Source organism: Mauremys reevesii, linkage group 4 (assembly GCF_016161935.1).
Source record: "Mauremys reevesii isolate NIE-2019 linkage group 4, ASM1616193v1, whole genome shotgun sequence".
In the NCBI taxonomy this organism is placed as follows: Eukaryota; Metazoa; Chordata; order Testudines; family Geoemydidae; genus Mauremys; species Mauremys reevesii.
Window position 1 is genome coordinate 85,347,574 of NC_052626.1, and position 1,111,776 is coordinate 86,459,349.

Here is a 1,111,776-nt window from a genome sequence, read left to right on the forward strand (position 1 = left end):
AGCAAAATGGAAAAAGGTAAGTAGGGGGAAGACAGAGGAGGAACCAAAATCTCAACATTTCAACCCCAAAATTTTCAATAAAAATGTTTGAAAAATTTCAAAGAGATGAAAAATCATTCTTTTTCAAAAACCCATGTAACAAAAATAATTCCTATTCTTTCACAAAACTCTTGGTCATTTTTCAACCAGCTCTACTAAACAACAATCAAATAGCACGTAACTTTTGTCTCTACCAATCTTGGGCATTATTTGAACTAGTGATTTAGAAGTGAAAGGTTCATTGGTCTTTCACTATTGTTTGTTACCATCTCCTGAGCCATCCAGTCCTATAGGAAACTGTTTGTGTGTTTGAGTTACTTTTCAGACACAGGAATATCTGGAAAAAATGTGTGGTTTCTCCTTCTCCCAACCCCCCAAATGGTGTATGCTGCTAGATTTTGCCAGGCTGACATGGAGAATAACTTGCTACAGAAAAGACACCAGCTTCAAAGTAAATCAGGATGACTTGTAATCCTTTGATTTAGCACTGGTTCTATATGATAGTTTTTCATGTTCTGTAGATAGAGGAAGAAAAGATACTGCAGACAGGCTTGAGGAAAGCACTGTTACAGCTCTCTTTTTCCTTACTAACATTGTTCACGAAGTTTGATCAGTGGTTAGTCAAAAATAATTTGGACTGAATTGGACCAGTTGCTGACACACCCTTAATCTTTATGGTAGGTACATGTGGAATAGTTTGGGGGTGGAGATGGGGTACAGAGCGGAGGCAAAATATATCAGACTTCTTTGAACTTCCACCTGTAGAAGCTTGATCTGTGATCATGCATAATTAGCTGTGAGCTTTTGCACCCTGGAGGGCCATGGGTCTTTGAAGCATTAAGGACCCTGTATAATATATGAAGCAATGAAACAATACATAGCATGTGATGAAACTGGAACCACAACATGAAAGGCAGTGATACATTACTAAGAGCGACCCTGTAACCAGTGCCCAAGTGCTGGGAGCTGTGCTTCCAGCGCAGGGCGCTACACCCCTCATTGAGGTGGGTTTTTTTTTAGAGCTCTGGGATTGCTCTCTCCCAGTGCTGTGCCGCAACCACACAAGGCACGTTAAAGCACTGCCGCTGCAGCACTTTAGCGTTGCCAGTGTAGACTAGCCCTAAGCATAAGACAAGAGATGGATACAAACAGATGGGGGGAGTACAATGAAACGGACAACATTGGTCAGTATAAAAGGCACACCAGCAGCCATTGTCACATATTTTTTGTAAGCAGTGAAGAGGGATTTGAAGGAGAAGGATGAAGTGGCTTTGGGAATGTTTATGGAAAGCTCCTCCCAAGCATGAGGGGAGTGTTATGGAAGGCACAAAGATGCTTGTTTGAAAATTTAACAAGTGGGTAACAAAGGCTAACATTGTGGGCCGGTCGGAGGCCAGGGTCAAGTTTTCAATACTGAATGAGAGATGATAGTGTGAAAGTAGAATGAATTATATTACAAAAATAGATAGGATTAAAGAAATGCTGTCTGTACCTTTAAGGAAAATCGCTGGAATGCTGAAGTCCAGGTGTCAGGAAAACAGACATTAACATAAAACAATTGCACCGTTTAAGGGCAATTGGTGAAACATTAGCCTTAGATCGATAGGAGTTAGTAAGGAAGTAGGATATGCATGCTATGCCCCAGGTGAATTTTGCTGTTTTCTCCTTTGTCCTTTTGTTTGATTTCCGCTCTTTTATCTGTATAAATAAGACTGTTTGGGCCTTGCATGGCCACTCACATTATCTGAATATTATTGGCGAAGCGCTTTGCTAATAAAAACAGAGTGGTCTGACAAATTGTGAGTCTTGATTTTAACTTTGACAATTTGGAGGTTCCACCGAGATGGCAACCGTCTTCACTGGGGCTGTGTGATTCCTGACTGTTTTTGTAGGATGACCGTGGCAGCCGGCACCTGGGCATTTGGCCCGAGCGGTCCTCCACTATAACAAGAAGGGTGCACAACCACAGTGAAGTCTACGCCATCGAACCTGTTGGTTCCCACTCTGTTCTGGTAGGGATCCCGGGATCTGGCATCAGGAATCTGGCCAGGTAATTATTTCTGTGTTTTGTCCGGACTGAGGACTGTCCTGTCTCTGTGTCTATCCGTCTTCCTGTGGAGTGTTTGAGTCTGGGTGCCATCTCCGTCCGGGGATTGGCCGACCAAGGGGTTCCTGTCCCTGCGGTCTGAGTGAGTGGAATCTGCACAATTGCAGCCGCACCACACTTTGGGTAAAAGCCTTGGTGTGAAAGCAAGGGCGATTGAGGCAGTAGCCTGTGGGCTCCTTTTGTGTGTTGCTCTGACGAACCCGAATTTCCTTCTTGTGCGATTGGTGTGTGAAGTCCTCCTGTATGGGTAACCAGACGTCTAAGTCAGGACAGTTCCCTAAACGAACGCTGGCTCATTTTATATATTTAGGATGGGTCCAGACTCCTGTAAGAAGGGTCTGGACTCCTGTAAATTTCTGGAAAAATGGTCTAGGCTAACTCAGGGGGATCCCAAAACTCAGTGGCCACTGTTAAAATCTTGGAACAAGACCGAGTGGACGTCTTAAATGACAAACTTGGCCAACCTAAAACTAAATTGGCTAAAGAAGAGGTTAATTGTTTCATTCAGTGGTGGGAAGAGGCAAATCGTAGCTGGACAAAATAAAAAAAAAAAAACTCGCCTCTCTCAAATATTAAAATAATAAGTTGAAAGGTTTATTAAAAGCCTCCTCTCCCACCACCAGACCGAGCGCTCCCCTTTACCCCGTTCTCAAAAACCCACCCCGGATCGATCCAACCCCCTTAATACTCCCATCTCATTGTAAAAAGGACAAAAAGCAGGATCGGGCCCAGAAAAGCAGGCAAGCAACAGATTAAAAAAAAAACTGAAAAACAGGTTGGAAGCCCTAAGGGCATAGTGTAAGGAGTAAGAAAAGCAGTAAGTGCAGGCATGAACCCCTGGAACAATACTTAAAATGGTGAAATCTGAGGTGATAAAGGTGTTATTTTGGGAGAAAAACAAGTGATTTAAGGAAAGAGAGTGAAAAGTTAACTCTACAAAGGCTGGAGAGAATTAAGCAGTTAAATTTTGTGAAAATGTGTATGTATCTATTTGTCTGTGAAAATATGTAAAGTTCTAAGAATCTAAACCAGCACATCTGGTTTGTAAAACTCCTGTTTTGTAGGTGTAAGATAAATTAGTTTTGTTTTTGTTTTTAATGCCACTAAAAATTCATTTGACTCTTAATTCAAAGTTGCAAAACTGACAGACCTTTTTGCAAGACACAGGTAATTAGTGTTGTTTGGCTTTGGGATTTAGCATTTAACCCTTAAGGGGTAACTTGATTCTTTATAAAATTTAAAATGTTTTTTAAATAAAAACCAAGTCGTGGCTGCAATAGGGCAGTCAAAATCAGGAGAATAGGGAGAGATTCTGGAGTCTTTTTGTTTGGTTGGTTGTTGTTTTTTTTTTGTAACAATAGCAGATAAGAGCTGTAGTGAAAGAAGAAAAAAAAAAATTTAACAGTGCCCCTCTGAAGCAACAGCAGAGGTGAGGTGCACAAAACAAAAAGAAGCAATGTTAAAAACACTGAGCCTTAAAATGGCTCTGTGTAATCAGACTGTCACTTTTGATAAGGGTACATGAAAACTCTGTAAGAAAAAAGAAACAGTTACATCGTATGTAAAAATTGATATGGCTAATGTTTAAAAAAAAAAAAGTTGTAATATAGAAGGAATGTGCTTTTTCCCTAGGACATGTGCAGTGTATATTGTAAAAAGGGGTAAAAGAAATACAAATGAAATATGCTACTGAATTAAAATCCTATCAGGGCTCCAAAAAGAGCGCAATAGACTGTTTTCTTTTTCAGATCTCTGTGTGTTTTGTAAGCAGGAGTTGAAAGTGGAAAGAAATCAAAACTCTGGTGAAAGTTGATTGTGTCCCTTTTAAGGCAGAGTCTCTGAGCTCTGCTGATGGCTTTGAATCCAAAAAAAAAAAAAAAAAAAAAAAAAAAAACATGGTATAACAAGATATCTTTAATAGATTTGATGCTAATGTTATTGTTTAATATTAAACATTGAAATAAATGTAATATTAGTAAGTACCCCTGTAACAACGTATAGTATGTATGATTTTTGGAAAAATCCTTTAAGGTAATATGGTAATGATGCTTCTCAGCTATTACCTGTGAATAAACTTAAAGCTTAACACAGCAGGAAAAACATTACAAACTTGGTCTGCTATATAAGAAGAAAAACTTGAGGTACACCATCTCATGAATTTAATAACTAAACAGTGGAATAATTTCCCCATAACCCTTAAAAAGTAGAAGCCATTAAAACCTGGCATGCCTATATAAAAAAAAAAAAAAACCACAGGAAAATATGGAGGTAATTCCTCTGTTTTCCCTGCAATCAGCAAGGGTATTTGTAAAAGAAAGGAATCTTTTAAGCGACAATCAATGCCACCCTGAAAGGGGTAGAAAAATGTTTTTTGTCTTTCAGAAAATCAAAAAAAAAAAAAAAAAAAAAAAGCTAATACCAGCTACAGAACAACCTATTACAAAAACAAATGAAAGTTAAAAAAAAAACATACTGCAATAGCTATGAAATGTACTGAAATGCAGATATTTAGAACATAAAATGTTTTGTGGATGCAGTATGTCTCCAGTACGGTAAGACAAAATTTGTTAAGTGAAAAAAATTGTTATTAAAATTGCACACCAACAGGCTCTGGAAGCAAAGATATGGAAAGTTAGCCCACTCCACAGATTGCACCTGGGATCCTTCTGGCTACCTCAAACCTCAAGCCAGTGGGCTGGGGAGGAAGGGAAACTATTGGACACTAGAGGTTGTACCAAGTGAACTCCTCAAAAGTGGGTATGCTTATCCATGCCTGTTGCTCCAAAGCTCTGTAGTAAAGACACCTCACTAGGATCCTGTATGTGGGATAAAATTAATAATTAGGCCAAAGTATTGTATAACAGGCAATGTGTGTGTTAATTCTTGGAAAGAAGTGTTTTAAAAGGATAAAAGTGTTAGCAACCCATCAGTAGACAAATGTACATGTAATGTAAGTACTGTGTTTACCAATAATCACATTTACTATTTGCCACAACCAAAAAGTCTCAGCTTACTGTAAGCACTGATTTAGCTGAGTTCTCTATCAGTCTTAGCATTGAATGGCAAACAGTTACCAATTATCTGTTTAAAAAGGTAAAAAGGTAACATAGTTCCTAAAAACAAACAAAACAATATGGGAAACAGAACCATTCATATTATCTGGATGGTCTCCCACAACTACTGGCATACTAATGTTACTACCCCTAATTGTTTTTGGTTTTAAATTGTATGTGTTTAATTGAAATGTTTAAAATATACTGGTGGATAAAACAAATGTATGCAAAGCTAGAGCCACAGGCCCAAATCACCTCCCAGTATTTTACTACATAAGAAGTGACACTGGCGATGAATAATCTTAGTGTCAAAAGGGGGATATGTAGGAGCTGGACTTTATAATGTATAATTTGATTTCATCCTACCAGCCACCCTTTTGAATAGCAGAAAGAAATGACCCTCTGGGACTATAAGATTCTGTTTTCCCATATGCATTACAAATTGGGCCCTCTCTCTAACTCTTTGTTTTAAGATTTAGGTAGTAAGAGACAGGATTCTCTATTGTGTCTATGTTAAGTAAATTAGAGAAACATTGAAGGCCTGGGTCTCAATGTAAATTGTCTTGGTTATTAATTGTAAAACTTAGCAAGGTTCAATTTGCAATGCCTTTTTTGCTCTATATAAAATACTACTGTTTGTATTCTCAATCTGTTTGTGTGAATGAGGAATGAATGCATCAGGAAAAGATAAGGTGTGAAGGCCATTGTTATAGCCAGAGTCAAGGAAAGAAGCAAAAAGACTTAAAGAGTATCAAAGAATCATCAGGCACTGCTTACTACCCAGATGGCTGTTAAACTGTCTGGCATCCGCAGCATGAGTACATGCTTTGCCATGTAAGAATGCACCACCCCAGCGAACCAATCATCACCTCAGGACCACGCAGAGTCAATTTTGACTCCAGAAGATGACGTAGAGGAACAGCCTGCAATACCTTACAATCTACGTTCTCGTAAGGGTTGCCAGAAGCAGACGACTACCTAAAGCAAGGCCCAAGAACAAGCAGTAGTGAGCCTAGCGCCTGCTGCCTGGTGGACATAAAACTGTGACTACAGTTCCCTCAGTTGAGGTTGTCAGAACCAGAAGGGCCCTGCCTCCAACATGTGGTGCCTGTTCCTCGGCTGTTGGTGTCTGAAGGTCTGGGGAGTCCACAATGACAATTCTTTTATCCAGCAGCAAGTGTGGATAGCTCAGACCCTTAATATTTCTAAATGCTGGGTCTGCAGCCACATCCCAGCCCACTGTCAAACTGATGTTCCTGTCCTGGCTCAATTCCCCAGACCTCACTGGAGGACCTTGTCCGTTTAACACAATATGGAACAGTAATGACACCTGGGAAGAGACTATTGGCAGTTCCTTTATCCCACTTGGGGGAGTAATACACCATGCAAAAAGGCTCCTGAGGTTACAAGCAGTAGTTGAAATAATGGCAAATGAAACCGGAGAAAGTTTAAAAACTCTGGCCAAAGAAACAGGGGCGGTCCGACAGGTGGCCCTTCAAAACCGTCAGGCATTGGACATAGTGCTGGCGGCCAAAGGAGGGACCTGTGCACTCATTGGAAAAGAATGTTGTGTGTATATACCTGGCAATACCAATGAGGTAATAGATCGTGCTAGCCACTTAGAACAAATCGCATATCTTCCCCATGAAGAGCCGAGTTCTTTATGGAAGTGGCTAAGCAACCTGTTCAATTTCTCTGGCCTAGGAAACTGGTTGTTTCAGGGAGCCCTGACTATCCTGTTTGGAATCTTAGTGATTTTTGTATGTTTTCAGTTAATCTCCTGTTGTATCCAAAATTGTATAAAATATGCCACCCAGGTGACTGCCCCAAAACAGAGTGCTAATATGATGATTTTAAATATTGCTGATGAACAAAAAGATAAAGAACGGTTAATATGTGGAACCCAGTCCATCGTTGGTCATGGCGAAGCGTGACCAAAAGGAGGGATTGTGAAAGTAGAATGAATTATATTACAAAAATAGATAGGATTAAAGAAATGCTGTCTGTACCTTTAAGGAAAATCGCTGGAATGCTGAAGTCCAGGTGTCAGGAAAACAGACATTAACATAAAACAATTGCACCGTTTAAGGGCAATTAGTGAAACATTAGCCTTAGATCGATAGGAGTTAGTAAGGAAGTAGGATATGCATGCTATGCCCCAGGTGAATTTTGCTGTTTTCTCCTTTGTCCTTTTGTTTGATTTCCGCTCTTTTATCTGTATAAATAAGACTGTTTGGGCCTTGCATGGCCACTCACATTATCTGAATATTATTGGTGAAGCGCTTTGCTAATAAAAACAGAGTGGTCTGACAAATTGTGAGTCTTGATTTTAACTTTGACAATAGGTAGGGTGGGGATAGGCTGTGAAGGGTCTTGACATTGAAGGCAAGTTTGGTATACTAGAAAAGTGCAAGCCAGTGAAGGGATTCAAAGAGAAGGGTGATGTGATCAAAGCAAGGGGCTAGGAAAATGATCTTTGCAGCACCATTCTAAACAGATATCCATGGGAAAAGATTGTATTTGTTGAGATCAGAGAAAAGGACATTGTAGTAATTGAAACATGAGATGATGGGAGTCTGGATGAGACTTTTAGTTGGGAGTGCTTTGAGGGGAAGAAAGGTTAAGAGCTCTGTTTTCGCCCTGTTGAGTTATGTTATGAATTTAGTCATGCCATTGGGGTTATGCTAATAACCTATATCAGTTTAAATTTACACCTTAGCTTATACCTGTATAACTTCCCTGTGTAGACAAGTCCCTAGAGTTTATTACCTTCTCCGTGGACAGTAAATCTCTCTCAGTACCTTGGTGAAGTAGTGCAGTGCCTCAAGGTCACAACAGAGATTAGGATTCCATTGTACTAGGGACTGTGAAAATGCACAGTAAGGCCTGGTCCACATGCAGTTTTTGTACTGATTTAACTACTTCAGATAGCAGTGTGATTTTTATTTTTTGAATAGAGAAATTAAAATGGTCTAAAGGTCTTAATATGGATGCCAGTATGAGGACGCCTTTACATCTGTATAGCTTATTCCCCTAAATTTACAATTATAAACACAGAGATTAAAATTAGTCCCATTTTACATTTGGGGAACTAAAACACAGAGACTTGCCCAAGGTCATGCAGGAAATCTGGGATTAAAGGTGCTCTGTAAATTCTATGCGATATTATTGATGTTTTATTAGTCCAGGGTTAAAGATCAAATTCAAATTTATTTGGGAGAGTCTGTTGAAGTATGAGCTTTGGTGATCTCCATCCACACTCTTCCCCTCTCAGTATTACTGCCATTCAAGCCTTAAACAGATCAAGAAATCACTGGCGCACACAGAAAGAAACCCAGTCTGAGAACGTTCCTGATACAAGTAGTCTGGCTTCAGTTTTTCAGCTTTTGCATATATTGATCAATGTGAACTTTTGCTGGTATATTTTGCCCGTTTGGTGCTACAGCTCTGCATGTGTGGAAGTTATGGGCCAGAGTCTCTGCTGTGATCCAGCCCCTTTGAACATTGTGACAGTGCAATGGATCCCTAAAGCATCTAGGATTCCCCCCACATGGGATAGTCTGCAGCTGGTGTAGGTGAACTCTACCACCTATGCCCATTGCCCCCAGTAAAGGACGTGAGGCTGGAATGCTTCTATACTTTACCTTTTCTCTGCTCATGTATTCATAAACTAGTATTAGACAGTTAGTCACCATCATTAGGTGCTATAGTGCTGGTCCAATACGCTAATATACCTTGGAAATGACAAACTGGTAAAGTCTAACAGTTGAGAGTGAAACCCTCTTTGATTTAAAATAAACGTATACTTTTGTCAGAGGAGATGACATAAGGAAGAAAAAGGAGCTTTTGTTGTGTACAGCTGAATTTTAAAGACCCAAAATACTTTCAGGGAGGTGCATTAAGAAATACATAAGTAGTTATGTTTATATGGCCTGATTCTGGTCTTGTTGGAATTAAAAATAGGGAACGATTGCCATTATCTTCAGCAGAAGCTGGATAAGCCTCATAGTGCCCTGATGGATCCGTATGCAACCATTTTACATTGCTACAGATGAAAGTTTACACTATCAAAAATGACTGACACCCTGTAAAGGTGTTAAAATACGCTGGTTATTCATTGAAACCTGCCTGAGTGATGATGCAGTGTTTCCAGAATGTACACATGCCCACAACCCATCTGACCTGGAAAACTCACTTCCTTGCAGCTTCAGATGCAGATACTTCTATTGCCTTTTCTCTAAACTCCTGACCACTGGACTCTTCATGGTTGTGGAATGGAAGGAAAGGTTTTATTATGGTGATTGGAATAGTGCTAAGGCTGGATCTGGTGCCCACTGAAATTAATGGAAAAACTTTTATTGACTTCAGTGGATGTGGACTGGGCTCCTAATAACAATGGAATGGACCTGAAGCACTGGATATGCTCTATTTATAATTAAATGGTATCTCTCTCACTAAATATGTCCTGTCTGTCTGATTTCTTACTTTGTAACATTTTCCCATAGTAAGCCAGATACTCCGATCCAATTTTTCTGTTATACCAGATATGGAAATTCCTTTGTGGGCAGGGGAAATGTCTGGCCAAATGAAGAAACATGTAACTATGGGTTAAATAGCTGTTAAGAGCATGAGTGCCTGACCAATGGTGCAGAAATCTCTTCCAGATGCTTGCACCTGATCCCCCATCTCCCGAATTTCATTATTTCTTGTGGCTTCCCCTGAAGGAATTAAATTGGCACTGGGTCTTTTTACAGTGAGGACTCCTGAATTTGCCAGTTCTTTGAATGTGCAAGTACCTGCCACTGAGTTACTCAGGTTAAAGTAAATGAAGACAGGTAATCCAAAAAGTGTCCAGTCTGATTAGTAAAAAGCATGATAAGCATGAGGCATTTCACAGAAGAAAAAGTACATGTAATTAATGCTTTAACGATTTACCAGACTCTTCATTATCAGAGTGTAATTATCTGGACTGAGAGAAATACAATATCACAGAGCCTGTTAAGGTGAGGCTTCCACTTTAAAAGGGCCCGGACTTTTTGTGGACAATCACACTGTTCAGATAACTTAGGATTCATGTAGGTCTGGATCTTGAGAGGAGAGGAGCAGTGGGACTGGACTATGAAGGACAGGATGTACTGAGCAACTTGCTGGATCTAACCCATAAACAGGTTTTTAAACGTTACTGAATCCAGAAATATATAAATCTATAGTCTTGCTATTAGAATTGTCAGTGGGCGATGGAAGATAATTAACACGTTGCTGCTGGTCTTCTATTTTTGGGTTTAAATACAAGTTCTCGCCTGTATTCATTCTCTTTTATATAAAAAATAGCCTGTATGTTCACTTGCGTTTTCTCCAAATGTGGAATAACAAAATGTTGTTGTCCCACGGCCCAGGATGGGCAGAATTTTTATTCAGACCAATGACACGTTTAAGGTCTGACATCTTGCAACCTTGCAGAGCTAGAAATAGGAACTTTTTAAAATTGGAGAGAGGAATGTCCCAGGTTTGCTGCTGATACTCGTTTGAGTTGACCCACATAACTCACTCAAGTAATGTGAATAATATAGCCGGCAATAAGATCTCACACTACTACCTACCCCTATATATCTATGGCTGTGTATGTGTATACATGTTTACTCTAATGAAGCAAATGTACATATGCACATGTAATCTTGTGCCTTGCACCATGTGGAAGTGAACATTCTTATCAATCTAAAAATTTAAAAAAATACTCCTGTAAGTCATCCCTACAAAACTCCCCTTAAATGCAGTATGAAGATTGAGCAATCAAGCACCTACAAGATAACAAATTCTAAAGTGTAGTGTTAACCTAGTCAGGTTGAACATCTTTTATATATCGTTACATAAATTTAATAACAAATTATATTAGCTCTAATTTTAACTAAGGAAATGGTAAAATATGCACATGATTCTAACTTAAAAACCCTTCACTGTCGGAATTTACTGTGGTGTTTGAAATGATTTCTCATCCCAAACATTGCATTGAAGACAACTTTTGGCCTTTAGCTGAAAAGTAGAAAAAAGAGAAAACAACATACATGGATGTAGATTCATTAACTCAGGCTGCTTTCTCTGAACCTGCTGAATAGCTCTGTTCTGCAGAGGTGCCAAAAAAGAGTAGAGGAGAAAAAAAACAGAAACCCATTTGATTTTCTTCAGACTTCAACAGTTTTTCTTTTTCAGTGAAAACTATAAAACAAAGCCAAGTTTTAAGTTTCTAACCTTAGTCAATCTTGTGTTTTATAGGGGTTGCAAAAATTTCAGATGGCAGTTGTATGAAAAGTGGGTAAATGGGATGGTGGTAGGGAATTATGTATCTGGTGTGGTGTGTTTTCCTGCTCACATACCACACAACAAACCCAATCAATTTTGCTCAAGCTTTTCAAGCACCCATCCACCCCCCAAACACCACCACAACCTTTAAGCTAAGATCAATAATGGAAAAGTTCAGCCAGAATCAGGAAGTTAGGGGAAGTGAGACAGGGATGTTTGGCTTGGAAACCGGAACTCACTTTATTATAAATATCTGTGTATTTTTAGATGTGTTTGAGTAGTGGTGGATAGATTTAGATGAAGGTACATATATTTTAAATTGAAATATCAGCTTTCTTCTTGTGCAGATGGGGTATGCCAATATCCATAGAAATCCACACTTATATCTGTTCTGAGGGTGGGGACGTTATCTAGTGGTGTTTTTAATTAATATATATATGTATATAATTGTCATATATACATTTACACATATTCAAAATCTTTCCTCTTTGCTTTTCTCCCTCCTCCTAGCCAAACTATCCCAAGGACATGGACAGCTTCTCTGCAGAGGGGTGGGTGTGTGTGTGTGTGTGTGTGTGTGTGTGTGTACACCTCCTCATGCGGTTTCATTATCTGAAAGTGTAAGCTTACATTTCCAAAGGATCTCTGCTTTTTGTATTTATTTGCTTATCTATGAGGAGGGAGCAGAGGGAAGCGAAGCGATCGAGGACAAGATCAATTACTATTTTTCATCTTTGACAAAGTAATTAAGACTGTAGTGACTTGTTAATTCAATCTGAATGTCTGCTGCAGTGATGGATGCGGATTTACAGGCAGTTCTGCTTCAGTGTAGGGAAGCGATTATCACTCCAAGCAGACGGCCAGAACGGGGAATAGCTCCAGGAGGACGTGTTTTCTTTTTTAAAAAGACTGCGGGTACTGACTGACACAGCGAGCGAGTGAGGGGCCAGTACACACAGGTTATGCACACGGCGAGCTATGCAACACATGGCGATCTGTGCACCAGCCGCATACACCCCCTCGCCCCCGAGAGCAGCGGGAGTTTTAAGCACCCAGACGACCACAGGGAAACGGATCCATTCACCCCTTATATGGCCAGGGAGTTCATAACTCAGCGCGTAGGGCAGAAATTGGTTGACATGCAGGGTTTCCCAGCTCCGCTCTCCTGTCTCTGGGCACCCGGTGTTCAGCAGGATGGCGCAGGGGTGGGGCTACCTTACTCCTTTGGCGTGTGTTTGATGGATTCGGTGCAATGCTAAAGCGGGGGAGGAAATACACTCTGCGCTTAAAACTTTAAACTGCCCAAATTGAACCGCATTATTCTGAGTCACGGGTGCGCCAGTCCCTAAATCTCCCCGCTCAGCCTCCGTGTCAGGCTGCGGTCCTCGGGGGGACACGGCACAGTAAGGCGGAATCGCTGCATGTCCGAGCTGGTGTTATAACAGCTCTCACCAGCCTGTACAGAGGAGAGTTGGAGGGGTATCCCAAGGAAACGGGTCATGCAGTTACCCTTCCTGCTCCCCGAAAAAAGCCGAGGATATTGTTCAAGGGTAACGGATGAGGAGGGGAATTACGCATGGACGTGGGTGAGGGGAGCTTTAGTACTCACGAGTTCTAGCTATTTTTAACCCAAACGAGACTAATACGTAAATGCTGATGCTTGGTGCCCACTCTTGTGAAGATGACCCGGTAGTCACGCACTCGCCCAGCTCAGCAACATTTGTAAAATTCTGCACTACAGATTTCTACCCAACCTTAACTCTTCCTGTCCCAGAAACTAGTAGGAAATTCATGTTGATGGTGGGTTGTGGAAGTTGGCAAAGAAGAAAAACCAGGCACATGACACAAACTCAACTAAGCAGCATAGACTTATGCCCGGGGCCCAGGCTCTACTAGCTGGTCTTTATTATAGGCAGAGTTTTACATTCTTTGGGTTTACTGAAAGCCGCAGCACAGAAATTAGAGTGCGCCTTATAGCTTAAACTAAAGACAACTTCGAGTCAGCCTTTTGGATCTGTGTGCAGGGAGAGAAAATTCCAGTTAATTAGGATTCTGAGCGCGTTTTATTTTTACGGGCTCTAATTGGGTTTGCTAGGAAAGTCAGTAATTGATATTTTGAGGAAAAGGAAAAGTTGTATGAAGAACTCAAAGGGGTATTCCCCCCTTATTTTTCGTTATGTAACTATCACACAGATACACTATTAATTACTTAATTCTATTAGAACCTTCCTGGCTGAGGAAATTCTTTGTTCTGTCTCCAAAATACTCTTTTTTTCCTAAAAACTTTCTGAATCGAACTAGTTTTCTTCCTGCGTCTTGTTTTCGTGTAACTACGAAACAAAGGTACAATTTCCCGTCCGAGAAGTCAAACGTTTAGTTAGCATCTCACAGCTGATGAAAAAGACAAGATTAAGAATATTTCAGAAATTGGAATTCACCATTCAAATCCTGTCCTTTTAAAAAGCAAAACAAATCAAGCCTGTTTCTGGAAATCGTGGGTATCTGGAAAAGGCACTCAATTCTCTCTAACCAAAAATACTCCTTGGATAGCTGGCTTGTCGCTTTTAATTTAGTCTTTGAATGTAAAGTTATTACTATAATCTGAGGGGAAAGGTAACTGAATTGACGACCATCATCAGTTCCCTGCCTCTGAACAGGCTGTTCTGCGGTTAAATATATATGCTGGTAAAGAAATACTGAAAATATCACAGAAAGCTGCTGATGTACTGCTAAAATAAAATAAAAGTAGATTCTACCCACACTTTCCACTATTTTCGAATAAATATAACTGGGAGGATGTTAAGTAAGGATATTTAAAAATTAAGTATGTATTTTGAGTTTCAATATGTTTTAAATAACAGCAGAAGGAAGACTAAGCCTCTGCTTTACAATTCTGAGTGTTTAATTTGAAAGTTTTGGAATGTGATAAAAATTTCCAAGAAAAATGACATTTTCTGTTCTTAGTTGCTAGCCCCAACCTCCCTCACCTTGTGGTGCTTTTTATATATTAGTCCTGCAGATGAATTTCTGCCTATGGCTGCAGTGAGAAGGTGTAATTCAAAGACCCGTGTTGAGTTATGATTGTGATGGGCAGTCCTTGCAGCTACATGCATAGTGCTGGGCTGCTGCCTGAGACTCCTGGGCAGAGCTGGCTGCAGGGGAGCAGAGCTCTTAAATCACCTGGCTAGGAACTAAGACTAATTATGGCACAAGGCAGCAGGTAGTTTGGAAATAATGTGTGTTAAGGATTAGTTTTTCTATTGAAATCCGGGTTAGTCTTCTATAAGAGAAGGGGTGTAGCAGTAGATTTTTTAAAAATATTTTAATTTAAAGTTATATTTGCTCCCGATTAATAACAGGCATACACTTCGGATTGACCACACTTGGATATAACATAATGTGTGGAGGGGTTGGGAAGAAACAGAGGGCATATACTTTCAAATGGAAAGACAGAGAGAGCGTTGTTTAAGGCACATCGAGATTTGTCAAAAGTAGATGTTATGATTACTTACTTTCAAAGCAATGACACCTTGTGCTCAACTGCATTAGGCAGCCTCCCATAGCACCCATTTACGAGTGATTATTAAATGCATCGATGGATTCCTTCACTGGAAAATCAATTCTATCGCCAACTTAATATCTTGACTTCTAAAGAGTTTTCGTCTTGCTTGTAAGGGATAACATCTAAAACTGCACTGAACGTTGTATTCCCTCCCCCGCCCAACTGCAGTGAAGAGGGTCTTGATGAAAAGAAATATTTCTTTACTCAGATGATAAACTTTGTGGAGTGATTCCGCTTCGATTTGTTTAGGTAGGGCTTCCCCCCTGGAGGTGCAGTAATAATAAACACGTTAAAATATTATTGTCTAACGGTGCACAGTTAGGTAGAGGAAGAAGCCACTCTAAATATTATATGATTAACAAGGTGTTATCGTTGGAATCATTGTCAGATGCAGAGATCCAGGGACAAGGAATATCGAATGTTGAATAAAAAACAATAACAAGGAAGAGAGAGAGAGAGAGAGATGAAAGGCTTCTCCTCTTGGCTCTTCTGCTTTGGGTGCAATAGGACGTGTTTCTCACATGTTCCTCCTAATTACCAGCAAGAAAGTTCTGCTTTTGCCAGTGCTCTTGCTGGGTTTGGTTTAGTAGTCAGTCCCATATGAATCACACTGAACACGCAATCCCACTCCTACCTGAGTGACAGCTAGCCGGCGCTCTGGCTTCTTCTTGTCCCTTTAAAATCTGAATCCAAGGGTAATGATTTATCAAACTCTTATTATCAAGAAAATGTCAAACGAAGGGCACCTTGCTCTGCACTGACGCAAACCCAATCTTTCCCAAGGAGCTATAGAAAGCTTTGCTCTTGGCTGAGCAAAATTCAGTCTATCAATCGCCTGTACTGCTGTTTTTACCTCCACCCGTTCAATCTATTGCTATTTAAGACATGGTAAGTGCTTGTTTTTCTGTCTTTGTGATGTGGTTAAGGTGGGGGGAGAGTTTTTCTTTAGAATTTACTTTGACTATATTCTATGTAGTTTCTATTTGTTAATTTCACGTATTACTTCATGTAGAGAGTAATAGTCATGCAAAAGTATTAGAGGGGTAGCCCTGTTAGCCTGGATCTGTAAAAAGCGACAAAGAGTCCTGTGGCTCCTTAACAGACCTATTCTAGGTTGTGGGGTGAAGGGGTTTGTTTCGAATAGGAACTGTCCAGGGTGCTGAAAGGCTACTTTCCACTATGGGGAAAACCTTTCTCAACCTATAATAATAGTCAACATAAGAGAAGAAAGAGAACGTATTCAGAAACGTATGTACTTCAGACCTCAGAACATCGCTATCGAGTTCTATGCAGATGTTTCATTAGCTGACACGGGGTGGGTTTGGAGATTGTTAAAGATAAGAAGGATATATGCGAAGAAAACTGCATCAGGCAATTTTCTTCCTTTGAAATGTGACCGTGTAAAACAAAGAAGGGCACACATTTTTAACAAGAAATTGTTAAATGGTGAGCTTTAGCAGCTTGTTTGTTTGTAACTAGCAATATTTAACCAATCAGACTATCTGCTATTTTCGAAAATTTTAGATCTTTAAAACGAGCGTGATTTCGAAAGCTTATTTTAGAATAATAATCCAGCATTTGTTTTGGTGTAGAATATCCCTTCATCGTGTTGTCTTTTCCATATTTAGAATGAATCTAGTAACTTCATTTGGGAATATCGGGAATGCTAACCAACATTATACCAACTATTCCGTTTGGTTGCAGCATCTCTAGCTGCCTACAGGGCAGCTTGTTTATTGCCTATAAAAAAGCCAGTGTGCATTGTTGAATGACAGAAAGGAAATGGGGCGTAAAATTAAAGAAGCTTTCTGCAACGGTGATAGGGGAAGGGAGCATTCTACAGTCGTGATGTGAAATCCAACAAGGTTTGCAGGCGCAGGGCTGTAGAAACATTGTCTAGAATTATAGGTTTGCAGTCTCTATTATTTTCGTCTCCCGGTTAGCTTCTCAGAATATTAGCGTGTAACGTGCTAAGGCTACCGAAGAGAGCCGTGTAGACTGAAAATACTGTAAAACCTTCCTAGCCACGGTTAGCAGCAAAATTGCACCGCAGTTTTATGCACAGTGCTCATTTGTGAACTACCGAAAAACAAAATCTGAACGCTTTTTTCGGTGTAAAGTATGTGATGTTGTCATTTTAGGATTACACCAGTCAAACGGATATGAACAAGCAGGTTGTCAACAGCCCTGAAACAGTTGCCCTTGGACAAATTGAAGGTGCGGGAGTTATAGGAACCAGCCCTGAAAATGAACAGCAGAACCTACCTTCAAAAGCCCCGTCCCAGTTGGCCAAGGTCTCCAGATCTCTCTCCAGCGACAACAAAATCTCTCTATCTGAAGAAGCCAAATCGAACGATTTTGAGAGGACCAAAATTGGGATCTGCAAGCTCAGCAGCACCGCAGTCCAAGCCAACTCCACCACCCGAAAGGATTCTGTAGAAACCTTTCCGCTAAAGAACATCCCCAGCGCAGGAAACCAAGGGCAAGCCAGTATTCTCCACTGCAAAATCCCCCCTTTGCAAAGCACAGACGGCGAAGCTAATCAAAGTCTTGGTAAGAGCACACTGGAGCAAAACAATGCCAACAGCGGTTGGGTGACCATGAGCCAGAGCACCGTGGTTTTGGGCACAGATGGGAACACTTCTGTTCTGCCTGGCAGTGTTAACGGGGTAAGTTATTTCTCTGTCGCTTTCCCCTCCTCTAAGTGAGCCGGGTAGATCACATGTGTTTTGACACCATTGAGCAAAGCTCGTTAAAGTACATATGTATTTGGATTCCAAGTTCTAAATGCCTAACACAAAAAAGGTGATTTGGGCACAGTCCAAGGGGGTAATTACTGATAATCTCTCCCTCTCAAAAGGACCCCCTTATAGAAAGAAAACGGTGTGACTGAAATTATGCAACGGGAGTCTCTTTGCTGCTGATTAATAATAATTTGTTAACAATAGGAAAATGGATGATCAATAGTTCCAAGCTAATTCAAAGGCGCGTATTGAGCAGTGCCTGCCTCTAAAGCTCAGCTGCAATGGGGTGGTTCTCTTAAAATGGGCGATAAAAACCATCAGAATTTGCCCGGAACGAAATAACGAAGCTCAGAATACTTGTGGTTGAATTCAGTTGCACACGGTCTCCTTCACGCTAGGAAGAAAAGTTTGTTTACCTAGTTTTTTTTCAGGTCAACTCTCCCTTTCTGGCATCAAATACCAAGAGATTGCCCTGCCGTTCACTGGCCCCGTTTATAAAGGCTTTGCATTGCGCTAACACCTCTGCCGATGTTACTGCCTGTAACGCATTGGAGGTTGTAACCAAAAACAAGGACAAAATCAGCCAGCCATTGCACAAACCCTGTCCCTGACCAGCCACCGGGCTGGGATTGGTGATCAATCACTCCCTCTCAGACAGCTCGATCGTTATTCAGGGTCAGTGAGCGGCTCCTAGGCATTGCTGAACGATGTGAAAATGTGGCTAACGCGCACCTCACACTCTCCCCTAGCAGGGGCTGCTCCCAGTGGAATATAATCCGGGAGACAGCCTTACTCCGGGCGTCAGAGCTCCTTGCTATTACCAATGCGACGGGAACGGCGCTGCGCTTTCTCTTCCACATGGACTGGGGACATTCGTATTCAAGGGAAAGAGGCGACCCGGGATCATTCAACAAAGATCTTTGCTGGGGTGGGGTGGAGCGGGAGAGAACGAGACGGCCTAGCTTTGTACTAGACTAAAGGATGTTTCCATGATGCCAAACTGTGGTGGAGTTCTCCTGACTCTACTGGTGCGCAGGATCTGACTCCTGAGGACCAATCAGTTCTGGCTCACTGGGGAATCGTTCTCCTCAGAGCAGCACGATCCACAGAAGAGCAAAGCAGCTCAGGTACACGCCAAATATATCTAACCTGGGTTAGATTTTTTTTCCAGAAAGAATCGCAACAGAAATCAGTTCTCTGCCCATCGGTCAGGACCTGGAATAAAAATTCAGAGCCCTAGAATTTAAATATCAGATACACCAGGAGAAAATTCATGGCTGTTCATTGAACTCACATGGAAGGATTAAGAAGCACTGGGCCGAATAGTTCTCGCTATCACTAACCCCTCCCCAATTTGAAACAATGCCCAAACTGAGGTCCTCTGTTGCTTCCACTGAAGTCAATGACAAAAATCCTCAGCAGGAGCCCGATCCAGAGCTAGGTGATTGTATCCAATGAAACCGAGAGCGCACAGAATTATTGGTGTAGATTGCATGGGGTGGTAGGAGGGTGAAGACGAGGACTCTGCTTGTTATATATAGTAATATCTCTTTGTATTGGATATTTTCTCTCTCCCACCTCCCCGGAGCAGCTGGTCTGTAATAACGTCTTCTTGCGGCGCCAGGTAATTGCAGAACTGAGATTTTTGTTTTATCTGAAAACAGCCACGTTGACAATGTGTTTTTCCCCTCCACCCTTCAGGAGGACGATAAAGGGGATGAAAATAAAGCCCGAGGGAACTGGTCTAGCAAGATGGACTTCATCCTCTCCATGGTGGGTTATGCAGTGGGGCTGGGCAATGTCTGGAGGTTCCCGTACCTGGCCTTTAAGAATGGGGGAGGTATGGCTTTTCCTGTCTTTATACACCCTGCTGCTCTTCAAGCGATACTGAGCCAGCAAATAACTTGTCGGGGCGGGGGAGGGAAGGGGTCTGGGGCGAGAGGAAAGTGCCTGGGAAAAGACCTCCCCCAACACCCGCTCTTCAAAACATATCAACGAATATCCTGTGTCAATCAAAGATTTAGGGCTAGACCAAACCATCGTTTTTTAAAAGCTAAAATTCACATTGACATCAATGGTCCTTAGAAAATAGCATGTTCTGAGTTTTTTTTAAAGGAGATGCTTCCCTACTTAATACTGGCCACAGAGAGAGAGAGAAAATGAACAAACACACTGATAAACTTTGAGCACCGGTTTTCACTTGACTAAGAACGTTCCAGCCAAAGTATAAATTAAAATAAACGTGTGAATTTAAATTCAATCGCACAGAAGCGGTACTAATCCAAATACTTGGCTTTGGAAAGCGAAGGTAAAATAGGAGAACCCAAAGTAAGTATAAAATAAGGGGAAATCTTTGCAAAATCTGAATCAAAATCAATCCTCAATAATATTTTAGGTCGAACTGCTCATTTATTTTAAACCCCATTTCACTACCTCAGAAACAGTAATTTTTAAAAAGTCTGAATAATGTTCAACAAAGTAACATACACATATAATAAATGTGCTGAAAAAGCAGTGTGCAGTTGTGTTGCTTAAACCGTTTTATTATAGAAAACGCAATTTGACTTAAAAACATCTAATTAGATTTAAATAGCCTTTTCTGTTGAGTCCAACAAAGTCTTGCAGACAACGAGCGGGCTCTTTTTTTTTGAGAAACAGTTGCGGTAATCAAGCAACTCTAACCACTGTCATATGGTAAAATATAGTGAACAGGCCTGTAATTGTTTAAAATACCAGATAGACTAAACATCCTTCAGTTTGTAAGAAGTGGATCATTCACGTATTTTTGCCAAAGAATGACTTACTGAACTCCGTTATATAAGAGGTTTTGCAGAGAAATTCCTTTATTCATTTTATAAAAGGAAATGTAGGACTTTCACTGTAAATCCTTTATATATCGGAGCTCAGTAAGTCATTCTTTGGCAGAAATAAGCGTATATAAAATTTAAGATAGGTTTTATTCCGCTCCCACCCTTCTAAAAATGTCTTTCCACACACATTGTAGCTTACTGTAAATATGAGAAATCAAGGATTGTACTGAATTTGGTATCTTCTCATTGGATGAAAACACGCGTATCTTATGACACTCGGAATCTAGGTCTTCATTTTTTTCCTGTTGCGCTCAAGCCGATACAGCATTTTGCAACGGAATGTGTATGTGCTTGTGTGCATATTCTCTGCGTATTTCGAAGTGACTCTTCCCCTTTAAGAGCAGTTTTCCTGCAGTAGTAAGACTCTTTGAAAAAGATCCCTAATAGTTTAAATCCTTGATTTGGAAATAAACTCCAGGAATGTAACGAATATATATTTAAACAAACTTTTATCCTCATCAAAGTGGTAGCCAAGATTAATTAAGTGACTTTTCCAAAGAAGCACATTTATTGCCCCGAAATCTGGCTCACTTGCCCTGGCAGTAATTAATTGTCTACAGAGGTTCTGTTGCGCAGTCTTGTATGTACTGCATGCGATGACTCTTCCCAAGCCTTTCTAGGGTTTACTGGCATTAACCAATTTCCTGTTGAATACAATTGTGTTATAGAAAGATTAAAAGAAAAAAAATACAGACAACATTGGAGAGTGACTGGCACTCTCATTGTTAACCCTTCTGGGCAAGCTATTACGTGCGTCTCACGAAGTGGGTATTCACCCACGAAAGCTTATGCTCCAATACAGCTGTTAGTCTTTAAGGTGCCACAGGACTCTGTTGCTTGTTACAGAAGAGCATACTTGCTCATCTCAGCCTCCATTTAGATCCCTTGTGTTGTTCTAATACACCAGAATCTCGGCATGATGGGTGTAAAGTTGTCTTATTCCCCACATTGATCACTGCAGCTGGTTGTACCAATGACTCTTGCCCTCACGCTCACCGGAGACTGGGTCCCTTCAAACATAGACAAGGAAGCAAGACACAGTTGCAGTTGATGATGAGGGGAATTGACGCTAATTAATTAAATCGGGGTTACCACCAGCAGCGAGAGTGGTATTCATTTCCAGACAAAATAAGAAACCCTGGAATGTGGCAAAGTACAGAAATCAATTCGTAATACTCCCGGAGAATGAATAAGGACTGATTCATATAATTAGAACAGGACTTTTCTCAAGACACAGTACTAGCCCTTCTTAATGAGTTAGTCAAACGCATGGCGGTGAGCAGTATGTTTAAGATTAATTTACTGAAACAAAACGCCCTACAGTGTCCCTTCTAAACAGATTAGAGTGTGCGGTGTTCCCACTGCAGTAGCCTTTTCCATCCGCTAATACGCTAGTGGAGTAGGTTCTTGTAAGGCTTCCTAAATACCACGAATCTTTGTTAACTTGAATGGTGTTTGATGCTGAGAATTACGCAGCTTGAGCATTTTCCCACTGCAGTTCAGATCTTTCTCCTCTTTTCCCCAAGGTGCATTTCTCATCCCCTACTTGATGATGCTGGCACTAGCTGGAATACCCATTTTCTTCCTGGAAGTTTCACTGGGGCAGTTTGCTAGTCAGGGACCTGTGTCTGTCTGGAAAGCTATCCCAGCCTTACAAGGTGAGCGTCAGCTCTCCCCTTCATGTTTAAGGGAACATCTGTAGAGAAGTATGAGTTGCCTCAAGCTTTTGTGGCATGGCATTGTTACTTGAACCAAGCATTGCAGTCTGCATTTGACCTTGGAATGCTATTGCAAAAGGGAATGTTAATTTAACTTGTCCTCTTTTCTTAGGAAATCCAAGTAATATTTTGTGTTAATTTCACAATTATATCATTATTTTATATAACAGAATTTTTAAAAATATATATACTGATCTGTATTCAATAAGTGACTTGCATAGCCGATGCTGGGGTGTTGTTGCTGGGCCTTCAGGGAAACGGTTTTTGCATGTGCAACAGCTGAAAAATGTCTTTCTGCTTATGATATGGTCAGGTTTGGATATTTTACAATCCATTGATAGTATAGGTTTGTAATCAGGAATATGTGTGATTGTATTAACCTTTCATCTCCTTTCTTTTTCAGGCTGTGGCATTGCTATGCTGATCATCTCTGTTCTAATAGCCATATACTATAATATTATTATGTGCTACACACTTTTCTACCTTTTTGCATCCTTTGTCCGTGTATTACCCTGGGCTTCCTGCACCAATCCTTGGAATACACCGGACTGCAAAGATAAAAGAAAACTTTTATTAGGTAAGTTGTGACACACTTTTTAAAAATTTTATTTTAAAGGATGTTCCTTACAAGTTGGGTTGGAGGAGATATTGTACCTATGACACTTTATTAGGAACTAACACTGCAGTCCTTATTTTGACAACAATCCCACTGAAGTCAGATCCTGAATGTCATTGGCAGTGTCATTTGATGCAGTTGGTTTAAAGTGATCTGTATAATCATGCACTCTTCTCTTAGATCCATTAGTTGGATTTTGTTTGTTTGTTTTTATTTTGGGAAAAAAAACCCAATAATAAAGAAAGCCCAAAATGACCTTTTGGCCAAAATGGATTTTGTCCATTTTTTTCAGTTCTTCCATGAAAAATTGGAAGCTGGAAACCAAAATATTATTGGTGAAAAGTTTTGGTTTTCAGTAAAAGTTTTTGACTTTTTATGAAAACTTACAATTTTTACTGAAAGCCAAAGAATTTTACTGAAAACAAGTTTAGAAAACAGAAACAAACAAAATCTAAAAACTGAAAATTAGTGTGTGTGTGTGTGTGTGTGGGGGGGAGTTTTTACACTTCCCACAAAAATAAATGGCATTTTTATCAGCTCTTTTTAGCAGTAATATGGTACTTGCAAGTTCCTTATAGGTTCCTTCCATCTGTGCTTCCAATATCAGATGAATTTTAGTGCACTGAGACTGGAAGTGCTATGGCAGTCACCTGCTTGTGTCATGGAGCATTTCGATCACTTATGATTAGGTATTATTTATTAAGTGCTGTTTATAAAATCTCTTTAACAACAAATAATTTTTAAAACATGTTTTGGGAGGGGTGGGGGGTAGAAGACAAATGTAGTTTGTCAGTACTGACCAGCTCAGTTGAGCCAATTTCCCCCACAAAGTAGTCCCATTGCTTTAATTTCTAACTCGCCAGGAATAAATCTTTCCCAAGTTTCCCTCCTGATCTGCTGGAGCAAAGCAAGCCAGAGTCACATGTTTCATTTTATGACTATGACCACTGTACAATCCACCAAAACTCTGCTGTAGCAGATTTAGGGCCCTGTCCAAATTTCATGTAAGTAAATGGAAAGACTCCCATTGACTTCAATGGGCTTCAGATCTGGCTTTTATAAAGTTGATACATTCAATTTTTATATCGATTCATCTTTTTAATCAAACTTACTTTAGCTGTATTTGCATCTCTATTGTGTTTGAGTCCTGAAAATATTCCAGCAAAGGAGTGTGCTAGCAAGAATGGTCACTTGCTCATTACTCAATAGTGGATTTCAAGTGGCTGTTTAAGGAAAGCCAGTTTCCAATTTGTAACTGTACTGTTCAGCCTGAGCACCTGATTCCAAGAGTTTCATTTGGTCAGGGAAAGGAAACCTACTAAGTGGTTTGTGTATCCAATCTAAACTGCTTGCATTGCCAATCTTGAGAACTCACAATGCACTGTGCACACACAAGCTACAGATTCAGAATTAGTTACAGAAATTATTTAATACCTAATTTCAAATAACTAATACATTCAAGAAATCTGTGACCTGTTAGTGAATGATGCACAAACTAGACAGGGAGAAAAATTAGTGGAATACATTACACCTTATGATTTATTTGCTCAGCTTTACAAGACACTATGGCAACATAATGAGAAACAAGGACATTGCTTCTGAGGTTTAAACCCCCATGTTGTACAGATATAGGGCTCCTAGGCACTAGGGTAATACAAATAATTTATAACTACTAAAACAACAAGTTAGGGAAATTTTAATAATTACTGATCATGCACCGGAGGTCTGAACTCTTAGGATTTGATCCTATTCTGTTGATGTCAATAGAAAAGGGTCCTTGGGGACCAATTTCAAACGGGAGTATAGGAACAAATTCAGCCCTACAACAATCCCAATTGTTTTGATGGAGTTGAGTGATTATGCTAGGGTTGCATTTGATCCATAGTACAATCTGACTCACACTTCTAATGTTCTGAAATCTGTCTTTCACATTTGCCTGGGACCTCCAGATAATCAGCCCAGCCGCCCTTGTCTTTTCAGGCACCTAGCAAAGACAGCTGTTGAACTGTGTGCTAATCCATAAAGCCAATGAATGATTTTCATATATTTTCTTGAAAATGTGTAAACATTGGCCTCTTTTTTAAAGGTGAAAATTTAAAGCATTAAACTCCCTTAAAATATTTAATCTCCTCAATGTCAATGAAGCCTGAGAGAGTACAATCTGAATGCAGTGCTATGGCTCCCATTCAGCAAAGCGCTTGAGCAATGTGCTTATCCTTAAGTATGAACTGCCCCATGGAAGACAGTGTGACTCCTCGGGTGCTTAAATTTAAGCATGGTTCTAAACGGGTTGTTGAATATAAGGGCTTTGTCTTATAAAGATATAGCACAGGGATGATCAGATCTCATTTTAAGGATCCTTTATTTCTATCTTTAAAGTTGGGGAGTGCCACCTGCAGGTTTTCCTATTGGTTTAATGTGATCAGTTTCTCTGCCATGTTTATCCTTCAAATTGCTCAGCAACTGAAAGGTTTTGTCTATCTTCAAAAATTAGTGTCAAGTCTTGAAAGGCCAGAGATTGGTTTCAGCTTTCTTCTACAGAAAAGCAAGCACGGTTACCACTTGACATCTTTCCTGATTTCAAAAAAGTATGGTTTTAATTATGAATGTTTGTCCATGTAAATGTAATTTCATGTTAACATCTTCCAAGGTAGTGTAATCCTTGTTTCTGTTGTACGTTCAGTTTTGATCAATAGCACTGCATGAGAAGACTTATTTGCACATGATTGCAGGGGCTTATACTTGAAAGTACAATTGTGCCCTCTGCTGATTTTAAGAGGATAGTGCAAGGAAACCAAAAGCTTTACAGAACTAAGCTATCAAATGTTAATGCTGTGCAGAGTTGCTGCAGTGCAGCAAAAGTGACCTTAGGTGTCACCCTATGAAACCACCTATGAGCTGGTTGCAGTTAGACGTGTAGATTAATAGTTTCTGTTAGTAGCAGAGATTTCAAAGCCTCTTACTGTTCATTGTGCTATGGCTCTCTAAGGCTTAGTCTCATTGGAAATGGGGAGAGATGTTTCTAAGACATCTGTGTAATATATTCTGTGTGCATGTCAGCAAGGTGTATGTGCATAGGCACACATGGTTTTAGATTGGATTGGAAGGTTTTCTTTAAATAGATATATTATAGTGTGGCCTGTATATTTGTGCACTTTGCATGCACAGATAGACACTATAATAATTAATAATTCTATTTAAGGAAAACCTTCCAATACAATCTAAAACCGTGTGCACCTGTATATATACCCCTTGCTCTTGCTTGTGGACACAGATGCACACACTCACAGGGAATATATTTTACAGAAGCATTAGACTTGTCTCTTCTCATTGTCAATGAAAATAAGCCTTAGAGAGCCATAGAACTATGATCACAAACAAGTAAGTAGCTTTGAAATTGGTGCTAGAAACAGAAAATATCAAATTATACATCTAACTGCAACGAGCTCATAGTAGGTTTCATAGGGTGACACCTAAATTCACTTTTGCTGGTCTCCATATCCGCCTGCAGGTAGAGCTCAGGGGAATCGTGGACCTGGTGATATCATTAGAGTCTGGGGGGAAAGGAGATGACAGCTCAACACATCCTTTTGTGACAATATCCATTTCAGAGAAGTCTGGCCTTTCCTCTTATCAGAGAGCTGAGCATGGCTGTGTCAGGAAATACAAATGGGAAGTGATGCCCTGCTGGCAATGCTTAAACACCTATGAAATATTTTTGTATTTCATGTTTCTTTTGTATGGTCTCAAATAATTATTAAAATGGCCAGTAATGATATCTTCAGGAAGGAGTTACATTAAACAGAATGATTCTGTTTAATGTAACTGAACATAGTGGTTTAGAATTATGTAAGTTCCGAGTTAGGAAGTTTTTGAGCTTCAGAAGATATGGATAAATACTGAGAGAGGGAGACCATGCTAGCCGTCTCTTGGCAATTCAGCTTAGAAAATGTATACTTTCTACTCAAATGAAATACTCTTGAATTAACAAACTTGTTTGTTTTAAATTTGTTGGTGATCTTTGGGAACTTTGGCAAAGACCATCATTTCTATAATCACAGAGGGCTTCTGTTCAGACTAAAGTAGCCCCAGATCACACATTGATTCACATCCGATTTGAAGACCCTTAAAGTCTGGGGATTTTCAGATCTGGAATTTATTTGTATGTTGTAAGGATAAGTATCAATGTAACACTTATATCTGAATCCAAATTCTCCCAAAATAGATCTTAGGGTTTGGTTTGGAACCATATGTGGCTAAGATTCAACCATATTACCTTATTTAACATTTACAGTGGTGTGTTTTTGGAGTACAATTGTTTTTCATAGGTGTAATTTTTGTTGGATCTCTGTCTCTGTATTTACATCTGTTTAGTGGATGGGACTCCTGGGTTCTGTTCTCAGTGTTGCCACAGATTAATATTGTCCTTGGGTGAGTGAACTAGGGGTCAATTCTGCATTAATTGCTCACCCATATCTCCCATTGACTAAGTTCCTAAACCTCTCTGTGCCTTAGATTACCCATTGGTGAAAAAAAGGATAACAATGTCAGCTATCTGAGATGGGTATTGAGACTTAATAAAAATTATATTTATAAAATGAATTGAGATCCTTGGTTCCAAGGTGCTATAGAAACATAAAATTTCACCATTAAGTAGATCTATATTATACAGTGTATGTTCAGAGTTGTACCCATCAGTCCCAAAAATGTTTAGTCCAGTACAGTACTTTATTTGTACCTTTTCTTAACAGATTCGTGCATCATTGATGACCACCCAAATATACAGATCAAGAACTCTACTTTCTGTATGAGTGCCTATCCAAACTTGACTATGGTTAACTTCACCAGCCAAGGAAACAAGACTTTTGTCAGTGGAAGTGAAGAGTACTTCAAGTAAGACCCCTATTTGATTAGAAAATGTCAGGTTACTTTTCTGCTAATGAAGTCTGGGGGTTAAATTGAGTGGGTCACTTATGACTGGCTCCAGAAGACTGGAACTACAGCATGTGAGAACTGTCCTTCAGGCATGAAGGATAAAAGAGCTGTTTCAAGAGAAAAAGGACCATCTTTTTGTTTTGTTTGTACAGTACCTAGCAAAATGCAGTCCAAGTCTATGACTGTGTCTCTTAGGCACTGCCACAATGCACATAAATAATAAATAACAATAATTATTAATAAAAGGTATAACAATAAATGGTGAATTTCACTGAAGCCTGAAGCTCAGAGAAACTTCTCAGCACTATAAGCAGTGTCTAATGTAGATCCTTACACTGGGAGAATGCAGCTTGCAATCATTGTCACTAACTTTTTGACTCTCAGGTACTTTGTATTGAAGATTTCTGCAGGGATTGAATATCCTGGTGAAATCAGGTGGCCCTTGGCACTTGCTCTCTTTCTGGCTTGGGCGATTGTGTACGCATCTCTGGCTAAAGGAATCAAGACATCGGGAAAAGTGAGAATATTACTTTACCACAGTAAACCAGTAACAGTACACTATGTTGCTTTAAATCCATAGCGCTTATAGTTTAAGACAGTGAATCAGCTGAAAGTTGCTAAAAGCAAAAGTTTTTATGGGACCTGACTGGAAGTTGAACTTCCAAAGTATCATCAGCAGGGCCAGTGGAAAATGGCAGGAAGAGTTGCTGGTGTTACTTTATGGAACATTTTGAAAGGGGATGATCCCATTTTATGGGAAGTTTGTGAAGTGGTCTCATTTTGAATCCAGGCCTATTTTCCTTGTCACTCAAGGTGGGAGCTGGGCACAATGTTTTAACAAAAACCTTCTTTGAGCAAAAATGCAGATTTGGTGACACCAAAACATTTTGAAAATTTGTGTTGATTTCACTGAATTGTTTTGGTCAAAAATTATGAAAAAATTGAAATATTTCATTTTGCTATTTAAAAAATAAAACATTTTGATTTTTTGATTCAAAATGATTTTTCATTTCGAAATCTCCTTTAACTTTAAGAAAATTTTAAAAATATTAATTCTTAAAAACAAAATAAAACATTTTGTTTGAGCATAAACTGTTTTCTTTCTTTTTGATTTGCCAACAATTTTGAAAAGTGCCATCTTTGGTGCAACCTCAAATGTGGTTTTCTTTTGTTTTTTTTTGTTTTAATTGCCAATAAACCAAAACATCTGTTGTTTGCCCAGCTCTACACAATATTTCTGTTCACTTCAGGGGGAATTCTAGGTGCAGGATTGCATCCCAGATGGTTCACTTAACTCAGTGGTTCTCAAACTGTGGATCAGGACCCCAGAGTGGGTCACAAACCTGTTTTAATGGGGTTGCCATGCCTGGTGTTAGATTTGCTGGGGACTGGGCCGAAACCCAAGCCCGAGCACGACCGTCCGAGGCACAAGCCGAAGTGCAAGCCCAAATACCTGGGGCCAAAGATCAAGGTCTTCAGCCCTGGGTGGTGGGACTCAGGTTATAGGCCGCCCCCCCCACCTGAGGCTGAAGCCCTTGGGTTTGGCCCACCCTCCTCCCTGCCCAGGACGGCTGGGCTCAGGTGGGCTCACGCTTTGATCCCCCATCCTGGGGTTGTGAAGTAATTTTTGTTGTCAGAAGGGGGTTGTGGTGCAATGAATTTTGAGAACCCCTGATAACTAAATGTCAGTGAAATGTTCTATTAGCATTTGCTCCTACATTCCTGATTAACTAGAAAGCCAGTGGAAATCGGCAGATATTTTTGGTGGGATGTTCACTCCCAGATCTGCAGAGGACTTAACAGTGATCCACTTCTTTTTAATGTATTTGGCAATTATGTTTCCAGGAGACTTGGACAACCTTTCATATTTCTGTTCAGTGTTCATAATGAAAGCCCCATTAACAGTTACAGTGACACTTCTGCATAGACATTTCCCATAATTGCAGTAACAATCATTTCTGCAGTCATGGAAATTAAGCAACTTCACTTCATAAACTGGGGGAGTCAAGTTCAAATCTGAGTCCAGACACCCCTTGTTTCTCAGGAAATAGTCATTACATTGTAGCTATGGAATTTCAGACATGACAACTCTTTCAAATTGAGTACAAGAGGTACAATTTTTAACTAAAATTAAGCCTCATTCATGTCTCACAAGATAACTTTCTGTCAGGATTTTTTTTTTCAGCCACTCCACAAATGTGTTTCCAATCAAACATTAGTTACCCTATCCTAAACAAAGAAATGTGGTTTCTCCACTGGGCAGTAAATTCCAAAGTACTTTGAAAGAAAATAATTCATTTACATATCAGATAAACAAAGCTAGCAAGCTAACAAGAGACAGCTGGCTACACCCCAGCAGGGAAGAGAAACTTCATCTGAGAAAGATAGAAGCAGAGTAGGGCCAACCTCAAATAAGCATCAAATAAAAGCCTAACATGTAGAGTTCTAAAAGTGAGGCTTAATTTTACTTAGAAATGCTATGTGCAGCCAGGGCTCCAGCTGATGGCCCTGAGTGGCTGCTCCCCTGCCAGCCTGGGACATGGGAGAGGGATCCCCACTTCAGCACCCTCAGGCCCGGGGAGGGTGAAGAACCCTAAGGAGCAGAGGTGAGGCTGGAGGCTGCAAGGGAGGGGCTGAAATGAAGAGGATGAGGGCTGATGGGGTGGAGGGGGCTGGACTGATGATGGATTCTGAGCAAATGGGGTGAGTGCTGGAAGGATGAACTGAGGATGGTAGGGGTTGATGCAGTAGGGGGGATGAACTGAGATGGTGGTGATGGGGGCTATGGAGCTGAACTGAGAGGGGCTGGGTAGGGAGAAAACTGACAGGGGATTGGGAGCAGGGGCGGCTCTAGACATTTTGCCTCTCCAAGCACGGCGGCATGCTGCGGGGGGTGCTCTGCTGGTCACCGGTCCCACGGCTCCGGTGTACCTCCCGCAGGCGTGCCTGTGGAGGGTCCACTGGTCCCGCGGCTTCGGTGGACCTCCCGCAGGCATGTCTGCGGAGGGTCCACTGGTCCCACGGCTCCACCGAAGCCATGGGACCAGCGGACCCTCCGCAGGCACGCCTGTGGGAGGTCCACAGGAGCCATCTGCCACCCTCCCAGTGACTGGCAGAGCGCCCCCCGTGGCATGCCGCCCCAAGCACACGCTTGGCGTGCTGGGGCCTGGAGCCACCCCTGATTGGGAGACAGGATTAATTGCTGGACAGGCGATGAGCAGATGTTGGGGGTGAGAGCTCCTGCAGCAGAGGCCTAAAATCACCAGTACATGTGGGGGAGTGGGCAATGTTAATTGTCACATGCACACACCACGGGGGAGTTCAAAAATCAAGAGACTGACCTAAAAAATACAATATAATCTTTTTTTTAATATGTCCTGATTTTAAGGCCAATCTCATGATTTTTGATCTTTTGAAGTTGGCAATGCTGGAATTTCCAGGGGTGGGAGCAGGGCTTGGCACTCCAGGTCTGATGGGAAAAGTTGCTTTGTGAAGGGTGTGGGAACGAAGATCCAGAAATGAATAAACTGAGACTTGCATATAGTTGTAAAACTGGTTCTTTTAATGAACCAAGAGTTCATGGAAAAACTCTGGCTTGTCAGCGTTGAAGATTGAAATTATCCACGTAGCCACAGAACAGGTACAGTCTGGCCAGAAGTAATGAAGCTCCAGGGCCCTACCAATCTGCCACAAGCCTGTCCTGTAGGGTTCACCGCCTGAAAGACTTGTGATACCTTGGAAGGGGAGGACTATAGTGACCTGGCTCAAAGCTGCAGCTAAACTGAAATGAGCCTGGTTTAAACTGAAATGAGTGCCCATTCAAACTTCTGTACCAATTTACCTAAATAGGTTTAAAAATGACACCTTTAAAGCAGTGCAACTTTCTCATGTAGACAAGCCCTTAGAGATGAAAGGCTGAGCCATCCAGTTTTTCTAGTTACTGGGCTACATTCATGTCTAGTGTTACTCCTCTGACAATAAAGGAGTTATATTAGGGATGAATGGTGCCTAGGGTTTTCATAATAGTCCTTTGTGTCTAGTTGGGGCTGGGCATTCATTTGGTAGAATGCACTCTTTAATCATGCTACCTTTCAAATAGTACAAGCCAAATTCAGATCTTAAAAGCAATTTGAATGAAATAAAAGAAAGGGATGTAGAATTATCTCCTTTTCTACTTTATTTTTTAATTGGAGATATTTGTCGCAAAAACTGTCTAACATAATACGGGAAGCAGTACACTGAATTAGGAAGCCATACAGTGGCAATCTTATTTTTCACCTTAATTAATTAGAAAAATGGCATATTTCAGGTATCTGAAAACTGCAGCATCTTATTTTTCTTTTAACTGCAATTTTCCACTGGCCAGCTTTGCAACTGCATGTTCCTTTTTGATGAGTAATTATTATTCAGTGAAAACAGAATTACACGTGACTGGAAAGTCCAAACAGTGTATCTATTTTGGGAATAACTCAGTGGTGCAATGTCTACTGTCAACTCAAAATCTAGGTGTTTTCAAATTTTATTTTTTTTGGAAGAGATCAATATCAAGATTCCTAACCAGAAACACTCCAAAACACACAGTTAGTCATGGCTTACTCAGTTGCTATGCATTTATATCAATATTAATTATGATGCATTCATGTACATGTTATCTATAACCGTGTTAATAATGTGCCGAGTGTTTATTGACTGAAGTTCCATGAAAAATGCTTCTAGTATCATTAAAGTCAATACAGATTTTGAGATTGTGCTTTTGTTAAGATGTTTCTTCCACACATCCCATGAACACAAATATTCAATAATTATACATATTTTCATAACTAAGTGATTAAGGAGCTTAAATTCCTTTAAAAAATGACTTAAGCATATGTCTCATTAAAAGTCATGTGACATAACGGTTATAGCACAAATTTTAAATATTTACAACCAAATGACCAGGGACAGAATTATTTGCTATTGAAATTCATGTAGAATTTGGAATGAGTAAACACAGAAAATTGTGATCTGTTTGTAGGCTGAAAAAAAGAGATGAAATGTATTGAGTAAACTATTTCATTAATTTATTTGCCCAGCACTAAAGTTTATCTGGTAACTAAATGATTTTATAGTATTGTCTTTTTGGCATGGTTATTAACTGTATAAATGATTATGCTTTGGCACAATCATAATTTTGTATTAACACTGCAATGAGACAAAAAATACGAAATTTATGGCCCCTGGATGCTCCATGTATTCCAATGAAACTCTCCAGCAGGGGTTCCTTGTACAAAAGCTTAGGAGACAGAGAGGAGTAGGCTACCAATGGAGTACCAATGGGTTCAAGTGAGATGGAAGCTACGAAGGTATGTTCAAAAGTCATCTCACTTAAGGGGGTTGCGGTGGAGGATCTCAGTCCCAATAAGAGATTCAGGAGCTGCAGGATATAAAAGATTTCAGTTTTTAGACCGTACACCATAGCCTGTAGCAGATCTTGATTCACTCAGCGTTTTTTATATGACCAGCTGGAACAACTCTACATATCAGTGTACTGAATAATTCATAATTTAAATGATAGATCAAATGTGTTCAGGCCGTTAGATACTTAGGGCCTAATCCAAAATTAATGGGATTATTTCCACTGACTTCAATGAGATTTGGATCAGGCCCATAATTAATGTTTTAATTCTATATAAGTTTTAAGAAGTGCAAACAAAAACACTGCAGATTTAGTCAATATTGGAAAATGAGAGAGGCTAGATTCTTCACCCGTGTAAATTGGCCTAGCTCACTTTATTCTCATAGAGCGATGTTGATTTACACCAGCTGAGGATGTTTGAATTTGGTTGTAAACTCCAACTTTTATCTCTTCCCCTTTCCCCGGGCTTGGGAGCTGTGCTCCAGCTCCAGGCAAAAACCTGCAGCTCCACTGCTTTGGAGCAGCTCCATGCTCCAGCTCTGGGCTCTGCTCCAAAGCCCTTCCCTTAACTATCTAGCACCCCAGCTCTCTGCACTTAATCTTTAGTGCCTTTGCTATTGCCACTAGCAAGAAGTGGTGTAACAGTGACAGCATTGTCAGGATCCCTGGGAAATAAACCTGTTGTCTTCCCACTCTGCTCCTCCTCTGGGCTAATTTGTCAATGTATGTGGCTGGGAAATTGCTATTTCTAGGTAGTGGTGGACTACTCTTATTTTTGTCTCCTCATACAGATCCAAATCAATAACATTTTGTGGTCTTTCTAGGTCGTGTATTTTACTGCTACATTCCCTTATGTAGTGCTCATCATCCTGCTTATCAGAGGAGTAACCTTGCCAGGAGCTGGGGCTGGAATCTGGTATTTCATCACGCCTAAGTGGGAGAAACTAATTGATGCTATGGTGGGCTCATTATTCCACTTATAACACTTTATATGAGTTTATTTTCCCTATCAGACTTATTACTGCTTATTACAAACATATTTGAGATGTGGAGTATTGATGTTTGAAAATGTCATCTGTGGAATCTTGTTCTCATATCACTAATTTATTGTATGTTTCATTGTGTTACATTAAGACGTGTTACGGTGACTGGTGTGTATCTTACGTGACTTCCCCAAGCAGGGTATTTGAGAATAGAAGTGTGATGGATGACACAAATTGGGGGAGTGCTAAATAATGAAGAGGACAGGTCACTGATACAGAGTGATCTGGATCACTTGGTAAACTGGAGGCAAGCAAAATCATGTGTTTTAATTCAACTGAACGTAAATGTATACTTCTGGGAACAAAGACGATAAGCCATACTTACGGGATGGGGGAATCTATCCGGGAAGCAGTGACTCTGAAAAAGATGTGGGGGGTCCTGGTGGCTAGTCAGCTGATGCGCTCCCAATGTGATGCTGTGGCCAAAAGAGCTAATGCGATCCTAGGATACATAAAAGGGAATCTGGAGTAAGAGTAGAGAGGTTATTTTACCTCTGTATTTGCCAGTGGTGCCATTACTGCTGGAACACCATGTCCAGTTCTGATGCCCACAATTCAGGAAAGATGTTGATAAATTGAAGAGGGTTCAGAGAAGAGCCACGAGAATGATTAAAGGATTAGAAAACATGCCTTATAGTGGCTAAAAGAGCTAAATCTACTCAGCTTAAAGAGAAGGTTAAGGGGTGACTGATTACTGTCTATAAGTATCTATATGGGGAACACCTATTTAGTAATATACCTTTCTCTGCTAGATTGAAGAGCCTAACATGATCCAATGGCTGTAAGTTGAAACTAGACAAATTCAGACTGGAAATAAATTGTACATATTTGACAGTGAGGATAATTAATCCTTGAAACAATTTACCAAAGGTTGTGGTGGTTTTTTTTTTTTTTTTTTTTTGTAGATTACTTTAGGGTTCATGGTAGATGATTTAATACACACTGGAAAAAATTAAGATTATTCTGAAAAGTGAATCCTACTTTGATCACTATCAGATCAGGTTATGTAACTCTACTCCATCAGTAATTTTGCTTTATATAAAGTGCAAATGTGCAGGTATAGAACATCTGTTATAACCAATATCATAGGTAACTAGAACCCCTAACTATATATAAGGGTTAGGGTTGAAGAAATTTTGATATCTATATGTACTGCTAACCACTAGAACATGAATTGGAAAGGATTGGAAGAAAGGTTATTTCTCAGCTTTCAACATGGCTCCCTCCCATACAGTTTGAACTGATGTTTGAAAACAAGTAGTTTATTAGAGCAGCTAGTAAATTAAAACCTCAAAGATGTACATGTATAATGTGTTTACTTTGATACTGATTCGCAGATGGGCCATGGAGGAACATTCATCCATGGAGGCATATTAAGTTTAGGTTAGATTTTAGTGATCAAATTCATGTCTGAGCTAGGGTTGGAGTTCAGGTTCAGATAATTAACATTGAAATCAGTTCAGGTGTTGTAGCAAGATTTTGGTTTCAAATTGCTGAGATCTCAGAAAATCTACCAATTTTCCAGGACATAAATCATCTTCCCTGACATGATGTTGGGACACTGGTTGTATCTGAAACACAGCTGGAAAACTGTTCCCTTCTGGTTAGGTTTTATGGGTGGCTTTTTTCTTCATAGCTACTTTGCTACAACCCTGTGTTGTAGCGAGTAGTAAATCTTTTCTGCACAACTCCAGTTTATACACTGAAATAAGTGGACAGATTTCCAAAAAAATTCTGAAAATCTGGCCACAAGTGTCACAGTGAGAGCTGCTGGGACTGAAGCACTTTTGAAAATATGATGAAATTTTTCAGTTATGATAAAAATGACAATCATTTTTATTGCTGGACACAAACCCCAACATTTGGACAAGTTTTGGTTCAATTATTTGTGTTTGAAAATCAAATATTAAAATTTTGATGTAATAAAATTATCAGACATTTGAAAAATGTTGACCTGCTGTACTAAATGAGGTGCTGATCTCTCTTGAAAATTTGGCCCTCACTGCACGTGCTAAGCACTTGAATATCAGGCCCATAAATGCATCTGAGGCTTGTGCTCATGTTCTGTAGAAAATAATCTATAATGACCTATAGCATGGACAGTGTCTGATATTTTTAAAAGCCTTGATCCCAGCTGTATTTTCCTCTGATTCTATGAAATTCAGATCTCGGCAGTGAGTTCCCACAACTCCCATTGAAACTGGAGCTGAACTTGGCTCATGGTGTGTAATTAAGCTAACACAAAGTGGAGTTACTTCCTTGCATCAAGAGGAGAAAATGCCATTTTGACTGGATTTGGGGATATGATAGATAACCTATTAGTATTGACTGAACATTTTTTTTTCTCTAGATCTGCATTTTCTTTGTTGAACACAGGTAAATCCATTCTGTTTTATACAGAATGTAATTCACTGAATATCTGTTTTCTATATTTGCCAAAGGTTCTAGTCTGTCTTCAGGTAGGTGCATCATTCTTGTTCAAGCTAATGTGCAATTATCAAATAGGCACCATCCAGCTGAGGGCAGAATTTGGCCATAAATTGCTGTCTTATTAACATCAATTGTGTTTGAGTTTATTTAAACCATTTGTGTTAACACCTTACCTGTAATGTTTAATGGCACCATTGATTTCATTAGTCTGCTCAAAGCCCTTCACTGAAGCTGACACTGTTTGTTTTTGTTCCTGTGCTTTCTTAGGTGTGGAAAGACGCTGCCACTCAAATTTTCTTCTCATTATCTGCTGCGTGGGGAGGTCTAATTACTCTCTCTTCATATAACAAATTCCATAATAATTGCTACAGGTATGGAGCGATTAAATCAATCAATATTATTCAAGACACACAATCAAGTAGTTTAAATCCAAAAATGTGATCTTCCTCTGATTTGTTGAAATCTGGTTGGAAAGAGTCTCCTTTTGTTGTAGTTTTTTATTTCAAAATCCACCACTCTCAAAATGTGCATTGAGCTCACCATAGTCCCTGTGGGACATTTGTTCTCATTACAAGCAGTCAGTCCCAGGATGAAAAGCAATCCAGAAAGCTGTCAAGGACTCTGGGCAGTGGCATGAAATCCAGCACAATTGGTAATCTCTGTTGAAGCGCAACTCATGATTACAATTAGGTGAGGGTCAAGCTGTACTGAGAGACGTGTGAGTGGGTAACACTCAGTTTTTACGTATGTGATTCCTGTTTCTAACAAGGCTGCTTATTACTCTTGTAGTTTCATTTACACCAATGTTACATTTATTTTTTAAAAAATTTCTCCCAGGTCACAAACTTAGGAGACTTTTTTTATTTTATTTTTATTTTTAAAGAAAAAGTTCTATTTCATTGGTTGAAAAAGTTGTCTTCACTCAGATTATTTCTTTACTCAGAAATCCTATAAAAGAAATGGTCATTTAAAAAAGCATAATTATTAAGATCCATGCAATATAATAACGATTAACTCACTTGCTGTTACATTGCTCTGCCCTCCCCCCTCCTTTGCTTCACTGATACTGCCTTTTTAAGAAGCAGTCCTCCTTCCATTGAAGCAAAACTCCCATTGATTTCCAGAGGAGTGATTAGGTGTTGATTCAGGAAAGAATTCCTATCCAGAACAGCATTTAAGCACATACTTAAGTGTTGTCCTGAATAGGAATGGACTTAAGCGTATCTTCAAGTTCTTTTCTGAATCAAGACATTAGATTGTAAGCTTGTTAGGGCAAGGACCTTATCCTTAACAGCTGTGAAGCACCTAGCACGTTTTTGGCACTACTTACCCGGTAAGTATGTTTCTGAGTATCTTTTTAAGTCCCTGGACCAAGTTTTTAAAAAAAATAAAGCTGAAAATTAGTCTCCTAAATTCCTAATTAGGCACCTAAATATGTAGCCTGATTTTTCAAAAGAGCTGAGGGCTCAACAGCACCCTCCGAGTTCTAATATTAGGTTTTGTTTTTTAAAAATCTTGGGCCCATGTCTTGGTTTTATTAGTGCTGTCTGGACTCCTCTAACCTTGGAAAAACAGTGCTCCAAAACATAAGGAAAACATGCAGGTGTGAAAACACAATATGTTATCTTCCTGTTCTGGTGGCTTAGTGTATTAATTAGCTAGTGGCTTACTGTATTTGGAAAATGTTTGCTGAACTTCAGAATTAAAGGTACACTACCAAGTTTTTTTTAAAAAACAACCTCAAAAAAATTCTTAGGTTATTAATAAATCTCATAGGATTAAAGCTGAAAGAAATTTAAGAAGCTTAGTGCTTTTTCACTTGTTGGTTTAATTTTACATATCACACAGCTTGGACGGTAAAATAAGACATTAGTTTTTCTCTTTATATAATCAGTTTTGTTTTCCAATTGGTTCATTCTAGTATGGCAAGGGCAAATGTAATTATTTTTAAAAAGTAAGTGAAAATAATTTTTCTTTTTTAAACTTCATGAAACCATTTATAACTGTACCAGTCTTGCTTAAATCCTCTTAGGCCCAAAATTTAGGGTATGTGTTACAAAAAACTCTTTGATCATGTCCATTTAACTGAAACAATGGATAATGCTTCCTACTTTCTGTCTCTCACTCCTTTTGAGGCTTGTCCCAGCCAAAACCCTTCCTTTGGAACAAGATTAGCACACAGTGATCTCCTTCCAAACAGAACGTTATCTACCTTCAGCAGAACTGAAGAATGATCGTATATTGTATTATCTCATTTAACAGATGCTCCATTAGGGACTCCAGGATGCTGTCAGCTCAGTGTGGATCTTGATGGCTTTCTACATAGCTTTTCTTTTTTGGGTCTAATGAGTAAATGTCAGTGAGACTGTGAGCAATTCAATGCCAACTTGGAAAAACTTTTTTTCCAGGGTTTGAATTTTTGACAAGGGGCTTTTTTATTCATAAAGTTTGAAGTGGGAGTCTGACACATGCCTGTATTAATGGCAGAATAGACATCTTAGCCAGGATGTGAGAACTCTGAAGGGGAGATCATTATGGATTCCTTCTTTATAAAGTCACACATGCTTAAGGATAAAGCCCACTACTCGGGCACACACATCTCCTGAGGCTGCTCCTCACAACTCTGAAAAGATAATGAACACCGTATCAGAAAGAACTGGAAAGAGGGACTAGATGTGGGGGGTTGGGGGAATGATACAGGATATGGAAAACTTCACATTGAGATGTCTGGTTTAAATTCAGCAAAGACAAACTGACTGAAAGTCATGGCTGTTTGGCGACCTACACAAAATCTGTTGGACAGGTATCCACATCACAAACAATAAAATCCCCACATCACAATTCATCATAGCTTTATTGGGCAGTTTCGTCAGAGGAGCCAAAGACTGAAAGGGCAAGAGAACTGAATGTCCTGCTTAGCCCTTGAGAAGCTCTCTCCAGAACATTGATGGGTTACGTTGGTGAGTCAGTGCAGGGAATCTTGTACTGCTGCTTCTTGTGGCAACTGCTCATCCAAAGACTTCTGTCTCCAGGTCAGCCTGACATCTTTCACCAGCACTACATTCCCTTGAAAAAGGGGTTGATGTGTGGTTGGGTGGGAAGTATCTTTATCAATATTTTTATTGCTTGTGCACGTTTGTTACTTGAAGCACATGTACTGTCTACAAAGCTCTCTTTTACATATTAAAGCAAGCTGGCACATGTCTTTTTCTCCTCAGGGACACATTGATAGTCACATGCACCAACAGCGCCACAAGTATATTTGCAGGCTTTGTCATCTTTTCAGTTATTGGCTTCATGGCAAATGAACTCAAAGTAGATATTGAAGATGTGGCAGACCAAGGTACAGTATTTGCCCCCCCTGCTTAGATCAGCTTCCAAAATGTGTATGAGTGTATTCAATGATCTGTCTTTAATTGTATTGTTGTTGCACTGCAAACATGCATCAGTTGGAATAGGGGAGTATGGCTGCAGTATGTGCTGGAGAAATCCAGTTGCCATACCAGGACCTCTTGCAGTGCACTAGGCAGCAGAACAAAGCAAGACTGTGGGTTTCAGGCCCCCGGCAAGACTAATTCAGATTAGCCTACAGAAATTTATATATACTCTAAGCAGACACAGTCTGTCCCCCACTGCTGCTGCTTCTGCTCCTGCTCCCCCAGGCCCAGTTGAGATTGAAGAAAGTGTGGGTGGGGTGTGGGGGGTGGGCAGGGTGTCTAGCATCACTTGCACATTTGCCTCCTCCCTCCATCAATTCTGCACCCTTCTCCTGCAGTTTCACCTCCTTCTTCTCCTGTAGCTGCTGGGGTTCCTCACCCCTGATGCTTGGGGGGACTGCAACAGGGTCCCCTCTCCCCCTTCCCAGGATGGATATTGCAGGGAGGGAGGCCCAAGTAGCCATCCCATTGATCACAGGAAGGAAGGAGGGAGGAAGGAAGGAGCAGAGCTGCTGGGCTCTTTCCGCTCCCTACTCCTCTCTCCTCTCCTGTGAGATTGGTGTGTGTGGGGGCAGGGGAGTCCAAAGGGGATGGAAGAGAGCTCTGTTGGCTTCCTGCAGCAGCTCAAATTGGTTGCTTACAACCCAGGAGGCAGGAAAGTACGGAAAGCTGCCTAGCAGAGGGGGTTTTCTCCAGATGGTATTACAAATATGCATCCTTCAATCACCTGGCTTGCTTTTTAGAGATTTTATTTCCAGGGTCTGGGACTTGTGTTGATGTGGTGCATGTTAGGCACTGCCCAGATCCAGTAACAGTTAAAAGGGGTTGCTGATTTGGCGGTGAGATGTGAGGGACAGGGGCTTTAAGCTAGGGGTCAGTTCAGAAGCTGGGAACATGAGGTTCTGAAAGGTGGAACCAGGGAGAGGTTTGTGAGCAGGGCTGGCTAATGGAGAGGGGTGGTATGGGAGTGGTATGGATTGGATTGACAGAGGTGAGTATGAATGTATGAATATAGAGTGAGTACAAGTGATAGGTGAATTGGTGCTTTGTGATTTGGTGATTGTTTATGGGATGGGGGGTAGGAGCTTTATTGGCCAGGACAGAGAAAAGAAGTTGAGAGGATCTTATAATAGCCTCAAAGAGGGATAATTGCTATTCTCCTTTGACTTACTGTGCCTGTGGGTGCTCCATGTCAGGATGTGCATGTGCTTGTACATTCCTGATCAGAGAGATTTTTTTTTGTTAGCAGTTTCTGTGGGTCTTCACCTGCACCTTATGGATTGTTTTGCTTGAGAACAAGGATATATAGGGAGAGAGGGATGTGTCGCTGCTCCAGTTTCTTCTCAATTGCCTGTGGATTGAGAGGGAGTGTTGCAGTGTCCGCTTGGTAGCTATACAGTTTTCTTGTTTCCTTTTTCTTGTTTAGCACAACTTTTGTGCTTTTGGTGCGACTTCTTCCCCCCATTCTTTTTTTGCCTGGGTGGGGCCTCAGTTTCAGCTTGGCCCTTGGTAGCTGTGGCCTGCATGGTTCAAGAGCCACCTCTTTACCCCCAAAACTTTTGCCTGAGCTGTTCAGAATGCTCCGGTGACTGCCCCACCTCCAGCTATGTTAAGCACAAACCTTGGGAGCCCTTCAGAGTTTTCCAGACTATCCAAAAGGAAGAGACCCCATTCTCCAAAAAGGAAGACAGAGAGGAGGGAAGTCATCCTCTCAACCTGGGGAAAAAGGAAACCTTGCATCCTGGTATGGGTACCTTGAGGCTTCTACCTCCTCTGGTACTGAGACCTTGGGTCCACCTAAGAGGAGCATGCTGCATACCAAGAAACCTTCCAGTAAGCAATCTCAAGGGGCATTGGTATCAGTACCAGAATCCGAGACTTCTAAGCTTAAGGACTCCTCCAAGACCAAGGCCTCAAAGCCATTGACAATGGTGTCTTCTTCAGGCCACAGTAGACTGTGCACAGAACCATCCATGATACTGCCTGATGTGCTGATTCCTGAGAAATAGCATCGAGATTAACCAGTACTGTCCAGGATCTTTTCTCACAAAGACCCCTTCATCCTGGAAAAGCCAGAATCCCCTCTGTTGAGGGATTGTCTGCCAGTATTGACTTACCCTTTTTGAAGCTGACAGGCTCCAGTCCTTCCACATACTTCTATGAAGGGTTGACCACTGGTATGATGTGGTCACTGTTCTCCCCCCCCTTAGGCATACTGAACCCTATCTGTCAAGGGACACCATGAGGGATTTCCAAGTACTGATTTATCCACTTGTCTTAGCACATCCTTCTTCAAAGGCTTGACCGCTGGTACTGATGTGTTTACTGGTCCCTCACTGGCCTCCAGTATTGACCAAACCCCCCTGTACTGACACCTCTTGCTCCACCACTGACCTCTGGATTCCAACACAGGATTCCAACATCTTTCCCTTCCAGCCTCCCTCCCTGAGGTGCATCCTGAGGAAGAGCCACCCTCCCCGCCCCCGGCAAACAAATGACCCAGCAATCCTGCCAAGAGCAAACATGGAGTCTTGTCCCTTTTTCCTTGTGTCCTATCACAGTGGGCTCATTGGAACTGTTGGGCCCCAAATGGTGACCAGTTCTACAGCATGACCTCATGCAGAGGGCCCAGTAAGAACACCACCACCAGTAACAAGTCCCCTTCCACCGGAAGGACCCCCAGAAGAGCAACAGCTAGGTGCAGAGGAGGAGACTCCTCGTTCTCACAAATCATCCTTTTCACTAGACAAGGCTGTTATCCTCTCCCTCCCGCCATTCTACATGGATGATTTCAAGACCTTTCAGGATCTCATGAAAAGGATTGCAGAGGCCCTAGAGATTCCACTGGGGGAGATATCAAAATCTCAACCTTCTTTACTGGATATTCTACATAACAGGAATGTGTCCCTCTACTTTCCCTAGAATCTTTGAGCAACCTTGCCTGTGACAAGAAGAACACACAGCAAGTCATAGGCAGCTCAGTGATCTTACCCAGTTCACTATCAATTCAGAGACTCACTGAACTTCTGGTCACTTCTTCTAAATGGCTGATTTGACCCGCTGGTCAAGAGTCACAAACCATTCCCCTTTCTGAATCATATACTGCACCTGTTCCCCACCCCCACCCCCAGGGATCATCTCTTCCAGTTCCTACCCTAAATAATATATATATAGTTGAACAGATAGAACTATATTTAATTATAATCTGAGAGACTAGAGAGAGTGACTTTCCCAGAACCGAGGAAGAGCTCTGTGTAACTCTCACCAACAGAAGTTGGTCCAATAGAGATTTCCCCCCCCCAGCAGCTCTTCTCTTTAAAAGCTGACTGAGCACTACAACAAACACTGTATATAAGTCAGTGGTTGCAACATTCAGTAAAACTATTCATTAGGCTCATTCAGTATCCCTACCTAAAGCAACCCAATTCACTAATCTATTTTGTAACCACATACAGCATGATGAAACACATTTTGCAATGTACTATGTCTAGACAGCAAAGAGTGCTTTAGAGAGCTGCATATTGCAAAGGCAGAAATTCCCAGAACCGAGGAAGAGCTCTGTGTAACTCTCACCAACAGAAGTTGGTCCAATAGAAGATATTACCTCACCCAGCTTGTCTCTTTAAAAGCCTGGGGGGACTGACACCAACACCAACTATATATCAGTGTTGCAAGCAACAAACAAAACACTTCATTCATTCATCATTCAGTCCCTACCTAAAAAACCCAACCCAATAATCTAATTTGTAACACAACCATACATGATGAACACATTTTGCAATGTTGCATTTTTGCAATAAGATGTTGCTTGTCCCACAATCTGAGGGATATTTAGCTTTGAAATTCAAGGATTACAGCTTTATTCAAATACTAACATATATATCAACAGAGTATAAGTTTGTTGGTTTTCTACCTGGTCCATCTTTCCATTATATGTTTGCCTAGGACAATGGGGCCCCGATGCTGATTAGAGCCTGTAAGCACTACCACAATACAAATAATAATAGACAGTAGCATCTGGGGAACGGTGCGCTGCCTTTATATTTAATGAAGGCAGCTGAAACCCGGGGGATTGTAGCTAGTGACCATCCTTGGTTATAATCTCATGAGCCTTGAATGCTATTCTTTCACATCAAGGGCCTACAATTTTGGTATGTTCTTCTCCTGGATATATGCTGGAGTATGTGTGACATCCTTCTCATGCAGTGAAGCTTAATAGTCTTTTTGGTTTCTTTCCAGTTTCATTTGAATGGAAGGTACTGTTGAGTATTCTGTGACTGGAGTACTAACGATTTGTTTTCCCCCTCTGCATCCACCTCCAGTTAGGGAATGTTACTTTTCTATTTGTGACATTCATTAATTTTCATATTTCAATATTAATTTCCATATTCCCAACAGAGGCTCTGGTCTTTGGGTTACTTTTGAAATAGATATTTTTATTATTTGCTTACTACATTTGACTGGATATGGATGCTGTGGTTTGAGTATGACATTGAAGCATTTTTTACTTATTTGCTGTACTACTTAATGACTACTGGCAACAAGTAAAGGTTTGATGAAAATGACAAAGGGAAGGGATGCTGTCCAGAGCAGAATAGAGCTCTTAAATAACATCAGGCACAGCACTGAGACTCCTAAGCCAAAATTACTAGTCCTTTGAAGCATTTCAAATGGAAAGACACAAGATGAGTTTGCCACAATTTGTGTGTATGAGCACACAAGCCGCAGATTAAAAATAATTATGCAACCATCACTGATCTTTTTGTGTACACGTGGGAATGCTAAAAGTGTATCACATTAAGTCAGATTAACCTTCAGCACACACACAATCCTTTCCAAGAACAGGAGTAAAATGAAGAACAGCCTCAGTGAGTCATAAGAGAAGGAGGGAGAACAGCACAGAATACAAAGAGGCTCCTAACATAAGGAGGACTGAAGAGTTCCAGAAGTGAATGTCACATACTCATGGCTCCTGGGCATGAAGATGTTTCACTGGCTGCATTAAAGTGTATACATTAAGCTATTTTTCTGACAGCTTTATTGTGTGGATAAATCCAGCAGTTCAAAGCTCAGAACAGGGTCTAAGGTAACTGATGAGCATCTTGATTCAAAGGCTGTATTAGTGAGTTGATAATGGAACACAGAAATCAAGAAGTCTGGTAATGTTTGCAGTTATTAAGCGCTCTTTCCGGAGTAGGTGTTAATGAGCGTGAATTTTCATTCAGTGCCCTGGATCATTTGGTACAGTTGCAGGATTCAAATGGAGCATAGGTAGCATAAGATGTAACATTCAATTTATGGGGAATATTGCCAGTGACATGGATAGAAGCATTTCCTGTTCCATTCACCAGTCTTTCACTGAAGCATATGTTTTCCCAGAGTAGTGATAGTTTTATATTATCAATGCTGCTACAGTTAAAAAAAATTGTAATGGAAGGAACAAGGTAATGAAAGAAAGAGACACTCTCATTGGTTCATTCTGTATATTGTTGTTCCATAGACTAGAAGTGGTAGAATGTAGTGTTGGAAGCATAATCAGCTGGATTCTAAAGTTTCTCCTGAGACATAAAAGTGCAGTTAGGGTATAGTAAACCTATAGGTAATTCTTTATTTTTAGGATGCTGGGCTTGCATACACATGGTAGCTCCTGGGTTTCTTAGCTTGCATCTTGAAAAACTAGCTTATGTGACATAGTTCTACCATGTAGAATCTGTTTATGTTCTAGCCTGGAATAACCAATCATGGAATGAATTGCTTACTACACTACAGAAACAACAACTCCAAGTGAGTGAGAGGAGAATTTTACAGCACATTAACAGGTCAATTATACCTCTTCTCCCTAGCACGAAATAGGTGACATGCTATTTGGGAAGTCAACTTCAATTAATTCAGCCTTCAATGTCTCCTCTGTTATGTTTGTCAGTTACTAAACCAGACAACCTTTAGTGCAGTCCCATCTCATGACTGGACTGCATTATTACCAAATCTGGGATCCAAAAACTTGGACCCTTGTATTTCATAGACAGATGCTCTACTGGATGAGCTAATGATGGTCTTCTCCTGGCCAACCAAGTGGAAGGTGTGTTAAATTTGTTTAAACTATAAGTCATTTTGCCTGCCTTCCTGTGACAGGACAGTAATAGCAGTTTCATCACATGCAATCTTGCATGTCTGCTGTACTGCATATCTGCTTCTGACAATCATCATATAATGATAGCTTGAAAGCAACTTTCCCCCCTCCCCCCCGGTAAAGAAACATTGGAAATAGGATTTGTCACAGGTTATGCTCGTATGAGTGAAAATCTGAGGAGATGCTTGCTCCTCTGAGTCTGAAAAAGCAGTGAACTCCAAATCAATCAAGCAACAGAGCATGTTAAAATAACCCGTTTTGTACTTGTTGGGTTTGAAGGTTACAGTATCTCTAAGAGGAGCTGTTGAAAATACATGCATGGGAATGTAGCTCCATCCCAAGTATCCAAAAACAGGCAACATCATTTCCATTAGCTTTACTAGGAAACATAGATGCATGCTTTATGAAAAAAGAAAACACTTTGGTGAAGAATTATCCCTTCAAACATACGAGGGCAGATTCTTTTCTTGTAACCCATGAAATGTATAAAATGAAATTTCCAATTGTGTACCTCTTAGCTACAGAGTTGAGCATCTAAACAGTTGCTGATACTGTTTTTGAGCAGCTTAGATGATTCATTACTACAGAGCAAATAAAGCCAGCATCCACAGCATAGCGACAGTGAAACTTATCTGACGTGAACTCAAATAGAGCTCCTTAGTGGCACTGAAGTATCTCAAAAATGCAAGATGGCCCAATATAAACCAATGGCATGAGATTTTAGCTCACCAAGGAAAATCTATTGGTTTTTGTCTTCCATACAGTTGTCAGGGAAAGAAAAGACCTGGTCCACAAAGTATCTTGAAAAAATGAAATACTGTATGCTGCTCAAAATGTTTCCGACAGCTGTCATTTTTGAGCTGAAATAATTTGTACATTATCCTTTCGTACTTCAATAAACTGCTGAATTGGCACCAATAGGGATCTTGACAGAATTACTCAAGTTCCATAGAATGAAATGAGCAGCTAGAGGAGGCCCATTTGCAACACACAATTTTAACGGTCCTACAAAACCCAGAAACCATGCTAAATATTCCTGAGCACCATCTACTGGCACCTTTTCTCTTAACCATTTATCTATGTAAAGACAGAGCATTTGAGTAACAGAACTTTTACCCCTTAAGGGATTCAGCTGAGTTATGCTGGAATGGACTGCACAAAGATGACTGGTTAACTGAAGCATGAACACTTAACAAATTGGCTTTTCTGAGATTGGTAGCCAAAGAATCCAGGGGGGATGTGTTATTGTATATTTCCATCTTGTGTATCTCATGTATTCATTCTCTTGTGTTCAGTCTTCTAAGCACTCACATTCTCTTTTACCTGCTGTCTCACCCATTCTCATGTGATGATTCCGTGCTCCCTCTCTTTCTTATTCTTTTACTTTGTCTGCCTAAAACCCCATATATAATGGGAAATGCCAGTGTTTTTAGGATTAATGCTTCCCTTAATCAATCTTTTTATTTTAAGCGCTATCCTGATTCAAACAAATGATACTGCAGCCTCCCGAAATAACTTCAAGGTGCGCTGTTAAAATCACATTGGAACAGATGAAACATTTGCCAAACTGAAGTATGGAATATGGCAGCAAGCTTGGCGAAAGAACTGACAGCATGAGGGACATGGAATCATAGAGATGGAAAAGACCAGTTAGATCACTAGTCCATCTCCCTGCCAACAGCATGGCTTCTAGTGCAGCGGTTCCCAAACTGTTATCTGCAGAATGCTCATATGGCCCTCAAAGAAGTGGCTAGTCACATGGTGTTGGTTTTCCTCCTTGTTTCCACTCCTTGTTTCCAGCTGCATCTGCAGAAGGCCAGGCAAATGTGAGTAGTATAGACCATAAGACAATCTCTCTTAGAATCTGGCCCATGGTATATGCACTCTCCCTTTGTCTGGAGATTGTTGATGGTGGGAAATTAATTCCAGATTATGAAAGAAAGTTACAACTGAACTTCCCTGGTCTGATTTTGTCTGATTTGAAACTACACACTTCAGACAAATGTAATATCCAGGTTAAACATCCTGCAACTTGAAAATTATGTACTGTATATTATATATAACATGCTGAAATCCATTATTCAAGACTAGGACACGAAAGCAATAGAATAGTAGCCACCCAGGGCCAAATTCTGCTACACTTACTTTGCAATAGGTAAGACTTCACACTGTGGACTAAGGGAAACAGAGTCTGGGCCTTAATTGTAAACTAGAACAAAGTAGCGTTGTATTGTTTCCTGAAACTTAGCTCTTTCTAGATCCCTGATATTTTCCTTCCTAAAAATAATTGTTGTCGCTCAAGATACCACAATCATTTTCTTTTTTTGTCATTTCTAGGTCCTGGCATTGCCTTTGTGGTTTATCCTGAAGCCTTAACCAGGCTTCCTCTCTCTCCGTTCTGGGCTATAATATTCTTTTTGATGCTTCTAACTCTTGGATTGGACACTATGGTAAACTGCTTTTTTCACCTTTCCTCTTGCTCCACCACTTCTGTCCTTAGGATCATGTTACATACTACTTGCTATGTGGCCTGTTACTAAACCTCTTTGAGAAGAGAGAAATGAACTGAGGACAATAATAATTAATTCATAGGGAAGCTTTGAATTTTCATAGTTAATGTTTAAAATAATAGGTGCTGAGCACAATCACGTACACAATGAATTTATCATGTAGTCTATTTCTCGATCATATCATATTTTGTATAAAGGCTAGATTATTATTAATGTTTTGTTTTTCTGTGATCCCAGTTTGCCACTATTGAGACGATTGTGACCTCCGTTTCAGATGAGTTTCCCAAGTACTTGCGTACCCACAAACCACTGTTCACTCTTGTTTGCTGCATTTCCTTTTTCATCATGGGATTTCCTATGATCACTCAGGTAAAATATTGTCTTTGAGCACCACTGTGACTTGTCCTTCGATTCCTCTCTCCCATGGGATAATAGTTATGTCCCAGTTTCCCAATGGAGCCCATGCCTTCTAACTCTGGAATAGCCAGAGATACTGGATTTTAAGAACTGTTAATTTTGTTTTAAGATTCTTTTCAGAGATTGTCTCCTTCTATGCCCTGTAAACTGGGACTCATGGGTACTAAGGCCATGTCTACACTGGGAGCACTTTACCAGTATAGGAATACTAGTATACTATGCCAGCAAAGTGCTCCTAATGTGGACACAGCTACATCTACAAAGCACAGTTTTGTACTGGTATAGTAAAATCCACCCCCACAAATGAACCAAGCTTTACTGGTAAAAACATGGTTTTGCTGGTATAGCTGAGTCTACTCTAGGGACTTGTGCTGGCACAGTTATGTTAATACATCTTTATACCCCTGAATGACATAGCTATACTGGTAGTGTAGACATAGCCTAAAGCACCTTTCCTTACAGGTGGAGGGATACAAAAATAGTTCCAGTCAAATTTTGGAAAGAAATCTAAATTGTCCTGTAGTGTATACAGCATACAACCAGTACATGCTGGGCCATAGGTAGTGTGTGTGTGTGTAAATATATGTAAATAAAAATTGTACATTAAAAATGAATTTGCTGCTGATGTAAGGTGCTGTAAGGCAGCAATAGACACAGGACAGATGCAGGATGGACAACAGTTGTGGAAGCTTCCTCACCCTGCCACCCCACCTCAGCCCTGGCTGGGCTTCGTGTGTGTGTGTCTCTGTGTGTGTGTGTGTGTGTGTGACATTCCTTGCCCTGTCTGTTGAGATTGCCAAGAAAGAAGGTGCCAGTTGTAGTGATATTTTGCAATATGGATCCCTATCACCTGGGAGCTGAACTGAGAATACACCCACCCACACATTTCACATAAGCTACTGAAAAGCTGCTAACTACTTCTGGCACTACTGACCTTGGGATGGATTCACACCAGCAAATTAGAGGTGAAAAGCTCTTTATTCCATTGGTCCACACTTTGTTATGCAGAGAGTGAGAATAGTACATAGTAAAGACAGATACAATATATAGCATGTGTGTGCCATAGGTAATTGTCTTTTTTTAACTTTAGGGTGGACTGTACATGTTACAGCTTGTGGACACTTACGCAGCGTCTTACTCTCTTGTCATCATTGCCATCTTTGAGCTTGTTGGGATTTCATATATATATGGTAAGAAATCAGTATTATTGTTGGATAGCATTTAGAAATGGATATGGCGAAAGGGATGTTTACGATATATGATGAAATAAGAAATAAAGGAAGTGGCAGCGCATGAAAGTTTAGCTTTGAATCTCCTCAGCAGTGCAATGCAATATTAGCAAACAAGAAAAAGAGATTTAGAAACATTATTTTAAATGAGAGTGATTCAGGGATGCTTCTTTACCAGAGCAATCCTCTAAACTTATATATTCAGGTGATTACTATTTCTATAGGACCAACAGTGTGCTGGTCATTTCAGCAAGTGGTTAATTACGATTATCGTTATTATACATTCATCCAATCCTTGTATTGGATGAATACTGAGAAGTTGTTTAAAATATGCAATAAATTAAACAATGGGTAAGATCCTCAGCTGGTGTAAGTCAATGTAGTTCTCTTGATGTTAATGAAGCTACATCAGTTTATACCAGCTGAGGATCCTGGCCCTAAAAACTGTTTAGGAGTGACATTTTCAGGAGACCCATTCTTGGAAAGAGGCACTGTCCAACAACGGTACAAGGAAATGCAAAGCTCTCCCTTTGCAAAAGACAACTCCTGCCTTCAATCTTAACATTCTCCTGGAGACACTTGGTGACGTGTCGTCATTAGAAAATGAGAACATGACGTTGAGGGGTCATGATGAGAAGCCCAGTTCTGCAGTCAGTGCAGACAGGGGTGAATTGTATCTAATGTTATATCAGTTGGTAGTAGGTAACCCTCTAATTTTCTAGTGAAGAGAAACCCTTGGGCACACACAATGTTTCATTTTTAGGCCCTGCTCCTGCAATGTGATGTGCATAGGCACTTGGGTCCATCTGTAAATGAATTGCTCAAAGCTGAGCTCATTTCAAAGCACATTGACCTTGTGGTAACTGTAGAATGCCCACTTGTTGCTGAGGGGTGAAAGTTATGTAAAGGATATGAAAAGAAGGAGAGATTGGGGCAAAAGTGGTATAACGGGCTATTGAGCCAGTTTTACCTATTATCTTCTACAACAGCATGCTAATTAAAATGGTGATAGTGTCGTTAATGGATGGGCATGGCAGGGATTAAAGTTAGCCTTTGCCATCAGTCTGTGCCTCTGATTATATAAATCTTGTTACCTCATTAAAATGTGTAGAGCTGAATTCTCTGAGTTCATGGACCTGGGTGGAGTGGGTTTGTGTAGGGGTAAATTAGGGCAGAAGTTATCCCAATGAACGGGAAATGTTATCCAGCTACACAATGTGAAATGTTAAAGGAGAGCTTCAGACTGTTGGATTTTATTTGATCAAAATGCTCTTTGCTCCCATGCCCACAACATTTATGTATTTTAATTAGAGATGATTCAGAATTATAATAATCAACACATTGGGGTAGAACAAAAATACCAGATAATATTGGTAATGGTTACCAGGTTGGCATCCAAATAACTATCCAAAAGGTACTCAGATCTGAAGCTTGGCAAGATTCCCTGAAGTGAAATAGATAGGATAGATCATAGGGGAGGAGAGAGGGTGATGGCGGGATGCCTGGTTTCTGCTCCTGGCTCCTAGACGAGCTGCCTCAGTTTACGTGTGGGAAGGCAATGGTAATACTTCTCTGCCCCTTTGGGAAGCGGTGAGACTCAACTAACATTTGTAAAGCACCTGCAGATCCTCAGATAAAATAGCAATGCATTACATGTGCAAACTATTCTAAATTTCCACGTTTTATATTGATAGAGAGCACCCTGAACTCTTTTTCCAGACATGTTACAACACATCAGTTCTTCTCTCTTCATCACTCTTCATTAACTCCTAATTTTGAAAGGGGCCAAATATTTTTTGGAGCTAAGTTTTTGCCCTTGGCTGCTCATGAGCAGTTCCCATTGAAGTCAGTTCCTGTTGAAGTCAATGGAAACCACTGATGCATCCATCTAAGTCCAAGGGAAGAGTTGAGTGCTAAATAACCCAGAATCAAACAGGGTGAGCATTATAAAGAGATGTTTATAATTTGAGGCAGAAGAGGTGAGCAGCTTTTACCTTTGCTGTTGTCCAACAGCATGCTAGTTAAAATAGTGGAATGTGGGGGAATAGCTGAACCCCTTCTTTTTTTTGGCCGAGCCTGTTGGCAATAGGTGCTAAAACAGCACAAAACGCAGTGCCAGATGTTGTTTATGAAATGGAGTGATTGCATATTGCTCTGTGCCAAAATAAAGCGTTAAAATGACAGGACTCTTTCATTACATTCCCCTGTTTGACTTATTTGAAGATGAATTGAGTTACCACATGATTTCTCTTGAGAAGCTCAACAGTGAGGCCTGTTTATAAGATTTGTATTGCCACTTTGTGGTGGATTTTATTTTTATGGAAACACATAAAAGGAATCTAACAGAAAAAAGAACAAATTCTAGTAAAGCAGCAGCCTCATGGGCTATCGGAGGGTTGTGTGGGCAAAGCACAGAACTGAGGGTCAGGACCAGGGTTTTATTGCTGGCTCTACTACAGACTTCCTGGCTGTGTCTGGCTGTTTTTTCTGTACAGTTTTTCACCATTACTAACGTCAGTATAGCTGCAGCAGTTGTCACAGGTGGTGCTAGCCACTGGGGGCCTTAAGCTGGAATATTTTGGGGGCCCCCCTGCACACAGTACATACTAAAAAAAATCAAATAATGGGCTCCCTGGAGCTGCTCGGGGCCCAAAGCAATTGCTTAGTCTGCTTATACCTTGCGCCGGCTCTGAGAGTTGTAGCAACAGAGGGAGCGCTAGTGCAGCTTGGCCTGCAGGTGGCTGTTGGTGTTCTTAGCACCATATTGTGTACACTTGATCATAGCAGGTTTGCAGCATTACTGTGGTAAAAGCACCCTTGGGATGCTGACACTGTGTCTACACTAGTGCTATCGTGGTTGCTGTGCCAGTGTTAGCAATAGTGTGTGGGAGGAAAAGGCTTGTGTCTTTCTAAGGCTCCACTGTGACCATGGACAAGTCACTTAGGCCCACATTTTCAATAGAGGCCTTTAATTTTGGGGTGTTACAATTTTGGGATGCCCAACTTTAAGCTCCTAAAGTTTTAAACATCTCAATACTTTGCTGAGAGCAGTATCCACAGCACTCATTAGGCTAATTAAAAAAATGATGGGCTTGCATGGTTTTTAGGTGCTCAGCATTTTCTTCACTTTCAGTCATCTGGCTCCACAATGGGGCCTCTGTGTGCTCTCCTGGACCCCCTAAGTGGGCTCTTCACAAGCAAATCTGCCCGCATGGAGTTGGTTGCAGGATCAAGGCCCACGAGGATGTCTGCAGAAAGTGTTGGGCCAACAGATGTGGGGTACTGTGACAGAATGCAAGGAGTGAACTGGTGAGATGGTACTCTGAACACCTTAGATGCTAATTAATTCCTCCAGAGGAAGCTGATTGGAGCGATTAAATAATCAGGCTGATGGGCTGGGTGGGTTAAAGATTCATTTAGCCCATCAGTCCAAGTCTGAGATAGTCAAAGGAAGGAAGTGCCAGTGGGGGAAGGAAAAGTGGAACGGGGCTAACTGAGCTCAGTCACACAGAGACCTCAGGCCCTGAGAGGGTCAAATCACTGTAGATGTTGTAAATAGACAGTTGCACTGGGACTGTAGTAGTACTAGAGGAGGGAAGTTGAAATAAAAGGTCACTGAGTACACACCTAATGGAGTTGGTGCAGTTTTTGCAGGGAAGAAGACAGGAGGAGATGCATTTCCTGTTATGCATGGGGGGCTTGTCTGGGATCATGATGTCCTCATTGGTGGTGACAGAGGACCAGATGGGGGAAGCTGATGCCAGGAGTTAGCATTCTGGTAATGGAGCAGACCTTACAATGGTTGGTGGAGCAACCAAAAGAGATGCAGAAAGCTGTGCATTTGTTCCAGAAACCCTACACGGGGAATGACAGTCCCTTCTTGCATGGCAGATTGAGCAGCAGAATAGCCTGCAAGAGTTCATAAAGTAACAGGCACAAGGGCAACAGAACTGATATAGGGTCTGGTGAGTCCAGTGTCAGGGAACAGCAGTTGGACGTGGGGTAAGCCTGTGTAAGATGGGCCCAGTAGACCACCTCAATGTGTTTTTATTAACTTTTGAGAGGGTAGCTATGAGAGCTGGATGGGATAAGGGATCGTGGGCCCTCTGCGTGGCACCCTATTTGTGCAGGGAAGGCAGGCTATATAGCCCTGAGTGAGGAACAGGCCTTAGTCTATGATAGGATAAAAGCAGCCAACCTGGACAGGGTTGACCTTTTTGGTTGAAAAATACCTCCGAAGTATTGGGACACTAGATGGACTGACGGTGTGTGACCCAAGACATTCATGCAAAAATTATCAGACTGGGCAACATATCAGCTGAGGGCTGAAGTGCAGGGGAAATAAGGCATGATGATATTGGAACAATTTCTCCAGAGCCTCCCTGACAGTGCACGCATTCAGGTCTGGAGGTACCAGCCAATGACCCTGGAGGAAGCGGTAAGCTTGCAGAAGAGCTTGTGGACGCAGACTTTCCCAGGAAAGAATTCCACGCATTTCAGGGACTGAACTCACAAAGAAGGGGGCCATACCCAGGATGATTGAAAGGGAAAAGGAGGAGATGAGGGGAACTCCTGTGGGTAGTTGGGGAGTGGTTTGCTACCAGTGTGGGTGGCTGGGACATATGAAATGGGGCTACCCGATTATGGAATGTGGGTGCTCAAGATTTTGTGGGTGGTCTAAAACTATTGGAGATGGGCAAAAAAAGAAAACACCTGCAATCCCTGTAAAAGTGGGGAGGTGGTATCGCGGGGTAGGGGGGGGGGCGGAGTCGGCTGGTGGTTGCTGTCTCAGGATTCACACTCATCTGGAGAGATTTGGTGGGATTGGATGCTGCCAAGTGGGATCCTGAAATTAGAATATATCCACAGCAAGAAGAGACTCTTCCCAATGGCAGAAATCCCCCTAGAGGCTAAGGAGAGGTTGAAGTGGGTAGGATGGAAGATGGGCTGCCTCATCCAGTCATTATAGGGACAAACTGGAGCCTCTTCCCTTATAAGAGGAAAATGTGTCCAGAGGCCCTCACAGGAGGAAACAAAACTAACAAGGAATGGAGCAAAGGGACTTGACATAGAAAAATCAGAGAACCCTGGACACAAGACAGGAGGAAAACAGGACTTTCACTGGAGAAATGAAGGGAGAAAAAAGACAGCCTCGAACAAGGGATAGTGGAAAATACAAGCCTTAGCTTGCAGATGAAATAGTTCCAGGGAACCTCATTGCCAGAACAGCGGGAAGAGGAATCCCAGGAACAGTTCCTGAGGCTGGTGGAATCAGAGCCCCTAGTGGAGGAGAAAAAGAAGGGACAGCAACAGGCCCTGCCCCAAACCAAAGAAAGAGAGGGAAAAGAGAGTGAGGAAACAGGCTGCCAATGGTGCAGAAAGAGTTATGGGGGTGATTCCCAACATCAAGTGTGACTTCTGTGGGTGGAAGATGGACAGCCACCCTGGGGGCAAGCATGAGCAGAAGGAGTCCAGCACCTCCCTTAAAGAAAGGAGGGTGCAGGGGAAGCAAAACCTGGCTGGGAGGCAAGAGGGACTAGGTGTGTGACAGAGTTCAGGGAGTGAACAGGTAAGCCTGCACTGTGATGACTTAGATGCTAATTAGTTCCCTAGAGGAAGCTGATTGGTGTGATTATCTAATCGGGCTGGTGGGCTGATTGGGATAAATATTCAGCACAAGTCTGATAACAAGGCACAGAAAGGAAGTGCTGGGGCAAGAGGAACAGAGATAGTTGAGCCCAGTCACACACAGGCCTCATGGAAGGGAAACCTCTATTCCCCTCAGATCCTGAGGAGGGGGCCAAAAGCACTGTAGCTACTGTAAACAGACTGTTCCACAGGGACTCTAGTAGTACTGATGAAGAAAAGTTGAAATAAAAGGTCACTGAGTACACACCTGCTGCAGTTAGTGCACTTTCTGCAGGAAAGAAGACCAGTGGAGAGGCAAGCCCTGTTACATGAACCAATGAGCTAGGGTGACCAGACAGCAAGTGTGAAAAATCAGAACAGGGGGTGGGGGGTAATAGGAGCCTATATAAGTTATGACCCAAAAATCTGGACTGTCCCTGTAAAATCAAGACATCTGGTCACCCTACAATGAGCACTGGCTCAATCTGGCACCTTGACTCCAAACTGCTAAGCCAAAAGCATTTAGAATTGTCATTTTGCTCATGATTTTGAATCATTTCTACTAACATACTTATAGCATAGATAAGCACTTATGCAAAGGAGAACTAGGTTTTATATAGCATCTTAGTTTAGAATAATTAGAAATGGAAAAGATCTATTAGGTCAAATCTACTTCTCCTGACCCTCCTCTTAGTACAATATTGATGTTGTAGTAATTATTATTATTGTTAATAATAATAAATGACACTGACATACAATATAGCAAATATTAGCTTCTGAAATTAGTCAAGTGTCAAAGCTAAGAGACCTTGGCTTTCGCTAGCACTAAAAATAAAGGGCCTTTTATATCTTACATTTTCTTGGTGGTGTTATTTTTGCAGGGTATTACCACGACACTAATTTAACTATACATTCCTTTATTAAATCCAAAGGCCAAATAATATTTATACTATTGCTCTAAATATGTCTTAAAAAGCCTAAATATTAAGCAATTTACTACTACCAAAAAGTAACAAAATATTTATAAGCATTTGGTCAAAATATGGGCTAACCCCAGGTGTGCTTAGCCCCAAATTGGTCACTTCCAACATGGTCAGGCAGGTATTAGCAAGGAGCCCTTTAAAAAAGTTTTCTTTTTTTATACCTTTTTAACCAAGTGATGTCATTGCCAGTTATTGGACCTTAGCTAAGGCCAGATTGAAGGAGTTTTTTATCTAGCCAATTGTTTACTGCAACTGGTACCCAATTAACTGTGTTCTATTTCTATTACTTTAGCTCAAAGCTTCAGTGAGGTCACACTGGTATTTTGAAGGGTCTTTACAAATTTAACACAACAGTTCTTCTTTCTCGTGATCTTACTCTTTTTGGTCATATGTTTTGGGCTTATTGCTCATGCTAATATCCCAACTCAATTTAAAATCATAGTTCACTCATATCTATATTGCTACACATTTACTCTCTTAACTAGTCTCCTTGACTTCAGTGAGACTGGTTTTATAAGGACTCCTCACGGGAGTAGGGTGCAGTGTCCACAATTTGCACTGGCAGAGGTGGGAACTACATCTTCATTTGTGTATTTATTCTAACAGCGTTTTAAATTGTCATGATGCATTTTTGAACTCAGACAATTGCTTGTTTTACACTCCAGTGACACCTTTCTCCACGTACTTGTACCCTTCATACCAAGCAGGCTGGCATTGCACCAGGCAGGAGCTTTTGATGATGAAATAAATCTGTCTTCAGCTCTTGTTACACGTTCTGCTTGCTGAACTCATCAAGTTTTTTAAATTAAAAAAAAGAAAGCCATGCTTGGTTATTTCCTTGCAGTCACTTGTTTTTCATTAGTACTTGTGCTACATAATCCAATCAAAGCCTTGCATTCCACATGCCCTGCACAGACATTTATTCTCCACTTGTTTAGATTATGGATGCATGATTGGTAAGGAGCAGTTTAGGGCTTCACTCGTTAATTGAATCATCTGCATAATCCCCATCAGTGTATTTTGGAACACACAAAGATGCCAGAGCTGGGTGAAATACTGCAGAAAACTATGTGCTTGAAGTTTTAAATGAATTCTTTTGATGCTCTTTGTCTTTGTTTCTTGGCAAGAGCGTGGCAAAGATGTTTAATCTTGGAAATGTTCATCAACACAACTGCCTCGGGATATTTGTAGAAAATAAATTTTGATTCGTAATTGTGAACATTTCTATTTGCATCTAGATATTTACATGGCCCTCCTCATCCTAGTATCTCAGCATCTCATGCTCATTAATGGATTTTTCCTTACAACACTCCTGTGTGTAAGGAAATCAGCACATTTTAGGGATGGGGAACTGAGACAGGGGTAGGTTGTGACTTGCCCAATGTCACACAAGAAGTGTGTGGTTGAGCTGGGAATTGAACCCTTGTCTCCTGAGTCCCAGTCCAGTGTCCAGTTCCTTAGAATATCCTTCCTTCTCTTATGGGACACTTGATACTAATATATATGATCATCCGATCAAGGAAGAGAAACATACTATGTGACTTGTGTGTCCAGTGTACTGTGCTTGACTTCTTAATTGCTGGTATCTAATGCTTGAAGCAATATTTGCAGCAGTGTGTTTCTGAGTGATCAAGAGGCTGAAGTAAGTTTTATCAAAGGGCTTCAAACACATGTGTCAGGGTTGGGGTCACAGTTTTGACAAGAGAAAGGGGCTAAAATGAATATCTGAATTGCTTGCTGCAAATTGTTCATTCAATTCTACTAGACTTGCAAGTAGATATTAGTATAAAACAATGAGGGCCAAATACACTTACATAAGTACAACTCCCACTTAAGGCCCCTGTTCAGCAAGATATATAAGCAAGTGAATAGTCCCTGTGGCTACTATGACAGTAAAATTATATACCTACTTTGTGGTTCTGCAGTTCTATAAGAGAAGCACTGGAAAAGTCGCACTGAAATGGTGAACTAAAATTGCTCTTAATAACAGTAGAAACGAAATGAAGAACAGAGGTGGTCATGTGAGGAGGGGGGCATTAACCACAGGAGCTAGGGAAAGGAGAGAGCTCATTTTTCTTGCTTTCATAGTCCAAGGGAAATCCGACAAACTTTTTATATACTTTCATCCTTTGTAAATTTGTGTTTTTCTCTAAATATAACTTTTCTTCAATACCATTTTTCTCTTCTACTTCATTCCTCCCCCTTATATGTTACCATGAATGGGGTTTTAGCTCTTTTCACATCTAATGCTTGAGTCCTAAAAGAAGAAGTGCCAAAGGCATCTACATTACAATCATTCATAAGAGAGAGTACCAGAGGTACCAGACATTCTGGCTCTCCTCCCTTTCCCCCCCCCTCCCCTTTGGAAAGGCATTCAGGAGCATGATGGCATGACATAAGCCCTGGTCTCATCTGGTATTACCTCCCCCCCGCACCTTATGTTGCTCATATTTCTGCTCCTTCTGTCTGATCCAAGCAGTGATTATGATCACCTGCATTGCTTTGTGAGGAACTTCTTAGCACTATCTGGACTGGTACCTTTTTTTCAGGGGGAATCAGAAGATACTGTACACCAAACTATTACTACTTGTGCTGTGGAAATATTAAGGCCTGGACTATCCCTTTGCACAAGTTTCTAAGAGCAGGACACCTTGAGTCAACTCCAGTTGATGTCAATAGAAACATCTTCCATTGACTTCAAAGGAAATTGGATCAGGCCATCATCTACCCATGCATTCAACACATCCACATGGCTGGTTATATAAGGGCAACAGGAGTGAACAGCCAGCGATGTTGCTTTTTCTTGTAATCTTACTCCTTTCTTTTTCCTCTACCATTTTAGATTCCCTCTCCCTCTCCACATCATGCAAATTGTATTAACTGCTGTAGAAGTACAAGTAAGGAGGAATGTTAAGGTTATATAATTTAAATGAGAGAGGCATATCATACACAAATACACATCATAGCAGAAAATTCAGCCTTGGGCTCAAAATTTCTCACTTCCTGTCACTCTGAGAAGGACAAAAAATGGCACATTTAATTCTGTTTTGTGGTGGGGTGTTTTTTTTTGTTCTTTTTGGATGAATAATTAACAGATGTGGCAATGTTCTAATGAGATATGGGTTTCCATTAGAAAACATCTATTACTGAGCACAGGCAATCTACTTAGTGGTAAACAGGTGTGCTGAATAGTAGTGACAAGTCAATGAGTGCCAGATCCTCAGATGATGTAAATTGGGTTAGCACCCCTGAGCAGAAACCGGGAAATGGGAGTTATGCCAATTTACCACAGTAGATGATCTTGCTCAATACAAATTAGACAGAAAGCACTTTACTGCATATAGAGAACTGGTGTAACAAATGAGGAGAACTGGCTGCCTTAGGATGCAGATCGTCATTTACTTCAGATCAATGGAGTGATGACAATTTACACTAGCTGAGGATATGCCTTATGGTTTTAATGTAGTCAGTCTGATACTGATCTCGCTTTCCACAGTGTAAATGAATACTAATTACATCAAAGACAATATATTAACACCAGTGTGTGAGTATAGATTTACGGAGATTTGGTCAACCTTTACCTTGACTGGCTGGTATCCATCCCTGGCCCTCAAAGGTTCTAGAACCCATGTCGCTTATGGAAAGAAATGATCAATATTTAGTCAGTTTGCCTCCAAAAATTAATAGAATCTTTGTTTGTTTGAGTGCCAGTTATGGGAGGACTATCTGGCCAGTTCTGTGGACTGCTAGGGGTGTCACAGAATTGTCTCTGTTATCTGTCCTGGCACTTCTTAGTTCTGAACTCTGACTTCTGCAGAAGAAACACCTGAACCACTCAGGTTTCCAGTCTAAACAAATCAAATTAAATTGCAGTGGGTTAATACTAAATCATCATATTAATCAGATAATTAATGGGTCTGTGCTGATATTTCAAGACATTTGAGGAAAAGGGGCAATCCACTGACATCATCTCAGCCATCTTACAAAAGTCCCAACTCAAATATAATTAAATGCAAAAATAGCAAAAAGTTGACACTGAAATCAAAGGAAAGCATCAATCATGCATTCACTCAGTCATGCACATAGAGGAACAGTTCCTGTTTCCAGACAGATGCTTATACATTTCTCTCTTATATTTTGTCAAGTATCAGGGGGTAGCCATGTTTGTCTGTATCCACAAAAACAACAAGGAGTCCGGTGGCACCTTAAAGACTAATAGATTTGTTCCTACTGTTAAAATTTTAAGTATTGTTTTTAAGAAGCTGTTTTCTGTTAGTCTTTAACGTGCCACCGGACTCCTTGTTGTTCTCTTATATTTTGGTACTCAGTGGCTCAACTTTGAACAGCCTTTTTAACACACAATGTTTGGATGAAAGGTCACACTTGAACTTGGTCATGGCAAAAATGTTTGCCTCCAAAAAAGTCACAATTTTAACTTTCACTTTTTATATACAGGCCTGTCTGCCTCACAAGCACAACATGAGATCTGAATCAGGCCCCCTGTATGCAGTGTTTGAGATCATGGTGTAAATTAAGTTTTGTTGTTGTTGTGTTTTTTTTTTTTTTTGTTTTTTTTTACAGTTGTCAGGTGGTGGATGAGTCAATTAACAAAGGTTATCCTCAAATGTGTGTGGGGGGGGGAAAGGATAAATAAATATAGAAATTTCAGACAACATTATAGATTTACAGCTAGCCAACAAAAGGGATTTTGTGTGTCATTACATTAAAAATGATTTTTGAAACATACTGTATACTTAATCTGTATGTACAATTTCAATTTGCTGTAATTTTTAGGGAGTAAATAACTTATTAGAATTGTGTTCTACACAATATTCTCCCACCATACTGTATGGTTCAAACAGCTATTGAAATTTTGAATTGACAAGTCAGAGAGTTTGTTACCGTAATTAGACACAAGGGAGATCACAATAGTTGTTTTGCAGACTGCAGCCAGTCTCTCATCCCTAACTGTATTTGCATTTGTTATTTCCAGGCTTGCAAAGATTTTGTGAAGATATAGAGATGATGATTGGATTCCAGCCAAGTAAATTCTGGAGAATCTGTTGGGCATTTGTGACCCCAACTATTTTAACTGTAAGGCAAAGAATTTTCTGAATGTCTCCTGTTCAATCAGATTTTTTTTTGTTTGTTTATGAAACCTGCTCTTTCCCAAAGACAATTATAGCTCAAAAATATATACCTATCAATCATGTACACATGTACACACACACACATATGTATACATGTGTATGTGTGTATATATACATGTGTGCACACATACCTACATATACGTGTGTGTGTGTGTGTATGTATGTGTGTGTATATATATATATATATATATATATATAAATATATATAAAAATAAATAATTCTACAGTGTTCTCACCCATTGATTTATAGAGGAATTTTGGGTGTGTTAGGACTTGAGCTGATCCTGTGAGTCCAGATTCAGCAAAGCACTTAAGCACATGCGTAATACCCATGGAAATAAACTTTAGTAAGGCTTTTGATACTGTCTCGCATGACCTTCTCATAAACAAACTAGAGAAATACAACCTAGATTTAGCTACTATAAGGTGGGTGCATAACTGGTTGGAAAATTGTTCCCATAGAGTAGTTATCAGTGGTTCACAGTCATGCTGAAAGGGCATAATGAGCAGGGTCCCGCAGGGATCGGTTCTGGGTCTGGTTCTGTTCAATATTTTCATCAATGATTTAGATACTGGCATAGAGAGTTTGCAGACGATACCAAACTGGGAGGGGTTGCAAGTGCTTTGGAGGATAGGATTAAAATTCAAAATGATCTGGACAAATTGGAGAAATGGTCTGAAGTAAATAGGATGAAATTCAATGAGGACAAATGCAAAGTACTCCACTTAGGAAGGAACAATCAGTTGCACACGTACAAAATGGGAAATGACTGCCTAGGAAGGGGTACTGCAGAAAAGGATCTGGAGTCATAGTGGATCACAAGCTAAATATAAGTCAACAGTGTAACCCTGTTGCAAAAAAAGCAAACATCATTCTGGGATGTATGAGCAGGAGTATTGTAAGCAAGACACGAGAAGTAATTCTTCTGCTCTACTCCGTGCTGATTAGGCCTCGACTGGAGTATTGTGTCCAGTTCTGGGTGCCACATTTCAGGAAAGATGTGGACAAATTGGAGAAAGTCCAGAGAAGAGCAACAAAAATGATTAAAGGTCTAGAAAACATAACCTATGAGTAAAGATTGAAAAAATTGGGTTTGTTTAGTCTAGAGAAGAGAAGACTGAGAGGGGACATAAGTTTTCAAGTACATAAAAGGTTATTATAAGGAGGAGGAAGAAAAATTGTTCTTCTTGACCTCTGAGGATAGGACAAGAAGCAAAGGCTTAAATTGCAGCAAGGGCGGTTTAGGTTGTACATTAGGAAAAACTTCTTAACCGCCAGAGTGGTTAAGCACTGGAATAAATTGCCTAGGGAGGTGGTGGAATCTCCATCACTGGGGATTTTTAAGAGTGGGCTGGGCAAACACCTGTTAGGGATGGTCAGACTCTAGATAATACTTAGTCCTGCCTTAAGTGCAGGGGACTGTGATCTCTCGAGGTCCCTTCCAGTTCTATGATTATATATAAATAGATATTAAATGTGTAAAAGCTAAACACATGCTTAAGTGCTTTATTTATTTCAATTTTTAAAATACCTCCATAGGCACCCACCCAGTGCGATGCTGCATAGGGATGGACTTAAGCATGTGCTTAAAATTAAGCACTTAGTTAAGTGAATTATTTAATTGGGGCCTCAGTGTGTGATCCAGTTCTACTGTGGAGGTAGTGGGAATACACACATCTTTCTCCAGGAGTGAAAGTGGGGGCATAACTATTTCTTATCTAGTGTTAGGATTGGTTTCTCTTGGCACTTAGCAGGACCAATAACAAATGCTCTGTTCTACCTGAAACTATGTCATTGTGCCAAACAAATTCAGTTCTATTGAACAGTTTCTGAATTGCACAAACACCATATAGGGCACCATAAACTGAGAGTAGACTTTGTTTCTTTTTCTTTCTAACACTAGAGCAAAAGAAGGTTAGCTACTCAGTTATTAAAAGCAATGTTTCACAGTGCCAGTAAGTGGCACTGTATGCTAGTAGTTTGGTTGCGATATCTCTAATGAAACTTAAATTGATATTTTTGGGGGCAAAAGCCATATAATTTTTCTGCTGCTGTCAAGATTATCTTGTATAGTGTTAATTTTTTAATAGGAATATATAAGAAAATTATATTTTTTAGTTTTATAACTCCATACCAAAAATGTGGATATTATCACTAATTCCCTTTTATTCTTTACTATAATTTTAGATCTGCATTTGATTAAAAAATTACACAAAGGCTCTGAATTTTAAAATCAGTAAAGCAATGTTTTCCATTTGCTAGAGTCAAGATGGGGGATCCCTGGGCTTGTGTAGCCTGGGATCAGAATTTTGAATTTGGCCATAGTGTTGTATTTTCTTTATATCTGGTAAACATTGGCACTGGAATGAGAGAACCTGTCTGTGATTCTAAAACTTCTGGTTTACTGCTGAGCTAAACCAAGACTTAAGAACTGATAGCAGTCAAGGACTAGGACCAGGAATTGAATCTTGGTCTCCCCTATGGTCTCTTACCACACATTGGAAGCAAACTATGAGGCCAGCTCAAGCCCATATGTTTCAACTGAATTACAAGAATGGGAAAATACAACATCTATAGTAGTAAATTATTTTATATTGATCAGTCATGATACAATCATTATGCAATAGGAAACGAGCACAGAGAACAGAGCAGTATCTCTTCCTACTGTGGTCTTCTGTAATACTAATATTTGATGTATTTGAATGTCTTAAGATTAGAGTTTAAATTACTTCATGTCTCCAGAAATAAAACTGACCATTTTTATATGTGCCTTCACATAGCTATATTGCTATAAATCTTGTGTGCAATTATTGTGCACATAGGCAGTTTACAAAAGTTACTGAATTATGCACAAATGTAAGCAGATGCATTGCTATTTATACAGTAAGTGAAATGGAGTAACTTAACATAATTATATTAGAAAACACTGCCAATAGACTGTGTAATAAAGCTTATTACCCTAGGGACAAGATTCTAATCTTAATTCTGACAGTGTAAACCTAAAGTAAATCCATTGATTTCAATGGAATTATGTTGGCTTTACACTGGTGAAACTGAGATCAGAATGGGGCCCTAAACTTCCAGAAGCATTATTGATTATCACATAGTTTATCTCTCTCTCCGTCTCTCTCTCTATATATAGTGTGTGTGTGAACATCTCTGATTATACTTGCGTTTACTGAAAGTGTGCATGTAAATTGGACTGTGTGTGTGTTGCTTATTAAAATATATTTTCTTTGTTTTCAGTTTATTCTTTGCTTCAGTTTTTACCAATGGGAACCAATGACCTATGGAGCTTACCATTATCCAGGCTGGTCGATGGTCCTTGGGTGGCTGATGCTGGCCTGCTCTGTTATTTGGATCCCTATTATGTTTGTGATAAAAATGCACCTAGCCCCTGGCAAATTTATTGAGGTAATTCTTGAACATCCCACCCTCTTAAAAATATAGTCACAGAAGATTATTTTCTATAATTTACACTGATTCAGGTGTTGGGAATTGTTGACTGTTTATTAGAAAACTTTTTTTCTTGCAGTACAGAGTGCAGTTGGTTGAAATGCATACCTGCTGCTCCCCTCTTCCTCAATAAAATGCACCTAAATCACTATAGGCTTGATCCTGTGAGATTGAAGGAGCTCAGACCCTCACAGGATTAGGCCCTAAAACAGTGCCAGTTGCAGATGACTTACTTGCTGGTCTTTCTGCTTTTTGACTCAGATCTGCCTCTTGTGGAAGCAGAATGGAACTAGAAAGCAGCAGGTACTAGAGACCCATAAGGCGTTTCAGTCCCTTGAAAGTTTCAGACACTAGAAGGCATCAGGTTAGATCGCTCTATAGATCATGCAACAGAAAGCATCAGTCCTTGGAAGACATCAGACACTAGGTATCATCTGGACATATCCCCCGGAATGTCCTGCTCGCAGCTCAAGCTACAAATGGTGAAAACGAACTCTTTATCTTTCCACTCAAACTTCTTTGCTTCTTCATTGCGTTGAAAACACCCTAACCCTCCCTGTCACACAGACTTACAACTGCTGTGTTTTGGGGTTTTTTTTATTCCTCCCTCCTACAATTCAGGGTGCTGCTGATTCTCTTTCTCTTAAAAATTCCCTATAGCACCTCTGGGTAATATGCTTGGCCAATCTCTGGCTGCCTCCCATCTTGGCTTCCACAACCTCCCCCTTCACTTGCATTCCAATTTCCCATCTTACTCCCCTCTGATCCTTTCACAATGATCATAGAATCATAGAATTCAAGATCAGAAGGGACCATTATGATCATCTAGTCTGACCTCCTGCAAGATGCAGGGGGCCATAGCCAATCTTCCCTGGAAAGGTTACATCATACCAGGCACATAATTGACATTAGCACTGAGCTGAAATAATTCTTCTCCTTCCCTGGTATTTATCCTCTGATATATTTAAATCTCCTCTCATCCTTCGAGACCAAAACTGCACACAATGATATGGCTAAAACCATCTCCCATGCTAACTACTTGGACCGTATCACCCCTTCACTGGCTTTCTCCCACCATTTGAATCAGTTCAGTGCTCTCATCTTCACCCTTGACACTCACTCTGCCCTGGCCTATGTACCTGCATTCATTTCATGCTACTCCCTTCTTTGCATGTTGCCTTTCCCTCTCCTCTTCATGCTTTCTTCCATACTACCCCTATTGCCCTATTCTCCCTTCTTATTCTAATGCAACAGGCACCCCCACTCTCCTCCTTCCAAAGCCCTCTTTGCAACTCACCTCTGCAAAACCCACAGAGAGCAAGGCTGTGGAAAGGAGAAAAAAATAGAAACATCCTCTGGGTCCCTCCATGTGTCAGCCTGTCCACGCCATGGGGCAAGGACCACATCTTCCTCTGTTTTGTACAGAACCAAGGTGCTTGATGTTCAGTGCTGGAAAACCCATCGGGCTATAGAATGCATCTATGGCTTGTCAGACTGCAGAGGGCACTGGAGTGCATCAGGCTATAAAAAGAACATAGCACACAACAAGTGAAGCAAGAAGTTAAATTTACTCTTGTTTGCCTTTGTCCAACTCTGATCTAGTATCAGAGCTGTGGGCCTAAGTTGGAAAATAGCAATACACAAACTGGTGCTCCTTTTTAAAAGGCCACGACACAGTTTCCCTCACTGAGAAATAGTACTCTGCTTCTGGTTTCCTAATTTATCCATTTGGCCCTGGGATTATTTATTGCCGCAGAGAGCAGGGCATGCTCCCTAGTGTCCTTTAACCAGTGCACCCAAGGAAATGCAAAAAGTCATATCCTGCATGAAAGGAGGGGAAGGGTCTAGCTGCAGTTATTTCAGCTTTAGCACAGTATTTCCTGAACCATTGAGTCTGCTGCATAAATTTATTATGGTTGATTTGGGAGGTAAAGGTTGCAAACTGGTAATTAAGCAGAGATTAAAATAACTGATATAGAGACTGGATTCATTTTAATAGGTAATAAACATATAATTGTTCCCTCTTAAACCATCAGAAATATGTTTTCTTTCCTTTTTTATATATAAATGCTCCAACCAAATTATATCTTCAATAAAGAGATCAGTGGAAAGATTAACAAGATATTCATTGTTGGTAATTTTGCCAGGTTAATCTGCTACTTATTTCTATCTGTGGCCCAAAAAAAAAAAAGATATATTTTGTCATCAGCTAATTAAAATCTTTGCTCACTCATAGCAATGTATTACTTTTTGGTCATTTGTATACTTTTGGGAAATATGCTAAACAAAAATCCAATTATTTTGATGCAGCTACCCACTGCTTAGCCGATTGGCCTAAGTAATTGAGCACATGTCCTTTAGTGAGTGAGTTTAGCAATCTGTGGCAGTGGTTATGAGTTCCCTTCATATGGTATGGGGGGGAGAATATATAATTAAAATCTGAGCATTTTATCATCTATTAATCTTGCAAACTTGTGCAAAACAAACACTGAGCAGCAGAGCATTTTAATATCCCCTTGCAGGATATTGTCAATAATTTCAGATCAGCCTAACCTAGTTTCCGCCATTGAATTGTAATTCTGCTCTTTAATTTTAAGGGATTTTTTTTTCTCTCCTACACTGTACAGAGGCTCAAGCTGGTCTGCTCTCCACAGCCTGACTGGGGCCCATTTTTGGCTAAACACCGTGGTGAACGTTACAAGAATATGATTGATCCACTGGGAACTTCCTCCCTTGGACTTAAACTGCCAGTGAAAGATTTAGAATTGGGAACCCAATGCTAGTAATTTCTATATTGGTGGCAATAATGTGTACAGCCTTTTTCATTTTTCTTTTATTAGTTTGTCTCCTTTGTTCTTTTTCACAGATGCTAAAAGTGGTTGCTTAGAAAGTAGGACTTATTGTTGCATGCTGTAGTGAAGAACTAGACGGCCACTTTAAGTACTGTTTTTTTTTGTTTGTTTTTTGTTTTGTTTTTTTTTAGTGGTGCCCATGACCTATTATTTCCACTGTGAAATAGTAACATGACATTGTGCAACTGGTCAAACCTCTTTTTAAAAAAAAAAAAGGGTCATGCACAGCCCAACAGAAATGACTGTTGAGTTTAACCATTTAGATAGGGAAATGGTTTCTGCCCATTTAGGGCCAATTCTACTCTGTTGCAACCCCTTTTGACATGGGACTGAGAATTCCTTATTAGTGTAACTGAAAGGAGAGTTTGACCATTGGGATGGCATGGGAAGGACTGAGTGGATAGTGTGGCCCATTTGGCCAGATTCTGACCTCTGTAATATTGATGTAAATCCAGAGTGACACCACTAGCCCTGATGGAGTCACTCTACATTTACCCTGATAGCAGAATGTGGCCTGCAGAGTCTGCAAACAATCCTTCTATTAAATAAGTACTGATTATACCAAAGCTTATTTCAAGGCTTTCTGACTCAATCAAGGAGCTAACCTTTAAACACCAAGCACTGGTATCAGATGCAGGACATCAAAACAGGAAGAGCTTAACGAGCCATTCAACACTTTTGAGGAGAAAAATAAAAGCACCTACAAAATGTATTTGAGATCAGGACTAATGTTGTATTTGAGTCTGAAAGTTGGTTTGAAATAGAGCCATGATGAGGCAGATGGGCACCACTATTTTAATTTATTTCATGCATTCTCATTAATAATTTGATATGTCTTTTTCATTAAAAATGCCTCAGTTACACTGAGTATCTAAACTTCACTGGCAAACTGCACACATAAGTACAAACCCAGTTTTATTCACTCTATCCGAGTATTCTGAACGTATTTCTTTGCTATCTTCACTTTTGTTTAAAATCTCCCGTAAAGAAGCCATCATATAATTTGTGCCTAATTTTATATTCTTACAGTAGTAGATGTATTCTAGTTTCCACATGACAACAATTATTAGAATGTAGGTGTGCTGTTCAACTTTGTGATTCCCCTATTTGTTCTCTTATAAACTTCTTTATATAACCTGTAGCTATATTCTTCTCTTTCAGCCAAAGGGGAAATAACTGAACCCCTATTTCTGTCTCTCTCTATAGTGTGTGTGTATATATACATACATATATAAATTCTTCAAGACAATATCCTCGTATAACAATCTGAGCTGTGCATAGTTTGCTTTCCTTAAATTTTTTTACTGTCAACCTTTTCATTAAAAACAATTAAATACAATAAAGTGATAAGACTGGATAGACAAAATTATAAGGAAGAGAATGCATACTTTAGTAGATTGTTGTTTTAACATTGCATTGCAGTAGTACATCCTCTATCACTGCATTTAGAAATCCAGTAAATGTATGCCAATCTGAGTGTTAGTCTTAAATATTTCTGCTACCTAATGGGCAGAGTAAAAATAGAGATTTTAAGAGTACCTTTAATTAACTGAATATAAATTACCCCAAATTATTGTAAAGTGCACTATAAAGAGGGAGAAAAATATGTCTTCAGTAAATTGGCAAAACTGCAACCTTTATTATGCTGTTGTATTCTATACATACATATGAGATTTTTAAGAGTGATCAGTGTTCATGTAGTGCGTACTAGTGATGTTTTATGTCCCTATAAATATCTTATCAACCAGTGTAGAGATATGGTGAGTTTAGAGTAGTGTAGCCTGAGTTTTTTCCCCACTATTGTAGTAGCCAATCTAAATGTAATTTCCTTTCGGGGGACTGTTTATATCATGTTCTTTTTTTGAGTTCACATTACAGGGTCTCAGGTAAATCTTCAGTTAAAATGTGTCTGTAGATGTGATGTTTTCATCCTGTTGAAGAAAATAAAAACAAACAAAAACTAGACCTTAATGTAACATTTACAAAATAAATAATTTATTTTGTATATAGATATTAAAAAATCATTTTGCTGAACTTTCTCTTTTATGGGGCAAATAGTGTTGCCAGTTATTGACACTGCTAGGGATATTCAATCCTCAGGCAGCATACATGAAGCACAATCAAATATTTGTCGTTAAATGACGTGGGAATAGATTTTGAAGCATTGGCCCCTAAATCTGTCTTATGGTTTTTTCTGTTTGTTGTCTTTACTTGTCCCAGTATTGCACAGAACATTAAGATCGCGACCCTTCCACAAGCATCTCTGCCTTAAAGCTGCACCAACTTGATTTGGCTTTGCCAGCTGATTCAATAGAGAGCTGCTATTCTAACTTGTTCTTGGGTTTATTTCCCTGTGTGAGCAATATTTGAGGAGCTACCCCTTTCTTGGCATAATGAAATTTCATAAATACAAGATGAAAATTAGCTCCTCCAAGCCTCTCTGGCTGGAGTAAAAAGGAAAATTGTCTCACATTAAATGAATTACCAGCTCTCTTCCCAACAAGTAGGGTGAAGAAGGAAGCCTAAATCAATCAGCGCCATCTATTGGGAATGGTGTATTTTCACCAGGATGAACAATACTTGGCCTCTTTTTTTACCCTTACTGGCTAAAACCTGAGCTTGACTTTTTTTGGAGCCCAACCCAATTTATACTAATTACTGCCTTTGTGATTTAAAAAAAAAAAATACTATCGATGTTGCCGTGTTTGTTAGGAAATGGTGAGTTAGTCTAATAGTTGTGAATCCTTTTCACTTTCTGGCTCGTTTTTCAGAAGACACATTTATTTGAACTGGAATTAACTAACTCTGTAAAGTGCAACTGGTAACTTCCAATGTGTAAGGATATCACTTGCTTACTTCCTGTTTTAAAAGTGTAAAGATAAATCATTTGCAGGGACACTGTTAGGTTAACAATAAAATAATACAAATAAAACATTACTAACTGTGTCATTAGTTAAGCTACTAAAAGGGAGAGAATATGAAAAATAATAATTTTTCAAGATTTATGTACTTGTAGTGTTTTACTGTTTTTTATTTTTATTTATTTATTTATTTTGCACTTCACTCAGGCTTTGGTTCTGCTCCCACTGAAGTCAGTGGCACAGAATCAGGCTTTCAGTTGAAACACTGAATAGACTAGTCAGTTTCATTTTGTTTCTAGTCAGTTTCACTTTCTGGTTTTTATGTGCCAGTGTTTGGCTTGCAAAAACTGCAGGGGAAATTTTAACTAAAAGAAAAAAACCTATTTTCAGTTTAACTGAAAAAGTGGAAATACTTCTGTTATGTTTTTAAAAAGCTTTAAATATATTTACCAAAACTAAAAGTTGAGATTAAATTACGCAGAGGTGTCCCTTTAAGTGAAAAGTAATGTTACAGTTGGGGAAAGCACTTTATCATTGTCTAGTAAAGTTTGCACATACGGCATTTTATAACATGAAAGTATTTCAGTAACTGATTAAATATCAGAAAATATTTTAAAGAGGGGAAAAAGCCATATTTTCATAAAGGTGACCTATTTACATGCTGGTCTATCAGTCTTGTAAGGAAAAAAAATTCAAAACTGATGAGGTTTGCCTCTATTGCAATTTTTTAAAAATGAGATTGAATTTCTGGACAAGCTGAGATGCACTATTATATGCATTAAAATTATACTTAATGCAAATCATTGCCATTTTCAAATTCTTTGGGGGTCTTCCTAGTGTTTTTAAAATGCAAGCAATATACAAAATCTGTGTTTCAGTTAGACACAGCAGCACATTGATTCCAAAAGAAGGGTTTAACAAAATGACCTTTAATTGAAAAAGACTTGAAATGTCTTTATACTAATGTTTCATTTGGGTCAAGTTATCCTTTTGTTAGGTTCTGCTCCATTGATTGTATAGATGTGCCTCAGTGCCGAAGATCATCACCTCCCATTTATTGTGGTTTCCTCCTGCCATTTCCAATTCATTTGTTTTATCACTGACCCTTTATTCGAATACACACAGTCATGCGGCTTATAATGATCTCTTGCTAGCTGTGTTTTAATGGTTGCTTTCTCATGCAGACATTGATTTTTATTTTATTTTGCATCTTTCTCTATTTTGCAATCTCAATTTAAGAAAGACTGTTGATGTTTGCAGTTGAAGGCTGCATGGCTTTGGCATGCACTGCTCATGGTTAGGAAGTGTTTTAGCTAGGTTTCCTAAAAGCTGCCACTAGGTCTAGTGGGTTTATGAGACGCTTGTTTCTGAGCTTGTACTTAAACTTCCTGTAAATAATGTACTGTATTTGTGAAATGGCTGGAGCTTAGTATTCCAGGGGACTCATGCCATAGACTCAGAGGGAGAAAACCATTTATGGTATTTATGATTTCTGCCTTTGTCACCTTCAGGCAGCCTATAACTAAAGAGAGACCGCTTTATTGATGGGTTTAATTTAAAATGTGAGAGCTGGGCTGGACCTCATGGCTTGCATTATTATGATTTGCCCGTCATGTTTTAAATACATCTTCAGGTAACCATTTGCCTTATAGGTGTATTTCATTGTTAGAAATATAATTATTGTTGACTAGAATATTTTATCGTCTGTAACCAATAGCGTGTAGTGTACTTTGTGGGGCAGATCCTTAGCTGGTACAAGTTGTCACAGCTCCATTGCAGTCAATAGAGTTGTGACAGTTTACACCAGCTGAGGATCTGCGCCTGTGTCTTTTTGGCACTTTATTGTGGACCTATCACTGAATAGGTTAATTCTTAATTACTTGCGTAATGTCATATACTTACAGGCATTCTATGGGGGTACTGCTGCCTATGGATAAAGATATGTACCCTAATCAGGTTGTTGTATTTTTTCATTAGCTATACATGGAGAAAATATATTATGTTACAAAGGATGCATCATATATCTTATATAGCACATATTATATGCTGTACATTATTCATTTAAGAAGTCATTCTTGAGGCCCTACCTCAGATTTTGTATTTATGTGTACAAATGCAATTTATTGTATTATATATTTGCCTATTATATTCTGATGTTATAAATTAGAATTTATCCTATAATGTATGGGTTCTAAAAACACTAAATAAATGTCCAGTGTTTAAAAGAAAAATTGTTAGTGTTATGTCTACTGAAAATAACCCCCTCTACCACAGACATCATTCTTACTTAACACACTGCCTTAAGGTATCTGCAGAATTGATCAGTTTGATTGTTCGAAACCTTGAGCAGCAACTGAAAACAGCTCTCCTGGGAAAGAGATATTGCACAGCTGCAGAAACAAATATCAATTAAATGGTTAGATTCTTAACTATTAAAAGACTCTGTAGCTTGTTGAATAAGCTAAGGATGAACTGGATTTGTTTATATCCTTTTATTGTATCAAATTAATCATGCCAAAGATTTTTGAACCACAAAAAACAGAAGGTGGAAAGACCATACTTTTGGAAAGTGATACTGAGAGATGGACAGGAAGAGAGAGAGTAGAGTTTAGTTATAGAATTGGAAGCTCCATGCTGGCTTTTTACACCATTTGTGTCTTTTCTTCTAAAATGTTAAACCTGAGCTTTTCCAGTCCAGTAATTGCAATGTAAAGGTAGAAACATATAGTAACAAACATACTGTAATGGACTCCTGTTTACCAGCACTGTGCTATTAAAATGAAACCCATCCAACCATTTTCACTAACCGTAGGGGAAAAAATGCTTTTGACAAGCCATCCCTAAATATAAAGTTGCAATTAGACATCTAATCACTATACTGTGGCATGAGACTGAGACACATACGCTAATGAAATAAAACCAAAACATACATTTGCATTATGTTAAGGTTGTGAATGCGATACATGTCAAGGGCCCAATCCTGAGAATTACTGAGTGCTTGGGAGTTTTTCAGCAATTCCCAGGACCAGCTCCCAAAAGATAGAAACTATAGACTTTGTTCTGTCTATAAACTACACTGTTGTGGGAAAGACAAAATTGGAATGGATGATGAAATAGTACAATGATACTCTATTTATAACATGCATTTCATCTCCGAGCTCTGCATTATCATGAAGCATTGCAACCCTCCTGAGAGACTGGCAAGTATCATCTCCATTTTACAGATGGGGAAACCGAGGCACAGAGTTTGATTTTTCCCCAAGGTCACACATTGAGCCAATGTTAGACCCAATAATAATAGAATACCAGTGTTTTGGAAGTAGATGACTGCTAGTTTTCTGCCCTCACCATTAGGAACCATTCCCTTCCAGCATTAACTTTTTTGAGTTTAGCGGACATAATGTTCCCTACTTTAGATTTTTGTTTACATGGATTTTTAGGTGAATTTATGTAAGTGATCTTTGAAGTTATGTATATTACAGAAATTTTCATAAAATGTCCTCATTCTGTATTGAAATTGGATGCATACATTTAAATGGGAATCAGTCCAATGTGGTAAGCAGGGGTCCTGTTAAAGTTCGCATGGCCAGAATTTAGGCCAAAACCAGCTCTTCTGATCCTAGGAACTATCTGCTCCTGAAAACAAGGTTTAAAATATAACATAACTGCAAGGTGAATCACCAACAATAAACTCAGAGTGCTGAGTACAGGTGCCTCTTTCACGTCTGTGAAATTCCTCTGCTTTCTGCCTTGCTGGCTCCTGAGGAAGAAGATGACTGGCTAGGCCAATGTCACATACACAGGGACACACATGCCACCTACATGTATATGCCCATGGACAAAAACAAAGCTGTAAGGTCTAATTTTAGGCCCTACAAGTATCTTGAACATAATCTATGTATTTAGGCATTTTGAAAACATTTTGGTATATGACAGTATTTTAGTAAACTGTTTACTTGGTAATCTAGATTGTAAGGGCTTTTTCTGGTCCATTATGATCTATTACAGGGGTAGGCAACCTATGGCACAGGTGCTGAAGGCGGCACGCAAGCTGATTTTCAGCAGCACTCTCACTGCCCAGGTCCTGCCCACTGGGCTGGGGGGACTCTGCGTTTTAATTTAATTTTAAATGAAGCTTCTTAAACATTTAAAAAACATTATTTACTTGACATACAATAGTTTAGTTATATATTATAGACTTATAGAAAGAGACCTTCTAAAAATGCTAAAATGTATTACTGGCATGTGAAACCTTAAATTAGAGTGAATAAATGAAGACTCGGCACACCACTTCTGAAAGGTTGCCGACCCCTGGTCTACTATGTAAATCTTAGTATGGAGTCTCTTAACCTGTTGAAGTGATAATGAAGCCGTTGTGGTCCATCATGTCTGTTAGGCCTCAGGACCTATATGCTAAGAGCTATATGCCCCCTCCAATGAATTATAGTGAAGTGTTTTGTTTACCAGTGCCCTCTACTGGATGCCATGTCATATTTGCTCATATGATTGTGGTGGTGATTTACTTTTGTGGCAGCAGCTTGCAAAGCATATATACCCTCATACTGCTGCAACTAACAGATTTGCCATGATCTCAAGTGATAGAAGGCCTGTGTTCTATCTTCGATGCTACATGCATGTAGTTTAGCTGGCAATGCCGCCGGCACATTTTTCAGATAAGTGATTATAATGAACTTTTTTTTTTTTACACTGATAATTCTTTGCACTTTTAAGCACCTTTCATCCAAGGAACCCAAATTGCCTTAAGCCCTCTGAGGTAGTATAAAGGAAACACAAATCTTCTGAAATGCCACAAACTCTGTGGTAGAAAGGACTAGCAGTTACAGTCAGCCCCATCGCATAACAATTTAGTGAAGATGCATACAGCATCCAGTTGGAACTACAAGGGGAATTATTGGTAAATAGAATATTAATGTGAACTGAAAACTAGCTAGCCTGCCAGAGTTAACAACTTACTCTTGCAAAAAGTGTCATCACATTGTTCATTGCTACAAATGTCCAGGATTTAAATTTCTAAGTTTCATCTGAACCCACACCCTTCAGCAACTTACATTGCTCCTTGTAACCATTCTGGGGTGTTGGTTTAGAACTGACTTAGGGAAAAGTAGAGCTGACTGGAGGATGGCAGTCCCATTTTGCAGTAACTTTTGAGGTTTTGAAATTTGTTTTTGTTCTCTATTGCAGAGGGAATTACTTCCAAATGTTTTTGCAAAAATGGAATTGTCAGTCAGTCTCTTCTAGGATTGAAACCTGGGCTTTTATTTATTATATATATAATCAAGTAGAGCAGGGAATTGAACCTATATCTTCCTCATCCCAGACTACTACTATGACTCTCTCATTATATATATATATAAATATCTCATTCATATATATATATGAATGAGAGAGTCATAGTAGTAGTCTGGGATGAGGAAGATATAGGTTCAATTCCCTGCTCTACTTGATTCAGAGCTGAGTTTTTCCACCCAGATTACTATGAAGTTCTGACCTACTCAAGAAAGAAGACTTGGTGCCAATCATATAATGTTAGAGGAAGTGTGAGAATGATCTCTAGGAGGTGCCATTTTCTCTAATCCCTATCTCCACCTCTTCTATCTCATTCCTATACCAATTAACAAATTATGCTTCCATGCTGCTATTTCATGCCCCAGTGTGTTATCTACCAAAGAGCTTCCATATGTGTAACTGCACAGTTACCCATGTCCCTAGAACTCACCCTGGTTAGAATCCCACCTACAGAATCATCTGCATCATTTCTTGGAGTACCTAGGTATTCCTTGAAGGTTTCCCAGCCCAACAATGACCTAGCCTAACATTGCTTAGAACTTTTCTACAAACAACCTGGTATGCTTCTAAACTGATTTAGATAAGCCACTGGAAACTCTTGTGTGCATCCTCTTACATCTGTGTTTCTCTCTTTAAGCCTTAACTTAAACTGGCAAGGAATCAATTTAAGACATTGATATGCAGGGATTTGGAGCAATCAAATTTTTGAATTGCTCCACTCCAGCTCTGCACAAAAACCTACTGGTCCACACCCAGCTCCGGGCTCTGCTCCAAAGCCCTGTTGATATGTCAGGTTTAAAGTGATTTAAGAAACTCAGGGATTTACACTGGTTTAACTATATGATAATATAAAGACTAAAGCATCTCCAGTTAAACCCAGTGCAATTCTGTGTGTAGATAAACCAGACGTTAGTTTCTGAGATCTACCAAGATCAAAGCACAAGTCATAATATGGCTCAGGTAATGCACTAGAGAATGAAACTGCCCCATAATACAAAGGGTAAAAACTGTTCATCATTTATGAGTTTACTGGAACACAGAAAAAGTTGGATTTCTGCCTGTTGTATGATTAACTTCTCTTGCTGTTGTTGGTAGTTACATGGGATGAGATTGTTGCCAGCAAAACAGAACCTTGAAAAAAGTCAGTATTTCTCTAAACCAAATTGTGCATAGGTCACTAGTGTACACTAGGGATTAATTACAGAGAAACTTTTAGATAAACCACCATAGATTCCACAGTGTACAGCCCTTGCCTAGAGTCAGGGATACCTGTTTTTGGAAAGTATATTCAGTGATCTTATTGCACAAATAAATCAACCCTGTTAGACTTTTCACTTACCCTGTTGATCACCAAAATAAAGGTACATGAATGCAAATATCCCCTTAAACAAGGCAGCATATATATTTTTCTTGGTGTCTTTGTGGCTTAAAAACAGCTGAATGGAATTTAAAAATTAAAATTCTGGACAAAACTGTTTCCTATGTGAACATCACTTATACCAAGCTTCCCGCTGAAGAGACACTGCCCATTACATGGGAAAAAAAATCCTCTGGTTTTACAAAGGACATAGTGACTTAATTTGAATGTTAGCAAAGCTAGAATAAAATCTTCTGGGAGGTGGAAGGAGAATTAGTATGGCTTTGTATTCCCCAGGAATAGAAATCACCTTGTTTCTTAGTGTCTATCCTGTTCCCCTTGACTTCAATATGAGCAAGATCTGATTCTCAAGTTTTCTGTCAGAATGTTAAGCCATGTTTTATCTAATAGGTAACCTTCATTCACGTGGTGTTATATATTTTTTGACATGAAGACATCCAAATGGGGGAGATGCAGAGAAAAAATTGTTTGTAGTTCTACTGTATAGTGTCTTATTGAACATACTGTCAAAAGCTTTTCAAATGGAGGTTGTATCCCCATTTTACAGATTGGAAGACTGAGATAGAGCAACTAAGTAACTTGACTAAGGAGACCCAGGAGGCCAGCAGAAGATTCCCAAGCCCCCCCTTCTTTCATCACTAAGACATAAATGAACAGATCCTACATTATTTCTGATCAGAAATAACATTTTCTGATGCAAATTATTTGTATCAACTAATGATAGACAAAAGCAAAATTTCTGCGAATGAGGGACATTTAGGTGTAATGAATGTAATTGAATGGGCTAATGTATACTATCTTAGGCTCTGACCCTCTGTAAATGTATTGTTCAAAACCTGCCAATGTTTAAATGCAAGACAAAGACTTGAAAGGAGGGACGCAATAAAAACAGCAGTGTAGAAAGCTTTCACCTATGTGGAATTTAATTTTTTAGGCTGAACAACATATTCTGTCACCTCTCTTTTATGATTCTACAGTTCCCATATAAATAATTTACAATAGCAAGACAAAACAGCAGGTTGTTGAATGACAGAGACAAATGTGTATCTAAACGCTCTGGGATTCCTGTCATCAGGAGGGGCAGTTAAGAGAGAGGTGAGTGTCAGTGTGTGTGATGGCTCTTAATTTTGCATGAAATATTTTTGTTTTAATCAGTGTACAAAGCCCAGAATCAGGGTCAATGCTAAAAGACATTTTAAAGAAAATGATTAACATAGGCATGCAGCAGATGGAGGTTATAACAACCCCTCCTCCCCACACACTAGTTCTTCCCACCCCAAGACTTTTCTCAGTAGAAGAAAAATGGGCACCTTTTTTTTTGTCAATCTTGGGATATTAGCCATAAGGAAACCGATCTTTCTTTTTCTGTGTGTGTGGTGTGGGGGGGGGGGGGCAGGACAGAGGATGAGAGTAAACCCACACCCAATGCTGGATGCCCTGGGGAGTCTCCTGTTGGATCCTGAGGTTGCAAGAAATGCCATGGTGTAAATGGGCTTTGACATTCTATTTTATACCATTTCCTTCCAGATATAGGGAGTGAGATTACATGGATGGTTCAAGTTTGAAGATGATTTCCCTTCCAAGATCACCCACAGGGACTTCTTTGTATGGTGCTCTTTACAAACTTAGACCTGATGCTGAAAACACAGGTGCTGAGCTTTTACTATGGTGAATAATCCACTTCATTTCAGCTAGACTACTCATCTTTATAAAGTTAAGCATCTGTGTGCTTGTAGGCTGGAGCCACAGACTATGCCAGTCCCAGCGTTCACCATCTATTCATGACAAAACACTCATGCCCACTATCTATTCATTACACTCCCAAGGTTCTCTCTCTTCATTACACCCCCCTAACACAGGGGGAATTGGAATGGGGGGGTATATCTTTAACAATGCAGAGAATGAACAATTGCAGTTGATTATATATAGACTATGATCACCTTGCCACTGATTTCTCTAGCATCAAAGTGCTTGGCAGGCGCCGCTATTGTAGTTTTGACTTATTGTAGCCACGTGAGCGCACAGTGCGCTGTGTACGAGTGAGGGCCATTCCACGGAACACGGATCAAGCAGATCTCAGCAAAAAAACCCTTTTTGGATACTCGACCCTGCTCACTTGTACCGTTCTTCCAGCAAAGCCTCTGCCTGTCTCGATCTCAGCTTCTCCTGTGAGGGCGGAGGGGGCTGATCCAATAGGCTCCGAGAGGGGGATCCGACGAGCACAGGAGTCTCCAGGCTGTCTCTGCTAACAGCAGGCAAATGAACCTGGGTGGAGCAGGGGCGTCAGGCAGAATGACGCTGACCCGAGATGCCATGGGAGGTGGGGCTTGAGCAGCCCAGCCCCCAAGGAAGGGGCTGGGTGACTTGGGCAGCATCCCTGAGCGAGGCACATGGGCTGTTCCTGGGTAGCAGTACTGGCCGCTGGTGGAGCTGCTGCTCTCTCTCCCAAGCCTGCCAAAACAAGCTCTTCAAGTTTGGGGCTCTGCTCAAAAGAAACTGAAAGCGGGATTCCCTTGCCTGCCTCTCCGAGCTCTGCACGGGGCACGCAGCGGGGCCAGCACAGATGGATTTAATACTAGTCCTTTGGGCTTGCGTGGCCTCTGCGAGAGCAGGTAAGAGAGGGTGACCCCCCGCCGGAGGAGGCTGGGGCAGAGCTGCAAAGTGCATCTTTGCAAAGGAGCAGCTGGCGTCGGGGCGGATGATTGTTAGTAAAGGGCTGAGCTGTCTCCCCGTGCAAAGGCGATCGGCACCTGCATCTTGGCCAGTGGGTGCGGTGGGAGATGCGACCCGCTCTCCTGTGCCTTCGCTGCGCTGTTCATTATTTAATAGCATCGCATATAATCTGTATTATCATTGTCATCCTCCAGTTGTGAGCTAGCTAATGCTCTGGGCTGCATGTGTGTGACTAGCGATGTCCGGGAGTGGATGGGTTTTCGTGCAATCGTATCGGGAAAATCAGCCACATGGATGCAATTAGCTGCATCTGGGAAGGGAAAGTGGAACACTCCTCTGTGCTACGTACCTTGTTGTACCAGGGCCACCAGGCAACACCCGAGCCCAGGGCTCCGCTCCTCAATGCCCTGGGAAAGGTTGGGTTGCATGCTGCGGCGACTGGTGTAGAGAACTCGGAAACTTTCCTTTGCTTTGGTAATAGCTCGTTTCGGGCCATGCTAGTCCAGCTCCAACCCCACCCAGCCTGGTTGGAAAGCAGGCTTATTTCCATGCCGGCTGTATGTTTAAGGTGGCAGCAGGCTGTACTATTATCATTAGTTGCTGCTGGAAACGTGCCTCCGAGGCCGTGCCTGAAATAAACATGTGGATGCAGTGATATGTGTGTTCAGATTTTCCCCACTTAAAACCGTTCCCATGTGTTTGAGATTAGTGAGATTCGCTCGGACAGGGCATGCACCTGCTGAAGATTTCCCCCTGCTATAGGCTGCTGAAAGCAGCTGACTCCTTTCTCCCAGGGAAAAATCATTTTGCTTAGATTTCACTTTGGGATTAGGCTGAGGGTTTTTTTTTTCTGTGGGGTCCATCACTGGGGGATTTCAGCCTCGCTTATTATTTGTTTTACACATGGGTGGTTCCCCTGGCTTTACAGTGGAAATAGCACTTCGGCGAATATTAAGGTTGGGATAGGAACGGCTGGCAATCTTGAAATCAGAGGTGAAATTGGCTTATTAAAACTGCTCTCATAAAACCCCCAGTCAATCGCATAAAAATATCAAGCTACCAGGTCTCTGTGCAGTTGCAGCTGGCCAGTAGATCAACCCCCCCCCCCCCCTTATTTGTGTAGGCAGCTCACCCAGGAAAAAATCCTCACTTATTGACTTTTTAATATTCTCTATGGGGATCGTTCTTATTTCGCCAGTCTCCTCCAGGTTAGCCCTTGCTTCCTCTGTTCGCTGTAGCAGTATTTAAGAACCGTTCTCTCAGGAAAGGCTTATGTGAGGCAAGATTCAATAATGAAAAGTTTCAGGAGTCTGCCCCTCTCGCTCCCTGCTGTTTGTTCACGGAGGGGAAGGATTTGAAGTAGGGACAGGTGAAGGCTTAGGAAAGCACACTTTTGAAAAGGAAAAATATCAGGTCTCTCAGGGTTTCTCTTTGACTCAGGCAGACCACAATTGCAGGCAGAGTTTTGTGGTGTAGTCTCTCCTTTAATAATGTTGGGAGCATCCTTTACAATGTTGGCATTAAACAGTAATTTGCCAGAGTATTCTAAGATGCAGACCCATACAACAGACTGACTAAAAAGCTTCCTTATAAATGTGAGCTTTTTTGGACAGTCTTTCTCTTGTATGAATATAAAATACATTTTTATTCTGACAAGTGCAGGCTGTTTTTGAGAAGGACTTTACATAACGTCTTCTGATCATTTTGAAAGCAGGCATAACAGATCACACATGAGCTTATATGTTGATATCTTTCATCAGCAAGTGTTGCTATATTGACTGCAGTGGGGGCCATTTTAATTAAAATGTGTGTTTTAGTAGGAACAATGTGCCTTTGTAATATAGCCTCCATGGGTATTTAGGAATGGTTAAAGACCTGGCAAATCCATAGGAACAGTCAGGCTGAGAGTTCCAAATCCCTAATTTAAAGAATGAATAGAAATAATATAACAGAAGCATGACTTTCTTGTGGAGTCTTTTGTTCCCTTTACTCTTGTGTAATGTACTATTCTAAATAGGTTCTGATTTAGAGTATGTTAGGGGGATGTTTTCTTGAAAATGTGCAAATGATATTTTCAAGGAAACTATCTAGTAAAATTACTATATATTTTCCAAGGAAATCAATGTGTAAAATGGCAACTAACATCAGAAAGTATTACAGTATCACCCCATTATCTAAGATCACTATAATTTGAAAGGTGTGACATAACAATGTCTAGGGAGAAAATATCTCTTGTTTTCACAGCTAATATAACACCAGTATTGCATGTTGACACTCCAAAAGGTAGTCAAGACTAATCTGAGATTAATTTATTTGGAATTGTGAAGCCATTTGGAAAGTTCTATGTGCAACAATTGCTATCCTGCTGTTTACAGTCAAAGGTAAAATACATGTTATAGAGTTCACTTCCTGCTCCCACTCAACTAGCAAATATTTGTATGAGACTGACTAGATTGTATCATGTCACTTTCTACTTAAAGTCCCCCCCCCAGTGCAACCTAGGTGTGTACATACTTAAAGTATAAAGGAATGTATAATCTTTGTTTTGTGTTTGTACAGTGCCTAGCTTAATGGGGGGTCCTGGTCCATGATTAAGGCTCCTAGGGGTTCTAAAATTAATAATTTATATCACATAATTTATGCTTTCTGTGTTCCAATCCATTTAATTACAGAGAGTTTCCCATGATTCCTGGACTCAAGTTTCCAAAGTGGTGATAAAGGAGCAAGTAGACAATGCAATTTGTCAGAGCTGTTAGATTGATTTAATTTCTTTCAGGGATTTCTTGGTGACATCATTCATATTATTGAGTTACAGCCTATATAACAGTTATAGGCTGTTGATCCTGTAACATACTATATATACTACTTTCACCTCTTCATTAATAAGGGCCGAGTTTTTTTTCTGTCCTAACTCAGACAAAACTCTCACTAAGTGACTTAAGGATTTGGCCTACCGACTTCAGTAGGAGTTGAGGGCAGTGGGTACCATGTGGGATCCTATCCATAGTTTGCACAACTTTAAAAGAAATAATATAAAGGCTAATAGTTCTCATTTAAAGGAGGAAATGGGATTTTCCAATTTTTTGTTCTACTTAAAAGAAAATATAAAATGCTGGATGCTAATAGAGATACATGTGATTTTCTTTGTATGAGTCTTTTACTTAAGGTCTCTGAAAAAGAGAGTGGGAAACTCCAGGGGGAACAGAGACCTGCTTATAAAACAGAAGCTATTTGTTGTTTAATTATTAAATAACCAGGGTTTTGAGCATCTGTGTGCAGTCTCAAGAGCCAGCTTAACAAAATGACTAGGTATTTAAAACAACGTATGGGCTTGCTAAAGAACTGCTATGATACTGTAATAGTTTCTTTGTTGGAAAGCTTGTGATAGTTGGAAGGAGGCACAGTATAGCTGGTGGGCCAGACTCTCAGCTTGTGTGAATTGAAGTTAATGGAGCCACATTGATTTATACCAGCTGAAGCCTGCTGCTGAGTTTGGAATCAGTAGCTTTTAAAAAAAAATAGTGAGGCTATTATGCTTAATGTGGTTATCTATTTTTGCTGTGTTACAGCCCAGTTCTGCTCCCATTGAAGTCAGTGGTAAAACTTCCATTGACTTTAATGGGTTCAAAATTGGAGCTTATTGGGCATGGCTTAGTGGTCCATTGTTCCAGTTTAAGACATTTTTGGACTGATCCAGCATCCAATGATAGCACTATAACATCTCTCATTGACTTGACTCGGCTTTGGATTGGGCCCTTAATATTTGGAACCACATATTCCAATCTTCGCTGGGTCAGCTCAGCCCTTCATTCTTCCTAAGTAGATCATTTGAGTATCATAGAGTTTATGTGGGGTTTTCTTTTGGATAAGACCTTAAAGAAACAAAGTCCTATCTGTTTTGTGTGAACAGTAAAGCTCCCCAGATGGTTTTTTGCTTTGATATCCTTAGCCAAAATTTGTCCTCCCCGACTGTTGGGGTTTTTTTTGTTTTTTTTTTTTTTGGTAAGCTGCTGACCTTTACCTAGAGATGGATTCATTTCAGCTGTACGCTGTGAGGCAGTGTAGGATGCTTTGAGATGAAATGCCCTATGTAATACAAGCTTTAGTATTACCATTTATTATCCTTATCTCTCTCCATTTTGGCCAAAGAGAGGTAGTTTAAAAACAAAACAAACAAACCCAACAGTTTCTAGTAGTGAGTTTAGCCAGACAGAGGTAAACTTGTTCAGGATGATTTGCAGTTAGAAGAGTTGGTTCAGTGTTAGCTATCACAGGATGTGGTAGTGCTGGTCTGAAGGAGATGTCAAAGTCTCTTTGCAATTCAAATATTGTAGTTTCTGAGCATCTGGCCTGGATTAAGCCAAAGAGAACCTTAAAGTCCAGTGTTATTACAGAATTTCTAGGAAGTTTGTATCTCCTGGTTTATATTGTAAGATCAGTTTATTCAGGTTCATTCCAGTTGTCTTAATTTTCTACAGAACTGTTTAGTCTTCTATTAATATGAAAGCATTAGGGTAGCACATACTAAATAAACTTAATTTGGCAAGCCAGACGTGTTTTTATGAAGTCATAGCTTCCTGTCAATGGGCCCAATCCTGCAAGGTGCCCAGTACTCTCAATTGCCGCTGTTGGAGTGAGGTTAAAAGAGACCACTTTCAAGTTTCTTTTTCAAGAGCTTTTATTACTATCCATGCATTTTGTGAAATGCTGTCTTCTAAATTCAGGACAAGATATCATCCCAAGGTATTTTAATATTTGAGTAAAGGAAAAGGAGAAAAAAGTGTTTTGTGGCATAATTGATTTATAAGTAGAAATTCTGATTTATTCTTGTTCATTATATACCCTGACAGTTTTTCAGAGAGTCTTTTAAAAACTCAAACCAGGATACTCGCTGCCTAACCGCTCAAAGTCCTGGAAGAGAAAAAGAATGAATTGAAACATAAAACTGGAGATCACTTAGTGGAAAGCCATCTGACTATACACTACAGGTGAAATCTTGGCCCCTGGAAGTCAATGACATTGACTTCAGTGGGGTTAGGATTTTATTCTAGGAGTCTACTCCTTCTCCTAGAATGAAGTTAGTAGCAATACTTGTTAGGAGCAGGATTGGATTCTACAATAGGTTCTTGCTGTATATGCCTGGCACGGATCTCGTATTACCTCAGCTACCATGCTGATGGATGGACCCTTGTTAGAACAAACCATGCTGGTTTCTTGCCATATCTCTTGTTCCTTGCTGGATAAAGGTTGCATATTTAACCACCTAAAGTGTTCTGCGAACAAGCAGCTGCTCTGAGCCTAAATTAGTGCAGCAGTTTTGTTACCACTTGGGCATGAATACCCACTGTCACATGATTTCCATACCATCACTACAGATATCACCCATTTCCATCAGGATGCTAAAGAATACCCTATTATCAGCAATTCGTGGGGGGCATGTTGTACAATTTGGAATATATACTACATCTAACTTACAGTGAATGGTGGAAGTAAGTAACCTAATCTATTAATATTAACGAGTAGCTGCAGCTCGACATGGAATGCTAGCATGCTTCAGTTGATCATGAAAGGAGTATTCAGACTTCAGTAAGTTCTTGGTAATAGTATAGCTCGGTGAATATGAGCATTGCTGGTCTGAGTGATTACTCATTTCCTCTGCCTGCTGTTTTCTTTCTGTCTTCATTTTGTTGCTTTTTATTATAATTGGATAAGTTTTGTTTAATTGTGATGATTCTTCTGCCATGTCATACTGATGTGTTAAATGTAGTGTTTCTATTGTGTTCTAAAATCTGTGAAGATAAAAGGTACTAGCTTAAAGGTAGTCAATGGAGAAGAACATCTTTTCTTGACATCTGGGGAGGTTACTGTCTCTTAAGTGATTACTGTACATAGTATCTGCACATACCCCATACTGTACTAGAAGTTCTTTGTTGTTGTTGTTATACTTTGATTTAAAATAAAAATTGATCAAACTTTCATTTTTTTTTTTAAAACAGTTGTCGGATTTGGAACGGATCCCAATTTACAAATTGATATTATCACAGAACTGGATCTTGTGAATACAACTATTGGAGTTACGCAAGTGTCAGGACTACATGCTAGCAAAGCATTTTTATTCCAAGGTAAATCAAACATCTTCATTTACCTAAGACGGCCTCTGTCTCCTTGATTACTAATAGATTGGGTGTAAAACATATTCCCTGTACACAATGCTTGCATTTTACTATGGGTTCTGTTGTTCCTAAGATACTGTTATTCTACTGATATATGTTAATGGTGTTTTTACAGGGATGAAATCAGGTCATTTAGACCCAAAATTTCAATGAAAACAGTTTTTGGGTGTGTTTAAACATTCCTCTGTTTAATTTCCAGTCGAATACTCCCACTGAGTTTCCTTGCATGGGCCCAGTTGCATGCATAGATAAGAGGACAGTATTAGAGCCCTTTGTAGTGTATTGATGCACACTGATAGTAATACACCAGTCTCTGTCAACTTCAATGGAATTGCATGCATCAGAAAGGCAAGCAATATTTACCTTCACTCTCTGAGCAGAGTGACAAGCACAAAGTAAATGAATTCATGGTAAAAATAAGACTCTGATTTCTAAAGTAATTTAAGTTTCAGTGTTGTAAGGTGGAACTGGTAAGTGATTTAAAAGTGGGATTTTTAAGTGACCAGTGGATGAAGTCCTGGCTTCCGTGAAGTCAATGTTGCGTTTTGCCATTGATGTTAGTTGGGCTAGGATTTCAGCCGTTGTCGCTTAAAGCCCTAAACAGCAGAAGAAATGAATTGCTAAAATATGTTTACATGAGCAAGTAACATGAACAGAGATATTTTTTCACCTAGCTTAGTATAACTTTTCTGTAACTTGCTTAATACTTACATGAAAGACTGTCTTCGATGGCTCTGGTTTTTTTGCTTTGATAACAATGTAGAGGGACAAAGGGCCTGATTCTGATCTCACTTACACTGGTTTTATTCCATGAACTTCAGTAGTTATGCATGATTTATGTTCGTGTACATGATACAAGAATCAGACCTATAACTTAGCCTATTCTTTACCCAGTTGGTAAATATGTACAATGTGAAGAGAGAGAACAGGTGTTATAGCAGAGAGATTATTGAAGACCATATTTGAGAAATTATGCAAGGTTCACCTTCCTTTTAGGACTCAGAGTCAAATGGTTTCTGCTAATTCCTAGATGCCAGAATTATTATCAGCAACATCTAGAATATAGACATCCAGTTAAACATCTGAAATGTTTTGCTTTGGATACTCTTCCTAAAAAGTCAATTTTTTCATTTTGTGCTGAGCGCTACTTAAGTAGTTGAGGCAAACTGTGTTAAAAGTGCAGTCATTCCTCAGCAGACTGCAATGTCCTAATTGGCTTAAGCTATTTTAAAATTTCTCATGGTGTTTTTTGTGGCGTTAATTGAGAACACATTGACAAACTGTCGCCATAGATTTTCACAGTCTAATAGTGCCTAATGGCAAAACTAAAAAGATCTGCATGTGCAACCCAGGGCTTGAACAGTTGATATTAAAAGTAAATTTTAAGGGATAATGATTGTGACCTTATATTGCTTTAGCTCCTTTTGTCCTGGAAGATCTCCAAAACACTTTATAAACTTTACAAACTAACATAAAAACTAAACATGCTGTGAAGTTCATCCACCACTGAAATGCAGCCACCTCTGGAGTAAAATGTTCTTAGAAACTCTGAACAAAAGTTCAGAACAGCAAGTGAAGAATAAAATTCAGGGTCTTAAATTTATTATATAAAGTTCTTTATAACTGAGATTCTCCCCAAGAACAAAATTCTGCCCTTAGGTGCCTGTAGATAACTCTCAGTGCTTGAGCAATTGCCTCTTGCATTCACCCCCCGCCCCCACTCAGCAGGTTGGCTAGGGTACAATTGCTCTAGGTATATAGTTTGTCAGGATTGGTCGGGGACAAGACTCTTGACCCAAGGGTCCTTGGTTGTGTTATTCGTTCCTGGAGAAGGTCTGAAGGAGACCCTTTCCAGCTACCTTTAGGCTAGGATGCAAATTCTAGATTATTCCTACCTAGTTTTTTGAGCTTTTTCCCTCGTTATTTATTATTTGTTGAAAGCCAACAGTGTGGTTGAGGCTTTATAAGATGCAGAAGTCAAATAAATGTTCTCTTTCATTGAGTAAAATAGCTGACCTTAGGACACTGGTTTTCAACCTTTTTTAATTTGTGGACCCCTAAACATTTCTGAATGGAGGTGTGGACCCCTTCAGAAATCTTAGACCTACTCTGTGGATCCCATAAGAACATAAGAGAGGCCGTACCGGGTCAGACCAAAGGTCCATCTAGCCCAGTATCTGTCTACCGACAGTGGCCAATGCCAGGTTCCCCTGAGGGAGTGAACCTAACAGGCAATGATCAAGTGATCTCTCTCCTGCCATCCATCTCCATCCTCTGACGAACAGAGGCTAGGGACACCATTCTTACCCATCCTGGCTAATAGCCATTTATGTACTTAGCCACCATGAATTTATCCAGTCCCCTTTTAAACATTGTTATAGTCCTAGCCTTCACAACCTCCTCAGGTAAGGAGTTCCACAAGTTGACTGTGCGCTGCGTGAAGAAGAACTTCCTTTTATTTGTTTTAAACCTGCTGCCTATTAATTTCATTTGGTGACCCCTAGTTCTTGTATTATGGGAATAAGTAAATAACTTTTCCTTATCCACTTTCTCAACATCACTCATGATTTTATATACCTCTATCATGTCCCCCCTTAGTCTTCTCTTTTCCAAACTGAAGAGTCCTAGCCTCTTTAATCTTTCCTCATATGGGACCCTCTCTAAACCCCTAATCATTTTAGTTGCTCTTTTCTGAACCTTTTCTAGTGCTAGAATATCTTTTTTGAGGTGAGGAGACCACATCTGTACACAGTATTCGAGATGTGGGCGTACCATGGATTTATATAAGGGCAATAATATATTCTCAGTCTTATTCTCTATCCCCTTTTTAATGATTCCTAACATCCTGTTTGCTTTTTGACCGCCTCTGCACACTGCGTGGACATCTTCAGAGAACTATCCACGATAACTCCAAGATCTTTTTCCTGACTCGTTGTAGCTAAATTAGCCCCCATCATGTTGTATGTATAGTTGGGGTTATTTTTTCCAATGTGCATTACTTTACATTTATCCACATTAAATTTCATTTGCCATTTTGTTGCCCAATCACTTAGTTTTGTGAGATCTTTTTGAAGTTCTTCACAATCTGCTTTGGTCTTAACTATCTTGAGTAGTTTAGTATCATCTGCAAACTTTGCCACCTCACTGTTTACCCCTTTCTCCAGATCATTTATGAATAAATTGAATAGGATTGGTCCTAGGACTGACCCTTGGGGAACACCACTAGTTACCCCTCTCCATTCTGAGAATTTACCATTAATTCCTACCCTTTGTTCCCTGTCCTTTAACCAGTTCTCAATCCATGAAAGGACCTTTCCTTTTATCCCATGACAGCTTAATTTACATAAGAGCCTTTGGTGAGGGACCTTGTCAAAGGCTTTCTGGAAATCTAAGTACACTATGTCCACCAGATCCCCCTTGTCCACATGTTTGTTGACCCCTTCAAAGAACTCTAATAGATTAGTAAGACACGATTTCCCTTTACAGAAACCATGTTGACTATTGCTCAAGAGTTTGTTTTTCTATGTGTCTGACAATTTTATTCTTTACTATTGTTTCGACTAATTTGCCCGGTACCGACGTTAGACTTACCGGTCTGTAATTGCCGGGATCACCCCTAGAGCCCTTTTTAAATATTGGTGTTACATTAGTTAACTTCCAGTCATTGGGTACCGAAGCCGATTTAAAGGACAGGTTACAAACCTTAGTTAATAGTTCCGCAACTTCGCATTTGAGTTCTTTCAGAACTCTTGGGTGAATGCCATCTGGTCCCGGTGACTTGTTAATGTTGAGTTTATCAATTAATTCCAAAACCTCCTCTAGTGATACTTCAATCTGTGATAGTTCCTCAGATTTGTCATCTACAAAAGCCAGCTCAGGTTTGGGAATCTCCCTAACATCCTCAGCCGTGAAGACTGAAGCAAAGAATCCATTTAGTTTCTCCGCAATGACTTTATCATCTTTAAGCGCTCCTTTTGTATTTTCATCGTCAAGGGGCCCCACTGGTTGTTTAGCAGGCTTCCTGCTTCTGATGTACTTAAAAAACATTTTGTTATTACCTTTGGAGTTTTTGGCTAGCTGTTCTTCAAACTCCTCTTTGGCTTTTCTTATTACACTCTTGCACTTAAGTTGGCAGTGTTTGTGCTCCTTTCTATTTGCCTCACTAGGATTTGACTTCCACTTTTTAAAGGAAGTCTTTTTATCTCTCACTGCTTCTTTTACATGGTTGTTAAGCCACGGTGGCTCTTTTTTAGTTCTTTTACTGTTTTTCTTAATTTGGGGTATACATTGAAGTTGGGCCTCTATTATGGTGTCTTTAAAAAGGGCCCATGCAACTTGCAGGGATTTCACTTTAGTCACTGTACCTTTTAACTTTTGTCTGTCTAACCCCCTCATTTTTGTGTAGTTCCCCCTTTTGAAATTAAAGGCCACAGTGTTGGGCAGTTGAGATGTTCTTCCCACCACAGGGATGTTGAATGCTATTGTATTATGGTCACTATTTCCAAGCGGTCCTGCTATAGTTACCTCTTGGACCAGCTCCTGCGCTCCACTCAGGATTAAATCTAGAGTCGCCTCTCCCCTTGTGGGTTCCTGTACCAGCTGCTCCATGAAGCAGTCATTTAAAGTATCGAGAAATTTTATCTCTGCATTTCGTCCTGAAGTGAAATGTTCCCAGTCAATATGGGGATAATTGAAATCCCCCACTATTATTGGGTTCTTAATTTTGATAGCCTCTCTAATTTCCCTTAGCATTTCATCATCACTATTACTGTCCTGGTCAGGTGGTCGATAATAGATCCCTACTGTTATATTTTTACTAGAGCATGAAATTTCTATCCATAGAGACTCTATGGAACCTGTGGATTCGCTTAAGATTTTTTTCTTCATTTGAATCTACACTTTCTTTAACATATAGTGCCACTCCTCCCCCTGCACAGCCTGTTCTGTCCTTCCGATATATTTTGTACCCCGGAATGATTGTGTCCCATTGATTGCTCTCAGTCCACCAGGTTTCTGTGATGCCTATTATATCTATATCCTCCTTTATCACAAGGCACTCTAGTTCACCCATCTTATTATTTAGACTTCTGGCATTTGTGTACAAGCACTTTAAAACCTTGTCCCTGTTTATTAGCCTGCCTTTTTCTGATGTGCCAGATTCTTTTTTATGTGACTGTTTATCATCTGATCCGGCCCTTACATTATACTTCTCATTCCTCTGCTCCTGACTATAACCTGGAGATTCTCTATCATCAGACTCTCCCTTAAGAGAAGTCTGTGTCCGATCTACACGCTCCTCTGCAGCAGTCGGCTTCCCCTCATCTCCTAGTTTAAAAACTGCTCTACCCTTTTTAATCCCCAGGGGTCCACAGACCACAGGTTGAAAATCACCACCTTAGTACTATGATTTGACCTTGTGCCAGATTGTTTGTTTGGTTCAGGATAACTCTGCTTGCGTCTGGTTGATTCTTTCGTTTAATGTAAATGGTTTTTGTATTGGCTTTACTATATGGCACTCATATATTTATTATTAGCTGGGTTTCCACTGTATTAAATAAATAATAATACTTTTCCCAGTTAAAACTTCAGGGAGAATTTGGGAAGGCAGAACATAAATTACCAGAGTTGGAAATTGGTGACACTAGACCGAAGCACTGAAAGATTGACGTCTTGATCTTTGTGCTTATTTTATTTAACTTTTTCAAAAGTTTTTCAGCATTATGGATTTATATTACAGCGCTCCCAAAATGAATGCCTTATAATAATGACTGGAAAATAGCATCCAGATTTTTAAAATAGCGGTATTCTGTTGGAGCATGTCACTAATCCACTGCAATTTGTCTCTCCTCTTCTTGTCCTCCAAGAGATGATCCTGTCTTTCAGCTGAGCTTTGTTTTGATCATTTATTGGTGCAGTTCACTCTTCAATGCCTGCTTTTCTTTGTTTTGCCTCCTTGCTGCACATTGCTCCAATACCTGGCATCTTTCTCTAAGCCTTCAAAGTGGGGGAGCACCTGCTCTCTATCGGACACCACTGCTTCTGTCTGCCCAACTGGAAAGGAGTCTGAGATAAATTCACTGGATGGTTGGATCATTGTATCAAGACAATAACTGAGCACTCTCCACTATTTGTATATATTTTATCTGTGTGCCCAGGGAGGAATTCTGAGAGTCAGATCTCTGGACTGCAGTTTAAATGATGACTTTATTGTTTTTTCTGGATTTCAAAGTCCCATTATACAGTAGCTTCTGAAAGTCAGACGTATTTAAATCCCAAAATGGAAAATGAAGGGGAAGGCTTGAGAAATTGTTACTTTAAATATAGGTTTGGCTTGTGTCATGTGATGAGACTGCAACATGGTGGTGTTATGCAGAGCACCGGTTTGAAACTTTCTTGGGCCAAATTCTGCCTTTATTTATGCCAGCAAAAATTCAGAATAAGTCCACCGACTTCACTGGCATATTAGTCACATTGATGTCAAACCAGAGTAATTTTAAGAAGTCAGTGGAGTATTCTGACTTTACACTCATGCACCTGAGAGAAGGATATAGCTCTGGAATTTGGATTTCAATTTAATACAGACAGAGAGACATATTGAGTCCTGGATTGTGAGCAGTGTGATAGGCAGCATGGTCTACAGTGAGGAACTGAAGTTGGAGTCAGAAGACATGGGTTCTACCATCTATTTCCATAACCTCATTTTATGTCAGTTGGCAAGTTAATTAGGCTGTGGTTGAGCGAAGCATGTAAGCACATGAGTAGTCCCATTAGGGGGAGTAGTCCCATTAGATGGGGGAGGGATAGCTCAGTGGTTTGAGCATTGGCCTGCTAAACCCAGGGTTGTGAGTTCAATCCTTGAGGGGGCCACTTAGGGATCTGGGGCAAAAATTGGTCCTGCTAGTGAAGGCAGGGGGCTGGACTCAATGACCTTTCAAGGTCCCTTCCAGTTCTAGGAGATTGGTATATCTCCAATTATTACCTATTACATACTGGCTGTAGTGCAACATTATGGCTCCTTCCCCTCACAACACTCACAGTGAGGGAACCATAACTTGGCCCTTTTGTATTATACCCAGTGTTAGCACCACTTTTATATAAGGTTGCCTGATGCTTCCCATTATAAGATCCTGTTTTCAGCAGCTTATAACTTTGCTAAACTTGAGCTGTTCAGGCTGAAATGTACCATGTTGGGTGTCTGCCTCAGGCTGAAGTTCTGTGAAAGTGACAGCCAAAACAGTTAAGCTGTTTCTGAGGAGGCTAGGGAAAAATACATTGTTTGAAATGTTTAAAAAACAAACAAAAAACTGTTTTTTGGAAAGCTCTAGTGTGCCCATGTTTTGGAGCAGGACCTTGACATTTGCCAGGAGAGTGGCCTATGTGTCAGGGATGTGCTGTTTGCCATCCTTGTAAAAATCCACCCAGATTTGTCCAAGTTTCAAGCCTTTGAAAAATCAGTTTGCACAGGCTCAGTAGAGACTTAGATGTAGCAGCTAAAATCTCTGAAGATTCCATCCTCACTGAGCATGTTTGGGTCTCTTGTGCTGACCAGACTGTGTATGTGCAAGCCCCACAAATTAACTGAGCATCCTCCATCCCCTGAAAACTGCTAAGTTTGACCCGACTGCCCATTTGCTATCCTCACAGAAGGACTGAGCAGGCACCGGTCCAAGGCTGCAGGAGTGAAGGTGGACTTTCCCTATAACAGCTGCTCTGGGATGAGGCCAGGCATTAGGTCTGAGAGCCGGGAGGCTGTCTCTCCTATGTTCTGAATGACTCCCTTGCTGGTGCCCTGGCAGGGTGGAGGAGGAGATGACTGCCTGACTCAAATACAGAGGAGACAAGAGCTGGACCAGGGGGCTGGCAGGGGAAGGCTGGGGAGTAGATGGGCACAAAAAGCCTGGGTGGGGGAAATGGGGGCTGGAAGCTGAGTGTAGAAACTGGGACTGACTGGTCAAGAAGACTGAGGACAAGTAACTGGGATGGGGGAGATCTGGGAATGAGTGGGCAAGGATACTGGAACTGGGATCAGAATCCTGAGGCTTGGAGACTGAATGAGTCATTGAGGAACATGAGACTGAAATGGGACAGGGAGAGGTTGGAGGGGATGGGGAAGAAAGGATCAAGTTCGGGGTAATGGGCAGAAGAGTCTGTGCCCACTACAGTATGTTTCCCTCCAGAGCCAGGAATGGAACAAAAGATCCTTGAATCTCAGGGTACGTCTACGTTACGGGATTATTCCAATTTTACATAAACCGGTTTAGTAAAACAGATTGTATAAAGTCGAGTGCATGCGGCCACACTAAGCACATTAATTCGGTGGTGTGCGTCCATGGTCCGAGGCTAGCATTGATTTCTGGAGCGTTGCACTGTGGGTAGCTATTCCATAGCTATCCCATAGTTCCCGCAGTCTCCCCCGCCCCTTGGAATTCTGGGTTGAGATCCCAGTGCCTGATGGGGCAAAAATCATTGTCGCGGGTGGTTCTGGGTAAATGTCGTCAGTCATTCCTTCCTCTGGGAAAGCAACGGCAGACAATAATTTTGCGCCCTTTTTCCCTGGATTGCCCTGGCAGACGCCATAGCATGGCAACCATGGAGCCTGTTTTGCCTTTTGTCACCGTCACCGTATGTGTACTGGATGCCGCTGACAGAGGCGATACAGCAGCATTCATTTGCTTTTGCATGATAGCAGAGACGGTTATCAGTCGTTCTGTACTGTCTGCTGCCATTGTAAATTGGCAATGAGATGACAGTTATCAGTCCTTCTTTACTGTACTGTCTGCTGCTGTCATGGGTGCCCCTGGCTGAGGTCGGCCGGGGGCGCAAAAGACAAAAATGGGAATGACTCCCTGAGTCAATCCCTCCTTTATGGTATTTAAAAATAGAATCAGTCCTGCCTAGAATATGGGGCAAGTGTACTAGAGAACCAGTGTATCAGAGAACCAGAGAGCACAGCCGCTCCATGTCAGATCCCGCAGAAATGATGAGCTGCATGCCATTCACAGGGGGTGCCCCTGCAACAACCCCACCTGTTGATTCCCTCCTCCCCCAGCCTTCCTGGGCTACCATTGCAGTGTCCCCCCATTTGTGTGATGAAGTAGTAAAGAATGCAGGAATAAGAAACAGTGACTTGTTAGTGAGATAAAATGAGGGGAAGGCAGCCTCCAGCTGCTATGATAGTCCAGACAGGACATTAAGCAGTGTGGGGGAGAGGAGCCCAGCATCCCGCTGCTATGATAGTCCAGGCAGTACAGAATCTTTTCTTTACACATGAAGGGCGGGGGCTGATGGAGCTCAGCCCCCTGTTGCTATGATGAAGACGGTTACCAGCCTTCCTGTACCATCTACTGGGAATGACCGGGAGGCCAGCCAGGAGCACTCATGGGCTGATGATGAGGACGGATACCAGTCCTTCTGTACTGTACCGTCTGCCACCAGGCTGATAATGATGGTGGATAGCAGTCATATTGTACCATCTGCCACCAGGGAGGGGGGGAGAGGATGCTGCAGTTCACTGCCACAGCATCGCATCTACCAGCAGCATTCAGTAGACATAGGGTGACATTTAAAGTCAAGAGACGATTTTTTTCCCTTTTTCCTTCTGGGGGTGGGTGGGTGGGGGTAAATTGACGAGCTATGCCCTGAACCACCCCGGACAATGTGTTTTGACCCTACAGGCATTGGGAGCTCGTCCAAGAATGCAAATACTTTTCTGAGACTGCAGGAACTGTGGGATAGCTTGAGTCCTCAGTCCCCCTCCCTCCCTCCATGAGCGTCCATTTGATTCTTTGGCTTTCCGTTACGCTTGTCACGCAGCAGTGTGCTGAGTCCCTGCTGTGGCCTCTGTCTGGAGATTTTTTAAAAATGCTTTGGAATTTCGTCTTCTGTAACGGAGCTCTGATAGAACAGATTTGTCTGTCCATACAGTGATTACATCCATACGGTCCATGCTGGAGCTCTTTTTGGATTTGGGACTGCATCGCCACCCGTGCTGATCGGAGCTCCACGCTGGGCAAACAGGAAATGATATTCAAAAGTTCGCGGGGCTTTTCCTGTCTACCTGGCCACTGCATCCGAGTTCAGATTGCTGTCCAGAGCGGTCACAGTGGTGCACTGTGGGATACCGCCCGGAGGCCAATATTGTCGATTTGCAGCCACACTAACCCTAATCCGATATGGTAATACCGATATTAGCGCTACTCCTCTCATTGGGGAGGAGTACAGAAACTCCTTAAACTTAAAGAGCCCTTTATATCGAAATAAAGGGCCTCTTAGTGTGGACAGGTGCGGCGTTAAATCGGTTTAACGCTCCTAAAATCGGTTTAAACGCGTAGTGTAGACCAGGCCTCAGGCAATACCTTTGATGTCAGCAGATATCTGAGAGACCCATTGGCAAAGTGTCCCATCCTCCTCTTCTGGTTCCCATAAAGAATGACATGCTGCTACCAGTTGCTCCATTAGCTCAAGTGTCAAAGGTCTGTGTTGTAGCTCTGAAGGGTCGAGTCTGCCAATGATCCATGTGGGTGTCATTACGAGACCACATCATGGAATTTCTATTTTTTCACTTTGCTTTTTTAAAAACCTGGGATATTCAGTTTAAAAAAACGATGTTGAAAGAGCACAATTAAGCTTGCAAAATCAAGCTCTTAAAAGTTAGGAAATGTCAGAATTCAAGTTGCTTGCGTAATATTAGTTCAGCTCCTTTGTGCATATGCCTTGCGTTGCAGTCTTTAAATACATTATCCCATAATGGATGAATCTGGATAGTGAAGAAGGCCGTTTGTGGGACTCCTGCTCCATTTGCTGCAGAAATTGAATGGCGTGTGCATGGATGAGGCAGGAAAAGAGAGGATATTTTCACGGATGTCATCCTGGAGTCTGTCCTTGACTCTGCGACAGATTTCCTCTGTGATGCTGGGCAAGTCACTCAAGCCAAACTTTTCACATGTGGTCACTAATGGTGTGTTCCTCATTGTCTCGGTGCCCAACATGATACTCTAAAGTCTGGTTTACAGAAGTGCTGAGTAGTCACAGCTGCAACTGAAGTGAATGAGAGCTGTGCTTTGAACATAGCATTATAGAGCATATATTTATAAGTGTTCTGAAAAATCAGGTCCTGGACATCTCATGTTGGGCTCCCAAAATTAGTAGATACTCCTAACCTTAATCTCTCTGTGCCTCAGTTCCCCATCTATAAAATGGGGATAATACCACCCCTCACCTCACAGGGGTGTTATGAAAATCAATTCATTTATATTTATGAAGCACTGTAGTGATAAGCATCATAGCAAAGTCCATAGGGAAAGTATTCACACTCTGCTCTGAAGACAGAATTATTAGTGTGCTGTATATAAGACATGGGGGAGAAAACAAAATATTGAATACTTGCTCATTAAGTTAGTACCATCCATTTTGTGCTCTGAATGAGGCAGGGGTCCTGTGGAGAAATGTGATCATGTATTTAAAGTCTGTATCATCATGCATATGTAGAAGGGGGCTGAATTAAGGTTGCATGGACAATTTTAATTCTTCTTCTCATCCCAAAGCATCATTATAGACACGAGGAGCCAAACAGCAGCATCATTTATTCCTGTTCATGGTTCATTTCTCCATTAAGCTCAGCCTGGTTATGTCCCTGCAAATGATGTCCCACAATATAGTTGATGGTCAGTCTCTAGGTCTGAATGATCTTGGTTGCCTTGCATTCTTTTCTTTTGGCATTTTATCATCTTCTGCAGTGTCTCCATCACTGTAACCTCTTTGATTGCAGCCAATCCGGTACTCTTTCACATCCTACTCTCCTTCTCTATTTCATTTGTCTTAAAATCATTCCACTTTACCCATGCCATCTAAGAACTCTCCTCTCTACTGCCTCCAGCTTTCTGATGTCGGTTTCATTTAATGGAGCTGCTTCCAGACCATAATACTGTTAGTAAACTGGTTTGATACATTTTCATCGCTCTGTGAGTTGGAGTGTTAAAACTTTAATGCTGGCACTTCTTAACTGCTGAGTGCTTGACTTAGCAATCTTAATTTGTGTGTGTGTGTGTGTGTGTGTGTGTGTATATATGTGTGTGTGTGTGTGTATAATATATATATATATATATATCAATGAAGTCACTAAGCAATGTTTTCTCTCTCTGCAAACCTCTAGCAATCTTCAGGAGAGAGAACTGATCTGGATTCAGTTTACAAAGAGCTAGGAGGGGATAAGTGAGATGAATCATCTTCATATGGAACAATTAAAGATTGCTTGAGACATAATTACTGAATAGCATCCCAAGGCTCTGGAGATAGATAAACTGCTGTTAACCTTTTCAGTATCCAAAAATGATGCCATGCTGAATAACCACACAAACTTTACATATCCCCCCATGGCCTGACAGCCAGTGTATGCTCTAGGGATTGGTCAGCGTTTGAATTGTGCCAAGTTCTGTGAGAGATGAGCCCAGCCACGCTTATAAGGGCAGCTTTATAAAAAGCTCTGTAGTTTGAGAAAGAGCCCCTTTATCTCTCTCGATGATAGGTCAGTGAGAATACTAACCACACCTCTGTCTCCTCAGTTCTGGTAGCTAAATTGTAGCACCAGGGGATTAACATGTCTCATTCTCACTGACCAGTGCAGCTCCCCTGGCTGGGGTGGGAAGTGTCTGGGGAGCCTATTGAGGTGATGTGTCCACTGTGTAGAGCTGGGCTCCAGGGCAGAGTTCCCTGTGCACCACTCTGTATTTGAAGGCAGGTTGCAGGATTGGTGGGACAATGGGGATTAAGGTTTTGTAGGGGCTCAAGCAGAATCGAGGCCACTAAAACCTTGGAAGATGTTCCCAGCACATACTCTGGCTACTTAAGCTGTGTGGTGGGCTAAGGTTTTGTCTCATTGGAATGGATGGCTCTGGGTAGGGCTATGTGACATTTTGAAAGTGAGGTAATTTACAGTTTTGCCAGGTCTTTAAATAATGCAATTTCTGGCTTTTAGTGACATTTTGTGGTAACAACCAAGCCAATTTTTTTTTAAAGAAATATTTTTATGGCAGCCAAATACTCCTTTTTCCCACTGGTAAAGCTGACTGGCTGGAAGCTAAGGCCTAGGCCTCTTGTAGACTTTCATGTGGAGAATGGGTGGGGAGGGAGCTTGTCAATGGTTATGAAATTTCAGTTTCCAAATTAAAAACTCAGCCCAGTAATTTTAGCAACACTAAATGAAAATGATCAGTTTTTACCCTGGAGAAATGTGCAGGAGAGGTGAAAATATTGCTGTGCTGCCTCCTCCTGTTATCCAAATTATTTTGGGGTTCCCAACATGTCTGTACTGAATAGGAGAGAACTCTGATCATGCATTGCCACTGCCCTTGCCAGTTATTTTTGCTTTCCTGTGGGACAATAATTGTGTTGCTTGTCTGTCTGCATTGATACCGACATACACATGGGGAAGAAGAGACTTTCTACAGCTTGCGCTTCTCTGATATGCTAAAAGCCATGAACTTTTCTGGCAGTCTGTTGACAAAAGACCTTTATTAAAGATAAGCAGAGTGAAAACAAGGGATGTTTATTCTCCACTTGATACAGAGTAGGACACAAGAGGTTAACTCCTAATATTGCTAATGGGAGTTACAAGGTTCCAAACCCTAATAGATCAGTAGTAGCATGAACACCCATATCTTTAAGGAAAAAGTGTTCAATTTAGATAAAAGTAATAGTAATGATTTTCAGGGTGCCTTGGAGCTCCATCAAAATGAAAACAGAATGTGTTGTGCCTTTGTCTTAAAGGGATGCTGTTAAGCTAATAATCACATGGCCAAATTCCATTTTTTTTACTCAAGTTGAGTAATACTTCATGAATAATCCCGTTGGAGTTAATGGGGTTACTCACTGAATAACGTACTACTTAACTGGAGTGAAGGCATCAGGATGTGGCCCATAATAATCATGATAATATTATCAGCTAATAATCATATATTCTTTTATTCAGACTCAAAATATTAAAAACCTAATTTACAGTAACTCCTCACTTAACATCCTAGTTATGTTCTTGAAAAATGCAACTTTCAGTGAACCCAATTTCCCCATAAGAATTATTGTAAATAGATGGGGTTAGGTTCCAGGGAATTTTTTTTTTGCCAGACAAAAGACATTATATACATATACAATATAAGTTTTTAAAATAATTTAAAATAATTTAATACTGTACTCGCCGATGATGATGAAGCTTGGTTGAGGCAGGGGTGTGGTGGGGTCAGGGCACGAGGGCTTGCCCTGCTCCGCCCACCCAGCGCTTCTGACTGGGACTGGGGTCTCGGGGCAGGGGCTTGCTCGCTCCCCATCAGGAACATTGGGCGAGCAGAACGGGGCAAGCCCCCGCACCCCCACCCTGCTCCCCGTCAGGAACATTGCAGGACTTTAAAGGAGTATGTTCTCTAATAGAGCAGCGACCTAATAGTGAAACAACATTAACGGGGAGGATGTTAAGTGAGGAGTTACTTGTACTTCTCTCCGTTTGTACTGTTTGCTCTTCATTTGCTGAAGTTCATCCCTGTACAGAGGGGCAGGCGCATATGCTACTGAAGTTCTATGTATGCTTAAATGGGTTGTAACTGGGACTTTAGAGACTCATCAACCTTGGGCTTGCCCTCTGCATAGGGGTGAATATTGCCCAATGAATAACACTTACTTGGGCAAATAGTTCTAATGGGCCTGTTTCTTACTTTTACACTATGTATCTCCATTGGCATAACTTGATTTACACCAATGTAAGTCCAAACAGAATTGGACCCATTACTGCTGAGTAAGTAAGGGGTTGTCTACATGGGGAATTGTTCCGGAATAGCTATTCCTGATTAACTCCATATTTGGAGGATCTTATTTCAGAGTAAGAGAACTTTATGAGTGTCTACACATGGAGTTCATCTAGAGTAGTTAATCTGCTTTAAATTCCCACTCTGTTTTATTCCGGGTTACTTTTCATGTGTAGGTGAGCCCTGAGTACTACGGAGCATGAGAGAGGCTTGAAGAGTCAGGCTCCCAGCCTGGGCAATGAGGTGGTTGATTTTCCTTTTGTTCTTGTGCACTAGCACCCACAGAAAACCACATTGTGTTTGGGCTCGAAACGCTGAAGGGGACTGTTAACAGGCAAAAATTCATTTTAATGGAAATTTATTTAAATCAAGTTGATGGAAATGGTTCTTCTCACCTCCCGTTTTGTTTAGTCACTTCCAAAAGAAGAGCGATATCGTAGACAAATGCTAAGTTGACAGTGTTTCTTTAAAACAATTATATAGATAAAAATAGTTAAAAACCATTATGCATCTTTAACAGATTATGCTATAATCAAAGCATAATATGGTAACTAGACATGGGTACTTTCCTGGGGAGAGGGGGGAGTCTGCTATCTCGAAGTCCCCGCAGGGAATAAAAATTAGATGCTACTTTTGGGGCCTCAACATACTGCATATTTGCTAAAAATTCAGATTAGTCTTGCCACCTGCTGCAATAGATTGTTCACTATGTGAGGGAGGGAAAAGAACTTTTTTACTTTTCATTTCTGACACACCTAATGTTAGGTGATCATGTCATGTGTTGGCTTATGGCATGATGCAACATTGTGTAACAAGACGCAAAGGCAAGGCAATGTGACAAAATGTAGTGTCTCGGAAATCACAAAAACATAGAATTATTAGGCACCTGCTAAGTTAGTTCTGTAATTCCCAGAAGTATCTGAGGGAGTTCCACATCACTATGTACTGAAGCAACCAAAATTGTAGTCGAGCATCTGCTTTTGGCTTTCCAAAAGGTGCTGTTACTTTTTTCCTGCATTTCTTTTTATAGTTACAGTTGAATATTCCATTGATCCTTTGAGCTATAAAAAGAGAAAAACATAACCTAGGATCATAGTACTTACAGACATACTAGTCTATCAAGTCCTTCCCTCCCTCCCTGCATTTACAGGAAACTGCTCTTTGAAGCTAGGAATTTTCCTATTGACTTCAATGGGAGCGGGCCCTTGGTCCTAGCATAGACAAGTTTTGATGTTCCTACTGTTACATTTATTAAGCTTAGTTCTTGTGCTTTTCAGATCTTGAATTTCTTGAATACCCACACTCTGAGTGAAATCAAAGGGAGCTTTGGATGTGCAAAGAATGCAGGATTGGATCTCAAATGTCAAATAATCATTGTCCAGTCACGAACAATTGAAACACAGAAATGCCTCTCTCCCCTTTGTTTTAACATACAAATGTAATCATGTGTAGTCTGAAATCACAGCTCTTGGGGAGTGGGAATAAACAAGCAAGCAAAGATTTGTGGGAAGATAATTTTTTGTGTGTCATGATTTTTCTTGTTCTGTGAAGATCTACACAGGTGCTCATTATGCTGCTTGGAAAATGAAGCAGGAAAACCTTAAAATGTGACACTTCTAGAATTATTTGATAAATGCCCATGATTTGCAAACCTGATATGCTGTACTTTATCTGGAGTGTTGCTTTCCAGGAGGGTACAGGGCCAGTCCTGGAGGCAGGACTTTGGGAAGGTGTTAGTTACAGTGGTCTTCGTGAGAAGTAGTGAGGAGGAAGGAAGGAAATAGTTAAAGATTACCTTTGCGTAATTAATTATGAAGCCAGTATGAAATTAACATTTGTTTTGTACTGCCACATATTTAGAAGTCGTGCTCCTCTATGTGTTATCCGTTTGTTCTTTGTTAGTGGCAGTGCGTTTAATGTTTGTGATGTGTTGTGAGCACTTGCTTTCGGATGGGATATTCTCTCTTTCTAGTTTTATACCATCTAATTGTTTTGAGAGAGACTCTTTTTTATTATTTATTTATTTATTTTTTAAAGTAAACATTAGTGCTGGTGTTATTGCTAAAGGCGAGAAATGCAAAAAGGGGGACACATGTGGCAGTTCTATTTAAATAAAAGCCTATTTTCAGAAACAAAGGCTTATAGAGCAAAAGGGAGCTCTTAGTACCCTGAGCACGTTTGCTGTTATGGATGAACCCACAGCTATGGATGCTATCAAACTTGTCATATTTTATTCATGAGTTGTGGTGTGCTTGGATGAAATAAGAAAAGCAATGCTCCAAATCATAATTATGGTGTAAAAAGATGAAACCGTTATTATTGTGACATTTTAAAAAAATTCTTAAATCTCTCAAATAATTCATATAACAGCTTACAGGGAATGACTAAGTGTGTTGGCTGTGTTTGATTATTTTTGTTTCTTTGCAGAATGTAGTACAAAGATAGATCCTGAAAGAATCTATAAATGTGTGAGAGTATACCCACTCACCTAATACACATGCTTTTTAAATTCTTCCAGGATGTCTCTTTTAACAGTGTTCCACAAAGATACACAGATGATATTGAATACAAAAATAATTGTAAAGAGGCTGACAGCAGAAATTACACATCAATAGAAAAGGGCTTTGACAAATTATGTTCCAAGCTATTGTAATACAGTTACTAAATAAAACAAAACAATCCAGGATTTCATTTACTTAAGTAGTAATGTGTTGTGAATTTTCTTATATAAAGAAATCATAGGAGGAGAATTGTTATGAAACATGTTCTATAGATAATTTGCTACACATTCTTTGCATATTTCCTAAAGACTTTTGGATTATCCTTAAGATGAACTAAAATGCTTTTAAAAAAGTAATTTAAAACTCAAATCATTAAGGCCCTGATCCACCAAAGCACATATTTAACTTCAAACATATGAATCATCCCGTTTGATTTCAGTGGGACTACTTATGTGGTTAAGAGCTTTGTTGGATCAGGGCCTAATAAAACACCTGTGTAGACTTAACATTTTAAAATAAATACATTTATTTAAAAAAAAAAGTGAGGTTTTTGTTTGCCAGGGGCTGAGTTCAGGGATCTTCTTCTGCTGGAAGAGTTGATGAGTTCACTGAGGATCAGATTTGTGCAAATGCAAGGGTCTGACTCAGCGGATCCAATTACAGGATTGAGCCTTACTACTTCGGGATCACACTGTGTGTTGATGGACACCACCTGTAATCCTCTTGACTTCAGTAGAATTGCATGGGGGCATAAATCAGTAATGAATGCGGACCATACAGTGCAATGACATGGATTCCTTAAGCAGGTTGGGCCAAATTCAGCCCTGTTGTAATTCCATGGAATGAATTCCTTGGAGCAAGGGCTGTCTTTGTGCTAGGCACTGTACAGACATAAAACAGAATGTGGCCTTGGTCCATGACTAGGGTAACTAAGCTCTACAGCAATATAAATAATAATAATTTAACTTAAGGGTCTGAGCCAAAGCCTATTGATTTTGATGGCTTTCGCTCAACTCTCTGTCATCAACTGCATCAGGAGACAAACAGAGCTCTGTACATAGGGAGGTAAGTAAAAACTACTACTTTTCAAGAAACATATTGTTTTCAAATACCTTTATTTGTAATTAACAATAATATACACCTCTACCTCGATATAATGCGACCCAATATAACACAAATTCAGATATAACGCGGTAAAGCAGTGCTCTGGGGGAGCGGGGCTGCACACTCCGGTGGATCAAAGCAAGTTCAATATAATGCGGTTTCACCTATAACGTGGTAAGATTTTTTGGCTCCTAAGGACAGCGTTATATCGAGGCAGAGGTGTAGTGCCTTCTATCTGAGCAGTTCAAAGTGCTTTACAATCATGAATGAATTTGCCTCTCATTCCACGTCTGTTATGCATGTTAAGCAGCATTAAATATTGTAATCTCCCTTTTACAGATGGGGAAACTGAGTCATAGAAAGATTACAATTTACCCAAGATTCTAAGTAGGTGTGTGGCAGAGGCAGGGGTAGAATGCTGGTATCTTGACTCAAAGATTCAGGAGTTGGCTGTCCCGTCAATATACCAAATTCTGCATTCCATGTGGTCCCACTGATGATTTACAAAGGAGCTTAAGTGAATTAGTCCCCTTGATTGCTATTCAATTTCAGTGGGAATTGGGTGCCCTGGATTCCTTTGAAAAGCCCAGGCAGTGTGACTACTTACCTGAGGAAGGCAAGCAGGATTTCTCTTGTGGTGGTCATGTTGAATTTTAGAACCTTAACACACCACAGAAGCACTAAATATTACCATTAATTTAGGAGATGTCATCCTGTTTGTAACATCCATTGTATAGGGCAATATTTATAGTCTTTCCCTGTAATATAGAGCTGTTCAGCCCAATGGGATTACTTTTTCGTGGCTTAAAATATTCTCTGTTGTTTCTTTGCCTATACCTGCCAGCAAATGCTCTTAAAATAAGCTGATATTTTAAAACACAATTCCTGTGTTTCTTACCCATGCGTGGTCAGCCAGCAAATTATTAAGTCATAATGTCAACCCTATCGAAAAATGTTCTTTAAAGGGATGAGGGGAAATGCGAGGTTGGCCATGGCAAAAAGCCAGAATAGAAACTGACAGAATTTTCAGTGGCTCATTGTTTAGTGCGGGGAGGGATAGCTCTGTGATTTGCGCATTGGCCTGCTAAATCCAGGGTTGTGAGTTCAATCCTTAAGAGGGCCATTTAGGGATCTGGGGCAAAAATCTGTCTGGGGATTGGTCCTGCTTTGAGCAGGGGTTTGGACTAGGTGACCTCCTGAGGTCTCTTCCAACCCTGATATTGTGTGATTCTAGTGTGACATTAATGTTTATCATATTCTAAATTAGATCCCAAACAGACAAGTGTTTCAGTGACACATATAAGAAGTCTGTAATAAACCTTAGAAATCACCGCCTCTTCCCAGTGTTGCATACATTACCACTGGCTCTGGTGACAGTTCTTCTAGCAACTGTGTTGCCAGGGCACTGTCTGGTTTCCATAATGCTCTTTAAACACTCATGTGCAAAGTTGGAAAACAATAATTGCAGCATTTAGCTTTTGCAGCGATAACACTACTGTACCTTGTGGGCAATACAGATAAACAGTGGGAAAGACCCTATAATCAGTGAGTCCTGAACTAATTAGCTAACAAGCCATGTAATTTGATTAACTCGTGATTTAAGAGCAGATGATGTGCTTTTAGTGGTACTGTGACTTCTCAAGCATTTTCACTGACTAAGGAGTAGGTGTTTAGTTTAAGAGATCAAACAGTTGCATGTGTCCTAAATAGTTTTGATTTCAGTGCTAGTATTTTTGGGGAAAACCAACAAAACCAAGCCTTGCCTCAAAAGACAAGCCCAATAGCCACCTAAAATCTCTGAAAAAACAGAAGAGTCAGATGCATAAGTAACAGGTGGTAAATAAAGCTGACCTACGTGAGGACAATACCAGTGAGCCACACACTAGTTAATTGCTTGTGGTTGATCTGGAACACTATTATTCCTCTACCTCTGCTGCTTTTCTGGCCAAATAAATGGTTCGAAAACCATATCATTTTGCAATATAACATACTATCCAGGTGCTCTAGTTGATGGAATGTATGTATTCTTTTGCTGCTGAAGTGCCTTGTTGTTGTTGTTTGTTATATTAGCTCATGTGAGGAGAAAGAAGTTGAGGGCTCTAGAGATTTGAAGCCCTCTATGTACCTAAACAAGTGCCAGCACCTGCAATGCAGACTTCTCCATAGCATTCTGCTAGTGTGTCTCAAATGTGTCCCTCGGGGACCTTTCATTGGTGGGGGCTGAAAGAGGTGGGCATTTTTTTCCTTACTTCATATTCATTTCCAAGTCTCATATGAGTAAATACTGCTCTATTTGTCCCAGTGTGCCAAATTTATGTAGTTTAGTTTTGAAATATTGCTGAGGCAACCAAAGGCATTTCTCTTAGACTCTCTGACAGCTACTTAATTAATATGATTTTGGTCATTCTTGCTGGTGCTCAAGTTAGACCAATTTCCCAGAGGTGAAAAGTCAGACATTAATCCACTAAACTAACTAAATTATTGGTTGGGGAGGGACTACGGTTTCATAAGTGGTCTCTTTTGGATATCTTTGTGGCTAAAAATCTTGATTTCTCAGAGTTTGGAATTTGAAATAGCTTCCCTTAAAAGAAGATGGCTTTTTATTTCAAATACTAAGTTCATATTGTTAAGAGAAACCTAGTCATAAACTAGTTTACAAATGTATGCACATCAGAATGACAGGAACACATGAATGTTTAAATCTGGTAAGATAAATTGTCAGGGTAATTTTGCATCATGCAGAAGGAAAGTTTATTTAGAAATAGTCTGTTTTCCACCTTCTTTTCTTGAACTGCCTTTGTTGTATAGCCATGGGAACTTACCTTTGAAACATTAGCTGCTCACCCTGGTAATTGCTCCATCCGCTAATTTAATGAAAACCCATTAAACCGAAACAATAATTAAAATGAGACATCATCTCTGTAGGAGGTTTGCATATTAAAATCAGTGAGCATTTCAATGCAGGCAGATCTTATTCTTGAGAAACAGTGTTTGAAGCAACATGTAAAAAGTGATTTATAATGAATAATAATAAATTAGAAAGCTGTGCTGTTGAACATGATGCCCAACTGTTTATTGAATCTGAGCAGAGCTGGCAACACAGATGCCAATAAAGCATTTAAAAAGGCTTTTCTCACTAGTGAGACCTCCCCCTTAGCTTAGAAGAAGGGCATGCATGTGGCAAGACATATTACATCCCGGTCAGGCCTCTTTACTAATGTGGTTTTATAAGAGTTTTTTGTTCTCTCCTGTGAGTAAACTGCAGACTGTGATGCATGTGCCTGCTGTACTGGTGTAGACGATGTTGGCAAGCAAGCAGTGATGGGTACCCCAGGTGATGAGTGCCCTAATGGAGACTAATGTGCTGCTTACTGCTCATGTTCCATGCTGCATAGCATGAGCTGCTTTGTGCTGACTCAGAGCTGTATGGGGATAGTAACCTGAGTGCCCTAGGGAATCAGGATGGTCATATATACCTGTTCACCTCAGCTCTGGCTGGCGCACATTGCAGATTCCCTCCAGCTCATATTTAAGATAGAAACTTCCACCCATTGTTTCACTAACACTACAGAAATACACACACTGGCCTGGAGACATAATCGACCTTTCTGTGGGATGGGGCTCTCCCCCCTTGACTACTCCAAGCCAACTTGGTTTTGCCCACGTTTGGCAGGAAAGGATATCTCCCTGAGGCCTTTCTCCTTTTGGCAGCGAAATGAACCATCACTGGTGACACTCCTGTGGTTGATGTTTTTGTCCTTTTGCAGCTCTTGGAGAGTATTGTCTTTTCTAAGGAGCTTTTTTGTAATGGAAAGGAGGGATGATGTTCCTCTGAAACATCACTTTTCCACCTTTGCTACTTCCATTAAAAGTCTTGTGTTGGGGTGAGCTGAATTTTGCTTTTGGATCCCTTAGAAAGGGTTTGATGAGTCACATCATCTTCTCCCGAGAGGTACAAGGGCTCCTAAGATGTGGCTGTCCCGGGAACAAGGATCTGAGCTTAATATTCACATGTCAAACACCTCTCCTGCCAAATGACTGCCTGACCAGCCTCTTGTACCAATACTAAGTAACTAATCTCATCTGAAAAACAGGATGATTTCTCTATTTTAAGTAATTATAAAAATGAATGTTGACTTAAAAATTAAAGTTTATTGCTGATGCACAAAATAATGGTATCTTCTTACAAGGTTAGCAGGAGTGAACAAGTTAAAATAGGCAACAAAGGAACACTGCGCTTAAAAGCCAGTACTCTCTGAGCCCTGGTCCACACTATGAGTTTAGGTCGAATTTAGCAGCGTTAGATTGATTTAACCCTGCACCCGTCCACATGACAAAGCCATTTTTGTTGACTTAAAGGGCTCTTAAAATCGATTTCTGTACTTCTCCCCGACAAAGGGATTAGCGCTGTAATCAACATCACCTGGTTGAATTTGGAGTAGTGTGTATGCAATTCAACAGTATTGGCCTCCAGGAGCTATCCCAGAGTGCTCCATTGTGACTGCTCTGGACAGCACTTTGAACTCAGATGCATTAACCTGGTACACAGGAAAAGCCCCGGGAAGTTTTGAATTTCATTTCCTGTTTGGCCAGCATGGCAAACTCAGCAGCACAGGTGACCATGCAGTCCCCCCAGAATGTTTCTATGCTCCCCCATCATCTCTGTCCCTGAGGTTATCACAGATCAGAAGGCGAAAAAAATGCTCTCACGATGACATTTTCCGAGCTCATGCAGTCCTCCCACACTGATAGGGCATAGCGTAATGCATGGAGGCATTCAGTGGCAGAGTCCAGGAAAGAATTGCTGTGTTTGCTTAACGGCAAAAGTATCATGCCTCGCTAGTGATCCCGCCCGAGCCAGCTCGCTGTGTCACATGCACTCTGCGCTGTGTCAGCCTTGGGCAGAGGCATGACTGCTTTGTGAGCAGGAAGGCCATAGATCTAGACATTGCATTAGGTAGCTTCTGTAGCTAGAGAAAACATTCCTGTGCATTCGGCAAAGTCTGTGGCAAAAGAAAAGCCCTGTAGTGTAGTGATTATCACATTTACCTAACATGTGAAAGCCCCATAGTGTAGTGGTTATCATGTTTTCCTAACATGCGAAACATCCCCAGTTCGAAACCGGGCAGAAACAGGTCAGTGTTCCTTTTTCTGACTCCCCTCCTGCATTTTTAGTCTTAGAACAGACCGTGCTGTGAAATTTTACTTTGAATTATATCAATTATGAGTTAAATAACATGGACGCTCTCTCTAAGTTATAGTCCTGGGTTCCTTACCCTTTCAGCTGCTCTAATAAATTAACATTTTTGTTAGGGGTAAGGGAAAATTCTCATGAAGCCTATTATAGGGACTAACTGCTATCTAGGACTCTGAAATAATCTTAACGTGGCCCACAGAGTGCAGTCCTTTGTTCTGGAGTTGTCATTCCACAAGTTGAACTGCTCCTTACTACTGTCCAGGCTTCATGAACCATGGGAGCAAGGGGCAGGCTGGGGTAAGTGCTACCACGCGGTGCTGCCGGCTGGGAGAGCAGCCTGAGGCAGACGCCTCCATCTTGCATGATATTCCAGCCAGGACTGAATCTCCATGAGACGAAACTTAAAGAAGAGAATGACCTGAAGTCACTCCCATTCGGTGCTCTAAGCGGAGGATAGCCCTGTCTGTCCAGGCACCCCTGATCGACCTCACCGAGGTCTGCCAGCTGAGCGGGGCTTAGCAGGACCCCGGCTGAGCAGGAGCCGGCAGGTGGAGCCCCAGACCAGCAGCGGTCAGTCGGTCTGTCTGTCTTTATCCTCCTCAATTTCTGCAATCGCTGTATCTGAACACCCTCTACTCATTAAGAGTCTGATTCTTTGCCCATTGAAGTCAGTGGCACAGCTTCCAGGCCCTACTGTAACACTATAGGAACATTGTTTATATGGACCTATATTTTGGCTGTCCGTCAGAACTACTCAGTGGGGAAAGGCATTTAGGGTATTAAGGATATGTGATTATGCATATGGGCCACTGTGTCTCTGGCCATGAAAGAACTGTGGAGTGTGAGCAATGCAGGTTGAGAAAAGAACATCATAACTTGCACGTTGTGGTCTCCTGTGCATTGCTTTTCCAATGAGGTTCTGTGGAGATTGAATTTGGCTCCGTGTTTTGGGCTTTGTATTAGTCTGAGTGCATAGTTTCCTTTATTAGATTTATAGCAGTTTTCAGGTAGGCCTCATTTTTGGGTTTAAATGACTTGACACTCACTTAATAGGCAAGTGATGGCAGCCCAAATATGTCTTTGATTAGCATCCATAATAATTATGAAGGATTTCATGAAATATACAGATGAGTATTTCAGATTAATTTGACACTAACAGAACAGTAGAGGCATTAAGCTAGTTATACTGTGTATATGTCAAGACAGAGCTTAACAAAGTGTTAAATGTCTGCAGAATCTAACCATTCAGTCTTATGTATTGGTACATTTCCTAATTAGTATGTGATCTGTGTCTTTAAACCCCCTGACAACAACTCCATCAACTCAGAGGATTTCACCAGAATTTGGCAAAATAGGAACGAACCTGTACTAAATCCCACAATTTGAAATTTATTTGGAGGTGCTTAAAAATGCTAAACACCATTGATAATTGCAGTTAATGCATATTGCTAGTTCAGACAGTAAGCGGTGATCTCTTATGCTAAAAAGTAATGTTGCTCAGAATATTGACATTTCCTTTTAGAATTTTAGAATCCCATATTTTTTTAAACAAAAGAATCTTCTGTTTTCTTTTGCTTTGTTCAAGGTAGAAATCTCCCTCAGTAGATCCTTAGAGAAGGCTTATGATATCAGTTTGTGCTTTCAAATAAATATACAGAGCTGCTTATTCACCTGGCTTTGATTTGAGAAACACTGTGACATGTTTAAAGAAACCCCCAAACCCCCAACATTTCAAATTAAGAAAACACATAGCAGGGCATGAGAGAGTCATATCTTCATCTCTTTATTTTTCGCTGAGGTTGCATTATCATTCAAGTGTGAAGTAATATTTCATTGAAGATGACTAGATAAAACAATACTTTATATTACACAGAAAAGAATAGCACTTTATTACAAGAAGCCAGTCATTTTTTATAGATAATGTAAAAATTATTTTTCCCCTATGGGCAGCTATCTCCCCTCTTCCCCCACCCGAGTTAAAATTGACGGAAAATAGAACTCTGAGCGTACAATACTCACAATTCATTTGAATGATATTTTGTCTAGCGATCAGGTGAAACACAGAAGACTGCTCAAAAGCAGATGATGTACATGACAACCATGTGGACTGAATATATACACATTCTTTTTTTTAGCAATATAGGGTCAGATCCTGCAATCCAATCCACTTAGTTGGATCCCTGCACATGTGTGAAGTCCACTTGAACTAGAGAGAACTGTACACAAGCACGCTGACTTGTCCACCTGTACGAGTCAGATGGCTGGATTGGGAGTCATGTTTACCAGTCAGCCCTTAAAAAAAGCTCCCCGTTTCCAATATAGTGTATGTCAAATATGTTAAAAAGTGTATCCATAATCTTTTCCATGTCAGAAAGTATGTTCCATTGCCAATGCAAGGCTTTCTCCTGCAAACACTCAGCTACGAAGGCTAGTGGTCAGTAGGATTTGTCATGGTAATAACAATATACGTGGTAGCGAAGTGTTTTTGCAGGATTTGGCCCTTGCAAGTTATTTTCCCTTTTCAAGAATATACTAAAACGGTGGTTTGAGCCAGTGTTCTAGAAACCGGTAGTATTTTACATCCATGATATAGATTCATTTTAAAACTAGCTGAATGCAGAAGAGCGAAAGTAAAATATAAGATTGTGACACATTCATGCACTATTAGAAGACACAGGAATATAATATTTCAAAAGTGTTTTTCTAAAATGAAGGCTCAGTGTATTGAAACTCAAACCATATGGATTAACAAAAAACATTCTTGAGGTAAATATCCTCATTTTGTTCTGGGTCATTTAATGACCTGGAAATTTAGGATTCTGCAAAGATTCTCTGAAATTTGCCAATGAAAATGTCCCTTACAAAACTACCATTGTTTTCAGTGTGAATTCATTATTATCTGAAAGAACTTCAAAAATGGTTTGAATGTCATATTTTTTTTCTCTTTTTTTGTTTCTTTGTTTGTTCGGCAGGATTTTCATGATATTGAAATAGTTTGGAAACTTCAAATCAAAGAGCAAAACTTTTATTTTCAAGGTTTGGGGATTTTGTACTGAATATTTCACAACTTAGTGGCCCAGACTAATTCCTGGTGTAATTGTGCTGGCTTTAATTTTATGTCCATTTTGCTCCACAGTTTGATGACTGGATCAGCAGACTGATGATTTTCCTTAAAAAAAAAAAAAAAAAAAAAAAAAAGAGAACTGTCCTTTCCATACCTTTTTTTTTTTTTAAATTATAATGGGTTAAATATGAATTGAGTTAATTTATTGGGTATGGGAGCATGGAAGACCTTCATGGAGGATATGCTCATGTTCTCAAGGAGGCAGATGAACACTAATTGACATTTGGATGTACACATTTATATCCCCTGCAGCTAGGTTTTAAAGAGAACGAGGTAATTTTATGACCATTCATAACATTTGTAGCTATGGAAGCTAAACTAAGATAATGATATGGATAATCAAATCTCCAGTTTAAGGTCATAAGCTGGTCACCTACAGCGGACAGGAAGGATTTTTCCCCCCTCCAATGGTGTTGTACAATTTGCTGGCTACATTAGAGATTTTTTCTGAAGCTTCATGATTTTGGCAGGATACAAGACTAGACAGACTTGTCTGTATGGTGAATCTTAGGGGTGAGTTTGAGCCAATGGACCAGATATTTAAAACTGACTAGTGATTTTGGATGCCCCACTTGAAATACCTTAAGTATGCTGGATTTTGAGTGGGGGAGTGGACAGCATGTTCTGAAACTCAGTCTGCTTTAAGACTTTTGAGGTTGGGCACCCCAACATTGAGGTACCCCAAATCACTAGTTAGGTTTAAAAATCTTGAGCACAGAATTTGGATTCTCTCCATGGAGTGGAGTTCCCTCAAAGTTAAAGGGTGTTTAGGTGTCAAATTTTTTTTCTGGGCCCATCTTCTGTTCTTCTCTTGGGTCCAATAAACATAATTTTATGACAGTACATTAGCTTCTTTATAGTGAGGCTCTATGCTGTAAATGTTGTCTTTTTTGTCCATTACCCTACAACACTTACACTGGACCAGATCCTTCGATAGTGCTACTCTGATTTATACTAGTTGAGGAACTGAGCCAGAAGGTATGGCTTCAAAGAAAGCCTTTCCAAAGAAGCAGCACTTGGCTTTTTAATTGATAATGGCATTTGGGAAAAGAAAGTGACACAGGCCCCAAAAATGTGTGACAAAGTGCCAGCATAAAAGACATGACAAAACAAAATAGCAGAGGAGGGTGAAATGATGCGTGATTCATTCCTTTAACAGATTTTCAGTGTTCTCTTCCCTTTCATTATTCACCATTTTAGAGGCTGGTGGTGTGCAATAAGAAATGGTGAGATAGCAGTGGGTGCGTTAGAACAGAGGTGACTTTGGGTCTAAGAAGAGCAGTGAGTGGGAAGGCATGCCACTGATGGACAGCAGCAGAATTAGCAAGATTGAAACATCTCTGGCCCTACCTGATCAGAGTGTAGATTAATAAATATTGTATGAGCTGTCACACATTGCTTGTTTAAACTGAGAAATCCCAGAAATGATAGTGTATTGCAAGCATGTCTTGAATTTATTTTTTGGGCAAAGGCATAGCTATATAGCATTATTAGCAATAATACATCTCTGCCCTACACAGTGCAAGGACAGGGTCCCTCACATATATTGTGGAGAGATGGTAACTGAGTCAATGGTAAAATTGAAATTGGAGCTTGGTAAGTGGCATTGGGAGCAGGCAGTTCCTGACATTCCTTGGAATTTAGGAGATTATTTATCTGACTGCAGCACACATTATTTACAGCAACTTAATCTGCTCACAGCAGACCCAAATTGCTTAGCATCCTGTCAAAATTTCTGTCAGAAAATCAGTGGCTGGCCAATTGTGAACTTGTCCAAGTGACAAGTGGGCATAGTGACAGAGATGGCATTTTGGGTTTTCACATTGAATGAATGCAGCTGTAGTGTGCGGTAGGCGACTCTTGAAAATGAAAAATATTGATGGGGAGAGGAAAGTTTAAAAAGTGTAATCTGAATCCTACAGACTTAGCATTTTTACTGTGCCATTGTGTTTTTTTCTCTCCCCTTCTCTTCTTGTCAATGAAACTCTTAGATGTAGAAAGAGAAATCCATGCAGCGCCCCACGTGAGCGAGAAGTTAATTCAACTCTTTCGGAATAAGAGTGAGTTCACGTTTTTGGCCACCGTGCAACAGCGGGCATCAACTTCTGGAGTTGTACTGTCCATCCGAGAGTTGGAGCACAGGTAAGAGGAAATCTCTTTGCTGAAAGCTTCACTTTTCTTCTGTAGCAGAAGTATCTCTGCACTTAATGATCTAGCATGACATTGCGCTAAAGTAGTTGATGAAACATCTGAAGTGACAGTCAAAGTCTCTGTTTGTTTAATAGATTTCAGTCAGCTAATTTTTTGTTAAAACAAAAGGAAGCAGGATACTTTATTCGGTAAAAGACTTCATATTACCTTTGATCTTTTAGTTACTTTTAAGCCAACAAGGTATGCACTTAACACATCATAGAAGTTACAGCCCCTGTAATGTCATCTATTAGTTCATCACGTGTTTCACTTCTTCATGGATGTTAAATCTACATACATTGCACAGTCCCATGCTTCCTACTTCACTACATTTTGTATCATTTTAAATAGTTTCTGCTCTTTTGACGTCTAGCAATTAGATCATTATTGAAACCTATGCTTTGGATGCCTTCCAGATGTTGATGCATTTTATGTTCCCTTCCTGAGATATAAATGTATTGTGAATTTAAAAAGATTTGTCTTCCTTTACTGTCAATGGGAAAAATGGATCTATTTGGATAGCTGTTGTGACATTGCACTCCATATGCTTTATGAAAATAGGCTTGGAATGCGAATATAATGTAACTGGAATATGCTTTATGCAAAAGTTCTCTTATAAGGTATCGTTACAAAGGTTATAATCAACTGAGTGTGTTCATCCTATTTGTATGTATTTATCATTCTTGTATCTAAAACTAGAAATATGAAGTTAACTCTAAGGTCCTATTGTAATTATGCAAAGTGTGGGCCGTTAATGGTGGTTTAAAATCAATTGGCTGTAGATGGTTTATTTACCTGTAAGCCTTTTTGTGGAGGTGGAGGCCAGCCTGTGGGTAATGAAGAATGAGATCTTACAGTGACATGTGACCATGTCACCTGATACTGGAATTCATCTTAAACCTGGTGCTTTTCCATTTAGAAGAAGGGTGGGAACCCAGGGAGATAAAGGATTCCTGCCTTGGGCCAAATCTGTAAAAGGGGGTGGAACAGAACAAAGGGGGCTGTACTCATGAGAAATCCCCTAGTTACCACCTGAGCTGGAACTAACAAGAACTCTACCAGAGGAAAGGATTGGGCCCATACTAAGAAGGAGTCTACTCTGTGAAAGAAGCTTATTGGAACATCTCTGAGGGTGAAATTTACCTGTATTCAGTTTCTTAATGTATTAGGCTTAGACTTGCATATTTTTGCTTTATTTTACTTGATGACTTACTTTGTTCTGTCTGTTATTACTTGGACCCCTTAAATCCTACTTTTTAGTCTTAATAAAATCACTTTTGTTTATTATTGAACCCAGAGTAAGTGATTAATACCTGGGGGAGCAAACAGCTGTGCATATCTCTCTATCAGTGTTATAGAGGAGGGCGCACAATTTATGAGTTTATCCTGTATAAGCTTTATGCAGAATAAAACAGATTTATTTGGTGTTTGAATCCCATTGGGAGATTTATTAACTAGAATTTTTTCTTTAGATTTTAAGCATCAAATACAGAATGACGTGTAAGTTAGACACCCCCCAATTTATATTCACTTAGATACCATCAGTTAGTTCTCATCAGAACCAAAAAACCAACATGTAAGGGAGTCTTAGTGGGTGGAATTTCCCAAAGAGGAACTGGAAGAAAGTGTATATTAAAGTAGGGCGAGAAGGATATGTTTTACAGCTTGTTACTCCCCTGCAGTTCCAGGCCTGATGGAGAAGTGGATTCTTGTGACAGAGGATGATGAAATTAGCATTTTTACCTGTAATTTTGTCTTGATTGAATCAGGACTGGGGCTCCATTGTGCTAGGATTATGAATGTCTGCCGAAACACTACAAATATTTCTCTTGCTCTTTTTGCATTACTGCTAGGCTATTTGTCCATCACTTAGGACAGAGCTGGCACTGCTTCCCTACATGTCTAAAGTTCCTAGCTAAGACGTTAATAGGAACAGTGTTTTCAAATCTCTATGGTGACTGTAGCAATTCTTCAACAGATGGGAAAAGGAAAAAAATACTTTTAAGGCTGGTGAAGGAAAAATAAAGCAAAGATTTGGGGCATAATATTGTTCAGGTCACTCAAGTCCTTAGCTTTGATTAGTCATAAGGTTACTGAAGTGGACACAGGCCCTTGACAGATCAGAAGACTGTGTGTTTCAAGTGCTGCTTTTGCCAACCTTTTGGATCCAGGGCTGGCTTCAGGTTTCCCCAAGTGGCAGGGGAAAAAAACCCAAAACGATCGTCGGCACTTTGGCGGCAGCTCAATCGTGCCACGCTCCATTCTTCGGCAGCAGTTCGGCGGCGGGTCCTTTACTCCCTCTCAGGTGGCACTTTGGCAGCACCTCAAAGAGGAAGAGAGGGACTGAGGGACCCGTCACTGAATTCCCGCCAGAGACCCGGACGTGCTGCCCCACTAGCGGATGGAGTGCTGCCCCTTTGTATTGGCTGCCCCAAGCACCTGCTTCCTTAGCTGGTGCCTGGAGCTGGCCCTGTTTGGATCATTAATGTTGTGGTTTTATTTTGATTACCAATAGCGTTCTTAGCTGCTCCTCATTTTTAAGACAATAGTCATTGCAAGGAGAACATTGCCTTGGGAATGGCTGAAGAAGCAGCTGGGCTGGGGCTATTCCTAGCACTGTGTCCTGTGATGTTACTTTTGTAATCTGGAGTCAAAATTACACGTAGGACAGGCCGGGGAACTGAGCTGATTCTTTCTTAGCCACCTCACTGCACTTTTAAACCTTGTTCATTACTTAGAAGCCACAGAGATAGGTGCTGCATTAAAGAGAGTTCCAGAAAGCATGAGTATGGAGAGCTTATAAAGACAGTATTGCCTTCATGCAGCTGAAATACTACATAAAATGAGTTGGCTAATCTTTGCCTAGTCTTCAGTGTACAGTAGTCTAGAATGCAAAACTACCACATTGAATTTCAGCATGATATGGCTGTCTGGAACAACTGTGGCAACATGCATATGCAGCACAGTTATTGGCTAACTGCATACAGCGATTGGCTATGAAAAAGCCAAAATAGCGCCAACAGTTGCCACTCAGTTGTATCTGAGATTTCCCCTACACATAAAATAGGGAATAACTGTCATAACTGCATGGCATCTTTTAATTTTTTAGTGAAACCACTTCTGGGCTACAGAAGTATGAATCTTCAGGTCCCTAACACTTGAGTTAATGGAGTTAATTAGAAGGTGCGTAACTATTGCACACTGATAAACAACTGAATAGGTCAGATTCCACCCAGTAGAGAGCAGTGTTATGCATACCTCCAACCAGTTGATTACATTAGTGACCAGTTTAAAAGGCTGGTATGTCTCAGGACACAGCTGAGATGATTGGCATGGGCAATATATGGAAATTGACCAGGTGTTGCTTTGCTTACACCACATTTCCCCAGTATATATGATCAGGAATGTAGTTCATGTTAGTATCATGAGACTCTGATTCCAAGGTATGATGTTTACTTTAGAAATAATTAGATAGATAACAGACAGCTCTTAAGTCATTGTGAATAATAGCAAAATTAATTTAAGCAAAAATGAAATGACTAGTATAAAGGCTATTGAAGGAAGATGAATACAATTTATCTAGATGCATCAATTGAAATAAGTTGTTAAATTGTTTTAAATAGATACTTTATAACTATGTTGTTGTTGGACGGGTTTTGTAATATATAGAAGACACAATAAAATAGTAACAGATGAATTTATCTTCTTGAATTATCTTAATGTTAGTGCAGATTTAATGTTTGTTTTTCATGATCCAGATGTGTTAATCTGGAACTCAGAAAATGGAAAATTTAATTAACACAGATTAAGTCTAATTGAACAGTCTGCTAGTATATACATAACTATCTGGACATAATGGTAAATCTGCTGGTTTTCAGTCTGATTTCTAAGTTATGGATGAAATAAAATTTAAATATGAGATGGAAAACGGTCTCCGCTGACCTCTAGCCCCAAATGGCCTTTCTTCTTCGCTGAAAAACTCTGCTAGGCCCAGTAGTTTGGGTACGTCTTGTGGGCTTTGCTAGTTACAGTCTTCTTCTCTCCAAACCTCCAAAACATAGCCTACAGGGCCAGTGAGGCCTCTTGTGACTCTGAAGTGCTATCTATCACAAACCCCTGGATTTCACAGGGATCTAGTAGAGACTTTCATATTAAGCCTACTCAAGCCAAACCAGTAGTGGCCTTGCATGGCCTGGAACCCATGCACAAAATTGAATAAAGTCAATATTTTTGTACTGTCAGCTCCAAACATAGGTAGAGTTTTGCCACTCCCAAGGTCCTACATATGGCTGGTCAACTCTGTCTCAAGGTTTTTGGTTGATCTGGCAGTGTATCCGTTTTGGCTATTGGCTGCATGCATAGGAGCTTACCACAACTTCCTGGTAACTAATGGGGCAGAATTCAGAATCCTTTAACTTTATTTAATTTTTTCTTATTAGTATCCAGGTTTTGGTTCTAAATCCCAAGTAAAAATATTAAGACAGAACCTCTCTGTGGACCTCTAAGTGCATTGCTTGTCTGATTTTTTTTTTTTAAGCTTTCTAGTAGTGAGAGACAGTGTGATCCAGTGGATAGTGCACTGGACTGGAATTGGAGACCTGGGCTCAATTCCTGATTCTGCCATTGATGGTGTGACCTTGGACAAGTCACACCCAAACTTTAAAAAAAGTGACTTTGAAGTTTGCTTGCCACAATTTTTGGGTGCTCAACTTCAGATTCCTTTGGTCTGATTGGCTTTAATAATAAAAATGTAGGGCTGGAAGGGACCTTGTAAGCAGCACAACAAGGAGAATGGTCCTCCAAAAAAGAAGACTTTAACAAACTCAGACAACTGGTAAGCAGGGTCCCATGGGAAGAAAATCTAAGGAAAGAAAAGGAGTTCAGGAGAGCTGGCAGTTTTTCAAAGGGACAATATTTAAGGCACATCAGCAAACTACCCCAATGTGAAGGAAAGATAGGAGGAATCCTGAGAGGCCAATATGGCTGCAGCAGGAGCTCTTTAATGACCTGAAAATCAAAAAGGAATCCTACAAAAAAAGTGTAAATATGGACGGAGATGGAACAACAATATGAAATTCAATAAAGACAAGTGCGCAGTGTACTACACTTTGAAAAGAAAAATCAAATGCACAAATACAAAATTAGGAATAACTGGCTAGGCAGTAGTACTGCAGAAAAGAATCTTGGGGATATAGCTGATCCCAAATTGAATATGAGCCGATAATGTGATGCAGTTGTGGAAGAGGCAAATATCATTCTGGGGTGTATTAATGGGACACTCGTGGTTAAAATTAAGCATGGATATAAATTATTTCCAGATTGGGGTTTACAAAGCAGTTATGAACACCAGAATTACAAACTGACCAGTCAACCACACACTGCATTTGGAACTAGAAGTATGCAATCAGGCAGCAGCAGAGACACCCCACCCCCCGCCCAAAAAAGCAAATACAGTACAATACTGTGTTAAATGTAGACTGCTGAAAAAATAAAGGGAAAGTTTTAAAATAAGATTTGATAAGGTAAAGAAACTGATTCTGTGATTGTTTCATTTAAATTAAGATGGTTAAAAGCAGCATTTTGCTTTTGCATAATAAAGTTTCAAAGCTGTATTAAGTCAATGTTCATTTGTAAACTTTTGAAAGAACAACCGTAACGCTTTGTTCGGCGTTTCAAACAACCTCCATTCCTGAGGTGTTCATAACTCTGAGGTTCTACTGTACTAGGAAGGATTGATGACCTTGAGTGGATTAATCAGATCAGTTTCTCTGCTTGGGTGTAATAGGATGCAATTCACTGAAATCAGTCTAGTAGCACCAGTATATGTCAGCTGTGAATTTGGCACACTAACAGGAAGTGGGAGGAAATGCGGCCTTCCCAATAGAATCTCACACAAGATAGCCGCAGCACCTAGCAACCAGGCCATCATCTGACTATCAGTGGGAGGAATACATACACTGGGACAAATTCTGTGGTCCTTTATCTGGTAAAACTCCCATTGGTTGCTCAGAATTTAACCCATTGCTGCTTACCTGGCTTTGCATCTGCCCTTCTGGCAACAGACTTTCCTCAACAATTAAAGGACTTTGTTAACAAACTTTTTTTTAAAATTTTCCCAGCAATAGAAAGTTGTGATGTTAGAAATTATAGTATAGATCATAAAGTAGAGGTATTTATAGTTAAGGGTAGTTGATTGTGACTTCTATTTAATTCACCTGAATATACTGTGTAATATGTAAAATGACTTCCAAGATGTGCTGTTTTTCTGCTTTCCCCAAAGGTATCCTGGTAAGGTGATAGGCTAGCAAGCTAGAAAATGCTGAGAACTTTTGAATGCTGAGCATTATTGGGCTGTGGAATTGTCGTCTAATGGAAATGATGGAAGCTCCATTGCTTTAGACATTTAAAGCTAGGCAGGACAAAGCCCTAGAGAATTGCTGAGGATAGTCCTGCACTAATGGGGGGAAGGACTAGATGTGACTAGGTCTTTTCCATCTCTAGTGAAGTGCATCCCAGAGGTCTGTGAAATGGGAGGAAAGCTTACAAAACAAACTGGGCAACACAGTATGGGGAGGAGGTGAGCAGCTCTCAGTGGTGAAAGAACAGGTTAAGGATGATTTAGAAAAGCTGGACATGCACAAGTCCATGGGGGCTGGATGCAGTGCATCTGAGGGAGTTGGCTGATGTGATTGCAGAGCCATTAGCCTTTATTTTTGAAAACTCATGGTGATCGGGGGAGGTCCTGGACGATTGGAAAAAGGCAAATATAGTGCCCATCTTTAAAAAAGGAAAGATGGAAAATCCGGGGAACTACAGACTGGTCAGCCTCACCTCAGTCCCTGGAAAAATGATAGAGCAGGTCCTCAAGGAATCCATGTTGAAGCACTTGGAGGAGAGGAAGGTAAACATGAAACAGTCAACATGGATTCACCAAGGGCAAGTCTTGCCTGACCAACCTGTTTGCCTTCTACAATGAGATAACTGGCTCTCTGGTTATGAGGAAAGCGGTAGATATGATGTACCTTGACTTTAGCAAAGCTTTGGATATGGTCTCCCACAGTATTTTTGCTAGCAAGTTTAAAGTAGTATGGATTGGATGAACGGACTATAAGGTGGATGGAAAGATGGCTAGATCATCAGGCTGAATGGGTAGTGATCAATGGCTCGATGTCTATTTGGCAGCTGGTATCAAGCGGAGTGTCCCAAGGGTCGGTCCTGGGGCTGGTTTTGTTCAACATCTTCATTAATGATCTGGATGCTGGGATGGATTGCATCCTCAGCAAGTTCATGGATGACACTAAGCTTGGGGGGAGAAGTAGATACGCTGGAGGGTAGGGATAGGGTCCAGAGTGACCTAGACAAATTGAACAGGAGTACTTGTGGCACCTTAGAGACTAACAAATTTATTTTAGCATGAGCTTTCGTGAGCTACAGCTCACTTCTTCGGATGCATAGAATGGAACACACAGACAGGAGATATTTATACATACAGAGAACATGAAAAGGTGGAAATTGGAGGATTGGGCCAAAAGAAATCTGATGAGGTTCAACCAAGGACAAGTGCAGAGTCCTGCACTTAGGACGGAAGAATCCTATGCACTGCTACAGGTTGGGGACTGACTGGCTAAGTGGCAGTTCTGCAGAAAAGGACCTGGGGATTACAGTGGATGAGAATCTGGATATAAGTCGACAGTGTACCCTTGTTGCCAAGAAGGCTAATGGCATTTTGGGTTGTATAGGAAGGAGCATTGCCAGCAGATCGAGGGACGTGATCATTCCCCTCTATTCGACATTGGTGAGGCCTCATCTGGAGTACTGTGTCCAGTTTTGGGCCCTACACTAAAAGAAGGATGTGGAAAAATTGGAAAGAGTCCAGCGGAGGGCAACAAAAATGATTAGGAGACTGGGGCACATGACTTAGGAGGAGAGGCTGAGGGAACTGGGCTTATTTAGTCTCCAGAAGAGAAGAGTGAGGGGGGATTTGATAGCAGCCTTCAACTATCTGAAGGGAGGTTCCAAAGAGGATGGAGCGAGGCTGTTCTCAGTGGTGGCAGATGACAGAACAAGGAGTAATGGTCTCAAGTTGCAGTGGGGGAGGTCTAGGACCAGTCAAGTGGTAAATAAGTTAGATTACATGCAGAGAATGCAAAAGGGGGTCAGGGAATGAAATTCAGTGTTTCGAGGTGGGAAGGGGACAATAAGGCTTAAGGATAAGAGGCAAAATGAAGCTCTATAGCAGTGATTCTCAATTTCTTGTCTATTATTCATCTCTTTTTTGAGAGAGATCTCCAAGAGAACTCCTCTTTCTCAGTCCTGATTCCACACCTTTCTACTAGAGCTATAGTACTTGGTTACCTACAAGAGTGATATTAAGTCAATATTAAGAAGGAAAGATGAAAAATTCACTTTAATGTGACGAGTGAAGCTGCTTGCTTATGTCCCACCCACTATCTCCTATTTATTTCCCCTTGCTATATGTAGCACTTTCCATTTGTTAGTACCAACTCTTCCTTCATGTCCTGCAGTTCTCTTGCTCGATCATGTTGAAATCTGGCATCCTACCATTGTCAAACAATTTGATTATGGCTGAATTTATACCTGACAAAGAAGGGGGCTTCATGACAGGCTTCACAGCTGGTTCCTAATCGAGGATTCATTGAAATCAAAGGAGTTAAACCAATTGACAACCATGTGTTCTAAGGTTACAAGATGAGCAAAGAAGGCATGAGTTTTTTAAGAATATAGTATATTTTAGGTTCTTTTTATTTGTCTCAGGGATTTGGCCCTGTAGGATTCATGTTTCCAAGCTTTTCTTCCCAGTGATGAGGGATACCAATGTGCATCTTTTTTAAGAATGAAAGATGAGATTCTTACAGTAGCACATGACTCTAGGAATTGGGGCTTTAGGAAAACAAGTACCAAGTATTGCAAGACTTGCAATAAAATTGCAGGAGTTACCTCCACTGCTAGTGTAAAACTTATTTACCGGTAATAAGATCTGAATTTGGCCCTATAGTTGCAAGTGTGGCAATCGAGACTGGCATAGGCATGCAAGGGGGTCTGCTAGAAAACTCTTGTATGCACAATTGAAATGTATTATGGAATCAACTGAATGTTACTGCCGCATGTGTTTCACACTCTCCACCATTACAAGCAAAGCAGCTTTGAAGTCCACCTGGAAATGCTTTCTGCACCACTAGTCCACAGACCACAATTTTGGACCACTGTACAGTGCAGCCCACTAACCCCCACCCAGGATAAATATGAAAGCAGCTGCAAGAGAGCTAGTATAAAGGATTTTACCAGATTTTACAAGCAACAAACTAATTAAATAAAAATTGAACCTAATTAGGAAAAAGGAATCTCCGCAAGGGACTTTTGACCCTAATTGCAAAACTGAAGGACCAGTTACTTAGTGTAGCATTTTTAGTGACTCACTCCAACTTGTATATATGCATATTAGATTCTGGGTTGTACAGTATTCAGGAAATGGAAAAATGGCAAATATAGCCATTAACCTTTACATTTTAGGCCAAAAGTCACAGCTTCATTATTTATATGTTGAATCACTTAAGGTGTATGCAGTACACCCAGAATATTCAAAGAGTCTGGCTCATTTCACTTGCCTCTGAATTAGCAGGCATGCAGCATCTGTAAGGTGTATGCACACATTTTGTTCATAAAAAGAACCAGTGAACCTGGCTGATAATTGGAATTTGGTTTTCTGTACAGAGGGCCTGATCCAAAGGTCATTGAAATCAATGGAAGGACTCTTATGGGCTACAATGGGCATTAGGTCTAGCCCTGACTTTGTCCTTTGGAGACCAGTATGAAAAAGGAAAAAGAAAGACAAGAAAGTTAAAACTCCACACAGCTCCCACTGATTTAAACACTGTGAAAGAAGAGGAGCTACCTGCCATCTTGAGGCTTCCTGCTGAGAGCAAGTGTTTTATGTACAATGGACTGACAATTGTTGTCCGTCTGAAGCATTAATGCACTGGTAATAACCAGCTGTTGAAACACAATGGCTGGACCTTGTCAGCAATTGCAATAGAAGGGATGACAGTCTGAAACTCTTTAAGGCTGAAATTGGACAGGGCTGAAATGTCAGAGTTGGCTAGAAGCAGGCTGTGTAGATTCCTCCTGGAGCCCTCCCCAGCATTTTGAGTTATTCGATTTGCTTGTTTTATGGCACTCTGTTGGAGTTCCCTGTAATTTTAGACTGAAGGCAACTTTCTCAACTATTGATGAAAGTTTTATAGCCATTCTGCTGGAATTTTGGAATGGATCTCTGCTAAGCAGTGTGTTGGTGTTGCAAATTAGTGGCTGCCAGAGCCACCAGAGGGGCCACACTAGCCGTCAAACTGACCTGTGTCCCACTACATGGCCTGATTGGTTTTCTCCCTCTGTTTGGCAGGGCTGCAGGCAGTGCTGTCATTTCTGACAGATGCTATTGGGGAGTGGCTAACAACATCTACTCTCAGGCTTCCTGCAGCCATCTGGGTTCAGGGGATGGTTATCACAAAAATGAGGGGAGGGGCAGCTTCCCAGGAGACATTTGGCCCACTTAAGGGGGAGGATATGTTTCCCTGGCACTAATTAATTTAACTCTTCTCCCACAGCAGTTTCAGCCACCTGCTGTATTGTAGACACAATCACTGTATGGTGTCATGGGACAGCTGTTCTTTTTGGGGAATCTGCCTGATTGCTTTATAAAGGTCACACATGAGGGTGATTGACTGCACCAGGTGGCTTATTAGTAAACAAGCACCTAGACCTGATAAGTGACCCAAGATCAGTTGGAGGGAACTCCAAAGGGAGACAGGAAGCTCTTATGGAAGGGAGATCTCTAGAGAAGCTTGAGCCAGAGGGTTGAGCAGGGACCCTAAGGTGGCACGTGAGCTGATTTTCAGTGGCACTTTCACTGCCCGGGTCCTGGCCACCAGTCCAGGGGGCTCTGCATTTTTATTTAATTTTAAATGAAGCTTCCTAAACATTTTTAAAAACCTTATTTACTTTACATACAACAATAGTTTAGTTATATATTACAGACGTCTTCTAAAAACGTTAAAATATATTACTGGCACATAGATCCTTAAATTAGAGTGAATAAATGAAGACTTGGCACACCACTTTTGAAAGGTTGCCGACCCCTGCCCTAGAAGGTGAACTCTTTAGGGAACCTACTGAGATGGAGAGTATGTAAGAGTTGCTGCTGGGTAGGGGAGAACTGCAACCAGCAGGCATCCAAGAGGGCCTAGTCTCACCCAGGGGTCCCCCTCATGCTGGCCTGAAGCCCAGCCTGGGAAGGACCACCCATTGTCCCAGAGAAGAGTTGTAATGGACCAATCTCTCCAGAGTAGGATGTCACTTTGGTAGGGGCAAGAGGCCTAACACCAGGGAAGAAATTGGAGCCAAGAGAGCCCTGGAGAAAGAGCCTGGGTAGAAGCAAACACTGGATTCAGGTGGGGGACCTGGACTAAGAATGGGATGTTGGTGTGAACATTGTGTTTATGTTCTGTTGGCTTTTCCATTAATAAATGAGACTTCCACAAGGAGGTGCTCTTAGCACTTAACTGGCTGTGTGGACTTGTTGATACCCTGGATGAGAGGAAAACCAGTTAAGGGCTCATCTGCAACACTATGCTTCCCTGCAAGGGGGCACGCTGGGTGAGACTGGAATGGTGAATATGGCTGCTAGAGTAATCCGGGTGAGAGGAGCAGAGGGATGGATCCAGCAGTATCGTATCGGTAATTTTTTGCCTACTATCTTCCTATCCAAGAACAAGCATCTTTTTTTGAGCGAGATAAGAGGGTTGAAACCCCCTTCCCTCACAAGAGGCCTGAGGTAGGGGTTCAGTCCTGAGTGTTTGTGCAGAACAGAGTTTTCTCTCCGACCTGAAACAATCTGCTTCTGAAAGTCTGCTTTATGATTCCAGGGTTCCCCCCAACCCTGAGAATATTTTCCGCATTTCGATCAGTTCTACTCAGCAAATCCCAGATCCTATTTGTGCTCTGGTGGTATATTCCACACTAGCACAGTGTGTGTCAAGTCCTTTATTAGTAGCTGGTCAATCAGAGGATAACAGCCTAGCAGTTATTGCTTTACCTTACGAGGTCTGAACTGTGCTGAAGGTTCTAGGTTTGCACGATTGTGATCTATGCTGCTGGTGATTGTTACAGTGGAATGAGCATTTTTCTTTTTAGCCAGAGGTATTTAGGTGGGCATTCTGCACACCGAGGAAACAATCTAGGGTGCCATCTCCACGATAACCATAGGGACCCATCCAAGGCAGATCTATGCAAGTTCACCAAAAGTAGTGTTTTCCAGATAAGTTTGCTAGATACAGACTCATGTTCCACCCAGATGGACTGAGGATGAGTGGGTCCTTTTGAATAAAGATGCGATGATGTCATTTTTTCTCTCTGCCATGTACCATCACCTTATTGGTCTAGTATGACCTGGCAAGAGCTTGTGTCACCTCGACAGACAGTAGGCAGTTGCTCCAACAGTGGAGGAAATGGATGTTCATACATCTGTGATAGGAACCTAGAATATATTGAAGTTAGTCTTTCTACCACATACTCTGAAAACACGCAGTTATTTTGCACTGTACTCTGAAGGAGCTGCCTTTTTGTGCCAGTCAGACTTTAGGGTTATCATTTTCTTTTATGATCACACAAGAAAATAAAATTGTATTGAGATAAATATTTGCCTAGTTGCAGGTACACAGACACATTTGAGTGTCATAAAGGCTAAGTGTCATGCAGTTTGATATACCCCTCCTGGCATATAGAAGAACTATAGGACAATAAGACATACACACCTTTAATGAACAAAATGTCACAGTGGTGGCTTTTTTCATTAAACTTTTCAGATTAGGTTAATATAAAGTAAACTCTAATAGAAAAAAAGGGCTGGTTAAGTTATTTAATTGACTGTTCCTTTTATTTTAGGGATAGAGGATACAAATGTACAAATGAGCAGCATTTCATTCTCTCAGATTCAGGTATTTGGATTTGGAACATGGTAAAACTCAACCCAAGGAAGTCACATTTTTGTGCCCTCAGATTTCTAAAATGAGAGTGTTGGGATGCAGTAGAGTTACGATCTTAAATCTGCCTCACTTTTTCATTTTCCTGAGAATGATGGGTACTTTCAGAGTTCTATATAAGAGGTTAAACAAGTAATCCACACAGAGATCCTTTGAACACTGACCAAGCATTATGTTTACAAAGCTCAGTAGTGGATACTATTGGTAGTCAGGATTATAGCTTTAATCCAAACTACATTAGTGTCCAGTGCTAGATGGCAGCACCGTAGAAGGCAGAATTGAAGTCATTTGTTGTTTCTGCAAAGGCTGTTTAGAAGAATCCATACCCTTTAGACCATCTTCAGTCAGCTGTTTTTCAGAACTCTAGAGCTTTCCTTCTGTCATTTTACTGAATTCATCCTGAGATCAGTAGCTTTTTTTGAATGAAACTTGCGATCATCTGGCAATTAGAGGTTAGAGTCTGTGCATCAGTAAAGATGGTGATTACATGAAGCTGATTCTCCTAAGTAGCTGATGGATGAACACAATCCTGCTTATAATCTCCCCCCATCCATTTCAGGTGTTTATACATTTTTGTCACAAAGGTTTTCTTTCTTTCGTATTATCTATTCCATTTCCTTTGGTCACTGCATCCATAGCAGCTGTTTCCAGGTTACAGTATAATGCTGAGCATCTTATTCCCATGATCTTGAACTGAAATGAGTTGTGTCAAGTGCCTGGTTAAAGCTTAAGCGTGATTATGACGAGAAAAGGATAATGATCAAGCAATAAACTTCAATAAGGCAGGCATTATCCCCTCTTAACAAGCCCCTTGTGTGAGGTACATAAGAGTTCCACATGCTAACAGAGGGATTGTAAAACGCATTGAGTTGATTGTAGGATAATAATGCCCATCTCCAAAGGACTTGTAATTATTTTAAAATGTCCAACTTTTTATGTGCCTAAAACCCATTCTGCACTTAGCAACATAATTTGGTTTTTTGCTCTCTGCCACTAGAACTTGAATAGGCAACTGATGATACATCTGTAAAACATAATAATGTTCAGATGCTCTAATTATAAAAATGGGGGCAGCAGTAATTTCCATGCTAACAAATAATAGTAACTTCAGCCAGGCTCTCCTAACCGTTCACTCTGCTATTCCTCAAGCAATGTGTTCCCTTAATATACATATCTGAGCATTCTATCTGTCAAATCACATCCTGTATCTGATCATCTTCTTAAAAATATGTAGATCATCGTTCCTTTAAAATACAAGCCACCATTACTCATTGTTGACAAATTTTCTATCCAGAACACTCTCTCAAGTCTCTTGTTCCAGAATAAGGTTATCAAAAAGGTGATAAAAGGCTGACTAGAGCAGTAAGTTGGAATAGACAAAAGAAGACCCTTTTCATTTCAGCGTCACACTGACATGTCCGAGAGGCAGGGCTGGTTATGGTGATGGGCAATCTCCGTAGGAGATGTCAGTATTTCTAGACTTGCTTATTGGCCACTAGTTTTGCTCAGGAGAAATGAGTGCTGAGGCCTATCTTGTTTTTCTGTGTGCTGCATTTCCTCCAGGAAACGTAGATGCTGTCAAGAATCAAGACCTGCAACAGAATCATTCTCTGGGCAACCTAATGAGCACAGCTGGTCTGTAGTAGGCTGCCTGATTGACTGGAAGGGTCTGCAGGCCAGCAGCAGTTCAGCAGCTGCTCAAAGCATTCACCCATGACCATGATAGCTCCTGTAACCTGCTTGTTCCCAGCCCTGCTCCTGCCTTACCTCACTCCAGGTAGCCTGGTTCTCACCCTGGGCTCTGATTCCTGACTTCTGACTTTGGCTCTGACCATTGGCCCTAGCATCTGGCCTCTGACTGCGGTTCTCACCCTGAGCTCTGATACCTGACTTCTGTTCTGATGCTTGGCTCTGATACCTGGCTTCTGACTCCAGCCAGCAGCTCTGGATCCTTCATAAAAGTGAGTGGGCCATGAGGCCTGCCCCTTCTGTGGCTCCGCTCCTGTGCCCCCCAAAGGCACCGCCCCCTGTCCAGGCCAGAAGCTGGAGCCTGGCCAGGATAACAGCCTCCCAGGCTGCTATGGGGAGCCCTGGACCCTCCACCTGCCCTCATGGGCATCCCCTGGGGAGTGGGGACATGGACCAGGAGCTTCTCTTGGGCTCCCCACCCAGGGCAGATGGAGGGTCCAGGGCTCCCCATAGTGGCTGTTACCTCGGACGGGCTCCAGCTTTTGTACCTTTCACAGAAACATGGACCTGGAAGAGCAGTAGTTCACCATGTTAACAATCTGATGGCTCTTATTCAGAAGCTAAACAAAGAAAATGCAGCAAAAGCCTCTAAAATGGTCAAAATTTGTCCCTGATGCAATTCCATTGATTTCTGTGGAGTTACAATAAGGATCAGTTTCCGCTATTATGTTTAGAATCCAAGGTAAGATGTAAATGAAGGAGATTTTTGACTTCCCTTACTCTTTACTGAAGGGCAGGGGCAGAAATATGGGGGGTGCTGTTTACCCAGGCTTATCTTTTCTCATTTATTTGTCTACAACTCGCAGAACATACACTGGGTGTAACACAGAGCATATTTATTTCAGGAGCAAGTAACCTCTCTTTGTCATTGCAGTTGAGAGAGGCTTTCATCCATCTTCTAAAGAAAGAGGAAGAAAAGGCAGTAATTTGATACTGAGGGAACTATTTCCAAGAGAATTAGTACTTTAGAATAAAGCCAGTAATATTCTTTGAGTTTGTTCACTTTTTGCCTTGTATGCGCTTGCTTAGTCAACTTGTGAATGCGGGCAACGTTTGTGCAAGTGTGTATGTAGCCAGATTCTCTGGTGGTGTGAACTGATGCAGCTTCCCTGAAGTCAGTGGAGCAGTCTACACCAGCCCATGTTTTTAAACACCTGCATAGATTGGGCCTGATTTTCCACTCACCCCGATTAACTCCACTGAGTACAGTGGAGTTGTTTCTGATTTACACTGGTGTAAGCAGGGGCAGCACCAGGCCCCAGCACGCCAAGCGCGTGCTTGGGGCGGCATGCCACGGGGGGTGCTCTGCCGGTCGCCCGGAGGGCGGCCGGCAGGGCTCCGGGGGACCTCCCGCAGGCGTGCCTGAGGAGGGTCCGCTGGTCCCGTGGCTTCGGTGGAGCCGCGGGACCAGCGGACCCTCCGCAGGCACGCCTGCGGGAGGTCCCCCGGAGCCACAGGACCGGCGACCGGCAGAGCGCCCCCCGCGGCATGCCGCCGTGCTTGGGGCGGCGAAATATCTAGAGCCGCCCCTGGGTGTAAGTGAGATAAGAACTAGGCTCAGGATTTGTCTAGTGGTATACTCCAGAGAAGGCAAAACCACCAGGGGCTGCATGCCATCCATGGGCACTCTAACCATATAACATATCTACACTATAAAGAAATGGCTGCACTTGCTGGTACAGTGAATCTCTGAGACTGAGTCTTAATTGGGCAATTTTGGATGTTGTTACTCAGTGGCTTGACACCAAAATAGGAGGGTCATCCCCAAGGCCGGCGGCAACACCTGTTTTCATTCCCTGAAGTAACTATTACTACTAAAGCCTGCCAAGTGAGAAACCACTTTGTCTTGGAACACATTGTGCCAGTCGACTCAGACAGTTACAATACATAACCGAATTTAATCTGATGGATTTTTCCAGAGCTGGGACATTGTCCTTTATTAACAAACAAAACATTTTGTGGTAGGTGATTAGCTCTGTGGCTATGAGGGATTATGAAGAATCATTGCAGAAAGTGATGCATTTCCTATTATAGTTGCTTGTTTTGCACTCAGTCCTTTAAGCTTCTGGGATAAACCTCGTACATTTATATATTTATTTTTCTGTCACCTTATTATTTCTGTAGGTGGGCCACACCCCACTTCTGAAACCTTAGCCTCTTCCATGCTGCTTATGTGAAGAGGAGAGAAATCCATTTAAATGACTTCTTTTGTGCTTTGACAGCAGATGGCAATTATGAAACATTTAACTTCCTAAGTGCAACTTCATTGACAGTGCTTGTCCTCGTGCTGTTCTAGCTTGCAAACTGCCAGCAGTGCCTTTATATTGACAGTGCTCTTATTGAGTACCAAAAAATAAAATAATCTCTCCAAAATCTTCTTGATATTGCAGTTTTTAGATTAACCTTTTAAGGCTTTCCTTATCAAAGCTCTGCTCTTGCATTTAGAAAACCTAGATTCTTCTGCCTTTGTTTTGCCTCTTACATAAACAACAGAAGGTTAGATCCTCCACAATAACATCCTCAGTTAATTTTTTAATGTTATACGTTTGTAGGTGTGTGTGTCTCTGCCAGGGGCGGCTCTAGAGCCCAGCGGGGCAAGCACCCGCCTGGGGCGGCCCTTTCCCAGGGGGGCGGCAGGCTGGGCCGGTGGACCTGCTGCAGTCATGCCTGCGGGAGGTCCACCGGAGCCTCGGGACGACTGGACCTCCCGCAGGCATGACTGCGGCAGGTCAACCGGAGCCGCCGGACCCGCGAACCGTCCGCAGCCGCGGGAGGTCCAGCTGAGCCGCGCGATCAGCGGACCCTCCGCAGTCATGCCCGCGGCAGGTCCGCTGCTCCCGCGGCTCGGGGGCGCCTCCCGGGCATGATTGCTTGGGGCGGCCAAATTTGTAGAGCCGCCCCTGGTCTCTGCCATGTTTTCCTTTATTTTTTTTAATTTTGCTTTTTTCTGCCTCTGACTATCTTGTACCTTGCACTCGGATCCGTGATTCAGACAACACTATAATGCTTAATTGCTGCTTGGAAAATTTAGGGGAAAACTTCCCTTTGTGTCTGTCCTTCCCTCTGCCTTGCCAGACACACATTTTAAAAATAAATCCTAGTCAGCATTTTATAGTATAGGCAAATCCCAGTTCCCCAAGTCCTTTCGATTTCCCTGTTCCGTGCTTTAAGTAGCTCTGCGTACCTTTTTGGTGGGAAAAAACACTTAATTGACACACTATGTAAGACTGGTTCAATGTACATTTACCTCCACTGTAAGGCCTATTAGTTAGGGCATGTCTACACAGCTCATGGTAGTGAGCCTCCTAGCCCAGGTCAACAGAGTCGGGCTTGCAAGGCTCACGCTAGTGCTCTAAAAATAGCGATGTAGATAGCACTTTGAAGTTGCGGCTCAGGCTGGAGCTTGGGCTCTGAAACCTTGGGACACAGATGGGCTTATGGTGCCACAGTTGTGCAAAGAGTCCTCCATGTAATGAAAATCAGGCCCAGAGTATTTTTTGTGGTTGTCAATAGTGTACAAGCCTTTTGTGATGGACAAAGCAAATCAGTGACAGGAAAGCATAAGGAGAACGAACGTGTGCACTTTTTTTTGAAAGCAGATGTTATTTTATTACCCCTGCTTTATTCTGAGCTTGCAGTCAAGAACCAAGTGCCACTTTATGGGTTTTTGAGGTGGTAATATCTGAACATCATAAATTGCTCCTAACGATGTTAATTGTCATCACTGTTCACTAGTATGAGGCGATGTCATTGTGGAAACAGATGACGCGTGGCCTAGTTGGGAAGCTAGGATTGGGACCCTAAATATTACTGCTAGTTCTGATAGACACACCCTGTGGGACCTTGCGCAGATGGTTTAACCTTTCTGTGCCTTATGTTCCCATCTGTGAAATGGGGATGATGATATCTGCCTCAAAGGTGTATCTTGTGGCTTAATTTATTAATATTTGTAAGTTCTCTAAGATTCTCAGATGGAAGGGCCCTGTTCTAAGTGCAAAGTATGACTGGTCCAAATCCTGATTGTTTGTTTGCTTTTGTACTCCTTTAGTGGCACTTACTATTTTATTTATTTGTGTTATAGCACCTAGGAGCCCCAGTCATGGACCAGGACCCCATTGTGCTAGGCACTTTACAAACACTGAACAAAAAAGCTGTCCCTGTCCCAAAGAGCTTACAATCAAAGTTTAAGACAAGAGAAAACAGGGATGCAAAGAGACAATATTGTATAAGGAAACAATGAGACAATATTGTTTAAATAGACAAGTCAGACACCGGGTGTGGGAAACACACAAGGCGAGTGAACAGTGGGTGGTGGCAAATGGCATGTTAGTTCCACAATTTTTGTTTATTTGGGGAGCATGGTTACTTAGGAGGCGATCAGCTAAATGGAAAGAGAAGGGAAATGGTGAGTGGGGCAGGGTAAGGGGGAGCAGAGAGTAAAGAAGGGCATTGTGGAGTGAAGTTGAAGTGAAGAGCCTGGTGAGGGAGATGGAGGGTTGGTGCAAACAGCCAATCAGCACAGGCAGAGAAAATCAGAGAATATTCTATAGTCTTGACTGGAATGTCCAGAGGCCCCTGCTTTGGCTCCTTCTGCTACTACTGGCTGGACTCTCAGGCTGGCTGCTCTTGGCAGTTTTTCCGCAAGGCTACATGCTGAGGGCAGTGTGGGAGGCCTCCCCTGCACAGTTCTGTGTCCAGAGGTATTTTAGGGTAAAGGGGTATCCCTGGTTGGGCCCCATTTTCACCATTCCCCATAGTGCAACAGTCTCTGCTTTGGCTGCTTTTGCTCCAACCAGTTGGTGTCTCTGGCTGGCACTTCATAGAGGGAGCACTCCCTGGAACCTCCCAGAGTGGCCAAAATGCATTGCAATCTTGGGGTGTGCACTAACAAAAGTCCCCTATGGGACTGCTCTAACTGACATAAATTAGAGAAGTTCTGAGGCTTCTCTAAATTGTATCTGGAGTCAAATCAGTCCCTGGCTGCCTCCAGGGTCATAAGGTGAGACCAGGACGTAGCAGCATGGAGCTTAGTTGCACCTTAGGATCTGGTTATGTAGGAAATGTAAATGAGAGAATGGTGTATATAGTGTTGGTGAAGAAAAGACAATAAGGAACAAGAAAAGGCAACTGCAAGGAACAGCTTTCTCTGTTTTGGGCTTGCCTAGATTTGGTTGTGGTGACCTTGAACCAATGTTCATAGAGGGGCCTTGTAATAAAAGGGCCTACTTCTTTAGGATTAGTTCTCCTCTAAGCCCATGATTCCAGTCCCATACTTTTTCTGAGGCAGTTTCTATTGGAAATATCTCAGATGTTACAGTGATGAAAACCACATAAGAACCTAGATAGAGTGAAGATAAGCTCATTTTAATGCACTGGGCATGGCTGTTTAGTTACATCTTCCTGTTTTCTATCTGTACTGATTTATTTCCTTTCCCTGGGCTGTTGGATTTAACATTTGTTAGTAATGACTCTCCCCTTGTTGCCTGTATCTCCCACTACTCCAGTCTCACCAGGTCACGCTGCAGTGTAACTTGGTCTCTCCTGTGTATTTGCTGCCCCACCAATTTTGGTGTCCTCTGTAAATTTGATCATGGCTGAGTTCACATCACAGGAACAGCTGACAAAGAAAGCCATGAAATGGTCACATGAGGTGCAGAGAGAGGCTTGTATTTTTGTTTTTGGGTTTAGAGTAATTGGTTAAAAAAGTCTGAAAAGCCTAAAATAATCCGAGACTAAGCTGGAATTAACTGGAAGCATCACTGCTCAAGAGTGCTGGTCTCCACAGTTGGAGAATCATTGCCTTGAACAACTGGATAATCTGCATTGTTAATTCCCTCTGTCTGTTTGAAAGAAAATCAATAACTGTGTGAAATGTGTCATGTGAAACAGTAGAATGTATCAGAATAATGGTTGAGTGTTTCTCTTCCGTCCTATTTTACTTGCAGGGCTCCTCTGTCCATTGATTTGAAGTTTAATTTCATTGCTGTCCATTAAGGAGATGAGAGGTTTGCAGTCTCTCAGATGGCTGGAATCCAGCATTTTAGATAGATATTTCTTCTTAGTTTCCCAATTAATTGGTTTGGTACGTGGAAGGAAATCTGAACTGAGACCCCCCTTAAATGAAATAAGTCAGTTCTTCTTTTTATTCTCTGTCTCTTCATTACAAACTGTTTTAGATTTTACATATTTCTACCGTTGAGTATTTTAGGCCAAAAAGTTAGATTTTTTTTTGGTAAAGATGGGGAAGAAAATATTACAAAACAAGCAAAACTGCATTACATGTATTTGTCACTTGAGGAGTGCAAAGAGTTTTCTGTTTGGATGTTGTCATTCCCTGGAAGCATTTGTATCCCAGATGATGCCCCATTGGGCTGCTACATGAGAACCAGAGAGTGAAATTGACTACAAACCAGAGTGAACCTGCCAGTGCTGTGCAACCTGTGAAAAATAGGCAAATGGCATGAATGGCTAAGAATAAATGAGCTGTTTAAAATGTTTTCAGTTTTAATAATCTCTGCAGTTTTTAACTAATCAGGCATCTTTCTCCTTTTTATCCCTCAGAAAAGTTTCTCTAATCCTATATATTTCAGTGGCTTAAATGCTTCCCTATTTTCTCTCTCCAGTTCTTCCTATTTCTAGCTTTCAAGAGTTGGGCAGGTGTATTACCTTTCCTCCATACCACTAGTTCGTGTTTCAGTCTTTAGTCTTCTTTCGGTATGGATCCTTGCCTTTCTTCTGTTCATCCTCTGTGATCTCATCTTCCTTCCAAATGCAGTATCATGGAAATATTCTTCTGGCAGTGGAGAGCAAGGCCCATCAAGACTGATTTTTCTTCCCTCTTTTGGAGAGGCTTGCTAGAGAGTGAAACAAAGCACTCCTTCCTCCCCACACCAGTGGTGTAAGCATGCAGTGTCCGGTGCCGCAATCCCAGCTTCCTTGGATGTACCACCAGCAAACAGCTACTGTCTCTTCCTCCTCTCTCATTCCCATTCTTGTCTCTTCCCAATCATTCTGTTTTCTCTCCTCTTTCCTCTTCTTCCCTACTGTTTAGCTTATGCCCAGTCCCCTCCCCAAGCTCCAGAGTATACCTACAGCATTGGAGGGCTATGCATTTATGCTTCCTTCAAGGCCACGAGAATTGTGCAGTCCTCATTAGTTCCACTCTGCTCTTGTTAGTTTCTGCCCACATCCTTCCCTGGCAATTTTATGACAGACCTAGGATTAAACAGGCAATAAGGCCAGTCTCCCCTCTTGTCCCTAGAGGCTGTCCCTGGTAGACCAGCTTGGGGAAGTTGCTCTCGTGCTGAGTGTGACTCCGTTGCCACACTGCTAGTCTGGTACCTTTTCACTTTAAAAATTAACTTTCTCTCTAGTTCTTCCTGCAAGTGTGAAGCAACTATTGATGGAAGTTTGAGCCAAATAAAAATGTTTTGTTAGCAAGAAAGTGCTATTGTGTGACTGTTCTGTTGTGACAAATGTCCCAGGGTTCTGCTTGACCTTGCCAGGTTTTGAGAGAGCTACTCTAGCTGGTGACTTTAATTTCTTTGTAAAGCTGAAACATTACAGGCTTTAAAATTCAAGTCAATAAATTGAATAAGCACAAATTTTGGAGGAGAGATTTAAAAATAAGCATTTTAAAATGAGATTGGTGGTAAGTAGATACTACTCTGCTAATTAGCTGGTGCATTCTTCCTGTAGTACCTATTCTTTGGCATTAGTAATGTGAATAGAGCCCATCATTTCTAGGTTGCCCATTCAAATCCAGCCAAGAGATGAAGCACATTGGTAGAGCAGTGAAGGGATGCTTGTACTGTTGATAAAAAAAGGGAACTTTGATCTTTAGGGCTATCTAATGGTGTTTTTAACACGTGCAATCTTCATATAAGTGATATTTAATATTTTATGCCCTGTCTCACTTTTTTATTAAAAATAATAAACTACAAGATCTAACACCCATACTATGTAACCTGTTTTACTTTTGTAACCTAATGTGGTGATTAGTTCATTTTCAAATGCATGAACTGTTTTTAAGCCGTAGAGCAGAAGGAGGGAAATGGTGGTGATAGCAGGGATAACACAGTCTAAAACATGGAACTGATTCTTCATTTTTCAAATACAGCTACTTTGAACTGGAGAGCAGCGGCCTGAGGGATGAGATTAGATATCATTACAGATTTAATGGAAAGGCAAGAACAGAGGTGTTCCCGTACCGGATGGCAGACGGACAGTGGCACAAGATTGCACTGTCACTTAGCGCATCCCACCTTCTGCTTCATGTTGATTGCAACAGGTAAGAAATTGTGTTCTGTACATTTTTTTTTTTTTTTTTAGAGAAATACAAGCCATCTCTTTCCTCCCTCCTCCTCCTCCCCCCGGGAACAAAACTGCAATTGGAGAAAAGAAAAAAGCTGTTCTATATTCTAAAGTGACCAAACGCAATAGAGTAAGAAAGAAAACAAAGCATAAAAATGAAACGGTACATTGTGATTATGAACACATGTAGGAAAGGTCGATTGCTGATTGGGGAGTCTTAAATATACCTCAGTGTACTGTAGGTACTGGCTGATGTTATTTTCAGCTGTGATTACATTTAAGTGTGATACACGGTTATGCAGTCTGTTCTATCTGTGGAGTGCTTCCCTCAGCATGCCTGGAAACTTGAAGAATATATGAAGATGTTGTTTGAGCTTCTAATTTCATTTCACTTAATCAAGTGTCCTCTTTTAAAAACAAAACAAAAAAGCCTAAATGCCTTTTCTAAAGGGAAACTTGTAAAAGGGCCTGCTCTCCTTAAAAATTCAGTATTGGTACCATTTATTTTCTGGCTGCCAGTTTGCTACCTCCCTTTAAAAAGCTGTAAGGGTTTCATGTTGCCATCATTAGTGTGCAACTCCACCCAACAAAAACACAAGCAGGAACAAAAAGCTACCCACCGAGAAACTGCTTGCATTTGGGACTTGATTTTATGATACACTGAGCACTCATCTCTCGTTGAGGTTAATGGCAGTCAAGGACACTCAACGCAACACAGGATTGGGCATTTGAAGACAGTTCTGTGTGTGGAAAAGATAATAGATTCAGTCCTGCTTGCACTGAAATGAACACCAAAACACCCCTTGACTTCAATAGAAGCTGGATCAACCCCTCCTGCCCCCATATGAGATTTTATTGTTGTGGCACTTAACATGATCTAGGGAGCATAGGAGATGGATCTAGGGGTGCTGGGGATGCTGGCTTTCCATTATACACAGGGTTTACAGTTTGGTTCAATGGCTGTTAACATCCTCACTATATAAATTGTTCCGGTGTCCCTGCAAGGGAGAAGTTATTGCCCTCTACATTCTGCATTTCATTTTAGAAAGGGAACTAGGATGTGATTATGGCCCTACTCCTTCAACAGTAGGATGCAGATCTGCTCCAGCACAGAGAGGAGAGCAGGCCATTATGTGAAGTAGTGCAGCCTACACCCCCTGCACTTGGGAAGGGATTCTTCTGGAGCATCCCCTGGTGTGGTGCAGCTCAGCTCTGCTCCCAGCATGCAGCCATAACTAACTACCTCTATTTGGTTCTATACTTTTGCAATAACTTCCAAGGCAATGGGAATATCTTTAAAGCCTGGCTGGAGGGTAGAATGTAGTAGAGGTTTAAATGGGGAGGAAAAAAAGAGAGACGATTTTAAGTTCCTGGCTCAACTGTAGCATCTCAATTCAGTTAATTAGAGTTTTCTCCAAGTGTTGGCATGAACAGTTTGCTTTATATCTTAACCTCCTACACCTTTGCATTCAAAGAGGGAATCAACTTTTTTTTTATTGTACCGATATGTCCTGCTGAGACTTGAGTAAATTTCATAAGAAGGTGAAAGTGATCTGTTATGCGTAAAAACAGAGAATGCCAGCAAAGGATACTGTTGAGAACTGCCAAAAAATCTGAGCCCTCCTAATCTTCAGTGGGAGAAAAACTACAACTGAAAGTACACACGGAATCCTGTATTAGGTAGGGTAGATTTTTATATATAAATGTCAACATTTTAGGATGGCTTAGTGTCATAGGCTTTGAGCTAATTCCTGAATGCCTAATAAGAAGCAGTGCCTCTATGGACTTAATCGAACGAACAAATTAAATCACAGGAGAAGAGAATGCTATTTTAGTCAATAGATGAATACTTTCTGCTTCTTTAGGATGTGCTGCTCTCCTTGCTGCAATCTTTCAGTTCAGCCTAAATAAATACTGGGGATGTGTATCTAATTAAATAACTACTAGCCAAGAGAACCAAAAATACCACTCTGACTAGTGTAGGGCCTGATTTTCACTGGGGCCTCAGCGCCGCCCTCACTTACACATGTGCAGTTTTATGCATGTGCACACCTCCATATATCCTTTTGGGGTACTAATATCATTGCATACACTGGAAAGCATTGAACATCTGTGAGGGGGCAGATGGTGGAATTGGAATGTGCAAAAATGTCACTTCCAAATGTTAGAAACTATCACGTGCACAAGTCAGAGCATTAAAAGAGGATGTGAAAAGGGCTGTGCGTGTGTGTCGTGAGTGTATGTGCAGTCAGGATCAGAAAATCAGCTCTCTAATTAGTGACAAGGTTTGGCTTGATACCAGAGGGTAGTTCCTGCCTATAAAAGGTAGAGAAAGGGCCAGGAGGTAAAGGAGCCTGAGAGCCTTTAAATCTTGAACAAATCCTCCAATCCATTTTGTATACCTCCCCCAGCCCTTTCATCCGCATCCTGCTGACTCAGACTATCAGATTGATACCTGGTGCTTGATTAATCATTGACCTTAGTCTTTCAAATTCAGTGTAAAATTGTCCTTTTTGTATCTGGATATATGAAAGGAAGATACTTGACAATTAGTGAAAGCCTTTGTTACCTTTACTTTGCACTAATGAGATAAATGTAGTGAGGTGAATATATCAAAGGCTGTAAATTTGCCCCAATCTGTGTCATTTTAACATCTGCTCTTCCTATGTCTTGATTGCTCTTTTCAGTGCTCTTGGAAGACTCTTGGAGTAAGAACCATTACAGAGTCTGATATTGGAGTTCTGAGGTGCTCACACAGGTAGAAAGATTTGGACCTGGATTTTGAAATCTGATGAAGTCAATCAGAGCTGTTCCATTAACTTCAGTGGCCTTTTCTTTGGGCCTTTGAATAGCACTGGGAGGGAACAAATGTTTACACATAGCCAGTGATGTGTTACAAATATTAAGGGTTAATGGGAGATAAATATACCTGCTGACATGCCTTTAACACACAACTAAAGTTGGTAAGGTACTTTGAAGATGAGCAACCTATGGTTTTGATGGATATTCTTGGTTATTTCCTGTATTTTTTTTTTTTAAGAGAAATGGAAACCAAGCAGACTAAGAAGTGGGATCCATCTGAAAAAAATATGTTGTCTGCTCCTTTTATGTTTCTCCTGCTGGAGTAGAGCATTGGAATAAAAAGTGCATGAGCAATGAGAACTTCTAAATTGGAAACACAAACAAACAAAAAAACAAACAAACAAGAAAACCAAACCAACAAAAATATAGTAAATAGTAAGGTGGGAAATTTGTTTAAAAGAGTGATTCTATTGCCTTACCTGCTGTACCAAGCTTTTTACTGGAGGAACAGGGAGGTGCTTTACAGAGCTGGATGATTCCCCTTCCTCATTTAAATATGTGGTCCATGACCCAGTTCTGTTGCATTGCTTTCTTTATTCCTTGTTCTTGTCCTTTAAGATTCTGCCCAGTGGAGTGGCAGGAGCGATCAGAAAGGAGATTAATCAGGTAGAGTGTTGTGTACAGTGTGCTGTAGGCATACCCAGTATCTGGCCTAAAGTATTTATTGGAAATTATTTTTTCTCCTTTGCCCACTGAAAGCCCCTTGAGTGTGTCATGAAGGATCTAAACCTTTTAAAGTAAACAATATCCCCAGATAACATGTCAGTTGCTGTCATGTCTATAAAATTATAGTTATTGTAGTCAAGGTACAATAGGATATTCAAGATGCATTCAGTGTGACTCCATTGCCTAGAGAAGGATTCTTTTTAACCCACTGTACATAAGCAACGCTAGGTAATTATTGAGTAAAGGAAGGCTGGTCTTATGGTTAAGGCAGAAGACTCTCAGACTGTACATCTTAGTTCTGGCTGTGGTTCCGCCAGAGACTTCCTGTGTGATCCTGGGCAAGTCTACTGACTTCAGTGTTTCTTAGTTTGCCTGTCTGTAAAATAGTGATATAATAGTACTTCCAGGTTTCATGGATGGGATGGGGAAGGCATTAGTATCTGTGAAGTACTCAGATACTGTGTTATGGTGATCAGCACCATAAGGAAGCCATGAAATAAATAAATTAAATGTGTAGCTGTAGCCTTACCCAGCTGACATTGACAGCTCCGTTTGCTCTCTTGCAAGGAGGTAGCTGCATAAGGTCATCAAGGGGAACTCCATGAACATGCTCGTGGAGCTCCATTAGCTTACAAGGGACACTGGGATCGAGCAGAGATACCTTTGACATCTCCCTGTGTGTTGGAGCACAGCAGAGCACAACAGAATCCCAAGGCAGCTGTTTTTAGAGCATGATCTTATTGCAATTGAAGTTGGTTAGAATTTTGCCATCAATTTCAATTGGAGGAACAGCCTTGAAGTTTTTTTTTTTTTAAACTTCCTAAATAATGATTTGGCTCAGTGACTGCTGAGTTGTAGAGGTCCACAGAGTTCCAGAACTTGGTAGCAGCAGGGTCTAATTTCTGTTCAATAGAGACCATAGCAATGTATTTTTAGACTTTGAGACTTGCAGTGCTTTTTCATGCAACTGAAAATGTTGATAGACAGGTTCATGACTTCAGTAGGACAGGAATAATATTGTGTTATGCTTTACTATGACATCTTGTATTCATCTTCTTTGTATGCTACCGGTGTGCCGGAGAGAGGATGCATAATGGTAGAGGAAATAAGTTTAAATCAAGACTGACAAGGCTCAAATGAGTTATTCAGTCATTTCCTTAAGTGTGGTAGGAGATATATTACGCCATTCTCAAATATTATGAATTCACTTTTTACATTATTCCAATATATATTTAGATGTTAGTTATTGCACAGCAATAAACCCACACAGTAGAGGTGGTTTCTTAAAGCATGGCTATGGTGAAATTGTATTTGTGGGGATTTTTCGGAGGGAATCTTTTGTCATTGCTTGTTTCCACTTTTTTTTGTTTTGTTTTGTGTGGAGGACTAATGGCATTGTGGAGACAGGAAAGAGATTGGGGGACTGTGAGAATCACAAATGCGTACAGTTTTTCCTTTTCAGATTGTAAAAATAATTATTGTACGCCATTCAGGCAGGTAAATTTAGTTCCCAAAAATAAAGGGACTGTCCTCTGTGGAGTGGTTAGCTAGCCCATGAAATTCAGTGGCATAGGTGGTCATGTAGGTGGTCATGATCAGTAATATTTATAAAAGGATTGGGCCAGAGCCAAAACAACAGTTCTGAATACCTCCTTAAATGTCTGTGGAAAGCCTAAATCTAGATCTGAGTCCCTATTTAACAAATATTTCCCAATCTTTCTGAATGATCTGAAACCTGCAAAGGTTGGGGATGTGGCAGGGTTGATTCTCTTTTGATGCTGATGTAAATCAGGAGTAACACTACTGGAGTCTAGATAACCACCCCCAGATTTTTAAAAGTGACTAGTGATTTTGAGTGCCTCCCTTTTTCAGTGCCTGATCTGAGATAATTTAAAAGGGGCCTAATTTTCAGAAGGTTAATATTCCACTGTCTGGATATTAGTCTACTTTAAGAAATGAAGGCATCCTTAGTAATGTTTAGAAAGCTTGTCCTAGGTATTCAACTGGCTCGCATCACTGCGGTATCTGAGCACCTAACAAACATGGATGTATTTAGCCTCACAACACTCTTCTGAGGTATAGAAGTGTTGTTATCCCTATTTTACAGTTAGGGAATTGAGGCACACCGAGATCAAATAAAATGTCTTTGGCAGGATAGACTGTTGAACTCAAGTATTGGAATTACAGCTGGTAAAACTGGCGTAGTTGAGATCATTATGAAGTCTGGGGAAGTCCAGATCCAAATTCTATAATTTGAGCTCAACCTTAATTTGTGAATATGCCAGTTGAGGAAATAAGGGTAATCTAATTTCATGCTTCAGGGAATAAACTGATTGCCGCAGGATTCAGGAAAGTTTCCCCCCGCCCCTTTTCTCCATGAGCACATTGCTCAATTGGATAGTTGCATTAAGCTATTATTTTTGATGATGCATCAAGTATTGGCCACTTCTGTAGGCAAGATCCTGGACTTTATGGACCATGCTCTGGTTTGGTATTCCCAATCAAATGTTCTTTTGTACTGGTTGGGGAGGAAAGAGAAGTGGTTTGATTCTGAGCATGAAAGCAAAAGAAAATTATGTTTCTATTTTTATGAATGGTTTTCATATCTGAGACCAGTTATGAAGGGAGGAATCAGAGGAAAAATGTGGTGTTATTAATTAATTTGTTTTGCAATGTTTACAGTGTGCCTTCAGCATATAAACAATAAAATAATTTAAAAACACGTATAACGAATTGGTTTAAATTGCAGCAAGGGAGATTTAGTTTAGACATTAGAAAAAACTTCCTAACTATAAGGGTAGGTAAGCTATGGAACAAATGACTGAGGGAGGCTGTTGAATTTCTGTCACTGGACGTTGTTAATAACAGATTAGACAAACGCCTGTCAGGTGTGGTTTAGATATAACTTAGTCCTGCCTCAGTGCGAGGGACTGGACTAGATGACCTATCAAGGTCTTTTCCAGTCTTGCATTTCTATGATTTTATGAAATAAAAGATGCTATGTAAGTTATTCATGTGTTTTACAGACTAAAACCAATACTTTAAATTTAGAAACAATGTAACATTTATTGCATACGCTTGTAATCATGGCCAATTAGTCATTATGGAAAGTGCACAGGGAGTGCATCATTGCAGGAAATTAAAAAGGTGGATGAAAATATCATGGGAAAACTGAAATGAGGATTATATCACCTCACGAGTTCATAAAGTGAGTTCATAAAGCTAGCTAAGAATGTAAGCAATGCCTATGGAAAAAGAGGAAGGAAATGGTTAATGGAAGAGACCAGGTTTGTCTCTGGAGAGACTGCCATGTCATTGTACAGTATCTTAAAAAAAAAATGGATGAGAAGAATGTTTGATAGGAACATGAGAGCAAATATATAATGCTTCAAAGCCAATCCTGTGGCTCCTTATCTTGTACCTACCTTCCCTTTGTGAGAAATTGACTCTGGAATATCAATGAGATTATTTTGATTATGGGTAAATTATTATGACATTATTCTCTTGATAAGATGCTCCTGTGACAAGATATTCTGTAAGGCGATTAACTACTCGGCAGATGATTCTGGAAAGCAAAACTGAGATATTTAGCAGGAAATCTGACAGTGACTGGCCCATGGTTTTCTTTTATTTTACATTTATTTTCCATAACAGCATAGCTCAGTTTTGGAGTCTGGTTATTCTCTCACTTTCACCAGTTCTTGTTCTTTTCCTCCTCCTCCTCCCCCGTTGTTTTTACTCATATTGTTTTTACCCATTGACTTTCTGGTTTACATAGGAGCAAGTAGGAGGAGAATCAGGCCCAGTATTTTCTGACTCATGCTTGTTGTGAGCAAACACTTAAGGCTTCGAAGATATGCCTTCAGGTACACAGAACGCAGCTGTAGTGAGGCAAACATCTCCACATTGTGAAGGAATTTACTGCTTTGCAAATGTTGCATACATATCTTGTGGAAGGTGTTTCAGCTTTGCTAAGGTTCACTTTTCGGTGCTTTGTTGCAAAACAGAAATAATGTCCTTAGATTTTCTGTGTCATGGTGGTAAAATATACATATAACATTTTGACATTTTTGTTCTAAACTAGTGGTATTTTTGGTGCACCAGCAGTGCCATATCCTAGTCACATGGGATCAGTGAGCATGAATCATCACTATTGAGTCATAGGATGGGATTATGTCTTTTTTTTGTTTGTTTCATAGACACTTGTATAGTTTTTATCTATTGCCCATCCTGATCCCATTCTGCTTAAAGATTTCTCTTTATGCTTGATTTTTTTTGGATTTTCTTCTTTCTTCCCCCTTTGGAGGACCCATCATATTAATTTCCTCCTTCACTTTCCAGGATTTCCTTTTCTAGTCATTCATTCTTAGATTTTATGATGATTGGTATCTGAGACGTAATTCTAGAGATTCAACTTCTAGGCAGTTACTGAGATAGTTTCTGGGAAAGGATTACTCTGGGGGTATTGGTATGGTAATAACTGGGAAAGAGCCCAATATTGATAGTTCTCCTGCTAGTAATATGTAGCAGAGGCATTTAGGTGGTATTGTGTTTGGCACCTGATCCAAAGCCCATCGATGTTAGGGGGAGTTTTAGGCATTGACTTCCAGTGGGCTATGGCTCAGGTCTTTAATATACAAGCTGTTCTTTTTCCTTTGGAGATATGAGTTCTAGACCAGTTTTAGGTTACAAATAAAACAGGGTTTGGTGGTTGTCTCCTACTCCCTGGTGGATATTTGCATGCATCATAAAAACCACTGCTACTTGTTACTACATTCAGACTGTTAGCAGTGTCTGCTTATGAGAGGTGAAAGACTGCAGTAGCAGAAGTGTTGCTGGTAAAGACTGAGCTGTGTTTCCGGAACTAGGGGAGAGAAGCTTCAGCCATATGGCTAACATTTTCAAATGTAGATGGTTAAAGTTAGTCATCTAAATTCATACTGACTTAAATTGGAGTTCAGCGCTTCTGAAAATCAGGGAATTTAGGCATATTTTGTCCTGAGTACTTTCCCACAATACTTTCCCATGGTGTATCTGATTCTAGTCATTACACTGGGACCCTTTACTTTTGTGACTGCTCTACTTGTTAGTATGAAGATGGGGAAGCGGTGTGGCCTAATAGACTCAGAAGACCAGGGTCCTATTCACTCTATTCTGGCACTGACAGCCAAGGTCACCTTGGACAAGTCACTTAATCTCTCTGTGACTCAGTTTCCCCATCTGTAGAATGGGGATAATGATTTTGACCGCCTTTGTAAAGCCCTTTGAGATGAATTGATGAAATGTCCTATATAAGAGGCAGGTGCTACTATTAGTATGAATGTTTACCCTCCATATTGTAGTCACCATATGTTTTAACAGGTCTTCTCCTCTTCTGTGCATCAGTAATAACCCAGTGGCTTTTCTAGGACTGTTTTACACAATCTCCTGTTGATTCTTGCTGCACTAATGCTCCCCTCACTTAAAAGTCCTACACTAATTATGCTGCCCCTAAATTAGCAAGCACAGTCAACTTTTCTTATGGATATTATGTCACTGGTCATTTGTAGTTTAATAGTGAAAAAAGCAAGGATAAAAGAGTCATCCATAGCTTTGTTAGAGGTTGCGATGGGGTGTGTACATCATGTAGGCCATGGGGCCCCATGTAGGCAAGGGGTTAACATGGGCCTGAAAGGCCAGTTTACATACCTGGCCCATCTGCCAGAGAGATAAAGCCAGCTGTAAATGATAATGAAGCCAAGCTGGGGAAGGGATGGGTGGTGATTATAAAGCTAGGAAATGGTGAGGTGCTTTTTTTTTTTAAAGCAGAAAGAGGTTGAAGGGGGAGAATGTGCAGTCAATCTCTGGGGAATGGAAGAGGTCCAGGGAAGCAGCAAGGAGTCTGAGGGAGTAGACCTTGGCTGGGTAGGTATGGGTCTCAGGGCTGGTTTACTTAGGTTTAAATGAGAATATTTTCCAAGTGAACATTTAAAAAAAAATTCAGGTCAAACGGGACATGTTAGCATCTCTTTAGGGTTTGCCCTGTGCACGTGTGTTTTTGTCAAAAGAAACACTTTACTGTTCTCTTCTAAATACCCTAATTTTATTTTGTTTATGTCTCATTCTTATGCTTTTTATAGTGAATTGGAAGTTAACTTCCTCTGTTGTTGAAAGCGGTTGTTTAAAGAAACATTTTTGGATACGCTTTTTATTTTTAAATTTTGTGCGGGAGATCAGCAAGGGAAAGGATAATTAAAATAAGTAGGGAAGCTTATCTTGATGATCGTAATAAGAAAATCAGTGAAATGGTTTATCAGAAATGTACCATTATAGTTTAAATGATTAAATTTGAGCTTGAAAAGAACTTTAAACCTGAGCAAGCATTTTCTAGTTTATTTAGCACAAATGCTATTATATGACACTTCCCTTTTTCACCCTCCAGAGCTGAACAATAACTTTTTGATTAAACAGTTGGCTATTGTATGTTCCAAATTTAATAGCAACAGTCTTCCTACAAAACCTGAGTGTTATCTAAATTGCTTTCCTCTTGTTCAGCGATTGTGAACTCCTATAGTATGACAGAGGAGACAGCATGAAAAATCAGAATTTCTCACAAGAAGATTATTTTTGTCAGAAACAGAGAGCTGAAATCTAGATGAATAGTTGAGTTAAACTTGTTACAAAACTGAAGACACGTCAAATAATGCATCCTATCTGTAAACACTATTAAAAAACAATCACGTAAGATATTGGCACATTTTCATTGGGAAGAATATAGACAACTGTTAGAGAAGCATGTAGAGCCAACCTGGGATCCCTTTCCAAAAGCAGTTCTTAATCCTTTCAAAGGAACTGAAAACACAGACAAATGCCAATATTGCAGTCTTACAGTTAGAGATTTATTTAATGACCTGCTATAATCAGCACTTTCTTCATGCTGCTGGGATGCACAAAATAAACAGGCCAAACTTTCAAAATTTGATTTTTGGGTGGCCTATGTTAAGAGCCTAGGGCATGACTTTCAGAAGTGCTGAGTACCTGAAACTCCAGCTGAATTGTGGGTGCTCAGAACCTCTGAAAATCAGACATTGAGGCACCCAAACGAAGAGGACACTTCTGAAAATATTGGCTATGCTGTTAAAGACTATGGCATTCAGGAATGTGACCTAAGCAATCTCAGCACATTTAAAGAATCTAAAGCTATAGATGGATGCAAACAAGGTAAGCTAAAAGTATGTTTACAGGGGAACATGCCTGTAATGGGGTGGCAAACTTTAGGATCAAGCTGAGAGATGTAGGACTCTTTTTTGATGATTCACCCTAGCGTCAGATACTAGGACCCTGCACAGAAATGTACAGCTTCATCAGACTCTCCCTGTCAGCCACAGCTGGTGGGACCAATTATCTCCAACCCAGGAGTATAGTAGGATCTGAGTGCCTCTTTGAGGAAACTAGGGATTGGGACATAAGGGTCATTTAGCTTGCAACTCTAGACACAGCAAAACACAAGCTACAGTTGGTTTGTTCTTATTAAAGTTCACAGTAAAGAAACCTCAGGAATCAGGTAAACCTAGTTCATATCAAGCATGGATGTACTGTTCTAAGAGCAATGCTGGAATATTTAATAATGCTGCTTATGTTTAATAATGTCAGGTATTTTAGATTCAAAAAAAGTTCAATTAGAAAACCCCTAAATCATTTAAGTATTACCTTATTGGATTTAAAGTATAACCCATTTATCAGAGTCCTGCTTAATCACAACTCTTGGTTAATCCATGTTTGCTTGCATCTGCTGCCATTAATGTGAACAAAGCAATGTTTCTGGTGCAACTAGGTAATTTGGAATTCCCCAAAGTAAGTGAGAGAGAGTGTGTGTGTGTGTGCTCCCTAGAACTTGCTGACTTTAGCTTATTGCTGCATGTTGTATATGAGAAATCTCCATTGCAGGAGGAAACTATCATATTTGTTAGAAAGGAAGGATACTCCAGTGGTTAGGGCAATAGCCTAGCACTTAGGAGATCTGGGTTTGAATGCCTGCTCTGTCACAGACTTCTTATGTTATGTCTACCCTGCAGTGTAAGCTCTGGGGTCAGTGGGGTCCCGCAGGCTGAGTGTTTATAAGTCTGAGCTTGAGTGTCCACACTGAATATTGACTTTAGGTTTAGAATTGCTTGACCTTGGTCTCTCACACACGCTCTGGTGTCTACACTGCATTATGCAGACCTGAGTCAAACTAGCCTCTTGCAGGTTTCCTAGCCCCTTCCCCAGCTCCATCTGCTCTAGCCCTTTGTTCCTGATTCATTGTGGGAAAACTTCATTGTCCATCTCGCGGCAGTTGACAGGAAGTTGTCACATCCTGCCAAGAAATGTTTGGGTCTGTACATGCCCGGCAACTGGAGCCATTGACATGTAAAAGTCACCATTTGAAGACCTTGTCCTGCTTGGGCTGCACTGCAAAAGTTCATGGTGACAATGTTTTCCACCAGTGGGGTGTCTACCTTCATGGACAGGACAGGCCACTGTTACCACCAAATAACATTGTCATAAATTGAATAACTGCCCCCATTATTATTCTACCCCCTTTTGCTTTGGTTTATGAAACCATATCCTGATCTGTCAAAAGGAGATTTAATTACCCTCTTATTGGGTGTAGAATAGTGGATTAAATGTGCATTTGGCAGACTGAAATCCTGCTGGCACTGTTTACAGAACCGTTTGGATTCCATTGTCCTCAATGCTGTCTGCATTATTATGCCTTGCTGTGCTCTTCACAATCTTTGTGAATTCAAAGGTGAGCCATTTGCCCATGGCAGTATGACAGTAATGCAGGGGTCGGCAACCTTCAGCACGTGGCCCATCAGGGTAGTCTGCTGGCAGGCTGAGAGACATTTTGTTTACGTTGACCATCCACAGGCATGGCCTCCCGCAGCTCCCAGTGGCTGCAGTTCACCATTCCCGGCCAATGGGAGCTGCGGTAAGCAGTGCGGGCCCTTTCTGCAGCTCCCATTGGCCGGGAACGGTGAACCGCAGCCACTGGGAGCTGCGGGAGGCCATGCCTGTGGATGGTCAACGTAAACAAAATGTCTCTTGGCCCGCCAGCGGATTACCCTGATGGGCCACATGCCGAAGGTTGCCAACCCCTTCAGTAATAGATTGCTGAACTGGTACATTCAGCCAGAAAGTGCACCTGTCGCGGCTTTAGCAGGATGCACATGGGAAACCGAAATCAGGGATGCTTAGTACGCTTGCAGTGGAAGAGGGAGAATAGTATGTTTATGGATCTATTTGTGCAGCAGTTTTTATAGTAAATGAAGTATTCTTGCTGTATGCTGTGAATGGGGGTGTGTGATTGTCATGAACTGTTAATTGTGGATGAGTTGATTGCCTATGCAATGTGGTGGGGGATCGTGGTTTGTGTGACATGAATTGTGGGGTTTTATTATGGATTGATCTGAATAGATGTATTGAGAAATTGTGTTTGGATGCAGCTTCCCAATTGTGTCTTTTCATGTCTTTATTTTTATTCTTCAAAATACACATTATATGATGTGATGCAGTGATGGCAATAGACTCCTTAAATAAAACAAAAGCCTTTGTGAGTATGGCAGTGTTACAAAAAACACTGTTAAAGCATTTTTAGGTGGGCCAGCTGCTTATACAACATCAAAACACCAGTAATAAACCAACACCCAAACCAGTAATAAAATAAAGTGCATAACACAAATGTTGATTAGTACAAAATATTGGAAACCAGTGTTAACAAGTTGCCAACATTTGTGTGTCCCCTGGACCCCTTCCCACCTTCTTCTTCCCCTTTCTAGCATGTTTAGCATACTCTTGGTGCTGCTGAACAGGGATGGAGGACTGCTGGAGGTACGTTTACCCTGTCCAACTAGTGTTCAGTCCTGCTTGCATGGGCCACCCAACCATGATTTTGTCTAATGTGTTCCTGGTCTGCAAGACATGGTATTGTGGAGGGGACTGAGGATGTGGTGCCAGTGGAGCAGGAATCTGAATTCTTGTGGTCATTAGCACAAGCAGCCTCTCAAACAGGTCTTTCTTCTGAGCTCTGTCTTCTTCCCTCAACCGATATTCCTACTCCAGAAACTGTGCTGCAAGTCTCTCCTCACATGCTGCAGTTCTCTCCTGGTGCTCTGCTGCCTGTCTGTGCCTTTCCACTTGCCATGAATCCTTTCCCCTTTCATATAGTAACTGCTTGCTGGCTCTGTCCAGGAGGTCTACCATAAGTTCATCATGGAAATGCTTCATCTTTGACCAGTTCATAGCAGTTCAAAATCCCAGGATCCTGCTGGACTCTGGCTGGGGTGCTGTGGTGAAAGGGCCTGAAAGCACACATCAAACAGTACATTTATTGTCTCAGTACTTTAAAAAAAAAGTTCAGAGCATCCTCAGAAAAAGGTGCCCGTGGAATCTCAAAGTAAAAAAAATGATACTTTGTAAAACTCAGCTTCAATATAGTTTTAGAGGAATGCTTCAATTCCCAGAAGCTTCATGGGCCCAACAGAGTTAATCAGAGTAAAAGGAGTACGCACAATAGTAAGCTGAAACATACATATGCAATATGTTTAAATTTCTTTAGACCATTGTAGGCAGGGGAGGAGAGGTTGCTATGGTTTATTACCTAATGTGTCTCAGTTTTTTTCAGGCATTCTGGAGGACATAACTATCCTTGAGGTTCCTGAATGGCAAAGAGATATTCTATTCCAAGCTACTAGTGGCAAGCCACACATGCATGTCTCAGAGCTTTTCAAATATATGGGGACTGAGCAACACATCCATGAGTGGAGTGGGCAGGTGTCCTATAGAGGAGGGCCTGGAAAATATGCCCTTCCCCCGAAATGTGACTATCTTTCTGGAGTTCCTACTGTGGAAAGTTTCCAGCTTATCAGCAACTTGGGTTGGGTCAAAATTCATAAGGGAATCAACAGGATGCTATGCTAGTGTCCACATGGATTACTGACTCCCTACAGTTTACGATACAGCCTGCTCTGACTACATCTACCTGTGGACTACATACAAAAACACATGATAATATGAACTCTCAAAGAACTGCATAGACCAGGGGTTGGCAACCTTTCAGAAGTGGTGTGCCGAGTCTTCATTTATTCACTCAAATTTAAGGTTTTGCGTGCCAGTAATACATTTTAACGTTTTTAGAAGGTCTCTTTCTATAAGTCTATAATATATAACTAAACTATTGTTGTATGTAAAGTAAATAAGGGTTTAAAAATGTTTAAGAAGCTTCATTTCAAATTAAATTAAAATGCAGAGCCCCCCGGACTGGTGGCCAGGACCCAAGCAGTGTGAATGCCACTGAAAATCAGCTCACGTGCCGCCTTTGGCACGCATGTGATAGGTTGCCTACCCCTGGCATAGACAGATACCCTGGCACACTGGACTGCATTCAACCCCCTGTTGTATTTCAGACATTGATTTTTGTCATCCAGGCTCTACATTTCCCCTCTCCCCTGTACAGTTTGTTTACAGTTGGCTCGTAATGCTGTGGCATGGGCGAGTTCTCCAGTGTGGTGTACTAAAAGGGAAGGCAATATATGGTTCTTATTTTTAACACCCCAGTACATCTTTGTAAGAATGTGTGAGTAGCTCGTAATAATAATAATGTTGAGTGCTCATTCAACTATTTGTGCTTTCTGGTCTCCATTTTGAATTCCAGTTTGTGGTGGGGTGATGCCAAGGTGCTGGTGTGCATTTCTCCATTATTGGATATACACTGCTACTCATAGTTTATAATAAAAATTGCATTGGGTCATAAACTGGAAATCCCTCCCATTTGTATATTAAAAACAACATACCTGGAGCCAAACACTTACCAGGCACTGGGGCTACTTCTGTGTCTTCCGTTTCTGCTGTTGGTTTCAACTTCCATGAGGCTGCTTCTCTGGAGGGTCACCACACAACTCCTACAACTATGGACCCAGGATGTGCTGCCGCTGCTCTGGTGCAAAGCCTCCTTGGGGACTGGTGTGAGCACCATAGGCACTTTGCTAGCCTGATCTGGCACCTGTTGGCTCCCCATTTATGCTATACTAGATTCAGAGATCAGAAGGTCACCATTCTGCTGACCAGGCTATTGTGAACCGCTTGGGGCTTGGTGTAGTACACAGCACCCAGTCAAAGTCCTCATAAAAGAGACAGGATGACAGAGAGTTCCCAGAGGTACAGTTTTCATTCCTGGCTTTCTGTTAGTTACTCTTGAGCCGCTTGATCTGCTCTCTTCACTGGCACCGGTCCATTGAATCCCCCACGCTGTCAACTTATCCACTATTTCTTGGTACATGTGATCATTTCTGATACTCTTACTGAACATGTTGCTTGCCTTGCACCACAGATTTATCAGAATCTGACTGTGGTCCTGTGACCACATAGCCGTATGCTTGGCAAAGGACTTCTTCCTGTAGGTGGCTGAAGCTACTGCAGGTTCACTCTGGAGCTCAGCAATCCATAATTAAATGGAAGAATTAAAAGCTGAGCAGCTGTATTTGAACCAGACACTTTCTTCAGTTTTCTGCAAGTTGATTGGCTAGTCTTCGGGATAGAAAGGGTATGAACACTGGCCCATGGGATTGAGAGATACTCTCTGGACATGAATCTGACAGACCCGGGACCAAGCTCTGTCCATGCTGTAAAATGATGCACTGTGGAGCCAAATCCCACTGGGACTCTGGCTTAAACCCCTCTTATTGGGTCCAAGGGCTCAGGTCCAGAGGGCTTGCTGGCCTGAGTCCAATAGATGTGTGTGTTTAGACAGAAGGGGGACTTGGGCTTGAGTCTGAGCCTGGGCGTACACTGCAGTGTAGACATACCCTCTGACTCTGAGTCAGTTCCCCATCTGTAGAATGGTGATAAAAATACTTCCATACCTCACAGAGCATTGGGAGGGAAAATACATTAAATATGATGAGGTAATGAAGGCTATGTAAGTATCTAATATAGGTTATTATGGAGTGTGTTCATGTATGATGGGAAGTGTGCATGTACTTGTGGTGTTTTATGAACATTTTACAATTATCCCCCTGATAGATCTTATATAATTTTAAAGGCAAAGTTTTCTGTATTATTCCATTCCTGGTGTCATGGTGGCTATTCATACAGGTGACTATTTGAGATGCTTGCTTGTAAAATATGTTCTTTGATTTGCATACCTTTCTTTGGTGAGCTAGACTGTGCAGCTAATGTAGGTATATTTTTTTTTGTATGGGTATTATATACTTTAATCATTTCACAGAAAATAGAACAATGGTGGAGTGGAAGACAACACAAAAAGGGGAAGAGAAACAACCTAACATAGAAGGGAACTGGGAGGGAGAGACCAAGAAAAGAAGGGAGAGGAGATACCCAGAGTGTGGAACAAGGGAGAGACATGTAAGGAATTTGTAAAGGTTTTTTTGGAACTAGTTGGGAGCAGCACACTGTTTCATGACCAGATCACTCCTTCTACCATAAAATCCATGTGTGTGTGTAGGGGGGGAAGGGGAGCAGGGTTTGCTCTCCTGAGAAGTATGGTACTTAGCCCCTTCCCCTCAATAACAAAAAGCATGGAAGGTCATTTTAGAGCTGCACAGATCTCGATGGATTTGCATGAGACACGGGGTCATCAGCACATAGCCCTATGTCTTTGCACTGGCTTGAGAGCCCATTGCCCCCAAGTCCTCCTCCAGGGCTTCCTCTATTAGCAAATGTCATTCATAACCTTCTTAAGGGGCTGTGGGGGGCGGGCTTTAGTCTCAATGAAGTTTTCCTTTTCTGGTAGTGCTACAGAACTCTGGTAGTGCTCTCATGATTAAGGCATGAAACTGGGAGGCAGAAGATCTGAGGTAGGGGGCAAGTCAATTAGCCTTACGGTGCTGCTGTTCCCTGGGGATCTACAGGGTTGAGAGACTTCACTCATTAATATTTGTAAAGTCCTTTGAATTAACCTTCATTAAATCCTCAGATTATTAATCCTCCACTGTATTATTATGCACAATCAATTCCTTTTTATTCATTGATACAAAAGCTTCTTTTTGATACCAGTTTTGGTTTTTGTTCATGTGGATACTTATCCTGTGATCAAAGGCATCTAGTTTGTCTACCTGGGGAGCTTTGCATTATTATTATTATTATTATTATTATTATTATTATTATTATTTTTGGCTGTGTGCTGTTTTAGTCGTGGATTTAGTTCTCACATGTTGACAGTGTATTGTACGCAGTACGATATTCCTCATGGTCTGCTACAGTCTGTTTCTTTCTTTAGGAATAAAGATATGAGTTTTAATCTTTTAATTTGCCAAGAATGTAGCCTATGTTTTGTTGTAGTGATAGGCTGTGCAGTTTTGCAGTGGCCTTTTTCATGTTTTGCTGATTTAAGCAATATGTGGTAATAAGGTTTGTTCCCATAATCAATTAATAAGATATCATCCAAACACCCTTTTTGTAAAAATTAAGCCCACACGGATGAATTTCTACAGTTGACACCTACACATTAATTAATTATAAATAGATTTAATGGTCCGATCTAGAAAAAATATATTTCATATCTGCCATGGAGCCTACACACACGAAGATCTTCCTAGACATCAAAAGCTACATGGAAGAAGGCACAAAGCCCTTTATTTTTAATCTGAGTGGTCACCTGAGGGAGAAGCTAGATGCTCCAGAAGTGCAATTAGAATAGAACAATGCACAGAGAAAAATGAAGAATCTATTACCACAGAGCATATACCATATGAATGGGACTTCTGAAAGGACACTGGAAGATAGGTCATTATAGCTTTCCCGCACAAAGGACAAAAACCTTTGTTTTATCCTCAGGAAAGCCAAAGATAAACCACTTTGGCCTGTATCTCATTTGTCTTCCTTATATTCTGTTATTGACCTACAGTATAATGCATGTCGATTTGTATGCTTTACATTGAAAAATTCATTCTTCTTATATAATTGAAGACAGATATCATGGAGTCCCTTTAGAGCATGTTACCAGGCCAGGTAAATAAAAATCCAATATTCTCTCATAAGTAGTGTTGTAGAAGCCACCGTATTGCTTTGTTTAAAACATTGGGGCTTTGTCTGTTAACAGAAAATGGAGTTCTTCATGGAATATTGACTAGTATTTTACAAAGACTAGACACTTTTTCCAGAGAGGATGTTATTAACCCAAGTCATGAATAAAGATGTGCTATATATCTAAAGAGAAATTCCTAATGTAATTGTGTAATTCAGTGACTCACTTTCTCAAGGAGCATGTCAATTACTCTGTGCCTTGTTCAGCCTTTTAAAGCAGTTTTGCATTTGAGTAGATGTTTAATTTTGCATGTGTTTATAGCAGAAAGGAGATGCTTACATTTTAAAATATTGATAGAGATAATACGTGCAAAATTCCCATAATTCCAATAACATGGTTTGGAAGAATACCACCCTGTTTTGCTGTCCAAACAAGTAAAATAGCTCAGCATGAGAATTTTACAGATAGGATAGGTAATTACCTAGCAAAAACAAAAATATCCCAGAGCTCTGAATTTAACTTTGCATGCCTTTTTTGTACTGCAGCATGTTAAGAAATGTGATGAATTAGGGTTGATTGTAATTACAATAAACTTAAGCAATTAACTCACAGAATTATTTGAAGAACTCTTTTGAACTCTCTGCTCATGTTCTTAAGTTGTTGAGTTTCAATTTAACTATTTTCTTAGGCCTGGGCTACGCTAGTGGTGGGGTTCAAACTAAGATACGCAACTTCAGCTACGCTGTTCGTGTAGCTGAAGTCAAAGTATCTTAGTTCAACTTACCTGGCCGTCCTCATGGTGGCGAGTCGACTGCTGCGGCGCCACCGTCGACTGTGCTTACTCCTCCTGCCGAGGTGGAATACGGGTGTTGATTAGCGGATCGATTTATTGCGTCCAGATGAGATGCGATAAATTGATCCTCGATACATCAAACACTACCCGCCGATCTGGCAGGTAGTATAGATGTACCCTTATTTCTGAAAAATACAAAGTTTTTTTCCTTTCTGTGGCTTTTTAGCCAGATTATTCTCCCATTATTCTGGCAAGCTGTTTCCTCCTCCTTCTCAGGATAAACAAATGTGCAGGGAGTACGTGTCTTTATTTTTGACTGCATTCATTTTGATGTTTAAATTTAGCAATGCTTTTGCTAAAGTTCTTCAAAACTCAGATCATTTTGGAGCTCAGAAAATAAAAGCAATGATTACATTAGTTGAGCCTGAGCTTGAACAGACTGGAAAATTAGTGAAAGTGTAAATTGAAGGATAACTGTGTAGTGAGTTGTTGATGGACTTGTATTTTATATTGGAAACTGCTCACATTCATTTTAAAGCTACAGCGATCATGCTAATGTGGGAGAGAGGAAGGGAAAAAAAACCCTTTCATCCATTTCCTATTAAACATACAGATACATTACAAGTGAAAGAACTTGACATGTTCAGAGCCTATTCAATTGACTGGCTTGCTGATATGATTATGGAACAATATGAGTTAGAGAGTAATGGAAATATATTTCATCATCTTCCTTAGACTCCCTATAGTACCACACTTGTTCTGATATAAGGAAGAGGGTCTGTGCATCCTGGCTGTATAAGAGTGGTACTATAGCTAGTGGTCAAAGCAAAGGGAAGGGGAGTCCAGAGTCTTCTGTTGAATTCCTGGCTCTGCTGCTGGCACTTAACCTCTCCATGCTTGAGTTTTCTATTTTGTAAAATGGTGATAATATTTTACTCACTATTTTAAAGTGTTTTGAGAGCCTGAATAAAAGGTGTTATATAAACTGTCAAGGATTATTATTACTATTATTCATTACACTTCAGCAAAAAAAAATTAATTGGTACTATATATGGGTGTTTAATCATAGAGACTTCTTTAAGCCAAACTTTATATCATTTATTTTTTCACTGATTTTTTTTATTAGACTTTTTCAGAGGGGAAAAAAAAAAGACTTGTTCCAACTAATGACATTTCCCTCCACAGGATTTATGAACGTGTCATAGATCTTCCAGAAATGAATCTAACGCCAGGAAGCAGTTTATGGCTGGGACAGCGGAACAGGAAACATGGTTTTTTTAAGGTAAGCAGATATACAGTAGCAAATGTAGGGCACTAACCTCAGCTTTATTACCTTGCACACCCCCGTCATAGGAATTTCAGTAGGGATTGTAGGTATCTGAGGAACACAGGTATGGGTCCAACTTGTCACAAAAGGGCCTGATTCTGCAAGGTGTGGTCTGTGCTCTCAACTCCAATTGATTCCACTGTGCCTTAGGGCTTGGCTACACTTGAAAATTGCAGCGCTGGGAGTTACAGCGCTGGTCTTGCAGCTGTGTAGGGCCAGCGCTGGAGTGTGGCCACACTGACAGCTACCAGCGCTGCAGTGTGGCCACACTTGCAGCACTTTCCAGCGCTGTATTGAGAGGTGCATTGTGGGCAGCTATCCCACAGAGCACCTCGTCCCATTTTGGCGCTGAGTATTGTGGGAAGGGGAAGGAAGTGTGTGGGTCATTCCGCTTCCTGTGCCAACGCCCCGTGTGCATCGCTTCACATCCCAGCATTCAGTCTTTCCGGCAACGTTTGGTGCCATTGTGAGTGTCTCTCTGTTTTACTCTCTGTGTGAATCGCGATTTCTGTGGCAAATGGAGCCCGAGCTGCTGAGGACTGTGCTGATGAGTGCCGCCAGCACAACACGTTTGGCAGTCAAGCTATTCCTTCAGCTCCAAAGTGACAGTGAGGAGTCTGACGATGATATCGATATCGATTCGCCTCCCGCGTGTGACACTACAGTGCTTGTGGCATTCACGGAAATGCTCAGCACCGTTGAACGCCGCTTTTGGGCTCAGGAAACAAGCACTGAGTGGTGGGATCACATCATCATGGAAGTCTGGGATGACCAGCAGTGGCTGCAGAACTTTCGTATGAGAAAAGCCACTTTCATGGGACTGTGTGCTGAGCTCGCCCCCACTCTGCGGCGCAAGGACACAAGATTGCGAGCTGCCCTGACGGTGGAAAAGCGGGTGGCTATTGCAATCTGGAAGTTGGCAACTCCAGACAGCTACCGGTCGGTCGGGAACCAGTTTGGAGTGGGAAAGTCGACCATTGGAATCGTGTTGATGCAAGTTTGCAAGGCAATTGATTGCATCCTGCTAAGAAAGACCGTGACTCTGGGGAACGTTCAGGACATTGTGGATGGCTTTGCACAAATGGGTTTCCCTAACTGTGGAGGGGCGATAGATGGGACGCATATTCCTATTCTGGCACCCCCCCACCTAGCATCAGAGTATGTTAATCGGAAGGGGTATTTCTCTATGGTTCTCCAGGCGCTTGTGGATCACCGTGGGCATTTCATTAACATTTACACAGGCTGGCCTGGAAAGGTGCATGATGCACGCATCTTTCGGAACAGTGGCCTGTTCAGGAAGATGCAGGCAGGGACTTTTTTCCCAGACAGGAAGATCACAGTAGGGGACGTCGAAATGCCCATTGTGATCCTTGGAGACCCCGCTTACCTGTTACTGCCTTGGCTCATGAAACCCTATACAGGGAAGCTTGACAGGAGCAAGGACCGGTTCAACTACAGGCTGAGCCAGTGCCGAATGACTGTGGAGTGTGCTTTTGGCCATTTAAAGGCCCGCTGGAGATCCTTGTATGGGAAGCTAGACTTGGGGGAAAGCAGCATCCCCGCGGTTATATCCGCTTGCTGTACCCTCCATAATATTTGTGAAGGAAAGGGTGAAACATTCAGTCAGGCATGGACCACCGAGGTTCAAGTCCTGGAGGCTGAATATGCACAGCCAAAGAGCAGGGCTAATAGAGAGGCCCAGCACAGGGCTTCAAGGATTAGGGATGCCTTGAGGGAAGAATTTGAGGCTGAAAGCCAACAGTAATATTTGCTGCCTTGCATGGGAGTGAAGTGGAGTTTTTACACTGTTATTCTATTATCCCTAAAATGATTTGCAGTGCCTGTTTCTTTACTGTGCTAAGGTATCTTTCAGTATCTGCTATAATAAAGACTGTTTTCAAAGCCAAGAATTGTTTTATTGAAAAGAAAAAAACTTCCTTGACAGACAGACAGACAGACACACAACATTTCATGAACACAAGAGGGTAGGGGTGTGGGTTGGTGAACTGTACAGTCACAGGTTTGCATATGTCCTGTCTGGAGTGCTGTGCAATGAATCCTGCACTTCAGGGTGCATATACTGCATGGTGATGGGGGTTGAGTGCAGAGGGTAAGGGTTGTAGTTATCAGGGCTGGTTGGTGAACGTACAGGTGTTGGAGGCAGCTGGTGGTGGTAAGAACCTGGATGCTGGGGAAGGGGGGTTTGAGCTGACATTGGGGCACAAGGCAAAAAGCTTTGGGACGGGGTGGGGGGGAGTAGCACGGTAGTGCTCTGCTTGCATGGCTACGAGTGACTCGATAGAGTCCGCTTGGCGCGACAGGATGCTTAGCAGCTGCTCTGTGCTTTTCCTCTTGGCCACTGCATTTCTCTGGCGGATCCTGCTTTCCCTCTGGCGGATCCTGCTTTCCTTTTCTCTCCACTCCTGCAAGTTTTTACTCTCTCTAGCAGAGTGATCAATAACAGTTTTCAGCATGTCCTCCTTGCTCTTTCGGGGATTTTTCCTGAAATTCTGCAGTTTCTGTGCTGTGGTAGATCTGGTCAGTCCAGCAGTCAAGGTCACTTTAGAAAGGCAGAAATGGCAACATTTAACAGGGTAGCATTGTTTTCATTATCTCATCCAGACAGTAATTCCCACACACTGAAGGAGTTCTTAGTCCTCACTTTAGCATTCTTTTACCACACACATAACACAACAGAAGCCACGAAATGGTGAGTGAGGGGTGCTGCATCGAGGGAGAAGTGGGGCTTGAGTGATAGAGGGGTGCTGGTTGCTTCGGGGAAGTGCACCGAACAGCTGCAGTGATAGAGGGGTTGAGTGAAGATGCAGCTGCAGGGGTGATCTTCACTATCTCCCTATCTCTATCACTATCTTCACTAAAGAGTCTCCCAACATTTTTCACAGGAGTTACTCCTGGAAGATATCTCCCTGCTGCAGGTCACTAGGGAAGAGCGGGAGGCTCTTCTACAGCAATGTGGATTCCGCCCTGGACCCTATGCGGGTTGCCTGTGTGCAGCAATGGTCCCCCCACCCCTCGTGGCACAGTGGCGCGGACGCGTTAGCCTGACTGGGACAAGGACCACAGTGGCTCTCCCTATAAACCTGCGCAGGCACATTGCCCACACTCTGGCTGAAACTTTTGAGGAGATTACTGCAGCCGATTACCGCGATGTGATAGACCACATCAATGGGCTATTCCACATCTAGGCTGGCATGCATGCAGCCCTAACCCCCCTTCCTCTCCAGAAACATTTCCACCCAGAAAATAAAAGCCGCTTACCGGTAACCCGCTGCTCTGCTTGTCCTTCTGCAACTGCTGGCTGCTGCGATTGGGTACTTTCCTCCTGGCTTGAGAAGAGCTCCTGGCTGCATGCCTCCTGGGACTCTGGGGTGTCTTCCCCCATCCCAGTAGCTTCACTCGCGTTTTCCTCCCGCCGCCGCCACCGCCGTCTCCTCCTCCTCCTCCTCCTGTCCCCCACCCTGCTCAGAAGTGTCCATCGTGGTCCTGGGATTGGCAGTGGGGTCACCCCCAAGTATCGCGTCCATCTCCCTGTAAAAACGGCAGGTTGTGGGGGCAGCTCCAGATCGGCGGTTTCCCTCGCGGGCTTTGTAATAGGCACTCCGCAGCTCTTTTACTTTTACCCTGCATTGCAGCGCGTCCCGATCATGGCCCCTATCCAGCATGGACCTTGATACCTGCTCAAAGATATCGTAATTCCTACGGCTGGAGCGCAGCTGGGACTGCACAGCTTCCTCCCCCCAAACACTAATGAGGTCCTGCAATTCGCCAGTGCTCCATGCTGGGGCTCGTTTGCCGCGTGGAGGCATGGTCACCTGTAAAGATTAACTGATTGCACTCCACACCTGGCTGCAGCAAACAGGAAGGAGATTTTTAAATTTCCCGGGGCATTTAAAGGGCAGGTCACCTGAGGCCAGAGCAGTAGAGTGCAAACTGATGAGCAGAGTGGCTGAACAGGAATTCTGGGATAACTCCTTATTCCCTGGAGGACAATTAAAGCGCTGGTGAGTGTCCACACCTGATGAGCAGTGCTGGATCACCAGCGCTGCATTCCTTATACCCCAACCCGAACGGGTTTTCAGCCAGCGCTGCAACCAGGGACTTGCAGCGCTGGTTGTGCCCTGCAAGTGTGGACGGGGTGTAACTGCAGCGCTGGAAAGCCTCCACCAGCGCTGCAACTTGTAAGTGTAGCCAAGCCCTTAGGAGGTATTCCTTGTCCTCCTGCAGTGTATTGTCCTGGATCACTTGTGACTGGAATGAAATTGTGGAACATAGTTTTAGGAACCCAACCAAGAGTTAAAAACCTTAAGAATAATTTTTTACAATGGTCTGGGTGACCAAGCAATGCATCTCCTAATATTCATAGACCAGTGGGAGCTGGGCTTCTTCTCTATTACATCTAGATTAGCCTCTCACTGCTATTGATGGACTGCATAGTTTCCATCCTTCACAGTTTAGGTCCCATTTGACTTCCATCAGGTAAAAGTCCTCTGTGGGCCTGACATTATTCACAATGGTGAAGGTATTTGCAATTGTGCACACTGCATATGCCCTGCTGAAAGGCCCAGGAGAGTTAACTTCTTTCCTGAGTGAACTTCCCCTCTTTTTGACCTCTTTTCCACATCACCAGTGATGAACTAGTTCTGATTTTCTAGGCTGTTGATTTGATCCATGAGCTACAGTTTGTGCATCATGGCTTTGAGGGTCACAGTGGCACAAAGCTTGAATTGCTGGTCGTAGGGAGCCATACTATACTATCTCCCCCCTGTAGATCCATGCACATTGCATACTATGTTCTCATATCTGAATAGTGACAGACACTGCTCTGACTGTCATTCACATATAATGAACACTCAGATCCTGGAAAGCTGACAACCAGTTGAAAATGGTTCAGGGCGCTTAGGTCAGGCTTTTGGGATGCACAAGTGGGTCTGGAAATGAATGTTGGAGATGCTCCTTGCATAGGAGAGTGAAGATATCAAAACTCCCCCTTCAAAATTTTCCTTTGGTAACCAACAATAAGTGTGTGCCCTATGGGTCATCCTCACTGCTGTAGCTGACAGAGCGCATGCCTGCTGGTTGTGAGACACCCCAAGCCATCCTCATGGACTAGACCAATGTAGGGATGGAGACCAAAAATGCATAGGGAAGGCGCAATTAATGTTGTCTTGGAGGCAAATGCCCGAAGACCTGGGAACCCTATTTCCCTTTTTGTTTCTTGTTTCTGTTCCCTTTATACCCTGGCAAGCCTTGCTGGCATTATGGTCCAGGCTGAGTTGTTGTAACTCTTAAAAATTAATACTCTGTGCCATAGGCAAAGTTATAGCTAAAGCTGACCAACTGTCATATCTAATTGTGTGTCCAGTGGATCCACGGGTATTGCAATGGATCTGTTGCTGACTAAAGAGCATGGAGTTTAGTCAGTTGGTGGGTGGTATACAGCTAAACTCCTGATAAGTACCTTGTATCTTGGATAACAGAACACAATTTAAGTATTCATTCAAATCAAAACAGCATCAATTTGATAAAATAGTCCATAGGATAGTGATATGCTTATCTACATCATCTTGAGACTGGCATGGCTTTCCATTATCAGGATGGTTGACCACCCGTTCAGTTTCCTTTTGAAGCATTCATTATTTAATTGATGTTGCAGTTACTAGTTTTTGAAGAACACCCCCTCTCAACTTTGTAGATTTTTCAGCGAGCCAAACAAAATATCAAATGCAGTATTGCTTAAATAGTGTAATTAGTGTGGCAACTCTAACTGTTTGTGTGTGTGTGTGTGTGTGTGTGTGTGTGTGTGAGGTAGTGCATGCATGCACTACCTCTATCACTGTTTTGCTTTTATATTTAAGTTAAGGTCCAAGAATTGCACTTAACATGGACTTCATTTCTTGTAACAGCTGATCTGTCACCGTGGAGTAAAATTAACGGCATGATTTTATTCTACAGCTGTTGTTTTTTACCTCAGCTGCTTCCCATAATTCCACAGATGGTAAACATATGTTTAGAGCTGCATAGAAAAAAGTAAATTATATTGGATTCACCCATCTTTAATTCTTATTTTATGCAGACAGCCAGATTCTAGGAACTCTGGGATACCTTACATTTGTAAATTAATATTTCTACACATTAACACTTTGGAAACAGCAGGGTAGCTAATGATATGCTAATGGGCTGCCAGTTTTTATTGATCATAATGAAAGTCGACAAGTGCCTTTCTTTGCTTTATGTTTGCTTTAATATTTTACTAACTGTCTGCAGGGCAGAAATGCGTAATTGGTTGCATTTTTTTAATCCTGCTTGTGAGTTTCAGAAGTCTTAAGGTTTTTTTGTTTGTTTTTGGTTACCCATTGCAAAAGCTTGGTATTTTGCCAGCTTATAAACAGTACGTATCTCCATCCATATATTTTCATGCTCAGTAGGATCTCCCTTCCCTTTTCAAAGCAATTTGTTTCAGTGTTTTAACGCATAAAATATATAACTATTTTCCTCATTGTAAACAGAGATCTTCAGGGAAATAAGAGCGGTAAAAAAGAATTAGCATTTTTTGTTTGTGTGGTGGACCTGTGCTAGTATTTGTATGTGAAAGAATTGAGTATTCTGCGCTTTAGCCTAATCATAGTTATTTCAAAAATATTAGAATTTTAATGGTGTAATGTACTGTTCATTTTGCTCCTCCTTCTTCTGCCCCTTTTTAAGAAATGAGAAGCTTTCTTAAATGAATATCATTAATGTCTGTTTTAGGTGAGGATTCTCCTGTTGTTCCTCATGCACCTTTATGGAAGTGTCATGTAAGGATCTAAGTCACAATGGGTCAGATTCTGACCCTTTTATTTACACTGAGTGACTTCTTACTCCACAAGTAGTCCCATTTGAGTTTGTGGGACTATTGGTAGAGTGTAGGCCTCCTCAGCATAAGAGGGGATCAGAATTTGGCCATTTATATAAACATCTAACAATACGTAATTTACCTTGTACAAATACCTCAGAGCTCTGCCCTTCCAGTGCCCCAGTTCTGCAAAGTGCTGAATGACTTCAACTGTCATTCAGGTCAGTGGAATTTAAGGGTGCTCACCATCTCACAGGAGGTGCCTTGCCCCTTCCAGGATATTGGCCTGAGGCAGACAGTGGAGCGAGCTAATAACAGAGACAAGATGTTCTTTTTGTTTCCTCTACAAGAGGCAGTGCATGAATTATTCCTTCTGAAAAACAAGGATAGCATTTGACCATTCAGGTTTCTTCAGTGTACCCCAGTAGCAAAGATCATCTCTGTGTGCTAGGGATGATACTGGAGTCAGGTTAAGAAACAAAACTGAAGGGAACCCGAGGAAGAATCTTTTCAGTAGCAGGCCCAAAACTTTAAAACACCTTCCCCAGAGGAGATCAGGTAGAATTTTACCCTTGCTAACTTCAGACCATGCTAAAAACCTCACCTCTTCAATAATTTATATAACCCTTGTGCAGTGCCCAGATACAATGATGAATAGGAGCTTTGGAAATATATATTGATTAATAAATGAATAGAATGTACTTATGTGGCAGCACACATGCACAAGATGTTTTACATATGTAAAGCCAAGGTTCCCGCTCCAAGGACCATATAATCCAAATCAAATAAATATGATACAGGGGGCAACAGTTTGGGCACAGGAAAATGATGTGTGTTACCATAGGAAGGCTTTGTGAAAGAAGTGGGCTTTAAAGAGTGAGAATAGCAGTATGAAATCAAGTGAATTACAATGCAGAAGGTGAGAGTGTTAGTGCGCCCTGAATGTATCAGCCCTTTCATATAGCATTAATGGAGTAGTTCATTATATAGAGCAATGAAAGGAGCTATAAACATGCCAATGCTTTGCTATCAAATTCATATCAAATGAGGTGGCTATTTAAAGCTCTGCTCCTGCATTGTCTCCACTAGTGTGGAACTCTGCTGACTTCATTGGGACTTCATGCAGCTGAAGGAGTCCGCCTTAGGGTGTGATTCGGTAAATTGTTCATATGAAAGCCACATATAGTGATATCCACTTCTGAAGAGGAAAATCCTGATAGGTGCAGAACAAACACAGCTCACATCACAGGCTAAAACCAGAGGTCCTTTCTTAGCTTTTACTCAGTCCTTATTTGGGTAAAAGTCCCATTGATGCCAAAGGACCTTAGGATTGGCCCTGGTGGGAGTTTTTGTATACTCAATACCCCATATAGAAAACCCGGATCTAGTGAAACTTCATTTATAGTGAAGTAGGATGGAAGTTCAAGTTTGTTTAAATGCATTGCAACAATTCTGATTATGTTGAACTTCCATCTATAATGAAGTTTTTTTCTAAAAAAAATGACATTTGGCAAATACTTCTCCCATTGAAGTTAATGGGAAAGTTCCCATCTATGCCTGACCATACAAGCTCATCTGTAGCTGTAATGTATATGATTTATATATATTAAAAATATGATTTCCTTTCCAGACTGTATTGTTCATGCTTTGTTAGAACACCTATTGCCTTTGATAGGCATCCTTTAAATTATCATTTACATGGAAATAAATAAATAAAATGAATATGTATTTTTTTATATTTAAATATAAACCTATCCAAACTGCAGTAATACACTTAAACATGTACTTAACTTTAAGCACACACTATTCTTGAACAGGGATTCTTTCCTGAGACAGGGCCTTTGTGCTTTCCTGGATGGGCTCCTGTCACTATGGTGATATAGTGTAGTAAAAGTCTATAATCTGAGTTACGCTTCTTTAATCATTTCATTGGAGAGAACTGAGCCTTAAAAATACATTTATGTGCTGCAGCTGTTAATTGTTCACCAGTGGTCACTGGAAAGAAGTAAAGTAAGTAACATTCAGCATTGTTTTATAGGCTACTTCCAAACCAGTGACAATATCACTTCTCATTATTGTGATGGCTTCATTAGTCTCACAGGTGAAAAAGTTAATAAATATATATTCTTCTGCTACATAGGTGGTATGATCTGATTATTTCTATTAATATTTTCAATTAATATTTGATCTTGAAATAACAAGCAGGAAGCAGTGCTTGCTGATTACTTTCTGCTGTTTCAGAAAATGAACACATAAATGTTAAATGTTACTGCATTTGCAAGGCTTCAAGTACTATCTGAGGCCTATATTTTATTTATAGATTAACCTCAGTATTCTGAGCAAGCCACTGTGTCTTCTGCCTGCTTTTCAGAATCCATTCTATCACCATTTAACTGACAATAAAACCAGAATACACCCAAATCAATATTTTCATTCTAAGACAGCAAACTAGATGATACATTTCTTCTTAAATTAGATCAGATAGGAGGCAGAGTCATAAACCCTCTTTGATTTACAGCGAGATACTTGGACTTCTCCAGGAAAATTCCCAGTTCTTTTAAAGTTCATTAAGGGAAAAGAGATTATCTAAGATGCTGAATGCCCTCAACTCCCATTAAAGCTAGTGGATGTTGTAGGATATAAGTGCCTGGTAGAGTCAGGCCCTGAGAAAGAGCTTCAGGATTTGGCTCTAAGGAGCAAACCCCAGTCCCCAGCACTCACTGTGTGTGTTTTGTCTGGGTTCTGGGGAGATACACAGGAAAGGGGCTAAGATTTCTCTCTACAATGATGTGAAATGACAACAGGCTGCATTGTGTGGAAGGTGCTTCAGCTTAGAATGCTCCATGCATATGGAGAAACGACATAGGATTCAACAGTGGTGGATCATTCAACCCTTTCACTTCCCCAGCCTGCCACTACCCAGCTTCCAAAACCCCATGTGTGCTGCTGTTGTGAAGGGACTTCCTACAGGGCTGAGTTATATATGACCCCTAAATCCTGCCCCCTCTCCATCCCGCGTGCACAGGAGGCCTTCCTTACCTTTATGTTAGGAACAAGATTGACTCCTAACTGAGCAGCAGAGACCATTCATTATGAAATGTCCGTTTTAAATATGGTTTGATCTCCTAGGCTAATTTAGCTAAATGAATCAATAAGAACATTTCTAGATAGTGTGCGAGTTTTGCATATGTTTTATCAAATCCAATGCCGTAAACTTTTTTCTTGGAGAAAGGAAAGCTTTTGTAATGATTCATATCTTGTTCAGCTTTACCTGAATTGTTCAGTTAGAGTGGTGCTCTTTGTGTAAAAAAAAAAAAAAAAAAAAAAAACCCAAACCAAAAACAAACGAACAAACAAAAATAATAAGTTGATCCATTATTCATGGCCTCTTGGCAGAAAACTTGAGAATAATCTTGTAAGTTTTAACTGTCTGACTACAATCTATGTTTATCAGCAATCTTTTCTTTTATAAAGGGTATCATTCAAGATGTGAAAGTCATCTTTATGCCCAATGGATATATAACTCAGTGTCCTAATCTGAATCGCAGTAAGTAGCAATTTATTTACTTTGACAATTGTAGATTTAAATATTATTTCAATATTTTTAAAGATGATGATGCTTAGCTTTGTCCTGTATCATCTTTGTACACTTTTAATATGATCAGTTCAGGGAAACAGAAACTCTATTTAAGAAATTGCATTTATGTTAAGATAAGTTACGCCGTTGCGGGTCAGGCATGCCCCGTCTCCTCCCAGGGCGGGGCACGAGTCTTGATAGGTCCACAGTTGTGCCTGTGCACCCCCAGCTGGGGCTGTGTGGGCTAGTGGTCAGTCACTAACTGCCCCCTGGCTCAGGGCTGTGCGGCCTAGCAGCCTGAGTCAGTCTCTGTCAGGTTGGGCCACTACCACAGGGTCTCCGGCCAGGATAGGGGGACCCGGGCCCTCCCTCCCTCCCTCTCCACCAGGTCCCAACCTAGGGCTCTGTCGGTGGTGGGGTTGTCTGCCACCAGCTCAGCGGGGATCCGGCCAAAACATGCTGGATTAGCCTCCAGTTGTCCAATCAACTCCCCAGGTTAGCAAAAGACTCCCTGGGTTACTTCCTACCCGCTTCTCCACATCTTGTGGCTTCCTAGTTCCCCCAGTTCCTTCTCCCTTGGTAGCGTCCAGAGCCTGGGGGTTGAGGGTTGCTGTCAGCTGGCTGGCCTCCGCATCACGAAGTGTCCGTGGCCCTTCAGCAGGATCCTGTGGCACACCACTTTCCCCTACGGCAGTCAGCCAAGACTGAGCCAGGCTGCTACCTCTTATACTGATGTTGCACTTCGAGCATGCACAATGAGAGGTTAACCCCCGCAGTCCCAGTGCAGGGCACGCATGCCCCATCACACACGAATTAATGATGTTTTAACAGTATATCAGTCTTCATTGATGTATGGTTTTTTTCTCCACTTCCTTTATTGAGCATGCCCAACCTGCAGTGATTTCTTAAGTCTGGTGCAAGGAATCATGGATTTACAAGAGCTCCTGGCAAAAATGACTGCAAAAGTAAGTACCTGAACTCCATTATCAGTTCCTCATCCTGTCCCTCATTTCCCTCAAGTTGAGAGCACTATAAAAGCATTTACACCTTTGCATCTGCGTTACACTATCCTGGTAAAGTTTTATTTGGACTTCCAGTACAGCTACCTGTAGCGGATTTTCCGTAATGCCAATAAAGCCTCATTCAACTTCTATAGTATTTTAGAGGACATTTACAAATGCCTCTGAATTAAAAGAATGTGGAATAACAAACATGCTTACTACTAAAGGGTCTGATTTTTAAAGAAACCATAGCATGTGTCCCTTTATGTGCCAGCAGATAAGTCCAGGTACAAAAAAAGGGTAAACTCCCCAGTGATCTTATTGCTGAGGTTTCCCCAAACTGTCAGTATGTGTGCATTTGCCCCAAGTGGAATAAGCAGTGGCACTACTCACAAAATGTGAGGGCTCTTTGAAATCTTCAGGAGGCTTGGAGGGGTCTTTATACAGAGTCTTTGTCTCTCCTTGCCAGTTCTGGAGACCGCAGTCAATCACCCAAATACCCAGGCAATTCCATTGAAGCCACTGCATTTGCTCTCTTCAACACTCTTTTAAGGGAGATTTCTACAGTATGAAGATATTAACAGAAGAATTAACATAGTTCCAGGCTACACTAATTCTCGTCTGCCTTGTGGTGCGGGTGAATGGGAAGATGTGCTTCTCCCTTAGCTCTGCTACAGCCCACGACCATCTTTCATTTTAGCCATAGCACCTCCAACTGAGGGTGCTTGTAGAGTCTGGGGGCTAGGTAAGGAATGGGGTGATCTATTTTAAGGGGTGTGACCCAAGGACCTCTTGATGCCCAGTGGCAGAGAACACAGGTTACAAGGATCATGAAAAGGGGTCATGTAAGGCCTCTATTGAAAGAATGTCATCAGAATCCTTATGAAATGTATGAGCAGATAATGTGTAAGGAGTTATGTATGTTATCTTTTTAAGGCCTGGTAGTTAAAGGCATGTCGTTCAAAGGTAGCATGCATTGAGACAGACTTTTCCAGATAGGAGGTGGGAGACTCTTTTATCTCCCTGGTTGATTGTTGTGCATTGTTTCTTACAATGGAAGTCTAATTCCTTATTGAGTCACATGCTGATGAACAGATAGTGACTGCTGCAGGGAAAAACGAAAACAACCAGGGTTATACTTTTAGGGGTATAAAGGAGTACGTTGATACACCGGACATCCTTCAGTCTTGGAAGACAAGCTGCCAGCAGGCTTGATCTTATGAAAGGAGGTTCTCAGCATCATAGTTGAAAATCCTTTAGGAAACGGGAGTGTCTTGTGAGTTAAGTTTAGACTCTAGAAAGCATGTTATGATTTTGTTTTATATGTAATCATTTGTTTCCAGTATTTTCTCTTACTTTCATTTGAATCTCTGTTATTTGACAATAAACTTATTCTTGTTTTCAGTATAAATATATCTAAGGGCTAGTCTACACTACCGTGCTACATTGGTGAAGCTGCACTGATGAAAACATGCTATCCTGGTGGGAGAGCATTTTCTCGTCAGCATAATTACTCCACCTCAGCGAGAAGTGGAAGCTGTGTCAGTGGAAGCGTGTCTCCCTCTGACATAGTGGACTAGTGTGAACAGTGTTTAGGTTGATGTAACTTGAGTCACTCAGGGGTTGGCTTTTTCACACCGACTTTTACGTGTCTTTTTACATCAATTTAAGTGATAGTGTAGACAAGTCCTAAGTGTAGTGAGTTAAGCAGAGTGGCAATTCTGATTTGCATCTAGTAAATTGGTGTGTACTGTTCCTTTGGGAAAATTCCATGTGGTTAACATTAGCAAAACCATCTGGCCTATGATTAATTCTATCATCTAAACAAGAATTAGTTATCTCACCTGGCATACTGCTTATATGCTAATTACTTTTTGATCAATGTGTAACCACAGAGTCACCTGTAGGTGCATTTAATTACAGCATAGTTACTGAACATGATTTTCCAAAAGTATAATCTACATAGTAACCCTGTGTATATCAAGATGGTAAACATGTGATATTTTTTTCCTTGTGAATTGTACCTCCTCAGCTGCCCTTATGACTCCTTCCTAAAAAGAAAGGTTTTAATTTTAATCATGTTTGTATTATACTGACACTCTGTTCACCCAACCAGTGTATTTTGTACAGGCTCAATCAGAGAATAAGAAACATTAAGCTTTTAGTTCACTTTACTGCTGGAAATGTGAAATAGAGGTAATTTATTTTAAGCCCTGCTGGTGGCATGAGCAGGTCCCAATTATGTACTGTACTGAGTGACTTGTTCTCTCTGCTGTTAATTATATTTTTGCTTGCTAATACATTTTTGGGGCCAAATAACATGCTGTTGATACTCCGAAGATTACTTGTTCCCATACAGCAGTGCTGCAATGACCTTTTTTTGCTTGTTCCTTTCCCCGATAAGGTTGTTTTGCTCTCCTTAGTAATGGAGACATTAACTAAGTGTTTCGTTGTATTAGCTATAGCAGTACTGTTGTCCAGAAAGAACACACACAGCCATGCAAGAAGTTTTAATTGTGAGACAAATGCAAATTAAAGATGGTGGAATTTTAAAACAGGCATTTTAATGGTGAATGTTCCCACCACAGTCTTAGGGAGCAAATTCAGGCCCTAAGTGATATTTCTGCAGTTTTAGGTATACACTAATGTCGTGTTAACATATGTCTGGGCTAGGAGTAGGTTTGGAACCCGTGCACAGCTGTCCATGGAGATTACTTTTGCCAGAGCAAGGAGTATGTATTATGAAATACATAACAATGACCCCTAATTCTCTCCCCCATTCTGGGAGTTGCAGAATATGAATTTGGCAGCATGCAAAAATTGTGTCCCATGTTTCTATGTCCGGCTGTGGTATACCAGAAACTTGAATTTGTCTGTAGATTTGCATTTGGTTACAATTTAATAACAGACTCAAAAAAACCCAATGAATGGTGTTTGCAATGTTAGTATGTAACCAAGAGAATTACAAATGATGACAAGTAAGGCATATAGTAAGTTAAGTATCATTGCACTCTCTTTCCCCCACACTCTTCAAAGATTTGAAGTCAATTTGAAGTAGTCAATGTGTTGCTTTTAAAAATGCATAGAAGTGTAGCTTTTCTGAGTCTGAGGTATTTCTTTTCATGGTGGGGAAGGTGTTTGAACTTTTTGCATTACCGTCTACACGCCGCTGTTTCATCTCTTTAATTTTGCAACCTTAAATAGAAAAAGGCAATAGATCAAATTGTTAAAAACTCAATTAAAATATAAATTACCTTGGGACAAGATGGACAGCTTAATTTTCACCATGCCCAATTACTATGCTGGGTATGGAACGTTAGGTGGTGTTGACTCTAAATGGGTCAGATCCTCAGCTAATGTAAATCAGTATAACTCTACTGAATCAAGGGTCTTTGAAAATGGAGTGCAGTTCTTTTTTAATAAACTAGTGGGTCACACTAGGAAGTGTCTTTTTCCTTGTAATCAGATGTGTTTCTTTCAGTGGCTGGAGATAGTTACTGGAGATTTCCAGCCCCAAACTTCTAATTAACTTTTTCTTGCCAAATCTTAACAGGGTAACAGTCAAAACGTTCAGTGCTTCGTTTGGTTGGCATAAATACCTAAATGTTTAAGGGCAGAATTTACTGTTGACATAACCCTATTGGCTTGGTTACACCATAGAATTATTTGGCCACAAACATTTATCTGAAATACATGAACATTTTGACTCAAAGTTCTCTGAAGTTCTTATGAGAACGGAGGTTTTTTTGTAAGATTTCTGGTACTTCCTGCATCTGGATGGCCCACAGGTAATATATAATAAAAAGTCTTTTTCTTCATCTTCTGGTTTGGAAAAATGAAAAAATGATGGGAGAAATAGTTAACCACAGCCCCATTGGTTCATTCCTACTCCTAATCCATCCAAGACTTGAGCACCTGAGAATTTCCATTGATGTTTCAAATCTTTGACAAATCTATTTATGCAAAATTGGCAGCATTTGGAATGGCATTTCAGTTTGTAACACATTTAATTTTGAGTATATCATCATTTTGTTGAGCTTAATGGTGATTTTTCAGTTATGTTTGGAAGTTTAAATACAAATGGAACATTTCTATTCAATTCCATATAGCAAATGCCAACTAAATAGTATTTCAGAAAAGATAAACCTGTGTGTGTTGAGATACATCCATTGACCTATTACTATCAGAAAGTTCACTGTTGCATGTGTTCATATCTACAAAGATAACACTGACATTTTCTGTATAGTTGTAAAGATAAATGCATGCCAAAGGTAATACTGATCATACACATCTCTGATTTACTAATAGATTCAGTTTACATCCAGAGTCATTCTTCAGAGTAAGTGGTAGATGGTGTGTTTTATCAATGAATTTTATATAAATTCAGTGTGACAGTGAAAGTCACAGAATATGCAACTTTCAGTTGATTAGTATTAGCATTTGCATCTCTTCTTTTACCTCTGTTACAGGAATCAACACACACACACACAAAATATTAAATGCCTTTTCAAATCTGGCTTTTGTATAACATCCTTTCTCTTTGTGTGTGCAGTTTATACAGAATCATTCTAAGAAATAAAAATGATGAATTTTACCTTTTTTTTTTTTAAGACTAAAGGAAAAGGTACAGGTTAAATAAACTGCAACAAAACATATAGATTAAACACAGTTTTAATGCAGCGAAATATATTCTATTTTATACATTATAAATATAGAAATGCTTTTCAGGTCACTGCTGAAAACTGGCAGGATTAGCAGTTCAGTAAGAGAGGACGATTTTTGCCTTTTAAAGTGTGAAAAGCATTTTTGAAGTCACAAGATCATGCTGGCTTTGGGAGGGCTGAGTGTCAAGTCCAGTGATATCCCAGAATCGTGACTTAAGGAAAATAAAAAGCTTTTACTCAAGGCCCTTTACTCTGGAGAATTCAAGGATGGAAAAGGAGGAAGTTTTCCTAGTATCTTCTGCTGATGTCTGAGATTTACCTGACAGGAAGTATGAGTGTTGATGGGCAGGTTGGAATATTCCCATTAAAATGGATAATGGTGGAAGTCTTGAGAGCCTTTTTGCAAATGGATAAAATGCAGTAGATACCAATATAAAAATAGTACAGTATTGTACAATGATCTCTCTGAACAGTGCAAAAATGCTATTGTAAGCTGTAATATTTTGAACCATCCTGTAATATACTGTAGTATGCCATTTATGAGTGATCAGGGCTAGCATTCATCTCACTTTGGGACAGATTCTGATACATTGGCTACTGTGGGACTACTCATGCAGTAATGTGGTGCTTAATGTGAGTAAAAGTAGCAGAATTTGGCCCTTTGAGAAGTTCCCACCTGCTCTGGGATTTGTGGATTTCTGGGAGAGATGGCTATTTTGTTGTTTGAAGGATGTGGAAGTTTAGTCCTGCCAGGAAGTTTGACGAGTTAGTAAATGGGACTGAGTAATCTGGTTCTTATTATGCATAGCAGATGATCTTGCATGTGTCAGAGCAGATGTGCCTAGCTGAGCCAGTTAAAGAGGTCAGGGCTACATGAGGAACTAACTACAAGGGTCTGTCAGAGGGCAAGAAGAGGAGTGATTGGGGCAGGCTCTGCCTTGGGAGAGGAACCACAGAAGAGTGCAGCCAATTCCTGTGGTGGGTCCCTGGAACAGAGGGCTCAGGGAGGTGGTCCTGGGTTTGGTATTCTAGAAGAGGAACAGAGCTGGCTGAATGAGAAAGGGCTGCAAGAAGGGAGCTGGCTGGCACTTGGAAGCTGCAAGAGACCCCTGGGAAGGGAGGTTGTGAAACCCCAGGACAAAGGGTGGGCTGAGGAACTGTTTATTTTAATCTATTATGTGGACAAATAAACTTATTTAAAGGAGACTGGGCACGACAGCAAGTATTTGTTAAGATGGGGAGAAGCCCTGCTCCATCACATACGGTAGAGAATGTGAGCACTTCGATACAAGGATAGATTGAGGAGGATCTTTGGTGCACAGTGGAGAGAGGGAAAATAGAGGCAGGGGGCGATTTGGCCACCATATTACAGATCACTCGGGAATCTATGGAGTATTCTTTGTTTGAGGAAAGCCTGGGATGACCTATGTAAACATGGTCACAATAATCTGTGTGATAAGACTGGGAGTGGATGAGTCATTACAAAACCTAATTTCCCCCTACAGTTACTCACACCTTCTTGTCAACTGTTTTGAAATCGGCCACCCTCATTACCACTACAAAAGTGATTTTTTCCTCCCTTGGTATTCTACTGTTAATTGAATTGTCTCATTAGACTGACCCCCCTCCCCAACTTGGTAAGGCAACTCCCATCTTTTCATGTACTATGTATATATACCTGCTACTGTATTTTCCACTCAATGCATCTGATGAAGTGGGTTCTAGCCCATGAAAGCTTATGCCCAAATATATTTGTTAGTCTCTAAGGTGCCACAAGGACTCCTTGTTGTTTTTAATAATCTGTGTGAGTGTGTTGGGGAGGATGGGAAGGAGCATGTGCGTAGAAGAAAAGTATAAATTACTCATAGCATGGATAACAACTTGGAGAGATCACCTTCCCTTACCTTTGCCAGCACATGAACCCCCCTCCCTCCTGTTTGTTAGTATATGGACAGTCTCCCCTCCCATTCACTATTATATATCATTCTTCAGGCAAATATGGCAATTGCTTGCCTGGAAAAATATTACTAGGAAAAGAACATTTTTAGCATCTGTTAATTCATTTTAGCAGCTGGCAATGAGGAGATGCTGATGGTATCATCTGACCAGCCCGTTCTCTGCTGTCTACCAGCAAGTGCTCTGTGGGCCACCAGTGGTCCATGATCCATAGTTTGGGAAAATCTGTTATACAACACATTTAAATGTTGTCTTTTCCCTGTAAATCGGAGTAGCTTTATATAATGTCTTTCTGCAAACTGTTAATCTTAAACAGTGTGGAGATAGGTTGAACAGAAGGAATCAGAGCCTGACAGCATTCATGCTCTTAAATTACATGTATGCCAGTAAATGAATAATTCAGAATATTACAAAGATTTCAGTTTTTGATGTTTGAACTAAAAGTACCCAATTCATTAATAATCTGAGGTCCCCAAGAGGTACGTTTTTAATATCTTGCTGGGGTTCATTAGATTAGAAGAGCCAATCATACAGATCATCAACTGGAGTACATTAGCTTATCTCCATTGAAGTAAATGGGCACAGGTTGATTTACACCAGCTTTGGTTCTGGCTCAGTGTGTCTTCTATTTAGTTTGTTTTTCAACTGGTGTAATAAAATTTGATTCAGCTAAAAGTCAGTAAGCTGCTTCTTTTGTTCTTTGCTTTGTTAAAACCATGTGTATGAATTACAGAAATTACATCAAGTAACTTTCACTTACAGCTAAATTATGCAGAAACGAGGCTTAGTCAATTGGAAAACTGTCATTGTGAGAAGACTTGTCAAGTAAATGGAGTGATCTATCGAGACAAAGACTCATGGGTAGAAGATGATCACTGCAGGAATTGCACATGCAAAGTAAGAATCTTCTAACGGGTGTAAGGGGTAGGATGCCTAATTATAGTATGAATGGTCCTTGAATACATAATGCCAACTCTGAGATTTATCATCTTTTTAGTTTGCACCCAGTGACAATGTGAACAACTGAAGGAAGTAGCAAAGAATTGCCATTTCTTATATGAATACTTAGTAAATAAAATCTGCTTTCCCTTGACAACTCTGTCATTTGTTCTAATTATATCTGGAAGAATCTCACCATTTTGCAGGGGTGGAGGGTGGGAAATCATGGTGTTGTCTCTGTTTGGGTCAGAACAGTTTCACTGGAGAGTGTGTGAGAGAGAAAGCATTATCTTAATTTTATTCATAGGTGCTCAATTGCATCCTGCATGGTAACAACATGCAGAATCTGTTTTGGGTGTTTATCATTTTGAAAACCTGTGGAACAGAAGAGAATTAGTATGTAAGTCTTGTCTGGTTGAAATTATTTGATAGATATCTGAAGAAAGCCTTTGTTTGCCTGAGAAAATAGAAAACTGATTGTTAAAATTTTAAGATGATTGACAGAGCCTGCAAAAGGTGGTGGTTATGTTCTTGTAAAAATGGTATTATTTTTTGTCTAATCCACGTAAATAGCATGCACAAGTGGGATAAGACAAAGATGTATATCACAACGGTAATGGGGGTGGCTTAGTTCATACGGGTAGCAGTCAGATAAGACTTGTTGCTGAAGGAAAGATCTGAAATCTTTAATGCTACTTTTATTTTCTGGTATAGTATTTGTTCTTTATATAAAATATAAACTAATACACACACATCTGAACTTCATCTTTCTAACCTTTGCTTAGAGTGGAGTAGTGGAGTGCCGAAGGATGTCCTGTTCCCCTCTGAACTGTTCTCCTGACACTCTCCCAGTGCATATGGGAGGCCAGTGCTGCAAAGTATGCAGGTGTAAGTACATTACGTTTGATATTTTCCTCCCACCTTCTTTTTAACTGGAATCACACTTGTCTTGAAACTAGGAGCAGCTGATGTGTTTTCCCCCTTGATTTTTCACAGGTCCTGATAAATTAATGCAGGCAACGTGAGTCACAGTGGCAGCTTTAGTTAAAAAATGAATAAATAACTGTTTGCTGAAAAATAAAAGAATCACCTAGGAGATACAATGCAGTACTGCATGTTTCTAAGACTATATTGCTGCATTCTATTGGCATTAAAAAGGCCATGCCCTTGTTTGTACCTCTCCAAAGGAAAAATGTCTGGCTTCTACTAGTAGCTGTTAAACCCAATTGATGTTAATTAGCATGAAGCAGTTGGTCCGTACTTACCATAAAGAGAGGTAATAACTTAGTTTGGTTATTTGTCATCCTGTTCTGAACTGAAGGTGGTTCTTTGGATATTGTAGGGTTTTTTTAAAATAAAATGATATAATCAGCAGAAAAAAGGAAAATTCATGGTCTTATCTAGCCTGTAATGATCTATGTTGTGTGCAGTAGTAGTTTTGTAATTTATTTCAGACCGAATGAATGTGGAAAAGAAGATGAGCAGTAAATTCTGTAGTTGGCCCAATTGATGAAATTCTCTTATCTCATCTGCAAATGAAAGCCCTAAGTGAAAAAAGGATTTAACACTCAGGACTTAAATGGGGCTGAGGGACAAAGTCAATTGAGCATGTGTGTGCTCAAGTACACAGGACTAAATTTCCTCTTGCTCTCATGTATGAAGAAAGTGAGACCTTTTTCCTTATCTCGCCAACCTACACGTTCTGGGCACAGCTCTTCTCCATTCAGGCTAGTCAATGATGTAGCTGTTGGCTGATTTAGGATTAATTAGACACCCCCCACCCCCAAAAAAATCAGATTGTCACGCTTTGATTTCTCCACTTCAATTCCAAATGGACATCCATGAATCCTATCCAAAAAAAGTGTGCATCTGTTCTGCATAGTCATGAACATGTGCACAGCTCACACCTTTTCCTTCCTTATACACTGGCCCATGAGTAATCTGTGCACAAAAGGACAAACTCCTAACTTTCACCTTCCAGAACACAAGTACTTGTGATTCACCTGCTGAGAGTTTGTAAAGGGTTCTTTTCATGGATTTGAGAGCTTGAGCATCTCTCTCTGGCTCTGTCTTTTCTGGTATGCACTTAGCAACAAATCCCAGCCAAAATTTGGCTCAGAGTAATTCAGAAGGACTAAACTGTAGGTTGAACATAAGTCCCAAAGTGTAGACTATGTTTCTGATTCTTTAATGGAAAGATGAACAAGCTCACTCTTAGTCGGTGATTGGCACCAAACTCAGCTTGTTATTCTGACAAAGACTCAGCATGTCAGTCAATGGAAAAAGATGTATGAAAGTTGATTGAAATTGATTGTAAGTGCCAGCTCCTTGACAGAATGATATGTGAGGGCCACAGTTAGTCATTTTTGGGTATGTAGTGGCAGCCACTGAGGCTATCCACATTATTACACTGCGGGTGTTGATTTCTCTGCAGTTTCCCCATTTAGTCCTGGATAGAATCATCAATTGTAATTTTCTGTCTCTAGGAGTTATTGAACAGCTTGATGGTTCTTTTTTTTGTATCAAAGTACCAAGCAGTTCTCACACATAAAATGTTTAGGGATTTTAAAATTGGTGTTTCTGCGTTCTTCTCTGCCATTTTGTGTTAACCTCTCCAAACCAGAAGACAAGAAGACTAAAACTTTATTTGAAGCCCGGTGTCTCTTTTCTGTTGTAAAATTCCTCACTTTCTCTTCTGTCCAGTGTAAGTCCAGCCCTGGGCTACAGGCAGTCAGGTGAGACAATAGAGAAAGAGTAAAAGTACATCACTCTAGTTCATCTTTCCCCAAACAGTCATCTTGATGCCATCTAGTGTGTTTTTCTGAAGTGAGATCACAGTTGAGCTCATACTGAGCAATATAAAGCTAGGGCCACATTTTCAAAAGAACTTCTGCATCCTCTTTGGATACCTAAATGAGGTGGATTTTGAAAGTGCTCAGCACCTAGGTTCTCACAGTAGAAGCTGAACTCTTTAGAAAATCTATCTGCTTTGTGTATGGTGAGAATTATTTAGATTCTCCCATTTCCAGCAATATGAACACAGAGAAAGAACTCTGGGAGACAGGATAGAGTCTGAAAGACTTTATGGGTTATTCTAACATGTAGAGATATTTGGATGGAAAGTGAAACAAAAATCAAAAGTAATTTATTATGTAATACCTCTTTGGCACTAGAAGCAAGGGATACATACAGTTGTCATCACAGTATTGAAGAAGGCAGGTGAGGAAGGACCATTACAGGATGTGCCGTAAATGGCTTCATTGAGAAGCAACACATATCTCTCAGTTCTACAGACAAATGTCAAGTCTTACTGATTAGCATCAGAGGGGTAGCCATGTTAGTCTGGATCTGTAAAAGCAGCAAAGAGTCCTGAGGCACCTTATAGACTAACAGATGTATTGGAACATAAGCTTGCATCTGTAGTGGATATTCACCCACAAAAGCACATGCTCCAACACGTCTGTTAGTCTATAAGGTGCCACAGGACTCTTTGCTGCTTTTACAAGTCTTACTGACTTATAGCATAGGACTCTAGGTCCCCAACCAGTGCAATAGAGTAGCTGCAGGCCATACTTCGCTAGTCATTCCTCAAGAGAGTTGATGATGGGATTTTGGAGCTCTGTCCAATACACAGAAGAGAATTATATCAGTATAAGACAAGAATCATGGGCTTCACCAGTGATATAGAGAATAGTGTGAGAACAGTGGGCCTCTTAACATTGTGTGTGTGTGTGTGTGGGGGGGGCCTAGAATTGTTGGTCAAATTGTGTGTGTTTATTTTGAGTACCAATGTTATCCCATTGGAAAGAAGGTCCTTGCGGCATTCCTGTGTGTTCCTCAGATTGTAAAATCACCTCTAATTTGGTGAGAGTCCTCTCAGAATGTTCAGATAAGAAGGAAATTTGGACCCATCAAATATACAGACACTTGCACGGATGGCAGCCTGACAGGTTGTACATATATCTGTGGAACAGTTTTCCATAAAATCATTGGAAGATTTAAGAAGGAACTAAGCATGTGTCCTGCAGGCTGGCCACAGTTGTGTACTTAAAGAATAAGGCTGGCACAGAGAGCAAGAGGAAGATGAAAAAAATGTCTCTTCACAGCAGTGGAGAAACATCTGGCATAGACAGAGAGGCGTCTCTTGGAGTTAACAGTGGTGCACTTAGCAGTTGGTTGCATAAGCAGGCCAGCTGGCTTAGTTTGTATCGGTTACACCTGTGAGAGTGGAAATTAATAGTACATGGAATTCCAGGCTCCCTGCTGCCATGAGTGTGCCACAAATTGTTTTGTTTGCTACTCAGAAGAATTGGAAAGAAATTCTCTGTCTGCAGATAGAAGGAAACATAGGCCTGGGCAACAGGGACCTTCTCATGGTGCTTGGATTGGGAGCTAGTTTATCCATGAGGCTTTAGTACTACAGTGACAGTGATGAGCCAAGATAATATTTGTGGTCAGGATGAACTGGTTCATTGAATTTCTACAACTTGGAGTGGAGGAACACATGATGTTGCTCAGCATGGATGACGATAATTTGTCTTTCATACTAGGATGTCAAAGTTTCCCCTAATCTGCCATGCCAGTCTATCAATTCTAATGTACTTTTTGATCCTCATCATAATAGTATCGAAGAATCTCACAATTACTCATGGATTTTATCATCACAACTTCACTGTAAAGTAGGAAGTAGTATCCCCATTTTACAGTTGGGAAATGGAGGCACAGGGTAGATTAAGTGATTTGCCCAAGATCACACTGGAAGTCTGTAGCTGAGAATTGAACCCAGGTCTTTCGAGACCCAGCTGAATGCTTTGTTCACTAGAATATCCTTCCTAGGACTCTGGATCTGGCTATTTCTGATTTAGAGTGATATTGGAGAATCCCCATTCAGTCTAGAAAGCTGCCTCCTTGCTATAGAATATGGGAGCTTTTAAGAGACTATATTGACAGACAGTTCTAGGTGCAACAGAAGGAAAGTGTAAATATCTGCAATTAGGAATATGGGGGCTGGGGGAACAATAGAGAGATTTTTAGGGTCACATCCCAATGCAATACATTCCAAAAGTTAGTCCAAAATTTAGTGTTGCAGGCTGTAGTTGTCCCTCCTTTGAGCCTTGGCATGAGCCCTCCTTGTTCCATCTGTCTGTTAAGACTGTTTCTGAAAGTGATTTTTTTCAGTTTGTAGAGTCAGTGAGTTTCAGGCTTTGACTAGTTCTGAACCATTTCTGCAATTTCTCTGGGACAAAGCTGTGTTAAGGATTCTATCCTCATTTGTCCCCAGGTACAATCTGGAGACTTAACTGAAACCCATGCACCTGCCAGTCTCTTGACATACAATGCACCAATGTCTGTGATTTTGAAGTGCTTTGAATAACCTGGTGCAAACATATAGTAATACAAATGCACTGTATCTAATCAATGGGATGTCTATGCGGTGCGTGATTCTGTTAATGAATTGGGTTCAGTATCTACTGAATAATGCTTTATTCTTGTTATCACTTCAGGTCATTAATAGGCTAGTTTGTCAGTATGAGGGGTATAATGTTTCACAATAATAGTTTTTTTTTTAATGAATGTACTATTGCACTCAAAATAAATGAAAGCAATCAACACTTACTTCAAGTGAAGGCAAAGGGACTACATCATATTTACCACAGTAGGCCTGTATTTGCCCATGTATATATGTATTGATTTTACTTATATTTATATTTTGCAGTCACTTTCTACCAAAATATTAATTTTGGGGATTTTTTTTTAATTATAGCTAAGTGTATCTTTGGAGGCAGAGTGTTAGCAGAAGGTCAGAGGGTTTTAACCAAGAACTGCAGGGAATGCCGAGTAAGTTTTAATTTTATTAACTTCTACTGTTTCAAAAAATATGCAATGCCCATAAATTATAATGATAACCTGGTATATTACTTTAGGCTTCCTTCATGCATATGTGTTATCCATTCTTTTCTAACGCTGACCATAACTTCAGTGGAAGCCAGACATACACAGACAAAGCTGGAACATGGCCTATTGAGGATAATAAAGTGACTATGGAGGGTATTCTCCTTTCTCTTTGCTCCTTACCTGGGTTGTGGGAAGAGGTGTCATTTTAGGGCAAGATTCTGATCTCAGCCACACTGGCTTAAGTCCCTGAAGTTACTCTGGATTTGAACAAGTGTAACTAAAAGTTTCTGGCCTTTATTTAAGCCCTGACTACTCACATGCTTAAAACTTAAGAAGGTGCTTAAATGCTTTGGTGGGTTGGGGCCTTACTCTAGTGATCCACAGCACTTCTGTTGAGTAGCGCCGCTTCATGTGAAGGAAGCCTATATTTGTTCTCTGAAAAGTTACTGGCCCTGTTTATCTCAGTGGATTAAATCTGAAATTTAATGTCAATTTATATTAATGGAGCGACACCACTTTATGTCAACAGATTTTAACCCAAAGTGCTTGTTTGAACATTTTCTTACTATAGAAATAAGGCACAATAAACTCCTGGATATGCAAGCTTCTTCTCTCTAGGGTGCAAGGTCACCAGTCACAGAAAATGGGGAAATTTTTGGAAACAAAATTATTGTTGACACAAAGCAACTATGGTCAGACTTAACTTCATTTCTTTTCTGTGGTTCTCTAATGAAGAAGACATGAGTTTGGTTTGAATTGGTTTTGAGCTTTTTCTGAGCGATTTGATTGTCATAGTCTTTCTTGATTTCTTGCTGTGTGTTTGACCTGACTTATCAGCACTTGCTGTTCGTACAGTGGTATACTGTACTTTTCCTACTGTAATTGTTTTGTCAGATATTGAATAGGTGTTGAGTTATAACCTATACCTTTCCAGCTGGGTAGTTTGATAAAATGACTGACAGTGATCACTCGGTTTGCTGGTTCTCCTCTCACCTATGCTGGTGTAACTCCATTGACTCTCATGTGAGACTCCTGTTTTACACCAGTGAAAGTGGGATGAGAATCAGTCCTAATGTCTGTTAATTCCACTCTTTTCATGTGGGCACCCGCATAACATGGCATGTGCTGTATCCTCTGCAGGATGCCTTTCCTCTTTGCCTCCACTGAAGCATGTGTCCCCTTACATTTGAACACCTAAGTTGACACCTATGGGCTAATAAAGTATAACTGGGTAGCAGAGAGAAATGACTTGTCAGTTCTCAACCAAAGGAGGTCAGGGATGGGGCGTCCAAAATTTTCCATTCCTTGCCTCTACTGGAGTAAATTTGCTCATTCTTTTACAAGTCCTGCCCGCTGTCCCACATCTTGTGTACCTTGCACTTTGTAGGCCTAGTATTGCCAGCCTCAAGCCTTCAAAAATCATGAGTCAGGCCCTAAAAATCATGAGATTTATTGAAAGTAATTTTTGGTGGAAGGCTAGAAACATATTTTTTTTAAAAATGAAAGCTGAGTTCCTCATGTACTGTCTTGATTCCAGCATCTGAAGCATTAAGAAAAACACCAAATATGGTGAGACTTATAATAAAACTAACAGTTCACAATGGTGCTGGCAGAGCTGCTCCCTCAATGAGGTCCAGCAGCTAAGGCTGTATGTCAAACATGCAGCAAGGCATCAGGAAGCTGGATGACTTGAGCTGCAGCTGGGCCAGCAGACAGCCAAGTGGCTTCTCTGTCTTCCTCACTTTGCCAGTTCCTGGCCTGCTGGGAGCAGCAGAGAGAAATGAGACAGCAGTAGTGCCACCAAAGCTTCACTGCTGAAAATCAGGCCCTTTAAGGTGCCCAAAACCGAGGCACTGAAATCACTGGTTACATTTGAAAATCTTGGCCATCTAATCTCTCTACTTTGTCTCATTGGTAATTTACCTATCACCACAGTATACAGAATTTAAAATACCTAAAAGATAACAAAAAAAAAGTCTCATGTGAAGCAGAAAAAAATTCTTAAATAAAATACTTTCATTCCTGCAAGTGCTTATGCAGGTTAAGAAAGGAAAAAGCAGCTGTACAAGCTTGAGTTTAAATGTAGTGTCGTTTCCTTAAACTGTGGGAATAGAAATGTCCAAGTAGATTAATTTTAGATTTGAGTTTATAGTGTAAAAAATGAATTTAACTTGCTGCCTGTCACTTTACTACTGTTGTTACTAAAGATTGCTAGAGCTGTGGGTAGAAAACTGTGTGACCCTTGCAGTAAGATACATTTTCATCAGTGTCATTTTTTAAAAACATTTATTTATTTTCAGAATGGAGTTTTAGTAAAAGTAACAGAGACCTGTCCTCCATTGAACTGCTCAGAAAAAGATCACATTCTTCCAGAGAACCAGTGCTGCAGCGTTTGCAGAGGTAAGCAGTACATGTTTGGATGGAATGTAATCATTTCTGGGATATGTTGTAATGAACCACGCCTCTTTAATTGATGGCACTGGCTACTTACATAAACCTGTACTTGTAAACAACGTTCTCTATAAACCAACCTGTGCTGTTCCTTTGGGAGGATAATTCTACAGGGACAGGGCAGTAACTTTTCTGGGCTAACTAGAAAGAGGACAATGGGCACAATGTCTCCTGTTGCCTACAAGACCCAGTTAATTATTAGTGATGTTTAAAATTGGTATGTTCTGAGATGCTAAATTCAGATCTGAATGTCCAGAGTTCTAAGATGTTTGGATATGGGATTTTTGGTTGGCCTATTATAGAGGTAAGAGCTAGTGTGAAGTTTAGATCTCAGTCCAGATCCAAACTTTGAAGGTGCTTGGATCTGGGGTTTTGTTTTGTCATATTACTTCCTTAAGGGGAACTTCCATATTACTCATTAAGGGAAAACTCTGTTTCTATCTTTATATCTAGATTTATAGCTTGCAAGATAAGGGCCTTAGTCAATAAATATTTAATTAGTGTATGTGTGTAATTAAATATTTACTGACGAAGGCCCTGACCTTGCAAGCACCATGTGGTAGCAGGGGCCTGCACAGTTGAAGTAGCTTACAGGATTGGTTTCTAACCAGATAGACATCATCAATTTTTAAGCAGTTTTTAGAAACACCTGTAGCTGTTGAAGTAAGCAGTAAACGTTGCTGCTGCCTATCTCTGAGGGGTCGTTGTCTTAATGACGCTTTATAGCAGGTGGTCCAGTTTGATCCAGTGCAGCTTCGTTACTTAAAAGCATTGGAAATCTGCAAACTTCAAAGAAGAAAGATAAGTTCTGTAACTATGGAGGTAGGGTATATATTATTGTGGATACTTTTTTAGGTAGTCACCCTAGGTATGTTTTTTTAATTATATTATACAATGCCATGAACGTGCATGCCTGCAAGTGGTTTTCAGACATAAAAGGAAAAGTCCCTGCAACTGCTATGAACTCTGATTTCTAGTGCAACAAATGGTGATGCTGACATTCAGTCCTATTCTGTATTATCAGAATGTTAAGATGGCAGCTTCCTCTCTGATTGTTTATTTTTTGTTCTTTTAAAATTCGTTTTATCTTCCTTATAACTGGATATACTGAACAGAATATCTAACATATTACACTGGGTTTTTTTCTTTAAACAGAACACATCTTCTGTTGGGTTACCTCTTGAATCAGTTAGAGAAACCTGAAGAAATAGCAGAGTTTATGATAACATTTCGGGCTTCAGTTCCCACAAGTGTGAACAGGTGGGAAGTGCACAATTCTCTCTATGGGATTGATCTGCAAGGTTTTCGCCGGCCCTGGTTTAGCAAAACATTTAAGAACTTGGATTGGGGCAGAGCGCTCAGCAATCTGCAGGATCAACCATTCTTTGAGCCTGTAGTCTGCTTTTATTGTGGGAGAGAGAGATTTTGGGGCAAATTTGATTAAATGTGATATTTAATATAGTCATTTGGAATCATTGCATTAACTGAAGTCCTAAATGGAGAGTTGTAGAAAATATGCAAAGAAACATACAGCAATTTACATTTGCCTTTCAGAATATATTTAATTCAGAAAACTTCAAAAAAAAAATCAGTTGGATTTTTCCAGTGGATGTTTGTTGGTAACCAATAAAGTGTCATCCATAGATTAATGGTAAATCAATCAGTTTACACTTGCTGAACTATAGAGCAAGTCTTCATTTTTTCAAGTCTCTGTCAATTTATGTTTTCATTAGGGTCCAGTCATTTTATTGTAAGTGCTTATTTAGTACAGCAATGGGCACTATGAAAAACTCAGTGGTAGATATGTAGGTTCTTACACCACACCCATCCAATGCTATCATATGCTTTCCTTCTTTTTCTCCTTTTCCCCTGTCCTCCCCAACATTTATTTGTCCAGGACATCTTACGGTCAGGTTATACCCTGCTGCCAGAATTTTGGCAGGAAATATAGTTCATTTGGCAGCCTGTACATTGCTGGTTGCTGAACTACAGCAAAATTATTTACAGTCTCGTGAATGAATAAATGTGGGGAAAGGGAAAAAAGAGGGAAGAAAAGATGATAGCGTTGTGATAACAAGTTCTTACACCATATGTGTCTACCACAGGGTTTTTCATAGTGGCCATATCTGTACTAATTAAGTGCCTAGAATAATATATGATATCCCATGGGAGAAGAAAAATCTGTTGTTTACATAGATTCACATTGTGAATCAGCAAAGTACTAGTGAAATACTGTAATAGACCCAGCTGGTAGACTTGCTACTCACTCATTATTGTTGAAAATGGTTAGACAAGTCATTACTGCAGATAATTCTCTCTTTCTCTCTCTCCCTCTCCTTTCTCTTTCTCTCTCCCTTCCTCCCCATACATTTATAATATAGTGGCATCTAACTTATTCATATGATACCATTTCTGTGTTTTATTGAAATGACTGTGTATGGGGTACAGTATAGAAGATGTAGTAGATCTAATAGAATAAAGAGTTTTCCTGTACAGTGACAATCTAGCATAAAATGTGTGGGGCTAGACCCCGCAAATGGATCTGCCTGGATGCAGGGGTGTGTATGACCAGAGCCATGTGCAGGATCTGTCCCTGACCAATTACTAGTAATATATCCAGCTATGTGAGTTCCTCACCTGACAATGCTTCAGCAGAGTGGACATTGATAGAAGAGTACAGTTGTACTGTATAGTTATTTCATAACATTGACTGGGAAAATTCACAGCTGTACCATTAGACATAACTTGGGCTTGTTTTATTAAAATCAAAGAAGAATTTTCAGCACAAAAGGAACATATTTGTAACTTATTTTCATAAATCTTTATCATTTTTAGTGTCACCCTAGGCTTATTTTTATTGCCAAAAGGCAAATACAATAATAACAGTAAAATAGTTTGGCAAAAATGTGTTGTGCCTCTTATAAATGTTGGTCTCTTTGCTAGAGATAGTGAGTCATTTTGAATGATAGATTGGATCCCACATCTCCTTCCCTTGTCCAATGAACGGTTCAAATAAAGTTCACAAGGGTTCTTTATGTTGCTACTTCTTACAGTTTCTTGTGTGTCGCCAACCCCAGCAAACCCAGATTATTCAATCATCCTCTCCTCCTCCTTAAGAGAGTGGGGGAGGGAGAATAATGAAGTGGTGAGAAACGCTCAATTTCTATGTAAAGTAATATCTATTCAGTATCTAGTAATATGGTTTGGCTGATGGATTTAGATTGGCTACTGACACTGGTAGGCAGCAATTGTAGAATACTCCTGATGAGCTGAAATGTGCATTTTATTGAAGAAAACAGTGGTGTAAGGCAAACGTATGGCTTCTGTCACCCTTACATTTATTGGTTTAAAAAAAAATGTTTCTGATTTTTCAACTGCAGCTCAAGGAGGCACTTCAATTAGCATATTTCTTATCTCTCCCTGTCTAGCTGTGAGGCTCAAGATTTTTCTGATTAGAAGAAAAACTGAGTGCATTTTGCATTCTCAGAACCAGAAATCAAACATTTCTTGTGCATTGCTGGGGGAATGTGAGCTGTTTCAAGATTTTAATTTCATTAAGACTCTGATGGAGGTTGAGACGTATGAATTAGTTACTTCCTACACAAGGTACAAGAATGCTTAAGATTTAAAAAGTGCTTTATATCCTCAAAGCCTCTTCACACAGTAGCTAATTAAACCTTGAAACACTCTTGTGTTGCTACATAGCTACTGCACAACACAGATTTGTTGAAATAGTTTCTACATACATTAAAAGAATTAGTAAGGATGTTGTTTGGTGTCACATCTCTGAGCTTGGGATCCGCAATCTCCAAAGATATGAAAGGAATCAGAAGAGTCTAGCTGCTCGTGGCCTAGTAATACTACTTCACATCATGAAAGGCTAAGATTGCTAGTTCACAATTATATGATTCTTCATCTGAGTTTGCCCTCTGATATTGCATAAGCTTGTATAACAGTTGACACAGATTTTCATTTGTAAGAGTTTTGAGGGTGAAACTACTTTTGACATGTAGAACATTGATCAACCCCTGCAAATGAAACATCACCCAGACTTTAAATAAAAATTAAAAGCCTCTGAAGTATGGAACAGTCAATGAGAGTATGATTGCTCCAGTACAACCTGTGGGGAAGCAGGTGGTAGGATTTGGGGACCATGTAAGATAGATAGCCAGGAATTTTGGAAAGAGTAGTGAGAGCACCAGCAAAACAGCTAGGAAAGCCCCAGAAAGAGGAGAGGTTCATCAGAGATGACCATGAAAGTTAAACAGGGTCGTGGATATGTTGCTTCCAGCCCAATACAATGGGACTTAAGCATGTAGGTACTTTTCAAAAACTCACTGGGTGCCTATCTGCATCTTCAGGGACCTATGTATCTTTTAAAATTTGGCCTGTTGGCCCATATCTACAAAGATATATAGGCTTCTAACTTCCTTTGATGTTCATGGAAGTTAGAAGCCTAAGTACCTTATGGATCTGGGTGATAATGTCTAACTTTAGATAACCTACTTTGAAATTGTGCTGTTTCTTCCTGGCATCACACACCTGAAGCATGAAATTTGATTACTTTTATAGTTACTTTAACTTATTGGTCACTAGGCAGTCAATAACATCAAGGGACAGGCCCCATTTAGTAGAAATAGTAATAAAAAGACACAAAAATACTCTCAGTGGAGGAAAAAATAAACTGTAGATTAAGCAAACAGTCAACAACATTGACAAAGGAGGTTGTAATATGATCAGAAATATTTGGAAAAAGAGGTCATCAGGCTCATAAAAAATCTAGACACTCTCTTCAGTATTTAATCCCTCTCATCATAATATTGTAAATGCCTTGAATGACTTTGGTGGGCTGTTCTGCACATTCCTGACTTTGTGTGTGTGTAGGGAAAAAATTGGTTCCTGACATCTGTTGTGAATGTATTTATCTGTAATTTTAATTCATGCTCACTTGCCTTGTCATCTGTGTTAGACTGAAATTAGTTGAGATTATCAGTTCTGTTGAAGATTTTATATGATTCTGTTAAATCCTCTCCATGTGCCTTTTTGCGGGGATACAATTATTTTCTTTTTAAGCCTTTTCTTATATTGAGAGAATGGCCAACAGTATTGGATCAGACATTCCCGAATATTCTGAAACCTCAACAGTTCAGTTTTTAACTATCCAATATGGGTGTATGAACTCTGTTGTTTACTAGCCCTATTGGAAGCTGGGAATTCCAAGATCACATGGCAATTCAGATGATGGTTTCTACTGTGTTCGATATTTTAAAGGAACTGGAAAAATTATTACTGCAGAGATCTAATCAAAATTTGCTGTTTGTATTCTTTTGAATTCATTATTTACTTGTTTAGTGCTCAGTAATTGCCGTCATGAATAGAAATGTACCAGCCCCAATTCATCGAAGCATTGAAGCCTCTGCTATCCCTGTATAGTAAAGGATTTAAGCACATACTTAATCAACTAATCAATGGAATGTGCCTAACTTTAAGCATGTGCTCAAGTGCTTTGCTGACTATGGATGGATTTAAGCACATGCTTAAGTGCTTTTCTGAATCGGAGCCTCTAGGGGTGAGAAGAGCATAAGAATCCCCATTTCCCCCCCCAGTACATCTAATTTGTCTGCTAGCAGGAGGGTTTGAGCAGTCAGGCCAATGCTGACTGCAGTACTCCAGGCTCCAGAGAGTCTAGTAGGAATATAGAAATGGTTTCATTTCCCTACACACAGATCCAGAGCTGCAAAGATGTAGAATGTAGATGTGCATCTAGAAGAGACATAACTGTGTTTCCTAGGTACGTTCCCTTGGCATGTTAAACCTACTTTACATGTGCAGAGGAATAATGCCTGCAAAGTCCCTGCTAAGGGGATGCTCCTTATCTCACTCTCAAAGCAGCACTTAATATTTTGTACCTTAATGTACATTCCTTGGCTTTCTAGTATCAATTTTAATTTGTTCTGTAAAAGCCTAGTGACAGATGGTGTGGAAACAATATATATGCCTTCACAAAGAGATTTTCCGACTTTGTTAAGGTTCTTAACAAGTTTAGTCAAGTGCTATGGGAAATGTGAGGTTAAGCCTAGCAGCAGGCGATATACTTTATAATCCAGGTCTGATGCTTGTGCTTCACAAGTCACTTGTAATAACAAAGATTAAGCCAGTCTACAGATGGACTAGGGTGTACTCCTATAATTAGGAACTCACAGTGACACAACAAGAAAGAGTTCTCTAGAGTCTCTAATTAAATATAGTTAAGTTAGAGAACTGGAACATTAATCTTTTTTGGTTCTGCCCTTTTATCACAGCCTATAAGCTTGGGAAAAAATGATATAAGAAAGAGGCTGATTTTGAGAAGAATTGAATCTCAGATATTGTTGATAACTAGAAGGGGAACAAAAGAATCGAGGACTTGCCTGGAGAACTTTACAAGGTAGCAATTATAATGGTCCAAGATAGATAACTAGGAGAGGGCACATCTATATCAAATTCCTTCTGAATTTCAGAGGTGGCAAACAAGCAAATGACAGTCCTTAGAAATATACTGAGAACTAATCAAGCACTTTAGACAAAATTTTGATTTAGAGATGGACAGTTGAAGAGATGATGAGCAAATCAATCTACTGACTCCTGACTGACCAGAAAATGGAAGTATCACTTTTGTAAGTATGTCACTAATGAAGAAAAGTGTGATCACCAGGGTAAAGAGAAAATAGAAATCACGTCCAGGCAGAAATCCATATAAATGTAAGGACCACTGTTACTAGAGAAACGTGCTAAGCAAGGTGAAATTTACTAAGTGTAAATGATTTGGATGAGAGAGAAGTGGTATACATAACAGTAAATCCTAGTGTAGTGTTATCTCCCCAGTTAAAGTAAATCATTTTCCTATACTAGGTATGTATGTGAAGAGGGTTTAGCACTCTAGGTAGCAAAAAATGGTGGTATCCTTATTGATTTTGTGTGACACAGCAAATGTTACAGAATTCCTTGTCTCTAGTATGTTGGCTAAAGGGCAAACAGAATTTTAATTAATTAATCCTTGTGAAAGGGTAGAAATTCTGTGTTCTTTGAATAGATGACTTTGGTGGTCAGTAGTGATTATAATTACTAAGGCAAAAGCGAGGGGTCAAATCCTCTGAGGGCCTAAATGGGTGAAGTCAAAAGCACACTGACCTTTTACACCAGTAAAGAAGTTAGCCAGGATTGATAAGGTTTTATTTGGAATACCTGAATGTTTTTTACCAGACTCTGAAATGAATGTAGACTAGAAAGAATATTTTCAATTTTATTAAAGGAGACAATAAAAATAAAAAACACAAAGATCTATTTTGTTGTAAGCAGGATCAAAGTGAAAGAGCAAGCCAACTGTTATCCCTGATTACTATTAATAAGATTAGTCAGAACATCAGGAATTTAGATAGACATTGACACTTGGAAAGTGCCAAAGTGTTACTTTTGTCAAGTGACCTCACACTCTGGTGGCGGACGTAAACCTTTCAAGCTACAAAGAAAAGAGCACAAAAGTGACAAAATGTGTGTAAGGGTTTTAGTTTATTAATTGGTATTTGGAACTGATTTTATTTTTCAACATACATAGCCAGCCTCGGGGTAAACCCATGAATACTTGCTTGGATTAGATAAAAAATGTCATTTCATAGATGCTAAGGCTTTCAGAAGTTCCCCAAAGAATGTCTAGGCAACGTAAGAGCAACGGGTATGAAAAATCCAGTATATAAGTCTTAGAACTATAGGTTTTACTCTATTTCTTAGCTGTCTGTAGGGGAGATTATGAAGCTTTAGAATCACTGAACTAGAACTTTTACACAGGGAATCTTTGCTCCATTCCTTTTCTAACCAAAATTGGCAGCACTAGAGTTGTACATTTCAGACAAGCCCAAACTATGCCTTGCTCCTAAAGAACAGGGCACTTGCAAAAATGAAGTGTGGATTAGAATCATGATAAATTTAATAATGGCTTATTGGGAATTTTTGTATAAAATCTTCACAGGTGTTTTTACATCAGAATCCCATGATATTCTTGGGATTCTGAGATGTGGAGTTCAAAGTCCATGCTTGTAATTGTATAATAATTCCCTTTAATTGGGAACTCTGAGTCCAAAGAAATGCATCCGGAAGACATAGGGCCCAAACCTTATTTACCTATCACTGCTCTGTAACAAAAGGAAATGGAATTTGGCCCAAGAAAATAAAGAAACAAAACAAAAATGAAAAAAAAAACCCTGCCATTATCATGTTCTCTAATCATAGAATCATAGTAAAGTTAGAAGGGACTGCAAGGGTCATCTAGCCGGACCCCAAGATACAGGCTGTGTTGTGTCTAAACCATCCAAGACAGACTCTTCCCTCAGTGACAGTGGTGTAACTCCAGTGTAGTGATGTGAGTATTTGCAGAATTATAATTGAGCACATAATTTAGATCACAACAGAGTGAGTGTAGAGAGAGATTTTGAGACTTTGGGTTCACTTTATGTAAATCTTGTTATGAAATTCATAATGCAATATGTAATTCTGTCTCTGAAAAATACATGATAAATCTCAAAAGTGATATGTACATTTTCAAGAGTCCAAAGAACCTTAGTGTTCAAGAATCCAGAGTGAATGTAGAATTTCAGTGAGGTGTGTTTTTGTAGACGAAAGTTGTGAACAAGTTCTGAAGAAATTATCTCAGGTTGGATGGTGGGGTAAATCCATCTCGACAGAAAAACTCCACTGCTGAGTCACTACATTACAGGAAAATTAGAGATAAATCATTTATTGTAAAAGGTTTTTTTTATTAGTATCATTAATATTATTTTCAGGATAAATGATGGAATGGAACCAGCTGGTCTGGCATGTTAATGTGTAGCAACATATTTCAGGAAGTCTTCCTTTTCAATAAATCTTCCTGTTCTAATGCAAAGTTTCATTTGCTGTTTATGCTTTTCTAACCAAACTTTTGATTCTCCATTATCATATACAAATGTGTTGAAAAATAGCAATTTAGTATGGCTTAATAATAACTGTAATTGCAATGATAAATTGTGTCCTGGAAAGGTGGATAGAAAGGAATGCACAGCATCTTCCTTTGGTCAGTACTTACAGTAGCATTCATATTTGCTTGGGAGTTGGCTACCCTCCATACCTAAAACCTGAATACTATTACCAGAGGCATCTAAAAATGAAATGACATTCCCCATAATGAAGTGGTTTCAGAAAAGCTCATTTAGCCCAGTCTTTGCCAGGTGAAATGAAGGAGAAATCCACATTAGAATGCCTGGAGGATAGCATCACAAAACTATACAGAGTATGGCACAGTGAGGTATACATATTAATACTGATTATTTGAATTCAGCATGGCCTAATACAAGGGTTAATATACTTTGTATTTCAGGTCATAACTTTTGTGCAGAAGGCCACAGATGTGGTGAAAATTCAGAGTGCAAAAATTGGAACACAAAAGCTACTTGTGAATGCAAGAATGGTTATATCTCTATCCAGGGGGACTCTGCATATTGTGAAGGTAAACAAGATATTCAATGAAGTAATGTCTTAGCATCCATTGAGAAATTTATTGTTAAGTAAATGGCTGCAGAATGCATTTAGTTATGAAAGTCCAAGTTTTATGATGGTGTTTGTGATACTATTGATTTATGCGTGGAAACTTCAGATAACCAAGATAGGTGGACAGTATGCTGGGACACTGCCTATCCATAGGCAACCCCACTGCCATGTTATGATCTTCCTCAGACTATCACTTTCAGGCAGTGGCACTTTTATGCTGTAGGTAGTGTGTAGGGGATGGTGCATCTCTCTCAGATATAGAGCTAATTATGGAGGTAGCAGTTTTGGGAGTGATGCTAACAGCACCAAGAAAGAAATCCCCAATGCCGCTGATGGTTAGAGATGTTATAGCTGTGCACAGAGACATTAACCTGTAGTCTGTCTTCAACTCCTGCAAGTCAGGTAATTTTCCAGAATGGTCTTAATGTTGTATAGAGGAGACGTATTTCCCAGGAGGCTCTGTTCTATGTTGCTGAGCTATGACTATTTGCTAATGATGCACTATTCTGCCTCAGGAAAGAATGCAGTATGGCTTTGCTCTCATTCTCTTCTTTGTGGTGGAGAGAATCATCCCTATTTCCTATAGCTTGCTCTTATTTTTTGATGGGTTACTCATTACTGTATAATCTTTTTAGAATGATAAATCAACATACACAGCATTCTGTTTTGCCTTGTAAAGTCTGTGGGTTTTTTAAAAAATGTCCCAGAATTTTGGGTCTTAGTGTTGTGATTTTTGGCTTTTTTTTACACTATTTCTCCAGCTTCATCCTTCCATCAGTGCTGGTGATGGAAAAGAGATGACATTTTTGACAAGCCGATAAAAAATATACTGTAAGAATGGGGAGACAAGACTGAAGAATATGAAATAGAGATATGTTATACTGGCATCAGCTGACCTTAAATGATCCCATTGTTTGGAGATTTTTTTTAACCATCTATAAGTGTTCAGGACTGTTCTAGACATGATGAACAAAGGTAGTCTGCAAATTCAAGCAAAAATTTCCAAGTCTTACAACATTGTTGGTGCATCTCTTAAAAGAACAAAACCAAGCCCTCAATTCTGTACATGCTTTCAGGGAATATAAAAGATTTCCAATCATTTAGTTCTTGGGGTAATAGCAAAGATACAGTATATTAAGAAACTTCTGTACTAGAGAGTTTGTGGGAGTAGCTGCTGTATAGATACTACCAAGTCTACAATAATGCACTTTGTCAGGGATGATACAGTACCCAATATGTATACTTTTTTTTTTTTTGGCTGCTCTAAATAAAAGCAGAAGTCCCCATTTTGAAAAATGCTTTCATTAGCATTTAGTGTTTTGTTAACTTTGTAGCAGTTTCTCTAATTCCTTTATCTGGAAGCATTTTAAACCTCTTTGCTCAAAATAATATTTGAGACCTTAGCAATATTGGAATGGGGGAAAAGCTGTCTGAACAAATTAGCTGAATTTGTGACATTGCTGGTCTCAGAGACTCTACCTGTACTATTTGCAAGGCAAATCCAGGCCCTATCTTATACGACTGTGTACTGAACAAAAGACAGCAGAACAAGGTTAGGTCTGCTTCTTGAGGTCAGGAGAGATGTAGAGGAAGAGAACTACAGTGCACCAAAGAGTTGTTTCACAGAGCTAAATCATAAGTAGTGATCTGCTGGTGAGATCCCCGGTGGGGATGTATGGCTTGACAAATCCATTAGCCAAGGAGTGACTCTCTTATTGCCCTGTAATATGGAACCCCTAACCACCCACAGAAAACCCCTGTGCAAAGCCTGTTTATCTTGCAGATCTGTATCTCTTATCTAATTACTATAATCTATCTGCCTATTCTATTGAATAGCTCTCCAATTCACAGTCATTTGACTAAATTCTGCTCTCAAAGGCATGCACAGCTGCCATTGAAATCAATGGGAGCCATATATATGCCTTCTGAGGGCAGAATTTGCCTTAGTATTTTCCACAGTATTGGGTGTCATGCAGATTTGCATTCATATGAGTATATCAGATTCCTGTATCTATTGTTTAATATTTAAACGTAAATACTTCTTAATAGACTGAGACACAAATCTATAGAACCAGAGAAAATGTTCATGTTAAGCACTGGTAATGTTCCAAATTCAGTTCTGTTGTTCCTAAGCATAGAAATTTAATAGCATATAAGATCACTTCTTCTGAGACATGTAGGTTCAAATATCTCATATTATGACATATCTAGGTACAGTGGCACTTTAGTTCAGAATACTGTGGACCATTAATTCTGAGCTTCCAGGTTTCATATCTCCTCTGACATTATCTGAACATTTTTGGGTGTGTTTTAATGTGTGGCATTGTTTTTCCTTCACCATATTGTACTGTCATTGAGGTTGACTTGCTCTAATGTAAGTTTTGCCTTTCTTCATGTTACATTGTCACTCATTATTTGCCTGCACATTATTTTGACATTGTAGCATCTCCTCTAAAGACTTGCATTGAGTCTACTATTTGATATAATTTCCTCATGTATATTTGTAACTTTGTACCATTATATTTTTAAAGTTGCATTGCCTTTGTCATGGGCAAACTTTACTGTGAGTCCAAGGTCAATTAAAAATGTTGATGAATACCTCATCACAGTTTTTAACAAATCTGAAACACATCTATGGTTCATTCTCATCACAGCTTCTTTTCAAATTGTGATGTTAAAGCATGCATAATCTATGTTAAAGCAAGCATTTTAACAGGAAAGGTCTGGCTATGCCTTCAGAATAACCACCCATTAAAAACTGTAATTTTTGTAGAAATCAAGATGCTTCTTAGCAAAGAAAAAAATATCCAGAATAAATAAAGTGATTAGAGATCTGTACTGTATTAAAGAGAGAACAAACCCTACTTTTTTTACTCATTACAAGTAATAGGTTTTTTCTTTCACTGACTCTTCATCTATCCGCTTTGTGCCTCTATAATAAGCATAGAATTTGACATTTTCAAAGTGATGAACTAACATTAGTTAAGTAGTCTTCACAGATGCTAGTGGGGAGGAGAATTAGTATTACCTCCTTTTCATAGATGGGGATACCGAGGCACAGATAATTTAAGGGCCTCGTGTTGAACCATGCCTCTATTCAGCCATCATTTGCCACTGAACAAAGTTGCATGTGCACAGACACACTTGAGGTCTTGCACATGTGGGGATTTGCAGTTGTAGAGTCAGGGCACATGGGAGTGTGCGGCTGGAAATCAGACTCATCGTGGTTTGCGCAATGTGATGCAACAAGTTTGTGGCAGAACTAGAATTAAACCGAAGGAGTTCATAAGTCTCTATACCATGCTCATTCTTCTTCTAGACCATGCTGCCTCTAAAATAAACATTGTAATAGTTCACACTCTTGTAATGCCTTCTGTGCAAGAATCTCAAAGCACTTTACAAATATTGAGATCATCCTCACAACACAACATGTGGGGATAGACATTTTTTTCTCTCTCTCTCTCTCTCTCTCAATCCAGACCACCTAACTCCTAGTTCTGTGCTTTAGCCACATGACCGTCCTTACCTTCTAGATGCTGATAAGTAAGGGTCTGGTCTTTCTCTCATTGAAGTCAATGGGAGTTTTGTCTTAGAAACAATCTTGTCCCCCCACTGATATCTAACTTTTCTCCACCGTTTCAATTAGATGTTTCCCTCACTTTGTTTTTTAGTTTGTTGGGAGCAAGGGGCTGTTTATATGTCAAAATTATCATAAATGTGTAAGAGTTGTAGTAAAAATGTACCTTAAAAAGTATTTGTATTTAAAAAAACAACCAACCAAACACTTTTCCTCTGCAGGAAAAACACAAGTAAAAATGATTTTAAAAAATCACAAGTTACCTTGTCATGCTGCACAGCAGTATCTTTTCCCACTCTGGTTAACCAATGTCATGCTGAACGTTTCTGTGATGATGGATATAATATAAAAAGTCATTTGTTGACCAGAGTAAAGGGAACCTATATGATTCTTTGCTCATTCTGTTAGTATTTTGCAAGCTATTTTTTCCCCCTCGTTTAACAAAGCTGAGTGACAGATGCACTCTAAGTCTTCTCCCAATTGGTCATTTATAGGATATAACTAACAAGCTTTGTGAATTTAAATTGATCTTTTTGAACCAAATAACCAAACAGCAATATTTTATAACAGAAAAATAAAATTTCCCTGGAACAGCATTGATTGCTTATATTGGCCTATGCTTAGGACAGGACATTCCAGCCAGAGATCTGTAGCCCTTGGGAAAGAGGTGTAAAAGTTTCCTGAGGTTAAATATGGGGCTGGGAGGAGTTCGTACTTGTTTCCCTTCTAGAACCAAAGTTGAATAGGTTGAGGCTGGAAGTATATGAAGTTCTGTGAGTTCTAGATATAATTCTGGTTAGTTTCCTTGTATGACCAATTAAATAGTACCTAGATAGGATGTCCTTGATATTCATTTTGTAGTATATGGCTAAAACAGAAAGGTCAGGTTTTCCAAAGTTACCATTTCCTGGTGGGTAAAAAGTCTGGTGGGTAAAAGATGAGTCCTTAAGTCCCCCATCAAAAAAGTTGTGCTCATTCCACTAGACCAGTGGCATAGGACATCATAGGAGCATCCTCAGCCAAAATGGATTTTGGTTGCTAGATTCTCCAGACACTTCTGCTTGTATAATTATTTTATATCTATTGGTTTCTTTCCATGCACCCACCTACTAACTACTTGGATTGGTGGTGTTGTCTCATTCTCCAGCAAGTGAACCATTATTGTTTTATTTGTAAATTCACCCCTTCTTGGGAATGAAGTTCAGCCAGTCCTGTAATTGTTGAGTTTAATCATAGCAGTGTGCAAATCATCGGCAATCTATACAAATGTTGGCATTGAAACAGTCTCTGAGAGAGGCTCCCATATGGCCATTGTCTCAGAGAATGTTTTCAAAGCTAGGAGAAAGGAAAGGCAAACAAGAGAAAAGAAGGATAGGGATTAATATTATTAATGGATGTTCATTCAAAGAGAAGACAAACTGAGAGGTAAGACAAATTGTCTCACTCTATGATCTTCAATCTTTTATTATATTTTTACACCTTTTTACCTGGCTGCACTGTGAATCACTGATTGACTTCCTAATCCTAATGATAATGATTGCTAACTTTCTAGTAGAGAAAATGTTTTCATCTCCACATCCTCTTTCTTGGCTTTATATGTCTCTATACGTATTCAGTGTATCATAAAGGCTAGAGGTAAATAAAAATAGGTATCAAGAAGACTAAACCATGTTACTGACCTTTAGTTCCTATTAAGAACCTTGTAATTCACTGCAGACAGAAGTATTTCAAATTGAATGAATTTTTCTTCTTTTACTTTGATGGAGGAGAGACACAGGACCTAAATTAAAGAATTAATTGGAAACCTCTTAGGTGCACTTGGTGTCTGGTTGACTGAACCAAAGTTCTTTTCTTGAAAGGTCAATGAGTTATTCAGTGATCCTTCACTGCTTAACAAAAAAACAAAAAGTACAACTCTTCCTGTTTATTTGGTTTGTAGACTTTTTTTTAAGACACACAGTGCAGAATTATGGGCATGAAGACTGTATTCAAAGAGCTACCATCCAATTATTTTAACATGGAGTCTAAACTTGTAGAATTGGATGGGATGTTTCAGTGGAAATTAGCTAATTTGCTATCTTTTTCACAGTAAAAAGCTCTGCAAGTCATTTTTTGTGTATTCGGTTTTCGTACAATCAATTTATGCTGTTAAATATTAATACCTTATTCTGATTATTTGCCGTATTTAAATGTTAATTTTTTAAATTTAGATTCCTTCTTAGAGATTGGATGACTCAGAAGATTGATAGGTTGAATTGGTGTCTTCAACTCTAGATTATTAATTTCAGTCTGTTTCAAATTCACAGTGACTGAAAGACATGATCCGATGTAGTTCAGTTGATAAAGCGAAGAGAGATGCTGATGTCAGTCCAGTTCACAGTTGGGTTGGCATCTTAGAAACCGTTATGATAATAGACACTAATTGACACGATAGTTGGCAATATCACCCAAGAGGCCAAGGACTGAATGACATAGAGATTGAATTACTTTTCAGCCTTTAGATTTCATGAGTTTGTTTGGTAAAGTTGCATTGCTGCATTTGTTGAACCAGTTTTGTGGTGAAGTAAAGGACTTTACAAACAGCTTGCTCTTAATTGTATTGGTGTAAATCTGGATTGACTTAATTAGTGTTACCCTACATTTACCTTGGTGTAAGTGAGAGCAAAAAGTTTGCCCTCAGTTTCTAATGCTTTCAGTTTGGCAACTTAAATCAACACTGAATTATTGCAGTCCTGCTTACATAGTATATCTGGTAAGGACTAGATTCTGCCACCCTTACTCATGTGAGAACTACCTTACTCAGCAAGTAGTTTCACTGAAGAAAGTAGCAATACTCGGGGACTAAGATATTATTCAATGAGATTAAGCATGGCAGTATCTGGCCCTAAGTGACTAATGATAAACTCATTAAATCATTAAGACTTGTCATGTCATTCATTACAGAAGCCCCTTTTTGTTGTTGTGTTATGCTTCCCTCAAAAGAGATGTGCATTTTGCTGAAGGAAATTAGACTTGTCATTTATTTTCATACCACCACAAGCACTGCATTTGAAAAAAAAATCACAATCTGGAGGTGAAAGGTTTTGGACACTGCATCACTTTTTCTTTCTTTCTTTCTTTCTTTCTTTCTTTCTTTCTTTCTTCTCTCCAAGTTTATTTAGAATTGCTAAAATGCTGAATATGTTTAATTTAATTTGATGGGATTTTTGTGGAAACAAATTTACATACTAAATCATTAATTCAGAGTTACAGTCTGTTGCGTATATAAGCAGTAATCTTTTTTGGAATAACTTGAGTGAAATTCAGGTGCAGTGTCTGGGATTATGATGTTCTTCTAGGTCAATGGATAAATTCAGTTCAAATGAGATCTCAATTATAAAATGGCATTGGCTGTTCTGATTTTATTTTCCCCTTATTTTAACAACTGGTCCTTCCCTTAAACTGACCTTTTAATACATTGTACATTCATTCCAGGTGATCGGATTAGCGTATTCTGTTGTTCAGTGAGCGTTTCTATGTTTATTGAATGTTCTCAGTATTTTCTTTTGTGGCTGTTGTTCTGTAAAAGGGACACATTCAAATACAATACTTTTCATCAAAATGTCAGCAGTTACCAATTTTTGCCACACAGTGATTTTTAGGATGTTCTTGTAGTTAAAACACTCGACTGGAACTCAGGAAATCTGGATTCAATTTCTGGCTCTACCACAGACTCCCTGTGAAACTTTGGGCCAATCACTTAATCTGCGTGCTTCTGTTTCCCATCTGTAAAATTAAGAGAACACTTCCTTTCTCCCATCATTGTTTATTTAGATATTCAGCTCTGCAGGGCAAGACCTGTCTCATACCAGGTGTTTGTACAATGCCTAGAGTAATGGGGCCTCAATGTTATATCTTCTAGGCACTACCATAATATAAAAAGTAAATGAGTATGATAAAAATAGCAAAAAAACCAAAACAAACCAGTTAAAATATCAGTTATTTCCTATTCTAAATATAGGGAAAGTTTGTGATAGCTCATAGTATGTCTACCCTACAACTGGGGTGTGTGGTTTGCAGCATGTGTATACATAGCTGAGCCAGCTTTTATCCAGCTATCTCAGATATCAATAGCAGTGAAGCCATGGGCAGCATGGGCAGTACAAGCCTTCGTGGGACCCTGGGTACTTACTCAAGCAAGCTAGCCTGCCCTGAAGTCCATGTTGCCATGGCTTCATTGCTGTCAGTATCTGTGCTACTTAGATTAAAGCAAAAAACATGGATATGTTGAGACATGCTGCAGTCAGTCCTCCAATCACTTCCTCCAGATTTCAACCCTCAGTTACCACAGGGGAATGCTCTCTTTACAGGATCTGCACCGGCCATTAAGAAATGAATATTCTTCCCAAGGCTCTGCTAACATAATTACAACTGATGGTGCTCCAGCAAAGATGTACATTTAAAGAGGCTTTGCTAGTTTCAAGTAGAGCTAGTCAGGAATTTTCCAGCAAAACTGAGTTTAATTAACATAAGAATATAAGAATGGCCCTCCTGGGTAAGACCAAAGGTCTATCTAGCCCAGTATCCTGTCTTCCGACGGTAGCTAGTGCCAGGTGCTCTAGAGGGAATGAACAGAACAGGCAATCATCAAGTGATCCATCCCCTGTAGCTCATTCCCAGCTTCTGGCAAACAGAGGCTAGGGACACCATTCCTGCCCATCCTGGCTAATAGCCATTGATGGACCTATCCTCCATGAATTTATCTAGTTCTTATTTGAACCCTGTTATGGTGCTGGCCTTCACAACATCCTCTGGCAAGGAATTCCACAGGTTGACTATGCATTGTGTGAAGAAATACTTCCTTTTATTTGTTTTAAACCTGCGGCCTATTACTTTCATTTGGTGCCTCCTAGTTCTTGTGTTATGAGAAGTAGTAAACAACACTTCCTTATCTACTTTCTCTACACCAGTTTTGATTATATAGACCGCAATCATATCTCCCCTTAGCCGTCTCTTTTCCAAGCTGAAAAGTCCCTGTCTTATTAATCTCTCCTCATATGGAAGCCATTCCATACCCCTAATAATTTTGTTGCTCTTTTCTGAACCTTTTCCAATTCCAATATATCTCTTTTTGAGATGGGGCGACCACATCTGCACATAGTATTCAAGATGTGGGCACACCATGGATTTATATAGAGGCAACATTATATTTTCTGTACTATTATCTATCCCTTTCTTAATTATTCCCAACATTCTGTTTGCTTTTTTTGACTGCCGCTGCAGATTGAATAGACGTTTTCAAACAATTATCCACAACAACTCCAAGATCTCTTTCTTGAGTGGTAACGGTTAATTTAGACCCCATCATTTTATATGTATATTTGGGATTATGCTTTCCAATGTGCATTACTTTGCATTTATCAACATTAAATTTCATCTGCCATTTTGTTGCCCAGTCACCCAGTTTTGAGAGATCCTTTTGTAGCTCTTCGCAGTCTGCCTGGGTCTTAACTATCTTTAGTAATTTTGTATCATCTACAAATTTTGCCACCTCACTGTTTACCCCTTTTTCTAGATCATTTATGAATATGTTGAATAGGACTGGTCCCAGAACAGTCTCTCGGGGGACACCACTATTTACCTCTCTCCATTCTGACCATTTATACCTACTCTTTGTTTCCTATCTTTTAGCCAGTTACCAATCCATGAGAGCACCTCCCCTCTTATCCCGTGGCAGCTTACTTTGTGTAAGAGCCTTTGGTGAGGGACCTTGTCAAAGGCTTTCTGAAAATCTAAGTACACTATATCCACTGGATCCCCTTGGTTAACATGCTTGTTGATCCTCTCAAAGAATTCTAGTAGATTGGTGAGGCAGGGGTTCCCTTGGAAAATCCTGGTTCATTGAACCCAAAGAATGTGGCAGAAACATCTGAGGTTCAACAAACTTTTGTTGAATAACAGGGAATTTTCTGTTGGAAACCTGCCTGGCTGCTGGGGAACCTGGCTTTCCAGTGCCTCTGTCCCAAGGGCCCACATGGACTGCCCTGGGTTGGAGATCCCAGGCTTCCAAGGTATGGGCTCAGGGGCAGCCCTGCCAATCGTACTGCCCAGTTTTGGCCAGCTCTGGTTTCAAGCCCAAACTTAGGGTCTGGAGATGGATGGAACCCAATGTTTGCCATATTTAAAGTATATAACAAAAAATTTGCATTGAGAAGAAAAAAAAATCTCATTTCTTGTGCATTAGAGAGGGCAGAGAGATGCATTCCTAACAGAGGATTAAAATGCATGTGATTTTTAAAATCAGTTATGTAAACCTTACCTTACACCTTATTCCAAATGTTTGTACTGGTGACCCCTTTCACACAGCAAGACTCTGAGTGCAACCCCCCTTTATAAATTAAAAACACTTTTTTATATTTAATACTATTATAAATCCTGGAGGTAAAGCGGGGCTTGGGGTGGAAGCTGACAGCTCGTGACCCCCCAATAACCTCTCAACCCCCTGAGGGGTCCCGACCCCCAGTTTGAGAACCCCTTCCTTATACCATCCTGTGCTTTGCTGCACATTGGGCCACCCACATTTGCCATCCTTGCCTGTCAACTTCCCTTCTCTCCAAATCTTCCCATTTCATGTTGAGGTGCTTGATGTCATTCAGAACTATTTGTTTTCATGTTATTTGCGGTCTTCCTCTCTTTCTTCTTGCTTTTTCTGGCTTCTATTCAAGGGCAGTATTTGGTATGTGTCCCAGCCACTGATGTCTTCTTTTGTAGATTTGTGAGAGGGTGCCTTGTCAAGTAATTTTTCTGACTTCTTCATTCATTTTCCTATCTCTTATTACCAATTCAGATGTTTGTGATGAAATGCATCCTGCTTTTGCGTATCTTTCTTGGTAAGTTGCCATGTCTCACTGCTGTATGTTGTGATGGCAATAACAATTGCTTTGTACATGTTCAGTTTTGTCTTGAGGGAGATTTTTTTGAGTTGCCAGATGTTTGAGTCTTCCAAATGCAGTGTTTTCCTTCCTGATTCTTCTTCTTGTTTCTTCAGTAGTAATGCCATCTTGGCTAAGTTACTTCCAAGATGCATAAAATTATCCACCTTCTCCAGTTTCTCCTCTTCAGTTTTGATTTCTGTCTCTGTAGTCCCCATTAACATGACTTTACATTTCTTTGTATTGTATCTCAAACCTATCTTCTCCATTACTTGGTTTGTTCATTTTTGTAGTCTTTTGGCATCTTCATTTATAAGAGCAATGTCGTCAGCAAAGTCTAGATCAAATAGCCTTGAACTGTTCCATTTTAGGCCATATGTATCACTGTCGCATTGTTTTAATCCACAGTCGATGACTAGCATAAACAAAAAAGGAGACAGGACACACCGCTTCCTTACACCTGTCTTGTGTAAACATTCTTCCTCAAATCAAATTCTTATGTATGTATTCAGTGTCACGTCTGATGACAGAAAGACAGAAAACAGTTTTTACTGCTTTTTAAAAAAATCCTATTAGCCCTTCAGCACCTGCAGCGCTAAGAGAGAGCGAACTGGATTATATTCCAGCTCATGTGTCATCAATAGAACTTGCATGGTGTCAAGTATCAGAGGGGTAGCTGTGTTAGTCTGGATCCGTAAAAAGTAACAAAGAATTCTGTGGCACCTTAAAGACTAACAGATGTATTGGAGCATAAGCTTTCATGGGTGATGCATGCATCTGACGAAGTGGGTATTCACCCACGAAAGCTTATGCTCCAATACATCGGTTAGTCTTTAAGGTGCCACAGGACTCTTTGTTGCTTTTGTCAATAGAACTGGTACTGTTGTTTGAAAGCATTGGGGTTGCATAGGTGCTTCTGCAGTCAGAGTTTGAAGAACAATGGGTTCACACAGTTATAACTGATGGATAACTTGGCCTGCAAAGCCTTTGTGATATGCAGTAGGGAGAGAATCCAACTTGACTCTGAAATTCCAGATTGCAGAGCTGACAGTTGCATGCCTCCCCCATCTATTTACTTGTAAACTGAGCACATTTGATACAGAGGTCACTGAGGAACAGATTCGTATACCTTTACTCTTACAGAGTAGTGTCTGACCCTGGGAGTAGTCAGATAGTGCTTCTTCAGTGGGACTAAGGATATCAGGACCTGGCCCTGAGATACCATAAACATGGATTCTTGAGATGCCATTGTTGCAGTCATTTTTCCAACTTGACTCACATTTCTTTTCTTTTTGGTTTGAAAGAACAAACTATTCTGGGCTTTATGCTTCCTTAAGACTTCTTTAGAAACATGAATGGTACCATATAGGCTACATCTACACTTATGGTGGCATGTAGATTATAGATACTGTCTGCCCAGCTAGCACAGGTATAAACAGCAGCATAGATAGTGAGACATGGCTTAGGTGAGTAGCGTAGACTAGAGTGCTCTACATGCTTGAACCCCGAGGGTATATATATACCCTACATGACTCTTGATGCGCCAAAGCAGGGTCTCCCATATCTACACTACTATTTTCAGTGTAGTGTTGCGCTGCCTGTTCACTGCTGGAGCTTTTCCCTGTGGCAGTGAAAAGTTCTGGCTTGGGGCAGGCAATGGGAAAAGGTTCTAGAAGTGGGGAGGAAACAGGGAGCTCCCCTCTTCTGGGGCCTTTCCTCGCTGCTGGAGCCTTTCACGGCCATATGTAGCTACATGTGGAGTGCCTGTGCTCTTACAAGCTGCTGTAAGTGTAGATGTAGCCATAGAAAATCCAGTGGCTGAATTTCCTCATATCACATATAACCAAACAACTCCTTCCACCAAAATAAATACATTGAAAATACCTCACTTTCCCCAGATTTCAATCCTCAGATACCTCCACTTATCCCCAGAATATGCAGTGAAAATATATGTATTAGCTGGTCGGAAAATAGTAGGGCTGTCGATTAATCACAGATAACTCATGCGATTAACTGAAAAAAAATGAATCGCAATTAAAAAAAATCGCTATTAATTGCAGTTTTAATCACACTGTTAAACAATAGAATACCAATTGAAATTTATTAAATAGTTTTGGATGTTTTTCTACATTTTCAAATATATTGATTTCTATTACAACAGAGAATACAGATGGTACACTGCTCACTTTATTATTTTTATTACAAATATTTGCACTATAAAATGATAAACAAAAGAGAGAGTATTTTCCAGATCACCTCATACAAGTACTGTAGTGCAATATCTTTATTGTGAAAGTGCAACTTAAAAATATCTATTTTTTTGTTATATAACTGCACTCCAAAAAATAAAAAAATAAAAAAAACAAAGGGCAAAACTTTAGAGCCTACAAGTCCACTCAGCCCTACTTCTTGTTCAGCCAATTGATAAGACAAACAAGTTTGTTTACATTTATTGGAGATGATGCTGCCTGCTTCTTATTTACAATGTCACCAGAAAGTGAGAACAGGCATTCACATTGGACTTTTGTAGCAGGCATTGCAAGATATTTACATGCCAGATAAACTAAACATTCATAAGCTCCTTCATGCATTGGCCACCATTCCAGAGGACATGCTTCCATGCTGATGACGCTCGTTAATAAAATAATGTGTTAATTAAATTTGTGACTGAACTCCGGCTCTTTTACCTGCATTCTGCCATATATTTCATGTTATAGCAGTCTCGGATGATGACTCAGCACATGTTGTTCGTTTCAAAAACATCTTCACTGCAGATTTTGGAAAACGCAAAGAAGGTTGCAATGTGAGATTTCTAAAAATGTTACAGCATTTGACCAAAGGTTTAAGAATCTGAAGTGCCTTCCAAAATTTGAGAGGGACGAAATGTGAAGCATGCTTTCAGAAGTCTTAAAAGAGCAACACTCCGATGCGGAAACTACAGAACCCAAACCACCAAAAAAGAAAATCAACCTACGCTGGTGACCTATGACTCAGAGGATGAAAATGAACATGAGTCAGTCTGCACTGCTTTGGATTGTTATCGAGCAGACCCTGTCGTCAGCATGGACGCATGTCCTCTGGAATGGTGGTTGAAGCATGAATGGACATATGAATCTTTTGCGCATCTGGCATGCAAATATCTTGCAACGCCGGCTACAACAGTGCCATGTGAATTGTTCTCTCTTTCAGGTGACATTGTGAACAAGAAACAGGCAGTATTATCTCCTGCAAATATAAACAAACTTGTTTGTCTGAGTGACTGGGTGAACAAGAAATAGGACTGGGTGGTCTTGTAGGCTCTAAAGTTTTACACTGTTTTATTTTTGAGTGCAGTTTTTTTGTACATAATTCTACATTTGTAAATTCAACTTTCTTGATAAGGAGATTGATTGCACTACAGTACTTGTATTAGGTGATTTAAAATACTATTTCTTTTGTTTTTTACAGTGCAAATATTTGTAATCCGAAATAAATATAAAGTGAACACTGTACACTTTGTATTCTCTGTTGTAATTGAAATCAATATATTTGAAAATTTAGAAAACATCCAAAATATTTAAATAAAAGGCATTTTATTATTAACAGTGCGATTAATCAGATAAATTTTTATGTGATTAATTGTGATTCATTTTTTAATCTCTTGACAGCCCTAGAAAATAGCATTTTTAAAAAAAAAAACCCTCACAAATTGTCATTAAAAATTTTTGTTGACATTCCAGTAATTCAAGAAATGTCTTCTACCATCCTCTTATTATGGCCTTTGTGGGATGTCATGAACGTCAGCAGGTTTGATTGCTTCAGAAGGAGGAGGAGAATCGGTTCCAAAGTTGAGGGGCCTGGCAAAATTTACAATGTGTACATAAGGGAAAACCAAAGAAGATGATTGTATGGGAAAGAAAGTGTTTTCTAATTACTAAGGAGTTATTACCATCAATAGGAAGTAAATACAATATAGTTAAGACAGCTTAGAAATAGAGGTGCGGATGTCTGCATTTTTAAAAATGTTTTCGATTTTCATTTAGGTAACCATGTTGTGTAGTATGCAGCAACAACAAAAAGCTCTGTGTGACACTGCGCAGTATCTGTTGCAGGTAGAATTAGAAAACCACCCTCTCTTCCTTAGGTCATACTTAATCCTTTGATTAAGTACTTGCTGAACATGAGCCACTATTACGTTGTGCGTACTCAGACAAAGCTCCCGTTGACATCACTACAAGTTTTAGTTGAATAAGGAATGAATAAGGAGTGCTGAATAGGGCCCAAAGGATAGAAGTCAATTAAAAATCTGCTGAGTTTCCACAACTGGACACATATCCTGCTACACAAAATAAATAAAATCTATTGCTGCTTTTTTTCTTCCTCTATGTAATGTTTTCATTGTAATGGATACAGTTTCATTACATTGTGGCTCTGGAGATAACATTAATGTTATATGGTATCACTTAAACCTTCTGTATGGCAGTGATGTATGACTGTATTTTTGGCTGATCTTCTGGATCAATTTTTAATGATTATCCTTCTGTTTGTAGTCTTCTCTTCACAAAAGCATTCCATACTAGACGTTAATATTTTTCTGCAGCCAGCATACAGTTTATTCCATAATAAATCACACCCCAGATTCTCCTCTACCTCCAAATGTATTTATGAAGGCACACTGAATATAAACATATTTAAAAAATTCCTCATTACTGATAAGTTGACTTAGGAGATTTACTATAGTTTTAAAGATCCCATTTACCTTGCAACGTATATGGTCTTGGATCCTGCAAAAACGTACACGTGCTTAACTTTATCCACCACGAGTAGACAATGAAGTTACTCATAGTAAGCATATGTGCAAGTCTTTATAGAATGAGGGCCTAAATCCATTGTATACTTGTATGCACTGCTTTCATCTTGTCTTCTTTGTTTCACTTTCTGTACATATTTTCGCATTGTCATTTCAAAGAACAAATCAAGTGTTGTTTTGGTTCATAACACCATGGAGGATGTTTAAATTAAAAATCACTCTTTTCACTGAGACTTTTTTAAAAAAAGTTCTCTCAAATATCTGGGTTTTGTAAACCTTCCTTTTTTTTAAGTCAAACCTACATTTTAGTTCAAAACTATTTGACAATGCCAATCTGAAGATGCAGTTCATAGCTGAAATTCACTCCTGTGGGATATAACTAAACTTGCAAGCTTATGCCTCTCACCAGAAGTTGGTCTAATAAAAGATATTACCTCACCCACTCATCTCTTGAATATCCTGTGACCAGCACAGCTACAACATTGCATATTTTCACTCTTGTGGTCATCTTAATCACTAGATAACGTCAAACCTGTCTTGTATAAACGAATCACTAGCTACAGCCTGTCATTACTCAGTCAGCCTTATGCAGTTGTAAGTAATCAGCTTTTATTACAATGAGACTTCCATCTGCTTGATGTTGAGCATGAAACTTGTTGTGTAGGAGTCAGATTTTTCTAAATATCAGCAATCTAATGGGGGCAGTAGAAGGGGAGAGCTCTGGCTTATTACTATGAATTCTTCCCTAAGCGTCTGGCTGGTGGGTCTTGCCAGCATGCTCAGGGTCTAACTCATCACCCTATTTGGATTTGGGAAGGAATTTTCCCCCAGGTCAGATCAGCAGAGACCTTTGGGTTTTTACGCTTTCCTATGTGACATGCGGCACTGGGCACCTGCTGGTTTGAACTAGAATAAATAGTGGATTTTCTGTAACTTGAAGTATTTAAATCATAATGTGAGGATATCAGTAACTCAGCCAGAGGTTAGGGGTTTATTACTACAGTGGGTGAGTGATGTTCTGTGGCTTGCAATGTGCAGGTCACACTAGATGATCACAATGGTCTCTTGTGGTTTTAAAATGTATGAATGCACATTGGAAAGGCGGAGCAAGTGCATTCGCTAATTGGAAAACAGGTTTGGAAAGGAAAACATTAAACAAATTAATGATACCTTGTGAGTAAGAAATAAATTATGCAGGCTCAGAAACTTGTAGGAAAATGGTAACATTTGTGCCTGTGCCTGCCTGTAGATGGATTATTTGTGTTATCAAAAATAGCTTTTATATTTACAAGTGAATTGGTTTAAATTTCATATTGCAACTGCCAAGCCCTAGAACAGTTTAACTGAAATTATTTGCTGTCCCCTGGAGTTACTTCAGTTATTCTGGTGTAATATCATGCTGAGATTTATATGAAAATGAATTTTAATTTCTAATAAGGTAACCATATGTTTTGGAGTTGTTGTAATAAAGTGTCATAAATAATTATTGTTCCAAAGAAATTCAACCTTGCAGCGATACATTCTTATGCTTAACAGTGAACATTTGAAACAGATTACAGCCATTGCCATAGATTAAAAAACAAAACCAAACAAAAAAACCCCATCAGAATTGCAATAAAAAGCTTCTGCTGAAGTTGTGCAATTTTTCCCCTCCCTCAGTCCAAAAAAACCCACCAACATCCTATGCTTTAGAATTGCATGCATCATCAGAGGTGATCGGATGGCTATAAAGATGTACCTTTACTTTCTGCGTTTTATTAATTGCCAAGAAGAAGCTGATCATTTTTTTGCATAGGATAAATCAATTTGATGATCCAGTGCCCATTCAAGTCCTTCAATAGCCCTAAGAGAACTATTTTTGATCACCTGTTATATTATGAAAGGGAGTATGGTCTAGAGCAGTGGTTCTCAACCTTTCCAGGCTACTGTACCCCTTTCAGGAGAATGAAGCCTGAGCTCCACTGCCCAGGGCTGAGCCCCCCCTAGGTTGAGAAACATTGATCTAGATGAGTTGATATACCCCCAGAGGTATGTGTGCATCCATGGTTGAGAACCACTGGTCTAGAGGAAACTTTCCCAATCTCTAAAAGCTAATTGACCCTCTTCCATACTTAGGTCATTTATACACTATAGGGACTATAGTGGATAGCAATGGCACCATAGCTATGCCGGCATAACCCGGTAGTGTATAGGCAGCCTACAGTGATGGAAGTGGTTTTTCTGTTGTTGTAGGAACACCACTTCCTCGAGTGGTGGTAGTGAGGTTAATGAAAGCATTCTTCCATTGACCTAGATGCATCTACACCAGAGATTAGGTAGGCATAATTGTGTTCCTCAGGGGTGTGGACTTTTTGTATGGTACTTAGCTTAGTGAGGCCTGAATTCTGACTGTGCCCTTGGGCCACTACCACAGTATCAATATTACATAACGATCAAGCAATTTAAAAAAAATTCTAATTGCACCAAAATCATTAATTATAAAGGCCTGAAAAGTGAACTTTATTTATAAAGGAGGGTTAAAGAGGATATTAAGCAGAAAAGGGAGTTAAATTACTGGTTCTCTCTCCCCCCTCCCCCTCCCCTCTCTACTGTAAGTAAGCTAAGTAGCCTGTTGAATTATTTTCTTAGATTTCTAAAACAAAATGACACTCATCCAAAGCTCTATCCACACAGCATTATACAACCCATTCATAATTAATATATAAACAAGCAAATTCTCCCTTTCATTTCAGACCCTACCCTCCAAAGTGCATAGTCTGTTCTTTAGGACTTTGAGTGGTGCCTAAGTAAATTTCACCCTGTATTTATGAACATAAATGGTAATTGTGAACAGACATCCTGGTGTATTACTGTCGTCCTGCAACCACCTTGCTATGGAATTTTCAATGTGTGTTCAGATTTACCCCGGTTAATTCTAAACGCCTTCTGTAATTTTGATGGCCCATTGTAAGAAAGCCGGTGAGGCAGATTCCAACTAGAGTGGCCCTTCCTCTTGGCCCATTAGAGATTTTTTTTTTCAGAAACAGCAAGTACAAAGGAACCTGTAATTTATACATTCATTCTGTATTCTCACATGACTGTGGATTATTTATTGGGTCCATTGGCTCTTCTTATAAATGAGCCAGGGAAATACAACAGTCTGCTCTCCTAAAGAGAATTAATCCTTAGGCTGATTCACCAGAGAATTTTGAATGTAATTTGGTGGTTTAGTTCTGATACATCTCTTTTTCCCATTATATCTTACTTGTGTTAAACCTCCTATTATATCTCCACTGTGGCAACCTTGGGAATGTGCTATAATCAAGATCTTCTTTCATACTCCTAGCTGTTTTGTTAATCAGGTTCCTCTTGTGCTGCCCTTTAACCTACTTTATGTGCAATCAGTCCTATTATTACAAAAAAAACCCTTCTTTTTCTAGGCTTATCAGGTTTTGGACAAAAACACTGCAAAATCTTATGGGCTATTGAATAGTAGCAGCCCCTAATTTAAAAGCACTAGGCTGGTCAATCATGCTGACCAATGGGAGGAAAATAACAGTATTATGTCTTTCTGAAACCAGCGGGTATGTACTTGGCACAGCTAAGCCATACCTCTGCTGTTGGTATGGCTGCTATTTTTGTTTCTGCTGGGTCAATAAGGGCTAACTTGAGTATTTGTAGGTGAGAAGAGTAACCAGACCACTAGCTTGTAGTGTAGAGATAGAGGGCAAACACCGATACTGTCGTTCACCAGACAATTTAAGGAACACCCTGGTCTTTTATGCCATTTCCTATGTTAGTCCCACAGAGCAGTTTAGAACCATAAGCTTGTTTAAAATCTTATTAGACAAGTGGTCAAACAAGTCATTGGTGAAATTCACCTTTGTGGGTAGGGATATAACAAGGCCTATACTCCACTACAGTAAACTCACAGCATAGGCTAAAGAGGAACTAAACTGGTGTATGTTGCGCTGTCCCTTTGCATGGATATACACTCCATGCGAGTATTTCTGGGAGCAATATCTACAGGAAAATCCAGGCAGTCTCAGTGGCACTAAGTACAAAGAACATACATTTTGAGAACTCCAGTTTTAAAACAACTCTAAGAAATGGGAATGTCAGTCAGCACATGATAAAGTTGCTTCAGCTGTCCCTTTCTTTCATTAGAGTATCAAAGTTTTAGCTGCTAGTCTACCACCTGTTTTGTAAAGGACATCATTACTCCAGAGAGCATAGCTAATTATATTTCACTGCTTGAAAGGTCATTTTTTATAAATGCTAGCGTTTTGTGACTGTTTTATGCTATGTATCTTCTTGTCAATTTAGAGAGACACAAAAACAAGTGAAATCCATGGATGCAGTAGTTTTTATTAGATGGTGGCAGAATTCTAAAATTATCTCTGGCATGACTGCACATGTGCTTAATAGTCTTAATGAAATTAAATTTTGATCTTTAGAAGACGAAACATGAAATGAAAATTTTCATTTGTAATTGAAATTTTAGTTTTGTTTTATTTTTGAAATTCAATAGTAAATAAAATTTTGGTACCATATTATGCACTATAGTTACCGACATGCCATGAAATAGTGTAAACGTTAAATATAAAAATAAACAAAACAAAATAAATTTCAAAACTACGATTTGGTTTTGAACTGAGTTTTTTTCCAAAATGAAATTATTGAAAATGATTATTTCCCTTTTGAAGTGTTTGTTCTTAGGACATTTTGGGACAGCAATACAAATTTTCAAGAAATTTCTGTTTAATTGATACGGCATTTTTGCAACAGAAAATCCTTTTGATGAAAACTTTCTAACCAGCTCTAGTCAATTCTTTGGAATGAGTTTACTATATAGATATTCATAATACCTTCTGGGATGTTGGCATTTTGGTTTAGGGTCCTTGTCTTTACAAACGCATTTTTTAATCCAGCTTCTTCATGATAAAGGCAGTTTTGCTTTTCTGCATTTACCAAAACTTTTTTTTTCCAGCCCTGAGGTTAAAAACTTTCCAATGTCTCATTAAATCGCAGTGTTATCTCACACTTAAAATTGATTATGCGCCTTTAGTTGAATCATCGCAATTCAAATAACTTTTGTTTGCAGAACAACATTTAATGGTTATAGATGTTTCATAGCTACTGTACTGAAACTATACAAAAATGATTTCTGTAGATGCCACTTTTGCATATGTTATTGATTAGTTTACACCAGGGACTCTCAAACTGGGGGGCGGGACCCCTCAGGGGGTTGCGAGGTTGTCATCCTCCACCCCAAACCTCACTTTGCCTCCAGCATTTATATTGGTGTTAAATATATTAACAAGTATTTTTAATTTATAAGGGGGGTCACACTCAGAGGCTTGCTATGTGAAAGGGGTCACCAGTACAAAAGTTTGAGAACCACTGGTTTACATTATGTTGTAAGTGTCTTGCAGTAGAGTAACAACATCAAGCTTGAATTCGCATCTTCCCAGCATTGTAGAAATCAATTTATTAGTCATTAGATTAATTCACATGCATAGGCAGAGTGCATGTTCTATCAGTAGCTAAGGAAAAAATAAAGAAGGTTTACATGGCCACGTATCAACATGAAGGCAGAAATCTAGGTAGTGGATTTACATCTGGCAATGGACCATTGATGTGGAACGTGAATCTTCTTATATTCAGAGACTGGCCTATTAACATATAGAAGTTACATGGTGTCCTATTCTGAAAAATATACTTAGTCTCCAAACAGTCCCAGAAGTTTGTTTCTGCACAAAACATATAGTGGGTCAGATTTTGCTCTCTGTTACATTGTATTTACATCACTGTAATTGAGGACAGAAGCTGGTGCAGTAAATATAATCTTGCATCTTTTTCCTTATTATGTGAATGCATTTTGTTTTCAGTAGATGAAAAACAAAAATGGTTCTAGAAATCTAGATTCTTTAAACCTCTGACAAATATCGATTCATAGTGACACATTTTCCCTGCAAGACCTAATATGTGACACATTTGATAAGATTCTGGGTACTCAAAGCTAGTGTGCATGTAACAGGCATAGTGTATAAAACTGCAGAAATTATTGGAATGAAAATTATTGCTAGCCTAAGGCTGCACTTTGCAGTAACTTCTGCATTCTCCTTTTGGAATTTAACATGCATATTTTACACCTTTTCTTGGTCTCTCTTTGAAACAGTATATATTTTATGCTGGAGTAACTCAGACTCTAATTTCATTCTGTTTGTATGGGGCATGTCTGCATTAAATTCAAACCACCATAATGCACTCATTTAAAGAGACATTGAGCCTGAATCGTATGATGTAAGTAAGGAGTAATGCCATAAATATCAGTGGAGTTACACAGGTGTAACAAAAATCGCTAGATATATGCCATTCTCTCTCTCTCTCAAGTAAAAATCATAATATAGATTTTGCAAGAGATTAATGTTTTGGTTTAAAAAACCCTATTTTTCCTTTTCTAATTGGGTAATTCTTTAGCTATTTAATATTTTCTCAACATTTTAATTAAAAGTTTAAACAAAAAATGAAAAACTTTTTGTTTTAAATGAAAGCATTCCTTTGCAATGTTGTGAACTGAAGTATCAAAGCATTGTGAGAGACACTGAAATTGACTAAAATTAAACTGGCGAGTTTCACTTTTATTTAAAGTGTTCAAGTAGGGAAGGAAAGCACTGAACTGGGTCTTTGGATATCTGGGTAGTGTTCCTGGTTCTGCTAGACTTCCTGTGGGACCCTGAGCAAGTCATGTACTAAGATCTCTCTCTAGTTTAGTTTCTCATCTGCAAAATGGGTATATTAAAAATATCCTTCCCTGCTGCACTGGAATGTTGTGAAACTAAATTTATTATTGTGCTTAGATACTTAAGGTGATGGCCACCACAGAGAAGCCTAGAAATAAATCAGCTGAATGAAGTGCAGAAAAGTAAAACAAACAGTAAACATAGTGAGACATACGTTCCCCTCTGCCACATTTACTAATCTAAACTAGTTGTTAGTAACACAGAGGAAAGGGACTTACATTTGTATATATAGATAACTGTATTGAATTTATATGGATAATCCCTCTGTGTAGGCTAAACTTGTCCCAGAACCAGATTTTTAAGGGTATCTAGGAACCTAAGGATGCTAATAGATGGAAGATAGTGCCCAACTCCCAGACATCTGTTGGAATCCATAGGTGCCTGAAACAAGAGTAGCCTGCACAGAGCCTTTCAGTAGCACTTTTGAAAATCTGACTAACTGCTTCTTTGAATCTTTAGGTTCCTCAATATCTTTAAAAATGGAGTGCCATCAGATGCCTGAACCGTGTGTAGGGAAGAAAGAATCACAATAAGTCAAAGCTTGCATAGCTTTAATTAGCAGAAGCAGGACAATTGAAAACACATTTTTAACAGTGAAGGAGAACAAAAATTGGAACAAATCTGCCAAGGAACGTGGTGGTTTCTCTTCAGGTCAAGACTAGGTTACTTTCTGGAAGAAATGCCTTAGTCAAACAATAATACAGGCATAACTGGGTGAAATTAATGGCCTGTGATATACAGGAGGTCAGACTAGATGATCTAATGGGTCTCTCTGGCTTTAAACTCTGTGAATCTATGAGTAAGCATGTCCAGTACCTAGGAAGATAACACATTTATCTATGTTTTTGTCAGTGTACCTTCTTTTATAGAGTCAGCAAGTCCACTAAAAACATTAATAAAAAATGTGTCCACTAAGCTACAATTCTACCCTGCAATAGCTTCAGTTAGTTGCCACACTTCCTTTCTATCTAAAGTATCATTTCCAGGTAGCATTGTGTTTAATTGGCTACCTTTTTACTTCATTATTTTTCTAACCTCTTTTTGTCTCCTACTTTGACCTGCTATTTCTTTTGTAATTTTCCCTTTTATTTCTACCTGAGAAATTTCTTTCATTCTCTCCATTTATTAACTTGGTTGATGATTATAGTGGTGCAATGCCTTGATAGTGTGGTCAAATTCAGAATGGTTTAATTACATCTTGCCAACCTAAAATTCTCCCTGATGTTACTGCTGGATACAGTATTATTTCTACTTCCAGTCGTAAACTTTTCTGCAGTGTGGCTGTGCATTTTACGGCTGCAACTTGTAACCATAGACGTAGCTGCATTTCAGTGGTGGTAAGTGAATTTATCTCTGTATTTAGTTTTGAAAAAGTGCTGGGAGATTGTTTGAATGAAATCAGCTATATCAAATGAAAGCCAGGTTTGTGTGTTTTTCTTGTCATTGCTATTTATTCTCATTGAGCTGATTTTTTTGCTTTTCTTGCTTTAATATACCATACTCCTTTTAGTCCAAAAAAATTAGACTTTCTTTTGGCTAAACTTCTTTCATATCTTCATGCTGGTTGTTTTGTTTCCTTCATTCTGATGTCATTTCTTCCCTGCAAGTTTTTAAACAGAGATTGTAAATCGTGTAAATGCTTAAATCGTGATGTAAAATACATGGAATCACATTTACATCTGAAGATGCTAAGTGTCATTTCAGATTCTGATCTTTGTAGGTTCTTATCTCAAACTCATCACTGTAGTATTTGAGTGCCTTCCAGTAGTGTATTAAGTAATGGGACTAACATCTGTCACCAAGTTGTTTGTCCTTTTACCCTTTCCCTGAGGGAAAAGCGTGTGTCTTGTTTTGATAGGGTTTTACGTTTTTTTAATTAAAAAATAAATAGGTTGCTATGTGTGTGTTAGAGAAGGCGAAATCAAAGTTGTGCTTGGAATGGAACGTGTTGAGGTTTGGGATGGTTCTTTAGTTCATGGGGAAGTTCATTCAGCGTCTCAGACCAGTTCCTCAGAAAGCTCTGTCTCCTGCACAGATGAACGTTGCCTTCATTGTAGAGAGTTCTGTTGTGCCAGTTGAGTGCCCAGTTATCAACCCAGTCTTCCTCCCATCTCTTTAGCTGGGCTTTTTAGATATTTTGGTTCCAGACTATGGAGCTCCTTGAAGAAAAGGATCGAGGCCTTAAACTTAATTTGAAATTGTATATGAAGCCAGTGTAGGGAGTGGAGAACAAGTTTGATGTGCTTGCAGTAATCTGCATTGCTGATGAGACAAACTGCAGCATTTAATACTAGTTGGAGTCTCGTAGGTGCTGAAGGTTTCATTTCCAGGTATATTACATTGCTATATTTCAACCAAGAGTGTATGAACAAGCCACACCCCCGGTAGAAATTTTGACTTTATTGGTGGAATCTGAGGCACGAAGGGACTTTATGTGCCTATAGGGTTAAGCAGCTGCTGAGCAGGGGTTTTGTGAATGCCAGTGGTGCTTATGTTGGATTTATGTAGCCAGTTACATGTCTAAGAGACTGATCTTGCACTGAAGTCAGTGGAAGCAAAGAGTGTCTAGTGCTTTGCAGGATTGGTCCTGTGAGGACCTGATCCAAACCTCACTGAAGGCAATAGGATCCTTTCCATTGGCTTCACTAGACTTTGGATCAAGCTTTAAGGGCATAATCCTGAGAAAGTGAGGACAAGCCAAGTAAAAGAGCTGTGTTTGTATAACTGTCCTGGAACTAGGGCACTGAATACTAATACTCATACTGAAAGCTAGTCACAGGCTCATTTAGCATAGCATGTGTAACTTCCACAAGTTGTGGGGAAGTATTGGGCACAGATTGCTGCTTGGTCTGCATGGATCAGCATTGTTCAGTCACTACAACCCTGGCTTGCCTCATTTATCCTTCTCCTGTGTGTTGCAGAGACCGGCCTCTGAGGTCTCCTTGGCAGCAGAGTCCTTCTGGGTTCTAAATAGCTTCACCCACCTTAATTTCCTGGAGTAATGTAATACTGTACAGTGCCTGATTCTGCTCTTCCATAAACTATGGTAAATCCTGAATATTACATGGATATATAGGTCTGATTCCTCATTGCCCTGGCCCTTGTGTGGTCATTAACACTTGTGCAAAGTGGCTTTAAATCATTACCATTCTGATATGGCAGCATTGTACACATGCTTTGTATAGATGTACGTGAATAAACAAAGTGGCGGGCAGTGGAGAATCAGGCCCAGTGTAAAACCATTGTGAGAGGAGAGAATCAGGCCCATGGCTTTTAAACTGGCTTTTAACCCTTCTTCATCCAAGTGACAAACCTTAGGGCTGACATGGAGCCCAAAAGCACTGGCCTTAGATATGCAAAGTTGATGTGTACAGATTGTTTTTCAGCAGAATGCAAGATGCTTTATTAAGGAACCTGCACTGGGGATAAACACTCTCCTCCATTTGGTTTGGGGCTGATGACATATGAACCTCTGAAGGTCAAGCTTTCTACTCTGTTCTGCAGCTGGCTTTAACCCATTACCCTTAGGTGACTTTATTTGCTTCTTGGCTTTTCAGTCCTGCTAGCTGAATCAATGCTATTGTGAAAAGGTCAGCAACGTTTTGAAGTGCCTTCAGTTTGTAATGGAATGCAAGGCACAGTTTCCAGTCTTTCTTTCCCACAGGAATCAATGCACTGCTACAATGTGTGTGGTTTTCCTATAATGATTTTTCTGTACAGGTGTTAATATCAAATTTGAGTAAAACATGAACACATCTCCCTTTTTAGTAGGCCATTTCTTGCTTGCCTACAAAATGGGCACAACACCCTAGTATACCTTTTAGCAATTAGCCCCTTGCTGTCTTTGTGTTTTCTGTCAGTGATATGCTACATAAAAAGTCACTGAACATTGGTTTGTGTGAAGAAAATGTACAGCTTTTATATGTAAAGGGAGCTACATACTTTGCGTGGGTTGGTTGGAGTGTTTTGCTTGTGTGTTGCAACTACAGTGATAAAGCAGTAGCTCACCTTGATCTGTGTGTTTGTGTTTGTATGGAGGGGTAACAGGTTCTATCAGTTGTTTTTTAGTATTGGTATTATTGGGTATTCCTTAATGGGCAGTGGGCAATAAATGTTGAAGTAGAATGAACCCTCCTCTCACATTAAGCATTTGGGTACAAATGAATGTCAGTGCAAGGTGAGTGGAATTGCTTTTTCTCTATTGAACAAAAAAAAATGTAATGCTCAGTTGTATCTATTTTGAAATTCACAGCATCTTGTAATGAACTAACTTGGAAATGAAAAAAGAAAGCTATATCTCGCCCTACCTAGGAATCGAATCAATATAAACCCTCATGAACTCTAGCTGACATAGTGTGTTATACCCCTTGATTTTGAAAACATTTTAATCATTATTCTCTTTGTTGAGGAATGTATCCTACATTTTAATTTAATTATAAAATAACTCATCTGGGACTCTCTCTCTTTTATAAATGCAAATGAGGAAATTTCAGTCCACTGTCTCCATACCTCTCCATAGTACTGATTATTGTTCCCATTGGGAACAAGTATTTCCACTGAGTTCAGTAAGTTTTGGATTGGGACCCTTTTGCCCTTAGGAGGAAGTATAGGTGTTGAGTTCAGGACCATGATCCTGATTCCCATGTGGTGGTGTATTTCTCTGTTGCTTGACCACTGCATGAGCTGTCTGTCATAGAGTAACCAACCCCTTTAAAGGGAGACCGGCCCAGCTGTGACTGATCAGTTGCCTCCTTACCGAGGCTGTCGAGAACCTGAAGAGCACCAGGTCCTTATAAAAGATAGCCAGAGCTCAGTTGAGCTAGAAAACTGAAGGGAATTAAGAAGGCTCCTGTGAGTGTTCCTTGGTCCCTGAGAGAAGGGAAAAGCCTCTGGGAATTGTAACCCACATGAGGTGGAGAACTTTAGCCTGAGTTTTTGTTTAACCATTACGTTGTTCCTTGAGGCAAGGTACTGAAACAGATTCTGGTGGGGGCATCGATCCTTCCTGAGCTGGAGAGCTAGCCCACCTGCATAATGCCATCATTCTAATTTGAATATACAGGCATCATAAGTAGGCTTTTTTTTCCCTGTTAATTTGGTTAAGAGAAAATTTAGGCCCATTTGTTTGGCCATTACATATGGTTCATTCTGGGGAATGAAAATTTCCCACACTGGCTTCACATTACAGCACTCCTCAACCCTTCTTTTATAAAGCCTCTTAGATTTGCTGATTGCTTAGCATTACCTGTGGTTTTAGATGGATGTGTTTTGCATTATGTTGTGCCTGATCCTGTATTCCCTGGGCATCTAAAATTCTGCTTGATTTAGTGGGAGTTGTGGGTGAGGAAGGAATAGAGAAGATCAGAACCATTGCTTATATTATATTGAAGGGTAGTATTAGATGTTCCTGCACGCCTCATGAAAATGAAGCTCCCTCTCATGTGGATATCCTAGTGAGAGAAATTATAGTTTTTTTTTAATTTACCGTAAGTAAATACGGAATTTATAGCGGTGCACAATTCAGTATAACTTGCTACCTTTTATTGGTTTCAAGGGTCTATCTATAGAGGGCTGGTAGAATCCAAAAAATGCTGGTGTTAATACTGGGAATCAAACTCATACGTAATGTCGTTACATTCCCAGTATTCCAAATTTTCTAACATTAACAAAATTTGCTTGCTAGATTTCTTGTTCAGGAGTTTGGTTTGACTGTATTGATCAATGCATTTTTCTTTCTGGAAAAGCATTTATGAATTCAGTTATTATTTTGGTAATATAGATAATCTGAAAGTGTTTTGCTGTGTTGGAAAAAAAGAAAAATATCCAGTAACTAGAATGAGAGCTGGCAGTGCCATAAATATAAACATAGCAGTAGGAGATATTTTGGCCAGTAGACAGAGAGGCTATCATCTGTTAAACCATTTGGAGCTACGGGGGACAAACGGTGTTAATGTTGTTAAAACCACAGCAGTGTCAGATGATAGTGTTTGATATTCCTGATTCGGAGTACATTTAAACCTTAGGGGAATTTTGTTTTACTGTGTGTCAGTTGTATCTCATCACAGATGGTTTTTGTGAGGCGGGGCATAGTAGAATACGATTGCACGGTATTAAAAATGAGTTAGTTCTTGAAAAGTGAAGAACACACATTGCCCTTGCAGTCATTTAACCACCACCCAGTCAGTGTAGAAAAGAAAAATCACTCGAAAATTCTTCTGAGGCAGAATTAAACAGACATGTAATTGAGTCAGTTAATTGCAGGAGTACTCTACACATACACATGCAACGTACATTATATGCATAATGTACACAATATAGTAACATATAATTCAGATGTTGATCTTGAATAATGTGTTTGCTTTCTGTCATCAAAATACTTTTTTTGGAATTGGGCCTTACTGAAATGCCATTGCAGCTCAGCAGTCTCTGTTTACTACTTTCTTGTTCATGGATAGATATGTTAGAAAGCGATAGCATGGAGAGTCCTAAAAACAGAGGGGCTGACCTCTGCAGTAGGCAGAATGGTTTATGCCTAGGATGTACTGTGCAATATGAATGTATTGTGCAAGTGTCAGACATATGTGGCTACATTCTGCTCAAATCACACTGATTTAAATCTGAGTAAATTCTTTAATTTACACAGAATTACATGGATATAACTCAGAATAAAATCTCATGCAGGAACTTTGAGTGTTCTGGGGAGATCACACAGCATTGATTACTGCTGTAGCATTCAGCAGAGGGCAGGGTATACTTGCATATGTCAGCTCAGCCCAGTTTGCTGGTGGGGAAGGGGCCAGAGCTGAGGAGATGGCCCTGCCCCATACCCTCCTTTTGGGTTTCTAGTGTCACAAGTGGCATTGGAGAGAGTCTTTTTAATGCCAGTTCAGGGACACACACAAATAGGGAAGGCTGCTTGTGCTCTGTGCTGCCTTTGCACCCTTGTGTAAATCCATGATCTACCCTGTAATCTGCATACTGCTAGCCAGGCTTGCCTATGAGATTACCATGCAATAATCATGGTAATAATCGTGGACTAGCATTATAGCCTTATAGCCTGAGCATGGAGAGATGTAGGACATGAAAATAATAAAAAGGCTTTTTGCCCTGCAGGGTTTAGTACTTCCGAAGCATAAGTGAACTACAGTACGAAGTTCTCAATACGTGGTGAAATAGGGATTATGCATACTTTGGCTGCAGCTGTATAAAAATGAGCTAAATTTGCCTAAAGAGTTGAGATTAATTTTAGCTTACATATCCAATGCTGTTTTCGTGTTTCTCTGCATTCTAATTTTAGCCCCTTTAATGTTAAACGCCATGGTTAGTTTGAATGGCAATGTGTAAACAGAGAGATGTAAGTATGAGTTTAAAACTTTAATATTTATCTGAGTGGGAGAATTATGTACCACATGGTTGTGTAATTGCATATTCTCTTTTAAAGAACTTCAACCTATTTGAATTTATCTAATTACAGCATCCTGTGATGTATATTTCCCTATGGAAAACAAAATTCTGCCCTTGCTTACCTATGCTGAGTGACTGATATTCTCTCGGTTTCATTTAACTAGTGGCAGTGTTTAGTCACTAGACTATATTATAATGATGTTATCTTGTGGCGGGGGGGGGAAGAAGAGTTTTGAGGGACATGTATGAAGGACATGTGAAGGTGCCAGAAAGTGGTGAGTGTTAAAGAAGAGCGTCTAGGCGTGATCACATGAGAACTATTAGTTGCTTGTTTATGGAACATGAACACATGCCACAGCTACACATGTGCTTTTGCATATTTATGCATTAATATATGTTAGTTGTTCGCTGCATCTATACCTCCAGGCTGTTGTTTTGCCTATTGTAATTTTGTTGCAGTAATTAAAACATCAGAGAAACAAGAAAAATAAAACCCCAGCACATTTTAGTCTAATAGAACGCATGGTGCGTGATTTGTGTCAGATGAAGGTAATTAATCCACACAGAAGAAATATACAATAGAATCTGCCATCTTTTTATAGTATCCCCAAAGTTTCAAGTACAATTTTGTGAGACCTTTAGTTAAAGTCCAGTCTCTGTTATACAATCTTCACTTGCTCTTCCCCCAGATGGTGTAGGGGTGAGGGTGATAGGCAGAACTATTTACCCCTGTAAAACACTATAGCCGTAAACATTACAAAAAAGTTACTCCTTGTTACTGCTGTGGCTGATGGTTTTTGGTTTCTGACTGATTCAGAGAGAGGTCATAAAATGCAGCCTCGCCCCTAAGAAAATGAAATTAAAACGCTTCTCAATCCTGTTGAATACATGGGATATGCTTAGCCAGTCAGGGAGCTGCAGTATCAGTGCCCATATGATGTGATCAGTCATAACAAAGGAACTCAGAAATTGTAAAGAAAAAAATACTATCATAAGATACAGGAAATAAATGAATCAAAATCACATTAAAATTGATAAATTTGATAAAATTGCTCCAATTGCATGGGTTCTTTATGTGACTTTAAACCCAGCCCATATGACGGGGGAGAAAAGAAAAAAAACATAAGAATGGCCATACTGGGTCAAACAACAAACCCACTTTGTGAGGTTTACGGGCTTCTGAACCCTAATAAACCATCTGCTAAGGTTTAACTGACTGCTTATCACCTGGAGGAAGGTACCAGTAAGAATGAGTTGAACTTGCTAATGTGCCTTTCTCCTGCCAATTTTTTCATCTTGGAAAAAGTCAAACAAGGGTGCAGAAAGAGGCTGACACCTGGGAGTGAAAAGTTCAGTGACTCATGAAACCACTGGTTTTTCTTTGCAAGGTTTACAGAAATCTCATGTAGTGTAAATGATATGTTTCCTTTGGCAAATGCCAGTGATAAAGTTTTATTTTAAATTTCACATCAAAATTATGACAAGCCCTAAGCTCCCCTTCTGTGATTTAAGCCTCTTATCACTTTGGTCAGATTGGTTGTATAACCACCCTATCATTTTTTTAATAAGATTTCTTTGTATTATCTGGGATTACTGGTTGATTTGATTCACTCTTCCAGAACCTGACCTATGCACATGTGTTCTAAAAACTCAATCCCAGCAATTTCAGCCATTGGGGACTGACCTTGGATTGGAAGTGAGTTATTTAGCATGTTGCTTCTGCTGCACTTGCCTTGATCATCATTGGTGGTTTTGGTGGGAGGGTTGAGTAGGTGATATAACATTGACAGTTTAAATAGAAAACAAATACTTTCTACCATTGTTTCTGTCTCTCAGGACATGGCAGTATTTTTCTAAACTACTAAAAAGGTTTCTAAGACTCCCTATGTGATCCTTAAACTCCACTTTCAGTGGGACCAAAAATCAATGTGGTCCAACAGAGAGAGAGAGAACTGCACAGGTCTGCCATTGTTCTGTTGCTGCAGTCCCCCACATGCTGGATTCCAAGAATATGTCCCCTAGTGTACCTGAAGTTAACTTTACAAAGCAGTAATGATACGGTAGCTTGCATAGAGATATGGGAACAGTGCTGGCAAGTAATCAGATTAAAAAATGTCTTTTCTGTTTTCAAGGGAGATGGAAACTTTTCAGCAAATGCCATATTCTAGCAAAAGGAAAAAAATATCTGTCAGGGTATAATTGGCCACTACAGAACACTTTTCTTCCACAAAAAATATTAAGCAGAATCTCCACAATCTAATTGGCATGATTAAAAAAGCTCCGGAGGTCACTGAGAGTCACTAGGGCATAGTTAAATCAAGTTATCTAAGACTTATTATGATACTTCAGGTGACAGGAACCTGCACATCTGGGAGAGGTGACAGTCTGGGTCACTGAATGTTATCTTGTGAACTGAACTTTAACATGATATTAAATATTTATTTTTAGGGTCAGCAAGCAAGGCCTTCATAGGAGTGCAATATACAGTAAGAGACTTGTAAAAACCAAATTAAAACCACCTTTCCATGTCTGTTGATTAAATACCAAGGTAACTGATTTTACAGCTTGTTCTGAGCCTTTCTTGGTTTTGTAACTTTTTTTTTCTTATTGACACACATTTCTAATGATCCCAGACACACAGGCTCAGTTTCTCAAAGATATTTAGATGCCTAAATCCATCATTTAAGGGCAATTGACATTTTCAAACTGCCACTCAGCTGCTGTCTAATCCCTGAGGCCCCTGCATTTTTACAGGCCCCCCCACAGGTGATGAGCAGCTCAGAGCCTTACCTCAATAGGTGGAGTATAGGGTAACATAGGACAATCATGAGAGAGGTATTAAGTGTGAGCAGGAGACCATTTCAGCTGCTAGGGCATTGGGCTACCTAAACAGCCAGCTTAGGTGCCTAGCGCCAGGAGAGGGTTTGTGGCTGAGGGTCCTGAACAGAGGATCTTGTCAGCCAGGCATGACAGGTAAGCACTTAGGGTAAGTCTACATTTGGGGGGAAAAACAGTGGCAGTAATGTTCCCTGTGAAAATCTATGGCACCCAAGGCTGGTTTAATATGGAGTGGGGTAGGGGGGGCTGATCAGGTCTCAGGCCTACAATAAGTCAGAGTCCAGGGCAACTGATTCAGACTCAATCTAGAGGACTAAAAGTAGCAGTATGAAGTTTCCGCTTGGGCTAGAACTTGAGGTCTGAGACATCCCCCCCCCCCCTTGCTGGGTTTCAGAGCCTGGGACTCCAGCCCAAGCGGGAACATATACACTGCTATTTTTATCCCCTTAGCATGAGCCTGAGTCAATTGCCATGGACTCTGCTCTGTCTCCTGCTCAGTGACGTTTAGCATTTTATGCATTTTTGGGTTAATGCATAGACAATTGTTCACTTTGCACATTTGAACAAGATAAAGATGTGCTAGTAAAATTTACTATAGTTCTTTATTTTGTGTTCTGAAGGTATGTATAGGGAAAATAGGTAGAAAATGGAAGATCTTGAAATAGTCCCAGATACACAATAATTTCTTAGACTAGTTCTTACAACAACAGAAAGGACTCCAGATCATCCTAATATTGGTGATTGATGACTAATATGAATGACTGCTCAGCAATGCATGATGTGCACATACCTATATGCCCGTTTCACTTGTGCCTATCAAAATTCCTTTGAGGCACACACAAAATCAAATTTATCCTAACTGATGAAATGACAAGTGAAAGGAGTCCCAATGTTACTGGTGGCCAAATATCAAAGTGGCAAAAAATGCCTACTTCTGTCTCTGATGATCCAGGAGATTGTCTGCCTGCCTGCCACAGATTTGGCCACAGTGATCCACATATTCCTGGCCTCTAGGCCAGGTTATTGCAACTCATTATATTAACAATGAAGCCCCAAACCATGAAAAAGCTTCAGCCGGTGCAATATGTAAGTTTGTTTCTGTTGGTGTCCCTAGAGCTCTTGTCCAAGTGGGACAGTCTGTACTTAGTGGTTTGGAATATGAATTCATGATTGAGGATGACTTTGAGTTCTCTTATGAAATGAAGTTGGTGTTAGAATCCAGCAACTATCTGTTCAGAATTATGCACTGAAGAGAAAACATGTTAACACCTCAGGTTTGTCTGATTTCAATCCTGTTAAAATTTCTTATGGCTGATCCTTCATTTAGAGTCTCCATCAAGGGCAAAATAACTTTACACCCTCCTCTGAAATACTTGCCAAAAGTAGGCTTGGAATTCTATTTGATTCAGGCAATTTACAAGCTTGTTTTTCTTTCCCCCAAGACCGTGAAATCTTCCTAGTGATGCCAAGTTTCATGATTTGGATTTAAAAGAACTATTAGTTACCACCTGGAAAGATCAAAGGTCTTTTGGAAGTCATCCCAGTTATTTGTAATTTATAGGGAGTAGTACAGTGGGAAAGCAATCTCGGTTCTAAGTTTGTCTGTATAGTTGTACTTCACCCATCGCTGTGATATCTAAGGATGAGGGTGCCAGTAGAGCTGCAGCTGCCTCTGTGGCTCATCATCATAATGTGTGAGATCTGAGGATTGTAAGGCTAACACCTGGAATTCCATCCTCTCAATACTGATCTCTGATATTGAAGCCAGATCAGATGATTATTTGGGAGGGCAGTTCCTCAAAACTTTTAAATTAGTACTCTTCAGAGAAACTGAGGATTTCTATTACTTGCTAATCTCCTACATGGGGATTAGAAAAGGGAATTTTGTGAGGGACAAATGCAGGTTGTTTGCCAGCAGTTAAAGTTATCTGAATATATTGACTTTTTGCTTCCTTCCTCCCACTTATTCTTTAGTATCCAGAGCTAGATTTTGGTCAGATAAAGAGGATCCTGGGAGAAGACCAGGGACAAGAGCCTCTTACAGTCTTGGTGAGAATGCTCAGATCCACTAGCAATGCATATACCTGGCCCCAAATGGTTCCACAACCTGCAAGGCACAGCACAAGATTCATGCTATATAGCTGTGCAGAGGCAATATATTCAGAGAATTCTTGTTTTAAGTAATCCCATGGTTTCACCTTGGAACTCTCCTTTCCTTTTCAGCTTTTCCTTTTGTTCCTCTTACAAACATTGCTTTTATGGGGAAAGCAAGAGAAGACAAATTGGTTTGAAAACAGCCATTTTATATGTAAAATTAGTGTTAAATTATAATCTTAGATTTTCCCTTAAAACACAGTAGATTTCATGCAGCATTTGTCTTCTTTCAGAAATAGTACAGGTCTTTTCTGATCTAGTAACTGCTTAGAATAACTCTGGGGTGAAGATAAATGGCAAGCACAGTAAATAAGTATGTAAAATGCCTTGTAAATTGTCAGGTCCAAAGTTACTGTTATGCTGAGGCTTCAAGATGCACTATTGATTCTTTACTCAAAAATTGTCTTCATTGATTATATCAATCATGATATGAATGCTTGTGGTGGACTCCATACCCTTTGGGAGCAAAGGCAACATATCCTCAAATGGTGTAAATCAGCATAGCTCCACCAAATCCTAGGGCCCAGTTCATCAAAGCACTTCAGTATGAGTTCAGCTTTAATCACGTAAGCACTCCCATTGAATTCATTGGAGCTATTCAGGTGCTTAAGGAAAGCACATGCTGAAGAGCTTTGCTAGATCAGGGTCCTGGTCAGTAACACTTTATTTTCATAAAGCACATTAAGTTATTTCTGTGCCTTGTCTGATGCAATTATTCTCATAGTTCAATATTTTCTCTGATGGATCATAACTTTCTAAACTGCAGTGCATTAGAAAAATAGAATACATAAGGCTGTATTTTGCAGATAAAGGTATCTTAACCAACCCACAAATTCCTGATTCCCCAGTGGTAGCATTTACTCTAAAAATATGATTGTATAGCAATGCAGTACAAATTGGAACCATTTTTTACTGTGAAGAGACTGCTCCTTCAGTTACTATTCTCATGTGCTCTTCTAGTCATTGTTGAACTATGCTGTATTTGTCTGGAACATTGCTGGTGGTGCTGCTTAGATTAAGTGAGTCTCCCTCCTCCAACCATTTTTGAATTTCAAACAGCATACCTAGAAGAGGAATTAAAGTATCTGTTCACATTATACATGTGGGTCAAGGTTGTTGAAGATTCTCTCTCAAATTATGGGCTCACTGTACTGTGAATCATTATTGTTAGTGTCAGTACAAGTCTCTGGAGCAATTGGTTTCCTGAGTAGCTGGATTTTCGCTATTGTAGATGGTTAAGAATAGGAAATGATGTCATGTCCTTAGTAACAATTGCTGTGTATTGTTATGGGTTCTTTCCATGCTTTTAGTCTTGACTAATATTGTACAAACCAGATAATACTGCTTCCAATGACATACTAGATGGGGACTGAAACAATATATAGTCTGAGAGTTGGATTGTAAATTAAAATTCTTTTACATCCAGAATGATTAAAAATGTTATCTGACATTTCATTTAAACATTGTGGTGGTTAGCAGCAGATCATCCTCAACACGATGTCTTGAGCTTTTCCCTTGTTATGTTATGAATGACACTTTCAGATCATTGCTGCATATCTGATGGGAAGCACGCATATTAGAATCTACTTGAGAGAGAAATTGTTTTAAATGTGGAGTTTTGACCAAAAAAATCAGAGAATCAATAAACACTATAATTGTATTTCTTGTTCCTTTGTCTATAGCTGTTAATAAAGAGCCTCTGATGGTTTGTAAGATTTTGATTTGACAGTGTACCTAATACATGTCCAAGCTGTTATGAAATGACTCTTTTAACAGTTGAAATGAATGGGATTCAGGAAGAAATATTTTTTTTAAATAACCTAACATTTTCCCCTCATAAATAGGCCCAGTTAAAGCAGACTATTTTGTTTCATCTTTAAAAAACAAACAAAAAACAAACAAACAACCCCCCCTCCCCAAAACCTTGCAGTTATTTATGGCATATGCACTAAGATTTATGAGTGCAAATACATCTAAGGAATTAATGGTAGTGGCCAGCTGTGTAACACTACACAAGAGTTTAAAGCTAATTTTTAAAAAGAATCTTAATAAAATGTTAGCATGACGATTGATGAGGTTGCACAGAAGCAGAATGTCAATCAGTAACATTCATAGACAGAGTTAAAAGCTTTGGAAGCTTTTCGTTTATCAAAAATAGGAAATAATTGGTGTCTGCCATTGGTAGCAATATTATTTATCTAGACTTTTTCCTTTTGTTGCAATGGGAGGATATGTATAATTTTTTTTCTTTAGTCTTGAGATACTATTAATAAAGCAGTGTGTTAGGAAGCTATAAAGTGGAAATGGGGGAAAGTTGACTGGAGCGTCTTTCTGTATATTGATAATTTAGTAATATTTCTATAAATTAAAATATGACTAGAAAACTTAATTACTATAAATGTGATTTTCAAGATGGTACAATGTTTGAATTTGCCTTTCTCAAAAGTTGATTCAGTAAGTGCTATGTAAATTGTACATTGTAGCAGACTTAGAGAGGAAATGCTGAACTAAAATATGCAGTGTTGACTGACTCAATAAAAGAAACTTCTGTGTTTCCAATCTATTTTGATTGTATTCAAATATAAAGCTCTATTGTATAAATTTTGAAATTATTTCCTTTGACACTGACTTGGGAACAATGCCATGTGATCAGTGCACCTTCTGGCAGTCATACCATGGCAGTCTCTGAGCTTGAAAGATCTCAAACTAAGCAAGGGTTGAGCTGGATTAGAATTTGGATGGCAGAGCCCCAGATTGCAGTCAAAATTGGTGATGTGGATTCAGTAGGTACTACTTTTCCCGTTGAGCAATTGCCTTAGTGTGTGTGTGAGGCGGAGGAAATGTGTGAAATGTAAAACTGTCCTCCTGGCTAGTTATGGTTACTAAAGATTCCATGATAGGTTTGGTAAGCCTTGGTATCGTGTCTTATTACTGGTTTGCATAACTTCAGTCTGTCCACCTAAATCCCCTTTGAAAGTTCAGCTGTAGCTCATGTTCTTCAGTTCCTTCCTAAATCTGCAGTATGGCTTTGGGCTGTCTAACAGTTGCGGTATTCTGGGTTTTAAGGTGAAATTTGAATGTGGAGGGTGGTTGGCACATGTTGCAATCCTTAATCTATTGTATTACAAAATCCTGGATGAATTTTACATGGATGCTAATTCAATATGGAAACAGCAGCTATTGTGGGCCCAATCCTGGAGCTCACTGGCTTTAGTGGGATTACTTAATATGTTCAAGTTACCTTGTAGTGTCCTTGTTTCTTTAAGAAGGTATTTTGTTTCTCAAAAGCAGAATATGCATCAAGTGGCCTTGTGGTTGCTATGGTATTTCACTAGCAAGCAACCTGTTAAATACCCACGGCATAGAAAATAGTCTTTCTAACTAGGCTTACTCCTTATGGAAGTATTCATTTTATAGAGCTGCACTCTGTTGTTCTGCATTTTATAGTTTGGTGCAGGAAAAAAAACCCTCTATTCTTTCAGTGAGTTAAATTGCTTTTGACAAGTATGCTTTTCAGTTGGCTCCCTTTTGTACTTTCATTGAAGAGTGGGATAAATAGTCTTTTTCTCCTTAGAGCCTACCTTAGTAACCAGAATAAACTTTGACCAAGTTCCAGGCAGGCTTAAATTACACAACTCCCATTTTGGAAATTAATTTTCTGTAGGTGTGACTTGTTCATCTGAGAGAGTCCAATTTCATTTTCAGTTGTAATTTCTTTCTTTCTTTTCTTTTCTTGTTCAGCTCCAGGATGTATAATGGAGGAATAACCAGCTGTGTAGAAGGGAGTGCAGAGTCTAAGTGTGGATATGTGGTCAGGAGAATGGAGAAAAATAGTTAAATCCCTATGTTTTTTGCAAATGTGAAATAATGCGAAATAAAATTAAAACCAAAGTATAAAAAGGCTGCATGAGGTTTTTTCTCTTGGCCTATGGGCTTGGGTCCCTGCTCTGGGTATTGTGAGGTTGCATGAGGTTGCATGATGGCTCAAGTTTGGCCAGGTGTGCCCCTTATCGTGATCTTGGGCTTGCCAGGCAAACCTGAGTGGTGCTGGCCAGGTCACAATGCCCAGAGCAGGGAGCCTGGCGCAGCCCCATGTTACAGGAGCTGCCTCTGCAGGATGAATGTGCTGTGCAACCCCTCAGAACCTCCCATCACCCTGGGGGTAGGACCCACCTCTCCCTCCACGGATAAAACAAAGTAAGATGAAATTCCCAAAAGGAAAATTGTAAAATAATAATAATAATATAAAAAGGAATTTCACATGGCTCTAGAAATAGTTACCAAACAGCAAGACAGCATTGTCTGAAAGTAGATTTTTCCTCTTCTCTGATCTTTTGTATAAAAAGTCAACATTATTTCTTCAGATTGACCCCTTAGTTACTGAAAGATCTTAAAAGGGAAGAAAGTTTTTTTGTTTTTTAAGGGGGGAAAAATCTATATTTTACATATCAAAATATCCAAAATAATGTGGTTGTTTATCCTGCAGAGGAGTTGAGTCTGAGTAAGAGGTGCTGCTTAAACTGCATAACACCAAGAGCAGTCACAGAAGGTGTAATGTCTCAGAAGCACCTCTTCAGAGTGCATCTACACTGCAGCTGGGAGTGTGCTTCCCAGCTACAGCAGACAAATGTTCTAACTCTTCTTGAGCTCACACGCTAAAAATAGCAGTGTAGCTGGGGGGTAGCATGGACAATCTGGGCAGGCTTTACTCAGACAGTTAGCCTGAGCTGTCACCTGTGATACCCCCAGGTACACTGCTATTTTTAGCTGCTATTTTAAATGCACTACTGTCTTGAGCAGAGCTAATGTGTGTCTGACTGCCTGAGCTGGGAAGCATGTTCTCTGCTGCAATGTAGATGTAGCCTATGTCACAATTCCCTACAGCTACTACATTGTTCCGGGAGCTGGGGTATTGTGGAGAGAGTAATTTCTTGCTGGCCTGTACAAGCAACAAATTATGACTGCTGTGCTGGCTAATGCATGGAGAGTGGGCGAGTGGGTCTTGGCTCCGCCCATTCCCCATCTCACTTCCTCTATCAGGAAGGTTGGAGAGATCTGTGCAGCCTGAGAAAGCTACATAATTGTCTTACACCTCTATGTGATGTGTACTCCAAATCTCAATGTAGACCCATGGAAGGTTTGACTAAGGTGTTCAGAATTATGAAGGCAGTGGTGAAACTGATCAGATGCTTATTTTAACACAATTCCATGAAAACAAAAGGGTAATTTAAAAAACCAATTACTGACCAAATGCAGAATGCATAGTAAACTTGTGGTAGTCATTGCTGTAGGTGGTCATCAAATCAAATATCGTGGCTGAGTTTTTAAAATGCTTGGATAACTTTATGACCAACAGTAGCATTTGTAGTTATGAAAGATAAGATAAAGACAATCAAGTCTCATGCTTCAAGGCATAAGATAATCACTGCAGTGGTCTAAGAAGAATCCCCCCCACACTCTGTGCAGCATTACACAGTTGGTTATGTACCTTCCTCTGAACTAAAACATTAGCCAAAGGCATGGTTCTGGACCTGGTGGGCCAATGGTCTGATCTATTATGGCAAATCTCGTAGAAGAATGCTTTTATGTAGGTTTGGCAGAATTAGATTTTTTTTTTTTTAAAAAAAACCATTGATATTATCCATTGAAATTATTTTAAAGTAGTTTTTTCTATTTTATCAATTCAAATTTTCACAGTTGTGGGAAATTATGAGGGGTCTGACAGTATAATGGAGTCAGACAATAATTAGGTAATGACACTATACATTGTGAATCAAAAGTTAAAAGTTTTCTAACCATTAAAACACAAATGGCCAATAACATGTATCAAAATATACAAAGTAAATATCTGTAAAGCAAACTTAAAATTTCTCAAATACTGTTTTTTCTGACTTTGCCTATCTGTAAATTTTGGTTGTTATCGATAAAAGTATATTTTTGTCAGTTTGCATGTGTGTCTTGAAATCAACGTTTACTGACATTTACTGATAAAAATCTAATCTTTCCAAGTCTACTCTGTTGCATTACATAATCCTACCTGGTGTTTACATGAATGTCGATTCATTAAAGAAACAGTAAGGATTAGGACTTGTGATGGGGCATCCTCCCCATATTGACATGCAAGGGGCTAATGGTGCCCCAGGGAGTCTGTGCAGGAAGCAGCCAGTAGGAGAGGGGTTGTAAGGAACAGCCAATCAGGGCTCAGCAGACTCGTATAAGAAGAACCACAGGGCAGAGCAGGGTGAGTGACTCCCTGGGGCTCAAGGAGAAAGAACTGGGCACCTGACAGGCAGAAGGAAGCTAGTTCCCTGGACAGAGCAGTGCTGCTAGCAGGGACCAGGGTAGTTAAACAAGAGCTCCTGACTGGCTGCTGGGATTTTCAGGCTGAAGCCCTGAGGCAAGGGCGAAGAGGACGCTGGGGCCTGGGGAAGTGGCCAGACAATTGGCTGCATTCCCCACTGTGGAAGTGACGGGACAGTTGGACTGCAACACTTGCCCCCAGAAGGGGGGTGCACAGATGACATAGCTGGAGAAGGCCAGCAGGAAGCACCAGTGTGGTAAGTGGAGCCCCCTTACGGGGCTCCAATTCTGGACCTGGTAACCAACTGTGACACCAAGGCCACACTGACTACTAACATATACAGATGCTCCCCGAGTTACGTAAACCCGACATAGGCAAATCCGAGCTTATGGAAAAAGTTCCGTAAACTAGAAATAGGAGGGTTTTTTTTCCGTAATGGTCGGAGATACGTTTCCGACTTACGCAAAATTCGAGTTAGGCGAGGCGTTCCGGAACAGAATGCTTGCGTCAATCGGGAAGTGTCTGTACAACCTCATCTATCTCAGCAGCAGAACTGGTTAGATGTGTTCTGGGTGTCTTTTTTTTCCCCTTTACTTTGAAGCATGAGAGGTTGGCCATAGCTGGAGATGAGACACTGGATGGGATGCTCTGAGCTTGTACAAGAATCCTCTTTTTAGATACCTGGCTGGAGTTTCTTGCTCAGGTTCTCTGGGTCTAACTGATTTGCCAGTTTTAGGTTCGGGAAGGAGTTTTCCTTTAGGTCAGATTGGCAGGGACCTTGGTGGTTTTTTTGCCTTCCTCTGCAGCATGGAGAATGGTTTGCCTAATGGGATTATCTGGGCGTATCTCACTAAGCAATTTTCTGTCATTGCAGGGGCCTCAGGCATGGTGGCGCTTTGGTCTCTCCTGTTCTTTCCTTGTGCACACAGTTTAGTTTCCTGTGGACTGAAATGGTTTAGTTAGACTAAAGTCTTTGGGCTTAATAAGGGAGAGACTGGGTGAAAATGGCCTGAGATATACAGAAGGTCAGACTATATGATTTAATGGCCCCATCCAGCCTTGTACTTGAAACTACTGCAATAATAATAAAATTGATGGTTTCAGCACAGTCAAAATACAAAATGGCAAGTTAATGGGTTTTTTCCCCCATTTTAGATTGCCTTTTGTTTGTTTATTTATTGTGGTTTATATTTTTGTGTAATTTTGATGCGCTCATGCACTTATTTAATTTAGAAAATAGATATTACATGGAAAAGAAGTTAGGGTGTTATTTCCACCCTTTCACCTGGTTTTTGAAGCTCAAAAGCATGATACGCTTCCAGACTCTTTGGGTGCATGTGTCTGAAGATACAAGTTACGTTTTCAAAATGTGGCTGTGTAGAACAAGTCCTGCAGGCAGAAACTGAATGTGGAGTCTCCATGCTTACTAAAAACTGCTTTCACTTAATCTGGAGTGGAGATTACACTTGCAGGCCAAGGCCTTGGTCCTATAAAGATTAATGTAGGTGCTTATCTTTAGTCATTTTTCCATTGACTTCACTGAGGTTAAGTGCTCTCTTGAATTGGGCTCATGGGCAGAGAATATGTTAGTGTTACTTGTTCATACAGTACAGTGAGGCATTGGTTTCTGATCTCTTAGATGCTAGTGCAATAGAAATAAAGTAATACTGATGTTTTCATGAAGAACAAAATGCAGAGCCTTGCTGCTACAATTAAGAATATTTTGTTAATTTAATCGTAGCTCTTACAAATATATTAGCTGTAGCTCTGTATCTTTATGATGTGGTGATGGTTATTGTTTTTTTAATACAGCTCTTTTCTATGGCCACCACTCCCTGTTTGAAGACCATAACAATTTAGGATTTTTTAAAGAGTGGCATTTTGGGTCTACTGTATCCACTACTGTCTGCAATTTACTTTCTATACCCAATCAGTCACAGTGTCTGAGAAATTATTAAGAGGATGTGAAAGGGGAAAGAGAAAAACATTGATTTTTGCCCTTGATAATAAATTTTCGATTCTTTCAGTTTTTTTCCATTGTTTGATTGCTTGTAGAATTTAAAGCAAAATTTGAGATTAATTTTCATATGTGGTACAATGCTTAGGGCACATTCTGGCCATACCAGTCCAGGGGCTGCTATAAGCTGGCTAGCTGCATGGTGTAGCATGGGGAGATGGTTATTACTGTTGACCATTCTAGTGGTCCCATGTTCTAAGAGACTAGGAGGAGTGCAGGGAATGTGTAGCAAGTCCTACTGTCCATTACACTTCACCAGTCCCTGTCATGGCATTTTTCTCTACAAAATCCCCTCACCAGTCCCAGCATAGAATACTCCTTAAAGCCAGATCCTATTGCGCTTATTCATGCCTAGGAGCGCCTTGTTCTGTGAGTAGTTTCACTGACAATATGAGAGTGACAAAATCTGACCCTCTGAAGCTGTAATTGAACACGCAGGATTGAGTTCTGGGTTAGACTATATGCTTTCATAAAAACAAAAAAGCCCCAATTAAAACAGTTTATTTCTAAATTTAAACATTACTTTTAGTGTAGGAAACCCAGACAAAACAGTGTTTTGGGGGTACATGAGAACCAGACTGAAAAAGTGAAAACAATTATAAACAGAAAAGTAAAGTGATCAGTGTAGAATGCAGTTGAATCTGGTTGAAGATGGTTCCTGTTGGTTCCAGATAATCAATTAGGTTTTGGTGCAGTGCAACAAATGTATTGCTTGAAGGGTTCTGGGGGCTAATGGTCCTATAATAGAAATCAAGAGGAGACCAGTGGAAGGGTTCTAATGTGGTCTATTGGAACCACTATTAGGGTGTGTGATGGGTAAAAAGTAAACAAACAGCACAAATAGAATTTTAAAAATTATTTCGGTTTTACTAACGTAAGGTGTTAGTAGTAACAAAGATAGAAGGGCATTTTAAATAAAATATAATAGAGTTGTCCTCTTCTTCTGGTTTTGATTTTGACTCGTGGGACCAGCATTGACTCCAAAGAATGTTTTCTAAATAATCTAGGCCAAACTCTGCTCTGAGATTGGTGTAAAAATGGAATAATTTCTTGAGTCCATTTGAATTACTTCGGATTTACGCTGGTATAATTAGAACAGAATCTTGTCCTCTATGATTATATCTTTTGTTAACATTATGTTGCTAGGTTTTTTCTCTTTCTTTCTTTGGTATATGGCTTTCATTTAGAGTATTGGATTTTAAACCTGTCTTGTTTTAGGGATGCATAGACTGAAACATTGTTATTAAAATTCCAAGAATAGAATTTCTATTGATACATCTTTACATAGAATATAGCTCTCTGAATGTAGTTCATCAAATTTTATTGCCTCCTTTTGTCTATTTGCTTTGGAATCTTCTCCAGTAATAAAATAATGGATTTTTTAATCTGGACATTTAGAAGATGAATTATATTGCTTTTTGTTCAGCCCAGCAATTTTAAAGGAGAACACAGAACAGTCACTCTGCATGAATAGCTGGGCAACATTTTTACTACAATAACCCATCTTATTAAAATCCAGTTCATGACCAGGTAACAAATGAAATTAGAGTAAACAGTAGATAGGCTCATTTGCTACACTGCTATTTTAAAACCAAATGATTTGTATTTATGTAGAGCCGTTCTATCTAAAGGATAAACATTCACAGCAATGCTACAGCTTCTGAGGTTGTGTGTGTTAAGTAGCTCTTTAACTGTACATGATCCACAGTCAAACTAACCACATTTTAGGTCAGGAAGTAAAGAATTATTCCCTGTCCTACTGAAACTTCAATTTAGAAACTGAATATAGTCACTCAAATTGGAATAGAAAAAACAAGCGAAAAGTACAGATCCCACGGCACATAAACTGTTGGTTTTATGTCTTATCTGAAAAGTCGCACTTCCAACAGCACTGTGTCTCCTTGCTTCATATACGGTGTTGGATCAGTAATGAATAAAAGGAGAGTGTGCCAAATATGGAATCACCCACACCTAATGCAACTGGGTTTTTCCTTGAGGTTTTTCCATGTAAATAGTGACCCAGCTTTTCCTGCGTAGTTTGTGAAATCTGAAAACTTGACAGCCCAAGGGCCTAAGAATGTGAAGATTCTTCCTATATAAATTTAATGTATTATTTCTTTTAAAATAACATTTTGAAGAGTGAATTAGTGACACTCTTATTTAACATGTAAGCATGTGTTTTAACATTTTAAAACATATAAGTAATGTAATATATAAAAGGAAAGTAAGTGATCAAGTGAAACATCTGCACATGGAAGTTACTCAGGTGTCCTAGATTCAGACTACACAAGGGAGTTTAAATATTTTTAGATTTTTAGGCACTAGATTTATAGAATGTCTTGCATTTTTAAGCAGTGTACATATCCCTAGACGAGACTAGAATGAAAAGAATATCTCTATTTAATTGGGATAAGACTGCTTCTGTTGAAAGGCTCAGAATGAGGGGGAGAAAGAGACAATTCAAAATTCACAGAGGGAATATCTTTTAAAAAATCATTGTAAAAATAGTATTATCAGTCTCAGGGAATGCAGTTTGGTGTCTAGCATAGAAAAGGATATAGAGAATAGAATATTTGGAGATGAGGAGAAGTGTCTATAAGTGAAAACTGTAGATGTATCCTGAATAAAATATTGTTCTAAATCAGATTGTCCCCAAATTGAATTCTTATAAAACTGGCACATTATAAATAGCTGTAATGGCTACAAATAAAATCTGACTGGTTAGTACCGCCCCCCCCTCCGACTTGTGAGTATTTGCATAACTAGGAATATGTATTGCTTTGCAGTAAGTCTATTTACATTCTATTCTAGATAGATACTTATACCACAATCATCACCACAGTATTTGAGCGCCTTCCGGAAATACATAACATAACTACACCTTTTAATATGTTTGTTCGCTCATCTTCTCTTCAGAGGAAGGCGTTTGTGCAGTGGAGTATTTTGTTTTGGTAGATTTTGGGGATTTGTTATTTATTTATTTTTAAATATACTTGTTGCTGTGTGTTGATGTTAGAGACGGCAAAGTCAAATAAATGTGCGTCTACTTAGAGCAGAAGGTGGTGAAATTGGTGATGTTCCTTAGTTCTTGCTGGAGTTAAATCCATAGTCTCAGACTCACCCCCAAGAAAGCTCTGTCTCCCACAGAGATTAGCTTTACCCCTGTAGTAGAGAGTTCCCTGGTGCCAGAGGAGCATAATTGTCGACCATGGTCTTGATTCTGGATCTTTAGCTGATCTTTTAGAGATTGTGGGCCCAGGCCATGGAGCGCTTTGAAGATAGGGACCAAGACCTTGAATTTGATTTGATATTCTGTGGGAAGCCAGTACCCATATCCAGCTGTGGGTAGCAAGTGGAGGACATGTTTGATGTGTTTGCTATAGTGTTGCTGAGGAGATGCACTGCAGCATTCTGTACTGGTTGGAGTTTCCTAAGCACTGAAGGCTTCATGTCTAGGTATATCTGTGACACTGTACCTCAAAGCAGCATCCTGGAACCCCCATATTCACCACTGTCATATAATTAGGATATGTTTTTTTTTTTACAAAGTATGTGCTTTCATTGTATGTGGAGTTATGAAGTTTTGTTATGAGTGTGTGTTAATGAAATATGTTGTGAGGTTGAGAACACCAACAATCAGCCTTTCAGGTACAACAATGGAATAGCCAGGTGTGCTAGTGGCCCATTAAAGGGAATCCACTCTCCCAAAGGCCATCCCAGAAGACTTATCAGAGAGATCGCATAGACAATGGAAACTGCTTGACCAATGGGGGTGGAGCCAAACATCATAAGCATATATCTTTCCAGTAAGCTGGAAGAAACTATAAAAGAAGGGAATGACATTGTCACTTGGCTTCACTCAGCCCACAACTCAACACCTGGAAACATGTTTGGAGGACAAAGACTTTGAATTTGGGGAGGGTGGTCCCAGGCCGGGAAAGAGTTTCAGCTTGTGTATTGAGGATCTGTTCATACCATCTGTCAGGAGTGGTACTAGTTCATGACTCTTTCACAAACAAGGAAGGACATGGATCACATTCACAAGACTTAGACTGAGACTCATTGAAGGTGTCCAGAACTTTTTGATGAGTGATTTTACTGAACTCTGTGCATGCAGATCGGCTTTTGGTTGGTGTGGGTGAAGCCTACCTCTCTGTGTGTGTGTGTGTGTGTGATTACATCAATAAATTAGGATGATAGTTTTTTGCAGTGGTTGGTACTCTGTTCTGATGCAGGTTGTGAACATTTAGGATTGAACAAATGATTTAGCACCCTGGATAGCTCCTTGAGGTGGAAATGGCATTTTCAATTGAGACTGCTAGGAAGATTCTTTTGAGGTTGTATTACAGGCTTTGGCTTTGAGGAATTTGTTATATTTCATCCTGTCTGAATCGGCCTTCGTTTTCTGCCATTGGAACTTGAGTTTCTGCTCCTTGTCTTCATCTGGTGCAGGGTGTCAGAAATCCAATGAGATCTGCGTATGTGATGAGGAAGGGGCCCTTGGGAGCCAGCATGTCAGTGGTTTAGGCTAGTGTACAATGATAATGACTCACTAAGTTCTTGACTCCTTGTCTTGCTGATGGAGAGCTGTTATTTTCAGCAGGCTCTGGAATTTGTTGGATTCCATGAGAATTGGAGCAGGGGGACTGGACTGTGGGTCTCCTACCTCCCTGGTGGGTGCCCTTAACCACCAGGCTACAGAGTCATTCTCTAAAGCCCAATAATTCTTTAATTATTTATCCACGGTGAAACAGCTGGAACAGAAGAGATTGAAGGAGCCCTACACCAGAATATCCCTTAGCTCAGTGGTTAGAGATCTCTCCTAAGAGCTGAGAACCCCCTTTGCAAATCCTTTCTTTCTGATCAGAGGGGAGGAATTAGATCTAGGTCTCATATCTTACTAACCACTGAGCTAAAAGTTAGAGTGAGCCCCTCCACCTCCTCTGGCTGTTTTGTGTGGAGTGAGTAATTCATTTTCACAGAAACCAATTTAAGTGCCTAAGTTGCCTGACTCAGGAGAGAGGTTTGCATTTGTGGATCACTAGCAGAGGTAGGCACCTCCTCACAGCCTGGACTTAGGCACCTACCTCCATGAGAGGGGCAGAACTTAGCATACTCCCCTCTCATTGGTATCTCCCACTGGCTAGCTTAGGCAGCTCTGTGCCTATTGTGCTGGCTTTTGTGGATTGCATTCTAAGTGACATATCTCTCTGCATTCATTTTATAGGGAGCCTAGCAATCTAACTCAGCCTTTGTGGATTGCAGTTTTGTTCCTGTGATTTTCTAGGTGCTGAGTGTTACAACACCTAAGGCCCTTTGTGAATCCATCCCTCAGTGCCCTAGTTCCCATGAAGCTGCTATGTAATAATTTTATAAATACTATATGTGGCCTAGTTATTGAGAGAGACTGTATATTAGAGTTAGCATAATGATTATTATATGCCTACATTGCTTTAATTCAGTGGGGGCTGTCTCCAGGAAGAAAATAGCTCCTGGATAGAAACATCCCAGCACACTTTAAAAGATGATGGGAAAACCATCAGTTTTGAAGATCCTGTATCCTGTCTCCAGTGAAGTTACTAGGCTTATTTGTCGGTTATGAGAGCTAATGTATCCAAGGGCTATAAACGGTTAAAAAATGACTTAGTTCCTTTTAAGGCTGGTGATCAAAAAGACTGAAGAGGATTTAAAGACACAATTCCTGAAACGAACAGGAGTGAACTGATTTGTGAATTAAGGAAACAGATTATGCCATCCAGACCCTAGATGTCTTGGGGTTTCTTTAGGAAGCTTAGACATACCAGGAGCCTCTTGTGGAAAATGGTTAAGCACCTGGTATGCTGGACATGTGTATAGTCTTTTTTTATTTACAAATCTTTTGTCTGAAATGTTTTGGCTCCAGATAAACAATATTTGCTTTAAGAAGCGTGTCACTGGATGCTACTTGCCAAGCCTTCTGGAGAACAGAGAACTGTGGGTATTAAACCTAATTTAGGCTTGTTAAAGTGATCACAGTTAATACCGGGGGACTGCAGCTCAAGGCCCCTTTGAGAGTGGAAGAATTGCATGGTTCTACACTGAGAACGCTATCAGCTGGAGGCCTGAGACCTAAGAGGGATGAACTCAAAGAAAAGAGGAGGATCAGTGGGTCATTAGGTCAGTAACTGTAAGATTTCCCATGTGTAAAACAGGGATAATAGTACTTCCCATCCTCACTGTGCCTCTTGATCTGTGCCACCCTACTTCTTGCCTTCTTTACTCCTATCCCATATATTTTATATAGACTCAGGTTCACTGAGCACATTCTTCTTTAATAAATTTCTGAAGACCCAATTGTTCCATGAACCATTCCTGTTATAAAGACCACAAACCTACTCTGTGATTGTTATGCAGTGTATTGTTCTGTATTTTACCCACTTATAAATTCTTCAGGGGAGGGACTCTGTTCTTTATATGGCTCATTTAGCCCTTTGGAAGGCACTCTGTAAAGCATTTAGAGGGCTATATAACAATAGTGAACACTACAGTGTAATATGACTCGTAATCTCTGCTCAGGTGTGCTAAGACTGCATTCACAGGGAAAGCTATAATTACATATTATGTAGATATGGAAGGTTGCATGTTGACTGTTTGCACTATGTCTGTCTCGAGTCTCATTATCAAATGAGAAAAATGTCTCATTTGTATAGGGACCAAATTCATTTTTTGTCTTGATTAGAAAGTAGGTAAAATCAGGTATGTTAGAATGAACTTTTCATGTTTACATTTGGTACCACTGTGAAAAGACAGGGTACTGCCAACCTTATTAACAATGAGTGTCTCCTTACTCCATGAGGAGTGTCATTCATTTTAATAGGGCTACAATCTGATTAAGGGCCCGTAATAAATCTAAATTTTACATATGTGGCACTTAGTATTAAAACGCCACAATTTGCCATCAGTTCTCTCTCCTTTTATGCTATATTTAGAGTAGGCAATAACTGTAGTAATTATGTGATAGAAGTTGGCAAATGTTGACTTTTTAATGGTGACCTCTGTCTGTCTCTACTTTACTTTCTCTTTTGTTCAGAAGATCAGATTTAAAGGTTCTTTTCTGTTTAAAAATTCTATGATCAGTAATTCTTATAGTCTAAGATGCTAAAAGGCTTTGCAGAGAAAAAAGGCTGTGAATTCTGAAACAAACGTGTTTCACCTTCGGATCACTCATTGCACATGAAATTGTTATATAGCGTAAATGCCATTTGTTGATATGCTTTCCAAAGCTCTCACTTCCTCTGAGAGATCACAGGTAGTGCATCTCTTTGAACTCCAGTTTTGAGACGCTGGGATGATGACAGGCTGTTTTAAGGCTGCTTTTACCAGCAACTTTGATAGCTTAGGGTGTTGTCAGATAGATATCAATGGAGGTTTACAAAACTGCTTTCCAATGCCATTCTGCATTAATGTTTAGTGGGTTTGTCTTTTTACATCTCTCTCTCTTTTACAGCTGGAGAAAGTCAGCCTATGCTATTCCTGCACTGTGATGTCCACCAGAGATCCAGGGCTCTTTCAATGTGCTATTAAACTCAATTGGGCTGTTCTTGTTAGGTGGTTTAGAGAGCTATAAGGTGCTGGGAACCCCTTGTCCACTAACACAGTTATATCGGAGGCAGGAAAAATGCTGCTGCTTCCTGATTGCCAGGTGACACTAGGGGCATGACTGGATGGGATGAGGGGTATGGGTTCAGGCATTACACCTAACCCTGTATAATCGGTAGAGTCTCTAAGTTTAGCAGTGGGGAGTCTGCATGCTTCTCTCTAAATAGGTGGAGCAAAAGCTCTTGAGCATGTTCCCTTAGCTGCTAATTCCTCTGTATCCTCCTCCCCCACCTCAGACCAGCAGTACAATCCATAACTGGGATCATTATTCTCCGTTGACCTGAAGTAAAAGAAACACTTCCCACTGGACCTTCCTCTAATGTCACTGTGAGCAGAATATCAAAACTGGGGATCACCATGAGGCTCTAAGCACAACATTTGGTCCCAATCAGTGAGAACTTTTATTTTCTTTTTGGGAGGCATTCCTTATAAATTGTGAGATCATCCACATCAGGATATCTCTCCTTTGTCATTTCTTGCAATACTGTCTTCCACTAGTGCCTGTGTCCCATCCAGCAGCACTGAAATGCATTGACATGGCATGTGATTTTTGTATTTCTGGGTCGCATTGACTGGTGCTAACTCCATGAGAAGCAATGGTAATTGGAAGTGACAGCTCCCACATTATCATGAAAATGCAATTGTGTTAGCTCCTGATAACATGGAAGTTGTCACTACTGTGTGCAGGGGAGAATGTATTTAGGATGGCAATTAAAGCATGTTTATCATACCATCTCAGTCTATTATGTTGCTTGGTTTTGCACAGGGAATCATTACAGCTTTTAATATGCCAAGGGTGGCCAGGTAATGCAGAGGTAAAGTCAGAAAATATTCCTTAAATTGCAGTGTTTTTATCTGTAACAACAGAAATACATGGTTTGTACATAATAGCTGGCTAGGAGATTAAAACATCTGAATTATGGGCACCAAGACTTCCTTATTACTGCATTCCTGTACTACACATCCAGAAGGCCTGATACTCCTGATTTTCACCTGTGTTGGGTGCAAGGGGATATTTCCATTGAACCTGTTGGAATTTCATCAATGTGAAACGGTGAAGTTGAGATCAGAATCACGTCCCTCTGTGTTTTACTGCTAATTCATAAGCTTAGCAGACAAGAACACTATTATTTTAAGCAAGAAAACGCTGTCTTGATTGTGTCTTCATATCACACATTGACTTGCATTAACAGACTATTGTCCAATGATGTCCTTTTTGACTTCAAGATGTTTGGGGCTTTTTGTGCACAATGTAATGCATGAACAATAGTTCTTTATTTATATGGACAGGGGATAAAAAGTGACAGGTTAATGTGTTAAATTGCAGAAACACTGAGAAGATTTATACTGAAAACCAGAAACAGTTTCCTCATCAGAATAAAAAGTACGCGATCTCAAAAAATGAGGAGGGGGAAATATGTGGTGGGAAAGAGGAAGCATTTATGTTTCAAGGATGTAATGAGTAACTATGCCTAAGGGAAATTCAGTAGGGAATAACATGTTCCATTTTGGTTGCCTCAGAAGCAAAATATTTCTCTCTCATTGAATATTCAAGACAATTTCTTCACATCATTCATTAGCCGTATCAGCAGTGCTGGAGGATTCCGTGCTTTAATATTTGTCAGTGAAAAAAGCTCAATTTACTAATAGGACTTCAGGAGTGACTTCAGGATTTGGGCAATAGTACATTGTGTATTCTCTTATTGTTGTTCTTTACCAGCCATTTCTCACTTGAATTACTCAGACAAAATTCCCATTGACTGAGTAAAGATGGCAGGATTTGGACTTATTTATGTAATATGTGTATACGTTTCCATGGGTTTGACTATCTTTTGATACCGATTTCTGCATAATTTCAACAATTGCTGTCCTTTTAATTCCATGCACGTGTTTAGGGTGGCTGGATGGGGGGCTTTTTTCTTCAGAATTTGAAATAAACCCTTGATCCTGCAATTGGATGTGTGCAGATGGATCTCTGGCAGGGTACTGGGATCTGCCAGCTTGGAAGCAGTTGGGGGCTAAGTGAATAAATACGTACGTATCAGATCTTCAAATGATGTAAATCCATGTAGCTCCATTGACTGTATTAGAGCTACAGTGTTTTACATCAGCTGAAGATCTGGCCCATGAACCTTCCAATTAGCCTAATGAGTTGCATATTGACTTTATTAGTAAAAAAACCAAAAAAACCCTACCATACATAAGATAATCTGTTTCCCTGTTTCTGGTAGTGTCAGCTTTAAGGTAGGTTTCTATGATTAGATGAATTTATTACTGAATGCTTTTTTTAGCCTAGTTGGAAAACAGCAGAAGGATTTGTATGACCCAGAATTTGCAGGTGGTTGCAAATTATATGTTACATAATTATGATTATCAGAGCTTCACATGAGCTTTCCTTTGATTAGAAGATCTTTATGCCACTGTGCAAACCTCAAAGTAACTCAAAACCTCTGATTTTGTTATTTCTGTGCAAATCTCCTTTATAGTACCTCAAAAGTTAATGTATATACTGTTAAACTGAACCTTTTTTATATAGAGTTCCAAGGTCAGACTAACAAATGGTTTTAATTTTGCATAATCTTTATGCAGCTTTTTGGAGCAGAGTTCAAGGCACATGAAAGGCTGAGGCAAATGTCACAATCAAAAGATTTAAAATTAATAAATTGAAAGATCTTCAGAGAAGAACTATTAAATGATTAAGGGCTAGATGAATTAATTGATGAAGGAAGAGTAAAAGCTGAATACATACAGCTCTTCTGAAAGGAAGATGGAATCTGTTTTCATGTTCTTGAGGGATATAAATACTTATCACCTGATATTGCTGTCTCTACTCAAGGAAACCTCCCAATGAATTCAAGTGTGTGGAGTCTGGATGCAGAGGAATTGTTTTGGTGGGGGGTCAAGCTGGGGATGAGACAATGAGTGATGGAAAGTTATGGAGAAAAGGAAAATTTAGACTGATTGTTGGGAAGAAATTCCCTTATGCTTAGATCATGAAATAATCTCCAAAAGGAGGGAGTGTAAATTCCATCATTTAACTCATTTAAATCTAGACTGGGGAGATCACTTGAGGGGAGCTGTAGGGAATTATCCTTCATCAACAGGATGAGACTAGGTCTTTTCCAACTTTAATTTCAGTGCTTCTGGAACAGGCAGGATGTTCAGGGAGAGCTCAGCGTACCATGCCAATTTCACATTATTAATTTTTTCTCTGCATTTATTGAATTCAGGTAACGTCGGTGCAGTCTGACATCCATGGGTATATTAGTCACAACAGTCCTTTGAACTACCAGGATTTCAAGTGGATTGTAGTAAAAAATGCTGATACTTATATTAAATGAATTTTCTCATGGAATTAGGTTTTGAGCCATCATATTTTAATGAAAAACAATGCCTAATTAATTAAAGTACTGCTTGCTCCCCATTAGCTTTATCCTTGAAAGATTTACATGTAGTGAGCATTTTCCAATACAGTGACTTTTCTTGAAAACTCATTAACTCACCTTCCCTTATAGTTAAATGGCCTCTGTGTTCCACAGTCTAGATACTGTGTCAGTGGCCAATTAGTATAGAAAAATTAGATGATAGACAAAGAACATAGAACATAAGAATGGCCATACGGGGTCAGACCAAAGGTCCATCTATCCCAGTATCCTGTCTTCCGACAGTGGCCAGTGCCAGGTGCCCCAGAGGGAATTAATAGAACAGGTAAATAACAAGTGATCTATTCCCCAGTCGACCATTCCGAGCTTCTGGCAAACTGAGGCTAGGGACACCATTCCTGCCCATCCTGGCTAATAGCCATTGATGGACCTATCCTCCTGGAATTTATCCAGCTCTTTTTTGAACACTGTTATAATCTTGGCCTTCACAACATCCTCAGGCAAGGAGTTCCACAGGTTGACTTTCTCTTGTGTGGAAAAAATACTTCCTTTTGTTTGTTTTAAACCTGCTGCCTATTAATTTCATTTGGTGATCCCTAGTTCTTGTATTATGAGAAGGAGCAAATAACACTTTCTTATTTACTTTCTCCATACCAGTCATGATTTTATAGACCTCTATCATATTCCCCCACTTAGTTGTCTCTTTTCCAAGCTGAAAAATCCCAGGATTGTGGTGAGGGCCAGAAAGATAAATCTTCAGTAAACCCAACATTGTTACACCTTCCTTGTCTCCCCCCAGAAGGAAAGATCCATTTTAAATAAAAATGGTCATTGCAGAAAAGAAAATATTGGGGCCATCACCAGCTTTTTCTGCTGCAGGGGAAGTGAAAGACATTCACTGTTTCTTTCATGTTTATTCCTGCTTCTCTATTGTACATCCCCTTTGGTCTTGCTGTTACCAAGTTATATTGTCACTCCACCTAGTCTGCCCACTTTGTACCCTATATTCCTACATCTGTGCATATCTGTAGTCCATTGTCTCTCCCTCCCCCTACTGGATCTCTCTCTTCAATCCAAACTCTGCCTCCCTTTCTCTGCACATCCTTCTCTGCCTCCACCTTTCTCTCCCTCCCCTATTCTCACCAAAGTCTCCTCGGTTCCTCTGCCTGTACTCTGAGGTTCCTCTCTTCCTCTCCCATTGAGGGCCCTGTGTTGAGGCTGGAAGTGGAGAGATTCTCCCCCTACCCCATGGAAGGGCTGCTACTACAGTGCATGGAGGCAGAAGTATGGCTTTCCTAGCTCTCTTCCTAAATTGTCTTGTCTCCTCACCCTTCTGGAGGACTTTTCCTGCTGCTGCTAATAGTGAGATTTGTGCTGCTTCCCTGCCCTCAAATATTACAGCTTCTCTCCCTGGTAAGGAGAGGCAGCTGCCCTCACTGGAAGTAGCAGAGGAATAAGTCCCCTCATCCTTTGCCCACCTTTCCGCTACCATATTGTGCTGGCTGCTTGCAGATGAGCCAGCTTGTCCAGCGTGCTGCTCTACCATGAGGTCACAGGTTGCACTTGCAGCTCAGTGGGAGGCTAGTGGGTAAGAGAGATACTATGACAGCCCTGATGCCATCTGTAGCGGCCCCAGAAAAACCCACATAGTCAAGAACGGTGTCTGTGGCAGGGACTATGTATATATCCCATTATGCATCATGACCACAACACAGAGTAAGGGATACAGCATGCTGCTTTGCCATTCCAGGAGTATCCTAACAAAGGAACTGTGGCTAAGAACAACCAATTCCATCCCTATTCCTCCCTTATTCCAGAGGAGTAGTAATTTACTGCTGGCCAGCATGTTGGGAAAGGTAGGCAGAGCTCACTCATTTCCTCCCCACTCAGAGTCCACCCATCTGCTCCAGATTCTTATGCCCAATTATGTGCTGGCATGGGCAAGCTAGGGATTACAAATTTTGAATCTTAGGGATTGGTTTTATATTTTCAAGGTTCATAGACTCATAGACTTAAGGTCAGAAGGGACCATTATGATCATCTAGCCTGACCTTTTGCACAATGCAGGCCGCAGAATCTCACCCACCCACTCCTGTAACAAACCCCTAACCTATGTCTGAGTTATTGAAGTCCTCAAATCATGGTTTAAAGACCTCAAGGTGCAGAGAATCCTCCAGCAAGGAGTTATTCAATAACAAAAGTCAGAAATTTAAGTTAAAAAAAAAAGAGAATGAGAGGTACCTAAAGTGAAGGGGCTCACTAGTCGTAAAGACTGGAGGTGCTGGAGCCTTTATTCAGAAAGCTTGTTCCTGTGCTTTTACATGCCTTTGTAGCCATTATATGGTAGAACGTTTCTGTTAAAGGAGAAGCATCCTACCTGGTCATATTGTATGGGTTACTTTATACTACTCAGAACACCACAACTAGGCTAGAGTAATATAAGCATGCTCTCCCTCACCCCCACCAACGCAGTAGCTTGAAATGTATCTGTGCTGAGGGAGGGAAGTTGTGCAAAATGATGAAGCTTTTTAAAAAATCTTCTTTTTGATATTGGTTTTGCTACTCACATCTCATTTAGTTGTGCACTGTGTATGCAGCTTGAATTTTTTATAGGTTATTTACAGCTATTCTAGAATTGCCAGTTAAATCGGATTATAATTTTACTACTTTTTAATAGAGGTCAGGTAAATGCATCATGGGTATACATGGAAATCTCCTACCCCCTGGTGCATAACAGAAGTTTTACACTGATTTCATAACCGTTTTCTCCAGGGACAGAAAACACCAATCTTCCATCAACATTCATCTCAGAATCAGAATGTTTTAAATAAAACTTACTGTAACTTTAGAAATTGAGAAGCAGAATTGGCCTAGTGAACTGAATATAGTGCTCAGAGCCAGGAATTGCTGAGTTCTAGTCCCATCTTTTCTGCTCACTCACTGTGTGGTCTTGAGTAAGTTACTTACCCTCTCTGTGGCTTAATTTTTCCATCTGTAAAACATTTATCAGTTGGCAAGATGAATTAAGCAGCACTTTGTCCAGTATTGTAGGCTTGATCCAAAGCCTGTTGTAGTCAATGGGAATCTTTCTGTTAACTTCAAAGTACACTGGCTAAGGCTCTCTTGGACTAACCTGCTATCCTAATGCCTATTGGGTAGTACCAGATTTAAGAGTCCCACTGATTTCAATGGAACTGCTCAGAGAGAGCGAGGGTCTGCTATCCTTACTCACATTGAATAGTACCAAGCTTTTCTACTAGTTTAGTTGAAATGTAGTGAGAAGTTGGTAGAGTATAGCCCAGAGTATACCCAATATTAATGTGGCTGGTAGAATTGTGCCCTATGTAACTTCTACCTAATATTGCTAATGCAATAGTAATTGAGGGCCAGAGTGATACTCTTACTCATAATGAATAGCACCGTGATGGGGCCCTGTTCCAGAACCATACTGTACTCACAAATATCAGGACACAGTCTATTTGGGAAATAAAAAACCTTCTTTTGGATGAGTCTCAGGGAGCCAACATCCAGTAGAAGTACTGATTCCTTTAATGACTTACTGTAAATGCCAGGCTCCCAGCATATCACAACCCAAATGCTTAGTTAGAAAGCCTTCCTATCAGGGAATAAAGAGTTGTTTGTTTCTGGCCACCTTCTACCAAGTTTGCCTTTTTATATTTGCTCCTAGTAATTGGGTCCAGCTGTTCCAGCTTCCTGCCTGGTCAATACCTGTGAGAGCTGCTAATCTTGTAATCCTAGGTTTCTTTTGCTTAGGCACATGTGTTTTTAAAAGAAAAACTGGGACATGAGGGAGCCATGCCTCTGAAGGTGCCCTTTTGTATCCCAAAGGGTTGGTACTGTTTGTCATAAGCACCTTGCTCCATGAGTGGCCCTCCGATTTCAGTGGGCCTACTTGAGGAGAAAGGGACTATCCAACATGAGCAGGAATATCAGAACCCTGGCCCTGGTGCAGCATGTATGAGGGAAGGCACGTGTCACTGACTGGTGATGGTCATACTGGTTGCAATCGTTCAAACTCTTAGTGCTATTAGAAAAGAAGTAGCAAAGAGTTGAGAGTATCCCAATTTAATGCTTTTTAACTACAGCAAAACTTTGACTCTGTTATCGAAGAGAGAAGAATTACATTGCTAGTTCAGTTTCATAGCCAAAAGCAAAGCAATTAAAATAAAATTTCTTGCTAAGCACTGAGGCAAGAATGAAGGTGGGGGGAAAAGTCTTATATGATCATTGTTGGATAGGTTTTTTTTTCTTTGTGTTTTACAGCTCTTCTAGTTCAACTTACCTGAGGTTATGCCTAAGGTTAGTGCTGATGAGATCTGCAGAACTAAAACGCCTGTTCTAGTAACCAGTGTTATAAATCATACTCGATTACCAAATTTGCTAGGCTGAGAAATCTATCTTCTGTTTTCAGTTATGCTGATTAAGGTTATAGTTATAAGAGAAAAATGATTTTTAAAATGTGAGGACTTTTTTTGCTGACACTATTATTATTTTTGTTCATGAGAGACTAAATAAACTGTGTACCTGGATTTAAAAATACATAAACAATAAGGACTAGATTGTGTCAGAGGAACACAGCACAGAAAAAGGGGTACGGCGTGTTGCCATGTGCCATTCCACGAATGTTCCAAAGAAGGAATTGTGGTTTTAGCACCTAAAATTCCATCTGTGTCCCCTCCATCCCTTGCTGTGAGGGGTAACAATTTACTGTTGGCCAGCATGTTGATGGAGAGAGGCAAAAGCTCCATCCATTTCCCACTTCCTCCTCACTCAATCTCCTTCCACTTGTTCCAGATTCTTATTCCTGGGGCAGACATGCATGTTCTTGCCCCCTGGAGATAATGGTAGTTCTCTTTGCATGTGGAGAAGAGACAATATCTCCAAACCGTAACTACCTGAAGGCTTATAATTTACATTTTATTCAAATCTGGTTCAGGTCAGTAGTAGCTCCACTTGGTTGCTTTCTTCAGGCAGTAAAATGACCTGTGTTAAAAACGGTGAGAATCTCAGTACCTGTTGCAGAAGGGGACTAAGAGGGAATGTATACTGCTTCAGTCAGGATTGACTCTCCTGTGAATACCTGCTGGGTTATTGGCAAATGGTGCCAGAACAAGTGCTCTGCCCCCTAGCTGCTCGGGAATCTGATGAATGTGGAACCACAAAATATGGGGCGAGCACATGAGATTAAAATCAGAGAGTCAACTGGCATTTTCAGTCAGCTGATATTCTTGCAACTTACTTTAGGAAGGTGGTGTGGCCTTTAGCTACGTTAGCAGTTATGTTTTTGTCAATTAATTAATAAACTTTGCTGTTTCATTTTGGGTTTTGGTGCAGAGCTCTTGTTGATAGATGACCGAACGTATAGATGTGAGTGATGATAGCTCTTGATGAGCGCTTGAAAAGACACAGAGAGACAATTTAGGAAACATAAATAGTCTTGTGGAAGCCATAAATAGGAAAGATAAGACACAACAAATGTATACCAACATGAGACAATATTTTTCCATTAACTGCATGCTGTTTTACACTGCATGGATTGGTCATCAGGTGAATGAATTATTTCAGCAGCAAAGTGGTGGAGTATTAATTTTGTATGATGGCTTGCTGTTAATGTATCACATTTCTCATTTGTTATAAAGGTATACATTAGAAGTGGCTATGAGATGTAATACCAATGATTCTTCAGGGACTGCGGATATTCCTAGGTAGGGCAAAGACAAAAAATATCACAGTTTTCATCACTATTTAATTTTTCAGAGAGATACAGAGTCCTTCAAAATGCCACAGTAAAAGGTTGCCAGGGGCACAGGGATTCTAGATCAATTATATGGGTAGCCTGCAACAATTTATCATTTGAAGATAGCATCTATGTGGATTTGAAAGAGTAAGCTAGTCAATATCACAGGACGTAGATAGAAGGACACAAGGTAAGAGTGTTAAAGATAAAAATAGAGCAGCAAAGCAAAAATTGTGGGGGATGGTATAAGATAAATGCTGATGGAGCCAGGTATTTTAATGTAATTACTTTGGGTATAGCAGTGTTAGGAAAGAAATATTCATTTTGAATACAATAATCCATTGTTCATCTGGAGCCATTAGTAAAATCAGATAGACTGGAAAAGGTAAAGTATGTATTAGCTAAATGAAAATTGATATAATTATTGTAATATATCTTACTTGCTTAACTAATGTAGGTGAATGAAAGAGCTTAAAAAAATCTGAATAGGAATCCCCTAAAATCTATAAGAAATCTTTGAGAGGATTAACAGAAAATGACAAATTAGGTTGTAAAACTATTAGATAAGTCCTTCACAGCCCTTGTGAAACAGAAATCCTTATTTCATCACTGCTTATTGAGACCCAAAAAGAGAGTTTCATAAGCAATATTAAAAAAAAAAAACCGAAGCAAACAACACAGTGGAACTCATGTATATAATCAGTAAACCAGAGGCAATCTTTCTAGAGAACATGGTTTGATTTGTAAGAGTGAGGTGATTATTATACAGGTTTGTTTTGTAATGGGTTACAATATATTTGGGAGCAATAGTACTATACTTTTATCTCTTATAGCCAAGCATGAAGTAGCTAGTTTTAGAATGATATCTGAAACATAAAGAGCCCGTGAAAAAGAGAGATGGCAAAATAAATGGTATTAAAATGCTAAGGGAGAGTAGTCTAGTTAGATTTATTAGATATAACTCTGCCTCATTCTATTCCTGTGGTAATTTGTTGTCATGGCTGTTAACCGCCTTTCCCTTGCTAGCTTCCCTCTGTGTTCCGGACAGGCAAATTATGTTGTCCTGATGAGCACCATTTAGATAATTGAAAAAGTCTTTATAGACTATTCACCTATTTGTTGATTTTAGTATATTAATTCATTGTAGGAGCATGAGGTACATCAGACACACTTCATCAAATTCAAGTCTTCATCCAAGAAATAGTGGAGAATAGTTTCAAAGTATTGATCTCAATCTTTAGAGCTCTCAGTTGGCCAGATTCATGCTTTCTCACAGAGTTCATCTCCTTACAAATCCCACTGCAGCAGCTATGAATGGTTGGGACAACACTGCCTACAGGATTAAATTTCTCAAATAGTGATCAAGATGAACCCTAGTCTTGTCATATTTAGGGATCATGATGGGTAGATGACCAGGACTGTGAGCTGGTTAGACCTCACTCCCTCCACAGTCTGGAGATTCCCAAACCTTTTTTCACCTGAGGGGAGGATATGAAGGAAATTCTGCGAGAGGAGCCTCACAGAGATGTCTGTCTTCTGTAGCCCTCTTCTGCAGGATGGAAAGATCCAGCAGCTTTCCTACTATGGGGTATCATTCCACATCTGATGAACTGTCAAGAATTGTCCGCTGTTGAACTTCAGCAACATTTTCTTTTCTCCTCTCCATCAGGAACTATGTCATAGGCTTTTGCCTCATGGCCTTTACCCCAAACCAACATATCCATTGGAATTTTTATTTATTTAAGAATTAGCATCCAGATGGCAAAAATTTAAATAATCCTGGTCTGTTTAAAAGGAACTGACATGTACAAATGTGGGTAGCCTAATCTTAGAACAAATATATAAGTGGAATGACAGGGAATATTACATGCACTATAGAAACATTTGTCCACCTATGGAATGCAAATATTTTGGGTCATCTTCTAAGACAGACAAACTCTGAATGGATTGTGTAATAGGGAGGTTAATAGCATTTGGGACCATTTTTAAACGATATTTTAAAAATGCATCCTATACTTTGTGCTGTTAATCTTTACTCTTCCTTTGAATCCAGCCCTTTTTCCATTATCCTGTCCTTGTCAATGATGTCAAGTGTGTTACTTTGCCTACAGATGGAGGCAGGTGCAGATAGATGGCTTCTCACTGCTTCATTACAATGCTTCCTTCTGGCCTTGGAATCTATGCATTAAGCAGCCTTGCTATTAAATGCCTGGGTGAAACAGTGACAGCTTTGCATCCCACCAAGCTTCTTCTGTAAAGTTTTATCCAAAGAGACAGCTCCTTTGCCAAGAATGGGCTTGGTCTGCAAAGTGCCGAGAGCCCACAACTCTTATTAGGCCTGATTTGAGTTAAATCCAGTAATTCGAGAATAACTCCATTTTTTTTAGTTAATGGAATTACACTGGTATAAGTGGAATCTGAATCAGACCCATTAGTTCAGCTGTGGCTCAGAGATGCTTGACACAGTTGAAGATGACACACCAAGTGCCCTTTGCACTCCTCTGATATTGGGGTTTATCTGTACTGGGCCAGTCCCCTGGTGTAAATGAGAGCTCTAACCTGTGGCAGCTGCCAACAGTCTGTTAAGGGTTTGTTATAGCAGCTGACTATCAGAAAGGAGCCTTAGCTACTTCCCCAGTCACCGATCATGTCCTCTATAATAGTAGCCTTGAGCAGTGATGGTACAAGGAGGCAATATAGCAATCTTACGCCATCCAAAAATTCTCCACTGCAAGGGTGATTCTCTGGGTTTAAGGCTGAGTTGCTCTGGTAAAGCAGTGCATAGCGGCCAAAGCTGGCTCAGGATGGGGAACCATTTATGGAGCGGGAGTTTAGGTTACTCACTACCTTACCGGCTCATACTCAATCATTTGAGAAAATACTTCTCTCATTACCATCGCCTTTTGCAAGACAACTTGTGGAGGAGGCAGTTAAACAGAGGCTTTGAAGAGAAGTCTTTACACCCACTCAAATCCACCACTTTATAACCTTTTGTGGTGTGCTATCTTCTAAACACATACTCATGGCACACTTCCAAAGAGCAATTTAAAAGAGTAAAAGGCTGAATAATGCTGAGTAAAAACAATTGGGATTTCAGTTTGGCTCTAAACACCGGTGACTTTGCTATTATTTTCATTTCATTAGTCTTCATTTCTTTTAGTTAATTGCTATGATATATTTGAGCAAATGACTGTGTGTGTCCTGTTATCCAAAACCTGGATTCCCCCAATGTCTTAATTCTGCTTTTTTATTCTTTTTAATCTGCTTTCTCTAAGCTGAATTATCATATGTGAATTCCTGCTGCATATTTAAAAAAAAAAATTTATTTGTAACTGTCATAGCTACCTTATGAATAAGTTATCAACCAACCCTGAGAGCTATACTGGCGCAAATATATTTTTTAAAAATAATATTTATACGACTATGAATATTTCCCATTAATGCATTTATCACAGTTGCAGCCATTCACTTAGGTTTAAGAAAAGATTTCCTTTCTATTAATGCCTCTTCCCCTGCAAAAACCCAACATTACTTGATTTTTTTAATACTAATGCAGCAGCATTCCTACTAATTTTAATTATCTTTTACGACAGCAAGTTCAACTTATATAACCCCTTCTGCTAAGAAAGGCACTTAAAAATACAGACCCGTAATAATATACCCAGCTGTACCAAGCTAATGATGAGACATGAAGGGAAAAATGAGGGCGTCTTCAATCATGATTTAAAAAGTGGCACTGTTCCTGATATCCTCAGGCAGGGAATTCTAAAAAGGGATTATGCTAAATTTAGGTACCAGGGTGATGGGATTTTTGGGGAATGGTGAGACAAGTGACCTTAGCTGACACATGCTGGGTACAAGGGGGTGACCAGATTAATTGAGGCTCAGGTTGTGAAGAGCTTTTCAGGTTTAAAAAAAATCAGTGTAGCATAACTAGTCTGATAATTAGTGCATCTGAGCTTGAACTGAAGTTGTGAGAACATTAACAAGAGAGCAGGGATGTGGAGAATTGAGCACGTGCTGTACCCTGTATTCAGAAGGTGATAAAAGGCCAAATTCACCTTGTCAGAGCACATGTCAGAGCACATGTCACCATGTCAGAGCACATTTTAGCAAGCAGACGCCCTGTAAGAATGGCTGCTTGCTGGACTGTTCCCAAATGTAATAGAGAAAATAAGCACTTTAGGAATATCAGAAGTCCTTAGACGGAAGATAACTGATCATCTGCAAAAGCGTGCCAGTGAGTACCTGTGCTTAATGTAGCCAATAGGTTAAAAAAAAAAAAAATTCAACCTCAACAGCATTAAAATGACCATTTATACTTTCAAAACAACTGTAACAAAACACCCTTTTCTCCAGTAGAGAGAAACTGTTTATATTTACATGGCTGGAAAGGGGAGGAACATGCAGATCTGGTGAATCAAACCTCTAATTAATATCAGTTCTTCAGCCTAAGCTATTTTTTATTTTGATTTTTCAATGGGTGTAAAAGGGGGCGATGTGGCCTGTATGATAGAGAATACTGTGCCTGCCTGAGGCACCCTGGCCTCTAGACGCTCCCATGTCTATGGGATGTTTCCACACAGCTCATGCCACATGGCTTTCCAGCCTCAGTTTAGTCTTAACGGGAGTTGGAATTGGGAAGATTACAAGGTCCATATGATCATGTGCAGCTAAAATTAAAGGAGTTTCCGGACAGTTTCCAAAGGAACAACCACTGGGAGAATGTAGGTTAAATAATTAAATCATTCATTTATCTTATCCAGGGCCAAATCCAGAGGTGAGTCTAAGTAGGTGTATTTTACACATAAGTATTATAATTTATTATTTATGTTACAGTGGCTTTTAGGAACCTCAATCGCTATGCTAGTGCCTTCCCGCTGGGGAGTCTATATGTCAGACAAGAGCTAACATCTAAGAGGGAGAGGGAGGATAATTTAATTCACATTTATTTCATCCTTCTCAAGAAGTATGTTATTCTAGCTAAGGCCTAGCCTACCCATGAAACTTTTACCAGTAAAACTAGTTTAGGTAGGGGTGTGATTTTTTTTTTAAATCAGTATAATTATACTGGAAAAAATCCTAGTGGATTTATGGATGTATGTATGTATGTAGTTATACTGCTATATGGCTAAATGGATCTAGTTATATTGCTATAAAGGTGACTTATTCCTCTGCTGGTACAGAAATGGCTATATAGGTATTAAAGCACTTTTGTACGGATATAGCTGCACCCACCTGAAGGGATTATGCTGTGTTGATTATGCTGGTATAGTTAGAGAAGTACAACTTTCTAAAGTAGGCAAGTATCTAGAGTCCCTTTAGATTCTTTCAAGGCTTTTGTATCATTCATTTATTTATTATGTTTTATTTTTGTCACAGTCTGTGGTGAGTAGCCATTTGGAGCATCCAAATAGACTGACAGAATGCTAGTAGAAATAAGTAGGTTTTGAGGCAGAATTTGAAGATGAAAGGCTGTGGAGAAATGAGTCTCTCTGAGGCATGGGGTGCAGTGGATCTGTGTGAAAAGAACGCACAGTTGTGAGAGAAGGAGACTAACGGCGCTGAAATCAAGAGAAACTGGCAGAGGATGGAGTGACTAGGAACAGTTAGAAATGAGAGGCAAGATATAAGAAGGGCCGAGTGATCGAGAACATTGAAGATGAGGAATGAATATGATAAGAAGCCAGTGGAGCAAGAATACTCTGATATCTGGGGTGGGGTTTTTAAGGTTGTTTGGGACTCCAGGATACCTCTGATGTTCCATTATTTAGAATATTTTACTTTTGTGGTATCACCAAGCTTTCAGCATACATTAAGATCTGCTGTGGGCCTTTCAGGAGCTTACCAGTGAGACTGTTAGTCCTGCTGGCAGAAAAAAGTCCTAGGTCATTTAGACGGGAGATTAACATGAGTGTGGACAAGGGCAAGGTTACAGCATATGTCTTATAAACAACCCATACCCCTTTTTCATGTTCCACATAACAGGCTGCATCCATTGCTAGTGGCAGGTGTCAGAGAAGAGAAATTTTGGAGTTGGGAAGAGGAGTTGTGGGATGTGCTCTCCTTCAAAGTGTTTGCAGTTTAAGATGAAATTTGGCACAATGTGATCCCAAATAAGAAAGCAAATAGGTTTTGAGAGGATTTTTTTAATGGCAGCATTTGATTCTGAAATTAAGCCTGGCAAGTAGAAAGATCCTGCATGGATTTCCAAAGATATTGCTTATTGTTGTGCTGGAACACTTTTTTTATTTTATTTATTTATTTTGGTAAATAAATGTTACTGCCTTCCATTAGATAAGCACTGGAATCTCAAACAACTAGTGATGACGTTAACCCTGTCTAAGAAGGTTATTTTAAAATGCATGCAATTACCAGTGGGTCATTTGAATTGTTTTGCCTGCAAGGTTATTCTGACAGGCTGCATATTTGTATTACACCTAGCAGCCTCAAAGATAGGGGTAAAAAAACCCACATTATTTCATTAGGGAACCAGGCATCGAAAAAGGAAGATCTGGACAGTCTTTTTTTTTTTTAAATTGCTAATGTTTTTACAATACGATGGGGCAGTCTGAGCAATCAGGTGGAAGACTCACCTCAGTGATTAGACTGTTGATGGGAGCTGGTTTGCATATCAATATATACAGAGGGTCATATTCTGTATCTGCTTACTTAGGTGCGTATAGGATTAACACGGTGAAAATAATTAGTCAAATTCATCCCTAGGGAAAATAGACACAACTCCCTTTGCAGTAACAGGAGTTGCACTCATTTATTAAAGATGAAGTTGGCTTGATATGACTCAAAGCAGCAGAGAAGCTGAACAAAGTACATCACTGTAAGCTGTGTATAATATATATTTGTGGCAATATGTCTCCACAGTGGAACTCTGAGAGGGGAAGTGGGTTCATTCACTGTAAAGATCCACATGGCCAAACCACATGTAGGAGAGGAGCAGCTGGCTACATGAGCTAATTTGCTCCCAAACCCAGCATTAGGCACTACCATGGCTATTTGGGTTCCATAGCTCCACAACACATTGGGGCTGAGGATTCATTCCTAGAGTCCCACTATGTTTCAGCACATCTGCAGGTGAGGAAAAACTCTTTTAGAGCAAGTGTTGATTTTTCCAGCGTACAGCTAATATTGTTTTAGAGCTAGAAATGTGCCGGGGTACATACTCAATATGTTAATTTATCTTGCTTTCTTTCATCTTGGAGCAGGCTTGGTTTTTCAGGGCTTACTTCTGAATTCATTTGCCTTCCCTATTATATGGCATACTTACCTAAAATGGCTTTCCCTCAACTTTTAACTGAATTGAATGTGTTTACCTGATGTACATTTAATAACTCAGTAGTATTAAAATGTGTATATATATTTAATTATTTTTATAGTAATAACATTTCATTTCCCTTGACCCTCTAATTTTCTCCTGACTCCTTGTCCCCCACCATAGATGTTGATGTCAAGGAGGGCTGCACAAGGATAAAGTCATTCATGGTGATATTTTCCAGCATTTAAAAAAAATTAGGAATGATTAGACAGCAACTCTTCAACACTGACGCTGATAGGGGACTGTGCTATGCTGACCACCTGGAAAATAGAGGGCCAGATCCTCTGCTGGTGTAAATTAAGGCAGCCCCAGAGAGGTCAATGGATCTATGCTGATTTGCACCAGACAGGGATCTGCCCCAGAGTAGTGCTTCTCTTTCCATTTTTATTATTAACATCACCTTTCTGAGTACATGAATCCTATTTTAGAGACAGAGGAACTATGAATCCTATGTGGGCTGCTATATTGTCCTGAGCATTGCACTAAGGAGCAATACCCTCGTTCTCCTTATGAAACCAAACTATACCCTATAATTCAGTGATCCTCACTGAAAACCTCTGGCCCAAATGTGTCTTTGTTATTGTAGAGAACCAGCTTATGCAGATGGAAGTTGGTGATATGTGAAGGATCATTATGTTGTGTCAAGTTTCATTTTAAAGACCATATGTAGACCTTTTTTAAAGGAAAACAAACTACTTCACCAGCCTAGAGAGAAACATAAATAATGTATTTTTTATCACCTCAAAAGACCACCAGAAGATGAGCTCTGATATTTCAAATACGACAAGCAATCTATACTCATGAATCACAATGAGTTCTATTACACCCATGCTGATGCATACCACTGTGTGGTTTATGGATGCTACTCTAACAATGATAAGTAAAACACCAAAGCTTTTTGTCATGAATATCTAGTCCTACACAAGACTATGCCAAAAATTGTGGGCTAAGTAAATGACCCTACCATTACTCCTCAGACTTTGTCCCCACTGTTGCCAACTTGTGACTTCTGATCACTACCCCCTGAAAAAGCAACAGGCTTAAAAGTACTACAAGGGCAGTGGAGAATATAAAGAACTGAAAGTTGTAGCCCATTTTTTTTAGTGGTTATTATTTTTTATTTCCAATTAATTCTCATTTAAAGATCTGGGGGATTGTGGAGTTCTAGTCTCTGAATCAGGCACAACAGAACTAAGGTTATTAAGGTCAGTATCTGGTTGGGGAACCCATTGCACAATGAAGTAAAGGTTTAACAACTTTTATTAACACAATTAGTAAAGACACAAAAGCTCCAAACCTCATAAAAAGATAGCAAAAATGCAGCATTAAGGTGATGTCTCATACCATTCCTCATGTATTTACTTGTATACTTACATACTGACACCCTTCTTTGGGGATCTGGTGCCAAGAGACTAAGAAACTGCTCTGTCCTTGGCATGCCAAATGATGGTCCAGGTCCAGATCAGTTGATGACAACTTCCTGGTACAAGTGCTGGAGGAACTGACTAGGGGCTGTGCTCCTCTTGACCTGCTGCTTACAAACCGAGAAGAAGGTGATCAGGAATGGTCAACATGGATTCACCAAGGGCAAGTCATGCCTGACCAACCTGATTGCCTTCTATGATGAGATAACTGGCACTGTGGATATGGGGAAAGCAGTGGATGTGATATATCTTGACTTTAGCAAAGCTTTTGATATGGTCTCCCACAGTATTCTTGCCAGCAAGTTAAAGAAGTATGGATTGGATGGATGGACTATAAGGTGGATAGAAAGCTGGCTAGATTGTCGGGTTCAACGGGTAGTGATCAATGGCTCGATGTCTAGTTGGCAGCCGGTACCAAGCGGAGTGCCCCAGGGGTCGGTCCTGGGGTCGGTTTTGTTCAACATCTTTATTAATGTTCTGGATGATGGGATTAATTGCACTCTCAGTAAGTTCACAGATGACGCTACGCTGGGGGGAGAGGTAGAGATGTTACCTAGGGAGGTGGTGGAAAATCCCTCCTTAGAGGTTGTGAAGGCCTGGCTTGACAAAGCCCTGGCTGGGATGATTTATTGGGTTTTGGTCCTGCTTTGAGCAGGGGATTGAACTAGATGACCTCCTGAGGTGTCTTCCAATGCTAATATTCTATGAGTCTATTATCCCATGGCCCACTCCCCCATCTTAGATGATGGTCTGGCCTATTATAGGGCCTAGAGCCTATCAAGAACATTAATTGCAAATGTCTATCCTCCCTTGTCCATATCTAACTTCCTCACCCTAATAATGTTGGAGTTTCTCTAGCCTATAGATTAGTATATTAATAATGTCAACTAATTATCATATACATCAATTTGTTACTGAGGCAAGTTCATGGTTAAGCATTTGCCAACATTTTATTCTAAAATATCCAAGCCTAGCATCAGTTCAGTGTTCTTATGATTACTTGGTATCATCATGCACAAACTCCCCACTTAAGCTGTCCCCTGTTCTCCAACACTCAGGGTAACTGTTGGGCCATTTACCTGGTCAGGAGTTCAATGGCCTCAAAGTTTTATGCTAACTGTTTAGTTAGTGTCTTATGAGATACAGGCCTGACTAAAATAAAATGCTAAAGCTAGCTTTATGGGCTACAAGGGGCAATATGGAATATAAGAGGAAAAGGCACAAAATGAGATTGAGGATGGGCCTATGTGAGTGGCAAAAGAGGGGAGAGGGCTTCGTCTCACTCATTACACCTCTTTTGCCAGGCCCAGGCCCAGACTCAGATGTTGTCTTTTCACTACCTGAGCATAAGGACTGCTGCTGCAAACTAGAAATCAAATTGACTTTTGAAGTTCTTAGTCTCCTTTATGAGTTTTAATAGGCTCAATGTGCCACATAGATATTTTTCTTGGGGTTGTAAATTTCCTTTTAACCACTGGTAACTTGGAAGTAGACTAATCTATTTATTTCTTGGGGGGGATTCTTAGTATTTTTCTTATAGTGAATCAAAAGGACAATTAATTTCTCCATCAACATTTTCCAAAACCCCCATTTTTATTTTTTTGGGTCATTGTCCAAAGACTTCCTTAATGAAGGTAGAGACAAGTATGGGGGTAATTTTCAGGTGAATTGGTTTCTGTTTTGATGTTCTTGTGTTTTTTCAGGCATCTTTCTCTTCCCTCTTATACCAGAAAATTAGTAGACATGCAAGAGCAAAATCCCTCAAAGCTAGGAGCCAAAAGCCTGTTAAAAAAAGGTGGCAAGTCCCAGGTGTATGTCTCAGGTGGCCCTAGCATGCACTGGTGTGATAAGTAGACATTGGGGGATTTTTCTTGGCATTTGCCTTTTGTATCCTGCTGCTTTAGACATTTTTATACATTTTATCAAGAGGCTCAGCATCAGAAACAAGAAGAATGAGGATAGCTGGCTAGCTCAAGGTGTTTGTAAGGGGATGTGGAGTCCTTTGCTTCCAGGCCATTATTTCAAATTCAGCCCAGGTTGGTAGTGATCAAAACTCAGTACCAACTAACAGCTGTTTGGTGGCCAATATGAAATGATTTAGTTAGTGGTCCCAGTCTAGTTCCTCGTGGACAGCTGTCCAATAGCATAGAAACCACGAGCACAATTGCCATGTTTGTTGCAACTCACAGCACAAAGCTTAGGGACTGTATCAGCATGGAAACGGAACTGCTTTTTCACCCTTATAGGTTCCTTCAGACCAGAGCTGTGGCATGTGGTAGGAGGGCTCTGGGGAAGCATGCAGTGTTGCTGTCTGATCTGTACCTATGCAGTGGAGATAAAAAGAGACTTCAGTCTCCAGTGCTGCTGTCAATTCAGTTTCTTGGGCATGGACATTCAATAAAATAACTTGTAAGGAAAATGTAATAAGAAAAAATGGGTCTGAGTCTCCTTTCACTTACAGTGACATACATAAATCAAGAGTAAATCTTCTGAAGTCAATAGAGTTGCTTCAGAGAAAACTGGTGTTAGTGAGAGAGAAATCAGTCCCAATCAGAAAAAAAAAGCTGTTCAGTCCTAAAGTAGAAGTAGCTTATATTTTGGGGGGAAAGATTGCCTCTAAGGCCTGGTCTACACTAGGACTTTAATTCGAATTTAGCAGCGTTAATTCGAATTAACCGCGCACCCGTCCACACCAGGAAGCCATTTAATTCGACCTAGAGGGCTCTTTAGTTCGAATTCGGTACTCCACCCCGACGAGGGGAGTAGCGCTAAATTCGACATGGCTATGTCGAATTAGGCTAGGTGTGGATGCAAATCGAACTTACTAGCTCCGGGAGCTATCCCACACTGCACCACTCTGTTGACGCTCTGGACAGCAGTCCGAGCTTGGATGCTCTGACCAGCCACACAGGAAAAGTCCCGGGAAAATTTGAATTCCTTTTCCTGTCTGGACAGTTAGAATCTCATTTCGTGGTTGGACATCGGGGCGAGCTCAGCAGCACCGGCAGCAATGCAGAGCTCTCCAGCAGAGGAGTTCATGTAATCTCTGAATAGAAAGAGGGCCCCAGCATAGACTGACCGGGAAGTCTTGGATCTGATCGGTGTGTAGAGCGAGGAGTCTGTGCTTTCAGAGCTGCGCTCCAAAAAACGGAATGCAAAGACCTACGAGAAGGTCTCCAAAGCCATGAGAGACAGAGGATACAGGCGGGATGCAACGCAGCGCCGCGTGAAAATCAAGGACCCCAGACAAGGCTACCAAAAAATCAAAGCGGCAAATGGACGCTACGGAGCCTGCCACCACTGCCCCACCAGTGACCATGGACTCTGACGATGGGACAGTGTCGACGGACAGTTCCTTGGCGATGTTCACGGACGGGGAAGATGAGGAAGGGTTTGTGGAGGACGAGGCAGGCAACAGCGCTTACAACGCTGGTTTCCCTGACAGCCAGGATCTCTTCATCACCGTCACGGAGATCCCCTACCAACCCTCCCCGGCCGTTAACCCAGACCCTGAATCAGGGGAAGGAGCAGTCGGTAAGTGCTTTAAACATGTAAACTTTTATTCTTAATATAACAGGAATCTGAAGTATGTGAAAAGGAGGTCTCTATATATATATATGGGGATAGAACAGAAATCCTCCTGGGAGATCTCCATGAAGCTCTCCTGGAGGTAATCGAAAAGCCTCCACAGGAGGTTCCTGGGGAGAACTGCCTTATTGGGTGCTCCGTGGCAGCACACTTTTCCGCGCCAGGCTTTCATGAGGTACTCAGGGAGCATTGCCTCCCCGAGCACGGCTGCACAGGGCCCTGGTTTGTGCTGGCTTTCACGCAGCATGCGCTCTCTGTCTCCTTCAGTGACCGTCCTCAGGGTGATCTCGCTCGGAGACTCCTGCATCTAATTAGGGGAATTACTGTAATGTTACGCCTGGTCCAAAGTATTTTTAAAAAATCTCCGGACAGACGGCGTAGCAGAGACTCAGCACGCTGCTGCGTGACAAGCGTAACGGAAAGCCAAAGAATCAAATGGACGCTCATTGAGGGAGGGGGGACTGAGGACGCAAGGTATCCCACAGTTCCTGCAGTCTCCGAAAAGCATTTGCATTCTTGGCTGAGCTCCCAATACCTGTACGGTCAAACACATTGTCCGCGGCGGTTAAGGGTATAGCTTGTCAATGTACAACCACCCCCCACCCCCAGAAGGAAAAGGGAAAAAAAAACATCTCCTGACTCTTGTAAATGTCACCCTATGCGTACTGAATGCTGCTGGTAGACGCGATGCTGCGGCACTGCACTGTAGCATCCTCCCCCCCACCTTATGGGTGGCTGACGGTGCAATATGACTGATATCCGTCGTCGTCATCATCAGCCTTGCTGTAGATGGTGTAGTGCAATATGACTGGTACCTGTCCTCGTCATCAGCCCATAAGGAGATGGCCTGCTAACCGTCTTCATCATAGCAACAGGGGGCTGAGCTCCATCAGCCCCCGCCCTTCATGTGTAAAGAAAAGATTCTGTAATGCCTGGACTGTCATAGCAGCAGGATGCTGTTTTCCTCTCCCACACACTGCTTAATGTCCTGTCTGGACAATCATAGCAGCTGGAGGCTGCCTTCCCCTTATTTCATTTCAGTAACAAGTCACTGTTTCTTATTCCTGCATTCTGTATTACTTCAGCACACAAATCAGGGGACACTGCAACGGTAGTCCAGGAAGGCTGGGGGAGGAGGGAAGCAACAGGTGGGGTTGTTGCAGGAGCACCCCCTGTGAATGCCATGCAGCTCATCATTCCTGAATAATCTGACACGGAACGGCTGTGCTCTCTGGTTCTGTGAAACACTGGATCTCTACTACACTAGCCCCATATTCTATGCAGGAATTATTCTATTTTTAGATACCATAAAGGAGGGATTGACTCGGGGAGTCATTCCCAGTTTTGTCTTTTGCGCCCCCGGCTGATCTCGGCCAGGGGGACCTATGACAGCAGCAGAAGGTATAATGCAATACGACTGGTAACCATCATCACCTTGCCAATTTACAATGGCATGGTAGATGGTACAGTATGGCTGATAACCATCTCTGCTGTCATGCAAAAGCAAATGAATACTGCTGTGTAGCGCTGCTGAATCGCCTCTGTCCGCGGCATCTAGTACACATACGGTGACAGTGACAAAAGGCAAAACTGGCTCCATGGTTGCCACGCTATGGTGTCTGCCAGGGCAATCCAGGGAAAACGGACTCAAAATGATTGTCTGGCGTTGCTTTCCTGGAGGAAGGAATGACTGACTACATTTACCCAGAACCACCTGCGACAATGAAATTTGCACCATCAGGCACTGGGATCTCAACCCAGAAGTGCAAGGGTCGGGGGACACTGTGATGGGGTAGAACAGGGGCAGAGTTTATGCTTTCAGGATTGCCTGCAGCAGGAGTGCGCATGAGATAGGTGCTCTGCATGGTGTTGTTCACAGACACAGACTAGACTGTGTTCATTGTTCGCAAAAATGTATCTTTGCAAGGAATTCATTCCCTTTCTCCCATCACACAGCTTCGACTCTCTCCAGACCTGCCACAGCATCCCCCTCACAGAGGCTGGCAAAGATTAGGCGGCGAAAGAAAAAGACACGGGACAAGATGATCGCTGAAGTTATGGGGTGCTCCCGAGCCGAGGCGGACCAGCAGAACCAGTGGAGGGAGACCCTCTCTCTGTACCAGCGCTCACACAACGAACGGGAGAAGAGGTGGCATGAGGAAGACAAGCAGGCGACTCAAACACTGCTTGGACTAATGAGGGAGCAAACGGACACGCTCCAGCGCCTTGTGGATGTTCTGCAGAACCGCAGCCAGGAGGACAGAGCCCCCCCGTAGTCTATCTGCAACCGCCCTCCCCCGCCACAAAGTCCCATACCTCCCGTCACCCAAAGTAACCAGAAGGAGTGGTGCCAGGGGCCGTGTAAACTGTCACTGCACCCCAGCAGAGTGTTCAAGTACCCAAAAGCTCTCATACCCTAATTTTTGAGAATTCCTTCCCTTCCTGACTCACCCTAGCCCCAATCCCAGTTTCATCCCCTGACTGGTTAATTATTAAAAATACTTTGCTGTTAATTACTGTTTCCGTCATGCTTTTTTACACAATGCTGTGTTTGAAGGGGTGGGTGGGTGGGTGGGGAAGGGGGTAGAGTATTGCATAGGACAGTCACCTTTAGCAGAGTACAGAGATGGGGGCAGGATCAGCAGCAGGTCCCACACACAGTGCAGTCAGTAGGCACCCTGGTCGGTATGGGAGGTGGTTTGCAGGTTCTGTGTGGGTGGGGGGGTACGTGACTTTGTAGCGGGGGAGGGGAGTTACAGATCTCATGCAACGGTCCCTGTCCTGGACCACAGAGCCACGCAGCAGAGGAATCTGTATCTGTCCTCCCCCGCCGCAAGGCCACATAGACCCCGCACACAGAGTCCCAAAAAGGAGGGATGGCAGACTCCGTTGAAACAACCAGTCCGGCACTGCGGATCGCTCTGGGAGCAGGAGCCTGTCATTCCTCAAGTTTAGAGGTGGTCTTTACATCACCGCACACCCTACCCAGCACAGTCTGCGTGCCAGTTTCAACCCTTTAACTTAAAGTCATCAATAAAGAAACCTTTGTAAAGTCACAGTGGACCATCTGTTTTATTTTTAAACGTGTGTTGGAAGTGGGGGAAGCGGGGTGGACGGGGTATGTAACTGCAGATGCTAGTCAACAGTAACTTGGTAAAGAAACAGGGGCAGGTTCAGCTTCTCTGTAAAGAAATTGAACAGTCACAGGTCACGCTGCTCGCTGGTACTTGAAGAGTTCCTTGTCGCTGTGCAAGGCGCCTGCACAGAGCTTCACGAGTCAGGGCATTAGCGGGTAGGCTGGGTCCCCGAGGATCACTATAGGCATCTGCACATCCCCAAGAGTTATTTTGTGGTCCGGGAAGAAACTACCTTCCTGCAGGCGTCTAAACAGACGAGATTTCCTGAAAACACGCGCGTCATGAACCTTGTCCGGCCACCCGACGTTGATGTTGGTAAAACGTCCCCCATGGTCCACCAGTGCTCGCAGCACCATTGAAAAGTAGCCCGATTTCTCAGCAGCTGACTGTGGAAGAGGTGGACGATAAGGTGCGAGGAGTTGACAACGGCTATAACTGCAGCGGGCTCCGTGCTCGCAGTGCTGTGGCGCCCGCGCTGTCACTGAGCAGAAAAGTGCACGAACAGATTGCCCGCAGGCACTTTCGGGGAGGGAGGGAGGGCATGATTGACGGTTCAATGATGACAGTTACCCAAAACCACCCTCGACACATTTTTTCCCCCAGCATGCATTGGGGAGAAATCCCAGAATTCCAATGGGCAGCGGGGAGTGCGGGAACTGTGGGATAGCTTTCCACAGTGCACCGCTTTCAAAGTCGACGCTTGCCCCGTTACTGTGGACTCACACAGTCGAATTAGTGTATTTAGTGTGGATACACAAATTCGACTTCATAAGGTCGATTCCACAAATTCGACTTAAGTTGATTCGAAATAGTCTTGTAGTGTAGACATACCCTAAGTGAACTCTACAATATTTAGTTAATGGCAGTTTTCGTCCCCTTTCTCAGGCAACAAAAAAATTGTTTTGAGTTGTGGCCTTGCAAGAGATACTGTGATCCACTAATAACAAACAGGGTTGCAGGGCCAGGTCCTGGGCCCTGCTAAATCTGCTTTGTCCCACTGGGATGATGCAAAGCAGATAAAAAGCTGTTTTAAGTGGCCATGTGAGATTCCTACTTGTGTAGGAGGATTTTTCAGTGGCACAGAGGTGAAGTAACTGGCCCAGTTCTACCTACCTTCTTGTAGTCCACAGCGTAGGGTTGTGTCTAGGGAATGGAGAGATGACCTGAAGTATGGTTGTGCTATAGTGATCCTAGGCTCCTGGAAGGACCCCTTGGTAGCTGTTACAGCTTGTGCAAATTAGGAACTTGCAAAATCAGAGCACCTTTTTGCTGCATAGCAAACACTGCTATTTCATATCTGTCCAGCACTACTCCTGACTGATACACAAAGTATCATTGTAGATGGAGCTACTGCGTCTTCATATTCTAGCTTCTTTATGGGGGCAGAATTAAAGTTGTCTGGGTGTATTGTTTGGGAAGCAGTCCCTGAACTATTCATCTCCTGATTTCTTTTAGTTTGTGATTATTTTTGTTGTAATGCTAACATCGTCTAAGAAAATATGGGGGAGGACATTAATTCAGTATTTCCTGGTTTTCCAGCATTTAACTTTGGAGTCTGGAAGTGTACAGTACAGAGACATTATTGTGTTTCAGCAGCCTTAACTCCACCTTAAGAAAGATTTTGCTAGTAAATTTATGCTAGTAGATTAATATTAGAGTTTAAGACTTTTTTTGAGGTTCTTCTGGGGCTTATAATTGGAATTTATCTTCTCTTATTTCAGAATTGAGTCATTGTGAGCATTTAACTGTGTGCAATTGACTGTGTTTGTGCTGGTTCTTTTCCCCCCTCAGATATTGATGAGTGCGCTGCTAAGATGCATTATTGTCATGCCAATACAGTGTGTGTTAACCTGCCTGGATCATATCGTTGTGACTGTGTCCCAGGATACACCCGTGTGGATGATTTTTCATGTACAGGTAAGCTTTTTAAGTCTTTGTAAGAGCACAGTGGTATCCTATTTCTTGTGTACTGACCAATTCGCTAACAAATCTCCCCTCTGGAATACAAATTATAGTTGGCCCTGAGCAGGGGTGCAAGTGGGTGAGAATGCACAAGGAGCCTTCATTCCTTTGCACACTTTTAGGAGACAGATACAGAATGACCCAAAGTGCTCAGGCACTGTTCATGGTTAACACCATCAATTTAGGAGGTCTACCTGGGAGGAATGAAGGTGGCAGTATGGCATCTGTCCATCTTACCTCTGCATTGCATGTTCAGTGGAACTGACTGAATGTAGGGGAAGCTCATACTGCATCCAGTTTCTAGCCTTGAAGGGTGTCATGATGTTACTCCACACACCTATCACTTCACTAAGGCTGAGAATTATCCATCCCATGCTTCAGACAGTGCAATGTTTTTTTGGGGTGGGGAGAGGAGAGAGGACTCCACATGTTTGAGGGGAAGAAGGAAATGTTTCTCTAGCAGTTCTTTGGAGTTGCTCAATGGTTTGAAACACCAGAAATAATCATGGAGGAGATGAATTAATGAACAGAGTCAAGGAGAGGTGGTCAAAGATGTTAAGCTGTAGGTGAATTGTATAGGTCATACCATATGAATGCTGATTAAACCTTTATTCCACACCACACAATCCTGTATTCTGTAGAGGTTTCGTTTGCTGCAGATAAACTAATCAAACATGTTAGAGAGTTTGACAGTTTTACTGAGATTAAATTTTGTATCCTTCTGCTGTAAAACCAGTGGCCTTAGTTGCCATGAGTCCAACACTACAGGGCCCAAAGGAAGAAGAAAATTATAATCACTATAACAAATAAAATGACCTAAAATATTTTTAGTATACATAAAAATAGCATGATATCTCAGATATTCTGGGACAGAAAGATGTAATAATATCAGTTTAACACATAGATATCACTATAGATGTAGTAATATGTGTGTCCATATCTTTATAATGCCCTTAAGCATTTGTTTGTCTGACTGTCTGGAAAATGTTAGTGTTAATGCCGGGAGTTTCTTATTTCTACTGTTTCTAGGTCTATGACAGAGATTACTCAAGGGTAGAGAACAAATACAATAGTTTTATACATTGAAGTAGATACATTTTTAATAACTGTCAGCAAAATCAGTCCTTAAAAGTCTTGGGGGATCTTGGATGACTCTTATTTCCATGTACACATCTGAAAGAGGCTTCACTGACTATCAGAAAAATTATTTCTCCAGAATGTGAGAAAATCTCTTGAAAAGTGCTCTGTCCTATCCATACCTGAAATGATAACCTCTTTCAATTAGAGCCCTCAATCAAGGTTGTGTTCAGAACTATTCAGACACATTTACTGTAATAGAAATAAGAAAACTTAACACAACCCCAGGTTTTGATATTATATTGGGCAGTCTGTTCTCTCAAGTAGAAAGATGGCCAAGAAATGTTCAATATGAGAGTGGTTATTCAGGGTAGAAATCATGCTATAATGTATACATTATCCTTAGGGAAAGTCATAGACACTGTCTATTTCATGATGACAGCACGTGTTATCATATAGCTTGTAGAAGCTTTGGAAAAGTCCTCCTCACTTCTTGAGAGAGGATGATGCTAAACAATTCACATTCAACAGACTTTTTTTTTTTTCAGACAGTTGTGTGTCTCTAAAGCCCTTTCTCTGCCTTGTAAGTAAGCCCTGAGTTCTCATTGATCTTTTACAAACTATCATGCAGGAAAAATGTCAGCCATTGAATTTTGTAGGGTGCTTTCTTCTGACCTTGTACACCAAATAGGGTAATCATTTTTATAATGATGGTAAACCTTTTTGATAGTCTGACACTAGCTTTCTAATCCCCTAATAATCCTTTCATTCCAGAAAAACAGTGTCATTAGACATGGAAATGATTTAAAAACAGAGTATTTGTGATTTACAGCAAAAGTGTGGAGTAATAAGACAAGTGCTTGACCGTAATGGGCGAACAATCATTTACTGCATAGACACACACAAATCTCTGTATAAGTAAGAAATAATGGAACGAGTGAGATAACAAATATCCCATGCAGTTTTCATTACCTTGCTAAAACCATTTATTTTTTGGCATCATGAGTAGGAGTATTGAAAGGGAGCATGCATTCCACGTAGTTTAGGAGAAGCTTGGTTGAATTGGTAGTTCATAATTAGAAATAATAGCTAGTTAAAATTATAAATGTATTTAAATTAAGTAATTGCGCAATGGAAGAAATATTCCTTTCTTAGTTTTTGCCTTATATGAATGTAGCTTAGAAAATAAATGTAGCAAGTACTTAGCTTATGCCTCCACTTGTTGCTACTGATGTCTTTACAAGCAACATTGAATGCAGCAATTACTCAGCTATCTAATGTATTACTAGTTACTGAGTCAAAGTAAATGGGAAGCTCTGGTTTTGGTGAATTATGTATTTTGGAACCAATCCTGAGAGCCTTGCTTATGTGAGTATTCAGATTATTTCAATGGTACCACTTATGTGTAAGGCAAGCAAGCAAGCTTGGTCTCTTTAGACCCAGAGACTTATCAATATAAACCTTCCTGGGTTTCATATTTTATTTTTCAAGATATGGGAACAGTGCTGTGTTTATTTTGTATAATACTGAGCTAAAAGCAGAAGTTCTAGTGAACGGAGTAAGTAGCATCCTTCTTCTGGAATAACTGGCGAAGGGCCCAATTGTGCAAGGTACAGTGAGCTTTCAACTGCTACTGAAGTTATTGGGCCAGATTCGGTGAAGTCCAGAGGACCATCAATTCCCATTGATATCAATGGGAGTTGAAGGCACTGACTACCTCAGAGGAAGTGCTCAGAACATCACAAGATGTACATTAACGATTAAGACATGAAGCTGTATATTTAAAATGATAAACTGAATGCAAGTGATGATTCTCAAACACTACATTCAGTTTTAAAATGATATACTGTAGATTGGAGTCACTAAACAGCCTTAGATCTCATATAAGCACAAGAGCTGGTGTGATGGAGTTCGCCCAGGGTATTTTCTCATTATTCTGTTCAGTCCTGTGATGTTCTTGACCTACATTCATCAGCAAAGGTATGTTAATATTTTGTAGTCTCCTATTCCTGGAGTGGTGAGTTGTGTATGTTAATTAAGCCTTTTGATGAAAGACAGCTTTATTAATGAAAGTTCTTCCTCAATAAGAAGCTTCTTGCAATCTTCATTATAGTCACATGTTGGTTAAATCGTGTCCCAGCCCACTCAGTAAGTGGGAGCAAAGATACTGCTTTGTGTCTTCAGTTACTGGAATCTACTGACTAGAGAAATCTACTTCCAAAAGTGGCACCATAGTGTGAGGTTTACAGTCCATCTGTACCATTTGCCAGTTAGTGCTTGCTGTTGACCACAGCATACTAACCTGCTGGCTGATAGAGATAGCCATGCCATCTAATAGATAAGCCTGGCCACCTTGAGAAAACAGGTGGATGCAATAGCTGTCCTCTTTTCCTAGCCATATATTGACTGTTGTGAAAAGATTCTGCCCTGTTGCTTATATTGGAAAAGAAGTCCCCTGTGATCTTTCTTGCTCTAATACACTGGCACAGGAGTTATTCCCAAATATATACTACTCTTTTCTTTCCTAAAGTATTGTTATGAATCTTGTATTTTCATTTTTGAAGGGTTGCATCTATCCTTTGAGATTTTAGATCTTATCATATAAGCGTCTTTCTCTGTATCATTCTGTGCCACAATATATTGCTTCTAACCTGCATTCTCCCATTGCATCAGCTGAATGAATCAACTGTCTTGTCTTAGGCAGGGCCATAAAGAAGTCTTCAAATTCTAATATCTAATCATACAATATTTATATGTAGAGCAGGCAGGGTGAAGTCTGGCCTAGCACACATTAACACAGTATGGGCCAATGTTATGCAAGAGATCAAACTTATTATCATAATAGTCCCTTTTGGCGATAAAAACCTATGACTATCAGAGAAAAGGTAAACCTAGATTTGACAAAGGATTCATCAGGGCTGGAGGAAAAACCGAAATCTTCATAAAATCATGGTTAATGGTTTATTGTAATGTAATCTAATGTGGAGTCTTTACAAACCTGATCCAGGCAAAACTCCCACTGCAGCCAGTGTAGTTGCACCTAAATAAAAGCTGTACAAAGACCTCAAGATTTGGCCCTGTGAATATAGCAAGCATCGAAACCATTGCAAAATTGGCAGTTTTAAGTTTGCAAAGTGAGTTTTGTATTTGTACCTGGGCCGACTTAGCACCTAGATACCATGGTGATGGGTGCTACAGACTTGCTGATAATTTAGATAGACAGAATAAATGTTCAGATTACATTCCTGCTTAGTGAATGTTTTATATAATTGTAGTGTTTGACTGAGATCATCACAGCTTATACTATTACCACATCACTTAGCTCAGAATTGCCTGTCAGTCTTCATTTTGGTTTGTATTGTTTGTATTACTCCTTTTTTTCTTTAGCTTTACAGAAGTGATGAATCACTAAACAAATTACATATTTCCAAGAAGCAAACTCTTGTGTACTGTAACTTGACTGTTATTTTCAAAATATATCATTTAACCTAGTGTTTTTTCCTCTTGTGAACAAATTGACTTTTGATAGAAACACATTGTTTAAAAAATAGCCTTACGATTTAAATGTTACTTAAGTTGCAATTTGAGGTATAGTGTGGTGAGAAAATAGCAGATGATAAAACCTAATGACTTTTGTGGGTTATCCCTTAAGCCCTTTCCTATTTGTTCTCTGTGGTATTTGGAGTAATATGTAATTTTGGATCTAATGCTTTATCCAAAGTGATCACAGTGCCTCCTGTATTACTTGATGTTGACAATAAGCAGAATGAGAGTAAAGCACAGAAGTACCTGGAATTCTGAAAAAGCTGGGCTTTGAGGGAACAAAAACTCCAGAATAGTATCTCAAAATTACAGGAATTTGATCCTATAATTTTGAGAAAAAGTTGGAGAAATTGTTTGCACTTAGAATAATCAGTGTCTTTACAACATGGCTGTTGTACTTTACCTGTCAGAGCCCTGAAGTGATGTATTTGACCCAGTAATAATAAATAATAATAATGATAATACAGCAGCTTTCACAAAGGTGAAGCGGCAATCTGAAAGGGCAGACAACCAGACGGTTAACCAGAATCAGAGTGGTGTTGAATAGGTCTCGAATGGACTTTTCAAATCTAGGCAGCAAATAGATACTTCAGCCATTCTTGCAAGGAAAACACTATTACTGAAATCTATTCCACTAAACCCATTACCTCCCCAGCTTGTTGGTGAATTAAATAACCATTCAAAGAGGAAGCATGAACATTTTAGGTGTAAAGGCACAGTTTTGCAAAGGTCTGCACAGTGTACTGTGTATTTGCACTAGTCTAAACCAACACACATCATAACTAAAAATGTGGTTGTCTAGAATGAAAGAATTGAGAGAAATGAAATTACATGTACTGAATTAAGACCTAAAATTTGGGCCAGTGAGCAAACAAAAATGTTCACTGGTTGAAAAGCTTTCAAAAATATTTAGAGGGGGATGTTTAAAACATTTGCTCTTGGTGATCTATTGAAATTTATGTTCCTTGTGGATAAAAATATTATTTGGCACTTATCTAGTGCTTTATAATTTCCAGAGAGTATCCAATTAACTAAGTAATCCCGATCACAGCCCAGAAAGACTATTACAGAACTATTTTTCCCATTTATAGACTGGGAAATAGACCCAGCTCCAATTTATTTATTATAAATGTGTATTGTGTTAGTGACTAGAGGCCTCAAACAAATCAGGGTCCCACTGTACTCATAGGAATGACTATCCCTGCCTCAAAGATTTTACAATCGTTCTCTCATCTGGAAAAACTCATAGAATATGTTTAGTATGGAGGAACTATAGTAAAGGATATCAAAAACTGTATAGTACCCCAGTGTATTGGGACCCTGAGGACAGAGTCTGCTCTCTTGTCATCCCTCCCCAAGCTCTCTTTAGGTTTGTATAGCTATGCACCTCCTCTTTCTCAGGGTTGTGTCTTAAAAGTCCTATTTAGTCCTAAATGCTTTTGGAAGCTGATGAGACAAGGTGGGCGAGATATCTTTTACTGGACCAACTTCTGTTGGTGAGAGAGACAAGCTTTTGAGCTATACAGACTCTTCAACAGGTTACTGGTCTCAGGCCACCCTTTCTTCCTGGAGTCTAAAAAGTTTCAGTGTAAATTTATGTAAGGGTTATTGTTAACACCGAATATGTGAAATTTAAAGTCTAACATACAGCATGAGATTAAACATCTAATCCCACATGCTGAATTTTCATTTTTGAAAACTAGTCTCTGAGCATCCTGAATTGAAATACGTACCCTGGTTTTACTGTTTTTTAAATAATTACACAAACAACTCTCTGACTGTGACTTCATTGCCTTCCTAATACATGTAACACAAACATTAATTTCCTGGTCTCTTTCCTTCTGGAGATCCCTGTATCAGGTGTTGGAGTGAAGGACCACGCTTTGTTTCTGGTGTTAAATGGTACAATATTTTGGTTTACAATCACGTTGGCACTTTTTCTTGCAACTGTGAAGAAAAATGTGAGTTCATGCCTGGAACCTTTAAAATGCAGATACATTTGTTTGAATCCCTAAATTGGCTCTTGGTTAAATTTAGCAGCATGAAATCTGTATGCTGATGGGCACTGCCATCACCAGAGAGCATTCATCTGCTCGGCAGGGCAAGTCAGCATAAGACAGAGACAATTTAGAGTAAGTCCAGCCAAATGAAAAAGGAGACACTATAAATAAAATCACTTCAAATGGCTTAATCCAAAGGCCACTAGCTCAATGGAAGTCTTTCCATTGCCTTCATTTGGCTTTTTATCAGGCATTAGTAGTAAACACGTGCCCAAGCTCTATTTATGACTATACTAAGAAGAAGAATTTGTTTGTGTTTCCAGAGCACTTTTTTTCTAAGGCCTGAAAAGTGGTGGACTAATGTTAATTAATTGTGCTTGTCAGCACTCCTTTGAGACCAATAAATATTTTAATCTCCAATTTACAGAGGAGAAGTTGAGGCACAGAAAAACTGAGTAACTTGCCCAAAATCATACTGACGCAGGGATGGTGTTGGAGATTCCATTTAATCAAACCATAAAAGTTAGAGGTGGAAAAGACCTAGCAGTATGTTTACAAGAATTGAATCAACAATGAGATTTATTTCTTATGAATTTACATTCTGTACAAAATCAACACAAATATATTTAAACACACTGTGCATGATCTATTGTCGTAGCCCTTGTCCTTCCCTCCTCATGCTCTCCATACAATTTCGTAAGCTGCTTTTTTGCATCATCTGAACTTCTGCCCCAGTCCTCCAAGGTTTAAATGACTCTCTGTATTCTTTAATTTCCAACCTACCTCTCATCGTTCACTAAGTTTGGTCATCAGGCACATTGCCTTCTCCCCCTTTTAAAAATTATCAGGTCAGACTGGTTGGTTATTTGTTCTCGAAGCCTTTCACTATTGTGGGAAATATAGGCCAAATAAACCGAATCTATGGTTGCAGTGACATCTGCCTCACTGGTAAATTTCTGACTTCAAACAATGGAGATAGATGTGGAGGCAGTGCTAGGTTATCAAGAATATTTGGTTAATCTTTCAAGTCTTCTTGTGTAATTCATTTACTATAACTAATACTACTAAAAAACTTTATTTTAGTCAGGCTATTCTATAATTATGTAAATATTTTAAATTTCTTGAAACTGTGTTGCCCTCTAATTATTAAGACAAAAAAATTTAGATAAATATGTATGATACAGTCTAGGATAATTAGTATTTGTTAGGTTTTCATAGCTGCCAAGTTTTGTGCAGCTCCATTTGTGACATCATAATTAATTAGTGAAGTAATTTGCGTATTTAAAAGAAATTTGCTTATGTATGTCAATGTCAAGTTAAAAAAATATTATGCAGTCTTATTGCTCCTTTAGCTCCAGTGAGTGAAGCTCTCTGTTTATCTACAAGGAAGCAGCGGGGCATGCTTCTCACATAAACTGCTATGCCAGCATGCCTCAGCCTTATCTCGGAGGATTTCCCCTAGGAGATACAGAGGTAGTTCTGTCTTCATGGCCCATGAAGTTCTTGGCTTGTCTCCTGAGTCTGTCAATTAGTGCACAGTGTGGGAGTGCATTTGTGACATGGGGGCTTGATCTGAAACTCAAAAAACTCATTTCCTATAGGGCCACCAACATCCATTAGAAGGGAAAAACTTGTAATCCCTGCTGAGATGGACTGGAGTCAGACTGGTGACCTACAGGCAAATGGTGCTGAAGCATCATAGCAATATCTTGAGGCAGCCAGTTCCCCTTCATGAGTGAAGTTTGCTTTCTGGAAAGATCAGACTTGTTAAATCTTTGGGGGGGAAAATCCATGTTTCCTTTTAATGTGGAAGAGCTTTGGCTAACAGGCAGATTTACTTGGGGCAGAAGACAGACAGCCTTTGGGCTGAGAGAGAGAGAGAGAAAGAGACATTTTGTTCTGCCATGTGGGTAGTTTGTAACATGAGCTTTTTGCCTCCTAGCAATGCTTCTGGACAGAAAACCAACCACTAACTGCTTGTAGTTGGGATGAAACGTTCTTTATAGGAATATTATTACTTATAATACAAAAAATCCATAGCTGGGGTTTTACATCTTTCTACAAAGTGTTTTTTGCTAACCATTGTCAGAGAAAGGGGACTAGACTGCGGACAACAATGGCCTGATTCTGTCTTGCAAATCTTTCTTGTATTCAATTGGGTTAATCTCTTTCCATGTATTTATTTATTTATATTTTTCTTTTTGTGTCGGTAATTTTCCAGTAAAGTTCAGTTTTTTATAAACAACAGCTCAAATTGGGGTTAAGATCCAGTTAGTGACTGGGATACTTACTAGCTTCAGCCAGTAGGTGAACTTTGTTCTCCTGGAAGGAAGTATCAGAGATGGGTAATGTCTGGAAAACAGGGTCACAGTTAAAGGAAAAGAGTGGGCACAGAGAAAGCTGACGGACTTGAAAGGTGCTATGCAGTGACAGAATAACTTTATTTTTCCACTCTAGTGGTACTAAAGAGTTGTTTTGAGCAAAGAGCAAATTCATTTGACCTACTATGTGCTTCTCAGAATTAAGATACCAATTTCTGAAAGTGTATTTGTGCTAAAAGATAGATTACAAAAGGGAAAACATAGATTCCTTTTCTTGCTCAATTAGGTTGTATTTTAGTAAGGCCTGAAAGTTTGTTTGGATTTAATTTGTTTATTTTTTACCTTTTAGAAATACCTCAGATGTTGACTCTTCTGTTGGATAGGCAATATACTAAACCAATTTGCAATCCCTCTATTTCTAGGAGTTTTTTTTTCTATACCAGAAAAGAAATCACACACACTCACTCTCTCTCTCTCTCTCTCTCTCGTGAAGCAGGAGGAAAGAACCCTGTCGTTGGAACTTTCAGTGGTTTCTTTTCTAGCACTGAAGATATCCTTTCACTGAAAGATGTCTAATCTAACTTAAAAAAAAATCAGTGTTTTACTACTGCTGTAAATGTGCCTGTGCAAAAAGCAAAGATGCTCAAAATGCAGTCACATTTCAACTAAATAGCTGTGAGAATCCTGCCACAATTCTAAACTTCATAGTATTTATTTTCATAGCAAGGAAAATAACTGAGCACAAAACCAACAAATACTCTATACTGGTGCTTCAAGATCCACATGCTTGTAGGAACCTATGAAAGAATTCCATTTATGGTAAAAAAAAATATAATAATAATCTTACATTCTTAGCCAATGGCTTTATTCAAAATAATAAAAATTAATTGGAGCTGGAGTATGCCCTTTATCTCTAAATTGATATTACCAGTTAGAGAGTTTCCTTTTGGGCAGTTGTGATATGGACATCGATCCCCTAAGAACCAGACAGAGATCATAGACTTATTGCACTGAGATCATTAGCAATCCTGAAACTAGATTTACTTGGCAGACCTATGAAGAAAGCTTACATTAATGTTGCTTTTTCTTTCATGCTTATTTTCTCCCTTAGAAAATACATATTTGATGTTCATAAATACTTCTGATATCTCTATCCAGGATTTAAAGAAATACGAAACAAAACACCTCCACCCCAGTTGTAAAATGTACAGTTTATTTATTTGAATTAAGGACCCAGACAATATGAAAATGCTTATCACAAACAGAAATCATGGGTCTTAAAACTGAATTGTTTGATCTCTATGGGTATACAATAGGGTGTTGTTTACATTTTTTCCTTTGGTTATTGGCACTTCAAGAAAATACATGAAATACTGTGTTTTATGATGTCAGTAACAGAATGGGCCACTTCTGTCCTGGGATGCCACAAAGCATCACTGTTTTTTGAGGATTAAGTTTCCACTGTTGAAACATGGTTGATGATGGTGGTTAGAAATTAGCAACTGAGATTCCTTATACCAAAGGGGCTGAAGTAGCTGGATAGAACAGAATGGTTAAACAAAGGTATCTGAAAAGACCATAATCCAAGATTTTAATGAAATTTGAGAAAATCAGAAAAGGAGAAAAATTGCCTCCTGTAATATTACCATGAATAAAATTTCTAATATTTAAAAATATGCAGGGGCCAGGTTTTCAAAAATGCCGTCTTTTTGCAAATTGTGCACCCACAGATGCATGTGTGTACATTTTTGCTTCTGCAGTGAATTATTAGTGCAAATATATGGCAGGTAGACTTATTTTTGCATGCACGTGGCTTCAGATGAGGAAGTTTGATGTGTAAGTACTGATTTAGGTAATAATAACTGCAGATGCAGCTAAAAATATGGTCAAGTTGCATGTGCAAAAACATAGACTGGGTTGATGGTGCTCAGCTGGAAACCAAGTTGTAGCTACTTATTTAGCTTCTCTTTTAGATCAAATTCTGGGAACCAGTCTAATTTTAACAATGTACATTTGATTAGTTGGGGTTAGATTGATTATTTTTAATAAAATAATCTGTACCATTAGATTATCTCTCAGCATCAATAAATTGGGTTCAGGAACAAGGGCAGTTATTACCCTTTCTGGATTTTGTTTTTGCACTGGAGAAAAAGGACAAATTAATTCACTGACAAAATGAATTTCTAATCAGTTTGAAATGTGAAGCTCTTATCTGATTATTTCCAAGGTTCATAAGGGTATTTATTTTACTTAAATTACTTCATGAAGTTCAATCCCTTTAGGTTCTGAATTTCCTGTTTTGATGGAAAGTTTAGTGTCCTAGCTGATTTTACCTGAGATCTTGAATTTAAAACAGGCTAACAAAGTACAGCAAGGTATGGAAACTAATGCTGCATGAAGGTTAAGTACTTGATTTAATGTGGTTGGCACATCAGTATATTCAGACAGCTCTTGAAGGACATTGGTGAATCAATTTTGCGTACTCGGTATAACTCGTCACAGTTATGTAGGTTTTCCAGCAACAGATGGCTTAAGCGTAATACATTTAGGTTAACAAAAAATGAGCTTTCCTATGGCGTGAGTGGTGCTGCAACAAAAACTTTTGTGATTTTAATACACAGTGCTGGTCAATAGGTGAAATTCACGCCTATTCAGAGGACCAGCATAACAATGTGAACCGCTTATGTCAAAGAAAAGATCATGAGGCCCCCTTAAGTGATATTAACTTGAGAGATGCTATAGGACTTTGGTGGTGCATAATCCTCATGCTAACCCTCTGAACAGATGGAATTTACCCCACGTTTACACATGCAAGTGGGGCTTTAACTTGCAAGGTGCTGAACAACAAATAAGTGTATGTCTACATTGCAGCTGGGAATGAGCCTCCAGCCCAGGCAGAGAGACTCATGATAGCAGACTCCGTTTCTAATCTAGTTTCTGTGCCTGAACTGGAACACTCTATCTGATCCCTTGAACTCCATGAAATGGGGGATCCAAGAGATTTCCTCTACAATAGGACCAAACAGAACACAGAAACTGAACACTCCCAGACTTTTTGCCTGTCTCTGGCTTCTCTGTGTTATGAAGGTCAGAAAACTAAACAGCTTTAAACAGTGATTATGGGCATTAAATCTGTTGACAGTTGGACCTAAAACTATTAATATTTTAGTCTTTTAATACAGCAGTTTTCTTTTCTATCCAGCTTATGGCAGAGAACACAAGCAGTCCTCCACGCAGAAGCTGTCAAAATTGAGACATTCTTTAATAAGGCATCAAAACTAGAAATACATTTCTACTTTGAGAATGAACATGAAAAAAAATTCATTCAATTTGGCACGTCAAAGCTTCTTTAAAAAAAAAAAATCTCCAGTCCCTGAGGATTTTGTCTAATTGTTTCTTGAATGATTCCTGCCTGTTTACACTTTCCTGGGAGACAGCTTTGCACATGTAATAATTCTGTGCACGGAAAGGTCCTTCTTCTGATATCTACTCTGACTTTGTTTCCTTTAATTTCCACTTATGTCTTTTCTTTCTGCATTCTCTGGAAAATAGTACCTTGGGCTGACCTTATCTAAACCATTTATTTTATATTCTTCAATTAAATCCTCACTTGGCAATTTAAGGCTGCAGGTTTTTTTTTAATCTTCACAGAGCTCATGAATTTTGGACCAGATTCTTTTTACATTTTTGTACCTTCTCTATTATCGTCTCAAATTACAGTTGTGCATATATACAAAATATTTGATTAGATGTATAAGAGATGGACAGTAAAATAGTCCACTTGACATGTTTTTCTCTATGCCATGTTATAAAACACTATGGTTTGCCTTCAGACACAGACCTGAGCAGAGTGTGGGGCATAAATTGTACTGCCCCAAGAGTAACTCCCAGAGTCACATATGCTCCCCTGCTCCCTCCTTGCTCTGGAGGGAGTAATATTTTTTTATCTGGCCTATACAAATAACAGATTAACTCCCTGCCCTTTATATAGTGTTGCCATAAACAGATAGTTAAGGGTTAATGCCTCTTTTACCTGTAAAGGGTTAAGAAGTTCACCTAGCCTAGCTGACACCTGACCAGAGGAACCAATGGGGGGACAGGATGTTTCAAAAGGAAGGAGGGACGTTCCCTTTGTCTTGGTCAGTTTCAGTTTTGGCCGGAGTGGAAAAGATCAAGGAACCAGCCTTGTATCAGAGTAGTGAGTTTTAGAAAAGAATAAATAGTTTTGTTTATTTTCTTTTGTGACTTCGTCTTTGTGCAATTAGAGGAATAATCAAATTGGGGATTCTTTTGTGTACTAAGTTTTTGCCGAGGGGAACAACTGTGTTTTGAATCTGTTGTCTGTGACAGTAGCTGGTATGCTAATCTCTCCCAGAGGTTTTTTTCTTTTACCTTTCTTTTCTTTAATTAAAAGCCTTTTTTTAAGAACCTGATTGATTGCCCTTGTTTTTAGATCCAAGGGGATTGGATCTGGACTTACCAGGGAATTGGTGGAGGAGTCTCTCAAGGCTACCCAGGAAGGGAAAGGTTTTGGGTGGGGGAAGACAGAGTTTCCCAAATGACTCAAATATTTGGGTGGAGGCAGCATACTGATCTAAGCTGGTAATTAAGATTAGGGTTTCTCATGCAGGTCCCCACATCTGTACCCTAAAGTTCAGAGTGGGGGTGGAGCCTATGAGAAGTGTTCTGGCCAGTGAATAGTGAGGGTAGAGCCACAGCTGTACCCATTCCCCAATACTCCCTGCCCACCTAGCAGTGCCCATTTACACCCCTGTGCCCAGACCCATGTAGCCCATAGAGGGCGTAAGGGGGTGGTTCTTATTCCCTTTCACTCTCCTGTGTAGGCCCATAGACAAAGATACAACCAAGACTTATGCTGGTTTTTATATATGAGTGTTTAGAAGACAAAATTAGAAGTTGAATAAAAAGAATCAGAACCTTTCATCTTAGGCATAATGAGTTCTTATCCACTCCATGTTACTAGTGGCTGAAATTCATAACAATCAGGAGTCTTTAGTGACTGTACTGGAGTTACACCAGTGTAAAATAGGAATAAGACAGTGCATCAGGCCCACCGTGTACAGGAAATTGTATTGGCCAATTTACAAGGGACTGGTCCAGGAGGCAGGAAACCTGAGTTATATTCTTGGCTAGGCCCCGACCCATGTGTGGTCTTGGGCAAGTTACTTCATTTTTTTTTTGTCAGCTGATCCATCTGTAAAATGGTGAGACTAATACCTTCCCTTGTAAAGCACTTACAGATCTGTGGATAAAAATCACTATATGAGAAGTAAATATTATAGTGTGTTGATATACTTTATATTTTTCAATTATTCTGATGACAATCATGACTAATTATAGATGGTTATAATCGTGTTGATTCTTCTCTGCTCAAATACTACATCAATTTTCTATTAACTGGCATCCTTGTTGGCAGTCCTGACAAACTGGAGGCTGAACTATTGTCTCAGTCTAGAGATGGTTTCTTCACATCAGAACTAATGGCCACTGGCAGGGTAGTGTGTAAATGCTTGCCCAGATGATGCCTGTGTATAGCTGGCTCTACACCACTTATTCCCTCTTCCCGCCCAATTACATATGCAGAGCATACCAAGGGTGGAAGGGGACAGAGTGAATAGTGTGCTGCTTGATCCTTTGGCTGTAGCCGGCGTAAATAAGAACATCCCAGGGCTCTCTAAGTTACTTGATGGGTCATTTTAGTCCCCAGGGTGCCCAGTATCATGGCAATGGGAAGATGAGTGACAATCAACTTCCCCTCCCACTTGCACCTCAGTCACACTGAATGTAAACTTGGTTTAGATGGAGACTGAGCCCAGAGAACGCAAGCCATCTAAATGCAGAAAACCAGATGTTAATCCAGAATGCCCACATCCGTGTGATGACCAAGATCTCTTGAGATAGCAATCACAAAATTCATGATTGTTTCTTTTCCCAGATAAAATCCATCACCATTTTATTAGGAACTGCCATCTTGAACAATGGTCCGTCTTGTATTTCTGACAATGGTCAATGTTGGTTCACTGGAAGTGTAATCCTCCATCTGGCTTTAATCTTGGGACTTGAGCCATAAGTACTGATAGCCTTTATATTAAATCCTAATTAGTGTTACTACATATGCTATTCATAGTAATAAATAACCCTAAAACTATTTTGAATATTATTAAAAACTTTCCCTCAGTAATATCCTGTTATGGAGTTTCATAAGTTAATTATGTTGTTTTTGTTTTTTTTTGTAAAGGAGTATACTTCCTTTTATCCATCTTAATTTTTTTGCCTTCTAATCACATCAAGTGCATAGTTGTTAAACATCAGAAAAAGTGTCTTCTATTTACAATTCATCATTTTACATACTTTTGTCATATCTCTTACTCATCTTTTTGTAGAATATTGAATAATCATAATCTTTTAAATCTTTTTATTCATTTGCTTAAAGAAAACAAATGGGATCTTTAGAGGAAGCAAGTTAAGTAGATACATGAATATTATAGTGATCTTAGAGCAATAATCATTTTTATCTTTTCATTTCTGCTCAACAGAGAACAGGATAATTGCTGCTATCTATTTAAATCCTTCTGATTCTGTTTGTAGGTGTGTTTTCAGTTGGCCATAATACGTAATTTTGAATGTGCTTGGATTTTAATCTCTAACATAAAAATCTGATCACTTAAATTTTAAAAAGAAATTTGTCAGGATGATTCAGTCAGGTCATTATGAAATATGTAATTAGATTACATGAATTTGATGTAATTTAAATAAATCTGCCAGAACCAACAATATGGGAGGAGAATAACAGCCGGAAGGTTTTTAATAATAATAATTGTTTTATAGCATTTCCATCTGAATAGCTCAAAGGTCTTTAAGAACAACAGTGGATTGAGCATCCTGTCACCCTTGTGAGATAAACAATTATTATCCCCATTTTACAAATGAAACACAGGTCATATGGAAATCTGTGGAAGGGCATGCCAACTCTTCCTCCTTTTATTTTAAATCACTTGGGTCCAAACTTAGCCCTTTGGCTGCATCATGCATGCATGTTATGACAGGGTTCACTTGCTGCAAGTAGTGCCTTCTCCTGGCCATCCTGGAGATTAGCTCTGCCAGGCATTGCTCCCTCCTGTGGTGGTGTCTTCACTCATCCCTCCCACCCTGTGGCCTCTCTCACTCCAGGAACCGTAGCCTACTCTTCATGATCTGGCCCTCTGGCTGGGTCACTTTGTGGTTTCACCATCCAGGGGTTACCCAAAATCCTTCCACTCAAACCATATCAGTCAGTCTTCTCCAGCATCTGGAAATGCCCAGATGGTGCCACTTCCCATGTGGCCAGTAGGGGAACCCAGGCCTGCCTGCTACTCCGGGTTCCAGCCCAGGGACCCTATACTTGCAACTGTAGCCTGCTTTCCCACAACCCTTGTTGCTCCTTCCTTCCACTCTTTCCAACAACTCCTGGTTCCTCGCCTTTCTCTGTGTTACCAGCTCCAAACCCTCCTCCCTCTTCCCAGGGAGTGACTGCAGCCTTTCCCAGCAGCCTTTGTCTGTTGCCAGCTTCCCTCCCTGTTCCTGCACAGCTGAGCCTGCTTTCAATCACTTCCCTGCTCCTTGGCACCACCTGGCTTGAAGTGGTTTCCATCATATACATTAACAGTTTGGTTCAATGGCTCTCAGCTCCCTCACTGTACAAATTGTTCCAGTGCCCCTGCCTGGCTCCCCCTTCAGGTGCAGCCTGTGGAATTAATTGACTAGCTTTGCCATCTTAACTCCTTTCCATCTTGTGGGGGTAGACACATGTATATCAGGGATGGACTTTGGCCCTGAGAGGGTATAAACTTCATATGCAGTATAATGAGTTCATTTATATCTTTTCTGTGTTCTGTTGACATTCATGTCTGAGTATAGGTAATTATCCTATTGATTCTTCTCTTCTTTTTCAAGCACTATCTCATCTCTCTTATAATGTGGTAATCAGAACTGAGTAGCTGTAACTTCCTAAGAATTACTTCTATACACTGTCTTAGTTACGCATCCTTGCATTCCATGGGTCATTTCAGCTGTGACGTGATATTGTCTAGACATATTTTTGGGAAAAAATCTAGTTCATCCCAGTTCATTTTTCATTTGTTTTGTTCTATTTGAGCCCCACTCCACTACCTCAGATTAGTTAACATTAAATTCCATTTGTTATTCATTAGTCCCATTTTTAAGGTGTCTTTACAATCTATTTACATTTTATTAAACTATATTCTGTGTGTCTGCCTCTCTTGTATTGACAAGTTTATTGGCAAATGTGCACAATTTGTATCTAATTCACCTGCCTTTATCTATCTCTGTAGCACATTGAAACTCATCAGAGACATGTTGTTCCTGTAGCAACCCAGAAGGACTCAGTTTAGAGTTTTTGTCCTTTTTTCCATTCTTTCTTGTGATCAGCACTATATCCCTGTAGCTGCTTTTGCACATTCCAATAAGTACAGCGTAATGAAGAGTTTTGTGCTTATTTTGGTTTAATCTGAGCCTTGCTCCCATGCTAGCAGTGATCATAGATGTAGAAGTCCCTGTCAGTCTAGAGAGCAAGTGACTGAAGGTTGGCCCAGGAAGCCGTGGTACTGAGGTTGCTGCAGTAGTTAATTGCCTTCTTCTGATAGTGATATTGTTATCAGAGAATCCCTGGTGTGCCTTGTCAGGCAAGAAGTGAGCAGGAGAAAGAATCCACAGAAAAATAGCTGTTGCGGTATGAAAGGGACATTGAAAACCTCATAACAACCATACCCTTGGGCTATAATATCCGAAGTGATTCTTGAAGAGGGGAAAGATCCAAAGCATGAATTCTTCCTTGCCTATGCTTAGATAAGAGGGAGAATGAGAAGAAGGGCACTCCAGGGATAGTGATGCTTCCTAGTAATTAGAAATGGAAATGACCATGACCTACTGGGTTAATTAGTTCATCCCCTCTCAGTTCAGCATGTTATCTAATGCTCTGTCCAGTCTGTTTGAAAATGCTCCAAGCAATGGGGCTTCCACCATTTATCTTGGGCAGGGGTTCTCAAACTGGGGGTTGGGACCCCATAGGGGGTCACGAGGTTATTACTTGGGGTGTTGTGAGCTGTCAGCCTCCACCCCAAACCCCTCTTTGCCATCAGCATTTATAATGGTGTTAAATATATAAAAGTGTTTTTAATGTATAGTGGGGGGGGGGGGTCGCACTCAGAGGCTTGCTGTGTGAAAGGGGTCACCAGTACAAAAGTTTGAGAATCCCTGCTCTTGGGAGACTGTTACAATCTCATAATTCTCAATCTACTGGAACAGAACACCAGTTGACTAGCAGGAAGTTTATCCTGATAATCTCCTCTTAGTTACTTCATCCTGTTACTTCTGGTTATCTTCCCTCCCCTCTTGTAACACACTAAGTAACTTGTCTCCCTCCAAGGTGTTTACCGCCTTCAAATATTTGTAGATTGTTATCATGCCACACTTTAGACATCATTTAGCTGTGTTAACATTTGATTCTGTTACTCTGTCTTCTTTAAACAATACCTCCAGCCCATTAAACCTTTTGAGGGGCTCTTCTTATGAGTTCGAGTGCATCTGGTTCGTCCTACTTGACTACTTCCCTACATGCCCAGCCACCAACCATTCCATTGAGAAGCAAACATCTTGACATTGGCCATGCAGGGTCAGAAACGGTGACATTTGGGTCTCTAACAGGGTTTGATCGAGTGAGCTCAGGCTATTCCTTAATCTGTCACACTGCTCTACTTTACACTGTTGCACTTTGTAACCTCTTTAGAAAAATATCAGCATTGCCAGTGCTGGTGTGGCCATTGGCGACAGTGACCTGTCTTTTCTCTTTGCCATGGCGTGTGCTGTTCAGGTGGCCAAGTGTGTGTCTCAGTTAGTTAAGATCTTTGTTGAAGACAGACTGGTATCTTCCCATTACAGGATTGTATATTATTTTTGCAAGAGAGAGATCATTCCTGGAATGACTTTATCTTGCCTCTTATTACATATTTAGAATATATCTCTATGAACTTCACTTGACACCCCCCTCCCCCAGTGAGGTGTATTACACAAGATGACAGTTTGGGGCTTACAAAGTCACTTGGTTTCATATTAAAATTATACTTTGACCTGGACAATTGTTTTGAGTTGCGCTAATTTGTTCCACCTGTAATACTTGTGGTCACCCAAGAAGGTGGTGAAGTCTGTGTCAAAAGGAATGTTTTCAGTTTTCTTCCAAATAAACTATTAAATTTAAGTATCAAAATGACTATTAATATTTAACATATTCATTCACTGATCATTCTCTTCAGCACCATAGCAGCTTCCTGGTACTGTGTATAGAAATCCTGCCTCTGCTGAAATAAACTTGAAATTACTGGGACACGCTAGTCAACAGTCTCTAGATCTGTATTTATGGGAGCTAGTGGCAGGAGATTCTCTATGGGGGGCCCTTGACCCTGAAATTCACTCCTGGCCCCCTTGTTCTGGCAGATCCTGAGTATGTTGATCATCAGGAGATGCTGCAGACCCTATCTGTACACTAAGGTTTTCTGAAAGGTGTTGAGAGATCAGTAGTCTTCAGTGTGGTTGAGTTGCTATCAGAGCTGGGCAAATAGTGGATTTTTTTGGTTCATTGGTGATTTTGAAAAGTTAAAACAAATAATTTCTTGGCAAACTGAAAATGAAAATTTTCAAAATTTTTGGCAATTTGGAAAGTTTCGTTTTGGGTCAAACAATGTTTCATTTTGAAAAAAATCAAAATGTTTCATTTCAATTTCAATTATTTTAAATGATTTTGTTTTTTTTAAATAAAATTAAAGGAAATTTTAAAAGAAAATGATTTAAAAACCAAAAACCCAAAACATTTCGTTTAAAAAATGTCAAGATGAAATGTTTCAATCTTTTCTGAATTTCTTTCTTAAACAATTTGGTGAAACCATTCTCAGATTTATTCCTGTGTTTTTAAAATGTAGTCCATGTTCCTAGAAACTTTGTGGCAAGCGCAGCATATAAATGGGGACGATAAGTAAAGTCGGCCATGTTTTCTAGTGATTTAAGCACGAGGCTGGATTCTGTCTCTGAGTTCTGTTCCCAGCTGTGACATAACTTGCTGTGTGATTCTGGGAAAGCCATCTAATGGTTCTGTGCTCCAGTTTCCTCATCCATATAATGGGGATGATCATTGTTCCTTACCTTACGATGGTGTTGTGAGACATAATTTTTTAATGTTTGCCAAGTGCTTTGAGCTCCCTGGATGGAAGGCACTGTAGAGACTGCAAGGTGTTATATACCTGACTATATTTCTTCAATTTTTTGGCAGGATAGTGGGGCCCTCTCTTGCTTCTTTTTTCCCCCCTCCTGGGAGAACCTGCTGGGTCTTCACTTTCATCCTCTGTCTGTGGAGTGTTCCTGGAGGGCACAATCACATGAAGAGGTGTTTGTGTTGAACATTGTCCTTCAGTGCTTGGGGTCGAAACCCTCTGGCAGGATGGCCATTTGTTTTATAAAACATGTTTGTGTGTATTATTTTTTTATTATGAAAACAAGACCCTAGTGCAGAATGAGAGGAGATACTGACCATTGCCCCAGTTGTCCTCATAACTACACTCTATTACAAAAACATATGAAACTTCTCAAAGACTGGAGGGTTCATAGCTATCTCATTCCATGGAAGATGTGGGTGCTGAAAAAATAGTATGATATTCAAAAGAAGGCATTGCCTGCAACTACCAGCCTAACATGGTGTCATACACCCACCCAGCATGCACACTGCCTCGTTTGCCAAAAGCGGGTTGAGTGAACCAGGCAGAGGCAGCTGAAAATCATGTTGAGCAGCATGAGTATTCTTGCCCCGAGCAGAGTTGAAACAGAGATGCACACTGTCATCATGTGCAGTAGCCAAGGCATATCTGTCAGCCCAGGAACAGTCAGCACCTTTGGGCTATGCATCTCTATGCTTGTGTTGGTGAATATGGATACAGTAAACATTTGATGGGCTTTCTGTGGGACATCGGGATGAATATGGCTGTAATGCTCTTTACTGAGTGTATCCCCCTTGGATTGTGCTTCAGTACTCTGTGCTCCATTGGTGTGATGATTTTCCTTTGTTAATATATTATCAGTCACTTTCCCAGTGGACTTATGTCTGATTTGCTTCAGTTATCTCCTGTACCAGTAGATCATTATTTGCTGGTAGATCATTATCTGCTATTCTCTCCTGGTTGTCACTTGATTATTTGCTGGCTTCTGTATTTATCAGCCAGCTCTGGAGTATTAGTTCCTTTGCCATAGGTCATGAACCTTTTCCTAACTCCACCTACCTGTTCTTTGAGTATTCTGGGTCCTGATCTCTTGTCCTCCAGAACCAGTCTCCTCAGCATTGTGTGGCTGATGATGTTGGCAAACAGTTTGGTTACAGTGGGGAGTTAAGAGATTTCTCTTACACTTTGCACTTGAATAGTATCTTTCAAACTTGACATCAACACACTTTATAGAATATGTCCAGGTCACACAACCATTTAAAAGAACAGGAATAGAACCCATGTCTCCTGACTCTCAGCCAAATGCCCTAATCACTAGATGACACTACCGTCTTTGACGCTGTTCAGACAGACCCTTTTACAACACTGCTGTTAGCCGCCTGCACCCTTTTCTGAGGTACAGCGCTCCTTGTACTCCTGCTTTTGTTGCCTGTCACTTATGCTGGAATAAGCTTTTTGAGCAACACAATAGCATGTAATGTGCACTAGTATTTTGGTGCTTTGTTTGGAGGCAGTTTGCTTTCAGATGCTGCTTGCCTGATTTTTAATTCACTTTGGGATGATCAGGCTATATATAATTGGTTTTATTTCTATCCCTCACCAAATGCTGTATGGCCAGACACCCTTGGTCATACTGAGTAGCACCTTACTTTGCAAATAGTTCCATGGAAATCAGTGGAGTAAGGGCACTGCCCAGTGTAAATAAGGATGGCACAATCTGGCCCTACGTGTTTACAATGTGCACAATTTATTTTTATTTTAGTTATTAGTATAAAGCTTTCTTCATATATTTTTGTCTCATTTCTTCTTAACGAAGTGTGATGTCACATCATTTGAGGAAAAAGAGGGATTTAAGACCAATAAAACCTAGGCACATTGCACATCTGGACTGGACTCAGAATTCAGGCTGAATCTGAATCAGGAAAAAAGTTCCTTAAGTGGTCCAGAGCAGGGCAGAGAGAAGTCACGGAGACAAAATACATAGGATTAACTTGCTTCTGATGCTGTTTTGCCTTGTATTTCAACATTTCTTGTATACGAAGTGGTGCATAGGTCATCCCCAGAGACATTACGCCTCTCTAGCCAGTTTGCTCTACAGACTTTATTGATGGCATGGGGAGAGCTGCACATTGGCAGCTCCGTTCCTGCAGAAGATGGTTGGCTGTGGTTAGAACTTCCCCCTGAAATTATTTTGGGGGTTCAAGATGTATGGAAAATATAAATAGTATTAAAAGATAAAGATACTTATTAAAGCAGGAAAATTTGTAGTATTTTTTTATTAGGAACCTAGCTGCCAGCTTACTGGGCTTCTCTGGCTACACAGCTGTAGAGACTGCTCTCCCTTCCAAGGAGCAAGCAGGTACTTCCTTCTCAGTCATGGTCACAGCTCTTCAGATTCCATCTCTTCTATTCTCTTGGCCTATGGCTTCCAGCTCTCTCAAATAAAACACTCTAATTCCACTACCTGAAACTACTGGCTTCCCTTGTACTTAGTGGTACTCCCAGAAACTTAGTCATTCACCCTCTCTTCACTTCTTGCCTTGTAATGAATTTGTGTGAAAGTTTCTCCTGCCTGGCTTCCTAGACGCACAGAATTAACATGTAAAATGTAAATTTGAATTATTTTTTATAGTATCATCTTTTGTAAATGGATTTTTGTAGTGTCTCTTTTGCGCTTACATTTTTCTTGCCTTTTTAATGATCTTCTCCTTTGCCAAAGGCTGCCTACAGTGGTATTTTCAGGTAGTATTTTTTATGAATCAGACAGTGTTTAGTGCTGAAAAGAAAGGGCAGCAAGTGAACCACTCCCTCCCTCCCTGAAGGCCCTTACCTTAAATCCGCAATGCACTTATACCACTGTCCTTAGATTTCTCCACTTGATATTTCAGGTTATTGCCTCTATCCCTCCTAAACTCCTGTGCTAAGCTTTCCTGGAGAAAAGACACTTCTCTTACAGCTGTCGTCTTGCATAATCCTGTGCTTAAATTCTTATTTTTTTGGCTAGCAACATGGTTTGTTAGTGCTTCCCTATGGCTGCCTTCATGCATTCAGAGTATAAATCCTTTAGAAATGAGCTCCCTATTTGGATTAACATCAACCAACCATGCATTTTTTCAGTGTAGTGCATCATATGTCTGGATATTTAGGTTATTTTTATTTATTTTTTTAGTTGTGATAAGTTTATGAAATACATTTGTGCTGTGATTATCTAGTGGCAAGTGACTCCCAAATGCTAGAGCAATAAACAGCATTTAATGCTGTCTGACCTAGCTTTCAGTGTACTTTAAATATTTCACTGATATAATATGTTATGTAGCTGCAGCCAAAACAGCTCAGGCTGTGATGGAGTCATAGCTCATAAGCTAAGTGTGGTCAAATCTGGTTGGTATTTGGATGGAAGATCTTCAAGAAAATACATAGGTGCTTTAAGTGATTCACTAGGTGTCATATTTTGCATATGAGTCCATATTGAACCAGTTCCTCAGCATAGGATTAGGAGAAAATGTGTTGCTGGAGGTCTTTTAAATGAAATGTCAAATTATTTGACCGCTTGCTGCCATTAAAAATTCAGTGTCATTTTCTGTGAGGCTAAACGAGGCTAAGGTAAATAACCAGCCTAAATAAATAAAGGGCCTTCTTTTCAAAAGTGCTGAGCACCCACCTTGTCCAATTAAACTCAGTGGAAGTAGCTTGGTACTGAGCACTATTGAGAATCAGGCCACTTTTAATTTTGGGCACCTAAATACAGTAACTCCTTGCTTAATGTTGTGGTTATGTTCCTGAAAAATGAAACTTGAAGTGAAATGATGTTAAACAAATCCAATTTCCCCATAAGAATTGATGTAAATGGTGGTGGGGGGGGGGGCGGCGTTAGGTTCCAGGGACTTTTTTTCACCAGACAAAAAACTCTCTCTCTCTCTCTCTCTCTCTCTCTCTCTCTCTCTCACACACACACACACACACACACACACACACACACACACACACACACACACACACACACACACACTCTATAAGTTTTAAACAAACAATTTAATACTGTTACACAGCAATGATGATTGTGAAGCTTGGTTGAGGTGGTGAAGTCAGAGGGTGGGATATTTCCCAGGGAATGCCTTACTACTAAATGATGAACTAGCACTCGCCGGAGCACTCAAGGGTTAACACACTGTTGTTAATGTAGCCTCACACTCTACAAGGAAGCACGAATGGAGGGAGGGGAGACAGCATGGCAGAGAGAGAGACACACATCCTGTGTGGAGGGGGGAGAGAGAGATGTGCATTGCCCCTTTAAGTATGCTGACCCCACTCTAAGTACATTGCCTTTAAAAAGATCAGAAAGTTGAGACAGCAGCTGTGGCCAGCAAGCTCTCTCCGTCCTGAGTCCTGTCCTGTACCCACCCTGCTCTATATGGAGAAGGGGTAAGTGGGGGGCAGGAGTAGGGGGGAGGGGGACACCCTGACATTAACCTCTAACTTCTCCCCTCCCATTCACAACAAGCAGGAGGCTCCTGGGAGGAGCTCCAAGGCAGAGGGCAGGAGCAGCACTTCGCAGTGGGGGGAGGAACAGCTGAACTGCCAGCAATTGATAGCCTGCTGGGTGGCTGCTGCACAGGGAACTTAAGGGAGCGGGGAGGGGGGGTAGCTGATGGAGGGGCTGCCGGTCCACCCTGGTTCCATGCCCCCACCAGCTAGCTCCAACGGGCTGCTCTTCCTGCAAGCAGTGGACAAAGCAGGCAGCTGCCAAACAACGTTATAAGGGAGCATTGCACAACTTTAAACAAGCATGTTCCCTAATTGATCAGCAACATAACAATGAAACAACATTAACCGGGAGGACTTTAAGTGAGGAGTTACTGTATGGATCTAGAAGCCTAACTTTAGGAACCTGCTTTTTTAAATCTTGGCCTAGGTATCACAGCCAAACTCCAGTTTAGGTGAGAGATTCTGCATATATAAAAGTCTCTCTCTGTGTCCACCTGTACTATCAAAAAGCAGCAACATTATGACCCAGTTCCTGAAAGGATTTAAAATCCTAAAGTTCATCCTTCTTCTGGAAAACACTCAGTTATATGCTTAACTATAAGCATATATATAAAATATACCAAAACGTTTAGTGACATTTAAGGTTGTATTGGGACACATCCCCCCAACTCGAAACCTGAAAGGCAGGGAAATGGTCAGTTAAGGGAAAAGTCTTCTGCAATCTTTACCACTTTGACACTGCCCACAATACTCTCAACACTCACTCCAATACTCTGCAAAGCTTTCAGTCCAACAGATATCAAAAAGTAATCCGTGCCTGAGTTCATCAGACTTGTACTCTAACACAAAACCTTAACAGTGATCTCAGATACTTTTCAGATCAACAGACTGGCACATCTGATTGTCTCACATTCCATATTTTTTGGAAGTGATTCTGTCTTAATATTGCTGAGAGGTCGCTGTTACTCTTAAGCTAGAGTGCAAATTTGATGAAGTTGGGGGTATATGCTGCTTTTTGAAGTTTGGTTCAGGTAGAAGTGAAAGCCTTATGGAGTGATGGCATGAGACAATGGAGTGAAAAACTAAAGGTGGCGGGCGGGGTCCTTTTTTTAAGAACTCTTATTAACCCAATTTTCATCAGATCACCATGAAAAATGTGTCAAAGTTTATGTTGTGTGTTTCACTTTTATCTCTTGAGATTTCTACTAAATAAAGGTTTAAAGCTTCTGTTAAACTGAAAACTTCTGACTCAGTCTTAATGATGGTGTTGCAACTAGCGACTCCATAATAGGTAAAACTTATTTCATATTACCCTTTACTTTGCTTTGGCAATACAGAATGAAAGTATTTGAACCATCTCTGGTATATTTTTACAATACATGGTCAAAATAAAATGGTTTCCTAAAACATAATGGTAACAGACACATTTCTGTAATGTGTGAATTAGGCAGTTGTAATTGGAAGAGACATTCTCAGTTTGCTGAATTGTGTCATTACCTCTGATTTACTAGTTGCACCTGTTTCTCCTCAGTGTTTAAATTTACAGTATGTCTGACATGATTTTCATCAGAATCTTGCTTTCTACTTCCTCATTCTGATAACTGTTTAGGTATTGTGAGGAGAAAAGATTTTATGTATTAGTTTTTCCGTGATTAAGGCAGGCGAGACCTTCATAGTCCTGTCCTCTTCTTTATCTTGATTTTGATTAGTACAATTCCTTTAGTTGACAGCTGGCTTATACAGCTGGAACTATGCACTTGCTCTCCTGTTTAATATGTTAAACTGAATTCCAAGACTCAGGGTATATTTACATTCAGCTTGTGGGGGTAGATGTATGTATGCTAGCTTTGATTGTGCTGGCGCACTAAAAGTAGAAGCATAGCCATGATGGTGCAGCCAGTGGGAGGGGCTAGCTGGCCCCAGTACAGTCCTTACTGTGGTGGGTAGCCCATCCCACCACCCATGCTGCTGTGGTTACACTTCTACTTTAGTGCGCTAGCTTGATCAAAGTGGGCATGTGTACACCTACCCAAGCTGTAAATTAAATGCAGATGTACCTTAGATTATTCTCTCTACAAGACTCATTATTCCACTTTCACAATTAAAAAAAAAGTAATAATTACACAGAAAATGCAGACAGGCTGTGCTTTCGGGATAATCACAATTCAGTAGTTTGTGGTTCTGCGTTTTTGGGAAAAAAATTTTGTAGGGCTAATTCCTGATTCCATTGAAGTCAGTTGCAAAACTGTCATTGACGTTAATGTGATCAGACTATAGCCCATAGAGAATGATTCGTCCACCTCCTTGTATACTGATTAACCAAATGATTTGTAGAGAAGGGGGAGTTTACTTTCTAAATATTATCTCCAAAACCAGCTGTGATAAAAATGAATATAATAATACTTAGCACTTAGATGGAATGTTCCCATCCATAGATCTCAAAGCCTTTACCAAAGATGGTAAGCATAATTATTTCTGCTTTTACTTACAGTGCAAATGAAATACAAGTAGGATATAGTGACTTTCACAAGATCACAAAAGACAAGAGTGGAATCTCTTGACTTCCAGACCTGCCCTCTAGCCATTATACAACACAGCCATAACATATCATACACAAAGGCTACAGAATGTATCTGGTTTTCTAAAAGTATGAAATTACCAAGCAAATTAATAAGAAATATTAGTTGTAAACTTCCAGAAATTGATGCCAATTATTCTTAAATCTTCATGTTTATAAATCTCATCAGACTATGCTACAGTTCTACAATATTCAGCACTGTGGATGTTTATCCTCTTTCCATTGTTAAACTTTTGGCGTTTTTTTGTTTTGTTTTGTGCCTTGGTAACTTTGTGGTAGATCATTGATATATCTTACTACAGTGTAAACCCTATTTACTGAACTGAGATTAACTACAACTCTTGACCAAGTTAAATTCCCCAGGGTTGCACTGTCTGTAGAGCTAAGATTTGCAGAAGCAGAACTTCAGTCCAGGACTGGCAGCTCTTCTGTAGCTCAGTTCTTGTGAAGTTTAGGAATTCCTCCGGAGCTTTAGCTTCTAAATTCTGAAGGGCTTGATCTAGATGCCAACATAGTGCCTAAGTGCCATAGAGCTCAGCATTTAAGCTCTGCAGGTCTGAAGCTACCTGGCAGCCCTCTCCTTTACTGAGGGCAGGTGTACACCAGAAAGTGTTTGCTGGTGTAGCTGTACTGGCAAACCTCCCTAATAGAAAAGGAGAGTGTCTTTTTTCGGTATAGCTTATACCAATTCCCCAAAAGAAGTAAGCTTCTTTGCCAGTTTAACTGCCTCTACACGTCAATCCAAGCAAGATAGATTTTAAGTGATTACAAGTAAAGGCGCATAAAATCAGGCTTGGTTACAAAAAAAAAAGGTAAAATGCAACTAACGCCTAACTTAGCAAGGTAAGTGAATTCAAAGCAAAGAGCCTCTCTCACTATGTGCACTAGCAGTCTTACTGTCTGGAATCCTTCCAGCCAGGACCTCTTTCCCCCAGTTCAATGTAATTTTCTTGTCCTTAAGGTGGTGTTGATGCCGTGAGTAGAGATGGAGGGAGATATATTTGGGGGCCTCCATTATCCTTTCTTAGAGCTCTTTTTTCCCTTTGAAAATCATCTCCAGCTGAGGTTCAGGAGACAGCCAGTCTGTGGAGATGGGAACTTCCAGCTGTTCATTGCCAAGATGTAAATTTCTCGATCACATCCTTTTCCTGCCAAAGAATGTCTGCTTAACTAGGTTGATCATCCATTCGACTTTATTGACACCTGGTTGAGGCATCAGTTTGCCTTTTGTCTCTGAGGAACTGGTTTGTGTCTGCCTTTCTAAACCTGTCTCAGCAATGTCTTACAGTAGAATTTAACAATGTTGCCACACACATTTTATCAGGACAATAATGATCATCAAATTGAGTTTTCAAATGATACTTCAGAAGGTATACATTGTACAAAATCCATGATAGTTTTGTAAAGAGGGTGAGTATAGGGATACAGACTAGGGTGACCAGATGTCCCATTTTTATAGGGACAGTCCCATTTTTTGGGAATTTTCTTATATAGGCGCCTATTACCCCCACCCGCTGCCCCGTTTTTTAACAGCTGCTATCTGGTCACCTTAATACAGACTGTCTCAGATACTATTATAGCAGGAAATGTTTTTAGTGTAGACCTGGTCTGAGTTGAATTTGATCATCCACACACACAATTTCACACAGCTTTTGGTGTCCCAAAGTGTAAAGTTAGGTTTCCAGAGAGAGAGAGAGTGGCTTAGTTTTCTTACATAGAAGTATGCTAAGGTTTGATTTTTTCCAGCCCTGTTTGGAAATTATAATAGATTTAATTTCTAGCACCCTAAGAATGAGGAGGGTCACTTAATTGAGGGCCCAGTTCTAACGAGAGCCCTGTTGTCTTTGTCACTAAATCTTTTCACAAGGTCGCTTTTTTAAATTAGGGAGCAATAAAGCACTGGAGAGGATTCTCCAAATTTATTGTAAAACCTGCGAAGTCTGAATCACAAAATTTTCCCCCAAACTCCAGCGAAGATAAGCATCTGACTTAAACTGAGGAATTTATCAATTTTATTGCACATTTCACCACAAGAACATTCACTTGCTAAGGGCTCATTTCAGAATTTCATTAAATATGTCAGTGCTGTTACTGTACCAGTCACTGGTATACATATCATACACATTAAATGTCAGAAGAAAACTGATGCTATGAGTGTTAACACCAATAACTCAGTAGCTATTCTTCTATATTAATAAAAAGATTGGGAGCACATTTGTGGGACAAAGTGGTAAAGGATGAGAAAATCAATCAAGTGTATTTTAAGAAAGAAGGGAAATAAAAGGGCAAAAAAAGTCCACATGAGAAAATGTGGCACATGAATTACACCACCACTGACTCTATCTTTAGTTAGAGCTTGAAGCAAAGCCCCTTGTAGTCAATGGTGATCTTTGCACTGACTTCAGTGGACTCTGGATCAGGCCCCTAGTGCTCAAAATTTAACAGTATCCTGAAGGCCAAATTTTCAGAAGTATGGCCCTCACGTTCTCATGTCTCTCACCCTTTCCCCCCATATGCACACATCAAAATATTTTGTATTTGCTGATTGTACCCGCAGAATCCACATTTTTGTATGTTAACAGGCATTTGCTCATAAAGAATGGATAATGGCACATAAATATCAATGTGCATACATAATGGGTGCCACAACTTGTCGGCATAAATTAGGATTTTTCAGGGGCCAAGTGATGCAGCAGATGTTTTGGAAACAATTTAGAAGCCCATATTTGAAAATTTGGCACTTAAATAGTGATACTAAAATATCTGGTAAAATATATTCATAATGAACAATAATTGCCTAGTACTAGATTGATGAGTTACCACGAGCCCTGTATAAGGGACATTATGCAGATGCCTTGCAGGAGACCATGGACTGAATTGTGACCTAAGCCTTGTCTTGACTAGATAGCTTGTAGTAGATATGCCTGTCCTAAAATTACTTTTCCTAGTCCACATGATGTCTCAGACAGTCACAGTTCAGTCTCCCAGAGGGTCAGCAAGCTGTGTCAGCCCTTGACATGGCACAGTTTACTTCACTAACCAATGAATTTAGAGGGATGCAGCCACACCTCTGCTCACTCATTGGTCTCCCACACTCCATCTATGTGTGCCCCCACACTCTGTCCACCTGTACCAGTTCTGCAGAGGCTGCTCTCTTCTCTGTAAGGGTGCCCAATAATGGTCACAAGTTGACCCATAATACGGTAGGTGAATGAAGTACAAACAGATACAATTAAGTATCTTCCCCCCGCCCCCCCCCAAAAAAAACAACAAACAGTTTTTCTCCTCACCACTGTTCAATATTTGACTTCTGTGTAAAAAGACACACACAAGGTGAAATTTTGGCATGGAAAGTCAAATAACTGCTGAAGAAGAGGTTACTCACCTTTAGCAATTTTCATGAAGTTGTGCAGCAAAGCAGATTTCATAGCACAGAGTATGATTTAAGATTGTCCCTGTGATAAGGACAAACCTGAGGATATGTACAGCTGTCCTATATATTAAGATGCCTATTGCATGAGGAGCTCAGAGCAAAATGGCTTATGGTTATTGATAGGAAATAAAATGTATTTGTGTGAAGATCTGGTATATTAGTTATTTCAGGTAAATAAGAAATTTGAGTTTTATGCTTTGTGCTCATTTGTAGAACTGAAAACAAAATATGAAATGGCGAAAATGCACTATTAAAATAAACTGGATAAGAGTTTTTAATTTGGAATCTGTGATTGATATAGTTTTGTGTATGAAGTTTAGAATGTAAATTGTATTTATATTGCTTTGTGAAGACAAAAAGTAAAAGGTATCGTAAATGCTTCTTTTTCTGACATCTTCCTTACCTAGTTTTTTAATTAAATTTTAACTCAGAATGCTCTGAATGGTAGGATTCTATATGCTAAATGAATGTAAGTATAAGGGAAAGATCACAGTTATAGAACATTGTTTGGGATCTTGCACAGTATAGAAGCTCTCGGGAAAATGTAGATCACATTTTGTACTTATACTATTACATGGTATAAAAATAATATATATGACTCTGTCTGCCGGTTTATTCTCACCTCTGTTTATGCACATACTGGGCCAATGGAGCTATTGGGATTTACGCCAGCTTGAGACTGTGGTATACTACATCAGTGATTATTGTTAATGAGATCTATTTACACACATTGTGAGACAAGGACCCTGACATTTGAAATCTGTTTTGTTTTTGTTGCTAAAGAAAAATGAGGGAGCCTGGATTGCTCAGGGCATTGGCAGTGGGATAGAAAGGCTTTTTGCTCTAGGTCACCAGTTAAAGCCCAGTTCAAGACAGTGGTGAGCAAAACCCATTAGCATCTGCTGGCTGTGAAGTGACCTGTGTGAAATAAGTTGGTAGTCTCAGTCCAGTTCCTCCTGGATATGTTCACACCACTGACATCACCATTAAACTTGGCATTAAGTATCTTGGCTTGAGTAAGTGTGGGGAGACACCACTGCTTTTTCACTGTTAGATTTAGTTCATCTGGGTCCAGATTGGGTCATATTGGTAACTCAGCATGGGCAAGATTGCACTGCTTCTTTCCACATTGCCCCGTTATGTGACTAAATAGAGGACGTCAGTCTTCAGAACATCTAGAACCTTTCACAAGCACATAAATTCACGAGTAGAAGGAAGAAATATGTATGTATGTACATATATTTATGTTTAGAGTAAGAGATAAATCCTTGGAATAATCTCTCACTTTGCAGGTATTTTCCAAATCTATTTCTAAGGGCCTCTTGACTCTACAAATACTTCTGGAAAAAGAATCTCTGTATAACGTGCTGCTTTGGATATAATCCCCTCGTGCCCTTCTTACTACGCATCCCCAGCTGAATGCAGCATAATATACAGGGCATTTTTTCAAGAGGTAAAATATCCACCTCAGTGAGAGGACCTAGTTTTGTAGCTTTTCACCAAAATTAGGCCAGAAAAGTTGAGTGACGGGGGATGTGAAAAGGAAATAGGTGCCCTAATATTGCTGACTTCTTTGGTTTTTGTCAGGTTTTGTTTACCTTATCCAATTTACGCTTTTCATTGGTGTTATTTGCTGTCAACAGTGTTATGTATTTATGAGAAAGAAAGAGAAAACTCAGTTGGAGCAGATAATGCTTTGATGTATGCAAAATACTGCATTGCTGTCACCTACAAGCACTTTACCCTAATTCACATAAAGTTTCGTGTGTTTTGAAAAAAATGCTAAAGATCTGTTTAAAATCTAAATATGTGAGTCCACAGGAAAAGACTCCAAACTCCAGTATGCCCAAGAGGGCATTGTGGGACATATTGCTTTCATTAACTAATATTAGATGTTCCATCTTTCATAGTGAACTTCTCTGATGAGATGTATTAATGACAAGACTTACCAGTAGGGTTTAGTTCTACTGTCTGGACCATAGCTGCCCGCTGCCTAAAATCTCACTCGTTTATTGTTTTAATGCACATTTGCACAATGAGTGATTTTTATGTGACTGGTTGTAGAATATACTTGTTGAGTAAGTGGAATTGTGGTGACCCATGTGGTGTATATTTAGCTATCCGATCTAGCCAGGCTTGGTCAGAATTCCTCCAAGGGGTTGCACTCGCGTGTGGCAGTTGTATCATCTTTGGTTCCATGCCTGGCCAACTATGCCATGGTGATTGGGGATTACCTGTCTCTTTGCCTTGTCAGGCATCTAGTGTGGTTGGGGTGCTGTGACGGGGCGGGACAGCCCCGCACTGGTACAGCAGGGGTTAACCCTTCCTTGCTAGCAGAGGAAGCCACGCCCAGGAAGTTCTGCTGGGCATGCTCTAACTGGCAGACAGGTATAAAAGGCTGCAGGTCTGCTCAGTCTGGGCTGACCACCGGGGGAGAAGGACGCAGACCGTCAGCTCCTGCGGGAGGAGAGCCAGGGAGCCTGGACCGGGACGTCAGCCGGGCAGAGGCCGTACCGGAGACCCCGGAGAGGGACGCCGGCCGGAGGGGACCTACGGGGGAACCGCTCCCACAACGCCAACGTCCGACTAGACGGGGTAGGAAGTGACCCAGGGGGCTTTAGAAACTGACAGCCTTAAAGCTGCGGCACCGCTCGGCGTGTTGCGGGCGGATCCCCGCCGAGCGGGTGGCAAGGAGAGCTTGCCACAATCAGGGCCCTGGGTCGGGACTCGGAGGAGAGGGCGGGCCCGAGTCCCCCTACCCCACCCCGTGATACCCCACCCCGAGGGGGGGGATTTATGGACTCCGGTCTCTAGGCCGCGCTACCCCGCCCCGAAGGGGGCGCTTATGGACTCCGGCCGCCAGGCCACACTACCCCGCCCCAGAGAGGGGGGGGTTTATGGACTCCAGCCGGTAGGCGCTACCCCACCCGAAGGGGTGTTTATGAACTCGGCTGTTAGGCGCTACCCCACCCCGAAGGGTGTTTATGAACTCCGGCCGTTAGGCCGCACTACCCCACCCCGAAGGCGCTTATGGACGCCGGCCGCTAGGCCGCGCTACCCCACCCCGACGGGGTGTTTATGGACTCCGGCCGCTAGGCCGCGCTACCCGGCCCCGAAGGGGGCGCTTATGGACTCCGGCCGCTAGGCCGCGCTACCCCCACCCCGTAGGGGTGTGTATGGACTCCGGCCGCTAGGCCGTGCTACCTCGCCCCGAAGGGGGCGCTTGCGGACTCCGGCCGCTAGGCTGCGCTACCCCGCCCCGAGAGGGGGCGCTTACGGACTCCGACCGCTAGGCCGTGCTACTCTACCCCGGAGGGGGTGTCCGTAGACTCTGGCCGTAAGGCCGTAATACGCCGGCTACCAGAGACGGACCGAAAGACAAGCGAGTGGTGCAGTGCTAGGCCCCACCCCGCCCCTGCCGCGAGGGGGCGCTGGGGCACCTGGCCCATCACAGGTGCTAACAGGAAACAGGGCCTGTACTCTCCCTCCACATTATGGCTAGCTCTTCCATGAAGCTCAGGGAAAGGGTTGACACTTCATGTGCCCCTCAGGTCCTCATTTGTATTCTTACAGAGGTACCAGACAAACACAACCTGTCTTAAATCTGTTCTTAATGCTTAAGCTGTTTTGAGCTACTGTGTAAGATGTAGTACTACTTTCTTTGAGTCTAAATGTCATATTCAACTTGCTATCTACTTGAAACTAAATACTGGTGGATTAATTTTGCTTTTTATATGATTATTATTTATATAAGGGCATGTAGTGTTGAAAAATAAGATTCTCTTCTTGGATTACTTTTTAGAAGATACACCAAAGTGTTCTGATAAACAGTTAATTTCATTAGGTATCTAGAGCAGAGATCTGTAATTACTGTGCATATCATTATATATCTCTAATGGTACATAAACAACTTTAGTTTTCCCAAACCCATAATGTTATCATTGTAGATTTCTGTTCAGGTTTATGCTCTCTCTGTTGCCTGAGGCAGGTCGTTAACCGGGGCTGACTTTCCAGTGACAGCATTTTCAAATGGAAGTTTTCTGTGGGGATTTTACTCACTTTATGGGTATACAGTGGGCTTTGACTTTGGGAACAACAAAGGCAGGAGGGGGAACATTCTTCCTCAGAAATATTTTTGTAAAATAAGTCTAATTTCTTGGAAGTAATTTTTCAAGCATACATGAAAGCAAGAGTGTATCCCTAGCCAATGGCCAAGGGGAGAATATGCATTCTTGTCTTTTCTTCGCAAACTATCCTGCTGCAAATATGAACTGAGAAAATACTGTGCTTGTAAAATAATCCTCTTGTGGATTTTGAGAAAGGTCATGAAAGGTTTTGAAATTCTAGGAGACTTTTACTGACAACAAACAGCTTAGTAATAAATTATTAGTTTGTCGATTTTGGTTTTGGCTGGCTGGATAGGCAGGAGGGAAATGTGAGGTGTTCTTTGAGCTTAGTGATACAACAAGGAAGAAGTAAAAAAGCAAAAGGTAAGCCAGCAGCAAACACTCGATTCTCAGATTTATACCAATAAAGTAATAATAACAATACTCTAATCATCTACAGTATCTTACATGTGAGCATTTCAAAACAGTTTACTATTGTTAGTTAATCCTCAGAACATTTCTGTGAGTTAAGTAGTAGTATCCCCATTTTACAGAAGGAAAAAATGAGGCAAGCCTCTAGCACAGATGAGAATGTAATCCAGATCGCCTGACTCCAGGGCTACTAGGCCACACTTCTTCCCCATTATAGGTTAATATATTATTTAGATACAAGATATATAAGACCTGAAAATACAACCTCCAAGGATTTCATAAAGAAATTAACATGTCTGTAAGGACAAAGTATTATAATAATTATTATTGCTCTTGAATGGTTACTGTTTCTTGAAATGTATGTTAATACTCCAGGGAATGACTTAAATTTAGGAAATCAGTAAATCACATCTCTCATCTCTGTTCCCAGTAAGCCACCCATGCTCCCATTGGGTATGTCTACACTGCTGTTAGGCAGCCCTGGCTGGCCTGTGCCAGTGGACTTGGGCTCGGGCTCTCAGGGCTCAAACTGCAGGGCTGTTTAATAGCAGTGTAGATTTCTGGGCTCGGGCTGCAGTGTGGACTCTAGGACCCTCCGAGGTGGGAGGGTTCTAGAGCTTGGGCTGTGGCCTGAGCCCAGAAGTCTAAACTGCAGTTAAATAGCCCCTAACCCAAACCCAGGCCAACTATGGGGTTTTTAATTGCAGTATAGACACACCCTTTGTCTGCTGCTAGCTCTTTCACAAACTTCAACTTTTATCAATATTGTATAGTAAATCAGGGATAGAAGAAACCAGTCAGGTAAAATAGTGACCACCACCCCACATATATGATCCCTGTACCTACCCTGAAAATCCACTTTTTGAGATTATATATTTTTTTATTTTTACATGCTCCTTTCTGCACTTCTGGGTTTCGGCTAAAAGTGTAATTGCCAAAATAAGACATGCTCTCAACAAGTAGTGACTCCAAATTCTCTTACCTCAGATCTTTTGTTTTCTTTTTAATTTCTTTTTCTTTTTCAGGGTCTTCACATTCCATCTTGAGTTGCCATCTTGTCTTGTAATTCTCCCCTTCTGGGTACGTCTACACTACGGGACTATTCCGAATTTGCATAAACCGGTTTTGTAAAACAGATTGTATAAAATCGAGTGCGCGCGGCCACACTAAACACATTAAATCGGTGGTGTGCGTCCACGGTCCGAGGCTAGCATCAACTTCTGGAGCGTTGCACTGTGGGTAGCTATTCCGTAGCTATCCCATAGTTCCCGCAGCCTCCCCTGCCCCTTGGAATTTCCGGGTTGAGATCCGAGTGCCTGATGGGGCAAAAATCATTGTCGTGGGTGGTTCTGGGTAAATGTCGTCAGTCACTCCTTCCTCTGGGAAAGCAACGGCAGACAAGCATTTCGCGCCTTTTTTCCCTGGATTGCCCTGGCAGATGCCATAGCATGGCAATCATGGAGCCTGTTTTGCCTTTTGTGACTGTCACCGTATGTGTACTAGATGCCGCTGACAGAGGCGATTCAGCAGCACTACACAGCAGCATGCTTTTGCTTTTGCATGACAGCAGAGATGGTTACCAGCCATACTGTACCATCTACCAATCCATAAATTGGTAAAAAGATGATCATGGCTACCAGTCGTTTTGCACCATTTGCTGCTGTCATAAGTGCCCCTGGCTGCTCTTAGCCAGGATCGCAAAAGCCAAAATTGGGAATGACTCCCAGAGTCAATCCCTCCTTTTTGGTATCTAAAAATAGAATCAGTCCTGCCTAGAATATGGGCAAGTGTACTAGAGAACCACTGTATCAGAGAGCACAGCTGCTCTGTGTCAGATCCTGCAGAAATTATGAGCTGTATGCTATTCACAGGGGGTGCTCCTGCAACAACCCCACCTGTTGATTCCGTTCTTCCCCCAGCCTTCCTGGGCTACTGTAGCATTGTCCCCCCACTTGTGTGATGAAGTAATAAAGAATGCAGGAATAAGACACACTGACTTGTTAGTGAGATAGAATGAGGGGAAGGCAGCCTCCAGCTGCTATGATAGTCCAGACAGGACATTAAGCAGTGTGGGGGAGAGGAGCCCAGCATCCCTCTGCTAGTCCAGGGGCAATTGAATCTTTTTTTTACACATGAAGCGTGGGGGCTGACAGAGCTCAGCCCCCTGTTGCTATGACGATGATGGTTATCAGCCATACTGCACCATCTACCAGGAAAAATTAGGGCCAGGCACCCTTGATAGACCTCACCGATGCTAGTCTGCATGGTTACCAGTCCTTTTGCACTGCCCCATGTGCCAATAGGTTGATGATGAGGACGGCTACCAGTCGTTTTGCACCATCAGCCACCCATGGCGGGGGGGAGCAAGGATGTTGGTGTTGAGTGCTGCAGCATCCCGTCTATCTGTAGCATTCAGTAAAGATAGGGTGACATGTTAAAGAGTCAAGAGAGGATTGTTTTCCCTTTCACTGCTGGGGGTGGGTGGGGGGGTGCGTAAATTGCCGAGCTATGCCCTGACCCACCGCGGACACTGTGTTTGACCCTAGAAGCATTTGGAGCTCAGCCAAGAATGCAAATACTTTTCGGAGACTGCAGGAACTGTGGGATAGCTTGAGTCCTCCAGTCCATGAGCGTCCATTTGATTCTTTGGCTTTCCATTACGTTTGTCACGCAGCAGTGCGCTGAGCCCCTGCTATGGCGTCTGTCTGGAGATGTTTTTAAAATGATTTTGAATTTCGTCTTCTGTAATGGAGCACAGATAGAACAGATTTGCCTGCCCTTACAGCGATCACATCCGCATGGTCCATGCGGGAGCTCTTTCTTTATTTTGATTTTTAACTGCATCGCCACACGTGCTGATCTGAGCTCCACGCTGGGCAAACAGGAAATATTCAAAAGTTCGCGGGGCTTTTCCTGTCTACCTGGCCACTGCATCCGAGTTCAGATTTCTGTTCAGAGCGGTCAGTGGTGCACTGTGGGATACCGCCCGGAGGCCAATACCGTCGATCTGCGGCCACACTAACCCTAATCCGATATGGTAATTCCGATACTAGCGCTACTCCTCTCGTTAGGGAGGAGTACAGAAACCGGTTTAAAGAGCCCTTTATACCGATATAAAGGGCCTCTCAGTGTGGACGGGTGTGGCGTTAAATCGGTTTTACGCTCCTAAAACCGGTTTAAACGCCTAGTGTAGACCAGGCCTCTGACTCTGAATTCCACTGACCTCACTGAGCCAATGATTCAGCATGGTGTTGATTGCCCCATGCTACTGGAGGAGGTGTCTTTTGAATGAATTGCCAAACTAAGCCATTTGTCGCAAAACACTTGCAAGAATTAAAAATACCATGGCAATTTCTTGCGAGAGTAGCAGTGCTAATCCTGGTCAGTCTGATTTGTCTTCTGTTCTGCTTCTTTGAAATGCCCTCTGTAGATTGATTTCACTTTCTATAGACACTGATGTAGGTTTTCGGGCTACAACTAAGCACTAGAGAGTTTTGCTAATACACATTATGAATCATGCCAAGGTGAGGCCTTAAGGGAATTTCTCAGAAATGCTATTTTAAAAAAAAATAACAATGCTCTTTGGTGAAATCTTAAAAGGACGAAGGAAACACAACCAAAGTAGGATACTGACAGAGTCTTAAGCCTTTGTCCTTTTCTCACAGCTTAATGTGTTTTGAAATAAAAGACTTTTGTTAACCTGACAGAAGATCAATGCTGACTCATTCTCGCTAGGGCTGTAGCTAACTCTTCTATAGACTTGTCTACACTAGGGAAAATAAAAAAAAAATTCCCACCATTACAGCTGGCCCACAATTCTCAGTTTTGGAAATTCTTGCATGGACAAGGATCCCTTAGTTGTACTGGTGTTAGCAACACTGGGTTCTCTTGTATAGGGCAGTTTCCCATGGCCAGAACCATTGTTAACACCGTGCCCATTACATTTCTCAGAACAGATCTAATTGACATCAATGTTAAAAAAGGCTGCAACTATGGAACCTTGTCAGCGTTAGAACCCCTATTGTTGTAAACATCTGGGAAGAGCTCCGAAGGGGTTAAGGTTTTGTATGTTTTGGCAAACCCAAGTTTTTCCCGTAAGATGGGATATTGTTTTTGCTGTAAATGGTGAGGGGGAATCTAAACAGATTGTCAGTTCTTTAGGGCAGGGTTGATTTTATTATGTGTGTGTGTATAGTGCCTAGCACAATGCCCCCCCCCCCTGTGTTTCTGGTGCTACTGAAATACAGATCAATAACTACACTAACTTTCCTCTATAGTGAGATTTAGGGGAAAATGTTATTTTTAAAAGAAAATATGTTTTAAGAATAGAATGGGCTAATCACCTCTGGCGGTGGTCAGAGGGTTACCACTATAAAAACTTCTCCTTAGTCTGCCACAATGGGCTGAGCTGTGTGTGGTGCTTTTCTTAATCGAGATAGGAGTTGCAAAAGCTAGGCTGCTGCATAGTTCCCTTTGAGTTCAAGAAGAAGAGTTTATAGTGCCCAGGAAGGAGCCTAACACTCACAATATCTAAGGGTCTGAAAAGTAGAGAGTAGCTAAAGTGAATTCTGCAGCAGAGCAAGGGACCAGCATAAACTAAAGAGCATAAACATAAGTCTGAATTTATCAGCTGAAACCAGATACATTTTTTATGTATGAATTTTCTATTTTAAAAAAGTGAGAAGGAAAGAGCAAAATATCCCTATGATACTCCTTTGAAAAATTATGTAAATCCCATATCACTTAGCTATCGAATGTGTTTGGAAACATTATATACCCAATAGATAATGTGCAAAGACATATTTATGCTCTTTCAAGAACATTTATTCTAGCAGAGCCCTTGCAATCTGTCACTCAGACAGTTTGAATTATCCTGAAGTACAGTGTCAACCTGGAATTTGGGAGAGTCTGTTTATAAGGCATAACCCTTTTCCCACTAGAGGGTACCTTTCAGCTACGAGTGTCCATTAAGAGAAGGTCATAAAGACTAACTTGACTTTTGTATTAGCAACAATAAAGACAAACACTAGCAAGAAGCATTTCAATTTCTGCTTTGTAATTACACCCATTTTCTTGCACCCATAGCTATGCTTTCTGGAAGCATCACTGCCAGGGGCGGCTCTAGACATTTCGCCGCCCCAAGCAGGGTGGCATGCCGCTGGAGGCACTCTGCCGGTCGCTGGTCCTGCGGCTCCGGTGGACCTCCCGCAGCCACGGGACCAGCGAACCCTCCGCAGGCACGCCTGCGGGAGGTCCACCGGAGCCGCCTGCCACCCTCCCGGCGACCGGCAGAGCGCCCCCCGCGGCATGCCGCCTCAAGCACGCGCTTGGCGTGCTGGGGTCTGGAGCCACCCCGATCACTGCACTGTGATTCCTTCCCATAAAGAAAGAGTTAACAAATTAACTTCAGTTAAGATTAAATCATCATCCTTTTAAAACATGCAAGAGGCAGGCAAAGCGTCACCATTATATTTCTTCTGGGATGATGCGTCAGCGGCTCTTCTTTCTTCCCCTCCCTCCAACTCCTGCCACATATGCAGAGGGAGGAGCTGGCTGAACTATATGAGAGGCGGGAGGCTTCAGGGTCAAGGTTGCTGGCAACCTTAAACTGGCGCTTTGCTGGAGCGGACTGCAGCATCACACACATGGATGCGAGGGAGGAGATGGAAGGGAGAGGAGAGTAAGTTGCAGGCCTTTCAGCCCTGTTGGCAGCTTGGGTAATGAGAGTAACACATGGCCAATAATTCTGGAAGGTGCTTTGAGAACCCTTGGTCTGAAAGGTGCCTTAGAAGTGCGGAATATTATTTTATATTTTATGCCAAGCTTTAGCACAGCATGCATTTGTGCATGTGAATGATTGTAGTGGAAGTGCCGTTGGACCTTTAAAGACTATGCCATCAATGCGCCTCATTATAACCACTTATCTTGTATTTATATTCACCACACTTGGTAGTGGGCAGTGATGATGAGGCTTATCACATCTGAGATGCTGCAGTGATAATCTTCTTCCTGTGACTATTATGGTAGCAGCGCTGTGTAGTCTGCCCAGATAGTCTTCTCCTCTTCAGTCTGAATAAACAAGCTGCTCCTGCAATGAATATGTCATTATGTCCTGGAATTGAAGCAGTCCATATTAGGCTCTTACATTTGAATCCCTGCTGTGTTCAGCCATCGTGGCAGCCTTAATATTAGTTCTAACTCAGTTTTCAAATGTCAGATCAGCAAACTGAAAAGCAGATCTTTTTCTCTCTTGTATTTTTTTTCTGGTAGAGCATGATGAATGTGGCAGCGGACAGCACAACTGTGATGCGAATGCAATCTGTACTAACACTGTCAGGGGACATAGCTGCACCTGCAAACCTGGATATGTGGGGAATGGGACCATCTGTCGAGGTAGGTCTGTTACTCTAGGAACTTGAGAAAAGCCACAGACTCTATTAATATTTTTTGGCAGTCACCTAAGTTCTGGTAACTCATGATGTTGGGCTCTGTCAAAGATTCATTGTCTGAATTATCACCTGGCAATTGTAGTATGCGTAGAGATAATTGATTTGTGAATAACCTCCTATCACAGGACAGTTTTTTTAATTGTTTTTAAAAAACCCTTCAAGTTTATTGCCAATTAAAGTTGTAATTTAAGTCTGTTTCATGCAGCTTTTAAACTGTGTTTTGTGTCTTAAACTGAGTTGGTGTCAGATATGTCATAAGTTACCACCTCCATGTTTTAAACTAGGTTCATGTAGCCTTTAAACTGGTATAATCTTGTAGCATCATGTAGCAATGCCATGGGCTATTAAAGTTACAGAAGTGATTGATAGGGATGTTTTTGTCCATGGTGTGTTTTAATTAATAGCACACCTATAAAGTGAAGATCTGTATTTGGTAGAATTCACTGTAGCTTAGACCATGAATATCTGGAATCAATCCATCTTGCTGTAAAATGGCAGTTTTTGTTGGTCTTTTTTTTTTAAGAAAGAAAGATTAAACTGTTTCATAAAGATAGAAGAGGAAATATACACCATCAACCAGCTGGCTCACTAATGACTGCAACTTGGAAATGTCATTGAATTGTGCCTGCAATGCCTGTTGTTGTTATGTGTTTTAGGAATTACCTTGTCTCATAAAATGCTATTAATTGCTCCATCATTGATTCTACAATTCCTGGCTTCCAAAACACTATTGCCATAATGGCTAATTTGTTGAAAACTACTGCTAATGTAAAGTAATAGTCCATCCAGAAAACATTCATATGCACTTAGATTTGGGGAGAAATATTAGCTTTCTTTCAGTGTTATGAATTGGTGATATTGTCTTGAAGTAATGGATGGTGAACCACCACTTCAAGCTTAAATTCTTCACCAAGATTTCCACAGTCTATCAGGTGTCAAAGTAACATGTGTCATGTGATAATCTCTCCATCTGACTAACTCTCTAGAGTGTACAACAATGTCAAGATATTTAGAAAAAAATAAAATGGTTTATAAATGAACATATCAGGGACTGCAAAAATGAGACTGTAATGAAGACAGTAGTCCAGATTGATCCTATAGAAGTCAAAGAAGTCGCACCAAGAATCAGTTTTGCCCAGTATTTTCCCAATTCTTGCTTGTAGGGATTGTAAGTTACAACATTTCCAAATAAAGTTTCAAGCAGGGGTGAATGAATATACTCTCTAAGTTTGACAGTGGCTTTTTTTCCCCTGTAGACTATAGGGTGTGGGACAACTCTTGACTCTGCTGTGTGCAACAAGGACATTTTTGATTGACTCAAACAGGACATTTTTTTGGTTTTACTTTGAGGTTCAGGTTGAAAGGGCTGACAAAACTTGAAGCAAAACTCATCCAGGACCATTTAGTTTAAACTGGTAGTTTAATAGGAAAATATTCAGGGTTCTTTTTTTTTAAAAAAAAAAAACCTCTTTTAATGAACTTGTGTTGAGATTCAAGCTTGAAATGAAATCCCAAAGCAGATGAATTTCCATTTCATTTTCAAATAGTCTCCCAGCTTTGTTCTCAACATGCCTAGAATCACACAACTGAATGAAGATATAACTGCCTTTTAGAAAAGTGGAACATGGAAATGCAAAAAACAGAGCTGTGGAATTTTGTGGTTGTTTACATTCCAACTGGGAAATATATCTACGGAACCCACGTTGAAAATTTTTAGAGCTTGAAAAAGTGAGTTATATTCTCTAATATTCCAGATGGGAAGAAGCCCCTTAATGGGAAGCTGTGGAGAAATTCTTCTCTCACTACAGGAGGAGCTATGGATAATTTAGATCAGGGGTAGGCAACCTATGGCACATGTGCCGAAGGCGGCACGCAAGCTAATTTTCAGTGGCACTCACACTGCCCAGGTCCTGGCCACTGGTCTGGAGAGATCTGCATTTTAATTTAATTTTAAATGAAGCTTCTTAAATATTTTAAAAAACATATTTACTTTACATACAACAAATAGTTTTGTTATACATTATAGCCTTATAGAAAGACCTTCTAAAAATGTTAAAATGTATTACTGGCACGCGAAACCTTAAATTAGAGTGAATAAATGAAGACTTGGCACACCGCTTCTGAAAGGTTGCCGACCCCTGATTTAGATGGTACTCAAGTGGGAAGAGACTTGGTAATCAGTAAACAGAGAGGCTGTAAAATAATGGGCCAGATTGCTTAGTAGTAAAATTGCATAACACCAGTCAAGTCAAAGGAGCAAAGCTGAGGATAACACCAGCTGAGGATCTGGCCCATATCATAATTTACTTGAATGGTCTAGAAGTGTTTTATAAACTTTTACAAATGGTATGTATACCCAACAATCATTTCAGCCACTACTGACGTGCTCCACCTCTGGGGTGGAACAAGGCAGTTTATTATCATCTGTCATAACAGATAGCTAAGGGTTAATGTCTCTTTTACCTGTAAAGGGTTAAGAAGCTCAGTAAACCTGGCTGACACCTGACCAGAGGACCAATAAGGGGACAAGGTACTTTCAAATCTTGGTGGAGGGAAGTCTTTTGTTTGTGCTCTTTGTTTGGGGGTTGTTCGCTCTTGGGACTAAGAGGGAGCAGACATCAATCCAGGCTCTCCAAATCTTTCTGAATCAGTCTCTCATGTTTCAAACTTGTAAGTAACAGCCAGGCAAGGCATGTTAGTCCTTTTTTTTGTTTTCTCAACTTGTAAATGTTCCTTTTTGCTGAGAGGATTTTACCTCTGTTTGCTGTAACTTTGAACCTAAGGCTAGAGGGGGTTCCTCTGGGCTATATAAATCTGATTACCCTGTAAAGTATTTTCCATCCTGATTTTACAGAGATAATTTTTACCTTTCTTTAATTAAAAGCTTTCTTTTTAAGAACCTGATTGATTTTTTCCTTGTGTTAAGATCCAAGGGGATTGGATCTAGACTCACCAGGAATTGGTGGGGGAAGGGAGGGGGGATGGTTAAATTCTCCTTGTATTAAGATCCAAGGGGTTGGATCGGTGTTCACCAGGAACTTGGTGAAAAAGTCTCTCAAGGCTGCCCAGGGAGGGGAAGGTTTTGGGGGGACAGAAAGTGATCAAGACACTGAAATTTCTGGATGGTGGCAGTGTTACCAGATCTAAGCTAGTAATTAAGCTTAGAAGTGTCCATGCAGGTCCCCACATCTGTACCCTAAAGTTCAGAATGGGGGAGGAACCTTGACATCATCACACAGCAACTCCACATGCCAACAGGGGAAAGATGATTTTGTAGCCAAAGCACAAGAGTGGGAGTCTATTTCTGGTTCTGCCACATACTTCCCACATTGCCTTGGGCAAGTCACATGGCCACTCTGTACCTTATTTTTGGTATAAGTAAAATGTGGATGATAAAAACCATGTTGTGAGGCATAATCAATAAACTCAGCGATCCTTGGAAGGCTCTATAGAAATGTAGAATATTATTCTTAACATTTTAGGATAGCAAGTATAGGGGGATAATGCTCCCAAATGAAACTACATTGAGAGCTTTGGAGTAGGCATAATGAAAGTAGCCTGATAGGAGTTTGTTCAGGACACCTGAACTAACACTCTGTGTGTGTTTGGGGGGGGGGAGGGGAGGAGAGAGAGAGAGAGAAATAGTCAGGTAAAGAGGAAAGTAGAGAGAATCTGGGAAGTAGAGATACAATCTGTTTTGATTTATGAATAAAAATATTAGGAAGAGGAAAACAAAATCATTAATGAAAGTACACAGTAACAGGCAGCAAGTAGGAAAATTTATTTCATTCACAAAGGATTGTGTCTACTTCATCATAAATATAGTGGACTAGAGAATTTCAGAATGTAATTAAGGACAAGATGCTGTCAAAGTGGACATGGAAATAATCAGTTAGAAGAATTGATGTAAAAGGATGCAGACAAAAACAAAATGCATGTCTGTTTAAAAAAAAATTAACACACAAAAATATGTACTACTTAAATTTAATTGACATGAAAATAGCAAGAGACCTGAAGATGAACAAAAGTAAACCTTTATAAATACATAAGAAGCAAACACATAGGCAAAGAGACAGGAAGGTCACTTCTGGGCAAGTGTAGAACGGTAAAGACAAATGTGGCCTTTATTTGCTGTGGGCATAAACAAATTCTTGGTCTCAATGTAGACGTGGACTATAACATTGCAGAGATGAACATCTTGTTGGTGGAGAGATGGGAAAAGAAGGTTGAGGTGAAGCGGAATGGCAAGGCTGTGTGATACGGTGTTGCAGCAAATAATAAACTTGACAAAATACCAGGTGCAGAGCCAGATAAATTACATCCTGGGACTTTTAAGGCAGTAACAAGGAAAATGGGAAAGCCTGTGGCAAAAGTATTTATAGCGCCAAAGACAGAGGACTGGAATGTGGCTAATATAATATAGATTATATACCTATAAAGTTGCTTTTAGCTACAAAGAAAATTTTGCCAAGATTGATAAGGAACAAGAATGTATAATATTATATATTGCAGTTCAGAAAATAGAAACTAGCACAGATACATAAAGGAAACTCATGCCAAGCAAGTTTGCTTGAATGACTTGAATACACTGTGGAATTAATAGTTCAGGATGAAACCATGGCTGTAGAGCAAATCAGCTAGACTTCAGGAGAGGACTTAATACTGTAGCACAAAGCCAATTAATTTACAAAGACAGAATGCAAAGTAAAGTGGTTTAGTAATAGAGAGTCTCAAGAAATTGGAAAAGTTGAGGGTAGAGGATGGAGAATCATAGAACTGTAGGATTGGAAGGGACCTTAAGAGGTCTTCTGGTCCAGTCCCCTGCATTCAGGTACGACTAAGTATTATCTAGACTATCCCTGACAGGTGTTTGTCTAACCTTCTCTTAAAAATCACCAATGACAGAGATTGCACAACCCCCTAGGCAGTTTATTCAAGTGCTTAAGCATCCTGACTAAGGAAGTTTTTCATAATGTCCAACCTAAACTGCCTTTGCTGCAATTTAAGCCCATTGCTTCTTGTCCTATCCTCAGAGGTTAAGGAGAACAATTTTTCTCTCCCCTCTTGTAACAACATTTTATGTACATGAAAACTGTTATGTCCTTCCTCAGTCTTCTCTTCTCCAGACTAAACAAACCCAATATTTTCAGTCTTCCCTCATAGCTCATGTTTTCTAGATCTTTAATAATTTTTGTTGTTGTTCTCTGGACTTTCTCCAATTTGTCCACATCTTTCCTGAAATGTGATGCCCAGAACTGAACACAATACTTCAATTGAGGCCTAATCAGCGCAGAGTAGAGTGGAATAATTATTTCTCATGTGTTGCTTACAACACTCCCATTAATACACCCAAGAATGATGTTTGCTTTTTTTGCAACATTGTTACACTGTTGACTCATAGACCTCTACCCCCCAATATAACATGGGTTTGCATATAGCGCGGTAGCAGCGGGGCTCTGGCGGTGCTTTAAAGGATCCGGGGCTCCGGCTGCTGCGGGGAGCCCCAGGCCCTTTAAATCCCGCTGGAGCCCTGCCACCGCTACCCTGGGGCTGTGGCAGCGGGGCTTGCCAGCGATTTAAAGGGCCTGGAGCTCCGGCTGCTGCGGGGAGCCCCGGGCCCTTTAAATCACCTCTGAAGTCCTGCTGTCCCTACCCCGGGGCTGTGGCAGCGGGGTTCCACCAGCGATTTAAAGGGCCTGGGGCTCCCCACAGCAGCTGGAGCCTAGAGCTCTTTAAATCACTGCTGGAGCCCTGCCACCCTACCCTGATATAACAGGGTTTCAGCTATAATGCGGTAGGGATTTTTGGCTCCCCATGACCGCGTTATAGCGTAGTAGAGGTGTATTTAGCTTGTGATCCACCGTGATCCCCAGATCCCTTTCCACAGTACTCCTTCCTAGGCAGTCATTTCCCATTTTGTATGTGTGCATCTGATTGTTCCTTCCTAAGTGGAGTACTTTGCATTTGTTCTTATTGAATTTCATCCTATTTACTTCAGCTTGTCGAGATCATTTCGAATTTTAATCCTGTCCTCCAAAACACTTGCAACTCCTCCCAGCTTGGTATTTTCTGCAAACTTTGCCCTTATCTAAATAATTGATGAAAATATTGAAGAGAACCAGACCCAGAACTGATCTCTGTGGGACCCCACTTGATATGTCCTTCCAGCTTGACTGAGAGCCACTGATAACTACTCTCTAGGAATGGTTTTCCAATCAGTTATGCACCCACCTCATAGTAGCTTTGTCTAGATTGTGTTTCCCTAGTTTGTTTATGAGACGGTCATGCGATACAGAATCAAAATCCTTACTAAAGTCAAGATATACCACATTTAACCCCCGCCCCAAGGTTTATTACCCTGTCAAAGAAAGCTATTAGGTTGGTTTGACACAATTTTTTCCTGACAAATTGATTGGTTAATTATTTGCTCCATTATCTTTCTGGGTACTGAAATTAAGATGACTGGTCTGTAATTCCCCCAATTGTCCTTATTCCTTTTTTTATAGATCGGCACTATATTTGCCCCTTTCCAGTCCTCTGGAATCTCTTCCACCTTCCACGACTTTTCAAAGATAATCACACTAATGGCTCAGATATCTCTGCAGTCAGTTCTTTGCATATTCTGGGATGTATTTTATCAGGCCCTGGTGACTTGAAAACATCCAACTACAGATGTTCCACTTCTTCAGTTTGCTGTACATGAGTGGTCCTGTAGCAGGCCATCATTTCAGTAGTAGATAGAAATAGAGCCAACACATTTGAAAATTATTTAAGATCAAATTTATGGAGAAAATGTCACCCACTGATTTGTCTGGAGAAGAAATAAAGATAGGCATGCTAAAGTGTCTTGAGGGTTACAAACATATCTGTGTGTGTAAGTGGGGGAGATGATGTAAGAAGCCCTCTTCTTGTCCCTGTTTACAGCTGTGTAAGAGTAAAGCCACAGTCTTGATTCTTGCACAAGGTCTGGGTATGTGTAGCACAGACAGTAGCATTAGGCACACCAAAGAAATCAAAGTGACTATTATAGAAGAAGGCATTCTTACAGAGATTGTTTTAGCTCCTGATCAGCGTGAACTCTTCTGGTGTTCCTGTGTGAATTCTTCTCAGGGCTTGAATATGGATTTTGTGTATGTCAGTATGAAAGGGGTTTGCAGACCCATTTTTCAGAAAGAAAAGGCCACTATCAAGTGTTTATTTGGGTTGAAATGAAATGAGATGAAGTCAACTGGTTTGTATTTTCTTGTTTTATGAGATGAGCCCTCGACGCAGTATGCTGGCCTTTCCTAGCTCATAGTTCTGTTCTACAAATTTTTTTCATAGGACCAAATTCTGCCCAAAGATGCATTTAAAGTGATTTGATTAACTTCTAAAACAAGGTAAATCTATAGCTATTCCCCTTAGGGATGAGAGAGAAGTGATAATCCTTGTAGCTCTCACTCCTGCAGAGTGAGCTGAACTTAGACAAGTGCCTGCACTTGTCTATTGCATTTTGAGTACTGTATCTAATTGTTAGATTGACTATTTTATTAATATCTCATTTTGGGTTTTCAATGAGGTGTAAATTTAGGAGAAGAGTTAAACTGATTTTTAAAAACCCCTCAGAAACATTGAAAGCATTTTCTTATTCTCTTAGCAAGATTACAGCTTCTGCATTAGACTTTAGTCACTTATTCACTGATGAAACATCCTACTTTCTATAGATGGAGATTCACATAGTTACATTACAGCCCTAAACATTGAAGGAAACAGGTGCATCCTAATCTTGGTACCTGGGCAGTGAAACCTCAAAAGCTTTCAGAAGTTCTGGTACCCAGTTGTCAGGGACAGCCTTATTATGATTGTCCCTAGGAAAGGCTGAGATTTGGTGTCTCTTCTGTTATATTCCCATACGTTCTCTCAGCGAATTCACCAAGTCCATGATTTTTCCAGTGGCCATCAGGCACTTTTATTTCCCAATCATGTTTCATAACCTTTCAGTGCTGCAGCTTGTGGAAAAGATGGTAGGGTGCAACCGAGTCCCAAAGAGGAATACCATTATTTTAAAATGTGGGGAGGGGTCAAATGCTACTGGAAGATCAGGGAAGATCTGGACTGGCCTGGTAGTGTAGTTCTGATTCCTTGATAGATGTATGCCTTGGAAGATGCTATGGCTACCACTGAAAGTTGTAATTCCACTTAATGGCCATCTCATTTGTATTTATAGACAGCTGTGGAAGAGTGACAAAACACAGTGGGCAGTAGGCGGTTTCTTTTACAAGGTAACAAGAATGTGAAGATTGTAATTTTAATACTTTCAAGGTGGCTACTGGATGATAACAATAGGGGCTTGAAAATGACTTTTTCTAACTTAAATCAATAAAGCAATTCTTTTTCATATTGTCTAAATAACATTTTAGATAAGTGGATGGACAACTTGTTTATTCAAACAGTAAGTACCGTACTTTCCGTAATTATACCCTTCTTGGTAATTTCCAAAATAGCTATGTTTAATAATATTGAAATGCAATTCATGAGCTGACAGAAATGTCACCTAAAAGAGGTTTAAGCTGTGTGTGTGAACTGATAACATTTTTAATATGGAAAAAAAAATCTACATGCTTATGGGAAATGATAGAGAAACAGATGCAGGAGAGAGAAAGTAAAATGAACAAAGAGAAAATACAGATGAGAAACTATTGGGTGAAGAGAGTATAAGTAAAAAGATAGGTAAATCTTGAATGGAAAAGAGGGAACATGAGATCATAGTTGTCAGAACCTGTTTCCACATTAGGCAGACAGAGAAATGCCATCAAGTTGAGTGTAGGGACCTGCTTCACTTGCCCAATAATAGATCATTATAATTAGTTGATGTGTATCTCATGTTGTTATTGTTAAATAATGGATTGACTGCACAGTAGTCAAAAAAATTGGAGACAAATGTTACCAAAATGCAATAATAAAACCACTAGTGGATATGAAACAGGTAGTGTTCCTACATATTTCAGCAGGTACGAGCTATCAAGACTCCTTTATTTAGATTTTTTTCTCATATTTGTTTTACACTGTTGTAACTCTAGTGATTTAATTGTAACTATTCCTGGGTTTTGCTGGTGTAAATGAAAGAAGGATCAGGTCACTTGGTTTTATTTGTGCCTCTGCCACTGACCCACTTTGTGACCTTTGGTATCATTTAATCTCTGTACACCACAGTTTGCCCATCTGTAAATAGGATATTCTGCACTTTAGTTATCATGGTGTTACAGAGTTCAGTTTTAGCAAGAGTGTGATGGGGCATTCTCCCCACCCTAGCCCTGGAGCAGTTAATATAAGAAAGAGAGGCCAATTAGCCATAGGCTGCACCTGGGAGGGCGCTAGGATACAATATGGCTTAATTGGGAATGAAGTTACCTGGGCAGAAAGATGTGGGACTTCTGCAAAGCCAGGAAGCTGGCAACAGTCTGCAGTCACACTCCCCGATACAAGGGAGGAAAGTAGGACTGTAATAGGAAATGTAGGAAGCAGTCCAAGGAAGGAGCAGTAAAGGCTGGGAGAATAAAGACCTGAACTATTGGGTCGAGGGTCCCTGGATTGGAACCTGCTGGGTTCCTCTATGGTACGCTGTAGGAGTGGCATGCCAGGAGCAGCCTATTTGGTGACTGCTGGGGACAGTTTGATAATAGCTCAGGAAGGGGGAACTACAATGTATTTTAGCCGGAGGGCTAAACCATGAAGAGGAAAGCTCCAGGAGTATGAGAGAGCCCATGCAGTGAGTGAATGGAATGATGGACTCAGCAATCGTCAGACTATGTGGCAGGCTAATCCCCAGGAGCGCCAGAGCAGCAAGAAAGCAAGCTCCGTCACAAAGCACTTTAAACCTTTATTTTGTAAAAACCTTATTGGAAATGGCAAAATCCAAAATGTAGAATACAAACTTTGAACGCAATTTGAATTTTTCATGGTGATTTAATGAACAAATGAATTGCCAAGAAAGAATAATAAAAGTTTAAAAATCATCCCTGTTGACAATTTTTCCCCACAGGATTGTCTCACTTTTCTTTGTGTCCCTTTTGCACTGACCTTGACAGCGTTAAGGCAGGCTGACATCCCAAATGCCTGCATTGTCTGACAAGCAAATGTGCGTGTGTGTTCATATAATTGCTATAAAAGCATGTGGTTTGGCTGAGGCATGGATGGCTTTTGGTATCCATTGGAGGTGGAATTGAAAGCCTTTAATGGCATATTGGATTATATTATTGACAGCATTATAGGTAACGTGAAAGTGGAAAGGAATGCATAAGGCTTTCTCCATAGCTTCTGATAGCAGTGCTTTTGTAGGTTTGGGGTGGACTAATATGTACATTTAAACTGCAGGTTTTTTTCCCCACACTCTTTAATCTACTGCCTAAATAAAACTTAAAAAATGCAATAATACAGAAAATTCTATATTTTAAGTTTGAGATTATACATCAACTCAGCCTGCTGGATTTATTATAAATAAGAGAAAAGACTTCCTCCAGTTCATTATTTTCCTCTTTTCCTTTCTCAGTATGGAATGTTAGACTTTTTTTTTTAAAGTTGCATCCATTGAGATTCATGTAGTCTGAAGAAAGACATTTACACAAATAGACTATGTAAACTTTCTAAACTATTGGAGCTTTGAATGCTGTCCTTGCATTGGTTTTAGAATGTAACAAAATAATTTAAGTTTATTTTTTTTCTTGTCCATAGAGCACCAAGATGTAATAGAACAGATAATCTGGCAATGGAAGAAGTTGAAAGTCTGGGGAAATATTTTTACATTCCGCTCTAAATTATACCACACAATCTGAGTCTTCAGCCTTTACAGACACATAAATAGTTCTACTAAATTTTTCAGGACTCCATGTGTGAATAAGAGTCTGGAGAATTGCGTCTATGAATGGATCCAGTACTACTTGTGAGCTTGTTAAAGGTGCTTTATTAATTAGTATAAATCATTACAATGTATCTTTTTAAAGTATGTATCATGGGACTGCCAGGGGCCAGATACTGCTGCTTTTACTGGTCTGTACCATCAGCTAGTGGAAATCAGTGTAACACTGATTTACATTGGCTGAATTCAAAGTGGGCCAGAGCAAAACAACTATGAATTGTATAAAAGAAACAGCCTTTGGGTCCAAATGATGTAAAGCACCTATTTGCAAGGGAAATAATTTATAGCATGATCCTGCAGTGTCTTACTCCTGTGAGTAGTCCCATTGAGTTCAACAGGATTACTTAAGGCTGCTTGTAAAAGAAGCAGTGAGAGGCAAAAAGGCATCCTTTAAAAAGTGGAAGTTAAATCCTAGTGAGGAAAATAGAAAGGCGCATAAACACTGGCAAATGAAGTGTAAGAAGACAATTAGGAAGGCCAAAAAAGAATTTGAGGAACAGTTAGACAAAGACTCAAAAAGTAATAATTTTTTTTTAAGTACATCAGAAGCATGAAGTTAAACAACAGGTGGGGTCACTGGATGATCGAGGTGCTAAAGGAGCACTCAAGGATGATAAGGCCATTGCAGAGAAACTAAATGAATTCTTTGCATCAGTCTTCGCAGCTGAGGATGTGAGGGAGATTCCCAAACCTGAGCTATTCTTTTTGGGTGACAGATCTGAGGATCTGTCCCTGATTGAGGTATCATTAAACAGCAATAAGTCACCAGGACCAGATGGCATTCACCCAAGAGTTCTGAAGGAACTCAAATGTGAAATTGCAGAACTACTAACTGTAGTCTGTAACCTATCATTTAAATCAGCTTCTGTACCAAATGATTGGAGGATAGCTAATGTGACGCCAATTTTTAAAAAGGGCTCTGGAGGTGATCCCAGCAATTACAGGCCTGTAAGCCTGACAACAGTACCGGGAAAACTGGCTGAAACTATAATAAAGAACAATATTGTCAGACATATAGATGAACATAATTTGTTGAGGAAGAGTCAACATGGTTTTAGTAATCTAAATCTATCACCAATCTACTATAATTCTTTAAGGGGTCAACAAATATGTGGACCAAGGAGATTCAGTGGATATAGTGCACTTAGATTTTCAGAAAGCCTCGGACAAGGTCCCTCACCAAAGGCTCTTACGCAAAATAAGCTGCCATGGGATAAGAAGGGAGGTGCTCTCATGGATTGGTAACTGGCTAAAAGATAGGAAACACGGTAGGTTTAAATGGTCAGTTTTCAGAATGGAGAGAGGTAAATAGTGGTGTCCCCCGGGGGTCTGTTCTGGGACCAGTCCTATTCAACATATTCATAAATGATCTGGAAAAAAGGGTAAACAGTGAGGTGACAACATCTGTAGATGATACAAAATTACTAAAGATAGTTAAGACCCAGGCAGACTGTGAAAAGCTACAAAAGGATCTCTCAAAACTGGGTGATTGGGCAACAAAATGGCAGATGAAATTTAATGTTGATAAATGCAAAGTAATGCACATTGGAAAGCATAATCCCAATTATACATATATAATGATGGGGTCTAAATTAACCGTTACCACTCAAGAAAGAGATCTTGGAGTCATTGTGGATAGTTCTCTGAAAACATCTACTCAATGTGCAGCGGCAGTCAAAAAAGCGAACAGAATGCTGGGAATAATTAAGAAAGGGATAGATAATAGGACAGAAAATATCATGTTGCCTCTATATAAATCCATGGTACACCCACATCTTGAATACTGTGTGCAGATGTGGTCATCCCATCTCAAAAATATATATATTGGAATTGGAAAAGGTTCAGAAAAGGGCAACAAAAATGATTAGAGGTATGGAACGGCTTCCGTATGAGGAAAGATTAATAAGACTGGGACTCTTCAGCTTGGAAAAGAGATGACTAAGGGGAGATATAATAGAGGGTATATAAAATCATGAGTGGTGTGGAGAAAGTGAATAAGGAAGTGTTGTTTACTACTTCTCATAACACAAGAACTAGGGGTGACCAAATGAAATTAATAGGCAGCATGTTTAAAACAAATAAAAGGAAGTATTTCTTCACACAACACAGTCAATCTGTGGAACTCCTTTTCAGAGGATGTTGTGAAGGCCAAGACCAAGGCCAACACCAAGGTTCAAAAAACAACTAGATAAATTCATGGAGGATAGGTCCATCAATGGCTATTAGCCAGGATGGGCAGGAATGGTGTCCCTAGCCTCTGTTTGCCAGAAGCTAGGAATGAGCTACAGAGGATGGATCACTTGATGATTACCTGTTCTGTTTATTCCCTCTGGGGCACATGGTACTGGCCACTGTCGGAAGACAGGATACTGGGCTAGATGGACCTTTGGTCTGACCCAGTAGGGCCGTTCTTATGAACAGCCTGATCTTACTCCGATGGGTTCAAATTCTAATACCTTTACTCATATTGAGTATTGGTTTGCTCCAGATTAGCTTCATTGAAATGAGTGGGACCATTCTGGGCTCAGAAGTATTGTGCAACACGAATAAGGGTATTACAGTAAAGCTTACTGAAATCAGTGAAGAGATTCTCAATGTCTTCCTTGGGAGTTATATTGAGTCTTGTGGGAATATGGTTTTACAGGACCAGATCCTTGATTTTGACATCGTATTGTGTATTTTGGGATGTTGCCCTTTTTGGTCTGGACTTCTCAACATGAGGCTTGCAAATGCAAACTGGTGTTCTAAATATTTATTTATTTATTTACTTACTTAAACAGCATAAAAGCACCATGCTTTCCATGCTGATGATGCCCTCTCATCAATTAAAAACCTAGTTAAAAATTAAGATGGTCCAAACAAAAGATTTGCTTTTTAAAAGGGAATAGTAGCCTTATTTGACCTCACACATTGAACTGTATTGATCCAGCAACCTTTATAGGCTGGGAAATAATTCTGGGAAGATATTTAATTTCCCAGGCAGGTTTTTCTTTTCGTTTTGTACTGAATGATCCACATGAGATAAGCTTGCCAGTTTAATTCAAAGCAATAGCAATTTCATAACCACTCAGTCAATATCAACAAACAAGAAGCTTAAAAAAAGACCCTGCCTTTATGTATTGGTTCCAGACAATACATTCTGTTTAACACTGCTGGGAATCCAAGACTTTCAATATTAAACATATTCATTGCTTTTCTCTTGCTTTTTTAAAAGAGGCTGTGCTTTCTAAAAGCAAGAATATAACGATTTTTCTTGGTTTTAATCACATTATTATCCACTTTTCATTTACCCCAGTTCTGGTCTGTTGTGACACCGTTTCTATAGCAGAGGGCCTAGGACTTCTCAGAACTCCAGTATAGCAAAGGAGACTGATCTGAAGTCCATTGAAGTCAATGGTAGTCTTTCCAGGTGCCATTGAATGGTTGAAACTCACAGATGCTACCTTACTTAATATTTTCTTTCTTCCCTAGATATTAAGGTCTTGTTTGAGTTTCAAGATTATCTAGAATAGTTCAAATCCTTGAACATGCTCTTCACTTGAAAGGCTGATTTCCTGTCTTTGAAACAATAGAGTTTATGCTCTAGTCACTCAATCTTCAGTATCTAGTTGGTTTCAGTTTGTAATTGTTAGAATGTACTGGTAGCTCTACCTTTCATATTTAGGAATCTAACTGCACCAGGGAATGCGAGGAGCTTACCTGCAGTTACTTGGAACAGAGTGCTTAGTCTTTTCATGATGGGTGTAAAATCATTTCACAAGGAACATCTTGAAATACCTCATTGCAAAGAATCTATCAGGACATGGGCTCAATCTTTCTCTTGGTTCCAGGGGTATGCAGCTCTCTGTGTCATGTGAAATCAGTTAGTTATGCAAACAGTTCAGCACTAGTGTATGTGAACCAAACAGCTCAGATTGAATGGCAAAATGAGGCCATGAATCAAAGTGTGAATTCCCATGTATTCACAATAGGAAATAACCAAACAATATTCAAAACTGAGTGTTCGTAGCGCAGCCAAACATCATCATCATAATAACTGCAGTGTTAATTATAATACTAATTGTTGTTTAATTTGAGGGTAGATGCTACTATGGATGAATTTGGCCCATTAATTTATCCTTACAACAGGTCGGTAAGGTATGCAAGTATTATTATCCACACTCTACAGATAGGAAAGTTGAGGCAGAGAAGTTAAGTGGCATGTCTGAGGTCACAAAGAATCTGAGCCAGGATTAAAACACACAATTCCTTGATTCTCAGACCTATTTCTAAACCACTGGACCTAATTTCTTTCTATTTATAAATTGCACCCAAAGTATGTGAAAAGAACAATGTTTGCAAAGTTAAGCATTCAAAAGTTAGAAAGTGCCAGATAGGGCCTCATTTCAGAAAAAAATCAGGGGTTGTAGTGGGCAAAGTTGTGTCTGCATATAGTACATTATATATAATTATCCTGCAAAGTTGGGATGGGTGGGAGAGGCAAAAAATGGAAGACATAATGGAACATATAGACCTATGAAAAGTCAGAGGGCACCTGCCCTCCTTGCCTTCAAAGCAAATGATGACCCTGATGCCAGCATTAGCTCCACAGCACAGTCCTCTATGTTTGAGCTGAGGGGGTAACTGATAGCAATAGCAGGCGGTTGTCTTCTGTGTGTACTTGCCACTAGAGGGGGTGGAGTTGCATTCTTTGCTAGCATGTTTCACAGTTGTTTGCTAGGCAGCAAAGAAATGTTGAGACTTGGGAAGAATAGATTCGGATTCCATGTTGTGGACCGGAGTGTGCGCTAGTGGTTGTAACTCTTCCTGGGGGTATCCAGGGTTGTGAGGCACCTCACTATCACCTGACCTTAGCAACAGGAAGCCTGGTCTGTGCCTGCTGTGGGTCAACTCCTTGACTCCACCACCCATGGGCAACACAAGCACTGCCCTCTTAGCCAATGTAGGCTCTGCTGTCTCTTTGCAGGTTAGCAATAGGCACGCTTCATCCCACAAGCCCTCTGAGAAGCCCACTGGAGCATCCACTCCCTGTTCCCTGGGACACTTATAGTATTCATAGATCTGTTGTTCCCAAAAGATGCAGTACACCCCAGCTTACCAGTTACATCTCAGATCACCACTGCACTGAACATCAAACGCTTAGTTCTAAGTTTATAGTAAAAACAATTTTATTTACAAAGTATCGGTGATAACAAGTAGAAATATTAGAAACAAATGGTTACATGTAAAATAAAACCATAGCATGCATTCTAGAGCCTAGATTTAATTAACAAAATACCATCATGTCTAATAAAGTACTGTTCATCAGTGTTTTCATGCCAGGCAGGCTGTGATCCTTGTCATTGTCAGCTTGTGTTCTTGGTGAATACTCTCTGCACCCCCATATATACACCAATGTTCCATTGTCTTTACTTGTAAAAATAATGCCCTCTTGCAGTTTATTTTTTCTTGTGGCTTCCCTCCCTTGTCGACTTCAAAAGCTCTTCATTGGCATTTGACTCAGTATGCGAAAAGGTATCCATTGTAAGACATACAGTGCCCCATACGCTTGTGACCAGAGGGGGAGAGAAACATTGTCTGCCTTCTGTTTTAAAGATGCATGTCACCTCTTGGTAACCTGCTTTAACTTCAAGGCTTTGAGAACATTATTTCCAGTTTAGATACATAACTCCTTAAATACTATCCTTATATACATTTTGAAATAATTATAATGATCAGTGGGCTACTGGCTCTTGATAGAACTCTTGCATGCCACCATTTGGTAAACTTAATATGCCTTTATCTGACCTAGGAGATCCCTTTAAAATTCTATCCCTCTGGCACCAAGAGGTCCGTAGGACATAGTGGTTACATTGCAGACCTCTCTGCCTCTCTCCCCTCCCCAGCTTCTCCCTGCTAAATTATGCTCCTATCTCCATTTTCCCTGCCCACATTCCTTTCTCTTCTGTCTGTTTACTATGCTCCTACCCATCTGCCAACTCCACAGTTCCTGGCCCACTCTGTTCATATTCTCTACCATTTTCCCCCACCGTATTGTGCCCTTTTTGGCTCCTGTTCCTCATTACTCACCCCTCAGCATTCAAGTCATGGAGCTTCCTCTTTCTCTTCCACTCTGCCTGGGCAACCACAGAGGAAGCATTAAAAATACAGGAGACATTCTCCCCACTTTCAGTTCTGGGGCCTGGGGCCACATTGGCCCCTAATAAAAGGGAGGAGTAATGGCAGCCCATTTAACCCTTGGATGGAGCATCTCCAGTTGCTCTGTGCAGATGACACGTGCAAGGTCTTGTCAGCATGTCAGAGCTGTTATGTGGTGGAGCATGCTCAGCCCATATGTAACCTTGAGGGAATTCAACTTCCAAACTCCTAATAGGTCTGTACTAAGATTTTTCAGAGGCTCATAACTTGGCCAAATTTGGTTAGATTTTTACAGGGATGGAAAAAGGTACATCGCTGACACACATGTCACCCTGATGCCAAATTTAAAGTCCCTGCTTCAAAGCATGGGGGAACTGGAGCTTCTTGTAAGAATGAGCAAAACATTGTACCGTTCCCTATTTTTTTCCTGAGAAATGGCTGACCTGTTTTAGTTGAAATTTTGCAAAATAATTCAGTATATGCTAGACACCCAGCATGGGAAAACATTAAGTTGAGCAATGTTAACCGGGTACTATAATGTAGAGTATTGGGCAGCTTTAACTATAGGCATCCACCTGTTCTGCCTAGTTGCTTAACAGGTTTAGATTAAGCCCGGCAGTTGAAATTGCTACTTATTTGTTGAGTATTAGATATGGGAAGTCTAGAAGCCATGTGGGATGCTTGACAAGCTCATTTGCATGCTAATACCCAGAATGCTTTTCCATCTCACAGCTGTTTCACAGTGGTGCTGGTGTCCTAGCTCCTGGAACATGCTGAAAAGTTTAGGCACCCTTGTGTGTTCACAGAGTTTTTATCTATCGTGTTGTGCAGTAAAAATAATAAATGTTTCTATGCTAAGTGAGCATATGCTAAGTACAAGACTAATTGCTAGACTAAATAGTATACTCATAATGGTACCTGAAGAAAATGCAATGGTGAAAAACATCCATTTCAGAGTCTACTAAAAAAAGAAATTGTTATGAAGATTGTATCATCAAAATGAATGATTGGACAAATTCAGTGCATAAACTGCAATGAAGATGAAAGTTAAAATAGCTTAGGACACATTAAGTGTAAAGAGAATGAAAAATTAAGATACATCAAGGAGATGTAGAGGTTGAAAGGGGCTGCCTTCAACATCATTTGAGATCGAGTCATCCCAAAGGTAAAGCCGAATGTTTCATATCACAGAAAAACTGGTGGGCTTGCCTTAGATATTTCTGAAGTGGTAGAGCTCCATGAGTTGTATGGTGACCTACTATGGCCTGCATTCATCACCCAGATTGTAAAGACTCCAGCAGCCAGGTGCATCACCTTGATAGTATTTGCAGCTTTATCCTTTAAATTGTGTCCATACAGATGGAAACTGTTGGGCTGAGTTTTTGAAATTAAGCTTCCTTATGATTATTTATCACCAGATCCCTATTCCTACATGGCAGGTTTAAACCTTGACATCTAGAATCCAGATAGATTTCAAGGCTGTAAGATTTTAACTACAAGTAACCAGGGGTGGCTCCAGGCCCCAGCATGCCAAGTGCGTGCTTGGGGCAGCAAGCCGTGGGGGGAGCTCGGTGGACCTCCTGCAGGCGTGGGAGGACCCTCCACAGGCAAACCGCCGGAGGCAGCCTGACTGCCGTGCTTGGGGCGGCAAAATCCCTAGAGCCGCCCCTGCAAGTAACGCAGGATCACTTATGAACTTTTGAAAAAGTCTGATGCAAGCCATGCTTTACCTGTGTATACAGCATGTATCCTAATTAACTGACTGACTGAATGAGAGATCTTATTTTCTTGTTTAATCTTTTCCTACTGTAGTTCTCTTAAAAACCATTTCACAAATATAATGAAATTCCTACTCTTTATTCCCCTGAACTTAAACTAAGATGTATTTTGAAATGTTAAAGTACACTTAGTACAGCAGTTGAAGGATGGACTTCTGGCTAGGCTGCTGCACTAAGGGACTGTTCGATAGCTGTGAAGAACCCAGCTCTACTGTTCCCCTGTCCAGCAGCTTTGGGTTATAAGACAGGAACATCTAGAAACTTACCTTCAATTCTGTTATAGGACAGTGGATGTAACCAGAATAAAAATGGATGGAAATTTGAAAAGATGTTGTCCCTCGAGCCGGATGTTGATCACTTGGGCCAAAGTGATTTTGAATGCTCCATTTTTTTCATTGTATAAGCATCAAAATGGCTCAGGCATTAAATGTTTTCCCATTACATATTGTGTTTAAATTTGGCTTGGATGATTACTCGTGTCATGGAAAAGTTACACCAGTACCTGTTGTAAACAACACCTTATACACATAATCCACATCATAAGGAATCTAATAAATCATCCATGCTAAAATTAGATTTTACAAATCTGGAGCAATATTTCTTCATGTTGGGTGCTTAAAATTGAAAATAAAATGTACATATTAAGCAGAAACATGATATACACATGGGAACATGATTTTGGGTGTTTTTATGATGTGTTGCTAAGTTCTGAATTGTGATTTTTTTTTATATAGGTTTCAAAATCTTTTATATTGCTTTTTCCTGGCAGCCACTGAGAAATATGCAGGCATTCAGTGCTAATAAAATATGCCATAGAGTGTGACTGAATTTAAGTTTAAGCAAACCTGGCATATTATATTTGCATCTGAATATAGTTATTTAATTCTTATCACTTAATATTCTTCCTGACATTCCGACCCTGATGAGCACCATAAACCATGTCTCCTAGGTTATATCACACAGGCCCAGTCATGATTGCATTCATTTTAGATCGGCTTGTTGAGCACATGTTAATAAGGTAATGTATAAGTGGACAGATAGTCTATTTTTCCCTTTGAAATTAGGTTTGACAGACAGTATTTCAAGTTGCCTCAGGAGCCTAAAATATTACTACCCGTGAGATAGACTAGGTATCATGAAAGAAAGCATCTTCATTAAGAGTTTGTTCATGTAGTCTAAAGAGTGCATGCACTTTCCTTGTATTTTCACTGTTTATTTGTAATATAGTCTAACACTGAAATGCTTCATAATACTGATTGTCCTGAAGTGTAGTAGATTGGTGTTCATGTCTCTTATTGATGATTTCAATGTATTGCAAAAACAACATTTATCTCCACTTAGATGAGCCATTTAAGTATTTTCCCTCATCTAAATACTGATTCACAACTGGTGCACAAGTTTGAAAATACTTCTAATATAAGGGAAATTATCTTAACCTTACAGCTGGTAACATAGCAGTTTATTAAATATGCAATAGATTAAGGTTTCTGAAGTTTGTGGCTATGCAAGCAGTTATTTATGTTTATGCAGAGAATGATATTTGTTCCTGAGGGCTGCCGAACTCATGCTCACAGTCTAATCTATCTAATGATGAATCAAATGGCTGTGGATGTGAATAATTCAAAAAATTAGGCAGTTGTGTTTGAAAAGCAAAAAATAAGAAACCTTCTTGGGGGCTGCTTAAAAGAGGTATCAATCTATTCATCATGCATTTATCAGCCAGCAGGGCAAAAGACTAAATGTGAATTGAGTTAGTGTTGGTTTTTGTCTTTTTTTAATAAAAGATGTACTAATATTTTTCCTCACACTTTCTAAAACCATTAATTGTTTATGTAATTAGGTTTAGAGGCTTGAAATGTTACATAATCAGAGGAGCAATTGGTGAATGCAGTCTAACTGTCTTCAATGAAAGTTCACAGTTCAGTAATCAACCTTATTCAGTCATGTAGGCACTGCTCATTAAACTTTAGTAATTATGTATTTTGGAACGTCTGCCAGTGATTCTGGTGAGAATTTCTCATGAATCTATGGTGATTATGTTGGAGATGGATTGTAAAATAAATGTTCCCTGTGTCAAACAGGAGTTTGTTTGCATTTCACTTGTTTTTGCAATTGGCTTATATATAATCACTGTATAGTATATTGCATTTACTCAAGCATGGGGGGAAGAAGGGAGGGGAAGGGGGATATAAAAGAGCTTGAAACGTATGAAACTGGTAGGCTTGAACTAATACAGAGCCTGTTATGTGAATCATTTAACAAGCCACAAGAAGACAATACCTGTAATTCTAAAGGCTCAATTATGACCCCTAAAAGTCATATATATGACGTAAAATAATGTATATCATATCAGTCCATTTGAAGGCCTAATAGACACTTCTGTGTTATATAATTGTCTCATTTTTGAAATGTAACTCTGGGTTGCCAAAATACAGTTGTACTAGGAAACCGCTGGGTTCTGAAACGTCATTAGAGTGTGTGTGTGTGCGCGCGCGTGTGCATGTAATTAGTGATACATAAACCATAGACAACATTTTTTCTTTTGTAATCCAAGTATAATTCAATACAAAATATAAGCAATAGTAATTTATCATTTTCAGTTATTTCAGACCAAGTGTGGGAGCAAACAGCAGACTAGATAAAAGAGAAGTGACTCCAGCTTGTTTTGGCATGTAGCTGGCCTCATGATGTAGTGAAGAACATGTCATGCTCCATTTTCTAGTCAGATATTCAATAGCCTAGGTGATGTCACAATGAAACAAGCAGTTGCTGACAAGACTTTCACTTTATCCAGAGAGATGCCAGCAAATCACAAAATGATACAACTGTAGCAGGAAAAGATTTCAGCACCAAACTGTAATGTTGTTGAATGGAGTGTAATTTGTGACTACAACAGTAAAAGCTGAGATAATGGGACAAGTATTGTGTACACACACACTCATTGCTTTTTGATTAGGAAATGGCCCATACTTTGTAGATATGTGTGCTGTATACATATTTGCTATATGGTGGGCATTGTTAGCACTGACTTTCTGAAGTTGGCATTTCGGGGTTTGTGTTGTTTCAGGTTCCCAGGGTTTTGTGTGGCCCAAAGGGAATTAGGTCTTTGCGTTTGAGCATTCCAGAATACTCAGGTATTTTCAAACGTTAGCACTTTATGACAAGCAGAACAATGCACATGATGGACAGGATAGAAGCAACTATCTCAAGATACAGAGAAGGGGTATAGGATGAACATTGACTGTATGAGGCAGAAGCACAGATATGGAAATCTTCCCCACGCCCAGATCAGCAAGCACATATATAGAGTCAAAAAGATCAGTATATGATTGAAATTGTGTGCCCTCCCCTGATGCTGCACTTACTTTGCCCAGTTCACTTTTTGCCCAGAGATCCAAACCGAGTCCTTAGTTTGTTAGCATTATTGTCAGTGTCTCAGAACACCAATTAAGGTCATTGAAAAAGAACTGGTTACCAATGGATGTCACTGCTTGCAGACATCAGTGTAGTTTGTATACGCTAAAGGAAATGAGAACAGAACACATAATAATTTAAGCAAGCAACATAAGCAATTGTCAGTTTCTTTTTTTGCCTTATAAGAATCAGAAAGGGAAATATGTCTGACACAACTAAGAGTTAGGATCTTGACTGCTTTGTTATTTTGGTCCATCTTTGGTCTTTTCTTTCTTTCCTCTCTAACTTCCAAATAGATGCCATCATGACACAGGAGCTTCTTCTGAAAGGACAGGGTTTGTGAGTTATCCCAAGGGTGTCCTCTGTACTGCTTCACAGAACAGCTAGCTAATTGTGTTGTAGAACAGGGACTCTGGCTTCACTCCACTACAAGATGAAGCACATTAACTGTTTCAATGCATTTATTTTCCATTAGCTAGGTAAGAGGGCATGTTAAGGTTGCTTCTTAACCTGGGCCTCCCAGATGGCAGCACGAAGTGTTGCTGCTTCACCACCAGGGCAGCTTTTCTTTCACAGTCATATGATTCCAAAAATAATGTTGACTTTTGTCAGTCTGGATGGAAAGATACCTCTGCATATTAGGTTTATTGATACGAAAATACATGCTGGGCAACTAACTGCATAGCCAAACATTAAGTGAATAGTAAAGAATGTCCCTAAGTGTTTTTCAGATTAGCATTCATGAAGAGAGAAATTTCATATTTTAAATCCAGCATATAAAGCATTGTTTTCTTTGTTAGTGTATATGATGAAAGCTTGATTGACAGTCCTCTATTTAATTTATTCACAGAGCAGGTACAAGACAGCAGTAGGGAAACCTTTTCTACACTTCCCATTCTTCAGTTTTCTTCTGGAGGATAGTATGGTATCTATGGCCCATCCATCACTGGTATGATGGGCATGAACGGCAGCAAGATCACCAAATTGTACCTGTTTTTTTGGTGGGGTTTGTGATTTGGATATCTGTCTAATGAAAGCTACCTCATTTAACAACCTTTCATATCTTAATTCTGTAAGGATCTTAATCCCCATTCCTTCATCCCAGAGAACCTTTATGAATTTGTCATCGTAATTCAAGAAAAATAAGTGATTGTAAATTTGTGTCAGAAAACCAAATTTAAGATGGAATAAATGTTTATTTAAAATGAACACTTGCTAACGTAATGTCAGTTTTATGCATTTTAAGCAAAACCCTTTTCCCTTATGATTAATTTTTCTCCCAACATTAGAAGTTTCTGTAAATCTGAACTTTAAATTAGAATAGAAGTGTGGCCAGTTTACATTTATAGAAAATGTTTAATTTCCAATTAAATACGAGGGCTATGATGCCTTTGGGGGAATTGACTGGTTTCAGTTGTCGACTGGGTGATTATTAGCCATAGAAGATATTGAGACTTAATTATACTTCTGTGTATTATGATTAATTATGTCTGGAAAGCTGGTATTTCACATTTTTTCTTTAAATTGAAATGTACTGACTTAAAGAAGCAATATTTTTAAAGCTTGCAAATTTTAAATATTTGAGCAGGAGGAAAAAAGAGATATTGCATGCACTGTTCTGAAACCAAAACATTTACAAAAGTATGAGCTGAGAGAGAAAAAGAAAAAGTGTGTTTTGATTAGAGAAAACAATTGCTGAATGGATGGCCTAAAGGAAGTTAAATGCTGTGACAGGGCAGCTGCCCCTCACTGGCTAGCAAAGGGTTAATAGCAGCTCTTGGAGTGGCTGAGCAGAGCCCAGCCAATCAGAGGATGGCTTAGAAGCAGCCAATCAGGGCCATTCTGGGCCCTATAAGAAGGGCTGCAGGGCAGAGAGGAGCTCGGTCTCTCCCTGGAGCTTGAGGGAGAAGGACTGGCCACCGGTAGAGAGAAGTACCTGGGACAGAGCATTGCTTGTCAGAGAAGCAAGTGGAGCTCCAGCCTGGCTGGCTCCCAGACTGAGGCCTTGATACAGGGGCCGAGTAGGTGCTGGGGCTATGGGGAAGTGGCCCAGGGAAAGCAGGTAGTGGCAGAGGGGAAGGAGAGGCAGTGAACAGCTGCCAGCTATTGGGTTCCTGGGTCGGGGCCCAGAGTAGCGGTTGGGCCTTCCCCCCTCCCTCTTGCCCCATTGGCCAATGAGGGAAGTGGCCAGCCAAAGGACTGCAGTTTGCCCCTGAGCGAGGGGCTGGACTAGGGGCAAAAGGCCAGGTGAAGGAATGCTGGTTCCCCCAGAAGTCGAGGGGACAATGGAGTTGGGGCACAGCTGGAGGGTCATGCTCTGAAGAGGACGCCGCGGTCCGGGAGCAACATGGGTCCCCACAGACAGTGGAGATGGTGGAGAAGCAGTGATGGAAAGTAAGACATGCCTAGAGTAGGGTGCCCTGCTGATGGACGGAGCTAATTCCTGGAGCAACTAGCAGGAAGCACCACAGTGGTGAGCACAACCTGTTACAGTGGCTTATACAGGGGCACAGAGTCAGGCTGCCTAGATACTTGGATGGGAGATCTCCAGAGAACTCCTACATGCTGTAAGATGTTAGGTTTGTGATTCAGTAGATAGCATTCTTTCTTCTTCTAAATCATTATTAGGCCAGTAATGTGGCACAGTGTGCTGCTGGATGTACCATCTTTGAGATTAAACCAATGCCCCAGTCCTAGGGAGCATGAAGGATCTTGTGTTGGCACATTTTTCAAGAATTCAACTGTTATCCCTATGTATTGGCCAAATCTCAGTTGCTTTTAGTGTTACTTTTCACTTTTCACTTTTGAATAGTTCAACTCCAGAGATGGATACATTTCAGTAGTGGAATAAGCAATTCCTGTAACAACTTTTACAGCACATATTCAGGATTAAATGAATTATTCAGGGCTAGACCCTGCACAATTTGAGTGGAATGTTACAAATATAAGGTAAAAAAGGATGAATAGTGCAGGAAGCACACAAGAACCCAGGTGAGAGTTGCTTTGAATTTGCTGAGCTGCTTCAAGTTACTTCTAATGTTAATAGCAAGAGTATGAATCATAGAATCATATGCTCATCTGTATCTCCATTGCTGGTACACGGACGCTCCTCTGACCTCCAGAAGAAGAAAGAGGAGTGTCCATGTACCAGCAATGGAGGTACAGGTGAGCAAACGTTTCCATGTTCTTTCCACAGGTACTAATGTGGAGAGTGGACTAGATGATACATCTGAGGGAAGGGAGCAGAAGGAGACTCCACCTTCTGGTGGAAGGCATGAGATGCACTGTCCTAGGGATGGGGGTTCCACGACAACCACTCCCAAGAGAAGGAGGTGGGTGGTGGTGGTTGGGGACTTCCTCCGCAGGGGTACTGAGTCATCTATCTGCTGCCCTGACTGGGAAAACCGAGAGGTCTGCTGCTTGCCAGGAGCTAGGATTCATGATGCGATGGAGAGACTGCCGAGACTCATCAAGCCCTCGGATCACTACCCCTTCCTACTTCTCTACGTGGGCACCAATGACACTGCCAAGAATTACCTTGAGTGGATCACTGCAGACTAAGTGGCTCTGGGAAGAAGGATAAAGGAGTTTGAGGGGCAAGTAGTGTTCTCGTCATCCTCCCTGTGCAAGGAAAAGGCCTGGGTAGAGACTGTTGAATCGTGGAAGTCAAAGAATGGCTACGCAGGTGGTGTCGGAGAGAAGGCTTTGGATTCTTTGACCATGAGATGGTGTTCCAAGAAGGAGGAGTGCTAGGCAGAGACGGGCTCCACCTAACGAAGAGAGGGAGGAGCATCTTCTCAATCTGGCTGGCTAACCTAGTGAGGAGAGCTTAAAACTAGGTTCACTGGGGGAAGGAGACCAAAGCCCTGAGGTAAGTGGGAAAATGGGATACCGGGAGGAAGCATGAACAGGAGAGTGCAAGAGGGGAAGACTCCTGTCTCATACTGAGAAAGCGGGATGATCTTAAGTGCCTGTACACAAATGCAAGAAGCCTGGGAAACAAGCAGGGAGAACTTGGAAGTCCTAGCACAGTCAAGGAACTATGTTGTGATTGGAATAACAGAGACTTGGTAGGATAACTCACATGACTGGAGTACTGTCATGGATGGATATAAACTGTTCAGGAAGGACAGGCAGGGCAGAAAAGGTGAGGGAGTTGCATTGTATGTAAGAGAGCAGTATGATTGCTCAGAGCTTTGGTATGAAACTGCAGAAAAAACGGAGAGTCTCTGGATTAAGTTTAGAAGTGTGAGCAACAAGGGTGATGTCATAGTGGGAGTCTGCTATAGACCACCAGAACAGGGGGATGAGGTGGACAAGGCTTTCTTCCGGCAACTAACAGAAGTTACTAGATCGCATGCCCTGATTCTCATGGGAGACTTTAATCACCCTGATATCTGCTGGGAGAGCAATACAGCGGTGCTCAGACAATCCGGGAAGTTTTTGGAAAGTGTAAGGGATAATTTCCTGGTGCAGGTGCTGGAGGAACCAACTAGGGGCAGAGCTCTTCTTGACCTGCTGCTCACAAACCAGGAAGAATTAGTAGGGGAAGCAAAAGTGGATGGGAACCTGGGAGGCAGTGACCATGAGATGGTCGAGTTCAGGATCCTGACACAAAGAAGAAAGGAGAGCAGCAGAATACGGACCCTGGGCTTCAGAAAAGCAGACTTGGACTCCCTCAGGAAACTGGGCAGGATATCTTGGGAGAATATAATGAGGTGCAAAGGAGTCCAGGAGAGCTGGCTGTATTTTAAAGAATTCTTATTGAGGTTGCAGGAACAAACCATCCCGATGTGTAGAAAGAATAGTAAATATGTCAGGTGACCATCTTGACTTAACAGTGAAATCCTTGCTGATCTTAAACACAAAAAAGAAGCTTACAAGAAGTGGAAGATTGGACAAATGACCAGGGAGGAGTATAAAAATATTGCTCAGGCATGCAGGAGTGAAATCAGGAAGGCCAAATCACACTTGGAGTTGCAGCTAGCAAGAGATGTTAAGAAGGGTTTCTTCAGGTATGCTAGCAACAAGAAGAAAGTCAAGGAAAAGTGTGGGCCCCTTACTGAATGAGGGAGGTGACCTAGTGACAGAGGATGTGGAAAAAACTAATGTACGCAATGCTTTTTTTGCCTGTCTTCATGAACAAGGTCAGCTCCCAGACTGCTGCACTGGGCAGCACAGCATGAGGAGGAAGTGACCAGCTCTGTGGAGAAAGAAGTGGTTCAGGACTATTTAGAAAAGCCAGATGAGCACAAATCCATGGGGCCGGATGCGCTGCATCTGAGGGTGCTAAAGTAGTTGGTGGATGTAATTGCAGAGCCATTGGCCATTATCTTTGAAAACTCATGGTGATCGGGCGAGGTCTCGGATGACTGGAAGAAGGCTAATAGAGTGCCCATCTTTAAAAAAGGGAAGGAGGAGGATCCGGGGAACTACAGACCAGTCAGCCTCACCTGAGTCCCTGGAAAAATCATGGAGCAGGTCCTCAAGGAATCAATTCTGAAGCACTTAGAGGAGAGGAAAGTGATCAGGAACAGTCAGCATGGATTCACCAAGGACAAGTCATGCCTAACTAACCTAATTGCCTTCTATGATGAGATAACTGGCTCTGTGGATGAGGGGAAAGCAGTGGACGTGTTATTCCTTGACTTTAGCAAAGCTTTTGATACGGTCTCCCACAGTATTCTTGCCGGCAAGTTAAAGAAGTATGGGTTGGATGAATGGACTATAAGGGTGATAGAAAGCCGGCTATATCATTGGTCTCAATGGGTAGTGATCAATGGCTTGATGTCTAGTTGGCAGCCGGTATCAAGCGGAGTGCCCCAAGGGTCGGTCCTGTGGCCAGTTTTGTTCAATATCTTCATTAATGATCTGGAGGATGGCATGGACTGCACCCTCAGCAAATTTGCAGATGACGCTAAACTGGGAGGAGTGGTAGATATGCTGGAGGGTAGGGATAGGATACAGAGGGACCCTAGACAAATTAGAGGATTGGGCCAAAAGAAACCTGATGAGGTTCAACAAGGACAAGTGCAGAGTCCTGCACTTAGGACGGAAGAATCCCGTTCACTGTTACAGACTAAGGACCGAATGGCAGGCAGCAGTTCTGCAGAAAAGGACCTAGGGGTTACAGTGCACGAGAAGCTGGATATGAGTCAACAGTGTGCCCTTGTTGCCAAGAAGGCTAACAACATTTTGGGCTGTATAAGTAGGGGCATTGCTAACAGATCGAGGGATGTGATCATTCCCCTCTATTCGACACTGGTGAGACCTCATCTGGAGTACTGTGTCCAGTTTTGGGCCCCACACTACAAGAAAGATGTGGAAAAATTGGAGAGAGTCCAACGGAGGGCAACAAAAATTATTAGGGGGCTGGAGCACATGACTTATGAGGAGAGGCTGAGGGAACTGGGATTGTTTAGTCTGCAGAAGAGAAGAATGAGGGGAGATTTAATAGCTGCTTTTAACTACCTGAAAGGAGGTTCCAAAGAGGATGGATCTAGACTGTTCTCAGTGGTAGCAGATGACAGAACCAGGAGTAATGGTCTCAAGTTGCAGTGGGGGAGGTTTAGTTGGCTATTAGGAAAAACTTGTTCACTAGGAGGGTGGTGAAACACTGGAATGGGTTTCCTAGGGAGGTGGTGGAATCTCCTTCCTTAGAGATTTTTAAGGTCAGGCTTGACAAAGCCATGGCCAGTATGGGAATTGGGAATTGGTCCTGCTTTGAGCAGAGGATTGGACTAGATGACCTCCTGAGGTCCCTTCCAACCCTGATATTCTATGATTCTATGCATTCACACTACAAAATTAACTTAGGTGATCTATCCTTGAGTTACTTCCTTGTGTTAGTGTATCATGTATCTCCTTCTTGTGTGCTGACATGGAGGTGGAGTGAGGTAAGGCTGACCAATGCACTTTTTATACATGCACTGCCTGAGCATGTGCTGCCTGCGCCCCCACCACTTAACATGGAAGTGTGCATAACATGCATAATCTGTGTAACGTGATAACATGGTATTGATGTGATTGAAGTCCTGATTTTGGTCACTATGGTTAAGCGGGTGTGTCTTAAAGTGTGCAGGCAAATATTACAGAGTCTCTCAAACATGTCCCTTAGTAGCTGCAGTTTCTTTCCTTCATTTCCTGCTCTTGTTCCCTCATTGTCCAGTCATGCTGCAGATAGTTGTCCACTATCATCTCCTTCCTCTCCAGCATCTTCTCTGCTGTGGTCTGGTTTTGCAGTTCCGATTCAGACCTTCCCCACTCTGCTGGCAAACTCTATTTGCATCCCTGAAGCAAGTTGTCCTGACTCCTTTTCCTACTGCTGCAAAGATTCAACAGCCACTAGCTCACCATTAATTGCTTCCTGGGCAGAAGCCTGTCCTCCTTTGGCCCTGGAAAGCAAAAATATATATACAGATATACATTTTCATTGTGTTTCTGGGGAAAAAAATTCCTCTTCCACTTTCTGCATCATAAAACCCCCAGAAATTACAAGTTTTATTTCACACTGAATTCCATATAGCCTTTCACTTCTCTGCTTGCTGCCTGCTCTGAGCTGCAGTTTCCCCTTCACAGCAAGAAAATAGCAAGTGATTTCTATATATTTTGCCAAATGTTTTGGTTTTACATGGCAGGGGTGGCACACATATATAATCTGGCAAGGACTTTTCAGAAGAGGCGGGAAGAAACAGAACATTACTAGTGATCTTAAAAAAATGCAGGTTGTCATAGTATGAAATGATATGAGCTTTAGCAATCCTAGAATGGAAAAGAGGACAGTAGTGCAAGACCTCTGATAGAAAACCATCCATTTGTGCCATGGAAATATTTTGTCATCTGGTGCCCGACTGACATATTAATGACTGGAGGGGGGGTTAATAAACTCTGGTAGAGTGTGTGGGGGAGATTGAGAAAAGTTGACCGAGGGACCTGACTGACTGACTGGCATTTGTTAATGAAAAACTCCCCAGAATCAGTCCACAAGAGTGGACCAGAATTAGAACCTACATAAATAGGATGCTGCACTATGATGCAGCAGCAGAACCACCATGGATATGCCATTACATGTTCTTATTCCCTTTGATTGATGACAATGGGACTGCTACCCAAGCTTAAAGTTGTGCTTAAGTACCTTGCTGATGCATGGTCTACATGCCTAATTTTGCATTTTGAGGATTGTGTTTAAATCCTGGTCTCCTCAGACAATTACTTTCTCTTCCCATGGCATGTAAGGGACTTGAGATTTACAGCTGGATGGTATCGAGGACTATAACCTTACTTTTATCAGTGCATAGTTTCCATTAACGTGTACTGGAATGCAACAGCTTTTGTACCCTGATGTTCATCACACAAGTGTGTCTAGGATAAAGGGCATAAGTCATAGAAATTAGAGCCAAAGAAGATTTATAAGATCATCCAAGGCCTGATCCAAAGCCCACAGAAGTCAGTGGAAAGACTTTCATTGACTTAAATGAGCTTTGTCTCAGAACCTTACTCTTTATCACTCCCAATAAAGGACCATTCCCTATAGTATATTTTTAGGTTTGGTTTATTTAAGATATAATGTTATTGCTGGTATTATATAATCACTATATATGTCATGAGAAGGAATGAGCAGGAAAACTTACAAAGTGTTCATTACAGCAACACCCACTGTAGCATCACAAATGTTTCTTTTTTAAACTGGATCATTGTATCCTGCAGTGATTTAAATGGGTTAAGGCAAGGTCTGTCCTCTGTTACCCATAATTTACAGCTTTCCCAAGATAATATGGTATCATTAAATAAATCATCCCCATTTGTAACATGGGACTTCTGGATATGTTCACTGATCTCCCCTTTATCTCTTTTATTTAGATCATCAGACAGCTAGGCTGCAGATAGGGTCTTGCTTTATCTGAATACATTGTTAAGGAGTTAATTAGTATAGTAAACTTGAACTAAATGGTAGGTATTGTAGCCCTGATAATAAATAAAGTAACATAAAACCGCTACATTTCCGAGTTACTTTTCTGCTTAGCTTTGATTAGAAGTACTGCTGACACCACTGGACAGTTAGTTTTTTCAACTGAGCTAAATGACCTCCTGAGGTCCCTTCCAGCTCTGATATTCTATGATTCTATCCCTTTTTCTCTCCCGTTTTTGTAATGTTTTGTCTGTTTTGTTTAAGCATACATTATGACAATTTTACAGCTGTCCTCTTTTTGGAAATTATATAATCCAAAATTTTACCATTTATTGTATTTGTTTATGTATATGTTTTGCCTGATTATTTTGCTGTTTCCACGTAGGAGATGGGGTAGATCGATGTATGAAAGCATTTTTTTATTGAGGGTAGTTTGTGCACAGGGCTGAAAAAAGAATGGCAGACATCATTCATGAACAGCTAAATGACAATAATCTTCTAAGGGGCAGTGATTCTGTAAAAGTAGAACTTTCTTACTCAGTAGGTTCCCTTCTCAGTGAGACTGCTGGATAAACCACATAGTCCAGACTCCCAGATAGTGGGACCTCAAGGTCATCTCCATAACCATCCATAAGTTGAAAGAACATTACCTAGCAACCTGGGAAGTTGCTCTGGTTACTAATCCACAAAAGTCTTCCCAGAGATCTATATTTCAGGCAATAGAGGGTTTTTTTTTATTTGGAAGGTCTGTATCCCTGATCCTATGCTATTAAAGCCAGTGGGAGTTTTGCTATTTACTTCAGCCCTGTGTGATAGTATGTGTGTGGCTGGTAGCACTGCTTATAATTAAGGTTGCTTGGCACTTCCCTTTGTGAGACCCTCTTTTCAGTTGCTTATAAATTTGCCAAAGTTGGTTTTCTGTCCCCTTGAAAACTCCTTGGCTTTCTGTCCCCTTGAAACCCTGTTGGCTTTGGGTTAAGTGGAACTATTTTAAAAGGGGTTAAAAGGAACAGGTAGCAAAGCAGAAATATGGGTTGCATTTCATCAGGAAAGGATCAAACAGCAAACCATCCTCATGTGTTACATACTCTTTAATAATGTAATGAACTAATGGATGAGGAAAAACTAGACTACAAGATAAGTGCTGTTGAACCAGAAATGTGAATGAAACTCTGAGGAAAAACAGCAAATGGAGAAATATGGGAAGGTTAGTTTCTCATTTCAAACAGAAGTTCAGAGTTGTATACATTTATTTTCCTGCACAGATGATTTTTGGAGTTGTCCCTTGGAATGCAGTATATGTGTGTGGTGTGTAATGAAAATTACATCTTCTCATTCATCCGAAAGAATCCCAAGGCTGTACTTTATGCCACAAGGCTCAGTTTTTCTGCTGTTGAAATGCAGCCACCTCTTGAATGAAATACAACAGCTGTGAGCAACACTGCTCACAATATTTTATAACAATAAGTGAAGAAGAATGTTGCATCCAACTGAAACTACTGGACAAAAAAACAGACACCCTCCTTGCCCCTCTATGCTGGCTCCATGAAAAGAAATGTCAACTCAGGAGATTAAAAATAATGCCCTGTGCCAGATTCTTAACTGCCTCTATCTGTGGTTGTGCAAGTGTAAAGAGGAGCAAAAACAAGACTTGACCTGCATGAGGAAAATCGATATTCACAGGGACAAAACTGTTGAAAAATTGGGATCTTATCACCACATTTGCAAATGTTTAAGAATCAACACAGCACAAGCCAGAACAGTGAATAAAGAGGAGCATTGAAGTCAGAGCTTGCATCATTTAAGCATCTGGTCTACTACTGTTAATGCCAAATTTAGTTCATGTAAAATAGATGTAAATGAATGTGTGTTGCAAAAGAGAATAAAAAGTGAATATCTGCTAAATGGAATGGTGCTGCAGCAAAGTGACAAGAAAAGAGATTTCAGAGTTATTGTATAGAAATCCCAAAAGCCAACAGCATTTTATGCAGCTGCAGTGAGGATGGCAAACAGGATTCCGAAATGCAATGGTAGAAAAATTCAGTCAGATGTCAAAGGAAATGATATTAATGCTATTTAAGACACAGACTAGGCCTCACCTAGGATACTTTATCTAGCTTCTGTTTGTGTTCAGAATATTAATTTTACCTTGAAAAGGTGCAGCACATAATACTCTGCTTCAAATAAGATTCCCTCTCCTATATGCACTTAGGTCTGGGCACAAGAGAAAGCAGGAGCTATGTGCCTGGTGCCTATTCTCAAGCAGATGGGCAGGGAGAGAACAGAGAGGGACAGAGCTGAGCCAACACATAATATGGGGGAGAATGTGTGTGTATGTGGGGTTGGGGGATTGCTGAACCAAAAAAAGGCTGTAACGAATTTCTGTCCTTTAGGAGGGAGAAGGTTTTAAAGTGAGATGAGGGTATTTCTACACTGGCATTGCAGCACATGTAGACTTTAATCTAACTAGCTAGCTAAGGGATCAGTAGTAGTGAACCCATGGCAGGGCTTGTACAGTTCATGCAGAAGTCCATGCTGCCACAGCTTCACTGCTATCTATACCAGAGCTACTTAGATTAAAGCAAGTTCAAGTATGTCTATACATGCAGAAATCACAATCACACACACACACACACACACACACACACACACACACTGATTGTAGTGTAGAACTACCCTGAGTCACAACTGCTCCTTGGCTAGCACTGCCCCATATTCAGGGCAATGAGAATAGGCTTGATTAAGCCCTCAAACATTGGACTTGTTGGAGAAAGAAAAATCTCCTGAAAGCCTTTTTGAAATATAACAGCATGTAGCATTGAGATAGTTAACACTGAATGGTAATTTGTTTACACTCGCAAATATGAAGAGTGGTGTTTGTAACAGAAGCCACTGGAGTCAGTTGATTGTTCCCCATGCTGAATGACAGGCCTATGTAACCTTTTGCAGTGCTGATCCATGTCAAGTAACTGGGTCCAGGAGATAATAGATCAGTCTCTTGCCTGTGATCCTGTGCAACATCTTTATTATATGACATGAAAAGAAAATTTCTTTGGGCAAAATAATGGAGCAGTCGAGTTGAATCTGACTCTGCATAGCTTAGACTCTCCTGTCTGAGAGGTCACTTCTTTACTGAAAACCCACCATGGAAGCCTAGGTCCTAAATTATTTCCAGGGTTAGACATGAGGTGGCTGGTGCCATTCCAAGTGGATTACCTAATGCACTCCTCTGGCTGGTCCAACACAAGCCAGATTTAAGACTCCCCACACAGCAGGATTGGGAAATCTCAGACTCTGCCTCCAGATAAAGTGAGTTGTCACTGGGAATGCTCAGGACATCTTCTTGGACAGTAACTGAGAAGAATTGTTGCCTCTGGATTTGACTGGTCCCTTCAGGCACAGAATCATAGGACTGGAAGGGACCTCGAGAGCTCATCTAGTCCGGTCCTCTGCAGTCATGGCAGGACTAAGTATTATCTAGACCATCCCTGACAGAGATTGTGGAGATTCCACAACCTCCATATTTATTCTAGGGCTTAACCACCCTGACAGGAAGTTTTTCCGAATGTCCAACCTAAACCTCTCTTGCTGCAATTTAAGCCAATTAAGGACTCTTGTCCTATCCTCAAAGGGTAAGAAGAACTTTTTTTTCTCCCTCCTCCTTGTAATAACCTTTTATGTACTTGAAAACTGTTATGTCCCCTCTACCTTCTCTTTTCCAGACTAAACAAACCCAATATTTTCAATCTTCCCTCAGAGGTCATGTTTACCTTTAATCGTTGTTGCTCTTCTCTAGACTCTCCAATTTGTCCACAGCTTTCCTGAAATATGGTGCCCAGAACTGGACGTAGTACTCCAGTTGAGATCCTAATCAGTGCAGAGTAGAGCAGAGGAGTCTCTTAGTGAAATAGTGAACCTCTGGCTAGGGTCCACACCTACTGAATGGGGGAAAAGATTTTGGCCTATGGTGCCAAGTTCTGAGATGTGTGTAAGATAACGTAAAGCAGATTCTCATTTGACATCAATGCATTGGGTGCAAGTGTAAGAGGCTCGGTGTGGTGTGGGGATGCTACTTTACACTACTTTACTGACCGCTTCTGAACTAGGTCTATGGCAGTGGTTCTCAAACTTTTGTACTGGTGACCCCTTTCACATAGCAAGCCTCTGAGTGCAGCCCCCCTTATAAATTAAAAGACTTGTTAATATATTTAACACCATTATAAATGCTGGAGGCAAAGCGGGGTTTGGGGTGGAGGCTGACAGCTCACAACCCCCCCATGTAATAACCTCGCGACCCCCTGAGGGGTCCCAACCCCCAGTTTGAGAACCCCTGGTCTATGGGCTTTAAGGAGCATACTCACCTATTTCAGTACCTTTACAATGGTGAGGGGAAAAAGAGCCAAAGATGTTATAATGAATGCCTCAGGGAGGCAAAATCACCCCACAGTTCCCCCCTAATGAAAATTTTAATAGTTTAGCTTGTGATGCCCATAGTCACCAAATGAGATGTTTGCCTATCCTCAACCCGACTTGAAAAATGTATTTCATTGAGGAGAAGATTTGGAGTTAAGACTAGAAGCTATTTCCATACCATTTTTAGAAAATTATTTTCTTTATAGGTAGCACAAGATAACCTACACAAATCAGGGCATCTCTTGAAGGAAGGATGGGGTGGTGGGCTCTTTAAATTTACAGCTCTTGAACTCACTACCTCTCCAGTAATGTAGCTGTAAGAAATGTAAAATCCTTTGATTCTTTCTGTGGGGAGAAAGGGCTGTATAGTTTGGATGGCCTCCACCTCAGAAGAAGGGGAACCAATCTCCTTGTGAACAGGCTGGCTAGAGTAGTCAGTAGGGTGTTGAACTAATAGCAAAAAAGGGAGGGTAAAATACAGAAAATACAAGCACTCAGCACAAAATCAAGATGTTGACAACAAAATTAATCAAGGAACCAAAGGACACAAAGAAAAAAAAATCTTGAATTGCGTGTACACCAATGCTAGGAGCCTGAGTAACAAACAAGAATTGGAATTGCTCATTTATGAGCATAAATTTAATCTAGTTGCTATTACTGCAACCTAGTGGGATGATTTGCATGATTAGAATGTTAAAATCAAGGATTATAACTTGTTTAGGAAGGATTGAATGGGCAAAAGGGGTGGGAGGAGTGGCACACCATGTGTCAAAAATGGCTTTATCTATTTCAGACTCATTAATAATTCAGACAAAAATGACCTTGAATGCTTATGGATCATTGTCCTAACAGATAACGCACAAGATGGGATTAGTTGGTATCTGCTATGGGCCATCAAATTATACTAGAGAACAGAATGACTGCCTCCTTAAGCACTTATCTATAATGTGTAGGGGGGGAAATGAAGGATCATGGGGGACTTCAATCTGAGTGACACACACTGCAGATCTCATGCTGCCAGTACTAAAATATGTGTGAAATTTCCAAATATTCTAGATGACAATTTCCTAACTCAAAAAGTGTTGGAGCCAACACAAGGAAATTTTGTTAAACCTTGTGTTTACATATAAAGAAGAACTGATCACAGAACTAAAAGTTAATGGTAGTTGAGGTACAAGTGATTATGAGTTTATCACATTTATAATGTATAAGCAGAATAAAGTGCACACCAGTAAAATATATATATAGAATCATAGAATCATAGAATTCAAGATCAGAAGGGACCATTATGATCATCTAGTCTGACCTCCTGCTAGATGCAGGCCACATAAGCCGATCCACCCACTCCTTTAGCAAGCGACCCCTGCCCCATGCTTCGGAGGAAGGCGAAAAACCTCCAGGGCCACTGCCAATCTTCCCTGGAGGAAAATTCCTTCCTGACCCCAAATATGGCGGTCAGCTGAACCCCGAGCATGCGGGCAAGACTCTCCAGCCATACCCTCTGGAAAAAGGTTATATATCATTGACCCATTGTACTATTTACCAGTGTGGCACTTAATTGACCTATTGACTAAGCCCGTTATCCTATCATACCATCTCCTCCATAAACTTGGTGCTTTAATAAATAGGGCCAATTTCAAAAAGCTGAAAACAGCAGGGAGGAAGAATTTATTTAGAAAAATGTGAATGATACTGGGAATCATTTAAGAACATTTTACTAGATGCCCAAAAAGCCAAAATGCAGGAAGAAGGTTGTACTGGTTAAATAACAGACGTGGTTTAGAGGGGAGGTGAAGGCAGATATATGCATCTGCCTTCACTTCCCCTCTTCACTAGGTTGTTTTTATATATGTGTGTGTGTGTGTGTGTGTGTCCTAAAAATTATTTATATATATTCACGAATATATGAAAATGGAAGAAAGGGGAAGTTGATCATAATGAATATTAATCAGAAGACAGGAATTGGAGAAATGTGATAAGAGAAGCAAAGAGACACAAGGAGAAATCTATGGCTAGCAGAGTTAAGGAAAATAAGGAGTTTTTAAAATATATTGGGAGCAAAAAGAATCCCGAATTGTACACCTCTCCCTTTTCTGTATTATTATTGATAATTCTACCATTTCCATCTAGTAATGGATCAACGGTAATAGTAGAATTATCAATAATGCAGAAAAGGCAGAAGAGTTTAGTAAATATTTCTGTTCTATATTTTGGCAAAAACATATATAGTCTCATCATTCCAGTGGTATTTCTGGAGGATGTTAAACAGAAGCTAATAAAGTTAGGCATCTTTAAATCTGTAGGTCCAGATAACTTGCATCCAAGAGTTTTAAAAGAGCTGGCAGCTGAGCTTGCTGGGACAATTAATGTTGCTTCTTCAATAACTCTTGAAGCACTGGGGAAGTTCCAGATAACTGGCAGAAAGTTAAGGTTGTGTCAATTTTTAAAAAGAGTAAACAGGATGACCTGGGTAGTTAAAGGCCTGACATTGATCCTGGGTAAGAAAATGGAGCAGCTCATATAGGACTTTGATTAACAAAGAGTTAAAGGAGGTTAATACAGTTAATCACATGGGTTTATGGAAGATTGAGCCTGTTAAACTAACTTTGATATATTTTTGGATGAGATTACAAGATTGATTGTTAAAGGAAATAATGTTAATGTAATATACTTAAACATCTGTAAGGCATTTGGCATGGTACTGCACTACAATTTAATTTAAAAACTAGAACAATATATTAATATGACACACATTAAATGGACTAAAAATTGGCTGATGAATAGGTCTCAAACTATAATTGTAAATGGGTAATTTTCACTGAGCGAGTGTGTTTCTAGTGGGGTCCCACAGGGATCAGTTTTAGGCCCTAAGCTTGTTAACATTTTTATCAATGATGTGGAAGAAAAATCATAAAATCATATAGTTGTGGGACTGCAAGAGACATCGAGAGGTCATCTAGTCTAATCCCCTGCACTCATGGCAGGACTAAGTATTGTCATGGCCGCAGATAGTTCCCTCTAAGGTGCGTGCCTGGGCAGCCGGACAAGAAAGAATGAAGGGCCACCCACCTAATTAGTGGAGCCGCACTGGCGTGCCTTCACTAAGTAGGTGCCTGGACCCTGGAGAATATGCACATGTAAGGTGAGGTGGTGGCCTTGGGAGGAATAGGGAGTAGGTGGGAGGGGGCAGGGAGGTGATAATGGGGGAGGGCGGGCCATTTGGGATGTGCAGGGCTCAGCAATTTTCAAGTGGTCCGCGAAAAAAAAAAAGTTTGAGAACCACTGATCTATACCAGCAGTTCTCAAACTTTAGCAACGCAAAGACCCCCATTTTTATTTAAAATTTTTCGGGCACCCCTAAGCCCTTGCCCTGCCTCCTTCCCCAAGGCCACACCCCTGCCCCTCCCCCAAGACCCTGCCCCACTCACTCCATCGCTCACTCTCCCCTACCCTCACTCATTTTCAGCAGGCTGGGACGAGGTTGGGGTGCAGGAGGAGGTGGGGCTCTGGGAGGGAGTTTGGGTGCAGGAGGGGGTGCGGGCTCTGGGAGGGTTTGTTTAATTGTAGTGTAGATGTTTTTGTTCGGGAGTCTGAGCTCTGTGACTCTCTCATTTTGCAGCATCCTAGAGCCCACACTACAGGCAAAGCCCCAATGTCTACACTGCAATTAAACAGCCTCTGAGCCCAAACCAGCTGGCACGCATGTCTTACTGATGCGTAGACATATCCAAATTGCTCAGACTATTTAGCTTAAAAAAAGAGAAGGATGAGGGGTGACTTGATTACAGTTTATAAGTTTCTGCCTGGGGAATAAATATTTAATAATTGTCTTTTCAGTCTAGCACTCAGGTGTAGTGACTTTTTCATGAAGCCACATTCTTCAGTGACAGAGATCTCATTGAATATTTTCCCCACAGTCATTGATTTATAACTTTTAAAATGAAATGGGCAAACTTCTTCTGTTTCACACATGAAACGGCCTTGAAATCAGTAGCATTGTTTGGGTATCAGAGAGAGCCTAATTTAGCTCATTGTTTATATCCATTTTGAGTTTTAATGCTAATAGTGAGAAAAACTTCTCTTTCAGAATTCTTTCCACTCGTGTGTTTTATATATATAAGAGGGTAGCAACTGTCTCTATCCCTGAAATTTCTCCCAAGGTTACCTATCTCATTATTCCTGTGGAGTCTTTTGGGGGTGCAGACCAGTACTCCCTTGTTTGGGGTTTTCCTCCTTTATCTTTCCATGTAGTCATTGTTGACTTTCCTCTGTGATCAAATATGAGAGGATATTGTTATAAAGGAGTTTGCTGCTAATAAATAAATATTCCACATGCACTGCCTAGTGCTTGGTGTTTAACCAGTTTAATAGCAGTTGTTGGCCCACCATTTTTCTTATTGAAAATATCCTTTCCGTGGTATTTTATTTTTCTTCCACTTTGCCACTTTCTTACACCAAAGATTGTGCCTTTGTTTCTTTGTTCTCTTGTGCCTCCCCTTTGTCTTTTCTCTCTGAAAAGAGAATTAAACCACACCAGCCTCTTTTGCCAGTGCAGAGTTCCTGAGTAAGAGTCCAACTGCTCTGGCTGGCCTTTTCTCCCTTCAGAAATAGCTCAGGAAGGTGGTATTTGAAATTCTACCTGAGTCATTTGTCTCTCAGTTCCAAAATGCTTTGTTGTCCTTTCACCTGTGATTTAGCATGTACTTGTAGGGATGAGTTCTATTTTAGTACCTCCTATTATCTACTGATACTGATAGGCTTTTTCAGTGATAAAGGAGAAAGATGGAATCTGTGCCCCACTGACAGCCAAAGACTACCCACACTCCCTTTATAAAGGAAAATCTTTCTAATAAGGATTGATTCCTCCTTGTTCCTTTAGGCATTTTCTTCCCTTTGTTTCCAGTAACTCTCATTCTGGCAGATGGGACAGTAAACTTTCCATTTTTCAGATAGGTTATTTAGTCTGAATGTTGAACACTCAATTCCAGTATACATCCTCCAGAATATTAGTGTCACTTTGCCACAGTTATGGTTTTTATCCAGACTTGCAGCTGCTTTTACAGGCATGCTGAACTTCATAGAAAACTAACTTAAAATGCACAGAAAGAGAAAAATGCTTCTTTTGTAGGGCTCCTGCTGAGCTGATAACAGTCTACAGGAAGACATCTATTTAAACAGAAATAAACATGCCTTAGGATGCTTGGATCCTATTTTCAGCTTTATTAAGCTATTTTCAGCTTTATTAAGAATGCTGTGTTTAATTTTTCCAGCATATCCAGCCCCATTAATTTAGTTTACACCGCATTTGGATCAATTAGCACACTGATGATAATGTAGTATTTGCCTTTCTGCCTATTTAGAACAAGAGAAACAAGATGATGGATTTTGATTGGATTAAAGATTCTGGATTTCTTCCAAGGGCTCTGTTTACTAAAAATATTAAATCTCACAGTCTGGTCAAGCAGAAAGTAAACTCTATGTAGGGTGGCTGGTTAATGCATCTGTCTCCTTTCTCCAATGGCTTCTCAACTCTTTGGCTTGCATCCTCTTATTTTTGTTTTTAATCTGATGTTAGTGTGCTCTGGTGTGATGGCAGATTGTAGTTAGCAGAAGAAAAAACAAGTGACTCACAGTATGAGCTACAACTATTAAAACTAAAAACAAGGAAAATTACTTTAAATGTGAAGATGCTTAACAATTCTGTTCTCTGTTTCATGCATGCGACCCGATTTAAAAATTAGTTGAGGTTACAGGCTCTTTGTAAGTCTCTACTCCATATTTTCAAGAAGATCTTTATACAGCTCCTTTTCAGAAGATTAATTACTAACCTCCTTTTTGTTTTAAAAAAGCAGAATGTTTGGACAGAACTCAGTCATCTCACCCTTACTTGAATTGGCATCTTGTTACCCCATTAGGCCCACATGCAAAAAAAGCATCAAAATGCCAGTGTTAAACTTGAGTCCTTTCTAATCTGTCATAAATGTGGGTTGAAGTACTCTTGGTTTTCTTGTTTTAATTGCCCTTTTAAAAAATGCCCACCATAAAAGGCAAATGAAAGATTTTATTTTATTACAACATTTGCAAATGTAAATTAGTACAATTCCAGCCATTAACACTGAAAGTTCTTGCTCTCTATCCAAGGTTATTGGCAGTGCTCAAAGACGTAGTGTAATGTTTGCTAAGATTTTATTTGGGATAATCTCCCTCTTATGTTATGCAGTGTTAAGATACCAAGGCAAGAGAAGTGAATTCTAACAGTCGGAGTATGGGATTGACAGGATCCTTGGGTTCTGTTTCCAATTCTGCCAACAACTTGTGACATCTTACTTAATCTAGCTGTGCCTCAATTTACCTAGCCGTAAAATGGTTGCAATAGTATTCACTAACATCATGGTGGTTTAATGGCCCAGGTATAATAATTGTTTGCAAAGTACTTTCAGATACGTGGATGAAAAATTCTTTAGAATGGCAAACTCCCAAGGTTGCTCTAACTAATGCCAACTCTAGCAGAGGAAAGATACCTCTTGAAATGAATTGCTCCAATATTTTTTAGAGATTTTTTTCTATACCTCTGTATTCTGAACAAATACCCAACCTTGACAGGACTGTAGAGGCATGTATTGTTCCCTTGGGCTTGTTTACGCCCCATTTATTGCCACTTTAGCTGACACGAAACATTTATGAGTTTCCATATGTTGAGACCTGTAATCCCATTTGCCTTCCCAGGCTTTGTATGGAGCTCTGAAAAATATTTGTTATTCATTGAAGTGCTTGTTGGATGGCAAAATATAGAAGTTGGATACAGGCCACATTAAAATCTGTATTGTGATGCTGAATCCATCTTATTCACCAGTAAAATAACACAAAGAAAATTGTTACTTTACCTAGGCTGAGACTCCAACCAACATCCAAGTTTTAGATTCCTCTGTGTCCCTTTTGGGAAATATCATTGCCTTCCTAAGCATATATGCCCAGCTTTTTTGTATTAAATTGGTGGTTCAAATTCCCTGATACAGAACAGCTGAGTATAATGTAGTTGTGGGATACTGAAAAAGCAACTGTTCAATGGACATCTCAAAAGCCAATTTTATTTGTGTACAGTATTCCACTACAAGTAGTATGTTAAATCCTTATCTTATCCTTCAGCTGTTTTGATGCACTACCAGCTCTCCAGAGCTTGAGACATACTGTGCTGGATAAATAGCACATAAAGCACAGTTTAAAAGGTTTATTTTGGAGTAAATATAAAAGTCCAGTTCAGTATTGAGGTACACTAGTGTGGTGACATGAGTGAACTTGCGTTGCCGCTGACAATATCTTATCTGAGGATAAACAGATGACTTCAGATTCAAGGGATGCCAGTCTGCACACTTGAGTCACTAACCAAATTATGGGAAGGAGGAACAAGTACCCAGTCAGATGTTCATCCATATGCAGAAGACTTTCTCCTTACGGGTTCTAATTTGATTTCAAGTAATGTTCCCAAGCTTTTTCAGTACCAGGACACATACCAGAACCCAAACTTTGCTGCTGTGGATCCTATCCAGTTAATCATATGGCATATGCTAGAATGAAGCTCAGTTTAACTGGATGTTTGATTTCCCCTCAACATTTATTTTTGTTAAAGCTTTCCCTTGTCATTTATCTAACAGCAGGAGACCATTATCCTATTGTATTATCCTGTGGGAACTTTTTTTTTCTATTTCCATCTCTGATTATATACACTGTAAGTGGCTTAATTTTTTCTTTCTTTTACCTATTGTGTACAGGGCAGTTCAAAGCTCTCTAGCCATTTCATGTGTGTCACAATAAATTGTAGGAAGTTCAAAACAGTACCAGTGTATCAAAGTAGCATGAAAATATTGCAAGTAAAGCTAAAAGCTTTTTGCTGGGAGTTTAAAATTAAAAAGAGGGAAAAAACCCACCACACACATCTAGGTACAAAGTTTCAGAAAGCAAAGAGCTTCAATCCCTCTTTTCCCCCATCCATCTGAATCTTGTCAGTGTACATTAGAGATGACCTGTTGACATTTTTCTCAGTAAAATCATACCTTTTCCAAAAGATCAAACCTGGTTTAACTCAAAGATGACTTCAAACAGACATGGCTTTGTTCCTACCCAGTTTCATGAAAGTGAATATGGTAAATTTTGAACTTTCAGCGTTTTTCTTTTATTTCCACTTGAATGGAGCAATTCATTTCAAGAGGTATCTTTCCTCTGCTAGAGTTGGCATTAGTTAGAGCAACCTTAATGAGGTCAGACAATATTTAAATATTTGCTTTTTCACCACTCCAATTATATTTTCCACTATACATTATTAGGTGTGTTTTCAGCTTGGCACACAGGTAATTGGACATATCAATCCAATTTGTTTAAAAAAACCTAGTACTGCTTGTTTACATTTCCATGTATTTCACTCCTGGCATAAGTAGCATCCCTTGGTGCTAAGCTAGCTCTCATTTTAGATATGCATGGGATCCAGTGATTCAGAGTATGACAGAGAAATAGATATAGAGGAAGAGGGAGAATATATGATGGTGTAGTGTATTCTAATGATTTTATTGGCATGAGTTTGGTATAGCTTTATTAACATGTCACTTGTCACTTGTGTATAATGCCTCACTAATAAGGTATCTAGTGTTGTGCCATGAATAAGGTAAACATTTCAAAATATGTTTTCTTTTTCTGTCATTTAGACTGAATGGATCAAATAAATATAGTCTGCTGTAATTTCATTTCCAGACTTGATTCTAATTATTCAGGATAGTCTTGGAATATTAGGAGGTAATATTCTGCATCGGTGGGTAAATAAGAGCTTGTTTTTTCCTTATTATAGAAGTGTTTCTCCTTCTCAAAGTCTGTTTGGTGAGTATTAAATGAACTTTTATACTAACCTGTTTTGGGGGAAGTTGTTCCTATTATTCATCATGTGTTTCAGGGGAGGCCATGCTTTGGAACTTATTGTCCCCATTTTTTTAAGGTGACATACTGTGGTTAGCAAATTGAAGGGATATATATTTTTGGAAATATATTTTTAGGACTAAGAGTTTAGCAAAGCATAATGGAGCTCTGCCAACAAGCCTTTGTGACATCCCACTGAGAACTAATAGGAGTCACATTCTTTGGGTGTGGCAAGACCAGGAGCTCACCATGCACAGGAGCTGATGATGTTAAGGTGCTGAAACAGTTAGCATGAAGAAGATTGCAAGTGTGCACACATGTGCACATCCACACACACAGTCATCTTGAAAACTGCCTTACAATCCATTACAAAGCAATCCTAGAGGGTCACTGAACAATCGGTGCAAACTGTGGCTTCTCATGTAAAAAGACCAAAAATCCCACCTTCTTCTGTGTTACCCTTTATGTGTGGAATGCCCTTCTAAAATCAAGCTACAACCTTATCCTTCTTCAGATCTCTTCTTGAGACCCACCTCTCTCATGTCGTCTATGGTAAATGGCCTAATGATAATGGCTAGCCACATGGACTGTGTATTGTGATTCATTAATGTCATATCGTATTATTTTATTTTAAAAAACGAACCCCATGAAGCCTACAGATTGTACATACAGCTAGTATACATAATTTTCTCTTACTATTATTAGCACCCTTGTCTGTCCACTCCACCCCCAGCGCTACTGTCACTGGTTGCTTCAAGTGTCCATATGTAGGGCCTGTTTGTGATACCTGTATTCCCACTGAGCAGTGTCTTATTCCTCAAGCAGTCCCACTGAAATCAGCGGAATTATTTGCAGAGCAACATTACTACTAGCATGATCAAGGGTATCAGAATATAGCCCTTAAGCTTTCTCTGCACTTAAACTGCTGCAGTGACACAGCTGCGCTGCTTTCATGTTTCAGTGTATACACTTGTTACAGTGATGGGAGGGGTTCTCCCATTGCTGTAGTTAATCCACCTCCACAACAGGCAGTAGCTAGGCCTATGGAAGAATTCTGCTTTGATCTAACGCAGTCTATGCCGTGGGTTAGGTTGGGTTAACTACATCGATCAGGGGTGTGGATTATTCACGCTCCTGAGCAACATTGCTGGGGCGATCTAACCTTCTAATGTAGACCTAGCCTTGGATGCTAAACTCTTTGGGACAAGAATTAACATTTAATTTATATTTATGCAGTACCCAGCACATGGGATTCTGATCCTGCTTGGAGCACCTGTATGCTACTATAATAAAGGTTAATAATAATGTCTGTAATGTAAACTAATGTGTTGCTGCCTTGTTAACTCAAGTTAACTCTTGTTTGCAGAGTTCGAAATAGTAGTGGCCAAATAGTATCAACAAAGGTGTGAACTTTCTCCTCCTCTAGGCCATTCATCTCAAAGACGTGTGAAACATATGTGCATGTTTTTACTGAAGGTGTAAAAACCGTTCTTCCTTAAAAACATTTTGTAAGAAAATCTCAGCCTCCAGAGTATTCCCTATAAAGTGAATCTCAATGCCGTATATTCAGTCTCATACAAAGGGCCAGGACAAGGCCTCAATTGAAGTTTTATTTTGGATTTAAGTGTATTTATGACTTCTGCTGTACACAATCTTCTATAGAATACTTTGGCTACTGAGATTAAAATGTTTAAGAATTTCATTTTAGTAATGTTAGAAAACACTGGGAATACCACTGTGATATTATGTAGCTGCAAACGCAAAATTGGAACTTTTTTGTGTGTAACCTCTGTGCACGTATATCTCTATATATAGAGGAGTGTGTGTGTGTGTGCGCGCGCATGTGCTTGTTGCTTTGTAGCGTGTGGGATGTGTAGAGTTATGAACAGTAGATTCATCTGCATGTTTCAATAACAAAAATAAATACCCTAGTTTTACTAGTTTCCCACACAGTGTTTAATGGATATGAAGCAGTTTATTGATGATATCAGGGAACTGATACATTTGTTAAAATAAATATATTATCCATGCCATAAAATTAAATGGTGCATTGCAAAGTAATTTACCAAGTATCTCTTTAGTCAGTTTTTGCAAACTAAATGTTGTGAAATTATATTGGAACAAAGATGCATATAAATCTGCATAGAAACATATTCCATTAGAAAATATATTCTTGTAACATGCACTGCATTTGATATACACACTACTTTTGCACCAAAAATATACTGCTTCCTGTTAACAGGCTTCCATTATGACATTTAAAAAAATCCTTTACATTTATATAGAACCTTATCATTAGAAGGGAACCCAAACTATCACATAAGAGCAGCCGTATTGGGTCAGACCAATGGGCCATTTAGCTCAATGTCCTGTCTCTGACAGTGGACGGTGCCAGGTGCTTCAGAGGGAATGAACAAAACAGGACAATTTTGAGAGATCCATCCCCAGTCATCCAGTCCCAGCTTTGTGCAATTGAATTTTTAGGGACACCCCGAGAATGGGGTTGCACAGCATAGTTCCCAATACAGATCCTTGAGGGACCTTGCTGTTTACCTCTTTTCATTGTGAAAACTGACAATTTATTTCTATTCTTTGTTTCCTGTCTTGTAACCAGTTAGTGATCCATGAGAGGACCTTCCCTCTTATACCATGATTGCTTAGGGGCCTTTGGTGAGAGGTCTTGTCAAAGTCTTTCTGAAAGTCCAAGTACACCATATCCATTGGAGCGCCCTTGTCCACATGCTTGTTGACTCTGTCAAAGAATACTAATAGATTGGTGAGGCATTTGTTTCCCTTTACAAATGCCATATTGACTCTTCTCCAACATATCATGTTTCTGTATGCCTGATAATTTTCTTTACTATAGTTTCAACCAATTTGCCTGGGGCTGAGTGGCCTGTAATTACCGCAATCACTTCTGCAGCCTTTTTTTAAAAAATCAGCATTATGTTAGCTCCTCTCCTGTCATCTGATATCATAGTTAGTAGTTCTGCAGTTTCTTATTTGAGTTCCTTCAAAACTCTTGGGTGAATACCGTCTGGTCTTGATGTCTTATTACTGTTTAATTTATCAATTTGTTCCAAAAACTCCAGTATTGACACTTCAGTCTGGGACAGTTCCTCAGATTTGTTACCTAAAAAGAATGGCTCATGTGAAGGCTGATGCAGAGAATTCTTTTGCTTCTCCACAATGGCCGTGTTTTCCTTGAGTGTTCCTTTAGCATCGGAATGGTCCAGTGCACACAGGGTATACATTCAGTTTGAGCCTCTATTATGTTGTTTTTAAAAAGTCTCCATGTAATTTACAGGCACTTTGCCCTTGTGACTGTTCCTTTTATTTTTGTAAAGTTCCCCTTTTTGAAGTTATGTGCTACCATGGTGGACTTCTTTGGTATCCCCCCCCCACCACAAGGATGTTAAATTTAATTACATTATGGTTGCTGTTACTGAGTGGTTCACTTCTTGGACTAGATTCTGGGTTTCATTAGGACTAAATCAAGAATTGCCTCTTTCTAAGCAAACATGTTTATTTTCAAGGTAAAAGAATAACAGAAAAATCATATTAAAAGCAATACAAGAATTTTACATGCAAGCATAATAAGCTTACTGGAGATCACCCCCTGACTCCACCAAGGGCTCTGGCTGGTGAACAGTCCTTCAAACCCACCAACAGGTTTTTCTGTGGTTACCTGGTCAGAACCACTTTGGCTGAGAACCAGCAAACTCATGAATCTAAGAATTCCACCTTTATGCTGTTTGGGATTTTTGATCCTGGGAATAGGTAAATCGTAGACAAAGGTTCCCTCCCCAGGGCAGCATGTCAAAAGAACATGTCCCTTCTCCCAAGTATATCCTAGGAAACCTCCCCAACTAACAGTTGATTCTTGTTTTAGCCCATTGCTTAAAAAGAGTCCTTTGGTGCTCATAATGCTTCCCAAGGTTTACATTAGTCATGTCTCCTACACAAGTTATATACAGTTCCCCAGTAACACACAAAACATTTTCATTTTTAATACAATGAACTTCTAAAATACTTAATTCAATAGGAGTTAATTTAATAAGGTTTGTCCAGGATATTGCAGAAAATTGTGGCATCTGTCATAACAGCTTGCTGTGCAGCTGTGGGTGAAGGAAAATTTTGGTCAAACATGGAAACATGAAAAGTTCCAAAGGATCTTTAATGTCTCTTAGGCCCTGATCTAAAACCCATTAAAGTCAATGAGGCCATGTGTACACTGCATAGTAACCCCAGTTGGGGACCTGTGCCTGCAGGCTTGGTGTTTCCAAGCCCATGCTTGAGCATCCACACTGCATTGTAAACCTGGGCCACACAACCGGTGCTTTGTGTCCATACAGCATGAGGCAGACCTGAGGCAGAAGAGTTTCTAGCACCCTCATGAGCTGTAGCATGTAGCACCTTCTTCTTCTTCTTCTTATTCACTCCCTGTGGAGCATAAGGCGCCAACCACTCTCCTCCATTCAGATTTAATTCCTAGTGCTTGTGAGAGATCTTGATGTAGGACTTCTTGTTAGTGCTGGCCACATTGAGCAATCTGTGTGGAAATTAAGGGTTGGTTGCTGAGCAGCTATATCCAAACCAGGCTGTAGGTTCTGGTTCCTGGGAACTGAGTAGGATTTTTGGGAAACTCAAGCCCAGGGGATTATGGGATAGCATTGGTGGACTTTTCAGGCACAAGTCTGGTGACTTGGGCTTGAGCTGCATCCACACTGCAAAATGCCCGGGCTTGGCCCCACAACATAGTGTACTCAGACCCATACTCCTGGCCGGGTCGTTGTGTCCAATTCCTGAGTACTTTCTGGCCCAACTCACAGATTTGTGTGCAGATGGTAGAGAGGCTTGGCCTTAAATCTGAGTCTGAGCCTGTGTATACTATGCAGTGTGGACATACCTGGAGAGTCTTTCCACTGACTTCTCTGCGCTTTTGATCAGTCCCTGGGGCTGGATTCACAAAGGGTTTCAGGCATTGCAATGCTAAGCACTGCAGCACCTAACATGTAGGTGCTTTGCCACCCAGTGGAATCCCCAGCCTCTCTGTACGATACATGGGGAGAGTTAGGTGTCTAAAGATAGAATCCACAAAAGCAAGCATACTGAGCAGGGAGCTGTGCTAAGCTAGCCAATACAAAATGTTGAGGAGTGGTGCCCCTCGCCAGGAGATAGGCATGCAAGTCCAGGTTAGTGGAAGGTGCCTGTCCCTGCTTGGGGTTCTCAGCTGTGAACCTTCTCCTGAAGTTAGGTGCTAAAGCATTTTTTTGCAAGAAATGTGGAGTGTGGTGTGGTAGGGGGAGGGGAAGAGGCAGCCTCCTGATAACCTTTAGCCCAGTGGTTAGGGAACTGATTTGGGATATGGGAGATGTAGCTTCAGTTCCCTCCTCTACCTGATGTGGAGAAGAAGGGCTTGAACTCACGTCTCAGGTGAGTGCCTTAACCATTGGGCTCTGGGTCTCTCTGTTCTGTTGAAGCTGTTTCACTGTGTCTAAATAATTAAATATGCTTTGGGCCAGAGAGAGATTGATTCTCAGTCTATAGTACAGTGATTAGGGCACTCACCTGACAGGTGGGAGACTCAAGTTCAAATCCCTTCTCCACATCAGGTGGTGGTGGGGTAATGAACCAGGTCTCCCACGTCCCGCATGAGTGTCCCAATAAGGGAGGTCACTGCCACCTCTTCCTGAACTCACACCCTGAGCTGTTTTGTGTGAGTTGAGGCATGCACTGAGCACACCTACAGATCGGGCCATAGCTGGGGCAATTCTAGCTTGATGATCCCACTGGTGCTTAGGCATGAGATGGTGTCTGTGCGACTAGACTGAAGTGGCTGTGCACATGCTCAGTGACAGAAATTTAGGTGCCTTGGGTACTCTAACAGTAGACATTTAGTTGCCAAAGGACTTCAGGTTTCCACAGGGTTAGACAGCTGCTGAATGGACAATTTGAGAATTTCAGTGCGGTCACTTCAGGCACCTTGTCCTCTCCTGGTCTGTGTACACACGAAGGGGACATTTTCAGAAAGAACTGTGGCGCAGTTTCCCTTTTTGTGGACTCAGATTGATCTCACTCTTTTGCAGATACAAATTGTCACTTGCCCTTCTGATTGAGCGTGCAAATCGCGTAGCTACAGGCACTAGTAGCCTGACTTCCTCCAGTCATTCAGCTTGTGGGTGCAAGAACCCAAAATAGCTGCCAAAATGTAAGTGCAGGTAAAAATTACACATGCAAAATTGGAGGCCACTCTTTTGACATTTTGCTCCAAAATGTTTATTTTTTTAAACAAATCAGTCCTTTGCTTCCTTACTTCATGTATCTGCAGCACTGTATGGAAGGAAGCAAGACTCCCTATGATCCTTGATACATACACACGCTCACATGTGGTATGTTGATCATATGACAAATTACCGTGCATGCCTGAAGTACATTTTTAAACATTTATGTCCCTTTGATGGATCAGAACCAATTCCACTGAAAGGGACATCTGCGACCTAGGAACCATGTCCCTTCCAAATTTCGAATTTTTAATATTTACCATGTGGGTCTAGAGGTATTTTAAAGAAAGGTCATAGAGCTTACTTTTTTAATAATGAGAATTTGCCCTTTCCACACACGATGTATGCTTTCAAAAAATGGTAGAACAATTCTAATTCAAACTTTAAAAATAAATTTCACTCCTGAGTTAAGATAGTGGATAGAATAATGACAACTAGTCTGAAAGGTTGAATTTTCAGGAAGTTATAAACATTTGAAATAGAAAAGCTTTGGCATCTTAACTATAGGTGGTATGCTTAAAATAGTTGTCTTTGTCTGTCTGTAACTATGGATCAGATTCCTGGGTTCAGCTGAATTGTGTTTATCATAGGACCTGAGAAGAGAGAGAAAGATGGCCCTAAGCAACAATACCCCCAGCTCATGGTATTGGGGTCAGCTGTGGGGACCAATTCAGTACCCTAACCTATCTTACAGCTGCCTCAGCAGGCCATTATTCTATCCACTGGCTCAAGATTGATGGAGCACAACATGCTCTGATAACATACGCTACTTTTCTTGGCCCACCTCCTTATGCCAAGGAAACTAGGGGTAAGTGGCACAGAGCCATCTAAATTAAATTTATGCCAGCTGGTCATTCTTTGGTGGGGGGAGGGGGAGGCAAGAGCTGAGGATCAGACTTTATATTTCATGTTCTCCCATTTACCTGATTTCATAATCCAGTCACTACAGAATGAGCTCTCCCTAGAGTAACGGCAAAAAAAGAAGAGTGGAGCTAGATTGCAATAATATTATTACTGTTTGTTATTTGTATTACCGTAGTGCCTTGGAACCCGTGTAATAGACCAGGACTCAATTGTGTTAGGTGCTGTACAAACATAAAACAAAAAGATGGTCTTGCCAGAGAATGGCTGTACATATTTTCACAGTTACTAGCTTGGGTATGTCTGTTCATGTATATCTATATCCAGAAAATGACATTGATGGCATTTTAGATTGTCAAACAAGCATGCACAGTACATTCTGGAAATGCGAAGACTAGAGGGCCAAATTGTCAGTGAATGTGTAAATTGGTGTAGCTTCACTGCAGTTGCCAGTTTACAAAAGCTGAGAATCTAGCCCTTAATGTTTCTCAGTAATGTTAGCTTAGCTGCATTGCACAAAGATAGTATTTTCTATTCCTCATTTTCCTGTTAAACATGTAGTTTAATATAATTTCATTTGTGTAGTTAACTCTGTGTCATAAAAGTACCTAGAAGGATCAGATCTTTAATATGTGCCTATTTCACAGGGGGTGTTGTAAGGTTTAATTGTTTATAATGGGTGTTGAGAGCCTCAGATGAAAGGAGTTATGTTAGAACAAAGTATTATGATGATTATAATGATGATGTTGATACATACCTTACCTGCTGTCACACCAGATTGAACAAAGCAGTATCAGCCTTCTGACTTTCAGATTTTTGCACAGCAGTCACTACAGCATTTCCTCTGTGTAGTTTTTTCCCCCCGATAATAATGTGCTTAACTAAACTCCTTGGAAACAGATATAATAATAATAATAATTAATACCTACCTCCTCTATAACACCTTTTCATCAGCTGACCTAAAGCACTATACAAAGAAGGTCAGTATCATTACTCCCATTTTACATGTTGGCTGAATCTCCGTCCAGTGCTCTGTGAATTAGGCCACAATTGCCTCAGTGATTCATGTCAGTTTTGGGGTCATAAATAAGGGGAAAATAATTTTAACCCAAACAGCCATCCAAAAATAATTTTGTGTATCTACATTGTCCATCATCGTAGAAAACTCCCCAAATGGAATATGTTCAAATTTACAGAAATCTAAAGGATTTTGAAAAGCCGATAGGTTCCTCACATGTGAATATCATCATGATACACTCTGTGTGAGGATGTCCCAGCCCCAGAGATGTTAAATGCCTCTTAAATGAGAAGTTCACACTTTCGGATTTAACTGCTACACAAATCATTAAGTAATGAATGTGTGTAGTCCATCAGTTTGACGACGTTTTCATGCTCTCTCTTTTTGTGAATTCTGGAGTGACTCAGAAGTCCAAATCATGACGTGCATGCTTGTGAGCAGATTGGGCAGACAAAGTCATTGGTGAGCATCTTGATAGCTATAGCTATCTATGACACTTTTCCCTTGCAGCTAACAATCAATTATTTCTGTCCTCTTCTAAGGCTTGAAAAGCTCTAAGTGTTGTGTGTTGCCATGCTGATCTATTTAATGCAGCCTTCTCAAGATCATCCAGATCATTTTGTTGCAACAGAGTGTATGCTGTTCTTGATGCTGCCCTTGTAGCCCTTTCTGGGGCGGCCTTGATTCTGGTGTCCTTGTGCCAATTCTTCATAGAACATTTTTCTGAGGAGTCGATATTCAGGCATCCTCGTGATGTGTCCAACCCAGAGTAGTTGGGCTTTTATCAGCATGGCCTCGATGAATGTAGCATTTGACTTTTGGAGAACCTCCAGGTTGGTAATTTTGTCCTGCCAGTGGATCCCCATAATGGCGTGCAGAGACCGCATGTGGAAGGCATATAGCTGTTTGATATGCCATTTGTATGGTGCCCAGGTCTCACAGCCGAAGAGGAGAGATGTGAGCACAAAAGCACTGTAAAGTTTTATTTTTGTTGAGAGGGTTATGTTGTGGGTTTTCAGGACTTTATGTAACTTTCCTAATGACTGAGAATCTTTCTATAGTCTGTTCATAATGGATCTCTTTGTCAAGAGATCCATCATCAGAGATGTTGCTGCCGAGATAGGTAAAACTGTCAACTTGCTTTAGTTGGTTTCAACTAATGGATATGCTAGGGGATGTAGCACAGAGCAGTGAACATGATTGGTGCAACACCACAGTTTTCTCCAGGTTGATTGTGATGCCAAACAATTTTGAGGCTTCAGCAAAGCGATCTATGATGCACTGGAGAGCTCTCTTTGTGTGTGCTAGGAGAGCACAATCATCCGCAAAGAGTACTTCTCTTAGTAGTAGTTCTGTTACTTTTGTTTTTGCTTTAAGCTTTGTAAGATTGAAGATTGAGCCGTCGTGTCTGTATCTGATGTATATGCCTCTGTTGAGCCCATCTGTAGCATGGTTGAGAACTTGGGTGAAGAAGAGGTTGAACAGTACAGGGGCAAGGACATAGCCTTCTTTGACTCCATATGAAGTGGGAAAGGAGTCAGTGAAATCTCCATTAAAAAGTATCTGACCTTGCATCCCCTCATGAAATAAACGAATGATCTTTACCAGTTTTGGTAGGCAACCAAGTTTGCTGAGGATCATCTATAATCCTTCTCTACTGATTTTATCAAATGCTTTTGTCAGATTGATGAAAACATTGAACAAATTAATGTTTTGTTCGATACATTTTTCTTGTATTTGCCTGATACCGAAAATCATGTCTGTGGTGCTACAACCAGGTCTGAATCTGTACTGAGTCCCATGTAGGCTGGCTTCTGAGACAGATTAAATCAATCATGTCAGGAGGACATGAGCAAAGATTTTTCCCGCAACAGATAGGAGAGAGATCCCATGGTAGTTCTCACAGACCATTTTGCTGCCTTTGTTTTTAAATAAAGGAATAATTGTGGCATCTTTGAAGTTTTGTGGAATTTCTTCACTGTCCCAGATGTCAGTAAGGATCTTCTGGAGTGTGGTTACCACTTTTGGACCCACAGATTTATATATTTCTGATGGTATTCCATCTCTGCCCGAGGACTTTCCTGAGCTCATCAAACTGATTCCCTTTTCTGTCTCTTGAAGTGAGGGTGGTGAGTCAGGGTAATGCTGAATAGGCTTCTGAGGTATCCGATTAATAGCACTTGTTTCAATTGAGGATGGTCTGTTCAGTAGTTGGCTGAAATGTTCAAACTATCTCTGGTCCATGCCATGTTTGTCTTTGACTGTCCTGCCATCAACCATCATGAGCGAACCTGTGCCCACCTTTGAATGTCCATAGACTAGCTTCAAGGAATCAAAACTTCTTTGTTTCATTTGTTTCTGCACATATTTGAGTGTCTTCTGCTATCTTTTTCCATCATGCCTTTCACCTTCCACAATACGTTGCTGCACTGCTTTTCAAGCTGTTGGACCAATATATCTTTTTCACCTTGGCTACCAGAACAGTCTTCGTATGCTTGGGAGGACAGTCCCTAAATGTCAGCTTCCACACTTCCAGTTACCCTTACTGGGTAACCAGTAATCAATGGATACAAGTATTACCCTATGTGGGGGAAAGGAGGCTGATATAAGGATGTGGGATTATGCATTGTGCCATTCACATGTTGAGTTAAACATTAAATATAAATCAATACTTATCAGCTGACTCTGGTGGCTAGTTATCCAGCTTTGAGATAAGAAGTGTGAATAATATATCAAACTGGTTAAATTCCACATTCTAGATGTGATAGAAGCTCTGCAGCCAAGAGACATACAGACAAGATACAGAGCAAAACAAAGTAGCTAGGGGTGGGGGGAAAGAAACACCTGCCAAGTTTAAAAATGTAAACATAGCTGTTATTAGTACTAACCAGGATAGAACAGCCTCAAAAATAGACAACGTCCTAAACTTTAATGACAACACTTCTTCATACTAAGACATCTCAAGATGCTTCACAATGATATTAAAATTAAAAGATGATCCATCCTATGGGATTAAATTAGTTAAAATCAGTTACAGTCCAATGAAACAAATACATTGTGTGTTTATAGCATTTATACCATTTCCTCAGCCCTACCTAATTCCCCTTTGTACTTACTGCTGCAGTGGTGCAAAGGGAACTACAAGCTGATTTGAACAGGCAGCTGATTCCCTCCTATGCTTTATGCTATTTGCTCTTCCCAGTTTGGGCATAAAGGGGTGAGTCAGGGGCATCCCAGTGACAGGACGAGCCAGGCTGTAGTGCACAGCGCTCCAGGCTATTCTTGGCCACTACTGCAGCCACCGTGGGACTGCTCTAGTCAGCATAACTTAAAAAGGGAGCCATTTTGGTCCCCAGCATCAGTGTAATGGGAAGGTGGCTTACAGCCCAAGAGGAAGCTATTAGTAGGTGTCAGTGCACAAATGCTCAAAATTGTTGCCATGCAATATGACACATTCTGTTTCAGTTAACCTTTGTCAGTGGCCAGTATGATTAAGGGATCACTGATTTGGAAAAAGAGAATGAAAGCACCAGGACAAATTCTGTTAGTTACATTTGTGTGACCCTATGGCCCAAACTATGTGATTTGAATGAACCAGAGGAAGCATGCAGGTCTATCATTCACAGCTACAATGGAACTTTTGGAAATATCTGTTTTTCTTGAAGGTAAAGTGGTATCTTGTTGCTCATAATCTAGAGTGCACTCCTGTATGCTGAGAACTGGGATGGCCCTAAACAGTTTCTATGAAGAATTGGGGGGGAAAACTTCTATAAATATTGTTTTACTATATTTTTAACCCTAAGATATTTTCTTGTTTCATTACTGGAAATGTGTCCATGTAGAACTGTACCCAGTTGCCTATGAATTCCTCCTTTTCAGTGGTTCAAGAATACTAGCCTTGAATCTTTGCAGATAGCACTAGCATTAAACTGTGTAGAGTTCTTCTAGTTTCCAGAATTGGTATCAACTCTCCTTTGAGGTTGACCATGGTGACTCATCTGCAATTCTAAGTAGTTATAGATGGCACTAGAAATGACAACTTCTCAGTCCAACATTTTTTTTTCTTTTACTCTTTTGTTCCCTGATTTGCGAGTTTTGGAGGTGCTGTCCACCAATAAGAACAACAAAGAAAAATATATCAGCTGTTGGATGATCTTGCTCCAAAGCATGGCTACTGTGGGGAACTCCGATAATTTATGCATTAAGATTCCACATACATGGAAACATTTTTCACAAACTGTAGATTGTAGGAGGCCCATCCTATGATTTTGTCAGTGTATTTCCTAAATAAATTAAGCACAGTTCCTCTTGTACATAGATCCATGCAACCATAGAGAGAACAGCATTCCATTTTGTAACAGATTTTGCAAAAAAACCCACATTTGCTATAGAAAAAAACATTTAAGACAAAATATTCCCAACCAATTCTAGGATTAATACTTGCATTCTCTACTCTTCTCATTCTCTTGTACTCTAACCCACAAATAGAAAGTTAAAGGTGGAGCACATGGGTGCAGAATGTCCTACTGACTCGCAAGAGAAACAGGAGATGAATCAGCATTACATATTTTGTCTGTGTATTCAAACATTTCCTTTTAATTTTTCTCTTTCGCTGCCTTAATCATTCTCCCTTTCCCTTATACAAATTTGATTTGACTGGGACAGGATGGCTTGGCGCATTGTTAATAAGATGCAGAGCTGTTCAAATCTGGACCAGTTCATTAGCGACTGCAAATCATTATATGTTAAAGGCTACTTGGTAACCTAAAGGAAATGAGTTGATAGCCTCTTAAGTCATTTCCTAGAGGGAAATGTCTATATCTAATTTGGCATCCTTCCTGATAGTCTCTGGGAGATTAAGGACTGTATGGACATGGAGAAATAGCTGCCTTGTCATCCCTGCTTTTTGAGCACAGCTGAGCAGGAAATATGTTTCCCATAAAATGTCCAAGACACTGAAAAATTTCCCATCCCAAATGGAGATGAAAAGCCAATATCAAATTTTTTTGCAAACTGAAAATCCAGGAAAAAAATGGGTTCAAGTAAATTGGAACATTTCATTTTGATCATTTTTTGTTTTACATTGTTTTACTAGAATTAACTTAAATTTCAAAATGAAAGGTCATTTCACACTTGAAAACTGGAATTTTTGTTTTTGAAAATATCAAAACAAAACATTTTGACAATTTCAAAACCTTTTTCCAAAATACTTTAAAGTCTAAACATTTGTCAAAAATGGACCCTTCCCTGCAACAACCCCTCCCCCCACAAAAAAAACCCAAAACAAAAAAAAATCAATTTCAATGAATTGGCATTTACCAATGAAAAAAACATTTTAATGGAAAATTTCTAACCAGTCCTGTACTTAAGTTCCACTACCTAGACATTGTGAAGCTGCTCCTTTCTGTGTTCTGTCTGTTGTGTGGACAGGGGACTTTAGGGCTTGTCTAAACAAGCAGTTAGGGCATGGCAAGTTCCAATGGAAATCTGCTGAAAGTTCCCAAGTGTGCATTGATGTACTGCTGACATCAGTGTACGCTGTGCATGGCAGCAGGATCCATGTGGATGGTTAGCATGTGACCCACTGGAGTGCTGTAGGTTTTAATCTCAGCCTGCTGTGCACTGACTGCACATTTTGACATGCTCTTAGTTTCTAGAGCTGTTAATCCAGCACCTTTCATTAGTACTAAACAGTTCATTTAAAAGAAGAAATTTGACTTTGTGTGGGATATCGGCCAGAGATGGGTGAGATTTAGAAGATGCAAAAACACATTTCAGGGCATTTTCAGAGTTGCAAGCAGGGACTTAGTGTGAGCCTACCACAAATATCATGTAATGTCAATATGCAGTGTTATAGCCATGTTGGTCCCAGAATATTAGAGAGAGAATACAGGTGAGGTAATATATTTTATTGGACCAGCTTCTGCTGGTGAGAGAGAGATGCTTTTGAGTTCTGTGTAAGCTTGAAAACAACTCTCTCTCACCAGCAGAAGCTGGTCCAATAAAAGATATTCAGATGATAATGCCCTTCACACAGAGAATTACCAGTTTCCAGAAAAGTGATGTTTTATTGAAATGTTGGGCATATTTTGCAAGTGGTGAGACTGTTCTGCGCTCAAACTGTTTAATAAAACATGATTATTTGAGTATCAGAGGGGTAGCCATGTTAGTCTGGATCTGTAAAAGCAGCAGAGTCTTGTGGCACCTTATAGATTAACATAAGGTGCCACAAGGCTCTTTCCTGCTTTTACACGATTATTTGAGTTGCCATGAAGTTTCCATTAGACACTATACAGTAAATATCTCAAACTGCCTTATTTCCTATAGATAAAAACACTATGGTTTGTTGGTAAGGTCTCCCATCGACAATGCAGCAGTATTTAAGGAGAGTGATTTTAGGGATTGTAATATAATACCTATGTATGTAAATATTTTCATTTTGGAATCTTTTCATTTGTGGATTTTTTACATGGATAGGTCTTGTGTATTTTTGTGTGTGAAACTTTTAAACTGCTTCTCTTATATTTGAGTAGAATATATCTGCTCTTGTGCTGTATGCGTGTGTAAGGCCAGGGAGAATGTAACTGCTTTTCTGGTGAATATACCATATAACACGTCCAGGTGGAACACAGCAGCTGTGCTGTTTGAATGCGCTTTGTACCACATTCTGGAAGCATGCTTCTGGGACTTGATCAAACAAAAGTTCACCGAAGTTGCTCTTTCTAAAGACTTTAGTGGGCTTTGAATGAGGCCTCTGTGATGCTGGTAGAATGTACCACGTAAAACACTCCTGTTGTGCTGCCTGGAAAATGCCATCTACCAATTCCCCTGATTTCAGAAGAAACTTGAGAGGCATAGGATCATTATGCACATTTGTATCCACCTAGAAGAAAAGGAACAAAGGCATTCAAATATAAAACAGGAGTTACTGTGTGTTTTTTCTCAGTCAGAAACAATAAATATTCAATAGGGACAGCAAATATATAGTAATACCATCAAAGCATATGTTGTCCTCCAAAATAGTGCCAGCAAAACACAACTGACTTCGTTACGCCTTTGTGTCTATAACTGGGGATTGAATTTTACGACAAAATGGGATATCCAGTTTTTTCTGGTATGTGGGAAATGCTTTATTACACCTTGTTTTGTTGGGTTTCATAGAAGAGATCTAGGAATAGTGCTCCTGCTGTCCTAAACTGTTAGAGAGTCTTGCCTTAATTATACAATACATAGAAAGCATGGCAATAAATTGGCAAAAACATCATTTATTTAAGATACCATTGTTTGAGGATATGGAAGAGAGAGTTTCAGAATGATATAATAATATATCAAAATACATATTTTAGTACAATTTTTTGTCTTTTATTGTTTCAATTAATTTTATTTATATTCATATACATTGTAGAAAATAGATGCATTACACCCTTCATGTGAACTATAAAACAACCTAGGCTTTAACAGGTATATTTCATCTGTGTATTTTACCCAAGAGCAAAGAGTGCGAGAGGTCTCTAATATTTACATATTTTATTCATTCCACATACTTTGTCAGTTTATGTAATAAAATATATTTATATTTTGTGTGTCCGTTCATCAGAAAAGTTTTTTGCTGAGAGAGAATAGTGTTAATCAAAGCAAGTAATATATGCATTTGAAAATAGGCTCCCCTGTTGGTGATCCAAGCAAAGTAATTAGTGTTTATTACTGTGGAAAGCTAAAAGTATCAGGGATTCATTTTATTAATTGTGGGAAGCTGATGTTTCAGCGTTCAAAAAATATAGTGTCCCCAGCCAACTGCACTTGACACTAGCCTTAAAGTATCCTATAGATGAAGTGCTACCTCTGCAGTCTAATGGCCATAGCTTGATTACAGCATGTTGATCAAGCAGATGTAGGGGAGAAAGGGGAGTAGTAATTTTAAACTGTTAGATGCTGAGTAAATTCATTTAAAAATACTAAAAATATTTACTCTATAGAACAAAAATGGGAGACCAGCTCTTACTAATTGTTTCTCTTGTTACCAGTTCAGACATGTGACCCCCACTATTTCAGTCACAGAGGTTCTTTTACATACCTCAGGGGATAGAATGTTTAAAATAAAGCAAAATAATCATAGTTATTAACCATGGATATTTTATTATTGAAGAAAGGGAAAGAAAACCTTAAACCAATACAAATGACAGAACACAAACGATGAACTGGTTACTTTCATTACAATCTCTTCTGTATGCCTCTCCATGGAGAGCTTTAACAGAAATTATACCTTTGAGAGTGGATCTGCCTCTGGGGGCATTCTTCATTTGGTAAATTAAGACCAGAGTATATTGTTACCCATGTTTATTGTGAGCTCATCTTAGTATCTTACAGATACTTAAACTGTTTATAACCGAGCAAAATAATTTGTTTAAGGAAATGTGGGTCCTGTCTAGTCTGTCACTGATAATATAACCCATTTATAATTGGGCAAAGTAAGCAATCTTAACTAAATCCTCTGAAATCAAAGAAAATATTTACATCAGTTACTTAAAAAAAGCCATTTAAGGAACTGGCTTAAGACGGGCCCATCATGAATATTCAGAATGTTAAATCCAGTTAAATCCAACTATTTCTCAGTTATCATTGTTTAGTCCAAGCCTCCTCTCCAGGTCTATCCATTTGGTGATTAACAGGAGAAACGATTAGTATCATAAATTACAATAGGATTTCCATATGCAAATAAAATCATTACAGTAGTTTTAAATGTAATCCCTTGGCGTTGTCTGTTTAATTTCTCTCACCAATGTATACTGAAGTCTTGGAGTGGTTTACCTTGGGTAGGTTTCTTCTTGAGTCTTAGCTGTCTGTGGCAGGTTGCTCGAAGAGATGGACAGGATGGGTTGTGTTGGGTGCTGCATTTGAGCACTGTAGCAGAGGGGCATGTGCATGAAGTGTGCTCACTTCAGAGTTTTTGTACTCTTCTCCTCCCTATTTCCATGGAATTATTGGAAAAGCCTCCTCTTTCAGGCTTGTTTAAATGTAATGCTAGTTGCTGTAATTCTTTCACTGCCTCATTACTTTCAGGGGATGTCCTTAGGAGCCTCTTCATCTTATGAGTAAGTAGTTTTGTTAATGCATATATGCATTACAGTTGTAATTCTTTTTTTGACAGTTTTATTTCCTTTGTCTTTATGGCAGGAAATTCTCAGAACTCTTTCTTTTTATTGAGTCTGAGATATTTCTTTAGTTTTACTGGAGTTCAAAAGGATTTTTTTTATTTAAAAAAAACAGTCCAAAGACTCCTGTTTTTTATAGGAATGATTTTAGTTCTAAAACCAATCTTTTTTTAAAAATTAGTAATTCCTAAAGAGAGTCCTTTATCTTAGAATCATATGAGTGGAAGGGACCTCAGGAGGTCATTTAGTCCAGTGCCCTGCACTCATGGCAGGACTAAACTGCTCTATTTGTCTAACCTGCTCTTAAAAATCTAAATCTCCAACAGTGGAGATTCCACAGCCTCCCTAGGCAATTTATTCCAGTGCTTAACCCTGACAGGAAGTTTTTCCTAATGTCCAACCTAAACTGCCATAGCTGTAATTTAAGACCATTACTTCTTGTCCTATTCTCAGAGGTTGAGAACAATTTTTCTCCCTCTTCTTGTAACAACCTTTTATGTACTTGAAAACTGTTATCATGTCTATCATGTTTCGTCTCAGTCTTCTCTTCTCCAGACTAAACAAACCCAATTTTTTCAGTCTTCCCTCAAAAGTCATGTTTTGTAGACCTTTAATCATTTGTGATGCTCTTCTCTGGACTTTCACCGGTTTGTCCACATCTTTCCTGTAATGTGTAATCAGCATGGAGTAGAGCGGAAGAATTACTTCTCGTGTCTTGCTTACAACATTCCTGCCAATACATCCCAGAATGATGTTTGCTTTTTTTTCCCCCCAACAGTGTTACATTGTTGATTCACGTTTAGCTTGTGATCCACAATGACCCCCAGATCCCTTTCCACATTACTCCTTCTTAGGAAGTCATTTCCCATTTTGTAGGTGTGCAGCTGATTGTTCCTTCTTAAGTTGAGTACTTTGCATTTGTCCTTATTGAATTTCCTCCTGTTTACTTCAGACCGTTCCTCCAGTTTGTCCAGATCATTTTGAATTTTAATCCCTCCAAAGCACTTGCAACCCTTCAGCTTGGTATTGTCTGTAAACTTTATAAGTGTACTCTCTATACAATTATCTAAATAATTGATGAAGATATTGAACAGAACCAGACTCAGAACTAATCCCTGCAGGGCCCCACTCAATATGCCCTTCCAGTCTGACTGTGAACCCCTGATGACTACTCTCTGGGAATGGTTTTCCAGTTATTCACCCACCTTATAATAGCTCCATTTATGTTGTATATCCCTAGTTTGTTTATGAGAAGGTCATGCAAAACAGTGTCAAAAGTCTTCCTAAAGTCAATATATACCCCCTCCTCTGCTTCCCCCTATCCACAAGGCTTGTTACCCTGTCAAAGAAAGCTATTAGGTTGGTTTCACATCATTTGTTTTTGCTGACTGTTACTTATCACCTTATGTAACAGGTCCTTTGCCCACCCCTCTTCCTGGGGCCCACCGACTGCCCCAATAAAGCACAGAGAGGCTTCTCCTTCTGCAGCACCCTTGGCTTTATTTACACATTTCTCCCACCACCAGTGATATACTATATACAACGCTTGCAGGCCTGACAATCTCCTCTTCCACACAGAGTGTACCCTCAGCCTGGAGACTGACCTTCCCCTGGCCATTCCCTGTCTTCTGGCTGCCAGCCAGCCTTTATAGCCCTTCAACCCTCAGGCCCACAGGTGCAGCCAGTTCTAAAGGCCAGGCACCAGACTTCTCCCCAGCCCCAATCTATTTCCCCTGATTGGGGCTGGCTGAGCAGGGGCTAATTAGGCACCTTTGCCCCAGCACCCTGCTATACCTTATTATCCTTTAGGTGTTTGCAAATTGCTTAATTATTTGCTCCATTATCTTTCCTGGTACTGAGGTTAAGTTGACTGGTCTGTAATTCCTTGCATTGTCCTTATTTCCCTTTTTATAGATTGGCGCTATATTTGCCCTTTTCCCAGTCCTCTGGAATCTCTCCCGCCTTCCATGACTTCTCAAAAATATCTCCTCAGTCAGCCTGGAGTATTCTAGAATGTATTTCATCTGGCCCAGGTGACTTGAAGACATCTAACTTGTCTAATTTCAGAGTAGCAGCTGTGTTAATCTGTATCCGCAAAAAGAACAGGAGTGCTTGTGGCACCTTAGAGACTAACACATTTATTTGAGCATAAGCTTTCATGGGCTACAGCCCGCTTCATCAGATGCATAGAATGGAACATATAGTAAGAAGATATATATACATACAGAGAACATGAAAAGGTGGAAGTTGCCATACAAACTCTAAGGCTAATTAATTAAGATGAGCTATTATCAGCAGGAGAAAAAAACCTTGTGTACTGATAATTAAGATGGCCCATTTCAGACAGTTGACAAAAAGGTGTGAGGATACTTAACATGGGGATATAGATTCAATGTGTGTAATGACCCAGCCACTCCCAGTCTCTATTCAAGCCCAAATTAATGGTATCTAGTTTGCATATTAATTCAAGTTCAGTAGTTTCTCGTTGGGGTCTGTTTTTGAAACTTTTCTGTTGCAAAATTGCCACCTTTAAGTCTGCTACTGAGTGACCAGAGAGGTTGAAGTGTTCTCCTACTGGTTTTTGAATGTTATAATTCCTGATGTCAGATTTGTGTCTATTTATTCTTTTGTGTAGAGACTGTCCGGTTTGGCCAGTGTACATGGCAGAGGGGCATTGCTGGCACATGATGGCATATATCACATTGTCTAAATAATTTTTAACTTGTTCTTTCCCTATTTTAGCCCAATTTTCACTGTCATTCACTATGTTAGACGTCCAAATGCTACTATGCTCCTTGATGAAAACTGAATCAAAAAAGTCATTTAGCACTTTGCCGTTTCTACATTAAATAGTTTTTAAATACCTTGTTGATTCTTTATAACAATTTTTGGAGATATGATTCTTCTTGTCTTCCTGAATTAGGTGAGAGAGTAGCTTGACCACTGCCAGTAATTAATTAATTCCCCATTAATATAAATATTCTATACTGAAATGGCTTATTGTTTTAGTAATCAGTTTAGCAAGGTCATTAGATTTCAGGTTGGGACATAAAGCTTTTTGCGAGCTAGATAGCAATGATATTAGAATTATATTTGGAGCTTTGCATTTAGCTAACTAGTTGCAAATATGCATTTCACAAAGGTATTTGCCATTTTTAACATAAACAAAAGGTTTTAAATATTTCCAGCTACACTTTTTCCCTATAGTCCATTCTTTGCAAAGAGGGGAGGGCAGGACTCACTTTACCCTAGGTTTTTATGGTTTGATAAGGATCTGCAGTGTTACTTCTCTTTGAAGTTCTTTTAACCAAATTGTGTTTACCAGTTGCAATTTTTACAGTTAAAATATTCACAGCGCCAATCACAGCAACCAAACTTACTTCAGTTTTTCAAAACACAGTATAAAAGAAATTGGTATAGAAAGTTAAAGCACGATAAAGTTTAAAATGCAGCTTTTCTCAATTTGTACAAAGTACAAGATCTATAATATAAACTCACAAGGCCCGGCATAATCTAGTTCCTCCTTACATCTTTGCCCTCATTTTTCCTATATCGCCCACTGCTATCTATGCTCCTCTCAGTCATTTCTCGTTACTGCCCCTTCATATACACTCAGTTCATGCCTTCTGTCATACTACTCCTTAAACTTGGAAGTGTTTCCCCTGTTTGACGTATGCTAAGTGCTCTCAGAAAATCCCATCTTCAAATCCTCCCTAAATCCCTGTTTATGAAGCTTTCCTATACTGATCTGTCTACATATCTTCTATCTATACCCATATCTGGGCTGCTGTCGAGTCTTCTGACTTGACTGTTCAACACCGGATGGGCACTACGTCTAATTATGTTTTGTAAAGTATCTTGTACATGCATAGCCAATGTAAATATAAAACGATGGTAACAACATTGTAGCCAGCCATTAAAATGTCTGAGTGTTATGGGCTTTTCCTGAACTGAACTAAATTTGACATGGACCAAGTATATAATATGAAGCATAAAGTAGATGGAGAGCTACCTGATGAGGAGATGAAATGCCCTGCTAAAGAGATATATTCTCATCCTCTGTTATTGAATGTCCTGTTACAGTCCTTCTCACCCCAATACCTGGGATCGGATTTTTTCTAAGAGTGTTCTATTAGCCCACAACTTTCTCTTGCCACGTTTGTCCTTTCCTGACTCCAGCCAGCTGTAAAGGGGCTTCAATGGCATTTTGCAGGCTTTGCGTTAAATAAGTCTGACCCTGTAGGCAATGGATGCAGTTCACTGAACCAAGAGAGGGTCTTGTACTTTTATAAATGGTTATGTCATACTTCAATACTGAGAAAGAGAACAGAATCTCTACCGCTCCTTTGTTTTGCTTGTTCCTTGTCCTTGGTTTTTCAGCTCCCCTCTAAATCAGTCTCAGTAACTGCTGTGATCTGATTATTCTGGTATTTGGCATAAATTGTTGGAATACTACCAACTACCATCTTGTGTGTATTTGGCTGGCTAAACCCATTCTGCTAATGAAATTATGATCTCTCCCTCAAATGGTTATCAACTTGCTCAAATGGTTCACCTAGCACATTTTTCTCTTCCACATCTTCCTCTATATGCATATGATACATGGGTAGCCTTTACCTTGCCATTTCTTTATGCCCATCCTTCATTAGCATATATACCAATAGTATTCAGTCATTTTATCTGGATTTTTTAGTTACAGTACTTGCCATCCTGTTGGAAAAGAGTGTAAGTCTGTCAAATATGGAATATATACCAATTGTGATTTGCTTCATATTTTAACTTAGAACTTGGTTCCCTTTAAGACTATGTCCCTATGTAAACATAACACTGGCAAGCATGCATTTGCCTAACTTAGGGCCTTATTCTGCTTCCCTAGTTCACACTGGTTAATACCATAAAAAGAGCCAAATTCTGCCTACACTTACAAAGGGGTGCACATTTATGTAAGTAGGTACCAGGAATCTGCCCACCCTAACATAGCCAATGTAAGGGCTGCCACATAAGAATGGCCGTACCGGGTCAGACCAAAGGTCCATCTAGCCCAGTATCTGTCTACCGACAGTGGCCAATGCCAGGTGCCCCAGAGCGAGTGAACCTAACAGGCAATGATCAAGTGATCTCTCTCCTGCCATCCATCTCCACCCTCTGACAAACAGAGGCTAGGGACACCATTCCTTACCCATCCTAGCTAATAGCCATTTATGGACTTAGCCACCATGAGTTTATCCAGTTCCCTTTTAAACATTGTTATAGTCCTAGCCTTCACAACATCCTCAGGCAAGGAGTTCCACAGTTGCAGTCCTTGTACCCAGAAGTTCACAGTGACTGATTTGTCCCTACTCCACTAAGGGCCCACAGCAACTGAAAGGGGGAGGTGGAGCCATGACTCCACTCTAAAACCAGGCAAAGGGGGCTGTAATTTGCACCTCATAAAAGGGTGTGGCAGTTGGTTTGTAGCATCCATTCAGATAGCAGCTCCAGTGATTTCTCAAGATGCTGCACCCCAGAAATTCTCCATCATATTTTCTGGAGCCCCCATGCTCATCCGCCGTCCTCCCCATCATATTCAGCAGCTGGTAGGTAGGGGGTTTAGCTCTTAGAGCTCCAAAAAAAAGAAAATAGCTCTGCTCTCTCAGAGCCTCCAGCAGCAAGCTGCTACCCAACAAGTAGTAAGTGGTTGGGAGTTCCTAGTGAGCTAGCTAGCTAGTTTGTAAAGAATGAGAAATTAGAAAGCAGAATTTTACCTTTGCAGCACACTACTTACTGGCATCACTCAAACTAAACATCACATTATGATACATCCCAGTATCCTCTCATCTATTGGGATCACAGGAATATATTTGGGATCACAGGAATTGCCATACCAGATCAGACCAGTCTGGTCTCTTTGTCTGTCTCTCTGACTATACAAGGGGCAACTAGTTTATATCCTGAAAGTTGAGAATTGGTTTATATCCTGATCCCATGAGCCATAAATCCTGATGTAATGATGTCATTCTATCTCATATATATATTATTATATATATATATTATATTATTCCCATTTTGTTTTGCATTTTTGATGCTTTGCTTTTTTTTCTTTTTGACTGTCTTTTTCTTTTGCTCTGAGCAGGCTGAAATACATATTCTTTTTCTGTACTGCTGCTCCTTTTGCTGCTAATGGAACCTATTTCAACATCCTAAATATTTCTCCTACAAAACTAAGTAAATACGTACATACCTAAATCGGGTAAAAGCAGTCAGGAATACCCTCAGCTAAATGTACTTTCTTTTGGCCTACTTCTAGATCTGTGTGCTGCCATATTAAAGAGGTCGACTGCCTAGTGAATTAATTGTACAGAGATTTTAAAGCACTTCTGGTGATGGATTTTCTCTTACAGAATATGCTGTTTGATATTTGCTGGTGTTGTTTTCTTTATGTGACGTTGGTAGGGAAGCGATCTACTCACTTGGAATAATTCCAATCGGATGTTTCTCTCTCCAAATATTTGTCTCCCAAAGAATAAAAGATAAATGGAGAAATTTTATTTGTTCTTTCCTAAAGTAAAGGGAAGATAGGTTGAAGGAGAAGGGGACATATTGAAGACTGTATAACCATGGATAAGGTAAAGTGTTCAGTAATACAGGCAGAAAAAGAGAATGTGCATTATACTATGTAAGAGGCACAACAAGTATATAAAAAGAGCCAACAAATTACCCTTGATATGTCATTAATCAGTCATGTCAAAAGAAGAACTGCACACAATTTGAGTTTGAGAGAAAATATTTCTTTATAGTCTAGTGGGCATTGCTCTTCAAACTCACAGAAACATCTACTGTTGATTGATTCTCCTTTATTGGGACATGGCATTTGAATTAATAGATTCTCTTTATGGTGATTATTGCATTACATTTGTGAGTATGAGGCATCCAGTGCATCATAGGTAGGTCATGCCAGAGTTCCAGTCTCCAATTCCTCGTACTGTGAAGAGTTATGGTTTTGTGCTACTTTGCAGCAAAGACAGTGTGTCACTGAGACAACTACTCCAGCTCTGTGGAAAAAGAGATATGGACTGGCTATAGAGCTTGTATATTCACACCAGATGTGTTCATCATAAGGCTCTTTAATGCTCTTCCAGATATGGCAGAGGTTTGTTTAAATCAGTGATTCTCAGCCTGTGGTCTGCGGATTCTTAGGGGTCCACCAGTATAATCGGGAGGGTCCGTGAACATGCTAGCAACTAGAGGTCACATGCCCCATCACCATTTTCTGCCTTCCATTTGGCCCTGCTCCCTGAAGTGCTGATCATAGAATCATAGGACTGTAAGGGACCTCGAGAGGTCATCTAGTCCAGTCCCCTGCATTCGTGGCAGGACTAAGTATTATCTAGACCATCCATGGCAGGTGTTTTTCTAACTTGCTATTAAAAATCTCCAGTGATGGAGATTCCACAATCTCCCTAGGCAATTTTTTCCAATGCTTAACCACCATAACAGTTAGGAAGTTTTTCCTAATGTCCAATCTAAACCTCCCTTGCTACAATTTAAGCCAATTAAGGACTCTTGTCCTATCCTCAGAGGGTAAGAACAACAATTTTTTTCTCCCTCCTCCTTGTAGCAACCTTTTTATGTACTTGAAATTATGTCATGTCCCCTCTGTCTTCTCTTTTCCAGACTAAACAAACCCAATTTTTTTTTAATCTTCCCTCATAAGTCATGTTTTCTAGACCTTTAATCATTTTTGTTGCTCTTCTATGACCTTTCTCCAATTTGTTCACATCTTTCCTGAAATGTGGTGCCCAGAACTGGACACAATACTCCATTTGAGGCCCAATCAGCACGGAGTAGAGCAGAATAATTACTTCTCATGTCTTGCTTGCAATACTCCTGCTAATACATCCCAGAAGGATGTTGACTTTTTTTGCAACAGTGTTACACTGACTCATATTTAGCTTGTTGTCCACTATGACCCCCAAATCCCTTTCCACAGTACTCCTTCCTAGGCAGTCATTTCCCATTTTGTATGTGTGCATCTGATTGTTCCTTCCTAAGTGGAGTTCTTTGCATTTTGTCCTTTTTGAATTTCATCCTATTTACTTCAAACCATTTCTCCAGTTTGTCCAGATCATTTTGAGTTTTAATCCTATCCTCCAGAGCACTCGCAACCCCTCCCAGCTTGGTATCATCCACAAACTTTATAAGTGTACTCTCCATACCATTATCTAAATAATTGATGAAGATATTGAACCCAGAACTGATCCCTGCAGGACCCCACTTCTTATACCCTTCCAGCATGACTGTGAACCACTGATAACTACTCTCTGGGAATGGTTTTTATGAGAAGGTCATGAGAGACAGTATCAAAAGCTTTACTAAAGTCAAGATATACCACTTCCACCCCTATTCACAAGGCTTGTTACCCTGTTGAAAAAAGCTATCAGGTTGGTTTGAGACAATTTGTTCTTGAGAGTTACTTATCACCTTGTATTCTGGATGTTTGCAAATTGCTTAATTATTTGCTCCATTATCATTCTGGGTACAGAAGTTGATGTAGTAGGGCAGAGCAGGAGTGTCTCTCTTGGGCTATCTGCTGCCTGCTTGTGGAGTCAGTGGCTGGGAGGCAACCCTTTCTGATGGCAGAGGGAGATCTCTCTTTGCAGTAAGGCTGCAATTTTGGATTGTGCGCACCTCACGCCCCCCGCACAACCCAGACAGGCAGGATGTTCCAATGAGATGAGTCGGGGTGGAGATGGTGCTCTCTCCCTGAGCCCCACTGTATGGGGCTGGCCTGAGCTGCCTGGCATCAGTGCATGCCCCCTCAAACCTGCAGTTGGAAAACCTGTCTAAGAACAAAGATACTAATACATTGAAGAATGTGCCAGTATGAAACAACACCATTAAAAGGTGAATTACAGATGTTGCAGCTGACATCAAAGACCAGTTGTTACACTGGATTCAAGCAAGTGGGAAATACAGCTTATGACTGGACGAATCTTTGCATGTGTCAGGTGGGGTTCAACATTTGGTTTATGTGATACATTTGTGATGGGAAAATAGAAGAACTGCTGTTTTGCAGCGCACTACTGACAAAAACAACAAGTGACGAGAGTTTTAAGTGCCTGAATAATTTCATGACGAGCAGTAATCTAGACTGGGGACAGTGTTATGGTGCGTGCACAGATAGTGTTTTTGCAATGACAGGGAGGCATAATGGGGTTGTAAAAAATTACAGATGTTAGACCATTTGCAAAAGTAACGTATTGCATGCTTCACAAGGAGAACCTAGTCATGAAAGAGATGCCAGATGACCTGAAAGATGTACTTGACCAGACAATAAAAATTGTTAACTTTATCAATGCACACTCATTAAATGCACATATTTTTTCGGCAACGTGTGCAAAAATGACTGAATTGCATCACAACCATCTCACTGAGGCCAGATGGCTTTCCAGGGAAAGGTTTTGAGTTGTGTTTTTGAGCTTCGTGAGTCTCTGAAGGTATTTTTAATCAGCAGATAGATTCTCGGAGGAGAACTGGCTTGCTCAAGGTGCTTATCTTGTGGATATTTTTGATCACCCGAGTCAGCTTATTATTAGCATGCGAGGGCGCCAGTCAGTTTTTGTCACACTGTCAAACAAAGTGATTGTGTTCATTGAGAAACTGGATCTAGGGCAGACATGAGTCTACAAAGGAAACATGAGCATGTTTCTGCTCCTTCAAGAATTTTTGAACTTTGATGAAGTCAAGGCCAACTGCCTGGCTTTGTGCTATTATGACAGAGCACATGGATTCCCTTCTTTACCAGTTCAGAACGTACTTCAGCAACATGGTAAGCAATCCTGAAATGATGTGGATCACAAATCCTTTTTTATCTACTTATGTGGAATTGCTTGAAATGATTCCTAAAGAGGAGGATGAATTTATTGAGCTGAAAAACAACACCGATATGAAATGTGCCCATGAAACCATGCCTGTTGTTGAATTCTGGTTGCATGTGTCTGGTAAATTTCCCAAACTGGCTAACCCTGCTCTGCAAGTCCTCCTTCCCTTTGCTACCACCTATCTTTGTCAAAATGGATTCTCGGCCCTCACCAGCATTAAAAACAAACACTGTTCAAGAATGAATGTTGAAGATTACCTTCGCACTTGCCTAACTGAAATTACTCCTCAATTGGATAAGCTGTGTGCTGCCAAACAAGCCCAAGGATCATGTTAGTATCAGGTAAGATGTCAATATTTTAATTTGCTGTAGGTTTTTTTTTATTGATCTGTTCAAATAAATTTCTCTACAGTAATATCAATGATAATTATTAAAGTAACATGAAAGAAACAAATTATGAGCAACAAAATAATGAGGGGGAACAAGGGGGCCTGCAAATTTGTCTATTTAAATTTACGGATCCCTGGGTTATAAAAAGGTTGAGAACCACTGGTTTTATATCATGTTTCAGAGTGGTAGCCGTGTTAGTCTGTATCAGCAAACACAACGTGGAGTCCTTGTGGCATCTTAGAAACTAACAAATTTATTTGGGCATAAGCTTTCGTGGGCTAGAGCCTACTTCATCAGATGCATGAAGTGAAAAATACAGGAGCAGGTATAAATACATGAAAGGATGGGGAATTGCTTTACCAAGTGTGAGGCTGTTTTTGGTTTATATCAGGTATTTTACACATACTGCCACCTAATGTCTAAATAGTATAATACAGTTTAGCATTCCCTTACATCTTCACCTTAGGTTCTATATTTCAACCATTTACAATATTTACGCTATCACACTGTCTTTGAAGTTCAGAACGTATCAGTTTGTTAAGTGTCTCTGAATCATATTGGCTTTCTAATTACATGACCCAAGCGCATAACAGCTTGGTCATCTGGGTGGCTGTTAGTTGCAGTGATTGACTGTGGTTGGTCTGGAATTCTTGAGTCGTCGTTTTGTTCTGCATCTGCCTGCCATCTGTACAGTTCGCTCTGTTGATTGTTTTTTCTGAGTACCAAACTGCAGTTGTCAACGATTTCTGTTGAACTCTCCACTGTCAGTCAAAATCACATATGATCTGGGCACTGAATTCATTTTCTTTACAACAGCTAGAGTTGTCCATTGTTTTTCTCCATCCAATTTGACATGAACCACGGTCACAGATTCTAGAACTGATAATTCTCTAACTGAGTGGTGTTTTTTGTAAAAGTGTTTATAAGCTCTTTTAGCCTTTTTATCCGATTTGGCTACTCTCTTCATGTCTTGCCACTTTGGAGATAGCTTCATTTCCAATGTTGCTGAGTTGTCTTCACATCATAAATTATGCTGGACTATATCTAGTAGCCGCTAGTGGTGTTGATCTGTAATTCAGAAGAGCAAGGAATGGACCTTCCTTCTGAAAGATTTTCTTGGCTGTCTGAAAAGCTGTCTCACCTTTTCCATTCATATTGTGGGTAACATGGCCTGCTAGTAATATGATCAAAATCATATTTCGTTTTGAGTGACTTAAATTCTATTGCCATGAACTGTGGTACGTTGTCCATCACTCATTGTTCTGGAATACTGAAGTTAGCAAAAGTGCAGTTCAGTTTCTAAGAACACTGTAACTTGTTATGGCTTTCAAATGCATTATTTCTATATACCTGGAAAAATAGTCCGCAATGACCAGGTAACGATATTCTCTGAATTTGCATAAATCTCCAGCTAGTCTCTTCCAAGGTTGTCTGACAGAGGTGGTTTTACTAAAGGTTGTTATTGCTGAGTTGGTCTGTTCATTCTGAAGTGTTCACATGCAGATACTTTTTTCTGTATGTCCTTTGTGGATGAGATCTAGGATTGCTCCTCTCATTTTGTTTGGAATTGCATTGTAATTGCCTATAATCATGAGTCCATTCCACTCATTTAATTGTCCATGAACCACAAAGTAGTGTCCTGTCACTTCCATAGTATCCTTTAGATACGTGGGCCAGCTGCCCCTAATGCAACTTAGAAATCCCTGAAGCTGCATGTCAGTTGAGGTTGCTTTTTGTAGCTGGAGTAGTCTCTTTTCTGACTTTGCTCTGTATGTGTCTACAGTATCCACATATGCCTTTCTGTCATCATTGAGCTCACGGGTAGTTGAGCGTGATGCTGGGGTCCTTGACAGAGTATCTGCAACTATCAGCAACAAAGAATCCTGTGGCACCTTATAAACTAACAGACGTTTTGCAACATGAGCTTTCGTGGGTGAATACCCACTTCTTCGGATGCAAGTGGGTATTCACCCACGAAAGCTCATGCTGCAAAACGTCTGTTAGTCTATAAGGTGCCACAGGATTCTTTGTTGCTTTTACAGATCCAGACTAACATGGCTACCCCTCTGATACTTGCAACTATCAGATATTTCCCAGGAACATATTTAGCAATTGGGTTAAATCTCATTAATTTTAGCAATAGATGTTGGCATCTTAATGGTGCTTTTCTGGCAATGAGGGTTACAAACAGTTTATGGTCTGTAAATTAATCCAGTCCATACAGATAGCCATGAAAGTTCTCACATGCACATATGCCTGTCAGACTCGCCTTTTCAATCTGTGCATATTGTTTATCTGCTTCTATGCAAGATCAAACTGCAGTTGGCTTCCACTCAGAGCCACTCACTTGCAACAGTACACCTCCGAGGCCATTGCTGCTTGAATTTCCACTGACTTTTGTGACATCAATGAAAACTGGAGCTGTTAAGATAATTTCTTTTACCTTTTAGAAGGTGATTGCTTGATTTGGCCCCCAGTGCTAAGATGTGTTGGCCTTTAACAGTTCATTCAGTGGTTTTGGCACCGTAGAAACATCTTACAGGTATTGGCCAAGGTAATTTAGTGTCCCAACTATGTGTCTCAGTACTGGTACATTAATCGGTGCATTCAATTCTCAAATTGCTCTTACTTTCTCAGGGCTAGGATTGATTCTGTCTGTGTCTGTCCTAAAAACTTGATTTGGGGGTAGGTGTAAAATGCATTTTTCCTTGCGTAACTTCAGTCCAGACTGACTGATTAGGCTTTGGACTTCATGGGTTTTGTTATGTTCTTCCATCAAAGATCCATGCATCAGAATATCGTCCATGAATACTACAACTCCATTTGTGGTAGTAAAAATTCTGCTACCTTTCTTTGGAAAATTTCAGGTGAACTGGTGCTCCCAAAAGATAACCTTTGAAAGCAAAATCTCCAAAAGAGTGTGATAAATGTAGCCAGTTTGCTAATTCCTTGAGCAAAAGAAAGTGCTAGAATCTGCTCAAGGCATCCAGATTGGAGAATACTGTCACTCCTTTCACTTTGGGGAGGAAGTTATCCAGTGTTGGGAGGATATATTTTTTCAATAACAAATGTTTCATTAAGTCTTTTGAGAGACATATTCATATTTTTCCACTTTTCTTTATAAGTGGTACACTAGGGCATACTATGCTGTTGGCTCAAAGATTTTCTTGAATATGCCAACCTGTTCCATTCTCTTTAATCAGTTTCTATTTTATGAAATAAGAGGATAGGAATCTGGTGAAGTGTATGTACACTCTATGGTTCAGCATGGTCTCTTAAGGTATACTGGATCACCTTTCAAAAGTCCAGTATCACCAAATATTCCATTGAGATCTTCTACCTTGCTTGCTAGGCCCATCATGGCTGCCATGCTACAGCTGTTAGTCTGTGGTCCTTTGACCACACACACTCCGAACATATAGCATTTGTCTATTAAGTTGTTTCTGTGGTGAACTAGCCCATGCAGTTCCCAGAGCTAGTCAGAGTTGTATCAGATGACTTCAGCTCTGGGAGGGGTTGAAGATGATTGTAAGTCTCTTCTGAGATTATTATGATTGAGTCAATATTAAAGTCATAGTCTTCCCATGAATATTCAGTTTCACTCCAAGAGATAGATCCCAGAAACAATGGCTGTTGATCGTATGTAATAAGAGTCAACTCCCTGACTGAAAACAGCTGCAAAATGCCCATATTTCATGCATTTATTACATCATGTGCCTTTGTCTGGATGTGTGTCATCTCTTGGGCTCTGACTTTTTTCTACACCTTGTGTGTGTAGGCTGGAATTTGTCCCTCTTACCCTGAGATTTCTCTCTCCTTGCGTCAGGAGATTTTATGATAATGACTTTTTACACTTAAGTGTCTGTTCTATAGCTTCTAAGCTAGTTTCAGGTTTTTACAAGATGCTCCTGCCTTTTGTTCTGTTTGACTAATTCTGACTTTTGCTATCTGAATAGTTATGGCTATGGTTAAATCTCTTCACTTGTAGCAGCTGTGAAATGTTTTCATCTGCTAACCCAATAACCAGCCTATATTTGATATTTGCATGTTTTGCATTCCCAGAATCACAATTTTAAGCCACTGTAAGCAGAGCTCTTATAAAACATTCAGTGGTTTTTCCTGGTTCTTGAATTCTCTAGTGAAAACATGCTCTTCATAAACCACATTTCTCTGGGGTATAAAGTATGCATCAGACATAGCCAGACCTCTTTCATAGTTATCCTTGTGACGGTCTTCAGTAAAGTCAAGGAATTTAAAGATATGCTCTGCTTGCTTCCCCATAGCATAAGTTAAAGATGATATATCTCTAGTTTCTTTGTGCAGCTTGGTGGCAATGCAAAATCTTGTTTCCGGTCTGTACGTTCTGAAGGTTTGTCAAAGCTCAAGTTCTCCGGGGCATTGAAGAGTAGCCTGTGTGATAGAGCTCTTTCTCTGCCTCGGTAGGTTCTGCACTCCCGCTTAGTGGCGGGCTAGGGTAATTCCACTCTCCCTCAGAATTTCCCCTTACCCCTGAGGTTACTGTCTACACCTTGCCTGAGCAGTGTTCCTCCTGGCCTCCTTGAGAGGGGGAGAGGGAAGCACCTTAGTCTCTGATAGCCCCTCCAGGCCTGGGAGCGACATACCAGACACTCAGTTCAGTCTCTCTCCTCTGGTAGGGTCTCTCCCCTCAGACCTCCAGGTCTGGATGGGCTGTTTGCCCTGTTGGGCAGGGTTTCTCCTGCCCTTTGCCTCTGTACCTGTGGGGTTTCTCTCCTGGTGCTTATCAGTGTCTGCATCATCAGACTCTCCAGTAGCATGCCTTCCTCCCACAGCTCCTATCACGTGTCCCTATCTGGCTGGAGGGGAGACTCTTAATAGGTTCTGGCAGGCCCCTTGAGTGGCCCCAGGTTACTCCTAATTAACTTGGAGTAACCCCTGTTCAGTTACCAGGGGAGCAGGGATTTGCTTATCCTAGGACTAATATACCTGACTTCCACCACTCTCCTTTAGCCATCTGGCCTGACCCCGTCAAACATGTTAATGTCACGTGGAGACTTACATGGTGTCAGGAGTAAATGAAGAACAGCATGAACAAAGCAACAATGAATTTCACCTATATCCCACTTCTAACACCATATCATGCTCCTGAACCAGATATGGACTGGATACAGAGCTTGCTTATACACACCAGATGTGTCATCATAAGATCCTGTAATGATCTGACAGGTATGGTGGAGGTTCCTTTAAATAAGGTACACCTCTACCCCGATATAACGCCACCCGATATAACACGAATTCGGATATAATGCGGTAAAGCAGTGTTCAGGGAGGGGGGGCTGCACGCTCCAGCAGATCAAATCAAGTTTGATATAATGCGGTTTCACCTATAACGCGGTAAGATTTTTTTGGCTTCTGGGGACAGCGTTATATCGGGGTAGAGATGTATTTTGCACACAGTGCCACCTAGTGTCTGAGCAGTATAATACAGTTTAGCATTCCATGACACTTGGGAAATAGAAGTAGAAGAGCTACCAAATTCCTTTCAGGTAAGCCCTCATTTTTTGATGTTGGGGTTGAGGGAAGCAGGTGTGATACTATGAGATCCAAAGCTCTGCATTTCTGCAATCTTCCCACTGGCTGTACGGCTTGGGAAGTGGTTCAGTCCAGAGCAAGTCACCACAGTTCCTTTTTGTTGTCCTTGGTGAGAGAGAGAATTTTGGAACTCTATTCAACTTGGATAATGATCAAGGCAGAATTTCCCTTTCATACAATGGTCAACATGCTCCTGTTTTGCGTTTAATGAATAACATATGAGTGTCAGAAGCCTCACTCCGGTTCCTGAAGTAGGGACACCAGCCGATTGCTAACTATGCTGCAGATTTTTGGTGTGGGAGCATCAAAAGGACAAAGGAGACAGTCCCCTTGCTCTCAGTGCCTGTGCCCAATGCAATTACAGCCAAAGTCCTGCTCCACCCCTGCGGTCCCAGGGTGGAGCATGCTCGATGCAGATGCATTTTTGGTGAATTTAGATGCCAAACTCTAACAAATCTTTCCTGAGCATCTGTGAACTGAGATTTTTCAGAGGCCTTAACATATTTGGGCAAATTTTCACAGGGACAGAAAAACTCAGATTCCTGACATTAGGGCCACTCTTCTGCCAAATGTCAAGTCCCTACTTCAAAGCACAAAGTTTAGATCTTCTCAATGAAATAGTTGTACAGACTTTTTACCAAGGGTGAAACAATGCATTTTTTTCCCATTCCAGAATAATTCAGCGTTAAGCCAAGACATGGCATTGGTTGTTTCAGCCCAAATGGTTAAAGTTAGGCAAAGTTACAAGCAACTGAAATCAGGGTCTTATAACGAGAAGTATTGACTTGCCTTAACTTTAGGTGGTGCTACAAACTCTACCTATAATGCTGAGACTCTTTTTTCCCAGAAGTTAGAGAAAGTAACCTTCAAACAAACCTCTCTGCTTTCATAGCCACTATTTTCTGGGGGGTTAACAGGATGATTCCATTCCTTACAAACCCAGATTAAAAGGATTAAAGGGTATGTAGCCAGTGGGCAGAATCACCAGCTGCGGAAGATGATTAATGCTCTTACCACTAGCAGAGTTTGTGCCTTTCCTCAGGCCTTTCTTTTACTGAGTCATAAACAAAGGATAATAAACAAAAACAAGCTACTCAGAACAGTGGGTCTGAATTTCTAGAGATCTTTTTGGCCAGCCGGGAGGGGCAAGGACACCCCCTGCCACACGTAACTATTGCCGAAGCCGATTTTCCTCTACTTTAATATCCTAACCCTCGATCACCCATGTGACAAGCAGGTGTCCATGCACTGGGGTTTGTGGAGTACCTTTCTTCCTCACCACAGGATCGTGCAATAACATATCACTCAAAGCATCACTATATTGACATTATCACTGTGCGATGATGTTGCAGCTCATCAGTGATTTGGCATTGTGATGATGGACAAACTGCAAAATGCTGATGTAGTTGTGATGCTCCCCATGGGTACCCACCTAGCCACTACTTGTTCTTAGCGTGAAGCGGTCCTGTCTGTGTCTGTAGTAGTTCCAACTCTCTGAAACTAATAGCCTCTGGCCATACAAGCACTGCCTTTCTGGTCTCTGCAGAATCAACCCCCTTTGTGCAAACTGGTAATAGGCACACACCAACCCCCAAGTCCTCAGAGTGTTCCCTGCAGTGTCCAGCCTTTAACCACTGGACATTCACAGAAGTTACTAGGTAAGTTGTCCCCAAAAGGAACAGTGCATACAAGAGCTTGTTTGTTTTAACTGACGTTCAGCTCCAATATAACAACCCAGCACTGAAGTACATGTATAGTAAAAAACAGTCATAAGTTTATTATAGAGAGAAGTGGACGAGGTAATATTTTATTAGACCAACTTGTGTTGGTGAAAGACACAAACTTTCAAGCTACAGGGAGCTCTTCTTCAGATCAACTTTTGACCTGTGTGTAGTTTGAAAGCTTGTATCTTTCACCAACAGAAGTTGGTCCAATAAACTATATCACCTCATCTTCCTTGTCTCTCTAATTCCTTGGGGTCAATGCAGCTACACCAACACTGAAAAAAAAAGGGTTATTATCAAAAGCAAAGTTTGAGAGAGTGAATAAGGGAAACAGAAATGGTTATCTATAAAATAAAATACAAACCTGGATCTACACTTATCAAAGGTTATCTTTCCTATTTAATAGAGTAGATGTTCCCCCAAGGATTCATTCTTTTTGAGAGCTATCAGGTTTTCAGTCAAATCAGGATCCAAGCATTCATGAACACCCCCTCCTTTTTTCAAAACATTTTTTCAGTGAATGAAATAACAAAATGTCTCCTTGCATTCTATTTTATTCTTCAAAGTTCATTTTTCTCCCAGAGAGAGGATAACCCACTGTAGTTTAGTCTCCAGTGTTTTTGTATCCTCTTGCTTACTCCGTATGCAGATGTGTCTTACATTGTATTGGCTTGCAGTGCTTAATTTATATAACTGATAGCAAGACAAGTGAATCAAGTGACTCATGAATTGTCTGTGAATCAAGTGAATTGTTTGTCTCAAAACCTGTTTGTCAACCCTGCCTTGATTTAGACTTTAGAACATATCAACGTCTTGAATATCATCCATACAGACATCTCACAATGATTTTGAGGATCAGTGTGATACTGGCTTCCATTTAAGATCTCACATGACATTCTTAATAGATAACTATTATGAAAGCAGTGTGCTAGATACAGTGAGTTTGTCAGGCCTGATAGGACAGTTACAGAACAGTGAATTCTTTGCCAGCTGGTACCAGTGGGCCTCTGTGTCACAGCAATGTCATCACATTTTGCTGTAAGCACCTCAGTACTGTGAGACATGGTCTTGTCCCAGTGCCCAAAGTCTCAAAAATGGCAACCCTGTGCATAAACCACTTCCTCCTGGAGGAGGAGCATTCTTTGGTTAGCTTGAAGGATAGCAAGAAAGTTAACCAGTTTTTGCTTGCTTATATATACACACCTGCCCCTGGATCCATCACTGCTGCTTGAAGAGAAGTGGGTTCACACACACATGAAGCTCATGCTGCAAAACATCTGTTAGTCTATAAGGTGCCACAGGATTCTTTGCTGCTTCTACAGTTTCTATACAGATCTAGAAATAAGCTTCATTCTAAGAAACAAACATGTCATATTCACAGAATCAATTATAGCAATACGGAAACAATAGACAATCCTTCCTAATTGAGGTTGTAGTCTACCTTCACTACATATGTGTATATCCCATTGTTTCTAATAAGTCTTATGTATGTGTATTATGAGTTATGAGCAATAAACCTCTGTCTCTCTTCTTTGCCTCTTCGTGTGTCTCCTATTTATTTGAATGATCTGTCACGTTTATGAAATAGTACAGTATATGCTGTTGATAGACTGTTTGCTATTTGATGGTGAAACTGATTGACAAACAACAACCTGTTTTTTTCTTTTCTGTATGACGTTTGCTTTTTATAACCTCTGTGCTGCAAATACTAATTATCTTCATGCCACACAGAATGTTAATGTTATTTCCGTAAGGTCCCTACTTAGCTATCACTTTCAAGCAATAAAGATTAAATGTTTTAGTTTGCACTTTGTCAAGTGCTAAGGAATTTATTTTCCCTGAGAATGCTAAGATTGGAACTGAACACAATATTCTAGGAAACATTACATAAGGAAATTCTGTAATCTCATCATGTTTTTCCTAGATTTACGGTTTTTGTAAGGCTATGTGCCTTAATATTCCTTTCTGTCTTGTGTGAACTTACCTTTTTGTTCATATTTTGGAAAATATTCAGTGAGAAATCAAAATTAATGTTGCTCTTTAAACATCTCTCTGCCCTATTCTTATGAGTTAGAACATGATTGAGATGAAACTAGAGTAGATAAACTTCCAAATGACCAGTGCATGGAATATATGCAGCAGGAAATAGCGGATATTATTGGGCAAGTGGTTCCCCCATTCCTAGAATTCCTTGTGCTCTTCTATTACTATTTTTATACATTATTTTAGGATTCCCCTTCCTGTACATCTTCACCAAAACAGAATGCTGTGCTACAAGGTATAGTGATAGAGTGACAGATCATTTTAGCAATTAATTCAGTCAGGAGATATGATTTGCTTCTGTCACCTTCAAGCAGTTACAAATTACAAGATAAATTTTCCTAATGTTTGGTATTTTATTCACCTTGTTAGTCTTGTTAGTACTTTGCAAAAAAAAAAAAAATCTAAAACACCTCATCTGTTATGTAACACTTTGTCTTTTTATACGGTTTGTAACATCTCGTTGCCAACACTCCATCTGTGATTTTAGCTTGCAGATGCACTTTGTGGTTCTGTTATTAACACAGATGCTGAATTCCGTTTAAATATTAATTTTAGCTTCACTCACTAGTGGGGTTTAGTCCACTGAGTGCCTCAAGAACTGTAATGTGTGGTGAGGAAGGGGCAGGAAATATGCTCTTAAGAATGTGCTTCACACTGGGACCATTCTTGCTCTCAATTAAGTCCTTGCCAAAGCTTTCTGTGGGAGCAGAAGCAGGCTCATTTTGACCTCTTATTGAAAAAAAGTAAGAACAGTTTTAGAACAGAAGGCCGATTCTCTTCTCTTAGTGTAACTTTATTCATTCTGGTGGCAGGGCCGGTGCAAGGATATTTTGCACCCTAGGCAAAACTTCCACTTTGCGCCCCCATCTCCCCCTCCCCCCCCGGAGCATCACTTATTATAAACTTTCAGAAATGAATACTGCATAATGTGGCATTGTTCATTAGAATGAATACAAAGGGGTCAGAGGAGATAATCACAACGGTCCCTTCTGACCCAGGGGAACCTATGAGCAAGGAGGAGGCTAAGAATGTCCCCAGCTTGCAGGGTCTCTAAATGTTCCCAGGCTCTGAGTACTTTGCCCTCCGGGGGGGAGGGGGACCCAGGGGCAAGGAGGGCAGAGCCAGGCTCTCCCAGGGAGCAGGTGAGGATCTCCTTGGGATCAGGGCTGGCTCCCCGCATTGGCACAGTGCCACCGGGGTGGGGAGGGGTGTTTGGAAGCGGCATCTGCGCCAGCCCTTTCCCCTTCGTCGCACTGCAGGGTTTAGTTTGACTTTCTCTCGCCCCAGGAGGCTGTGCCAGGCCCCAGGCGCAGCGTGTTGGAGAGCAAAGCTCACCTGAGCTCAGGACCACGTCCTGCCTCCTCCAACGGCTCCGTCCCTTGGCTGCGCTGGTCACTGCGCCCGGCCGGCTGTCTCCTCCTTGCTCTGCTGCAGGCTCCCACTGACCGTCCTGCGCGGCGCCCCTTGCTGTGGAGGCGGGTTTGTTATGGAGTCCTCACTCCCCACGCTGCCCCACTCAGCTGACTCCCGGGATGCCGGACACCGCTTTTTGGTGCCCCTAAATCTTGGCGCCCTAGGCGGCCGCCTAGTTTGCCTAGTGGTTACACCGGCTCTGTCCAGTGGAGTTATTCCTTATTTACAGTGGTGTAAGAGAAGAAACAGAAGCATTGTTTATAAGAATGGGCCTGATACATTGGTTTTCTTAATCATAATTACTGGATAGTTAAGTTTAGGGCAGGGGCTCTCAAGCTTTCTCATAGTGTGAACTGTATCTCAATAGAGAAGTTGTCCTATGGTCCATCTCCCTTCCTGTTTCAACTGTGAGGCCCACTTAGCCTCCCTTTTGTGATTACATAACTTCTTTATGGCAACTGCTTAAACAGAAAAACAAGTTCAGGAGGGTATTGCATTTTGATAGGCTTTGAATGAAACTTATAAGCTGGAAGCAAGGAGGAGGAGCCAATACCATGTGACCAGCCAGCTGTCTGCTGGCCACCACCAAGTGCTGTGTGGATCAGCGCCCCACAATTGCAAAACTCCTACTGAGTTCATTTGAGCTAAGATCAGCTCATTAAATGTTGTTTTATACTCTATTTTTTTCTCTTCTATCATTTGCAACAGGTGGATATTAATCTTTTATTGGAAGAGTGCTTTGCCATGAGGGCAGTCAGGTAGGCTTCCATACCAGCTACCTGGATTCCCTGCTCCTTTTGTTTGCAGATGGGTTGGATTTTAACATTTTGAATTCTGTTTTCTGAGATACAATATTAGGAAGACTTTCTTTGGCACCTCACAAATGTATAATAAATGTAGAAGTTGTGTTGTACAGTAGCCTGCTTTTCTCTTTCAGCATTCTGTGAAGAGGGATGCAGATACGGTGGGACATGTGTGACCCCTAACAAGTGTGCCTGCCCTTCTGGATTCACAGGGAGTCATTGTGAGAAAGGTAAAACTCCCTTGAAACTGTTCTTTTGTAATAAGAAAAATATTACTTTCAATGGGCAACTGTTGCCTTCCATTGTTTTAGATTCTGGATGTTGTTGTTTCTTCAGTGAGTGTGTAAATTTTGATTATTTGGTAATTGACTTTCCCTACCTGGAACACACTGTTTCATTTAACATGGGTAATTTAAAAAGATCAAGGCAGTGCCTGCCACTGTTTACAGTGGACTTTGTTAGTGCTTATGGAGATCAAGCCAGATGAAACCTGTCATGCCTGGTGTCATCTGAAGGTGACATTCTGATTTTCTCTCAATCTGTTTCACAAATTAGATCTAAATTTGGAATGTTTTCTTGCTTGCTTAAATTGTCATTAAATAATCCCACTGGCAGTTTAACCTATTGCACTCTTGGGATTTGTTTTAAACATTAAGTTACTGGGATCATCATCACTCACAGAACTGAAAATGTACAAATGTATCTGAGTGATGCCGGTTAGACTTTTTTCAGCACCATCCCATGTCTTTTTCTTTCCAAGCTATTTGGTATTTACACATTGTAATATTTACTGCACTTCACTATCATCATCATTCCTCTCAAAATCCATCTCAGTGAGAGATAGATTTGGAAGCATATGATGCATCTGATGTCTGTGCAGATATTGACTAACTCCAAATGCCAAGAAAGGGCTAGATTGTCCCAGGCCCTTGTGCCAGTCCATGGCTGAGGGAAGGCAGAACAGGCTTTCCACCCCTCCTTTTACATCCTGTTCAAAGGCTACCGACAGTTGCAGTCTCTGCACTCAAGAGGTTTCAGGTGTTGTTCCCTCCTACTGGCTTTAGGGGTGCAAACCAAGTCAAGTGTGAGGGAGGGGCAAGAAGAAAGCATGGCAGTGCTTCTGCCATGCCAGCCAGAACTGTCCAAATTTGCACCCTGCTGAGGGAATGTGCATGCAGGGCAGAAAAATCCCTGCAGAACCCGCTGGGGTTGTATGATTCCACACCACCCTTCCCTGTGTGGTTTTGTGTAATTTGCAGAATCTGGTCCCAAATGTTTAGTATGGAAACTAAAGAACCTATTGGCAGAATAAAGATGATAGTACATGTACTTCTCTTGCTAAATAGATGTTTATTATAAAGGAAAAGAGAAGTAGAAAGAAGCAATAATCCAGAGACTGATAAAATGCCTTCATCGATTTAGCTAAGTAAATGCTTTAAAATGTGTAAGAGATCAGTTGGGACAGATTCTATGCCCCATTCTGTTCTCTTTGGGCTGCTCAGATGGCACATAGGGAGCAGAGACTGGTATCATCCTCCTCCCAACCTGGGGATTCCTTCAATTCCCTGTGGGTTCAGAGGTAGCACAGATGCTCCTACACCACGCTCCCCACAGCTCATGACTCAGGCAATAAATGTGTGTGAGGAGAAGGCCTGGGTGTAGTCAGCTGTGCTCAGCTGGCAGATGGTCTCTTGGGGGCTCTTGTCAGCTGGCCCATATTAGAGCATTCCCAGCTGCTCTGTTCTGCACCTTGGGCCAGAGTTGTTACTGGCTCCTTGACAGCACTCTCCCCTGGGCCCTTTTTTCTGTGCATTCAGCAGAGACCCTGGTTCAGTTTGCCTGTTACTAATAAGAAGAAAGGGATGCCAGAGGAAGATGTAAACCTATTTGCTCAGGCTACCAAGACAAAAGAGTTTTTAGATTTTATTTTTTCTGTGTTTCAGTGTCTTCAGTGCTGCACACTATGTAGTAAATGCTGTGTGTTTGTTCTTCCAGTCTGAACTGAAGCCAATACTGAAGCAGCTACATTCTGCTGTTTTGGGTCATAATTGGCTGGGTTTAAAAAAACAACAAACAAATGGAACCATTTCTTGTATAAAAACTGTCCAGTAATTAGTGTATTGTTATTGTCTGTCTAATATATTGACCATGCTACTATAATGCAAAATGACTTACCGGTAAATAATTTCTTGACAATGAGGCTTATCTACTTTTATCAGTTAGCTTTGACAGTGGATATATTTTATTTTTGATGCATATACTAAAACCAATTTATAGTGGACTATTAGGAATCCCCATAAAGATGTTCTTATTTAGTTGCTTCTATTGTGTCTACAGTCCACTAAGACTCATTCCTGTAACTTGTATTCTTAATCTAGCTTGCTCAATCAGTTCAAGCACATGAGCTCTCAGCTCTTGGCTGTGGTTATTATTCAGGCTTTACTCATTTGAAACTCCCATTGATTTGGGACTCAATTATAAAGTTAACATTTGTTGACATACTTGTTTGGTACCTGTGTTGATGGAAATACAAAAAGAACAGATGACTTGCTTAAGGTTCACATGGAGTAAATGACTCTGAGTTAGCCCCTTGGGGCATGTCTGCACTGCATCTGTGAGCAAACTTCCCAGCCCAAGTTCCACAAACGTGTGCTTTGCACTAATGCACTAAAAATAGCTATGTAGATATTTGACTTGGGCTGGAGCTCAGGCTCTGAAGCCGGGTGGAAGGGGGAGCGGGCTTGAGAGCCCAAACCCCAACCCAAGCCTCAGTGTCTGAGCACTGTCTACACAGCCATTTTTAGAGTGTTAGCACAAGCCCTGCTAACATGAGTCTGTGGACCTGGGCTGCAAGGCTCACTTCCAGATATAGTGTAGACATGCCCTGGGTTCCTCTACTCTCTGTCCCTTTGTTTCTCCGATTAATCTTAGTTTCCTTCTTGTAGGGGTTCTAGGAGCCTCAGTGAAAAATTTTGATTAAGAACTATAGTCTTGAACTCTTAGATTTTACAAATGTAGGGTTTCTCAGCACTGCTAGAGAGGTCTGAGTCCAGCACTGTTGGAACCTATACTTTTCACCACTTATATGTTGTTCTCAGGTCAAATAACAATATAAGAAAAGTCTTTTCTATCTCTTGAAAAGAAAATAAGTAGATGAGAGAATGAATGGATGAACAAAATGCAGATAGGTACAGGACAGGGAGGAGGCAGATCTATAATTCCATATGCTATCACTTTAAGAATAAAGAGACTGAGTGGAGAAAGAGTGACAGTGGCAATACTCCCATTGTGCAGTGAAAATATGGTTATTACCCTCTATTGAACAATTAGGGATATATTTCAGGAGAGTGGCTACTGTTTTGCAGATACAATCTACACAACTGTGAGCTATGAAAGGGGATCCCTTTGTTGTGGAGATATGTAGGATGTGCCACTGGACTGTGGAACTGGGATTTGTTGCATAAAGCTGTCCTAATCACAAGTGAAGTTTATGAATCTGGTATGCAAACTGATTGCAGAATGAAATGGAGCTATGCATCTGAGAAATCATTGCATATATGTAGTACAAGAGATATGTCTGATTTTCAGATATGGCCTCCCACATTGAAGGCACAAACAAATGTGTGCACATATCAAGTCACTTGCATGTCTCACTAACTGACTCTATGAAAATCAGGATTTTGTAGTAATAATTTCACCCAGAAATATGTGTGCCTGAGAAAATTACAGGCTCAAAATTGAAGGCTGCATTGTGACTCTTTTACAAAACAGGCCTCCAGTGCCCACTTGCCTAAGGATCTTTGGAGAAAAGAGCAGATTTGGTAAAAAGAGAATTAAAGAGAGCAGGGTTACTTCATTGAGAAGTTCTTCTCTTATAGAATCATAGACTCTCAGGGTTGGAAGGGACCTCAGGAGGTCATCTAGTCCAACCTCCTGCTCAAAGCTTGCACAACAGGTTTTTACAGCACGATTTTTGTCTCCTCTAAACAAGCCTGTATTTTTCTGCTGCGTGTGATGCTAAAAATAGATACCTCTGTATACTTTAACATGTGATATCATGCTCTCCATGACTGCTATATTGTCCAAAGAGAATACAATGGTTGTACGCTACTTTAAATTAAAGCTTAAATCTTTCTGGTGAAATCTTCTACAGAAGCTTATTGTAAGCTGATACACATCTGAAGCAAAATGACACGTATCAATAATGTGTTCTGTTTGCCACACTGCATTTGAAGATGTCCTTCAATAACACAGCAATCCCATATACGTTATTTGTAAGATGACAGTGCTTTCCTCATTGGCTAAACTTTCTCTGACCCAAATTGTCTTTAGCACAGAGAAAAGTGTAAAATGAACTGGCAATTAAAATCCCCATTGAAAAGCAGGTGGCTTTATTTTTTGAATGTAAATAGTCTATAATTTATCAGTTTAGGCTGACCTACTGAAGTGATGATATCAGACTCGCTGGGAATTCAGTGATGTTGAAATAGTAGGATTTATGCTGATAATTGCCTCTGGTTAAAAATGAAATTAATACAGGCATTTAAGTCAAATATGCAAATACATAATGCAGCATGATAAGGAAAATGAACCATTGCTGGTGGCGTTTGCAGTTTAGATCCAAATTAAGGAAATATTACAGCCCAACTGTGGGACTACCTTTCCATGTTGCAGTTCAGGTGTACTTGCAGATATTTGCAGACATTGGTACTATCAGATAATTTTTTTTCTAATGTTTAATTTTTGTGTTGGACATCCATTGCTTATATTGCTGTATTAGAAGCATGGATTCCCCCACCCCCACTTTTCTATTTGGCAGATATTGTCTGAACTATACCTGTATTTTGAATAGAGATCAAATTTAATGGGGTTTTTTTGGTTTGCTATCAAGGGGGTAGACAAGATGATCCATATGCTGATTATCATCTGTGATCATCGTATGAAACACTTAAAGTCAGATTCTGAGACCTTTGCTCATGTTGAATAGTACCTTACTCCTTGAGTGGTCCCACTGAACTCTAGGTGAGAGAGGATGGCAGAATTTGTGTGTTCGATAGTGTCTTGGCATGTCAATGCATATTTGCTAGTACTCCAGCATCTACTTTAGATGCCTTTTTACTTAATATTTAATGAAAAACAGATGAAATAAAATTATTATAAAATAAGATAGCTGCTATTGTGTACTCTTTCAGTATCTAAGTGGTGGAATGCTGAACTACATTTTTTAAAATGGTACTTAGAAATGTAAGGGGATACCAGTCTATTAAGTTAGTGGGTATGTGCCTTCATAGACCAGCAGAGCCATGAATTTGGCTCCTTAAATATTTCATTCTCATTGAAGAGCAAAGATCTTTACAACAAGCAAACCAACACAAAATGCTTTAAGTATATCGGAAGAAGGAAGCCTGCAAGAAAATCAGTGGCTCTTCTGGACCTCAAGTAAAATAAGGACTAATTAAAGGCATAATAAAAAAGCTAAACAATTTATTGTATCAGTCTCCACAGCAGAGGATTTTGGGAAGATACCTACTGCAGACTACTCTTTTCAGGTAATAAAGATGAAATACTATTGGGAGGAGTGGGACAAAAGAGGAGGTGCTGAAACAAACTGATAAATGAAAGATTAACAACTCACCATGATTGGATGGTAAAGATTCAAGGGCAGCTGAGCTCCTCACAGAAAAAATGCAGTCTATCATTACATTCAGCCACTGTACTAGAAGATTGGAGGGTAGCAAATGTTGTGCATTTTTAAAAGGTGCTAGGACTAATCCCAGGAATTACAGACCAGTGAACTTTACATCAGTGTGGATCAACTGATTTGAAATTATATTTAAAAATCAATTTAGAAAATGCCTAAATGATCGTGATGTGAAAGGGTCTAGCTAACGTGGCTCTGCAAAAGAAAATCATGGCTCTCTAACGTATTGAAGTTCAGTGACTGTATCAACAAAGAGTTGGATCAGGAGAATCAGTTGGTACAATTTATTTGAACTTTCAAAAAGCCTTTGAGAAGGTCTCTCACAAAAGTGACCTTGAAGAAAGTTGCCCAAACTCCATGACCCTTAAGCAAAAGATGGCATATTCACTAGTTTTACTAGTCTCATTCTAGAGTGTACCATTTAGGGATGCTATGTGTTCGGGCTAACACTAAGCTATACCATGCCAAATGCAGCACTTGGAGGCATTCTCTCTCAGGATGTATCCTGGAACTCCTTTGTGCTTGGCCTTTCCATGCCCATTACTCCACTCTGTAACAGGGCAGTTATCCCTCTCCTGAAAAACAAGGAGAAAAGGTAGGGTGATTGGAAAGGCAGACACAGCTGGGGCCGCGCCCAATTAGGAGAAAGCTGGCCCTATAAAAGGGCTGTGATCCAGGAGCTGGGTCAGTCTCTCTCTAGCTTTGGAGAGAGATGGACCTAGCTTCCTGAAGGAGCAAAGGGTACCGTGGATAGAGCAGTGCTGGTGAAGGGACGGGCTGAGCTGGGGAGCTCAGGCCTGGTGACCTCCCAGGCTGCGGCCTGACAGGAAGGCCTAGAGAGGTACTGGGCTGCAGGGAACGGCAGCAGGCCCAAACCCCCCTTGCCAGTGATGAGTGGCCATTAGACTGCAGTCTGCCCCAGTGAACAGGGGCTGGCGGTAGCCACTGAGGTGAGCTTAGAGCGTTGGGGGTTCCACTGGGAGAGGAGACGCAGAGAGTGGGGGGTTCTGCTGAGGCAGACCCCCATGGTAAGGAGCACCAGGGTCTGGGAAGAACATGGGGGCCTGAGGCAGGTGAGCCACCGGCCAGCAGAGGGCGCTCCGAGCTGGAATCAAGCTAATTCCCAGAACAACCAGCAGGAGGCGCCCCACCAGTGAGTCTCACTTTGCTACACACACCTTTGTGGGGTGTGCAGCTGCTTTATTGCTGGTCAGTTATGCTGTCAGGTACACAGGAAATAGGAAGGGATTGATCCCTCTATTTCCCAGAGCATGGGGCTGCTGCACTTCTCTTTGACTTTTTTCAAGCATGTGTCAAGGTTTGTAAAGCACCCTGTGTCGTCATCCTTCCCTTTTCCCTCAGCTTCACTGCTGTGCAAGGGCCAAGTATAATCTGGCCATTTAGGGTTTAAGAGCTAAAGTATGCCTCCCCAGTTTGGATGTGCTAACTCTGTTAGAGGGCCTGCCCAGACAGGGGGTAGTCATAACGTGGCTGGAAGATTGGAAAGCATGGCAGTGGGGCTGCTAGCATTCACAGGCAAAACAAAGTTGTCTGTGTTTGGAAATGATAGAACCATGCTGCTCCCTTCCAAACGCTGTCATGTGCATGCCATGAGGAACTTAAGCTACACCTGTTGAACAGGTAAACAACCAGTGGGGCCCCTGGACAATCGAGATACAAAAGGAGCACTTGAAGACGATTAAGTCATTGTGGAGAAACTAAATGAATTCTTTGCTTCAGTTTTCACGGCTGAGGATGTTAGGGAGATTCCCAAACCTGAGCCGTTCTTTGTAGGTGACAAATCTGAGGAATTGTCACAGATTGAGGTGTCACTAGAGAAGGTTTTGGAATTAATTGATAAATTTAACAGTAACAAGTCACTGGGACCAGATGGCATTCACCCAAGAGTTCTGAAAGAACTCAAATGTGAAATTGCGGAACTATTAACTATGGTTTGTAACCTGTCCTTTAAGTCAGCTTCTGTACCCAATGAGTGGAAGATAGCTAATGTTACACCAATATTTTAAAAGGGCTGTAGAGATGATTACAGACTGGTAAGTCTAAGGTCAGTACCGGGCAAATTAGTTGAAACAATAGTAAAGAATAAAATTGTCAGACACATAGAAGAACATAACTTGTTGGGCAAAAGTCAACATGGTTTCTGTAAAGGGAAATCATGTCTTACTAATCTATTAGAGTTCTTTGAAGGGGTTAACAAACATGTGGACAAGGGGGATCCAGTGGATATAGGGTACTTAGATTTCCAGAAAGTCTTTGACAAGGTCCCTCACCAAAGGCTCTTACGTAAATTAAGTTGTCATGGGATAAAAGGGAAGGTCCTTTCATGGATTGAGAACTGGTTAAAAGACAGGGAACAAAGGGTAGGAATAAATGGTAAATTTTCAGAATGGTGAGGGGTAACTAGTGGTGTTTCCCAAGGGTCAGTCCTAGGACCAATCCTATTCAACTTATTCATAAATGATCTGGAGAAAGGGGTAAACCGTGAAGTGGAAAAGTTTTCAGATGATACTAAACTGCTCAAGATACTCAAGATCAAAGCAGACTGTGAAGAAACTTAAAAAAGATCTCACAAAACTAAGTGATTAGGCAACAAAATGGCAAATGACATTTAATGTGGTAAATGTAAAGTAATGCACATTGGAAAAAATAACCCCAGCTATACTTACAATATAATGGGGTCTCATTTAGCTATAACTAATCAGGAAAGAGATCTTGGAGTCATCATGGATAGTTGTCTGAAGACGTCCACACGGTGTGCAGCAGCAGTCAAAAAAGCAAACCAGATGTTAGGAATCATTAAAAAAGGAATAGAGAATAAGACGGAGAATATCTTATTGCCCTTATATAAATTGATGGTACACCCACATCTTGAATACTGCATACAGATGTGGTCTCCTCCTCTCAAAAAAGATATACTGGCACTAGAAAAAGTTCAGAAAAGGGCAACTAAAATGATTAGGGGTTTGGAACGGGTCCCATACGAGGAGAGATTAAAGAGGCTAAGACTTTTCAGCTTGGAAAAGAGGAGACTAAGGCAGATATGATAGAGGTATATAAAATCATGAGTAGTGTGGCAAAAGTGAATAAGGAAAAGTTATTTACTTGTTCCCATAATATAAGGACTAGGGGCCACCAAATGAAATTAATGGACAGCAGGTTTAAAACAAATAAAAGGAAGTTCTTCACACAGTGCACGGTCAACCCGTGGAACTCCTTGCCTGAGGAGGTTGTGAAGACTCGGACTATAACAATGTTTTTAAAACAGATCCTCCACGAATTTATCTAGTTAAGTCCATTAATGGCTATTAGCCAAGATGAGTAAGGAATGGTATCCCTAGCCTCTGTTTGTCAGAGGGTGGAGATGGATGGCAGGAGAGAGATAACTTGATCATTATCTGTTAGGTTCACTCCAGCTGGGGCACCTGGCATTGGCCACTGTCAGTAGACAGGATACTGGGTTGGATGGACCTTTGGTCTGACCCAGTATGGCCATTCTTATGTAGGTATAGCAGTATGGAACCCCTCTCTGCACTACCCTTAGTACTCAGAAATCAATGGTTTTATCATAGGCACTTCTAGGTGTAGTTTGTTTATTGATCAATAAATTCTAGTCATGGAAAATATCAAAAGCATTTTTGCAAAGGAGCCGTGTGTTTAGAAAGAGACAGTTGAAAAAACAAATAGCAAAAAGTCTGAATCAAATCAAAACCCTTCATTCGTCTAAATGTTCTTACAGCACCTAGCCCAAGAAACCAGGTTGCGTGCAGTAAACTTTGTTGGGATAGAAGCCCAGCTTGACTTCCTGCTACAGGCCTTCCCTGCATGTATTCCCTTCTCAGAGATTCTCAGTCACTGGATCTGCTGAGTTATCCTGTTCATCCTAACCCACCACAACCCATTCCAAGGCTCCCCAGCATGGCTACTTCTTCCTTTGTCCCTCTGTACAGTTTCACTCTGGGTCTTAAGGAAGACATCAGATATCAGACTTTTCAAGTTGCTAAATTAGATGTTCCTTTTCAAAGGGTGACTATATTGGTGAATGTATTTTAAGGGGCCCAATCACTAACTGAACATACCAGAGAAACATACAGTGCTGCAAAGCACTTGACAAATACTGTCAAATTGGAGCAAATGCATATGTAATTAGGATTTTACAAGTAAGAAATATCTATCTATGAAGCTTTCTTGTAATGGTGTGCAAAGTGCAGGAAAGGCAATTGCTACATTGCTCACTATCTCTAACCATGATGAATCAAGCTGTAAGATCTGTGCGTTCATTGTACTTAGGTTAAAAAAAATCACCTGCATCAGGCTCAGTGGACTAATGCAAACATTGTGCATCCTATGGTAATTTCTGCTTGTTATTTAGCCAGTCCTTTATCTCAGTCTCATATCATTCTTTGGACATTGCTGCTTTTTGCCTGGGTTCTGCATGAGAGGATGGTGTGTGAGGAAGCAGACAAGTAGCTTAGCAGCAACAAAACTCACTTGCTGAGGCTGAGTGGGGTAACACAGGGACTCTCGGGTCTCGATTCCCCCCAAGCAGGATGTCACAGGGAGGCACAGCCCTTCTGAGAGGCGAAGAAGCAATTGATGGATGGCATCAAAAAGGATGGTAAATGGGTGGACGGTGACCTGACACCAGATGGTGGGATAAGTGAAAGAAGACGAAGAAGGCAAATTCTTTATATTCAGTATTACACCAATGCATTTATGTAGAGGAAATATATCATCAGAAATTATGGTAACAGAAAAACAGGCAAACCCACTTCACACTTTCTAAAACTTCTTATGCATAATATGAAACCATTTTTGTCGGCATGAACCTATTTGGTACACTTGTTCTGCTTCTGTATGTATAAGGTTTATCCTACTGCTCCTATAGTTCCAATGGAGTCTTACTGGATAACTACAGCATTGCAGGTGTGGTGGAGTGCCAACTATGCAAAGAGTCAATAGGCGCATGTTCATTAGACATAGAAAAGAACTATGAATCCCTCTCCCCACACGTGCAGGATATAGGATCTGATTCAGATTGAGCCCATTGAAGTCAATGAGAATCTTTGCATTGATTTCAGTGGGCTTTGGATCAAGCTCATAATCTCCAGAGAGACAGGAAATAATAGATATTTAAGCTGATACTATGTTTGATATTGGACAACTAACAAGCATAAAAGCAGTTGGGGTCTTCATGTTATCTTAGCCAGTTGCCTTGTGTTTGATATAGCTTAAATGTAACAAAAATTACTTTACCTCAAGGCAGTAAGCATCAAAGATATTTAAAACTTCTTATAATGTTCAGATGAAAATCTGTCCAACCCTTAAGGTTTGCTGGAATAGAGAGTTCCCTAAGTACAGCAATCATTTCTCCCTTTGAAAAGGAGCATCTAATTTAGCAACTTGAGCAGTCTGATATCTGGTATTCTTTACTATTTAAGCAGCGTAACATCTGACTTAGTAGATATTTCATTCTGAAAGGAATAAGTGGATCATACGTTTCAGAGTCAAACATAAACGATGGGCTTTTTATGTGAAAGAGTGAAATCTCCTTTCTTATTTGAACTTCCTGATGAGCCATTTTCTATATGCCAGCAGCCTTGTGTTTTGCACTGTGGAAATGATACTCATCCATCATTCGAATGAAGCATAAAACAAAGGCCCTAAGTGCTTGTGGTCATTAAAGATCCAGTGGAACCTGGATCCAATTCCAGCTTGGGTAATTACATTTTATGTTCCTTAGTGGTTTCAGTCAGAGAAGTTACTCATTTGCCCTTCTGAAATTGTTGTGTTGTGTGGCTGGCACAATAATGACCGCTATGGTTTTACCTCAGAGGTGGCTGCATTTTAATCTCATTTACAATAGTTTAAATACAGAGTAATTCCATTGAGCTACATGTAAAATGTTTGATTCTTCAGAATCTAAATCACTATGATTACTAGCAGAGGTAGTTGGATACTGAGGGGAAAATCATGAATATTTCACAAATACTAGGAGTTTGGGCAAATTCAACCATATTTGAACCTATAAATAGTCATGAAGTGTCGGAACTGATCTAGAGGATTCAATCAAATTGAGTATGTCTATATCCACTGTGTGGATTCTACCCACTAATGACATGAATGACCAATTCTGAAGCTCAAACTCCGGGGACCAAGGTTATATACTTTGCAAAGAATCCAGAGGCTGTCATGTGTTATGTTGTGATATTTGTTGAATCTTTTCAAATACTAAATAGATTTTTAAATACGAGGACAGGTTTGCTTTGTGAAGTCAAGACTGCTGGGAAAAATATAGTAGTCATAATAGCAGATGATTATTTGTTTGGCCAGATGTAATTATCATTGCATTTCCTGAAGAAATGCCACTGAACATTTTTCTTTTTACTAAAAAAAAATTTTTTTTCCATGATTTGGGTCAGAGCCCTACAGAAATTAATTATGTTTAGGAGCTCTGCAAGACAGAACTTTTTCTGCAAAGCCCTCCACTCAGTGACTCTCTAAAACAGATGCCCAGTGCACCTAGTGTTGCTTCCTTAGTTATAGAGAACACTACTAGTCAGTCGAAAACAAAAAGTATCTCTGCATGCCTACCAGAGCCTTGTGTGCTGAGTCTTTTACAACTCAAATGGATTGTAAGCCCTTGGTTTACAACATCTTTGCTCGCAAAAGTCTATTGAGAAAATAGATAAGACTTATATAGCTGCTTCTTTTTCCATTTTCCAAATCTACTGCTTTTTTCTTTTAAACTATTCTGCTTCCCACTCACTTTCCACTCAAAATCGCTCATCTGCTTTGGTTAAATGTGTGTGTGAAATATAGACATATAACCCATAGTTGAAAAAAACTCTTCCATTTTCTGATCTAGATTCTTGTCTGCCTGACTTTTTGTTAGTGAGCTCACAGCAGAGGCAGTTTGTGATATTTGTGGGTTGATGGCAATAACAACCCTCTCAGTGATCCCATTAATCATTGCTAGGCTAGTGAGTCAGACACACTGTGGTGGTGCATAGCTGTTCATATGGCCTTCCATTTCAGATGAATACGTGAGTCATGTGTCTCTCTTTGTAGATAATTTCTGGGGGGCTGTTTAAATGATTTTTCTCTTCTATCTTTTCTCAGCAGGCTTCACTAGATATATTCATCCTCAAGTCAGATGAAGGAAAATTAACAATAAAGCCAGATAGTAACATGGTATGTAGCAGGTGTGGCCAAACTGCAGCTCATGAGCCACACACAGCTATTTTTCAGTTAAAGTGTGGCTCATGGAGCTCCTCCCCCCCCCATTCTTCACCTACCAGACTGGGTGGAGAGTTGGAGCTCGGGGCTTCTGCCCTGCAGAGAGGTGGTGGAACCAGGGGGCTTTCTGCCCTGTGGGGTTGCGGGGGTGTCTCAGGGCTTTAGCCCTGTGCCCCGGTTACTGCCATCCCGCAGAGCACGTTGTGCATGTCTTGTGGCTCCCAAACTTCTGAAGGTTATCATATGCAGCTTGGTGGGTCAGTAAGTTTGGTCAACCCTGGTATATATACTTTTACCTCTAGGTCACTGAGGAAATAGAACCTGATCACTAGTGACTAAAAGCTGTTACCATCTAATGATTGTTTGATGCCTTGTTTGAATGAGTAATTTGTTTTTCAGCTCCCACCATGGTGGGTGATTTATAAACATTTAAAGAATCAAATACAAAGCTTCACATAACGGGTGAAGTCCAATAAATCACCAGCCCTGCCTCTTCAAAAAGACATCTGGCCTCATGCTGTCATCTTAATATGTATAGCTAGATTGCTGCCTATGAAATGAAATTGCTGCTTGGCTTGGCTTGAAAGCCAAGTCCACTTTTTACAACCACCACAATAAAATGGCCCTCAATTAGCATCTTTGTTAGTAGTCTCCATAGTGAGCTGAATGGCCATAGGAAATAAATTGCTGTTTCCCCAGTAGAGGGAGTACCTTCAGGACAGGTCTAAGAGACCCATTGACAGGGCAATATAATGGTAGTGCTCTTTTCTCTGCTGCAGTTGTCCTAGGTTAAAACAGAAGACATTAGTCTTCAGTGCATTTAATTTGACACTTTTCATGAACACTAAATGCAATTTAGACCATGTATATAATATAGGATGTTCACCTTCTTAGATTCCAGTTTACAGTTTTTTCACTCTTCATCACATTGCCAGATATTCACTGCCTCGTTTAAAGGACAGATGAGGTTTATAAATCCAATTGAGAGAGAAAAATGGGAAGGAATTATAAAAAGGGCTTTGTGTTTATCAAATCTAAAAACGACCAGTTTCGTAAGCTGGCCATAGCATCAATAACACATTTCATAATTTGCCAGGGTACAGAGGACAATATTTTTGAACCATTGAAAAAGGGACAAACAAACCAGGAATAAATAGTCCCTAATGACCTTTTTTCCTCTTAAAGTTTATGATCCTCCTGTACAAATCATGTTTTAGTTCCATTGAAATGCTGCACCATATCTGAACCTTAATGTAACATACAAAATATCTTACCTATGAAGAGATAAAAGTTGATAGGTTTTGTGGTTTCTATGACACTTTGACAGCATTTCATTCAGAATAATAAAATCATAAAGAATCACAGAAGTGTAGGACTGGAAGGGACCTCAATAGGCCATATAGTCCAGTCCCTTGTACTCAAGGGAGGACTATGCAATAACTAGACCACTAACGACATGTGTTTGTCTAACCTGTTCTTAAATACTGCCAATGACGGAGATTCCACAACCTCCCTAAGCAATTTGTTCCAGTGCTTAACTACCCTGATGATTAAGAAATTTTTCATAATGTCCAATTTAAACCTACCTTGCTGCAATTTAAGCCCATTGCTTATTGTCCTATCCTCAGAGGTTAATGAGAACAACTTTTCAGCCTCCTGCTTGTAACAATCTTATGTACTTGATAACTGTTATGTCCCCACTCAGTCTTCTCTTCTACAGACTAAACAAACCCAGTTTTTCCCATCTTTTCTCATAGGCCATATTTTCTGGACCTTCAATCATTTCTTCTGTTCTCCTCTGGACTTTCTCTAGTTTGTCCACATCTTTCCTGAAATGTGGCACCCAGGACTGGACACAATACTCCAGTTGAGACCTTATCAGCATGGAGTAGAGTGGAAGAATTACTTCGTGTCTTGCTTACAACACTCTTGCTAGTGCATCCTAGAATGATGCTCACTTTTTTTTTTATTTTTTATTTTTTATTTTTTTTTGCAACAGTTACACTCTTGACTCATATTTAGCTTGTGGTCCACCATAACCTCCAGATCCCTTTCCATAGTGCTCCTTCCTAGGCAATAATTTCCTATTTTGTATGAGTGTAATTGATTTTTCCTTCCAAGTGGAATACTTTGCATTTTTTTCTTATTGAATTTCATCCTATTTACTTCAGAGCATTTCTCCAGTTTGTCCAAATCACTTTGAATTTTAATCCTAACCTCCAAAGCACTTGCAACCCCTCCCAGCTTCATACCTTCTGCAAACTTTATAACTGTACTCTCTATGCCTTATCTAAATAATTTATGAAGCTATTGAACAGAATTGAATGCAGGACTGATCCCTGCAGGACTCCACTTGATATGCCCTTCGAGTTTGACTGTGAACCTTTGATAACTACTCTCTGGGAGCGGTTTTCCAACCAGTTATATACCCACCTTATAGTAACTCCATCTATACCTGGATGCTTTGCATCATTTATGTAGCAAACTTTCAGACCAGGTCACAGTTTTGTGTCTTTTCTGTTGTCCCCAAGAATTATGCTAAGATTCTAGCTATCTCAGCAGGTTGTTGCAGGTTTCTGGGTTCCCCAGAGTGCTATTGTTTGATTCAGAAAGTTCAAATTGACGAAAATATATTCCAAGCACTTGCTGGAATTATGAAGAATTGAATAGCTTAATTCAAAGCTCCGAAGATCTGCAATGGATGAGTTTTACCATCTCCAGCAGTGTAATGACACTTGATAGAAATTGATTTGAAGAGTTCCAGGGATAATTAAACTACTCGGGGGGTGGGGGGGTGGGTGGAGGATAGACACAACCATATAGCTACAACTTTGACATCCATTAAGTCCCCAAAAAAAGTAAATTTAAATAATTCTTGGTTGGAAGGCCTGACTAAACTTCATAAAGGCAAAGAAATTTAGAGTTAAGACCGCAATTCCCATTTCTGTCTCCTATTGCATATTGTATATAAATATCAGATTGCACATTATGCAAGTGCATGCACTGTTTGCAAGCTGCTCCAATACTAGGTACCATGTTACAAGTAAAATCATAGTGGTTAATTAGCTCAGAGCATTTTTCATTTAGTATAAGTCAAAAAGCATAACATCTTTGAGTATTTTTGCAAGGTGTTTAACTCACTTTTTTTATAGTAGAAAAAAGTGGGGGGAAGGCAAAAACACATGGTAGTCTCTGAAATCTGGCAAAGAATTAGCATAGGAGATAATTTTATATAGCACTTTGCATTCTTTATAGCTCTACAATCTGTCTTAAAAACCTACTTAGACACTATAAATAGGGACTGTAGAAACAGAATTTATTTACCAAGCACACGCTAACAATATGCTAGACACTTTTAAAAACTGGATTTTAAATTTAGACTGGCTATTCATTAGTGTGTTGCTTGATTCTTTGGCACAATATTTTGTAACCTATTTTGATCCAGAGCACAGAACCGTTGTTGATTATACGGTACTAATTATACAACTCCACAGGAGGGCCTGGAACTTTACAGACAATTAAAGATGTTGTTTCCTCTCTGAGCAGCCATTATTGTTCATGAATCTGGGTGCTTATGAATCCGGAGCCTGGGAAATAGTGCGTCAATTTTAAGAAGTCTGCCATTTAAAAAAAATCCCTCTACTGTCATCCCTAAGCCACAATATGTGTTCCCTCAGTCTTTAGGCAGCTCTCCATTGGCTACTGTGAGAACAGCTCCAGCTTACTCCAGCTGTTTGTGGCCCCAAATGGCAGTTACAATACTTGGACATCAGTGTAGTGCTAAACACCCTAGACCAAACTGCTGTCATCTTGTATCATCCAGTGCACAGGCAGTAGGGTAAGGAGGTGGCATAGCTCTGCTCATGGAGTAGCTGGTTAAGCTGGCTTTAAAGAGAAACTGCAGCCCAGGATTTAGCCTCAAGTTTTTACAGCCAAGGTTCTAACTCCTGACAAGAGATGTTTAGTTTGGAAACACACGGTTATTTCTGTGCTAGCAGGGACTGAGCTACAGGTAAGACAGTTTACTTATACTAGAGCCAAAATCACAAGCAGGCTTCTGGTTATTGCATGCATTTGTGTGTGGCTGGGTTTTGCAGCTCTGCATAAGACTGGAGTAAGACTGCAGAATTTGGCTGTATATGTTGATGTATGACTCCAGCATTTATGACTTCCCACCATTCCTTTTTCTTGTCTTTTTTTTTAAGCACAAAACACCCTTGTTGTAATTAGCTTTCCATTATTTTCAAAAGTGAATTTAAAAATCTAATACATATATTCGAAATAAATTCTGTCCAAATATCCTTTCAGGACTAAATTAGGGATAAAGGTAGGGTTGCATATTTGAACTCAGATAACAAAACAGTTTTTGGTTTACAGTGAATTGTACATTGCTAACTGTTGAGCATGGTTTATAATCTCTGTATAAGCTTGCTTTATTCATTGAAATTTTATCAAGATTATTGCAAAGAGCATACAATATAGGTCATTCTGCTGATTTATTTTTCTTACAGTTTGGTCACAAAAAGTGACACTGGAAAGAAAAATTTCATAGATTCATATAGCCAGAATCTGGTGCCTGGCTGAACTGAGAGACATAACGCATAGAAGGGAGTGGAAAAAGTGGCTTAAACCTGAATGCTTCTCTGATTTATACAGGCTGACAATGGCTCCCAGGGCTGAAACAGCAGACAGAAGTAGGTGGGGCCTAAAGAAACCCTTGTCATACCCTCTTTCACCTGGCCATGCTCTCTACATTGGTGGCAGAGGGGTGGCCAGGCTGGCATAGGGCTCTGTATGATGTCTTTGTGCCATTTGACATTTCCCTGCTCTGGTGCAATTCTCCGATAGCTAATTTAGCCAGCTTTACAAGCAGAACCCACTGCTAGAGTAGTGCAAAGTCATCACATGACACCCTCACTATCTGTATCATCCCCTTTAAGTGCAGTATTGTTCTCTACAGGTCATGTTAGTATGAAATTCCTTTAGTAGTAGTGTATGCACGGCTAAATACGTACACTGTACCGATTCAGGTTGTGGAAATATATGCATTTTTTCTCTGTAGCTAGGAAGCGTGCCTAAAGAGCTTGATAAACAGGAATTTAGTGGTGAAAAGAATAGCATTTTTAAAATGATTTATTTCAAATCTGGCTTGAGGCTATCATCCATCTGTGTTTTCACATATTGTAATAGTTTTGTAATATGTTTAAGAATGATCAAATGAATATTATTGTGTAGATGTCTCAGGTGGATTAAACAAATCACAATCTGTGCATTCATATTGTAATGCGGAGTCCAGTATACAAGGTAACACATTCGTTAATATTTTAAAATATTTGAGTACATGTAATTATTTGTGTTGGCAGGGAGATTTGAAAGTGAGAAATTGTCTCCTGCAGTGGAGCTATCCTAATGCTCCTTGGCTATGAATACATTGTATATCTGTAACTTCATATAAAACTTTTCTATCCTGCAATCTTCATTTAATACAACTTCATTAAAATTTTTCCATAGTTTACTACTTTATCCATAGCATCTCAGTAAAATTTTGTGTTTAACACAAATTTACATTACTGAACATGCGTAGGACATCACTCATTTTAGTCCCGAAGTTACCTACACATTTGGTATAGTCTCATTTTCGTTTTTAAAATTACTTATCAGAAATAAAGACTAATGAAAACGAGGTTATAGAAAGAGTTATTAATACTAAAGAAATGGTTTTCAACCTTTTTTCATTTATGGACCCCTACAAAATTTCAAATGGTGGTGCGTACCCCTTTGGAAAAAAGAATGAATCCCAACAGCATTTTCTGTTTCCTGCATGAAAACCATTTGTGTGCCCTTCATTTTGGGTCTTTGTCAGATGCTGTGTCCTACATTTGGTCCTTGACAGACTGAGAGGTATGTTGCTGAAGATAGTTCACAACTGAACTCCAAGTTTTGAGAGGAAAGCCAAAGGTAAAAATACCCCTAACTAAATCTGAGGTGCTAGGGTGTGTGTGTGTGTGCTCTAGGGGATGCTGCTGCTCCCTGGGTGGGGGTGGCCCGGGGTCCTGCCACCACCCCTCCAGCCTGGGGGGCAGCCGGGAGCCCCGCTGCTCCTCTGGGGTGGGCTGGGACCGTGCCGCTGCTCCTCTGCCTGGGACTAGTTGCCTGGGACCACCAGAGCAGCAATGGTGTGACTGGCCCCCAGGCTGCCCCAGCTGCTCGGGTGGCCCTGAGGTCATCTGCACCAGCCGCTGCAGCTGTGGAAGTCACAGAGGTCCAAGAAAGTCATGGAATCCGTGACTTCTGTGACCTCCATGAAAGCCTTATCCATAATGCATGCAGGTGCTGGGTGAATGTACCATGTACATTTCTTCTTCGAGTGATTGCTCAGGTGTAGTCCACAGTAGGTGTGCGTGCTCACCACACGCACTGGTGCCGGAAGTTTTTCCCTTAGCAGTACCCATACCGGGGGAGCATCACTGCGACCCCCGGAGTGGCACCTCTGTATCACGCTATAAGGGGAGCTGCGCATTCCCCGCACCCTCAGTTCCTTCTTGCTGCCAGTGAAGGTAGTCGGAACTTCGTGCTCCAGCCTTGCTGCAGCTTCTCTAGTTAGCCTTAGTAGTACAGTTCTTCCAATAGTTAAATAGTTTTCTCCAGTTAGTCGTCTGGGCTCGGGGCATGCCCCATGCCCCAGGCTTCAAGTCTTGCGACTCCTGTCACAGTTCTATGCCAAGAAATGACCCGCACACTTAGTGTCTCCGTTGCTTGGACGAGACCCACGTAAGTGAGCACTGTAGGATTCAAGCCTTGGACTAAGAAGGAGAGGGACATTAGACTTCACGCTCTCCTAATGGAATCAGTGCTGGCCCCAGCACCAGCGTGCCGAATGGACTCAGCACCCGGCACCGCGTTTTCGGTATGGAGTGAAGTCCCCTCCACTAGCCGGCACCACTCCCCCTCCAAGAAGTAGGGGAAGACTCAGCAGCGCCGAGAGAAAGATGGGGTGAGGCCGGACCCGGCAGCCTACGATCCCCCTCGGGACCCAGGCCTCCGACTCGCATTGAGTGGAGAAGCCCGGTCCCGTCCATGTGTGCCTCCCCTGCGGTGAGGATGCTGTCGACTCCGGAGGCTGCACAGGCCACATGTGACATTTTAACCCTCCCGGTACCTGGGGCACTGCCTGAGACAGGCCCCCTTTCTTGAGGGAAGCCACCACTGGGAGCACAACAGCCCTCCCCAATGCGGCACAGTCCCCACTCTGAGCACCACTCGCCGCGGTCTTCCCACAGCTTGCACCAGCCTTTACCCTGCTCAGGCTGACTGGCTCACCGCCCGCGAAGGAGCCTCGGGGCTCCTCCATGCCCTGCGACCAGGGACGCAGGCACTGGGCTAAGCGGCGCTGACGCTCCTCCTCATGCTGCAGCTACTGGAGTCAATCCCGATGCCACCGACGTAGACACTCCAATTCAAGTTCCAGCTCTGCCAGATATCGCTCTCGGAACGCCTCTCGAGATTCACTCATGCCGAAGCGTCGTAGCTCCGGCTGCTGGGGCGACTACAGGAGCAGCACCTCGGATGGGTACCGATCCTCGTCATTGAGGTCTCGGTCACGTGGATGGCACCGTTGTGGACACTGTCGCTCTCACTGCTCCTACGGTACCGTGCGGTTGACGGTGACTTCCGCATCGGCACCCAGCCACCCATCGCCAAGTCGGATGGCTCAGTGAGAACAAACGGCGCCACCCAGCACCCAACTCGGGCAGTGGCACGGAACACAGTGGCAAGGGCAATGGTGTCAATGGGCACCATGGTTGCAGAGGCCCGCCCAAGCGAGATCCTGCTCGGTAGCCAGAGTGTCTCAGGCTCCCTTGGCCTCCCCTCCTCGACAGACGGAGAAATCAACGGGTCCCAAGCTGATGGCACCACACCCAGACTCTGACCTGGGGATCAACCCACTGGTACCGCCCGACGCCCTAGGCTCCATGCCAGTCCCCTTGCCGGCACCGAAGGATGCCATAGCGGCACTACCGCCCATCCCACAGGAGGACTTCAAGGCTTACCAAGAGCTCCTCAAGTGGGTGATGTCCAATCTCCAGCTCCAGGCTGAGTAGATGGAGGAGCCGTCAGACTCTCTTTTTAATGTGCTGTCATCCTCGGCACCGAGCCGGGTTGCCCTACCTCTATACCAGGGGGTAGCCAACATCTCAACTACACTGTGGCAAACCCCAACTTCCTTGGCCCCTATCTCCAGAAAAGCAGAGAGGAAATACCTCATGCCGGCTAAGGGCCACGAATACCTGTATTCCCACCCTGGTGGTGAAGTCAGTGAACCACCGGGAATGTCACGGTCAGCCCGCACCCACCCTCAAGGACAAAGATGCCAGGAGACTGGACACGTTTGGCAGAAAGTTTTATTCCTCCACAAGTTTCCAGCTTAGGGTGGCCAACAACCAAGCCGTTCTGAGTGGATATGACTTCAATTTATGGGGGTCCCTACCAAAGTTTGAACCTCTCTTCCTGGAGCGGGACAAAAAGGAGTTCAGGTCTCTGGTAGAGGAAGGAGCATCAGGGCAAAAGCAGACCTCCAGGCAGCATCGGACACGGCAGACATGACTGATGTCTGCCTGTGTGGGATGAAAGACTCCCACACCACCCTGCAAACCGTGGACCTGTACGTCCCTCGGGCAAAGGACAAACCTAGGCCGCAAACTTCGGCAGCTCCTACTAGAAGCAGATATGAACCCCCGCCTAAGAGACTGAGGGAACAAAGATGCAGGTTCCAGCGTCAGTCCCATTTGGCCCTGCGGGCTGGCCCCTCGAAGGGCAAAAGGCAGGGAAAGAGGCAGTTTTGACTCTTTGCGGGGAGCCACTGGGCCTGTTGCCACTTTATGTCCACGTGCACAGATCTCGGCCCAGTGGTGAACGAGGCCAAGTCTACGTTAGTTCCGGTTCAACGCATACAATTCATAGGAGCTCTACTGGACTCATAGAGGCCACAGCCTCTTCACCGGGACAGATTCGAGACCCTCAAAGGCCTCATTGCCTCAGTCATGGCATTCCTTGTGACGACGGCAAGGGTGTGCCTTCAGATCCTCGGTCACATGGCAGCATGCACGTCCGTGATCCACCATGCCAGGCTCAGAATGAGGCCCCTCCAGCTCTGGTTAGCCTCCCAATATTCCCAGGTCAGGGACGGGCTGACAAGGTTGTCTCATTACCACCCCACGTAGTGGCTGCCCTGCAATGGTGGTCCCTCCCGTGCAATATGCTACAAGGGATCCCCTTCCAAGAAGTCTCCCCCTCAGTAGATCTGGTGTTGGATGCCTCCGACCTGGGCTAGGGAGCCCATATAGGGGACATTCAAACCCAAGGGAGATGGTCAGCCTCTGAATTATCCCTGCACATAAACATCAGGGAACTCAGGGCGATACGCTTGGCACGCATAGCTTTCAGTGCACACCTTCGTGGGAAGGTGATCAGAGTCCTCACAGAAAATATGTCTGTGATGTATTACATTGACAGACAGGGGGGCATGCGCTCCTGTGCCTGGAAGTCCTGAGCCTCTGGGAGTTTTGTATAGCCCACAATATGTCCCTGAGAGCCTTTCACTTACCCGGTGTCTGCAATGTGCGAGCCAATCACCTCAGCAGGGTTTTTTCCCACCAACATGAGTGGTCACTCCACTGGGAGGTTATCCTGCAGCTCTTCCAAGAGTGGGGTGCTCCCCAGGTCGACCTCTTTGCAACCAACCAGAATCGATGCTGCCCCCAGTTCTGCTCCAGGGGAGGAGCAGAAAGGGGGGCGATCTCGGATGCCTTCCTCCTTCGATTGTCGGGCCAGCTTTTCTATGCTTTCCCACCGCTTCCCCTGATAGGCAAAGTCCTGCAGAAAGTAAAAGCAGACAGGATGCGGGTCATCCTCATAGCCCCGCATTGGGCCCGTCAACACTGGTACAGGACCCTCCTGCAACTCTTAGTGGCCCCCCCACGGAGGCTGCTGCTTCACCCAGATCTCCTCTCCCAGGAGGGGGGATGCCTCCTCCACCCCAGCCTGGCCGCGCTTCACCTGACAGTGTGGTTGCTCCATGGTTAGATGAGGAGAGGTGTTCGGAGAATGTCAAACGAGTTATGTTGGAAAGCAGAAAGCCGTCCACACGATGGACATACCTAGTCCAATGGTCCAGGTTCTCTAGGTGGGCGGGGGAGTGGGGAACCTCCCCATCATCCACATCACTCCAACTCATTCTCGATTACCTCCTGTCCGTTAGGACCCAAGGGCTAGCACCCGCCTCCATCACAGTGCATTTTGGTGGCCATATCGGCCTTCCATCCCCCGATACAGGGCCACTCGGTCTTTTCCCACCATATGACCTCCCACTTTTTAAAGGGCCTGGATCGTTCATTTCCATATGCCAGGATCCCTGTCCTGCAATGGGCTCTAAACCTAGTGTTATCCTGCCTCACAGGTCATCCCTTTGAACCTTGGCTATGTGTTCCTGGTCCCACCTGACATGGAAGGTAGCATTCCTTGTTGCTATCACATCAGCTCGTCATGTCTCGGATCTTAGGGCCTTGACCTTGGAACCCCCGTATATGGTCTTCCACAAGGATAAGGTCCAGCTTTGCCCACACCCTGCTTTTCTCCCGAAGGTGGTCTCTGCCTTCCATATGGATCAGGAAATCTTCCTACCGGTACTCTGTCCTAAGCCCCATTCCTCCAACAAGGAACACCGCCTACACGTGCTGGATGTGCGTAGGGTGCTGGCCTTTTACTTGGACCATACCAGGCCATTCCGGAAATCCTCACAGCTGTTCGTTGCGTCGGCTGAATATATGAGGAGGCAACCAATTTCCACCCCGCGCCTTTCCCGCTGGATCACCTCATGCATACGCACGTGTTATGACCTGGCAGGGGTTCCCCCGCCACATACTATTAAGGTGCACTCTATGAGAGCTCAGGCCTCGTCGGCCGCCTATGTAGCTCATGTCCCTATCCAGGACATATATATTACTGCCACATGGTCCTCCGTCCACACCTTTTCTTTGCATTATGCGATTGTCTCCCAAACACGGGATGATGCTGGGTTTGGTAGGGCGGCACTGCATCCCAGAAACCCTTTAACTCCTACCCACCTCCATCAGATATAGCTTGGAGTCACCTACTGTGGAATACACATGAGCAATCACTCGAAGGAGAAAGGACAGTTACCTGGTGTTCTTCAAGGTGTGTTGCTCAGGTGTATTCCACATCCCGCCCTCCTTCCCCTCTGTCAGAGTTGTCTGGCAAGAAGGAACCAAGGGTGGGGGGAGTGTGCAGCTCCCCTTATAGCGTGATATAGAGGTGCCACTCCAGGGGTCACAGCAGTGCTCCCCCCATACGAGTACTGCTAAGGGAAAAACTTCCGGCACCAGTGCACATGGCCAGCACGCACACCTACTGTGGAATACACCTGAGAAACACATCTCAAAGAACACCAGTTACGGAACAGGTGACTGTCCTTTCTGAAAGCTCACCGAAGGATTCCTGTTGTTTCAGTCTTCAGACCCTCCTGACTTTCTTTCATGCTGAATTTTGTAGTGATTACTTGTGTCCGCTAGGGGTTAGGATAAGACTTGCCTGTACATTTCCCATTATGACCTGCTTGGATTAGGATTTAAATCTAGGGCTCCAGAGAGGGAAAGCAGAGGATTTTTAAGTAGCTGGCTGGCAAACAGGTCCATTTGGTGCATGGACATAGCATTTTTCAAAAACTGTCTGTTCAACCAGAAAAGAAGAAAAAGCTTTTGGCATTACTTATGGACCTGTATAAACCTACATATTTTCAGTTTTGTGACAAGTAAATGTCTTCATTGGAGAGAAGTTCTCTGAGGATTAATATGAGATGTAGGTGCATAATAATAGACTGAGGAAAATAAAATACATGATTTGAAACATACGCATTTTCATGAGAAGCTGATAGTTTGCTCATTGTATTGGACTGGGGTAAAGGATGAGGAATAAGGTGCAACATAACATATGAAGTGCTGTACTGGATCAGACCAGTGATCCGTTTAATCTAGTGTCCCATCTCTGGTATTGACCAGAGATGCTTCGTAGGCAGTTGTGGAATAACCTGCACACAGAGAAGTTTCTTCCTAAGGCCCATTAATAAAGGTTGGCTTACGCTCTCAAGCATGATGGTTTACAGCCTTACCGACTCTTAGGTTTTATTTTAATCCTTGCTATTGCAACTCTGAATGTTCTCATTATTCATACAAAAGTCCAACTCTTTTCTTTTTTTTTAAAATCCTGCTAAGCTCTTGACCTCAGTGTTGTTTTGTGGCAACAGAGGTTAGAGCCCTTGTTTTTTTCCAAGGTGGTATGGAAATTAGGGAATAATGAAAGAAAATGTGAATTTCTCCAGCAAGATGGTTTAAAAAAGGTAAGGACATGTCAAAGGTGGCAGTAAGGGTCAATGCTGAAAGAAATTGGTTGAAACGTTATTGTTTCCTTTAACAGTGTAGCAACTACTCCTCAAAAATCTTTTACTGTGTCTGACAAAAAGGAAATGCAAAATGTAGAACTGTCATACCAACAAAGGCTGCTATTCTTTCACTGAGGTCATGGAAGTTATGGATTCTGTGGCTTTCCGTGACCTCCATGACTTCCGCAGCGGGTGGTGTGGTTGACTTCAGGGCCACCCGAGCAGCTGGCCCCAGCGCCCCATGGCCAGCTGCACCAGCCGCTGCTGGAGTGAACCAGGGCCAGCTGCTCCGGCGGTCCCCAGGGCTAGCTGCACTGGCTGCTGCTCTGGAGGCCTGGGGCCAGCTTGCTCCGGGGACCATTTGAGCAGCGGCCAGTGCAGATGGTCCTGCAGACTGCCCAAGCAGCAGTCCAGGGGGCAGTCCCAGAGATAGCTTCACCACCCACTGCTTGGGTGACCCCGGGCAGCTGGCTCCAGGGTCTGCCGGAACAGCAGCTGGTATGGCTGGCTCCAGGGGGTGCCCAAGCAGCGGTCCTGGGGTTGCCCTGGGGTGGCAGTCCTAGGGCGCTTGAAGGCCATCCAGAGAGTGGTCCCCAGGAGCAGCAACCAGGGGGCAGTCAACCCCCAGGCGATGTTGTGGTGTGTGTGTGCTATAGACCACCAGACCAGGAGGATGAGGTAGACAAGGCTTTCTTCAGACAATTAACTGAAGATTCCTGAACACAGGCCCTGATTCTAATAGGGGACATCTATCACCCTGACATCTGCTGGGAGATCAATACAGCAGCACACAGATAATCCAGGAAGTTTTTGGAGAGTATTGGGGACAACTTCCTGGTGCAACTATTGGAGGAACCAACCAAGGGCCATTCTCCTCTTGACCTGCTGCTTACAAACAGGGAAGAATTGGTAGGGAAAGTAGAAGTGGGTGGCAAGCTGGGCAGCAGTGACCATGAGATGGTTGAGGTCAGGATCCTCAAGACTTTGACTCCCTTAGGGAACTGATAGGCAGGATCCCCTGGGAGGTTAATATGAGGGGGAAAGGAGTCCAGGAGAGCTGGCTGTATTTTAAAGAAGCCTTATTGAGGGTGCAGGAACAAACCATCCCCATGTGCAAAAAGAATAGTAACTATGACAGGCGACCATCTTGGCTTAATAGTGAAATCTTCAGTGAGCTTAAACACAAAAAGGAAGCTTACAAGAAGTGGAAACTTGGACATATGACAAGGGAGGAGTATAAAAATATTGCTCGAGCATGCAGGGGTGTAATCAGGAAGGCCAAAACACAACTGGAGTTGCAGCTAGCAAGGGATGTGAAGGGGAACAAGAAGGGTTTTCTACAGGTATGTTAGCAACAAGAAAAGGGTTAGGGAAAGTGTGGGACCCTTAATGAATGGGGGAGGCAACCTAGTGACAGATTATGTGGAAAAAGCTGAAGTACTCAATGCTTTTTTTGCCTCGGCCTTCACAGACAAGGTGGGCTTCCAGACTGCTGTCCTGGGCCACACAATATAGAAAGAACAGGTTAAGGGCTATTTAGAAAAGCTGGACATGCACAAGTCCATGGGTCCAGATCTAATGCATCTGATGGTGCTGAGGGAATTGGCTGATGGGATTGCAAAGCCATTGACCATTATCTTTTAAAACTCATGGTGATCGGGGGAGGTCCCGGACAATTGGAAGAAGGCAAATATAGTGCTCATCTTTTAAAAAGGGAAGAAGGAGAACCTGGAGAACTACACACCTGTCAGCCTCACCTCAGTCCCTGGAAAAATCATGGAGCAGGTCCTCAAGGAATTGATTTTGAAGCACTTGGAGGAGAGGAAGGTGATCAGGAACAGTCAACATGGATTCACCAGGGACAAGTCATGCCTGACCAACCTGATAGCCTTCTATGATGAGATAACTGGCTCTGTGGATACAGGGAAAGCGGTGGATGTGATATATCTTCACTTTAGCAAAGCTTTTGATTGGTCTCCCACAGTATTCTTGCCAGCAAGTTAAAAAAGTATGGATTGGATGAATGGACTATAAATTGGATAGAAAGCTGGCTAGATAGTTGGGCTCAATGTCTAGTTGGCAGCCAGTATCAAGCGGAGTGCCCCAGGGGTTGGTCCACATCTGGAGTTTTGTTTAACGTCTTTATTAATGATCTGGATGATGGGATAGATTGCACCCTCAGCAAGTTTGCTGATGACACTAAGCTGCGGGGAGAGGTTGATAACACTGGAGGGTAGGGATAGGGTCCAGAGTGACCTAGACATATTGGAGGATTGGGCCAAAAGAATCTGATGAGGTTCAACAAGGACAAGTGCAGAGTTCTGCACTTAGGATGGAAGAATCCCATGAACTGCTACAGGCTTGGGACCAACTGGCTAAGCAGCAGTTCTGCAGAAAAGGACCTGGGGATTACAGTGGACGAGAAGCTGGATGAGAGTCAGCAGTGTGCCCTTGTTGCCAAAAAGACTAATAGCATATTGGGCTGCATTAGTAGGAGAGTTGCCAGCAGTTAGAGGGAAGTGATTATTCCCCTCTATTCGGCATTAGTGAGACCACATCTGGAGTATTGTGTCCAGTTTTGGGGCCCCCATTACAGAAAAGATATGGACAAATTGGAAGGAGTCCAGCGGAGGGCAGTGAAAATGATCAGGGTGCTGGGGCACATGACTTACGAAGAGAGGCTGAGGGAGCTGGGCTTGTTTAGTCTGCCGAAGAGAAGAGCGATGGGGGATTCGATAGCAGCCTTCAACTACCTGAATGGGGGGTTCCAAAGGGGATGGAGTTTAGCAGTTCTCAGTGGTGACAGTTGACATAACAAGGGGCAATGGTCTCAAGCTGCGGTGGGGGCGGTTTAGGTTGGATATTAAGAAAGACTATCCCCCTAGGAGGGTGGTGAAGCACTGGAATGTGTTACCTAGGGAGCTGGTGGAATCTCCTTCCTTAGAGGTTTCTAAGGCCCGGCTTGACAAAGCCCTGGTTGGGATGATTTAGTTGGTGTTGGTCCTGCTTTGAGCAGGGGGTTGGACTAGATGACCTCCTGAGGTCTTTTCCAACCCTAATCTTCTATGATTCTAACCCTTAGCACTGGAGCAGGGAGTCCCTTGGAGCAGCATGGCCCCAGGAGTAGAGATTTAGTCAGGGACTAGTCACAGGCTGTTAATTTTTGTTTATTGTTCGTAACCTGACCATGACTTTTACCAAAAATACTCAATCTTAGCCATAGTCATACCCCATGTGTGATATCTCTGTTTCTGCCATCCAGTTAAACTCTTTAATTCAAACATTTGGCTGTTTTGAGAGTTGAATAATATAGTAAAGTAAAGCAACTCTGATGTGAGCAACTTGTAGACTATACTTGCCCTTGCTTCTCTGCTGCCTTCTGCTTTTCTCCATGGATGTCAAATGAAGAGCAGTCCCACAACCAAAATGAGCCTTTGTTGTTTGCCTTTCTGATAGGAAGGTCTCTAATTTGTACTCCTAAATCTGCTCACTGCAAATTGGTTGTGAATATAGGATTATACAAGGCACACCTCGAAGCAGAACATCTCATGTCTCATGGAACTCAACGTCTCTAAGAAGATGTGTTCTACCTGCCACTTCAAAATCTGAGAGTTGCTTTGCTATTGTTGTTAGAAGGTTTTTGGTTTTTTTTGCTGTAAGGGAGGACAAAAATTGCTAGTAAAGTTGGAATGTGGCTCTTCACAGTATTGAAGAAAACATAATATTCTGCCTGGTTTACCCTTATGCAAGCTGTTGTCATGGAGTGAAAAGAATGACTTACCCAGTGCAGGCGAAGGAGAGAGTCTTTTTCCTGGTTTAGAGAAGAGGATTGAATTTGTCAGCATGTAGCTAATAACAAGAGGCAGTTTGGTAGGTTTTAATACTTTATGATTGACAAGTTTCTGCTCTCTCACTATCTGCATGGGTCTGGATTAAAACTGCCATGACTCTCATTGATCTGTATCTCCTTTGTTTTTTGTGGGGTTTGTTGTGTGTGTGTGTTTCTTGGCTAGTTGGGGCATTCAAGCTGTTACTGATTTTCTTTATCATTTCCTATGACCTGTACTGTACTTAATCTCTGTAGCTGAAAAGAGTAATCTTTTTGGCATTTGTTTTCACCTTAAAGAATGAATGGGGGTAGAATGGGAAAAGGAAGTGTCACATTAGCTTTCAGGTTTTGAAACTTTAAACAGGAGGCAGAACTAGAGGCTTATGATTGTTTCAGATCTGTATAATGTTCAAGGAATGCTGTGTTCATTCAGCAGTTACTAATTAGGTATGGTCTACCATGTATTTTGTGTCTCTGTGCTCCTTAAAATTCACTAAGCGTTCCATTTCTGGAAGGGTGGGAGAGGCTGCTTTGTAAAGGCAGCTTCTGGTGCTCTCTGTTTAAAAGAAATTATGGTTCTTTCAGGTTTGAGGTACATATTCTTGGTCTTGCATAGCTCTCCTGCTGCTCAAACACACTGGGAAATAAATGCATTTCTCCTGTAAGAGAATAAAACCCAGAGTTAGTCTTCTCAAAGCTTGTTTTGATCCTAAGCTGAAAACAAGATTGTCAGTTTCCCTGCCCATGTCGGCTGTTGATCTTTCTTCACATGGTCTGAGAGCATGTTATGGAGAAAAAATGAGTGAGGGAGGACAGTGATGTCAAGGAGATTTGTTATGACCAAAATCTTTAATATAAGACTTGAGTGCTGCTAACCTTCAGATAAATCCACTTCCCTGATAAGTAGCTTGATACATGAATTCGTTTCTTCTCAAGGAGCACTATCCTGTATATGGCTAGAGAGTTATTATATTATAGAATCATAGGACTGGAAGGGACCTCAAGAGGTCATCTAGTCTAGTCCCCTGCACTCATGGCAGGGCTAAGTATTATCTAGCATTATCACGAATTAGCCATTTTTAGGAAGAAAACATCTGAGCTAAATCACACATTTAAACCTGACTTTTGTTCAAGATGTTGACCACAGTGGACATCGTTAAATAGTAAACATTTACTAACATTTGCCACACAACAACATATCAGGAATCTGTGCTGATTAGATCTGTCACTTGCTTTTGAGGCCAGAGAGCATAACCTCAAGGCCTAATGTCCGATAACCACTTTTATTCAGTACATTTATGAGGCTGTGAGGAGATAGCAGTTGTTCACTATGCTATCGCATGTTTCTGTTCATCCAGCGCAGAGAATGTGGTTTAATATCTACCTGGATTCTGCATGAGATAAGGGAGTATAGAGAACAGATTGGTTTAGAGTTAATCCTGAGAAGACTCAAGATTTTTGCAGTGAATTGGGAGAAGCATCTGAAATCAGCTGATGGAAATAATATATTCCTGGTTCTGCCATTGGCCTTCCGGGTGGCCTTGAGTAAGTCACTTCACCTCCCTGTGCTTCAGTTTCCTCATCTGTAAAATGGGGTTAATGATCCAACCATGCTTTCATACCTTCTAGGTTGGGTTAGTGCAATATGCTATATGGATTGCTACACCTAAAAACCATTCAGAAATTTCAGCTAGTGCAGAATGGATCAGCCACTTACTTACCAGAGCTTCTCGCATGTAACCTCTTGTGTCTGTGTCCCAAAAACTGCACACATTTCCAGTTCATTTCAGAGTGCAGTTCAAGCTGTTGGATTTGATCTTTACCACACAAGGTGACAGTGCCCAAAGAAGTTTGTCCCTGGAACTTAGAGTATTCTAGGTGGAGAGCATGTTGCAAAGGTTATCTATTTTTCCAGGCATTCTCTAAGGTAGCAGGTTAAGTGGAAGTGAAAAGGTTGGGATGGATTTTTATTGTGACCATATTCATTTCAAATATTGTGTGTTTTTAAAATGTGTGTCAAACTCTGGATTGGTACTTTTAAAAAACGGAAATAAATGAAATCTGAGATATCACTGATGCTGCCTATTCTTAGTACAGGTGAATACAACTGTATGGTAACTGTTGGTAAGCACTGATATTTTAAATGAGACCATTTTATTTAATATGTCTCATTTTTCAACCACATATTGTTCCCTGGGACTTGTATCCTACATGTTTCTGGGCTCAGGATATTGGGTGAGATCTTCAGCTATAGCCAAAGTGCCAAATAGGCCAGACATAACTTGGGGCTGATTTGTAAAAAGCTCATCTTTGCAGTCCCAAGGTCCTGCTACTGCACTATGCAGGTCCCCTTACCTTACTCTGAATTAGGGCAGCCTATGCACTTCTGAAACTTAGCCCCAGGGTAGAAAATACATCCAAAGACCATTCACATGTATAAGTAGAATGGGATCTGGCCATTAATTCATGGAAAAACAGAGTCCTTTCATATAAACACATTTCTGATAAAATGCCTCACAATTGTAAGGCAATGATTATCTTCCTTTGCTCAAAAGAAAAACCTCAAAAATGTGTTCACTTTTATGGGGTTTATGAGTTATTAGTCTTTTATGTTCCTGAAAGAACCATGATGACTACCCTTCACAGGTGATCTGCCACTGTTTATGAGATTGGGTAATTTATATAGAAAAAGTACGAAGGGGGGAAATAATTATGTCCAATTTAAAAATGATTAAAGTAAATCCAAATGAGAATCTAGCCTGAAACACATTCAGCTGACCTCAAAGTCACTAACAGGCATGTATATATGCAATCCACAAAGTTGTTCTTTGATTTTTCTTGGCCTCAGTCACTTATGGATCAGCTGCCTGGTATTGTTGTGCATTTGTTGTAAAAATCTCACTAAGCACTAATGTTGTAATTTTGCATGGAAGTAGTTAAGAGCACTGACAGCCACTTCTATTACAAGCCTCTTTTTTCAGGGGTCTATTACATAGCCATAAAAATTCACTTGACATTCAGGGTCTGTGCCTTTTAATACAAAAGTTTGAAAAAATATATTTTACTATTTCTGAATTAGAAAAATAAGGTTTTTTCCCCAAATTAAAGGGAGAGAATCAATCTTAAAGACATGTTTTTGCTCCCCTCAGGACTAACTCGGATGTCTGTGTTTTTTAAACAATGGGTTACATTATACAGTAATATTTAATTGTGCTGCCCCAGGCACTGCCTGAGAGGTCGATTGTGGCTCAGTGAGTCACAATTAGGGCTGGGTGAATAATAGATTTTTCAGTTCTCTGGCAATTCTGAAACATTGAAAAGATAATGTTGGATCAAAATTAAAACCTTTTTCAATATTTTCATGGAGTCAAAATGTTAAAAAAAATAGTTTTTGGTCAAACAAAATGTTTTGATTTCAAAAAAAAATTTCTTACATTTTTAAAAAATAAAATTAAAGGGAATTTTGCAACAAAAATAATTTTGAATAAAAAACCTCAATATTTTGTTTTGAAAATGTTGAGATGAAACATTTTGCTTTTTCTGATTGAAACAATTTGGTGAAATCAACATAAATTCACAAATAATTTGTATTACTGAATCGGTGTTTTTCCCTGAAGAAAGTTTTGGTCAAAAAATTTGCCTTGCTCTAATCACAGTCTCATTCTTTGTTCTCCGGTTGCAGGAAGAGCTACACAGCCCTCTGCATGTGTGTGCAGGGGTGAGGGTGGAACTATGACTTTGCTAATTCCTTTCAAACTTGTTACTCTTTAATTAAAAGCATGTGGCTAACAGACACCATTCTAGCCAGATCACAGAGCATGTACAGTCAGCTTCTTAACTGAAAATGCCTTGATAATGATTTTCTAACATCCCTAAACTTTCTTTGTATATAGTATTTTATTTATTTATGGTTTGTGGCATCTGAGCACCTAACATTCAAAAAATCAATAATTACCCCATAAAGATCATATAATTGCCCAATAACTGCCCCTAAAAATGATCAAATGTGTTGCTGCCTTCAAGACATGGAGCCCGATTTTTCCTTCTCACTTATGCTGGTTTTATACCACTGTAACTTTACTCCTGACTTACACCAGAAGCCACCCCTTTAATGTTTGCCACCTTCCACTAGTGGCCTTAGCTTAAAGCCATTTAAAATACTATAGCCTGGCTGAGCAGATGTCTTACCCTCTGCTCTGAAGGTCATGGGCCTCTGGCTCCAGTGAATAAATAGAGAAGCACAGGTGAGGCTTCTGAAATAACATTCTGCAGCCAATCCCTAGATAATCAGGGTTCAGATGCCATGATGAAGGGTGCAGTACAAAGAAAGAATAGAATAGAATCCTGTAAAGCGAGATCCTATGGACCAGCAGCAGAAGCAAACCACTGAGTACCCAGTTAGGAGAGGAGGCAGTGAACTGCAAAGACTTTCTAAAATATGGAATGCCGTTTTTAAGATTTTAACAGAATATATGTGCAGACCTTAGAAAAAGACATACATCTTGAAACAAAATAACTGAGAAATCAGTTCTTTCTCTATCAAGACCTGAGTTCAGGATTCTGTTTTTCCCTGATAATAGTTTATAGTATCACAATGCAAGAAGTATATTGAAATAACCCACCCACCCCCCACTTATGGGTCCAATCCCAAACCCACTGAAGTCAGAACCTGTCTGAGTAGATCTCTGACAGGTGTCTTAACACTGATCTCTGTTTAGGACTAAGAATGAATTTTAAAAAAATATGAAGCCATCGATATGGAGACACACATTAGCCCCATGGTATGTGACAACCTTTAGGCACTCGAGTTTGAAAATATAGACCATAACAACTCTTTACTAGGACATACACATTTACTTTGTGTGTAAATGGTGCTGTGTGTTGGCCAAATTTCTGTTGAATATATCAGAAGGTTTCTGTGTGAAATTGCTTCTGAGCAGTGTGTTCAACGAGCATCATAAACTGACTGCTAATCAGCATATGGAATGATGAGTCTTTAGGTTCCATATACTCCCATAGACAGGTGGATCATAAATGCAATATTTGGATTTGCCATCAGAACTATATTAATTGTTCCCATGCACTTGAACAGCTACATATGCTACAAGGAGATGAGTTTTTAGCTTGGGGACTGCAACAGCACGTCAAGATCTCACACTTGGGCATTCCAATTGGACATGTCAGTGCTGCTTTTGTGTTCCTTTGACGATCTGCAGGTCCAAATATGGAATTGGTATAACCTGTAGTGGAGCCAGTGGTTGAAAATTGAGCCCGCATGGTGTGCACTCTGAAAAACGTGAATAGGAAAGCAATGTATTTCCTTCTCATGTATTAAACAGTGATGACTGCTCGGAAAAAAAGAGCAAGTCTGAATTTTGCTTCCTATCCCCCCTACTTTGCCTCTCCATTTTTTCCCATTAACTGCTAGGCATTTCTGCAGTCCAGCATCCCACACAATTCTGAGTGATACTATTCTATTCCCCTCCCGTTTGCATTTCCAGAGGTGATTCAAAGCTGTAGCATAGCAGCTTTGGCTTGCCACCAGATCCTCTGCAGCAGCAAAGTGTCAGTTCACTTTGCTTCCATCTTTAAATTGCATTCATTTTTTCAGGCAGTAGCAAATGGATTTCTTTGTTTTCTCCACCACCAAGACAGAACAGCCTCACAAGCAATGGGCTAAATCCAGATGGTGTTCCATTGATGAGAAAGCTTTTACAGGCTTTTCAGAGGGCAAATTATGTCCTGCCTGTTCTCAGCCAGCTGACCTTAGTCCTGATGGGTCATGGGACTCTGAGTTGGAAGTCATGTTGGGTCCCTTAATGCCCCCAAAAGCCAAAACTCCAACACAAAAACACCTGGCCAGGAGAGATGGAGCAGAACGCAGAGAGGCTCTAAGGATGAGGAGAACTTAAGCCAGGGAGGTAAATCTGAGGGTAGCACAGGACCAGAAAGATAAGACCTTTCTAGGGCTCTTAGTCTCGCCCCTCCAAGTCCTAAAATAGGTCCTAAATTTTCTGTGGAGAGAAGCACAGCTCACACCTAGCTCTCCTCCTTTCAAACTCATGTCAGGGAATTCTGGCAATGAAACCCCACTGGGTAGGGGGAGTGGGCCCTTGATGGGAGGACTATGGGGGAGAAATTTCTAGAGAGCTCAGGGCTTTGCATAAGGCAAGTTGCAAAAGACCTCACCCTGGCCACTAGCTGGCAGCAACACCTGCAAAGTGTGTCAAAAAAAGTAAAAGGGGTGGAGGCAATCATGATGTACTTGTTCTCTGACTTGCAGAGGGGAATCTGAGCAGGACTTGGGAAAAAATGCAACAAAGTGTTTTGTCCCTCTGGGAGGTTTGAAACAGTGTACAAAAAGGTTGTGTCCACAATCCAGATTCACCCTGAACATGTTCTTATGGACAAGCCTAAAGCAAATACCTTCCTTCCAAATCCATCCCCGAGGCAGCAATTCCCTTGCACCCATCCTTCTAGAATGTGATCAAAGTAAGCACATCGGTGTGGGTAGGCACACATGCAGGCATGCACCTAAAGTTTACAAACTGAGAGAGCCAGAAAATGCCAGTCCAGGTGCTCCAAAGATCGATGCTGAAGTGAAAGAGATATCTATTGCGTCAGAAAGGAATTTCTTTCCTGAAGATCCAATAGATAGAAAAGTGAAAGCCAGCCTTATACAGGATTTTGAAGCTTCCTTGGCCACCCTCAGAGCATTTCTCAGAGCTACACACTTTGCAAGAGCTATAGTGTCCTGAATGGAGACCTTAAGACCCCGATGGACAGAGACCACCTTGACTTTCCATCTACATTTAAGAAAACCTCGCTAGTAACAGCGTTCGTGGTAGATGACTCAATGGATGCAATGAGATTTTCCGTGAGGGCCATGGCACCCAGTTGAGCAGCTAAGTGCCACATATGGCTTTGTCCCTGGAAGGTGTGGGCTCACTCCAAGCAAATCTCCTGCTCCTTTAAATTCACAGGCTCTCTCCTGTTTGAAGAAAAATTGGATAAGATAGTGTCAGAAAGAGCTGCCAAACCAAAACAGTCCCTCTGCACCCCATTCAGTGCTGTAAGGAGGGACTACAAACCTATTAACAGACAAACCCTCCTTTCATCCATCTTCCTCACAAAAATACCCAAGGAAAGACAGCAGGGATACTATGGGGAAACCCTGGAAATGGGGATCAGATGGCAAATCAACAGGTGGCTCCACTGCCTCCAAGAATCGACTATGACACAAGCGAATGGGCCTCCACCCAGATCTGAATCTAGGAGGCAGAATCTCCCACTTTTCAGAAGAACGGTCTGTATTGACCAGAGACAAGTGGGTGTGAGAGAGTGTCAGTCAGTGATACTCCCACAAGCTAAGAGCTCCACCCCATCCCTTTTTCATCCAGTCCCCTTTTTCCAGAAACCCCACCAAATGCAAACTGCTCTGAAACAAGATTTCCCATTTCCTGGACATAGGAGCAATAGGAGTTCTGTTCTGTGCTCATTGAATAGAAGCCTTCATCTGCAGGGTGAACAAGTTTTATTTTGAGTATAGTTACTATAAAAGCTCTTCCTCTCTCTTTTATATGCTGTTCTCTCTCCTTTCCCCCTTCCTTCTTTCTCAGAAAAAGAGTATTTTTTTTTCCATTCAGAGGACCATGTCATCCCCTCACATCTGCATGCACAGTAGGAATAAAGGTGTGTTCTTGCCATGTGTCTAGTAACACCTGGTAACTAACATGAGGTAGAATCCTAGTGAAGACAAGGTATGTTAGCAAGCCGAGGTAAAGGCTATGGGTGAGTCTAGGGTCTACTTCAAACTTTGAACATATGTTAACCCTACAGTTGCCTTGTCTTCAGTAGGATTTTACCTCATGTTGTTAATAATAATAAACATCTAGCTCTTATATAGCAACTTTCATCCGAAGATCTCAAAATGCTTTACTAAGGAGGTCAGCATCGTTATCCCCATTTTTATAGATGAGGAAACTGAGGCACAGAGAGGTGAATTAGCTTGTTCAGGGTCAACGAGCAGGCCAGTGGCAGAGCCAGGAAGGTAACATCTGAAATTTCCCAGGCCTCCTGATTTGCTGTCCAGTGTTCTAGCCAGTAGTCAACACCGCTTTCTTTTTTCCTAGTGAAGACAAAGCCATAGTAAAAGCAGTCATAAGGGACAATACTTGCACTGTGTTCTGACCTTGGTTTCTGAAACAGTCTGACTTCTGGGGGAAAAGTTTAATTGGCTGCAGAAGGGGCCAACAGTGTGGGGTGTTAAGTCCCAGAATCCATGTGGAATCCCAGCTCCAGGGGTGGCCAGGAATGCAGTACTGGGCTCACACTAAGGACTAAGAGAGATGCGTGGAGTCACATGAATGTCTTAGTGGAGTGAGGAGATAGAACTGATGTAGTAGGAGACAAGCTCTTCTTACATGAGCTAGCATGCTAAATATGGTAGTGTAGCTACAGTAATAAAAGCAACAGCAAATAGTGACATGGGCAGCAGTGAGCGGGAGCATGAGCTAGCCACCCTGAGTACAAACCTGCCAGGACTGCATGGGTACATACAGCAGGTGGCCTCACAGTCCATACTTCTTCCTCAGAAATGCGGGTAATTATTGGCAACTCTGTATGGAAAAACACAAAAGGGAAGGAGAGCAAAAGAAGAGGATAATATACAAAATGAGTTGAAGGCAGAAGAAGATTCAGCAGCCATAGAAATGGCTAATAAAATAGTGTCACAGATTACTGCCAACTTTAGTGTGGTTCTGGAAAATTAAATGATAAACTGGACACAATGAATAGTCAAATAAATGAACTACCAGTAGTCATTACAGAGGTGAGCTCAAGAATTACCATGATAGAGGACAGGCACAGCTGAGAGAAGAGATTTGCGGCCCTGGAGTCTCAAAACAATGGCTGAAAAACTGGTAGATCTGGAAAATAAGGGCCAGAGAAAAAATATTAGGATTCTTGGGCTGCCAGAGGGAGCCAAATGCAAATGCCCCATAAAATACTTTGAAATATGGACTCTGAAATGTTGGTTGTCAAGGTTTCCTCCCCACTCTGAACTTTAGAGTACAAATGTGGGGACCTGCATGGACCCTTCTAAGCTTAATTTCCAGCTTAGACCTGGTAACGCTGCCACCAGCCAGAAATTTCAGTGTCTGGCACACTCCCTGTCCCCCCAAAACTTTCCCTGGGGAACACAGTTCCAAACTTCTTGGATCTTAACACAAGGAGAAATTAACCATCCCCCCTCCTTTCCCCCCAGACTTTCCCCGCCCTGGATTGCCTTGAGAGGCTTCACACAGATCCAAACTCCTTGGATCTTAAAACAAAGAGGAATTAATCAGGTTCTTAAAAAAAAAAAAGCTTTTAATTAAAGGAAAAAAAAGGTAAAAATTATCTCTGTAAAATCAGGATGGGAAATGCATTACAGGGTATTTAAATTTATATAGCCAGAGAAAATCCCCTCTAGCCTCAGGTTCAAAGTTACAGCAAACAGAGGTAAGAATCTTTCCTGCAAAAGAAACATTTACAGGTTGAGAAAACAAACATAAAACTAACACGCCTTCCTGGCTGGGTACTTACAAATTTAAAACATAAGACTAATTCAGAGAGGTTTGAAGAGCCTGAATTGACGTCTGGTCCCTCTCAGTCCCCAAGAACGAACAACCCCCAAACAAAGAACACAAAACAAAGACTTCCCTCCACCAAGATTTGAAAGTATCTTGTCCCTTTATTGGTCCTCTGGTCAGGTGTCAGCCAGGTTTACTGAGCTTCTTAACCCTTTACAGGTAAAAGAGACATTAACCCTTAACTATCTGTTTATGACATTGGTGAAATCAGATAAAATTAAGGTTGATAGAGCACACCAGATTGGTGGACCAGTAAACAACAAAAGTTTAATTAGACCACATCCTGTCATAATATGGCTATGCAACTTTCAGAGACCAGGTTTCAACACTCTACATAGCCCGGAAGTTGAAAGAAATAAAGAGTGGAGGACAACTGAGTCTCCTTCTATCAAGACTGCTCTTTAGCTTTACAGAGGAAAAGGGATGAATTTTCAGATGTCCACAAACAGCTCCCTAGGAAAAAGCTTTGATTTGCATTGATTTTTCCCAGCAATCCTGAAATACATCAAGCAGTTCAAAGTCACACCTTTTATATGCCAGTGGAAGCACAAAAATTCCTGAACTTAGTCCTGGAACCAAGCACAGGAGAACAACAACAACAAAAAAAGTGGTAACTACATTGAATGTAAATGCAGGGAAGCTGATAAAAAAAAGACTATAGATATTTGAGGAGGGGAGGGGAGGTGGAAGGGGTGGGGGAAGTACTACATGGCAACGCCAATACTGAATTGTTGGAAAAATGGGTAAAAAATAATCAGCAACAGTCTGGTGCTCCTAGAATGATAGGGGCTAACACACCCAATAAGACCAAAAAAAAAAACCCACCAAAAAAACCCACCCTTTTCCTTTTCAAAACAAAGTTTCAGTGGCACTGTTTCAAGAAACATATTTCAAAACAAAACTAATCAAATTTAAAAGGTAAGGGGTACCCTATGTATATGTTAATTTTCAGTTCCCATTAGAGAGAAATGGTATACTAATATGTAAACAAGTATCATGGCAATGTAGAAGTACCAAAACCAATTGAGAGAGCAGAGCAGCTGGGTTTTGGTGCAGGTATGTGAGGATGTGTAGAGGTTAAACCTGTTACAATATGTCCAACATCTGTGCCCAACATGAGGAGAATATTTCATTTTAAATGTTATTTTTGGAATGATTATACCCCATTCCAAAATTCATGGGTGATAGTGGCAGGTCATTTTAGCTGTTGTCTTAACGCAATGTGGGACAGGCTACAATTTAGATAAGGAGCTCCATCCAATAAACCTGGAATGAGCATATATAAATAAGACATGATAGGTATTTGGAGCCTCCTATACCCCAGTGCAAGGGACTTCCTTTTTGATATCAAAAGGTCTTTTACGTGAAATGTTTATCGTTCTAATTGGATTAATGCATATCCTTGACAATGCACCTGGTTTCATGAAAATAAAGTCTAATTCAGGAAAGAAAAACAAGAAGTTGGATACTGTTAAAAGACAGACTTTGTGAATAAAATTGAATATTACATTGACAATTACATTAATGTTAATCCCCTCCTGGATATGTCCCTTGGAACTAGGTGTGAGGCCTCTAAAGCAGTAATAATAAGACACATTATCAAATACAATTATAGGAAAAAAAGACATACACAAAAACAGGTAGACTTAGGCTTGCCTACATGAACATTTAATTGGAGGCAAGCTGGGATGTGAATCTCTCCAGCACTAGCCTGCTGCGGCCTAACTGTCCACGTTGACATGACCTGCTGACATGCATTAATAGTTCATCAGTGCACTTTGATAAGACCTTTTCGAAATGGGACTAATCAAAGCACATTAGCGAACTGTTAATGTGCGTCAGCAGGGTCCCCCAGACATAGTCTGAGGCAGGCTAGTGTGGGGTAGATTCACAGCCCAGCTTGCCATGAACCAATTGTTTGTGTAGATAAACCCTTAGAGGAACAAATTTACATTTTGCTGAAGCAATATTATGCGACTAATAATGCGGAGTTGTTGCAAGAGATTAAGAATGCAAACAGAACACTAGAAGCACTGTTAACAGAAAGAACCCAGGCAGTTCTCTTATTTGGCAGAAGACCCAGAACAGCCAGACCATAAATTAAGGACAAAAATGGAATAGTCCAAAACCAAAGGAATTAACAAAATACTAGTTGAATATTTCTGAGATGTATTTACTGGCAAATATCTAAAAGTGCACTTACTATTGTGCATATATGAGACACTTGGCAAAACGGGAAAAAAGCACATCTCAGTAATATTTTTTTAAAAAAGTAGTGCTTTCAAATCTTGGCTGAATATGGTAGCTTTTAGATGTTGGGGCAACTATCACTATGATAAGTAGAAGGAACTCTTTACGACTGAACAACCAAACAGGTGTAGTTGATATACTTAAAAAGACAAGAATATACAATATGAGTTTAAAAATAACTTCAGAGAAGAAAGGAACCGGCAAAGCTATCTTTATTAGAAGATGTCATACACGGGCTTGAAATTTCAGCGATCAGGATTATGTCTAGAACATATAATCTCGTGATCCTTTTTTTAAAGGACAAACTGCAGAAAGCTATTAGTTATAGAGTGCAGGCTCTAACTATGAAATAACAGCAAAAGAAAGAAAGAGATAATGCAGATGATGAATATTGTCTCTAATACCAAATATTGTAAATTCAGTATCATTTAATTTATGGAATATATGTTTCCCCATCTCTAAATAATAAAATACATGATATTGCCCCATATATCAGTATGAAATGCAAAACAGCCAATGCCACTTACATACACGTGATGTGGGGCTGCAGGATGGTTTTAAAAAAAATTGGAAACCCAACCTGAAAAAAATACTAGAGATAAAAATTGAACAGGACTTAAAGATGTGTACTGGGAGTTAGCCTTTTCAATAGATTCAAACTGGGACCAAGGAAGCTACTTCTAGTCTTGCTCTTTATAGGAAAAAAACCACAAACTTAAATTTGTGCACCCAGGCAATGATTCCTACTGTAGAGCACTAGGGAAACAAAAAACTATTAATAGACTTCCAATACTGGAAGACTTAACAAATTTTGTGAGAACAGTGCCAGACAACTTCACAGAATAAATAAATAAAAAAGTAAAGTAATACTATACCTTGCACAGGAAAAGAGTGTAATAGAAATATTGAAACAATTTGGATGCTCTGATACCAATACCAGAATCCTATACTTATAGCATAGTAAAAAAGACTGTATCCCCAGGATAATAATTGAATTACATGCCCCTCTCTGCTAATTTCCTTTCTTTCTATTCTCCTGAGACTCTCTTCTTCTTGCTCCCTACCCCAGGAAAATATTCAGTTTGTTTCTGCTGCCTCAAAAAACAACGCCCCCCCCAAGGTTCTGTTTAAATAATTTTTGTGGGAAAATAAGGAACGTTAATGATATAATAATACATGCTCAATATAAAATGTTACTTAATACTGTTAATTCAGTATTGAGATATGTGCCTAGATATATTGAGACCGTGTAAATGTATTGTTTTAAATGAACCAAAATAGTCTATATCAATAGTAAATCTAATATTTTTCTCCACATAAAACAAGAAATACTTGTTCTTTGGTGCTACAAATTTGAATGGGTCTATGGAACATGACACTTTACAGTGATGTAAAGCAAAAATCAGGCAAATTTGTAGTCTGCTCTGTGGCGTGCTTATAAAAATGCTTCTGAATTAGATCCATTTCAGGTTATAAAACAACCTCCTTTAGGATTTCTCTGTGTGGTAGGATACTCATGCACAAATTGGTCCATTATCATCCTAGTTCAGGTGCATTTTCAGTGAGTTCTATATTTACTCTCACGTTCCTCCTCTTTTCTTTTCCCTTTTTCTCCTCTCTACCTCATCCCACCCTCATAACTTCTGAAGGTTAAAGATGTCTGAAACTACCAGTTTCTGCCTGCTTTTCCCACACACAAGCGCCCTTTCCCAGAAAATTGGAGGCAGGAATGAAAACTGTTTTGCCTGCTCTCCAACTAATGCTATCTCACCCATTTTGCAGGGGCTGGGATTTGTGTTTATGCCATTCTATTCTGAGTTTGGATCTTTGTACTAATTACCATGTAATTAGAGTGGGGTGGGATGCAACTTTCTCATCTGCAAACTTTTCAATAATTCAAAAACTTTCCCGTTCCTCCGGGACAAAACAGACCTTGGAAATATTTCACAAAGAAACCCAGCAGTAGACAAGAATAACTAATAACCTGGTGCCGAGGGCTCACCCAGGTTCAAATCCCTGCTCTACCATTCTCTGCTCTGCCAGGTGAGTGCCCCAGCCACCCGACTATATGAGAGTCTGGGCTGAGGAGAAGGGGGGCGGGTCTCTCTCAGTCTCGCCTGATGAAGCTGTTCCACTTTGTATAAATAATTAACCATACATTGGAACAAGTATTTGAACTTGGGGTCTCCTACATCCCAGGTGAGTCCCTTTTGCCTACTCTGGAGTAGAGATGAGTGTCTCTCTCTCTCTCTCTGATTTTGACTAGAAGTTCCATCTTGGACCTGAGAAATCTGTTTAGTCAAGCTGGTATATTTCTGCGAAAAGTTTCAGTTTTGACAAAGCATCATTTCTGACCAAATAAAACCAAACATTTTGTCAAAGAATTCCCAATTAGCTTTACATGTAATAGCCTCTCTAGCAATCACACTTATGACGTTTAACAGCTTAATGGTGGCTAGTGCATGGCACTAGAGTCAGAGTCTGGGTTTTATTCTTGACCAGTTCAGTGATTTATGTGACTATGGGCAACTCACTCAACTACTCCATGCCTCAGTTTACCTACCTGTGAAATAAATATAATATATACCTACAACATATGTCTGTGAGACTTAATTTATCATGCTGAGGCAACTCAAAATTTCCAGAGATGCAGAAAGAACATAAGATGAGACCCGCAGTTCTTGCCTTTCAGGGCTTGTTTATCCGGGTGGAAGGAGGGTGGCGTTAATCCACAGATTTTTACTGCATGTCAGGTAACTCGCATTACGCAAGCTGCATTAATAGCATGCATACAGGATGGTATGCCCTCTGTGCATTTTTATGTACACATGGCAGTGTTTTCTGCAAACTGAGGGAGTAATGTTCGCAGAGGATATACCATACTCCTTTGCTTCGCTGCTGAGCAGCATTCTGCATTTTGTGACTTTTCTCTCTGTGCATTGTGGGATGCATATTGAAAGCTAGGTTAGATCAAATTTATTAACAAATCCCATGATTTCTCTGGCTTCATCCTGTTACTTCCTTTGTGGGTGGACTAAGGCCATTTTCGAATTGCTGTCAGCCAACATAGATCCAACAATGCTCCACACAGTTGTGCTGGCAACCTCAAATGCACAGGCACTGCTTGGGCCATATTTCAACACTCAAAGCGGAATGAATTCCAGCTCAGTAGTTGCAGAATGACAGTGGAGTGTTTACTTGGACATTTGTGGACGAGTTTGGAAGCAACAGAAATAAAACATGCCAAAGATTATAGCAGCATGTTGTATTTTATGTGAAAGTTGTGAGAGAGCCTAGGATATTTGCCTACAATGGCATGTGGCCCATCTGCGACTGCTATTAGCAAATATCTTCAATGGCCAGAGGTGGGACACTAGACGGGGAGGGCTCTAAATTACAACTAAGAATACTTTCCTAAGTGTCTGGCTGGTGGACCTCATCAATATGTTCAGGGGTCAGAGAGGAATTTTCCCCAGGTCAGATTGGCAGAGAATCAAGGGAGGGGGTGGGTTTGCCTTCTTGTGCAGTGTGGAGCATGGGTCACTTGCTGACTTGAACCAGATTAAATGGTTGATCCTCTGTAACTTGGAGTCTTTTGAGGACTTTTGAGATTTGAGGACTTCAGTAACTCAGCCAGAGGTTATGGGCCTGTTGCAGGAGTAGGTGGGTGAGGTTCTGTGGTCTGCAATGTGTAGTTCAGACTAGATTATCATGATGGTTCCTTTTGGCCTTAGTCTATGAGCGTAAAGGAAAAACTGTTAGTGATGGGTGGGCGGTTGGAGTGGAGAGACTTGCTTAGTAGTTTGAGAAGCCAGCAAGGCATTCAAAACAAATGTGATCAGCTGGGACAATATTACTAGGGATGCCTGTTGCTCATAGTTTGAGTCTCAGGCCTAAAATTGTGCAGCTGTACATCCTGCCGTTAACATAAGGAGGTGCGGGTGGAAGTTGTTTGTGCAGTTCAGTGTTCCTGGATGCTGGAAGTGCAACATTGTGGCAATCTCTATTGTACCTTATGTCTTTGCCTACGTCTGTTTGTAAAACCTTATGAATTATGTTAACTTTATTTTTTTCTGTGTAAAAATGAACTGTTGACTCCTTTATGAATGAAATTTTAAAGGCTTTTTATTATTAAACAATCTATTTTGTAACAAACGGAAATGACCCTTCAACTGAAAAGAAAATGAAAAAGCAGCTTTTAATTATGAAATGGCACATTATAAACCACTCTATTATCTAGCTCCAGGGAAACCTTTCATTAAACCAGCAGTGAAACAGAACCACCAAGTGCAACAATGCCATGCTGGGCACAATGCAGGGGGCAGTGGGGTTTAAAGCCACAGGCAAATATACGTCTTGGCTCTGCCTCTTCTGGTTCACGGGGCTTCTGGTGCGGAGTGCCAGGGCTCAAAGTTACTGGGGCAATAGAGGGCTCAAAAGAACAGGTGTCCCAAGTGCCACTTGTTCAGTGCTGTGAGCTGGGGTGTGCCTGGAAGGACTGTGAGGAAGGAGTTGCTGTTGTTGCCAGTAGCTGTATTGTCCAGGGAGCTGCATAATGTGGCTGGGTATTGGTTTACAGTACTGCACTGCCTGCTGCCCTGATAACAACATGTGCTGCAACAGGGCATTTTGGCTTTGTATTGTCTCCAGGAGTTGCCTCTGCCTCCAGCCACAGCAGTGCTTTCCCTGACAACTGCCACAATCTCTTTAGCCACGGCAACGAGCTCCCTGAAAAGCTCATTATCAGTTTCCCTCTCAGTCTTCAGCTATACCTCCACCTCTCTGCATATTTGGGTTTCTTTGGGACTCTCTAATGAGTAGGGCAGGCTCCAGGCACCAGCGTAGGAAGCAGGTGCTTGGGGCGGCCAATTCAAAGGAGCGGCACTCGGTCTGGTATGGGGGCGGCACGTCCGGGTCCTCGGTGGGAATTCGGCGGCGGGTTCCTCGTTCCCTCTTCCTCTTTGAGCTGGCGCCAAATTGCCACCAAAGAGGAAGAGAGGGAGGACCCGCTGCCAAACTGCCGCAGAAGAAGCGGCATGATTGAGCTGCCGCAGAAGTGCCGCTGCTCTTCTGCACCCCCCCACCCCCGCTTGGGGCGGCAGAAAAGCTGGAGCCGGCCCTGGTAATGAGAACTGTAAACATTGCACCATAAATTTTCTGTTTCCCTCCCTCGGGTTTGCCAGATGCTCAGCTGTTGATAAAATCCCTGTCCTTGAGCGTTTGGGCAGTGCAGGTGCATAACTATGGGGATAATTTGTTTTTTTAAAGGACAAGTGGCTATGGTTCATATTCTTGGGAGGCCGAGACAGCATTTTTTACATGCATTTTTGGCATTACATCCCTGAGATTCTTCCCAGACTTGGGAGAACCTCAGAGATGGTCAGCGGCGTGTGCATTGGGATTTTTGCCAGTGCAGTATATGCTGTGTGGCTTTGCCCTTGTGCCTTGGAGGCTGCAGGAGAGAGGGAAGTTGGGAGTTATGTTCCTGGTCTGAATATGTAGTATTGCCATGCCCTGAAAGTTCTTATATGGTGTAGGAGGGGTTAGCGGGGTGAATCTGAGGGTAAGATGGATAGTAATCCCCTATAGGCAGCCAGAGTAGCCACCATTTTGGAAAGGTGGACAGATAGCAAGAGTCAATGGAGAGAGGGAGGGAGGTGGAGACCTTGGACTCAAAGGGCTTCTCATCCACCTACAATTGCTGTGCTCATGGATCACCTGGAACAGTATGCCATAATGACAATAATAATATTAATAATCAAATAGTAAATTATTTATAAAAAAAATAATTTAAAAATGTACATGCTGAGGTTCCCTCAGCCCTGGTCTGGGATGCTTCCTGGAAATTGGGATTGGTTGCTGCAGGGGAGGAATTGGGCTCACCTTCTGCCTGGCCAGCATCAAGGTCCCTAACAGATCCTGGCTTTCTAGGGAGACCTTGTCACTGGCCGCCTCATGCTTCTCCCACAGTGAGGCTTACTGGTTATCCTCAGAGTGGGGGAGTGGAAAAGGCAGTCAGCAGGCTCCATAAGCTGCCTGGGTTTGGTGGTCATGTAGTTCGGTACTGTCAAGCTTCTCAAAAAATGGGCAAGTTACATGTCTACTGCCGGATTTTTTTCCTGTTGTCCTTCGTTTTAACGTAGGTGCTCCTGACCTGTTTGCTCTTTGTTTGGCATCGCAATTGTGGCCCCCCATGGACACATCTCTAGCAATGTCAGCAAAAGGGTCTTTATTCCAGTGGCTGGCCATGAGAGCTTCCTGCACTGACGCTTCTCCCCAGATGATGTTGAGATCCAGGGTCTCAGCCCATCTCCAAGAAGCTGCTCAAGGCATGTTGTAGGGCTTCTGAAGTATTATCAAAGCTATTGTGGTAATCTGGAAAGCAGGAGTGAATGGACAAAATCTGGCTATGTACCAGCTTTTAAATGGGAGAGAGGGCATCCGAGCTACTTGATCCTTGAAGGCACACAGGTAAAAAATAAGTCAATAATGATCTGCCATAAAGCATTATGGGATAGCCATTGGAAGACTGCTAGACTAGTTTCTGGCTGCATTGTGTGCACATGAACAATAGGCTGAACTAATATGCTTTACAGCAAAGTTAGTTCACTTTGAAAGAAGATTCCAGAGTGGTGATAAATACAGAGTCAGGGTGTCATGTGTACACACGTGTTTTCAAAGGAGATTATCTTGAAAAGCTGTGGATTAATACCACTGTAGACAAACCCTAAATACTGACAATTAAAGGTTTATGATTTTCACCATATAATCTTAAGGAGTTAATCTCCTTTCATTTAGTTTGTTTTTTCACCAGCGTAATTTCCTTAACTTTAATAGAGTTATTTATGATTTACACCAGTCTGAGATTAGATTCAAGATCACAGAATAAGCACTTCACTTTTATTGATTGGCAGTCATTTATTAAAATCGACAGATGTTTCCTATATCATGTGCAAGTCTCTTTCTTCTGCTGACGCATATCAGTAAGTAATACCAGATCTATCCGTACAATTTGTAGGCAAATTATAAATCAATACAAGCAGACGTTTATGCTAGAAATGTTTGGCCTGGCATTTACATTAGTGGAGCAAAAGACACAGATATAATATACCCTTGCATAGTTTTGCTGGGCACGGTTCATGGAAGTGAAGTGGACTTGTAAAATTAAATAGAAAGTGCATAGGTTTTCAGAGCCTTAATGAAATCACAGAATAAGAGCAGAGATGAAAAAGATAATACACAGGACAATGAATGTGCATCTGAACAATTCAGTTGTTTAATTGTACATGGAAATTGTTGCTTTTTTTTTTTAGATGACAAACACTCTTTTAATTCAAAGCAATAGACAAAGGCATGATCCATTATTCTGGATGACATGGGTATGCTCTCTGTTGTAGCAGTAAGCCAATTATGTGTTATTCTGCTTCAGTTATAAGTCTTGTGTTGGAACTATAAAGAAGAAAAATTATGAAAATGATTACTGAAGTGGATTTATTTTTACTGTTGAATTACTGTGAGTGTTGATGTGGTATCTGCAAGTGCCCTCTGGTCTTTTTGCACAGGAAAAGAATGAGATTGCAAGGTTGTCACAGTTTGGATACTGTGCACTGAGCATATGCAGTAACTGACCTTTCTAGAGTTAGAATGTGGCTGGCTCTTATACAGGTGGGCAGGGTGCAAGCAGCCTGCTCACCTCCCCTTGTATGACCAACCTGAGGGCATGCCATAATTGCATTCCTGCTCTTAGGTAAGCACAAAGGACTGCTTCCTCACTATGCTCCTGTAGGCCTGGTGCCCCAAAAGAAATGTGGAGGGAGCAGAGCCAGTGCACCCTGGGAGTAATATGCTGCTCCCCTTCTAGGGTGCAGGAATAGGCGCACTCCTCCTGTGTGCTAAAGGATTCTATGCACCACCCCATTGGGATGTGCAGATCTCCACTGCCCCCAATGCAGGGCTGTGCATAAATGGCACAAGTGAGCCCCTAACATTTTCTGATGAACTTATCAGTACAAATGCTGGAATGGTTCCAGAATATGCACTATTTTAAAAGATGCTGAGATACACCTGCACAAGAAACCCTTAGAAAGATAGCAGCATATAGCGGTAACTGATAGCATTTGGGAATTGTGCCCAGGGCTGCAGCATATGATCCATACTGTGAACAGACTCTGGGCAAGCGTCTCTGCACAGCTTTGCTTATGCATCTTGAATTGGATCTGGTGAGACTCTGATTTCATCGCACGAGGCACTTAGCTCCTAGCCTGAGTGCTATTGCTATTCCAGGACGCAGGCTCTTGGCTGAGAATACTAAATATGCTAAATTGTATGATGGCTTTTCAATATGGGCAAAGTCACTTCATCTGTCATACACACTTAGGACCAAATTCTGCTCTTAGTCTGGACTACCTCTGTTAATTTAATGGATTTGTTCTGGATTTACAGCAGCATTGTTGAGATCAGAATCTGGCTCTATTTGCAAAGTGGAGAACTGGTGCCTTACACAACCGAGCCAGGGGCAGTACTTTGCTTCAGTTGTGTCATTGTCATGCCTTGTAAAATCAGTAGGGTTGGGCCTTGTTGAGATGCCTGAAAGGAAAGGGCAGGTGATGCAGTAGCTGCTTTGTGCTGTCTAACTGGTAGACGATTTCCTGAGTGTAACTGCAGCTCAGGCACTTCTCAGTATTTAAGCCATAGTACTGAACTGACCAGTATTGCATTAACACATTGTACTTTTACAGGTGCTTTGGTTAATTGTGGCCCTGAATCTTTGTGCCCATAGTTTAACCCAGGCCCTTTCTTTTGCAAGAGTGAATTGTTGCCTTCAGGACAGTATTCTGGCCAAATTGCACTTTGGCCAATGACATTCTGTCTCCATGAGGTTTGCCTGCCATTTCATTTAATGGGATATTCTTCTTCACTTTCCATCCTAAATTGTTGTTTAACACAGCTGTGTGCCATGAAATAAGTGCTGCGTTCCACTCCAGAGTGAGCTGTATTCCATTGTTTGCCAAAGTGATTCCTTAATATACTGTGCATCATTTGTAGATTGCTTTGGGATTCTTTGGGATGAATCAAACTGAAAATGTTATTGGTAAAAAGCACCTAGTATATTAGATAGGAGTTATATTTAACCGAAAATAAAGATTAATTTCTATTCAGGAGGCTTGATTCTTATCTCACATTACAGTTATGGTATAATTCCTTTGACTTAAATTGAGTCACTCCTGATTTACGGTAGTATAAGTGAAATCAGAATTAAGAGGTAAATACAATACAGAAATGTATTATACTAATTGGCTAAATGATGGTCCAAGCTCAGAAAGAGAGTATTTGATTTAAAGATCCAGGATTAATTTCTGTGATTGTTTATTACTAAAAAGCTTTGTGGCAGCAGTGTTTTTAAATGAGGGATTTGAATAACGAGTCGGTGATAATTGTAGTATTAAAAAAAAAGAGGGAGTCAGTTTGTTCTAACATTTGCCAACAGAACATACTTTGACCTTTGCTTTGAGGTAACTTTGCATATATTCTTCTGGAATTTCCAGAGCAACCAGAAAAATCCAATAAAATGTACTAAAAACACATCAGACATCATCCCTGAAATCTTTAAACCCAGCTCCTCCTCTCCTGTAGCTGGTCTCTTCATTTTTATTTTTACTTCTACCTGAATTTGTTGTTGAATTGTTTATATGTTCCTGGTTTTTTTTTAAACATGGATGAATGAGCCATAAAAACCAGGCAAAGGCTTATTGTAGTATATATCTCCCTTAAAGCATTGTTAGAGGCACTATTGTTCATATCTTTCCTACTGCTTCCTTGAGCCAATATCTCCCGTTGGTACATTAAAGAGACCAAAACAGCCCCAGTAGCTTTCTTATGTATAAGCCAGCCAAACAATGCCTCCCTGAAGAAGATCTCTCCTCATTCATCTTTAGCTTGCTGAGCAAATGACCTCACATCAGTACTGCAGAGTCCTTCCCTGTAGCTGATGCAAGCTATTAAGATTATTATTGCTGCCAGCACTATGGAAGTCCATCAGCTAACAGCTCACAACATGGTGGCTCAAAAGGGCTCATATGAGTGTCCCACAAGAGTCTGGCATCCACAATGTAACAAGCAAAGGGAAAAGCAAAGGAAGCATGAAACAGCCTTTAAAACACCAGCAGTGGTCAGGGAGTAGGCAGCTGCCTGGAGGAAATCAATCAGAAGGAGACAACCAGCTGCACAATCAACCATAGCAAACAAAAGGATGAAGAATTTCATAGCCCACAGCGAAGCCAGTCTCTAGCAAGAGAAGGCTGCTGAGTACTCCCCTCCCCCTCCCCAGTACAGTCAGCCACTTGGATCACCCCCTCTATCTCTCAGCAAGATAAGCTGCATTCAACTCATTGACATATAGACTAGACAAAAAAATTAAGTGAAATGAGAGTACTGCAATAAATAACCGGATGCATTATATAAATGCAATTTTTAAAACCTCTAAGTATTAAAAATTGTACAAATGACCAGATACAGTAACTTACATAAATATTGTATTATCCTCACAGTTCATACACTGATATATTAGCAACATGCACATATACAGTTTCACTATATGCATTCTCTTTACAACCTTGACTCTGACCCACCAAATACACTTACAGACCTTTTCAACGTAGGCATCACTAAGTGATTACTTTACATAGTAGAATATATGCATATACTAGTGACACGTGTTGAGAGTTTGTATGTCTTATGGGTCATAGTTAAGGTTGCCATGGGAACACTGAGGATAGAATTAGGCCTCTCAAAGATTACTTTTTAGCCATACAGAATGTGGAATAGATCATGAGCACAGTGGTGGAAGCTCAGAGAGACATTTTTAAAACTCAGAGTCAGCTTCTCTGCTGGTGTAAAAGCCAGTGGAGATGTGCAAGTTTACATCAGCAGTAATATGGCCCTTTATGTTTGTTTGCAAAAACTGAAAATAGCCATGCCTGCTATCTACTGCTGGCTATGCCAGCAGCACTTCTGTGAAATGGGTAAACCTCCAGCTGTATGTTCACTTTTTCCTAGAAGGTGAATGTGAAGTGGATGGTTGGCAATAGTGAGCTGTAGTAGAAATGCTTCAATGTAAAGTCAAGGATACAAGATATTGGAATCAAAGTAACTTTTTCCAGAACAGAAATCATGGGTGTGATGGGTTGGATCACAGAAGTCCCCTTGGGGCTGCTAACTGATGTGCCAAGACTACTTCTGCCCCTGCTTTCCTGCCCTGGCAGCTTGGGACTTCAGTGCCCTGCCTGCTTTGAGCCAGATCCACTAGCTGCTGCAAACCCAGACCCAGGTCTGAACCACGTCCCCTAACAGCTGTAGGCTTAAGCTGAAAGCAGCATAAGAAGTGTTCATGTCTTTAACACTCAGATGCCCAACTCCCAATGGGGTCCAAACCCCAAATAAATCCGTTTTACCCTGTTATAAAACTTATACAGGGTAAACTCATACATTGTTCACTCTCTATAGCACTGATAGAGAGGTATGCATGGCTGTTTGCTCCCCCAGGTATTAATACATACTCTGGGTTAATTAATAAGTCAAAAGTGATTTTATTAAATACAGAAAGTAGGATTTAAGTGGTTCCAAGTAATAGCAGACAGAATAAAGTGAATTACCAAGCAAAATAAAATAGAACACACAATTCTATGTCTAATACAGTAAGAAGACTGAATACAGATAAAAACCTCACCCACAGAGGAATTCCAGTAAGCTTCCTTGTACAGATTAGTCTCCTTCAAGTCTGGGTCCAGCAATCACTCACCCCCCCTTGTAGTTACTGTCCTTTGTTCCAGTTTCTTTCAGGTATGCTTGGGGGTTGAGAGGCTCTCTCTTTAGCCAGCTGAAGACAAAATGGAGGGGTGTCCCAGGGGTTTAAATAGACTTTCTCTTGTGGGTGGAGACTCCCTCCTCTCTCCTATGCAAAGTCCAGCTCCAAGATGGAGTTTTGGAGTTACATGGGCAAGTCACGTGTCCATGCATGACTCAGTTTTTAGAGGCAGCAGCCATTGTTTACATGCTACCCTGAACATCCTCAGGTAGACTTCTTATGTAGATTGGAGCCTTCCAAGATTCATGGTCCTTTAAGTGGTTCTTGATTGGGCACTTAATTTGCACTTTACTTTCTCAAGAAGCCGACTAAATGCTTTACTACTTAGAAATCAAGCAAGTACACAGCCAATATTCATAACTTCAAATACAAAAAAAGATACATGCATACAAATAGGATAAATAGATTCAGTAGACATAACTTTTACAGAGATATGTTACATGGCATACGTATCATAAAACATATTCCAGTTATGTCATATATACATTCATAAGTATATTTCCATAAAGACTTATGGAGTGCACCATCACAACGGGTTAAATTAATTAAATGCTGGAGGGGCTTTTCAGGGGCTCCCATAAGCCCCTTGTAAAATTCTGCCACCAAACTGAAGGGAAGGTCGGACTGCCTCTGATGGCATTTAGCCCACTCAGTCAATGCAGCTAAATCCTCCCTGCCAGGGCTGATTTATCCTTGGGGTAGTTGTGAACAGCAAATATTTTGCCGTTTGGAATGGATCAGATTGCAATAAATAGCCAGTATTTTCAAAATATTCCTGGTGACTTTAGCCTCAAAACTTTTATTTGTAATGATATAAGATGAATTCTGTGGTCCCTCATCAATCTACACACAGTAATTTTTAGAAATAAAGAACTGTTTTGCTACAAATGCACTTAAGACAAATTTGTTTGCCTAGCAGGGCTGCTTTCCTCCTTGGTTATAAGATGACAATTTGGTTTAAATGGAAAAAAGAATGTAAAAGATTCCCTGGTTTCTCATCCCCTTCCGGTCTCCACGTAAATGCCCCTTCACCTCCTGTTGTTGGCAAGAGACGGTGGGAATTGCAGCCTACGATGGAGATGGTATGCAATGTCTCATGACTGACTAGTCCAGTCCGAGATTTGTGTGATCTTTGGCAGCTATTGCAAATGTATGGATCTTGGTTGGGAGCTGCTTGCTTCCTATGGGCTTCAAGCTGTAGGAGCCAGCTCCTGTCATGGACTTAGTCTCGATCAGGGTATCAATGTTGCCACTTTTTACAATCACTTGCCAAGATTTCCCATTGGTCAAGATCAATTCCAGATTCCTTCATATCTCGCTTGCATGTGTCTTTATAGAGAAGTTTGGGACATTCTGTTGTTCTTGTTCCTTCTGATAACTCCCCGTATAGCATGTCCTTGGGTATTTGTCCATCTTCCAACCTACTCAGATGGCCCTGCCAAAGCAGTCATCTTTGCTATCACAGAATAAGAAGGATATTTTTGTGGGAGCTTCTGGTTAAAATATTGGGACACATTACCATTTTAAAATGAGTGAAGTCAACATTTTAAAGTCTGTGGCCTTTTTCTCAGCAGCTACAAATCAGTGGTATTGAGCCAGATTATAATTAAGATGTATGTTTGGATACATTGCTGAGCTATGGTGTTCAAGCTGCAGATGGTCTTTGAACTAAAAACATCTTGGTAGCTGAAAATTTTGGAGGCCAGGGTCAAATCCACAGTTAGTGTAAACTGGGTAGCTCCTCTGAGGAAATGGCCCTAGGAGTATAAGAAATGATTTCTAATAAAAACAAAACACAATTGCCACTTTGAAAAAAATATAAGATAGAAAAACTCGATGTAAAGCATGTGTATTTGGTGGATCATGTAGTTTGTGTGTAAGTAATGAAGACCTCTCCTTGCTATATTTAATAAGTTAGAACAGAGCTTGTAGGATTTGTGAACTTTAACAAGAAAGTATCAAACTAAATCAGAATTGTCCACTTTATCATTATCATGGCTGGGGCACAGTCAGGAGCCCAGAACCAGAGCCCAGAGTCAGAGCCCAGAACCAGCCTCAAGGGCCAGGAGTTAGGAAAGGGAGCTGGCCTGGAGCAGAGTGGAGCAAAGCTGGAGAAAGGTTTGTCATAGCGGCCAACTGGGGCTCCACCTAGTTGCACAGACAACTTCCAGGCATTTCCTCCAGGATTAGGTAGTGCACTTGGACAATCAGGGACCCTGGGAGCACTGTTAGACCCTCTGTGGGTGACACATCATGTGGTGCTTGGGCTCACAAAGCTCACAGCCTGTCATTCAGGGATTGCCAAAATTGTTGGGTGGTGGTGGGGATGCATCAGTCCCTCAAGGACTGGCAACCCCAAGCTCTAAAACCATGGATCTTCCCAGTCATGTCCTCATATTTATTTCACTATTAGTCTGAAGGCTGCATTGCAGACAGCAAAATACTTTAAAAGGCTATGAATTTTTGTAGTTGTTTTAAACAGATTCAAGTCCTCTGCCTTTACATACAAATTTGCTTTTGTCTGTGATCCAGAAGTCCTTTGAGAATGAAAGTGTACAAGCTTTAAAATATATTTTATATCAGGTACCTTCAGAATAGAGAGTTCATCTCAGTTCTTTTTTTAGGGCTGACTTTTGCAAGGGGTCAGTATTATGCAGAGATAGCAGCATCTTTTCTGATAGTTTTCAAGCCCTATCGGCTTCACAAAAGCATACCGCACTGGCTCAGCACACAATGTTGATGATAAAACTTCCTGCCCATTTACACTTGCTGGCTCAAGTCATACTTCCAACTTTTGGAAAAGCTTAACATTCTCCTTGCTCTGATCATCATCCCTCTTGTTCTTCCTTTCCAGCATTTGACTGTAGCTCAGTTAATCATTGTTTCAGGTGAAATAGTTCCAGTCTTGTTACAAAATGATATTTCCCTTTTGCAGACATAATTGTTGAACTTTAAAGGTGTGTAGACATATAACATTATTCTAACTTATGCTATTCATTCCTTTTTATTGTGACATGAGCCACAATCTTGTCAATGTCTAGTGCTGTGTTACAACTGTAAGTCTTGGTTAGGATTTTATGATACATGGTGGGAAATGTAGTTGTCATAGAAGGATTATGTAGACTTTGTATAAGAATAAATTGCCCATTGTAATTAGGAATAAAAATCCAGGAGCCATTTGGGATGTTTAATGAGATGGTTGTGTAGACATTTCAGCTTTTTATGTCTTCCTTCTAAAGACAGTGTGTATGTCTGCGCTATGTGCGTATCCCAGCATTTTCAACAAAGGCTATTTATTGTGCATGCTTCAGTACGTGGGTGTCCAGCTTGCCATAGTTCAAGTTGAGCACCCATAGATTAAAGCACTGAAAATCAAAGGCTGTCTGTATATATACAAAAATGCATTTGTAGTACTGATACTGTGCCATATATCCATTATCTAATCTTCATAAGCTTCGGCGGTAGATGCTGGAGGCTGGATTCACAAAGGGGACATAGGCTCCTAACTTCTACTTTAGGCACCTAAATCCAACATTTATGCCAGCTCCCCTCATTAACAAAACCACCACTCAGCTGCCACCTAGCTCTGTGAGCACCTAAAATCACCAGGCACCTAAGTTTTCACTGGCAAATCTCTTCTGTCATATGCCTCTTTTACATGGTAGATTGCAGGGCTGCTACTAGCAGGACAGACTCTTGTACCTGATATGGACTGGCTACAGAGCTTCCTTTATAGCGAGAGAAGCTAGGGGTGTGTCTTGCATGATATTCTGTAATGCACTGGTGACTCTAGCTATTACCAGCCCAGGTCCTGGTATGTGACACACATCGTCACCTAGTGGGTAAACTGTATAATACATTTTAGCATTCTATTACACCCTCAGTGTGTAAATTTCTGCAGATGGGAATGCCCACAGCCACCAAATTTGGCGCTGTCAAACTGCTCAGCGCCTGACTCACCCCCAAGCCCGATCTGAATTCACACACTAAGCATTCTCCTACCTCTCTCGTCCGCAGGGCCCAATTTTATTGGCCTACTCACAGCATGCTTAACCTGCAATAAACAGTGATGCTGCTACCGCCCAATCCCTTATGCCCAAAAGCCCACTGGTTAAAGCAATTAGCCAAGATGTGGGAGACGCTGGTCCAAATCCCCACTCTGCCTGGTTCTAAGCAGGGAACTTGAACCCGGGTCTCCCGTCTGCAATGTCAATGCCCTAGCCATGTGGCTCTAGGATATTCGGAAAGCGGGAGGCAGGGGGGTCCTCTCAGTCTCTAGTGTTGAAGCTGTTACACTGTATAGGAAATACTTAAATAGTCATTGGGCTAAAGAGAGTGTGAGAACGACTCTGACTCAGTGGTTAGGGCACTTGCCTTCTCCTCCTCAGTTTAATTTGAGAAAGGGCTTAGATACCTACATGGCTGTGAATCCCAACTGGGAGATTGGTATCTCCCTTCAGCTTGGGCACCCAACTTCCTTTGAAAAGCACTAAACTCATTGAAGTGCTACAAAATTCTGGACTATTTTTTCCCATTCTAATTTTAATAAAACCTAATTTCAGTTGTCGGCTTTTGCAGAAAGGTTGCAAAACTTAGGATGTGTTTGCAGGATGGCTGTCATAGGCAAAGCAACTAAGTTTTGACAGATTGTTCTGCTCCAAAGTTCAAGGAAGAAGAAGAGCAGCTATTATGAGAAATTTTGTATTCATCTGAATTCCTTTTAATCTTACTTTATTTAATGCTGTTGACTAGCAACGGTGTTCAACCTCAGAACTGACTGCATTTCCGTGGTGAACAAAATCATGCTCACATATAGTAAAATTTTGTTTACCCAAATGAAAGGAAGGACACACAACTTAATTTGGATAAATGAGGTTTTGATAAGTGGAGGACTTCTTATTCATTTAACACACACCAGGAACTATAAGTCCATGTTGGATATGAACATTCTTTGGATAATCAAGTAAGCAAGGCTTCATTGTTCCCCTGACCTTTCTCAAAAGGGTGTTGTGAGGCACTATTATTATTTAGTGCTCATAAAGTACTTTGAGATCTTTGCATGAAAGGTGCTATAAGTGCAAAATATTTATTTAATAATAAAACTTGACAAGTGCCTTGGCTTCTCTTGCAGGATTTTCCACTTATTTCAGTTGTGTCTTTTTAATTGCTTAGAGAAATGATGAAATCATATCTCTGTGTTGGTTTAATTGGAATTATTGATGTCTGAAGTAGCATCCAGTCTGAGAGAATTGAGTTTGATCAAAGTCTAACACAGAATGGTTTAGTGAAGTTAAAAATTCAGCTCCTAATTAAAAAACAAGAGTGAGAGCACACCCCAGATGCACATTTTCTACTCTGGAAATGGTTAATTATATCTGGGAAAATAGAATCCTCTTAGTGCTTTTCAAAAAAAAAAAGTAGACAACAGTCACTTCCAGCTCCTAATCCTGGATATTTGCTAATGACTAAAACACTCACTACTGCACTCTTCTTGGGATTTTCATCTAGATACATTAACAGACACATCATCTAACAGTCTCTTACATTTACTCGTTCTTTAGTTTAAACTAGAAATGTACAGTGATTAAAAATTCCATTTTGCAAAGAATTTTGAGAGTTCCAAATATGACTTTGTTCCAATATGGAATGAAAATAAAAAATGTTGACATTGTCCAGGAAGGAAAATGCTGGGGGGAAACATAGTTTTGGGTTGATCTAAACTTTTTGTTTTGATTTTTACTTTTTGATTGTCTATTATTTTGTAATATGATACAAAAGAAAACAAAATTTTAAATAAAAAGTCATTTCAGAATGAAAAATCAAAATGTTTCATTCCAAAGATGTTAAAATGGGACATTTTGACTGACAATTTTTTTTTCAGTTTTCTTCCAAAATGAAGTTCTGGTGAAATCAATTGGTTTCACAAAGCACTTGATACAGCTGGAATTGCCTAATCCAGCATGATATGGCTTTGTTGAAGTTTCTCCAACTACCTTTAGTTTCAACTTCTCAGACTTCCCAAACAAGAAGATGTAATAAACAAAAGAAAAAGGTCTTGAATGTATTGACTGGATTGTGTGTGGGATATGCTCTGCAGAAAACCGCTTTCAGTAAAGTGCACGTTGAGAAATGCCAAAGGGCTACAGAGGAAGTGTGGTTCCAAGCAGGGCATAACAGAGAGAGGCTTGTACTGCCATTGTGCACACAAGGCAACTAGAATGCCACCAATGTGTGTGCTATATGGTCTGTTTTTAATTTTCTCCAAGCAATCCTTCCAGCCCTTCACGGTCTGACATTTCAAAAGGTCTTTCTTTATTTTCCATAGAGGAGAGGCTACAAACATGCTTATTCCAACACTAACCACAAATGATCTCTGGAAGGCTTTTTGCATTGTCTGTTTGTGGATTTATTTCATAGAATCATAGAATATCAGGGTTGGAAGGGACCTCAGGAGGTCACCTCGTCCAACCCCCTGCTCAAAGCAGGACCAATCCCCAACTAAATCATCCCAGCCAGGGCTTTGTCAACCTGACCTTTAAAAACCTCTAAGGAAGGAGATTCCACCACCTCCCTAGGTAACCCATTCCAGTGCTTTGGAAAGTTTAAAACTATTGAAAATGCTCTTCTGAAGCTTAAAAAAAAAGTGGGGTTTTTTAACATTCAACTGGCTTGGAGGCTTATTAAAGAGACTGGAGTTGTCTATAGGGCGGGGGTACTATATACATTTAAGTTAGCATTTGGCTTCTTTTCTTACCTTAGGGTTACATACAGGAGTTGTGAGGATGACGGTTGACACTTTTCTTAGTGGAGATAATTTGCCTTTTATCATTTTCTTACCAACTGCTGCCTCCTGTTAACAGTGAAATTGTTTTGAAAAGTATGCTTTGGTGTTGTTGGTGTTCTGTTGTGAGAGAGACAAGTTTTTGAGCTTACCATTTGGTCCCTTGAAATGTGTTATCTGTTTACGCTAAACAGACTGTTCTATCGTGTACTCGGATGTGACATTCTGAGTTCATTTCCCAGCCCTGAAGAAGAGCTCTGTGTAAGCTCAAAAGCTTGTGTCTCTCACCAACAGAAGTTGGTCCTATAAAAGATATTGCCTCACCCACTTTGTCTCTCTGTTTTCAAAAGTGTTGTTTAGTCTCAACAATATCCTCTTATGACAAGGCTCAAACTAATCAAAAGAACTTCCTAATAATGTGGATGTAAGCTTCCCAGTGAAGTCTTTTTGACATTAAACTGGGAAAACACTGAAGAATATCTTGTAGGGAACATTTCTGCACTGTCGCAGGGTGGGACTAGATGAGCTAATTAGCTATGCCCACTCCTCTGTGATATTGAACTTAAACGTTTTAAGTGCTGGCTTTAGTCATATATTAGCTGGTAATACACCTGAAGATTGCCCATAGGATAGTCTCCTTTCAGCAATAGAACAATGCTAAGGCTTATCAATGAAGCTATTTCCACTGGAGAACTAATGTCACTTGAACATTGTTTGTGGAGCACTTCATTGTTGGACAGCTGGTACATCAAAGGTTATGTGGAATGGGGTCTGTCAGCATGCTAATGCATAAGAGGCCAAATTCATCCACTGTGTAATACCCTCAAACTGGGGCTGCCAGAAGCTGGCAACAGAGGATAGATTACTTGACAATTGCCCTATTATATTCATTCCCTCTGAAGCATCTGGCGCTTGCTGGAAGAAAGGATGCTGGACTAGATGGAGCATTGGTCTGGACTAGATGGAGCATTGGTCTGACTCAGTATGGGTACTGTTATGTTTCCTCATTCCATACACTAGATCAATGAAATTTGTGGTCAATGATTTTTGCTTCTAGAAGCAACAAAAAAAAAAGCATCTTTTTAGTTTTAAATACAGGTAATATGGCAAGATTGGTGCTAAAAGTGGTCATTGTGGATTAGAATGGATCTCCCCTATTGATTTTGTTCTTTCATTCCCAAGCAGTTTTTGTCCTAGTGCTCCTATCTAGTACACTGTAGGATTGCTTGGGTATTGCACATGCAGGTATAACAGTATTGTTGCCTAATTGAATTGATTCTCAAGTGCCAAGATTTCCAATATATCTTAAAAAATTCAACCAATTTTTGCTGATGACTCACCAGTTCAGGTAACACTGCACAGCCTTGAGTCTGTTTGGTTGTTTAAGAATCGGCTTTGTAGTAATTATGTGGTGGAAGGATTACCTCACTGTTAAGACACTGGTCTGTGAATCAAGAGATTGGAGTCTATTCCTGGCTCTATCATAAGTTTTCTGTGTAACCTTGGGTGACTCACTCAACTCTTTGTATCTCAGTTGTTCCATCTGTAAAACAGGAATACTACCTACCTACCTACGCTACTATAGGAAACCTACCAACTTTGAAGCCAATATTTCTTTGTGGCTTACAGAGGAATGGCTAAAAACTAGTTCATATCAGAAACTCAAATACAACCTTAATTGTGGACTGGCTACTCTCATTCCCTGATGATTGGCTGCTAAAATTTTCCATTAAATACTATGGCAGTATTCGTGTTTCCTAAACAAGTCTTTTTGCTTGGTATGAAAGAATCCAAAACTTTGTCTTAGATAATATATTGTGAATTGACAACCATCTGGCTAGCTCAGCGACTTTTAAATTGCAGCCTTCAAGTGTATTGCAGATTTAGCATACAAATAGACTAATATGAAGAGACATGCACTAAACTGATAAAGAAATCAGTTTGGAGTGTTTATAAAAATGGATTTCAGTAAATGAGGTGTGATATATTAAAAGAATTACTCTTAAAAATTGCTGGCATCCAATAGTCTGTTATCCTGATAGCTTCAGTTAATCTGCTCTTGGGTTAAACTAATACTTTTAAATTTACACACACATTTTCCAGCTGATTAACAATCCTGATAACACTAATCCACAGTTTCACAATAACTATGTTACAGCTGCTCTTTAACTGTAATAGGTGCCTGGACACACCATCTACCTCTAAAGTACTGTGTAACTGCTACATATATTCAGTTTTTATTGGGACATCATGAACATGAGTTGTATTTGTTATATTTACAAACTGCAGTTTTTTATTTTACTTCCCTGTCCTCATGCACTGGAGCCTGATCCTACACTGTTACCTAGGACAAACTGCCACTGCCAGAGTAAGGACTGTAGGATAAAGCCCAACGTAACTATAACTAAAATCATGACTTGAGAAGTGCCACAGAATTGCAGTTTTTATTATAAACATTTGAGAGTAAGCATAATTTCTTCATGCCAACAGAAAAGGTAGTAATAATAAACCAAATTCAATCCTGAGATAAGCAGGTGCAACGATTGAAACTAGAGGAGTGATGGCCACTTGCATCAGGACTGAATTTGGCCAAGTAAAGTTTTAGGGGGTTGGTTTGTCTGAAGTTTTTTTGGTTTGGGGAATGGCTGTTGGTTATTGTTTTAATTTTTAGCTTATTAATCTGCCAAATAGGTAACATTCAGATCACATGCACCGGCTTCATATTGTTTTCCTCAAAGCAGTTGTATTCTGTGGGAGCATGGAGGGCCCCTTGAAGTGGGTGCATGTCTCCTCTGAGGTGTGTGGGGGAATGACATTTGCATAAAGCTCTCATCCATATTCAGTTTTCCCTGTCTTAGTTTTATGAAAATGGAGGGAGATAGGATTCATGCCTCACTTGTCCAGATGGATGGTCATTAAGTGATTTTATGATGAAGAGACTCTTTAGGGTGATGTTCCTTTGGAACATACAGCTATGATACTCTCCTGGAATTAGTATACTTAACAATCAAAGAGTGTGATTTCAGTTTAGGATGTACTAGACCTTTGTGATGCTGTATTAATTGGAAAATACCTTAATTTTGTTTTTACCAAGTCTCCTATTCAATAAAGAGCTAAAGAAAAGGATTTCATATTTTTTACATGAACAGCAATACTCTAGAAATTTGATGAACAGAGGCTTTTATTTTAAAAACTCTGCTGTCTCATTTTGTGTAGAGCCTCTGGTAAAAACAGCATAAGAGTATAATCACATAATGACAGAAATATGGTGAAGCATTTTAGAAGATTGACTTATTTTAATTCTCCATTTTTCATCGGGTTCTGAAACCATTGTGTTTTATTTTGAGGTAAATTATCCTATTTATCATGTCTGCATAAATACCCCTATGAATAATGCAGGAAGCTGGAATAGTAAAAGTAAAAACTACAGACCTGTCCTCAAAGGACAGGATTAGCATCCTACAAGAGCTTATTCAAAACCAACTGGTGTCCCTGTTGTACAATGGAAAAATGCACCACTTTATACCTTCTGCTAAATCACCATAATGGAGTGTTGTCAGATCCATTAACAATCCTGTGCTAATGACAGTTAAATAACCAAGTGGGATAAAAGCATGCATTAGAACCTGCTGTACAGTAACTCCTTCCAGATGGACATTGTGAGCAGGGCTTAAACTGAAAAAAGGTTGGGAGGAGAAGGTCACCGTGGGGTGGGGTGGGGGGAAGAACTGCAATGCCCCTTGTTAAAATACATTTAAATAGGAAATGTAAAAATTACATTAATGCAGACTTAATGTTCCACACGCTGAAAGTCACACATTCATGATAATCAGAAGTTGAGATTCTCACAAGAATATAAATTTGGCTGGGTCGCACATGCACACTATTTGTTTTATATTATATATTTAAAAATGTAGCACTTGATCCAAAGTCCGTAAAAGTCAATGGGAGTCTTTCCATTGCTTTCAGTGAGTATGAGGCTAATCCAAAAAAGATGAATCTACAGTAAAAGCTGTTTTATCCAGCACTTCACCACCCGGAAAGCTCTATAAACTGGCATTTCTACCTCCATTGAGATTCCGGATTATAGTCCGGTTGGTGCGGGGCCGGAACGGGTTTGGGGGGCGGGAAAGGGTGTGGAGTGTGGGCTCTGGGAGGGAGTTTGGGTGTTGGAGGGAGCTCAGGGAAGCGGGTTGGGGCACAGGAGGGGATGCTCTTGTTAGGCCTGAATAAAAATATAGCAAACAAAATAGGTATGCCAACCTGACTAAAGTCAGGCTAACAAAGGTTTCTGGGTAATCCCAAAGTAAAAAAAATACTAAAAAGCAGCATTATTTTACAAAGCCCTAAAAAAAAAAAAGTAAAATAAGCCAGGGGTTGCATTCCTGGCATAGTACCAGCTGTGCTGTGTTAAAAATAGTGTCTAAAAAACTAATAAAAACCCTAACTTCCCACAGTTCAAATTCTAACTCCCTGGTTAAGTTATCGGCTTATTTAAAACTCCCCTGCATTCCAGCTTTTGGTGCTTGTTAAAATATTATTAATAATCTAATGCTGTAAACATAAAAAACTAAACATGTGTGTATATTAAAAGTGTCTAGTTTCCAGTTGTTAAACAAAGGGGGGTGGGTTGCTCAAGTAAATAATGTATAACGTAATAAAATGGTCTATATAGGCTAATACTAAGCTGTAAAGGGGGGCTGGTTCGCTCTAAAAACAAGCTGCTCTCTATTAATGCGTGCACTTGTCAATAAAAAGCTTTTAATCAAACCTTGCTGGTGTTGCCTGTCTCTCTGCAGTCAAACAACAAACTTTGCTGTCGGGGTTAAAGTCCCTAACACTCTTAGGAGGAGGCACGGCAGCCGGCTCTGCAGGTTGCCTCTACCCACAGGCACCGCCTCCACCCACAGGCCTCATTGGCCGTGGTTCCCAGCCAATGGGAGCTGCAGCGCTAGTGCTCAGGGTGGGATGGGGACAGAGCTGCCTGCCGTGCCTCTGCCTAGAAGCAACCGGGACAGGTTTCCACTTGTGGGGAGCCACCCAAGGTGGGCACCCACCAGATCCGGCACCTTGCACCCTCTCCTGTGCCTCAACCTGCTTCCCTGAGCCCTGTCCCACACCCAGACTCCCTCGCAACCCCTCCCACACCCAAACTTCCTCCCTCTTAGTTATCCGGAATTTTTCACTTACCAGCACCTCCATTCCCCCAACGTGCTGGATAAAACAGCTTTTACTGTAAAAAGCTATATATTTTAGGGGGCATCCTATTATCTCCTTTCCTTTCCTCCCACTCCCCGCCCCCATAAATGCTTGTAGAGGGCCTTAATGTAGTGGAACTTTTGTGCTTCTCCAGAGATCTGTGCCTTTAACATACAGAGAATGTGGAACATTGGTTTGGGGTGGGCTGGGAGAGGAGCAGCACACATGGACCTGTGTGTAGTACTTGTTTGGGGAATCAATACAATTTTGTTGTACAGTGCTGTTTTTATTCTTAATTTGCTGCTATATATTTTCCTCCCTTTACTTCCTTTTAACACATCTTTTTGTCTGGAAATCTATATATAACACGCACACTATAGCTTTGTAGGCCATTAAATCATATACTGTAGTGAAAAATCTGGCACTGATATATGTGTACCATATGCATATAAATACTATGTGATCTGAAAGTGCTTAATGTAGGTGAGTGAGTGTATAAAGATGGGAAAACAGAAGGGTGAAGTGACTTATTTGAGGGGGCCAGTGACAAACCTAAAATAGAACCCAGATCGCTTGATTTCCAATCCTCTGTATATTGCAAAATCTTCTTATATACAAATACTCCACATAAAAGTGCTTCCAAGAACTATAGTAGGATAAGATGGAAAAGATCCAACTAGGTCATCTAGCCAATGCCCCTGACAGTGTGGGCTTGCAGTCTCCATTATATGAATTACATACTTTAAAACATCCCAGTTTACAAAGACCTCTTTGTTCTTAAATCACTCAGTATTTACAGAACAAATTCATAAATATTGTCCATGTCTGACTTGGTAAAAATAGGGTAAGGGATAATAGGATCAGCTGAAGGGCCTTTTCTTTTTTTCTTTAGCCTTTGTGGACATTTGTGCAAGTGTGGGGGCTAACCAACTGTAATGCATTAGACAAATGGAAAGGCTGCTTATTATTTTCCCCTTTGCCTTGCATACAGTACTCTAGACGTTTATCAAAATTTCATCTCCTAACCCTTTTCTCTATTCCTATAAGAAGCTACAGACAAAGATGGTGTTGGTAGGTTAAGGAAGTAATCAAATCGAGAAATAATCAGTGATATTTTATTTTTCCCAACATAATGTGCATAGCCTCACGTTCTGACTCTCTTCTCCATTCTTTAAATAGGAGCAAATGCTCAGCTTTGGTCTCTAAGCAGGAGAGCTCTCTAAAAAGTAATCTACTAATTAGCATCCTGTACCATAAACCTAAATCAAACATTCTTTCAAAGGGACTCTGCTTTGGAGATAAACTTTAGGAAAACTATTGATTTCATAAATTAAAAACAGAAGAATTGAAGGGAGAGGAGGTCAAGTAAAGAACTGACCCAAGTAAACAATTTTTAGATCAGAGCGCTCTTGGATTCAATACAAGGGAAGAAAAAGAAGCAAGAAGGATTCATTTGCAAATAACCTGCAGTAGCAAAGTCATGCACTTCCCAAATAGCATTAAACTTGTTCCATCAGCCATGACATGTGAAAAGATCATGGTTATAAATTCCATTTGCTATAATGAATTGAAAGCATCTGAATTTGCAAGCAGCGCTCATCATTGATGGACAGTTAGATTTGTACATTGTTTTTATGCTAAAATTAGCTACCACAAAATATAAAGTACAGAGGGGTGGCAGCAGCAACAGAGTTTAAAGAGTAAACAAGCTGACTTTATTATTAGACAGATGTTGAAGAATGCTAGAAATAAATGGTAGTTGTATGCCAGCGCTGTAGAAAATTACATTGTTTCACTTTTAAGCAGAATATGAACATAAAAGTGAAAGGGGGGCTTTGTTTAGATTCCTCAGATTTAAACAAGAATAAATACCATTATTAAACAAAAGAAAGATGGGTCTGTCCTTTTGTGGTGCACTGATAATACAAAATAATAAATATAGTTGAATTTGGAAAATACTTGGTTCTGATCTATACTGGTCTACAGCAGAATAAATTTCACTGAAGTCAATGGAGCCACACTGGTGTATAATATTTGTAAATGGAGATAAGAATCAGACTCAGATTGCTCAGTCAGATCCCAGTCTTGCATCAAGATCCAGGGGTGAGAGCCCTGCACCCATGCTCAAGGCAGAATTGAGGCCAACGTCTGCAGATTTCCATTGTGTTTGTGATACAAGTTTTATTCTTTTTCATATGCTGTTGACTAGCTAGGAATAATTCTCAGTGGATGAAAGCAGCTCATCCTTGTTGAGGAAAAGACATTCATTTATAATTGGAAAGATCCCCTACAGTGGTGCTGAAAACTGTCCAAGATTTTTTAAAAATGGTTCTGGCTAAACAGAAGAATAAACCATTTTTTATGAACATCATGAAAATATAACAGCTTCTTAATTACTGGAAGGTTAACATAAAATTAATTTGCTAATTTTAATTACAACCCTCCAAAATATACTGCATAAATGCTCAAAGGAGAACAACAGCCAGGTGCCAGCACTAATCAGCCAAGGTTATTACAGATTATGATGTTAAAGAAGGTTTAGAAAAATCCTTAGTAAAAGCAACACATGTTTACTGGAACTCTGCAGGGAATCAAACTTTCTGTATATTTCCACTGCTACAAAATTACAGGTATATTGCCATTTGTTCACTCTTTTCCAGAGGATCTTATAACTGCAGCTGAAACATATGATTACCTTTTCTTTCTGTCACATGCTATTACAATGTATTAACTTTAATCACAGAAACAGTGTGAAAATTGTAATTTCAACAAGGTGTTAGTTAATTTTGTAAAATGTGTTGAACACATAAAGTCCTGTACACTGGCCAAACATTAACTCTTGAACAGAAATCCAGTTGCTGAAAATTTGTCGTCTTTTGCAGGCTGTACTGGGATGCCCAGTTTGGAGATTAGGCATATTATTAACACTGATTAGGGATCATTTCTATCACCTTTGCTCTCACTGCATCAGACTGTCTGGTCCAGCCAAACTCTAGGGCCCAGAGGGCCTTCCTCAGTCCTTGGGCAAGCTAGTGGCCTGGTCTGGTTCCCAGGGAAAGTTAAAATAGTGCCATGGACCTATCAGCCAGTCTCAGAGGCTTCCCAGCCATGATTCTTTTTGCCCAGCCAGCCTATCTATATTTGGGGTCAGGAGAGGCATCATGGGAGTCGCTTCAGCAGCCCTACACCAACAGAGAATTTTCCCTATGCCAAGAGAATCCTCAGAGGGATGGATCCAATGATTTTAAGTCTGCACTGCGCTGGAGGACTAGTATAAAGCAGACCTAGTGGAATTAAGATCATACCCAGTAGGACTACTTTCATAGTTAAATAATATTCCATGTAATGGTGGTAGAGTAGGGCCCTTAGGATCATAATTGTACACCACTTGTACAGCACTTTAAAACACCACCAGCAGTAAGAATGATCTCATATTTTGTTTTAGATAATTAATCTTTCATTCTACAGCAATACTTCAGGATTCTCAGAAAAAGATACGGGGACAAATTCTCAGTTGAGAATCTTCCTCAGAATGTTTTATGTACATGGAAAAAATAGTTCCTTACCTCTGAATAAAAACGGCTTATTTACGTATTATAGTAAAATTTGTATTTACTTTTTATGTTTCAGATGTCCTACTTATTGTTATTTTTGCTGTTGTTGAGCCAACTGTGTGTTTGGAACCATAACAAAATACAATCCATATTTTAAAGGAAGACTTAAAAAAAAAGCATCTAAAATGTTGGTGTCAAAGGAAATTAATTTCCTGGCTGGCTTGTGTTTTTCTCTGAGGCAGATATTGATGAGTGTGCAGAGGGGATCATTGAGTGTCACAACCATTCACGCTGTGTTAACCTCCCAGGGTGGTACCACTGTGAGTGCAGAAGCGGTTTCCATGACAATGGAACCTACTCACTTTCCGGGGAATCCTGTATTGGTAAGCAAAGATCAGCATAGAGCTTTTTTTTCTTCGGCATGGTGTCATACACTGACTATTTGAGACAGCATGTCCTGAATGGTTACTATATTTAAGGCAAAAATTAGGATGTAATTAACCATTTGTAATACAATGTAGACATTGATAAAAGAGATCTGAACCATCACATTTCTGAATGGTTATGTGGATTACGGACAATCAGAGGTCAAACATCTGACTTGCTGTCCTTAGCCATTTATCACCATAAGTAAATAACAGGGCCCCATGTAGGTTGTTTTGCAAGTGTGACAGGCTACAGAATATGAACCATCGCTTTCAGATTTCAGCACAAAGATTTGGGAACACACTTAATCATAAGTCAGTGTTATTCATTGTGTATTATCGTTTGTATTTATCTTGTTTTATTTTTAGGGCTATTCAAATAGCCTCAAATGCTTTCTATGCTGCATGTACTGTATTTGGAGAACAAGGTCATAAAGACACAGATCGAAGGCATTTTTGAAAGTGTGTAGGAATCCCACTCTATCATTAGGCTCTGTGATCTAGTGTTGAAAGTGGGGACCAGGAGTCAAGATGCCAGGGATAAAGTCCTGGTTCTGCCACTTTTATATACTATCTGTAAACTTGGTTTGGTCACTTTACTTCTGGGGCACAAGACTGCATGTAAAGGTGCCAAGCAGTGGGAACACCACAGAGCAGATATTGAGCAGGACATTCCTCTTCTGTCACCACATTACTTCCCTTGCACAGCCCTAGATATGACTCTTCACTGTCTCTCCATATGATAGTGTGTTGACGAGACCTGGGCTATAGGTCAGGGAGGCAAGGACAGCAATACATACCACACCTGCTATGTTGCATTCTTCTGAATACTGTGTTCTTAAGAAAATCTACAATGTAATTTTTTTTTGGTCCTTGTAGCAATTTCCCCACAAAAAATCTCACACCCAATAAACAACTTGGGCCCTGCTCCCAAGCTCATAGAATCATAGAATATCAGGTTTGGAAGGGACCTCAGGAGGTCATCTAGTACAATCCCCTGCTCAAAGCAGGACCAACACCAACTAAATCATCCCAGCCAAGGCTTTTTCAAGCCAGGCCTTAACAACCTCTAAGGATGGAGATTCCACCAGCTCCCTAGGTAACCCATTCCAGTGCTTCACCACCCTCCTAGTGAAATAGTGTTTCCTAATATCCAACCTAAACCGCCCCCACTGCAACTTGAGACCATTGCTTCTTGTTCTATCATCTGCTGCCACAAGAACAGCCTAGGTCCATCCTCTTTGGAACTCTCCCTTCAGGTAGTTAAAGGCTGCTATCAAATCCCCCCCTCACTCTTCTCTTTTGTAGACTAAATGACCCTAGTTCCCTAAGCCTGTCCTCATAAGTCATGTGCTCCAACTCCCTAATCATTTTCATTGCCCTCTGCTGGACTTTCTCCAATTTGTCCACATTCCTTCTGTAGTGGGGGGACCAAAACTGGATGCAATACTCCAGGTGTGGCCTCACCAGTGTTGAATAGAGGGGAATAATCACTTCCCTCAATCTGCTGGCAATGCTCCTACTAATACAGCCCAATATGCCATTGGCCTTCTTGGCAATGAGGGCACACTCCTGACTCATATCCAGCTTCTCATCCACTATAATCCCCAGGTCCTTTTCTGCAGAACTGCTGCTTAGCCAATCAGTCCCCAGCCTGTTAACGGTACATGTGATTCTTCCTTCCTAAGTGCAGGACTCTGCACTTGTCCTTGTTGAACCTCATCAGATTTCTTTTGGCCCAATCCTCCAATTTGCCTAGGTCACTCTGGACCCTATCCATACCCTCCAGCATATCCACCTCTCCCCCACAGCTTAGTGTCATCTGCTAACTTGCTGAGGGTGCAACTCATGCCATCATCCAGATCATTAATAAAAATGTTGAACAAAACTGACCCCTTGGGGCACTCTGCTTGATACCAACTGCCAACTAAACATTGAGCTGTTGATCACTACCCATTGAGCCCAACAATCTAGCCAGCTTTCCATCCACCTTATAGTCCATTCATCCAATCCAAACTTCTCTAACTTGCTGGCAAGAATACTGTGGGAGACCATATCAAAAGCTTTGCTAAAGTCAAGATATATCACATCCACATCCAGTTCCCGCAGCCGGGCCCCGGGCCCTTTAAATTGCCAGCGAGCCCTGCTGCCACAGCCCTGGGGTAATGGCAGCAGGGCTCCGGCGGTAACCTAAAGAGCTCCGGGCTCCGGCCGCTGTGGGGAGCCCAGGCCCTTTAAATCACCAGCCCAGCCCCGGGGTAGTGGCAGCAGGGCTCCAGCGGTGACTTAAAGGGCCTGGGGCTCCCCGCAGCAGCCGGAGCCCCGAACCCTTTAAAGCTCTGCCCAAGCCCCACTGCCAGAGCCCTGGGGTAGCGGTGGCAGGGCTCCAGCGGTGATGTAAAGGGCCTGGGGCTCCCTGCAGCAGCCGGAGCCCTGGACCCTTTAAAGCGCCGCCGGAGCCCCGCTGCTACTGCGCTATATGCAAACCCGTGTTATATCCGGTTCCATTATAGCAGGGTAGCAGTGTATATATTTACCATTAAAAACTTCATTTTGCACTGTAAATGCATTTTGAGGTTTTGTTTCGTATATACAAGTGAGAAGGTTCTCCCTACTAATAAAAAATGAGAAATGGAAATTTCAGTTGTCCATTGAGAAAAAATTAGCCAATTAGGGCCTGATTTTGTGCTAAGTAAAGTTAGTGGAAGTTTGGTGGAAGACTGGGCCTATAATTTAAGAGGAAAATCTACAATTAACATTCAAAAGCAATACTTTATAGACTGTCCAACAAAATTATATTAGCTTTTTATGCTTTGTCCTAAACAGACTCTTGCTACCAGGCGATGTATGTACATACATTCCCAATGGTCGATTTCATGAAGGTGGTTGTGTCAAAAATAATTAATTTCATAGCATTTCATGGTTTAATAGATACAATTCCACATGAAAGTCATTTATACTCAAACATATTCTTAGATATTTAAAATTCTGCTCTATTTATTTAAGTATTGTAAAAAGAGAGTGTCATAGACAGTCTAATTTTATCACAAAGTAAAGCAACATGAAATAGCCCAAAAAGGTCCCAAAGAGTACTAAGCATAAAGGACATCTATAGAGTTCTTTCATGCATGCCTGTCTCAGATATTTCAGAGGTGCCTACCATCCTGCTGTGTAAGCACTGGTAACAAATGTAATAAAGGCCTTGGACCAAACCATGACTGTAATTCCACTGTCTACAGTCTACACCAAGAAGGTATTTAGTCCAGTGTTGTCACAATTTTGAATTGTCCAATTTCCTCTTTTATAGATGGGCACACTACCTGCTAAAGTCAGTAGTCTGAGTTGCAGTTGATGGGAGTTGTGTTCATGTAGTAAGGGCAGAACTGAGCCCAAAATGTTACATTCCATGATATACTTAGAAGATTGAAGAGCAGTGTGCTTTCTTCAAAGCAAACTGCCCTCGTTTTGACCTGCACAGTGTGTTGGAAGTTCACGAGGTGAGACATTTTTCTCACCATGTATAAGCAGTAAATGGAATGTGAAATTGATGGGATTTTTTTAATTAAATAGCTTTTCTGAGCCATCTGCTGCTGAGCACCACAGCCAAAAAGAGCAAACCAGTTTTTGATCATCTTTTATACTGGTTTAACAGTTAGAAATTAAACAGCGAATTCTGCTATTCAAGTAGATCATTTAAAGATTAAACTGTTAAATTCTTTTAAAAAATATTATTATACTATGAATGAAACATGGATGTTACAAGCACATTCCAGATGAAGATAAACTAAAGCCATGTTACCTGAACACTGATTTGAACCACTTTATAAAGCATATTTCCATGATAAAGTATTTAGAGTCCAGGCCAGAGTCATTGAGCTGTTTATTCTAGATGAGAGAGGTTTCATCTGCATAGCAACTGTCTTTGCTTTATAGTCCCATGTGCATGAGAAATTGTGGGCCAAAATCACAGCAGAGTTACTCCAGGGATGAATTTGGTCCAGTGTTTAAATATTTTGTGATTAGTCTAAGAACATAAGAATCTAAGAATGGCCATACTGGGTCAGACTCAAGGTCCATCTAGCTCAGTATTCTGTCTTCCAACAGTGGCAAGTATCAGATGCTTCAGAGGGAATGACTGGAACAGGGCACTTACTGCGTAATCCATCTCCTAATGTCAGCTTCTGGCAGTCAGAGATTGAGGGACAACTATAGCATAAGATTGTGTCCCTGATCATCTTAACTAATAGTCATTGATGGACCTATTCTTTTTTGAACCCAGGTATATTTTTGGCTTCCGCAATATCTGTTGGCAACAAGTTCCACAGGTTGATTGTGCGTTGTGTGAAGAAGTACTTCCTTATGTTTGTTTTAAACCTGCTGCCTATTAATTTCATCGGATGACTCCTAGTTCTTGCGTTATGTGAAGGGGTAAATAAAAACACTCTATTCACTTTTTCCAAACCATTCATGATTTTATAGACTTCTATCATAATCCCCCCCTTAGTCATCTTTTTTCTAAATTGAGCAGTCCCAATCTTTTTAATCTTTCCTCATATGGAAGCAGTTCCATACCCCTTATCATTCTTGGGTGTTTGTTTTGTTTTGTTTTGCCCTTCTCTGTACTTTTTCCAATTCTAATCTTTTTTGAGATGGGGAAACCAAAACTGTATGAAGTATTCAAGATGTGGGCATTTCATTGATTTATATAGTGGCATTATGATATTTTCTGTCTTATCTATCCTTTTCCTAATTTTTTTCTAACATTGTTAGCTTTTTTGACTGCCACTGCACACTGAGCAGATGTTTTCAGAAAACTATCCACAATGGCACCACGATCTTTCTCGAGTGGTAACAGCTAATTTAGACCCCACCATTTTATATGTATACTTGGGATTATGTTTTCCAATGTGCATTACTTTGCATTTATGAACATTGAATTTCATGTCATTTTCTTTTCCAGTCAGGAAGATTTGTGAGATTCCTTTTTTATCTCCTCACAGTCAGCTTTGGACTTAATTATCTTGAGTAACGTATCATCTGCAAAGTTTTCCACCTCATTGTTCACACCCTTTTTCACATAATTTATTAATATTATGAACATCACAGGTCCCCATGCAGATCTTTGGGGACCACACTATTTACTGCTCTGTACCTTAAAAACTGGTCATATATTCCTACCCTTCGTTTCCTAACTTTTAACTAATTACTGACCCATGAGAGAACCTTCCCTCTTATCTCATAGGTAATTATTTCACTTAAGAGCCTTTGTTGTGGGACATTGTCAAAAGCTTTCTGAAAGTCCAAGTATGTTATATCCATGGTATCACCCTTGTCCACATGTTTGTTAACCCCTTCAAAGAATTCTAATGATGGTGAGGCATGATTTCCCATTACAAAAGCTATGTTTACCCTTTCCCAGCACATCATGTTCATCTCTGTGTGTGAAAATTCTGTTCTTTACTATAGTTTCAACCAATTTGCCAGGTACTGAAGTTAAGCTTACCTGCCTGTAATTGCCAGGAACCTCTGTAACCTTTTTTCAAAATCTGCATTACATTAGCTATCCTTTAGTTATCTGATACAGGGGCTGATTTAAGCAATAAGTTACATACCACATTTAGTAGTGCTACAATTTCATATCTGAGTTCCTTCAGAATTCTTATGTTGATATCGTCTGGTACTACTATCTTATTACTGTTTAATTTATCAGTATATTCCAAAGCCACCTCTATCAATGCGTCAGTCTGGGACAGTTCCTCAGATTTGCCACCTAAAAATATCAGATGTATCAGGTGTGGAAACCTCACATTCCCTGCAGTGAAGACTGATGCAAAGAATTCATTTAGCTTCTCCTCATTGGCCTTGTCTTCCCTGAGTGCTCCTTTAGCACTTTTATCATCTAATAGCCCCACTGATGGATTTGCAGGCTTCCTGCTTCTCATGTACTTAACTATTTCCTGCTGTTAGTTTTTGTGTCTTTTGCTAGTTGCTCTTCAAATTCTTTTTTGGCCTAATTATACTTTTCTTGACAGAGATTATGCTCCTTTCTATTTTCCTCACTAGGATTTGACTTCCAATTTTTCAAGGATGCCTTTTGCCGCTAACTGCCTCTTTTATGTGGTGGTTTAGCCATCCTGGCATTTTTTTTGCTGCTCTTATTATTTTGTTTTTATTTGGGGAATACCATTAGTTTGAGCCTCTGTTATGGTGTGTTAAAGTAATTCGATGCAGCTTGCAGGCACATCTCATGACTGTTCCTTTTAACTAGCTTCCACATTTATTGGGTAGTTTCCCTTTTTGAAATGAACAGCTACTCTGGTGGGTTTATTTTGTATTTCCCCCCCCCCCCCATAAGGATGTTAAATTTAATTACGGTCACTATTCCCAACCAGTTCAGCTTTAGTAATCTCTTAGTGAATATTGGAGCAGATCCTTTCTCCATTTAGGACTAAATCAATATTGCTGCTTCTATTGTGAGTTCCAAGACTAGCTGTTCCATGAAGCAGTCATTACTGGTGTCTAGAAATTTTATATCTGCATCCCATCCTGACGTGACATGTACCTATTCAACATGGGCATAGTTGCAAATCCCCCCTTATTATTGGGTTTTCTGGGAGTTTTTTTAGCATCTCTAATCTCCCTGAGTATTTCAGTCACCATCCTGGTCAGGTGGTTGGTTGTATATCTATTGCTATACTCTTATTATTCAAGCATGGAATTTCAATCCATAGAGATTTTATAGTACTGTTTGATTCATTTAAGATTTTTACTATATTTGACACTATACTTTCTTTTACGTATAGTGCCACTCCATCAGCGTGACCTACTCTATCAGTCCTGTATATTTTTTACCCTGGTATTTCCATGTCCCATTGATTGTCATCATTCCAACAAGTTTCTGTGATGCCTATTACATCAATAGTAATAGTCCGTTGAATAAACAGTGTTGCATCACAGAGGGCCAAATCCTGGAGAACAGACTGTAGCCCAAGAATTTTTCTTTAGTAAAGTTCACTCAAAATTCACAGTGCAGAAGGGAGGATTCCTCAGCCCCAACAGACAGTACCTGGTGCACAGCCACACAGCCAGTGCTACTGCTAAATATTGGGAAGTAGTGGAGATTGCTTGTTGCTGCTTAAACCTCCTTTTGGGGATTTGCAATTATGGATATGCTCTGTGTGGGCTCTCTATTCTGCTCTCCCCCCCCCCCTCGTGGTAGTAGACAGATGGCCATGGAGCTGAGCCATCTCTTGAGTGGGTTATCTGTCTTCTGATCCACAAAACACAGAAGAAATCCATACTTTCTGTTTTGTTTGGATTTTACAGGGTAGCTTAAGAGTTCACTCCAAGTCAGTATTAAAATGAAATATATGTTTCCATCCTGATATTCTCACAAACGATGTCACTTCAACAAAATGGTGGCTACCAGCAAGGAGCTCAGAATTGCGGAGTTTATTTTTAGTTCCAGTTCCAGCATGTGCATGACATTATATGCCTTTTACAATACCATGTTCAGGGCAAATAATGGCTGCTTTTGTGTGTGATTTCCACAATGAACTCTGAAAACAAAAGCAGATGGGTTGTTTTATTTCCCCAATCAAAAATCCTGCAGTTATACAAGTAAGGAACCTTCTGCTTTCTGGTCTTTACTAATGGAAAGGCCATTCAGAGAGTTAAGAATGTTCATGTGATATATTGTGTGTGTTTTGCCATTTAGTGGTTACCACACAAAAGTATTTGAGATCTTTCACTATTTCCCTATCCTAAGTACCTATCAGATGCTGCTGTCTGGCAAGCGTATGTAAATATTGACTTCTTAATGGCAACCCTACTGTTACCACCACCAAAACAAGGAAACGTGAATCGAGGACAACAATATATGCCATCATGTGCCAGTAATGCCCCTCTGCCATGTACATTGGCCAAACTGGACAGTCTCTACGTAAAAGAATAAATGGACACAAATCAGACGTCAAGAATTATAACGTTCAAAAACCAGTTGGAGAGCCCTTCAATCTCCACTCGATTACAGACCTAAAAGTCTCAATATTACAAGAAAAAAACTTCAAAAACAGACTCCAACCAGAGACTGCTGAATTGGAATTAATTTGCAAATTGGACACCATTAAATTAGGTTTGAATAAAGACTAGAATATTCTTGGTTTGAATAAATTAGGTTTGAATAAAGACTTGAATAAAGAATAAAGGGAGTGGATGGGCCATTATACAAAGTAAAACTATTTCCCCATGCTTATCTTCCCCCCACTACAGTTCTTTATATCTCCATATGCTGGAAATGGGCCGTTTTCATTACCACTACAAACAGTTATTTTTCTCTCCTGCTGACAACAGCTCACCCTGACTGATCACTCTCCTTATAATGTGTATGGTAACACCCATTGTTTCATGTGTGTGTGTGTCTGTCTGTCTCTTCCTTCTGTATTTTCCACTACATGCATCCGATGAAGTGAGCTGTAGCCCACGAAAGCTTATGCTACAATAAATGTGTTAGTCTCTAAAGTGCCACAAGTACTCCTATTCTTTTTGCGGATACAGACTAACACGGCTACTACTTTGAAAGGACAACACTGTGTCCTGATGTTTTTATGCTAAATTAAACATATGCCTGTCAGGCCACACACACCTGTCTAGTGGAGACAGATAAAAAGATATTAGTCCAGTCCATACAGATTAATCTTTACCCAATTCTCTGTACGTAAAATGCTGCTCACCAGTGCAAGGCTGCTCAAAGGCTGAAACACACACTTCCTGAAGTGGTTCAGAGCCTCACTCTTGCAATTTGTTTTGCAAGCATTGGAAGTAACCCAACCCCTGTAGCAGGTCCCTTGCATGTTTTTGAGCAGAATAAATTCAAACCTCCTAGGAAAGCCCAATGCACATACTCACTATACCAGAACACTGCAGGATTCCGTCATTTTAATCTTAAAGGGGTGCGTGAGCCAGGCCTTGCTGTAGCGGTAGGATGGCTTGTGTTAAAATGAGGGAGACCATCTAGGGAACAGGAAGAATCACTGGCTTTCCAGCTCTAAGATCAGAGGGGTAGCCGTGTTAGTCTGGAGCTGTAAAAGCAGCAAAGAGTCCTGTGGCACCTTATAGACTAACAGACGTTTTGGAGCATGAGCTTTCGTGGGCGATTACCCACTTCGTCGGATGCATGCTCTAAGAGAAATCTCAACTCATGTTAGTCAGTATTTAGCATATTCTGGATGCAAGAATGCTTCAAGTCCAGGGTTTGAAATTTGATTAGTGTAGCTCTAATGTATAGCATGCTGCAGCATTCTCTTAGCCAGTGTGTAGATTTGAAAACAAAAGAAGAAGAAAAGCTTTCTCTGCAAAAGATTTCTTTTGAAAATCCTCCCACATACTGAATTAGTCTTCTGTCACTTCTGTACTGTCAGATGGGTGGGTTTTGAACCAGATACAAAAACAATAAGCCGAATAGATATCCAAGAAGAACCTTTAGAACTTACTGTATTGTCATTGCTCTCATCTATTGTACCAACTTAATTTATTCATGCTTGTAATATCGGAGTTCATGTCTGCTGCAGGTAAACTATGAATAACCATAGCTCACTTCATAAATATCAAGAGACAACCTCTCACTCATTCAGTGGGGCTAACTTATGCCTCAGTACTCCTAATGCTATCACAGGATTGTCACTTAAACTCCATAAAATCTCAGAAGCACGCTTCGTTTGTCTACTTTCTTTTTCAGTATCTGAAGTGCCTTGGCATTACCGTATATTTAGCACCAGCTACCTGACTCCTGAATATTCAATCACCTTACTGTAGGAATTTCTTAGTAGAATATAGAATAGCTAAGGAAAACCTGCTTGAGGGTTGGGTGGAACTCATGATTTAAATCCCATTTGAACCAATGGCACTTTTCACAACAAGAGCTGAAACAGAAGTGTTTTGTTAGGCAAGTTTTGTATCTTACATGTGTCGATCTCAAAATTCCTTAAAGAGACACTGCCATGATAAAATTCACAGAGTAGATTCTGTACTCTGGCCAAGCTTTGTTTGTTTCAAGACTGGTGTGAAAGCAGCAACCTCAAGCTATTGTATTTTGTACTGACTGCCAATGGCCAGGGTTTGTTCCAGCAAGTGGAGATTGCCAGGACTTAGGGTTTCCCCATCCACATCCTTGGGACAGCCCATATAGTGGCTTGAGCAACTGGTGAATTCCCCTATGTGGGAGGACTTGATGGAGGGAGGGTTTTATAGCTGTTCTGTACCATCAGAGTGATAATAAGGAGCCAAGGCTCACTTGTGAATAAGACCCCGTGTGTTTAAAAAATGTTCTTACTTCTGGTGCAATAAGACCTTAGATTGAAAGACTGAAAAGTATAGCAGATTTTTAAAATTCTTTCAAACAGTTATTCTGTTTGTTTCCTTTATGGATGTCATGCCTACTTTCTGTTCGCAGTTACTTTTTCTGGTTCGTTCTCATGCACTAAAAAAACAACCCTGCCCTTTGATTGATTTTTAAGTAAGCACTTTTAGTCATATATGGATTTGTATAAGGATTTTTTTAAAGCAAAACCTACATTTTAAACCTAGCATACTTGACACTGTTCTTTTAATAGGCTGTTAGGCCTTTATGGATAAAAGTGATAAAAAGTTTTTCCTAAGTAAAAATAGATCTTTTTGTCATTCCCTTTTAAACCACAAGCACCTTCCATTAATTTTATTTTAAAAGAATAGAAAATAAAGTGCTAAAGTGACAAATTTCTTGTGAAAAATAATTTGGTCAGAACAGTGTTCAGCTTTAACTTGAACATACGTTTGTTGGAAGCCCAGCATACATTTGTCACATCAGATTATATTTTAGTGGCTTTAATGGACTATAAAAGTTGAAATTAGCACTCTAGTAGGTTTTTTTTTTCTGTGACAGTTTATCATGATATCAGAGTAGCATATTGCTCTACTCACATGCACACATTGCAAGATGCTATAGAAAAAACTGAAGTTTGGTGGCAAGAGATCAGTTTAATATTTCAATGAAAACAAGCTAATGAACTTGTGTTGGTGTGTATATTCATAGAATTGTAGGAATGGAAGAGACCTCGAGAGGTCATCTAGTCCAGTCCCCTGCAGTCATGGCAGGACTAAGTATTATCTAGACCAGTGTTTCCCAAACTTGGGATGCCACTTGTGTAGGGAAAGCCCCTGGCAGGCTGGGCCAGTTTGTTTACCTGCCGCGTCATCAGGTCCGGCCAGTCGCGGCTCCCACTGGCCGCAGTTCGCTGCTCCAGGCCAATGGTTGCTGCTGGAAGCCACTGTCAGTATGTCCCTCGGCCCGTGGTGCTTCCAGCAGCTCCCATTGGCCTAGAGCAGCGAACCGCAGCCAGTGGGAGCCGCGATCAGCCGAACTTGTGGACGCTGCAGGTAAACAAACCGGCCCAGCCCGCCAGGGGCTTTCCCTAAAAAAGCGGCATTCCAAGTTTGGGAAACACTGATCTAGACCATCCCTGACAAGTGCTCTTAAAAATATCCAATGATGGATATTCTACAATCTCCCAAGGTGATTTATTCCCGTGCTTAACAACCCTGACAGGAAGATTTTCCAAATGTCCAACCTAAACCGCCCTTGCTGCAGTTTAAGCCCATTGCTTCTTGCCCTATCCTCAGAGGTTAAGAACAACAATTTTTCTCCCTCCTCCTTGTAACAACCTTTTATGTACTTGAAAACTGTTATGTCCCCTCTCAGTCTTCTCTTCTCCAGACTAAAGAAATCCAATTCCAGACTAAAGAAACCCAATTTTTTCAGTCTTCCCTCATAGGTACATATTTTCTAGACATTTAATCAATTTTGTTGCTCTTTCCTGGATTTTCTCCCATTTGTCCACATCTTTTCTCAAATGTGACACCCAGAACTGAACATAACACTCCAGCTGAGGCCCAATCAGCATGGAGTAGAGCAGAAGAATTACTTCTCGTGTCTTGCTTACAACACTCCTGCTAATACAGCCCAGAATTATGTTTGCTCTTTTTTTTTGCAACAGTGTTACACTATTGACTCTCATTTAGCTTATGATCTACCATGACCCCCAGATCCCTTTCTGTAGTACTCTTTCATAGTCAGTCATTTCCCATTTTGTAGGAGTGCAATTGATTGTTCCTTCCTAAGTGGAGTACTTTGCATTTGTCCGTGCTGAATTTCATCCTATTTACTTCTGATCATTTCTCTAGTTTGTCCAGATCATTTTGAATTTTAATCCTATCCTCTAAAACCCCTCCCAGTTTGATATCATCCACAAACTTTATGACTGTATTCTCTATGCCATTTTCTAAATAATTGATGAAGATATTGAACAGAACCAGAGCCAGAACTGATCCCTGTGGAAGCTCACTTGATACACCCTTCCATCTTGATTGTGAGCCACTGAAAACTACTCTCTGGGAATGCTTTTTCAACCAGTTATGCATCCATCTTATAGTAGATTCATCTAGGTTGTATTTCCATAGTTTGTGTATGAGAAGGTCATGGGAGACAGTATCAAAAGCCTTACTAAAGTCAAGATATACCACTCCTTCCCCCCATCCACAAGGCCTGTTACCTGGTCAAATAAAGCTATTAGGTTAATTTGACATGATTTGTTCTTGACAAATCCATGCTGACTGTTACTTACCACCTTATTATCTTTTAGGTGTTCACATCCTTCCACAATACAATGGCCATGGGTACTTTTGTAATACCTGAGGCAAATTACATCTGAATTAAAGGAAGAAGGAAGCTGGCAGAAATTGCATTTTTTTATAAATGAATCCTTCCCTAATCTATATATGTTCTTAATATGCCCTCCTCACTATAGTATCCTCGGAAACATTCATTAAACACTGTGACAAACATCTGTCACACATGGTTCATTCTCTCTCTCATCCTCTCCCCATAGAGACAATTATGTGTACAGTGGACTGTTTTGTTTTGGTTGGAGTTTATTTGTTTTAAAAGTAATGTTCCTATGTGTTTAAGTTAGAGAAGGCAAGGTCAAAGAAGCGTGGCTTGCATTTGGAGTAGAAGGTGGTGACACTTCTGACGGTCATTAGTTATCTGCAGTACTCTTGCCACCCCTTAACATAGGTTGTGTCCTTGTGGTACAATCTAATACAAAGATTGCAAGTAAGCAAGCTACTGAAGGATCTATTCCCATGCTACCTCAATTTGGCATTATGTGTATTTGTTGAGGGGAGCAGTGATTGGGCCACCCTTACTCATATTGAGTAGTAACTTACTCCACAAGTTCTCCCACTGAAATCCGTGTGAGCTACTGCTTAAGCAGGCCTCAAGTGTTTTCTGTAAATGAATTAGACATATCCAGAGGAGAAAGATGGGAGTTAAATTAATCTCACTTCCTTCAGTGGACCCTGAATGAATTTGTCCCAAGAAGTGAAGATAACTGCCAGTGTTGTTCTAATCAGAAAGGGGCTAAGCAGGTTTGCTGCTTTGTATATAGTACCTGCCTCTTCAATCATAGCTGCCTAGCTTTATTAACAAACAAGTTTTTGCTTCGGTACCACCACATAGAGCTGCTATGGCTGGGAAAGAGCAGCTTCTGCACAGCAATGCCTCATGCATAATTAACAGAGTTCTCAGCTCTTAACTGATCGCCTTCCCAGAACCTTTATGGCTGATAACAGAGAAAATAGCAGTTGGTTTCACCAAGTGGGTGGTGATATGTTGGCATTTATCAGATATTCTCAGTTTGAGTCAAACTAGGATTTCTGTGATAATGATGGAGATGATATGAGACTTGTGATATCATTTTTTATTACTTAATTTCAAATTCACATTCTTGAAGTTGTATATTGTAATATTTAGGTCTGTAAATTGGGCTAACTTTTCTACAGCATTGTCACTCAACAAATTATTTGAGCTAAGTATCACTTGGACATCATAAAATAACTTTAAATTGCTGCAATATCCAAGGCAGAGCCAATTCATTATAATAGAGAATTCAGTCCACTTTCCTGTGGCTATCCCAGCAAAGCCACTCTTGTAAACTCATTTAGTGGTAAATATGGATTAATTTCTTCCATATTTTAAAATTGACTCTCTCTGTTCTTTTACTATGTATTCAATTACTCATTTATACCTGAGTAATTCCATTTTCTCTCATTTATAATGGAATAGCTGTATTGAGATAAGTGAGATTGGAACCAGGCCCTTAATCTGTTTACAAAACCCTCACAATTTAATGTCCAGTGGTGCAAAAATGAGACTATCAAATTAAGCTTAAAACTTTTTTTCTGAAGTTATTGGCAATGTGGATGGTTTATTCAGATGCTCAGAAACACAGTCTGCAACAAAAGAAAACTGCCACAGAGATGTCCTGAGAAAATTAGTTCTATTAAAAGTTCAGCTATCGAATGGATGCAACTTATAAGCTTTTTATATTTGATTAATGAGTAAAACATTTAAATAATAAATGCAATAAAATAATAGGGAACCATCATTTGCATTAAGAAAGAAAAATGAACTGAGCAGTGATTAGAGATTTGCATAGAAAATATGTTGCTTGGCTTTTGCTTGATTGGTTCTTTTATCATGAATGGCCTGCTTGCTAGTTTGGGCAACTCTCGGTAGGGCGTAGTCTTTATGTGCACTCAGCAGAGAACAAGAGTTGCAATATGTAAATAGGGTACTTCTTCCCTTTTGGATATATATAATAGATTAAGTTGGCTTTGTTCAGTGCAAACAGGTCTATAGTACTGAGAATATGAATGTCAGTTTCCATAATTGCTAACATCTGGCTTTCCATAAATCTGTTAAATTGCACGGAAGCAGAATTAGATTTCTGTGTCATAAGTAAAGCAATTACATGGAACTCTGTAGGCAATATGGCTCTATATTCATCTGTGAAATCCTTTTAGTTTTGAACAGTAAAAGATACTCTTCTAATCTGCACTCTAATCCTGCTGCATATTTACACTGGCGCTTGTCACCGGAAAAACTTTTTCCTTCAGGGGGTGGGGTGCGGGTTAACACCTCTGAATGGCAAAAGTTTTATTGTTCAATTGGCAGTGTAGACATAGCCTTAGAGACACCCCTCTGAGGACTGACTAACTCTCTGCTTCACCTTTTTTATCTTCACAACATCCCTATGAGGTAGGAAAGGACTACTTAGAGATGGGGACCAGAAGGTCTACCTGACTTGCCCAAGGTCACAAAGGAAGTCTGTGGCAGAGCAGGGAATTGAACCCAGTCTGCCAAATCCTAGGCTAGTTTCCTAACCACTGGATCATTGTTCCTCTCTAGGAAGGTTTTACTCAAAAGAAAACCAGGTTGATGTAGGAAGTACTGTTGGCAATGGAGTAGCTAACAGTCTAATTTCTGAGTTAGAACTAACTCTGTACTCTTTGTGTTTGAGAGGATACCATGCTTACAGAAATGCTTCTTTGGGATAAAATGTAAACCAGGGTCCTGACTGCTTGTGGAGGTCATTAACGATCAGATGGTACTTGCCACAGAAGTATCATCATTAGCCCTATTATCCTGGCCAAATTCTAGATTAGCTTAGGTTCCTTACGTAAATTCCCTCAGCAGGTTCAAATGCATATTATGTCATTCACATCTTTTCCTAAACTCTTGTGTAGTGGTGCTGCATGTAATTAAACAGTTGCCATATTTCAGCCCAGAAGTGTAGTGATTCTGCGGTGTGTTTTGTAAAGTTTTATACAAACGAGTTTTAGAATTCTTCAGGATGAAAAAAGCACTGTATAAGATTTGATCATCTATTCCCATTCATATTTACGTATGTGCATGTACATACACACACAAAATGTATTTCACATGTATATGTATATAAAATGCTCCATCTCATCCAAATCCAAAACTTTGTGCTGCAATGTGGTTAAGCTTTTTGGCAGTTATATACAGTATGAAAACAGGGCCAATTTATTCAATTGCATTTTAGCTGGAAATTCTGTCCATATCTTCTTAAATACTGCTCGAAAGATCTGCTGGAGAAACATGCCTATTTTCCAGATTGCACTTAACTCAAAGATCTCATAGCCTTGTCTCCAAGAGATCTCCTGGCCACATTACAACTTGGAATAATTACATTCTGCCTATCAGCATGTCCCCAGCAATTTCAATTGGATATAATATTTCACTTCTTCTCCAGCATTAAGTGGTTTGGTAGTTTAAAGTCATCAATGAAAAATAGGTGCTTTCTCCAGATTTTGTTTATGCTAAATTCCCTGTTGCCTTGCTCAAACTTGCTTTTACTGTGTGGCTTTGTATAGCTTGGGAGCTCCAGGATTTCTTTTCTATATAAAGTACCTCTGATTTCTTTCCTTTTATTCCCTTCCTCCTCCTCCTCTGTGGCCAAAGACTGTGATTGATTGCCTTTAGTAGGGGGAAGCTTAGCTCATGCTCGGAGCTTATGAAGAATTGTGTCTTTCTAATTCAGTCTAAAACTCAGAACAGAATGTGGCCTAATTGCAGAGTCACTCTAATTGTCCACTTGCTCCTGATCACTGGGGGATCACTTTACACCTTGCCTGGCCAATCAAGTTTGTCATTGCTATTTAGCCCCAATAGGAATGTCAGCTTTTACGATTAATCATACGGTACAGGTTTAATAAGCCTAAATTCTGTGTTTCATACTCTCGCACCACCAAGACAGACAAGCAGTATCTATTCAATCACAAATTCCATGGTACAATTTCTCACTTGAAACCAAGATTAGCACTATAAACTGGCTGTGTTTTGCAGATATTGATGAATGTGCCTTAAGGACCCACACCTGTTGGAACGATTCAGCCTGTGTGAACTTGGCGGGAGGTTTTGACTGTCTGTGTCCCTCAGGACCATCTTGCACTGGTGACTGCCCACATGAAGGTGGCTTGAAGCGGAATGGTCAGGTGTGGACGCTGAAGGAAGATAGGTGCTCTGTTTGTTCCTGTAAGGTGAGTTCCATGAGGCCTGCATTTGTGTTTTCTTAGATTTTCTAGTGTTTTCTTTCTGTGAAGAAGCTGAGCTTTAATTCTTATATACTTTTGCGGAAGCTAGTCATAACCGAAGTAAATCCACTTCAGAAATAAGATTTATACTGATTCAGTAGCAATCCTGTTTTGACTTAACCAGACTTCTAGGAAACTGAGGTTAAAAGGTATTAGGCCTGATACTCCTCTCTTAGACCAATGTAAGTGAAGAGAAACTCCACTGAAGTCAGTAGAGTTTCATAAATGTAAATCTGGTTTTAGAGAGACATTCAGAATCGGATTCATATCTTAGTTATACCTGTATAAATCTATGTCTGAAACCTACTCCATTGAAGTCAATGGTCACAATCCTATTGGCTACAGTAGGAATAAGACTGAGCCCTTGTATAGGTATAGGTGAGATCAGAATATGGCCCACTGGAAATATGTTAGAAAGGGGGGTAGAAATGGAATATTGCTCCAGCTTGTGAGGGTCTGTGTGCCAATTAAGGTCTGTTTGTTGGAAGTTATAAGGAGGCTTTTAATTCCCATAAAACTAGAACAGCATAGTGGCGGATCAGGCCATCAGAATCAATACAACACTCAGAATTCACTGCTATTTGTTTTAGCTTAGAATGGAAACATGGTCAGATTAACACCGTTAATTACTTATAGCAGTGCCAGACACCATACAAATCCCTCCCTTCAGGAGTGGACATCTGCAACTCTGCTGAATATATAGTGAGCTTGTATTGTAATCGTAGAGAATGTCTGGTTCTATGAAAGGATTTCCTATCAATGTAATGAACAGCTTAATATACATGGAGACATCTGGTCTGCCTTTGTAGAGTTTTAACGATTAGTATTTTCATCTTAGTTAGTCTTGTAATTTATGCCTTATTTGTCATGTTCTCATTGAGACTATTTCTTATGCCGAGTTCCTCTTATTAGTATTTGAAAATATGTGATGTGACCAGCTAGTAGATAGTGGCATATTATGTAGCCATTGTTCCTCCTTATTTTATTTTTTTTTCTTTATATCTTCTTCTCTCTCTCATTTCTTTCTTCTTTAATATTTGCACTTTATTTTATTTCAGGATTTGCTTTATTTTCAGGAGCCAAATCCTGGACCCTTGCTCAAGGCCAGTTTAAGGGGGTCTCCTTGGTCCTTCCCTGCTAGTACACAGAGCACCACTTCAAAGGCTCTTTAAGCCCATAGGTTGCAATAGCAGCCACTTTGCTCCCAGTACACCAAAGATTGGTCAGTGAATCTGCAAAATCTCAGACCCACTAGCCATGACTTCACCTGTTGACTGCTGTCACAGAGACAGCTGCCACAACATTTAAGCAGTGTGGAATCCCTCTGCATGTCCTGCACTTGGGGGTCATCCACTCTTACAATCTGGGGGAGTGGGACGAGGGACAGGATACGGCCAACTATATTATTTCTTTTACATGTGTTTATCTAAGTTTTGAAAAATGCTACTCACTTGTTTTGCCCAGAACAAGCAAATTATTGTTTTGTATATATGACTAAAATCCCCAAAATCATTAAATAATTGTTTAAAAGGTCAGGTGCATAAATTTTGTCCCTGACCTGGTACATTTCCATGATATTTTTGCAAGTCTGGCTTATATGAAAACTAACATAAAATTCTTCATTCAAGAAAAGACATGCTATTCATGGTAAAGGCTATGAGAATTATGTCATTGACTTCAGTGAATCAGCTTCTAAGTCCACAAGTAGCCCCATTGACTTGACTTCAGTGGGGCTATTCAAGGAGTAAGGTACGATCCAACATTAATAATTGTATCAGACTCAGAAGCCATTCCTGCTCACCCTGGGCCTGAGGGGATACAGATTTTTTTTTTTAAGTGAAAGACAAGGGATTATGGTAGCACTTAATCAAACATAATATGGTAGATAATCCCTTGCAATCATATTTGTTCCCATGCATGAGGACAAAATTTATAAAAACATTTAAAAGTCATAAAGCTTAATTAGTTGAATGCAATAATTAACAAAGTAGCTTGAAGTAGATTGCTTTGCCTTCTCCAAGTGCATCTTATGAGAATTACTATACAGGACTTGCAGAGACTTGTGTTTTTTAATCCTGGTTTGTTGTTCTAGCATTTTGTGAATAAAGCAGCCTGGCTGGAATTATATATTTCAATTGTTTCTTCATATGCACATACTTCTACCTTCCCTTTAAAGAGAGAGAATATACAATTTTTGCAAGTGAGAAGGACAAGTATAGTTCCAGAAGGGGTGGGATGGAACTCTGACTGAAAGTGTATCCTCTTTAGAGAGAGCAGTGTAGTAGTTAGATTACAACAGTGTAGTAGTTAGATTCTATCCCTGACTCAGATTTAAAGGTTAGAAGGAACCATCGTGATCATCTAATCTGACCACCTGCACATTGCAGGCCACAGAACCTCACCTACCCACTCCTGTAATAGACCCCTAATCTCTGGCTGACTTGCTGAAGTCCTCAAATCATGATTTAAAGACTTCAAGTTATAGGTAATTCACCATTTACACTAGTTAGAACCTGCAAATGACCCATGCCCCATGCTGCAGAGGAAGGTGAAAAAAAACCCCAGAGTGTCTGCCAATCTGACCAGGAGAAAATTCCTTCGCGATCCCAAATATGGTGATCAGTTATATCCTCAGCATGTGGGCAAGACCCACCAGCCAGAAACCTAGGAAAGAATTCAGTGTAGTAACTCAGAGCCCTCCCCACCTCGTGTCCCATCACCAGTCACTGGAGATATTTGCTGCTAGCAGTCGCAGATCAGCTACCTGCCATTATAGATAGTCTCATCATACCATCCCCACCATAAATTTATCAAGCTTATTCTCACAGCCAGTAAGGTTTTTTGCCCCCTCACTGCTTCCTGTGGAAGGCTGTTCCAGAACTTAACTCTTCTGATGGTTACAAACCTTAGACTGCGCCACTGTAAGGTGTCTCATGTAGCTGCTCTATGGCAACGGGAGAGAGCTCTCCTGCTGGCATAATTAAACAACCTCCAAGGAGCAGCGGTAGCTATTAGAATTAGAATTCCAAAGAAGTAAGTGGGATGCTGCATCTGAAGAGGCTTTTTGACTTGGAGATGGTGCCATGATTCTCACCTTGTGCAGACATACCTGTGCTAGCTCTGCTTGAACTAGCATGCTGAAAATACTAGCATAGCTATAGTAGCATGAGCAGCAGCGAGAGGTGGCATGGACTAGCCACTCCAAGCACAATCTGCCTGCATCTCATGGGTACATACTTGGAGTGGCTGCCCATGTTACCACATCTGCACCACTGTTTTTAGCACAGTAGCTCAATGAAAGCTAGAATGAGTACATGTATTCGAGCTGGGAATCGCTCTCCCAGCTCCAAGTGTAGCTGTAGCCTCTGTGTCATAGCATCGTGGGAATCAAAATGCTTTCTGCAAAGCATGAGGCCTAACAAGGTTGCAAACAAAACATGTGATGCTAAAAAGAATGAGGAGGGAAGTAGTGTAGTGTTATTATCAGAGGCTCTCAAGCAGAATCATGAAACATTATCAGTCTTCTGAAATAAATAGAGTGACAGCAATGGTAAAGGGTTAGTTACTTCTCTAAGGAATGCAAGAGTCATGAGTAGCACAGAACCACCAGCGCTGTTACCAAATAAGAGGGGTAATTTTAAAAATAATCTGAAGGCAAAAGGATGTAATTCTAAACAGGATGGACAGGTTATTGCTAGCAGTTTTTAATCAGAACTCCCACATTCAGATGGTGAAATTATTTGTCACTGTCACTACCTCCAAGTCACATAGAGGGCCTGCACATCCTTGAATGTATGGAGCCAGTCGTCATGTTGGAATGCTTAGGCAAGATTGTAACTTTACAATCTCCCTGAGTGCGAGGTAGCACGTAGGTCAGATAATCATAATTCCTCCTCCTCTGAGACTCACGGCTCCTTGTCTGTTACTCACTTGCTCTAGGGAGGGAGGGAGATGACTTCTCTCCTTTTCCTGAAATAGTTTATTCCTTTTGCCACCCTGCATCTAGCTTGCTGCTCTGGCCAGCAAATCTGATTGGGGAATGGAGTCAGAACTCCTCCTGCTCTCCCTAACATTTGCTCTCTGGAATATCAAATGAATAGACCCTGCTCTCTCCCATACAGGTGGAGTGACAAGCTCAGCAGCAAGTAAGGGAAAAAGCACTACTACTTCATACTACCCTGCATTGCTGAGTAAGGGATGTGACAATCTAGCCCTTTGCACTGTTGGTGGAAAAAACAATTGAGTCCAGCATTTTATAGGTGTTGTGCTCTCTACTTTTCCATGTTTCAGTGACCTGTTGTTGGGTTTTTTTGTTGCACATAATAAGCAATTTTAATTATTCCTGCAATCAAATGTAATATGCTAATCATTTCAGGAATATTATTGAACACCTGCAGTGTCATTAGCTAAGATAAGCATTATGATTCCTTGCCGCTAGTGTTCTGTGCATTGCTTTGCAGAAAGGTTTTGTTTTGTTTTATTGGATTTTTGTTTACAAATTAAAACTTATGAATACAGAAAATCTAAGCAACTGCCACCACAACTTAATGTCATTTTGGCTATTTAGCCTATTCAACCTGTATGTGGAGAAATCCATTTTGGCTTATCCCCAATCGTCTTAGTAATCACCCCTTACAATAATTATGGGGGCTGATTTAAGAAATACTCTGATTAGTCAGTTCTGTAATATCACTCTAGGAAAGCTCCTTTTACTTGTAAGCGTGATGTGTGAATGTGGCATTATTAATGGATGTTTGTATTTCTGCTTAGTTCAGGTATAGCCCTACAGCTGTTATTCAGTAACTTAATTCAGAGTAACTTAATGAATTTACTCAGGAATTAAACCAGTGTAACTCAGAGCAGGATCTGGCCCTCATTCCTTACTCAGCCAAGCTTTTCCTTGCCTGTGATTAAAACTTTGCATGGGTAAGAATTGAACAAATCAATAGTCTAATTAAAATCAAAACTTTTCAATAGCACTCTTCATTGTAAACTAGGATTTCAGTTTCCCATTCTGTATATAGAGTAACAATGTATTGACTCACCTATAATGAAGGGTATAATTTATAACACAGTTATCCCTACAATTTTCATCACTAGAATTAGAATTTTGCACCAAATGGATGTGTCCTCTCCATTTTACATTCAGAAGACATTTCCGTGTTTAGTATGATAATTCTGATTGATGGTATTTATCTGAATACATCACACTATGTGTAAATACTTAGCACCTGAAATAGGAAAATCATATTTGAGGAAATCTGTAGAATAAAAATACATCTTCAATGCATGACTCCAGATTATTATGCGATGTGATATGTTGTGGCCGAGTAGTTTTTGTCTGATAAATGGAAGGTCCAGATGTAGAGTATAACTAGAGATAAATTAAGATTAAGGAATACTTAATGCCACTATGATTTTGCTGTATTAAGTTCCTTTGACAGTACTGGCTTTCACTGAGTTTCTAATGTAGTGTGTTCCTATTAAATTTATCAGGCCACCTGCACAGTTTCAATTTATATAAAATTTTCTTGACAATCACACAGTTATTCAAAAGACAGTGCAAAGGAAACTATTGTTCTGTTACGTGCTAGAAAAAGAGGTAACTATTTGTAGATTTCATTCATAATATTGATGAGATAAAATTACTTCATTCCATCTGAACCCAAGAAGCTGTTCATTTTTTTTTGTTAATCTAGTGGGTTAGGAACAAGAGGGGACACAGTAACATTTTTCTCAGCTTCAGAGGATACTGGTTTAAAAAAAAAAAAAAGAAACTCTACAGATAGCTAAATGTCCACTAGCATCGGTGGGGTGATCTTTACAACAATGGGAGCGAGGGAGACTCATTTATTGGAGGATTGGACCCTATAAGAATAACTTCAAATTCCTTAGGTAATCTGCAGTATCTGCCCTGAAATACCAATACATGCTTTGCTATTTCTGATGGCCTTTCCTAGTCATCTGATAGTCCTCTGCTATTTACCACTTGCTTGATACCAGTGACAATTTGTTTTCTACAGAACGGGAAGATATTTTGCCGGCGAACAGCTTGCGATTGTCAGAACCCCAGCGTTGATCTCTTTTGCTGCCCAGAGTGTGACACAAGAGTGACCAGTCAGTGTTTAGACCAAAATGGTCATAAGCTGTATCGTAGTGGGGACAACTGGACCTACAGCTGTCAGCAGTGCCGTTGTCTGGTATGGAAATACATTTAACATTTTTGAGAGAAACAAAAGTAGTAAAGATTTTGATTATAGCAACATACTTTATATTATGACATTATTAACCCTATCTTCTCCTCCCTTCCACTACTTGACATATTACAGTGATTTTAAAAGACTCAAAGTCACACGTCAGAAGCAAGGTCAGTCAGAATATTGGCAGACCACTTCTCAGCTCTGTGTAAATACACAACACAAACAAACACAAACAAATTTCACAGAAAGCTTGAAAATTTTGAAACTGTTTCCATTTTGTTGTGTGTGAAAAAAGATTGATGCTTTTCTCAATTGCAGAATTTATATTGGGATTTTTTCATTTTGAAGTTGATGGCTTTTGATGGGGTCTAAATTAGCTGTTACCGCTCAAGAAAGAGATCTTGGAGTCATTATGGATAGTTTTCTGAAAACATCTGCTCAGTGTGCAGCGGCAGTCAAAAAAGCGAACAGAATGTTAAGAACCATTAAGAAAGGGATAGATAACAAGACAGAAAATATCATAATGCCTCTCTATAAATCCATGGTATACTCACATCTTGCATACTGTGTGCTGATCTGGTTGCCCTAACTCAAAAAAGATATATTAGAGTTTGAAAAGGTATAGAGAAGGGCAACAAAAATTATTAGGAGTATGGAACAGCTGCCATATGAGGAGCAATTAAAAAGACCAGGATTTTTCAGCTTGGAAAGGAGATGACAAAGGGGTGATATGATAGAAATCTCTAAAATCTTGACTGGTGTGGAGAAAGTGAATAAGGGAGTATTATTTACTCCTTCACATAACACAAGAATTCGGGGTCACCGAATGAAATTAATAGGCAACAGGTTTAAAAACAAATGAAAGAAAGAAAGCACTTCTTCACACAACACAGTCAACCCGTGGAACTCTTTGCCACGAGATGTCGTGAAGACCAAAAGTATAATTGTGCTTAAAAAAAGAATTATTTAAGTTCATGGAGGATAATCCATCAATGGCTATTAGGTAAGATGGTCAGGGATGCAACCCTATACTCTGGGTTACCCAAACCTGTGGCTGCCAGAAGCTGGGCATGGACAACAGGGGATAGATTACTTGATGATTGCCCTGTTCTGTTCATTCCCTCTGAAGCACCTGGCATTGGCCACAGTCAAAAGACTAGGCTAGGTGGACCTTTGGTGTGACCCAGTATGGCTGTTCTTATGTAAAATATTTCATTTTGAAAAAATCCAACTATGTGACTGCTCTTCTCTATTAAAACTGTCAGTGCACAAATAAAACAAGAAGTCCTACAAACTACCATTGAAAAACAACAAAAGAGAATACCGGTGAATAGTGACCTAATGCAAAAGGAAAGGATGAAGAAAACTGGAAAAGACCACCCAAACATACAGACTAAAAACACAAAAAAGCAGGTTACCCTTTTCATTCCCCAATTGCCATAAAAAATAAAATGTATTATTTCTCCACTTTTTTTTAAATCAATATAACAATTTTTTATTTTATTTTTTTTAAAAAGACCATTTTTTATTTGAAAAATTTGCTCTGCTCTGTATAGAAGACTGTCCTTGGTTTGAAGAACTCAGAGTCCTCTGGGCATAATGGATTGAGTTATAACATATAAAGTTTTGTCCTGTAAACTGAATCACCAGTGCTTTGTTGGAGTACTGCAAACACTTTACTTCAGTGAGGTTTTGAGTTTACTTTCCTGATGTTTTTTTAAATGCTTGCATAAGGAAAGAAAAGGGGACAGATTTGCAGGTACATATTTCATTATATTTCCAAGGTATGCACAACTCAGTTGCAGTATCTTGTTTTCAGAAAGATTCCTGGTCTTAGCTAATTTCATAGCTGGGTTAACAATCGTAAAAAGGCCAAAAGATTTAAGGTAATGCACTAAGACAGTGGTATAGCTGAGATTTGGTGCCAGTCCTTAATCAAAATAGTTTAGACTTCATGGTTTTTGTGCTAAGCAATGCCCAAACGCCGCTTTAATTGCTAGCCTACTTTATTATTTTTTTCCATTCAGTTTGTAAAAGGCATGCACAACCCCAATGGGAATGTACATTCTGTGAAACACTGTCTATTTAGCAGACCAAATCTCTAAAGTAGGTGTTCAACGTGTTGTTTTTTTTAATTTTGATTATTTAATTTTCAGTTGTGGGAGAATAGAAAAATAACTTTTTTGTTTTAATACTTTCTAGCATTCTTTTTTCTATGGTGTGCTATAAAAATAACTGGAGTTTAAAATCTGGTATGGACACAGTTCTAGTGAGGGCTGCCTTTTCTTGGTGTGAAAAAAATCATTTTCATTTAACAAAGTAAGGGAATTTTAAAAAAGTTATATATGACCATATGCTTCGGGGACAAATCCTTATCTTGACATCTGGCTGCTCAGGTAGCACAAAGCAGCTTACAGAGTAGCTAAGGATTTCCAGCTGTAGGGGATTTCCTGAGTATTGTAAAGTAGGCATAGCTGGCTCTGCTTTTTGCTTACCCTTCTGTCAGAGTAGGGGGGGTTATGGGGAAGGAGCAGAAGAGGGTGTTCTGAGGCAGGCCGGAATCCCCTGCACTCCATCTGATGCTCTCTGACATGATGGCCCTTGTGCAGCACAAGCAGCCTGATTCAGGGATGGGTATTTTCCGCCTACTGCGTATGGCAGGTACATAATTTAAAAACAATCTCATAACTTTGTTAAATGAAAACCAATTCCTTCACCCCAAGCAAAGACTCTGACTAGAAATGTGTCAATACCAGTATTCAACCTACATCCAGTCCTGCCCTGAGGTTCCTTTCACGGGCTTGGGTTTGTCCTTTGGCTGCTCCAAGGATGGGCGGGGGCAGTTGAAAGATAGTTTCAGAACTACCCTTACTTCCTGTCAACCTCATCTTAAATAGTGAGCAGCTTTCAGAAACAACAGCTGGAGGGCTAGCCATAAGCTGCGAGGCCTTTCATGCTGCCTTAAGGATCTCTTATTTTCATACTCAGGCCTGGAGATATTTTCTTTAGCCTGCACTGGTAACGAACCTCAGTTAGGCAGTTTTTGGCCGACTGGTATATGTTAAAAGTATAAATGTACAATTTACTAAGGACATTGATAGGCACCAGACGTTTTTGGTAATTACTGCCCGTTAGACAACTAGACATTTTTCTCTTTAAAAATAGAAAAAGTAATGTAATGAAGTATTATGGTTTCAGCCAAAAGCACCAAAAAAATCAAGAGTTGTGAAAGTTAAGTTTGAATGTGCAAACTTCATCCTGCTCCTATGCAGCTGCACACTACCACAGTATTTAAATATGTGAGCATATGCTGCCATAGGTACATCTGTATATTTATAGTTATAAAAACAAATTTTACTATTTGAGAAATATATAGTGTATAGTGTGATCACATACTTTTAATGCCAGGCATGCCCTTTAAAGTGCTTATATCAATCACACACACGTGTGCACACACCCTAGTATTTAAAAATTCCAATTGAATAATTACAGTAACCCTATCCCTGGAGCAGATTGTTAAGGGCTCCATTTAAGAGTGTATTTGATGTTCCTTTGAAAGTACCAGTTCATAGACAGGGGAAAATGCTAATTGGTGAGTTATGTTAGTTACTAGCTAGAACAAAGTCTTTTGTGAAATGTAACAGCAAAGGGACTGAGCAGGCATTTACCCAGAGATTGTTGGGTGCTACACCATCTTCATTTACCAATCTCTTCCATGTGTATTTTAGCTTTGGAAATCCTCATGAATTTACAGGTTTGGGATTACATACATATAAGAAATGGTAACATATCTTCAAGCAGCATTATAGAGTATTTGTCCCAGAATACCCCAAGACGATTTACATTATACTACAGTGATTCACTCTAAGCATCAGAGACAAATTTAAAGCCACAGCATCTATGTACTGTCTTTTCATTACTCTAATCAAACCCCACTTAAATCCATGAACTGGCTTGATTTCGAGAATAATGCATCATTAAATATGCTTTTTTCATTTGTTTTGATAATAGTAGTTTAATATTTAGGTACTAATTATATTAAGATATTTGGCAGCATATTTGTTACAAAAATATGAAATTTGGTAATAAGAGATGTTACTTTTAAAATTTAAAGATTGTAAATTAGCAAAATGCAGGTTAGTAGTAATAGATCAATGAAGAGGATCTCAAAGTGTGATGCCTGGATTGTTTAGCTGGTCTACACAGAGCTGGGTGGTGACATGATTCTGGCTCCTCCTTATTTCCAGCTGTTAAACTGCTTTTAAAGAAGTTAAAAATATATTTTAGAGTGCGATTTTTCAAGAGTGCCCAGCATTGGCCCAACTGTTCATTTTGAAATCAATGGTAAAACTTACTTAGACTACAATGGAAATCTAGTTAGGCCCTGCGGAGCGCTTTTGAAAGTCCTCTCCTGCTTCCGCTAAATATTTTCCTAAATGTTACTTGTCTATGTAAGCAATTGCTGTAGCTGCTACAGGGATGTCATGCAACCATGAATGGAAGACTAGATGGTCTGCAAAGCAATAACTATATTGAAGTATGGTCCATACTATGAAAAAGTATTAATGCCTGAGTTTAAAAAAAAAATCACTAAACCAGGTAGTCTATCATGATGAGCAAGTTGCAGATTAGGTTGCTTCATTAAGAAAAAACCCAAGAAAATTATATTGTACTGTACATAGGAAACATAAGTTTCAATGTCCAATGGTGTGGCATTCAGTCTAACATGATATATATCCCAGGCCTGGTCTACACTAAGAATGGGGGGGAACTAGGAGTGCGCAAATTCAGCAGCGAATAGAATAGCGCTGAAAACTACCCCTACCCTAGTTACGCAATTGCCCAGACAGGCGCGCCGAACCTCCGCGCTCCGCGGTCGCTCTCTGCTCCTCTCTCGCCGGTGGAGTGAGGTGGAGAGTCGAATTCGAACTGGCGCTTCTCAACTATCGCGATCAGAGATCAGACGCAATAGTTTCGAAACTCGAACTCAAACTCACGCGCTAACCGTGTACCAGTAGCGCTCAAACATGAATCTATTATAATTTGATGGAAAAAGGAGCTTTCGTTATATCAGAACTTATTTTTTGCTCAATAACTAATGATTGGAAGAAATTTTTGGGCCTTATTTCTATTTCTACAGGAAGGGGAAGTGGATTGTTGGCCTCTTTTATGCCCAAATCCAAACTGTGAGTACACCGCAATCTCAGAAGGAGAGTGTTGCCCCCGCTGTGTCAGTGATCCCTGTCTGGCTGATCAGATCACTTACGATATCAGAAAAACCTGTGTAGACGGCTATGGAATCACAAGGCTCAGTGGCTCTGTATGGACAATGGCTGGATCTCCGTGTACAACTTGCAAATGCAAGGTATTATGAGTACATAGTAGTGATTTGTACTGGATCATAAATATAGAGTTGTATTCTACCCCTGGAAGTTCACACACAACTCCCATTGAAGTAAATGAGATTCAGAGAATGTAACCTACAGTATAAAAGTTTTCAGTGTATGGTATGCATAGTGTAAACAAAACATGGTAATTCTATAGTTATTTTCTTGGAAATTTGAGCACAGATATTTAACATCATTCTGCAACTTTAAAATATTCCATCTGAAATCCCTGCAGATATATTTAATATGAATCTAGGATAGCTATTTTGAAAAATTTGCCAAGTTTTATGTTTATTAAAATGTATTTTACAGAATATTTATTAGAAGCTAATACAATAACAAAAATTGCACTGTATATAGAAGAGGAGGATTTTAAACCTCTTTTGCCTCTTCTCCAAGACAAACATTGAGAGCATGACCAGATAAGGAATCACTCAGACAAACTCAGAGGTGATATGTAGGAAGGAATAATTTACATGTTGGTTTCACAGGTGTAAATGACTACACATGGTATAAGATGGTAGCAAGTTGGGCCCTTAGTTTGTAGGTTACATTAACTTAGAGTCCCTTACATCTCTTCTCTGTTCATTCCCTTAGCACTTCTTAATTTCCTCACAATTATAAGTTGAGGGGGTGGGGGAAGGAACATTCTTACAGTAAAAACAGAAAATACTGAAAATCACGTAGAAAAGTCTATTTTCATGAGATTTCCAGTCTAATTTTGAAATGTAAGAAGCTTCACGTAATCATCAAAGCAGAACAGTAAGGTTCTGCCTTCATTATATGCAATACAGTGAAAAATCAATGTGGAATGATACTGTTTCTAAACACTATAAAGCTAGGTGAATGCTCATGGGAGTCTTTCCATTGTTTTCAGTGTGGTTTGGATCAGGCCCAAGTGGGGAACTGAGGGAATATGCTGTATTTGTAATCAGTGTATGCAAACAGGCATAATCATTAGATAAATCACATTGGGATACTGAAACTAAAATCTTGGTCCTTCAACTCCAAAAATCTATCATTTGAATGGAGGGAGAGCTTGCTTAATTCTCTGTGTAGGTCATAGAATCATGGGACTGGAAGGGACATCGAGAGGTCGTCTAGTCCAGTCCCCTGTACTCATGGCAGGACTAAGTATTAAGTACTAAGATAACCCACTAAAAGGCAACATCACACATACATAAACTAGGGAAAGCAAATTATAGAATTTTCATCTAGACCACATTTCCATGAAGTGATTGAGTATGGTCTTTCAACCAGTTTTGCAAAGAGTAGTTATCAATGAGTCACTGTCAAACTGGGAGTATGTATATACTGCAGAGTTCTGCAGGGGTCTGTCTTGGGTCTGGTACTCTTGAATATTTTCATGACTCAGATAATGGAATGGAGTGTATGCTCATACAATTTGCAGATGAAACCAAGCTGACAGGCATTGCTAGCACTTTAGAGAACAGGATTAGAATTCAAAATGACCTTGGAAAAATTGGAGAGTTGGTCTGAAATCAGCAAGATGAAATTCATTAAAGAGAAGTACACTTAGGAAGAAAAAAAATCAAATGCACAACAACAAAATGGGGAATAACTGGCAGACAGCAGTACTGTAGAATAGGCTCTGGATGGTATAGAGGATAATATACTGAATATGAGTCAACAATGTGATGCCATTGCAAATATCATTGTGGGGTGTATTAACAGTAGTGTTGTATATAAGACACAGAAGGTAATTGTCCCCACCGTTCAGCAATGGTGAGGTCTCAGCGGAATACTGTGTCCAGTTATGGATGCTACCTTTTAAGAAAGATGTGAACAAATTGGAGAGAGTCCAAAGGAGAACAATAAAAATGACAAAAGTTTTTAAAAAACTGGGCATGTTTAAGTCTTGAGAAAGGGGGAACCTGATAAGTCTCCAAATAGTTGAGTGCTGTTATAAAAAGGATCAGTTCTTCTCCATGTCCACTGAAGGAAGAGCAAGCAGTAATGGGCATAATTTGTAGCAAGGGAAATTTAGGTTAGATATTAGAAAAGGCTTTCTAGCTATAAGTAAAGTTAAGCACTAGAGTAGGCTTACCAAGGGAGGTTGGGGATTTTCTAAGGTTAATTGGAGATTTCTAAGAACAGGTTAGACAAACACCTGTCAGAGATGGGTTGCGTTTGCTTGGTCCTGCCTCAATACATGGGGCTGGATTAGATGACCTCTCAAGGACTGTTCTACCCCTATGTTTCTATGATAAACACAATTACACACTGTTGAAATATCCATGCCTAACCTCATATTCAGCAACATGTACAAGATTTCCTACAATGTGCGCCTCTTAGTCCAGAGTAAAGCAGAAATCACTTAACTTTTCATTGTAGAATAGACTTATATTGGCACAGCTACGATGAACAGGGGTGCAGGCTCTGGGCTGGGGCAGGGGTGCAGAAGGAGGGGTGGGGTTGCAGGCCCTGGGAGGGCTTTGGGGCAGGAGGGTATGTGTGGGAAGGGTGGGTGTGTAAGCTCTGGGCGGAAGTTTAGGGGCTGGGGTGTGTGGGGAGGGGGGTGCAGGCTCTGGGAGGGAGTTTGGGGGTGGAGGGGCTTGGGCTCTGGGAGGGGGATGTAGTGCTTACCTAGAGCCCCAAGGCAGGGCAGGCCAGGGGGCCTCCACATGCTGCTGCCCCTGCAACTTCCCATTGGCTGCAGGGGCGCTTGGGACAGAGGCAGTGCGTGGAGGCACAGCCCCGCCCCGTGGCCGTAGGGAGTGGCCGGCAGACACATGGAGCGAGCAGGCAGAAGCTGCTCAGCTCTGCTGCGCTGCCAGTTGTGGGCGGGGCCCCAGCCCATTGTAAATTGCCCGGGGGACACATGGGGAGAGGGAGCACCCGGGGGTGGCAGGCAGGGCCAAGGGAGAGACCTGGCCCTAAAATTGCTGGAGCCTCATGGACAACATTGGGGAGGTTCTCGGGCTGCAGATGGCCTGCGGGCCAGGCGTTTGAGACCCCTTCTGGGCTTTAATTCCCCATGATTAGCTTTCCTGCCCCTTTTTGGTGGCATTTCCCCTGAGGCTCTGTGATGGGTTTAAATGATGCTTTTCTATCAGTAAGATTCCTGGGCATTTGACTAGATGTCACAGACTCAGCTCTACAGCTGGTAGAGTTAAGCTTGGTAGGGCATGGGAATTGCTATCACAGTTCTCTTCAGCAAATTGAGAGTCTGCACTACAGGCATATGTTCAAACAGGGTGGAAGTCTCTTTGTTCAACTGGTCAAAAATAAGCTCTGCTAAGATCTATCATTTGGGAGAAAATAGCAAAATAAAAGATCAACTATTTTATTTTTTTCAGGTGTTCTCTGCCATTTTAATATTGTTGGGTTTTTTTTTTACAATATAGGTTATGCTCACGAAAGGGGACTGGATGGCTCCAGGCATGTGTAATGAGGACTATTGAGCCTTTCACAGATACGTTTCTGGTTTAAGCACAATTCAGATCAGATGTGATGCAGAGTCATTACAATCTGACCAATGGGAAATGAGTTGGTGATTTCAGTCAAGTATATAATGCAGAAAGATGGCCACATCATAAGAAAAATCACCACACCTATTTCCTTTGAGAAAAGGCCATGGCCTGAATGGGCATGGCAACCGTACTAACTGCTATGGGGGCCAAAATCACACAATCCTTTCTGTGTCCTGTGAATATCTATAGGATATCCCTCCCCACATCTTATAGCCCCATGATTTCTGTTTTTTAACATTGTTCTGTGTGCATAAGTAACACTGATTTGTTTGTTGTACAGAATGGGAATGTCTGCTGTTCTGTGGATTTAGACTGTCTTCACAATAACTGAAGCATTAAGATTGGACTCTTCTCTGTGAGGAAAACCGATGCAGTTAACATCTAAAATGAAGTTGTAAGAGTTTGGTGTTTTATACAACAGACAATTACCAAAGTCTCCACCTGAGGAAGATGTTTGGGAGTTGCCTTTGGGACCTACCACAATGCTATCCTTGTCTGGGTGACTTTACAGTACAAAGCATATAAGTCTATGGTTGTTAAAAAAAGTTTTCAGTGTTGTAAATTATACACTTTTCCTGTCACATCATTTACAAATACCTTTAAATTATTTCATGGGTAAACTAATGATGTAATTTTGGTTTAATTTGTGTATTGACAACATGATTGAAACTCAGATTATTTTACTTTGGATCTAGTTTCTACAACTAAGGCTGCCTGTTGTGATTTTGTCCCATAATACTGCATACTTAGTTCTAAGGTCCCTGTCAGATGTATTTATGAAAATATGTATGTATGTACAGTCAGATTGCATAATACTTATATTTCATAGCTGTCACACATTCCAAAGTACATTTGACTTGTACAGGCTGGAAGTAATCAAACCTAAGTTTACCTTAAAAAAATGCATTTTCTTTTCCAAACATATGAACTAGTAGCAGAATTCCTGTATTGAGCACTGAAGCACATATCCAGTGCCCTTTCAACACATATCCAGGAAACAATGCCCCTTATTGAGAGGTTTAGCAGAGTGGTCGAGTTTGCAAGTGACACTACCAATACTGGATGTTGGTGGCATTCATCTAGATTGTGAAGCAATCAAAGAGCTTGAAACTTGTATATTTAGAATGTCTATACTGCAGTTGAACACACACTGCTGGTCTGGGGCAGCCGATTTGTGGGGCTTAGGCTACTGGGCTATAAAATTGCCATGTAGATGTTTGGGCTCGGGCTGGAGGACCCTCCCCACCTTATGGGATCCCAGAGCTCAAGCTCCAGCCCAAGCCTGAACATCTACACTGTAGTTTTGCAGCCTGAGTCAACTGACACAGCCAGCCATGGATGTTTAATTGCTGTGTAGAGTTACTTAGTTCCAACAGTGTAGATGAGTTCACCATCTCTCCCGATGTACTTACTTTCCTATAATGAAACCTGCCATTCATAACAGGCTGAACCATTGTAGAGATGACAAGAAATGGTGTAAATGACAATTACATTTAGCCTGAATTTCAGTGTACATTGCAGCATGCAGCATGCGAGCCCTGGGAGATTGGTGACATTCTATGCTACAATTTTCATTACATGTAACATATTCAAGAAGCAATCTGGCCCCTTTTTGTACTTTTCTGACATTCAAAAGAACCTAATCTATTAAGTTAACCATGCATAAAATGCTTTTTAAAAGCCCAAACCTAGGCAGAAATCCTAATTAAAACTCTAACAAAAGGTTAGATTTTTGGATGTCATCAAAGGAAGATGTAACTCTTTCTTTGTTTTCATGAGGCTAGAAAGTTTGTTGTTCCAGTACTACAATCTATTTAAAATCTGATGGCATATACACCTTAAATGCCACATTTTCGATGTGCTGTTGTACTCTGTTCTGCTTATTTGTATAGTGTTCTTTGCCTCCCCAACCCCTTTTTCTTTAATTAACTAAACAGCAGGTGTTTGGAAAAAGATTGCAGATCTAAGCATGGTGGCTATACTTTGGAAAAGTATACATTTGTGAGTTTTTCATAGCTTTAGCCAGGAAATGTAAAATTGATTTATAAGACTGGTGTGTGACTGTATATAATGGAAGAATATTAGAATATTCTTTTAAATAATGTACTTTCATGTTTCTCCTAAGGGGGTTTTGCAAAATGCTATAAAAATTACTTGCAATCTTTTAGCTATTTTTAGTCCCCTTTTCATTATTAGCATTGATAATTTACTTAGAAGGTTTGTTCATGACTGGGATCCAGCCTAAACATACAATGTCCAGTCACTTTCAGTTTCCCAGGTGTTGATTACATTTGCATTGTTTTAATGATTGTATTATAAGGGAAAGAGTTGTGTTTTATATGATACTCGAAGGATGTTTGTAAATCATACTGTCAGTTCATTTTGTAAATCACATTGTAAACCCAAGGGTAATTCAATTGGAGGAGACAGTCAGTGGGCTGGCATACAAAAGGGAATGATTTAAAACTTGTGGGCCTCTAAATAAACTCTTATGTACAGATTGCCTTTCCTTAATCTTATTAGCAATATTGTAAAACCCAAGTTTATTACAAACATTTTTCCTTTCCCAAATGCATTAGCAGAGTAGTAAGTTACTGCTATGGCTACAACGGAGTGTTTGAGATTTAGCAACAGAGCTCTAGGAAATACTTCCAGTCACCCTCAAACCAAGCACTGTGTTCTAGGTCCAGTCTGTTTGTAAACCTCACCACCTGATGTTCTGTGGATGCATCTGGAGAGTCTGGAAGTCAGCAAGTCTCTCTTCTCTCAAAGAGCCCTTATTTCCCCTGATGCCTTCCAACAGTCCTCCGACTTTCCAGGCATAGGGCAGAGCCCAGCTGAGGGAACTTGAACCCTCAAGGGTCAGTTAACAAATCCCTTAGTACTGAATCCTGCAGGCTTGTGTAGCCCTGTTTAGCAAATGCTATCTCCTGCATTATCAAGATTGAATTGTTTAGATCTAGGCAGAGAATGGATACTAGGGTTCTCTTATTTATACTGCATTAACATGACTATGATGAATAATTCCTTGTGGGGAGAGAGTGTTACTGGGGACAACAGAATTATGTGAACATAGAAAACCTAGAGCGAGAAATATTCATCTCAAACAATAGTGAAGGACAATCTAGTTCACTGTTTCATTGTCAAAAGGATGTAGTTAAAGTAAAATATTACAGAATCTCAAAGTTTGGGAAGACATTTTTCACCTAAAAGCCTATTTGGTCTCTGAAGAGTTTTCATTGTCTCGTCTGTGTATTTTCTGAATGTCTCTTATTCATTGGGAGCATAGTCCTGCTAACAATGGGAGTTTTGATGCTAACTTCACTTGGGGCAAAATCGACTCAGATCATTATTAGAGATCTCTGTACAAAAGCAGGATCTTAAGGGAACAGGCCTTTTGTCTTTACCTTTAGTGAGAGTTTGTCTTTAATAGTTGTAAGCATTCAGCTGATGATGATGATGAGCATGTCTCACAAAAAATTATGGCTTCAGCTAATCATTTCAAAGGCAGTTAATGAGTTAATGTCACAAAGGAGTCTGGCTTCATGAATAAATAAATAAAGAATGAAAAGTAAGGGAGCAAGACCAACGAACAGCAGCAAAAATACAGAGGAGCTATTACTAGAAGAACTATGCAAAGTGTGAGAGATGCATTAAGTGGGTCTCAAACTTTTATTGGTGACTCCTTTCACACACCAAGCCTCTGAGTGCGACCCCCCCCCCTTATAAAGTAAAAACAGTTTATATTTAACACTATTATACATGTTGGAGGCAAAGCAGGGTTTGTGGATGGAGGCTTACAGCTTGTAACCCTAAGAACATCATGAGCCCCAGTTTGAGAACACCTGCATTATCTAGTAACCTGAGTACAGAACTGGGACCCAAGAACTGTAACACGAATTGTTCTACTGATTCTCTACATGGGCTTGGGTAAGTCACTTAATCTTTCAGCCTCACCTCCTCCCCCCGAGTTCAAATGCTGGCTCCTGGAATCATTTCTCATGCAGTGCAACTCTACTAGTTACACTATATTAGGAACCTCCACACTCAAAGGGACAGGAACATTGGGAGAACGGTGTAGTGCTTCAAAGAGGATGAGCTAAACCTTGTATCTAAATAAAATGTTTTGGTGTGTTTTCCATCATGAGCTATCAGTGAATTTACAAGCTTAATGGTTTAATATAGTAAGACATTTAGCTTAATTAGTGTTAATTTCTTTTTAGAAGCCACAATATGATTGGAAAGTTAAATTACAGCTGGATTTCAGTGTAGCAGACAAGTTATATTTCACAAAATGATAGGTAAAACTTCAGGAATAATTCAATAAATGGTAAAGGAAGGGGTGTAAACCATAACTCCTGCTAGACGTATGAGAAGTCTCACCTATGTAGTGGCACTTCCATAACCATGGATAATTAAGAGCAATTAACAATTTGATGCAACCTTTTTCCTAAATGTTAGACAATTGTTTCAGGAACATATTCTGCTCTTGGAAAGACAAGGGCCTAATGTTCCTCTTGCTCACCTCATGTTTAAACTAGTGCAACTTCAGCTTTATACTGTCACCTGTGTCAATCAAGGTTAACTCTACTGGAATGTAAATGAGTCAAGAATAAGGCCCAAACTGTCAGGCACAAAGTATTCTGATTTTTCTCTCACACAGGTGAGCATCAGCAATAACTCATTTAAGGCACTGGAATTACACCAGAGTAAAAGCAATGCCAGAGACAAGCACAGCCACAGTGCTGCAGAGATCTACTAGTAAAAGGCTGATCTTTCTTTGAACACGGGAAGTAAATGAATTAACACAGGACTTAAGTGTGTTGCTGTTGGAATCCACCAAGTAATAGGTCAACAGTAGTTTTGCTCATTATTATCTTCTTGCATACATCAGCCCAATATAATAGTCAAGGAAAAGAATCTTCAGGCATCCACTCACCCAAAGCATCAAAGCAGTATTTCTGAGATTTTGTGGAGAAGTCTTTTTTTTTTTCTTCCAAAACAGTGACTGGTAAATCCATCTGGCACATTTTCAACAGGTTGAAATCAGATTATTCCCTACATGAGTCTCTCTCAGGGAACCATTCCAGCAATGGGATTGGCAGTATATAGCAGCCTCATCTATGACTAAATTAACAAGAGCCAAATTCTGCTCCCAGTTACCCGTGGGCAACAGTACTGAAGTAAATAGAAATGCACAGATATAAGCGAGATTAGGGTTTGGCCCTAAATCAATCATAAATACATGTGCCATTCTAAAAATCTTTGCTGCTATTTCAAATGTTTCAAGGTTCCTGCATTGGCTGTACCACAGATTTTTTCATCCTAACTTCGTATGTGAGTTGTTTTAGTGTTCTTGAGAGGCAGCCTGGAGTCTCAAATTCTCTTTCTGAAGAGAGCAGCAGCAGCAGCACATTTGTCCTCAATGACCCCAGTGTGTCTATTCCTTGTCCTGGAGGAACCAATTCTAGGAAGCAGAAGGTAAATTACTCTCTGTGCCCATTCAATATGGGAGCTCTGCTTCCACCACCATCTAAACTGATCATACAATGAAAACTGCCACCCAAAATTAACACACTGTCTACCAGGAGCTGGCCTGGGATCACTGACACATTTCACATATTCCACTAAACAGCTCTCTGACAGCAGTGGCATTTGGTTATCTCCCATAGTATGGTTAGTTTTGAACTGACTTTTTGGAAGAGAGACTCTAGTCATCCTACCTATGTTATAAGATCTGCAACTTTGTATTTATAAATTCATGCACGAATATAGAGAGACAAGGCAGGTGAGGTAATATCTTTATTGGACCTACTTCTGTTGGTGAGAGACACAAGCTTTCGAGCATACTCAGAAGTCTTCTTTGGGTCTACGTCCTTGGAAGAAGAGCTCTGTGTAAGTGTGAAAACTTGTGTCTCTCACCAACAGAAGTAGGTCCAATAAAGATATTACCTCACCTACCTTGTCTCGCTAATACCCTGGGATTGACAGGGTATAACAACACTGCATCTCTCACACACACACACTTTACCAGCCAGTGAAGTGCACTGTCATTTGGAAGGCAGCTGATATTCAGCAATGCGTGAAGATTATCATAAAGTTTCCCTTTGTAGTTTCAGCAAAGTTTGAAAACAGTCAGCAGATCGTCTCTGTTTCCAAACAAAGCAATTGTTTACGGTTCTGAGAGTGCAAAACCAGCTTTAAAATTTATCTGAAATTAATAACCAAACACATCTGACTTAATGTAGTGCCTCTTTGTACTGGTATTTTGACAGATTTCCTTTTCACACCTTTTGGTGTTACATATGCTATTTGGTTTGTTCTATGAATATGTATCCTTACATCACATCTGAGTGCTGGGAAGCATGATGATTTTTACTATTGTCATGTCTTCAGAGTTAGGTTGGAGAATTTCAGCATACATTACAGCATGCTAGCCCTGGGAGATTGCCGTTTAGAATTTCGCCAAAGTTTTATTATATCTTCTAGGGCTTCCCTTCAGTTTTGGTAACCTAGACTGGCCTGTGATTTAACATTAATAGCATATTTTTCATCTTCAAATCAAAAAGATTTTGGGCAAAATTCTGCTTGCACTTATACCCATAAAAACCCATTAATTTATTGCTCTGGGTGTTCATGACATAAAAAGGATCCCACAAAGGCTGAAATTAGCGTTGTGGGATCAAATGTATTATTTATGTGAGAAACCCACATTACGCATAGAAATTTGTGTTTAACACTTCAGATGTCAGTTTTAATGAAATGCTTGGAATCAGGTTATTTGCTACCCAGTCTTTCTTTCTTTTTATTAAATAAATGAATGCACAGTTTTACCTTTAAAGAAGATTAAGCAAATATAAATGACAGTGATACATGCAGGTGTAGCTTTGGTCAAGCATTCAAAGTGAAACAAACCCTTGACCTTTCTATTTCAACTGCCGCACATGTCCCAGTCTAGGATGTATTGAAAGAAAAAATAAACCCTCTTAAAAAAAAAAAGCAGGTTGAGCAGCAGGATATCAACAGTTCGCTGGAGAGACTAAAACTAAAACCCAAGAGTCCTTATACTGCAACCTGTGACACTGTGCTATTTCCCACCCATAACCACAACTAAGTTTCCATCCAGCTCTGAGAACAGAACTGGAGGGAAAGTGATAGACATCTTAGAATACAACACACATTATCTCTCTCTCTCTCTCTCTCTCTCATTGTGATCCAGCACTTACTAATCCAGTAGCAAGAATTAGTAATAAATCTATTCAGGGTAGTACAATATCACTGAAGAAGAACTAACATCATACTACTTTTAAGAAAGGGAAAAAACGATCTGGGTAATTACAGGTTTGTAACTCTGCAGTAGTATGCAAGGCTTTAGAACAAATTATGTCGGCAAGAATAATTAAATTCATGGAGATAAATGGTAAAAGGGATGTAATGCAATGTGGGTTTATCAAAGGTAGATCATGCCAGATTAACCTGATTTCCTTTGTTGAGAAAATAACTGATTTTTTTAGATAAGAAAAGTACAGTAGATGTAATATATTTGGACATCAGTAAAGCATCTGACAGTACCACATGGCAAATCATTAGTTAACTGAGGGAAGATGGGGATCAGTACAAGAATTGTAAGGTGGATAAGAAACTGATTAAAGGCAACAGGTTGTGCTGAAAGGGAGGTTACTTGTGGAGTTCCTCAAGGATGTGTCTTGGGATCATTACTACTAAATATTTTTATTAATGACCTTGGCACAAAAAGTAGGAGTGTGCTATTGAAGTGTGCTGCTGATACAAATTTGGGAAGCACTGTCAATACCGAGGAGGATCGGATCATCATACAGGAAGGTCTGGATGCCCTTGGAGGCTGGAGTGATAGAAATGAAATTAAACAAAACTGAACAGTATATACTGCAAGGTCATACACATAAGGTCTAATAATACGAATTTCTACAGCTGTGTGGGGTTGTCAGTTCAAAGCGACACAGGAGGAAAAAGACCTGGGTGAGCGGTAGCCTAAAAAAAGGGAAACATTAGCCTAGGATATAATATAAAACTGGAAGGGACCTCGAGAGGTCATCTAGTCCAGTCCTCTGCACTCAAGGCAGGACTAAGTATTATCTAGACCATCCCTGACAGGTGTTTTTCCAACCTGCTCTTAAAAAGTCCAAATGATGAAGCTTCCACAACTTCCCTAGGCAATTTATTCCAGTGCTTAACCACCCTGACCATTAGGCAGTTTTTCCTAATGGCCAATCTAAACGGCTGCAATTTAAGCCCACTGTTTCTGGTCCTATCATCAGAGGTTAAGAACAACAATTTTTCTCCCTCCTCCTTGTAACAACCTTTTATGTACTTGAAAACGTATGTCCTCTGTCTTCTCTTCTCCAGACTAAAACTCTTTTTTTTCAATCTTCCCTCATAGGTCATGTTTTCTAGACTTTTAGTCATTTTTGTGGCTCTTCTCTGGACTTTCTCCAATTTGGCCACATCTTTCCTGTGGCACCCAGCACTGGACACAATACTCCAGCTGAGGCCTAATCAGCGCGGAGTAGAGTGGAAGAATTACTTCTCATGTCTTGCTTCCAATACTCCTACTAATACAGCCCAGAATGATGTTTGGTTTTTTTGCAACAGCGTTACACCGGTGGCTCATATTTAGCTTGTGATCCACTATGACCCCCACCTCCCTTTCCGCAGTACCCCTTCCTAGGCAGTCATTTCCCACTGTGTATGTGAGAGACTGATTGTTCCTGCCTAAGTGGAGTACTTTGCATTTGTCCTTACTGAATTTCATCCTATTTACTTCAGACCATTTCAAATTTTAATCCTATCTTCTCAAGGACATATCAAGTGAGGCATTTCCAATAGAGATAGAGAAGTATTACTACCAGTGACTTGTATAATGGCAAGACCTCATTTAGAATAGTGTATACATAGGGTCACCCATGATCAAGAAAGATTAATTCATACTGGAACAGGTGAAGATAACAGCTAGTAGTACAGTCAAGGGAATGGAGGGCCTATTTTATGAGGGGAGACTGGAACTTTGGCTTGTTTAGCTTAGCAAAACAAAGGCTGAGATTACAGTCTATAAATAGCTCAAGAGGGTAAACACCAGGGTGGTTAAAGAGCTATTTAAACTAATGGACAATGTTTGCATAAGAACAAATGGTTATAAACTGGCCACAAACAAATTCAGGCTGGAAATTAGAAGGTATCTAACCATCAGAGGGGTGAAGCCTTCCACTGGGATTTGTGGAAGTAAAAACAATTAGTTTTAAATGAGACCTGTGCTTTTATGAGTGTATTTGTATGACAGCGTTGCTTTCTGTGGTAGGGGGCAGGGCTTGGCAGATCTAGTTCACATCTGGTTTATGTTCCTAAAAGCTCATGTTTCAGGGCTTTAGCTGGCCACCTGTAGGGGTCATCAAGGGATTCCTCCCCAACCCCAATGTATTTGGGGGATGGAAGATCATTTGTTGTCTTCCTCTGAAACACCAGAGATGGCCCCAGCTGAAGACGGGACATTGGATGGGGTGCTCTGAGGTGGCACCAAGCAGCCTCTCTCTCAGGTGCTTGGCTGGCTGGTTCTTGCTCCCATGGTCAGGGTTTAACTGATCACTGTATGTGGGGTCAGGAAGGAATTTTCTGCTAGGTCAGATTGGCAGTGACCTTCGGGGTAGGAGGTGCTGGAGAAGCCTTCCTCTGCAATGTGTGGGTGTAGGTCACTTGTCAGGATTATTGGGATATACCTCTCAATCAATTTTCCTGCCATTGTGGGGGGCCTCAGGCATCGGTGCACCTCAGTCCCTACTATTGTCTTGTGTGGGGCACCATAGGCTACTGTCCTGTGTAGTGTAATACTTAGCCTAACTTCAGTTGTTGGGTGATATTGGTGTCCTGGGATACATAAGAAGTTGGAATGGATGATCTGGTGGTCCTTTTCTCTACAACCATGAGGACTAGATTCTTACCTTAAGAATTTTTTTTTTAAACCAAATGAAAAAACACAAAACAAAAAAAACTCAACAAAACACACACAGATACACACACACACACGACTCCAGCAGCTGGGAACTTAAGAAAAACACTAGCTATTGTGAGAGTTAGCAGTGCTAAGTGCAGCATGCTGAGGCAGTGCTGTTTGTCTCCCTGCCACATCCTAGAGCACCCCCAGCCTTGTATTCCTTAGTCTCCAGTCACACTTATGCATGTCCCTCTTGAAACCTTCATCCTCTCTCTCTAGTTCCAGTCATCATACTACAGAATTCTCAATCCATTTCAGTGTGGACAAGTGGCATTACAGTGGGCATTCTTGCCAGCAGTCTCAGCAGAGGCCATATAATACATTGAATGAGAATAGAAAATAAACTATGTTCCACAGCTGATTCCCCACTCTGGCACTTCAAGTGCAGAAGGTGGGGGCCCACAAGGACTCTAAAAATTAATACTTGCCATGCCAGGCTTGTATTAACCTCCCAAGATTACAAGGTCAGAGAAAAGCTGGATTGGTAGATGCTGCCACCACCTAAGTGCAGAACCCCACTGAGAGACTAGGAAGGCTCACTTGAGAATTCCTTCCTTTGGGGTACCCTCCAGCCCTTTCACTTCCCTCCCCCTCCAGGGAAGAGCTGAGAAAGAAAAAAGAAAATCAGCTTTTGCCACCAGGTAATTAAACTTCTGCACAAACCTCTTAAGACACAAATTCAATTTTGTTCTTAAAAGGTAAATTTTATTTTTAAAAAAGGAAAGAAAAAATACATCTGGAAACTCAGCTATTGCTAGATTTTAAAAGAGCAATTACAAGTATTAAGCACCAAGAATAGTTTTCTTGAGGTCCAGCTTCAAGGTTACAAGCAAAACAAAGGTATCGGGGTTAGCACAGAGGAATTCATATTCCATAAAAAAATAGAAGAGATAAACCTAATTGCATCTTCCTAGACATTTCCTGATCTACTTACATATCTGGGGTTTTTAAATGAGTAGTTTCTAGGTATGATTCTGATCATTTTTCATACCTGGCCCAAGCTTCTTACAGCATCACAGCTCTTTCCCCCTCTTTCTGGGTGAACAATCAGACAGACAAAGGGGAAATTTTTTCTCAATTTTAAAAAGTTCTACCTTCCCATTGGCTCTTTTGGTCAGGTGCCCACTCACTTCCTTTTACCTATGCATAGCAGTGAGACTTTTCAACTCTTTACAGGTGAAGCAAGTAGAGAACAGCCACTAAGAGGGATTTTAGAGCTAACTGGCTGTCCATAGAAGGGAGCTAACGCCCCCACCCCCTTAATTTCTCACAGCTCACCATAAAGATTAGTCCCTCCAGGTAATGTTGCTATCTGATGGGTAGTGCTGAGGAACTTGCACTGCCAGTAATCATCACTTACCAGAGCTGTGGTAAAAGGAAGATTTTAGGGGGTGACTTTCAAAACCTACTATGCATTTTAGGAGCTGACTTTCAATGGGAATTGTACTCCTAAATCCTTTCAGGGCATTTGAAAATCTGAACTTTAGCCTCTGTGGCTCTTGATTCAGAACTGGTCAGAAGCACTGACAATTCAATCAAAAAATGTTAAGAGTCAACGCTCAGGATCAGCAGGTGGCCTGAATGGTGAGATTGTGTACTGGCAATCTTTGCAGGATTTGGTGGAGTGAGATGAACCCTTCCTCAGGCTTTGAAGAGGTAGCAGAGCCATTGTGCATCCTCATTGCTCCAAAAGCAACCATGGCCAGAGTGTAGTGAAGGATAGCTAGTGCACAGGGTCCTCAAACCTGTCCATAGTGGAATGGAAATGGTTCTGGGGCCTCCACAAACACACACACAATGGGGAAGGGAAAACTTGGCCCTGAAAGAATTATACAAATGTTTGGCCAGTGACTGACACGATTGCTCTCATATAATTCTGGTCTGATGCCCTCTGATCCCCAGAAGTGGTTTGCAGGTTACTAAATTTCTTTTTCTTTATCTTGTAGCCATTATGAAATAATAAAGTACGCTGTATCAAAGGGGATTAAGAAAAGCATCTTACTAAACTATAGATATGAAACTACCAGCAGAAGAGCTGAACAAGAAAACTAGTGCATGGTCCCTGTTGTGAAGGATAGCTCAGAGTTTGAGAATAAATTTGTGCAAAAGCAAATGCACAAATACAAATCAGAGGAGACAAACAAAATGCAAAGGAAGAACTGTGGGTACTGTGGACAGAAACCAGGATAACGTCCTGCACAGGGGTTATAGGCAAAAATTGTACCAAGAGAAATAATGTCAAGACTTATAGAAAAGAAAAAAAGGACCATAGCGAGGAAGCAATCAGTGACTCAGAGGATGAGAATTTGCAATGTATGACATCAGTGCAGTACCAAGCGGGAAAAATAAATGATTTTGTAAAGCTCATACTAGTACCAGGTGCAAAGACAAGGCAGCAGCATACGAGCAAACAGGAAACCAAATGCTAAATATACATTGTGGGATGAATAAATGTGTTAGGCTATATAAGAATTCCTCAGCATTATACAAGAGAATAAAGTGAAACTGGAACTACGCAAAGCAAATTAAAATTTTATAATGGCACAAAGTAGGATAATGTAAATTAAAGAGCACCATCATGGAAGATATACAGGTTGAAATTTCAGATAATACAAACACAGAAGCTACTGCTTTCAGCTAAAGCAAATGAATTCACAAACCTAGTGACACTAAACCTAAGACAAACGATTCATGCAATAGAGACACAAGCAAAACTCAAAAACAAAAAACTATATCCAGAGCAGGCAATGCACTGTGGCATCTCTGCAACAAAGGGCAAGTCTATACTACAAAATTAAGTCAATTTAAGTGTAAGCCTTCTGGCAGGCTGAATTGATAGCAGCAAGGGCCGGGTTCAATACATAGGGGTCCCTTCCCTACAACGTAATGCAAAACCAGCTCGAGCCCCTACCTAGTGACCTGGGAAAATCTTACACACACCCCTGGGCGCCTTGAAGAGGCAATACTTCCCCTCTCGCAAGCACAGAGTCTCGGTGTAGCAGAACAGGTTTAATTACATGAGATTAACAACAAGCATTAAATTGGGAAAACACCTCAACTAGAGTTCATAGACCAAATCGTGAGCAAAGACCCACCCCAGGAAATTGGGCCGTGTCCTTTTCCCTGGGCTCTTGAGTCCAGCAACCCCCAAATCACCTCAAGACTCCAAAGTCCAATACCCCAAATGTCCCTAGAGTCCAGCAACCCAAAGATCACCCACCGTCCTAAAAGTCCCACAATCCAAAAGTCTCTGTCCCGGGTCAGTGCAGCCCCAGAGTTCCCCCTCCCCAAGCCTGGGTAGAAAGGGGCACCTTACTTGGTCCGGGGCCAACTGCCCTGCCTCTCCAAGGGGTTCTGCTTCCGCCTTCTCCACAAACTGCTCTGCTCCTCCAGCCATCCTCACAAACTGCTCCGCTCCGCCAACTGCTCTGCTCCACCAGCTGTCCTGTGATCCGCTCCAGCCGTCCCCACAAACTGCTCGGCTCCACTCACTCCATGGCTCCACAACTGCTCCACTCCGCTCTGCCAGCTGCTCTGCTCCGCAGTATAGCTTCAGGCTCCCCCACTAGTTAGCACAGTACTCAGTGCTCTCAGATCACAGTAGGGGAGCCCCAGTGCTAGTGCACCATTAGCCCAAAGTGAGTTCAGCTCAGTAACCTGTATCTAGATTCTTAAGGGAATTAAGAATCAACTCTGATATTCCACAGTGGAGAGAGGAGTAGGTGGAACTGGTGCTTCTGGTTCACACAAGGAGCCTACACCACCAGGTACAGATACCTGTCCCCAGCCTCTCTCAATTCACTGGGTTTTGGAACCCATGTCCCTTGTCTAGCAAGTGCTATTTAGTTGATAGTGAAACACAATCAGCCTCTGAAATTCTTTTCCACACTCGCCATAATTCACCACCAGATGTCAGGGTAGAGCTCATCCTGACTCTGCTTACATCAGTTACATCAACATACAGCTACTGCAGTAATAAAAATTTATTTTTCATGGCCACATTATGCTCCTTCTGTCGGCGGTGCACATCCTCACCAGGAGCGCTTCCACCAATTTAATGGACAGTGTGGGGCACTGACAGCCCAGAGCTCTGGGCTGTCAACCACCCGGGGCTGGTGGCTGGAAGAGTCAAAGCAGTATCTACACTAGCACTACATCAACTCAATCGCTACGCTGCTCGCAGATGTAGAGAGTTATTAGGTTGGTGTAAAGGGCAACTTAAATTGGCAGGAGCAACATTGTAGTGTAGACACTTACAGAGTAAGATTGACGTAAGCTTTCTTATGTTGACCTAACTCTGTAGTGTAGACCAGGCCAAAGCTGCCTAAAGATTACCAAGATGTTCTTGAAAGCCTGTGGTGCTTTGAGGCACAGTGCACCTGGAAATAAATAAAACTATTTGGTTGGTACAGCACCTGGTTCACAGATTAGCCAGTGCATTAAGAGAAAAAAATGGGAGCAATAAAACAAAATGTAAAAAGAAGGCATCATTGCTAAGTGACAAGCTGGCTAAGCAGCATGGTAGCCATCGAAAAGACAGGCATGTTGTGCATTGGCACAGATTCAAGCAATTTAAATAAAGCACTAACAGAGCTCTCTACAGATGCCTACACTTGAAGAAGCAAATGCAAAAATATTCTCAGTACTTATTGCCAAAGACAGATATTGGCAAGTGCTACTGGATAAGAAAAGCAGGTACCTCACCACATTTTATACACTAGCAGAGAAACACCAATGGTTATTGATATCATTTTGGCTCAGTCCTGCAGCGGAATACCAGTGCCACTGCCCGGATGTAGTGACATGACTTGCAGGGATCAGCATCATAGCGGATGACATTCTGATACGTGGACACAGGGACAGCATGGCAGAAGCTGTGGCAAATTGGCACCACCACCTCATCTGTGCGCTAGAAGGAGCCAGGAAAGTAAGTCATAAATTAAATAAAACACAAGATGGAATTGTGATTGGCTGCAGTACCACACGCAGGACACTTGCTGACCTCCCATGGGTTATGACCTGACCCTGAAAAGGTAAAATAATATCTTTAGCTACGGGTATGTGCTGTATTATATAAGTTCAGGGACTATTAGGATTTGTGAACTGACAAAATTTCTTCCACACCTCTCTGATGTATGTGAATTCCTGAGGTGACTACTGGACAAAGATACAGTATGGACATGGCTGCATCATGTTGACACAACCATCACCTGTGTTAAGGAACTGGTGATCAACTATCCCATTCTAAAATACTACAATGTGAATGAAGAGGCAACCATTCAATAGGATGCCACGGAGACACGGCTTCGGGCATCACTCACACAAAAAGAGGCAGCTGATAGCTTTTGTGTGTGTGTTCAGAACAGCAGTTGTGTAGAAAGTGATCATAAACCACTAGAGAACATTTTAAAGAGCCACTGCTAGCAGGCCCCAAAACATCTTCAGATGCTAATGAAACTGCAACATTACAACTTGTGTGTATGCTACAAGAAAGGAACAGAGATGTACATAGCTGACTTTTTATGCAGGGCAACCTTGCAGCAGTTGAACATGATTATGAGATACTCAGCTAGACAGAAATACAGAAAACACAGAAAGCCCTAGAAAGCATCAGCCAAGCCAGTTAAGTACCAGTTTCAAGGCATGTCTGAAAAGAAACTGTATTCAAACTATACAACGCAAATATTTACAGCCATATCACACAATCACCATATCACAGGCAGTCAAATAGGAAAGCCAATCTCCAAAGTAAAGAATGCATATTGCAAGCCACTGCTGGAGACCACTCGACAGGAGTCACTAGTAGCAGCCCCGTACAATCCTTGATGTTGAGGCACATGCGAATCTTGATGCCTATTGCTACAGTTTTACTACAACCAGCAGAGGTGGAAGGAGAAACAGACAAAAGGAAGAGAGAACTACAAAGGCCAAAGCCCACAAGCTAAAGACCTTCCAGAACTACAAACAGGAGACATTGTCTAGATCAAATTATTTCCTCAGGACAAATCATTCACTTAAAACCTTGTTCATAGAACATAGGAATGGATGGGCATATATTTCACCAAAACAACAAAATGCACTCACCAGCTATGGACAGAAGACAAATATAGACAGAGGATGGGGAAATGTACAGTACACTGAGACTTAATCAGCAGGACATGGAAGAAATAAAGGCTGAGAAATGACCAATTGATAGCAGAACAGACTCTCAAAACACCACTAGAAGAACCAAGCGCAAGGGAATCACCTGTTATCACAAGAAAGACTTTCATTTGCTCTAACATCATATTACCTGTAAGGTATACACAAAGAGTTTATATAATAGTAAGGTAGGGCAGAACAACCTTCCCAAAACCAGAGTTGACAAGCAAATTAAGTTAGACATAATAAAAACAAAGAACTGGTGTTAAATTACATGTTACAGATTTTAAGGGAATACAATAAAGTGTTATGTAAAAAGATTATAGTATTCTTTTTAATTTTGCTATCTCAAATAATTGTGACAAAAGGATTTTATAATAGCTTCCCAGTATTATGGGACATCATATTACAATTATGAATAGGATAATATCTAGCCACTTGAACAGCTCTGCTTTCAGAAAGTGCTTGATGAGAGTGCTATGTAGAGTTAGGAATAAAGCCTAAATATTGCACTGTCTTGTCTATCTTGTTATGCATGCACACGGAGCGGCTACCGCTCTTAGAGGCATGGCATAAGGATGGGGTTGGAGCCCCATGTCATGCTGCACCTTAGCCATAGATTGTCTTAATCCAGATGTGTGGGAAAATACAATTTGCTGAAGATGAGGCAGACAGCACCTGGGAGAGAGTGATTCCCGAGTGCTAGTCCAAATAGATGGACTCTTACATCTGGTTTCTTGGGATGAGGTTAAGACACACTCAGAGAATCAGAGTGGCCAGTGCTAGGTCAGGGTGATATAAAAGCAAGACAAAAGACATGGCTGTTAGGTAAAAGTTTGCAGCTGGAGTTCAGAATGTGGGATTCATTGTTCCAGGGAAACAGGACTTGTGTCAATAAAAGAGTAGGAAGAGCATCCTGAGCCTCTGCCTCACTCTTTTCATTCCTGATGAGAAATCAACTCACCACAGAAGCCTCAATCTATTAGGAGTTTAAATAAATACATTACTGTCATTGCTGAAGACTTCAAACCTTTGTAAACCCACAGATTCACTAGTAGGTGCAGTTCCTTCTTCACCTTCCTCTAGTCCTTCCATAAGCTGTAGGGTGTTTGTGGTTAGGAATCCATATGTATTCTAATTGTTGAGTAATAGTACTGCAGTAAGATAAAGTGATGAGGAATTTGGATTTGGAAAGGAAGGAGGGTCTGAGAGCAAGGATGTCGATTCAAGTAAGGCACAGGATGATGACTCGACGTTTGGATTCAGTTCCTGGCTCTTCCATAAACTCCCTGTGTGACCTTGGCAAATCCGTTTAATCTCTGTGTTACAGCCCCTCCCCCCCCCCATCTGTAAACTGAAGACAATACCTCCTTTTCCCTTGCCTGTCTGTTTAGATGGTAAACTGTTTGGAGTGAGGACAGTCTCTTACTATGTGTTTGAGCAGCACATAGCTCACTGAGGCTCTGATCTCAGTTTGGATCCACTGGCTTTATTGTAATACAAAATAGTACAGTGCAAGAATAAAATTGCTATATCAGATGGTGTTTAAATAGGGCAGGATGGGGTGAGGGAATTGTAACCAACCAAGAATGACATCAGATGAATTCTGTATCCTAGCTTTGATTTTAAAAGCTAAATAAAAAAGACTTTTAAATGGTGATGGACTTTTACATGCAATTGCAATTTCTCTCTTTATGCAGAATTTCTTCATTGCTTAACCATTTCACTTAATTTAAAAAGGCAATTAAAAATTATTTTGATACACTATTGTTTCAGGCTTTATAAGAGAAATCAGTTGATAGTGTGGCAGTAAAGGCTTTATTGAAACAGAGCATGCTTTACAATGGTAGAAGCAGATGGTTTACAAAGTTACTGAATGAGAACTGATTATTGATTTGCTATCCTCCTAACAACATCAGTGTCGAGTTATAATGTACTGTATTACTTGTTACCAAGTAAATAGCCATTTTTATATTACTTTCTTTATTGTAAATTGGCTACTAGCAGGGAAAGTAAAATATATGGCTGTCTAATATCTTGAAGCAGAATACAAATTGCACTGGGGAAACACTAGTGAAGCACCACAGAATATTTGCTGATGTTTAAAAAAACTCCAGATCAAAAAGTTCACTATTCTCCTAATACCTGGTAGAGTCAGTACCCTGTTGTTTCCTCAGGTACTCTCAACACATTTAATATTCTGCTAAAATAACTGTATATGTTCTATTTCAAACAGAACTCTTGCTTGAAATAAAATATCTATCCAAAGTGGAACATACAGAGATGTATAAGATTTAGAACGTTTATTGGCTGATTTATTCTTTTAAAGGTAAAAAAAGGAAAAAGGCTGATCTCCTAGAACAGTGGTCCCCAACCTTTTCGTCTGGCACCCGCCAGATGAAGGACCGTGGCAGCGGTGGAGCATCCGACGAAATGCCGCCGAATTTCTGTGGCATTTCGGCAGCGACGCCTCTCGATGACGTCACTTGCCACCGACAAGTGACGTCATCGAGAGGCATCGCCGCTGAAATGCTGCAGAAATTCAGCGGCATTTCAGTGGATGTTCCACCACCAGCCAGGACGCGGGTGCATTTAGATGCCCCCGCGGGTGCCATGGCGCCCGCGGGCACCGCGTTGGGGACCCTTGTCCTAGAAAGTTAAAAAGCTTAACTATAGAGGTAGGGTAGAGAGGAAGTGGTGTTCTAATGCAAAAAGGCTAGCGTTACAAAGGGAAGGGAGTGCTTAACTGCCGCTTTAGGCAACTAAATTCCAGTATCAGGCACCACTGTTATTCACATACCTCATCTCAGCTGCTGTTGAATTCTGTAGACCAGTGGTTCTCAACCTATTTGCCACTGTGGGTCGCATATGCAGCTCTCTGTGTCATGTGGGCCGCATCCACACAATATATATACTACCTGTATGGCCCTGAGGATGTCACATGGGCCATAGCTGTGTGGTGATTTGGTCGCAAGTGGCCCATGGGCCACAAGTTGAGACCCACTGCTGTAGACATACCTCGTGTGAGTCTACACTGCAATTAGACACTTTGGGTGGCCCATGCCAACTGACTTGGGATTGCGGGGGATCAGGCCCAGGGGCTTTTTAAGATGTTCAGGCTCAGGCTACAGCCTGAGCTCTGGGACTCTCCCACCTTGCAGGATCCTAGAGCCCGGGCTGCAGCCCAAGCCTGAATGTCTACACCACAGTTGACTAGCCCCTTAGCCTGACCTAGCTGTAGGTTTTTAATTGCAGTGTAAACAGAAGTGCCTAAGTCTTTACACTCTAGGTGGCACTTGTGTTTCAGCCTCTGAGCATGTACACTACTGCTTCCCTCTATACATCTAAGCCCTAGTGCAATTCAGAAGCCAGGAGAAGACAGGTGTTCTTCTGCCTAATTTGCTGCAGGGCCCAATCCAATGGGCATGCTCTGAGCACATCTAACGTCACACAAAACAGCTGGGAGGCAGAGGGAGGATAACATCCCTTATAAAACTTTTAGGCCAGTGTTTAGTGTACTCTCACCTGGGATGGGGGTGACCCCCCATTTCAAGTCACCTCTCGGCCTGAAGGGGAAAAAGAGATTTGAGCAGGAATCTGTCACCTCTAAGATGACTGCCCTGATCACTGGGCTATGAGGTATTTTGATGTGCGGCTCCTTCAGTCTCTCCTTTTGAAGCTATGGTACTGTGGATAAGTAATTAAAGAGCCATATTAAGAGACATATTGTTCACTTGCATCCAGTCTATTGAGATCCAGATTGCTCTGAATCAGCAACCTATCCTTTTCATTATTTATCATGCCCCTAATTTGTGTGTCATCTGCAAATTTTATCAGTGTTGATTTTATGTTTTAGTCCATGGAACATTTTTTGCTAAAATATAGGACCAGATCATCAGCTAGCATACAATGACATGGCTACACTGATGTCAATGGAACTATATAATCAATTTCCTAATTCAAAATTTTTTTTGCAGACAACAACATGGGGGAATTCTATCTTCGGTCTTGTCCTAACAGATAAAGAGGAACTAATCAAAGGAAAAAAAATAGGTACAAGTGATCATGACTTGATCATATTTACAATATGGAAGCAGAATAAAGTCCAGATCAGTAATTTATTTATATTTTTATAAAAATATAAATAAATTACTGATCTGGACTTTATTCTGCTTCCATATTGTAAATATACACACACACAGGTGCTTAATAATACCCATTTCACAAAGCTGAAACAATTATGAGCCTAATCAGCTGGAGGAAAGAATTTAGGCATAAAAATGTGAATGATCATTGGGAATTATTTAAGCACATCTTACTAGATGTCCAAAAAGTCACAATCAAGAAAGTTGTAATGGTTAAAACACACTAATTCAGTTTAGAGGGTAAACGAAGGCAGCTGTTTTATAGACAAATGGAAGAAATGGGATGTTGCTAGACGTGAATATAAATCAGAAGTTAGGAATTGTAGAAAATTGAGAAAGGAAACAAAGGGACATAAGGAGAAATCTATGGCCAACAGAGTTAAGGACAATGAGGAGATTTTAAAATATATTAGGAACTAAAAGAATCCTGACAGTGGTATTGGTCCATTACTAGATGGAAGTGGTAGGATTATTGATAACAACAAAGAAAAGGCAGAAGGTGTTCAATAAATATTTCTGTTCTGTATTTGGGGAATGATATAGTCTTATCGTATAGTGATTAGATTCTTTCCTTTCCACTAGTATCTCTGGAGGATGTTAAAACAGAAGTTATTAAAGTTAGCCTTTTTTAAAATCAGTAGAACCAGATAACTTGTATCCAAGGATTTTAAAAGAGCTGGCTGAGGAGCTTGAGGGAATATTAATGTTTCAATAAGACTTGGAGCACTGGGGAAGCTGCAGAACACAGCTAATGTTGTGCCAATTTTTAAAAAGGGTAAACATGATGCCAGGGTAATTACAGGCCTGTCAGCCTGACATCAATCCTGTGCAAGGCAATGGAATGGCTAATGCAGGATAGGATAGTAAAGGATGGTAATGTAATTACTGGAGATCAAATCTAAGGATCCTATCAAACTAACTTGATATTGATTTTTGATAAGATTACAAGTTTGGTTGAAAAAAGTAAATGTTGACATAATATATTAAGACTTTTGTAAGGCATTTGTTGGTACTGCACAACATTTTGAATAAAAACCTAGAGCAATATAAAATTAACACAGCACACATTACATGAATTGAAACTGGCTAACTATTAGATCTCAAATTGTAACTAGCTATTTAACATTTTTATCAATGACATAGAAGAAAAACAAAATAATCACGGATAAAGTTTTCAGAGGACAAAAGTTGGGGGAGTGGTAAAAATGGAGAGAACAGGTCACTGATTCAGAGCAATCTGGATCGCTTGGCAAACTGGGCACTAAAAATGTGCTTTTTAATATAGCTAAATGTAAATCCATACATCTAAGAACAAAATCTTGGCCATACTTACAGGATGGGGACTATCATGTGAAGCAAAGACTCTGGAAAAAATGAGGGTGTCATAGTGGATAATCAGCTGAACAAGAGTTCCCTGTGTGATGCTGTGCTAAATGAGCTAATGTAATTCTGGGATGCATAAACAGTAATCTTGACTAGGAGTAGAGAGGATATTTTACCTCTATATTTGTCCCTGGTTCAATAGCTACAGGAATACCGTGTCCACTTCTGGTGCCCACAATTCAAGAAGGATGCTGATAAATTGGAGACAGTTTGGAGAAGAGCCACAAAAATGATTAAAGAATTAGAAAACATGCCTTATAGTGATAGCCTAACAAAGAGATGTTAAGGGATTGCTTGATTACAGTCTATATACATTTCTACATGGGGAATATTTACTAATGGGCTCTTCAATCTAGCAGAGAATGGTATAACAATCCAATGGCTAGAAGTTGCAGCTGGACAAATTCAGACTGGAAATAATGAATACATTTTTAACGATGGGATCAATTAACCATTGTAACGATTTACCAAGGGTCACAGTGGATTCTCCATCACTGACAGTATTTAAATAAAGATTTTATGTTTTTCTAAGAATTATTTTGAGGAAGTTTTATGGCCTGTGATCTTGATACAGTAGGCACCACAGACATTTGGTGGAATGAGGATAACCAATGGGACACAAAAACAATCAGGAATCCGGTGGCACCTTAAAGACTAATGTTTATTTGGGCATAAGCTATCGTGGGTAAAATACCCACTTCCTGAATGCAGTGATACCAGCATACAATATATATCTAAGAATCACAGAGTAGGTCACTCTAATAGGGGAGTGGCACTACATGTGAAAGAAAGCATATAAATAAAATAAAAATCTTAAATGACACAGTACCACAGAACCTCTATGTACAGAAATTCCATGCTTGAACAATAAGACTATATCAGTAGGAATATATTACTGACCACCTCACCATGATGGTAATGGTGATTGTGAAATGCTAAGGGAGATTTAACAGGCTACAAAACCAACAAATGCAATAATAATGGGGTATTTCAACAATTCTCATACTGACTGGGTATGCGTCACCTCAGGAAGGGACAACATTTCTAGATGCTTGAAATGATTGTTTCTTGGAACAGTTCATCCTGGAACCCACAAAGGAAGAGGAAATTCTTGATTTAGTCCTCAGTGGAGGACAGGAACTGGTATGAGAGGAGAATACAGGAGGAGATCCACTTGGTAATAGCAACCACAGTGAAATAAATTTAACATCCTTGTATGGGGAAAACGTGCTAAGAAAATCCACCACATTAGCACTTAACTTCAAAAAGAAGAATTGCAGAAGAAACTAGTTAAACAGAAATTAAAGCAGTCACAAGAGTGAAATACACGTAAACTGCATGGAGACTATTTAAAAACACCATAATAGAGGCTCAAACTAAATGTATACCCCAAATAAAACAAAACAGTGGGAGGACAAAAACCACACTAAGCAGCCACCATGGATAAACAGCAGAGTAAAAAAGGCAGTTAAAGTAAAAAAGGCTCTCTTTAAAAATTGGAAGTCAAATCCTAGTGAGGAAAATAGAAAAGCACAAATGAAGTATAATAAGGCAGGCCAAGAAAATATTTGAAGGCACAAAAACTAACAACAAAAATTTTAAGTATATGAGAAGCAGGAAGCCTGCCAGTCATAGGAGGATTCAGATGCTAAAGGAGAACTCAAGGAAGACAGGGCCATTAGTGAGAAGCTAACTGAATTATTTGCATTGGTCTTTAGTGCAAAGGATGTGGAGGAGATCCCCACAACGAAGCCATTCTTTTTAGATGACATATTGGAGGAACTGTCCAGGACTGAGGTGTCAATGGTGGTGGTTTTGGAACAAATGGATAAATTAAACAGTAATGAGTCACCAGGATGGTATTCACCCCAGAATTCTGAAGGAACTCAGATATGAAATTGTAACCAATTGCTGAAATCAGCCTCTGTACTAGATGCTGGAGGGTAGCTAATGTAATGTGGATTTTTTTTTTTAAAAAAAAAAGGTTCCTGAGAGGATCCTGGAAAGTACAGGACCGTAAGCCTCACTTCTGTACCCAGCACATTGGTGAAGACTATAGTAAAGAACAGAATTATTAGACACAATGACTAACACAATATGTTGGGAAAGAGTCAACATGGCTTTTGTAAAGGGACATCATACATCACTAATCTATTAGAATTATTTGAGGGTGTCAACAAGCATGTAAACAAGTTTGATCCAGTGGATATAGTGTACTTACACTTTCAGAAAATCTATGAAAAAGTCACTCATCAAAAACTCTAAAGGAATCAGCCTTGGCATGAAAGGAAGATCCTCTCATGGATCAGAAACTGGTTAAGAGAGAAGAAATAAAGTGTAGAAATCTATGATGTTTTTACAATGGAGAGAGGAAAGTAGCAGGGTTCCCCAAGGAACTGTACTGGGACAAGTGCCATTTAATATGTTAATAAATGATCTGGAAGGGGGGTAAACAGTAAAGTGGCAAAATTTGCAGACAATATACATTTACTCAAGATAATTAAATCCAAAGCTGAATGTGAAGTGTTACAAAGGTATCTCACAAAACTGGCTGACTGAGCAAGAAAATGGCAGCTGAAATTCAATGTTAATAAGCGCAAGTAATGCACACTGGAAAACATAATCCCAGCTATATATAGAAAATGATGGTATCTAAATTGGCTGTTACCACTCAAGACAGATCTTGGAGTCATCATGGACAGTTCTCTGAACACATCTGCTCAGTGTACAGTGGTGGTCAAAAAAAGCTAATAGAACATTATCTATCCCTTTCCTAATATTACACCACAACATAAATTCATAGTATGCCTTGACCACATCATGCAGTTCTGGCTTCCCCTTCTCAAAAGGCATATTGGAATTGCAAAAGGTACAGAGAAGGGCAACAGAAATTATTAGGAATATGGAACAGCTTCCATATGATGAGATATTAAAAACACTGGGACTGCTTGTCTTAGAAAAGAGACACCTAAGGGGCATACTATAGAGGTCTATGAAGTCATCAGTGCTATGGAAAATGTGAATATGAAAGTGTTTTACACTCCTTCACACAACACAAGAACTAGGTTGTCACCCAATGAAATTAATAGGCAGCAGGTTTAAAAACAAAAGAAAGTACTTCATCCAATGCACAATTATTGCCAGGACTGTTGTGAAGACCAAAAGTATAAGTGAGCTTAAAAATAAATTGGATCTATCCTCCAGGAATTTACTTATCAATGGCTATTAGCCAAGATGGTCAAGGATACAACCCCATCCTCTGGGTGCCCCTAAACCTCTGTCAGAAGCTGGGGCTGGACGACAGGGGGTGGGATCATTTGAAATTGCCATGTACTGTTCACTCCCTCTGAAGTATCTGGCACTGGCTACTGTCAAAAGACAGGAAACTGAACTATATGGACCATTGGTCTGATCCAGTATGGCAGTTCTTTTGTGTTGTACAAGAGGCCATCATAATTGTCTCATCTGGCCTTGGACTATATGAAACATGAGCAGGCCCATGTCACTCCAGTACCACTGTAATCAGAATTTATATTATCCATATGCACTGTGCTTTTTGCTGCTTTAGTTTCCCCAGAAGGTTATTCATGGGGTGCATGACAAAAACATAGCTAGCTGCTCATCTTGTCCTGGATTATGAGGACTTTCCAGACTCCACACTGCTGACCCCAAACCACTGAACGGCTAAAATATGTGATGCCTAAGCCCTTCTGCCATTTTCCTTGCTTTGATTTATACAGCTCTGCTTTGTCTCATGACTTTATATGTTGAACTTCCCCACCCCCCATCTTTTTTGTACCAGCAGTACATTCACTAATAATAGCTGACCCATAACATGGGAGGAAGAGATGATTGTCCTCTGTTTGAGGCTACAGATTGGGATGCAAGAGAGCTGAATTCAACTCCCAACTCTGTTGCAGCCTTCCCTTCTTCCTCAGAGACAATCCCCAAATCCTGGCTAGATATTCCACACTGATCTCTGAACTGCTTTCATCTACTGAGACTCCTTTGAATTGCACAATCTAAGCAATGAATGGCTCAGCTGAGTCTTAAAGATTTCTGGATTGAAGGAATTGTGCCTCAGGATCTGGGGGTGTTGCCATTCTGTGCTCTGAGTAGTCACTTCTATTTCCCCATGCCCACCTTTACCAGGGAGAAGCATAGCTAAATCCTCTGAAACTACACACAAGATATAGGCCTCAAGTTATTTTACAGTATGTCGTCTACATGCAGCAAGCAAATCTTGTTTAATTAAACCATTGACACGCTGTGTTAGGAATTCATCGATCACCGTTGATTGCCATCTGGGCTGTGACCTACAGCGTCAAGAGGTTAATGGTTTGTTCTTTTTAATATAGGCAATTCAAAGAATTAGCGCATCACTGAATGGACTCTGGGGAGAAAAAAAAAATCTATATTTGCAAAAGAAAAAAGATTCTGCCTTCTCATGATGCTAATTTAGGATGAAGGCCCAATGTCTTTTGATCTTGTTGAATAAAGGTACTGCATAATTTCTTCTCTAATTAAAAAAGTGGTGTGTTTTTAATTACAGTTGGCTCAGAAAGGCCTGCTGACCTATACCCTACTCATATATTAGTCTGAGTGCATACAAGATATTAGAGTATAATATATGTACTGATTAGGTAATAACAGAACAGGGAAAATAAAATTTTATAGGGAATTTAAATAGCAGTGGATTAAAGTTCATGAGGTTTGAGGATTTAAGAAAAAGATTTCATCTGGTCATAGTAGATAGTGGCCATTCAAGACTCCTGTGTGAGATACGCCGAGACTTGGACTAATACAAGCATGTTTTTGGTATATGAACTTTTACATTTTTAATCTTTCTTTTAAATCAAACAGTCACAAATTGCATCTATCCCTTTCCAAACTTGCTTTCCTTTCTCTGCTGATGGGAATCCTGGGGTGCTCCACTCACTGCCAGGCTGGTGGCTACTCCTGGTCTGACCCAGTATGGCTATTCTTATGTGTTATACAGGAGGCCATCATAATTGTCCCATCTGACCTTGGATTATATGAAACATCAGCAGGCCCATGTCACTCCAGTATGGGGTGAAAGTAATTTAAAGGACTTACCGGTATGCCGGAGTCCTGAGCAGGGGGCATGTCCTCAACCAGAAGAGGTGGGGCCTTTAAATACCCAGGCCCTTTAAATCAAGATTTAAAGGCCCAGGGGCTCCAGCTGCAGCAGGGATCCCTGGGGTCTTTAAATCACCCCCGGAGCTACCAGCTGCAGAGGCGGCTGGGAGCCCCGGGACTCAGGGGCAATTTAAAGGGCCCAGGGCTCCGGCTGCCGCTACTGCAGCGGAGCTCCGGGCCCTTTAAATCGCTGACAGAGCCCTGCTGCTGCTACCCCACGGCTCCGGCCGCGATTTAAAGGGCCCAGGGCTCCGGCCACTGCAGAGAGCCCTGTGCCTTTTAAATTGCCAGCGTGGGGAAGCTGGTGTTGTCTGGCACGGCATACTGGCTCTTGCCAGTACACTGTACCGGACTGGCTTACTTTCACCTCTGCTGCAGTACCACTGTTCCCCTACCAGCCTCTGAGGGAATGGTACCATGGGGCAGTGAGAGAGAAGACTGGGGGGGAATTAGCTCTCAAGGTCTAAACCCCCTTCCATGGTTTGTACATCATTACTCCTCTTCTCACTTCAGGACCCACAGCATCCTCTCTAGGACTCAGCCCTCCAGCCAGCTCGTATTCTCCCCTTCTGGGGTAGTAAAGTCCCTTCTCTCTAGCAGTCCTAGGCAGCCTTCCCTCTCACTGCCCCATGGTACCACTCCCTCAGGGACTGGTAGGGGAACTCGGACCCACCCTCTTCTCCAAGTTCTAGTTCAGGGACCCTCAGCTCAGAAATTTTGGGCTTTCCTTTCTCAACCCTCACTGCTCCTTCTGTGGACTGCTTCCTACTCTCTGGCTCCTCTCCTCTCTCTCTCGATGTACCACTCCAAAACCCTCTTTTCCTCTTTCCAGGGAGTGAGTGTTGCCTGCTTTTCTGCAGCCTTCCCCAGTAGCACCCTTCCATGACCAGCTACTTTGCTCTATACAGGCCCCACCTGTTCCTGCACAGCTGAATCTGCTTCCCATTAGTTCCCTGCTCCCAGGCTCTCCTCCCTACAGGTGCAGCCTGTAGAGTTAATTGGCCTACCTGGTCATCTTAAACATCAGTTGTGTGTGGGATGGGAACCCCATCACAATGGACTTATAAATGAGAAATGTAATTTAACTGATATAGACTGTATATTCTATATTTCACAATGATGACATAGCTAAATTCAATTATGCAGTGAAATATAATGCATGCCATCTCATCAGAGTGTGCCTTGCCAACAGCAAAGTCCATTTGGTTTTCCTGTTGCTGCATGTCCTACAGTGATTGCAGTGGGAGTGGGGAACAAAAGCTAGTGCATGTGTAAACACTGTAAAAATACTTTGGCTCAGATCCTCAAAGATATTTCCACAGCTTTTGTGCATACAAGCCATGTCTCTGTTACCATTGTTATTAATTTGGAGTGTGCATGTTTATAGAAGTGGTATTAATTAGCATGCTGCTGAGAAAAATCTTCTCTTGTAGCGATACCACTTTGATAAAGCCCAATGCAATTAAAAAAAATGTAAGTGGCTCTTTTTTAAGCCATGCTTTTTCCAAAATAAAAAAATAAAAAGGGTATTGGAATTTATCTGACTTCTTATAAATATATCAAAACTGCTTTAAAATATATTTTGGCTTTTGGAGTTTTGTTTTGCACAAATCCTTCTAGACTTATTAGCCAACTCACCTCTTTCAGGCCTAGGAAGGAACTAGAGGGCATAGTGTAGCCCAGAAGGATTCCTACATTTCTTTATAATATCCTGGCACTGGATGCATTAAAAAAAAATTGACAAGAAAAGTCTCTGAAAACCTCAACCTTTAGGAATAGATACAAACATGATAATGTGTTGATTTGTGAGAACTAGACTGGCTGGAGTATAATATACATAAAGATGTCAGGAAAAATGCTAATAAAAATTGGTACTGGAGCAGCTTATGGTACACAATATCAATTTATGAAACCCACTTCATATGGTTGGTTGGTTACTGTGACAGAAAGGTTGCAGGCTGAAAAACAGCTCTGAAAGGATTTGGAGGCTAACCTGGGGTTCCTCTGAATATCAACCTCTTGAATTTTCTGTGTATTGCCTTTGGGCACCTTAGTGGTATTTATGTTTAAAAAAAAATGCCTGGGGTTCCAACCCAATTCCTTGGGCCTCTGACGACATTCAACTAGTATTTGGTAGGCACCATACAATTTGTAAAAAATAATTTCTCTTAGTTGTCTCCAGTAGCAAGGGTTATTAGGGAAGTAATACAAAGGTGGTGGGAAACTGCACAATGTTAAAACACAGAAAAAACAAATAAGTGATTGTTTAGTGGTATAAAACATGTCCACTATGTTTTTAAATGTAGTTTGTCCAAGAGAAAATATTTCAGATGGTCAATAAACAAAAATCCTACAAAACAGTTAAGCAACTCTCCAAATGGATAGAATGTACCTCCCAGTCCTTCAGTATAATCATTGACAAGTAACACTAGAAAACTGCTGGCTGCCTACTTGTAATCCCAGCCTTCTACAGCACCCTCCCCTTTGAGAGTTGTGGAGTTGCTTGGGCATTTAGGTAATTCATCTGAATGAGCTTGTATCCTTATAGTAGTCCCACACATATGTGCATTCCCCTGCCCCCATTTGAGACCACGAAGGCTGTAAGTCTATTATATTGCTCCAGTGGGAGAAGAAACTGACAAGCATTTGTCTTATTCATTTGTAATAAAGTAAAACACAGTTTACCTTGTGAGAAGGAGCTGGGAAGAGGACACCGAAGCTTTCATCTCTCTCCCAATTGCTGTGGGCTTGGATACATTCAGCCTGCTGTCAAAGCTTTCGGGGAGGGATAGCTCAGTGGTTTGCGCATTGGCATGCTTAACCTAGTGTTGGGAGTTCAATCCCTGAAGGAACCAACTGGGGTTAAAAAAAAAAAAATCTGTCTGGGGATTGGTCCTGTTTTGACCAGGGGGTTGGACTAGATGACCTCCTGAGGTCCCTTCCAACTCTGATATCCTATGATTCATGGTTGAACTGCCAGCCATGTAGATGGCCTCAGGCCATGCAGCTATCTTAAACATCTTCTCAGTTAGCCATGGAGGAACCCATGATCCCACAGGGACATGAGCGATATACCACACAGCGCTTCTCCTGATGTTACCTCCAAAAACACAATAGTATGTGAAGAGAGAGGACAAAAAAGTCACAGACTATGACACCAGGAAGGTGGGCAGCCACATAATTCAACCAGAAAAAGCAGTAAAGAATCCTGTGGCACCTTATAGACTAACAGATGTTTTGCAGCATGAGCTTTCGTGGGTGAATACCCACTTCATCGGATGCAAGTAGTGGAAATTTCCAGGGGCAGGTATATATATGCAAGCAAGAAGCAAGCTAGAGATAACGAGGTTAGTTCAATCAGGGAGGATGAGGCCCTGTTCTAGCAGTTGAGGTGTGAAAACCAAGGGAGGAGAAACTGGTTCTGTAGTTGGCAAGCCATTCACAGTCTTTGTTTAATCCTGAGCTGATGGTGTCAAATTTGCAGATGAACTGAAGCTCAGCAGTTTCTCTTTGAAGTCTGGTCCTGAAGTTTTTTTGCTGCAGAATGGCCACCTTAAGATCTGCTATTGTGTGGCCAGGGAGGTTGAAGTGTTCTCCTACAGGTTTTTGTATGTTGCCATTCCTGATATCTGATTTGTGTCCATTTATCCTTTTCCTTAGAGACTGTCCAGTTTGGCCAATGTACATAGAAGAGGGGCATTGCTGGCATATGATGGCGTATATTACATTGGTGGACGTGCAGGTGAATGAACCGGTGATGGTGTGGCTGATCTGGTTAGGTCCTGTGATGGTGTCGCTGGTGTAGATATGTGGGCAGAGTTGGCATCGAGGTTTGTTGCATGGATTGGTTCCTGAGCTAGAGTTCCTATGGTGCGGTGTGCAGTTGCTGGTGAGAATATGCTTCAGGTTGGCAGGTTGTCTGTGGGCGAGGACTGGCCTGCCACCCGAGGCCTGCGAAAGTGTGGGATCATTGTCCAGGATGGGTTGTAGATCCCTGATGATGCGTTGGAGGGGTTTGAGCTGGGGACTGTATGTGATGGCCAGTGGAGTCCTGTTGGTTTCTTTCTTGGGTTTGTCTTGCAGTAGGAGGCTTCTGTCTGGGTACATGTCTGGCTCTGTTGATCTGTTTCCTTATTTCCTCATGCGGGTACTGTAGTTTTGAGAATGCTTGGTGGAGATTTTGTAGGTGTTGGTCTCTGTCTGCGCGGTTAGAGCAGATGCGGTTGTACCTCAGGGCTTGGCTGTAGACAATGGATCTTGTAGTGTGCCCGGGATGGAAGCTGGAGGCATGAAGGTAGGCATAGCGGTCGGTAGGTTTTCGGTATAGGGTGGTGTTAATGTGACCATCACTTATTTGTCTAGGAAGTGGACCTCCCGTGTAGATTGGTCCAGGCTGAGGTTGATGATGGGGTGGAAGCTGTTGAAATCGTGGTGGAACTTTTCCAGAGTCTCCTTCCCATGGGTCCAGATGATGAAAATGTCATCAATGTAGCGTAGGTAGAGAAGGGGCGTTAGTGGACGGGAGCTGAGGAAGCGTTGTTCCAGGTCGGCCATAAAAATATTGGCATATTGTGGGGCCATGCGGGTGCCCATAGCGGTGCCACTGATCTGGAGATATATATTGTCATCAAATTTGAAATAGTGGTGTGTGAGGATAAAGGCACAGAGCTCAGCAACCAGTTGTGCTGTGGTATCATCAGGGATACTGTTCCTGACAGCTTGTATTCCATCAGTGTGTGGGATGTTTGTGTAGAGAGCCTCTACATCCATGGTGGCTAGGATGGTGTTTTCTGGAAGGTCACCGATGCATTGTAGTTTCCTCAGGAAATCAGTGGTGTCATGGAGATAGCTAGGAGTGCTGGTGGCATAGGGTCTGAGTAGAGAGTCCACATATCCAGACAGTCCTTCAGTGAGAGTTCCAATGCCCGAGATGATGGGGCGTCCAGGATTTCCGAGTTTGTGGATCTTGGGTAGTAGATAGAATAACCCTGGTCGGGGCTCTAAGGGTATGTTGATTTGTTCCGGTGTTGGTGTAGGGAGTATCCTGAGTAGATGGTGCAGTTTCTTAGTGTATTCCTCAGTGGGATCTGAGGGAAGTGGCCTGTAGAATTTGGTATTGGAGAGTTGTCTGGCGGCCTCCTTTTGGTAGTCAGACCTGTTCATGATGACAACAGCACCTCCTTTGTCAGCCTCTTTGATTATAATGTCAGGATGGTTTCTGAGGCTGTGGATGGCATTGTGTTCTGCATGACTTAGGTTATGAGGCAAGCGATGTTGTTTTTCCACAATTTCTGCCTGTGCACTTCGGCGGAAGCATTCAATGTATAGGTCCAGACTGTCATTTCGACCCTCAGTAGGAGTCCATGTGGAGAACCAGTTTCTCCTCCCTTGGTTTTCACACCTCAACTGCTAGAACAGGGCCTCATCCTCCCTGATTGAGCTAACCTCGTTATCTCTAGCTTGCTTCTTGCTTGCATATATATATACCTGCCCCTGGAAATTTCCACTACTTGCATCCGATGAAGTGGGTATTCACCCACGAAAGCTCATGCTGCAAAACATCTGTTAGTGTATAAGGTGCCACAGGATTCTTTGCTGCTTTTACAGATCCAGACTTACACAGCTACCCCTCTGATAATTCAACCAAATCAGGGGGAGCTTCATCTGCAGCTTGGGAACCTGGTTGCACCATGAAGCTACTCTGGGCTCCACAACATGAAAGCTACTGGCCCAGGATTAGGCTGAATAATATCTGACAATATGTTAATCTCCATCTCACCTGTTAGGTGGCTGTCCCCACATGAGACATGCAACTATTCTAATATAAAAGCATTTTTGCTAAGGATATTTAAAAGCTATTCCATTATCTGTAATGTAGTTATAAAATTATGGATATTCTATATCCTAAAACATGATACAGTTGTGATCATTGTAATTTATGTTTTCTTAAACATACAGATTAAATCTGGCCACAACTGAGATATCCACTGCCCAGAGGTGCTCCTAAATTATCTGTGGATTACCAAACCTGCTTGATACATGATGAAGTCAGAGATAAGTATTGGGTATCTGAACTAATTACCTCAGAAGGGCTGCCTGAGGCTGGATCAAACCTAATCTGATTAGCATTCAAGACCAGTGCTAGGAAATGATGAAGAATTGAAACAAACAAGAGCAGCAGAGATGAAAGGAAAGCAGCCAGAGAGAAAATGCTTTCTACCTGCCCTTTGGATTCTCTCTCTCTCTCTCATGAATCCCCTTTCCAATTCACTTTATTTAAAGCAACTGGCTTGCAGCATGTTCAGGAGATGGGTCCATAGTGACATTTATAGCTGTGTATATCAGACAAATAGGCTTGAGTTTCTATGTTAGCTAGCTAATCACTCAGCTGCCAGTCATGCCATGGACAAATCCTCATCATCTTCCAGATCCTGACCCATCCTCTTGGGAATGAATGGAGAAGTTTGTAGTAGTTTTGACAAAGTAAGGACTAAGATCATAACTTGTTTGTGCTGTAGTTGTAGAAAGTTTAACGAAGAAGATTCAGAACGCCAATTCCTTGGCTGGTGTCTATCAATATAATTCTGTTGAAGTCAATGGAGCTTCATATATGTATACCAACTGAGGATGTGGCACTAGACTTTGCTTGATGTGGATATATATGAGAATTTTATTGCTAGAAACCTGGTGCTTTGTTGTTTCCTAAATATGGATGTGTAAAGTGTTGGGTGATTAGTGAATTAGAATGTGACTTTTTACATGACTAGCTATGGTACTTTATGTAGCTCATGAAAAAAATCCGGACTTTCCTTGGGCAACAGGAGACCTATACTGCATACGAACGGATTATTAATTTATTTCTTTAAAATAAAATAAAGGCTATGATTTAGGTCTAGTTTAACACATTTCTTTTTCTTAGTTTATTTGCTTAGTAGCTTTGCAGGAAGTCAGTGATTGAATTTATGTATATCTGATTTAACCAAAGTTATTCTTCATTTTGGATGTTCAGAATTAATTGGATTTAAAAATCAGATGTAAAAAGTGACTTCTGAGGGAAAAAATACCCCCAAGCATGAAGAGACTGCCATATATATATATTTTTAATTTCAGCCTCCCTCCCCCAATCTTTCACTAAAATGGCAGTGGCGATTTCTAACTTTATGATGTGAAAAAGGTACACTCTAAAAAGGTTTGCTAGATATGTGGATTTCACATCTATGTATCTGCTATATTAAAAAAAATAGAATGGGGGAAAAAATGTCCCTATCTGATCTGTCTTAACACCTGCTCATAAAAGCTTGGCAATTGGATCTGTGTCGGAGGGAAATCTGTAGGGTTCCATATGGATACAAGGACTGGCTAGAGTGTATCCAGTCACAGGATCAGGACTGAAATTTGCAAATGTGAAATTTGGATAAGGATCTAGAATTGGATTCACACATCTTCAAAGGTCAAGCAAAGTTAGAGTTAGTTCCCAATCCAGGCCTGTCTGCCTACAAACAGCATAAATGATGTTAATACACTGCCAGTAATTTCTGACCCATAATGAAATAGTAAAAAGTCCTGATTAGACTCCAGAGTAGCCATATTTTAAAAAAACACCATATGTCAATAGTCTACGTTGTATATTTAATGCTTTTCACGTTTGGTTTTAAAAGGGTTGGATATATAAGCCCAGAAATCTCTCTTCATGGCAAATAGCCCTCACAAGCACCAGTATGGTCAGAGGAAAGGACCACTCCCAACAGATCTTTTGTTGGGAAACTTCATAAACAGCTTAAGCAGACCAAATGCAGGAAAGTTCCCCTTCATCAAGCAGCCAAACCACAGGAAAACTTGCAGGGTAGAAACGTTCCTACTCCCCAGTTACAGGATGGAGGAGAGAGCATCAGATCTAGGGCCAGGCATTGCTCTCCTCACCTGAACAATTCTATGTCAGAACTTCCTGGATAGGGGTATTTTTGCCCTTCCAAATCACAAACCTTGGACAAACAGGCCTGTCAACAAGTCAGTTATCTATGGCTTTACGGGGCTTTCGTGGCCTGGAAGGCTGTGGATATTATATGCAAGATCAGGTCTTTCTTTCTGTATATAAGGTAGGATGAATTTACAGCTGGTAGAGAATGAAGTAGAGATTTATAGCTAGATAACCCAAGAAGTACAATGATAAGAGGTGGGGGAATCAAAAACATTTCCCAACAAAATGCATAAGCTTGAGGGGCTTTGGCAAGGAGTACAACTACAAAGATAAGAGGAGACCGAAGGAATAACAGCTACTGACGCTGAATGTCTATGATCATCTTTCCCATCAATTATTCAGATAAGAACGATCTACATTAAAATTAATCATTAAATTCTGAATTGCCTCTTTACATCAATAATGAAACAGCTGCACCAAATACAAACAGACAAAGAGACTAGAGTAAGAAATCCTTCCTTAACACACAAAGAGAGAAGTAATATTTTCATGAAACACTATGAGGCTAATTACTGCTTTACAATGGTGGGTTCTTGTCAGTGACCTAGAATAGGGAGCTTTAGATGCTGAACATGAAACTTTCTGTTTAATCTGTGGCATTTGAAGTTGGAATGTGAAAAGTTTTGGAGTGGATTCACTTATGTTCCATCTAGCAACATGTTTTAAGTAACTTAAGCAGTAAGTGGAACTTGCATCATTTTCTTATTCATGTTATGGAAAGTAAGCAATGCCCTCTATCCCTGTGTCTCCAGGGATGCGACAAATGGGATAAGGGGACATGGGTAGATTTGTCTAAAAAGGGTCTGGAAAATGCAGAAAATGAGGCTGGACTTATTGAAAATGAGCAAGTTACATTTACACTTTTTTACAAAGGTCCATGTAACTGTGGAACAAAAGGACATGGAATATTGTGAAATGTTCCCATTTTTTGGTTGAAATTCAACATCGTAAGGAAAAAATTCAAACTTTAAAATATTTTTGACCGGCTCTGTTGATATTTCAAGTTGACATTGTCCCTTTAAAACAGCTTTTCTTTTGCAAGTGTGACACTTCTCATAATTACAAATCACTGTTGCCAGATCTCTCAATTTTATTGAGAGTCTTGCAATGTTTAATGTGTTTCTTAAAGCCCCAGCTGCTGTAATCACAATAGTTCATGAGAACTGAAGATTTCATTATTAGGTAAAAAGTTCCCTGGTGGCAGAGAAAAGCTTAAAAACATGAAGCAAGTGCACCCTAAACACTCCAACACTATTTGGGAAATAAGAACCATCCAACATTTTTAATTAAAAAAAAAAAGTCTTGTGATTTTCAGAGTGAATATCATGATTCTTTAACAGTTGGGGTTGGCAGTATTGAAAGCTGAATCAGATTCACCACTGGCCAAAAGAAAACGGAAACAATATCTCATGCATAGTAGTGAACACTAACAACAAGGTTGAACCTATTGTTATTTATTTATTTATTTTTTATTAAATACATCCCAGTGCATCTTTTCCTTCCAGGAATCTCTCATATAACCTCGTGGGTCACACAGCATCCTACATTTGAAAAGGGAAGACACTAAATAAATGCTAAGTATTATTATTATTATGGCAAAATAACCTACAGAATATGCACAATACTTCTAATCAACAGCAATATCCAAAGTTAAAAGTAAGCATTAGGCAAGGACACTGAACAAAAAGGACATTGATACATTCTGCTAAGTTCTATTTTAAACTTGGAAGTAAACATACTACAGAATATTGGGCCAGATCTCCAGGGGCACTGCTGCAACAAAACCTGCCGTAATGGTCCTGAAGTAGACCACCCCAAGTGCATCCTGAAGGGGTTTACAAGAAATGTAGTGGCTAGTATGCCACTCATCTTCCTTGCTGCCAGCTTAGCAGGGAAAGCAAGGCCTGTACTACAGGAAAGATTTGAAAATCCTTCTCTCTCCCATGCCAGTGCAGGCTATTCTAGTGGTTGTTAGAGGCCAATGTAAGCTGTCAAGCTGCTCTAACAAACAGTGTAAAACAGAATCAGTAATCAGAGTCGCACAAACATCAGGGCAGTCCCCGGGAGATCTTTACTCTCTACACCACTTCCTGAGTTGCACCAAAGGATCTGCCCCTTGTTTTGATGCTGATTCTATTTTAGTAATCAGTTTCTCTTGATGTTTTTCACCTTTACACAGAGCTTGCTTATTTAAGGTATTACACCAGAATTTTTTCTACCTACATTGAATAAAGCAAAGACAAGCACTAAATTAATTTAACTTACTATAATTCCTCAGTTCTGAAGAGAACTTAATTTATTTTGTTTGCAACCTATGATTCCATGATGACCATTTATTTCATAGGAAAGACCTATTTTCCATCATTTTATTTTGAAATGTGACCTTTTATCCACTTCTTTCTTAGCTAGTAACTTAGCCCCTACACTTTCCTTGATGAAAATTCATTTTGGGCTTAATTCTGGGAATTCAGCACACAACGGGTTGGGCAGTGGGGACCAGAGAAGTTCTGTGCCTAGTTGCTGTGGTGATTGGCACCACATACCCATGCTATCAGTCTATGGCACGTATGTCTACACAGCAAAGAAAAACCTGTGACTGGCCCATGCCAGCTGACTTGGGCTCATGGGGCTTTGGCTCAAGAGTTGTTTCAGTGCTGTGTAGACTTCTGGTCTCAGGCTGGAGCAGAAGCTCTGGGACCCTCCTACCCCACAGGGTCCTAAAGCCCAGGTTGCAGTCTGAGCCTAGAAGTCTACACAGCCCCACAGCCCAAGCCTTGCGAACCTGAGTCAGCTGACATGGGACAGCCATGGGTGTCTAATTGCTGTGCAGACATACTGGATAAGGCCTCAGGTTGTGTTGTGGGGTGGAGTGGAAGCACACTGAGCATTACCTTGTGCACACACTCCCTCTACTGTCCTTGAGCCCCTGCAGTACGTGGTCTGGAAAGGCAAGCACTTTGCAACACTTTCAGCCCTCTTGGTCCCACCCCTTCTGATGCAAGGAGTGTCAGTGGGAACCACAGACATCCAAATAACCTAGACTACTGACCTCCTTTGGTTGCTAACTGCTTCCTGCATGATATTTAACCCACATTGAGCTCCCTCACAGAGGCAGTCACAATTTAGCCCTTGAGTCTTATTAAAGAACAATGAGGTTTTCTTTTGTCCATTTCACTGGGAGTTTTATTTTGGAGAACATTACTTTCTAAACTTAATCAGCCCACAGTTTTATCACTAGTGTTAAGTCTTGATAGCTCTGTTATCTACACAGTGAATTATTTTACCACCACAGGCAGATGCTAAACAGAGTTGTTGGGGCAAGTGGTTATTCAGTTAAAAAGATATCTGTAAGAGAAAGCCAATAAGTAAACATACAATTTAGGTACATAGATACAGATTGCTCTAAATACTCCCAATGATTCTTTGCAGATATGTGAACTAATTAGAAAACCTTCAGTTATGCTTACAGAGGTAAGAGAGTGAAATCAGATTTAATTATACAAGGTCCCAATAGTGCCAAAAGGTGTTATAAAGAATATCTTTATTAAGGCAATCACTATACACATCTGATCCTTGCTATTATTAGTATGTTCAGTTCCCCCCCTTTTTTTTTTAATATTACAGGAATTTTAATGATAGTATTTATATGGCTAATTAGAAGGAAGCAACACAGCAGTCACTGTGATAAATTATCAAAAGAGATGAAAAAGTAGTATCAGTTTCTGAAAAGACAAGTTGCTTGTACATTTTATTTGCATTTCCAAAATGAACTGTGGCTTAAAGTCTTAGCGTTTAATCCTTTATCTCCCTGGTTTGCACCTATAGTCAGGTAGCTGAAGTGCAAGGACCTGGATTGGCATCTGCAGTTAAATTAGGGGCACAAAAATGTAGGTGCATTATGTAACTGCAAAAGGGAAGCAGAACTTCTTTAAATGTATGCATTGTGTTTTCATGAAATGAGTCTCATGTAGGTTAAAATAACACCACTTGCCCACATCAATTGTCAGTGATGGATCAGGGGTTCATTCCCGTAACTAGATAGCAGGCTACTGCTATGGAATAGCTCCATTAATATCAATATATTTAGCTCTGGGTTTTTGGGTTAGCCCACTATTGATGTTAAAACTAGTTGGCGAAATTTGGAACACGATCTGTATGGGGACTTTCCCAAAGCATAGAAGTGGAACTGGGGTTTTTGACAGGCTTATCTCTGGATTTTATTACACTGACTTTGAAACTACTGGTGCACTGATGCCACAGCAGTATGCAGAGTAGAACTACAGGAAAAAGGTGTCTGGTTTCTAGAGGAACCTGGTTTGCTGTGTCAGAGATTCAGAAAGACAAGCAAGAGCCCGGACTGCTTGCACTCAACCTCTAGAGCCTCAGCACACAACTCTCCTTGGTTTTCTGACACCCTGTGCCAGATGAAGGGGAAGGGGTAAGAAACTGAAGGGCTGATGGCAGAAAACAAAAGCCAGTATAGACAGGATGAAACAAACAAATTCCTCCAAACCTATGCTGAAGCTGTATTACAAGCCAAGAGAACCTATCAGCCTCCAATGATGCCACTCCCACACCAAGGATTTAAGGTGCTAATCACTTCATCTATCTCAGTGCCTACAAGCTGCATCAGAACTGAGAACCAAGCACCGTGAAGAACTATCATCCTACTTCACTGAAAAGCTCACACATTTGGGAAGGCTTCCCAAACAACCTGAATCTGCCCTCACCTGCATCCATCAACTCATAGCCTGCCACCATTCCCAGATGTCAGTGTATTCACTCATCAAGAAGTTTTGTGACTCCTTTAGGGTGTCCAGCTCATGACTTATGAACCCAACCCATGTCCTTCCAGACTGGTGAAGGACAGTCATGAGAAATTGATGCCACTCAAACAAAATAGCCAATGCCTCATTTAGAAAAGGACTCTTCCTTTGTTTCATGCTTGAAAGAGAAGTCTGACCAGCACTGAAGAAACTCACCCTGGACACGTTGATTCTAGCCAGCTATTGCCCTTCTGTTCCTGAATCCTGTTGATTCTAGCCACCTATTGAACCTTCTGTTCCTGAGGCGGCTCATAGAAAAGTTAGTCAAAGGCCAAGTGCAAGCTCATCTGTGGAAGCGAATATTCTAGATCTGACACAATCTGGATTCAGGTCAGGACATGAAACTGAAACCACTTTAATAGCAGTGATGGAGGGCTAACGTCAATTCTGATCCTTCTGGACCTCTCTGCAGCATTTTGACCATAAGATACAGCTTTCACACTTGAAAGAGGTAGCCAAAGGCACTGAATGGTTTGATTCTTCCTGAAGGGATGTACTCAAAGTGTAGTAATGGGAAATTCTATCTCCACCACTAGACACTCATTTGTGGAGTCCCACAGAGATCAAACATCTACATGCAGCCACTAGGAGAGCTGGTCAGACAACATGGACTCAAGTGTGAGCAATATGTAGATGATACACAGTTTTACCTATCCTTCATCACATACTACCTTGCTACCACCAAGATGGCCCTGGGCTTGGATGAGATCCAGTCACGGATGTAGAACAGCAGGTTGCCTTCAGCACGTAGCTAGCACAGAATGCTGCAGTGCATCTCCTGATCAACACAGGCTATTGCTAGCTCATCCAACCTGTCCTCTGCTCCCTACATTCCCTGGAAGGCCATATCAAGTCAAGTTCCAGGTTTTGGTACTTATTTTCAAGGCATTCCATGGCCTGGGCCCAGTATACCTAAAAGGTAACTTAAAGCTCTGGAACGAAGATTGCAGCTGACAATTTTGGGCCCTTATGTTTTATTAACTATGGATTTCAACTTCAGTTGTATTTTAAACTATTCAAGACTGAAATTATCTTTTCACATTTGTTTACATTAATAACTTTTTCATTGCCACTCTAGTAATTTTGACCTTACTGTGAATTGTGAAGAAACTATTTACATTCAAAATAGCTGTGTACAAATGCCAGATTTTTCTTGATTAATGTACCTATCTATTGGCATTTATAAAGCACTTATAAAACTGAGGAGCTGACATTATCTAAGCACTGATATAAAAATATCATTCCACACTACAAAAAGAATACTGAATTGCCACTTAGATACATTTATTTCACCTTTATTTCACAAAGTACTTTGTCATCCGTTAAATCCCCAATCCACTTATTAGAAACAGTCCCTAACCAAAATCCCAGGCTCATACAGACCCAGACTTCAGATCCATATTCATATCCAACTTTTGCAGCTGGCAATTATCCCAACAGTGGGCCAAAACACATTCCTGGTGCCCTTCAAACTTTGAGAATTTGGGGTTTTGAATCAATCTTGGCTTGAGTTCTTGTCTAGTCACAACTCTAATTTCCCCCTGTGCTCTTAAATAGCAATGCCACCTTATAGCTGCTCAACTAGCTGAGCATTATTCTCTGTGGATGGTGTTGCACTGCTTATGGCTGTCACTGAGGTGGAACAAAACAGTGTCTTTGCTGCAAGAAATACAATCTCTCTTGGGGTGGAGGTGGGAGGATGGAGGGTAAAGTAATTTGGATTACATTCCCCAGCATTCTGGAGCTTTCTTATGAAGAGGCAGAGGCATGTCAGTGGTGGATGATGAGAGTCCTAAATATATGTGAAATTTGTAAAGCACTTGGGGATCCATAGAGATGAAAGTCAGTTTTCACTGTGAATGCAAGTTATTCCTTTGGCTTTGTAGGAATTCACTGCTTTTCTATAAAATGTTGACCTATTTCTCCATGTCAAGGACTCGTACACTTTCTACAGAAATTATAAATTGTTTCTTTTCCTTCCTTTGCAAGGAAATATTATTGGTATTTAACTTAACGTTACTGCTGTGACACTGGGTTGTTTTTCATTTTGCTTCAGAAACCCATTTCAGAACAAAAACAGTGGTCTTGAGCTGTGCTTGTGAGGGGCCATCTCCCAAGGGGGAATGGTAAAGGAGCTGAAGACAAAAGGAGAATTGCATTTCAGTCTTTGTGACCTTGTTGTGTTGATAAATGTCTGAACCAAGGATGTGTGCCCTTCAGTTTTCCTTGATGGTTCAAGCAAGGCTGACAACTCCTCTTACTCTCTGTCAGACGTTTCATAGCTGGCTAATAGCAATAACCTTGCCTTCAGGCTGCCAATATTGCCACAAGGAGGTGCTCTTTTTCAAGCTGTTGTAAGTTCCCATTTCTGCCAGAAATACAAATAGATATATTTCTCCTGAGGATATGTGCAATAGTTTGAACATGCATCATCTACACTGACACTATCCAGTTCTGTGATTGTCTCAGACATTTGGAAAGCCAAAACCGAGCTATTTATTAAATTTCAATGAGATATAAATCCAGGCATATTCCTTGCCAACCTTGCACCTCTTTATATTCTCTAAAATAGCTCTATGTAAAGTGACATGTTGTAGAAAGAGCCTGGGACATGAGAACTGGTATAAGGGGGCTGATATGAGACCTAAGGCTTGAACTAAAAAAGCCCTGCTGATATAAAGCAAAAAGTTAGCAAGAGGCCCTGTCAAAAGCAGCCTGGCTGCAAGTTCACTGTCCAGTACATGAACTCGGCACCAGTACTGCTAGCATTGCTAAGACACACTGAATATGTAAACTCATTCCAGCAGGCCAGCACAAGAATATCCCAACCTAGCATGATAAAATGGTTTGACAGAAGTGATGAATAGGGACGTTTTGTCTGAAAATTCAGGAGAAAGGTATAAGCAGAGGTAACAAAGATGTCATGGTGATCGGTAAATTGTTTATCCCAAATGGTTTGTCTCAGTCTATAAATGTTAGGATGCCTCACCTTAATCCTTTGTCTGGCCGAGGAGGGGACAGAAAGCCTTGCCATTCACTGAACTGGTCCATTGTAATGGTCATACATGTCTTAGTACCCCATAGACTCTGCAGGGATACTATCCTCATGCTTCATTGACAATAAACCTGGCCGAGCGCCTTCACTGCTGAACCGAGTCTGTAGTCTTCTTGGGCAGTTCGATTGAGGTCTGCTGTGTCAGGTATCTGCACAGAGCTGGTGCAACACCCAGTGAGAACACAGATAGCCAGCAACTGACAATATGATGTATTTTAGAAGCACACTTTACTCTTCAAGTAGCATTTCAGTTCCATCAAACTTCCTGGACAAGCTGATGGGTGCCTGGGTTCTCCCCGCCCCTTCACATATTCTCCTCACCCCCGGCAAGTTACTAGTTCCCACAACGTAACTTTAAGTTTACGTTAACAAAATAATTGAAGTTTATGCACACACTATCACCAAATGTGCAGTTTTTACCATCCCCTATAAGGTGGTATTTATACTACTGTAGCAAGCAAAGGCCCAAGTGGGACTGTGACATTGTGCTTTACAATCATATAGTAAGAGAAAGTCCATCCCCAAAGCACTTGCAGTTGAACTGACAGGTGGAGCATTGATTCATCTAAATAAGTGCAAAATTCATGGTTGGAAAACACTATAGAAGTACAGGGAATGAATCATTTATATTTCTTATTATTTTATTAATAATCTAATCCTCTGTGATATAGGTGATGAATAGCTTACACTGGAAGAATTGAAGAGAATGTCCCTAATCATGCCTGGTGTTCACTGATTTATGAACAACTTCTGCAGACTGTGTTGTGTTCTAATCATTGCACACTTCAGAGTTCTGCTGGAGATAGTTAAAATGGAAAAGACTTGTTACATCTCTTTCACTGCAGAATTTTCTCCTGGAGTACATTTTCTAGTGTTTATCCCAGTCTGTTTTTAACTGTCTCAAGCAATGGGGCTTCTACCACTTCCCTTGGGAGGCTATTCTGAACTCTAATATATCTACCTGTCAAAAAGGCTTTCCTACTATTAATCGTACAGTTTATTTTTCTTAATATCAATCACCACATAGGCTTAATGAGGGCACAACAGGCCAGTTAGGTCACCTGAGAGACCATGGGCCAGGGTTAATTGATGAAGCCCAGTTGGGGAAGGGCTGGGCTAGCACTAAAGCCAAGAAGCTGAGTACTGAAATGGGTTGATGGGGGACAGGTCTAGGGAGGAAGCAGACCATCAGAAACAAGGAGGGAGGGGGGAAATCAGAGTAAGCCCTGGGATCCTTCCAGAGAGTAAGGAGTCTGGCAAGGGGTTAAGAAGGGTGAAGTAGTCGTATACTCCACATGAAGATCTACTGGTTAAACCTAGAACCAGGCAAGAGAAGATAGGAAGGCTAGGTATGAAGGAGACAGGGAAACAGCAACTGGGATGGGGAACTGACAACCTGGATTGCTGATTGTAGGGTCCCTGGCCTGGAACCTGGTGTAGCAGGTGAGCCTGGGTTCCCCTGCCAGCCACGTGTATAGTGACATAGAGCCTCAAGCTGGGGCTGACACCATCTGGAATGGCATTTGGGCAGATGTCCTGTTGGACTCTAACCTTGGAAGGGGTGGACTAACTGGTGACCTGGTTAGCTCCAAGTTACCAGGAGAAAGCCTACTGCGGCGTGAGGAACAAGCAACGAGGGGGTACTTGATGCAGTAAGAGTAAGGAGGCGCATTAGGGGTAAGAGGCAACCCTATATACACACCATTATTCCTAGTTATAACCCCTCGTAGCACTTTTTTGGTGCTTACACCTTTCAAATTACCACCATGTTTTCCTCTGTAGTCTTCACTTAGCCAATCAACTCCTACTTATTTTCTTTCTTTATAAATCAGTCCCTCCAGCCCCTTGTTGTTTTTCTTACTTTTTTCTCAACATTTTTCAGTGGCTTTTTGTGCACAAGGGGCATATAAGGAGAAAGTGGCCTGTATGCCCCTTCTGGGGATTTCCTGCTGTGACAGAATTCCCAGTGGGCACAGCCACTGCTGATAGTCTCGCTGACTAAGGTGGTACAGAGTGGAGGGTGTGTCTGGGCATCCTGTTCCTACTGAGATAGGCTCACAAATCAGAGGCTACATTTGACTTTCTTAGATCAGTTCTCTTCTTAGTTCATGGATGCAATTCCTATTGAAGTGAACTGGAATTATAACTGCCCCAATCCTACAAACACTTCTGCATGTGCACATCTTGAGTTATCTAAATAGTCTCACTGAAGTCAATGAGACTACTTATGTGAGTAAAGGTAAATACAGTTCATAGACTGTAGGAAATAAACCCTAGTTCTTTGGTCTTCTAATACAATGGGCTACATCATATTCTGTTACACCAGTGTTAATCCAGGGTAATCCTAGTAATTTAAATAGACATACTCCAGATTTACACAGGTGTAACTGAGAGAAGACTCTGAGACAGTGTTTCTAAGTGAACAAAAAGGTGTTCAATTTCATCTTCATTGCTCATGTCCTATCACACTTTGGTGCCTTTCTCTGAGTTATTTTAAAGATCTAGCATGCAATATCAATCTGAATGTGAAGCCTGAAGGTAATTTAGGGGTAAATAATGTTGCTTGAGGGTAAAATAAGATCAAATTTATTAACTTTTGCAGTTTACTGACTTTGATTAGTACAGTAATGAAAAAGTCTGCACTGTAACTAAACCACTAACTATCAGGATTTGAATGGGACCAGGATATGTCCTGTGATTCTTTTCATTCTGATGGATCCCAAAGCATAACACCAAAAATGGGCCTATTTATCCTTTAAACACCATTCTAGAATTGGTGTCATTCAATTGACTTCTGCAAATCATGAAAACCTGATAATATGCACACAAGAGTTTTGAAGGAACTCAGATATGAAATTGCAGAACTGCTAACTGATATGTAAACTATTACATAAATCAGCCCTTGTACTGGATGACTGGAGGAAAGCTATTGTAATGCCAATATTTAAAAAAGTCTCCAGAGGTGACCCTGGCATTTACAGGCCCATAAGTCTAACTTCAGTACCAGGCAAATTGGTTGAAACTATAGTAATGAACAGAATCATCAGGCACATAGATGAACACAATTTGTTGGGGAAGAGTCAACATGGCTTTTGTAAATGGAAATAAGTCTCAATCTATTAGAATTATTTGAGGTTTTCAACGAGTATGTAGACAAGGGTGATCCAGAGGATATAGTGTACTTGAACTTTCAGAAAACCTTTGACACAGTCCCTCACAAAAGATTCTTAAGCAAAGTAAGCAGTGATGGGATAAGAGGGAAAGTCCTCTTATGGATCAGTAACTGGTTAAGAGACAGGAAACAAAGGATAGGTATAAATGGTACATTTTTTCACAGTGGAGAGAGGTAAATAATGGTGTCCCCAGGGGTCTTTACTGGGACCAGTATTGTTCAACATATTCACAAATGATCTGGAAAAAGGGGTAAACAGTGAGGTGGCAAAGTTTGTAGATGATACAAATTTCCTTAGTATAGTTAAGTCCAAAGCAGACTTTGAAGAGTGAGGGCTGGTCTACACTGGGTGTGGGGGGGAAATTGATCTAAGATATGCAACTTCAGCTACGTGAATAGCGTAGCTGAAGTCGAAGTATCTTAGATAGATTTACCTCTTGTCCTCACGGCGCGGGATCGACGTCCGCGGCTCCCCCTGTTGACTCCGCTACTGCCGTTCGAGGTGCTGGAGTTCCGGATTCGACGGAAGCGCGTTCGGGGATCAATATATCGCGACTAGATGAGACGCAATATATCAATCCCCAAGAAATCGATCGCTACCCACCAATACGGCAGGTAGCGTAGATGTACCCTGAGAAAGGAAACTTGCAAAACTGGCTGGCTGGACAAGAAAAGGGCAGATGAAATTCAATATTGATAAATGCAAAGTAATGTACATTGGAAAATTTAATCCCAACTATGCATACAAAATGATGGGTTTAAATTAGCTGTTACCCCTAAGAAAGAGATCTTGGTGTTATTGTGGATAGTTCTCTGAAAACATCTGCTTAATGCGCAGCGACAGTCAGAAAAGCTAACTGAACATTAGGAACAATTAGGAATGGGATAGATAAGACAGTAAATATCATAATGCCACTATATAAATCCATTGTACATCTGCACTTGAATAGTCTATGCAGTTCTGGTTGCCCCATATATTTAAAAAAAAGATATTACAATTGGAAAAGATACAACAAAAATCGTCAGGGGTACAGAATAGCTTCCATATGAGGAGAGAGAAAAAGACTGGGACTGTTCATGTTAGAAAGGAGATGAATACAAGGGGGATATGACCGAGGTCTATAAAATAATGAATGGTGTAGTAAAGTGAATAAGGAAGCATTATTTACCCCTTCACATAACACAAGAACTAGGGATCACCCAATGAAATTAATAGGCTGCAGGTTTAAAAACAAGCAAACAAAAAATCTCTCTTTGGACAGTGCACAGTCAATCCTGTGGAACTCTTTGCCAAGGGATGTTGTGATGGTCAAAAGTATTACTGGGTTCAAGAAAGAATTAGATAAGTTCATGGAAGATAGGTCCAAGAATAGCTGTTAGCCAAGTTGGTCAGGGACACAACCCCATGCTCTCACTGCCAGATGCTAGGAATGGATGACAGAATGGATCACTAGACCAGGGTTTTTCAAACAGGGATCACTGCTTGTGTAGGGAAAGCCCCTGGCGGGCCGGGCCGGTGTGTTTACCTGCCCTATCCACAGGGCCAATGGGAGCTGCTGGAAGCGGCGACCCCTGTTTGAGAAACCTTGCACTAGACAGTTGCCCTGTTCTGCTCGTTCTCTCTGAAACATCTGGCATGGGCCACTGTTGGAAGATGGGATACTAGACTAGACGGACTATTGGTCTGACCCAGTATGGCCATTCTTATGTTCTTAGTAAAGCCACTTCTGATTTATACCAGAGGAGAGGAGATAGTCCTACTTCTATCTAGATTTCTGCCACTGAACTGGCCTCATCTGAGATAGAGCAACGTTAACCAGTCTTCATTTATTATTGAAGACTGGTTAATGTTGCTCTATCATATGAAACTGCATAGGGGAGTGTAGGGGAGCCCCAGACAGAATGGCTCCATTGGATCTGCACTGCCAGGGAACAGAATGTGGGGTGGTGGATTAACTACCCAGAGCTACTAACAGTTCTCATTTAGGCACTTAAAGGAGTGGTCAGATTTTTCAAAAGAGCTCAACAACCATTAATGCACCTAAGCAAAGGCTGTATTTTCAAACATGTTAATCTGCTCCCAGACTGATGGTTATGGCCAGACTTTTAGTGTGCTGAGCAATTTTGAAAATCTGTGCACGTATTTCAGTGACTAAATGGAAGCCGACTGTACTTTTGAATCTCTAACTATGTCTGTCTGTTGAGTAGAGTTCCTGGCAGAGTGTAGTCCAGGTAAAGGAGAGGGGGAGGGAAAAGCTGCAAGGCAAAATAAAGCCATCAGGAAGCCTTTTTGTTTATGTCTGTTGAAATTGTTTTGTTTAATAAAAAACTCCTGTAGAAGGTCTGTAGTTCTATCTAGTCCTAGCTTCCTGTGGATACTGACAGATATAGGTGGTTAGGGCCACACCTCCCCTATCCCTTGAAAGCACAGCAAGACTGAGTTTTCCTCCCTCTTAATCTTCCTTCTGGGTTTTACTGAGAGAAGGTGCAGTCTGGCTCAGTGTACCCTCTGTACATGGATGAGTCCACTTTTAAAGGAGGGGGTGGGGGCTGCCTCAGGGAACTTGAGTGTTTGTGCAAAGGCACAGTGCCTCCACACAGATAGTGCTGTGCCTCCAGCAATGCATCCTAAATCCTGAACACTTCATTCCTGTGTAGCTTTCTCTTAAAAGGCAACCAATAACATAAGCTGTTTTGCCCTGTATTCCAGTCACCTACCTAATCACCCAAGAAGCAAACACTACTCTAATGTGCTCATCATTATCACATGAAACAATATCAAAATCCAACAAAGACACCAAGCAATTTCCTCTTGAGCTTGGCAAGTCAGAAACCCTATTTGCCTTGTATTCTAATAAGGTCTCTCTCTAAGATAATTACAAAGCAAATCGTTTACTGCTTGGATTGACGTAAATAAATATTAATTGTTATTAACTGAAATGAAAGCTGAATGCTGACTGAAAGAAGGTTGAATGGAATATTTACCTCAAGGAACAATGAATTATACAACACATAAAACAAGTGTGACTTGTCAAAAGGCATATGCTCTGTGCAGTGTATTTGGCTTACTAGACAATGCTGAAGTCATTTACTGATGGATGCTCTGCAAATGCTTAACAAATCTATTTGGCAAGGTTTGATGTGCAGAGGTGAGGCAGATGGAAAATGCTTTATGTTTAGCTCATATCCTTCTTATACAGTAAAATATTATGCTAGAAATGCTTGTTTTCTGAATAAAAAGGGATGGCATCTATTTTCTGTAATTCTCTCCTTGCTGAATTATATTTTATGTGCAGTGGAGGAGCAGAAAAATGTTAACTGAGATCACCCCACTTTTGCCTGCTTTTGACTCTCCAAAAGCCTCCAGAGACATGTGGTCTACCCTGACAGCTGAGGTCTAGTAGGGCATGCAAGCCTAACCGCCCCCCGCCCCGAACCCCAAATGTACAGCACAGGCTGACTCCATTCAATCAGAGTTGGATCAGACCTCTGTTCAAGAGGGGACCTGCCATCACAGTATTTTCAGTGAGACTCCACTCCTGTCTCTTTATAGTCTGTAACATTCATCACACTGGAAATCCTCTCTTTTAGCAGAGGCTTTTGCCAGAGTGGGTACTAATAAGGTTGATTTTTGGTAATAAAATAAAATATATGGAGATATACCTATCTCATAGAACTGGAAGGGACCCCGAAGGGTCATCGAATCCAGCCCCCTGCCTTCACTAGCAGGACCAAGTACTGATTTTGCCCCAGATCCCTAAGTGGCTCCCTTAGAGATTGAGCTCACAACCCTGGTTGGAGTTTTCCAACTGATATTGAGTCAGTTGGTGCCTGGAATGATTATTTAATGTGTGTGTCAGCTAATTTGCACATTAGAGTTTTGTTGGGTGCTTCATATAAATATAACAAATGCACCATTAGTGCCTCTCTTTGAATATGTAAGCCAGCTGCACACCCAAACCTATCTTTAATTGGGAAACAGGACAGAAGTGGTTGAGGAATATTTCCACAATGCATGCTTGCAAACCAGATGAAGTCTAATTGAAAGCATCCTCATACCTCAGAGGTTTGGGAGTATCTGCTTCTTAGTGGTGAATTCCTTGATATGCATAGGGCTGGATTGATACTCAAGGCACAGTCCTGACCGAAGGGTTACATGTAAGCTAAACTACTCCAGGGGGAAATGTGCCTCAGAAACATGCCTCAGACCCAATTCCCTCTCTGATTCCCAGTGTTAGTAATCTACTGCTAATTTATATAGAAATAAATTAAACCAAGCCCATGCTGGCTTAGATACTCTGACCAGCAAGAGGGGGAAAGGAATAGAGTCAAGTTCTGCCCACTTTCCACCCACCTGCTCCTGTGAGTGAATAACCCTGCGTTTTCCTATGCAGATAGAACAAGTACATACAAAAGAGGGTGGTTTTTCCCTTGTATGGTTGCATTGCATGAGTCACTATCTAATCCATAATTTGTAATGGATTTTAGGATCCTTTAGGCTTTAATGTACTGTATTTATTAGAATTAATTCATAGTCTCTCTCCTCTGTTTCCTTTTCTTCTTTTGATTAGTCAGAAATTTTGGGGCGGGACATGATCAGAAAGAGGAGTGATCTAGCCAGGAAAAGGCAGATTCACATCCCAGGAAATTGGCAAGGGAAGGAAAACATGGCTATGCAGATGAAAAAGTATTCATTGTCCCAGGGCTAAATTTGTCCCTCAGCAGCTTGCACACATCTCCTTATTTACTTCATTGGCAGTCATCTGAGAGTATGGTAGCTGAGAACACAATCTAACCCAAATGAAGCGAGCTGGGAAGTTAGGCATCATGATCTTACACAAAGGTTGGCAGTGAAGGGACTCGGGGCTCAATACTCCTTTCTGGCTGAGCTTCACTCAGCATATGAACAAATTGAGGGTGGGGGCAAAGATGACTTTGGCCCAGATCCTTAGAGATATTTAGGCATCTAGCGCCTATTGAAATCAATGGGAGTTGAGGTGCGATCCACAAACTTACTCTGGTGCTTAAATGCCAAACTTCGACACTTAAAGTCTCAGGCTTTGGAGCCTAAACCACAGCTTCGGCTCCTCTGCAATCTATAAAACTCTCACCAAACCCTGTAAGCACCTACATTCACTCAGTGCATACATTTTCTGGGTAAAAGTTCCCATGACACTTAAGTTTCAGCCTCTGGGCATGCCCTAAGCATTGACCTACAGGGCCCAATGGCTGTTTAAGTATTTACCCACAGTGGAGCAGTCATTGGGCCAGAGAGAGAATGAATGAATCTATAGTCCAATAGGGCAAACACCTGAGAGATGGGAGACCCTGGGTCCAGCCCCTTGCTCCAATGATTCTTTTGTTATTTATTCTCAATGGAACAGCTTCAGCTGGAGAGATTAAAAGATTATCCCATAGCTCAGTGGGTGAAGCACCCTCCTGCAAGATAGGAGACCCCTGTTCAAATCCTTTCTTCCCTTCTGGCAGAGAGAGGGGAGTTGAACTTTGGTATTCTGCATGCCAGGCAAATGCTCCTCTTCTCATTTTCTGTGGAGCACCTAATTCTGTCCCACAAAAAATGCCATAGGTACCTGACTCCAGGAAAGCAGCTGCCATTCGTGGGTTGCTAGCAGAGAAAAGCATTTAAGTCCAGGTTGTGGGGAGGTGCCTATCTCCAGGGTGGAGTTTAGCACAGACCTCTCTCCTCAGCATCTCCCATTATTTAGCTTAGGTGGTTCCCTGCATAGGATGCTGGCTTTTGTGGATCACATTCTTAGGCACCCATCTCTCCCCATTCATTTTATAGGGAGCCTAGGCACCTAACTCTGCTTTGCAAATTGCAGCTTTGTTCCTGTGATTTTCTAGCTGCCTAAAAGTTAGATGCTGTGACTCTCAGCATTACAATATTTAAGTCCCTTTGTGGATCTCACTGCAAGGATCCGGGCCTTCAAGCCTTCTTTAGGCTTGCTCTATTCACAGGGCAAACCATACCCTGAAACAAGTTAAGCAACTTCTGAGATGCCCTAACATGTGCACAATTGCCTGTGGTACTAAAGGGCCATTCTGTCTGCTGGAAATATCCAGAGTGAAGGCCACTCCCTCCCTTTTTGCTTTTCTACTACAAACAGCCAGGAGAGGAGTGGCATGAAGCTATCCACTACCTTGGATCTACACCATCCAGACACTGCCCTCTACCAGGGAAAACTCCAAAAGGCTGGTTGCATGGGATTTTTACAAAAGTGCAAAGGAGGACATAGTGGAACAAAGACTCAGGGCCTCTACCCTCATTCAGCTCAAGTAGACAGGAGTCCAAGAGACTTCATGAACTGCAATGGTGGTTGACCCTTACGGGAAAAGACAAATTGGAAGAAACGTCTTGCTGCCATCCCTTCCCTTTGCTTCTGTGTGGGTGCACATCTACAGTCTAGCCTACATGCAGTAAGTGAGAGGGCAACAGATGTTCAAGTGTGTGTGAATGTAGCAGCATTGCAGCAGCATAAGTTATGGGCTACATATATATAGCTACTGCTATGATAAAAATAATCAATGGCTTCCTTTAATCAGCTCATAACACTAGCTCCTCAAATAGTTCAGCTGTTCGCCTAATGCACTCAGTAACACTCTTCATTGGTCTTAATTCTTTTCTCCAGGAGTTAATAAGTACAGTGTGTGCTTGCAAAGGGGCTTTTATTCGCATGTGCTGCTAATTCAGACCTGAGAAACTACCAGGAGTATCATATCAATTATTCTAAATCGGTCTTTTAAAAAGATTATATAACTCACCAGGAACCCTTACCCGCCATCCTTCCTACAAAACTAATGATGAGGTTTAATTTTTTTTCTTTTTTTTTCCCTTTCTTTTTTTAAAAAAAGGAGCCTTCAGCTTGACAGACATATGCAGAAGCACATTTATTCTCTCAACTCAAACAGATTGAAATTTGTTACTAATAACTCATTTGCTTTTCCACCCTCCCTGCTTCTTTTTTAAGATGCATTAAAATACTTCCATTCTACACCAAGGTTAAAAGCTTTTTATTTCCATCCAGTCACTGAAAATAGAGTTTGAGATAAGCAGTGCTGGTAGCAAGGATTGAAACAGGGTTGGATGAACAATTCAGATAATGGTTGGACCATCCAGCTGAATAATCATTTTGATAATGATTGCTGTCTTGAAGGCTTTTATGAGGTATGGGATGAAAGGAAAAAATCAAAAGGAATTCCCTTTGAATAGATGTTTTTCATGGCTAAGTGCTACAGCAACACATCTGAATGATAAAAGGATGTTTGCTAAGACAAAAGGCGCATTCTTTGCTAGAAAATAAGAGGACTTAATTTGCTGGGATTAGTCCTTCCAAATCAACATTTAAAATACCGCTTTTCCAGATCACCATTTGTCTCAGTACGTCAGCAAAGAAAAGTTGAGGACTAAATCATACCTTTGCTGTTCCCCAGGATAAAAGCGGGAACCAGCTGCAGAGAGGGTGTAAAAGCAAACTCTGCATTCCACTGGGCATTATGAAGCAGTGCTTCTCATCCACATATCACCTCAGAGCCCTTCTGAGTTAAGAGACCAGGAGGAAGCTGGGACATGGTTAGTGAGTGCTCAGTTACATGTATATGCTAGTCTACTACCTCCCCTAGAATAGGCACAACACTACAGAAGTCCACGGTCTGCTAATTTTCCACTCTCTAAGGGGAAAGACTCAATTTGCTTCCCCAAATCCCATGTGCAAGCCCTGTACTCTGGCATTGTATAGGGCTCCAGAAATTTGATGCTTAGTATTTCACATATGCTATCATTTTAGGGTCACTCAGGTGTCAGAGCAACAGGGAATAAGAATACATTTCCTTGGCATCACCCTGCCACAGCTGACTATAGACCCCATAGCATTCTCAGTTAGGTCAATAGCGGTTTTGCCCCTGGGAACAGGCTAAGGCCCAGATTAATGTGAATCCCTATTAATTCATCTTGGGTTTATTTATAAATCTAGTATAACACAAGTGTGGGAGCCTGGTTGTTAGTGCAATGGGCTTGAGAAAAGCACTATGCTAATGTTAGATGTGATTTTTCTTTTTCCTTTCCTGTGCCTAGCTTACCTCCCTGTTTTAGGCTAAACTCTGTTCTGTGCCTTTGGGGACTTTCACATTACATATTATAAAGAGTTAACTCTCTGATAGCTGGAAAGTAACAATTTCTAAAGAAAACATTTACTCTCCATCTTTGCATACATAGCAACTCTCTTATAATCCCTGAAACAAATTGTGAATATTATGAGTAACAATTCTTATTTACAGACAATCCTTTTTGTGGGATTTAGCACTTGTTACTATCACACATTCACATGCAAAATATACTTACGTGAACACACTCCCTTAAAACTCTCCTTTGGGAGAACTTATCTTTCTCAGTCTCTGTGGAATACTGTGGCCAGCTCCTTATAGTGGGGAAAAGAAGAGATAGTCCCACAGTCTCCTTCAAAACTGCCCTTGAGTCTTTGCAACAACAGTCTGCAATTTGCACAGACTACAGCAAATTCTAGTCTTCTTCTTCTCTAGTGCAAACTCCCTTGTGAAGAAGAAAACCTCAGGTGGACAGGAGACTAACAAGCTCTTCTGGGCTCATTCAGCATTAACAAGGTACACCTGTAAGGCTTGCTCTGCTTGGTGGGGTTGGGAACAAGGAGAGGGAGCTTAAAAAATTGAAAACCTGCCACGGGAAGAAGATTTCTACACTTCAGAGACTACTCAGCCAAGAGGGAGACAGTCACAGGCCTTGTTGCCCTTGAAACAGCTGTAAAGCAGGGTGTCCCAAGAGGAGGGACTGGAGGTAGACCCTGATTAAAGACAGTAGGTCAGCTGGTAAACCTAAGAGACAGACCACCTGAGTCTTTTTCCCCCCCTTCACTTGGATCCCCCTTTCTCAGAAGGGAGAGAGAGGAGAAAGGATCTTTTGTTTGTTTGGAGAAGCCCCATGTGCTACACACAGGGGAAGGATACTATTAACTTGTATTTGAAACTGGTGGGGAATCAGGGAAGCCCCAACTACCTCTCACCCCCCCACACACACACACTCTCTGGACATAGTCCTTACATCTGACCTTTCTTGTCCTTGAAAGAACTCTGTGAATTAGTGCAGTGTTGCCAACCTCAAAGTTTGTTTTTGTCAAGTGCATGTGTAAAGTTGTCCCAAAAGGTTAACACTGCTCCCTTCCAAATCTCCCCTGCCTACCCAGCAATATTCTTCCCCTCCTCCCTCTGGAGAAGAAATACATTTCTCCTTTCCCCTCCAGAACTAAAATCCACCCCCTGCCCCCCACAAACCTCCAGAGCAAGAGCCATCCCACCCCTACAAGTTAGGTATAGAGGCATACATACAGGGGCTGCTGCTGCTTCACCTTACTTGTACCTGTGACTGCAGCATCCCCCCCCCCCCCGTCTGCCTGGCTTTGTTTCCTGCCATGGGCCAGATAGGAGAGCACAGCCCCCCTGCATCACAGAAATGGTGGCACTACCAGGGCAGGGAGCTACAGCCACTCACTCTCTCTCATTCACCATTGCTGTGCTGCATGGGGGTGGGGTGGGGAGTACAAAAGGTGGCAGCAGTAGTAGCTGCAGGGTGAAGGGAAAAGAGGCACTGTTGTTGGCTGGATACAATAGGTGCTAGGAGCTTCTGTGCCTGTACACTCCACGGAGGTATCACAGCAGTAGCTGCCACTCACTTCTACATTGGTTGCTTCCAGATTAATACACCATCCCTGTCTCCCCACTGGCTGTAGCCCAATGAGTGAAAAATTGCTGAGATGTGCAACACTACCTCCTTCTCCTCCTATATGCATAAACTCTTCATAGAATCATAGAACTTAAGATCAGAAGGGACCATTATGATCATCTAGTCTGACCTCCCGCAAGATGCAGGCCACAAAAGCTGACCCACCCACTCCTGAAATAATTCTCTCCCTTGACTCAGCTGTTGAAGTCCCCAAATCCTGATTTAAAGACTTCAAGTAGCAGATAATCCTCCAGCAAGCGACCCCTGCCCCATGCTGTGGAGGAAGGCGAAAAACCTCCAGGGCCACTGCCAATCTACCCCGGAGGAAAATTCCTTCCCGACCCCAAATATGGCGATCAGCTGAACCCCGAGCATGCGGGCAAGACTCTCCAGCCAGACACTCAGGAAAAAGATTTTCAATATCCCAACATTGACCCTCGGTACTAATTACCAGTGGTCGCACTTTATTGACCTATTGACTAAATCACGTTATCCTATCAAACCATTCCCTCCATAAACTTATCAAGCTTAATCTTAAAGCCAGAGAGGTCCTTTGCCCCCACTGTTTCCCTCGGTAGGCTGTTCCAGAATTTCACTCCCCTGATGGTTAGAAATCTTCGTCTAATTTCAAGCCTAAACTTCCCGACTGCCAATTTATATCCATTTGTTCTCGTGTCCACATTAGTACTGAGCTGAAATAATTCCTCTCCCTCCCTGGTATTTATCCCTCTGATATATTTAAAGAGAGCAATCATATCTCCTCTCAACCTTCTTTTTGTTAAGGAAAACAAACCGAGCTCCTCAAGTCTCCTTTCATACGACAGGCTTTCCATTCCTTGAGTCATTCTAGTGGCCCTTCTTTGTACCCGTTCCAGTTTGAATTCATCCTTCTTAAACATGGGAGACCAAAACTGCACACAGTACTCCAAAAGAGGTCTCACCAACGCCTTGTATAATGGGACTAGCACCTCCTTATCTCTACTAGAAATACCTCGCCTAATGCATCCCAAGACCGCATTAGCTTTTTTAACGGCCACATCACATTGCCGACTCATAGTCATCCTGCAATCAACCAGGACTCCGAGGTCCTTCTCCTCTTCCGTTACTTCTAACTGGTGCGTCCCCAGCTTATAACTAAAATTCCTGTTAGTCATCCCTAAATGCATAATCTTACACTTCTCACTATTGAATTTCATCCTATTACTAATACTCCAGTTTACAAGGTCATCCAAATCTCCCTGGAGGATATCCCGATCCTTCTCCGAATTCTTCTTCTCTTCCACCTCCTCGAGTTCCCAGTGGTTTCACAACTTTCTAACTGCACAAAACCTAACACCCTTGCCCCGCCTCTTCTCAAAGGCCCCACCTCGTTCACTCCATCCCCTCTCCCTCTGTTGCTCACTGTCTCCCACCCTCACTCACTTTCACCAGGCTAGGGAGGGTCCCTTTTTGACCAGGTGTTCCAGCTGAAAACTGGACACCTGGTAATCCCAGGCTGCTTGACCACAACGAAAGTCACCTAACCTAAGTAGCTTCAAACAGCTACTGAGTATGCCTAGTGCCTGCACACCCAATCCCTGGATGAGTTTAGTCCATCCAGCTGAGTCACTTCACTTCACATTGGCAAGTCTGCAGACACACATAGATTCCCCAAAGCAGATATAAGAAGTTATGTACCCTCCCCATTGTCTCTTCCTTTATTTATACCACTAAATGTTGGAGTGCAGGCATGTGGGTTACATTCACACAGCAGATTCAGTCTTGCTATGCTTTAAAAATCTTATGTTTTAAAAAGGAGAAAAAAAATACCCATGCACTTCCTTCCACCACTAGAAGAACTGAACATTCCTTTTTTGTTGGCCTTAATGAGGCAGTACTCTATTCCCAAAGCCCAAGTGACATTCTTCTGGAATAGTTCAAGCAGAATTTATTGAACATTTATCCTTTGCAGTATTGTTGCTACAGAAGTAAATATTTCAAGTAACCTTTGCCAGCCCCCTGCAATTACCAAGAGTATTAATTAAGGTTCAGTGAGAAATTCCATAAGGAGTTATATGAAAATCGGGGGTAAATTCTTTGTAACATAACTGGCTTTCTTTAGGAGTCAGTTCATTGACAATAGGGGTTGCCCACATCTATTTCTATTTTAAATACCTACCAAGAGCTATAACAGCATGTTTACATTTCTTTCAGAATAGTGCAAACCATCAGATGCTCTGAATCTATTTAGAGAGCTGTCTTTTGCAGGTCCACATCATGTTTCTTCTCTCAACATCATTTGTTTGAGAAAAGTGATTGTTTCTCCAGAAAATTCTCACTCATTACTCTACATGCTTCTGATGAAGATTAAAAGAAAAAAAAACTTGTCATAAGTGGTCTTTATTAAATTATCTACCTAAGTATCATTATCCTTTCAACAAGAGGAGCCACATAGATGTATCTATCATCTGAAATAAAATAAAGTAAGAATGCCCTCAAACAAGCAAGCCTTTCAATTCCAGTAGGAATATTCTTTTATCACATAAATCATTAACTTACATTTCAGCTCAGTGACCTGGTGAGTTAACACCATGCCTTTAATCTATGGAATCCATTTTACTTAGGGGTATTATTCACATCCATGTAAATATCAGAACCCAAAACTATGACAGTTGAGCATATCTGATTTCTTAGGACAGACTTAGAATGTGTATAATTATATTTTTCTGGCCTCTCAACAGGGTGACCCTCTCAGATCTGGTAAGGTCCTTGGACAGGACAATACAAGGAAAACTGAACAGAGTCCAGCTGATCATAATCTGGAGGTGCAGGAGAGTGGATTCATGATGAATCTGAAATTCTCTTTTTATCCTACAGCCGTGCAAGCTTCCTCAGACTGTCCCATCAATGCATTTCTATGCTGTTTTGGGGGGGGACCATCTTTAGCATGTAATTTATTCTCTAAACCCAGTTAGGAATGTGGGGGATAGCCTCAGCTGGTGCAAATTCTTATAGTTCCATTGACTTCCATGGAGTTATGACAATTTGCACCGTCTGAAGAGCTGCCCCTTGGTCTCTTGAGAGTGCAAACAAGAGTATCAGGTATTGCCACTTGTGACATCAGTCTTGTGATGTGGATAGCTATCTACTGGGCTTCATGAGACTAAGAACATAATTTGTCTTGGCAGGTTTATATCCTTGCTTATACGAGACAAACAAAACCTGCCTTCAGAAACATGAACACAGCACCTATCATTTTCAGATGGGCAGATGCAGCCTTTTAACACTTAACACTGTAGCTTCTGCAAGTTCAGAGAAATGGTTCTATACAAACTACATTTAACTGGACTTTCCTAATGAAGTTCTACACTCAGTCCAGACAGGTGCAGATAGCAAACTGAAGACTTCATCTAATTCATTAATTCAGTGTTTTACATTTTTTAATATGAGAAAAGGAATCAAAATATGAAGTTGAATACAAAGAAGACACGATGAAAACAATGCTTAGGGACAAATAAACAACAATCAATTTCAAATTAGGAGTGAATGCAAATCTGTGAATACACAGGAAGAAGAGACATATTGGAATGCTTAAATGACTAAAAGGTACTTAATTTCTTTTGTTATAACATAATAAGTAGAGAGCATTTTTGTGCTTCTCTCCCTTCAGGCACTGGTGGCAATTGTAAGATACTTATTACTATTTTTCGTCTGCTTCAATCACTGGCCTTGTTGCAATTATCCAGTTCCTAAGAAGAGAGGAGATTGAATCTGTTCTTTTCAGTGGGGAGTGAACAAGTGGAGTTTTCCCCTAAAATGGTTCTTTTAAATATCTTATTGCAACAAAATAAAGATTAAACTGGATAAAAGGCTAAATACATATATAGGACCATGATTTCATATCAGCTAAACCATAACTCAGTACTTCTTATTTTGATCACAACTATAATGTCCTCCTGGCTGACAGCTTGAATACAATGGGGAGATAATTAGGTATAGGTGTTAATGTCTTGTCAAAGTTATATGGATTCTTTTTGAAAGAGACATCTGGTTTCAGTGTTCAATGCCAACTGCATCCCTATAACCAAAGGCAATAATTGCTTGCTGCTGATGTGTATCCATGAATAATTGAAGGAACTTGCTTTTCTCTACCCTTGCATTGGCTCCTGGGATTGAAGGGACCCAGGCTCTGCATTTATTAAATAGATCTAATCTTGTTTTTATTTAATTTCCATTTTTATTGTATTTCTGTTCTGTTCCCATTCATGTTAACATTCTTCCCCCACTGTTACACACGTAGCTGTCTATGTAACAACACTGAAGCAAAAAGGCACATGAAGGCTTCTCTCATTTCTAACATTTGCATTGCTTTAGAAACTCAAGTTTGTGAATTTCTAGGGGAAATCTGTATCTGAAAGATCCATAGAAGAGCCTTTGAAGCACCAATATGCCATTCCCAAAATAAAATAAAATAAATAAATTCAGCAGTCAGGATGGCATCCTTTGCTTGTAATCGAAGAAAGTCCTCCAAATACACTTCATAGTATTAATTTGTTTTAAAGTCAGGAAACTGCAGTCTTGATGATAAATTAAGCCTTAGAACACACTGTAATGTAGCAAAACAATATTTCCCATGTGTGTATTAAATGCAGTAGACAAAAAAGGCATATTTATTCTTCAGGGATACCTATATCAAGAGAGTCTCCATGCTATTTTAAAGGCAATATTTGCCATATCATTAGAGCTATAAAATCATTAATATTCAAGGTAAGATAAGGAGTTAGAGCAGTTTAAATTGATGATGAATAGATAAAAATTAGATGCATGTATTAATTTGTAATGTGTTTTACATATTTATGTTCACAGAAAACAGACTCTCAATTATTTGACCTCAATGGCAGTTTTGCCTGACTAATGGAAGTACCATTTCTGAAATGATTTTCCTGGTGGGGCTGGATTCTGATCTCACACCCCTTTTACACTAGTGACTGACTTCATTGTAATTACTCTTGATTTACCTCAGGGTGAGTGAGATCACAATTGGGCTTATGTTCTCAACCAAGTTCCTCCAAGTTGGAACTGAAGCCAAAATTTGGCCTAAAGTCATTCTATCTAAGCAGTATTCTATATATACATACAGTTCTCTAATATAGTCACTTCCAGCTTTTTACTAAGATGGGAAGTCCTGCAAGCTTCACTCAGTTTTTTTAAACAGTCCTGGGAATTTTGCCAGTGGAAGTATTCCTGAGTGGAAACTAAATAAGAACTTCAGGATTTGGTCCATAACTCATGCTTCAGCAAGTGTTGTACTGTGAATAAATATTTCAGATATAGGTTCTGAAGGACTGTTGTTATCAAATGCTCATAACTGGTAGGATCTTTCCAAGAGAATGATAAACCAGCATTTGGAGAAATTGGATAGTGAATTTTACCTCCAGGAACAGACAGATGCATATAAGTTTATGATTAATAACAATTATAGCTATATCAGTTAAGACATGGGCAGTTAATATTTGTGCTTCATGGTATAAATGGAGCAACTGTGCAGGTCACCATTGGACTGAACTTCACCTCTTCTCTTCCTAAATATATAGCACAAATTTTCACAGCAGGAAAAATTCTTGCACGGGTTCTGTTGAACCGATTGATCACTCACCTGGAGCAGGGCTTACTGCCAGAATCACAGTGCGGCTTCCGCAAGGGATGTGGGACTATTGACATGATCTTCACTGCACGCCAGGTACAGGAGAAATGTCAAGAACAGAATCGTGAACTCTACACAACTTTAGTGGACCTCACGAAAGCGTTCGACTCTGTCAGTCGCCAGGGCCTGTGGAGGATCATGTCGAAATTTGGCTGTCCAGACAGATTCATACGAATGGTACGTCAATTTCATCACAGTATGATGGCTCGTGTCCTGGATGACGGTGAAACATCTGAGGCCTTCCCAGTCACCAACGGCGTCAAGCAAGGGTGTGTTTTAGCACCCACTTTGTTCAGCATGATATTCTCTGCCACTCTGACTGATGCCTTTCAACACTGCACTGAAGGAGTAGGCCTGAAGTACAGAACTGACGGGAAACTATTCAATCTGAGGCGACTGCGTGCCATCACCAAGGTGAAGGAAACTTTGAGACTTTCTCTTTGCCGATGATTGTGCTCTGAATGCTAGTACAGAGCCAGAAATGCAAGCCAGTATGGACAAGTTTTCATCTGCATGCAACAACTTTGGTCTCACCATTAACATCAAGAAGACTGAGGTCATGCACCAGCCAGCTCCCCACGCTCCGTACTCAGAACCGTCCATCACTGTAAATGGACAAAGACTCCAGGCAGTGGACCACTTCACATATCTGGGCAGTACCCTTTCCCGAGCAGTGTCAGTCGATGATGACGTAAACTGCAGAATTGCTAAAGCTAGCTCTGCATTTGGCCGATTGCGCTCCAACGTCTGGGAACGTCGAGGGATCAGCCTACCAATGAAGCTGAAGGTCTACCGAGCAGTGGTGCTTCCAACTCTGCTGTACACCTGCGAGACGTGGACTGTCTATCAGAGTCATGCACGAAGGCTCAATCACTTCCACATTTCCTGTCTGCGAAAGCTTCTAAAAATCAGATGGCAGGACAAAGTGCCTGATACTGAAGTCCTTATCAGAGCCAGTCTGCCGTCAGTTCACACACTGCTGATGAGAGTCCAGACCAGATGGGCCGGACATGTTGTGAGAATGTCAGACGAGCGCATTCCTAAACAGCTCTTCTACGGAGAACTCACCCAGGGAAAGCGCTCCCATGGAGGACAAAAGAAGCGGTTCAAGGACACGCTGAAGACCTCTCTGAAGTCCCTCGAGATTAACACCGCCACATGGGAAACCCTCGCACTGAACCGTCCAGCATGGCACAGCCTCATTCACACAGGCAGTAATACCTTTGAGGCAAGGCGTACTGCTGAGGCTGAAAGAAAGCGTGAGCTGCGCAAGTCCAGAGCTGCCCGCACATCATCGACAGTGCCATCACATGTCTGTCCGACGTGTGACAGGACGTTCCATGCCTGAATCGGACTGATCAGTCATCTTCGGACGCACAGAGTCCGGTCATCAAACGAATGAGTTGTTGAGGTCTTCATCGACAACGATGGACGAACATCATCATCATATAGCACAAAACAATTTCTACCTATTTTGGGCCTGCTCCTGCCATTGACTTTGATAGGAAGAAGATCAGTCTCATTCTGTTCTTTTAAAAAAAAAAAAGGGATGGAGTGCTTTAAACTTTAGCTACTGGCTAATGCTGAATATAGTTTACCAGCCTAACTAGACATATTAGTCTGGACTGTTGGGGCAAAACATTGTGGTTTTTTAAGAATATGCCTGTGCATTACTTTTAATAATGGAGATGTTCTGGTTTTACTGGATATTCAAGCTGAATATCTTTCTGGGAGAAATAGCCTGAATATTCCAAAATGGCTTATTCACTCTTTTTTAAAGCAGTAATGTCTAAAGTTTTTCTGCATTCAGTTTTGAAAACACAGTTAATTCCTTTATCAGGACTTAATGCTCCCATGAAAATAGAATTAAGAAAACATTCTAAAGAGCAAATGGAAAGAAAATCAAACAAAAATATATCTCTCTCCCCTTAATTTTCATATCTCATAAACCATTAGTTCTGTGTATAAGAAACAGGCTTGCAATTAGTAGGCAAACAGGGCCTAGTATATTTAAGCCTTGCTTCCTTCTTTGCTCCTGAAATTTACAGGTGAAAATAAGTTAGAACAAGCAAAATTGATCACAATTGTCTAACGATCTCATGTGGAGGCACAATTGGTTAGATGTCTAAATAATGGCAGCTGCACCTACATGTTACTATAGGCAACACACGGGAGGTCAAATAAAAAACATATTCACAATATTAGGGCCAAATTGTGCCTTCTTTGATTCCTAGAATATTGGACTTATTCCTTGGCTGTGTCTAGTCAGCACTGGGTGCAGATGCAAAGTAGCCATTAGTAGCTCTCTGATCCTGGGGTCAGCCATGGGCCATGTCAATTTCCAGCATTTTTCAGAGCAGCCTCAGGGCTGCTCTAAACTATGCTCAGCTGACTATGGCTCCAAGAGACTGATGCACAAGCTGGTGATCACCAATATGCCCTCGGTGGGAGCGAATGAGAGAGTGCGTGACTATAGTGCCAGCTCTGCTGACTGTGCATCATGCAAGGATTCTTCTACTTAAGAGAGGGAGATATTGCAGCTTTCCGGAACCTTTGCACTACCAGAGATTTGCAAAAGGAGTGGCGGTTGAATGGGGTTTTGAGGATCTCGGTGGTGCCTAAAAGTTGGGTATAAGTGCCTATATCCTCATGTGGACCTAAATGTGCATTCTTTGGTGGAGATCATTTGTAATCTGGACTACTGACTCTCCTAGCAGAATTTAGCTGATTTGCTAAGAGTGACCTGGAGAAAAAGATATTTTTTGAAATCCTTACTATAGAGGTGGAGCAGAAATCTCATTATTTTTGTGAATTAATCTCAGTGGGGATCTATCCAGGAGTTTTTCCTAGGAAAAATTAGTCAAAGAAGAGCAAGGATCTGGATTTGTTAATGATTAAAATGTTTTGCCAGCATTTTCAACAATCATCGTTTCCCCACCACCACCACCACCACCAAAGAAAGAATAGAATCAAGTATCAGGGGGTAGCCGTGTTAGTCTATATTCTCAAAAACAATGAGTCCGGTAGCACCTTAAAGACTAACAGATTTATATGGGCATAAGCTTTCATGGGAAAAAACCCTCACTTCTTCAAATGCATGGAGTGAAAGGTACAGATGCAGGCATTATATAATGACGCATGAAGAGAAGGGGGATACCTCACAGGTGGAGAACCAATGTTGACAGGGCCAATTCGATCAGGGTGGATGTAGTCCACTCCCAATAATAGATGAGGAGGTGTCAATTCCAAGAGAGGCAAAGCTGCTTTTGTAATGAGCCAGCCACTCCCAGTCCCTATTCAAGCCCAAATTAATGGTGTTAAATTTGCAAATGAATTTTAGTTCTGCAGTTTCTCTTTCAAGTCTGTTTCTGAAGTTTTTTTTGTTCAAGAATAGTGACTTTTAAATCTGGTATAGAACGTCCAGAGAAATTGAAATGTTTACCTATTGGCTTTTGTATGTTACCATTCCTGATGTCCGACTTGCGTCCATTTATTCTTTTATGCAGGGACTGCCTGGTTTGGCCAATGTACATGGCAGAGGGGCATTGCTGGCACATGATGGCATATATAACATTAGTAGACGTGCAGGTGAATAAGCCGGTGATGGTGTGGCTGATGTGGTTGGGTCCTCTGATGGTGTCACTAGAGTAGATATGGGGACAGAGTGGGCAGCGAGGTTTGCTACAGGGATTGGTTCCTGGGTTGGTGTTTCTGTGGTGTGGTGTGTAGTTGCTGGTGAGTATTTGTTTCAGGTTGGGGGGTTGTCTGTAAGTGAGGACTGGCCTGGATCCCAAGGTCTGTGAGAGTGAGGGATCATTTTCCAGGATAGAATGCAGATCGTTGATAATGCGCTGGAGAGGTTTTAGCTGGGGGCTGTACGTGATGGCCAGTGGTGTTCTATTGTTTTCCTTGTTGGGCCTGTCCTGTGGTAGGTGATTTCTGGGTACCCGTCTTGCTCTGTCAATCTGTTTCCTCACTTCCCCAGGTGAGTATTGTAGTTTTAAGAATGCTTGATAAAGATCTTGTAGGTGTTTGTCTCTGTCTGAGGGATTGGAGCAAATTCGATTGTATCTTAGGGCTTGGCTGTAGACAATGGATTGTGTGATGTGTCCTGGATGGAAGCTGGAGGCATGTAGGTAAGTATAGTGATCAGTAGGTTTCCAGTATAGGGTGGTGTTTTTGTGACCATCACTTATTTGCACTGTAGTGTCCAGGAAGTGGATCTCTTGTGTGGGCTGGTCCAGGCTGAGGTTGATGGTAGGGTGGAAATTGTTGAAATCCAGGTGGAATTCTTCAAGGACCTCCTTTCCGTGGATCCATATGATGAAGATGTCATCCATGTAGCACAAGTAGAGGAGGGGCGCTAGGGGATGAGAGCTGAGGAAGCGTTGTTCTAAGTCAGCCATAAAATGTTGGCATACTGTGGGGCCATGCAGGTATCCATAGTAGTGCCACTGACTTGAAAGTATAAGTTGTCCCCAAATCTGAAATGGTTGTGGGTGAGGACAAAGTCACAAAGCTCAGCCACCAGGCATGCTGTGGCCTCATCAGGGATTCTGTTCCTGTAGTCCATCCTCATGTAGAATATTGGTGTAAAGCGTTTCTATATCCAGGGTGGCCAGGATGGTGTTTTCAGGAAGATCACCAAAGTATTGCAGTTTCCTCAGGAAGTCAGTGGTGTCTCGAAGATAGCTGGGAGTGCTGGTAGCGTACAGTCTGAGGAGAGAGTCCAAATAGCCAGATAATCCTGCTGTAAGAGTGCCAATGCCTGAGATGATGGGGCATCCAGGGTTTCCAGGTTTATGGATCTTGGGGCTCTGAGGGGGGTAGATTTGTTCCCGTGCTGTAGCCGGGAGTTTCTTGAGCAGATGGTGTAGTTTCTTCAGTGGGATCAGAGGATAGTGGCCTGTAGAATGTGGTGTTGGAGAGTTGCCTGGCAGCCTCCTGTTCATAATCTGACCTGTTCATTATGACTACAGCACCTTCTTTGTCAGCCCCGTTGATTATAACGTCAGAGTTGTTTCTGAAGCTGTGGATGGCGTTGCATTCTGTATGGCTGAGGTTATGGGGCAAGTGATGCTGTTTGTTCATAATTTCAGCCTGTGCACGGCTGCGGAAGCACTCTATGTAGAGGTCCAGTCTGTCATTTGGACGGTCAGGAGGAGTCCATGCAGAGTTCTTCTTCTCGTAGTGTTGGTAGGAGGCTTCCTGTGGGTCAGTGCACTGTTCACTGGGGTGTTGAAAATATTCCTTGTCGGAGATGACAAAAGTAGGCTTCCAGATCACTGCAGAACTGTATCATGTTCGTGGGGATGGTGGGGCAGAAAGAGAGTCCCCGAGATAGGACAGACTCTTCTGCCGGTCTAAGGGTATGTCTACACTACAAGAGTAGTTCGATTTAACTTAGGTCGAATTTGTGGATTCGACCTTATGAATTCGAATTTGTGTATCCACACTAAGGACACTAATTCGACTTTGTGAGTCCACACTAATGGGGCAAGTGTCGACATTGGAAGCGGTGCATTCTGGGCAGCTATCCCACAGTTCCCGCAGTCCCCGCTTCCCATTGGAATGCTGGGTAGAGCCCCCAGTGCCTGCTGGGGGAAAAATGTGTCGAGGGTGGTTTTGGGTAACTGTCGTCATTTAACTGTCACTCCCGCCCTCTCTCCCTGAAAGCGCCGGCGGGAAATCTGTTACCGCACTTTTCTGGTCAGTGACAGCGCGGACACCACAGCACTGCGAGCATGGAGCCCGCTGCGATCATCGCTGCACTTATGGCTGTTGTCAACTCCTCGCACCTTATCGTCCACCTCTTCCACAGTCAGCTGCTGAGAAATCGGGCGAGGAGGCTCCGGCAGCGCGGTGAAAACATGAAGTGTGAGAGTGGCACAGCCCTCTCACAAAGCACGGGATCCCGCGCCGCGGAGATCATGGTGGGAATGGGTCACGTTCATGCTATGGGACGGCGATTCTGGGCCCGGGAAACAAGCACGGACTGGTGGGACCGCATAGTGTTGCAGGTCTGGGATGAATCACAGTGGCTGCGAAACTTCAGGATGCGTAAGGGCACTTTCCTTGAACTGTGTGACTTGCTGGCCCCTGCCCTGAAGCGCCAGGACACCCGGATGCGAGCAGCCCTGACTGTGCAGAAGCGAGTGGCCATAGCCCTCTGGAAACTTGCCACGCCAGACAGCTACCGGTCAGTAGCGAACCACTTTGGTGTGGGCAAATCTACCGTGGGGGTTGCTGTGATGCAAGTAGCCCACGCAATCGTTGACCTACTGCTCTCAAAGGTAGTGACCCTGGGAAACGTCCAGGTCGTCATAGATGGCTTCGCCGCGATGGGATTCCCAAACTGGAGTGGGGCTATAGATGGCACTCACATCCCTATCCTGGGACCGGCCCACCAGGCCAGCCAGTATATTAACCAAAAGGGCTACTTTTCAATGGTGCTGCAAGCACTGGTGGACCATAGGGGACGTTTTACCAACATCTACGTCGGGTGGCCGGGCAAGGTTCATGACGCGCGTGTTTTCAGGAACTCTTGTCTGTTTAGACGCCTGCAGGAAGGTAGTTTCTTCCCGGACCACAAAATAACTGTTGGGGATGTGGAGATGCCTATAGTGATCCTCGGGGACCCAGCCTACCCGCTAATGCCCTGGCTCATGAAGCCCTATACCGGCGCCCTGGACAGTGACAAGGAGCTCTTCAACTACCGGCTGAGCAAGTGCAGAATGGTGGTGGAGTGTGCTTTCGGACGTCTCAAGGGGAGATGGAGGAGCTTACTGACTCGCTCGGATCTCAGCGAAACCAATATCCCCATTGTTATTGCAGCTTGCTGTGTGCTCCACAATCTCTGTGAGAGCAAGGGGGAGACCTTTATGGCGGGATGGGAGGTTGAGGCAAATCGCCTGGCTGCTGATTACGCTCAGCCAGACACCCGTGCGATTAGAAGAGCCCAGCGGGAAGCGCTGTGCATCCGGGAGGCTTTGAAAGCTAGGTTCCTCAGAGAGTAGGGTAACCTATGACTGTCCAGTCTCTTTACAGAGAAGCTGAACCTGCCCCTGTTTCAGTTACTATTGACTTTTTTCAGCGGTTACATACCCCGTTCACCAGGTTTCCCCCCTTCCAACAGATGTTTAAAAATAAAGTTATTGGAACATTTTTAATTCACAAAGTTTTCTTTACTAACGAATTCGCGTTAAAGGGTTCAAACAGGGACGCAGACTGTGGTGGGTACGGTGTGCAGTGATGTACAGACCGCTTCTACACTCGAGGACTGACAGGCTCCTGCTCCTACAGCGGTCTCTGGGGGGAGGACGGTTACAGGAGGGTGTGCAGGAAGGGGTGGGTTTGCAGGAAGGTGTGAGGGGTGTGTGGGAAGGGTGAGTAGGTGTAGGGGATGATGGCTCTGGCTGGGGCTCAGGGCATCGGAGAGGTTCATGGCTAGGGTGGAAGGGCATGGTAAGGGCAGCCTGCCTTGCCATTTGTGGATGACAGGCACTCGGACCCTGGGGCAGCATACACCTCCCAGACTGACCTGGGGCAGCAGACACCTCCCAGAGTGACCCGGGTGCCTAGTGACTGCACTCTGTGTGTGACCTGTTGTTGATCCTGCCCCCATGTCTGTACCCTGGTAATGGTGGCTGTCCTATGCAATTAACAAACCCCTGTCTCCCCTTCACACAAAGTCTTCTGCAAAGAAACATGACGGAAACAGTAATGAACAGCAAACTATTTTAATAGTCAACTACACAGTTGGGGGATGAAACTGGGATTTTGGATTGGGTGAGCCAGGAAGGGAAGCAATTTTCATACTTTAGGGAATGAGAGCTGTTTGGTACATGAGCGCTCTGCTGGGGTGGAGTGACAGTTTTCACGGCCCCTAGCGCCCCTCCTTCTTGTGATTTTGGGTGAGGGGGGGACAGGACTTTGTGGCGGGGGAGGGCGGTTGCAGATACAGTTCAGGGGGGCTCTCTGCTCCTGCCTGCGGTCCTGCAGAACATCCACAAGGCTCCGGAGCATGTCCGTTTGCTCCCTCATTAGTCCAAGCAGCGTTTGAGTCGCCTGCTGGTCTTCCTGCCGCCACCTGTCCTCCCGTTCGCTGTGTGAGCACTGCTGCTGAGAGAGGGTCTCCCTCCACTGGCTCTGCTGGGCCGCCTCGGCTCTGGAGCAGGCCATCAGTTCAGCGAACATCTCGTCCCGAGTCTTTTTCTTTCGCCGCCTAATGTGCGCCGGCCTCCGTGAGGGGGATGCCGGAGCAGTTCAGGAAAGAGCCGCAGCTGTGTGATGGGAAAAAGGAAGTGATTTTCTTGCAAAGATACATGTTTGCGAACACTGAACACAGTCTACTCACTTTCTGTGAACAAGACCATACAGGGCACCTATCTCATGTGCTCTGAGGACAAGTTCGAATTTTCGGCATTTGCTTTCATTGCCTGGGGTCTTGCACTGGAGATCGGACAAGCGGGGCAGGACAGCAGAATCCGTGTAGCAGCCAGGCCTGGTAAGCCGTAAACTTTAGGCTGCTTAACAGTTAATGGATAGCAGTGCCCTCCTGCTGCAGGCAATCTGGAAAGCATAAAGTCTGACCCTGTTCCACCCCCTCGCGGCTGTCCCTGGGAAAGATCCCTGTATGCTTCCCCTCTGCAGCCTCCACCACTGGCTGTTAAGCAACACTTATTGTTATGCAAAAGAAAAGTCAAGCATTCACAATAGTAACATTACAGTAATTCCCCTAATTAAATGCAGCAGTCGCCGAGCGAGATCACCCTGAAGCGGGTCACTAGGAGAGACAGAGAGCTCATGCTGCGTGAATCCCTGCACAGACCAGGGCCCTGTGCTGCCATGCTGGTCGAGGCAATGCTCCCACTGTACCTGAGGATGGCCTGGCGCGGAAGAGTGTGCTTCCACAGAGCACCCAATAAGGCACCTCTCCCCAGGAACCTCCTGCGGAGGCTTTTCGAATACCTCTCCGAGAGCTTCGTGGAACTGTCCCAAGAGGATTTCTGTTCGATCCCTATATGTATTGACCTTCTTTTCATATAGTTTTTATTCCTGTTTTTTAAAAAATAAATGTTTACATGTTTATAGCACTTACCGACTGATCCTTCCCCTGATTCAGAGTCCGGGTTAACGGCCGGGGAGGGTTGGTAGGGGATCTCTGTGAGGCTGATGAAGAGATCCTGGCTGTCGGGGAAAGCAGTATTGTAAGCGCTGTCGCCTGCCTCGTCCTCCACAAACCCTTCCTCATCTTCCCCATCCGCGAACATCGCCGAGAAACTGCCCGTCGACACTATCCCATCCTCAGAGTCCACAGTCACTGGTGGGGCAGTGGTGGCAGACCCACCGAGAATGGCATGCAGTGCCTCGTAGAAGCGGCATGTCTGGGGCTGGGCTCCGGAGCGTCCGTTTGCCGCTTTGATTTTTTGGTAGCCTTGTCTCAGGTCCTTGATTTTCACGCGGCACTGTGTTGCATCCCGGCTGTATCCTCTGAGTGCCATGGCTTTGCAGACCTTCTCGTAGGTCTTTGCATTCCGTTTTTTGGAGCGCAGCTCCGAAAGCACAGACTCATCGCCCCACACAGCGATCAGATCCAAGACTTCCCGGTCAGTCCATGCTGGGGCCCTCTTTCTACTCTGAGATTGCATGGACTCCTCTGCTGGAGAGCTCTGCATCGCTGCCAGTGCTGCTGAGCTCGCCCCGATGTCCAACCAGGAATTGAGATTCAAAATGGCCAGACAGGAAAAGGAATTCAAATTTTCCCGGGGCTTTTCCTGTATGGCTGATCAGAACATCTGAGCTCGGACTGCTGTCCAGAGCGTCAACACAGTGGTGCACTGTGGGATAGCTCCCGGAGCTACTAAGGTCGATTTCCGTCCACACATAGGCTAACTCGACATAGCCATGTCGAATTTAGCACTACTCCCCTTGTCGGGGTGGAGTACCAAATTCGAACTAAAGAGCCCTCTAGGTCGAACTAATTAGCTTCCTGGTGTGGACGGTTGCACTGTTAAATCGAATTAACGCTGCTAAATTCGACATAAACTCCTAGTGTAGACCAGGCCTAAGTGTGTGGTTGGATAGATTAACAATATTGTTCGGTGAATTGAGGGTATCACTGTTGTAGCCTCGTGGCATGTAGGAGTTTAGATAGTTTACTGTCCTTTTTCCTCTGTAGAGAAGTGAAGTGTGTGTTGTAAATGGCTTATCTCATTTTTATAAAGTCCAGCCATGTGGAAGTTTGTGTGGAGGCTTGGTTTTGTATGAGAGTCTCCAGTTTTGAGAGCTCGTTCTTGATCTTCTCCTGTCTGCTGTACAGGATGCTGTTCAGGTGGTTCCTCAGTTTCTTTGAGAGTGTGAGACACAGTCTCTCACCATAGTCAGTGTAGTATGTCGATTGCAATGGATTTTTTACCTTCAGTCCATTTGGTATGATGTCCATTTGTTTGCACTTGGAGAGGAAGATGATGTCTATCTGTATCTGTGCGAGTTTTTTGTTGAGGTTGATGGATTTCCACTCCATACGGCTAAATTTAGTGCCTTGCATGGTGTCAAGTATCAGGGGGTAGCCCTGTTAGTCTGTATCCACAAAAACAACAAGGAGTCCGGTGGCACCTTAAGGACTTGGACATATGTTTTCGTGGGTAAAAAACCTCACTTCTTCAGATGCATGGAATGAAAAAGAAAGAATACATTCTGCTGAACCCTATAATCCACCATGACCAGAACATCACTGTTTGTTCATACAGCTCCCACGCATTCCATAAAGTGGAGGCTATTTTCAATTTATTTCAATGGAGCCCATAACCTTTTTTATTGAAGAATAGCTTGGCAATGCAGGTTATTTCAGTGGACCCATCACATTCACCATCTGTTCCGCCAGCAAGTGAAAATGAAAACCATTCACAATTTCATTAGAAACCTCAGGCACATTCCCTGTGCCATGCAGCCCATGTTTATTTTGTTTTTCCTCATGACTCAGGCTCAAAGTTGGGAAAAGTGGTCTCCTCTGATATAGTAAATTCCTTGGCAAGGCAACTGTAATTTATAGAAAGGAATGTCCTGTCTGTGAGACACCCTGTATAAGTGAATGGTACCTCGTATTTGAGGGTGCCAATCTTCTTTCTATCTATTCTGTGTTTTTCCCACTCTGCTTTTGTCCCTAGCAAATCATAAAATCTGCTAGTACAAAAAACATCCCTACTGCAAAAAATACCCCATAGGTGTATTGTGATATATTCTTCCAGCCATTGTAATGGTATGAAGTTGCCCTAACGAATGTAAAATAAGTGCACCTCTCTGAGAAATTAAGATCTATCTCATGCATTTTTAGGGCCTTCCTTTCATTGGAGAATTAATTTCAAAGCAAAATCCAAGCAGAACTCAGACTATTTTTATGCCAAGGAAGCTATTGAACAGGATCAGAGTGTGTATGAATCATTATACTCCCTTTGTTCTAGCTCCTCCTAAAAGCCCAGGAACAGTTCTCATAAGGAAGTCCATGTTTTCTTTTTACCTTAATTGCAAATATAGAGTATTCAAGTCTAGCCCATTGTGCTTGCTAAAAGCAGCTTTGTATCTTAACCTGGAATTCTGCATAGTTGCATTTACTGAATTGTCAATACTCAACTCCCAATTTGTCAGCTAAATGGTACAATTTGGCTGCCTGACTGTATTTCAACAAAAGAAATCATACTGTTTTACTAGCTTTGCAGCTTTAAATTTCCTTGGCATCTTAAGACCAAACCAATGAAGTCTGTTATTTTTGTTTTATTTCCCCCTCAGAAGCCTCTTTTTGGGATAATGCAGTGGATTGGTAATGAGAGATAGTGTCTCATCTCCACGATGTCTGTTCAGGATGTCAGAATTCAGTCCAGGATGTGACATAACCTCATTACGGTATCCTGGCTGAGTAGTGGCTTTAGTATAGTACACAGTAGTTCCTAGTGGGTAATGTTTGCATTACATAAGAAAAGCATCACCACCATTGTTGCCAATTCTGGGAAACATGCCAAGGACTGGATTAGACCATGGAATTCTTACCTTCACACCTGGTCCATCCAGGCCAGATTTAAAACACACTGATGGGACCTTTTTACTGTCCGTCTCCCATCTCTATGGTATAATAATTAGAACTGGTCAAAAAAATTCAATAGAATCGTTTTCTATTGAAAAAATGAAGTTTTACTGAAACTGAAATGTTTCATGGGAATGTGTCGATTTAGACTATATTGTCAATGGAAAAAATACAAAGTCTCTGACATCAGAATGTTTTGATTCATTTTCTTTAGTCTTATATTCAAATATTCAGTTAAATATATTTATAAATTGTTTCATACACACATACGTATTCAACTTAATATTTGAATTTTATAAAATTCAAAGTGAAATTGTTAGTCAAAGTGAAAGCGTCTGAATGAAATGTTTTGATGGTCCAACAATCAAAAAATATTTTTTGAAATGTTCATTTTAGTGGGAAGTTTTGAAATTTCAGCTTTTTGTTCCAATTCAAATGGATTTAAAAGAGAGACAGTATTGCTCATGGAATAGAAATTCTGTTTACCAAACAGTTAGTATATAAGTCAAAGTGTTGTTATTCTGCCGTCCATCCAAGAATGTATAGGTATTTTATAAACATTTATATTTATTAGTTTTAGTTTATGAAATGCAACCTTCAGCACCTGATCTCATATATAAGATCACATCCTTTGTTGTTGCAATTTATGTATGAAACAATCTGATCCAAGCCACCTCTTCAAACAAATGGTCAAGGTCAAAAAGAATGTCTGCACCAGCATCTGAATTATAAACCACATCTCCTCACTCTCAGCCTTATGCTTTAATCACAAGACATTTAACGAAACACATACATTAAGTAAAATATAAAGAGTTTATTGTGGCTTATAAAGAAAAGTGAGGTATGTCACTATAATTATTTTACTCATACTAAACTATCTAGTCTGCTTAACCTCTGTTACAGAATAAAATAAAAATGGTCATAAACTCAGGATGAAAAATAAACTTTATTATCTTTTTTTGTATTTTTGATGAGTATTTTAAACATTCTCTGGGTAATACCTGACTCTCTGATATAACAGATAATAAAAATATTTCTCTGATGATACAAGTTAATTCTTGATTTATTTGTGGATATACTGTTTGATGACAAGTAGCGATCTATCAAGACAGTAGCATAATAGCTGTTCATGACTACAGAAATGATTGTCTCTGGGTCATGAAACTCCAAAAACCTATTACAAATAAATGAGAAAAAAGAAAGATTTTGTAATAAAATGACTTTGTTAAAATAGGTCATTCAAAAATCTAAATTTAAATCTAAATCAAAATACTAACTTGACAGCCTAGTAGAGATCTGGATCTCAGCCCTTGCAGTGCTCAGGACCAGGCACTTTTTGATGTTGGCTACCATATGTAATGTGTTACATGTATAGTGGTCTTTTATATGAGGAATCTTTTCCTTACTGGATCTATGAGATATTGGGTTAATCCTTTTTTACTACAGTATCTCATTCCCCAGTTGACCATTGTATTCTGTTTCAAATGCAGATGTCTTTTAATGGTAGATTTTTCTCTTCATTGGAACAGCAAATTATAAATCCATTGATTCTGTAAAGTGCTTTGGGATCTTGCAGGATCAGAATGCATTATATAAATATTTTCCCATTCTGTGGTAAATGTTGTGAAGTGTGTCTAGACACCATGGTGATGAGTAACTTATAAAATGCATGTTGGTAATATATAATAATTATTATTAATGAATTTATCCATCCATCCCATCCTGGAAGTAACCAAAAGCTTTTATAATATGATGACTGTTCAATGGCTTTGTTAAATGAATTAAGTGATCTCAATTTAGTTCCCATGGAGATGTGTGCATGTCAAAAAACTTCCATTGGAAGTCAAATCCTAGTAAGGAAAAACAGAAAGGCACATAAACTCTGGCAAGTTGAGTGTTAAAATATAATAAGATAGACCAAGAAAAAATTAAGACATAAAAACTAACAGCAACTTTTTTAAAGCACATCAGAAGCAGAAAGCCTGCCAAACAGTCAATTGGACTGCTGTATGGTTGAGGTGCTAAGTGAGCACTCAAGGAAGACAAGACCATTGCTGAGAAGCTAAATTAATTGTTTGCATCTGTCTTCACTGCATCGTATCTCCTGCCACATCTGAGCTATTCTTTTTTAGGTGACAAATGTGAGGAACTGTCCCAGAATGAGCTGTCAATAGATGAGGTTTTGGAACAAATGGATAAATTAAACGGTAATAAGTCACCAGGACAAGGTGGTATTCACACAAGAGTTCTGAAGGAACTCAAATGTGAAATTGCAGAACTGCTAACTGTGGTATTTAACTTATCACTTAAATCAGCCACTTTTGTAGAGGGAAATCATGCCTCACCAATCTAGCAGAATTCTTTAAGGTTGTCAACAAGTATGTAGACAAGGATTATCCCATTGATATAGTGTACTTAGACTTTCAGAAAGCCTTTGACAAAGGGCCTTAAGCAAAGTGAGCAGTCATGGCATAAGAGGGAAGGTCCTCTCATGGATCAATAACTGGTTAAAAGATGGGAATAAATGCTCAGTTTTCACAGTGGAGCAAGGTAAATAGCAAGGTCCCTCAAGGATCCATATTGGGATCTGTGCTGTTCAACATATTCATAAGTGAGCTGGAAAAGGGGGTGAACAGTTCAGAGGCAAAATTTGGAGACAATGCAAAATTACTAAAGACAGTCAAGTCCAAAGCTACTGTGAGGAGGTACAAAGGGATCTCACAAAACTGGGTGACTGGGCAAGAAAAAGGCAAGTGAAATTCAGTGTTGATAAGTGCAAAGTAATGCACATTGGGGAAAAAAATCTATTTACATATAAGAGATTGGTCTAAATGAGCTGTTACCACTCAAGAAAGATCTCAGAGTTACTGTGGATAGTTCTCTGAAAACATCAGCTCAATGTGCAGTGGCTGTCAAAGAAAGCTAGAGAATGTTGCAACCATTAGGAAGGTGCTAGATAATAAACAAGAAAATATCATAATGTTACTGTCCAAATCTGTGGTATGCCCACATCCTGATTACTGTCTGCAGTTCTAATTATAACTGGGTTTTAAAAAGAAATTAGGTAAATTCTGGATGGGTTTATCAATGGCTATTAGCCAAGATGTTCAGGCACACAAGCACGATCTCTGGATGTCCCTACACCTCCAGCTGGGACTGAATGACAGGAGATAGGTCACTCGAAATTGCCCTGTTTTGTTAATTCCATCAGAAGCATCTGTCACTGGCCACTGTCTGAAGACAGGATACTGGCCTAGATACACCATTGGTCTGGCCCAGCATGGCCATTCTTACGTTTCACCAAAATTGGCACTAATAGTCTGTCTAAACCCAGGTACTGCACTTAATTTTATACACTGTGTTTAGTTCCAATGGCTTCAATAGGGCTACGCAGAGCATAAAATTAAGGTCATGTGTAAATCTTTGCAGGATCAGGGCATTAGTGAATCCAGAGAAGATTTTCAAAGGCACAAAGTGAGGGAGGAATCATTTGGAGTTGGGAGCTTAACTCTTCTTTGCTCCTTTGAAAAATCACCTCCTGAATTCGCTATGCTCTGTGAACAGAGGACTTCATTCACCAGGACTGCCATTTTACAAATGCTAAAATTAACAATATTAAAAAAAAGAAGAAGAAGAAAAGTAATACTGAAGGTTGTCTGGATGGAGCTCTTCTCTGCTCTTAGTTGGCACTGAAGTTTCCATTTATTCTCTTGGCCTGTTCACTGTCTGAGCTTTCCAAGTTTTAATAGCTCATTTTGATGTGAGAATTACTATATCCTCTCACTGTTGCCAACAGTGTGAAGTTGTTTCAGATTTAAAATCTGTTATCTACTGCTGTAATTTTAAATTATAGATTTGATTACCTTTTAAAGTACTGAAATTAAAGTCCATTTTCAACAATGAAAATTAACTTATCTTGCCTGAAGGCCTTTTTTTAAAGGTAAACTCTCTCACTCATCAGTAACATCCATTTTTGTGTCTCTTTCTTTCTTTATGGTTATTGAACCGTAACTCTAAGGTAACATGTATTTTTAAACAGAAGATAAAACTTTACTCACTAGGGAGAGAAAAAACATTGTCATGCAGATGGGTTATGTAATAGATACAACTGCAAATTGGGTAAAGGAAGAGACCAGAAAAGAGGAAAGACATTGTGATGAAAGGTCTGATCATACATCCATATGTTGTGACACAGGGTCATTTGGAACTTAGAGGTTAAGTTTTTAAGGTTACGGTTAAGAATTGCAAAGACTCAAGGGACACAAAAGATAAATCTCACTTTTCTTAGCCGCAAAACAAACAAACAAAACCCACAACTAACCAATACCACCAATAACATACCTTCAAATTAGCCCCCTCACAACAGTTCTTGTAAATATTTCCTTCACCAGAGCCAATCCAAACTGGCTTGCCTCAGGTAGCTTTTCTTATTTTGTGGAAAATTATTATGGAAAACTAGCTGAATTTAGCTCTCATATGTCATTTATCTAAAACTGACATTTCACTGCCTTGACTCTCTGGCATAAAGCAGAAGTCTCGGAAGAAATCAGACATCCAAAAATGGAGCAGGAAACTGGAGTAATCGGGGGTAAGAGTTGCACAGGTGTACAACTGGGCCACAGATAAGCAAACTGGCAGTTTTCTCAAGACAATAACATTTAGATCAAAGAGTGGATGTATAAGCTAAAGGAGCTTTGGTGTTCTTCATATGGTCTGTCTCCTGCAAACCAGCATGTGCAAGCCCACTCTTGCTGAAGTCAGTGGGAACCTGGCACATTGGGCGGGGCCCAGACAGCCCATAGTCTCATTACTGGGCATTTCTCCTCAGGGTAAATCATTCCTGAACAATTTCTTCAGCTTTTCAGATAGAGATGAGCTTCAGTCATGCCATCTGGATTCAAAATTAAACCTGAATCTGGTCCCACACTGGTGTAAAATAGATGTTCCACTGAGTCAAAGTAGTCAAATGGATTATTTGGGGCCCATTTCTGTTGATTAAACAAACAAATGTTAACTTTGGACCTACATATTTCCTAGTTCTACCTCTTTATTTTCTTGAACAAGTCTGTTTTTTAGTTTAATGGAAAGAAGATCCTCTCACCTCGCAACGGAGTCTGAATAAGACACCAAATCTGCTGACTGTTACTTTTCTCCAATTGCTTTTCAGTGAGCTCTTGTTCAGTCTGATGATTTGAAAGGGAAACAAAGGAATGCAAAAGTAACAGGAGCACCTTTCAATGAATCACAAATCTTAAAGTTCAATTTATACATTGCATGAGAAAATTGAAATTTGAGCGGTTGATTATGAAGGTCTGATGCATTCAATCCAATATACACCAGCCTATTAAATAATATGAAACAGCTTGGAAATAGCACAAGGCTGAGCTATATCATAAAGCCAACCACTAGAGCAAGTGTTCCAAGAGAGGCTGCTATAACCACTGGAACTTAGACTTGTGTTTCAGCACTACATTACTCGTGTCATTCTTTGGAGTCCCATCATGTTGGGTAGAGGTAATTACTCCTGATTTGGAAATCAACAACACACGTGATGCCAAAGGCCAAGATTTGCCCCTGGATGGTGGGAAGCTGTGGGGTTGTAATAGATTGAAATACTGCAATAAAAAACTGTATAGTAGATTGGTTTGTATTAAGGGCTTGGTCCAAAACTTATGACTTCAATAGGAGTCTTTCCATTGACTTTAGTGGTCTGTAGATCAGGCCCAAACTATAATGCCAAAGTAAAAACCAAACAAACAGTAGGGACCTTAAGGGTGTGTCTGAGGTTAGTGGGACTGAAGTCAGCTGACCTGTGTCAAGGAAACCTGGGCTTAAGCATCTATACTGCATTTTAACCCTAGGTTAAGGATTTTCTGACCCATGCTCAAACCTAGGGCTCTGGTGTCCACAATACAGTGCACAGACCCAAGTCAGTGCACATGCCCCTCCCCACCCAAAGTGTTGACACTCTCTCTAGTCCTAGGAATGTAGTGCACTGCGGGAAAACTCCACTGCCCGCCCTGTTTCCTAACTGTGGCGGGGCTACTGATGGGACTCAGGTGCCCATAAGGAGCACATAAACTGCATAATGACCTCCTTTGGTGGCTGTCTCAGTAGAATGCCTGCAGTTTGAGATGGTTTTATATTGAACTGCCATCTAATCTGAGAATAGGGTTTTCCACCTCCAGGCTGAGTCACATTGGCAGGAAAATGCCCATGTGCACCTGTTCTGCAGATAATTAGGATATCAGGTTCCAGGGCTGTCAAACTATTAAAACGAAACTTTGCAATTCTTCAGTTTTAAAATGGGATGTTCAGTGAAGGCGTTTTCGTTTGGTTGGTTTTTATTTGTTTTTGTCTGGTTGTTTTGAAGTTTGACATAAAATGTAGCTGGCAGAGAAAAAAAACCCCATCTTCTAGCCTGGCTGTGGAGCAGTGAAGTGTATCCCCAGAGCTTGGGATGCAGTGTGCTCCAGCACCCCCCAGAGATCCCTTATCCCTGCCCCCACCACAGCCTGGGAGGCTGGGATAAGGGATCCACAGGAGGTGGTGGTGCAGTTTTGGGGTTGGTGCCTACTCACTGCCCTCACAGCGTATGCTGCCCAAGCAGCTCTGCACACGCAGCCCCAGGGAAGGCGGTGGAGGGGGGGTGGAGTGAGCGCAAGGGACAGACATTAGAGCAGGACCAAGCAGCTGCCCTGCAGCGAGGAGGAGCAGCCAATCTCCTGGCTCAGCTCGGTCGGGGGGAGGGATGACCCGCAACATCCTGGGAGCTGCCTCCCACCTGTCAGCTTTGCTCCCTGTGCAGCAGGGAGAAGGAGCTGGAGCTGCTGCAGGAGGCTGCAGGGAGGTTTTGGGGCTGGCTTCCACCCACTGCCCTGACAGTGCAGGCTACCTGGGCACCCCCCTACATGCTCCTCAGAGTGCGAGAGTGGGGTGGGGGCAGAGAGCAGAGTGGAGACTAAGTAGCTGCCCTGCAGGAAAGGGGAGGGCTGGGGTCATCCTCCTCTGGCCTTGCTGAGCTGGGAGCTCTGCCACTCCCCGTCTCTGCAGGGCAGCTGCTTAGACCCCCTCTGCTCTCTGTCCCAGGCCCTCCAACCCTTCCTGGGGCAGCATGCGCAGGGGCCCTGGGCAGCGTGCACCAACATCTGACTCTGCTGAAACAGGTCTCTTTGCAAAAAACTGCTTCTGATCTGTCTCCATTGAAAACCCTGCAGGCTCTCTGATAGTGTGATTGCAGACCAGTGGTCAGCAGACAATGGATTAATGCTGATCTAAGTGGCTGCCATTTGCAATAGAGTACAATGGGCTGCACCACAAATTGTCTGGAGAGAGAGGACTAAGGAAGTTGCCCAAGGAACTCTGGGATACACCCGAAAGACTTCTGGAACCCAAGTCACATTGGGGCTGCATGCACACAGGGTCCAAGCCCTTTGCTAGGTCCCGGCTTCATGTGGGTTCAGACCCTCCAGCCTTGCAGGGTCCTAGGACCCTAGGGTCGAGCCCTAGTTTAACACAAGGCTCAGGCTAACATTGCTGTGTAGACATAGTGTAGTGTAGGAGATACTCTGCCCTTTACCTTCACTCTTCTATTTGCAGGCCAAGTCTATTTCGTGCAGGTCTTCTTCTCTCTCTTTCCTAAATCCTTATATGCTACTGTAGCAATGCACCAATCCCTATCCCCACTCTTATCTGACTTCCTAGAACCACTGTTTCTATTTATTTACATGCTACCATCATTTGCCTATATTACCTCTGGCTGTTGCTGGCTGTTCTGTGCTCTGCTACATTTTGAGTAGGTAAAATGCACAGAGACCAGTTCAAATAGGGAAACTGAATAAGAGCTTGATCAGGGGCGGCTCCAGGCCCCAGCATGCCAAGCGCATGCTTGGGGCGCAATGCCACAGGGGGCGCTCTGCCGGTCGCCAGGAGGGCGGCAGATGGCTTCGGTGGACCTCCCGCAGGCACGCCTGTGGGAGGTCCACCAGAGCTGCGGGACCAGCAATCGGCAGAGCGCCCCCCGCGGCGTGCCGCCGTGCTTGGGGCGGCAAAATGGCTAGAGCCGCTCCTGAGCTTGATAGATTTGGTACTATGCAGAAATTTCCTACACTCTGGACATCTCTGTTCTTCCTTAAGTTTCCTAATTCAAGATGAAGTGGCATCAGTTAATGTCTTTTAATTGCAAGTAAGGATAACAACTGATGCATAAGATTAATGTATATTCATGAGTGGAATTATAGCTGTGCATGAAAGTACTACATTACTGCTTGGTAATCAACATCTACTTTACTTAAAAAAAAAAGTTAGCAGAGTCACTAATCAAAGATAATTACACTATTACCATTTAAAATGTTTATCAGGATTTTGTAGGGGGAAGAACAAGAGGTACAATTTGTACTCTGTAATGACAGGTAGTACTAACTAAAGACAAGCTGAGGATTCCGTGTTCTGGTTTTACAAGCCTTGTTAGTAAAGGTTTGGTGTTGCAAAATAAGAATCATATAACAGACATACTTTTCATTCCAATAGGGCCTTCCATCTGAGAATCAAAGCATTAATGAACTAATAATCATCACATGTTATGTGATGGAGATAATTATTGTTCTCTCTACTTTACTGATGGTAAAACTGAGGCACAGACAGAGGTGAAGTGAGTTGGTCAAGGACATGCAGTAAGTCGGTGGCAGAACCTCGACTAGTACCAATGTCTACCAAGTCCTAGTTCTGTGATTTAGACAGCCTTTCCAAAATTAAAATTAAGAATGGTTTTGATCTGGATTGCATTTTATCCAGTCCCCTGAAGTTCAAAGGGTTCGGATGAAAGGCCCATTTCACGTTAACTTAATAAATGGGATACAAATGGGACAACTAAACAAACGTTTTATCTTAAAATAGAGAAGTCATAAATACTAGGCATGGGTAATTCTCAAATGTTTGCAAGTTTGGGTTCACTTCATGTAAACATCCATATTTACTCAGCATTTTTCTCATTAGGGACTTGTCCCTCCACAACTGCGTGGACTGTACTGACCTCAAAATCTCCATGATCCTCTCCCTAAAGAGTGCCTTCCTTCCCACCATCACAAGATGCTCCTCTCCTCAGCAGGACCAAGCTCCCTTCTAACACTTATTTTTTTATGAGCAAGCAGTCCAATGGTCCTTTACCAGCATTTTCATTGATCTGCTACATCCTCCTGCATTCTTTGGCCTGGGAAGATAGATGGTCAATAGATCCACACATTTCCTTCCCAGTCCTTTCTCCAGACATCTGGGCATCATTTCTCCTGTGATAGAACCCTGGATATGAGAGAATCCAAGTCCCAGAATGAACTTCCAAAAGTGCATTTAGTGCACACCATTGTGGGAGCACCACACAGTATCCAGACATGGCTGTTCTATTAGTACCCAGATACTTCTAATTTAAAACTCCCACCAGTTAACTTCTACAAGCAAAAGCAACATTAGGAGCCATAAGTCACCTTAATGTGCCAAGAAATAATGACACTCACAATGTATGCTATAAATGTTAATGCAGACATTATATGACATAAATTTTGTATATATGTAGATGAGCTGGAGACATAAATGATATTTAGCCTTTACCCGCAAGGCATTATCCATTCTCTCCTCTGATAATCCTAATTTGAGACATTTTCTGTATTTTTTCATTCTAATTTGTCTGCAAAAGGGGTCAATGATTTTCTATTTTATACTGGCACTGATTTTCACACATGCTAGCACCACAACATGGATTGACTTTAATGGGAACTACAGGTGCTCAGCACTTATGAAAATCAGGCCCTATTCAGCCAGAGAGTTAACAGTTGCCACTCATCTTCACATTCACTGGACTGCCCATGTATGCTAGAATAGCCTTTAGAACCCCTGGATTTGTTTCAGGCCTTGTAACATGGTGTTATGATGCAGCATTATTTTGTGATTACAGAACTCAATGAATTATATAATCATCATTATGCTGCAGCAATGTATTGGCTCATCAGAGTCAAGCCGTGTCCTTGTTTTCTTCTAATGGCATTCATTTTCTCTCCCCCCTCCCCTCCAAAGTGAGCAACATTAAAAACTTGCTATTTACCACATTTAACCATTTAAACTGAGTGATTTTTTAAATAATTTTCCATTCTAACTGCAGAGAATTCTGCAAATACCATGACTAATTATATAAGGGATAAGTGACAACTTTTTAATGTTGAATCATAGAATGACATTGAGATGGAGTGAACTGGCCTGTCCAATCACCCAGTCCACCCATAAGCACTGAAACAGGTTTGCCACTATTAAAAAAAAAAGTCAAAGCAAAAGCTATTCACATGAGTTATGCAAAGCTGCAGTTGGATGATCTGGTTTACTGGCCTAACTCTTAGGCTTGAACTATGTTAAACTCCCTAGAAATTCAGGTTCAAATATGCTAGCGTTGTCTGAACCATTTATCCTTTCGGAACAGATAAAATGGAGTTCCATGCAATTTACTCTGTGGGTCATTCAGAGTCAATCTTTAAAGCCAAGGTGCTATCAATTGTCTATGGATGGTGACGATCCTTTGGTACTTTTCATGAGTAAGAGATTCCCCTGAATGCCTTAGAATAAAATTAACCTCTGAAGAGGCTAAATCCTGACACGATCTTCAGCAAAGGACACACACACTCTAGGAGCGTGTCCAAAAACTCATTTATCTTCCTGTGGTCCTTTTTTTATTAGTAGTTGAAACAATAAAAACACAACCTAAGCACAACCTAAGCTTCCAGTCTCAATCTAGGCTGTTTTTGCTGTTCCAGACATTAGTTCAGTGATTCTCTGAACTAACATGATACCCAAGGTAGGGTTAAGATGCTGCAGTGGACACAGTAAATCAGCATTCTAATACAGGTCTCCAACACCTGCTAACCTAGTGGTCAACAGAAGACCTTGCCACCCTATTGCAACACCCCAAATGATATTTAGCATCTGTGTGTTAGATGGTTGCCATATGGTGGCCAAGGCACTAGGCCAGATTCTCTCAGTGTGGGCAAAGGCCCCAGCAATAGAAAGGCTATGCGGGGTGCGGGGAGGAGAATTGCAGCAAAGCAATGAAGTCACAAGCTCACATCCACCTGGGATCTGCATAGTACCAGTGCTGACCCAAAGAGTGGGAAGCACTGGCTACAAAAGGATACAGCTAGGGTCTTGGGGGACAGACCTGTCCTCGCTTACAGACAATCCCCCAACCTGAAGCAAATACTCACCAGCAACCACACATCACTGAACAAAAACACTAACCCAGGAACCCACCCTTGCAACAAAGCCCGATGCCAACTCTGTCCACATATCTATTCAAGTGACATCATCATAGGACCTAATCACATCAGCCACACCATCAGGGGCTCATTCACCTGCACATCTACCAATGTGATATATGCCATCATGTGCCAGCAATGCCCCTCTGCCATGCACATTGGCCAAACCGGACAATCTCTACGCAAAAGAATGAATGGACACAAGTCTGACATCAGGAATCATAACACTCAAAAACCAGTAGGAGAACACTTTAACCTGTCTGGTCATTCAATGACAGACCTGCGGGTGGCAATTTTGCAACAGAAAAGCTTCAAAAACAGACTCCAAGGAGAAACTGCTGAGCTGGAATTGATATGCAAACTAGATACAATCACCTTAGGTTTGAATAGGGACTGGGAATGGCTGAGCCATTACAAACATTGAGGCCTTGGCTACACTGGCGCTTTACAGCGCTGCAAGTTTCTCGCTCAGGGGTGTGAAAAAACACCCCTCTGAGCGCTGCAAGATACAGTGCTGTAAAGCGCCAGTGTAAACAGTGCCCCAGCGCTGGGAGCGCGGCTCCCAGTGCTGTAAGCTAATCCCCACGGGGAGGTGGAGTACCTGCAGAACCGGTAGAGCTCTCTCCCAGCGCTGGCGCTGCGACCACACTCACACTTCAAAGCGCTGCCACGGCAGCGCTCCTGCGGCAGCGCTTTGAAGTTTCGAGTGTAGCCAAGCCCTGAATCTATCTCCCCTTGTAAGTATTCTCACACTTCTTCTCAAACTGTCTGTACTGGGCTATCTTGATTATCACTTCGAAAGTTTTTTTCTCTTACTTAATTGGCCTCTCAGAGTTGGTAAGACAACTCCCACCTTTTCATGCTCTCTGTATGTGTATATATATCTCCTCACTGTATGTTCCATTCCATGCATCCGAAGAAGTGGGCTGTAGCCCACGAAAGCTTATGCTCAAATAAATTTGTTAGGCCATGGCTACACTTGCAAATTTGCAGCGCTGCAGCAGGGTGTGAAAACACACCCTCTCCAGCGCTGCAAATTGCGGCGCTGCAAAGCGCCAGCGTGGTCAAAGCCCCAGCGCTGGGAGCGCGGCTCCCAGCACTGTACATTATTCCCCACAGGGAGGTGGAGTATGGACAGTGCTGGGAGAGCTGGTGCTTTGACTACACTTAGCGCTTCAAAGCGCTGCCGCGGCAGCGCTTTGAAGTGCAAGTGTAGCCATAGCCTTAGTCTCTAAGGTGCCACAAGTACTCCTGTTCTTTTTGCGGATACAAGACTAACACGGCTGCTACTCTGAAACCAGTGATATGATGGTAACAGTAGAACTGAAGAGTTATTGGGATAATAAAATAAGTCATCTCCTCCTTACTACATTATTAATTATTACACACGTTGTGGGAGCACCTTGTAGCCCAAATGAGGCCAGGATTCCATTGTTTCAGGTGCTATATAAAAATAGAATAAACAGTTCCTTTCTCAAAGGGCAAACAATCTAACATCACTAAGGATCACAGTGTAAAACGGAAGGATCCTTAATGAGTCTCAATATAAAGTCTGAATCTCATTGTATCTGGTTCCAGGCCTGGACATGTGGGAGATATAGCTGCCTGAAAAACTAGGGGTAACAAAAAGTTTTCAGTAACAGCAGGATGAGACTGAAAGTTCTCTAGGCATTGACTTTGTTAGATGTTGGATCAGGCCTTAGTTTTGCTGACCTATATCTTGTAAGATAATGAGCAACTGCAGTGCTCATCATCTTACAACACTGAACTCTATTGTGGAGTAATAAACACATCAACATGCCTCTTTATACATAAATTACTGCAATCCCAGGGCTTGAAAATTAATGGTGGGGGGTGGTGAGACATGAATTGCATTCATTGAGAGCAAGGAAGGCTTTTTTATTGGTAGTATCCACCCCTTTTGCTGGAAGTTCACATTGCTCATATGCATGATAATTAGATTCCATTAATGATGAGGGGAATAGACAAGGGGTAGTGTGAATCCTGGCAGCATGTTGTGTGGTTGTGGGGGGAATACACAATTTCTTTGTTTTAAAGAACAAACCTTACCATTTGCATGAAAATGGACTTCAATTTTTTTTTTATCTGTGCATTCAGAATCACACTATTACCAGGGATTCAATAGTACAGCTGCTCAATGAATCTTCATATTTCAGAAAATGCTAATACAGCTGCCTGTAAAAACTGGAAAGGCGAGACACGAATGCCGGGATGATCTGATTTCTCAATCCTGAACTTGCTGTTGATCATTCCTGAGTAGGCTGGCTAATCTCACCAGGAGCTGTGCGGATGATATTAGACCATAGAGGATTGTAAGTGTCACCAGGTATTTTACAATGGTGGGGGCAGAAGAAGTAAAGAGAAATAGCATGTCAGTTAGACCACAGGGCTGTGAGCCAGGAACTCCTGGTTTCATAATCAACACTTTTACTATACGACTTAATGATCTGTGCCTCAGTTTCCCATTTGTAAAATGGCGATAATAATTAACAACCTCATATGAAAGTTGAGAGGGTTAATTAATGTTCTGTTAAGAACAGTAAAGAAGTTCCAGTGACTGCATGATCTGGACAATAACCTAAGCTGTAAGAGGTCAGCACATTTTTGAGTAACAGCTCTCAAGTTTGTCTTCAGGCTACTTAATTAAACACAGGAGCAGACCAGAACATTAGTTGCAACAACACACCTTTCGCAGCTTCCAGGCATTTCTAGCTAGAACATAATAAACATGGAATCCAGTTTGGCCCCTGCAATAATTTATTATTCTTTTTTTCTTTGAGTTGTTGAAAGTTTGGACAGGTCATATGAAAACTATTTCTCGTCTTTTATATAAACTGCACGCATCAGCTAAAAAGCCAACAACAACTCAATGTAAAAAAGGAGTGCTGTGCTTTCTGAAGTCAGGTGCCTGGCTCCAGCTAATACAGGAGAGTAGTGTACCACATACCTTGTAAAATAAGTGATTTTGAAGGATACAAATACACATATCTGAGGGCAGCTATGGCTAAAGAGTAAAGTACCAATCCAATCTGCTATTAAATGGGAAGAGCTGTTATTGGATCAAAACATGCCATTTATGATGACAGTGATATAACTAATTTAAGTTACTTGTAATTTAATCACTCCTTGGATTAACTGAGGTTGCACCAGGATCAGACATTTCCTAAGTTACCACTGTCTCCTAAAGTGCATGCACTGATGAATTTCTACTTAGCTTACTATGCATTTCAAAGAGTCGAGCTGATTCATTTTAGCCATTTTAATTATGTGAAGCCATAAGCTACTTAATGAATTACAAAAAAGCATTTTCATTCTTATATTGCAATTATACAGTGAATGCAAAATCAGATAAAAATGCTGGGGTTCAAAGGCAGACCTGCAAAAATACCATACATCATATACTGCATACCTACCATCCCTAGTTAATGGGCCAAAAATACCAACTCGCTGCAGCCCAGTTGAGCCCACTCTGCCTCACAGCAAAGGTTAACATTTCCAAAAAATGCAGTGTGGTTGTAGCCATAGCAGCTCCAGGATATTAGAGAGAAAAGGTGGGTGAGGCAATATATTTTATTGGACCAACTTCTGTTGCTGAGAAAGACAAACTTTCAAGCTCCACATAGCTCTCCTTCAGGTTTTGAAAAAAGTATTTCTTTACTTTGCACTTTATAGGCAAAAGATGCTGGGATAGAAGCGCCTGACCCTTGCACTCTTCGGTGGAGTGCAACAGTGCAAGGACCCTGCACTTGCCATGACTCCAATACAGTCACTAGGCACACTTGTGAACCAGCACTCTCTTAAACCACAGGTTTGCTGCCTTCTGGGTGACAGGAGGGAAAAGGAAGCCAAGTAAAGGCTCTGCTCTTTCCATCAGGAGGGGAAAGGAAGCCGAATAATGGCCCTGCTCACTCCACACTAGCCTGCAGAAGGGGAAGTATACTTCATTTTCATAGGTTTCAGAGTAGCAGCCGTGTTAGTCTGTATCCGCAAAAAGAACAGGAGTACTTGTGGCACATTAGAGACTAACAAATTTATTTGAGCATAAGCTTTCGTGGGCTACAGCCCACTTCTTCAGATGCATAGAATGGAACATATATTGAGGAGTGTTCCATTCTATACATCCGATGAAGTGGGCTGCAGCCCACGAAAGCTTATGCTCAAATAAATTTGTTAGTCTCTAAGGTGCCACAAGTACTCCTTTCATTTTCATAGGGGCGCTGCTCCTGAGTGCTAGAGAGATTTGGAGATGCTGCCCCCTGGAGATCCCCCTGGGATGGTGCAGCTCTGCACTAGCCCCGGCAAGGGCCTCTGACTGAATAGCACAGTTTGGCTTTCCCTTAAATGATGCTTGATACCAAAGTTATCCAAAATAAAATATTTAGTATGGCTTTTGAAATGTAAAAGCCCTTGTGAAACAGATCTATTTTCTGCGGATAATTCTCCACACCTGTCATCCTAAGTTTTGGCAGCAAAGTCAGACATGCTTAAAAACAGGGGCATCAGAACACATTAAAGCAACAAATATGCTAGGAAAATTCCCAGAGACGTCAGTTTCTGAAAACGGGGCTTTAAAAGGATTCTGGTGTGCAACAAAAGTGTACGATTGCAAATTTGATTCTCATACCACGTATCCTAGCATAATCCCCCATAAAGAACTGTGGCTAAAAGTTCTTGACCTGACATTATAGAATGAGGATGCTGGGCCAATCAGAGTCATAGAAGTTGAAGACGAGAAATGCCTAAGAAAGAGTTCCAGAGGTTAAAGAGGATTGAGACAGGAGAAAGAGCTCACCATAGTACCTAAAGGAGAGAGGGAGCGCTGCTCCTCCGCTTCTCCCAAGCCAGGGTGCCAAAACAAGGCTGTTTCAGGGCCTTCCTTCTACTTTTAGTAAATAAGATTCTCTTCTCTTCCTCCTCCTGCTGCTGCTTCCATTTACTTGAGCCTCTGGATTCACCCCCACTAATCAAGGTTACAAATTACACCTCATTTTGCCAGGGAGGCATCTTCTATTGCACAAGGGTTTTCCTCTCAGGAAGGCAGGCTATATTTCCTCTGTGAGGAGGCCAGCTTTCACTTCTGACAGGGCTTCTTAGCAGCCCATGGTGAGGGTGAATGGAATCAATGGCAACCTCTCTCCAACTAGTCCTGCCCACTCTTTGGGCCTTGCAGCCACACCTTGAGGAGACAGCATTGCACTGCCACAAAAGCAGTGCAGTCTCCCCTGAGAGACAATCCACTGCACACAAGTTTGTGCCTCCAGAAGCTAATGTAAAGCAGAGCTTAGGTGAGCACCTACCATATCAAACTTAGTCCAATACCCACTTCCAGTATCTAGTTGTTCTACAAAACAAGTATATTTAATGCTTTGTTCAAAGTGTTGTTGTTTTTTTTTAAATTTCAAGTAATGGGATTGCGCTATGTCAGGAAATCATGGATCTGCAGGAAATACATTTTCCTTGCCTCTGGCACTTTGGGCCTGGTCTCCTCTCTGTGCTGCAGGCCATGCATGCTGTACCAGTTCCTACAGCCTTAAGGATGGATTGATTGCCTAGCTGTCTGGTGTGCAGGCTCGCTCCCTGTTCTTTGCCTAAAGGTACCTGAAGGAATCTTTCCACCCTACCATTGGAGTTGTGGTGGAGGTGAGGCAGTGCCAATCCCCTGAGTTCTGCTGCTGGCAGGAGGTGGATGCTCTCTTACCTTCAGGACATATAGTCCAACTGCCAGTTTTATAGGCAGAGGACATGAACTCCAAGGAAACACAGTCTTTGGAAACTTCATCACATTCTGTTTCAAAGTTTGGCCAAAGAGTGACAACAAGATGACACGTGTTTCCTCTAAATTTCTTCCATAGATGACTGACATTGAGACTGCTAGGAAACAGCCTTATCCTCCATAGTAGAATGTAAGAGGAGCACAGTGGCATGATTTATTAACCCCAAATTCATTCCTCTTAGCCTAAATGCCATATATTGACAAGAGCTCTGACTTTTACTGATGAGGATGGAAAATCCCATACTATATATATATATATATATATTGCTTAAAAATTAACCTTCTCCGGAAAGTGTAAGAACACTTTAGAATAGGTAATAATTTTTGTGGCTGCTGGATTTCACAGGCATCAGTTCTTGCCCCAGAAGGATAATGACAGTCTCCCACTTCAGTGGGATTTATCACCCAAGGGGTTTCCACTATTCAGCAGCCACTGAGTTGACTTTTTGGCCTGGATCAGACCAGTGGACTTCTCCCCCTTCTTGCTTCTTATTTTACTGCGTGGATGAGAAAGAGAAAAATGAAGCAAATTCTTTAGTTCATCACACTAACATGTCTCCATAAGCAGCTGCCCTGCTAATCGGTTCTCTGGCCATTGACCTTTCTGAAGGAAATAGCCTTATTTTGCTACACCATTTATCACGGGGACCAAGTGTCAGTGGAAGGTAAGGTGTTTGTTAGCAGCATTTACAATGGCTTGCATGTAATTCTGGAAATATAGCTTTCACTGATGTCCTGGTAGAGATACTCTAGTTCATCCAGGACAGGCACAAATAAAATAGGTGGTTATGGGATATCTCATCATTCCACATATACACCCCACAGTATCAAGACTCCCAGCTTGATTAGAAAAGGTCAGAAAAGAATTTTATTGCTAAAAATATTATGTCTATGAATGCAATAAAAGCAGCAAGCTATATTAAAATAGGATTTCCCCACCTCCTCCCCCACCAGCACATGACTAGATCTTCCAATTTTCCCTTGCCCTTTGCTCTTCTTTAACCCGTGCAATAACCCTATACAATAAATTGAATTCCTATATTCATTTGAACTATATATAACATCGCTTAGCTTACTTTTCTCCCCCCTCCCCCACTTTTCCACTTCACTTCAAAAAGTGGCTGTTTTTTAAAATCAATATGTAGGATTTTCTAGCTATAAAAATAGATCTTGTCAATATATCTTCCATGTCATGTTACTATTGATCCTGTAAAGCATTCGAATAAGCACAAATAGTAATATGATTGACTAAATAATTATTAGCTCTAAATTTAGCTAGGGAAAGACTACGCTTCCTACAGCTACAGACAAGTATGATCTGCATAGTTTATCATTTCCAACAGCCTCACTCATGTGCAGCTCGTGAACAGTGCTCCATATTTCAGTCCTGATACTTTAGCTTAAATATCTCTAGCAAAGAGCCAAAAGCAAAAACTCCAGCAAACACGTAACATAAGGAAACCCAACATGCCTGTCTGACCCCAGACAACAAAATATAAAGGAGATGGGAGCAATGGAAGGAAATGTCAGATGGACCATGATTCTTCTTGGATGTACACTGGTTTTGCATTACTTCAGTGGTGTTACTCCAGCTTTAAACTTTAGAAACTCAGATGAGACACAGGCTAACTGCTTTGAGGCAATATTACACTCTGGAGGTCATTCTGACCTCTCCTAAGTCACTGGAGTTACACCTGTGAAAGACTAGTGTAAGCCCAGTGACTGATATTGGAGTAAGTGAGCTCAGAATCAGGCCTGTTATTTTCAATCAGTTGAACCAGGGATTCAAGAAACTCAAGAGGTTTGTGTATGTAGTGCTTATGTGCATAACTCACCTCTTTAGATCATTATTTATAGTAAAAATTAGGCCTGAAACGATGTCCTGCTTGTGGTATATCCACATATGATATTTTCCAGAAGCGAGCCTCTTAACTTTTTAAGTATAGCACTCCTCCCAATTCTTTGTTTAGAAATTAAAATCTAGCTGCAAGCTATCAGATTTGTTAGGTTAGGTCCCAGATCTACAGATAAGTGACTAAGGAATATGGGAATGATAATCTTCAAAGGTCACACCCAGGTTTGTTGCTTCATCTCTCTGACAGTACAGAAGTGAAAATTATTTAGACACATTAACCTGTTGAGGATGAACATCCTATTTTGCTTTTGTTTACTGGTTATACTCTGAGAAGGAGCATGTGCTAAGCCATAAAGCCTTATTTTCATCATAAACGGTGAATTTAAGACTCGAGCAATATCTGCTTTCTCAAGGTCCATGAAGATGACAAATAACAGTTTAAGCAACTGTTAAATTGACAACAGATTTTTTTCACCCTTTGTCTGCTGTGGTTTAAATATATTAAGATGCCAGCAACATACTTTGGCTAGCAAGGTGTTTAAAGGGAGGAAATGGAGCTTAGTTGCAAAAGTTAACAGTTCAAATCATGCATGCTAATGGTTCTTAGTAAATTGATATGTTATTATTGCTTAATTTTGGTAAACATTCTTACTGAAAAGTATTCTCTCAATTGCAGCCCATCTAAAATAGGCTCATTTATGCTAATGTCTTTCTCCTTGACACTCAGTAAATTCTTCCTAATGCATTAATTATGACTCCAGATAGACCAATGATTATTTCATATATGCTAATTAGTAATCATTTTATTCAGTCTGCCGCACACATCAGTAAACAAGTGGAATGAATTCCCCACAGAGAGGATAAAAAGACAATGATTTCCTTTCCACTGCAGCTTAGAGAATTTACCCCACGATCAAGAAGTAATTAGACAAGAAAATGAGGAGTTAGAAAAAATACATTTACAGGTGTGAGGCACCAAGAGCCTGTTCCTCCCCAGAGATGGAATAAAAGCAGACAGCTTCATAGCTAATGAGTTTTTACCATATATGATTAGAAACCCTAATCTCCTTTCCATAAAAGTAAATAAAAAAATACAATCAAATTAGTTCCATTTGTAGTAGAACAAATTGATATGATATGAAATGATTTGAATGCTGGGATTGAAAGAGATGTGAAGTTGAAACAAAATGTGTGATGCTCTATTCTCAATTCTAATCTCTAGATGCTATGGTTAGGATTTAGCTAATTTACAAGAATTTTTCTTTGCACTAGTTAAGAACCACTTCATGTGGTATCAAAGCCCCCAGTCCTACAACTGGATCCACCTAGGTCCCTTTGTAGGGCCCTGGTGACTGCTGAATAGGTACAAGGAGTTTATCCACACAGATCTCATTGCTGGATTGGGGCCAAAGTGAAATGGAAAGTGAATTAGTAAAAATGGTATCTCAGGACTCCATACTTAAGACCAAATTTTCAAATATGCACATGCCTAAGAGCCCAGGCACTTAGCGTGTAACTCTCCAATGTGTCTGTGCAGGTCAGGGCTGTATGTATGCCTACAAACATATGCTCAGAGAATGCGGACTTGTGTGTGGATTTGCATGCTTAATTTGGGTGAATGTTTGAAAATTTAGACTTTATTTTTGTCTCAATGTCTTTCAAACCAAGTTTACTCATTTTACAAAGTTGCCCACTTATCCTAGGATCTGAGAGTCAAACTGGGCTCTCTCTCTCTGTGACATCAGTAAAAATGAAGATTGTACAATTATGATGCATGAGCCAGACTAAAATCCAGTTAAATCCCCAAAATTGTTCAAATACTTCAGTGATTGGGGCCTGATTGATTAACAGATGAGATCAATTTTATGTGCATTTGTGTGCTTACATTGTAGGAAAATCTAGCCCTAAGGTGTCATAGTTTGGTGCCTAGTTTGGATCAGGGTCCAAACTACCCCAGAGTTTAGGGGCATTTAGATGAAGGCTTTTAATTTGGGCCTGTGCTTACTACTTAATGAACTGAACTCCATATTAATCATCCTTAGGAATAGCAATTTAATATTTAATTGATGTTGTTGGAGGTACTGTACATTAGTATGCTATTTAGGATATAAAAAGGCTTGTTGCTTTTTTCTTTTAATACAGGGGATACCAACAAATGGAAACTTAAAGGAAGATTGTTGTTTATGCTCTGTAAGATGATTTGGTTCTGTGTAAAGACAGCTCCATTTCAGTAACACTGACATCAGCATCAACAAGTGACATTTCATAACTTGTCCTGCACATCAAGCTACATTCTATAGAATTTTCAGTGATTTCTATGTTTATCCCATGGAGTTCAAAGAACACTTTGATTAATTGGAATATTATACTAGCTCAATTGCTAAAAACAAAAAGCACTTTTGTGAAAGAACTTCTATGCTTTTATGTTTTCGTCATAAGGAGTTTGGCAATCTTCCTAACTCTTCAGCCTGAAGGTCTATATTGTTATCCCTAATGGAAGAATAAAGAGATGAACCTACTAACTTCTCTATGAAACAATGATGGGGAGAAATATCCAAGATTATTAAAATTAACATCAATCAGTTTAGACAGATAATCAATAATTGTCCACTTAGGTTGTTCAGTCATCCACACTGCCAAGAAATAAAGGTTGCTATGGTCTGTTTTAGCTGACATTGCACTTGTAATGAATTCAGAGTGGGCTCTTATGGAAAACACCTTGAAAATAAGATCCTGAGAAAGAGTAGAGTTTAAGTTAGTTCACATACTTTTGCCTACAAGTGCAAAATGCCACTATTTGATAGAGTAGCCATTGGAGCTTATGAAAATGATAACGAAAGATCAGAACGATATTGTTCATCAGCATTAGTCATAATGATACCATTCTAAACTATTAGCAGTTTTTAAAAAAAAATATAATTGCTAATGGACTGTGTGTTTATCACACCATAGCAGAACTATTTTTTGCCAACACAGATTATTAGAGAGGAGAGACTGGAATTCTAGCTATCTGAATGGTGCTGTTATGAACAGCAAAATTATTGAAAGCTAATTAAACAGTAATGGTGGTCCCTGTATGGTGCTGAGGCAATAGTACGCTTCTCTGGTCTTTTGATACACAGTCCTAATTTTGAGATGTGTGCATCTCAAAAACCATTAAATGAAGCCATGTGGAAATTGAAAGTCCTAGTCACTCTTTTAATATGTAAAAGTACTAATGCTTTCTTTGTTCTGTTCAGAATCAAAAGCTGCAGGAATCCTTAAATACATTTGCATTTTTAACAGCCATCTTGTCACTAGCCACCATGCCCTGGAAATTTGAAAAAAAAAAGTTCATATTTTAAACAAAGAAACAAATGAAATAATACAGACAAAATTTGAGACGGTAGTCAGTTTAACACCACTGTGTAGCAGGGAGGGACACTCACCTCCCAAGTGCCTACAAGCAGCTAAGTGTGGTACTGCAATCCTTGTCCACTTCTGGATTCCCCCTGTAGATTAACAACCTTCCTAGGCAGGTCTTCAGTGGATCAGCCCTCCAGTCAAGCCACAGTCAAAATGGACCTCTTCCTATGTATTCAAATCCAAGACAAACACAAAACAAACGTTTGCCAATCCTAGTCTCAAACTGGACCCAACCTCTACTTCCTGAGGGTTACTTCTCTCTTCCAGCCCCCTAGTGCTCCTTTGAGTCTCTCCCTGTTCACCAAACTATCTGCTTTCACCAGGGTCTTCAGTGCCCATCTCTGGACCTTTTAAATCCTTCCGTTTACCTGGGCTTCTGAAGGAGCCTTATGGCTGTCTCAGGCTTAGCTCACTTTGCCAGTGGCAGAACCCAGGCCCACCCATTACTCAGGGTCCAGCCCAGCGACCTTATAAACAGCAGACACATAGTGCTGCCTTTAATTAGCTGCAGCTGCATTCCCCAGGCTTCATTCTACCTGGTCCCTTTGCCTTCAGTCTTTACCCTGGGGTTAGAGTTTTCAGGGCCTCTCAGTCCCAGGTTTAGAAAATGCAGTCTGGAAAGCTCTTTTGTCCAAAGCAGAACCCCCTTCTTTAGGCCCAGACAAGAACTGACATGCTCAGGCCCTGCAACTCCATTTACCCTGAGCCTGCTGGGCTGATTGGCTGCTTCCATGAAGCCTTTCTAGGCAGGCCTGGAGGACCCATCTTTGCTGCTCTTCCTGGGATGGGATGTAGTAGAACTGAAGAGCCACCAGCAGCAGGCCACGAAGGGCCAAGTACACCCCATGCTTAATGTATGCATAGGAATAATCCAGGTGATTTAAAGCAGGTCAGAATAACAACTAGTCCCAACAGATTTGTCTCTAGTCCCATGTGGACTGTACAAGGTCCAGATAGTCTGTTCTAAGAGTCCAACGCCACTGCCCAGTGAATCCACCTAAGCACTATGGTAATTACTTGGATGGCCCATAGTCAGGACATAAAGAGGTTCAGTTTGCTGCTGTCTCCACAGCCCTTCTGCCAAAACTTCTGCAGTTCTTTGGGTAGGCAGTGTATCTGTTCCTGGGCTTTGGGTGGACTGAGGTGGATGGGAACCTTGACTTGCTTTTCTCACTCTTTTGGAGGGCATAGGCCTCCCTCCTTCCATTCTTACACAGGTGTTGGGAGGTTTCCTGAGTAGGAGATGAGTAAAAACTGATTGAAGACCTTGGGGTTTGGCCATAAAACAATATTTCCAAAAATTTCCTAAGATTAATTTGTCCTGTTTGGTTTTCTTTTTGGTGGGAGGGAATACACCATACTTAAGTTACAGATAAGATTTTATGCAGTATAGAGGGAGCCTAAGAATGGTGAACCTTTTCCAGTTAAGCATTAGAAGACATGCTGATACAGCATTGGAACAGAACGGCTTATATTAACTGTAGGCATGGCTAGACAAGAGTAATTGAACATGTGGGAGGCTTCATTCTTTGGAAGACAGGATGAGGGAGGTACATAGATCAGTAGGCTGAAAACGGAATGTTTGTGCTATCTAAAATAGGTAAATAGGTCAGTAAGCTAAGAGTCAGAACATCTGAGCTAGCTAAGATAAGAGGTGGAACACCCAGGAAACCATTTACCAAGAACAAGATAACCATGGACAAGATAAGTCAGGTGCATAAAGATGAGATAAAAAATCAAGTCGAGCATAGGCAGTGTGTGGACTGTACATACTATAACCTATAAAGTAACCAAGCCAATCCCCAAATGTGTGATGCAATGTTTAGTAAATGTAAAGTAATTTGTAAACATATAAAGGAAGAGGTTTTCTGTGTAACTTTGAATGTGTGGCATGTCTTATATCCAACTCAGAGTAGACTTGCTGTATGCCAAATAAAGATGCCTGAGGGACGAGTTCTTAGGAACAAAGCTGAGTTCTTAGGAACAAAGTGGATACGGTCTCAGAGGTTACTGAGTGAATAAGGTCTCAGAAGCCACCTGAACATATTCCTGAGTGGATAAGGTATCACAGACTACCCCAACATTAACAAAGCCTCATATTCTTTCAAACTGCATCTGCTCTAAATATTGAATGTGGAGCAGGCATTTGAGATTCTAGTCCAGAAATTATAACTTGTAAAGCATCAGTGGACCAGTATCAAACTACAGGTCTCCTATTCATCAGCTCCATGCTGTATGAACAAGCCCCATTTCTGTAATCAATCTTTTAGTGTTTGAAACTGGTACTGAGCATCTTTATGCCTGTGATATGTTCCAACTGAAAACCAGCCAAGGAGAAAATAGATTTCTCAATCAAAAGTTTTATTTATATTCTTACACACAAATCAGCATCCTTCATTTCTTCATGCAGATTCGTATTCCCTAAAGCTCTTTTGTTCAGAAGATACTATGTACCTGTCAAAGCTATAACCTTTTACCGGTGACATTAGAATAGATTTTGGATACATATTGTGAAGATTGTTTACTAAATTACTACGTTTTAAGCCACATTTATTTAGAAGACTATTTACAGATTTCCTTTTTGGGGGGAGGGATGGATGGGGTGTTGTTAAAGCCAGGATGCTTCATTTTCAAATTTGGAAAAATATTATTTCTCACTGAAGAAAAAAAAATCCCACCCTGGACAAGTCTGACATCAATTATGCGGAAATTTTTAGAGCATTCAGTGTAATGGATGATAGTTTTAATTACTTAAGTACATAATTGCCTGACGACTAATCCTGATCATGATTGTGTTCCCTTTTTATCTGTACAAGACACTTACAAAACGAACATTGAAGCATAATTGTTTATTTTTATTCTATGTTGGTAATTACACTACATGTCATTTGTTGAGAATTTTAAAATAGCAGGAGGGCTTTGAAAGTGCCTGGGAGCTGGGCCCAGTGAAGGCATGGACTGGACCAAGGGGATTGGCATGCTGAAAGTATCACAGCCTGTCTAGTTAATGGCCATTAGCTGAGCATGGATGAGCATTTTAAATTGTGCCCAGCTAGGAAAAAATAATGGCCATTTAACCAAAAACATAGTGGTACTATTTGATGGTTTGGCTGATTTGCAAAGGAAATCTCCTCTAAGGAGGAGGTATGTTTTCTGTGGCTTGTGACTGTAGCATAGCACCCTGACTATATGTTGTTTATTTTCACTACAAGCTTCAGCTGCTAACAATAGATGGCATGTTACTTCTGCATGAAATTTCAAGCTTTAGAAATAGTGACATATTGAGCAAGAAGAGGAGTTTACAAGTTGATCTATGCAAAAGGTTTGGGTTCTTAAAACACATTAAATGCATAAAAGGAAGATTTATTGCAAAGTTTTAATCCATTTTGTTCAGCTGTCTATATTTAATATACACCTCTGGTTTTGGAGTTCTGTTCCTCATGGTGCATGTAATAAAGTTAACTGCAACCATGTGCCATATGAGTTGTTACAAACACTGTCACCACAAAGTCACTGTACTTGAAATTGCACATTAGTGGTTAAAAGCGAAACACTATTTCAAAGCTCCATATTTTAAAGATCAATAAAGAGATAAAAGTTAATGAAGTGTTGCCGCAGGTGAATAATGCACTAAAAGGACATAAGCAGGTAAACAAAATGGCAAAATATTCCCAGCTAACTTCTCCTCTGCTACCAAGGTCCACTGGATGCAGGGGTAATACATCTGGGGAAAGATATTGTCAGGGAGCTGGTTATGAATTCCTGATAGTGGAGGCTGATCTATGCTAGTCCCAGAATAAATTAGCACAGTAAGGGAGGATCATCAGAGAACAGCATAGCTCTGCCATGACTTTCCTCACTCCCTACATCGCCTCACTCCCAACATACTCCTTACACCAAGGAGAGAGGGAGCATGACTGGCACTGGTGCCAGCCTTATGCCAGTAGGATGTGCCTTATGTTAATCCTTCAGGGGAATTCTTCACTGGCCATTTGTAGCTAGGATCATGATCAGGAGCAGCCCTAGCCATTCTACCAGCCACCAATGGCAGAAAATAGTTTTGCTCTTCCCGAGCAACTGAACAAAAGCAACCAATCAATGAGCAAAAAAAGCCTAGAGACACAGCAATGTGGAGCCTCCTGAAAGTTGGCATCCAGGGTGACTGCCCTGCTTGCCCACCCCTAGAACTGGCCCTGGTTAGAATGCTGTCTCTTTGCATGGCCTTAGTGCAACAGGTCCTGATCTTAACGGAAAGTCTGGCTCCCTGGGGTTATGAACTTTTATTTTTGAAAAAGGACACCAGGGCTGAAATCCTCAGGGATATTAAGTATCTAACTCCCATTGATTTCAGTGGGGCCAATTGCTCAAAACTGAAAACTCTTACCCACCTGACTAGTCCCACTGATGTCACTGGGAGAAGAAATCCCTGTATTTAAATAAATGTGATCACTCTCACATACTGAAAAGTAAGTTGTTTGGAAGCTCTTAACAAAATATACAGTGTGTGGACAGGATCAAAACCACAGTGATTGGAAGGAGGCATTACAACAAATGTATCAAGCTTTTGATTTGGGATTTGCTTTATTGCTGTCACAAATGCATCCTTCCACAGACTATTAGCAAATGCCAAACAAACAAACAAATAAATAAAAGGAAAGAAGCATGGACATAAAGACTTTTCCAGTTGCTCTTCACCTCCTTTATCATTACAGTTCCCAGAATTTCAGGGAGGTGTACTTTGCTTGATCACTTCTTTAAATTGCTCAGCTACAATGCTCTGTTTGTCCACAAATCACCAAAATGCATTTCTCTGAACAGAATATCTTTTAGCAAGGAAGGGGAAATGAATATAAATCCTCCCACTTCACTTACAAATGGGGAAACCCAAAAGGAAATAAAAAAGGCACAACATACTGAACTATCACCAATCATTTATTTCTCTCATGCATGGCAGAAGAATAATCCCTTTGCTCACAACAGCATTTATAAACACCATGCTTTGGGAATGGAACATCAGACCTGACTCTTTGTGATTAGCAGGTAATTAGTTTTAATTTGTTGTTAATGATAAAAGAATTAGCAATGGTGGTTTCTTGGACCATTTTTAACCATAATTTTTGGTAAGCCCAATTTTTTATGATTATATAAACCTACCATTCCTGGTTATATTATTGTTTCCTGTTCATACAGGCATAAATCTTTCATGGGTAGTGTAGTCTATTTCTAATGAAAGTCTTAAACCTTAGAATAAGAAACACTCAACTGAGGTGCTTTAGAATTAGCATCTCATTCAAACTGCCTAGGAGGCTGCTTAAGTACCTCGCTGCCCAAATGACTTAGGGAAATAATGGACCAAATTAAAGTAAAAACCTCTATATTCCTTTCTTGTAACAAAACCAGGACAACCTAAAATTGCTGGGGGAAATTATATAAACAATCAGCTGCTAACAATGCTTTCCTAAGTGAGCCAATATATCAACATTATTTAGAATTCCAGACTTCACTGGGAAGAGCAATTATATTAGTGAAAATTAATGGGGTTTAAAGCTTTTCAGGACTTCAAGAACTTTCCTTATATAGTTAAGTAAGTTTTTTTTTTTAATCTATATAAATTTATTAATTTATTTAGATGTGGTACTAATTAGAACTGGACTCGATCAGCAGAAATGTAGATCCTGATTCCTAATGTTTCAAAGATTTGTGTGTTTGGAGCCGAGTGCGCCATGTCTGTATGAATTTATAAACTCTATTTTATATTATGTGTTCAAAGCATGTCTAAACTTGTCTGTGAGTACTTATTGTATTGCATTTCTGACAGTGCCCTGTGCAGGAAGGGCACCTCTGTGAAGGACTACTATGGAGAAACCATCAAGATAGCCATTTAGGGCTATCCATTTTGAATTAATCAAATGCTGGCCCAGTTCCATGAAACAATGTTTTTTCTACACAGGGGCCTAAAGGTAGGTCATGCCCAGGGGTGAAAGTAACATTGAAAACTTACCGGTATGGGGACCAGCTCCAGGGACCCCCCCCACAATGGGGCCTCGGGCAGCGCTTTAAAGTAAGGCGGTAGGGGCCAGTACCGGCGGCCACTTTTTACAGGTATGCCGTACCAGCCCGTACCGCCTTGCTTTCACCCCTGGTCATGCCTGACTCGGTGAGGGTACTGAAGCTTCCCAGAGGATCACATAGCAAAGCAGGGCCGCCTGGGGGGGGCGGGGCAAATGGGGCAATTTGCCCCAGGCCCTGGGCCCCACAACTAATATTCTATAGTTTTGCAACTTTTTTTTTATGGAAGGGGCCCCCGAAATTGCTTTGCCCCAGGCCCCCTGAATCCTCTGGGCATCCCTGTAGCAAAGAGACAGAGGCTAGGTCTGTGCTATAAACTTTGGAACATAGCTGTGTCAGTCAGGGTTTGTGAAGAGGTGTGATTTGTGACTGACACAGCTGGGCTGGCGAAAGCTCCTAGTACAGATGCAGCAATTTTACTTATATGAGTTATTTTACTGGAGGGGCTGGAATAAACAAAAGCCAAGCTTTGCCAGTATAAGCTGTGTCCTCACTAAGAGCACTTTGCAGGTGTAGTACACTAAAAAAAGTCATGTTTATTGAATAGATGTTTTATCCAATAGCCCAATTTTAATGTGGAAATTAATATGCCCTTCAAGTAAATGATAAAACCTTTGCAATAATATTAAATGCATTAAAATTACTGCTTTCATTCAGTTGTGATTAGAGTGCTTTTTAAAAGCTATAAAATAACAAGCTACAATTGCACTTTATTGATTTACATTTTTAATTACACTTTATAAAATGGAAAATTAATCTGGAGATGATTATCTAGTTAGTAAATATTTTAGCTAATTAGAAGATTGGAAAATCTCTTGGGCAATGGAGGAAAGAAAAGGGTGAGGAAAGGGTTGACAGTACAAGATGTTTTAAGTATTTTGACCGTTATATACTTGTTATGCAGTTTTGTGATGTCTGCCAGTGTCAATGGAGTTTAGACTCATTAGTTCCACTGTAAAGACAGTTTCCAAGGGCCTATTTATAACTTGGCCTTGGAAATGTTACCAGTGAGAAAACAAACATGTACATCTCAGTTAAGATTTTTTGATTAAGTAAAAGAACATCTAGGCTAAAAATCAGGACAACTCTCTTGACTGTTTTCCAAGGGAAACTGGGGAAGTCCCATCTCTGGAAAGATTTAATCTAGACTTGGAAAAGAACCAGAAAAAATGCTGGAGGGAAAAATCAAGTAAATATGGGGATTGGTATGAGAAGGGACTGAACAGATCTTTTTTCATCTCAAATTTCTGTTAATCTAGCATTTTATTTTAGTAATCAAATTTGAAGTAAAATAATTTGGTCATTTTAAAAAAAGCATAGTGTAATAGGAGTGTTGTGGCTTCAAATATATTTCTTTGTCTTTTGTAGATAAAAAAAAAAGAGGTCTGAATGTAAATTTTCCAGGCATGAGGTCTATATTGGACTAATGTCTCTGGGTCATTTTTAAATGGTTTAAGATTTAGGATAAAGCAATACATGTTTTATATATGGGAATTCACTGCTTTTATTTTTGCTTGTATTTTAGCTTTGATTGTATAACCAAATTTTGCCACCTTCTTCAACTGGCCAAATGTGAGGCCTAATGTTAGTTTGCATATCAGCAGTCTGGTTCCATTGCTGCACTACAACCTCCAACCTCACAGGCTATTTCCCTGATGTGCAGAGGCAATCAAATGGCGCCTTGATATTCTGAGAGCAGCAGCAAATTGACTGGATCAAACTAGCACCTTTGTGCGGGCCTTAGTATATAACAGGGCCGCCCGGGGGGGGCGGGGGCTAGAGGCCCCAGGCCCTGAGCCCCACAGGGGACCCCACCAGAGTTTTTCGGGGCCCCTGGAGCGGGGTTCTTCACTCGCTCCGGGGGGGCCGGAAAGCTCTTGCGGGGCCGGGCGCAGGAGCTTCTGCTGCTCCCGGTCTTCGCCGGCGGGGGGTCCTTCCGCTCCGGTGCGGAAGGACCCCCTGCTGGCGAATTACCGCTGAAGACGGAGTGGGACCCGTTGCCGAAGTTCAGCTCGGTCTTCGGCGGTAATTCGGCGGCGGGGGGCCCTTCCTTCCAGAACCCGCGCGAAGTGCCCGAAGACCCGCGGCGGGGGCCCCCCTCCGCCGAATTACCACCGAAGACCGGGCTGCACTTCGGCGGCGGGTCCGGCTTTGGCGGTAATTCGGCGGCGGGGCACTTCGGCGGCGGGTCCCGGAAGGGAAGGGCCCCCCGCTGCCAAAGACCCCAGGCCCCCGGAATCCTCTGGGCGGCCCTGGTATATAACCTACTTTTTCACTGTACAAATGATTCCCATCCTCAGCTCCAGCACCAACTGATAGGCCTGAACCAAGTTCCTTTTAGAATTCAAGTAATCCTGACCCTGTTTTTGTCTGACATTTGAACTCATGTTCTGTATATAGAGCAGTGCTGAAAAATTCTACTTACTTCTTTATCTGGGCAGAGTACATTTTGTGGGAAAGGAGGAGAAATTAAATACTATTAGTTTTCTTATTGTTATCATATTGTAGTAAAATGTGTAGATTTGTGTCTAGGTGGATAAGTTTCCATAACTATTTTGTTAGGCTGATGTAGTGCCTGATCCAATGCCCACAGAAATCACTGGGCTTTCCACTGACTTCAAGGAGCATTAAAAAAGTCCAAAATGCATAGCACTGCCCCAGGACAAGGCTTCATAAAGATCTTTCTTATGCATACTCAGAACTTGAGCAGCACAGAACATTAGTTACACAGTACATTATTGCTTTTAAAACAATGTCATTGTAGACCACAGCTTTTCAGTGGTTGAAGAATTGTCTCATTCTTCTACCACTGCTGCCAATTTCCTGAAAGAAATTAACTACTGATGTAAGTGCATCACAGAGAGGGTGATGGGTGCTACTTAAAGCTATTGAGCAGGGCGAAGAGCTAAATAATGTGGCAACCTGTGCAAGCTAAGATCAAGAGGAAAGTGGCCAGCAACCAATATTAATTTAGCCAAGAGGAGGATGGCCACTTTCTGCAGGCTTTGATGCTGTGCTGAAGTCCAGACATTCTACACTTGTTCTACAGGTGCAATGGCTGCTGGTCACAAGGATGCTTCCCTCAACATGCCTGGAGGCATTATGCTTATCTCCAAAACCATAATTCCTTCATCCATTGCTGCTCAGGCAGTGCATTTCCTTCTCCCACCCAGCACACCCCAGGATCTCAGGGAATGTCTACACTACTGTTTCTCAAATGCGGCCACCAGGGGGTTTCTCTGCGGCCACAACAGCTTCCTTGGCTGTGATGTGGGAGGCGGCAAAGCATCGCCCCCACTTCCTCCCTCCCTGTTGCTCCTGGATGCACCACTCTGCATGTTTCTGGAGACAGGTGGTGCATAATGCTGAAGAAACAAGGTGAGTTCTGTACCGGGGGGTGGGGTGGGGGGAATGGGAGGCTTAATGGGGCTCGGACGTCAGCCCTGGGGTGGTTGGGCAGCAGGGATTTAGGGAGCCTGGCTGCAGACTATGGCTCCAGCCATGGGGCTTCAGACTTCAACCCCTAGTCATGTGGTGGTGGGCTCTGATCCTTGGCTCTAGCCATATGGTGCCGACCCCCAATCCCGTCAGCGGCCACTGGCCAGAGCCAGGGATAGGAGTCCACCACCGCACGGCCAGGGGTTGGAGTGTGCTCCAACCTCCAGCCCTAGTCACTGACCCCATGTGCTGGCCCCCGGCACCGACCCTGAGCTCCAGCAGCTGCCGGCCCTGGGTGCAGATCCCCGGTGAAGGTCTTGGGCTCTGGTGGGTGCTGGTTATGGATGCTGAACCCTGCCCATGAGGCAGCAGGCGCAGACCCCAAGCACCAGCCCCAAACTCTGGCGGCAGTCAACCCCCAGCAGGGCACTCTGACTCCCAGCCCCGGCCATTGACCTTGGGCACTGCTCCTGGATTTTGACTCTGGGTTCTGGCAGGTGCTGGCCATGAGCGCCGATCCTCAGCCCCAAGCACCCCTCCCAGGTGCAGATGCCCAACCCCGGGCATGCAGCAGCAGGCACCAACTGCAGGTTCTGGTGGGTGCTGGCCCAGGACACCTAGCCCCAGCTGTGCAGCAGTGGGCATGAACCCCAAGCGCCGACCCCCAGCCCTGGTCACACAGCAGCAGGTGTCAGCTCCAGGTGCCTAAAGTTAATTAAGTATTTTAGGAAAAAGTGTCAGTGTGGCCACCAGCAAGAATTGGTGACCGCACTCTGTGAGAACCCCTGGTCTACACTGCAATTAGACACCTGTGGCTGGCCCATGCTATCTGACTTGGGCTTGCAGGGCTATTTAATTGCAGTGTAGACATTCTGGCTTGGACTGAGCCCAAACTCTGCGACCCTTCCACCTTGCAGGGCCCTAGATCCTAGCCTGAGCCTGAAAGTCTACACCGCAATTAAATAGCCCGACAGCCCAAGCCCCACGAGCCTGAATCAGTTGGCATGGGTTTTTAATTGCAATGTAGCATAATTAAGCCCTTTAACTGTACATAGAGTAGCAGGATCCAATGTGAATGTTCAACAGCAATCCACAGAATCAAATATCCAGAGAGGGTTTTGAAATACCACATCTGAAAAGAGTTTGTAAATGAGGAGAGCTCAGCATCTACTCACAGACTCCAATAAATCATTCCCACCGCTTTGATTGCATCAAATAATGTTGGAATGTTTCAAGTCTGAGGATCACAGAAGTTAATCTACTCTTTTAGAGAACCAGGCAGATAATCTCAGTCTTCCTCTCTTCTGTGCTGCACCAAACATTTGAAATTTGCATAGCTTATTTTTCAGTTTAATCCTATCTAAATTCTCTTACACTTTGATTTATTTTAATAAAATCAATTATGTGCTACTGTGTGATTATTTTTTGCTTTTATAAAACCAATTGTAGCATTCTTCATTAATTTCACTGTGTTCTAAAATAAATGATTATACTAAATAAATTAAATCTGTCTCTTTCTGTCTCTTCAATCCCCTCCCATTTCAGTGCAACTACACTACAGAATTAACTCAAACGATCCACCCTTGTGTTAAATCCCTCATGTTAGCCTGTCCTGCAGGAGAGTGGCCATACTACAGAGAGTAACAATCAACTGCTAAGAGAGGGGCTACTAAAATGTCCACATTGGTGCTGTACTCACTTGTGTGTAGCAGGAGGGAGGGAGGCCCCGGGATGCATAGCCTCACAGTAACTGTGCCACTATGAGTGCTTCCACAAGGTATTGTGGGAGAACTTGTCTATACCTTCTGGTGACTGTAGCAATGTGCAAGGAAATTGGAGGGAGGCATACAGGTAGCTGTAGGAAAGAGCCTAAAGGAGGTATCAGGAAGCCAATCTATATGCACATGGCTTTAATGCTAGCAGTACTTGCAGCACCTCTGTAAATAGTTCTCTTAGTAGAGAGCCAGGTTAGTTTTGGAGAAGCATGGAGTCCTCTTGTGTTACAACCCAGCATATTGTATATGAAACAGCGATCATGGGCAGAAATGGTATGAACCTGGCAATTCACAAAATTAAATCAGTTGCAGGTTAGTACCCTCTAGATTTTTCTCTGTGGTTAGACCTGGATCCAACTTAGAGTAATGATTTCTACCAAATATTGACACTAATGCAACTCTAATTTTGGCAAGAGGAGGAAGAGTAGGGCATAAGACATAATGGTGGGTATTTTGGCAGTGTCTTGGTATAACCGATACAGAGGTGTCTGCCTGAGATTTCAGATAGCTTGAAATGATAGCTCTGAGACATGAGCAGTCACAGTCATTTCAATAGGTGCTAAAGAAGATGCCGGTGATGATACTTTAAAGGTCAACATTGCTTACTAAGGGCTTGTCTTCACTGCAGTTTTAGCTTGAGGCATAACTTGAGTGTTGCTACCAACTCGAGTCTTCACCACACCCAAAGATCTCTAGCACAAATTAAGTGATGCTTTAAATTTAAGATAGCTGGTCCATGCTTGATCAGACACTATGGGCTAGGCTACACTTGCACGTTATACCGCAATAAAGCCACCCAGAATGCTCTACCTCACTCCCCGTTCACACTGGCAAGGCACGTAGAGCGCTCTGACTCCCGGGCTAGAGCACTTCTGGTACTCCACCTCCCGGAGAGGATAATGTCTGATGCGTATTGGGTGAGACGCTGCAGCTCCAGTGTAAATGAGGAGTTACATTACTATGCTCTGATTGACCTCCAGAAACATCCCATAATCCCCTTAAGCCAAGTGGCCTATCTTGTGATTGTTGTGAACTCCTGAAGGAATGCGGAAGAGCCCCTTTCAAAGCTCCGTTTTGGAAAGCGGCTGCTTATCTGGTCCGAGAAAAAAATGAACAGCTAATGTTTGCTTTTGAGTGAGTGTGAGAGAGGTGGGGGAGTGGGGAGGAGGATCTGAACTTACAAGACAGCATGCTGACACACTCTCAGCACCCCAAAAATCCACTCTCTTTCCCCCCACATACTCACAACAAACTCCCTGTCAATCTCCACCCCTCATTTGAAAAAGCATGTTGCAGCCATTTGAATGCTGGGATAGCTGCCCATAATGCACCACTCCCAATGCAGCTGCAAGTGCAGCAAATGTGGCCACGCCAGTGCGCTTGCAGCTCTCAGTGTGGACAGACTGGAGCGCTCTCCCTAGTGTGCTCTACGAAGGCTGGTTTAACTCAAAGCACTCTACATCTGCAAGTGTAGCTATAACCTAAGTCATGCATTTTAGGCATACACTTCTATGATAAGAAACTTACCGATATCAATTTTTCCAACAACATAAATCTAGTTCTCTAATCAATGGATGAGCTGGTTGTGGTAATTAAAGCCCTGGAAAGCTCAGTGACAAGTCAGCCTGAAAATCAATTGGGGTTAAACCAGAATTCTCCTAGTCAGCGATTTCAAACACATTACAGGCTCTAATACTACAGTGGGTGACCATCCACCCAAACTTTTGGTGATTTAACCTATCTCAGGGCAGGTCTACACTAAGGGCAGGGGTCGAACTAGGGTACGCAAGTTCAGCTATGTGAATAGTGTAGCTGAACTCGAAGTACCCTAGTTCGAACTACTCACCCGTCCAGACGCTGCGGGATCGAAGTCCGCGGCTCCAAGGTCGAATCCGCCACCGCCGTTTGCAGTGGTGGAGTACCGGAGTTGACCGGAGCGCGCGGGGAGTTCGAACTATCGCGTTTAGATTAGACACGATAGTTCGAACTCCGAGAAGTCGAACTCACCGCGTCGACCCGGCCGGTAAGTGTAGACTAGCCCTCAGCTCTGTTGTTGATAGCATGGGAAGCCACAAGAAAGAAGTGGGAGCCTGAACTGCAAAAGAGTCATCAGTAATGGTGTGCCTCATCAAGAATGTCTTTCACAAAACCGAATACAGTGATATAGACGAAACTGCTTTAAGGGTCAGTATTCTGACCTATGGGTCTGAAACATGGCCCCTCACAGTCAAGATTGGACCCTATTCAGATGAAGGATCTGTGAAAGACTGAAAACATCAAATGGTATTTATTCAAGTAGAACTAAGTAGAACTAAGAGACCCACTTCCTAACGTAATAGGTCCCTCTCGCTCAAATGGTCACCCAAAACTCGCTACGATGGTACAGTCATATGCACCAAATGCCTACGGGCTTCCTTGTGAGAATCATCTTCAACTTTGACCCAGTGAAAGCAGGCTGGAAATGACCTCCAAGAAGACCTAAAACATGATGGCTGGACATCATCAACAGACACCTGTCCGTCACAGGCATTCTACCCCATAATGTGCCAGATTTGGCCCATTGCATTAGGTGGCCACTACACTATTCAAGCAACAGCATGAGAACTGAACTAGCTGACCTGTCCAGGGGAATGGGTTGAAGCTTTGGTGCTGCTGCTGATCAGGCTGGTAATGCAGCAGGGAAGCAGCTACAGGCTGCAAGCTTGAGTTAGCACAACTCATCAGATGTTAATCTAATTACTCTGTGCTGCAAATCTAATAATTCTGCAGAGCTCAAGGGTTGCTTTGCAGTGGGGCTGGTCTCATTCAAGCTAGGCTAGCTTGAATTGAGTAACTTGAATGTGGTAACTTGAGTTAACTGTTGCAGGGAAGACAAGCCCTATGTTACTGTTCATCAAGGCATGTAAGAAAGAGCAGGAAGTATCACATACTGAAGATCGGGGGTTGGACTAGATGACCTCCTGAGGTCCCTTCCAACCCTGAGATTCTATGATCTAGACTAGCATTTTCAAAAGTGGTGGTGGTGGTGGTGGTGGCAATGGGTATTGGGAGGGTGAAGGGCTGGCTGGTGATATGAAAGATGTATAAATTAAGAAGTGGGACTTTAATAACACATGTTGAGGTGTGTGTGTGCAGGGGCATAATTGATTTCATTCTCCAGAAGGGGGACTGAGCTTTCAAAGTTTGGGACACATTACTATGCAGTACTGTAACAGAGTGGGACGGCTTTTAATGACCCAGACGGTCAGTAGGTGTTAGAAGCCTAAAAGCTGCTTAATTTTTCACTGTCTAAGGGGGTAGGTATAGATAGAATAATATGGAACTGGCTCTCTAGAGAACAGGAGCTAAGGAGCTAGGACAGAAGAGGTCCTGCTGGGCGGTACTTCTTGCTGGTCCCACAGCGTCCTCCCAGAGAGCCTAGCCTAATCCTCCTGTGGTGATGTGGAGGCATAAGTGGCCCTATGGTTCCAGGTTCTAGCAGGGGCGGCTCTAGACATTTTGCCGCCCCAAGCACGGAGGGTCCGCTGAAACCGCGGCTTGCCGCCCCAGGCACGCGCTTGGAGCGCTGGTGCCTGGAGCCGCCCCTGGGTTCTAGCCCTGCAGGTTCTTACAGGGAGGAAGCTTAGACTTATGCTCATGCGGTGTTACTGATCCAAATTCTGTGTTCAGGTGTGACCCCAAATGAAATCCATATATACTCCATAGACTCCTGGTCAAACTAGCAGCAAAATTTGGGCCATTGTTTTTTAGATACCAGTAAAGCTAAACCCCTGAAAGGTGTGTGTTCTCTGTTGAGGACCAGGTATGGACAAAGTAAATATTTAACACTAGAGTTGCATGCAGTTTTTGATTGTTGCCCATGTTGTTTCCTGTTGCAAATTTATCCGGAGATTTATCTTATATTTATCTTATATTCATAAGATCAAGAGTATAAATGCTTAGTTAAGAGTCTCTAGTGGGTAATTAGTGTGCAAGCACTTGTATGCAGATACCATATATGTTAGTGTAAGAAAGATCGAGATTTAATTCTAACAAAATAGAAGTGATTAGTGCTAAGTGAAAGATGTAATAGACTGGGGACCAGAGTATCTACAGTACTGAAGTATTAGCCTATACAATAGTAGCAATGTGTTTTCTTTCCATCTAGCATTATTAACCACTGGGTATTTAAATTAAGAGTTTAAGTTAACAGTTCTAAAAATAACTTTTAGATAATATCCAATGATTGAAGGGTATGACAGGGATGGGTATGACAGGTACAAATAGTGCTCTTCCAGTGAAACAGATATTTGAAATGCTGGATATTCCTGTAATATTTTAATGTACATTTTAGATGCATTCCCACTTAAGATTCCTACTTAAAATGATCTCCAGAATCCCAGGAGATGGGTGCTTTTCCTGAAGTTGTCTCTGATAATTTGTGCTGTGTACCTCATTTATGGTGTTCATCATATGTCTTAAAGGCCATTGACACATGATGTGATTATAGTCAGGTTGAGAATCTTGCTCATTGAAATATTTTCTCTTTCTAGCTTCCTCAACAAGTTCATTATTGCCTGCTATGATCAGCACACAATTACCTTGTACATACTATGGCTGAATCAAGTAACCTGACCGCAATGGTCATGCTTGGGGAGCTATTGAAAGGAAATTCTGCAATCGCTGGAAAAGGAGAGCTTAGGTCAGAAGCTTAAAGAGTAAAGTCACGGTAAGATAGTGCTATAAAGAGTGCTGGCCACAATTAAAAACATTTTGTTTGTATTTACTACTTCACAAACACTTCAATGTAGCTTTCTTTAATGTTCCCAAGTTGTTTTTGTTGAATTTTGGTTTGGGATGGGGGTAAGGGTTAGTGCTATGCGTATGTATCTGAAGTATGTTTTGCTAAAAGAGTTTTTAAAGAAATTTAAATAGTGGAGACCAGGACATGAACTTGTATATCCTTAATCACATTTTTCTCTACACCTATTTTAACAATTTTTTTCCTGCTTGTGTGGCTTTTAATTTTAATAATTTAAGTTAGGCTTTTTTTTACAAACAGCATTTTTCCATAACAAGTCTCATTGCACATATTTTAAACCCTCCCCTTCTCCCCACCCCGCCCGCCCCACTTTAGCCTTTTAGCTGCAGTTCTTTATCATTTCCAGGGACAGTGAATGCTACTTATCTGTCACTGAATTAGGGCTGGTAGGCCATTTAGCTAACAATTAGATTTATAAATAGCTATTTTCTTTTAATACGCACATATTATAAAATATCTCTCTCTCTTTTCATTTTAGCTTTTTCATGCATTTAGTTGTGTCTCTTTATCATTTCTAAGGGTAAAACTCCTTGTCAGGCACTGGTTTAGGCAGTATTGGTTTCTCTCCTATGTAAGATGAGCCTTTTGGTTGCATGTCAGGGGTCAAAAAGGATTAGGCAAATCCCTGAAGGACATTTCCAGTGAAATTGCCATTCCTGTGACATCTTCATTTTTGGTAACATCATTCCCAGTACAATGAAGTAAAGTGGGACTTCTGGTTAAGGGGGGACTTCTTGTGATATCATCCTTAGCCATCTATTTACATTTGACTGATAGTAGGATCATCCTACTACTAATAAATACCGACAGTTTCTTAGCTGTTGCAGCAAGTAAAGTGCAAAGGTAATAGGTTGTGAAATATTTAGAAGTCCTGAGAAAGAACTATTAATAGTTTAAAATATTGATAAAGTGACTTGGAAATTTATTCTGAGTATATTTGTTTATAGATCATTGATTTTATTGCTAGTCTCTTCTCTGTCTCAGGCCTGCTAAGACTTACTTCTGATTATCTAGCCATAATTCTGTTTAGACCAAAACTGCCTGTTGAAATATCCCCTGCAATATCACTGAGGATGTCTCTGGAAAAGCTAGAGGCTGGACCAACGTTGTGAAAGGGAGGGAGTGAAATGATGATGTAAATTTACTATTAACATTTATTTTTTTGCTACAGGACATGGCTGACAAAGATGTTTTTCTTTAAAAGAACAATCACCCTTCTGTTACTGGAGTTATGAGAAGAGATTATATCATTAGAAGCCCAGTCCCACAGTAATGTCTGTGATTTCTTCGCACTTACTTTCTTGGAGTAATGCTACAGAACATCTGTCTTTCTAGAGATATGAGATAATATTTTGCTGTTTAATTGAACTTCCTGGAACATTCAGGAAGGAATGTTTAGTTTATCCCTAATCTAGGATCTGTATGTTTTGTAAATTGCACTGAATTTTCCTAAAGAAGTGGGTTTGGTTTTTTTAATTTTTTGGTTTTTTTTTTTTTTTTAATTCAAGTCTTTCATGAATTGATCTTTACACCTATGTTTCTTTTTCGGCAATGGCTCTGCAATCTGTCACATCCTTGTGGAATGTAAACCACCACACAAAAATAGGTGCTCTAGACAGGGCCGGCTCCAGCGAAGGAAGCAGGTGCCTGGGGCAGGCAATAGAAAGGGGCGGCAGTCGATCCGGTATTGGGGCAGCACATCTGGTATTGGGGTCTCCAGTGGCAATTGAGCGGCGGGTCCTTCACTCCCCTTCTTCTTCTTCTTTGGTGGCACTTTGGCGGCAGCTCAGTCTGGTTTTCCTTTTTTTTTTTTCCTGCTTCGCCGCTTGGGGCGGCAAAAAAGCTGGAGCCAGCCCTGGCCCCAGATACTTTACATGGTAAAAATATGTTATTTCAGTACTCAGCACTGTTAATTCTCTTCAAGATCTGAGATGCTGTGATTCCCAGCATTCATTTTGATTGTATTTGATTGTATTTCTTTTTCTTTTAGAACTCCAGCAGTTTAAAAAGAAGAAGAATGACAAAATAAAATACACAGGGTCACATCAACTGACTGTTACAAATGTGTCATAATGCATAATATATGACTCATCTTAATGCACAGGAGGTTCAAAGTTTCCTTTTGTTTTGCTCCTGTTATGTGAAATTCAGCAGAGTGATTTTTTTTCAATTCCACGTGTCTCAAAAGTTGGCATTTTTGTTTTCCACCTATCTATATACTTAGAGCAAATTGAATCTTAACCATGTATGTACTAAGCAATGATTCACAGCTTAGTATTAGTATTAGTCATGGGCTGGAAAGCACAGAGGTCATAATGATGACCTTTACTTATTTTTATTTCAAACATTCATTTTCTTTTAACTATAGCATTACTGAAGCAGACTTGCTTAAGAGACAGAGGTTTGCAGAAGGAAAGCCATTACCGCTAGAGAAATCCATTGGCTGGTGTGGTAGGTAATCTAGCAGAATTAATGTACACTCACTTGACTAGTACTTGTAGGCTTCTTTTCTGACTTATATCAATGTAAATCAGGACTTACTGTATTGAAGTCAATGTAGTTCTACTGATGTAAAACTAATGTAAGTGAGAGGAGAACCTTAGGCCCATTGGTACTGAGTGTGATAGAAATTCCTACCTAGACAGACAGTGTGGACTGCAGAATAGGACAATTAAACATTATCTTAAATGCCTATACACAAATACGAGAAGCCTGGGAAACAAGCAGGGAGAACTGGAAGTCCTGGTACAGTCAAGGAATTATCATGTGATTGGAATAACAGAGACTTGATGGGATAACTCACATGACTAGAGTACTGTCATGAATGGATATAAACTGTTCAGAAAAGACAGGCAGGGCAGAAAAGGTGGGGGAGTTGCATTGTATGTAAGAGAGCGGTATGACTGCTCAGAGCTCTGGTATGAAACTGCAGAAAAACCTGAGAGTCTCTAGATTAAGTTTAGAAGTGTGAGCAACAAGGTTGATGTCGTGGTGGGAGTCTGCTATAGACCACCAGACCAGGGGGATGAGGTGGACGAGGCTTTCTTCTGGCAACTAACAGAATTTACTAGATCGCAGGGTCTGATTCTCATGGGAGACTTCAATCACTCTGATATCTGCTGGGAGAGCAATACACCGGTGCACAGACAATCCAGGAAGCTTTTGGAAAGGGTAGGGGACAATTTCCTGGTGCAGGTGCTGGAGGAACCAACTAGGGACAGAGCTCTTCTTGACCTGCTGCTCACAAACAGGGAAGAATTAGTAGGGGAAGCAAAAGTGGATGGGAACCTGGGAGGCAGTGACCATGAGATGGTCACATTCAGGATCCTAACACAAGGAGGAAAGGAGAACAGCAGAATACAGACCTTGGACATCAGAAAAGCAGACTTTGACTCCCACAAGGAACTGATAGGCAGGATCCCCTGGGAGAATAACATGAGGGGGAAAGGAGTCCAAGAGAGCTGGCTGCATTTTAAAGAATCCTGATTGAGGTTGCAGGAACAAATCATCCCGATGTGTAGAAAGAATAGTAAATATGGCAGGCAACCAGCTTGGCTTAACAGTGAAATCCTTGCTTATCTTAAACATAAAAAGAAGCTTACAAGAAGTGGAAGATTGGAAAAATGACCAGGGAGGAGTATAAAAATATTGCTCAGGCATACAGGAGTAAAATCAGGAAGGCCAAATCACACTTGGAGTTGCAGCTAGCAAGAGATGTTAAGAAGGGTTTCTTCAGGTATGTTAGCAACAAGAAGGTCAAGGAAAGTGTGGGCCCCTTACTGAATGAGGGAGGCAGCCTAGTGACAGAGGACATGGAAAAAGCTAATATACTCAATGCTTTTTTTTGCCTCTGTCTTCACGAACAAGGTCAGCTCCCATACTGCTGCACTGGGCAGCACAGCATGGGGAGGAGGTGACCAGCCCTCTGTGGAGAAAGAAGTGGTTCAGGACTATTTAGAAAAGCATGACGAGCACAAGTCCATGGGGCCAGATGAGCTGCATCCAAGGCTGCTAAAGGAGTTGGCGGATGTGATTGCAGAGCCATTGGCCATTATCTTTGAAAACTCATGGTGATCGGAGGAGGTCCCGGATGACTGGAAAAAGGCTAATGTAGTGCCCATATTTTAAAAAGGAGGAGGATCCAGGGAACTACAGACCAGTCAGCCTCACCTCTGTCCCTGGAAAAATCATGGAGCAGGTCCTCAAGGAATCAATTTTGAAGCACTTAGAGGAGAGGAAAGTGATCAGGAACAGTCAGCATGGATTCACCAAAGGCAAGTCATGCCTGACTAACCTAATTGCCTTCTATGATGAGATAACTGGCTCTGTGGATGAGGGGAAAGCAGTGGACGTGTTATTCCTTGACTTTAGCAAAGCTTTTGATACGGTTTCCCATAGTATTCTTGCCGGCAAGTTAAAGAAGTATGGGCTGGATGAATGGACTGTAAGATGGATAGAAAGCTGGCTAGATCGTTGGGCTCAATGGGTAGTGATCAATGGCTCCATGTCTAGTTGGCAGCCGGTATCAAGCGGGGTGCCCCAAGGGTTGGTCCTGGGGCCAGTGTTGTTCAATGTTTTCATTAATGATCTGGAAGATGGCGTGGACTGCACCCTCAGCAAGTTTGCAGATGACACTAAACTGGGAGGAGTGGTAGATACGCTGGAGGGTAGGGATAGGATACAGAGAGACCTAGACAAATTAGAGGATTGGGCCAAAAGAAATCTGATGAGGTTCAACAAGGACAAGTGCAGAGTCCTACACTTAAGACAGAAGAATCCCAAGCACTGCTACAGACTAGGGACCAAATGGCTAGGCAGTAGTTCTGCGGAAAAGGACCTAGGGGTTATAGTGGACGAGAAGCTGGATATGAGTGAACAGTGTGCCCTTGTTGCCAAGAAGGCTAATGGTATTTTGGGCTGTATGAGTATTGCCAGCAGATCGAGGGACGTGATCATTCCCCTCTATTCGATATTGACTGAGGCCTCATCTGGAGTACTGTGTCCAGTTTTGGGCCCCACACTACAAGAAGGTTGTGGAAAAATTGGAAAGAGTCCAGCGGAGGGCAACAAAAATGATTAGGGGTCTGGAGCACATGATTTATGAGGAGAGGCTGAGGGAACTGGGATTATTTAGTCTGCAGAAGAGAAGAATGAGCGGGGATTTGATAGCAGCTTTCAATTACCTGAAAGGGGGTTCCAAAGAGGATGGATCTAGACTGTTCTCAGTGGTAGCAGATGACAGAACAAGGAGTAATGGTCTCAAGTTGCAGTGGGGGAGGTTTAGGTTGGATATTAGGAAAAACTTTTTCACTAGGAGGGTGGTGAAACACTGGAATGGGTTACCTAGGGAGGTGGTGGAATATTGCCTCTTCTGTGAAAAATTTAGAAGCAGTGTTATTCCCATAGACCATTCACACTTTTCTTTGAAGCTGCAATATTGTATAATGTATATTAAGGAAGGAGTGGAATCAAAACCAGTTTTTGGAGGTGGGAAGAGAGGTGATCAGAATCCAATCCTGGATCTGGACCTGAATTTCACCACTGGTCCCTTTCTCTGTGTGATGGCTAAACCCAAAACTCAATCTGAAATTTGAGAGATGTTTTTAAGGTCAGGCTTGACAAAGCCCTGGCTGGGATGATTTAGTTGGGGATTGGTCCTGCTTTGAGGAGGGGGTTGGACTAGATGACCTCCTGAGGTCCCTTCCAACCCTGATATTCTATGATTCTATGAACACATACATGGAAAGTGCTCTTGTAATATAAGGTGAGTAAAAAAGAAACAGAGAAGAGGATAAGAACAAGAAAATAAAATGAGGAGAAAAAAGAAAAAGGCTCTGTACTCCAGAGCCGATTGGAGGCATCAGGAGTTCTTTCATTAACTTCAGTAAGCTTTGGATCAGGCCCACAATGAAGTGTGTAGGAAAAATCTTCCAAAATAAGAGTATCTTTGAGGGATGATCCTAAAGCATGCCTGGGACACCAACAATAAGCAATACTCAGACATGCAAACAGAAGATCTGTAACTAAACCCTAATATATAATTTAGCTTAGTAGTATTAGGTCCAAATTATTTGCAATATTTAATGTTTCTTTAAAATTTGTTTTTCCTAACGTTATAATTTGCTCCTAATTATTTCTCCTTTTCTGACAAAATTAATGTTATAGTCCTTAATTCAGACTCCTTTATTCATGTTAGAGATGGGTTATTTTATTCCTTTCATTTTTTCAAATGATCATAAGTAATACATTTTGGAAAGGAGAATTAGATGCAGGAGAAAATTCAGTCAGACATAATTCTACCTGGCATTCTCAGCTGGGAAATTGTCAAGAAATCTCAGTCTTCGTCATTTTTCCTTTTGGCATGCCTGGAAATGTGGAACAACTCAGGTAGAATTTTATTTTCCGTATAGGCAACTCACAGTAGCCTTACCAGAATGTCCTCCATATATCATCATCTTTAGGTGATTATTAACTAAATATTTACTGATTCTTTGACTTTTTAGTTCATCCGCAACCTCTATGGCATGAATCTATTGCCAGAGGCAATGAGGTGCATTGTATTAGTAGATTTTTTTAAGATACAAAAGGTATGTCTCTTAATCAAGTACTGAATTGAGCCTGAAATGTCAAATCTTGGGAGATCTTCTTTTCTCTCTGCTTCCTAGCCATCTCCCAAACAAACCTCTTCCTCCTGGCCCCATCTTTACATTGCTTTTATCTTCAGCTCCACCTTCCCAACCCCAAACAGACTCACCAATGCAGTTCATGTTTCCTAACCCAAATAGAAGCCCTGGACACAATTCTTTCACCTACTCCTATGATTGGTCTCCCAACTCAACTTCTTCTCAGGATTGGTACTATTTCTGTTGGGCTCTGACTGGAGGCCATCATGAAATCTTGCACAGTATGAGGATTATTACCTAATGTTGCATTTCCTCTATCTTTGCTTTGGAAAGCTCTGAAGCCATAAGAATTGAATATAACACTCATTACTAGTGTCCATATATGCTGAGATTCCAAGATGGATTTCACCAAAACTGGGCTTGGGTTGGGGGCTCAGAAAAGGGAGAGATTAAATTTATCAGAATAGTTTCAAACCTAAAAAAGATTCTTTCTGTTCAGCTAAAATGTTGGACAGATTCTTATTTTCTTTACCTGGCCTTATTATCATGGATCCCTAGGGTGAGCTTACTTCCAACCTTTATACAGTCTCTCAGGGAGCATACTCTTTTTGTTGCTAGGCCCTGAGTCTCCATTTGTTTGCAAGAGGGAGACCTCTGGCCCCCACTACCACAAGTCTGGGCCCTAACTTTGGCACCATTGTTTCTCACCATGGCTTCTCCAGAGAGTCCAAAAGAACTGTTAGAGGCTTTACCCTATTGGGAGCGATGCAAACAGCAGATGTTTGCAATGGCAGAGGACAGCCTTTTCCAAACAACACAGCTTTTATTAGTCAGCTGGAATACAGTATGTTAGGATTCTTAGGTTAGAATGAAACAGCAAAGCTTACACACCTGTCCATACTGGGAGCACTCCTGCCATTCTAGCCCAATTTCTCTCTCTCTGCACTGGGCAGCAGCGTTCTTATAACATTTCTCTGACACCTCAATTCTTCATTTCAAGCTCTAGTCATGCTGTTTTTGTATGCTCTTCCTCAGCCTTGGCTGCCAGTCATTAAAAATATCTGGTCATTGGTCTTTTCTTGTATCTCCAAGGTAAGGCTAGTAACATGTGGATAGTTCTTGATAGTCCATTCCTACCAACTCAGACATGCTTTTCTAACCAACATCCATCTCTTAGGGCTTGTCTACCTGGGAAATTCATGGTGAAGTTAGTGTGAAATAGCTAGGGTGTAAATTTAAAACACAATTACTGTTCTGCACTAACTGTGCCTGTTTAATACTTATTCCTTATTCAGAATGCCTTTTGGGGAGGGGCTTAATCTAAACTGCACAAAGGCATTCATAGTGCAGGATATGAGTTCCCATATGGGGAGTTAGAGTGGAATAACTATTCAGCTATGGCTATTCCAGGCACTTTTCCAGGCATTTTCCCCATGTAGACAATCTCTTATGTCCTTGTCCCGGAGAAGAAATTAATCCCTTTCAGTCCTAGTACATCACAATAGAAAAGTGAGTGGGGAAACCGTGTCTCATATTTCTCATAAAAATTATACAGAAATGTCCTATGTTCTCCATACTTACATTTTACAAATATAGACCTGGCATTAAACAACACAATGTTAGCCTTTTAATTATGTAAGCAGACCCATCTGCCTTATACTGTGGGCCAGATTCCAAAGTTTCTAATCATTTCTTACTCAGGCAAAACTTCCATTGATATCATTAAGAGCTGTAGCTGACTGGAAACCTATTAGGGACTTCAGGATGCACCCCTGTGATCATAAAGCATGTGATTTGCCTTTATAATGATCCTGGATATATCACCACACTCAAAGAATGACTGAAGGTCTTGCTTTCTGAGATTATAGTAGGCAACTGTCAATGTCAGGTTAATTCTTTTATTAGTCATCATTGTGCTAAATATGTTCAAAAACCTAGAAAATTTCTTGTGAAAAAGGAAAAGACTCTTCTGTTCACAGCACTTAAGGCTTGTTTTTGGTGATAACACCTGTTCAGACAACCGGCAGAGTAAATGCAGACAAACCACCAATCCTGCTTAGAGATCTGTAAAGTCTCTCAAATAGAGCTTGTGGCACCTTAGAGACTAACAAATTTATTTCAGCATGCATCCGAAGAAGTGAGCTGTAGCTCACGAAAGCACATGCTGAAATAAATTTGTTAGTGTCTAAGGTGCCACAAGTACTCCTGTTCTTTTTGCAGATACAGACTAACACGGCTGCTACTCTGAAACCTGTCAAATAGAGCTGGTTGTAAAAGGGGGACTTTATTTTGTGGAAAATGCATCAATTTCAGCAAAAACCCGAAAACTGAAAACGTTTGTCTGACCACCCCACCCCCCCAATTGTCTGAAAACTGAAAAATCCAACTTAGAAATGCTGCTGTGGTGCCTCAAAGGAGTTCTAGTTCAGGTGCTTCGTATCCCCTATCGCTAATGGGGTAATAATAGGCCTGACATGTATCCCAGGTATAATAATGGAGTGGCTGATAAACAGGGGAATCTTGAGTAGGAGTCGAGAGGTTATTTTTCCCCTATATTTGGCACTGCAACCACTGCTGGAACAATGTCCAGTTATGATGCCCACAGTTCATGAAGGATGTTGATAAACTGGAGAGGGCTCTGAGAAAAGCCATGAGAATGATTAAAGGATTAGAAAACATGCCTGATAGTAATAGATTCAAGAGCTCAAAATATTTAGCTAAACAAAAAGAAGATTAAGGGGTGACTTGATTACAGTCTATAAGTATCTACGTGGGAACAAAATATTTAATAATGGGCTCTTCAGTCAAGCAGATAAACGTACAATATGATGCCATGTCTGGAAGCTGAACCTAGAAAAATTCAGACTAGAAATAACATGTACATTTTTAATGGTGAGAGTAAATAACCATTGGAACAATTTATCAAGGTCATGGTGGATTCTTCATCACTGACAATTTTAAAATCAAGATTGGATGCTTTTCCAAAAGATCTGCTGTAGGAATTATTTTGGGGGAGTTCTATGGCCTGTGTTATACAGGAGGTCAGACTAGATTATCACAATAATTCCTTCTGGCCTTGAAATCCATGAGCTCACCAAACCAGTCTGTTCCAGTGAAGGGGGACCACCTTACAATACGACACATTTGAAATACTAGATAATATAGATGCAGATTTGTCAATACCATATCTACAGTTGCCCAGGATTTTTTAAGGGTCTTGAGTGACAAGTGAAGCTGATTTTAATCCCATATAAATTGCATGCTAAAGCCTATGTATTTGAGCAAAGAGTGAGGGAGAGACCTTGAAAGGCAATAGACTAATGATATGTCAATCTTTGGCAGATATTCATTTTGGCCATTTCTATTCTCTCCAGTAAGGATAGAGGGAAGGGATGCCACTTCTTCACATCTTGGACATTTCTTTTAATATATAGTCCATATCTATAGAAACTATTTTGGGAAGATTAGGACAAATTTTAATACCCAAATAAGTTTTTTCCTTGCTGGATTACTGTGTCCAGTGTTGGGCACCAGCAAAGATGTGGACAAATTGGAAAGAGTCCAGAGGAGAGCAATAAAAATGATAAAAGGTTTAGAAAACATGACCTATGAGGAAAGGTAAAAAAACTGGGCATCTTTAGTCTTGAGAAAAGAAGACTGAGAGGGGACCTGATATAGTCTTCAAATATGTTCTGCATGTCCACTGAAGGTAGTAATCGGTTTAATCTTATGAGAGAGCCTTAGGTTAGATATTAGGAAAAAAATTCTAACTATAATAGGAATATGCTTCCAAAAGAGGTCGTGGAATCCCCATCATTGGACACTTTTCTGTTAGGGATGGCCTAGGTTTACTTGGGCCTGCCACAGCACAGGGGGCTGGATTTGATGGACTTAGAGGTCCTTCCAGACCTACATTTATATGATTCTATGATATTTCAAATGGAAAATGCTGAAACTGAGCAGGATCTGATCTTTTGGATAAAACCATTGCTTAGGCTAACCATATTTCCCAAAGTAAAAATTCCCCCCTAGTGCGTGGTTGGCCCGGGCCACCTGGAGTCTTGCCCCATACCACCTGGGGATGGCCCTGACTGCCTAAGCCCCATGCAGCTGGGGGTTGACAGCCTGAACCCCCTTGCCTGGCACCTCTTTTTTCTGCTCACCACTGCACCAAAGTCCCTCTGTGCCCCCCTAGCGGGGTGCACCCCACTTTTTTTTGGCAAACTGGGCATTTGTTCTATTTGCTTTTGCCAACTGATGATCAGTTTGAAAAGAGCAAATGGGACAAATGCCCATTTTTTACAAAAAAATCAGGACATCCAGGACAGGTCTTAAAAAGGGGACTGTCCTGGCTAAAACGGGACATATGCTCACCCTACCATTGCTTGTGATTTATTCCAATTAATGAGAAAACCAGAGATCTTTCAAAAATCTCAACTACATTCAATAATGATGGGATTGAAGAAGATGGATTCTTCAATAGAACAAAAATGTCATCAACATATAAACTTAGTATTTTTCGTGTTTATAGTCACACCTTCAGTGCTGATGTATGTACATTGCCAGTGGTTCAAGAGAGATTAAAAAGGAGGGGTGAGGGGGAACAGCCCTGTCATGTCTCTCTTTCTAGTTGAAATAGGGGAGAAATAATTGCATTAGTTAATAGTGAAGCAAGGGGTAAGTTGTATAATACACTGACCCAATTCAGGAATATTCTTCCAAATCTGAATATTTTAGGACAATCTTTAGATAGGGCCATTGAACCTTATCCAAAGCTTTCTTTGCATCTATAGGTAAGGCTATAAAGGGAACATCTGAGCTTGCTGGATCAAGGGAGCAATTTTTCTTGTATTATCAGCACCCAGTCTTCCTTTAATAAAACCAACCTCATCTGCATGTATAATTGACAGGATGATGGTGTTCACTTGTGTTGCTAAAAAATTTTCAATTATTTTTTAATCTGTGTTCAACAGAGATATGGGGCAGAAGTCACCTCAATTGTGACCATCTTTGTTCTTCTTTAACATTAAAGTAATTAAAGCAGTTCTCCTGTTATGAGACATGCTCCCTTTTTCAAAGAGACTGAATTAATAAAGTTTTAAAAGAGAGTAGTATAATGAATGAATAGAACGATACAAAATTAACATCACAAACATTAAGTGGATTAAAAATAAACAAGGAATCATAGCTGAGCAGATGTATTTCTAGTGGGATCCTGCAGGGAATGGTTCTTGGCCCTATGCAATTTAACATTTTTCTCAGTGACCTGGAAGATAACCTAAAACCATCACTGATAAAAGTTTGCAGATGATACAAAGATTGGGGGAATGGTGAATCATGAAGGAAACAACCTGGAAGCAAGCAAACAATATATGTTTTAACTCATCCAAATGTATACATCTAGGATCAAAGATTGTGGGCTATGCTTACAGGATGGGGGGAAGTTATCCTGGGGAATAGTGATCTCAGTGAGGCATGTTGGTAATCAGTTGGCCATGACCTCTCAGTGCATTGCTGTGGCCAAAGGGCTCATTGAATCCTTGGATGAATCTATGGGACCAGCTCCCTGGCCAGGTCACATCTTCCGTGATGCAATATGGTCTCTTCTCTTGCTGAGCCACTAACAGTTCATCATGAGAGATGTTGTCAACTTGGGAACCCATCCCATTGAGGAGAATGGGATGATGAGGCACTGAATAGATATTTTTCAACTGAAAACCAAAATCTTTTTGGGTTCTGGGTGTTTGGTCTAAATTTTCCATGGACTGTAGACACTTTTTGTGAAAAAGTTTGTTTAGACAAATACAATTTTATTTTTAAAACCTATTTTGATGGAGAATTTTTGACCAGCCCTACTCTCAACCTCTATAATGTATTCAAAATATGACCAAGTTTATGAAAACCAAACACATGTAATTATTTATATCTTAAGGGAAACTTGTCAAAGAAACAGACAGCCTGTTAGGAAAAATATGCTTAGAATGAAGTCTATTCAATTAGGCAATAGTCTCCAAGGAGTGTGAAATGGAAGCCCATCAGTGGAAGTCACTATTACATGATCATAGATGATAAACATGCACAGGAAAGGGGGCAAAACAGAGTTCTTCAGATTGTCACATGGCATAAATCAGTGTAGCACCATCGCATGGGCCTATGCCGATTTACAACAGTAAAGTACCTGACTAACTTGTGTCATATGTCTGAATTTTTAAAAAATGCAGTATTCTTACTTTAAATCCAGAGCTGTTTTTTTTAAAACTGGCCGGATTCAGAGGCGTGCATAAAGGAGTCTAAGCTGTAACTTCCACTTTCTTCCAGTTTACTCTCAAAATGTAAATTACACCAACTCAGAATCCTCTAGATCTATTTACAAATATGTAATATATAGCCCTTTATTTATCACTGCTGACTTTGGCCCAAAGACTAATTCAAAGGCACCTTTCTTTTTTCAGGTCTCACAGGAGATGAGCTACTGAAAATATGCCAGGCACATTGGAAATATGTGACACGGTTGCCAGAGGAAGAGCCTTGTGGGATCCAACTCTAAGAATGCTTGAGGGAACCTGTTTGAAGCTTTAAACTTAATAACACAGTTTAAAAAACATAGGTGAGGTGATTACTATTATTATTTTGAAAGAAAACGCAGTACCTATTTGGGCTGTCACTTGTAGCTGGTTTACTGTAATTCATTGTTAATCTCTTACAATACCAATGACCCCAGTCCTGTAAAAGGCATACAGTTTATATGACTTCAGCCTCAAACTGAAATAATTCTGTTAGTTAAACAGAACCCATATCGTTACTTAGGGAAATATAAAAGTCAAAACTAAACGATCTATTTTATCTATAATTCTGAAAGTACTAGTCACAATTAAAACATAGTCATGGACTTTTTTATTAGCGCTGTATGTTTCCTAATTTACTTCAAGGGATGTTGAATAACCTGACTAGTGTGTGTCCAGAAAAGCTTTTATCACAAGTTCAGTTACTTCTTGATACTTTCCCACTTGGATTGTGCCCTGCAGATCTAATCGGATCTCAATGGAAATTTTATTGGAAATCCAGCTATTAAAGTTACTGATATAGAAGTCTCCTCTGCCCTTCGTTTCTCTCTGACACATATTTCCTACCTATGTTTTCCCTTTCCCCACCAAACAGCTCTAGTTTTGGCCCTATCTGGCTTCCCCATTTTTTGTTTGTATCAATCTTCCCCATGTTTTCTCACTTTTGCTTTCATGGTTTTGTTTTCTTCTATAGCATTCTGTATTAAGAAACTGCGTGGAATCATAGTACCATTGTACAACTACATGGATGTTCCCCCTGACCCAAGGTGCTAATATATTTTTTATGGTGGTTAGGATGAAGCAAAGCCTTTCATGCATCATTAAAAGCACTATTCACATGGAAGCAATAATACAGAGTGGCTGATTACAACAGTTCTGAAAAAAGATCGGGAACCACTAGGTTCTAAACTAAAAACCAGTTCAGGGAATGCTGTTGGTAGGACAAAGAGCTCTGGAAGCAGGGAGCCCTGAAAAACAATATCTTTGTTGCAGGTGTGGGGTCATCCCATAGTACTTTGTGAGCCTATTAGATTATAATAGAAAGTTTAGCAGAACGTGATAGGTGAGCCTCAAAAGATTTTGAGCTGAACAACTGAATGGGCAGTCCTAGATGCTGCAATATACGTATTGCACATAAAAACCTTTACCATCTACATTGAACATTCATGATGGGATTTTTGAAGGCACCTAAGGGAGTTAGGCATCCAATTGGAACAGCTTTAATGTTTAAAGAACATTTAAAATATTGAGACATGTTCTCAGCATACATTGATTTCATTGGAGCTACATTGATGTACACCAGCTGTGGATCAGAACTAATTTAATTTATCCTCACCACTTCTGTAAGTAGGCAATATTAATTTCACAGATGTGGAAAGGCTAAGTGAATTGCCCAAGATTTCTGAATCACTATCAAAACTAGTGTAATAACTCATCAGTTCCTGATTCCCAGCAGTGAGATGCAATTACAAGAGTACACTTCAGCACACAAGGTCCTATCCGATTCCCAGTGAGGCCATAGGGGGGCTGAATTGGGCCTATATAGAATCCTATATAGAATTTCATAGAGAAACCAAACCTCTTACCAAATCTGCAGGAACCCACTTCTGTGAACTAATCCTTCAGTGTCAGGCATGTTTAACCTCTATTAGCCAAGCATGCAAAGTATGATACTACTTGTATTTGCTCATTCCAATAAAAACTATCCACCAGTTCTGCAGCAGAGACAGGATGCAGTGAGTCAAAGTCACAAAAGGAGTATATAATGACACAAGGCTCAAGTATTGACCCAGTGATGGATACTTGAAAAGCTACTCACTTGTTGGTGCAAGAAACAGAGGCTATTCCAACCACACCCTCACTCAGAAAAAACACACAAATGAGTTTTTGTTTTTAGCTATCATACCCCAAATCAACTGGCAGCTATGCACCAAATCTACACAGCTGACTATGTGCTGCAGTTGATCCATCTGCTACACAAGCCATATGTCAGTTGCTTTATTTAGTGTGGTTAGGGAGAAAGAAATATTCTGAAAGGCAAATTAATTCTAATTGCTGTGAATCTTAGAAACTATTAGAGACCTAAACTTGCCAAGCAATTTCATATCTGTTAAAATGATGTGCATACTAAGAAGCATCAATTTGCAAAAAATTGCATTAATTATGTCATCGTATAGGAAAAGGGTCTGTAAATATTTCGTACCAATCAACCCAAACAGAGTCTTTGCTTTGCTGACAACCACCCAAGCCACACAACTAACATCTCCCTACTATGTTTTTGTTCCCACTCTTATCTTTGGGCTTCTTCCATGTGTCTCATATTCCTGAAACTCTCACCCTAATTCATTTCATCATGGCTCTTCCCTCTCTTCCTTCAAGTTCATCCAGGAAACTAACTTTTAAAAGAGAGAGACAAGGAGGAAAGAGACAAGCTTTTGTGCTACAGAGAGCTCTTCTTCCAAAGAAGAGCTCTCTGTAGCTTGAAAGCTTGTCTCTTTCACCAAAAGAAGTCGGTACAGTAAAAGATATTATCTCAACCACCTTGTCTCTCTTATATCCTGGGACCAACACAGCAATCCTGCAAATACATTCTAAAAGAGCCACAGTTTCTATCCCTCTCCATCAGAGAAGAAACCCCAAACACTTTCAGATTCACTCTAAAAATTACACTGTACAATATCGTGGCTTTTGTTCATACCCCATCCCTCAATTACGTGGCCATTTCGATTGCAAATTCTTTAAAGCAAAGACCGTGTCTTCCCCTTACTTTCTGTAAGCTGGCCAGCACATTTTTGATGTTGTAAAAAGAATAAATAGATCATTATTCAGAATAAAATGTCTATTCAGGTCCTGTATTAGTTGATTCCAAATTTTGTTTCTTAAGCTCATCTCCAGTTATATACAAAAAACTTTCCTGATAAGGAGCTCAGATTCACCCAAAGATGCATGGCAGAGTTTGATATGTGTGCCCCACATTGCGGCCTTTGCATTTTAACTGAGAATTCCTAGCACTGAAATATATGAGCCAGCTCCTCAGCTGGTGTAATTCAGCACATATTCCTAGAAGTCAATTGGTCTATACCAATTTACACCAACTGAAGCTCTGGCTGTGTATGTTTCTGAATTTTTGATTTATAGCAAGAAGCTGTCATTCTGTAAAAAGTCAGAACATTATTGAAGTCAAGAAAGAAAATCCAGTTAATCTCTCACTTTTCGTAAATAAATAAATAGCAAAATGATTAACATAAAACTCATTAGAAAAGCGTTCAGGAGCCTGATGCCTCATTCGTATGGAGAGGCTTGTTTTGAAAGTGAACTAAGAATAGCAATAAAAGGTAAACAGTTCAGCAATCATTTGTTTTAATGCTAGAGGGAAACATTCCAGAATTTTGTCAGAGTGGTCACCACTAAAAAGTCAAAAGAACGAGGAGTACTTGTGGCACTTTAGTCAAAAAGCCTGTATTTGGCCACAGTGGTTCAGATTCTCTTGCTGTTTCAGATTCTTTGCAATGCTCAAATTGTTCAAAGTGGTGGACTCTGCCCCCAGCTGACCAGATAAGAATTCCCCCTCCCATGCAGGGGAGCTCTGAGCAATCATAAAGCAGCATAACCAACTCCTACACCAATTGTCCCCCACTATGATGTAGACAGCATGTTGGAGGTGGGGGGTGGGAAGCACACCTGTGCTTTGCCAATTTTAAACTGGGATACAGTCTCTTGGGGACTGCAGTTAGCTGGTATAAGTTAGAGCAGCCCTGAAGGTGCTGAGAATCAGGTGGCCCTGCACTTCTCCTGCCACAAATGTCTTTTAGTGAAAGAAAATCTGGGCTACCTACCACTCACAGTGATATCTGGGATTACCACAATTATTCCCTGTAGCTAGAATATATGTGTCTGTGGTGATGCCTGACAAATGTTGGCTTTTTAATAGCTTATACTGAAGAGAGGCAAATGGCCAGATGAAAAGCAAAACAATACACCAGCAGCAGTTGAAATCCCTCGGGGAGTCTCAACAGAGAGACCAATGATTCAGTCACTAGCTGTGGCCCCTCCAAGTCAGGGTTCAGGCACATTAGCAGGGCAATGTAACAGCAGCTTGCATTGCCCATGACTTGCCATACCTGATCTGTGGATAGAAAGATTTCAATCCTCAGGCATCTCAACCTCAGCATTTTTCATTGCCACTAAGTCCTTTCACTTTAAAAAAATAAATAAAAATCCTAGAACAAAATAAATAATAAAGTTTCAATGTGGGGTGTTCAAATGATTTTGCATTCTCTCTGTGTCCCCCACTATGATGTAGACACATCATAGGTTAGATATTTGTGTTTTTAATATACAAAAAGATAATACTAGACAAGGGAACATTGTGATAATTTGCAAGTTCTGATAACTTAGAAAAAGGAGTGGAAAATTCCCTGAAAAAACTACTCTCTCTTCAGCATATTAGATTTGCATATGTAGTGATCCATTTCAGAGTTGAACCATCAAACCCTAGGAGGCTAATTTATCCAATAGACTGTTATAATCAACCGTATCAAATGCATTGCTCAGATGCTTAGAGACTGCACAAGTGAAAAAAAATGGTATTCATACAAATTTTTATGTGTCACACATCCTTGCAAAGGAAGATCTAATATAGCCAGACAGTTCTTTCCAGAGAAGGTTGGGGACTGTATGAGCTAGTGTTCTCTTCTGCACCTGGAGTCTTTTTGGAAAGAAACAGTTCTGAGATGAGCTGCTGGTTTATCCAAAAGTTAGTAGAGGGACTATATCTGTGTGAAATAAACAAATACAGCTTTTGTCCTATAGTTATTAATGCCAGGAAGAGTTTGTGATAGACTGTGTGGCTGGCATAGGGTAGTATACACAAATCACACAATGGTACAAAATTGTACTATTGTGCTTTTCTCTTAATGGAGCAAAACACCCATTATTTGGCACTGTTCTATTACTGTCCATTTTAGATTTTTTTAAATAAATAGAAGTTTGTGAAGTGTAGAATGAAAGTGAGGGAAGCAGTGAGGGAAGCACGATGATTGACTGCATTGCTGATTGCTCTGTACTTAGTCTATATCATATTGATGTTGTTTAAATTGCCTCATGACATCAGGTACATGATATTATTCATTGAAGCAGTATGATGTCCTAGTACCTTTGCATGCTTCCTCACTCAGGCAGGATGAATAGTGCATCTACAAGCTGAAGGCACCTGAAATCGGAATGGACTCAGGTACTACATGAACACGTGTGCATCTGGGTTCAGGACCGGTCTTAGGGAAAATGGCACCCTGGGCAAAACTTGTATTTTGGCACATCCCCATTCCCCTGGCCTCTGTGGGCTCCCCACTCCCCCTTTGCCCCTAGCTCCTTCACTCCCAACCCTTGCACCTCCTTCATCCCTAACCCCTGCCACCTCCTGTGCCCTAACCTCATACACTGTGTCCCCTTTGCCCTTAACTCCTGCGCTCCCCTCCTGTGCCCCTGGATGCATGGAGCAGCTGGCATTGCTGCCTGCTCCTCCCTGGAATGCTGCTCTTCTGTGCACCACTAGGGGGCTGCGGGGGTGGGGAGAGCCGTGGCGGGGGAGAGGGGTCAGACGTGGAGCGACGTCAGATCTCTCTGCATCCAGGTCACTTTCCTCACCTGTGCTGCATAATGGGAAGGCAGAGAGCAGCAGCTTCTGATGCCTGCCTCAGAGCACAGCCCAGGTGGGGAAAGTGACCAGTACGCATGGAGCATTTAGTGTTGCTCCTCGCTCTCCCCCAACTCTCTCTGGGGGCAAAGGGGAACACTGGGGGCGGGGTGAGCTGTTTCTGTGTTTCACCGTTTCCCCCTCTTTCCCCCCCCCCCGCCCCCCGCATGTTCCTCCACTGGGAAGAAGCAGGGAGAAATCTGGGAGCTCCTCCAGGAAGCAGTTTCTGACACTACACCTGCAGCATGCCTTTTCACTGCTGGATGGCACCCCTTTGACCACAGGGTGCCCTGGGCAGCTGCCCAGGTGGCCCAGACCTAAGGCCAGCCCTGCGTGGGTTAACGTTGCTGGCACAGCCCTAGGTTTTGCTTCATGTTCCCTCTTAAGTGGCTCCCTCAGTCCCCAAGAACTCTCCCTCCCTTTGTCTCACTCACCCCGCAAATGTTTTCTTGGGAGCTATTAGACTGATCCCTCCAATCCCTGATCCTTTCTGGACCTGAGGGCGGGGTTCTCCTCCTCTCTCCTTCTAAGGGATTCTGGGTAGCTATTTCCAGCACCTTTCATTTCTTGGGATGGTAGATAATAGTAGTTATGCAGCATGAGCATTGACGATATAAAGCAATTATTTCAGATAATCATTCAGGAAGAACAAATTTATTTGGGCATAAGCCTTCGTGGGCTATAACCCACTTTATCAGATGCATGGCACATCTGATGCATCTGATGAAGTGGGTTATAGCCCATGAAAGCTTATGCCAAAATAAATGTATTAGTCTCTAAGGTGCCACAAGGACTCCTTGTTGTTTTTGCTGATACAGACTAACAGGACTAACCCTCTGAAACCATTCAAGAAGAATTAATCTGTCAGTTTAGGGACAGAGTATGTAGATTAAAGCAATGTTAGGAGTTAAAGGTAAGGCTTAGAGGAAGATTCCCAAATCTCTCAGTGAAGAGCACTAGCTTGGAAACTGAGGGCAGGTCTACACTAAGGGCGGGGGTCAAACTAGGGTACGCAAGTTCAGCTACGTGAATAGCGTAGCTGAACTCGAAGTACCCTAGTTCGAACTACTTACCCGTCCAGACGCCGCGGGATCGAAGTCCGCGGCTCCAAGGTCGACTCCACCACCGCCGTTTGCAGTGGTGGAGTAACAGAGTCAACCGAAGCGCGCGGGGAGTTCGAACTATTGCGTCTAGATTAGACACGATAGTTCGAACTCCGAGAAGTCGAACTCACCGCGTCGACCCAGCAGGTAAGTGTAGACTAGCCCTGATGGATTTTTTGTGTCCGAGAGGTGCTCAGGATCCACCTTTTCTCAACCGTGGAGCCTGGGGTATATCAGAGGATCTGAACAGTACTCCCAACTTTCCTTGTTGGGTGTATCATTCACAGCATACATCACTGAGGCCTGGTCTACACTAGGCGTTTAAATCGGTTTTAGGAGCGTAAAACCGATTTAACGCCGAAACCGTCCACACTAGCAGGCACCTTATATCGATTTTAATGGCTCTTTAAACCGGTTTCTGTACTCCTCCCTAACGAGAGGAGTAACGCTAGTATCGGTATTAACATATCGGATTAGGGTTAGTGTGGACGCTGATCGACGGTATTGGCCTCCGGGAGCTATCCCACAGTGCACCAGTGACCGCTCTGGACCGCAATCTGAACTCGGATGCAGTGGTCAGGTAAACAGGAAAAGCCCCGCGAACTTTTGAATATTTCCTGTTTGCCCAGCCTGGAGCTCCGATCAGCACGGGTGGCGATGCAGTCCGAAATCAAAATAAAAAAAAGAGCTCCCGCATGGACCATGCGGATGTGATCGCTGTAAGGGCAGGCAAATCCGTTCTATCCGTTCTATCAGCGCTCCGTTAGAATCCTTTTTTAAAAATCTCCAGACAGACGCCATAGCAGGGACTCAGCGCACTGCAGCGTGACAAGCGTAACGGAAAGCCAAAGAATCAAATGGATGCGCATGGACTGGAGGACTGAAGCTATCCCACAGTTCCTGCAGCCTCCTAAAATTATTTGCATTCTTGGCTAAGCTCCAAATGCTTCTAGGGTCAAACACAGGGCCCGCGGTTCAGGGCATAGCTTGGCAATCTACTCACCCACCCCCCACCCACCCCCAGAAGCGAAAGGTAAAACAATCCTCTGACTCTTTTACATGTCACCCTATCTTTACTGAATGCTGCAGATAGACGCGATAGTGCAGCACTCAACACCAACATCCTTGCTCCCCGTCATGGGCGGCTGATGGTACAAAAAGATGGAAATCCATCCTCATCATCAGCATAAGCTGATCGTGCAAAATGATGGAAATCTATCCTCATGATCAGCTTCAGCTGATGGGACAAAAGGACTGGTAACCGTCCTCGTCATCAGCCTATTGGCCCTAATTTTTTCTGGTGGATGGATGGTGCAATATGGCTGGTAACCATCCTCATCATAGCAACAGGGGGCTGAGCTCCATCAGCCCCCACCCTTCATGTGTAAAGAAAAGATTCAGTTGCCCCTGGACTAGCAGTGGGATGCTGGGCTTCTCTCCTACACACTGCTTAATGTCCTGTCTGGACTATCATAGCAGCTGGAGGCTGCCTTCCACTCATTTCTCACTAACAAGTCAGTGTGTCTTATTCCTGCATTCTTTATTAATTCATCACACAAGTGGGGGGACAATGCTACGGTAGCCAAGAAAGGCTGGGGGAAGAACGGAATCAACAGGTGGGGTTGTTACAGGAGCACCCCCTGTGAATAGCATAAGGATAATTTCTGCGGGCTCTGACACAGAGCAGGTGGTTCTCTAGCACACTTGCCTATATTAGGCAGCACAGATTCTATTTTTAGATACCAAAAAGGAGGGATTGACTCAGGGAGTCATTCCCAATTTTTGCTTTTGCGCCCCTGGCTGATCGGCCAGGGGCACTTATGACAGCAGCCAATGGTACAAAACGATGGAAGGTACAATATGGCTAGTAACCACTCTTGGCTTTTGCGCCCCTGGCTGATTGACCAGGGGCACTAGCAGCAAATGGTACAAAAGGACTGGTAGCCATGATCATCCTCAGTTCCAATTTATGGAAGGGTTTGGATGGTGCAATATGGCTAGTAACCATCTCTGCTGTCATGCAAAAGCAAAAGCATGCTTCTGTGTAGCGCTGCTGAATCGCCTCTGTGAGCGGCATCTAGTACACATACGGTGAGAGTCACAAACGGCAAAACAAGCTCCATGATTGCCATGCTATGGCATCTGCCAGGGCAATCCAGGGAAAAAAGGCGCGAAATGCTTGTCTGCCGTTGCTTTCCCAGACGAAGGAGTGACTGACGACATTTACCCAGAACCACCCGCGACAATGATTTTTGCCCCATCAGGCACTGGGATCTCAACCCGGAAGTTCCAAGGGGCGGGGGAGGCTGCGGGAACTATGGGATAGCTAGGGAATAGCTACCCACAGTGCAACGCTCCAGAAATCGACGCTAGCCTCGGACCATGGACGCACACCACCGATTTAATGTGTTTAGTGTGGCCGCGCGCACTCGATTTTATAAAATCTGTTTTACAAAACCGGTTTATGCAAATTCGGAATAGTCCCGTAGTGTAGACGTACCCTGATATGTGTCTTTGACTTCCCACTGGAGCACTTACTCTAAAAGTAGTTGTGGCAATATGCTGAACTCAAGTGTTTCTTCTTTATGAGGAAATTCTTCCAACAGGATATGAAGGGGCATAGGAAAGCTCTAATTGATCCTAGATTGAATGTTGACCATCTGGGCTTCACACAAATGCAATTTTGGGGAAATTTGTATTGTTGAGGGGAAAGATATAATTAGTTGGGAGATTATACATTTGAGGGGAGAAGAAGGAAACATTTCTCTGTCAGCTTGATTTTGTCAGTTCTTTGAAGGTGCTCAAAGGTTTAGCATGTTTTAGCGATTCTTACAGAGGTGGATTAGTGAGCAGAGAGCGGGAAAGGAGACAGTGAAAGATGCACACTAAATTCATTTATCACATAGCTCGTCATTTTATTATTGTGGCGTTTTATGTTATCACCTACAACACCAATGCTGACTCAGTATCCACCCTTTTTGGTTTTCCAGTTCATAGATAGCAGTGGGCCCATGAAGGTGAATGGAGCTATGCTGTTGGAGTGGTGATTTTGGAAAAATGATAGAATTGAGGGATTTAAAAAAAAAAGCAGGAGAAGGAAGAAAATAGAATGAAAATAAATTTCTTTTTAAAAAGAGACTTCTTGTAAATGGGCCCCCCTGTAGTTCAGTGTTATCATATTCCATGGCTATAGAATTAGAGATGACTAGAGCTTATAATATTTGCATGAGGATGTATTAAATCTTGCTGCAGTATTGGCTTACTGTTGCCACAGAAACTAGCTCTGGAAAAAATCCCAGGATACATGTAATATTGGAAAAGAGATTCCATAGCATTTTCAGTTCAATCAAGTAAAATTTTGTAATAATACAACCATTCTTAGCTGTACAGAGTAACTTCTATAGGTCATACATATTTTGTGTTGTTGTGTATATAGGGAGAAATTTTGTACTGGGCCAGTGACAGCTATTCAATACATTAAAAAGTGCCATGACTTTGAAGGTCGTTATTAAAGTTTTTGTGGAAAATATGTCCCTTTTAAAACATTTGAATTTTCCCAACAAGCTCTTCTCATCATCTTGTGACCCTGCAGGCCTAGATATCTGATATCTCCACTGCTGGGAAGGGGAAGAGGAAATTTCCAGTCTCTCATTTATGATTTGCATCCCAGTAGTTCCCAGAGGCCCCAATCAGATTTGGAGCCCTATTTTGTTGCAGCTGTAGAAACACATAAGGAAACATAGGTCCTGCTCTAAAGAGTCCAAATAGGAGGCTTGTCACTCACCTGTGGCTCTGGAGGTGAGATATTGGTAGGATGTGATGCGTACATGTGTGTTGGGATAGTGTTTGTGGGCATCCTGAAAAAAATGAGCCTTTAGGAGGGACTTATGTGAGGAGAGGGTTGGGGCCTGGTGCAATGAGCATGGGAAGTTGTACCATGCATATGGACCATCATGAAGAAAGCTTTGGTACAGGTGGGAGAAGGATGAGAAGGAGGTTTCAAGGATGGCAGCACTGGTGGAGTAAAGAGGGCAAGGTGGCAAATGATGTAGCTGATCATCATTTAAGGTGAGGATGAGAAATTTAAACTTGATATAGTGGGTAAGAAGAAGCTTGTGAAGGAATTTGAAGAGAAAAATAACATGATGGGTAAAGAAAATCATTTTAGCAGCTGGATTTTGAATTTAATGGAGTGACATGGGTATCAAAAGGACCATGGAGAGGTTGAGTACAATAATCTAGGCAGGTGATAACCAGGCCACAGATGTTTTCTTTCTACCAACTTGTGGAGTAATAGTCTCTCCATCTGGCTCTTCTGCATGGCTACAATCCAGACATGCCAAATGGGGCCTGTATCGTCTAGTCTTCTGTTACTCAATATCTAGCTATTGGGTCTGGAATTTACAGAGCAGTTGCTTAAAAGCCTTAAATCAGTCTGGCTCTTGAGAACAGAAAATGCTATTGTCAGCATCATTCTTAAGCATCTTGCTTACTTGGCATCTTTAATTAACACAGTTAAGTATCTTACAGTATTAGCCCAGACCTGGATGACAAAAGTAACAGAAAAAGAGAGAGATTTTGACAGATGGGAAATCTTATCTAAGACACCTGCATTATGGAAGGGCAGCCAAAGTGGTTAAAATCTATTGAACCAATACATCAAGAAACATACTTGTCGTTGCAGAGAAATTCAGTTTAATGATCACTGGTGATGGAAAAGTTTCTCTCCAAAAGCCATTTTCTGTGGATTATGATGCATTTACCTTTACTCCTGCAAGCTGTTGAATGCTTCCTGTGAGGTGCTGAGTTCCCTCAAGTCCCACTGAAGTTGATTGGATGGGCAGGATTAGGTCCGTGGCCATGAGAAGAGCATTTGTCTGTAAGAATTTGTTTGGAGGTTATTTTCCCTATGTTTTTAGTATTTTTTAGTATATTTTTGGTATATTTTGCCTCCAGATGAATCGTGGAAGGTAGCTCATTCATTTATGGATCAAGGTCTAACACTTCAAATTAGGACTCCATACTACCCAGCCTTGTGAACCATATTTGAACCCTGCTGAATAGCAGATCTTTGCCCTTCCTCCATAAGAAGCATAGCTATACTGGTTAATGATACATGATGCACTGAAGACAAACATCTGATAAACAATGTTCTGGAAAACTGATACTTGTGTCCTCCACTGTGAAACTTTTCCTCAGTTTCACAAAGAGCCAGATGGATTTATAAATTCCATTTTGATTAGTTTTTGGCTAATATTTACAGCTATAGGGTCTGTGTGTTAAGGATGGAATAAATTTTTTTAAAGTGGGATTTTCATTGGAGCCAAAGGCACTTAGGCACCCAAATAATGAGATTCGGACACCTAAATTCCTTAGAATTTTTTTCAAACTTCTAGCCTTAAAATATACCTATCCAAATTATCTGGTGGTGTTATCTTAATTGAAGCCAGTGGAGTACAATGACCAGAGAATTTGGCCCAGTATACTTACTTGGGAAATGAACCCACAAGACATAGTCAGAGATAACAATGAACTTAGTGGAAAATGAAAAATTAAATTAGTGCCTGGTTACTTATTTTGTCTTTGGAGGTGTATCGAGTATGCCCTAGCTGGCTTGGGATGTGTCTCTTTAGCATGAAAAAAATAACAATCTAACAGTCTCAGCACCTCAGAACCTGAAGGGGAAAAATATGTTCTCTTCTGCTCTAACCAGTTTATGTATAATTATGTCATAAAAGAAAGGATAAGTTCTCCAAGTGTGGATCTTTCTTAAATTGGATGTTAATGAGAAGCTGCTAGTGTAAAATGGCAGTGATATATTGCAGCACATGGAATTGCTCAGAAAAGGTGAGTGTATGGAATGAGGTGCATGGAACAGACACAACCTATTAAGAAGAGTTGTGATAGTAATTCCACCACTTTCAACTGAGCTCAGTCTATTTAATTTTAGTGATACCTTGGAAAAAAAGGTGATGGAAGTTTGGGCTCTTCTGGTAGATTATGACTCTTAAATCTCTCGCTTTTTCCTAGTGATTGAAGAAATTGTATTAAACTACCAGATTTACCTGGGCATTCCTACCTCAACTTCTGAATCAGGCTTATGAAAAAAATGTGGTCACCCAATTTGGATGCCTGTAAAAGGTTGCCTCTATTCATGTTCCCACGTTCCTGAAAGCTATAGGTCTATGAAATGCTGATAAAATAATGAGTCTTGATTGCAGATTTACGAATCATACTTAGAGCAGTAATTCCAGAAGCATTTAGAATAACTTGATTAGAGTGACTAGAAATCTGCACACAGTGATACCAATTCAATATAATGAAATAAGCATTTATTATAATAATAGAGTTGTGGCATTATTAAAAGGAGGAAAGAAATGTGGTCTGGAGATGTGCACTCAGAAGTGGCACCCTGGAGCTATTGAGTTCTAATGAAGCACCACAATACTGGGGGACGTTATTTCATTTGTGAGGCTTAGTAACTGTACTAATTAAAGATGGCCAATCATTTAAAATGAGAAAGTAGGATCTGAACATGCGAAATAAGAATGATCTAAGGCTAATATAACTAATCAACAGTCCAAGTGAGACAACTGCTTCACTATTAGAAACAGCAGCATGCTCACCTTTATCATTTTATATATTGAGACACTTATTGAACTTCTCTGGGATAGCTTAGCATTTTGCAGTAGAGTGGTCTTCAGGATTTCCAGTACTTTTACTGATTTACAACTATCCTCAGAGCTGGTGCCTTCAAAATGTCCTTGCACAGACCTTTCAACTGGTTGAACTAGGACTTGCATTGGATATAATGTCACAAGCTGGAGGATACAAGCAGAAGCAACATAGATCAACAAAGGAAAGAAAGAAATCTCTATTTGAAGAGGCTAGGAAGAGGCACCAAATACTGAATGCTTTGTAAAAGGTAAGACAGATATATACGTGGTACCAACAGGCAATTCAGTAATTTTTATTCAGACTTAATGACTGCACAGTAGTCACTCTGAGAAGAGAAAGAGATTAATTACTAAAACCTGCTCATGTGAATAGTCACACTGAAGTCAGTGGGACAGCCTATGTGAGTCAGGTGAATAGAATTTGAACCTAAATTATTAGCATTCACTATAAAGACCCTGGATGAAATCCTGCTCCATTCAATGGAGCCAGGATTTCACCCCCTGTTTCTGCTTTCTTAGGTTACTCACCAGTTTTATGGTGTGAGTAACAAGTGTCACCACTTTTCCTCATAGTCTTTAGTCTTTCTCAATTTGTGAACTATACCCATTTGTGCAGCGACCTACTATGGTCACTCATGGGGTACAGTAGTACACATACAGTGTGCATCCATAAAGGCATGGTGTGTGTGGGGGGGTAAAATTTCCAGCAGAGCCTAAGTGGCTTAGAGCCTACATCCCATTGATGTTTCAAGTGTCTAAATTACTTAAGTGGCTTTGAAAATTGTACCCATAGGCCCAATTCAAAACCCATTGACGTGTATAGGAAGATTCCTGTTGGCTTCAATTGGACTTTGAATCAGGATCTATGGTCTATCAATAGGAAATGGAAGGGATTCACAAAGCCCACTTATCACAACAGCTGGGTGAACACTGCTAGAAAAACATTGAATGAATATTCTTTTGAATTTTTAAACACCTGTATTTGTCACTTTTTTGGGATGAAAGAAGCTTCTTGCAAATGGGTTTAACCATGTTATCTAAAACAGTGAATATTCACAGAAAATGAATTCAAAATTTGCAAGCATGCATGTTCACGTTGAAATCCAATGCTCATCCAATCAGAGAAGAGAAACATGCCATGTAATATATGTGTTTGCTGAAAATGGCTTGAATACTGAAAATGCACAGAGGACTGTGCACAAATATTGCACAGACCAAGAATTATTCAGAAATTCTAAACAATGATTCCATGTGATAAAATCATGATCTCATTGTGGACTAAAAATTAGGCAAAATTCATCCAAGAAATTATTCATTTTGCATTTGGCCTCACACATTGCACACATAGTTCTTGTTCTAAAAGTGCAAGCTGCAATTTTGGAGTAACTCCATTAAAGTCACTTACTTCATCATATGTCAACTGGAACTGCAGCAGCAGTATACAATAAGCAACTTTCAGGTAGTTGAAGTTAATGGAGTTACTCTGGATTTGCACTCGTGTAACATTGAACCAGAGCGTATTACACTTCTTTCTCCTTTGTATTCTCATAAATTGGAGGTTGATTGCCCAGATCCATTTGTCACTGTTATACCAAGAACATAAGGAAAAACAACAAGGAGTCCATGTGGCACCTTAGAGACTAACAAATTTATTTGGACATAAGCTTTCATGGGCTAGAACCCAGTTCATTGGATGCCTGAAGTGAAAAATACAAGAGCAGGTATAAATACCTGAAAGGATGGGGGTTGCTTTACCAAGTGTAAGGTTAGTCTAATGAGATAAATCAATTAACAGCAGGATACCAAGGGAGGAAAATAATTTTTGAAGTTGTAAGAGAGCGGCCCAAGGACTCCTCGTTGTTTTTGCTGATACCGACTAACACAGCTACCGCTCAAGATCATAAGAACCAGCATACATTATAAAATCAACGTAATAATCTTTTGCCTGTGACAGGTCCATCATGTTTAGAATCTATTTCATTCAGATTTCCACGGTGATTAAACTTTTCATTCGATTGAATTCACTTGTAATCTGTCAAGAATTTCATCAGCATTAATAACCTACCATTGCCTAGGTGCAATAATTAAAGGTCTTGTTTTGACTGAATTGTTACAATACTGGCACCCTTCAAAAAATGAGAAAAGCAATCATTTTCCTGGTCTTTACTAAACTAGAAGCTAAATACCATTAAACTCAGAGTGCCAGAAATTCGCCACTTATTATTGCTAGCTGTAATGTTAGATGTTTCTATTATAACAACACACAGTACAATTAATTTTTCCTTTTACAAAGGGTGGGGAATATACACAGTCCTTTCCCATCCATACTCAAAACTTGGCATTCAGAGAAAATTGATGATGTTTTATATTCAGTCCTTTATTCATCAGCGTAGCACGAAGAGGGCAGCATGTATGAATACAGACAGAGCCCTCAAGTCTTTGGCTTTACTACCATTGTGCCGAAGAAATTTGAAGAATCTTGTTTTCTTTACTTAATCTAGTTTTCCTGGGGAATTTTAGTACATTACTCCAAAAGAAAATTTTGTGAATTCGAATAAAAAATTCTATATAAGCTCTCTGCAGGAAGTCTTAGAACTTATTAGGATCGCTCCAAATTAGTATTTTTCATCTGCATGCAGATGTTTCCTGCAATAACCAGCAATTCATAACTCATGAAGAATGGCTGTAACCTTGTAATAAAAAAGGTAGTAATTGGAGATATACCAATCTCCTAGAACTGGAAGGGACCTTGAAAGGTCATTAAGTCCAGCCCCCTGCCTTCACTAGCAGGACCAATTTTTGCTCCAGATTCCTAAGTGGCCCCCTCAAGGATTGAACTCACAACCCTGGGTTTAGCAGGCCAATGCTGAAACCACTGAGCTATCCCTCCCCCCTAGACAATGATCTCAAACACAAATCAAATTTCATGGGGTTGTATGGCTGCCTGTCAGTAATTTTGTGCATTTTATTTATTCTTGCAGCTTTCATCTCTGCTTAGCCAGCACAAATCAGACTAAGAGCACAAAGAGGGGAACCATTATATTATACATATATTTTATGTCACTGCCCAAAATACTAGCTTGGCCAGCTAAGCATTATCTGAAATTTGTGTACTGTTATTTTATTTCAAGTCAACATACAATGAAGTGGGTGTAATAAAACCCAATGAGAAACAAGACAGAAGAATCTACACCAGATTTAATCTTTGGAAAGATTAAGGGCTGTGAATGAATATGCTGGCTCAGTATTTAATAAAAACAATGGATATTTTATGTAATCATTCACAAACAATATCCATTAAAAATGAGTTGAGGTGGAAAGTGTGTTTCAGTGGAGTCCAGCTGGCACCCAAAATCAATATATTACACACTGTTATGAATGGGAATTGAAGGCACTCAGCTACCCTTGGTTGGTGCTCAGCACATTGTATGATTGGACCTTATAGTTATTTGGACTCATCTAGACCACAGAAAGACTGAGTCAGAGGGCCTGTTAGACCATGGCTGTTCTCTGACTTGGTTAGAACATGGTTAAGTGTACTTGTATAGATGGGAGCTAGCCAAATAGTACCCAGATCATACAACTATTGTCTAAGGCTTTAGCCTGGTTATATGACCCATTTACAATGTGGTTAGTGTAGACAGATCCGTTAAGTGCTCCTGGGCCTAATGTCTTTTCATAGAGGGCAACCACATTCTTTCAATAATGCTCCTGAGTATATTGCTAGGTTTTCACTACACAGGTACCTTTCCCCTTTTTAAAAAAAAAATTCCTTCACAAAATTGGAATGAAAGATACAGAGCTTTCTCAGACATGCATGTAACATAGGGGAGACTCATTAAATCAATGCTCTTAAACTGGAGAAAATGTACTTGTTTATCAAGAACATCAGTATATATTTACACAACACTGCAGACTTAGTTGTGATTGTCTTATATCACTAGATTACCAGTTTGCTTATGAGTGGTAGCCCAGATAATACTAATTAATATTAATATCTGCTTAAGAAAATGTAGTATATATACACCTCTACCCCGATATAATGCTGCCCTCGGGAGCCAAAAAATCTTTATGCATTATAGGTGAAACCGTGTTATATCAAACTTGCTTTGATCCACCGAAGTATGCAACTCTGCCCCGCCGGAGCACTGCTTTACCGCGTTATATCCAAATTCGTGTTACATGGGGTCACGTTATATCGGGGTAGAGGTGTATACTAGATTGGTTCAAATTGAAAAAATATTCTTTTCACAGGCTTGTTCCTTTGTCAATTATTGAAGTGGGTTTCAATATATTATACTATTTAAAATTATAATCTTAATACTGCAGTATTCTGAGAAAAAGCTACCATAATTCGGTACAATGTACAATGGATTGAGCCTGTGTAAATAAGATATTACTCATGAAGTGTGAATCTCTAGTTAGTTTAGGAGGAGGTGAAAACTTCTATCATTTCCCTTCTTTAAAGCTCTCTGGCTTCCAATGCCCCCTGGGTTTCAAGAGACTGATGTTAGGAGAGAGTCATCAGCACTAAATGATTCTGTAAGCCTTCCATGTGTGAACTCTTATCGACCTCAATGGGAAATCCATGCACTGAAGGCATTCAGAAATGGGCAGCAAGGGTCATTCTGAGAGTGAGATTCTGCTCAGTTATACAGGTGTCAGTTTAGAACAACTCCACTGAAGTCACTACAAACTTACATCAGTGTGTCTGAGAGCAGAATTTACCACTCAGAGCTTAATAAATGAGTTCCAGGGAGATATATTAGAGTCCTGTCTGGGCCAAATCTTGAAGTACGCTCTCATCTTTACTTAGACTCAACTCAGTCAAGCTCCCAAAGGCAAACACACACACAACAGCTCATCTCTCTCTCATGCTGCACTTGACAGTCCTTCACGTAACTGCTTTCATTAGATTTCACTAGATTTCTAATACTGCTTCCATGAGCCAGGATGGGAATTATCAACAAAGGGACTATCGAGCCATCTAGACTGTAGTGCACTTGACAGTCTGTCAAACAGCTGTTCCCAAGTGTATGCACGTGTCTGGGGGTGTAACTTGCAGGGAGAAATTCTGAGCTCCCAGGATTCTGTTGCTGGAACAATACAAAACACCATCTGAGGTCCACTGCAGGCAAAATTTGGATTGGTGTCAGCACTCACTCCTCGTTTCCACAAAGAAAAGATGAAAATGACCAACTCCCAGCCGGCTTCTAGACAAATTGCTGCTTTTAATTTGTTTTCAAGAACAGCTTTGACACATTTCACGACTTCAGTGAAATTGCCAGGCAAATGCTAACGTTTGTTAAATGGATTTTTTAAAAGATGTATTTATTGCTTCATCTGCAGCTGGTGTAACAGAGAGGTTGGGGTGGTGGGAGGGTGATGGAAATGTCTAGCTGGAAAGGCTTCTCTAAAAGATTGCATTTTACTTTCACTGCAACATCAAAGGAAATGGATGGACTTTTCTCTACATTTTCTTTTTTTATATATATAATAAAGTATTTAACTTTATTTGTTAGCATGAAGTTATGCTGGACTCTATGGAGACTTGATAATTTAATGCCAGCAAATGGAATTATGGATAGCAATGTTGATCTAGGATTTGGCAGGTAGGAAAATGTTGAGCCAACTAATCTTACTTTAGTCTAGCGAGGTCCGGCACTGCATCATGTTGCTCAATCTTTTCATCATCAGAAATAAATCACAGGGATTGTGTACATAGCAACCAGCAACAGGGCAAGGGACTCCTGGTAAATCTGAAGGATTTGATCTGTGTAATTTAATGTTAGTCATTTCTGCTACTGTGTTATTTGTAGGGCCCTGTGAGAGCTTGGGGAAATCTGGCCTGATAATCAAACTGTCTTTTATTTACTTATTTTGGTAAGCAATGGGCTTTGGAAGAACATAATTATCGTTATAGTTAATGGAGCCCTTTAAAGTGAGGCGGGTGATAAGCAAGGATAAGCAAGGACCAATCTCTATCAAGAAATGAGAGGAATACATCAGAAAAAAGGAGAACAGAGCAATGAGGGTGAAAATAAAGTTTTCTACCTTCATTATGAAGTGGATTTTCTTGGTTGTGGATACAGCTGAGTGAATAACACACACAACATAATTTATTGGATTGTTAACAATGTTATGTATTATTTCCATTACAGTAGTGCCTAAGGTGCTGCAAACATCTGCCAGATCTTCAGCACCTCCAGAGGCTCTGTCACACCTCTGGAGTGGTAAAAAAGGGGAATGAAAGGCAGGGCTGTTTTAGGGCAATCCAGGGCCCTAGACACATAACAACATGCCTCCACCAAGTGCTCTGCCTCCCGGGGTACATCAGCACTGCAGCTGGGAGCAGACAGGCACATGGGCAACTCTGCTCAGGTAGACGGACACACACTAGCATGACTCGAGCTAGTGAACTAAGAACAGCAATGTCGCAAGGGTAGCACGGGTGGTAGATCATGCTACTTGCCTGACTACAACTCTGTCTGGACCCCCTTGGTATGTACTCAGGCAGCTAGCCCAATCTGATGCCCATGCTATCCCTGGCTATAATGCTGCAGTGTAGACATACCATTGGATGTCTAGGTAGAGTAGGGTTGGGTGCCTGCCTCCCCTCACAGAGAGGCAGGGGCAACAGCCTGAGGCCCTTTTCCTCCTCCAGAATGCCAGAATGGCTGCAGGAAGCCCTCCTCCCCTCAAGACCTTCCTGGGTGTCAGCAAGGGACCCTGCAGTAGATATCCGTTGGGGTATATCTGCTTGGGAGAGTAGGTGAATCCCACTGCACTCTTTACCTACCACAAAGTCCCTCTTCAGGGAGGTGTTTCTCCATCTTGAGTCAATTTTCAACCTTTTTGTTGCAATCAGGAGTGATAGAAACTTACTTGGTTTTAAATGAAAGCTGAGATTTTGACATGATGATATGACTAGCTAGAGGCACAGTCCTCCAGTATGAGTTTGAGGGGGACAGAAGCTGTTGGAAGCTAGTGTAGGAGGAAGAGGTATCAGAGAAGGAGAAGCCAGCAGGAGGCGCTACGGTGGTGACTTGTGCCCTGTCACACATGGTGGAGAATGTGGGCACACAGTCAGCCCTGATATAAGGGGAGGATAGAGGACTGATTGCCAATCTCAAAGATTTGAGAGACCGTAAAGATGGAGATAATGGAGGGTATGCAGAGGCCTTCTTTGCAAAGGGTTCTTCCTGGACTGAACTCCAAAGTCAGCGCCCCAGCGAAAAGAGGTTGACAAGCAGCAAGGGTGGCTTCAGGTCCTGCTGCTGCAGGTGCTCACAACCCAAAAGAGACAATGGGAGGTACAGGAGTACCTGCAGGCCTATATGACCCGACTAGCAGAACTGCAGCTGTACCTATTCAAGTCACTGCAAGGGGAGGCCCATAGAGGCCGTGGAGAGCGAGAGAGGAAGCCAGGTACTGGGGCCAGGGGCTGGGCCAAGTGAATGTTATGCCTGTGGGCAACATGGACACTGGAAGAGAGAGTGCTCCTACCGGGGTGGGGGACAGAAGCCTCTCCCAGAGACCGTGAAGGGGTGAGAGCCCAAGAGAGTCCCTCCTTTGAGGAGAACAGGGAGGAGATGGGCATATTGGACCTGTGGGCAACTTGGACACCTGAGGAGGAGTGCCCTCTTAGTTGCAGGGCCAAAGCTAGCCCAGGGGAAGGGGCTGAGGAAGGAAAGGACAAGGGGAGGCCCATGGCCAAGAGGAGGCAAAGGGCTTGCTTCTGGTGCCATGAAGAGAGCCATATAAAAAGGCACTGCTTCTCTTGGAGAAGGTGGGATAAAAAAGGGATGCCTGAGAGCCGGGCTGGGTCAGAGACTGCCCAGAGGGATGGGGAGCCATCTTTCCACACCCAGCAGGAGGCGCCACAGTGGTGAGTCGCACCCTTGTCACAGGACCCCAGGAAATACCATGAATAAAGAAAATACCATTTTGCTTACTGAAAAAGGGTGAAGGGGGAAATGAAAAAAAATAAAAGATATGCAGGGGAAAATGAGAAACCAAAATCCTCCCAAAATAACTATGTATTTATTTATTTTGCTTTTCAATTTTGTCAAAACAAACCAAACAAACAAAATCCAGTTTTGATGAAAATGTCCTATTTGAAAAATGTCCACCAGCTCTACCAAATACTGCGATTACCTAATTGCAAATCTAAGTTATCTAAGGCAACTGGCAAGTTTATAATGGCTACCACTGGATAGGCTGTGTTGAGTTCAACTGTCTGACAGATTTTGTGACAAGTTAACTAAAATTTAAAAAAAAAAGGAGTTTCATCTTCATTCTTTTTCCCTGTCAAAAACAGGGGTGTCTAGGTCATGTATGTCTAGAAAATGTATGTATTCTGTCTTAGTTTACTATCTCTTCTATTTGATACAGCGACTTGAAAGCTGCCTTTGTGGTTTTACAACTAGAAAGAAAGGAAGCACATAGAGATCTAATCTGAAGGTATGGTAGCCAGCGGGGAATAAGTAAGTTCAAGGGTGGACTTAGCATCACAGCCTTCAGGTCACTGGAGCAAAGGACATCATAAAACTGCTTAGTTCCCAGGGGGAAGTTGTGGTCTCACTCAACTGAGCTAATCATCCACTCAGCAAGCAGTGAGAAAGCCTGCAGTAAATGTAAGGAATGAGAAAGAGGAAAATAATCAAAGGAACAATATTTGCCTATCAAAATAGTTCTAATTAATTTAGTATCTTTTCAGCTCTAGCATTAAAAGCACTAATATGAACCGGGGAAATAGCCAAATCCCAATAACAAGAAAGCAAGAGATTTCAGATCAAATTTGAAATTGTTAGAGCATGGCAAAGGTGCAAATGTTTTGATGTTAATGTGGCTCCATATGTGTGTAAAGGCCTACATGCACAGAGCCCAGTGGACTGTACTTCTTCCCACAGTGTCCTTCTAATCAGTTTTATGTCAGTAGCAGTTCAAAAAAAGGAACTTATCCCTTCTTATATTTTTGACTAACGCCCTAGGTTGTCCAATTCATTACAGCATCTTTGATAAGTACCAAGGAGCCATGAAGATTCTTCTACATTGCTGGCATATGTCATTCCCTTGGGATGTGAAACTCACCCCGTGCAGTGTCAGAACAAGGCGTGCTCATTACGTACCACTGGAGTCTCATTTAAGGATATATTTAGGGCTTATGTTGAATCTAAGCACTATATAGTCCTTGTACTGGCCTCTGCACAGGGATGAATTGGACCTCCACAGAACACAATTAGATCTAGTGTGGTAGCACATCCCCAATTCAGTGTTAGTGTGTGTTAACCCTTATTATGTCTTCTTAGCTTACTCACTTATAGTATGGTTGTTTTAAAAGAAGTTAAATCTTTATGTAGCTGTGCTGTTCTCTTTAACTGGGTTCTTTTTAAAAAAAATAGTTTGCAATACATACATAGGTCTAACTGTCCTTTCATTTACACTGATGTAAATCAGAATAACTACTTTCAAGTCAATGGAGTTACCCTAGAGTAAAACTGAAGAGAGTTTGACCTTATAAGGTGAAATCCTGGCCCTATGGAATTAAGTAGCCAAACTCCCATTGACTATAATGAGGGCAGGATTTCATCCATAATATAAGTAATATACGAATTTAAATAAAGTTGAGCAAGAACAGTATGACTGATAAGGGTAATTAATTGCATTTGCTCTTGTATTTTCCATAGAACATTAATACAGAAGTGTAACATCCCACGGCTGAAGGATAATGGTAGATTACTGTAGACTTCATTCCTATGGAATCGCATAGTTCATGCATATTAACATCATTAAAATGACTATCAAAAGAACCAGTATTCTCTTGCTCCTGGTTCCTGAATTAATGCCCCTGTTCTCCCAAAGGTATGAAGGAAGTGGAGAAGGAGATGGATGAGGAAAAAAAGAATGAAATATAATGTGTTTCTGAGAAAGCTTATCATGAATAAAACTTTGTCAGCTGGCATGTGCTGATGCATATGGTGTTTGACAGAGTGAGAGACAGAGGATATATCTGGGTGACCCTGAACAAAAGCATACATTAGGCATAATATTGATAGATTTGAACCCAAATTGGGTGGTGAAAAATCCATATATGCCTGACATGTGATTGAAGGGTTAGGAACAGTATCTGAATATGTTTGGGATCGGATTAAGGGGACTAGAGCAGACAATAGATGTTGCATGCTTCCTTAACATGTTGTCTCTTCCCCAGGAAAGCAAAGACAACATAATCTGTCTCCAACTCTATCCTGTGCCTTTCTACCATTTTACAAGTATAAGAGCAATTATAGTTTTGATTATAACAACTTTTGTGGCAAGAAACACTTGTTTTCAGGTAGCAAACAGTCTGCATGTAGTCATAGATGACATTTTATTTAATTTGCAGAACCTCAATTGCATAATGCAATTTACAAGCTTCTCTATCCCAGCTGCTGTTTAGCTTCTTACAATAATTCACCATATTTGTTATAATTCTGTTCAACTGGTATATTTTACTGAAAGTGCAAAAGAAAATAAAGTAAACTAAGTGATATTTCTTCAGATGGTTTGGAAATAGATTGATTGCCAGTTCAAAAATATAAATATGAAGGGAAATAATGGAAAAATCTTGGAATTAATTTTTGTTGTTTAATAAGAGTGATTTATATATATATATATATATATATATATAATGTCAGCTTATATATATATATATATAATGTCAGCTTGTTTCCTGATATAGGCTTATCTCTGGCTGTTTTATGTCCTGATTCCAGAAAACATCCCGATTCAGGACAGAATTTAAGCATATGCTTAAATACTGTGCTGAACAGGGACAAACTTAAATATTTGTTTCAGTGCTTCCCTGAAAAAGTGTGTAACAAGGTCCTCTGCCTCCCTCTTCCCAGGGTTCCACTGGCTGCCCCAATAAAGCACAGAGAGGCTTCTCCTTCTGCAGCACCCGTGGCTTTATTTATACATGTTCTCCCACCACCAGTGATATACTAAGCAGACCTTACAGTCTCCTCTGCCACACACAGTCTGCCCTCAGCCTGGAGACTGACCTTCCCCTGGGTGTTCCCTGTCTTCTGGCTGCCAGCCAGCCTTTATAGCCCTTGAACCCTCAGGCCCATAGGTGCAGCCAGTTCTAAAGGCCAGGCACCAGACTTCTCCCCAGCCCCAATCTATTTCCCCTGATTGGGGCTGGCTGAGCAGGGGCTAATTAGGTGCCTTTGCCCCAGCACCCTGCTACAAAGTGCCTTAATTACTAGATTGAGCAATAGGGCCAGATGTGTAGCTGGTGTAAATCAGCATAGATACACTGAAGTCAATGGAGCTATGCCATTTTACAGCAGCTCAGACTCTGGCTACATATATATTAATTTGGGTCCTGTCCTCTGTAAATGTTGAAGGACTTTTTCATTGGAATAGGTAAGCATGCCTGGAAATAATATCAAACCCTCCTAAGATGTGTATATATTACATTGGTAACTTTATTGTGTGTGAAATCAATTTTTAAAATTATTAGCATTTTTGTTATATATATATATATGTTCACTAATTTTTAAATGAAGCTTTATGTATGTGATGTGTAACTACTGGATGCATATACAAATCCATTTTCTTAGGCAATTACACATTCTTGTTGAAAAGTTTAGTAGCACTAGCTAACGTGAGTAAAGTCACAAATAATTGAGCCCCAGGATAACATTAAATTTAAAACAGCCATTCAGTGTTGTTGTAGCTCTTTTAATAAATATGCAGATTTCTGTGTCAACACATTTGCCTCTCAGATGCTTCTCATTCTAGAATTATGCACCCATTGATTCATCCATCCATAATTCAGAGTTCTTTTACATATGGAGAAATAAAGGTGGGTTTTGAATCCAGAAACGTAGACTCTTAATAGGAAAATCTCCATTCCATGTTGCTTCTGTGTACAAATACAAGCAATAATTTAAAATATACTAAGTGCATATTTAGGACTAGGGCTTTATGTAGGGAAAGAAAAATAATGTTTTCTAATCAAGAAAGCATACATAATTTAAGAGGTAATTGACCAACTAGTGTTGTATGAGACTTCTTTAGCCCAATTACATAAGTCATTTATAAAGTGGGAATATTTGCTGATGGGAACTATAAATAGTGACAGTTAAATGTTTGCTTGCTCCCATATCACCTCAGGCTCCTTTGTTTGTCAAATATCATAAGATAAGAAAATTAGGTTCTGCCATCATGAAGTCACAATTCTGCTATACAATCCTTGCATACAGTCTTGCTGAACTAAGTGAAATTCTCAATGAGCTCAGGGGTCTGCCCAAGAAGCTCCAATTGCAGGATTGCAGCCATAGAGATGAGCACTCACAGGAAAGTCCAGGTGCAACCAAAAAAATTGGCCATGATGATTTACTCACCATTCTGAACCAGTAGTGAATCAATAGCATTAAGGGGTAATGAGATGCTAGGGTGGCCATCTTTAGGACCAGGGCCAGTGCAAGGATATTTTGTGCCCAAGGCGAAACTTCCACCTTGAGCCCTCCCCCCCCGCACACACACCCCATGGCAGCTCCCCCCCTTCACCCTGAGGCACCCCCCTTGCGGCAGCTCCCCACCCTCCACCCTGAGGCATCCCCCCTGCCCCAGCTCACCCCTGCTCCGGGCACGAGCACCCTGAGCACGCCGTCACTGCTTCACTTCTCCTGTCTCCCAGGCTTGCAGCACCTAAGCTGATTGGTGCCTCAAGCCTGGGAGGCAGGAGAAGTGAAGCGGCCACGGCGTGCTCGGGGAGGAGGTGGGACAGGGGTGAGCTGGGGCAGGGAGTTCCTCTGCGTGCTGCCTCCCCCCCTTACTTGTTGCAAGCAGCCCTCCCTGCGCTCCCCTGCCCCAGCGCCCTCCACCTAAATGCCGGCGGCGACCAGGGCGGCTGAAGATCCGGCCGTTGCAGTCACTGCTGAAGAAAATGGTGCCCCCCAAATGCCAGCGCCCTAGGCGACCGCCTAGGTCGCCTAAATGGTTGCTCAGGGCCTGTTTAGGATGAGATGTAAACCCAAAGTCCTGACCACTGTTGTTATTAAAAGTCCCATACCATTTTTTCCTGTGAGTAGGAACATTAGTCCCAGTGTCCTGCCTAATCTCCTACTGAGTAATAAATGAAAGAATTTCAATTGCATATCTTCCATTTTCTGTCCTGTAGTGCTATTGTATACTGTTTAAAGGCAGGGCTGCAGTTCAATGAAAAGTGATATGAGCCCATTACATAAAAACACATTGGAGTGAAGTTTGTATAGCAGTTTATCTTATAGCAGCAGATGAAAAGCTCTGTATAATTTTTAATTACTGTTATTAAGTGATATCCATGTTTGGTACTGTAGACAAGACATTAGGCTGAAAGCTGTGTCTTGCTTATGCAGAAGCTTTTACTGTTCAAATTCTTTTCCTATACAGCGAAACTCTACTTGTTTGAGCACTGTGTGCTCATTTATTAGTAGACTCTATCAGTTGACTGACTACTCCTCAGGAGGCAATGGTGATTTAGTTACTTCTGTGCAGAAGGAAAGCATCTGAATACACAACCTGTGGTGATGATTCATCTTTGTGCCTTTCCAAAAGCTATTATGAGTAATTTCTCAAGAACATTCATGCAATTATAACAGGGTCCATAGCTAGGATGCCTTTTGATTTGGACTCACATGCTATTGTGAGAGATATGGCAATTTCCTGAAATATCTGTGGGAGATCTTACTGCATTAAATTTAAATATCTTTGTGGGCCAGGGTTGCATATAATTCAGGGACCACAGTCCTCCAGGAGCTAAGAACAGTGAGGGATGGTTAGGCAAATTCACTCAGGTTGTAACACCTCCAGAGTGACTGGAGGGACTTGTAAGTACTGGTTCAAATGATTCTCCAGAGACCAACAGACAAATGGAGGACTTTTGGATAAATAGCCTGAGTTTAAACTGACTCAAGGCCTTCTTCCTGATCCAGCAAATGGACAGAACCTTCTGTCCAAGATTCATACATTCCAAGGCTACAAGGGACCATTGTGATCATCTAGTCTGACTTCCTGACAGCCATAGAACTTCCCCCAAATAATTCGCAGAGCAGAGCTTTTAGAAAAACATCCAATCTTGATTTAAAAATACTCTACCCTTGATAAATTGTTCCAATGGTTAATTTTTGTGTGTCAAAAATTTACACCTTACTTCCAGTCTGAATTTGTCTAGCTTCCACATCTAGCCATTGGCTTGTGTTATAACTTTCTCCGCTAGATTGAAGAGATCATTACTATATATTTGTTCCCATGTAGATACCTATAGAATGTAATCAAGCCACCCTTAACCTTCTCCTTGAGTCTCTTTCCCTAAGGCATGTTTTTAAACCTTTAATCCTTCTCATGGTTCTTCTCTGAACCCTCTGCAATTTATCAGCATCCTTCTTGAATTGTGGGACCTATAACTGGACACAGTATTCCAGCAGTGGTCACACCAGTGACCAAGAGAAAGGTAAAATTTGTCTACTCTTACTTGAAATTCCCCTGTTTAAGCATCTGCGGATCACACTAGCCCTTTTGTCGACACTGTCACACTGGAAGCTCATGCACAGCTGATTATCTACCATGACCCCAAAATATTTTTCAGAGTCACTGCTTCCTAGGATAAAGGCCCCCATTCGGTGAATATGTTAGTTCCTAGATTTACATGAAAATGGATATTGTTTGCTTGTTTACCAAGTGATCCAGATCTCTCTAAACCAGTGACCTGTCTTCTTCATTATTTATCTTTCCCCCAATTTTTGTGTTATCTGCAAACTTTATCGGTGATGATCTTATGATTTCTTCCAGTTTATTGATAAAAATGTTAACTATCATAAGATTAAAAACCCCACTGGACCCCACTGGAAACACGTGTGCTTGATGACTACTCCTCATTTACAGTTACATTTTTGAGACTTGTTAGCTAATTTTTATTCCATTTAATATGTGCCATGTTAATTTTATATCATTCTAGTTTGTTAATCAAAATGTTGTGCAGTACAAAGTCAAACACCTTGCAGAAGTCTAAGTATGTTACATCAGCACTATAACCTTTATCAACCAAACTTGTAATCTCCTAAAAAAAAAAAAAGATAAAGTTAGTTTGGGGTGACCTCTTGTAAACTTATTAACACTCATAAACCCATGTTGATTTGCATTAATTACATTACCTTCCTTTAGTTCTTTATTCATCGAGTCCCTTATTAGCTGCTCTATTATCTTGCTCAGGATTGATATCAGGCTGACAGGTCTATAATTAGCCAGGTCATCCCATTTACCCTTTTCAGAATTGGCACATTAGCTTTCTTCCAGTCTTCTGGAACTTCCCTATTGTTCGTGGCCTCCTATCTTACTTTCTCTTTCTCCAATTCCTTGGTGGTCAGCTTCATTCTTCCTTGAATTTGGGGTACTGGTATTTCTTGAACCTGGCTGTCTAGGAACATCTCAGCTTCCCCGATTTTAAGTAGCATCTCTGCATACCCCTCCAATCCATGAATCTTTTCCTCCAGCACAGCCACTAACTTGGTGAGAGGTGTGTTTGGTCGTTCTGTGACTTCCACTTCATGCACAGGAAATCCCTTCTGGCTTCAGGCAGGAATGAAAACATGGCACATCCGTTGCAGGTCAACACCACTGTTCCATCACTGTCCATCTTGTTGTCACACATTGTGCTGAAATTGGAAAGAAAGCCTCTCACATGCCCCCTCTCAATTCCCTCTGATACTTTCCTGTCAGCGGCTTCTGTTTGTGGCTCTCAAGTTTGCTTAGCTGGTGACTTTTTATTCCAACCCTTCCATGATTAGGTCAGCTCAGCCACGCCCCTCACCACTAGCAAGTTATTAACTACTCAGACTTCAAACAGCTGGGTTGATCAAAGCTCTGAGGGTTGGAGCCTTGGAAACTTTAGCAAGGCATCCTCCTTCAGTAAGACTCTGCTATGCAGCCCATACACAGAGAACAACAACAACAAAAAGTCAACCAAACAACCCATTGAATGCCCAAACACACCAAGTCCTGCTACACACCACTCACCAAGTCCTGCTACCTCCAAGCACAAAGTCTGCATCTACTCCCTCTGAAACCCTCCTGCTAGCTGCCTCTCTTTGTGGGCAGAGTGGGGGTAATCTTTGCAGAAGGATTGGAATGACTGCCACCAGCTAGAGCCCCTTGCTGGAGTTGGGGTGATCTCTGGTAAGCTTTTTAGCATGCGTGTGGGTTATTTTATTGTTTTTAATATGTTTTTGTTCTGTAATGCTTCAATCTTAAGAATAAATGTGCTTGCTTAGAAAGAGCTGTGTGGTGTCTTTTAACTGTGGGCAGTTATGTTGTTCATAGATTTCAAAGATAAAACAAAGGACAGATGCTGGCCCATTTAGGCAGTCTGGGTTGTTGGAAATAATAGCATAGGCAAAGAACTATTCAGTGTGGAAATACCTCAGTCAGGAGGGAGAGAGACATGCATCTCTGTCCAAGAGAGGTGATGGTTGGGAAGCACAAGTCCAGAAGTTGGTGCCCTTGCTGGGTCATGGAGAGGGAATACAGGTACAGGTGCTCTGAACTGTGACCACTATGTGCTAGCTACATCTACAAAACATTGTGTACAATGCAAAGTACTATTTTCCTCTCTACATATTAATACAATAGTTTTTAAACTTTCCTTGTGAAATCCAACAGCTCTCGCCTTTCAGATGCTGGTTACACATAAACTTGTGTTGAAGAGTGAGGTCACTGGAAATGAAGGAGAGAAGAACAATAAAATGGAAGAGTTTTATAAATCTAATCCCCAAAGCCAAAGCTGAAAACAAATGTTCTAAACCATTTTTGGTTTTGGTTTTTCTGAACATTCAAACCAGGTATTAGTACCAGTTTGTTGGAAGTGAAACACAGCTACATCCATCTGTGATTAATTAAAATCACAGATAAATAAAATAAACTAACTGTTTGATGCTGTAGTACAAGGTTAAGCAAAGTAATATGATTGGAAGAATCACTTTGTAGTCATCATGGTAGCATGAGAACTTAATTGGGGGGAGGGATAGCTCAGTGGTTTGAGCATTGGCCTGCTAAACCCAGCATCATGAGTTCAATCCTTGAGGGGGGCCACTTAGGGATCTGGGGCAAAAATTGGTCCTGCTAGTGAAGGCAGGGGGCTGGACTTGATGACCTTTCAAGGTCTCTTCCAGTTCTAGGAGATTGGTATATCTCCAATTATTACCTTTATTAATTCTAAAAACATTGATTATCTTTCCTTTGTCCAAGAGACATTAACACTGTCCATGCCTACTGCCTTTGTTTACCAGTGCATATCCCTGAGCACAATGTATTTTGTTCAGGTCTTTACTTCGATCTGAATACTAATTCAGCCACAAGATAAAAGGCTGAAGTTTCCCTTAGAACAACTGTGGTAACATTTAAAATGTAATTGGCTTTGGAAACTGACAACTAATTATCCAAAAGCAAAACACATGTTGGGCATTTAGATAATGAAATGTCAATCAATATAATAGAGTCACTAATTTAATACTTTTTGGCTTCTGAAATTATTTTACCTGCTTTTAAAATAGATCTATCTTCAAATATAATATGATTATATATATATATATATACACACACACAGTATGTATATACATATACCTAGATGCATTTTAAAAGCAGGCAAAATATTTGTGTCTTTACATATGTAATCTTTTTCTATACATGCACACAAACACACATTAGGACCATCTATCTTTGAAAAAAAACCTAAGCACTAGAGAACAACTGCATTTCTGCAGATAGACATGAGGGTTTGTTCAGAAAGAACGGCATTGCCCTTGACATTGAACTGTGCTGGAAATCAAATTCCAAACCATCAAGCACAGATTCAAAAAGAACAACAGAAAGAGATTTTTCCCATGAATATTTATGTGAAATCCTGTTCGACATAAGCAGAAATGATAAGGACGTGCCATTGATAATGATGTAATATATTTTTTTAACAATTAAATTTGGAGATATGAAAACCCTGCCAATTTAATAAATTCAGGAAAGCAGAACTTCATTCTAAGGCCCTGATCCTGGAATTACATATGTGTACGAGTAGTTCCATGTAAGTCAATGGCACTACTCACATTACTCAATTTATGCAGCTACATAAATATTTGTGGGATCAAGGCCTAAATGTTCCATTTGTTTTATTACAGTGAGAATAGCAGTGACTGCTATTGTTACAGTGGCAAAATTGTTTCCACTATAAAGCATTATTTTCACAAGGACATGACGTTGTGAAAAAGTTACCATTTGTGCTGAAATTTTCTGTGCATGGTGTCTGCCCAAGGATGATTCTTAAGTATTAGTTTATTTTTTGGAGAAGGTGGATATTTGGTAATTTGAGCAAAATGATTCAATCTTTGTTCATGTGAGGAGGGTGAAAAAATACTTCCTCGTTCTAAGAAAAAAGTTGTGACTTTCTTTTGAGCAGCACTTTTGCCAAAGCAACTTAGGTTTGAAAGCAGCAGTTTGGCATAGAATAATCCTTATTGAGGAGCAGTGCATGGCCTTGTTCTGAAGGGAATTGATTTTGATTTGACTGAGTTATGAACATCTAAAAATGATGTAACAGGTTTGACCAGCAGTTTTTATTAAACTCATGAAGCACATAACCTAAGGAATGACATGCTGGTAACGCATTTGCAGCTAACTTACTTACATAGTTTAACGCTTAAACCACAGAAGATCTCCAAATCAGTCACAAATGTTTTAGGAAATTCAAGATCTGACTAAAGGGACTTCTCTTTCTGCTCATACTCTTTCCCCCCACCATAATGATCCCTCTGTCTCTAGGAGCTAAGGAGTAGGAATCTGGAGGGTCTGTATCCTAGCCCTTATTCTCTGGACAACCTTGATTTAATGAGCTCTGAACAGGGCTATAGCCAGAATGGTTGAAGTTTGTCTCTAATCTTAGAGAGAAAATTGTGTGGTGTTCTATAGATGAAGGTTACTTACCTGCAACTGGAGTTCTTTGAGATGGCTCTACACAGTCACACTTATGGGTACTGTGCTGCCTTGTGGTGCCTTATGGTAAAAGCCTCTTCTAGCAGTGTTTGCTAGGGGCTCTCTTGCCTCCCTCCGCTTACCCTCAGTGTCACAATGTACTGAGGGCAAGACTATAAAGGGACAGAGCACCCTGACCACCTCAGTTCCTTCCACCTCAACACCGGAGACACAGAACAAGAATTCTGACTGAGAGAGAAGGCAGGTGCAAAGTGTGAATATGCATAGCCATCTTGAAGAACTCCAGTTACATGTATGTAACCTTCATTTCTTCATGTGGTCCTGCATGATCCCACTGATAGGATAGACTGATAAGCAATGCTGAAACTAACCAGGAGAGGGGAGCAGGGTCCTAGCTGAATAGAGATTGAAGCACTGCCTAGCCAAATCTGGCATCTTCCCTAGAAGCCAAGTCCAGAGCATAGTGAAAGTATGCACCGAAGTCCAGGTTGCAGCTTTGCAAATTAACTGGCACCTGCATAAGACAGGAGAAGGAACTAGCCACAATGCCAGTGGAATGCAATCAAATCAAAGCAGGTGCAGGGACTTTTGCCCATATGTAGCATTCAAGAATACATTGTTTTATCCACTGAGAAATAGTCTGGAAAGAAACCATATGCACCATGTGGTCCTTGGCATAAGGCACAAACAATCTAGATTTATGAAAACTCTTAGTTCTGTCCAAGTAATAGGCAAGAGCCTTTCTAGCATTCAAAGTATATAAAACCAATATCCCCTTATTAGAATGTGGATTGGGTGGGGGAAAAGCTTCAAATTATTGACCTGATTGATGTGGAAATCAGACATCACCTTAGGTAAAAATCTGGGATCAGATCTGAGTACTACCAGGTCCTTTAGAAAGGAAGTGAAAGGTGGGTTAGCACAAGGGCATTCAATTCACTCACTCTACTGGCCAATGTGATAGCAATAATGAAAACCATCTTGACAGATAAATGATGGAAAGAGCACCTGGCCAAGGGTTCTGAGGACAATTTTACCAGCTATTTCAAGTTAGATTCCAAGAAGGGACAGGATCCCTAACAGAGGGATTCACATTTGATAACCTTTCATACACTTTTTAATGAAAAAGTGGACAAATGGCAATCTTCCATCAACTACATTGTGAAACATGGAGATGGCTACCAAATTAACTTTTAATGCGTTAGATAGCCCCTGATTCTTTAAAACATATTCAATATTACAGAACACAAGGAATGGAGGCAGATACAGGAGAATCAGATCATCCCTTCATCCAAGTCAGAAATCTGGACCACTTTAGTTAGTAACAGTTTCTAGTAGATTGTTTCTGAGAGTTAATTAATATGTCCTGTACTCAGTTTGGATACCCATTGCCTTGAGTGCTTGACTGAGGGAGCTGCAGGAACCAGGTGATTGGATCTGACCCTGACAAGTTATGACTTCTTGGAAGGAACTCTTCAGCTGTTTGGCCTCTAGTAGCCACAAGGGCAGAGACTTATCTCTTAGACCCAAGATCCAAGGCCTGATTAGATCCAAAGGGTCTATCCTCAAGAGATTCTTTAAAAAGGAGGAGCTGCAAGTGAGTTTTCCTATACTTGCAGGTTCTGGGAGCATAGGCTCATCATATTGAATGCCCAGAAGATGAATGTCCCTTTCTTAGGCTTTTGAGGCAGTGCATGCGGTTGTTGGATGCCAGGAAGACAACTGGGCAGAAAGCCCACTTCTTGAATCCCAACTTCCTCTGTTTATTTAGTTCCTCCATAACCCAGACAGGGAAAAAAGTAATTCACTAACTATAAGAAATGAGCTAACACTAAGTATTTCTAAGCAGAAAAACTCCAGCTCTGAAGAGAATGGAGTGGTTTGCTTCCATCCAGGAATGCAGTGAGCAGGAACTAAGGCAATGAAAGCATTCCACCCCCTTTGTAACCTCACCCTCCATGTGTGGTGATCCTGAGGTGAGGAGCAGGGGAGTGTATGTGGTGCAGAAGATAGATAGAGATAAGATAATTGGAGATATACCAATCTCCTAGAACTGGAAGGGACCTTGAAAGGTCATTGAGTTGAGTCCAGCCCCCTTCCTTCACTAGCAGGACCAATTTTTGCCCCAGATCCCTAAGTAGCCCCATCAAGGATTGAATTCACAACCCTGGGTTTAGCAGGCCAATGCTCAAACCACTGAGCTATCCCTCTCCTCAAGCACTCTAGCTGACATGTTAGAAGAGGTTTTTACCATAAGGCACCATAGCATGGTGCAGCAGCCATGAGTGGGAATATTCAGAGCCACTAGGAGAAGTATTGTTTGAGAAGCAGTGCGTGCTCCTTTCATTTGAGATTGTATCATTTTATGTACACATGAAGGCAGAGTTAAAGGTAAGCATTCAATTTTAACATTGACATTTCCTGACCTTTTTCAATACTTAACTATGCACCATTAATGATCTGTGTGGATCAGTTGTGATTGGTCAGGTAAATTATATACTAAAGTTTCTGTTCCATGATTGCAGGATGCATAAGTACTTCCAGAATGACTACTTATGTGTAGGATTTAATAGTTAATTTCCATGAACAGTAACACCAGGGACTTTTAAGTTTGATTTCTATGAGCAGTCATGCCTGTAACATGCAATAGGACAAATGATTGTAGCAGTGAACACAAGGGGAGAAGTCTGGGAGCATTCATTTTGTTGGGAGTACGTATCCATTGCCACAGGTCCGTAAATGTAAAAAGCCTAGGGCGGTTTCTGTATGCAAAGTCCAAAAGCCCATAAACAACCATTCAAACAGAAAGTGGCATATAGCCCTTCTTTATTCAGGGAAAGCAGTTAATCTCTCTTCATTTCTCTTCCCCCTGGGGGTAGAGAGCACTAGAAGGAATCCTAAGCTCTTCTCTCCTCTCCTTTCAGGTAGGCTTCCTTTTTATAGACATCTCCCCATTCAGGAGGCGTAGTTGTCAATTCCACCTCTCAGCAGTTTAATGAGCCTCAGACACTAGATCTTCTCTCCAGGTCTGGCAGCCTTCCAGGGCTACTCTTCTTTCTACCCAGCAATGGCATTTAAACTCTTCCTGTTTTCAACATATGTCGCATCACAGAGCTAGTAGTAACTTTGCAACATTCTCAACTGGAAGTAAATCACTATTATACTAGTTACTCATTGCTGCATGAGTTCAACATCTCCAGCAAAGAAGGCAAAGCGTTCTCAGTAGGAATGGTGCCTACTGACCCTAAATAATGGGAAAGAAACTATAACAGATTAATTCTGGTGCTTATAGACAAAAGGGAATGCAACTACACAGAGTTACATTATCTACTTAAAAATTCTACTTGCGTATAATGAACTCACTGAATTTTTGGCACTGTTTGCAAATATCCTCAGAAGTTAGTGAATAAGAACATAAGGATCCCCTGGTGAGTGCCTTCTTAGGATAACTACCACAGAGGAACCATTCTTAGGTCTCAAGATAAAATGTAAGGGCTGAATTTTCAGAACTAATAGGAGTATCCTTCCCAGAGCTCTGTAAATAGAATGCCCGTGTAGTTCAACTACAGAACTCTTAGAGTATTAAAATAAAGAGGGGGGCGAGGGGAAGAGAGAAAGAAATCAAGTTGCTAGTTCACCATCAGAAACATAAACTGTTTGTGGTGGGTAATGTCAAGCTTGCCTAAACTGACCAGCTGCTGCTCTTACAACTTACAATTTGCTTGAAGATAGATCTCCAACGTGTGGGCTCCAGACCATCTTTGTTGCACTCACTGACCCATTGAAGCAGAAAATGGCACTATGTTCTTCCTGGTGTAGAAGCTGCTGCTAAATGAAACATGGAGTTTTCTGATACTGGATAATTTGTAAAACACCACTGTAAAACTAAATGCTGCAAGAGGGAGGTTCTGTTGATCTGAACCATATCCAACATATGGATATAAACCTCCTGAGTTTGCAGCATTTATCTGGAAATCTCATGATTGTTTGATGAGATTTCCACACCTCTGGCAATTCTGAAGAGCTTCATTCCCCCCCTCCTGAATTGACCTATAGATCAAAATAGTTCCATCATTTATACCTAACTGCATGCAAATCCAGCAGGCCTAATTCTGGACAGATTCTGCATTCTGTAGCAGAGAGCAGCATTCACACAGGAGCGGTGAACGAAGTTCAGCTTACTCATGCATACAGCTCCATGGCTTCAGTGGGACTATAGACCTGAAGGGAGAAATTGAATCCTGACCAGAAGTCTAGCACAAGGCTTATCCATTGCTGAAAGAGGAGGGATGAATTTCACAATCAGAGTTTACACTGTCCTATTAGAATGAAATAAGGCCCAGGCATCAATAAAGTCCCATGTATGTCATAATATTTCAAGGCATTTCATCCTTAGAGAGGTTCTGAAAGATTCTTTCTGGGATGGTGTTCCTTCAGATTTGCATCCCACAGGATGAGGACTTCGCTTACCTGAACAGCAGGTGCTTCACAAGTGCAGATTTAACTATAGACTCCCACAGCAGGCACTTTTTTTGTGTATGGGTGAGGGGAGTGTCATATTCAGAGGAGATAAGGTTTCCCTGGAATGAGATAGCAACCTCAAAGGAATCCATCTTATATATCAGCACTCAAACAGTTACTTGCTATTTTTTTAAATGTTTGCCTTTGCTAACCTGCCAAGAATTTCAATGAATAGTCTAATGGGGTTTCACTTGTTATCTTGCAAGAATTAACACTTTGACATTTGCAAGGCATTCTTCTTTAAACAAAAGATAAGGAAAAATGTATATATGACTAAAATACTGGGCCAAATTCTGCACTGTGATCCTATTAAGAACTAGATGGTGCCTTTAAAGTACAGCCTGACTGGAAGTGGTGGGTGAAGGGGACTGCATTGCAGCAGGAGGCCCAGGAAGATTTCTGGCAGACCCAGTTGGTATTCCTCCATGGCTCCTGGACACCAGTGTTGCCATGGAACTTAGCTCTCCACATTGTTTTAAAAGGCACAGTGTATTCTGTTCCTCTGGATAGGCAAAGGGGTCTAGCACCATCTCTGGTGCCTTTACATAAGAACATAAGAAAGGCCATACTGGGTCAGACCAAAGGTCCATCTAGCCCAGTATCCTGTCTTCCAATAGTGTCCAATACCAAGTGCCCCAGAAGGAATGAACAGAACAGGTAATCATCAAGTGATCAATCCCCTGTCGCCGATTCCCAGCTTCTGGCAAGCAGCTTCTGGCAAACCCTCCATGCCCATCCTGGCTAATAGCCATTGATGGACCTATCCCCCATGAACCTATCTAGTTCTTTTTTGAACTCTGTTATAGTCTTGGCCTTCACAACATCCTCTGGCAAGGAGTTCCAAAGGTTGACTATGCGTTGTATGAAAAAATACTTCCTTTATTTGTTTTAAACCTGCTGCCTATTAATTTCATTTGGTGACCCTAGCTCATGTGTTATGAGAAGAATAAATAACTCTTCCTTATTTACTTTCTCCACACCAGTCATGATTTTATAGACCTCAGTCATATCTCCCCTTAGTCATCTCTTTTCCAAGCTGAAAAGTCCCAGTCTTATTAATCATTCCTCATATGGAAGCCATTCCATACCCCTAATCATTTTTGTTGCCCTTTTCTGAACCTTTCCCAATTCCCAATTCCAATCTTTTTTGAGATGGGGTGACCACATCTGCACACAGTATTCAAGATCTGGGCATACCATGGATTTATATAGAGGCAATATGATATTTTCTGTCTTATTATCTCTCTCTTTCTTAATGATTCCCAACATTCTGTTCACTTTTTTGACTGCCGCCGCACATTGAGTGGACGTTTTCAGAGAACTATCTATAATAACTCCAAGATCTCTTTCTTGAGTAGTAACAGCTAATTTAGACCCCATCATTTTACATGTATAGTTGGGATTATGTTTTCTAATGTGCATTACTTTGCACATTGGTTTTTTTTCCTGCCCCAAGCAAACAAACAAAAAAACCAAACCAAACCAAAAACCTCCAAGAGCGCAACCGCTGAAGCAAAAAACAAAACCTCCCCTGGAATTGTGCCACCCCAAGCACGTGCTTGGTTTGCTGGTGCCTAGAGCCGGTCCTGATTTCATCTGTCATTTTGTGGCCCAGTCACCCAGTTTTGTGAGATCCCTCTGTCACTCTTCGCAATCTGCTTTGGACTTGCCTATCTTGAGTAATTTTGCATCATCTGCAAATTTTGCCACCTCACTGTTTACCCCTTTTCCCAGATCATTTATGAATATGTTGAACACTACTGATCCCAGAACAGACCCCTGGGGGACATCACTATTTACCTCTCTCCATTGTGAAGATGGATCGTTTATTCCTACCCTTTGTTTCCTATCTTTTAACCAGTTATCAATCCATCAGAGGACCTTCCCTCTTATCCCATGACAGCTTACTTTGCTTAAGAGCCTTTGATGAGGGACCTTGTCAAAGGCTTTCTGAAAATCTAAGTACACTATATCCACTGGATCCCCCTTGTTTCACATGCTTGTTTGCCTCCTCAAATAATTCTAGTAGATTGGTGAGGCACTATTTCCCTTTAAAAAAAATCATGTTGACTCTTCCCCAACAGATTATGTTCATGTATGTGTCTGACAATTCTGTTCTTTACTATAGTTTCAACCAGCTTGCCTGGTTTCTTTAGAGAGTCTAGTGTAGTGTTTTCACTCTACAGTCACGTTGTGACTGATTCCTGAGCAGCAGTGCAAGGAGAAAACCCGTCACTTTGTAACCACTCCTCTTAGGGGGTTGGACAGGTCAAAGCAGAATTTTCCTACCGAGTCAAATTTTCAATTTTGGTAAGCTAGGCTAGGCATCTAGATTTGGCATTTGGGAACTCAATTTGGCAGTTAGGTGCTTAAATTTGGTATTGGGAACCTAAGTATCTATTTACTCAACCAAATATGGGATTTAGATGCATAGTTTCAATATCTAGGCTTGAAAACTCAGCCCCCAGTGACATTTTTCTCTGGATTAAAAACAATTAGAAAACACCAGGAGAAAGGAAACCTTGTAAATTACAAGTGTTCTAAAAATCAGTATAGCTAACTACAGCCTCAGTGAAGTCTCTCGATTGCACACATGCCAAAATCAGTATGGAAATAGTCACTTATCCAGCATGCAGGGGTTCCCCCTGCTTAACTTAGCAGTGCTGTATATTTGTTTTATCACCTTAAAGATGCTCCAGATATCTGCACATTGGTGTAAAAATAAAAAGAACAAAATACCCTCCCTATGGGAGAATACCCATCCATATGTTCTTTCCTCATATAATACAATGCATTTTGTTTGTAACCAGCCAAAGTAGGTTCGTGTAGCATAAAAAACTAGGTATCATTCCAGAACTGGAAGTGACCATGGCCACACAAGTTGCTCTGGTATAGCAGGGCATTTTACCTGTAGTTGTTATTACATGTGCAAAGAAACCAAAGAAAATCAGCGGTGATTTTTTTGTTTTCATTTCTTAAGGGTGTGGTCACTTTTCTAGTGACAAATGTTTGAATCATGGCCAAGGAATCCTAGCTCTAAAATATACCTACTTTCCTCTGCCAATATAATGCTTATTTTGTCTCTACTTTATTAATTTTTAACTGATAATGGGCCTGATCCTGCAAATTCTTACTCAAATTAACTGTTCAATTTACCACAAAGGGACTACATGTATGAGTAAGGACTATTTGTAGCATCTTATATAACTGTGGATTGTGACAGATAATAGCAATTATGTGTTAAACAACAATGGGACAGATTCTCTTCTGCCTTGCACCTTGTGTAGTCATTTACTCCTTGGCAAAATGGGTGTAAAATGCTAACAGATCATAATGGCAGCATTTTAAACTCACTTTGTACAGATGTAAAGATGCAAGCCATGAAGAATGAGAACAAGTAACTTTAGTTAGGACAGAAATAGAAGAAACAGCATATTAGGCCCATCAGAATCAAAAAGCTTTGCATAATCGTCCTCAGAGGCAGCTACAGTGAACCTGTATTATCTTTATTTTATTCAAAAGCAATATACAAAATTCAGCCTTTTGTTTAGGAAAATCATCCTAGAGTAAATGCCATACCAGCATTATTTATTATGCTCCCTTTCCTTTTTCTGATTGAAATATACATGAAGTAATTATACACAATTAAACTTATTCTTTCCAATGCTATTTCCTGATCTCCTTTATCATGACTAAAATTATACTGAATTTCCTCTTACTAATCAACTCACACTTTCCAGGCCATTTTGTATGCATTTACAGTTGTTCATTATGCACCCAGGGGGACAATACAATATTTCATTGCTCTTTCAGTGGATCCATCACCTTTGCCATTTCTCTTTACATTGGGAATTTTGAACAAGATAGATGGCTATAGTTTTACACCAGTCTTTTACCTTTAGTGGTTATTTCTAAATGTAACTTGAGCAAATGACAAAATAAATAAATTAAATAAAGAGAGAGAAAAAAGAAGAGCAGATTCCTTCTCAGTGACTTGCTCTGTGGCTGGTTGTTACATGTACAAAATTTTTTTCTGTGCATGTACCTCTCTTTGTCATCAGTATGTTAGTACCTGTTAGTAAATATTAACTCTTTAAGTCCTCTTTTTCCTGTATATGACATTAATTTACATATGAACTATTCTTCAAAAATATTTATGGTATTAGCAAAGAGTGCATTTGAATTCTAAGACCCAGAGCATTGCTTCTTAACAAGTGAGTGACCCGTATTCAGGAATTTTATATGACTGAGTGTTGGCAATTATCTAATTATCCTCATCATCTTCAGGTCTGTGGGAATCCACGTGTCCAGAGAAAAGACCCCCTCAAACTACTACAATAAATAAAACTGAGTGATTGATAAGGGATACTTGTTATGGCAGATCTTTTCTGTTAATGGAATGGGTGATTGATGTGGAATAATTGTTATTACAGGTGAGTTCAACAACGGCTGAAATAATAACCCATTAAAAGATATTTTAACTCATTATAAACTGTCACTTTTCATAGCCATTAGTAACAATGACCAGATTAGATATTTCTTTTTACTTATGAATCAGGTAAACTGAGGACCATAAAAAGAAATTTCATCAGTAATTTGAAAAACAGAACACATAGTAAATGTAACCATGGGAAAATATTTTCCCCTCAAAAAAGGGGGTTTCTATGTCTCATATCCTATAAAAAAAACAGGTGTTGGAAGTTAGGTTGGGGAGTGCAAAATGCCAGCATCCTACCACGTATGGAGGAGAGAGATTCACAGGCCAGCTTATTACCTTTCACTATGGGTGGCAGCATATCTATTCTTCCTGTATTCTGTATAGTGCTGTACTAATCTCTAATTGATAATCTTTGATTAAATAATTTCATTTGAGTTTATTTGATAATCTCAAATTGTTATTAAATTCAAGCATGGGACAAATGGGAATTCTACATGTGAAATGAGTGCAGAATTGTGCAGCAGAAGTTGCAGAATAGGGACAATGCAACACAGCAGGAATGGAATACTCAATGTACAGTGTGGACTGGAGTGAAGAATGTATTTGTCTTAAAGTATGTGAGCATTAGCAAGAATCATTAACCATAGAAAGAAGCTTCACACGCTACAAGGTTGTAAAACACAAATGGCTTTGTTCACTTAAGACAGGGATTCAGGTAGAGAAAAGTTATCTAGTATGCTCGGGGGACAGTCATCCAGTATAGGCTGCACCGAATTATTTAGATTGTAAGCTCTTTGGAGCAGGGACTGTCTTTTACACTCTGTACAGTGCCTAGGATAATAGGGCCTTGATCTTAGTCAAGGCCATTAGGTGCTACCAGGATACAAATCATCATCATCATATCCAGCCAGCACCAGTCTCACCAGCTAGGTTTCAGTGCTTCATACAGAGGCAGGGGTGACATCTGTTATCAAACCATTAATTGCTGGAACTTTGCGGAGCACTACCCTGACATTAATTAGCATGAAATGAAGGTCAGGATCCTTTCTTGTTTACATAATCTAGTAGTGAGTGTGTGTTACAGGTCCCTCTTTGTGCCAGTTTTCAGAGGACAGGAGTCTATTACAGCCTCACCTGCAAGGCACCTTGGCTCTTAAGTTGTATCAGCTCATGCTTTTATTCTCTGGAGGTCCCTAGTTCAGTTCCTGCCATGTTGGTCAAAATGATGGCAAAGAGAAATGACGTTCTCTTTCCTAGGAAAAGCTTAAAGACAAAACCAAAGGAATTGAGAGCTAACATCTCAGTTCTGGTGTCTGCCAAAGAATGACAATTTCTTCCAGTCTTTTCTCCCACTCTGTTCTGCCACAGGGGATGAGGGACACAAAGCCCCACAACAGAACCCCTCCCACACCATATCTCCACGTTCCCAGCATGTGGCTGCGTGGTTCAAACTTCTCAGGCATGTTTGGGTGGTCACGAAAGTGACACCATTGTTATAACCAACCCTTTAAAGAGAAGACACTCTGTCCTTCAACAACTGAGAATCCACAACCCTAACCACCACCTATGCAACCACTCAGTTGGAAGGCAGCCCTCTTTCCAGAGGGGTGTTTATCATCCCAGAGATTGTCCCAGCACAAATTAAAAACAAGAGCAACTGCCAACAACAATGGTGATTTTGTTTTATGTAGCCACCTGTGCACTGGGAACTTGATTGAGAGGCACTCATTTTACATAGACTGCAGTCAACAGATGGTATCAGTGTTCATTCACTAACATACTGGGATGAATACTGAACCAGAGGCCTTAGGGTGAAAAGCTTTGTCTCCCATTGCCAAGCCCACAAGCCACCAAGAAGGTTCTTAGCTAATAGTCCTGTAAATGGGTTTCTAGTCCTTATTGTTTTCATTATGCCATGATAAGGCCTTTTCTCAGCTATAAGTGTTCAAAATGTGAAGTACAGAGTCAGCAAGGCAAATTCTCCTATCAGCTGCCCCCCTATATATTGGGAGTAACTCCACATAGCTGAAGGCAGCCAAGAGCAGAATTTGTAGCTGAGAACAGAATTCGAGCCATCAGCTGTTAGACGTACAGTTCGGGAATTCAGAATCACACAGAAGGCAACATTTCCAGCTGTCGGGTTTAACTGAGTGAGAGAAGAGTAATGATTCCATGCAATTAAATGTGACATTGACAAGAAAACAATATCTTTATTATTATATTATTAAAGTATTTTTGTCCTTAATTCTCCCTTCCTTTCTGTTATTTTGTTCCAGCTAACTTTGAATAAGGTATCTTCCTTGTGCCACACGCTGACTGTAATTATGCCCAGAAAAATGCTACAGTACCTTATCGTAAAGCCAAAAATACCAAAGTACCAAGTGAGTTGCAGTGTTAGGGATTGTTACTGAAGAATAAGCTGCTATTTTTACGAGCATATTTAAGGAGCGATAGGTTATTTGATTAGCCACCATTATTGCACTGAGCCCTAAAACCTCTTATTGGAACAAATTTAGTCCTAGTGGAGCAATTCCATGGACGCTTATAAGGAAGTAAAAATGAGCTTGTGGTTAAGGCACTTCACTAGGATTTGCATAGGAGACCTGGGTTTAATTCTCAGTACTGCTGCAAAAATCTTGTGTGACCTTGGGCAAATCACTTAGTCTCTTTGTGCCTCACTGTCCCCATCTATAAAATGCTGATGTTACAGGGCAGTTGTGAGGATACATCCAATTCTGGAAGTGGTTAATCACTGTAGAGATGGGGGACAGGAGGCAAACAAGTACTGAGATATGTATGAAGTTGAATCTACTGACACTAGATCTGAATTTGGTTCAGTTGTGAGAACTCCACAACTCTTAGGGAATTAAATCCAGTTTTCTGAATGGAAAAGTGAACTGTTTCTTGTAGTCAGTTAAGGTGGGGTCAGTTCCCTCTTACTGTAGACCATTTTATCCCCAGTGGTGCATGAATGTGGAAGACATATCCTCATCCGTACAGGAGCCTTTCTTTCAGCTTTGTTGATTTCTGAGTAATCCTTCTTCCCCTATTAGCAGCTGCCCATATGCACCTTAATGATGGGAGGAGTGACACAACTGCATTCCTCCACCTGCTAAATCTCATTCAGTGAATCACCCAGAAAGATTGGTGTGAGAGGGAAACATCTGCTGGCCACCTCTTTGAACACGTTTCCTCTGTGACCTACACAGTCTCCAGTGGGCTTGGGGAAGGAGAATCCCAGACCTGCTGCTTCACTTCACATGGCAGCAGTGTTCTGCATTCTAATGCTTCTGTGTCCTGTCAGACATGCTCTGTCTTTTTTCTCTCTGAGACTTTGTGTTATTCTACTGCTGTTACTGGATTATGATTTCAACAGCATCATCAACCTTTGGACTGTGAGAAACCACATAATGCATGAATATCATTCTGGTTTCCTACTTATAGCCAATTATTCACTGAATTCACTGGATTTTCCCATCAATCTTTGAATAAATTATTCCACTAAGAATATATGACCAGCTATAAAGCTGTTTGGAAAAAACTATTAATTGAAAAATACTGGGGAAAATATTGGAAAAATATTAATTCAATAATATTATTTTATCAGATAATTTGTTCAACGCATAACAGTAAAATTCACAGGATAATTGTATATGACAAATTAATGTTTGACCAACTCTGCTTAGAAGCTCAGATGAAGTTCTAATTCCCACTGGATATTTGCTTATCTGATGTTTAGCAGGCCCTATGCCATATTTCCCATGATTCTACTTGGCCATTGGGTGACCGTGGATGAGTCACTCAGGCCCAAATTATCAAGAGTAGCCTCCAATTTTGGGTGTCTTGGGTTTTGAGTGTCCAACCTGTATATATATATGTAAGGCCTGATTTTTAAAGGTGTTGACCATCCATAACTCTCAGTAACTTTAATTGGATTTGTGAGTGCACAGCAACTCTGATCATCAGGCTGTGATGTTATTAACATGAACTGTGACCATATAGATCACCAAGTTCCTATAGTGGCACCAAATCTTGTACAAAGGAAGTCAGGTAAGGTGTCTATGAAAAGGTTATGATTTGCTGGTTATGACTATGCTATCTGTATGCATGTATCATTTCTGTATTTAAAGTTATAAGTATTGGCTCTATACTGTCTGTATTTCAAACTTGTGCTATGCTTCTGGGTGATACCCCAGGCAGTTTGGCATCAGCACTGCCTGGCGGCCCATTAAGGACCATCAGGTATACAACTGACCCACTGAGAGAAGGCAGATACACCTTGTGACTCAGCAAGGCATGCAGGGACATGCCTATAGACAGAACTCTAAGATTTTTCCATGCCCATGTGCTGGGTAGCTTGTGTTTGGAACAAAGGAAGCACAAGCCACATGGCAAAAGGACTATAAAAGGCAGCTGCATCTCCTGCATCTGGTGTTCAATCCTGCTTCTTACCTCTGGAGGAACTTTGCTACACTGAAGCTCTGAACAAAGGACTGACTGACCCATCCAAGCTGTGGATGTACTCTAGAGACTTGATTTGAGCCTGCAGTTTATTCCATCACTGCTACAAGCCTGAACCAAGAACTTTGCCATTACTGTACGTAATTAATTCTATTTAACCAGTTTTAACTCTCATCTATTTTTCTTTCTTTTTATGAATAAACCTTTAGATTCTAAAGAATTGGCAACAGTGTGATTTGTGGGTAAGATCTAACTTGTATATTGACCTGGGTCTGGGGCTTGGTCCTTTGGGATCGGGAGAACCTTTTTTCTTTTACTGGGGTATTGGTTTTCATAACCATTCATTCCCATAAGAAGCGGTGCTGGTGGTAATACTAGGAAACTGGAGTGTGTAAGGGAATTGCTTGTATGACTTCTGGTTAGCAAGTGGGGTAAAACCGAAGTCCTCTCTGTTTGGCTGGTTTGGTGTGCAAAGGACCCCAGCCTTGGGCTGTGACTGCGCTGCTCTAAGAAATTTGTCCTGAATTAATACTCTCATAGTGTCCCACCAAAGGCCGCATTGTTATACAGGCCCTTGAAAACTCCATTTGGGAACCCCAAAACTGATCACTCTCACCTCCCATTGAGGCCAGTGGGACTTCCAGGTGCCTGGCAACTTTGAAAATTCAGTCACTTTAGTAAAGATTAAGAGAGGTGATTATGAATCATTTGGAATTCAGGTATCTAAGTTGAGGCACATGATCCTGAAATATTTGGAGCTAGGTAAGTAAAGATGGATGCCAAAGTAGAGGCACTGAGACTGCTCTAAGTAACTCCAGGACCCCAAAGGCTCCAGCTGTCTTAAGGATCAGGTGAATGGATATGATTGAGACCTTCCTTTTCTCTGACCCTAATCTGCATGGAATAGAGCTTGGCTGTATCTGGGGCTCTGGTACATATGTTTTATATCTCAGATTGGGTATAAATCACCAATGCATAACAGAATTACTGCCCTCTAGATTCATGCCACGTTTTCTGAATTTTGCCATAATTAGAAATCATTTTGTTAATGGTGTGTCCTTTTGATCCTCTCTCCTTCCCCAGCTGGTTATCAGCAGATCTCTTCAATAGGGGATTATCTGATTCCTCCCCTCTCAGTAGAATCCATTCACCACTTTACTATGGGGCTAGTGTGCTTTGAAGATTTTGGAATGAAAATTATTAATAACTGTTATTAATTAAGTTCTCTACTTGGTCAAAATTCACTACCTTGTCACTACATTTTCTTCCTTTTCTAGCTATGACACTGACAATTTTAGGATGTTAGCCATTACCTTTTGGAGAAGAGCACAATTATTTAAATGAAGGGGGGCCTCTGACAGAGCTATAGCAAGTTGTTCTCCATGGATTTGAACCTGAAGATCATGCACCTAGAGGTTGGCAGGAAAAAGGTGGACTTCCCTTTCCGTATGCCTATTATGCTTGTGCTCATTAAGCCTGAAGAATCACTTAACTGATATCATGACTAGACACAGTGGTAGTGAGGGGTGGTCAGAATTGGCAGACAATACAGAGACTTTGCATTATTTCAATTTTAACAGATCAACAATATTCCTCATCAATAAGAGGCAAAAAGAGGGAGACAGGGAAGGGAAAATAGCTGTAGGGATATTTACTGAATTCATATAACTACTGGCAGCAGCTAGATTGGATAAGCAAAATATTTAACTGAAAAGAACGCTCACGATGGGCATTATGATCCTCATTTTTTCCAGTCATCTCATACAAGAGGTCTGCTCTGCTCCAATAGACTGCAGCAATGACACCATGCATCACGAGTTTGAGAGGGTTTATTGAGTCCCCAAAATAACTACATTTATTTTTGTTTTATGATGTATCTGGCACATTGTTGAACAGTAATACTGGGTGAAATTAAATCCTGTGCAGAGGGCAAGCACTGTAGTGTTTAAGTGGGACTTAATTAGCAAATAGTGGGATTTGTACTGGCCATCTACGTAGGAGTGAATTTCACCCATAATGAATAACTTAAATATATGACCCAACATTATTTTGGGTGTTTTTTGGTATTAAATTGTCCACTAAGTATGCCATATTGTGCAGTAGCTGGTAGCTACCTTCAGATAAAGCTTAACCCCCCAATAACGCATATAACGAAGAAAGACTGGCTCAGACCAGTGGAGGCTAGTACCAGACTCTCAAAGTATGGTGAAAAAAAATCCTTCAGTGGACAATTATAATTCATGTGGCTAATTTTTGTAATCTTGTACCTTCAGGAAAAATTTCTCCTTGGTCTTCAGAGAAAATCAGGTGATACTCATCAGTCATGGAGTTTGAATATCTTTTGGAAGGTGGGTCAGTTTCTATTCTTGGTTAGACCCTTGTAGCCAGATCGGCGGGCAGCAATCAATCCAGCAGGGGTTGATTGATCACGTCTAGTATAGACGCGATGAATTGACCGCTGGGCGCTCTCCTGTCGACTCTGGTACTCCACCAGAATGAGGAGCGCAAGCGGAGTCGATGTGAGAGCGTCAGCTGTCAACTTACCACAGGGAAAACACCACGATAAGTAGATCTAAGTATGTTGACTTCAGCTACGCTATTCACATAGCTGAAGTTGCATATCTTAGATCGACCCTGCGCGGTAGTGTTGACAAGCCCTGAGTTTAAGTGGGCTGCAATGGCATAATTATGAAATGAGTTTAGCCCATTTTCTTTAGCTTGCATAGCAACAAATGTTAACAATGGTAATATGTTATCAGGCCATATAAAGTCAATGGGATTTCAAAACAACATGGATTTGAGTCTGAATTCACACTGCTGTAACTCCATTGGTTGCAATAGAGTTACACTTGATTTACTCCAGTGTTAGAAAGAAAAGAATGAAGACCTCAATGAATGCATATCCAGTTCCCTAGGAAAAAATCCCTTATTTCTACTCTCACTATGCTATTCTGACCTTCAGTTTTGTTGTCGTTTCTATTGTTAGTTAACATCTCTCGGAACTGCTGTTCAGGGATACTTTGGAACTTGGTTCTCCTTTAATTGGTCTCTTTCACCATTTCTTTACATATATCTGAAATTTTCCACAGTGTCAAGCATATTGTGTTATAAATTTCCAGCTGAGAAACACAAAATATGTTTATAAGACATCAGATAGCATCTTATTCAAGCCATAAATATGAGATACTTTAGGACATTTCTAAAAAAAAACATTTTGTGTCCTACATGAAATTGGAAGCAGAAATTTACTCCCCATGAGACATCACAAAAACATGAAACTTGAGTTTTCAATCAAGTCATTGTACATCTGTGCAATGTGCAAAGAAAAAGCTGAGCATAAGATACCTTTGCAAAATTATTAGACTATGCACTCTGAGTTGCCTTTAAATTATTTTTATAAAGCCTTAAAAGAATTGAGTATGTTGGAAAACAGTGAACATCTAAAACAATGAAAATCTTAAATCTGATATTGAACTCATTTTGTTTGCATCAGATTTTCACTGGTGTTCCACCACTGACTTCAGTGGAGTCACTCCAGATTTATATCTGTGGAAACGAGTACAGAATCTAACTCTATATACTACATTCTTTTCCCTGCCTAGTCCACTGTCAGGAAAGTCCCCAGTTGAGCAATAAATGTGGCTGGAAACTGGGGTTAACCCTCAAAATCCCTTGCATATCCTTATCTACACTTAGGGGTCAGCACTAGTGCAACTAAACCAACTGCTGAACTGGAGTTATATCCTAAGTGTAGACAAGGCTCCAATTATACTTCTGTAGATCTACAGCAGTTCCACTAAAACCAGTAGATTTATTCCTGATTTATAAAGATATAACTGAAATTCAACGCTCAGCTCCTCCTTCTTCTTACTCCACACGTGACCTGGCTTGGACTAATTGATTCTCCTAAAATCCAGGTTGACTTCCACAGGTGGCTTTCCATAACCTTTCAGGCCCGTCTAATTATATGAGTGATTTCCCATCATATAATATTAGTATTGTTTTATCAGGTGATTTTTATTTATTTAGCAGCTATAATATGAAAACACCTCCGCATATTAGTGACTTTTCTGTCACAAAGCATTAGTGAAGCAGAACACTAATGAGATGTGATGGGGTGGAAAATTGTTAGTGATATAAAAGATGTTCACACTTTAGAATAGAGATGTCACTCTTCACTGTTGTAAAAGAAGTTTGGGGTTTTTTAAGGGAGTAGTAGTCTTTCTTTCTCTCTACCATGTGCTACTATTATAGGACTGGATTTACAATTCATATGGTGATTAAGTAGCTTTTGTTCTCTGGATATTGAACGGCGCTGCAAATTGTGGAGGCATTTAAAGGTAGTAGTATTAGGAAGAAACTACAGTTGCATTATCTTATCCATGGCATCTTTTGTTACTTTAAAAACATGGAAAAGTATGTCAAATTGTGGCAGAGATTGTAGTTTTATCTAACATAAACGTATTAAATGAGACACTCTTTATTATCAAGTCAGAAGCCAAGTGTTCCCTCTTTTTGAATACCAAATAGAGATCAATGTACATTATGCAGCAGTAGCAGCTGAGATTGCAGAAGACCCAAGGACAGCACAAAGACTGTGATTTACTGAAAATATTTCATCAGGGTAAGAGCCCTGAGATGAAGCGTAGTTTGCCCACAGAATACATCTTCACTGCTGCACTTTTCAGCATGCATTTAGCAAAGCTACTTGCACAAACTGTAAAATGTACTATTCTTGTTGCAACTCCATAACTGTTGGCCTATAAAGAATTGTTCATACACTCTAAGCAGTTCCTCTAAGAATAAAAGAAGTTTTATGGAACATCATATATTGCCATTCAATGCTACACAATGTTAACAATTTTGTTGTTGTTGCTTATGACACTTGCCCCTACTTGCAGTTAGATTTTACAGCTTTTCCTTCATGCTGTAAGTGTGTTTCCTTTACTTCTCTGCAGCCCTTGAGAGAGAAGGAGAGAGAATATCTTAAGAAATCCATGTTCACCTAATTTTCATAATGCTGCACACCTCACCATGACCCTTAGAACATCACAATATTGGCCCTGCTTTGTCTGGGAGACCTGAGAAATTCAGAACTCAAGCTGTGATGGCTCCCTGCAAAAAAAACTGCACAACAAAATAAAAAATGGGACACACACACACAAAAAAAACTACAGAGATACTCAACTGACTATATCAACTATAATGAAATATAAAAAGCTATGCAATGAATGCAAAATCATCTCCACTGTATTGCCTCATCTTCAGAATGACGATTAGAAATGATTAAAAAGTACATAAATCTCAGTATTTTTTTTCAACAGCATAATTCACTACTATGTGGAGAAATTCAGATTAGCGAGAAAAAAGTGCTCACCCTAGCTTGTTTGGTGAAAATAATCAGGCACATCATGTAAATAATGAACTTTGTATCCAGGAGGCAGGGGCCAAACACCCTTACATGAGTCTAGTAGACGGCAACTTTGGAGAAACCCTGGATGATAAAAATTGGAATGGAGGTGGTGAATAGGCAGGAAAAGTTATGGATATAGATATATGGCTAAAATCTAACTGGATCTAACACTTGTACAATCCTACAGATTTGTGACGTGCACAGGGAATAAGTCAATGCAGAATATGGACCACATAAGGCAGAGCAGATGCTTCCAGAATAAGAAAGTGAATTTTGTCAAAGTAAAAAATAAAAATCCAGTGTTTGTGCATAAGGACAAGGGAGATATTGGGGCTAAGTCACAAGTGTGTGCAATACAGAGATCTATGGGGTTTACTAAAAATGTCTCAGAACTAGGGTGACCAGACAGCAAGTGTGAAAAATCGGGACAGGGTGGGGGGGTAATAGGTGCCTATATAAGAAAAAGACCCAAAAATCGGGACTGTCCCTATAAAATCGGGACATCTTCTTCGGGTACTCAGAACTCTTCTTTTCCCACTACCACAATTATTCACTATTTGAATACATTGTAGACTGTCTGATGCAGTCTTGATCTATTGTGAATCTGTAAAAAAGGTGATTGACTGTAATGAGGAAGAGAAAAGTTAATTTGGCTTTAGACAAAACATACTTTAGGTATCAGTTAGATTTTACAGCTTTTCCTTCATGCTTAGAACCCAACTAACTATTTCTATCAAGATTTCAGTGGTGTTTTCTTTGTGTATCAGATTTTATACCTCTGTTACAGTTTAGGAAAAATATCGTTTCAAAAGTATGTAACATTACCCAGGGTACAATCTGGACTGTTGAACAGCAGTGTCCCCTTAACTCTCTAGCCTGGGGTACCTTTTACACTGCTTTGCTGTCAGAACAGCTATTCCTGGCCTGTTCACACAGGGTTTAGCATGCAAATTCAGTCACAGCGAAATACAGTAAAAGCTGTGTTATCTGCCACTTTGCCAACCAGAAAGCTCTATAAACCAGCATTACTGATCTTCATTGAAAGTCTGGTTTACAGTCAGGCTGGCACGGGGCTGGCAGGCTCCCTACCTGACTCCACGTGGCTCCCCGGAAGCGGCGACATGTCCCTGCTGCTCCTTGGTGGAGGAACAGCTATGAAGGGTTTGGTGTGTGGGGGTTAAGACACAGGAGTGGTTTTGGGGTCCCAGATCCGGGTGGCACTCACCTCGGGCCGCTCCATCACATCTACTTTGCTTCAGATCACACTCAGCTCTTTGGTGCAAATATTTTTTTAATGGCTTTTAAAATGAAATTAAATATGTACAGACAGGTAACAATCAGTATCAGTACCTGCAAGTTTTATTGTTTATTTTATTTTATTTATCTTAGCAACAGGTCCTCATCTGTTACAAATTTCTTTAGTGTTTTTTTATTTTATGTGTTATACTCCTGGCTTGATGAATTCCTTCCTTATACTCACATACATTTTATGTGATGGATAAGTTACTGTTTGGGAATATATGTATTAAGAATGGGTTGATGGAATATGTGGATATATTTAATTTAATTTTAAAAGCCATTACAAAAATATTTGGACCAAAGAGCTGAGCATGATCTGCAGTAAAGTAGGTGTGGTGGATCGCACTCCTCAAACCCAAGCCACTGAGCAGTAATCAGGCCATGACCACTACCCAGCAGTTCATCTAAGTAACCAGAGAAGCTCCTTATTGGGAGAAACACCAGCACCCATAATTGGCTGAGGAGCTGTCTATAAACCAGGAAGCAGTACAGGGCATTGTCTGAGCAACTAGAGGAATCCCTGGCTGATTGCTACTATGGACCTCTTCTGCTTTCCTGAGTCCTGCCTGCTCCTTGTTCATATCCCCCTTATTATAGACCCCCATCTACTTCCAGTTCCTGCTTTCCTGCCTTATTCCAGATCCCTGCTCCTATGTCTTATCCCTGGCACTGTCCTTTGGCTTGGCACCTGACTGACTCTGGCTCTGACCACTAGGCCCGTCTGCCCATGTCATGGTAATTGCAGAAGGAATGGATTCATGTTTCTGGTGTTTCTTGAATATAGGCCAGAGTCACACTGCCAACTATGATGATTTGGCTGGCACTGTGCTTGAATACCTTTGTTACATAGGCCAACTGCAATGTCAGATGGCGGTAAACTCATGGCTGGCCAACTGTGAATATTATAGATGGAAGACAACTGAAAAAGATAATTTGCTCAATGTTTATAAATGCATTCATGCCAAGCATCATACCAGTATGATGCTCAGTAATGAATGTAACTGCATCTGTGGCACAATTGTTAGACAGTATGGCAGGTGAAACATGTGCACTGAGCCTATCCTGTGGAGAACCTAGTGTGAACCAAAAGATAGCATGCAGTTGAGTTCCTGAGTGAATTATTCCTGAGGATGTATACAATTTGTATTTTTAACAGTGAGTAGCTGGAAACAAAGTGCTAGGTGGTGAGCTGTGGGATTTTAGTGCTTGGGGAATCTACTGAGCAGGTCTTGTTTAAAATCTGTGTAATGATTTGAGTGATGCGGGAAGGCTATGAATGAATCAGATAGTAGAATGAGAGTAGTGATGAGTGAACAGCAAAAAAGACAGCAGAGGCTAGTTCATCCAAAATTAAGAGGACTTGTCAGAAATAAGTAGCAGCATCTGGGGCACTGTGCACTCTAATGCTCCACTACCAGAAAAACATTGATGAACTGGGGGAGATTTCACAGTAGAACAACAAAGCACTTAAGGGTCTGATGGGATTCATTATTAAGGGAAAATTAAGAGAACAAAATATATAAAAGTTTGCCTAAATTATGACTGAGGTGTATAAAATAACCAATTCTTCACACTCACCAGGTTAAGTTACTCCCAAGGAGCTATAACTAATGGAGCAGAAGAGAACAAAGACCAGTAAACAAATTGTTCCAGCACTGAGTCTATTAGTCTGTGGAATTTTAAGACAATTAAACCTAGGCTGGAAAAGAGGCTTGGGAATATACTGTAGAGTTTCAAAGAGCATTCCTACATCTATCCTACCATACCATGCACTACACAGGAAAAACTCATTGCAGGGCCAGGAAACTACTGCATGTCCACGCGGCTTTCTATAGAGTGTTTGTTGAGGAGCGTTTCCCCATACAGCAGCTGCTGATGGCATGAGATCCACAGGAAAAATTCCACAGGCAGAATGCAGGATCACTTGCACAGTGGCACTGGGCAGTACACAGCTTCCCAGAAACATCCCTTCCCCCATGACAACACAGCTTACTCAGAAGCCACTTCCCTGTGATCCCTGCTGGCATCTGCCCTAAATATCCCCTCTCCCAAGAGGAAGGGGTAGAAAGGAATGCAACATGTGGTAAGGGAAACAGCTTCAGTTAATGTTGACAGTATCAGTCTTGTGTTGTCTTGCACATTCCCTGCAGATTTGAGATGGAATCAAAGTGGCCATCATCTCTTTCTCACCCTTATCTCATCCAGATATATTCCCCACCCCAGCTCTGAAGCACGCTTAAGAATGGACTTTTCAGGGCTTCCAGAGAGAGGCAACAAGTTATTGCTTTCTCTCTTCTATGGTTGCAGGGACATTTACATACCTTTTATCCTCTTTTTACACTCTCCTTCATAAAAAGCAACATGAAATAGGGTCCTATGATTCTTTCATTCATGTGATGTGAGCACATTAGTGGTAGTGGAGTCGGGAGAGCGAGTGAGTGAGCAAAGACTGGGATCCAGAGGTGAAAAAGAGAAGAATTAAAAGGAGATGATGCTTGGAAAGACATGTATTGAACTCAATAGTGTATAATATGTAGGCAAAGAACAGTCAAGCAGGTCAACAAGAAAATATTAGACAGTGTTCCAGACTTCCAACTTTCTCTTGATCAAGCACTCCATATCAAGCCTCACCAGAAATTAAGTGTGAAGGCCACTGCAACAGGAGCTGCAGCACTCTCTCTCAAGACAACAGTGCAATGACAATGAAGTGTATGCAACATACAGTAATATCTAAATGTATATCCCAGGACATCAGAATATACTCAATAATTATTCAGCACTGCATTATTAAATATGTTACAGAGACCTTACACATGTTTATAAAACCCTTTTGCTGTTCCACAAAGACCAGGAAAATTCTGACCCAGCTGGAAGGTGAAGGTAACTAGTTTAAAATGTCAGCTCAAGCAGGAAGCTCAAACTTGTTGGAACTCAGTGTTCTATATGCTTCAGAGGCGTTATGAAAAACAAAAAGCCATATGTGCTTGCAGCATGTTGGCAAGCAACGGATCAAAAAGGCAGATGCTGTCCTCCCCACCACCCACTCAAATCATGTTGTCAATTTAGTTAACATCCTCCATCCATTTGAAATGGCAACTTGAAAGTGACAGTGATAATACAAGCATGATCTTTCTGCTATCATTTGTTCAGTGTGTGGCGAAAGTGATTCTGAAACCACCAAGGAGAACAATATTGCTATAGTGGCAGGAAATAACTTTCAAGCTGTCCTCGGGAGCCTTACAATCAGTGCAATGCTTGAAAGTGAAGAGTGCACGTTGCAATATTGCTTTGTCAATGTGTCAAGGGGATCCTACTACCATCCAATGCAGACACTCAACAGATGACTGGAAGGATGATCTCATAAAGAGCTTCTGCTCCTTTCCCGCAGCTTCTATCTGCCATATACCTCTTGCAACAGTATGTCTATTATTACAAATGATACATTAACAACCCCTTTGATGTGCTAGGACCAAGTGTAAAAAGTATATTAATGTGCTGTGTAACAAATTTCAAATCAAATAAATAAAAGCTGTTGCTGCTGTCTGCAAAAAACATTTATGTTGGTTGAGCAGCATATTCAAGACAACACCAGTCCCAAGGCTTTTATTAATTTCTCTTTTCCAGATAAGAGGGATGATGATCATGTTATGCTCTGAGTATATATCAGAACTCAAGGGCCTCCTCCTGCTCCCACTGGAGTCAAAGGAAAAATTAATTCAAGGACCTTATTGAAGAAAAGATCTTTGGTAGGGGTTGGCAGTGATCTTCATTAATGTATGGGAGAGACAAGTTATGATTCCGTCTCCACTCAGTGGCTTGCCAGCTCAGCTGGTGCTGGAAGTGGTACACAGTGGTGGTGGTGGGAGTGATTCACAGCCAACCATGAACAATAGCATTTCTCTGAAGACAGCTATACGGCAAGGCACTCCTAGGTAAAAGACATCTTCACATTGCTTACATGGCAAGTTCCTTGGTTTACTACCAGTTCTCAAAGGATACACAGGGGAGATTTTGCTTAGACTCACACTGGAGATTCAGCACATTCTGACACCATTAAGTCATCTCTAAGTTGAGAAATCCTGCTTTCATTTTTAGTGTGTGTCTAGAGACATAGAGGGACACATTTCCAGCAGGACCTCCTGTAGTTCCAAGACTTCAGCAATTACTCTTTAAAGAAGCCAGGCACACCCTGCTTTGGGGAACATAATGCTGCTGTAGGTAATAGCTGTGTGGAATCCTTGCATTCAGGGGATCACACTGTGTTTGGCCCATGCTCACAACTGCTGAGAGAATCAAGGTTCCCTGCACCCTCACCAGAGGTGAAAGTAAGCCGGTCCGGTCCAGTATGGCGTACTGGCAAGAGCCAGTATGCCGTACCGGACTGGACTGGCTTCCCCAGGCTGGTGATTTAAAGGGCTCGGGGCTCCCTGCAGCAGCTGGAGCCCAGGGCCCTTTAAATTGCCTCCCGAGCCCCAGTGCCAGAGCCCTGGGGTAGCAGCGGCAGGGCTCCAGAGGTGATTTAAAGGGACCGGGGCTCCTGCCACTATGGGGAGCCCCGGCCCTTTAAATCACCACTGGAGCATGGGCGGCAAGTTATATACCCACATTGTGCCCAGGCACCAGCAATATTCAGAGCCCAGGGGCCCAGCTCCACCAATGTTTGGGGCCAGGTCTCCCCCTCAGCCCCACCTACTGCCCTCCCCCCCCCCGCTGACCCAGGAGCAGGGCGTCCCTGCTTCTTCTGTGCAGCTCCATGCTGCCCTGCTGCAGGGTCCTAGTGCCCTCCAAATCAACTGCCAGAGCAGACTCTGAGCCTGCCCTTCTACCTCAGACCCTTCCCTTTTCCGGTGGGACCTCTATCAGCACAGGCTCCCTCCACCCACAGTCACCACTCCTGCCCCATGCTGGGCAAGGAGGCAGCCCCATCCCCCACCCCCAGTGAGGCTACAGTCAGGGAAAACAGCAGGGGAGGGGGAGCACGGAGCATCCCCTGACACCCACCATGGGGGAGGCGAGGGAGATTCCTGGGCCTGAGAGGGGCTCTAGGAGCACATGCAGTGACAGTGCTGGGGGTGAGTGTGCTGCTGGGGGGGCAGGAAAGGGGGGCTCCTCCCCCAGAGCTTGCTGCTGCCGGCAGGGAAAGGGCTGGGGGGAGTCGTCCTCTCTGGCCCCTGTCCTGGAGCAGCCTGCCTGCACCCCAAACTCATCCCCAGCTCTGCACCACCCCAGAGCCCACACCCCCAGCCAGAGCTTTCACCCCCCCACCACACCGTCAACCCTAGCCCTGAGCCCCTCTAGCACCCCAAACCCCTCATCTCCAGCCCCAGCCAGAGCCCTCATCCCCCCCACACCCAAACCTTCTGCCCCACCCCTGAGCCCCCTCCTGCATCATGAACCCCTCATCCCCAGCCCCACCGCCCTCACCCCAGACCCCTCCCCTCTGCCATAGCCCTGAGCCCCCTCCCACATCCCAAACCCAGCCCCACCCCTGCTTCCCCTCCCTTCTCCAAACTCCCTCCAAGAGTCTGCACCCCTTCCCTCCACACCCCCTCCCATCCCCAAACTCCCTCCCAGCACCTGCACCCTGCACCCCTCCTGTACCCCAGACCTCCTCTCCCACCCAAAATCCCTCCCAGAGCCTTGGGTAGGTGGGGGGCAGCGTTTTGGGGGGGCAGAGTTTGGGCGGGGCGGGTTCTGGGCACCACCAAAATTTCTACAAACCTGCCGCCCATGCACTGGAGTCCTGCCGCTGCTACCCCATGGCTCCGGCAGCCAGGCTCGGGTGGTGATTTAAAGTGCCTGGGGCTCCCTGCAGTGGCTGGAACTCCAGGCCCTTTAAATCGCCACCCGAGCCCGGCTGCCGGAGTCCCGCGGTAGTGGCAACAGGACCCTGTCAACAATTTAAAGGTCCCGGAGCTCCGCTGCGGTAGCGGTAGCCAGAGCCCCAGGCCCTGTAAATCACTCCTGAGCCCCGGGGCTCCCAGCCATCTCTGCAGCTGGTAGCTCCAGGGGTGATTTAAAGGTCCTGGGGCTCCCAGCCACAGCCAGAGCCCCAGGGCCTTTAAATCTTGATTTAAAGGCCACGCCTCTTCCGGTTGAGGCCACGCCCTGCTCAGGACTCCGGCCTACCGGTAACTTCTTTAACTTACTTTCACCCCTGACCCTCAACAATTTACAGCCCTTGTGCAGTCAGTCATTCAGAGCTGGAAATGATCCAGCCCACTGGCACTAGGTGCTGTGGAATAAGCAAACTGGTTACCATAACTTCTGATACATAGTATCAGAGGGGTAGCCGTGTTAGTCTGGTTCTATAGAAGCAGCAAAGAATCCTGTGGCACCTTATAGACTAACAGAAGTTTTGCAGCATGAGCTTTCGTGGGTGAATACCCACTTCTTCGGATGCAAGCAGTGGAAATTTCCAGGGACAGGTGTGTATATATAAGCAAGCAAGAAGCAAGCTAGAGATAACGAGGTTAGATCAATCAGGGAGGATGGGGCCCTGTTCCAGCAGCTGAGGTGTGAAAGCCAAGGGAGGAGAAACTGGTTCTGTAATTGGCAAGCCATTCACAGTCTTTGTTTAGTCCTAAGCTGATGGTGTTAAATTTGCAGATGAATTGGAGCTCAGCAGTTTCTCTTTGAAGTCTGGTCCTAAAGTTTTTTTGTTGTAAGATGGCCACCTTAACATCTGCTATTGTGTGGCCAGGGAGGTTGAAGTGTTCTCCTACAGGTTTTTGTATATTGCCATTCCTAATGTGTGATTTGTGTCCATTTATCCTTTTCCTTAGAGACTGTCCAGTTTGGCCGATGTACATAGCAGAGGGGCATTGCTGGCATATGATGGCATATATTACATTGGTGGACGTGCAGGTGAATGAACCGGTGATGGTGTGGCTGATCTGGTTAGGTCCTGTGATGGTGTTGCTGGTGTAGATATGTGGGCAGAGTTGGCATCGAGGTTTGTTGCATGGGTTGGTTCCTGAGCTAGAGTTACTATGGTGTGGTGTGCAGTTGTTGGTGAGAATATGCTTCAGGTTGGCAGGTTGTCTGTGGGCGAGGACTGGCCTGCCACCCAAGGCCTGTGAAAGTGTGGGATCATTGTCCAGGATGGGTTGTAGATCCCTGATGATGCGTTGGAGGGGTTTGAGCTGGGGACTGTATGTGATGGCCAGTGGAGTCCTGTTGGTTTCTTTCTTGGGTTTGTCTTGCAGAAGGAGGTTTCTGGGTACACATCTGGCTCTGTTGATCTGTTTCCTTATTTCCTCGTGTGGGTACTGTAGTCTTGAGAATGCTTGGTGGAGATTTTCTAGGTGTTGGTCTCTGTCTGCGGGGTTAGAGCAGATACGGTTGTACCTCAGTGCTTGGCTGTAGACAATGGATCTTGTGGTGTGCCCGGGATGGAAGCTGGAGGCATGAAGGTAGGCATAGCGGTCGGTAGGTTTTCGGTATAGGGTGGTGTTAATGTGACCACCACTTATTTGCACCGTGGTGTCTAGGAAGTGGACCTCCCGTGTAGATAGGTCCAGGCTGAGGTTGATGGAGGGGTGGAAGCTGTTGAAATCATGGTGGAATTTTTCCAGAGTCTCCTTCCCATGGGTCCAGTTGATGAAGATGTCATCAATGTAGCATAGGTAGAGAAGGGACGTGAGTGGACGGGAGCTGAGGAAGCGTTGTTCCAGGTCGGCCATAAAAATATTGGCATATTGTGGGGCCATGTGGGTGCCCATAGCAGTGCCACTGATCTGGAGATATATATTGTCATTAAATTTGAAATAGTTGTGTGTGAGGATAAAGGCACAGATCTCAGCAACCAGTTGTGCTGTGGCATCATCAGGGATACTGTTCCTGATAGCTTGTATTCCATCAGTGTGTGGGATGTTTGTGTAGAGAGCCTCTACATCCATGGTGGCTAGGATGGTGTTTTCTGGAAGGTCACCAATGCATTGTAGTTTCCTCAGGAAATCAGTGGTGTCACGGAGATAGCTGGGAGTGCTGGTAGGGTCTGAGTAGAGAGTCTACATATCCAGACAGTCCTTCAGTGAGAGTTCCAATGCCAGAGATGATGGGGCGTCCAGGATTTCTGGGTTTGTGGATCTTGGGTAGTAGATAGAATAACCCTGGTCGGGTTTCTAAGGGTACGTTGATTTGTTCCGGTGCTAGTGTAGGGAGTGTCCTAAGTAGATGGTGCAGTTTCTTAGTGTATTCCTCAGTGGGATCTGAGGGAAGTAGCCTGTAAAATTTGGTATTGGAGAGTTGTCTGGCGGCCTCCTTTTGGTAGTCAGACCTGTTCATGATGACAACAGCACCTCCTTTATCAGCCTCTTTGATTATAATGTCAGGATGGTTTCTGAGGCTGTGGATGGCATTGCGTTCTGCACGACTTAAGTTGTGAGGCAAGCGATGTTGTTTTTCCACAATTTCTCCCTGTGCACGTCGGCGGAAGCATTCAATTTATAGGTCCAGACTGTCATTTCGACCCTCAGGAGGAGTCCATGTGGAGTTCTTCTTCTTGTGCTGTTGGTGGGAGGGTAACTGTGTATCAGTGCGCTGTTCAGTGTTGTCCTGGAAGTATTCTTTGAGTCGGAGACGGCGAAAGTAGGCTTCCAGATCGCCGCAGAACTGTATCATGTTGGTGGGGGTGGCAGGGCAGAAGGAAAGTCCCCGAGATAGGACATTCTGTTCTTCTGGGCTGAGTGTGTGGCTGGATAGATTGACGATATTGCTGGGTGGGTTAGGGGTATCACGGTTGTGGCCCCATGTGGCAGGTAGGGTCCTGAAGTTTTTTGAAGTCTGGTCCTAAAGTTTTTTAGTCTCTAAGGAAAAGGATAAATGGACACAAATCAGACATTAGGAATGGCAATATACAAAAACCTGTAGGAGAACACTTCAACCTCCCTGGCCACACAATAGCAGATGTTAAGGTGGCCATCTTACAACAAAAAAACTTTAGGACCAGACTTCAAAGAGAAACTGCTGAGCTCCAATTCATCTGCAAATTTAACACCATCAGCTTAGGACTAAACAAAGACTGTGAATGGCTTGCCAATTACAGAACCAGTTTCTCCTCCCTTGGCTTTCACACCTCAGCTGCTGGAACAGGGCCCCATCCTCCCTGATTGATCTAACCTCGTTATCTCTAGCTTGCTTCTTGCTTGCTCATATATACACACCTGTCCCTGGAAATTTCTACTGCTTGCATCCGAAGAAGTGGGTATTTACCCACGAAAGCTCATGCTGCAAAACTTCTGTTAGTCTATAAGGTGCCACAGGATTCTTTGCTGCTTCTGATACATATTGTTTCCAACCTAAATTATCCAGCACATGCTGTGCCTGCATCTTTCTGGTCTTGTTAACAGACAGAAGCTCCCTGCCTACTGTAGACAGTACAGAGCATCTCACTTAATAGAAGAAGAACATGAGGAACTAAACTTCACAAATCGTGCATTTGCCCTTAAACCTCTGGAGGGCTGACAGTCTGGCCTGAAGGAGAGAAACCTGGTTCTGTGGCCCCTTCCATTTGAGGGAATGGGCCTTTTGTTTTGCTGGGCTCCACCCCACCCTCACTGGATTTCAAATAGGCCCTTCAGTGTACATTTTTAATGGTGAGAGTAACTAACCAGTAGAACAATGTATCAAAGGTTGTGGTGGATTCTCCATCACTGACAATTTTTAAATCAAGTTTGGATGTTTTTCTAAAACATATACCCTAGGAATTATTTTTGGGAGGTTCTCTGTTATACAAGAGGTCCGACTAGATGATCATACTGGTCCCTTCTGGTTTAGAAAGAATCTATGACCTAAAGGAGAAATAGCAGCACATAGGGGAAAATTATCAGACACATCTACCCTCATGGGGCTATTGTTGGTAAATACAAAAATCACATAGCTGTGTGTCTGTTATCGAAGTCATCTGTGTGCTGCTGCTGATCCATCTGCAGAGGAATATGATTTAAAGTGGGGATCCATTACATGGAAAGAGAAATTCAACAGCGGAACTAAAGCTTTCCAATGATGTCCATACTTCCCTAAGCTTTCTTCTATGTGCCAACTGTAATCCTAGGTTGCTCAATTTGTGGATAAATTATTCTGGTAAGAAACATCTAAATTTGCTGCCTTTCCCTGAGTCTAACAAAACAACCACTCACATCTCTTAACTTCTTCTAATATTTAACCCATCACTCACCCCAAACACTCCACACTGTTGCTTTTGTTTGTTCAGCCAACAAAAGCCTGGAGATATTAATGAGCTAGCCATCAAGTACAAGAAGTATGAAATGACTTAAGAATTGAATCCAGGATAATCTTATTAGGTCCAAGGGAACCTGGAAGAACAAATATAGCTTTCATATCTATGCTATGCATGGCTCTGTTATGCAGTGTGGTATCTTTGAAAATAGGACTCAAAGCTTACTTACAGTCATTTTTTTTTCATTGCTGCATTGATCATTTAATGCAAATACATTTCCTGAAAATTGGGCTGTTATCCAGGCATGGCAAATTAAACTTCCAGCTCCACAATTAAAGGCAGCATGCTGATGAATGGAGCAGCAATACTGATTTACTTTGAGTGGTTCTATGACTTACAGACGTGATGTACAATATCTTTGCCATCTTGGCAGAAGCAGCAGGCAGTCTCGAAAAGCCATTGCCACCCTGTTCTCCCTTGCTATCACTCTCACTTAGAAACCTCTACTGTTTATGATAATGAAGAATTTGCACCAATTCTTTCATTCTTTAATTATTTTTTAAAGCAAATTAAGTGCTTGTGAATGGCATTATGTCGATGGCCTGCAGGTGTAGGTAGTTCATTTATCCAGAGGAGGGTACAGAATAGGCAATGCCCTTACCATTTTCTCCATACTACCCCACTACTGTGAATAAACTTTGGTCACAAAACAAACTCTTTGTAAAGGATAGGAAATGTTAGTATCCAGGCCCATTCCATCTTCCATTTCTCTGCTGAAATTGCCAGTAAATGTGTTAGCGAGAGGCTGAACCTGTAGAGTCTGCTGAAGCTGCAGGGGCAGGATTAGCTTAGTCTGGGTGGAGAGATAGTTCAGTGGTTTGAGCATTAGCCTGCTTAAACCCAGCATTGTGAGTTCAATCCTTAAGGGGGTCATTTAGAGAACTGGGGTAAAATCTGTCTGGCGATTGGTCCTGCATTGAGCAGGGGGTTGGACTAGATGACCTCCTGAGTTCCCTTCCAACCCTGATATTCTATGAAACTCAGTTCAGAACTGACATCTGAAATAAAATGGTGTAAATGCTACCAGAACAGACATGTAAGAATCTAGGAAATTTGCAAGGGCTTCTGGAATTTGTAGCTCAAATGAGTGATGCTACCAGCAAGAAAACAGTGCAGCTACTCCTCCTTTTCAATTAGCCCCTTTATTGATTAAAGAATAAGTATCTAATGAGTTGTTTAACTAAATAATTTTCAGTTTAGTTGTTGCTCACAAACTCTTTACTTGGAATATTCAGTATTTATTGATTGATATTGGTCACATGGTATTTCTTCTGTTCCCTGATAGGATAACTGAAAGTTTTTAAATGGAAGACTGAAGGATGAATAACAACTCATGTAACAAATTTTCAGATAACTCAATCAATCAAGCTAAAATGTGCAAAACTTCCAAGAGTCACAAACATTTTAATGAATTCATGACAGTCATAAATACTTGAGAATAATCCCAAATCCCACTAACTCTGTGCTTTTATTTGCAAAAGATGTTTTGCAACTCAAGTGTAACTCCATTCACACCAGAAGCGTTACACTAACGATGTACTTGGCAACAATACATACTGCCATGTTCAGTGTCTCTTATATGATGTTTTTAACATGTATACATAAAAAATAAGAAGGAATAGGGAGGCTGAAGGCTTGAAACTATTAGAATGCTGACATTTCCAAATTATTAAGACAAATGTTCACATAGGTTTAAAATCCTGCTGAATAGTTCATCATTAATATACAAAAGGTGCTCTCTGACACTGTTTTTGAAAGGGTAAATAAAACTGTCATGGAGCGTTTCAGTGCTTAAGAATTAATATTAACATAATTGCTCTAAATTTTTTTAAAAGATCTGAAAAAAGCATTTGCTGACTCTTCATCTGTAAGAATATATTGAGGTTGACATCTATCTCTTGACAACGGTGTAATCAGACCTATTGCAGTCCCAAGAAAATACAGTGGTGCCTGCCAGTGCCATTACAGTTAAGCTTCTGTCAGCATATTCTTTATTAATTCTTGTTTTTGCAGATTTATAACTCCTTAATACTCAGGCATAAGGATAAGATTATGTCACAGAAGTCACAGATTCTGTGACTTTCACAGACTTCCGTGACATTTTCTGCTTCAGCCCCAGGGTGGGGGCAGAGCTGTCAGCTGGTGGGGTCCCTGGAGCTCTCAGCCACTGTTGGCGGTGGGGACTGGAGCCATCAAGCACCCTGGAACTCTGAGCCACCACAGGCAGCAGGGATCCCAGATCTCTGAGCTGTTGGGGGTCTGGAGCGGGTCCCAGAGCTGTTGATCACCACGGTGGTGGGTACTGGACCCCGCTTCCCCGCAATGGGGTTCAGCCTCTTTTTCTCCCACTTGGGCTTCAGTCATTCCCCCATTATTTACCCCCGCCCCAATGTTATTTTTAGTAAAAGTCACAGAGAGGTCACGGGCCTCTGTGAATTTTTGTTTATTGCCCACAACATGTCTGTGACTTTTACTAAAAATAACTGTGACAAAATCTTAGCCTTACTCATGCATTACTATTAACTCCTGGGTAAAACTGGACATAGCACATACTGGGGTTTTTTTCTGTTGTTTTTTGTTTTTACTATGTGGAGAAAAGTGTAAGGCATATTGCTTTTAATTTTTAATAAATAAATGCTTTTACATTAGAAGTCAACAGCTAGAATTCTGAAGATTTTTGTTTAAAATTCTACAATGCCAACCATTCCTGCTATGTATGTGCATGGAAAGCAATGGATGCTTGAAAACTGTAGAATACTCCTAGGTAGTAACTTTAGTTCCATAAGGTCTTTGCATATACCTATTCATAATGACAAGCTAATGGATCCATAATATGGCTACATATGTTCCCCCTACTGAATGAAATTCAAAGGGTCCATACAAGCCCCTCCACACATCACTTAATCTCATTTAGGGCCTTATTTTTAGAGATGCTGAAAATCATCTGTTGCTTAGAGTTTTGATGCTCAGCAACTTGGCAATGCAGGAACTTAATGTGGGTTTTTTGTGAGGCATAAATATTGTGGGGGCCTTGAATGGACCCTGTTTGAACCAGGATGTATTTAATCAATAAAAGAGAGTAGACTTCTGACCTGACTCTGCAGTTATTAACTTTTTAATACCAGTATCTGTATAAAAAGATATTATGGAACAATGCACTGGGATGAATTTCACTCTCTATGCATGATGGATTTTAATTTCATTCTCCTTCAAGTCCTGGATCTCCCCACAGGAGTACAATATTGGAGCTGTGATCAGCTATGCAGATTGGAAAGTGGAGTTTTGCCTTTGAAGGGACTTCATAAGAAGGAACTATGTTAAGATCCATTTAATAATACTATCATAAAATGGACTAACATAATACCAAAGGAATACATATATAAGATACTAATTTGTTCTAAAGGAAAAATAATACACATTTAGGCACTTATTGCTTGCATCGTCAAAGTGTTTTTCACAAATTAATTTATTAATCCTTTAAGTAATTAATACTAATTGTTGACTAGGCTATAATTATGCCAGTCTACTGCCATAATACTAATTAATTGTAAATGTTTTTATGATACACCATAATGTTTTATATGCAGTTGTTATGGTCTGTCATGTGCATCTTGAAAAGTCCCTGTAATGCTCACTCCAAACTAGTTTATTATGTCTTTACATGACATGTTGCAAATATTATACTCTAGCAGGTGAATAATATACGTGTGCTAAAGTACCTGAAAAAGTCTTTGTTGAACAGTCATTTTCATTACAACATTTTTAGGGATGGGAGAACCAACATGGCCTCGTTCCCTCCACTATTTACAATTTTTGGGAACCTGAAAATGCTGAAACACCATTTATTAATTATTATTGTTTAATATTTGTATTACAGCAGCATGTATGGGCTCCTACTGAGTTTGGGGCCTCATGGTGCTAAGCCCTGTACAAATGAAAAATAGGAAACAGACACTGTCCAGGAGAGTTTGCAATCTCAGTAGTGAAACAGACGAAGGATAAGGGAGGAAACAGAGACCCAGAGAGGTGTCCAAAGTCACACAGCAGGTTAGTAGAAATAGATCCCAGATCTTCTGATTCCCAGTATAATGCCATATTCACTAGGCCATGCTACCTTCTTGCTTCCAGAGAAACCGTGTCTCTCTCCATTCACTGCCATAAAGGTTAAGGTCATTTTATGCACACTTTTTAATTGCCCCCAGATTTGACTATATAAGGGCTGTTGGCAGGGGCTAGTCAGTGCAAGGTCTTCAACTCTGGGGACAGCTCTATACTACACATTTTTGCCAGTATAGCAATATCAGTCAGGTGAGTGATTTTTTGTGACATTTTTATACTGGTGAAAGCACTATGTGTAGATGCTACACTAGTACATAGCTATACTGGCAAACCTTTTCTAATGTAAACTAGGCCTGGGATTTTTTGCAAGCATTAAAGCCCAAGCTTTCAGATAAATCCCAAGCTTCTTAACCTTCAGGTCATTATGCAAAGCCTTACTATTTGACAATGGTTTCAGATGTTTACAGTTCTAGTCAACAGTTGGGGAAGGTGGCTCTACTTTTCATTGTGGCAATCTAAATTTCAAAAGAGCCTTTTTTAAAGCACACTGTTGGCACAGCAACATGATTGTATTTGTAGTTACATTGAGGTGATGGGCATGTGTATTTTATAAATCTACGGGTATGTTTACACTAGACTGTTTCACCTGATTGTCAATTAACTCAAGACAGTTAGTGTTTTGGTTAAGACTATCATGACCACTCCTTTGGGGGAGTGGAACAAATGCCACTAGTGTAGACATATATGTATGCAAAACTACATATTAGCTGGTAGAGCAGGTTTTGCTTGGGGGCTGAAATAAACTGCACCGGCAAAAGCCCATTCACACTAGGAATGCTTTGCTAGTAAAAACAACGAGGAGTCTTGTGACACCTTAAAGACTAACATATTTATTACAGCTTATGGTTACGCTCTAATAAATGTGTTAGTCTTTAAGGTGCCACAAGACTTCTCGTTGTTTTTGCTGAAACAGACTAACACAGATACCCTCTGAAACTTGCCACCTTGCTAGTAAAGTATGCCAGAATATCTGTACTGGCAAGGTGCTCCTAGTGTAGACCTGGAATGATGGGCTATTCTTTGCTTCCTCCTTTGTGTTTAGCTATGGTAACTGTCAAACTGTGTGTCAAGTTTGAGGCTATAGTGGGAAGCCATGCAAGAGAGGGGCTAAGCAGAATATGCTTCACTTTACACAAAGAGACAGAATAGCTTAGGTACATTATTATTTCCCTTATTCAAATCAACCTCTATGTTTAGTGCCAGAAGACAGTGACACTCTCTGAGATTCTTCACCATTGTTGTGTTGACAGTAGTTGATGCAGGGATTCTTAAAACATCTTTTTATCCTATGTTCTGCAGTAGGACTTCAGAACAACAATCACAAAAACATAAAATTTTAGCCCTGAAGTAGATTTATAGTTAGAAAAGTGATGCCTGTAGAAATGACTTTGTGGGGTTCCATATTTAGTCTGTCTCAGTGACTCTAGATCGAATCAGCTGGGCTTGGAAAACAAAAAATGATGTTTTCAAGTGCCATCTCTGGCATACTCGAGCAGCAGGATCTGAAAGTGAAGCTGTATTCTCTCTGTCTCTTATATCATCATCAGTCATAAAAATTCTGCTGTAAGAATTTAAATGACAGCTTTTGACAGTCTAGAATCCTGCTCACTACTCCATAGCTGTATTGCCTTTACATTGCTAATAACATCAAAACATTCATTTCCATCAGTAAATTAAGCATAAATGACTGGAAGATACAAGATTAATTTTCCATTAATTTGGGCTCAAATACTGCATTCCTTCTGAATCCAAAAGTGCCATTTATTTCAGTGGAGCTTTAGATCTACAAGGAATGCAGGATCAGATCCTTTAGCTCTGAATATTTTAGCTCTTAATTTTAAAGAGTGAAATCCTGGATGGAGTTACATCAATAACAACAAGCCTTCCATTGACTTCACCAAAAGGTCTTAATTTAAGACAAATCTTCTCTAATATGAAAGAATTGACATATAAACTAAACTATATTACAGTGAGGCTGCAGTCAGAATGGGAGCTTCCTATATGTATACAAGTGCACAAGGGACCAATTTACTTAACACTCAGGGTTTGATATTGCCACCCTTATATTTTGTAGTACCTTACTCCGTAATTTATGCTCTGGAAACCAATGAGATTGTTGCAGCACAAGGTCCTATTCCGCATGAGTAAGGCTGGAAGAATCTGGTACTTATGCAGGAAGTAATCCAAGTAAGAGAAAACACTTATCTAGAAAAAGCGCTTTTCTTGGAACTGTTTATTGTTTTATTTTGGTTTTCCAAAATGTCATAAATCAATATCTTTTGGACATTTATCACCATGTGTAACATGCGTGTGTAACACCAGTGTGTCACCTTGAGCTATACCAATGGAGTCTGTCAGCTGAACATTTCAGAACAAAGTTTTAGAACAATCCAGTAGTTTCTAATGGGTCTTACAAACAGATATTATAGGTCTCAAACTATAACTAAATGCAGGGCAGGCAATGCCCTCAGATGTCTCCTGGTAATTAATTACTTAGCCTCACAAATATTAGCATACTTAGTCATCCCTAATAACTGTTAGCAATATACCTAATTTTCATAAGTAACAAAAACATACCTACTTTTAATCACTGTTCAATTAACTTATTTCAAAGCCAAATTCTTTTTTGAGTTACACTATGTGATTCAATAGGCTTGTACAGGGTATAAATCGGCTCAGAATTTGGGTCTAACTTTTGAGCAACTGGATGTGTTCTCTGAATTGGCATGCAATGCAACACTAAAGCCTTGTTGTCTTGATCTATGTAAGACTATGTTTTTTCTTCCCAAATTTCTGTTGTTGCAGTCAGGTGAGTGGCTGAATATTGAATTGATATGAACATTAGAATGCAATCCATAATCCCATAACCAGGATTCTAAAAAGATGGGAGTTATTTTTAAACCCACCATCTGGACTTTCTCATATTGTCCTCTTCCGCCAAAACCTAGAGAATGGACTTTCCATTGAAAATTCTATGTCTGGAAAACTAACCTTATAGAGGAATATACCTCTACTCCAGGACCTGAGTATAATATGATGTTTGAGTTCTTTTCTACAGGTGAAATAAGCAGCATCTTTTGCTGACAAGTAATAAAATTTTTTTTTCTAGATACATAACTTTGATTAAGTAAATTAAAGAAGGCTGACAATCAATAAATACACACAAGGAAGAAAACTGAATAAAATAAACTGGTCTGTTTGTTCTTAGATGAAGTTCATATTTTTATATTTAAGGGAAATACTTTCCAAGTTACCTTTATGGAAAAATTATATAGAATGAAACAGTGATTAAACCAACAGAGTTCTATAGATTTGTAACAGGGTAATATCAATACTATAATGCTCTAAGACCTATAGAATTTTATAAAGAATTACAGTCTTTGTATAGTTTTTTTGAAATATCCTCTACAATTCTATAGCAATTATTTTCTATTAAATTCTATAGGAATTTTACATAGAGGCATGTGTGTGTGTGTGTGTGTGTGCGCGCGTGCGCCAATATGTTTTGTAATTAATGGGTCCTATTAGATCTGGGCTTGTCCTCAAAGCTCAGATAGCAATTGTAAAAGAGCACATTTTCTCCTCTGGTAAGAGCAGTGTGACTATTTCTTTCCAATACAGACCTTGCTACAATAAATGGTACCATTTGTCACCATGAGATTAGACTATTGCAGTAAAATCTATGTAATGTTCCAGCTATTCAGGGTAGTGTTTAATCCACCAATGTTTTTGGATACAGTGGAAAGTCTGTCTCCAGGTTTCAGCTACCACTTTTATATACTGCTTTACAGCAAATTCAACTGCCTCTTCCTCTACATCTCTAAAAACAACCCATTCCTCACTTTTCCCCCTTGCTTAAATCTAGGCTCATGTCTTGGTTATCTCATACATTGACTGCTGGAATTCCTTTTGTGTCTTTGCTTCGCATTCCTCCATTCTGTTTAAACTGCTGCATCCTCCATTCCCACCCCACTCACCAGCTCATTCCTTCCCTTATTGAGCATCATCATTGGCTCCCTGTCTTTTCCCATATCAACATCAAACTCTTCATCCTCACCTTGAAAGTTCTACACAGCTCTACCCACTTCACATCTCTGCTCTCATTTCTTACCACTGCCCCTTGTACTCACTCTTTTCTCCTGAATGCTCCCTTTGTCTCTTTCTCTCACTTGTGACTATCTCACTGCTTGAAAAAGTACCAGCCTTTTGCCTTCACCTCCTCTGTTGAATTCCTCCTCAAAAGTCACTTATTTCTCCTAACTTTCCACCCCAAAAATCCACTTCAGAATGCAATACTTATTCTTGTGCCCTGGCCATTAGAAATCATTAAAACAAATTACATGATATTTTTTCATTAAAAAATATCTTCTCCCCACAATAGTTTTCTCTTTCTCCTTGCACTCTTGCCTCCTTCCCTTCTCACTCTGTGGTTTATTGTCATGATTCACTAAATTATCTGTCTAATTTAGATTTTAATCATGAACCTTATCTTTGTATATGACTATGCAGAGCAAACCACACTCAAGAAATGGCAATTTTCAACAACTCATAACTTGTCCAAATCTGAATGGATTGCCATGGGCTAACAAAAGGCTAATTATAGTTCCTGCTACAAATCATTGAGGCACTAGAGCTCTTAAAAACAACTTGGAAGAATTTTTATAATGGAAAGTTTTGGGAAAACTAAATATAAGCGTTGCTACCACTCCCTTTACTAAAGTGCCATGCACATCAATGGTGCTGTGTAAATAACAGTAATAATAGCTGAAACATCAGCGGCATTGTACAAGAATGATTTTTAACAATTCATACAATAGCTATATAGTATTTACATACCACAAACAAAGCTTTTATACATTTGCTCCCAGTGAGAGGTACAATTGTTTACAAACCAGAAAAAGAATTGTTAAGGTATTTATAAAGCACAAAAGAAGATGCTGACAGCAAATTTGATATACCTATTGTAATTGTATTTATTATGTTGTAAATGCGAATATGCAACAATGACATTTGCATTCAAAATGCACAGAAAGAATCTTGCATAATGGAATGTACTAAAGCTTAGAACCATCTCCATAATGAGCATTAGGTAGTTGGAGCCATGATAGCTGGGAAAATGACCCTGGTGTGAATGAATAAAATTATGGTATTTTGTATATACCCAAAAGCCCAAGGTTCAATTGAAAGACAACCCAGGGTTGCCAGAAGGTTCCTGGCCATTTGTGAGCCTTTTAGTGAATCTGGGCTGAGTTTTAGATTGGCAGTGAAACCCAAAACCAGACAAAATCTTAACTTATAGCTTATTATGAAGGGTATATTATTCAAATTCTCAGGGCTTAACCCTGTAAGGTGCTCATCACCTCTCAGGAGGTACCTTGCAAATTCATAGGCTTAGACCTGATTTAAGCTACAACAATGTATAATTAGGATAACTGCAGTGGAGTTACTCCATATTTACAATGCTCTGTAGTATGGTGAGTGGCATGTCTTCATTAAAGTGACACTCTTTGTGAAATAATGTCACTTTGGCTGTACTGCAGAGAATAACATGGCCCTGAATAATATAGCATGTGGGAAGTGATCTGGAGAAAAATACCAGCCAAAAGAGAGCAGTAAGATGGACAACTTAAAAGTATCTCAATTTTTCCCTCTATGCAGATAGTTTTGAAAAAATGTCCTCATCTAAGTTGCCCCAGTCAATCTGTTCTTTCCAGACTTTCAGATTTGTAGTTATTAAAAGTCAGTTTCACTCCCAAAGGCTATATCTGTAGCACACAATATACTTTTGTAAGCTAGGTTTTACAGCTGGGAGCTTTTTCATCTTCATTCCCCTCCCACACACACACACACACACACACACAGAAAAACGCTGCAAATTATTGTCTCTCTTTGCCACCTAGTGGGAAACTTGATTTTACAATTGCCTTCCAAGCAGCAACTTCCCATTAAAAATAAGGTAATGGAATTCTATGTGAGCACAGAACTGATAAAAGGAAAAGTTCCAGGTCTAATGTCTTCTGCAGGTGTAACATAGAAGGAATGGGGTGGAAGGTGGGGAGACAAAAGGTAGCTTTCAGCCATCTCTGGACCTAGACTTTGCATTGCTCTGAGGGCCATTGTAAACACTGGCAGCTCAGAAGCCCCCAGAGTGCAAAGTGTTTGGTGCTAACCCTTCCTGCCCTGAAAAAAGCCCCCAATATATGCCTGGCAGGACAGTATATGGCTGTTTATGGTAGCCCTACTGGAGGTATTCTCCCTCAGCTTCTTCTGGGATAGTTTTAACCTTTATATTCCATGACAAGGTTAGAAAGGGATCAGTGTTTTGGCATACCGGAGATGTCATGAAGATGCTATCCTTGCTGATAAGTGCATTTAAAGAAAACATATACAGAGCCTAATTTTGATCTCATTTATATTGGATTTTCATGACTGATTTCAATGGAGTTACTTCTGATTTTCACCAGTGTAAGGGGCAATATTCCTCTTTGCCAAGTTATAGATTTTGAATGTTTCTTTTCACATCTGTGTGATCTTATCTGTTTACATGCATCAGTTAAGTAACGGCATATACTGCAGTGTGAGAAGATTGTCCTCTCCCAAGTAAATGGGAAAGCCTTTTTCAAAGCCCTATACTTACTCACAGGCTAAGGGAAATCAAGGGAATTAGAAACACTAGGGGAGTCTCATCTCACTGCTCTGCCCTTGCCCTGCTGGTTTTTTTCCTGGAGAGAATATTGCAGTGAGATAAAAGATTGATCTAAAGCCCCAGCTTTTCAAAGATATTGAGACACCTGAAGATGCAAATAGGATTTTCAAAAGCACCTAGGAGCCAACTCCCACTGAATCCACTGGACCCTGAGAACAGGATATGATTTCACATATCAAAAGGGACACCAGGGGGCCAGACAAGATGATAGGCAAAATAATAGTAAAGAGGCCAACTCTGATAGTAGGAGTTGATCCCTTCAAAAGTAACACAGAGCTGACTCAGGGTAAGTTCTAAAGTACCACTGAGGTGGTTTGAAGGTCACGGAGGGGAAGGAAGTTTTCTCATGTTGGTGAGAGAACCAAAGTTATGGTGAACTTGGAGGAAGGAAGAGGTGGAGAGTGAGGCGGTGGTATCTTGAGGCAGGACTTTTTTGGTTTTGTGGGTAGAGAAAGGTTGTTAGGAGAACCTAGAAGGGTGGGATTTGCATAACACTGTTTGAACTTGAAGTGCACTAGTAAAGAGCAACCTTAAAGAATTTGTGGATAATTAGGAAGGGCAACAAATGTGTATCCAATTTTGATGAAAAGCTAACAGACAGAAACTGACACTGCTTTCTGCCAGCTGGGTGAATGTGAAACAAGGTTAATTTCAAATGCATTTAAAATATGAATCAAATGTTTTCACTTCTCTATTCTCAATCTATCATAATATGGCCATAAACCCAGCCATTTCAACTAGTCTTCTTAAATCAAGGAAATGGCATATGACATACCCTGAAGATGTCTCAGTACATATACTGTTCCTGCTAGTATTATAACAGGTACTCAAGCTGATACAGCACTGTCAGCTGGTAGCTGCCGGTAGACAGCCAGACATTTTTCAGGCTGTTACACAGAAGGAAAGTTGTCCATGTCCTCAAGTCTCCCTCTTATGTAAAAAATTTACTTAAACAATAGCCTCTTTTCTCTCACTTTCTATCCTGATTCAGAGCTATTCTCAGATTGCCCTTCTTCTGTAACTGGGATTTCAAATGGTCAGTGCTGGAATTTGATAGACACAGAAATGGTAGCTGATTAGTTTCTGTCAGGTCAATATCAGCTCTTGCTTTTGCTCCTTTTTCAGTGCTTCAGTGAAAGTTGAGGAGGAGGGAAAGCACAGAAGGTCCTTAATTATGTTCCAGAGTATCAAAGCTATGAACAGCCTCACAATCTGCAGAATATTATTGGCATGATTGGATTGCCTGGAGAGGCAATTTGCAAGCATAATATGTCAAAGCAAGTGTCTTCCTTGGCAACACATTGTTTTGGTGGAAAGACAGAACATGGATCTGATTCACCTCTCAGTTACTCTGATGTCAGTTCAAGTCAGTGGAGTTACCCAGGTGCCAATGATTGGGTGAATGCAGCCTAACAGCTTTAAATATTTCTAGTGAACTTGAAAAATGTCCATACTCCACCTAGAGGTGCTGGCTTTTGGGGACTTTTGTCAGAACAAAGTGGCAGTGGTAATTCAGAAGGACACACTTTACATTTGTTTTGTTTTTTAAATTTCCATCCCTCCATCCAACACGTGGCATATTGAAAGTGTTTTCTAGATATAGGTTATATAGCCCATAAAATACATGAATCATTGTGTGGACTTGAAAAACAGTTTAAAACAACCAGTTTTCATGATCTCTGAAATACATCGTCTGACACAATGCTTTTTAAATGTATTTAATTTATAGAATGTCATATTAGAGTGTGTTCCAATAATATGCACAGCAGTGCATGAACCCCTGAATATGCACATAAATTGATCATGCAGTTGCTTGTAGAAGATGCTGTTTAGAGGACTAAATGCTCATGTAATTACTTGTATAAACAATGCCTTACATGTTTTTCTCAGAATTACAATGAACATGTTTGTCATGCTGCCTGGAGTGGCTTACAGCTAAGAATGCCAAATTCCGGACAGACTGTCAGAAAATAGGGCAGACCCTCCAAACTGATGGTATATTCTATCATTATATTTCACAAAGTCAGTAACCAATGTGTAATCCTGGATCACTATATTTGTCTTACCATTGAGTTGCAGACAATCCTCTGAAGCATTCCCACTCCTTTTTACCACCCAGACAAACTGGACTTTATTATGAAAAGTTATTAAAACCAAATCCACCACATATTGGATTACTTCCAGCCCCAAAGGGCCAGTCACTTACTCCCAGGTCAAAATATACTCAAGATCTCACTAAAGATAACACTGCAACCAAAACCTTTAGGAAACTAACTAAAAGTTTATTAACTAAGGAAAGAAATGAGAATTATTAAAAGATTAAAGCAGATCAAATACATTACAGCTGGATCAGAGTACATAGTCCAAATGGCAGCAGAGATAAAGTAGAGTCTTAGAGTCTTTTCATAAGTCCTCAGGCCCAGGGCTTCCCAAAATGGGGTTTTGGGGACCTTTGCCACTGCATCTAGAACCCCTCTCTCAGCATTCAGGTGAATTAAAGGTGCAGAATCATTCCCAGTGTGCTTTCTTATAATTTAAGATGGTCTAGCAATTGTCCTTAGCCCATCAGCTGTCCTTAGACACAGTGAAACGTACAATGACCCCTCTTTGAAGTTAACCTTCTACTTCTCATGCATACACAAGTAATCCAGGTTTCAGAGTAGCAGCTGTGTTAGTCTGTGTCCACAAAAACAACAGGAGTACTTATGGCACCTTAGAGACTAACAAATTTATTTGAGCATAAGCTTTCGTAGGCTACAGCCCACTTCTTCAGATGCATGGAATGGAACATATAGTGAGGAGATATATATACACATACAGAGAGCATGAAAAGGTGGGAGTTCTCTTACCAACTCTGAGAGGCCAAGTAATCCAGTTACACTGATTTACATAAGGCAATTACCGGTCATTATAACATGGATAGATAAGTGAAGACATACAGGTAATATTCATTAGTTTCATGCAGTGTATACATATCTTGCATCTTAAGGTTAATTAAGTACAGGATACAGACGTGAAAAAGGACATTGCAACAACAGGTTAATTTAGTTACTTTAGTACACATTAAACAGGATACATACACAATGTAAATTGCATTCAGCTGGTTACAGAAAAGTGTAGTCAATAATATTAACATTCAACAGACTAGTGAATTGGGACACTTAACACTGCTTTGAGGTCGTGAGCCTGAGCTCAGCTAGCTGCTAGCGCCACAATGTTCATGTCATGTCAATCATCTGTTAAAAATATATTACAATGTTATTTTCTATGTTATACTTTGTGGCATTTACTAATTGTGGAATAAAGAAAACCTGACAAATGAGCAAAATTTCATTATTGTTTCTGCCTATTCACTATCTAGAGTGATCACAGTATAAAGAGCAGCCTTGGGGGTCTGAGGTTGCCAAATTATGCAATCGACCAGGATGCTGGCCATTGAAATTTAATGAGGCTAACACAGAACTGAATGTTCTTTATATGCAGACATGGAACAAGTAGTTAAGCAATGTACACCTAAGTGGAGTGCATTGTGTACAACAGATATTAGAAATGTATTGATTTTTTTAAATGTGGAAATTATTTAAAAAAATAAAAAATGGAGGCTGAAAAGATTCTTATAGCGAAAAACTCACCAGGGAGATTATCAAAGGCACAAATGGGAGTTAGATGCCCAATTCAAATTGATTTTCAGTGTGCTACTGAATTATATTCAGCAAATTATTTTCTACCCCCCCAAAAATCTATATTTATTAAGCAAGAAAGAAGAAATGTGCTACAAAATCAGAATCAGTTCAAAATAGATAATTAAGAAACTAGAACATTTATGGTATTGATGAGAGTTGTCCACGGATTATGAAAATTCCCATTGATATAAATGGGGGCGGGGGTTGGCAATTGTTTGCACAGGGACTGCAGATATGACCTTTTAAAGAACTGTGGTTTCTCTTGTAGTAGAGAAGTTGCAGAACTCTCTTGTAATGAATCCAAAGGGGACTATTTTTACTGAAGCTATTACCCAGAGAGACTTTTTGCCCATCCTCACTCTCTTATCACCGAGACTAATACAGATTCAGTGCCCTAGAATCACAACTCAGGATCTCCATAAATTTAGAACTGAATTAAGCAGACATGGTAAGGATTGTTATCTACACAACAGGACCCTCCTAGAATTCCAAACAGGAAAAAATTGTATATACACTGCAAAACTTTTCCTCAATTAAAAAAATAAGGCACATTTGTGCTCAAATTTGCAGAACAAATACATATCTTGCAGTAATTCCTTGCATGGAACTCTCCAGGCCTGTTAATGTGCATTATGCATGTATTACAAATACATTATATGTGACAAGGTTTCTCCATAGCAGATCATAAAGGAGAATCTTCTCCAAAGAAGCCACTTACATTTTCTCTCCAGACTGTTACAAGTGAACATTCTGAAAGCACTAAACTTGAGGCTATTAGGAGGAAATTATGATTTGATTAAGGACATGGAGCCACAAAAAGGAGATTACACTTAAAGCTAATATGAGATAGCTGAGAAAGAAACACACACAGTATTAATTAACTAACAGAGGCAAAGCCATGGACATAACCAATTGGCCACAAAGTATTACACATAAGAAGATCGGTAAATACTTCATTGGAGTTGAGCTAATTAAGTGGATAAAGAGTTGGCTTTGAGAGAGAAGGTATCAGAGCAGTATGGGATGAAGGAAATTGGTCAGTGAAGTGCCACATGCATTTGTATTTGTACAAATATTAACATTAAACATTAGTAGCCCGAAGGAAGGAAGAGGAAAGGAAGGTGATTAAATTTGTTAATGAGTTTAATGTAGGGAGGGGTAATCAATATAAAGCAGGAGGGCAATAAAAGTTAGAATGATGTGAACAGATTTGAAGCCTGGGCAGGACTAAGTGATTCAGTGTGGAGAAATATAAGATAATGAGCCTAGGGATAAAAAAGGAGGATTGGAAATACAGCCTTAATGGCCATATGCTCCAAAACATCAAGCAGGAATAGGATCTGGGGGTAGTGGCGGATAAAACTCTAAATATTTTTGGCACAATGCTGAACACCAGTAAAAAAGAAATGCAAACAAAACAGTGGAAGATACTGGACCAAATTCAGCTGCAGAATAATCAGGCACAACTTAAGTTAATGGGAACTGTGTTCCAGTACTACAAGGCTGAATTTGGCCCACTGAATATGAGCCATGAGGATTTGGGCAACATTTTATAATGGAGAAAAGGCAAAAATGTCAAATACATTTGCTGTTTCTTGTGAAAAGTTGTGATTTTCTCTATTTTATTTATTGGATATTATTCACCAACAGTTCAGCGAATAATTCTTGGCATGAAGCCTGTAATCTTTGCACAAGGAATTAATTAATCTGTGGAACCACTCATCTATTTATGTGATATCTTTCTGTCCCCCAGTTTGATAATTCTTAGAATCGGGTTTCAATATGAATGAATGTGGAGTGAATTTTAAATTTATTTTCCATCATTATGCTCTAAAATGTATTTAAAATTGGTAATTTCCATGATCATTCATGCCATTGGTCTCATTCACTAGAATATTTACTTAGGGGTGGCTGGGGAGAGCCTAGCGTGAGTCTGTCTCTCCTTCTTCTGAGAGTTGGGAAAGCTCCTGCCCCATGTGGTGTCCCAGAGTTGGATGGCTACTAGGATCAGATAACAGGCCTGGGTGGGAGCTTTTGTGCGCAGAACCTGGTCTGTTATGGCCTGATTTCATCCACCAACCGTTCCAGCAGTTCCCAGTGCAATGTGTGATGATGGTGCCATTTTGGCAGCAGAATGAACCTGGATATTTGTGTTCACTTATTATTCTGACAGGCTTCTAACATTTTTTCCAGCAGAACATAGATAAGAGAAGGGAAATGGTGATTTCTAACAGTGTATAATTCAGCCGAACCTCAACAGATTTTAATGGGAGAGTGAAAGGCACATTTCTAGCCCAAAGGCTTTGTCCTTGCTAATTTTACAGCTTCCTAAAAGGGGTTGTTACCAGTCCCTACTATAATATAATAAAATAAAGCACCCCACTGCTTTATTTACATTTCCTTTTACTGGTATTCAGCACTGTGCCAATGGTATTTAGAATTTTATCCACCACTTGTCCCAGATAACACTACTCCTACTCCATGTATTGGAGCATATGGCCATGAAAGATATATGGAAATTTCTTGGCTTTGGTCTGCATTGCAATTTCCTATATTCCTTTTATATATTGTATAATATCTTAGCCCAAAAAAGTTTATTCTGGATACAGTAATGATTATGAGTTTCTTGGTATTCATGATTTCTTAACCTTTACATTATGTTTAATGTACATTTTTTATGTGTTATATGGACCTTGTATTAGACCAGAGGAGCATTTTGGTACAAAATGATGTCAATGAAAGAGTTAAGATTTTCCACTGATAACGTAAAGTTTCCTTCATTTTAAGTAATAAAAGCCCTACACATTGGGACAATACATCACGCTTTGGAGCACTTTAAATGTCTCATGGCAATAAAAGTTATGTGTTTTCCCATAAGGAATAGCATGCACAAGTTTGATAATGCTATAGCAATTATTGAACCTACAAATAAATCATAATACACAAGGCTTTCAGGCCAAAGAGTTGCCTTTTTTCAGCTGTATCCGTAGAGTGAATAATATGAACTGAAATATTCAACCTGAAATCATAAGCTGCGGTCATGTAGCAATTTTTGTTGTCAGAAGGTGGTCACAATGCAATGAAGTTTGAGAAACCCTGCAGTAGCGCCATTACTGTTTTTCCAATGGTGATTATAATGGCTCCAAAATGAAAATTGATGAGGCTGATGATGTCAGTAGAAATGCCAAGGAATAGCATTTTTAATTTTCCATCTTGAGAATAATATCATAGGGTAAACATGATAAATTCTAACAAACCTTCATATAAAGACACAATATGACATTTTCAGTTAGGAACAGTATATACTGAAATCCTTCCACTGAAACACTGTGGGTTTCAGAGTCAATCATTTTGTGGCTTGTAGAAGTTACTGAGAAAGGCACAAGTTAACTCAAGTGTCTTCAGTCTAAAAGTATAAAAAGGATTCTTCTGAAAAGTACTACAGATCTGAAGTATATCTGAAATTTGACATCTGAGTTGACAATACTCAGGTCAGATTTTAGCCAAAGGTAACCTAAAACTGCCACAAGGACACCTAAAATTTACAGATCACATTCATTTATTTCATGTGTATAAATTATGAACAGTGGACTAGATTCTCAGCCAATGTAAATTGACTCCATCTGGTCCAGTGGTTCTCAACCCATGGCCCAATCAGCACACATCTGTGGCCCAAGTCATATTCTCCGGGACAGCAGCAAAGAGTCCAGTGGCACCTTATAGACTAACAGATGTATTGGAGCATGAGCTTTCGTGGGTGAATACCCACTTCGTCAGATGCCACAGGACTCTTTGCTGCTTTTACAGATCCAGACTAACACGGCTACCCCTCTGATAGTATTCTCAAGGACATTCAGGTAGTATACATATTGTGTGAATGTGGCCCACATAACATACCAAGAGCTGCATATACAGCCCATAATGTTAAATAGAACCATCAATCTGGTCCATTTCTTAACACACGTTTCACCTATATTCTTTTTTGTACACCAATAGCATTTTGTTCAACTGTAGAGGAGCTTTTAGAATGATCTTAAATTTTTGCTTGGAATGAATTTACTATAAGTGCACTGACAGTGCGCCACATTACATATTGTCAACAAGTCACAGGAGAGAGGCAGGGAACCATTTATCCAATACATTTTAGCCTCATGTTCCTTGATATACCTCTCTTTCCTCTCCAGAAATAAATCTAGGTGTCCCAGGATACTCTCTGCTTCACTCAACTTTCCTACCAGCTTATTTCATGAACAAAGGATCTTTCTTGTGTGGGAAAAGAGAAGACTGGCAGTGAAAGCACCATATCCAACTCAGTAGCCTAATTTAAAGGTATGGGTGAGTGAGTACATCAGATTTGTCAATAACTACCCATCTCATAAAGGATAGCTACATTTTGAACTCATTTTTATAAAAGGTACCCTAGACTTCCCTTATGCATCCATATAGGTGACTACATTGAATATCTTTCTTTATTTTGTATGCAGTGTTGTTGTAGCTTTGTTGGTCCCAGGATATTAGAGAGATAAGGTAGGTGAAGTAATATCTTTTATTGGACCAACTTCTGTTGGTGAGAGAGACAAGCTTTCGAGCTTACACAGAAGTCATCTGAGGAAGAGCTCTGCGTATGTTCGAAAGCTTGTCACTCTCACCAACAGAAGTTGTTCCAATGAAAGATATTACCTCATCCCACTTGTCTTCCTTTATTTTGCCTCATTTTCATAAATACTCCTCCTTCTATTTTCCCTGCCTTGTTTTGCTACACCTTTAGTTTATTTGGTGCCACAATTCTGATTTATATGTCTGCCATAGTTTTGTAAATTGTCACTGTGTATAAAAACAAAGCCCTTCAGCCTGGCATGTGCATTCTTGAATGATGACTTGCAAATACTAGGTGTGCGCACTCTGATATCCCCTTGACATATGGTACTGCATTGTTTCCATTGATTGGCTGGTATGGTGTATTGATTTATTACAGACATCAATTTAGAATAACCTTAGCTAAACACAATCGTCTGCTGATTGTGGAGGTTGCAGGTTTACTTCAAGATGAAGGTTACATCAGAATAGGTTCATATATCATCTTAAATCATGGTCATTTGGTAAGTGTGTGAAATAATATATTAACAATCAATAAGGCAAAATATTTTGTGCTACTGTTGCACATTCCATCTGAAAATAAAAGTGGTTTACAAACACCTCACAACAATGTTGCCAAGCCAAATTTATGAGTAAGCATTATTGTCCTAATGTTTCAACTGGGTAAACTGAGGAACACAGAGGTTTTAGGCCTATATTTTCAAAATTGTCCATTAAATGTGAGTCCCTCACTCTTTAGGTACCCAAAGTGAATGGCTTAGATCATTTTAAAGAAATGCTGAACATCTGCAGCTCCAAATGAAGACAATGAAAACTGTGGTTATTCAGCACCTATCAAAAATAGACCCCATATGGTCTGCTTTTCAGCAGTGTTTAATACTCAAAACTCTAATTGAATTAGTGATTGAATTCCATCAGTAGGGATTGAATTCTAGACCTTCAGCACTAAAATATGAGCCTTTGCCACTTGAGCTAAAAGGACAGCTACTTAGCCAGCACCAGCAGTAGGCTGGACCAGATGAGAGGAACATGTAACGTACACTTAGCAGTTCTGAAAATCAGACTCTATATGTGTCAAGTTTGGCACACGTAATCAGTAGATATTTGAAGATTTTGACATAAATTACTTGACTTTAAAAGTCTGTGGCAGAGATGGAAATAGATCCATTGATTCCTGTTTCCCAGTCCTTTGTTTTAATCACAAGACATCCTTCCTTTCATGTACATAGGCAGCAAAACCTCTAAATGTTTAGTGTAGATTTCAGATGAAACAAATGATACATATATTTCCATAGTATAATTAGAAGGGAAGAATCACAATGAGAAATTAAGAATCAATCTGTGTTTTATTTATTAAAACAAAGTCATGTCATACAAATAATCTGACTGAAAGAAAAGGAAGTGAAGTCACAACATTCCCCATTAAGGAACTGGAGCGCCCCCCCTGCAGGCTGAACCTTTAGATGCTCCTGTGTCACTGGGGTGAGACACCTTTACCCTATCTTGTTTTTAATGTTTATCTTTTTAGTATGTGTTTCATGTTTTCCAGCAGTAGGGGGAACCATGATTGGGCATGTCCGGACTTGCTGGTTATGTGCATGTCCCAGAGCGCATACACAGCCTAGGTTATAGATGAGTGTGTTATGAGATTTTCTGCATGGTGTGTGGTGGAGTGGTGGCAGACTCTAGTCAGAGAAACACTTTCATCTACCTGCAGCTGGTACATCTCGCTGAACCACCCAGCAGGGAGTGGGATTTTACTTACTCGTAATTGTAGACTAAGAGCATATATTTAGATCCCATTGCAGTTTGCAATAAATGGTTAAACCACCTGGTATCTCTTGAGCTTGATTGATTTGCTCTGGCGGAAGGGCAGTTTTTAACATCCCTTCCTCCAGACTTTAAAGACCTTGCTCTTGAAATACTGTGACAAGGTCTATCCTTGTAATAGCCACAATTCAAGATAATTAAAAGCCATTCAGTTTCCTCTCTCAAATTATTTTAATCAAGCTAAACCATGACACAGAAGAAGAATTGAATAAATATATGTATACATTACATTTTGAAATACTCTAATAATCAGGAAGCTTTCAATCTATTAATTAGTCTATTGTCACAGGTAGTTGGAAAACAAAGGTCTTAATCAAGCATAGTAATTTACAAATGGGGAAATACAGGATTATCATTTGCACAGGCACATTTTCATGTTGACTTGCAGCACAATTTCCTAAATTTAATGATGTATTGGAACAAGTTAATATTTGAAAAAGAGAATGGGGGTATTTAATTATACTGTGGCACAGATATTCTCTTTGACAGAGACATTATTGGTAATGGCCTTTAGCCAGTATCTGGCTGTTATCTTATTTGTACAGGGCTGCACTTGAAAATCATCTTTGAATGCATTATTTTATTGAGTTTAATCATTTTGTTTGTCTACACAGGGGCTCTCAAACTTCATTGCACCGTGACCCCCTTCTGACAACAAAAATTACTTCACGACCCCAGGAGGGTGGACCAAAGCCTGAGCCTGCCCAAGCGTCACTGCCCTGGGTGGGGGGGAGAAGCCTGAGCCCCACCGCTCCAGGCAGGGGGGGTGAAGCTGAAGCTCAAGGGCTTCAGCCCCAGGTGGGGGGCCCGCAACCTGAGTCCTGCCACCCTTTGGCTTTGGCTTCGGCCCCGGGTAGTGGGGCTCAGACTAAGCCAGCCCTGGCGACCCCATTCAAAGGGGTCGTGACCCACTTTGGGGTCCCAACCCACAGTTTGAAAACTGCCGGTTGATTTGTTTGGAATCTCAATGCACTAAGGATGAAATTCACCCCTCTGTAGAGCCAGCAACACGCAAGTCCCACTTAAGCCTTCAAAGTAGGGCTTTGGTGGTGCATATGCCCTCCACACGGTCAGGAATTTCACCTTAAATAATGACCTCTTTTGGAACAAGCTAGTAAATTTCTGTTTTGCTAATGAAGGGTCTGCTTCAGGCCTGGTGAAAAGTCTACTCATCTCTTAGTATCTGTCCTCTTCTTTCACAGAGGAACTGCAGTGATTCTACAGTGCTGAGGCCCTTCTGCAGCCATGGAGTATGGAGGGAATGCAGACAGTCCTTAAACCTTTTTCAGGTATTCACTCATAAAAGGAATTGCTGTAATTTGATTAGTTTGCAAGGGAAACATTCTTTCAAACAGTGTTATTCCTGTACCAGGCAACCATTGCTTGGGCTTTCCTGTAAGCCATACAGCCTTGATGCAAACTCAGCATTCAGCACCTGGTTTCTGTATTATATTGGTGCTGACTGCCTTTGTCTCTATATTCACTTTCAGGCTAATCTCTGCATTGTGTTCATTCTTTCTCTCTTCAAAAGAACAGACAGGAACAGGGGCCAGTTTAAAGAAATTCTAAGTTTCCTTTGGCACTTGGTTTACAACAGCTGAAGCCTTGAAAATTATATGGAGTTTATGGTCTGGCTTGATGACCAGCTCCCTGGCAGAATCCAATTAACCTTCATTCATATGTTCTCACTGACTCTTCTAGAAGCTTCTTCCACTGTAGCTACAACATTTGACCCTGCCTACCTGCCCCCGCCCCAGGCCCCAAGCAGTCATGCGCGAGGCCGCGAGGCGCCGGCAGCGGACCTCCCGTGGTATGACTGCAGAGGGTCCCGCGTGGCGGTTCGCGGATCCCGCGGCTCCGCTTGAGCAGCCGCAGTCATGCCTGCGGGAGGTTCAGCCGAGCCGCGGGACGAGCGCCCCCTCCGCAGTCATGCCTGCGGCAGGTCCGGTCGTCCCGGGGCTCCCAGCCTGCCGCCCCCTAGATTTGGCCGCCCTAGGCACCAGCTTGCTTTGCTGGTGCCTAGAGCCACCCCTGCCCGCCCCTCCACTCCACCCTTAGTGCCAAGTGCTCCAAATAAGAGATGACCAAAACTATATTTTAAATTATTGATGGATTCAGAAGTTCCCTTTAGGCAAGCATCTAAACATTCAGATGCTCATACAGACCAATTGAATCTCTAGGGTCTGCAAAACTGAGCTAACAATCTCATCAGAAAGGGAACATACACCAGATTTCTGACACTTCTGATTCAGCTTTGGCTGCAACCCAAAAGTGCTGAAGTGAGCAAAGGTAGGAGATCATTTTAAGTTAACACAGCTGAGTTTCTCAAGTAGAGGAGTGACTAATGTCCTGCTACGTCGTTGCATGTAAATAGAATGGATGATGATACATATGTGGGATAGTTGTATTTGACAATACATTATTCTTTTTCTCACTAGGAAGCCCTGACCTTTAATTCTAATTTACATTCTTCCTTAAGGGGGAAATTCATACACAGATGAGCTGTATGTGGGGGACTCCCACTGGCATTTAGAGGAATTCTTCATACCCTGGAATAGCAACTACTGTTGCCCCCACCTGTTTAGCTGGGTCTCTGTGCCAGTGGATCTATGCAACTATTGCCAGCCTATTTGGAGCTGGCACTGGGATTCTCTAACTGGGAGTAATTAATCTGTATTTCTGCAGAGAGATTCCTTAAAGAACAGTGTATTTTACATAACAAATGCATCACACAATATAAAGATGCCCTCTGACAGCACTTGATCACTAGTTTTCAACTACCCAAAGATGTATAGCTTGTTATTTTACTGCTTAAGTGCTGATTCAAAGTACCAAGATCAATGTATACAAAGCAGCTGAAATGCCACACTCTGGCTTGGAATAGTTTTCATATCATTTCTACCAGGCATTTCAAGCTACATTGACCTCTGTGGCACATATATAGAAAACAGAGCTGTCCACTGGTGAGAGGCGGGAAGTGGAATCAGCCAAAAAGACATGTTTCTATGAAAGAGATTGAATTATTCTGTTGCAGAGAAAAAAATGGAAAAAAAGATTTCACTCCATAGAATATAAAGAAAGTGTTACCATGGTACCAGCAGAATCCTGATACATACACACACATGAACCTTTCCTGACAAAATAACAACAACATAAATATACAAGGCAAATGATTTTCAGTTAAACTTTTGTATAGTGTTCTTAAGTAAATGTGTTTCATAAATGTTTTCATTCATATGTATAGTTAACACATATGAAATCATCCCTATCAGATCTTGCTGTTCATCTCTTTTATTAGCATATGATGGGAAGAGTGTACCTTTGCACTGGCAAAAGTAAAACAAAATATTCTGCACTAACATTACAGAAATATATGGCCTCAAAAGGTGTTGGATGGCTTAGGGGACTGAGAATGAAATACAGATATTTTCACTTCTCGGTGAAAAACTATTCTCATTTGATCAAACTGATACTTGGCAATTAAGTGGATGTGAGGTAGATAACAAAGTTATCAGTGATGAAAGTGAATGATGAGTCATGTTGTGTTCCAGTTTATCCATCTTTATAATGAACATAAGAATGCTTTCCAATTTCACAGGGGTGTTCTCAGACATACTTGGGAAGTATTTAGAGGGGAAAAATTATTATTGCCTGATGGATGGGAATGTTATGTAGAGGCACCATATCAGGTTGGAACTGGCAAAGGTTGTTACGGTCAGATGGCTGTTAAGTGGCTTAATATGAAAATAGTTTGGTCGGTCCAAATCTAATTCTAAGTAGACAGGTGTCCACATCACAGAATCAAACAAACAAACTGTCCCAGTTGTCATTAATGGCAATCTCAGTTGAAGGACTGACTAAGCATGGTGACAACATACCTTCTCACACCTGCATCTGGTCCCTCCAGATCAGGGTTGTAGTAAATTCATGACCACAAATTTTAAGTTCAGAAAGGACCATTTTGATCATGTATTCCAGGCCACAGAATTTTACCCTGTGATAGCTGCATCAAACCCATAACTTCTGGATAAGATAGAACATCTCTTTTTAGAAAGGCAACAAATCTTTATTTACTTAAAGACTTGCAGTGATGAGGAGGCCATCAGATCCCTAGGTAAGATGTTCCAGTGGATAATAGCTCTCACTTTAAAAGTTGTGCCTTATTTCTAGTCTGAATTTGTCTAGCTTCAGCTTCCAGCCATTGATAAAAGAACCCTCTACCATCAGAAATCTTCTTTCCATGTAAACTGTGATGTCATCTCTTAATCTTCTCTTGGATAAAGTAAGTAGCTTGAGCTACTTTAGCCTTTCGCTGTAATGCAGATTTCCCTGACCTTGAATCTTTCTTATAGCTCTTTTCTGAACCCTTTCCAATTTTTAAACATCTTGTTTCAAGCATAGATACCAGAATAGACACAGTATTCAAGTAACAGTCTCACTAATGCCATACACAAAGGTAACGCTACCTCTCAACTCCTACTTGATATCACCCTTATATAAGGATCTCATTAGGTCTCTTAGTTACAGCTTTGCACTGGGGAGTTCATGTTCAGCTGGTTCATGTTCACCATGACCTCTAAGTCCTTTCCAGAAACAATACTTCCCAGGATATAGTCCATCATCCTGTAAATGTGTAAATTCTTTGTTCGCGGATGTATGACCTTGCATTTGGCTATATTAAAATTCATGCTGTTTAAATGAGCCCAGCTTAACAAGTGATCCAGATCACTCTGTATAATTGACTTATCTTTGGTTGGGCAGTATATGGAAGCTTACATTCCCTCTGCAATATCTCTGTGCTGTGGATAAAGAAAGGACTTCATCCTCCAGTGCTGTCTGTTTGGCACTTTTCACCAGTATGAAATTCACAGAGAATGTAATGAGCAAAATATTGTAACTCTTAACACTGCTATTTTTAACCCTTTACTTGATCAGTTATCAATACACACACACACACACACACACACACACAGAGTGTCCTTCCATTACACCTTCCCTTTTTGATAAAATTATCTCCTTTGGATTTCTGAATCATACTGCACACGCCAAATCTGGAACACACATTCATTCCCAACACTGCAGTGTCCCATCATTCCCTTTCTGTGATTCTCTCTCCCCTCTTAGTGAACAGTTGTAGGCAAGCAACAGTAAAACAGATGTAGTCGTGTGCTTTGTTACTTCCTTTTCAGCCATGCTATATATTATATGCTGGTGAGAAAGAGTATAAATAGAGCAGAGCTTCTTTCTCATTACAGTGATTGTAATGAGAATGATAAATGGGTCGAAATAAACCCATTGAGGCTACAGAGATAAGACTGTTATCTCCTCCGATGCTATATCTAACCCAATTTCATTATGTCATTATCTTCCCTGAAATGTTTTGGAATTTATGGCAGTTTAAAAGATCTATCCTGGTATATTTTATATATGGTATGATTTCTCTGGCAAAGAAAAGCTCCCATCATCTGATCATGCTGATACCACAAACTTTAACTTGCCTGGAATTCTGCTTTCACAAATGATAAAATAACTAGCTACAGAATAGTGTGTACATTGATCTGCACATGTATAGCCACTATTGCCTTTTGGTTGTTGGTTACTCCTAAAAGATCAGAGATCATGTGTTATGACTTGTATTGAGATAAGTCATGTAATTAAATGAGATCCAGGAGAGACTGGGGGAAACTGCCTGAAGAGCAAACTCAGTTGTTTTGTTTTTTGGGTGGAGTTTGAGAACAGGCTGCCAAATTCACTGCCCTGGAGAGAGCCTAACAAAAGTCAATAGAGAGTTTACAAGTGGAAAGGATAATAAAATACACATACAACATTAAATTATGTCAAGATAAATTTCTTTGCCATCAGCACAGAAAGAGCCTGGAGTTCACCAGCATCTGTTTCTGCTGATGCAGAGAAAGGGGTGTATCCAGGAGAAAGAATGGTAACTCAGAACTTCAGTTAGAGCAAGTAACGTGGGGGCACATATGACCACATTGGAATCTTCTCATAACAATAATACTTATTCTGTACTGCCAGTTCTCGTGATTGTATCATGAGTCTAGACATATTTGATGGTTGGAGTCACACCTCCTGGAGTCAGGTGATTGCTTGAGAATCTCAGTTTTCATTTAAAAAAATAAGTCTCTAGTCCTCATGGTTGTGGAGAAAAACTTGAAAATGTTACCCCAAGCTCAAAACACAGAAAACAAATAGAGAAAACCCAACGTTTATTAATTTTTTAAAATATCTCATGATTTTTTAGTCTTGATTAATGATTTTTTAATAGTTGGCAATCCTACTTACTGCTTCAAAATCACCTGTTGGCTGAGATCTCACACTGGTTAAATCAGTCTGACAACCCTGATACTCTTGGTCAATTACAGCTATTTTCCAGAAGAGTATACTGAGCCCTAGAGAGTTTAACTGAAGCCAAACAGCGAGTAAGTGGCATAGCCAGGAATAGAACCAAGGACCCTGGTGCTAATCACTGAATCATAATTCCTCCCAAATTGGTCTAACAGCACAGAAAGTCTGGTCACTTTGTCCTTGACATAACTCATAGGAATAATAAAAGGAGGCCTCTCAGTGAATGGCATTGTAATGCAGTATATTCCTTCCAGGACTTTCCAGTAAAATGGTCATCCTCTCTGACAAGAGAAAGAAAACCAAAACTACGCAGAATGGTGCACAAAACACACACATCCACATTTACTCTGACCTACTTATCTAAATACTGATTCAGTTTTCATGGAAACATAGGCAAATCCAGCAGGATTTACACAGCTCTTTGTCTTTCTGGGATTGATAACGTTTGTTCAAGAGAGGGTATTGTATCTGGGGTCAATATGATAAGACCTCCCTCCACCCCACCACCCACGAATTAGATGTATTAGCAGGCATTAGAGATGGGTTTTCAAAAGTGCTCAGCTTGACCTGAAAGAGCCGATAGCTCATAAGAGCTAGTGCTTTGTCCTGGAGTTGAATCATAGAATCTCAGTGTTGGAAGGGACCTCAGGAGGTCATCTAGTCCAACCCCCTGCTCAAAGCAGGACCAAACCCAACTAAATCATCCCAGCCAGGGCTTTGTCAAGCCTGACCTTAAAAACCTCTAAGGAAGGAGATTCCACTACCTCCCTAGGTAACCCATTCCAGTTCTTCACCACCCTACTAGTGAAAAAGTTTTTCCTAATATCCAACCTAAACCTCCCCCTCTGCAACTTGAGACCATTACTCCTTGTTCTGTCATCTTCTACCACTGAGAACAGTCTAAATCCATCCTCTTTGGAACCCCCTTTCAGGTAGTTGAAAGCAGCTATCAAATCCCCCCTCATTCTTCTCTTCTGCAGACTAAACAATCCCAGTTCCCTCAGCCTCTCCTCATAAGTCATGTGCTCCAGCCCCCTAATCATTTTTGTTGCCCTCCGCTGGACTCTCTCCAATTTATCCACATCCTTCTTGTAGTGTGGGGCCCAAAACTGGACACAGTACTCCAAATGAGGCCTCACCAGTGCTGAGTAGAGGGGAATGATCACATCCCTTGATCTGCTGGAAATGCCCCTACTTATACAACCCAAAATGCCATTAGCCTTCTTGGCAACAAGGGCACACTGTTGACTCATATTCAGCTTTTTGTCCACCGTAACCCCTAGGTCCTTTTCTGCAGAACTGCTACCCAGCCATTCAGTCCCTAGTCTGTAGCAGTGCATGGGATTCTTCCGTCCTAAGTGCAGGACTCTGCACTTGTCCTTGTTGAACCTCATCATATTTCTTTTGGCCCAATCCTCTAATTTGTCTAGGTCCCTCTGTATCCTATCCCTACCCTCCAGCGTATCAACCACTCCTCCCAGTTTAGTGTCATCTGCAACCAGTTGAAGTGTCTCCCCTCCTCTCTACTGTACTTCAGCAGGCTCTCTGTTGTCTTTCCATTCCAAAGGTGGCTATGTAATTCCTGTATGTATAGTCTGTATACAGTAAAGTGCTTCAGCATGAAAAGTGCTGTATAAATCTAAGCTATTCTTAATTATAGCTCTCGTAGGAACATCTAGGTAGCCTAGTCTCCAAACTGAACCTACATTAAAGCTGCTATCCTGTATATTCTAAACATCCAGCATCTTTTTATATCTCTGTTTAATTCTCAACTCTGTTGTCAAAGAAATACAGTCACAATTCCTTCAGAACCTTTAAAACCTGTGTGAGCCCTCCATGCTGACTCAACAGCAGCAGTTGACTAATAAACATTATTCCTTTTGCTGTGCTGAGACTGACACTGCTAGGACACAAAAAAAGAAAGATTGCTTTATATATAGCTCTAATACAAACATGAGCTGGGAGCAGAGAGCGGGGGGTGGGGGGAATCAATGGTTGTCAAATGAAAAAGGCTGCAGCTGCTAGAAAAGAGGTTCTGTTTTCAGGTTTCCAAGAGGTTAAGCTATAATATACCAGTGAACAGAGAAGCAGGAGAATATAATAATCATAATAATGCTTTGTTCTTCTATAGCATCTTTCATGCAGAAATTTCAAAACACTTGAATTAAGACTTATGTGACATGCCTGTGAGGTAGCTAAGGAGAACAGAGGGGCATCTTCACCCACCATTCAGGATAGAAGATGCCAGCAGTTAAACATTGCAAATCAACATTGCATAACAATTTGGACAGTAAAGAACACAGCATACAGTGGGAAAGTCAGTCTACAGGGGAATTAACAAAGGCATGATGTAATTGACTGAACTTGAATTGGGTCAAGACAGCAGCCCTAACATCCCTAGTGCTGCAAAAAGTGCAATAGGATCATTAATGAGTTCACCTGCCAGAGGTGGTGGTGGAGGTAATATTAGTCCCTTTGACTGAGGAAGTGAAGTACATCCACTCCTAGTTACTCGGACTAGCAACTTAGGGTTGCTGCTGCTACTTGATGATGATATTACAGTGATGACCTGTTTGCTTTCTACCATCTGTATCTGACTTGGAGGTTATGACTCTTCTTTTTGGACACAGCCTTGCCCCTGTTATCCAGGCACTTGTTACCTTAAGATTAGACTGATCCAATATGCTCTACATGGTCCACAGCTTAAAACCATTTGGAGACTGAAGCAAAGGCAGAATGAAGCTGCTTGCTTAATGAGCGGGGTGTCTTGCTGGAAGCATGTGACCCTAGTGCTCCAGGATCTGCATTCTCTGGATGGAGTTTAAGGTGTTGGTTATGACCTATAAAGCTCTACATGGCCTGGGATCAGCCTACCTGAGGGATCACCTCTATCTCCATGCCATCCTGCCACAGTGCAGTCAGCCAGGGCACTCAAGCTGGATCCCTATTGCTGATAAGGCATTCTCTGTGAGGGCTCTGGAACTTGCTGCCTCTCTTGATTTGAAATAGTGCAAAATCAGTGACCTTCCAGACATGCTGAATAAGACATCTGTTCAACTGGGCTTTTGGAGAAGTTTGAGGTTATGGGTACTAGTTGACGAAGAGACAGAAAGGAGTTTTTGTAGGCGGCTCACTAGCTGGCTGAGGTTCTGCTGAATTGATCATTTAATGCTGCTGAGATTTAAATTGTATTATTAATGCACCTTAGGGTCCCTAGTGCCTTGAATGGGCAACTTTTTATTTATTTAGATTTAAAAAATAAATAAGATAACTTGGATTTCAGTTTTACATCGCCTCTGAAAGACAGCACCTCCAGCAGTACACAGCCCTATGCCGAGGTATTGGTTTACTGTTGATTCGGGGGGGAGAGCACCACCTACTGAATCACCAGCAACACTTCCTGCTGGCTCTAGGTGTTTTGTGGAGGTCTAACTATTAACATAAGAGCATAACAGTGGCCAATATTCAGCCAGCCCAGTCCAGCTTCACTTGAAAGACCAGACATGGCCACAGCACAAGGAAGCCATGAAAGAACCTATACTTGTACACAATCACAGCAGTCCCTCTACCCAAGATATTAGAGAAGCTGACCTAAAGTTGTGGCTTTTGTGTAACCAATCCTGGGATCCTGTTTTTGATATTCACCTCCGTCTGGGTATCCCCAGGCAAATAAACAGATCTAGCCAATATAAGGCAGTTGCAAGTTTGGTGGGAAGATTGGGAGTCTCAAACTGTAATATTCCATATGATAGGCATGGGCAGAGATTGGGAGGGGCATGTAGGGGCATTGCCCCTCCCCCAACTGTATACTAAAGGTTTTCAAACTGTGGGTGTCCCCTCTAAGGGGGTGCAGAGGAACATACAGGGTGCCACTTAGTGTTGCCACTCATCCCCCTCAAATGTTCCTCCACACACCCTAGGGTGGTGCACCCCATAGTTTGAAAACCTCTGATATAGTTGAAGGGGGGGTAAGTGGCACAGTCAGTTGGCTCAGGCCAGCCCTGTGTGTCTGCGGGAGGAAGGGGTTTGGGCCAGCTCCGCATAATGGAGGGGGAGGGTCTCGGGCCAGCCCCGCACGGTGGGGCTCAAGGAGTGCCACCTCCACTCCCTGACTCACTCATTAAGTACACTGTAATTTAAGCACCACTAACAATCAGCAAATCCGGAAGTTAGACTTATACCCATTATTAATAGTATTAAGACCCACATCCTCCCCAAAAAATAGAAATCACACTATGCATATGATGATGACCCATTTATTAGTTAATAGTGGAGAGGATGAAGAACTTTTATTTGGAAGCTAAAATAATACACAGATCTACTGAAAAATGAACAACAATTATCTTTAAACTCACGGATGGTGCTGTGGTTGGTTTTAAGTGGCTCCTAACCCTCAGTTTATAAGCACTTTTGGTGCCCAATACCTCCATTGCTTTCCCAGAATTTCTGCAACCCAACCAGGATCTACACACACGGAAGCATAGAAATATATTGCTGGAAGGGATCTTAAGAGGCCACCTAGTCCATTCTTCTGCCTTGAAGCAGGATTAAGTACGCCTATAGCATCCCTTACAAGTGTTTTTCTATCCTGTTCTTAAAAACCTCCAGTGACAAGGATTCCACAATCACCCTAGGTAACCTGTTCCAGTGGTTAAATATTCTTATAATTAGAACGTTTTTCCTAATATCCAACCTAAATTCCCCTTGCTGCAAATTAAGCCAGTTACTTCTCATTCTACCCTTTGTGGGCCTGGAGAACAACTGATCACCATCCTGTTTATAACAACTTTTAACATATTTGCAGACTTATGTCTTCCTTCAGCCTTTTCTTCTCTAGACTAAACATACCCAATTCTTTCAATCTTTTCTCAGAGGTTTTCTAAACCTCATCATTTTTGTTGCTCTCCTCTAGACTCTCTGATTTGTTCACATCTTTTTTAAAGTGTGGAGCCCAGAACTTGATACAATACTACAGCTAAGGCAGGGGTAGGCAACCTATGGCACGGGTGCCGGAGACTGATTTTCAGTGGCACTCACACTGCCTGGGTCCTGGCCACTGGTCCGGAGGGCTCTTCATTTTATTTAATTTTAAATGAAGCTTCTTAAACATTTTAAAAACATTATTTACTTTACATACAACAATAGGTTAGTTATATATTATAGACTTATAGAAAGAGACCTTCTAAGAACATTAAAATGTATTACTGGCATGCGAAACCTTAAATTAGAGTGAATGAATGAAGACTCGGCACACCACTTCTGAAAGGTTGCCGACCCCTGAGCTAAGGCCTCACCAGTTTTTAGTAAAGCAGAACAATTACTTCTCATGTCTTACGTATGATGCGCCTCTTAATATATCCCAGAATGACATTTGCCTTTTTTACAACAGCATCACACTGTTGACTTACATTCAAATTCTGAACCACTATGACCCAGAGTACTGCAGTACTGCTGCCTAACCAGATATTTTTCATTTTTCATTTCTGCATTTTATTTTTCCTTTCTAAGTCTAGTACTTTTACACTTGTCTTTATTGAATTTCATCTTGTTGATTTCAGACCAAGTCTCTAATTTGTTAACATTTAATTCTGTCCTCCAAAGTGTTCACAACCCATTCCATCTTGATCTCATCCATAAATGTTATAAGTATTCTTTCCACTCTATCACTGAAGTTGTTAATGAAACTATAAAATAATGTCCTACCCAAAACAGATCCCACTTGATACATCTTCCGAGTTTGACAGACAACCATTAATAACTATTGTCTGACTATGATCTTTCAACAGTCATGGAAACCCTGTGACCCAAAGCACACTATATTCATAGCCTCCACACTATTGTAATAATCACAAAATATGCTTGGAAGGTATGATTTGAAAACTAACTCATTCATCATTAATATTCTTGTGTGATGTATGTACGCAATGTATATTAAGAGTTATGAATATATGCTGGAAGTATGACTAAAGTGTGTATAAACCAGGCATGTTGTGAGGAGTTGTTAAACAGGTCTATCCTAAACAAAGGAATATGTGTTTACCTCAATTTTCATATAAGCAGTAAACTGTCAAGAGAGCAAGGGGAGGAGAGGGCAGGAAACAGAACAATTTGCATTTTAGCAAACACCAGTGGGGAAAGAGAACATGGAGCTTCCTTCACAATCAGACTCCATGTCACCTTCCTCACAGCTTGACTGGACTTTACTTTGAGGGGTGACCTTCAGAAGAATCCAAAGCTTCACTGGACTATAATAGAAAGGGGCTGAGAACCCCAGTCCTCTCTTTTACCTAAGAAGACAAAGGAACCACTATTTTGAGCATCTGAAAGAGATCCTGACCAGGGGGGAGTCAGCCACCATTTTGCTGGAAGCTGATGGGTGAGAAACAGCATCTTGAACAAAGCCTTGAACTAAACCTTGCTAGATTAAGTTTTAGACTTTTAGATGTGTGTTTTCAGTTTTATTTGTTTGTAACCATTTCTAACTTTATCTTATACTTGAACTCACTTAAAATCCAATCTTCTTTTGTTAATAAACTTGTTTTACTATTAATCAAAACCAACAGTGCTGAGTTTGAATTAATGTGAATTTTAACTTCAGTTAATGTGGCTGGTGGATTTTGTTTCTTTAAAGGAACAAACAGAACTTATTATTTCTTTGAGCAGCCCAGCAGACACAGCTAGACAATTCAGGGCACATGGTTTGTGAAAATTCAGGAGTGGGAGTATGCTGGAGTCACCTTTCTGATTGTAACCAAGGCTGGTGGAAGCCAGAGTGGGGCTGTAGACAGGCTGCTGGGGTCATAGTTCCTGAACCAGGGTTGGCTGCATAGCACACAGACATTTGGGATGTGACTGCCTGCTTGTTGCTGACTCTAAATGTCCTAGGCAGAGAACTACAGTAGCAAAATATTGTGAGGCACTCACTGTTATAGAGTATAAGGTGACAAACCTCTCATCAATCTGGACTGCACCCATAACGTGGCACATACCTTACAATAATTTCACCTAGACCACATTTCCATGTGTTGCTTATAAAAATTTCAGGAAGGAGCATAGGTGCCAACTCCATGGGTGCTCAGGGGCTCAAGTAACCATGGAAAAAAATGGGGGGGGGACAGTGGTTACGTGGCCCCAGGGTTAACCTGCAATCATCTGTTTGGCAGGCCAGGAGCTGGCTGCTGATCAGAGAGTGGCAAGAGGGCAGGGAGCCTCAGGGAAAGGGGTGGAGCCGGGGCAGGAAGAGGCTGAGTGAGGGCAGGGCTGGCTCCAGACCCCAGCGCGCAAAGCACGTGCTTGGGGCGGCGTCCCGCGGGAGGGCGGCAGGAGCCTCCGGTGGACCTCCTGCAGACGTGACTGCGGAGGGTCCGCTGGTCCCGCAGCTCCAGTGGAGCATCCGTAGGCGTGCCTACGGGAGGTCCACCAGAGCCGCGGGACCAGCGGACCCTCCGCAGGCACGTCTGCAGGAGGTCCACTGGAGCCACGGGACTGGCGACCACCAGAGCGCCCCCCCGCGGCGTGCCGCCTTGCTTTGGGCGGCGCAATTCCTAGAGCCGCCCCTGAGTGGGAGTGGGGCCTTGGGGCAGAGCAGGGGTGGAGCACCCATTGGGAAAAAAAGAAGTCAGAGCCTGTGTGAGGGAAATTGTCAAAAGGCTTACTAAAGTCCAAACAGATCACGTCTACTGCTTCTCCCCTATCCACTAGGCTGGTTACCCAGTAAAAGAAAGAAATTAGATTGATTTGACATTATTTGTTCTTTACAAATCTATTTTGGTGACTAATTTTCTCCATTTTATCCTCTAGACTTGAACAAATTGATTGTTTAATAATTTGTTCCAGTATCTTTCCAGGTATTGGACTTAAGGTAACTGGTTTGTAATTCATTGGGTCCTCCTATTCCCCTCTAAGTGCCCTTCTCCAGTACTGCCAGACCTCAGCCATCCTCTATGAGTTCCTGAAGATAATCACTAATGATTCCTAGACTGTTTCAACTAATTCCTTAAGTACCCTTGTCTGAATTTCATCAGGGGCTCCTGACTTAGATACATCTAACTTATCTAAATGTTCTTTTAACCTGTTCTTTCCACATGCTGGGTTGCTGCTTTTCTACTGCAGCATGCACATCAGTCAGGGGTTAGCAGGGCCAGCTGGCCATGCTATAGAGCTGACACAGTGCAGCATCTCTAGGTTTCACTCAGTTGTTTCTCTGCATATCTGGAAGCTTCTCTGTCTCAGATGGATGGCTGGGAATAACATCATTCCACTTCTCTACTCTTTTCTTCCTTAGAAAAGACAGCAGGTCAGAACAAAGGAAACACCTCAGAGTCTCCACTCCCTGATACATACAGACACCATCTAGAGCAGTGGTTCTCAAACTTTCCAGACTTCTGTACCCCTTTCAGGAGTCTGATTTGTCTTGTGTACCCCAAGTTACACCTCTCTTAAAAACTATTTACTTACAAAATCAGACATAAAATACAAAAGTGTCACAGTACGCTATTCTGGAAAATTGCTTACTTTCTCATTTTTACCATGTAATTATAAAATAAATCAATTGGAATCTAAATATTGTACTTACATTTCAGTGTATAGAATATAGATCAGTATAAACAAGTCATTGTCTGTACAAAATTTAGGCAGTACTGACTTCGCTAGTGGTTTTTATGTAGCCTGTTCTAAAACTAAGCAAATATCAAGATGAGTTGATGTACCTCCTGGAAGACCTCTGTGTACCCCCAGTGTTATGTGTACCCCTGGTTGAGAACCACTGATCTAGAGGTTGGGATGAGTGGCAATCAAAAGAAACCTGTGACATTTGGTGTGAGCTGGGTGGATTTGGAGTCTTAATGTTTGCTTGATTTTCAGATTTCAACATTGAAATGATGGATTTTTATTTTATTGTATAGAGAAAAGATAGATATTTAGAATCAAGATGTTATCATATGGTCTGACTAATGCTACGGAGATCAAACTTCAGCGCTAAACTTTTCACTACCTAGTCACATCCCTTATTTAACTGACATTACACTCACTAATCAGTATCCAAAACTATAATGTATTAGCTTCTATGTTATAAACACATTTGCCCTCTACTGGATAGAATCAGAACTGTAGAGCATATATATGAAGAATCCAATTTTATTGTTCATGAGTTGACAAAAAATAAAATTGATGCTTATTTCCAAAGTGGGTTTATCTTATTTTTTGCCAACTCATGTCTTTTATTAGCATGAAAATAAATGAAAAACAGATATTGATTTTCCCTCCTCCAAATTAACAATTTTGAATAAAAGATAATCCAATATTTTTATTGCTGTACCATAATTATTGTTTAGCAGAATGGAAATCAGAAGTTTTATACTAGTGTAACATAGCTAGTGTTTTAAAATTACCCTTCCTGTACATTTGATTATTAAAAAGAGATTTTTTTTTTGTGTGGAGGTAGAAATTACCCATTATGAATACTGACATTTAGCAATTTAGCCTAATTCATCCAGACCTATTTATTAGCAAAGTTCATACTGCTCCCTGAAATCATATTGTGTTTTTAGAGCCAGATTGTGCATACCATCCCCTCCGACACATCCATGTACTTAGATGATCACCATCGTGTCTGTGTAAATCTGCTACCACACAAAATTACAATACAAACATCTGGCACAGCAGAAGCATTTACTGGGTCAAAAGTGTCTACCATTAAGAATGTTGCTTGTTATTCTCAGTAGAGATAGAAGTAAATGAGATCACCAAATCCAAACACCACAGATAGCTCAAATCCATCTCTAATTCACATTTTTCAGAGTAGTAGTACAATTTTGTGGCCACACTGGGAAAAGTAGATAATGACTGCAAATTGTGTTATATTTATGTTGAAGATGGACACAGATGGGTTCAATGATTTATCCAAAGTTTGATAGTGAGTCAATAAGGTCCCCAATCCAGGAGAACTCAAATTCCCATATCAGTCCTAGAACCACAAGAAAATAAGTATTTTATAAACCTCCATTCTGACAATGCGTAGGGTCCCTGCCTATGAACCTGTGGCTTTTTGCTGCTCTAGTAGCTACTGCAACATGAAAAGGGTATAATTCCATCACATTGGCACTTCCTCTTTTAATTTGCACAGGATTCAATAGTTTTTCCTCTTTCAGCTCTTTAAGAATTTTATAGTCCTTTAATGAGTAACTAAAAAGGGTGAACACTTGGTGAGCCTCTGCCAGATGTTTAATTATATGATCACTCTTAGTCTTTGGGGAAACTAGATGAGTGGGACTGTACTTTGCGGTCTGGCCTATGTTCTTTTTAAAACTTAACTGTTTCAGTAGTTTGTCTTGCATGGATGCTACACTAATGAAAAGAACTCTGACTTAATTGGCAGGCTATTTTTTTCAGCTTGTCTGTCTTACATTTACAGCCATATTGTGATTATACAGTGCATCATTCACATTTAGATACCCAGGCTTATTCTCTATGGAAAAGTGAGGCTATATAGCATAGTCTTTACCATGTCTGCCTCATCATAAGAGAAGTGGCTTCACCTAGCAGACATTAAAATGACTTTGTGCTCTTGCCACCATGTGTGCTTTGAATGGATCAGGTATCTTAATCCCCTCTATCTCACATGCTTCCTTTATACCAGCAACTTTATCTGCTCAGGGACAGGAATAATTTTCATTTCTCATTGCACATTCCTATTACATTTAGTTGTGGCTCACAAAAATACATGCATGCAGTATAGTTCTAGCACTCTAGGTTGCCTGCCTAGCTTTATGTGCTCCTTATTAATTGCACGGTACATCCTTCTCTCTGGAAAAAGTCACAGCTCTTTCAGCACAAACCTATCATAGATTTTTATCTGCTGAGTCCACTCTTCTCTTTCAGCCCTTCTTCCCAGCAATGACAAACCTTTCTCTAATCACACTTAGAAAAAATACCCTCTCTGTTTCTCCACTGTACTGAATTTAAAAGGCTTCATGAATCCTTGATTACTGATAAACACAGCACTTGCTCTGCACATTGTTGTTTAAACCCTCTGCTAAGGCATTTCCTTTAGGCTCATAACTTTCCAGGTTGTTTCTACAATGATTGCAGCTGACTCTAAGCTATTCTTTTATAAGACCCACCGGGGGAATGCTTCTCATCCCAGGACCCAATCAGGTTTTCTTATTAATTAGGCTGCTTGAGAGCAGCAAGCTGAACATGTTTCCTAATCATGTTATATGCTATGCTAGGAGCCTTCCTGTGGCTCCTACCTCTTCTGCCTCTCCAAAAGTGCCTTGAAAATGCTTCCTTGATAATATATTCTTGTCTGGGTTAAATACGGTTCTACAATGAGAAGGATTCTACTATTGTCTGCGGAAGTGGGGGAGAACTTTTTCTGATATACACACACTGTCCCCCTATTGCCCCTAAATTTCTGCTCCTTAGATCCCTCTTTTCTCCCCACTCCTCTGGGGTGGCTGTGTAGTCATGTCTTTGCCTTACTTCCACACACCTCAGACAGGGGGAGGGGCTTTTAGCAGCAGGGGAGCTAGCGCCCTCCCATGTTCTGGCGCTCAAAAGGACACACCTCAGACAGTCCTGTTTGCTTGTTGCCCTGTATTTCTCTTCTTATTTCTGTGTTTCTTGGCCCCTCTTTCATTTATCTTGCTTCCCCTCACTGGTCCCTAATTTTCATACTAGTACCCCTTTTTTCAAGTCAGTTGAGATTTGCGACAAATCCTTCACTAGTTTGCCCCCTCAGGAGTTTGATTGTTTTTTGAAGTATAGAGGAGTTCTTCCTGATCATAGCCTGAATTCCTTTACTCTCCTCCACAAAAGCCATCCTCTGTAAAGGTTGCTGGTTCAGGGAGGCAGCGCAGGCACAGCCATCTGTTCTTGGTTTGCCTGAGGTACCCTAACATTGATAGCAAGGAGTGAAAGATCAAAACACAAACTGACAAATTCTGATTTTAGTCATGCAGGTGTAGATCTAGAACACTGCTACTTCATTTGAAGTCTATGGACCTGATTCTTAGTTGTTCCACTCCTGTGTTTGGGGCAGGGATGAGGAGAGGGGGCAAAGGTGGCTTTAAATAACCTTTGCATTCCTATAATCTGGGCCTGTGGATGATCCTGCCTATCCCCTGGCAAACATCAGGGCAGCCTCAGGGCTGCACTAATTTATACTTTTTTCCCCAGACCTCTCTCTAGACCTTGGGAAGCAGAGAACAGCTTTAGTGAAATGCACTTTTCTGCCCACTTTGAGTTTCTTTTATATCATTCCAACAGCTTAAAGGGATCTGAATGTAACAGAATCAGGATTGATTCACACTGGTGTAAATGAGATTGTAATCTGGCCCAAGGATTTAGGAACTAGGAGACTTCTCAGCAGAGAGTATTCTGGAAACTTCTTCTAGAGAAACAGTAGTAATGAAAATAAGGGGGAACTAAAGATTGCCACCACTTTCCGGGACACTTTCATGAGGTATTTATTATCCATTTTAGGTATTAATGAAGCTCCCATTACCATGTTGTCTGAGTACCTCACCATCTTTAATAATAAAGTAGAGAAATACTATTTTCTGCATTTAACAGGTGGAGAAGTGAGGTACAAAGGTAGCATGTAGCAACATAGGGGATTGAACTCAGGCCTCCTAATTCCTAGATAGAGGACCTAACTACTGGACCTGCTTCTTTTCATCCCTGCTAGGCCTCAATCTCATTCTTTGTGAATAGGTAGGTCCATCACTAAACCACCATCTGTATCACCGTCAAATGACACCCTTTTGGGGAGTATCAGTAGAAAGGCCAAGGTTTAAGAGTCTGATCTTCCCACTGAAGTCAATAAGAACTTTTATATTGGCTTAAATGGAAACAGGGCCAGGTTTTAAGGGTTTGACCAAAAGCCCCCTGAAGTTAATTGAAAGATGAAGCCTACATTTTGTATAGACACTGGAGTACCTTTATAGTATGTCTATGCTGAAATGTAAGCCCAGGGTTTGAACTCAGGCTCAAGCCTAACCCCACTTCTATCTATACAGAAATTGCATTAAGCCAGGGGGAGGACCCAGGACCCCACAGATGTGGAGGGCTTGAGCCTGAGTCAAGCTGGGACCCAGGGTTCAGACCCTTTTGCTCTGCGGTTAGATACAGCCCCACTTGACTCATGCTCTGGGAGGCTGCCAAAAGTTTCCCACAATCCCATGGGACAACTTTCTTTGTCCTCTGGACAGGTAAGTTTGGTGGACAGTCAAGTTTTCCTACATTGCACCATAAACAAAGGGCTAGAGCAGCCACATTTTGGGAAAGTGCTAGGAAGTCTGGGACATGGTGCTTGATCTCAGGCCCACATATTGAGGTATAGACACTGGAGCCCCAACTTAGGACCCAGGGTTCAGCAATTCCTAACCTGGGGTTAAAAACGAGTATAGCTGCACAAAGCCCTAGATCAACGTTCTACTAACCCTCGGCTTACGTGGCAGTGCAGACATAGCCTGCGGGCGTGTCTACACTGCATTAAAACACCCATGGTTGGCCTGTGTCAGCTGACTTGGGCATGGGCTACAAGGCTGTAAAATTGCAGTGCAGATGGTTGGGGTTGGCGTTGGAGGTCAGGCTCTGTGACCCCAGGAGGGTCCCTTGGCCCAGTGTCCAGCCCAAGCCTGAACACCTACCCTGCAATTTTATGGTCCCACAGCCCAGTCCCTACTAACCAGAGTCAGCTGACACAGGTCAACCCCAGGTGTTTTATTGCAGTGTAGGCATATCCTTAGACGTTACTATTTATATCAGGGTTGGCTTTTCTGAGGAATGCTGCCCCAACTACACAAGCTCTAGGGTAATAAAATGCACTAGAATAACACCTACACACTATGGCAATTGGTGCTACATAAATACCTTAAATAGATAGACTTGCTAGCAAAGCCCTCCCAACCTGCAGTAGAGGCAGAGCAGCACCTCATCTAGAGCTTGTAGCAGACCTTGTTTGTGGTGCAAGCTGGGACAAGAGTAGGTGAGTATATGCCATGTTCCCTCCGCTCCAGACAGTTGGTTGAAAAATGGAAAAACAATTTGCAAATTTTTTTAAATTTCAAACTTTTTTTCTGTTTTTCAGGGTTTGAAATGGAGAAATAATTTTATTTAAGAACATTTAAAAATAATTTTGAAAAAATCATATTTTTATTTCCTACATTTTGCCTTTTCAGAACTGAGTACAATAAAATTAGCAATATGTGTGTGCTGTGGGGTGTTTTGTTGTTTTTTCTTTTTTAATTTTTCCATTTGATATTTTGCAATATGTCTAAACTCCTCAATCTTTTGAAAAGATCCAGACTGGCAGAGTTACAGTTTCCTTTTGCTTTTGACACTGTTGCTTTTCCAAAACTGAGGATGTTTTGAGAAGGTATAGAGTGGAAAAAGAGGCTGGGAGGGGGGGCAATGAAAGAAAAAGGACAGAAAAACTGAAAGCAAAACCAAACCAAAGTAACCTTGTACATCATCCATTTTACTGCATTCCATGGTAAAAAGAGGATAAAGTGAAAAAATTGAAAGAAAGGCAAAAAACAAAAATCCAAAGACTCAAAATGTTGTTTTATATTTTGAAACTCAAAAATTTCAATTGTTTGAAATTTTCAATTTTAATGGATACCTGGACATTTAAAAAAAATTGAAAGATTTTTTGTTAACATTTTTATTTTAAAAGAGGCCATTTGTCATTATTTAAAATATATAATGAACAATTTCAACCAGCGAGGCCGATTACCATGAGGACATTTGCCTGGAACTGACTTCTCATTCTACCAACAAAAACATCCTCATTAGACTATAAACCTTCCCTGGAGAATGGTGCAGTGTCAGGTGAGGGGTAACAACAACATGGCTTCTAAGGTTGCCATAGGAGAAGGAAACCAGTGCTCTTGCCTGGGAGAATATTACAAGATCTCCCTGTTGAAGAAAAAATGCATTGGAGCCAACTTCTGTGCTTGGGTCCACACACAGAGATTACATTGACTTCAGTGGGATTCACATGTGTGTGAAAGGGTAGAATGCAGCTTCTAGAGTTTCATTTGCATTGTGGAATCTTTAATCACTGACTCTACCTTTTCAAAAGAAATTAAAATCAGTATATCACTAAACTATGGAACATAAACAATCATTTATCCTTACAATTGGAATAACTAATTTTTTAACCAGACAAACTTAGACTAGGCTTTGTGAGAACCCAAACTTTTTTAAACACTGAACATCTGATATGATGCTGTAGTCCTATGATAAAGTCCTGTGTACAGTAGGTATCAGAAATGCCACAAAATAAAGCTATGGTAGTTGCTTGTAGTCTAATATTCTTTTGTTGCATAGCACTCATTTTCTATTTCCTTCCAAATAGAGGGAAAGATTGATAGAAAGTCCAATTTGCATTTAAATTACATCATCCACATTTTCTCATGCCCTGCGGGGGTTTTGTCACTTATGGCATTAGTTGTAGAATCATAGTCCTAGCATTTAAGGCCAAAATGGACCACCAGATCATCCAGTCTGACCTGCTGTATATCACAGGCCACCAGCACCATCCAGCACCCACAGCCTAAACTCCACAACCAAAATGAGACCAAAGTATTACAGCCCACAGGAGACTACACTTTTATGTGTCACACAGGCAGAGAATAAGAGGGACTGCGGTGCACCAGTGCCCGAGGCCCATGCAGTGGCAGGGAAGTGATTAAGTGAGATATACCCAGATAATCCTTGCAAGTGACCCACACTTACACACTGCAGAGGAAGGTGAAAAAAACCCAAAGTCGCTCCCGATCTGACTTGGGGAAAAGTTCCTGACTCCACAGGTGGTGATCAGTTAGATCCTGAACATGTGAGCAAGAACCAGCCAGCCAAATACCTGAGAGAGAAGATGCTCAGTACCATCCTGGACCCCTGGCCCACCCCTCCACTATCTGATGTCCAGTCTTAGCCATCTCTGATGCTTCAGATGAAGGAGAGAAAGAAAAACCTTCCACAACACGATAGGGTGGAATCCCTTCCTGATCCCTCCCATCTGGGGTAGATGTCAAGAATCCAAGGCTCTGACATTATGGCCATCCTTTTCATGAGTCAGAACTCCAGAGACCAGTTTATGAACTCAGTTTCACCACTGTAAATCCAGAGTCATTCCACTGCCTTTCCTGAAAGCAGATTTTTTTCCCTACTAAGGAAGCAGCTTCTGCTTATTGGCCAATAACTCTTCCCACATAATGCCTGTTGTATTAATTTAGATGGACTACGTGTGCCCAAAGAGTAAAGCGTTTTAACGTAATCCACACATAATTGTCCAACATTAAGCAGTTTTAAACATGGTTTGGGGTTTGGAATACAGAGACCTCAGCCTCCCATGGCAAACAAACCATTAAAAATCCTTTTAACCTTTTATTACAGATACAGGAAAAGAAGGGAAAACAGTTAAAGAATTTGAAATGTAAAGTGTAAGGCTTTCATTTCAACAACATCTCTTGCTCCCTTTCCCTTGGGCTGGAGAGAGTTTTAAAAAGAACTCCCCTTCTGTCTCCCCTGCCTTGTTTGACAGTCTTCTAGATGGTATCAAAGATGGTATCAACTGTCCTTTTTTGGGAAAAGTGAAGAAGTTAGTTGAGATGGGCCAGAAAGTGGTGGTGTTGCTGCTGATGTTAAAGTCTGATCCCGTTTCCTAGAGGACAAAACAAGAACAACACACGAAAAGGGGGAGAGAAAAGAACAGCAAAGACTGAAAATGCAGCCACTGTGTCTGATGTTGTCTTTCACTTGCAACCTCACAGCTGGAAAAACACAGGCCCAGCACACAGTCTTGTCAGCCACTCCGAGATCCGAACAACTTGTACCAGCAGTGGGCTGTTTGGAGTATTGGTTTTAGTTGCCTTTCTGGTCACAGGCTTACATCAGTGTTGCAAAATATGTAGTCTTGCCAGACTCTTATTAAGCAGAAAGCAAAAGGAGAGAGACAAGAAAGAAAATAAATAAGATGGGAGAAGGAAAAGGACACACTAGCAGTGAGGGGGAGACAAAGTCTCACATCCTAGATGTTGTTCAGGATTCAGAAGGAGTTGGTGAAGGTGGCAGTGTCATCAGGGTCCCTCTCTCTGGCTCAGTGTAGTCAGGACATCTCTCAGGATCAGAATGATGAAGGCCTGGGGTCCCAGGAGATGGAGATTGGCGGGGGGCAGCCATGATGATGAAGCTCTCTCCTCCCCCTTCTCTCATCTTTCAGTCAGGCAGCATTTCAGTTGCCTGCTTTTCCTGCCCACAGTCTCTTTTTTTTAAGGACCCCACAAGGGAGCAATGGGTGGAACAGCCCATACCCTCAATATTTTGTCCAATATTTTGTAATTGGGCCTAATTTCCAGCACGCCAATTTTGCTTCACTGATTTCTGATCCCACTCTTCTCTTGTTTACCAGGCAGAAGCTTAACACAGTCCTTGAATTATCAGTAGGCCTTTTTCTTTGGACTAATTCAATCTCTTTTGCAGCTTTTCCTATCAACATTTGTTGTTATAGGTTATCATGGCACTTTATGACCTTTTATACACTTTTTACAGTTGAGCTCACAATTAAGATAAATTTGTAGGCCCAATTATTGGAAGATGCCAGGCTGGTGCAAATTGTCGCTGGTGCACTTATAATAATAGCTATGCTTCAGGGCCAAATTCTAATGCCATAGAAGTCAATGACAAAACTCCCACTGAATCCAATAGTACCTAAAAGGAAAAAGTGACACCTGCATATTGGATAGCTAGGGGCTCACTCATAACATCCGTACAACTCACTGTGCTTAGAGGGATACACACAGGGCCAGATCCTTGAACTCTCATAAGTCCCACAGCTCAACGGAAACTTAAAGCTGCCTTGCTGCAACCACAGCATACCACTTGCATAATGGTCCTCATATGCTGTGAGGCTATCATTGTCAGGAGCTGCTTTCCATAGCAGGTGTGTAGGCTGCAGAGAGAACAGGTCAGGAGCTAGAGATCCCAATTGGCAGAATTACTCCTAGAGCCATGAAGGTGCTGTAACTTGCACTGGCGGGAGTTCAGCCTCTGGCATTCCTCAGAATGGACATGTACAAATGAGGGGTGGGGTATAATGTGGGTATAAGTGGCATAATGCCACCTTTGCCATCCATTGCTTGGGAGCACCAGGATTTAGCTCACAATTTCTTCCTTATTCTTTGGTGTGCTCTACTAACATGCTGTGCAATGCTGCTCCATTGATCCACTTCTCTACAGGGGTCCTTAGTTATAGCTAGAAGAAAAATGAACTACCATGTCCTTTTCACAGTAACTTGTTCCTCTGCCCTGTGTAATTATAGATGGTAAGTGAGTGGGAAGAAAATGGCCAAAGTCGAACGTTTTCCTTTGCAGAACATGACTGAGTTACTCGGGTTGTTGTTGACTAAGTCAGGATTCTGCCCTTTACTGGTTGTTTATTCCATGTGAAGAGCTCACATGTGGGCTCTGTCACTGGTATTTGATTCAATTTGTTACTTGGGGCCATTGTCTTGCCTGCTTCAAACAAGCCTCCAGGCAGCTGTGGTCTGCTGCGATCTTTTCTGACACCCCAAGTAGTACTGATGAGTTCCTATGCACCTGCGGCAATGCAACCTGTCTCTTTGGCAGCCAGAAATGACTCTGCATTTGGTGTATTGCTTTTCGGCACGGTTCATGTATTCTTTTCTTGGCACAAAATTTTCAACAGGTGTAATCATGCCTTAGGAGGCCCAGGGTACCAGTCCTATAGTAATGGCTCAAAGGAGCTGTGCCTTTAGAAGAAATGACACTTGCATTGTTATTCAGGCTGCTGATCATTGCCTGGCACTTATGCCCCTAAGGCAAGAATCCAAATAACTTGTGAGAAGGCACTTTGCCATCTTAGCAGATGGACATGAGTGCAAGCAGCCAAGAGACTATGTCCGTGCATCAACCATGGCATTGAGGGCATGATTCCTGGCAAAGAATATTGTAATTGCTATTTATCTTTTGCTTACCAACCTAGGGTTCGGGGAATATGTCATTGTTAATTGAGGTCTAGGCTGGATTCTCTTTCAAAAATTTAAAATATGACTGTGTAAGACAAGTGTCTAGCTGGCTTGCATCAGGCAGAAAATCTTGAGAGGGGTCAAGAGAGGGATCAGGATGAAATCTGCACTGGAGCAGCCCAAATGTTGTGCACATGAAGCAAAGCCAGAAAATGTTGCTATTGTATCAGAGTTATGAAAAGAATGGGTGAAATGAAAAAAGGGAAATTGTTTTTCATTGGCTGGGTTCTTCTGTTTTCTCAAGGAACAAAAGGAAAATTCACATAGTAAGGGCGGGAATATGGGGAAAAATTCAGGATGAATATCAGGAAAACTTCCTCACAGTGAGCTGCATTCATTTATGGCCTCTCTCCAGGGAAGAGATGGAAGCTCTGTTGCTTGACAAATTTAATACTTGAAAGGACAAAACTCCAGTAACTATGAAATAGTGAACATTCCTGAAGTGGCAGAGAGATGGATTAGTATTACCTCTCTATATTCCCTGATTCACAGAGAGTGAACATCACCCCTGTGCAGAGGGCCAGCAGAAATCCTGTGCTGTGCCACTGTGCCTATAAGTGAGACTTAAGTGGGGCAAAGGTCTCATCTGGTACTCTGTACTGGGGTGAATTTCACTCCTAGAAAGAGAACTAGATAATACATTGTCTTTGCTGTGACATGACACACTTTTGCTGGCTGGATTCACCTACGTGATCCATGGCACCCAAACTCAGAGCTGAAAGAAATGGGAGACAGACTAAGTATATATTGACATCAAAACATAAAGAGCTTCCATATTGGGTCAGACCATGATTCATCTAGCCCAAAATCCTGGCTTCAACAGTGGCCCACCACATCTTTCCATGGAGTGTACAGGACAGGGCAATTATGGAACAATCCACCCCTGACTTTCACTCCCAATTTCTGGTAGTCAGAGTTTTAGGGTTGCCCTGAGGATGGGGTTCCTTCTCTGATCATCTTGGCTAATAGCCATTGATGAACCTATCCTCTGTGAACTTAGCCAGTTCTTTTTTGAACCATTACAACATCCTATACCAATGAGTTCCACAGGTTACTTGTATGTCTTGTAAAAAAGCGCTTCCTCTGTTTGTATTAAACCTGCTGTTTATTAATTTCATTGGATGATCCCTGTGAAAGGCTGAAAGGGTAAATAACACTTATTCTGATTCTGCTAGATAAGTTGAGTGTATGGTCAGCTTCTGCAGAAAAAGGTCAATCATGAACAAAATTGGAAACAGTTCATAGTTACATAGTAAAATATGATATCTTTGCTTCATCTAGGTGAAGAAAATTCTGTATTAATAATAGTGAGAATATAGAGGACAGGTATTTTCCTTGCTGGTAAAAGCTGATTATAAATAGGGGAAAAAAGCAAGTGAATAATACATGCAAAACTAAAACTGAAAGGGAACAATTGCAAGCTATTGCGATGTGTAATCTAATATAGGACAATCATAGAAAAATATGGCATAGCAATAGAGATTGTCAACAAAATGATGATCTAGGCATGCTAGATTCCAGAGCCAATGTTCTTTATTCAGGTGGTTATCCATGCAGAATGAATAATAGGACTGTTTATTTAACCTAATCTTATTTCATGTATTTTCATTTGTATACCTGGAGCTATCTGAGTCAAACCAAGTTTGAATGTGTAGGGACATATTATGGCTGCCCCTCCATGGCTGTGATAGCTGGGGGACAGGCTGCAGGAAATTCCTCCCCTTCCCCTGCTCCCACCAGCACATACATGGGGAAGCCAATGATCATTTGTTAGCTGGACTGGAGAGCTCATTAGTGCTATAGCCATGACCTGACTCAATCTCCCATCCCCCCAGCCCACTCTCCACACACCAGCCAAAGCCTGATTGGTGCCATAACTTATACCAACCACTGTCCCAAGAGATGCTGTACATGGCACACTCTGGAGCCTTTCCATAGGTATATGCCTGCCTCTTCCCTGCTTGACAGCCCAGCGTGCCTCCCCTTACCAAAGCTCTGCACGCTGCAGAAGAGGCAGCATTTAGCGCTTTACTTCAAAGAGTCTTTCCAGCATCTTATTAGTTTTCTAAGAGCAATAGGTATTAAAATGTCCATCAGTATTTTCCATTTTTGTCTCACCTTTATCCGGCTGAGCAGCCAATTTCATTATAATTATGTTAGAATTTAGATTTATATCGATATTTGACTTTTTTAAAAAAATATCCCTGTTTGAGGATAGAGAAGTGTGTCTGAAGTATCAAGAAAATGTTATATGGCCAGCACATGACCTTGCACTGATTAGTGTGACATTGCAGATATTTCAGGACACAAGATCAATGAGAATAAGACTGCAGTTTTGCCTCTTACTGTATGCTGGTGCAGCATATTCCCTATAATAAATATTTAGGGCCTGATCCAAAGTCCAGTGAAATCAATGGGAGTTTTCCCATCAGCTTCAATGGACTTTTGACCAGATCCTTAAAGAGAACCAAGAGAGGATCAATATATGGTGTTATAAATAAGCAGCATCAGTGTATATATAGCTATTGTTTTCTGTCTTGGTTTTGTACTTGAGAATTAGCAAATTATTTCTGTTTAAATCTCCTTTGGATAGAGTCAATGGAACAGGGACATGGTGTCAGCTGCAGAAGTGAAGACATGGGTAAAGGAAATGAGGGATGTCAGGGAGAAGGAGCTTCACTCCTGCTATAGCACTAACAAACCCAGAACATTTAAGGCTACACTGTGACTTAACGTTTAGCGCTGTGTAATCTGCACCAATCCAAGTGTAACCCTAGGAGGCATTGTGCCCCAGAGACACCTGAGATACAATTTCCTCCCTGCTTTCTCCTGGGAAGAATAATCTACCTTTAGCCCAGTGGCACACCCCCTCCAGAAATTTTTCACATGCTATGCACCAGGGATACCCATCACCCCCACTCCTGCCTAGCTCCTCATTGCAGGCACTCGCTGCAGCTTCCTTGACTTGTAGCAGATCTTGAGGCTATCACTGAGTCCTGTGGGCAGAGCAGAGGGGACATGGGCTGCTGAAGTAGAGGGATGCCAAGCATGCTACTCAGGGTGGGGAGTCCTGGTGCAAGAACCAGCCTCAATGCCAACTCAGGTTTGGCTGCATGACCTCTGTCTTGACAGGGGAGGTGGTGGGGTCTTGTGACTGCTGTGCACCAAGTTGCAGGACCAGTCATCCAGTTTTGGCCCTGACACCTCCATCATGAGGATGTGCCAGAGGACCAATGGTAGACATTGTGTGTGACGTGGCACCATGGTTTAGCCTATCCTAACAGTAATTTACTATCCACCTCTTGCTTACTCAGCTTCTTTGGCCCGTGAGTAGGGGGTGGAGCCAAGGCTGTCTGTTCTCTGCCCATCCCCCAACACCCCACCCACCTATTTCAGATAGGACAGTAGTGGGACAGTAGCACAGGAACTAGGGGTGCTGCCGCACCGTCTGGCTTCAAGTGGTTTCCATTATACACAGGGCTTTCAGTTTAGTTCAATGGTTCCCAGCATCCCCACTATACAAATTCTTCCAGCACCCCCGTATATAGGAGCATAAGGCAGCGTTCTTACTCCTTTGCACTAGAGTCCTAGTCAGACTCTAGCTCTTAATTAATAAGGGGCTAAGCAAAAAAATTAAGTTAGGTGCTACAGTAATTACAGGAAGAGAAGCAGTTGGTGGGCCAGATGTTGTCACAATCATGACAGAGGCAGCAACAGTAAAGGCAGGGCAGCTGCTACCACAACGATGATGAGGCACCAGAAAGAAAGGCAGAGAAATGCTTTAGTTATGAAACAGCCAGAGATGGGAGAAAAGGAGTAGACACTACAATCAGGGAGTCCAAACCTGCTGTGTTTTCTCAGAGAAAACTCCCATTGCGGCTTGGCTTAATAGCGCCAGTAGGATCACACCAACAGTAGAGGTACAGTAGAGATGAGGGCACATGTTCCAGTAATGATAACGGTTGGGGAAATGATTGCATCATTTGTAAAGTTAATACCATTCATATGGATAACTCCTTCTGTAATGGTAAAAACATGAGTTTACAGCAGTACGTTGGACTGTTCCAATAGCATACTGGGTGTTTTTTGTTTGTCTTTTAAGTGAAGCTGTAGTATTCCTCTGTAACTTCTCCTTATGTTGCTACTCAGAGCAAGCAGTAGCATCCCAAATTTTTAATCAATAAAAACACTTCTTGTGAGAGCTTGCGGTGCTATTCATCATGGATTATATTGAATTTTGAATCATGAACATAGTCATTGGACCAGATCCTGATCTGCTGTAAATTAGTGCAGCTCCATTGGACTTCCCAATGTATATCAGATGAGTATCTGGCCTGTTATGTATAAGTACTTGCCGAATAGTTTGTGTGAACGATTTTCAGCATATGAGTTATTTGTGAAATATTCTCCCTGAGTTTTCATTATTTGTTATATATAGTGTGTGATTAGTCACCTAATCGGTTACCTAGGGAGGTGGTGGAATCTCCTTCCTTAGAGGTTTTTAAGGTCAGGCTTGACAAAGCCCTGGCTGAGATGATTTAGTTGGGGATTGGTCCTGCTTTGAGCAGGGGGTTGGACCTCCTGAGGTTCCTTCCAACCCTGTAACTCTATGATTCTAAGTTGCACACTGTTGTTTCCCCTCATTCATTGGTTGACAAACTCTTTAAACAGAACAATAAAGAATGACAAATGCCAAATAACATATTGCAACTAAAGCACTGTTTAATATGAATAAATTCATGCTAAAATAGCAAAACTATCAGGATTGGTGAACACTTTTACAAGTAAACTGTCAGTCATAGTCTTGAATAAACTCTCATAGGTTTGACTAAGGGCTTGTCTACACTGACAAGTTTCTGCACAGTGAAGCAGCTTCTGCACTCAAACTGCAGATGTGTACACGCTGCCAAGCCATTTTGTGCATGGAAACTCCTCAGTTGCAGTGCTGCAAAAAATCCACCGTGACAAGAGTCATAAGGCCATTTGCACAGAGGCTCCAATGCTCTATTGCCAGTGTGAACACTTGATTGCTTTCAGCGCTGTAATTGGCCCCCGGAGCTATCTCAAGTGACTGCTCTGCTCATTGTTTTGAATTCAGCTGCCCTGGAGACATGTGCCCCTCCCCTTTCAAAGCACCGTTTCTGACATCCTTTGGGTGCTGTGCTGATCTGCTCCGGGACACAGAGCAAACCATTAATGTGGAATGCTCGTGCTGTTGAACACAGAGAGAGAGAGAGAGAGAGAGAGAGAGTGTGTGTGTGTGAGAGAGAGAGAGAGAGACACACACACAGAGAGAGAGATTGCTGTGCAGCGAGCCCAAGGTGGGGAGGCTGGGGCGGATGTTGGGATTTCCCCCTCCCCTTGCCTCAGGACTGGTTGCTTCCTGCTGCTCTCTGAACTTACAAGACAGCCTGCTGACACACTCTCTATCCCCCAAAACACACTGTCTCTCTCCCCCCCTCTATACACACACACTCCCTGTCACCACTGCCCCACTCCCCACTTCAGTTGAAGAGCAGCTGGCAATGTAGTAGGATGCCCATTGAACAATGGGATTGGGAAACCTGCATCACGTGACGCTGTGCCTGCCCCATCAGGCATTGCAAACCCTTCCCAAAGCACCCTGCAGCCAGTTGCACAGTGGAATAGCTACCACAATGCTCTGCTGTCTTTGCTGTTGCAAGAGCTGCTAATGTGGATGAGCTCCAGCATCACAAGGAGCACAGGGTGGACCTGCAACAGCAGTTTAATTCCAGTATTTTAATAAAAGTGGTATAACTTGTAGTGCAGAAACTTCCAAGTGTAGATATACCCTAAGTAATACTATTGTCCCACAAAGAACAGCAGTGGGAAATCTGCCTGTTATTCACTTTATTTCACTACTATTTTCACAAACATGTTTCTTCATGATACAACCAATTCTACATCTCATCCTAAAATCACATTCACCATTACCCCACACGTGCATACAAACTAGCTGATGTGCCACACCTTAATTTTTTACGCTTGTACAAAGTGCCTGCAGCTGCATTGGAAGACCATCAGAAGTCCCCCCACCAGGATGAATGAAATCAATATATTCAGTTTAGGATTTTCTTCAGCTATCAGCTGTAGTGCATCTGTATTAGCCTTATCCCCTTCCTGTAGTAGAGGGTTTGTTTGTATTTTCCCATTCATATCTCATAGGTACAAAGTGACTTGAATGCCAAGAGGCAAAGCTAAAGGTCAGCACTGAGCAGCATTGCTGGGACTTGAATAGAATGAGGGAAAAGAGAAACATTAAGAACATAACCAGCAACTTAAATGATGAATAGTACACTATGTCTCATTGGTGATGATGGCCATGAGCCTTTTTTTTTTTTTAGTTTTTCTTAAGAGACATTAGTACAGAATGAAGTTCTCAGCAGTGAGAGGGGATATATTGGATATTAGCATAGGAAGTCTGGGGGCATGCTGCTGTGAATTTTCATGGCTTCATTGACTTCAGGGAACTACTATAATTTATACCAGGTGAGGCTCTGCCTGAAATTCTCTTAGTTAGGGCACAGGACTAGGACATTCAATGTAGGTTTGGGCAAATCATTCAAGCTCTGTGCCGCAGTCCTTCCAACCCCCACAATAGCTGCAAATAAATTACAGAAAAGTAAAATGGGAAATATTTATTAACTCATATTACCCATGCCTAGTCCAGTGTAGGATTGTTTCATGCCAATGCATGGCATCAGTTTTCTGTTTTGTTGGCTCAAGTTATAGCTGCTTCTGCAACCCAAATACAGTACATCATTATACAAATATTTTTAAAAGTGTTGTTTTGTGGGAGGTCATATAATTGCCATCTGGACAGTAAAATATCATCAGCAAACAGTATCTTGACTAGTTTTAGTTTAGGATCCACTTTTTGTTCCTTTAAATTTTAGATTGTCATCATCATCATGGGTTAAGAATACCCTGCTCAGAGAAATGTTTTCCTCTTTGCATCAGTATCATTCCTATTGTTGCCTATTAACAAAGAAGGGTTAGTAGGTTACAAACTGTTGTAAGGAGCCATCAAACCAGTGTCTTTGCTGAGCACATGATTTTGCAGAGATGTTAATTGCCCACTTCATTTAACTGGTCTCCTGCAACATGTGTTAACTCTTTATGATTAACAATCTGTCCCACCTTGTATTTAACTGTGACACTCTGATTACTTTTTTCTAGGCCTGAAGAAGAGCTCTGTATACAAAATAGCTACTACCTTACCCATTTTGTCTGTCTAATATCCTGGGATCAACACAGCTACAATACTGCAAACTACAAAGGAAGTCAAGTGGCACACCTGGGAGTATAACCCAAATGCCTCGACTCCCATTCCTCTACTTTAACCACAGGATGACTGGATTAAACAGAACCTGATGTAATAGAAGGACAAACAGAGGAGTTCATAACAACACTAGAATGCCCCAAAAGGAGGGACTTGCAAGAAGGGCAAAATGTGTACAATATAAATAGAACGTACAGTGAACCCTTTTAAAATGCCTCATTAAATTAAAGTGATCTAGCAAAGCAGCTATTAGCTGTTGCACAGTTCACTGGTCAACATGTTAAATAAATTATTGACTAAAAATCCTGCTGGGAACAATAGTCGTTAGGCTTTGTCTCCTCCTGTAGTTAGTTTTGAAGGATCTTAATAGAAAGAAGAGGCTATTGATGTATATTAGGATTATTTAAAAAACGTATTAAACATTCTATCTTAATAATACCTATTGGCTGTCTCTTGGTCTACAGTAGGAGACACCTGAATTTTCAAGAATAAATTTACCTTCTAAGGGCATGGCTACACATGCAAGTTAGAGTGCATTAAAGCAGCCCTATGCACTCTAACTCATGATGCGTCCACACTGGCAAGGCATGTAGAGAACCTGGACTCCGCGGCTAGAGCGCTCCTGGTACTCCACCTCGGCGATCGAATAACATTTGATGTGCCCCCACTGGAGCACTGCACCGCCAGTGTGGATGCCCTGGTCTGTTAATGTGCTCTGATTGGTCTCCAGAAGTGTCCAACAATGCCTATTCTAGTCACTCTGGTCATCACTTTGACCACTCTGGTCATCACTTTGACAACTCTAGTGCCCTGCCCCCAGGTGACCAACCATCAGACCCGCCCTTTAAATTCTCTGGGAATTTTGAAAATCCCCTTCCTGTTTGCTCAGCCAGGCATGGAGTGCTCTCAGCGAATCTTTGCAGGTGCCCATGCCTCCATGCACCAGGCGAGCCCCAGTATGGAGCAAAGGCGAGGTGCTGGACCTCATCAGTGTTTGTGGGGAGGAAACTGCCCAGTCTCAGCTGCGCTCCAGCCATAGGAATTACGATACCTTCAGGCAGATATCAAGGAACATGGTGGAAAGGGGCCATAACCGGGACACACTGCAGTGCAGGGTTAAAGTGAAGGAGCTGCGGAATGCCTACCGCAAAGCCAGTGAGGCAAACTACTACTCTGGTGCTACCCCCATGACCTGCCATTTCTACAAAGAGCTGGACGCGATACTTAGGGGTGACCCCACCTCCACTCTGAGGATCACCATGGACACTTCAGAGGCCAGTTCAACGAGGCAGGAGGAGGAGGAAAGTGGGTGAGGGTGCTGAGGAGGAGGAAGACATCCCAGAATCCCTAGATGCATGGAGCCAGGAGCTGTTCTCAAGCCAGAAGGAAGGTAGTCAGTCGTGGCAGCCGGTGCTTGGAAAAGGACAAACACCAAAGGAGGTTCCCAGTAAGCGGCTTTTATTTTGGGAAGGAAGTTATTCAGTTCGGGCTCTTAGGGCAAGGAGGGTTAGGGCTGCATGCATGCCTAGATGCGGAATAGGGCGTTGATGTGCTCTCTCACATCGCGGTAATCAGCCTCAATGATCTCTTCAAAGGTCTCATTCAGGAGTTGGGCAATGCGCTTGCGCAGGTTTCTTGGGAGATCCACTGTGGTCCTTGTCCCAGTCAGGCTAACATGTTCACACCACTGTGCTGTGAGGGGCAGGGAAACCATTGCTGCACACAGGCAAGCTGCATATGGGCCAGGCCAGAAGCCACATTGCAGTAGAAGACCCTCCCTTGCTTCCCAAGTCACCCTCAGCAATGAGATATCTTCCAGGACAAACTCCTGTGGAAAATGTGGAGACAGTGTTCAGTATAGGGGCCCCCTGCAGCTGTTGGCTCTCCCAAGGCACAGAAACCCAGAGGACAGAACAGCCATGAAACAATCAGTCCCCCTTGACCCTGTGCTTACTCACCATTTTGGGGCTCCCATGGGTTATGTGTGCTCGCTTTGGGATGGGCAAATTATGCTATTGTGTACACTGTGCTTGCCCTTAAGTACGGGGGAATCATTGTTCTGTCTGGTGTGAACAATGCTGCCTCTGTGAAGTGTTGCATTTTGCCTTTACAGATGCAACCTTGAGATCTCAGTCGTCTGTGTTATCAGTATCCGAAAGACTCCAAAGAATTAGGAAGAGGCCACGTAGAAGCAAAGAAGACATGCTGCATGAAGTAATGCAACAGTCCCTTAACGAGAATCTAAAAATGCAGGAGTGGAGGGAGAGTGAAAGGAGGACACGCCAGCAGAATGAGGAGCGCCGGCACAAAAATGCAGAGCTCCAGCAGCAAAGCACGGATTGGCTGATAAGTATAATGGAGCACCAAGCGGACTCAATCCAGGCGCTCATAGCCATGCAGGCGGAGCAATACCATGCCCTCCCCCCACTCCCAGCCCCCAGCCGCAGCCCTGGTCCCAAAACTCTTTCCCTTGTGTCCCCATGTCACCTCCAACCACTTTCCCCAACATCTGGGTTTTTATCACCACCAGCTGCCTCCAACACCTGTAGCTTCACCACCTAGCCCTGAAAACTATGAGCCTTACCCACTGCACTCAACCCCCATCACCATGCAGTATAGCCATCCTGAAGTGCAGCACTCATTGCACAGCACTCCAAACAGGACATACGCAAATCTGTGATTGTACCGTTCCCCACCCCCTTGTCCTTTCTGTTTCCTAAGCAGTTGTGTTTCTTTACAATAAATGATTTTTTTGGCTTTGAAAACATTCTTTATTATTGCATAAAGTAAAAGATACCTTAGCCCAGGAAAGCAACAGGCACTGCAAGTCAGTGTAGCAAACACAGATTCCTACTAACATTGGAACCACTGCACTTCACTCCCGTGCAGGGCACCAGACATTACTGGTAGCTTTCAGCCTCAAATTGCTCCCTCAAGGAATCCCTAATCCTTGCAGCCCCACGCTGGGCTCCTCTAATAGCCCTAATCTCTGGCTGTTCAAATTCAGCCTCCAGGTGTTGAACCTCTGATTTCCATGCCTGAGGGAATCTTTCACCCTTCCCTTCACAAATGTTGTGGAGGGTACAGCACGCGGATATAACTGCGGGGATGTTGTCATCAGCCAGGTCCAGCTTCGCATACAAACAGCGCCAGTGGCCCTTTAAATGGCCAAAAGCACACTCCACAGTCATTCTGCACCGGCTCAGCCTGTTGTTGAACCACTCCTTGCTGCTGTCAAGGCTCCCTGTGTAGGGTTTCATGAGCCACGGAAGTGTAAGCGGGGTCTCCAAGGATCACAATGGGCATTTCGACTTCCCCTATGGTGATCTTCTCATCTGGGAAAAAAGTCCCAGCTTGCAGCTTCCTGAACAGGCCAGTGTTCCAAAAGATGCATGCGTTATGCACCTTTCTGGGCCAGCCTGTGTTAATGTCAATGAAATGCCCATGGTGATCCACAAGCACCTGGAGAACCACAAAGAAATACCCCTTCCGATTAACTACTCAGAGGCTAGGTGGGCTGATGCCAGAATTGGAATATGCATCCCATCTATCACCCCTCCGCAGTTAGGGAAACCCATTTGTGCGAAGCCAGCCGCAATGTCATGCACGTTACCCAGAGTCACGGTTCTTCTGAGCAGGATGTGATTAATGGCCCTGCAAACTCGCATCAACACAATTCCAATGGTCAACTTTCCCACTCCAAACTGGTTAGCGACCGATCAGTAGCTGTCTGGAGTGGCCAGCTTCCAGATTGCAATAGCCACCTGCATCTCCACCATCAGAGCAGCTCTCAATCTCGTGTCCTTGTGCCGCAGGATGAGGTTGAGCTCCTCACACAGTCCCATGAAAGAAGCTTTTCTCATCCAAAAGTTCAGCAGCCACTGCTCATAGTCCCAGACTTGCAGGACAATGTGATCCCACCACTCAGTGCTTGTTTCCTGAGCCCAAAAGCAGCATTCCACAGTGGTGAGCATATCCATTAATGTCACAAGCAATCTTGTGTCATATGCGTTACTCGAGTCGATATCATTGTCAGAGTCCTCACTGTCAGTTTGAATTTTAAGGAGTAACTTGACTGCCAAACGTGATGTGCTGGCGAGACTCGTCAGCATATTCCTCAGCAGTTCGGACTCCATTCCCACAGACCAAAAGGGAAGACAGAGCACGCAGTACAAAAAATGTTGAAAGATGGCACCAGATGTGGATGGAAGCACAGGGATTGCTGGGATGTGAACTGATGAATCATGGGGTGTTGGGACAGGACCCAGAATGCCTTACATCCTCTGCCCCTGCACCCTCTGCCCCCTTCCCACAAGCCACAGAGCCAGAATGGGAAGAGGTGCTCTGTGGGATAACTGCCCATAATGCACCACTCCCAATGCCACTGGAAATGCCGCAAATGTGGCCACACCAGTGTCAGTGTGGACAGACTGCAGCACTTTCCCTACTGTGCTCTACAAAGGCTGGTTTAACTCAAAGCGCTCTATATCTGCAAGTGTAGCCATGCCCTAAGTAGAGTGAATTACTATTTGATATTGATTTCTCAATGAGTTTTCACTACTCTTTCCTGCCATTTCACCCATAATAATCTGAGATTGTTTGGTCAGTATATAGGCATGAGTAATTCAGAATTATACTGACAGTGCTAAATGCAAGGTTTTCAATTAGTCTGTGTTGCAGTGAAAATCATATATATTTTTAATATGTGCTTTCTCAGATGCAGATGACACTGGCATCTCTGCTGCCCATGGGAACACAGGAATAGAATGCAGGAAGAGAGAACACGGGAAACCCTTACTGGAACAGACCTATGGTCCATCTAACCCAGAGTCCCATTTCTGACAGTAGCCAATACCCAGTGCTTCAGAGAAGTGTGCAAGAAAGCTTTAGTAGACAATTTGAGGATAAACTGCTCGAGGGCGGACATTCCTGCCTAACCCCCATCAGTGAGTAGTGGGTTTATGCCATGAAGTGCGACTGTTTATATCCGTTTTAATTTTTTTTCCCATCCCATTTAATTTGATTAAGGGTTCTCATTATGCTGATGGTTGGCAATACTGGGATTAGTTAAACTCACATCCTCCTGTAAGCTATTTTATGGCTATGCCACTCTCTTCCAACCCCTCAGCACCTAAATTACACTAGCTTAGGCTCAGTTAGATCTCCTTCTACCCATTTACCAACATTATATATAAACTGCTGGCCCCTTCACTACAGAATTCCTAAAGAAATATAATGAGGTCACTCCCATTTTTTAAAAACTAAACTTATTTTGGCGGGTGGTGTGATCTCATGTTCCAGACTGGACTGGCTACAGTCTTCACTCAGACAGCAAATTGTCCCTTTCCGTGTATGATTTGAAAGGATTTATACTTTAATCTACATCTCTTTGGGTTTAGATTCAGGCTTTCTTATAGGCAGATACAAAGATCTTACCCCTCTTCTCCCTCCTCTGCTCAAATAAACTCTCCCCCTCACATTCCTTTATAAAAGGAAATTTAAGTCTGAGGTTGCAGCAGAAGGAAAGGGGCTATTTACTAGCTAGCTCATAACAAAGACAGCAGTGCAAGAGATTTCTACAATGCATCCTGTGCAACATCCATATTCTCGAGACCCAATTGCTCTCCTCAGTTATTTCCATTTTTTTTTGAATCATTGGAAATCAGTGGCCTTGATTATGTGTTTTGTCAAATAGATTGTGATGAGGTGAACTGCTTGGGAGGATATTTCACTAGTTCTGCATTTGTTCTTTCCAGCAGAAACAGCTCATCAGCTTTGCTGATATATTTCGGCAGCAACGGCAGGACAAAATGTCATGATGGTGTACAACATTCTGCTGAATTACTTGAAAGGTTTTCTGACCTAATTCACTTTAATTTTCCTTTTTTTTAAAAGTGGAGTCTGCCTTAGTAAACCTAGTATCTGACTTTTACTACTGATTTGGAAGTAAAAATTATAAACATTACTTATGTGAATTATCATGCAATTCATTGAGTGGCAAGTCCTATAAACAGATGCTGAAATAATCTTTCATTAAAAGTATATTGGATGCTAAATTAATCCAAGACACACATAAACATTCCCCCCTAATATCTGTAGCGGGGAAATAATACACAAAGTTAGGAGTTTGCAATCTGTTATTTAAATGGAACATTAATGTAATAGAAGGTATTTGCTTGTATCAGCAAGACTACCATCATAAACTTTACAGAGTAATCTCTTTCCGTTAATAGCATTTCCCAGGACTCATTACAGAGAGCATAGGAAATGTATCCATACACATGTAGAGCGATGCCCCATGGATTTTCCCATCACATAGAACAAATTTGTTTCAAAATTAGAAAGTGGCCTGAGGTGAAAAGTTCAAACTCTAGATTTGGGTTTGCATCTCAGTTTCCCCCAAAGTTTGAGGGTATGGTACTGTTCTAATCCCAGGTTTTGGTTCAACTCATAATAAAGATAGAGGACTACAGTGAAATTTAATCTGGTTCTGAACATCCACTCAAGTGGAGGAGTGTGTTCAGATTTGGGCTATTGATTTGGTTCCACCTCTATGGATAATGTTACACCTGATTCTCCTCTCACTTACATCTGCCAGTGCAGATCAAGAACAACTCCACTGAAGTCTGTGGGCCAGATCCTCAACGGGTGTAAAACAGAGAAGCATCATCGACTTCAGTGGAGCTACTCTGATTCACACTAGGTGAGGATCTGGCCCACTGGAGTTATACAGTGGGTAAAAATAATGTAAGTGAGAGAAAAAAACCTAATTAATTATATGGCCTTTATACTTGACCTGACAAGGTAAAGTACCAAATCTCTGTAATTTTACCAGTCTGAATTGTATGCTCCCAATAATGAAGCTATAAGGAACATTCAGCAAGCTATTACCAAAACAAAATTTATTTGCATTCTTTCAGATCCTGAAATACCTAAAGTCATTGTAGTCTGCTGGCTTTTGGTTCAATGTGGCTTTCTTATGAGCACCATGTTGAGACATCCTGGCTATCACTGAAGCATGGAATTAGCCCACAGCAAAATCTGGATAGTGTAGGGGCCAGATTTTCACTTATATTAAGGAAATGGAGGGAAAGGGATGTTCCCTGACCTCTCCTTGCTTGAATTCCTCCCTGTAGGATTCCACGGTAGCTGTGATGCCATGGCCTAACATTACATTATTGTAATGACTATATTGAAAATGTGCCACTTATAGACTTTTGTGACAATAAGTGTTCAGTGGATTTCCTGGGGAATCCCTAGAGCGAAACTAATGCAAATTCCCCACCTCTGGTTATGCAAAAACCCAGCAAGTCTCCCAGTCTGGGTTGACAGACTTGGGTTAGCAGGGCTTGCGCTAGTGCTCAAAAAATTGCTGCTTAGACAGAGTTTGAAGTTTCAGTTCAGGCTGGAGTTTGGGCTCTGAAGCTCATGCCCCTCCCAAGGATTGGATATTGGAGAGAGAGTTCTATTCTGTCTGTCTTGTCTTCTTAGATTTTAAGCAATTTGGGCTCTCACAAAATGTTTGTACAGAGCCTCGCAGAAGGGGGCTCTCATCTCTGTAAGGACCTCCCTTCACCTCTGTAATACAAATAATAATTATTATAATAAATATTTCTCAGTACCACCACCAACGTGCTGTATACTTGGGGCAACCTATCAGTGCCATAGTTTCCCCACCTGTAAAACTTGTATAATAATGTTTGCCTACCTTACATGGGTGTTGCAAAGCTTACTACATTAATGTTTTCAAGAGCTTTGCATGAAACATCTACTGTTAGTAGACTTGTTATTTCTAAATAAGTATATGTGTAAAACGGTGACCCAATTCTATGTTGCCTCAAAAAGGTCTTAAATCAGGTAATTCTGTAGAACAAAGTGTCATAAATGAACAAAATGCTATTTTTTTTTCTTAAAAGTCTACACTGGCTGAGAGAAGTAGCTACATGTCAGATCAGTGCTAACTGCAGGTTGTCAGGACTTAGTATTTTTTCAATACTCAGTTTAATTAGGAATAGTAGGGCCAAACTAACCTCTCTCCTACTGAAAACATAACTTGCTTTCTCTTTTCTGTGACTTTGGAAACACACTGAAATGCCTTTGTGCTATTAATGGGACATTCTTTTTCAGGTACACAAATTTCAGAATATTTCTGGATTAAATTTCAAGACAGTCATAAATCTATTTTAGAAAATACCTTGACTAGCTGTATAGTGCGCATGTATGTGTAACACTAAATAGTGTTACATAGCAAATTATTGCTTCAAAATTTAAGGGCCACAATCAAACCTACTATAATCTGGTGCAATTTAATTGACATCAAGAAAGTCCATTTACACCACATCTTTATTTTGTCCTAAAAGTTTAGGAAATATGGATAAAATTTATAACCATGACACTTAGGGCCAGATATTTAAAGGGATTTAGGCACCTAACCAGACATGTGCCTAAATACACCATGTAGGAACCACCAAAGTTTCTACCTGTTGGCATTTTCAAAGCAGCCTAAGCCTTTTTGCCATCCCACAGCTAACAAGCTGTTCAGAGCCCTAGCTCAAGCTGAAACACTGGAGGCCCTGCAATGGGATTTTTTAAAAGTAGGTGTGTGTGTGTGTGTGTGTGTGTGTGTGTGTGTGTGTGTGTGACTCCAATATTATAAGCATGCACAGAGGAGAAGCAGGCCACCAGTTGTTTCAGCTTTGGGACTGAATTTTTCCATGTTTCATGTTTGTTCAAAGGTAATTTTTTTTATTCTTATTCTTGTAAATTTGTGCAAAATCCCTTAACCTGTTGTGGGACCAGACATTCAAAAGAGCTCAGCTCCAATTTAGTTGTCTGAATAAGGACCAGATGTTCCAAAGTACACCCAGCAGCTTCCATTGTGACACTTATAGCCAGATTTTCAAAAAAGCTTGACATAAGAGCCACCCAGAGAAGGGAAATCTATTCCTGTGAAAAAAAATTGCATTTTTACAATTTTCTGTCCCAAATCAAGATGAAAACTCAAAAATGTTGAATTTTTCATGGTAAAGGGTTTCTAGGAAAATCACTTTTTGGAAGAAATTAAAGGTATGTTTCCATGCAAGTGAAATTGGTAAGATCCTTCCAGGCAGGCAGATGGGCAGCCTGTAGAAAATTTTGATTTTCCAAAAAGGGCATTTTCCATTTAAAAATTATTTCACCAGAAAATTCCTGACCAGTTCTGTTTAGCATGTAATGTGCTGAACTCTGGATAATCTGTCTGCTTCATTGGGTGCCTGCCTAAATGACAGCTGAACTCTTAAAAATCCAGTCCCTAGGGTTTTTGAAAATGTAAAAGAACAAACTTTTCATATATATATATATATATATATATATATATATATATATATATATATATAAAATGTTAATCACATTGATCATACAAATATGCCTGAACCTAGAAACAAGAAGCTTAGGGCCGGATCCTGCAAACATTTACAAATCAATTACAAATCAATGCAGCATTAAGCACTGCATCCAGTGGTAAGAATATATAGGATTGGGCCCTTAGATTGTAAATAGGCCTCCCTGAGGCATACTGTCATGAGTAAGTCTGAAAACAATTAGTTGACTAATAGTACTGTTTGACTAATGAAGCCCCACTGCAATGGCAGAGCCTGATGAAGCCCTGTTCTCTCCGTGACATGAAGGGGCTTAGCTGATCAAAGATCTAAAGGCAAAGATGTTACTGCTCTTCAAGCTTCTGCTGGGACAATTTATCTGAGGAAGACTGTAAATCTGTCTTTGAAATACAGAGCAAAATTTTCCAAAAAACATACAAATAACAGAACAAACTCTGCTTAAGTAGTAGAAGCAGGAGAGAATCATGTGTGCAAAATTGTCAAATACCTGCATTTCATGGTATCAGCACAAATTTTGCTGTATTCTCTAATAATTCTATCTTGTCATTTAAAAATATTTTTCTTTTTTGGTTGCCAAGCTTCAGTCACATAAACAGACGCTCTGCTAACCTAGTGTTTTAGGAAACTGTCTCCAGGAGGCGGATCCAGTGGCTAGGAGACAAGCCTTGGCCTTGTGAGGCTGGGTTCAGTTTTCAGCTCTGTGTGACTTTGAGTGAGTCACTCTCTGTGCCTACATTCCCTGTCTATAAAATGGGGATAACAGTACTTACCTTCTTCAGAGGGGTGTGGTGAGGGTAAAAACATTTAAAGACTGTGAAGGGCTCAGACACTATGGGAATGGAGGCCATATAAGTACCAAAAATAAGTTTACAGGACTCCCTCACCTAAAGTAAAAAAGTTCCTTACAGAAAAAACTAACACAATAAAAACAAGATTTTTTTATTTAATCGAAAACATTAAATAAAACATAATTATTTAGTTATTGCTTCAACATTTGGCATTTTTACTGACCAAGCATATTTTAGCAAAAGCAGTTATTTTGTTTACCCCAGCTTTCTCTTAGCTAATTACGGTTTGCTAAGCCTCAGGTCTCTTGACCAAACTCGGGACTTTGGGTCTAAAAACAAGCCGGCACAATCCATATACCAGGTTGTTATATAAAATGCACATGGGTTTTAACCCTGCACGTTTGTTCTTTTCAGTTCTTTTATGATGTGTAATGCAAAGTACTCTACTTAGGAAGGAACAATCAGTTGGACATGTACAAAATGGGAAATGACTGCTTAGGAAGGAGTACTGTGGAAAGGGATCTGGAGGTCATAGGTGATCACAAGCTAAATATGAGTCAAAAGTGTAATACTCTTGCAAAAAAAAGAAAAAAGAAAAGAAAGAACATCATTGTGAGATGTATTAGCGGGAGTGTTGTAAGCAACACATGAAAAGTCATTCTTTGACTCTGTACTGATTAGGCCTAAACTGGAGTATTGTGTCTAGTTCTGGGTGCCACTTTTCAGGAAAGTTGTGGATAAATTGGAGAAAGTCCAGAGAAGAGCAACAAAAATGATTAAAGGTCTAGAAAACATGACTTGTGAGGGAAGATTGAAAGAAAATGGATTTGTTTAGACTGGAGAAGAGAAGACTGAGGGGGGACATGATCACAATTTTCAAGTACATAAAAGGTTGTTACAAGGAAGAGGGAGAAGAATTGTTCTTCTTAACCTCTGAGGATAGGACAAGAAGCAATGGGCTTAAATTGCAGCATGGGTAGTTTAGGTTGGACGTTAAGAAAAACTTCCTGTCAAAGTGGTTAAGCACTGGAATAAATTACCTAGGGAGGTTGTGGAATCTCTGTCATTGAAGATTTTTAAGAGCAGGTTAGACAAACACCTGTCAGGGATGGTCTAGATAATACTTAGTCCTGCCTTGCATGCAGGGGACTGATTAGAAGACTTCTTGAGGTTCCTTCCAGTCCTAGAAATTCTATGATTCTACGATGGAATTGTGGGGCAGTTTCTGTGTCCACTTCTACTAGGTAAAGGTGAGCGATTATAGCTTCCTGATTCCCTGTGCCAGCCTCAATGCAGGTAGGAGGAATCTGCAAAATGTTCTAAGTTGTGCCAATTGGGTATGGTCATACACCAGGATAGCTGAAGTGCATTGCTCCCTACACAGAAACACTTCCTGTCCCGTGAGCCCAGGACTGCAGAGAGGGAAGGATAGGAGCTGGCTCTGTCTGCTCTCTGCTTGGTGGGGCTCCTTCGTGTTGGGGAGGACTAATAGGAGGATTTTGTTCCCTTTTTTCCACCTTGAGAATCTGCAGAATCTGCTTTTTCTGCTGTTGTGTTACTGATGTCATTTTAATGAGCAAGCTGCGTGCAAGGGATAGAGGAAGTTGTACTGCACAGCCAACTATTATGGACTATTTTGGCCAATGACAGAGCAGTTTTGAATCATAAGGAAAGGAGGCATGCAGTCTTCCTCAGTCAGATTAAGAGCAATGCCCACAATGTGGTCTTCTGTGTAGTGTTTGTTCTGTCACTTGCTTCTGCTACATTCAGGGGTTCCAGAGAGAGCCTTTGCTTCTGACACAGGCATGGGAGGCTCCTTCCTCTCTTTCTTTTTGCTACATATGGAAGGGAAGATGACCCCTAGCAGGCAGCAAGTAATATATGATCACAGAGCATTTGGAAAGGAAGCCTTTGCGGGGCTGAGTTACTTTGCCTTCGCACTTCCTCAAAGAAAAGAGGTTTTAAGTTTCAACCTTCTGCATATGTTATAAAGAAAACATTCAGTAACAAGCCTTTTGATCCAGGTCAGGCCTTTAAAGAAATGCAAAAATAAAAAGGAGCATCCATTTTTACCATGCAGCTTATGTTAAAAATTATTTGCACTGTATTATTAAACAGAGCTTTAAATCTAAAGAGGACACATAGAGGGGAAATGTTAAGTGGGGTCCACCCCAAATTTGACCTGCTTTAAAATTGACAGAATATCTTGACAAATAATTTGCACATGCTAAATATCTTTCTGCCCTAATACATGGAGAGCTATTATTTTGTTGGATGCTCAAAACAATCAGTGAGCTCCCCTTGCTGGTTCTGCAGTAGCATTAAGCCAAGAAACACTTTCTTCAGAGAACTGTCCACATGAGTGATGCCGGTGCCCAAATAAGGAAGTAAACAAAACTCCGTCCTTTTCACCTTAGCACCATTAGGAATACAAGGAAAAAATAATCATGGCCAGATTTTTAAAGGTTTCCATTTGGAAACACTACAAACCAGATTTTCAAACTTAAACACATACAATTACATGCATACCTTTGCACATGCCTTATCCTTGCAAATACACAATGGCCACATATGGACATGAATAAAAAGATAAGATGATCATGTGGCTGACACTAGACATCTCTCAGAAGATCTGGGTTCAATTGCCAGCTCTACCCCAAATTCCTGGTGTGATTTGAGGCATGTCATGTAATATCTCTCTGCTTTAGTTTCCTTCCTATAAAATAGGGATGATAAATAGTATTTCCTTGACTAGTATTGTCTATTCAGATTGTAAACTCTCAGATTGTAGACAAGGGCTATCTCTTGCTATGTGTTTGTACAGTAGCTAGCACAATGGTACCCCATGTGGTTGGGGACTGTAGACATTATTGTAATATAAATAAAATATTTGTGTTTAGAAGTTTGTTTTGAGGATATATATAAATTACATTGCCTACACCAGAAATTGGACCACTTTGCTCTGAGACAGCTGCCAGCATGTGCTATGCATATCGCATAATTCCAAGCTACTGCCTACTTGCTTGCTTTATATCATAATGTGGGGATGAAGTGGGCACTATGGAAACGGAGCACATCTCTTCTTTCCTGGGTCCTCCCATCCACTGCCTCTGGCTTATTGCTGTTTAGAGCCCTCTCCTGGACCGTAAGACTCCTCTTCCTTCCCATACCTGAAAAAGTGAGGGAAAACTATACTACACATAGCAGTATTGGATGTATGTTGCGCTTGAGCTGAAAATCAACATTTCATAGAAGCAGTGCAGAGACAAATCGAGCTCCTGACACCTCAGCATTTGGTGTATCCCGCATTGGCATATGACAAAAACACAGAAAATGAATCAGATCCCTATATAACTTTTACTTCTTAGCTGGAGATTACAGTGGAGATATATGTAAGGGGACTGTTGCCCCCTTACTAACATTCAGCGGGGGATGTTTTGGTTGGCTAGCTCCCACCACTAAAAGATTTGGGGAGAGGCCAATGCTCCAGGTCAGCCTCAGCCTCTGAGCCTGATTGACAGGGTGGGCAGGCTAATCAGGGAGTCAGGAAGCCAGGGGGGTCCCATCCTCCATGTGAGCTGGAATTGCCTGGGTCAGACAGAGTGGGGCCAAGCTAAGGAGAAAGCAGGGGCCCAAGCTGAGCTGGGGAGCAGAGCCACGACAGATCCAGAGGGGCCAGAAAAGCAGCTCAGGAAGCAGGTCAGAGTTGGGAGCAGAGCCAGAGACAGCCCAGGGAGAGAGCAGATCCTGTGCTGGGAGAGAGCCAGGTGCGGTGAGCAACTGGGGCCATCCAAGGGGGGACCCTTGGCAAAGGGCCCAATGCAGAAAGATACCCCCAGCCAAGGGTCCTTGCAGGCCAGACTGGGAGGGGGATCTTAACCTGACAGGAGGTGATGCTGGGAAGAAGGGTCCCACCACCCAAAGCCTGGAGGTGTGTGGCCACCACCATTGCAAGTGTCCAACTCGCAGCATCCCTGCAGCACAGCCAGGGCCTAAGAAGGAGACCTGGGACCTACAAGGAACAGACTGTGAAGTGCCCTGATGTTCAGAGACACTGTAATGTTCCCTGCCACAGAGCAGGGTGATGTGTTTTCCTTTAACCTTTCCCATTTTTCCTTATTCTTTTTTTAAATTTTTTTTAAACTTGTATTTGGGGGGAGGTGCCCAGTGCATAGAGAGTACCCTGGAATGGGGACACCCTAGCCCCTGGCCCAGATGATCACAGCAGGGTTGGGGGTTGAGCCCCCCAGGAATCCTGGGCCCAGCCTTGTTGGGGTTACAAGGACTCTGCCAGACAGGAGAGAGGGAGGGGAGTCCTCACGGGCAGAGAGGCCTCTGGGTAAAGGAAGTGGGATCGAGGACTCAGATCCTTCCGCTAGCCCACTTCACTGGGGTAGTGCAGAAGCCAGGAAAGTTCCCCACAATAGCCAGGAAAGTCCCCACATTCCCCCGCTTACATATATATTTTCAGTCACCATTAATGTCAGCACTTTGTTTCCACAATGGGGATGAAATGAGAATAACTGGCAAAGAAGAAACAGTGAGTAAATGGGATTCTTTGTAAATCGGGACAGTTTGAAATAGTTCCATTGCGTTTTCTTAAAAGGATATTAGTCACTTGTAACAGGATGCACTTGATAAAACTGAGATTTAAGACATGGGGAGGTTTGAGGTCTAGAAAGTCAACACTTCTGCTTTCGCTTCCACAACAACAACAGGAAAAAAGAGAGTCTTACTTCCAAAGTGACTGATCTGTCAAAAACTCAACACAAAAAGAAATTTGAGTTGCAAATGGATGAAAAGAGCATATAAGAGCTAACTGGAGACCATATAATCCATTTTAAATTTAACCTTAATAGGCTGATTCACACAACAAAAAAAACTTCTCTTCCTCATGCATACACTAAAGAAAGGGATGTTATTGTTACTAATACTAGCCCAGCATTGTGGACTACAGTAAATTGGACCCATTCTATGCTCACCACAGGCTGTATAAGCAACACTTTTTTGGTATGTATCTAGTTATCAGTAGCCTGGGGATATCTGATCAGTACATTTATCAATGTCATCTAACTGTCATTTAAGACAGTCATTTAAGAGTATTACTAAAGTCAGTAGAAGAGACTTGTAAAGAAAAAAAACAGATCCTCAGAACACTGTTAGTGCATACAGCCTATGTCAGACAGCTCTTTCAGATTAGAAACTCTTGCTGCAGGCACACAGTGTCTGACTGAGTGCAAACAGCAGCCATCCTCCCTGATAGCATTTGGAATTTCACTCAGGAAGGCACACAGCGGAGGCCACCAAATTAACAATTTCACCTTTATTAGGCGCTCCAAGATTTATTACTCACTTTTCAATTTGAAAAGGTTCCCCAGGGTAATTTCTAAGGAATGCTTTATTTATTAGTCTTTATTAAGTTGGACCATTTGACAGCTTGTGTGTCACGTTTGAATAACAAAATCTTTGATAGGAGAGGATCAAGTGACCTCTGGTGACTGATATAGAGGAAATTAATTTGATTTGAGCACAATGCTCCTAGTTTCCATTGTTAACAGAATACAGACAGGTTAATTTACAATATTAGTAGGATCCCTGTGCACAGTGTACACAAAGGAGTCTGTCTGGGTCAGTGCTGCAACTTTCACTCATGCAAATACTCCTTACTCCCACAAGTAGGCCCATGGATTTCAATAAGACTACATGCATGAGTATGGATTACTCATGTGAGTAAGAATTGCTGGTACTGTACCTAAACTTCTGTGTGTGATACTCACAATGTCATTCCACTGATGTATGATAGAAATCTTTTTAGGGTCTGATCCAAAGCTGACTGAAGTCAATGCAAGTCTTCTCTGGTATATTTGAGGACAGACACTGAATGATATGTATATATGTATTATGTACTGAAGCCTATCCTATGCAAAATGCATTGCTTATTAAACAGAAGTCAAGTTTATCATGTCACTGACAGTGAATGCATCAGAGGTATGGCTAGTAATGCTATCATAAATATTTTATATTTCTTTTTATTGTTAATTATTGATACTCAGTAAAAAACAAAACCATGCAGTGAAGTATTACAGCAAATTTCAATTAAGCTCCAGCTGGCCTTTGGGGTAGACAAGTTATATAGCTAATCAAATGGGCCAAATTCTTCTCTCTTACATCTGTGCAGCCCCACTTCAGTGGCCTTCCCTGGGTCTGACTGCTGAGTTTTGCAGAGAAGTAAAAGTAAGAGGCACCATGGTGAGTGGATGGCTCACTACACCAGGAAACCTGAATTCTGTGACCTTGAGCAAATCATGTCACCTCTCTCTGCCACTGACTCCCATCCCATCTCTTGTCTGCTTGGAACATAAGCTCTTTAGAGCAAGCTCTATATCTTATTACATCATAAAGTGCCTAGCAAAATGCGGCTCTTCAGTAGCACTGCCATGTAAACAATAGTTGCACTGAAAAAACACACATTAAAAGAATGTAAAAGTCAAACACATAAAATTTAGGATAGGCCAGAATTATAGGTGCTCATGCAGACTTGTGCTTCTCTATTATGATACAGGAGAAGACAAGTTTCAGGATCAAGAGAGGAGAAAGAAAGAGGACTGTGGCAATGGGAGTAGGAGCAAGAGAGGCAGTCCCAGTTGCAGCAGGAGGAATAAGGCACTGGGCTTTCCAGCACCAGAGGCTTATAGCATCATTATCATTAAAAAAGACATAAAACACAAGGAGGGAAGTGGGGAAGCCTATTATCACAGGTATGACCCTGCTGTGAAATGGCCCTCTCAGAACCCTGATGAGAGAGGAACAGACGCCAGTTACTGTGAAGCCAATCCCAACGGGGGAAAGAACTGCAGTTCCTTCATCTGTCCTCTCTCCCCTCAGAAGAAGGTGCTACATGACTTCTCCTGACTGAGCCAGGAGGACAGAAGCAAAGTGTCCACAAAAGTAGGAAACTGGTTGTCACAAAAGTACCAAGTGCCCATGGCAGACATGCACGTCGGGCCCAGAAAGGAGCTCTGAGCTAGGGGTAAAGATGATTACTGCGTACGAATGGATGCAGATAATGGGCACCCACACTGCGAAAGAAAGAGGGGATGTACAGTTCCAGGAGGAGCTCCTGAAGGGGCATCATAACGAACTAAGGGTGCATCCCAAACTGCCCCCCAAACTGCAAGCCTCAGGCAGGCACAAAATTTGCCCCCCAACACTGAATGGAGTTGCTCCCACCAAAAAAATATAGAAGTCTAACTACGCCTATGCATCCATTCAAAGGCTGCTCAGCTGGCTGAGTGTAATTTGGGCATAAAACCCTCCAGTGCTTGAGGGGATAGCTGAGGGAAATAAATCAGATCACAAAGACAGATCCAGGCATTGATTCAATTATACAAACAGAGTCAATCCCATGTGTGTGCACATCTACAAAAGCACAGACACATGTGGTAAGAGACACATACTCAGGCACATACACAGGCTCCCAGGTAGTCATGTAAAGACTGCACTAAGACAGTGCATTGGTTTTGACAGTGGATGTTCCATACCACAGGCTATGTGGGCTGCCTCCAGACTTGCAGCTGTAGTGTCTTCCTCATAGATTACTGAATAATGACAAAACTGGCAATAGTTCTGACTCCTCCTGGGCCAGCTGACTTGGGATGGGATGGTGCTGGCAGCTTGACGGGGGTGAAATTAATGGGCTGTATTTCTCAGGTAACAAACTAAATTCATTAGCAAGCATTTGGAATACAGGGCCTATCACCAAGGATCTGAGTCTGGCTATGCTCCTTAGATCCTGTCACAAGACGAATGTTAAATAACAACAGTAATATAATAAAGTGAGAATGAGCCTCATTGGTTTGGAGTGGTTGGGATCAGAGTGCATGACTGGCACTACAACTGTGAGATCAGTCAAAATGCAGAATGCCATGTCCTTCCTTTCTAGGCTGTGGAGAGAACAGGAAACTGCATTGCTGTCAACCTGCTCCTAACACTTGCGGCTCTGCAAGCAGACAATTACTATAACCAGATCTCATGTTTTGGGGCTACAGCTGCTCCATTCACAGGGTCAGTAAGGAATTTTTTTCCCCTGATGCACAATTGGCAAGATGCATTCTAGGGGTTTTCACCTTCCTCTGAAGCATCAGCTATTGTGCAGAGTTGCAGGCAGGATACAGGCACAAGATGGGTCAATGCTATGAGAGGGTACAGTGAATCCTGTATGCCTAGAAGCTCTGCTGGATAAATCTTGCTCACATGCTCAGGGTCTGATGGATTGCCAGATTCGGGTTGGGACTTTCCCTTGAGGACAGCTTGGCAGGGACTGTAGTGGTTTTTCATCTTTCTCTGCAGCATGGAGCAGGGATCACCTTCCAGGATCATCTGGACATATTTCACCTATCAGTTCCCTGCCAATGCAGGGGCCTCAGGCATTGGTGGCATGTTGGTCTTTCTTGTTCACACCCTGTGGCACATAACAGTTTAGCCTTCTGAGGATTGGAAAGTGGGCAAGATATTTGCCTCTTATTTGGTCAAATAAAATCAAGTTGGAAAGATTCAGAAGCGAGTTGTCTTTTATCCTTAGTTATTTCTAACATGAGGCACAGAGAGGGTCAGGGATTTATCTCAAGTCACCCAGCAAGTGAGTGGCAGAGCTGGAAATGGAACCCAGCAGTCCTGACTCTGAGATGCACTAACCTTTAGAGCTGGAGAATTATTGACAGGAGGAAAGAATGTTCAGCATCAAGAAAGAAGGAGAAAGACAGGGCAGCGGGAGCAGGAGAGAGAAAAGCTGCCCCATTGCATCAGGAACAGTCAGTGTGCTGGCAGTTATAGAAACAGGGAGAGGAGAGGGGACAAAAGCAGCATGAAAAAGAACAGGCACAAAATTCAAGGGGAAAATGGGGAGTGGACAAATACAGATACAGTCCTGATATGAAATGCCCCCCTTAAAACCCTGACAAGGGAGGGATGGACACCAGTTAGTGGGAATTTGGAAAACTGTGTAGCCAGTTCCAATGGGGGAGGGAATTGTGGGGCCTTCATTTCTCCCCACTCCTCTCAGGGGAAAGCTTCTCTTCACTGAACCAGGAGGCTGGTCAGACAGTATCTATGTAAGTTAAAGATGGGGTGTTACAAAGATACCAAATGAGCATGGAAGCTCATGGCAGACATAGCTCAGGCCCAGAAAGGGCCAGGGAAAGAGTTCTGAGATAGGGGCGCAGATGGGGACTGTGTGGATGAATGATTGGTGATGGTGGATGCCCACACTGTGGAGGTAAGAGGGATGTAGGAGCAGGAGGAGTTAGTGCAGTGGTGATTACAGAGCCAGAGAGATGTGAGGGTAGTGCAGCATGGTAAAACAGAACAGGCACAAAACTCAACAGGGAAAATGTGGAGGCCCGTGAGGGGATGATACCCTTCCACATCCCATTTTCTGTGCAACCTTAATTGGCCCCCTGGTATAAATGCATTATAATACAGTGTTTAATTACATGATCAAACACTTTTTCCACAAGACCTCTGCCTTGTGCAGTGTTCAGGACAGAGAGTGCACATGATTAGCTAATAAAGGTAGTTTTTTAGCCTCATTATTCAGTGCATGCCTCTTAAGAATGTAGCTTAGTTGTATACTATGCAAATACAAATTGGAGAAAGAGTCATTTGGCAGAAGATTGACTCTTACAAGTGTGACAGGTTATTATATCCAACACCCTCTTTATCCAATTCCTTCCATGGTCATCACAGTATTGCCAACCCCAAGCATTCAAATAATGTGAAAAAAAATCAAGACTGTCTTAAAAGTCATGAAGTTTAAAAAAAAATAGATTTTGGGTGTGACAAGTTTCCCCCTGAGTTGTCACCTGGAACTGGGGTACCACTGAGCCCCCTAGCCCACCAGCCTGGGCTCCTTCTAAGGCTGTACTGCTGTGACAAGCTGCAGAGCCCTCCAGCCTGCACTTTCACCAGCATACATATAGGTAGGGACACACCCAGCTGCAGTTACATGCAGGCTTTCTCACCAGCCCCTACATAGGAAGGCTACAGCCAAGGCAACTCCCAGCTCCCCAGGCATACACCCTCTCTAGAGATTAAATACAAAATTATACCGTCTTGCACTGCACAGGGAGCTATACAGCGTAAGCTCATGAAATTCATCCCCTCCCTCAGTGTGAAGAGGAATTTGCAACAGCCTTTTGCTCCAAGCTATGATTCCCACACACTTCACTCCAATTCACTGATTTAAGCAAAAGCAAAAGCAAAAAAAACCAACAACGTTTATTAACTACAAAAGATAGATTTTAAGTGATTATAAGTGATAGCAAACAGATCAAAGCAGATTACCTAGCAAATAAACAAAAACATAAACTAAGCTTAATGTACTAAATAGATTTGATATTCTCACTCTAAGAGATGATGCAAGCCGGCTGCAATTTCTTAAGGGGCAAGCTTCACTTGCTTTACAGCTTGGAATCCCCAGGTGTTTCATTCACAGGCTAAAAATCCCTTTAGCCTGGGTCCAGCACTTCCTCTAGTTCAGTCTTTGTTCATTGGGTGTTTCCAGGAGTCTTCTTGTGTGGGGAGTGAAGAACACCAGATGATGTCACTTCCTGCCTTATATAGATTTTGCATATGGTGGGAATCCTTTGTTCCCAAAGCTTGGTTCCCAGACCATTCTGTGGGAAAATACTGATATCCCAAGATAGAGTCTACAGACATATGGTCTTACCACATGTCCTTGTAGAGTCATAGCAGCCATTACTTGGAGGTTGTCTGTAGCATTCTCAGGAAGGCTACCCAGGTGGGAGATAAGCTTCTCCTAAGGCCTATTGTTTTTTCCTAATGGCTCATTGCACTGGATGGGCCCTTCCCCACCCACTATCTAGACTGAAAGCATCTTGTCTAGTGGGCATTACCAAGGTGTAACTACATTTGAAATACAGATGCATAGTCAATATTCATAACTTCAGATACAAAAATGATACATGCATACAAATAGGATAATCATATTCAGCAAATCATAACTTTTCCAGTGATACCCCACATGACTTATCTTGCATAAAATACATTTAATTATAAAAATTAATAAAATAAAATAAAATAAATTATAATTATGCCATAATATCACTGTGGAGAATATGGAGTGTGGTGTCACATTGGATTCTTTTTATTTGCTGTCTGGTTTCTGAGAATTGGGGTGCACAGCACATCTAGCTTTTCTCTGCAATTGTGAGGGTTAGAAACTTCCATTTTCATGAAAATTGAAAGCTGAGATTTTCCTGTAATCAGGTTACACCAGGATCTGGGATGTTAAAATTAATACTGCAAGGTTATTGTGAGACGTGGCAACATGGCAGTCATTCCTATCAAGGTTATGCAATGGGCCAAATTCATCCTTGGAGTAACTCCTTTGGATGGGGAAGGGGCATGTAATTTAGAGATTGTTGGAGAAAATAAATTAGTGGAGAAATATCTGTACACCTCCTTCTCGGAGTTACTGCTTCTTGTCTCTCTTATATCGGTATAACTCCCCTGTCTTGGGTTGACTCATCCCTGATTTACTTCACTGGAATGAGGCCACAGTCCGGATCCCAGTGCCCTTCTTTCCTAACTGGAAGCATTGTGCCTGCCAGCAGGAGTCATATGCTTGCTGTGCTCTGGCTAATGGCAAAAAGTTAGTGAGTGGCTGTGATTCTCTAAAACAGTCAGAACACATTATGTGCCATTTGCCCCCCTTTCCCCAAATGATGCAACATTGCATTCCTTCCCAAGAAAACTCTGGCTAGGCTACTAACAGGCAGACGAACTCAAGAGAGACTGTTCTGCAATGTAATTCAGTGCAATTCTATTCATTACGCACTATAATGCCCCAGTGAATGAAAGAGCCCAGGCATGAATGCTTCTTGAAAGGCATCTAACAAGGAAGCAAGGGAGGAACACACCTCTTCATATTAAACCAAATCATAATACCATGTTCAAAATGCTTGCTATAGATGACTAAGCCTTGTAAATTGTACAGGCATATTACGGAAAGTTATAGTCATTATGATATTGACATCATAAAGCAAGAAGCACTCTGAATCTAAGGAGCAGCACATAAGATCAGCCTCATTCAAAGAATGATTGATTACTTGCAAAGAAGTAAGAAATTACACAGGATAGCTCTTTCCAGGGACTGTGCATTCTTACTCATGCTTTTAAACCCAAGACAAAGCCTCCAATAATGTTGTGAAATATTGATTTAGAAGAAGTAAAAATCACTTTAACCTGTTGCATCAAAACCCTGCGCTACAGCCTTTTAACTCACAATACAATGTTGGCTCTTCTCAGTGATATTTATTTTTTGGTTCTGCCTTGTTATTTAAGATCTAACTACTGTTATCTAAAAATGAATACTTTGGACATTCTTCACCCTTTTTAAGTTTAAGTTTCAGTGATGTTATTAAAGGGCCAAAAGTCCTGAGGAATTTACTTCAGCGAGAGTTTGGCCAGAATAAGGATTTCAGGACTAGGCCCAAAGCAGCAGACTGTGATTAATACCAAAGCAGATTTACTCATGATTAATACTATTTTACTCCACATTTGTGGGAGAACCTAGGAGTACCAGACTCTGACCAATAGTGATAAGTTGCGGTCAAGCTGTCCTGAAAAGACTCAAGAAAATGGGTACCAACCTCACGGAAGACTGTTAAGAAGGAGGGTACAAACCCCAAATTGTTTGTAAGTTCTATACTTAGATTTCACCTACCAATTATCAAGTGTGAACTCTTCAAGCCACTATAACTGCCTTATTGTGGAGTCACAGATAGTCCACAGGTACTCCAAACTATCCTGCCCTGCAGATAATCTTACCTTTGTGACAGATGGTCCCTTACACCAAAGATCATAGCAATATTCAGGTTATTCCCAGACACAAAGGATCAATCACTGGCCCAGGTCAGTTGCACCTTAGATCTCACACCAAAGTGAGATTGTAGCCAATCCTACAATAAACTATCTAAAGATGTATTAACTAAGAATATGAAATGAGAGCTATTTACAAGGCTAAAGAATGTAAACATGTATACACACAAATGAGTTCCAGTCTTAAGTTTCAAAAAGTAATAGAAGCTTCTATAATAAGCAAGCTCTAGATGTCCTTTAGGGCTAACCCAGGCCAAACACTGGGGATCTTTTGCTTATGATTAATAATCCTTGCTTCCCAGAGTCCAAGCAGCAAAAAGATATGGTTCATTCTTGTTAGAGATTTTTATTCCCTTCTCCCCAGAGTTCTGGATGATTGGGGGTGGTGGGGGAAAGGGAGGAATGCAAATAACAAAATCTTTGTTCTTTGATGTTTCACAATGGCTCATTTGGTTTCAATGGGGCTTCATGGTGGGCAGGACCTTATACCTTTGTAGGAAGCCAGCATTTTACATTAATTAATGTTTCTTTTCTTTTTGATGACTTACACAATTAAAAAAGATTACATGCAAACACTTAATAACACCTTATATCATGCCGCACATATGTTATAAGTGAGATTAATATGTGCAGCATTCTACTAGCATTTCATCAAGTCTAAACACTAAACAAATGTGTATAATTCTAATAACTATTTTATCAACTCTAACACAAAGGTAATCCAGACTGGCTCCAGCTATGTATTTATTAGTGTTCAATTGAGGACTAGGAGACTTTCACAAGTTGGGACCTGGTCTGCCAGCATCATAGTTTCTACCACTGGGCTTGGTGAAAACTGGAAATTCCTTATACACTTAGAATTAAATTCAGGTTCAGGCAAAATGAGTGCAGACAAATGCATGAGTCTGATTTCAAAGGTGACATAAACAATGGGGCACATTATATGTCAGTATATTGGTATGAGTGTAAACTATTGCAACTTTCACTGAATGGATCGAAGGGTGAGGCTGTGGCAGTAAAAACAACCAACAGGAGAGTGTGAGATGATAACAGAAGGTATAAGAGAAAGTAGGGGGTGGGAACCTGCTTTGCTTTGGGTTGTTTTCTATACAAAACAACATGTTTCAGTTTGGCCAATTAAGGGAAAAAATAAATGAAAATATGTCAAGTCTTCCTGGCAGAACAAATATCCTCTGGAACAGCCATCTTGATATGATTCACAGCACTATCCTCCACAAGCAAGAAATGGGAGAATTTCATGATGATGGACACTGAAAACAGAATCATAACATCTTCTTTATGTTAAGCTGAGGACACATACTTCATTTGGTTCTTACTTAGACCCTTCTGTTGGAAGGTATTTCATATCTTCTTCTTCCCAACCCTTGTTCAATCCCTGGCCTCTCCATTGGTCCAACCAAAGAGAGCTGATGAAAAAAGAGGCAGAGGGGGTAATGAACTTTTCTTTCAAATATTTTTTCCTGGGTCTTTTTGTCAAAATTTTGAAATATGTATAATTCCTGCTGTGCTACCAATAAGGGAGCCTAGTAGTGCAAGTTATCAGGGTGGCTTTGTGAATGTGAGCTAACAGTCTCAAAAAATGCCTCAGTGAAAGTTAATGGGATTTAGGCTCCTAAACAAATAAGTCACTTTTGAAAATGGGACTTAGATTTTTACAAAACTTGTACACACTAAAGGCTGAACTCACTTCTCCTAAAGAATCAGAGGGCTGTATGTGACTTACTGTACAGCAGACCTGAAAGGTTGTTCTATCACTCATTGGCTGTAGATCCCACCTAAATAAGCCAATCTCCCACACCTTCCAAATTACTCCAGTAATGTAGGACAAGCATGTGGCTTGCCCTTCACCCCGATGCAAGAGAATAAGGAGGTGTAACACACTCCCTTATTTGCTTGTGTGGGAAATGTGTACAATGGATCATACCACAGTGGGGAGAGCTTCCTCTGCCATGCTGCTATTCTCCATCCTGTGCAGGTGGGCAGGGACTGGGTGGGCAGGGACAGGGATGAGAGGACATTTGGCTCCATCCCCAAAGTACCAACTATGAAGGAACTGAGAGGGAAGTTGTCATAGGTTTGTTCCCCACTTTGAACTTTAGCGTCCACAAGATGGGGACCTGCATGGACTCCTCTAAACTAAAATCCTAGTTTAGATCTGGTACGCTGCCACCAGCCAGTTTGTTAGTGTCTGGCACACTCCCTGTTCCCCCAAACTTTCCCTGGGGAACACAGATCCAAACTCCTTGAATCTCAACACAAAGGGAAATAACCTATTTCCCCCACCTCCTTCCCGCCTCCCCTCTCCTAGTCCTTAGGAGAGATACCTTGATTCAAACTTATTGAATCAGACAAAGAGGGATTCACTTTTCCCCCCTCCCCTTCCCCTGAAAATCCAAACAAGGGAAGAAATCAATCAAGTTCTAAAAAAGAAAAGATTTTATTAAAAGAAAGAAAGAAAGTACACTATCACTGTAATACCAAGATGGAAAATATACAGGGTCTAGCTATAAACCTGGAGAGGCTTCCCTCCCCCACCTCCTTTCTCAGAATAATCAAAGTAACAGCAAACAGAAATAAAGATATTTCTTCAGCAAACACACAACTGCAAATGTAGAAATTAATTAGAAGACTAAACCGCCTTTCTAATACTCACTATACTGAATAGAAGAAAATACTTCAGGAAAACTGGGAGAGCTTGAAGATATGTCTGGCCTCTCTTAGATCCAAAAAGAGAACAGCAACCCAAACAAAGGACACAGACAAAGACCTCCCTCCACAGAGATTTGAAATTATCTTGTCCCTTGATTGGTCCTCTGGTCAGGTGTTCATCAGGTTACTGAGCTTGTTAACCCTTAACTATCTGTTTATGACAGAAGTAAACTGTGGCAGTAATGGGTCTGGCACAAATTATTTCCCTCAAGGAGCAAAGGGACCAAATTGTGAGTTTCTGAGTAATAATTCAGTCCCTAGTCTGCTCCTGAGTCAGACAGCTACGTTACCCTTACTGTGAGCAGATTTCATTCTTACAATCTAGTCCTTGCTATTATTATTTCATGCAAATATTCCATACTTTTATTGTTTGATAACAATGTCTGTATTAAATGTTTATTTGTGATATTTACCTAGATCTCATTTCATTAGAATTGTGACAGTTTTCTAGAGATACTAATATTTCACTGATTTTTTAAATTATTTTTTAAATACACATATAACACTTGAAAGCCGGAAACAAACCTACCACAGATAGAAAAACCTATCACTCTTGGAAAACTTTATAGAAAGACATGTGGTTTGAGCATTGGCCTACTAAACCCAGGGTTGTGAGTTCAATTCTTGAGGGGGCCATTTGGGGATTGGTTCTGCTTTGAGCAGGGGGTTGGACTAGATGATCTCTTGAGGTCCCTTCTAACCCTAATAATAATCATAATCTATGATTCTATGACATCCAGTTGTAGGCCTTGATCCTGCAGTCAGGAGGAAAGACTCACATGCATAAGGGTTTGCAAAATTAAGTCCATAATTAATACACATCAAGGACCTGATTTTTAGAGATTTATGTCAATGGAAGCTTTGGATGTTCACAAATGCTTAAGATCAGGCTCCAATCCTACTGAAGGTGTGAAGTTTATCCAGTGTAAAGCAATTATTATGGCTACTACTTCCCACTCATGAGGAATCTTAGAAACAGCACAGTAGTGTGCAAAGGATTAGACAACCAATTCATATTATTATTGTTGTTGTTAATATTAGAACTTGGAGTTTTGTTACAGCTTAGTGGACTCAAGCAAACGTTGGGTCTATAATACAGAGCAGGTTGTAATGTTACACAAAGTCTTCCATATTCATTTTCTTAGCATGTGAGCAGAGGTTCAGTCTAGGGACCATATCGTGTGTTAGTTTTACTATGCAAGTTTCTGTGTAGAGACAGTGGTCCTTGGAGAATGAGCTGTGTGAAAACAACTGGAGAGTTTGCTCTCTGCTTTGGCCTCTGGTTGGAGTCAATTCTTACAGCACAGTTGCTTTCTGGAAACTGTCATTGGTGTTGGGCTGAGATTCCTGAAAGAAGGACTTGCTTTTTGACTACCTTTGTTCTGAGGTTGACCTAAATAAAACAAATGTAAGCAGGGTCTGAACGAGCTCTCCCCTGACACCTAATGAGGAGCCAGGGGAAAGACTTCAGGAACAGACCCTGTTTGCATAGACTTGCCTACTCTGTCTAGCTACACAACATGATGAAGTGGCTTTGCCAAAATGATCACTTTTGTCTGGTGTTGGGTACTTGAGTGCAGGGGTCATGAAATATTGTTATACTTAACCAAAGAGTCCTAGCCACCATTTGTCCTTCCCCTCTCCAGTGTTTAAAGACAGAGCTAATTAGATTCAATTGAGAATCTTTGTTTCTGTTCAGCAAGGACCAGAGCTGAATCACGGATAAGCAGGTCTAGGGGCTCTGCCTTAGACCTGGTGTCAGGACAGTGGTGAAAGGAAAGACAATGCAGAGGCTGTACTGGAAGTGAAGTTACCTGGTAAAATCATTAAGAGCTGAAATCACTTAGCAATGGAAGCTCAGAACATGGCATCGCAGAAATGGCAGTGAGTGTCCAGCAGCGGCAGCATGCAACCAGCAGCAGCAGAGAAAAGCAGTGGTGGCGGGGGTAGCAAACACCCAGTTGCAGAGGCACATAGTGACCGCGGAGACATTGATTGACGCCTTCCTCCCCTTCCCCTGCCTTTTCTGGGGTGGGAGATGAACCCCTGAGAACACATTTCTGAACTCTGGGTCTTCGCTTACCAAGGACAGCCAGCTGTGAATGGGGTGCAGTGGAGGGATTTGTTAAAAAGACATATGTGGGAAACGGAGGGAAAGGGCACTGCCTAATGCACTGTGGGGTCGAGTTTTTGCCTATCATTGCATGCATTTGAATGTGGTTGTGGTGTTTTCCCAAACTAATGCTTGGTTCCCTTTCCCTTATATTAAAAGTTCTCTTTTGTTATACACAGAAACAGGGCTGTGAGAGGGGAAGTATTGTCTCTTAGAGGTGCCCGGGGTGGTGTTAAATTTTCCCAGATTACTGGGCAGAGGCTCGAGCTGGTTCTGTTTTGTATTCAGAGGAATGCTTAGATTCTGAACCTGGTCCTTGTTACTGCCGACTCCACCTGGTGAAAGGGTTACACAAGTCACCCTTAGAATATACCCAGACTCCCCTAACCTGATTTCTCCTCCTCTGGGAAGCAGACCTGCAGGTGTCTGCATATCTGCTACATCTTGGCAGAAGGGTGACACTGGTATCAGTATGGGACACAGGTGTCAGAAGAAGGGGCAACAATATCTTTGTTTAGTTGGATGTGCAATGTTACCAACTTGCATTAAATAAATAGGAAGTGAGTGATACAGTGTATGCTTCATTTTGTCCAAATGCAATAAAATACCTAACGAGATTGTGTAGCTTAAAAATTGTGATAATAGGTTTATGATTATGCATTGTGAGGTGTCTTGTATATGAGCTTATGCACAAATCCTGTAGATGGATCCATGGAATATGTGGAGTCCTACTGGAGTACAAGTGTGTTTGAAGGTCTAATCTGATCAGTACATATATTGAGAAGGTTATTGTTTTCTGGCTGAGCCACTAAGCTCTTCACTTCATTTTAATACTCTGGCTTTTATACACAGAAGCCCCGTTCACTTTGTTCATAATCCTCTGTTTATTAAACGAATACGTTACTTTAGTTGGTAGCCAGATATATTCATATCCAGAACCAATATTTAACTAACTATGTGTTCTTCCTATCTATATGTGCACAGTTTATCCATCTATTGCCCTATGTAAATTAACAGACATAGGTATAAATAAACTCATATAAAACAAGACACACAGGTCAACAGATCCAGCCTCAACAGGAAAGTATATTTTCTTCCCGCCAGAGGGCGCTAAATACTGAAAAAACAGAACTTTCCAATATGAGACCAAACAGAGACAGATTAATCTTTTCACTAGGGGATGGAAAGTGAGTTCAGTAAAAAGATGAGTTCAGTAAAAAGGGGCAGCCTCTGAACTTTATGTGGTTAAATAGGCTTTGCTCATCAGAGCTTTGTAGACAGAATTTGGTGACTGGGTAGGGCCTTGTCTTGCCCCCAGTGAAATCAATTGTTGCTTTGCTATTAGCTTCAATGAGAGCCCAGGCAGATTTCTAGTGTTGAATACAGTGTATGAATACAGCCATCTAAATAATCCTCCAAACCTGATTCTGATCATGCTTGAACTGGTGTTAATTAAGAATAGTTCACCTGATGTTAATGGAATTACATCAGTGTGAAAGTGGTGTGAGAACTGAATCAGGCCCCATAGGTTGGTAATAAATGATGAATATAAAAGAAACTAAATCCAGATTTTTCCCCATAAATGGACCTTTCCCTACCAGCGTGGGGGCGATGGAACCCACCCACCCTCCACTCCATGGGAAATCCATAAGAAAGTGAATTACCTGGTGTGCCTTAAGGTTTCTTTTGTTTCTGTGGAACTTCCCCTTTTCAGGAGGTTCTGGGGGCAGCTGTACACCGAGAACAGTTTTACACATTCCTTTACTGCTCGACTCTGGTGAAACTGCAATATCAGAGAGCACAACAGGGGCCTTGATCCAGAAGCACAAGGCATGTGTGCAGATTCCCTTGGTCTCTGGTGGATCTTCCATGATGTCTGTGGGTTTCAGGAAAATCATGAAATTGGGGTCTGAACCCCCTGGTTTTTTCATTGGGGCCAATCCCTCACAAAGATATAATCCAAAACAAGATCTACAAAGCCAGTGTCATGTAATTTTCTTCCCCTGTGGGACAGTGCAATTTGGGACTCTGCTTTCACTTAGACAGGTTACGGTGTAAATCTGGAGTAATTTAGGCAGAGAAGAATTTGGCCTATAAACTGAAAAACCATCAGTTACTTTACAAAAATCTCATTTTTTTCTTTTTATACAATTTGTTTTTCAACCCAGAGCCAAGATCACAAACTGCTAATAACTGAAAAGCACTGACTTTGAAAAAAATACTGGGGATACTTATGTGCCTGTAACTACTGGGAGTTATTTCCTTTAAGAGGTATTTACATCTAACATCTCTTTAAACAGGAAATCTTCAGTGTGCACTGTCATTATTACTATTTCCTGCAGCTTACAGAAGGACTATATACTGTTGTAGCTAAATTTAAGCAGCTTTCTTCAGAAATGTAGCATATTATACACAAATATATTTCATCAACACATATGTTACCATATAATCCCAGTCAGAATTAGTGTTTAAGTGTCTCTCCAGGTACTGTATATATTCAAAAGAACCAACAGGCTCATTAGGATCTCAAACTGGGTAAAACGTGGGGAACTTTAATTTTTTTGGTGGGAGCACATTCATGATGTTGGAGTAGGAAACGGTATTAGTTTTAGGAGTGCAGTTTCTGAGCAGTAGAACCTCAGAGCAACAGGACTGTGGATGGTTTAGCTATCTGGGGAGCAGTTAAACATTACAAGGGGAAAAATAGCAAGCGGGAGATGAGACTAAAAGGGAAATCAGCTACTCTTCTGTTGCTATTAGTTCTATTTCAATTCTTGTGATTACATTTTCTAAAGTATGTACAGATGGAGCTTTGCAACTCAGATTTGCACACAGTGCCTGCTTTGAAAATTCAGTCACTCTGAAGTTGACTGAGAAGGTATGATTAGGGAAAACATAGTTTCCAGGCCCCTTGGAGGAATGCAACTGGTAGAATGATTAATTCTCTGTCAAAGCTATGTTGTTTAAACAATACAATGTTATCTAAGATTCTGAGTGCACACAATACCTGGGATGCTGATTGCACATGGTACTTGAGAAGTACAGAATGCATGATATCTTGAGTTAGACACCCACAATCTCCTATACAAGGCATGGGAATTGCCTAGTATAGGAATTGCATCCAGAAAAGCCAGCATGCTGAGCAGGGGGCTGCCCAAGCTAGCCAATAGGAAAGGCCAAGGAGAAGGGTGTGGCCTAAACCCCCTTCCTCCTAGGGCCTTAGGTGCCTAATTCTAGGCCTGGAGGGAAGCACCTCCCTGTGCTCAGGATTCACAGCCACACACTCTTTCTTGGAGTTAGGCAGCTAAGCCCTTTCTTGCAAAAATCCAAGAGGGAGAAAGTGTTGCTGATGGTTGCCCTGTATAACTTTTCAACAGCACCTAAGCAGCTTAGATCCTAACTCTATGCTTTGAAAATCGCCCTAGCACCTATCTGCATCTCTAGCCACTTAAATAAGAACTTAGGCAGTTTTTTAAATTTTCCCCATAGAGAATAAGTGTCTAGAAGTTCTAACACTTAACAGGATTACTCCTTTAGCTTACATAGCTGAGGCCTATTCTGTGATAGTGAGGGTCCCAGGTTCAGTCCCTGATGATATGTGATACCAGTGGTCATTATACGTAATATACCCTGAGATTTTCTACTTATTTCCATTTTAAAACATAAATACTTACATAAAGCAAATATATCAGCTAAAAATGTTTCAATTAAATCCCACCAATTTCAAAGAATAAAGGGCTTCAGCCTCTTTTAAGAGACTGGGGAGCGCAGAGATTTCTTCATAATAATTGGGGGAGTGACTCATGCCTATCGAGGGGCTGGAGAATGCTCCATCCTCCCCACTACTGGTCTGTGGAACTGCCTGGCTATGGAGAGATGGGCAGGGAATGTCATTGTAAGGATGGTACAGCATGCACACTTTCTGGTGCTCTGGGAGATACTTTTGGATGGTACAGCTCTCTGCCTCCAGCATAGGTCACTGTGTAATTTACACGATCTGGCCCCATCCCTCAATAAACCATAAACAAGTTCAATTACAAAGGTTTATTCTTGGAATTCCAGATACTGTGTTTAGAGCTGTATAATAACATGTGGATATAATACAGAACAACTTGTAGCACATGTTGGGTGGAGCAGGGAGGAGACAGCAGATAATTAGAAGACCAGCAACCTAGCTGTAACCACCAGTATTCTTGCCATCCCTTGCTCTTGTTGAATCTTGGCATTATAATTGTGTCCCCTGTGTACATAAAACATGTCCCCTGTATTTGAAACTGTGAGTAAATTAAAGGCTTAAAGAAACTATATCTTTTTAAAGAAAATATTTTGAGTCAGTGAATTGTAGGCAGTAACATGCAGTTTAATTGCCTTCCTCAACTCGCCACGAGCGAGCAAAGTACTTAGGCAACTTTAAGCATATGAATAGGCCTGTCAGGGGAACTACACGTTCTTAAAGTTGGGCACATACTTATATGCTTTACTGAATCAGGTTCATAGTGCTTACTACATGAAGAGGTGTCCCCCTGAATTTAACACTATGTTAATTAATTATTAATTATTATCTGTATTGTGCTAGTCCCATGAGGCCACAATCAGGGCCCAGTTGTGTCAGGCAGCATATAAACTTAAAATAAAAGACAGCCCCTGTTGCAATGAGCTTACAGTCTAAGTCAGAGGTTGGCAAACTACGGCCTGGGGACCACATCCAGCCCTCCAGACATTTTAATCCGGCCCTTGAGCTCCTGCCGGGAAGTGAGGTCTGGGGCGTGCCCCGCTCCGGCACTCCAGCCAGGGAGTGGTGTCGGGGTCTTGCTCCACTCCACACGGCTCCTGGAATCAGCAGCACATCTTCACTCCAGCTCTTATGCATAGGGGCAGCCAGGGAGCTCTGCATGCTGCCCCCACTCCAAGCGCCACCCCTGCAGCTCCCATTGGCCGGGAACCGCAGCCAATGGGAGATGCAGGGGTACCTTCAGATAGGGCAGCACGCAGAGCCTCCTGGCTGTGCCTCCATATGGGAACTGGAGAAGGGACATGCCACTGTTTCTTGGAGCTGCTAGAGGTAAGCGCCACCTGGAGCCTGCCACCTTGACTCCCTCCCATGCCCCAAACCCCTGCCCCAGCCCGGATCCCCCTCCCACCCTCCGAACCCCTCCATCCCAGCCTGGAGCACCCTCCTGCACCCCCAACCCGTCATCCCTAGCCCCACCCCAGAGCCCACACCCCCAGCCAGAGCCCTCCTGCACCCCAACCCCCAATTTCGTGAGCATTCATTGCCCGCCATACAATTTCCATTCATAGATGTGGACCTCGGGCCAAAAAGTTTGCCCACCCCTGGTCTAAGTAGTATGCTCAGTAGCATTTCTAGTTTTGAGCCCTTATTTGTATGGCATTCTTCACTGGAAGCTGTAAACAAATGTCTACATGGTGCAATAAAGCACATTAGAAGGGTGTGATTTGTAGAGTGTGCTGATGTGCTGTGATCTAACTGACCCTGCTGGCATGAATTAAACTGACATGAACCGGGTACCTTTTAGTTCACACCAGCAAGCTCTACGAAGGGCAGTTAGAGCACTCTACAAATCACACTCCCTTATGCAGTTTACCATGCTGTATAAACAAGACCGAAGTTCAGCCATACTATGACCTCCATTTTTAATTAGAACAATATGACCCACAGTAGAGATTAAATAAGGGAAGAGGGAAGAAAAATGAAGAGGTCTGAGCAAGCAAAGAAAGAGCATAGATTTTTTAGATCAGATTTGAAAAGGGATGGATTCACTGAGGCTGAAAATATAGGAAGGCTGTTCCAGAAAACAGAAGTGCAGAGAAAATATACAGAGACACAAAAGAGAAGGGTAGTGTTAGATGGGTGGGAAAGAGACACGAATAACAAGAGACTGGAGTCAATTTTCAAAAGCACCTCAATGACTTAGGAGCCTAAGTCCCATTTTCATAAATGACTTAGGCTATGTCTACACTACCACTTATGTTGGTATAACTTATGTCACTCAGGGGTGTGAATAAGCCACCTCCGAGTGACATAAGTTACACAAACCTAAGTGCTGGTGTGGACAATGCTATGTAGGCAGGATGGCTTCTCCTGCCAACATAACTACCACCATTCTTTGGGGGTGAATTAATGAAGATGATAGGAGAGCATCGGTGCAGCTGTGCCACTGTAAGCTCTCTAGTGTAGTCATAGCCTTAGGCACTTAGGGCCAATTTTCAAAGGTATTTAGATGCCTAAAGATGTAGATAGGCAACTACCTGGATTTCCAAAGCATCTAAGCTGGTTAGGCACTTAACTCCCATTGAAATCAATATAGGTCAAATTTCTGAAGGACTTCAAGCATAAGCAAGCAATTTTGACCTGAATCCTGAAATGAACTGGGCAGTAATGGAATCTGAGGATGGGGGTGAGGGAAGGGAAATGTGATCTTGCTTCTTATTATACCAGGGGTTGGCAATCTTTCAGAAATGGTGTGCCAAGTCTTCATTTATTCACTTTAATTTAAGGTTTCACGTGCCAGTAATACATTTTAACATTTTTAGAAGGTCTCTTTCTGTAAGTCTATAATCTATAACTAAACTATTGTTGTATGTAAAGTAAATAAGGTTTTTAAAATGTTTAAGAAGCTTCATTTAAAATTAAATTAAAATGCAGATCCTCCCGGACCAGTGGCCAGCACCCAGGTAGTGTGAGCGCCACTGAAAATCAGCTCGCGTGCCGCCTTTGGCACGTGTGCCATAGGTTACCTACCCCTGCTAGACCAGTGGCTCTCAACCTTTTCAGACTACTGTACCCTTTCAGGAGTCTGATTTGTCTTGCATACCCCCAAGTTTCACCTCACTTAAAAACTATTTGCTTACAAAATCAGACATAAAAATAAAAAAGTGTCACAGCACACTATTACAGAAAAATTGCTTACTTTCTCTTTTTTACCATGTAATTATAAAATAAATCAATTGGAATATATAAATATTGTACTTACATTTCAGTGTATAGTATATGGAGCAGTATAAACAAGTCTTTGTATGAAATTTTAGTTTGTACTGACTTTGCTAGTGTTTTTTATGTAGCCTGTTGTAAAACTAGACAACTATCTAGATGAGTGGATGTAACCTCTGGAAAACCACTGAGTACCCCCAGGTGTACACATATCCCTGGTTGAGAACCACTGATCTAGACCAAGCAGAGCTAGTAGGAATGATGGAGAAGTGATTCCCCCTGAAAGAAATAGTGGTCTGACAGTGGGAGGAGCTTTTTGGTTTTGCTTATAAAGGCATAACAAGATGTAATGGCTGGAAGTTGAAGTTAGATAAATTCAACCTTGAAATAAACTGCAATAGCAGTGAGGGTGACTACACTTGGAGCAGCTTACCAGGGGAGGGTGTGGACCCACCATTGCTGGAGGGTTTATGATGAAAGTCAATATCCTCCTAAAAGATGTGCTTAACTATGATTAGGGGTTTAGAGAGGGTCCCATACGAGGAAAGATTAAAGAGGCTAGGACTCTTCAGCTTGGAAAAGAGAAGACTGAGGGCTGGTCTACACTTACCAGCCGGGTCGACGCGGTGAGTTCGACTTCTTGGAGTTCGAACTATCGCGTCTAATGTGGATGCGATAGTTCGAACTCCGGAAGCGCCGCGGTCGACTCCGGTACTCCACCACTGCAAACGGCGGTGGCGGAGTAGACCTTGGAGCCGCGGACTTCGATTCCGCGGCGTCTGGACGGGTGAGTAGTTCGAACTAGGGTACTTCGAATTTAGCTACGCTATTCACGTAGCTGAATTTGCGTACCCTAGTTCGACCCCGCTTCTTAGTGTGGACCAGCCCTAAGGGGGGATCTGATAGAGGTATATAAAATCATGAGTGATGTTGAGAAAGTGGATAAGGAAAAGTTATTTACTTATTCCCATAATACAAGAACTAGGGGTCACCAAATGAAATTAATAGTCAGCAGGTTTAAAACAAATAAAAGGAAGTTCTTCTTCACGCAGCGCACAGTCAACTTGTGGAACTCCTTACCTGAGGAGGTTGTGAAGGCTAGGACTATAACAATGTTTAAAAGGGGACTGGATAAATTCATGGTGGCTAAGTCCATAAATGGCTATTAGCTAGGATGGGTAAGAATGGTGTCCCTAGCCTCTGTTCGTCAGAGGATGGAGATGGATGGCAGGAGAGATCATTGCCTGTTAGGTTCACTCCCTCTGGGGCACCTGGCATTGGCCACTGTTGGTAGACAGATACTGGGCTAGATGGACCTTTGGTCTGACCCAGTATGGCCATTCTTATGTTCTTATGTTCTTAACTACAGTTTCTGGGAGAAATTCTACAGCTTGTGTGTGCAAAAGGTCAGGCTGGATGGTTGTGGCCTTGGAGTTTCCTGGCCTGGGAGTCTGTGCACCTGCGAATCTATGATTCCCTCCTCTCATGGGTCATGGGGAGAACAGGATTGCCTACATTGCCCTCAACATGTACATAACACTTGCAGCTCTGCATTAAGACAATGACTGTAATAAATCTCATGCTTCAGGGCTTCAACTATTCACATGCAATGGTTAGGAAGGAATTTTTTTCTCTGATGCACAATTAACTAGATGTTTTCCTGGGAATGGGATGGTTTGCCTTTTTCTGAAGTATCAGGGATGGCCACACTTGGAGACAGGGACACTGAACAGGGTGGGCTAGTGCTCTGAGGTGGTACAGAAAATCCTCTTTCTCAGTGCTTGACTGGTCACATACTCAGAGTCTAACTGGTCATCAGATTTGGGGGTGGGAAGAAATATTCTCTCAGGTCAGATTGTCAGGGATCTTGGTGGGGTTTCACCTTCCTATGCATGAAATGTGGATCGCTTGCTAGGTTCTCGGATCATCAGGGCATATCTCTCCTAATCAGTTCCCTGCCATTACAGGGACCTTCAGCATTGGTGTCCCCTTGATCTCTCCTGTTCTCTGCCTGTGTCACACAATGGTTTAGACTCCTGAGAACTGAAATACTTTGGTCTGACCCAAATTATTGGGCTTAGTATATAAGGGTAACTGTGTGAAATTTAATGGCCTATGATATACAGAAAGTCAGACTAGATGACCTAATGGCCCCTTCTGGCCTCAAATGCTATGAAAATATGAATGGAAGGATGGGAGTGAATGGGGAAAAAAAGTCTGAGATTATTTGTGACTGTTACAAAATGGCTAATTAAATAAATTGAGATGCCTGCTTGGAATGGAGTGGTCTAGTAAAATTGTTTTAAGATTGGGATGCCAAGAAGCTTTCAGTAACTCTGAAAGTTAGGTGCAGTTGGGAGGTATTTATAAGATAAATACATAGATAAAACTGTGTGTATTATACGTCTCATAGTCGGGTACATAATGAAATGTCAAAATATAATACTAGCAACCTCAAACAAAGCCTAGAGCAGATAAAGAAGAAAGACTTCATGAACATCAGACTTCATTAGCTCTAGTTTGCTTCAAAAAGGGAAAGGAAGTGAAATATTTCTTTACATTTTGGCTAAAAAATTCTTCCATTAATCCATTTTAAATGTTTCAGTAAATTACATGAAATCATCAATGATCCATAAATTTACTGCATTTGAAGTAATCACAAAGTCAATTTTTTACGTTACCCATTCAGTTCTACTTATGCACATCCACTGGACCATTCACTGGAACACTCTAAAGTCAATGTGGATAACATCAAAAAGAATAATTAATTTTTAGTGGGGGAACTGTGGGATGTATTATCATGTGGAATGCATTCTGTTTGATTGCAATACAAATCTTGTTTAGAGTCAGTTCTGATAGTTCCTATATAATCTTTACTGTAGGTGCTGCATTAGATAAAGGCATTGTATAATACAGGGGTAGGCAACCTATGGCACACATGCCGAAGGCAGCACGCAAGCTTATTTTTAGTGGCACTCACACTGCCTGGGTCCTGGCCACCGGTCCGGGAGGGGCTCTGCATTTTAATTTAATTTTAAATGAAGCTTCTTAAACATTTTTAAAACCTTATTTACTTCACATATAACAACAGTGCATCCAACAAAGTGGGTATTTACTGGCATGTGAAACCTTAAATTTGAGTGAATAAATGAAGACTTGGCACACCACATCTGAAAGGTTACTACCCCTGGCTTAGTCCTTTATTAGCTTCCAAACTCCATGTTAGTCCATTTACAGGATCACCTGGTACGGGAAGTATCTGGCATAAAACAAACAGCCCAAATACCATATATACATTACTCAGAGGCGTGACAGTCATGCAGGTTATAGGGTTTCCTGTCTGGTTGTCTGCTCCTCCTTAATAGGTGCAGCCAAGAATAATAAATGTTTAATCCTAAACATATTCCACATGCTTAATCCTACAATAGTGTTCATTCTCCCTAAGGGGAAATTCACTCTAAGGGACTAAACCAAACTGTAACAGCTGGTGTATGATGCCAATTTTTGGGCACTATGGTATGACAGAGAAAAACAAGAAAGATCTGCATTTATCTGTTCTGTTCGCTGATTGCATGGCCTCCACAGTCCCCTGCTCAGCCAAGAACGCCAACCTTGAATACTTGTCTAGTTCTCCTATCAGTATTTCTGAACTTTCTTCCACGCTGGGCTTTACACATAGCACAAACTCAAACTGAAAGGGCTCTCCTCTCAAGATCCCTTTTCGGAGTCTTTCAAAGGAGAATCACCTGAAGTGGTCCCGCTACTTCTCTTTCCTGTTCACTGGCTAGTTTGGTTTCGCTTTGAGCAGTTGTCGTGAACACGGCTCTATTTCGATAACTCTGCACCACTCCATGCACCTTTTTTACTTTTCTAGGTACTGACATTTCAGCGCACGTTTTCTCTGCTAACAAGAAGCTCGACACGGAGATTTTGGTCCAAGAAAAAAGCCAGCAGTTTTCTGCCGCTACACCGGCTTCTTGGGCGGAAACAGCGGATGTGATTACGAGCCCGCGGGTGGGCAAGGAGGGGCATCCCGGCTCCATCACCAGCCGCGTGCAACATTGCGGGCACACCCTGGAACAGGCGCCGCTGCCGCCCCCTCCCGCTCCAGCTGGGGCTGCGAGAACTGCGCATGCAGCCTCCTGCCCGGTAACCCAAGCCCAGCCCCGGCGCAGCCCCTGACTCAGCCCGCGCCCCCTCCCAGCTGACACCGTAACCCGAAACCCGGGCGGGCGCGGAGTTCCGGCAGGCCGGCGTCCTCCGGGAGCGGGAGCAGCTGGCGGAGGGAGGGGACGGGGCGGAGTGGAAGGGGCGCGGGGTGCTCCCCCTGGCTCCAGCACTCGGGCGGCCGGGTCTCAGTCTAGCGCAGGGCCCGGGGAGCGGAGCAGCGCAGCCATGAACATGCTGGGGCGGAAGGGCCACGAGACCCACATAGAGATGTCGCTGGCCACGGACGGTAGGTGCCCGCAGGCGCGGGGTGGGCGCTGCTGTTGGTTCTGCCATGTGGCCCCGGGCTCGGGCTGGCGGCCGCCCCACCTAGGGTGACCGGATCGCTCCCTCCCCGGGCTGCGGCCTAGGAGCCTCCCTGGGCTGGCGGAGAGCCTGGCCAGGGACCTAACGGTGCCGCCGGCGGCGGGCAGGCGCGGCTGGGCGTGGGCGGAGGCTGGAGCTGGGGCGGTCAGAGCGAGCCGCGGAGCCCTGGCTGCCCTGCCGGGTGCTTGTGCCGACACTGGGGGCGGCAGCAGCGGGGGATGCGCAGAAGAATCGGGACAGGGGGTGGGGGGTAATAGGCACCTATATAAGAAAAGGCCCCGAATATTGCGACTGGCCCTATAAAATCGGGACATCTGGTCACCCTAATTCCCCCAGGCCTGGGCAGAGAGGTCCCCAGGGACGGGAATAAGGCGTTGGCGAGGATACTGGACGTTTAGGGGCTGCTGGAAGGCCCATTCCTCCAGAGTAGGAAGCCATCTCCTTCTCCCCTATGCTGGAGCCTTCCCCACATCCTTCCCTTCTTCAGAGCTGGGAGACTGCACCTTCCCCGTCCTGTTTGTAGCACACTCAATGCTTTAGGCAGGACAAATCCTGCATCTGGGCAGGGGGTTAGACTAGATGACCCTTGCAGTGCCTTCTAACACTGGTTCAGTAGAGCCAGGGTATACAGCTCCTTGCACTGGTGCAGAACTCTACCTGGGGCAGCCGCTTGCTGTTTCCCTTTCTCTGTGCTTTGCTCTGCTTTCTATAGACCTTGCCCTGCCAATGAGTGGACTCCCAGAGAAGCCCTCTGACTTGAACAATGATGGGACTGTGGGGCAGTGTGGACGGGCTTAGTCTGTAACAGTGGTTTTCAACCTCTTTTAATTTGCAGACCCCTACACATTTCAACTGGTGATGCAGACCCCTTGGGAAATCTTAGACATGGTCCACAACCCCCTGGGGTCCATGGACCACAGGTTGAAAACTACTGTTTTATGGTAATGACCAGGACCCCTTTTGACATAATATGCAGACCCCAGTTTGTAAACCACTGGTCTGTAATGATTTGCGATCCTGAAGCTGATATTTCCAGGTGCCTGGAGTATGTATGTGTACACTCCCCCCTTCTTATTAAAACAAATAAACCTCTGGAGGAATATTTATATTTTAAATAAAACTCTTTTGATTTTTTTTTGGTAATGCCCTCTGAAAAGCTTGAAAAAGGAGGCTTTTGCCATATCACATTGGCCACAATTTTTTTCTCTTTTTGAATGCAGTTGAAATTAACATGGATGCCATTGTTTAACAGCATAACTTTCTTATTGCTTAGAACAGTGGTCTGCTTCTACTCTTAGTCAAGATAATAGAAAATATCCACTGACTTTAGTAGGTGCAGGATGAGATCCATTGTTTGTGCACCAGTATTCCAGATTAATATGAGAGGAATTCTGAAACCAGAGTTTGTTAGTTTCATGTTGCTTCAGAGTGCATAAACATTCCCAAAACAGGACTAAAAACAAACAAACCAACAACACCAAAACACCTATTGAGAATCTAGTGGATTTTCCCCATCAGATTCAAAGTATTGAAATCAATCAAATTTTGGCCCTGAAGGCAAGTATTTGACAGCGTTGCTTTTAAGGAGTTTGATAGTGAGCAATATCAAATGGAAAATTAACTACCAGGAGCTATTTGCAGTGACAGCTTTTCTGGGTACATAGTTCAGATATCACTAGTGAGTTTGTGTGTTCTGAAGCTAATGCCCACTGAATATTTGCCCATATTCACATTTGATGGTACTGGAAGGAGTGGGGTATTTGAGCCTGTTCATCAGCAGAACCTTATCAGAGCCATGTGGGGAGTTCTGCCTGACTTGTTCTTCCCCCACTTTACCTAAGCACTGAAATTAATAAGTTGTGCCTAAAACTGACCTACTAAAGAACCTCATAACATATTCCAACTAGTTGTTTTTCTGTAGTAGTCTGAGATGAAGTTTTCCTCATGAGTAAAAGGAAAGATTAATATTTACAAAGTACACACTGTTTTGGGAATAATCTTATTGCATTCATTTTTACCTGTATGTCTCCTTTATGTTTTCTTTATTAGTCATAAACGGAGAATGTAAGGAGAAGCTAGTTTTCCTGCTAGTTTTAAGTTTCCACGATTATATAAAGAATGACATAGCAAATGTTACAAATGAGAAACTGTTATATACATATTTTAGAAACTTTTCTTGGCAAAATTGATTTGGATTATGGTGAATCCTTTCATTGCTTTATTTTTTCACACATTTGCAAAGCAACTTGTAACCATCAGATTCCTAGACAATTTTCTAGGGTTGGGTTTTAGTGTTTCTTAAAGTGTTAACATATAGTTAATCTAAACTGCTTCTTATTTTTTTTTAAACGTATGCATAATCATCTAGCGCCACTGTATCAGAGCTGGTAATGTTTGAGGTCATGATGTCTCCAAAAGTATTTTCTTCAACCACTGAAAAGTACAGTTCTTGCCTCAAGTATTGGCCTCGTTTTAGCTTCTTTTGGGTTGAGGACATTCAGGATGTACTTGTCCAGTACTAAATGTCAAGTTATTAATCAATAGCCACAGCTGCTCACCAGTGAGGAAATTACGTAGGGGGTCTGTACTTTCATTATGGTTGTTATCTGAGTAAATGCTGTGACATTAGAAACACTGCAATATATAAAGATGAGTAGCAAAACTAAAATCACAGATGAAGGCCTGGAAGATTCCCCCCATTTATCTTTAGATTAGAAATGTAGGTCTTGGATCCCCTGGAACTCTGGATAACTGGAAAACTAGTAGGATTATAACACCACAAATTAGGAAACTGAAAACTGAGGTCATATCAATATTCAAAAGTTGCACCATTTTAACTTTAAAAACCAGTTGAGTTAAACAAGTGCAAAACCTGGTGTGGACACTTAATTCAATTTAAACTTGGTTTGTATTATTTTATTATAAGTAATTGAGTTAAACCAAATTAATTTAAACCCGGTTTATAGCAAATTTAGGGTTTTGCACCAGTTTAACTACAATAAACCTTAGTTGAGCCTCTGTAATTTTGAATATACGCAAGACCTGAGAGGGGAAAAGATTGTTGGCTTGACTCTTTGATTGTCTGAGAACAAATACAAGGCCTTTATTAAAAAAAAAATCAGCACACTTACCTCTCTGATAAAACCTGTAAATGTTGACAGTTTAAGATCTCCAATGACTTTTCGAGTAAGTTTAACCACACTCTTAGTACTTCTGAGGGAATAGTTAAGCAAAACCACTTGCCCACTCTTTCAAACAAACAAACAAAGAACAAAACACACAGAGACCTTTTCAAGCCTTCTTCATAAAGAAGCAAACAGGGAATAAGATCAGTTTTGATTTTTTTTTTCAGATCATGTAAATTGTCCTTCCACTTCAGAACACTGAATGATTAATGTTTTCTCTAGGTGTGCTGCAATACAGATCTTGAGCTATATGCACTAATTCAGTAATAAAAGTGTAAGGGAACAGAAGCCATCCAAGCTGTATTAGAGATCATGGAAAGTGGGTATGGGTTGATTGGGGCAACAGCTCTGCAGAATAGGCCCTATAGTAGAGACTACTTCTCGGCTCCTCTGAGCTAAGATCAAAATATATTTTTACAATGCCTAGCACAAAGGGACCCTGATCCTTGATTGGATTCTGTAGGTGCTATTCTAATACAATTACTCATGATAATAGCTTCCCACCGAGCATGTAGAAGCTTTCGCATGCTATAGGTATTCAAATACTACAGCGATGGGTGACAGTATAAAACCCCTCAACTATATGCTCTGTATGCAAAAGTCTGAGGGTCAGGAGGGGCAAAGCAAAGTGAGCAACTGGAGCATATTTTCCTCCAAATCTGGTTCATATTTGTATAGGAGTTAATGTGACTTTGCACTTGTTGTACAACTGCAATCCCTTCAGGCACTTGAGTAGTGGGAGAACAATGATAGTATAAGGGGAGGAAAGTCACAGGTCCACCTGGAGCTGAAGCTTCCTATCTTTGGATTTGGAAGTCCCCCTCAAAGGAGAAGGTTTGGAGTGTAACACTTCAAGGAAACTGAGTTTCCTAGACTTTCTTGCCTCGCTCCTGTGGTTTTACCACACACACAAAAAAAGAAGGTACTGGTCCCCTATCTTCATGGGTGTGATATGAAGTTTTTTACTGAAGAATTTTATTTCTTGGTATTCTGGTAAATTTAAAGGCATGTCAGACATTACTTGGGAAATCTGAAACTCATAATATAAGGCAGGAGACACTTGGCTTTGGCTAGAAATATTTGTCTGCTATTGGCTAGCTTTCTCCTTTGTTTTTTACATGAAAAATTAATGATAAAGGTAGCATTGTTGTGGAGGATAGCCCAAGGCTCTGGACCATCAGAAAGCTGGTATACACTTCAGTGCCATGTTGCAGAATGTAGTGCTTTCCATCAGTAGTTTTTTGTATTTTGAAAAAAGAACTTGCATAAACCATATATATACAGTTTGAACTCAGAATAATTAATGCAACACTAAGAATTTCTTGACAGTAATAACCTAAATTCCAGGACATTTATTTATATTGCTTCCTATCTTATTTGTCTTTTCATATCTGAGAAAGAAAAGTAACAAAATGACAGCAGGAGCTAATGTTTTCTCTGAGTGCACTTGTAATGTGTTATTGTAGTCTGATAACTCATCATTCTGGGCCATATTCTGATCTCATTTAATCCACTTATTTCAATTTAATTACATGGATTTACACTAGAATAGTGAAATTAGAATATTCTGTATTCAGTACTACAGTAAACTTCAATTACTGAAGTGATAGGTGTAATAATTTCTTGTCCACATATAGAAGAACTGAACAGGATATCCTGTTCTAGGAGGATTTGAACTAAAATGGGAAGATTTATTAACCTGAACAATGTTTGAAAAATTACCCTTATGTGTTGAAAAACAAGTTTGCAATAGTTTGGAAACAGTTCAGAAAATGTTTATGAAACAACATAGAAAAACTCCTTAAAGTCAGAAAACATGTTATCTGTGGATGGGATTTAGTTGTTAGAAAAGTGAATAGGTAGCTGCGTGTGTCAAAAGTAGATGAACAACTTAAAAACATTTTGGCTAACCACAAGGACAACTATATTTTAACAAAAAATCTTCAGTGTTGTTTGTAGAAGGAAAGTTTACAATTTGGAACTGGACCCAGCTAACTTAAATATTACTGGTTTATATAAATGCAAATACATATGGTAAGTGTTTTAGTGCAGTTAATGAGAAAATGAATCTGTAGCCCCATTTCAACACACATTTAAGTATTGTGGAAATCTGCTTCCCGACTTGGCACAGCACCTAAGCACATGCTTAACTTTAAACATGGGGTTAAATCAATCTATTTAGTACATCACTAAAGCATGACTTCAGTGGGATTTAAATACATGCTTAAATTTAAGCACATGCTTATATGCTGTGCTGAATCGTGGTCTAAATGCAGTTTGGATAATGCCAGTTGAAGTTATTAATTCTATAGCATGTATGAATTATAGACTTACTTATGATAAGTTACAAATGGAGCACTTTCCATATAAAACCATTGTTTCAGGTAAAGGAAAGTTGCACGAGATAAAACTTCATTCAGTTTTTTGGCCAGAACTGGATTGTGTATTAAATTTAAAGTTATCAGAAAAATTAAAACAATTTAAAAATAAATTTCTGTGGCATTCAGTCCTGGATTTGGATGTCTCTGTTCACATGCGACTCTATTTTCCTTGGTTAATTTTTTAATTGGATTTTAAAAGTGTCACTCCCTTGCCTTTTATTAAGTCTGAATGTACTAGCTCTTTAGCACTCTTAGGACTTCTCTACACTTAAAATGCTGTAGCAGGGTAGCTGCACTGCTATAGTGCATAAGTGAAAACACTAATCTACAACAACAGGAGGGGATCTCCCATAGTTGTAGGTAATCTACCCTCTCCCCCCAAAAGAGGCAGTAGCTAGGTTGATGAGAGAATTCTCCCATCCACCTAGTGCTGTCTACACCAGCTGATTTAATTGCATTGCTCAGTGGGGTGTGAATTTTTCACACCTCACTGATCAACAGTCAGACTGATCTAATTTCTACTGTAGGCCAGTCTTTAGAGTATGTCTGCACTGTAATCAGAAAATGTTTCTAGCTAGATCGAAGCTAACTAGAATAGCAGTGTAGTTGTAGCAGCATGGACTGTGACATAGGCTGACTAGATCAAAGCTAGCTCAGATATGTCTACATGATGCCTTTGGTATCATGGGAGATGAGGGAGCAGGTCAGAAGTTAGGCTGGATATCCAGCCTGACAGTGCATAACACGGAGCAATTGAGCCAAATTATTTTCTGTTGGACATTGGTATAGTTCCACTAAAGTCAATAGAGTTGTGCTAATTTACTCTAATTTGGCCCCTTTATTTTAATACATTTTAGCACCCAATCCAGTGCTCACTGAAGTCAATGGAAAGACTTCCACTTACTTCAGTAGCTATTGGATCACGCTCTCAGTTAATTCTGATTTAAACTTTGATTTCCACGGAGACGTAATTTCCCATCAACATCCAACAGTCTGATGTCAGTATTTGAAGAAAAAGGGTAGACAGGATAATTTTCTTACTGTTCCCAGTTTTGTCAAACTCAAGCAGTCAAAATCAAGGGTCGGGTCTGACAATCACGAGATTATTTAAAACTCATGAGATTTAAACAAAAAAAAACACCTTTTGAGTTGTTAATTTATCTTTGCCTTAGAGCCTTTAAAGCACACATGCCATATTTTGTAGATTTTCTATTCAACCATGAGGTTAGAAATGTATGTATTTTTTAAAAATGAAAGTTGATTTTCTCACATAATCCCAGGATTCCAGCAGTTGGGGAATGAAGAGAAACACCACATCCCACAAGACTTGTGATAAATGAGAATGGGCAACACTGAGTTCCACTGAGATTAGATCTGTGCATTTGGAAGGCAGCTCTTTCATAATATTTTATTTTAGGGTTGCATCCACTTTGCTTGAGTCCAGTTTGGATTGTTTAGAGCTGATACGATCTAAATGAAAAACCTATTCATTTAATTGCCAGCATTTTCTAACAGAGAAGTGGTTCCCTTACAAAAACAAAGTGAATCAGAATCAACTGAAAATTGCCCTTTTACCAGCCTGTGGAGTATAATTATTGCTGCACATCTTACACAGAGAGAGTAGTCAATTTTCAGTGATTAAAGCCCAATCCTGCAATGAACTATGCATGTGTCAGTGCAGAGACCATGCTTGTGGAACATATTGCAGGAGTGGGGCCTAAACCATCAGGGGCGGCTCTAGCTTTTTTGCCACCCCAAGCATGGCAGTCAGGCAGCCTTCGGTGGCGCACCTTCAGGAGGTCCCCGGTCCTGCGGATTCAGCGGCTTGCCTGCGGGAAGTCTGCCAGTCCCGCAGCTTTGGCGTACCTGCTACCGAATCCGCAGGACCAGTGGACCTCCTGCAGGCGCGCTGCCGAAGGCTGCCTGACTGCTGCCCTCGCAGGGACTGGCAGAGCGCCCCCCCCGCCCCCCCAGCTTGCTGCCCCAGGCACGTGCTTGGAGCACTGGTACCTGAAGCCGCCGCTGTAAACCATATGCTCTCCTGCTTTATGTGGTGTAGTGAGGAACAGCTTGTGCTAATTCAGGTGTAAAATGGATTGCACACTAAGCTTTGACACTCATGTTTGAAAAGTTTGGCCTTAATTACCAAGACCCCAGTTAAGCAAAGCAGTTAAGCACCTGCTTAAAGTTTAGGCCTAGGTTTTAGTCCATCCCTGTTCAGAGCTTTTAAAAGCACACATAATGTTAACTTTAAGTATGTGCTTCGCTGAATCAGGACTTAAAATCAGGGTTAAGTATATAGTGATGTTTGAGTTCAAGGGACTTGTTAGTCATTTTTATGTCAGAGTTTCTTTTACAGGAAAAAATACCTGGTGTATTCTAGCATACTTAGTGGCTCTTACAATCTTGGAACAGCCTTAACAATTAAAGGTATTAAAATGGATTTTCAAAACCATAATACTGTGCCCAAATGTCAATATTTATCTTTTATACGGTTGTTCTCTTTAGGATTTTTGTTGGAAGTAATCAGGGAAAACTAGCATTCAGTTCCATAGGATTTGCTTGGACATGATTTAAAATAACCCCAGTTTTGTATACGTTAGGCAGATAAACTTAGAGCCATTGCAGTTCTTGTTTGGGGAAAATTCCTAGTGAGTACATTAGGATTGGACTGTTAGTCCAGAAGGGGGAGTGTGAAAAGGAAAGGTTAAGAGAGGAATGTGGTGAACAGTTTAGGCTGTTTAAATCTTTTTCTTCAACTAAAAAATGTCTTAATCTATAAAAATACATTCAAGCATAATGTTAGCCCAAACTCTGGACTAATTAGAATTGTTTTAAAAATTTAAAAACCAGCATTTATTTACACTTGAAAAGAAGCTATAGAATATATACAGTAATTGCTTTTAAGCTGTCCATAATTACACCAAATTACATGGTATATAATACTTATGGTTAGCACCATCATTCATTTTAATGGGACTTATTACAGTAGTTTTATTATTATAGTTCTATAATTTAATCAAACACAATACACATATACCAGATCCAAGAGAGCCCTGCACAGAATGTTACAATTTTATAACCATTTTGCATAGGGAAATTATGTATTGATATGATATGCCTTTTACCAAGATGTTGTACAGTGCATAGTGCATATTTCTAATATGCAAAATGTTTATAAGTTAATGATACATTTCCAGCCTTAAAGCCTTCTCGGTGTGCTTTTTGTTAGCCTTATGTTATGTGCACATGATGATAGATAATTAAGTATTGTAGCTCACCAGTAAACAGGCCAAATTATCCTTGTATTACACATGCAAGCAGTCTCACTGACTTCAATGGCAGAACTCATGTTTAAGGTTAAGATTTTGTCATGGTTATTTTTAGTAAGAGTCACAGACAGGTTGCAGGCAATAAACAAAAATTCACAGAAGCCCCTGACCTGTGTGTAACTCATACTAAAAATAAGGGGAGGGATGACTGATGCCTAAGGTGAGGGAGGGGGAGCCCAAGCGCTGCTGCGGGGGGGTGGGTGTCTAGCACCCACTGCCCACAGTGGATGGGAGGTTTAGGAGCTGACAATGGTGGCTGGTAGCCAGGGCCGCCGAGCGGGGGGGGGGGGAAGAGAAGTGGGGCAATTTGCCCCAGGCCTCGGGCCCCACAGGGGCCCCCATGAGAGTTTTTTGGTGCCCCTGGAGTGGTGTCCTTCACTGACTCTGGGGGCTCTGGAAAACTCTCGTGGGGCCCGGGCCCTCGGAGCTTCTTCCACTCCGGGTCTTTGGCGGCAATTGGATGATGGTGGGGTCCTTCCACCCCGGGACCCACCGCCAAAGTGCTGGGTCTTCGGTGGCAATTTGGCAGCGGGAAGACCCCAGGCCCCTTAAATTCTCTGGTGGCCCTGCTGGTAGCTTCCCCCGCTGGCTGACAGCTGTAACCCCGCTGCCTCGGGGCTAAGGCGGAAAATGTTACGGAGGTATCTAGAAGTCACTGAATCCACGACTTCCATGACCTCCATGACATAATCTTATCCTTATTCGTGTGTGAGGCAAGCAGAAATAGGCCTTAGTTTGTCTAACCTAGCGATTGTTAATTTGGGTTTATTAATTGCCAAGTAACTTTAGTTGGGTGACATGTTTGAACATACATTTTCATTTGACTTTCATTAACATCCATTTGAGCCAAATTTTTTTTGGATGAATGTTCTCTGGAAGCAAATTACAGATCCATAGACAAGATTTGTTTAATCAAGAAACAAAATTTATTTTGTAATGAAAAGGAATTGGTCTTGAGAGGATGCAGAAGTATACTTTGAAAACATTAAGTTATCAAATGAGGGAAGAGAAACAACACTATGTGAGTTAGGTTGAATAATGATTGTATATTTGCTATGAAGAATCAGCAAAACAACATTAATTGCACAATTTCTAATAATGAAGAAATCTGTATAAAATATGATCTGCTTGTGGACAGTTCATTCATTCAAGTGCCTATTGGACTAGGCTTTGAAATTCAGTGTGCTTATTTACAGGGCTTGAAAAATTTACCTGACACATAGTAGCCACAATTAAAAAAAAAAAGTTTGTCTCCCGGTCCCATGGTGGTGGGTAGAGTTCATAGTTTTCCCAGTGATCAGCATAGCAAAATTGATCTGATGCGTAGCCATTTCACTAGTAGGCAGAGAGTTCAGAAGTGCAGCAGTTAAAATTAATGAGACCAGGCAGCAGCAGAAACACATTGGAGCTGTCGGTTTTGGTGTGAAAGTGATTCAAATTTGGATGGTTATCTTTGCAACCATAAGGGCTAGAAACTTATTTTAAAAAAACAAACAAACAAACAAAAAAACCAAAGACTTAGATGCTGCAGAGCTCAATAGCATTAGTCCCCATGCTAGTCCAGGAAAGCTTCTTTCTTGCCCTGATATGTGGATTTTTCAAACCCTCTAGTAAGTCATTATAGACCAGTGAGCGGGGGGGAGGGGCGGTGAGAAAGTAAAATTCATATTTGACTTTTCCCATCAGAGCCCCAAAGGGCCGCCAGCCTTTCCTGGGAGATTTCTACCATTTAAATAGCACTTGAAGGTTATGAGTGACTGACCGATATCTAAGTGAAGCTGGAGGGTGGAATGCTGTCAGCTTGTACAAAATAAAGTTGTATTTGATGGTGGTGTATTGTTCCCCCTGTTGGGGGGAGGGGGAGAGAATCTGAATACACCTCAAGAGAAAATATATTTGAGCCTTTTCAGGAGAGTGTTTTTGCATGAGTGTGGTGGGAGGCGAGGGTATGGGCATGTGTGATGAGAATTTCCAGAGGTTTGAAAGGTTTGTGGTTACCTACTTTGAAGGCTCCCCAGCCAATCTGTGTCTGAACTTTCACATTAAACCATTAGAGGTCTGTAATACAACACTGAAGTAAAGCAGTTAGTTCAGTATCTAATGAGCACTCTCAAGTGGCAGCTTCCTCCAGAGAAAAGGGGGGGGAATCTTTTCTGCAGCTTACTCTTACCAAATATAGACTGAGCTATGCAGCTGACTCATACTCCACAGTGCTGAAAAGCAACTCTTTTGTGGGTTGTTTTTTGTTCGTTTTTTAAAAACGAAGCCATTGTAAACATTTAGGGCTGGAGTCTTACCTGGCATAAATTGGTATAGTTACTTCCAAGTAAGTCTGTGTAGCTCCATTGACTTCCATAGAACTAGACCAAATTACACCATTTGAAAATCTGTTCTTTGAGATTTGTAGTGCAAGATGCTATCATATGAAGTTGTCTTTTGCAGTCTAGCTAAAGATGTTGAGAACTGTAATAGAAATAGAGTAGTTAATCAAAATGCACTTTGAATAAGCCAAAATTGTTAAGCAATTTGTTTACCAATATAATATGGATGTGGCATACTATGATTTACATGCCTCACTTATGATTCTGATCTATAAATCCAGTTAATCTAAAGAGTGCATCTTGTGTCTCCAGCACTTTTTAATTCTTATCTGGCTTAGACAACAACAGCATGCTCCAGGGGCAGAATACCAGTGCAGTAAACATCTGCATTAGCAACATAATCTTCATAATAAAGTACTTCATTATGTAATGTAAGCCATCAGTTGTGGGTTTTGTGGCTATCGCATCCACACAGTTTGCAGACAGTTCACTGCTTAATTCACAGTCTTCCCCAAATGCAGTGTTGTTGATGGGCCCAGCACAAGGCCATTCCACCACTTATGGCCCCTCCACTCCTCAGTTTAGAAGTGAATGACACATTATTCAAAAAGCCATGGCCAGAGGTGAATTTCACCCACAAAGAGTTGCAGAGGAGTGTTGAATTCCCTTCTGTGGCTTCTGCTATTTAGCTCAACTCACACTGCAGAATCATGGCATTTTGATTTCAATTTGAGCCATCCACAGCTGCAGAGGTGCCAAGAATATTTCATCATGTAGCTAAAGGAAAAACCCTGATTTATTAGGGTGCAGCTGCTTCCACATTCCTCTGAGCAAATCTTTTCATATTACTAACATTCAAATACTTTGCTTTTCAGAATTTGTCACTAATGTAAATGCAGACTAGTTGGCTTTAGTCAACACCCCTTAACTACAGGATGTTGGATTGCAGCATGAGAGGTTTGTTGCTGTTGCCCCTGGAGAAAAGATTAAGCACTGACATAAGCTTTTCTAAATGAGCCAATTTCATCCATCAGACATTCTTGGCTGTTCTTGCTGTATAAAGTTTGTACTTGCTGAAATACTGAACAGCTGCTTCATACAATGAAAGGACAGTGTCACATATGTAGATGAGGAGGCTTGCAATATACTCTTATTCAGCTGATTGGATCAGATTATCCAAAGGAATGAGAACTCTCCCAAAATACTTTTAAAAATTATACTAAAATGTTGTAGCAAGTATTTAGTAAACAACCCAAGATACTTTTGTGAATATCTTTCATTAAAGTGAGGAGCCTTCTAAGGAGTTGCAAGCGATTCTGATCATTGTTAAAGATGTATGTAACAGTAACATTATCTCTGACACAGCAGCTTTCTCTACAGATTTATGTTGTTTGCAATAAATAGCAATTCAATGAACATTGGTACTAACTGTTTTATTATCAAGAGGCTGAATTAAAGGAGTGGTGTGATTGCCGGGTAGGCTTCGTTGCATCACACACTAATGCCCTAGATAAAGCTAATTAGATATTCTCAGTTGTACCTGTATATACCTGTAGGGAAGGAAGAAAAAAATCTTCTATTGTTTGGATATTTGTTGCAATTATAACAAGATCTCACCTTTTGGAATGTCAAATTTGCTTTTCCCCTGTGAGGCAGTAATATGCAAAAAGATCAACAATGTGAGTCAAGGATAATATCTAAGATGGATGGAAGCTTATTTTTTAAAATACTGGTTAAGAACTTATTACTAGGTGTACTATACTCCCAGTGACATGCAACCATTTGTGATAGATTTGTAAAAGTCCGCAGCTTGTTAAACATTGGTCACAGAAAGAACTCAATTTTGTTTGCCAGTTATACACCAGGAAAATTTCCCATTTCTGATAGTGAATGTTAGCATAGATTCAGACAAGCAGCAGCTGGACACAATTTAGACCAGAACAAACCATGTTCAGCAGTATTTCAGAAAGTTATGGGGACAGATTTTAACCCTAGTTTTCTGAACCAGAGGTGAGCAAGATATGGATACAGATATAGTTACAAGATACAGTTGCAGTTAAACAGTGTTCAGCCACACACATTGTTGACTTTATATCAGCAACGGGTAATATTTTAGCATTGGGGGAGGGATAGCTCAGTGGTTTGAGCATGGGGCTGTTAAACCCAGGGTTTTGAGTTCAGTCGGGGGGGGGGGGGGATTTAGGGATCTGGGGCAAAAATCTGTCTGGGGATTGGTCCTGCTTTGAGCAGGGGGTTGGACTACATGATCTCTTGAGGTCCTTTCCAACTCTGATATTCTATGAATCTATCAATCATGACTTGAATGCTCTTAGATGAATTCAACATAGTACAGTAGCACACTTAATTTTTAGCACTTTACAGTGGTCCTAAATGTAAATCAGTCATTAATATCTTAAAATCTTTAGGAAAATATATTAGATGTTTAAAATACTAGTTTTAGTGTATTGAATTGAAAGGTGTCTTATAATTGATATATACACATGCATTTGAACAAAGTTAAATATTAAGCTTAATGTTAACATTATATAGCTTATATTAAGGCAATGGAGCACTGACAGTTTTGACCATAATATAGTTGTCTACACTTGCTTCCAAACAGCTTTGAGGCTTGTCCAAATTAACTCTCTCATATCACCAAGGTTTAATTGTGATAGGCTGACCCTAACCAAGTCTACTTACTGCTAGGCGTAGCATAGCAGCTCCTCACTGGGCTAGCACTTCCTATCTAAAGTCACTCCAGTGCCGTGGCACTTCCTGTGTCTGGAAACTCATTCAGCAGCTCTGGCTAGGTCACAGTCTTTAGTCTACCCTTCCTGGGTCACAGCTGTCCAAACTGTGAATCCCAAACTGTTTTTAACAGAAACAAAAATCCTTCTGCCTCTCTGGGGCTCTTCCTCAGAGAACCCTCAGTTCAACCTACAGCCTCCTTGCTGGGCCAAACAACCATTGTGATAGGCCTGTATACCCCATTCTCAGGGCTCGTAAGGGAACCTAATCCAATTCTCTACTCTAGGTTCCAGCCTAAGGTCCTGTACTACACTGCTAGGGTCAGCTTCTTGACTCATGTTGAGATTTTCCCTAGGCCACTCACCTCACCTCTTTATTTCTCTCTGGGTTGCCCAGTCCCTTCCCTGTTTGTTGAGAGTCTCTCCTAAGCCTCCCTGGAGAGCTTTCTTTTCCTGCTGTGAGCTTCCCCCTTCTTATTCCCTGACTAACTTTCCTCCAGCCAGGCCCTATCAGTAGCTAACCCTGATTCCTTTTATACAGGAATCACCCGATTCCTCTTGTGTGGGGTTCATCCAGTAATCAAGATTGGCTTAGCCTCAGGCTCTCAAGCTGATGGGGCAAACCATCCTGTTACACTGACTAGTGAGTCAGTAATGGTTAGCATTGTGTTAGCTAATGCAACTCTTCACAATTGTGTTTGAACATGATAGAATTTTATAATGTAGTCTAGGTCTTGCAGGTGGGATCTTGAGGGAAGATCCTGAACTAAATCAGACCTTCCCTCCTCACTTAGCCCAGGCATTATTCCTAACAAGAGGACTTGAATTCATCATTTCTGAAACTCCCTTTTTCTTACCCACAGAATATCACATTTGAGGTCTATCTTGGTGGTACTTCTGTACAAAGTGCTTTAGTAACTTTTTGATTGTTAAGGTCCCTCCACCCAGGAAAAGCTTGTGTAAGCGGACTTCATGAGTCCTCTTTTACCAGGCTGTGGAGCACTAATTCCACTACTGTGTTGTCACATTGGCTGCTCCCTTATCCTTGTTGAATGTGTGGAGAAGGATGCCAGCTTCAGAGCTGAAGCAGGTCTGCTTTTAGGCCTTTTGCTCCCTGGGTCGGGATTGAGGCAACATTTACCTCTTTCATAATTTTCAAAAGTGTGTAGAAATTACTATGAACAGAAATGTTAGAGCAGTTGAGCCCTCCTTATTATGATCCTTAGTAATATATTACATTTTAGAAATCTGCCAAAAGGTGTGAATGGATTACACAGGCTCATTTTCCTGTGCGTGACTCCATCATACAATTCATATACTGTGAATACTGAGCTGTAGAAATAAGTTCTGCAATTCTGACTTCTGCTTCTTGTGTTTAATTGCTACTGAATTTTTAGTGTATTATCTCTTCAGATGTGCACACAATAGTCAGACTTTTGGGGTTTTTTTTAACCCTTCCCTTCCATTTAGGCTGGATTTTTTTTTAATTTTACTTTTAATTGAATTTAAATCTAGTGATTGTCAGAATCCACAGAACAAGCTTAATGTGAGCAGTGACAGCATGAGTTTCCTTGCATAGCTCCAGCACTGAACGACCTGGAGGGATGAGCGTGTACTCCAGTTACCATATACCCTTCTCGGGTGTGGGTCTCTGCCGAAGCTGCTAGCAAAGAGTTCAGGTTAGTGCCACTTGTGGTATTGCTGTTTGTAATGTGGGTATTTAGATATGCTCAGAGATGGGCAAAATACCTAAAATGGATGGGGCTGGCTTCTATATAAGTTTTGGGAGGTAACCCTGCAGCTGTGTGTGTGTTTCTCAAGAGCGGGTAGCAGAAACATCTCCTCTCACTCCCAAGATGAAGTGCCCTGGGTGGTGCCTGAGCCTGCATATTTAGGAACAAATTCTGCTCTCTTTTACATTGGTGTAATCCAGCCTAACTTCAATGACTTCAGTGGAGTTATTCTAGATTTACATTGGGATGACTGTGATGTTGTAGGGATCACCCAAACTGGTCAGGAGCTCTGTCACCACCTACTCTGTAGCTTTGGGGCATCTTTGTGCCATGTGGCTCTGATTCAGATCCTTGCCACAAGTAGTCAGCCCATAAGCATAAGGTTTCACCCTGGCTTTCACCAGCCTAGTTACTCTTTGCAGGGTGACCCCAACAGCCCTCCCAGTCCTGTGTGTTTCCAAATCAATCCTCACCAAGTTCTTAATTACCAGACACTTGGACCGTTCCCTGTGGTTTGTCACTCTGACGGTAAGAAACCAGTCCCCGGTTATCTGTTCCCTTGTGCAAACACAGTATACACAGTTTTCACACCAGAGACCTGCTTGGGGTATAAACAAACAATCATTTATTTAATAGAAAAAACACACATTCAAAGATGAAATAATAAGAAAACAAGCATACACAAGTTACACAGAAAATAAACATAGTGACTTTACACTTCCATATTAGATAAAATCCCTTTTTCTAACATAAGTTATCTATTGCTTTTAAGCAGTTTCCCAGCAAAACCCCCTCGCTATGGGGGGGATCCAGTGTTCCACAGACAGTTTCACTCCTCAAGGCTGTCCCTCAGTTTCTGGATAATTTTCAGTTCAAACCCCTTCCATTTTAAAACGGTTTGCGGTTTTTTCCCCCCTTCAGTCACTGTAAATATTCAAAGGGGAAAACTCCCTCCTTGCTTAGTTTGGAAGACTGGAGTTTTCTTTTCAGTTTCAAGCTCTCTCCATGTGCTTTGATGCTTTCTTGTTGCTCTTTCTTGAGCTGTACAATAACTAGGTGCTGGAAGTCAGTTTCATCTGGTAAAGAACATAAGCACTACCATACTCGGGTCAGACTATGGTCCATCTTGCCTGGTATCCTGTCTCTGACAGTGGCTTGTACCAGAGCTTCAGGGAGAGTGTAGAAAACAAGGCAATTATGGAGTGATCCAACTCTGCCTTCTGCTCCTGGCTTCTGGCAGTCACCTTGAGCACGGGGTTGCGTCTCTGGCCATCTTGGCTAATAGCCACTGATGGACCTATCCTCCATGAACTTATCTAGCTCTTTTTTGAGCCCAGTTATATTTTTGGTCATTACAACATCCCTTGGCAATGAGTTCCACAGGTTTGTTTGTGTTGTGTGAAAAAGTACTTCCTTTTGTTTGTATTAATTTCATCAGGTGACCCCTGTTTGTTTTTTATTGTGTGAAAGGGTAAATAACACTTCTCTATTCACTTTTTCCACACAATTCACGATTTTATAGACCTCTATCATATTCCCCCTTAATTCTCTCTTTTCTAAGCTGAACAGCTCTAATCTTTTTAGTGTCTCCTGGTATGGAAGCTATTCCTTATTCTTGGGAGGTAGCCTCTCCTTGCTTGATTGTTTCATTGCCCTATTGTGAGGTGATGATGAAGCTGCACCACAGTTACAATTATAACCTATATATGATACATACTAGTGGTTCTCAACCTATTTACCATTGTGGGCCACATATGCAGCTCTCTGTATTATGTGGACCACATCCACACACTGTATATACAATCTCTATGACCCTGTCACATGGGCTGCAGCTGTGTGCTGATTGGGCTGCAGATTGAGAACCACTGATGTATATTCATCATAACATATATACATATCTCATAATGACTATTAAATTCAGAACATTACAAGCTTTCATAAAAAATCTTACTTGATATACTTTTATAGTAGCATAACACAGTATGCAATCAGTTGGTTTAACTGCTTGTTTTTAGAGTTTAAACCTTTTGTTCTCACCTTCAGGTGTCTGGACCCTGATTGTCACGGAGAGCAAAATTTGGGCCATTGAGTTCATCTATGCACTCAGTTATATTAGGGCTAGATTCTGGTTGTAGATTCTGTGCCTGGTTTCATCCTATTCCTCCTCAGTTCCCGTGGGGATCCATGTACCACTGTCAACGCTATACTAGTCGAGTGTTTGTACTTCCCACTGATTGTTGCTGGCCCCTCGTAAGTAAGCAAGGAGGAAAGGTCTGCTGGTGCCCTTTCCCCAGTTGTAATCTGGACCTTACTGTGCAACCCTTGGAATGTTTGTTTTTGCATTTGTAATGTAACAGTAACCCACAGATCTATAGATGAAGAATAAATGTAGGGTAAGGAACTAATTATAGTCTTTTCTCAGCCAGAACAGCTGTCACATTTTATCTTGCTAGTGTAAATGGTGATAATTTCAGGCTTCAGTTTGAAAACAGACATTTTAAAGGAACATATGGGTTACTCATGAACATAACGGTGTAATATTAAAATATTAAAATTTAATTAATTTACCACACTGATTATTCTGCATGGAGTTCTTGATTATGGTCAGAACCTTATGTATACCCTCTTGGGTATCTGTGACTGATTTAAAAGCTTCCAAGCATGTTCTGTTAAGAAGCAAGAATCACTTTAGGAATTGTCAGGGACTCGAACACCGACAGCGAAGTTCGTTGTCTGACTGCAGAGAGACAGGCAACACCAGCAAGGTCCAATCAAAAGCTCTTTATTGACAAGTGCACGTGTCAGTAAAGAACAGCTCATATCCGAAGAGAACCAGCAGCCTCTTTTACAACTAAGTATAGGTTATATAGACAGTTCCGTCGCGTCACAAATTATTCATTTCACACAACCCATATCCCACCCCCATATGGTTAGTTACAAACCCTAATAACAAAGCACATCTGTCTTTCTTTATAATGTAAGCAAGTTGTGATGCCCCAGCAACTTTCTTATCAGCATGGTTGCCAAGCACCAGAAACTGGAAGACAGGAGTTAACACAGCTGGTAACGTGAGGAATGCACCTCCCTCTCTTATCTCACTTTTTCCCAGGGCTTTGTGAAACATGCTGCTTCTCAGTATTTTTCCACGCTGGGATTACCCAGAAACCTCTGTTAGCCTGACTTCAGTCAGGTTGGCATAACTGGTTTTGTGCTACATCTTTATTCAGGCCTAACAGAATGGTGCAGTTTTATAACAAAATCTCAGGAGATGACGTGGCCTTCTCACCCAGGTTATAGGGATAACTGTGAAACTTCAGCATTATCAAATACTTGGCAAGAGAGCAGAACACCATCAAGCCATGAAAACTGTAGGTGGGGCACACATGCAGGCAGCACATCTAAATATATCATAGTCAGGCCTTTAATTTTTCTACAGTCTGTCCTCAAACTACAGAGTGCCCTGTGGTTTGCTATTCAAAGAGGTTTTCTTAACTATGAGTTAGGATATTGGAGAGCCTGGAGTTGACAAATTGGTAATGTTCTGTAAATGAATCATGCTGACAAGTAAAAACTGCAACAGACACGTGTATAGTAAACATCCATTTTCAGGGCCATTGTTAAGTTGGATGTCTGTGCTCACTTCACTTTGTTTTAAAGACTAATGCTTATATAAGATACTGATGTAAGACCTGAGGACCATGGTCCATTGCCTAAATCATCTTATTGACTGATGGGAAACCTTTCTGAGATGATCTGGGATCTAGTGCCAGCTCCCAAAAAGTCATCCCATCTCTGTTACAGTATCTTGGGCACAAAACGTGAGCTTTCCAAATTGGGAGTTCACAAAACCAAATAGAAATAGGAAGGTTTTAATGAGATTCTTTTTTAAAAAATCCAAAACAAAACAACAAAAACAATTTTGTGTTGTTCTGTTTTTGTTATGGCTGTTTTGATTATAAGCATAGAAGGTGAAATCCTGGATCATTGAAGTCAGTGACAAAACTCCCAATGACTTCCAGAGGTCTTGGATTTACTCGTATTTCCGGAGAGGTCAGGAAAACCAATGGAATAGATCACCAGACTTGTGCCTGAGAACCAAAAAGTGCGGAAAAATATAATGTGAAATTGACCAGTTGAATTTCAATGTCGAAATGGAATGAAATGCAAAAACTTACTTAGTAAACAGTAAATCTAGGGCCTGGTTTTGTCTTTATTGCTTCTGATCATCTTATTACGCCTCCACACACAGAGTCTGTATATACCATCTTATTATTATTGTTATCCCATTCACTCTGCTTGTTCACCCAGCTGTTACAGTCTTCAAGACTGTCAGCTCTTCGGGGCAGTGACTGTTACTTACTCTATTTCTGTACAGTAGCTAGTGCATAGGGCCCCCCATCAGGCTGAGACCACTATACACCAGTATAATACAAATAATAAATAATATAAAATTAACCACTGTGTTACTTCAATTTTACACCACTATAACTCCAGTGATTTCAGGGGACTTTGGAGTGTGCAGTATATCATGGCTGCATTCTCATGCAGAACCTCTTCTCTTGAATATAAAGACGGGTGGTCCTTGGCACGTCTCTATGTGTGTGAGTTAAGCAAGTATCCAGAGCATTTTCATCTTCTTGTGCAGCCACATATGTAGTAATGGACACATCTGGCCCTGAGGGTATAGAAGACGTAAGCAGTACACTACAGTGAAAACAAGTGCATAGTAGTTGTTACAGCTGAAATGCTGAATTAGGTCGGTTTTCAGGAATTCCAGAGTTTGGTATTTTGCCAATCCACCTTTGGGAGGCTTCTTCAGCATCTTGTTTCCCCTTTATTTGAAATACCCCCTAAATGTCTAGCAGTTTAAAAATACTATAGGTTCTCCCTATGTCCAATTACCACAATTTAGAATATTCCTTTTTGGAACTGTAATTGATAAGATTATCAATGTAGATGTGTATCATTTTGCAAAATGTTGAGCTGATGATACTTGTAACGTATAATATGTACGGAATGATATTTTATTATAGCCCACATTGGAAAGAACTCCCAGCACTGCTAGCTATTCAAATCCTGTGTGCTGTTGAAAAGAGTTGCCAGCACCACCACATTAAAATACCATTTAAGCCATGTGCCATTAGACCCTTGTTTGTGGGTTTTTGCTAAAAACAGACCTTTTCCAAAGCTGATGCCTTTTATACCAAAGGGAAGCTTTATAATCCTTTGAAAGAGAGACACAAAGGGTCAAATCCAAGGTCTCTTGTTTCTGAATTTTCTGAAATTTTCCTGAATAAAATTGACAACTGAGTAAGGATTTTAAGATTTGACCTATACTGTGTAGGAGATAAAAGACATTGTGCAATGATAAACTTTTTCTTTCTGACATATTGTTCTGGATTGCTTCAATTTAACATGTTGGAGCTGCCCTTGGCATTCTTTCTAAAACGATAAAAGAGATTTTGTTAACACTGGGAATAGGCCTCTGTCTCTCTCCTGTATGTTGATGCTTTGTTACACACTATCATTCTTGTAAGTTTTGTTTCTTGTATGTGAGTAACACCCTGTTCTTTGGAACAGTTCTGGAGGCTTGTTTGTAGCAAAGTTTAAAAATAAAGCACTTTTTTTTGTAAATGAAAGTGTCAGTGCAGCAGATAACACTTGCTACATCCTTTGAAAGGGAGGCACAGTTCCTGCTCCAGCATGTTCACCCTCAAGGCCTCTTCCTGAGTCATCCGAGATGCCTATGGGGGACTCCTACTGCTGCTAATGGAGTTAATTTGGATTTACACTGATGTGAGAGCAGAATTTATCCCTGCATTCACTGTAGAGAGCGAGTATATTTAAAGTTAATTTGGGCTTGGTTTTTAGAGATGAGTACTAATATTTCATTACAAAATAGTGGTACCAATGTAAATGTCTGTAGCAGCATCTTATTCCTAGCTGCTCAGGAAAACAGGTATCTCTAGTTAAGAGAGGTTCTGCATCAACTATATTATCATAAATTCACATGAGGAACATAAGAGGTGATTTCAGTTCCTTCCTTACACTTTGTTTATATTTCTGCTGATTTAGAAACATAACATTTTTTGTAGCTTATTTACGTACAATATTAATGTATTGTCTGATAGAAATTCAGTTATTTTGATACAAAGGCCCTTTATATGAGGCTGTATTATTTTTAACTGCTGGACATCTCTGCAACCTCTATAAAGAGGGAGAGAGAAAAACCTGATTAGCATTTGCTTAGGATTATTACTTATTTATTATAGGTTATTTATAAGCGTCAGTTCAGATGTGCTAGCTTCTTAAGGGAGGCTGTGCTACTTGCTCTGTCTGTGTTCTGTGTATGTATTACTTTGAAAATTGGGCCAGCTTTTCAAGAATATAATTGTTCATACAATGGATATGCGGTAGCTTTTAGGGCTGAACAGTATGATTTATTAAAAAAAATTACTTAAGGAGAGTAGATCCAGTACCTTAGTTTCTGTGTGTGCATGTGTAGTGGAGTTTGGGGACACATGCTTAAGTTAAAGGACTAAATTAATCCATAACTCTATTGATTTCTGTGAAGCTGTACCAGGGTAAGCTTGACTCTATGCCCAGCGAGACAAACATAATAAATCATGTTGACATCACTAAGAGCTCAAACAATGTTTTTTAAATCTACTAAGAAATAGATTGTGTATTTAGGCACAGCCCTGAATGTGTGTAAACCACCAGTTAGGAGTAATCCAGGGAGGCATTGTGTCTCAGAAACATGCTTCAGAGGCACAATTCACTCTCTGCTTCCCCCTTGCAGAGATTCAGATAGTAATTTATTGCTTATGCAAGAAACAAGTTGCAACACTCCCCACATTAACTTAAGTATGCTAGTCAGCATGCTGAATGGAGTCAGAGATCCACCTCTCCCATCCCACCTGCTCTAGAGGTCTGCTATGGACCTGGACCCAAAGTCCAGGTAGCCTGCGAAAGGGGGCCTAGGATGTTATAAATAAATATATGGAGATATACCTATCTCATAGAACTGGAAGGGACCTTGAAAGGTCATTGAGTCCAGTTCCCTGCCTTCACTAACAGGACCAAGTACTGTCCCTGATAGTTCCCCCACAATCCCTAAATGGCCCCCTCAAGGACTGAGTGCACATCCCTGAGTTTAGCAGGCCACTGCTCAAACCACTGAGCTATCCCTCCCCCTTTCTTTTGCAGGCAAATACTCAAAGTCACAGTCTATCCCAATAGTATTTTTAAAGATATAATAAAAGGATGCTACATTTGATTGACCCTCTTTAAAGGAAAGTACATATTGGGGCCCTAACTGGTTGTCAGTATTCTTTTGATTGTGGCCATTTCATTACATCTTTGTATTAGCCAGTAATGTTTTTTTTCTCTCTCTTTCAATACTCAGAATTGTGGAGTTAGCATTTATTGCATGATGTCTGTGCATCTGGTTTTCCTATAAACATTTATGTTAGTATTTTTCTAGTGACCTTAAACCTGAGCAATGTTTGTTGGGCATGCCTGTCTTTTTGAGTGACAATGCTGAATCAGACGCCTGGGTCAAAGATAGAAATTAGTCAGACCATGACTCACTGGTAAGTATGGCACAGATTCCACTGTGATCCGTACCGCACACAAGACAAACTATTGATAAGTAATTCATTGACTCAGTGGTAGGTTATCATGTGAATTTTAATTTACTTTTTGTGTCAGAACAGGCCATGAAACTAGAACAATGAGTTGGATTTGGTAAGGCTGTTACCTTAGAGACCTTCTAGGATAACATTCTGTCTCACTAGTTGAGCATGATGATGGCTAGGGAATGTAGTAAAAAGCAATTATTTCATCCTAGATACATTGTTTCCCTTTTTTTGAAACATCAAGTACTGATTGTGACATTGCACTCCATATGTTTTATGGAAATAATAACAAAATGTTTTTTAATTACATCAGAAGCAGGAAGCCTGCTAAACAACCACTGAGGCCCCTGGACAATCGAGATACAAAAGACGATAAAGTCATTGCGGAGAAACTAAATGAATTCTTGGTTCAGTCTTCATGGCTGAGGTTAATAGGGAGATTCCCAAACCTGAGCTGTCCTTTGTAGGTGACAAATCTGAGGAATTGTTACAGATTGAAGTGTCACTAGAGGAGGTTTTGGAATTAATTGATAAACTTAACAGTAACAAGTCACCGGGACCAGATGGCATTTACCCAAGAGTTCTGAAAGAACTCAAATGTGAAATTGCGGAACTGTTAACTATGGTTTGTAACCTGTCCTTTAAATCAGCTTCTGTACCCAATGAGTGGAAGATAGCTAATGTAATGCCAATATTTAAAAAGGGCTCTAGAGGTGATCCCGGCAATTACAGACCGTTAGGTCTAATGTCAGTACCAGACAAATTAGTTGAAACAATAGTAAAGAATAAAATTGTCAGATACATAAAAGAACATACATTTTTGGGCAAAAGTCAACATGGTTTCTGTAAAGGGAAAACATGTCTTACTAATCTATTAGAGTTCTTTGAAGGGGTCAACAAACATGTGGATAAGGGAGATCCAGTGGACATAGTGTACTTAGATTTCCAGAAAGCCTTTGACAAGGTCCTTCTTCACCAAAGGCTCTTACATAAATTAAGTTGTCATGGGATCAGAGGGAAGATCCTTTTCTGGATTAAGAACTGGTTAAAAGACAGGGAACAAAGGGTAGGAATAAATGGTAAATTTTCAGAATGGAGAGGGGTAACTGGTGTTCCCCAAGGGTCAGTCCTAGGACCAATCCTATTCAACTTATTCATAAATGATCTGGAGAAAGGGGTAAACAGTGAGGTGGCAAAGTTTGCAGATGATACTAAACTGCTCAAGATAGTTAGGACCGAAGCAGACTGTGAAGAACTTCAAAAAGATCTCACAAAACTAAGTGATTGGGCAACAAAATGACAAATGAAATGTAATGTGGATAAATGTAAAGTAATGCACATTGGAAAAAATAACCCCAATTATACATACAATAAGATGGGGGGCTAATTTAGCTACAACTAAGCAGGAGAGATCTTGGAGTCATCATGGATAGTTTTCTGAAGACGTCCACGCAGTGTGCAAAGGCAGTCAAAAAAGCAAACAGGATGTTAGGAATCATTAAAAAAGGGATAGAGAATAAGAAGGAGAATATATTATTGCCCTTATATAAATCCATGGTACGCCCACATCTTGAATATTGCGTACAGATGTGGTCTCCTCATCTCAAAAAAGATATACTGGCACTAGAAAAGGTTCAGAGAAGAGCAACTAAATGATTAGGGGTTTGGAGAGGGTCCCATATGAGGAGAGATTAAAGAGGCTAGGACTTTTCAGCTTGGAAAAGAGGAGACTAATGGAATATATGATAGAGGTATATAAAATCATGAGTGGTATGGAGAAATTGAATAAGGAAAAGTTATTTACTTGTTCCCATAATATAAGAACTAGGGGCTATCAAATGAAATTAATGGGCATCAGGTTTAATACAAATAAAAAGAAGTTCTTCTTCACACAGCACACAGTCAACCTGTGGAGCTTCTTGCCTGAGGAGGTTGTGAAGGCTAGGACTATAACAGGGTTTAAAAGAGAACTAGATAAATTCATGGAGGTTAAGTCTAGTAATGGCTATTAGCCAGGATGGGTAAGGAATGGTGTCCCTAGCCTGTTTGTCAGAAGGTGGAGATGGATGGCAGGAGAGAGATCACTTGATCATTACCTCTTAGGTTCACTCCTTCTGGGACACCTGGCATTGGCCACTGTCTGTAGACAGGATACTGGGCTAGATGGACCTTTGGTCTGACTCAATATAGCCATTCTTATGTTCTTATGCTTATGATTGTGAATATAATGTAACTGGAATATTCTTTATGCAAAAGATCTCTTGTAAGGTATCATTAGAAAGCTTATAATCTACTGAGTGTGTTCATCCAATTTGTATGTATGTATGTATCATTCTTGTATCTGAAGCTAGAAATATGAAGTATAACTCTGAAGACCTATTGTAATTATGCAAAGTGTGGGCCATTAATGGTGGTTTGGAAGCTTGATGGCTCCCATTGACTAGGACAATTGGTTGTAAATGGCCCTATTTACTTGTAAGCCTTCCTGTATATGTGTGCCAGCCAGTGAGTAATGAAGTCTCACAGGACATGTGAACATGTCACTTGATACTGGAATCCATCTCAAACCTGGTGCTTTTCTATTTAGAAGGAAGGGTGGGAACCCAAAGAGAGACAAAGGATTCTTATCTTGTGCCAAAGATATAAAAGGAGGTGGAACAGAACAAAGGAAGCTGCCAGTCATGAGAAATCCCCGAGTTATCACCTGAGCTGGAACAAGGACTGTACCAGGGAAAGGATTGGGCCCAGATTAGGAAGGAGTCTAGTTTGTGAAAGAAGCTTATTGGAACATCTCTGAGGGTGAGATTTTATCTGTAATCAGTTTCTTAATGTATTAGGTTTAGACTTGAGTGTTTTGTTTTATTTTGCTTGGTAACTTACTTTGTTCCGTCTGTTATTACTTGAAACCACTTAAATTCTACTTTTTATACTCAATAAAATCACTTTTGTTTCTTATAGGAGTAGGTGGGTGAGATTCTGTGGCCTGCGTTGTGCAGGAGATCAGACTGGACTATCATAATAGTCCCTTCTGACCTTAAAGTCTATAAGTAAACCCAGAGTAAGTGATTAATACCTGGGGGAGCAAAAAGCTGTGCATATCTCTCTATCAGTGTTATAGAGGACGGACAATTTATGAGTTTACCCTGTATAAGCATTATACAGAGTAAAACTGATTTATTTGGAGTTTTGATCCCATTGGGAACTGGGTGTCTGGGTGCTGGAGATAGGTGACCTGCTGAGCAGTTTTTGGCAGCAGGCTAGAGTGTCTGGCTCAACAAAGCAGGGTCCTGGAGTCCCAAGCTGGCAGTGAAAACGGGCTCAGAGATAATCTCAGCATGTCACATGACAGTCTCAAGGGGGTCTCTGTGACCAAACTCATCACACTGATTATGACCAGAGACAAGATATTGCATTAGATGGTGCAGTAGATAGCATCTGGGGTGGCAGATATTGTGTGCACATACTGCTTTTGTTTTGCCCCAAACCCTAAACTTTCACAAGTCAATATGGCAGCTAGACTAACGTTTTAGCCAGCAGTATTTTGATAACTGGAAGGGACAGTTAACTAACTGTTAAAGTTAACAGGTATAAAAGGCAGCCTACCTTGACAGTAGTCCCAAGGCTTACCTGTATTATTATTTCCATATGTCATTTCTGCTAGAGGGTGATAGGTCTGAGCACAGGACTGGGAATCAGGAGCTCTTGCATCTTAATCCTGGTTTTGAGCATCTCTTTACCTCTCTGCCACAGTTTACTCATCTGTAAATTGAGGATAATAATACAAATGTACTTCCCAGGAGACCTATGAGGATTAATTAGGGTTAAGTAACTTTGTTGATATTAACTTATCCATGCTACCAATAGGAAAGTGAAAAAAGTATCTTTGTAAAATAAAATTATGGCTGCTTACACATGGCGCTAAGAGCTTTTTGCTTACTTTTAGCTTATTGATAATTCTCTTAACTTTGTAGGGATTAATCGTGCCTCTGAGACAATGCCATAGGTTGGAGTGTAGTGGAGCTGTGTGGATGCATTGGGCTAGATTCTCAGTTGTGCTAAAGACTTCACTTGATGCAGATGAGTCAGGGTGATAGGAGATGAAGGAAAAAAGGCCTTCAAACCACCTTTATGCTTCCCCACTTCTGGCTGTTCTAAATTATGCCTGGCCACACCTTCCCTCAAAGGTCTCTATTGCAGCTGAAGACAGGTAGAGTGCTGCATCACTCTGGTCATGTCCCTGCCTGTAAGTATGCGTTTGATAGTAGAGCAGGAAGGTGATGTGGCGTGTGGCAGGAGAATTCCCAGTTATGCCAGAGTTAAGGGTACATAGAACAGTCAGAGCCTTATTGAGTCCAGGGTCTGACCCATTATTTCTTATGGAACTTTGAGGAAGCAAAGCTGCCATTTCATCCTTAAACAGGGTGCAAAGCATGTTCATTTCTGCAGCTGACCAACTGTTCTGGCTAGTGTGGAGTGTGTGAAGGTAGTGTCCCTCGCTTACACTTTGCACAGGCTAGCATTAGCAGTAGCGCTAGTCCTATGGAGTTCATCTCATTTCTCAGAAAAGATGTAATAGTTCATAACTGAAGTGAGGTCTTGCCTTACTAAGGCTTCATTGCTTTTTCAAAATACATTGCATATGTATACCAGTATATTGTATTTATAAAACTTCACAATTAAACTACACATGCCAGGGTAAATGGACAGATTACATTTTATGATGCTTTTCCTTGATTTTTTTTATCTTGCATTTGTTTTTTTACTTGCTAATTAAAAAAATATTCTGCCATTTATGCTGGGTCTCCCTGCCATGAGAGTGAATTTACCTGGTTTCACCACGTTATCATATTAAGTCTAGTGCATTCGTTTAGTCTCCTGCCATGTATCTGCTTTTTCAAATGTGTGACTACCAGCCACACTGCACTATCTCACCTGTTGGTCATTAGAAGAGTATGTTATTGGTGATTTAGAAAATATGTGAGTATACCACTGTCTAAACCATTGAGGATTTTGTCAGTGATCTTTCTGGAATGAGATGGATCTAAGAAGAGTAGGTAGATTTTAGAAGAAATCCAATATTTGGGTTTCTGAAACACTGAATTATCTAAAAAATCAATTTCTTAGATGCAGATATGTGAAATGCAATTGCTTTTATTTTGAGTTTTTGCTTGTTAATGTATTTCTTTTTTGCCTGGCACACATAAGGAAGACCTCTTGTGCAATTCCAGTAAAGATGTAGAATGCTATGTCTAATGTCCTGTACTGTAATTACTTAAGAAATTGTGCACATTTATAATAAAATATACCTGATCTCCCTAGTGAATAAATACCTTATTTTTATATACAGTAAGTTATCTAAAAAACAACAAAAGTGTCAAAGCAGCTCTATGCCCTCCACATTTCTATTCCTACTGTTGCCTTATAGGGGCTATTTTACAGCAGTCTGATTGTCCTGGGCTGTGACTCAAGTGGAAAGTACCTGAAATTCTATGGGTGTTCATACGTACAGATAATGAAATACGCTCTGGGATTTGGTTGGCAATACATTTCTACCATCACCTCCTGCAAACAATGGCTGCTTGTACAACCAAACTGACAGCTTTGGCCATGGGAGAGGGTATAGTGATTCAGGGGTAAAATTTTCAAGTATCTAAGTCCCATTTTCATAAGTCTCATTGACTTACAATGAGATATAGGGTCCTAAATCACTCAAGTGCTTTTGAAAAATTTAGCCTCAATTATGGATACAATTGAAGAGACATCAGAGACAGTGGTTGCACTGGGAAGGCATTTCTTTCAGAAACCCCATGTTGCTGACTATGGAGCAGCAATAACATTTACTCATATTTAAATGTGGAAAAGTGTCCTTATCTTTCTAGAGTGGATTTCTATAGATGTAGATTATCCTGTGATTATTTCCTAACTGCTTGAGCCATTGCAGAGGCTGACAGCAATTTATTTGCTTGAATTCTGCATTGTAAGATGAATGAGTCTATTTATTTTCCAATAGATGTGTTCATTGCATACTCCTTTGAATCTACAGTCATTTTAGATCTCTGTTTACCTTTATTAGGCAATCTAATGTTGAATAGCAAAACAGGGCCTCTACTGCTGTTGTACTCTGTATGTGTGGAAAAATGCACTCTCTTTTGACATCTTTGGCAAGCGGAAGTAATGTTTACTGCAGATGTGACTGTCTTTTTCTTGCTGTTGTGGCTGTCATGCTTTTTTAGGCTGCTGAATAAGATGCTTGTGTAAGAGAGTGAAGGACAAAAATATACTCTACAGATTTTTATTTTAGTAGGGAGTCTTATAAAAATCATGCTGTTTGTTCAGTTGATAACCCTTTCTCTAATGGCTTGTTCTGGTTATGGCAGCTTTGTCCGCTGCAACAGGAGAGGTCTGTACTAACTGTATCATGATATAAAATGGATGTGACTTTCAGGCTTTTGGTTCTTATTGTAATGTTTTTTCCCTTAAAGATAATATTGCAGTTCTCACCAAGTTCAAGCCATCAAGGTCAGCAGGTATTGTACTAACCAGCGATATGCCGTGTTCTCTTTTTGTGTGTCATCTTTTTGTCTCTCTATTTGTTCACATTTGGAATTTAGATCAGATGTGTCATAGATATTTCATAAAACGAGTGAGATACATGGAACCATGTTAAATTTATAACATGTACCTCATGCATTCTAATGTAAATTCTTGATTGGAAATAGAGATTGTCCTTATTAATACTATTGAGGAAAGACACTTTTGTTTAAATGCAAATGCTGCCAAAACAGATAGAGCTCTTTTCACTCCCGGCATATGTAATCAGCTACACTACTGATATATCAGTTCAATATTACAATTCTGAGTTATAGTTTCCCTTGAATTTAGCATTAAACTCTTCAACTCTACATTCATGATAATACAACATGATTAAAAATTGTAAGGCTTTCATCCTAGACTGTCATTGTCTAAAGTTCCAGCTTTCTTTAGGTATTTTGTGACATGAACAGCTTTGTTTTTCAAATAAATGGGACAAATATAAGAATACTAATTACTTGTTATCAACAACCATCAAGCAGTCCAATGTCCTTTTTTGCGACATGCCTCTCATGTTAAGTGCAGGTCTGTTTTCTGTTGTATGTTGAATATTTGTGCTGTGCTGAGATGTACTGAATTAAAAGGTCAGTGCTGAAGCCTTTTTCCTTGTCTGTACTTCTGAAAATCTAGTGTTTATTGTTTTGAAACAAATATTCACCACAGGAATTATGAACCTCTATTTTGAGAAGAGCACAGTTTTGTCTAGTCCTCAAAGTGATACCTAAGGGATAGTGGGATATGAAAGGAAGAAAATAATCCCATTACTCCTGAGCTGAATTTTCAAGGATGCCTTAACACTGGCCTGTAAATATGAATCAACAAATGTGCATGTGCAGATCTCCAAATATGGGTACACAAACAGAATTTGTATGTGCAAATTGTGCAAGTATGCAACTACAAATTTAACTATGCTGGCATAACTGAATCGTATAGACATAGCTTGCACCAACACTGTGGGAACACCACCTCCCTGAATGACAGTGACTCAGTTAGGCTGTGGCTACACTTGCATTTCAAAGCGCTCCCGCGGCAGCGCTTTGAAGCGCTAAGTGTAGTCAAAGCGCCAGCGCTGGGAGAAAACTCTCCCAGCGCTGTCCGTACTCCACATCCCTGTGGGGAATAACGGACAGCGCTGGGAGCACAGCGCTGGGGCTTTGACTACACTGGCGCTTTGTAGCGCCGCAATTTGCAGCGCTGCAGAGGGTGTGTTTTCACACCCTGCTGCAGCGCTGCAAATTTGTAAGTGTAGCCAAGCCCTCAGTGAAAGCATTCTTCCATTGACATAGCTGCATCTACACTAGGGATAGGTTGGCATATGGATTTTTCACACCCCTGCCTGACATAGCTATGTTAAGTGTAGGCCAAGTCTCAGATAATGTTTTATGGGGAAGCTTCTGGATGTTATAGTAAATTAATGTGTTCATTATTTAGTATCTCCTCACCTTAGATGGTGAAAACATAAAGAATGTATTTTAGAAACAAGCTTAAATGGACACATATTACTTTAAGAGCGTTAAGTATGCTCATAAAGATAAAGTAAATTTATTTTTACCCTGACTTGCATAACTTTTGGAGAAAACCAGATGAGATTTTGGCATCAGATATGGATATGTTTGCAGGCAAGAGAAGTGTAATAGATTTGTTACTTGGGTTTATACTAGTGAGGAAAAAATACACAAATAAACCAACACTGAGATTTGGAACAGTTTGCGGAAAGGAAAAAGGCTGATAATGCAGCACTTGATGTGAATTATCGTTCCGTCTTGTAGAGCAAGTCAGTGAGATACATGTTTGTCTGTGGTGTTTCTTCAGGTGCTTCTGGTAAACTGCATAGGCTTGATTTTAGATGTGCTAAGCCCCCACAGCTAAATTCAAATGAATGGGAGTTACAAGTGCTCAGCACCTCTGAAAATCAGATCCTGTGCACATTTATGTTCTTGGAAATGGAGGGAAATGATGATGATCTTCCCTCTCTATAAGTGCTCCAATGTGTGGATCAAATAATTCTCTTATTTCTTTTGTTTCTTTTAAAGGCATATTTTTCCATGCACAGCCAAAAACAAAGCGTCTTGTTAACCTTGTGCATGAATGCCTCGTTGTAAAAGTGAAAGGCTGAATTGACAACACTTCAACCCTACAGTGAATAGTTGTTTCGCTATATGCCTATACAGCTTCATAGTAGCAGAATGTGGAACACACACAATTTCCCTACATTTAATTTTTTTTCTTCATACAAGGACATTCTATAAAAAGTATTTTACTATTTTTTTTAGAATGAAACCTGAATATAATAAAAAAGTTGACATGTCAGCAACCTTTAAACATTAATAAAAGAGAACTCAAACAGGGACACACTCCACAGCCTCCTTATTAGAGTTAAGGCCAATGTAAACCCTAGCTCCATGGTGATATTTACTAACTGCCCTTGCAGAGCATCTATCAAGGAGAGGCAGTCAGTCATTCTGGTATTACAGTTCAAGCACAGGTGTGGGTGCGATAGATGACAGTGATATCAACAGCAAGCACTAGTATTGTGGGCTGAGTATACATGTGGTAGGTAATGCTAGCGATCAGTGCTGCTGTCAAAGTAACACCATGAAGTCTCTTTTACTTTTTTTTTTAAACAACAAGGGTTTTGGTAATCTGAGCTGTAGTTACCCCTCCTGAGTCTCTCGCCATATCTCCATTACACAGGCATCTGTGATTCACAAAGACCTCTTGTGAAGTTTCAGAGCTGTACTCCATTGATTCCCCAACAATGACAGGCCAATTTCAATTTCTAGCCAACATCCTCAGGCAAAATTGAATTTTCAGAACTCAGGCAGCAGGGTTCTCAATGTGTGACCCTTATAGATATGATCCTATCAGACATTCCATGCAAGAATGGATTTTATCTTCTGAGATTTCTGACATTCATTTATCAGAGTTAAATTTATTTCTGTGACTGCAAGGTTACAATGGGCTAGTGGAACTTGAGCACAACACTTGGAGTATTTTGTCTCCGAGGCTACAGGAATCATTTGTGAAGGAAGTTTCTGGTTGTTGTTGAGAAGTACAACTATTTCCCAGCTTTGACTTTTGATTTTTTTTTAATGAAAAATTAGTATTTCTAGCTTGATGCATTGAATTTTTGCTTCACTTACACTTTCAAATATAAAAAGGTTTTAAATAGGAAATATATATTTTGATGTGATTTTTTTTTTCCTGCACCCTTTAGGGGAAGATAGCAATGGACCTTTGTGTGAAACTATTTCAAACACAGAATCAGAACTTCGAAGCAACTCTGAGGTAAGATACGTGATATGTGCCATTCACCTTTCAAGTTTGTGTACATCAGTTGTAGACAGTAAGGGAAGTACCACTTTGGGAGATGGAATTAATCTTGATTAATAGTATGCCTTTAGATGTATTGACATTAGTTTGTCTATCGTGATTTAAATACTTATAATATTATCTAGGCAAACACTTTCTTCCTTCCCTGGTTTTGTGATGAGCAAATCCTACCTTAATATTGTCCCTGTACATAGCATGATTATATATTGAATCTTGCAAAAGAGCGTTACAATCAATATATCAACATTAAAAATATGGCATGCAATTTGAACTGAAAGTATTTCCAATATCAATCTGTAATGACAACCACAGTGCAGTGTCTTGGCAATTAGGAAGACACAATGCTTCTGTATAAGCACAACACAGGATAACACAGCACATTGCTTTATGTTACAAAACCTTATGATATTGGCCTGTTAGAGACAAAGGCATATTTGGATTCCTGTGCCCTAGGAATTATTTGAGATACAGCTATTGAACTTGGTTATGACAAGGATAAAGGAAATTGTGTAATTTGGACATGTGAGCCCATCTGTTCAGTATAATGGTGTATAGTTCCATGTAATGAAATAACGAAAGGTATAATTCGTTTAATAGAGCTCACAATATCTCATTTCTAAGTATATACAGTACATTCTTTACTTAAAGAGAGGGAAGTGTATGTTCCCTATTTTTTAATTTAGATTTAAAAAAAAATCTAAAAAGACAATATTGAAGATGACGTTCATTTTTTGTAAGGGTTTAATGATATTTAGGGGATGCTTGGGACATCTAATCCCCCAAGAGTTGCAGGTGTCACAGCAACAGAAGTATGTGCCCTAGGAACCTATTCACATGCTTGCTATGAGCTACTAAGCTGAAACTATATCCTTCAAACTTTGGGCATTGGTAGGCCTTTTGCATCTACTGCTAAGCCACTTATGTGGTGAAATCTCTGTTCTTATCTCTAAAAGGCACAGAGTTGCTTCCATTTTCTTTGCACTGGTTCCTCAAAAATTGTTACAGTAGGAAAATATTAATGGTCCCACTTAGAGGCACCATGCAAAGGGGATTAGAGAATGGAATTAAATCATGACATTAAAGGAGAAATGAGAAGACAGCATACTCCTTACATTAGACCTATCAGCTTTGATTCGGTTTAGTTTGAAAGCATATCAAAACGTCACTCCCCTTGGGCTGTCTGTTTTGTTTGGAAAGGAACAGAGGTGCACATTACAGGGACAGCATGACCAGCCCATGATCGCTGTGGAAGAGTAACCTATGGGTTTGTTTGGTCAGTCATCAAGATGAGCTGTTAGGATTTTAGGTTTTCTTATGGAAGGATAATCTCATTTGTTTTTGGTGGGTTTTTTTTGAGGGAGGGGTTGCATTCATATGGAGTGATTTTTTCCCTTGTAATTTATACCAGTACTTTTATCAAAGGATGATTTAATTAAAAACACAAAACAAAACTACAAACAGCTCAAAAAACCAAACCAAAACAAAACAAAAAAACACCCAGAAGCTCATTTGGCAACAAAAATCTAAAATATTTATTTTTTCTTTCTTACCCACTCTGTTCTTATTTTTCTAGTTTCCCTGCATTTGTGACCTACTTTAACATTACTTCCCTAGTTCTTCCCCTCTCATTTCACTAGGTACTTTATTTGTGGGGAGGAGGAGTCTCTTGCTTGATTTGCTTCTTTTCTCAGGCCTGGTCTACACTACGCGTTTAAACCGGTTTTAGGAGCATAAAACCGATTTAACGCTGCACCCGTCCACACCAAGAGGCCCTTTATATCGATATAAAGGGCTCTTTAAACCGGTTTCTGTACTCCTCCCTAATGAGAGGAGTAGCGCTAGTATCGGAATTGCCATATCGGATTAGGGTTAGTGTGGCCGCAAATCGACGGTATTGGCCTCCGGGAGCTATCCCACAGTGCACCACTGATCGCTGTGGACCGCAATCTGAACTCGGATGCAGTGGCCAGGTAGACAGGAAAAGCCCCGCGAACTTTTGAATATTTCCTGTTTGCCCAGCGTGGAGCTCCGATCAGCACGGGTGGCGATGCAGTCCGAAATCAAAATAAAAAAAGAGCTCCAGCATGGACCATGCGGATGTGATCGCAGTAAGGGCAGGCAAATCCATTCTATCAGCACTCCGTTATAGAAGACAAAATTCAGAATCATTTTTAAAAATTCTCCAGACAGATGCCATAGCAGGGACTCAGCGCACTGCAGCGTGACAAGCGTAACGGAAAGCCAAAGAATCAAATGGACACTCATGGACTGGAGGACTCAAGCTATCCCACAGTTCCTGCAGTCTCCGAAAAGCGTTTGCATTCTTGGCTGAGCTCCAAGTGCCTCTAGGGTCAAACAAACAGTGTCCATGGTGGTTCAGGGCATAGCTCGGCAATGTACACCCCCCCACCCACCCCAGAAGTAAAAGGGAAAAAATCCTCTCGTGACTATTTAACATGTCACCCTATCTTTACTGAATGCTGCAGATAGACGCAATGCTGCAGCAGTCAACACCAACATCCTTGCTCCCACCTCCCCCGCTATGGGTGGCTGATGGTGCAATATGACTGGTATCCGTCCTCATCATCATGAGCTTTTTGGCACGTGGTGCAGTGCAAAAGGACTGGTAACCATGCAGACTAGCATCTGTCAGGTCCCCCAATGTCATGTGCACCTAATTTTTCATGGTAGATGGTGCAGTATGGTTGATAACCATCTTCATCATAGCAACAGGGGGCTGAGCTTCATCAGCCCCCACCCTTCATGTGTAAAGAAAAGATTCAATTGCCCCTGGACTAGCAGAGGGATGCTGGGCTCCTCTCCTCCACACTCCTTAATGTCCTGTCTGGACTATCATAACAGCTGGAGGCTGCCTTCCACTCATTTATCACTAACAAGTCACTGTGTCTTATTCCTGCATTCTTTATTACTTCATCACACAAGTGGGGGGACACTGCTATGGTAGCCCAGGAAGGCTGTGGGAAGAACGGAATCAACAGGTGGGGTTGTTGCAGGAGCACCCCCTGTGAATAGCATACAGCTCATCATTCCTGCAGGATCTGACACAGAGCAGCTGTGCTCTCTGGTTCTATGATACAGTGGTTCTTTAGTACACTTGCCCATATTCTAGGCAGGACTGATTCTGTTTTTTGATACCATAAAGGAGGGATTGACTCAGGGAGTCATTCCCAATTTTGGCTTTTGCACCCCTGGCTAAGAGCAGCCAAGGGCACTTATGACAGCAACAGATGGCGCAGTGCAAAAGGACTGGTAGCCATGCTCATCTTTTTACCAATTTATGGATTGGTAGATGGTACAGTATGGCTCTGCTGTCATGCAAAAGCAAACCATCTCTGCTGTCATGCAAAAGCAAAAGCATGCTGCTGTGTAGCGCTGCTGAATCGCCTCTGTCAGCGGCATCTAGCACACATACGGTGACAGTCACAAAAGGCAAAACAGGCTCCATGATTGCCATGCTATGGCATCTGCCAGGGCAATCCAGGGAAAAAAGCCGCGAAATGCTTGTCTGCCGTTGCTTTCCCGGAGGAAGGAGTGACTGACGACATTTACCCAGAACCACCCACGACAATGATTTTTGCCCCATCAGGTACTGGGATCTCAACCCGGAAATTGCAAGGGGCGGGGGAGGCTGCGGGAACTATGGGATAGCTAGGGAATAGCTACCCACAGTGCGACGCTCCAGAAATCGACTCTAGCCTCGGACCGCGGACGCACACCACCGAATTAATGTGCTTAGTGTGGCCGCGCGCGATTTTATAAAATCTGTTTTACAAAACCGGTTTATGCAAATTCGGAATAGTCCCGTAGTGTAGACGTACCCTGAGTCTCTCCCAGGCAGGATGCAAGCCCGGTAACATTTGAGTGGAAGTTTCTAATTCACAGTATCAGAGGGGTAGCCGTGTTAGTCTGGATCTGTAAAAGCAGCAAAGAGACGTTTTGGAGCATGAGCTTTCGTGGGTGAATACCCACTTCGTCGGATGCATGTACATTCACCCACGAAAGCTCATGCTCCAAAACGTCTGTTAGTTTATAAGGTGCCACAGGACTCTAATTCACAGTATTTATGTGGGTTTGATATTGTGCAGAACATGCCCTTTCTTAAATTCAGACCAATAGCTTTTAAATTCCCTGAAACTCTCAGGATGCCTTCAGTGCAATGGGAGAAGATCTTAGCAGTTGCCAGAAAACAGCCGATTGGGGAGGGAAGGACAGGGATTCTTGTAAATAGCTGCAGTAGGGAGGACAGTGTTTCAAATTGCTTTCTATGGGTCTGTCATCTGAGACTGGATGCAATCATAGCATGGATTAGATTATAACCCTGCCTACCAGTCGCATCCAACATTAATCTTTGTGAATAGACTGCTTGGCAGATGCTCGGGGGATCTTACCTCGGTTATTCTTAAATCTCCAAGATATACGTAAATAACCCTGAAGCACTCAAACAAGTGACAGCTGATTTAAGTTATAATGAGCCTGATTCTCTGATGCATTTTATCCTATCTCGTCACTTAGATGAGTGCAAAGATGGTGGAAAGTGACTGTAAAATGCTACCATTCCAATTTGGTAGCATTTTGCATCACTTTTCACAGGTGCGGTTGATGACACCAATTGTGAGGCAGCAGACAATCACTGACTTTATTGCTTTCCAATTCTTTCACTTCAGAAATAGAGGAGAAAAAGGCACAAAAGAAAAACAGTCCAAATTTTTGGGGTTAGAAGGGAAGTTTAAATGGAATTTTTTAATGAATGACCAATTAGTAAACCAGGATTGTAGCACAGGGGAAATCAAATCAACCACAGTTCTTTGACCTCTGTGATATCTGCACAATATGTATACATGGGTAGTGTACAGACGGAGATAATTTTTGTCTATCTGCTACTGTAGGTTCAATTAAGGGATTAATGTTACTTGAACATAGCATTGTTTTGGTTTGTTGGGTTTTTTCAAGTTCCTCACCACCATAGAAGGCAATAGCATTACTCACATAAATCAGGTGTTGAACCTGTTAGAGCTGTGTGAAAGTGATGAGAATTGTTTTTGCAAATTTATGCTCCAAAATGTTCTTCGTTTTGGATGATTTTGTGTGTAAGAAAATTTGTCTTTTGTGAAGTTTTTGTGAAATTAAAATTTACATCATGAAGGGCTCTCAGCACCATCATCTCTTATTAAACCAGATCATTAGCTAGTTTAAACTGCCATCGTTCCATTGTAGATAACAACGCTACACAATTTACACCAGTTGAGTGTCTGGCCCACTGACTTCAATGTGAGCTGCAGATGGTCAGCACCTTTAGGTCCGTGTCCCCAAATGAGTTAAATTTTATCTGAAAGAAATAGCAAACACCCATTACTTTCCAATTTTCAAGTAGAAAAAATGCAAAATACCACTTTTTTTATGTGTGAAATCAGATCAGTTTCAAAAATTGAAAACAAAATTTAAAAAATTGTGATTTTAAAGTTTTTTTATTTTTATTTTTTTGCACAATTCTACCAAATGCATCAGGAAAACATTGTTAGAGGAATACTGTATACATATTGAGGTCATATTTCTAAAGCACTCAGCATTGGCTAATTCTGCTGCCACTGAAGTCAATAGAAATTTTATCTTTAACTTCAGTATGAGCCAGTTCTGATCGGTTTTGAAAACCCCATTCATATTTCTTCCTGTTGTTACTGTTTGTATAGTGACAGTGCCAAGGCAACGTGCACAGACATGTGATAAGATCTATGCAAAAGATCTTGCAAATTAAGTGTATGAGGAGAGGGTATTTCCTCTCTCTGACCAGCTTGACACTTCTGAACTCCAGTAATGTCAGTGAAATTATTCATGTTTTATGTGACATGAGAGCAGACTCAGGTCCCCAGCTTGATGAGAAAGTCTTTTAAATTATCTGTGTGTGTTCCTGCACCCGAACTCCCTCCCAGACCCCGCACCTCTGCCCCAGCCCTGGGCCCCCTCCCACACTCCAAACCCCTTGGCCCCAGCCCAGAGCCCCCTTCTGTACCCCAAACACCTCACCCCAGTCCCACCCCACACCCTTCACCCTCAGCCGGAGCCCTCATCCCTCTCTGGCACCCCAACCCTCTGCCCCAGCCCTGAGCCCCCTCCGGTACCCAAACTTCCTCCCAGAGCTTGCACACCACACCCCCTCCTGCACCCCAACCCCCTGCCCCAGGCTCAGCCCGGAGCCCCCTCCCACACTCTGAACCCTTCGCCCCTCCCCCCCAAACCCAGAGTCCACACCCCAACCCCCTGTCCCAGCCTGGTGAAAGTGATGGAGGGTGGGGGAGAAGGAGCGAGGGAGGGAGGGGGAGTGAGCAGGCTAAGGCCGAGGTCTCAGGGAAGGGGCAGGCCAGGGGGCAGGACAAGGGTGTTTGGGTTTGTGTAATTAGAACAGTTGGCAATCCTGCTGATTACACTGAGTTGTTGGCTTCATCCTACTCTGTTTCAACTTTGTTCTGTACTATTATTTTATCTCTGAGGTTTTTTTTCAAATGAAGAGGCTGAAATCCTTAGGGGAACAAAGAAAAGCAAGAACAAGCACTTTCATTGTTCACAAACTTGTACAGTACTTTGAATTTTTAAACATATTAACTATGTAATCAAGGGAAACTTTTCCACTGAAGACTGAACTACAAAGATTTAATGTGCTTCTCAATAGTGGAGATTGCCATTAACAGCAGCAGGATCAGTCCTCAATGCAGAATTGAGACTAGGTTACATATCAAGGCACTTTAGCCGTAAAACAGATTGATCTACATACCGTTGTCTAGGTGGGACTTTGTTTTAAGGATTTCTTTTTTTTTATTTGAACAAAATATCAAGAATTGAGTTCATTAGCAAAGTAAAGAAAGACAAATATTTGTTTCTTGACTTAAAATTTCAATGTAGACAAAACTTTTATGTTTGCTTTAAATAAATTATATCAATATTTCTTTATTTTTCTCAGGTATAATTCTAGTAAATGAAAAAGTGAAAAGTAATAATAAAAACATTGTTTCATTTCAGTTTTCAAAATTCTGTGTTTATTCCAATTGACTGACAACAAGGTGTTTTTGTTTGTTTTTTTACTTTATTTTAATGCACATTATTTAAAATGAGTTATGGGAAATCCATTATCAAAATACTGTAACTGCACAGTACTAGTAAGCAAGGATTTTATGTGAGGTAAATAGACTACTCTGTCCAGCATCCATTCCAGTTGGCAGACAACTGCCATATTTTCACATCATGTCATCCTCCGCAGTTGCTGCACCACTTTATATCCTACAGCATCTCATTGCTCATCTCCCTCTTTATGCTGTGATTTAGCTTTGGAAACAGATTTGTAAAATGACAGCACAAAGGATTATCACATATTAGAAAAGCATTTTCTGTAGTTGTTTTGCAAACCATTATCTTTTCCATTTTTACAGGCTTGATCCCACAAACCGTCACTTGTGCAAGCAATGCTTATTCACACTGGTGGGATCAGGGCATGTGGTTAACTTTACTCTCATTATTTACCTTGCCTTATTCACATCAGAAACCAAACCATTTCTCTCATCATACTTGTTTTCATTATGAGGTGCATGTGATACTTCTAGTTTACATGGGAAAAATAACTCTAGATGAAGGACCTAAATAACCCTTTCCAAAATTAAGTAGGAAATAGCCTATTTCTATGAGGTTTTCCTTTATCATGTGGTAGACTGTCATGAGTTCCAGAATATTTACTGATTATCATTTTTACAATGGAAAAGTTTAGAGATATTGGATTGGCACCTCTTTTAAAGTATTCTTCTTGTTAACTCTGCATTTCTATGTTCTACTAAACCATGTAAAACATCAGTGGCTATAATCCAAATAACCTGTTTCGCCTGAAGAAGTAAAGATGATGAAATGATTTAGTTAATCTACAGTTTCCTGGGGCTAAAATCCAGCAATCACTGCAAAGCTTTTGACAAAAACAAACCCAAAGCTTCATTATTTCTGCTGAAATAACTTTTAAAACATCCTGCTGCCTTTGCATCATCACTAACATTATGTCTTTCCCGCGATGCCACTGGCAGGGCCTAAGCAGCACTGAGACTTCTTTACTCATCCCTGATCATCAAGTGGTAAGCAGCAAGCAGTATTCATGCTTCCTTGCATGAATTTTTGGTGTCTTCTATTACTGTGTGCCAAAATACAGCCCCTGAAAATTTTCCAGTTTTTCAAACACGTCATCATCCTTCAAAAGCTAATCATGTTTTCTCTAGTATATGAAAGCAAATGTGGATTTGAAGTATTCTGATAGTAGATTGGCCTATGGGCTCTTGTTGTATTTGGTTGCAATCCATAAACCAAGCGAGTTGAAAATGATTATATAATTTAATATGGACAAAATTAAAATGTTAAATGAGAGAACTGGAAAGTTTTTCTTTTATGTTTTTGCTCATTGTTTTGTTTGATGAAATAATCTGTATAGGGTGTGTTCTAATTCTGGTGTTATTATTCTATGTAAGTTTGTTTCCTCCTACCATAATGATCCGTAGTTCTGTATCGGAGTCAGCATGATACTTTAAAATGTGTTAAAGATCAAGAAATAATCACTAACATAATTTGAGGTATTTCATGTGCTTGTTCCTTATTGCGGTAAGTTGTAAATAATAAGTATAAGCCGCAAATGCCAACTCATTAATACTGAAAAATTCTCAAACCTATTCCTTTTTTGCTTCACCAAATATACTACATTACTACACCCGATATATGTACTCCCTTCATAAAGCAAAAACAAAAAAGTTTAAATATAAATGGAGAATTACTTGCTGAAATGCACTGGAATTGTATGCTTACTTACACTGGGCTCTGGTGTCTTACATTAATACATTTTCTCTTTTAGCATAGTTTTTTTCATTTTTTGTTTCAATGTTTCCGTGTCTTCCTAGTTTTTCTGTGTATTTTAACTTCAGACCAAAAACATTAAAATACTTGCAAACTACTTTGAACTGTACCTTCACACCCCCTCAGTATCTAAGTAGTTCAAAATCATAAGAACTGTAGTGAAAGTGCAGGAAATATTTATAAGCATATATTTTTAAACTTTATTGCAACTTTGTGCTGCTTGCGTGAAGCCAACCTTGAAATTGGGACATTCATGGTCTTAACAAGGTTTATATTACACTTTCCCGGCAAACTGAGAACAACCAATTAAATTATATTGATTCCTTACAGCAAAAAAATGCTACAGAACCTTATGCTAAATGAATCCCTGGTGTAATAATTCCATTGGGGTTACTGGAGAGCTATACCAGGGATGAATTGGCTCATTGATTTTTGGTGGAGCACATACACATTTGCATGTGCCATGTAAGTGCCGTTACAGAATGTTTTTGTTCTTTGGGAATGACTTTCACTGGGTTTTTTAAGCATGGAAGAAATTTAATCAGTATCTCGCTCTTTTAGTCTTAAGAAAATGTTTAGGTAATTCTGTTAAAGAGATTTTTTCATGAACATCAGATTAAAAAATGAAACCTAATAAGCTCCTGGTGCAAACTATGTTTACTTTATGATTAAGACTACGTTTTAGTCATGGGTATTTTTAGTAAAAGTCATGGACAGGTCACCGGCAATAAACAAAAATTCACGGCCCATGACCTGTCTATGACTTGCTGGAGCCGAGGAGTGGCGGAGACCAAGACTGCCCCAGCAGTGGCCGGTGCGGCTGGCCAAGGGGCTGCCCAGACTGCGCTGGCGGCCCTGGGGTCTGTTGCGCCGGCAGCTGCAGAAGTCCCAGAATCTGTGACCTCTGTGACAGACTCGCATCCTTACTTATGCTGATTCCTGTAATGCAGCTTTCACGCCTTTTGTAATTTTCATGCATTCCAATATCCGCAGGGAATATTTCTTCAGTGGATTGTTAATTTGTACAAATTAATAACTACATTTTTTATAGTGTATTGATTTCAAATTTCTATTATATTATTTCAGAGATAAAAACCTACAAAACAGGCTAGACGTAAGACAATCATAACTATGCAATAAAAAAAACACACTAAACCACCAGTTTTTAAACATTATCCTTACAAATCTGCAAAATATTCTAAAATTGAATTTATTTTAGGACAGGTGCAATAAAGATTTCAATTCTGAGGGATGTGGGACATTGTCTATTGCCTTCTCCGGCAATGGAGGCCAGTGATTGTACAACTCCTAGAACCAAATTTGGGTGTAATGTTATTGGCATAATTAACTTGTTAACTTATACATTATTTTCATATCTTATAGCTCTTCAATACAGTACAACTCTGATTAAGCTAATTGATAAGGCGTCCTTCCTAAATATTTGAAAATGGCTGAAGTACTTCTTAGATTACAGTTGATTTAGTGCCCCAAAGTACCCAGACACTGTGAAAATAAAATGGAACATTAGAAAACTATAGATTGGAGGAGCAGAGTCTGAGTTTTTGGTCGCAAGTTTGCAATGTTGGGGCTCTGTGGGATGTTAGGGAATGTGCTACGGTTGGAAAGGAATCAAGGCTGGGAAGTACTACATTCCAAAACATGCTGCCCCCCAAAAACCACACAGATTTTTGACTGGAAATAAATATGGAAATGAATGCTCAAAGCAGAGTTCCTTCTTTGCCTTCTACTGTGTAGACACGTAGGTTTGGAGATGTTTAATGGCAGGATGAAGTCTGAGGAATTACTATGTTGCCATTGGAAAGGGAGTGGTGCACACCGCAGCACAGACAGGTAGGCCTTCCATGTTAATGTCTTGGAATGCAGGGTGTTAGGATTTGCCTGAAATCATACAGGATTCAGTCATCAGTGGCTGTTACAACATCACCTGGTAAATGATATTGAATGTGTGTGTTTTTTGCCTCAGTAATGAGGGATATTTGACAGAATAAGTTAAGGTCAGAACTCTGCATGTGAGTGGGTACTTAATGTTAAGTAAACATTTACAACAGTCACTGTCACTTAGTGTGAATCCCAGGTGAGCATCAAGTCATTTTTATAAAGCACCTTCTGTTATGATTTTTCAGTGGTTGATGCCACATCCAGCAGTTTGCTTTCCCCTCTTGTATTAGTGGTAGCTGGTTTGTTTGCTTTGGATCTGGGGCAGGGCGTGAGGTGGTCAGGACTTGTACATAATTAGTTGTGTGACAGGATTTAAATGGGTGGGATTTTAGACTGCAATTAGTGGGGTGGGCCCACCAATAAGCTTTTAGTCATTTTACACTAATGTATCAAGGCAAAACAGAATGTGAAATTTGTTTAGAGTTGTCCTTAGCTCTAGGCTTTGTTTAACTCCAGACTCAAAGTTTAGTCCAGTTTATAACCTTTCTTTTGGATCTGAAGTCCCTGGTATAGGGCTTTAGCTCATACCTATATGAACACTGCAACATACTGCTAGCCCGGCCATTCTTTGAAGTAGCTGTTAAGACATAGTCCCTTCTGCCAATTTCTGGTGGATGGTTAAGTGGAAAATAAAGATTCAGGGTTAAATTATGAACTCAGTTAAAGCAGTGTAACTTTAATAGGCTTGCACTTGCGTAATTACATGAAAGGGAAATCATACTCTTAATAATAGGACAGTGATAATGCTCAATTACCTGACTGGTCCAAATTTAATAAAATCACATCGCTCTCATATAGGTTATTGGACTGTATCATTGGAGCATTACTATAGGTGAAGATTGGAAACCAAAAAGTCAAATAATTTTTTTTTAAAGAATAGTTTCTATTCATCTCTCTTATAATTGTTGGATTTATCAGGTTCTTGTAGGCACTGGTAAACTATGAACATTCTGGGGGACATCATTTCATAAGCCTCTACTAGTCATCTGTAACACTTGTGAGGTACCTTGTAATTCAGTTATAGATTCCTCCAAGAGCCATATAAATCACATAATATAATAGCTGCTAAATTGAGTCAGGATATTAATGAATGTAATAGATAGTTTGTCTCACATCAAACTGATTTGCCATAATTAAAAACAGAACTGTTAAGAAAGAGAAAATATGAATCTGTCCAACTACTACTTTTCAATATACAACTGATGCAAGTTACTTTACAGTGGTTTTATATGTGAGCCCCTAAATGAGCACATGCACACAGTGAGCAAGAGTGGTCTTGCTTTTGCTGCAAAATCTAAAAACAGAAGGGTGGAATGGCATCATTAATGTGCCTAATTAGGCCTTCTACTAACTGTTACAGATAAATATATTTGTGCTGACTGAGAGAGAGAGAGATTCATATGAGGTTTTTTTTTCCATCCTAGATTAGATACAAACAGAAATTATAAGATTTTTAGATATCTAAACTGACAGTCAGTACTTTATGGACAAGAAAAAAATTAATGATGTTCAGTACCATGTAACTGTGGTCAGAATTTGGTTCACCTGTAAAACCTTGTGGATTTCACTATAATTGAAGGCCAAATATAGTTTTAGGTGTATTGTAATACCCGAACACTGCTGACCTCAGTGGAAATTTTGCTTGATTAAGGATTGCAGAATTTGATCGATTTTCTTTGTTTGTGTAGATTTTAATCAGGTTATTTGAGTCAAATGCTGTTCAGTGTAGTCAGCTCCCACTGTCTTTTCACACAGGTAATTAAAGGCAGAATTTAGCTCCTAGGGCCTGATTTTTAGAAGAGACATCCCATGCTGAGTGCATAAAACACTGCTGGTGCACTTTTTCAGGCCAAATACGTATGTGCGCAATTGAAAGATGTGGACAAATTGGGGAGAGTCCAGAGAAGAGCAACAAAAATGATTAAAGGGCTAGAAAACATGACCTATGAGGGAAGATTGAAAAAAATGGGTTTGTTTAGTCTGGAAAAGAGAAGACTGAGCGGGGACATGATACCAGTGTTCAAGTACGTAAAAGGTTGTTACAAGGAGGAGGGAGAAAAATTGTTTTTCTTAAGCTCTGAGGATCAGGCAAGAAACAATGGGCTTAAATTGCAGCAAGGGAGGTTCAGGTTGGACATTAGGAAAAGCTTCCTAACTGTCAGGGTGGTTAAGCACTGGAATAAATTGCCTAGGGAGGTGGTGGAATCTCCATCATTGGAGATTTTTAAGAGCAGGTTAGACAAACACCTATCAGGAATGGTCTAGATAATACTTAGTCCTCCCATGTGTGCAGGGGACTGGACTAGATGACTTTTCAAGGTCCCTTCCAGTCCTATGATTCTATGATACTATTTAAATAGCTATCTGATTCAAATCAAGTATTATATGTCTAAATAACAATAATTGCATCTGTAAGTATTCACCCTCATATTTATTTGTACGTACAAAATTATAAATGCAAAAGCATACGCTACTCATAAAACTCAGATCCAACGTGTCTTTTCTTCCCTTTCTTGGACTGAATGTTTTCTGGGATCTTCTCAGTCTTCAGAGGTATGTGGATGCAAAATCATTCTCCAAGACTCCCCAGGTTTCTTCTCTAAGGAATTAGTCTAGCTTAGTTGGTCTGGTGTATTTATTATACACAAAAGCAAGCATTGCTAGTTAATGAACAAGAGGACCAGGAGGGGATTAAAGAATAGTTCTGAAAAAGATTATATTGTCACCGTATGTTTCTCTAATTTGAAATATATGGTCAATAATTCTTTGAAAGGTTGGCATATTCTAAAGAAACATAGAAATTGCTACATCAGAACAAATGATTGGTAGCTGGTCCAGTATCCTGTCTCTCACAGTTGCCAATACCACAAGTAAAAAATGAAGACACAGCCCCTCGATTCACTTTTTCTATGTTGTGGAATATAAGAGACATCTCTTTCTTGATCCCATTTAAGGATGAGTTTATGCCCTGAAGCATAATTTTATCAGATATATATAGCCGCCCGTTTGCTTTTTGTGTGCTGCATGACTCCAAAATAAAGTAAGCCTAAGAAAAAGATGCTTGATCTTTTTATGAGCTGCTGCTTGGTTTTGTTGTTACATTTGTGTGCTGATGACCTTTTCTTGGCCTGTTGTTTTGATCTGCTTGACTTTTTAAGTGACCTCCTAGTTAGCAACAGGTAATATTATAGAAATAAAATAAAGAAATTGGGGGCTCCTCATTTTTACTTGATGAATGCCAGTTGCTGCATTAGCTTTATTATAATTAAGAATTATATATTATAGCTATATAGGGCTTGTTTTAATCCCCTCCCCCATATCCTTGAAGCCTTATCTTGCCTTTGATTTGGACACAGAATTCTCACTGACTTCACTGTGAGTTCTGTGCTTGGAACAATGTCAAGATTTGGGTCCTTGAAGTGGATGACATGCTTGCTAACTCCTTGTTGGTTGTTCCGACAGACCGGAAGGAGATACAATCTGTTCCTGAAGCGACGTCTCAGGGTAAAACAGTGATGAATGATACTGCTAGTGGCTTGGATGGCTGTGGTCATAACTCGCTTCACTGTGTCATGTCTTTTGTTAATTGGGAGCAAAGTTCATGCTCAGATAACTATGTTGCAAGTTTTTAGAGAACTTTTCATGTACTTCGGGGTGTAAACTAGAGCAGAATTTGATCTATAGCTAACAATGACATACGGTACCTCCTTTGTGCATGAGTCCTTTTTCAGCTCTAATAAAATGTAGAATTGAGCCCTAAAAACCAAACTCAACCCTTGTGTAAGCACCTGCAACTCTTACTGAAATCTATGACACTTAAGCCCATTTCGGCCAGGGTTGAATTTAGCCCTAAGTGTCAGCTTGTGTAGATTGCTTTATTTTGGCAAGGCAGATTTTCTGGAGTGGGATAATCAGAAGGATCCTGTTTAGAAAAGTTATTGTTTCTAGACAAAATGTTGTATGGGATTATCCAAGCCTAACAGTACTGGCAAGAATAGACATGCTGAGGTAGTGATCATTATTAACTTGAAAGTATAAATTCAGTAGCTCAGTTACACTGGTAGAGATTTATGCCATTCTAGCATCCTGAAGATGAAAACATGAAATTAACTATTAGATATTTTTTTTAAAGAACAGTTTCCCTGCTTTCCTGGTCCATTGGTCTAGGAGATTTTTTTTTTAAAGAAGCAAGTAATAAATTATGTAACCTGTTAAATGTAACCCATATGTTCTTTGTGTTCCAATTATATATGTGATCATGTAAGTATTGTTGCTTAGCAATGTTTCTGGACAACTGCTGCTTTAATGAGCCTTGTTTTGAAATGGAAAGTGCATGGACTTCCTTTACTTTCAGATTTCAGAGTGGTAGCAATGTTAGTCTGTATCAGCAAAAATAATGAGGAGTACTTGTGGCACCTTATAGACCAGGGGTCGGCAACCTTTCAGAAGTGGTGTGCCGAGTCTTCATTTATTCACTTCAATTTAAGGTTCTGCGTGCCAGTAATACATTTTAACATTTTTAGAAGGTTTCTTTCTATAAGTCTATAATATATAACTAAACTATTGTTGTATGTAAAGTAAATAAGGTTTTTAAAATGTTTAAGAAGCTTCATTTAAAATTAAATTAAAATGCAGAGCCCCCCAAAGCGGTGGCCAGGACCTGGGCAGTGTGAGTGCCACTGAAAATCAGCTTTTGTGCCGCCTTTGGCGCACGTGCCATAGGTTGCCTACCCCTGTTATAGACTCTCAAATTTATTTAGGCATAAGCTTTTGTGTGCTAAAACCCATTTCAGTTAGCCCACGAAAGCTTATGCCCAAATAAATGTGTTAGTCTCTAAGGTGCCACAAGTACTCCCCATTCTTTTTTCAGAGTTGCTGTAGTGCCACCTGCTTTCAGGTTTTTAAACTGTGTCCTTGTTTGCCTTTGTTTAAAGGGGCATGCTAATATTTTACAGTGGGCATCCTTCTCACTGACACTGAAGCACTTACCATGATCATTTTTGCAGAAAAGTGTTAAACTGAAAAGAGGCATTTCAGAAGATTGTGAGTGACCTTTAACTATAGTAGTATTGCCAAGCATTGCTATACTAATGTGTGTCATTGTATATTGTAGTGTATATAACATTTGTGACACATAAGGTATGTGGATGGGCCATGCATATGTGCAGCAAGTTTTGAGATCACTTCATAACTCCCATATAACAAGTGGAGCTGTTGTTGAAATTTCACCTGAGTTCAGATCTCTTCAGGTCTGAAAAGACTGAAGAACTGAACCAAATTGAAGAAACAATCCTCTCCTCTGCCTGGTTTCAGAGCAATAACAAGATTTGGTTTTTAATTGTGTTCCTTATGTACTCCACAGATTAGCAAGAGACACCAAAGCAAAGATTCTGTTTTCTTCAGGGATGGTGTCCGACGAATTGACTTTGTACTTTCTTATCTGGATGATCCAAATAAAGAAGAGGTAAAGAAGGTAAGTTTCTTTTATGATATCTTCTGAATGATGACCTAGCATAGACCTGAACCTCCTTACTAAGCCCTCAGAATCATTTACATGAATTGGACTATGTAAAATCTCATAACTTGGAAAGAAAGTTCATGCAATGTACTGAAGTTTCTGGTGTGGAATTTTGTTGTGAATTAGGACTGATCCTGCAAAGTGCTGATCACTCTCAGATCCTGAATATTCTCAGCACCTTGCATGATTGGGTCCTAACTAATGACAATATTTTCTTCATTTAATGAAATTGCCCTATAATTAGTATACTGATGGTGAAAAATTTCTTAGTCATAATGAAGCCTTTCTTTTTTCAAGAAGCATGAACTGTAATCAGACTGATGTGCGGGAGCAACTGAAATACTTCTATACAGAAGAACTGCAGCCTGATTCTTCTCCCATTGATGACAGTAGAATTTTGACTTCTGTTAGAGCAGGACTGGACCTGCAGATGCTGCACTGAACTAGTTTGATTGTCCTTTTAATACCAATAATGGAACAGCAGTCAGTGTCAAAACATCAAAAGCTGAGTTAAAACTAAGAAATTACTTTGCAAACTCAATTTACAGCAACTCTAGGTTCCTGGAAGTTGAATTATAGGATACTTGCATAAATCTCAGGTTTCTTTGAAATTGCTGTCTTCAGCTACCTTCAGAGCTCCAGATACTCTTCTTCATTATAAGGCTCCTGCTTAAGCACTTTGTCTGAACTAATAATGTTTAGTTTCTTGTACTTGGTGCTAAATCTCATATGTCTGCCCAGAACTTATTATAGGGGATGCCGTTCTTCTCATGTTTTACCCTGGCACTTGTGAGCTACTGATGCTCGACCTTACTGTGGAAGGCCCTTGAATCTGGAACTAACTCTTGCTCATTGGTTTATTGACCTTTGGTTTTATAGCATGCTCCGATGTAGTTTGAAAGGGGTGAGTGGGGCTCTGGCGAAGGGATATAGTTTTGTTGATTGAGAAGGATAGTGAATGTGGCCATTAGTTCAACCATGTGTGGTTTTAAATGGTATTGTACATGAGCTCAAGAGACATGGATTAGTACATTCAGTAAATCTTAAACAATTTACTAAATAAATAAATAAAGTCATCTTTTCCCTTGGGAAGCCAGACTGAACTGCTGCTTTTTAATAAACGTTTGCTGCTAGTCCTAGCAAGTTTTGGTCTGAATTTCCTCATTTGGAAGCATAGTGTAAAAATAATCTTATCTTATAAAATTTTATTGAGATGAAAATGGCTGTGTCCTTGGAATTTGGAACCTAAAGGAGAAAGAGGTTTTGTCAAAACTTTTAGTTTAGGAGTGGAAATAATCCACCCCTGAACCTATGAGGTAATTTTTTTCCCCTCTGCTTGTAACAACGCTGAAAATGCATGGCTCCTGAGGGTGATAGTGCACAAAGACTAAAGCTGACTTAGTCTTTTGGTAGTCACTGGAAGGGGAAGGAATCTTGATTCAGATTTTCCACTATTTAAAGTACAGAGTCAATTACTAATGCTTCAAAGGGAAAAAATCTAATTTCAGAAAAATTAGTGGCTTAGCCAAGTGCTTTATGTAAGCAGGTGTGAGATATTATGGACACCATTTATTCCTGGCACTAGCATTTTTATAAATACCTTAGTAAATGCATTGATAGAGTGCTAGCTTCTTAAAAACGTTGATGTTTACCCTTTACAAATAGAATAATGTTTTAGTGTATGATGAATGACATGCCTGGGGAAAGGCACCAGGAGAAAAAGTTACACTTGATGATACAGTGTCCAGGTTTGATACTGTTGTCCCTACTACTGTGAGTAAGAGCTGCATGACTGAGTCCTGCCATTCCACAGCTGATGGACACAATATTTATTTAACAGTTAAAGTGTCTAAAATGTATTTTTAGGGTTTCACCTTCAGGCATTCCTGTATTAAATTCATTTGGTCTGTTTACCTGTGTGGTACATTGATGACTCGTATATCCCCCTACATCGTCCTGAGGTTTCTTGATGAATGTGGTCTGTGTGAGGCTGTTAGTGGAAGAGCTTTTATTCCTAATTACTTACTTTATACTCCCAGCACAACAATCTCAGCACCTGCCCCTTCTAGGCTCTCTGCCTGGCATTTTGCCTTATTGCCAAAGTACTTGTAATTTATTTCCTTTTATTTTTATTATTAAAGCATTCTCATTCCTTTAAAAGCAAGTTTAAAGTGTCCTTGAAGATGGAATCTTCCATACAAGAGGCCATTAAGTGCAAGCGTGCTGGGTTTTGCTGCAAAGTTCCAGCTGGAACTCAGCACTCAAGTTCCCAGCAAGGCAAAACAGCAAAGGTGGCAACAGTGGGCCACCTTTCTGGAAAGAATCAATAAGTGACTTTTTAAATGATTTTTTGTCTACTTTGATATTTTGGGCCTGACTCAGGCTGTTTACATTGTAAGCTCCGGTATTTCCAACCATAGACATTTGAAAAAGAAGTCACGAGATTGACCTAAAAATGGCAATATTTTTAAATATAGTAAACTTGGGGTTATTTTGGCTTTTTTAATATGTCTTCACTTTCTTGAGCCATTAGAGATTGCATTTGGAATAAGAAATAGGTCTTCACTATATTTTTAAGCATGCTGTATATTTATGGTGCCAAAAATGTTATGTAAGTAACAATAGTATTTTTTCTAAGGGTATATCTATATTTACCTCCAGAGCGATCGATCCAGCGGGGGTCGATTTATCACATCTAGTGAAGATGCGATAAATTGACCACCGAGCGCTCTCCCGTCGACTCCGGTACTCCACTGGAGTGAGAAGCATACGCAGAGTCGACGGGGGAGCGTGAGCAGCCGACCTACCGCAGTGAAGACACCGTGGTAAGTAGCTCTAAGTACATCGACTTCAGCTATGAAAATAGCGTAGCTGAAGTTGCATAACTTAGACCAACTTAGCTCGCCTCCCCCTCCCCCCCCCCCGCCTTAGTGTAGACCAGGCCTAAGAAAGGAACTGCAAGGCTGGGCTGTTTAATTTATACTTTCCTATTAAGGAAATAATGCCTTGTTTAAGAGTTTGTGCTCCCTGCACTCTTATGCAAATATTAATCCTCCTTTTAAACAAAAAAGTTTTGTGTTCTAGTTGTAGGAGGCAGAACAGCTGGAAAGAGCAGTCCCTGACTTACAAAACCCTGGAATTTTATTATTGCAATCTCAATAAACTAAAAAAAGCAACATCAAGAAAAACATCAAAAGAGAATGTCCTTTCTTCTGACTCAGCACATCTGTTCTGCACTTCCCTGATCTTACAGCCTAGCCTCCTTAGCAGCCCCAACCTAGCCAACGTGTCTGGAGAGAGTAGTGTTTTTATTACAGCAACAATCCTATCAGACCTTGCTTGTTAAAAAGCACTCTATTGCTTGTTTAAAAGCACTCTATTCCATTCTCATATTGATCCTTTGGCTTCTGCATATACAGCAGTATGATTCCCCAGCCAGGATTATCAAGAGGCTTCTTCTTCTACCATATAGCAAAAGGAATAAAAAGATGGAAGAGAATGTCAGTCAATAGAGAAAAGAAAGAAACAGATATACATACATGATGAATGGTTCAGCACTTCTGCTATAAACACAAACCCGTACATATTGGGCAGCACTAGTCAACCTCAGGAAACAAGAAGGAGGAGAGAGAGGCTTAATTACCAAGATTATAAGTGGAAAAAGATGAAATAAAACCCCCAGGCAGTAGTTAATTCAAAAGCACAATTGAAAGACTGCACACAATGCTTTCTCTCTAAGAATATGTCTACACTGCAGCTGGGACCCTGCTTCCCAATGTAGATAGACAGATGTGCTAGCTCAGCTCAAGCAAAGATGCTAAAAATAGCAGTGTAGCTGGGGGTAGCACGGGCAGCAGCTAGACCAGGGATGGGCAAACTACAGTCCAGGGGCCACATCCAGACCTTCAGATATTTTAATCTGGCCCTCAAATTCCCGCCAGGGAGCTGGCCGGGGCTTGCCTCGCTCCGTGTTGCCATGGCTCCGTGTGGCTCCCGGAAGCAGCGACATGTCCCCCTCTGGCTCCTATGTGTAGGGGCAGCCAGGGGGCTTTACACGCTGCCCCTGCCCCAAGTGCTGCCCCCGCAGCTCCCATTGCCAGGAACTGTACTGCTGCCTTACACCAATGTCCTGCCTAATCCCCAGAGCAATCCACAAACCAGGAAAAGCTAGGAAAAGAAGCATCTTTCTCACCTATGGAGCCTGATCCAGTGGGTGTGCTCAGAGGCCATCTGTTGGATCGAATCTCATTCAGAATCTGGCCGGAGGAGGAGGTGGGAGTGCTATTACCTACCTTATAATTTTTAGCCCAGTGGTTGGAGAACTCACCTAGGATGTGTGAGACCAAGGCTATGGGATATTCTGGTATGGGGCTTCTTCAGTCTCTCCTACAGAAGCTGTTCCACTGTGGATAAATAATTAAGAGTCAACGGAGCAGGGGAACTGGCCCCAGGGTCTCCTAGCTCCTGGATAAGTGCTCTAACCATCAGGCTATAGAGTCATTCTCTCTCTTGCTCTCTCTGGCCCAATGACTACTGATGTATTTAAATGCTCTAAGCACTGAGCTAAAAGATATTAGGTGGGCATCTCTTCCCCCAACCATTTTGTGTGGAGTGAAGCAGGGCCCTAACTCGTTCTCAAAAGAAAGAACTTAAGCACCTTAGCCACCTGACTCCAGGAGAGGGTTCCTGGCTGTGAATCACAAGCAGAGATAGGGACCTCCCTGCAGCCTGGATTTAGGCGTCTGTTTCCGTGAAAGGGATGGGGCTTAGATATGCCCCTCTCCTTCACATCTTCCATTGGCCAGCTTAGGTGGCTCCCTGCCTAGTGTGCTGGCTTTTGTGGATCACATTCTTAGACACCTATCTCTCCTGATACATTGTATAGGGAACCCAGGGAGTACAGGAAGCCACCTAACTCAGGCTTTGTGGATTTTATTGATGTTTGTGATTTTTGAGGCACCTAAATCCCTTTGTGGATCCAGGCCCATATACAGAGCAGGAGCAGGGCCGGCTCCAGGCACCAGCGCAGCAAGCAGGTGCTTGGGGTGGCACATCCGGGTCTTCAGTGGCAATTCGGCGGCGGGTCCCTCAGTCCCTCTCAGAGGGAAGGACCTGCCACCAAATTGCCGAAGAAGCGGTGGCTTCTTTTCACACCGAAGTGTGATCGAGGCTTTTTTTTTTTTTTCTGTTGCTTGGGGTGGCAAAAACGCTGGAGCCGGCCCTGAGCAGGCGTTAATACTTTGTTTAAGCCCAGCCCCTGAGGGAACCTGCTGCAATAAAAGGCTACCACCATAGGCCTGCCACTCCCAGCAAACCATCTTCTGAGCCTCAAACTCCATTGAATTGCAGCTGATGGCATCAAGAGTTAGAAATACGTGCACTGAAGCTAAGACTTTTCCATTCCATGTCCCCATACTATTTACTCCCACTTCCCCTCCATCAGCAAAACTCAGTGGAACCTTCACATCTTAAATTGGGAGCAGATCAAAGCTGTTTTCCTTCACCGATTCTCCTTGCAGGGAGAATAGGACTAAAGCCAAAGAAAAAAGAGTGGTGCTTTCACAGTTAAATGGCCTGATTTTCATCCTAGTCTTAATGGGACCTCCCTGCTTTTTATTCACAAAATTAGGGTTGCAGGCACAGTTTTGTAACTGCAATGTTTTGTTCCCAAAGTAGACATCATACAGGTGTCTCCTTTTTTGTGCCAAAAATCAGTTCAGATTTGGAAAATTTGGCTTTAGAAGACAAACACCATTGCACCAATTTCAACATGGAGATGGGGTAACTTTCACCCTTGTATTTAGGGCCAGCACAAGGCCTATGTGCACAACTAATGTCCCACTTAAGCCCTATGATGGGCAGGTGCTATGCAGCTCTCTGCTCAGAATTTTATTCACAGAGAAATCACCATCTGTGGTTTCATATGAATGAAGTACACACTCAGGCAATGGATTTTGTTTGAAAGGTTACAGAAATCCAGTGCAGTTTGTTGTACAGTAATCTCTTGGCTGAGATGTGCAGTTCTCTTACTGCAGTACAGTGACTTGGCAAAATTGTTTCCATTCTTAGCCTGTACATTCTTAGGAAAGAAATAAAATTTGTGACAGCAGGTTTCTAATGCTCATGCTTGCTTCAGGGAAACAGTTTGTTTTGCATAAATAAGAGTGAGATTAACTTCTTCATGGCATTTCAACATTACTATTCAGAAAAAGGCACTTTAGATGATTAAAGATATGTGCATCCTCTGTCTTAGCTTCATGCAAAACAAATCCAGATACTACAGATTTAGTGTTTTGCTGATCTCTGGCTCACACTAGGGAATTTGCCAAGTGAAGTCTTGAGAAAAATATGCTGTTAAAAAAATTTGAGGTCATGCCCTTAAACTGTAATCAGTTTGTTCAGTTCAGAGTTAATAGGGTGGTGTCTTGAGATAATCCTCAAAGTTACCCTTTGAAACAGATTTGTAAATATTACATCCATAAACAGCTTTCTTATTAATAGAGCTTTCCTTATCACTCATGCAAAATGAAAGGGATAGACCTGAATAGAAAAGTTTGGATATGTATCCGATTCAAACCCTCCCAAAATCTGGATGTGTTTGTATCTGGGGTTTTGTTTCGGGCCTAGTTTTTTTCCCATTTGATCTCCCCTGCCTGTTGATTCCCATTATCTCTACTACTGATTCTCTAATGGCTGTTGTGGAATGCTGTGGTCTATGTAAACAGTGCTTTTTAATCTCTGGATTCAGTCCAACTCTGAGAAGTGTTAGCCTCAGCTGTCTTGGAAGTTAGACATTTGTTTCTAATACTGCTTTGTCTAGGTGACTTTTCAGCAGGCAGCCATCTGGTTAGCTGTTTTAATTTTTCAAACCAAGCTGTCTTATGATGCAGGGAGATGCTGAGTATCCTTAGCATTCACTGAAGGCAAAGCTAGATAAAGCCCTAAGATTGAAATCTGGGGGGCAGTTGTAGTAAATTTTAATCAAATATTCAGTCAGGCTGGATATATTTAAGAAATCTATTTGTGATTTATATTCATTACAGCCTTACTGTATTCATTACAGGTTCCCAGTGGTCTAGCACATGTGAAAAGAGAGATTTAAAAAATAATTTATATTTCAATAAGGGGTAATCCATAAAGTTACTGATTGCATTACCTTTTTCACTTTGAAATCCCACTTAATAAGCTCATTTGCATTAATGTATTTATTTTAAGTGCAAAACATAAACTCAGTATCTTGTACATAGCTATGTATAATTTTTATTCACAGGGGAATGGAAAAATTTACATGTAAAACATTCAAATCAGAATAATTTCCACAGGAAACCATTTTTTCTGTGTATTGTACTTGGCTGTTCATAAGCCACATGACTGAATCCTAGCCATAAAGCTTTCTGTTAACAGAAGCCTAAATTACATTGTATGTTCAGCAATTTACTTTATATTTCTATTCAATACCTCTGATAGATAGTGTTTATTTTTCTGAGTGATCTCACTGATATTTTATTTTTATACACACATTTACTGATTTTATTGATCAAGAAGAGCTGAGTTTGTTTTTTAAAAAGTTCTGACTAGACCTGTTTATTTGGGACTAGAGAGGTGGTTTTCATCCCTTTTTTCATTTGTGGAGCCCTAAAAAAGTCAAATGGAGGGGAGGACCTCTTTGGAAATCTTAGACTTAGTCTGTGGACCCGCAGGGGTCTGCATACCACAGGTTGAAAACTACAGGACTAGAGCATGCGCTTTACCCCCCCATGGGGAGCACCCCAAACTTTGTGCCTCTGGGAGCTCTCATATGGGGAATATTTTATGATACCATTTTCTGGGGTGCAGAATCTCCCGGTCTCCAAGGGCTAGGCTGGTCCCTGGAGGGGCTGAACCATAATTTCACCCACTGCCTGCCCAGTTTTTGCTCATTTCCTCTAGGGAAGAGCCACTGATGTGAAACTCCTGCATACCCCTAAACATTGTGATCTATGTTCTGGGTAGCCTTCATATCGGTTTTGGAAGGAGTGGGGCAAGGGGAGGTCATTACTCTGTCCTGTTCCACAGTACGTGACTATGGTACAGCTAAAGACAATCTGGCTTTCTCTGCATTATCACTTGGAGATTACTATTAAATGTAACATTTTATTGCTTTTTAAAGTAGAAAAAGTAAATACATTTCCAAAATATAGGTCTTGGACTTGCATTCCTTTCACACTCAAAATTCAAATTGCCTCAGTGGAAGTTTCAGGAGCACAAGATATAGAGGACTGACCTTTTATCTTTAAGGGTCTGATCCTGCCAAGTGCTGAGCACATTCAGCAAAGTACTGAACACCCTACTTGGAACTGGAGATGCTCAGCACTTCATAACACCAAGCCCCTAAATTCCTAACTGAGGGCCAAATTCTACACTGACTTATGCCCTGTGCAACTTCAGTGAAGTTAATGGGGTTGCATGAAGCCTAGATTAACCCAGAATTTGGTCACATATTTCCTTTTATATATATATATATATATATATATATTTATATATATATATATATATATATATATATATATATATAAGAATGTTCATAATTTTTCTTAAGGCCCAAAATTATACAGATGGACTTCAGTCAGGACAGGAGTGGATGCTCTACCACACACCAAACTTTTCCAGCATGACAGTCTGTTGCTCAAGAGTAGCTTTTTAAAATTTATCTTAAGGGATAATGTGCTGTAAAGTTTAAAAAGTAATTTTTCTCTATTGCCCTTTTTTATTTACTGATTATTGTTACTAGAAAACAGCATAGTTATCAAGAGATGGATTTACCTTTATAATATGTGTTTATCTTTCTTAGATAACTGATATTACTTATGTATGATATTAAACCTACATTAGTCCCCCTGTTCCCATTGGACTTTGGGCCTAATTTTGGTAATCTTATCAAATATGTTTTCATATCTAAGTCTACTTTAGTCAGTAAGTTCATACTGGATCACTTTAGTGTGTATAGGGAATACACGATGGTGTGATTTGAAATGAAAGTTGTATTAGCATAGACGTGGGATGGGTACACCTTGGTCATGAGAAGCAAAGCTGGCAGTGAGTTTTGTAGGTCGTTCCATGAGTGCTGATTTTAGTTTATCCCATACTATCATGTATCGTGCATCTGCTGCATGTGCTCCAGAAAACATCTCTTAGAAACACTTGAGAGTTTTTAAGTTGTTTTTTTTTTAACCTCTGCCATAGGGGTGGTGTAAAGCTAGTGTAATTGTGTAAATTAGTTTTACCATTCCTCTGTGTTTCTGAAATGGCACAAAGGGTCTACAATAGAGGCAATAGTATGGGCCCCCATTTATAGTCCTGCAGGATTATGAGACAGTGAATTTTTAAATTGTGATATTTTTATGTCTAGAAAAAATATTGCCCATCCTAAGCCTGGGACAGGGAACATTTTGGGGAAATTCCATACTTGGCAAGAGAAGGAAAATGTTCCCTGGCAAGTTGACATTTTTTTAAAAATAAAAAAATGTATGATGGTTTATTTGAAACTTTGGAGGAGTACAAAATGCCAGAATAAGTTTCAGAGAAGATGAATGTGGACAGAGGACTGGTGAGGTGATCAATGGAGCATAATAATTTCATTTATCTTATGGTTCTACAGTTTATTTCATGGGGTATTTTATATAAAATATATGCATGTGTCACTTAGGACTGGACTCTCCAGTACTCTGTATACCTGCACCTCCTGAGCAGCACAAAGGATGAAGAGACTGTCCTTAACTTTCCCACTGATGATTCTGCCAATATGTTTGAATCCCCAGTGGGCATAGAACCAGCACAATTGGCTCCTAATTCTCCTCTTCCTCACAGGTTCTAATACAGGGGCTGGGGAGAGTGAGGAGTTGTTGCTGGCTGATGCAAAATTAAAGCACACTGCAGCTTGCTCTGAATTGTATGTAGGGCTGAGACTCGGGGACTGACAGCCTCCCATGTGCTCTATTTAGCTGAGTACCTGCCCCATAACATGGCATTGTTTTTAGATAAATCACCTGAATGTAATGGCCATCGTGCTATATAACCTTTTCAGATACATTGTTTTGTGTTGATTGGATCATCAACTCAGTGAACTACAATTCTGTGTGTGTGCTTGTGCTTGTATGGGAGACAGAGAAAATGTAAATGTAAAAAATGATTCCAGCTCTATACATAAAAAGAGTAATTAACCAAATCATAGAAGTCATAGAAGGAAGATCTATTTTGTCTCAATAGGAAATCAGTTTCTAGGAACATAGGACTTGCCATACTGGGTCGGGCTGGTAGTCCATCTGGCACAACGCTAGATGTTTCAGAGGAAAATACAAGGCTACTCTGATCAGTAAACATACTGATCTATTTAGCATATAGTACCATAAGACGTGGGATCCCCATTTGACACACAATCAAATGCAAAAGGAGTATCCTGCATTTCTTTGTGTTCTATGGCATTCTTGCTTTACAAATTGCCTTCATACAGAAATAGTTATAGTCTAAAGGAAATTTGGTTGAAAATTAATTTTTTGATATATGGCCCAAAAATATTCTGTAGAACTAACTATTCAGTTAAAAAAATATATCTAATTATAGGCCTGATCTTGAAAGCAGTAAGAGTTTTGCCAGTGATTTCTGAAGGAAGCAAGATTGGTATTGCTTATTTAATTTAAATGATAAATCCAGCATGTAGTGCAATTAGCGACTGTCACCAGGGCCACTCTTCTCCTTTGCTCCAAAGCATGCATTGCCGTGCTCAGTCTTTTGCAAGGAGGTTTATTTGCTCAACAGGTTAACAAACAAACCAAAAAACAATCTTAACTCATTCCTTAGCCTCAGGCCACCCCTCCCAGGAGTCTAGTTCTCCTGCTTCTTAGGGCAACAGCCCCCACTTCCCTGAGCCCCTTACTCCAGGGACCCACCACTCCAGTTTGGCTGTCATAATCCATCTCTCCCAGTTGCTCACTAACAGTGCATTTATAGGCCCAGGTGTAGCCCAGCTCTCTTAAATTGGCTGGATTGGGCTCACCTACTCTGGTCTGGGGAGCTAGTCCTAGGGTATATCTATACTACCCGCTGGATTGGCAGGCAGAGATTGATCCACAAGCACTCTCCCATTGACTCCTGTACTCCACTGCCGCGAGAGGCGCAGGCAGAGTCGACGGGGGAGTGGCAGCAGTCGACTCAGTGCAGTGAAGACACCGCAGTGAGTAGGTCTGAGTGTGTCGACTTCAGCTATGTTATTCACATAGCTGAAGCTGTGTAACTTGGATCAATCCCCCGCCAGGCCTTAGTCAATACACAGGGACCAGCTACTTTGAGAGAGATTGGTGATTAAAAGGCAACAAGTAGAATTTTGGAAAAATTACTCTTTGGCATCCAACTTTGCTTCTATTTAGGCAACGACAAAACTCGTATTGGCTTTGATGGGTACAAAATCAGACCCTATACACAGGGATACAGGGAGGGTTAAAGTTTTTGACAGATGAAGTAAAAATTGCCTCAGCTTCATTTTTTTTTTTAGTGAAGTCTCTTTATTTATCCTCAGGAAAGAAGGCGAGAATTTGAGATGAATCTAAAAGACGTTGGTCTGGAACTAGAAACAGAAGACAAAAAGGTAAAAAAAACCAATATTCTCATCATACAGAGCAAAATAGGACCAAATAACTGCATTTTCAGATTGCTAGAGAATACATTTGTTAGTCTGTTCCGACAAGGTTTTATCCACCATTGTATAAGTGGTTCTAGGGGATTTCAGTACTTCAAACCATGTGAGTAACTGAAGTTAAACAGGCTAATATAGGAGCAATTTTTCTTGATAAGTATTCTAAGCGCTGTGAGAAGAAAACTGTTGTGTTTCAGGAGGACGTGATTGTGTTTTACTCAGTAATGAAAAGGAAATGGTCCCAAAATAACTGAATTGTGAGTTCATTTACACAGGGAGACCAGTGTAAAAAGGAACTTGGCCAGATTCTTCCTCCAGCATCTCCGCACAGCATACCAGTAACATCTGTTGAAGTCAATGGGAATTACTCATATCCTGTGGGGAATTAGGATCAGGATAGGGAAAGGCTTGGGATGGCAGTTGTGTCCATTTGTTTAGTGTTACTTTTCTGCCTCATCTGATTGGGACAGCGGGGGGAATGCTTCTCTGATCAGCGTTATCCTTACTCTGCTTGAGAATAGGTGGAGCAAAATAACTTCTGACAAAACCAATGGATTCCATGAGACCCAGAGATGGGGCTCCAGTAAGCCAGGGATTAAATATTACTGGTTTAGAGTCAGACCCTCACATATACTATGTGCAGAGAATTTCTTAGGGATGTATGTTGGGGGGATCATTCCTTAGCCACGGCTGCAAGTAACAGGGTTGCATGCTTCCATGACTGCTGATTTACAGGGTATTTTGCAGGGAAATGTGCATACTTGTGGATTCCATGGTCTATACACCATCAGTTTCAGTACACCAATCCTAAAACTGCCCTCTCTGCCTGGGAGATGGCACAGCACCATTGCATGCAGGAGTTTTGACTGCTGTGTGGGTTTTCTATACTCTACATAGCCTGCTCTGTAGAACCACACCATTTCCAATGCATTCAGTGTCTTCTGTGGCCTTTAAGTAGGCTGGAGAATTTGACCTTTAATATACAAGTTTGATTCCATTTGAAATTTCCTCATAAGCCTCTGATCAGTGCAAAGAGTACAGATACCCACTACCATCAATCATACAAGCTTTCTGGCGGAGGGAAATTTTTCCTCCTGTTTTTTCAGAATCAATGTAAGCCTTTAAGATAATAAAAGAACAAAGAGAGAAGTTTTGGATACCGTCTGGCTTGATTTTAATTAACCCCCCCTCCCACCTCAGTTTGACCTCAGGCTTCACTCTTCTTGTGCAGGAATCTGAAGATGGCAAAACTTATTTTGTGAAGATCCATGCCCCATGGGAGGTTTTGATCACATATGCTGAAGTGCTGAACATTAAAGTACCCATCAAGGAAAATGATATTCCCCCTACTGTAGAGAACCCATTGGACTGTATGCTTGAGCTGTTTAGGCTACCGGAGAAGGTGATGCACCCTGAACCAGACTACTTCACGGCACCCTTCAGCAAAAGTAGGCAGGAGCTCTACCTCATTGATAAGGAGAGCACCTTCTTCTCACCATCCAGGAGAAACAGAATAGTACGTATCTCAACCCATCTGTTTACAGATGCAGGCAGACTGTAACATAAGCCTGGGGGGGGGGGGAAGAGGGGGGTGACTGGAGGTATGTGTGATTACATATCAAACACTAAGATGAGACAGCCATTTGAGTTCTGAATCTACAGAAGGTTGATCACTTTGCTGCTGTATGGTACAGTATCTCTGGATGTTGTGTGATGAAATCTGATGTCTATGTATCTTTCTAAGTACAGATGGCTTTTGAGAAACCAGTTCTCATCTAGGGTGGGACAGCTGGGGCATCCTTGTTCCAGCTGGAGCCTTGAGGATCCTCTAATTTCCCCTATATTGCAGTTACTGCAATGCATTACCTTTGAGGGAGATTGGACAGTCCCATCAGCAGTGCTCCTTCATCCATCAGTGGAGTGTGGTATTAAACCATATTATAAAAGAAGAGGATTAAACTCTCTGTGTTTGCATTTTAGGTGTACTATATTCTAACACGGTGCGCCTATGGAACAGAAGAAGAGAAGAAAAAGTTTGGGATTAAAAGATTGTTAAGTAATGGCACCTACACAGCTGCTTACCCTCTCCATGATGTAAGTATTTTAGCTTTACGTTCCCAAAGGTATAGCACGGTCCAGCTTTCCTCCCTCATTTACTTTGCCTGCTGTGACATTACTGTTTCCAGTCAAAATGTATTTGGTCCCCAACCCCTTCAGCTTTTATTAGGCACTCTGATCTCCTGCCCTGTAATGCACAAGGAATATCTGCCAGCCCTATTATGCTGTTTTTTGTATGCATTACAGTGCTTTTCCATGTACTCAAGTGTATTGGGTTTACCTAAGTGTTTCAGTCACAGAGTTTTTATAAATGTTTTTATTTTACATTGTGAGATAAATTATAATAGTAACATATTACAAAGACAGATGAAAACAAGGAAATGAATAACATCTTTAGCTGAGCCCTGTGGGTCATATCTATATGTGGTATAAAATGCCACTGAAGTAGTTACATCAGGGATAAATTTGGCCCTAAAGTTTTGTGCGGTCATTTCTCCACATCAGGATGCCCTCTAGTGGCATCCTGTCAGTATTGTAAAGTCCGGTAGCTTTCTCTGTTTTTTGCTTTAGGGTAGTGGTTCTCAACCTATTTACCATTGTGGGCCGCATATGCAGCTTTCTGTGTGTTATGTGGGCTGCACCCACACAATATATATGCTATTTGTATGACCCTGTAGATGTCACATGGGCTGCAGTTGTGTATGCGGGCCGATCCGGCGCGTAGTGTAGACATACCTTTAGTGTAAACAGGAGGGAGCTGTGCTACTAAATACCAGTGTATTACACTGGAAGTTTACCTCCTAGTAGTATTTTTAATTTATTGTTTTTGTGAGACTCTAATTTAATTCCTTATTTGTTTTTTAATAATTGTTTGAGGATAATTATGATGCCTAGCAGCATTTTAAATCCTTGTTTATTGTTTTAATTTCCTTGTTTGTTTTTGACAATCCTTTGATAAGTTTCTGTCACAAGACAAATCTGAAAAAGACTCTGAAAACCAGAAACTTCTATTGAAAGGAATGATGCCAGCTACTTTGGTGAATGGGAATTCTGGTGGTTTTCAGATTTTAAGCTTGGCAGGGTAGGACCTGTGCCATTTTTATGCCTGGCAAGCAGCAATTACATTGTGGGCAACATCAGAAACAAATAATAATAAATAACAGCAGTGGTGCCAAAATACAATTTTGATGCCTTTCCACACAATACCAGTATTAGCAACCTCAAGAGATACATTTGAATCATGATATTGACTTAAAAATCATGAGCTATTTAAAATATAATATTTGGAGTTCTTTTTAACTTCCTTTCTGATTTTTGAACCTGTAGGGTGCCCTTGGGTCATATTTTCATGCTTTTTTTGAACAAAGAATGAGGCCTTTAAAAAAAAAAACAGAAGCAGAAGCAGAAATTCTCAATAAGGGAATGTCTAGAGCTGGAGGTATGATTCCCAGCTCAAGGAGACATTGCCACTGGCTGTGACTGAGCTAGAGCACTAAAAATAGAGTATAGCTGTGGAGGTGTGAGCCCCAGGAGGGGCTAGCTGCCTCAAGTGTGTACCTAGGGTCTTGGGTGGGATTATACTATATATAAGCAGTGAGAGATAAAAAGACTTCCTTTAAAAAGTGGAAGTCAAATCCCAATGAGGCAAATAGAAAGGAGCACAAACACTGCCAACTTAAGTGCAAGAGTGTGATAAGAAAAGCCAAAGAGGAGTTTGAAGAACGGCTAGCCAAAAACTCCAAAGGTAATAACAAAATGTTTTTTAAGTACATCAGAAGCAGGAAGCCTGCTAAAAAACCGGTGGGGCCCCTTGACGATGAAAATACAAAAGGAGCGCTTAAAGATGATAAAGTCATTGCGGAGAAACTAAATGGATTCTTTGCTTCAGTCTTCACGGCTGAGGATGTTAGGGAGATTCCCAAACCTGAGCTGGCTTTTGTAGGTGACAAATCTGAGGAACTGTCACAGATTGAAGTGTCACTAGAGGAGGTTTTGGAATTAATTGATAAACTCAACATTAACAAGTCACCGGGACCAGATGGCATTCACCCAAGAGTTCTGAAAGAACTCAAATGTGAAGTTGCGGAACTATTAACCAAGGTTTGTAACCTGCCCTTTAAATCGGCTTCGGTACCCAATGACTGGAAGTTAGCTAATGTAACGCCAATATTTAAAAAGGGCTCTAGGGGTGATCCTGGCAATTACAGACCGGTAAGTCTAACGTCGGTACCGGGCAAATTAGTTGAAACAATAGTAAAGAATAAAATTGTCAGACACATAGAAAAACATAAACTCTTGAGCAATAGTCAACGTGGTTTCTGTAAAGGGAAATCGTGTGTCACTAATCTATTAGAGTTCTTTGAAGGGGTCAACAAACATGTGGACAAGGGGGATCCGGTGGACATAGTGTACTTAGATTTCCAGAAAGCCTTTGAAAAGGTCCCTCACCAAAGGCTCTTACGTAAATTAAGCTGTCATGGGATAAAAGGAAAGGTCCTTTCATGGATTGAGAACTGGTTAAAGGACAGGGAACAAAGGGTAGGAATTAATGGTAAATTCTCAGAATGAGAGGGGTAACTAGTGGTGTTCCCCAAGGGTCAGTCCTAGGACCAATCCTATTCAATTTATTCATAAATGATCTGGAGAAAGGGGTAAACAGTGAGGTGGCAAAGTTTGCAGATGACACTAAACTACTCAAGATAGTTAAGACCAAAGCAGATTGTGAAGAACTTCAAAAAGATCTCACAAAACTAAGTGATTGGGCAACAAAATGGCAAATGAAATTTAATGTGGATAAATGTAAAGTAATGCACATTGGAAAAAATAACCCCAACTATACATACAACATGATGGGGGCTAATTTAGCTACAACGAGTCAGGAAAAAGATCTTGGAGTTATCGTGGATAGTTCTCTGAAGATGTCCACGCAGTGTGCAGAGGCGGTCAAAAAAGCAAACAGGATGTTAGGAATCATTAAAAGGGGATAGAGAATAAGACTGAGAATATATTATTGCCCTTATATAAATCCATGGTATGCCCACATCTCGAATACTGTGTACAGATGTGGTCTCCTCACCTCAAAAAAGATATTCTAGCACTAGAAAAGGTTCAGAAAAGAGCAACTAAAATGATTAGGGGTTTAGAGGGGGTCCCATATGAGGAAAGATTAAAGAGGCTAGGACTCTTCAGTTTGGAAAAGAGGAGACTAAGGGGGGACATGATAGAGGTATATAAAATCATGAGTGATGTTGAGAAAGTGGATAAGGAAAAGTTATTTACTTATTCCCATAATACAAGAACTAGGGGTCACCAAATGAAATTAATAGGCAGCAGGTTTAAAACAAATAAAAGGAAGTTCTTCTTCACGCAGCGCACAGTCAACTTGTGGAACTCCTTACCTGAGGAGGTTGTGAAGGCTAGGACTATAACAATGTTTAAAAGGGGACTGGATAAATTCATGGTGGCTAAGTCCATAAATGGCTATTAGCCAGGATGGGTAAGAATGGTGTCCCTAGCCTCTGTTCGTCAGAGGATGGAGATGGATGGCAGGAGAGAGATCACTTGATCATTGCCTGTTAGGTTCACTCCCTCAGGGGCACCTGGCATTGGCCACTGTCGGTAGACAGATACTGGGCTAGATTGACCTTTGGTCTGACCTGGCCTCTCTTATGTTCTTATACTCAGGGCGGCTAGCTGCTCCCACTGCTTAAACCATGTAGCTACACTCTGTTTTTAGTGAACTGGCTCAATTACAACTAGTGCAGGTATGTCTCCTTGAGCTGGGAATTACACATCCAACTTAGAATGTAGACATACCTATATTCATGTGACTACAGGAGCTGGGGCTTTAAGAAATGCAATAAAAACATTGACAGCGTTCCAGTCCTTCCATCCTATTCATTGCATAGGAAGCTGAAATGATCAGAAAACTCTTCTTATTCTTAGTATTCTGTCATACAATAGGAAAATCTGTGAAAGTACAGCCTACCATTGAAATGAATTAGTGTGGCAGTCTTATTTTAGTGGATGTTTGCACTATAGCCTCAGAAACTGCAGTGATAAACACAGTATAACAATCTCTGAAGAAACAGAAAATAGCTTTACGTTGTGTTACATTTATATCTTTGCATCTCTCAGTGAAAGGCCCTTGATTACGGAATTTATCACAAGAGCCTGATTCTGACCTACAAGGGATTTGAACTTGAGTCTGTTTCATGAAGTGGGGATTGTTTGGGGCTCATCTACATCAGGAAGATTTTCACTGATGTAGCTTCATCGCTGCAACCTCCTAATGTAGACAGGCTACACCAATGTAAAACATGGCTTGTACCACTGCAACTTACTCCAGTAACTTACTAGAAGTCAGAAGTGCAAGGCCCATTTTTCCAAGAGTGCAGCATCCCTACATTAAGAGTTTACACTAAATAGCTATATCAATGCAATTTTCCTTAACGTCTAATGTATGCAGGCCTTTCATGTTGACAAGTGGGTACATATGTGTGTTGAAAGGGCTATTCTAGGGTTGAGTTATGATGTTGAGCACCAAGTAATTTTAGCTGGCCCTAATACTCACCCAGGATGTGTTGCTGTTAAGATTTGCATATTTTAGTGTAATGTGTCAGTCTATGGATGAGTTTCTTTGTCTCTCCTCTGATCTGTGCACATCCACACAGTGCCAATACTGGAAGAAGGCAAATGATACAAACTGTGACAATGAGAGATACACATTATACATGGAATGGGCCAGGTTTTTACGGTTTTACAAGGAGCAGCCTTTGGATCTCATTAGGTAAGATATGGGCTGTGAAGTGTTCATTGCACTTGGCCACATTTCATTGTTTTTCACTGCATTCATTTGTGATTTGTTCCTCCTGGGGATTTTTTATTCCTTTCTAATGTTTGAGGAAAAACAGGTGCCCTAAACAGGCACATGTGCTGAGAGTACACAGTGTATGTTTTATTAGAGACAGGCAAAACTCTACCTCAGATCCAAAGCCAAACGTAGAAGGGCCAATTTTCCAGATCCGCTTCAGATGCAGAAAAAAAATTATGAGGAGTATCAGGTATTTTGTAAAATCAGTTGATCTCTTTCACCGCTTAAGGTAGAAATGTTTCAAGAACAGTCAATGAGATTTTGGCACATTGAATCTGAACCTGAAACTTAACTCTAATTAAGCCTAAAACCCAGCATAAACCTGCCTGAGATTCAATCAGTGTCCCCTTAATCCATTAGTACCTTAGTAACACACCTTGTTGCCTTTGTTATGATACATATCCACTTTTTAAAATGATCCTTTTGGAACCATTGTGAACCGTGACATTTTATACTCTGCTATCCCCTTTTGGTGCATAACACAGGTAAATCTGTATTTTCATTGAGAGTGGGGGAAAGAGTTCCTTAAGCAAGGTATTTCTTGAAAGGAAAGCAAGAGGTAGCTTCATCTGTTCCCTAAATAAGCACATGTAGCTTTCTTTTTTGGGCTAAATTCAGATCTCATTTATACAGCATAAATCATTGGATTTACTGTTTGGTGGGGTCAAACGTTGGCCCATTATCTTTAGTTTTGCTTGGATCTTGCTAGTTTTGCCTTTTGAGATTTGCAGTTTTTGTGTGTTTGCCTACCCAATTGTATTCTTTGTGTGCAGGAAGTACTATGGAGAGAAGATTGGAATCTATTTTGCCTGGCTGGGTTTCTACACAGAGATGCTGTTCTTTGCAGCAGTGGTTGGCTTAATCTGTTTTCTGTATGGTTTCTTTACAATGGATGAAAATATGAGCAGGTGAGTGTAACTGCCAAAATTACATTGAAAGAGATATCTTTACCTTGTTTGTTAAAAAGCAGGATTATAGTTTTAAAATGTCTAGCTGTATACTATCAGAGGGGTAGCCGTGTTAGTCTGGATCTGTAAAAAGCAACAAAGAGTGTTGTGGCACCTTATAAACTAACAGATGTATTGGAGCATAAGCTTGCGTCTGAGGAAGTGGGTATTCACCCACGAAAGCTTATGCTCCAATACAACTGTTAGTCTATAAGGTGCCACAGGACTCTTTGTTGCTAGCTGAACACTGTGTTTTTAGAGCATCGCATTTTCATAACTGCTTATGTTAAGTATTTTTTGTATATGTAGAAGTCCTAATTTGTATTAACATTTACCAACAATCAAATTACAAGTAGGAATGATCCTGAAAATACAAAGCCAACTAAATAATGTAGTTTTGCTCATTATAGAAAAGCAGCAAACATAAAATGTTATTAAGCAGAGGGGGAAACTCTGCTCTGTTACACCCAGACAACCTCCAGTGGCTTAATTGGGGTTGCACAAATAGAACACAACTGTCCACTCTACAGTAAAACCTAACATATAGTTGGAAGTTGAAAATTTTGTTTTAATTTGGCAAAGGATTTTCTCTCTGCTCGTATCCAGGCAACGCTGTGGCCGGTAGGGTCCTCAGGATACTGCCATTTCTGCCCGTTTAAGCTTCTCTCCCATTAAGATTGTTTATTTATCACCTGTTCATTGTTGCCTTAGACCCTCCAGTTTTGATCCATCTTGCAGAGAAAGCTATTTGCCTCCTTCAGAGGGCCAACAATGGTGAATAATTACCAAAAATGTCCAGGAGCGATACAGAGACCATCCCCCATCAGAGATGAACCAGGCTTCACGTGTAGTGGACATTCAAAGTTTGTTTTGGTCTCTGACGTGTGTAGCTAAAAAGTACATTCAGGAATGGGTACCTCCGTGCCCTGTTCTGCTGAATTATGCCAGTATGAGACTTGTGTTATATTCATAATATCCTATATTCTTCCTGAAAGATCCCTATGCACATTCAGACTTAAGTGGTCATTAAAAAGTATACACACAGGTCACTTCACCTAGTCCTGCAATACAGTTACTTATGATTAAAAAATGGAAGCTGCTTAACATCATACAGCAACACTACACAACAATATATAATGGGAAATAAAAAGAAGCAAGTTGAAATTACAAAAAAGTGCTATGAGATCTTTAGTGACCAGATTAGAAAGAACCTTTGTTTATATCTCATCTGAAAGACTGTACATCCAGCAAAGTGCCTCCCGAACAGAATGCTGAAGTACTGATTCAGTACTGACACAGAGGGAAGCATGGCACCAAGTGAATCACCAACTCCATTTCCTGGAGCAACTGGTTTTTTCCTGGAGGTTTCTCTCACCCTGCTACAGTTGTATCATTGTATGTAACCTTGACACATCATCAGCAAAGCTAAAAACCCTTAAGCTTGAACGAGTGAAGCTTTGATCTTTTTCCAAAAGAAATGTCATATTGAGCTTCTGAATAAAATGTAAAACCATCTTTTTCTCCTCAGCACAGAAATCTGTGCCCCTGCGATTGGAGGAGAGATCATCATGTGTCCTCTTTGTGATGAGAAGTGTGAGTACTGGAAGCTAAACACCACATGTGAATCCTCAAAGGTCTGTATCCAACTTTGCAATTATTTGTCATGTTCTGCTTTATTTAAAACTGTTCTGTCACTGAATTGTCCTGTCCCTGTGTGTTTCTGTTACAGTACTCCCATTTGTTTGATAACGTGGCAACACTTTTTTTTGCAATTTTCATGGGCATATGGGGTGAGTACATTTGATAACAAAGTTTAAATAAAGCAATGGGGAGATCTTGACTAAACCTTTCAGGGACATTGGGAAAGCCATTTTGTTTTGCCTTAAATCTAAAAATATTTACCCCCATCAAAGAATAAAAATAATTTAAAGTTGTGGAGGAATTGCTCTTTACAGAAAACATAACCTAGTACCTTAAACAACCTACACACCTGGTGCAATGCAATTAAAGACTGTGTTTTTGCAGAATTGTTTATCTGCAGGTCACTCCTAATGTTACAATTATTATTTTATTTTAATAACCTAATTTGTAGTGAACACATTGCTAGTTTCTTCCCTACATGACAACAGGTTTTATACAGTTGTAAGCAATTCAGACTGTGTTCTCTCTTTTTCTGCTGATCCTTGCAATAAAGTTTCGCTTTCTGACCCTAGGAAGCAAATTTCTTCTACTTCTGATTGATGGCTGCCACAAGCAGAAAGTAGTACATAGGCGCAAAGAATGCATTATTATAGGTAGCCTTAGGACCAGGACCCTTACATTGTCCCACTTTTGCACCAGGGAAATCAGACGAGTGTATTTTGAAGATGCAGAAGGCAGATGTATTTAACTGAGTTGTCTTCTCTGTGATGGGACTTCCTGTAAGCATGTATTTGTCATTGTTTTATTCAGACCATTTAACATATCCATTTTAGATACAAAATTCTATTGACTTTAATGCTAGTTCTTTTGTTAAATTTCATATGCATCTTTGTAAATGTCTGTGAGAGCATGCTTATTATTTCCTATTCTTTACCTTAATTAATAAAGAACCTTTCCTGTTTGGATGACTAAAGCATGAAAGAATGTATCGAGTGTCTTAGCCCACCAGAAAGAACCATATTACAGAGTTTCCATTATCCCACAAAAGTCTGTCTATCATATGTCTATTTATCATCTTAGCGTCTAGGCACCATCTTTTGCACTGGGATCTTTCAGGAAATTTCAGAATGAATAGATTTTGTAAGCTTGTGTTCTTCAAGATCTTTCTTACTTTTAAACACTGTCCCTTGAATGGCATAAATAAGTTCATATTTCCAGAATGATCTACCACGGCTTATAGAGCACCAAAACATAAACCCTTTCTTGTGTGTGTTCAACCCACAAACTCTTACCAACTCAGATACAGACATTTCAGATTACCAGAGGTTTGCAGCATTTTAGATCAGTTTGTAGAGGACTTTTTGAAGCTTTTTAGATGCCTTGTCATTTTGATATACATATACACACAAGCCTCTACACCCTGCTATTTCAAAAAAGAAAGTTCTTAAGCCAAGCTCTCCCCTTGACTTTCTGAGAAACATCAAAAGCTCAGTATCTTCAAAATGCCATCTTATCAAAATAACCCTCAAAAGAGCATCTGATGCTTCATGGAAAACTTTGGAAAGCATTCTACTGAAAAACAGTTCTGCTTATCTATAGTAAAGATGTTTCCATAATAGATTCTTGTACCCAACGGCCTAGATTGAAATATCCCAGCTTATTTGTCAGTTCTGTGTAGCTGCTTGTGTTTTAACTAATCACTGTAATAAAATGTGTGTGTCTTATCTAGTGCAGTCATGAGGGCTTGCTACTTTGTCATCCTACTCTCTACTCACATTTACACTTCAATTTACCAATAAATATATCTAATTCATATTACAGCTCTTAGCAGTGAGCTTTCTTTTGTGGCTGATGTACAGAATGAACATCAGGCAAATCACATTGAGAGAAGTAGTAATAGAATGGCAATCATGAGACACGGGAGAGAAGGGTTGTTTAATTTGGGTGGTATCTAGAGCCTACCAGTCAGTTCACTTTTCATAACGTGGTTTATTTGACACTTTTCACTTACAGTAACACTTTTCTTGGAGTTTTGGAAGCGGCGACAAGCTAGACTCAAATATGAATGGGATTTGGTTGATTTTGAAGAGGAACAGCAACAGCTCCAGCTGAGGCCAGAATATGAAGCCAAATGTACCCACAAGAAAAAGAATCCAGTGACTCAGGTAATTAAAAAAAAAAAAAGCTCAGTGTTTGAAGATGTCTGTTGGGTGGACACCAAAATGGACAAAACTTTATGCTAAAATTCCATACTAACACTTCTTTGTAATGTGATGGTTCTATCTTAGGAACTAGTTAGTATCTAATTGCTGAGTAAAGATCTGTGACACTATGGTGGCAGTGAACCACTTGTATGAGGACAAAGCAGACTTTCAGGTACTGTGCTACACGAAGCAATGAGGCACGTTCTGCTGTCTGTTATACCAGAAGCAATCTGGAGTAAATCCACTCAACTCAGTGAAATTTTCTCTCATTTACTTTGGTGTCAGACAGCTGGTTAAGCACTCGAACATTATGGTGATGATGGTTATAGAAGAACCAAGATATATAGAGAGTGTCAAAAAGATGTTGCAAACACTTGGTGAAATTATTTTCCTTGTTTTTCATCAGAATGATGGTAGATGAAATTTTTTCAACAAGCCCTATGTCTGGGAGTAGAAAGTTTGGCATATAGAACTTTATAGGACTAAATTCAGTCAGTCCAGACCCCGTGCAACCTCATTGAACACAATAGAAACACATCAGGTTTAAACTAGGGCAGAATCTGGCCCCATAACTCGTCACTTATTATTTTCTTGCAGCACTCTTTACATGAATGTAATATGACAAATTATATATATACATATATATGTATATTGATAGATAGATACACACACATACACACACACAATGTAGCTAAGGAGAAATGACCAATCAACAGATGTTTGCTATCTGCATGATAACGAATGCGGCAAAGCAATGGAAAGTACTAGGTATAGAAAAGGAAAAGTCTGCTGCACAGAGATAGCAAAAGTCATACTGGCTCTTGGGTTTCTGTGCAGTAGACATTTTTGTTTACTTAAGGGAATGCTGAATACAGAAATGATGATACAGCACAAACTGAAGTATCCCTCCTCTCTGTTTCTAGTTGAAACAAACCTATAATTTTTCCAAATGAAAGAAAACACATTTGTTGTCTTCATTGCAAAATGGAATGCAAGACAAATAACTCCTTATACAAAAAAGATGCAGAAAAGGTGTACTCTGATGGCTAAACTTGCTTGGGTTGAGTGCTGAGGAAGTAAACCTTGTGGAGGCCCATGATATGAGTCTGAAGTTTAATTTGGGATGCAATTAGGTATTATATGCTTGTTAGTTTTTCCATTATTTTTTTAAGCAGGTGTTAATTTGCAGGTTTCTAGAATATATGATTGAGATTTCTTATATTCTGGAATAGCCTCCATCATCTTAAAATGGACTGTTTCAGTCACACTCTTTGTCCCTGGAACTATGTTTTAAATAGTTCCTTTTCACCAGTCGTGCAAACAGATACATGAAAGTAACACATTTTTCAGAGGAAAAATTTCAATTTAGCCATGGCTGTTAAAGCAGCATACTGTTATATGAACAACATGGCCCTTCCCTTCAAGCCTCCTTACTTTTTAGGAGAAATATACATTGATCTTTTTTTCTCACCGAGAGTTTTTCTACTTATGCTAGGGCACCATTGTCATTTTTATGCCTCAGTGTGATATGCACTCCAACGGTGAGATAAATATCTCTGAAGATCGCACAGCATGACTGCTTGAGTACAAGGCCATGGGTGTAACTCTGTGGAGGTTTTGTTTTTAGATTGATCAAAAGAACATTTCAGACAAGTAACTGTTTTTGACTACTGGATCGAACTCATTGGAAAGGAACATCTGCCTGTTTAATAATATATGTTGACCTGTGTCCCTGTCTATGCTTAGGGCTAAATACTTCCCCTTCTTGTATAGCTCCACAGTACCCACAAAGCATCAGAACCACTGTGGTTCTACTATGTAGGGAGGAAAGGCTATGGGAAAGTCACATAACTCTTGTGTCTTGCAGAGCAGTGTGCTGCAGTCTTACTGTCCATGACAAAGCATAGTGGGTTTTGAACAGGGAGGTAAGGACATGACTAGTGGACAGTGATTGTGTACATCTAGTGGCCTAAAATCCCAGTGTTGGGTCATGGAGGGTAAAGCAAACATAGATGCTTGTACAGTTGCATATAAGCTATAGTTGTAGCATATCTGGAGCAGATTTGCTGGTACTGCTAGTCTCAGAAAGGATTCCATCACCCCCAAAAGCATGGTGGACCCCTGTGCAAAATTGTTTATTTTGTCTTTGTACAGGAGATCAGGAGTTGCCCATCAATGTATTTTCTTGTCTCAAACATGAAAATTGAGCATGGCATTATAAGACAGAACAAGAAATCAATGCATAGCTGGGTTTTTTTCTTTGAGTATGTATTGACATTTGCCATTAAAACCTCAATTACCTTCTGAGCCTTTTCTTTCTGATAGAGAGCATTTGTTATCTTTGCAGATTTTCAGAGGCTTTTGTAGCAATCCCTGTCAGTGCTCAGCCATAGAAAATTATACAGGTTAGCCACATGGTAGCTTCATTTCCGTTCATTACCTAATGTGTGATACTGAAAGTGTGAAGGGACATTGGTTTCAAACAGATTAATTCTGTAAACTGAAAAGGTAATATAGATACAGTTCACTGAATTTTGAGAGCACTGAGGCTAGCTTTGCTTCAGTTATAAAACCAATTTCTCATCACTACTTGCAAAGATTCAAGGTCTTTGCCCCTCCCTGGATACACTGATACAGAAATTACCCATTGCGAGAAAGTAATCTTCACCTTGTTTGCTATTTCTGCTGAGTTAAAATCACAATAGTCCAGGGGTCAGCAACCTTTCAGACGTAGTGTGCCAAGTCTTCATTTATTCATTCTAATTTAAGGTTTTGGTGTCAGTAATACATTTTAACGTTTTTAGAAGGTCTCTTTCTATAAGTCTATAATATATAACTAACCTATTGTTGTATATAAAGTAAATAAGGTTTTTAAAATGTTTAAGAAGCTTCATTTAAAATTAAATTAAAATGCAGAGCCCCCCACCCTCCCGGACCAGTGGCCAGGATCCGGGCAGTGTGAGTGCCACTGAAAATCAGCTTGCGTGCTGCCTTCAGCATGTGTGCCATAGGTTGCCTACCCCTGCAATAGTCGATGGTGAAAATTCTGAACTAGTTCATAACAGGTCAAATTCTTCTTTCGCTGGCTTAAGTATATGTGCAAATGAAGGGGAATTTGGCCCAGAAATGTTAAGGCTTAGTCACTATACAGCATCAGTTCTTAAGCAGTAAACTAACTATGTATCAAATAGCCTAAAATAGTTCTGAGACAGTCATTCCTAAAACGAAATTGTGTATCCCTTATCAGAAATACTTGCTTGAACTGCATATTATGGGCCTAAATAAATCCTTGAATATTTGTATACATATCACATTAACTTCAATTGTTTTTATAATTCCGTTAAGGAGGAAGACTTTTATTGTATACTATCACTGAATATAACTTATGCCAATCAAGCTGCAAGAGTGCTCAGAATTATTCATTGATAAAAGTTTAAGTGTATTTTAGACAGTCATATCTTTCACCCAAAAAAGTACAACACTATACACTTCAAATTCAAATTATGTCTTGTGGACAAATTGGTCTTCAGCTGGCTAAAGAATCTTGTCATTTGTCTCAGTTATGAACAGCCCTCACATAAAACGATTGATGCTATGTGATTGACGCAAAAGAAAATGCTTTTCCCAGTTACACTGAGATACATTTACTGAATCCAGTAAAATTACTCTGCATTACACCAGAGTAACTGAGAACCATATTCTGTCCAGTATTGGTGGTTTTGTGTAACAGAAATAAAGTAGTTTCAAGAAAACCCCCTAGGTCCAATATCACATTATTTCAAAACAAGCATCTACTTTGTCTCAGTAGTTATATGGTATTATTATTAGTAATAGCAGTACTAATATTTGTATTATGGTAGTGCCTAGAGACCGCACTCAGGGATCAGAGCCCCATTGTGGAAGGCATTGTACACAGACATAATGAGAAAACAGCGCTTGTCCTAGAGCAGGGGTGGGCAGACTATGGCCCGGGGGCCACAACCGGCCCTTCAGACATTTTAATCCTGCCCTCGAGCTTCCACCGGGGAGCGGGGTCCAGGGATTGCCCTGCTCCACATGTGCCATGGCTCCACATGGCTCCCGGAAGCAGCGGCATGTCCTCCCCTCCAGCTCCTATGCATAGAGGAAGCCAGGGCGCTCCTCACGTTGCCTCCACCCCAGGCGCTGCCCCCGCAGCACCCATTGGCCCAGAACCTCGGCCAATGGGAACTGCAGGGGCTGCACCTGTGGACGGGGCAGCGTGCAGAGCCACCTGGCTGCTCTCTGGGTAGGTGCCGGAGGGGGGACATGCCGCTGCTTCCGGGAGCTGCTTGAGATAAGAGCCCTCCGGAGCCTGCACACCCCCAACCCCTCATCCCCAGCCCCACCCCAGAGCCTGCACCCCCAGTTAGAGCCCCCACACCCCAACCCCCAATTTTGTCAGCATTCATGGCCCGCCATGCAATTTCCATATCCAGGCGTGGCCCTTGGGCCAAAAAGTTTGCCCACCCCTGTCCTAGAGAGTTCCACACTATGGAGACTATATGACTAGATGACCCTTCTTCTAACCCTATGATTTCTATACCAGCGGGATAGCTTTGTAGTGTAGATGCAGCCTATACCACAGAATGTTTCTTTGTGTAAGTGTAAGAACACCACCTCCCTGAATGAAAGTATCTATGTCTGCGGAAGCTGTCTTCCATCGACAGACCTGTGTCTATACTGGGGATTTTATTGGCATAGTGATGTCAGTCAGGGCTGTGGTTTTTTCACACCCTTGATCGATGTAGCTATGTTTTTTTTGACACCCTTGACCTGTATAACTTTTTCAGTGTAGACGAGGCCTAAGTAACATAATTATCAGATGTTATGTGCTGTACTAATTTCTCTGCCTTTCATATTAGCCCTTGTTAATCCATCTGATCTGATATTTTAGGAGTTAGAAATGGTTGCTAAAAAGAAGACTTTACATGAAAATGGGAAACTGTTCTTGTGCTATATGGGAATAATCTTTTGGGTAAGATATAGCTGCATGATAGTGCAGTTAGATTGGCAACTAATAAACTTAACCATTTCTTCAACTGAAAAAAAGGATTTGAAGAAGTGGAGTAAAATGCTTTGTAGCTGTGTGGAACAAATTAGTACATCTAAGTAAACATTTATTGTAAGAAACCTTGATGTGAAAAACACTGAAAACAGTAATGAAATTTTGAAGCCAGAGCTGTATTACAACTGACCTGGAACTATAGCAGTAATTCTCTCTTGTTCTCAAAATCAAATACTGTTAATTGGAGAAAGCAAACACAATCGTCCTTCAGGCACTGTGCCTGATTTTGTTTAACCTATTCTTCCTGGTTATTGGCTTTATTATTGATACTGTTTATTGGCCTCTTCACTTCTGATTTCTTTGCTACCATGTGCAAACCATGCAACATACATTCTTCAGAATGAAAGGGGTTTAAATGATTTTCATAGGATGTTTGCTTTCACACAGCTGTTCCAGGCATTGTGTGCTGCTTGGGGTCCAAATATCTATGTGGATTGTGAACTGTGCTGTGCTTGCTTGATTGTTGCAGGAGATGGAGCCTTATTTGCCTCTAACTAGCCAGGCTGTACGGTTCTGCATCTCAGGAACTACAGTGTTGTTCTGGGTGAGCATCTTTTTGAATCATCACTTTAACATGTATTACAATCGCTGATCTTCACTATCATGTTAACTTGTATTACAGTGTTTGTTTTAGATCTCCCAGTTAATACTATCCTGCATGTTTCCTGCTGTCATGCAAAGTACACTTTAATTTATATGGAGAAATAAAGATCTTGAAGATCTATCAGATCTGGTGATTTTTGCTAGGTTAAGGCCAAATTTCACCCAGGCTCATGCCTTAGTGTAATCCAGTTATCTTTGAAAAAATCTAATACAGAAAACTGCATGGATTATCATGTTTAAAAATAAAAGGGGACTTTTTTTTTTGCTAAGGTCAAATGTAGTGTCAGTTTGATAGATATATAACCAGTGAGTTTGCAGGGAGATGGACTACCCAGTACTATTATAATTATTATAAATTATTTGTACTACTGTGCACATAAGAGCCCTATTCATGGAGCAGAACCTTTTTGTGCTAAATGCTGTACAGACACAGAACAAATAATTTAACAGGTGACTAGAATTATTAAACCGTCAAACTTTTATGCTGATAAAATAATTTTGGTGGTTTATGTAACTAATATAACAGGGTATTTCATCTGTGTACTTTGCATTTCAGTGCTCCTGAACTCATAGCCAAAGGAACGAAAGAAAAAACAAAAAAAGCTAAAGCATGACCCTATGAATTTCCATTCTTAAAGTGCATGCATGCAACTGTGTTGTAATGTAAATTTATTCTACATCTCTGTCCTTTCCTTAGATCTCTCTGATCATAGCTAGCATGATAGCTGTGATAGTGTACCGTCTTGCAGTCTATGCTGCCTTTGCCAGCATCATGGAGAATACACAAACTCTGCAACCCATCAGTGGATTACTGACCCCACAGCTGGCAACTTCAGTCACCGCATCATGCCTGAACTTTGTCATCATCATGATACTGAATTTCTTATATGAGAAAATAGCTGTCTGGATCACTGATATGGGTAAGTAACTCGCAAGAGAACAGAATTGCCAGGGAGACGTTCTGCTCTATAATGGAGTCTCTAAAAGTAGACTCTATAGGGGCCTGATACTGCTTTCCGTGCTCATGCACAATTCCCATTGTGCCCAGGCCCTATAGGTTTCTGGTGAGTCTTTGTCTTGTTACTATGGCTATGCTGGACAAAGTTTAACAATTTCACTCAGTCTCCTTGTACAGTAACTCCTCATTTAACGTTGTCCCACTTAACGTTGTTTCAATGTTATGTCCCTGCTCAATTAGGGAACATGCTCGTTTAAAGTTGTGCAATGCTCCCTTATAACATTGTTTGGCTGCCTGCTTGTAAGATTCTGTGGAAGAGCAGCAACTTTACAAGGGAGCATTGCACATGTTCCGCTTCTCTGCCTCCTCCCCAGCCCTCCCAGTGCTTCCCTGTTTGGTGGCACTTAGGACTTTGGCGGGTGAGGGATGTGGCATGCTCCGGAGAGGAGGTGGAGTGGGGGTGGGAAGAGGTGGTTCTGGAGTGGACTGGGGACAGGAAGAGACAGGCCTGGAGCATTCCTGGCAAAATCCGAGCCTGTTCTCTGGGGAAGCTGCCACTGCTGCTGCAAAGGTGCTTCCTAGCGTCCTTGCCTGCAGTGGGCTGTGCCTGTGTGGGGTAAGCCAGGGGCACTTCCCAGCCACAGTACAGTACTGTACAGTATACAGTACAATGCCTTTTGACTGCCCCCCAAAAAAATTTCCTTGGAACTTAACCCCCCACATTTACATTAAATCTTATGGGACAATTGGATTTGTTTAACATTGTTTCACTTAAAGTTGCATTTTTCAGAAACATAACTACAATGTTAAGTGAAGAGTTACTGTATCTAAATAGCTATTGTCATAAGTGGCTTTGTTTTGTTATGTGTGTATCTTTTTGTATAATGTCTGCACATGCTGGAATTATCCGGACACCAAGGCAATCATGTTCTGAAGTCTAAATAAAAATTATAATTGTGTGTAGTAATAAACTCTTAAAAGCAAGATCAAGCCATCTTGGTTTAGCAGAATTTCCTTTAGAAGTCCTGAATATGAATTAACTGTGATTCTAAAAATGGAGCACTGTTTTCTACATTTATACCAGTTAAATAAGCATGCTCCTTAACTTAATTTTATTGGGTACAATTGTGTCACCCAGATTCGTACACCTGGATCTCCCTTATGGAAAAGGAGCAGGGTGGGGAAAGCTTCCACAGTACTGGAGCCTGCAGATCCAGCATTCATACAGGGAAGGGAGTGGAGACTGAGGGCAGGAGCAGGTGGATTTAGGACTGTATCATCTTTTTCCTCATGGCTGTGACCAGGTGGGGGTCCCTGATAGTGCCAAGCTGCCCAGGAACTGGAGAATGTTGCTGGAGGCCCTTTGCTGACGTGGGAGTGTGTATGGTTATTTGCATAATGAGGTCCTTATAGAAATTTCCTCTCCCAGGACCCTTTCTATGTGTTTTTCCTAGGAGGGAATGAATGATCTGGCTTATTATTTTTCAGCACCTCGAAGTTGCTTTGCATTACACACAGAATGAGTATGTTGCCAAATGTTCAGTTTTAACAAGCTAACTAAAAAAGTACGGTCCACTAACATGTTAGTTTGTGAAACTAATACGCAAGTATTCAGATGGTCTTAATCCTGGCATCATACTTCTAGATTTAAGGATAGGAAGGGGTCTGTCTTGGATCATGTCAGTAACACTCTGTGGACTGGACTGCGAGAGTTCAGCTCACTTTGCTGCTGCCTGTCTTTGTATACTCAGAGCTTACCTACTCCCTATTTGTAATGAAATCACAGTGGGAGTTCTGCCCTGGGCTTCCGTGTGTGCAGAACTGGGACAAGAAAGCCACATCTAGAACTGTAGTTCTGTATTGCTTACTTCTCTGGGCTAAATTTGATTGTCTGGCTCTTAACTTTTATTCCCCTCTCTGTCCAATAATGGGATAATAGGCGCAAATAAACTAACAAGATAATCATTTGCATAAAAGAGAAAATTATTCCTATTTAATTTGTTTTTTTCATCTTTAAATTGAATCCTGCTAAATCCCACTAATATGTGCATGAAAGCTCAAGCAATCATTTTTTTTATGTCTGCACATTAATGTGAAGGACTAATTCCTTGTCTGTGAAATACCATTGCCTTCTGTAAATTAGCTCACACTGTTTTGTGATGATCAGCTAAAATCAGAAAAGATCATAGACTTCTTTACTTTTGTGTGACTACTGCCCTCTAATGTTGAGAAGAGAATCTACACTTTGCTGGAACTCCTGAAGCTTTAGTGGAAGAAAGGAGTATGAAACATTGACTATATCTGTCCAGAATGTGTTTTACCACCTTCATTCCTGAATTATATGTAACAATTAGGCCAAATTTTGCTCTGAGATGCACAGGTTTAATTACCAGTGGTGTCAATGATTGAGGACAAAATTTGAACCCAAATGCAAAATGTCACTTCAGTAGTTCTAAGACCAGAGTTCCCAAATATTTCCCTATTGCGACTCCCCTGTTTTTGACTGTCCAATTACTTGAAAGCCCTTTATGGGCTCCAGAAATTATTTGTCAGGCCAAACTCACCAACATTCTTGCAGGGAAGAGTAAAGTAGCCCTTTCCCAAAGCCAGCTTAGTCCAGTGTGTCTGCAGAGAGATTCGGCCCACTACTGGCCAGCCTGAGTTCTTGTGGTTTATTTTTCTCCCTCCTCCTGCTCAGAATGGCTATTTATCTAATGATATTTTACAGTTTATTTTACCAGTGGTGGGATTAGTGCTTTCCGTTGTTGAGAAAAGCAAACATGATTGAAAAGATGGAGCAGAGTCCTCAGTAGCACCCTTGTGGTGATGACACCATCATGTTACCTCTTTGCTTCAACTATCTTCCTGACAAGTAGAAAGCCTTTTTGCTCTCTCACCCACCTTTGGCCTTTCTTTGAGAGATGCTGAGTACCTACAGCCCCGACTGGCTTCGCTTAAAGTTGTGAGAGCACTGTACTTTTGAAGATCCAGCCCTATAAAACTGCAGCAAGTGATTCTCTTTCAGAAGACAGGAGATCTTTTCCATCTATGCTAGGTTTCTATTTTACTGCCAAAATGGAAACTTTCTCACCCTGCGAGTGCACAACCAACAGTTTGGGAAATGCTGCTCTGAGGAATTAAGTGATGAAAGATTCCAAGGTGGAGCTGGTGACACTAGCCGGTATGTGAAAAGGGGGAAATCTGATCCGATTAGCATTTCTAGAATGAGCCCCATGCACCTCCCTGCGCTGTGCATAGAGGCTATACTGTCTGACAACAGGAATACCAGCTGCTGACTGTAATGTGTTTTCTTGAGATGTTTCTTGAGATGCTGAGGGTGACAAACATTTATGAGTCTGCATGTTTGAAATGGGGTAAAGGGAATTTAAAACTGTTTATTTTGGTTTCCCAGAGATCCCAAGAACTCACCTGGAGTATGAAAACAGACTGACTATGAAGATGTTCCTGTTCCAGTTTGTCAACTACTACTCATCCTGCTTCTATGTGGCTTTCTTCAAAGGGAAATTTGTGGGATACCCTGGCACATATACATACATGTTTAGTCGCTGGAGAAACGAAGAGGTATGCATTCCTCTGGACTTTAGGAGGAGGATATATAATAAGTACAGTTGGCCAGATCCTCGCTAACGCCTCCATCCCCTTGATAACAGAAGTTTTCTAGATGTGGGAAGGTGCTTGGAATGAATGCCCTGTTGTTGCTCTAAACTGGCACTAGGGACCAAACTACCTCTTGACTATTCCCAGGATCAGAAAGATGAAAAGATAATAGAAACCTACCTCACCCCCCCCCACCCACCTTCCTCCTTGGGGACACCAAGTGGAGTTCAGGTATATCTGAGGATCTAGAACTAGATCCTTAAAGGGGATTTAGGGTCAGCATTGCAACACCTAACATTTAGGCACCCTGCCACCCAGTATAATCCACAGCCCTACATTAGCTGCCGAGGCTTCCTATACAGCGGAAGGGGCGAGTTAGGTAGTTAAGAATGGGATTCAGATGCCAGCAAGCTGAGAGAGGAGATCCTAAACGACACTATAGGAAATGCAGAGGAGAGGGATGTGGCCTAAGCTGTGCTCCTCAAAGGGAGTTAGGTGCCGGAGGGAGATGCTTATCGCCACTCGGGATTCACAGCTGTGAACCCTCTCCTGGAGTTAGGCGCTTAAGTGAGCTCAGCTCTTTCTTACCAAAAAATGATGGTGATGGTGGCAGCTCCCTTATGCCCAGAGGTTAGAGCATCTGACCCACTGGACCAGGGAGAATAACTCTATAGTGTAGCAATTAGCACATTCTCCTGGAAGATCTGGGCTCTAATCCCTACCCCAATGACTATATAAGTGTTTTACACACTATGGAATAGTTTCAGCAGGAGAGATTGAGAGAGCCCTGGCCCAGAATACCCCATAGCTCATTGAGCAAGTCACTCACCTGGGAGATGGGAGACCTGGGTTGAAGTCCCTGCTGTGAATCAGGGAGAGTGGGGATTTGAATCCAGGTCTTTCTTAACCAGGGTTAGTTCTCCAGTCACTAGACTGTTAGTATAATGGTGACTCTGGCACCATGACCACCTCTAAGGCTGTCACAGTTTTGGGCAACTGCACCTGTACTTCACCTCAGTGGTCCAGCAAGGGCACCCATTCTTGATCTTCCAGCTTCCCAGCCGTTGCCTTTCTTGGAGAGAAATGTGTGTTTCTCTGCCTCCTGACCAGGGTATTTCCAGGTCCCTGCTTTCACTGTGTTATTCCCTGCAAAAGACAGGCTGCCTAAGCAGACTACTTCATTCTCTTCTCAGACACGGTACATAGTGTAATTGCCACAGTTGTAAGTTACCACACAGTTCTTTCTAAACAAGTACATATTCTTAAGGTAAAAACACTATAGAGAAAACATATATTAAAGACAATAAAATCTACACACATGCTAATAGCTTAACAGCGATCACCCCAACTACAACCTGGGCTCTGGCAGGAGCAGTCCTTCAACCTGGGGTTTTCCTGAGGTTTCAAGTTCACCATACCCTTTGCTCTGAACAAGAACCCTCAAGAATAAGATAGTTTCTCATTTATCCAGCATAGCTCTTTGAAGAGATCATGACCAGGTAATTAGCCAACGGGTCTCTGCTCAAAGTGCAGCTTCCAAAGGATGGATTTGAGGTGGGTCATTTGCATTCCCCTCACCCCTACGTATTTCCTAGGAAATCCACTTCACACTTACAGTCCCCAAAAGACCTTTGAAGTTCCTAAAATCTTCCAGAGATTTAATTAATACTGCCTTCCTCCTAAAGAAGTTCTGTACAATAATACATAGTTTGCATTTTCAATATAAGGGACCCAAAAGGTATTAAAATTTAATTCCATAAGGTTTGCCCAAGATACGGCAGGATATCGTCATATCTGTCACAGCTGTATTTTGTGCAGGGCTGGATCTGGTAGGTAGGGCCTAAGGCGACCTCTAAGGCTGCCTACCAGATCAGGCCCTGCAGATAAGATAGATGGGGATAGTTTCAGGATTCTGCCAGAGTTTAGACGTGAGCTTGGCTCTGAACAGTTTGGCAAAGTCATGATTTGAACAGTATTGCACATGCCTACTGGAAGAAGTTTGTTCACCACTGCAACTTTACAGGTGTAAATTTAGGTACCATGGGAGTTTAGATAGCTACAGGATTAGGTGGCTGCTGAGTGAGGGTTTGGAGGATCTAGATTTTGGATTTATGTGCCTAAAGCAGCAGTTAGGAACCTAAATCTCTTCCTGGCTCTGGATGTATTTAGCACTTCTCAGGATTTGACCCTTGCTGTTTGCAAAGAAGACTAGTCTTTAAAACTTCTGCTCTTTATGATGGCCACCCTAAACAGCATGAGGACCTTGAGGATTATTTTTTCAAAATCATTGATGGGCACCTTATTTATCTCAGTGATGTACTGGTTCTGCTTAGTGGGGCCTCTGGCTCTGTGAGTACTGTATGCGGGTGAAGACGGTGCTCCTCTGGGCAGATTAAATCCAGGGTAAATGACAGTGCTCACTGACATTAAGGTATCTCCACCAGCATTTTGAACACTGAGGTTAGCATCAAAGATGACTGGCCTGCTGCTGCATGCAAAACACTTCTAAAAGTTCTGGCTTTGGATATTCATGCATGACTCCCAGTGAAGCTGTGTGTAAACCGCTGAAGGCAATATTGGGTGTTAAATGTTGCCTGGAGGGCAAGAGGGAGAAAAACAGCTCGAGGCAAACAAAGGGCAGCTATATGAGCAAAGTTAGGGACTGAAGTCTTCTAGATGTTTTCAGGGCCAGTAAATTCTCATGCTGGCCCTGATAAGGAGCAGAAATTTTGAAAACCTGCAAATGGCGAGGGCCAAATGCTGAGAAGTGCTAAATACATCCAGCTCTCTAATGAAGTGAATGAGAGATGCAGGAGTTGAGTACTTGGGATTTGGCCTCTGGTGTTTCGAGGTACCAATGTTGGTGCCATGTTGGCATCTCACTGGACTCAGTGGGAAAGGCAGGAACTGTTACTGGAGGAAGTTGGGAGACTGCTTATGCCCCATCCACATGCACCCATACGGGGTCTGTCTGCACTCAGCTGGGAGCGTGGACTAGGTCTGTTCAAGCTAGCACACTGACAATAATAGTGTGGACACTGCTGTATGGGCAGTGGCTCAGGCTAGCTACCCAAGTCCAAGCCCCCACGGGCCCAATCTCAGGGGGATAACCCAAGCCAGTGCCCATGCCTCTCCATTCACACTGTTATTTTTAGTGTGCTAGCTTGAGCAGAGCTAGCACGAGTCGTCTCCCTGGGCTGGGAAACACATTCCCAACTGCAGTGTAGATATACCCAGAGAGGCCAGTCTAAGCCCTGTTGAGTAACTTTGTCTTTCAAACAAAGTTTTGAAATGTTTTACCTAGCACATTTCCTTTTTGGACAAAAATACAACACAGTTTAGCCTTTTGTAACAGTCTCCCTGAAGGTGAATTTTTAGCTGGGAGCTGAAGTGCAAATTACTTCTTTCCCTGAGCACTTTAAGAACTCTTTCTTACATTAAATTGTATTGTATACAGGTGATGGCCAACTAGTAACTTTCATTATTGTTTTCTCCCCAACTTCTTTTTTTGGGCAGTGTGATCCTGCAGGCTGCCTGATTGAATTGACGACACAGCTCACCATCGTTATGGCTGGCAAACAGATTTGGGGAAATATACAAGAGGCCATTGTACCGTAAGTGATGCCTTACATTGAGCCACTCAGTTTGTAGATGGCTGAAATTAAGAGTGATGAGTAGCATCATTTCACTGGCCAAGCTGAGAGAAATGCTGTAGGTAAATTAACTGCATAAGTGCTGAAAAGTAAATCAAATTTTTAGAGTTCTTTTTGGCTTCTTTTCTGTAGGAGATGTTTGTAAAGTCTGTTCAGTATGGGAGTGAGGAGTTGGTTTCTTTTTGGGGAAAGAGGTGCTTATGAATCAATGTATAGTGCACAATATATTATCTAATCATGACTCTATATTCCCTCCCTCCCTTATTGTTCCCATTTCCACACACACACAGATGGATTTGGAATTGGTGGAGACGCAGGAAAGCCAGATGTAATCCAGAGAATTTATATAGTCGCTGGGAGCAGGATCATGATCTGCAGTGCTTTGGAGCCTTGGGGCTATTCTATGAATATCTAGAAATGGGTGAGCTGAAAACCCAACTTTGAAATGAGGATAAGAAACTTTGTTGTTATGGTTATAAGAACAGAGCTTTCCAGTTGGGGGGTTGGCATATTCTCTGATAAGTATTGTAAACAGCATAGAATTCACTGATAGAAGGAGTTAAATAGGTTAGCCCAATAAATGAAGGTGCCTTTATATTGTTATAATGCATTGAGCAAAGTTCTTGTTCGTAGTATTATATAGCCAAGAACTGTTTCTCTCTCAGCTGGATGGTGGATCTCTTATCCACACTGCATCTCTCTAGTGCATATTCTGCCATTCTTCCCAGGCATAACTTCCACTGATGTCAGTGGAAACTCTGACCATGGGATGAGTGCCAAGTATGCTGTAAGAATCTGCACTGCAGATATGAGATCCACAGTATGGATCAGAGAATCCACTGTGTTTTGTGTCTGCACTGATTTGTGCTGTGATACTACCCAGCTGACCAGCAGAGGGAGCATGAGCTAACCAACTGGCACTATTTCTAAAATGATGCCGACTGATGAAACAGTTTGCAAACAGCTAACAAAAAAAAAACAGAAATTAAGCCCATGCAAAATCCAGAAAACACTCAAAAAAACATCAGTGTTTGTCAAATAGAAAGGACAACATTTGTTGAAAGGTTTGCCTGGTGGTGTCCCTTTTAATGCTACTCCTAAGCTGTACATATAAATCTAAATCTTGTTTGGAACTACCTAGCCACATTTGTGTCATGTAGCCATTTCACCTTGGGCTGTGATTAAAAAAAATAGCTGCTATAGTAGCTGCAGGTGGCAGTGAAGATGCAGTAGATGTTTTTCCTTTTCCTGAATCATAATTGAACGATTGCCCCAGCATGATTCAGTGACCACTTGGTTGTTAGAGATTCTGTTTTTTGGCTGTGATGGAAAATTGAAGTCCTGACCACATGTAGTTGTTAGAGATCTCATGACAGTTTTGGAACCATATTTAACACCAATGTCCTGGCTAAATTTTATGGTGTTTTACATTCTCCTGGGGCTTTAAGTAGATATAGGATTCCTTTTCACTTTCTGTGCCTAAACTATTGTGTGGTAGTGTTGGCACAACTGAAAAGGCTGCCACATACCACACCAGAGGTGATTTCATTTTGGTGGTAGCTAAAGTGATTATTTATGTATACGGTTTGCAATTTTTTAATTCATATTAAGATTTACCAGTGGCACTAAACACATATGTAATGAACTGTCAATAAACACATGAACAATAGAGTCACAAGAGGAGAAGCTAAGAATACATGTTCAACAATTTCTTGTTTGGGAATGAATTAAAATTAATTAAAAGCTAAAAGAGGTTAGTCTATAAAATAATTGTACAAATTGGAGAGTTTGAGAGCCAGCATGTAAAGTCTTGCATCAGTCCAAGTCTGGTCAGTCAGACTTTACCGCTTTGTACATTCAATCTCTTTTCCAAACTGCTGAGTCTTTCAGTTATCACACACACACGCTATTCTTTCTTGAAAGTACTTGGATACTATACTTTTATTAGCACACTGTTGTAATTTAGAAAATTGGTGATATGCATACATTCCACTAGAGTTGTTTTTCACTTGGTAGGGTTATCTTGAATGCTCTGGTATTTCAATAGCATGAATTGTGAACTTAAAGATAATTTCCCTAGAGTTCAAAACAACTGTTTTTCATTTCCCTTCCTCCCATGCAGTCATTCAGTTCGGATTTATTACTCTGTTCGTGGCCTCTTTTCCACTGGCTCCCCTTCTTGCACTAATGAATAATATCTTGGAGATTCGAGTAGATTCCTGGAAGCTTACCACTCAGTTCAGGAGGCCTGTTGCTGCCAAAGCCCACAGTATAGGAGTTTGGCAAGAAATTCTAAATGGAATGGCCATCTTGTCTGTTGTCACTAATGTAAGTAAACTAACTAAATCCATTTTCATATGATTCTTTATACTTTCAGGATTTATAGGTTTTATAATCAGCTTCTACTGTTTCTCATTCTGTATAGAACCTATTCATTATATGTATAACACCACCATTTGCGTTGCAGTGCTACGAGGGTGTTGATCGTAGAAGATTAGGGTTAGAAGAGACCTCGGGAGGTCATCTAATCCAACCCCCTGCTTAAAGCAGGGCCAACCCCAACTAAATCATCCCAGCCAGGGCTTTGTCAAGCCAGGCCTTAAAAACCTCTAAGGGTGGAGATTCCACCATCTCCGTAGGTAACCCATTCCAATGCTTCACCACCTTCCTAATGAAACAGTTTTTCCTAATATCCAACCTAGACTTCTTGAGACCATTGCTCCTTGTTCTGTCATCTGCCACCACTGAGAACAGCCGAGCTCCATCCTCTTTGGAAACCCCCTGTGACGGGGGTGACAACTCACCGGCGCGGCGCCGCCTATCGGCCGTCCTGGGAATTAACTCTTTTGACCCAGAGCACCCTCTGCAGGCCGGTGCCTTGCTACCACTGGCCTCGTGTCCCTCCCAGACCTGGTGCCCCCCTTTCTCATGAGGGCTACCCCTGGCAGTACCCCCACAGTTTCTGGGTCTCCCCACCCAGGGGAACCCCCACCTCGCCTCAGTTTTTGGCTACTGACAGTCACCATCATTCACTTGACTTTCCCAGTGTCTGGCCAGATTGAGGCATGGATGGGAGTTAGTTTGCTGAAGCTCAGTCCAGGTATGGTATTGGCAGTGCTGGTTGGCTAAGGGAAACCATAGGAGTTGGCCAAGGTAATTTCATTCGTTCCGTTGAGAATGGTTAATAAGATTCACAATCTCTGGGTTCAGTTAGATCCTCAGCTGCTCCTGGATGTCCAGATAGCAGCTGTGGCTAAAGATACGTTTTATAAACTGAAAACCAATAAACTGCTACATCTAGTGTTCCAACTTCACATTGGACTGTCAAACAGAATCAGATATTTCATTTCAAAGGAAAATATTAAGCAAGACACTAAGTCATGGATTATGCCATGCTTATCAACATCTCAAGTTCTGTTTCTTTTTTCAGGCCTTTATTGTGGCCTTCACATCTGATATGATTCCTCGTTTAGTTTACTACTATGCCTATTTTACAAATGAAGATTCACCCATGTCTGGGTACATTAACAACAGTCTATCCGTGTTCCAAGTCTCAGATTTTCTAGAGGGAAAAAGGCCTGAAAATAATCCAGAGAACTTTCTCACATGCAGGTTTGTGGTGATTTAAAAAAAAAATTGTATCTTATGTTTTACATGCAGTTTTCCAAGTAGATAGTTCTCATATAATTAGAAAATAGATAGGCCTAATTCTTTAATGTTAGAACTAGTGCAGGATCTAGCTTCCTTTAGAAAATGATTTAAATAACCCCACTAACCACCAAAAATCACTTCTTCTTTTTTTTCATTTGAGTCAAAGGGAGTCCAGGTTGGTGTAACTAATAAATGCAAAGGCACGAAAAAGGGTGTAACACAGAAAGCAACCAGTAGGTCTGAAAGCATCTAACTGAATATAAGGAACCCAGATACTCACCACTCATTATCACCTCTGAATTTGGCTGTTTCTAAAACTGATTTTGGTCTATGTAAGGGGTGATCAAACTGTGGCTTGCAAACAGGGGCGGCTCTACGTTTTTGGCCGCCCCAAGCAGTCATGCCCGGGAGGCGCCCCGGAGCCGCGGGAGCAGCGGACCTCCCGCGGGCATGACTGCGGAGGGTCCTCTAGTCGCGCGGCTTGGCTGGACCTCCCGCAGCTGCGGGCGGTTCGCTGGTCCGGCGGCTGCGGTTGAGCTGCCGCAGTCATGCCTGCGGGAGGTCCAGCCGAGCCGCGGGACCAGCGAACCGTCCGCAGTCATACCTGCAGGAGGTCCACTGGAGCCGCGGGAGGAGCGCCCCCTCCGCAGTCATGCCTGCAGCAGGTCCAGTCGTCCCGGGGCTCCGGTGGACCTCCCGCAGGCGTCACTGCGGCAGATCCGCCGGCCCAGCCTGCCGCCCCCCCGGGAAAGGGCCGCCCCACGCGCGTGCTTGCCACGCTGGGGTCTAGAGCCGGCCCTGCTTGCAAACCACATTTTACCATTAAAGTGAGGCTCATGGAGCTCCCCTCGCTCTCCCCCATTCTCCACCTACCAGACTGGGGGTGGAGCGGGGAAGCTCAGGACCTCTGCCTTGCTGCGGGGTGGTGGGGTAGGGGCTTCTGTCCAGCGGAGAGGGGAGTCTCGGGCTTCAGCCCTGCGGGGCACACTTGCCGGGGCTTGAGGCTTCAGCAAAAGTGGGGCTGAAGCCCTGAGCCCCATCAGGCACCTCCCATGGGGCTGAAGCCCCAGCCCCCAGCAGGCGGGTCCTGGCTCTCGAACTAATGAAGATTATCGTATGCGGCTCGGAGGGCCAGTAAGTTTGGTCACCCCTGTCACAAGCAGTTTGATGCAAGTATTCAAAATCCAAGCTCAGCTGGTGAGTTTTGATTGAACACACAGTGCATGTGGTGTGCTTCTGTTGCCTGACTGGAGACAAGTAAACCTCCTAGAATCAGGTTTAGGATGGAGTGAAAAAATACCCAAAGAATAAGGCCCTGGCATAGCACAAGTTTCTCAAGAGCAATGTTGTGCTTCACACTGTCATGATGGAGCCTGCATTTTCAAAATGACTCTAGTGTTGTCTTCTTCTGCCTGGCTTTGCCTAGGTATTTGACATTTTATACAGAAGGGCCAATAGCTGGTGTACATTAGCATAGACATATTTTTCCAATGGCAGAGGAATTTTATGTCCATAAGGGTTCAGTGTGTTGGTGAAAAAGTGTGGATTTGTCCATAGTGAAGGAATTGTGGATTGGAGAAGGAACTTCAGAGACATCCATGACAAAAAAGAAACATACAGTTGGATACAAAACAAATCCACTACAGATAGATCATGACTCAGAGTAAAGCTCCCGTAGTCTGTCTTTATCCTGCCATAATTAATGCTGAACACACACATGCCTGCTCACCCATTGAGCCCTTGATCTGTCCAATAAATCTGTCCATTCTGATACCATTCAATCAGTTTCCATTGTGCTATTCAGGAATTGTCCATTATTTGGTCACCACCTGAATACAGTAGTAATCCACGTATAAATTTCACTTCTCAGACATCCTCAGCCATCCTGTGTTGTTGTGAATAAGGGTGTCTGAGCAAACTGGCAATAGAAACAAGTTATGAGGGCCAACCTGTTCTTGCCAAAGAGAACAGAACATTTAGAACAAGATCAAAAAGTTCCTTAAATGACAGCTGTATTTGCATGTAACTGTCACTGATCTTGTAGTCTGACTCAGATTAAATATGACATTTCACCTTTACGTTTATTTATATCTAACAGGTACAGAGACTATCGATATCCACCAGGCCACGAGAAGAAATATTTACATACTATGCAGTTTTGGCACATTCTTGCTGCAAAAATGGCTTTTATCATTATAATGGAGGTATGTGCCAATCAGTCTTCTGAAATCAATACATTATACAGTTTGTATATAGTTAACTATTTTTTTATTAAAGTCAAACAACTGCTGATAGTATCCTGTATTTGCTTGCATAAGCAACACAAAGAAAATGTCAGCTGTACAAAATAAAGACCAAACCCTCAATTTTCACTCAGTCCTTACTCAGGCAAGACTCCCTTTGAAATCAAGAGATTCGGTCCAAAGAAAAGAGTAGAGTTAAATCCTTTTATGCAAATAAGAAAATAACTAAACCACTAGGCCTCCCATATGTATAACTCCCATTTAGTTGGGAGTGCTGCTTGTGAGAGGACTGCAGTACTGCCTTTTAAAAGTGTTTTAAGATGATGAGCAGCAGCTAAAATTGCTCAAGTTAATCATTTTGAGTAGTAAGCCAGCCGTTTTGCAGGCTATCAAAGGAGTAGGGGGATTGTTTACGAGCTGCATCCTGTCAGTTCTCACAAGTTGAGCTGGGTCAATATGTGGATGGGATATTGTGGCAGGGTGAAGACTCACTGGCATGGCACCTCCTCCTGGTTGTCTAGGGAATTAGTTATTTTCCAACTCTGGAGTGCCCTCTGGCGGCTGATGTCTTGTCTGTCGCTCCTCCCAGTGCCCTTTGCCTAGGGGCTCTGCCCCCTGCAACAATCCACAATTTGGGTCTCCCCACCCAGAGGAACCCCCAACCTCCTATCTCCACCTTGCCTCAGTGGCTACTGCCAGTCATCGTCTAACCCCCGCTCCCTGGGGCTGACTGCAGTCTATAAACTACTCATCATTGGCACAGGGGGTTGGACCAGCTGCCTCTGCCTATATCTGGGCTGCCCCTCTGCAGTCCTAGTACCCTTTTGTGGGCCCTCAACTCAGCCTGCAGCCTGGGGCTTTGCTAGGCTGGAGCTCCCCAGCTCCCTCTGCCCTTCCCCAGCACTGCTCCACCCTAGGAGCATAAGTTGAGCTGGGTCAATATGTGGATGGGATATTGTGGCAGGGTGAAGACTCACTGGCATGGCACCTCCTCCTGGTTGTCTAGGGAATTAGTTATTCCCTAGATCCCAGATCCACAGACAGAGGGATGCACCTTTTTTTTTTTTCTGGTGTGGCTTTTTGCTTTTAAAGGTTGCTGCTGACAAATCTATCTATTTGGGGCAAATTGTCAGTGAGAAACTTCCGCTCGAACTCTTTGGGACAAACTGAGGTACCCCCCTCAGCTTCCCAGGCAGCCAGGTCCTCCTCTCTGTACTGCTAGAGAGAGACTCCTCTCTTGAGCTCCTGGCTCACAGCCCTTTTATAGGGCCAGCTGTGGCCTGACTGGGGCATGGCCTCAGCTGTGGCTGCCTCCCCAATCAGCCTTTCCCAGCCACAGCCCTCTCCAGGGCTGCTTTTAACCCCTTCAGGGCCGGAGCGGGGTAATCACCCGGCTACATATATCTCCAATGAGGCATCTAGATCCAGCAGAATGGTGCTAGCGATTCAGAAGGTATCACTCTTCCTCCTGAACCTGTTATGAAGCACTTTGGGATCAAAGTTGGTGTTTAAAGTTTAGCTCTTATGTTGTGCTTTTTTAGCTGGAGATCTAATTATTCCTTTATTCTGTAGTACATCATCATCACTTTCCCTTGCCTCTCTTTTTTTTTTGGCAGCATATTGTGTTCATTGTCAAATTCTTTGTGGCCTGGATGATTCCAGACGTTCCAGGAGAGGTGAAAGCCAGAATAAAACGTGAAAAGTTCTTAACTCAAAAAATCCTGCATGAATATGAAATCAATAAGGTGAAGCAGAAACTGCGTGAATGCAAGACGTATGAAAACAGGGAAAAGGAAGTAATTGCCACAGAAGGAAAAGTGAAGTTATCCCAGGCAATGTAGCTGGAGGGGCTATCCGATTTTAGGCCCTGAAACTCCAGTCCTTATTTATCTGTGATCTGCGTAGTATGCAGTATGTTGAAAGCCATATGATAGTTTTAACCCTTTGCTTTCAGTCCAAAGATTTTAAACATTTGTTTTTCTAAAAGACACCTGTAACTGAGTATTGTAGTCTTGGTAAATACTATTTCTCAATTTCCCTGTTTTGTAGCTGTTCTGTAGCTACCCATCGGTCTGGACAATGGATAAATCTCATGGGTCTAAAAATCAATATATTATTTAGAAATCCTGTGGCACTGATTCCCACACAGCGTAGGGGCTGTGACTCTCCCAAAGAGGTTGTGATCAGGTGTATGAGGATTACGACTACCCTGAGCTTCCCTTACTTCTAAATGGGAGAAGGAGGGGCAGTGCCAACTAGTTCCCAGCTAGATGGCAAGGTATGTGCCGGACAGCTTCTGCTACAGAGAAGATTGAGAATGAGTGTCTAGAACATCACAACGTAATTAGCTAACATGGAGGCAGAATGATCTTTTTTTGTATCCATGACATTTCATATATAATATTTGTTCACGGGCTTGCAACTTGTATTCATTTTTTAGGAACATGTGTTTTAAAGATATATTGACTTAATTCTACTTTGGATTTTTTAAGGCACAGAATTGAGATAGGCTAATGAAGAAAAAGAATAGTTTAATTTATTTTCAATATTTTACTCCGAATAATCCTCATCTGCTAAAGAGTTTCCTCACAATAAAGTTTAAACATTGAAAGTTTGTGGAGTAATCTGCTAGTTACAGTACTTTTGCCGGGGTTTGATAGTTTAGTTTAGACTACATTATTTAAGGAAACTTGGCTGTTTTATTTCTTACTGTACAAGACATCATTTGAAAAACTATACTAAGTTAGTAGGGTCCTGCCCCATCATATGATTTCTGATTATGCACATGTTATCTGTGAGAATGACAACAAAGGGATAAAATGGTTTGAACCGCCTAGTCAGAAATTCTTCAGGAATTAACCACAGGGCTGTGAATTTTGAACAGACCCCAGTGTGGGGAAGCTGGGCTGTAATACAGATTGATCTATATATGTCATTGTGTTTGTATCTGAATGTGATTATGAAGCGATAAAGTTAAGTATTCTTAATATTTAAAAAATGCCAAGCAATGTACATTTATGTAGCCATTGTCCTGATAGTAGGAACCCTTGAATTTTTTTGTTTTTAATCTTGCCAAGAAGAAACCTTTTTTATTTTGTCTTGGGGCTGTCTGCAAAGGAATGAAGTATATTAATTGTCAGCTATTTGTGCAAGATAGCTACAAGCTGTTTATGAGCACTGCCCTTGCTATATAATTTTAATTACAAATATTTTACTGATTTTACTGTATTTTAAAGACATATCCACCTTACAGTGCTTAGTGCCTTTATATGCATTTTACACAAGATGTGAAAATGCTAGTTCTATAATTAAATGATATAGCATATCTTAAAAGTGAACCTGCAGGCATCATGAAACTTTGAACCTCCATATGGCATTGTATAGTGTTGGCTTAGCAATGGCTGCATATGCAAACTTCAGTTTGTCAGTGCTATGCAAAAAAGTGAAAAGCACTGTGAAGTGAACTGTGAGCTGAAGACGCAATGGACTTGCTGTATTCTCCCAAAATGTAGCATGTTAAATAGTGTTATTTGGAATTTTAGTATATCTGCACTTTGAAAGTTATAGTTATTTAAATGTACCAGACCAAAACCCCCATCATCTATTTTGCCTTTCAGCTAAAGAACTCATTGTTTACTAAATCCACAAGTTTTCGGTTCCACTTTCGGTTTTAGCAGAGCAAACCTGTGAATCAGAAAAAGAATATAATAAATACCTGGCTAATTAGCTGATTATTATATTATAACACGAGTTTTAAATCTGTGTCTTGGGCAGAACTAACATTACTGGTAGAACTTCTAATGATAAAATGTTTACCTCTAATGAACATCACATGATTCTCCTACCGGCCAGGAAGATTAAGAAGATGTACATACATCTCTTTCGATTGCTTTAAGAGCAGAGTGGCAACTGACCACATCTGATGACTGAATACTCACTTGGCTTTCTTAGCCAGGCTTCCCAGAATCTTTAATGACTTGAGTGTCCCCAGGGCTACTTGGTTAAATCTTTAACATTGGTATTTAGTATATGTGATGAGCTGAGGTTGCGTGGTAACATTGATGTAACTTTAAAAACTCTGATTCATTGCAGAAGTGCATGTATAGCTAAGATTAGTCTGCTGCTTAAGAACGTATGTTATATTATGAAGTGCAATAAGCCAAAGATTCATTACAATAGCTGTAATTCTGTATACTCTACCAAACCATAGTAAACGATACAAGCACTTTTGTAAAATATCTGTAAAAAGAAGCAAATACTGTAAATTAAATGGAGAACGTGCAGTTTTCATATTATTTTCATGTTTAAATTATTTTCATAAATTTTGTTACTGTTAGCAACCAGCAAAGCATGTGTAAACTAGTAAGGTGAAAAAATACAACATGGTAATGTAACCTCTGAACAAGATGCACAAAAGGTCTGCTTTCAAGTTAAAAACCAGTAAACTCAGTATCTGATGTTGTATTCATGCAGATTTAAGAGAATGTCAATTACACCAAGACTTTGTAGTTTTTTTTTTAAAAGTCTTAGTTTGCCACACTTGAAAAGTTTCCAGCAGTGTAGTTGTGTTGGCAATGGACAATGCATCTTAAAAAACAAGAAGGAGAGACACAAATAACTTAAAGATAAGGATGCAGCACTGATGTGCAGAAGCACCAAGTAGTAAAACAATGAAGCTGATTTAACACGTGTCCCCATTTCTTACTTCTAGTTCATTTTCTGAGAGCACTTACTATGTAATCTTATACTCTAGGAACATTGGGTTGTTTTCTTCACATACTATAGTATATATTAAAAAGTGAAAAACTCTGGGATCAGCTTTAAACATACACATATTTTACACTTTAAAGCATCACTTTTTGGCATGCACAAAAAAACTATTTAAAAGACAGTAAATTATCATGAAATTAACAGCTAAAGTTCCATAAGAACAGGTCGGTCTAAGCTGTCTCAGTATTTAACTATTTACCTTTTCTTTGTTAGTGACTAAGCATTGTTTCAACAAACTTTTATTAGCATAACTAGGGTTATAACCTTTCACAGATTATATTTTTTTCCTGCAAGGTGTTGCAAAGTGGCAAAAATTAAAAGCCATACTGGGAATCTGAAAGTATTAAATATTCTGTGTTGGGTTTTTGTACATTTGAATACCTAGTTTTGATGTTGAATATTAATACTGAACATACAAAATATATACTATGACTGTATATATATGTCTCTGAAAGTGTCCTTTAACCACAGTGAAACGAGTTCAGTGTTGCAGCTACTGTAACTTTTAGGCAACAGTGGATTGCTTCAATAGAATTGGTAAATGAGGAAGATTATTGGCTTTTAAGTATAAAGAGTAACCCGATCAGCGAATTTTTTCCCCAATATAGTGGTGATATTTGTGCTATAGAAAGGTTTAACATGTGATGATATAAGCAAATGACCATGAAATAAGCATGCAGCCACAAAACACTATACTGTTTTTCTAGCAAATGTTATTACTGTGGTTTATCTTTTTTATGTAAATTGTTTAATAATGTTGCCAGCTTCAGACTGCAGGAGAAAGTGGCAGGAAAGGATAGATTTTCTTACTAAACTGTTTGCCTCTTTTGTTTCCAACTGATATTGTCATGTAAATGGACTGGTATTTTTGACAGTTAAGTATCGTACTGATGTATACGATTCACTAATCCTGGAATAATTTTTTAAACATTGCATTAAACTAATCTATGTGTACAATACTGAGATTTAAAATGTGTTGGTGAATAAAGCAATGTTTATTTTTGAACAGTACTGTCAACTTTAAAATATATATATATATATTGCTTGTTTTGTAAAATTCAGCATGTATCTGGAGTTAAGGGTTGAGTCGGTGTTCACAGTGCCACAAAAAAAGTGCTATTTGTATTATAGATGATTAATCTTTGATCATCGATTTAACATGACATTGGTTTTAGATTCAACAAAAATACATACCACTGATGAGTTCCTTTTAAATACTCTCTCTATTATAGCATGTAGTATAGTGGACCTATATCTTGCTTGAAAGCACTAATACAAAATCACAAGATAGAATGATTTATGTAGCTTCATCATGATTCATAAGAAACCAATTGTAAGGACCATTTTTTTTCTTGTATTGCATGCACTTTGCCTTGACTGATAGGCACGTGTATAACATATCAAGGGGAGTATATCCCTGAATAATTTGTGTTTGCTATTTCTGAGAACCATGATGACATGAAAAAGCTCACCAGACCCTCCACAATCCAATAATTTTGCTCCTGGTGCAAACAAGACTGTGAACAAACAAGCTGTCATCTCAGGCTATCTTTTCCTGCAGTATTTGAAGCAGTCTCTTTTCTCCTCCTGAACCTAATAACTTAGATGGCAATTTCCTCACATGCTTTCAGCTCCCAGAGTCTGTCCCACACAGATACCACCAGTAGAACCAGTGGACCACACATTATTTTTGTTAAGATATTGGATCAAATTGTGGTCTCAGTTACAGTTGTACAACTCCCATTGCCTCTGTAAGAGGCACCAGGATTGACCAATAGCAACTGTAATTGCCCTTAACTAACTTACAGCATGAGCATAGGAAAAAAGTGCTAAAAAAGGTAAAAAGTTCCTTATGAAGAATTTTTATAGTGCTTTACTCAATAGATTTGTAAACATGAACATATTTCATTCTCTTCTTTCAAACTCAGTTGTGACAACAAGCATCCATCATAGACTGTGTGTTTGGCACTCCCACTGGTGAATCTGGAGGCTGGTCCATCACTTGCCAGAGAATTCACTTTATTTTCAACATTCAGCAGATGCTGCCACTATTATTAAACAAAAGGCAGCAGGCCATCAGATCTTCTCTGAGGAAAGCTGAAGACGAGTCACAAAAAGCACTTGGATTGATTCCATCCAGACTTAAAAGGGTTTAACTCCAAGAAATGAATAAGTACAGGTGCAGTGACAATATCTTAATGCAAAGATAAAATGACAGTAGCTTGGGAAAGAATGCTGTGCAAAAGATAAAGTAGACAATGTGATTACCATGCTATTGACTCTGCAACCCTATGTTTGGTGGGTTCCTTAAGTGGGTATCCAAAGGTAAAGTAAGAACAGTAGTAGGAAAGTGAGGAGGAGGAAAACAGCAGCAGAGAAAGAGAAAAATAAACAGAAAAATTGAGAGAAGGTGAGCAAGGTGGAAGCAGATAAAGTGTAGGGGAATGATGTAGCTATGCCTTGATACGTGATCATTATGTTTTATGATGGGGTGTCTTTCAGAAGCTCCCAGAAGAAGGAGAATTAAAGGTCATTTGACACTCAAGAAACAATAGCCTAGCCTTGAAGGCCAGCAGCATAGACAAAGGGTCAGATCCTGGCTACATTTAATTCAATGACAAAAACACGTCATTCACTTCATTGGGTTCAGGACTGCACGCAAAGAGGGGTACATTGTAATAGGAAAAAATCATAAAAACTTGATTTTTGTTCAGTCATACAAGCACATGATGGGACCTTGCAGAGAACCTCGTCTACTGTTGTGACAGATATGGCAATGTCCTGCAATATCCCTGAAAAACATTATTGAATTAAGTTTGTTTGGAGTCCATGGTATTAAATGCAAAGGGTTTGTATTATTGTGGGTTGGGATGATCAAAGGACTATACTGAACAATGTGCCAGACAAGAATGGTCTTTGGGGACAATATGTATGAAGTGGATTTCCTGGGCAGGGCTGCCCAGAGGATTCAGGGGGCCTAGGGCAAAGCAATTTCGGGGACCCCTTCCATAAAAAAATGGAAATACTATAGAATACTATATTCAAGTGGGGGCCCCTGCGAGGCCTGGGGAAAATTGCCCCACTTGCTCCCCGCCATGAGAGGCCCTGGGAAAAATAAATCTTCCGCATCTCGGCCAAACCCAGTTTTGAGAAAACTTCTTTACAAGGTATGACTGGTTCTCAGCATCAGCTAATGCTAAAAGGCACTAAAAGTCATTAAAAGGGTTGGACAAATATTTTCCGTCAACTTTTTCTGGATCGAAAACTAGGGGTTTTTAAAAAGCAGAAAAAAAATCATGGACAATTTCTGATTTCCTTCAAAATTTGTTGTGGTTTTTTTAATTGAAAAGCTGAAATTAGTCTGCCAAAACCTAAATATGGTTTGGGGTTTCAGAAGTGTGTGGCCAAATATTTGCTGTTTGCTGTGTTTGATTGTTTAAAGAAACAAAAAAAAAATTCTGCTTAAAAAAAATCCAAAACTTTTGAACCACCTCAGCTTGTGACCAAATGCCTGAGCCCATCCAGTCAGAGATTTTTCCAGGTTTCTGATATTATGCTGGCTTCCTTGACTCATATCTGTCTCCATAACTTTGGGTTAATTTAGCTTAGAACATAAGAACAGCCATAATGGGTCAGACCAAAGGTCCATCTAGCTCAGTATCCTGTCTACCGACAATAGCCAATGCCAAGTGCCCCAGAGGTAGTGAACCTAAGAGGTAATGATCAAGTGATCTCTCTCCTGCCATCCATCTCCATCCTCTGACAAACAGAGGCTAGAGACATCATTCCTTACCCATCCTGGCTAATAGTCATTAATGGACTTAACCTCCATGCATTTATCTAATGGAAAAGCTAACAGCTTGGCTCTTCTGAAAGCCTCAAACTGCTGAATGAGCTTTAGGGTAGGGAAGGCTGTGTCTCCCAAACAGCCTGGCCCTGCCCCCTATCTGACCACCACCCACTTCCTGCCCCCCAACTGCCCGCCCCCCTCAGAATCCCTAACCCATCCTGTTCCTTGTCCCCTCACTGTCCCCCAGAGACCCCCCCCAACCACCACCCCAGGACCCCACCCCTGCTCCCTGTCCCCTGACTGCCCCGACCCCTATCCACCCCCTCCGGTGAGTCCTAACAGACCCTTGGAATGCCCACGATCTGATCCAACCCCCCGTCCCTGTCCCCTGACCACCCCCCAACCTCTGCCCCCTCCCTGTCCCCTGACTGACCCCGGGACTCCCTGCCCCTTATCCAACCCCCGGCCCCTTTCCCCCGGCTCCCCCCTCACCTGGAGCCTCAGCGCATCCAGGAGCATCCCTGAACAGCAGTGCAGCGTGGCTCCGGCGGGGCCTGAGCCCCTCCCCACTCAGAGCCGTGTGGTAAGGGGGCGGGGCTGCGAGCTCCAGTGGGGCCTGAGCTCCCTCCACTTGGAGTGGAGCTCGCAGCCCCACCCCCTTACCACGCGGCTCTGAGCGGGAGGAGCTCAGGGGCCCCGCCAGAGCCATGCTGCACCGCTGTTCAGGGACGCTCCTGGATGCTCTGAGGCTCCGGGAGAGGGGCGGAGGTGGGGTTGGGCCAGGGAGGGAGCTTCGGCCATTCTTGTGGGGGCCCCTGCAGAGCCCGGGGCCTGGGGCAAATAGCCCCATTTGCCCCCCCGCGGGCAGCCCTGTTCCTGGCATATATCTAGGAGGAGGTGTATAGAAATTCCTCCCTCTACCCCTAACTTATGTAAAACTCCCTACACCCTGTGAAGGGAGCCTTTGTCTGCTGATCACCTGTTACCTGAAGCCAAGATCAAAGGCCCAAGGTGTATAAAGGAAGACTGAACTATTCATGGGTGTGAGAGTTTTGACCTAAAGCTGTTATGAACTTTTAACCACAGATAAACCTCTTGGGGGAGGGGGGCGGTTGAAGGACTGACTCTTACCAGAGCCCTTATTGAAATTGGGCGTGGAATGATCTCTGGTATGTATATTAATATGCACATAGGTTCTTTTATTGTGTTAATACCTTTTCTCTGTAATGCTTTCACCTTAAGAATAAATGTGCTTGCTTATATGGGGCCGTGTGGTAACTTATAACTGGTAGCAATTAAAATGGTTTATAGTCTCTGGAGAGAAAGCAAAGCACAGACACTGGCCTCTTAGGCAGTATGGCTTGCTGGGGTATTGTCACAGTCCAGGGAAACTGCACTTGTATTTCCCTTCAGTAGTCCAGCTGCACAGTTCCCAGCACAGACAGGTTGCCTAAGGACACCTGCTTGTTTTCTCTTCAGAGATGATTAACAGGTCTGATTGCTATAGTTATAAGGTATCACACAGCACTTCCTATGCAAGCCTACTTTATTCTTAAGATAAAAAGCACTCCATGCCAAAAAACATGCTGGAGTTAACCACAGTCATAACATAGATTCTGGCAGGAGCAGTTCTTCAAACCCCCACTCAAGGGGGATTCCCTGGGGTTACAAGTTCATTGCACTATTGCACAAGTTCAGATCAGTACAAGCACTCAATCTTATGACACATTGATAGGCCCCAGTGTTTCCAACCGTACCATAAGGAGCAGGGGCCTCCTTGGACCAGGGGACCTGGCCGTTTGCTGGAACAGGAAGAAGACCATGAGCCTGTTTAAAACTAGGCTCTTTCTCCAAAAATTCTTTCTGTGTCTGTTGGTCCCTAGAGAATTCATTTTGAACTACTATATGTGCACTTCTCCATGGGAGTGGCTTTCAAGGATTGATAATGGAGGAAGTACATAGTGTTTCCCCATCTCCACTAGAGATGGTAGAATAACATACACAATTGCATTTTTAATGCCATGTACCCTAAAGGTATTAACTCTAGTTCAGTAAGGTTTAACTTTGTTCACTAAGGTTTAATTCCATAAGCTTTGTTCAAGCTATTACAGGGTATTGTCAGTCTATCATAGGGATATCACAGTGTAGGCCAGGAACCGTGCAGCCTGGAAAAACTCTGGTCAGGAGGGAGAGAGATGGAGGTCTACACCCAAGACAGGTGATGGCTGAGGAGCAGGAGCCTACAGAACATGTCCTTGGCAGCCCACAAGGTGGAGGTGCCCTGAACTGTGATAACAGCCCCGTACTGCCCCCATTAATGTAAATGGTAAATTTTCAATGAGGGAAAATATCAAAGCTTTTATTTACCTTGCATGATTACCAAATACCCAATAACAAGGGCTGCACTCAGAATATACCTCTTCTGTTTTAACACGGTACAAGAGGAGAAATAGTGCTAATGTTAGTTTTGTCAAGTGCACCTGTTTGTGGCTAATCAACGTTCTTCCTTTATGTTCCTCATTTGTCCTGTGCAAAAATGGGAAGGGCAGTCTCCATTTATTAGGATGTATTTGGATGCCTGACAGTACTGATGGACAAAATGTAATGAACTTATATTAAATATCAAGCAAATTCATGCTATACGTAAATTAATTGTAATTCAATTCTAGAAACGTAAGTGTCCCATTAGTAGGTATGTGGGAGAGTAGGTGCTCCAGCTAGGGTCTGGAAGGTAGCATGCTACATCATCAGAATCTGCACATTTCAAATCTGTCTCAAAATGGAATTCAGCAACACACTGAGAAGATGCACTTGGAAAATACCTTGTCCAAAATTAAATAGACACTGCATCTATAAAGAGAGGGGCTTTTGGACCTGACACCCTGAAAGGGTTGGAAGTCAAAGGCACAACATAAATTTTCAACAGTTGAACATCTACCCCTCTGTTTTTAAGTACTGTCTTGTTGTCCTTAAATGGTGACACTGAAACTTAACTATTTTAAACCAGAACAAAAACCTAATTACCTACTCTCAATTATGCCCATACATAAAATGCTTTATGAATTGCATTGCAATGGTTCAAGGCTGTATTTTGAGAAATCAGCTAGGAGACGAGTGGGATATGAAATTTGGCAAGGAGATCTCTACTTTGAAATATGCTTAAGAACAGTCATCTGCCCCAATAACTGAGTCTTCTTTCTTAATGAGAAATGATAGTCTAAAATATGAATTAAGTGAGTTCGGTTTCTTTAGCTGTTGGACAAAGCAGCGCTGCAACAGTTAACCAGGAAATAACACCTTTTTTGCCGAGATTACTAATTGACCTAGAGTTGTCATTTTGTAGTCAAACAGTCAGAGCTGTTGCTCGGGCGTACTATGCACTAACTGAACAGCTTGGGTCAGGAAAGGAATAGAAATCTGTATAGCTCTGCTCTTAAATGAGGAAAATCTATGGAGTATATATATGAACATAAACAGTTTATTATTATACTCAGGTGGATTTTTTTATATACTTTGTGATTTAAATTGGACCATTGCTGGCAGTAGGATACCAGACTAGAAAGGCCAATAGTCTGATCTGGTATGGTAATTCCTATGTTCCTAGGTACAAGAGCTCCTTGTGGAATCCTCTTTCCACTCACAGGGGCCAGCTGCTGATCTGGTACATGGTCAAATCCAGAGTAATCTCATTGACGTCCCTGGAGTTACTTCAGCTTTACACTGGTGTAACTGAAATCTAACCCAGCCCAGGATCCTTAGGTCCAGCTGCTACATTGTAAAAGCTATTAAATCAATAACAGCATATTTAAAGTAACGGCTGGTTACTTCTAGATGGAAAATAGCTACATCCTTAATGAGAACTATTAATGTAACATACCGCAAACCATGCTGAAAATGTACACTTTGCAGGGTCTGATTCAATTCTCATTTACATTGGTGTTAGTGAGGCGTAACTCCAGGGCAATCACTGGAGTTGCACTGGTGCAAAACTGTTGTTAGAGCGGAACAAACTCCATCCATATTGATCTACGTACAGTCAAGTGCTGGTATTGCACTGGTAACCACACTCCAATCTTTGCCTATGAGGACTCATTCCTGGCCTCCTAAAATACTATCACGAGATCAAATTCTGAGTTTACTGGTGGAAATCTGAACCAACCTAAGTGAAATTTAACAGTTACTCTCGTTTTACATCATCCTAACTAAGAGCAGAATCTGTCCCACTGAATCCCTGCTCCTTGTAGAACTTATTTACACAGGCCCATGTGATCTTCTCACATAAAAAAGAAAAGCCTCTCATATTGCTGAATCCCTTCTATGCAAACATTCCTGCTCCATCTGTTCCAGTCCCAGCAGCCACCTATTTTTAGCCTCGTGAACCCCAATATGCTACCCCTTTCCCAGCCAAGACAGGATTGGCATTTCTTACCTTTACACACAACCTACTTAACATAATAACCTTTAGAAGTCTTCACTGGCATCCTATTTCCAACAAACACATAGGGAGTTCGGCATAGGGAGATGGCATTGAAATATATTGGGGCAGGGACATCATAATTTCTACTGACATTATGTGCATTAAGTAGCTGGATCTTTTATAGAAGAGTCATGTTTTCCTCCCCCATCTCGGCATACCTGACATGCTTGCCATCAATGCTATGTACAGCAGCTAAACAGTCCTGCACTCAGCAACAAAAACCTTTGGTTCATCATCAGATTTTCCCTTATTCCATTTAGCTCTCATCACGTTGACCTTTGTTGATTTCCCGCAACTGTTGCTTTGTGCAATTTAATAGAGGAAAAAATGTTCCGGAAGCATAGACCATATGGTAGCTGACTCTTTGCATATATTTTCAAGAGTGGTTTGTGGAAAAGGTATAAAAATACCCCATCAGGAATGTACTAAAATGAAAGAACTGCTAGGAAGGTAGAGAGAAGTCTATGGTGTGTTGCCATATAGTCACCATGTAACACTTTGCTATCAGTGTCTCTTGAATAAACATTTCAGTTGACATTATCCCATTAGCAGAGTATCAGTAAACACTGCAGTGATGTAGACAGTTATTTGTTCCCAGGTATTGCCATGTATTCTAGAAACTCTTTGGGTAAAATCCTGACCCCACCTGTAAGAACCTGGGCCCAAGGGGATTTTGGTCTGTTGTCATTTCCACATCACCGTTGGAAACTTAGAGTAGGGGCTTTTAGAGGACCATATGCAGGTAGACTGTAGGCAATACCACCCACCAATACCGCCTGTGTGGTGGCCCTTCACACCCTAGTGATTGGCTGATGCTAGTATTTAGACCAGGAAGCCATTATGGGCAGCTGCCTGAGCAACAATGCAGACTGCTCCAGAATCTGCTCGCTGTAGACCCTAGACTCTGGCTTCTGACCGTGGTTTGTCCTTGACTCTGCTAGCTGCCTGCAACTTGGTGCCTGACCCTGACTTCTTAGCATTGTGAGCCGGCTCACTCCCATGCCTGCTACTCATCTCCTGATCACCATTTAGCGGCTGACTGGTGCAAACATGCTGCCCCTGGCCATCCCTAACACCATGAAAGTACAGCTGTGTGAATAACAGATTGGTCAGTTCAATGGCCATACCAAAACATCTAACTTGAAAAACAAAATTTGTTTCAGATTGAAAAAAAGTATTACATTTTGAAGATTTTTTAAAAAAATTCTTTTTAGCATAAACTTGAAGTACATTTTGACATGAAAAGTCTTTTGAACATTTTCTAAATGTAATTTTTTTTGTATTTGAAACAACATTTTGATTTTTTTTTGTAAATTGTAGGGGGAGTTAGACTGGATGGAGGTTTAAACCAAAACAATTCTGCAAATTCAACACATATTTGTGTTGACTCTTTCGCAGAAGATAACTAATAGTGAGGCAAATCAGAAACAAATACAAGAAAGTATTTCCTTACACAGCCCACAGCATTCACTGGCATGAAAATCACAGTCAAGTATTGTGGCTGGATTATTTAAAAAGGCTGGATTTTGCTACCAGTGAGAGCAGTTATATTTTTTGCATAATAAATTAAACCTCATGCTGCTAGATGCAAGCTGCTAGCATAGAGAAGTCAGGAAGGATTTCCTCCTTTTTTGCATAGCACTGCACTGCACAGCTGGTTATGTGCATCAGGAAAGATTTGGGACTTTCTTTGAAGCAATGTAAGAGAAAGGATGCTAAACTCAATGCGCTAGTTTGCAAATCCTATAGGCCAGATCACACCCCTATAACTCTGCTAGTGAAAGAGTTCTCCAGGCAATTTCCACTTCTCTATTGGAAGTAGGATTCAGGTGTCTCTTTGACACTGTCTTCTTGCGTCCTTCCTAATGGACATTACAAAGAGGACTCGCTATTACTGATCCCAGAGAAAGAGCAGTTTCACACGATATACTTGCTGAATGTAGCTCATTGGAACACCTAGGCACAAAGAGGAGAGTTAAAGGCACCATGGCAGCCTTTAATTAAGATGTGACATTGATAAAAAAGGGTATAGCCATTGTTTGACCTCACTTGTGGTTTGTTCTTAAATTGTTCAAGAGACGAAATAACCAAAGTTTAGCTATATTTATTAGCGAAAAACAAAGCAGTACAACATGAAAAGGAGATATACATACCGCCTTATGAAAAGGAGATACAGGAAGAAATTCTTATCTCACAGCATGATTTAGCTACGCAGAAGGTGTACTTCAATGATACGCATTTCAACTAGTAGTATTTATAGTATGATTTTTACAAGTTACAAAGCTCTTTACATTTCACTAAAATCCAACCCACCCGTTCTTTAACTTCTTGTTTTGTGTTCTGTGGTTTTTCTTATGTAGTTCCCAAAAAGAGATTCCAAACTAGCTGGGTGTAGAGGTACATTCTAACCTGTGCTAGACACACCGCTCATATAACTTGGTTTTGACAGGCTTCCTATTTTCTAATGACAAAACTGCCTTCAGCATTGCAAATGCTGTGGGATACTTGACTTGGGTGAACAAAGGTGTGGAGAGTGCATGATACGTTCCATTAACATAACTTCCCAAGACATATCTCTAATGACTATTATATTAATATCATGTACCCACATAATACCCATTAATGTGGTGCATACGACACTTTCCATGTATGTATTGGCTAACCGATACGGAACAGTGGACTTGATTGTCACCATAGGATAACCACCTGCCATTTACACATGAACACACAGCAACAAAAATGTAGTTATAAAGCAATGGCTTCCTCTTTGTTGTGACATAAAATGGAGGGCCAGATTAGATTAAAATGTATGAAAAGCCATGGGAGGAGACTTTTTACTTGAAAAGCTTAATGAAGAATCCATTATGGAGGTTACCCCAAATTGTCCCATTAAGGGAGAGGTAGGAAGGGGTGGTATGTTCCCCCACACACATAAGAAAGCCACTTTTAGACCTGATAGATCCCAAAGGACCCACACGGAGACCCTATACCTGCATAGTGTCTCTGGCCCCCATAACACATTTCCCCCCAGTACCAATGGGTTGCACTGTCAGGAAACCCTCTAGCTTCAGCTGCCCAGTGTCTCCTGGTTGGACATAGGGAATCTGCTGAAAGACACATACAGCTTGTGGCTGTGTGGGGAACAATGTGCATCAGACCCAGCCTCTGATTCTCCTCTCTTCCCCATGTGGAGCCCAGACATTGCAATACTCTGTCTTCAGCCACTTGATTCACTTTCTGCATTGTTCTACGCAGGGGTGGCTCTAGACATTTCGCTGCCCCAAGCAGGGCGGCACGCCGCGGGAGGCGCTCTGCTGGTCGCCGGTCCTGCGGCTCCGGTGGACCTCCCTCAGGTGTGCCTGTGGGAGGTCCACCAAAGCTGCAGGACCAGCGGACCGTGGGACCAACGAGCCGCCTGCCGCCCTCCCGGCGACCGGCAGAGCGCCCCCCGCAGTGTGCTGCCCCAAGCACACGTTTGGCGTGCTGGGATCTGGAGCCGCCCCTGGTTCTACTCTGTGCTCATTCCTATGCACTGCCTGTCACTTGGCTATAGCTTTGTAGACATGACCATTTATTTTGCTCTTGCTGACATCAACCATTTTGTTCACCTTTCACCAGAGGTTAACCAGAGTTTCTGGCCAGCTATGTTCCTCTGGCAAGCTAGCAGTGCACTTGACACAGGACTTCTTACTTCTGGCCATAGCTAATACATGTGAGCCTTTACTGTTTCCAGCTGAGCAGTCTGTGTGGTAATGTGAGGTTAAATGCCGAGCAGCTGCATTTGAACCAGAAGGTTGCTTCCTGTTCCTGGGAAATGAGTGTGAAGGTTTGGAACTGGAGGGCTGGGCAACATGTTCCCATGGGATTGTGGGCAGACTCTGAGCTATGTCCACACTGCAAAATGTCTGACCCACTTGCCTAGCAGGGACCATGGGGATGAGTCCAGAGGGGTTCCTGGCCCAAGTCACACTCATTTCTGTATGGACAAAAGGGGAGCTTGGGCTTAAACCCGAGTCTGAACTCAGTCTTAGTGTGATGGGTAGACACCCCTTCCCCCACCCAACACAGTCACAGAGCTCAAGCTCCAACCCAAGCCCAAATGTTTACACTGCAGTTTTATAGCTCTGCAGCCTGAACCACACAAGACTGATGTAGCTGACAGGCCAGCCAAGGGAGTTTTATTGCAGTGTAGACATACTCTCGGAGCCCCTTTATGCCAACTGGCACAGGGTGCACCCAACACACTGTCTTTATATTATTTAGCCAAACAGTGTCGTGTAAGGTATATAATAACTGGTGACATGGTGGTTATTAATATTATTGTGTACGGTTAGTTTGTAAAGAAATATGTATGCGTGCAGGAACTATATTCCTAAAATATGTTCAGCCCAAGAATTCCAAGGAAAGCAAATAAACAGTCAGAAGCAAAAAAATGTTGTTTCACCCATTTGCCTGTGTCGCCGATGTAAATTGAGCAAGGTGAGGCCAGAGACAATGGAAATACATTTACATGTAAGATAAAAACCGTGATTAAGCCAATCAAAAAAGCAAATTGACCAGAGGATGAGGAAGACAGCATGGCATCTACCAGCAGGGGACAGAAACTTTGTCTGGATTTACTTTGTAAATAATACAGTTTGAAAGTTTACTGGACTATAAAAGGAAGGGGAAAGAACTGCTTAGTTATCCAAAGGGGACAACCCCCTCTGACTCTGTTAGAGTTGGATCCTCAGGCCTGAAGGGCTGGAAATGCTGCAAACTTGATGTAAGTGAGAAAACTTCTTAGGCAAAGATTGCAACTTGCTAAAATTGAGTTTTAGTCACTAGACAGATTGTTTTGTGTTGGCACCGTACCTGTTTATTTTTCTCTTGCTTAGTATCACTTAAATGTCTGTTCTTTATTATTAAACTTAAACTTAGTGTTACTATAAACCATCTCGGTGCTGTTATATTGAGTTAAAATGTGTCTTCAGTTAAACTGAGAGACTGGAGTGCTCACTGTCTCTTTGGAGGCAGCAAACAGTCATTTCTGTGAGTGTCCAGTGTGAGGGACTGGACACTGCAGAGAGATGTTTCTGAGGGGGAAACAGGTTCACTGACTGCTAGTCTTCACCTTGCCTTGCAGGTAACAGAGGGTACGTCTTCACTACCCGCCATATCGGCGGGTAGCAATCGATTTCTCAGGGATCGATATATCGCGTCTCATGTAGACCTGCCCAGAGTCTCTCCAAGTATGCCGGTGAGGCAGACAGGGAGCTGACACACAGTCCAAGCCCCAGCAAAGCATATGCCTTGCTGAGCCAGAGGGGTAACACAGTGACTCACTGTTCTGGCTGTCCTGAGGAAAGAGTCACAGCTGGTGTTATACTTATTGCTGCCACAGTGATTATATTAGAGAGAGAGAGAGGGAGAGAGACCTTGCAGGAAATCAAAACAGAAATGTAACAGAAGTGCTCAGAAGGTCATCAGCTAATCATGTGAAGGGAATGACCTCAAAATTAAAAGTCATTTTGAACTTTATGTTAATGAACCATGAAGGGGAGGGCAATTCAGAAAACACTTGCAGTGTGAAGACTGATTATCTGGGCAACGAGGGGAAACTGAGGTGGTACATCCAAACTGAGGCAGTGGATGGATTTGAAGCCAGACAAGGTAAGTCCCTGCTTCAGGGACCAACAGAATGCTTGTTATCTTATGGCCAGGAGGAGGTTTTAAATTCAAACTACAGTCTGGCAGTAAATCACTCTTTTCTTCTACACAAAATAAGACAGAGGAGCCAACTTATGGATAATGAACAGGAAGAATTGAAGCTGGGCATGCATAGAAAAGGCTGGTTGTGGGGAAGGTGGGGTTGTTTTTTGTTTTTGCAACTAGCAGCTGAAAGAAATTAGAATTTGGAACAATACAGAAAATCTATCTTGACTCACTTTCAGCTTTGGGAAAAAAACACTTCAGATTTCCACCCAGTGTAATCTGATACCTGCCTATATATGGAACACCCTCCCCTCCTCCTGTGCAGATGCAAAGCCATTATATCTGTGATATTATTCACACATCTGTCATGTCAGGGAGCCGGGCAGTTACCTTAGTAAGTGGGTAATTACAGGAGTAAACAGCTATACAAAACAGAACAGTATATGGGATGAGGATGGGGAGAACACCTGGCCAGGTAAGTGCTTGCCATGTCTCTCTTTTTTTGGGGTGGTGGTGGTGGTGTTCATGATTTCATATGAAGCTCGATGTGTGAAGTTTCCTAACTCAGAGTTTAAGTACAATTACGCTAGTCCAGGTAGTCATGGGCAATTTTGGGACTTTATAGTTAACTACTGCAAAAGGTATCCACAGTTTATAGTTCTTAGCACAATAAATGAAGTAAAGAAGCTACACTATCATCAAAGCAACACTTTCTTTGTTCCTTTTAGACAAACAGATTTTTACAACTCATTTTAGAATCTCTTCCTTGCAGTCCTGATACAGTATGGCAGGTGGTTGTAAATTAATGAAAATAGAGCACAGTCCACAAAACATACAAGAAATGGGCGGGTTGAAGGGGGGGGATAATTGTTTCAGTCTTTAATATTGTACATTTAACTCAAGTAGATCATTTCTTATGATAAGAACTGAGGTTTAGTTTGATTTTTAGAGCCAGATTTTTGCATAATAGTATCCATTTCTGTGGGCATTGAATAATTGTGGATTCATTTTGTCTCTGCAATTGTGTACTTCAAATCAAGGCTTTTAGATGGCTAAGTGAATCAAAAGTTGAACAAATTATGGCTGACTGAATATTTGGTACTTAATCCATCTGGCCAGAATGTGATGTCTGTACTCATGAGGAGCAATAATTTACACCAAAGGGATTCCCTTTGAAATCAGTGTGGCTAGCTGTGGATTAACATACTTCTCAATGTGTGGAAGGGTATCATAGTTGAGCCCCTAGTCATTTGTTACTAAGGACTAATTTGAAGACTGTGCCATGAGTCTGGATTGTCATCTCACACAGGAGTTACTCCGCTGAAATCAGTGAGGTTACAGTGGAATAAGAGGAGAATAAGTTCGCAAATCTTTTTTCAGGAGACTAGTGAAAAGTCCATTCCAGAGGTCCTGGTCCCTCACTAATTTTTCTGGGACTTGTCTCTCATCGATGTGAGAGAGGATAAAATACAAGTTCGGGATTGCAGATAGCTGGAGTCCCCAGGGATTCTTTTCTAAAAGATATAGTCACAGCCAGGGGAACAAAAGACCATATAGAATGACACTTGTTGATGAAGCAGACCTTCTAGATCTCAAGTCTTGCTGGTGACTTGAGTGTACAACAGTGGATGATTACTTTATTAAGTATATTTTCACTCTTTTTCTCTTCATTAACTGTCTGCTCACAGTTTTCTCAAATTTATTTGCTATTCAAAATTGTAATTTCTGTGAGTGCATTTTGGTCCATAGCTCCTTTCACAAGAAGATAGTTCATTATGGGTCTCTAGTATATGAAATTCAAGCTTTGTTGACTAGTTTTTACTTGGCATATAGGTTACACTGCATGTTTTTGGCCCCTGATTGGTTGAGCATAACTTCTAGAAACAGGTTTTGGTGCAGATAGTCACAGCTATAAACTAAAAATGTGTTTGCGACAATTGTGCTCCAATATTTGCTTAAAATTTGCTATTTCTGGGAACACTCCCACCAGCAGACTAGTTTGCTTGGAAGTTCACAGAAAGCAAACACAACATGGATATGAATTCACTGAAATGAATACTAACAAATACTTTTCATTTTGGCCCTGCTCTAGCAATGAAGAGTCAGAAAAACAGGATTAAGTCCACTGAAGTCAGTGTAGTTACATCAGTGTACATGACAGATGAATGAGCCCTGGAGTTACTATTATGGGCATCAGGCATCTCATTTTGGATATAACAGACTTTATTCAGTTTATAATGTTGAGCTTCAGTGAAACCAGTTTGCTTTGTATTTGGACAGAAAGCAGAGGCAGACTTCTGTGGAGGTGCTGGCACCATTCTAGGCACCATCCAGAGGACTCTCATCCCAGGGACCTTCCTCTTTATCCTGGCTGTGGGACTAACTTTGAACATGCCCGTCATCTGGATCCTCATGTTCCGGGTGAAGCGCTGGAACAGGAGCACTATTTTCCTTTGTAACTTAGTTTTGGCTGACATCACTTGGATCTTAACCCTCCCCTTTCTGATCTACTACCATCTGAATCAGCTGCATTGGATCTTTGGAGATGCTCTTTGTAAGATTACCAGGACAATTTACCATGTTTCCTATTACTGCAGCATTTACTTTGTCACTTGTCTGAGTGTGGATCGCTATTTGGCTATAGTGCATCCGCTAAAGTCTCTGTGGTTGTTAAATAAACAACAATCACTACTGATTTGCCTCTCCATATGGGCAGTAACTAGCTTGGCCAGTGTGCCAGTCCCCTTCGTTGCCAGCACCCAGATATGCCCAAACAACAAAACTATTTGCTCTCTTTATGTATTTTCCAGCTCCACCTATATAACGCTTCCCTTTTCCATGTGCTGCACGGTGGTTGGCTGCTTGCTGCCTTTCATTGCTATCTGTTACTGTTATTGCAGCAGTGGCAGGACACTGCAGAAGACTGGCCTTCATCACTTTCAGAAAAGGGATAAGCTCACCAAGCTCATGTACTCTGTTCTGATAATTTTTGCACTCCTTTATTTCCCTTACCACCTGTCAAGAAATACCTGCATCTTCTTAAGAGCATTGTGGCCCAATGGCAATAGGTCCATTGAGCATGCAGACACTGTGTTCCTTGTAGAGGTAGCAGTGTGTAGCCTTAATACTTGCATCAACCCTCTCTTCTGTTTCCTGGCAGGAGGGGATTTTCGAGACCAGGTTTGCAAAATAGCCTCTTCTTATTGTCACACCAAAACCTGGAAGAGTCAACGGCAAAGGACATCTGTGTACCCAGTATAACTCCATTCCCTCACAAAACTAATTTTGTCAAGCTGAAAATTAGGGCAAAATTTTAGTCCCATTGAAATCAACAGCAAAATTCCATTGACTTCAGTTGTCAGGAGTTCACTGTTTATATAGTACCTTGGAGATGCTATGATCTTTCAGATTTGTAAGAACCAGTAACTTGGGAAATGTAATTCTGGAGATGTGGGAGATGGTTATAAGCAATAAAATTATTCAGGAAGTCCCAGAGTCTAAAATTTGTGTGAATCCTGGTTCCATTTTATTCAAAACACCAAAAGTTAAGGAGGTAGTGAACAGAGCTGGCTGGAAAACGAACTTAACATCACAAAAAGTATTACTATTTCAAAAGGTTCAAAACTGATCCTTTTTTTGGTCCAAATTGAAAATGTTAACAAAATGCTTACTAGCATTTTTCACTTACCACAGCCCCCATTGTGATGAACAAATGTGTTTGTTTATTTAATCTTGTTTTCAATTTTGATAACATTTCAATAAAATTTTAAATACTTTTGATTTTTTTTCAAAAATATTTTAAAAATGTAATTTTTAAATGAAAACAAAGTTGTATGTTGACAATGTTTCATAAATTTTGTTTTGAGAAAAGCCTATCTTGCTACAAAAACTTTTCACTCAAAAAATAAAATACCTTGGGTATAAGAAAATGTCTGCTTCTGGCAATGATTTCAAAGGTTAAGGGGAACAGATGCTTGCATTATTTTGCTCATCTTAGAAAGTAGACAGGTTTCAGAGTGGTAGCCGTGGTAGTCTGTATCAGCATAAACAATGAGGAGTCCTTGTGGCATCTTAGAGACTAACACATTTATTTGGGCATAAGCTTTCGTGGGCTACAACCCACTTAATCAGATGCATGGAGTGAAAAATACAGTAGGCAGGTATATATATTACAGCACATGAAAAGATGGGTGTTGCCTTACCAAGTGGGCGGTCAGTGCTAACGAGACAATTCAATTAAGCTGGAAGTGGCCTATTCTCAACAGTTGACAAGAAGGGGTAATACCAAGGGAAGGAAAATTACTTTTGTAGTGCTAACAATGCCAATGCAATCAAGATGGCACATTTCCAACAGTCAACTTTCTTGATCCTCCACCAATTCTACCTCATGAATAATCTACAATTTCTCCTTTATGGTTCCTTTGCAGCTACCTGGATTTACTCCTTGTGCAGATTCCCCCTGTGCTATAAGGCCATCAGAAAAATCAGTGGATTATGATAATACCTTTTGAAGCTTATTCATACCAAACATATTGTGCTGGATAACCAGTCATAGGCCAGCTTATTTCTCTAAAAGGGTATACTGAAACACTGGGAGATACCAGGTGCTTGGATGCAATCAGGAACTGAAAAGCTTAGTTTACACTATCTTTCTTCCTCATCCACAGAGACCAGAATGGGCTTGATTCTGATCTTCCTTACACTGACATAAATCAAAGGAATTACACCAGAATGAAACTGAGATCAAAGTGAGATCAAAATCAGGCCCAGGTGATTCGCAATCCTTATCAGCCACTCGTTAATCATTTTCATTTTAAAATGTTTATTAGTTGCTTTACATCTTTCCATAACCCTTTATGAAACAGCAAAGGATTCATTAAGAAAAAATCTTGGAGAAGAGGGTGAAAGAGGCTAAAATCTCAGATGACGGACTCCTTAACTAAATGGGACACATTAATTAAGAATGAATAAAGCCTCATTTTCAGAAGCACTGAACACCCAGAGCTCCCACCGATTTCAGTGGGAGCTCAGCACTTCTGAAAAATCAGGCCATAAAACTAACTAGAGACAACTTCTGCTTCTAGAGTGGCATTCACCCACATGCAGGGTGCCCGTACCTGGCCTTTTGCACCACTTTGCTCCTTTACAGGGAAGTGGAGCATGGATAGAATGGCCATTCAGGTGGCTCCTATTCCAATATGTGCCAAGGAGGGGTTTCATGCTGGCATTCAGATAGCTTGGGAGTAGACAGGGAATGAGAGAGTGGATCAGCACTTGTGAGGATCCAGAACCCATGCCTAAGGGCTAGCGAGACTCTGCTTTCAGCCCCATAGACTGTCCATAGGTTTGGAAAGGATTTCCAGTCCTTGCATCCCTGAGGAATTCCCTGCATAAGCACTAATGCTCTCTAAGGGCATGTCTACACTACCCACCCGATTGGTGGGCAGCGATCGATCCAACGGAGATTGATTTATCGTGTCTAGTCTAGATGCGATGAAATGACCCCTGAACATTCTCCCATCAACTCCTGTACTCCAGCGCCGTGAGAGGCACAGGCAGAGTCGATGGAGGAGCAGCAGCAGTCGACTCACTGCGGTGAAGACACCATGGTAAGTTGATCTAAGTACGTCGACTTCAGCTACATGAATAACATAGCTGAAGTTGCGTAACTTAGATTGACACACCCCCCCGCCCGCCAGTGTAGACCAGGGCTAAGAAGATTCCATTACATTTAAGGCAGTACTTAGCTTCCTGTAGTTGAGTCCCAACAGAGAAATTTGCAGACTTTCTTATAATTCCCTCCCTTCAGTGCCCCACCAAATCCTACTATTTTTCTCTCACTTGACACACACTCCCATTACCATTCAGGATTTATGACTTACTCACCATGCTTCTAGTCAAGGAGGACTGATGGGGGCTCTCTGTTAATACTGCTTCTTAACTTCCTGGAGGTGGGGTGGCTTTTGAATAACAGGCAATTGATTTATTAAGCTTTTTGGAAAAGAACAGTCAAGGCACAGTGTATGTGTGAAGTTAAGATGCCCATGCAGACTGAGACAGACTGCAGTGCTTGATACCTTAGGTGTAATGCTAACCAGATGTGAAGGTACTTCTGGATGATTTATGATGCATACTGATGAGGCATGCACCATGCAGAGGGTGATTAATATTCTTGTCATAAATCATAAAAAGCAGGCATCATGCTATGAAAATCTGTGGAAGCAAAGAAACCAACTCAGTTTAGAGGGTGACATAATATTAGACTGGCTGGACTCATGGATTCAATAGAGATCTTTAGCAAGATAAATTGCCTCCAGGGAATGGTGTTTCCATGAACTACAGGTGCCTCCCAGTAGAAGAGAGTGTGAAGGTGAACACAACCATGCAAACAGAAAGGATTTTTAGGAAGTATTTGCATCCCAGAAATTCAGTGTAGGAGTTTGTGTCTAATGAAAAACTTTCAAATTAGTGCTAACAAGAAGTCAAAACTTTATTATTGGCCTGATTCAAAACTCACTGAAGTCAATGGGAGCCTTTGCAATTAATTCAATGGGCTTTGGATTGGGCCCTTTGAAAGAAGCTGACAACAAAAAGTCATGAATATCTGACAACATGCTCAGTGTGAAAGGAACTGGTGGTCTCCAATTCTTAGTAGACAAGTGCTGTGTCACAATTGGCTCTAATTGATACCAATATTGGGAGGCTGAACAAAGAAAATCAATCTTCTGCTGGTGGCATCTGACTCAGATAATGAAAATGAACATACATTGGTCCACCCTACTTTGGATGGTTATTGAGCAGAACCCATAATCAGCATGGACACATGTCCTCTGGAATGGTGTTTGAAGCATGAAGGGACATATCAATCTTTAGCGCATCTGGCATATAAATATCTTGCAACGCTGGCTACAACAGTGTCATGAGAACGCCTGTTCTCACTTTCAGATAACATTGTAAACCAGAAGCGTGCAGCATTATCTGCAAATATAAATAAACTTGTTTGTCTGAGTGATTGGCTGAACAAGAAGTAGAACTGAGTAGACTTGCAGGCTCTAACATTTTTGAATGCAGGGTTTTTTTGTTTTTTATTTACATAATTCTACATTTTTAAGTTCAACTTTCATGATAAGGAGATTGCACTATAGTACTTGTATTAGGTGAATTGAAAGATATTTCTTTTGTTTTTTTACAGTGCAAATAGTTGTAATAAAAAATAAATATAAAGTGAGCACTGTACACTTTGTATTCTGTGTTGTAATTGAAATTAATGTATTTGAAAATGTAGAAAAATATCCAAAATATGTAATAAATTTCAATTGGTATTCTATTGTTTAACAGTGCAATTAAAACATGATTATTTTTTTAATTGCGATAAATATTTTTGAGTTAATTGTGTGAGTTAATTGCAATTAATCAACAGTTCTATTTCCTTGCCCTGAAGAGCTTTCATTCTCCACCAAACTTAGTAATTTTATGCTGCAGGTTTTCTATAGCCTGGGATATAAGCACGTGGAGCCTGGTCCTGCATTACTGGAGTCAATGGGAGTAGGACCAGGACAATGCTCTTGAAGAAGTCAGTAAGGTATACAGCCATAGGTTTCCTGAAAGGAGCATACATTGCTCTGTGATACACCAAATCCATCCCAAATCAAGCATGGGGAATGGTACTTTCCTTCCAATTTGGCTTAGTTTGTCATCTAATTGCACATACCCATTTGCATTTGAAGCCACAGATTCCTCTAACAAAGCCAAATAGCTCTTCCAGGCCATAGTGGGTGCTTTCCCAACATATAACAAGAATGTTTGTGTATAAACGGTGTAAAATTAGCCATCATATGATGAAATGAAATGAGATGACCCACATCCCCAGCCTCAGGTTAGTCTGTTCCCCAGAGACATTTGGAAATGAACTCTGTGTTCAGGAGAAGCCAATGTTTCCAGTTACACAAGATCACTTCAAGATCACAGATCTTTCAAAAGCAATGGAAAACAGGAGGGTGTAGTGTTTCAGTCTCAAACTAGCAAGTGTCTTACACCCCTGATCCCTTGTTCCCTTGAACACACCACAGTCGTCATCAAGCTCATTAGCAGTGTCCTAAAATAAAGCAGAGGTTTTCCTGCCACTTTTAATGATGTACTGTTTAAATGTTCCCAGAGGGAAAACTGAGAAACACCTTAGGTATTCAACAAAGCTGTGGCAATACAGTCATTCTGTTGCACAGGTTCCCTCAGAACCTTTTAAAAGCTTCAGCTCTCTTTTATGTCTTGTGGTAAGAAAAAGGACATTTATTCTCATGTTTGCCTTGAAAAATATGGACTCTTTCCCCAAAGAAAATATCTACCACCATTTACTGCTTTAAATATTTATTGTGAAAAAAAGCCAAAATCTTTGTTGCTTATAGGCAGTGAAAGAATCATGCTTCGAAAGATAACAGAATATCAAAGAGAGATTCTAATGTCAACAAGACCACAGACAAATAACAACTAGAGCTGATTGGGTATTTTTTGTATTATTGTGATAATGAGAAAAATAAAATAGAAATTTTCCTCATAAAAGTAAGAGCCATTACAAGATTTTTGCCATCTTAGACTGGTTTTATAAGAAACTTTGCAGGAAAGCACTGTGTCTGTTAAAGAAGAATAGTTACATAACAGACAGGAATGACTCATTAGGGCTCAAAGTTGCTCATTAACATAGCACAGTTATCCTGATTTTCTAAAACCCTTTAGTTGAGCATCTCCATAGATAAGAAAAACCCTCCAAATTGGGGTAGCCTATTGTGGGGACTTTTTTATGCTTAAGAGGTATTTTTAGAACTGGAGGGTCAAGGACCCAAAAATGGCCTTTAAAATAATATAAAAGCAACAAAGCAACAAAAGGAAATTGACACTGCTTCTAGAGGGACTTATTTACACAAAGACCCTTTTGCACAGCTCTGGCAATGTGAAGGTACACTAAAGTAGCATAAATTATATTTACATTCACTTTAATCCCCCCTTTACACTGACAGAGTGGTGTAAAGTAGCCTTAATGTAATTAAGAATAAGCCACGCTCGTCTGTTGTATAAGATTTAATTCAACTTTTAAACACAGCAATAAAGAATGTTATTAAAACAAAAATAGATTAGATTAGATATAATAGGGTAAAATAGGGGTCTTGATAATTTATGATAATTAAATATCTCATAATAGCATTAATAAATGAACACATGTTAACACCAATGTGCTTGGCCAGATTTCAATTTAGGTAATTACTTCTCATTGACTTAAATTCCACCACCATAAACTTTTGTACAGTGTTCTTATGCACTGCTAAAATTCTTGATGTTTCACCCAGAGGTAGTTGCACTTCTATGTGTTATATGACTGATTGCTAAAGACCTTTGGGATCCTTTGGTATTAAATTTTAGATGAGCACAAGAATATAAATTATCAGCATTGCCGTGATAGCCAAGAATATAAGAACGGCCATACTGGGTCAGATCAAAGGTCCATCAAGCCCAGTATCCTGTCTTCTGACAGTGGCCAATGCCAGATGCCCCAGAGGGAATGAACAGAACAGGTGATCATCAAGCGATCCATCCCCTGTTGCCCATTCCCAGCTTCTGGCAAACAGAGGCTAGGGACACTATCTCTGCCCACCCTGGCTAACAGCCATTGATGGACCTATCCTCCACGAACTTATCAAGTTCTTTTTTGAACCCTGTTATAGTCTTGGCCTTCACAACATCCTTTGGCAAGGAGTTCCACAGATTGACTGTGCGTTATATGAAAAAATACTTCCTTTTGTTTGTTTTAAACCTGCTGCCTATTAATTTCATTTGGTGATCCCTAGTTTGTCTGTTATGATAAGGAGTAAATAACACTTACTTATTTACTTTCTCCACACCAGTCATGATTTTATAGACCTCTATCATATCCCCCCTTAACTGCCTCTTTTCCAAGCTGAAAAATCCCAGTTTTATTAATCTCTCCTCATGTGGAAGCTGTTCCATACCCCTAATAAATTTATGTTGCCCTTTTCTTAATCTTTTCCAATTCCAATATATCTTTTTTTAGATCGTGCAACTATATCTGCAGGCAGTATTCAAGATGTGGGTACCATGGACTTATATAGAGGCAAGATGATATTTTCTGTCTTATTATTTATCCCTTTCTTAATGATTCCCAATGTTCTGTTCGTTGTTTTTTTTGACTGCCGCTGCACATTGAGTGGGTGTTTTCAGAGAACTTTCCACAATGACTCCAAGATCTCTTTCTTGAGTGGTAACAGCTAATTTAGACCCCATCATTTTATATATATTGTTTGGATTATGTTTTCCAATTTGCATTACTTTGCATTTATCAACATTGGATTTCATCTGCCATTTTGTTACCCAGTCACCCAGTACTGTGAGATCCTTTTGTAGCTCTTTGCAGTTTGCTTGGGACTTAACTATCTTGCGTAGTATCTGCAAATTTTGCCACCTCACTGTTTACCCTTTTTTCCAGATCATTTATGAATATGTTGAATAGGACTGGTCCCAGAACAGATCCCTGGAAGACACCGCTATTTACCTCTCTCCATTCTGAGAACTGACCATTTATTCCTACCCTTTGTTTCCTATCTAACACAGCTACCCCTCTGATACTATCTTTTAACCAGTTACTAATCCATAAGAGGACCTTCCCTCTTATCCCATGTCAGCTTACTTTGCTTAAGAGCCTTTGGTAAGGGAGCTTGTCAAAGGCTTTCTGAAAATTTAAGAACAAGTTAAGCATATTTATTTCTAAGGCATAAATAAAATGTATGATACCAAATTTCTCTATGACAAAGCAGAAAAGCTGTGAGTGTTATAATGCAGTGCTGCTTTGTTTGGCACTTTAAATGGACTTTGTCAATTGTTCAGAATTTCGGTTAGAATTTTTTGTTCAGTATCTAGTTGTCTATGTGAAAAGTAAACTAGTTGGAAAAAAATGAAACTAGAACCTCCCAATGTAGCTTGAAAATTTATAACTGTGGGGCAGTCAAATACTAACCTAAAATCAAACTCTCTCTATGTTCAGGAAATATACAGTATATACTCTTACAGGAAAAACAAAAAATTAGTCCCCTTTACATTGCCTTATTCGCTTCCACCACCAGAGGGCACAAGCAATGCCTTCAACCAAATAAAGCATGCCCTTGATTCTTGTGTCAATTTAACTTTTGAATCAACCCAGAATCAGATTCTGACATTATAATAAAACCCAAAATGTGAATGCTTTAAAACAGAAAAAATACCCTTTAAATGAATGTTCTGGATTAGTGCAATAATCTCATTTTTCTTTCTTACTAGAATTATTAATTTTATACCTTTGCCAAGCAAATGCAGCAACATGGAAGTGGAAGGAGGCAAGAGAGGACTTTGTAGCAAGTCAGTTTTTCACTGGAAGAGAAAACAGTGACAAAGGGAGTCTCAGAATATTTCACAATTTCATTTATTCTGTTCACTCTGAACAGAGTTTGCCAGAAGAGCTACACACAGAGGATTCTACTTGCCGAAAGACTGCACAGTCCAACCCTGTAGCCAGTTCCTCATTAGATTCTTGGTATCTTTCTCTCTCTGTCTTTTTTCTTGTTTCCTACCTGTTCCTGTGCTCTCACCCCAAAGCTACAGGGCTGTATTTTCAATAAGCATGGGCTAATTCAGGGTAGAGCTGAGCATTAACTTTCCTTCTGTCCAGCTGCTTAGGAACTCCTCAGCCTAGTTCAGTTAAAACCATATTCAGTAGAGCCACAAGAGGAGAATACTTACAGGGGGCTTTTAAACTGGATCTCAAACTGCTTTGTACTGCTATAGTTGAATAATATATTCCAAAGTACAGCATGTGCAGAGACATTATTTATTATTATTAGCCTTGTGGGAACTTCCAGCCACCCCAGTGAGGATCAGGGTCCCATTGTGCTAGATGCTGTGCAGACACACTAGAAGACACCATCCTGTCCTTGAAGAGTTTACCATCTAATAAACCAAGCAACATATGGGGTAGGGGAACAGGAAACAATCAATTATATGCAGTTTTAGTACGTACTTTACAGAACCTCTCAACATAATCCCTCAGTAGCCTTTACTTCCATATTTGCCTGTGTGGGACTGGAGTCATAACCTCAGGAGAAAGTGAGGCTAGCTGGCTATGAAGCAGATCTACAGCTACTTCTGAGATGGCACCTCAGGCAAAATCATCAAGGAAGCAATGTTAACCAAGCTACAACTACATGTGACATTGGCTGGCGTCCTGAGTGCTTCAACAACTGGGCTTCAGAGCAGGACGCAGCACAGAGACCTCACTAATGGATGTCCTCCGATGACAATGGGTAGAGGCCACATTTGGGTTTTTAAGTGACTTGATCTTTGCAGCTTTCAACGGAGTTGACCACTCTAAATTCTGCCAAGGACAAGACCAGCACAGACCCCTGATGGGGAGAATGGTGCAAAGATGAGTTAAAACCATCTTTGTGTTTCTTTTTCTTAGCTGTAGCTAAGGATCTACCACAGGATTTATTTAATGGGCAACCTATTAACATAAAACTATATTATAAATCAGTGGTTCTCAACTCATGGCCAGTGGGCCGCTTGCGACCCAGTCAGCACACAGCTGTGGCCTATGTGACATCCTCAGAGCCATACAGGTAGTATATATATTGTGTGGATGTGGCCCACATAAACATAGAGATCTGCATATGAGACCTATAGTGGTAAATAGGTTCAAAACCACTGTTATAAATCCACAGGAAATAGATGCCCGTAGGTTTAATGAGCTATTGTTTCTTCCAGACTCTCTTCAATCAATTTCTCTGCCTTCACACTTCCTATATGGCCTGACTTCTTTCCAAGAGAAATTACAGTTCTGCATCCCTTTGGGATTTTATAGTTCCCCAGTCCCAAAGGAGGTACCAAACTGCACCATTGCTAAGGTGAAATTCTGGCTTTATTGATGTTAATGGTCAATTGACTTCAATGGACCCAGAATTTCAGACTTAATCTGTGAGCCTTCCTCACACTAGCATCATTCCCAAATTGATTTGGATTCTATTGCAGTCATGCACCTTACTGCTGAATTGTTATGGGATAAACAATTGTGAGCCTCAAATAATTGTACTTTATATGATGCTATTTTACTGAAACAGATTTTCAAAGCCTCCAAGGGGCTCTGGATACCCCAAAGTCTCAGGCTGAATGTGAGTGTGTGCGTAGAGGGGAGGGTCTTTTAAATCTTTTAAATGTACATCTACAAAGTTGCACATTTGTAAATAGGATTCTATCATGCAATACCACATCATTTGTGGATCTGTGTGCATGTCACATAATAAGAAAGGACAATCCATTTTGTAATGAGTGATGTAGCAAAAGCCAGGTTGCAGGCAATCTCTAGAGCATCCAAATATTTTTAAATTAAGCAAAAATCACCAATTTATTTCACTGATGCAATCTACAGATATCTAATATGATAACACTGTACTGTTTTCATCAGCGACACAACTAAATTTAGCAAGCTGAGTCAGACACCCAGTCAGAGATGTATATTATCAGGCTGATTCTATAAATCTCTAGATACTATTGTGAAAAGTGCTATAGAAAACCTTAATATTAATATGAAAAAAAATGAGCTTTGAAAAATACAATCATGAACTCTTAGCTTCTATTTTACTTAATTCATTAGGAATACAGTCAGTCAAAAGACATATAGGGAGACTGTGCAGTATTTGGTTCATTTCAGGCACCCAAAACCTGCAGTCTTCAGTCAGAAAAAAACTTCCATTGACAGGTAGTGGGAATGCTGCCTGATCAAAGGGTGCAGGATCAATCATAAATACAATTGTCTCAATTCCATGAGAAAAACTTCAAGGATGTGCAGCATCTTGCTAGACTCACACATCAACCTACAATTGTTCCAAGAGCTTCTTCGAGAACAGTGTTCTTATTGGGCTGTTTAAGGCAGATTAATCTGCTTTCAACCAATGTGTGCAAACTCTCGCAGTGCTATCATAACTGGTATTTACTGCATAAGGGCCTGATCCAAAGCCCACTGAGGTCAATGGAAAAACTCCAATTGATTTCAAGTGTGTTGACAGAAAGACTTTAACAATAATAATTAACAAGGATTCATATCTTCAGGCCACCAATTAAATAGGTAAATCACTAGTGTCATTTAGAAGGCTGACTGGTCTGAGCATGTTTTATAGCACTGGCCATCATAGCGTCTTACGACGCAGTGCTTCTTGAACTGCAGTTGAAACAATTAGTAGAGCTCTCATTGGGAAATGACTCAGGAAACTGGTAATATGGTATACACTAGGCATAGTATACCCACTTCAGAACTACCACTACACCTATGGATGGTACCATTTTAACTATCCAGGGTCCATCGTTAGAGTTTATTTTTATATACATAAGGACTAGTTCATTTTTTTCAATGAAAGAGCACATCAGGCCTCTAAAGCGATTCTTGGGTAGTGTTAGGCTGGATCAACTAACATTATTAATTATTATTTAGTTCTCCCATACCACTGAGCACTCCTTATTCAATGAGCTTTAGTCGTAGCAGTACACTAACAATGTGGCAATGCTAAGGAATCCAATTCGGGCTCAGAACCTGTTCATAGTAGGTACTGTGCAAATGAATAACACAAAGATAAGCCTCTGAGGCAGAGACTAACACTATCAAGCCCTGATTCAGAAAAGCACTCTTTTAATTTTAGATATGTGCTTAAATGCTTTCCTGAACAAGGATGCTTTTCTGAATCTGAATCTAGAACATTTCCCCATTACTGACTGAATTACTCTCTATCCCTTCTGGAAATGTCTCTTGGACATGTCTATTAATAAATAGGTTGTCTTAAATATCTGCAATGGTAAACTGGAGAAATGAAGCAACATGATGCAATGGACAAATGCAGTTATCAAAATTATGGATGGCAATAGAGACTGTAATAAACCCTAAAGTTCTTTTAAACAAATGAAATGAGAAGTATAAAGAAGAATCCATAATGAAACCTGCACTGAAGGCCACATCCAGTATTTAGCATGCTGTATAAAGCAAAGCTGAATTACAGTATGAGGAAGCATCTTGTTTTAGGAGCATATAGTTTAAATGTACTTTCTATTGTGGTACTTCATGGTGCTTTCACATTTTGAAATACCACTCCAAACTGGAATCTACTATCATTGCAATAGCTGCCATGTTATAAGAATTGGCCTTACTGATATGAATGTGCTATGCTAATGTAAAATATCATTGTCCTTCCACCAGGGGGCAACATTAGTAAAATATTTAAATAATCCAGAACAATTATTTTTAGAATATTGTAGCAGGACTATATATTTTAGCAGGACATTATTTTTTTCACCTTGGTTTTTAAAATATTTTATTTATGGAAACTTTTGTTATAGAAGCAGCAAAGAATCCTGTGGCACCTTATAGACTAACAGATGTTTTGCAGCATGAGCTTTCGTGGGTGAATACCCACTTTGTTATAGAGAAAGTAAACAATGCAAGGACTTCAATTTTCAGATAAATTTGTTTTGGGGTATAGAATTATGAATTTCCTTTTTTTCTAATTAATAAACATTGTAATTGAAACGCCGAGATGGATTACATATTGGCAAGAGGTCTAATATAAATGCAATCATCATGATTTAGAAATAAAACATTACTTTTAACATGTACAATCAACTGCTGGGTGATTAAAACTGCTAAATGACTACCAAATTCTGTTTGCAGTGGACTTACGTAAGCTGGAAAGCTTGTCTCTTTCACTAAGAGAAGTTGGTCCAGTAAAATATATTACCTCGCCCACCTTGTCTTTCTACCAAATTCTGGAAAGATAAGATGATCAAACTCTCAGAACGTACCTTGATCACTGAAGTGGTGAAAAAATATTGTATGTAAAAGTTATATTAGATATTCTACAAAAGTGTCATTAAAGGGCAGGACACAAAGGTATAAAAATTACACATGTATAAGAGTTAGAAACCATGTACAGTCTAATATATAGATCTAAATGATGACAATATATTAGAGAGCTATAAATGTTAAACTAGAAATAAAATATGATCATAGACAGATTCTATCTATGGAGAGACATCTGTCAGATTATATCTGGTATTAATATTCCGAGGTATTTTGCCATTGGTGCCCTGTTTTTCCAGGAGCTCTGAATAACTATCTTTAGCGAGATGATCATGTCCTTTATTTACATTAACAGCACAATTGAATTAAGTACAATAGCCTCTGCATGCAGCAGACTCCCTCGTAAACGTGCTCTGTAGTCCTTGCTCTGAACAACAGGGTCGGGCTATGCGTCAGAAAAGGCGAGGGGGTGGGGGTAGGGGGGGACGCGAGAGTCCAAAAGTAAATTATCAGCGTCTCATAAACTCCAGTTTCCCTTTTAGCTGCATCATCCTCTGAAAAACCTGGAAGGGGACGATGACACGGCTCCTCTTCGGTTTCCATAGGATCCAGTCTTCCAGCCCCCAGCAATGAATCCGCCCAGTTCCCCTAGGAAGTTGGCAGCCCGGGAAGCTCCCGGTTGCGCTCTCCCCGGTGCTGAGAACACTCGGGAGCAACCCGAGAGCCAAGGGCGCTGTCTGTGGTGCTGAAATCACTCCGGCACACGCCGGAGCGATAAAGGGCGCTGGGCAGATTAGAATCACCAACCCCCGGCGCGCGAAATCCCAGTCTACTCCAGATCGTTGCTCTGTGCGCGCTGCCCTGGGAGTAAGTGGCTGCTGACTTGCGCACAGTAATGAAGTGCTAGGGCTGCTGTTGTCCGACAGCTTGGAACTTAGCCAGCCGGTTCTCTCAGGCTGGCACGTGCTGGGCATTGGGAACTTTTGACTTCTTCTTTGGAGTGATAAACTAGATGACCCCCGCCCCCACCTCTCGACCCCTACGGGTTAGGGAAACGTTCAGCAGAAAACCAGGACTTATATTAAACACTGGACCATCTTCTCCTAGGAAGTAGGGTCATTCCCCCTCCCAAATTAGCCATGGCACTGCCTCCACCTTCTGCCAATGACTCCTGCACTTCCGAAAAGACTTTCTAATTGTGGCTCCCAACTCTGTTCTGTTAGGAAATCCGTGGGTTGCATGTAACGCGCGCTCTCTCTCTTGCTCTCTCTCTGGCTCTCCCTCTCTCTTTCTCTCTCTCTCTCTCTCACACACACACACACGCTCCCTTTATCTGGAGACGCACCAATAGCCATTTAATGGGTGAAAAAGTTAGAGATTAAACCAATATGAGCGATCATAGCTGTTCATAGCAGTGCCCTGTTCAGCACAGAGTGGAGCCCAGTGAAAATCTCTGCAGGCATGGAGTCGGTAAAACAAAGGATTTTGACCCCCGGCAAAGAGGGAATGAAGAATTTTGCTGGGAAATCTCTCGGTCAGCTCTACAGGTAAGAAAGATCTCTTTCGGGGGGCTGGATTTCTTATTGGAAAGAATGGGAGGCTTTCCTTAGCCTAAAATTGCTGGATCAGTACGAATATACGCTATTTGTGTAGGTTTGGTTGCGGATAGACTGATAGCTATTTATAGGTTTTCCTGATATCATCTGGATCCTACAAACTAACGCTATACCATTACACTATGGCACCGACATAACTTGTATAGTTGGCTTGCGGAGGATGTTTTTAAATATGTCCTAAGAGATTTCCCCCATCTTTCTACCCCAGAAATTTGATCTCATTTTTAAACTAGAATCAACAGAGAGCAGTACTCCTGTACAGCATTTTTATTTCATTTCAATGCAGGGCACCGGTAGGATCCTTTTCACTGTCCTTAGCATATTTTTTAAAAAAATAAACTATAAAATCATTCCTCATTTCGATTAACCGATTCCCTTGTGTAACTGCCCGTCAGATGAAGAAAAACACGGAAAAGCATAAATAATTGATAACCGAACGATTTCTTTCTTTGAAGCTAGGACAAATATATTGAGAGAGATACCTTCAATTATTTATCCGTCTGCATAGAAAAGGGTCAATTTCTTTTGTAGAAAATGCACAACCGCAATGGATGAAATCATAAAGTTAATCCAGCAATGGGAGGGGGGGGGCCGCGTATTTCCATCGTCTTCAGGTGTGTATATAGATGCAGGCAACCACACACCTGAAGTGCATTGACACGAAATTTGAACACACCATTCCTCGATGTGAACACCTCATACCATCATAAATGGCCCTGTGAAATCTGACTTTGATGACCCCCAAAAACGATTTTTAACGAGAAAATTATAAAATAAAAATCTTGAGGATATATTTTCGGACATTTTCCTTTAAAACAAAGAACCTCACTCTCTCCAACATTACTGGAATTTTCTGAATAAAGCAAAATGTCTTAATACCTACAGTGGATGTTGTTTTTCTCCACCTATGCGGCAGTATTGTACACAGGCACAATATTATTCCAACAATAATGTTACATGATTTACAACTTCCTATGCAATTTTGAGAGGAAAGGCGATATGAGCTAAATTATCAAGGTAAAATGATGCTTTCTATTTTAATAGAATCTAGTACAGTGGTTATTTTACCACCAGCCTACATAAATCGATCGTTTTAAACTGACTGAAAATATGTAAAATATCTGAAAAACAGAATATATTATTATGGGCCTCTCGAATATCATGGAAAATGTACTTTTCTTCTCTACGAATATAACTGCAATAATCGAGTTCATCAGTAAATATTCTTCGAGAGATATGAAAACACACTTGCATCTCACAATGCCTTCCATGTCATATCTCAAACAGGTTTTTAAAGAATTATCTAAATAAGACACTCTTTGAACTTCCGAGGATTTAACAAATATTCCATCAGGACTAACCACATTCTTTTGAGAATCAACGTATAATTTTCTATCCGTAATTTGAAAGTGGAAATAATCAGTTTATTATGTCCCAGGATCTTTGTTTCATTTCAGGAGGGATCAACTCAATTCTGTGCGAAAGCTGATGCTCAGATTTTATCATTTGAATGAACCAGTTTTAACTATTAAAATAGTGTTCTATTTTAATTACATTTTAAGAGGATGGGGATTTTACAATCCTGACTCAGGCGAGTAAGCCTTACCCCAGTGAATAATAAGAGTAAATTCAACTGAGTAGGTATTGCAGGGCATTGTCCATACTTTCGTTATACATAATATGAATAATGTTTTGGGTTTGATCCTGCCAATCGTTACTCACCCATTACTCAGGGGAGTTGACCTCGGTTGAATTACTCACCTGCGGAGAATTGTTCACGTGAGCAAGGATTGGCAGGCTTGGAGTCAAGGCAGCGTTCTAGCAGCATGGAATGTTTGGATGCAGTTTTCAAATACCCTGTGCTGCACTTCTGCACTTCTGAGCAGTTAATCTGCCTCTTTTTCATCTTATTGAGAATCAGCAGTGTCAGGAATATTTTAGCAATAAACCCAGCACATTTTTCGCTCAAAAAGTCATATTAAGATTTTTCTCCCCTATAAAAATAAAATGCATGTACATGTTTTGAAGCATACTATCTGGGTGCAAATGTCTGCATTGATCCATTATATTATAATCAAAATGTGTAAATATTAATGCATGAATTTTCTTTTATACGTTTCCACTTAAAACCCTGGGAGCTTCGATTTAATATTTTGGTAAATGTGGGCACTGAGAGAGCAACGTACAAAACAGACCTAGACTAAGTCTAGTTAATGATCACCGTGCAGATTATTGAATGTAATCTTTACAAATTCAAGTTATTAATATTGCAAGGGTATTGAATCATCTGCAGATGGGTAGTTCTCAAATACTGGCATCTTTCGTTCAAATGTCTATGACAGCCATTTTGCAGATGTGGAATAAACAGAAATAATTGCTCATCTTTACAACATTTCTTTCTCTCTCACATCCACAAGCAGCATGCACTGTAGTACTAATTCTGTTATGTTTATAATGTAATAGCAATAGAGTTAAACCTCCAAGATAATTTTTCATCTCCCAACAATCCCCTTTGAATTAGACAACATGGCGCCTCTGCAGTGGTTGCAGCTGATGTCTTCTTAATGCACCCTACATATTTAACCAGAGATCTTTAATGATAGATGAACAGTTCTCATCTGCTGCTCCTCCCTGTTTTTTGGGAAAATGAATCATTATGAATCCCACAGTTCTTGCTAAAGAACAACTGAAGGTGATTTTTTTAGTCATAGTGACTTTGACATTCACGTGACCTGTTCGGGAGAGTTGGCTTCAAGTCTCTTGCTTGTCTTTCCCCCTTATGTTGGGCAGAGTCCTAGAGAAGAAACAGAAGCCTGGGGACAACATCGAACTGACAGAAGATGGGAAACCCCTGGAAGCGCCCGTTAAGAAAGCCCCAATGTGCGACTGTGCCTGCTTTGGGCTCCCCCGGAGGTACATCATTGCCATCATGAGTGGACTGGGATTCTGCATCTCTTTTGGAATCCGTTGTAATTTGGGAGTAGCCATCGTGGATATGGTCAATAACAGCACCATACACCGAGGAGGAAAAATTATTAAAGAGGTGGGAATCACTCCCCTTTAATCCCGCAACACCAATATAAATCATAATACCCTCAGGACAGAGTAATAACAAAGAATAAAGAATTAATAGAATAAATAAGGCCCCTTTGGCTTTTTCTGATATTTCCAATCATTCTAATAATAACAATTCCTCCTTCTCCTATAATCTGCTAGTTTCTGGGTAGGAGAATCCTATACTGAACTGTCATATTTTATTTATAACAGAAAGGACAATGATCCAAAGAATGTTGGTGGAAAAATAAAAGATCGATTTTTGTTGTTTTCTTCCTTTCCCAGACCAAGAGGTTATTCCGTGGCACAAGTCTGAGTGCAGATATTTTGCTTTTTTACCCAGCTTTGGGGATCTCAATCATTTCGTAACTTAAATGCACGTAACAGAGAACATGACCATGAATAAACGACTCCAAAGTGGCTGCCCGATTTTCTAAAGGAAATGGAGTGGTTTGTTGCGGAACGTTTGGAAATATCAGGATGAATGAGTTTTGGTTAACAAAATACAACGCTATAAAAGCAAAGCAATCTATGGTCCAATGAGAAAACATATTTCATTTACAAGGTGCTTAACCATATGTATATAGTCTATATACACAAATAATATATATGATACATACACTTATATATCATATATAATGTATGTGTGTATATATATACACTTACACATCATGTGTACACACACAGAGGGATAAACAGACAGCAAGATAGACTGATATGGCCGTTTTCGATTCCACTGAGTCCATTCTATATACATATTCGATGGGTTCCATTGCAAATGCAGGTGATTCTCTTATAATGAGACAAATATTTTTTTCTCCTAAATATCCTGAAACATTTTCCTCATTCCCATGTTTGTGAGCTTACCTTACTCTCTCTCTCTCTCTCTCTCTCTCTCTCGTTGTAGAGAGAGAGATGTATTACAACTGGCTGTGTGTGTCAGTGAGAGTGAGTGTGAGTCTGAGTGTGTGTTTGTGTGTGGAGAGAGAGAGGGAGAGAGGCCCTTTCCTCCTCCCTCCCGACCGCAACCTTCGCTAGACTGAATCGGACAGAAAAAAATATACTTGTTGCCACCGCTGTCTCTAGGGGATTCAAGGACATCTTTAGTTCCAAGATTCACATATTTTTAGGGTTAATAGCGATCACGAGATATAAATCATGTCTCTCCTCCAGTACTAATGCCAGATTTGTGTACGTATTCTAGCATATTTGTTCTAGAGACCAATTGTAAAGTAAATCGACTATTATTTTGGAGGTTAGCACCTTGCCCCATTCTATATCGTACCGGCTAGTAAATGGGCATTTTCAACATTCATCGAAATTCCGCAAAGATTGCCTAGTGTTAAACTATTATTAATACAATGCTTTCGTTTGGCCTGCTTACATCCTTCCTATTTTCTTTCTCCCCTTTCTCCTCGCTTTTTTTGCACTGGAAGAAAGCGAAGTTTAATTGGGACCCTGAAACAGTTGGCATGATCCATGGCTCTTTTTTCTGGGGATATATAGTCACTCAAATCCCTGGGGGATATATAGCATCCAGACTAGCAGCTAACAGGTAATGACGATCTAATATAAATATATAAATGTATATAAACATTAACCTGTATACTATACATCGGGTTGCTATGTTTAGATTTTGACTGTTAAAACAGCCGGTATAAATGCAGGCACTTTATAAGAAAAGCAGACGGAGCAGGGTGTCTGGTTCGTTAGTGCTGTTCTGCTGATGGCTTCCTACAATTGTCATCTGTTGAATTCAGTATAAAGGCAGCTTTCCTCTCTTCTTTAGGCTGTTAGAGGGGCAATAGCGGACGGGCACTTTCCTTCACTCCACTCACTGTAAGATGAGGCTTTATGGACGGTGTAGACGAGACAAAATATGTTGGGCTCTGCTTCGCTGTATCAGCGGTGTCGTGCAAACCAAACATGTGCTGGCACTGCAGCACATTGAGGCAATAGTTATATAGCAAGGAATTATGATTCAACTCAAGTCACATAGACGCATCTCTTCAATGGCGTATTTCTGAAAAGCATGGGGGTATTGAAAAATTCGTCTGTGTTCCTCTGTAGTCAGAGAAATAATAATACAATAGTTTTAAAGGGCAAGAAACAAACATTTGAAATACATGAAACTGAATATTGGAATTGTATTTTATTACCATTTTAATTATTTTCTGATATTATATGGATTCCATGTTTGTTTCTTGTCCTTTAAAATGTATATTAAAACAGAGTTGCTATGATTATTTTTTACTTTATTCAGTTCCCTTTTCACTAAAATTAGCACGATAGAAATTTTCAAAGTTGAAAGACACTGAAATCCCTTTATTTAGACATGATCTTTTTTTAAAAGAAAAGGGGAAAATAGCAGATATCAGTAGTTATTAATTGACACAAACAAATATAGTCCACTATGAATAAAATGGAAGAAAAACATGTTTCAATGAGCTTTGCACAATGAAAAGGAAGTGCAGATGGTGCAGGGTCTTAAAGATTCGTTTCTATGGTGTCTGGCAATATTTCAAGCACCCAGGGTGTGATTCCACCTGTTAATTAGATCCACTGAGTATTCAAGACACATGAGGCATTCATATCCATCCTTAATGCCACAGACTCATCATTTGGAGAGGCAGGAAAGGTCCTAGTGCCAGTCTTCTTGAGCAGTAATGGACTAGGTACAAATGGATATTAAAAGGGAAGGTACAGTTTAGCTCATCACAGGAGTGTGTAACATCAAAGGTAGGACTAGGAGCGTTAGACAGACTTATATAATAAAGTTCTCTCACCAGGCTGTTTTTTTTTTAAATAAGGACACAAATATACTTGCCAAGCCTGCAGTTCTCTTGAGAGCACAGAGCTCCATTAAGATAAATCAATGAATGGTGAGATCCTTAGCTGTGTAAATTGGTGTAGCTCTATTGATGCCCACTTACACCAGCAGAAGTTTTGGTCCATGATTTTGGAAATAAAACAAAAGCACAGTGTTAACATATTTAGGAACTCCGTATATTTTTATGTCTTAGTTAAAATGTCCCTTTCCCCATCTTTCCAATAATAGATTAGAAATATAAAAGGCGATTTAAAAAAAATCACAATAGATCATCTCCTCTCCTCTGTCCATCCAAATACAGCACCTTTGCCTTCCTTTCTGTACCAAATTCTGCAATCTTTATTCAGGCTGTTACTCATTTACTTCAATTGGAGTTTTGCCTTAACGAAGGCTGTAGGGTCTGAACCAGAGAGCCAAATTCCATTCTTGATTATCCCAGTGTAATTCCATTTAAGTAATTTGACTCAATACAGTTATAAAAGTAGAACGGCAATCAGAATTGGATCAAATAGGTGGAAAAGCCCTGGAAGTCACCAGGAAAAATTCTGTAGTGGAATATGCAGCCTGGAATGTTTGAACCAAATTCTGCTCTCCATTACACTGGTGTAAATCCAGAGTCATTTTAGTCACTTCAGTGATGAAGGTAGTCTGCATCTACACTAGCATAGCAGAAAGCAGGATCAAGGTCACTAGTTGTAATAGCCAGGGAAGTCTTAGAGACAAATTCACCAGTGATGTAAATGGTGGTGTAAATTACACATCCAGCCTTATAAAACATTTGCAAATAGTTGTAAATGGCAAAGTAATAGAACTTGCACAGATTTTACATTCAGTTTGTGGGAAACATTAACATAAATGTTAAGGGACACAAGTGAGGTGCAGCAGCAGAAAATTTACAGATAAAGCAAGTTTACAAACTTTAGGGCTAGGTGTTGTCACCCAGGTACTCAATTGAAATGAATGGAGCACTGGAGGAAGAAAAGTGCTACTCAGCGAGGTCTGAGAATCTAGCTCTTTTATATGCATACCATTCCCAACAATCCTAAGGCCTAAATGAAGTCAAAGTGAGATGTGGCTACTTAGGTGAGGGCTGAATTTATCAGTGTAAGATACCTACACCCTATTTCTGACCATATTATACCTGATGTGTGACTTATCTCCACCATTTTCATCAGTGATGAATTTGGTCAATGAGGTCCAATGGGAATTTTGCAGAGTATGGACTAGAAAATTGGACCCTATACTCTCCTAGTTTCTACCACACCCTCCAATAATGCACACACATGCACAAATTCCCTGGGCCAGATGTTCAGCGGGTGTAGATTAACACCACTCCATTAACTTCAAGCTCCTCCAGTAACTTCAGTGTAGCTACACATGCCAGTTGAAGTACCCTAATTTGAACGAGCAGAATATTCATTTAGAAGTGAACCATCACATCTAAATGGATGATAAATTGTTTTATTATGAACCTCATTATATGTCTTGGAAACATTGGTTTTTGCTTGCATGTGGAGCAGCTCAGAAATTGCTAGTGGCTCTGAGGCTAGGAAACTAATTTCAGGTGTGCTCTTCATACTTTGCAATACAATAGAACTCACCATCTTCCACTGAGGGTATTACAGGCTTAGTCATGAGCTAAAGAGAAAAAGATGACTCACTGTCAGGGAGAGAGGGAGACAGTGATCAGGTTGATGGGAATGGCATGAGAGTAAGAGTGACTCCTAGCTTCCAGGAATGCCAAGAGAAAGGGGGGCAGGATTCACCAGACACTTAATTTGTTATTGGCAGGGTGCTGCTGAGTAGGCAGGAGCTTGCTTATTTGACATTAAGATTCAGTCCAACAGCCCAGTTATAGCTTTAATTACAAGGATTTGGACATATCTCTAAAATGTCATTAATTTATTAAAATATTGAAAAAAAAATCAAACTCCAGTTAAAACACATTCAGGTTCACATCATGGAATCCTTCCTACAGTCCAATAATTCTCAATTTAAAGGGAAGAATATTTTTATTTTGTTGAACTGAAATACATTAGCCAGGCCTTTCAAGCTGTCCCCCCCAGCCATCATGTTGTTCTTGCCTAGTTTTAAAGTCTTTACTACTTCCTGCCAAGCAAGAATCATGAATGGTGAACCAAGCCCTTGCTGCTATTTATTTTTCATCTGGTCAATCAATGAGAGCTTTTTACTGGGATCATGGATTTCTTTGCTAATTGCAGAAATCAAGACAGTTGCTGTGCATTGGCTCACTTTCTAATTTATTTGCAGCCTCAATCTCACATCTGTTACCATGCATATAATTTGCAGTGAGTTCTTCAGGTTCATGTTTAGTGTCCTGTGACAAAGAGGACTGAATAGAGATTTCTAGGGTCTGTTTATCTAAAATATTTTTGCATGATAGTTTTGGTCATGGTTAATTTCACATTGCAACAGTGAGATTTTCCTTCAAGAAGTGTTTGCTTTTAAATAAATCCTTCTATCCCCATAGTTAGTTTGATGTTTTAGTTCAAAGATAAATACATTTACAAGACTGACAATGGTGGCAAAGAAAATATTAGTCTTGGACAATTCAGAAATATATTTTCGAATTGTCCTTGATTGACTCCAATAACATTTTCAGTTTTGAAGTCAATGGGACTATTTGCATGAGTAGTAGGAGGTGGGTTTGGCATTGGATATTTCATTCTGATTGTTCAAGGGCTTTCTAATGTGCTTTTAAGTGCTGGTTATCTCCTGAGCACCCTCAACTGTGTTGGATATCAACGGGAGCTGGGGATTGTATGATAAAGGCCCGATCCTCTGTTGTGCTGAACACCCTCAACTCCCATTGACTTCAATGCACCTAGTGACTCACAGGACGTAATCAGCACTTTACAAAATCAGGACCAGGCCCTAAGCGCCCAAAGCTCATTTTTAACAAAGAGTTTCAAACGTTACATCTCCCTGTATAGTTGCTAAAAATGGAACAGAGATCCCTTCGGCTAGAATGCAAGAGTCATCTCTCCTCCCAGAGGAGGTTCTGCCATTGGAGGATGTTGATGTGACATCACTCTGCAAAAATGAGAGCAGAGAACAGGAACGTAGGGTTGTACAAAGTCCCAAGGCCTCACATGCCCTCCAAGTGAAGATAATCTTTCCATTGATTAAACATTAAGATATTAATAGCATGGAGTATGGGGACCATTCTGGTAGTTTAGTGGCAGTGCTCTGCCACACAGGAATCGGGACTAACGATTTCTTTCTCCCCAGACTCTCAAGCTCTGGGAATGTTGTAGAACTAGTGAGCTCACTTCTGGAGGGGTATCTTGCCTCTTATTGAACAACACTACTTTTCTCCCAAAGCTAATTTACACTGGGAATGGAATTAATAGGATTTGCAGAGAGAAAGAGAGAGAGACAGAGAGAGAGATCCTTAGCTGGAGGAAATGATGTCATGATGCAGGGCCCTTGAGGTGACTGTGGCAAAGGAGGAGAGGTGGGTTCCAAGAAGTACCCCAGAAAAATGCACTTGCACAATTATACTATAGATCAGTTACAGTACAATGCCCGTTGATGCTCTCATGCAAGACAAGCAGGTTCAGGCTCATACTACTTGCCCAAAGGTCTAGAAATGATGAGTATTAAATATTATTGGTTTTACTGGATTCACTCTGGATTTCCTCAGGACAACTCAAAGCAAAATGCATCCCAAGGAAGGAGGGAAGGACATGAACACACAATTATATTTGTATTTTTTTAAAATTCCTTTGAATATTATCAGTGAAACCAGGAAAATTACACTGCAGAATTTTGGTATCAATTTTCTGCATTGCTAAATCAACTGGGTCATAATCACAAAGCAACCTACTGCCAACTGAAAGCCCTGAAAATCATATCTGGGTGCTTTTAAAGGTTTGAATGCCAGTATTATAGTGGCTCCCCACAAGAGTGCCTAACATTAGGGACTGACAGCATTTCACAGTGTCTGAGTGAATAGCACTCCATGAAATGCTGACTGTTCTTTAACCCTAACCCTCAGAATTTAGAATTAGGCCATAAAAATAATCCTGGTTCTGCTCAGGCCAACAGAGATTTTTAAAGCAAATGCATTTTACACTGACTGAAGCTTTGTTAAATAATACATAAATAAATATGATTTGTGGATTGGGAGTTCTTGAGCTCTTATAATTCAAAAATGTCTTATATAAAATTGATGACCAAGATGGTTAGGTATTTTATAACCATGGGGAAGGTAACATGTTTTGGTAACAAATGCAGAAATTATTTGTCAATAATTAATTTCACTGTCCATTTGTAGCACAGCAATGACATTATACTGAATATTTTCTAAGTATTACCCTTACACCATAGGCCAGAGAAGCTGATGCAGTTTGTTTCACTAATATATCAATTGATTAAAATACATCATAGGATATTAGGGCCCAGTCCTGCAAATCTTAACACATGAATGGTTGTGCTTAAGTCAGAGGGCTCAATTGTTCCTTGAGTCTGATCTCTGCTTGATGCAGGAGCAGGGCATTGGGGAACCAGTTACAATCACTTATTCTGTGCCAATCCAGATCCATCATTTGTTAGAGCAGCCTAGGGACTGCATTACCTTATGCCACAAGTGCAGATTTCCAATTGGAATTTAAATCAATGAAAGACTGAAAGCGTAGTGGAGCTCTATCAATTCCCTTCCCATGTATCCTCTTCCCTATACTAGGGGAGCAGTTGGCACATGAGTCAACTCTACTAGGTTTATACCAGCAGGGAATTCCCACTCCCATCATGGGATTTTCCACTGATGGGTTGCAGCAAGGATCTGGACCCTCTGCATCACCTAAGTGGTACAAAGTGGCTGGAGTGTAATGCAGAATCAGGTCCAAAGTGATAGATCTCATGACAAAGGGTTTACACAATCAGCCTCTTACCTTGTAGAGACAACATTGTCTAATGGGGTGAGACCAGGACTGGACAAAAAGAACTCTTGAGTTCTTATCCCACGCCAACACTGACCGATGGTGTGAAACAAGCCACTTAGGACAGTTCAATGGTGCCATTTAGGCAGGCCCTGCATTGTGGGAATCTACTGCCTAATGCCCTAATGGGAAGCTGCAGGAGGAATTCTGATGCAGGGAGACTGATCTCCTCCCAGAGCTCACTGGCACACAAGGGGCGTGACCGATATTAACTATTTCCCCGGTTGTGCTGGTCACACTCCGAGAGATAGCACAGGGGGAGGCATATGGGCCTGACTCCTTGCCACTCTCACTCCCCTTTTGGGCACTGTGTAGCCCTGGAGGTGAATGGAAAGGCTACTCCTATAATTGTGACAGGACCATACAAGTAGAGGAGAGATTCCTTGTGCCTTCCATATTCAAGCCAGTGCCTGGAAATGAACCAATGCTGATGAACACATTGGGGGTGCTGTGAGGATTAGCTATTTGTGCATTTGTCAAAGATGTAAATCTCTATTACGTAAGTGCTGAGGGTTAACTGTAGTTTACCTTTAAACTAGAAAAGTAATGAAATTCTGAATTTAGCCTTCTTCCACACTCACACCTCCGTGAATGCTACAGAGGTCTGAGAATAATGTGTGATTTCATGTACTGGTTGTGCTATAACACCAAAGTGAAAATGTGTGGAACTGTAATATCACTTTCATATTGTTTTGCTGCATTTACCAAGCAGAATTCTAATAATCTATGATAGTTAAAATAGGATTTTTAACTGGAAACAATGGGACCACTTCTTATACAATAGGCTAAAAATCTGGGTGAAATCCTGGCTCCATCAAAGTTAATACCAAACTTCCCTCTGACTTCACCACTGATTGATTTCACCACTGATAGACAGCTAGATAGTATAAATCAGGGTAGGCCCATTGAGGAGCTGGTCCCACGTGTGCAATTTCATGCTTAATGTAGGAAAGCAATACTTGTGTTTGTACATGAAAATATGGAGCTGAGTATCCAGGCGGCCAGTCAGATGCACAACTGGTCATGAGCACAAAAAAAATCCATTTAGCATGAGTAATTATCAATCATTGCTTGTGAAAATTCGTTTTTTGAAAATCAAACCATAAAAGAGTTGCAGGCTTCTGTTGATTAAAACAATGGGTCGTGAATATTTTAAATTGTGAGTGTTCAGCTGTTAGAACTTTCCCATATGAAAAATCATATAAAATCGAAGAGAAGATAATGATTTTAAAAAAGAAAAGAAACAACCTATGAAATACTATGGTAATGACATAAGGTTTCTTTCTCTGTTAAGTCCCATGGGTCAGATTCTTAGGTGGTGTAAATGGGTATAGTTCCATTAAAGCAGCTGGCCTAATATGTTTTTAGTTCATTTCACAGAATGCTGCTGAATTTCTGTAGAACCTTTGGTAATTTAATTTATATTAAATTCTATAGCATTTCCTCATGATGGCTTAAATAGAAATATATAAAGCAACCTGTCACTTCAAGTTCTTCCTTTTATTTCAGTTTTTAAAATCCAAATCACCCAAGCAGTAAAGACTGAATTCTGATCACCCTTACTCATAGCAAGTAATCCTTTTGCTTCCACTGAGATTACTTGCATGAATAAATTGAGCTATATTCCATGCAGATATATCAATGCATTTCTTCACAAAAGGTCAGAAATATTTTAATCTGAACTCTGGCATTAGAGTGAGAGTGAAATTGTTATTATTGTCATTGATCCCTAACTAATTTGTAAATTAATAATAATAATTTAAAGCCAAATCTTTCTAAACTAAGGTATTCTGAATTCAAAGAGTGACTGCAGCTTAATATCTTTCTATTCACCTTTTTGCAGGATAAATTATTTCACGCTCATTTTGTATATAGAAGTAACAAAGTATTAGTATATTTAACACAGAGTATTGTTATATTTAACAAACAATAAATGAGTCATACTGTAACTGGGATATGTAGGAATGTTTGATTTCTGGTTTGGTTCTGCAAGTTCGAATTTCTTCCCTTCTAATGTAACTGGATTTTTAAATAACCCCTGAGGCTACTTCTACCAACCCCTCCTTTCATGTTCACTTCAAAACCATGCAGCTTGAACTGGGCTATGCTGCCAGGCACAGGTGCATGCCTCTTCTGTTTCCAGTCAGAGCAGCCAACACAGCACAAAGCACCAAGAAATCTTGGTCACCCCACTGTGTTGCAGGGCCTTTTAAGTACCACTCATGAGGGTGGCTGGTGGTGCTGCTTCCTGTGCCATATGGCTCTGGGTCCTTCCATTTTTCTGTCATGAATGATGAAGCCATTTTCACAATTTAATGATTCACCAAGGGATTTGGGTGGGGTTTTTTGTTTGATAAAAGCGAGCCTCAGATGTGTGGCAAAATTAATAATGCAGCCAAGCCTTTATTAGATTGGATTAGATGGTGAGGGATCAGCTTTTACATATTAATGCTTTGCAAAAGGCTTAAAATAGGATTTAGTATGAGCAGCACACAGACACCTCCCCCATCCCATGTAGATATATGACTGGAAATAGCCCGTTTCATCACCTTTTTTAGATGACAAGCAAAATTGCTATTCTTGCACAGCTCGTTGCGAGACACCACATTATTAAGAGGACCAGCCTTAAAGCTAACAGCACCACGGACAAGCACAGACAAAACGTAGGCATTGGGGATAAGAGTTCACCTCTAATTTTTGTGGTAGGTTCTTGTATTTGTCTTTCTTAGCAGCTAGGTTGGTAAACCTTTCTGATATTCATGGAACAATCCCAGTTTCATTGGGCCTATTCTGTTTCATTTGAATTTGGAGGCCATTTAAGAAAAGTAATTAGGCATGTGCTCAACTTTGAACACGAGCCATCCTATCCCTGTTTAAGTAATTAAACACGTGTTTAACTTTGCATAAAATGTTTCCTGAAATACCTTCAGACTAATGCAATGCCATCATCATGTTCTGAAAATACTGAGACACTTTAAAGACAACTTGGAGACTATACCTTTTGGATCAATCTTGAAGAGTCTCTGGAAATGTGAAGTCTCTCTCAATACTTCTAGTGAAGGGTAAATAAAATGGGATTGGAAGAGAAACACTAAATGATATAAATCTTAAACTTATTGAGAAGTTCTGTTTTTCTTCATGGTCAGGACTATGTCAGCGTGGTGACATATCTGCTCCTAACCTTGAAAAGGGTTGTGTTCTTAATGCAATGAATATAAGCATTTAAAACAGTATCGCCAAATAGGTGACTCAGAATTCTTGGACCAAGTTAATTGACCAAATTCTCAAGAGCATACACATCAGTGACAATGCTGAACGTTGCTCTCCTGTATTGCCATCTAACCCATGAAAAGGTTTGCATATGGTGGGCAATGTACAGTGATGGATGGTATTTTGTCTAAATATTCGGACTGTCAAGCAATTAAAAAATTAATTGTGTGATTAATCACACTGTTAAACAATAATAGAATACCATTTAAATATTTTTGGATGTTTTCTACATTTTCAAATATATTGATTTCAATTACAACACAGAATACAAAGTGTACAGTGCTCACTTTATATTTATTTTTTATGACAAATATTTGCACTGTAAAAATGATAAAAGAAATAGTATTTTTCAATTCACCTCAACAAGTACTGTAGTGCAATCTCCTTATCATGAAAGTTTAACTTACAAATGTATAATTACGTACAGTAAAAACCTGCATTCAAAAATAAAACAATGTAAAACTTTAGAGCCTACAAGTCCTTGTTCAGCCAATCGCTCAGACAAATAAGCCTGTTTACATTTGCAGCAGATAATGCTGCCAGCTTCTTGTTTACAATGTCACTTGAAAGTGAGAACAGGCATTTGTATGGCACTGTTGTAGTCAGCACTGCAAGATATTCACATGCCAGATGCGCTAAAGATTCATATGTTCCTTGATGCTTCAACCACTATTCCACAGGACATGCGTCCATGCTGATGAGAGGTTCTGCTCAATAATGATCCAAAGCAGTGCGGACCGACGCATGTTCATTTTCATCATCTGAGTCAGATGCCACCAGCAGAAGGTTGATTTTCTTTTAGTGGTTTGGGTTCAGTAGTTTCTGCATCAGAGTGTTGCTCTTTTAAGACTTCTGAAAGTATGCTCCACACCTCATCCTTCTCAGGTTTTGGAAGAAACTTCAGATTCTTAAATTTTGGGTTGAGTCGTGTAGCTATCTTTAGAAACTTCACATTGGTATCTTCTTTTCACTTTGCCAAATTTGCAGTGAAAGTATTCTTAAGGCGAACAACACGTGCTGGGTCATCATTCAAGACTGCTATAATATGAAATATATGGCAGAATGCGGGTAAAACAAAGCAGGAGACATACAATTCTCCCCCGAGGAGTTCAGTCACAATTTAATTAACACATTATTTTTTAATGAGGGTCATCAGCATGGAAGTATGTCCATTGGAACGATGGCCAAAGCATGAAGAGGTATATGAATCTTTAGCGCATCTGGCATGTAAATATCTTGCAATGCCAGCTACAACAGTGCCATGCAAATAACTGTTCTCTCTTTCAGGTGACATTGTAATTAAGACGTGGGCAGCATTATCTCCCATAAATTTTTTAAAAAACTTGTTTCTCTTAGTGATTGGCTGTATAAGAAGTAGGACTGAATGGACTTATAGACTCTAAAATTTTACATTGTTTTGTTTGAGTGCAGTTATGTAACAAAAAAACCCTACATTTGTAAGTTGCACTTTCATGATAAAGAGATTGCACTACAGTACTTGTATGAGGTGAATTGAAAAATACTATTTCTTTTATCATTTTTCAGTGCAAATATTTGTAATAAAAATAATATAAATTGAGCACTGTACACTTTGTATTCTGTGTTGTAATTGAAATCTATGTATTTGAAAATGAAGAAAGACACCCAAAAATATTTCATAAATTTCAATTGGTATTCTATTGTTTAACATTGCAATTGTGATTAATTTTTAATCATGATTTTTTTTAGTTAATTGCATGAGTTAACTGAAATTAATCAACAGCCCTACTAAACATATAAGTTATGATTAAATCTGAGAACCATATCTAGTTATAATTAAGGCTGGATTGTGTACCCATGTTGCTGCAAAGATATAACACCCAAGTTGGAATTCCATGGGACACAGTACTCCCCAGTAGACATTGTTACTGTGTCTCTCCTTGTCCCCAAGCACACAAGTATGAGCTTAACTTCAAGCATGTGAATATTCCTATTGACTTAAAGTTAAGCATGTGCTTAAATGCTTTGCTAGACTGTTGTAGAATATGTGACATTCAGGGTCTTTGCAAATTCTCAGGCCTTGAGCCTGCAAGCGGTTGCAGAGCATGCAGTAGAGAAAACAAGGTGGTTGCACCCCAGTGCCAGTGTGAGCAAAGACTTCATGTATCAGAGGGGTAGCCGTGTTAGTCTGGTTCTGTAGAAGCAGCAAAGAATCCTGTGGCACCTTATAGACTAACAGATGTTTTGCAGCATGAGCTTTCGTGGGTGAATACCCACTTCTTCGGATGCAAGCAGTGGAAATTTCCAGGGGCAGGTGTGTATATATAAGCAAGCAAGAAGCAGGCTAGAGATAACGAGGTTAGATCAATCAGGGAGGATGGGGCCCTGTTCCAGCAGCTGAGGTGTGAAAACCAAGGGAGGAGAAACTGGTTCTGTAATTGGCAAGCCATTCACAGTCTTTGTTTAGTCCTAAACTGATGGTGTTAAATTTGCAAATGAATTGGAGCTCAGCAGTTTCTCTCTGGAGTCTGGTCCTAAAGTTTTTTTGCTGGAGGATGGCCACCTTAAAATCTGCTATTGTGTGGCCAGGGAGGTTGAAGTGTTCTCCTACAGGTTTTTGTATATTGCCATTCCTAATGTCTGATTTGTGTCCATTTATCCTTTTCCTTAGAGACTGTCCAGTTTGGCCGATGTACATAGCAGAGGGGCATTGCTGGCATATGATGGCATATATTACATTGGTGGACGTGCAGGTGAATGAACCGGTGATGGTGTGGCTGATCTGGTTAGGTCCTGTGATGGTGTTGCTGGTGTAGATATGTGGGCAGAGTTGGCATCGAGGTTTGTTGCATGGGTTGGTTCCTGAGCTAGAGTTACTATGGTGCGGTGTGCAGTTGCTGGACTTCATGTTAGCACAGTTAGTGTTGAACACTCTATTTAGTCCTCAGCACCATATGAACAGTGTAGATTTCAAATTGCTTGTCTTCCCTGCAAAGTTAACTCAATTCATAACTTGGAGCTTCTCCCTAGTTTAAGTCCTGTACACACACAAACCCTTTTAAATCATGTGTGGAGGTGCTTTTAACTCAAGTTGGCTGGCCCAAGAAGGGGTATAGACTAAAGCCTCAGTTAGCATGATTCCTCAGCTGTTGACACAACTACTGTGTATAGTGCACACAGGCTAATTCCACATGAGTACCACTAGTCCTCTAATGCTTCCCACAATTCTCCCTGTGTGCCCGGAAAAGACAGTTCCCACAATTCACTAGGAAAGAATTACTAGAGTAGCTCATCTTAGTGTGCTGCTAAGAAGCATGGGATGTGCGTCCAGAATTCTTAGTGTCATACATGAGAGAGTACAGTGCCAGTGTGGACACAGCAACCTGAGTGCTATTTTGCAGTCTGGCTGCTCTTGCTTGTGCTAGGGTAACTTGAAAGGACTAACTTGAGTGTTGAGCTGCCTGGGGATGTTGTGAAGACCAGAAGTCTGAGTGCACTCAAAAAAGAATTAGATAAGTTCATGAAGGATAAGTCCATCAGTCGCTATTAGCCAAGATGGTCAGGGATGCAATCCCATCCTCAGGGTGTCCCTAAACCTCTGACTGCCAGAAGCTGGGACTGGATGACCGGAGATGGATCAGTTGATAAATTGCCCTCTTCTGTTCATACCCTCTGAAGTGTCTGGCACTGGCCACTGTCGGAAGACAGGATACTGGGCTAGATAGATCATTAGTCTCACTCAGTACGGCCGTTATGTTACTCTGCAGTGAAAACATACTCTGCACCTTCTCTGTGGAGGATTAAGCCCTTATGAATCTCTCTACCTAAGGTGAAATTCACCCACTAGTTTGGCTGTGTGAGTTCTGGATGGACTAGTGTTGAGGGACTAATGTGGACTGAGTGAGGAGAAGTGGTTGGTCAGTTGGGTCCATGATTACACAAACACAGTATTCCTATGCATAATTTATATGGGTCACAAATCCTGTTCCCAAGGAAGGGCTGGTGTAGAGTGGTGGCTATACCCTGCTTGTGGGTTGTCCCAGCAAACCCAATGGTTCTCACACATAAAGTTGTTTCATTAGGTTTTACATGTGTTGTTGAATTTCACCCAGAAGGAATTTAGAATGTTGAAATACACCAAAAAGGTATCCACCATATTCCACATGTTTTCACTGCTGACAGCTCCAGTCTTTGCTTAAAATGCTCTGGAAATGATAGGAAGGGGATGGTAAACAAAAGTAAACAGAGTGTATTAGTTTGGTCTGAGATTGTTTGGGAATGGCTATGGGGAATGCTGTTCTTGGTGAAAATACTTCGTTCAGTAAATATAGAAAGAGTATAGAAAAGTAGGAGAGTTCTTCTCTCCTAAGGTTTAAAGATAAAAAGTGTGCAGTGGTGAGTGATCCTGGTGATCATGCAGAAATGCACACCCAATTGCATGCCTAGGGTTGTACATATAGATGCAGCCATTGCAAGCCAAATTCTGCCATCAGTTATATGGATATAAACTGCCATTGTGGGCAGCACAGTAGAAACACATGCTCAGGCTCAGTGCAAAGCAATAGTTAATAGAGCAAGCAAGATATTAGGCCATATTAAAAAAGGGACAGAGAATAATAATGAAGATATCAGAATGCCACTAAAATCACTCAGTGGTATGCTCTCACGTTGAATACTGGGTTCAGTTCTGGTCAGCCCATCTCTAAAAGGGAGTGAACAGAAACAGAAAAGGTCCAGAGAAGGGCAATCAAATAGAAGCAAGCGAATGCATCCATATAAAGGCAGAAGAAATAGATTATTAGGACTATTTAGTTTAGAGAGGTGATGAATAAGAAGTGACATGATAGATGCATATTAAATAATGAAGAGTGCGGAAAAGGTCAGTCAGGAACTCCTAATTAGCCTCTCTCATAATATGTGATCAAGGAGATATCCTGTGAAACCAAGAGGCAGCCTTTTAACTCTGGTAGAAGGAAATACATTTTAAAAACACACACTACACTATTATCATGTGGAACTCATTGTAATAAAATATTATTGAGGCAAACAATGTAGTAGGAGTCAGAAAAGGATTAGAATGAAAAGAATATAATCTGTAATTGCATTTGCTGGAATAAAAAGGGATAAGGGATATCTATCATCATTCTTCAGGACATAATCAAACACTAACCACCAGGGTTTAGGACAGAACTTTCCCCATTACTGAGAAACATCTAATACTTGTCAGAGTTGGAGACATGAAACTGGACTAGCTATACCATTGATCTGAACCACAAGGGCAATGACACGTACGTTACTAAATCCAGAGTACCAACATTCACTCCAATGGAGTTAATTTCAGAGAGTTATATCAGTGTAATTGAATTCACCATTTGGCCCTGCACATGCAGTTAAGACCATCAAAAATGAGAGCAAAAGTAGGCTGTAAATTAGAACTAAAGATTGGACCAAATACTCTGCTGGCATACATCAGCAGAGAACATGGCCATAGTCTGTACAGAATGACATAAAGGCGTCCTTTCATAAGCTTTGGGATAAAGCAGTATGAACAAAGATACGATTTAGCTAGATGAGGTACCTCTGGGTCCTCCACATGGTAAATATATCACAAAACAACTCCACAAAGCATTTTAGATTAAAACACACTGGATTAATTCTAAAAACAGCAAGTACATCTAAGTCAAGAGAGAAAAGTGGGAACAACAAAATGAGACCAAGATCTTTAGTAAGGTACTTTGAATGAGCTACTCTTGTTTTGCAACATCATCTACCAGATTATGTGTATTTCCCCATGCTTATTCCCCCCGCCCCGAGTTCCTTACATCTCCTTGTCAATTGCTGGAAATGGGCCATTTTCATTACCACTACCAACAGTTCTTTTTCTCTCCTGCTGATAATAGCTCACATTAACTGATCACTCTCCTTGTAGTGTGTATGGTAACGCCCATTGTTTCATGTTCTCTGTGTGTATATATATAAATATATCTTCCTACTGTATTTTCCACTACATGAATCCGATGAAGTGGGCTGTAGCCCACGAAAGCTTATGCTCAAATAAATTTGTTAGTCTCTAAGGTGCCACAAGTACTCCTGTTCTTTTTGCAGATACAGACTAACACTAAACCAGATTATATATGTAAGGACTAAGGCATCCCAAAGCTAATGCATTAGAAAGAATGAGTCAAGACATTAGCTAGACCTAGAAGATTATATTGAGCTGTAAAGTGAAACCCCTGGGTTGAGTGTTATCCACCCATGGATCAATAAATGTCTTCCAGCAATGCCAAAAATATACATTCACATTTCAAAACCAGCCTAGGAGCAAACAATGGAGAGGGCAGATTGACAGCCACATAGGGCCACACCTGGGTCATTAGAGTCAGTGGGAATTTTGCCATTGTCTTCTAAGTGGCTCATAGCAAAATAAAGGCAAAAGTTATTATGCATTATTGATGCACTGGATTGTTAAACTCAGCCCTGGAATTTCACTATGCCACTCAGTCTAGCCCTTCTAGATAATAGCTAGACTCCTTCTGGTGAATCAGTTAGCTTTTGGGTGTTTTATTGTTTCTTCCACATATGACCCAATGGATCATGTTGCAAAACAAGTGCAGATCACTGAAGTACTAATGCTGTAAACCAGATTTTTATATACTTGTACCTTGATGCAAATTAATCTGCTCCCAAAATGGCTTTCTGTGGCAAAAGAGATCTGGATCTAAGACATCAAAGCACAGAGGAAAAAGTTGTTATATAGTTGTCTAGTACTAAATCTTGAAGTCCTTTTATAGTTTCAGCTCAGTACCTCAAACAGGCAAAAAACCTCACTGAGTCACATTTGCAAACTTTCATTTCAATAGCAAAATATTAATTCATTTTGGCTTTCCACAAACATTCCATTTTTGTTTTCAAGAATGAATGTGGAAAGGCTACATACTGTGGATACTTGTACAAAGGCATTCACACAAATGTGCGCACTGGAAGCAGGGGCGGCTCTAGCAATTTGTGCGCGCTTGGCACGCTGGGGTCTAGAGCCGGCCCTGTCTGGAAGTGTTCACACAATCATCTGGAAAAGTATGGGAGTTGACCAGTCCAGGAGCAGAAACAACAGTAAGAATGACAAAATTATGAATCGTGAATACTCCAAGAAATGGTGATGATTAGCAGTTTGTAAGTAACAGGCTGTGGGTAATTCACTAAGAGAATAAGGAAATAAATGTGTTAAATAAATTGTTCACTGTAAACAATGCACTGGATTTAGGATTTAAAGATTTGGCCAATTAAGAATAAACCACTGCTTTATTTGTATAATCATTTACAATTAAAACACAGTTTTATAGGCTTCAGTAATATAGTAATTGTTATTTTATGATCCTTAAATAAATCCAGATTTGCTTCTTGGTCATATAATAACTGGGCTTTTTTTATTTTATCTTTTGATTTTCATAGGGTTTTTACATAATGTTTTTACATTCTGAGCATAACAGCTATGGTTTATCTAGCAATTTGTCAGTGCTATCAGTGAATGGCATCAATAGAACTATGCCAGTTTACACTAGCTGAGGATCTGACCCCTAATCTGTAAGCATATAGAAGTGACTCTTAGCTTTTGAGTATCATCCTAATAGCTTTCATTCACAGTCCTTGGAGTTAAACACATGTCCACATTACGAACACCACAAAGGACACCTCCAAACCTGCACTCCTGCTCTATGTCATATCTCTAACCCAATCAGCCACCCATCTGCCTTTAAGGAATTTGGATCTTTTTTGCATGTATCTGTACTACCCGTTATTTTCAGTTCAGTTTGGGATCTGGTCAGGGGCGGCTCTAGGCATTTTGCCGCCCCAAGCACGGCAGGCGTGCCTGCAGGAGGTGCGCCGAAGCCACGGGACCAGCAGACACTCCGCAGGCAAGCCGCCGAAGGCAGCCTGCCTGCCGCCCTCGCGGCGCTGGCAGAGCGCCCCCTGCGGCTTGCCACCCCAAACACGAGCTTGGCCTGCTGGGGCCTGGAGCCACCCCTGAATCTGGTGTTTCTTCCAAAGGCAGCAGCAAACTGTGTCTACAACACTCCACAATGCTGTGTAGTCATACAGTGCCAGCTGCATGCCAATGGCAGATGACAACAGCGGAACTGCAGAGTTGTGGGGATAAGAAACCCAGAGATGAAGAACATTTATTCTCTTTTATTTCCCTCAAAAGGAGGGCTATGAACCAATCAGCTTAAAGGCAAAACAGAAAAACAAGTCCCCTCTGCAACTTATTTCCATTTTAATCACTTTCTTCCTGAGTCATCGTCATCTTTTCTTTCTCCATTCCCATCTCAACTATTCCAGTTCCTCCTCAAAATTGCTTTTGCTGTTATTACTCCTTGTATTACAGAAGCACAAATAGGCATACCTGTTGGCATTCAAACCTGCCAATGTGTGCTAGCATCAGCTGAACATTGGAGCTCTTAATCCTGGGTTCTATCCCTGGCTCTGGGAGGGGATTGCATCTAGTGATTATAGCAGTGATTGGATATAGGATAATCTAAGACCATAGGTTTGGCACGCTCACTCTAAAAAGGGAGTATGGCTGCTTGGATAAGACTTGGACCTACCTGATAAGCGACCTGAATTATAGTCCCAACTTTTCCTGAAGTGACCATGTGAAATTTATTTCTAAAACGTGGAGTTAATGCTTGACTGATGTCTACACTCGAGGTATGAGGTTTTGTTTGGTAACAAGGATCATGAAGTGTCCAGAATTATAACTAGCAGAGATGAGGCCATAAACATGTGATTTCCTGTCACCCATCTTAGTGCATATTTCCCTAGGCTACAGGATATTTGGAGGAGAGGTCTCTCTCTCTGAACATTGTTTGACTTGTTGGTGCAGCAACAGAACAGGCAAACAGATTCCACTCCAATATACTATGTCTAAGACAATCCAGTACACCACAGATCCCCCCAAGATAGCCACATTATGGTACGTGCTATTTGCAGTTCCTTCAGTTCCCAGCTGTGTTTCAGCAGTGTTTGTGCTGGCTTACGTAGTGCCATTTCATTAGACTCCCATTGGATCAGGCCCCAAAAGAGAGACTGCAAAAGATTTTAGATCCTGGGTAAAAAAGGTTAAAGTGTCTAAGTGACCTAGGAACCCAAGTGCCACTGACTTTCTCTGAAATGGTGATGTGATATATGGGTGAGCTGAAAAACCAAGTAGTATGGGAAGTAGTGAGGAAAGATAAGACAAGACAAGAAAAGATGGTGGCAGTTAAGGGAAGGATTGGGGAGGGTGGCTTAAATAGAGTAATGCAGCAGTAGCAGATATTTTGAAAGATGGTGCTCTTTGGTGCAGGGACCACCTTCTTGTTCTGCATTTGTGTAGCTCCTAGCACAATGGGATCTTGATCCACAACTGGGACTCAGAGGTGATACCATAAGGCAAATAATAAATAATAATAATATTGCTGAGATAATGTGGATAGGAGCTAAGTTTTTAAAAATATAATTGGGGGAATCCTGATATTGCTATAGACCTATATGTGTTTTAGAGTAAGACCAGAATATAGTGTGCAAATGAGTGTAATTTAAAGGACCAGAACTTTGATCACAAAGGACTTTAATTATTCAGATATTGATCTGGATAGGATTTCAGTAAAAACAGAGGGAAATATTTCTGGAAATGGTGCATGTTTACTTTCTTATCTGCTTTGCTGAGCAGAGTACAGGATTAGAGACAAGTCTGAACCTAATTTTATCAGATGAGTCAGGTATGAGAAACAGGACTGAAGCGAAGGGGCATTTAACGTATATTGATCAGAATATTATTAGAATTTAAAATACTAACAAGGGTGAGAACTAGAAGGAAGCAAGCAACTGATTTTGATGTTAAGCAAACTGATTTTGTGGGACTAGAACATATTCTGAGAAAATTGCAACTTCAATTCCGATCTGTGGATGTCATCTATTAAAATGGGAACATTAAATATATACTTAGCGATGTTATAAATGAAAACTATCCTGGTTTAGTTCAAACCGGAATAAATGTCAGCTGTGGACTATGTGGTTAACCAGGGTTATATGAAGTAATAAACAACAGGCTTATAAAAATATAAACACTCTGCTAATGAGGAAGAATATGAGAATGAATAAGCACAACACTGTCAAAAGATACATGAGCAAAAGGAAACACTGTTCAACTGCAAGAAATAATGAGCTGTTTATATGTGTGTGTGTGTAAAGGCATAGGCAGATATAGAAGGATAGATTTACTCAAGACTTAAGGTAATATAGAAAACTGGCTCCCCCAAAACAGTAAGGCATTAAAATGGTGTTACTATTTTTAATTTTGCAACAGAAAATGAGGATAAAGAGCTGCCTAAATCCAGAATAATAATTTTTGGTGCTGTTTTATCCTGAATTTGAGTTCATATCTATTTAGAATAAAAATAGCAGGGGAACAGGTTTTTAAGAGGCTGTGTTAAAGTGTGGTACTACAATTAAAAATGACTTGTTATTAATAGTATTGTGGGGTTCTCTGTTTATTGTGTCATCTGCTTATAAATGCTACTGAATGTTTACTGTTATTTGCAGTTCTAAATAGGTCCCATCTGGGAGATATATGTTTGTGATCATTCTTTGTGGGGAGGCATCTTCCTTCATCTTCTAGAAGAGGACAAGATTAAGGAGTCAATTTATATCTGTTTGGTGGAGACTGAAACAAAGGTCATTCTGGGAAATATAGCCTTAAACTGAAAACTAAACTGTGGAAAACAGGCTTTAGGGGCTAGAGTCTGAACTCAGTTATAGTGGTATAGATTTGGAGTCACTTTGCCAAAGCAAAAATTTACACTGATTTAACTGATTTCTGAATCTCCTGTCAGAGGGAATTCTGGGAATTACTTCCTTATAAGGAGGTGGTAATTTCTAACATACTCTCCTTCCTGGCCTGACTGCTGACGAGAATGGTGATTTCCACTGATTTCAACTAAGTTCATTGATTCACAACAGCTGAGACACTAGCCCAAGGAGTCAAGTATCAGAGGGGTAGCCGTGTTAGTCTGGATCTCTAAAAAGCAACAAAGAGTCCTGTGGCACCTTATAGACTAACAGACGTATTGGAGCATAATACTCACTTCCCACTACCCAATACCCACTATACCTGCATGTGTCTGATGAAGTGGGTATTCACCCACGAAAGCTTATGATCCAATACATCTGTTAGTCTATAAGGTGCCACAGGACTCTTTGTTGCTTAGCCCAAGGAGGTGCATCAGTGAAAGAACAGACTTAAAAAATGTGCATTATTATTGCACAAGACACTTAGCTAGATGATCTATTCAGAAAATAAAAGGAAAAAACCAAACCAAACCAGAGAGCCCTTCCATCCCTGCCTATGAATAAAATAAAACTCACCATGCATTCTGTTTTTGCCACACTTGCATAGGACAGTTGCAGTCTATTGCTCTAGAGAGGTTGAAAAAAACCACTCTAGAGCAATAATAAAAAAATTTAAAACAAAGTTCCTAAGACGCTGAATTTATTCTCATTTGTAAAACGAAAAAAATATTTTAATATGACATCGCTGTAGTATGCTTGAACATCTGGGAGGGATCTGATTAAAATGAAAGGAAATGAACTGCATATGCTTTTGATGGGATTCATCAACCAGGAAACAAAAGCTATACTTTAAAAAATGAGGAGCTAACTCAGAATTCAGGCATCTAGAAAAAAATACAGAAAATGTTGCCAAGCCCTGCCATAAATATATCCTGTAGGAGTGTTGAGAGGTATATAAACAGAGGCCTCTTCCTGTACAGCTGCCCTTCACCATTTGTCAAAATTAAAAGTACAGTATATTTAATTTCCTATTCAGGGATTTGTATCAGTCTTTAGCCTTAAATAGATATATATATGAAACAAACATATATTTGGAAGAATTCCTCCTTGTAACTAATCATTCCCTCCTGCTTGTTCAGACTAAGGCCTGGTTCTCACTAAGTTTTGGTCATTAGCCAAAGATAATGTTGACAAATGCCTTGGTGACCTCTTTCCCATCAATCAGCTCTGGATGTGATAGCAAAATGTCATGTAATTGGAGGTCCCTATGATTTATTTTAGGATTATATTTTTTCATAAATAAATGGCCCAGCCTTGGCCACTGGCTGCATCCTCTTTGTGTTGCTCCAGTGGCACAAAGGGGACCCTTGGTTGGTGTAATGATAGAATGGCAAGTTGGTTACCACCTGCTCCCATCCCACCATCCGCCCAGTATACAGAATGTTTCTGGGTGGACAAGTAGTATGGCCAGGAAAGGAAGGGGACTAAATGCAGAGCCAGAGGTTTACTGAGCTCCAGCAATACCGATCTAGTGGAGTGGGCCACCTCCTTTGTATCTCATAGATAAGGCCCCTGCCTCATCATGGTGCAAACTGTCCTCCCTGGGGAAGCTGGGGATGTGCTTCTCAATACGCTGTGCCACAACTCTGTGTGAAGCACTCTGTGACACTTTCTGAGCTGGAAGCAGAAGATAAAAAAAAAAGAAGAAGAATTTGATTTTAACAAAGGGTATTTTTAAAGGAATCAGTTTTTCAACACAAATCCACTTGCAATTTCAAGGTGACAGAAAGAGCCATATAATGAATATCAAGAGACAAAAGGGACAATCGTATAAGGCCCAAGACAAAGCCCACTGAGGAATCTTTCCACTGAATTTTGGATCAGACCCATAATAAATGGAGCAAGGAGAAATGGAAACTAAACTAGACAGCTGATCTATACAGTCTTGCAGACTTCTGTAGTAGGGAAACTGGATGGCTCTCTCTTTGTTGGATATTGTCCTAAAATACAATATAATCATAGACAATACATAACAAGATTTCAGTCTAGGCACTAAGTAACTCTTCAAAACATTCAGATTGTTTTAAATCTTATGATCATCATGTAGATTTTGTATTAACAGACATACCCAACAGGAATTAAGGTTATAAATGATCTGGTTTAACCAAATGATCGCTGTAGGTTTCACATGGTATGTGCAAAAGTTGACATACTTTTTGGATAAATGTGGTTTACTTCAGACATTTAATTAGTGAAAATTTGAGTGCTCTTTGAGCACTGCTGTAGAACTGTTATACAGTCATATAAGCCATCCTGAGCTTTTATAAGGAGCAGGCTATGGAAACAAATGATATTTTAGGAAGAATATATACATTTCACAAAATTACATGGAATACCCACAAAATCATCTATGCTGTAGAACTCATTAATTACACAATATCTGCAAACCACTTTAAAGATGAGAAGATTTATATTGTTTACTTTAAGCACTATTATTAAAGGCCAGATTCTGATACACTTAGTAATATTCAGTAGCACCAATAAAACTATTTGAGGAGTAAGATGTTGCTCATCATAAGGCTGATAAAATTTCGCCACAAATTAGCAGGAATATTGTATATTGTTAGACTACAGGATCAAAGCTTTGAGGCAAACAGATATTGTACTGAATGTTACAGTGGGTCATTTTCTTAAAGTGAAGAAGAGTTAGAATATTATTGTTATATTTAACATGTTTGTTTTAAATATTAACAGGCTAAATTGTCAATTATCCACTGTCAATTACATCAGTGGAAGTCTGTTAACATCAATAGTTACTTCTGATTTATACCAGCATCAGACAAGAGTCAAACACTTGGGACATGATTTTCAGAGGTGTTAAGCACATATGCAAGTCAAAAGGAATTATGGGTGCTCTGTAATTTCAAGATGAGGCCACTAGTTTCCAAGTAGACACTGTGTTTAAACAGTGTACCTAAGGAAGAGATTATATTACACTATATTAAAAATAATGACTTTTCCCTAATTTGGACGTTTTATTATATTTAAAAAGATATAATGGAATAAAGAGAATAACAAAACACCTGAAAAATCATGGTATGATATGGTCTAACCAGCAAAGTTTCTGGAAAGAAACATAGTGTGTCACAATTCTCTTAGGCCATGTCTACACTATCACTTATATTGGCAAAATATATGCGCATAGGGGTGTGAACCCCCCCTCCCCGAGTGACATACATTTTGCTGACATAAGTGGTAGTGCACAGTGCTATGTCAGTGGGAGAGCTTCTCCCACCAACATAGCTACCACAGCTTGTTGGGGGTGGTTTAATTATGTCAACAGGAGAGCTCTCTCCTGTCAGCATAAAGCGACTATACGAGATCTTACAGAGGTACAGCTGCATCAGTACAGCTGTGTCTGTCTAAGGTCTCTAGTGTAGACATAGCCTTGGAATTCTGTAAAGGTGTCAGTAAAGTAGTGGGTAAAAGAGAACCTGTTGACATCATTAATTAGACTTCCAAAAGGCCTTTGACAATGTCCAGCACTAGATGCTACTAAAGAAGTTGAGTGGACATAGGGTGAAAGGCAAGATATTGTGATGGATGAAAAATGGGCTAGGAGACCAGAAGCAAAGAGTAGGACTGAAAGGCCAATTTTCATTGTGGCCAAAGGTTAACCATGGGCTGCCTCAAAGTCCCATACTAGGTGTCCATGCTGTTTAATATATTTATTAAAAGAAAAGAAGAGAGGGGAATGAGAAGTGAGGTAACTACATTTCCAGATGATACAAAAAGTTGTTTATGTTAGTCAAGTCCAGCAAACACTGTGAGGAACTTCAGAGGGATTTAATCAAGGTAGGTTAATGGACAGCATGATGGCAAATGAAATTCAGTGTTGATAAATGCAAAATAATGCACACTGGAAGAAAACAATTAAACCAATCATATACATTACAGAGTTCCAAATTAATGGTATCAACTCAGGACCTGAGTGTCATTGTAAACAACTCAATGAGAAGCTGTGATCAAAAAAGGAAACAAGACGTTAGAATGCATAAAAAATGGGATGATGAAAAATACAGAGAACATTATAATACCTCTATATAAATAAATGGCATGGTTGCTTCTGGAACAGCATGTGCACTACTGGTCATCTGTCTCAAAACGGTATTGATGAATTGAGGAAGTTCAGAGAAAAGTGATGAAAATGATTGCAGACCTGGAAAAATCTTTCATATGTAGAGAGATAGTAAAGACAGGGATTGTTTAAATTAGAAGGGTGATGAATAAGAGAGTCCTGATAAAAATATGTAATGGCAGAGAAGGTAGAACAGGAATTTCTGTTCTCCTTGTCTCAAAATGCAAAAACAAGGGGACAGACATTCTAAGAAATTAAAAGATAAGAAATTCAAAATTAATAGAGGACATTTTTTTCACACAATGTTTACTTAGACTGTGGAACTCAATGCCATAGGAAGATGCTGAAGTCAAAGTCATTGAAGCCAAGAACTTTGGAAGATAAAAAAACGTGATTGGACATCTAAATGGATATCAAGAGGGTTCAGAGTCTTCATAATTACTGATACACATTTTGGAAGGGATATTAAACCTCATGCTTTAGGGCTTAAACCAATCACAAACTATTACATATCAAGATGAGCCCTATGTGTGGAGGGGGACCGATTATGCTGAAGTATACAGTGCTGGCCACTATCAGGGAATACTGGACTAGATAGACTGTGAGTCTGCTCCAGGCTGGTAATTTCAATGTTCCTCTGTAAAGAATATTAATTTAACGTGTGTGTGTGTGTGTGTGTGAAAATTTCTGTTGTTTTGACCACTACTGCAATCATTTCCCTGGTTTCCTTTTACAGGGTGTTTGGGGCTGCTATATTGCTGACCGCCACACTGAATATGCTAATACCATCTGCTGCTAAGGTGCATTATGGGTGTGTCATCTTTGTCCGGATCTTGCAGGGCCTTGTAGAGGTATGGAAAAGAAGTTGGAGTAAGAAGAAAATGTAACTCTGGATGTTCATTAGTTGCTAACCAGCAGTCTTTGTTTTAAGTGAAAAAATATTATTCCAGTTAAGAGCTGAATCCTAGTGCAATGAAATGCAGCTATTTGAACCGTTGGGTTATGCTTTCAATTTATCTTTCTTTCACCTATAAAATTACATGGTTAACCCCCCCCCCCCCCGCCCATTCGGAGGGCCAGCACAAGGCATACACACTATTTAATTCCCAATTAAGCCAATGCTGCATAGACCTTGATCTGGGGGGTCTCCCACACAGGGTAGTTTCTGGACCAGGACCGGAGAATGAGCATTTTCTTTAAAATCAAGTATGTGGTTCTATAATAGGCAGTGACCATGTACCCATTGACATCAGTAGGAGTTTTGCAACTGAGTTCAATGGGAGCAAGGTCAGGCCTGTATTGTAAATTTGATTGTCTCATTAACATTTTTAGACCAGATTTGAATACATGGTCTCCAGATCACCAATGCACCAATTTTGAACACATCTTATTATATAAAAACCTTAGATTTGGGTGAACAAGCTATGTGCAAGGTGGATACTTAGTGAACTACCCATACTTCCATGTGCAAGTTAGATAGTGAGGCATCCAACTATATAAATTTGCATGCACAAATACAGGCCCAGTCTTGCAAATTAATTGATGTAGGCAGATCTTTATACCTCCTAAGGAAGTGGGAAAGAGAGAAAGAGGACTAGGAGATAAAAAGTAAAACAAGATATTTTTAGACTTGTCACATTAAAATATCCTCTTTCCCTCTTTGATGGAATTCTGCATGCAAAATTTGCTTCTGAATAGGATTGTGAAAAACATTTGCAACGGATTCTGGAAACCTCATAATTGAAGTTTTGCATAAATTGTTGCAAATTCACAAAAAAATGCCCAATTTATAAAAAAAAAGAAAATTTTTAAATTAAAAAATTATGTTCAGTTGAAGATCAAATGTTACATTAAAAGAAGGAAAAATACTACTGTTCTAAAATATGCAAAAATCCAATTTTTAATTTTTAATGTGTAATTGGCTATTAAGGGAACATTTTGTAAAAAAACTTACTGTATGTTGCAAGGTTGCAAATATGGTCCATAAAAATATTAATAATCTGAGTGAAATTCTACTATTTTTATACAAAAAGCTGAACCTGTGTTGAAGAGAGAGCAGTCATTTTAAAATGAAATCAACGAACATTGTTCAGCTTTCCTTTTTCATATCTGCTTAAAGACTTATTACAGCAAAGACATTGAGAAAGACTTCACTTGCAATATTTGCTAGTCTCCCAGAATCACACTGCTTTTGTTTTCTAGGGTCAGGGTGACGGGAAAGTGGCTGATTTTTAGCTTCTATGTCATTGTACTTTTCAATTATATTACTGGTTGCTAGAACTTAGGATTGCTCAAGTATGGTCTATGGGAAGAAACCTGGGTTTAGGAGAAGTCAGGAGGTCCTGAGTTCAAATGCTGGCTCTGCCATGGATGTGAAGGGTGACCTTGGGCATGTCACTTCACCTCTGTGCCTACTATCCCCACCTATAATTATTGTAACCACCTTTTTCACAGAGGCACTGTGAATATTAACAAGTTATTAAATTACATATGGTGTAGTAAATATATAGGGCTTGATCTAATTTCCATTCAAATCCCTGGGAGTTTTTCCATTGTAAAATGGGAGTTGGATTGTGCCTATGCAGTGCTATAGAAATGCTAGTATAATTATTAGATCATCATTTTCTTTATATTAGTTTTAAACAGATATAAATGCATAAACAATACTAATTGACTAATTGATCAGCACATGTTAACTTGTGGAATGCCCACTCCACAGGGTGTCACTTATCCTGCCTGCCATGGGATATGGAGCAAGTGGGCCCCTCCTTTAGAAAGAAGTAGGCTAGTAACCACTTCTTTTTGTGGTAAGACACCCTTTAATATTGTCCTCTTATTTTCTCCCCTCCTACCCCAACTGCATTAAATAGTCCCATAGAAAATGTATTTCCATTTTCAATCATGTCTCTCTTGTTTTATAGGTTCCTATGCAGGAGCTGTTATTGCAATGCCTTTAGCTGGGATTCTAGTGCAATATACTGGATGGTCTTCTGTGTTTTATGTGTATGGTATGGTAGTTTTTGTTTACATCCCACCATTACTACACGAATCTAGTCTGTACTGTTAACGGCTTCATTATTTTCATCCTATGTTAATAAAGGAAGACTAAAGTTTGAATCTAAACATATAGCCTAGAGAAATAGGTGTTGGAGAAAGGGAAAATGTGAATGAATTGTATAATTAGAATAAGAAGCAATGGGGTATTAAACAGGAGACATTTCAGCTGAATGAAAGCGAGAATTACTGTTATGGTACAAACTAAATAGGAAATGTAGGATCACCAATTCATGATGCCTCTTTCTCATCAGTGTAAATCAAGAGTAGCTGAACTGAGATTGATTGGCAGATCCTCAGATGGCATAAATTAATTAAGCTACACTGATTTATACCAGTGGAGTATCTGGCCAATGGAGTTAATTATTCAGTGTAAAACTTGCATGAAGTAGAGAAAGATCCCATAAAGAGTGAGAATAGGTCTGAACTATTGGGAAAGATTTTGAGGAAGTTTGAAAACTGCCCTGCAATAATGCAGAGAACTGGATTAGATGTCTCAAAGTGGCTATAATTTTTAGTGCTATATTAGAAATTCGTAAGTCAGAAGAAAGGCCAAAGCATAATGGTAAAATTTTATATTATATACATAAACATACACTCTGCATAACCCCACTGAAAACTTGGATTGTAAGGTATGGGTTGAATTTAGTCCTAAGGGTTTATTTCTTTAATTTAAAATGAATTTTAGCCAGAATATTATACCATAAGGAGGTATTCATAATTAACCAAACTAATCACAGGAAAAAAATACAGAATACCCACACTGCTCTAATTAACACCATTCATTTCATATGCCTCCTAGTGTATCACACCAACAGAATCCAGAAAATTTCACATAAGAGCTGTTACTTAGACTAGACATTTTTAAAACCCATTTCAGCGTTGGTACGAACAGAGAATAAGTTCACTCAAAATGACACAGAAATGTGGTGGAAACAGTGCCACAATATTCTATTTTTCAGGTAAAATGTTAGTGTAGTGAATTACTAACAGTGACACAGGATACGTAGAAATGAAATTTCACTCTGGGTTGAATGTAACTCTGAAGCTGTTTCCATAAACTGAAATGTACCAGTGGCTATTCAGGATTCAGTGATTCTCCATTTATAGTCATTCTGGAAATGAAATGACAGACTCACTATGGGCCCAACCCGGCAAACATTTCTCACCAATAGGAAGTGTTTGTGGTATCTGGTCTTTGTGAGAACGACACTGTAAAGAAGGCAACCTCAAATGCCATTGAAATGAAATATGCCAGTATTTTTCCTCATTGGTTGTTTTAGTGTGCTTGTATTTCCTTTCAAGGTCCTTCTTCCTTTTACATTTTCAACAGGGAGCTTTGGGATGGTCTGGTATATGTTTTGGCTTTTGGTGTCATATGAGAGTCCTGCAAAGCACCCAACGATCACAGACGAAGAGCGCAAATACATAGAGGAGAGCATTGGAGAGAGTGCCAACCTCCTAGGTGCAATGGAAGTAAGAACCTATATATATTTCTATCCTTACATACAGTGGCATCGGATTATAGCATGGTTTTTGGGTGGAGAGGAAAAGGGTAAAAGAAACAATTGGAGTTAACTCCACTCAAAATAGATGTACTTATTCTAAACAATTCAACTCTCCAGAAAACAAATTCCATCAGAAATGTCTGTATGGCTCGTGCTATTACATAAAGCATACAAGGCCTAACTCTTCCCTCCTTTTAATGGGACTACAATGGAGTAAAGGACTGCTCTGTATAAGGGTGACAGTGGATCAAAGCTCAAGATCATCAGAAAAGTGGCCTATGCCAAATGAAAAGGGTTTGAGCTAACTTTTTCACATAGTTGGCAAATCTCATGAAGCTTCCATTCCTTTAGCTACCATCCCCCAATTATCCCCCTTTGCAGCTTCCTTCACTTCTTTGCTAGCTTCCCAAAGCATCTTTCTGCTCCCTCTGCATCATCCCCCTCCCTACCTCAATCCAATCCTTGCTATGTACAGATATCAGGTGCATAGCCTAATTTATGTCCAATGAGTTTGTTTTTTCACAATAATACAACAAATACCATGCTGTGGAATCACTGATGTTCAGTTAATCCGTTGCATTTTTCAGTTCTTTTTTTTAAATCAGTGTTTAAAAGTGGCCTATACTAGGAGTGATTTTGAGGATATTCCTTTAGGATCCATGCTGTCTCCCTCACAGGTGCAGAATAGCTGCCATAGAAGGGACCTTGAAGGTGCTAATCCTCTTTGGAGCAGCATTAACTCCTAATCAGACATTGTCTCTGTGGAGTTTTCCTGATATTTCAGAGAAAGCAGGAGCATACTGTGGAGTGAGTGTTTCTCCCTCACACTCCTCTCCAGATCTAATGCCTCACCACATGTGAAAACTCTGGGGGTTGTTGGGCTCTTAATGAGGTTTCTATAGGTCTAGAGCAGATGACAGTGTTTCTGTTTCCTTCCCATTCTATCCCTTCCCAACCATTTGACTGTTAAAACGAGGAACAGCTGAAGTAGAGGAGAAATTAGGCTACACAGTGAGATTCTGAGAAGTAGACTCAGATAGGGTTGCATGACCATCTGGTCTAAGTTCAATTTGTCTGAAAGCTTATGTATTGAACCGAGAGAAGCTCTCACAATTCTGTGCCTCCAACTATTGTTTTTAAATCATAGTATATAGCTTAACTGCAGAGATGGAGGGGGATAGTAGTTCTCACCTTGCTACAGCTTTGAGAAACAATTGTAACTTCATTACCTAAGGTTCATTTCAAGAAGAAGTCCTCCTGATTCTACTGAAGTCTCTTTCCCAGTTATAATAAACACACTTTCAATGAACAGCCCTTTGGGCCCTGTGTAATTTGACATTGTCCTATACAGGTTTACATCTCAGAGAACCCTATGAAGTCTGGTATGAAATGGAGACATTTCTAACAGCCATTAAGTAAACCTGCTATGCAAAATGAGCACTTTTCCATTCCTTTCATTTCTAAAAAGGTTTAAAGAAATAGCTTTACAAATGCTAAATAAAGAAAATCAGATTTTGCTATTTGTTTCTTAGCTTTCTAGTCTCCTCTATTACCCAGCCTACCTTCCTCCTCATCCTCCCTTCCTTTATCACTGATTCCCAGAGATCTCTCCTTATAGTGTTTTCTAATGGGGTCAGACCATTTGCTCTTGATTGAGCACAGGCTTAGGCCACTTTTCCCATGATCAAGACCTTTGAGCTTTGATCCACTGTTGACAGCTGTAGTATCCAGTTGAAAATTCAGTGGTACTTGTGCTTCTCAATGACATAGGTGCTTTTGAAAATCCCATGCTTGATGAGAGAAATTTGCTCCAGGTTGAAATTCTAAACACAATATCTAAGGCTTGTGCAAATATTATTTAAAGAGAAGTCAGTATATTCTGCTCAGGTTTGGGTTGGAGATTTCCTGTTTCATTTATTTGTACTTTAATTATTCAAACTAGATTCAAAATTATATTTGGAAGTGATTAGTCTGTATTAATGGCTTAATTTCTTTTGATATGTGCAGTATGACATTCTTCCCAGGGCATTCACCAGGCCTTCCTCACCAATTAAGTCTCACTTAACCCTGTCTAAGGATTGTAAGTGGAACTTAATAGGTGCACAGGGCATTGCACATACTCTGTGTATTAGAGTGAATTTCACCACTTTCGTTTGGAACCATGCCAGTTTTCAAGACCTAATGGACCTAATCCTACCCTCAGCTGCACCCTTTGAAGTAATTTCCATATACTCCTATACAGACAGATTCTGCAGTTGGCTCAACACAGACAGGAAGAAACCTGGGCCAATGTGGAGCTCCAGTCAAGTCACTGGGTCCTGGATCAACAAAAGGACTTAAATGTTATGATAGTGAGCATCACAATGCCTAGAAAAATCACAGGAACAACCATGTGATCCACAAAGCCTGAACTGTGTGCCTAGACACCTTATACAATGCATGCGGAGAGACAGTCACTTAAGCATATGATCCACAAAAGCCAACATACTAGGTAGGGTGTCACCTAGATTAACCAATGGGAGATGCTGAGGGGAGGGGTGTGTCCTAAACCCTGGCAAGAATTAGATGCCTAAATTGTTTCTTGTAAGAATGAGTTAGGTACCTACCTATTCATTCCACATACTATAGCAGGAGGAGGAAGTTGTTTTGGTGCCACCTACCTTTAATCCAATTATTAGAGCACTCCCCTGGGACATAGGAAACCAAGGCTCAATTCCCCCCTCTGCCTGAGGGAGGAACAGGACCTCCTGTTGAAGGTGCTCCACTGTGTTTAACTAATTAAAGAGCTATTGGAGCAGGTGTGTGCCCTAACCATCAGGCTATAGAGTCATTCTGTCTCTCTGGCCCAGTGACTATTTAAGTCTTTATCCAAAGTGGAATTACTGCAACAGGCAAAGCTCTGTAGTTCAAGAGGTTAGAGTTGTGGTCTTGGAATGCAGAGGTGGAAGGTTCAAATCTTGCTGGGGGCTCTGGGTAGTAATCTCTGCAGAAATTGAAAGAGCCCTATATCAGAATTCCCCCTAACCTGGTGGTTACAGCACTCTCCTGAGAGATGTGTGGAGAACCCTCTTTAAATTGTTTCCTCTTCCTCAGACAATGGTGGAGGCAGAATAGAATCTAAGTCTCTAACATCCCTAGCTGAGTGCTCTAGCCACTGAGCTAAATGTCATAAGGTGGGGACCACTTGACAGATTTTGAATGGGACCCAATTTGGTAGGTAGTCACTGAGCATGCCAGCTAGATTGGGTCCCAAGAGTGAGACAGGGGTTCCTCTGCCTATCTTCCCCTAGGTCCTGGATCATTTTGGGACTTAGCTAGGAGATAGGCGTTTGAAAGCCTAGAGTGAGGTGGCAGTGCTCATACCCAGAGGCAGAAACTTAAGTGCTGAGGGAACTTTTACACTGAAAACTTAGGTTCTGAGTGAGTTTAGGTACCTACAGAGTTTGGCAGCAGTGAAGCAGGAGTTTGGTGGATCACAGCGTTGCCTAATATTGGGATTTAGGTGCCTAAGTCTGGAGTTAAGGTTCCTAAATACCTTTGTGGATCTGGGTGTGGGATGCTGTAGGGTTGCAGTGTTGAAATCTGTAAACTTTCAGCAATTCTAAATTCTTTCCCATCCCCCTCGTCCATCAGCCTACATTGGTCAAAATGTATTATTTTAAAAAACTAGAACAAAATGGTGCTTCAGCTGTGACTTTGTTTAAATAAATTTCCAGAATGTCATAATGAAACTATACAGGCAATTTAAATAGGGTTCAAAATACAGAGCTAGATTCTCAGCTGGTGACGTCACTGGAGCTATGCTGATTTACACCAGCTGAACATATGTCCCAAAGCAGCAAAGAATCCTGTGGCACCTTATAGACTAACAGAAGTTTTGCAGCATGAGCTTTCGTGGGTGAATACCCACTTCTTCGGATGCTAGAAGTGGAAATTTCCAGGGACAGGTGTGTATATATAAGCAAGCAAGAAGCAAGCTAGAGATAACGAGGTTAGATCAATCAGGGAGGATGGGGCCCTGTTCCAGCAGCTGAGGTGTGAAAGCCAAGGGAGGAGAAACTGTGCCCCAAAGTTTACAATGGAAAAGCCAACTGCCCTTAATGATAGCATTACTACCTGACATTGCTATATTACTTATGACTGGTTCTAATCATACTTGCGTAGATTGAATGAGATTTTTACATAGTATTTGTACAAGAAGAATGGAAATGAATGACAGTATTGAGTAAATTTGAGTTGCTTCACTGAATACTATTGTAGACACCATTTACTCAGGTTTCTATGCTAAGTCTTTGATCCTCCACATACTTATGCATATATTTTACTTTATAAACATTAAAGCCAATGGAACTACTCATGTCAAGTTAAGCAGCAGTTCCCTTGAACAGTGGCTAAAATAGCATGCATGATAAGGGAAGCTTAATAATCATTAACCAAGAAAATATTAACTGGGCTTTTCTTTCCACATTTCAGAAATACAAGACTCCATGGAAAAAATTTTTTACTTCTATGCCTGTCTATGCAATAATTGTTGCAAACTTCTGTAGAAGCTGGACTTTTTATTTGCTGCTTATTAGTCAGCCTGCTTACTTTGAAGAGGTGTTTGGGTTTGAAATAAGCAAGGTATTTAATCATAATGTAACATCATATATTTTGAGTAGCAATAACTGAAGAATCATGTTTGTAGATATTTACCTAGAGAGGGAAAATTGTAATGCACGTATTTCCCTGTGTTTTATAATTCTTGAAGCTCCTCTCCAGTGCAGAAAGTCACCATTCCTTTTATGTACCAGCATATGTGAGTGAAGTGACAAAACTGAAAAGGGATTGTATCCTTTTGATTAGGCTTAAATTTACACATAGTGCACTCACTAAATTTTTTTTAAGAGGAAATAGTTTATAGTGATCTGTCTGGAGCCATATTGGAACAGGACTTTGCACTGGTGTTTGGGGTGGAGCATACAAAATACCTCTGCCATGTAGACTGCACAAAGGCCCATCACAACTGCAGTCTGTCAGTGTACCCCCTGGAGAGCATGGTGCCCCCAAGACTGTGGGGAAAGTTGGGGGGAAAGTAGGACCATCTGCTTCCACCTCACTGCACTGGTCTAGTAATAATGGGGACAGCAAGCTGCATCATCCAAAAAATAAATAATAAAAAAAATGGTGCAGCTTGCACAGTCCCCTATGCACTGGGGCATCGGCCAGGAATTGCACCTCCCATTCTCCTTGAGGTTGATGGAGTTATGTATCACCCCTTGCATGGGTCAGTGGCACAATCTGACCAGTAAGGACTGATCCAAAGCAGTCTTTCCATGGAATTCAGTGAGCAGATCAGGCCCTTGATTTGCACATTAGATAGATGGAATAATAATTTATCACCTGTGTGTCTTAGGTCCTATGCTGCAAAGAGTGAACAGAATTTTTTCTTAGCTCAAGTGGTAGGGGCCTGAGGTTTTGGTGCAGGAAGATCTAAACTCTATCCATGTTGTTACAATGAAGGGTCAAGTGTCTATGGTGTGCAGCATGTTGACAACCAGAAAACTCTAGGAAGCCACAGAATTGTTACAGTATTATAGGATACAATCACAATTATGTTATGGCATTCAGAAGTCAGAGATGGGCATGAGCTGCAAAATTCATATCTGAATTCTGCATCACTCACTCTCATAGAATCATAGAATATCAGGGTTGGAAGGGACCTCAGGAGGTCATCTAGTCCAACCCCCTGCTCAAAGCAGGACCAATCCCCAACTAAATCATCCCAGCCAGGGCTTTGTCAAGCCTGACCTTAAAAACCTCTCTCAAAGTTCAGATTGAGTTTTGGGTTTAGCCATCATACAGAAAAAGGGACCAATGGTGAAATTAGGTCCAGATCCAGGATTGGATTCTGATCACCTCTCTTCCCACCTCCAAAAACTGGTTTTGATTCCACCCCTTCCTTAATATACATTATACAATATTGCAGCTTCAGAGAAAAGTGTGAATGGTCTATGGGAATTTAACACTGCTTCTAACTTTTTCACAGAAGAAGCAATATTAGAAGTTCTAGTTAAAATCCATTGTGCCCATTTCCATTCACTGATGAACAAGCAACATGGCTGCTTATCATGTTTTACTTGTTCTAGTACAGCAGATAAATTAATCTGGAAATTTAAATGTTAGTCTTCATGTGAAACTATGTACTGTTCAATGTTCTGGGTTAAGGAAATTAGTCTATCTGGGGGTATTCTAAGAACTTTTTTTTAGGTTATGTTTCTAAAGAAACCTCTTCTCTTGGGCATATGATTAGAATGGTCATTTCATATAGAGTTAGTCTAAACATTTCATCTCCAAAAATTATTTTAAGAGCTAGATATTCAAACAATGGTCCACCTATTGTAAACCTAGAAAAATATTTTTGGCACGAGGACCAATATTTTAGCTCCCTCAAATGGAGTTTGTTTACGGACAGTGGTTGCAACTGAAAAGCCAACATTTACCTACAGTATCCTATAGTGGTACCTGAAATACTGCAGCTACTTCCTATTCTAAATATCTGACTAAATTGGAGTAACACCTGCTTTCATCAGGGCTGAATCTGGCCATCTGATTAGACTTCTATCTTGTAAACTACAGCAAAATACAGATTTTCACACTTAAGATGGAAAAAGGAGATCATTTTCTGCCTTCGATCATAGTGCATTTTGTAAAAGGAACCACAGAAATGCTGTTCCCTGACATAACTTCATTTTTAATATTATCCTCGGCATACATAATTTATTATGTGTTTTCAGTGAAGGATTTTCTGTCAAGTTTAGTGTGTGTATGGAGCCAATTGTCAGAAAAATACCACTGATTTACATCTGAGTGTGTCATTTGTGTGTAGCTTACATATGATTTCTAAACATGGAGTATTCTGCGCCTGATCCTCAATTCCTTGTACATTACAAAGTTCCATTACTCTCAACAGGAGTTTGAAAGTTCAAGGAATGTAGATCCAGGACGTCTTTGCTTCTTGATGTTTTTTAGTTCTGAAACCCCTGATTTAATTTACCTATTGATCTGTATCCTGTAATGTTTAGTACTTAGAGTTCTGTGCATGATTCCCAGTTTGTCTTGGCTATCCTTTAGAAAAGAAAATGGCAAGTTACAATCATGCACATTGTCACATTCCAGTCATTTAATAAAATAAATCAAGATGCCTGCTTTAAACACCTACCCTGAACTTGTAGAGAATCAATTAAGTAGTTGTTGATTGCCTGATGCTTCAGAAAATTATAAATCAATATTTTATTATGGTGCCAACACTTCCCATTTGTCATTATTTTAGGTGGGTATGTTATCTGCTGTGCCGCATTTAGTGATGACCATTATTGTGCCTATCGGGGGACAGATTGCAGATTTCCTAAGAAGCAGGCAAATTCTTTCAACCACTACCGTGAGAAAGATAATGAATTGTGGAGGTAAGTCACTCTACCTTATGTAGAAGTTTCCCATATACCTTGTATGTGATTTAGAATATAGCCCATAAATAAATTGCATATGTTCATGTAGGAGCCATGGCTATATTAATTATTACTTTCACCTTTTACTTGTGTGATAAAGATGTGGCTATTAAACAAACGTGGTTACTAAGTGAAGGTGACCTCCAAGCAGAGATATAAAGTTGTCCACTTATTCCTTCATATTTCACTCACCGGAGAAATTATGAGGAGGGACAAGGGGACAGTTAGATATTTAAAGGTGCAGTTAGTGCCTAGTGAGATTTTCAAAAATGTCTGAGGCGGTTAAGTACCCAAGTGTCATTGAAATCAAGGGGGATTTGGTGACTAACCTGCTTAGGAGCTTTTGAAATCCTATCAGGCCTATCCACATCTGTAGGCACCAAATACCTCTGAAAATCTGGCACAAGATGCCCAGTAGAGTTTCTTTCTCAGGCTCCTTTGCCACTCCTTGATCCTCCCTCTTTTTTCTTCGTGGCCTTTGGGGCACACAGAATTTTACTGAAGGAATGGTAGTGGCCACGCTAGGATGAAGGTTTCATACATGTCTTTCCCTTGCAAATGCTTGTTTTATTTCCTCCTGTCTGTCCAGTTTCTCCTCACTGAAATTCAACCCCTTCTGGTGTAGACATGTGGTAGCCATTACAAAAAGATTACAAAGCAGTGGCTTTAATAGGGAAAGTTAGAAAAGAAAAGTTCACACAATGTATGAAATGGGAAATAGGCAGAATTCTAGTCTAAAACTTCTTAGAGCTATTTGAAGTTAATCACAGTAGATTAAGGTATAGGGCTTCCCAACAATTCAGTGTGCACCAAACAACATTATTCAAATAGCTGAATACATACAAATAAATACACTATCACATTATTGACCTCCACAATTGCAGACAGAGTCTAAATGAATAATTAACTAGGGGGGAAAATTGTCCAAGTATGTGTAATTTTTAGCCATCTACTGTATACGTCTGCGTTCCTTTGAAAAGTTGTTATATGCTCTTTGCATTACTCATAGTCTCAATTTCTAGTGACTGGACATATGAGAAGAGAATATAACTCTTACAGTGAGGCTCCTTCAGTTTGAGGATGAAATTCACAATTAGGACCTATGCAGCACTTCAGCCTTTAATATAGATAGCCAAATTTCAGCTGCATAATGGAGGTGCTGCATTTGGATCACTATGAAAAGAGACATACAGAGACATACAAAAGCTGGTATGCAAACACTGAACAAAGAGGTTATTTGACATTGCAAAAGTGTGTGCTTTCTTGGGGGAAAGAGTTGTATAATTTTAATTCTAATTAATAGGCATTTCTAAAATAATGAAATTTAAAGAATAATGTTTTTTCACTGTTTATCCTAAATGAATACCAGGTCTGGTACCTTACTGCTTGCAGTTTTTAATAGGCAGTTAAAGCTGATGTGTGTTTCCTTATATTATTTCCCGAGGTTTTGGTATGGAAGCAACTCTTCTTCTGGTGGTGGGGTATTCTCATAGTAAAGGAATGGCTATTTCATTCTTAGTACTCGCTGTGGGCTTCAGTGGATTCGCCATATCCGGTAAGATACCATTTCTGCTAATAGGGGGAAGTTATTTCATCTCAAGAAAAACATGAGATCCTCACTCAGTTTTCACTCCGTGACATTAAATTGAGTAAGAACCTCAGGATTCAGCCTGGTGTTATTTATTATCATTTTCAGAGAAAAGAACAATGAATACGACATCTTGTATATTATATTTGCTCAAGTATTTCCATTCCCTGCCCCCATATAGCCTGCACGTGGATAAATGCAAATATATTACTGTAAATTCTGCTTTGGAATCTGCCTTCTAACAATCTAGGTTGAGTTTTACATGTTGTTTCTACTGTGTATTACAAAATAATAAATTTGGTTATTGTTTTCTTGATGTAGTGCATATTCAGAAGCTGCTTTCTCTGTTTTAAGGTTCTGCACAACTCCATTCCTGCCTACATCTCAGCACTCATACTTCCCTTCTCGTGCACTTGGCATTACCGGGGTCATCTGCCTTTGCCTCATTTTCCCACTGTCATCTTTGCAACCTCTCCCATGGAGGCACAAATGGAGTGAGGCATTGTGACACTCAGCATTACAATGCGTAACTTTTAGATGCTTAGAAAATCACTGCAATTCACAAAGCTTGAGTTTGACACCTAAGTTCCTATACAATGAATTGGTGGACATAGGCACCTTAGACTGCAATTCACAAAAGCCAGCAAGCTTTTGCCTAAGCTACCCAATGGGAGATGATGATGACAGGGGTGTGTGCTAAGTCCTGCCCCTGTCTTGGAGATAGGAACCTATCTCTGCTAGCAATTCTCAGCTGTGAACCTTCTCTTGCAGTTAGGCGCTTACACTGTTTTAGTAAGAGGCTGGGGTGCGAAGGGGAGAGGAGCAGCAGCTCCCTCATAACTTTGAACCCAATGGCTAAAGTATTCACCTGGGATGGGGGAGACCCCTGGTTTAAGTCTCCCATCCACTTCAGCAGGAAAAGGGATTTAAATGGGGCTCTCTCGTGTGAGTGCTCTAAACATTGGGCTATGGGATATTTTGGTGTGCTCCCTCAGTCTCTGCTGTTGAACCCTCAATAAATAATTAAAGAGTCACTGGAGCACAGGAACTGGATCTCTCATCTCCCAGCTGAATGCTTTAACCACCAAGCTATAGTGTCATTCTCACATTTGTGCTCTCGCTCTTTCTGCGCCAAGAGAGAGAGACAGAGAGAGAGAGTGAGCATTCTGTAGCTTGCTATAGTGGCTAAAGCACTCATGTGGGAGACCCAGGATCCAGTCCCCCCTATTTTAATGTCTTTAATTATTTATCCATGATGGAACAGGTTCAACAGGAGACTAAGGAGTTCCCATATCAGACTCATAGCTCAGTGTTTAAAACACTCACTGGAGAGAAAGCAAATCCCTTCTTAGCCATTGGAGGGCTTTAGCGTGGTTGTCGTCCATCTCCCAGCTGAGTACCTTAGCCACTGGGTTAAAACTTATGAGAGAATTCCCCTTTCCCCTCACCCCCATTGGATGTTGTGTGTGTGTTTGCTTGAGGCCCAGTTCAGTAGGCGTCCTCTGAGCATGCCTACAGGGATTGGGCACCTCATGAGATTTAGGTGACTGAACTATCTTCCCCTTGTTTGTGAATCACTCTAGGGCTTAGGAGAGAGAGAGATAAATGGACACCTAGAGGGAAGCAGCAGTGTGCATGCCCTGAAGCAGAAGCATAGGTACCTAGGGAACTTTTACTGCAAAAACATAGGTGCTGATTGAAGTTAGGGGCATAGGGGTTTTAGCAAAAGTTTTGTGCATCATGGTGGTCCCAAAACTGGGACTTAGGCACCTAACTCCTTTTGTGCACACAAGTCCTTATATCTGGAACAGCCTCCATGGTAATTTATGTTAAACCTTTACTGTCTCCTTATTCAAATCACTCATTAAAACCCATTAATCCTGCAAGACCTATCCTTCTGAAACATAACTTACTTCCATCATTGTAAAACACCTCTAAACCTAGTAACAAACAAAATACCTAACTAAGAGAACTTTGTAGTGTATCCAGTGTTTACCACAAACTTTCTGTAAGAAATTGTGCCCTGAAAGGATGTATTATACTTTTTTAAAAACTGTTTTCCCCCCTACACCATCTATCTTTTTTTCCGATGCCTAGGGATCCTGGTATTCAAATTCTGTTTTCATATATTTTTGGTGTTTATTTGGGGGAATTTTAGAATCTTGTAACTTCTTAGAAACACTTTCCCCCATCTAAGATTCTTTGAACAGTGGCAGCCTACATTTGAAAAGAATTTGCTTGTTAGAGCTGCAGGAAATAAACACAATTTTTTAAAAATCAAACAAATATGAAATCTTTTTAAAATAGTCTCCTTTTATTGATCTTATCTTACCATCCCACACAAGAACAGCCATTACTCTGATGCTTTGTGTGACCAAGAAGAGAAATGTGGAGGAAATGAAGAGGAAGTGACACAGGATGTAACAGGAAGTGACACACAAAATCTGTAATTTACAACATGAAAGGAGTGTGAATTACATTGCAAGTCCCTCTCTGAGAACTTCCCCCAAAGCATTATCATTTTGTTGGTTCAATTTCCCTCCTCAGAGTTTTTTTTTTTTAAACAGATTTTTTGGGGAAAAAATAGTTATAATTTTATAAGCTGTTTTCAGTTTAAACTTAAAACACAAATCTGTCTCATATATTTTAGTCTTACTTCACATTTTCCTGTAAAGCACCCCAAAATGGCTCTATATAAATAGTCATGGACACATTCTATGGTGGGAATGCACATTTGTATTTGTGTTGCAGGATTCAATGTCAACCATTTAGATATAGCCCCAAGATATGCCAGCATCTTAATGGGAATTTCTAATGGAGTTGGGACATTGTCTGGAATGGTTTGCCCTATAATTGTTGGAGCAATGACGAAGCACAAGGTAAGCTGTAATGTGGTTTTCAAATAATTCTCATTAAATTCAAGACGAGCAGTTTAATTCCACTAGTATTAAAGACAAAACCCATTCCTAAACTTACTTTCCATATCCTTTAACTTCTGGCTTTATCCACTAACCATCCAGCACTTTGACTTCCTGGAAATCTCTGAGCAACCTTCATCGTATGCCACCTCAGTCAGAAGTCTTCCTTGGCTTCCTCAGCTCTGTTGAATTTCCCAGACTGTTACTGTTTTTATTTGGATATGTATTACCCTCTCTTAAAGTAATCAGTTCCTTCATAAAGAAAACATCACCTTCCGGCACACAAACAAGTATTTAAATTGTTTAGATATGTGTCAAACTTGCTATTAATTTTATTTCAAGTATGAATTTGTACATTTTTAAAAAAACAATATTTAAAAAATATTCCTGGGTCAAATAGTCCTTGAAACTTTTCATAACTAAAAGTAAAGTACCAAAAGGTCTAGTGACTGACAGTACTCATGGAAGAGAGAACAAGTGTAGTGTTGGGGAAAGCGGTAATAAAGCTGAATGTATTGGAAGCAGTGCATTTGTTTCATGATACTCTGAAATATAGTGATGTTTTCCTTTATTAACTGGTTAACATTTTTCATAGGGACTCTCTCTTATCCTCTTTGATGTCAATGGGTGTTTGCCCATAGTTTTCAATGGTTCCAAGATTTAGGCCTAGAACTGGAAACAACAGTCCAGATTCTTTGGTCTAGCTGAGCAGTGCTTGACAAAGGTTTTGCATTTCCCCAATACTGGGGCCAGTCCAGTCCATAGCGTATGTTAGGGTAGTTGGTGGCAGGACCTCACCAGCAACACTCTTTTCCTTTCAGATGCCAGCAGGTGGGATTCCTCAGGCAAAGTGATATTTCTCATGGTACTAAATATGCTGGTTTCCAGTTGTTTTGCACTACACTCAGCAGTGTAAGAGAGTCAAAACAGACCTGAGTATTGGGTCAGATATTTTGGTTAGCTTGTCACATTAACTTGTGCATACGAATTAATGATGGTGGAGGTGACTTTTCATTGATTTTTTACAGAAGTTAGCCAATAAGTAAGAGAAATACCTTGTAGTTGTACAAATTGAACTTTTAGACTAGGATTATCAAAGGAACTTGAGGGAGTTGGGCCCTTTTGAAAATTACAACCTCAGTGCCTTAATCAGCCCTTTTAGTTCAGAACAGCTATCAAGTCTGTGCTGCTATTTTGACTTAGCAATACTCTTCTTTACAGACACGTGAAGAATGGCAGTATGTCTTCCTTATTGCTGCTTTAGTGCATTATGCAGGAGTTATATTCTATGGCATATTTGCTTCAGGAGAGAAACAACCTTGGGCTGACCCTGAACAGACAAGTGAAGAGAAATGTGGTTTCATTCATGAAGATGAACTTGATGAAGAGACAGGGGACATTACTCAGAATTACGTAAATTATGGTACCACTAAGTCTTATGGTGCTACGACCCAGGTCAATGGTGGTTGGCCAAATGGGTGGGAGAAGAAAGAAGAATTTGTACAAGAGGAAGTCCAAGACTCATTCAGCCATAGGGAAAGAGAAGATTATTCATAACAAATCTCAATATTGGATATATTTTGTAGTGTTTGTGATTAAATTCATTGTGATTGTTTGCACACAAAGAATGTGGTATAAACATGTAAACACATATCAGGAAGGTCTAACTATTTTAAAAAAAGGTTACCATTAAAGTGCAATCTGTATGAATTGTGATAGGTCATCACCTCCACTCGGGTGTATCCATTCTATAAACATTAGAGTTTTAAGGGTTTACTGGTCAAAACTATAGAGGCAACTAGATACTTTCAGTATACATGAGCTAAAGCTCAAAATTAAGGATTAAAGCACAACAACCAACTAAGTTGGCACATCTAATAGTCTGTTTAGAAAGCCAAAACTACTTGATCTTTAAAAAATGCACTTATATATTTGTTACACTGTATTGGAAGAGATCATAAACTGATTGTGTTAAGTATACACGTTTACTCAGTAAAATGTAGAGATTGTGTGTTTGATCTAAGATAAGGACTTTCTTCAAGAAGAAAGGATTTAGTCTTAGACGTCTATAAGGGTTTGACACAGTTCTCTTCAATGGGAATTGGATCATGCTCTAAAAGAACTAAATAAGGCATACTGTATGTTTATTGTGATTACATGCTGCAGGCTACTCTGTGATAAATAAAGGAATTTATTTGGGTGTTTTTATATCCAATGTTTAGGCACAAATTCTTATTTGTATTCTTTACAGAATATAATGAAATTATAGTATGTGTCACATTCTTCCTTACATTTACCAACCAGTATAAAAACAACATATAATGTTCAATCTGAATTTTCATGCAGACTGTAAAACAACCTTTGCAAGAAATACTTTCAGCGTATTTTTAGTTATAGTAAATTACTTTATACTGGTTGCAAATCACTTTAGAAGAAAAAGATATACCCTACAAAAATATATGCCCCTCCCGCCCAGATAATCCAAAGTAAAAATTACCAGGAGCAAGTAGCCCTACACAAAATGGATGTATTTGTTTTGCAGAATATTTTGAACTAAATGAAAGAAACAGAAAATAATTTAATCATCCTTCTTCTCTTGATAGTTTTCCTATTTTGTCATACTGTGGCACAGTTGTATAAATAGATAAAAGTTTATTGAAGATACTGTAATTATAGAAAATGTTGTTATTTTACAAATCCCTGAATTCAAAAATGTATTTGTCAAATAGAATTATAATGAATGCTGAATATGAGTAACAATCCTCACAATAAACCAAAGTGGCAAATAACTAGTGATGGATTTAGGAAGAGTATTACTTCTACTTTCATTATGCTTGTCTTCTCTTAGCATAACTCAAGAAGAATTGCAACATTAGTGTACCAAGCAATAAGTGCAATGCATTATAAAGTGCATAATCTTTTAGTCTATATAGTACCTTTATATTAAGCTTGTTGTAGACATTTGGGATTGTTGGGATTAAAACCAAACCAAACCAAATTAAAGTTAGCAACACTTGACCGCTTCTTAATGCTCTAAAAATGACAATGGTGATCCATTTCCCAACTCAAATCAAATGATTATCATTGTATGTAACAATCCATTCTGGATTTTTAATCTGTTCATTGTATTGTGCTAGTGATTGGAGGCCCTGCTATTGCAATATACAACTTGAGGATTGTTTCTTCTTCTTCTTTTTTTAAATGCAAATCATACCTTGACCTTAAGGGAAAAAAAAATTTTGCTTTGTGCCTCAAAGTGATGTAAAACGTGACCATAGCTTTTGCTGTGTTTAATGAAAACATGTGGACTGTGTCACTTTTGTTGCTGCAAAAAGTGTTAATAAAATGCTCTATTTATCCTTTTATATAAAAAAAAAGGATATTGTAATCTTTTTTGGTTGTTTGGGATGCAGAGAGGTATAAACGACTTGAATCACGTTACTACAAGTACTTATTCTGGGGTATGTCATGAGCCCTGCTGTTCACCTATGCAGGGGAGTAAAAAGATATAAGGAGCCTTGTATGGGCTATTCACATCACCTATCTATACAGATGTGTAGTAAGAGAAGCAGCCACTACCAGGTTGTTATTCCCCCTCAGGGCTGCCCAGACGGGGGTGCGAGTGGGGCAATTTGCCCCAGGCCCCGTGCCCCACAGGGGCCCCCATGAGAATATAGTATTCTATAGTATTGCAACTTTTTTTTATGGAAGGGGCCCCCAAAATTGCTTTGCCCCAGGCCCCCTGAATCCTCTGGGCCCATTGTTCCCCCTTCCTCACTCAGGTAAGTGAGGAGTGTGGAGCAGGGATAGGGAGCAGGTGGAGCAACATGCCAGCCAGGGCTTGCAGAGCTGGCACACAGAAGGAAGTGCTCTGTGCCAACAAAAAGACTGGTGCACTTTACTACCCCTCCTGGAATGAATGAGAAGCTGGGCTCAGATTGTGACTCGCGGAGCTGAAACCGTTTCCTGCCCTGTTTCTACTACTCTACCCCTTACCTAGGCTAGTACAGTATGTAGGGTTACAATCCATCCCTCTATAGCAGTGGGTCTTAACCAGGGGTACACATACCCGTGGGAGTACACAGATGTCTTTCAAGGGGATACATCAACTCATCTAGATAGTTGCCCAGTTTTACAGCAGGCTGCATAAAAAGCACTATGAAATCAGTACAAACTAAAATTTCATATAGACAATGACTTGTTTATACTGATCTATACACTGTACAATGAAATGTAAGTATAATATTTATATTCCAATTGATTTATTTTATAATTATATGGTAGAAAAGAGAAAGTAAGCAATGTTTCAGTAATAGTGTTCTGTGACACTTTTGTATTTTATGTCTGATTTTGTAAGCAAATAGTTTTTAAATCCGGTAAAACTTGAGGGGTAGGCAAGACAAATCGGACTCCTGAAAGGGGTACAGTACTCTGGAAAGGTAGAGAGCCACTGTTCTTGTATCCGACGAAGTGGGTATTCACCCACGAAAGCTCAAGCTCCAATACGTCTGTTAGTCTATAAGGTGCCACAGGACTCTTTGCTGCTTTTACTGTTCTATAGACAATCTCAATAGAAATCAGTGACATTCCACAAGTCCCAGAATGAGGGTGGGTATTTTTTAATAGGAGCTTAATGGTGTTCAATTGATTTTACCCTGCAGGACAGAAGGAATTGTAGGGCTCAAAAAGATTAGGCAGAATGATTTTTGTCCCAGACTTTCCCACTCTCAGGCTAGGCTGGTTCTCAGAACACAGAGTCAGGTAACATTTGAAGTTATATTTAATTGCTTCTGTGGGTCAGGGATGTCATGATGGAAACATGCTGAAAGATACAGAAAGCATAATAAGTAGCACCAAGAATACTGTGGTATTATGGTAGAAAGTGGACAACTCTGAAAATGCAACTAATTAACAAAATAAAAATCAACTCATCTCAGTTTTCAATCTATCTCAAAGGTTCTGTATTTTCAGGAATTATTTCTTTCACATACTTTAACTAAGTTCAGGCAATATTTTTTCTTACTAGCTTGACATCTTCTCATTTCTTCGAATGGCGGCACTTTAATTTATCTATTAAGTACTGCCCCATACATCCATGCAGAACTCTGAAACCCAACAATTACCTTATTTTATAGGACTGGGAGAGCTCTGTCAATTTAAAGGAGATTTTTATAGGAAGTGGAATATCTTCTGGTTTGCCAATTCTTTAGAACTATTGAAAAGAGTTCTGCATATTTTGCAAAACTTTCTAGAATGTCTGAATATGTAAGACTGGGCAGTGTTGTAATATTCACCCATCATTTAAAAATAACGTATATACCACTTTTCATCTTCAAAGCCCTTTATTAACACTAACCCATTAGCACACAAAGCATCTAGCTGACTTTTTCCTGTCTCTTTAAAAGATATATCCCCTCCCTGAGATTTCTCATTAGTCCTCCATTTCCTTTGACGTTCTCCTCCACTCCATCCCCAGGGTCTCCTGCCTCCAATCTTTCTCTCACCTCCTGGTGCTTTCTAGTCCCCTGAGCATGGGGGAAAGGAATCTATATAGCAGGTGAGGAGGAGGAAGGGCTGTAGGCTTCTTCCCTACAGACCTGGGGTCTGTTATGCCCAGGAGCCAGCCAACAGCAATTGACCTAGGAGGTGAAGGGGAGAGATAGATGATTGTTTGATCCGGGGGACCATTAAGCAGGAGGAGGGCATGTTTAGGGAAAGGGGAAGCTTTTTCATTTTTAACTCCCCTGGCATGGAGATGGCAGAATTAGGAGGGAAGTGAGAAGGGAGCTGAGGGACATGTCCCCTTCCCTTCCCATCTTGGTGATTATATGTATGCTTCCCTCTGTTTTAGGCTTTAGCCTCACAAAGTATCATTACTTCCCCCACCCCACCTCTTCAGCCTCTCTTTGACTGTGCTAATTCCAGACCACAAGTCCCAGACCTTCAATCAGTTCCAATAACTTCAGCTGAACTCTGCATAAGCCTTAAGGTACACCTGCCTTGCAAGGCCGGTGCAAGGATATTTTGTGCCCTAGGCGAAACTTCCACCTTGTGCCCCCCTTGCACATTGGTTAATTGAGGGGCAAATCCCAATGAGCCTTTATAGACCCCAGGGGCTAGCCATGCCCAGGGGCTGCTCCCCAGACCAGGTTCCCTCCTCCCTGCCCCCTGAACTCCCCTGGAGGGTGCACAGAGCCCCCCCATGAGCCCTCCCCACCTCACCCCAGCAGCATCCGCCCTGAGTCCACTCATTGACTTTGCCGGGCTTGGGCCGCTGCAGCAGCTCGGCAGGGAGGAGACACCTTCTGGAGGCACCGGAGAGCCAGAGCATCCCACTTGCGAGCCCCAGCCATGGAGGAGCCAGTGCGGCGCAGGGGGGCAGCAGCCCTGCAAACGCGGCAGCGCTGCTAGTGGGGAGTAACCGCGCCCCCCGCCCTTTCTGCGCAGGCTGTGGCTCTGTGCCCCCCTGGGGGCTCCTGCAGTCTGCAGCAGATGCATGTGAGTGCCGGACCCCATGTGCCCCCTGGCTTCCCCCCTTTCCTAGAGTTACCATATTTCAACAATCAAAAAAGAGGATGGGGAGAGCCCTGCCCCATCCACTCCCTCCCAATTCCCACCCCCTGACTGCCCCCCTCAGAACACCAAACTCCCCCCTCCTGGGACCCCTGCCCCTAACTGCCCCCCAGAACCCCACCCCCTACCTAAGCCTCCCTGTTCCTTGTTCCCTGACTGCCCCCTCCTGAGACACCCCCACTCTAACTGCCCCCTAGGACCCTACCCCATACCTGTCCCCTTACCCTACCCCTACCAACCCTTATCCACCCCCACCCCAGACAGACCCCCAAGACTCCCACACCCCGTCCAATTGCTCCCTGCCCCCTGACAGGACCCCCCCAGAACTCCTGACCCATCCAACCCTCCCCCTGTTCCCTGACTGCGCCCTGGGACTCCCCTTACCAGGCCCATGCCGGTCAGATGATGGCTCCACGTGGAGGCAAAACATGCTGCTGGGCTGCCACGTGCGCAGCCCCTCCCCCACAGAGTGCTGAGGCAGGGAATGGGGGGAGCTCCGGGAGGGGCAGTGGCGGTGGTTCACACGGGAGCCACAGAGCCTGAGCATGGCAAGCGGGGAGCTGGGGGGCGCACGGGGACCGCCACCCACATGCATCTGCTGCAGCCTGCAGGAGCCCACGGGATAGGGAAGGGCGCCAGGCCACAGCCTGGGCAGGAGGGGCGGGGGGGGGGCGCGGCTGCTCCCCGCTAGCAGTGCCGCTGCCTTTGCAGGGCTGCTGCCCCGCCACGCTGCACCGGCTCCTCCATGGCTGGGACTCGCCACCCCCGCAAGCCGACGCTCTGACTCTCCGGTGCTCTGCTTTTTGGCACCCCCAACCAGTTGGCGCCCCAGGCGACCGCCTAGTTCACCTAGTGGTTGCACTGGCCCTGCTTCCTTGCCTTTTAATCTTCCCTTTATTCCTGTGCTGCTCTGCTTACCTGATACATGTGACTTGGTGGCTGTGGTGAAAGGAGGGGAAATGAATTGTCACACAAATCTTCACTGTCCCAGTTAGCCTTTAAATTGGCAGCACTAAATAGAAGCCAAAGTCAGTTTTGCCATTGACTTCAATGGGGCCAGGATTCCACCCTCTATGTCCAATGGCAGTTCTGTAATGATTTCACATGGATGTTATCACTAGACTAATGACCACTATTTATATTTGAAGCCACAGTGGCTGAAACCCTTTCCTGTTCACATGTGCTCTTTGTTGCAACGATGAAGTTATCATAAAAGACTTTCTGCCTTCAGAAGTGGTCATGAAATTTAATAGAGCAAATTCCATGAAAATGCCTTTATATGGAGGAAAAAACCTTCAAGGTAAAGGCTGCATTGTAAGTCACAAAAGAATATCTGTGAATCAAAATGAAATCCCTCTTCGGTATGAAGCTTAGAATAGGAACAAATACTGAAGTCAGAATAAATGTCACAGTTCAAAGCTGTTCTGTTTGAAAGATCACATCATAGTCTTAAGTCACCACTTCTGAAAGATAAAAATGTTTTGTTCCTTTCAGTGAAAGCTATGTGGGAATTTGAAAGACTGAGTATTTATCAGTCCAACTCTATATTAACTATTTAAGAGCAGGTGCTTTATCTTTGGATTTCCTTTCCCCTCTCAGCTTGTTTAAAGAATAACTCATGCTGCACTCTGAGATTTAAAAGTAAATTATAATGAAACTAGAACTGCACTGGACTACTTTTAATTTGAATTTGAATATCTATGTACATTCTCTCCAAGCCACTGACTGTGTCTGATGTTACTAGTCTAGTTCTTCTTAATAATTTTTCAACGTGCTATCACCTAAGGCACAGCACAGAATAATCACTGGCTGGTATTGTGCAATTGTATATATTTACATTTGTGTATCTGTGTAGCATATGTAATTAATTAAATCCAGCCAGAACCCCTTGTTGTGCTCTTCTCCCACCTTTGGAGGTAACGCTATAGAAAGACTGCTAAGTAATGCATGCTTTTTAGGGTTTTTTATACCCCCACCCCAAATCTGAGTATTATTCAAAATTTCTAATTTTGGATTTTGATGTATAGCAACCCCTATGGAAAAAGACATGGATAATCCATCCTCAGGCAAGTCATTACCTGCAGGAAAGAGAAGACTAATGCTGTCTGAAAGGCAGAAGTGACCACACTGGAATTAAATTTTAAATATTAACATTTAAAGATAAATAAGAAATTACAGAAAGTAAAGCAAAGATGGTGTTTAGAAAGTTTAAACAATTAAATGTAACAAAGCAGCCTAGATTCTTTGCTACATCAAATTTCTGTTCAGGCAGCAGTGAGGGAGGGGAAGAGTCAAAGAATTGGTAAAGCTCCCTGATTTTCAGCATGGATCTTGCACCATCCTGAGCCTGGGGGCTGCTCTAACTTCTGCTAGCTGCCAACAGTCCCTAAGAGACTGTACATCAAATGAGCAAAACTGGAGCACAGCATTCTCCAGCCACACCCCCATCTTGTCCCTCCTGTCTATGATGTGCCCTCTGCACAGGAGCTAAGTGACAGTTGACATGGAAGTCAGCTATACCTGCTCCACATCAGTGGAGAACTCCTCCACAGCAGGGAAATTCTCAGCTGGCCAGATCTCCTGGGTGCTTTCCAGCCCATCGTGATAAACTTATCCAGAAGCCATAACTCAAATCACAGTAAATCAAAGTCTTATAACAAAGTGATAAACTTACTCTAATTCTATGCTATTCTGTGGAGGGCCAGCGGGGGCTGGCTAGATTTGGCACCAATATGGCTCATGTATCCTTAAAAAGGCACTTCTCTATTGCTAGACAAATTATGTATAAATCAAAAGATTTCTGTCAGTGAGAAATCACACAAAAGTAATATAAGTTACACATTGCAACAATGACTTAATTACTTAAATATCAATCCTGTTCAAAATTACCTTCCCAGATAATGATAATTCATAGCCAAGCTTTTTCTAGTCACATACACACACAAATATCACAAACAAACTTCAAGTATGCACTTGGGGACTGACCCATAGCCCACTGAAGCCCTTAATGACTGAAAGCTATTTCTAATGATTTTTTAAAAAATAATTTACCATAGGCCAGCTATAACCCAAATCTTTGTTGAAAAGAAACTCTTACATTACCCAAATATTAAACTCTTTGGCACAAAAATTTCTGCTGCCTTACATAATTCAATGGATTTATGCTGGCAGCTAATTTGATCCTTTATTCAATAGTTCATCACTTAGTAAATGACTTCTATCCTAATAAATCAAGCTTTTGGTATTGTCTATGCAGCTGTCAGTTTCACATGATACTATAAATTGGGAGCTTTGAAAAATCTCTCTTCTCAAATTTCCCTAGGTAAGTATGCTGTTTTTAACTATCTTTTCACTGCATGTAAACACAGTTGCCTGCTAGAAGCCTATGCTGAATTAGTGTAATGAATTTCCCCAGTCTTAGCAGTTTTAGCCGCTTATTGACTCAAAACTATTTCCATACATGTAGGATGAATCTTTTCATGAATTCAAGTACACATTATGGCTAGGATTTTCAATAGGGGCAGAAGGGTATTAGACACCCAATCCCACTGAAAGTCCATATCAATTGTGCATCTTTAGCGCCTTTGTAAATCCCAGTCCGTAGGTTTTAGTCATTTACATGCTTTTTATTACTCAGCTTTGAACTCTTTGAAGTGTTGAACTTAGAATAACTAAGTAAGCACTTAGATAAAAGAGGTACACATAGAAACTTACAAAGCAAAACTTGCATGTAGATAAATTCTCCAGCCTAGTGAGACCATTTGAAATGTCTGGTCTGATTGGGCAGCGATCGATCCAGCGGGTGTATAGTATAGATCAGATAAATCGACCGCTGAGTGCTCTCCCGTCGACTCCGGTACTCCACCAGAACGACAAGCGCAAGCAGAGTCGACGGAAGAGCGTCAGCTGTCGACTTACCGCAGTGAAGACATCATGGTAAGTAGATCTAAGTATGTCGACTTCAGCTACGCTATTCACTCAGCTTTTCCCTTGAAAGGCCAGTTTGTTTTATACTATAGAGTTATTCAAATTATATTTTAACAGAAATTCTAGGACCCATGACAGTTTGTCTTTCAGATTGTTTAGAAGAGGTGATGTTATCATCAGCTTTTGCTTGCTTGAGTACTTATCTTTCAACTGTGGGAGTCTTTGACATCAATGCACAGCATTCTTACAACAGCTCTTCTCTCAGAGATTATCACTGATGAATTTTTCTTTCTGCTTTTAGGCTATTTGTTCTGTAAAATACTAGTGTAAACTGTACAGTTTTAACATTTCTTATGCTACTGTTATAGTATTCATTTTTAATTAATTTAAAATGGTTAACATTGCTTCAGAGAGCCTTTTAGCTCCTGTGCTTCACTTTTCACATTGTGTGTAGTGAACTCACACAGTTAAGCACATGCTTAAGTCTTTGCAGAATCAGGGCCATGGACAGTTATTCCAATATAATTTTTCCTAAAATATATCCAGGAGGTTGATATGTTTTATGTTTCAGACATTGTAGCACTCAAGTCTTTGTTTAGCATTCTCAAGATTCCTCTTTTAGGTCTGTCTGTCTCACACAGATGCACTATACCATTATCTTTCCATGATGTTAAGTTTCTTTTTCTAACACAGAGGATGTAGAGCACTCTCTTGGCATGAGCAAAGGGCTCTGTTTCATTTGTCATTTGTGTCTTTATGTAGCAATTCCAAGCTTTCCCCTGTGAACTCATCACAGCCAGTGGTGGATTGATGCATGGGCCCCATAGGGACTGTGCCCAGGGGCCCTGGCCAAGTTGGGGGCCCCCAGAGGGGCACTGGAACCTGGGTAGAATGTGGAGGCACCAGTAGGGTGACCAGAGTCCCAATCTTTTAGGGACAGTCCCGATTTTTGGGTCTTTTTCTTATATAGGCTCCTATTACCCCCGCCCCCTCTCCCAATTTGCTGTCTGGTCCCCCTAGCCACTAGTGCCAGAATTGTATCCCTGTGCCCTGCTCCTCCTCTTCCCCTCCAGGCCCAGCTCCCTGGCCAGGCCAGAAGCTGGAGCCAGGCCATGGTAAGAGCCGCCCAGGAAGCCTGGGCTGCTGTGGGGATTCTCGGACTCTTCGCCTGCCCAGGTGCCAGAGAACAGCTTCAGCCCATGTGCCCACCTGGTTCTGGTGCCCATGGATCCCCAGAGTGTGGAGGGTCAAAATGTTCTTTGTTAACATGACCCCAATAAATCTTAATCCACCTCTGGCCACAGCCTTTTCTAACTCTGTTCAGAAAGCAGCTGCTATTACTGGTTTCCCTGTCACCACTGGAGGTAGTCAATGTTTCCTTGTAATGTAAGACTTATTTTCCAAAATGCATAGACCTTTACACAACTCCCGGCTTAGCATGGCTGCACAATTGCCCAGCATCTGTTCACAAATACACGCAAGGACATGTTTTTCTTTGTCTTTCTACTAACCAGGTTCAGCAGTTCAAACAATGAATGTGTTCCAACGGCAGCGTGCAGGGCATTATAAAGACTCCAGTACTGCTGGTCTAATGACAAGGAGTCAGCACGATAAGATGCATTGCTTGTACCCTGAAGATCAGCTGGCAGATTCTGTACACATAGGCTAGTGAATGGGATGAGCATTTGAGACAGGCATACAGTCCAAGTGTACTTGGCTAGGTGATGAGGACCTCAGTTCATTAAATGCAGACTAGCTTGAATTCATCCACACAAGTGCTCTGACAGGTATTCCTGCAGCCTACATAACTAATTTCTAGGTAAGCTGTCTGCTGATTTTCCCTTGGAAGGTATTGTGTATGCAGGAATAATATCATGGTTAGAAAGTTATTTATTTTAATTTTCAGCGTAACTAAATACATGAATGAACCCAATCAGAAATATGAGCAATTTACTCCAAATGGTAAGTATCACATATATGAAGAGGACAACAGCATTTTTTGGATGAAATGTGCTGTCAAAGATTAATGCAAGTCTGAAACTCCTGTTAAAATTTAATGTAATTCTGTCTAAAGTAGTCTTCTTGCATGCACCCAACAATATAGCAGAATGTGCCTGAAGAGAGATCTTAGTGCAGTGATTCTCAAACTTTTGTACTGGTGACCCCTTTCACATAGCAAGCCTCTGAGTGTGACCCCCATTATACATTAAACCCCCTTTTAATATATTTAACACCATTATAAATGCTGGAGGCAAAGTGGGGTTTGGGGTGGAGGCTGACAGCTTGAAACCCCCTCCACCAATGTAATAACCTTGTGACCCCTGAGGGGTCTCGACCCCCAGTTTGAGAACCCCTTTCTTAGTGGATATGAGGAAAGTTCTTACTTAGCTTTTGACAGGGCATTTGATCAAAATCCTGATATTTTCCCATCTGTCCCATGAAGAATGTGTGCAAGGCATCCCTTGAAAATACAGCACTTTAAATTGAACAAAGACTTCAGTAATAAATGTGATCAGTTATGTGCAATCCATAAAAAGTTTGGAGGTTCATGTTCGTTTTGGTAGCAGCTCAAAGTTTGATTGCTTCTCTGAAGCTTGCCCCAGCTATCCATCCCTCTTAAGTCTGTAAAACTGGGCTGGATATCTCAAGAGAGTACCTCATATTGAGGTACTATATCTGGAGACTTTAACATATGGTCCGGGTTGAACCCAGGACTGTAGATGTGTCTACCTGCCATCACTTCACACACCATTAATTGGAAGAGAGGTGAGTCTGGAGAGTGTTGTAGGCTATGCAAGTTGATTCAGTAAGTTGCTACTTATTTAGACTAGATACAGTGAAGTACTTAAAAAGTTCATGCCAGTCCTAGAGATATCACCAGCTCTAGCAGTATTCTCCATTTTAAGTATAGGGAATATCCTTGAAACCAGAATGAACCTTTTAAGTGCCTCTACTGTGCCTTTCACTTTAATTCTAAGGTGAAATATGAAAAGTACCTTTCCTCAAGCAAGGGATTACTTTCACTTATTCAGCTTCTTCTTTCCCACCCAATTTGTGTCTGTCAGGATGTCCAGCAGCTGGGAAGGCCACAGAGACAAATGGAAGGACAGCTGTCAGGAGAAGAATGACAAAAGACAAAGCTGCATAAAGTGAAAATGAAGCTTGGCAACAGAAAATAAACTGAATTAGAAAATGTTCCAATAGTGAAAGAGACAGGGGGTAAAATTACAAGGATGCCATCTATTTAGGATTTGTCATATATAGTTGGTAAAAATGTGTCAACATAGGATAATTGCCATACCAGCCCTGATCTAAATAATTGTATAGGGGTCAGGAACAGCCTTGTGGGTGGGTGACTGCCCAGAGCACTGTGGTCAGGGGAGGCATTGTGATTAAGAGGCAAGAAGTGGGGCAGGCCTGGGATGCAAGGCCATGGAAAGGAGCTTGAGGTACTGTGTGTGGGGGGTGGGAGGGATGCAGCAGGGCCTGGAGACGATGGGGGGAGCCTGGGAAGGCAGCAGAGGCCAGGAGCAATGGAGGGATGGATGGGTAGGCAGGGTCCAGGGGCAAGGGTGGAGAGCTGGGGTAGTCAGTGGAAGCCAGGAGTGATGGGTGGGGGGCCAGGAGAGGCAGAGGTGGCCAGGGCAATGGGGGAATGGATGGGTAGACTGTTAGGGTTGGAGGTGATGGGAGGTGGGAAGCCCTGGGAGGCAGTGGAAGTCAGGGGCACCATTTTCCCTAAGGCTGGCCCTCATTTGGGGAATGATGTTTTTCTTGAAGGCTAACACCAGGACAAACAATATTTTTTCCAATCTCTAATCCATTCAATTTGAATTAGAAAATGTAAAATATAATTTTTCCCGTAAACATTTCTAAATGTTGCTTTTCAGAATGAAAATTGTGTTGAGCAAAGAGAAGCTTATTCCAAACCTCTACCTTTTTCTTCTTGATCCTTCTTCTCCATGCAGGAGTGATTGATACTATAGCAAAGACTGTTTATCATTATCAGTATTCAGATGAAGAGCCAAATTGCATTTAAAGGATGAAAATCTGTTAGGCAATGTGAGAGAAAGCATTAAAGCAGCAGCAGAAGCATAAGATGAAAGCTGATCACCTTGATTTTGCCATTTCAAGACTGTCATGGAGACAGTGCTCCACAATTGCTCCATGGATGATGAGATATAAGGGAATGGGGTTATGGGGAAGGGGGTATGCAAATGCACTCATAGATAACTGGCTGACTTGGCCACACAGTGGTCCACACACACATAGCCTTGTTGTAAATCATTCTTATTTGTAGCAGGAACGTAATACGGGACTGCACATGGGGCTGATCTCTGACTGAAACCAGATTTGGAAAATGGCCAGGATATTTGCACAGAGGTATATGGAGCCTGCCTCCTCTGAGCTCATTAACTGAATTGTGTGAGTTTGGATGTGTGTGTGGGGGGGGGAGAATTCTTACATTGCTTTTGCAGCATATATATGCGTCCATTTTGTGGGGAGAGAACAGATTGTGACACTTTCCTCACATTAGCCAGGATTGGGCCCACAAGCTGGAGTGCAGCTCCACATTCTTTCTTGAGTACCACTGTTGAGGCCCACATTGAGTACTACCTTACTATCCAAGTGGTCCAATGGAATTCAGTGGAACCACTCATGATATAAAATAATAGTCAATATGGCTGAGAATATTTGAAAATGTGTCAAAAGAAAATTTGGGTTTTGCCTATTTAATTATTTTTTAAAAGTATCCACTTTTTGTCAAATAAAAAACAAAAACAACCCTCACACCTGAAAACCAAAAAGAGCATCATAAAAAATTTTGGCTGGCCAGGGAGCCCTGCATTATAAGGAAACTGGGGACATGAGGTACTCAGATTATATCTCACATGCAGCACCTGCTGGCATTTCTCAATTTATTGTTTCAGTTTTAAAAAGGAAATTTTCAGTGAAAAATTTCCAAGCAGCCAAAATATTTGGTTTTCATCCAAAATTTTCCAGCTTTTAAGTTTTCACTGAAAAGTCAGAATTTCATTGGAAAACTTCAGACACAATTTTTAAAAATTATTTTTTTAATTTTCATAGGAGTATTTGGTGGAGGAAAAACATTCTGACTATTCAGCATGAGTACGCAGATCACAGTCTGGCCCTAAGTGTCTAGCAGTGCAATATATTTTTTGTCTATATATACACACTAAACAGTCATGTTTAAATTCTTTGCTTTATGACAAATCCTGCCCACTTGGTAATGCACATCTATGTAAATTAAAAACACCTAGCATAACATACAATAATTGAGTTTCATTTCCATAAGCTGCATGTACAAATCCTCATGGAATTTTTCATCTCATTATTTTAATCAACTTAACCTGATATTCAGTTGCTGAATTTACAATGTAGTAAAAATATTTAGAGAAAAATGTCATAGAGAAACATTATTATGATACATTGTTACTATTTTTAGTAATATTTCAATCACATGCATCCTGTTACATTAAACTTCTTGTTCCTTTCCAGACATAATCTCTTTAGAACTTCAGAACCATACTGCGAAGCTTAAAATTTGACCTTGTCATAAATCAATAAGCCTTATTTGTCAAACTAACTAATCAGTTTTATATATTGAATATGTCCCACAGAGATGGAAATGAAAATGAAGACAATAAGAATTACCTTTTTGAATCAATAATTGTCACATGGCAATGTCTCTGGGTTTATTACTCATCCTGTGTTTCATATGAATAAAAACAGCCAAGGCAAGATATTTTAAACTCAAGCAAGCATTTGTTTGTTTGATTGTTTGTCTTAGAACATCTGTAGTAGGCTATAATCTTGAGCACACAATTGGTGAGAGCTAGCTTTATTGCCACAGTCATATAGTCTATATATTACTAAATTTAATTACACTGTGCTTTATTTAGAATAAAATCCTCAGGGCCATGAGTGATTCACTTGTTCTTGACCTAGTTTACAGAATGTATATGAAGTCTATTTGACAAGATACAAACTATACTTAATAACAGAAGATATACAAATTAAAACGTTCACCAGGGCCCTGATTCAGCAGTCCATCCCTATTCAGCATAGCATTTAATCATGTGTTTAACTTTAAACATTTGCTTAACTCCCATTTTCTAAGAGATGGACATAAGCATGTTTTAAAACTTTGTCAAACTGAGGTCTATTCTCTGATAAAGGGTCAGAGGTTGAGAATCTGTTCAGTAATAACACCCAGCTCCTATATAGTGCTTCTTAAAATCAGTAGATCTCAAAGTGCATTACAAAGGAGGTAAGTATAATTATTCCCATGTTACAGATGGAGGAACTGAAGATTGAGGTGACTTGCTCCAGGTCACCCAGCAGAGCCAGGAATAGAATCCAAATCTCCTGAGTCCCAGACCAGTCTCTAGCAACTGGGTCAGAATACCTCCAACAGTAAGAAGTGCAGTTGTGTGAAAGTCAGTGGTCTCAAAGCCCCAGGCTTTTGAAGAGAGAGCTGTGATCTCAAGAGTAGGATGTAAGCAGTGACGGTTGGCACTGGAGGCTGGGATAATGGATCTTCATTTCTTCTTGTTCTTGGGGAGGCTGTTGCATTTATTTCTCTGTTATCAGTATATGGACAGTACTTCGAGGTGCATTTTAAAAAAAAGTTGCATAAATCTTCATTTAAAAATAGCATGCGTAATTACAACTTTTGTTCTGTATTAGGGATTTCCATGTATATTGGCAACCCCTGAGTTGCATTCACTTGAATATAGACAGAAACTCAGAGCAAAAGTCATCCAAAACCACTGAGTTTTGTCTCATTTCAAGTCAAGGCCATAAGAAAACACTGAGCTTCATCCAAAATTATAGGTTCCATCCAAACCCATAAACCTGTCTATCTTTATTCAGGTCTTGACTAGAGGGTTTGCTCAAAATATTCCATCCAAGTTGAATACCCTTGAAATCTAGCCCTAGGCTTCCTCACAATTTGGCCAAGGTTCTCTTGAAACTTGTCTCAAGTGCACTCCATATTTGCCCAACTCTGCTCAAAATTTGACCTAAGTTTGCTCAAAATTCTGCTTAGCTTCACTTAAAACTTGTCCCAAAGGTTCCCAGACTTCAGACACCTTTAGATAAATCTTGTCTAAGATTTCCTAAGCCTGGCTATCAGCCTTACTCAGTAGTAAAGAGGAGTAAGGCTCCATTCAGACTGAGACTCTTGACAAGCATGAATTACCCCCTGAAAGCAAATGGGCGGGGATAGGCTGGGAGTGGACAAAACCATGACTCTGTCCTCCACCCACCCTCCATTTGTTAGTGAGAGAGCACATATTGGGAATTAGCTACTCCAAGAACTCTATTGTTACATCTCCTCCAGAATGAAAGAATAGTAGGGGAGAAATTGTGATTATCTGGTTCACAATTCATTTGCTAGTCTGCTCCTGAGCTCATACTGCTACAATGCCTTTTCTACTCAAAATAGTAAAAGAAAATAGCAGTAAGAGTCAAGGCAAATTTAAAAAATATATATTTTATTCAGAGCACTGAATTCAAATGACACACACAAGATGGGATTTCACAAAGAAATCCACCCAACAGAATACTGAGTGTCAACACATTCACCCAATGAAACAAATTAAAAGCATTATGTCATCAGAACGTACACTAAATGGGTAATTAGTGGGCCTGACTGCAGGATACCATTACCTAGGAATTTAGGACTGATTAACTTTCCCTTGGTGTTTTCATTGGTACTGTTTTATTTCCTTTTATGATTTTATCATTCCAAATTATGTTATAAAAAATTAATTGGTGCATTGCACACTAATTAATGTCATTACTAGCAGCAGATCAGTGATCCTTGATCCTTTTCTCTAGGATTACTAAAGCTTTTCATAATCCAAGTGGATATGGCTCATAGATGAGACCAGATGTTTTCCATCAGCAGAATCCAACAACAATAATCCAAAGTGGGGAAAGGGATTAAGTAAATTTGGGAAACAACTGGAGAGAAACAAATCCTGCAGTTCAGTGAAGGGATACGTTTTGAATATTTTAAGATATTATTGTCAAAATATGTTGCAAAACCAAAGGTATAATTTCCGCATTAGGAAAAACCCCCACAATAAGTCTGATTAACAAAAATAGAATGCTGCAGCTAGTAAAATAATGGCATTGAGCAATAGTGTACACAGGTGTCATGTATACAAACATGCTTAAATTCTCTGTCACAAATAAAATAGAGACCTCCTCATAACTTGAATAAGAAGGTAATATTAACTATCCCTTTTTTCTTAAACCTTTTTGGCTGTATATAAAGACATTTGAAGCATATATGGATACAAAACACTTACTTGGAATACCCTTAAAAGATCCTGAATCTAAGCATGATTCTGCTTCTATTCCATGAGACAACAGTGTGTGAACCATTGAGTCTCTATGCCATTTGCAGTGAAATGGTGTTGTTCTCCTGGGGGAAAATGGTGGAGTAATTCTTTTCATCTGTCATGTGCTGCCATTAATTTAGTCTGTGATTGCCAGCAAAGTACAAGAAGATGCATACGGATGAATTATTGATTTACACTTGGGCACTGATTGGAGAGAGCTTGCAGTTCATCTCTAAAGCACTCTTTTATCTTGCAGGCAATGACAATAAAAATAAATTTCACTGGTCTTTTTCACATTCTCCCTGTTTGTGATTAATTGGGTATATAAAAACAAATCAGCACATAGCTGATAAGCTATTTGCAAATGAACCCTCAAGTTTTGCAAATACTCTTTTTCTTGTTATACATTTGTAGAAACAGCAGCAACTTCACATAACAACTTTGTACAGAATGCAAGACGTGGTGTAAATTCAATTATACCCTAATCCTTGGCATATGGCAAATCAAATGTTTTTGTGTGAAAACAGAGCAGGCAAAAGCTATTGATATTTTATAAACAATAAATTAATATATTATCATAATTATCAACATGTAATTTTTGAATTGGCCCTGTCATCACTGGTTCTCCACTTGTGAGGTAGCTCCCTTCTCTTGATCTGTCATTATATAATGACTGCATCTGTGATTTTCATTCCATGCATCTGAAAAAGTGGTTTTTTACCCACGAAAGCTTATGCTCAAATAAATCTGTTAGCCTTTAAGGTGCCACCAGACTCCTTGATGTAATTTTCTATTGACCATCTCTCTCCCTGTCCCTATCTTGATCTGCAATGTGACATCTCCTTGCATATAGTAGCTAACCTGCAGCTCCATTGAAAGCTGCCTCAGAGCCTCTCCTGTTGTTAGCTGTATCCACAGTGGTGATGCAATACTCCTTTTTCCTTCCATTTGCTTTAGAGACAATTGTTCCAAAAGCAGCTTCTGGCACTGACAGCTTAAAATACGGAGTCTTGCCACCTGTGCTGCAGTTCCAAATCTCATGTCACACCATAGCATTAGGATTTGAGCTCCCAGGATTTGATTTAATGATAATAGAGACACATTCCCAGTAAGTCAAAATCATTCTCCACAAAATATTATCTTGTAGCAGCATCCTCTATCCCTAACTCATTTTTATTTTGTTTGCCAAGTCAACATCTTTGGAGGATCCATCAGGATGACATGAAGAAAAATGTTGGCATATAATAAATATTTTAAGTGTGAGAGATGACGAAAACCACATGAAATATCAATTCCATTTATTTGCACATCCTCACTTCTTCTAAAAATTGTACTCATGTTAATTAAAATTATATCATGCTTTTTATATTAATATTTCCATAACTACCACATTACCTAGCATAATTAGGTTTATTTTATCCTGGAGAATATTACAATTGGAACAGACTCACTCAAGGTCAGACTCTGTATTCCCTCAGTAGTTGACTTGAGTCCACGGGGGACAGCAGGATGGAGCGCTAATGAAATGCCCCCTCCCCGCCTCACGCCTCCAAGGACTCACAAGCATCAAACTGAACAGGTGCAATACATTATCAATAGATATTTTATTATATTTTATTATACCCAAACTATCTGAAAAAATGCTAACATTGCAAAATCAAGCACTCAAATGTTAAGAACTGCCAGAATTAAGGTTGCTCATGCAACCCTAATTTGGTCCCTGGTGTATATGCAAATCAATTAACTTTTTAAACACATAAATCATAAGACATAAGTAATATCTAATTCACACAGATTTAAATGGGTTCCATTCTTTCAGTTTCCCAGCTGAGATTTCTCAGAAGTGCGTCACAACAGTTTGCATCATTTGGCATTGTCTTGCTATATTATGTATGAGTGCATGCAATGCAGTCACCGATCTTTCAACATGCCCCTATTTGTTTTCCATTTTTCAGGATAAAATGAGAAAGCTGTAAGTGAGAAATGTTAGTTTTTGTAGAGGTTTTTGTTTGTTTGTTTAATGGGGATATATGGTTACTCCATTAATCACTTAGCAGGGAAGACAATATATGCTATCTGTGGGCCTGATTCTGGATGCACACTGGGTTTACATCAGTCTAACTCTATCAGCTTCAGTGGAATTAATCCTAATGTACTCTGGCATAAATGAGAAGAGAGACAGGTACTGTTTTTTAAACAAGCCATGCAAAGTTAAAACGTATACAAGACAAACCTGTTCTCGGTCACACTCATTTTGACAGATAAAGAGGAATTGATCACAGACCTAAAAATTAGTGGTTGCTTAGGTACCAGTGATCAAGACTTGATTACATTTGTTATCTGACAAACACAATAAAGTCCAGACCAGTAATATATACTTGGTGCTTAAAAGGGACAATTGCAAAAAGCTGAAAACAACTGTGAGCTAAATCAGCCAGGAGAAAGAATGTAAAGAAAAATGCGAGTGATAACTGGGAACTATTTACATTTACTATATTCTCAAGAAGTCACAGGGCTAGATCTACAAAGGGACTTAGGCATTGTAACACCTAACTTTTGGGCACCTAGCCATCTGATGGAATTCACAGCCCCGAGGTAGGTGCCAGACTGCCTATACAATGCAAATGCTATGCATTTAAGAATGGGATTCACAGAAGCCAGCCTGCTGAGCATCTAAACTAGCCAGTAATAAATGCTAAGGCAGTGGGTTGGAGTGCCCAAAGCCCCACTCCTCAAAAGTAATTAGGTGCCTTAGGCCTTGTCTACACTAAAAATTTTTGTCAACCAATGTCAGCTTTCGTAGACAAAACTGCTGAGGTGTTCACATTACAATGCTCCTCCCACTGATTTAACTCTCTTGCTGTGCCAACAAAATAAAACCACCTAGATGAGAGGCGTAGCACTTTTTGTGACAAAGGCCTGGTCTTCCCTGGGGGGAGGAGGGGGCGATCAAGCTAAGTTATGCAACTTCAGCTAGTAGCTGAAGTCGACTTACTTAGATCTACTTACTGCAGTGTCTTCACTGCAGTAAGTTGATGGCTGACACTCTCCCATCGACTCTGCCTGCGCCTCTCACCCTGGTGGAGTACCGGAGTTGACGGGAGAGCACTCGGCGGTGCATTTATCGTGTCTAGACTAGATGCGATAAATCGACCCCCGATTGCTGCCCGTTGATCCAGTGAGTAATGTAGACAAGCCCAAAGTTAGATCGATGCAGTGTCAGTGTAGACCAGGGATCTCCAACTGAAATCACCATGAGGGCCACATGAGGACTAGTACATTGGCCCAAGGGCTGCATCATGGAAACCTTTTCATACGATACAATAGTATAGTCAAAAATGAAAAAAATGAAGAGTAATATAATACACTATTAAAAGTCAATGTATTAACTTTTTAAAAACTGTAATGCGAAGAGGGATTTGAATAAAATATATAGACCTTATGTGGTCAGTAACACTGATGATGACCTACACTAACAGTCTATCAACATAGCTGTAATGGCAGGAACTCTTTAAAGTAACTATTCATACAAAATACGTTGCCACTTTTAACATTCTTCCCAACTACTCACCGCATGCCTTGCTCTGTCTCTGAGGCAGCAGCTCGGTGCAAGGTGCAGTAGAGCATGCTGGGAGTTGTAGGCCTCTATTGAGTGAATTTACTCAGCAGTCAGCACCTGTGTTGAAGCCTCCGCATCCCCTAAGAGGATCAGGGATTTCTTTCCCACCCAGGCATTGTTGAAGGTGAGAGGTGCGGGGAACAGGCTTGGCTTCTGTAAACTGGAAAATTCAAGATCCCTGTTCCCTTCTCCTCCCCCCGCCCAATATTTCTCTCTGATTCACCTTCCCTTTCCCTCTCTCTATGGAGGATTCCAAGTACATCCCCATGTACATTAACAAACTTTTCCACCAGGGTGGCAAGTTGCACAGTGGGATAGCTACCCACGATGCAACTCTCTCTCTGTTGATGCAAGAGCACTGACTGTGGATGCACTCCATCAACACAAGGAGCATTGTGTGGACGTGCACAACCAATGTAATTAAAGCAGTTTATGATTGTTGACATAACTTAAGTCAAATTAACTCTGTAGTGTAGGCCTGGCTTTGCTCTGGGCTGAAGGGAGTTAATTATCTCCATTTGAGATTCACAGCTATGAAACATCTCTCAGAGTTAGGTGCCTAAGACAGGTCAGCCCTTTCTCTTGAAAAACTAGAGAGAAGGCGCTCCACTCCATTCTGTAGAGTATTTGACTTGTTGCCAGAAGAATTTTGAATTAAGAAACTAGACTGATACAAAATCAACATAGCATACTTTACATGGATTAAAATCTGGCAAATGGATAGGTTTCCAAATGTAACTGTAAATGGGGAATCATCATATAGTGGGTGTGTTTCTAGAGGGGTCTCACAGAGGTCAGTTCTTGGCCCTATACTATTTAATATTTTTTTCACTGACATGGAAGAAAACAAAGTAATTCTTAATAAAGTTTGGAGCTCATTGAGAGATTGGGGGAGTGACAAGTAATGAAGAGAACAGATCACTGATCTAGATTGCCTGGTAAGCTGGGCCCAAACAAACAATATGAACTACATGTAAAGTTATAAATCTAGGAACAAAGAATGCATGCCATACTTATAGGATGGGTTACTTTATCCTGGGAAACAGCAACTTTTGGGTAATGGTAGATAATCAGCTGAACTTGAGCTCCCAGTGGAAATGGACAAAAGGGCTAATGCAATTCTTGGAGTATAAATAGGAAATTTGAGTAGTAAGGTTATATTACCTCTGTATTTGGCCCTGGTGCAACCACTGTTGGAATACTGTGTCGAGATCTGGTGTCCACAATTCAAGAAAGTTGAAAAATTGGAAAGGGGTCAGACAAGCCCCACAAGAATGGTTAAAGGACTGAAAAACACCCCTTATAAAGGGAGACAGAAGGAGTTAAATCTATTTAGCACATCAAAAGGAAGCTTAAGTGGTCTATAAGTACAGAATTGTGATTAAAGAGAGCTCTTCAGTCTAGTGGACAAAGGTATAACAAGATCCAATGGTTGGAAGCAGAAGTTATGCAAATTCAGACTAGAAATAAGGTGCAAGATTTTAATCAAGGGTAACTAACCATTGGAATAATTTACCGAGGGTTGTAGAATATTTTCCATCGTTGCAAATTTTTAAATCAAGATTGGATATTTTCTTAAAAGTTATGCTGGAGTTCAAACAGGAATTAATTCAAGGGAGTTCTATGGCCTGCATTATACAGGTGGTCAGACTAAAGGATCATAAGGGTCCCTTCTAGTTTTATAATCTGTGAATCTATAAAATCTGGAGTAACTTCACTGAAGTGATTGAAGTGATCCTTTTTAAATCCAGACTAATCAAGGGCAAAAATAAATGTACTGTTTAAGCAAGGTGCAGAGCTTCTTTGTTACTCTCCTGGAGACGGATAACATGGGCAGTGGTTGTTCAAGCTTCTTCACTGATCAAACTTTCTCAAAAAAGAAGAAAATAAAGTAGTATATTAAAAGAGATCATAATAGACAAATCAATTGAAGTCTAAGCCTTGATGGTGTCTCTATCTTTCCTGTTCTCTTACTCTACTCAGTCCTCATATGTTTTGAAAAATGTCCTCTTTAATTACTTAGAGGTAATTTAACTTTCTTTTACAGATGTAGCCTTGAAAATATAGATAATTTTAGGAACAGAAAAAGCCCATCTGGTTCACTAGGCCTTTAGAGGTTTATTTTTATACTAGTTTCCTGTTTTTGGTTGTTCCCCATCCATCCCCAGTCCCCAAAACAATGATCCTATATACATCATTTACTCTTTTGGATACTAAGACTGTTATAGTGTCTCTTAACATAAGAGGAAGTGGATCAAATAGAACTCTTAACACTACTTTTGAATTTTAACAGATTACAATGCCATTAATTTGTGCTTTCTGATGGCTGCCTCTGAAAAGAACGGTGGAAATCATATTTTTATGCATCAAGCTCATTTTAATCTAGCCCAGTGATTAAAGACCCAAACTGCTTTGGTGTGGAATATCTTCAACTCCCACAGATCAATGCTGTCTCCTTCTTACCCTTTCAGTAAAGCCAGCCATTTGTCTCACAGACCAAAGGTAGATCTCATTGTTCATCTGATAGTTTTTTTAAAGCTTCTTAAACTTTTGCTCAGCAATTTGTTTCAATAATAAATGTCCCAGGATGAGACTATCCTCATACCCTATTTGTCCATATTAGCCAATTACATTTGTTCCCTAAGGGATACATCAGACAAGATTTTTCTCTGTGGGGTGTTAGGACTATCCGATTTGCAATTTACCCAGACATCAGACCTTGATTAAATCAATGTCCTTTGGGTTGTGAAGTATTACTAAATGGCAGAACTAAAAGCTAATGTTCCAGTTCTCAACATCTGTCTATCTATATCCATTTAAGGATTCCTAGAAAGCATCCTCTTTGTCACCAGGACAAGGTTTCTACAGTTCCATCATAGTTTTAAAATATTTACTATTTTTTATCTTCATCTAAAGAAAGTAAAGGCAGTTCATGGTCTGACCATCAACTGACCTGAAATTCTATAGCTCAGTTTGAAGGCTGTACCTAAGCACTCAAAGCAGCTCAGGAGAGAAAGGGTGCAAAGACATCTTTATAATCCCTCAATCCAACGTCTTGTACCAGGATCCATCCCAGCATCTGGGAATTACTAGGTCTCACCTAATCCCTGTCCAGTCCTTAGAGGTTGGGGACTGGAGCTGCCATGGTAACTTCACATCACCTGATGAACCATTTTCACAAAGGGACTTCTCTGATGGCTGTATCCACTGGGTTTAAGTCTGCACTGTATTAAGGGAATAGCATGAAGCAGCCTTACTAATGCACCAGAGAATCAAGGGCCTAGATTTACATCGGCTCAAATAAGGTGTCTCAACAGCAATGAAAAAAGAAACACAGTCATGCCTCTAATTTTCATCAGTTATAGAAAGCTACAGAAATGGGTTAGGTATTGAAAACTTTTAGCAAGATTCCAAATCTAGAGTAAATGGGAACAATAATGGGCTTGATAAGGAATGTGAAGAAACACAAGAATTACATTGGCCTATATTTTATTCCATTTATGCCAAGGAAGTAGCTGCATATATGTTACTTCATTTCCCTTACATGAGTGCGTATCTAGTTTAAAACAGAATGCTCACTTGCAAATTAGACGTATTTGTGAAACAGCTGTAACTGCTGTAATAAATATAAGCCATGAAAAAGTATATTCTTGAGATATTTAAAACAGATACAACGGAGTCATTTTGAGCTAGATTGTGTCCTAAACTGGCCCCACCACACAAGGGAATAAGGAGGCCCCCCATTTCCTCTCTCTGCTGAGAAAGCTCTACCTGGATCTTGTTTCAAGTTCTTGTGAAGAAGGAAGACCCTGCAAATGGGAAGGGAATGGTCGAGAGGTATAAGAAGTGGCTAGAGCCTTGGCTATTCTGTTCTGTATAGGTTATTATACTGTGCTTATAATATTTTCTAAACACCTCCCAGTAGTGCCTTAAGCAACATGACTAACTTCTGCCACATACCTGCCCCTGGGGGAGAAGCATGCACACTCAAATAGCCCGTCCTTGATCTTCCCTGCTCTCTTTGTTTCTAGTAACTGGCTAGAGACGCTCATGCATGAGGAGGAAGGAAGCTCCAACATTGGCAGTAGCTGACCTCTCTCACCCTTTGGAACAAGAAGAAAGCAGAGGAAGAAGTAGAACTTTTTGAGGGCTTCCATCCTGGGACTGGTTTTGGAGTGGCTCAGCTATGTCCCATCCCTTGCTCAAGGTTGAACCTAATGGCTCAGACTAGCTCTTTGTAAGAGGTCTTGTTGGTACTCTCAGTAAAGAAATGACTGGGCCTTTGGAAATGAAGTGTATGGTGGTGTCTAAATTTAGACTCTCCACCTCAGAGATGAAACACACAGCTAGGCTGGAGAAGCTTGCTTTCTCACTGCCCATGCCATATTTGTCCTATGAATAAATAGGACTTCCATATATAGGGCTGTCAGTCATGTTTATTCTTTAGAAAGAAAGAAAGAAAGAAAGAAAGAAAGAAAGAAAGAAAGAAAGAAAGAAAGAAAGAAAGAAAGAAAGAAATTCCTATAGGGCTCAATGCTGCAAGGTGCTGAGCAGTTCTTGGACATGCTGAGAGTCTCTAGTCCCATTGATCTGAATTGCTCTTCACCTTCCATCACAATATATTAAAGACTACATTTTCATCTCACTTCAGTCCAGCTTCTAATTTAATACACGCAGGCAGGTATTTGCACACATGAATGCAGTAATCTGGTACCTAATGTACTGCACTTGAGTAGATAAATGTGATAATTACATATGGCAAATCAGAGCCCACTTTTCAATCATTTTGCCTCCAATTAGTTAAATGTGACCGTTTAAATGCATTAAAACTTAGTTATTTAGTCATTTTCCCCTTAGCATATCATCATATCCCCAGAAATGTTTCTTCTTACTTTGTGATACAGTGATTTCACTTTTGTCTGTGGGATAGATGAGTACTCACATTTCATCAGCAATTTTTAACTGAACAGCTGTGGATTGTGGCGGAATGTAGCAAGTTGATGGCAACAAAGCGAGAGCATTACTAAGAGAGGGCCATATCCGCCGCTGGTATAAATCAGCATCACCCTATTGTCTAGACCAATTTACACTATCTGAAGATCTGGCCCATAAATGTTCCAATCAAATATGGGTCGATTTCAAAAAATATATATTTTTAAGAGTTAAAACAACACCGAAGCAAAGTTGATTAAGGAAGATGCCAAGAAGCAGAAAAGTATCAAGTGAGCACAGTGAGACTGCAAAACTGTCTACTCATGTACTATTGTGTTCCAATTTTTAAACACCTCCTTTTCCTACAATATGTCATTTAAACCATCACCTGCTCCTCTAAGGGTTAAGACAAATACCTCTGTATCAAATAGTGAATTATGTACAGGAGTTCAGTCTAAAAAAGGCAACTCCACAAGGAGCCACTAGAGCCTAAGAAATTTCACTAACTTATTCTTAAATGAGAGGAACCCTTAGTCAAGTCCAAACAATGAACTATGAATGAAGAATAAAATGAGCTTCTTCCTGACATGGAAAAAATACATATACTATATAAGCCAGAGAGAACATTGTTTTTATTCAAATGCTGGGAAAACTAATAAAATATGTAACAACTGCGGATGTAGAAAAGATTTTTTATCTACAGATAGTCAATCTGCAGATAAAGTGCGTGTTTTGACTATCTTATCCACTGTTTCCATGCAGAGTTCAGTTCTGTTATATATCCATCTAAGGTGTTTCTATGGTGCCTACCATCTTGGTAGCTATTAATATTTCTTGCCCTGGCTGAGACCACAAATGTTGTTTGTGGCCTAATTCTGTTGCTCTTACCTCATCTATGCTTTGGTCTTGTTTTGGGTATACGATAAATGATGGTATAACTATGCTTTTAGAGAACAGAGGAAAAGAGGCAAAACAAAAAATGGTCAAAGACATTTATGAATTTAGGTCTATATGCTATTAGCCATTCATAATTTTCACAAGTCAAATCAAATTAAGAAGGGGGAAAATTCTCTCTCTGGTTCATTTTTCTCTATTGATCACTAGAAGTTGCCCCTTTTATTCACTGTTTCCTCAGTCTGTAAGACCTATAAGCAAATACATCTGTGACAAAGATGGTGACATGACCACTGCCGTGATCTCCTTTTCTGTACGAGCAGGTTCCTTCAACAATAATAGTTCTGGAATGGCTGGTGTGCTACGAAGAGCCAGAGTTTTTACCACAACACATCAGCACATAGGGGAGAGTGTACTAAGCTTCACAAACAAACAGTACATTGATTTTTTTTCCCCTCCTGGATCATGATAACTCACTGAATCAAATCCTTTTCCCCTTATTTATGCAGGATATCCCAATGACATCAAAGTCCCAATCTCAGGACTCATGTATAAAAAAATGGTTCTCCCAAATTCAAGCTAGCAAATAAAATTTGTATACACCATTGTGTTATTATTTTACAGCTAGATACACTCTCTCACACACACACACACAGATGACACACAGCATATGGCGTATAGGTGATTAGTCATTGAGGCAGTGCAAAGCAGCTGAAAAGCTGCCCGAAACGGGAAGCCAGGATTCTTGAGGAAAGAGGAGCCCTTACACCCAGATTATATTACTTCCTCTCCCTCCTTTTGGGGGATATGCTGGGGGCAAGACAGAGCACACGGCATTCTGCCAGCAGCTCAGCAATCATAGCTTCCTTCTGAGATTGCTGCAACCAGCATAAGTTACACTGGGGGAAGGTTTTGTTGTGGCCCGCTCAGCTTGGGGGAGCAGAAAATGGCTTAGAGCTAGTTATTCTTCCCTCACCCCTCTCTCCTAAGCTGCACTGTGTTTAAACTTAGCACAGCTGAGGAATATGTCCCAATGTGTGATGTCTGCATTACTCATAAATTATTCTATTTTTGTGGAATGTTGCTTTTATAAAACATTAAAAAGGTAGTAGATATGGGGCCTGACAGCTGCTCAGCTGTCTGGAGGATGAGAAGTAGTCCCAGTGGAGATAGATTAGTGGGCAGAGTACAGATGAGGTGGTCAAAGGTGGAAGATTACAGAGCAACATGATACACTGCAATAATTTATCACATGCATGTCTCTATCACATATATGTGTCTTTATTTGTATATTATCATTATTAAATCTCTGGATAAGTGCATTTTTAGAACAGAAATGAATAAAATATACTGTACATAAATTATATATATATACACAAGTTATACACATGCAGGTTGTGTTCAGCATCTGCGCATAAAATTTTTCTACAGTTTCTACCAATATTCTGTATTATAAGAAGAAGTTCTGGCCAGACGAATGTCCTGAGGCTAGAGAATATCATTGCTTTGTCCAATTACATTTCTTTTTCTGAAACATAAATGGTTGAAAATCACCATTTCCCTGCTGTGGCTTATGTTATTCAGGCCAACACTGCCATCAAAGCAGCTGTAAATTGGGAATACCTGGAAGCTGGTGGAGCAGCTATAAAAAAAAAAAGATGGGGCATGAGACTTGGTGGGAAATTGATAGGACAGATTTCCTCCAATCACCCCCTGGCCCTAGGACATGCCCCCGGCTGCTAATTCCTCTCTGGGTGCAGGCAGGAATTCCTTCAGCTCCTGGGTGGGAAGGAAAAGAAAGCTGAGCCAGGCCAAGCTCCCTTGGCCTGACCACCTCCTTGCACCTGGCCCCAGGGGCCTAGCCCCAAATTTTTGTAGAATAACAGCATTTTCAGCCAAATATAGTTTTGTAGTTCAAGTAGTAACAGTCTATGCGGCTGATTCAGGATTTAAGCCTCACTGATGATGCATGATGGGAGGGCTGTTACAATTATTTTGACCTTTGTTTTGACCTTTTTCCTTTTTTAAAATGCTAATGCATTATCAGAACTAACCCCATAAAAAACCCTGTTAATTGAGATCTTATATGAGTGACATCAGCACCTGTGCATTGGAAGCTAATGTGGCTTTGTGGAGGGGTTGAGTCTGGCAGCAGGCAGCCGATGGTGTTGACAGGGAGAAAGACTCAAAGCAAGAGATTTGTTATTTTTAAAGTCTCTGTCTTCAATCCAGAGCTGGAAGGGTTTTGATTTTTTTTTAAATGAAGTCAGGCTTTGATAGTGATCCATCCAGAAGTTACATGGAGGCAATTATTTTAGGTTAAGATGTGGCAAGTCAGTGATCTGAAAACTATGACAATTTAAACTTTATTATTGTACACCAGTGTTTACAGCAGCAGATGAAAAATGTCTTGCTTCCAAAAAAATAAAAGAAATGGATCCACATACTGCATACTGCATGCCAGTGGATGCCCTTGACTACAGTCATGTTTTTCCTCAAAGGAATACTTGTGATAATAATAGGAGATTTTTGCCTGGAATGTAGGCTGCTGACAGACCAACTAAGGCCCCAGTCCCGCAATTCATGGTGTGTACCCGTGGTGGCAACCAGGACAGGGAGAGCAGGGCAGCTGCCCAGGGCACAAAGCCGCAGGGGTGGAAAAATGGAGCAGAAAAATTACAAAAATATGGTAGGGGGCGCAAATATGCTTGCTCACATTGGGTGTTAAAATGGCTGTGTGTGTGTGCTCACTGCTGTGCCCCATGGAGCCCCCATGTAGTCAGTAGGGGCAAGATCAGGGACAGAAAACAAAAAAAAGGGGGATGGGATTTATATGATTGTTCAGAGCATTTGCTTTATGATGAGAATGATGATTATAATAACACTCAGCTCTTATGCAGAGCTTTATGTCTCTAGGTCTCAAAGTGCTTTTCAAAGAGAGGTGAGTATGAAGGTCATTTTACAGAAAGTGGAAACTGAGTCATAGAGGTTAAATGACTTGCTCAGGTTCACGCAGTAGGCCAGATGCAGAGCTGGGAATAGAATCCAGGTTTCCCAGTTCAATGCTCTATCAACCAGCCTATTCTGCCTTCCTGATTAGTGGGAAAAAATATAAACTTATCTGAAAAGTTGGGTTTTGACATGAATTAACCTTGATGTAGTTTAAATCCTGATTCTTACAGGGCAATACCCTATATCTGAGATTAAAACTAACCATAGCTGAATTGCTTGCAACATCCTTTAGTAATTCCTCTCTTTTTCTCTAATATTATTTGCAACAACAGGACATATATAACCTCGGTCTGTGGAAGATGAGGGTATTCAGCACCTTTTAGGACTGGACTGTAAAGCACAGGACTAGGTAATAATGAGTTTGATGCATAACAAAATGATTGCCATAGTCCCTTTTGGAGGCAGCCTTCAGAAGATACAAATATGTTTTGCACCTAGGAAGATGCTATTGTTCTCCTTTAAGCAATGAAGAGCTATGAACAAAATGTTGCTGGGCACTTCAATGAGCCACTTAGAGCCGCTAGGCTTTGCTTACATGGAATGAATGAGTAGCAAATGCTTCTTGAAGGATCAGCACAATCTTAAATGAATGAGATTACATGTAGCCTCCTGCTGCTGCATCTCCCAGGGTGGAGCCCAAGACCAATATACAGGAGCTTTTTAGGGGTGTATTCTGAACATGATAAATGGTGTGCTCTAAATCCCGAGATAGTACCATTATCTCCGACTAAAACAATAATGCATTTCAATTTCTAATCCTTTTGCTGTATAACACTAGAAAGAAATGGGAACACAGTAATCCTATAGGAAGAATTTTATCAAAGTATTTCTGAAAAAATGCTTAATTTCATTATATCAAACACATAGCCACATTTTCCCCAAAGTATACCATAAAGCCTGAACAGTCAGAATAAATGGCTGGCTAAAATATATGATGAATGACATGTGTTCTGTACATGAAATAAATTATTTTAGGCATCAAGTCACAGGGAACATGCAGGCCCCATTGCATAAGAAATAAACTGGATCGTTTCCACACAATTGTCACCAAAATGTGTCTGAGATTAATTTTGTGATCCAGAAAAATCTCTTTTCTGTCCCATGCATAAATGAACTGATCTCTGTTTTGCTCTTGAATTATCTGCACACAGCCTCCAAAGGAAAACTAGTTTGATGGAAAAGATATGCAGTCAATTTAAAAACAATGATATATTTTCACCAGTGACTAAGCTAACAGATCAAGGGCAGCTGTAAGTTGTGTGCCAACAACTTATGTGGCTCTCACTTGCCTTTTGATTGTGCTGTTGAATAAAAAATGCACACAGGTAGTTACCATGGTAATTCCTGCATCACATGATGATCATCAGCTATTGCAGAGATATAGAGCATCTTCTTAAAGAAACAGACATATACACGCAATAAGAAATGTCAGGGGAACTTTTCTGTTCTGTACAGTTTTTTAAAGACAAATATTAGACCAGGATTGAAAACAAACTGATTCACAACAGGTCAGGGGCCAGATTTTCAAAGTGAGATGAATGCAGTTGTGTGCATATATTTGATCATGACTCACTCAATAGGCACAGCTGAGATAATGTGATCTGTGAGATTTTAATCTCTTTGGGGACGAACGGCCTTCATCATTTTGTGTCTTGTTCTGTGCTGAGAATATTGTAGGTGATTCATAAATAATAATCATAGCAACAAATGCCGGAACTGTGCAATCCTATCTGCTTGTTGTTTCTTTTCTTGTCTTCACTAATGCAGATGAAGGTGACTGAATAAATATGCGTGTGCAAATAGTTAACCTGGCCCCACATATATCAGATCTGGGAGTAGCAATGGGTGTTTTGTTCCCTGATCACCATCAAACACATCAACATTTGGGAATAGTAGTTCAGGGGGATCAAACAGTCAACAGCATTTTAAATTAGGGGGGAAATCCTTGCTTTCGAATCAACTTCAGAGAACAGAGCTCCCCCTGCCCCTGCTCAAGCAGCCATTTTAGCTGTTCTTTGACTGTGATGCTCTCTCTTTCTCTCTCTCACATGCACATACACTCTTTTGGGCTCCATTTAGCTGGGTCTCAAGCAGTGTTTTGGGTTAGCTGGGAAACGATACGAAAGCATAGGAAAAAAGGAGTATAACAGAAAAATCCTTCACCAAAAATGTGGAAAAGAGGTGGCTTTGTTTTTCTTATCTCTGACCTGGTGTGGCTGAGCTGACTCCTGCATTTCTGTGCGGCTCACGGCAAGTAGTGCAGGATAGCTCAACAGGGATTAGTCAGCCTTGTCTCCATTGTCTGCACACTCGGGGCAAGGCAGGATTTTTCATTTCCTACTTCACATCATTTACAACCTGCTGCAACAAGATCGCTCTGGGTCAGAGTCACTACAGCCAGGAAAGTGAGATGTGAATTATAGCTCTCTGCATAAACCTGCTCCCACCACACTAATATACAGAAGAGTCAACACAAGAAAGGGCAAGTGATATTACCACTACACTGCCTTCCATCAGGGCTTGTGACCAGTTTAGGAGCACTGAGAACAGAGGGTAGATGATCCCAGCTATCTTAGTCAACTCCATCCTTGGCAATGTTGCTTTCTCTTGTGTGTGTTTGTGTGTCCTGGTGGTGCGGAGGCTGCATCTTTCAACCTTCCCTCCACTGCAAATTCCTCCCCAGGCTTTCTTCCTAGGTTGTAGTAGCAGACATGTTTTCTGGTAAGAGGGAAAGTCACTGAGTTTGATTCTGATCTCATATTGATTTTACACCAAAGTAACTGCACTGATTTCACTAAGATTACCCCATATCTAAACATACCTGAAGTTCAAATGCAGCTCTGGAATTTGGAGCATGGTCTCACCACTGCCTCTGATAACACTGAACATATTTTATACAGACAATGATGAAAATAGCGTAAAACAAAACTATAATTATAATTAATCCCCTCCCCTGAAAGGTACTGGGAATGCTACACAAGGAGGCAGTTTACAATACTAAAGCCTGCAGTATACGGTCTTCATGCACCAATCTATGGACTGTCACTGGCAATGTCTTAGCTGATAGCAGTCAGGGTGGTACATGAGGAGAGATAGGGATGGATCTTGTCTCCATTCAAGTCAATGGAAGCTTTAACTTTAACTTCAGTGAGGCCAGTATTTCACCTATGGTCTGGCTGGGTATGTTAACACTGAATGTCCCCCTCCCAAAACTTGTGGTAGTGAGTCTCAGAGCTTGGATCAATTGACTTGAGCACATGGGCCTCCTGTTACAGGGCTAAAAATAGCAGTGTAGATGTTCCGCTTAGGCTCTGAAACTAGTCAAGAAGGGTGGGTCTCAGAGCCTGGGCTTCAGCCCAAGCAGAAATGTCTACACTGCTATTTTTAGTCCCATAACGTGTGCCTCAAGTGCCCAAGTCAGTTGGCCTGGTCTGAGACTTGCTGCTGTGGTGTTTTTTTTTTAAATTCAGTATAGACATACCCTTAGATAGCCAGACGTAAATATTTTTAGAGCTCAAATCAATACTTTGAACGGTACCTGGAAACTGAGCCAGTGCAATCTGTGCAGAGCAAAGGTATAGTATGTTTCACCTATAAACACTGCTGAGTTAGTGAGCAACAGGTTTCTGCACATATCCACATTTCTGAATAGAATTCAAGGACAGAACCATCTGGAGTGGATTGCAGAGATATTAGCAGACATGACAAACTCCTGGCTGCATAACTGTGGAGAACTCTTGCTTTGAAAGCCAAGGTTGCAATCTCCTTGCCAAGTGAAGATGTGAGGGGAGAATCATTGTAAGATCTAGCTTGGCACATTGGGCACTGGAATTCACAGCAAACTAAAGCCTTGTGCCTGAGTGCTAAGCAACTTTGCAAGTAATAGAGCATCCTCAGCTCCCATTTGGGGTGATGACTGGACATTATGTACTTCACAGAACCAGCTCTAGCTCACCAATGTCTTCTCTATCATTTGAAAGTTCTTTTTCATATGTTTTCTTTGTGCATGTTCTATATCACAGCAGACCCTGTTCACTGTCATAAGCTACTTACAGTTAACAAAACTCAGTCTCAGAAAAATGTCAAACATAATGAAAAAGAAAGGGAAAAATTATAAAAAAAGAGAGCAGGTTGGCAACAGCTTCTCCTGTGGGTCACATTCTCACAGGTTCTGCAAGTTCTTCTGTTTCATCCAGTAAAAATCATGCTACCACCTCAGTTGCTTCTGCTGCTGCCATTGCTGCTCTGGCTTTTGTCACTGGGGTATTATCCATCAAAAGAACACCTCCTAAAGAACTGCATAATGTCAGTGCTGGCTGACAAGCTTGAAAAATAGCCTTACGATTGAAAACCACCAACACCACACCACTGGGAGTTTAGCCCTTTCCTCTCCTTAGCCACTGAGCAGACTGATAAAGAGACAAAGAAGAACTGTTGTAGTAGAAATAAAGAAGGTAACAACTATTTCCTGCGTAGTGGCTAGGGTCCCAGTGACACTCCAGGATAACATTGCCAATCACCAGAATACATCACAGGCCAAAATCTGAGCAGATACTAGAAAAGTAACGTGTTTTGGGGTCCTCTAACAGAAGTGAAGGGAGGTTTGAAAACTGAGAACCACAAAGAAAGGAAATGCCACTGGTTTGAGTTTGACATAATCAGTCATAATAAATTTATTCAACTCCTTGGAAGGCAAAGAGAGCCATTACTAACTAGCATAAGAATGACTAAGATTAAACTAGAGGTTAGTGCGGGTGTGTGTTGAAAAATAACAGAAGGCATGTGAGGGGTCTAAACATTTTTTTGTATTGAATTGTCTATTGGAGCCATATGTTAACAGCAATTGATTTGCACCTCCAGCGAAATTTATCCTTGAGACAATCTAGAGATTGTCTATCAATCATGCCCCCAACCTGAACATAACGGAGAAACTCAGTAAAGATTCCAAAGGCACCTTGGATAGTTTGTTGACATTTTAAATTGAGCCAGGGTGAATAACAGAGGCTCTGGGGAAAATCAATGAGCAAGTTTTAATATGAGGGAAGATAGTACCTTTCCTCCATCATTCATTGTTGCCTGTGAATACCAACAATAGCTAATTGACTTTGGCCAGTAAACAACTACATGTGTTGCAAGGAAAGTACCAATGGAGAATATTGTTTTAGAAGGCCTCACAGGTGCCACTATTACCCATAATCTTCAAAAGCCTCTTTCTTGGCATATGAGCGAATCATAGAATCACAGAAATGTAGGGCTGGAATGGGACTTGAGAAGTCATCAAGTCCAGTCCTCTGCACTGAGGCAGGGCTATCCCTGATAGGCGTTTGTCCAACCTGTTCTTAAAAACCTTCAATGATGGGGATTCCACAACCTCCCTTGGAAGCCTATTCCAGAGCTTAACTACCTTTCTAGTTAAGGCTTCGATTTTGTCATGGGTATTTTTAGAAAAAGTCATGGACAGCTCATGGGCAATAAACAAAAATTCATGGCCTGTGACCTGTCCATGACTTACACTATAAATACTCTGGACTAAATCTTGAGGCAGCTACTGCTGCAGGGGCCACAGGTGCAGGGGGAGCACCCCGGGGGGCCACGGCTGCACGGGGAGAGACCCAGGGGGCTGCTGCTGTGGGGGACAAGCCTCAGGGGACCGCTACTGGGGTGGGGGTGTCAGGGCCAGCAGCACCAACTATCGGGAGCCGCCAGAACAGTGGCTGCTCCGTCTACTCTGGGAACTGCTGCTCAGGCGGTCACTGGGGCCAGCCACACCAGCCGTTGCTCGGGCGGTCCCTGGGGCCAGATGCCTGGGGCTGCCCAAGAAGCAGCCAGTGCGTCTGGCCCCAGGCTGTTCCAGCAGTGGCCGTGAGGTTGGCTGTGGGGCTACCTGAGCAGCTGGCCCCCGAGCCAGCTGCTTGGGCAGGCCTGGGGTCAGACACACCGGCTACTGCAGAAATCACGGCTGTCACGGAAAGTCATGGAATCCATGACTTCTGCGACCTCCATGACAGACATGGAGCTCTAATTATAGTTAGAAATTTTTTCCTAATATCTAATTTAAATCTCCCTTGCTGCAGATTAAGCCCATTACTTCTTGTCCTACCTTCAGTGGACACAGAGAGCAACTGATCCCCATTCCCTTTATAACAGCCTGTAAAATATTTAAGGCTGTTACCAGGTTCCCTGCCCCCTCAGTCTTCTTTTCTAAAGACTAAATATACCCAGGTTTTTTTTAACCCTTTCCTCATAGGCCAGTTTTCTAAACATTTTGTCATTTTTATTGCTCTCTCCTGGACTCGCTCCAGTTTGTCTGCATTGTTCCTAAAGCCTGGGGCCCAGAATTGGATACAGTACTCCAGCTGAGGCTTCATCAGTACCAAGTAGAGTGGGACAATTACCTCCGATGTCTTACATATACTTTTGTTAATACACCCCAGAATGCTTGTGCTGTTCTTTTGTGCTCCTCCTTAGCAATTCATCCATGTTTCCACTTTTGGTAGGATTTCTGTTTGATTTTCAGGTCATTAAAGAGCTCCTCAATAAATGTTCAGTCTTGTTAAGTCATTCCACGTATCTGCTAGTTTTTGTCATGCAGAGTTCTTGTAGCAGGGTGGTCCCCTGCTCCTGCCCTGAAGGACTTGAAACAGCCCAGGAGAGGGCTGTGGCTGGGGCAAGAAGCCTGGGCTGATTGGGGAAAGTAGGCTCAGCTGTGGCCATGCCCCAATCAGACCCAGCTGGCCCCTATAAGAGGCTGTGAGCCAGAAGCCCAAACAGGTCTCTCTCTCTAGCTGTAGAGTGAGATGGGCCTGGCTGCAGGGAGCTGGACACAGGGTACCTGAGTGGAGCAGGGCTGGGGAAAGGCAGAGGAGCTGGGGAGCTCCAGCCTGGAAAGCTCCAGGCTGTGGCCTAGCAGAAGGCCAAGAGGTACTGGGGGTTGCAGAGGGCAGCCCAGGGATAGGCCAAGGCAGCAAGTCCAAACCCAACCTGGCCAGTGATGAGTAGGCTGATACTGCAGTCTGCCCCAGGGCATGGGGGCTAGACTATGACTGCCACTAGCCATATACTGTGGGTGGGGGTTCCCTGGGGAGGGGAGACCCAGAGAGAAAGTGGTCACTGCCAGGGGGCAGCACCTCAGGTAAAATGGCACCGGTCCAGGGAGGGACACGGGAGCCAGAGGACAGGCGGATCACCGGCCTGCAGAGGGCGCTCCGGAGCTGGAACCAAGCTAATTCCCAGAAGTCACCAGCAGCAGGCGCCGCAGGGGTGAGTCTGCTCCTCTACAGTTCTCTGTAGAGGCAGTGGGTCTCAGAGAAAGAGCTGTGTGAGCAGCTGGAAAATTTACTCTCTGCCTTGGTCTCATATTAGAGTCAATTTCTGAGGCAGAATGGTATAGTGGTATCAGAAGATGGGGCAGCAATATCTTCAAGACACAAAAATGTGATTGCAGTTGCTGTCTCTGCTCCTTGTTAACAGGGTACTGTTCTTAAAGAATGTCTCATCTATACAGCACTCTTTATTTTGTTTATACTGTAGTTGTTGCTGGTATGTTGTAAAACTACATTTTTTTCACCCTTTTGAAAGTTATTTGTTTTTATCGGCATTGATTTAAGTAATTTGAATCCCATATCATAAGTTCAGTTGATGCCTGTAATACAGTTCCATACTACTTGTATTTGAATGGATGGGGAAGTTTGGGCTAGGGAGAGTTATGGTATCCTTAGCACATAAAGAAAATGTCCATTCTGATTCCCCACTAGCGCACCTCCATCAGTATATCTACTCTCCTTTTTTTTTTCCTCTTGAACCTCTTTCTACCTTATCTTTTCCCACCAACGCTGGTGAGTTTTGTATTCCCTTAAACTGTCACTGAGCAACAACAAAGATTCCCTTCACCCATTCCTCTATATAATTGTGGCTGTAGAAGGATTTTTTAATTTTTCTTGAATGACCAAATACATCCCCTCCTACCACTAAGTTTCATGAATATCAAAAGGTCATCAATGATTAAGATGAATCTTTTCATGTTACATGATTTTTTGAAGTAGGGATGGATGGCTGAGCTGTCTGCCACTCTTGCTTTTAACAAGCACCTTCAGGCTACAGTCTTCTATGAAAACTGAACCATGGGTTCTATAGAATCTTTACCATCAGAATCTGTCTAGGAGAAACTTTGATTCACAAAGTAGAAGAATGCTTTGGTAGTTAAGGTACTGAAATGAGACTTGTGAAATATAAATTCAACCCATAGAATATCAGGGTTGGAAGGGACCTCAGAAGGTCATCTAGTCTAAACCCCTGCTTAAAGCAAGGCCAATCCCCAGACAGATTTTTGCCCCAAATGACTCCCTCAAGGATTGAGCTCATAACTCTGGGTTAAGCAGACCAATGCTCAAACCACTGAGCTATCCCTCCCCCCATGGAGCTGCCAACCTTCCCTGGGGTAAAATGAGGATAACACCAATTTCCTCCACCAATCTTTTGTGTTAACATTGTAAACTCTTTGGGACAAGGACTGATTTTTACCATGTCCATGATAGCAACTAGCATAATGGGGCCCTGATCTCAGATGGGGTCCTTAGATGTCAGCATAACAGTAATCAATAATCTTCTGAATGATTTGTTCATGCTTCCTACCCATCCCATATCACTCACTTTCCTGCTGCACTGATTGCCCCATTTTACCTAATAGAAGAGAGGTCATGCCACCAAAACCCTTGCAATGGTAGACTTTTACCAGTAGAACTACTATTTCTGGGTTAAAGCTAGCATGGATCTTAGAACAAATTGACCTCACATATGTGAATAAAAAGGCTGAATAAAATCAGCAACACATTAAAGCACCTTTGAAAATCCCAGGCTAAAGGATTTAGATGCCCAGTTCCTGTTGAAATCAAGAGTAAACATGTGCCCAAGTGCCCCAGGCAACTTTGGAAATCACAGCTGACAAATTCAGGCAACATCTAACAGGTTAAAAAGAAAACTGGTTTTTAGGCAGCAAGAAGGTTTATTAATCAATCATCAATCTCCATATTTAACAGTATTTTCCAATTACATGGCACTTCATATATCAGCAAAGAAAAAAGATTATTGGTCTTACTTATTTTATTTGCTTATACTCTAGGTACAAATATACCTTTTACTTATTAATGGCAGCATTACATTTGTTAGAATGGGCAGTACACATTCTATATTGGTTACAATGGAAACGAATAGATTTACTAGGACTGTGCAAAATATTTTACTTATTACTAACTGGGGTATCGCTTACATGCAGGCAGAGTTAGTTAAAGAAATTTGTCTATACTTAGTGGTTTCTGCACAAGCCCACCAAAGGCATAAAAATAATCAGTCCTTTAGGGCAGTGTTTCCCAAACTTGGGACGCCGCTTGTGTAGGGAAAGCCCCTTCTGGGCTGGGCCAGTTTGTTTACCTGCCGCGTCCACAGGTTCGGCCGATAGCAGTTCCCACTGGCCACGGTTCACTGCTCCAGGCCAATGGGAGCTGCTGGAAGTGGCATGGGCCGAGGGACATACTCCAAACTTCAGGTGAATCTCAAGTGGAGAGAGGTGTCTTCCTCCATCCTGGAGTTAGGCATCCAAATCCCTTTGAGGCCACACCCTCTCTTTGGCATTTCCTATTAGCAAGCCTAGGTGGCTCCTCGCTCTGTGTGCTGGCTTCTGTGAACCCCTGACTCTTTACATTCATTCTATAGGGAGCCTGCGTGTCTAACTGAGGGCTGTGAATTCAATTAGGTGACAGGACAACGAAGTCTCTCTTGTTATTCCCCCCCATGCCCTCCCCCTCCCCCCATATGATGCTAACAAGTATATTTGAAATATTCTGAAAGGAACAACCTCTCATACAGGCACAGTAGCCAGTTGTCAAATGTGAATAACCTGGCTGAATACATTTACTTTTAATTTAAAAAAAATCCTCCAGTGCCTATATATTAATTCTGAGTGTTCCAGGAGAAGGCTGGACACTTCAGGGCAGATGGTTATGGGGAAATTTGGGACTAAGGCTGTGTTAGGGTCACCTGGCAAGTAGTAGCCAAGGCTGGGAGAAAACAGGATGGGGCTGTTGTGTTGCCTGCTGGGATCAGAGTGCTGAACCATTGCTGCACAGCATACAGATGCTCAGGGAACTGTACGCTTGTCTTCTGGCTGCAGCAGAGCATTTAAGGCACCTAGGGTTTCTGGGCAGGTGGTGTCAGAACACTTTACTAGTCTGGGTTGCACCCCAAAATGTGACAGCATAAGAGTCTGATCATTATATTGTTTCATAGCTCTACACTCTGGTATAATAATGCTGCATAGGATGTACTGGAGTCTGATAGCCTCAGCTCTGGGATAAAAAAATAAGCAAAATTAAGAGTAACGCTTTACATTAGTTAAGGTTTACAGTGTTAACAATAATGGGGAGAAGCTGATATGGCATTAATAAGAGCACAGTTAGGAGGCTGCCAAAATACCTCTCCCAATTATTACTAGGAGTAAAACCTAAGGTTCTAATCCTGCAAATACTTAGGTAGGTGAGAAAAGTTACTGAGGGTATATCTACACCTGGGGTGTTAAGTATTTGTAGGATGAGGCCCCAAGAGGGGAGTGTATAGCTAAACACTATGGGCCAGATCCTCTTCTGGGGTAAATTATCAGAGCTCAAAATTAATACAGTTATGCCAGTTTATACCAGATGAGGGTCTAGTCTTGGTAGCATAATGGACTTGTGACTTTCTTTCCCTCACAACAGAGGATCAAGTCCTTTGGTGGTGCCTCATTCCAGGAAAATCACAGATTATATATACACTTATTATACTAGTTTGCTAGGCCATATCTAAAGGAGATATCACTATTATTTACAATAATCCATATTTAATGAGAAGAAAGGACAACAAGTCTTGTAGATTTGTATGCATTGCACAGTAATGGTCTATACAGCTGACAAAAGGGAGCTTTGTGTCTATTTAATTTAACTATTTTTTCAAATTCCTGTACATTTTTCCAGGGATAATGTATCCCGCTATTTCATAAGCTATTTATTAACTGGAATGATGTTAGTATACTGAAGATAGATAAGTATTAAACATCTATCATAGAAAACAAAAGGTCAAGTAAGTTTTTTTTTCAGTTCTGTGGCAAGATTTTAGTAATATTTAAGCAGTGTAAACTTTCCATTTTGGTGTAGGTTCATTGTAGCAGAGCCTTTAGCACTATGCCATTAATCCTATTAATAAATGCTGGTAAGCTTTGCTTATTTATCCAAACACTGTTCACTCTGCTTTGATTTCACAGCATCTGTAATGTTGCGCTGCATTTCACAGATATTTCTATGCACAAAAGATGGACGCCTGAGAAAGCTTTCATAGAGCTAGCTAGCTGTTCCCCATCTGCAGCTCTAAATGAGAAGCGTTGGGTTCACGATACCCCACAGGGGACATGCACACTAGTGCAATAAGGTTTCCCAAATAGCTTGTTAAACCAGCTTTAGATTGAAAAATGCCAGTTTGCATCCACACACCACCATCTCCTGAGCCCTCAAGCTTGTCTTCAGGTTTCATAAAATACTTATTTCCACCTGTTTCCACCAGTATCCCCCAGAGCTTGCCATGAATTTAATTGCCTGCCAGGTTTTATGTCTGCTTAAACTACAAGGCCTTTAAATAATTTATGCCCTAATTACTGTTCATTATTTTTTAACTAAAAGTCTCAATTCCATTCACACAAAAAAAACCATGGGATTTATTCTGAGGAAATGTTTTCAAAGGAACTGAATAAAAATAGCAAGTGTGACCAGGATTTTGAAAAATGAAGTTCAACTTACTTTAATAAAATGTCATAAACAATGTTAATCAGTCCCTCTTGCTATGAATCACAGCCATTTTAGCACAGCTACTATGAAGTGAGTTCATAGTTCATGTGAAATATAACACTTCAGATTTCTGTGAGCGCTTATTTATTGATCATCCTATTTGGCACTACCATTCTGTTTACAATTTATATTCCTTTCTCGCAATCATCATGATTAAACTTGACTGATGTTTCAATCAATCTGAACTAACACAACCTCAGGGCACCAAATTCATCTATGGTAATTTGGAGTACAACCCTGCTATGCCTCTGGGCCACCGTTCAAAATTAAACTTTTTTTTTTTTTTTTTAAGGATGGTGATGTTTTTTCAGGAGCTTAATATTTTCAGGTAGTAGTAAGTAATTCCTTACTTAAAAAGTTGCCATCTAATTTGTGGCCATGCCTCCTGGGAAAGTGGGGAATCATTCTAATGGAGTGTTTTAAGTTTCTTGATCTCAGCTAGTTAATGATAGTCATATGTTGGTATCTGAAAACAGAATTTTGCTGTTCGTATTTTGTCTGGAAAAAATATGCCAAGGCAAAGTCCAAGCTGGAGTACAATGAAGCTTTTTGAAGATTTATTGTCATAACTAGGAACAGTTTCGTCTCTCTCATAAACAGGGCCGGCTCCAAGTTTTTTGCTGCCCCAAGCAAAAACATTTTTTCGTGACCCCCTGGCCCCCTCCAACTCCACCCCTTCTCTGCCCCATTCCAACCCCTTCCCCAAATCCCCAGCCCGCCTCCTCCCCAGGGAACACCACATTTCTGCTCCTACCCCTCCCTCCCAGGCAAGCCTGGGAGGGAGAGAGGAGAAGCGGAGTAGGGGCGCACTCTAGGGAGGAGGCTGAGGTGAGCTCGGGGGGAGCAGTTCCTCTGTCCCTCCCAGGGTTACTTCCTGTGGCCCTCCCCATGCCCCCCACTGCCGCAGCTCACCTCTGCTCCGCCTGCTCCCCTGAGCATGCCGCCACCGCTCCGCTTCTCCCCCATTCCTCCCAGGCTTGCCGCAGAACAGCTGATTCATGTGGCAAGCCTGCGAGGGAGGGGGGAGAAGCAGAGCGGTGGCACACTCAGGGGAGCAGGCAGCAGTGGAGCGGAGGTGAGCTAGGGGGGAGCGGTTCCTCTGCCCCCCCCGGGTTACTTCCTGCGGACCTCCCCGCGCCCCCCACCGCCGCAGCTCACCTCCGCTCAGGGCCGGCTCCTGGCTTTTTGCGCCCCAAGCGAAACAAAAAAAAAGGAGCCGGAGTGCTGCCCCTTGGAGTGCTGGTGCCTAGAGCTGGCCCTGGTCATAAACTCGAGGTGCTCCCAATAAATCAATCTTGCCCACTATTTAAAAACCTGATTTACCAGTACAGGACTGATTCCCAACTGCTTTTGCTCAAATAGTTCAAGTTAGCCAGATTTTCAAAAGTTCCCATCTCCCAGTTGCTTTCAATGTTTTCATTCTGGCTTCAAAATATACAGAACTTGCTACGCAGTACTGGGAAGTATGGGATATATTGGTCATGGAAAAATGGAGAAAAATGGGAGCTGCAAGGTGATGACAGTTTTTAAAAATTCAGTCATATGGGCAGGGGTGAAGGTAACTTAAAGGACTTACCAGTGCGCCGGAGTCCTGAGCAGGGGGCAGGGCCTCAACCAGAAAGGGAGGGACCTTTAGAGCCCTGGGCCCTTTAAATCAAGATTTAAAGGGCCTGGGGCTCTGGCTGCAGTAGTGGTGGCTGGGAGACCCGGGACCTTTAAATCACTGATGGAGCTACCAGCTGCAGAGGTGGCTGGGAGTCCCAGGGCTTGGGGACATTTAAAGGGCTTGGGGCTCCAGCCGCCGCTACTGCAGCAGAGTCCTAGGCCCTTTAAATCACCGCCCGAGCCCTGCTGCCAAAGCCCCGGGGTAGCAGCAGAGGCCAGGGGCTTGGGTGGTGATTTAAAGGGCCAGGGGCTCCCATCTGCTGCTACTGCAGTGGAGACCCGGGCCCTTTAAATTGCCAAAGGAGCCCCAGGGGTCCCGGCTGTTGCCGCAACCCCAGGGCTCCAGCAGTGGGGCTCGGGCAGCGATTTAAAGGGCCCAGGGCTCTGGCCGCTGCTACTGTCCCAGGCCCTTTAAATCTCTGCCAGCTCTGGCAGCGGGGCTCTGGTGGCAATTTAAAGGGCCTGGGGTGGTAGCAGCGGCTGGAGCCCCTGGCCCTTTAAATTGCTGCCTGATCCCTGCTGCCGGAGCCCTGGGGAGCAGTGGTGGGGCTTCGGTGGTGATTTAAAGGGCCAGGGGCTCCCAGCTGCTGCTACTGCAGTGGAGCCCTGGGCCCTTTAAATCGCCACTGGAGCCCCGGGGGTCCTGGCCACCTCCGCTACCCCGGGGGCTCTGGCAGCGGGGCTCTGGCGGCAATTTAAAGGGCCCGGGGCTCCAGCCACTGCTGGGAGCCCCAGGCCCTTTAAACTGCAGCCTGGGGAAGCTGGTCAGGTAGCTAGTATGCTGTACCAGATTACTTTCACCTCTGCATATGGGTCTAATCCTGCAAACGTGGATGTGAGCAATTTTACTCCGATGTGTGATATCACGTGTCTGAGAACATGTCTACACTGCAATTAGACATCCGTAGCTGGCCCATGCCAGCTGACTTGAGCGAGTGGGATTCTGCCCCCAATCTCTGGCACGGGGATTGGGTTGTGGGGCTGTTTAATTGCAGAGTAGACTTACAGGCTCAGGCTGGAGTCCAGACTCTAGGATCCTGTGAGATGGGAGGATCTCAGAGCTTGGGCAGCGGCCTGAGCCGGAACATCTGCACCACAATTAAATGGCCCTGCAGCCCAAGGCCCGCAAGCCCGAGTCAGCTGGTGTGGGCCATTCCTGTATAATTTAATGGACAGGAAAAAAGGTCAAAACCATCAGATAAATTCATTCAATTGTAACTATGAAGCAGAACACATACAATGTGAAGATCTTCCCAAAATTGCCTCCCAGCAGTCATCACCTACCCACCACCCGTTCCGTACATGTGTTTTGCAGTAGAGTAGCCATTAAAATAAAATAAAAATTAAAAAATCACATCTTAAGTGTTTTCACATCTGGATTCTTGAAATTATGTTCAGAACTCACTTTTCAATTGCCTACAATGTCCTTATTTTCATCCACTCCGTTACCAAAGCTTCCTCTACTTTTGACACAGACCCACTAGAAAGTGTGGGTAGAATTTTTTCAAAACGCAAAGAACAGTTTTTTAATCACCTTAGCCTGACACAACAATGGAAGAAGGTATTTTATCGAGTCCCCCACTCTCTCAAAAAACACAGCAGGTACTCTGTGCTATGCAAGCCTGAATACTCATAGTGGCATGGCCCTGCTTCTGACAGGTGCCTTCCTGCCCCCAGATATACCCCCAGCAGGCATCTGCACAGGGCCTGGTGCAGCGTAGGGATACCTATAGCAGCTCAATGCACGCCTTCTCTGCAAACTTTTCCTCCAAGCCCTTGCAATCTGTTTACACTTCTCCCTATAAACAGAGAAATATATTAGGTGCCAGAGATGGGGGCAGAATCCCACTCGCCCATGTTCTACTCAGCTTGAATGTTTCAGTCCTAAAGAAAAAATTTTTTGCATCGTTATGAGCAAATGACAATGGGGATTTTAAAGATACTGTCTAGCCAGCATAATTATAGTAAATAATACTAAACAATTGTTCTGTTAAAGTCTTCTGTCTTTTTAAAAATAAAAATGAAAGTCCTTTAGTCTTAATATAAATACTGAATCAACCAGGACTTTTTGCTTTTGCCATATCTCCCATTTTAAAAATATATGATGCCAAATTTGTGTATTAAATAGCTGTATATGAAGAAAGGTTTCATTTAATGTTGGTATTAGCTGGTATGAGTTCTGAAAAGATAAATCAATCTTTGGGAAATATTTAACAATGCTAATACTGCTGTTCATTGCCAAATTTTCTGTCACAGTAATTTTTGTACCAATAAAGCAAATTCAGAGAATGTTGCTGTAATAAATTACTTTTCCTCAGAGGAATTAGAGTCCTCTGATGGTGCCTCATATGTTCTAACAATGCTGAACTACGATAATTTCATCACAGCCCCACACACTCTTTGTTGATTTATTGCTTAACTAATAGCCTTCAAAGGGCAGATTTACTAACATTTTGCAATGCAGTCTACATGGGGTTCAATACAGATAGCATTATGAATAGCAATGGATTGTGAATTACTAATGGACCAAAAGAATGACCAAATAGCAGGCTTCATTTACAAGACATTAGTCAGTGTTTAAAGCCAAGATCCCTGTTCAGGCAGCAAGATTCCCAGTGGGATACATGTTTTCCATCTCTTAAAGAGACAGAGCTCTTTAAAAAACCTTATCGTAGAATCATAGGGTTAGAAGGGACCGCAAGGGTCATCTAGTCTAACCCCCTTCCAAGATATAGGCTTTGAATAGTTCATTCACAGGATGTGAGGTCATATGTGTCTTCTCATGTAGCACCATTAAAGAAAACAAATGACACTAACTGAAAAGGCAAAATTGTCCTGTAATTATAGCAGTACGGGAGGAAAGAAACAGAAGCTAAACATTTTCTTTCCTTACTTATGTTGTGAAGCCCATTATATCATGAAGTAACCCTATGAATTTCTTTGGGAATACTCATGGAATAAGGGGCACTCAGCATAAGGATTTCAGAATCTCGCCATTAGTAAATTCACAAAACATAAACAATAGCTCTCTCTTGTATCAATAAGATCCTTGATCCTTAAAAATATATTGAACCACATATACAAACTCTCCATGGAAAAATGCCTGTAAGTTTTGTTTTGGTTTTCCTTAAGCAAATTGCATTGTATCAAAATACAAACAACCAACCAAAACTAACCTTCACCTCTAAAACAGCTCCATTCATTTTGAAGAGCCCCATTGGACTTCTCAATGTCTGAGTAAAGGATGTTGAATATAGGTGAAAGAGAATTCTCATGGACATTGTTGCAATCTCTCTCTACTCTAACCAAGAAGCTCCACCCCTCAATAGACATCTTCCTTCAAATGACTCTGTTAACAAGCATGCCAATTTGTACAGGCATGGCAGGAGTTTGTATGATGTGGACAACTCCCGTAAGGAACTGGACCAAGCCCAAGCCCATCAACTGATTTCATATACCACAGGGAACAATAATAATTCTGGGACTGGATTCAAACTGTGGCCTATGAATGAAAAGCTTCATATTCCAATAATAATACTAGGAACTAACCAGAGCCTGATGTTTCCACTCCTTTTTGATATATAAGAATGCTTATACCATGCTGGAAATACTTTACATGAAAAGTGTATTACTATGCATACAAATATGAAATCCAAAGATTGCAGAATTGGTTGAAAAGGATGTTACATCAAGGAGCTGACAAAAAGTCATCAGTAAAAAAATCTACAGTATAAATGAGATGCATGTAAACTATTATGCTGTTTTTAAAGTGACACTACACTCTGTGGCAATGAGTACGAAACTTATTCCCTGCTATGTGACTTACAAATAGCTACATTGTAATTTTTAGTTTGTAGGTCCACAAAAAGTATACACTAATCAGGTCGGTAGTTTTGGTGAATCACGTAATCTGGTCTTTAAAAATTCAGGATTTACTACAGAATGCTGGGAAGCATGGGGTATACTGTTTATGGAGAAACTGTCTTGCATGAAACAAAGTAAAATGAATAATATTTTTCAATCTGGAAAACTTTTAAAAAACATGTTGATTAAGATACTATGGCAGCAAAACCACCTAATTTAGAGTCAGATTCTCATATTCTTGGTCACATATTCAGTAGAATCTTACTCCATGATTGCTCCCATTGAAATCAATGGGGTAGGTTAGACTCCTAAACTAGAGTAAGGGTGTTGGAATAGGCCCTTTAGCGTTTGTGGTATCTTACTGGTACACTGTGTCACAGTGAAGTTAATTCTCTATTTCCTGACTGTTCCACCTACCTGAAGCAATGGATTCCATTATCATATGATTCTAAACACCTTGCCTACATTCTGTTATAGCTGTATTGCTATCGCCCTTTTTTCAGTTTTCTTTATTCCCTTGTAACTGTCTAAAATAAAATCTATATTAAAAGGATGCAGGATGTATTGATGACAGTCCATGATAACTACCTTGAGAGTGTAACACCAGCAACTAGGCTTGCCATCTGCTTGGTGTAAAGACTCCTGACCTGGTGTGCCAGCCTCTAATATCCCTTTCTGTTGCTTTATCCTCTCCACGTCCTTCCTGCACTTATTCCATGTCTCTGAGCACACTGCATGAAGTACATGGATAGAGCAGGACACTGATCAAAATAATGTACTGTAGCACCATGAACATATACAGCCACATAAAATAAATGCTTAGAGGGACCAAAGAGTGAGAAAGAATAGTTCCCCTGGAGCTGTTCTGAGGGTGAAAGAACAGAATAATAAAAAGACAGAGAGGGGCATCTCCCTTCTAATTCTCCCCCTACTGACTGTCCCTTTGCCATGTGGTAGGAGTGATGTAGAAAATATTGGGTGTATTTTAAACAGGCAGGATGGCCCAGTGGTCAGAGCACTAGTCTAGCCTTACTTTGCCTTAGGAAACCTGGGTTCAATTCCTTTCTCAGATACAAGCTTTTGCTGTAACTGTAGCCCAGTCACATAGCCTCTCTCTGCTTCAGTTCCCAACTGGGAATAAGAATATTTCCCTAGCTCATAAGGGTATTGTGAGGATCAAAAACATTATAGTTTCTGAGGTGCTCAGATAGCAGAGTGACGTGGGCCATATGAATACCTAAGATAAAACAGATCTTGTTCTCTTAAACTGCTCACAGCCCATTACTGTTTTCTTATTGCTTCTCTTTGTAGGGCAGGTCACTTCTCATCATCCTTACCAGGCTGCTCAAAATTAATCCCTGCAAACTGATCTGTGTAGGTGGGGTTGCTCTCATTATCTCACGGGATCTTTGCAAGCCTGCCCCCCTTTGCTTTCCTCACTGCTGCTCCAAATCTGAATTTACTCGGAGATAAAACAAACCATCTCAAGTCAAGCTATGGCTCACATGAAAGTTGTCTATATAAGGGGATGTATGTCATTCATGACCAATTCTTTATTTAATGATCACGTTATGATGAATGAAGAAATGAGCTGCACTTTTAAGAACTCATTAAAATTCCACCATGATAAAATGACATTTGCAGGCTTCAGCATTTTAGCATTCCTGCACTGAATGTCTGCAGCAGCAAGGACAAATTTTCTTATACAGATTTAGTCCTTTCATAAATCAATGCACGGATGCTGACAGCTGACACTAGATAAAATAATAAATACTCAGGTTGTCTTTTGTGTGCATGGTATCACCTTGGTACAGTAAATGCTAGCATGCCACATGTGCTGGTAACTTCCTTGTGAACCCTCTCTATTTTTGTTTTCAATTAAGCTATGCACACAGAGGTATAGCACACCAGCACAACTCCCAAAATGGCTTTTTCTTCAGAATCTCAGCTCACATTTCATTTTAAAGTCTAGCTGTTATGATTAGAAATAAAACCATGAAAACATGAATCAAGTGCAGTAGTGCCTGCCTGAATCTGTGGCCAGCCTGAAACAATAGCTCTGAATAATGTGAACTGGGCCCATTTAACATAATGGGCGTTAATTCAGACACCCAGTGATGATAGTTTAAGTGTCTCCATGTTAGCTATTTCACTACATGGAAGGAGAGGAAGCATCATATTATGAAGATCTATTTAATCTCCTCAGAACAATAGCGCATTTTGGAACCAGGAATGGGTGGCCTTGGAAGACACCTTCACTCTCCCTCTCCACCCCCACCCCACCCCGGAATTAAGGAGCCATGACCTAAGTGCACAGCAGGGCTTCTGAGCATGAATGAAGACAAGTCAAGCCTGGAAAACTCAGCAGAGCCCATGGATATATTCAAACTCTAGTGACAGGAAGTGAAGTCCAAAGAGCCCAGAGGATACACATGTCATATTTTGTAAGGAGAGTGTAACTGGAGTAACTCTATTAAAGTTATAGGAGTTATACCAATGTAAAGCTGCTGTAAGGGAAATCAGAATCAGACCCATGTGTTTTTCAGAAAACTCCCAAATACTTATGTAAGCAGAGTCAGGATGAGCTCTACCCTGACATCCAGTGGTAAATTATGAGGAGTGGGCAAAGGAATTTCAAGAATGTGCATTTGCATTGGTAAACCCACTCCACTTAGCATAACACATAGCAGCCTGGGATGGTTATTTTCATAGCTGTGGGATCCCCAATTTCTTTGTTATTGGGGCAGGAAGGAAAAAAAGTGCTGTCACCCTAATTATGTGAATGAGGAACTATGAGACTGCTTTATAACAGAAATGACTCAACCTACATTAAATAGTACTTACTAGACAAGGGACATGGGTTCCAAAACCCAGTGAAAGGAAGAGAGGCTGGGGACTGGTGTGTGTACCTGATGGTATGGGCCCCTTTTGAGGGCCTGGAACACCAATTGCATATCCTCCTCTCTCCACTGTTAAAGAGCAGAGCTAATTTTGAATCCTTTAGGAGTCCATCTAGAGGTTGCTGACCTGAATTCATGATGGGCCAATGTGGCACTGGGGCTCCCCTACTACAAGCTGAAACCACTAAGAGCTGAAATCACTAAAAGAGCTAAGCTTACTGAGCTGAGATCACTGAGTGGGGGAGCCTGAAGATCGATCGCTAAGCGGCTGGCAGAGCAGAGCAGTCTGCAGCATGTTGGAGCAGCCCATAGAACAGTGAGCAGTGTGGAGCGATTTGTTGGGACGGCTGACACGGTTCACAGGTCGGCTGGAGGAGCAGCACAGCTGGTGGAGTGGAGCCGGTCGTGGTGAAGGCTGCAGCAGAACTCCACGGAGAAGCAGTGCAGTTGGCCCTGACCCACGTAAGGTCCCCCTTAACACCCTGTGTGCGCCCCCCCCATTTCCACCCAGGCTGAGGGGGGTAAAACTCTGCAGATAAACTTTTGAACTCTGGGGTGGCACTGACCAGAGACAGAGACTTTTGGGTTGTTGGACTTTGGGGTGATTGGACTTAAGACCCTAAGGGGGAAAGGACATTGCCAAATGTACTTGGAGGTGGGTTTTTGCTTATGGTTTGTGTATAGTCCTGTTTGTGGTGTCTCTCCAACGTGATGCTGCATTGGTTCCCTCCTTTATTAAAAGGATTTTGCTACACTCGGACTCTGTGCTTGCGAGTGGGGAAGTATTGCCTCCTAGAGGCGCCCGGGGGGGTGGCAGGTAATTGTCCCAGGTCACTGGGTGGGGGCTCGAGCCGGTTTTGCATTGTGTTATTGAAACGGAACCCCTGGATACTGAACCCGGCCCTTGTTGCTGTCAACTTAGAGGGGCAGAAGGATTACACTAAATTTCTGAATTATTTTTGCTAATCAATCAAAGAGATCAAGAAAACTTTCAGTCCTGTTTTCTCCAGTAATACTTATTTTTTAATGCTTGTTAACAGGATATGAAAACAAATTACTGCTGCTACAATGTTCACTGGAGACTGCATAGTTTCTTTCAATCAGATGATATTAAGGCAGGGAAAGAGCAAAATAGTAAAGCAGTATATCACAGAAAAGGCATGCACCATTTTGTAATTGTCGGAAGTGTTCCAATTTAATCAAATTCACTAAATCTTTGTGGTAGCCTAGCCCAGGCTTGATTTAATCAGGCTAAGAAAGATTGGTCAAGATCAGAACCCTGGTTGAACCAGCCTCAACATCTATCATTTATTTCCCTTAAATGAGACCATGTTTGTTTCATACAGTTTGTCACTTTCAATAATGAAAATAGTAATAGGTGGGGAGAATTATAACACTCCTATGAGTAGGGGCTGCAGGAAAGGGCTCTTGATTTATCACAGATATTTTATATTGATGCCTGGTAACCTACAAACATGACACAGTGGGGCTGATCCTGCGGACTGGGTCTCAAGAAACTTGGGTTCAGTTCCTGTCTCTATCGCAGATTTCCTCCGTGACCTTGGGCAAGTCTTGTGTTGATCATTGTAGGTACATCTACACAGAAATTAAATGCCCACACCTAGCTTAGGTCAGCTGACTCAGGCTCATGGGGCTCGGGTTGTGGGGCTGTAAAATTCCTTTATAGATATTGAGGTGCAGGCTGCAGCCCAAGCTCTGGGACTGTGCAAGGGAGGAGGGCCTCAGGGTCCAGCCCAAGCCCAAATGTCTATACAGCAATTTGCAGCCCAAGCCCCATGAGCCCAAGTCAGCTGACCCAGGTCAGCCACAACTATGCTGGGGGTCTTTTATTCCAGTGTACACCTGCAGTGTAAGCCCAGGGTTTGAATTCTGGCTCAAGCCTAAACCCTCTTCTGTCTACAGACAAATTGCATTAACCCAGGGCTTAGATCAAGGGTACCAGGACCCTATGCATGAAGGGTCAGAGCCTCAGTCAAGCTAGGATCCAGGGTTCAAGCCACACTGCTTTGCAGTGTATGTGCAGCCCCACTGGACTTGTGTTCTGGGAGTTTGTCAAAAGTTTCCCACAATCTCATGGGCCAACTTTCTTTGTCCTGTGGACAGTCAAGTTTGGTGGCCAGTCAAGTTTTCCCACACTGTACCATGAACAAAGGGCTAGAGCAGCTACATTTTGAGAGGGAGTTAGGAAGCCTGGGATATGGGTGGTTGGACTCTGGCCTGCACAACGCAGTGAAGACACTGAAGCCCCAGGTTGGGACCTAGAGTTCAACAATTTCTAACCTGGGATTACGAATGAGTATAGACGCTCAAACCCTAAGTTAACAAAATCAAGGTCTGGTAACTTGATTTCTACTAACGCTGGGCTTACATTGCAGTGTAGATATGCCCTAAGTGTCTTGAGTCCCATGAGTAAAATGTGGATATGTACTACTTCCTTGGCATGTTTTATCCACTTAGGGTACATCTATGCTACCCGCCGGATCGGCGGGTAGTAATCGATCTATCAGGGATCGATTTATTGCTTCTTGTCTAGATGCGATAAATCAATCTGCGAATCGACGCCCATACTCCACCTCAGCAGGAAGAGTAAGCAGCGTTGACGGGGGAGCTGCAGCAGTCGACTCGCCACCATGAGGACATCCAGGTAAGTCGAACTAAGATACTTCGACTTCAGCTACGCGAATAGCATAGCTGAAGTTGCATATCTTAGATTGACCCCTCCACCCTCCTCAGTGTAGACCAGCCCTTAGACTGTAAGATCTTCAGAGCAGGGACTCTTTTGTAATAAGTTTGTAAACTGTCAAGCACATTAGGGCTCCAATCTCAATTTAGGCCTCTAGGCACGTCACACAATTTGTTTTGGGGCCACTAAGTACTACCATAATACAAATAAATATCAGTGGCAAGCTCCTATTGACTTAAATAGACCCAATAGCAATGGGATAGTTCAATCACTCCCAGTATTTTGTGTTGGAATTATACCTATAAATCCACTATTTTGGGTTTTTTTGTTTATATCCTATGGATTATAATAAATATAATCACTTCCCTCTATATTTTTAAATCAAGAGGAATTTCAAGAGGGCAACTTCTACTAAATGTAATCACTTTCTCTCTGCATGGCAGAAGTGCATAGTAAAGATGTAATGACTAAATGAGAATATCTAGTAAATACAGATGGCTTTTATTAATGCCAATAAAAAGAGGCAGTGTTGTACAGTGGATAAGTTTCTAGCCTCTGTTATATAGTTTCTAGCCTCTTGCTATATAGCCTTGGAAAGTAACTTTAGTCCCTGCACCTCAGTTTCCTTGCCTGTAGATTGGGAATAATGATATTTAGCTTCCCTTGTAAAATGCTCTGAGAGCTATGAATTATCTAAGTGGTATCTAAAGCTCAAGGCACACTGAGAATACAACATACAAATACATTCAAAAATTCAAAAGTGATCTAATATCAACATGTAAAATTCTCCCAAACCCACAAAACACAACAGGGACCCCTCCCTTCCCAACTCATTCCTCCTCCAGTTCAAGAAAACACTGAGGAAATCCATAGCACTTTTAACATGCCCTGAAGGTCAACAGAGTCAATGAGAGAATAGCAGGGTATGAGATGCCTGGTCCAGGATGACCTTTATACAAAATATATATACGTGTGTGTGTGTGTGTGTGTGTGTGTGTGTGTGTGTGATTAGAGCTGAGTGAATAATTCACAATGAATAATTTATCTAATGAGTTTAACTTCTTAATTCTCATGGAATATCTGAGAGCAGGTTGTGATTGCTTCAGATTAATTTATTACGGGCCTGATTCAAAACTCACTGAAGTTATTAATGATCTGGAGGATGGCGTGGACTGCACCCTCAGCAAGTTTGCAGATGACACTAAACTGGGAGGAGTGGTAGATACACTGGAGGGTAGGGATAGGATACAGAGGGACCTAGACAAATTAGAGGATCGGGCCAAAATAAATCTGATGAGGTTCAACAAGGACAAGTGCAGAGTCCTGCACTTAGGAAGGAAGAATCCCATGCACGGCTACAGACTAGGAACTGAATGGCTAGGCTGCAGTTCTGCAGAAAAGGACCAAGAGGTTACAGTGGATGAGAAGCTGGATATGAGTCAACAGTGTGCCCTTGTTGCCAAGAAGGCTAACAGTATTTTGGGCTGTATAAGTAGGAGCATTGCCAGCAGATCGAGGGATGTGATCACTCCCCTCTATTCGACATTGGTGAGGCCTCATCTGGAGTACTGTGTCCAGTTTTGGGCCCCACACTACAAGAAGGAAGTGGAAAAATTGGAAAGAGTACAGTGGAGGGCAACAAAAATTATTCGGGGTCTGGAGCACATGACTTATGAGGAGAGGCTGAGGGAACTGGGACTATTTAGTCTTCAGAAGAAAAGAATATGGGGGGATTTGATAGCTGCTTTCAACTACCTGAAAGGGGGTTCCAAAGAGGATGGATCAAGATTGTTCTGAGTGGTAGCAGATGACAGAACAAGGAGTAATGGTCTCAAGTTGCAATGGGAGAGGTTTAGGTTGGATATTAGGAAAAACTTTTCCACTAGGAGGGTGGTGAAGCACTGGAATGGGTTACCTAGGAAGGTGGTGGAATCTCCTTCCTTAGAGGTTTTTAAGGTCAGGCTTGACAAAGCCCTGGCTGGGATGATTTAGTTGGGGTTGGTCCTGCTTTGAGCAGGGGGTTGGACTAGATGACTTCCTGAGGTCCCTTCTAACCCTGATATTTTATGATTCTATGATTCTATGATAAGTTAATGGAAAGACTCTGATCCTAAGACCATTATTGACTTTAATGGTCTTAGGATCAGACCCCAAATGTTTCTGGGAATAATTCTAGCTCTATAGATCAATCATGAACAGTTCTTTGGAAATAACAATACAGAATAATTCTAGTTATACAAATCCCCTTTAACCAAAAACTCCTAATTATCCGAATCCACAGTATGTTCCCCATGTAGCCCTATGTTAGTACAATACACTTCCATTTATCCAAACACCTGGTTACTTGAAACTTTCAGAGGTCACCCAGGCTAAATGGACCTCGATAAGCAGGCGTATACTGTATTCACTATTTGCTGTTTGGCTTGGGGTGGTTGTTGAATAATGTCACATTGTATTGTTTCTGTTTCTTCATTAGATTAATGCCCATGAATCTCTAGTACAAATGCTTGCATGTACGACTTTAAAATTCATTTTCCACAAAGCCATACTAAAACTTTGAAATTTCCTTTCTATAAATACTTGTGCCAGTAAAACTCAGTCCCAGAAAGCAGACACAAAAAGAGTGTGAACATGGCCAAAGCACAGTCATTTGAAGATTGGAGAGAGCATTTGTAAGAAGAGTTTTGCAGCAGCTGCTGTTTGGGACATGCTGGCCTGGATTCTCATTTATGGTTAAGGAATGCACAATGGAGCTTTGGGATGGTTACCCAAAGGCCTGGAAAGACCTTTACAGTGTCCTGATCATAGGCCAACTGTTCACTAGACTAGTGTAACTACAGTAGCCTGACAGGTACTTTAAGATACAGCTAATGGTGGCCCTGTCAAGGTTCCTCCCCCACTCTGAACTTTAGGGTACAGATGTGGGGACCTGCATGGACACTTCTAAGCTTAATTACTAGCTTAGATCTGATAACACTGCCACCATCCTGATATTTCAGTGTCTGGATCACTTTCTGTCCCCCAAAACCTTCCCCTCCCTGGGAAGCCTTGAGAGGCTTTTTCACCAAGTTCCTGGTGAACACCGATCCAACCCTTTGGATCTTAACACAAGGAAAAAATCAATCAGGTTCTTAAAAAGAAAGCGTTTAATTAAGGAAAGAAAGGTAAAAATTATGTCTGTAAAATCAGGATGGAAAATACTTTACAGGGTAATCAGATTCATATAGTCCAGAGGAACTCCCCTCTAGCCTTAGGTTCAAAGTTACAGCAAACAGAGGTAAAATCCTCTCAGCAAAAAGGAACATTTACAAGTTGAGAAAACAAAAGTAAGACTAACACACCTTGCCTGGCTATTACTTACAAGTTTGAAACATGAGAGACTGATTCAGAAAGATTTGGAGAGCCTGGATTGATGTCTGGTCCCTCTTAGTCCCAAGAGCGAACAACCCCCAAAACAAAGAGCACAAACAAAAGACTTCCCTCCACCAAGATTTGAAAGTACCTTGTCCCCTTATTGGTCCTCTGTTCAGGTGTCAGCCAGGTTTACTGAGCTTCTTAACCCTTTACAGGTAAAAGAGACATTAACCCTTAACTATCTGTTTATGACAGGCCCCAAAGATCAATACAGCACTCAGGGATCAGTGGGGTATAGGTAAGTCTCAGACTTCCCTCCTCCTCTTTGTTGACCCGTCATGTCCTTATTCCAGGGAAAGAGTTGACATAGAAGGCAGCATACTAATGTATCATTCCTTTACACTGGCGGTGATCTTCCTGTGGCTAGCTGACCTGGCCTTGGCATCAGATTGTGCAGCAACTGCAGTGCATCACACCAAAGCATTGCATCATACCAAATCTGGGCTGCTCTGTTTACAGGATTCGTGAAAATTTTAAAGACAATGTCATTGTCTTCTGGGGCTGTAGTCTGCTAAGCAAAATGTCAATAATATAATTCAAGTGTAAATGAAAATAATTATTTTGAATCCCTTTATTTACGAAGCAAAATATTAAATCTATATACAAATGAGCAATAGCAGAAGTGTTTGAGGATATCCAAATTGCAAATTCATTACAATTCAACATCATTGTAAAATTATAGTAATGATATACAATAGTTGCAATTAAGATAGTTAACTTCTTATCTTGTTGTGAAGTATGGCTTTGTTTACATACATTATATCTATCTATGACATACTGTAGTACAACTCTTCTGCCCTGATAATCCTGTTGTAATAGAGAGCCTCATTTTCTGAGCTGATATATTTATAGCTCAGCAGCATGAAAAAGTAATGCATTGCTTATTTTGGATTCACAGCAGTGCCTGTGTCTCCCTTGTGACTAATTCTGCATTCAGTCAGGTTTCCTTGCCTGCCTTCCTCTCCAGAGTCCCCATGAATCCTTAATGCCATTGTAGCTCCATGATGCCAAAGTCAGTTTTCATCAGCATGTCCACTTGGCTGAAACCCAGTGACTTCCGCAGTGCAACGTATCAAAATATCTTCCTGAGACTGGTCTGCAGCTCATGAGCTATAGTAAAAGATGGTCAAGTTCCACTAGACTGTACTGTCTTTTTTAAAAAGACTTCCTACGGTGTTTTCCCTTGTCATTTTAAAGCACTGGGGAGCATAGATGCTCAATTTTTTTTCAATTAAAACAGTTTTTGGGAGAAAATGGCTTTTTAAAAAAAACTTTATGAAACAGTTTTTTTAAATGTTTTTATATATTTTTCATTTAAAGTGAAAAGTTCTCTTTTGTCATTTTTAAATTCCCCTCCCCTTCTTTTGCAGTCTTTGTATTTGGTCTTCATATTTGATCTTCATTTTTACTCTTCTAGCTTGTTCATGATTATTTTCAGCTGTTATTGTAACTTTTTGGTTTGTGTTCAGTTGTAAGTCTTCTTATTTTCCATTTTTTGTTTTTATTCCTTGGTTGTATCTTTCTTCTTTTCTTATAATCATTCATCTGCTTTTGTAGCTTTTCTTTTCCTGTTTTCAGCTCCTTTTCATTTTGATTTTCTATTTGTTTGGGGAGGGGGGCATGTGTGGAAATACTGTCAATTATTATTGGTTAGCTTAGACACATTATCCCCCCAAACCCAATAATTTTTGGAAATAAAAATTTTCAGTTTCAAAATGTGAAAAATTGCTTTTTTCAACATGACTTGTTTTGAAGATGAAAATATTTTCAATAAGAATTCTGCAGATTGGAAAAAATGAACAAAATTTATTTTGAATTTTATTATTGACTAGCTTTTATTATTTACTTGATTCTGATTTTATTCTTTACTAGCTCAGATTGTGCCCACTGCAATAGTTCACCAAATACCATCATCCACAGGTATGTGGCTCCTCTGTCCCAAACAGAACTATTGCACTTCTGGGCCAGATTCTCTACCAGTGGAAATGGACTCCGTTTAATGGATTTGTATAGCAGTTTTTCCCATTTACTCCAACATAAAATTTGGTTCTTTAATGTCCAAAAGAGAAACCTTGGGAAATTCTTATGAATATGCAGTGAAGAACCAAAAAGTTCTTTCCTCAATGGCAAAGCTCAATGAGGTGAGCTGCACCCTCTCTCTTTGCTAGCCAAATCATATGAATAATGTCATATATCTAAGGGTTCACTGTATCATGAGACAAGTCAGCAGAGAAAGAGTTGCCTTTTTCTAACCCTGAACCAGAGAGAAATATATTAGAGTGAGAAAATCAGCGTTAGTCCCCTCTGTTCGCTTCACCAATACAGATTTTGTCTCTAGACCCTCCTCCCTCCCGCTTGGTTTTCTTTTATGGTTTTAAAAAGCATGCACATCTTCAGACAAGCTCTGACTGTTGGGTTTGATATTTTTGAATTCACATGTGAGAATTTATCAGCAGCCTCTTGGACTCTGCTGTTCCACTATCTTCAGTGACAGTAATTCTAAAGAAAATGGTTAACTAAATGCACAACCACATATGGAAAATAGAGACCCTTTTAAGTGAGTTATCCTGGGAAAATGGGAAAATTCATCCAAATGATCTTTTACTTAATAAAATCAGTCTAAGACAATCAATGCAATACATAAATATGAACATTCTGTAACACGAAAAGAAAAGAAAAGAAAATTAAAAACAACCCAGCAACAAATACATAATCTTATGTGTAATCTGGACTGTGACATAACAAAGAGCCCTGAGTAAGAGGTAGCATGCAATTGCACTAGCTTCAGAACAGTCACAGTGGGGTTCATGATTGGACACCCCCCCTCATTGATCTATGCAGAAGCAGCTTACTTTCCCTCCCCCGCATCCCACCCCCTCCATGCTCACTCATCAAGGCTGGTCAGTGCTTTCAGGGCTAAAATTAAGGCTCTGCCCACTCCAAGATTCTCTTTTCTCTGTGCTGTGAGCCACAGAGCATATGGCTCACACCAGGCAGTGAGGGGACAGTTTATGCACCTTTACTCCCTCATGTGGGTGTGTAAGCTAAACAATAACCTTGCCCACTGAACCTGGAGGAAGAAGTGTAATATATTTTGTATTGGTCCTCTAAAACTGCTCGGCCTTCTGAATGGTGGCAGCTGCATCCTCTACTTATACATTCTTCTCTACCTCTTCTTAACTTTTATTAATGTAAGAAATCATAAATTTTATGTCAAGAAAGCATAAAACTAACCCACTACTAGCTACCTAATTATTTACCATCACCTAGATTATAATGGAAACAAATCCTAATTTTTCTTTTACTCATTTATTATTTTTTGATTTTAGCTTCCCAATTAGAGATTTTATTGTAGATGCAGGTTTTCCAAGTTATTTTTTGGATGTGGGGCAGTGAACCCTAAAAGTATAGTCTGACCAGATGGGTACATGAATATAGAAAAATAAATAATTCAAGATAAATGAGGCTTCAGTGCCCCTGAAGGAAGTGAGTGACAGATCCAATGCTCAGACCATTAACATGACACATATTCAAATAGCTTGAAATTTATGGGTACTGTTAACACTGCACACATGTGCCCAAAACACATGCAATTTCTTAATCAGCCCTGGCTCTATTTTTGTATACCAGCCCCAGGTCAGAAGGGGTGAATGATTCCAATCAATATCCAGTTGTTAGAGTAACAGCCATGTCCGTTCTGGATGGCTGAGTGGGTGAAAACATGTTTGTTCTACTTAATGTGACACAGTCCTGTCAAATTAACAACCACGATGGCAGGAGCCGGCTTGCTTAATGGGTTGAAGTCAGTTCCACAGAGAATTTATCATCAACACTCAACCAATAGATCTAAAACCTCATTACAAAGGTTTATTTGCAGATAATAACTTAAGGTACACTTTGTACTACACCAGGGTTGTCTGACTTTAAAGATACAACATGGTATATTGCTTAGTAAACAACTGATCTTTAAATTGACATAACCCCAAGATAACTGAACATAGAGGTAGAGTTACTTACTCAAGCTCCTTTTTGGCTAAACCACAATGGATACTATCGTTGTATGAAAATGGACAAAAATGTAGAACATACACAAAATTCTTTCCTCTGAGTCAGAGGAAGCAGTATCCCCTCAATAAGATTTCATATGTGTAATTATACTGCTCATTCACAGATGAGTAATCAGCAGAGTCTGAATCCACAGCCCAGACCTCTACCACTTGAAATAAATGAGTAGTCAGTAGCAGTAGTAGGCTTCTTTGTGGAAGGTCTATGCACCTATTTGCTAAACAGCAGTGAACTGCTGGGAATCAGAAATGCCAGGTTCTCTTCTTGGAGAAAGAGGGTAGTGTCTAGTGATTAGAGACAGCACAGCCAAGCACACAGAGTTGATACATTCATTCTGAAGACATTATGTGTAAGTGAATGAGGCTTGAGTTTGAGCGCTGCAAGAAATGATCTTGTGTAGCCTCTCAGTTACTTCCTCTGTAATGTAAAAGAATGTTACTTGCTTGCCCAATAATAAAGAGTGTATATTTGCACAAAATTATTCATACCAGTAAATGAAAGAGCTGAGACTAGAATTAATAGTATACTCCAGTTTCCGAATCCAGTAATCCTTTTTATATGCCAAAGGGTGTGTTATGGTGGCAGTGTTGTACCAGGCAAAATTCAAAGTCTATAGGACCTAGGAAGAGTGCTTAGTGGTGCTAGAATGTTCTGAGATTTTAGTAGCAATCCTCTAACAAGTTCCACTGAGCATATGCAAAGGCCAATTTCAAAAGGTTTAATACTTTGCCAGCTCTGGCTGGATTTCCTTTGGGATAACAAAAGGCACTTCCCTGACTTCAAAACAATCTTCCCCCCAAATTTCAATAATATGCTCCTTAACATGGAGATGCTAGATCGCTTCAAAAATTGGTAGAGGGAAAATATTTGCATTAGCATATTTTCCTCTAACCTTGTTCTCATTTTTTGCCTCTAAGGGAATTCAGCCTGATGCAGAAATTGGACATGGAAAATTTCAGCCCAAATGGTGAAAGTTTTGCTAAAATTATAAGCAATAGAAAACAGGTGCTTGTAATAGAAAATGTTAGGCAACTTTAATTGTAGGTGTCACCACCAGCTTCACTTATAATTAGGCCTGGCTAAAGTTTTTTCTTCAAATCTGTTTTTAAAGAGAAAATTGGGTCTTCATGAAAAAAAATATTTTTCATTGAAAGACTGAATGCCTGAAAACTGAAATATTTGGCCAAAACTTAAATATTTTTATTTTAAACTGCTGCCACAGTGCCTCATGGGAGTGGTAGGTCAGGTGCCTTGCACTCTAATTCACATCTTTGGAGAAGGCTTCTCTGATGGACTTAGTCTCACATGATAACATGATTGTCATGTGGATGTATCATGGGAGCTGTAGTCCATCCAGGAAATCTAGCTTACGGAGGAGAATGGGAGTATGAGACACCTAAACTAAAATGTCCATGAGGCACTGCAGCTGCATTTCATACTTGAAATATTTTGGCATTCATTTTATAATTAGTATTGTAGAATTTAATGCTTTTTGGCATGCCTCTTAGTAAAGTGTGCGGCATAACAAAATGGCTTTTTGGCTCAGACCTGCCAACTATGCTGTGACATGTGTCAGTCAAAAACCAGAACAGCTTTTAAAGAGAAGATGCATACTTTGATATCTTTTGCTCTGTTAGGCCTGGTCTACACTAGGACTTTAATTCGAATTTAGCAGCGTTAATTCGAACTAACCGCTCAACCATCCACACCAGGAAGCCATTTAATTCGAACTAGAGGGCTCTTTAGTTCGAATTTGGTACTCCACCCCGGCAGGTGGAGTAACACTAAATTCGACATGGCTAGCTCGAATTAGGCTAGGTGTGGATGCTAATTGAACTTAGTAGCTCCGGGAGCTATCCCACAGTGCACCACTCTGTTGACGCTCTGGACAGCAGTCCGAGCTTGGATTCTCTGACCAGCCACAGAGGAAATGACCCGGGAAAATTTGAATTCATTTTCCTGTCTGGGCACTTTGAATCTGACGTCCTGGCTGGACATCGGGGCGAGCTCCGCAGCACCTGCAACGATGCAGAGCTCTCCAGCAGAGGAGTTCATGTTATCTGTGAATAGAAAGAGGGACCCAGCATAGACTGACTGGGAACTCTTCGATCTGATCGGTGTGTGGGGCGAGGAGTCTGTGCTTTTGGAGCTGTGCTCCAAAACAGGGAATGCGAAGACCTACGAGAAGGTCTCCAAAGCCATGAGAGACAGAGGATACAGGCGGGATGCAAAGCAGCGCCGCATGAAAATCAAGGACCCCAGACAAGGCTACCAAAAAATCAAAGCGGCAAACAGACGCTATGGAGCCTGCCACCACTGCCCCACCAGTGACCGTGGACTCTGACGATGGGACGAAAGAAAGAGAAAGAAAGATGCGGCGAAAGAAAAAGACAAGGGACAAGATGTTCGAGGAACGTATGGGCTGCTACCTAGCAGAGGCGGACCAGCAGAGCCAGTGGAGGGAGACCGTCTCTCTGTGCCAGCGCTCACACAGCGAACGGGAGGAGAGGTGGCGTGAGGAAGACAAGCAGGCGACTGAAACGCTGCTTGGACTAGTGAGGGAGCAAACGGACACGCTCAGGCGCCTTGTGGATGTTCTGCAGGACCGCAGGAGGACAGAGACACCCTGCAGTGTATCTGCAACCGCACTCCCCTGCCACAAAGTCCCATACCCCACTCACCGAAAATAATCAGGAGGAGGGGCGGCCGGGGACGTGAATACTGTCACTGCACCACAGCACTGTGCTCAAGTACCCAAAAGCTCTCATACCCTACATTTGCCGAAGTCCTTCACTTCCAGACTCACAGTAGTCCCAATCCCAGTCCCATCCCCTACATGTCTACTTAATTAATAAAAATGCTTTGCTGTTAATTACTGTTTCCGTTATGTTTTTTCAAAGAAGACTGTGTTTGAATGGGGGCGTGGGGAAGGGTGGTTAATTGCATAGGACAGTCACCTTTCCCAGGGTACAGACACGGGGGCAGGATCAGCAGCGGGTCACACACACGGTGCAGTCAGTAGGCACCCTGGTCGGTTTTTGGAGGTGGTTTCCAGGATCTGTGTGGGCGGGGGAGATGTGACTTTGCAGCGGGTTACAGATCTTATACAGCGGTCCTTGTGCTGGACCGCTGAGTCACGCAGCTGAGGAATCTGTATCCGTCCTCCTCCACCACAAGGTCACATATCCGCCCGCACACAGAATTCCATAAAGAGGGATGGCAGGCTCCATTGAAAGAAGCATTCCGGTACTGCGGACCGCTCTAGGAGCAGGAGCCTGTCATTCCTTGAGTTTAGAGGCGGTCTTTACATCACCGCACACCCTACCCAGCATAGCCTGCGTCCCAGTTTCAACCCTTTCACGAAAAGTCATGAATAAAGAAATCTTTGTTAAGTAATAATGGGACATGTGTTTTATTTTTACACGTGTGCTGGAAGTGGGGGTAACGGGGTGAACGGGGTATGTAACCGAAGAGGAGAGTCAACAGTAACTGGGTAAAGAAACAGGGGCAGGTTCAGCTTCTCTGTAAAGAAACTGAACAGTCACAGGTCACGCTGCTCGCTGGTATTTGAAGAGTTCCTTGTCGCTGTCCCAGGCGCCTGTATAGGGCTTCATGAGCAAGTGCATTAGCGGGCAGGCTGGGTCCCCGAGGATGACTATAGGCATCTGCACATCCACAACAGTTATTTCGTGGTCCGGGAAGAAACTACCTTCCTGCAGGCATCTGAGCAGCCCACAGTTCCTGAAAACACACGCATCATGAACCTTGCCCGGCCACCCGACGTTGATGTTTGTAAAACGTCCCCTATGGTCCCCCAGGGCTTGCAGCACCATTGAAAAGTAGCCCAATTTCTCAGCAGCTGACTGTGGAAGAGGTGGACGATAAAGTGCGAGGAGGAGAAAACGGCGATGATCGCAGCGGGCTCCATGCTTGCAGTGCTGTGGCGTCCGCACTGTCACTGACCAGAAAAGTGCACGAACAGATTGCCCGCAGGCGCTTTCAAGGAGGGAGGGAGGGAGGTTGTGATTGACGGTTCAATGACTACACTTACCCAAAACCACCCTCGACACATTTCTCCCCCCAGCAGGCATTCGGGGCTCTACCCAGCATTCCAATGGGCAGCGGGGACTGCGGGAACTGTGGGATAGCTTCCCACAGTGCACCGCTTCCAAAGTCGACGCTGGCCCCGTGAATGTGGACTCAGAAATTCGAATTAGTGTATTTACTATGGATACACAAATTCGACTTCATAAGGTCGAATCCACAAATTCGAACTAAGTTGATTCGAAATAGTCTTGTAGTGTAGACAAGGCCTTAGTAAAAGAAAAAAGTCATTGATCTCTCAAAGCCAATGAATGCATTAGAGTCAGAGACAAGACATAGCAATAGCAGCTTCCCTCTAAAAAAACCCAAAACACCTCCCTCAGAAAAAAACCCTATACCACACAAAGGGAAGAAAATATAAGGGAACCATTCAGAGGAGAAGGAAAGGGAATAAATGGAGTAAAGCTGGTAGCATAAGTGTACCCCGATAGGCTTTATGAATTTTGCCTGTGGTCTTTGTGAAATGCACTCTTACAGTTCCCTAGCGTGTCTGAAAGACAGAAAACATCAAGTAAAATAACAGTAGTAGGAACATGGTGGAACAAGAAAAAGCTTATTTGTACAAAGATAATTGACATATGCCTGAAACTCAAACCATTAACTCTCATAGTACCTGAAAACAGCTAGGAAACAAATGTAAAATGAATTTCTGTTGGATTTTATACAGTAAAGAGCTTACATTGAATCTTTTATTTGTGATTTGATTTCAAAAAAGGTAATAAATTGGACAGCTGTGTATTGAGTCAGAAGAGCACAGGTGCATGTCAATATCACCAACCCGTATAGGCCAACATTCTGGCCTATATTGTGTGGCTGTACTGCGTGGGGTGGGGGTGTGTGTGAATAAAGGGGGTATAGGGAGCATCTAACTCACATGCACAACAGCAGAGCAAAACAGGGATGGACTTAGCACTCTGTGTGAGAGGGCACTTCAACAGCAGTCAACCATGCATGCCGAGGGGAAAGGGGAGCTCTTGGTCACCCTACGCCTCGAACAAGGCTGCCACATGAGTTGGTTTCCTGAAAACCTTCCTAAAACCACATTTTTTCCCTCATTGCAAGTAAAGTGAGGGCTGCAGCCAGGCTGTAAATACACAATGTTTGGGACTCCTGACTTCTTCAAAGCAAAGCACAGCTTGTAGCCAGGCCATGGTGGTGAAGGTAAAGGTAAAATACTATGCAGCCTGTAGTCAGGCTGAAAACAAACACTACCCTTTATATTTCCTTCTTTTCCCCCCAAACAAATAAGCAAGACTTGTGAACAGATTGCTAGTAAAACCATCTTTTGGAATTCCTCCTTTCACCAGAACAAAGCAAGGCTCAGAAGCAAGCTGAGAGAAAAAAAATGTGTCTTTGAAGCCCCATCTCCTGTTCAGATGGAAGGCTCTTCAGACAATCAAACACAGACAAAACAACATGCGGTCTCATGATAGGATTGCCCAGGTGAAGAACAACCTCACTTTGGATCAGCCAAACAGGATTGCTTCTCTACTCCCAGAAATGCCTCAGAGATAATGTCCTCCTTTTTATTAGTGGTCCAAGCCGGCTTCAGGGAGCCTCTTGAGCTCCTGTGTTTCTGAGCTCTGTCTATTAACCTTTGCTTCCACAGCCCAGAGCCCCGCAGCTTTCTTACATCCCCATACTCCCTACTTTCCCAGGCCCTCTTGGCTAAAACTATTCTGTCACAACCCACCCTGAGCATTAGGCAGAGGACCCTAACAACACACTTAGCAGTACTTAATGACTTCCAGGAAAAACGGTCATCCCATCTGAAGACATAGCCAAAGTTCTAGCTCACACAGATGCTGCCATCAGCAACAAGCATGGGAAGAGGGGGAGAATTTATGTTGCTTCACAGCTGCTGCTAAAAGAAGGGCACTGTTTAACATGTTTCCCCTAGCTTAACTCCTGAGTCGTCATGCCCGGAATGCCAGGGTGCAATTTTGTATATAGAGAAGCTACCTATACTATGTGGTGGCAATGTACTTTATTGAACACCTTTAACATAGAGAGATGCATATTTCCTAGGGGGGGGGGAATTATGTGTGGGTAGAGACATAAATAGCCATACATTTCATATAGCAATTTTCACATTTTTCCATACACAGGAGCAGCCATGTATTTCCACTCCAAGTGAACTGTATTTTATATTAAAGGGAAACAGCCGGTAAGAAAGAACAAAAGTAAATTCTTCATGGAACAGCAAAGTGTAGATTTTGTCTGCAACAGGTTTCATTTGAATTGAGTGCAAAATGGCAGCTGCATCTAGGAGACAACAGATTCCTATAAATATAAAAATACACTAGACAGAAAACAAAAACATAAAAATTACAGAGCTGCATATACCCCAATGGAAATTATATGGGGTTGTTTGTTATGGTTTTTACAGTTCTGATGCTGATAAACAACTCTTGCACTAAGTTCTGTCATCCTTTCCATCAAAACGAAGCAATAAAGGATATGATCTTGTTTATTATTATTAACTAGTGCATGCATTGCATTGGATTCAACTGTTTAACATAAGATCTTTATTAGCTGTTGATTGATATTTTCCTTATCCCACAAGTGTTTGTACATGGATTGCTTGTAGGTTGTCTGGACATCACAAGATATTCACCTGGTAATTATAACATGCAAACTTTTAGAAATGTGGTAACCATTATTATCTACAAGGTTTTGCAAAACTGAATACATTTTGTGAGGAGAAAGCTGGACATGAAAGAGAATTTTTACTTAAAGATGTTCTCTGAGCACATACATAACTTTCTGTTGGAAGTGACCGGAGACAAGACTGTGATGAATAGCAGGCCAGCAACTTAATTTCACTAGAGCTGTAAAATTTGTTCTTGTCAGGAATATGGCTTTACTGAGGTCATGTCCAGCCCACAAGTCATCCCAGATAATCCCTTCAATGATGACTCAAGTGAAATATCTCAACGTTCAGAGGTGGTAGAAAATTATGACTAAAGTACATTGCTCTATTTTTACAACACTGATTGCTGAAGGTGTTTACCTGTTAGTATCCCCTTAACCATCTGTTTAAATTGGTTTGGAGGATAGTTACTGTGGATTGGTATTTCTGGAATTTTCATCTTGAGGTTTCCATTGTTCAGCCCATCCCCACGTAGACTCCCTTTCTTTTGTAGTTGCATTGGAACTGAGCCAATAATTCACAGGGAATAATTTACTTGACAAATTTAGACAATGAAGACAGTGGGGCTTCATGCGGGCACATGGGTCTGTCTCTGGGGAGCTCATCAGAGAACTGGGATATAAGTGTCCTTCTCTTCTTGATGAATATCTGCCAACAGATCAGCAAATTTACTCATTATTTAAATTTATACTTTTGTTGTTGTTTTTGTAAGTTGTTTCTTTACTCTGCTGATTGACCAAAAACAGTTTGCTGAGAACAGTTGATAGGACAATATTCAATTATTAATTTGTGATGATTAGTTGTGATTGGACACATATGTCATGTGGTATTGTTCTTGTGCCTGAACTGGATGACTGACTCAAAGCCACATGACGTTAAAGTTACAATCAGGAGAAAGCAGCTATTTAGGGAGAGATAGCAGTGAAGGATTAGGGAATTTAAGAAAGTTACTTTGTATCTGCCTTTATACTGGATTGTTGGGGGAGAAGGGCGGAAATTGCAAATTAGAGCAGATGAAGAACAGCTACTCTAGCTGCTCTAACCTGTATCAGCTTCCCCTGATCGTGGAACATCCTCTACTGCCCCTTTCCACTCCTGTGCTTGGGGTGGGAGATGCTGTGTTGTGGATGGCTTTATTCCAGCTAAAGATTCACCCAGGCTCTGGGGGCATCTTCAGTTGTTCATTTAGGGCAGGTATAAGGTCACTTTGCACCCCCAGAGTGGCACAAAGAGACATTAGTGGGACCAAGGACCTGGCCCAATACCTTGAAAATACATAAACCCTTCCATTAATTAGTGTTATATAATATATATATATAATTGTATGAAGCTTAATAGAAATTATATATATATATATATAATTTCTATTAAGCTTCATACAATTATATATAAAGTGTGTGTGTATACACAATTATTATATGAAGTTTTATATAGATATATAGATATAATCTTTCTAGTAAGCTTTATACAAGAAATGCTGGCTTGAGCTGTGCAAATATACACACCCAAAAACCTCTCGCTGGGAAGATAACCATGTGGAGAAAACAGATTCAGGATCCCACCTTGGGATATGCAGCTCTGCTAGTCTCCTGTGTATGAAGGCATGGAGAGGGTATTACTTTAAGAGAATTTAAGAATCAGAGGATGTAAGTTACACATTTTACATTCTTTCACCGAGCCCTGCCTTCATTCATTCTTGTCTCATGCAGATTATTCTTTCTACTAGTAGGGATAATCTATAGGGTGATGGTGTTCTGCATAAATTAAAAGATAGCAAGAATGTATGACTGTACATATTACTTTTGTTTTTGTAGAGCAATTATGTTGCTCTCATGCACCAGAACAATTCCCAGTGCCTCTAGAGGGAGCTAAGAGGATTTCCAAAGATCATTCTGCTCCTTCCTCCAAACATGCTGGTAACTTGCAGCCAGTTGACTAGAGTATCATCCTCAGGGCTTCTCTAAAATTGTGCCTGCTTTTAATGACTCCATCAAGTCTCCGGCTAGAGACGGCCAGAGTTCAGAATGCACTGGCCCTGCCCCTTTCCACCCTAGCATATCCCAATATGTCCCCTATTTCAGGGGCATTAGAAAGGAGTGTTGTAAGGCTGGCTACAGGTCTACAGGAACCAGAGATTCCCCTGTGTTAGCAAGAATTATCAGATGTCCATTTACGACAGCTTTATATCCACTTCGTGCCACTACCATAGTGCAAAGGCGCCATAGTGTATACCACGATCTGGCCTCTTTTATACAATTCAGGGACATATTATGTGGGAAATATTGACAAGCCTCTTGTAGCTAAAGCTTTGTGAAATGGGATCATGGAGATTCATTTCCATAACAGCACTGTGTCCGACAGTTCATTTATTATCTAGGATCTGTATCATTTGGCAGCAGTTTAACATTATCTTGCAGGTAGAGAGATCTCAAGACTGTAGGAGTTTCAACACCACAGCTTTTTTATTGACACAAATAGTGCACGCTGTTTATTTTCCCTTTTATCACTTGGTCTGAGTCTTCTAGCAGGTTCAGTAATCAAAGATTTGCCAGGAGTTCACCATGCATATTTCAATTCTCTGTAAGTTTAATTAGCTCTTTATGATGCAGAGGAGGAGCTATTCCCCTTTTTAGGGCATATAGTATATGGGGAACTGATGTTATGGTAGGATGAATCAGCCTGTTAACTTTTTAGTCATATTTTTTGCTTTGTTTTTGGAGTTCAATTTGAAGGTGTGAAGATTACTAATCAGCATCCTTTGGGGATGGAACAGATGGTGCAGCTATGCTGTCAGTGGTTTTAAAAAAAGATGATATAATGATGCAGAGAATCAGATGACTAACAAAGTCAAACCACCGAAAAGCATTCTCTATGGCAGATTAGAAACATGAAACTGGTACATGCATGCTACCAGCACATATTAACTTCCTCATTGTCTTACAAAACACTAAATTTTAAGGCAATCCTAGAAATGTATGATGCGTACATTTCCTTTAGCAGTTCACTCAGCATTCCAGTGAACAAGATTTTATGTAAATGAAATAAATAAGAATGACAGAATGTTGAATAAAGTCACGATGGGTCAGATGGTGCCTGACCCCTAAGTGGGTGCCAAATGTGGGGGAGGTATACAAAGCCTCATAACCCCTAAGAAGACCACTTATGGGCCTAGGTTTACTCATAATCCCTGACAAGGGCTGTTCCTTCTATTGTTAACTATAGATGACAATGAGGTAGCTACTAATAGGTCAGCAATAATCTGTGGTTCCCCACAGTTCCTGAACTGCAGCAGTACTTCCCGTGTCTAGTGTAGACGCAATAAATCAATCCCCGATCACTCTGCCGTCGACTCCTGTAATCCACCGTGGCGAGAGGTGGAAGCGGAGTTGATGGGGGAGTGGCGGCAATCGACCCCACGCCGTGGGAACATGAGGTAAGTCAACCTAAGATATGTTAACTTCAGCTACGGTATTCTCGTAGCTGAAGTTGCGTATCTTAGGTCGATCCTGCCCCCCCCAGTGTAGACCAGGCCTTAGGGTACGTCTACACTACCCACCAGATCGGCGGGTAGTGATCAATCTATCAGGGATTGATTTATCACGTCTAGTGTAGATGCGATAAATCGATCCCCGATCGCTCTGCCGTCGACTCCTGTACTCCACCATGGCGAGAGGTGGAAGAGGAGTCAACAGGAGAGCGGCGGCAGTCGACCCCGCACCGGGAGGACGCGAGGTAAGTCGACCTAAGATACGTTGACTTCAGCTATGCTATTATCATAGCTGAATTGCGTATCTTAGGTCGATCCCCTCCCAGTGCAGACCAGGCCTTAGAATAGAACATAGCTGCAACATCTCTTATACCACATAGGGCTAACTATAAATAAATGTTATATGCAATATGGCTCAGTGACTAGAACACTTGATTAGGGCTCAGCAAACTTAGGTTCTGGGTCCACCACTGACCTGCTATGTGACCTTGGGTAAGTCACTTCCCCTGTCTATGCCTCAGTTTCCTAATGGGTAAAATTATATTTGTCTCCCTTCATAAAATGCTTTGAGGTTTGTAGATTAGAAATTCTATATAGGAACTGGCTGTTGTTTTTAAATAGTTACCCCTATGCTATATATCAGATTGCTTCTGACTAAGTGACAATAACAAAGTCTCATTTTAGAATGAGTTTGTTTGAATCAATACCAAGCTTCAGGAAGGTAAAACAGAATTTAAAAAAAACTTAGTGATTTTTAATAATCTCACTTTCCACCCCTAAATGATTAAAAAACATTTCTGCTTCTACTCAGTGCCCAGCAGACAAGGGGCTCCATTATTCCTGATTCTCAGGACGTTCAAACTCTTCAGCATTAGCCATGGAGCAAATTATCCAGTAAATGCTTTAGGACAGAGACCCATGTCTATTTGTGCAGCAGCAAGCACAGTGGGGTTCTGATCTTGACTGGGAACTTTGAATGCTGCCAGAATACAAATAAATGGTAATACTAATAGGTTATTTATAAGTATCTGTTACCGTAGCCACCTGTTTGGCTTCTAGTGAACACACAGGGTCTTCAATTTTTAACAAAAAAATAATTTCCTTACTCTTTAGAAGTTCTGAATAAGATGCTACATACCCTTTCCCATGAATATTTTGACTTGAATAAAATGACATTGGGTTAGGGAAATAATGTACCTTTAAGATCTTCAATTCAAGATCTTGTAATAATTCTTGCTCAACAGAACTTAAAACATAAATAAAACTTTAATATCCTTAAGAAGGGAAGAGGATCTTACAGAAAATACAATGTAAATATTCATCAGGCTTAAAAAAAGCATAAATATAGACTTGGAGAAATCAACACAAATAGCTATAGATGCACAGGAATCTATTTTATCTCCCAAAAATTTGATATGCAGTTGAGAGCTCTAACAGCTTCTCAGTCCAAGGCTTCCCTGATAGGGAAAGGTCTGTACAGAGATAAAGCTAATTGAGTGCTTGATTGCTGTCTCAATATGTAGAGTGTTTCCTGATAGCTCTCACTCAGTGTAGAAAGCCTGCACACTACTTAAGTCTGAGCTATTGCAGAACATTTCCTATCTGGTTTCTTGCACTTTCCTTAGTAAGGCCCAAGCCACAAAAGGATTTAGGCACCTAAGTCCCAGATTCAGGCACTACAAAATCCCTGTTTAGCTGCCACCTAACCTTGTAGCAACACCTAAATCCCTTTGTAGATCTGGGCCCAAACTCTTCTGACTCATTTTTATAGTCCCATTCCCTATCAGTATACACACCTGGGTCTTCCAGGTGCTTCCCATCAGAGCATCAGCAAGCAATCTGTTTTACCCCTATGGTATCAGTCCCAGCTCCACAGAGCAAACCTATTCTGAGGTCAAAACCATCCCATGGTAAGCTTTTTTGAATCTAATTATGTCTCACACAGGATATATATTTATGTTGTAGGCTGATATGATTATTAGATATCTGAAAAAGGACCAAAGAGCTTTATTTTTTCCAAGAGAGTAGGCAAGCATTCTTGTCTTATTTTTGGTATTTAAAAAAAACACTGGATATACTTCTGGCATTATATAATAATAAGTGTAATAATAATAAATAAAAACATAGCAACAGAAGGAGAAGATTCAATGCCTTCTTGGACAAGTTCAGATGATAAAACAAACACTTGATTAATTTTACATATGTATCTTTGAGAGCTACCTTAAACCTTACTTAAGTTGTCTTCATGTGTGTTAGTTTTTAATACTCCATAATCTGGTTTTAAAGTGGAGAATTTAAAAATGGTCAAGGGAGAGGCCAGTTAATGCAAGTTGCTTGGTTGTAGCCATTAGCACTCTTTTATTTTCAGTTTTCCACCAGGATGTAAATAGACAGCAGAGCTCACAGAAATATTGCATTCCTGTTAATTGATACTATTGTCATTATTCCTCTGTTTTGCTTCACATATATACATTTCTACTATTTTTATGGGAGGTGGCTACAGCCACAAGAATTTCACTGAAGGACAGTTCTTATAAAAGAACTTATAGAAATGCATAGATGGTAATGATTGGCCTTTAATGTATGGCTATAACTACCAGAGGAAATATAATGAAATATGAAGCCCAGCAAGCCCTGAAACCAATAACACTGCATGAACTTTCAACAAACTTTGAATTCTGAAGATCCCTGATCTTGCAAACACTTCCATGTGTATACCACTTGACATATGTATGTAAGGAGTTCCACTGAAGTCAATATACAAGTTAGATCCTGCACAGGATCAGTATCAACATCCATAAAGAAGAGGCACTAACAATGAGGATTAGAAGTCTGATGATAGCTATGAAACAGTTTCTGAAGAAAAACCCCCAAGGATGCTCCCCAAGTCTATAAAATCAGTATATCCTCTTGAACTTTATCCACCTTATGGTTTAGGCCTCAAAAAGGGATCACAGACATGCAATAGCAAAGGTATTGCTACAGGCTAGAGCCTCCTGCACCTGGATCTTCTGTTCCATTAATATCTGTCACGGCATAACTCTATGAGAATAAATTAAATGGAATGGTATAGGGATACTTCAACAGCCAAGAGGAAACCAAGAGAGCATTAGAGGTACTCCAAGAATCACCTCTACTGTATGTTTGTGATATCGAACATGCATTTCATGTGACATCGAAGGTGCTTTCCGTATCTTCAGAACCCCAGAAACAATAGTGAGAATAGGACTTAATTTAAAATGGAGTCTGAGAGTGAAATCCTGCCCTCACTGAAGACAATGGTGAAAATCTGATTGACTTTAATGAGGCCAGGATGTCATCCTGAATGCCTTATGCGAGGGGTTCTCAAACTGCCAGTCGGGACCCCTCAGGGGTCATGAGGTTATTACATGGGGGGTCGTGAGCTGTCAGCCTCCATCCCAAACCGTGCTTTGCCTCCAGCATTTATAATGGTGTTAAATATATAAAAATATTTTTAATTTATATGGGGGGGTCGCATTCAGAGGCTTGCTATGTGAAAGGGGTCACCAGTACAAAGGTTTGAGAACCACTGCCTTATGCTATACTGAACTGAATAACAGCATTATGATCAAAGACTTTCAAAGCATGTTAAGGCCTGTAAAACTGAATCATTCATTGGTTTGGCTATTCTTGTGGGCATGTATTGTGGAAAATATTGAATCATTACATTCTCTGTGGTTAGATACAGAAGGATACAATATCTGAGCTGTAAAGTGTGGCATGGAACAGTTTCAAAGATCTTGGGAAGCAGATATATTTTGACAATAAGCATATAAATATACATAGAAAAAGAAAATGAGAGAGCTCTCATATGACATATGCTAGATACATTTTGACTTATGTGAAAACTGGTGCAGCTCTGAAAATGTCTAACAGGAACAGGTACTGCTCAGATAGTGAAAACCTGATTTATGAATCCCAGCTCTGAGTTTCATTTGTTGTTATTCATGAAATCCTCTTATTAATCATTCATGGGTGTTCAGAATCCATTGGCTAGTCATTAAAATTGTCATGAATCCTGAAAAGTTAATGTATTTTTAATATTAATATTTATTCACTCAAAAAATCTGTATGGGAGACTCAGTATTTGGGGGTCTTGGATGCTCCCAGGACAGAAGTAAATACATGATAATAGTAATTAATTAAGAAATACTATAATATAATATCAATAATTTATAAGTGTCTAGTCACTGCTATCCTATTTCAGTCATCCTATCTAGGAGCAAAACCAATACCTTTTGGCTTAGGTGATGAACTCTAAAATATGAAGAAGAAATTGTAATGGGGGAAAATCCTCACTTGGCTCATGGAGCCATGACAGTTGTGAAAATTGTCATAGCTGTGACAATTTACACCAGATAAGGATCTGTCCCAAGGTGAACAATCTGCACACAATCCATAGGCCAAAAAATACTGATTTACAGTATCTAGTGAATACTTACACATAACAAAGACTTTCAAAGAAATCACAAGCCCTTCACAAATGACACAAACAGAAAAGGGGCAGAGTTCCTAACAAACATTATTCTCAATGAATAATTCAACCAGTTCTACCTGAAACTCACTCTTGAGTCAGTGAACAACTTGTTATCTTCATGAACTGTTGTTTCAGACAGTACATACAGTCAGATCCTCAGCTGGCAATGAGATATTCTAATTTTCTACAGCTGAGGATCGGGCCCATTCTATAACAGGCAGCTAATTATGTCATGAAGATATGGTAATGCTCCACTGCATATATTTTATCACCTGAAACTTCAAGTTCCATTAGCATAACACTGCCCCTCCCTCCCCCGCCCCACCCCAAACACCCAGATACAGTGAAGCTAGGGACAGAATGGGGAAAATGTCCTGGGTGACATTTTTTTCCCCTTCAATGCATGCAAAAATTTTCTAACAGAAAGTGTCATATATATGGTACTATCAATCCTATATGGTCCAAAGCTAAAGAAGAGTGAGGGATGAACCCACGCATTGGTCTTTGCATTAAAAAATCGTGATGTTGGATTAGCAGTAGGCTTCAGCATCAAGGTGAACAATTTTCTATAAGCAAGATGAAAGTCAATGTCTTTGACAAGTGTTCCAGCCAAACCTCACTCGCTGCCTGGTTGACAAGGACATCAATAGGAGGGCAACAAAACCCACACTTCGGAGAAACCAAAGCTTGGGCTGCAGCACAGAAACAGCTGCACAACCATTGCCAGCAACAGTGGTAAACAGAAGAATTAGATGCCATGCTGGCTGGTGCACCAGAATGGCAACAGAAAGTGCAGCAATAGCTGCTCTATATGTAGTAAGCGTGTGTACTCACAGCATTCTGTTATTCAGGTTGTCTGCCAAGAATATGAATAACCTTCAAGGCCAACACAATTAAACCATTTCTTGGAAAGAATTATTGTGGTTCATTTTAGTAAGCCAAGTTTAGGCTATATCTGTGCTGCATTTGTGAGCACATGTGTTGTTGTAATCTGTGGGGGTTATGCGTTGGCGGCAGTGGGAGACATTTTATTTTTACAGTTGTCGGTGCAGTAGAAGCATATTCATCTGCACTAAAATATATTTTATAGTTATTCACATTCAGGGTAGATTTTCAAAGGGCTGCTTGGGGTTTTGGCCAGGTACTAGCCATTGATTTTACTGGGAACTGTATGGCTAAAACCCAGCACAATGCTCTGAAAAACATACCCTCTTTCTTCTTATGAAACTTCAGGAATGTCTGATTTTTGCCCCATAAGTTTTAAGGTAGATAATATGATTGATATTCTGAAAGCTATAATGACAGCGGCCTTGATTCTCTGGTATGGCTGAGGAAAGCTCATGCCACTTGCGGATTCTCTTACTTAGGGGGAAATCCTCCAGTGACAGGATCCAGCAAGTTTAAGGTTGCTGGAGCAGTGCAAAAGTGTAAAGTGACACAGTCAAGGCTGACAGGCCTCAAGCTATGCTGTTCTCCCCAAAGATTTGCATTTGTTTGTTTTGTTTTAAAGCATCTTCCTGTTAGATATTTTGATGCTCAAGAAAAAGAGGACTGGGCTGATGTCAAAATTCTGTCTCTGAGCTGGATGGCCCAACAACAGCAAACCAAGTGTGGGTGTTTCCTGCAGGCCATTTGCTGGCCCTGCTCCTGCAGAAGCCTTGTAGACACCAATATCCTACCAGTTCACAAGGATGAAGCAAGCCAGCAGAGCAGAGAGAGAGTGTGTGCTTTTGAATCACATGCCCTGGCACATCAGTAGTCACAATAAATTCAGCATGCTACGTTTATTATCCAACCTGGGAGTATGCTTTTTTTCACTGTTGTAACCCTCCTTTTAGAGGAGCTGCTAGTTATTTTCATTAGTATGGGGACATTATAATGTAATTTATACAGAAGAGGGATAAGATTTTGTGCCTGTAACTTTAAGAGCATGCTTAAACATTTTTTTTTTTTTAAATGTATTAAAATGAAATAATAATGAAGGGCATGATTTCCATCTATAATTAAACCCACACTTTGAGCCTGGGATCCAAGTTCGCCTGCTTAAAGTGTAAAAAGAATTGGCTGCATGAAGCTTCAGAAATATAATTATACTTTTTAAAAAGTAAATACTCTTTACCTGATACATTAAATCACAGTTGTATTTGCAGTAGAAGTGCAGCAATTATTATGCGTTCTCCAAGCTCCTATCAGTGTGTGTTAATGACTATTTAACAGGCAGGCAGATGCCACTGTAGACAATCACAGATAGCTTTTGGAGGAAGGGTAATGTTTAGTTTTAGTCATGATCAGACTGTGCAGTATGTCAAATTGCTTTACAGCTACTTCAGACTCCTTTACTCCATATAAATGCTGACATCATTTCTGAAAATGGTGTAAGATACATGCAAAAATCTATTCACAGCATCTTAGAAATTGCTTTCCTTACTGAAACCCATGAAAGGACTAGATTATGACTGGCCTTAATGCAGTGGTACAAGAGAGTCAGATGCCTTTCCTCCACCCTTTGGTGGCCATATTAGGGCTCACCAGATCTTAAGTCCAACACAGAAAGGGCAGGTGGGGAGAGGAGCAAAGGCTGTACACTTTACTCTCACACAGGGCTTCTACGGCGGCAATTCAGCGGCAGGTCCTTCCCTCTGAGAGGGACTGAGGGACCCACCATCGAATTGCCACCGAAGACCCAGATGTGCCGCCCCTTTCCGTTGGCCTCCCCGAGCACCTACTTGCTGTGCTGGTGCCTGGAGCCGGCCCTGCTCTCATAACGAGGAGCTGGAAGGGACTGGAGCAGAGAGGTATAGGGAGTGAACTGAGTCTTGGCTCCACCTCTACTACATACCAACCAGCAGAAGAACTAAGTGCACACAATGGAGGGAGTGTGCTACACCATGGAAAGAAAGAAAGAAAGAAAGAAGCAGGGGACAACTCCTGGGGTAGTGTAACTAGATGTCATCCCTTGCATTCAGTTTAGCCCAAAGATTGAAATGGCTGAACCTGACACTGATATTACACCAGTTTCATGCCATGGTGTCTCCACTGATTTCAATGGACGTATCCCTGTTCTGCACTAAGGGACTTATCCCTGTAACTGAGATCAGAATCAGGCCCACTGTAGTTGGGGTTGCTGATTTTTGCACTGCATTGGTCCAAGGTCATCATGAACTACGTTCAGACACTTTCGTTCATAGTGTACAATGTGTCTGTGGCATCTCTCTCACTGTGACCCCCTGTGTTACAGAGCAAAGAAAAAGGTACTAATCTGAAGGAAGATGGAATTTACTAGGTGCACACATTGCATCACTTTAATGCTCTTGTGTGTATAGTCAACAAAGTGTTTTCAAATGTGACACAAATTAGATGTAGAATGCTATATTTATTAATCTCGAATATCTGAAACTAAATATAAACTTAACAGAAATTCGTCAAATGTAATTGAGAATTTGGCCCTTGAAGGTCAGCTGTTAATCTCTCACCCTGACACACACAAAAAAGGCCATATTTTGGGAAAAAGCAGGTAACTGCACTGCCAGTTTAAAAATTTTGCCTGTAAAAAGGGAAGGATTATATTCACAAATAGAGAAGGATGAAAAAAATTGCAGACGCAATAAGGGAAGCCATTTGAAAATTCTGGGCCCTGTACAGTTTAAATTTGAAGTAAAATAAGTAAAAGAAGAAGAATTAGTAAACATTTACTGCTTTTCTCCAAAGAAGGCAAGGTTGGGCATGATGATATGGTATAGATGTATTTAAACTAACTCCAGAACACACATACACATAAATACTTTGAAGGAAACTAGGTCAGAGATCTACAAGGTGATTAATTATATTGTGCTACTATTATAGAACTATGTTATTATTTATATAATAAGTGTGGGATATGCTCAGACCTCTTTTCTCATACATGTAGTCAAGGTTGGGGTTTAGGAGTAGACGTCTCTTCACCCATCAGTTCTCTTTGGGTAAGAAATCAAGCCATAAATGTCAAAATATGCCTTTGCGTGAGATTTCCACTACTTCTTGGTTTTAAGCTGGGCTGGACCCACAGAGGAGCAGGAGTACTAAAATGTGGATGTGTAAGAAAAGTATACTAAGCACACAAAAAGGCGAATCACACTTTTCAATCCTCACAAAAGGTTTGACTTAATATTGAGGTTGGAAAAATATTTTGTTCATGGCTTAATTCATTTTAACTTGTAACACTGAAAGGGAACTGTGATGGACACCTCTTCCTGGGGCTTTGTTAGCTGTGTTAGGAGAAGAGATCTGAGGACTTGGAATGCCATAGATGGTGGTAAGATGAGCACCTAGAGGAGTAGTCATGGCAGATTGTCCACTATGATTTTGTAAATGACTTTAAACAATTGGAGACAATCTTCTATAGCCTGAGATTGGCATGGGGTGCCAAAACCTAATAACAATGGATATGGGGTAAGTCCTTTGGCACGTTCCTTTAAAATATGTTCTCAACAAGAAAGATGGATGGTGGAGATGCGATCACATCACAGGAAGAGAGGCTAAAGTTATGCTGGCCCAAGAAGGCTCTACTTCAGATAGCTCTAAGAAGTATATCAAAAGAGCAGCTATCAGTGCTCATAAAACTTTCATCCTTTCTTAAGCATCAGAAAGAGCTGGCATTGTATAACATGATTTAGGCTTCAGAAACCAATAAAATACACAATAAATTGTCACAAACATGCTCTAAGAGAGTTTTCTCCTAGACTGTATTAAATTCTCCTATACCTGTGTTGGAGCCTAATACCATATACTGCCTGAGTTTTATTCATCTCCTTGCTTTTCTTAATACAGCTCCCTAAGTACCATGGCAAAGTCTGTATTACACCTACATATGCTTCTTAACACAAACCACCTTGTTACCAAACCTAATTTCAGTAGTCTAGAACCAGTGGGAAGCTTCTGTATCTTTTAGAGTCTGTGCAAATAAAATGACGGGCTGTAGTAAATTTGCATTAATTGAAGCATTTGAGATGGGATTTTGATAAGTGTCTAAAGGAGTTGGCCATCTAACTCCCTTAGACACTTCCGAAAATCCCAGCCTAATTAAAGGGTCAAATTATCACCTTTACCTATGTATATGCTCATCACTCTGAGGACAGAAGTGGCACATATGTAAATAAAGCAGAATGATTTAATTATAACTAGTATTTGCCTTTAAATTATATATTTTTCTCAGCCCTCAACTGCTTTTTCTGTTTGCTGTTTTGACTGAAGGGTTGTTTCTAGCATTTTTGAACAGTGTCACAGGATTTGTTATCACGTGGTGTGCTGTATTCTTCATTCATTCTGCAGTGTCTATTCATGTAGCTAGCGCCTCCTGTGAACTGGCTGACATCATCCTATCACTTTTATGTGACATGTCTGCTCTCCATCTACACACAGGAAGGAAAGGCTTGTAGGTTGTTCATTCAACTAAGCCCTTTTATAAAGAGTACTGCTGCACTGTGAGGGCTAAATCTCTGTTTTCCCCATAGCTAAGAACAACAGAAAGAAAGGAGACCTATTTTCTTCCTGTTACAGCCTCTTGTTGAGGTGGGAATGTAATTTACTTCAGTATCTTTCATACGCACAAACATTGTTGCTTACCTCAAAAGACAAAATAATCTTTCCAACTGACTATAGCTACAGTGTTATCTAGAATGTGTTATTTACATTGGGAGATTTCTTCTTTTAACAATGTCTGACTACAGGAAAACTGTTTTTTTTTTTTTTTGTTGAAAGATCTTTTCATATAAGTATACACAATTGTAGTGTATATTACATTAACCATTTGATAATACCCAGACTATCTTTATTTAAACCTTTGAAATAGCAGCCCCAACACTACTCTGCCCAATTATGATTTAAACAGACTATGGTTATGACAGACCTAAAATACTGAAACTGGGTTTAAAAAAATAAAATAAAATAAAATAAAATGAAAGGTGTGTAAATGTAGCCTCAGTCTGCATGGTCTTGTCATATTTCATCTCCTCATTTTAATTCAATGTTAACCAAAGCGCAGAAATGTTTATCTTTGTCTGATCTTTAATTCCCTAAATTTATGTGGAATCATGCACAGATGCTCTGGAAACTAGCCTGGAAAAGCCTGGCATTTTAATTGATCCCAGAGCCTCTTGCTTCATAGCCCCTGCTGCTGTGAAGTCTGCTACTTGTTCCAAAGATTGTGAGTTTGGTTGCCTAGCCACCGCAAATAGCCATTCAAGGTATAGAAATGCAGAGAAGGAAGTAACTAATCAATTTTTTAATTTCCCTTATGTAAACAGCAGCGAATCAGGATGGGTTTTGAAATCTCATTAGTGGAAAGATGCATTGTGCACATTTTAACATATATATTCACTTCATGCAATAGTTTACAGTCAGAAATTATAAACCACTGGGTATGTTTCTTAAGACAGGTTTCAGGAAAGAATCTGAACATCTTATTCAAAACAAATTCTTGTTGGAAAACAACATTTAGATGATTTGTACACACTATCTATTAATATTTTTCCATGTTTTCTTAGGCAAAGGAACTCAACAATGGACCACACAAAATAAAATATACATTTCTTTATAAATGAAAGCCCAGAAACAAACAGAACTAGGAGGAGGCTGAAATTCAGGACCAAATTCTGACCTTTCTGACAATTAGTGTAAAAAGAAGTTGCATGCTATTTCTTCTGAAGGATTTGAGAACAGCTCTTCTGGAATTTTCCCACCATAACAGTAAAAACCCAGGTATGTCAACCAATGTGGAATTTGCCAGTCCATGGTTAAGGTGGATATTGTGATACTCTACACCTTGGTCCTTGCCAGTATTTTTAAAGACAAGGTAGGTGAGATAGTATCTTTATTGGCCCAACTTCTGTTGGTGAGACTTGTCTCTCTCACCAACAGAAGTTGGGCCAATAAAAGTTATTATCTCACATTCCTGTCTACCTAGTATTTTTTTAGCAGATTATCTAGAAGTTTTGCCATTTTTTGTGGCATGATGGACATACAGAGAGAAGATTTTTCAAAATACTACATGAAAATGCATTAGGCCAGCATACTTTTTGCTTTATTACCACATTACCTTCCATGCAGAAAGGGATCGTTGATATTTCAATATCCCAAACCCATCACCAACTTCTACAAACACATTCTAACACATGGTGCTATACTGCTTCTTCTTCCATATCCTAAGCTCTATGAAGGTATTTAAACCTGTCTGATTTAAGGCCTTGGAGACCTTTATAAGTTGTCTGACTTCACAGTACTGTGAAGCATGTGCTGGTTTCAGTGATTAATATAGGGCTTGAAGAACTATGCCAACACACAAGCTACATACAATTGAAATCAAGAAATAATTCCCACTCTCCTACTTACCCTGTTGCAGTGACTACCGGGGTTATTGCAGGTGAACATGCTTGGGTAATTGGGAACCAAGAGAACTGCCCAGATGGCATACTGCAAGAATTAAATATGGACATAAGAGATTTTAGAAGCCAGCTCATTGTTTCAATGATCCAGAAAGAAGGGATGAAATCCTGGTCCCATTGAAGTGGTAGTTTTGCCTTGACATCAATGGGGACAGGATTTCACCCAGGGAACTCGTCAAAGAAGAGTTGAGTTTTGACTTGAGTGATAGTAAAAGAGGAGCGAGGCCATTAAAAAACAGCTTGCTTACCTGATTGCCAGAAAGGGGGAGGGAAAGCAAAGTTGAAGAAGGGATACATTTGCAAGGGAATGGGGAAAAAAAGACACACACAATGAAAACCCACAAGCCTATACGCAGGAGTAATCCAGACATGCCCATATGCCTGCACTCAGGTACAGAGATTATCGCAGGGATCCAGTTGCAAGATCTAATCCTTAGATTGTAAATTATTTGAGGCAGGGACTATGTCTTTCTGTGTGTTAGTACGAGGCCTGGCACAACAAGGCCCTGATCCAGACTGAAGCCTCTGGGTGCTACCACAACTCAAACAATCATTATTATTTTATTTATTATTAACAGTGTAGTCCAGGCTTAATTTTACTTTCTCTTACAAAATATTATCGAACACCCCCAGTGTATTATTTGTTGAACTGCCTTGCAGTATATAAGGAGAGGATTTAAGGCTGTCTCTGTCTGGTAGGTGAGAATAAGAGAGTTCTCAACTAAGAACAACCCCCACCCCCGCACGTCTCTCCCAAGCTCACATGCCCACTACAATTTCCCCAATGATTTCACTTCACACTCCATCACAAGCTTGAATGCAGATGTCTCTAGATGAAAAGAAAGCAAATAAAAACCTCACTAGTGAGCCAGCAAGAATTCAAGCAATTCCAAGAGTGTGGGCCAATACAGAATTTGAAATGTAAGGCGAATAGTCTGTTTTTACATGCAATTACAAAAAAATGTCTGATTTACTAACCTCCAATGCCAGAATGACAGCTGAAAGCAGAAATGTTAGTTCAAGTTTTCCAAGCTCTGCAAAAACAGATCTGTAAAATATGTCTATGAAGGATATATTTATTTTTTGAAAAAATATCTAAAATTATAATTCTAATTAGTGTCCATTTCATAGCATTTGATCCTTGCCCACAAAAAAAATATTTCCATGTCCTTGGGAAATGAAACATTAAGGGCCAAATTCTACTCTTGCTTACACCAATGGGGTTACTCTGGATTTACACTGGTGTAACTGAGAGCAGAATCTGACCAAGGAGCTGGTAAGTAAACTGAAATTTATCCTGTCATTGGAATATATAACTGTATTCATTAGAAGGGCTCTAGTTGCTCCAAAACTTTGTTAAATGATCACTACTCAAGCATTAAAGAAAAAAACAAATCAGTCCATCATGATTTTTGTGCCCCACTGATCTTCAGATCAAAATACTGAACAAATTGGAGTGCTGTCTGTGGTCAGTTTAGAACTTTGCAACCAACCATACCTTTAAAATGCAAACTAGCATTTGTATGCACAAATGAGGTAGCATGTTCACTGATTTGGCAATGGAAAGACAAATGTGGGTTTTTTCAATTACTACAAGTGTGCAGGTATTTTATGTGGGTGTACCAATGGATCTCATCTTTTAAAAATTGCACACTTAACATTTAAAGCATGTATATCAGAATTAGGTCCAGACAATTATATATGAAAAATGCATGCACAACTGCATGCCCAGTGTTTGCAATAACAGCATTTATCAATAGGAAAATCCCAAATTTAAGTAAGAAGAGGCTAAACAAAGACTACAACCATATTTCAAGAGAAGGGTGTGACGTTGCACTCTATATGATTTTATGAAAATATGCTAATGTAACTGGAATATGCTTTATGTAAAAGGTCTCTTGTCCGGTATGTCATAAACAGATAGTTAAGGGTTAAGGGCTCTTTTACCTGTAAAGGGTTAACATACAGTACCTGATGACCACCTGACCGAAGGACCAATCAGAGATAAGATTTTTTCAAATCTCTGTGGAGGGAAGCTTTTGTCTGTGTTTTCTTTGTTTGTCTCAAGAACTCTTTTTGGATCTAAGAGAGGACAGTCATGTCTCCAAGTTCTCCTGGAGTAGTTTCTACTAATTAATAGTGAGTATTAATTAGGAAGGCGAATTAGTCTTATGATTTGATTTCTATATTTGCAATTGTGTGTTTGCTAAGGGAAATGCTTTATTCCTGTTTGCTGATATTACTTTTACTGAGAAAAGGGGAGGGGGATTCTCTCCAGAGATTGATAAGGTTATACCCTATGAGTGTCCAGCTTGGGCTCATAGAGATTCTGTATTTTCTTTTTTATTCTTTAATAAATTCTTTCTTTTCTTTGGACTTGGTTAATTCCTTCTCTTGTGAAAATTCAGGGGAAGGGGAGGGAGGAAGAGACAGTTCCTCCTGGGTTTGATTCAAGCAGTTTGAATCAGGTATCTCTTTCCAGGACTAGGGAAGGGGAGGGGGGAAGTGAGTCCCTCTTTGTGAGAGTCAAGGATTTGACTCGGTGTATATCTCTCCAAAGTGGCTAGGAGAGAGAGAGGGGGGAAGTGGGCTGCTTCCCTGTGTGTAGAGATTCAAGGGGTTTGAATCTGGGTTCCCCAGGGGAAGCTTGGGGGACAGGCAGTGTGTCAGACACTTTAACCTGACTGGTGGCAGCGAAGGAGACCTACCCTAGGATTTTAGGGTGGGGGAATACATGCAGGTCCCCATCTTTGAACCCACAAGCTCAAAGTGGGGGTGAGACCCCATGACATGGTGGCAGAATACATGCGGGTCCCCATCTTTGAACCCACAAGCTCAAAGTGGGGGTGAGACCCTATGACATGGTGGCAGAATACCTGCGGGTCCCCATCTTTGAACCCACAAGCTCAAAGTGGGGGTGAGACCCTAGGACATGGTGGCAGCGGAGTTTCGAACCCATTGTTACAAGGAGTTTTTTTCAGCTGGGCTACGCTGAAGGGAGCTATTCTCTTCTTCTAGAGCAGGAAAGCAACCTGAGAGAAGAGGGAGTTTACAAGTATTCCTTTTCTAACTGGTATTGTTAGAAGCAGTTTCAGCAGTTTGGCTGCAGGGAATTAAGTTTTCCAGCAGGCTTTGTTGGAAGCAGTTTTTCTTTCTTGTTGTTTGGACAGGCAGCTTGAGGAAAAGGCAGTTTTCAAGCAGTTTTCAGGGTTAGAAGCAGTTTCAGCAGTTTGGCTGGAGGGAATTAGTTTTTCTAACCAGGCTTTGTTATAGGAGACCCCATACTGAGAGGGTACTTAGCAATTTGCAAAAGACAGTGGCAAAACAGGTTTTTCCACCTTCTTGGAAGCCAGGAGGGGGAGATTTTTTTTTTTGGAAACAGATTTTCAGCTGGTTTAGCTGAGGGAAATAAGGTTTTCTAACGGGCTGTGTTAGGAAAAGGTTTTTTTTTTCCTTTTCTTTTTTCTCCTTTTTTTCTTTCTGACTGCTTAAAAACAGCTAGGAAACAGGTAAGTTTTCTAGGAGGCTTGTTACAAAGGACCCCCACTGTGAGGTACTTAGCAAGTGCTAGAAACAGGACAAACCAGGGTTTTTTTTGGTCTTCTCAGTATATCAGCAAACAGCAGCTACACAAATGCAAATACAAAGTTTTTGGTTTTTTTTCTATTCAGTCTCTTCGTGAATAGAAAGGGTTAGGAATTGGGGAAACCAGTTCACTGACTGCAGAGGGGTGTGGCCAGCACCAAAAGGCACTGTTCCCCATCCCAAGAAATTTCCCACCTACATGGCAGGTGAGAACACTAAGGCCTTCTTGAAAAATTTTAAAAGGACCTGCCATGGGTACAGCATCCCTAAAGACCAGTACAAGGACTGGTCAGGAAAGTGGACTTTTGCTGTCTATAACAATTATTCCATCCCCATGCTACTGGAAAAGACTTAGCCAACCATGTAAAGCTGACCAAGAGTGGGGGAGTGGTCACCCGCAGCCAGGCCAAACAAGCAGGCACTCCCATCCCTGTTCCTGAGCCATCCACCAGGACCCGGTCTGTGTTACCAGACACCCAGACAGAGGTGGTGGAACCGGATCCCATGCCAACAACTACAGCAGCCATAGTACATCCAGTCCCAGGACCAGAACTGGAAGAGCAACCAGCGGCAAAACCAGTGCCAGCACTGACGACAGTGCTTGCAACTCCACCGCCAGGGGGCGCCAACGGGCCTAAACTGGCAGAAGCAGCAGACAACTCTACCCAAGAGGCTCAGCCAGAGCCTGAAATATCACCTTGTGCACCAGCAGAGAGCGGTTCACAGTCAATGGAAACAACTTCATCACCTACATCGCTTCCAGAGGGACCCAGCCCAAGTCCACAGTCTAAGGAGGAACTGGTGTCTCCAGCTTCAAGGGAACAGTTCCAGACTGAGCAGGAAGCCGATGACAGCCTTAAGAAAGCTTGGGCGGTGGCACGGAGCAACCCACCGCCTCTCAGCTCTTCTAATTGATCCCAGTTTGTTGTAAAACAAGGACTTTTATATAAGGACATTCTTTCTGGTGGACACCAGAAAGGCCACAATCCTCAAAAACAGTTGGTAGTTCCAACTAAGTACCAGTACAAGCTCTTAAGCTTGGGCCATGACATCCCAGTGGTCATTCTGGGGTGAACACAACCAAGGACAGGTTGGGGAAGTCCTTCCACTGGGAGGATGGGCAAGGACGTTGCCAAGTATGTCCGGTCAAATGCATAAAAAGTGTTGTTCAATGTCAAATACCTTGTTGTTTACATACTTAGTAGTATATGTAATAGTGCATGTGTTTTGTAACTCTGTTTCTTTTAAAGTTCTAGAAGGAAATCACCACCAGTAGTTCCCACTGTTGGCGATTTGGGGGGCGTGTCATAAACAGATGGTTAAGGGTTAAGGGCTCTTTTACCTGTAAAGGGTTAACATACAGTACCTGATGACCACCTGACCGAAGGACCAATCAGAGATAAGATTTTTTTCAAATCTCTGTGGAGGGAAACTTTTGTCTGTGTTTTCTTTGTTTGTCTCAAGAACTCTTTTTGGATCTAAGAGAGGACAGTCATGTCTCCAAGTTCTCCTGGAATAGTTTCTGCTAATTAATAGTGAGTATTAATTAGGAAGGCGAATTAGTCTTATGATTTGATTTCTATATTTGCAATTGTGTGTTTGCTAAGGGAAATGCTTTATTCCTGTTTGCTGATATTGCTTTTACTGAGAAAAGGGGAGGGGGATTCTCTCCAGAGATTGATAAGGTTATACCCTATGAGTGTCCAGCTTGGGCTCATAGAGATTCTGTATTTTCTTTTTATTCTTTAATAAATTCTTTCTTTTCTTTGGACTTGGTTAATTCCTTCTCTTGTGAAAATTCAGGGGAAGGGGAGGGAGGAAGAGACAGTTCCTCCTAGGTTTGATTCAAGCAGTTTGAATCAGGTATCTCTTTCCAGGACTAGGGAAGGGGAGGGGGGAAGTGAGTCCCTCTTTGTGTTGAGTCAAGGATTTGACTCGGTGTATATCTCTCCAAAGTGGCTAGGAGAGAGAGAGGGGGGAAGTGGGCTGCTTCCCTGTGTGTAGAGATTCAAGGGGTTTGAATCTGGGTTCCCCAGGGGAAGCTTGGGGGACAGGCAGTGTGTCAGACACTTTAACCTGACTGGTGGCAGCGAAGGAGACCTACCCTAGGATTTTAGGGTGGGGGAATACATGCGGGTCCCCATCTTTGAACCCACAAGCTCAAAGTGGGGGTGAGACCCCATGACATGGTGGCAGAATACATGCGGGTCCCCATCTTTGAACCCACAAGCTCAAAGTGGGGGTGAGACCCTATGACATGGGGGGGGAATACATGCGGGTCCCCATCTTTGAACCCACAAGCTCAAATTGGGGGTGAGACCCTATGACATGGTGGCAGAATACCTGCGGGTCCCCATCTTTGAACCCACAAGCTCAAAGTGGGGGTGAGACCCTAGGACACGGTATCATTACAAAGCCTATAATCTACTGAATGTGATCATCCTATTTGTATAAATGTACCACTCTTGTATCTGAACCTAGAAATATGAAATACAACTCTGAGGGCCTATTGTAATTATGTAAAGTATGGGCCATTAATGGTCGTTTGGAATCTTGATGACTCCCATTAACCAGGACAATTGACTGCAGATGGCTGTGTTTAACCTGTAAGTCTTCAGGTAAATAAGTCAAATAAACAAGCCTGTAAAGCCATAAGTCCGAAATGTTTTGAACTGCAGGCTACTTCTGAGTGTTTCTCAAGGGCACTAGGCCTACTACCTATATGGATCTATTTTCTGTTAAAACTCTAATCTCTCAAAAGGATTAGGTATAGGGTAAGCTTTTATACACTCTGTTTTTGTATTTTCATTTGTTTTAACAGCCAACTCTCCCTCCACATACTTTTCCAGCACATGAAACAGTGACAAAGACTAAAAGTTGATTCATTTCACTTATCTAAAGCATAAATAAAAATCCCAATGTATTGTAAAATAGCTTAGGCCTGATCATGACCCTTGCTATCGCTGCTTTGCACTGGTCTGCAAACCCAAAATAGCCACACAGGTGGCTTAACTGGACAAGAAAGCATTCCTTTGTAATGGCAGCTCCTGCACTGCCTCATCCTCTGCCCCACATATGGGGTGTAAACAAAGAGCTGCTATGTCTGGCCAATCCCCAATTGCATTAACACCAGGTGGCCATTATGAGCCTGAACAAGTTAGAACAGCCTTTAGGCTGCTCTAATTTGAATGTCAGGACAGGGCCAATGCTTAGCAACCCCCATGATGCATAAATGTGGCTTAAATCCACCTTTGTAGCCACCCATCTTGAGCTAGGTGCAGAAGAAATGGTCCTGAGAATGTGGCTCACATCTTGATGTGAAATAACCAAAATAAACAGCAAAGAAAGAATGGTTAGAGATCTTCTCCCATCATAACTCATTGGGGATTATGTGAATCAACAAACATCACTTTCACTTGTCGCGTTGCATGAAAAAGTGAAAACTAATCAAGTTACATTAGATTTTGTGATAAGTGAAAGGCAGATTATTTTGCTAGAAAAAATCATTTTTACAAGTCAAATGGAACAATTTTTACATCATAGCAGGCAAAATTACTGACAGCGAATAGGTAAACAACATATTCCAGGGGAAAAATGTTTAATGATCATTACGGCCTTGATCCAAACCTATTGAAGTTAATGGGATTCTTTTCAGCTACTTCAATTGGCTCTACCTCTTTTAAGGGGAGGGTATCAAAGGACTATCAAAGGGTACTAGTTAGTGCCAATGTGGTTTTCTGATGTGGATGAAGACTATGAGCGCACAGACTTATAACACCAGAGGGCCCATAGCTACCACAACTTTCTGTCACTAACAACCTGGGCTACATTTTAGCAAGTAACTTAGAAGAGAAAGACTCTGTATTAATGCTGGCAAAAATGTTTGCTCTTTATTGGGTACTTTTTCAAAAGAGATGGGTCCACATCATGCCTGCAGAATTTGCAGTCACAAAATGACCTGGGAGTGACAATTAAATTGGAATACTTCTATTGCTATTGATATCTTATTGGCATTCCCACTCTCATGCTACAGGCATGAAAGATCAGATGGGACACGATTTTGAAAAGCTCTCTGCATAGATCTAAACCTATTCCAATTGAAAACAACAGTAAAACTCCTATTGATTCTAATGGAGGCGATTTAAAACAACACAGAACACTTTTGAAAATCCCACCTGAAATTCAGTTGATGGTGCTAAAAATGCAGGCACAAATTTGTGGGATCAAATTGCTCTCAGAAAAAGGAAACCATGCTAATAAATGTTTGGTCCTTTCAATATATTCCTTTGCAATGAATGAAAGAGATGGGAAAATAATTTCTGATCCAGAGACACATCATGCAGAAGAGGCAGTGTTGATATTTATTGTGCCCTCTTTCACATGGCATCCAAATGACTGATTTCCACGATTAATTCTAAAGCTTGGAAAAACAATTTTAATCAAACAAGTAATAAGTGTTTTACAGTGATGAACTGTTTCAGTTAAAGGACTTGAAATATCCAAAACATTCAACTCATTAGGTTTGAAGTGCTACAATTAGAGGCAAAACACAAAAGAATGCTCCTAGGAATTGCAATTTTTGTTGCAATTTGTGGGACTTCATTTTAGATTTTCTCTCCTTTCCTTTAAAGGCAGAGCCATCAAAGATTTCTACCCATCCCCCACCATTCTTCACACCAGTTTCCCCAAAGAAACTTCCAATCATTTTCCTCTTTGTCTCTATTTAAACATTGTTTCTCATCCACTTCACTGTGTGATGCCAGAGAGGTGAAATAATGGTGGATGTCCCCTTCTTTTCATTGTGATAAATAAGAGGGCTCTTTTCATGCTGACAACATACTCTCAGAGGCTGGACTTTACTTGTTTTACCAGACATTTGCTTTTTTTTAAAACCCTCTGCGGGCCTGACCATATGTTCAGCTCACATTTATACGGCCTGGTTAATTTAACCCATTAGAGTTTCATAACTGACTTGAGAAAATATATTTCATGAATCTACCAGGCTTGTAAATGTAATTCTATAAAACACAAATGACTTCTCAGTGCTGGGACATTGAATCTAAGCTTTCTGTTTAAAATATATATTTTTTAATTTTATAGAAAGTGTATACAGCCCTGGGCCAGGAACAAAGAATAAATCCCCTCAAAGTCATCACTCAAGCACTATGAAATCTTTTCCACCTTTGCAATAGCCATTTCCCAACCATCACCCCACCATGTATCAATGAGTTCTATTGACCTTTTAGTAGATGTTGCTTTTCTCATAATAATATGTTTAATTAGCATTTGCAGAGGTTCCAAATATCTTCTTTTTTGTTTCTTTCTGTGCCTTCATCATATCAGTTATATCTTCTGAGTGGCCAACTTCACCCAAGATGGCACAGGAAGATGTGAATTACTCTTCAGCATTGGAAGAGAGATTCATCTCAAGGGAGGGAATGTGATGGTACCACAGCCAGCCATCTCCTGGGTGTTTTTGCCAGTGGAAGGTAGCTTTGAGATACAACAGGAACTTTGCCAGCAAAGGATGCTGAAGGAATACACTGACTCTGTGCATCCCCCTTCACTGTCAGTACTACATACATTTTAGCTGAACTGGCCCCAACAGGCTCTCCAGGGAGGCTGTGGTCTCTTCGCATCATTTTCCATCATCTGGAAGACACATCCCTCCTTTACGCTGAGGGAAGCAGTCATAAAGTTAGAAGAACTCTGCTCTGATCAATTTAGGATAGTATTTTCAAACGTATTTAAAAAAGTATTTTCAGCCCCGGCCTAACTCCAATCCCTCAGAAGTTAATGGCAAAAGTCGAGATTTCCCACTGAGGTCAATGAGAACAAAACTAGGCCAACGCTGAGCGCTTTTGAGAATCCCACCCTTAAATTAGTTTCTTTCACAGAATTTATTGATAAAAAAAATGGTGTCGTAATGGGCAATTGAAGATGCCAGTGCTGATGATCATTTATTATTAGTTTGCAGTCACATCTGCAAAGTGCTAGGCACTATATCAACAAAGACAAGGCACAGTTTCTCCCTTGGCAAGCTTACTAGCTAAACTGCAGTCAGGCACAAGAGAGAAAAGGAAGGATGCTAACCAATGAGTAAAGTGGTTCCAGAGATAATTAGCCATAGGAATCTAGGTCCTGATCCAAAGCCTATTGAAGTTAATGGAGCCTTTCTATTGTCTCCAATGGTTTTAAGCCCATAGCAGATGATGCAGAAAATTCTAGTACTATATTTTTGTAAGAGATGTAATAAGATGTGTAAATATTTCTTTAATTTATTTAATATGTTTATTTAATATATTTCTGTATATATCTAATTTTAGTATTACTTGTTGAAAAAGGAAAATCTCTCCTAGTTTTTCATGTCATATTTGTGCCAGATGTACCATTATAAGCATAGTTCACTATTATACAGTATTTTCCTAGCTCCCAAGAAGGTATTTTGGGCACAGCATGCATGAACATATGTGTAATATTATTCTCAATGTGCTTATGTGTTTCATAGGAAGTAAGGCTCATAGCTTTTCAAAATATTTCAGCATTATGAAAACTAAAGTTTATAACATGCAAAAAGTCAATTTAATTAAATTACATTTCATATTAGCTTTCACCTTTCCCTGATTCCTATTATCATTGTGAAGGGGTCGATGGACTTTGCTGCTGCATAACATTTTGTATAATGGTTTTTGATATTTATTCTTTAATCAGACTTTTTTATTTCAATTTCTTTAAAAAAATTAGCTATCATCAAGTATTCTTTATAGGAATTTAGGCATTCAACTTTGGTTTAAAAATTCTTTTCTTGAATTTCGAGTTCCATTTTCTCAATGGCAATCAGGTAACAAGGTCTCTGTGTCTAGACACTTATACAGCCCTCCTCACCATGCTATCATTCATCTTACAGAGGGCGACCTAAAACATAAAAAGACTTAGACTCAGATACTCAAAGGTATTTAGGTTCCTAGTAGGGTGACCAGATGTCCTGATTTTATAGGGACAGTCACGATATTTGAGGCTTTTTTTAAATATGGGCTCCTATTACTGCCTACCCCCTGTCCTGATTTTTCACACTTGCTATCTGGTCACCTTAGCTCCTAGCTTCTGTTTAAATCTAGTACTGCACAAACCTAGTACTGTCCTTCTGTATAGCACATTGAATTTCACCCAGGATGTGCAAACCTTAAATATATGTGCATGTGAAAATTCAGTACTGGAAAATTACATAGAAACACAGGCATGTAAAATTACACCTGTAATTTAGAAACTGCTTAGAAAATAAAACCTATGTGGCCTGATCCTGTTCACAATGAAGTCAATAGCAAAACTCCCATTGACTTCAGCAGTGCAGGATCAGCAGCTTAATATGTATCAGTTTCACAGCTGCCCTTGATAAAATGGCGTTAAGGACAAAAATCATAGGTTGCTGGGTTGCCTTTTTTTTTTTTTTTTTTTTTTGTAATGAAGCACTTGCCAGAATTCAGACTTTAGTGGACAAGCCTCTGATGGAGCACATGAAAAATACAGGCTTACCTGTCTCATCTCCAGTCTGTCTTCCATCCAATTTGTTTTGCTTCTTCTATCAGGTCATTCAGCTGACTGGGACAGTGAAAAGCTGCTAACATTACCACTCTGTGTCAATTGAAAAGGAGGAAGTGGCATTCAGTTGGTGGGAAGCCCTGGAAGAGGATGGGCTTGTCAATGAAATATTTCTATGAGCTTGGACTTCAAATGGGTGTGGGAGGGGCCAATGGACATATACAACTGGTATGAAGGGCAAAGGGAAATATCAGACAATACTTTAAATATATATGTTTATAGGGGTGAGGTATCAAACTAAGGTTTAGAGATGGGAATCTGCCACTGGGAAGCAGAGGTTTAAAAATATGGGATATGCATTTATTTATTTTTATTCTACAATATGGGCACATATTCTGCAATCCTTACTTATAGGCAAATGCTGTCTTCTGATAATCTATATTATGGTGACCATACATCCCGTTTTGGCTGGGACAGTCCCTTTCTTAAGTCCTGTCCCAACTTCTTTGGCAAAAGTGGGTTTGCTCTTACCAACTTGATCAGCCAAAAAAGTGGCATATGAAATACAGTTGGGTAGTTCTGATACTGTCTAGTAGAGCACAGTAATAAACATGCTTTCTATCTAGTTAATTACAACAGTGGTTCATTGGAGGTGACATTTGGTAAAGCATTTATTTGCAGTATAGTATATTTATAGATTCAATCTGACATTATTCAATATGGTTTTCTCTTTTAGGATTTTGTCTATCTACATTTTTATTTCTTTGTTTATTTTTGCATTCTTACTATTATTTGACAAGCAGACACAATTTATAAAACATATTTTCCCTAGGTTTTCTACCTGATTCAGGTAGATGCACATGACTCATCTCATTGAAGTCAATGTATCTTCCTGAACTGAGAGCTAAATTGCAGAAGCCAACTAATATGTCTTGGTTAGAAGAGAAGTATGTTGGTGCTAGAGCACTCAACATTTTACAATTTGAGGGGTAAAATTAAAAAATAATGGTGAAAAATCCTAAAAAATTCATGAATCTACCACCTTCCCCCTTTCCCACCAGCTCCCATTGCCACCAAAATATTTCTTTCAAGACATCAGATGATGTTACTTTCCACACAACATGTGAAAGTTCTACTATCATTAGACTATTTTTAAAACTTTATAATAATTCTCCTTAGTATTTGCAAATGAAAACTGACTTTACCAATCTAGTCAATTTTTGATTAAAAATAAAGATCAAATGCTCTCTAGGAATCATGTAAAAATGGCAGAATGGTCTATTTTAAAATTATCAGTGAATGGAGCTCCTATGATGGTAGCAATGGGAAAGAGCCAAACCCTGTGTAGAGTCTGAAATCCAAATCTTGCTTCTTGAGCCCACCTCTCAAAATTAGGGTTTATGGAAGCAAACCTAGAAAAGCATCAGCTTCAATGTCAGATCAGGCAAGGTGGGGCCCTAAATATACTCCCATATAGGGCCCACCACAGGCACTAGCCAAGCAGAGCATAGGCTGCTAGTAGTAGCCTCCTTCAAGGGCGAGCACAGAGGTATTTTACTATTATTAGTGTTTATTAATTTTATTATGATAGCACCTATTGGCACCAATCAAGGATCAGGGCCACATTGTGCACACATACAATGAAAAGACATTCCCTGTCATATAGCAGCAGACCCCACTGAGCAAGGTGGCCTGATGATCTGCTCTGAGGGGATTTTTTCCTCCCTGGCTCCAGTGGCTGCTGCTGTGCCTCTGCTGAATGCTGTCTGCAGACTCAGGCAGACATTGCTGAGTTGCTTTACACGCCATTCATGTTTTCAAGCTTTTCTTCACAATCATGACATCTAAGAGAATTTATTTTAAAATAAAAACTGAGATTCTGACTTCATCACATTACTCTGGGATTTGGGGTGTCAAGCACAGACCTAATGTGTCTATGCCTTAATCCAGTAATGATTAGTTTTAGCATGATTGTTTGTGATGGACCTGGTCCGTTAAAACCCCAGCTGATATAATGACAGTTTTGTTTGAGTAAAGACTGTACAAAGGGATCACATACCTGAAATATAAGTCCGTTTTATTAAACATTCTTGGTATTTTGGGTATAACAATGTTTAATAAATAAGGATCCTCGGTCGTGATTTTCCATTAGCATTTATCTAGCAAAAACATCTCAGATAGAATATTGCAACCAAAATTACATTTTGGATATATACAGTATATACAGTAAAGGGTATTTCATTCCTTCATTACTTCTCTTAGCAGCATCCATTTGCTCCCAGCCCCCTCCTTTATGTTCTGCAATAGAGAGTTGAGTGACATGATTAGAGTTTTAGATACAATCTGTAGTATAATGTTATGCCTTTCCTTCCATAACAATAGACCAGCCAAAAATGCTGTATACTCAGGTTGTTTCCAGTGCAGTGATATTAATGGCAAGCTTCTTAGCTGATGCAATGTATTGTCACAAAATGGACTGGGAAGACCAATTTTTCTGCACGTTCATGTAAATGTCAAGCTATGGCATCATTAACATAGTGCAATGTCCAATAACTCCATTTTCCCCATGGACAAGAACAGTGCAGAAATAATTACTTGGCAATCACATGTACTTCATCACTTCCAAATTAGATTTCAGTAATCCACTGCTTTATTTCCAGAGTAATCTCATTACCCCAATGGAGTTTCCTTTGCTTTTCTTTCCCCATTCATTTGATATTTATTGCCACAGATGCACAGTGTGATTTAAGACAGTCAAAAGATATACATGATTTGGGGAAGAAGGATTGGAATAATGTTGTTCAGGGAGCAAAAAACAGTTATCCCTTCATTCTGACTTCTATCTTCATTAAATCCATGTTATGAAAAATAACCAATAAAAAATCTATAGCTTTCTCTGAAGGGAATCAGATCTGGAAGAAGAGGAGTCTTACAATCACATAATGATCCTCCTTTTCACTTTAATGATATCTTTTAAAAACAGAATTCTGTGCAAAATCCCTTCATCGTCCCATTGGAAATTGTGAAGTAGATTTGTTGTTGTTGTTGTTATTAGTGTCAGAAAGATCAAGATATAAATATTTCTGCTGCAGAATAAATTGTTAGAAATGTGAGATATTTCTTCTTGTAGGCTGCTCAAGTGTCACCTCCCTGAGTCTTCCATGCAATATAGATTCTTTACATTTTCATTTATTATTCAGACATTGTTTTACCCTCTCCCTTTATAGGAATGAATGTAGCACTGCCTAATAAAGGGCCATCATAACCCTGAGAATAATATGATAAACAAGGAGAGTTATTATGAACAGTAGAAAAACAACTGCTGCTTAAATATAGTATTTAAATGTAAAAAGACAAAAAAAAACACCTTCTAGAATAATTAGATATTTGGAGCCTGATTTAGAGCCCATTGAAGTCAATGGGAGTCCTTCCATTTACTTGAGTAGGTTTTGGATCTGGTCAATAAACCCACTGTTCAGCATGCCATTCCAAGTCAGCAGTGCACTTATGTATGTGCTTAAAGCTAAGCACATGCATAAGTCCCATTGACTTAAAGGGACTTAAGCATTTGTTTAAAGTTAACCACAAATTTAAAATGACTTGCTGAATAGGAATGATTTGAGCACGTGCATAAGTATTTTTCTGAACTGTGATGGATGATGAATTAGAGTGAGCAAGGCTCTAAACTGCTGCCATATATACACTTAATTGGGAACAGATTCTGTGTTTCTTTCAAATGTTAATGATCTGGTCACTTTCTCCGTTATTCTAATTAAATATCACCTGGAATCAGGGCTGCCTATTGGCTGCTACTGTGCAGCCTTTGAAATATTATTGCTTCTCTTTTTCTGTGCATATACAAATGGTGGTACAAAGGTTAAAAAAAGGAAATGCACCTAAGCAGAATTTTGGTATATCAATACTCTAGATTTTTGGAGATTAAAGAGGAATAGGTGGATTTCCACCCAGAACAGACACACTTCAGAGATGCCTTGTTTGCACCACAATATCTCTTTCTAGGCTCAAAAGAGGAAGGATTTTTTGTTTCACGTGTTTTTCTTCAGGGCATCAGCACCTCCAAAGTTGCAGCTGTCAGGTTTGGAAAAATACCGAAAGTTCAGATGCTTCTCCAAAGCTTAGCCACACTTTTTATAGCCTTTTCAGCCCCACCCACTGGCAGGTCCCCCACCTTTATAAAATCTCAGCAATAAACTCTGGGATCTTTTATTCCACAATGAAGGACTCAAGCTCCACAACCTTTTCTCATGAGGGAAATTAGGTGATTTTCTCCCTGGCACATCCCAGGCATGGCCTGCTTGCATCACTCTTCTCCCAAGGGTGACAGGACAGAGATTACAGTGTGGTGACCCAATCAGGTCAGCTCTGCAAAGTCAAGAAGGCAGTGGGGAGAGTGTACCAGCTGCCCACTCCACACAGCATTCCAGATAAGGTCTCATCAGTGCCTTGTGTACGGTACTAACACTTCCCTGTCTCTACTGGAAATACCTCACCTGATGCATCCTAGGACTACATTAGCCTTTTTAATAGCTGCATCACACTGGCAGCTCATAGTCATCCTGTGATCAAACAATACACCCAGGTGCCAGGTCTTTCTCCTTTTCTATCATTTCCAATTGATAAGTCCCCAGCTTATAACAAAAATTCTTATTGTTAGTCCCTAAATGAATTATCTTGCACTTTGCACTATTAAATTTCATCCCATTTCTATTATTCCAGTTTTCAAGGTCATCCAGATCTTTTTGTATGATATTCCAGTCATCCTCCGTATTGGCAACTTTGTGCCATGCACACATTTTATTAGCACACTCCTACTTTTTGTGCCAAGATCAGTAATACAAATGTTAAATAAGATTGGTCCTGAGACTGATTCCTGAGGGACTCTACTAGTAATGTCCCTCCATCTTGACAGTTCACTTTTCAATATGACCCATTGTAGCTTCCCTTTTAACCAATTCTTTATTGAACTTTCAATTCTCATATTAATTTCCATCTTCTCCAATTTAACTAATAATTTCCGGTGTGGAACTGTATCCAGTACTGAAATCCAGGTAGATTAGATCTACTGCATTTCCTTTGTCTAAAAATCAAGTAGGACAAGATATGTCCATAGGAACACTCAACTCTCACATCATAAGGTGTTCCCTCCTCTCAAGATGGAGGATGAAACCTTGGCTCCATTGAAGTCATTGGGAGTTTTGCAACCGACTTCAATGGGGCCAAAATTTCCCCCTAAGTGTGTGCTGTCTTTGCTGTGCCCTCAACCCCAGCTAGTTTAGGGATTGAGGAACTGGGATCAGCACTCATGCTCAGATCTGCTGCATGATATATGTGGTGCTGTCACTTTTAAAAGCTACCATTATTTTCCTGGCTCTCTGACATCAATAGCAGTAATATTATAAACTAGATTAGCAATTCCCAGTCACAACACTGATTCAATTATAGTCATTGATATTCTGGGCTAGGAAACACTGTCAAAATTGTCTCTTTTCAAATTTCATGTTTTTCAAGCTGCTTCTTTACAGTTGCCAAAAAAAATCCAGTATTAGAAACCCAAAGCTTGAAATGAATATAAACAGAATGGGAGAGAGTAAGGGGGGCATATGTGTGTGAGAGAGAGATTGAAGCTTCAAACTTTTAAACAAACTAAAGGTGTACCGTTCAGATAATACATAAACATCTGTTGCGCTTTCTCTTTTAAAAGTGTCCTGTAGATATTTTACATTATTTAAAAGCTATGTAGATATTTTAACAGAGTAGATATTTTGCAGGATGAAATAAGGAGCAATAGTTTTAGGCATGAGCGGTTCTGGAAATCACTACATTTGAACCAAATATTTTGGTGCACTCTAGTGGTAGAAGAAGTGAGATGTTCAAAAGTTGAGAAATACAATAGCTTTGCAATTTAAAAAATAATGATTGGGGATTTACTATTTTTTTATTCTTACTAATTTACTAAGAAGAAAAAATACTAGATACATCCTGTATTTATTTACTACTTTGTGAATTGTTAATCCATTGTGTTGTAATGGTGTAACACTGCCATGTTGGGTAAAAGTGAACTGTCCTTTGCTAGTATGCATGAGAACAGGTTTTATGCAAAGATTATGCATTAGGATGTAATCATTACATAGGTTCAGCCATCTTACAGCAAGAGACCACTCAAAATTTGAATTTTGAATTTCTCTATTTCCACTCAAATTTTGTTTTTTTGAGATCCAGTGTTTTAGTTTGGGGCTATTTATAATACATATTTTCCAAATTTGGCAAATATACACGTGTGCACATATTCACAGGTATAGGTATCATCATTCTTAGAGGTATGACAGAATCCAAATAAAATTATGTGGAAAGGAAAAGAAACCAGATGTGCATACTGAGCACCAGCTACCCCAAACATTCAGAAGGAACAAGACAAAAGCTTGGAAAAGAAACAGAGGAAGCCACAAAAAAAGAATTTGTTATACACCCATTTGCATCTGCTCGAATAACAACAAAGACCTGGCATCCTGATTCTGAAGCTGTAAAAATAATTGTGACAGGAAAAAGCAATGGCAAAGTAGTACTAAAATAACATATGTCAGAGCATTGTTAAAGGAATAAATTGTGTCTAGAGTAGAAGGTTAGCTAGTTTATTTATCTTTGGGAATCTTTAAATATAGAGACAGCATGATGCAGAACTTTATTAGGAACTATTCTCTGAACAACCCCCCCGCCCCAGCAACTAATAATAATATCTAACACATATTTATATACCACTTTTCATCAATGGAGCTCAAAGCACTTTACAAAGGAAGTCAGTGTCATTATCTTCATTTTATAGATCAGGAAACTGAGGCACAGAGAAGGGATGTGCCTTGACCAAGGACACCCAGCAACAGAGCTGGGAATAGAAATCAGGTCTTCTAAGGGTATGTCTTCACTACTGGTGGGCAGCAATCGATCCAGCAGGGCTCGATTTATCGTGTCTAGTCTAGATGCAATAAATCAACCTCCAAGCACTCTCCGATCGACTCCTGTACTCCAGAGCCATGAGAGGCGCAGGCAGAGTCGACTCACGGCAGTGAAGACACCACAGTAAGTCGATCTAAGTACGTCAACTTCAGCTACATTATTCACGTAGTTGAAGTTGCATAACTTAGATCGATCCTCCCATGTAGACCAGGTCACACTCTACTGCTCTATCCACTAGACCACTCTGCCTAATGAAATCCATATTCCTTATTTTGATGATTTAGAAGAGAAAATTATTGTTTGCTATAACTATTTTCTTCCTGAGAAGCCTAGCTCAAGTACTGCATTAAACAAATAAAAAAAAGGTAGAGTGAAGATGCACTATTAGTCAAAGTTTTAGTAAACTATAACCAAGACCCAGGCAATCAAAGGCATGCTAGGGTCAACAGCTGAACCAACTTCCACACAGCTACAATAATTAAAACTTCTGGAGTAATGCCTGCAGTAAGGGAATTCATTGTTCCAGACTGCCAGTAAGTTTGGCTTTACATGATTTCATAGCACATAATCAAAGAGGGGCCTTATAATGTAAGCATTTTAGTTAAGGTGGATAAAAAGCAAGTCAGAGTTCCAGAAAAATGGACAGATGCCAGTGACTGAAAATATCATTATATGCACAAATATTAATATTTTTTCCCTACAGGTAGCACTTCAGTAGGGTGACATACACAGTACTGCGAACCCCATGCATTCAAAATTCATGAATCAGGCCCTCCAAAATTATGAAAGAGTTTTTATTAATAATTATTGCTATAATAATTTGGTATTCTTTTTGTTTGCCCTCTAGTTTCTGAGCCTTTAGGATGCACTCTAGTCAGATTTTCAAGCTTTTCCTTGCAACCATGAGAGCTAGAAATTTATTTACAAATACATGAAAATATATGCTCCCTGATCACATGCCTCCTGCAGCTGATGCTTTAAGAAAAACACCAAATATCATCTCATGAGACTTGTGATAAAATTTTGACAGTTGGCAACACTGCCGATAGATTTAGAGTAAGGATAGCTAGGGTGGGTAATGAGACAGATTCCTGTAGTAGAGGGGTGGGCAAACTACGGCCCGCGAGCCGGAGGGAAGCAGGGTCTGGGACTTGTCCTGTTCCGGCACTCCAGCCAGGGCGGGGGACTGCACCACGCGCCTCTGCCCCACTTTGGTGTTCCAGACGGGGCACCAGGTCGGGGGCCGCACCATGCACCTTAGCCCTGCTCCAGTGCTCCAGATGGCTTGAGGTAAGTGCCGCTCAGAGCCTGCACCCCTGAGCCTCTCTCTATGCCCTAACCCCCAGCTCCGGCCCTGATCCCCCTCCCACTGTCCAAACTGTGCAATCCCAAAATGCAGCACCCTCCTTCACCCCAAATGTCTTATCCCCAGCCCTACCCCAGAGCCTGCACCCCCAGCCGGAACCTGCACCCCTTCCGGCACTCCTGCCCCAATTTTGTGAGCATTCATGGCCCACCATACAATTTCTATTCCCTGATGTGGCCATCTGGCCAAACAGTTTCCCCACCCCTGCTGTAGTATGTGCAGAGTAGGTATTTCAGCAGGATGATTCGGTGTTCAGTATTCCACATAAGTCCAGATTCTGATTCCAGTACTACTACTCATGGAGTAAAGGACTACTCAGTGTAACTAGGAGTATTAGGATCTGGGACGTAGCTTCTAAGCCATTTTGGGATCCCTTTAGATGCAAGTTCCTGGATAAATGCAAGTTATTATGGGCTAGATTCTGATCCCTTCCACCATGTTGAATATGATCTTACACCACAAGTGCTTCCACTGAAGTCAATGGGACTACTCATGTAGAAGGGGGCTACTTATCCACAGTAAGGGTATCAGAATCTGGCCCCATGTACTTATTTATTATATTTCCACTGACACAATGATGAGTTTTTAAAAATACACAACCAGTCTGAGAACACAAAGAGCTGTCACAGTAAACAAGAGCTGCTGGAGTCCATTCTTAAACAGCTGTTGAGCTGTAGGAATTGCTATTCTAATCAGTACTGTATTTGGGGAGTTACAGCCTAAATTTTCAAACGTGAGACGTGATTTTGGATGCCTTCATTCTTCTGTGCCCAATTTGAGGGCCTGATTCTCAGACCCTCTGAAACTCAGGCCCCTCTAATGGTGTATTTAATCCTTGACCATTTTAGTGCATGGAATGGGGAAAGGGTGTGGCAGTGATGCCCACTGGGTTGAGAATTGCAAGTTGCTGCGCAGAAGGAAACAGAGGAAAGAACAGAGTTGATTCACAAAGACAAGGGAAGGGGGGAGAGAAATGAGGAGGGGGAAGGAAGAGGAACAATGGGCAGAAGTAGTAATGAACTAAAGGGGAACAACTTTTCCCACTGATGAATTGACAATATGGCCCAGAACAAATAACACCTAATCACTAAATGTAGTTACTACATAAAGGACATAGTCTCCCATTGATATCTATGCAAATCTCCTAGTGGCATCAGTGAAAACTGCATGGGGACTGTATAGTCCTGAATTTATAATCTAGCTCATGAATCAGATTTAAATATTGAATTTTGGCCCTCCTCTAAAGGAGTTTGACTCCTCTGCTTTCTAAACCAGGCAAAAATCCTCAGCTGCAGTAAACCAGCATAGCTCCACTGTGGTCTGAGGATCTGGCCTTTTAGTGTGTCTTAACTATTGAACAACAATCCTGTAGTCTCATAAAAGAATGAAAGCAAAGGGTTGATCTACACTTTCACATCAAGACCTTTTGCTCCTGGTTGTTTTGTTGGGTTGTGGTGATGGTGTTTTTTGTTTTTGTCTGTTCACAAATGAAACTCAAAGTAAAACTTGAAAGGACATGAAACCCATGCAGACAAAGAGAGAAAAAAATGTTTGCATAAACCCTGCAAATCAATCCATGAACCCATGTTGTGCCAATCAACTGCTTAGATTCAGAAAAGCCTGAAGCTCAGAAGAAAATGAGTCACATTTTCATTTTGGATTTATTCCCCACTTTTGTTTTTGTAGTGGTTTTAGGGGTCTTTTAAAAACTGATTTTAGTTTGCAGCTAAGTATTCCATGTTCAGAATGAGGCTATAAAATAAAATTCATTTAATTGCTCAAGCTGACAAGTTGGAAAGTGGAGTGTGCTGATGCTTCTTATTCTTTGTAGTGTCATAATCTTCTTAGATTTATGTCAAGGTGAGAGTCTGAGTAGACAAAAAAAATCTGTCAGTGCACTTGCGTAATATCTGTCTGTCAGATAAAATCCTGAGCGAGACAAGGTGGGTGAGGTAATATCTTTTATTAGATCAACTTCTTTTTGATGGGAGAGACAAGCTTGTCTCTCTCACCAACAAAAGTTGGTCCAACAAAAAAATATTACCTCACCTACCCTGTCTCTCTAATACCCAGGGATCAACATGGTTACAACACTGCATAAAAATGAAATCCTATCTGCTCATGATTATTAAAGAAACCCTGTTATTTTCTTTTAAATAAGGTGGGTGTTAATCATCGTGTCCTGGCTAAATTCCAACACTGGTAATTACATTCTGCCTAAATAACTCCACCTCCCCATAGTCTCAGTTACAGATACATTTGTCTTTACTTCCTGTCTTAAACTTTAGTTTAGCTGTTTTGATAAATGGGTGCCAAATTCTACCCATGCAGTGGCTTAACATCAGTGACACGGAAAGCATTTAGGGATCCTTCAGTCATATATAAAGGTAAGTTACATTATTAGAACTAATGGGTGATACACACGCATATTGACAGGAAAATAAATATACCTCCTGATATCATTCCTGGAGGGTTTTGGTTTTTTTAAGCCACAGATTTGAGAAAAATTTACGTAAGAAAGAAATTGATTTGTTCTCAAAATTTACTGAATCAGTTTTCTCTGCTTTCAAATGCCACTAAAATACAATTGTTCCTAAAATTCAGTAGTTCTTCCAGACCCTGAGGCACACCTGAAGGCAGGAGAACTTCCAGTTTACTCTCCTGTTAAAACCACTAATTAGCATTACAAAGATTTGTAATTAGAAGTTGGTAGCATGTGTTTTTCTTTTGAGTCTCCTATTCAAACAAAGGGGAACAGAGTTACACCTGGAATGAATTTGGCCAAAGATTTAGTGGGTTAGATCCTCAGCTGGTGTGAATCAGCACAGGGCCCAAGTACTTCAATGTACCTATTCTGGTTTGCACCAGCTGAGGATCTGCCCCTTCTATTCAAACTGCAAGCTTTCAGTGTAGGATATAAGACATTTTTAGGCTATATCCCACATTTCTGAGTGCTGTGCTGCCATGCAGACTGTAAGCCAAAGGGACAGTGCAACACAATACTAAACAAAATGTGGTACATCGCAGAAATGTTAAGAAAATGCTTTTACACTGAATTCCCAACTCCATTATTCAGTCTACATTTCTGGTAGCAGAAAAAACAGACTAGGGTCCCATTTCAAAGAGAAAATAATGATCTATGAATGGTCCAAATATGTTGAGTCTTGGTTTCCCACATGTCTAGAATGTGAATTTAAAAAAAAAGTTATAGGGTAGACAAAGCTTAATGGTGCACTGAAACATATCTGAATCTGCACTGGAACATGTGCAGCATTTAAAAAAGTAGGTCAGAGATGCAGAACTAGATTCTCTCCTCTGCCAAGCTCAGCACAAAATGAGGAGGGTCATTAAGGAACCTGAAGTATATCTAAATTGCAATAAAGAACCCGCAGCAGTGAGTCTCAGAGCCCAGGTCAACTCACTCTGGCTTGTGCTATGGGGCTAAAAATAGCAGCATAGACATTTAGTTTCAGGTTAGAGCCCAGGCTCTGAAACCTGGAGAGGTGGGAGGGTCTTCGTTGACCTGGGAGCCGAGGTCACTGCCACAGGTTTTTTTATTGAAGTGTAGGCATACCCTTAGCAACCCCAACTCTTGGGGCTAGCCCTGACACTGATTCACTTTAAAGCTGCTAGCAAGCTGCTTTGAAATAAGCTACTGGTTTATAGTCCTTAGCTGATTCAATCAAGTGCAGGCTTGCCATGACAAAGCAAAGCTCTATCACTCCCCCTTCCTTCTCCAGACATACCCCCTATGTCAGGAAGGGCTGGGGAGAATGGAGGTGCAGGGCCTAGCTATAGTGCAGCATTTTTTGTCATGTAAATGAATTTGTTTATATTAACTGTGAAGAATATAATTCTATTGTGAAACTGAAACTTTTTCTACTGTATCAGATATAGATATTAACTCTGCACATGCCATTACATGCAAATGGCTATTGAAATCAGTGGAGACTGCCATCAACTTCAATGGGCTTTAGATCAGGACTTATACTGAGTATCTGAATACTCTGAACTTCTTTTTTGGCATGTAGATACAAAATATGTAGCAGGGATGGGAATGCCTTCTCTTGGCTGACTTTACTTTGCAAGGAGTGGGGAGGGAAATGTGGGGGCTATAACCCCAGATGGAGATACTGGAACCCATAGTTTTGAGGGACTTTTAAAAGGAAACGGCTATGAAACTCTGACTCTATTTACTCTGCTATAAATAAATCAAACAAATCTTGTGATTGCAGGGCACACTAAGATTTTCACAGACATACTCTGTCTCTGAGGGCTAAGATTAGCCTTCAGTGTACCAGCTGACTTCCCACGAATAAAAACTAAGAAAAAGCCAGAAGTAAACAAAGAAAACCTTTCATAAACAAACCAAACCCCCAAATCAAATGAACACAAATTCACTGGGGGTTTTTTCAGACACTTCAGTCATTTCTACCTGTGCTTACTTCCAAACTTCCATTGGTAAATCCCATTGTAGAATATTCTTTACTTACAACATTTTTCTTATCCTCAGAAAAGAGCTCAATTTTGAATCCAATCAAATGGATTTTAGTCAGGCAAAATCCTGCTGCAGTTTTGGTACAGTCTCAACTCAGAAATGTAAGTAATTATTCTGAAGACAGATTAGAACACTGTCGTTAATATAGGACTGAATTAATATCCTCCCTCACATATGTACAACTCCCATTGACTACCAGTGTAAGACTTCAGCCCAGTTCTCACTGAGGTCCACTGATGTTTTTGCTTTGACTAAAATCAGAGTAGGATCAGGCACTAAGAGAAGGAAGAGCTGGGTCCATAATATCTTTGTTTTTTATTTGTCAAAATGTATTTCTTATATTACAATAAATAATATAGAATTCTTGTTTTTATGTAATTCTATTCACTACACAGCTTATTGGAGACCCCCTCATAGTGGTTTCTGTTAATATGTCAGAATTTTTCATAAGACCACACCATTGACTTTCATGGCTATGTTGCTATCTTGGCTGCAGTTCACAAAGCTTTTATATTCTTCCCTGACTTCAAGTAGAAGTACCATTAGCTAAGTCTTAGGATCAAGAAAATTCAAAGGGCCAGACTCCGATTTCAGTGGAAATTGAGAATCAGATTTTCACTAGTGCAACTAAGATCAGAAATTGGCCTCAAACAGTTTTATTGAAAGTGCTCTGTCATGCCAGAAATTTTTTTTCTTTAAAATAACATTTTCCAGGATACGAGACATATAGTACTATAGTTAGTAATAGGAGTTAATCAGCCTAATCAAAGACCCTTGACTTCAATGGGGTTTGGATTAGCTCTATGTAGTGTCACTTAGAATACTACCTGATCCCGCAACCCTTAGTCACACAAGTAGTCATTGCTAACTCAAGGAAACCCACTGACTAATTTTTTGTCACTGAGATAACTCTCATCATCCAGGGTTGCTGCATTCACCCTATAGCTGTAATATTAACTGAATAATTATAATTACAAAATACCCTAGTCTATTTTTTTTAATATTGTACTACAGTATATGATGGGGTAAGGAACTGTGACATAAAATGAACTTAGGTTTAAACACCCCTAAGAAAAATGTCGATAGAGATGAATGAAAGAAGAGTAAGTCCCAGTCATTTTTCATTTCATGAAATTGTCTTTGATTCTTTCTTTCAAACACAAGTAAGCTGCATATGGGCCAGGGTGGAAGCCGCACTGCAGTAGAAGACCCTTCCTTGCTTCCCAGGTCACCCTCAGCAGCGAGATATCTTCCAGGATGAACTCCTGTGGAAAATGTGGGGCCAGTGTTCAGTATAGGGGCCCCCTGCCACTGTTGGCTCTCCCGAAGGCACAGAAACCCAGAGGACAGTACGGCTGTGAAACAATCAGTCACGGTGACCCTGTGCTTACTCACCATTTGGGGGCTCCCATGGGTTATGTGTGCTTGCTTTGGGACAGGCAAATTATGCTATTGTGTACACTGTGCTTTCCCTTAAGTATGGGGGAATCATTGCTCTGTCTGGTGTGAACAATACTGCCTCTGTTAAGTGTTGCATTTTGCCTTCACAGATGCAACCTTGAGATCTCAGCCATTTGTGTTATCACCGGCCAAAAGACTCCAAAGAATCAGAAAGAGGCCACATAGAAGCAAGGAAGACATGATGAATGAAGTAATGCAGCATTCAAGTAATGAAAAGCAAAAAGTGCAGGAGTGGCAGGAGAGTGAAAGGAGGGTCCGCCAGCAGAATGCGGCTCGCTGGCACCAAAGCACAGAACAGCTGCTAAGCATCATGGAGTGCCAAGCGGACTCAATACAGGCGCTCACAGCAATGCAAGTGGAGCACTACCACACCTGCCCCCTCTGCCCCCCCTGCAGCCCTTGTCCCAAAACTCTTTCCCTTGTGCCCCCATGTCACCTCCAACCCACTTTCCCCAACATCTGGGTTCTTACCACCACCAGCTACCTCCAACACCTGTAGCTTAACCACCCAGCCCTGAAAACTACGACCCTTACCCACTGCACTCAACCCCCATCACCATGCAGTATAGCCATCCTGAAGTGCAGCACTCATTGCACAGCACTCCAGACAGGACATACGCAAATCTGTGATTGTACCGTTCCCCACCCCCTTGTCCTTTCTGTTTCCCAAGCAGTTGTGTCTCTTTTCACTAAATGGATTTTTTGGCTTTGAAAACATTCTTTATTATTGCATAAAGTAAAAGATACCTGAGCCCAGGAAAGAAATAGGCACTCCAAGTCAGTGTAGCAAACACAGATTCCTACTAACATTGGAACCACTGCACTTCACTCCCATGCAGGGCACCAGACATTACTGGTGGCTTTCAGCCTCAAATTGCTCCCTCAAGGCATCCCTAATCCTTGCGGCCCCGCTGGGCCCTTCTAATAGCCCTGCTCTCTGGCTATTCAAATTCAGCCTTCAGGTGTTGAACCTAAGATTTCCATGCCTGAGTGAATCTTTTACCCTTCCCCTCACAAATGTTATGGAGGGTACAGCACGCGGATATAACCGCGGGGATGTTGTCATCAGCCAGGTCCAGCTTCGCATACAAACAGTGCCAGTGGCCCTTTAAAGAACACTGCACAGTCATTCTGCACCAGCTCAGCCTGTTGTTGAACCACTCCTTGCTGCTGTCAAGGCTCCCTGTGTAGGGTTTCATGAGCCATGGCATTAAAGTGTAAGCGGGGTCTCCAAGGATCACAAATGGGCATTTCGACTTCCCCTACGGTGATCTTCTTGTTTGGGAAAAAAGTCCTGACTTGCAGCTTCCTGAACAGGCCAGTGTTCCATAAGATGTGTGTGTTATGCACCTTTCTGGGCCAGCCTGTGTTAATGTCAATGAAATGCCCACGGTGATCCACAAGTGCTTGGAGAACCATAGAGAAATACCCCTTCCGATTAATATACTCGGAGGCTATGTGGGCTGGTGCCAGAATTGGAATATGCATGCCATCTATCGCCTCTCCGCAGTTAGGGAAACCCATTTGTGCAAAGCCAGCCACAATGTCATGCACGTTACCCAGAGTCATGGTTCTTCTGAGCAGGATGTGATTAATGGCCCTGCAAACTTGCATCAACACAATTCCAATTGGTCGACTTTCCCACTCCAAACTGGTTAGTGACCAATCGGTAGCTGTCTGGAGTTGCCAGCTTCCAGATTGCAATAGCCACCTGCTTCTCCACCATCCGGCCAGCTCTCAATCTCATGTCCTTGTGCCACAGGATGGGGGCGAGCTCCTCACACAGTCCCATGAAAGTGGCTTTTCTCGTCCGAAAGTTCTGCAGCCACTGCTCATCATCTCAGACTTGCATGATGATGTCATCCCACTTAGTGCTTGTTTCCCAAGCCCAAAAGCGGCATTCCACAGTGGTGAGCATGTCCATGAATGCCACAAGCAAACTTGTGTCATATGCATTACTCCAGTCGATATCATCGTCGGAGCTCTCACTGTCACTTTGGATCATAAGGAATAACTCAACTGCCAAACGTGACATGCTGGTAGTTTGGGCTCCATTCCCACAGACCGCAAGGGAAGACAGAGTGTGCAGTACAAAAACCATTGAAAGATGGTGCCAAATGTGGACGGAAGCAAAGGGAATGCTGGGATGAGAACCGATGCATCATGGGGCGTTGGGACAGGACCCAGAATGCCCCATACTCCATGCCCCCTTCCCACAAGCCATGGCGCCAGAATGGGAAGAGGTACTCTGTGGGATAGCTGCCCATAATGCACTGCTCCCAGTGCCACTGCAAGTGCAGCAAATGTGGCCATGCCAGTGTGCTTGCAGATGTCAGTGTGGACAGACTGCAGCACTTTCCCTACTGTGCTCTCTGAAGGTGGGTTTAACTCACAGTGCTCTACATCTGCAAGTGTAGCCATGCCCCAAATTTTTCAAGAGTTATACAGCTGCATATCCTATAGTCCAACTATCTAATTAGCTTGCAGAAATAATAAAATCTATGTGCTAACTGGCTGGTTGGACTACATGATTTGAATAGGTACATCCTGTTTATGTGCACAGCTTCCAGTATTTGCTTGCAAATGATTGTACTTGAAAAATTTCATGCCTAAATGTAGAAGTCTTATTTTTTTAATGGTTTTAAATATTTTTAAACATCTACATGGGAAGCAGAAGACAGCATAAAATCTGCTGAATTTAGCCTGTAATTTAATGAAAACATCTTCCTATTTGAAGTTAAGGAGATATGGTGAAAGGAAGTTTTAACAATTTCCAATTTTAACAATTTCCAAACAAAGACTCTGAAAGTCTGAAAGTGGGCTTGGCTACACTTACAAGTTGCAGCGCTGGTGGAGGCTTTCCAGCGCTGCAATTACACCCCATCCACACTTGCAGGGCACAACCAGCGCTGCAACTCCCTGGTTGCAGCGCTGGCTGAAAACCCATCCCGGTTGGGGTATAAGGAGTGCAGCGCTGGTGATCCAGCGCTGCTCAGCAGGTGTGGACAATCACCAGCGCTTTAATTGTCCTCCAGGGAATAAGGAGTTATCCCAGAATTCCTGTTCAGCCACTCTGCTCATCAGTTTGCACTCTACTGCTCTTGCCTCAGGTGACCCGCCCTTTAAATGCCCCGGGAATTTTAAAAATCTCCTTCCTGTTTGCTGCAGCCAGGTGTGTGTGGAGTGCAATCAGTTAATCTTTACAGGTGACCATGCCTCCACGCGGCAAACGAGCCCCAGCATGTAGCACTGGCGAATTGCAGGATCTCATTAGTGTTTGGGGGGAGGAAGCTGTGCAGTCCCAGCTGCGCTCCAGCCGTAGGAATTATGATATCTTTGAGCAGGTATCAAGGTCCATGCTGGATAGGGGCCATGATCGGGACGCACTACAATGCAGGGTGAAAGTTAAAGAGCTGCGGAGTGCCTATTACAAAGCCCGCGAGGGGAATCGCCGATCCGGAGCTGCCCCCACGACCTGCCGTTTTTACAGGGAGATGGACGCGATACTTGGGGGTGACCCCACTGCCAATCCCAGGACAACGATGGACACTTCTGAGCAGGCTGGGGGACAGGAGGAGGAGGAGGCAGAGGCGGAGGCAGAGGCGGCGGGGGGGGGAGGAAAACGCGAGTGAAGCTACTGGGATGGGGGAAGACACCCCAGATTTCCAGGAGGCATGCAGCCAGGAGCTCTTCTCAAGCCAGGAGGAAAGTACCCAATCGCAGCAGCCAGCAGTTGCAGAAGGACAAGCAGAGGAGCGGGTTACCGGTAAGCAGCTTTTATTTTCTGGGTGGAAATGTTTCTGGAGAGGAAGGGGGGTTATGGCTGCATGCATGCCAGCCTAGATGTGGAACAGCCCATTGATGTGGTCTATCACGTCGCGGTAATCGGCCTCGGTAATCTCCTCAAAAGTTTCAGCCAGAGCGTGGGCAATGTGCCTTCGCAGGTTTATAGGGAGAGCCACTGTGTTCCTTGTCCCAGTCATGCTGACGCGTCCGCGCCACTGTGCCGCGAGGGGTGGGGGGACCATTTCTGAACACAGGCAAGCCACCTAGGGGCCAGGGCGGAATCCACATTGCTGTAAAAGAGCCTCCCGCTGTTCCCTAGTGACTCGCAGCAGGGAGACATCTTCCAGGATTAACTCCTATGAAAAATGTTGGGAGACTCTTTAGTGAAGAGATAGGGAGATAGTGAAGATCACCCCTGCAGCTGCATCTTCACTCAACCCCTCTATCACTCCAGATTACCTGAAGCAACCAGCTCCCCTCTATCACTCAAGCCCCACTTCTCCCTCTATAAGCACCCCTCACTCACCATTTCGTGGCTTCTGTTGTATTATGTGTGTGGTAAAAGAATGCTAAACTGAGGACTAAGAATGTCTGGAGATAGTGAATACAATGATGCCCTGTTAAATGTATACATTTCTGGCATTCTACAGTGACCTTGACTGCTGGGCTGAGCAGATGCACCACGGCACAGAGGCTGCACAATTTGAGGAAAAATCCCCGAAAGAGCAAGGAGGACATGTTGAAAACTGTTCTTCATCAGTCTGCTAGAGAGAGTAAAGAATTGAAGGAGTGGAGAGAGAAGGAAAGCATGATCCGCCAGAGACATTGGCGTAGAAACGCTGTGGCAAAGAGGAAAAGCACAAACCAGCTGCTAGACATCCTGGCGCGAAGCAGACTCTCTCCAGGCTATCGTAGCCATGCAGGCAGAGCAGTCCCGTGCTGCCCCACAGCCCCCCCCGTCCCAAAGCTTTTTGCCTTGTGCCCCAATGTCAGCTCAAACCACCTTTCCCCAGCATCCAGGTTCTTACCACCACCAGCTGCCTCCAACACCTGTACGTTCACCAACCAGCCCTGATACCTACCACCACCCTTACCCTCTGCACTCAACCCCCATCACCATGCAGTATATGCACCCTGAAGTGCAGGATTCATTAAACAGCACTCCAGACAGGACATATGCAAACTTGTGACTGTACAGTTCACCAACCCACACCCCTGCCCTCTTGTGTTCATGAAATGTTGTGTGTCTGTCTGTCTGTCAAGGAAGTTTTTTTCTTTTCAATAAAACAATTCTTGGCTTTGAAAACAGTCTTTATTATAGCAGATAGTGAAAGATACCTTAGCCCAGTAAAGAAAGAGGCACTGCAAATCATTTTAGGGATAATAGAATAACAGTGTAAACAGTGCAATTCACTCCCATGCAAGGCAGCAAACATTACTGTTGGCTTTCAGCCTCAAATTCTTCCCTCAAGACATCCCTAATCCTTGAAGCCCTGTGCTGGGCCTCTCTATTAGCCCTGCTCTCTGGCTGTGCAAATTCAGCCTCCAGGACTTGAACCTCAGTGGTCCATGCCTGACTGAATGTTTCACCCTTCCCTTCACAAATATTATGGAGGGTACAGCAAGCGCATGGGGATGCTGCTTTCCCCCAAGTCTAGCTTCCCATACAGACATCTCCAGCGAGCTTTTAAACGGCCAAAAGCACACTCCACAGTCATCCGGCACTGGCTCAGCTTGTAGTTGAACCGGTCCTTGCTCCTGTCAAGCTTCCCTGTATAGGGTTTCATGAGCCAAGGCAGTAACGGGTAAGCGGGGTCACAATCCCCACAATGCCAAGGATCACAATGGGCATTTCGACGTCCCCTACTGTGATCTTCCTGTCTGGGAAAAAAGTCCCTGCCTGCATCTTCCTGAACAGGCCACTGTTCTGAAAGATGCATGCATCATGCACCTTTGCAGGCCAGCCTGTGTAAATGTCAATGAAACGCCCGTGGTGATCCACAAGCGCCTGGAGAACCATACAGAAATACCCCTTACGATTAACGTACTCTGATGCCAGGTGTGGGGGGGGGGGGCGGAATAGGAATATGCGTCCCATCTATCGCCCCTCCACAGTTAGGGAAACCCATTTGTGCAAAGCCATCCACAATGTCCTGCACGCTCCCCAGAGTCACGGTCTTTCTTAGCAGGATGTGATTAATTGCCTTGCAAACTTGCATCAAAACGATTCCAACGGTCGACTTTCCCACTCCAAACTGGTTCCCGACCGACCGGTAGCTGTCTGGAGTTGCCAGCTTCCAGATTGCAATAGCCACCCGCTTTTCCACCGTCCGGGCAGCTCTCAATCTTGTGTCCTTGCGCCGCAGAGTGGGGGCAAGCTCAGCACACAGTCCCATGAAAGTGGCTTTTCTCATACGAAAGTTCTGCAGCCACTGCTCGTCATCCCAGACTTCCATGACGATGTGATCCCACCAGTCAGTGCTTGTTTACTGAGCCCAAAAGCGGCGTTCAACGGTGCTGAGCATTTCCGTGAATTCCACAAGCACTTTAGTGTCACACGCGGCAGGAGAATCGATATCGATATCATCGTCAGACTCTTCACTGTCACTTTGGAGCTGAAGGAATAGCTCGACTGCCAAACGTGTTGTGCTGGCGACACTCATCAGCACAGTCCTCAACAGCTCGGGCTCCATTTGCCACAGAAATCGCGATTCACACAGAGAGTAAAACAGAAAGACACTCACAATGGCGCCAAACGTTGCCGGAAAGAGTGAATGCTGGGATGTGAAGCGATGCACCACGGGGCGTTGGCACACAGGAAGCGGAATGACCCACACACTTCCTTCCCCTTCCCACAATACTCAGCACCAAAATGGGACGAGGTGCTCTGTGGGATAGCTGCCCACAATGCACCTCTCAATACAGCGCTGGAAAGTGCTGCAAGTGTGGCCACACTGCAGCGCTGGCCCTACACAGCTGCATGACCAGCGCTGTAACTCCCAGCGCTGCAACTTGTAAGTGTAGCCAAGCCCTTAAAGCGCAGAGGCTCCAGCACTGTATTGGCATTGTAAACACATTATAGTGCAGAAAGCAATCAATTGGCCTCCGGAAGTGTCCCATGATCCTTCAATTGTCCGCTCTGCTCTGCTGCCCTGGAGACATGAGACCCTCCCCTTTCAAAGCTCTGTTTCTGACAGCTGTTGCATGCTGTGCTGATCTGCTCCGGGACACAAAGCAAACCATTAATGTGGAATGCTCCTGCTGTTGAACACAAAGGCAGGTGTGCGTGCTTGAGTGAGAGAGAGAGAGAGAGAGAGAGAGAGCTGTGCAGAGGGCTGGGGGAGGAGGCAGGGGCTGATGTCGGGGTTTCAAGACAGCATGCTGACACACTCTGTCCCCCAAAACACACGGTCTCTCCCCCACCCAGACACACACACACACTCCCTGTCACACACTCTGCCCCACCCCACCCCACCACTTCAGTTGAAAAGCAGCTGGTAATATAGTAGGATGCCCATGGAACAATGGGATTGGGAAACCACCCCATCAGGCATTGCAAACCCTTCCCAAAGCACTCTGTGGCCAGTTGCACAGCGGGATAGCTACCACAATGCTCTGCTGTCTTTGCCGTTGCAAGAACTGCTAATGTGGATGCGCTCCATTGTCACAAGGAGCACAGTGTGGACATGCAACAGCAGTTTAATTCCAGTGCTCTAATAAAAGTGGCATAACTTGTTGTGCAAAAACTTGCCAGTGTTGACATACCCTTAGAAACAACTGAAAAAATAGACACCTTGGTGTACAATCTATCATGAAATACAGAAGCAAGAGACTAGGATCTAAGAATTAGGACTGTGGAAAACAAAAGGAGAAATAAGCAAATTAGCTAGCTGCAACTCCAATTGTGATTTGGCCTTTCTGATTTCACTCCTGTATGCCTGAGCAATATTTTATACTCCTCCCTGATCATTTGTCCAAGCTTCTAATTCTTGTAAGCTTCTTTTGTGTGTTTAAGATCAGCAAGGATTTCAACTGTTAAGCCAAGGTGGTTGCCTCCCATATTTACTATTCTTTCTACACATCGGGATGGTTTGTTCCTGCAACCTCAACAAAGAGTCTTTAAAATACAGACAGCTCTCCTGGACTCCTATCCCCCTCATGTTAAACAGTGTCTGCCTCCATGAGTAGCCCTACTGAAATCAGTCATGGAGGAAGGAATAATTAAATGCAGGTAAAGCTGACACTTCATCATCTTCTTCCCTTTTCTCATCTAGAGCTGTTGGAGCTAAACATCCACCATTTTCATCTGTCTGAGGTAGCACAAAAGTCCACTTGCTTACCATCTTCTTTGATACAATCCATCATCGCTTCCTCAGCTTTCCTCAGGGTCTCTTTTCTACCACCCTCTCTTGCCATGCTATCTTCACCAGTCTCCTTCATGCATCTTCTACATTTGTCCAAACCAGCAAAGTCGTCCTTCCTAGTCCATATCCTGGAGTTTGACTTCCATCCTAATACTTTCATTCTGAAATCTGTCTCTTCATGTAACTCCTCTTATGGCTGAAAGACATCTAATCTCAAACATCCATTGCCATGCTTCTGTACCATAAAACATGGAAGGGAGCTTTATTGTCTGTACAGTTGGACTTTTACAACCCTTGAGATGTCATTCCACATTCTTCCAGCACCCCCTCAACCTACACTGTATCTCACTTTCAAGTTCGCCATCTTCCAGAACCCAGCCACTAAGGTACTTGAACTGGTCAGTCTCGTTCAGTTGTGCTCCATTAATCTCCATGTACAGTTTCCCCATGGCACCTCTACTGATCCACAAGATCTCAGTATTAGAAATGCTTCTTTTCATGCCATGCCAGCTTAGCTGGTCATATCACTGGTTTACTCTTCCCTTAGGAAATCCTCCTTTTGAGGATGCCCTTATTGAATATAGCATCTTCTCATCTATTCACATGGGGATCTTCCTGCTGACATAGTCCATCAATATGACACACAACAGTGAATTTAGGGCTGAGCCCTGGTGCAGTCTGACTTTCACTTCAGAGTCATGTGTTCCAAAACATATTCAGATCACTGTTTTGGGTGATCTATGTAGGTTATTTCCCATAGTTATTAAATACTCAGACATTCCATATTTCCTCAGCACTGATTTAAGCATCTGTCTGTCAACTTTACCATATGGCTTCTCTAGGTCTATAAAAGCCCAGAATTTATCTATTGGTGCTCTAGCCACTGTCTTGCCCACTGTCTCCTATACTAAATTGATGCTTCATCCTCTCACAATATGATGGTTTGTACAGTGTTCACAGTGTTGTTGTAGCTGTGTTGGTCCCAGGGTGTGAGAAAGACAAGGTGGGTGAGGTAATATCTTTTATTGTACCAACTTCTGATGAAGAAGAACTATGTACTGCTTGTAACCTTGTTTCTTCACCAATAGAAGTTAGTCCAATAAAAGATATTATCTCACCCATCTTGTCTCTCAGTTTACACAATAGCAGTCTCAGCAGAAAAATGTGAGATCCCAGCAGTACAGTGTGCAACATTTTGAAGCATCTGTGGGATTACTTATTAATAATAAATATGGCTTTCATGAGCCTCTAAGAATCTCAAAGTGCCTCAAACATTAGAGAACGTTTCCCAGTTGAAAAATCAGATCCAAAACCAAATTTACGATAACATCATAGGGCTATTTGGATCTGGTGTTCTGGATTGGCACATTAAAGAGAGTTCCAAGTTATGAAGTCTGAACCATGATCAAAATCTCCTGCAGTTTGAAGGGTATCAGGCCCAATATTCTAGTGTTGGTCCAACTGTGACAAATATTAATCTCAAAATCACCTCTGAGAGGTAAGAAAGTATTATTATAGCCTGACTAAAGAGAAAACTGAATTACATGAGTGTTAAGATATTTGATGAAGATCATACATTATATCAGTGGCACAGCCAGGAAAAGAACCCAAGTTTTTTGTTTCCTAGTCCCATTATCTAATCACTAGGCCAGGCTCTCTCACTATGTTTTCATATGGAATATTTTATCAAATGCCATCAACAATTTGCTCAATGATTTTCAAGCCCTATGAGGTCAGTCCCACAAATGCACGATTTTGCCACAGATGTGCAATATTATAGGTAGAGCCATTGATGCTACTGATAGCTAAGATTGTCTGACAGTTCCCATTGTAAGACCTGGTTTTCAGTTGTAACATTTTGCCAAACTTTAACCATTCAGGCTTAAATTTTCCACATCTGATGGGTGTGTGTGTGTGTGTATAAAGTTTCAGCTAAAAGTGTTCACCTGTTTCAGAGGGGGTCTTGTAGAAAAAATAGTATGTGACCATGTAATTAAAATCTGTATCATAATGCATATGAACAAGGGAGCCAAATTAAGGTTACATGGCAACATTGATTCTGGTATATCCTAACTCTTGAGTGCTTAATTTTGCAACCTGAACTTTCTTTTAACAATGTGTGTCTGCGTGTGTCTGAATTAAATATATATGGATGATATTCCTGTTATTGTCTATTTCAAGTTATCTTTCTACCTCCTATGCGTCCATTACTGTACTGATTCCAGTAGTGGGTAACAAGTGCAGCTGTGGCTATCTTCATAATTAAACACATTAATCACTTTAAATCCAGCATAACTCCATTGTTTTCAGTTAAAATAATTCCAGATTTATGCTGATGTGCGTACTTGGCTACATATTCTGAGAGGAGATACAAAGACAGGAAAGCTCCAAACAGCTCAGCTAATCTGATTCTTAGCATCCGTAAGTTAGCCAGCAGGAAATAGCAGCTCCCCTTCTGTTGTGCCTAAGGTCAGCTTCCTGTGTCTGATTGACTCCTTATTTCCCATAGCTGCCTAAAGAATCCATTCTCTCTCTTGACAGGGAGGCTAATAGGGCACTCCTGTGTTCTCTCCTTAATCAAGTTGTCATTATAATGAACATATGATGTTCATATGTCAAACATCCACAAAGTCATATCACCTCAGGAAGGGATGCTGAGATAAAGTTTCTTGACACCTTAAATGACTGCTTCTTGGAGCAGCTGGTCCTGGAATCCACAAGAGGAGAGGCAATTCTTGATTTAGTTCTAAGTGGAGCACAGGATCAGGTCCAAGAGGTGAATATAGCTGGATCGCTTGGCAATAATGACCATAATATAATTAAATTTAACATCCCTGTGGCGGGGAAAACTCCAAAATCACCCAACACTGTAGCATTTAATTTCAGAAAGGGGAACTACACAAAAATGGGGTGGTTAGTGAAACAGAAATTACAAGGTATAGTACCAAAAGTAAAATCCCGGCAAGCTGCATGGAAACTTTTTAAAGACACCATAATAGAGGCTCAACTTAAATGTATACCCCAATTTAAAAAACATAGTAAGAGAACCAAAAAAGAGCGACTGTGGTTAAACAACAAAGTAAAAGAAGCAGTGAGAGGCAAAAAGGCATCCTTTAAAAAGTGGAAGTTAAATCCTAATGAGGAAAATAGAAAAGTGCATAAACTCTGGCAAATGAAGTGTAAAAATATAATTAGAAAGACCGAAAAAGAATTTGAAGAACAGCTAGCCAAAAACTCCAAAAGTAATAGCAATTTTTTTTTAAAATACATCAGAAGCAGAAAGCCTGCTAAACAGCCAGTGGGGCCACTGGACGATCAACGTGCTAAAGGAGAACTCAAGGACGATAAAGCCATTGCGGAGAACCTAAATTAATTCTTTGCATCGGTCTTCACTGTTGAGGATGTGAGGGAGATTCCCAAACCTGAGCCATTCTTTTTGGATGACAGATCTGAGGAACTGTCCCAAATTGAGGTGTCATTAGAGGAGATTTTGGAACAAATTGATAAATGATACAGTAATAAATCTCCAGGACCTGATGGTATTCACCCAAGAGTTCTGAAGGAACTCAAATGTGAAATTGCAGGACTACTAACTGTCATCTGTAACCTATCATTTAAATCAGCTTCTGTACCAAATGACTGGAGGATAGCTAATGGGACGCCAATTTTTAAAAAGGACTCCAGAGGTGACCCTGGCAACTACAGGCCAGTAAGCTGCACTTCATTACTGGGCAAATTGGTTGAAACTATCAAAGAACAAAATTGTCACACACATAGATGATCATAATTTGTTAGGAAATAGTCAACATGGTTTTTGTAAAGGGAAATCATGCCTCACCAATCTACTAGAGTTCTTTGAGGGGGGTCAATAAGCATGCAGACAAAGGAGATCCTGTGGATATAGTGTATTTAATTTTTCAGAAAGCCTTTGACAAGTTCCCTCACCAAAATCTCTTAAGCAAAATAAGCAGTCATGGGATAAGAGGGAAGGTTCTCTCATGGATTGGTAACTGTTTAAAATATAGGAAACAAAGGTTAGGAATAAATGGTCAGTTTTCAGAATGGAGAGAGGTAAATAGTGGTGTCCCCCAGGGATCTGTACTGAGCTCAGTCTTATTTAACATATTCGTAAACAATCTGGAAAAAGGGGTAAACAGTGAGGTGGCAACATTTCCAGATACAAAACTACTCAAGATAGTTAAGTCCCAGGCAGACTGCAAAGAGCTACAAAAGGATCTCACAAAACTGGGTGACTGGGCAACAAAATGGCAGATGAAATTTAATGTTGATAAATGCAAAGTAATGCACATTGGAAAACATAATCCTAACTATACATATAGAATGTCGGGGTCTAAATTAGCTGTTAGCACTTAAGAGGATAGTTCTCTGAAAACATCCACTTAATGTGCATCAGCAGTCAAAAAAGCAAACAGAATGTTGGGAATCATCAAGAAAGGGATAGATAATATGACAGAAAATATCATATTGCCTCTATATAAATCCATGGTACACCCACACCTTGAATACTACGTGCAGATGTGGTCACTCCATCTCAAAAAAAGATATATTGGAATTGGAAAAGGTTCAGAAAAGGGCAACAAAAATGATTAGGGGTATAGAAAGGCTTCCGTAAGAGGAGTTGTTATTAAGACTGGGACTTTTCAGCTTGGAAAAGAGGCGATTAAGGGAGGATATGATAGAGGTCTATAAAATCATGAGTGGTGTAGAGAAAGTAAATAAAGATGTGTTATTTACTCTCTCTCATAATACAAGAACAAGGGGCCACCAAATACAATTAATAGATAGCAGGTTTAAAACAAACACAAGAAAGTATTTTTTCACGCAATGCACTGTCAACCTCTGGAACTCCTTGCCAGAGGGTGTTGTGAAGGCCAATACTATAATGGGGTTCAAAAGAGAGCTAGATAGATTCATGGACGATACGTCCATTGATGGCTTTTAGCCAGGATGGGCAGGAATGGTGTCCCTAGCCTCTGTTTGCCATAAGCTGGGATTGGGTGACAGGGCATGGATCACTTGATGATAACCTGTCTGTTCATTTCCTTTGGGGCACCTGCCATTGACCACTGGGCTTGATGGACCTTTGGTCTGACCCAGTATGGCCGTTCTTATGTAGGTTGTTAATTTGTGACTCAGAACCTGAGAGGAAAAATATTCTAGTTGTAGAAAGAAGGAGATGCAGCTAGCAGGTATGTTAGCAACAAGAAGGTGGTCAGGGAAAGTGTGGGCCCCTTGCTGAATGCAGGACACAACCTAGTGACAGAGGATGTGTAAAAAGCTAATGTACTCAACACTTTTTTTTGCCTTCACGAACAAAGTCAGCTCCCAGACTACTGCACTGGGCAGCACAGTATGGGGAGGAGTAACCAGCCCTCTGTGGAGAAATAAGTGGTTCAGGACTATTTAGAAAATCTGGATGAGCACAAGTCCATGGGGCCAGATACTCTGCATCTGAGAGTGCTAAAGGAGTTGGCTGGTGTGATTGCGGAACCATTGGCCATTATCTTTGAAAACTCATGGTGATTGGGGGAGGACCGGTGACTGGAAAAAGGCTAACATAGTGCCCATCTTTTTAAAAGGGAAGAAGGAGGATCCAGGGAACTACAGGCCAGTCAGCCTCACCTCAGTCCCTGGAAAAATCATGGAGCAGGTCCTCAAGGAATCAATTTTGAAGCACATTGAGGAGAGGAAAGTGATCAGGAACAGTCAGCATGGATTCACCAAGGGCAAGTCATGCCTGACTAACTTAATTACCTTCTATGATGAGATAACTGGCTTTGTGGATGAGGGGAAAGCAGTGGACGTGTTATTCCTTGACTTTAGATATGGTCTCCCACAGTACCAAAATAATTTGCTTATTTCTTGGGGAGAGCCAACAGTGGCAGGGGGCCCCTATACTGAACACTGTTCCCACATTTTCCAGAGGAGTTCGTCCTGGAAGATATCTCACTGCTGAGGGTGAACTCGGAAGCAAGGAAGGGTCTTCTACTACAATGCGGCTTCTGCCCTGGCCCATATGCAGCTTGCTTGTGTGCAGAAATGGTCCCCCTGCCCCTCACGGCACAGTGGCATGGACAAGTTAGCCTAACTGGGACAAGGACCACAGTGGCTGTCTCAAGAAATATGCGCAAGCGCATTGCCCAAGTTCTGGATGAGACCTTTGAAGAAACCACTGAGAGCACATCAAGACCCTATTTCGCATCTAGGCATGCAAGCAGCCCTAACCCTCCTCGCCCCAATAGCCTGCACGGAATAACTTCCTTCCCAAAATAAAAGCTGCTTACCGGTAACCTCCTCTGGTGTTTGTCCTTCCCCAAGCACCAGCTGCCGCAACTGGCTACCTTCCTCCTGGCTTGAGAACAGCTCCTGGCTGCATGCATCTAGGGATTCCAGGATGTCTTCCTCCACCTCAGCACCCTCACTCCTGCTTTGCTCCTCCTCCTCCTGCCTTGTTGGACTGGGCTCTGAAGTGTCCATGGTCGTCCCTGGAGTGGAGGTGGGGTTGCTACCAAGTATTGCATCCAGCTCTTTGTAGAAATGGCCGGTCGCAGGGGCAGCACTGGAGCGGCGGTTTGCCTCACAGGCTTTGTGGTAGGCATTCCGCAGCTCCTTCACGTTAATCCTGCACTGCAGTGCATCCCGGTTATGGCCCCTTTCCATCATGTCCCTTGATATCTGCCCGAAGGTTTCGTAATTCCTATGGCTGGAGCGCAGCTGGGACTGGACAGCTTCCTCCCCACAAACACTGATGAGATCCAGCAACTTGCCATTGCTCTATACTGGGGCTCGCCTGGCGCGTGGAGGCATGGCCACCTGGAAAGATTCGCTGATAGCACTCCACACCTGGCTGAGCAAACAGGAAGGGATTTTTCAAAATTCCCAGAGAATTTAAAGGGCGGGTCTGATGGTTGGTCACTTGAGGGCAGGGCAGTAAAGTTCAAAATGATGACCAGAGTGGCTAGCACAGGCATTGTGGGGCACTTCTGGAGGCACTATAGGACCAGGGTGTCCACACTGGCGCCATGGCGCTTCGGCGGGGGCACAATAAACGTTATTCCACTCGGCGAGGTGGAGTACCAGCAGTGCTGTAGCCACGGAGTCAGAGCGTTCTACGTGCCTTGCAGGTGTGGACGGGTAGTGAGCTAGTGCACACGGGGCTCCTTTATTGCACTGTAACTCGCAAGTGTAGCCAAGGCCTTTGAGTTCAAGGAATTTTCAGCAGTTCTTATTATGTCCAAACTGGTCTTTCCTTCCCTGATCACAACATCATGAAGTGATTACCACTGACGTCAAGACAATAAAAATATCCTGGAAATAACATATTTGCATGCATATGTTGCAGTCAATTTTCAGAGTGAACATGTCAGCAGTTTCAAAGCTTTTAAACTGTCTTCTTGAAAGGATGCTGCAAAATCTTAGCTTTCTTTAATAAGCGATTTATTTTTAAGGAGATTTGGCAACAAACCCAGGCAGGACTGTCTTTAAATTACCTTTCTGTGCTGCTCAGTATCTAAAATACAGCTTAATATATTAAAACAATTTGGGTATAAAAAAATTGCATTCATGCTGAAAAAGCTGACTACTAGGGATCTCAATCTAAACAATCAGAAGCAACTGGGGCATGAACCTCCACAAATCAGGTTTTATAATGGAAGAATTATCTCACCCTCCATTGTAAGTGGCATTATGGGCACAACTGTAGAAACAATTGCTCCTGGAGTTATAAGTAGTCTGATTACATCAGTGTCTTGTCTGTGAATCCTAGACAGTCTTTGACAGACTTGGATATTATTTTCAAATATATACCAGTTTTGCTGATGCTAGTCAAACCCAATTTCTTAATGTCTTTAATAAATAATTATACTGGGTCCAATTCTGTTTCATGTGACAGCCCCTTTATAGTGTTCTGGTGGCAGATCATGGACATACAGAGGTCAGAGCAACCCTTCCGAAAAGCCTTTGCTGGTGTAGGACTGGTGGAGCAGTTCAGTGCCACCCCCTTGCAAGATGTGCTAGGGGTAGGATTGGGAGCAGAAAGGAGTGATTTGGAAAAGGAAGAGTCATGACTGGCCCCCGCTGCATTCCTGTTGTTCTGGCCTAAAATGCAGCCCTGTTACTGACCATGCAAGGCTACTGTAGCTTAGTGAAACCCCAAGGTGCTACTCTAAATTGGACCAGGGATCGGATAAGCCCCCCATGTAGGCCCAGAATGCAGAGGGTGCAAAGGTGGTAGAAAGTCACCTTTGCTCTCTTCACTTCCAGGCTCTTCCCCTGGGCTGTATCTCCTGAAAAGCACAGATTCTGGCTTAATGTCTGTTGTTATAGGTCAAGGGAACTTCCAAAATAGAACCAAGTTTCTACCAGAATTAATGATTGTCCATAGACAGAAAGGTGGAAGGAGGAGGTGTCACTCATTATACTGCACAATTACCGACCCCCATGGAGGCTCTTACTACTCTCATCTCACTTGTCTCCTGACTATTTACTGAGGTCTTCTTTCATGCTGGGGGTGTCCATGTATTTAGTACTTATTAACCAAGGACCAAAGCCTGTCATCCTGTGCAAGGACTGGGCTTTATGTAGGAGAGTTCCATGGAATCCTCCCCACCTCCAGGTCTCAGAATATATATGCTCCAATAGATAGAAATAATATACACAGCTATTTCAGCAGGGGACTTGAGATTTAGCCAATGAACCTGTGCAGTTGTGGATCCATAGCTATACCCTTGCTCCTAGCCTTACCAGTCCCTGTTGCACCCCATATCCACCTTCTGCATAGGGTGCCCATACTGCCCCAAAGGGAAAACGGGACACTGCCTGGGGCTAGCCCAAGGCTCCCTTCCCCCCTCTCATACGGGGCTGGCCCGAGCCCTGTGCCTCCTGTATGGGGCTGGCCCAAGGCCCCACACCCCCATGCAGGGCTGGCCCAAGCTAATCAGTTGGCAAAAGCAAATGGGACAAATACCCAGTTTTGCCAAAAAAGTCGGGATGGCTGGGACAGGGCTTAAAAAAGAGACTGCCCCAGCCAAAATGGTGATCCTACTTCTGCAGAATAGTGGTGCCATGCTCCACAGTGCACAGAATCTACAAATACTTTGGCAGCCTGTCTACCTCCACACAGTAGAACTTCATTGGGTCTGTTTCTTGACAGGCCCAAAAGCAGGATTTGGCACTGCATACACTATGATAAAAGAGCAGTACAGGACAGTCTAGGCATAACACTAACGTAGTGCCAACACATCAGCCTCATATCTAGCACTGAAAATGCACATCTTGGCAAACAACCACTGCATTTTAAAAGCTTGCAGAGAAATACAGTAGTGAGAAAGTGCAATTAGTATGGTACAAGTTCATTTTTCTAAAATGGTAAGAATAAACCAGGGAGCAAGCTAAACTTTCAATATTGAACCATTAGTGAGCCTAAATGAGATGGTATCTGTTTTAGCTATAGGCAAAGTGCCAAATGACATGACTAAATAGAAGAAAAATTCCCTATGGTACTGCATTTTTTGTGCCTATTGAGCATGAGACTGAAAGGCAGGAACATTTTTAATAACCTTTCTTTGACAAGCTTAAAGCCATTTAAAGCTGAAACCTGTCCTAGACATAAAGCCAAGAAAATAGGCCCCCAGAGAAAGCTTGCTGCTGCACAGCTTCACCTCCTAGCAAAATGCATTATGCAGCAAAGCCACATAATACTTACTTTCCATTAAACACACACACACGCACACACACGCACACCTTTCATTACCTACTGCAGTAGTGACCTTTCAGTCCAGGTTTATTTAGTATTTACTGGCAGAAAAGTTGTCTGTGGGCAGTAATTGTCTTGTTTAGAAACAGAAAGTCTCCTTTCTGATTCAGGGGACAGTAGTTGTACAATAAAAAAATGCATCTAGAAGAGCTCAAACTGCACATACCAAATGACTTATAACTACATAATAAATAATTACAATGTTTTGTGCTTATACAGCAACTTTCATCTGAGGACTTCAAAGCAGTTCCAAACATGAAGCCTCTCAACATGAAAGCATTCCAAACCGGAAGCTTTCACTACACCGCTGGGAAATACTTTACAGATGTGTAAATTAATTAAACAGAGGGCCAGATTCTTGACTTCATTCTGTTCCTGTTTTGCTTCTCTACCATGGGGAAGTCTCCAGAATGCCTAGCTAGCTCCTAATTAACACTCATCTGGAGCTGAGTGTGGAGAGCCTCAGGGGTATTTCTGCACTCTGGCAATTATCTAGCTGGTGGATGCCTAGTAGGAGGGATAGATTACAATAGCCCCAAGCCTGATCACATTTATACCAGGACTCGGGTCAGTATAGGACTGGACCAGGGAGAAACAATCTTTGTGGCCCACCCTTCTCTCAGCTGCATTCAGCAGATATTGGGAACAGCTGAGAATCTAGGCCAGAGAGGTTAGAGGACTTGACCAAAATAATACAGCAAATCACTGGCAGAGCCAAGAGCCAACCTCAGAAATCCTGACTGCCAGTCTCATACTTTTACCATTTGAAAACACTGACTCCTAGAAAATGTATTTAAAATATATAGACTATAATTAGTAGCATTTGAGGTTGAAGGGGGATCTCAAAGCAAAACAAACTGCAAGTCAGAATGAGTTTAATTCTGTAGAACTAAAAGTTAGAATTAACTATCTGTTTCTAAAGGACCAAATTCTGGCCTAGTTTAATCCACATTTACTTCACTGTTCTCAACTGTTGAGATTTTATAAGAAGTGTCACAATATTTGATTTTTTTAAAGTCCAAACTCCCAGATTATGTGAGAATCTCTGCTTTTATGTCTTCTTTAAGGTAAGTTTCTAGCACTCGTGATTGTGGAGAAAAGCTGGAAAACATGAACTTTGAGGGTCTAATACCAAAAGGCAAATAAAAAAATCCAAAATGTATCATTTTCTAAATCTCATGATTTCTGGGGGCTTGATTCATGATTTTTGAATGTTTTGGGTTAGAAGTACTAGAGATTGCAGTGGGTGTAAAACAGGGTAGAATTTGCACATGAAGTGCTAATTATGTGCCTGGTATTATTTACCATTTTACAAATGTGGAAAAGAGAATGCTCAAAAGGTAAAATGCTTCAACTAAAATTGTCTTTTTCCAACACACTAGTGTTAATCAGAATTGCACATAGTAATCTGTAGTTCACTTACTTCTACAGGCACCATCTATTGCAACATATTTAGCTAATAAATTATATTTGTTTTCCAAAGATTCAGTTCATAAGAACATTTATATGGATGCTGGGCATTTTCCCCTTGAGTCACGGGCTTCATCTTGTCTCAGCTGTTTCATTTTCTCCTCATCAGTCCAGAGCATTTCTGTTATAATAATTCTGAGCACCCTGTTTCTTTTGTTTCTTTGTAAGGCCACAAGGGCATGGAATCTGCTTTCACGCAGAGCATTTTTGCTTTCAGTTTTTTCATTTAACCTTTTCTCTGCTAGGTTGTAAATATTACAAAAGAGGAGTGAAAAATAACTTTTTTTAAATAGAAATTATTTTCTTGGAATTTGTTTAAATGTGTCAGCCTTGCAAAATATAGGGCCAGCTTTTGCCATGCTTACTCAGAAACAGCTGTGCCTTATTCCATGAGTAGCCCCAAGGATTTTAGTGAGACTATAGGTAGAGTAAGGCACTCTTCAATATGAGTAAGGGTAACAGAATATGCCCCATAAAGAGGTAAAAAGGTTCATAAAAATGTATTTCAATTACAATATTTGCTTATACTTGTTGGTAACCTTTACAAATTCTATTCAAATGTAACTAGTAAAACCTTTGTTTTTCTAGCACTTTATACGTTATACGCCCATCCATCCTTTCCTCCAGTACAGCTAAGGATATCAACTAAGGTGACCAGATGTCCTGATTTTATAGGGACAGTCCCGATATTTGGGGCTTTTTCTCATATAAATGTCTATAACCCCCCACACTCTATCCCAATTTTTCATACTTGTTATCTGGGCACCCTACTCCCAAAAGCAGAGTCTTGTTCTCAAATGTTTTTAAAATGACAAAAAAAATCTTATCCCAGGTTTTCAATTACCTTTTTGCCCTCTCTTCAATACACAAACTTCCCAAAATGCATCCAAAATGTGAATAGTAAATGTTCTTTTTCTCATGTAATGTTACAGCTGAATTTGTCTTATTCTAGTTTTCTTCTCCTCTTCTACTCTTGTATAATTATTTTACAGATTCTATTAAAGAAGCATTTGTAACCACTAAAAGAATTGCCTTATTTGTGTCCCTTCCCTCTCTTTAAAAAGAACACACGGAAGATTCTTGTCAAATTCTTGTCTTTGACTCCTTTGAGTTTATTCCAGGCATGCTTGATAGCTCGAAGAGAAAAGTCTGCTGACACTATACCACACAGACAGTGCTACAACAAAAAGAGAGGAATACGGTTGTTATGTGAAGGTCTAAGAGGATGTCTCTCCTGCAGTGTCACTTGAGAGGCTTTTAAAATTTCCATTAAAGAAAGTAACATTTGTGAAGGATCTTCTGAAATTGGAATTCATGAGTAAGACATCTTTGCTATTGCTGAATGCTGATTAGCTTTCTGTATCTCTTGGATTTTAGTATTATTTGTTCACAAGAATGACAGAGACACTCAACACTAGTACCCTCTGTCTCAGACCATCCTTTGAGACTCTGTAATGGACAAGAGCTGACATATCAAGACCTTTGCTCTTTGCCTTCCAGATATATAAATCAGGAAATAGAAGCTGATCCAGTTTATTCACTCTTACTACTGAATAACTTTATCATAAGCTATATGCCTTACACTCTGCTGTGATACTTGTCCTGGATAGCCAGTATTCTGTCAAAAATGCCTCTTATAAATAGATCAAGGCTCTGAACCCTGGCATTAAAACCTGGATCTGGATTGAGATCCGAGTTACCGCTTCTTACCTAATGGGACAAATTTGAACATCAAATTCAAATATCTCTGGATTTAGGGAAGTTATCTAGATCTTGAATACCTACAATACCTAGATCTACAATTTTGGTTCTACCTGTTAGAGAGCTATGAATTTGGGATCCATGATTTTGGATTAATGCTTTTGGTTTGGGCCCATCTCTTCTAAAAGTATGAGAATTAGAAAACTGCATTCCAAGATAGAATATTTTCCAAAGCAGAAATTAATGGACCACACTACAAAATAGCATTTCAACACAGAAAGGGTGAGATCTGCAAAAGCGCTTCAGATTGGCCAAACTTTCCTTCCATTTTACTTAATGGGAGTTTTACTGTTGACTAGAACTAGCCAAAACTCAGGACATTTGGATCTTAAGAAATCTGGATATTTTAAAATGTATTTATTTCAAATCTAAAGGAAACAATTTTTTTTCAAAATTTCTCATGGAGTCAAAATCCCCTGGCTTTAGCCAGATTCTTAGGGCTGCCAAGCTCCCTGCTGTGGAGCCAGAAGCCAATCTCTTGGTTAGAGAGGGATTCTCAGGACTTTCAAGCTCCTAGCACAGCAGGGTTGCTCCAAACCTGCAGACCTTGAAAACTTGGGCTCCCCAGCAGCCTGTCAAGTGAGCTGGAAGGGAACCTGACTGTGATTTGATGAAACTTTGTCAAACCAAAAAACTGCTTTCACAAGACATTTCAGGTATAAAGAATTGGCATTTTCTAACCAACTCTACCATTGACTTCACTGGGACCAGAATTTTAGGGCAGTGTCAACTGCTTTTGAAAACCCCATCCTAAATATATGTAAAGCAATGAACTGAATCTCTTCTTCTCTTAAAAGGATCCTGATCCAAGGCTCCATTTCACTGATTCCCTGTCTTACCATTCCTAATACCAGCTGTCCAGACTTGCTCCTGAAAAGTGATATCTTGATACATGATTATTTGAGTTTCATTCAGGTAAGGTACAACAGTGACACAAAGAAAGCATAAACAGTGATCACTAGTTGATAAAGGGTAAATCAAATAGCAAAAAAAAAGGCCTGAAGGAATGTAGCAGCTGGTGTGTACTGCCGAAAGAGAGAGCAATTTACAATACAGTCCTATTCACAACTTATTGAACTCATATTTTGTTTAATTTTTTTTTAAGGGAGGGTAGATATCTTCTGAAAGAACATTTCTGAAAATATCCTATTGTGATATATTTAGGTCAGAATCTTTGAGGATAGAAATGCTGTACTCTTCTTTGTAATTCTATGTAATACAATATTCCTTCCAATCTCACTAAAGAAAAAAGTGTTTCCCCCTTAAAGCAGTCTCTCTTAATCTAATGAGTGACAAAAACCTAAATACAAGCTTAGCATGTGTTTCTTATTAGTTTGTTATTATTTATGCAATACCATAAATGCACATGCAATCCATCAGGACATGCAAAAAGAGACTTTTTTACAATACATTATTTATTTTCTTATACAGCATCTTCCACCCAATGGTCACAAAGTGTTTTGTAAAAATTCATTAATTTAGCCTCACAATTCTCCCATGAGGTAAAGTATATTCACATTTTATTGGGGCGGGGGGGAAGAAGGCACAGAAGTGGTTAACTGACTGCCCATGGTGTCTCAGAAATCCTCCAGAGGTGCTGGGAATAAAATACTTTGCATCTGCATTCAGTTTTGTGACTCAACCACAAGAGCAGCCTTCCTAGTCTGTTGATAAGCAGGGAAAATGGCTATCATACTGGTGTTGATACACCTTGGACCATTAGACTTTGTTACAATAATTCTTTTGGTATCTGAAAAGAGTTGGATGATATATCAAAGTCACCTTCTATTGTGGATCCTCACACAGTTAGAAAAGTTAGTCCAAAGTCTCCTACTAAGGGAACTAGCGTTGCTTGTATGGAAGGTCACTGAACAATTACATTTAATAAATAGTACTGAAGACCTGAGGGCAAAGCCTGAAAAAAAAAAAGCTACATGTGGAACAGAATCCAGTACATGGGGGGAATCAGACAAGTGGTGAGTGGAATTTTCTCTATAGTTGGCAGAATGTTTATATAGAAAACATTGTTGAAAGTGAGAAAAATCCAGACTTATGAAAGGATTTTCCAAGTATTGGTGCCAAGGCAGTAAAAGTTTTGTTTATTTACTGCATAAGTGCTTAACATATAAACGAGACCTCACCTGTTGCTGGTCTAACATTCTCGTATTTTTTCAGGATTTTTCATGTTGCAAGCAGGTATTTGTATTATTTGCTGGGTGGCATTTGTTTTCCTCAATCTAATGAATAATGGATCTGAACAAAAAATATTTTGTTCCTTTAGAACATAGAGCATCAGCAACCTCTATATAGCATTCCCACAAGCAGAATAGGCAGTCTGTTAATCTTGAACTATGAGTGATGTTTATGAACTCCTAGCTTGGGTTTTCTGAAATAAAAACAAATCACAGGGCTGCATGGGAAAATCAGAGAGCCAGCGAGAGTAGGTAAAAAACAGCTCTAAAAAAACATTTTGATACAAAAATTGTTGAGGATGGTCTCATCTTTAGCTGGCACATATCTCATAGAAGAAGAAAATCTCGTTAAATGACCAAGCCAAGGGGGCAACATATTATGAAAAGATATCAAAATTCAAAGATATATGAAAAGATATCAAAATTCTCTGGCAGTTTTGATTATCTAGATAGCAGATATGTAGGGCTTTAATTTGGTCCAAAATAGGAGACTAGACCAATGTGAAACAATTCCTGCCCTAGCTGGGATATAGGCTGGATAATCTAACAAGGCTTTTCCATATCTAACTTCTACGATTCATTTCTGCAGTCATATGGATCAGTGTATTAAGAAGTATCAAGTACAATGAAGTAGAAATGAACCCAGAGATCAATGTGCATTGGAAGAATTTTTTTTAAGTTTGTTTTTGCTACGATTGAAGATTGGGAGAACCCTGAGAGTACCTGAAGGCTGAAAGGAAAGAACACATCTCAGTTAGTGCAAAAAATGCTTTGTGAACAGCTAAACCAGAAACTGAATACTCCTGACTTCAAGATGGGAAGGGTGCAGGGAAAACTCCTCCAGCAGCTGAGTTCTACACTGTCATTCATCACAGTTTCTCATATTTAGTCATTATCTTTGTGGTTGGCACTGTAAAAATCATAGAACAAAACCTCTGCCCCTAAGGAGCTAACAATCTAAATTAGCACAAAATGCATAGAGACAATAAACTTCAGACACATCATTCACCAGATTTACACAGCAGATATACTGAGAACACATTGTAAGGTTAATTTGATATTTAATCTAAGAAACAGTGTAACAAAGACCCTGAAATCTACTAAAGATGTGATTGCCAAACATGCTTCTACATAGGAGACTTCAGCAGGCAGGTGCTAAGAAAGAATGATGAGTGTAACTGCTCTTAGGGGCAGCTAATCAAGGACAATCATCATCTAGCTTCAGGGTATTCAGGCTAAAAATAATTTTAGTCTTCAGAGAACACCAGAGGCTCCTCAGGACTATGCAAGAACTTAAGGACTTCATGAAGACAAACTCTGTAATAGCTAGCCACTCTCTGTTCTCCAGCAGAGAGCATGACCTCTGAAAAGACCATGAGACCACTCAGTAAGAATAGAAAGGTCCTTTAATATATTATATTCCATGCTAAACTGTTTCACTAAAAATTTCAGGACAGCTATTTGGAAACTATTCCATACCTTAATATATTCAACAGCTAACATTTTCAAAGTTTTCCTTCTTCAAATCCCTACATAAAGCAACAACAAGAATATACATTTAGTGTATCTAGTTTGATAAAAGCAAAGGACGATACAACAGTGTTTCCAAGATCTCAGCTCATCAGCCGCTAAAGGACAAATAGGTTAACACCAATGGGAAAAAGAAAAACGTATTTCAATCTTGTCCCCTTAAATTTAGGACGTGCCAACCTATGAGGACTCTGCTGCTATTCACACATTGCTTTGTAGTTATAAACCATTCTCTGTGGTGAAGTCACCACGCTGCTAGAGAAGTGACCTCAGAGTTTTAAGATATTTGCACAACAGCAGTCCAGTTGGGGATCTTAAGCTATTTATAAGGCAGCAGTGAGGCTGAGTTTTAAATAGCTACTTTTAAAAGCTACAGCAAAACCTCCCCTGGTGACTGTTTTTGTGCCCCAGGTCTAGGAGGTCAGATTAGTGTAATTAAATGGTAGATTTCTGATAGATAATAACTCAACCCTTTTATGCTACTACATGTACTATTCAACCCTTTCCAAAAGAGACTCAGACTTGATTAATGCCTCCCAGTGATATCCAGGAAACTTCAAATCGCACAGGTTGTTCTTTAAGTCAAATTCTGTCTCTCCATTGTTTTCCCCAAACTGAAATTAGGAAATATTGGCCCAAATTTTGCCCTAATCTAATTCCAGTGACTTCAGTGGGAGTTTTTCCTGCCAGGATTTAATTTGGTCCTAAAACTCTAGAGGCAAATAAAAAACAATAACCACTGCAGGTCAACTTTACTATCCAAAATGGAGAGGAAGTTCTCTAAGCTTCTCCAGAGTGCTGCCAAAAGAATTCTTGGGAAATGCAATATGATAGCAACGAGACAACAGACTCAATCTCTGAAGAACAAGCTATTTGTGTTGTTGTCTATTTATATTTTATTTACTTACTTACTTACAGTGCTGTCAATGTACTAGGAGACTTACGGTTAGGAGAAGAGTCGGTCATTGCCCCAGAGACTGTGCAGTCTAAGCAAGACAAAGTATGGACAAAGACAGCCAGATCCTGGCCTCTGCTGTGACCCATTTGCACAGCTCCACAGCACGGGACATGGCCCTCTTTATCAAAGAGGCTGGAAACCTTCCCTAAGGCATGGGGAAATACACAACAGGTGAAGATCCAGCATACTGGTCTCTTTCCTACCAGCGCTGGAGGCATGCCAGTACACAAGAGGACATGGTCGAAATGTGCTGTTCTCCAGCAATCCCCAGCTGGTATAAGGGCGTAGGAGACACTATAAACTGGAACAACTATGCTGCTCTAAGGTAAACCATGGAGCTGAAGCAGCCTCTTGTGGCCATGGGGAGTTCAAAGATGTCTAAAGATGCCATGCAGAGCTCTGACACAGCTGAAAATCTGGGCCAAGGGGAGAGGAATATAACAGTCATGTGATTTCATTAGTTCTTTTGGGCCCTTGACGACTTTGCTGCCTATCTTGGAACACCCTAAAGGAGCTTGAATTTCAGAAGTTGCTGAGTACCATCCTCTGAAAAATCAGGGCCCTTTAAGGTGCCCCCCAAAACTGAGGCACTCTAAAACCACTAATCAGTTTTGAAAATCTGGATCACTGTCCTTTATGTACAGTAACAAATAACACTGGGAAGGAGCGGAATGGGTTTCTCTAACAAGAAAGCAGTAACTTATAGCTTCCCCTCAGAAATCAACAAAACAACACAACGAAATCCCACTGTATTAATTTCCTACCGTTGGAAAGTACACCACAATTATTTAGTCTCCATAGAAGCCTCCCCATCTTTCAAATCCCAGAGACAACACTGTTTGTATACAATTTTGTGTTTCTGTTGTTACCTGCAATTGCCAACTGTTGTTATGTAACACTGACTGTTCAGAGGATAAAGAAGTGTCCTGGGACCTTATTGATTTTCAGATCCAAGTGCCTCTGCTTTAAAAACTATCACACTGAGAGGCCATCACAATGGGACATAAATATTATTTTGGATACATTTAGTGGGTCCAGGCAGCACTAACTAGGCTGAAGACTAGTTGACAGAGCAACTCAAAACTTAGTGTGGCAGGCCAGACGATAGACTGTCCTAACAGAGATGAAGCACACAGCAGCCTGCTAGTAGTCACCACAAGTTAAATCTCACAGTAGCTCCCATAATAAAAGCCTAGCAATTTAAGGCCCTGTGTTGATGGACAACAAGGATGTGTTTTTCTATCATGTTAGCTCAATCAAGTTACCTTTCCACAACTGAAAAGTCCCTAATACATTTGAAGCCATATTAGCTGGCCCTGTTATAATCTATGCTTCCCCACGGGCTAGAGCATGGCCAGCTAACATGGCTTAAAGGTGTTATCCTGCCTTTTAATGGGTCTTTTCAGTCCTATTAAATTAGCTTGATCATGAAAAATCACATGAAAAATCCTTTTTGCCTATCTAGTCATACCCTAAAGGTAATGTCCACTAAATGCTAAACCATTATAATTATATAGCTATAAACCTTCCCCACTTCCCCAATTTGGACATTCTTATTCTGGAATAAAAGTAGCTTTTTTCTTAGCTTACATCACTTCCAAAGCTACATAAGATAAATTGGAAGGCACTCTTATACTGAAACCAGAGTGTCCACATGGGAAATTATACTGATATAACTATATTGCTTTAAATACATACCTTACCTTATATGGGTGCAACTTACCAAGGTGCTGATGTTGCCTTATATAATTTTAAAATGTTAATTGAAAAAGAACAAGTTTAAGAATGAGTGATTATGGATTTCAGTGGGACTACTCAGAGTAAGGAACTACTCATACGAAGAGTGATTAAAAATACTGGGACTGTTCATCTTAGAAAAGAGATAACTAAGGGGGGATATGATAGAGATCCATAAAATCATGACTGTTGTGGGGAAACTGAATAGGGAAATGTTATTTATCCCTTTACATAACACAAGAACCCAGGTTCATCCAATGAAATTAACAGACAACAGGTTTTAAAACAAACAAAAGGAATTACTTTTTCCACACATCACACAATCAACCTGCGTAACTCATTGCCATGGAATGTTGTGAAGGTAGGGTGACCAGATGTCCCGATTTTATAGGGACAGTCCCGATTTTGGGGCCTTTTTCTTATATAGGCTCCTATTACCCCCCATCCCTGCCTGATTTTTCACACTTGCTGTCTGGTCACCCTATGTGAAGGGTAAACGCATAACAAGGTTAAAAAAAGAATTAGGTACGTTCATGGAGGATAGGTCCATCAATGGCTATTAGCCAAGATGGTCAGGGATGCAACCTATGCTGTAGGTGTCCCTAAACCTCCTCTACCAGAAGTTGAGACTGGGCGACAGGAGATGGATCATTTGATAATTATCATGTTCTGATTATTCCCTCTGAAGCATTTGGCACAGACAGTAGACTGGGTTAGATGGTCCATTGGCTGTTCTTATCATATTCATTATGAGCAAGGCTCTCATAATCTGCCCCAGTCTGCTTTGCTGTAATGGGCCAGAGCCTCAACAGGTGTACATCAGCACAGCTCCATTGTGGGGCCACACTGATTTATATCATCTGAGGATCTGGCACAACATGTTTTATTAGTGTAGATTGAGAAAATGGTCTTATTTGCATGAGCAATGCTTGACCTTGTGAATAAGGGTGGGCAAGAACGACTCCACAGTTTGTTTAGTTCTGCATAATTACCAGATAATAGCAATAAAAAGCCAAACTTACGATACAACTATATACCTTAATTCAGTCAGTAATTCCTTCCCTACCAAGACTGTAGAGAAACAGAGCAGAATGTGACAGAGTTAATTCAGCCACATATTTTAAAAAAAACAACTGGAAAAGTTATAGTAATATAGTAAGTCTGTCAAAATTCCAGGTTTGACTCAAACTTAAAAATAAAACTATGGGCCAGCTCGCCAGTTGAAGTAAATCAACGTACCTCTGTGGATTGCAGTGAAGCTATGCGGATTTACACCAGATGAGGATTTGGCTCTATACCTTTAGCTCATTCTAGTGTGCTCAAATATTGCAGACTGAATGGTATCTAAGAACATCTGCCATAATGAGACTCTCAACAGAGGAGCATATCAGTTGAAAAAACCTCAGTTCCATAGGAAGACTCAAGGACTGAGTTTCAGTTTTGAATCTAAGTTGTCTGTCTTAAGACAGATGATAAGGATCTATGGACTAGAACCCAGGTTTGCAGAGCCTGAGATGGCTGATGTTCCTACAATGCCACTATGAGGTGATACAGAGTCACACCCAGGGAGCACTTAGAAGAGCAGGTCCCACAGGACGTACCACCCGAGGGATGCAGAGTAACAGTACCTGCAGCCCTCTGATTGGAACAGTAGCCTATTTAACCATGGAGGGTGCCCCAGAAAGTTGTCTGGGAAATCACACAGACTTTGGACCTGCTGTGACTCCAGACTTCACCTTGTCTCCTGATCTCCGGTCTCCGACCCCAACCTGGCTCTGTCCCTGATTCCTGCCTCCTGATTCCAGCCTGGTACTGCCTCTGATCTCGGTCTCCAACCCCAGCTTGACTCTGATCCTGACTCTTGCTTACTGAACCTGGCTCTCGAAATTCCTCCGACTCCTGCTCACCAACTAGCATCCCTGATGTGTGGACTCCAGCCTAGCTGTGACTGCTAGGCCAGACCATCTACACCCTGGTCCCTTACACAGACTGTTAATATTTTAATGGAATTACTGTTTGTGGATTTTCCTTCCCTTTTAAAATAAGTTTTAAAAGATAAAACAAAATCTCATTAAAGAATCTAGAGGATGGACCATGTATTAATCTGAAAGACCATAAGAACTTTTATTCTATTCTTTAAATAGGAATTTATATATTTTAAAACATGCATTTTAGGGACCTTATAATATTTTACATTTATACATCATGGACCAGATTTTCAAAAGATCTTGGCACCTTAATGAAGAGACTGGATATAAAAACTGTTCTGGTGCTTTTCTCATCTTGGGCTGAGAATGGAAGAAGTCTGTTGTATCCCTTTAAAGAGTGCAGCATGCTTCCCATTTGCATCGAGCCAGCTCCAGTCTTCCCCATCCACTTGCTCGTGATAGATGAGCAATGGGAGCATTGCCCCTAGACTTCACCCCCCCACCACTCCCACAGCTGTGTTCTGAGCCATGAAAAGTCACTCTATGGGCAGACTGAGGGCTTTTATTCCCCACTGCTCTCTTGTTCAGCCAAGTTAGACCTAGCTACAATCTCATTCTAAGTACTTCCTTTTTTTATGAAGCTAAATACATTATGAACAAAACTAGGCTGATGCAGTTGAAATACATTATCATCCATTTCAGTACACATCCTTAAAAAAGCACCACAACAACAAAGGCTAGACATCAGTCTTCTAAACTGTACTCATGCAGAAGGGAATCAAGTCTGTGTGTCATGTTAAAATAAGCAGAGAAGGAAACATTTTAGTTAATGAATGTGAATGTACAAATTCACAATGGGGCTTAAAAGAAAAAAATACAATTTACCATTCTTGATAAAGACCCTAAGGAAATAAAACAAACAACATTTAACAGAGCTCGACTGTCATTTGTCACTAAAATAATGAACACTAAAACAGTAATTAAATGCTCTGAAGATTACTATGGTACTGTAGTTGATAATGACGACATCATGAACCACCTAGTAAAGTATTATGATTAATTAGTTCCAGATATGTTATTTTAAATTGAAATAACTATGATATTGCCTGTAATTTTTGTATTATTTTATTTTACAGTCAATGTACAGTGTGATCTAATGGACAGAGCACTGACCAGGAGTCAGAAAACCTGGGTTGTTACAAGCTTTGCCACTGGTGTATGATCTTTGCTTCCTCTCTCCTTGCCTCTGTTTCCCCTCCCACCCTTTGCCTTGCCTAGTTCAAATAAAAGCTCTTTTGGACAACAACTGTCATAGCATCATAGAATATCAAGGTTGGAAGGGACCTCAGGAGGACATCTAGTCCAACCCCCTGCTCAAAGCAGGACCAATCCCCAACTAAATCAACCCAGCCAGGGCTTTGTCAAGCCTGACCTTAAAAACCTCTAAGGAAGGAGATTCCACCACCTCCCTAGGTAACCCATTCCAGTGCTTCACCACCCTCCTAGTCAGGGGCAGCTCCAGCCACCAGTGCAGCAAGCGCGTGCTTGGGGCGGCAAGCTGGGGAAGGAGAGGAGAGGCATGCCGGTCGTCATGATGGCGGAAGTCTGGCAGCCTTCTGTGGTGTTTCTGCGGGAGGTCCGCCGGTCCCACGGCTTTGACAGGAATTCAGCAGCGGGTACGCCGAAGGCGCGGGACCGTCAGATCACCTGCAGAAACACTGCCGAATCCGCGTTACTGGTAGACCTCCCACAGAAACGCCACTGAAGGCCGCCTGACTGCCATGATTGGGGTGGCAAAAAAACATAGAGCCGCCCCTGCTCCTAGTGAAAATGTTTTTCCTAATATCCAACCTAAACCTCCCCCACTGCAACTTGAGACCATTACTCCTTGTTCTGTCATCTGGTACCACTGATTAGCACTGTGCCTAGCACAATGAGCCCTGATTTTCATTGAGGCTTGTAGCTGCTATTGTAATACAAATAATAATAAAAAGATAAAAATGGGGGTGGGGAACTAGACAAAATTCTCTCTTGGTGTCCTTCCATTGACTTCAATGGAGTGATGCCAGCAGAAAATTTGGCCCACTATATCCAATATTTACAATGAGCTGCAAGCATGTGATTAATGCAAGACTATATCAATGCTACAGTGGTAATAGACTAGTACACAAGATGATCATTTCAGTAACCCATAGTAAATTATATGCAAGAGCTACTCTGTAATATCACTGTGACCTTTAGCAACATGATTTTGCCACTTAATTATTTATGACATGTAAATGTTTTGCTCTATACAGGAATGAAAATTCTGCTCTCATGTTCAGCCCAATGTAGCTCAACAGCTTCTCCATCCAAATCCCTCTTTGATAAAATATGTTCAGACTAATCCCACAAGTGCTTTTTATTTTGTTTAGACCTGTGGGAAAAAATCCCTCACTTAACATCACTTGCACATTTTTTTTTATAAAATTGGTTTTCTGAAAAAGTGAAGAACATATTCCTCCTCCACCCCCACCCCCCCATTTTTAATTATTTTTTCTTCTGGCCAATGTCCTTTTTGCTTAGTGAAACTCTGAGTCATCTACCAGATTAGGAAGAAAGTGAAGAAGTTTAAAGTTGGTTTTCTACATCAGTTCACTCTTAATTTAAACATAATCAGCAATGCTCACTGGAACAGCAAAAGGAAACAAAGGAAGAAAATAGACTTAGCACAGACAACAGTATTTTAAAGGAATCTTAAAAAGGCATCACAAATAGATGAAAAAAATACACAACAAAAAAGGATGTATGTTGTTTTTAAATATTGTACTAGAAGTGACATACATCTCAGTGCAAAAAGTCTACACAACACCCTATTAATCAATTAACTGTACTGTAGCAATGACATTCGCCATTGTGCAGAAGGCCAGCTCAAGGCCTATGTGCTGTCTAAATCCTATACTGAGGTTTTAAATGGGATGAAAGTGATGCAGAGGCCTTGTGCTGGCCTCTGCACAGGGTGAATTTCACCCTTAGGGCACAGTCTGGATAATAGGAAAGGCCTTCTTTAAAACATCATGCCTCCAGTGATTTCAACTACTCTCTTTCTTATTACCACAACAACCAACCAGATTTTTTGAATTAAAAGTAAAAAACAAAAAAGGTCTGCTGTGAGTGTGTGTGTTTTAATAAGAAAATAGTGTGAGCTGTTGCAACAGTGACAAGGGAAGAGAAATGAAGAGAAGAAGGAAAGAAATTCTGCAGGTTAAAAAGAAAAAATCTAGAAATAATAAACTAAATCTGCACTAAATGTGTCAGTGCAGATGGCAGTACCTAATATGATAGTATGGGAATTATTATTTATATTATTGTAGCACCTAGAAGCTCTAGTAATGGACCAGGATGTTGTACAAACAGTAAAGAAAGGCAGTTCCGCACCAAAGAGTTACAATCTAAATAGACAAGACAGACACGGGGTAGGGGGAAGGAATATAAACACACAGGCAGAGTGAATAATGGGATGGCAGCAGGGGTGGCTCTAGCTTTATTGCCACCCCAAGCATGGCAGGCAGGCTGGCTTTGATGGCGTGCCTGCGGGAGGTCCCCGGTCCTGCGGATTTGGCAGCATGCCTGCAGGAGGTCCGCCGGTCCCGCGGCTTCGGCATACCCGCCACCGAATTGCAGCCGAATCCACGGGACCGGCGGATCTCCCGCAGGCAAGCCACCAAAGGCAGCCTGACTGCTGCCCTCACAACGACCAGCAGGTTGCCCCCTGCGGCTTGCCATCCCAGGCACGTGCTTGGAGCGCTGGTGCCTGGAGCCGCTGCTGATGGCAGCATTTATTCCACAATTATTTATTGGGAGGGTTTAGGTGTCATCTGAATGGAAAGAAAGGGGAAGGTAAGAGGGTGAGGAACCAGGGCTGGCTCCAGCGTTTTTGCCGCCCCAAACGGGGGAAAAAAAAAAAAGCTGTGATCGGCAGCTGCTCTACCTCCGCCACTTCATTCTTCGGCGACAATTCGGCGGCAGGTCCTTCCCTCCGAGAGGGACTGAGGGACCCGCTGCAGAATTGCCACCGAAGAGCCGGACGTGCCGCCCCTTTCGGTTGGCCGCCTCAAGCACCTGCTTGCTGCACTGGTGCCTGGAGCTGGCCCTGTGAGGAACAGGGCAGAGGAGAAGAGGGTAAGAGGGGCAGGTATGGAGTGAAACTGAAGTATAGACAGGGAGAGGGAAGAGAGGGTTAGAGCAAATGGCCTATCAGCACAGTACAGAGAAAGTCCAGTCAAAACTACAGGTAGTTCTCCAAGGACCAACAGTTCCTGCTTTGGCTGCTTCTGCCCCTACCAGCTGGAAACCTTGGTTGGCTCCTTTTTATCATCAACCTTTCTATTATGTCATATCACAAAAAAGTACCATGATGAATCTCAGTCAAATCATGGTCAACTTTTTTTTTTTTTTTTTGAGTGTGTCAATGAACCACAGTAGTTACGGAAACCCTAGTTTTTCCTAATGACAATCCAAAAGCCTTCACTTTACTATCAGGTAAAAGTAAATTAAGCCCTGATCTTACACTGGAATCTGCTAGCCCAGACCTCTGCACATTTGGAGAATCTTATTGAAATCAATGAGAACTCCTCATAGGGGCAAGTATCCTCTCTAGCAAATCTTGATGCAGGATCAGGGCCTTAAACTGCAATTCAGCAAAGTACTTAAGCAATTTACTGAGTAATTTCCTTAACTTCATTGCGACTATTCATGTATTTAAAATTTCTCATTTGCTTAAGTGATTTACTGAATCGGGAACTAGGAGCCCATCTGAGAAATATCGTCTTGTAAATACTGTACCAGATACAAATAATGGGTAACAGAGATCATGTGTCTCAAATCTATTGAAACAAAGGACTCTGATATAACTATGAATCCAGCCATGAGTGTTCCCAATTGACTCTGGTTAGTAAGATTTCAGAATTAGTAATATTCCAAAATATGCAAGAGACCCTAAACAGAACCAAAAGAAATATTTATCTGATGGACTCTAGCCTGGAACCTTTTTGTACATGTAAATCTAGAGTCGGAAGAAACATAACAAGCTGAAACTTTAAAATAGCATGTGAGGCTGACCTGCAGGTTGGCTCCAAGACATCTGATTGCATAGAGATATTTGAACCAATAGCTGAGGTAAAACTTATTTTTTTGGTGTGGCAGAGAGATGATAGTAGTTATACAAAATATACGGCCTAGTAACAAAAAGACAGGATAATTAAAATATTTATCCAAACATTTGAGCCATTACAATCCCCACCCTTTGCAAAGTGGAAGTTGATGTTTCTCATCATCTTCCTTTGTATCAGAAGAACATATACTAAAGTCAATGGACTTTAATGGAGCCAGGATTTCAAGGGCAATCTAGGATGATGTATCATTTTCTCCCAGTTTGTAATAACAAATACAGTAATCTAATGAAAACAGTTCCCCACTGTTTCAGCAGAAAGAAGAGATGTTGTGGTAAGTAATAATTCCTCTTCGCATGACCTGTACCAAATTACAACTGAAAACAAACACCACATTTAATATATCTTTTCTTTGAAGTAGCTGTCAGTTGTGTTTGGCAGTTTGACAGGTGCAGAGGAAATCACATTATGTACTTCCTATAAGTAAATTCATATCCACAATATGGTAGGAAACTGGATAAAGCAATACACCGGCTGACATTGCAGATGATCTGCAGGAGACTCTAAAATATTTCCTGTGCCTGCAGCACCAGGGCCGCCCAGAGGGGGGGCAAGAGGGGCAATTTGCCCCAGGCCCCGGGCCCCACAGGGGCCCCCACGAGAGTTTTTCGGGGCCCCTGGAGCGGGGTCCTTCACTAGCTCTGGGGGCCCCGGAAAACTCTTGCGGGGCCGGGCCCAGGAGCTTCTTCCGCTCCCGGTCTTCGCTGGCGGGGGGTCCTTCCGCTCCGGGGTTACCGCCGAAGCGGGACCCGCCGTCGAAGTTCAGCCCAGTCTTCGGCGGTAATTCGGCGGCGGGAGGGTCCTTCCGTTCCGGGACCTGCCGCCGAAGTGCCCCGAAGACCCGCGGTGGGGGCCCCCCCGCCGCCGAATTACCGCCGAAGACCAGGCTGAACTTCGGCGGGGGAGGCCCCGCCACGTGTCTTCAGGGCACTTTGGCGGCGGGTCCCGGAACGGAAGGGCCCCCCGCCGCCGAAGACCCAGGCCCCCGGAATCCTCTGGGCGGCCCTGTGCAGCACTGAAAGATCAGGATAAGTTTATAACAGTAGGAAAGTGTTCCTCTTGAGCTCTTTTGTAATCAAACCAAAAATAAACCTGGATTTGCTGTTTTAGGGTCTTTTCCAGCATTCTTGGCCCCCAAATCAGGAAAGCACTTAAGCATATGCTTAATTCCATCTCTATTCAAGACAGCACTTAAAGCATGTGCTAAAGTGCAGTCCTGAAAAGAGATTCTTGCCTGAATCAGAGCACCATTTCGGCAAAAGTCCCACTGACATCAATTTTGCCTATTTTAGGACTGTAGGTTTGGGCCTTTGCACAATTCTTGCAATAGCTGAAGTAGTTCTAGCTACATATCTGTCACCAGAAGTTTAATGTCTTAGCAAGTCAATACCATTTGGCCCCAGTACTTTGAGCTGAAAATTCTAGGCTGTCATTCAAATAAATGTCTCTAGCACACATATAGTTTCAAAAATAAGCTTGAGGCTGTGAAGTAAGTGTAAACCAATGAAGGTCTGTCTGCCTGAGTCTTCAGACAGCAGAAAACAATAACTATAAGAAACATGAACTCCCCTTATTTGTCTCAATGGGCTGTTAACTCTGAAGCCAAATGACCAGCTAAGAGTCAACTATCAATTATTTCACTGGGATCACAGAACACAAGAATGGAGAGGGATGATTATATTATGAAGAATTGATTACTATGCATGGTGTCTCATTTTGGGGTACCATTCTGACAATTCAAATGAGTATGGCTAGAAAAGTACCATTGTATTTCCTACTTCAACCCAGCCTGTCATTAATAAAGTCATATTGTGTTAAAAATAATGAAAATATATATGGTAGATGCTAGCATAGACTAGACAAGGACTTGAAAGTCAATAAGGAGAAAAGCAAGGTATAAGACAGGCTTGAGAAAAGTGTGCCTATTTCCAATTCTGGTGAATTAGTTAATTCTATTTCAATGTAGAAAGATGTACATCTCCCAACAATAAGGATAGCTTGTGTAAATAAACAATTATAATTTTGGTTTGCCCTGTGTGATCTCAATGCCATTAAGAGGACAGAAACATAGTTTTTCCTATTTAATTTGTGTGAGAGACTGAGTAATCATATTTGTCAATGTATATTTGGGTTGGACCTTTTTTTGCAAACAGATAGCTGCTGCAGAACAATATCAGCAATATGCTGACTCCTGACAGCAACAACCTCAGCAACCTATTGATTTTATAGCATACAGTAAAAATTTCAGGATAGAGCCACTTCAGTAGAGAGAATGACACACACAGAGAGAGCCTAATTAACTAGCAGACATTTCTACTGTAAACCTATTAATTTTTTAGTATCAGCAAACCTACTGAAAGGTTTTAGCAATATTGTAAGATCTTGTTCCTTGAATACAGAGAATTAAAGGCTGGAAAAATGTATCCTGGTTATCCACACTAAGGATTTCACTTATGATTATAGGTATAGTGCAATTCACTGTAGTTTCATTAAACACAAGTCAAATTTTAAAAAGTACACCTCTACCCTGATTTAACGCTGTCCGTGGGAGCCAAAAAATCTTACCGCATTATAGGTGAAACCACGTTATAGCAAATGTTCTTCGATCCGCCGGAGTGCACGGCTTTACCATATTATATTCAAATTCATGTTATATCGGGTTGCGTTATATTGGGGTAGAGATGTAATAAAACCTAGAATTGCAAAACAATATAGTAAGGTCTCAACCTTGCAAAGACTTAAACAGGTGCATAGCTCTATGCACTGGGTTGCGATTAGTCCCACTGAAGTCAATGGCACTGCTTTCAGTGTGTGAAATTCAATGCATATATAAATCTTTTTAAGACTGGAACCTAAGTCTATATTTTTATTTGTTTCTATCTATGCCCCAAAATAATGTGGTGGAGGAAGTAATATTTAATTCTAAGTGGAGGCTAGATAACTTCCACCACTCCGTACTTCATGTATGTAAAAAAAAATCTAATAAAATAAATGGGTTATACTTTATCACGTGTTTAATAATGCACTTTTAGAAACTTATTTATTTAATTAGGCCCTGGTTCAGCACATTCTTGGCTTCAAACTTGTGCTTAAGTCACCTTTACTTCAACAGGACTTAAGCAATTGCTTAAAGTTAAGCATGGGTTGAAATGGTATAGAGGCTGGGTACTGTCCTCTAGATCTAGAACATGAGGTGAGCTGTTCTATTCCTGGGGAAATGCATCAGTGGGCTGCTCCACATATGGGGAGCATGCAAAAGCCACTTTGGACCTTTAGCAAATTCACTGCTGTTTGTGGGAGAAACAATGCACATCTTCCTAGCCCCATCTGTGGCTCTGACTCTTTGTGGGTCTGGAGCACAGGAAGTCATTGCTGTGGAGAAAGCTGACTCTTTTACCCTCCTCCACATGAAGATCCATATGTGGTTAGTTCCCCTCAGACATAGATCCTAGTGAAATTTTCCTCCCAAAGAGCCATATAGTGCCAGTGGTTTTTAACCAGTGGGGTACTCTCAAAAAGATGGCATGAAATATTCCAGTGATATTTATAGAGTGACTCAGTTAAGATATCTGGAACTTTACATATACATTGGAAAATATAACATAACACCACACCACAAATCATAATACTAAAAATCCAACTCAGAAATTATATCCAGAGTTGCCTTCTTTTACCTCTCTAGGGATCTGATAATCAACTGCATAGCTCTGCAGCTACCCTGATTTACAGGACCTGAGGTTTTTGCCCCTAAAACCATGCAAATCTGGGAACAAGGCACACAAGAACAGAACTCCATATATTCCTGAGAATATTGGCATCTTTAGTAGTAATAGAGTTACCTTTCTAATGCTGTGTTTCATTAGCAAATCTATGAGAGGGGGGAAATCAATATGACTTCCCCTATAAAAATATAGGAGATAGATCTAATATATAAATCTTTGTTTGTTTAGCTGTTATAGGACTGATGCATAAGTACCCTAAACTAATTTTACTGGCACATAGCACATGTAATTTGCAAGTATTATGTTACCTGTATAAACCTTACATATGGTCCAGACTGTTACAATGTAATCAGTCTGTGGGAACTATAATGTATAGTCCTGGAATAATGACAATGCACATAAATTATGCAAGGTGTTTCTAATCCCCTCAATATTTCAAGAAAGGAGACAGCCATTAGGTAACAAGAAATGTCTCCTACACCTTTCTGACAGATGAGACATGAACATTATTACTATTTTCTATTCCTCCAGGGCAGGTCACCCTTTCAGTTCACCACAGTAATGTGCCTCTAATTCCCAAGGCTTCATCACTTTTTCAGATTTAAGCATTTCATTGTGGTTGAAAAGCTACTATTTTCTACTTGTTTGATATGAAGTTAATTACTTTTCATTCTAGCTCTGCCAAAGGAATAAGGATTTGACTTAGACAAAGTTTACAATCAGAGCACATGGTTACCAACAATTTCATTAAAAGTAGTGTATTAAATACCTATTATATTTTTTTTCTTAAGGGTTTTATTATTAAGGGTTGCCATCACTTTATGAAGCATGTAAAAAATGATTGGATCTCACAATGGAGGAAAGATAGACTTGCAATTAAGGCACTGGACTAGGACTCCATACAGCTGAGTTGTTTCTGGCTCAGCCAAAGAATCCATGTGTGACTCTAAGCAAGTCACTTAGGCCCAGATTTTTTAGGGTATTTAGGCTCTGATGTGCTCTGCATTGCAAAACCTAACTGATTTAGGAACCCAAATATTTTCAAAAGATTTAGGCACTTAAGAGCCCAAATCCTATTGACAGGCAATGTGATTTAGGCTCCTAAATAATGTAAATCTCTTCTAAAAATGAGATTTAGGTTCCTAAACAGTTAGGCATTGAGTGCTGAGTACAGCAACAAATTTGGGCCTTAAGCCCAGATCCTCAAAGGTAGGTTAGCCTCACAACTTCCACTGATTTCACTATAAGTTAGGAGCCTAAATACCTTTTAGGATCTGGGCTTTAATCTCTCTATGCCTCGGGTCCCCCATCTATAAAATAGAGATAACAATCCCACCTTGTCTGTTTAGATTGTAAATTCTTTGGATCTGGGACCATCCTTTAATATGTATAAGTTTACAGCTAGCACTACAGGACCCTGATATTTGGGTTTTTGGATGCTACAATAATAAAAATAACTATCTTTAACTAATTACTATCTCTAGGACTTGGAATATATATGAATCATTTTCTGGAACTTGTTTTCATTAACGAAGAAAACATGACAGAGTCTCTGACTGAATGGGTTTTAAACTAGCCTGTTCTATGTATTAAACCATTGATTTTGCAATTCTAACACGTGACTTGGCAATAGACACAATGAAAGTTATATCAAAAAGATATTCAATCCTTCCATGAAATAACTGGAAAGTATATGGAAGGTATGTGCAGGGGGTTGTGTATTTTAGAAAGAGGGTGCTGAGTACAGCAACCTTTAAATACCTTTACAAATTTGGGCCTTAAGCTCAGATCCTCAGACTGCAATTAAGAGGATATAAAAGCAAGAAAAAGGAATTCATGCATTTTCCTAACAAACAAGCAAACAAAAAACCCATCCACCTGCTGACACTCTGAATGTGGGGGAGGATGAGGTAGAAGGGAAAAGAAATATTGTGCATACTACTCCCAGCTTACACTGCTTTCTTACCCAGCACATCTCAGCAATCCAGTACCCTAACTGAGTCAACACCAGAGTCATGACCTTGGGAGTAATAGATGAATTTCCAAAGCTTTGCACTACCGGCTTGGTTTGAGAAACAGTGTAGAGAAAAAAAAACGTAATACAGATTTATCGAATAGATAATACTGTCTTTCTTTAGCTTTATTAATTAATTATTATTATTAGTTGAATTACCCTTGGGAAATTAAAAAAAAAAAAGATAAATTACAAATTACATGGGCAAAAAAGTTCAAATTCCAATTAGTTTTTGTGAACCCCAAACTATTTTTAAATCACTATTTAATTTGGAAACCAACCCACTAAAAGAGCTGACTGTAATATGCAAGATGCAAATTGTGGAATGATGTACATAAATCTTAATCCTGTGGTTTAGATTCTGAGATATCCTGCTGAAAGTTCAACTTGATTCTGGCTTTTAATTCTGTATATAAAATAATCAGAATAAAGAATCTTTTAAATAGCACTGTGGATTGTGCATTTTCCTGCTACAGTGGTAATGTAGAAAGTTGGTGTTATAACATGTGCATCCTATATGCAAAAGGGAAGATAAAATTCACTCAATTATATCCCTCTTCAAAGTGATTGTTACTAAGTGTATTTTATTCAATATTATTGGCAGAATATTGTACTTTTGCAATGTTATAGAAATCCAATGACTCAATTAATTATATCACATAATTCTACTTTGACAAGCAGAAAAAAAAAGTGTTCAAGAGAATTCTCACAACATTTGGTTTTCCAACCTGGCCAATGTTATGCCAAGGTAGTGGTCCCAGAGACCAATCAGCATTAGCCAACATGATGCTTACCACTGTTGATGAATATAAAGGGTTGAACTGGGGCATCCCATCCTGAGCACCTGTACAGGACAGAAAAGAATCATAAGACTAAATTTAAGGAATTCCATATTTGTGCTATAATTTCTTCTCAATTATAACACACAAAACCAAAACCTCCTCTGCCATACACCTTGTGTAGTCAACTACGCCTGTGCAAAGTAGCTGTACAATGCTATTCTTCTGGTATGTTTGGCATTTCACATTCACTTTGCACGGGTGTAAATGACTATAAGAGGTGCATGGCAGTAGGGACTTAGACCTCACGTATTTATAGACAAGTTTAGAAGATTAGACTTTGGTGGAAGTTAAACCATTGCAAAGCAAAATTATATGCAACTGTGAGGAGATCTTTTCATCTATAGTATGTCCAGTTTACTGAAACATTACAAATCAAAAAGCAATTACTTTCTTGTGCTGAAAAAGCAAGCAGTATATGAGGAACTGAAAGGTTAATGAGAAAGGTGACTTTAGCCACGTTTTCTAAAATAGCTGGCCCATAAACTAAACACAACTGCCTTTAAAAACTCCATATTCCAAAATTTCTACTGTAAATGTTCTTCTACTGGAATGTTCTGTTCATGGAACTAGACTATAAATAGGGATATAATATATCTTTAATAGGTTGCAGAAACCATACTCTGTTCAAATATCCTGACTTTGCTTGAGGCTATAATGACAACAGTGAAATACCTTAGATACCACTGGGACCAATTTGCCAGTGCAGTGCACAGGGTCCAGCTTTTTCCTGTTGTAATTAGTGAATGGTGTATGCTCGCTATTAGCTCTGGTTACTATAGTAATTCCAGATGCCACCATATGTCTGCTGACTAGTGCGGTGCATATATATTTATATCTCACGTACTTTCTGCAAATTGTTCTTGTTAGTCCCTTGCAATTTATTTCATGTTTCCAACAACAATCCGAAATTGACAGTGTCAGTGACACATGCTTTTGACATTATTGGAAAAGCAGACAAAGAATGATGTGTGTCATTTTTTCCCCTCCTCAAGTTAACCTGATACAAAATGTACGTAAGTAATCTATAGAAAGATTCAGAAAATCTGATTTGGATGGGATGGCTGTGGGAGAGTACAGTATGCAATTCTCTGTCAGTTTATCAAATAAAAGACTTTTGTTCAGTTAAAATATTTCTAAGTTATCCTAAAATGAGCAATTGATTTTGCATATTGTAAATTCCATACATATAAATCGCTACCTTGAAGTACTTATTTGTGCTGTCATACACACACAAATGGCTTAAGCAATCATTTCTTCTTGCATTGCTGGTGATAACACCTCTGCCATTTCACACAGTCATTTGAACCTTATTTTGCTCGCACTGTAGTCAGTGGCAAAAACTGAATTGTTTTCAATGGGAGCACTTTTGAGCCCATCCAGACAAAACGGATTTCCTCACTCTTAATGGATATAGTCCAATAGTCTTAAACAATGTTCTGTTCACAAATATTACAGCTTTGCTTTTAGCCATTATGAGCCATATGATCTGTGCTACACTCACCAGTTACAGGAGATCACTGTCACAAGCTGTGATAAACAACTAGACGCAGTGTTCTGAAATGGGGACAGGAAACTACTGGCATGATGCCCTACCAATATTTGGATCAGACATTCCACTATGAAGATATACCACTTTTGCTGAATATGAAAAAGAGCTTGGCTTGGAAAACAATGAAAGGAGCCAGGAGGAAAATAACTTACATCACACAATACTGTCCACTACAGTGCAACTCAATGTAAAAACCGGATGGTAGGTTAATGCTTCAGTAGTCATCATTATCTTCCAGACCACAATTTATGTCCCGCTTTATTTCAATATGAATAAGCGTCAGTAGCCTGTGGAATGTAGAAGGCCACTCTGGATCTGCTAGTGATGGCAGAAGCCTCTTGTTGAAATGAACAGACTAAATGGTGTAGGATCAGTATCCCCATGCCTTGCAGTAGGCATATACATTTAGCTCAGCAGAATGAATGTGGCTTTCAGCTGTGAATGACATAGGCACAGTTTTTAAACACATGCCCACTGTGCTTGTGTCATAGGTTTATTCCCCACTTTGAACTTTAGCGTTCACAAGATGGGGACCTGCATGGACTCCTCTAAACTAAAATTCTAGTTTAGATCTGGTTCTCGCTGCCACCAGTCAGTTTTAAGTGTCTGACACACTCCCTGTTCCCCCAAAAACTTCCCCTGGGGAACACAGATTCAAACCTGAATCTCAACACAAAGGGAAACAAACCATTTCCCTCCTCCCCTCTCCTAGTGCTTAGAAGAGATACCTGATTCAAACTCCTTGAATCAAACAAAGAGGGATTCACTTTTTCCCCCTCCCCTTCCCCTGAAAATCCAAACAAGGGAAGAAATCAATCAAGTTTTAAAAAGAAAAGATTTTATTAAAGAAAGAAAAAAAAGTACACTCTCTCTGTATTACCAGAATGCAAAAATACAGGGTCTAACTTATAAAAACTGGAGAGACTTCCCCCTCCCTCCTCCTCAGAATAATCAGTAACAGCAACAGAAATAAAGAATTTCCTTCAGCAAACACACAATTGCAAATATAGAAAGCAACTCAAAAGACTAATCCGCCTTTTTAACTAATACTCACTATACTGGATAGTAGGAAATACTCCAGGAGAACTTGGAGACATGTCTGGCCTCTCTTAGATCCAAAGAGAGCACACAGAGCAAACAAGGAACACAGACAAAGCCTTCCCTCCACAGAGATTTGAAATTATCCTGTCCCTTGATTGGTCCTCTGGTCAGGTGTTCCTCAGGTTACTGAGCTTGTTAACCCTTTAGAGGTAAAAGAGACTTTAACCCTTAACTATCTGTTTATGACACGCCCCCCAAATCGCAGACAGTGGGGGAACCACACTGGCGGTGATTTCCTCCTAGAACTTTAAAATAAACAGATTAATAAAACACATGCACTATTACATATACTACTAAGTATGTAAACAACAAGATATTTGACATTCAAGAACACTTTTTAACCATTTGACCGGACATACTTGGCAACGTCCTAGCCCATCCCCTCCCAGTGGAAGGACTTTCCCAACCTGTCTTTGGTTCTGTTTACCCCAGAATGACCACTGGGATGTCATGGGCCAAGTTTAAGAGCTTGTCCCGGTACTTAGTTGGAACTACCAACTGTTTTTGAGGATGCTGGCCTTCCTGGTGTCCACCAGAAAGAATTTCCTTATATAAAAGTCCTTGTTCTACAACAAACTGGGATCGGGCAGAAGAGCTGAGAGGCGGTGGGTTGCTCCGTGCCACCGCCCAAGCTGTCTTAAGGCTGTCATCGGCTTCCTGCTCAGTCTGGAACTGTTCCCTTGAGGCTGGAGACACCAGTTCCTCCGTAGACTGTGGACTTGGTCCCTCTGGAAGCGATGTAGGTGATGAGGTTGTTTCTGTTGACTGTGGACCGCTCTCCGCTGGTGCACAAGGTGATATTTCAGGCTCTGGCTGAGCCTCTTGGGTAGGGTTGTCTACTGCTTCTGCCAGTTCAGGCCCGCTGGCGCCCTCTGGCGATGGGGTTGGAGATGGGTTTGCAAGCGCTGGTGTCAGTGCTGGTAACGTTTCTGCTGCTGGTTGTCCTTCCAGTTCCGGTTCTGGGACTGGATGTACTATGGCTGCTGTAGTTGTTGGCATGAGATCCGGTTCCACCACCTTGGTCTGGGTCTCTGGTAACACAGACGGGGTCCCGCTGAACGGCTCAGGAATAGGGATGGGAGTGAAAGCTTGCTTGGCCTGGCTGCGGGTGACCACTCCCCCCCTCTTGGCCAGCTCCACATGGTTGGCCAAGTCTTCCCCCAAAAGCATGGGGATGGAATAATTGTCATAGACAGCAAAAGTCCACTTTCCTGACCAGTTCTTGTACTGGTCTTCAGGGATGCTGTACCCATGGCAGGTCCTTTTAAAATTTTTCAAGAAGGCCTCAGTGTCCTCACCTGCCATGTAGGTGGGAAATTTCTTGGGATGGGGAACAGTGCCTGGAGAAGGATTGTTAGGGTAGGCTGGAACATGTGGGTTAGCTCTTGCTAATTCCAGGGCCTGCTGGTGGGCCTCCCTCTGGAGCTCCAACGCCCTTCTGTGGTCAGCCTCTTGCTTCTCCATCTCTCTCCTGTGGTCAGCCTCTCTGGCTTGTTGCTTCTCCATGTCTTTCTTGTTTGACTGGTACTCATGTCTTTGTGCTTTCTGGTGCTGGCCACACCCCTCTGCAGTTAGTGAACTGTATTGCTTGGTTCACAAATTCCTACCCTTTCTATTCACCACTGAATAAAAAGAAACAAAACTTTTCATTTGCAAATGTGTAGCGGGCTGTTTGCTGATATACTGAGAAGGCCAAAAAAAAAAAAACGGGTTTGTCCTGTTTCTAGCACTAGCTAAGTACCTCACAGTGGGGGTCCTTTCTAACAAGCCTCCTAGAAAAACTTACACCTCTTCCCTAGCTGTTTTTTCAAGCAGCCAGAAAGAAAAAGAAAAAAAAGAAAAGAAGAAGGAAAAAACAAGTCTTTTTCTAACAAAGCCTGTCAGAAAACCTATTACCTCCAACTTAGCCTAGCTGGAAAACTCCTTCTAACAATACGTTGTTAGAAGCTGAATACTTCTACCTGCCCCTCTTCTCAGGCTGCCTCCCTGCTCTAGAGGGAAAGAATAGCTCTCAATGGCTCCTGGTTCTTAATACCATCCCACCACTGCCTACCATGTGATAGGTTTATTCCCCACTTTGAACTTTAGCGTTCACAAGATGGGGACCTGCATGGACTCCTCTAAACTAAAATTCTAGTTTAGATCTGGTTCTCGCTGCCACCAGTCAGTTTTAAGTGTCTGACACACTCCCTGTTCCCCCAAAAACTTCCCCTGGGGAACACAGATTCAAACCCGAATCTCAACACAAAGGGAAACAAACCATTTCCCTCCTCCCCTCTCCTAGTGCTTAGGAGAGATACCTGATTCAAACTCCTTGAATCAAACAAAGAGGGATTCACTTTTTCCCCCTCCCCTTCCCCTGAAAATCCAAACAAGGGAAGAAATCAATCAAGTTTTAAAAAGAAAAGATTTTATTAAAGAAAGAAAAAAAAGTACACTCTCTCTGTATTACCAGGATGCAAAAATACAGGGTCTAACTTATAAAAACTGGAGAGACTTCCCCCTCCCTCCTCCTCAGAATAATCAGTAACAGCAACAGAAATAAAGAATTTCCTTCAGCAAACACACAATTGCAAATATAGAAAGCAACTCAAAAGACTAATCCGCCTTTTTAACTAATACTCACTATACTGGATAGTAGGAAATACTCCAGGAGAACTTGGAGACATGTCTGGCCTCTCTTAGATCCAAAGAGAGCACACAGAGCAAACAAGGAACACAGACAAAGCCTTCCCTCCACAGAGATTTGAAATTATCCTGTCCCTTGATTGGTCCTCTGGTCAGGTGTTCCTCAGGTTACTGAGCTTGTTAACCCTTTAGAGGTAAAAGAGACTTTAACCCTTAACTATCTGTTTATGACAGCTTGGTACTGTGTTAGAGAATGTAGCATGGCATACCTGCCATGAACATTTTTCTGGCATCCTTTTCAGCAAATTTTGGGTGCTATGGAAGAGGTACATATGTCTAATTTTATATATAAACTTCATATAAAAA

General features: G+C 40.9%; 5 protein-coding genes and 2 long non-coding RNA genes across 23 annotated transcripts; 6 read left to right on the forward strand and 1 right to left on the reverse strand.

The window, feature by feature from the left end:
• Positions 1–19,382: 19,382 nt before the first annotated feature.
• On the forward strand, positions 19,383–73,539 carry SLC6A5 (solute carrier family 6 member 5). Of its 7 annotated transcripts, XM_039535564.1 has the most exons (15): positions 19,383–19,426; positions 19,504–19,575; positions 22,199–22,330; positions 22,794–22,967; positions 27,758–27,899; positions 28,326–28,458; positions 34,161–34,295; positions 37,077–37,180; positions 40,028–40,152; positions 48,714–48,826; positions 49,124–49,255; positions 50,394–50,493; positions 62,137–62,237; positions 65,541–65,708; positions 68,378–73,539. In XM_039535564.1, exons 3-15 carry the CDS (start codon positions 22,222–22,224, stop codon positions 68,531–68,533), a joined length of 1,692 nt encoding a protein of 563 aa, XP_039391498.1. In that variant the 5' UTR covers positions 19,383–19,426; positions 19,504–19,575; positions 22,199–22,221; the 3' UTR covers positions 68,534–73,539. The 7 variants fall into 7 exon arrangements, with proteins under 7 accessions (XP_039391498.1, XP_039391500.1, XP_039391496.1 ...); XM_039535566.1 differs by lacking the exons at positions 19,383–19,426; positions 19,504–19,575 and adding an exon at positions 20,011–20,130; XM_039535562.1 differs by lacking the exons at positions 19,383–19,426; positions 19,504–19,575 and adding an exon at positions 21,725–21,954.
• A 6,629-nt stretch (positions 73,540–80,168) lies between these two features.
• Positions 80,169–502,857, forward strand: NELL1 (neural EGFL like 1). Of its 3 annotated transcripts, XM_039535559.1 has the most exons (20): positions 80,172–80,760; positions 86,818–86,943; positions 115,701–115,851; positions 138,823–138,993; positions 159,527–159,623; positions 169,996–170,068; positions 170,981–171,063; positions 178,482–178,616; positions 179,444–179,546; positions 184,423–184,496; positions 186,854–186,953; positions 196,393–196,521; positions 273,391–273,516; positions 315,086–315,208; positions 398,963–399,058; positions 467,591–467,731; positions 484,518–484,711; positions 490,789–490,965; positions 496,106–496,330; positions 500,127–502,856. In XM_039535559.1, exons 1-20 carry the CDS (start codon positions 80,712–80,714, stop codon positions 500,175–500,177), a joined length of 2,424 nt encoding a protein of 807 aa, XP_039391493.1. In that variant the 5' UTR covers positions 80,172–80,711; the 3' UTR covers positions 500,178–502,856. The 3 variants fall into 3 exon arrangements, with proteins under 3 accessions (XP_039391494.1, XP_039391493.1, XP_039391495.1); XM_039535560.1 differs by lacking the exon at positions 273,391–273,516 and having other exon boundaries at positions 80,169–80,760; positions 500,127–502,857; XM_039535561.1 differs by lacking the exon at positions 467,591–467,731 and having other exon boundaries at positions 80,174–80,760; positions 500,127–502,855.
• A 37,852-nt stretch (positions 502,858–540,709) lies between these two features.
• Positions 540,710–554,315, reverse strand: LOC120403817. Its single transcript, XR_005597743.1, has 3 exons — positions 554,090–554,315; positions 542,493–542,717; positions 540,710–541,871 (listed from the first exon to the last, which is right to left on the reverse strand). It is a non-coding gene; the product is annotated as an uncharacterized LOC120403817 (long non-coding RNA).
• Positions 554,316–780,470: 226,155 nt separating this feature from the next.
• Positions 780,471–879,392, forward strand: ANO5 (anoctamin 5). 9 transcript variants are annotated; one of them, XM_039534816.1, is made up of 23 exons: positions 780,471–780,707; positions 810,606–810,650; positions 813,932–814,002; positions 822,123–822,170; positions 828,358–828,399; positions 830,258–830,368; positions 841,965–842,033; positions 843,313–843,597; positions 844,062–844,175; positions 848,813–848,928; positions 849,786–849,920; positions 851,488–851,593; positions 851,689–851,749; positions 853,614–853,765; positions 859,360–859,434; positions 860,191–860,413; positions 863,864–864,033; positions 867,586–867,683; positions 868,013–868,143; positions 869,845–870,050; positions 871,153–871,334; positions 873,472–873,577; positions 875,233–879,392. In XM_039534816.1, exons 1-23 carry the CDS (start codon positions 780,647–780,649, stop codon positions 875,455–875,457), a joined length of 2,832 nt encoding a protein of 943 aa, XP_039390750.1. In that variant the 5' UTR covers positions 780,471–780,646; the 3' UTR covers positions 875,458–879,392. The 9 variants fall into 9 exon arrangements, with proteins under 9 accessions (XP_039390750.1, XP_039390751.1, XP_039390753.1 ...); XM_039534817.1 differs by lacking the exon at positions 828,358–828,399 and having other exon boundaries at positions 780,472–780,707; XM_039534819.1 differs by lacking the exon at positions 810,606–810,650 and having other exon boundaries at positions 780,472–780,707.
• A 13,364-nt stretch (positions 879,393–892,756) lies between these two features.
• Positions 892,757–895,608, forward strand: LOC120403383 (P2Y purinoceptor 1-like). Its single transcript, XM_039534391.1, has 2 exons — positions 892,757–892,822; positions 894,628–895,608. Exons 1-2 carry the CDS (start codon positions 892,796–892,798, stop codon positions 895,606–895,608), a joined length of 1,008 nt encoding a protein of 335 aa, XP_039390325.1. The 5' UTR covers positions 892,757–892,795.
• Positions 895,609–909,043: 13,435 nt separating this feature from the next.
• On the forward strand, positions 909,044–957,093 carry SLC17A6 (solute carrier family 17 member 6). The gene is made up of 12 exons (XM_039538982.1): positions 909,044–909,768; positions 912,628–912,880; positions 914,328–914,446; positions 939,636–939,750; positions 941,619–941,706; positions 941,821–941,907; positions 943,287–943,429; positions 947,935–948,084; positions 950,774–950,906; positions 952,393–952,503; positions 955,288–955,415; positions 956,676–957,093. Exons 1-12 carry the CDS (start codon positions 909,683–909,685, stop codon positions 957,009–957,011), a joined length of 1,749 nt encoding a protein of 582 aa, XP_039394916.1. The 5' UTR covers positions 909,044–909,682; the 3' UTR covers positions 957,012–957,093.
• A 72,202-nt stretch (positions 957,094–1,029,295) lies between these two features.
• Positions 1,029,296–1,051,767, forward strand: LOC120404242. Its single transcript, XR_005597885.1, has 3 exons — positions 1,029,296–1,029,416; positions 1,038,526–1,038,739; positions 1,050,594–1,051,767. It is a non-coding gene; the product is annotated as an uncharacterized LOC120404242 (long non-coding RNA).
• The last annotated feature ends 60,009 nt before the right edge of the window (positions 1,051,768–1,111,776 follow it).

What these genes read in the sequence shown, in the direction of transcription:
- SLC6A5 (XM_039535562.1), top strand. An exon ending in CTCTTGGATTGGACACTATG is followed by an intron (nt 48,827 to 49,123) that starts GTAAACTGCTTT and finishes CTGTGATCCCAG; the next exon opens with TTTGCCACTATTGAGACGAT. An exon ending in TGGGATTTCATATATATATG is followed by an intron (nt 50,494 to 62,136) that starts GTAAGAAATCAG and finishes TGTTATTTCCAG; the next exon opens with GCTTGCAAAGATTTTGTGAA.
- NELL1 (XM_039535559.1), top strand. Translation starts at nt 80,712, where the DNA reads ATGGATTTAATACTAGTCCTTTGGGCTTGCGTGGCCTCTGCGAGAGCA. An exon ending in AGAACTGCAGGGAATGCCGA is followed by an intron (nt 184,497 to 186,853) that starts GTAAGTTTTAAT and finishes ATTTATTTTCAG; the next exon opens with AATGGAGTTTTAGTAAAAGT. An exon ending in AGGGAGTCATTGTGAGAAAG is followed by an intron (nt 399,059 to 467,590) that starts GTAAAACTCCCT and finishes TCTCTGAGGCAG; the next exon opens with ATATTGATGAGTGTGCAGAG.
- ANO5 (XM_039534816.1), top strand. Translation starts at nt 780,647, where the DNA reads ATGAACATGCTGGGGCGGAAGGGCCACGAGACCCACATAGAGATGTCG. An exon ending in CTGCTTACCCTCTCCATGAT is followed by an intron (nt 844,176 to 848,812) that starts GTAAGTATTTTA and finishes ACATCCACACAG; the next exon opens with TGCCAATACTGGAAGAAGGC. An exon ending in CCACATGTGAATCCTCAAAG is followed by an intron (nt 851,594 to 851,688) that starts GTCTGTATCCAA and finishes TTTCTGTTACAG; the next exon opens with TACTCCCATTTGTTTGATAA.
- LOC120403383 (XM_039534391.1), top strand. Translation starts at nt 892,796, where the DNA reads ATGAGGATGGGGAGAACACCTGGCCAG. An exon ending in TGGGGAGAACACCTGGCCAG is followed by an intron (nt 892,823 to 894,627) that starts GTAAGTGCTTGC and finishes GTATTTGGACAG; the next exon opens with AAAGCAGAGGCAGACTTCTG.
- SLC17A6 (XM_039538982.1), top strand. Translation starts at nt 909,683, where the DNA reads ATGGAGTCGGTAAAACAAAGGATTTTGACCCCCGGCAAAGAGGGAATG. An exon ending in GAGGAAAAATTATTAAAGAG is followed by an intron (nt 912,881 to 914,327) that starts GTGGGAATCACT and finishes TTGCACTGGAAG; the next exon opens with AAAGCGAAGTTTAATTGGGA. An exon ending in TCCAGACTAGCAGCTAACAG is followed by an intron (nt 914,447 to 939,635) that starts GTAATGACGATC and finishes TTCCTTTTACAG; the next exon opens with GGTGTTTGGGGCTGCTATAT.